The 1,153,433-nt window shown below is 46.9% G+C and overlaps 1 protein-coding gene across 3 annotated transcripts; it reads right to left on the bottom strand.

The window, feature by feature from the left end:
• Positions 1 to 225,804: 225,804 nt before the first annotated feature.
• Positions 225,805 to 992,530, bottom strand: LOC144828472 (uncharacterized). 3 transcript variants are annotated; one of them, XM_078686684.1, is made up of 5 exons: positions 992,325 to 992,530; positions 872,216 to 872,311; positions 697,901 to 698,024; positions 549,791 to 549,985; positions 225,805 to 238,336 (listed from the first exon to the last, which is right to left on the bottom strand). In XM_078686684.1, the coding sequence occupies exons 3-5, from the start codon at positions 697,959 to 697,961 to the stop codon at positions 236,805 to 236,807; spliced, it is 1,788 nt and encodes a 595-aa protein (XP_078542810.1). In that variant the 5' UTR covers positions 697,962 to 698,024; positions 872,216 to 872,311; positions 992,325 to 992,530; the 3' UTR covers positions 225,805 to 236,804. The 3 variants fall into 3 exon arrangements, with proteins under 3 accessions (XP_078542810.1, XP_078542801.1, XP_078542791.1); XM_078686675.1 differs by lacking the exon at positions 872,216 to 872,311 and adding an exon at positions 843,985 to 844,058; XM_078686665.1 differs by lacking the exon at positions 872,216 to 872,311.
• Positions 992,531 to 1,153,433: the final 160,903 nt, after the last annotated feature.

The following is a 1,153,433-nucleotide window of genomic DNA, read 5'->3' as shown; positions in this document are numbered from 1 at the left end:
GCCCTCCATTGAGTCCAGTTTTGTTGTTTTTGGTAACTACTTCCCCGACAAGGCAGTGGGTAATTTGCGCGTCTGCTGCCTTTGTTGGATGTGGTTGCCAATTCTAATTCCAATTACAGGCTCTCGATAGAGGCCAGTATTGTTGTTTTTGGTAACTACTTCCCTAACAAGGCAGTGGGTAATTTGCGCGTCTGCTGCCTTCATTGGATGTGGTTGCCAATTCTTATTCTAATTCTAATTCCAATTACAGGTCCTCGATAGAGCTAATGTATTGTCGTTTTTGGTAACTACTTCCCCGACAAGGCAGTGGGTAATTTGCGTGTCTGCTTCCGTCATTGGATGTGGTTGCCAATTCTTATTCTAATTCCAATTCCAATTACAGGCCCTCCATTGAGTCCAGTTTTGTTGTTTTTGGTAACTACTTCCCCGACAAGGCAGTGGGTAATTTGCGCGTCTGCTGCCTTCGTTGGATGTGGTTGATAATTCTATTTCCAATTCCAATTACAGGTCCTCGATATAGTCCAGTATTGTTGTTTTTGGTAACTAAGTCTCGACAAGGCAGCGGCTAATTTGCGCGTCTGCTGCCTTCGTTGGATGTGGTTGTCAATTCTTATTATAATTCTAATTCCAATTACAGGCCCTCGATAGAGCCCAGTATTGTTCTTTTTGCTATCTACGTCCCCGACAAGGCAGTGGGTAATTTGCGGGTCTACTGCCTTCATTGATGTGGTTGCCAATTCTTATTCTAATTCCAATTACAGGCCCTCGACAGAGCCCAGTATTGTTGTTTTTGGCAACTACTTCCCCGACAAGGCAGAGGGTAATTTGCGTGTGTGCTGCCTTCGTTGGATGTGGTTGCCAATTCTAATTCCAATTACAGGCTCCCGATAGAGGCCAGTATTATTGTTTTCGGTAACTACTTCCCCAACAAGGCAGTGGGTAATTTGTGTGTCTGCTGCCTTCATTGGATGCGGTTGCCAATTCTTATTATAATTCCAATTACAGGCCCTCGATAGAGCTAAGTGTTGTTGTTTTTGGTAACTACATGCCCGACAAGGCAGTGGGTAATTTGTGCGTCTACTGCCTTCATTGGAAGTGGTTGCCAATTCTTAATCTAATTCTAATTCCAAGCCCTCGATACAGTCCAGTATTATTGTTTATGGAAACTACTTCCCGGACAAGGCAGTGGGTGATTTGTGAGTCTGCTGCCTTTATTGGATGTGGTTGCCAATTCTTATTCTAATTCGAATTCCAATTACAGGCCCTCGATAGAGCACTGTATTGTTGTTTTGGTAACTACTTCCCCAAAAAGGCAGTGGGTAATTTGCACGTCTGCTGCCTTCGTTGGATGTGGTTGCCAATTCTTATTCTAATTCTAATTACAAGCCCTCGATAGAGTCCAGTATTGTTGTTTTTGGTAACTACTTCCCCGACAAGGCAGTGGGTAATTTTGCACGTATGCTGCCTTCATTGGATGTGGTTGACAATTCGTATTATAATTCCAATTACAGGCCCTCGATAGAGCTCAGTGTTGCTGTTTTTGGTAACTACGTTGCCGAAGAGGCAGTGGGTAATTTGCGCGTCTACTGCCTTCATTGGATGTGGTTGCCAATTCTTATTCTAATTCCAAGCTCTCGATAGAGTCCAGTATTGTTGTTTTTGGTAACTACTTCCCCGACAAGGCAGTGGGTAATTTGTGAGTCTGCTGCCTTTGTGGGATGTGGTTGCCAATTCTTATTGTAATTACAGGCCCTCAATAAAGCCCAGTATTGTTGTTTTTGGTAACTACGTCCCCGACAAGGCAGTGGGTAATTTGCTCATCTGCTGCCTTCGTTGGATGTGGTTGCCAATTCTTATTATAATTCTAATTCTAATTCAAATTACAGGCCCTCGATAGAGCTCAGTATTGTCGTTTTTGGTAACTACTTCCCCGACAAGGCAGTGGGTAATTTGCGTGTCTGCTTCCGTCATTGGATGTGGTTGCCAATTCTTATTCTAATTCTAATTCCAATTAAAGGCCCTCCATTGAGTCCAGTTTTGTTGTTTTTGGTAACTACTTCCACGACAAGGCAGTGGGTAATTTGCGCGTCTGCTGCCTTTGTTGGATGTGGTTGCCAATTCTAATTCCAATTACAGGCTCTCGATAGAGCCCAGTATTGTTGTTTTTGGTAACTACTTCCCTAACAAGGCAGTGGGTAATTTGCGCGTCTGCTGCCTTCATTGGATGTGGTTGCCAATTCTTATTCTAATTCCAATTACAGGTCCTCGATAGAGCTCAGTGCCGTTGTTTTGGTAACTACATCCCCGACAAGGAAGTGGGTAATTTGCACGTCTACTGCCTTCACTGGATGTGGTTCCCAATTCTTATTCTAATTCTAATTCCAATTACAGGCCCTCGATAGAGTCCAGTATTGTGGGTTTTGGTAACTACTTACCCGACAAGTCAGTGGGTAATTTGCGCATTTGCTGCCTTCGTTGGATTTGGTTGCCAATTGTAATTCCAATTACAGGCTCTCGATAGAGCCCAGTATTGTTGTTTTGGTAACTTCTTCCCCAACAAGGCAGTGGGTAATTTGCGTGTCTGCTGCCTTCATTGGATGTGGTTGCCAATTCTTACTCTAAATCTAATTCCAAACCCTCGATAGAGTCCAGTATTGTTGTTTTTGGTAACTACATCCCTGACAAGGCAGTGGGTAATTTGCGCATCTGCTGTCTTCATTGGATGTGGTTGCCAATTCTTATTCTAATTCCAATTACAGGCCTTCAATAGAGCCCAGTATTGTCGTTTTTGGTAACTACTTCCCCGACAAGGCAGTGGGAGATTTGCGCGTCTGCAGCCTTCGACGGATGTGATTGCCAATTCTTATTCTAATTCTAATTACAAGCCCTCGACTGAGTCCAGTACTGTTGTTTTTGGTAACTACATCCTCGACAATGTAGCGCATAATTTGCGCGTCTCCTGCCTTCGTTGGATGTGGTTGCCACTTCTTATTGTAATTACAGGCCCTTAATGAAGCCCAGTATCGTTGTTTTTGGTAACTACGTCCCCGACAAGGCAGTGGGTAATTTGTGCGTCTGCCGCCTTCATTGGATGTGGTTGCCAATTCTTATTATAATTCTAATTCTAATTCCAATTACAAGCCCTAGATAGAGCTCAGTATTGTTGTTTTTGGTAACTACTTGCCCGACAAGGCAGTAGGTAATTTGCGTGTCTGCTTCCGTCATTGGATGTGGTTGCCAATTCTTATTCTAATTCTAATTCCAATTACAGGCCCTCCATCGAGTCCAGTATTGTTGCTTTTGGTAACTACTTTCCTAACAAGGCAGTGGGTAATTTCCCCGTCTGCTGCCTTCATTGGATGTGGTTGCCAATTCTTATTCTAATTCTAATTCCAATTACAGGCCCTCGATAGAGTCCAGTATTGTTGTTTTTGGTAACTACTTACCCGACAAGGCAGTGGGTAATTTGCGCATCTGCTGCCTTTGTTGGATGTGGTTGCCAATTGTTATTCCAATCACAGGCTCTCGATAGAGCCCAGTATTGTTGTTTTGGTAACTACTTACCCAACAAGGTAGTGGGTAATTTGCGTGTCTGCTGCCTACATTGGATGTGGTTGCCAATTCTTACTCTAAGTCTAATTCCAGTTACAGGCCCTCGATAGAGCTCAGTGTTGTTGTTTTTGGAAACTACGTCCCGACAAGGCAGTGGGTAATTTGCGCATCTACTGCCTTCATTGGATGTGGTTACCAATTCTTATTATAATTCTAATTCCAAGCCCTCAATAGAGTCCAGTATTGTTGTTTTTGGTAACTACTTCCCCGACAAGGCAGTGGGAGATTTGCACGTCTGCAGCCTTTGACGGATGTGGTTGCCAATTCTTATTCTAATTCTAATTACAAGCCCTCGATTGAGTCCAGTATTGTTGTTTTTGGTAAATACATCTTCGGCAAGGCAGTGAGTAATTTGCGCGTCTGCTGCCTTCGTTGGATGTGGTTGCCAATTCTTATTCTTATTCTAATTCCAATTAGAGGCCCTCGATAGAGCCCAGTATTATTGTTTTTGGTAACTACTTCCCCAAAAAGGCAGCGGGTAAATTGCGTGTCTGCTGCATTCATTGGATGTGGTTGCCAATTCTTATTATAATTCTAATTCCAAGCCCTCGATACAGTCCAGTATTATTGTTTTTGGAAACTACTTTCCCGACAAGGCAGTGGGTAATTTGTGCGTCTGCTGCCTTCATTGGATGTGGTTGCCAATTCTTATTCTAATTCTAATTCCAATTACAGGCCCTCGATAGAGCTAATGTATTGTCGTTTTTGGTAACTACTTCCCCGACAAGGCAGTGGGTAATTTGAGTGTCTGCTTCCGTCATTGGATGTGGTTGCCAATTCTTATTCTAATTCCAATTCCAATTACAGGCCCTCCATTGAGTCCAGTTTTGTTGTTTTTGGTAACTACTTCCCCGACAAGGCAGTGGGTAATTTGCGCATCTGCTGCCTTCGTTGGATGTGGTTGCCAATTCTAATTCCAATTACAGGCTCTCGATAGAGCCCAGTATTGTTGTTTTTGGTAACTACTTCCCTAACAAGGCAGTGGGTAATTTGCGCGTCTGCTGCCTTCATTGGATGTGGTTGCCAATTCTTATTCTAATTCTAATTCCAATTACAGGTCCTCGATAGAGCTAATGTATTGTCGTTTTTGGTAACTACTTCCCCGACAAGGCAGTGGGTAATTTGCGTGTCTGCTTCCGTCATTGGATGTGGTTGCCAATTCTTATTCTAATTCCAATTCCAATTACAGGCCCTCCATTGAGTCCAGTTTTGTTGTTTTTGGTAACTACTTCCCCGACAAGGCAGTGGGTAATTTGCGCGTCTGCTGCCTTCGTTGGATGTGGTTGATAATTCTATTTCTAATTCCAATTACAGGTCCTCGATATAGTCCAGTATTGTTGTTTTTGGTAACTAAGTCTCGACAAGGCAGCGGCTAATTTGCGCGTCTGCTGCCTTCGTTGGATGTGGTTGTCAATTCTTATTATAATTCTAATTCCAATTACAGGCCCTCAATAGAGTCCAGTATTGTTGTTTTTGGTAACTACTTACCCGACAAGGCAGTGGGTAATTTGCGCATCTGCTGCCTTTGTTGGATGTGGTTGCCAATTGTTATTCCAATCACAGGCTCTCGATAGAGCCCAGTATTGTTGTTTTGGTAACTACTTACCCAACAAGGCAGTGGGTAATTTGCGTGTCTGCTGCCTACATTGGATGTGGTTGCCAATTCTTACTCTAAGTCTAATTCCAGTTACAGGCCCTCGATAGAGCTCAGTGTTGTTGTTTTTGGAAACTACGTCCCGACAAGGCAGTGGGTAATTTGCGCATCTACTGCCTTCATTGGATGTGGTTACCAATTCTTATTATAATTCTAATTCCAAGCCCTCAATAGAGTCCAGTATTGTTGTTTTTGGTAACTACTTCCCCGACAAGGCAGTGGGAGATTTGCACGTCTGCAGCCTTTGACGGATGTGGTTGCCAATTCTTATTCTAATTCTAATTACAAGCCCTCGATTGAGTCCAGTATTGTTGTTTTTGGTAAATACATCTTCGGCAAGGCAGTGAGTAATTTGCGCGTCTGCTGCCTTCGTTGGATGTGGTTGCCAATTCTTATTCTTATTCTAATTCCAATTAGAGGCCCTCGATAGAGCCCAGTATTATTGTTTTTGGTAACTACTTCCCCAAAAAGGCAGCGGGTAAATTGCGTGTCTGCTGCATTCATTGGATGTGGTTGCCAATTCTTATTATAATTCTAATTCCAAGCCCTCGATACAGTCCAGTATTATTGTTTTTGGAAACTACTTTCCCGACAAGGCAGTGGGTAATTTGTGCGTCTGCTGCCTTCATTGGATGTGGTTGCCAATTCTTATTCTAATTCTAATTCCAATTACAGGCCCTCGATAGAGCTAATGTATTGTCGTTTTTGGTAACTACTTCCCCGACAAGGCAGTGGGTAATTTGAGTGTCTGCTTCCGTCATTGGATGTGGTTGCCAATTCTTATTCTAATTCCAATTCCAATTACAGGCCCTCCATTGAGTCCAGTTTTGTTGTTTTTGGTAACTACTTCCCCGACAAGGCAGTGGGTAATTTGCGCGTCTGCTGCCTTCGTTGGATGTGGTTGCCAATTCTAATTCCAATTACAGGCTCTCGATAGAGCCCAGTATTGTTGTTTTTGGTAACTACTTCCCTAACAAGGCAGTGGGTAATTTGCGCGTCTGCTGCCTTCATTGGATGTGGTTGCCAATTCTTATTCTAATTCTAATTCCAATTACAGGTCCTCGATAGAGCTAATGTATTGTCGTTTTTGGTAACTACTTCCCCGACAAGGCAGTGGGTAATTTGCGTGTCTGCTTCCGTCATTGGATGTGGTTGCCAATTCTTATTCTAATTCCAATTCCAATTACAGGCCCTCCATTGAGTCCAGTTTTGTTGTTTTTGGTAACTACTTCCCCGACAAGGCAGTGGGTAATTTGCGCGTCTGCTGCCTTCGTTGGATGTGGTTGATAATTCTATTTCTAATTCCAATTACAGGTCCTCGATATAGTCCAGTATTGTTGTTTTTGGTAACTAAGTCTCGACAAGGCAGCGGCTAATTTGCGCGTCTGCTGCCTTCGTTGGATGTGGTTGTCAATTCTTATTATAATTCTAATTCCAATTACAGGCCCTCGATAGAGCCCAGTATTGTTCTTGTTGCTATCTACGTCCCCGACAAAGGCAGTGGGTAATTTGCGGGTCTACTGCCTTCATTGATGTGGTTGCCAATTCTTATTCTAATTCCAATTACAGGCCCTCGATAGAGCCCAGTATTGTTGTTTTTGGCAACTACTTCCCCGACAAGGCAGGGGGTAATTTGCGTGTGTGCTGCCTTCGTTGGATGTGGTTGCCAATTCTAATTCCAATTACAGGCTCCCGATAGAGGCCAGTATTATTGTTTTTGGTAACTACTTCCCCAACAAGGCAGTGGGTAATTTGTGTGTCTGCTGCCTTCATTGGATGCGGTTGCCAATTCTTATTATAATTCCAATTACAGGCCCTCGATTGAGCTAAGTGTTGTTGTTTTTGGTAACTACATGCCCGACAAGGCAGTGGGTAATTTGTGCGTCTACTGCCTTCATTGGATGTGGTTGCCAATTCTTAATCTAATTCTAATTCCAAGCCCTCGATACAGTCCAGTATTATTGTTTATGGAAACTACTTCCCAGACAAGGCAGTGGGTGATTTGTGAGTCTGCTGCCTTTATTGGATGTGGTTGCCAATTCTTATTCTAATTCTAATTCCAATTACAGGCCCTCGATAGAGCACAGTATGGTTGTTTTGGTAACTACTTCCCCAACAAGGAAGTGGGTAATTTGTATGGCTGCTGCCTTCATTGGATGTGATTGCCAATTCTTGTTGTAAGTCTAAATACACTTACAGGCCTTCGATAGAGCCCAGTATTGTTGTTTTTGGTAACTACTTCCCCGACAAGGCAGTGGGTAATTTTGCACGTATGCTGCCTTCATTGGATGTGGTTGACAATTCTTATTATAATTCCAATTACAGGCCCTCGATAGAGCTCAGTGTTGTTGTTTTTGGTAACTACTTCCCCAACAAGGCACTGGATAATTTTGAGCGGATGCTGCCTTCATTGGATGTGGTTGACAATTCTTATTATAATTCCAAAAACAGGCCCTCGATAGAGCTCCATGTTGCTGTTTTTGGTAACTACGTTCCCGAAGAGGCAGTGGGTAATTTGCGCGTCTATTGCCTTCATTGGATGTGGTTGCCAATTCTTATTCTAATTCCAAGCCCTCGATAGAGTGCAGTATTGTTGTTTTTGGTAACTACTTCCCCGACAAGGCAGTGGGTAATTTGTGAGTCTGCTGCCTTTGTGGGATGTGGTTGCCAATTCTTATTGTAATTACAGGCCCTCAATAAAGCCCAGCAATGTTGTTTTCGGTAACCACGTCCCCGACAAGGCAGTGGGTAATTTGCGCGTCTGCTGCCTTCGTTGGATGTGGTTGCCAATTCTCATTATAATTATAATTCTAATTCCAATTACAGGCCCTCGATAGAGCTCAGTATTGTCGTTTTTGGAAACTACTTCCCCGACAAGGCAGTGGGTAATTTGCGTGTCTGCTTCCGTCATTGGATGTGGTTGCCAATTCTTATTCTAATTCTAATTCCAATTAAAGGCCCTCCATTGAGTCCAGTTTTGTTGTTTTTGGTAACTACTTCCACGACAAGGCAGTGGGTAATTTGCGCGTCTGCTGCCTTTGTTGGATGTGGTTGCCAATTCTAATTCCAATTACAGGCTCTCGATAGAGCCCAGTATTGTTGTTTTTGGTAACTACTTCCCTAACAAGGCAGTGGGTAATTTGCGCGTCTGCTGCCTTCATTGGATGTGGTTGCCAATTCTTATTCTAATTCTAATTCCAATTACAGGTCCTCGATAGAGCTCAGTGCCGTTGTTTTTGGTAACTACATCTCCGACAAGGAAGTGGGTAATTTGCACGTCTACTGCCTTCACTGGATGTGGTTCCCAATTCTTATTCTAATTCTAATTCCAATTACAGGCCCTCGATAGAGTCCAGTATTGTGGGTTTTGGTAACTACTTACCCGACAAGTCAGTGGGTAATTTGCGCATTTGCTGCCTTCGTTGGATTTGGTTGCCAATTGTAATTCCAATTACAGGCTCTCGATAGAGCCCAGTATTGTTGTTTTGGTAACTTCTTCCCCAACAAGGCAGTGGGTAATTTGCGTGTCTGCTGCCTTCATTGGATGTGGTTGCCAATTCTTACTCTAAATCTAATTCCAAACCCTCGATAGAGTCCAGTATTGTTGTTTTTGGTAACTACATCCCTGACAAGGCAGTGGGTAATTTGCGCATCTGCTGTCTTCATTGGATGTGGTTGCCAATTCTTATTCTAATTCCAATTACAGGCCTTCAATAGAGCCCAGTATTGTCGTTTTTGGTAACTACTTCCCCGACAAGGCAGTGGGAGATTTGCGCGTCTGCAGCCTTCGACGGATGTGATTGCCAATTCTTATTCTAATTCTAATTACAAGCCCTCGACTGAGTCCAGTACTGTTGTTTTTGGTAACTACATCCTCGACAATGTAGCGCATAATTTGCGCGTCTCCTGCCTTCGTTGGATGTGGTTGCCACTTCTTATTGTAATTACAGGCCCTTAATGAAGCCCAGTATCGTTGTTTTTGGTAACTACGTCCCCGACAAGGCAGTGGGTAATTTGTGCGTCTGCCGCCTTCATTGGATGTGGTTGCCAATTCTTATTATAATTCTAATTCTAATTCCAATTACAAGCCCTAGATAGAGCTCAGTATTGTTGTTTTTGGTAACTACTTGCCCGACAAGGCAGTAGGTAATTTGCGTGTCTGCTTCCGTCATTGGATGTGGTTGCCAATTCTTATTCTAATTCTAATTCCAATTACAGGCCCTCCATCGAGTCCAGTATTGTTGCTTTTGGTAACTACTTTCCTAACAAGGCAGTGGGTAATTTCCCCGTCTGCTGCCTTCATTGGATGTGGTTGCCAATTCTTATTCTAATTCTAATTCCAATTACAGGCCCTCGATAGAGTCCAGTATTGTTGTTTTTGGTAACTACTTACCCGACAAGGCAGTGGGTAATTTGCGCATCTGCTGCCTTTGTTGGATGTGGTTGCCAATTGTTATTCCAATCACAGGCTCTCGATAGAGCCCAGTATTGTTGTTTTGGTAACTACTTACCCAACAAGGCAGTGGGTAATTTGCGTGTCTGCTGCCTACATTGGATGTGGTTGCCAATTCTTACTCTAAGTCTAATTCCAGTTACAGGCCCTCGATAGAGCTCAGTGTTGTTGTTTTTGGAAACTACGTCCCGACAAGGCAGTGGGTAATTTGCGCATCTACTGCCTTCATTGGATGTGGTTACCAATTCTTATTATAATTCTAATTCCAAGCCCTCAATAGAGTCCAGTATTGTTGTTTTTGGTAACTACTTCCCCGACAAGGCAGTGGGAGATTTGCACGTCTGCAGCCTTTGACGGATGTGGTTGCCAATTCTTATTCTAATTCTAATTACAAGCCCTCGATTGAGTCCAGTATTGTTGTTTTTGGTAAATACATCTTCGGCAAGGCAGTGAGTAATTTGCGCGTCTGCTGCCTTCGTTGGATGTGGTTGCCAATTCTTATTCTTATTCTAATTCCAATTAGAGGCCCTCGATAGAGCCCAGTATTATTGTTTTTGGTAACTACTTCCCCAAAAAGGCAGCGGGTAAATTGCGTGTCTGCTGCATTCATTGGATGTGGTTGCCAATTCTTATTATAATTCTAATTCCAAGCCCTCGATACAGTCCAGTATTATTGTTTTTGGAAACTACTTTCCCGACAAGGCAGTGGGTAATTTGTGCGTCTGCTGCCTTCATTGGATGTGGTTGCCAATTCTTATTCTAATTCTAATTCCAATTACAGGCCCTCGATAGAGCTAATGTATTGTCGTTTTTGGTAACTACTTCCCCGACAAGGCAGTGGATAATTTGAGTGTCTGCTTCCGTCATTGGATGTGGTTGCCAATTCTTATTCTAATTCCAATTCCAATTACAGGCCCTCCATTGAGTCCAGTTTTGTTGTTTTTGGTAACTACTTCCCCGACAAGGCAGTGGGTAATTTGCGCGTCTGCTGCCTTCGTTGGATGTGGTTGATAATTCTATTTCTAATTCCAATTACAGGTCCTCGATATAGTCCAGTATTGTTGTTTTTGGTAACTAAGTCTCGACAAGGCAGCGGCTAATTTGCGCGTCTGCTGCCTTCGTTGGATGTGGTTGTCAATTCTTATTATAATTATAATTCCATTTACAGGCCCTCGATAGAGCCCAGTATTGTTCTTTTTGCTATCTACGTCCCCGACAAGGCAGTGGGTAATTTGCGGGTCTACTGCCTTCATTGATGTGGTTGCCAATTCTTATTCTAATTCCAATTACAGGCCCTCGATAGAGCCCAGTATTGTTGTTTTTGGTAACTACTTCCCCGACAAGGCAGGGGGTAATTTGCGTGTGTGCTGCCTTCGTTGGATGTGGTTGCCAATTCTAATTCCAATTACAGGCTCCCGATACAGGCCAGTATTATTGTTTTTGGTAACTACTTCCCCAACAAGGCAGTGGGTAATTTGTGTGTCTGCTGCCTTCATTGGATGCGGTTGCCAATTCTTATTATAATTCCAATAACAGGCCCTCGATAGAGCTAAGTGTTGTTGTTTTTGGTAACTACATCCCCGACAAGGCAGTGGGTAATTTGTGCGTCTACTGCCTTCATTGGATGTGGTTGCCAATTCTTAATCTAATTCTAAGTCCAAGCCCTCGATACAGTCCAGTATTATTATTTATGGAAACTACTTCCCGGACAAGGCAGTGGGTGATTTGTGAGTCTGCTGCCTTTATTGGATGTGGTTGCCAATTCTTATTCTAATTTTAATTCCAATTACAGGCCCTCGATAGAGCACAGTATTGTTGTTTTGGTAACTACTTCCCCAACAAGGCAGTGGGTAATTTGTATGGCTGCTGCCTTCATTGGATGTGATTGCCAATTCTTGCTCTAAGTCTCAATCCAATTACAGGCCTTCGATAGAGCCCAGTATTGTTGTTTTTGGTAAGTACTTCCCCGACAAGGCAGTGGGTAATTTGCGGGTCTACTGCCTTCATTGATGTGGTTGCCAATTCTTATTCTAATTCCAATTACAGGCCCTCGATAGAGCCCAGTATTGTTGTTTTTGGTAACTATTTCCCGACAAGGCAGGGGGTAATTTGCGTGTGTGCTGCCTTCGTTGGATGTGGTTGCCAATTCTAATTCCAATTACAGGCTCCCGATACAGGCCAGTATTATTGTTTTTGGTAACTACTTCCCCAACAAGGCAGTGGGTAATTTGTGTGTCTGCTGCCTTCATTGGATGCGGTTGCCAATTCTTATTATAATTCCAATTACAGGCCCTCGATAGAGCTAAGTGTTGTTGTTTTTGGTAACTACATCCCGGACAAGGCAGTGGGTAATTTGTGCGTCTACTGCCTTCATTGGAAGTGGTTGCCAATTCTTAATCTAATTCTAATTCCAAGCCCTCGATACAGTCCAGTATTATTGTTTATGGAAACTACTTCCCGGACAAGGCAGTGGGTGATTTGTGAGTCTGCTGCCTTTATTGGATGTGGTTGCCAATTCTTATTCTAATTCGAATTCCAATTACAGGCCCTCGAAGAGCACAGTATTGTTGTTTTGGTAACTACTTCCCCAACAAGGCAGTGGGTAATTTGGACGTCTGCTGCCTTCGTTGGATGTGGTTGCCAATTCTTATTCTAATTCTAATTACAAGCCCTCGATAGAGTCCAGTATTGTTGTTTTTGGTAACTACTTACCCGACAAGGCAGTGGGTAATTTGCGCATCTGCTGCCTTTGTTGGATGTGGTTGCCAATTGTTATTCCAATCACAGGCTCTCGATAGAGCCCAGTATTGTTGTTTTGGTAACTACTTACCCAACAAGGCAGTGGGTAATTTGCGTGTCTGCTGCCTACATTGGATGTGGTTGCTAATTCTTACTCTAAGTCTAATTCCAGTTACAGGCCCTCGATAGAGCTCAGTGTTGTTGTTTTGGAAACTACGTCCCGACAAGGCAGTGGGTAATTTGCGCATCTACTGCCTTCATTGGATGTGGTTACCAATTCTTATTATAATTCTAATTCCAAGCCCTCAATAGAGTCCAGTATTGTTGTTTTTGGTAACTACTTCCCCGACAAGGCAGTGGGAGATTTGCACGTCTGCAGCCTTTGACGGATGTGGTTGCCAATTCTTATTCTAATTCTAATTACAAGCCCTCGATTGAGTCCAGTATTGTTGTTTTTGGTAAATACATCTTCGGCAAGGCAGTGAGTAGTTTGCGCGTCTGCTGCCTTCGTTGGATGTGGTTGCCAATTCTTATTCTTATTCTAATTCCAATTAGAGGCCCTCGATAGAGCCCAGTATTATTGTTTTTGGTAACTACTTCCCCAAAAAGGCAGCGGGTAAATTGCGTGTCTGCTGCATTCATTGGATGTGGTTGCCAATTCTTATTATAATTCTAATTCCAAGCCCTCGATACAGTCCAGTATTATTGTTTTTGGAAACTACTTTCCCGACAAGGCAGTGGGTAATTTGTGCGTCTGCTGCCTTCATTGGATGTGGTTGCCAATTCTTATTCTAATTCTAATTCCAATTACAGGCCCTCGATAGAGCTAATGTATTGTCGTTTTTGGTAACTACTTCCCCGACAAGGCAGTGGGTAATTTGAGTGTCTGCTTCCGTCATTGGATGTGGTTGCCAATTCTTATTCTAATTCCAATTCCAATTACAGGCCCTCCATTGAGTCCAGTTTTGTTGTTTTTGGTAACTACTTCCCCGACAAGGCAGTGGGTAATTTGCGCGTCTGCTGCCTTCGTTGGATGTGGTTGATAATTCTATTTCTAATTCCAATTACAGGTCCTCGATATAGTCCAGTATTGTTGTTTTTGGTAACTAAGTCTCGACAAGGCAGCGGCTAATTTGCGCGTCTGCTGCCTTCGTTGGATGTGGTTGTCAATTCTTATTATAATTATAATTCCATTTACAGGCCCTCGATAGAGCCCAGTATTGTTCTTTTTGCTATCTACGTCCCCGACAAGGCAGTGGGTAATTTGCGGGTCTACTGCCTTTATTGATGTGGTTGCCAATTCTTATTCTAATTCCAATTACAGGCCCTCGATAGAGCCCAGTATTGTTGTTTTTGGTAACTACTTCCCCGACAAGGCAGGGGGTAATTTGCGTGTGTGCTGCCTTCGTTGGATGTGGTTGCCAATTCTAATTCCAATTACAGGCTCCCGATACAGGCCAGTATTATTGTTTTTGGTAACTACTTCCCCAACAAGGCAGTGGGTAATTTGTGTGTCTGCTGCCTTCATTGGATGCGGTTGCCAATTCTTATTATAATTCCAATAACAGGCCCTCGATAGAGCTAAGTGTTGTTGTTTTTGGTAACTACATCCCCGACAAGGCAGTGGGTAATTTGTGCGTCTACTGCCTTCATTGGATGTGGTTGCCAATTCTTAATCTAATTCTAATTCCAAGCCCTCGATACAGTCCAGTATTATTATTTATGGAAACTACTTCCCGGACAAGGCAGTGGGTGATTTGTGAGTCTGCTGCCTTTATTGGATGTGGTTGCCAATTCTTATTCTAATTTTAATTCCAATTACAGGCCCTCGATAGAGCACAGTATTGTTGTTTTGGTAACTACTTCCCCAACAAGGCAGTGGGTAATTTGTATGGCTGCTGCCTTCATTGGATGTGATTGCCAATTCTTGCTCTAAGTCTAAATCCAATTACAGGCCTTCGATAGAGCCCAGTATTGTTGTTTTTGGTAAGTACTTCCCCGACAAGGCAGTGGGTAATTTGCGGGTCTACTGCCTTCATTGATGTGGTTGCCAATTCTTATTCTAATTCCAATTACAGGCCCTCGATAGAGCCCAGTATTGTTGTTTTTGGTAACTACTTCCCCGACAAGGCAGGGGGTAATTTGCGTGTGTGCTGCCTTCGTTGGATGTGGTTGCCAATTCTAATTCCAATTACAGGCTCCCGATACAGGCCAGTATTATTGTTTTTGGTAACTACTTCCCCAACAAGGCAGTGGGTAATTTGTGTGTCTGCTGCCTTCATTGGATGCGGTTGCCAATTCTTATTATAATTCCAATTACAGGCCCTCGATAGAGCTAAGTGTTGTTGTTTTTGGTAACTACATCCCCGACAAGGCAGTGGGTAATTTGTGCGTCTACTGCCTTCATTGGAAGTGGTTGCCAATTCTTAATCTAATTCTAATTCCAAGCCCTCGATACAGTCCAGTATTAGTGTTTATGGAAACTACTTCCCGGACAAGGCAGTGGGTGATTTGTGAGTCTGCTGCCTTTATTGGATGTGGTTGCCAATTCTTATTCTAATTCGAATTCCAATTACAGGCCCTCGATAGAGCACAGTATTGTTGTTTTGGTAACTACTTCCCCAACAAGGCAGTGAGTAATTTGCACGTCTGCTGCCTTCGTTGGATGTGGTTGCCAATTCTTATTCTAACGCTAATTACAAGCCCTCGATAGAGTCCAGTATTGTTGTTTTTGGTAACTACTTCCCCGACAAGGCAGTGGGTAATTTTGCACGTATGCTGCCTTCATTGGATGTGGTTGACAATTCGTATTATAATTCCAATTACAGGCCCTCGATAGAGCTCAGTGTTGCTGTTTTTGGTAACTACGTTGCCGAAGAGGCAGTGGGTAATTTGCGCGTCTACTGCCTTCATTGGATGTGGTTGCCAATTCTTATTCTAATTCCAAGCTCTCGATAGAGTCCAGTATTGTTGTTTTTGGTAACTACTTCCCCGACAAGGCAGTGGGTAATTTGTGAGTCTGCTGCCTTTGTGGGATGTGGTTGCCAATTCTTATTGTAATTACAGGCCCTCAATTAAGCCCAGTATTGTTGTTTTTGGTAACTACGTCCCCGACAAGGCAGTGGGTAATTTGCTCATCTGCTGCCTTCGTTGGATGTGGTTGCCAATTCTTATTATAATTCTAATTCTAATTCAAATTACAGGCCCTCGATAGAGCTCAGTATTGTCGTTTTTGGTAACTACTTCCCCGACAAGGCAGTGGGTAATTTGCGTGTCTGCTTCCGTCATTGGATCTGGTTGCCAATTCTTATTCTAATTCTAATTCCAAATAGAGGCCCTCCATTGAGTCCAGTTTTGTTGTTTTTGGTAACTACTTTCCCGACAAGGCAGTGGGTAATTTGCGCGTCTGCTGCCTTTGTTGGATGTGGTTGCCAATTCTAATTCCAATTACAGGCTCTCGATAGAGCCCAGTATTGTTGTTTTTGGTAACTACTTCCCTAACAAGGCAGTGGGTAATTTGCGCGTCTGCTGCCTTCATTGGATGTGGTTGCCAATTCTTATTCTAATTCTAATTCCAATTACAGGTCCTGGATAGAGCTAATGTATTGTCGTTTTTGGTAACTACTTCCCCGACAAGGCAGTGGGTAATTTGCGTGTCTGCTTCCGTCATTGGATGTGGTTGCCAATTCTTATTCTAATTCCAATTCCAATTACAGGCCCTCCATTGAGTCCAAGTTTGTTGTTTTTGGTAATTACTTCCCTGACAAGGCAGTGGGTAATTTGCGCGTCTGCTGCCTTCGTTGGATGTGGTTGATAATTCTATTTCTAATTCCAATTACAGGTCCTCGATATAGTCCAGTATTGTTGTTTTTGGTAACTAAGTCTCGACAAGGCAGCGGCTAATTTGCGCGTCTGCTGCCTTCGTTGGATGTGGTTGTCAATTCTTATTATAATTCTAATTCCAATTACAGGCCCTCGATAGAGCCCAGTATTGTTCTTTTTGCTATCTACGTCCCCGACAAAGGCAGTGGGTAATTTGCGGGTCTACTGCCTTCATTGATGTGGTTGCCAATTCTTATTCTAATTCCAATTACAGGCCCTCGATAGAGCCCAGTATTGTTGTTTTTGGCAACTACTTCCCCGACAAGGCAGGGGGTAATTTGCGTGTGTGCTGCCTTCGTTAGATGTGGTTGCCAATTCTAATTCCAATTACAGGCTCCCGATAGAGGCCAGTATTATTGTTTTTGGTAACTACTTCCCCAACAAGGCAGTGGGTAATTTGTGTGTCTGCTGCCTTCATTGGATGCGGTTGCCAATTCTTATTATAATTCCAATTACAGGCCCTCGATTGAGCTAAGTGTTGTTGTTTTTGGTAACTACATGCCCGACAAGGCAGTGGGTAATTTGTGCGTCTACTGCCTTCATTGGATGTGGTTGCCAATTCTTAATCTAATTCTAATTCCAAGCCCTCGATACAGTCCAGTATTATTGTTTATGGAAACTACTTCCCAGACAAGGCAGTGGGTGATTTGTGAGTCTGCTGCCTTTATTGGATGTGGTTGCCAATTCTTATTCTAATTCTAATTCCAATTACAGGCCCTCGATAGAGCACAGTATGGTTGTTTTGGTAACTACTTCCCCAACAAGGCAGTGGGTAATTTGTATGGCTGCTGCCTTCATTGGATGTGATTGCCAATTCTTGTTGTAAGTCTAAATACAATTACAGGCCTTCGATAGAGCCCAGTATTGTTGTTTTTGGTAACTACTTCCCCGACAAGGCAGTGGGTAATTTTGCACGTATGCTGCCTTCATTGGATGTGGTTGACAATTCTTATTATAATTCCAATTACAGGCCCTCGATAGAGCTCAGTGTTGTTGTTTTTGGTAACTACTTCCCCAACAAGGCACTGGTTAATTTTGAGCGGATGCTGCCTTCATTGGATGTGGTTGACAATTCTTATTATAATTCCAAAAACAGGCCCTCGATAGAGCTCCATGTTGCTGTTTTTGGTAACTACGTTCCCGAAGAGGCAGTGGGTAATTTGCGCGTCTATTGCCTTCATTGGATGTGGTTGCCAATTCTTATTCTAATTCCAAGCCCTCGATAGAGTGCAGTATTGTTGTTTTTGGTAACTACTTCCCCGACAAGGCAGTGGGTAATTTGTGAGTCTGCTGCCTTTGTGGGATGTGGTTGCCAATTCTTATTGTAATTACAGGCCCTCAATAAAGCCCAGTAATGTTGTTTTCGGTAACCACGTCCCCGACAAGGCAGTGGGTAATTTGCGCGTCTGCTGCCTTCGTTGGATGTGGTTGCCAATTCTTATTATAATTATAATTCTAATTCCAATTACAGGCCCTCGATAGAGCTCAGTATTGTCGTTTTTGGAAACTACTTCCCCGACAAGGCAGTGGGTAATTTGCGTGTCTGCTTCCGTCATTGGATGTGGTTGCCAATTCTTATTCTAATTCTAATTCCAATTACAGGCCCTCCATTGAGTCCAGTTTTGTTGTTTTTGGTAACTACTTCCACGACAAGGCAGTGGGTAATTTGCGCGTCTGCTGCCTTTGTTGGATGTGGTTGCCAATTCTAATTCCAATTACAGGCTCTCGATAGAGCCCAGTATTGTTGTTTTTGGTAACTACTTCCCTAACAAGGCAGTGGGTAATTTGCGCGTCTGCTGCCTTCATTGGATGTGGTTGCCAATTCTTATTCTAATTTTAATTCCAATTACAGGTCCTCGAGAGAGCTCAGTGCCGTTGTTTTTGGTAACTACATCCCCGACAAGGAAGTGGGTAATTTGCACGTCTACTGCCTTCACTGGATGTGGTTCCCAATTCTTATTCTAATTCTAATTCCAATTACAGGCCCTCGATAGAGTCCAGTATTGTGGGTTTTGGTAACTACTTACCCGACAAGTCAGTGGGTAATTTGCGCATTTGCTGCCTTCGTTGGATTTGGTTGCCAATTGTAATTCCAATTACAGGCTCTCGATAGAGCCCAGTATTGTTGTTTTGGTAACTTCTTCCCCAACAAGGCAGTGGGTAATTTGCGTGTCTGCTGCCTTCATTGGATGTGGTTGCCAATTCTTACTCTAAATCTAATTCCAAACCCTCGATAGAGTCCAGTATTGTTGTTTTTGGTAACTACATCCCTGACAAGGCAGTGGGTAATTTGCGCATCTGCTGTCTTCATTGGATGTGGTTGCCAATTCTTATTCTAATTCCAATTACAGGCCTTCAATAGAGCCCTGTATTGTCGTTTTTGGTAACTACTTCCCCGACAAGGCAGTGGGAGATTTGCGCGTCTGCAGCCTTCGACGGATGTGATTGCCAATTCTTATTCTAATTCTAATTACAAGCCCTCGACTGAGTCCAGTACTGTTGTTTTTGGTAACTACATCCTCGACAATGTAGCGCATAATTTGCGCGTCTCCTGCCTTCGTTGGATGTGGTTGCCACTTCTTATTGTAATTACAGGCCCTTAATGAAGCCCAGTATCGTTGTTTTTGGTAACTACGTCCCCGACAAGGCAGTGGGTAATTTGTGCGTCTGCCGCCTTCATTGGATGTGGTTGCCAATTCCTATTATAATTCTAATTCTAATTCCAATTACAAGCCCTAGATAGAGCTCAGTATTGTTGTTTTTGGTAACTACTTGCCCGACAAGGCAGTAGGTAATTTGCGTGTCTGCTTCCGTCATTGGATGTGGTTGCCAATTCTTATTCTAATTCTAATTCCAATTACAGGCCCTCCATCGAGTCCAGTATTGTTGCTTTTGGTAACTACTTTCCTAACAAGGCAGTGGGTAATTTCCCCGTCTGCTGCCTTCATTGGATGTGGTTGCCAATTCTTATTCTAATTCTAATTCCAATTACAGGCCCTCGATAGAGTCCAGTATTGTTGTTTTTGGTAACTACTTACCCGACAAGGCAGTGGGTAATTTGCGCATCTGCTGCCTTTGTTGGATGTGGTTGCCAATTGTTATTCCAATCACAGGCTCTCGATAGAGCCCAGTATTGTTGTTTTGGTAACTACTTACCCAACAAGGCAGTGGGTAATTTGCGTGTCTGCTGCCTACATTGGATGTGGTTGCCAATTCTTACTCTAAGTCTAATTCCAGTTACAGGCCCTCGATAGAGCTCAGTGTTGTTGTTTTTGGAAACTACGTCCCGACAAGGCAGTGGGTAATTTGCGCATCTACTGCCTTCATTGGATGTGGTTACCAATTCTTATTATAATTCTAATTCCAAGCCCTCAATAGAGTCCAGTATTGTTGTTTTTGGTAACTACTTCCCCGACAAGGCAGTGGGAGATTTGCACGTCTGCAGCCTTTGACGGATGTGGTTGCCAATTCTTATTCTAATTCTAATTACAAGCCCTCGATTGAGTCCAGTATTGTTGTTTTTGGTAAATACATCTTCGGCAAGGCAGTGAGTAATTTGCGCGTCTGCTGCCTTCGTTGGATGTGGTTGCCAATTCTTATTCTTATTCTAATTCCAATTAGAGGCCCTCGATAGAGCCCAGTATTATTGTTTTTGGTAACTACTTCCCCAAAAAGGCAGCGGGTAAATTGCGTGTCTGCTGCATTCATTGGATGTGGTTGCCAATTCTTATTATAATTCTAATTCCAAGCCCTCGATACAGTCCAGTATTATTGTTTTTGGAAACTACTTTCCCGACAAGGCAGTGGGTAATTTGTGCATCTGCTGCCTTCATTGGATGTGGTTGCCAATTCTTATTCTAATTCTAATTCCAATTACAGGCCCTCGATAGAGCTAATGTATTGTCGTTTTTGGTAACTACTTCCCCGACAAGGCAGTGGGTAATTTGAGTGTCTGCTTCCGTCATTGGATGTGGTTGCCAATTCTTATTCTAATTCCAATTCCAATTACAGGCCCTCCATTGAGTCCAGTTTTGTTGTTTTTGGTAACTACTTCCCCGACAAGGCAGTGGGTAATTTGCGCGTCTGCTGCCTTCGTTGGATGTGGTTGATAATTCTATTTCTAATTCCAATTACAGGTCCTCGATATAGTCCAGTATTGTTGTTTTTGGTAACTAAGTCTCGACAAGGCAGCGGCTAATTTGCGCGTCTGCTGCCTTCGTTGGATGTGGTTGTCAATTCTTATTATAATTATAATTCCATTTACAGGCCCTCGATAGAGCCCAGTATTGTTCTTTTTGCTATCTACGTCCCCGACAAGGCAGTGGGTAATTTGCGGGTCTACTGCCTTCATTGATGTGGTTGCCAATTCTTATTCTAATTCCAATTACAGGCCCTCGATAGCGCCCAGTATTGTTGTTTTTGGTAACTACTTCACCGACAAGGCAGGGGGTAATTTGCGTGTGTGCTGCCTTCGTTGGATGTGGTTGCCAATTCTAATTCCAATTACAGGCTCCCGATACAGGCCAGTATTATTGTTTTTGGTAACTACTTCCCCAACAAGGCAGTGGGTAATTTGTGTGTCTGCTGCCTTCCTTGGATGCGGTTGCCAATTCTTATTATAATTCCAATAACAGGCCCTCGATAGAGCTAAGTGTTGTTGTTTTTGGTAACTACATCCCCGACAAGGCAGTGGGTAATTTGTGCGTCTACTGCCTTCATTGGATGTGGTTGCCAATTCTTAATCTAATTCTAATTCCAAGCCCTCGATACAGTCCAGTATTATTATTTATGGAAACTACTTCCCGGACAAGGCAGTGGGTGATTTGTGAGTCTGCTGCCTTTATTGGATGTGGTTGCCAATTCTTATTCTAATTTTAATTCCAATTACAGGCCCTCGATAGAGCACAGTATTGTTGTTTTGGTAACTACTTCCCCAACAAGGCAGTGGGTAATTTGTATGGCTGCTGCCTTCATTGGATGTGATTGCCAATTCTTGCTCTAAGTCTAAATCCAATTACAGGCCTTCGATAGAGCCCAGTATTGTTGTTTTTGGTAAGTACTTCCCCGACAAGGCAGTGGGTAATTTGCGGGTCTACTGCCTTCATTGATGTGGTTGCCAATTCTTATTCTAATTCCAATTACAGGCCCTCGATAGAGCCCAGTATTGTTGTTTTTGGTAACTACTTCCCCGACAAGGCAGGGGGTAATTTGCGTGTGTGCTGCCTTCGTTGGATGTGGTTGCCAATTCTAATTCCAATTACAGGCTCCCGATACAGGCCAGTATTATTGTTTTTGGTAACTACTTCCCCAACAAGGCAGTGGGTAATTTGTGTGTCTGCTGCCTTCATTGGATGCGGTTGCCAATTCTTATTATAATTCCAATTACAGGCCCTCGATAGAGCTAAGTGTTGTTGTTTTTGGTAACTACATCCCCGACAAGGCAGTGGGTAATTTGTGCGTCTACTGCCTTCATTGGAAGTGGTTGCCAATTCTTAATCTAATTCTAATTCCAAGCCCTCGATACAGTCCAGTATTATTGTTTATGGAAACTACTTCCCGGACAAGGCAGTGGGTGATTTGTGAGTCTGCTGCCTTTATTGGATGTGGTTGCCAATTCTTATTCTAATTCGAATTCCAATTACAGGCCCTCGATAGAGCACAGTATTGTTGTTTTGGTAACTACTTCCCCAACAAGGCAGTGGGTAATTTGCACGTCTGCTGCCTTCGTTGGATGTGGTTGCCAATTCTTATTCTAATTCTAATTACAAGCCCTCGATAGAGTCCAGTATTGTTGTTTTTGGTAACTACTTCCCCGACAAGGCAGTGGGTAATTTTGCACGTATGCTGCCTTCATTGGATGTGGTTGACAATTCGTATTATAATTCCAATTACAGGCCCTCGATAGAGCTCAGTGTTGCTGTTTTTGGTAACTACGTTGCCGAAGAGGCAGTGGGTAATTTGCGCGTCTACTGCCTTCATTGGATGTGGTTGCCAATTCTTATTCTAATTCCAAGCTCTCGATAGAGTCCAGTATTGTTGTTTTTGGTAACTACTTCCCCGACAAGGCAGTGGGTAATTTGTGAGTCTGCTGCCTTTGTGGGATGTGGTTGCCAATTCTTATTGTAATTACAGGCCCTCAATTAAGCCCAGTATTGTTGTTTTTGGTAACTACGTCCCCGACAAGGCAGTGGGTAATTTGCTCATCTGCTGCCTTCGTTGGATGTGGTTGCCAATTCTTATTATAATTCTAATTCTAATTCAAATTACAGGCCCTCGATAGAGCTCAGTATTGTCGTTTTTGGTAACTACTTCCCCGACAAGGCAGTGGGTAATTTGCGTGTCTGCTTCCGTCATTGGATCTGGTTGCCAATTCTTATTCTAATTCTAATTCCAAATAGAGGCCCTCCATTGAGTCCAGTTTTGTTGTTTTTGGTAACTACTTCCCCGACAAGGCAGTGGGTAATTTGCGCGTCTGCTGCCTTTGTTGGATGTGGTTGCCAATTCTAATTCCAATTACAGGCTGTCGATAGAGCCCAGTATAGTTGTTTTTGGTAACTACTTCCCTAACAAGGCAGTGGGTAATTTGCGCGCCTGCTGCCTTCATTGGATGTGGTTGCCAATTCTTATTCTAATTCTAATTCCAATTACAGGTCCTAGATAGAGCTAATGTATTGTCGTTTTTGGTAACTACTTCCCCGACAAGGCAGTGGGTAATTTGCGTGTCTGCTTCCGTCATTGGATGTGGTTGCCAATTCTTATTCTAATTCCAATCCCAATTACAGGCCCTCCATTGAGTCCAGTTTTGTTGTTTTTGGTAACTACTTCCCTGACAAGGCAGTGGGTAATTTGCGCGTCTGCTGCCTTCGTTGGATGTGGTTGATAATTCTATTTCTAATTCCAATTACAGGTCCTCGATATAGTCCAGTATTGTTGTTTTTGGTAACTAAGTCTCGACAAGGCAGCGGCTAATTTGCGCGTCTGCTGCCTTCGTTGGATGTGGTTGTCAATTCTTATTATAATTCTAATTCCAATTACAGGCCCTCGATAGAGCCCAGTATTGTTCTTTTTGCTATCTACGTCCCGACAAAGGCAGTGGGTAATTTGCGGGTCTACTGCCTTCATTGATGTGGTTGCCAATTCTTATTCTAATTCCAATTACAGGCCCTCGATAGAGCCCAGTATTGTTGTTTTTGGCAACTACTTCCCCGACAAGGCAGGGGGTAATTTGCGTGTGTGCTGCCTTCGTTGGATGTGGTTGCCAATTCTAATTCCAATTACAGGCTCCCGATAGAGGCCAGTATTATTGTTTTTGGTAACTACTTCCCCAACAAGGCAGTGGGTAATTTGTGTGTCTGCTGCCTTCATTGGATGCGGTTGCCAATTCTTATTATAATTCCAATTACAGGCCCTCGATTGAGCTAAGTGTTGTTGTTTTTGGTAACTACATGCCCGACAAGGCAGTGGGTAATTTGTGCGTCTACTGCCTTCATTGGATGTGGTTGCCAATTCTTAATCTAATTCTAATTCCAAGCCCTCGATACAGTCCAGTATTATTGTTTATGGAAACTACTTCCCGGACAAGGCAGTGGGTGATTTGTGAGTCTGCTGCCTTTATTGGATGTGGTTGCCAATTCTTATTCTAATTCTAATTCCAATTACAGGCCCTCGATAGAGCACAGTATGGTTGTTTTGGTAACTACTTCCCCAACAAGGCAGTGGGTAATTTGTATGGCTGCTGCCTTCATTGGATGTGATTGCCAATTCTTGTTGTAAGTCTAAATACAATTACAGGCCTTCGATAGAGCCCAGTATTGTTGTTTTTGGTAACTACTTCCCCGACAAGGCAGTGGGTAATTTTGCTCGTATGCTGCCTTCATTGGATGTGGTTGACAATTCTTATTATAATTCCAATTACAGGCCCTCGATAGAGCTCAGTGTTGTTGTTTTTGGTAACTACTTCCCCAACAAGGCAGTGGGTAATTTTGAGCGGATGCTGCCTTCATTGGATGTGGTTGACACTTCTTATTATAATTCCAAAAACAGGCCCTCGATAGAGCTCCATGTTGCTGTTTTTGGTAACTACGTTCCCGAAGAGGCAGTGGGTAATTTGCGCGTCTACTGCCTTCATTGGATGTGGTTGCCAATTCTTATTCTAATTCCAAGCCCTCGATAGAGTGCAGTATTGTTGTTTTTGGTAACTACTTCCCCGACAAGGCAGTGGGTAATTTGTGAGTCTGCTGCCTTTGTGGGATGTGGTTGCCAATTCTTATTGTAATTACAGGCCCTCAATAAAGCCCAGTATTCTTGTTTTTGGTAACCACGTCCCCGACAAGGCAGTGGGTAATTTGCGCGTCTGCTGCCTTCGTTGGATGTGGTTGCCAATTCTTATTATAATTATAATTCTAATTCCAATTATAGGCCCTCCATTGAGTCCAGTTTTGTTGTTTTTGGTAACTACTTCCACGACAAGGCAGTGGGTAATTTGCGCGTCTGCTGCCTTTGTTGGATGTGGTTGCCAATTCTAATTCCAATTACAGGCTCTCGATAGAGCCCAGTATTGTTGTTTTTGGTAACTACTTCCCTAACAAGGCAGTGGGTAATTTGCGCGTCTGCTGCCTTCATTGGATGTGGTTGCCAATTCTTATTCTAATTATAATTCCTATTACAGGTCCTCGATAGAGCTCAGTGCCGTTGTTTTTGGTAACTACATCCCCGACAAGGAAGTGGGTAATTTGCACGTCTACTGCCTTCACTGGATGTGGTTGCCAATTCTTATTCTAATTCTAATTCCAATTAAAGGCCCTCGATAGAGTCCAGTATTGTGGGTTTTGGCAACTACTTACCCGACAAGTCAGTGGGTAATTTGCGCATCTGCTGCCTTCGTTGGATTTGGTTGCCAATTGTAATTCCAATTACAGGCTCTCGATAGAGCCCAGTATTGTTGTTTTGGTAACTTCTTCCCCAACAAGGCAGTGGGTAATTTGCGTGTCTGCTGCCTTCATTGGATGTGGTTGCCAATTCTTACTCTAAATCTAATTCCAAACCCTCGATAGAGTCCAGTATTGTTGTTTTTGGTAACTACATCCCTGACAAGGCAGTGGGTAATTTGCGCATCTGCTGTCTTCATTGGATGTGGTTGCCAATTCGTATTCTAATTCCAATTACAGGCCTTCAATAGAGCCCAGTATTGTCGTTTTTGGTAACTACTTCCCCGACAAGGCAGTGGGAGATTTGCGCGTCTGCAGCCTTCGACGGATGTGATTGCCAATTCTTATTCTAATTCTAATTACAAGCCCTCGACTGAGTCCAGTACTGTTGTTTTTGGTAACTACATCCTCGACAATGTAGCGCATAATTTGCGCGTCTCCTGCCTTCGTTGGATGTGGTTGCCACTTCTTATTGTAATTACAGGCCCTTAATGAAGCCCAGTATCGTTGTTTTTGGTAACTACGTCCCCGACAAGGCAGTGGGTAATTTGTGCGTCTGCCGCCTTCATTGGATGTGGTTGCCAATTCTTATTATAATTCTAATTCTAATTCCAATTACAAGCCCTAGATAGAGCTCAGTATTGTTGTTTTTGGTAACTACTTGCCCGACAAGGCAGTAGGTAATTTGCGTGTCTGCTTCCGTCATTGGATGTGGTTGCCAATTCTTATTCTAATTCTAATTCCAATTACAGGCCCTCCATCGAGTCCAGTATTGTTGCTTTTGGTAACTACTTTCCTAACAAGGCAGTGGGTAATTTCCCCGTCTGCTGCCTTCATTGGATGTGGTTGCCAATTCTTATTCTAATTCTAATTCCAATTACAGGCCCTCGATAGAGTCCAGTATTGTTGTTTTTGGTAACTACTTACCCGACAAGGCAGTGGGTAATTTGCGCATCTGCTGCCTTTGTTGGATGTGGTTGCCAATTGTTATTCCAATCACAGGCTCTCGATAGAGCCCAGTATTGTTGTTTTGGTAACTACTTCCCCAACAAGGCAGTGGGTAATTTGCGTGTCTGCTGCCTACATTGGATGTGGTTGCCAATTCTTACTCTAAGTCTAATTCCAGTTACAGGCCCTCGATAGAGCTCAGTGTTGTTGTTTTTGGAAACTACGTCCCGACAAGGCAGTGGGTAATTTGCGCATCTACTGCCTTCATTGGATGTGGTTACCAATTCTTATTATAATTCTAATTCCAAGCCCTCGATAGAGTCCAGTATTGTTGTTTTTGGTAACTACTTCCCCGACAAGGCAGTGGGAGATTTGCACGTCTGCAGCCTTTGACGGATGTGGTTGCCAATTCTTATTCTAATTCTAATTACAAGCCCTCGATTGAGTCCAGTATTGTTGTTTTTGGTAAATACATCTTCGGCAAGGCAGTGAGTAATTTGCGCGTCTGCTGCCTTCGTTGGATGTGGTTGCCAATTCTTATTCTTATTCTAATTCCAATTAGAGGCCCTCGATAGAGCCCAGTATTATTGTTTTTGGTAACTACTTCCCCAAAAAGGCAGCGGGTAATTTGCGTGTCTGCTGCATTCATTGGATGTGGTTGCCAATTCTTATTATAATTCTAATTCCAAGCCCTCGATACAGTCCAGTATTATTGTTTTTGGAAACTACTTTCCCGACAAGGCAGTTGGTAATTTGTGCGTCTGCTGCCTTCATTGGATGTGGTTGCCAATTCTTATTCTAATTCTAATTCCAATTACAGGCCCTCGATAGAGCTAATGTATTGTCGTTTTTGGTAACTACTTCCCCGACAAGGCAGTGGGTAATTTGCGTGTCTGCTTCCGTCATTGGATGTGGTTGCCAATTCTTATTCTAATTCCAATTCCAATTACAGGCCCTCCATTGAGTCCAGTTTTGTTGTTTTTGGTAACTACTTCCCCGACAAGGCAGTGGGTAATTTGCGCGTCTGCTGCCTTCGTTGGATGTGGTTGATAATTCTATTTCTAATTCCAATTACAGGTCCTCGATATAGTCCAGTATTGTTGTTTTTGGTAACTAAGTCTCGACAAGGCAGCAGCTAATTTGCGCGTCTGCTGCCTTCGTTGGATGTGGTTGTCAATTCTTATTATAATTATAATTCCATTTACAGGCCCTCGATTGAGACCAGTATTGTTCTTTTTGCTATCTACGTCCCCGACAAGGCAGTGTGTAATTTGCGGGTCTACTGCCTTCATTGATGTGGTTGCCAATTCTTATTCTAATTCCAATTACAGGCCCTCGATAGAGCCCAGTATTGTTGTTTTTGGTAACTACTTCCCCGACAAGGCAGGGGGTAATTTGCGCATCTGCTGCCTTCGTTGGATGTGGTTGCCAATTCTAATTCCAATTACAGGTTCCCGATGCAGGCCAGTATTATTGTTTTTGGTAACTACTTCCCCAACAAGGCAGTGGGTAATTTGTGTGTCTGCTGCCTTCATTGGATGCGGTTGCCAATTCTTATTATAATTCCAATTACAGGCCCTCGATAGAGCTAAGTGTTGTTGTTTTTGGTAACTAAATCCCCGACAAGGCAGTGGGTAATTTGTGCGTCTACTGCCTTCATTGGATGTGGTTGCCAATTCTTAATCTAATTCTAATTCCAAGCCCTCGATACAGTCCAGTATTATTATTTATGGAAACTACTTCCCGGACAAGGCAGTGGGTGATTTGTGAGTCTGCTGCCTTTATTGGATGTGGTTGCCAATTCTTATTCTAATTTTAATTCCAATTACAGGCCCTTGATAGAGCACAGTATTGTTGTTTTGGTAACTACTTCCCCAACAAGGCAGTGGGTAATTTGTATGGCTGCTGCCTTCATTGGATGTGATTGCCAATTCTTGCTCTAAGTCTAAATCCAATTACAGGCCTTCGATAGAGCCCAGTATTGTTGTTTTTGGTAACTACTTCCCCGACAAGGCAGTGGGTAATTTGCGCGTCTGCTGCCTTCGTTGGATGTGGTTGCCAATTCTTATTCTAATTCTAATTACAAGCCCTCGATAGAGTCCAGTATTGTTGTTTTTGGTAACTACTTCCCCGACAAGGCAGTGGGTAATTTTGCACGTATGCTGCCTTCATTGGATGTGGTTGACAATTCTTATTATAATTCCAATTACAGGCCCTCGATAGAGCTCAGTGTTGTTGTTTTTGGTAACTACGTCCCCGACAAGGCAGTGGGTAATTTGCGTGTCTACTGCCTTCGTTGGATGTGGTTGCCAATTCTAATTCCAATTACAGGCTCTCGATAGAGCCCAGTATTATTGTTTTTGGTAACTACTTCCCCAACAAGGCAGTGGGTAATTTTGAGCGGATGCTGCCTTCATTGGATGTGGTTACCAATTCTTATTATAATTCTAATTCCAAGCCCTCGATAGAGTCCAGTATTGTTGTTTTTGGTAACTACTTCCCCGACAAGGCAGTGGGAGATTTGCACGTCTGCAGACTTTGACGGATGTGGTTGCCAATTCTTATTCTAATTCTAATTACAAGCCCTCGATTGAGTCCAGTATTGTTGTTTTTGGTAAATACATCTTCGGCAAGGCAGTGAGTAATTTGCGCGTCTGCTGCCTTCGTTGGATGTGGTTGCCAATTCTTATTCTTATTCTAATTCCAATTAGAGGCCCTCGATAGAGCCCAGTATTATTGTTTTTGGTAACTACTTCCCCAAAAAGGCAGCGGGTAATTTGCGTGTCTGCTGCATTCATTGGATGTGGTTGCCAATTCTTATTATAATTCTAATTCCAAGCCCTCGATACAATCCAGTATTATTGTTTTTGGAAACTACTTTCCCGACAAGGCAGTTGGTAATTTGTGCGTCTGCTGCCTTCATTGGATGTGGTTGCCAATTCTTATTCTAATTCTAATTCCAATTACAGGCCCTCGATAGAGCTAATGTATTGTCGTTTTTGGTAACTACTTCCCCGACAAGGCAGTGGGTAATTTGCGTGTCTGCTTCCGTCATTGGATGTGGTTGCCAATTCTTATTCTAATTCCAATTCCAATTACAGGCCCTCCATTGAGTCCAGTTTTGTTGTTTTTGGTAACTACTTCCCCGACAAGGCAGTGGGTAATTTGCGCGTCTGCTGCCTTCGTTGGATGTGGTTGATAATTCTATTTCTAATTCCAATTACAGGTCCTCGATATAGTCCAGTATTGTTGTTTTTGGTAACTAAGTCTCGACAAGGCAGCATCTAATTTGCGCGTCTGCTGCCTTCGTTGGATGTGGTTGTCAATTCTTATTATAATTATAATTCCATTTACAGGCCCTCGATAGAGCCCAGTATTGTTCTTTTTGCTATCTACGTCCACGACAAGGCAGTGTGTAATTTGCGGGTCTACTGCCTTCATTGATGTGGTTGCCAATTCTTATTCTAATTCCAATTACAGGCCCTCGATAGAGCCCAGTATTGTTGTTTTTGGTAACTACTTCCCCGACAAGGCAGGGGGTAATTTGCGTGTGTGCTGCCTTCGTTGGATGTGGTTGCCAATTCTAATTCCAATTACAGGTTCCCGATACAGGCCAGTATTATTGTTTTTGGTAACTACTTCCCCAACAAGGCAGTGGGTAATTTGTGTGTCTGCTGCCTTCATTGGATGCGGTTGCCAATTCTTATTATAATTCCAATTACAGGCCCTCGATAGAGCTAAGTGTTGTTGTTTTTGGTAACTAAATCCCCGACAAGGCAGTGGGTAATTTGTGCGTCTACTGCCTTCATTGGATGTGGTTGCCAATTCTTAATCTAATTCTAATTCCAAGCCCTCGATACAGTCCAGTATTATTATTTATGGAAACTACTTCCCGGACAAGGCAGTGGGTGATTTGTGAGTCTGCTGCCTTTATTGGATGTGGTTGCCAATTCTTATTCTAATTTTAATTCCAATTACAGGCCCTCGACAGAGCACAGTATTGTTGTTTTGGTAACTACTTCCCCAACAAGGCAGTGGGTAATTTGTATGGCTGCTGCCTTCATTGGATGTGATTGCCAATTCTTGCTCTAAGTCTAAATCCAATTACAGGCCTTCGATAGAGCCCAGTATTGTTGTTTTTGGTAACTACTTCCCCGACAAGGCAGTGGGTAATTTGCGCGTCTGCTGCCTTCGTTGGATGTGGTTGCCAATTCTTATTCTAATTCTAATTACAAGCCCTCGATAGAGTCCAGTATTGTTGTTTTTGGTAACTACTTCCCCGACAAGGCAGTGGGTAATTTTGCACGTATGCTGCCTTCATTGGATGTGGTTGACAATTCTTATTATAATTCCAATTACAGGCCCTCGATAGAGCTCAGTGTTGTTGTTTTTGGTAACTACGTCCCCGACAAGGCAGTGGGTAATTTGCGTGTCTACTGCCTTCGTTGGATGTGGTTGCCAATTCTAATTCCAATTACAGGCTCTCGATAGAGCCCAGTATTATTGTTTTTGGTAACTACTTCCCCAACAAGGCAGTGGGTAATTTTGAGCGGATGCTGCCTTCATTGGATGTGGTTGACAATTCTTATTATAATTCCAAAAACAGGCCCTCGATAGAGCTCAGTGTTGCAGTTTTTGGTAACTACGTTCCCGACAAGGCAGTGGGTAATTTGCGCGTCTACTGCCTTCATTGGATGTGGTTGCCAATTCTTATTGTAATTCCAAGCCCTCGATAGAGTCCAGTATTGTTGTTTTTGGTAACTACTTCCCCGACAAGGCAGTGGGTAACTTGTGAGTCTGCTGCCTTTGTGGGATGTGGTTGCCAATTCTTATTGTAATTACAGGCCCTCAATTAAGCCCAGTATTGTTGTTTTTGGTAACTACGTCCCCGACAAGGCAGTGGGTAATTTGCGCGTCTGCTGCCTTCGTTGGATGTGGTTGCCAATTCTTATTATAATTATAATTATAATTCCAATTACAGGCCCTCGATAGAGCTCAGTATTGTCGTTTTTGGTAACTACTTCCCCGACAAGGCAGTGGGTAATTTGCGTGTCTGCTTCCGTCATTGGATGTGGTTGCCAATTCTTATTCTAATTCTAATTCCAATTACAGGCCCTCCATTGAGTCCAGTTTTGTTGTTTTTGGTAACTACTTCCCCGACAAGGCAGTGAGTAATTTGCGCGTCTGCTGCCTTTGTTGGATGTGGTTGCCAATTCTAATTCCAATTACAGGCTCTCGATAGAGCCCAGTATTGTTGTTTTTGGTAACTACTTCCCTAACAAGGCAGTGGGTAATTTACGCGTCTGCTGCCTTCATTGGATGTGGTTGCCAATTCTTATTCTAATTCTAATTCCAATTACAGGTCCTCGAGAGAGCTCAGTGCTGTTGTTTATGGTAACTACATCCCCGACAAGTCAGTGGGTAATTTGCGCATCTGCTGCCTTTGTTGGATTTGGTTGCCAATTCTAATTCCAATTACAGGCTCCCGATAGAGGCCAGTATTATTGTTTTTGGTAACTACTTCCCCAACAAGGCAGTGGGTAATTTGTGTGTCTGCTGCCTTCATTGGATGCGGTTGCCAATTCTTATTATAATTCCAATTACAGGCCCTCGATAGAGCTAAGTGTTGTTGTTTTTGGTAACTACATCCCCGACAAGGCAGTGGGTAATTTGTGCGTCTACTGCCTTCATTGGATGTGGTTGCCAATTCTTAATCTAATTCTAATTCCAAGCCCTCGATACAGTCCAGTATTATTGTTTATGGAAACTACTTCCCGGACAAGGCAGTGGATGATTTGTGAGTCTGCTGCCTTTATTGGATGTGGTTGCCAATTCTTATTCTAATTTTAATTCCAATTACAGGCCCTCGATAGAGCACAGTATTGTTGTTTTGGTAACTACTTCCCCAACAAGGCAGTGGGTAATTTGTATGGCTGCTGCCTTCATTGGATGTGATTGCCAATTCTTGCTCTAAGTCTAAATCCAATTACAGGCCTTCGATAGAGCCCAGTATTGTTGTTTTTGGTAACTACTTCCCCGACAAGGCAGTGGGTAATTTGCGGTTCTGCTGCCTTCGTTGGATGTGGTTGCCAATTCTTATTCTAATTCTAATTACAAGCCCTCGATAGAGTCCAGTATTGTTGTTTTTGGTAACTACTTCCCCGACAAGGCAGTGGGTAATTTTGCACGTATGCTGCCTTCATTGGATGTGGTTGACAATTCTTATTATAATTCCAATTACAGGCCCTCGATAGAGCTCAGTGTTGTTGTTTTTGGTAACTACGTCCCCGACAAGGCAGTGGGTAATTTGCGTGTCTACTGCCTTCGTTGGATGTGGTTGCCAATTCTAATTCCAATTACAGGCTCTCGATAGAGCCCAGTATTATTGTTTTTGGTAACTACTTCCCCAACAAGGCAGTGGGTAATTTTGAGCGGATGCTGCCTTCATTGGATGTGGTTGACAATTCTTATTATAATTCCAAAAACAGGCCCTCGATAGAGCTCAGTGTTGCAGTTTTTGGTAACTACGTTCCCGACAAGGCAGTGGGTAATTTGCGCGTCTACTGCCTTCATTGGATGTGGTTGCCAATTCTTATTGTAATTCCAAGCCCTCGATAGAGTCCAGTATTGTTGTTTTTGGTAACTACTTCCCCGACAAGGCAGTGGGTAATTTGTGAGTCTGCTGCCTTTGTGGGATGTGGTTGCCAATTCTTATTGTAATTACAGGCCCTCAATTAAGCCCAGTATTGTTGTTTTTGGTAACTACGTCCCCGACAAGGCAGTGGGTAATTTGCTCGTCTGCTGCCTTCGTTGGATGTGGTTGCCAATTCTTATTATAATTATAATTCTAATTCCAATTAAAGGCCCTCGATAGAGCTCAGTATTGTCGTTTTTGGTAACTACTTCCCCGACAAGGCAGTGGGTAATTTGCGTGTCTGCTTCCGTCATTGGATGTGGTTGCCAATTCTTATTCTAATTCTAATTCCAATTACAGGCCCTCCATTGAGTCCAGTTTTGTTGTTTTTGGTAACTACTTCCCCGACAAGGCAGTGGGTAATTTGCGCGTCTGCTGCCTTTGTTGGATGTGGTTGCCAATTCTAAATCCAATTACAGGCTCTCGATAGAGCCCAGTATTGTTGTTTTTGGTAACTACTTCCCAAACAAGGCAGTGGGTAATTTATGCGTCTGCTGCCTTCATTGGATGTGGTTGCCAATTCTTATTCTAATTCTAATTCCAATTACAGGTCCTCGATAGAGCTCAGTGCTGTTGTTTATGGTAACTACATCCCCGACAAGGAAGTGGGTAATTTGCACGTCTACTGCCTTCACTGGATGTGGTTGCCAATTCTTATTCTAATTCTAATTCCAATTACAGGCCCTCGATAGAGTCCAGTATTGTGGGTTTTGGTAACTACTTACCCGACAAGTCAGTGGGTAATTTGCGCATCTGCTGCCTTTGTTGGATTTGGTTGCCAATTCTAATTCCAATTACAGGCTCCCGATAGAGGCCAGTATTATTGTTTTTGGTAACTACTTCACCAACAAGGCAGTGGGTAATTTGTGTGTCTGCTGCCTTCATTGGATGCTGTTGCCAATTCTTATTATAATTCCAATTACAGGCCCTCGATAGAGCTAAGTGTTGTTGTTTTTGGTAACTACATCCCCGACAAGGCAGTGGGTAATTTGTGCGTCTACTGCCTTCATTGGATGTGGTTGCCAATTCTTAATCTAATTCTAATTCCAAGCCCTCGATACAGTCCAGTATTATTGTTTATGGAAACTACTTCCCGGACAAGGCAGAGGATGATTTGTGAGTCTGCTGCCTTTATTGGATGTGGTTGCCAATTCTTATTCTAATTTTAATTCCAATTACAGGCCCTCGATAGAGCACAGTATTGTTGTTTTGGTAACTACTTCCCCAACAAGGCAGTGGGTAATTTGTATGGCTGCTGCCTTCATTGGATGTGACTGCCAATTCTTGCTCTAAGTCTAAATCCAATTACAGGCCTTCGATAGAGCCCAGTATTGTTGTTTTTGGTAACTACTTCCCCGACAAGGCAGTGGGTAATTTGCGCGTCTGCTGCCTTCGTTGGATGTGGTTGCCAATTCTTATTCTAATTCTAATTACAAGCCCTCGATAGAGTCCAGTATTGTTGTTTTTGGTAACTACTTCCCCGACAAGGCAGTGGGTAATTTTGCACGTATGCTGCCTTCATTGGATGTGGTTGACAATTCTTATTATAATTCCAATTACAGGCCCTCGATAGAGCTCAGTGTTGTTGTTTTTGGTAACTACGTCCCCGACAAGGCAGTGGGTAATTTGCGCGTCTACTGCCTTCGTTGGATGTGGTTGCCAATTCTAATTCCAATTACAGGCTCTCGATAGAGCCCAGTATTATTGTTTTTGGTAACTACTTCCCCAACAAGGCAGTGGGTAATTTTAAGCGGATGCTGCCTTCATTGGATGTGGTTGACAATTCTTATTATAATTCCAAAAACAGGCCCTCGATAGAGCTCAGTGTTGCTGTTTTTGGTAACTACGTTCCCGAAGAGGCAGTGGGTAATTTGCGCGTCTACTGCCTTCATTGGATGTGGTTGCCAATTCTTATTCTAATTCCAAGCCCTCGATAGAGTCCAGTATTGTTGTTTTTGGTAACTACTTCCCCGACAAGGCAGTGGGTAATTTGTGAGTCTGCTGCCTTTGTGGGATGTGGTTGCCAATTCTTATTGTAATTACAGGCCCTCAATAAAGCCCAGTATTGTTGTTTTTGGTAACTACGTCCCCGACAAGGCAGTGGGTAATTTGCGCGTCTGCTGCCTTCGTTGGATGTGGTTGCCAATTCTTATTATAATTATAATTCTAATTCCAATTACAGGCCCTCGATAGAGCTCAGTATTGTCGTTTTTGGTAACTACTTCCCCGACAAGGCAGTGGGTAATTTGCGTGTCTGCTTCCGTCATTGGATGTGGTTGCCAATTCTTATTCTAATTCTAATTCCAATTACAGGCCCTCCATTGAGTCCAGTTTTGTTGTTTTTGGTAATTACTTCCTCGACAAGGCAGTGGGTAATTTGCGCGTCTGCTGCCTTTGTTGGATGTGGTTGCCAATTCTAATTCCAATTACAGGCTCTTGATAGAGCCCAGTATTGTTGTTTTTGGTAACTACTTCCCTAACAAGGCAGTGGGTAATTTGCGCGTCTGCTGCCTTCATTGGATGTGGTTGCCAATTCTTATTCTAATTCTAATTCCAATTACAGGTCCTCGATAGAGCTCAGTGCTGTTGTTTTTGGTAACTACATCCCCGACAAGGAAGTGGGTAATTTGCACGTCTACTGCCTTCACTGGATGTGGTTGCCAATTCTTATTCTAATTCTAATTCCAATTACAGGCCCTGGATAGAGTCCAGTATTGTGGGTTTTGGTAACTACTTACCCGACAAGTCAGTGGGTAATTTGCGCATCTGCTGCCTTTGTTGGATTTGGTTGCCAATTGTAATTCCAATTACAGGCTCTCGATAGAGCCCAGTATTGTTGTTTTGGTAACTTCTTCCCCAACAAGGCAGTGGGTAATTTGCGTGTCTGCTGCCTTCATTGGATGTGGTTGCCAATTCTTACTCTAAATCTAATTCCAAACCCTCGATAGAGTCCAGTATTGTTGTTTTTGGTAACTACATCCCTGACAAGGCAGTGGGTAATTTGCGCATCTGCTGTCTTCATTGAATGTGGTTGCCAATTCTTATTCTAATTCCAATTACAGGCCTTCAATAGAGCCCAGTATTGTCTTTTTTGGTAACTACTTCCCCAACAAGGCAGTGGAAGATTTGCACGTCTGCAGCCTTCGACGGATGTGATTGCCAATTCTTATTCTAATTCTAATTACAAGCCCTCGACTGAGTCCAGTACTGTTGTTTTTGGTAATTACATCCTCGACAATGTAGCGCATAATTTGCGCGTCTCCTGCCTTCGTTGGATGTGGTTGCCACTTCTTATTGTAATTACAGGCCCTCAATGAAGCCCAGTATTGTTGTTTTTGGTAACTACGTCCCCGACAAGGCAGTTGGTAATTTGTGCGTCTGCCGCCTTCATTGGATGTGGTTGCCAATTCTTATTATAATTCTAATTCTAATTCCAATTACAAGCCCTAGATAGAGCTCAGTATTGTTGTTTTTGGTAACTACTTGCCCGACAAGGCAGTAGGTAATTTGCGTGTCTGCTTCCGTCATTGGATGTGGTTGCCAATTCTTATTCTAATTCTAATTCCAATTACAGGCCCTCCATCGAGTCCAGTATTGTTGTTTTTGGTAACTACTTTCCTAACAAGGCAGTGGGTAATTTCCCCGTCTGCTGCCTTCATTGGATGTGGTTGCCAATTCTTATTCTAATTCTAATTCCAATTACAGGCCCTCGATAGAGCACAGTATTGTTGTTTTGGTAACTACTTCCCCAACAAGGCAGTGGGTAATTTGTATGGCTGCTGCCTTCATTGGATGTGATTGCCAATTCTTGCTCTAAGTCTAAATCCAATTACAGGCCTTCGATAGAGCCCAGTATTGTTGTTTTTGGTAACTACTTCCCCGACAAGGCAGTGGGTAATTTGCGCGTCTGCTGCCTTCGTTGGATGTGGTTGCCAATTCTTATTCTAATTCTAATTACAAGCCCTCGATAGAGTCCAGTATTGTTGTTTTTGGTAACTACTTCCCCGACAAGGCAGTGGGTAATTTTGCACGTATGCTGCCTTCATTGGATGTGGTTGACAATTCTTATTATAATTCCAATTACAGGCCCTCGATAGAGCTCAGTGTTGTTGTTTTTGGTAACTACGTCCCCGACAAGGCAGTGGGTAATTTGCGCGTCTACTGCCTTCGTTGGATGTGGTTGCCAATTCTAATTCCAATTACAGGCTCTCGATAGAGCCCAGTATTATTGTTTTTGGTAACTACTTCCCCAACAAGGCAGTGGGTAATTTTAAGCGGATGCTGCCTTCATTGGATGTGGTTGACAATTCTTATTATAATTCCAAAAACAGGTCCTCGATAGAGCTCAGTGTTGCTGTTTTTGGTAACTACGTTCCCGAAGAGGCAGTGGGTAATTTGCGCGTCTACTGCCTTCATTGGATGTGGTTGCCAATTCTTATTCTAATTCCAAGCCCTCGATAGAGTCCAGTATTGTTGTTTTTGGTAACTACTTCCCCGACAAGGCAGTGGGTAATTTGTGAGTCTGCTGCCTTTGTGGGATGTGGTTGCCAATTCTTATTGTAATTACAGGCCCTCAATAAAGCCCAGTATTGTTGTTTTTGGTAACTACGTCCCCGACAAGGCAGTGGGTAATTTGCGCGTCTGCTGCCTTCGTTGGATGTGGTTGCCAATTCTTATTATAATTATAATTCTAATTCCAATTACAGGCCCTCGATAGAGCTCAGTATTGTCGTTTTTGGTAACTACTTCCCCGACAAGGCAGTGGGTAATTTGCGTGTCTGCTTCCGTCATTGGATGTGGTTGCCAATTCTTATTCTAATTCTAATTCCAATTACAGGCCCTCCATTGAGTCCAGTTTTGTTGTTTTTGGTAATTACTTCCTCGACAAGGCAGTGGGTAATTTGCGCGTCTGCTGCCTTTGTTGGATGTGGTTGCCAATTCTAATTCCAATTACAGGCTCTTGATAGAGCCCAGTATTGTTGTTTTTGGTAACTACTTCCCTAACAAGGCAGTGGGTAATTTGCGCGTCTGCTGCCTTCATTGGATGTGGTTGCCAATTCTTATTCTAATTCTAATTCCAATTACAGGTCCTCGATAGAGCTCAGTGCTGTTGTTTTTGGTAACTACATCCCCGACAAGGAAGTGGGTAATTTGCACGTCTACTGCCTTCACTGGATGTGGTTGCCAATTCTTATTCTAATTCTAATTCCAATTACAGGCCCTGGATAGAGTCCAGTATTGTGGGTTTTGGTAACTACTTACCCGACAAGTCAGTGGGTAATTTGCGCATCTGCTGCCTTTGTTGGATTTGGTTGCCAATTGTAATTCCAATTACAGGCTCTCGATAGAGCCCAGTATTGTTGTTTTGGTAACTTCTTCCCCAACAAGGCAGTGGGTAATTTGCGTGTCTGCTGCCTTCATTGGATGTGGTTGCCAATTCTTACTCTAAATCTAATTCCAAACCCTCGATAGAGTCCAGTATTGTTGTTTTTGGTAACTACATCCCTGACAAGGCAGTGGGTAATTTGCGCATCTGCTGTCTTCATTGAATGTGGTTGCCAATTCTTATTCTAATTCCAATTACAGGCCTTCAATAGAGCCCAGTATTGTCGTTTTTGGTAACTACTTCCCCAACAAGGCAGTGGAAGATTTGCACGTCTGCAGCCTTCGACGGATGTGATTGCCAATTCTTATTCTAATTCTAATTACAAGCCCTCGACTGAGTCCAGTACTGTTGTTTTTGGTAACTACATCCTCGACAATGTAGCGCATAATTTGCGCGTCTCCTGCCTTCGTTGGATGTGGTTGCCACTTCTTATTGTAATTACAGGCCCTCAATGAAGCCCAGTATTGTTGTTTTTGGTAACTACGTCCCCGACAAGGCAGTTGGTAATTTGTGCGTCTGCCGCCTTCATTGGATGTGGTTGCCAATTCTTATTATAATTCTAATTCTAATTCCAATTACAAGCCCTAGATAGAGCTCAGTATTGTTGTTTTTGGTAACTACTTGCCCGACAAGGCAGTAGGTAATTTGCGTGTCTGCTTCCGTCATTGGATGTGGTTGCCAATTCTTATTCTAATTCTAATTCCAATTACAGGCCCTCCATCGAGTCCAGTATTGTTGTTTTTGGTAACTACTTTCCTAACAAGGCAGTGGGTAATTTCCCCGTCTGCTGCCTTTATTGGATGTGGTTGCCAATTCTTATTCTAATTCTAATTCCAATTACAGGCCCTCGATAGAGTCCAGTATTGTTGTTTTTGGTAACTACTTCCCCGACAAGGCAGTGGGTAATTTTGCACGTATGCTGCCTTCATTGGATGTGGTTGACAATTCTTATTATAATTCCAATTACAGGCCCTCGATAGAGCTCAGTGTTGTTGTTTTTGGTAACTACGTCCCCGACAAGGCAGTGGGTAATTTGCGCGTCTACTGCCTTCGTTGGATGTGGTTGCCAATTCTAATTCCAATTACAGGCTCTCGATAGAGCCCAGTATTATTGTTTTTGGTAACTACTTCCCCAACAAGGCAGTGGGTAATTTTGAGCGGATGCTGCCTTCATTGGATGTGGTTGACAATTCTTATTATAATTCCAAAAACAGGCCCTCGATAGAGCTCAGTGTTGCTGTTTTTGGTAACTACGTTCCCGAAGAGGCAGTGGGTAATTTGCGCGTCTACTGCCTTCATTGGATGTGGTTGCCAATTCTTATTCTAATTCCAAGCCCTCGATAGAGTCCAGTATTGTTGTTTTTGGTAACTACTTCCCCGACAAGGCAGTGGGTAATTTGTGAGTCTGCTGCCTTTGTGGGATGTGGTTGCCAATTCTTATTGTAATTACAGGCCCTCAATAAAGCCCAGTATTGTTGTTTTTGGTAACTACGTCCCCGACAAGGCAGTGGGTAATTTGCGCGTCTGCTGCCTTCGTTGGATGTGGTTGCCAATTCTTATTATAATTATAATTATAATTCCAATTACAGGCCCTCGATAGAGCTCAGTATTGTCGTTTTTGGTAACTACTTCCCCGACAAGGCAGTGGGTAATTTGCGTGTCTGCTTCCGTCATTGGATGTGGTTGCCAATTCTTATTCTAATTCTAATTCCAATTACAGGCCCTCCATTGAGTCCAGTTTTGTTGTTTTTGGTAATTACTTCCTCGACAAGGCAGTGGGTAATTTGCGCGTCTGCTGCCTTTGTTGGATGTGGTTGCCAATTCTAATTCCAATTACAGGCTCTCGATAGAGCCCAGTATTGTTGTTTTTGGTAACTACTTCCCTAACAAGGCAGTGGGTAATTTGCGCGTCTGCTGCCTTCATTGGATGTGGTTGCCAATTCTTATTCTAATTCTAATTCCAATTACAGGTCCTCGATAGAGCTCAGTGCTGTTGTTTTTGGTAACTACATCCCCGACAAGGAAGTGGGTAATTTGCACGTCTACTGCCTTCACTGGATGTGGTTGCCAATTCTTATTCTAATTCTAATTCCAATTACAGGCCCTGGATAGAGTCCAGTATTGTGGGTTTTGGTAACTACTTACCCGACAAGTCAGTGGGTAATTTGCGCATCTGCTGCCTTTGTTGGATTTGGTTGCCAATTGTAATTCCAATTACAGGCTCTCGATAGAGCCCAGTATTGTTGTTTTGGTAACTTCTTCCCCAACAAGGCAGTGGGTAATTTGCGTGTCTGCTGCCTTCATTGGATGTGGTTGCCAATTCTTACTCTAAATCTAATTCCAAACCCTCGATAGAGTCCAGTATTGTTGTTTTTGGTAACTACATCCCTGACAAGGCAGTGGGTAATTTGCGCATCTGCTGTCTTCATTCGATGTGGTTGCCAATTCTTATTCTAATTCCAATTACAGGCCTTCAATAGAGCCCAGTATTGTCGTTTTTGGTAACTACTTCCCCAACAAGGCAGTGGAAGATTTGCGCGTCTGCAGCCTTCGACGGTTGTGATTGCCAATTCTTATTCTAATTCTAATTACAAGCCCTCGACTGAGTCCAGTACTGTTGTTTTTGGTAACTACATCCTCGACAATGTAGCGCATAATTTGCGCGTCTCCTGCCTTCGTTGGATGTGGTTGCCACTTCTTATTGTAATTACAGGCCCTCAATGAAGCCCAGTATTGTTGTTTTTGGTAACTACGTCCCCGACAAGGCAGTTGGTAATTTGTGCGTCTGCCGCCTTCATTGGATGTGGTTGCCAATTCTTATTATAATTCTTATTCTAATTCCAATTACAAGCCCTAGATAGAGCTCAGTATTGTTGTTTTTGGTAACTACTTGCCCGACAAGGCAGTAGGTAATTTGCGTGTCTGCTTCCGTCATTGGATGTGGTTGCCAATTCTTATTCTAATTCTAATTCCAATTACAGGCCCTCCATCGAGTCCAGTATTGTTGTTTTTGGTAACTACTTTCCTAACAAGGCAGTGGGTAATTTCCCCGTCTGCTGCCTTCATTGGATGTGGTTGCCAATTCTTATTCTAATTCTAATTCCAATTACAGGCCCTCGATAGAGTCCAGTATTGTTGTTTTTGGTAACTACTTCCCCGACAAGGCAGTGGGTAATTTTGCACGTATGCTGCCTTCATTGGATGTGGTTGACAATTCTTATTATAATTCCAATTACAGGCCCTCGATAGAGCTCAGTGTTGTTGTTTTTGGTAACTACGTCCCCGACAAGGCAGTGGGTAATTTGCGCGTCTACTGCCTTCGTTGGATGTGGTTGCCAATTCTAATTCCAATTACAGGCTCTCGATAGAGCCCAGTATTATTGTTTTTGGTAACTACTTCCCCAACAAGGCAGTGGGTAATTTTGAGCGGATGCTGCCTTCATTGGATGTGGTTGACAATTCTTATTATAATTCCAAAAACAGGCCCTCGATAGAGCTCAGTGTTGCTGTTTTTGGTAACTACGTTCCCGAAGAGGCAGTGGGTAATTTGCGCGTCTACTGCCTTCATTGGATGTGGTTGCCAATTCTTATTCTAATTCCAAGCCCTCGATAGAGTCCAGTATTGTTGTTTTTGGTAACTACTTCCCCGACAAGGCAGTGGGTAATTTGTGAGTCTGCTGCCTTTGTGGGATGTGGTTGCCAATTCTTATTGTAATTACAGGCCCTCAATAAAGGCCAGTATTGTTGTTTTTGGTAACTACGTCCCCGACAAGGCAGTGGGTAATTTGCGCGTCTGCTGCCTTCGTTGGATGTGGTTGCCAATTCTTATTATAATTATAATTCTAATTCCAATTACAGGCCCTCGATAGAGCTCAGTATTGTCGTTTTTGGTAACTACTTCCCCGACAAGGCAGTGGGTAATTTGCGTGTCTGCTTCCGTCATTGGATGTGGTTGCCAATTCTTATTCTAATTCTAATTCCAATTACAGGCCCTCCATTGAGTCCAGTTTTGTTGTTTTTGGTAATGACTTCCTCGACAAGGCAGTGGGTAATTTGCGCGTCTGCTGCCTTTGTTGGATGTGGTTGCCAATTCTAATTCCAATTACAGGCTCTCGATAGAGCCCAGTATTGTTGTTTTTGGTAACTACTTCCCTAACAAGGCAGTGGGTAATTTGCGCGTCTGCTGCCTTCATTGGATGTGGTTGCCAATTCTTATTCTAATTCTAATTCCAATTACAGGTTCTCGATAGAGCTCAGTGCTGTTGTTTTTGGTAACTACATCCCCGACAAGGAAGTGGGTAATTTGCACATCTACTGCCTTCACTGGATGTGGTTGCCAATTCTTATTCTAATTTTAATTCCAATTACAGGCCCTGGATAGAGTCCAGTATTGTGGGTTTTGGTAACTACTTACCCGACAAGTCAGTGGGTAATTTGCGCATCTGCTGCCTTTGTTGGATTTGGTTGGCAATTGTAATTCCAATTACAGGCTCTCGATAGAGCCCAGTATTGTTGTTTTGGTAACTTCTTCCCCAACAAGGCAGTGGGTAATTTGCGTGTCTGCTGCCTTCATTGGATGTGGTTGCCAATTCTTACTCTAAATCTAATTCCAAACCCTCGATAGAGTCCAGTATTGTTGTTTTTGGTAACTACATCCCTGACAAGGCAGTGGGTAATTTGCGCATCTGCTGTCTTCATTCGATGTGGTTGCCAATTCTTATTCTAATTCCAATTACAGGCCTTCAATAGAGCCCAGTATTGTCGTTTTTGGTAACTACTTCCCCAACAAGGCAGTGGAAGATTTGCGCGTCTGCAGCCTTCGACGGTTGTGATTGCCAATTCTTATTCTAATTCTAATTACAAGCCCTCGACTGAGTCCAGTACTGTTGTTTTTGGTAACTACATCCTCGACAATGTAGCGCATAATTTGCGCGTCTCCTGCCTTCGTTGGATGTGGTTGCCACTTCTTATTGTAATTACAGGCCCTCAATGAAGCCCAGTATTGTTGTTTTTGGTAACTACGTCCCCGACAAGGCAGTTGGTAATTTGTGCGTCTGCCGCCTTCATTGGATGTGGTTGCCAATTCTTATTATAATTCTAATTCTAATTCCAATTACAAGCCCTAGATAGAGCTCAGTATTGTTGTTTTTGGTAACTACTTGCCCGACAAGGCAGTAGGTAATTTGCGTGTCTTCTTCCGTCATTGGATGTGGTTGCCAATTCTTATTCTAATTCTAATTCCAATTACAGGCCCTCCATCGAGTCCAGTATTGTTGTTTTTGGTAACTACTTTCCTAACAAGGCAGTGGGTAATTTCCCCGTCTGCTGCCTTCATTGGATGTGGTTGCCAATTCTTATTCTAATTCTAATTCCAATTACAGGCCCTCGATAGAGTCCAGTATTGTTGTTTTTGGTAACTACTTCCCCGACAAGGCAGTGGGTAATTTTGCACGTATGCTGCCTTCATTGGATGTGGTTGACAATTCTTATTATAATTCCAATTACAGGCCCTCGATAGAGCTCAGTGTTGTTGTTTTTGGTAACTACGTCCCCGACAAGGCAGTGGGTAATTTGCGCGTCTACTGCCTTCGTTGGATGTGGTTGCCAATTCTAATTCCAATTACAGGCTCTCGATAGAGCCCAGTATTATTGTTTTTGGTAACTACTTCCCCAACAAGGCAGTGGGTAATTTTGAGCGGATGCTGCCTTCATTGGATGTGGTTGACAATTCTTATTATAATTCCAAAAACAGGCCCTCGATAGAGCTCAGTGTTGCTGTTTTTGGTAACTACGTTCCCGAAGAGGCAGTGGGTAATTTGCGCGTCTACTGCCTTCATTGGATGTGGTTGCCAATTCTTATTCTAATTCCAAGCCCTCGATAGAGTCCAGTATTGTTGTTTTTGGTAACTACTTCCCCGACAAGGCAGTGGGTAATTTGTGAGTCTGCTGCCTTTGTGGGATGTGGTTGCCAATTCTTATTGTAATTACAGGCCCTCAATAAAGCCCAGTATTGTTGTTTTTGGTAACTACGTCCCCGACAAGGCAGTGGGTAATTTGCACGTCTGCTGCCTTCGTTGGATGTGGTTGCCAATTCTTATTATAATTATAATTCTAATTCCAATTACAGGCCCTCGATAGAGCTCAGTATTGTCGTTTTTGGTAACTACTTCCCCGACAAGGCAGTGGGTAATTTGCGTGTCTGCTTCCGTCATTGGATGTGGTTGCCAATTCTTATTCTAATTCTAATTCCAATTACAGGCCCTCCATTGAGTCCAGTTTTGTTGTTTTTGGTAATTACTTCCTCGACAAGGCAGTGGGTAATTTGCGCGTCTGCTGCCTTTGTTGGATGTGGTTGCCAATTCTAATTCCAATTACAGGCTCTCGATAGAGCCCAGTATTGTTGTTTTTGGTAACTACTTCCCTAACAAGGCAGTGGGTAATTTGCACGTCTGCTGCCTTCATTGGATGTGGTTGCCAATTCTTATTCTAATTCTAATTCCAATTACAGGTTCTCGATAGAGCTCAGTGCTGTTGTTTTTGGTAACTACATCCCCGACAAGGAAGTGGGTAATTTGCACGTCTACTGCCTTCACTGGATGTGGTTGCCAATTCTTATTCTAATTTTAATTCCAATTACAGGCCCTGGATAGAGTCCAGTATTGTGGGTTTTGGTAACTACTTACCCGACAAGTCAGTGGGTAATTTGCGCATCTGCTGCCTTTGTTGGATTTGGTTGCCAATTGTAATTCCAATTACAGGCTCTCGATAGAGCCCAGTATTGTTGTTTTGGTAACTTCTTCCCCAACAAGGCAGTGGGTAATTTGCGTGTCTGCTGCCTTCATTGGATGTGGTTGCCAATTCTTACTCTAAATCTAATTCCAAACCCTCGATAGAGTCCAGTATTGTTGTTTTTGGTAACTACATCCCTGACAAGGCAGTGGGTAATTTGCGCATCTGCTGTCTTCATTGGATGTGGTTGCCAATTCTTATTCTAATTCCAATTACAGGCCTTCAATAGAGCCCAGTATTGTCGTTTTTGGTAACTACTTCCCCAACAAGGCAGTGGAAGATTTGCGCGTCTGCAGCCTTCGACGGATGTGATTGTCAATTCTTATTCTAATTCTAATTACAAGCCCTCGACTGAGTCCAGTACTGTTGTTTTTGGTAACTACATCCTCGACAATGTAGCGCATAATTTGCGCGTCTCCTGCCTTCGTTGGATGTGGTTGCCACTTCTTATTGTAATTACAGGCCCTCAATGAAGCCCAGTATTGTTGTTTTTGGTAACTACGTCCCCGACAAGGCAGTTGGTAATTTGTGCGTCTGCCGCCTTCATTGGATGTGGTTGCCAATTCTTATTATAATTCTAATTCTAATTCCAATTACAAGCCCTAGATAGAGCTCAGTATTGTTGTTTTTGGTAACTACTTGCCCGACAAGGCAGTAGGTAATTTGCGTGTCTGCTTCCGTCATTGGATGTGGTTGCCAATTCTTATTCTAATTCTAATTCCAATTACAGGCCCTCCATCGAGTCCAGTATTGTTGTTTTTGGTAACTAATTTCCTAACAAGGCAGTGGGTAATTTCCCCGTCTGCTGCCTTCATTGGATGTGGTTGCCAATTCTTATTCTAATTCTAATTCCAATTACAGGCCCTCGATAGAGCTCAGTGTTGTTGTTCTTGGTAACTACGTCCCCGACAAGGCTGTGGGTAATTTGCACGTCTACTGCCTTCATTGGATGTGGTTGCCAATTCTTATTCTAATTCTAATTCCAATTACAGGCCCTCGATAGAGTCCAGTATTGTTGTTTTTGGTAACTACTTACCCGACAAGGCAGTGAGTAATTTGCGCATCTGCTGCCTTCGTTGGATGTGGTTGCCAATTGTAATTCCAATCACAGGCTCTCGATAGAGCCCAGTATTGTTGTTTTGGTAACTACTTCCCCAACAAGGCAGTGGGTAATTTGCGTGTCTGCTGCCTTCATTGGATGTGGTTGCCAATTCTTACTCTAAGTCGAATTCCAGTTACAGGCCCTCGATAGAGCTCAGTGTTGTTGTTTTTGGACACTACGTCCCGACAAGGCAGTGGGTAATTTGCGCATCTACTGCCTTCATTGGATGTGGTTACCAATTCTTATTATAATTCTAATTCCAAGCCCTCGATAGAGTCCAGTATTGTTGTTTTTGGTAACTACATCCCTGACAAGGCAGTTGTGGTAAATAAATAAATAATTACCGGTTCTATTTTTCAGGATACTCTAATAACAGATAGCTCAATAAATAAGAGTCAAGATTCGAGGTAGCTGAAGTATACAGGCTTTAATCAGGCATAAAAGGACAGGAACAGGACAGCCTGCATGGGAATAGGATGGCAGCTGCCGGGGGCAGGAATAGGCTAACTTTTAATAACAGTGCACAATATTTATAGTTAAACAGAATACATTACATTCAATATAGTAGGCGTAGCAGTAGGCGGGGTTTGTAGCAGTCGCGAAAGATAAGGGCAACATGATGTAACAAGAAGGCGTGTACAGGGCGTATACATAGACATGTGATGTAAACGTAACAGAATATGTCATAAAAGGGGCGGAAACATGGAGGGGGCTACCTGAGCAGCTGGGACCTTTAACCTAGTGGTGCGCGCAAACTGGCAATGACGTGTTACCAGGGAGAACTGGGGGCTATGACTTCTGCCCTAGAAGAGGAGACGAAAGTCTGGAGGGTCAGAGCGACATGTACTCAGGCATATCTGGTATCTGGTGTTTATAGTACATGTTGATAGAATCCAAAAGTTATCAGGGCAAAGGCTAATAGACTTTAAGACTGGTGCATGCATTATTCTATATGTAGTGCGTGTGTGAGGAATATTCTATGAACATTAATACAGTATTTCTCTTTCATGGAGACATAAAGGCTAGACCATGACGGAGACTATTGATGCGATTCAGTAGCTTAGGAATGCAGAGAAGGAGGGTTGGACTGATAACTCGAATCATAACATACTCTTGGCAGACTGGGAGGCAGAGCCAGGCCGGGCCGGGCACTGCGAGGCATGAAGTAAGTGAAGGGTCAGGGATACGGGTGGGGGCTGTATCGCTCCTCGGAGAGGGTTCAGGAGACAGGAGCTGAATCTGAGTCCGGGCCCTTTTGAGGCCTAGAAACGGGGATAATTCAATGAATTAACGTGCACACTGTGAAACGTGGCAACGTAGGATTACATAGGCCTAATACTCGTAGCTTTCACGAGGACTGGAAACTGACATACTAGAGATGGACACAACTGTAATTGCGTCTTTAATCGATCAGAAGGGGATACATGCATATCAATCATGCACATATGACATAACAAAGGGGAACACGTAGGCACATATAACATGGCAAAATTTACTTTTCCACATTCCCTCCTTGTGCCCTACGTTTCCATCAGGAAACATCTATATTCATGATACCATCTATCATTTCATATAGCATCATTTGCTCGTCTCGAATTGTCTTGGAACGGGATTTAGGACTAGGAATACAAGAGGTAGCACAAATGCCGCAAATCGCAGGGCCACATTGTATACAGAGGCAGCAACTGAATATGATCATTACTGCAATACCTAGGAATGACAATACTTTCCATCCCCAGGCAGATACAATACTCCAGAGCCAACCGGACCATGTCCAGGTGCCTGGATTCTGGTGTAACTGATGGGCAATTTTATGAAGTCTGGTTATAGCTGAATAAACAGACGGCGCGTTATTAGGAATGAAAATGCAGCAACTAGATCCGATGACTCTACATGCTCCTCCTCTATCGGCCAGTATGACGTCAAGAACGAGACGATTTTGGAGCACGACAAATCTCATAGCAGATTGCTCTTCAGTTAAGTTACCTAGAGCAGAAGTAGTCTCATTCACTACTGCTTCAAGGGTTCTGGTTAGTCTACGTATTAACTTACTATTCTGGATAGGTCCTATAAAGAAGAAGAAACCTTTATTAAAGTCTTGATACTGTTCTAGAGTAGTTTCAGTTTGATCGACAATTGGGGACTCAATCTCCCTTCTATGTCTGACGTGTACTAGATGTGTGTTTCTGTGATAATCAGATGGGGCTAGAAAGACTGGTGGCAGTAGGAAGGCAATGTAACATGTTCCATCCCAATCGAGGGGCAGACGAATATATGCGGTCTGACCACAAACAAAATAAGAATGACGTGAGGCTTTGAAAATAGATTTCCCACTGTCACTATACTTGACAGTAGTAGTACAATCACTATGTCCTACATGTGCGGAACCATTCTTTCTGACACATAATTCGCCTTTGACGGGTAGTACTGAAATAGCAGGCAAATCTGGAGTAGTATCAGACTGAACATTCAGGACCATAAAATTCGAAGAATAATTACCTAAATCATATACTTCATTTTCTAGATCTAACCCTGTTCTATGGGGGAGACCTTGCTTGTCTGGAAAACATGTTCTATTCAGAAGGGACATATCATTTGAGGATGACGTTAACGTGGACCATGCTCCACACGAACCATTATGTGAAAACGGATAAGGAAAGAGTGGCAGAACCCCCTTCGGTGTCTGGAAAGGGGGGAGTCGACCACACACCCAACAATTAGTGGCATTGCTGGTCTGGTGTGAATAGTGTAACATTCGGATGAATGTATTATTACGCATAGCAAGACGATAGGATAGCTCGTGAGGAGGCAGATCACTAAATGTGTGCTCTACTGTAGCATTAGCAAACTTATTTATATGCGAAATTGGAAAACATAAATGTAATGCATAACTTGTGCAGGTAACCATCAAACTTAGAAACAATAGGAAACTTAGAATGACGATACATCGTATAGAGTTTTGACTAACTCTCTCACTATGGGGGTCTATCTCATACATGTCAGGGACCTGTCTAACCGTTTCACCCGAGAGGGACTTAGACAATTAAACTGGCTGACTTATTTTACTAGACCTGAGTTTCTTTTTATACTCCTGTTGCGGAGTTTCCTCTAACAGGGGAGGCTTGAGTTCAGAGTTTGTTTTTAGGCAGTCTTTAGGAATGGAACAGTCTTTAGAAGTGTCCTTTAAAAATGTCTTTTTCCGGACTCCATGGAATTTCTTTACATGGGACAGATGGACCCACCCCTTGCGGCCTTCCAACTTCACGGCCGTACGGGTGGTCAGAAGGACAAGTCTCGGCTCCTTCCAACGAGGCTCCAGCGGACTTGAATGATCAAAGTTCCTGACCAATACGAGGTCGCCTGGAATGACCTCATGCGGTTTCACTTCGGTATTGTCTGGAAATGCAGGGGCAACCTGTGAACGACAAGAGTGTAGGGCAGACATCAAGGAAGCTAGGTAATCTGTCAACATATTGCTGGAAACATCTGTAATACTGCGGGGTCTAGGTGTACCCCACATGTTTGGGGGGCGGCCGAATACGACCTCATAAGGGGACAGACCTGATCTGGAATGTGCAACCATCCTCATGTAGAATAGAGCAACTGGCAGGGCAACTAGCCAGTCTACACCTTTCTCTTTACATGTCTTAGCAATACGGATTTTCAGGGTTTGATTATGTCTCTCTACGAGACCGGCTGCTTCAGGATGGCGCACACAATGGAACTTCCACTGGTACCCTAACAAAAGGGAAACATGTTTCATTAACTCAGATGAGAATGGCTGGCCGTTATCAGAATACACGACCCTAGGGAGTCCATAACGGGGAAAGAATTCACGAACCAACTGCTTGGCAGTGGTCGCGGCTGTATAATCTGGAACTGGATATGCTTCTGTCCACCTGGACAAAGCGCATACAACTACGAGGACATACTTGAAACCTCGACATCGCTCCATCTGAATATAATCCATCTGGAGGACTTCAAAAGGGTGGTCAGGAGGTTGGAATCCACCTTGTTCCACCGGGACACTTTTACCTGGATTGAACTGGCAACATATCATACAGGTACGGACTTTCTGCTTGGCTGCAGCTCGTAAATGCTTGTTGAACCAGAGGTTCTGTATACTGTCTAACATGGCTTTTTCTCCTAGGTGTGCTGGACTATGTGCGGTATTGATAATGACTTGAACCATGGAGTCGGGGAGAAACCATGTGGCTTTTCCCTTCGTCAACCATCCCTGATCTGTCTGGACCCCTCCTTGTTCGGACCATTTCTTGATTTCTTCAGGAGTAGCATGTAACTGTATGTCTATGACATCTTGTGTAGGGTCCTTAACTGTCATACATGTAATCGGATCTGGAGTAAATGTCTGTGTCTTGTTAACTGGAATGTCTGGTGTCTGAGCTGTAAGCTTGGCTGTTCGATCTGCTAGATCGTTACCTTGGGAAATGATGTCAGTAACTTTCGTATGTGCCTTGCACTTCATGATAGCGATAGCTGTCGGTAAATGTATTGCCTCTAACAGAGCTTGAATGAGGAGACCATGCTGAATCTTGGTTCCATGAGAAGTCATGAAACCTCTCTCCTGCCAGAGTACTCCGAAGTCGTGTACAACTCCGAATGCGTAACGTGAATCTGTGTATATGTTTACTTTCAGGTTCTTGGCACGTATGCAGGCTTGGGTCAGAGCAACTAGCTCTGCTGCTTGAGCAGACAGGGTGTCAATACGGTGCATTTCTATAACTTCGGTGTCAGTGGTCACTGCATACGCGGCTACTAGTTCTCCTGTACTAGTTCTCATACATGAACCATCCACATAAAGTGTCAGGTCGGGATTAGGTATTGCAATGTCTGTCAGGTCTTGTCTTGGCTTGGTCATAGTGTTAACAATTTCCACACAGTCATGTGTGGCAGGATTTGAAGTAACTGACGGTAACAATGTAGCAGGATTCAGAATGTTGCAGCGTCTGATTTCTATGTGTGGCTGGAACAGTGTCAGTTCATAACCTGTTAAACGTGCAATTGTCAAGTGCTGAGTCTGTGTTCGGTTTAAAAGAACTTCCACGGAATGTGGAACTTGTACTGTCAGGGAGTGTCCTAACACTATGGAATCACTTTGTCTGATTGCTAGAGCTGTGGCTGCAACTGACTTGAGGCACGCAGGCAGAGCCTGGGCTACTGGATCTAATGTGCTAGAATAATAAGCACAGGGCTTGTATTGTCCTGCTTGATCTTGTGTGAGAACAGATAATGCAGTACCATCACGTTCTGTGACAAAAAGTGTAAAAGGCTTACTGTAGTTCGGTGTAGCTAGAACAGGTGCTTGACATAAGGCTTTCTTTAACTCATTAAAAACAAGTGTATGTTCCTGGGTCCAAGGGAGGACAGTCGATACGGCTGCCTCCTGTGTCGTTAACTGTATCAGTGGCTTTGCTAGAAATGCATACTGAGGAATCCATTGTCTGCAGTAAGAAGTGAGGCCAATAAAAGCACGTACCTCCTTCTGCGTCTTGGGCTGTGGAAGACTCGCTATTAACTGGATACGGTCTGGTGTCAACTGCCTACCCCACTTGGACAGTAAGTGGCCTAAGTAGATCACTTGCTGGACACAGAATTGTAATTTGGAAGGGGACACCTTGTGCCCCTGCTCGGCCAGAAAATACAGGACTGTAAGTGACGCTCGCTCGCAGTCACGTTCAGAACGGGCTGTGATCAGTAGATCATCGACATACTGGAGCAGGGCAGTGTCAGCTGGCATGTGAATATTGTCTAGTTGTCTCTTAAGTGCTTGACTGTAAATACTAGGACTTTCTGTGAAACCTTGAGGAGCTCGTGTGAATTTATAGCTCCTTCCATTTAAACAAAAACCAAAAAGGTACTGGCTGTCTGGATGAATCGGGACACTGAAAAATGCATTCTTGAGGTCGATGACAGTGAAAAATGTAGCTTCAGAATCTATAGCTGTCAATAGGGATGAAATATCTGGGACTACTGGATACTGGGGTATGATACATTTATTAAGCTCTCGAAGGTCAATCACTAATCGATATACTGGAGGTGCATTTGGATCAGTACGTTTCATGACTGGAATGATAGGAGAATTACATACATTGGAGTCAGTTTCTACAACCACTCCTTGAACAATAAGCTCGTCAATAATTTTGGATAAGGCTGCTACAGCCTCAGGTGGCAATCTGTACTGTCTGATTCGTGGCAAGACTATACCTTGCTTGAGGGTCACACGATGGGGTGTGATTTGCATAAAACCTACATCAGTTGGACCTTGCGCCCATAAATGCTGCGGTACATTGGATAATCTTGGATCAAAATCACGTAATACATAGTGACCTTTAAAGTCACGCAAAAACAATCGTATTCCTTCTGGGGAGCAGCAAATTACTGCACCTAATTCTTTCAATGTTTTAATGCCTAACAAATTTTCTGGACATGACTTTGTAAGTAACAAATCAGTAGTTCGGGACAATGGACCAACTTCTAGAGTAACTGGCTTTGAAATCTCGTTAACAATAGGCTTTCCTGAAAATCCAAGGGAAACATTTCTAGAGCCTGAGAGCGGAGCCCCTGGAACCTCGTCATGACTGATAGTAGTCCTACTTGCCCCTCTATCAATCAAAAACTTTCTGTCTTTCCCTAATACTTGACTGTGCACATAGGGACCCTCTTGATCTACAGGTATCTCGATACCTCCCGCTCTAGGCTGTTTCATGAATACTGTTGATACTCTGGATACTCTGTCTGAGCATACTGGTACATTTGCTGTGTAACATGCTGTGTTGCAGCGATAGGCTGCGGTGCTGGAACTGTCTGTTGTGCATTCTGCGGTGACTGAGAAGTTTGTGAGACTTGTTCTTGTCTAGGCGGACGTGGTCTTTCTTTAGTTTTACCAGTGGCTATGTTGTGTTTCAGAACTGCACACTCGTTTATAAAATGACCTGGCTGTTTACAATAATTGCATGTCCCTTTAACGGGAGCTGCAGGATGACTGGCTTGATTCGGACCCCTCTTCTGACTGTCTTGTGGAACAGATTGTGCAACTAGTACTTTCATTTTCGTGTCTTTCATATGTCTCCTTTCGTGTTCTTGCTCTTCCCTGATTCTGTTCTGGTGATACTGGAGCATCTGAAGCATTTGGGACGGGGTACTAGCTTGCCAGGTACTTTCGACTTTCAAAACTCGATTTTTAACTTGTGGACTTGAATTCTCGACTAATTTAGTAACAAAAAGATGAGGGTATGACTCGCTACTTGTCTTCAAACCCCTGTTTATAATAAAACATTTTTCAAATCTAGAATAAAAATCACTAGTGTCTTCATCCTGTTTCTGTTTACATGCTGAGATTGCATCCCAATCTTCCTTTTTCGTGGATAATAACCTTGGCAAAACTTGTATCAATAACTCGGGCAATTCTTTACATTTGTCCCCAAGACCGGTACCTGGTACTCGTATTTTATCTTCAGCTTCTAGAGCTGTCCAATCTATCTTTTTCTCTCCCACCTCCCATTCTTTTTCCTTGAGTTTTTCATATACCCCTGCGGGCAACAGGACCTTTAGCATTTTAATGATATCAGGATATGTGTATTCTCCCATACGGAGCATGTCTTTTAATTCTCGATGGAACCCTGCTGGGTCTTTGTCGTGACAGGGAATTAATTTCTTCATCTCTAAGAGTTCCATCTTGGTGATAGGGGTGTAAACAAATACTTGTTGCATTTCATCACCCGCTGTCCTAACTGGGTGTACTTCTCGTAACGGATGCTGTCTATCTATGTAAAATGATTTACTTTCTGGAGGTGAGACATGAACAAAATGCGGATTCAGAAACGTTCTATATTTGTGGCGCTGTTCTAGAATGACGCTAATTAAATCGGTACCTAAACCTCTCCATCTATATTGGAGTAACTCGTTCAGAACATCATGTAACGGACCTGGATCAGAATGCTGACCCTCATACAGTGTGATGAGGTGCTGGATCATATACATACCCACCAGTCGCTGCTCGGCTGGGGGCAGTTTCAGAAACATTTGTGCCACTATTTCATCTGGAAAAGTGGTAGAATCAGTAATCCATCGGACTGCTGATCGGGCTAGTTCTTGTTCATGCATGGTACTAAGTTCACTATAACCGATTCGTGATTTCAGAATGTGATCGGTAGCTTGAAATACTTGTTCTAGATTCTCTTGTTCTAGTGCTGGAAGGTGAAAAACTTTCTTGTGTTCTAGGCGTGAATGTCGGTCTGGAAATCTAGATTTACCTACATACGCTATTCTGGCGGTATTCTCGTCTTCTACCTCTTCAGTATCAGTGTTGTCCTCTTTCTCGCTTACTTGTGCTGCTTTGCGTTTCTCGTGTAACCTTATTATTTCCTTACGAATTTTCTTGTACATACTCTCTATACTACTGAGTGTCTTGTGTCTTCCCTCGGCTATATGATCACTCCACTTTGTCAGGATTCTCATTTCGATCGGATCTTTAGTCGGACAATCTTGTTCCCTTATTAAACAATTGATTAGAAATTTTAATAGCATGAGCTGAGTCTCAGCTTTCCTTAGAGACATGATTTCGCCAATACTTTCTGGGTCTTCTCCTGTACGGATGAAACGATATATTCTGTCTAGATCTTCTTTCATATTCGGTAGGGTGTCCAAATACTCGGTCACCCGTCTTACACGCAATGAATATATAACCATATTATCATCGCCTGGGACTGGATCATAACGGCATTCGGTGAGAGCTCGTCTGATATCTGCAACGGACTGATGTTTGGGCGTACGCTGTAACGCACGTTCATGTAACTCGACTAATGTTACACGTTTGTGTGGCGGCGGGGTACCAGGAGGACCTCCCCCCGCGGCCCCTAAACTGGAATCGTCGACCGATACTCTTCGTGCTGGCAGAGTGACCGATGTAGCGGGTACTTGTACTACGGGCTGGACCGGGGGTACCGTAACAGGTGCTGTAACAGGTGCCCCGGTGGCTGGAGGAACAGGAATTACATTATTTACAGGAGCTGGCGGAACAGGATTTGCATATTCTGGGACTGTGTCGTCCAAATAGGACGAGAGAAAAATATCAGCTGCGGTCGGTTTGTGACGTAGCTTAATCGGAACTAATGGCGGCGGAAAATTACATGGTGCTTCCGGGGTTGCTTTTGGCAAGCCCTCGGCAAGAAGAGGATACATACCCTTAATGAGGGCATTTCTCTGTCTGTCTGACTGTTCGGCTTTAACTCGTTCACCTATTTCGATTAATTCCCTTTCTTGGGCTCTTTCTGAGGATTCTCTACTTAATTCTGACTTTCTGATTTCTTTTTCGGTTCTTTTATGAGATTCTTTGCGCCATAACTCGATGGCATCTTTCTGGGACTGTCTGGATTTCTTTTTCCATAATGCTTCTTCTACTCGCATGATGCACTCGGCATCCCATGTACCTGATACAGGCCATCTATATTTCTCTTCTAGATCTTTAGTATACTCGACCCATAAGTCTAGATATAATATGGCACTTATGCCATGCTTATGATACATAAAATGACCTGGACTGTCCCTAGGCGGGACAGGAACTGCTTCCTCGAGCAGACCTTTTCTGGTTTTTAACTGACGTAACTTCGTGAACAGAGGCATAACTTAGACTGGAATCTGGACACAATACAATACACGATAAACACAATAATAACTTAAGAAAACAAATCACTCATACCACGACATTGAAAACACATGAAATAACATTTAAAACAACAGTTCGGACAGAATATTACCTGGAATACTGAAAACAGAATACATGAATTTCTCGAGAACAGAACTTACTGGAACAGAAACTTACTAGAATGACTAGATGCACTGCTAAAACAGTACGAAACTTACCGGTCCCATGAAGAGACACGTCAGGACCCGCATCCACCTAGGTGGACACTTCGTGTTGGATCTGTGTACCCAAACCCACGGACCAGAGACAAATTAATTGACCCTGTCTAGATACTACCCCAGCAATGGTACTCACCGGGCAGCAAGAACGGAAGGCCTCGGACTGGACTGGACTGCTACGACGACGGACGGACGAACTTCGGACTTCAGTTACAGGTGGGCCTCCGGATACCTCGGACCTTGGACTCTCGGCTTGGGCTCTGGTCGGGACTCGCCGCGTTCCTCCACCGCCTCGTCTGGATGCTGGACCGCAACCTCCGTCTCCTCCGTGGGCCTGAGGGATACTTGAAGCAGAAATATCTGCACGTGGCCGGTATGGTTCCGTCACGGCTGCAGAGGATCAGGGGGCCTGCGTGGCTTCTCCGGCGCGTGGGGAAAGGGCAAGTCCCTATTCGGGCGCCATTATGTGGTAAATAAATAAATAATTACCGGTTCTATTTTTCAGGATACTCTAATAACAGATAGCTCAATAAATAAGAGTCAAGATTCGAGGTAGCTGAAGTATACAGGCTTTAATCAGGCATAAAAGGACAGGAACAGGACAGCCTGCATGGGAATAGGATGGCAGCTGCCGGGGGCAGGAATAGGCTAACTTTTAATAACAGTGCACAATATTTATAGTTAAACAGAATACATTACATTCAATATAGTAGGCGTAGCAGTAGGCGGGGTTTGTAGCAGTCGCGAAAGATAAGGGCAACATGACGTAACAAGAAGGCGTGTACAGGGCGTATACATAGACATGTGATGTAAACGTAACAGAATATGTCATAAAAGGGGCGGAAACATGGAGGGGGCTACCTGAGCAGCTGGGACCTTTAACCTAGTGGTGCGCGCAAACTGGCAATGACGTGTTACCAGGGAGAACTGGGGGCTATGACTTCTGCCCTAGAAGAGGAGACGAAAGTCTGGAGGGTCAGAGCGACATGTACTCAGGCATATCTGGTATCTGGTGTTTATAGTACATGTTGATAGAATCCAAAAGTTATCAGGGCAAAGGCTAATAGACTTTAAGACTGGTGCATGCATTATTCTATATGTAGTGCGTGTGTGAGGAATATTCTATGAACATTAATACAGTATTTCTCTTTCATGGAGACATAAAGGCTAGACCATGACGGAGACTATTGATGCGATTCAGTAGCTTAGGAATGCAGAGAAGGAGGGTTGGACTGATAACTCGAATCATAACATACTCTTGGCAGACTGGGAGGCAGAGCCAGGCCGGGCCGGGCACTGCGAGGCATGAAGTAAGTGAAGGGTCAGGGATACGGGTGGGGGCTGTATCGCTCTTCAGAGAGGGTTCAGGAGACAGGAGCTGAATCTGAGTCCGGGCCCTTTTGAGGCCTAGAAACGGGGATAATTCAATGAATTAACGTGCACACTGTGAAACGTGGCAACGTAGGATTACATAGGCCTAATACTCGTAGCTTTCACGAGGACTGGAAACTGACATACTAGAGATGGACACAACTGTAATTGCGTCTTTAATCGATCAGAAGGGGATACATGCATATCAATCATGCACAAATGACATAACAAAGGGGAACACGTAGGCACATATAACATGGCAAAATTTACTTTTCCACACAGTGGGTAATTTGCGCGTCTGCTGCCTTAATTGGATGTGGTTGCCAATTCTTATTCTAATTCGAATTACAAGCCCTCGATAGAGTCCAGTATTGTTGTTTTTGGTAACTACTTCCCCGACAAGGCAGTGGGAGATTTGCACGTCTGCAGCCTTTGACGGATGTGGTTGCCAATTCTTATTCTAATTCTAATTCCAATTAGAGGCCCTCGATAGAGCCCAGTATTATTGTTTTTGGTAACTACTTCCCCAAAAAGGCAGCGGGTAATTTGCGTGTCTGCTGCATTCATTGGATGTGGTTGCCAATTCTTATTATAATTCCAATTACAGGCCCTCGATAGAGCTAAGTGTTGTTGTTTTGGGTAACTACATCCCCGACAAGGCAGTGGGTAATTTGTGCGTCTACTGCCTTCATTAGATGTGGTTGCCAATTCTTATTCTAATTCTAATTCTAATTCCAAGCCCTCGATACAGTCCAGTATTATTGTTTTTGGAAACTACTTTCCCGACAAGGCAGTGGGTAATTTGTGCGTCTGCTGCCTTCATTGGATGTGGATGCCAATTCTTATTCTAATTCTAATTCAAATTACAGGCCCTCGATAGAGCCCAGTATTGTTGTTTTGGTAACTACTTCCCCAACAAGGCAGTGGGTAATTTGCGTGGCTAATGCCTTCATTGGATGTGGTTGCCAATTCTTACTCTACGTTTAATTCCAATTACAGGCCCTCAATAGAGCCCAGTATTGTTGGTTTTCGTAACTACTTCCCCGACAAGGCAGTGGGTAATTTGCGCGTCTGCTGCCTTCATTGGATGTGGTTGCCAATTCTTATTCTAATTCGAATTACAAGCCCTCGATAGAGTCCAGTATTGTTGTTTTTGGTAACTACTTCCCCGACAAGGCAGTGGGAGATTTGCACGTCTGCAGCATTTGACGGATGTGGTTGCCAATTCTTATTCTAATTCTAATTACAAGCCCTCGATTGAGTCCAGTATTGTTGTTTTTGGTAACTACATCCTCGGCAAGGCAGTGAGTAATTTGCGCGTCTGCTGCCTTCGTTGGATGTGGTTGCTAATTCTTATTCTTATTCTAATTCCAATTAGAGGCCCTCGATAGAGCCCAGTATTGTTCTTTTTGGTAACTACGTCCCCGAAAGTTGCTGCCTTCCTTGGATGTGGTAGCCGTTTGTCAGGCACCCACTGTGGACTCCGACTCACACTCTGTGCAATGGGCTGGAAAACCAAAGATCCAGAAGGCCTTACTTGGATGTGGGTGCCAGTTCTATTTCTAATTCCAATTACAGGTCCTCGATATAGTCCAGTATTGTTGTTTTTGGTAACTAAGTCTCGACAAGGCAGCGGCTAATTTGCGCGTCTGCTGCCTTCGTTGGATGTGGTTGTCAATTCTTATTATAATTCTAATTCCAATTACAGGCCCTCGATAGAGCCGAGTATTGTTGTTTTTGGTAACTACTTCCCCGACAAGGCAGGGGGTAATTTGCGTGTGTGCTGCCTTCTTTGGATGTGGTTGCCAATTCTAATTCCAATTACAGGCTCCCGATAGAGGCCAGTATTATTGTTTTTGGTAACTACTTCCCCAACAAGGCAGTGGGTAATTTGTGTGTCTGCTGCCTTCATTGGATGCGGTTGCCAATTCTTATTATAATTCCAATTACAGGCCCTCGATAGAGCTAAGTGTTGTTGTTTTTGGTAACTACATCCCCGACAAGGCAGTGGGTAATTTGTGCGTCTACTGCCTTCATTGGATGTGGTTGCCAATTCTTAATCTAATTCTAATTCCAAGCCCTCGATACAGTCCAGTATTATTGTTTATGGAAACTACTTCCCGGACAAGGCAGTGGGTGATTTGTGCGTCTGATGCCTTTATTGGATATGGTTGCCAATTCTTATTCTAATTCTAATTCCAATTACAGGCCCTCGATAGAGCACAGTATTGTTGTTTTGGTAACTACTTCCCCAACAAGGCAGTGGGTAATTTGTATGGCTGCTGCCTTCATTGGATGTGATTGCCAATTCTTGCTCTAAGTCTAAATCCAATTACAGGCCTTCGATAGAGCCCAGTATTGTTGTTTTTGGTAACTACTTCCCCGACAAGGCAGTGGGTAATTTGCGCGTCTTCTGCCTTCGTTGGATGTGGTTGCCAATTCTTATTCTAATTCTAATTACAAGCCCTCGATAGAGTCCAGTATTGTTGTTTTTGGTAACTACTTCCCCGACAAGGCAGTGGGTAATTTTGCACGTATGCTGCCTTCATTGGATGTGGTTGACAATTCTTATTATAATTCCAATTACAGGCCCTCGATAGAGCTCAGTGTTGTTGTTTTTGGTAACTACGTCCCCGACAAGGCAGTGGGTAATTTGCGCGTCTACTGCCTTCATTGGATGTGGTTGACAATTCTTATTATAATTCCAAAAACAGGCCCTCGATAGAGCTCAGTGTTGCTGTTTTTGGTAACTACTTTCCCGAAGAGGCAGTGGGTAATTTGCGCGTCTACTGCCTTCATTGGATGTGGTTGCCAATTCTTATTCTAATTCCAAGCCCTCGATAGAGTCCAGTATTGTTGTTTTTGGTAACTACTTCCCCGACAAGGCAGTGGGTAATTTGTGAGTCTGCTGCCTTTGTGGGATGTGGTTGCCAATTCTTATTGTAATTACAGGCCCTCAATTAAGCCCAGTATTGTTGTTTTTGGTAACTACGTCCACGACAAGGCAGTGGGTAATTTGCGCGTCTGCTGCCTTCGTTGGATGTGGTTGCCAATTCTTATTATAATTATAATTCTAATTCCAATTACAGGCCCTCCATAGAGCTCAGTATTGTCGTTTTTGGTAACTACTTCCCCGACAAGGCAGTGGGTAATTTGCGTGTCTGCTTCCGTCATTGGATGTGGTTGCCAATTCTTATTCTAATTCTAATTCCAATTACAGGCCCTACATTGAGTCCAGTTTGGACACATATGTTCCTATCAGCCACTCCTATGGAAGGCCTCATCAATCCTAGAGGCAGAGTGCTTGGAAATATGTGAGATGGTGCTCTGGCATGAGCTGAGCCTGTCTGCAGCTTTCGGAACCATGTCCTTTAGCTGTTTCATGATACTGCCATACCATATACCCTTAAGTGCATTATAATCCTCGCGGTTAAATGCTATCTTTGGTTTGGCTTTATCAAAACATGTCGAGTAAGGTGTCATACAAATTGGAATACTACCCCCTCGCCAGTTCTGGTGACGGGGGTAGCATTCCACCCTTCTAGAGGGACACAACATGTACCTAACCTGAACCCCGGTTAAAGTTAGACAGAGCCTCAGCATCACAAAATGGATGCTGCCACCACAGAGACAAGTCTGACCTCCTGTTGCTGGGAGTCCTTCCAGCGAGGGCAGCTTGGACAAATGGTTTCCTGCCTTGGGAGGTGCTAGCACCACCCCAGACAGGATTTTGTGTATTGGGTAGGACAGGGCTGAATAGAATCAGACATGCCTGGGGCACACAAGATGTCCCCGTGCATAGGCCAGTTCAAACCGGTGCTGGGGCTTTCTAGCCCCAGTCCTGGTGCGAAGCTGGACAAAGGAAAGGGGGTGTAACCGCCCCCCTTCCTGGTCCCACCCAGAGTAGGGACCTAGTAGGTGATCCGGCCCCTAGAATTGGAATAATAGTAGGAGCTGTGTCCTAAGACTTCAGATCATCCTGAATCAACTTGAAACTAAGAAGACGACTGGACTTCGACATTCTGCTGCACAGAAGACTGAAGAGCATCTCCCTTGTGGCCTAGGAGTGGCCACCCTGTGAACATAGGCACCATCCAGCAATTCGACATCTGCTTTGCTGCCGCCTCCCGCCTCCCGCCGGAGCCCAGAGCCTGACAAGACCCAGACTCCCAGACATCTCACAGTCCGATCCACAGTCCCTGCAAAGAAGGGACCTGTGGAGGCACCGAGAGACGTGGGACCGGACCTCTTGAAAGACCCCCGAGAAGCTGACTGCGCAGCACCCGATGCACCGTCGACACTGTGCTTTGGGGTTTGAGAAGCCCCAACCTCGCGCAGCCCTTGCACTGAAGATCAGCCCCCCAGCATCTCCACGATCTGCGTGGGGCCCTTTTGCACTGTGCCACTCGATGCGCCATCCCCTCCATTTGCCACGTGGCTAGCGGCCATCTTGGTGACGAAAACTACGATCTACACCACTGGTCTGGTTTCTCCAGACTGGCCCTTGCTCCCCTGAAAAGGAGCACCCGCTCTGACCTTGCTGGTCCGAGTGAGAAGCTTGAATCACTTCCTGCGTGGCTTGCTTTAGCCAAGGCCTGTTTGCTCCAATCAAGTTGCCGACACCGCCATCAGCGAGAGCCTAAGTGGGACAGCTCGTGACCGACTCCTGGACGTCCTTGACCTCTTCGTGTCCACGTGGCTGCAGAGACCATCTTCACGACATCGCCTGTTTGCACCCGACATCGCCTGGTTCCTTCCTGGTTCCACGGTAGTCACTGGCTAGTGACTTTGAACATTGTCCCCTCTGCTTTCAGGTCTTCACCTCTTCAGATCCACCCTTGCATCCACCGGAACTCTTCACATCGAGTCTCCTGCAGCATCTTCAGCTCCAAGCACCATCGACCAGCGTGACGAAACCTGACACGACTTCGACCCTATGCACCCGCTTCCTGTGGGTGAGGTAACTCAGCAACGCCGGTGTTCCCACACCTCTAGGGTCCGTGTCTAAAGTTTCATCCTTCTAGGTCACTCGGAAGGTTCCTTAATAACTAACTTTGTAACTTTTACGCACCATTGACATTGCATTGGTGCATGCGTGCACTTTCCGCACTGCACCGGAGTCCCGCGGGCCTTTCCCGACTTCATCACTGCTAGTCTCGAACAGCTCCAGCGATTCCCCAGGCCCTAGGCCTCTTCACTTTCCCCATAGTGGTTCTTATACCACTATTTTAGTACATGGTTTAGGTGGCCCCTAGGGCTCATCCATATTCGTGCAACTTTTGTACATTTAAACTGTGTTTTGTTTTAACGCATTTGCTTCTGTGCTCATAAAGAGTATAGGGGATATTTGTAGAAATAAATCTAGATATATTTTCAATATATATCTGTGTGGTGTCCTTTCATTTGGTATTCAAGGGGATTGTGTATGGTAAAACAGCTTGCTTCACAGGCCTTTACAGAGTTTAGCCTAAGACTGCTTAGTCCATGCTACCCCTAGGATAGCTTGTCTATAAGGTTGACTTTACAACCTGCACCATAAGGGTTGCTTGGCATGGTACAAGGTGATCACTAGAACTAGTGAGCATCATATACCAGGCCAACTTCTCATATTATGTATTAACCAAATTTGTTCGTACCTGTTATATGTTTGTTTTGGAATCCCCGGGGGCAGAATAAGCAGGTGGTAAATGGAATCCACTCTGTAGTGAGGTCACTTGTCTGAGGAAGTAAGTGCATGGTTAGATAAAACCGGAAGCACTGTTTATGGACTTTCTGTATAAATGTGTGAATAGTTGATAGCAAAGGGAGTAACAGGTCCTCTAATGCTTGCGTGAAGGGTAGGCAGAAGGGATCTACTCGTAGTGTGTGAAGACTAAGTGGAAGGGATTTACTCGCAGTGAGTGTAAGTTATCTTTCCTTTGAATTAGTCCCTCAGGCACAGTGGCGAATGTTTTTTCATTGTTAATTAATTAATTTTGCATCTGAAAAGTGAAAAGAAATAAGTTTTCGTATTACCTTGCAAAGAGGGGAGTCAGTCGCGGAACTGCACTGACGTCACCTAGAGCCGCGCTGGTAATGGTTGAGACAGCGGGTGTGTAGCTGAGGTGATAATTGTAAAGGAGGGGTGAGTGCAGGAGCATGAGAACTCGTCTCACAAGAAAAGCCGCGCAACTATTGGTTGAATCTATTTGAAACTCAAAATTTTGATTGGTCATTGAAAATAAGAAACGCGTTGCTATTGGAAGCATTTTGTAAACAACTGGGTGTCAACGCAAAAGTTTTGATTCGAGGCATATGTGGCATTTAGATCCAGGTTTTATAGGAAATCGACCTCATAGAAAATATTTAGGGTTTGCCAAAGAGCAACTGATTAGAGGTGGACCTTCTATCAGGTACGGAGGAAAGAGAAAAATGTCGTTCTTCAAAAGGGTGAAAAATATCTTTAAAAAGGACAAGCTTGTTAAAACAAGAGAGGGAATTTGTATTCTACCACAGAATATGCCCGCATCATACATGATGGTTGAAAGGGGCTATCACACTTGTGTGTGGTTAGAGAACTGAATGGAATACACTAGAGATGATGGAGTTTTAGCATTTCCAGAACATGGTACTTTTAATGGCAGAATTTTGTACAATCTGAGAACTCGCATAAATGAATTAGATCCCAGACCCAGATTAACGCAGTAAGAGGCACTAGAAGAATGGGAAGTTGAAGCTTTTGAGCGAGACCGACCCAGGAAGCAAAAGAAATTTGAGTACATTTTATCCAAAATTTCCCTGAGAAACTAGAGATAAGCAAAGGAAACAATGGAGACAGTCCATGTTAGTGGAGGGATTGTATCCTGTATTTACTCAAGAAAACCCATCAGAAAGTAAAAGTACAGAGAAAACAAAGAACTTAATGACTTGTGGTGATTCAGAAGAAGACTATATGGAGGATTTGTTAATGAAAAATCCACCGCCATATAATGAGGAGCCAAGCACAGTTAATCCTAGCGCTCCGTGTTTGAAGCCACCTTTGATTCCACAAGTATTACATGAGACATCATTAGAAGAAGTGTTACAAGAAAGGGAAAGAGAAGCATTAAATAAGCAGCGAATTGAATTAATTCAGAAAATTTCCCAATGAAAAACGTATCCTGAAGCCCTAACAATTCCGGTAACCGTAGGTCCTGTAGTTCCCTGGTACGGAGATAAGCAACCTGGTCTTAAAAGTCCCGTATTGACTACACCTGTAGTTCAGCCAAGATAAGAAACATTAATAGTGGACGATCAAGCAAGTGAATGTGAGTAGGTAATATCCCTTATGGATTTACCTATAAGAGAACATGAAAGTAGCTCAGTCAGGAAAAATTCTCCTGGATGCTCCAGAGAAGTAAGGATGCAAACATCCTCAGGAACGAAAAGTGCCACAGTGGTTACTCCAGAAGAAATAGAAAGGTGGTCCCGAGAGATACAAAAGCCAAAAACACCGCCAAAAGTATTGGATATATTCAAATTAAGAGTTGAATTAGAAGAAATGATTGCTGGAAATGTGGGACTAGAAAGACTGAATACATTTATTGAAGATTAATTATTATTTATATGTCGAAGTATCACTCGAAATACAAAAGTCTTTCATGAAAAGTTAATGAATATAGCCTCTGATATGGGAAGTGACTTTGGGAAATCTAAAGTGTTACAGAAACCGTATTGAGCTGAATTTTCTGATAAAGATTTAGAGAATATGAATGTGTCAGGTAGAAAAGTGCAGATTAAGGAATTATTTAACTATTGCAAAAATGGGATGATTTAGACAGATGGAAAGCTAGATGGACAAAGAAAAAGGAAGAAGCCCAAGCAAAAAGCACTGCATCCGAATATGTACTAAAATAACCAGAACAAGTGGAAAGGTTGTGTCCAATGAGAGAAATGCCAGGTGGAGGTTATGTACATGTCCCATGGTCCCGACAGGACATTTTGTCATTTAAAAATGACTTATCAAAATTACGAGAGAAACCTGTAGAATGGTACAGACAAGTCGAAAGATTTGCAAAAGTCTCAAAAGTACTGTTGAAAGATTTAGATGGATTATTTGATATTGTTGTTCCTGTAGATTTATGGACAGAATGCTAAATAGCAGTTGATTGGCCTAATGATGAGTACCCTAGAGACCCAAAGACAGGAGCCCTATCAGATGAAGTGATGAAGAAATACAATCAAGTACTACTATACTTGAAAGGAAAGGTACCCCCGAAGGAAACTGATTGGACTAGAATAGACAGAACTACTCAGAATAAAGATGAATCTGTGCATGCATAATATGAACGTCTTTTACAGGTTTTTAAACAGTACAGTGGTTTGGAGAACATTGGTACGAAAGACATGACGCATTTCATCTATTGGTTTGTGTCAGGGTTAAGGCCAGACATTTTACAGATCATAACATTTGTTGGTAGGCCAAACCCATCGATGAAATTCTCAAATATGCGAAATATTGTGGAGATGAATTTGACAATAAGCGAAAGAATTTAGAAGAAAAAGTAATGTGGGCACAGGTAAAATTAGCAGAGCAACAGGAACTCCAATTAAGTCAAATGAAAAATAACCAGACTCAAGGAGATGGTAATGGGGTAAACCAAGGGGAAAATTCAACAGAGAAGAGGCCAAGAAGAAGTTTCCCTGTCACGGGTGCGGAAAATTGGGGCATGGAAGAACGAGTGTAAAGCTATATTGAATAATAACAATATGCAAACTAACCATTTGAATCCACAGACGCAGAATGAGGTGTCAAAGAAACAGCAGCAGCAGGTAATACAAAACCGGTTACCCCTTGCACCTATGCCAGATTCTGGGAGCAAAGCAAATTATAGTGTGGATACCACAAATCGGGAGGGAAGTGGTAGGATAGACACAGCGACATCACAATTTCTTTTGAGTGACATATTTTTCAACGAAGATACATATTGACGGTGCCTGAGAGGGAAGGACGAGGAGTGCGTACTTGGTGCATCCTTGCCGGTAGATCAGTCAGGTCCATACATTGAGGGAAAAGTTGAGGGAAATGACATTACCTTTTTGTTGGACACTGGCGCTACCCGTTCTACTGTAAGAACAGCAGACATTCCAAACCTACCCCTCTCGAGAGAAGCGATCCAAGTAGTGGGCGTTTCTAATAAACAAATTAGTACCCCAGTTACAGAACCAATGGAAGTTAGAATAGGTAATTTTAAAGAAATGCACAAGTTTGTCGTGTGCGATTCTAGCCCAGTGAATCTGTTAGGCAGAGACTTGTGTGTAAAATGAATTGCACGCTCTTTTGCACCCCAAGTGGTGTTGAAATTCAAACCCCAGATGAAGATGGAATTTATAAATTATTGTTAGCAAAACAAGAAACTGAAAATAAAAAGCTGACTATAGAAGACCTACCTAGTGAGTTACAACATACAGTAAATCCTATTGTGTTGGATTTTACAGGAAAAGATGTAGGATTCATGGCAAATGTTGATCCAATAAAAGTGACAGTAAAAGAAGGTGCAGTTTACCCAAATATTCGACAGTACAAAATGAGCCCAGAAATAAAAGCAGGTGTTGCAGCAGAAATAAAGCGTTGAAACAGGCATTTTACAAGAAATAATGAGCAGTCCATGTAATTCGCCTATAATTGGCATTGGCAAAGTACAGGGTCGTACAAGACCTCCGCAAAATTAATAAGATTGTTGTTCCATGTTGTCCAGTTGTGCCAAACCCTGCAGTGATTCTGTATCAGATACCGTGGGGAGCTGGATGGTTCACAGTGATTTTCTCGTTCAAATTTGACGACCATGTCTACGTTTTGAACCGTGCCCCTCAGGGGTACACAGAAAGCCCATCAATTTTTAATTAGATATTGAAGAAATGCCTTGAGTCTTTGGTACTGCCTGGACAATCTGTTTTGGTGCAATATATAGACGACCTATTGGTGGCGTCTAAAACTCGAAATGACTGTGTTGTGGTTACCATAGCTTTACTGAATCATTTGGGCAAAAGGAGGACATAAAGTGTCACCTGAAAAGTTACAATTTTGCACCACATCAGTGAAATATCTGGGGCACCAGATAGAAAGAGGTGTCAGAAGGGTTACCTCAGAAAGAATTAGAATAATCAAAAACATGAATCTACCTCAAACTCAAAAAGAGATCAGAATGTTTCTTGGAGTTGTAGGTTACTGCAGACAGTGGATTGTGGGATTTGCAGTCCTAGCAAAGCCATTGATACAAATGACAAAGAAAAGAGCAAAGGACCCAGTAGAGTGGGATGACGAAAGCATGACTGCTTTCTTAAAATTAAGAGAATGTCTGTGTACAGCACCAGCACTAGGGATGCCTGACTATTCAAAAGAATTTGCACTGTTCTGTGATACACAAGACAATTGTGCACTTTCAGTTCTGACCCACACTCATGGTTTAATGAGACATCCTGTGGCATATTTTTCTTCCACACTGGACCCAGTGGCATCTGCGTTGCCAGGATGTCTGAAAGCATTAGCTGCAACTTGCATGAGTCTTGAGCAAAGTGAGTCCATTATTATGGGACATCCAGTGACTGTGTATGTTCCACATGCAGTTGTGATTTTGTTGACAAGAATTAAACTCAGTACTTGACTCCTAGTCGACTAAGTATGAGCGAATCATTGTAGGTGCAGGAAATGTAACCATAGCCAGGTGTAATATTCTGAACCCAGCAACACTGCCACCTGATTCACATTTTGCAGAAGTGAAGGGAGAAGTCGAACATGATTGTATTGACCTTACCAAATACAGTACTAAACCACGTCCAGACATAAGAGAAGAACCATTAATAAATTCAGAATATGAGCTATTTGAAGATGGCTCATGCATGAGACATGAGGAAGGAGGATTGAGGATTGAGTGCTACCTATGCTGTGTGTACCTTGGGGGGGGACCCCCCCAACGTACACACAGCACAGTTGAAGCATCCTATTTACCTGGAGTGAAGTCTGCACAAGTAGCCGAATTTATTGCATTGACAAAAGCTTGAAAATTTGGGAAAAATTGGATAGCCAGTATGGTTACGGGGTTGTGCATGACTTTGGCCAACTTTGGATGCAAAGAGAGTTTCTGACTTCTTCAGGTACTCCTATTAAAAATTGCCACTATGTAAAAGATTTGCTCGAAGCAATTCAATTGCCAAAAGAAATGGCTGTGGTCAAGTGTGCTGCTCACCAATCCGGAAATTCCAAAGGGACAGGTGGTAACAGATATGCTGACCAACTAGCCCAACATTGTGCCAAATATAAAATGGCACTAAACAAGAAAATTGATACATGTGGAAACAGCTGCCAACTTATGTTGCTTGAAGGTGTGAGAACGTGTGAGGAAGTGAGAGACTTGCAGAACGAAGCAGAACCAAAGGAAAGGGAACAATGGAGAAAGATAGGTTGTCAGAGCGGGGCTGAAGATGGAGTCATTGTTTACTTTGATGGTAGGCCTGTGTTACCAGACTGTATGCTTGCTCCTATGGCTAGGATGTACCATGGAGATTCCCACCTAGGGCGAAATGCCATGATCTGATTGTTCAGACAATCCTGGTTTAATGCGAAGTTCAGGAACATAGCAGAGGATCTTTGCCAAAGATGCTTAATTTGGCAACAAATAAATCCTGGTAAGAAAACTGTAGTTTGCCCTGGGAAGATTGGGAAAGCAGAAGGCCCATTCATAAGACTGCAGATTGATTTTATTCAGTTACCCCTTGTCGAGGACTGAAAGTTGTTCTTTTCATTGTCTGGCTGTTTTCAAAATGGGTGAAAGTCTATCCTACTCGCAGGAATGATAGCATCACTGTAGCCAAACTCCTACTCAGAGAACTAATGCCACGTTTCAGTTTTCCAATAACTATTGAATTAGACCGAGGGTCTCATTTTAATAATGAAATAATTGATCTAATCTGTGAAGCATTCAAAATAGAGCAAAAACTGCACTGCGCATTCCGCCCAGAGGCTTCTGGAGTGGTAGGACAAATGATTGGCAAAATCAAGTCAAGATTGGGAAAGATGTATGAATCTACACGATTAGAGTGGCCTGGTGCTTTACCTCTTGTTCTGATGGGACTCAGAAGTATTCCAGAGAGGAGCACAGGCTTGAGTTCTCATGAGATACTCCTGGGAACAGCAATGAGGCAGGCATGGGTGCCAGGACACAAGCTGATAAATATATCTGATGATTTAGTACTAGAGTACTGCAAAGTACTGTCTGACCAAGTGCGTTCTATCTCTCACCAGGTTGGAGAAGACGCTGTCGCCAGACAATCAACTCCAGCACATGACCTGAATCCAGGTGACTGGGTAGTGATAAAATAACATACTTGAAAATCTTGCCTAGCACCAAGGTGGGGAAAACCACATCGAGTGATATTGGTTACCACCACAGCTGTAAAGTGCAAAGGAATTCCGAATTGGATCCATTCCAGTCACACAAAAAGAGTGACTGAACCTGATGAAACTGAAGCTGAAGGTTGTGCAGCTGAGGGGTCTCAAGATATCTATCCTGAAGTAGCTGAAGAGGAACAACCGAGCACCAGTCAGGATGACTGGATTTCTGTAGTCAACATACCTGCAGAATTCGTGAAAACCAGAAGTCAAACTTATCTAGATAGTCAGAGTGATAGTGAGGAGGAGATAGGTCTAAAAGAACGTACTCAGATTACGGAAATCCAAGCCAATAGTAATTCTGAGGACCAGATAAGGAGAGATCAATATACTCAGACATCCCACACACCTGTCAAAGCTCCAGAGCCTGAGGAGGGACAGATACGTACTAGTGCGTAAACTCAGGCAGAAGAAAATCAAATGTTCGATGGGCCTGAGCAGGACCAGATAGGTGTAGAAAAACGTGTTCAGGAAGAAGAAGGTGAATCAAGTCAAAGTCAAAATCAGCAAACACCTGAACAAGGCCAGATTAGTAACCAGGAAGAAGAAATAGAAATAAGACCTGGACCTAGTCAGATAGAGAGGAATTCAGAAGACAGTCATGAACAAATTGTGCCACAACTGAATGAAAATAAAAGAGTGTCTGAAGAAGAGCAAAGCACAGTGCCAGCTAAAAGACTCAGAAAGGGAGACAAGTGCCCTGGGTTTGTTAAAAGACTGAAGTTTCGCATTAAAATAATAAATGAAGAACCGGAGCAAGTAAATGAAATATCAAGTCAAGCTGGACTGTCCACAGAGCAACCAAAAAGGAGGAGTCCATGTTTGAAAAGACTGAATAATAAATTCAAAAGCCCTGAATGGACTTACGTCAGAAATAAGTGACGAAAGTGATGATGAAATAATTGCTGATCAGACTGAAGAAGAAGTGAGACCAACTTGAGAAAAGATCACAGATTCCAATCTGAAAGAAAGTCACAAAGAGGGGCTAAACACCTTAGTCATAAATGGCTGATTATACTGTTAATGGAAGACCGAAAACAAATTGCCTTAAGACATGCTGTAGAATATGCACATGTAGTATAGTGATGGTACTCATAGTATGGTTAGGACTGAGAGTAGCTATTCCTTATCTAATGAGTAGAAACATGCAGAATGACACTAATATACATGAGAAGGTAGATACACCTGAAAAGTTAAACACACAAAAGAGAGTAGATATTCTCAGACAGCAGAAAGTAGATTTAGAGGCATCAGGTGAGGAAGGGTTACACAATAGTAAAGTTAAAAGTTAAAAATAGAACCAATTTAAATGTGTTTGCTAACCTGTTAGTACATTATGTAGAAGCTATGGAGACAACATTCAAAGAACGACTGGACAACAACGCCCACGATAGCAAGGAACTCTTCAGCATCATCAAAGAGCTCTCCAACCCCAGCGCCGGAAACAACGACATCACTCCTTCGCAAGACCTCTGCGACTCACTCGCCTCGTTCTTTCACCGCAAGATCGCCGACATACACAACAGCTTAGGCGCACCAACCACGCACCCAACTGCCGATTCAACGCCCTCCACCACCACCCTCTGCAACTGGACCCCGGTCAGCACCGAAGACACCACTCGCACGATGAACACCATCCACTCCGGATCACCAACCGACCCCTGCCCCCACCACGTCTTCAACAAGGCTGACTCCACCATCGCACCCCGTCTCCGGGACATCATCAACACCTCCTTCCACACCGCCACCTTCCCGGAAAGCTGGAAGCATGCTGAGCTCAGCGCCCTCCGGAAGAAATCAACAGCGGACCCCACCGACCTCAGGAACTTCCGCCCCATCTCGCTCCTCCCTTTACCCGCCAAAGTCATCAAGAAGACCGTCAACAGACAGCTTGCCGCCTTCCTCGAGACTAATGGATCCCTCGACCACTCGCAGTCCAGTTTCCGAGCCAACCCCAGCACCGAGACCACCCTGATCGTAGCCACCGATGACATCAGATCCCTGCTCGACAACGGGGAAACAGCAGCCCTCTTCCTCCTGGACCTCTCCGCAGCGTTTGACACCGTCTGCCAGCGCACCCTAGTACAGCGCCTCAGCAACATCGGAATCCAAGAAAAGGCTCTGGAGTGGATCATCTCGTTCCTCACCGGAAGAACCCAGAGAGTCCGCCTCCCCCCGTTCGAGGCCACCGAAGTCATCTGCGGTGTACCACAAGGATCATCGCTCAGCCCAACCCTCTTCAACGTCTACATGAGCCCCCTCGCAGCCATCGCACGCCAACACAACCTCAACATCATCTCCTACGCCAACGACACTCAGCTGATCCTCTCCCTCACCAACGACCCTGTCACCGCCAGAGCCAGCCTTCACGAAGGGATGAAAGACGTCGCCGAGTGGATGAAGAATGCCTGAACTCAGACAAGACGGAAGTCCTCATCCTGGGATCATCGCCCTCCGCCTGGGACAACTCCTGGTGGCCCCCTGCCCTGGGCACCACTCCCAAGCCAATGGACCACGCACGCAACCTGGGCTTCATCCTGGACTCCTCCCTCTCGATGACCAGACAAGTCAACGCCGTCTCCTCATCATGCTTCAACACCCTGCACATGCTCCGTAAGATCTTCCGATGGATCCCCACCGAGACCAGGAAGACCGTCACCCAGGCACTCGTCACCAGCCAACTGGACTACGGGAACACCCTCTACGCCGGAACCACAGCCAAACTTCAGAAAAGACTCCAACGCATCCAGAACGCCTCTGCACGACTCGTCCTGGACATCCCCCGACACAGCCACATCTCCGACCACCTGAGAGACCTGCACTGGCTCCCCGTCAGCAAGAGGATCACGTTCAGGCTCCTCACCCACGCACACAAGGCTCTCCGTGACCTGGGCCCCAAGTACCTCAACGACCGCCTGACCTTCTACACACCCACCCGCCAACTACGATCGACCTGCCTCGCCCTCGCTGCCATACCACGCATCCGCAGAGTCACCGCCGGAGGAAGATCCTTCTCCTACCTGGCAGCCAAGACTTGGAACTCCCTCCCCATCCACCTTCGGCAGACCCAGGACCATCTCTCCTTCAGGAAGCAACTCAAGACCTGGCTGTTCGAGCAGTAATGGACCCCTCTTCCCCAGCGCCTTGAGACCCTTCCGGGTGAGTAGCGCGCTATACAAATGCTATGATCGATTGATTGATTGAGTGTTTAAACCTTTCCCGAGTTTGTGGCTATTTTATAAAGTAAATGAAATGTTATTATTCTACCTATTTTCTTGCGAACTCCCTTGATCCCTTAGGACTCTAGGATTGGTAAGTCAACGGTATAGGTCCTAAAAACGAAATTCATAAATCACTGATTAGAGTAAAGAGTAAAGGTTACCTGGTTAAAAGTTTGCATGCTTATGGGCCCAGTTGAGTATGGTAAAACTAGTCAGGTGACCTGCGCGCTCTATCAAACAACAAGAGATAGAGTGATACAAATATTCACACAGTTTAATCACTGTCCTATATATTTAGTGAGACACTTTAAATTAGTCACTTAGACAGTCAATCACAGTGCTACTAAATCCTCCATCCAGACACTTATACATCCACTCAGTCTTCAATGCAGATTGCTATACATAATACTTATTTAAATATCGAACCAAACCACATTCACTGGATGATGTCATCAGTGAGGTCACTGACCATGTCATGAATGATGTAATATGTGACATCATCATCAGTGGATTGCGGGCGCACGAGTTATAGTTAGTATAACTAACTATAACAGAGGAATTTCAATTGTTTTGCATGAGTGAAATGTCCAGCTAACTATAACACCTCTAAAACCTATGTTTTTTTCAGTGAATATATATATATCTTTCTGATCTTTTGCAGGCAGTCCCATATTATTTGCTTGAGTTTTATCTCATATTATTTGCTACTTGTATTTCAAATCCATGCAGTTAACTGTTGCATTTACCAAGTGTGTTATTATTGCTTGCATATAAATAGATCTCTACATACATTTGAATATGGCCTCTGGGAAAGCCTTTCTGTTAGAGAGCATTGCATATATAAAACCCCAAAGCTTATTCTAAAAAGAGAGTCTTTGCATTTCGTAAAATAAAACCCTTTTCTAGGTGTTGTTGTGTTTTATGTCTCCTGCTCCACCAGTTAAATATTGGACAGATTTGTTAGCATGAGCTGAAAGCCATTTTGTATTTCTGGCAGCCATTTTGTTTGCCATGTGCTCGCCATGTGCTCTGTCCTCCCTCCGTGTTAACTGCTCTTGAAATCTGCCTAGAGACAAACTATATTCAGCATCCTCCACTTCGCACATGCCCTGAAGGTCCTAGCTAGTAGAATGCACCTGCTTCTCTAGTATAACTGTCAGGTTATTTTTGCTGCTGTATGGAGAAGTAACTCTCCGCCCACTTTGTTGAGCAAGTAGATCTTGTATGCCCAACTTAGTCATTTTGCATGTTTACATGAGCCAGGACTGCCCCTTGCATTTATGCTTACTATGTAACTCTACGCATATATATAAAGCCCCAGTTTTCAGTACTCCTTAGACTGCCTCATTCAGTTGCTAAGGCTTCTGTGTAAAGTAGTCTCACTCATTTGAGTTTAATAAAAAATGATCTTTTATATTTCAGCTTCTGTGCCAATTTCTTCTTTGTTGGTTTAAAAGGACCAAGTATCAGTGGGACCCCTAAGCAGGAGTTTTGATTTCTTCAGTTGGCGCTCCAACGTGTACCTCATCAGAAGTGGCTATCTGAGGGAGTGATCTTGTCAGGATACAGAAATCTACTGAGGAGGACAGGACAGGATTCTACTAAGGAGGTACTCTGTGCACAGAGATTCTGGGGATTCTCTGTCTCTGCAGCCCAGTATATTTCTGATCTTCCTGATTTTGATCCTCCACATGATGTCACCCCTGACTGAGAACCTTTTTGGCGTGAGTATTTTAAAAAGACAGTTAGGTCATTTAGAACTTGGCAGTTAGAATTTGGACAACCATTTGTTTGGTAAGAACCGTTTTACGGCACTTGTTGTAAGTTTGAAGCCTTGGATTGGTAAGGTAGTTTTAGAAACACTTACTGTGGCATTTTTATATGTATTGGCCAAATATTGAGTTAGTCTTATGAATATGTAAATGTATGTGATGCAACACATATAAGCAGGTAATGAGGAGATTTTTCTCTACTCCTATGAAATTTGAATGGCGCAACGTACAAAGAGTACTTTAAGCGCTACTTTTTTATAATACTGCATATTTTGCACTATTTTTGGCATGCCTGTTTCAAGCACACATCGAAGAATGTGTTGCTTTTTGAAGGTACCATAGTGAGATGTGAGTTAAATTAGCCGGCTCCCTTGAGGGAATATCGAAATAGGTTTAGGTATAAAAACATATTTCTTCCTTGGTTATTCTGTATCCCCAGGCAATTAAAATATGACAATGATCCTTTTCCTGCGCAATTTTATGAATGAAGAAATGCAGAGCGTTTTTTTTTGGGGTGTTCTGCCAGCCAAAGCTAGTGAATTGAGTTTATTTTGGCTTCTTGGAAATAAAACAGCCTGTTGGGCTGTTTTTTGGAATACTATTGAGAAGTGTTTCTTGTAAATATGACTTACAACCAGTATATACAAATGGTTTGGTTTAAGTACAGTCTGTTGGCTGTCCTTTGTTTCTGTCCTAAGTATTGATCTGTGGGTTAAATGTGTGTTTAATTGTCTATGTGGTTTGTGGTTTTCCCATTAGTGCAACTGTTATGCAAAATGTCATTTAATTATTATTAAATAAAAATTAAATAAACATCCAGAAATGAACCATATATGCTAAAATAGCTATATGTTATCATTTAATTTATAGAGTAAGCAATTATGCACATGTACAAACTGTTAAATGCTTAAAAGATAAAATTGAAATTCACATTCAATAGGAATAAAAGGCCTCAAAAACAAAATTGTGTGTTTTGTAATAAATAAACAATTATAAAGCATTTTCCTTAGATACATTGTATTAGATATTAACAGGCAAACACATCATCTGAATAAATTGGATTTTGCTGTACTGCACACGCATTTTAAAACGAGAAATGTCTCAGTTTTAAATAGGCTTCCACCGTGCTCACGTTTCAACACTGAGAAAAAGCTTTTACTGCCGCTAAGCAAACAGCTGTTGTTTTTGTATGCCACGAATAGACAGGAATGTTCACTCAGCCAGGACTTTGTCAGTTAAACTCAGGTGAAACTCTGCATTTCAGAATGCTGTTTTAAAAAAGGTTACAAAAATCAGGATCATTATTTTAGATATGAGGAAAATGTTTAAGGTAGGGATTTCCATTCTTAAAAGTTTTTTTTATAAGCATATTCTTGGTTCTGTTAATAATAAGTGTCCTTTTAACCCCTTCCATGCTGCCGCGATTCTGCTCCTGTGCTGAAGATTTCAGCGCAGGTGCGGTCATGACAGCCCCCAGCCGTCATCAGCACACCAGCACTGTAGTGCATGACGGCTGGGGGCCGTCATCAGCATGCAAGGGGTTAAAAAAAAAGAAGTGGCGCAAAAATGTGTCATGTTTCAAGCTAGGCTTCTGTGCTTAGGCTTATGAATGAATGCATCTAAATATGATAGACAAGGAATGCAGCTTGCTTTTATATGTGGAATTATCAAAAATGATTGGTTTTATTAAAAGAAAAATTATTATGAAAGATTATTTAAAAAAATAAGTGCTTTTAAATGCTTTTTTTATATTTATGAAGCTTCATACTCATACTATAACCTCCTAGCATTAAAATTTTATTTAAGTTGTGTTGTACCGCATAATGAGGACATTTGCATATGGAATTTCACTCTGCGCAGGCGTAAAAAACTCATTTTTCTAAGGATTTACATGAGATATGTCTAATGTCCAATCTCTGCAATTTGTAGAGAACATTCTGAGGATGATTAATATGTAACAAACATTATAGTATATTCATTTTTAAGTGCCCCAAATATCAAAGTCCAGTATTATTGTTTTTGGTAACTACATCCTCGGCAAGGCAGTGAGTAATTTGCACGTCTGCTGCCTTCGTTGGATGTGGTTGCTAATTCTTATTCTTATTCTAATTCCAATTAGAGGCCCTCGATAGAGCCCAGTATTGTTGTTTTTGGTAACTACGTCCCCGAAAGTGGCTGCCTTCCTTGGATGTGGTAGCCGTTTGTCAGGCACCCACTGTGGACTCCGACTCACACTCTGTGCAATGGCCTGGAAAACCAAAGATCTAGAAGGCCTTACTTGGATGTGGGTGCCAGTTCTATTTCTAATTCCAATTACAGGTCCTCGATATAGTCCAGTATTGTTGTTTTTGGTAACTAAGTCTCGACAAGGCAGCGGCTAATTTGCGCGTCTGCTGCCTTCGTTGGATGTGGTTGTCAATTCTTATTATAATTCTAATTCCAATTACAGGCCCTCGATAGAGCCCAGTATTGTTCTTTTTGCTACCTACGTCCCCGACAAGGCAGTGGGTAATTTGCGGGTCTACTGCCTTCATTGATGTGGTTGCCAATTCTTAGTCTAATTCCAATTACAGGCCCTCGATAGAGCCCAGTATTGTTGTTTTTGGTAACTACTTCCCCGACAAGGCAGGGGGTAATTTGCGTGTGTGCTGCCTTCTTTGGATGTGGTTGCCAATTCTAATTCCAATTACAGGCTCCCGATAGAGGCCAGTATTATTGTTTTTGGTAACTACTTACCCAACAAGGCAGTGGGTAATTTGTGTGTCTGCTGCCTTCATTGGATGCGGTTGCCAATTCTTATTATAATTCCAATTACAGGCCCTCGATAGAGGTAAGTGTTGTTGTTTTTGGTAACTACATCCCCGACAAGGCAGTGGGTAATTTGTGCGTCTACTGCCTTCATTGGATGTGGTTGCCAATTCTTAATCTAATTCTAATTCCAAGCCCTCGATACAGTCCAGTATTATTGTTTATGGAAACTACTTCCCGGACAAGGCAGTGGGTGATTTGTGCGTCTGATGCCTTTATTGGATATGGTTGCCAATTCTTATTCTAATTCTAATTCCAATTACAGGCCCTCGATAGAGCACAGTATTGTTGTTTTGGTAACTACGTCCCCAACAAGGCAGTGGGTAATTTGTATGGCTGCTGCCTTCATTGGATGTGATTGCCAATTCTTGCTCTAAGTCTAAATCCAATTACAGGCCTTCGATAGAGCCCAGTATTGTTGTTTTTGGTAACTACTTCCCCGACAAGGCAGTGGGTAATTTGCGCGTCTGCTGCCTTCGTTGGATGTGGTTGCCAATTCTTATTCTAATTCTAATTACAAGCCCTCGATAGAGTCCAGTATTGTTGTTTTTGGTAACTACTTCCCCGACAAGGCAGTGGGTAATTTTGCACGTATGCTGCCTTCATTGGATGTGGTTGACAATTCTTATTATAATTCCAATTACAGGCCCTCGATAGAGCTCAGTGTTGTTGTTTTTGGTAACTACGTTCCCGACAAGGCAGTGGGTAATTTGCGCGTCTACTGCCTTCATTGGATGTGGTTGACAATTCTTATTATAATTCCAAAAACAGGCCCTCGATAGAGCTCAGTGTTGCTGTTTTTGGTAACTACGTTCCCGAAGAGGCAGTGGGTAATTTGCGCGTCTACTGCCTTCATTGGATGTGGTTGCCAATTCTTATTCTAATTCCAAGCCCTCGATAGAGTCCAGTATTGATGTTTTTGGTAACTACTTCCCCGACAAGGCAGTGGGTAATTTGTGAGTCTGCTGCCTTTGTGGGATGTGGTTGCCAATTCTTATTGTAATTACAGGCCCTCAATAAAGCCCAGTATTGTTGTTTTTGGTAACTACATACCCGACAAGGCAGTGGGTAATTTGCGCGTCTGCTGCCTTCGTTGGATGTGGTTGCCAATTCTTATTATAATTATAATTCTAATTCCAATTACAGGCCCTCCATAGAGCTCAGTATTGTCGTTTTTGGTAACTACTTCCCCGACAAGGCAGTGGGTAATTTGCGTGTCTGCTTCCGTCATTGGATGTGGTTGCCAATTCTTATTCTAATTCTAATTCCAATTACAGGCCCTCCATTGAGTCCAGTTTGGACACATATGTTCCTATCAGCCACTCCTATGGAAGGCCTCATCAATCCTAGAGGCAGAGTGCTTGGAAATATGTGAGATGGTGCTCTGGCATGAGCTGAGCCTGTCTGCAGCTTTCGGAACCATGTCCTTTAGCTGTTTCATGATACTGCCATACCATATACTCTTAAGTGCATTATAATCCTCGCGGTTAAATGCTATCTTTGGTTTGGCTTTATCAAAACATGTTGAGTAAGGTGTCATACGAATTGGAATACTACCCCCTCGCCAGTTCTGGCGACGGGGGTAGCATTCCACCCTTCTAGAGGGACACAACATGTACCTAACCTGAACCCCGGTTAAAGTTAAACGGAGCCTCAGCATCACAAAATGGATGCTGCCACCACAGAGACAAGTCTGACCTCCTGTTGCTGGGAGTCCTTCCAGTGAGGGCAGCTTGGACAAATGGTTTCCTGCCTTGGGAGGTGCTAGCACCACCCCAGACAGGATTTTGTGTATTGGGTAGGACAGGGCTGAATAGAATCAGACATGCCTGGGGCACACAAGGTGTCCCCGTGCATAGGCCAGTTCAAACCGGTGCTGGGGCTTTCCAGCCCCAGTCCTGGTGCGAAGCTGGACAAAGGAAAGGGGGTGTAACCGCCCCCCTTCCTGGTCCCACCCAGAGTAGGGACCTAGTAGGTGATCCGGCCCCTAGAATTGGAATAAGAGTAGGAGCTGTGTCCTAAGACTTCAGATCATCCTGAATCAACTTGAAACTAAGAAGACGACTGGACTTCGACATTCTGCTGCACAGAAGACTGAAGAGCATCTCCCTTGTGGCCTAGGAGTGGCCACCCTGTAAACACAGGCACCATCCAGCAATTCGACATCTGCTTTGCTGCCGCCTCCCGCCGGAGCCCGAGCCCAGAGCCTGACAAGACCCAGACTCCCAGACATCTCACAGCCCGATCCACAGTCCCTGCAAAGAAGGGACCTGTGGAGGCACCGAGAGACGTGGGACCGGACCTCTTGAAAGACCCCCGAGAAGCTGACTGCGCAGCACCTGATGCACCGTCGATGCTGTGCTTTGGGGTTTGAGAAGCCCCAACCTCGCGCAGCCCTTGCACTGAAGATAAGCCCCCCAGCATCTCCACGACCTGCGTGGGGCCCTTTTGCACTGTGCCACTCGACGCGCCATCCCCTCCATTTGCCACGTGGCTAGCGGCCATCTTGGCGACGAAAACTACGATCTACACCACTGGTCTGGTTTCTCCAGATTGGCCCTTGCTCCCCTGAAAAGGAGCACCCGCTCTGACCTTGCTGGTCCGAGTGAGAAGCTTGAATCACTTCCTGCGTGGCTTGCTTTAGCCAAGGCCTGTTTGATCCAATCAAGTTTGCGACACCGCCATCAGCGAGAGCCTAAGTGGGACAGCTCGTGACCGACTCCTGGACGTCCTTGACCTCTTCGTGTCCACGTGGCTGCAGAGACAATCTTCACGACATCGCCTGTTTGCACCCGACATCGCCTGGTTCCTTCCTGGTTCCACGGTAGTCACTGGCTAGTGACTTTGAACATTGTCCCCTCTGCTTTCAGGTCTTCACCTCTTCAGATCCACCCTTGGATCCACCGGAACTCTTCACATCGAGTCTCCTGCAGCATCTTCAGCTCCAAGCACCATCGACCAGCGTGACGAAACCTGACACGACTTCGACCCTATGCACCCGCTTCCTGTGGGTGAGGTAACTCAGCAACGCCGGTGTTCCCACACCTCTAGGGTCCGTGTCTAAAGTTTCATCCTTCTAGGTTACTCGGAAGGTTCCTTAATAACTAACTTTGTAACTTTTACGCACCATTGACATTGCATTGGTGCATGCGTGCACTTTCCGCACTGCACCCGAGTCCCGCGGGCCTTTCCCGACTTCATCACTGCTAGTCTCGAACAGCTCCAGCGATTCCCCAGGCCCTAGGCCTCTTCACTTTCCCCATAGTGGTTCTTATACCACTATTTTAGTATATGGTTTAGGTGGCCCCTAGGGCTCATCCATATTCGTGCAACTTTTGTACATTTAAACTGTGTTTTGTTTTAACGCATTTGCTTCTGTGCTCATAAAGAGTATAGGGGATATTTGTAGAAATAAATCTAGATATATTTTCAATATATATCTGTGTGGTGTCCTTTCATTTGGTATTCAAGGGGATTGTGTATGGTAAAACAGCTTGCTTCACAGGCCTTTACAGAGTTTAGCCTAAGACTGCTTAGTCCATGCTACCCCTAGGATAGCTTGTCTATAAGGTTGACTTTACAACCTGCACCATAAGGGTTGCTTGGCATGGTACAAGGTGATCACTAGAACTAGTGAGCATCATATACCAGGCCAACTTCTCACATTATGTATTAACCAAATTTGTTCGTACCTGTTATATGTTTGTTTTGGAATCCCCGGGGGCAGAATAAGCAGGTGGTAAATGGAATCCACTCTGTAGTGAGGTCACTTGTCTGAGGAAGTAAGTGCATGGTTAGATAAAACCGGAAGCACTGTTTATGGACTTTCTGTATAAATGTGTGAATAGTTGATAGCAAAGGGAGTAACAGGTCCTCTAATGCTTGCGTGAAGGGTAGGCAGAAGGGATCTACTCGTAGTGTGTGAAGACTAAGTGGAAGGGATTTACTCGCAGTGAGTGTAAGTTATCTTTCCTTTGAATTAGTCCCTCAGGCACAGTGGCGAATGTTTTTTCATTGTTAATTAATTAATTTTGCATCTGAAAAGTGAAAAGAAATAAGTTTTCGTATTACCTTGCAAAGAGGGGAGTCAGTCGCGGAACTGCACTGACGTCACCTAGAGCCGCGCTGGTAATGGTTGAGACAGCGGGTGTGTAGCTGAGGTGATAATTGTAAAGGAGGGGTGAGTGCAGGAGCATGAGAACTCGTCTCACAAGAAAAGCCGCGCAACTATTGGTTGAATCTATTTGAAACTCAAAATTTTGATTGGTCATTGAAAATAAGAAACGCGTTGCTATTGGAAGCATTTTGTAAACAACTGGGTGTCAACGCAAAAGTTTTGATTCGAGGCATATGTGGCATTTAGATCCAGGTTTTATAGGAAATCGACCTCATAGAAAATATTTAGGGTTTGCCAAAGAGCAACTGATTAGAGGTGGACCTTCTATCAGGTACGGAGGAAAGAGAAAAATGTCGTTCTTCAAAAGGGTGAAAAATATCTTTAAAAAGGACAAGCTTGTTAAAACAAGAGAGGGAATTTGTATTCTACCACAGAATATGCCCGCATCATACATGATGGTTGAAAGGGGCTATCACACTTGTGTGTGGTTAGAGAACTGAATGGAATACACTAGAGATGATGGAGTTTTAGCATTTCCAGAACATGGTACTTTTAATGGCAGAATTTTGTATAATCTGAGAACTCGCATAAATGAATTAGATCCCAGACCCAGATTAACGCAGTAAGAGGCACTAGAAGAATGGGAAGTTGAAGCTTTTGAGCGAGACCGACCCAGGAAGCAAAAGAAATTTGAGTACATTTTATCCAAAATTTCCCTGAGAAACTAGAGATAAGCAAAGGAAACAATGGAGACAGTCCATGTTAGTGGAGGGATTGTATCCTGTATTTACTCAAGAAAACCCGTCAGAAAGTAAAAGTACAGAGAAAACAAAGAACTTAATGACTTGTGGTGATTCAGAAGAAGACTATATGGAGGATTTGTTAATGAAAAATCCACCGCCATATAATGAGGAGCCAAGCACAGTTAATCCTAGCGCTCCGTGTTTGAAGCCACCTTTGATTCCACAAGTATTACATGAGACATCATTAGAAGAAGTGTTACAAGAAAGGGAAAGAGAAGCATTAAATAAGCAGCGAATTGAATTAATTCTGAAAATTTCCCAATGAAAAACGTATCCTGAAGCCCTAACAATTCCGGTAACCGTAGGTCCTGTAGTTCCCTGGTACGGAGATAAGCAACCTGGTCTTAAAAGTCCCGTATTGACTACACCTGTAGTTCAGCCAAGATAAGAAACATTAATAGTGGACGATCAAGCAAGTGAATGTGAGTAGGTAATATCCCTTATGGATTTACCTATAAGAGAACATGAAAGTAGCTCAGTCAGGAAAAATTCTCCTGGATGCTCCAGAGAAGTAAGGATGCAAACATCCTCAGGAACGAAAAGTGCCACAGTGGTTACTCCAGAAGAAATAGAAAGGTGGTCCCGAGAGATACAAAAGCCAAAAACACCGCCAAAAGTATTGGATATATTCAAATTAAGAGTTGAATTAGAAGAAATGATTGCTGGAAATGTGGGACTAGAAAGACTGAATACATTTATTGAAGATTAATTATTATTTATATGTCGAAGTATCACTCGAAATACAAAAGTCTTTCATGAAAAGTTAATGAATATAGCCTCTGATATGGGAAGTGACTTTGGGAAATCTAAAGTGTTACAGAAACCGTATTGAGCTGAATTTTCTGATAAAGATTTAGAGAATATGAATGTGTCAGGTAGAAAAGTGCAGATTAAGGAATTATTTTCACTATTGCAAAAATGGGATGATTTAGACAGATGGAAAGCTAGATGGACAAAGAAAAAGGAAGAAGCCCAAGCAAAAAGCACTGCATCCGAATATGTACTAAAATAACCAGAACAAGTGGAAAGGTTGTGTCCAATGAGAGAAATGCCAGGTGGAGGTTATGTACATGTCCCATGGTCCCGACAGGACATTTTGTCATTTACAAATGACTTATCAAAATTACGAGAGAAACCTGTAGAATGGTACAGACAAGTCGAAAGATTTGCAAAAGTCTCAAAAGTACTGTTGAAAGATTTAGATGGATTATTTGATATTGTTGTTCCTGTAGATTTATGGACAGAATGCTAAATAGCAGTTGATTGGCCTAATGATGAGTACCCTAGAGACCCAAAGACAGGAGCCCTATCAGATGAAGTGATGAAGAAATACAATCAAGTACTACTATACTTGAAAGGAAAGGTACCCCCGAAGGAAACTGATTGGACTAGAATAGACAGAACTACTCAGAATAAAGATGAATCTGTGCATGCATAATATGAACGTCTTTTACAGGTTTTTAAACAGTACAGTGGTTTGGAGAACATTGGTACGAAAGACATGACGCATTTCATCTATTGGTTTGTGTCAGGGTTAAGGCCAGACATTTTACAGATCATAACATTTGTTGGTAGGCCAAACCCATCGATGAAATTCTCAAATATGCGAAATATTGTGGAGATGAATTTGACAATAAGCGAAAGAATTTAGAAGAAAAAGTAATGTGGGCACAGGTAAAATTAGCAGAGCAACAGGAACTCCAATTAAGTCAAATGAAAAATAACCAGACTCAAGGAGATGGTAATGGGGTAAACCAAGGGGAAAATTCAACAGAGAAGAGGCCAAGAAGAAGTTTCCCTGTCACGGGTGCGGAAAATTGGGGCATGGAAGAACGAGTGTAAAGCTATATTGAATAATAACAATATGCAAACTAACCATTTGAATCCACAGACGCAGAATGAGGTGTCAAAGAAACAGCAGCAGCAGGTAATACAAAACCAGTTACCCCTTGCACCTATGCCAGATTCTGGGAGCAAAGCAAATTATAGTGTGGATACCACAAATCGGGAGGGAAGTGGTAGGATAGACACAGCGACATCACAATTTCTTTTGAGTGACATATTTTTCAACGAAGATACATATTGACGGTGCCTGAGAGGGAAGGACGAGGAGTGCGTACTTGGTGCATCCTTGCCGGTAGATCAGTCAGGTCCATACATTGAGGGAAAAGTTGAGGGAAATGACATTACCTTTTTGTTGGACACTGGCGCTACCCGTTCTACTGTAAGAACAGCAGACATTCCAAACCTACCCCTCTCGAGAGAAGCGATCCAAGTAGTGGGCGTTTCTAATAAACAAATTAGTACCCCAGTTACAGAACCAATGGAAGTTAGAATAGGTAATTTTAAAGAAATGCACAAGTTTGTCATGTGCGATTCTAGCCCAGTGAATCTGTTAGGCAGAGACTTGTGTGTAAAATGAATTGCACGCTCTTTTGCACCCCAAGTGGTGTTGAAATTCAAACCCCAGATGAAGATGGAATTTATAAATTATTGTTAGCAAAACAAGAAACTGAAAATAAAAAGCTGACTATAGAAGACCTACCTAGGGAGTTACAACATACAGTAAATCCTATTGTGTTGGATTTTACAGGAAAAGATGTAGGATTCATGGCAAATGTTGATCCAATAAAAGTGACAGTAAAAGAAGGTGCAGTTTACCCAAATATTCGACAGTACAAAATGAGCCCAGAAATAAAAGCAGGTGTTGCAGCAGAAATAAAGCGTTGAAACAGGCATTTTACAAGAAATAATGAGCAGTCCATGTAATTCGCCTATAATTGGCATTGGCAAAGTACAGGGTCATACAAGACCTCCGCAAAATTAATAAGATTGTTGTTCCATGTTGTCCAGTTGTGCCAAACCCTGCAGTGATTCTGTATCAGATACCGTGGGGAGCTGGATGGTTCACAGTGATTGACTTATGTCATGCATTTTTCTCCATACCATTACATCCAGATAGCAAATATATTTTCTCGTTCAAATTTGACGACCATGTCTACGTTTTAAACCGTGCCCCTCAGGGGTACACAGAAAGCCCATCAATTTTTAATTAGATATTGAAGAAATGCCTTGAGTCTTTGGTACTGCCTGGACAATCTGTTTTGGTGCAATATATAGACGACCTATTGGTGGCGTCTAAAACTCGAAATGACTGTGTTGTGGTTACCATAGCTTTACTGAATCATTTGGGCAAAAGGAGGACATAAAGTGTCACCTGAAAAGTTACAATTTTGCACCACATCAGTGAAATATCTGGGGCACCAGATAGAAAGAGGTGTCAGAAGGGTTACCTCAGAAAGAATTAGAATAATCAAAAACATGAATCTACCTCAAACTCAAAAAGAGATCAGAATGTTTCTTGGAGTTGTAGGTTACTGCAGACAGTGGATTGTGGGATTTGCAGTCCTAGCAAAGCCATTGATACAAATGACAAAGAAAAGAGCAAAGGACCCAGTAGAGTGGGATGACGAAAGCATGACTGCTTTCTTAAAATTAAGAGAATGTCTGTGTACAGCATAAGCACTAGGGATGCCTGACTATTCAAAAGAATTTGCACTGTTCTGTGATACACAAGACAATTGTGCACTTTCAGTTCTGACCCACACTCATGGTTTAATGAGACATCCTGTCGCATATTTTTCTTCCACACTGGACCCAGTGGCATCTGCGTTGCCAGGATGTCTGAAAGCATTAGCTGCAACTTGCATGAGTCTTGAGCAAAGTGAGTCCATTATTATGGGACATCCAGTGACTGTGTATGTTCCACATGCAGTTGTGATTTTGTTGACAAGAATTAAACTCAGTACTTGACTCCTAGTCGACTAAGTATGAGCGAATCATTGTAGGTGCAGGAAATGTAACCATAGCCAGGTGTAATATTCTGAACCCAGCAACACTGCCACCTGATTCACATTTTGCAGAAGTGAAGGGAGAAGTCGAACATGATTGTATTGACCTTACCAAATACAGTACTAAACCACGTCCAGACATAAGAGAAGAACCATTAAAAAATTCAGAATATAAGCTATTTGAAGATGGCTCATGCATGAGACATAAGGAAGGAGGATTGAGGATTGAGTGCTACCTATGCTGTGTGTACCTTGGGGGGGACCCCCCCAACGTACACACAGCACAGTTGAAGCATCCTATTTACCTGGAGTCAAGTCTGCACAAGTAGCCGAATTGATTGCATTGACAAAAGCTTGAAAATTTGGGAAAAATTGGATAGCCAGTATGGTTACGGGGTTGTGCATGACTTTGGCCAACTTTGGATGCAAAGAGAGTTTCTGACTTCTTCAGGTACTCCTATTAAAAATTGCCACTATGTAAAAGATTTGCTTGAAGCAATTCAATTGCCAAAAGAAATGGCTGTGGTCAAGTGTGCTGCTCACCAATCCGGAAATTCCAAAGGGACAGGTGGTAACAGATATGCTGACCAACTAGCCCAACATTGTGCCAAATATAAAATGGCACTAAACAAGAAAATTGATACATGTGGAAACAGCTGCCAACTTATGTTGCTTGAAGGTGTGAGAACGTGTGAGGAAGTGAGAGACTTGCAGAACGAAGCAGAACCAAAGGAAAGGGAACAATGGAGAAAGATAGGTTGTCAGAGCGGGGCTGAAGATGGAGTCATTGTTTACTTTGATGGTAGACCTGTGTTACCAGACTGTATGCTTGCTCCTATGGCTAGGATGTACCATGGAGATTCCCACCTAGGGCGAAATGCCATGATCTGATTGTTCAGACAATCCTGGTTTAATGCGAAGTTCAGGAACATAGCAGAGGATCTTTGCCAAAGATGCTTAATTTGGCAACAAATAAATCCTGGTAAGAAAACTGTAGTTTGCCCTGGGAAGATTGGGAAAGCAGAAGGCCCATTCATAAGACTGCAGATTGATTTTATTCAGTTACCCCTTGTCGAGGACTGAAAGTTGTTCTTTTCATTGTCTGGCTGTTTTCAAAATGGGTGAAAGTCTATCCTACTCGCAGGAATGATAGCATCACTGTAGCCAAACTCCTACTCAGAGAACTAATGCCACGTTTCAGTTTTCCAATAACTATTGAATTAGACCGAGGGTCTCATTTTAATAATGAAATAATTGATCTAATCTGTGAAGCATTCAAAATAGAGCAAAAACTGCACTGCGCATTCCGCCCAGAGGCTTCTGGAGTGGTAGAACAAATGATTGGCAAAATCAAGTCAAGATTGGGAAAGATGTATGAATCTACACGATTAGAGTGGCCTGGTGCTTTACCTCTTGTTCTGATGGGACTCAGAAGTATTCCAGAGAGGAGCACAGGCTTGAGTTCTCATGAGATACTCCTGGGAACAGCAATGAGGCAGGCATGGGTGCCAGGACACAAGCTGATAAATATATCTGATGATTTAGTACTAGAGTACTGCAAAGTACTGTCTGACCAAGTGCGTTCTATCTCTCACCAGGTTGGAGAAGACGCTGTCGCCAGACAATCAACTCCAGCACATGACCTGAATCCAGGTGACTGGGTAGTGATAAAATAACATACTTGAAAATCTTGCCTAGCACCAAGGTGGGGAAAACCACATCGAGTGATATTGGTTACCACCACAGCTGTAAAGTGCAAAGGAATTCCGAATTGGATCCATTCCAGTCACACAAAAAGAGTGACTGAACCTGATGAAACTGAAGCTGAAGGTTGTGCAGCTGAGGGGTCTCAAGATATCTATCCTGAAGTAGCTGAAGAGGAACAACCGAGCACCAGTCAGGATGACTGGATTTCAGTAGTCAACATACCTGCAGAATTCGTGAAAACCAGAAGTCAAACTTATCTAGATAGTCAGAGTGATAGTGAGGAGGAGATAGGTCTAGAAGAACGTACTAGATTACGGAAATCCAAGCCAATAGTAATTCTGAGGACCAGATAAGGAGAGATCAATATACTCAGACATCCCACACACCTGTCAAAGCTCCAGAGCCTGAGGAGGGACAGATAAGTACTAGTGCGTAAACTCAGGCAGAAGAAAATCAAATGTTCGATGGGCCTGAGCAGGACCAGATAGGTGTAGAAAAACGTGTTCAGGAAGAAGAAGGTGAATCAAGTCAAAGTCAAAATCAGCAAACACCTGAACAAGGCCAGATTAGTAACCAGGAAGAAGAAATAGAAATAAGACCTGGACCTAGTCAGATAGAGAGGAATTCAGAAGACAGTCATGAACAAATTGTGCCACAACTGAATGAAAATAAAAGAGTGTCTGAAGAAGAGCAAAGCACAGTGCCAGCTAAAAGACTCAGAAAGGGAGACAAGCGCCCTGGGTTTGTTAAAAGACTGAAGTTTCGCATTAAAATAATAAATGAAGAACCGGAGCAAGTAAATGAAATATCAAGTCAAGCTGGACTGTCCACAGAGCAACCAAAAAGGAGGAGTCCATGTTTGAAAAGACTGAATAATAAATTCAAAAGCCCTGAATGGACTTACGTCAGAAATAAGTGACGAAAGTGATGATGAAATAATTGCTGATCAGACTGAAGAAGAAGTGAGACCAACTTGAGAAAAGATCACAGATTCCAATCTGAAAGAAAGTCACAAAGAGGGGCTAAACACCTTAGTCATAAATGGCTGATTATACTGTTAATGGAAGACCGAAAACAAATTGCCTTAAGACATGCTGTAGAATATGCACATGTAGTATAGTGATGGTACTCATAGTATGGTTAGGACTGAGAGTAGCTATTCCTTATCTAATGAGTAGAAACATGCAGAATGACACTAATATACATGAGAAGGTAGATACACCTGAAAAGTTAAACACACAAAAGAGAGTAGATATTCTCAGACAGCAGAAAGTAGATTTAGAGGCATCAGGTGAGGAAGGGTTACACAATAGTAAAGTTAAAAGTTAAAAATAGAACCAATTTAAATGTGTTTGCTAACCTGTTAGTACATTATGTAGAAGCTATGGAGACAACATTCAAAGAACGACTGGACAACAACGCCCACGATAGCAAGGAACTCTTCAGCATCATCAAAGAGCTCTCCAACCCCAGCGCCGGAAACAACGACATCACTCCTTCGCAAGACCTCTGCGACTCACTCGCCTCGTTCTTTCACCGCAAGATCGCCGACATACACAACAGCTTAGGTGCACCAACCACGCACCCAACTGCCGATTCAACACCCCCCACCACCACCCTCCGCAACTGGACCCCGGTCAGCACCGAAGACACCACTAGCACGATGAACACCATCCACTCCGGATCACCAACCGACCCCTGCCCCCACCACGTCTTCAACAAGGCCGACTCCACCATCGCACCCCGTCTCCGGGACATCATCAACACCTCCTTCCACACCGCCACCTTCCCGGAAAGCTGGAAGCATGCTGAGCTCAGCGCCCTCCGGAAGAAATCAACAGCGGACCCCACCGACCTCAGGAACTTCCGCCCCATCTCGCTCCTCCCTTTACCCGCCAAAGTCATCGAGAAGACCGTCAACAGACAGCTTGCCGCCTTCCTCGAGACTAATGGATCCCTCGATCACTCGCAGTCCAGTTTCCGAGCCAACCACAGCACCGAGACCACCCTGATCGCAGCCACCGATGACATCAGATCCCTGCTCGACAACGGGGAAACAGCAGCCCTCATCCTCCTGGACCTCTCCGCAGCGTTCGACACCGTCTGCCAGCGCACCCTAGTACAGCGCCTCAGCAACATCGGAATCCAAGAAAAGGCTCTGGAGTGGATCATCTCGTTCCTCACCGGAAGAACCCAGAGAGTCCGCCTCCCCCCGTTCAGATCCGAGGCCACCGAAGTCATCTGCGGTGTACCACAAGGATCATCGCTCAGCCCAACCCTCTTCAACGTCTACATGAGCCCCCTCGCAGCCATCGCACGCCAACACAACCTCAACATCATCTCCTACGCCAACGACACTCAGCTGATCCTCTCCCTCACCAACGACCCTGTCACCGCCAGAGCCAGCCTTCACGAAGGGATGAAAGACGTCGCCGAGTGGATGAAGAACAGCCGCCTGAACTCAGACAAGACGGAAGTCCTCATCCTGGGATCATCGCCCTCCGCCTGGGACAACTCCTGGTGGCCCCCTGCCCTGGGCACCACTCCCAAGCCAATGGACCACGCACGCAACCTGGGCTTCATCCTGGACTCCTCCCTCTCGATGACCAGACAAGTCAACGCCGTCTCCTCATCATGCTTCAACACCCTGCACATGCTCCGTAAGATCTTCCGATGGATCCCCACCGAGACCAGGAAGACCGTCACCCAGGCACTCGTCACCAGCCAACTGGACTACGGGAACACCCTCTACGCCGGAACCACAGCCAAACTTCAGAAAAGACTCCAACGCATCCAGAACGCCTCTGCACGACTCGTCCTGGACATCCCCCGACACAGCCACATCTCCGACCACCTGAGAGACCTGCACTGGCTCCCCGTCAGCAAGAGGATCACGTTCAGGCTCCTCACCCACGCACACAAGGCTCTCCGTGACCTGGGCCCCAAGTACCTCAACGACCGCCTGACCTTCTACACACCCACCCGCCAACTACGATTGACCTGCCTCGCCCTCCTCGCCGTACCACGCATCCGCAGAGTCACCGCCGGAGGAAGATCCTTCTCCTACCTGGCAACCAAGACTTGGAACTCCCTCCCCATCCACCTTCGGCAGACCCAGGACCATCTCTCCTTCAGGAAGCAACTCAAGACCTGGCTGTTCGAGCAGTAACGGACCCCTCTTCCCCAGCGCCTTGAGACCCTTCCGGGTGAGTAGCGAGCTATACAAATGCTATGATTGATTGATTGATTGAGTGTTTAAACCTTTCCCGAGTTTGTGGCTATTTTATAAAGTAAATTAAATGTTATTATTCTACCTATTTTCTTGCGAACTCCCTTGATCCCTTAGGACTCTAGGATTGGTAAGTCAACGGTATAGGTCCTAAAAACGAAATTCATAAATCACTGATTAGAGTAAAGAGTAAAGGTTACCTGGTTAAAAGTTTGCATGCTTATGGGCCCAGTTGAGTATGGTAAAACTAGTCAGGTGACCTGCGCGCTCTATCAAACAACAAGAGATAGAGTGATACAAATATTCAGACAGTTTAATCACTGTCCTATATATTTAGTGAGACACTTTAAATTAGTCACTTAGACAGTCAATCACAGTGCTACTAAATCCTCCATCCAGACACTTATACATCCACTCAGTCTTCAATGCAGATTGCTATACATAATACTTATTTAAATATCGAACCAAACCACATTCACTGGATGATGTCATCAGTGAGGTCACTGACCATGTCATGAATGATGTAATATGTGACATCATCATCAGTGGATTGCGGGCGCATGAGTTATAGTTAGTATAACTAACTATAACAGAGGAATTTCAATCGCTTTGTATGAGTGAAATGTCCAGCTAACTATAACACCTCTAAAACCTATGTTTTTTTCAGTGAATATATATATATCTTTCTGATCTTTTGCAGGCAGTCCCATATTATTTGCTTGAGTTTTATCTCATATTATTTGCTGCTTGTATTTCAAATCCATGCAGTTAACTGATGCATTTACCAAGTGTGTTATTATTGCTTGCATATAAATAGATCTCTACATACATTTGAATATGGCCTCTGGGAAAGCCTTTCTGTTAGAGAGCATTGCAAATATAAAACCCCAAAGCTTATTCTAAAAAGAGAGTCTTTGCATTTCGTAAAATAAAACCCTTTTCTAGGTGTTGTTGTGTTTTATGTCTCCTGCTCCACCAGTTAAATATTGGACAGATTTGTTAGCATGAGCTGAAAGCCATTTTGTATTTCTGGCAGCCATTTTGTTTGCCATGTGCTCGCCATGTGCTCTGTCCTCCCTCAGTGTTAACTGCTCTTGAAATCTGCCTAGAGACAAACTATATTCAGCATCCTCCACTTCGCACATGCCCTGAAGGTCCTAGCTAGTAGAATGCACCTGCTTCTCTAGTATAACTGTCAGGTTATTTTTGCTGCTGTATGGAGAAGTAACTCTCCTCCCACTTTGTTGAGCAAGTAGATCTTGTATGCCCAACGTAGTCATTTTGCATGTTTACATGAGCCAGGACTGCCCCTTGCATTTATGCTTACTATGTAACTCTACGCATATATATAAAGCCCCAGTTTTCAGTACTCCTTAGACTGCCTCATTCAGTTGCTAAGGCTTCTGTGTAAAGTAGTCTCACTCATTTGAGTTTAATAAAAAATGATCTTTTATATTTCAGCTTCTGTGCCAATTTCTTCTTTGTTGGTTTAAAAGGACCAAGTATCAGTGGGACCCCTAAGCAGGAGTTTTGATTTCTTCAGTTGGCGCTCCAACGTGTACCTCATCAGAAGTGGCTATCTGAGGGAGTGATCTTGTCAGGATACAGAAATCTACTGAGGAGGACAGGACAGGATTCTACTAAGGAGGTACTCTGTGCACAGAGATTCTGGGGATTCTCTGTCTCTGCAGCCCAGTATATTTCTGATCTTCCTGATTTTGATCCTCCACATGATGTCACCCCTGACTGAGAACCTTTTTGGCGTGAGTATTTTAAAAAGACAGTTAGGTCATTTAGAACTTGGCAGTTAGAATTTGGACAACCATTTGTTTGGTAAGAACCGTTTTATGGCACTTGTTGTAAGTTTGAAGCCTTGGATTGGTAAGGTAGTTTTAGAAACACTTACTGTGGCATTTTTATATGTATTGGCCAAATATTGAGTTAGTCTTATGAATATGTAAATGTATGTGATGCAACACATATAAGCAGGTAATGAGGAGATTTTTCTCTACTCCGATGAAATTTGAACGGCGCAACGTACAAAGAGTACTTTAAGCGCTACTTTTTTATAATACTGCATATTTTACACTATTTTTGGCATGCCTGTTTCAAGCACACATCGAAGAATGTGTTGCTTTTTGAAGGTACCATAGTGAGATGTGAGTTAAATTAGCCGGCTCCCTTGAGGGAATATCGAAATAGGTTTAGGTATAAAAACATATTTCTTCCTTGGTTATTCTGTATCCCCAGGCAATTAAAATATGACAATGATCCTTTTCCTGCGCAATTTTATGAATGAAGAAATGCAGAGCGTTTTTTTTTGGGGTGTTCTGCCAGCCAAAGCTAGTGAATTGAGTTTATTTTGGCTTCTTGGAAATAAAACAGCCTGTTGGGCTGTTTTTGAAGTTTTTTGGAATACTATTGAGAAGTGTTTCTTGTAAATATGACTTACAACCAGTATATACAAATGGTTTGGTTTAAGTACAGTCTGTTGGCTGTCCTTTGTTTCTGTCCTAAGTATTGATCTGTGGGTTAAATGTGTGTTTAATTGTCTATGTGGTTTGTGGTTTTCCCATTAGTGCAACTGTTATGCAAAATGTCATTTAATTATTATTAAATAAAAATTAAATAAACATCCAGAAATGAACCATATATGCTAAAATAGCTATATGTTATCATTTAATTTATAGAGTAAGCAATTATGCACAGGTACAAACTGTTAAATGCTTAAAAGATAAAATTGAAATTCACATTCAATAGGAATAAAAGGCCTCAAAAACGAAATTGTGTGTTTTGTAATAAATAAACAATTATAAAGCATTTTCCTTAGATACATTGTATTAGATATTAACAGGCAAACACATCATCTGAATAAATTGGATTTTGCTGTACTGCACACGCATTTTAAAACAAGAAATGTCTCAGTTTTAAATAGGCTTCCACCGTGCTCACGTTTCAACACTGAGAAAAAGCTTTTACTGCCGCTAAGCAAACAGCTGTTGTTTTTGTATGCCACGAATAGACAGGAATGTTCACTCAGCCAGGACTTTGTCAGTTAAACTCAGGTGAAACTCTGCATTTCAGAATGCTGTTTTAAAAAAGGTTACAAAAATCAGGATCATTATTTTAGATATGAGGAAAATGTTTAAGGTAGGGATTTCCATTCTTAAAAGTTTTTTTTATAAGCATATTCTTGGTTCTGTTAATAATAATTGTCCTTTTAACCCCTTCCATGCTGCCGCGATTCTGCTCCTGTGCTGAAGATTTCAGCGCAGGTGCGGTCATGACAGCCCCCAGCCGTCATCAGCACACCAGCACTGTAGTGCATGACGGCTGGGGGCCGTCATAAGCATGCAAGGGGTTAAAAAAAAAGAAGTGGCGCAAAAATGTGTCATGTTTCAAGCTAGGCTTCTGTGCTTAGGCTTATGAATGAATGCATCTAAATATGATAGACAAGGAATGCAGCTTGCTTTTATATGTGGAATTATCAAAAATGATTGGTTTTATTAAAAGAAAAATTATTATGAAAGATTATTTAAAAAAAATAAGTGCTTTTAAATTCTTTTTTTATATTTATGAAGCTTCATACTCATACTATAACCTCCTAGCATTAAAATTTTATTTAAGTTGTGTTGTACCGCATAATGAGGACATTTGCATATGGAATTTCACTCTGCGCAGGCGTAAAAAACTCATTTTTCTAAGGATTTACATGAGATATGTCTAATGTCCAATCTCTGCAATTTGTAGAGAACATTCTGAGGATGATTAATATGTAACAAACATTATAGTATATTCATTTTTAAGTGCCCCAAATATCAAAGTCGAAATTGGGTAAAATAGACTGTTTAAACAGCATTCTTGCCAATTTACAGTAGCTTTAAAGTGCCTTAGGCTTCAGTAAATGCATACTTTTAGGTATAATACAAATAGCTGACTTCTGGATTGTTAGACAAGTATATTGCACACTGCTACTGCTCTTGAAAAATAATGTCCACGTAGTTGCCTTCATTTAACAGAAAATACAATGTTGCATTAGTTTTAGACAGAAAAAAAGATGAAGCTCTTTCTTAGAATTTTGTGGGCTACATGCCTAGGTAAAAACGATTAGCAAATTCAGATTTATTTTTCACAGGAAGAATTGTGGCGCAAGGGACACACAGAGTGTCTGTGAAACAGTTTTACTTTTGGACAGTCAAAATTAAGGTGGTTATTATTAATTATTAATTAATTATTAATGCTTACATGTTTTAGTCATTGCAAAGTTGACAAGATGGTTACAGTTGATATTTTGTGTGTTACGTGAAGTGTCTCTCTTTTGTGTTGTGTATTTTTTGCTTCTGCCCACAGATCATTCATGGACGGAAGAGGTGTGGCACCGCAGCCAGGGCGAATGACTCCGGAATCTGGGGATCACGGTTTGATCCCCAGCACCGGCGGCAGATTAGCCCAGCACCATGTGACTCTGGGCAATAGCTTGCTTAATCTTCCTGACGGCCCCCAGCGCCTAGAGACCCTTACGGGTGATTGTGCGCTTTACAAATATGGATTATTATTATTGTTCTGGGTGGCTTTAAGGCTGACAAGATACGTGGGTTGGTTTGACAAAAACTTCATAGTTGTGAGAGGAAAAAAGGTGAAATATGCGCCCTGAATGACTATAGGTAGGACATTAGGGTAAGAGAAGATTAGAACGGACTGAGAATGCTACAGTAGGTGTAGGGAAGTAGTGGAAAAGCAGAGGTCAATAAGAAATGCATCAGTGATGGCCCATTCCACGAGGTGGCGGAACGAGTGTTCCATATGTACCTGTAGGACCTAAGCAACGTGCAAATTGCAAAAAGAAGGGTGCTGTCAGCAGTATGTTGAAACAAGATGTGTTTTTTGTATAACTCCTTTGAAAAGAAATGTTCGTGTGTTTTTCATGTTTGTGCATTTTGTCCTATTATGAATTGTTCATGCTGGTTCTGTGTGTCAGAAGCGACACAGTAAGTTGTATTTGACAGCCAATCACCACTAAGGTGACCTGCTGTCAAAGGGGGGTGAGGAAAGTAAGGAAATTGAATATTAATTTTAAGCCTGACAAATTAAGCAGGCCAGAATATTAGGTTTTGGGCTGCAGGTTCATAGTGCATAAAGTGCATGACATGGTGTTGTGCGCCACCGCTCATTTATATATGCTACTCTAATTTGTCTATGCTTTCTGTGCTTGGTATACAGCAAGTATACCTGATGGCTTGGCATGTGTCTTTTTCTGTTATGCATGTTTTTGTTTCTATGCTTTTGTTGTTTAATACTTTTACAAGCTCCTCTGTGTTATGAGGGGATGGTCATGACGATGACCATCGCTACGCAACAGTTGGTTGGACTTGTTCTGTTTACTAAATTTCACAGATATGATACTTCATGCTGTGAACATAACAGACAACACTTCATCAGTGTATGTCTATTTGGCTCTAATGGCATTGAAGAAAAGAAAAAGAGATATACAAGATTAAAAGTGTGTCACCTGCAGTTAGCCATGTTACTGCCCCTTCCCTTAAGGGACGGGCAGCCCTTGATTAAATGTTCCCTGATTGGACCCTAAGGAGGAACTATAAATCTGCGGCTCTTGTTAAAGGTGACCTAAACTTTTCTCATGATATTGCACTAGTTAATCCTGTTCTGCTACCTAGGTAATGTATGGCTTTGTTCCTTAAAGGAAACCAAGTTTCATTTTCCCCGGGGAAGGAACTGGAACAGTAGCCGAGATTACAGTATATGGTGTAGCGGCCGGTGGTAGAGTTAAAATTTGTGTACTACTTTGGTCTTTTGTGTATCACCCTTACTCTTGGTGTTGGGTCACATGCCTGACTATCACCCAAGTAATTTCTTGTTCTTTCTATAGATTTTTCTTTTGCCGCTTCTCCCCTGATCGATGTTGCATTGTGCCTAGTCGTTGGGGATTTTAGCTGTGTCCTAGTCCCATTTCCCTTTTCCGTATTCCTTTCACCAGTCAGCCCTTTTATTATTGTTGGTGTATTGTTCAAGTTCACACTTCCAGACGGCAGTGATGTACCAGGGACATATTATGTATAATTCCCTTTTGTATGACCAGACTGGTTTTCAAGAATTTTCTTTAGTCTCACTTTGATGTTTTCCAGTCTGACTGTCAGGGTAGTGATGGACTGGTTAACTGACTTAATACTATAGTAAGACAAGTTTTCCACCTCAATCGAAGATACCGTACGTTTATTTTTTGAACATGACAAATTTTCAATGCCTATTTTAATTTGTTTTTTTACCCTTTTGTTCCTGCTGCTTTAATTGTCGGTGGGATCAGATGTGTTCTAATCATGGAAATACCAGGACTCTCTAGTTCTTGTCTTTTGTTTCCACATTTTGATCATTAGCCTGTGTATTGCATAGTGCACCTGATGCACAATTATTAAAGGGAGGTATCTACATGTCCCTGATAATCTGTATCATGTGATTTCCCTTTTGAGGTGTTCTAGATAAGGAATTTAGGAACACCTAGATGTAATCATAAAAAAAATGCTTACCCCTTTAGACAATGCCACTATGTGTGAGGACACACATTTAGATCAAATTCCCATTTAGCTACCTACCCTTAGATGGCAGAGGATATGCTCTCACATTGAAGTTAATGAGGATAATGAAGGGTACCCAATTGAAGAGACTAGAAGTACTGCCTTTGCCTTTGAGAGTGAAAATGCATTCTAGACCAGAGTTGTCCCATGGCTTCTGGCCACTTCTTTGAAGATTGCAGGCCATCTGCCAGCAGTCCCATTGTTAAATACAATGAACTGTTTTTGCGCTAATTTGAAGGAAACTAACAACTGTGTCACATTTCCTACGTCACTAGGTTCTGCAGGATCTTCCAGAGTAAAAGGAAGAGTCATGATAACCTGCAGAACAATGATTTAAGCGGAGTCTTAAATCCCATCAGTGACAGCTACAGATGAAGGGCAGACGTCTTGCACGTACAGTCCCAGCACCCAGAAAGTAGCAAGGCTGGACAGCGATCGCCAGTGCTTCATCAATGGCATCTCCAAAGCATTGTGCTTGCTCCATCAGATGGCGTTGGACATCAGACAAGAAGGAGGAGTTGGTTCCCTGTTTGCCACAGAACCAGAGTTTCAGTGCAAAAGAGCGAAAGAGAAGGATCCCTGTTGTTGATGGCAGGGCTGGTTTGAGGCTTTAGTTTTCTACCTGTCATGTGCTGGTAACCTCTGACAGCGCACGGTCCCTTGAGCCCCTTGGCCTGAGTTTTGTCCAGCCCCCCTTTTTTTTGCTCCAACGGAAGGGCAGTGCACCGGAGGATCCAAGATTGGCAAAAGGCACTACATTGTGGTACCCATGATGAAAGGAAAAATAAAATGAAAGAGCAGCCCGAGCGTCCTCTGACACTGAATAATGAGTGTTGGAGCCTGAGAATGTAGACCCGGGTCTGCACGAGATGATCTGTGCCAACGACCAACAAAAAGCACAATATCTGTAGTGCCTGCCGCAGAGGAGAGGCACTGGTGCACTGCATTGAGGTATTGAGACTTTCGAGTGAGCTGTGAGTGTTTGCCAGTGTAGTGTAGTTCCTATATTCCCAATAGGCTCTGCGCATTGGAATAATATAAACAGCAGTGTAGACGTAGGACTGAGGTCGACTAGGTCTCTACTGACTATATTAGACTTAATTAGTTTTGCCAGCTAGCTCAGAGGTCACTAGAAACTTTCTCGAATAAACAAGGAGGAGTTTAACTTCCCTGGATAAACAAGAAGGGATTAGCTTCTGACAACCATAAACATGACAACTTTGCTCCCTCAGAATAAGAGTGTATCTCTAGAGTCGTGTGAAAACAATAGACAGCTATTTTACTCAGTCAATCGTGCATACTTAGTTTCACCAGAGTGCAGAGAAAAGAGAGACGGGCGTTTTCAATAAAAGGTGTTATTTATTGAGCAGTCTTCTTTCTCATGCAAGAGAAATGAATTGCCATAATTGCAATACTTAACGTAAAGTAAAGTGCATACAGTAAAAGGAGTATTATGAAATAATACTGTAAAAGCATTAATATGGTTTCTTAGCCATATGATACTTTAAAATTGATAAAATATATACATACATATATACATTGACTAACGTACCCAACTGGTGCTTCTAAATACGCCTACCCCAGTGTACCTGACCTAAGCCTAATACGTGGGAAGGAGTAAGTAAGTAGCAGTTTAAGTTAAGTTGGTTTTTGCCAAGAATCTGAGTCAAGAATTCTCTTAGGGTTTAGTCAGCTCCGTACCTGGGTAATAGAAAGCAGGAGGTCTGGTATCTCTTTCTCAGGACTCGATATCCCATCAACCCGCAAGGGTATCTGGAAACACCGGAGCTGGATTTTCTCTACTGGAGAAAAAGACAGCGTCTTTCTCAGTGCGTCAAAAGGGAGGGGCGGCGTCCGTGGGCTCTCGCATCAGCTGGGCTCTCGGGCAAGTAGATAGCCGCTCTGCTCCAAACCACCGTGTGTTTGCTTAAGGCAACGTTGGTATATTTATACCTGAAAGGTGCCGGGTTTGACGTAAGGTTGGACATAAGACGTCATTAAAGATGTCACTAAGAACTGGCCGTTCTTTCAGTGTTCGCAGGAGTTCTAGGACAAATCAAAACAGAAGCATGGGGATTTCCCAGGTTGCTGGAGGTTTGTTTTGTTTAAAGAACTCATTGTACTCTCTAGGAGTCTGGGGAAGTAGCCTTGCTTAATTTGGACTGCATGGGCTACGACTAAATATGGATATGATTCTTATGCTTTTATAAGGATATTATTTATTATAACCACATAAGGGCATAAATCAGGAATATCGAATTAAGGTCCTAGATAGAAATACAACACCCACTCCACGATCTAATGTCCCTCATTACTTAAAACTAAGCAATAGTAAACATATAATGGTGCATGTGTTTTCCAACCCGCCCCAAAATACATAATTCGCATTTGAAATGGTATATGGTAAATACACGAAAATGAGTATTGGTACTGTACGCTTTTCAAGCAGTGGTATCATTCAGTTAAAAATGCATATATATATCAGCTGAATGAATTGCGAAAATGACACATGAAATGGCTCTTAATACAGAAGAGAAGGTCGAGACCATTCCATCACATATTAATACAAATGCTGTACATGTGCTAGAGGCTGAGGTAAAATATTGTCTCTAGAGTTCCTAAAATAGAAGCTCTGTTCTCCAAGAATAGTTCTACTTTAAGCAGAGTACATGTGCCAGAAAAAGGTAAATATTTTGGAAGTGAAAAAAAAATTATTTCGTTTTCAGGGAAAAATAGTTCCAAATGTTTTCAGTAGCTTTTGTTTATAAAAGCTGAAGGCCGAATTCAGAGTTTGGGGAACGCTGTGTGCTTGTTGCTTAAAAATTATTCTTTCTGTTCAGGGGAGAACATCATTTCAGACAGACTCGCAAAAAATTGGTCAACAGCTTCAGGTGAAAGTTCTACCAAGTTCGAAAATGCTGTAACAGTGCAGTCGTGAGAATGATTGCTATCATCGATGTCAGGATCAGCAATGCTCACAGAAGGTTGTACCTAGGTGATGCTGCTCTCATCTCGTACTCCACTGCCACATACTCGTAGTGGTGAAGTCTCAACGAATGCCGTCATCAGAATGGGTAGCCGCTGGGGACAACACGATCCATGAGCCGTTACAGGACCTAGCAAAGTATCTGTATCCAATGGTACTGCTGATGGTAGTGTAAGACAGATGTCCAACACGCATTCTTCTCCGCATAGCATACATCGAAGCACAGGTAAGATGCAATTTTGCCAGATAGGTCTGAATGAAAGAAAGCAGGTCATATTCAGATCTCTTAGCCGGGCTAATCCGAGGACTTTAGTTATGCGGTCCCGATAGCGTATAGCTAGGATCGTTTCTTTCATCGTTGCTGGAGTCTTGTCTGCAACTTGGCTTGCCATATCGGAGCAGAAGGATCAAAAATAAGATTCCTGCCACGAGTCCCAAAAGTAGAGGTAGGCCGCCAAAGACAGAATGGACAAAATTAAGAAAAATGCCCAGAACTGTTTCGAAGGGTGTTAACAGTCCTGAAAGAATTGTCAAGTAATACTATACTTGAAAGGAAAGGTACCCCCGAAGGAAACTGATTGGACTAGAATAGACAGAACTACTGAGAATAAGGATGAATCTATTATGAACGTCTTTTACAGGTTTTTAAACAGTACAGTGGTTTGGAGAACATTGATACGAAAGACATGACGCATTTCATCTATCGGTTTGTGTCATGGTTAAGGCCAGAAATTTTAAAGATCATAACATTTGTTGGTAGGCCAAACCCATCGATGAAATTCTCAAATATGCGAAATATTGTGGAGATGAAATTGACAATAAGCGAAAGAATTTAGAAGAAAAGGTAATGTGGGCACAGGTAAAATTAGCAGAGCAACAGGAACTCCAATTAAGTCAAATGAAAAATAACCACACTCAAGGAGATGGTAATGGGGTAAACCAAGGGGAAAATTCAACAGAGATGAGGCCAAGAAGAAGTTTCCCTGTCACGGTGCGGAAAATTGGGGCATGGAAGACTGAGTGTAAAGCTATATTGAATAATAACAATATGCAAACTAACCATTTGAATCCACAGACGCAGAATGAGGTGTCAAAGAAACAGCAGCAGCAGGTAATACAAAACCATTTACCCCTTGCACCTATGCCAGATTCTGGGAGCAAAGCAAATTATAGTGTGGATACCACAAATCGGGAGGGAAGTGGTAGGATAGACACAGTGACATCAATCAATCAATCAATCATGCCATTTGTATAGCGCACTACTCACCCGGGAGGGTCTCAAGGCGCTTGGGGGGAGGGGTATGCTACTGCTCGAACAGCCAGGTCTTGAGTTGTTTCCTGAAGGCGAGATGGTCCTGGGTCAGCCGAAGGTGGATGGGGAGGGAGTTCCAAGTCTTGGCAGCCAGGTAAGAGAAGGATCTTCCTCCGGCGGTGGCTCTTCGGATGCGTGGTACGGCTGCGAGGGCGAGGCTGGTGGACCGTAGCTGGCGGGTGGGCGTGTAGAAGGTCAGGCGGTCGTTGAGGTACTTGGGGCCCAGGTCGTGGAGAGACTTGTGTGCGTGGGTGAGGAGCCGGAACGTGATCCTCTTGTCGACGGGGAGACAGTGCAGGTTCCTCAGGTGGCTGGAGATGTGGCTGCGTCGGGGGACATCCAGGATGAGTCAGGCGGGGGCGTTCTGGATGCGCTGGAGTCTTTTCTGTAGCTTGGCTGTGGTTCCAGCGTAGAGGGCGTTTCCGTAGTCCAGTCGGCTGGTGACGAATGCCTGGGTGACAGTCTTCCTGGTCTCGGTCGGGATCCAGCGGAAGATCTTGCGAAGCATACGCAGGGTGTTGAAGCACGATGAGAAGACGGCGTTGACTTGTCTGGTCATCGAGAGGGAGGGGTCCAGGACGAAGCCCAGGTTGCGTGCGTGGTCGGTTGGCTTGGGTGCGGTGCCCAGGGCTGGGGGCCACCAGGAGTCGTCCCAGGCGGAGGGCGAAGATCCCAGGATGAGGACTTCCGTCTTGTCCGAGTTCAGTTTCAGGCGGCTGTCCTTCATCCACTCGGCGACGTCTTTCATCCCTTCGTGTAGGCAGGTTCTGGCGGTGTCGGGGTCTCTGGTGAGGGAGAGGATCAGCTGGGTGTCGTCGGCGTAAGAGATGATGTTGAGGTTGTGCTGGCGTGCGATGGCTGCGAGAGGTTTCATGTAGATGTTGAAGAGGGTGGGGCTGAGTGAAGATCCTTGCGGGACGCCGCAGATGACTTCGGTGGCCTCGGAGCGAAACGGGGGGAGGCGGACTCTTTGTGTTCTTCCGGCGAGGAACGAGATGATCCACTCCAGTGCCTTCTCTTGGATACCGATGTTGCTGAGGCGCTGGACTAGGGTGCGGTGGCAGACCGTGTCGAACGCAGCGGAGAGGTCCAGGAGGATGAGGGCCACTGTTTCCCCCTTGTCGAGCAGGGTCCGGATGTCGTCGGTGGCTGCGATGAGGGCGGTCTCGGTGCTGTGGTTGGCTCTGAAGCCGCACTGCGAGGGGTCGAGGGATCCATTCGTATCGAGGAAGGCGGTCAGCTGTCTGTTGACGATCTTCTCGATGACTTTAGCAGGAAAAGGGAGGAGCGAGATGGGGCAGAAATTTTTGAGATCGGTGGGGTCCGCTGTAGGTTTCTTCAGGAGGGCGCTGATCTCGGCGTGCTTCCAGCTCTCCGGGAAGGTGGCGGTGTTGAAGGAGGCGTTGATGATGTTCCGGAGTTGGGGTGCGATGGTGGAGTCGGCCTTGTTGAAGACGTGGTGTGGGCAGGGGTCGGTCGGTGATTCGGAGTGGATGGTGTTCATTCTGCGGGCTGTGTCTTCGGTGGTCACCGTGGTCCAGGTGTGAAGGGTGGCGGTGGGGGGCGTTGGTTCGATGGTTGGGTGCGTGGGTGGGGCGCCGAAGCTGTTGTGGATGTCGGCGATCTTGCGGTGGAAGAACGAGGCGAGGGAGTCGCAGAGGTCTTGTGACGGAGTGATGTCGTTGGTGCCGGTGCTGGGGTTGGAGAACTCCTTGACGATAGTGAAGAGCTCTTTGCTGTCGTGGGCTTTGTTGTCCAGTCGTTCCTTCAGGGATTTCTTCTTGGTGGTGCGGATGAGCTGGTGGTGCTTGCGGGTAGCGTGTTTGAGGGCGGTCATGTTGTCGGTGGTCCGGTCGAGGAGCCAGGCTTTCTCGAGGGTGCGGCAGGTCTTCTTGGAGTCCTTGAGGTCGTCGGTGAACCAGGATGCCTTCTTGCTTCTGGGTCTGCTGGGAGGGTTCTTTAGTGGCGCAAGGTCGTCGGCGCAGGCGGTCAGCCACTGTGTGAAGTTGCGGGCTGCTTCGTTGGGGTCCGTTGTGTTGGCGGGTGGGCTCTGGCTGAGGGAGGTGGTTAGCTGGTCTGCGGTGATCTTGCTCCAATTCCCGTGAGGTACCTGTTGCGGGTGGTGGTGGGTCGTGGATCTTTTGAAGCTGAAGTGGACGGAGCTGTGGTCGGTCCAGTGGAGTCCGGTGGCGTGGCTGAAGGTGATGTACTTGCTGGAAGAGAAGACGGGATCAAGCGTGTGGCCGGCGTAGTGGGTGGGGGTGTTGAACAGTTGCTTGAGTCCGAGGTTGGTGAGGTTTTCCAGCAGGGTGGTGGTGTTGCGGTCCTTGTTGTTCTCCAGGTGGAAGTTGAGGTCCCTGAGGAGGATGTAGTCAGTGGAGGGGAGGGCGTGCGGGCTGATGAAGTCTGTGATGTCTTCGCTGAATTGTGTGCGTGGTCCCGGGGGTCTGTCGACGAGGGTGCCTCTGAGGGTCGTCTTGGGGTCGGTGTGAATCTGGAAGTGGAGATGTTCGGCTGCGGCGAGGGAGTCGTTGGCGTCGGTCGTGATGCGGATGGTGTTCCTGTGGACGATGGCGATGCCACCTCCGGTCTGGTTGATGCGGTCCCTCCTGATGATCTTGTACCCGTCCGGGATGGCGATGTCGGGTGCAGAGGAGGCGTTCATCCAGGTTTCTGTGAGGAAGGCGACGTCCGGTGATGTAGCGTCGAGGAGGTTCCAGAGTTCCACGGCGTGTCTGTGGACGGAGCGGGTGTTGATCAGGATGCACTTGAGGTGGTTGCTGCTGGTGTTTGTCTTGGCGGGTGCGGGGCAGGTTCGGAGGCAGGTGAACTTGCAGGTGAAGGGTCCGTGGGTGCGTCTCGGGGTGGCATCACAATTTCTTTTGAGTGACACATTTTTCGACGAAGATACATACTGACGGTGCCTGAGAGGGAAGGACGAGGAGTGCGTACTTGTTGCATCCTTGCCGGCAGATCTGTCAGGTCCATATATTGAGGGAAAAGTTGAGGGAAATGATATTACCTTTTTGTTGGACACTGGCGCTACCCGTTCTACTTTAAGAACAGCAGACATTCCAAACCTACCCCTCTCGAGAGAAGCGATCCAAGTAGTGGGCGTTTCTAATAAACAAATTAGTACCCCAGTTACAGAACCAATGGAAGTTAGAATAGGTAATTTTAAAGAAATGCACAAGTTTGTCGTGTGCGATTCTAGCCCAGTGAATCTGTTAGGCAGAGACTTGTGTGTAAAATGAATTGCACGCTCTTTTGCACCCCAAGTGGTGTTGAAATTCAAACCCCAGATGAAGATGGAATTTATAAATTATTGTTAGCAAAACAAGAAACTGAAAATAAAAAGCTGACTGTAGAAGACCTACCTAGTGAGTTACAACATACAGTAAATCCTATTGTATTGGATTTTACAGGAAAAGATGTAGGATTCATGGCAAATGTTGATCCAATAAAAGTGACAGTAAAAGAAGGTGCAGTTTACCCAAATATTCGACAGTACAAAATGAGCCCAGAAATAAAAGCAGGTGTTGCAGCAGAAATAAAGCATTTGGTTGAAACAGGCATTTTACAAGAAATAATGAGCAGTCCATGTAATTCGCCTATAATTGGCATTGGCAAAGTACAGAGTCGTACAAGACCTCCGCAAAATTAATAAGATTGTTGTTCCATGTTGTCCAGTTGTGCCAAACCCTGCAGTGATTCTGTATCAGATACCGTGGGGAGCTGGATGGTTCACAGTGATTGACTTATGTCATGCATTTTTCTCCATACCATTACATCCAGATAGCAAATATATTTTCTCGTTCAAATTTGACGACCATGTCTACGTTTTGAACCGTTCCCCTCAGGGGTACACAAAAAGCCCATCAATTTTTAATTAGATATTGAAGAAATGCCTTGAGTCTTTGGTACTGCCTGGACAATCTGTTTTGGTGCAATATATAGACGACCTATTGGTGGCATCTAAACCTCGAAATGACTGTGTTGTGGTTACCATAGCTTTACTGAATCATTTGGGTAAAGGAGGACATAAAGTGTCACCTGAATAGTTACAATTTTGCACCACATCAGTGAAATATCTGGGGCACCAGATAGAAAGAGGTGTCAGAAGGGTTACCTCAGAAAGAATTAGAATAATCAAAAACATGAATCTACCTCAAACTCAAAAAGAGATCAGAATGTTTCTTGGAGTTGTAGGTTACTGCAGACAGTGGATTGTGGGATTTGCAGTCCTAGCAAAGTCATTGATACAAATGACAAAGAAAAGAGCAAAGGACCCAGTAGAGTGGGATGACGAAAGCATGACCGCTTTCTTAAAATTAAGAGAATGCCTGTGTACAGCACCAGCACTAGGGATGCCGGACTATTCAAAAGAATTTGCTCTGTTCTGTGATACACAAGACAATTGTGCACTTTCAGTTCTGACCCACACTCATGGTTTAATGAGACATCCTGTGGCATATTTTTCTTCCACACTGGACCCAGTGGCATCTGCGTTGCCAGGATGTCTGAAAGCATTAGCTGCAACTTGCATGAGTCTTGAGCAAAGTGAGTCCATTATTATGGGACATCCAGCGACTGTGTATGTTCCACATGCAGTTGTGATTTTGTTGACAAGAATTAAACTCAGTACTTGACTCCTAGTCGACTAAGTATGAGCGAATCATTGTAGGTGCAGGAAATGTAACCATAGCCAGGTGTAATATTCTGAACCCAGCAACACTGCTACCTGATTCACATTTTGCAGAAGTGAAGGGAGAAGTCGAACATGATTGTATTGACCTTACCAAATACAGTACTAAACCACGTCCAGACATAAGAGAAGAACCATTAATAAATTCAGAATATGAGATATTTGTAGATGGCTCATGCATGAGACATGAGGAAGGTGGATTGAGTGCTGCCTATGCTGTGTGTACCTTGGGGGGGTCCAGTTGAAGCATCCTATTTACCTGGAGTCAAGTCTGCACAAGTAGCCGAATTGATTGCATTGACAAAAGCTTGAAAATTTGGGAAAAATTGGAAAGTAACCATTTACACTGATAGCCAGTATGGTTACGGGGTTGTGCCTGACTTTGGCCAACTTTGGATGCAAAGAGAGTTTCTGGCTTCTTCAGGTACTCCTATTAAAAATGGCCGCTATGTAAAAGATTTACTTGAAGCAATTCAATTGCCAAAAGAAATGGCTGTGGTCAAGTGTGCTGCTCACCAATCCGGAAATGACAAAGGGACAGCTGTTAACAGATATGCTGACCAACTAGCCCAACATTGTGCCAAATATAAAATGGCACTAAACAAGAAAATTGATACATGTGGAAACAGCTGCCAACTTATGTTGCTTGAAGGTGTGAGAACGTGTGAGGAAGTGAGAGACTTGCAGAACGAAGCAGAACCAAAGGAAAGGGAAGAATGGAGAAAGATAGGTTGTCAGAGCAGGGCTGAAGATGGAGTCATTGTTTACATTGATGGTAGGCCTGTGTTACCAGACTGTATGCTTTCTCCTATGGCTAGGATGTACCATGGAGATTCCCACCTAGGGCGAAATACCATGATCTAATTGTTCAGACAATCCTGGTTTAATGCGAAGTTCAGGAACATAGCACAGGATCTTTGCCAAAGATGCTTAATTTGGCAACAAATAAATCCTGGTAAGAAAACTGTAGTTTGCCCTGGGAACATTGGGAAAGCAGAAGGCCCATTCATAAGACTGCAGATTGATTTTATTCAGTTACCCCTTGTCGAGGACTGAAGGTTGTCCTTTTCATTGTCTGGCTGTTTTCAAAATGGGTGGAAGTCTATCCTACTCGCAGGAATGATAGCATCCCTATAGCCAAACTCCTACTCAGAGAACTAATGCCACGTTTCAGTTTTCCAATAACTATTGAATTAGACCGAGGGTCTCATTTTAATAATGAAATAATTGGTCTAATCTGTGAAGCATTCAAAATAGAGCAAAAACTGCACTGCGCATTCCGCCCAGAGGCTTCTGGAGTGGTAGAACAAATGATTGGCAAAATCAAGTCAAGATTGGGAAAGATGTATGAATCTACACGATTAGAGTGGCCTGGTGCTTTACCTCTTGTTCTGATGGGACTCAGAAGTATTCCAGACAGGGGCACAGGCTTGAGTCCTCATGAGATACTCCTTGGAAGAGCAATGAGGCAGGCATGGGTGCCAGGACACAAGCTGATAAATATATCTGATGATTTAGTACTAGAGTACTGCAAAGAACTGTCTGACCAAGTGCGTTCTATCTCTTACCAGATTGGGGAAGACGCTGTCGCCAGACAATCAACTCCAGCACATGACCTGAATCCAGGTGACTGGGTAGTGATAAAATAACATACTTGAAAATCTTGCCTAGCACCAAGGAGGGGAAAACAACATCAAGTGATATTGGTTACCACCACAGCTGTAAAGTGCAAAGGAATTCCGAATTGGATCCATTCCAGTCACACAAAAAGAGTGACTGAACCTGATGAAAGAAGGTTGTGCAGCTGAGGGGTCTCAAGATATCTATCCTGAAGTAGCTGAAGAGGAACAACCGAGCACCAGTCAGGATGACTGGATTCCAGTAGTCGACATACCTGCAGAATTCATGAGAACCAGAAGTCAAACTTATCTAGATAGTCAGAGTGATAGTGAGGAGGAGATAGGTCTAGAAGAACGTACTCAGATTACGGAAATCCAAGCCAATAGTAATTCTGAGGAGGACCAGATAAGGAGAGATCAATATACTCAGACATCCCACACACCTGTCAAAGCTCCAGAGCCTGAGGAGGGACAGATAAGTACTAGTGCGAAAGCTCAGGCAGAAGAAAATCAAAGGTTCGAAGGACCTGAGCAGGACCAGATAGGTGTAGAAAAACGTGTTCAGGAAGAAGAAGGTGAATCAAGTCAAAGTCAAAATCAGCAAACACCTGAACAAGGCCAGATTAGTAACCAGGCAGAAGAAATAGAAATAAGACCTGGACCTAGTCAGATAGAGAGGAATTCAGAAGACAGTCATGAACAAATTGTGCCACAACTGAATGAAAATAAAAGAGTGTCTGAAGAAGAGCAAAGCACAGTGCCAGCTAAAAAACTCAGAAAGGGAGACAAGTGGCCTGGGTTTGTTAAAAGACTGAAGTTTCGCCTTAAAATAATAAATGAATAACCGGAGCAAGTAAATGAAATATCAAGTCAAGCTGGACCGTCCACAGTTGATAAGGGGGGGGGGTTTACCCAATAAAGTCACTAGGGACCTGGGTGCTGTATGGTACAGATTAGGGGGTCCCAGTGAAGGTATCATATGTACACAAATAAAACATTAAATCTCACACAACATAAAAAGAAAAATCCACAAACTAATAGTTAAGCGCACTGTTGTTTATTCACAATGTGCTGGTTCAGACTTCTTTGTAGCAAATTTATAAATTAATTTTAGTATAGTACCCCAGGAAAGGGAGGAGTGAGGGATAGTGGATAGGTAGGGAGGGATAGTGCAAGGTAGGTTGTTCGTGACACGGTTTAACAATATACAATTTATTGGACAAACAGTTTGACTGGCTTCAGAGCCCTGAGCCAGTACAATGAATGTTTGTCAAATAAGAAAATCCCTGGAGAGGGTAATTTGGCAAATAGTTGTTTCACTCACTCATACTTCACACTACAGGCAATATCTGAATCACTGGTCATAAACTAATTCATACTGTTCACAGTCTTTGTATTAAAAATATATAAATAAAAAAGAAGGAATTCATTACATAATCAATTTCATAATACATATAAAATCAAAAACCTTATATTGTGCAATAGATAAAAACAATATTAAAACAATTGTGTTGTTATACAGAGATGAAACAGGCAAAATAATACACATTCTAGGGTGTCAACATGGTCCTATCAAAGTTAATAAACGCATTATTTAACACAAACACGTATTTACAATAATAAAGTAAAAAGAAAGCGGAACCCCTATTCAAGAAAAACCTCTATTAGTGTTACGGATTTTGAGATTCAAACGCCCTTACAGTACTTTAGACACAAATCCCATGTTACGATATACCAAATATCAAGGATTTCCTGGGCTTGAATTCTACAAGACAAAAAAAGCGTCGACGCGTTTCGGTGTAACTGCCCTTGGATGTTGGCACACCTTCCTTAGGACAATTCGGAATCGTTTGGGGTTAAAAACAAAGATCCTTCCTGTGTGTTAGAAAAGGACCAATCAGTACATGGAAACTTTTGTAATTCAATTTCGAGGACATCTACTTATCTAAACTCGATATTCCTCCTAAGTGTAGAGTTGTACACTTGCACTGTGGGCACATCTACATATAAAATCACATTATATATTCTGATATTACCCCGGTAGAGACAGGAATTTCCCATTTGGTATAGTCATTTACTTATCTATGTTTCTAAGTGTGGGGTTGTATATGTACCATCTAGACACATCTTCATTTAACCCAGCATTGTATATTTTAGTGTTACCCAAATGGTAACAAGGGTTTCCCTCACGATATAGTCTATAGCAAATTTAATACAGTTAATTTAATACAGCCTCCGTTATAACGTAGTCGATGCCCAGTTTTTTCATACACTCAGTCACACCTTTCACTCAACATAACTGACCTTATGGTTAGGGATCAGAATCTTTTCTATTAGATTGTGGCTGTTTCCTCGCACAGCTGGACCTTAGACTCGATCTATCATTGAAAATTACGTAGAGTCTAATGGTAGAATACACAAAGATATGTATTACCTGATTGTGAATTATCCGTGTTGCCGTTATACATATATGAGTATCTGTAAAAACTCGTTACTCAAAGAATATCGAATTGGAATATGTATTACCGTAGGGGGTGTTCACTTTCCCTTACGTCTCATGGATTGCCCTCCGGATATGGGGACCTCCAACCATTATCTTGATCAATTTTGTGAATAGGGACCCTACAGGGGATAATACCAATATACATCTTTGTAGGGATTTAAGATTTACAGATTTCTCTGCGCTTTGGCTATTGGTACAGTCATGTACATACCTCACGATAAAAAGGGTGATTACTTCCCGAGTTGTTCTTTCTTTGTTGGGCTCACCCCCGCCTCAGGATAACGGGTTGAAGAAGCTTCGGATGATCTACAGGGGAGGTAAATTTCAGTTTGTTGCTCTTTCCATTTATTGCTTTTGTCGTGGTCATATCATTATTTTTTATTTTATTTAAGTACTCCCTATACATTGTAGTATTATTCCTGATGTTATATAGCCCTATTCTCGGTATATGGCTAAGGAGATCTCATTATTAATGTTTGTTTTTCTATCGTTTTGTCCTCATTATCTGTGTGTTTGTATTCGGTTGCTTTTAGCCCTCTAACAGATGCTGAGGTATCGTGGTCCCTCATGCTAAATCTCGGACCTGCAAGGCTTTACGATCTGTAACTATGCCCTCGATTATTTCCTCTTGCCCTTCTTAAAAATACCATGTCAAGAGTGGTCCCTTCTACTTACTTTCTGACCTACCAAGATCAAATATTAGAGCTTCAACTCTCCCCCCTCTCTCTCTTTACCGCTTGGTTATACGATAGGTTCTACAGCCCGAGACCGATTTTAACTTAACGTTCGGTCTAAACTCTACGCGAGCCCTCGCTCTGACGAATTGTTTTAAATTACATTTCCAATCCGCTCACCTTAGCTATCTCCCTGTCACGGGCAGCCACTGGTACGTCCAATTTTATGGTCCTCTCTGCTGGTTAGGGAACCATTTACCCTTCGTATTTATACATCCTTACTCTTTCCGTTTATCGTTCCCAGCTGCGGTTTGTTTGACACGGAACACGCATGCGCCAAGGTGTCGGTCTGTCTCAGAATACGTGGGCGCCATTGCTTAGTGGTTTAGTTTGTATTATGCACAATTAGATATTAGATAAGCAAAGAAAAGATAGCCCCACATGGTTGAACAACATATCTTTTCTGGTTGTGAAATTCTCTCCCTTTTATTTATTTATTTATTTAATTTTTAAGGTTGGATAAATCACCCCTGTATATAAAAAAAAAAAATTTAAGAGTTAAAAATGTTACTTATCGGACATCTTAGTTTCATTGGTTCAGTTGTCCCGCCTCTATTTCTACATTATGATCATATAACTTTCGGGGTAATATACTGCTCTTGTCCCTTCCCTAACTGCATTATTCTTTGTTATGATGTGCATACCATCTTAATGTCACCGCTCCTATTCTGAGGTTTGAATCTGATGTAGGGTGTTGCAGCAAAGTGGTTTATCTGACAGTGCAGGGATTTATAATATATTGAGCAATAGTATGACGATCAGCCTGGACATACCTTAAATTAGAATGTCCCAATCTTCTCTGGTATTCAATCCCTTTTTTATAGTGTCAAATTTCATGATATACCACTGTTCTTGGTGCTTGCGTTTTCTTGGGCTGTTGCCCAATCTTGTTTGTTCTTTAATTTTTTCTAATACTATTGTTGACCAGTACAATGAATGACCTACTACTGCTCAATATTTTAAAAGAGAAAAACCATATTAGCGATGCTACTAATTAATAGAAAAATGCTGGTTGCATCGACTGGTGGATGGAAATGGCTGTCGACGTTTCGACCCCTGATATGTTGATAGGTTTCAGTCGCACCTTATAGTGGGGTCTTCATCAGGACAAGATGGGTCCTGGGGAGCACTGGTTTCTCTAAAATTAACAAAAACGGTGTATAATATTTACAGTGAAGACGAATTAAAACGCAAGCGCACTGTGGCGTTTGCCATGAATCAATGAGAGAACCATTATTTACCATGGAAAGTTGGGCTCGAGGCTCACAACTTGAATCAGGAGAGCGGGGAGCATTCATGGGTCCAGTTACAATTATCTGGATCAATATTCATCAAATGTGTACCAACTCCAGAGGGCTTGCAATTAATGGACAGTTTTCTATTGGAAACGAGACATGAAAAACCAAATTAATGCTATGTCCCTTTATGTAGCCTACATCAATAATCTGCACGAAATCCATTCTATTATGGAATCGTTTCACCAGAGACCACATCAGGTTGGGTTATACCCTCAATAACGTGATGTGTAGAGAATTAATCACCAAACAGAGGAACCCTATATATGATTGACGGTTAATAGGACGGGCTTACATTGTTTTGAATGTTGCCCAAACACAGTAATGTCTCAGAAATGAGACGACTTCCCACATAAATACAGATGGATAGAAAAACGATAGTAGTAACAACTTAGTTAGCGTACCACAATAGGAGGTCTCAAATGGGATACTGGCACTTTCTCATGTTTCGAAATCCGCTCGCATTTCAATCAACTTCTAAATGGACAGATGAATTATATATTAGTTATGGCATATACTACAAAAGACATTTGGTCTACAGTTTTCTATCGATCTGTATTTATGTGGGAAGTCGTCTCATTTCTGAGACATTACTGTGTTTGGGCAACATTCAGAACAATGTAAGCCCGTCCTATTAACCGTCAATCATATATAGGGTTCCTCTGTTTGGTGATTAATTCTCTACGCATCACGTTATTGAGGGTATAACCCAACCTGATGTGGTCTCTGGTGAAACGATTCCATAATAGAATGGATTTCGTGCAGATTATTGATGTAGGCTACACAAAGGGACATAGCATTAATTTGGTTTTTCATGTCTCGTTTCCAATAGAAAACTGTCCATTAATTGCAAGCCCTCTGGAGTTGGTACACATTTGATGAATATTGATCCAGATAATTGTAACTGGACCCATGAATGCTCCCCGCTCTCCTGATTCAAGTTGTGAGCCTCGAGCCCAACTTTCCATGGTAAATAATGGTTCTCTCATTGATTCATGGCAAACGCCACAGTGCGCTTGCGTTTTAATTCGTCTTCACTGTAAATATTATACACCGTTTTTGTTAATTTTAGAGAAACCAGTGCTCCCCAGGACCCATCTTGTCCAGATGAAGACCCCATTATAAGGTGCGACTGAAACCTATCAACATATCAGGGGTCGAAACGTCGACAGCCATTTCCATCCACCAGTCGATGCAACCAGCATTTTTCTATTAATTAGTAGCATCGCTAATATGGTTTTTCTCTTTTAAAATATTGAGCAGTAGTAGCTCATTCATTGTACTGGCTCAGGGCTCTGAAGCCAGTCAAACTGTTTGTCCAATAAATTGTATATTGTTAAACCGTGTCACGAACAACCTACCTTGCACTATCCCTCCCTACCTATTCACTATCCCTCACTCCTCCCTTTCCTGGCGCACTATACTAAAATTTCTTTATAAATTTGCTACAAAGAAGTATGAACCAGCACATTGTGAATAAACAACAGTGCGCTTAACTATTAGTTTGTGGATTTTTCTTTTTATGTTGTGTGAGATTTTATGTTTGTTTGTGTACATATGATACCTTCACTGGGACCCCCTAATCTGTACCTGGACCGTCCACAGAGCAACCAAAAAGGAGGAGTCCACGTTTGAAAAGACTGAATAATAAATTCAAAAGCCCTGAATGGACTTACGTCAGAAATAAGTGACGAAAGTGATGATGAAATAATTGCTGATCAGACTGAAGAAGAAGTGAGACCAACTTGAGAAAAGCTCACAGATTCCAATCTGAAAGAAAGTTACAAAGAGGGGCTAAACACCTTAGTCAAAAATGGCTGATTATACTGTTAATGGAAGACCGAAAAGAAATTGCCTTAAGACATGCTGTAGAGTATGCACATGTAGTATAGTGATGGTACTCATAGTATGGTTAGGACTGAGAGTAGCTATTCCTTATCTAATGAGTAGAAACATGCAGAATGACACTAATATACATGAGAAGGTAGATACACCTGAAAAGTTAAACACACAAAAGAGAGTAGATATTCTCAGACAGCAGAAAGTAGATTTAGAAGCATCAGGTGAGGAAGGGTTACACAATAGTAAAGTTAAAAGTTAAAAATAGAACCAATTTAAATGTGTTTGCTAACCTGTTAGTACATTATGTAGAAGCTATGGAGAGAAGTGATTGTTATGTTTGTATGAAATTACCAACATCTGTAGCCGAGGGTGTGACTTATCACCATTTTCCCCTGACATATGGTATTTCATGTAGTATTTTAGCTAGTTTATTTTATAAGAAAGGACCCTTACAGTATTATTATTCTAACTCAGATGTGATATTTTCTGAACTTCCTATACGTAGTAACCTGAATCCTGTACATACTAAAAGTGACGTAACTCGTTACATGGGTGAATATTTCCTAACAATAGGTACTATAGATATAGCTGAAGCACACAAGAACAATTTAACATGCATTTTACATGAAAAGGAGAAAATATTTTTGAATTTAGTTGAGAAAATGAGACAGGATTTCCAGAGAAAAGCCACTGAACAGAAATGAAAGATTCCTAAATGGGCTGAAAGTAAAGAGTTTACCCCAAGTGGCAAGACTCAAGCTGCTATGTTGCTGGATTTTAAAAGAAAGGGAAACTCTGTCTCCATACAGAGAGAACGAGTTATCATAACAATATATTCATTGGTTCCAGTGAATGTGAACACAATTTTAAGGTAATTGGGGAATGGGGTTTCAAAGATGGAACCAAACCAGTATATCCTGGAATTTAGTATATATGCAGAAACAAGGCATATTATAAACTGCCTGATCATTGGTATGGAAGTTGCTATTTTGGAATAGTATTCCCAAAGGTATATCATGTAAAGAAAATCACTGGAAGCAATGAAGAAAATAATGGACTAACATGTAGTAAAAGAGCTAGTTGTGCTGAAATTGTAGGTGATATATTTAGTGCATTGATACCTTCAGTGGGAGTGGTTCTGAATACACAAAGAATTAGCAAATTGTCAACAGTGGTGGGTCACTTATCGCCTGACACTGCTAAAGGATTTTTAATGATCAATAACGAACTAGTTGCGGTAAGATCAATGGTTTTACAAAATCGACTTGCTCTTGATATAATATTGTCAAAAGAGGGCGGAGTCTGTAAAATGCTGAAAACGCAACATTGTTGCACTTACATTCCAGACGAAAATTAAAAAGTATGCAAGAAATATTACACATTTGCGAGAAGAATTGAAACCACTGGAAGTTGATAGTGCATGGAAGAGACTAACAGATGGTCTCTCCTCTATAGGTAGTTGGTTTTCTAATGTAGGAAAAAGGATTGCAGGTAATGCCAATATCGGGAGCAGCCTTATTGATTTTAGCAATAATTATTTGGTGTAAATGCTGCAGAAACAAAAAGACATATACTGTGAATGAGAGAGGAAAGAAAAGAAATTTTGAAGAAATGGAACTTGAAGAATTGAATGGAGATGTATACAAAAAAAAAACGTAAGAATCTCCAAATGAATAATGAAAAGAACCAAAACAGAAAGTTTGAAGAAATTGAGTTGGGAAAATTGTGAAAGTTGGCATCTGTTTCATTAATTGGTGATGATATAAAATATAATCAAAGAGGGGATTGATGAAGCAAGGTTGCGCACGTAAAGCGATTTGCTTGTATTCAGCCCTCTCAAAATAACTCGTAATGTACTAAATAACATGTTCTGTGTACTAATAATTGCACCACACGACATTTCTAGTTACTGGGGGAAGCTTGACTATGTGCTTTTACTAACCGTAAGTCGTTTGTATTAAAATGGCCTCCGCAACGCGGGAATTTCACTGCGCATGCGTCTGTCACACTCACGTGACATGACGTACTATCTGCTTGCTGGGAAACTTTTTGCTTCTGCGCAATAGAACTAAAGATGGCTATTCTATGTTTCACATGCTAATGCTTGTGTGGCTGCTTTACTAAATCTTGTTTGTTCTGCCTAAACAATAATGCTGTAGTTAAAATAAAGTAATGGGAATAGAGTAGAGATAAGTGGTATACAGTGCATTCATTTATTCTTTGTTCTAAAACTGTTTCTCTTCTATTTTTTGCATGTATCGTATTTGGGCTTGACATGTGTTTCTGAACTCCATCTTTGGAGGAACTGCGCCTGTGCAGAAAAGCCAAAATTCCTGATTCACTGGCATTGAACAGAAGCCAAGTTCTGACTTGCTAGAAGATGCGCCTGGGAGCGTGAACTCTCAACCTCATGGAAGGTAGCTGAACTATACTTTTGAAATACATTGTATTTACTATTGGAACATTCATTGTTGGGTGGAATAAAAGTGCATGGGAAAATAAAATTATGGGAGGGACCAATAATTTAAATACAGGATGTAAGTTACCTCATATTAATATGTTGTGATGACCTCTCCTCGTTTTTTTGTCCAATACAATTTGGGGATTCACACATTTGCAGTATGGGGGGTGGTACACTGCCCTGGAAAATGGTATAACTAGAGTAGGCTTAGCTAGATAATTGTCCGACTTGTCCGAATAGCTGGCCTGTCACTGACCCAACGCACTCAATAGGGATCGAGAGCAGAGGTGCTGGGGAAGCACTCGGTCAGAAGATTCGATAAACCAATCGGGGTTCGGGAGCAGAGGTACTGGTGGAGCACTCTGTCAGTAGATTCGATGACGCAATCGGGGTTCAGCTATTACCTGCAGAGAGGGTTGCAACACAGGAGTTGCACTTTAGCAGTGGGTGCCAGTACTAGCCTGAGGTGGTCCTGTCCTGATTCAATTTGGTCCATACCTGTCCTGATTCTGGTCTGCACCTGTTCTATCCTGCTGGCACCTGCATTTTCAGGGTTCTGTCCTCTATCCCAGCCCGTGTCCAGGGTTGGTCTTCATTCCATTCTAGGTAACAATAATTCTATGTGGGTATGTTATCGTACGTCTTCCTTTTCTCTCCCCTTCCTAAGTTTCAATGCTAAAACTAAGTTTCGCAACTTCTTTGCTAATTATTGTTTTCATCATCATTCTTATAATTGAATTCTAGTAAATTGTGTATGGACTGTGACATTTGAGAATTTACATAGATAAAGTGTTGTGTTGTGTCGCTCCTCCCGCCGCGTGGCTCCTCCTGAGTGCGCCGGTCCCCCCTGCTCTTGCCACCAGTTCGCAGCTGCCCCCAGGGCTTAGGTGCCTCTTGGTCGTGTTTTACTCTGCTCTGTGCCTAATCTTGTGTATTTTCGGATATGTGCCCATTTTTGTTTGCCCGCTCTGCCCCTGTAAATCTTCTGATTTGCGCTTGTCTGCCGCCTGTTTCCCGCTGTTTTTTCCCCGCTCCTTGCCGCTGCTCCCCCGCGGCCCCGCCCCCCCTTTTCCCTTCTGTACCCTCTCCACTCCTATTCGCCACCCCGCTCCCGCCTCCCAGCTTTTCCTCCCTCCCTCCTCCCTTCCACTCTCCATTTATGGCAGAGTCTGCACGTACGTGCAGCATTCACGCGCAGCGGGCGCGCTGATGGTGCGCCAAAGGCAAGCCCGTCTGCGCCCGTCCGCGCCTGGCACGCGCCCAGCGCCAGGACCCCTGGCCCCCGAAGATGCCAGCCCACATGACGGACTTACGACGCCGCCACCCTCACTGCACTCAACACCGGACGGAACCCCGCATGCTACCGAGCCACCCAGAAACGCACCCACGGACCCTTCACCTGCCAAGCCTGAAAGTTCACCTGCCTCCGGACCTGCACCGCACCCGCAAAGCCGAGCACCAGCAACAACCACCTCAAATGCATCCTGCTCAATACCCGCTCCGTCCACAGACACGCCGTCGAACTCTGGAACCTGCTCGACACAACATCACCAGACGTCGCCTTCCTCACATAAACCTGGATGAACGCCTCCTCAGCACCCGACATCGCCATAGCCATCCCGGACGGATACAAGATCACCCGGAGGGACCGCGCCAACCAGACGGGAAGAGGCATCGCCATCGTCCACAAGAACACCATCTGCATCTCGACCAACTCCGACGACACCTTCACCGCCGCCGAACACCTCCACTTCCAGATACACACCGACCCCAAGACGACCCTCAGAGGCACCCTCATCTACAGACCCCCGGGACCACGCACACAATTCAGCGTAGACATCGCAGACTTCATCAGACCACACGCCCTCCCCTCCGCTGACTACATCCTCCTAGTGGACCTCAACTTCCACCTGGAAAAAACAAGGACAGCAACACCAACACCCTGCTGGACAACCTCGTCAACCTCGGACTCAAGCAACTGGTGAACACCCCCACCCACTACACCGGCCACACGCTTGACCCCGTCTTCTCCTCCAGCAAGCACATCTCCTTCAGCCACTCCACCGGACTCCATTGGACAGACCACAGCTGCGTCCACTTCAGCTTCAGCAGAACCACGACCCACCACCACCGGCAACAGGCTCCTCGCCGGAGCTGGAGCAAGATCACCGCCGAGCAGCTCACCACCTCCCTAAGCCAGAACCCTCCCGCCAGCACAACAGACCCCAACGAAGCAGCCAGCAACCTCACACAGTGGCTGACCGCTCGCACCACTAAAGAACCCTCCCAACAGGCCCGGCACCAAGAAAGCCCCCTGGTTCACCGACGAACTCAAGGACTCCAAGAAGAACTGCCGCACCCTCGAGAAAGCCTGGCGCCACGACCAGACCACAGACAACATGACCGCACTCAAGCACCACCAGCTGATCCGCACCACCAAGAAGCCAGCATTCAAAGAACTACTGGACAACAACGCCCATGATAGCAAGGAACTCTTCAGCATCATCAAAAAGCTCTCCAACACCAGCGCCGGAAACAACGACATCACTCCTTCGCAAGACCTCTGCGACTCACTCGCCTTGTTCTTTCACCGCAAGATCGCCGACATACACAACAGCTTCGTCGCACCAACCACGCACCCAACTGCCGATCCAACGCCCCCCACCACCACCCTCTGCAACTAGACCCTGGTCAGCACCGAAGACACCACTCGCACGATAAACACCATCCACTCCGGATCACCAACCGACCCCTGCCCCCACCACGTCTTCAACAAGGCCGACTCCACCATCGCACCCCGTCTCCGGGACATCATCAACACCTCCTTCCACACCGCCACCTTCCCGGAAAGCTGGAAGCATGCCGAGCTCAGCGCCCTCCTGAAGAAACCAACAGCGGACCCCACCGACCTCAGGAACTTCCGCTCCATCTCGCTCCTCCCTTTTCCCGCCAAAGTCATCGAGAAGACCGTCAACAGACAGCTCACCGCCTTCCTCGAGACAAATGGATCCCTCGAGCCCTCGCAGTCCGGTTTCCGAGCCAACCACAGCACCGAGACCACCCTGATCGCAGCCACCGATTACATCATATCCCTGCTCGACAACGGGGAAACAGCAGCCCTCATCCTCCTGGACCTCTCCGCAGCGTTCGACACCGTCTGCCACCGCACCCTAGTACAGCACCTCAGCAACATCGGAATCCAAGAAAAGGCTCTGGAGTGGATCATCTCGTTCCTCACCGGAAGAACCCAGAGAGTCCGCCTCCCCCGTTCAGATCCGAGGCCACCGAAGTCATCTGCGGCGTACCACAAGGATCATCGCTCAGCCCAACCCTCTTCAACGTCTACATGAGCCCCCTCGCAGCCATCGCACGCCAACACAACCTCAACATCATCTCCTATGCCGACGACACTCAGCTGATCCTCTCCCTCACCAACGACCCTGCCACCGCCAGAGCCAGCCTACATGAAGGGATGACAGACGTCGCCGAGTGGATGAAGAACAGCCGCCTGAAACTGAACTCAGACAAGACGGAAGTCCTCATCCTGGGATCATCGCCCTCCGCCTGGGACGACTCCTGGTGGCCCCCTGCCCTGGGCACCACTCCCAGCCAACAGACCACGCACGCAACCTGGGCTTCATCCTGGACTCCTCCCTCTCGATGACCAGACAAGTCAACGCCGTCTCCTCATCATGCTTCAACACCCTGCACATGCTCCGTAAGATCTTCCGATGGATCCCCACCGAGACCATGAAGAACGTCACCCAGGCACTCGTCACCAGCCGTCTGGACTACGGGAACACCCTCTACGCCGGAACCATAGCCAAACTTCAGAAAAGACTCCAACGCATCCAGAACGCCTCTGCACGACTCGTCCTGGACATCCCCCGACACAGCCACATCTCCGACCACCTGAGAGACCTGCACTGGCTCCCCGTCAGCAAGAGGATCACGTTCAGGCTCCTCACCCACGCACACAAGGCTCTCCACGACCTGGGCCCCAAGTACCTCAACGACTGCCTGACCTTCTACACACCCACCCACCAACTACGATCGACCAGCCTCGCCTTCGCCGCTGTACCAGGCATCCGCAGAGTCACTGCCGGAGGAAGATCCGTCTGCTACCTCGCAGCCAAGACTTGGAACTCCCTCCCCATCCACCTTCGGCTGACCCAGGACCATCTCTCCTTCAGGAAGCAACTCAAGACCTGGCTGTTCGGGCAGTAACGGACCCCTCTCCCCCAGCGCCTTGAGACCCTTCCGGGTGAGTAGCACGCTATACAAATGCTATGATTGATTGATTGATTGAGTGTTTAAACCTTTCCCGAGTTTGTGGCTATTTTATAAGGTAAATGAAACGTTATTATTCTACCTATTTTCTTGCGAACTCCCTTGATCCCTTAGGACTCTAGGATTGGTAAGTCAATGGTATAGGTCCTAAAAACGAAATTCATAAATCACTGATTAGAGTAAAGAGTAAAGGTTACCTGGTTAAAAGTTTGCATGCTTATGGGCCCAGTTGAGTATGGTAAAACTAGTCAGGTGACCTGCGCGCTCTATCAAACAACAAGAGATAGAGTGATACAAATATTCACACAGTTTAATCACTGTCCTATATATTTAGTGAGACACTTTAAATTAGTCACTTAGACAGTCAATCACAGTGCTACTAAATCCTCCATCCAGACACTTATACATCCACTCAGTCTTCAATGCAGATTGCTATACATATAATACTTATTTAAATATCGAACCAAACCACATTCACTGGATGATGTCATCAGTGAGGTCACTGACCATGTCATGAATGATGTAATATGTGACATCATCATCAGTGGATTGCGGGCGCACGAGTTATAGTTAGTATAACTAACTATAACGGAGGAATTGAAATCGTTTTGTATGAGTGAAATGTCCAGCTAACTATAACACCTCTATAACCTATGTTTTTTTCAGTGAATATATATATCTTTCTGATCTTTTTCAGGAAGTCCCATATTATTTGCTTGAGTTTTATCTCATATTGTTTGCTGCTTGTATTTCAAATCCATGCAGTTAACTGTTGCTCTAGATCTCTACATACATTTGAATGTGGCCTCTGGGAAAGCCTTTCTGTTAGAGAGCATTGCATATATAAAACCCCAAGCCTTATTCTAAAAAGAGAGTCTTTGCATTTTGTAAAATAAAACCCTTTTCTAGGTGTTGTTGTGTTTTATGTCTCCTGCTCCACGTGTTAAATATTGGAAAGATTTGTTAGCATGAGCTGAAAGCCATTTTGTATTTCTGGCAGCCATTTTGTTTGCCATGTGCTCGCCATGTGCTCTGTCCTCCTGTGGAAAAACAGCCACCTAGGTTAACCTTTTCAACCGCTGTCTTGACGTTAGACGCCTTTTCAAATGACAGCCACTTTGGTTAACCGTTTCAACTGCTGCTTTGGCATTCGTCGCCTCTAAACCACTTTGACGATTATCAAATAAAGAGGCAGGCGCTGTAAACTGGAAAGCAGGAAACAGAGTTTAATTCGCTCAGGAGCAAAACACGTCAGATCTGACAACGGGTATCTTCTCGAGGTGCTCTAGCAACATCTCTGAGGCCTGGCCTCTTATACACAGTTTTATGGCTTTATTATATGTAACATATCTCTGACAATGCTTTGAAGAACGGAAAGGCATCCCCGGAATCCCCGCTTCAGGCTCGTTCCCACACATATCTACAGTAGAGGTTCCCACCCCAATCTCAGCATGTGATGGCTATCGCGCAGCTGGACATTCCGCTGGGAACGGGGATATGTGTAATTCGGTCGGATCTTGGGGTGTGAAAGCATTGATCAAACTCTGCTCCTTTGAAGAGGGGTGAGTTCCTACTGTAAGGAGCAATAAATCACATCTGCAGGGCTAGGAGATGGCCTGGGATCGGCTCGGACAATCGGGCACAGAGGAAGGGTTATCAAAGGGCTCGCCTGCGTGAATGGGATGAAAGAGTATGCGGGTTCCGCACGGGATGTGGCTCCGGGGTTGGGTCGCGCTGAAGCCGCTTTATGGCTCCGACAGATGCTTGGGGGTTGCCAGCGCGTGGGGGATGATCGCAAGGCCGGGGAGACGTGCAAGCGATCTGCAAGGTTTCGAGAGTGGCCATGGTTTCTAAAATGGCTGCCGCTTACGCGCTCGTTATGGTCTGAGATGGGGCAAGATGGTGCTGGTACTGTTCACTCTACGATCTAATATTTAACAGTCCTCCCTTTGAACATACTCCGACATCTTGTTAGTTTATTTTAATGTTCATAATGTGGTGAATCTCTTTTTCATACAAGGATTTCATATGTTCAAATTGATTGTCCAAGGTCTTAGGGCATAATGAATTCGCAAGCAGGGAACACAAGGATGGTATGCATTGTCTAAGCATGGGCGTAAAATCCGCTCCGCTCGCGGATTTTTCGGATTTTCGGCAAATCCGCAATCCGCGAACGCTCGCGAATTTGTCGAAAATCCGTGAATCCGCTCGCGGCGGATTTTTTGCTTGGTTGCGGCGCGCGGCGTGGTGCACGGCGTTCACTTTCCGTCATTTTAGCGTTTGCCGAGTTGTTTTTCTTTGCGAGTGACGCGCCATTTTAGATCTTGCTGCGTGTTCCCGCGGGAGTTTGTCGCCCGCGAATACGTACTCGCGGCTTGCCACCTTGCACAGCACACCTCGCGAGAGTTCGCAATTGCGAACATGTAGTTGCGGCGGAAAGGAACAATCTCGCACTTGCGAAATAGAGATTTTGCAATTTCGCACAAGAAAATCACCAGCAAACAGGATAAACCTTCAGAAAATTATGATTTTTATCAGAATCACTCCTCAGGTTGACATTTGCATGGCCTTTTTTTTTGCAAGGAGTCCATTTTGGGGGGGGGGGGAGGAAGGAAGTGCCCCACAGTCTCCAACTTCCTGTTCCTGTCCAGCAGGCTCCTCCCAGTGCTTTGTCCATCTCCTGGTCACTTTCATTTGGATCTGGAGCTGGAAGGATTACTTTTTGTGGGTGCTGCTGGATATTTGGATTTGAGGCCTTTTTGACTGTCTTTGGATCACTTTTGGATTAGAAATCAACTTTCACAAGTAAGTTTGTTTGGGGCATTACAGTTGCTGCAAGTACAATTTTGGAACTTTTTCAGAAAATTAAATAAATTATATTGTGGGTAGCCACAGTATCCAGTAGGACCAGGGTTGGTTATGGGTGCATGATACAACTGTTTTGTTGAATTTAAACACCATTGAGGCCATGGATGGGCTGGGATTGTGCAGATTTTATTGTTTTTTGTCGTTTTTTTGGGCCTGCTGGTGTGGCCCTTTGCCCAGGGGTGGTGAGTGTTGCATGGGCCTAGTCTTTCTGTGGGGTGTCTTCTTGAATTTAAACACAATTGAGGCCATGGATGGGCTGGGATTGTGCTTATTTTATTGTTTTTTGTCGTTTTTGGGGGGCTGCTGGTGTGGCCTTTTGCTTGCCCAGGGGTGGTGGTGGTGCATGGACTGAGTGTGCCTGTGGTGTTGTCTCACTCTCTTTGATGTAAACATCATGGATGGCATTGGATTGTGGTGATTTCTGGCTGTTTTTCTGTTTTTTGGGGGTGTACTGTTGATGTGGTCTGGCCATGTGGGTGGTGGTGGTGGCCATCTTGAGTGCTGGCTGGTACAGGCAACATGTGCTTGGGGTGTAAGGGGGCCATTTTGAGGAGAGGCAGTGTCTGAGGCCTGCACTTATTTTGCCTACTTTTCATCCCTTATGCCCAGGGGTAGTGAGTGTTGCATGGGCCTAGTGTTTCTGTGGGGTGTCTTCTTGAATTTAAACATAATTGAGGCCATGGATGGGCTGGGATTGTGCTTATTTTATTGTTTTTTGTCGTTTTTGGGGGGCTGCTGGTGTGGCCTTTTGCTTGCCCAGGGGTGGTGGTGGTGCATGGACTGAGTGTGCCTGTGGTGTTGTCTCACTCTCTTTGATGTAAACATCATGGATGGCATTGGATTGTGGTGATTTCTGGCTGTTTTTCTGTTTTTTGGGGGTGTACTGTTGATGTGGACTGGCCATGTGGGTGGTGGTGGTGGCCATCTTGAGTGCTGGCTGGTACAGGCAACATGTGCTTGGGGTGTAAGGGGGCCATTTTGAGGAGAGGCAGTGTCTGAGGCCTGCACTTATTTTGCCTACTTTTCATCCCTTATGCCCAGGGGTAGTGAGTGTTGCATGGGCCTAGTGTTTCTGTGGGGTGTCTTCTTGAATTTAAACATAATTGAGGCCATGGATGGGCTGGGATTGTGCTTATTTTATTGTTTTTTGTCGTTTTTGGGGGGCTGCTGGTGTGGCCTTTTGCTTGCCCAGGGGTGGTGGTGGTGCATGGACTGAGTGTGCCTGTGGTGTTGTCTCACTCTCTTTGATGTAAACATCATGGATGGCATTGGATTGTGGTGATTTCTGGCTGTTTTTCTGTTTTTTGGGGGTGTACTGTTGATGTGGACTGGCCATGTGGGTGGTGGTGGTGGCCATCTTGAGTGCTGGCTGGTACAGGCAGCAACATGTGCTTGGGGTGTAAGGGGGCCATTTTGAGGAGAGGCAGTGTCTGAGGCCTGCACTTATTTTGCCTACTTTTCATCCCTTATGCCCAGGGGTAGTGAGTGTTGCATGTGCCTAGTGTTTCTGAGGGGTGTCTTCTTGAATTTAAACACCATTGAGGCCATGGATGGGCTGGGATTGTGCAGATTTTATTGTTTTTTGTCGTTTTTTTGGGCCTGCTGGTGTGGCCCTTTGCCCAGGGGTGGTGAGTGTTGCATGGGCCTAGTCTTTCTGTGGGGTGTCTTCTTGAATTTAAACACCATTGAGGCCATGGATGGGCTGGGATTGTGCAGATTTTATTGTTTTTTGTCGTTTTTTTGGGCCTGCTGGTGTGGCCCTTTGCCCAGGGGTGGTGAGTGTTGCATGGGCCTAGTCTTTCTGTGGGGTGTCTTCTTGAATTTAAACATAATTGAGGCCATGGATGGGCTGGGATTGTGCTTATTTTATTGTTTTTTGTCGTTTTTGGGGGGCTGCTGGTGTGGCCTTTTGCTTGCCCAGGGGTGGTGGTGGTGCATGGACTGAGTGTGCCTGTGGTGTTGTCTCACTCTTTTTGATGTAAACATCATGGATGGCATTGGATTGTGGTGATTTCTGGCTGTTTTTCTGTTTTTTGGGGGTGTACTGTTGATGTGGACTGGCCATGTGGGTGGTGGTGGTGGCCATCTTGAGTGCTGGCTGGTACAGGCAGCAACATGTGCTTGGGGTGTAAGGGGGCCATTTTGAGGAGAGGCAGTGTCTGAGGCCTGCACTTATTTTGCCTACTTTTCATCCCTTATGCCCAGGGGTAGTGAGTGTTGCATGGGCCTAGTGTTTCTGAGGGGTGTCTTCTTGAATTTAAACACCATTGAGGCCATGGATGGGCTGGGATTGTGCTTATTTTATTGTTTTTTGTCGTTTTTGGGGGGCTGCTGGTGTGGCCTTTTGCTTGCCCAGGGGTGGTGGTGGTGCATGGACTGAGTGTGCCTGTGGTGTTGTCTCACTCTTTTTGATGTAAACATCATGGATGGCATTGGATTGTGGTGATTTCTGGCTGTTTTTCTGTTTTTTGGGGGTGTACTGTTGATGTGGACTGGCCATGTGGGTGGTGGTGGTGGCCATCTTGAGTGCTGGCTGGTACAGGCAGCAACATGTGCTTGGGGTGTAAGGGGGCCATTTTGAGGAGAGGCAGTGTCTGAGGCCTGCACTTATTTTGCCTACTTTTCATCCCTTATGCCCAGGGGTAGTGAGTGTTGCATGGGCCTAGTGTTTCTGAGGGGTGTCTTCTTGAATTTAAACACCATTGAGGCCATGGATGGGCTGGGATTGTGCAGATTTTATTGTTTTTTGTCGTTTTTTTGGGCCTGCTGGTGTGGCCCTTTGCCCAGGGGTGGTGAGTGTTGCATGGGCCTAGTCTTTCTGTGGGGTGTCTTCTTGAATTTAAACATAATTGAGGCCATGGATGGGCTGGGATTGTGCTTATTTTATTGTTTTTGGTCGTTTTTGGGGGGCTGCTGGTGTGGCCTTTTGCTTGCCCAGGGGTGGTGGTGGTGCATGGACTGAGTGTGCCTGTGGTGTTGTCTCACTCTTTTTGATGTAAACATCATGGATGGCATTGGATTGTGGTGATTTCTGGCTGTTTTTCTGTTTTTTGGGGGTGTACTGTTGATGTGGACTGGCCATGTGGGTGGTGGTGGTGGCCATCTTGAGTGCTGGCTGGTACAGGCAGCAACATGTGCTTGGGGTGTAAGGGGGCCATTTTGAGGAGAGGCAGTGTCTGAGGCCTGCACTTATTTTGCCTACTTTTCATCCCTTATGCCCAGGGGTAGTGAGTGTTGCATACTTGCATGTCCCTAGTCTTTCTGTGGGGTGTCTTCAATGTAAACATCATGGATGGCATGGGATTGTGCTCATTTTTCTGTGTTTTGTCGATTTTTTGGGGTGTATAACTGAACTGATGTTCCTCTGTCTTCCATTGCTTTTAGGTGCACAAGAAGACTCAATAGAACCACCAGTGCCAGGAAGAAGTCCTGCAGCGGTGTGTGCAGCATAACGTCACGCGACGTCACGTCTGGACACAGAACCCTCTGCAACTCGTGCAACTGCTGCCTGCTGACCTGCTCTGAAGAAGATGGCCCCAAAAAAAGTAACCCGTAGCTCCTCTAGCAAGAAAGGTGCCAGTAAGGAGCAGAAGAAGCAAGTTACCAAGGACACTGGTGTGCCGCCCGCCCCTTTTTTTGTGAGTAAAAAAAAAAGTATGCCTGCAGCAGCTGCAGCGGGATCTGCTGGGGACCAAGCTGGCAGCAGCACCCCCGCTCCATTGGGCTCAGTGCCACCACCACCACCACGCCAACTTAAGTCCAAGCCCTTGAGTGCTGCAGAGGCAGCCAGTATACTTCTTCAATCACCATCGACCAGTGATGTTGGCTCATCGCAAGAAAGCAGCAGCAATGTCCCTCAATCAACACAGGTTGTTGTAGCTCATCTGACGAGTGTTGAACAACCACAGCGGCAACAACAATCACATGTGCAAGTACAAGCCCAAGTACATGTGGAAGGAGAGGCAGCGCAAGGAGATGCGCATGCAGAGGTGCATGGAGGGTCACAACAAGTGCCCACAATAGTTGTTCCTCCCGAAGTAGGGGCACATCAGGAAATCGACAATCAAGGCGAGGTATCATTTGAGGAAGCCACTCCTCCTGATGATCCTTCATTGTCTTCCACAACCCTAGCAAGGAAGAGATCAAGGGTGGTGTCTACATCCTCTTCAAGCACACCTCCTTCTGATGATACGGATCAAACTTGGGAACCAGCACCACAGCCGTCTGAGAGTGAGGCACACCATGATCCAACAAAGGTACTTAAGCGTAAAAGGAAGCTCGTCCAAAGTCTCAGACTTATGGAGTGTGATGAGGCTCAACAAGAAGTGGCGGATACTGCTGCTGATGAAGACTCTGCCAACGACGACCCAGTCATCATAAAGGTCACTGCAGCCCCAGCGGGCATGCAGCAAACAGACATTTTGACCCTAGCCCGAAGAGCTGCTGAGCGTGATGATGATGATGATGTTGTCGATGAGGAGGCAGTGGAAACACCACAATCATTGGAGTTAAGTAGTACACCAACTCGTCCCGCTTCCATATTTCTTTCTGGCAAGAAGAGACCTCCGTCAACCTCGACCTTAATTAGTGGCGGTGAAAGTGCAAAACGTACAAAAGTTGGGCAATCCAGATCCTCCACTTCATCTGGCATTAGCTTCATGACCACCACCACCAGTATCGCCGCCTCCTCCATGTCCCACAGACACTTCAAGTCCCCCGTTTGGGACTTCTTTACTGTTTGTCCAAAAAATCCAAAGTTTGCCATTTGTACCATTTGTAAGCAAGCAGTTAGTCGTGGTAAGCCAGGTACCAACTATGGTACCGGAGGCCAGAGAGGTCATCTTAGGAGACAGCACACTGTCAAATGGTTTGCGCACCTAGATGCGATCAAGAAAGGCCAAATTCAAGGAAACGTTGATGTTTCATCTGATGATGACGAGCAGGAAGAAGACGTGTCAAACACTTCCCTTACACCCAGTACCCCTGTCAGCAGCACACCCAATGTGAGGCACACTAAGAGTGTTGGAGCGAGTGAGACACCAACGCACAAAAGTTCACCAGCGAGCAAAATTGGGTCAACGAAGTCATTATCAGCCCGTAAATGCTTGGTCCAGGGCAACATTAGAACAATGCTTACTTCAGACGTGCCATATGAACGCAACCACCCACTGACGCGTCTGTATAACACTAAGCTGGCTAAAATGCTAGCTGTGGACCTTCTACCTTTTTCTTTTGTAGAAGCGGTAGGTTTTCTTGAATTAGTTGCAACGCTCTGCCCTAAATGGAAGGTTCCGAGCCGGTTCTATTTTGCCAGAGTTGCGGTTCCAGCACTACATGAAGATGTGCTGCAGGCGATTGGGGCAGCTTTGCAGAAGAGTGCTGTTCACACAATACATCTGACAACAGACATGTGGACCAGTGGCCCAGGCGATGATTACATGTGCATCACTGCACACTGGGTCTCTTTTTCAGGTGTTATAGCAAAGCTAAACGCAGGTGTTGACCCGGACCAAGTTTTCAAAGCTGCTCGGAAACATGCAACACTAGCCATGTTTGCCTTGGAGAAAAGTCACACAGCAGAAAACCTTTTGGAAGAGTTTGACAAAAAGGTGTTGTCAATGCTATCCCCCCTAAAACGCAAGATTGGTTATGTTTCCACGGATAATGGCGCCAATGTAGTTAAGGCCATGTCACAGGGTCACCATGTTAGAGTGCCGTGTTTGGCGCACTGTATCAACCTGGTAGTTCAAAAATTCTTGAGTGATAAAGAGAGTCCAGCGTTCGAGGTAATGGCCACCTGCCGCAAAATGTGCAACCATTTCAGCCATTCTTTTAAGGCCCGGAAGCATCTGCGGAGACTGCTACTTCAACGTGGAATGCCAGTGAAAGCACTCATCCAGGAGGTGGCAACACGTTGGAACTCAACCTTCTACATGCTTGAGCGTCTGCATGAGCAGTATACGGTACTCGATCACTATTTCTTGACAGAGGCTACATCTCAGAAGGAGGACCTGCGGATGAGTAAGGCGCAATGGGCCATAGTTAAAAGCCTGACAGACATGCTTCGTCCTTTTGAGTTCTTCACGCGTGCAGTCAGCCAGGAGGACTGTAATTTGGGAAAAGCTATCCCATTGTTGTGCATACTGGAGCACCAACTGATGGCGGTTTCTTCTGAGTTTGAAAAAGATGAAAAAAAAAAAAACCATTTCATTTTGTCTGAGAAATTATTACATCGCCTACGTGGTGATGAACGTCTTAAAAACATCAACTCAGATCAGCATTACATTTGTGCTACTATTCTGGATCCACGCTACAAAAAGGCGCTGGCAGACAACGCATTCTTTCCTTTCGCTGATGCAGATGTTCAAAAGTACAAACATTGGTTAGCCTGGTCAGCCAAGAGGTTTGAAAAAGAACGGCAGGTTATTGAAGGAGAAGCCAGTACATCAGCATCAGCATCAGCAGGCCATCCGCAGTCACAAGAATCCACTTCTGCACCTGTGGCTGGGGCACAAGTGACCTCTCAGCCGTTAAAGACACCGGCAACTGGATCATCTGCACCACACACAATGACAACACTAACAGTGGCTGGGGAGGAGGATTGGCTAAGTTTGATGGGGTATGGTTCTCGAAAAAATGTCACAGGCACAGCAAAAAGTAAGCAAAGTGGAGGAACAGTTGATGACCTTGAGTCGATGGTGCAGGACTATCTGAATGACTCAACAGTGGTCTTTCTTAATGAGGAGCCATTGCAGTATTGGCATGGCAAAAAACAATTGTGGCCACAGCTCTACAACCTGGCTATAAACTATTTGTCTTGCCCACTCGCAAGTGTGTCTTCTGAACGTGTTTTCAGTGCTGCTGGTGGCATTGTAACTGCCAAACGGAGCCGCCTATCGCCCAAAAATGTGGAGCGGCTGACAATGATCAAGATGAATCAGCACCTCATACCACCAGATTACAAAGTGCGAGAAAGCACGCCACATGAAGACGATGAGGACAGCAACGTAGATGAGGGGATTTTTTCTCTGTTCGGTGCCACTGACCTCATCCAGCCTGAATTCGCAGAGTATGATGACGAAATCTTGTTCTTATTCCCTGACACCGAGCCCTGAAAATGAGACAATCAATCACGAACTTTCTTTTTCGTCCTTATTCACTTTTATTCCTGTGTGCTTTGTGTCTCTCTTTCTTTGTTTTGCACAGTTAATTTAATTCAAACTTTAATCACCTAATCCCAAAAAGAAGACCATCATCAGTACTGTCTTCACTTGTTTGCTTATTGATTTGAAGGTGCCGCAGTCTACATTCCTCAGGTTCACAAGTTCTGAAGAACATGCTCCTCTATCCTCCTCCTCCAGACTGCGATTTCCCTCCAAGCAGAGTGCTGGATTACGCACAATGAAGAAAGACTCAGCACTTGTGGGGGTGTTGTACTTCTTTGCGGGTGAGTTGACGGTTTTGGGCCCATTGCTGTGAAGCTCTAATAATGGACAAAAGTGTTTTGGACCAAATATGAGGTGAAAATTTCTTGCCGTTTTTGCTGACTTGCTTGCCTTTGAGGTGCTCTTTGGCGGGGTTCCGGGGGTTTGTGTGTAATTTTTGGTGTCTGTCGAAGCACTGCTGCGACAGTCTAATCTTGATTGCATTTGCTTTTCAGGAAATCCGTGGTGGAAAACAGGAGTTATGATGATTGATGATGACCTAGCTGCACAGCGCGTTACTTTGGACCGAAGGCCGAGAGATATTGTAAGTATGAGATTTAGCTTTTTCGCTGTTTGGGGGTGTTGTCGGGTGTTTTTTTGCGGGTGGGTTGGCGCCGGCGGGTCTTGCCTGGGGCTTTCCTGGGAAGGTCTAATACCGGATACAAGTGTTTTGGACAAAATCCATAAGGAACAGCCTTTTTTTTGCCATTTCTTCAGACATCTTGCTCAATGTAGCATTTTGGGGGGCTTCCTGCTGTTCGTGGGTGGGTTGCGGCCGGGGTCTCTGTCGAAGCACTGCTGCGACAGTCTAATCTTGATTGCATTTGCTTTTCAGGAAATCCGTGGTGGAAAACAGGAGTTATGATGATTGATGATGATGACGACCTAGCTGCACAGCGCCGCGTTTGGACCGAAGGCCGAGAGACATTGTAAGTATGAGATTTAGCTTTTTCGCTGTTTGGTGGTGTTGTGTCGCGTGTTTTTTTGCGGGTGGGTTGGCGCCGGCGGGTCTTGCCTGGGGCTTTCCTGGGAAGGTCTAATACCGGATACAAGTGTTTTGGACAAAATCCATAAGGAACAGCCTTTTTTTTGCCATTTCTTCAGACATCTTGCTCAATGTAGCATTTTGGGGGGCTTCCTGCTGTTCGTGGGTGGGTTGCGGCCGGGGTCTCTGTCGAAGCACTGCTGCGACAGTCTAATCTTGATTGCATTTGCTTTTCAGGAAATCCGTGGTGGAAAACAGGAGTTATGATGATTGATGATGATGACGACCTAGCTGCACAGCGCCGCGTTTGGACCGAAGGCCGAGATACATTGTAAGTATGAGATTTAGCTTTTTCGCTGTTTGGTGGTGTTGTGTCGGGTGTTTTTTTGCGGGTGGGTTGGCGGGTCTTGCCTGGGGCATTCCTGGGAAGGTCTAATACCGGCTAGAAGTTAGTTGGACAAAATCCATAAGGAAACACCAGTTTTGGCACTTTGTAAGTTAGGGTTCGTTAGGGTTAGCCCTAGCAGCAGGATTGCATGTGTTTAGGGGGGTTCTATTGCAACGCGGTTCTGTTGTTGTAGAGCACTGTTGGAGCGATGCTGGCTATGGATACTTTTGCTTGCAGGCAAGTGGTTTGAATACAATCCACGGTCTGTATTTGGGTCTACTGTTACTTTCAAAGTACGTTTTGTAACCATTTTTCTGCTAGGCATCATCAAAGTGTGACTTTTTGAACCACACAGCGTACATACCTTTTATTTATTTATCAGTGGTATTGTAATAGCACTTCCTGTTTTCCGTTCAATAATTACAGGCCGGGTTTCAGTCAACATCCGCCAGGCAGGCAGTGGACAGGGTGTCTCTTCTGTCAGTGGTCACCACCACATTGATGGACGAAGCGTCAGCTGGAATGGAGGAGTGCCGCCAATAAGAGGAATTGTTTGCTGCATGCAACTTACTTACCAATTTCAACAGGACAACTCCAACAACATACGCAATACAGATACAGTATCCATTGTTGTCTTTTATTCTATGAGTGTGACTGCATGTGCTTACCTTTACTTTGTAACCAAAGATTGTCTGTAAACTCTGTATCTTCAATTATTGTTTGTCCATGCTCTGCTTTTTTTTTCTTCTCTCAACAAAACCTACCCAAAAAGAAACCCCCATTCCCATCCATTTTACAAACCCTAACCCTCTTCCCCCGGGCTGTGTTGTTTTGCTTGATGTCTGACTAAAATGACATCAATAATTCCACACACTTGCTGGGGAGGATAAGGTGATAGCAGCAACAGGCTGGTGAAGGAATACGAGGATATCTTCTAGACTTACTCAGCTTCAGTACTATATCTTCTAGTAGTAGTAGCCAATGTCAAATAAATTCAACGCAAGTACTAGTTATACTTGCAATACTTTACCATTTGTTAGGCTACATTATGGCACTGTTCTAGTGTACTGTCACCTGCTATTTTCTCGATCGTACCGTAACCGTTGTAATGCTACAGTAAGGAGTACAAACAAGGTTTCGTTTTCTTTTTTTCCATAGGCATGCAACTGCCACTGTGTCACACCACTAGTAACACCGCAATGAGGAAATGTCACCCGCCCAGGAATGACAACGTTAATCCCCATTTCACCTGGAGCCAGCCCTGGGCCTAGCCCTAATTTCTAACACAAATTACAGGTAAGATAAGCGTTTGGTGGGAGGTAGTATAATGGAGTATTATTTCGGAGTAGACAAGAGTTTGACGGTTGTACTACTAAAGTCCTACGACTGTTCAGGAAAACAAAGTTACTGTTACACCCCCGCCCCCCACCCACCAGACTGAAAAGCAGTAAAAAACAGGTATGGTCAGATAAAGTAGTTGAAAAATATATTTATTTATCCCTAACAAAATAATCTCCCTCACCCACCCTAACCCCAACGATTGTCTCTGAAACGTCCCAAAACGATCCCAACTCCCAAATCCCACCCCCCAAAAGTCTATAAAAAAAGGGCAAGGGACACTCCACTACTGGAGGGTGCTGGTGCTGGTGCATGATGCGGCATGGGCATCATACTCCTTGCGGAGGGTGGCAAGCTCGGAGCGGAGGCCCTTAACCAAGGTCTTATACCTCAGGACCTCCTGCTCCAGGTTGGACATGCGGACTCGGAGGCGGTGTTGGCGTTCCTTGCAGCTCCTGTGGGGGGCAGCTGGTGTTTCCGGTGCTTGGCGGTGGCGGTCGGCTTTCTTAGCCCGGCTCGGTCCCGCTGGTTTAGTCACGGAGGAGGATGCAGTCGAAGATGTTGCCCCGCTCGACTGCGTGTCCTCCTCCTCCTCCAGGGCCACCAGCCGCCGATACTCGGCGACTGTGGCCTCCAGCCTCCGTTGCCGGGCCAATCTAGCCTGCTCCCTCCTTGTTGTTGATTTGGAAGAATGAGCAACTATATGAAGAAAGAAAGACATAGTCTGTAACCAATGCTCCTTATTAATAACACAAAGTGATTGAGCCGAAAGTTGGGTCACAGAGTACAAGTAGCAAATTGAAAGCACAGTACATAACTATTGAGGACAGTATCTATGTAACCCTCCCACTTCTGCATCCTTGCTCTAACAGTAGTGGTAGTTTAATGAACTAATTCTACGACCACTATGGACTTCCATTACAGTCGACTATGACAGTACACCAGTCTTATTCTTCTTCTTCTCTCTTGTTTAGGGAAATGGGTACGTTATCTTATGCAAGCCGGCAGAATGACATGGACACAGCACAGTGAAGTTGCACCCGAGAAAAAAAGTTGCACACCATGATGATGGAGACAGACTTGCGTTACTGTACCGGTCCAGTACATGCAGGTGGTGAAGCTATTACTTTTCTATTACGGGTGGCACTGAGAATACTCTGTTACAAGGGCTACTGCTTAATTAATTTACCTTTCACCCTACAGTGCAAATGAGTACTAGAAAAGGAAACTGAAGAAGCTAACTAATTTGATTATCTATCACTTCACATGGGACGTATTTAATGACAGATGAGATGACTTTAGGTGCTTTGCTTAATATTGAGTGAACACAGTGATACACCCACACATGAATGACGTACTACAAGTAAACTAAAGTTATTAAGAGAGGTACGGAGTGTCCACCGTAATAACCAGATATATGCTGTGAATGCAAACGCAATACAAAGTACTGCTACTATTCATGGTAGTATTGGACACATTTACAATTTCTTTTCCTTGCCTTCCCTGCACTGGGACGGACGTGCGGGTGCGGTGGTACATGCTCTTCAAGGTAACACTTACTTCACCTGGCGACCATCTACTCTCTCTAGATACACATTTGCTATGTAAGAGTCAGAGAATACCATGCTCCAGGCATCCATTCATTCAAAGTATACGCACACATACAGTTTCTGTTTCACCCACCCAGGCTGCTGTCCTTCCACCCATCCTTGCTTCATCATTGACCCAGCCATGCACCATACCATATTCTTTCCTTCCCAGCCACCTCTGGGTCCAAGCAAACACATATCGTTCTTCTTTGCCAGCCATCATACAAGTTCGCGTCCCACTTACTTACACCCTTCTTTCGCTTTTCGTTCATCCCATCCATCACGTTCGTCTAAGAACTTATTGGGATTCTTCTCACCAAAAACTTCACAGCTAAGTCGAAGTACATTTCGAGGAGGCTACTACCTGGTTGATTTGTAATTGTAATACACCCGTGCAGAAAGCACACTATGCAGTCTTCAATCTCAATAAGTAAGGAATATATAGCTTACCTGTTTCCGCCACCACCGTTTGATCCCCCACAGGAACGGCCACCAGCTCTTCTACCGCCGCATCCTCCCCAGAGGCCTCCGAGTCCAAGTCCAACACATCAGCCACCTCCGCGCTGGCCCCGTCACCAGATGTTACACCTACAAAGTACATTTAAGAAAGTTAGAATACACCACTCACTACTATATAATATTTGGTCTAGGAGAAATGTTAAAAAAACAGAATACAATGTAATAATTTGTGACTGTCTACTCCATAGTAAAAATGTCCCATTTTCCAGGGAAGGCTGTTGTCTTGCTGCACTTTTATGCACAACTGATGAATGCTTGCTTTTGATTTTTAACACGCACCACTTTTTCTCCTAACAGACAGAAGCTTGACTCCTGAGTCCTAAGAACACGACCAGGATCAAGTTCAAAGTAGGTGAGAGTTCGGCTCGACCACAAGAAATGTGTCCAATTAATCGTCAGCACTAACCACTTTTCCGTTTACAGTTAAATAGTTTTATGACAAAGTAGATTTCAATAAATGTGTTTACTTTTAATAAAGCTTTTACACTTAAATAGACTCTGTGGTTTTTGTTCCTCTAGACTAGAGTGGATGAGCTAAAGGTTTTGGAATTTTTGCAAGCATGAGTGCCTCTGACACTTCTTGACTGTGCTGTGACTCCGTACTACTCTCTTGTCCTGCGTACGATAATCTAGAGATCATTGGGGATCTATAATCGGTGACTTCGGGAGCTGAATGACTCTGCCACACTATCTAGTCAGTAAGGAGACAGTGCATAGAGGTATTGCTGAATATAATGGGAGTCCAATGGAATTGCCAAATGTCCAATCTTAGTTAGCTACACAGACAGACTAATAAAAATAGTCTAGTAATACCACAGGGAGTCATCATATTCGAGGCAGGATAAGAATTTATATTCAGTCTACAAGAAGATCAAAGACGATTTAGAAAAAATCGAATGAGGAACGCTAGGAAAAAATAGGTACTGTTTAGTAAAATGTAAACTTACTGGGGCCAGCAAAGGAGCCCTCGCCTGCCCGATCCTGGCCTGCATCCTCAGCACCCTCCTCCTGTGTCCTCTTGCCCTTGGGGGGAGCTGATGTACAACATGAAAGAAAGAAAAACCATAAAACATGGATGAGATTTTTCAACCAAATCAAACATTTCAAAAGAACAATAACAACATATTTTGGAAAAATAGCAAATAGATAGACAACTATTCCACGGGATCTATCTCATGTGGTATACTACGTTATTCGTATTGCCTGATTTGCGGAACGTTGACTTAGAAAGTTCCTATGTAACTCAATAAACAGACTACTAAAGAGGTTTGCCTAGGCCTGGCACTGCAGGCAGTAGTGCACAACACGTGACAGACAAAGTCCATCCTGCTTGCAGATCAGTGAATACTCAAACTATCAATCCACCCGCCACCACCGCCACTATTTCTTCTGATAGCCATGTGACTGTCTAAAGGAAGGACACTGGACTTCAGTCTGTTGGGGCTGATTTATAAGTCCCTTGCGGAAGTTGCGGCTGATTTTCCTCCATTGTTGCGTGCCTTTTCTGACGCAGCGGCAGAACAAAAGACTCGCCATGGTGTTGGTGCGGCGTATATATTAAAAAAAAAACACATATGGGCATATGGGCGATGCATCACGTTGTAAAGCCCTGCGCCATCAGGGGGCGTTCCGGCGCAAGGGAGGGCGTACCTGCACAGGAACGAATCCTAAAAGTGGCTGAGGGAAATCTACAAGATGTCAATCAGTCATTTTTATGACAATGATGCATGACTCAAACCCTGCGCGCTTGAAGCCGACGTACGGCTTGATGCAGCATTGGGGAGATAGGGTACCCCAGAGCATTGCTGGAGCTGCGCCATCGTTGGCACGCAACTCCAGCAATGCGCTGCCTTTACGGCACAGATGCGTAAGGCTTCTGTGACGTTTTGGGCCAATGGGTGGTGGTGGCATGGCACACAATTACTGCCGCATCCCTGCTACTTTGCAGGGATGCGCCGGTAATTGAAAATATGACCCTTACTGTCTAGCATTACGCAGTTCTTTTCTTTACAGTACACTGATACATAATTTCTCAGGCCAATGAAATGCTTCTGAACACAACATACAAAACAAAGAAGCATAGTAGCAAGCAAGGCTACTGAGAAGGAGAGCAGTGCACCTGAAAATGAAATGCATAGAAGATTTTGAAATATAATTTACCTCAATGTAATCGGCAGCATTATTGCTCTTGGTAAAGAACAAAGATTTGCAAATAACAGAGCCGGATAAAACAGAGTAGTAAATGTACTACTACTACTACTCACCAAGCCCGGGGACCTCTACGCCGAGCGCGTCCAGCAAGTCCCGCTCCCGGTCCATGACATCGGTCCAGCGGTGGGTGGCCTGGTTATACGTGCGCCGGACCCCAGAGATCTTGTACATGGCCCGGCACACCTTCTCCCACCGCTGGCGGCGCTCCCGGATGCCATAGCCGGTCGCGATCTTGCCGCCTCCCAGGATCGTCTTGGGGAGGCGGCGCTGGACATGGAAGATCAGTGCCGCCACTTCCTCCGCGCTAAAGATCTCCCTCGGGACCACTTGCTCCCCCCTTAAACGCCCGCACGGGAGCCGGGCACGGGGTGCGGGACCCTTCCCCTTCTCAGGGTGCTTCCCGGCTCCCTTTACCATGGTCTGGGCAGAAATAAACTTAAATGATAAAGAAGAAATAGAATAGTGAAGAAGAAAATAAAAGAGTTTAAAAAAGTAGTTTAAAAGTAACTAAAAGCTGCAGAAAACACAAAAATATAGAGCTAGAAAAATAGAGGGTTAGATAATAAGTAAAATTAGATCAAAAAAACTTCAAACAAGCAAAGGATGGCAGAGATTGAGAGAGGATAGAGAAAGCATGCCCAGAACCATAGCAATGAATGAGAAACAAGATGGCCGCGCCCGTTCACGACCGCGTGGGTAAGTTCGCGCGAGATTTTCCTTGCGAGTACGCGCGAACTTGTACTCGCGAGCAGCACACTTTGCGAGATTACACATAGCGGGCGGAAACGGAATTACGTCACGCCAACAAGATGGCCGCGCCCGTGTACGACCGATAGGGTAACTTGGCAAACGAATAGCTAGAAGCGCCTCGCGAACACGCGCAAGATCACGCGAACATACACGTCGCAACAAAAACAATTTTGTATTCGCACGTATTCGCGGCTTCCGAAATCGATCTCGCACGGATTCGCGCCCCAAATAACGCGCGAAATTGCAAAAAAAACGATTTTAGCTAAAATGAAAGCAATGAGCAGGTGCAAAAGTTCAAACTTAACATTAGTAACATTCAAGGTAGTGCTTCCTGATGGGCCCCTCCAGAGTTTGCAACAATTCTATGACCCTGCTATGACCCAAACAGCAGGCTCATAGAATAGCACCATAAAGGTCCTGTAAAAAAAAAAAATCACTGCAACAAATAGCAAATTACAGATAAGGAAGGAAGCAGGTGCCAGCCAGACTGGAACTTTCAAAATTACTGACACATTAATGAAACACAAATTAATTGATGGCAGTTGAAGAAGGGCAGGTGTGCTAGCTTTTTTCAACCACCATAATCTACAGTAATAAATAAACCTAATAGGTGCCTGTGAGGATGTACTAGAGGGTGGCATGGGTGTCCCAGAGGGTGGCAGTGGTGAAACAGAGGGTGCTGTGAACCTGTGATGATAAACCAGACGTAGAAACAACATAGTCGCGGCCGTTGCAAGCCGAAAAGTAAGTTCGCAATTGCGAACTTGTCCCAAAATCGGCGCGAACACGCGCCAACACAAAAAACGGGAAAATCCGCAAGTCCGCTAGAGTTCGCGGATCTTCGCGGATTGCGAATCCGTAAATACGCAAGTTCGCGGATTGCCAATCCGCAAAATCCGCCCATGCCCCAGGCAACACCCACATAAAACAAGAATTGGCACCAATGCAATTGTCAACAGTTTCCAGCCCCAGTCTTTCAAAGTGGTCCAAAACCAGCCTCCGAGAGTGCAGCCGTCTTGTTCCTGATGGATTTCGGAGGACAGTCTGTGGAGGTGTTCTATGGCCTTGTAAACGGAGGGTGTATAATCTGGGACGAAGGTGCAACAGCTGGCACCGATGATGCGGCATGCTCCTCCGCGGTCCGCCAGTACCACGTCGAGTACAAGGCGGTTCTGCAAAGCCACGAGGCGGACCGCCTGCAGCTCAGCTGTGTTGTTTGCAAGGTTACCGGCAGTGACATTCAATGCTGTTTCGACTGCTGAGGTACTGGGTTTTTCAGAACCGGTACCGAACCGGTAACCCAGTGGTGTCAGGGCACACCCAAAGACCTCGGGTACTTTCCTGTTTAGACCACAGAAACTCAGAGTCTTCTAGGTGAAGTCAAAGATCTAATTTATTGGCTGCAACCAAGTAACAGGCGTCCTAGAAGTACAACAACACGGGATGTATATTCTCAGGAGACTGCTCAATCTTACAAAGTCAGGCTTCTCTTTTTATACGAAATATTGTGCTTTAGGCAAACATTCCTTGAATTTTAGTATACCATTCACATGTTTCCACTACAAAGAAAAAGCAGAGTCATGATGACAAGCCCACATTTCAGTTTGTCCAGCCCACAACAAATTACCCGGCAAGGCCCAACATTTTCATCAGATATCAGTGGACCCTCAATAAAAACGGGCACCTCCTCATCATAAAGCAAGTGAGAGAGAAAAGAGCAGGGACAGGTGTGAGCAAGATTAGGCAGGGTGTGTGCGATAAAAAGGGTTTATGGCATGTTGTGCCTTGATGCTATCTCGTTCGGCCACTGGGAGAGGAACTGACCAAACAGGTTTGGCCTGGGGCAATGGTTCCAGCTTGCCCAGGTCAGAGAGAAGTCAATTAAGGTGTACGTGTCCTTGGGAATCGAATTTGGCTTTAATCATCTGCCTATGTGAGGGCAACTCACAAAATGGCTGCCATACACAAAATGGAAGCCAAGGGTTCAGGACGAAAATGACGATTTCGAGGTGAACTCGTCACTCGAATATGACGAAAATGCTTGTACATAGTGTACTAGCCATTCTCGGTCTTTTGATATAAAAATCGTCATGCTATGACAAAGTTTATTACACGAGTCCAGGTTTATTACACGAGTCCAGAATTTTCAGAACCACAAACCCTCCTTTTGCCCTTACATAGGCAATTAACCTATCCTCATGCTAATCTGAGTCCAGGTCTATATTCCTAAAGTCATTGAGATGTTGCTGTAACATAATTCTAGTACTTAGCTCATCTTTTGATACAGGCTTCCTTACTCATGATGTAGCACAGAGGCCACATATTGCAGGAGCACACTGCACGCACAGACAGAACAGGAAAAGAATGGCTAAGACCATCCCAATGACCATCAGAATTTTCCATCCCCAGGCGGATATCAGTTCCCAGAACCATCCCATTAACGACCAATCTCCTTTATCCACATGAATAGATTCGGAAATCTTATGCAGTTTAGAGATGGCCTGGTACACTGTTGGAGGGTTATCTGGTATGAAAACACAGCAACTCGATTGGATCAATTTACATACCCCACCTCGGTCTGCAAGTATGACATCTAATGCGACCCTGTTCTGAAGGGAAATAAGACGATCCGACTGGAGCTCAGCAGTCAAGTTACTAAGGGCACCAGCAGTTTCAATTACGGTGGACTCAACCACCCTTGTCAATTGCCTTATGTTCCTGCTGTTAACCATGGGTCCCCAGAACGGCAGAAAACCTTTTGCGAAGTCCCCAAATTCTTGTTCTGCAGTGTCTTCTTTACTCAAGACACCTCTAACTATCCTTGTCTTGTGGTAATCTGCCGCTGCTGTTTAGGTGGGAGGCAACAGGAACGAAACAAAACATGAGCCCGAAAAGTCAGGGGGCAACCATGTATGGTTCATCTGTTGGACCCGTTTTTTTCAAATAATAACCAGCTCCTAGTCAAACCCCCATTGCCCCTACCATGGTCTGACCATTTTGTAGTTCCATTCTCTTGGGAAATTTGATCGGAAGAGAGAAGTGCCCCTCGTCCTCGCATATTACAGAGAGCTTGGCCAAAGTAATCGGTGGAAGATTTGAAACGAGCTCTAGAACAATCGGCTCCTGTTGCAGAATCAGATGTCTTGCTAGCAGACATAAATTTTCAGAATTGGCTTAATAGTTCCCTGAATACGGTTCTGCCTCTCAAAATGGTGACAAAAAAGAGCAGTACTTTTAAATCCCCATGGTACACCACAGAACTAAGAGACCTCAGAAAAGCCTGCAAAAAGTCTGAACGCATCTGGAGGAGAGATTAGGCAGTCAACAGCAAAACCTCCTACCAGGCCGCCTTAAGACTCTATAAAGCTGCACGGCAGAAAACCAAGGCATCTTTCTTTGAGGAGAAAATTAAACTTTCGGCTAATTCCTCTAAGGAAACGTTTAAGATCGTCAATCAACTTCTTAAAATCCCGGCCCCAACAACCGCACAAGAGGATACCAAATCAAGGTGCGACCAGCTAGCAGAGTTCTTTGATGATAAAATACAGAGAATTCTCGATAGTCTATCACAAACTGCCACAACATTAGTCACTGAGATCCCCCCCCTCCCAACAACTGGTCCCCGGCTGGATGTGTTTAGATGCATTACTAGGGAGGACTTTTGTAAGATTCTATCCACCGTGAATAGCGGCTCTCCCTCTGACCCAGCGCTTAAGCACGTCCTCAAACAAATTGCGAGCACCATTTCCCCCCTTGCCACAGATTTGTTAAACTCCTCATTCACCAATGGCGTAGTCCCCCCGAGCTGGAAACAGGCCAGAATTAAAACGCTCCTAAAGAAACCGGGACTAGACACCACCGATCTGGCTAATTTTCGCCCGATCTCTCTGCTACCTGGATTGGGCAAAATCGCTGAAAAGCTAGTGAATCATCAGCTCTCAGGATTCTTGGAGAGTAATGGCCTACTGAGCGACTCCCAAATGGGTTTCCGCCCAGGACAAGCACTGACACAGCCCTCATAGTAGTGGCTGAGGAGGCAAGATGCATCTTAGATTCAGGGGGATCAGCGGCCCTGATCCTCCTGGATCTGAGCGCTGCATTTGATACTGTGGACCATGCAACATTGGTCCACCGTCTTGCTAAATTAGGCATTGTAGGGTCAGCCCTTAGATGGCTGGAATCCTTCCTGAATAAACGATCCTTTAGGATTTGGGAAAATGGTGTCATGTCAAAGTCTACACCCCTCCAGTGTGGGGTCCCTCAGGGATCCTCCCTGAGCCCCACGCTGTTTAATGTTTATATGGCCCCGCTGGAGGAGGTAGTAGCCCCTTTTGGGATCAAATCCATCAGCTACGCAGACGACACACAACTAGTTGTCTCGCTGACACAACAGGGGGGATGCTCAGACAACTTCTCGAGCTGCCTAACGGCAATCTTCACCTGGATGACCGGCTCAAAGCTCAAATTGAACGGGGCTAAAACCGAGATCATGGTTTTGGGCCATCAATTTACATCCTTGCCCCCAGAGTACTGGCCGCCTTGCATGGGTGAACTGCCCCCACCAAAGGAGAAAATTAAAAGCCTTGGGGTTTGGTTTGAACCCCAATTAACTTTCAGGACTCATGCACAGAAAGTTGCAGGAGGATGCTTTGGCCTGCTTTGTGCAGTGCGGAAAGTTCTCCCCCTCCTGCCTTTTCAATAAAGGAAGCTACTAATCCAGGGCCTAATTTTATCCAGACTGGATTACGGCAATGCTCTTCTCTTGGCAGCACCAAAGGCCACAATTAATATCTTGCAGCGGGTGCAGAAGGCTGCTGCCAGGCTGCTTATGGGGGGCGCCAAGAAGAGCCTCAGCCAAACCATTGCTGAGAGCCCTCCACTGGCTTCCAATTCAGGAACGAATCGCTTTTAAATCACTTTGTATCACTCATAAGACACTGCAAGGCAAAGGCCCCCCGGCCTTGAGAAACCTGATCCGTCCCTATAGACCGGCTCGGGCCCTACGGTCTGATGGGGACAATCTTGCAATTGTCGCTAGAGTGAGGAAGGCTCGCACTGGAGGCCGCCGTTTTTTTATGAACGCGGCAAAAAACTGGAATGCTCTCCCCAGGGAATCCTCATCTTAATTTCAGAAAATCTCTTAAAACTTTTCTTTTCCCTAAAATATCATAAAACCTTATATCCTCAGAGTCTTCTGTTATTAGTTAGTTAGCGCTGGGACGCTCTAGGGCAGCCATGCGCTTTATAAATCAAATTTCATTTCATTTAATTTCATGTATAGGCTCTATCATGGCAGATGAAATATGTACCCTTAGCTGCTAAGAACGCAGGGGAAGTCTGGGACCCAAAAACATATGTTTCAGTACAGACACTCTTCCCTAACTGAGCTCTGGGGTTCTTGCCAGTACCTTGCAGACACAGGTGACCCTGATGGGGTACAATCCAAATCGGGGAAGATCTCTTAGCTTGCTGTTTCTCACTCAGAGTAGCTCCATATCCAGTTACGTTCCATCCTATGTATGCAAGTGTCTCATCTTCCGGGGTAGTTTCATAAGAAATATCTTCCTTAATCATGTCGACTATACCCTTAACTAGAGCACTATTCTTAGGATTGTCTTTTACAGAACGTAGGGGGTGGACTTCACGTGCATATATGAACATTGTTCTGTATGCCCACACAGAACCATTGTGGCTCAATGGCAGGACCAGATAAGGGATACCTTTATCCGTTGTGTGAGGCATAAGACCACACACCCAACAGTTAGTCGTGTTCATTACAAGTTGGTGTTGGTGCAAGAGCTGAACAAAGGAGTTATTAATAAACTCTAATCTCCTAGCTGATTTGTGTTCAGGAAGGGGTTGAAAAGAATGTGAGGAAACAGTAGAAGGAGGAGGTATGGGCGATGTAGTGGGTGCAAATGTCACTTGAAAAGAGAATAAAACATATCCTATTAAAAATATCATCACACTGAATAACATGAAAATGCACAATATCAAAAAGCTTTTCTTTGTCATTATTTTACATAGTCTGTTTTTAAAGTTCATTTCCTTGGCAGGTCTCTCCATTACGAAAAACTCCATCCTCTTTACAATGCTGCCCGCGATGGGAGGTTGTTTCTGCTAAGGAATGCTTCTGTCAGTCTAGGGCAACTCCCTTGGACCAACCAGAACTGTCGACCTAACGCCGTCAGCTGCACCCCAAAGTCTTTGGGCAATCGCGGCCCTAGCAGCGGAACACGGATGGTGGTTCGAAAAACAAAAATAAGCAAGTTTCTCAGATGGGAGAGCTGCGCTTTCAAAAATAGTACTTGGAGGGAAAAAAAAACACTTTTATTAGTTCTTATTTCTCGGCCTCAGATTATACCGTTGTTTTCCTGGAATTGTATTATCTTGGAAAAGGAGTTCAGGTTCTGTAGTGTCCAATCGAACTGATGGTGATACAGCTGGTTGCAAAATGTTATCACTCTCTTGTTCAGTAAGTGTTCCTTTTACACGTGCATCACTGAAAGGCAGAAAACGAGGCACGGTTTCAGTCTCTGAGTCGCCGACACCCTCCTGGACCCACCGGTCGTATGGCAGAGGTAAAGGTACCCTTTTACAATGGACCCCGTGGATCCAGTGCTTCTTCCCCTCCACTCGAACAGCTGATCTTGTGGAAAGAAGGACGAGGTGCGGTCCGGTCCACCTGGGCTGGTCGTTCTTGGTTCGCTGGAAGTTCTTGACCAGCACCCAGGATCCAGGGTCGATCTGATGTCCTGGAGCTTCAGAGACTTGAGGCAGTGTATCATGCACCTGTTGGTGTGAAACACGCAATTTAGCAGTCAATTCGTACAGATAATCAAGCAAAACAGGGTGTTCGATTTCACTGAACTTTGTGGGCCTTGGCACTCCCCATTTGTTGGCCGGGCGGGCAAAAACAATTTTGTATGGACTAAGTCCCACTCGCGAATGCACAGTCATTCTGGTGGATAGGAGTGCTAAGGGTAGAGCGTCAGGCCATTTAAGACCAGAGCTCGCTTGAATTTTGGCCAATTTTAACTTTAGCGTGCCATTGTAGCATTCTACTAGTCCAGCTGATTGGGGGTGATTTGCAGCGTGGAACTTCTGCTGTATACCTAGCCCTTCACACACTTTCTTCACCACTCGACCTACAAATTCACTCCCATTGTCACTCCAGACCATTCTAGGCATTCCAAATCTAGGGAAGAACTCTTTCACAAGGGCTTTCGCTGTGGACAAGGCAGTATTGTCTTTTAGGGGGTATGCTTCTACCCATCTTGAGAAGGCACAAACAACAACGAGTACGTATTTTAAATTGTTGCACCTCTCCATGTGGATGAAATCTAGCTGCTAAATCTCGAACGGATACGTAGGAGGCGCAAAATGACCAGCTGGAGTTGGGGTTCCCCTACCAAGATTGTGTTTCAGACACACCATGCAATTCTTGACCATATTCTCTGCACACTTAGGAATTCCTGCATTTTGCCATACTGGAGCCAACAACTTGCAAATCCCTTTCACGCTGATGTGAGCCATTCCATGAGCCATTGTAACCACTGCAAGCACGTACGCATCGGGCAACAACCATCTCTGATGCTCTGACAATTCAATCCAACAACCATTTGCATCCATTCTACCCGTACTTTCTCTCCACATGTTCAACTCTTTCTCTGTACCCTCAGTTTGAATAGACTTCACACTCTCTATCGTGTCTTCACACATTCCAACATCACCAACCCATCTTGCAGGGCCTGCAACATACATTCGGCTCATCACATTCCTCACTGTTTCTTTCGCGATTTCGTCAGCAAATGCATTTCCACGACCAACATCATCAGTCACTTTCTTGTGAGCACTGCATTTTACACTTTCAACTTGCAACGGCAAAGTCAGTTATTCAAGAAGCTCATTCACCAACTGACCATGCTGAATCTTAGCTCCATGCGAAGTCAGGAACCCACGTTCTTTCCACAATCGTCCAAAACTGTGAGCCACTCCAAACGCATACTGACTGTCGATGTAGATGTTCACTTTCATTCCTTTTGACAATACACATGCTCTCGTGAGTGCAATCAATTCTGCTGCTTGAGCTGAATTATGTGGAATACGTGCAGCATATGCTGCAGTCGTATCACCATTCGGAAGCTTGAAACATGAACCATCCACCCACAATGTACCATCACATTCAGCAAGAGGAGTATCTTGGAGATCTATCCTCCCTTTCGTTTCTTCTTCTGTTCTAAGAAAACAATCATGCTGTTCTGAAGCATCTAATTCCTCTACAATTGGCAACAACGTAGCTGGGTTGAGTGTGTTGCATCTTTTTATATGCACATGACTCGCTAATAATGTCAACTCGTAACCTGACAATCGAGCACTAGTTAAGTGCTGTGTCTTGGTTCTGTTTAACAACGTGTCTATTGCATGTGGAACCATCACGACTAGCATGTTATTCATCACTAGACCAGCAGACTGTCGAATAGAAACAGCTGCTGCCGCTGTTGCTCTTAAACAACTTGGCAATGCTTTAGCTACCGGATCCAAAGTCGACGAAAAATATGCACATGGACGCTGCTTGTCTCCAAACAACTGTGTCAACACTGACAATGCACAACCTTCTTTCTCATGGACATACAATGTAAATGGCTTACTGTAGTTGGGGGTACCTAACACAGGAGCCGAACATAATGCTGTGCGCAATTCCGAAAAACTTTTCTGACACTCTTTAGACCATGGAACGGGATTGGGTGTATCTTTACACGTTAATGCCACCAAGGGTTTGGCCAGCAAAGAAAAATTTGGTATCCACTGTCTACAGTACGATGTAATACCCAAGAAAGCACGCACTTCTCTCTGTGTTCTTGGCACACTCAATTTCGCTATTGCCTGAATTCTCTCTGGGGTCAGTTTCCTTCCCTCCTTCGAGAGATGACCTAAGTAGGTCACTTCTTGTCGACAATATTGCAATTTGGAAAGTGACACCTTGTGATGGAAATCACACAGATGACGCAACAATGACAATGTGGCTTCTTTACATATTTCCTCAGTATCTGCAGCGACAAGCAAATCATCAACGTACTGTACAAGAGTAGCACCATCAGGTAAAAAAATCGTATCAAGCTGTGTCTTTAAAGCTTGACTATATATTGATGGACTTTCACAGTAGCCCTGGGGAACGCGTTTAAAGCTGAAACTTCGTCCTCCTAAACTGAAGCCAAAAATATCCCTGCTCTCCTCAGCAATCGGGAGGCTGAAGAAAGCATTCTTCAAGTCAATCACCGAAAACCAGATTGCAGAAGCTGGAATCATAGTCAATAGGGCAGTAATGTCAGGAACAACTGGAAATTGTGGCACAACTATTTTATTCACCCCCCAAAGATCAATCACAAATCTGTAAACAGGTGGCTGAAAAGGATCAGTACGTTTCAAAACAGGCAGAACGGGGCTATTGCAAACGTTGCCTCTTGTTTCTTCAATCACATCTTTTTCAATCAGATCGTAAACGATCGCTAGCAAAGCTTTTTCACCTTCACTAGAAATTTTGTATTGGGGAATTCGTGGCATTTTAACATTGGCTTTCAATGTTACAACATATGGTGGTATTTCTAAAAGACCCACATCATTAGGACCAGTAGCCCAAAGAATATCAGGAAGAAACGACAATTCTGTTGGAAGTTTATCCCTTGATAAATACATTGAGGAAACCACTTTCTTACCTAAAGTAAGTTGTACTCCTGAAGGAGAACAGTACAAAGTCGCATACAATCTTTTCAACAGATCCAATCCCAACAAGTTTTTACCACAACCTGTTGTCAGAATAAGGGGTGCTTCGAATTCACAAGGACCAACAGAAAGGGACATAGGACTAGAAATCGGGTTCCTAACCAGGGCGCCAGAAAAACCTACAGAAACATTCATTTCGCCAGACAAAGGTGCGCCAGGGAGTTTTGAGTGCATAATAGAACTCTTTGTAGCACCAGTATCCAACAGAAAAGGCTCTGACACACCTGATGTAATCACCTCAACGTAAGGTCCACTCTGATCTACTGGAACTGAAACAACTCCCTCTCTTTATCTATAGCTGTCCTAGCAACCATTACCGTCCATATTCTCATCTTCTGCATAGTAATCATCAGCATAGTACTGAGCTGTCCTACCAGACGCGTTATTCTGCTGATCAAAACTATTCATAGAATTTTGAGGTGGAAGGGGACGTGCGTTCTGAGGGACGTTTCCACGTCCTCTACCTCTAGGCGCTTGCTGAGTACCTCTACCTCTTGGGTTTGACACACCATTTGAGCGCTGTAACAGAATAGGGCAACTATACTTAAAATGACCCTATTCCTTGCAATACGAACACTGGTTGGGACCTACAGGAACACGTGGCTGAGTATACTCTACTCTTTGTCTTTGAAACTGTTGAGGTTGCTGATAATTATTCTGATAGTTACTCTGACCACCATTATTCTGGCCATTACCACCACGTGGCGGATACGCTTGCTGTAACAGAACCTTCGTTTTCAACTCTTTAGTTTTCTTCTCTGCTCTATCTTTCTCATCTTTGTCTCGATTTTCGTAATATTGTGCAGTAGCCAATATCTGTGCTGAAGACGAAACGGCCCATGAACTCTCTGAATCTTTCAACTTTTTACACAACTCTGGAAGCAGATTGTGCACAAATTTATCGACGAACAGTCGCTAACCACCTTCTGTGCTCATATCTTGACCACTGTGATCGACAAACGTCTCTTCAAACCCGGTGAAGAAATCAGACACTGTTTCATCTTTCTTCTGCTTACACGCAGACAACTTATCCCAATTTACACGCATCGCAGGCATTATAGTTTTCATATAATCAATGATCCTACCAGGAAGTTCTGCTACTTAAGGCTCAGGCTTAGCACCACCAACTTGTCGGCCATCTGCAGCAGTAATATTAGCCCATGAGTCACCTAACTCCTGATCATGATCTGCATGACGAATCTTTCCCCATAAAGGCTGTGGAACAACATTCCCAAACAACATGTCTATATCCGCTAAATTCATGATGCATGACCCAGCAGTCTGTGACAACTCTTTGCAATACCCTGCGGGATTTTTACGGGGATCAGGCAATGTCTGTTTAAGGGCCAAAACTTCAGCTCGCTTCCAAGTAACATGTACCCACACACGCTGAAAATGTGCTGGTATGGCTGGGGGGTTATTACCAGGACCAGCCGCTACCTCTTTCTTCCATTGTGGAGGAACTTCTCTCATGGGATATTGTCCCGCCTTCTTCTTGGCAGAAGAATCAGACTCAAACAACGACTTAGAAACACCTTCAGTCCTCAGCGACAACAACGTCGCAACTGCTTTCCTAACATCTGAACCCACAATTGCGCCTTTTGAAAATTCGAACCGTACATGGCTCAACTCGGGCGGATTAGAATCCAAATCATTTTCCTCTAAGTCTTCACACAGAAAAACACACATTTTCTCAAAAACGTATCTCTGCTTTGATGCTTCCCACTGATGGAAGACATCCATAACAGATTCTAGATCATATATTGTAGGGTCAGTCACCCATCTATGTGCCAAATGATTTAACGTTTCTTTCTCCCTAGAATCAGGCTGTTGGCTACGCAACTGTTTATGCTCAGAGACATGAGCCGGACTTGCCGCTCCAAAGAAAGGATATAAAATACTAGTAACAGTGCTAGCCACTCTCTGATGAACAGAAGGAGAAGTCGATGAAAAGACAAGAGGGAAAGCAGGATTAGTCAAGGCAGGTGCCGAGGCAGTGTCAGTAGGAATACCAGGAGTGGTAGTCGATATAGTAGTCAAAGTTGTAGGAGGTATAGGAAGAGCAGATGTAAAAGCCGGTGGCCCTTGAGGAGGCTGCACCGGAGGAGCAGGAGCCAACTGAAGAATAGCTGGTGGGTGCTGTGGAGGAACAGGAGGCACAACAACCACAGGTTGCGCAACTAAAGGTTGCGGAGGTGCTGTAGCATTCTGCGCATAGGGGGGTGGCGAACTTAACAAATGGGACATTAGGGGATCTTTTTCAAGTTCTTTTGTCGCATCTTGCTGAAGAGGCGGCAAAACTGGATAGCATTTATCGATGACCATTTTACGTTGCCTGTGCAACTGCTCACTCATCTGTTCTTCTTCATTGTCTTTATACTGCATAGCAGCTTGCATTATCGAAATAGCCCTTTCTATCTTATTTTTCTTCGCTAATTTAATTTCCTTCTGTTTGGCTTCCTTACGCCATAGGCGGAAAGAGTCAAACATTGCCGGCTGGGCTTTCTTCTTAAAAAGTTTAACTTCGAGATTGTCTAAGATTTCCGTGTCAAAGCTACCATATTGGGGCCATTTTAAAACACCATCTTTTCTGGTGTATTTGATCCACACTTCATTGTATGTAATGGGGCCTACTCCATGTTTCATATACAATTCATATGTTGGAGTTCCAATTGGAGGAACCGGACACGAGTCCTCCAATCGGGAATCCCTTTTACTACAACCAAGACAAAACAAATTTCCAAGTCTGCTAAGACCAGGCATCTTCGCTCTCTAGTCTAGCTTCAAACTTCAAAGGATTATCGTTTACGATATTCTCATGAATACACGAGTCCTTCGGCTTTGGCGCTTGCAAGTTCCAAATTAAAGATCACAAAGGGATACCCAAAACTAAGAACCAACTAAGGACTGGGAGACGCTCCACTTATACTTAACTGAGATATCGATGACGTCACCAGAAGACTCGTCTTATCGTTTCGCTCCACCAATCATCAAGGGTCCAAATCAGGGCGATAGCCAGGGCAGCAGTCCTTTGTAGCCGTCGGGAAGCGGGGAACTTCGCAGCAAAGACTTTCGGACCACGTCGACATGCAGGGGTCGATGAAGTGGTTGGCCTTCCTCCAGAATGTTCTCACGAACCTCCTCACGAAACTCTGGCTGGACCGGTACCGCTGGAATCGCCCCACGATGGGCGCCAACTGAGGTACTGGGTTTTTCAGAACCGGTACCGAACCAGTAAACCAGTGGTGTCAGGGTACACCCAAAGACCTCGGGTACTTTCCTGTTTAGACCACAGAAACTCAGAGTCTTCTAGGTGAAGTCAAAGATCGAATTTATTGGCTGCAACAAAGTAACAGGCGTCCTAGAAGTACAACAACACGGGATATATATTCTCAGGAGACTGCTCAATCTTACAAAGTCAGGCTTCTCTTTTTATACGAAATATTGTGCTTTAGGCAAACATTTCTTGAATTTTAGTATACCATTCACATGTTTCCACTACAAAGAAAAAGCAGAGTCATGATGACAAGCCCACATTTCAGTTTGTCCAGCCCACAACAAATTACCCGGCAAGGCCCAACATTTTCATCAGATATCAGTGGACCCTCAATAAAAACGGGCACCTCCTCATCATAAAGCAAGTGAGAGAGAAAAGAGCAGGGACAGGTGTGAGCAAGATTAGGCAGGGTGTGTGTGCGATGAAAAGGGTTTATGGCATGTTGTGCCTTGATGCTATCTCGTTCGGCCACTGGGAGAGGAACTGACCAAACAGGTTTGGCCTGGGGAAATGGTTCCAGCTTGCCCAGGTCAGAGAGAAGTCAATTAAGGTGTACGTGTCCTTGGGAATCGAATTTGGCTTTAATCATCTGCCTATGTGAGGGCAACTCACAAAATGGCTGCCGTACACAAAATGGAAGCCAAGGGTTCGATTTCGAGGTGAAAGCGTCACTCGAATATCACGAAAATGCTTGTACATAGTGTACTAGCCATTCTCGGTCTTTTGATATCAAAATCGTCATGCTATGACAAAGTTTATTACACGAGTCCAGGTTTATTACACGAGTCCAGAATTTTCAGAACCACACTGCTTGGGTCAAATTACGGATGGCTCGACTGTTTGACATCAGACCCCAGAAAGGAATGAGTCCCTTTGCAGCATCAAGGAACTGTGAAGAGGTGGAATCTGCTCGTTCTGTGTCCAAAGTGCGTTTCTGCCTGTGGTATGCTGCCGGTGCCACATAGGTGGGAGGAAGGACAAAGGAGATGTAGCATGTGCCTCCCCAGCCTTTAGGGAGCCAGGTGTAGGCTTTGGTGCCGCAGACAAAGTAGATGTTCGGAGATGCTACAAATGAAGGGGGATCAGCAGTGTTCAAAGTTCTTCGGATAGGACAGGAGCTATGGCCCACAATTTTGGTCCCCAGGCCCTCGATGCAGATAAGGCCGGAGACGTTCACCACAGATAGGGCCACAGTCAGAGTTGCAGCAGTCCGTTTGCGTAGATATGAGAAGGTGGGTCTGGTCGGATTGTTGAAAACCTGCATTTCGAGCCGTTCTTTTTCTGGAATGTTCAGCTGAAGTGTTGCGTTTGAGGTTTGAGGACAAAAGGGAGTGGAGGCTTTTCCGGTTTTTCCCAGCCAGAACCCATCGTAGAAGTGCGAGATTGTTTCGCCAGAAGTTGCATTGTCCTTGTAGCTCTCCTGCAGGAGCATCAGCCAGGCAAGGCAGGACCCGTGAACAGAAAAAGGCGAAGGGATGAAAGGGATAGAATGTTCAGTTGCATATGGGAGTAGCCCACAGATCCAGCAGTTGGTGGCATTGGCGGCGAGGTTGTGTTGGTGTAGCAATTGCACAAAGGAATTGTTCCAGAACTCCTTACGTCTTTCTCGGAGTTGGGGTGGAAGTGAAATGAGATAGTGTTCTTGTTTGGTGGTGGGCTGCACAGTAGGTACCAGAGTCTCATGGGCCGGCATATTTTCTTCCACGACCCAGAGGGTGACCATGAGAAGGAGGCAGAAAAGGAAGGAAATGAAGAGGGCAATTGTCTTTGTTTGATGCAATTTGTCAGCCTTTGGGTTCCTGTAGTCTATCTTCGGACGTCCGGTTGCTTCCATCATCATCGGGCGGGCCCGGTAGTGGGCAGAACCACACACTTCGTCGGCGTCTCTCCTGGCAGCCTTTGTAGTGATAGCTGCCGCTCTGAGACTGGTGGCTTAGTTAGTGGCCTGCTTTGCCGGAACCCTCCCCTTTCGTCGTAAGTTGTACCCTTCCCTGGTTGGTACAGTGGGATCGGGAGATTCAGTCAATTCAAGTGTCTCTGGGTCAGGGTAACAACTCAAGGCTGGCCGGTCTTTCCTCAGGAGCTCTTCTTGGGTGTCCACGTTTTCGTCCGTTGCTAGGGTTGGTGAGATCCATCGACAGTGATGTGCATGCAGCCAGTGCTTCTTACCCTCCACCCGGAGTGCTGTTCGAGTGGAGATCAAGACTTGCCAGGGGCCCGTCCACCTTGGTTCCAGACTTTTCGTCCTCTGGAAATTTTGGATAAGGACGAATTCGCAGGGTCGGGTGTCGTGTCCGGGGCCCCTGGATGTGTCCGGAATGGCTTGCTGCACCTGTTGGTGGATAACAGTTAGTGTTTTTGTTAGGTTGTACAAGTAATCAGACATTAGGATATCCGGGACATCATGGAAGGATGTCGGCTTTGGCGCAGCCCATATGTTCATAGGCCGGCCGAAGACGACTTCATACGGGGTCAAATGGTGTTTGGTGGGAGTGGAGCGCATAGACAGTAGCACTAGTGGGAGAGCGTCTGGCCATTTCAGTCCTGTGGTGGAATTTTTGTTTTACACCCAACCCTTTCAGTATGAGTTGGATAACTTCAGCTATGAAGTGGGGGCCATTGTCGCCCCATAAAATTCGACAAAGGCCGTAGCGGGGGAAGAATTCTTTTAACAGCACCTTAGCAGTGGTGATGGCGGTGTTGTCTCGAGTGGGGTAAGCTTCCACCCATTTGCTGAACGCACATACAATAACCAGTACGTATTTTAAACCATGGCACCTTTCTAGCTGAATGTAGTCCATTTGGAGGACCTCGAATGGGTGGTCGGGGACCCCAAACCCTCCCCGGGGTACTACAGTCCCTTTCCCCGGGTTGTGTTGCAGGCATATCAGGCATTGTTGAACCAGGCGTTTTGCTGCGTCAGCTATTTTATCATTGTGCCAAACCTTAGAGATGAGTTCAATCATGGGAGCAGATCCTATGTGCGCAGGGGAATGTGCCATGGTCAGTATGGGGATCAGATAGGAATTGGGTAGCAACCATTTGTCAGTGTCTTTCAATCGCCAGCAGCCTTCATCGTCCTTCAGCCCCACCCATGCCCATTCAGTCAATTTGTGTGGTGTGCCAGTCATTTGAATGTCTCTTATGGTCTCTCTAGCGTCTTTCCATTTTTCTCCTTGAGACCGGGTTACATACATGCGGGTAGTCATCCTATTCTCAGCTGTCGTTCGTGCAGTGATGTCAGCTAGTGCATTCCCTTGCCCTACGATGTCAGTGACTTTCTTGTGTGCTTGGCATTTGATCACCGCTAGCTGTTTGGGGAGGAGGACTGCTTCGGTCAGGGCAGAGACTAGGTCTCCGTGTAAGATCGGTGTGCCATGTGAGGTTAGGAATCCCCTCTCCTTCCAAAGGAGCCCAAAGTGATGAACCACCCCGAAGGCATACTGTGTATATGTTAGCGGTCGTCCCTGCTGCTATGATGCATGCTCGTGTAAGGGCAATCAGCTCTGCTGCTTGTGCAGATCGTTGTGCGATGCGAGCTGTCTCAACAACAGTTCGGGCTGTGGTCACAGCGTATGCAGCGGAGGTGGTACCGTCAGGGAGTTTAATGCACGAACCATCTACCCAAAGTTCACCGTCAGGTTCTGGGAAAGCAGTATCTCGGAGATCCACCCTGCTCCTGGTCTGTTTGTCAGTGAGGGTCACACAGTCATGGAGGGGTGCGACATTGGGGTCATTCTCGAGCAAGGGTAACAGGGTTGCTGGGTTCAGAGTGGTGCATCTTTTCAGCGTTATGTGGGGTGCCAGCAAAGTCAGTTCGTACCCAGTCAGTCGTGCACTAGTCAGATGTTGGGTTTTGGTCTGGTTCAGGAGGGTGTCAACAGAATGGGGTACCAGTACGGTGAGGGAGTTAGAGAGTACAATTCCTTCACTCCGTCGGATGGAGACCGCAGCGGCGGCTATGGCTCGAAGGCAGGCAGGTAGGCCTCTGGCTACAGGGTCAAGAAGTAGGCGCAAGGGCGTTGCTTGAAGCTGATGGATTGCGTTAGGACAGACAAAGCGCATCCCTCTCTTTCGTGGGTGTAAAGGGAAAAAGGCTTGGTGTAGTCAGGGGTTCCTAAGACTGGGGCTGAGCAGAGGGCATCTCGCAATTCTTTGAATGAGGATTGGCATTCGGGGGTCCAAGGGAGCGGGAAGGGGACATCTTTGGCAAGGAGGGAAAGTAATGGCTTGACAATGAGGCTGAAGTTTGGTAACCATTGTCGACAGAAGGAGGTGAGACCTACCAGGGAGCGGACTTGCTTCTGGGTTTTAGGAACAGGGGTGTCTAAAATGGTCTGGATTCTATCAGGCGTAAGTTTCCTCCCTTCTTTGGACAAAAGGTGGCCTAGGTAAGTCACCTGGGGTTGACAAAACTGCAATTTCTTTTTGGAAACCTTGTGACTATTCTCTGCAAGAAAGTGTAGGAGCTGGATGGTGGCCGTGACTGCAAGGGGGGTGGTGTCGGCTGCTAGGAGGATGTTGTCTACGTATTGGATTAACACCACTCCTTCTGGCCATTGGACTGTCTCTAGCTGTCTCTTGAGGGCTTGGCTGTAAATGCTGGGACTTTCGGTGTAGCCTTGGGGTGCTCGACAAAATCTATACGAGCGGGATTTCAGGGTAAATCCGAAAAGGTAGCGGCTGTCAGGGTGGATGGGAATGGAGAAGAAGGCGTTCTTGAGATCAATGACAGTGAAAGTGGTTGCAGTGGACGGGATCAGGGTCAGGATGGTGGTGAAGTCGGAGACCACGGGGTATTGTGGCACGACTACCTTGTTAACCTCCCGGAGATCGATGATGAAGTGGTACGCTTTCTCATCACCCTCTCCTTGCTTCTTGATAATCGGTAAGATAAGGCTGTTACAAACATTGCTGACCACCTCCTCTACCACTCCTGCATCTACTAAGGATAGAATAATCTCTACCAGTACCTTTTCGCCTTCGGGAGATATCCTATATTGTGGGAGCGTCGGGAGTGTTGCGTCCTGTCGTACAGTTATGTGCACGGGGTCAATCATCATTCGTCCTACGTCTGAGTCGGTCTTTGCCCATAAGTACAGTGGAAGGGTGTCAAGCAATGATATGTCGGCATCAGTCACAGAGAACATGTGTCGTGTCGGACAAAGTCTGAGCTGGTTGGGATTGTCGTACAAAATGATTCGGACTCCGTCCGGTGAACATCTAATGGTGGCTCGGAAGTGTTTCAATAAGTCAAGACCCATGATAGCGTCGGGGGTGTTGGAGTACAGCAGGAATGTTGTGTCAGTAGCGTGGTCTTCCAAAGCAAAAGGAATTGGTGTGGACAAGGGATTAGTGGAGGGCGTTCCATCGAAACCTATCGATGTTATATGTGAGCCAGACAAGGGTGCCCTTGGAATGGATGTATGACGGTACAACGCGTACCGTCACAACGCGTGCTGTTACAACGCGTTCCTTACAACACAAGTCGTTACCACGACTTGCGTTGGGGGCGCGGATGTCGAATAGTATAATTTACTATTCTAACACCAGTCCCCGTGGACACTAGGGAAGGTGTTGGAATAGTAAATTTACTATTTTTAATCTTCTAGCGCCCTCCAGCGCAAGTCGTGGTAACGACTTGCGTTGTTACGGACGCGTCGTAACAGCACCGCGGGGAAACATCCGCGTTGTAACGGATGTTTCCTCCTTGGAATCAGTCGTTTAGATAAAGCACTACGTGTTGCTCCTGTGTCTACCAAAAATGGAGACTTCGTGCCTAGGACCTTAGCGGTGACATAAGGGCCTTGCTGGTCAACATAGAGCTCGACTGGATCCCTTCCTTGTCCTTGGCAATCCTATGCAAAGTCGTGTGCATTGTCGTGGTCCGACTGTTGGCATTGATTCTGTCGGGGTTGGTCAAATGTGTTAGTTCTACCGGGCCTCTCGTCGTTATTGCTATTCGTGGGTCCTCGCGACGTCCTTTATCTCTTGGATCCTTCGCTGAGTCTCTAGCCTCCTTATTTTTAAGTATTTCTAAAAGAATCGGACACTGGTACTTCCAATGTCCGTCCCTTTACAAAACGCACATTGGTTTTCGTTCAAATCTCTACGTCCAGCATGGGATGTGGGTGCATTATCTTTAGGAGGAGGGTTTCTAGGGGCAGTCGATTGGTAGTTTCCTCTGTAAGATTCCCTTCTTATCGTCACTCCCTGCAACTGTGCAATCATAACCCTTTCCTTTAGGTCTTTCTTTTTCTTTTCCAATGCTCTGTCATTTTCGTTCTTTTGATGCTCGTAGTACTAGGCCATCTGAAGGATAGCCGCGGGTTTGGAGGCCGCCCACCTACTCTCGCTAGTCTGTAATTTTTGCGAGACTTCTTGTAACAGACCTTTGACATAATTTTGGACAAATAGGTGGTGTCCGGTCGCAGTGGTCATGTCCTGACCACTGTAGTCGGAAAACACCGTCTCGAATCGAGAAAAGTATTCGGAGACATCTTCTTGGGGTTTCTGATGGCAAGCCATTACAATTGACCAGTCTACTTTTTTCTCAGGGATGGCAATGTCTTCAGTTTTTGAACAATTTTGTCGGGGAGTTCTAAAATGGCTTTTAAGGGTTTCTGTCCGGGATCTCGTTGCCTATCTATGTCATCAAGTTGTTTCCAGGTATGTCCGAGGAGCTCAAGGTGGTCGACTTTCCGGATTTGCTTCCACACATCAGCTGGTAGACATAACCCGAAAAACAAGTCGATGTCTGCTAAAGTCATGATCGTGGAACGTAGGGCCGTACCTAGTTCTGTATAAAAGGCTGTGGGGTTTTTCCGTAAGTCCGGTAAGGTTTTCGGAATGTCAGGATGTCCTGTCAGTCCCAAGGTTGGTACACCCAGTTATAAACCACCCTTCCCTTTGCGTCTTGATGGTTAATGTCGTCATGAGTTCCCTGGCCTCGTGGGGGGACCCAGTAGGGAGCGGCCTCCTTTATCGGTATCATGGTGTCGACCTTTCTTATCGAGGGTTCGGTCACAATAGAAGTCGTGTTCTTAGTTATCGATCCTTGTTCAGTGAGATGGCGGAAGACCTCCATCGTACGCGAGAAGAGTTCCGTCACATCACACTCACTCTCATCTCCTACATCTACCTTTCGATACAAGTTCACAAGGCGTTCAGGTCCCTTTTCCTGATATCTCTCCTCATAGGCTGTGAGGGTGTGGTAGCAAAATCGTACAACAAAGTGTCGTTTGTGGCTGCTAGCATACGTGTCACATATGTCTGAAATATGTTCTTCCGTCTCTTTTCGGTCTATCAATGTTTTCACAATTTTGTCAATACCCGCTCGTTCATGGCTGCTCAAGCGGCTTGCTCTCGTGTTCTCCCTTCCTGCAGCTTCTGGCTGGTTTGAAGCTTCTGTTGATACGGGGTTTAGTACGAGAGGCTCGGTCGGCGCGGAGGCCGTAGGTACCAAGGCCCTGGCACTACCTTCATTAGGGTTTGGAGGTTGCTGGTGCTACGCTATAGAATGGGAGGGGGCATATGGAGGGGGCATATAGATGATTGGGGGACCTAGGAGTAAATCATCGTTTGCCTTTTGCTTCGATGGTAGCTCAGGGTAAAGTACAGGGGGTGTTCTAACAGGGCACTGGCCCGATGTTTCGGACTCCCGTTCTCTCTTTATTCTCTCTCTCCCCTTAATCTCTTCTTCTAGCTTTTGACCAGCCAGATGGGCTGCTTTTCGCATCTCTTTGTCTATCTTTGCTTCGTCTCTCTTTTTATGCTGCATTGCTTCTTTCCGCCACATGCCGAGACTATCGAGCATGGTTGGCGTGGTTTTCCGTTTAAGAAGGGCTGTCTCTAGTGCTTCTATTCTATTTATGTCAAAAGATCCCATCAGTGGCCACTGACTTTCTTGATCTTTCCTGGTATTTTTATGCCATAGTTTGCTGTAGGCTACGGCAACTAATCCATACTTCGTGAACATGTCCTTATTAGGGGTTCCCTCCAGCGGAGCTGGATGACCTACCTCTAATAAACGGTCCGGGCTGAACCAACTACCAATCAATGGGGAGAAGATAGGCATGACGTATAACGAATAAAAAGTATTTCAAACAATGGTGGACAAAGGTCCGCACTACCTATCCTTCACTACTTGCAAAGACTAGACAGAATATTCCTATTCTTCGTTATTTGCAAACAGAGAATATCTCAAAAAGAACCAATGTCGTTTAACAACTAAGGTTAAGCGATTTCAATCAAATAAATATTAACTAGTATTTTCAACCCAAACAATCAAACAAACAATGAGAGTCGTGCTGCACGACCTTACCCGGACCGTATGGACAGTTTCCTCTTCTTCCACTTCCAGCGCCCGATCGTCCTCTATTCTCTGTTAGTGCCCTGGCGCTCCTGAGGGTTCCCAGTCAGGACCGTAGATCACTCGAGAGAGAGGTCTGTTCGGAACCAGCGAAGTTCGGATGATCGGCCGCCAGACGAGGGTCTATCAGGCGGGAGCTCTTCCTGATCGTTGCAGTCGTTCACTCTGTCGTCAGGACCTTTCCCACTGGATCCACGTGTCGCTGATGGGCCCCACGTTTGGGTCGCCAATTGTGGAAAAACAGCCACCTAGGTTAACCTTTTCAACCGCTGTCTTGACGTTAGACGCCTTTTCAAATGACAGCCACTTTGGTTAACCGTTTCAACTGCTGCTTTGGCGTTAGTCGCCTCTAAACCACTTCGACGATTATCAAATAAAGAGGCAGGCGCTGGAAACTGGAAAGCAGGAAACAGAGTTTAATTCGCTCCGGAGCAAAACACGTCAGATCAGACAACGGGTATCTTCTCGAGGTGCTCTAGCAACATCTCTGAGGCCTGGCCTCTTATACACAGTTTTATGGCTTTATTACATGTAACATATCTCTGACAATGCTTTGAAGAACGGAAAGGCATCCCCGGAATCCCCGCTTCAGGCTCGTTCCCACACATATCTACAGTAGAGGTTCCCACCCCAATCTCAGCATGTGATGACTATCGCGCAGCTGGACATTCCACTGGGAACGGGGATATGTGTAATTCGGTCGGATCTTGGGGTGTGAAAGCATTGATCAAACTCCGCTCCTTTGAAGAGGGGCGAGTTCCTACTGTAAGGAGCAATAAACCACATCTGCAGGGCTAGGTGATGGCCTGGAATCGGCTCGGACAATCGGGCACAGAGGAAGGGTTATCAAAGGGCTCGCCTGCGTGAATGGGATGAAAGAGTATGCGGGTTCCGCACGGGATGTGGCTCCGGGGTTGGGTCGCGCTGAAGCCGCTTTATGGCTCCGACAGATGCTTGGGGGTTGCCAGCGCGTGGGGGATGATCGCAAGGCCGGGGAGACGTGCAAGCGATCTGCAAGGTTACGAGAGTGGCCATGGTTTCTAAAATGGCTGCCGCTTACGCGCTCGTTATGGTTTGAGATGGGGCAAGATGGCGCTGGTACTGTTCACTCTACGATCTAATATTTAACACTCCCTCAGTGTTAACTGCTCTTGAAATCTGCCTAGAGACAAACTATATTCAGCATCCTCCACTTCGCACATGCCCAGAAGGTCCTAGCTAGTAGAATGCACCTGCTTCTCTAGTATAACTGTCAGGTTATTTTTGCTGCTGTATGGAGAAGTAACTCTCCTCCCACTTTGTTGAGCAAGTAGATCTTGTATGCCCAACTTAGTCATTTTGCATGCTTACATGAGCCAGGACTGCCCCTTGCATTATGCTTACTATGTAACTCTAAGCATATATATAAAGCCCCAGTTTTCAGTACTCCTTAGACTGCCTCATTCAGTTGCTAAGGCTTCTGTGTAAAGTAGTCTCACTCATGTGAGTTTAATAAAAATGATCTTTTATATTTCAGCTTCTGTGCCAATTTCTTCTTTGTTGGTTTAAAAGGACCAAGTATCAGTGGGACCCCTAAGCAGGAGTTTTGATTTCTTCAGTTGGCGCTCCAACGTGTACCTCACCAGAAGTGGCTATCTGAGGGAGTGATCTTGTCAGGATACAGAAATCTACTGAGGAGGACAGGACAGGTTTCTACTAAGGAGGTACTCTGTGCACAGAGATTCTGGGGATTCTCTGTCTCTGCAGCCCAGTATATTTCTGATCTTCCTGATTTTGATCCTCCACATGATGTCACCCCTGACTGAGAACCTTTTTGGCGTGAGTATTTTAAAAAGACAGTTAGGTCATTTAGAACTTGGCAGTTAGAATTTGGACAACCATTTGTTTGGTAAGATCTGTTTTACGGCACTTGTTGTAAGTTTGAAGCCTTGGATTGGTAAGGTAGTTTTAGAAACACTTATTGTGGCATTTTTTATATGTATTGGCCAAATATTGAGTTAGTCCTACGAATATGTAAATGTATGTGATGCAACACATATAAGCAGGTAATGAGGAGATTTTTCTCTACTCCTATGAAATTTGAACGGCGCAACGTACAAAGAGTACTTTAAGCGCTACTTTTTTATAATACTGCATATTTTGCACTATTTTTGGCATGTCTGTTTCAAGCACACATTGAAGAATGTGTTGCTTTTAGAAGGTACCATAGTGAGATGTGAGTTAAATTAGCCGGCTCCCTTGAGGGAATTTCGAAACAGGTTTAGGTATAAAAACATATTTCTTCCTTGGTGATTCTGTATCCCCAGGCAATTAAAATATGACATAATACAAACAAGGATCCTTTTTCTGCGCAATTTTATGAATGAAGAAATGCAGAGCGTTTTTTTTTTTGGGTGTTCTGCCAGCCAAAGCTAGTGAATTGAGTTTATTTTGGCTTCTTGGAAATAAAACAGCCTGTTGGGCTGTTTTTGCAGTTTTTTGGAATACTATTGAGAAGTGTTTCTTGTAAATATGACTTACAACCAGTATTTACAAATGGTTTGGTTTAAGTACAGTCTGTTGGCTGTCCTTTGTTTCTGTGGGTTAAATGTGTGTTTAAATGTCTATGTGGTTTGTGGTTTTCCCATTAGTGGAACTGTTATGCAAAATGTCATTTAATTATTATTAAATAAAAATTAAATAAACATCCAGAAATGAACCATATGATATGCTAAAATAGCTATATGTTATCATTTAATTTATAGAGTAAGCAATTATGCACATGTACAAACAGTTAAATGCTTAAAAGATAAAATTGAAATTCACATTCAATAGGAATAAAAGGCCTCAAAAACGAAATTGTGTGTTTTGTAATAAATAAACAATTATAAAGCATTTTCCTTTGATACATTGTATTAGATATTAACAGGCAAACACATCATCTGAATAAATTGGATTTTGCTGTACTGCACACGCATTTTAAAACTAGAAATGTCTCAGTTTTAAATAGGCTTCCACCGTGCTCACGTTTCAACACTGAGAAAAAGCTTTTACTGCCGCTAAGCAAACAGCTGTTGTTTTTGTAGGCCACGAATAGACAGGAATGTTCACTCAGCCAGGACTTTGTCAGTTAAACTCAGGTGAAACTCTGCATTTCAGAATGCTGTTTTAAAAAAGGTTACAAAAATCAGGATCATTATTTTAGATATGAGGAAAATGTTTAAGGTAGGTATTTCCATTCTTAAAAGTTTTTTTTATAAGCATATTCTTGGTTCTGTTGCTAAATAATAATTGTCCTTTTAACCCCTTCCATGCTGCCGCGATTCTGCTCCTGTGCTGAAGATTTCAGCGCAGGTGCGGTCATGACAGCCCCCAGCCGTCATCAGCACACGAGCACTGTAGTGCATGCCGGCTGGGGGCCGTCATCAGCATGCAAGGGGTTAAAAAAATAAAGTGGCGCAAAAATGTTCATGTTTCAAGCTAGGCTTCTGTGCTTAGGCTTATGAATGAATGCATCTAAATATGATAGACAAGGAATGCAGCTTGCTTTTATATGTGGAATTATGTAAATTGATACTTGTATAGCGCACTACTCACCCGCAAGGGTCTCAAGGCGCTTGTACGAATACCGCTGTGGAACCCATCCTGGCTTTCCCTGTGAGGTGTCCACTCCTGGGCACCCCCAAGGTGGAGGCCAGGCATCCTTAGCGTTGTGGGGGCCGTTGAGGAGATTAAGCAAGCTATTGCCCAGAGTTGCAGAGTGGGACTCCATGATTGGAATAGACACCGAGGCGAGAATTATCAAGTCCGTGGAATTTTGAGCCCAAGACCCGCCGAGGCGGGGAATTGAACCCTGGTCCCGGGCTAGACCTCAGCATCAGGGTCTGCCGCTCTAACCATTGAGCCACACTTCTCCAATTATCAAAAATGATTGGTTTTATTAAAAGAAAAATTATTAATTATGAAAAATTATTTTAAAAAATAAGTGTTTTTAAATTCTTTTTTCATATTTATGAAGCTTAATACTCATACTATGACCTCCTAGCATTAAAATGTTATTTAAGTTGTGTTGTACCGCATAATGAGGACATTTGCATATGGAATTTCACTCGGCGCAGGCGTAAAAAACTCATTTTTCTAAGGATTTACATGAGATATGTCTAATGTCCAATCTCTGCAATTTGTAGAGAACATTCTGAGGATGATTAATATGTAACAAAAATTATAGTATATTCATTTTTAAGTGCCCCAAATATCAAAGTCGAAATTGGGTAAAATAGACTATTTAAAAAGCATTCTTGCCAAATTACAGTAGCTTTAAAGTGCCTTAGGCTTCAGTAAATGCATACATTTAGGTATAATACAAAAAGCTGACTTCTGGATTGTTAGACAAGTATATTGCACACTGCTTCTGCTCTTGAAAAATAATGTCCACGTAGTTGCCTTCATTTAACAGAAAATAAAATGTTGCATTAGATTTAGACAGAAAAAAAGATGAAGCTCTTTCTTAGAATTTTGTGGGCTAGGTAAAAACGATTAGCAAATTCAGATTTATTTTTCACAGGAAAAATTGTGGCGCAAGGGACACACAGAGTGTCTGTGAAACAGTTTTACTTTTGGACAGTCAAAATTAAGGTGGCTTAACATGCTTACATGTTTTAGTCATTGCAAAGTTGACAAGATGGTTACGGCTGATATTTTGTGTGTTACGTGAAGTGTCTCTCTTTTGTGTTGTGTATTTTTTGCTTCTGCCCACAGATCATTCATGGATTGTTCTGGGTGGTTTTAAGGCTGACAAGATACGTGGGTTGGTTTGACAAAAACTTCATAGTTGTGAGAGGAAGAGAGGAAAAAAGGTGAAATATGCGCCCTGAATGACTATAGGTAGGAAATTAGGGTAAGAGAAGATTAGAACGGACTGAGAATGCTACAGTAGGTGTAGGGAAGTAGTGGAAAAGCAGAGGTCAATAGCAAATGCATCAGTGATGGCCCATTCCACGAGGTGGTGGAACGAGTGTTCCATATGTACCTGTGGGACCTAAGCAACGTGCAAATTGCAAAAAGAATGGTGCTGTCAGCAGTATGTTGAAACAAGATGTGTTTTTTGTATAACTCCTTTGAAAAGAAATGTTTGTGTGCTTTTCATGTTTGTGCATTTTGTCCTATTATGAATTGTTCATGCTGGTTCTGTGTGTCAGAAGCGACACAGTAAGTTGTATTTGACAGCCAATCACCACTAAGGTGACCTGCTGTCAAAGGGGGGTGAGGAAAGTAAGGAAATTGAATATTAATTTTAAGCCTGACAAATTAAGCAGGCCAGAATATTAGGTTTTGGGCTGCAGGTTCATAGTGCATAAAGTGCATGACATGGTGTTGTGCGTCACCGCTCATTTATATATGCTACTCTAATTTGTCTATGCTTTCTGTGCTTGGTATACAGCAAGTATACCTGATGGCTTGGCATGTGTGTTTTTCTGTTATGCATGTTTTTGTTTCTATGCTTTTGTTGTTTAATACTTTTACAAGCTCCTCTGTGTTATGAGGTGATGGCCATGACGATGACCATCGCTACGCAACAGTTGGTTGGACTTGTTCTGTTTACTAAATTTCACAGATATGATACTTCATGCTGTGAACATAACAGACAACACTTCATCAGTGTATGTCTATTTGGCTCTAATGGCATTGAAGAAAAGAAAAAGAGATATACAAGATTAAAAGTGTGTCACCTGCAGTTAGCCATGTTACTGCCCCTTCCCTTAAGGGACGGGCAGCCCTTGATTAAATGTTCCCTGATTGGACCCTAAGGAGGAACTATAAATCTGCGGCTCTTGTTAAAGGTGACCTAAACTTTTCTCATGATATTGCACTAGTTAATCCTGTTCTGCTTCCTAGGTAATGTATGGCTTTGTTCCTTAAAGGAAACCAAGTTTCATTTTCCCCGGGGAAGGAACTGGAACAGTAGCCGAGATTACAGTATATGGTGTAGCGGCCGGTGGTAGAGTTAAAATTTGTGTACTACTTTGGTCTTTTGTGTATCACCTGTACTCTTGGTGTTGGGTCACATGCCTGACTATCACCCAAGTAATTTCTTGTTCTTCCTATAGATTTTTCTTTTGCCGCTTCTCCCCTGATCGATGTCGCATTGTGCCTAGTCATTGGGGATTTTAGCTGTGCCCTAGTCCCATTTCCCTTTTCCTTTCACCAGTCAGCCCTTTTATTATTGTTGGTGTATTGTTCAAGTTCACACTTCCAGACTGCAGTGATGTACCAGGGACATATTATGTATAATTCCCTTTTGTATGACCAGACTGGTTTTCAAGAATTTTCTTTAGTCTCACTTCGATGTTTTCCAGTCTGACTGTCAGGGTAGTGATGGACTGGTTAACTGACTTAATACTATAGTAAGACAAGTTTTCCACCTCAATCGGAGATACCGTACGTTTTTTTTTGAACATGACAAATTTTCAATGCCTATTTTAATTTGTTTTTTTAACCTTTTGTTCCTGCTGCTTTAATTTTCGGTGGGATCAGATGTGTTCTAATCATGGAAATACCAGGACTCTCTAGTTCTTGTCTTTTGTTTCCACATTTTGATCATTAGCCTGTGTATTGCATAGTGCACCTGATGCACAAATATTAAAGGGAGGTATCTACGTGTTGGGAGGCAAGATGGCAACTGTGGTGCGGGCTGTGTGAGCAGCTCCGTCCACTCTCCCGGTTTTTCGTAGACCAAAACTCGACTTTAGCTCGGAGCGGACCACTGCATCTTACCGTAAGAGCTTGTTTTTCTGGTGCTGTGGAAGGCTTCGAATGGAAATAAAGGAGAAATAAGGAAGGAAGTCAGCAACGCAACGGCGTATTCCCCCTAGCTCGGGTTCGGACGGATTGATTCCTGGAGGGAGCGGAGACAGAGTAACGCGTCACACCTCAGCGAGGGTGTGAACGTAGCTGTGCAGATTGAGCCGAGCGAAGTCGGGCTCGGTAGCAGCGATCAGTAATGTTTGTTCCGCAGTCTTTAGGCGGAATGGATTGAAAACTCTTTCAGGCGGCACAGTATATTGGGGAAAGCCGAAAGGAGCCTGTCATCTCTGATCTAATTGTAAAAAAAAACGTGAACGTGAGAGTTTTCAAGTAAAGGTGGAGACAGATATCATTTGTGGATATTTGTGGATATAGCGCTTTGAGGGCGCTGCCTCAGCTCCCGTAAAACCCACGGTCTTAGTGCCCTGCCTGGCTGCTGGTTGTTCGGAGCGCGGAGTCTCGGCGCTTGGATGAATTTAGAAGATTTGGCCGTAACTATTGTGCACCAATGTTTGGACCGCTGTTCTTAATACATAATAAGAAAAGTCTTCAGTGGTTGCCTGTATTCCACTTCTGCTATAGTTTACCGGCAATTCGCGGTCGTGGTGGCTCTGCACGTCGAGGAAAAATGCCGTCGAAGGGTCCGACTAAGTTAACTGATACACCAAAAGTCACCTCGCGGAGTGGGAACAACAGAGAAAAAGTGGCTGCTGAAGGCTCTGAGAGCCATACTTCACCCAAGGACTCCACACAGACTGGTGAGACTACTGCGAATACTCATAATGCTGATAATAATGAAATGAATAATCTCACAATAACAAAAGCAAAGAAAGGTGTGGACAGTAGGGGAAAAATGGGATCGGTAGCGCGAATGGCTAAGCAAGGAGCTACTGCTGGGTTGGGGACACAGACTCTCCCTGCTATGTTCGAGCGCCAGATTGCTCGCAATATTGTATCTGCACCGCTGACTGAGTTAATCGAGGGGGAGAAAGAAAGTATGGTGTCTACAGTAGCGACCCCCCCAGATGTTTCAATTATTGCAGAGGAGTCTACTATTGATGAAGTATTAAGACAAACGGTCTCAGTGAAAGATACGAATAAAGACACGGTGCAACAGTGCGCTGACTGGTCTGAGTCAATACAAGAAAGCCAAACAAAAACAGGAGCTTTTACGCCCAAAGGCAAAAATATTACAGAGTGCCATGACAATTTAATTGTAGAGAAAGACTTTTCTGATTTGTCTGACATCTGCACTCAGATGCAGGATGGTGTAGCCGCAAATGATATGAATGAATATTTTTACTCACTGTCTGAGGCCTCGCAGGAAGAGGATGAGATGCTGAATGCTACGTACGATTCTGATAAAGGGAGTGCAGTGAGTAGCTCTGAACGTGACTCAAGAACAAGTTTGAATTCGTCAAATGCGACGGCTACTACTGTCAAGCGTCATAGGAAGAAGAAAAGACATCACAAGAATATCTAACTCCTGAGGGGGAAAACCTTAAAGAAGCTACAGCGGGGAGTGAGAATGGGGCTAATGGCATCTATCCACAGGCTATAGAGACGCAGCCAACAAATGACCCACCACAAGAAATTACTTTAGCGACAATATATGAGACCATGATGAATCATAGAAGTGAGAGTAAGGCTGAGAATGCACGTATGCAGGCAACATGTAGCAAAGTCAAAAATGCTGTGAGACGTGTAATTAAAACAGGGACTGAAACTGCTGAAAGGGTCACGGAAGCAGAAGCTCATATATCTGCTCTGGAAGATCAAGCGATGATACAAAAAACTGAGCTAGAAGCGGTCAAGGCTCACAGGGATGACCTAAGTCATAAACTGTCTGAAATGGAAAATCAGGCCCGAAGGAGTAACCTACGTTTTTTGGGGATTGCAGAAAAGAAAGAAGGGACTGATGATCGCAAGTTCATCGTGGATTTACTGGAAGAAGCATTCCCCGACCTAACGGATTGGGACTGGGCCAAAGAGGTCCAACGAGCCCATCGATTCCCATTCAGAATCAAAACCCCCGTCAAGGGGAACAGATCCTCCCGAGGGCTATTCTGGTCAGTTTTAACAACTTTCGAGCTCGTGAGGATATCTTTGTACGTGCAAGACCAGATAAGAAAGTTTCTGCTAAAGATTGTAGCTTCTTTACTAGACCTGATTTCTGTCAAGCCACAGTCTCCAAGCGATGGCATCTTCGTCAACTGCTTCCAGAATTCCAGAAAAAGGGGGCTGTGGCTTTCTTACAGAACCCGGCTAAACTAAAGGTAGTCTTCAAGGGTCAGACAAAATTTTTCATGTCTGAAGTACAGGCTAAAGAGTTTCTGGACACAGTGGGACGATTAAGTGCCGATGTGTAGGCATCCTGTGAATGTAATTATATACATTAAGAGACTAATTAGATGTTGACATTGCCTCAGGGGAGAGAACTTAAAGAACTTAACGAACTTAACGAATGCTCTAATCTCTCTTCCTTGGCTTCAGAAGTATTGTTTTTTTTCTTTCTATATCTCTTTTCACTGTTAGCAAAATTGTATAGAAAAAAGATTGTGTGTTTTGGTCCTCGGAACTGGGGGAGTGGAGCCGGGTAAACCATTATTCACAGGGACTGATGGTCCCTGGGCCTCATAGGATGGTGTGGGAGGGGGGGGAGCGGGGGATGGTAGGGTATCTGGGAGTGAGGAAGGGGGGGTCACGGGGGTGTGGTGGTGCAGGGGTAGGGGGAAAAACCCAGCAGACAGGAGTTTGTTAATGAAGAAAGGAATTAAACAGCAAGCAAGTGTGCAAGTTATACCTATAAATATGGCACAAATTGGAAGTAATGTTTTGGTTGTTTGTAATATGAATCGACAGCAGAGACAGCTAAAGACTGAAGTAATCATTAGCTATGCATCCATTTATGAAGTTTAAAATTTGTTCTTTAAATATTTGTGGCCTTAATGACCCTAAAAAGCGACAGATCCTGGGGGAACTTATGCAGATTCTACAGGTGGACATTTTATGTCTACAAGAAACGCATATCCCATGGCATAATCGAGGGTACTTAAAATAAATGGGTATGGAATTGATAGTGTGTTCCAAACAAACAGGGATGAAAAGAGGAGTTGCGATTCTGAAAAAACGAGGGTTTGGAAGTAGTTTTAAAGTAGCAGCTGATAAATGGGGCCGTTGGGCCATTTCAGGAATTGAAGTAGGCCAAACGAGGTTTACGCTTTGTAATGTATATGGACCAAACCTAGACGATGCAGAGTTATTTAATTGTTTAAACATAGAATTAGCTCAATGGTCGGTGCCTATGATAATATGTGGGGACATGAATATCCATTTGGAAGCAGCTGCTGATGTTAGAGCTAATTATGTATATAAGGGCAGAAAGAGGCTAGTATATAAATCAGTGCAAGCTCTGATTATAGATCATGGGGTTTATGATGTTAGGAACTCTAAATTTCCAGAGGATGATGGTTTTACTTTCTACTCGGCTCCCCATGGGAAATCTGTACGACTGGACTATTTTTTTATCTCAACTTTATTTTTGACAAGGGCCAATATTGAGATTCAACCCAAGTTAGTCTCAGATCATAATCCGATGATTCTGATGTTAGATCTTGATCAGGGAGAAAGGGAAGAACCTAAAAAATGGTCATTTGATAGGAAATTATTGCTGGATGGTAAATACCGTCAGTTTATGGCTATTAAGATACAGGAATTTTTTGAGATGAATAAAGGTACCGCTTCCATACCGATTGTTTGGGACACATTTAAATCTGTGGTCCGTGGTGAAACATTAAGCTTTTCCAGATTTAAACGGAAGCAGACCCTTTTAAAACATCGACAGGATTTTGATAAAGTGCTGATGGCTGAGAAGAAGTTGGCAGAGGCGATAAGGGTAGGGGCGGAACCTGCTGATATTAATCTAATTCAGAGGGAGCTTTCTATTCTCAGGTCTCAGGCCTATTCAACCATAGCCGATATAATAGCAGCTCAATTTGTGTCACATAAGGAGGAAGCTTACGAATATGGAGATAAAACGGGTCGCATTTTGGCTAAAAGGGCAATGGAAAAAACTTCCTACACTGACATTTCCAAAGTAGAAGATCTTCAGGGAGTGCTCCAAGAGACCAAGGAGGGTGTACTGACCGCCTTTCAAGGCTATTACCAGAAACTTTATACGGATGATGTTGGAGAGGCTTCATCCGAAGAATATTTAAACGAAGTGATTCTAACTACATTGAATGAAACACAAAAGAATAGTCTACAAGAGCTACCAGGTTGGGGGGAAATAGAGAGTGCTATATTAACACTAGCTCAGGGGAAAGCAATGGGTCCTGACAATATTCCCTTAGAATTTTATCGGTTTTTCAGGAATAGCATGAGATCAGAGCTGGTGGAAATATGTCAAGAGGCCTTCAAAGGAAATCCTCCCCAGTCTTGGTCTAACGCTATTATAGTAGTATTTAAAAAGAAGGGCAAAAAAGATATAGAGATGGGGTCTTATAGACCAATATCTCTCTTAAATTCTGATAACAAAATCTACTCCAAAGTGATTGCCAATAGGTTGAATGCTATGATCCCGGGCCTGGTGTCTTTGAGACAACATGGTTTTATACAAAAAAGGGAAACAACAGATCATATTAGAAGAATTGTCGCTTTGTTGGACTGGGCACAGGGAGAAAAGTCTCCTGTGGGAGTGGCCCTGTTGGACGCTGAAAAAGCGTTCGACAGGGTCTCCTGGAAATTTTTATGGCAGGTTTTGGTGAAGAAGGGGTTTCCAGATGCCTTAATTAAAGCATTAAAGGCATTATATAGAGAACCAGCGGCCTTTATTAGGATAGCCGGGAAATTATCAGGGAAGGTATTGATAGAAAGAGGGACGAGACAGGGTTGTCCCTGCTCCCCCCTTCTATTTGCTTTATATATAGATCCTTTTATTTTGGCATTAGAGAAAAACTTTGCAATTAAATCTGTCCAAATTCAAAATTTTGAAATTAAAATCTGCGCTTACGCAGACGATATAGCGGTTGTGTCTAATGATATTACAAGTTCACTTCCAATTAATATAGAAGCTGCAGCAATGTTTGGCCGGTTTTCAGGGTACAAATTAAATGTTGCCAAGACCCAAATTATACACTCTGTAGCAGGCCGACCAGAAAATATTAAGTGTGATCAAGAGGCCACGTACCTTGGCGTAAAACTCATGGCTAATGTAGACAATATCATTGCAGCCAATCTTGATCCAATAATTGATGCTTCAAATAAAACACTAGAGAGATTAGACAATTTAAAATTTTCGTTGGTAGGACGCTCTAACATACAGAAAATGCTAATTATCCCAAAATTTTTATATATTTTTCGTGCCATTCCTTTCTTAATACCCTCTCATTATTTTGCTCGAATACATAGAATGTGTTCTAGATTTTTATGGGGATATCATCGAGCAAGGCGATCTTTCAAAAAATGCACACTACCAAGGGAGAGAGGAGGCTGGGGGATTCCCAATTTTCAATTCTATCACTGGATAGCATTATTACAACATATGGGGATTTTGTTTTTACCAGAGGATCCTACTGAAGAATTCTCAGCTCCGTCCATTTACGAAATGCTCTTGGGTCAGCAGGCTAAACAATGTTTGAATAGAATTGTGGAACCAAGTTATTACAAAAAGACCAAATTTAAAATATTTTATTCGGCTTGCTTTGTCTGGAGGGCAATGAAGAAGAAATCTGGAATTCTAACTAAGTTAACATCGTATACACCAGTCTATAATTGCCCTATTCTCCCTGAAATTTTTAAAGATCGGGTGATGGCAAGTTGGGAAGCGCAGGGTGTACGGGTCTTGGGCGATCTGTTCCAGGGGAAAAGTTTTGTTTCCTTTTATTTTTTATTGGATAAGTTTAAATTACAACGCGCAGACTTTTTTTAAATATCTTCAGCTCCGAAGTTTTTGTGAAGGGAAGCTGTCAAATAATATGCTTTTCTTAGATAAAATTGCGATTATTGAAGCAATCAAAAGAAGGCTTAAAATGGGTCCTATGTATCAACTTCTTTTGGCAACGGAAGAAGATGATCTTTTGGCTATAGAGAAGAAATGGCAAGATAAGTTGGGTGTAGAGAGAACTATGTTAGAAAGAAGTTTGGAGATAGCTAATAGTGTTTTATTAAATGGATCTCTTCAATCCCAACATTATATGTCGGTGTTCGATCTGTATTACACGCCAGCTAAATTAACTAAATGGAAGTCTGGACGGGGGACCAAATGTAGCCGATGCAACCTCGCTGCTGCAGACACGATTCATGTTTTTTTTCTCTGTCCAAAACTTTCTAAATTTATTTCAGAAATTGAGAGATTTTTTAGGGACAGTTTGGGCATTGGGGTAAAACTAACTGCACAATTGGTTATATTCGGTGTAGAAGAGAGTCTAGTCTATAAAAGGTCGGTAGCGGAAGAAGCTTTTGTTTTTTTAAGCATGTCTGTATACAGATTTTGCATCACTTCACAATGGATAGACCCGGAACCACCAAACTTTGTAAAATGGCAAGCTAAATTGTTATCCATATATTATTTTGAATCCTCTTTGTATAAATTAAAGGGAATTAGACGGAAAATGTTTGGGGGTAAAATTTGGCTACCAATTGAGAAATGGCTGCGGTAGTATTGACTCTGTAGCTTATATTAATGTATGTTTCATTGTGTACATTGCTGTGGATGTTTTATAATTCATGAACCTACAGTGTTTTATTTTTGCATTTTTGTATCTAGCCTTCATTATCTGTCTGCTGGTTTAAAAACTCAATAATTTTTTTTTTTTTTAAAGGGAGGTATCTACATGTGCCTGATAATCTGTATCATGTGATTTCCCTTTTGAGGTGTTCTAGATAAGGAATTTAGGAACACCTAGATGTAATTGTTAAAAAAAAAATGTTTACCCCATTAGACAATGCCACTATGTGTAAGGACACACATTTAGATCAAATTCCCATGTAGCTACCTACCCTTAGATGGCAGAGGATATGCTCTCCCATTGAAGTTAATGAGGATAATGAAGGGTACCCAATTGAAGAGACTAGAAGTACTGCCTTTGCGAGTGAAAATGCATTCTAGACCAGAGTTGTCCCATGGCTTCTGGCCACTCCTTTGAAGATTGCAGGCCATCTGCCCGCAGTCCCATTGTTAAATACAATCAACTGTTTTTGCGCTAATTTGAAGGAAAATAACAACTGTGTCACATTTCCTACATCACTAGGTTCTGCGGGATCTTCCAGAGTAAAAGGAAGAGTCACGATAACCTGCAGAACAATGATTTAAGCGGAGTCTTAAATCCCAACAGTGACAGCTACAGATGAAGGGCAGACGTCTTGCACGTACAGTCCCAGCACCCAGAAAGTAGCAAGGCTGGACAGCGATCGCCAGTGCTTCATCAATGGCATCTCCAAAGCATTGTGCTTGCTCCATCAGATGGCGTTGGACATCAGACAAGAAGGAGGAGCTGGTTCCCTGTTTGCCACAGAACCAGAGTTTCAGTGCAAAACAGAGAAAGAGAAGGATCCCTGTTGTTGATGGCAGGGCTGGTTTGAGGCTTTAGTTTTCTACCTGTCATGTGCTGGTAACCTCTGACAGCGCTCGGTCCCTTGAGCCCCTTGGCCTGAGTTTTGGCCACCCCCCCCTTTTTTTGCTCCAACGGAAGGGCAGTGCACCGGAGGATCCAAGATTGGCAAAAGGCACTACATTGTGGTACCCATGATGAAAGGAAAAATAAAATGAAAGAGCAGCCCGAGCGTCCTCTGACACTGAATAATGAGTGTTGGAGCCTGAGAATGTAGACCCGGGTCTGCACGAGATGATCTGTGCCCACGACCAACAAAGAGCACAATATCTGTAGTGCCTGCCGCAGAGGAGAGGCACTGGTGCACTGCATTGAGATATTGAGACTTTCGAGTGAGCTGTGAGTGTTTGCCAGTGTAGTGTAGTTCCTATATTCCCAATAGGCTCTGCGCATTGGAATAATATAAACAGCAGTGTAGACGTAGAACTGAGGTCGACTATGTCTCTACTGACTATATTAGACTTAATTAGTTTTGCCAGCTAGCTCAGAGGTCACTAGAAACTTTCTCGAATAAACAAGGAGTTTAACTTCCCAGGATAGACAAGAAGGGATTAGCTTCTGACAACCATAAACATGACAACTTTGCTCCCTCAGAATAAGAGTGTATCTCTAGAGTCGTGTGAAAACAATAGACAGCAATTTTACTCAGTCAATCGTGCATACTTAGTTTCACCAGAGTGCAGAGAAAAGAGAGACGGGCGTTTTCAATAAAAGGTGTTATTTCTTGAGCAGTCTTCTTTCTCATGCAAGAGAAATGAATTGCCATAATTGTAATACTTAATGTAAATTGCGTACAGTAAAAGGAGTATTATGAAACAATACTGTAAAAGCATTAATATGGTTTCTTAGCAATATGATACTTTAAAATGGATAAAATATATACATACATATATACATTAACTAACGTACTCAACTGGTGCTTCTAAATACGCCTACCCCGGTGTACCTGATCTAAGCCTAATACTTGGGAAGGAGTAAGTAAGTAGCAGTTTAAGTTAAGTTGGTTTTTGCCAAGAATCTGAGTCAAGAATTCTCTTAAGGGTTTAGTCAGCTCCGTACCTGGGTAATAGAAAGCAGGAGGTCTGGTATCTCTTTCTCAGGACTCGATATCCCATCAACCCGCAAGGGTATCTGGAAACACCGGAGCTGGATTTTCTCGGCTGGTGAAAAAGACAGCGTCTTTCTCAGTACGTCAAAAGGGAGGGGCGGCGTCCGTGGGCTCTCGGGCAAGTAGATAGCCGCTCTGCTCCAAACCACCGTGTGTTTGCTTAAGGCAACGTTGGTATATTTATACCTGAAAGGTGCCCGATTTGACGTAAGGTTGGACATAAGACGTCAATAAAGATGTCACTAAGAACTGGCCGTTCTTTCAGTGTTCGCAGGAGTTCTAGGACAAATCAAAACAGAAGCATGGGGATTTCCCAGGTTGCTGGAGGTTTGTTTTGTTTAAAAAACTCGTTGTACTCTCTAGGAGTCTGGGGAAGTAGCCTTGCTTAATTTGGACGATTCAGAAAAGGGGGTGGTGATAAACAGAGTGTCTGAATTAAGCAGACCACTCTTACCCAGTCAAAAGATCAGGGCTGGATCCATCACCGTTATTTAGCTCACTGCCCCATCCCAGCTCAGAACCTGGCTATATGCAAATTAGTCTGTCCCTGGCCCAGTGCATCATGGGAACAGGGCAGACCAAACTACCAAGCCAATTCTTCACCAGAAAGGAGACAAGCTTCCGGGGACCGGTTTCTGGCATTTCAGCCGTCGTCGGCCCGGCTTGCTTGAATCCTGATGGAGCAGTGAGCAAGGGACTCATGTCTGAGTATACCCTGCCACACCTATAGTGGCCAAAAACGATTCAGAAAAGGGGGTGGTGATGAACAGAGTGTCTGAATTAAGCAGACCACTCTTACCCAGTCAAAAGATCAGGGCTGGATCCATCACCGTTATTTAGCTCACTGCCCCATCCCAGCTCAGAACCTGGCTATATGCAAATTAGTCTGTCCCTGGCCCAGTGCATCATGGGAACAGGGCAGACCAAACTACCAAGCCAATTCTTCACCAGAAAGGAGACAAGCTTCCGGGGACCGGTTTCTGGCATTTCAGCCGTCGTCGGCCCGGCTTGCTTGAATCCTGATGGAGCAGTGAGCAAGGGACTCATGTCTGAGTATACCCTGCCACACCTATAGTGGCCAAAAACGATTCAGAAAAGTGGGTGGTGATGAACAGAGTGTCTGAATTAAGCAGACCACTCTTACCCAGTCAAAAGATCAGGGCTGGATCCATCACCGTTATTTAGCTCACTGCCCCATCCCAGCTTAGAACCTGGCTATATGCAAATTAGTCTGTCCCTGGCCCAGTGCATCATGGGAACAGGGCAGACCAAACTACCAAGCCAATTCTTCACCAGAAAGGAGACAAGCTTCCGGGGACCGGTTTCTGGCATTTCAGCCGTCGTCAGCCTGGCTTGCTTGAATCCTGATGGAGCAGTGAGCAAGGGACTAATGTCTGAGTATACCCTGCCACACCTATAGTGGCCAAAAACGATTCAGAAAAGGGGGTGGTGATGAACAGAGTGTCTGAATTAAGCAGACCACTCTTACCCAGTCAAAAGATCAGGGCTGGATCCATCACCGTTATTTAGCTCACTGCCCCATCCCAGCTCAGAACCTGGCTATATGCAAATTAGTCTGTCCCTGGCCCAGTGCATCATGGGAACAGGGCAGACCAAACTACCAAGCCAATTCTTCACCAGAAAGGAGACAAGCTTCCGGGGACCGGTTTCTGGCATTTCAGCCGTCATCGGCCTGGCTTGCTTGAATCCTGATGGAGCAGTGAGCAAGGGACTCATGTCTGAGTATACCCTGCCACACCTATAGTGGCCAAAAATGATTCAGAAAAGGGGGTGGTGATGAACAGAGTGTCTGAATTAAGCAGACCACTCTTACCCAGTCAAAAGATCAGGGCTGGATCCATCACCGTTATTTAGCTCACTGCCCCATACCAGCTCAGAACCTGGCTATATGCAAATTAGTCTGTCCCTGGCCCAGTGCATCATGGGAACAGGGCAGACCAAACTACCAAGCCAATTCTTCACCAGAAAGGAGACAAGCTTCCGGGGACCGGTTTCTGGCATTTCAGCCGTCGTCGGCCCGGCTTGCTTGAATCCTGATGGAGCAGTGAGCAAGGGACTCATGTCTGAGTATACCCTGCCACACCTATAGTGGCCAAAAACGATTCAGAAAAGGGGGTGGTGATGAACAGAGTGTCTGAATTAAGCAGACCACTCTTACCCAGTCAAAAGATCAGGGCTGGATCCATCACCGTTATTTAGCTCACTGCCCCATCCCAGCTCAGAACCTGGCTATATGCAAATTAGTCTGTCCCTGGCCCAGTGCATCATGGGAACAGGGCAGACCAAACTACCAAGCCAATTCTTCACCAGAAAGGAGACAAGCTTCCGGGGACCGGTTTCTGGCATTTGCATATAGCCAAGTTCTGAGCTGGGATGGTGCAGTGAGCTAAAAAACGGTGATGGATCAAGCCCTGATCTTTGGACTGGGTAAGAGTGGTCTGCTTAATTCAGGCACTCTGTTCATCACCACCCCCTTTTCTGAATCATTTTGTCCACCATAAGCGTGGAAGGGTATACTCAGATGTGAGTCCCTTGCTCATTGCACCATCAGGATTCAAGCAAGCCGGGCCGACGACGCCTGAAATGGCAGAAACCGGTCCCCGGAAGCTTGTTTCCTTCCCAGTACAAGAATTGGCTTGGTAGTTTGGTTTGCCCTGTTCCCATCATGCACTGGGACAGGAACAGACTAATTTGCATATAGCCAAGTTCTGAGCTGGGATGGTGCAGTGAGCTAAAAAACGTGATGGATCAAGCCCTGATCTTTGGACTGGGTAAGAGTGGTCTGCTTAATTCAGGCACTCTGTTCATCACCACCCCCTTTTCTGAATCATTTTGTCCACCATAAGCGTGGAAGGGTATACTCAGATGTGAGTCCCTTGCTCATTGCACCATCAGGATTCAAGCAAGCCGGGCCGACGACGCCTGAAATGGCAGAAACCGGTCCCCGGAAGCTTGTTTCCTTCCCAGTACAAGAATTGGCTTGGTAGTTTGGTTTGCCCTGTTCCCATCATGCACTGGGACAGGAACAGACTAATTTGCATATAGCCAAGTTCTGAGCTGGGATGGTGCAGTGAGCTAAAAAACGGTGATGGATCAAGCCCTGATCTTTGGACTGGGTAAGAGTGGTCTGCTTAATTCAGGCACTCTGTTCATCATCACCCCCTTTTCTGAATCAATTGCTTAATTTGGACTGCATGGGCTACGACTAAATATGGATATGATTCTTATGCTTTTATAAGGATATTATTTATTATAACCACATAAGGGCATAAATCAGGAATATCGAATTAGGGTCCTAGATAGAAATACAACTCCACGATCTAATGTCCCTCATTACTTAAAACTAAGCAATAGTAAACATATAATGGTGCATGTGTTTTCCAACCCACCCCAAAATACATAAATTCGCATTTGAAATGGTATATGGTAAATACACGAAAATGAGTATTGGTACTGTACGCTTTTCAAGCAGTGGTATCATTCAGTTAAAAATGCATATATATATATCAGCTGAATGAATTGCGAAAATTACACATGAAATGGCTCTTAATACAGAAGAGAAGGTCGAGACCATTCCATCACATATTAATACAAATGCTGTACATGTGCTAGAGGCTGAGGTAAAATATTGTCTCTAGAGTTCCTAAAATAGAAGCTCTGTTCTCTAAGAATAGTTCTACTTTAAGCAGAGTACATGTGCCAGAAAAAGGTAAATATTTTGGAAGTGAAAAAAAAAATAATTTCGTTTTCAGGGAAAAATAGTTCCAAATGTTTTCAGTAGCTTTTTTTATCAAAGCTGAAGGCCGAATTCAGAGTTCGGGGAACGCTGGGTGCTTGTTGCTTAAAAATTATTCTTTCTGTTCAGGGGAGAACATCATTTCAGACAGACTCGCAAAAAAATGGTCAACAGCTTCAGGTGAAAGTTCGACCAAGTTCGGAAAATCCGTAACAGTGCAGTCGTGAGAATGATTGCTATCATCGATGTCAGGATCAGCAATGCTCACAGAAGGTTGTACCTGGGTGATGCTGCTCTCATCGCGTACTCCACTGCCACATACTCGTAGTGGTGAAGTCTCAACGAATGCCGTCATCAGAATGGGTAGCCGCTGGGGACAACACGATGCATGAGCCTTTACAGGACCTAGCAAAGTATCTGTATCCAATGGTACTGCTGATGGTAGTGTAAGACAGATGTCTAACACGCATTCTTCTCTGCATAGCATACATCGAAGCACAGGTAAGATGCAATTTTGCCAGATAGGTCTAAAGGAAAGAAACCAGGTCATATTCAAATCTCTTAGCCGGGCTAATCCGAGGACTTTAGTTATGCGGTCTCGATAGCGTATAGCTAGGATCGTTTCTTCCATCGTTGCTGGAGTCTTGTCTGCGACTTGGCTTGCCATATTGGAGCAGAAGGATCGAAATTAAGATTCCTGCCACGAGTTCCAAAAGTAGAGGTAGGCCGCCAAAGACAGAATGGACAAAATTAGGAAAAATGCCCAGAACTGTTTTGAAGGGTGTTAACAATCCCGAAAAAATTGTCTTAAATACATGTGAGATGCCACTGGTATCTGACATGTTTAGGATTTGGCTTAGCATTTCTACGAAATGCACGGGGCAATTTGTTGATAAAAGGGAATGTATCTCTGCCGTTGTCCTTGCAACTTGCAGATCATACGTTTCTCTGGACGAGGTCAAAGGCACAGTTGTCTGTAAAAGAACGTATTTCATTCTGCTTACAGTATCAATTCGAATAGAAGAGATATTCAAATAAGGCCATGCCGCCTCCATGTCTGGAGTGCTGTTTGGATACAATACTTGCATACAGCAAGTGACCATGGAACTAACGCTGACGAGATAGGCTTTCCCTGGCACCATGCCACAACAGCTGTGGTCATTTATTAGAACATAGCTCCCGTTAGAAAGTTGTCTAAAGAATGGCTCTATCTTTGTTGTACGAGTGCCGTGCAGGTGACATGAAAGGTTATTCGAAGACCCTGCGCAGGCCCCATGCAAGTTAATACCTTGACACAGAAGTATACCGCTTAGTGATAGTTTACAATTTTTACCACTAAGAAATACATTCTTTTTCTTTTCACTGTAACATGTGTGTGTATAAGGTAGTTTCCATGTTGACTTGATGTACCCTTTACCCAACCTTTCATACTGGCCCGCTGGTATATATTCTTGACAGTATTTAAATTGGAAAGTTGTTATCGGAATTGTAATTATTCCGTGTATTATCCATTCAATGACAGGTCTTTCTGACATTGTCAATGGTAATCTCTCAAGTTTTTCAATGCTCAGAATCGTATAGTCTGCTCCTTTTTGTGCCAAACTGATTTGTTCATCAGTAAGGTTAAAGATAGAGAATAATGACGTTACGTTGATTAAACGCCATGGCACGTAGCCTGAACGCAGATTTTGCAACGTCCAGCCAAGCTGTACAATAGAACGTAATTGGGACTGACCATGTTGTAACATTAGTAAGTCCTGCTCTATTATATCAATAGCAGATGATACAATACTGTCCAGTGAATATATTCTGGAGGACAGAGTCGTTAACCCATTGTCCACAACAGAAAGTGATTTTTCCAAATTAATACGATCAATTTCTTGTATTTTTTCTGCTGTTTCAATTTGGATTACTGTGAGAAGTTGGCCTGAAAGGTGATGTTTCCAATTCTGGAAGCACCTGGTATCAGACCAAACAATCCCTTATGGTGTCTGGTTGTAAGTCAACCTTATTAGACAAGCTATCCTAGGGGTAGCATGGACTAAGCAGCCTAAAGGCTTAACTTAAGAGGTCGTGTTAAGCGAGCTGTTTTACCACATACAATCCTGTAATATCAAATGAAAGGACACCACACAAGTATATATTATAAAAATATATGTATTTATTACTAAAAACAATCCCCAGTATTCTTTATGGATAAAGGGGCACAATCGTTAAATCAAAAGCACAGTATAACATACAAAGTTGCACAATTTTGGATGAGGCCAAGGCGCCACTCAAACCATATACTAAAAAAATGGTATAAGAGAGACCATTCGATCAGTGGTTAGGCCTAGGGCCTAGGGAATCGCTGGGAGCAGTCGGGACAAGCAATGCTGAAGTCGGGAAAAGCCCGCGGGATTCGGGTGCAGTGCAGAAAGTGCACGCATGCATCAATGTTAACCAACGGTGCGTAAAAGTTACACAAATAGAGTTTAAGGACACTTCCGCTGAACCTAGAGGAACAAAACTTAAGACACAGACCCTAGAGGTGTGTACCAGTGTGGGAACACCGGCGTTGCAATGTTACCTCACCCACAGGAAGCGGGTGCACAGGGTCGAAGTTGAGTCGGGTTTCGTCACGCAGGTTCTTGGTGCTTGGAGCTGAAAGGGCTGCAGGCGAGGTGAAGGAGAAGTGTCCGGTGGAGTCCAAGGGTGGACTCAAGTCGAAAAGTACCTGAAAGCAGAGGGGACAGAGTCTGGGTCACTCAGCAGTGACCAGGGTGGAACCAGGACGGAACCAGGCAATGTCGGGCGCAATCAGGTGGTTGTCGAGGAGCTTCTCTCCGCTGTCACGTGGGCTCTGGGGCATCTATGATGTCCAGGAGCGGGTCACGATCTGTCCCACGCAGGCTCTCGCCGTCGGCGCTGTCGGCTTCAAGATTGGAGCAAACAACACTTGGCAAAAGCAATCCACGTGAAACCGGGAGATTGCTTCTCACTCGAACCAGGAGGGTCAGAGTGGGGGCTCCTTTTCAGGGGAGCTGGTGCAAATCTGGAGCAACCAGAATCGCAAGTCGTATTTCAAGTTTCGTCGGCACAGGGGCCACAAGCCGGCTAGCAAGGGACCAGGCCAACGCGTTGAGCCAAAAGTAGCAGAAGGGCCCCACGCAGCACTCGGTGAGTGTAGAGGGGTGAGCTTCGGTGCAAGAGTGGCTCAGGGTTGGGGCTTCTGAAACCCCGTTGTACAGCTTCGAGGGTCACTCGTGGGCTGCACGGTCAGCGTCTTGTGGTTTTTCCAAGATGGCGTGCCCCACGCTTCTGGTCGCCTTCATGGGTCTCAGCTCTGCAGGGACTGTGGATCGGGCTGTTAGAAGGTAGGCAAGCTTGATCTTGTCGATCTCTGTCGCTCCGGCGGGATCTGCAACAAAGCAGACGTCGATGGCTGGATGGTGCCTGTTTGCACATGGTGGTCACTCCTTGACCACAAGGGAGATTCTTCAGTCTTCTACGTCGAGTATGATGTCGAAGGGTCCAGAGTTTAATTTCTTATGTTTCATCAGGATAATCTAAAGTGCATTGGCACTGCTCCCATTCTTATACCAATCTAGGGGGCTGGATTACCTGCTAGGTCCCCTCTTATGGGTGGGACCCAGGAAGTGGGTGGATACACCCCCTTCCTTTGAACCAGGCCGCGCTGGCACGAGGGCTGGAGTGCCCCAGAACCGGTTTGGCCGGATTATGCAAGGGGCAGCCTTGTGCTCCCCATGCAGTGTCTGGTTTCTTTCAAACCTCCCTGCTACAATCCACTATCTCCTGTCTAGGGGGGTGTGACACCTCCCTGCGACAGGAAACCCTTTGTCCAGGCCCCCTTGGCTGAGTTTCGGTCAGCTGCAGGGGGTCAGACCTGTGTCTGTGGCAGAAGCATCCATTTTGTGGATCTGAGGCTCTTTTAAAATTAACCGCATTTCAGTAAAGTAACATGTCTTCTCCCTCTAGAGGGGTGGAATGCTATCCCCGTCGCCAGAACTGGCGAGGGGATAGTATTCCAAATCGTATGACACCTTACACGACATGTTTTGATAAAGCCAAACCAAAGTTGCTATATAACCGCGAGGATTATAATGCACTTAAGAGTATATGGTATGGCATTACCCTGAAACAGCTTAGGAAGTTGTTCCCGACGGCTGCAGACAGGCTCAGCTCATGCTAGAGCTCCATCTTACATTAAACCACGCACTCTGCCTCCAGGATTGATGAGGCCTTCCATAGGAGTGGCTCACAGGTTTATATGTGTCCAGATATAGGTATACTATATCTAAGTAAGGGGTGATTACACCACCTTACCCCAGCTGAGTGATCAGCCAGTTGTGTCAATTTAAGAACCAGCCAGGGGTGGCAAAAGATATGCTGCAGCCCCTAGTAGGCCTTGGTGGCTCCTATGCCCTGGGCACCTATAGTGCATGGTACAGGGGCTGACAAGGAGTCCATTTCCAATTGTGGTATGTACCTAGGGTACATGGAATCCATTTTACAGAGAGAGCAGATAGCCTGGGGCCCTGATTAGCAGGGAACCAGGTCAACTAAGTCAAAAACCAGCTAAACACAAGGCAAAAAATCTGGGGTAACCATAGTCAGGTAGCCACCTTCCTACATAACCCCCCCAAAACGAAAGGAGATAAGGCTATCCTTGGCCAGGTAAGCCTATATTGCCTGAGTGGCCATATAAGGAAGTACCTGCACTAGCATGGGTACCCCCTGTCTCATGGTCCACTAAGCAGTCCCTCACCCTTGGGGTATTAGAGGGTCTCCACCATAGGGAATCACTACCTTGGGTGTGTTTATGCAAAGTCAAAGGCTGGTTTGGATATGGACTTTTGAAGTGAGGCTCCACTAATTTAGGGCTCAGCTTCCTCCAATTACCTTCCACCATGTGTGCCTTTCTTTCTTCAACTGAGTTGCACTGTGCTCTCAGGGTCAACCTCTGGCTACCTAAAGCTGGAGGCTGGGTCCCTCTGTTTGGCTTGCTGGAGAGACAGTTCAGGTTTGGGCCCTTTGGGTCCAAGGTTTGGCTGTGCCCAACAGAATCCATCTGTGGGAGGTCCCTAACTGTTTTTAAGGGGGCTCCCTCAGGAGTTTTTAAAGTTTTCACCTCACTAGGGCTACTAGTTTTGGTGCCCCTAATCTGTTGATGGGGGTGCTTTATTTGACAGGGGCCCCTCTGGGTCTTACTGTCCTTCTTGTCCTCTGCAGCCCTGGGCTGGCTAAGGCAAGGGAGAGAGGGGCAGGTTACCTGCTCCAGACTGGGTCCCACCTGAGAAGGGTCCACCGCCATCAGAGGGTCTGTCAGGCCAGGCCCAACAACCTCTGGGGCAGTTCCTTCATCAGGGGTAAGATCAGTTCCCTGAGGAGGCTGATCCTGTCCTAAAGTCTGGTGAGGGGGAGATTTCTCTTCCTCCTCCATGCCCTCAGTTTGTGTGGAGTTATCCATCCTTTCAGGCTTCACAACACACATATCAGTTTGAGTTTGGGCTGTGGCCATCACAGCCCCACCAACCTTTTCAGGAGGAGACTCAGTTTGGGTTTCTGCTGTTATCATAACAGCTTTGCTATTCTGTTCAGGAAGAGCTTCTGCTAAAGATGGGACAGAGAGTTGCTCAGCCCTACCAACCTTTTCAGGAAGGACATCTTGAATTGGGGCTGTAGCCATTACAGCTCCACTAACCTTTCCATTGAAATTTACCATTCTAGAATGGGTTCCTGCTCAACCTCAGCCCAGGCTGAGATTTCCAAATCATTACCCAGTAGGCAGTCTACAGGCAAGTTTGCTGACACTGCCACTCTCTTTGGGCCAGTGACACCTCCCCAGCTGAGACTTACTACTGCCATGGGATGATTGGTTTGGATTCCATCAATGTTTGTTACCTGGTATGTGGCACCTGGTAAAAGTTGCTTAGAGGGGACTGTACAGTCAGCCACCATGGTGATGCTAGCCCCTGTGTCTCTAAAGGCTTCAACTTTCAAACCATTGATGATGGGTTCTTGTCTATATTTGCTCAAAGTATTTGGGCAATCAGAGAAGTTGGCAAACCCCATGCCAGTCTCATAAACAAGATTATTTGGGGATGGGGACCTGGATAGGCCAGGGTCCTCCTGGGCTCCATAAGTAAACCCACCCAGATTCCTGGGTGTGCTCCCACTTCCTGGGGGATTACTGCTGACCGTAACAGGAGGTGTTGGAGCTGGCTTTGGAGGGATATTTTCTTTATTGCCATTCTTGGGACAACAGTTGTCTGTTTTGTAATGCCCAACCTGTTTACAGACATGGCAATAGGCCTTTTTCTCAGTTGAAGAAGTGTCTTGGGACCCACCCCCATTCTTGGAGTTTTGGGGCCCTGGGGAAGTCTTTTCTTTACTTTTATCCCCACCCTTATCTTGAGACTTGGTAGACTCCTTCTTCTGGTTACTGTCCTGATTCTTAGGCCTAATCCTGGTTCTGACCCATTTATCTGCCCTCTTTCCTAATTCTTGGGGAGAGGTCAAATCTGAGTCCACCAGGTGCCGGTGTAAGAGCTGGTTCTGACAATTACTTAGGATCTGCTCCCTCATAATCAAATTATACAATCCTGTGAAGTCATGTACTTTGCTGCCATTTAGCCAACCCTCCAGAGCCTTAGTAGCACAATCTACAAAATCAGTCCAGTCCTGTGTCTGTGTCTTCTGGGTGTCTCTGAACTTCAACCTGTACTGTTCAGTGGTTAAGCCAAACCCATCTATTAGGACACTTCTGAGGACTTTGTAATTGTTTGCATCCTCATGTCTAACAGTGAGGAGCTTATCTCTCCCTTTCTCTGAAAAGGAGTACCATAAGATTGCTGCCCACTGTTCCTCAGGAACCTGCTGTACCATGCAGGCTCTCTCAAGAGCAGTTATCCATTTGTGGATGTCATCCCCTTCCTTGTAGGGGGGCACAATCTTTGTCAGGTTTCTACTATCATAGGACCTGGGTTTCTCTTTAGGAATATTGCTGCCACCAGTGGCATCTAAGCCACACATTTTCTGTTCTCTTGCCAAGGCAAGTCTAGCTTGAGCCAGGGCTACCTCCTCCCTCTCTATCTGGAGTTTGACAGCCCTCATTCTTGCCTCATGCTCTTTTTTCTGAGAGGGAGTCATTCCTCTCTGGGATTCTCTTGAGGCACAAGAAATATGAGAGTCCCCTGCTGGAGATCTCACTCTTCTGTTGCCTGGGAGAATGTTATAGGGTCTGGGGAGGTGCTGGCCCTCTCCATTCCCAAGTAGGTTTAAGTTGGCCTGGCTAAGCCTGGCAACTATAACCTGGTTAACCCCATGATCCTGATTTTCAGGGTCCTCTACATCTGAGTCCTCCTCCTCTTCCTCCACTGAGGGAATCTCATTCTCAGGGGGTTGCACTCCATCTCCTGAATCTAAGGGAACTGCATTCGCCTTATCTAAGTCATCCTGTTCTAGAATGGCTATCAGGAAAGGACTGGTGGGACTTCTGCCCCTTTTTAACCCTCTTGATATGCACAAGGCAACCAAGTCTTTGTGGGTTAGTTTGTCATAACTGGAAATTGCCTTGGTAAGGTCAACTGTCACAGGAGCAGACCCTGAGGTTTTTCCTGTGTCAGACATGACTCTAGTGTGGTGTAAGTGATGCACCTACCTACACTAAGTGTTTCCCTACTGTACCTTGCTAGTGAGTTGTAGGCAGGGTGTGCTAATCCCTTTTATCTACAACTACTAAGTTCAGTAGAACTTAAATATGCTAAGCTTTTGATTTTATATGTACCTAAGGTACTTGATGTGATCTTTCAATTTGATAAAAGATTGTAATGGTAAAACAACAGCAAGCTCAAATCCGCACCACTGCTCACCAATGTGAGAAGTTGGCCTGATAGGTGATGTTGCAGGTGAGGGAGGATATTTAAATCACCCGCCATTCCGGTGTCAGTTGATTACTACCCGACACCCGGTAAGCCGCATCATTCGCGCTACGGAAGACGCATCCACTTCTTAGATCCTACATCAGCCAGGTCGTATCTCCGCAACGGACCCTGATATATTAGTTTTCCACACCGTTTGGATCTATTTTAACTCGCATTACCTGAACTCGAACATTACAACTCCATTGAGAGGTGTTTTAAGTCCTTTTGGTCTGAATACCGTGATTATCTTTTTCGGCACCACCATACAAGAAGTGTCTAGCTCTAGAGACATCACTCTATAGATTCATTCTTATTCGGGCTCTTAATATGAACTTTCATCAGACAGCATACCCTATTTAGGATCGCGGCCCACGTGTATACACATCAGATCCAATTGGTACACCAATTTTTATTTATGAGCATTGTCCGAGCCAATCCCTGGTTTTTATGAAATTGCTCTGTGGCTCCTGAAGAAGGCGTTAATTCGCCGAAACGCGCGTCGAGTATTGCATTGTTATTTTGGCCAGACACCCCCATGATTGGTGTTCCTGTCATAATTTTATTCTGTACCATGTTTTTAAATTGTAATTTTTGTGTGTAATTTGCATTATTGTGTTATTTAGTTTCATTACTCTTGATTCACCGCAGGTGTTTTGTTTTTGTATTAATTATATGTTCATTTTTATTAAAAATTGATGATTTTAGATCAGTTCTTCCAGCTATTCAATTGTCCTTGACTTGGGTCCTTCACTTGTTTATTTTATTTAGAATCCTTGACTGTCTAGGAAATTTTGCACACAGGTTGTTTACCCTGCCCTAGGAGTCTATTATAGCATTACCCAGGGGGTCCTTGTTATTTACGCCCTGATAGGTGATGTTTCCAATTCTGGAACCACCTGGTATCAGACCAAACAATCCCTTATGGTGTCTGGTTGTAAGTCAACCTTATAAGACAAGCTATCCTAGGGGTAGCATGGACTAAGCAGCCTAAAGTCTTAACTTAAGAGGTCGTGTTAAGCGAGCTGTTTTACCACATACAATCCTGTAACATCAAATGAAAGGACACCACACAAGTATATATTATAAAAATATATGTATTTATTACTAAAAACAATCCCCAGTATTCTTCATGGATAAAGGGGCACAAGCGTTAAATCAAACGCACAGTATAACATACAAAGTTGCACAATTTTGGATGAGGCCAAGGGGCCACTCAAACCATATACTAAAAAAATGGTATAAGAGAGACCATTCGATCAGTGGTTAGGCCTAGGGCCTAGGGAATCGCTGGGAGCAGTCGGGACAAGCAATGCTGAAGTCGGGAAAAGCCAGCGGGATTCGGGTGCAGTGCAGAAAGTGCACGCATGCATCAATGTTAACCAATGGTGCGTAAAAGTTACAAAAATAGAGTTTAAGGACACTTCCGCTGAACCTAGGGGAACAAAACTTAAGACACAGACCCTAGAGGTGTGTACCAGTGTGGGAACACCGGCGTTGCAATGTTACCTCACCCACAGGAAGCGGGTGCACAGGGTCGAAGTTGAGTCGGGTTTCGTCACGCAGGCTCTTGGTGCTTGGAGCTGAAAGGGCGCAGGCAGGGTGAAGGAGAAGTGTCCGGTGGAGTCCAAGGGTGGACTCAAGTCAAAAGTACCTGAAAGCAGAGGGGACAGAGTCTGGGTCACTCAGCAGTGACCAGGGTGGAACCAGGACGGAACCAGGCAATGTCGGGCGCAATCAGGTGGTTGTCGAGGAGCTTCTCTCCACTGTCACGTGGGCTCTGGGGCATCTACGATGTCCAGGAGCGGGTCACGATCTGTCCCACGCAGGCTCTCGCCGTCGGCGCTGTCGGCTTCAAGATTGGAGCAAACAACACTTGGCAAAAGCAATCCACGCGAAACCGTGAGATTGCTTCTCACTCGAACCAGGAGGGTCAGAGTGGGGGCTCCTTTTCAGGGGAGCTGGTGCAAATCTGGAGCAACCAGAATCGCAAGTCGTATTTCAAGTTTCGTCGGCACAGGGGCCACAAGCCGGCTGGCAAGGGACCGGGCCAACGCGTTGAGCCAAAAGTAGCAGAAGGGCCCCACGCAGCACTCGGTGAGTGTAGAGGGGTGAGCTTCAGTGCAAGAGTGGCTCAGGGTTGGGGCTTCTCAAACCCGGTTGTACAGCTTCGAGGGTCACTCGTGGGCTGCACGGTCAGCGTCTCCTGGTCTTTCCAAGATGGCGTGCCCCACTCTTCCGGTCGTCTCCACGGGTCTCAGCTCTGCAGGGACTGTGGATCGGGCTGTTAGAAGGTAGGCAAGCTTGATCTCATTGATCTCTGTTGCTCGAGTTCCGGCGGGAACTGCAACAAAGCAGACGTTGATGGCTGGATGGTGCCTGTTTGCACAGGGTGGTCACTCCTTGACCACAAGGGAGATTCTTCAGTCTTCTACGTCGAGTAGGATGTCGAAGGGTCCAGAGTTTCGTTTCTTATGTTTCATCAGGATAATCTAAAGTGCATTGGCACTGCTCCCATTCTTATACCAATCTAGGGGGCTGGATTACCTGCTAGGTCCCCTCCTATGGGTGGGACCCAGGAAGTGGGTGGATACACCCCCTTCCTTTGATCCAGGCCGCGCTGGCACGAGGGCTGGAGTGCCCCAGAACCGGTTTGGCCGGATTATGCAAGGGGCAGCCTTGTGCTCCCCATGCAGTGTCTGGTTTCTTTCAAACCTCCCTTCTACAATCCACTATCTCCTGTCTGGGGGGGTGTGACACCTCCCTGCGACAGGAAACCCTTTGTCCAGGCCCCCTTGGCTGAGTTTCGGTCAGCTGCAGGGGGTCAGACCTGTGTCTGTGGCAGAAGCATCCATTTTGTGGATCTGAGGCTCTTTCAAAATTAACCGCATTTCAGTAAAGTAACATGTCTTCTCCCTCTAGAGGGGTGGAATGCTATCCCCGTCGCCAGAACTGGCGAGGGGATAGTATTCCAAATCGTATGACACCTTACACGACATGTTTTGATAAAGCCAAACCAAAGTTGCTATATAACCGCGAGGATTATAATGCACTTAAGAGTATATGGTATGGCATTACCCTGAAACAGCTTAGGGAGTTGTTCCCGACGGCTGCAGACAGGCTCAGCTCATGCTAGAGCTCCATCTCACATTAAACCACGCACTCTGCCTCCAGGATTGATGAGGCCTTCCATAGGAGTGGCTCACAGGTTTATATGTGTCCAGATATAGGTTTAGATATAGGTATACTATATCTAAGTAAGGGGTGATTACACCACCTTACCCCAGCTGAGTGATCAGCCAGTTGTGTCAATTTAAGAACCAGCCAGGGGTGGCAAAAGATATGCTGCAGCCCCTGGTAGGCCTTGGTGGCTCCTATGCCCTGGGCACCTATAGTGCATGGTACAGGGGCTGACAAGGAGTCCATTTCCAATTGTGGTATGTACCTAGGATACATGGAATCCATTTTACAGAGAGAGCAGATAGCCTGGGGCCCTGATTAGCAGGGAACCAGGTCAACTAAGTCAAAAACCAGCTAAACACAAGGCAAAAAATCTGGGGTAAACATAGTCAGGTAGCCACCTTCCTACAATTACTTTCCAAGCTTCGTTGTACGCAGCGTATATACCGGCCGCTATGAAACGTTTTTGACGCTGTTTGCGTGGTCCCAGTATGAAATCACGCAAGTCAGCACCGTCTTTAAGTAAAGTCAAGTGTTGCTTAATTTCAGTCAGTGTGGATTTCTGTAGCCATTCGAGGCATAGTTTCCCCACACTGCATGCTGTAACTATCCCTGGATGTCGCCCCCGGGAGTATCTTGGGTCTGGCCTGTTCACTTTTAACCCCTGTATTTTGTTCAGGAATCCATCCTGACAGCTATTTGTGTCTGTGGGCCAGATCAACCACCTTTTCCAATAAGGGTGTGTTCTGCCTTGGTATAAAATATGGGATACGTCCATCTCCACTTCTGTAGTGCTATTACTATCAGGTATGGGCTTCGGAATAGACGGTTTGTTTAAGTCCTTAATTTTGGCTAGGCCAAGACAGGTAGTCTGTTGAATGGTGTCATTCAGGAATATTAATTGTTCTGGGATCATGCAGGCTCTAAACAATGCTTCTAAACCTTAGACCTGCCATTCTTTTGTACCCCAGATGGTTTTTGTTTCAATGTTTTTGTTCCAGAATTCAAAACTGTTAGACCTGTCTGGCCTTTTGCGTAGTCCCTCCAATTTATTATTTATTTTGACCCCTTTTTGCCCCTCATGCCTTTATTTATTTTTGTGTCCACTAGATTTTTATGGTGTTGGTCTGGGGGATAGGTGCTCTTTCGCCCTCATAGTTTTTTACCTCAGGCCTAGAGGCCTTTCCTGATAGGAATTCCCTTGGAGTCACAAAATGGTGGCTACCAACTGTCACAACTGACATACCTGTAACCTGCCCCATAGGATAGAGTAGGGCATTCCAGAACCTTCTGGTCCCTTCTGGACCTCTGAGGGTCAGCCTATATAAGGCGGAATGCTGGGCAGCCATTTTGAGAAGAGTGATAGTGGTTTGTTGGTGCTTGGTGGAAGAGAAACTCTGAGGTCTGGTTGGAGCATCGATTACTGTGAGAAGGAGAAGGGAGATCCTGTCAGAGTTGACAGCCCTTATTGAACTGCTGCCCAGTCTGCGTATCTGCCTCCCTTCCAGTGGATCAGGCCCAACTGAGGGAATCCCCCATGCGGTAGAACTACTAGGTCAGAGCAGCAGGAAAAACCACCACAGTGAGCGCTTTCATCGGACCTGGCCGCGAAGAGTAGGAGGAGGAAAGGAGACCGAAGCGTTCCCCTACCTTACTCCCCCTCGTCGTTCATTCAGCCAGGAGGGGCCCCCCTCCATCCGTTGTGGTGCACTGAGGCGGCTCCCCTGCTGAGGGAGTTGAAGCCCCCGCCGTCTGGGAGTGTCCGGTGGTTTCCTGGCATCTGGCTGGTGAGGAGAAGGGGTCGGAATAGCGTCTCCCCGTGTGCGCAGGCCAGGAAGCCTGAGCAGAGTTCTTCCCCGGCTGTGGGCGGTGCCGTCTCCGAAGCGGATTTACTCCCGCGCATGCCCAGGGAGTGAGGCGCGAAGGTAGCGTCTCTTCAGCGGCGCTTCCGGAGTGAGGGCGGAATCAGTCAGTCTCCCCCTGCGCGATCTACGCGGAGACCAAGACTCTCCGCCGGGCAGTGGGAGGCTCAAGTCAACCCCCGGTCGTAGCGGATTGCAAGCGGAGGGCTGGAAGACGTCTTGCTGCCTTCCTATACCCCAGAGGTCTGTGAGTGAATTGAGGTCCCAGCGGTAGGAGAAGGGTGTTTCACTCGCGCACCCACCAAGTAAGCTGGGCCCACAGGGAGGTTTGGGGAGAAGCCAACCAGGGTATCCCCTGAGCCCCCACTGACTGAAGCTGAAGGGAGAAGTGAGGTGAGGACAGGGAAAGTCCTTGAAACCCCACGCAGCAGCCGGGGATAATCCTTGTGAGAGTCAACCCGGGTGAACAGAGGATTGGGAACTGGAAATCCGGCTACAAGTCTTCACTAAATCCAGTTCCTCTGTGAATCTCTTTAGGAGTCCTGGTAGTCCCTCTGACTGGATTTCCCCTTGTAAACGGGATATCGATTTGGGCTTGTGTGGGGCCTGTCCCCGATCAGTATTGGCAATAACCCCGGTTTGCTGGGACAGGAAGAAGAAGGGTTGGGAGGCTAACACTTTGAGAGAGATCAAATTACATATCCCATGAGTCATTGAAAGTGTTGTAACTCTGTTGAATGAACGCAATACAGAACAGTGAAAAGTGCTGGCTAAATACTGTAATTTAACCTACCTTACATGTATGAAGGAAAGTCTATTAGAACTGTATAAGCTCAACTTAAAGGGACTGTTATTAGTTTGACTAATGAGAGTAAAAGTAGTAATGATTTCTAAGATTCTGTGATGCATTGAAATCGCGTAAAAAAAAAGAAAGAAAACAAGACCAAAGTTTATTTTTATAAACCAGCTCTTATTTTTACACAAACCTTGGTGTAGTGTCATTTTTGAGTGATATTTCATTAAGTTACTCCTGGGTGGTTTGCAACCTTTACACATGTGCCTCTATTGATACTGTCTTACCCTAGGCCAGGCTACCCTGGGTGACCTGACAACTCTAGGTCCAACATATTGGTGTCTAGCGGTTGGATGCTGACTGTGGTTGCGACTACTCTGCAGTAACTAAGTGTAATCCACTAACCTACACCTGGAGTTTTCTCCTGGCGGCCTTCCTAATTTTTACTTTTGCTTTTTCCAAATTTATTCCTGGTGGTGGGGTGGAGGTAGCTTCAGGTTGCCCTTGCAACTCTATCCTTTTTGTGTGCTTGACCTTGAATTGCCTTTTGCAAAATGGAATTTGCACTGGAAAAACTGGAAACTTATCCATTGGCCCAGCTAAAAGATTTCTGTCAACAAATGGGAGTGTTCTTTAAGCGTGGTGCCAAGAAGGGGGAACTCCAGACCAGTTTGAGGGCTTGGGTGGAAGCGCGCAGAGAAGAGAAGGAGGAGGATGAGGAGACCGACCGGGCCACGGTCATAGGGGTAGAGGGATTGTTCCAACCAGAGGTGGGAAATCTACTCCCCGAACCAATGACCTCTTCTAGGAGGGGCAGTAGTGTCTCCGGGGGAAGCTTGACCGAAGCAGAGCTCACAGACAGGAGGGAAAAAAGGAAGCTGAAGTGGGAGTTGGCCAGATTAGAACAGGAGAAGGAAGAGCGGAGAATGGCTCATGAATTCAAACTAAAAGAGTTAGAACTCCAGGCCCTGCAACGGGGACCCTTTTCCAACTCCAAATGGTGGCAGCGAAACCAGAGAACCAACCAGGGAGTCCAGACCCTACCTGCCTAAGGATATAATTGCCAGCTATGGTCAGGGGGATGATATAGCCAAATGGCTGGCTGCCTATGAGGTCTTGTTAGATCTGGGGGTCACTAGTTGGCAGAGGTAGGTACCACTGTCCCAATAGGGACCCTTGCTTCTAGTCAGGGCAAGGAGATAACCCTCTGAGATAACCCCTGCTCACCCTCTAGGTAGCTTGGCACGAGCAGTCTAGGCTAACCAGAGGCAATGCGTAAAGTATTTGTACCAACACTCACAGTAACACAGTGAAAACACCACAAACTGACTCCACAACAGTTTAGAAAAATAAAGGTATTTTTAATCTAAACTACACAAGACCAAAACGACAAAAACCCAACATACACAGTTCAAGAATATGGTTTCAAAAAGAGTTCTTAAAGTTGCGTTAGAATTCTCTACGTTGCGATAGAATTCTCTACTGATGCGTGAAAAGTTCACAGTTGCGTCACGTTTACTCACAGTACCTTTTAGTTGCAACAAAGTTCCAAAAGCAGAAGCTGGTGCGGTGGAAAACAAGCGATGCGTTGCTCCTGAGACCCTGGGGAGGCGATGCGACAGCCCCGCTGCAGCAGCGGGCGTGTTGCGACGAATCCGGTCTGTATGGGGAGGAAGGCCACTTGTATGGATTCCGGTGCGTAGGTTCCGTAGGAAGTCTGTTCTCGCAAAGGCACGATGCGACGATCTCGTAGGGGCTGCGACGATCTCCGGGGCGACGATGCACGGTCCAGCGGGGATCCTCTCTCTCGCAGCTCCTCGATGCGTTGATTCTGCAACGACACTCGCAGCGACGTGATGCGACCCGCAAGCAAGCGGTGCGGCGATCTCACCCAGCGACGACAGGCTCTGCGACGATACTCGCAGCGATGTTCAATTCTCCCGCACCGGTCTGGTGCGTCCCGCAAACGAAGGATGCGACGGCTCTGGCAGCGGCGTCAGGCGCTGCGACGATCTCGACCTTCGTAGCGGCGGGAAACTTCTCGCACTGTCGGGGATGCGCTCCGCAAGCGAGCGATGCGACACTTTTCAGATTCAAAAAGTCTCTCAAGCTTAGTTTCAAGCTTCCCAGCACAGGTACAACCTCCAGAGGCCCCACAACTGGATCAAGCACTCTAGGAGGGACAGAACTCTCTCAGCAGAGTTCAGGGAAGCTGGGGGTGAAGTCCTTTTGTTCCTGGGACTTCAAAACAGGGAGCCAGCTCTTCTCAGGCCCTTGGAGATTCCTTCAAGACAGGGGACACAGCACACAGCAAAGTCCTTCCCCTCTCCTTGGCAGCAAAGCAGCAGGTCAGTCCAGCAGAGCAACAGCAGGACAATCTTCCTTCTTCAGTTTCAGCTTTCTCCTTGGCAGAGGTTCCTTCTTGATTTCCAGGATGATCTAATTTTCTGTTGTCAGGGGTCCTGTACTTATACCCCTAAAGTCTTTGTTCTCTCTGTGCATGTGGGCCCTGAGCCCGGTCTGAACCAGTTCTGGGTGTTTCCTGAGTACTTTGTTTTGCTGGCTTCTGACTTCCTTTCAGAGTGAGGGGCAGGGTCCTCAGCCGCCCAGCAGGGGGGTGGAGCCAGCATTGTGGAAGGCAGGCACAGCCCTATTCAGCCCAGGTGCTAACTCCTCCCACTACTCCAGTTGCAAATGCAGTCATTCAGCCTAGTGCTGACTCATCCAGGGGAATTCCCTCCTGGGGAATTCCCCAGCCCCTGTCACTCTCAAACCAGACAGTCAATACACAAACAGGCCCAGGCACACAGAAGGGTCAGACAAGAAAACAGCAACTTTCTAAAAGTGCTGTTCTCAAACACAGGATTTAAAAACAACCTTTCCTAAAAGATGTGTTATTAAATTATGAGTTCAGGGATACTAGATACTTATGTCCTATCTTGTTCCTATGGGAAGAAATGCTGTTAACCACTGTAGCCAGCATCCCCCATGTTAACCTATGGAGCAAGATAGCCTTACAGTAGTGAAAAACGAAAATGGCTGCCATTCACTACCAGAGCATGTCACCTGCACTAGTACATGCTCTACCTTTTACATACACTGCACCCTGCCCAGGGGGGTACCTTGGTCCTTCCCTAGGGGTGACTGATGTGCAAAAAAAGGGAAGGGTTAGGCCTGGTCAGTGGGGACACTGACCAGGAGGACATGGCAGTTCTAAACTGCCCATAGGCACTGCAGTGGCAGGCCTGAGACACCATTTTAGGGCTACTTCTGTGGGTGGCACAATCAGTGCTGCAGGCCCACCAGTAGCATTTGTCATCACCAGCCCTGGCACACCCAGTGCACTTTACTAGGGACTTCATAGTGATACAAATATGCCAAACATGTATATTCAATCAGAATAATAATTTAAACAGAGAGCATATGCACTTTAGCACTGATCAGCAGTGGTAAAGTGCGCAGGGTCCTATTGCCAACAGCTACGGGTCAGGAGAAATAAGGGAGGAAGTAGCAAAAAGGTTTGGGGATGACCCTGCAAGAAGGGCCAGTTCCAACAGGTCTCCTTAAGAGCCCATGGGATCCAGGAAAAACACTGGGGGGGTGGGTTGTATAAGTATATGCCTCCCACTGGTCGAGACACCATGTTAACTTTAGAGCCAGAGGAGCAGACTAACTACCCCCCCATGAAGCTAGCATTGATCAGGAAGTTTGGGCTAACCCCAGAAAAGTATCGCCAGAAGTTCAGGGGGAGCCACAAGTTAAGCACCCAGAACTGGGTGGATTTCCTGGATTATGCGAGGAAGGCATTGGAGGGCTGGATACAGGGCAGTGAGGTAAGGGATTATGAGGGGTTGTATGATCTTTTTCTTAAAGAGCATCTACTCGAGAAATGTTTTCCCGAGCTGCGCCAGCACCTGGTGGACAGCAAGCTGACCAACCCCCGGAAGCTTGCAGAGGAGGCGGACATCTGGGCAAGTACCCAGGTGTCCTCAAAGGGGACTGGAGGGGATTCCCAAAAGGCCGGACAGGGCGCCCCTCAGAAGAAGGAGGGGGGAGATAAAAAGCGGGAGTTCTCTAAAGGTCCCCAAAACAGTTTCCAGGGAAAGGAAACAGGTTTCATCCCTAAGGCTAACCCGCCCAGAAACCCTCATCCTGGCCAAAGCCAGCAGCCAAGGGTTGTCCACTGTTTTGAGTGTGGTGGTGTTGGACATTATAAGGGAGATGTCAGATGCCCAAAGAGACCACCCCCTCCCACCGGAGGAAAAGCCCCCGGAGTAGCTAGTGTAGCGCTCGGGGAGGAGTTGCCCTTAGATAAGGGGGGTGAGTGGGCGGGTGTCACCTTAGTGTCCCTGGGAGAACGGGAGATGGTTCCTAAGATCCAGGTGCCCCCAAATACTGTTAAGTATGGGCAATGGATCACCATCAATGGCCAGAGAGGGGAGGCTCTGAGAGATACAGGAGCCAGTATGACTATGGTGAGAAGTCAACTGGTGTCTCCAGAGCAGGTGGTTCCCAATGTACTCCACCCCGCCGCGATGGCTGACGGCAGAATGGGCCACTATCCCGTGGCTGAGGTTCCCTTTGAGTGGGAAGGGGTTGCAGGTTCACTTCGAGTTGCCGTAAGCCCTGCCGTGCCAGTTGATTGTCTGCTGGGGAATGACATGGAGCATAATGCTTGGAGAGAGGTGGAATACCGGACGCACTCAGCGATGCTAGGTACACCTGACTGGCCCTGTGTGAGCACAAGGTCTGCGACTGCCCGGAGAGGGAGTTCGCCTGGGTTGGAGCCTGGAACAATGGCCCAACCCGCTGCCAAAAAGGGACAGACCCGAAGACAGGAGAAGCCTGCTTCGGCTTCCACACCTCATGTGACAGATCGGCCACCTGCGGTGGTGGACCAGGAGTCCATGAAGGGGGAAGTAGATTCTCTGGAGGACCTGCCCATCCCTGCTGAGTGGCATGTGGAGGGAGGGCCTACCAGAGAGGAGTTCTGTAAGGGCCAGAAGGAGTGCCCTACCCTTGAGGGACTGAGGCGACAGGCTAAAGCCCAGGCAGCAGGGGACGTTGCGGGACACTACCACATTTACTGGGAGGATGGACTCCTCTACAGTGAACCCAAGGTACCCTTACCTGGTTCATCAAGGGCCTTGGTAGTCCCGCAACGGTACCGAGCCTTTCTGCTGGAATTGGCTCATGAAATTCCCTTAGCAGGACACTTAGGTCAGGACAAGACCTTTGCTCGGCTTGTCCCCCACTTTTACTGGCCTCAGATGAAAGTGGCGTCTAACACCTACTGTCGGACGTGTGTAACCTGCCAAGCCAGTGGGAAAACAGGGGTGAAGCTGAAAGCTCCCCTGGAACCACTTCCTGTCGTTAGCAGCCCCTTTGAAAGGGTGGGCATCGACATTGTAGGGCCATTGGATCCACCAACAACAGCTGGTCACAGGTTTATCCTGGTTCTGGTGGATCATGCCACACGGTACCCAGAGGCAATACCTCTGAGGACTGTCACTGCACCTGTGGTGGCTAGGGCCCTGATGGGGATCTTTACCCGAGTGGGATTCCCCAAGGAAGTTGTGTCCGACAGGGGGACCAACTTTATGTCAGCATACATGCGGGCAATGTGGAAGGAGTGTGGAGTGACCTACCGGTTCACCACTCCCTATCACCCCCAGTCCAATGGACTGGTAGAAAGGTTCAACAAGACCTTGAAGGGCATGATCAGTAGTCTGCCTGAAAGCCTGCGGAGGAAGTGGGACGTCCTCCTACCCTGTCTGCTATTCTCCTACAGGGAAGTGCCACAGAAGGGAGTGGGCTTCAGCCCCTTTGAGCTTCTGTATGGGCACCCTGTACGCGGTCCTCTCAGCCTGGTGAAGGATGGATAGGAAAAGTCTCCCAGGAAACCCCCCAGGATGTGGTGAGCTACATGCTGGCCTTCAGGAGCCAAATGGCGAAGTTGTGGAAGCAAGCTTCTGACAACTTGGAGGCCAGCCAGGCAGTAATGAAGGAGTGGTATGACCACAACGCTCACCCGGTGGAGTTGGAGCCTGGCCAGAAAGTGTGGGTGATGGAGCCTGGAGAGCTATGTGCCCTCCAGGATCGCTGGACAGGCCCCTTTGAGGTGTTAGAAAAGAAGGGTAAGGCCACATACCTGGTGGACCTTAAGACCCCTCGACAGCCCCTATGGGTGCTACATGCTAACCGACTCAAACCCCACCATGAGAGGCCCGAGGTCATCTTAATGATGGTGACTGATGGAGGAGAGGAAGCGGAAAGCGAACCTCTCCCAGACTTGTTCTCGTCTCAGGAAAAGGATGGATCGGTGGAGGGAGTGATTCTCTCCCCATCCCTAACTCCTGAACAGCGGGAGGACTGCCGCCAGATACTGGAGCAGTATTTTACGCTGTTCTCCCTTGTCCCGGGAAGGACTCACCTGTGTACCCATGATGTGGACACAGGGGACAGCCCACCAGTGAAGTCAAAGACCTACCGGCTGTCCGACAAGGTGAAGGCTAGCATCCATGGTGAGGTTGCCAAGATGCTGGAGCTAGGAGTAATTGAACCTTCCAGCAGCCCCTGGTCCAGTCCGGTGGTTCTAGTGCCAAAGGCAACTCCACCAGGCACCACTACACAACTGAGGTTCTGTGTGGATTACCGGGGACTGAACTCAGTCACCAAGACTGATGCTCATCCGATCCCTAGGGCGGATGAATTGATTGACCGGCTGGGAGCTGCCCAATATCTGAGTACCTTCGACCTCACTTCAGGGTACTGGCAGATCTCCCTTACAGACGGAGCAAAAGAAAGGTCAGCTTTCTCCACGCCTGAGGGACACTTCCAGTTCTGCGTGATGCCCTTTGGGCTCAAGAACGCCCCTGCCACTTTTCAGCGGCTGGTGAACCAGGTCCTCTGCGGCATGGAGGGTTTCTCCGCTGCTTATCTGGATGACATTGCTGTCTTCAGTAGCAGTTGGGAGGACCATTTGCAACATTTGCAAGCAGTTCTCCAGGCCCTGAAACAAGCTGGATTGACAATCAAGGCCAGCAAATGTCAGATTGGGCAGGGGTCGGTTGTGTACCTTGGACACTTGGTGGGAAGGGGGACAGTGCAGCCCCTGCAGGCAAAGATTGAGGCAATCACGGCCTGGGAACCCCCCAAGACAAAGACTGAGGTCCGAGCTTTCCTGGGCCTCACAGGCTACTACCGTTGCTTTGTGAAGGGGTATGGCACTATTGTAGCGCCCCTCACAGAGCTTACCTCAAGGAAACAACCTCGACGGGTAGTTTGGACGGAGGCTTGTCAGCAAGCCTTTGAAAAGTTGAAGCAGGCAATGTGTGCAGCACCGGTCCTGAGGGCCCCAGACTTCTCCAAGGAGTTCATTGTCCAGACAGATGCATCAGAACATGGCATTGGGGCAGTGTTATCGCAACTGAATGAAGAGGGCCTGGATCAGCCTGTAATTTTCCTATCCAGGAGACTGCTTCCCCGGGAACAGAAGTGGAGTGCAATTGAGAGGGAAGCTTTCGCGGTGGTGTGGGCCCTGAAGAAGCTGCGGCCATACCTGTTTGGCTCGCACTTCCTGGTTCAGACTGACCACCGGCCTCTTCGTTGGCTGATGCAGATGAAGGGGGAAAATCCCAAGTTGTTGAGATGGTCCATCTCCCTACAGGGAATGGACTTCCGGGTGGAACATCGGCCTGGAGTGGACCGCGCCAATGCAGACGGTCTCTCTAGGTATTTCCGCCTTAGTGATGAGGACTCCCAAGGGGTTGGGTAGTTCTCCCCACTTTCAGCTGGGGGGGACGTGTGTTAGACCTGTCTGGCCATTTGCGTAGTCCCTCCAATTTATTATTTATTTTGTCCCCTTTTTGTCCCTCATGCCTTTATTTATTTTTGTGTCCACTAGATTTTTATGGTGTTGGTCTGGGGGATAGGTGCTCTTTTGCCCTCATAGTTTTTTACCTCAGGCCTAGAGGCCTTTCCTGATAGGAATTCCCTTGGAGTCACAAAATGGTGGCTACCAACTGTCACAACTGACATACCTGGAACCTGCCCCATAGGATAGAGTAGGGCATTCCAGAACCTTCTGGTCCCTTCTGGACCTCTGAGGGTCAGCCTATATAAGGTGGAATGCTGGGCAGCCATTTTGAGAAGAGTGATAGTGGTTTGTTGGTGCTTGGTGGAAGAGAAACTCTGAGGTCTGGTTGGAGCATCGATTACTGTGAGAAGGAGAAGGGAGATCCTGTCAGGGTTGTCAGCCCTTATTGAACTGCTGCCCAGTCTGCGTATCTGCCTCCCTTCCAGTGGATCAGGCCCAACTGAGGGAATCCCCCATGCGGTAGAACTACTAGTTCAGAGCAGCAGGAAAAACCACCACAGTGAGCACTTTCATCGGACCTGGCCGCGAAGAGTAGGAGGAGGAAAGGAGACCGAAGCGTTCCCCTACCTTACTCCCCCTCATCGTTCATTCAGCCAGGAGGGGCCCCCCTCCGTCCGTTGTGGTGCACTGAGGCGGCTCCCCTGCTGAGGGAGTTGAAGCCCCCGCCGTCTGGGAGTGTCCGGTGGTTTCCTGGCATCTGGCTGGTGAGGAGAAGCGGTCGGAATAGCGTCTCCCCGTGTGCGCAGGCCAGGAAGCCTGAGCAGAGTTCTTCCCCGGCTGTGGGCGGTGCCGTCTCCGAAGCGGATTTACTCCCGCGCATGCCCAGGGAGTGAGGCGCGAAGGTAGCGTCTCTTCAGCGGCGCTTCCGGAGTGAGGGCGGAATCAGTCAGTCTCCCCCTGCGCGATCTACGCGGAGACCAAGACTCTCCGCCGGGCAGTGGGAGGCTCAAGTCAACCCCCGGTCGGAGCGGATTGCAAGCGGAGGGCTGGAAGACGTCTTGCTGCCTTCCTACACCCCGGAGGTCTGTGAGTAAATTGAGGTCCCAGCGGTAGGAGAAGGGTGTTTCACTCGCGCACCCACCAAGTAAGCTGGGCCCACAGGGAGGTTTGGGGAGAAGCCAACCAGGGTATCCCCTGAGCCCCCACTGACTGAAGCTGAAGGGAGAAGTGAGGTGAGGACAGGGAAAGTCCTTGAAACCCCACGCAGCAGCAGGGGATAATCCTTGTGAGAGTCAACCCGGGTGAACAGAGGATTGGGAACAGGAAATCCGGCTACAAGTCTTCACTAAATCCAGTTCCTCTGTGAATCTCTTTAGGAGTCCTGGTAGTCTCTCTGACTGGATTTCCCCTTGTAAACGGGATATCGATTTGGGCTTGTGTGGGGCCTGTCCCCGATCAGTATTGGCAATAACCCCGGTTTGCTGGGAAAGGAAGAAGAAGGGTTGGGAGGCTAACACTTTGAGAGAGATCAATTTACATATCCCATGAGTCATTGAAAGTGTTGTAACTCTGTTGAATGAACGCAATACAGAACAGTGAAAAAGTGCTGGCTAAATACTGTAATTTAACCTACCTTACATGTATGAAGGAAAGTCTATTAGAACTGTATAAGCTCAACTTAAAGTGACTGTTATTAGTTTGACTAATGAGAGTAAAAGTAGTAATGATTTGTAAGATTCTGTGATGCATTGAAATCGCGTAACAAAAAGAAAGAAAACAAGACCAAAGTTTATTTTTATAAACCAGCTCTTATTTTTACACAAACCTTGGTGTAGTGTCATTTTTGAGTGATATTTCATTAAGTTACTGCTGGGTGGTTTGCAACCTTTACACATGTGCCTCTATTGATACTGTCTTACCCTAGGCCAGGCTACCCTGGGTGACCTGACAACTCTAGGTCCAACAAAAACCAAATGTAATCATTTTTTCATAAAATGCTTCAGAATAAATCAATTTAGTATTTGACAACATTGTTTTCATTCCTGTCTTATTTATCATTTTAAAATAAAACGCTTTTGCATCACTTGTGTTAAACCCTGAGAAATATGGGAATTTCTCATAATATGTTTTAGAGCTGCTTTTAGGTGGTGTTGCACAATGTTCCCATTGGTTATACTCGAAAACATTTCTAGGTTGAGCAGATTTATGCAAATAGTGATGACCAAAATGATTGTAGCAATACATTTCTTCATAATTTGATGAACCCTGTAAATAATCATGTTCTGTAAATTTTGCTGACATTACTAAATCTGACATCATATTATTCATATTTTCAAAGTCCCAATCATCAGAGAAAGTACTTGGTTTTACAAAGTCACTTATTAAAACCTTCAATTGGTATAGATATTTCAAGAGCTCAATCGGGCCATAGATTTCATAATCCGTTTTGTCCCATGCTACCCCACCGGGTATTGGATTGGCTGTGACGTTTACTGATGATAGTTCTCTTTTCTCGATGTGAGATGATTTGTGAGGCTTTAGGACCAAGTTGATGTTCTGACTTGCTGTGTCCATTGTACTGTATTTTCCTTCAATGAATTTTCCCAAACAAAGAACCATGATGAGCCAAAGCAGGAGGAAAAGTACACCTAACACAATCCAAAATTCAATCCATGAAGAAATCAGATAGGTTTCTTTGAGTTGATGAAAGAGTTCTGTTACTTTTTCTTTGAAAGTTTTTGTGGCTGGCTTTTCTTCAGGCTCGCTTGGATCTTCAGAAAAGTAATCGAAATTGATGAAGTAGCCAGATGCAGTTCTGTCAATTGTTGGAATTGCTTCCGGATTTTCAGTTGCTTTCGGATTTTTCTTTGTTTCATTAGCATAGACTGAGGCTACATCGTTGTAGACTGGTGTTTCTTGACGAACTGTTGCAATTTGGGTTTCAAGAGGCACAAGTTCCATGGCTTTGTTGCATAGTCCTTTTTTATTCACTGCAGGTTTATCGAATGTGATTAGTCTCTCAGTTTGAACCTCTTGTATTGTAGCAAATTTTGGTACTCTGCTATTTCTTGGGAGTCCACTGGACCTACTACTTATTATTGGCCACATGATTGTGGTTTTACCAGGTCGATGGATACAACTCGGTTCTCCTTTTTACCAGTAAGGGGCGGTAGTACAACTGATCTTGTTCCGCTGACAGCTAAGACAGGTACTGCTTTTCTTTAAGAAGGCCCAAATTTCTTCTTTACCTCGATCTTCTCTCTGACCAGATCCCCAATCTTTGGAATCCAGACAGGTCTTGCTGGGACAGGTGGTTTTTCTTCAGTGGCTGTTGGCTGTTGTTTTAACTTTATGTTGCTCAGGTTCCTTCTTGTTTCATTTAATTCCTGTAAAACAGCCAAACGGTCTTTCATATCAAAGCATTTTTCTTCTACCACTGAAGTGTGACTATCAAGGTCCTGAATATGCATTCTAGTACCGAACAATAGTTCGTATGGACTGAGACCTTTTAGAGAATTTCTTGGCAGATTATTAAGACTATTTTGGACACTTGTTAAATGTTGGACCCACCCATCACCCGAACCTAATAACCTTGCCGTTATAGATTGCTTTATGTCCCGTTTTTTTCTTTCCACTACCGCATTTCCCTCAGGATGGAAGGGACAAGAGTACCGCAATGCAATGCCCATGCTGGCCATGGCCTCCTTGTAAGCCCTAGAGCTAAACGCAGGACCCCGGTCAGAATGTAGCATGCCAATTGCGTATGTGCCGATAAAGACTCGCAAATCTTTTATAACAGTTCTGGCATCAGCCGAGCGCTGGGGCCACATCCAAATGAATCTCGTGCAGGAATCCACTGCGACCATGATATACTTATAGTTGCCATCCCCTTGTAAGGGACCACAGTGGTCCAGGTAAACACAAGCTAATGGTTTATCTGAGATTAGAAGGAGTGTCTGCGCTGGTCGTCTCACTGTTGATACTTTCATTCTTTGACATATTTTACATTCTAGAACATAGTTCCTAGTTTGTTTTCTCATGCGCTGCCACCAATATCTCTGTTTTAATAACGATATTGTGGCAGAAACACCAGCATGTGCAGAAGCTAGCCCTTCGTGTGCCGCTATAATTAGTCCTAACCTGTGTTCCATGTTTGGAATTGCCCTATCCTCCACTCCAGGGATTCGAGCAAAAGGAACATTATTCGCATCAGTTATGTATGAGTACTTTACTGGAAAGCCTTTTGGGAGTGATTTTCTATCATCTTTTACTGAAACACTGACAGCTTGCATTACATCGCTGTCTATTTTTGTTTTTGACCGGTTGATAGCAGCTACGGAAGCCATTTGCACAGCTGCCTACGCGGCTTCATCAGCCAATGAATTCCCCGCAACATGAACGCCATCACGTTGATGACTCAGTGTATGTATCACGTGAGTCTTTTGTAGTTCTTTCTGTAAAAGAACTACTTGTTCCCAAAGAATTTTATGCTTGAATGTGCCACCTTTCGCATCTTTGAAGCAGTTTTGAACCCAGTTCTGCAAGTATTCATTATAAGACTGAACGCAGTAATATGAATCGCACACTATTAGTGTGGGGAATTCGCAATCGGTATTTTCAAGCGCCATCTTAAATGCTAGTAGTTCAGCACGCTGAGCTGTACAATCTCCTAGAGATTGTGTTTTAGTGACCAGTGGTCTAAATTTTCCATTGTGCCAACGACCTTTAATAATCACGCACACAGCACTGTAAGCTTGCTTACCCCCAACTGCGGGTTGTGCTGATCCGTCTGTATATATTATACAGCCGTAATGTTCCAGAGGCAGGATTTCGGTCGGCAGAGGACATTCATATTCATATTGGAGAAATTCTTGTGTTTTTAAATTAGGATCAAATTCGTATACTACGTCTGTTGCAGCAAGAGAATTAACCCATTGTATCCATCTAGGATGTAGTGCTTTAGCATTTGGAATGCTTGCCTTTGTCACTGCTTCTAGGGCAGGTATTGGTGTAACGATTATTATTCGTTTACCTTGTGCTAGGGCTCTTTCTTTTGCTTCTCAACAGATTACAGTGAATAGTAGGTCAGTGATAATTGGGAGTAGCGTCATTCTGGAAGGAAAGGAGGGGGAATTGAAGAGAGCCATTGTCTGACAATTAATATAGCTAATGGCATGCCTGAATAAGAGTCAGTGAACTTACACTATGCGCCATGGTGCAATTCCAATTGAAATCACCGATGGTAGGGGGGCACACGCCTTGTAGTACTTTGAAGTTGAAAACCAGCCCGTCAATTTCAGAATGGTAACAGATAATATGATAACAAGCGATCTCTGTAATGGAAAAACCGAACATCACCACTTGCACAAGCGTGGGAGACCCATGGTTAATCAAACATTACAACACAGAGACCACAAGGAGACACGCCTACCAGTAGCCAGAAGAATCAGGAACCAAGGTACACGTCAGATGACCAATGAATTGTAGTTATTCAATGCAGCAACTGCATGGAGTACAAGAAAAACAACCAAACAAAATTTCTGTACCGGTCTCTTAAAAGCAAAACTTGCCCGTATCAATGTAAGAGACCCTGGGCTAAGGAAATACCTGATGCATGACTTCATGGCAGCGATAACAGCCGGAGCAGCGTTGCCGAGTCCAAGCCGAGACAGCGTAATAGAATCAGCCTGAGCCTCCTCGCTATGTTGACGATCACATGGTGTTGATCGACATAGACATAGAGGAAGGCGTGTGTGCATGTAAGTAAAAAGGACTCGTGGCAGCCATCATAGAATGGTTAATCAAAAGAGGAATCTACACAAATGTCTGACCGGTGGTAAATGTCAAGCCACATTGGGAAGGTAGCCAGGTGGCGTCCTGTAAACATCATTCAGGGGGTATGGCAAAAAAGAGAAAATTGGTTGAGCGAAATAGAAAACCAAACTATTTGATATTCTGACGCATGCTAGGTATTCATCGAGGGATGACTGACAGATCCAATGTGTTTTGGTGCATGTTCAGGATATTGTTTAAACAAAAACGAACTAACATAAAGACCCATAGAATGAATAGAGTAATGAAACAGATACAGGGATTACCGCGTTCATGCTAAAAACACGATTGATCATTAAAATTGTACCAAAGCAAAAACCTTTCTGAGAAAGACAATTGAAACAAAAATAATGATTGGCGTACGAGTCACAGGACGGTATAGGCCAACTCATACATGGTGTCCAAATCTTGATAATAAAATACAAAATGCATGCATTGCTAACACCATCGTTTCTGTTAATGTTAGTGGCGTACCTGTCACATGACGGTAAAGGCCAACACATCTATTATGCCAATAGGATATTGGTCCCGCTAAATGTATACATATAAACACGGGGAGCAGATACATGATGTGTAGAACTTGCACCACCCATGGGGACAATTAGGATCAGATACATTATTTGCTAACTGAGTGTGAACAGTCTAGTGGAGTAGAGCCAGCTGGGAGAACTAACTGTCATATTCATTAAGGCCATTATTGATGGAATTAAAGCGAAACATCCACTTAAGCTCCCTTACATTGAGGACGTCTGCAATGTTGCCACCCCTGGGGCCCAATGTCACCTGTTCTAAAATAACCCATTTGAGACTTTCTGGAGGGTGCATAGCGGACTTGAAATGTTGAACCAGAGGTGCACCCTGGACTTCACAGCGGATCTTGCTCATATGTTGGAGAATGCGGACCTTGGCTTTTTGTTGGGTCTGGACAACGTAGATTAAGAACAACATTGCAGACGTCCTCAATGTAAGGGAGCTTAAGTGGATGTTTCGCTTTAATTCCATCAATAATGGTCTTAATGAATATGACAGTTCGTTCTCCCAGCTGGCTCTACTCCACTAGACTGTTCACACTCAGTTAGCAAATAATGTATCTTATTCTAATTGTCCCCATGGGTGGTGCAAGTTCTACACATCATGTATCTGCTCCCCGTGTTTATATGTATACATTTAGCGGGACCAATATCCTATTGGCATAATAGATGTGTTGGCCTTTACTGTCATGTGACAGGTACGCCACTAACATTAACAGAAACGATGGTGTTAGCAATGCATGCATTTTGTATTTTATTATCAAGATTTGGACACCATGTATGAGTTGGCCTATACCGTCCTGTGACAGGTACGCCAATCATTATTTTCGTTTCAATTGTCTTTCTCAGAAAGGTTTTTGCTTTGGTACAATTTTAATGATCAAACGTGTTTTTAGCATGAACGCGGTAATCCCTGTATCTGTTTCATTACTCTATTCATTCTATGGGTCTTTATGTTAGTTCGTTTTTGTTTAAACAATATCCTGAACATGCACCAAAACACATTGGATCTGTCAGTCATCCCTCGATGAATACCTAGCATGCGTCAGAATATCAAATAGTTTGGTTTTCTATTTCGCTCAACCAATTTTCTCTTTTTTGCCATACCCCCTGAATGATATTTACAGGACGCCACCTGGCTACCTTCCCAATGTGGCTTGACATTTACCACCGGTCAGACATTTGTGTAGATTCCTCTTTTGATTAACCATTCTATGATGGCTGCCACGAGTCCTTTTTACTTACATGCACACACGCCTTCCTCTATGTCTATGTCGATCAACACCATGTGATCGTCAACATAGCGAGGAGGCTCAGGCTGATTCTATTACGCTGTCTCGGCTTGGACTCGGCAACGCTGCTCCGGCTGTTATCGCTGCCATAAAGTCATACATCAGGTATTTTCTTAACCCAGGGTCTCTTACATTGATACGGGCAAGTTTTGCTTTTAAGAGACCGGTACAGAAATTTTGTTTGGTTGTTTTTCTTCTACTCCATGCAGTTGCTGCACTGAATAACTTCAATTCATTGGTCATCTGACATGTACCTTGGTTCCTGATTCTTCTGGCTACTGGTAGGCGTGTCTCCTTGTGGTCTCTGTGTTGTAATGTTTGATTAACCATGGGTCTCCCACGCTTGTGCAAGTGGTGATGTTCGGTTTTTCCATTACAGAGATCGCTTGTTATCATATTATCTGTTACCATTCTGAAATTGACGGGCTGGTTTTCAACTTCAAAGTACTACAAGGCGTGTGCCCCCCTACCATCGGTGATTTCAATTGGAATTGCACCATGGCGCATAGTGTAAGTTCACTGACTCTTATTCAGGCATGCCATTAGCTATATTAATTGTCAGACAATGGCTCTCTTCAATTCCCCCTCCTTTCCTTCCAGAATGACGCTACTCCCAATTATCACTGACCTACTATTCACTGTAATCAGTTGAGAAACTAGAGGTTGTTTCTACTGTCCAGTTCCTACGCCCTGTACGAGTGGCTGTTCCTTCTCCGCCTTTTGAAAATGAGCATCATCGGTATGTCTTGTTTTCTGTTATTTTGATGTGCTTAGTTGTTCTATTAATTATTGTTCTGGGAGTTGACCCTAATGTATTCATTAATGTATCAAATAGGTCTGTGTCCCTGTCTTCTGTCCTGATGAAGACCCCGCTGCAAGGGATCAATTGAAGCCTGCTTTTGTAAAGGGGTTGAAACGTCGACCATTTTTCTCTTTTTCTTTGTTTCCAGCTTCATTCCAATATTTGTGTTATTCATTAAACCCATGAAGCCTGTTGTCTTTTATGTTACATTTGAACCCTTGGTCATCTATATCTAAGTTGGAGTACTGGTTATCTAATATTGTGTGGCCTCTAGGCCCCCTTTTTTCTATGTCACTACCCTTCCCATTACCCACTGCACATCCCCTTCCCCCCTCCCCAGGGCACGGTAACCAAAAATCTTTTATCTTTATATAATCAAATGTCATGCAATTTTTTGGCTTTGCTTCATTGGAATTAAAACAATGTTAGCTGATTAATTCTTCTGTTGATTTATTTGAACTACCTGTTGTGGTTTGTAAATAAGATTGTGTGTGTTTTCTGGGACCCCTCTTATTCAGTGCCTTACCTACCCAGGTCCCAGTGACGTTATTTGGTGAACCCCCCTTTTGCAACCTCTTTCTTTTGCTACAGCAGTCTGAACCGCAGTTAGAATTTTTTCAGTAGAACTGAATTTAATTTCAGCTTGTGTGTAAAAGTATGATTTGTAAGCTACTGGTACCGTTTCTCCCTCATTAGAGGTCAGGTACGTCAATCGGCATCTTCCTGGGATGACTCGGATTACAAAGTTGCGTACGTTTTCGCGTGTTTGCAATTTTGTTTTAGCTAACATGTCTGTTTGCAATGATCTTAAAATTTCTGTGTGTTTTCTGAGTCCAATTGATTGGTTTGAAATCAGGTTTTATTAATTCATAGAGAGGTTTAACCCTCTCTGCATAATTTAGAATGTATGTACTTCCGAAATTCAGGAAACCTAGTATTGATTGTAAGTTCTTCAACGTTTTTGGTGCTTGGAGTACAGCACACTTCTCTAAGAAGTTGTCTGCTAGGCTTTTGCCTTCACTTGATAATTCATATCCTAAAAATAGGACAGTTAGATGGGCAATTCGTGACTTTTTAAAGTTGAATTTGTAACCCTCTGCTGCGAAACCAAGTATTATGGTGTTCACTCTTTTCAAGTGTGTCTCCAGGTCATCATCTGTGAGATAGATGTCATCGACATAAGATAATGCCTCATCATCATATATTTGTAGTAACTCTGTTACTCTTGCTGAGGATAATCCTGGGCTATTCTTGAATCCCTGTGGGAGTCGACAAAAGTTTTTTTCTGACCCCATTATTGAGAACGCGTTCAAATACCTGCTCTCAGGTGCAATGTTCTGACAAAAGAATCCATTAGAGATGTCTAATGACGTTTTATATTTTTTGTGCACAATGTTATTCATTAGTGCTGCACTGTGTGAGTTTTGTACTGCAAATGTTTTGCAACAGGAGTTTAAGTGTCTGTAGTCCAAAACTAGACAATATGAATCGTCTGGCTTGGAGACAGGAAACAAAAGATTGTTCATTTGTGAGGTGCATCATTCAATCACCCCCTGATATTCAAGTTGATCTAAGATCTCCCTGCCTTGCTTTTTAGCTTCTTGCTTAACAGGATACTGCCTTTGTGCAGTGGGTTGACATTTTAACTGGATTTTATGAGGAGGAGAGTCCTCATCCCATCCTACATGATTTTTATATAATGCAGGAGCTTGGGCCACTGCCCATTTTCTTGCATATATGGATTTTTTTATGAATCAAAATATGATCTGAGAAGGCAGACATAATCATTTCTTCGACATGAGGGCCCTCCCTGACAAACTCTGGTGGCCAGCCTTTCTCAGCTAAAAGGATGTCATAGCCTTTCGAAAGGTTATCCCAAAAGAGACCCCTTACTTTCCTAGTCTTGTCCCCCTCTATACGCAGTGTTATTTCGTATATTTTATGAGGTTTGCTAACTCTGGTATCTGCAGTTTCCACCTGAATGTATTCATTCGTGTCCACTGTCTCCAGAAGATTCATCAGGATCTTGCGAGCTATGGTCACTTCTGCTGCGCTGTCTAGCATTGTCTGAGCCCACTCTCCGTTTTTCAGTTGTGTCCTCAGTATCCTCGGCATGTTTAATTATTTTAATGCTGGCTACCTTCTTTCTTGGAAATTGTATTTTTTTACTTTGATGAGCAGGTTCCTTGTCTTTGGACTTGACGTGCTCTTCCTTGTGTTCTGACCGTCCTCTTCTTTCCGATTTCTGTGAGGAAGTCTGAAAAGATCGAGAGGGACGTGTATCAATATCTTGATATCTATCAGGTTTTCTCAAATTATCCCTATTTCTAAGGTTGTATTTTTTCTCAGAGGGCTCCCTCTGGGGAGACTTGTGTCCTTGGTCCGGAGATCTTTCTCTCCGTTGAGGAGACCTTCCTCTGGACTGGAATCGTTTTTCTTTGGGAGTGGATTGTTTATTACCATCCCAACTCTTTTTTGGAGTATTTAGATTATTTTTAATAAAAGTTTTTTCAGGATTTTCAGTTAGTTGGGGTTTTACTGGTTTCCCACCCAAACTATCTCTACCTAGTTCTTCATAGGATTTTTCTATGATTCTGGCAAGTTCAAAATGTTGTTCTGCTATATCTGTTTCTTTCAGTTTCTGGCGGATCGCCACAGATGCCGCTTCTCCTTTTATGTTGGCTAACAATAAAGCCGAGACCTGCTTGAAGTCTTTTAGTAATTTCATACCCAGAGTTAAAGCAGGTTCTGGACCGTATTCATTTTGAATTCGTCTTAGCACATCTGGTATAACCGCCATGGACGGAACATCATGTGTTTTTGTGTAAATGGAAGCAAAGACTGTGCCCCAAGTGTCACAGTCCTCCACATGTGGTGCGATCCCCATTGGAAGACAGATAGTCAGAATTCTGTGTTTCTCATTGGCTGTAGTATCAGGAAATACTGCCTCTATTTGAGTGATTTTTTGTGCTAACCAGAATGGAATTTGTTCCCGTTTTGCGGGTGTTTTACCAAGACATGATTGTATGTTCTGTGGTGTAATTTTGTTTGTGTTCCCCTGATGAGGGGTCAGCTGTGGAATGTTAATTGCTGGTTGGACTGTTGAAGTCCGCATTACATATTGGACCAATTGTCTATGTATCTTAATTAGTATTTTTAGCTGAGCTAAAAGTTCCTGGTCTGACATTTTATCAATGTCTGGGTGAGGTGTGTAGCTGGCTAGAACCGGACATGTTGCTCCTGGTCTACCAAGTGGACCGAGCCTGGTGATGTGATTTTTATGTTTTAGGGCACCTTTAAACCAGAGCAGGTGCTCTTGGTAATTTAATTCGATTTCAACCTCCTCGAAAGGAGTGTATTCATCCGGAGGTTCCTCTATTTTGTAATAGTGGAATTCTCTTCTTACAGCGTTTGCTGCTGGAAAGTGTATCCATGAATAGAATACCTCTGTCTGCCGATATTCATGGGCCTCTACCACGAATATGACTGTACCACCTCGTGATGTCAGTCCATTTTCTATAAGTTTAATAGTTCTAGTTCTTCTTATATTTGCCAGAATGTAAATAGCATTCGGGTCATTCTGTTGGATATTCGTGTTATCCAACATCTGTGGAGACGCTGTAGCATCTCTTTTTTCGTCTCCGTCAGGCATTTTACTGACAGAAAGTTTTTATTGCAGATCAAGTTTCAAGGGAAGCAAAGATTAGGTGCACAATATTTTGGAACACTGTATCCTTCAACGTTGACTAAACCAAAAACTATACATAGGAATCTCTTCCTACTAAGTTCCGGCGGATTTGAACCTTTTACCCACTCCAGACGTCTATTGGAGTTTTTACGGGAAGAGGGTCTGTGTGAAAAAGCACAACTGAGTTACTCTAGTGTCTTGCGTTAGATTATCGCCTTACCAAACATTGGGCGCCATGTAGTGTAGTTCCTATATTCCCAATAGGCTCTGCGCATTGGAATAATATAAACAGCAGTGTAGACGTAGGACTGAGGTCAACTAGGTCTCTACTGACTATATTAGACTTAATTAGTGTTGCCAGCTAGCTCAGAGGTCACTAGAAACTTTCTCGAATAAACAAGGAGGAGTTTAACTTCCCTGGATAAACAAGAAGGGATTAGCTTCTGACAACCATAAACTTGACAACTTTGCTCCCTCAGAATAAGAGTGTATCTCTAGAGTCGTGTGAAAACAATAGACAGCCATTTTACTCAGTCAATCGTGCATACTTAGTTTCACCAGAGTGCAGAGAAAAGAGAGACGGGCGTTTTCAATAAAAGGTGTTATTTATTGAGCAGTCTTCTTTCTCATGCAAGGGAAATGAATTGCCATAATTGCAATACTTAATGTAAAGTAAAGTGCGTACAGTAAAAGGAGTATTATGAAATAATACTGTAAAAGCATTAATATGGTTTCTTAGCCATATGATACTTTAAAATGGATAAAATATATACATACATATATACATTGACTAACATACTCAACTGGTGCTTCTAAATACGCCTACCCCGGTGTACCTGACCTAAGCCTAATACGTGGGAAGGAGTAAGTAAGTAGCAGTTTAAGTTAAGTTGGTTTTTGCCAAGAATCTGAGTCAAGAATTCTCTTAAGGGTTTAGTCAATTCCGTACCTGGGTAATAGAAAGCAGGAGGTCTGATATCTCTTTCTCAGGACTCGATATCCCATCAAGCAGCAAGGGTATCTGGAAACACCGGAGCTGGATTTTCTCGGCTGGAGAAAAAGACAGTGTCTTTCTCAGTGCGTCAAAAGGGAGGGGCGGTGTCCGTGGGCTCTCGCATCAGCTGGGCTCTCGGGCAAGTAGATAGCCGCTCTGCTCCAAACCACCGTGTGTTTGCTTAAGGCAACGTTGGTATATTTATACCTGAAAGGTGCCGGGTTTGACGTAAGGTTGGACCTAAGACGTCAATAAAGATGTCACTAAGAACTGGCAGTTCTTTCAGTGTTCGCAGGAGTTCTAGGACAAATCAAAACAGAAGCATGGGAATTTCCCAGGTTGCTGGAGGTTTGTTTTGTTTAAAGAACTCGTTGTACTCTCTAGGAGTCTGGGGAAGTAGCCTTGCTTAATTTGGACTGCATGGGCTACGACTAAATATGGATATGATTCTTATGCCTTTATATGGATATTATTTATTATAACCACATAAGGGCATTAATCAGGAATATCAAATTAGGGTCCTAGATAGAAGTACAACACCAGGAGGGCACTCCAACAGATACTGAGAAGCATTATTTTCATGGAAGGCCTGAATCAAGAGGCCCAACGTGGAAGAAGACAACGGAAGCAGAATTGATGGATGATAGAAGCCTACCAAAGAGGCTTAGAATGGACTTTGGCATAGTTGCACAAGTGTTTCCAGTGCCACTGTATAAAGTGGATGTTGGATATGTTCCCATTTGACTGAACTGCCATGGAAGAGGAATAGCCTCTAGTGGCTCCGCCCCTAGCATCCAAAATGGTCCACCATAAGTAAATTTGTGTGACTGTTCTTACTGTTGTGCTGGCATCGTTTTAAAGTAATGTTCTGTCTGTACTCTGATAAAGGGTATTCCCATTTCACCTGAGAGCATTGATAAGGATCGCCACTGTCTCACCTGAGTATATAATAGTCACTGAAATGCATAAGAGCCCTGAAAGTGATCACTAGATGATTTTAGGATTTGCTTTTGCTTAGGACTAGAAAAATGATAATTCTATTTGTAATAGTGGTCAATACTTTCTCCTGCTATCTGAATGTTAATTATGACCCGATGCTTTGTTCTCTTTGTATTCCTGCTTATAGTTCAGGAAAATGCCCACCTAGCAATGAATTTATGAAAAACTAATATACAAATATTTTCTATGTTCCTACTGGATCATAGGAATGTCTTTAGCTCATGCTAAAAGGACCATCTGTTAAATATTGGACAGATTTGTTATCATGAGCTGAAAGCCATTTTGTATTTCTGGCAGCCATTTTGTTTGCCATGTGCTCGCCATGTGCTCTGTACCCCCTCAGTGTTAACTGCTATTGAAATCTGCCTAGAGACAAACTATACTCAGCATCCTCCACTTCGCACATGCCCAGAAGGGCCTAGCTAGTAGAGTGCACCTGCTTCTCTAGTATAACTGTCAGGCTATTTTTGCTGCTGTATGGAGAAGTAACCTTCCTCCCACTTTGTTGAGCAAGTAGATCTTGTATGCCCAACTTAGTCATTTTGCATGCTTACATGAGCCAGGACTGCCACTTGCATTTATGCTTAATATGTAACTCTAAGCATATATATAAAGCCCCAGTTTTCTGTACTCCTTAGATTGCCTCATTGAGTTGCTAAGGCTTCTGTTTAAAGTAGTCTCACTCCTTTGAGTTTAATAAAAATGATCTTTTATATTTCAGCTTCTGCGGCAATTTCTTCTTTGTTGGTTTAAAAGAACCAAGTATTAGTGGGACCCCTAAGCAGGAGTTTTGATTTCTTCACACGGTGTTTGAGCCACCATGTGGAAGTGGAATTTGTAGAATTCTGCATTATCTGAAAGGCAGAGCAAGACAACCACGAAGTCCTAGAGGACTGAACAGTCAAAGTGCCCACCCTGCCGGACCCAAATGTCCAGGCAGTAGTGTTTGGTAAATGTGTGCAGGGAAGCCCACAAAGCAGCCGGACAGATATCCAGGACTGGGACTTTATGAGCTAATGCAGTGGGTGAAGCCTTGGCTTTGGTGGAATGAGGCCACAAACCCAAAGGAGGTATCTTCTTGGCCAGTGCCTAGCTGATCCTGATGCAGTGTACAATCCATCTGGAGATGGTCCATTTCAGCACTGCTTTACCTTTTTTCACACCACCAAATCCAGGTAAGGTGTAATCGTCTATCTAGTATTCTTTGGTGCAATCGATGTAGAATGTCAATGCTCCTTTAGGGTCCAGATGGTGGGGCCCCTCGTCTTCCTAAAAAGGGTGAGGCACAGCAAAGAAGGTTGGCGGCATGATGCTTTGGCCGCATGAAAGAGTGTCACCGCTTTCGGTAGAAAGGAAGCACGGGTGTGGAGACCAGCTTGTCTGGCAGAAGTTAGTGTAGGGAGGTTGAGTAGAAAACGCCTGCAACTCACTAACCCTCCTGGCCAAAATAATGGCCATCAAGAAGAAAGTTTTGATTGTCAGGAGCCTGAAACAGCAGCTGTGCTTGGGTTAAATGGTGAACACATCAAAAAAGTTACAATTAAATTAAGGTTCCATGAACGTTTTAGGAGGGATCATATGCTAGAGTATCTTCGAAAAACGTGTTACATGGAGTGACTTAAACAAGGCAACTGCAAAAGAGATGAAATTACAGACAGGTACACTTCAGACAAGAGGGCAGAAAGAGGGTCAGCATGTTTATCAGTGCAGTGCACCCAGCCATTAGCATGACCCAACAGTAGGTGTAACCGGTGTTGGTCGATGGATGACCAGCTGCCAAGATGACCTCACAGACTTCGGGAGGGAGATCGAAGATTCTCAACTGCTGCCATTCAATCTCCACGCAAGAAACCAGAGTGTGGGTTCGGGTGCAAAACAGTTCCCTGTTGCTGCGGCAGGAGATCCTCCTGAAGCGACAGCCTGATCGGAGGTCTGATGCTCATGCTCAGGAGTTTGGAATCCCAGACTCTTTATGCCCAATCCGGAGCCACCCAGATGGCTTATGCCTGGTCTGTCCAGATCTTCTTCAGAACTCTGAGCAGGAGTGGTAATGGTGTGGAGGTATACAGGAGTCTTGAGTTCCTGCTGAGACTAAATGAGTCTCTGAGCGAGATCCAATTTGCAAACTCCAACGTGCAGAAGTGCTGACACTGCGTGTTCTCGATGGAGGCCAATAGATATTAACTAAGGTTCTCCCCAGTCCTGGGAGAGACCTTGCACCCCCTATGGATGTAGACGCTGTTTGTGATCTACAAGGCATCACCTGCTGAGTTTGTTTGCCCTGACATTCAGGGACCCCAACAGGAGTTTTATGACAAGTAAAAGGTCTTGACTTTCCCACTATGTCCAGAGGCATGGGGCCTCCTGACACAAAGTCCAAGACCGCACCTGGCCCTGCTTATTGTAGTACCACATGCAGTGGTGCTGTCCGTAACCACCTTAACCAACTCTCATAATTCAAGGAAGGAAAGAAGGCGTTCAACGAGAAGCGTTCTCTGCACTCAAATATGCCAGGTGGCCGCCCTTACCCAGACGTGATGCATCTCAATCAATCAATCAATCAATCAATCCATTTGTAGAGCACGCTACTCACCCATGAGGGTCTCAAGGCGCTAAAGGGAGGGAGGGGTGCTGTCATTGCTCGAATAGCCAGGTCATGAGGTGCTTCCTGAAGGTGAGATGGTTATGGGTCAGTCGTAGGTGCACGGGGAGTGAGTTCCATGTCTTTGCGGCCAGGTAGGAGAGCGACCTTCCTCCGGCGGTGGTTCTGTGGGTCTGCAGTACGGTGGGGAGGGCGAGCCTGGCTGAGCGGAGCTGGCGGGTGGGGGTGAAGAACGAGAGGCGGTTGTTGAGATATTCGGGTCCTTTGTCGTGAAGCGCTTTGTGTGCGTGGGCGAGGAGCCTGAACGTGATCCTCTTGTTGACGGGGAACCAGTGCAGGTTTCTTAGGTGGGTGGATATGTGGCTGTGGCGGGGGATGTCGAGGATGAGTCGGGCGGAGGCGTTTTGTCTGCGCTGAAGTCGTTTCTGGAGTTTGGCTGTGGTTCCTGCATAATGGGCATTTCCGTAGTCCAGTCGGCTGGTGACGAGGGCCTGGGTGACGGGCCTTCCGGTTTCGGTGGGAATCCACCTGAAGATCTTTCGGAGCATGCGCTGGGTGTTGAAACAGGATGAAGAGACGGCGTTGACTTGCCTGGTCATCGAGAGGGAGGAGTCCAGGATGAATCCCAGGTTACGTGCGTGGTCCGTGGGAGTAAGCCCGGAGCACAGCGCCGTGGGCCACCAGGAGTCGTCCCAGGCGGAGGGGGGTTGTCCGAGGATGAGGACCTCTGTCTTGTCTGAGTTCAGCTTCAGGGGACTGAGCTTCATCCATTCTGCGACGTCTTTCATTCCTTCCTGGAGGTTGGTTTTGGCGGTGGCTGGGTCCTTGGTGAGGGAGAGTATCAGTTGAGTGTCGTCGGCGTAGGAGATGATGTTGATGTTGTGTTTGCGTGCGATGGCGGTGAGGGGGCTCATGTAGATATTGAAGAGCGTTGGGCTGAGCGAGGAGCCCTGGAGTATGCCGCAGATGATCTCGGTGGCCGTTGAGCGGAAGGGAGGTAGGCGGATTCTCTGGGTTCTGTCGGAGAGAAAGGAGGTGATCCATTCCAGGGCCTTTCCTTGGACCCCAGTGAGGAAGAGGCGTGTTATTAGGGTGCAATGGCAAACAGTGTCAAACACTGCAGAGAGGTCTAGGAGAATGAGGGTGGTTGTTTCTCCGTTGTCCATCATGGTCCTGATGTCATCGGTGGCTGTGATGAGAGCGATTTCGGTGCTGTGGTTTGCTCGAAATCCGGACTGGGACGGGTCGAGCGAGTTGTTTGTCTCCACAGTGACCTCTGGGTGGGGAGTGATCTGCTACTTACCCAACTGCAGTACATCAGCTACCACGGCAGTTTCATCTGAAATCTGGAAAAGGTCGGAGAGATTCCACTAATGCTGCATCCACTCAGGCTTAAGGGCCCACTGCAGAGTCAGCATATGTCAGTGGGCATGCTTCACCAGCAGAATGCAGGAGGCCATGAGGCCCAGCAGTCTCATGGTCAGTCTCACCAAAATCCAGGATAGAGCCTGAAACATTGGAATCATAGCTGAAATATCGTGAACTTGCTGCTACTCAGGTGTGGCTTTGGCAAGTTGATAGTGAACCCCAGTGAATGCAGAAGGTCTGCCGTAGTCTGGAGGTGGGTGATGAGTGCCTGGGGTGAACAAGCCTTCAACAGCCAGTCATCAAGGTAGCAGAAGACTGGAACCCCTGACCTCCAAAAATATGGCTGCAACCATCATTTTTGTGAACACCTGCGAGGCACTAAGACCAATGGGGAGCACAGCAAACTGAAAGTGCTCACAGCCCGCTGTAAACTGCAGTACGCTGAAGGGTCCACAGAACAGGAATATGAAAATAGGCCTCCCGCAGGTTCAACGCTACCATCCTATCTCTAGGGTCTAAAGCAGACAGGACATGAGCAATATTGAGCAATTTCTTAGTATGCTGCTGAAGGGGCACAGATCTAGCATGGGATGTAGGAGCCTGTCTTTCTTTGGCACAAGCCAGTAGCAGGAATAACCACCGTAACCTATTTCTGATGTAGGCACTCTGTTGATGGTTCCTTTGCCAAAAGAACCTGCACTTCCTGATGTACGATGGGCTTTGAGAGCTGAACAATTTGCAGCACCCACTTGTCCATAGAGATGCTTTCCAGCAGCCTTTTGGCTAAACAGGCAAGTGCTGTCGAAGGGCATGTACATAAGCGGTGCCTGGACAACCCCGAGAAGATAGTGGATTTGAGCCAGCAATGGCATTGCTACAAACCATCAAGGAAGCAATGGCTCTTCCTAGTGGGTCGATCGTGTCCAGTTTGCGCAGTGGATTGTGAACTTTGCTGCATCCCTGTCATCAGCAATAGGGAATACTGGCCCAAGAGACATGGAGTATTCACTGGCCACAGTGCAAGGCAGGTGGTAGAAAAAAATCTTTTGCATATCTGGTGATGTGGAAGGGAACACTCCAGGCTTATCCTTGGACGTGGAAGCCTGGACAACCAGGCTCCAGGGTGGAGTGCTGGAGAATATAGCACGTTACAACACATGCGTTTTACTACCCAGTATGTAACAACGTAGTCGTTACAATGACCGCGTTGTTGCAACACAAAGCCATTACTACGCAAGTCTTTACATCGACTTGCAGTAGATGGCGCCGTAACATTAGGAATGTATCATTTACTTTTCAAACTCCAGCCTACGCAACAGTAGGGAAGGTGTTGAAATAGTAAATTATACTATTCCTTATGTTAGAGCGCCATCTACTGCAAGTCGATGTAATGACTTGCGTAGTAATGGCATCACATTGTAACAACGTGGTCATTGTAACAACCGCACTGTAACGCAATCTCGGTCTAATGACCGCGATGTAAAGGTTGTTTCCCATGCTGAATGAGGAAAGCTGGGCCCACAGGAGCGGGTGGTGGGCGATGGTCCTGTGTACAGGACAACCTGTGCAGAGAGTGGCCGAGGTCCAGAGCAGGATATCGGTGAGGGCAGTAGGGATTCTTCTTGGAAAACCCCAGGCTGAAGCACCTCTGTCAAGTCTAGACTTTCACCGTGGGCAGTGTAATGTCCAGGACCTCAGCCACCCTCCACACCATCATGGCAAAGGAAGCCCCTTCCTCAGTAGCCACATTAGGAGGAGATAGGAGGCCATTCTTGTGAGGTGTCAATGGCATTGTCCAGCTCCTCATACCAGATATACTCAGCCAAGGGTTCCTCAAGGGTTCAGGGTAACAATTGGGATCCTCAGATCATCTTCATTCAGTGGGCTGGGTATGCTCAGACGCGAGTCCCAGGCTCTCCACACCACTGGAGTCAAGCTATCCAGGCTGATGAAGGCTGATAGCCAGAAACCGGTCCTTGGATGCTTAATTCCGGTCTGGGAAAGACATGGCTTGGTAGTTCGGACTGGACTGTTCCCATGAGGCACAGGGTCAGAGCTGATTTGCATATAGCCAGTGTGTAACCCAGGGTGGCGTGAAGTGCAAAAAAACGATGGATTTAGGCCCAGATCTTTGTACTGGGGTGAATGTATGACATTGTTCTACATTCTGTCCATCAACTGTGTTTTTTGCAATGTTCACCCCGAGTGGGCTGGGTATGCTCAGACGTGAGTCCCAGGCTCTCCACACCACTGGAGTCAAGCTATCCAGGCTGATGAAGGCTGATAGCCAGAAACCGGTCCTTGGATGCTTGATTCCGGTCTGGGAAAGACATGGCTTGGTAGTTCGGACTGGACTGTTCCCATGAGGCACAGGGTCAGAGCTGATTTGCATATAGCCAGTGCCTAACCCAGGGTGGTGTGGAGTGCAAAAAAACGATGGATTTAGGCCCAGATCCTTGTACTGGGGTGAATGTATGACATTGTTCTACATTCTGTCCATCAACTGTGTTTTTTGCCAGTAAAAAAGAGGGGCAATGTCTCCGATCCGGAAGGTCTGGATCCAGTCAGAGCTGGGGACGACATCAGTCCGGCACCATGTCAGAATCAAGAATTATAATAGGTTCAGTGCCACCGAAGAGCGTCAGATGCAGTAGAACAGCACCACAGGAATAAACCCCGGTAAAGGATGTGGATTCATTATTACCTAGAAGAGGATTTTACAGGGATCTGGGCAATATTAACAAGGTCGGCCCATGCCTGGCCCTAAAATGGCACCGACCTGTCTCGGTGTAGAGCTTCTACAGGTACTGAGATAATGAATCTGCAGGGCAACTAGAACCCGCACAAAAAGCCATATACACAGCCTGATCTTCTTACAACAATACATAAGGTAACCCCCTGAGCAAAAAGATAGGGGAGGCATGTCATCACATTAGAGGCGTCACGCCCGAAGTAATTCTCCTGTTCAACACGACCAGCAATTTAGAGAGCCAAGACATGACTCCACTCATGGGGATCTCTCTTCACCAGACCCCTCACGGCCCACACCCCTACCTCATAAATGCCTCCAAAAAAACTACAAGGTAATAGGGTCTCCAACTGCTTTGCCCCAGCAGAATCAGACAGCAAATTCTGCCACAAGGAGGACACCGACCCAATGGCCCTCACAAAATAATTACTTTTATCCTCCCTTTATGACTTTAAAAAGGAGCTACGTGGAGAACTAAAGGGGTATATGGGCTCCTTTTGGCAGCTCCGAAAGCAGATTTCTCAGATAAAATTAAAATTACCTGCCTCATCCGTACCTCACCTGCACTCACTCCGAGATGGAAGACACGGTGGACGGCGCCTCCCAGTAACACCTGGACTGATTCTACGGAACTATGACTATGCCGCACAGACTGAAACTTTAAACTGTGTGTACTTACCGCGGAGCCCGAGTACCCTTGGCCGCTGCATGGTAGAGCTGTCCTGTGCGGCTATAGCGGAGTCTGGCTCTGGGACACCACATCGGCCGTCACCTACCCAGCCGGACATCGGTCATTGTTTTTTACGATTTTATCTGTCTCTCTCCTCGACTGCTTTGACTGCTTTGTTCCCCCTGGAGTACTTTCCCCCTTCATATCTATATTATTGTGTCTGCTTTCCTCTCCCCCGTTTACCTTTCCCTCACTACCTTCCATTCCCCATATGACGTGTGTCTTGGATATGCTACGTGCTAATATCTTACATTATTGTGTAAGCTCACGTTTCTCTCCTAAGCATATACTGATAACACTAATGGATCTAACTATGTGTTATTCACCATTGTATGTGCCCTTTACCAAAGCACTCCTTCTCCCGTTGTTGGGGAGGCATCCAGCATTTATATACGCAGGAGTCTCAGAGAGCCCCCTGAGAGAGTCTACAGCATCAAGGGAGCCACACACAACAGAGGTGTGGGAATTAGCGCCCCTTGCCAAAGTACTCCTTCTCTCCTTGTTGGGGAGGGATCCAGTATTTATGCCTTGGAGTTTCAGAGACCCCTCTGAGAGAGTCCACAACGCAAAGGGAACCACACACAGCGGAAGTGTGGGAATGATACCTCTTCCACTGGGATCACAGCACACCGGAAGTCGGACACGGTTTCTCCTCGTCTCCCGGTTTTGTTTTCCTTCACCCTCCACTACCTCTTTCCCTCTCTCATTCTTGGTCTACCTCCCCTGCTCCTATCCTCTCTCCCCTGAATCTCTCTCCCATTGCCTGCTTTTTTCCATACATCTATGCTTTTAACGTACGTAACTTTGCTCCAGTAACTCATGTAACTTTTAACTATGCTCTGAAACTGTTCATTCTCATGTAAAGCGCTCTGATACCTCTGGGTCTAGCTAGCGCTATATAAAACTTTTCAAATAAATAAATGATTGGGGTCAGTCTGGACACAGGAAAGGAATCTGGAGGCCCAACAGGTGTTGAGGGCGAACCAGCCAGCAGAAATCCAGTCAGGACATCTCCCAGACTTGTGGGGCCTGCAGGCACTCCAAATGGGTCTGGCCTGATAAATTTCTATTAGTTGGGCGAGGTCCCTTCAGGAAACTCAGGGAGGCATGGAGGGGACCCAGACTCAGGATCAGCAAGGGAGATGACGGAGCGGGGTTCTGACTTGTGGCGTCGTTCCCACGCCTCCTCTGGTGATTTGGACAAGTGCTGCAAAGTTGAAGAACGCTTTGACTTCTTGGATGTTTTGGTGAGCCTCATCGGACAAGGTCCGGGACCTCAACGATTACTGGCGGGAGCGAATCCAAAGGCAGGCCGGGGCTATTACATGGGTGCGGGACCTCGAGCGCTGTGGAGTCATTCAAAGTGGAGCAGGCAGAAGATTCATAACACGCTCCTTAATCATCTTCAGGTGCACTGGCAAGCCACACATACACAATAACTCAAATGCAGACTCATATGCAAAGATATAAACATGGTCATCGCCCCTTCTGTCTTTTTTACAATCAAGATACAATGCAATTGAGCAAAGAGCCGTTGAATAATAGAAAGTGGGTGAGAAGGCTCGTGGCACAAGAGTGGCTGTTGCTGTTCCAGCACAGCTCTTGCGACTCCAATCGAGAAGAATGTTAGCAGTAAGACCTGTGAGCAGTATGATTCAGTTGTGGCCTGACAAACTCAGATTTATTCACAGGAAAATTGCATGGACTATTGAGACAAATATAAGCATTGATATGCTTTTAAAATGAATGTTATTACACTATACATAAATCCTCAATTTACTTCAAGGCGACACTTAGGTGAGCAGTTAAATGGAAAACTCCTTTAAGTGACAAGTTGAGTCCTAGTGCACACTCCAGTGAAGGCAAGTTGGGATGAAATTTATGTAATACATGCAGCACTTAAACTTGAAATGTCCATATACCGTTTTCTCGTTAGGGCTGGACTGTTCCTATGAGGCACGGGGTCAGACTGATTTGCATATGGCCATGTCTGAACTGGAGTGGTGGAGTGAGCTAAAGAATGCTGATGGATTACACCCAGATCAGTTGACTGGGGGTGAGTGCTTTCAATGTTCAACACTCTGTCCATCATCCCCTTTGGTTTTTTCTATACCGTTTTCGGCATTTTCACTTTTTATTTCATTTGGCTAAGATTGACCTTATTACCATATGCATATTGGTAATAGAAAATAGACATTTATCTTGCAAATACTCCCTGGTGGTAGTTAAGAATTTGCTTCTCAGTGAAACACTTGCCATTTCCAGTTAATTTTTAATGTACATTGTATGTCTCCAAGAATAGTTTTTAGGTAAAGATGTACACCTGAATTCTTTTCTTGCTTATAAGTGATAACCACATTTAACCAGTGTCTTGCGAATTGAGATGCTAGAATAATATTAGTTGTTACTGTTTGCCATTTCATCAGTTTCTTTTATTCTTTATTTTACCACTCATCAAGTTACAATGCGTATTAATGTTGTTTCCTCACCTTAAGAATGGTTTTAAAACAATAGTTTTTCCTTGCGGTCACTGCATTGATATTTTCCATCACTCAATCTAGAATCTAGAGTAAACATATAATCTATGAAAGATGTGTCCTTGGATAGGAGCATGAAAAGAATTTATCATATTTCAAAGTTCATGCATGTTTTAATATCACTGCATCAGTACACATAAATGAAAGCACACATCTTTGAAAAACGACTTTGTTAGGTTTACCAGAAATATTAACATGTGTAGACTGTTTCTGTGGCATTGCATCACCTATTACTTGATCATTTTCCGCATTATAAGTCAATTGTCACTGCAATAACCTTCTGATAAAATAGCAGCTGCAAACAACCTGATCAAAATGTAACAATGTTCAATACTTCGTTGCTGTCCCAAAGTCTTCTCAGTACAGAGATATTATAACACTGAGTTCATAACTAATAAGCCGGGCTCATTTGGTTTGCCCTTTTTTAATTTTACCGGCACTCATGAGTGGAAATATATTACTTGCTTCTTAATTCCATTCATTTTGTTTAGTTCGACCAGTGCTGTTCTTATTGAAGACTAACTATGGGTTGTTATGTCCATTAAAAACATGGATTTGGGTCTTCCACGTTTAGTACTCGACATTGTCTTTTTCACTTGCATTCTTACAGCGAAAACCAAACCCTCGGCAGTGGGAATGTAGAGCTGACTTAGCGATAAGCAAAATAGCACTTTTTCCACTCCAGATACCATTTGTTCATGATATCTTCTTAAGCAGGAACAGGATGGCAATATAACAATTCTTGTAATTGAGCGACGTGGTATTCAGCTGATTAACCGTGGACTCAACATCCTTTAGCCAAGATGATTTTGAAAACTTTTCTGTATTACATCTAGGACTCCATGATACCTTCAGATTTATTTTTAGACTCTTTGCAGCATTTTCTGAAATGTATGCTTTCCGTTGCGATTGTTTACGGGATCTCAGCTGCCTTCGGTTTCTTGATTTTCTTTTGTAAGGTTGTTGCGCTGGATTGCCATATTCTTACTGGTAACTGTGAGGCATAGTCATTCAACAGCCATATGCATTTCTGTTCATATAATCAGGGTGGAAAGATAAACACTTACGGTTCATAGAACAGAGGCAAAAGTTTGGGTTGATGCGGACTTTACTGTGTAGTCTCTGCACACTCACGAAATAAGAAATGTGCTTAGCGTAGCCTGGTATATGTTGCATGAATATCTAAATAGATATTAATATTGTGTGACTGTGAGGTAGTATAAGATGTGAAAGCTTGGATAAGAAGGAAAAAACAACCAGCACTGTCAAAGCCAAGAGGTCTAGCTTATAGCTGAAAGTACCTCTTCAATAATAAAGGCTGCTTAATTATTCCCTTTTACTGTCTGACACTCCTACGCTCACATAAGACAAACTGCAAATGGTCACATCTATCAACCAATACTATACCAGTCCACAGCAATAAACCACCCATCACAAATTAAACAAGCACAGAATAACTGAACAGATCTGCCTTCTATCTATGCCTGCTCAGGACCACATATTTTAAACAGGTCATCTCCGAATAAACAACCCAGTACCAGCTAAGTGGACTATGAAAATAAGAAATGGCAAAAAGGGACCTGCAAAGCTGCACAAAGTTGCCAGTTTATTGAAAAACATAAACTGGCTATCTAACCCTCACACTTCTTTATCCATCCCACTGCTAAACATGGAGTCTCATTACATGACTGTTCCTTCTGGGTCATCACGCACAAAGTGGAGAAGTGTGGCTCAATGGTTAGAGCGGCAGACCCTGATGCAGAGGTCTAGCCCGGGACCAGGGTTCAATTCCCCGCCTCGGCGGGTCTTGGGCTCAAAATTCCACGGACCTGATAATTCTCGCCTCGTTGCCTATTCCAATCATGGAGTCCCCCTCTGCAACTCTGGGCAATAGCCTGCTTAATCTCCACAACGGCCCCCACAACGCTAAGGATGCCTGGCCTCCACCGTGGGGGTGCCCAGGAGTGGACACCACACAGGGAAAGCCAGGATTGGTTCCACAGCGGTATTCGTACAAGCGCCTTGAGACCCTTGCGGGTGAGTAGTGTATTATACAAGTATCAATTTACATTTACAAAAAGGACCACTTCCCACATAGGGTCGAGACAAATATAACTCTCTTTCAACCACACACCCACTGTAGCATACTACCCATGTAGGCAAGTGCTTCAGCGTCCCACACAGGGGTAGTAAACGCTATATGATAGTTGCAATACAATAAATTAACCCCTTCGATGCTGATGACGAGCTGAACAAGTATCAATTTACATTTACAAAAAGGACCACTTCCCACATAGGGTCGAGACAAATATAACTCTCTTTCAACCACACACCCACTGTAGCATACTACCCATGTAGGCAAGTGCTTCAGCGTCCCACACAGGGGTAGTAAACGGTATATGATAGTTGCAATACAATAAATTAACCCCTTCGATGCTGATGACGAGCTCAGCTCGTCATCAGCTACGGCGCTCGTATGCTGATGACGAGCTCAGCTCGTCATGAACCGCGGGTTTTTCAATTTTCCAGCACACAGCGGAAAAATGCACCGCTTCGATGAGGTTAAGAGGCATATTCAGTTATAAGCCAGACCTATTGGTTATCCATATGCTTGTTTCTGCCAAGGTATAGCAAAGTTGCAGCATAACTCGTGGTATATACCCCTTGGTGACACAATCTATCTCTACGGATAATCTGCAGGCTTCCACAGAGCTGGTAAGGAGCAGTGCCTAAAACTGATGGGCATATGGAGCATAGTTCAAGAGTGAATATTAATTGTACAAAACAAACTAGTTGCAGACAAATTTGAGTCCTCCAAGTAGTGTGCATAAATGGAATCCGCTAAATCTGTTACTTTTCTTTGACACCTTTCTCAAAGTGGGCTACCTCTGTCAAGGAGCATAAAATGTCATCCCAGAGGCACAGTGTTAGGCCAGATATGAGCAGAGCTTTATTGTGCCACTCATGAGCTTCATACAAAGCCTTTACACAGAACATTCAGCTGGCCAGGTCCCTCTAAACAGCTCTTTTGCCCTGCTGCATAATCTTCATAGACTGTGCCAATTCCCCAATAATGCTCTAGCTCAGTGTTTCCCAAACTGTGGGTCAGGTCGCGAGTTGATTATGGGTGATTTGCGAAAGCCCCTTCAATAAATAAAGATGCCTGTACGTTCTGTATTTTCCTTGTCACATTTGAAAGACGGAGATCAAACGTCAGGCTATGTCTTCTGACAAATTGCTTCTTATGTTTTTTAGCATGGGGCTTGGGTTTACAAACCCTCCACTTTGTAGTTAGAGTTAGAAAAGTGAAGTGATTTATGTGACACAATCTTGTCAGGGTATAAGGCGTGTGAAGGATAGGAGCAGGATGGATTTTTTGTAACACACAACCTAAAGTAAATACCTGTAAATGATTCAGCAGTTAGAAAAGCAAAAAATAAAGCATATTCTCTTTGTAATTATGAAGTCTGATGGAAACCAGGACTATATTGGGATTAAAAAAAATCAAGACTTTTTACTTGGTTATGCACAGCATCATTTGTGTGCAATATGGTTTTACCAGTAAAACTGTATATCTTGTCAAATCTAGCGGCCATTTCAATAGAAAATGTGCTGTCTTTAAATGACAGTGCGCAACCACACAATGCTTTGGATACATTATTAAAAAAAAATAATAACATAGCCCTGCGATTGCCATTAAAGCTAGCTGGGTCATGAGAGTTTTTCGTTCGAAAATGTGGGTAGTGGTTCTAAAACATGTGGGACACTGCTATAGTGGCAAAGTCTGCTCTTTAGGATCTCCTGTGCTGAAAACGGGCCCTTAGGCTTACATAATATGTGTCCTAAGGTAGTATATCTGGTGTTCAGTGTAGCTGTAGGCCCAGCATTACAGTACAGCTTCCATGTGCATCTTGTGTGAAAGAATTCAATTGTGCCATATGTCAAGGGTTCAATTGTTTGTATAGGAACTGTGCAGATGTGGATTGCAAATTCTCTACTTTCGTGCTACAGTCTTCGGGCGGGGGGAACAGCTGACAGGGGGACTGGGGATTTTTGGGTGCAAATGTGAAATGCTCTTGATTAAGTGAGGTAAGGGAAGCAAAGCAACTAAGTTAGGTGGCTAACAGTGAGCCAATCACCTCGTTCCCCCATTTTTTTTTTAACTCTTCCCACCATCTGCTTGGCTGCATGTCATCTTTATAGGATTGGACTGGGTCAAGAAGTAGACCTGGGCACTAAAATAAAAATAGCCCTCCTTAATGAATTAGATAGCTAAAAAAGTGGCCCAAGTTTGCACATTGGGACCGTTTCAAACTTGTTAAGACACGCTGTATAAGTGTTTTGCAAAGCATGGAAGACTGCATGGATTTGAAATTGCTGCAGTCAATATCAAGGAACTCAACAGTAAAAACTGGCAAAAAAGAGGATAAAAAAAAGGTCCAAAACAGCCCAAAAAACGGGCCGAAACACTGACCTATCAAACCAGACCTTTGTGCATTTCCTGATTGTCCTAGAGGCCAGTCAGCTATGCATCTCCATCCTCTCCAGTGTCCTTTGCCTGTGCTGCAGGTAAATGACAAAAACGGCAGGCTCCATTCTGCTAAGGAGAAAGAACACGATTCCATAGAGCAGGGTATCGCTCAATGAGCAGGTAAAGATTTGGTTACCTCAGTCCCAGTGTCCAAGGGGCACACTGCATGCTGACACCCCTCACAAAGAGACACAGCATTTCTGACTTTGTCTGCGTTAGGTGATACCTCAGTGCATGCTGGAGCAGCTGCCTGCTTCTTTGCTTTCAGAAAAATGAAGGAGACCAGCTAGAGGACTGATGACATCACAGGAAACCCGCCCCTTCCTTCTGCATAGTTAGAGTTGCAGGCTCTGCTCTCAGAGCAATCTCTCCAATGCGTTCATCGTAGCAGCAGGTGGTGCTTCATCAGGCTTTTCAATTCACAAGCACCAGGATGCCTACTGCGTAAACACAAGTTCATCACTGTCTTCTACACGGAAGTGTGACCATGGCGTGCTTCCTATGGCCCCCCATCAGCCTTGCCTAACTGTTATTGCCTTTTTGGAATGGAATTTAAAGTTGATCTTTGCATTATTTACAAATACTAGTGCCATTATTTGCAGTTAGACTTAAGGATTCAATCAATCAGGGAATCGTAAGCACGCTACTCACAGTGAGGGTCTCAAGGCACTGGTGCTGATTTTAAACTAATATATTTGCAAGTACTATTGTTTTGTGGCAATTGAATCAAAAACAAGAGGGTAAAACTAGATATTATTAAACTACAAGTGACAAAGTGTACAGTCTGTGAATACTAGGCCCGTCCCAAGGATTGGTTACAAACACTTGCTGCTGGCAAACGGCATTAAATTGTGAGGAAAATCCAGTCCTCCAAGATGACCGTGTTACATCATGTTGACCCAGCAGCCATCTTAGATGAGAGAATACTTCTCATACATTATTAGAGGCATGTATTGATGTGCTTTTCCCAGTGGTCGACCCATTCAGATGATGCCCATCATTATCATTATAAAAAGAGGTAGTCTGAGGTGTGGGCTGCTTAATGTTAGGTCCCTGCCAAAGCACTATCTGGAGACCCAATTACTTCTAGAAATTCATGAATTAGATGTTTTGTTCATGACTGAAACATTGACACATCCTGGTTCAGATTTGGAACTGGGACTCTCCTGTCCATCTGGATACAAAGCCTTCCATAAACCTCGTTTGAGTGGCAGAGGAGGCGGTGTGGGGGTTATTTTTAAAGGAAGTTGGGATTTTGGCCCTTTTAATATTGATGATCCGGAGGGCATCGAACTTTTGGGCTTCTTATTAAAAGATCCCAAGGGACAACTACTAACTAGTTTAGTCAGCTACAGGCCCCCTGGAACAGCTAGTCCTTCCATTCAACAAGGGTTTATTGAAGATCTGAGCAATCTGGCATTGACTCACTCCAGACTAATTGTTGTAGGGGATTTTAATTTATGGACCAATGGGACACTGGATTCAGGATATCATAATATCATTCAATCCTGTGAAACCCTAAACTTACAACACTGGGTTATGGAGTCCACACACAGGGGGGAGGGGGACACATACTGGACCTAGTGTTCTCTAATGAACACATAATGGGACCAGTTGAGGCTCGACCGGTGTGTTGGGGGGACCACCACTTGATTATTTTTCAACTATTCAATCTTAGACTGAATAACTCAACATCCAAGAATGACCAAAATTTCCAAAGCAGGATTGGAAGGGCCTTTTGAAAAAGGCAACGGCTTCCCCAGTATTTGCACCCACTGAGAGCTGTGATACAAATAAGACGGTGGAAGAGAATTATGCAATATACTGTGATAAAATAACCACCAGGCTGGATCAAATCACCCTGGTTAAAAACCACAAAAAACTTGGCAAACCGTCAGCCCCGTGGTTCAATGAAAAACGTAGAACTTTGAACCTTGGTTGCAAGCAAGCGGAAAGGAAATGGCGCAGGGCCTATACAGAGGGGGAAAAAATCTCCTGGAGGATAGCTATAGCAGAATATAAAAAAGAAATGCTGGTAGTCAAGACAGAGTACTTTGGAAATTCTATCCTGAAGGCACAAAACAGCACTAGGAATGTCTTCAGGATAGTAGATACTCTGATCAATCCAGAATGCTCAACGAATGAGATAGTGCCCAGTCAGGAATTATGTGACAGATTGGCAATCTTCTTTGAGGATAAGATCAGCAACATTATCGATGGTCTAAATTTGTGCAGTATGCCCAAGGAATTACCTTCTGCCAGACGAGCTGGGGGGAGAAATCTTACTTCCTAGACCATTTTAACATGCTTTCTGCAGAGGAGTTCAAAATAATGGCCCTGGGAATATCCTCAGGGTCTCCTTTGTACCCATTGCCACATAAAATCTGGAAAGAACTGGCCCCTGAGCTGTTCCTGGCATTACGGCAAATCTGTAACCAATCTTTGAAGAATGGCTCTGTACGGGCCTGCTGGAAACAGGTTTCGGTGACGCCCCTTTTGAAAAGAGCGTCACTTGACCCAGCCTGTTTAAAGCATTATAGACCTATCTCTCTTCTACCGTATCCGGTTAAAATTTTGGAACGAGTGGTTAGCAAAGCACTCTCCCAGTTCTTAGAAACAAATAATATTCTGGACAAGGTCCAATTTGGATTTCGCCCAGGCCATGGGACGTCAACTGCCCTGGTGACCGTTATGGATGACCTACGGATGCATGCAGACAGGGGACAGTCCGCCATATTGGTTCTTCTTGACCTGTCTGCCGCATTAGACTAGGCAAACCATGGGATTCTCCTGTCTAGGCTTGAAGAGGGGAAAGTGGTGGGCACTGCCTTCAAGTGGTTCTGTTCATACTTAACCAATAGACAACAAGCAGTAGCCCTCCCCCTTTTTCGGTCTAAGTACTCTAACATAATGCATGGTGTCCCGCAAGGATCGGCAATTAACCCCATCCTATTTAACATTTATATGAGCCCTCTCAACCGCCATCATTAGATCTCATAATGTTAATTTAGCGAATTATGCAGACAACACCCAGCTCATCCTGTCTTTAGAGGGTGAGCAATCTGTGTCCTTAACAGATTTTCAAGCATGTCTGCAGGACATAGCAACCTGGCTCAGGGAGAACTCTCTTCAATTTAACTCTGAGAAGACAGAGATTCTACATTGTGTGGTAGGTAGAATTCCCCCTACACTTCCATCTGACTTTTGGCCAATATCCTCTACTACTTCACTGGCTCCCAGTAATGCTATACGCAATCTGGGAGTCATGTTCGACAACAAATTGACATTAGAAAAACATGTCAACAAAACAGTTGGAAGCTGTTTTACTTTGATTAGAGCATTTCGGAAAATGTTTCCGATGTTCTCTATAGAGGCCAGAAAGCTGATAGTTCGGAGCACTATTCTCAGCAGACTGGACTACTGTAATGCTCTGTAATTAGACTCTCCACAATATCTGATTGAGAGACTGCAGAGAATACAGACCATGGCGGCCAAAATAACACTACGGCGATCACGCAGTTCCTCTGCCTCCCAGGCACTCTCAGATTTGCACTGGCTGCCAGTCTCGCAGAGGATCCAATTTAAGGCACTGTCCATAATGTTTAAGGCCCTGCATGGACATGGGCCCAAATCCTTGCAGGAGAAACTTACATGGTATACCCCCGCCGAACGCTACGCTCCTCATTGGCTAATCTGGTTAGCGTGCACAGAGTCAAGAAAGTTAAATCAGGAGGCAGGGCCTTCTGCATGGCAGCTTCCCGTCTCTGGAATAAACTTCCATCTGATATTAGACAAATAGATAATAATCTGCAGTTCAGAAAATAGGTAAAAACCTGGCTCTATCCCAGAGTATGCTCTTTTGCATCCTGCTGATTTCCTCCGTGAAATGGGTCTAAACCTGCTGAGAAATTTAAGGTCATCAGATGGCTTCTTAAGCGGGGGAGCAGCAGGGCTTGTTTCCAGCTTTACTAAGGAGTCATTGATGATCAACATGTGAGATAATGCCTAGATTTGTGGCCCAAAGTTCAAGGTTATAATCAAATTTTACCCTCAGATTTCTCACTACTGGAGCCGGATTGGGGGGGCCTTTCAGATGGCCACAGACATCGGGTTCGCAAGAGGTTTTGGTACCAAAGAAAATAATCTCAGTTTTATCTGAGTTAATTTTTAAACAGTTTGCGTTCATCCAGTCTAAAATTGCTTTGAGACAGACATTAAAGGAACACAGGCTAATAATAATAAGGGAGTTTTATAAAGCGCGAGGTTACTCTCAACTAGTGTGTCCCTGCGCTAGGACAGAAAAAACTAATGCAGGCAGGCCGCAGAGTCAGCTATAGTTATCGTGTGTAGAGATGTGTTTTTAGCTTCTTCCTGAAGTCGGCTTCAGACAATTCTAGGCGAAGATCCAAGGGTAAAGCGTTCCAGCCCTTCGCCACCAAGTAGCGAAATGATCTACCTCCCATGCGAGCCTTTCTTGTCCTCGGGATCTTTAACAGGCCACCATGGGAGGAACGCAGCGCTCGCATAGGTTCATATCTGGAAACCAGACTCTGGAGTGGTGCTGGTGCCCTCCCATTAAGGATACGGTGGCAGGTGCAGAGGGCCTTAAACTCGATCCTGCTCTTCACTGGGAGCCAGTGAAGAGTCTGAAGGGCTACTTTGGAGGCCGATCTTTTAGGAAGCTTCAGAATGTGGCGGGCTGCCGCATTCTGCAGCCCCTGGAGACGATTTAATACCTTACTGGTTGCTCCTAGGTACAGTAGGTTGCCGTAATCCAGGCGCGATGTGACGAGGGCATGCACCAGCGTCCTGCGGGCAGACATGGGGAGTAGATCTAAGACCTTCCGCAAACTTTTTAGGACGCTGAAACAGATACCCACCACCCGGCCTATCTGGCTAGGAGGCAAGTTTTCATGAAAAGTCAGGAGGAGTTGGGTGTCATTTGCGTATGACACGACTCTAACTCTCCAAGATTCAACCAGTTTTGCCAGTCGCTCCAGAGATATATTGAAGAGGGTGAGGCTCAGGGACGAACCCTGAGGCACACGTTGCTCTAAAGGTGTTAAAGTAGAGGTAAAAGTTGGGGAAAGGGGAGCAGTCAGTAATTAAGGATGTCAGCCATTACAGGGCTTGGTCAAGTAGCATTACCCTAACAGGAGTACTTAATCCACATTTTCTTTGATGTATTCTGAGACTTCAGGCAGGGCAGACTTCGTGCTATATCCTGCACGGAAACCTGATTGGGATTCATCCAGCAGATGATTAGACTCAAGAAACTGATATCTGTTTGTTCTTTTCTCAAATATTTTAGCTACCATAGGTAGAAGTGAAATGGGTCTAAAACTGCAGAGAACTGTAAGATCATCAGATGGCTTCTTAAGTGGGGGGAGTAGCAGGGCTTGTTTCCAGCTGGAATAAGGAGTCATTGATGATCAACCTGTGGGTAGAGCCAATGTAGTGCTTCTTAAAGATCTTTTTTACATTGAGTACATACAACCTGGCAACAGCTGCACTGTCAGGGCAGACCTAAAATGAGTATTGGAGGCACTTGTATCTCTAGAGCCAATTGCACAGTTACTCACATACCCATATGGCTGTAGGCGATTTTCGGGTGCACATTGGCCAGTGAGCAATCTGACTTCATAATAATAAACAAAGAAATTAATAAATATCGCCCCTGTTGCGTACACCCTTCCTACATCTGTAAATCCTTGCACAAGAAGCATTAACCATTTGACTACATACAAATGCTTGGCAAATAAACCACTTTGAGTGCATGAAACCAAATGACATCTATTCCCAATAATTTAATTAATTAGATTTTTCAAGTGTGCATTCAATTGGGATTTACAGTGCATTTGTTCAAAAATTAACCTGGATATTATTCATGAAATATGTTCATTAAAGGGTAAATTATACTTTGCCAACTCTGCATGAAGATGTTGGCTTTTTAGCTATAATAAATGCCCCGAAATTTCAAATTTGCCAATATAGCTATGAACCATTTTACTTGTATTTAGATGTCTCTTGATATTACCCATCTGTATTTGGTCTCTAAATTATTATTGATTTATAGAATATTTTGTAGATCTTCCTGGATTCTCAGCAAAATAATTTCTAAGTGTTCCTTTTTTAGTGTTATTTTGATTTTTTTAAATGGCTTTTTTTGGTGTTGTTGGAAGTCATTATGTCGCTATAGATAATTTATTATAAATTGTGTACTACAGTATTGATAATTAGGACTATAATTCTTACCATATTCTTTTGAATATTATCTGAATATGGGAGCTTACCTATTGGGAATATGATTTGCTCTTTTTATTTCTTCATACTTGTTGTGCTTCACAGAAGGTCTTTATCTAGTCTGTGAAACTCACTGTGTGCCTTTTGGTGTCTAGTGAGGGATGTTTTCCATCCAAAACTTTGGTCACATTCAGTACATTGGTATGGCTTCTCTCCTGTGTGTGTTTTCTGGTGACATACAAGATTAATACTCTGGCTGAAGCTTTTGCCACATTCAGCACAATGATACGGTCTTTCTCCTGTGTGTGTTCTATCATGTCTAAAAAGTGTTCGCTTGTCACTAAAGCATTTGTCACATTTCTCACATTGGTAAGGTCTCTCTCCTGTATGTGTTCTCATATGACAAGTAAGATGGCCATTGGTAATGAAGCATTTATGACACTCCGTACATTGATAAGGCCGGAGTCCTGTATGGGCTCGCTTGTGGCAGATAAGGTGCCCCTTTCTAGTAAAGCATTTTAAACATTCGGTACATTGATATGGTCTGTCACCTCTGTGCGTTTTCTGATGACTATTAAGGAGCGATTTTGTAGTGAAACTTTTCTCACATTCTGTACATGGGTAAGGCCTATCTCCAGTGTGGTTTCTCTGATGACAAATAAGCTTGTTTTTCTGACTGAAACTTTTTTCGCAGTCAGTACATTTAAAAGGCTTTTCCCCCATGTGTACTCTATGATGCCTCAAAAGAGTTTTTTCCTCGCTAAAGCTTTTTTCGCAATGCGTACACTGGTATGGTCTCGCTCTTGTATGAGTCTTCTGATGGGAAGTCAGAATTCCCTTCTTAGCAAAGGATTTCTTGCATTCTGTACATTGATAGGGCCTGTCACCAGTATGTGTTCTTTGGTGACAAATAAGGGCAGTCTTTTGTCTGAAGCTTTTGTCACACTGAGTACACTGAAAGGCTTTCCCCCCAGTATGCATCCTCTTATGAATAATAAGACATTTCTTTTCAGTAAAGTGATTGTCACATTCTGCACATTTATAAATTGTCTTTCCTGCGTGTATTTGAATATGCATCTTGAGAGCCCGCTTCTCAACAAAGCTTTTTTCACATTCAGTACATTTGTAAAGTCCTTTTCCTGCATGTCTTTTCTGGTGAGAAACAAGATGTCCTTTAACAGAAAAGCATTTTTGACATTCAGGGCACTGATAAGGCCTCTCTCCTGTGTGGGTTCTAAAGTGACATATAAGGCTGTTCTTCTGTTTGAAGTTTTTGTTACATTGTGGACATGCGTACAGTTTTTGTTGTGCGATTTGCTCACATACTATAAGCTTAACAACCTCTAGATTACTTTCGCATTCATTGTTTTTAAAAGAGATGTCATCTTGCTGAGTTCTCAAGAATAGGTCAGACTGTGTTGTATCACCGATATCATTCTTACTGAGAGAAAAATCTTCTTCCCAAGGCTCTGAGGTACTTTCGTGCATCTGCTGGTATCGAGAGTTCACTCCATTTTCAGAGCTCCTTTTTTCCTTCACTTTTCTGGTCTCCAGTGAAGCTTTACAAGTTGTAATTTCAGCACACTTCAAAGATATTCCATCTTCACTTTTTCTGATTCTGGCTCTGTCACCTGTTGAACAAATTAGACCTATTGTAAGATTTCTAAACATTTTAATTTATATATATTTATATATATATATATATAAAAAATCATACATATAAATACCCTGAGCTGTGTTTAGAATGCTATGCTATTAATCCCGGCCCCTTGATATACCTCCATAAAAAATTGTTATTCAGAGATTTTCATTTTTGATTTGTGTTTTTGGATTATTACAGAAGTAATTTAACTTGGGTAGACCTTGTTGATCCGAGACACATTTTTCTGGATGACATTTTTAAAAATGGCAGATGTGTTGCAGTGATGACATAATATTTCAGGAACCAAGAAATCTATATACTTCACTTTGACGTCCAATCATGGGTTTTGGGGATCAAGTAGTCTTATAGAGACAAAAAATAACTACTTGGAGCAACCCTTGTGAAATTTTCCAAAATAGTGGCTAAAATAGAACAGACATGCTATAGAAATGAAACAAATATTAATAGTTTGTGATCCTTTTATTGATACACCAAACAATGTTTATGATCTTATGAAAAAAAATTAATCACCCCAGTTTTTAGAAACATATTTATAGTTCACTTTATTTGTTTCGCCAATTGTTTGTGGTACATTTGCATAATGTCAAACATTTGAGAAGAGGATATTGACAGGGACATCTTGTTGAAGCACAGGTTTTGCACGTACATGTAAGTTTTGTGGGTAGAGGACCTAGAAATGTTGTAGGTTTTAGCACCCCATTAATATCTTCCCAACCAAATTCACACTGGTCTTTCGCTAGATATGCATGATACAAAACATTTACAAATTTTCTGATCAAGTAGAATGCTCTTTTAATGTGTCCACGCACAGAATATGACGTTGGTGAAAGATCACTTAGCGGGACTGATCTTTTGCACTCACTGTATCAAAGATCGTCAAATATGTGGCAGTCAGAACTTGTTTTCCACAAACGCACAAGTAATTTTTCTACATCTTAAAAGCCACATTCTTCTTCTGCCTCAGCAACTCCATTTAGAAACTTCACAGGTTCATCAGTTAAAGCTCAAAGCATTGTACCAATTCTTCTCATAGTGTCATCACCCATAAGAATATGTGCCTTGATGAGAACACTGGACATCTCTGGGTTAAGTTTCTTGCACAGAATATTAAGAAGGCTTTAAGAGTTTTTTTCTCGCCTGCTCGATAACGTACCATAACTATGGCAATCCTTTACTTATGAACAGAGCAACAAATCTAAAAAGTACAATAATAACATGTGTAATTTGACAGTACAATGACTCGATTGGAACCATTTCTAACAGCCCACTCAACATGTGGCGCAACACGAAAGTCAGCTTCCACCAATTTGATGTTAAGTTCTTGAACAATATGGCCCATAACTTTTGAATATCTCTCTGCAGGCACCAACTCCTCATTGGCAATCATTCCCATTACAATAATTGGAAATTCAGTGTTCATTGAAGCATCAGCAATGTATTGGCGAGGTAGCATTTCCAAGTTCATCTTGTTCGATGTTGATGACCAGAATTTATCAAGTTGCACAGGTATAGGTGTTGAATTTATAGACTTTCGTCTGATTCTCTCACATTCTTTGACAGATAGTTCAAGATAACTATCAAAGGCAGTGTGCAGTTCCTGCAAGGTGCACACTGAATTTGATATCTGTAGAACAGTCTGACCGACCTCTCTGAAGTTTTGCATGGATGAAATCTTGACCATTCGCAATTGTGACATATAGTCTATAACAACAGTTTGCAATGTGGACACCTTTTTCCAATTGAAATTCTACAGGTGAAAGTTTTTTTCGAGCTCTTGTACAAGTTTATGCTTTACTGTTAATTGCAGCATCTCCATCAAATAATGTGTTTGTTGGAAGATCATGCGAAAGAATGTCCTTGATAAATTCTCCCCTTTCTTTTGCTACATCCATCTCTCTAAGTGCTTACAAAAGTTGTTTTTTTGTAACCTGTTTTGACCTGACTTGTTGGACGAAACTCTTAATATGACAATTAAAGCGTGGTAATTTAGCTTTAGTGACTATGTCAAGCAGCTTTTTCTCTAGCTTTAGTGATTATGTTAAACAGCTTGTTCTCTTGCTATACAAATCTCTCCTGTTTCAGTTCTGCATATAGTTTTGATTCATGTTCCAGAACATCTAGTAGACTTGTCTTTATATCGTTATCCATATATTCTTAGGTCATGAAGTTGTGGAGTCGCACAGGCTCAGTCATTTCAAAGGCGTTTTCTTGCTGCTGCCTGAAATGAAGACGTCTGTCAACATGTTTATTAAAATGTTCCCCACCCTTTCCCACAAGTTCATGCTGAAGAACAGTTTCACAATGGTATATTAATTTTGAATTTGTCATCTCTCTGAAAACACTGCAAATACAAAGGACCTAATGGTAAACTAGCTGCCATTGAGCAACATATTTGCTTTTACATGTCTTACCAACAATTCCCTCTGAGATTTTCTGTGTTCTCTGGATTGTCTGTTCCAGTTTCATATCTGGAGCCATAGCATTGAACCTTCCCTTTCTGTCTTTCACCAGAAAATGTATTTGGATGAATTTTCTGTAGAGGTATGGTTTTTCTACCTCTAACGTCTTCACTCTTTCCAAATACTAGAACCCATATCTCAGGTAGTTTATGCAATCACTTTCACAAAACACAGTAATCAGTGACTCCATGGTCTTCACGTGCAACTCCCAATCATCTTCCCGACCAGCATGTACCAAGTTTTTCACTAGAGCTATCAGATGTAAAACATTTCCCCAGTACTTGCAAAGTTCTGATTTTCCTTCACATTCTTTGACAAACTCTATGAACTTGGTTTTCTGATTTTGAACTGAGTGTGTTGAATGTTGTCTGGCTTTGCATTGTTTTTGAATGAATTGCTCCCTGTGCCTTGTTCACTCCTGAGATATGATATGCAAAACCAAATTTGTCATTCTTGTTCCAGAAAGCATTCCGAAGCAATGTTTCTATAGCCTCAGATATGATGAGCATTCCTTATAACGAACAAATATACGGAGTTCTACTCAATGCTGACTGGACAGTTTTTCTTCCAAAGATTTAAGCCTCAATAAGTGCACTGTTCATATCACATCCACTGAGATATTTGCAGCACACCGCAAAGCAAAATTTGTCATGTGGAAAATGCCCATTATTGAATTAAGATCATAAAATTCTACTAGACACTCATAAAATTGTCCACTACAATACAGAAAACACCTTCATCGCAGAAAATTGGCAGGATAGCCTGGTCTTCATGCTGAGCACCTACATTTTTGGAATTTCTTTGAGCTGTGTACTGTTGCGTAGTTTGTGACTGGAGATGGTTTTACTGGTAAAAACCCAACCTTCTTCAGTGGGATGGTATACTGGAGATTAGAGCATGAATTTGAGGCCGTGGAGGAACGGGCTTTTCTTCATCCTTCAGCCTACACCAAATACGTGATATGATAAATTCTGTTAAATCAGCTTTGTGGACCGCAGCATCAGGTAGAAGAGTGATGTCCTCATCCACAGTGAAACTTTCTGGTAGACTGGGATGTGTTGATGGCTTGTAGTTATTTTGCAAACGTGGGCAAGGCAGTTGAGTTATACGTTTGCTGCTACGATTCTTTAGGCCTACAGCTGACACAGCTTGTTTTTCAGCAGCAACTTCATTGGTACAATCTTGAAAAAGCACCATGGCAGTATTTTGTGCTGGATGTTCAAGACAAAGAAGAGCTACCTTCAAAATCAAAATTATTAAGAGCAGCAATTGTAAATCCTTTCCTGGAAAACTGACTTGAAGGTGATGTGCTGTCTGTGAGAGGTTGGCCTGGTATATGATGTTCACTATTCTAGTGAGCACCTTGCACCAGTCCAAACAACCCTTATGGTGATGGTTGTAAAGTCAACCTTATAGACCAGCTATCCTAGTGGTAGCATGGACAAAGCAGTCTTAGGCTAAACTCAAGAGGGCATGTGAAGCCAGCTGTTTTACCATATGTAACCCTTTTAATACCAAGTGAAAGGACACCACACAGGTTGTATATCAAAGTATATATGTATTTATTTCTAACACAATCCTCTGAACTCTTTATGAGGTCAGAGGCACAAGCACATAACAAGGTACTCAATTATAATACAATAAGTTGCACAAAATACAGTAATGCCCTAGGGGCACTTCGAACCATATACTAAAATAGTGGTATAAGAACCATGTCATGAACAAAGGATAGACCTAGGACCTGGAGAATCACTGGGGCTACGCTGTACTACCAAAGAATAGTGAGCAGGAGGCCCACGGGAGGCGCGTGCAGTGCCGTTACACGCACGCAAGTTACCATAGAGTTAGAATGGGAACGAAAGAATTGGAAACTAATTCTTTTAGGACACTTCCGGATGGACTAGGGAAAAGCTATTTGAAACTAGGACACTAGGATAGTCAATACCCACAGGAGTACCAAAATACTCGTGTTACCTCACCCACAGGAAGCGGGTGCATAGGTGTCAAAGTGTGTCGGGTTTCATCGCTGATTCCTATGGAGCCTTGGAGAAAGATGCTGCAGGCGACCAGGAGAGAAGTGTCCGGGAGGATCCAAGGGCAGATCGAGGATGAAGAGTACCTGAAAGCAGAGGGGACAGAGTCTGGGTCACTAGCCAGTGACCAGGAAGGAACCAGGCGATGTCGCGAAGCCATCAGGTGATGTCGTGAAGCTTGTCTCTACAGCCACGTGGACCAGAGGTGTCGACGATGACCAGGAGCTGGATACGGACTGTCCCACAAAGGCTCTCGCTGTTGGCGGTGTCGGCTTCCGGATTGGAGTCAACAAGCCTTGGCAAAGGCAACCCACGCAGGAATCGAAGGTGGCTTCTGATGGGCTTCTCCTTTTCAGGGAAGCAGGGGCCAGTTTGGAGCAACCAGACCAGCGGTGTAAATCAAAGGGTTTGTCGTCACAGAGGCCACTAGCCAACGGGCAAGTGACCGGACAGACGCATCGAGCAGAAAAATGCAGATGGGCCCCACGCAGAACTCGTGGAGTGTGGAGGGCTGATCTTCGGTGCAGTTGGTGGTCGGGGCTGGGGCTTCTCAATACCCAATGCACAACTTCGAGGGTGCCTCAGAAGTTGCACGGAAAGCAATTCGCTGGCTTTCCAAGATGGCCGGCCCCATGTCTTTCGTAGCCTCCACGGGTCTTAGCTCTGCTGTGACTGTGGATCGGGCTGTTGGAAGTCTGGAAGTCCGGGTCTTGTCAGGCTCTGTGCTCGGGCGGGAGCGTCGACAAAGCAAACCGTTGATCGCTTGATGGTGCCTGCTTGCACAGGTGGTCACTCCTTGACCACAAGGGAGATTCTTCAGTCTTCTATGTCGAGTAGAATGTCAAAGGTCCAGAGTTTTGTTTCAAGTTTCAGTAAGGATAAAATCTAAAGTCTTGGGAATCAGCTCCTACCTATATACCAGATTTAGGGGCTGGATTACCTGCTAGGACCCTCCTATGGGTGGGACCCAGGAAGGAGGTGGTTACACCACTTTCCCTTTGTCCAGTTTCGCTCCAGAGCTGGGGCTTGAGTGCCCCAGCACCGGTTTGAACTAGACTATACATGGGACACCTTGTGTGCCCCAGGCAGTGTCTCATTTCATTCAGCCCTCCCTGCCCCAATACACTATAACCTGTCTGGGGTGGTGCTAGGACCTCCCAAGACAGGAAACCTATTGTCCAAGCCTCCCTCGCTGGAAGGACTCCCAGTAGCAGGATGTCAGACTTGTGTCTGTGGCAGCAGCATCCATTTTGTGATGCCGAGGCTCTGGTTAACGTTAACCGGGATTAGTAGGAACAACATGTCTTCTCCCTCTAGAAGGGTGGAATGCTACCCCCCTCGCCAGAACTGGCGATGGGGTAGTATTCCAAAGCATATGACACCTTACACGACATGTTTTGATAAAGCCAAACCAAAGTTAGCAATAACCGCGAGGATTATAATGCACTTAACAGTATATGGTATGGCTATATCATAGAACAGCTATAAGGACATAGTTCCGAAAGCTGCAGACAGCCTCAGCTCATGCTAGAGCACCATCTCACATAAAACCAAGCACTCTGCCCTCAGGATTGTTAAGGCCTGCCATAGGAGTGACTTATAGGTGCATATGTGTCTATATATAATGGTAGGTATAGGAATACTACACCTAAGCAAGCGGTGATTACACGACCTTGCCCCAGCTGAGTGATCAGCCAGTTGTGTCAGTTTGGATGGCCAGCCAGGGGTGGCAAAAGATATGCTGCAGCCCCTGGTAGGCCTAGGGCGCACCTATGCCCTGGGTACCTATAGTACACTGTACAGGGACTCACAAGAGTGACCCAAATCCCAATTGGTGATGTACCTAAAGTACATGGTGTGAAATTTAGAGAGAGAACAGCAGGGCTGTGGGTCTGATTAGCAGGCCCACAGCCACATTAAGTCGAAAACCAGTGAAGCAAAAAGCAAAAAATGGGGTGACCATAGGAAAGCAGACCCTACTCTCCTACACTGTCAGATTCACAAGATTTTACAGCATGAGCTGCTGACAAGTTACTGCAGTGCACTATTCATTATAACTTAATACACCAATCCTATTCCTTGAAGTGATTAGATCTCTACTTTTGCACATATCAGAGATTGCGTGGGCAGTCATCATCATGTGTAGCTGAGTTTTCTTTTTGCTATGATACAATTCATAAAATATGATTTGGAAAGAACAGTAGATTGCACAGCATAAACCTGTTAGTTCATGGGATTGTCTTCCAATTCTTTGCTTATATCTTCAAAGCCATCGTCAATGTTTTTGGCTACTGTTGGGAACTCAATAACTCTAGTTTGTAGCAGTTTTGCTATGCTGATATTAAACAATGATGTACAAAATTTTAAGACAACTTCAGGCATTCTTGTGGACTCCCATGATTTGCGGGGCTCTGAGGCATCTCAAAATGTGTAATTAAGTCCAAAATCTAAATCTTTCAGGACATTTCTTAAAATGGTTCCTGCTGATTTTACGATATCCTGTGATCTTATTTTGGCAGCAACATCCGGAGTCAAATTGACTGAGAACACCATAAGTGGCTCATTCTTTTTGTTAGACTGACAAAAATGACTTCTGTAATTGTACACTCTCACCAGAAAAATCGTAATTTCATTATTATGGATCAATACAGTTTCATCAATGTTGACCATTATTTTCTGATCTCACCGAGTGTGAACCCGTAAACAGCACTCAAGAGTGGGTTTAATCTTAATTTGCTTTTTCAAAGAGGGCAAACTTAACTGAAAGCTGGGAGTTATGTTATTGCTGGGAGCTCATTGTACATTTATATTTTTGAATGTATGCATGCATGCATGCATGCATGCAGTTCAGGTGGGCATACACATCTGCTGCAAATACATTCACCTCACTGTTTAGATCAGCTACTTTATCTTGGAAGAAACTAGCTGCAGATAAAAACATGTTTGCTCTTTTTACACTCACATACTCTGTACTTTGTTCTTTTGTCAATCCCTTTAGCCCTTGTTCTGGCTAAACCACAGGCAACTCATTGAAGAGCCTCTGCTTTCTGATCAGTTGTTGGAGGTGGACGAGAGGTAGCCATCGATCTTCTAAGTGGATGGGCATTGGGTTTTGTTGTGGTCACTTTCTCAAAAGACTCGGATTCCTGTTGTGATTCACTTTTTTCTGCTATTTTTTGATTATTTTTTCCCAGCCTTTTTTCCATTCTATATAACGTGTAGCACTTGTTGTTACAATGATAAAATATTTGATCCTCTTCACTCATCAATTTCAATCTTTGTGAACTTCGTCTTGCAGTATTTCTGCAGCATCTCAAACTCTCTTCTTTCTAGAAGCACTTGAGGTTTTCGGATTAGTTTGGCATATGACACATTTTTCTTTGTTAAAGGAGTCCTCAGATTTTATAGTAAGCAACGGTCTCTCAGGAGGTAAAGATTCTCTGCTACCACCTTGTTCTCTCATGTTTTCGAATTGGAATCAACGGAAAACCTAAAACAAAAACAAAAATAAAATATATTGCCAATATGATGGCTAAAACAAATCATTATAAAGTCGTCATTTTGGAAAATGGGGAAAGGGTTGCTCTGAGAAGTTATTTTCAGTGACTTTAAGACTACTTGACCCCCAAAACCTAGGTTTTCGCACCAAAATGAAGTATAAAGGTCTCATGGTTCCTGAAATATGACATAATTACTGAAACATATGCTCAATTTATAAAAAATGTCATCCAGACAATTCAGCCAGGATTAGCAATGTCTACTCAAGCTAAATTACTTCTTTAATCATACAAAAACACAAATCAGAAATGAAAATCTCTGGACAATATTTTTACGGTGGTATATCAAGGGTCCAGGACTTTATGTGCTGATTACACATTTTTATTATTGTTGTGCACACCATAAAAACACATGCTTTCTGTGATACATAAAATGTTAGAAAATAAATGGTCACTATTGTGATAAGCATATTTTGAATTTGAAAACGCATAGAACACTGATATTTTGTGCAGCTTTTTTAGTCAGTTTTGGGAAGGGTAGTAAACCAAGATTTCCCTGATATGGACAACTGACAGAACGGTTTTAGTTGCAACGAGGTAAGCGGTTGAAATGGGAGGTTTATTGTACTGTTGTGCGTAAATGTGGTTTGCTGCTAATGATAATAGTTTTGGATGGTATATGTCAAAATTTCCATTGTGAAAATTAGGTCTCCTGCACAGATTGCCAATATTAATTAACAGGAATAGTCGATTGCTATACAGTAACTTCTACACACACTTCATATACTGTAAGAAGGGTTATTACATTGTCAGTGTGTATCCAGCATAGCACTAAGAGCGTTTCCACTAGTAGTCACAGGACATCCTTATTCAGACCTTGGAGGATGGCACACTAGGTCAGTAAAGGCCATTTACTGCCTCTGTGACTTTACCGTTGACCAGATGCGGCTCCTCCTCAAGAGCAGAGGAGTGTCGCCTCGCCTGCAGCAAGCACAGCGAGCACATACAAATAAATAAAATGGCATGTCTATGCCATTTACTTAAAAGCTGCAGTGTGAGTGCAGGGGGCAGGGGCAGGGCTGAATCCTGCGCCTGTAGGATTACAGCTGCCCTGCAGTAAGCATGTTGGGTTGGCCGGCTGGTTTGATGCGGCCAGCCCAACATGAGCACTGTAGACCCAGCAATCCCATGGGTGTGAAACAGACAAGAGGATTGCTGGCACAGGCCCCCAGCCTCAAAATTGGTGCTGGGTTAACCTGCTCCCACCAAACATGGAGCTGCCCTCATGCTAAGAGCAGCTCCAGGATTGGTTGTTGGCGTTCCACTGAGCTGGAAGGAAATCCTTCCCATTACTGCTCAAGGATGCTGATCGGAGAGAGAAGTGCCGCAACCAGTGGAGCAGAACCTATGGTAAGTTTGGAGCAGTTACACCGCATCATATTTTGATAGCTTTAGCCACCACTGTTGCTGACCCCTAACATATTTTGAGATCCCAACTTATCTAGTGGGGCTCTCACTACCCTACAGTGCACTCAATGCCAGGGCTGACATTATTGGCAGAGCAGTATGCTTAACGGGCAACATTTAATTTGCCCGCTCAGCATTGTTTTGTATTTCTTTTATCACAAACAAATTAACAAAGAGGGAGTTTAAGTAAAACAAAACAAAAATAATGGCCCTGATGGACAGGGCAATATCTCTCTGTGTGCATTAGGGCCATTGCTTGTTTTCCCGGTATAGGACTACCATGATTTAGATGGTGGTCTTGGACAGGAAAATGCAGTGACGGTCATCCCACTTACAGGTGCACTACATGTTTTGCATGTTGCCATGTGTGGGAGACTCACATGGGGCAACTGATTAGCAGTCATTGGGTATGTGTATTTTTACCTACACCCCACTGCCTACTGTCTCTCTCTGTAAAGTTGTTATGACTGGGCCCCCTCATATCCCCTTACTGTAAGGAGAGTGGTTGTGTATGTATGCTGTCCTTAATGCAGTAGGCTGCTTCAAAAGGTTTTGTGGAGTTACAGCTGCTCTCTCTCCTTTCCTGCCCTGTCACATCCCCTTCACTTCTTTTTTACTCAGCTTGCATTTATCCATCTTCCATTGCAAATTCAATATAACGCCAAGCATATGTGTCTGGTTTCAAACAATGAGAAGAATATGATTGGGCAACATAATACCTTCAGAAACCAGGTATATTGTACATATAAAGGAGCCAGTTGTTCCTTTGGGTTAATTCAGTGGCGTAACAATAGCCCCGCAGCCCCTGTGGTGCAGGGGGCCCCAGAGTTCCAGGAGGCCATAATTCGGCACTGTGCATGGACTGCGGGACCCTGGCCTGAGAGCTAATGACTGGGTCTGGAGGCAGGGGCCTCTCCTCCATGTACTTTTCAAGGGGGTCTCCTCAAGTGTTGTTACACCACTGGGTTTATTTGATATAAATCTAAATTTAAGGAGAACTAAAGTGTGCCTGCCACACCTAAAAAGGTTCAAGTATCTATAGGCAAATTAAATGGGTAATTAAAAAAGACAACAATTATAAACACTCATACAACTGTTAATGCTTTATTTATATAGCAGGTAATTATACAAGAAGTGCTACATTAGAGGACACAGTGGTGGTACAGTGCACATATGCACAGCAAAAGACACACAAATGATGGATGGAATGCAGAACAAATCAAAACATTCACCCCAAGTCAAGAGATCTGGGTTAAATCCATCATTATTTTGCTCACCATGCCACCCCAGTTCAGACATGGCCATATGCAAATCAGTCTTGTCCTGGTGCCTCATGGGAACAGTCCAGCCCGAACTGCTAAGCCAGGTCCTCCCTGGACCGGAAACAAGCATCCTAGGACCGGTTTTGGGGTTTCACCCCTCTACCGCCAGGATACCTTAAATCCAGTGGCACAGTGAGCCCGGGACCCACATCTGGGCATACTTAGGGCGAGGAAGCAAAAACACACAATTGATCGATGGAATGCAGAACAAATCAAAACATTCACCCCCAGTCAAGAGATCTGGGTTAAATCGATCATTCTTTTACTCACCATGCCATCCCAGTTTAGACCTGGCCATTTGCAAATCAGTCTTGACCCTGTGCCTCATGGGAACAGTCCAGTCCGAACTGCTAAGCCAGGTCCTCCCTGGACCAGAAACAAGCATCCTAGCACCGGTTTCGGGGTTTCAGCCTTCTTCAGCCAGGATAGTTTGAACCCAGTGGCCATGTCTGAACTGGGCTGGTGGAGTGAGCTAAAGAATGATGATGGATTAAACCCAAATCAGTTGACTGGGGGTGAGTGTTTGATTTGCTCAAGCGCTCCGTCCATCATCCCCTTTGGTATCGATTTGTTCGCCCTAAGTTGGCAGGGTATGCCCAGATGTGGTTCCCTTGCTCACTTGCCACTGGATTCAAGCTAGCCTGGCTGATGACAGCTGATTAGCCAGAAACCAGTCCCAGGATGCTTGTTTCCGGTCCAGGGAAGACATGGCTTGGCAGTTCGGGCTGGACTGTTCCCATGAGGCACAGGATCAGACTGATTTGCATATGGCCATGTCTGAACTGGGCTGGTGGAGTGAGCTAAAGAATGATGATGGATTAAACCCAGATCAGTTGACTGGGGGTGAGTGCTTGATTTGCTCAAGCGCTCCGTCCATCATCCCCTTTGGTATCGCTTTTTTCACCCTAAGTTGGCAGGGTATGCCCAGACGTGGGTACCTTGCTCACTTTGCCACTGGATTCAAGTTAGCCTGGCTGATTTCGGCTGATTAGCCAGAAACCGGTCCCAGGAGGCTTGTTTACGGTCCAGGGAAGACATGGCTTGGCAGTTCGGGCTGGACTGTTCCCATGAGGCACAGGTTCAGACTGATTTGCATATGGCCATGTCTGAACTGGGGTGGCGGAGTGAGCTAAAGAATGATGCTGGATTAAACAGAGATCAGTTGACTGGGGGTGAGTGTTTGATTTGCTCAAGCGCTCCGTCCATCGTCTCCTTTGGTATCGCTGTGCACATATGCACATGCAGGTGCTCTGTCTCCCTCCCTCTCTCTCACCCCCCGCATCCGCTGAAGCAAACGTGAAGGACATTTTGACCTCGCTGCAAAGTCAAAGACTGACCTTCCCCTCCACCTCCGGACTTCATCCTTGCTGCTGGAATTCAGGAAAGGACTCAAGACCTAATTGTTCAACTAACCCTCCCTAAGCAGCAAGGTTCTCAGCGCCTAGATACCTGCTGGGGTGATCAGCCGTACTTCATAAATCCTGTCTGATAAATCAAACGTGCGGAGATGGTGATGACAGGTACAGAATGAAGCAAATAAAGTGGCTCTTGAAGGAATTCTTTACCAAGAGACCAAGGAGATATTTGCCAATTGTCTCATGAAAATCCTGCCTACAGAGTGAAGTCTAGAGTAAGAAAAATATTGCCTTTGTGACCCTTGTGAAAATTCACGCAGTCATCATCAGGACATAGTAAATGACAATAGAGCAGTAGTACCTCTTGAAGAACTAATTGAAGGAAGAGGTTAAAAGGACCATTGAAAATAGGGTAAACCGAATAAAGCTGTAATTACATAGGGTCCAACTGCAGAGCACCCGCACTATCTTGAAATCACATCATTCCTTTCAAGATTACATTATTATTTAATTAGTTCTTATGCAATACAACATTACAAGTATAAGGCTTGGTACATGGACTACATTAAAATACTCATCAGTATAATCACAATTTACATATAAATATAATTAACCTAGTACTGGTTGAGGAACAGAGCATACAGTGGTATAAGTAGCGTCTTATATGACGTCGAACAGGGTGCAGTAGTATTTTCTCACTACAATTGCTCAATACGATCAGTATCACTGCACTGGTAATCTGTGCTATGGATTGTTTTATCAGCTGGTCATTTCTTTGTTGAATAAGTGCAGAGCAGACCCCACATACTGTGCTGTTTTGCTTCTTCTAGTTTTAATAGTGTAGGTCTCAGTGTTAATATTACATAGGTGGTCGATCGTGAAGCTACCTCCTAATTCTTGGAAACAGGCCTTTGACTCTGGACACTACTACTACTACTACTACTACTAGGCATTTAAGCAGGATAAGTTATACCAGATTGTCATTTAGTTGCCTTGGGACTCTGTCACATAACCAAATAAGCATTGGCAAAGTCAATAGGTCTGGGCTACTTTAGGTGAATATACGGTTTGCTATAATGTCATAATGTCAATTCTCTTAGGTGATGTGTGGATTCACACATATGACACATGGAGACAGCACACTCTAAAGGAATAAAGTATTGTTTTTACCATAATAGGTCCCAGTTTTGAGTGTATGACTCAAGAGTATTATGCACAGCTGGTATTGTAGCACCTTACAGATTTTCCCTTTACCTTTCAGCCCCAAACACAAAATTTGATCTTGGGGTATGTTAGCTGTAGCGAGAGCCTAAATATGCATTTTTATTTTTAGGAGATCATATCATGTAGTTGCAGATTGCAGAGAAATTGTACACGAGCAGCTCATACACTTGAGTGTCTGCACTGGCAACCATACTTTTCTCTTGCCACGACCCAATACTATAGAGGCAAGTCACTCTTGAAGTCGTAACGCACTGAAGGCAGTGACTTGGCAAATTTGCAATCAGTCCTGTTAGTTTGAGGTGCAGGGACATTACAAGACATCATAGTTATTCGTATTTCTGTTCAGCAAATTTCTAAAAGGCTCCAAGCACACAAATTATGAGTCAACACCATGAAATCAAAGGGTGATTACAGCAAAGTAATTAAAGCTGTGGTACAAGTCATCTCATTTGTCTGTGGAATACTTAAGCTAGCATCGCTACACAACCGTCACATGTGGCATGTAGTGTACCAACCATACAGTGTGCAATTCAGTATTTTCAATCTTGACAGTTTCCCTTTTAATTTCTGGTTCATTGTTCACATTAACTAATAAAATATGGGAAGCCGTTCACACCAAAATTACAGATCACCATATAAGACACCTTCTGAAATGCATGGAGTGATGCAAAATGAATATGACAAACACCAGAATGAATGTAGTATGCGTCAAAATATACCTGAGTGAATCTGACTTGTGTCAAAACAAATATGAAACTTGGGAGAGTGAATATACTATTTAGAGATTAAAATGAATAACACACACTCCAAATTGAATAAGAGATATACTGAAATATACATCAATGATACTGAAATTAATATGGCCCTTACTATAAACAATCAGTAAAACAAATACAACATGCGTCAAAAAGAATGGGACATTCCTTGAAATGACTGACATATGCCAAGAAAAATATAACCTACATTGAAATTAATATGACAGATTGAAATGAATATAAGTTACTGAAATGAATATATTATATTCTGGAAAGAATATAATGCACATTGAAATTAAGATAACATATACTGAAATCAACATAACACATGTTACAATAAATATGACTTGAGTTGAAATTAATATCACCTAGATTGCAATGAATATGAGATATACAGCAATGAATAGGAGATGATTTCATATGAATATGGCTTGTGTTGAAATGAATATGAGCCCCATTTAACTGTATTTGACATGCCTTAAAATGAGTATGAACAAAGCTGAAATTCGCATGACATTTGTCAAAATTAATATGCGATGCATTGAAATTAATATGATACATATTCAAATGAATACGATATATGTTAAAATGGATACGTTGCATCTTAAAATGAATATGACAAGTGTTAATATGAATATGACATCCATTGAAATTAATATAACATTGATTAAAAAAATATTACATGTTAAAATTAATATGAAATGAGTTGAAATGAATAAGAGCTTCATTTAAATGAATTTTCCATGTTTGAAAATGAATACGAGTAACGTTACAATGAACATGACAGTTATCAAAATGAATACAACTTGCTTTGAAAGTAATATGATACACATTGACATGATTAAGATACGTGTTGAAGTGGATATGATTCATGTTAAAATTAATATAAGATGTGTTAATATGAATGAGACATCCATTGAAAGGAATATGACATATGCTAGGGTATGACATGCACTGAAATAAAAATGATTCACATTTAAATTGATTCAACATGCTGTAAAATGAATATGACTATACTGAAATTAAAATGTAACTTTTAAAAATGAACAGGCTATGCTTTGAAATTTATATGATACACATCAAAATGAGTTGTGCATGTATGGAAATGAATATGACCTATGTTGAAATGGATATGACATGTTAAAATTATTATGACAGGTGTTAAAGTGAATATGACAACAATTGAAATGAATATGACATTCATTGAAAGGAATACGACATGTAAGATGAATATGAACCACTTTGAAATGAATATGACACCTGTTGAAATTAATATGGCCACAGCAAAATTAATTTGACATTCATTAAAATGAATATGGCATTTTTTTGAATGAATATGAAACTATGTGAGATAAATGTAGTGTGCTTTGAAATGAATAAAGCATATATCTAAATGAACACAAGCCATGTTTAAATGAATATGACCCCTGTTTAAATGAATATGGCTTGCAAAGAACTTATCTTGATTTGCTTCAAAATTAATATTACATATTGTAATTAATATTACATATTCTGAAAGGATCTGATAAGGATTCAAATGAATTAACAAAATGTAATATAACACATATTTAACAGAATATAAAAAATGAACCAGGCTTTACTAAGCATCCATTACATGAATCCATTTGCAACACAGGTAAGTATTTCTACATTTGTCATAAAGTACTTATGTTATGTAATGTTATGTTACATCCACTTGTAGCACGCACGGATACTCATGAGTGTCCCGGCGCGAAGCCAAAGTGGTATAGGAAGAAGCTAACAAACAAAGAGATGGATCTTAAGTTTCCTTTTAAACACAACTGAGTTATTACAAAGGTAAGTATGTTTGTAAATAAAATAATGTTAAATGTGCACGTGGAGATAAAGGGAGGTAAGGATGATGTTAGGGTTTAAAGGTGGGTAGAGGTAAAGGGAGAGAAGAAAATGTTTTGGTTTTAGGGGTGGGTAGAGGTGAAGGGAGGTAATGGTGATTTGAAGGGTTTAGGAAGCAGGTAGAGGTAAAGGGAAGTAAGGAACAAAAAAGGGGGTTCTCACAAAATAAAAAGAAAACACATGCATAAATGTATGTATCTATCCATATATATGTTTGTGTGTGTGCACACATATGTGTATATCTTTAGCTTTTCAGGATTGGAGTGCCCTCTAAATTATGCAAAATAAAAGAAGCAGGGAACTCCGAGTAGTTCCCAAGTTTACATGGAGAGCAGCTCCTTTCTATGGAGCACTCTACACCACCACTGAATCTGCTCACTTCAAATGTCAGTTTTTCTCGCAAAATTTTTAAGAATTGGATTTGTACAGTTCCATCCACTCCAAGCTAGAAAGTGACTAAGGGCCACGCCAGCGCCTCGCTCCAAGACTGCCAAACCCATAGTCTGGTTGCCCACCATATTACAATTGGAATACAGGTCAGGCAGTCCTACGGTGGCTGGCCCATGGCGGTGCTTTTCAAAGGCTCGTATGTGAGCCTTAGAAAGGCAGCTCTGTGTGAACACCACAGAGCGTTCCAGCACGGCATGGAGTGTGAATTTCATGCTATGCTGGAACACTGGGTGCATACAAACAGGGACCACACCATGTGCCTACCAGCATGCATCACCTGTCCCAGAGGGAACAGGGGACCCTGTAGGGCCCTATTAGTTTCCTCATCACCACACTTTAAAACTGTAGTGGTGAGGATACTTGTAATATGCTTGGTGGTACCACAGCAGCACCTCCAATATATTGGTGGGCCTTAGATCACTGTAAGACTGCCAGGGATTGTGGATCACCACGTTAGCAGAGGTCCTACAGCGGTCCAACTGACAAACTTGTAATACGGCATTTGAACGGCCAGTAGCCACATGTAGACTCGTAATCATGCCCAAAATCTTTTGCCAGCTTTACAGCAAAGTCTTTAAACATAGAATTAGCTAGTGCCATCCATGCCAAGCTAAAAAATAACAAAAGCATTTTACCACTTCAGGCACTGTATCACAGCTTTGAATTCAATAAAAGCTACCCTCGACACATGTTTAGCTCTTATTAGAGCTCTCCGGAGAGAGGAATAGCTATGTCCAGACACAAGGGAGCTCCCAGTATAGGTGTCTCTCACACACAAATACACACATATATATATATATATATTACCTACTGGCGGTCGCCAGTAGGTATATATAGTTAGGATTTTTTCTCTATGGGTTTTTTGAAAATTCTATGTCTAATAACTTTGGCGTTTGTGGACGGAATTGGCTGAAATTTTCAGGAAAATGGCACATTTTGTTTCTGAGCAGCCCTTGAAAATTTGGGGGGGGTTCGTCCAGTGGGGGCCGAGAAAAAAGGGGGGTCCCAAAACGTGTTTTTAACATTGAGTTTTCCATAGGGCGGTTGGCCTCACTTTTAGCCCGAACGGCTGAATGGATTTGCACGAAACTTGGCAAAATTGTAGGGACTGGTAGCCCGATGTGCCTTTTGTAGGTCTCAATATATGTGCTCCAGTGGATTTTGAGAAATTAACGTTTAAAAAAAGATATATATCTGTAACAGCGGACCGGTTAGCGCTCTGGTTCGCGGACTTTTCGCGCAACGGAGCTTTGTGAAGCGAAGCTGATTGGTTCTCCGGCGTCTGTCAACATTCCAAACAGTCCGTAGCGGCCGCCATCTTGTCTCTCGGTAGGATCGAGAGACAAGAGGAGGTCAAAACAAAGGGGGAAATAACTATAAGGGGGCATAGTAGATCCTCGCTGACCCCCTAGGTTTGATGTGGAGGTTTTAAAAGGGCCCCGCGGGGCAAAAAAAAATAATAAAAATAATAATTGAACGGCTGAATGGATTTGCACGAAACTTGGCAAAATATTAGGGACTGGTAGCCCGATGTGCCTTTGCTAGGTCTCAATATATGTGCTCCAGTGGATTTTGAGAAATTAACGTTCAAAAAAAGATATATATCTGTAACAGCGCTCCGCTTCGCGTAACGGAGGTTTGCGAAGCTGATTGGTCATTCTGTCACTGGGCTATAGTTGGGCTACATCTGGCTGATATTTGGGCTACATTTGTTTTTTTGTGTGTCTGGCGGCCATCTTTGGGCTACATTGGGCTACATTGGGCTTCATTGGGCTACATTCGGCTAATTAGCAAATAGCTCATCGCAAACTAGGAATGGTAAAGAATCGCTATTTATTCCTTAAAGATCGCTATTTAGGAAATGCAAATAACTTTGATGATACATATGGCGGTTCATCTCTAACAAGATAAGAAGCATAGGGATAGATTTATGATGACTGGCGCATCACCAGGGATGTGTTAGTCATTCTGTGCCGCTGTTCCGTCACCTATGGTGTGCTGCATTTACAATGCGGCGCATCATGGGGCAAAAACAGCACAGATGCGTGATGTATCTGTGCCGTAAAGGTGGCGCATTGCTGGAGTTGTATCGCAAGTGTGATGAAGCTCCAGCAAGGGTCGGGGGTGCCCCTGTCGCAGGGTTTCTGTTCTCACACAGAACTGTGGACAGAGGATTGGAACCTCGGCGAATTAGGGTGTCCCAAAACTCACGTTAGTAATCAAAAACTATTTAGCAAGCTAGGTACAGTGTCACATTGGATATAACAAACTCTCAATGTTTAGACAATCCAGAATATGAACTTATAGTACCTCAGGATACGTGGAACTCATGAACAGTCGGTCGTTATAGATTTCTTAGAAACCAGAACATGGAGTTAAGAAGAACAGATGTGTATTTGAAATGTTTATTTACTAATGCCGTCTTCTCAGGCGTAGTACCTTAGATAATAAAAGTACACATATTATCAGTAGCAAAATTACCAGCATAGTTACTAGTACATAAAAAGTGAATGGTGATAGTATGTTAACATGCTGTAAATGAATAAGAGTTAGCAACACTTATAAGCAGCCGCGGGCCGTGGAGGGAGTTACGGTGGGGCAGGGAGGCGGGGAGGGGGAGGGGCAAGGTAGAGAGGGCTCCACCCTGCTTCTCCCCCTCCCCGCCTCCCTGCCCCATCGTAACTCCCTCCACGGCCCGCGGCTGCTTATATCTCACCCTCCCTAATACACATATTATATTATTTGCTAAGAAGGTCTCTTTGTGTTGGTTTAGGGCGTGTCCATACTTTAGTGTCTTAGATTTGAAGAAATCACATCAGCATACACCAGCTCTCTCTTCATGTGAACCGCATCAACTGTTGTGTATGTGTGTTCGGCAAAGCAATATAAAACCCGCCTCATGCCCAGAATTGGCAGAAGTTGCACTTATGTTATGAGTATGAAGTCGTGGAGATCAGACCTCATAAAAATTCTGTATCGTGTTGTTCTTGAAACTTTAGCACTCGCTGTACAGATATAGTTTAACAAGTAAAGCAGATAGTAGACCAATAACATATTATTCTCATGTAAACCACGATGAACTACTAGGTGGAAAGCTAAAGCAACAACTAAGTGTCGTGTGCAGAAGTTGCAAAAAAGGAAAAATGGCGTTTAAACCGGTAATGAGCCCATGCTAACTTAACACGGTGTAAAGATATCCAGGACCTAGATGACACCTCCTCATGATCCGGAAACGAACTGAATAAGATAATAGAAGTGCCATCTCATGAGAGCAGATTGCAAGTTTATATGTGGACGGTCCGCAAGGTAAAGCATTAAAAACTAGGAAAATTCAATGCTAAAGAAAAATAAAACAGCCAAGTACTTTATCGAGTCTTAAGCCAATAGGCAAGGTAAATAATAAAAACTTGACAAATAAGTCAATGAATTGTCAATGAAATGCTAGTACTCAGCATATCAAACATGAAAAAGGTCTATGACATAACTGTGTATGCAAAATAAGCTGCAACAGCCTCCAATAGGAAGTCACCGTCTTCATCCGAAAACAGTTCAGCCATCCAATTTAAAAGCGGAAAAGAACATACGTGCTCTCCCAGCACCGGATCCTCTATCACCATCAGAGGACAGCTCGGTGGGTTTTCAAGAAAGCTGTGTTCCAAGAAAGACTGTGCTGCCGCCAGTAAATTCCAGGGACCAAGTAGTCCATGCATCAATGCCACAGCCATAATCCTTTCGCCAGGACAAATCAACTCGTGAGTAATGATAGGAGTCATCAGCTGATTAAAGTCGACGTCAGGAGAAACCGGTCCGCAGAGACACAAATCAATGGCCCAATCGAAATCACAGGTCAGGCAGTGAAATACAGGCTGGACACAGGTGAAGTAGGAGAACCGAAAAGATAATCCATATGCCGTGCTTAATATCGCCAACGGCATTGTGCCATAATATTCTAGCATGCGATTGCGGAACAGTGTCAGCAGCTGCAGGGTCGGAGGTTGCATAGGAGGGACATCCATATTTAAAAATGTAAAAAAGCACAAGAGCGTCCGCTGGTAATGCAAGTAAAAATGCCAATCCACGAACCAGAGTGCAGAAAATACAATGAAAGGGAGCAGGGATGACTCCAAAGATTTTCTCAAATGAAGTCACGAGACCACTGGTAACAACTTTAAAAAAGTGTGCCAGGGATTTTGTGGAGGATGCGTTAAAGATAGTCGGAAACATGTTGCTGAAATTGAAAGGCAAACCTGTGTACGGGTGTTCGCTATGTGAAGTACGAAAGTTTCACGGGCCGAACTCAAGGCCACCTCTCTCTGAGACAAAAGAGCTCTTATTCTTGTCATGCCGTTGAAACGTGTCCCAAGGTTGGTATTTGTGGCCAGATTGAAAACTCCCTATGTTCATGTGTGGGAGGAAATAGAACATTTCTGCAGCAAATAACCCGTTCACTTACTGTTACGATAAAAGGAATACTTTTAATTAACTCAGAACAATCTTCATTATTGAGCATCAAATAACTACCATTTTCCAACAACTTGAACGTGGGGATGATAGCAGGAACTGGCGTGCCTTGCAACACGCAAGCCATATTTGGTCGGTGTTTGTTGCATGAATCGTGTAACTGTATGTGCCTACACATTAGTGAATGATCTGGCGTCTCAGTGCATTCCTCTCCATTCAGATAAACTTCTTGATCATCTTTGAAGCATCTGTATGTGTATGGAAGCGACCAGACCTCATGAACAAAAGCACTACCTAAAGGTTCATAAAGACCTATTGGTATATATTTCATACAATTTGAAAACTTATATAAAGCAAAAGGCAGCGTTATTAAACCGTGGATAAGGCATGTTGCCAAAAAACCCGCAATCCTCTGCTGATGATGTCACTGAGCATGTCATGAATGATGTAATATGTGACATCATCAGTAGTGGATTATGGGTAATAGTATCTCTAGTTTACTCCCCTATAGCTGTCTTTCTTTTAACATAAGTGTGTGTTTCCTTCCCTTATACTTACTGTTTTTGGTTCGCTTCCAGTTCGCGTACCAGCGAGCGAACTAGGAAGCGAACTAAGAGAAATAGAGGTTGGCACAGTTCCAAATATTGTACCAATTTTTTTAATAACGGGGAGGTAGTTCTGAAAAGAACTTTTTTTTTTATTTTTCTGAACATTTTTTTACTGTTTTTGAATTTTTCGGAACAGTTTTATATTTTTTTGGGTTTTTCTTGGAGGGGGCAATGAAAACGATTCATTGTAAAGGGCTCAACAGGAGCAACAAAACAAAAAAAAGAAGTATTTATTATTTTGGGCGTTTCGGACAAACTTGCATATGATAGTCAATAGCTCTGTTGATCAGAGTGATGCTTCTTTCTCCGTAGGAAATGAATCCATCGCAAAATACGCAGGTGTGTTTTACTTCACCAAATCTCATTTGTATATTTGGCACCATCTCCCTGCCCTCTGGTCCCGTTACTTCCGGTACAACAGATCTTCTGGCCATAATAGGGAGATTATCTAGGTCGTTCCGAAACTGTGCAGCACTGTAGTTGTTAGGATGCCACCTAGTCATATGGCGATGCATTGTGTAGTTTCCGAAACTGTATTTTTTGTCGGTCCCTCTGGACAGTCTATCTTGACATATAAGGCAAGTTACGTATCTTGCATTTACTTTTTTCTGACCTTTGGGAATTTTAAAAAATTGCCAAATGAAGTTTTCTTTCCGGTGAGACGTCTTGGGCTGCTCAGGCAAAAACTGCCTCTCTTCGTGCTCGTCCTCCTGTTCCTCTTCTTCTTCTTCTTGTTGAATTACAACTTGAGCAGGTGGTCCACTCTTCCTTGGATGTGGTGGAGGTGGTGGGGAAGCACCAGCTGAAGCTACTAAAGAAGCCATTGCTCAGTGATCACAAAGGGTCTTTCTCTCACAATGATGAAAGTCAGAGTGAGGAAAGAAGGAGGGATCTTCATCATTTGGGAAAAACAAGAGTTCTCAACCAATCAAAAGTGTTCATTTTAGATTATATGACCTAGTCTTACATCATTAGGAAACCAAAAGTGAAATGAACCAATGAAAAGTGTTATTACCAAGTCACATGACTTGCTGTGTTTACGTTAAGCGCTTTGCAGGGCCTCCCGGTTTGCTTCCAGAAACCTGCGCTTTGGCACTCGCTTCGCGTACCAGTTCGCTAACGTAGCACGTCATATGACGTATCACGCGACAACGTGGAACGTCATGCGGACGGGAGGCGTCACGATGTTGTTTTCTAACGCGGCACTTGCGGTAAAGAAACGTTTACCGGCTCGCGGTCTATTTCGCGGCATCAAGGTCAGCTAACGGGAAGCTTCCCGATTCGCGAAGCGGGAACGAAGAAAAAAAAATATTTTTAAAAAAAATTATTCATAAACATATAAAATATATTTTTGGATTTAAAGAAGAATACATTTTACAGCTACAGATATTAGCTGTTAAAAAACCAATGAAATTCACAGAAAAAACCATAGGTTATAGACCATATATAGTTAGGAATTAGCATTTACAAAACCTTGAAAATTCACTGAAAAAACCATAGGTTATAGACCATATATAGTTAGGAATTAGCATTTAGAAAACCTTATTTTACTCACACAAAACCATTGAAATTCCATATATAGTTAGTTGCACTAACTATATATCGCGCACCCGCAATCCACTGCTGATGATGTCACATATTACATCATTCATGACATGGTCAGTGACATCACTGATGACATCACTGATGACATCACTGATGACATCACTGATGACAACATCCAGTGACTGTATGCTTCTGTAAAGTTAAAATATGTCTTACATATTGAAGAATGAGTGGATGTATAAGTGTCTGGATGAAGGATTTAGTAGGTGCATGACTGACTGTATAAGTGAGTGATTAAATGTGTCTCACTGAGTGCATGGGTTAGTGACTAAACTGTTTTAAATTGTGCATCATTGTGTCTGTTGTTTTGTAATCTGATGCATGTGTTGATCATTAGCTATATGACTAACTATATGGGTTATTGATTAGTTGCCCAAGTATTTGTATGGGAGACTGAGTGTGTGTGTGGGTGTCTGGGAGGTGTATGACTGTGCATAGATGTGTGAGCAGTTGATTCACTAGATGTATGGGTTCAAAAGTGCATGTGGAAACATCTGTATGGGCGGTTGACTGTGTGCATGAGTGTATTGGTGAGTGAATGGATATCTCAGTGCTACATGTCAAAGTAAGTACATATGTAAAACACAGTACATGTGATAGTTGACATATATAAATAACTGTGCATAAGAGCCAGTGAATGTGTGAGTGGCTGTATGGATTATTGTGAACTTGTATCAGGGATTGTATAACAGAGTAAATATGTGTTATTATATGTTCCAATAAGTAAGGTGTGTATAACTATATAGTTGAGGAAATCGAGGTGTGATTGATTCTTTGCAAGACTGACTAGGTGTGTGAGTAACTCCATGGATGAGTGACAGTCTGTGAGTGTCTGTTTACACTGAGTGTATCTAAGGTTATATTAGAGTCTGAAGAGGTTCATTGTATCATCACATGAATGATGTCATCAGTGATGTGATCAGTAATGTCAAATGAGATGTCATCAGTGATGTCATCAGTGATGTCATTTGAGATGTCATCAGTGATGTCATCAGTGATGTCACTGACCATGTCATGAATGATGTAATATGTGACATCATCAGCAGTGGATTGCGGGTGCGCGATATATAGTTAGTGCAACTAACTATATATGGAATTTCAATGGTTTTGTGTGAGTAAAATAAGGTTTTCTAAATGCTAATTCCTAACTATATATGGTCTATAACCTATGGTTTTTTCAGTGAATATATATATATATTCACTGAAAAAACCATAGGTTATAGACCATATATAGTTAGGAATTAGCATTTACAAAACCTTAAAAATTCACTGACAAAAACCATAGGTTATACACCATATATAGTTAGGAATTAGCATTTAAAAAACCTTATTTTACTCACACAAAACCAATGAAATTCCATATATAGTTAGTTGTACTAACTATATATCACGCACCCGCAATCCACTGCTGATGATGTCACATATTACATCATTCATGACATGGTCAGTGACATCACTGATGACATCACTGATGACATCTCAAATGACATCACTGATGACATCACTGATGACATCTCAAATGACATCACTGATGACATCACTGATGACAACATCCAGTGACTGTATTTTTCTGTAAAGTTAAAATATGTCTTACATATTTATGAATGAGTCGATGTATAAGTGTCTGGATGAAGGATTTAGTAGGTGCATGACTGAATGTATGAGTGAGTGATTAAATGTGTCTCACTGAGTGCATGGGTTAGTGACTAAACTGTCTTAATTTGTGCATCATTATGTCTGTTGTTCTGTAAACTGCTGCATGTGTTGATCAGTAGCTATATGAGTAACTATATAGGTTATTGATTGGTTGCCCAAGCATTTGTATGGGAGACTGAGTGTGTGTGTGGGTGGCTGGGAAGTGTATGACTCTATGCATAGATGTATGGATTCAAAAGTGCATGTTGGAAACAGCTGTATGGGCGGTTGACTGTGTGCATGACTGTATTGGTGAGTGAATAGATATCTCAGTGCTACATGTCAAATTAAGTACATATGTAAAATACAGTACATGTGAGAGTTGACATATATAAATAACTGTGCATAAGAGCCAGTGAATGTGTGAGTGGCTGTATGGATCATTGTGAACTTGTATCCAGGATTGTATAAGTGAGTAAATATGTTTTAGTATATGTTTGAATAAGTAAGGTGTGTTTAACTGTATAGTTAAGGAAATGGAGGTGTGATTGATTGTTTGCATGACTGTCTAGGTGTGTGTGTAACTTCATGGATGAGTGACAATCTGTGAGTCTGTGTTTACACTGAGTGTATCTAAGGTTATATTAGAGTCTGAAGAGGTTCATCGTATTATCACATGAATGATTTTATCAGTGATGTCATCAGTAATGTCATTTGAGATGTCATCAGTGATGTCATCAGTGATGTCATTTGAGATGTCATCAGTGATGTCATCAGTGATGTCATTTGAGATGTCATCAGTGATGTCATCAGTGATGTCACTGACCATGTCATGAATGATGTAATATGTGACATCATCAGCAGTGGATTGCGGGTGCGTGATATATAGTTAGTACAACTAACTATATATGGAATTTCATTGGTTTTGTGTGAGTAAAATAAGGTTTTTTAAATGCTAATTCCTAACTATATATGGTGTATAACCTATGGTTTTTGTCAGTGAATTTTTAAGGTTTTGTAAATGCTAATTCCTAACTATATATGGTCTATAACCTATGGTTTTTTCAGTGAATTTCATTGGTTTTTTAATAGCTAATATCAAAACCTTTACAATGTATTATTCTTTAAAAAGAAAAATATTTTTTACATGTTTTTTATACAATTTATTTTTTATTTTTTTTTGTTTCGCTCCCAGTACGCGTACCGGTTAGCTTCCCGTTAGCTCAATCCGGAGGCGCGACCCGGTACGCGAACCGGTAAACGTTCCTTTTGCGCACCTCTCGCGTTACAAAACAACATCGTGACGCTTCGCGTCAGCATGACGTTTCGCGTTCTCGCGTAATACGTCATATTACGTGCTACGTTCGCGTACCCGGAAGCGCAGCGGTACGCGAACCGGAAGCGATCCGCGGCGCGGCGCCGACCGCGTAACGTAAACATAGCAGGTCATGTGACTCGGTAATAACACTTTTCATTGGTTCATTTCACTTTTGGTTTCCTAATGATGTAATACAAGGTCATGTGATCTAAAATGAACACTTTTCATTGGTTTAGAACTTTTGTTTTTCCCAAATGATGAAAACCCCTCCTTCTTTCATCACTCTGACTTTCATCTTGGTGAGAGAAAGACCCTTTATTGAGACTTTGAGATGGCTTCATTAGTAGCTTCAGCTGGTGCTAGCCCACCACCTCCACCAAATCCAAGAAAGAGAGGACCACCTGCAGAAGTAATTTTGCAAGAAGAGGAAGAACAGGAAGAGGAGGAAGAGGAGGAAGAGCATGAGTTTTTGCCAGAGGAGCCCAGGAGGTACAATCGAAAGGAGAATTACATCTGGCAATTCTACAGAATTCCTGAGGGGCAAAAGAAAGTGAATGCACGCTACATGTTTTGCCGCATATGCGGTGATAGATTGTCAAGGGGCACTGATAAAAAATACAGTTATGGCAATCATACTATGCATCGGCATATGAGTAGGTGGCACCCAAATAATTATAGTGCTGCCCAGCTACGTGACGAACAACAAAATCCCCTCCCAATGGCAAGAAGATCGGTGGTTCCAGAGGTGTCGGGACCAGAGGCGAGGGAGATGATCGCAAACATCCAAATGTTGTTTGGGCACGTAAAGCAAGTGTGCGTGGAATGTGGCACTTTCATCTGCTACAGAGAAAGTAGCATCAGTTTGATTTTGCGAGCTATTCAAAATCATATTAATGTTTGTACCAAACGCACCAAAAAATAAATTCTTTTTTTTTTTTTTGCTCCTGTTGAGCCCTTTATAATGGATCGTTTTTGTTTCCCCCCCCCCCCAAAAAAACCAAAAAAAAATTTAAAAACGTTCAGAAAATACAAAAAAAGTAAAAAAATGTTCAAAAAATACTAAAAAAAATATAAAACAACAAAAACATTAAAAAAAAAGTTCTTTTCAGAACTAACTCCCCATTATAAAAAAATTGGTAGAATATTTGGAACTCTGCCAACCTCTATTTCTCTTAGTTCGCTCCCGGAGCGCTACCCGGTACGCGTACCGGAAGCTAACCAAAAAAAATATTTTTTAAAAAAAAGAACAGTAAGTATAAGGTAAGCAAACAGACAGTTATGTTAAAAGAAAGACAGCTCTAGGGAGTAAACTAAGGATACTGTTACCTACAATCCACTGCTGATGATGTCACATATTACATCATTCATGACATGGTCAGTAACATCAACAGCAGTGGATTGTAGGTAACAGTATCCTTAGTTTACTCCCTATAGCTGTCTTTCTTTTAACATAACTGTCTATTTCCTTCCCTTATAGTTACTGTTCTTTTTTAAAAAACATTTTTTTGATCAGTCATAAACAGTGACATTAATAGAAACAGAGAGAGTGAACAAGAGTGAAGAACTATGGTCCTCCTCAGCCACCCTCAGAAAACCAAGGGGGTCAAGATACATCTACCGTGCCCCCTTCTACCCATTCTGAACATTATTTGCCCTCCATCTTGTATCTTGATTCGACCGAAACACAAAATGTTGGACTGCCATAACGCTGCTGGTTTGCGAACCAGGCAACTTCCCGGGAAGCGGTCCAAAAAAAAAAAAGTTGGGAAAGTAATTCACAGACACTAAGAGTAATAGAGATGGAGTGAGTGAACAAGACTGAGGAACTATGAGAACAGAGGGACTGAGAAAAAGAGTGGAAGGAGTTGAGTAAATAGGTAATAGAGAAAGGAATGAGGAAAGTAGCAAAGGCAGGAAACTGAGGATTAAAGAAGTGAAGCAGTGGATCTAATAGTAGGTGAATGTGATAGAAATGTAACGAAAAGAGTACAACTATTTACCTTGTAATTGCCGTTAAATTAATCACATTTTATTTCTATACTTTCAATCTGTGAAAGAGAGAACCAACATTTGAAAAAAATTAAAATATGTATTTAAAAATTACAAAAGACAAGGGAAAATATTGAAGGACAAATAGTTTTTCAACAACTTTGACACTGACAGAAGCTTCTGCTTCTCCAGGTCCTCTACACAATCCTAAAGATATACATTTTAAACTAACAGTATCTTGATGCAGATGAAGTGAGGCCTATCTTAAAACATGGTGCATCTTTTGCATTGCTCTTGTTTCAGAAAAGTGTCGCTTCAGTATGCCAATAACATGTCTCCTATCCAGAGATTTGTTTGAGGTGAGGCCTACTCAGAGTTCAAGATGAGATTTACACTTGTTGAAGTGTACAGAGGAGATAACATCTGTGAAAGTCTACTAATGAAGTGAGTCATGTCCACTGCACTCTTCAACAAAGTAGAAACCTCCTATGTTTCCCTGGACAGACCTAAACTTGATCTGCACAATGTGATTCGTAATGATAGGAAACACAGGTGATGTAATTGAAATATGTGCAATTTATTTTGCTCATTTCACAATCACATCACTTGTGTTTCCTTTGCTTAGGTATCTCATTGTGCAGATGTAGTCCAGCATATGAAAGAATACGTAGAAGTGCAGCACTGCATACAATAAATTTAACACTTACAGAAAACTCACCTTCTCCATGCCTCCTACACAGTTCTACATATACATCATAAATGCAAACAGTACAGAATTAATTATACATGTTAAATGGTTTATTTTTGCTGTTCTCAGAATGTATCAAAATTCACTAAAAACAGTGACTTGAAGGTATTCATCATGTAACAGCGGGGAAAAAAAACCACAATCAAAATGATTGTGTTTAAAAAACCCATACAACATCAGAAATTAAAATTCAGAACTCCTTAAAGTTAACTTACTTTCCATGACGTCCAAGGATGTCCTATGAACAGCTTACACTCTTTTGTGCTGTTATTACTTTCAGCCCGCCACTTTCTGAAAGAAAACCTCCATCGTTTTTAAAAACACGTTACATGCAATAAATGACTTCTTGCTCTCTACCACTATTTTCCACAAGGCCAAATCTAGTCAGAGATATTTATAACTCTTGGATTTCTTGTAAGCCAATCCCATCATTTGGCATTTCCGCAACTTTCAGAATTAAAATGTTGAAGATCATTTTCACAATCCTGGAATAGTAATATCTTCCCCTTCTTGCTCAGTCATGTTCTACATTTCCTATGACACTGATACTGCTTAATATGAAGCAGACTTACACTACCTCTATGAGTACTACAATTATTTAATTCTCTACATCACTTTTAATCACAAAGCAATGTAAAACAGTAGACAGCATTGCAGACTTACATTCCCTCTACTCCATGTTTTGATTGGCTGCTTCAATTAGCTTATGAAAAGAAACAGTTTTTCTGAACTCATTCAAAGTGCACATACATCTCCATGATGTCCAATCCTATGATTAGAAGTTATGTCTCTGAACTACACTTATCCTCAAGGCCAAATTGTGTAGGAGCCATTAGAACTTCTTGAAATTCCACAGATCATATCCCGAGATTATTTTCCTAAAATTTTGGTTTTAAAAACACCAGGTAAGAGTTTTTAAGGTCATACGGCAATTTTTTTTTGAAAATTAAAACAGAATCATTGCAGAATGACCAGCCATTTCTAGACTTTAAATAAGCTGTGTAATGTCCTGATGATATTGAAGGGCCGTCATGATATATAATTGCTGTAGTTACAAAAGTCCTTCCTGATATTGACAACTGCGAAGCTACAAAATTTTTTATTAAAGTTGTCAATTTTGTTCCATCAGGCCTACATCGTTGGAACATTAAAATGACGTACTGGCCATATGTTCGTATAAATAATGTGGACATCATTTCAGATTTACATTGGCTACACTCCATGTTGTGATTAGCAGCTTTTACTAGCTTATTAAAGGAGACTGATTTACTGTCTGGCAAAGTTAAATATATAAATCTTTCTGAGTCTACACTAGTAGTACTTGATACCATACAGTTCTCGCAGTCATGCTGCCATTGATAAGAAAGCCCAAACAGCTGATCTACATCTACACCTTCAGCATGTAATACATCAAGCATATACATTAAAAACTCCTGACAATCTTGCTGAATATTTTGAGAGAATTGTGTTTGGCCTGAACATCTATCTAACAGATTTCTAATTTCAGACACACTTTCTATGTTTCTTCTATCAGTGGTACATTTCTCTAACACAGAATTTAACAAACTGCAAAATCTTTGATCAGAATTGACCACAATCTCTTCTTTTACATTTTTTAGAGAAAACAAAACATTAATTACTACATTAGCATAGCAGTTGACACCAGAACTGTTTTCAAACTGAAAACCAACAACATCTTCAACAGAATCCTCTTTGTTTCTGCTTGTAATTTTAGGTTCATTCACTTTTTGTCTTTTTGCTACAACCTCCCCAGTATTGTTCTCATTTCTTCGTTTCCGGCCTACCAGACGTTTCTCAAACAAAGGAAACTGAGGCAAATGTGGCGCATACTCTCTCCTTAACCTATTGTATTCCTTAACACAATCTAGATCTGCACAAATGTTTCTGACATCACACTCAATCAAGTACAATCCCGATAAAGTTCTAACTCGTGACAATGCCACATATGCCATACCCTCCTTGAACACAGAACTGCCAATATTCACCAATGCAGTGTCTACACTTAAACCTTGCGATTTATGAATTGTCACCGCATATGCCAAGCAAACAGGGAACTGCTTACGGCGAACATATAAGTCTTTTACAAGCAAAAATCTAGCAGAACAACGAGCAATTAGCTGTACTTCCTCAATGCCATCAAATTTAATTTTTAAAAATTCAATTCCATCTCTATTTCTGTATTTCACAAAATCAACAACATTACCCATTGATCCATTTACCAGACCTCTTTCAACATGTAAATTCCTTCTTAAAATTATACGGCAGTTCAAGCACACATTCAGAGTCTTTTCAAAACCTGCAGTTTTAGATATACTCTTCTCTAATGAATCCAATTTTGTTTTCAGATTCTCAGACAAAATAATTGTTGATCCCATATGCTCTACTCTATCAATAGCTTCCACTTTCACAATCTCTTGCTTTTCTAAATGCAACATTTTGTTGTTAAATTTGGCACATTCTGCAAGAGTTGGCATCAAACATATTCCAGATTTCTTATCAGTAATTTTCTGAAAAATATTCTCAGGCACAACATCTTGTTCTGGATATAAATTTGACAGTAATCGTGCATGTAAAGCTTCTTTCCCATGCTCGGTCACTTTTCCAATTCTAACATCTTGTAGAATAGTCTTGTAAACTTCATCCTTTGCCTGACGCATATTTTCATGCAGTTCAGCATAATTGAAGTTTAACCATATATTGACGTTGCCAATGCTGCCTAGGCACTTCCTGGTATCTTCATGCGTGAGCATTTTGAACACAGGTTGCCCTTTCACTGGTGTCAGCTGCAGAAGATCTCCGAAAACAATGATGTGTTTGCCACCAAATAACACATCATACTCTGTTTTGAGAACTTCTTGCATCCTCAAATGCACAAAGGCAAGCATGACATTGGAAACCATGCTTACTTCGTCAATGATAAGAAGTTTCATTTTCCTCAAGATTCTTGAAACTTCAAAACAAGCATCTCCAGATAGCTTGTGATATTCTAATTTGTTGTCATGCTCCACTGGCAGCATCAGTAAACGATGTAAAGTAATCCCTTTAATATTATGTGCTGCCAGTCCAGTTGGAGCAGTGACAACACAAGACAGCGATGACTCTGTCCTTTCCTGCAAATAGCATGAAATTGCTTTAATGAGGAAACTTTTTCCAGTTCCCGCTTCTCCACTCACGTACAGTCGGACAGGCTTCAACGACGTACATGAGCACTCTTTCTTATCATGACTTAATCCATGATCAATTTGCATGGTAACTTCGTCATATATTTTCCTCTGCTCAACGTTGAGTTGCCTTTCCAACTCTTCTAAGTTAACCGCATCCTCTTGAGCATGTGCCATGGCTCTTTCCACCTCATTCATAGCAGTGGCAGCTTCATTTTCAATAAGAGGTCCTCCTAGTGGATCCTGACTCAATGAAGCAGAACTCTGACTGTCCTGAGAACTGTCTCTGGCAATCTCGGCTGCAATCGTTGCTTCCTGCTCAATTTCCGCATTCAACATTTCTACATATTTGGGAAAAGCAGGACATTCTATGGTCTCCTTGGCGGCATTGAAAGAGTCTTCGTAACAGAGGAAATCTCCAAGCAGTTCCTCTTCTGCACGCCAAGGCTTGAAAAGTTGCAAAAGTGCTAAATAGAAAAACTCCTTTTTTTCAGGAGATTCGCCACTCAATTTTCGATGGTTTATCAAGTGGCATTTTCTTTGCTTGACCAGACATCCCTCACTTCCTATTACAGCATACACTCCTTTCTCAGTATCTTCTTTGATGTTCCTCTTGAACATGTAATTTTGCAGAACCTCATACAGACAAACATTCTCTAGGTGACTGCTTCGATTTGGATAATATGTATCCAACATGTTTGTCTTCAAAATGTCGGTACTGTTTGGCTCCTTTTCCGCCAAATACTCAATTTCCCGCACAGGTTTGAGAACTCGATTACGCGTTGCAGCAAGACCAAGACTCGCCCAAACGATACTCCTGGACTTGGCATAGAGACTTGCTGAAGACAACCGGTCAGAACATTCGTACGCTCCGATTTCTCGATGCGACAACATCTTCAGACTGAAACTGTACAACTTCTTGCTGAGGCTCTTTTCATGGGAAATGTCCTCCCACATATCCTTCAATTCTGTCTTCTCTTTTTTGGTGATGTAAGACGTCACATACCGAGCCACAGCCATACAGTTATCAGCCACAAACTGTATATCCATGTTAGCATTCCACATGGACAAAATCACCGGGTTGTAGTCGTTGATGTACTTGGACTCTTCGTTCCTCTTCAAATTGTAAGTGTTTTTAGGTGATTTCTTCATCACATTATGTCGCAGCGAAGACATCAAACTGTTTACTCTTCCTTTAGAAATCACCGGTCGTGGAAAGCCGAAACGACATTTGGTGTAGAACTTGTCTTTGTTTCGGAATTTACGACGGCAGTACTTTCCACATCGATGGCTTTGGAAACGCAGAAATTTTTCTCTTAGGCTTTTCTTCTCCTTTGCGTTTGGAACAGCACACGTAGAATACTGTTGGATGAAACTCATCACTGAGTCTTCTGGATCCGTTCCAAATTTAGGTGCATCCTTGATCCACAGCAACATATGTATATGAGGAGCACCTCTTGCTTGGTACTCCTTTCTCCAGAAGAAATCCAACACCTCTCCAAGAGGTGGATTCTTCTTATTCATGATGAAAGACATCATAGCTTCAAATCTATGATTGAAGTACCTACATACATTGACTGGATCCAAAGAGCACAGTTCTCCGGGTGTCTTGAATTCGATGTTTTCTACGTTAGCATTTGCCTCTCGTAGAAATTGAAGTAAGTCTTCCCAGCCATACTCGGCACAACTCAGAGTGAGGAACCATGTGGGAGTACCTAAGTTCCTCAGCATACATTTTAAATCACCATGACGACGGTACCAGTACTCATTAGTACCACGCTGACACGCCATGAGATTAATCAGGTGAGAATCCAAAATACTATCTTGGACATTCACTTTATCCATAAAATCACTTGCCGAGATGTTTTGCATGTGTATACCACTTTTCAAGATGTGGTTCACTGCATATGACAGTCCAGACAGATCGCTTTCAAACAGGAGATGAAACAAATAAGGAATGCATTGTCGAAACCTAGCATCTCCTGCATACAATCGCAAAGTCCGGTATTCAGAAGCAGGAATTTGATGAGGTCGCTCATCATATCTTCCTCCCTGACCTGTTGGAAAAAGCTGTGGGAAACACCGAGCTTCCAAACTTTCCTCCCAAACACTAATGGGACTCCCTTTGGCTTGTTTCATTTGAAACAACTCACTAGCATTCCCCATGACTTCCTTTGAATGCAAAGGATGAACACTATAATGTTCATATATTTCCTCACTAGTAGAGGGTTCTACTTTCTCAATTTGACCAGCACACAAATCGCTATCCTCTTCCTCACTTACTTCCTCTTCTGCAACATATACATTCTTATAGTATTTATTATTTTTTTTCAAATACAATGTTGCCTTTTTAACTTTCCTAACATCTACTAAATCTTGCCATATTTTCTTATTCTTTGTCGGAACCCCATTAACTAAGATAACCAGAGGTTCCTCTTCCACTTTTTCTACTCCAATTGTGTTAATGTTTTTCTTGAAATCTAGAGGCAAATAAACAACTCTTCCCTTTAATCCTCTCTGTAAATCTGATGGAGGCAATTTCCCTGTCTTTGGCTCCATTCTTACAATAGCCTGAAAGGGATGGATACTTTGAATCAAAATAGATTCATAAGTATTTAAGTCCTTCAATTCAGAAGGAATCTCAACCAATTCCAGATTATTATGAACTGCTCTAGCAGGCATCTGGTTTTGTTTTAATTTGTTACAACAATAAGTACACACACGTTGATCCAATCCCAAATCAAAACAATTTTCTACCATCAAGTATGTTGCAAAATCCTTCCATTCACTATTATTTTCCCTTTCACTTTTTGCATATAAATCCACTAACTTAGTCTGATTCTTATAATAAGTGCGTCTACAACACACACAAGTGAAATTAGGCCTCTCACTTGATTTCATGTCAAACGTCGCAATTTCCCTCTGGAAATTATCTGTACTGGAAACATGTACACTATCTTCCAAATGACCCTCTACTTCTTGCTCAATTTCAACATTCTCCTCTTTACTTCCAAAGTAACAAAACTCAATTTCTTCACATATATTCTTCACATCTATTTCAGAACCATGCAAAAGAGCAGCGCATAATTGTTTCAGCATAATTGCTGGACTCTTAGCATAATACAACAGTCTAACTAACTTCCTCACTTTGTTATGATGCACTGCTAGCATCCTGAAATGATGAAAAACACTCTGGCATACTCTCCTGGAAAGACAAGCCAGTGAATGACCATGCAAACCTGTCACTTCTCTCACTCTGCAAGGATCTAATTCTTGCAACAACCTTATTTTCTGCTTCAAACTTTTCTTGTTAAATGTCCGTACAAAATCACAAAGCAAATTGATGGAATCCTGTCGCACACTGCAAATACTACTACACTTCCAGGTGTACACAGGACCCTTAGCACGTCTTCCTAAAACCTCATTACCTAACAACTCTTCTGCCTCTGTTGTCACAAGTTTTTCTTTTTCAACTGGACAACCATCTTTCACTTCATAAGCACGACCACTGATGTCAACTGCATGCACCAAATCATTATCCTGGAAATAACTCTCTTCATTAAAAAATGCCTCACAGCTTGAACTATGTATCCATTCTCCAGAAAAAACTTCACAAAAATTACTACGATTAACTATTCTCTTCCATCTACTATTTCTTTTGAAATCAAAAATTGCCTTGTTTAGCTTCCTAATTCTATTGATTATCAAAATAAATAACTTACGTTTAATTTCAAAAGCCTGATCAATAACTTTCTCAACTTTTTTTTTTCTCCTATAAAAAACTAATTTCTGTTGACCTTTCTTAATATTTTTTAACAAATTGCCAATTATCCTGTTACGGAACATTCGTTTACGAATCTCCCTAAACTGTTGTTTCCTTCTACTATCATGCACAGATTTATCTCTTGCTCTAGCAGTAACATTTTCATTTGTCCTTTTCTTTCCATTTGATTTACTTCTCATGTTATGGATTGAAACATTTTCTGTACTAATATTTTTTTTATTAGAAATATTTCTTATGAAATATTTAGAGCTCTTACCCGGTGCTTTCTTCATGGCTTGAGAAATCTTTTTGTTAGAGGACTGCTGCGTTTTTTTTTTCTCCTGCTGTCTTTGACGTTTTGCAGCCTTTATCTCTCTTATTTTTGTAGGCATATTGAAATCTTGAAATGATCTGCAGTTGAATCTGAGGAAAAATATAATAAAAAATGTTATTAAACATTATTATCAAACAGTAAATCAGTAATAGTGATCAAAAACATAACACACTACTTGACATTTTAATTTGAAGATTTTTTAGTCATTGCCATTTTTACAATACAGAAATACCAGAAAAGAAATGACATTTATATTTATGTTACCTATGCTATTTTATATGTGAATCTGATCTAATTTTATGAGCATATTTTAATATTTTATTGAAGACACTACACATAACCTGTTTTTGAAGGTGTCTTTATTTTTAAATTAAACGGTTTACCTTTTTACTTTTTATTGATTATAAATTTTAAAAATAAATGTTTATAATTCCAAAGGCTCAAGCAGGTCAGCTTCCCATCCTATATCATATAATTCGGACAAATCTGCATCCTCATCACGCTCTTCTTCATCCTCAGGATTTAAATCATCCAATGGATCAACATCCACTGATGTTTCAATTACAAGTTCAATGATGAGGTCAAAATCAACTGATTGCAGATTGTCGCTCATGTTGAGGTTGTCTTTATCTTTAAAGAAAGATAACAACAATGAGATGTTGCAGAGTAAGAGACAAATCTCACAGATTATAATAGTAAAATTATTTAACAAGAGTAACATTTTGCAGCTATTATTTAGCCATGTCCAGCGATGCTGAGCAGGTGAAGCCTATGTCTAATTTTTCACTGAACAGGACTCATCTGTTCTTAACCTTGGATAAGCCTCAACGACTCTGTGTCCCCTGCACATACTCAAATGTTAAAGTGCAGATTTATATTAAATGGCACATCCCCAGGCATGCACCAGTTAACGTGCACCGCTGCTCTGCCACTCATGGTGTGCCGCATTTACAATCAGATAGGAGAAAGCTGCTTCAAAACCCTGCGCCTGCTTGAAGCTGGCATAGGTCTTGACGCAGCATTGTAGAGATGGGGCACCCCTGAGCCTTGCTGGAGCTGCATCGCACTTACGATACAACTCCAGCAATGCGCCACCTTTACGGCACAGATGCGTCACGCATCTGTGCCGTTTTTGCCCCATGCTGCGCCGCATTGTAAATGCAGCACAACATGGGTGGCGGAACAGTGGCGCAGGATGACTGTCACATCCCTGGTGATGCGCCACTCATCATAAATCTATCCCTAAGCTTCTTATCTTGTTACAGATGAACTGCCATATGTATCATCAAAATATTTTACATATTATAAATAGCGAATTTTAAGGAATAAATAGCGATTCTTTACTATTCCTAATTTGCAATGAGCAAATTGCTAATTGCAAATTACCCATTCATTTCCATAGGCTAGGAGGCTCATAGGAATTAATGTTGCAATTTGTGATTAGCAATTAGCTCATCACAAAATAGGATTTTTTTCAAGCGTGCAGGGGTATCTCAAGAACACCCTGCTGCACCCCTGAAAAAGAAATTTGGGAGCACATGGCACACCTACATGCCCTAATGGCATGTATGGGCGTCATATGGGACCTTTTTTTTTTTTTAAAAAAAATGCTTTTTGAAAAGAATTCGCAAATTACCACAAACTAGAAGTTGGTGGTAGTTTCCAAATCCTTAATATCATTTTTTACATATTTTTTTTTTGATACATTGCATTTAAGGAATCACAAATTTTGAATTATTGACATTTTAAGTAATTTCCACATGTGCAGTGTTTTCAAAATATAATTTGAAAATCGTTTTTGGGGAAAAGTAATGGTTTGCAAATTTATGACAAGGACATAATGGTGTATGCTTCTCTATAAGGCATTTCAGTATCTCTAATGTCATTTTTCCCATATTACATTATAAGACCTTTCCCCATGAAGCACATTCCTTGTAAATATGCTCCCACCTGTGCATTGCAAATTTAGATTTTGACTGTTTCAGACACATAGCCATGTTGAAAGTGACCCAAAAAAATTGCAAACGTTTTAAAAAAACACATTCATGTGTCTTAATGACATTTTAAGTCATTTCCCCATGGACAATGTTTTCTAAGTGGCACAAAAGAGGTATACACCTATCATAAATCTGTCCCTAGCATTATAAATGATTAAATCAGGATGACAATAAGATGTGGCCTATCCAGAGGTTTGTTTAAGGTGAGGCCTACTCAGGATTGCAGATTAAAGTTACGCTTGATGAAGAATACAGAGGAGATAATTTATTGTAAAGGCCTACCAATGAAGTAAGTGATTTCTACTTCATTGCACCAGTCATCATAAATGTATCCATAAGCTTCTTATCTTGTTAGACATCAACCGCCATATGTATCATATAACTATTTTGCATTTCCAAAAAAGCGAATTTTAAGGAATAAATAGCGATTCTTTACCATTCCAAATTTGTTTGAGAAAATTGCTAATTGCAAATTACCCATTCATTTCCATGGGCTAGGAGGCTCATATAAATGAAGGTGCAATTTGCGATTAACAATTTGCTCATCACAAATTAGGAATTTATTCCAAAGGTGCAGGGGTGTCTCAAGAACACCCTGCTGCAACCCTGAAAAAGAAATTTGGGGGCATATGGCGAACATAAATTTTAACAACATTCCTTTACCTCAAAAACGATTTTCAAATCATAACTTCAAAACACTACACATGGGAAAATTACTTAAATTGTCCTTAAGACACATAAAAGCGTTTTTTGATTGGCTTTCCTGCATGGTAGGGTCACTTTTAACATGGCTATGTAACATAAACATTCAAAATCAAAATTTTCCATGTACAGGTGGGAGCATATTTACAAGCAATTTGCGCCACAAAGAAAGGTCTGACATTAAAATGGGAAAAATAACATCAGGGACAGTCAATTGCCTTATAAAGAACCATACACCATTATGTCCTTCTCATGAATTTAAAAACAATTCCTTTTTCCCAAAAACGATTTTCAAATCATAATTTCAAAACACTGCACATGAGAGAATGACTTAAAATGTCATTGAAACACATGAAAGCGTTTTTTGATTGGCTTTCCTGCATGGTTGGTTCACTTTTATCATGGCTATGTAACACAAACATTGATAATTAAAATTTTCATGCACATGTAAGAGCATATTTACAAGCAATTTGCGCCACAGAGAAAGGTCTTACACTAAAATGAGAAAAATAACATCAGGAACAGTCAATTGCCTTATAAAGAACCATACACCATTATGTCCTTGTCATGATTTTATAAACAATTCCTTTTCCCCAAAAACGATTTTAAAATCATAATTTCTAAACACTGCACATGGGAAAATGACTTAAAATGTCATTAAAACACATGAAAGCGTTTTTTGATTGCCTTCCCAGCATGGTTTGGTCACTTTTAACATGGCTATTTAACACAAACATTCAAAATCTAAATTTTCCATGCACATGTGAGAGCATATTTACAAGCAATTTGCGCCACAGAGAAAGGTCTTACACTAAAATGAGAAAAATAACATCAAGGACAGTCAATTGCCTTATAAAGAACCATACACCATTATATCCTTGTCATGAATTTAAAAACAATTCCTTTTCCACAAAAACGATTTTCAAATCATAATTTCTAAACACTGCACATCAGAAAATGACTTAAAATGTCATTAAAACACATGAAATCATTTTTTGATTGGCTTTCCAGCATGGTTGCGTCACTTTTAACATGGCTATGTAACACAAACATTCAAAATCAAAATTTTCCATGCACATGTGAGAGCATATTTACAAGCAATTTGCGCCACATAAATCATAATTTTCTCCTTAAAGCACACTATTCTCTATCTAAAGTAAAGAAATATTTTCTCACCTTAGCAAATACTTTGAGTTTGAAAACAGTCTAAGAAACACACCAATTTGTCTTCAGCAGAGCAAAAGGTATGCACTCCAGAGTCTGCAGCTATCAAAAGCACAGAAATGGTGTAATTCTTCACACATATTTCTCATGTCACCCAATCAAAACTCTTCCCTCACTTTTTTTCAAATGAAAACCCTTCCCCCTCTGCCCTTTCTGCCTATTTTCCATAGCAACCACCTCTTGGAGAAACTCTGGTGTTTGCAAATTCACACAACAATGTTGCAATTGAACTCTGAACTCTCAGTGCACCTGCATATCCAGTGCTTTCTTTCATTTAATGATTTTTTATTGACCACTCAAAATACATCTTTCAAACAACACATCTGTACACCCTAACTTTCTGTTTTCATCAATCAAAATCCACCAATCACTGTTACTACTTCATGAACACAGAAACTCCACAGTTTTTTTCATTTCAAACTCACATTTTTTCAACTGCCATTTCATTGCCACACTTCATCTGACTGCAGGAGAACCTTCTCTCACCATGTTTTCTGTCTGGATTGTTGGTCATAGTTATATTCACTGGGCTCAAAGGTACGTTGAAAGCAGGAATTTACCTAACCTCAATTTACAAGATGTGGAAATTAAGTGGTTTGGCCACAGAGGATTAAAATGTCACCAATTGATACCATTGGTGAAAACCTTTATGCATTTGCCAAAACCTGACCTGTTAATTGTGCACTGTGGAGGTAATGACTTGGGCACTTTGACTGGTGTAGGTCTGGAAATGCTTTTAAAGGACACCTTTGAGCAATTAATGGCACTTTTTCCTCAGACTGCCTTGGTATATTCAAATATATGCCAAAGACAGAAATGGAGGTGGTCAAACCAATTTTGTCCACAAATTGAGAAGTCGAGGAAGCATGTAAACAAATCTGTTTCAGCTTACATGAGAGACCATGGAATGGGCTCCCTGTACAACAATAACTTGCGTTACTACATGCAAGATATCTACAGAGGAGATGGAGTTCACTTCTCAGATGAGGGCAACAGAGTTTTCACTCTGAATTTAAAAATGTGCATTGGTACCTACTTATAAGTACCAAAATGTACCATAAACCCAAAAGCTCTTCTCAGAGCTACCCTACATCTAATCACTCACAATTATTATTTTACTCTAACTTTTTTCACTAATTTTCAACAAAGTACACTCCCTGGGGCGCTACCCGGTACGCGTACCGGGAGCTAACCTCGCGAAATTTTTTAAAAAAATGTTTTTTTTTCGCACATATAAACCTCCTCAGCCACCCTCAGAAAACCTAGGGGGTCAAGATAAGTCTACCGTGCCCCCTTCTACCCATTCTGAACATTATTTGCCCTCCATCTTGTATCGTAATTCGACCGAAACACAAAATGGTGGACTCCCGGAATGCTTAAGGTACGCGAACCGGGGCGCTCAACGGTTCGCGTACCGGGTCGCTCCCTGGGAAGCGCACCATCAAAAAAGGTGGGAAAGTAGTTCACAGAAAAGCCACTGGAGACAATTTCAGCAAATATAGATTAGCTCATACTACATACCAATCCCTACCATTTTCACAAATTTGATTGGAATTCCATTTAGCCATTTAGCCTGTAGACCTCTCTAAATACCGTGAGGTAAATTACTTCACAAAACACATCTGAAATGTTGGAATTGACAACCAATTAAAATGTTACTTTCATTTTCTACTTTTTTTACCTCACATTTGATTGGTTATGTACCCGAATATATATAAAGGAAGAGAAGGAAACACAGCCATTTTGACTACTACTTCCTGGTGTACATTTCAATAGGATTTTCATTAATAACTTCAACTTCTTTTTAAAGGTAAGTTGTTATTTTTAAAACTGAAGTATATTGTGCACTTTAAGTTAATATGGCAAACTTTTTCTGTTAGTTATATACTATCCCTCTGTAGTACTTATAAATTTAGATACACTTTTTTATATTCCTACTTCCACTCTGATACTATACACTGCCCAAAGATAAATTCTCTGTTAAAAACTGCCTATCTAAAATTAATCCCAACAGTGCCCTACCTCTACTAATATATATTTTTTTATGCAAATTTCAGGAAAAATGGAAAGTGAACAAAACATTTCATTTGAAATTGTCCTTCCAGAGTCCAACACAGAAATCATTGATCCAAATGAGATTGAATTTATGGATGAAACTTGGGACCAAGAACTACTGCAATGTGTACAAGCAGTAGATAACCTCCTTGCAAATGAGGACATTTTACAACCTCAGAGACTACAATCTATATTCCATGATTATTATGAAATTTCTGACAATGAAATGTTAGAAAGTTTAATAAATTATGAAACACAATAAAAAAAGCTTAAAAAAAATAAATAAATAAATAATCAACAAAACCAACAATCAATTAACATACAGCATTTGAAAAGTCTATCATTCATTTTTCATTGTGATACGCTCCCCAGAACGCTTCCCAATTCGCGTACCGGGCGCTAACCACGAAAAAAAACAAAAAAAAATTTTTTTTTTTTGCTTAGCGGGGCCCCTTTAAAGCCTCCACATCAAACCTAGGGGGTCAGGGAGGATCTACTATGCCCCCTTATGGTCATTTCCCCCTTTGTTTTGGCCTCCTCTTGTCACTCGATCCTACCGAGAGACAAGATGGCGGCCGCTCCGGACTGTTTAGAATGTTGACAGACACCGGAGAGCCAATCAACTTCGCTACGCGAAGTTCCGTTACGCGTCAAGTACGCGTACCGGGGCGCTGCCCGGTCCGCGCTTACAGATATATATCTTTTTTTGAACGTTATTTTCTCAAAATCCACTGCAGCACATATATTGAGACCTACAAAAGGCACATCGGGCTACCAGTCCCTACAATTTTGCCAAGTTTCGTGCAAATCCATTCAGCCGTTCGGGCTAAAAGTGAGGCTAACCGCCCTATGGAAAACTCAATGTTAAAAACACGTTTTGGGACCCCCCTTTTTTCTCGGCCCCCCCTGGACCAACTCCCCCCAAATTTCCAGTGGCTGCTCAGAAACAAAATGTTCCATTTTGCTGAAAATTTCAGCCAATTCCGTCCACAAACGCCAAAGTTATTAGACATAGAATTTTCAAAAAACCCATAGAGAAAAAATCCTAACTATATATACCTACTGGCGACCGCCAGTAGGTAATGAATACTGAGGTATTCTAAACGCGTCTGACCTATGGCTTAATAAATCAAGACCTGCTTTGAACCACGCAAAATTGGTGTCCGTTTCCCGTTTTCTCAATGCCTTGCCAGCTGGAGTGCGCGAGAGTGTCCGGGAAACCATTGTTTGGATAGATTATGAGCGCGCACAAGTAGGACCACGGACACAATTGTTGCTGTTGCCAATGCGGAGTGCTTTATTTTAATCAACGAAGGTGCAGTCTCCAGGCGCGTTTTGGACAAAGACGGTGTCCTTGTTCACTTGGAGACAAATAAATATTCATATATATATCCTCCAAGCACACGTTCCGAACCTCCACGCTTCACGCAGGCGAACAGAGAGAGACGGACCCAGATACATATGGCAGGTAAGATCTTTTCATTTTCCCTCTCTGCGACGCGTTTCGAGCACCCTGTGCCCTTGATCACCTATATATAATATATATGTATATATAAAACGTTGTCACGCTCCGTGACTCACCATGCGGCGGAACGTAAACACTGCAGACACCGGTCTTCGTAAGTTTGACATTCACCTTTATTTCATTTTTCTTCATTTTTCATTAATAGTTGAGTCTTCATTGACTGTTCACAAGATTACGCATAACAGTGCTTATATCCCAGGATGACACGTTACGGCTCTCGCCTTCTACTGGGCCTCTATTTGCACCTCAGTGGGCCTCCTCTCTCCTATTTATATACACATTAATACACACTCACACATAAACACATATATACTGGGCAAAAAAATGTGTGCTTGAGGACCATTATATAATACCACACCCTGCATATAAAGGTCAGCGCGTTGTATGACATGTTTGTTAAAGGCACGTGTTGTATTTGCATGCATGTAATGTCTAACAACCATAAAAACAAGAGCAACTAGACAATAACAAAGTAGTGTTCTGACACTGTAAATACAACATCCACAATAAGTACACATGTAACCGGGGCAGTGCTCATGAGAGGTTACAACAGGAGAAAAGGGGGTACTGGGGAGGGACTTAGAAACAAATTAACCAATGTAGAAAAGAAATCCAAAAAGACACTCAAATGAGCCAATGAAGTGCATAGCCAGAAAATGTGTAGGGCTTCAAGCCCATATTCGGAATACAGCATGTCTCTAAGAAACAGTGCAAGCGCTGCCTGAGCAAGACCTAAAATGTTAAAAGGAATACAACACTCAATAATTCATCTCAGAACCTATATGCACAGTGTGGGTATAAAATGTTAGGGAACAGTAGTGAAAGATAAATCAGGGATGATAGAGATCCACAATGAAAGAGTGATGTATGGGGATAAGGACTGAGACTAAGGCATGAAGAGTAATGAGGGAGAGATGAGGAGTGCTGCATGAGGTATGAGGAGCAAGAGATGAGTAGTGAAAGATACGAGGTGGCCGATGAGTGATTAGGAGTGAAGGTTGAGAATTGAAGACCAAAGAGTAAAAAAACAAAACCAAGGATGAAGGGTGAGGGTAGAGGAGTGAGGAGTAAGGGATGAGAGTTAAAGAGTGAGAAATGGTGAATGAGAAATTAAGACAGAGGTGGGAAAGGAGGTTATTGAGGGACAAGGGGTAATGAGTGAAAAGTTGATGATGAAGAGACAGAGAGGAGGAGTGTAGGACAAGTAGTGAGAAAAGAGAAGTAAAGAATGAGGATTGGGAGGTGAGGGATGATGACTGAGTGTTGAGGCCCGAGCAATGAAAAATGTGAAGATGAGGAAAAAAGGAATCTGGCATGAGAAGTAAGGAGTGAGGCGTGAGCCATGAGGAAGGATAAAAAGAAGTGATAGATTGTGGATGAAGAATGAGAAGTGAAAAATGAGGGGTTAGGGACAGGAAGCAGGGAATAAAGAATAACGAGGACAGAATAAGACTTAAGGAATGGGAAATGAAGATTGAATGATTAGAAATCTGAAGTAAAGCATAAACAATAAAGAGGTGAAAATGAAAAGAATGTTGAGTGAGAGATGAGAAACCAGAGATAAAGAGTAAGGCGTGAGGTGTGAAAGTAGAAGAGTGTGGGGTGAAAGTATAAGAGTGTGTGATAGTGGTGAGGAATTGGAGTTGATAAATATGAATTGAATGGTGATAAGTGGAGAATGAGGGTTAAGGAAGGAGGTTTGATGAATGAGGGGTGATCACTGAGCCATGAGAGTAGGAGGATGGATATCGGACTATGGTTACCCCCAACTTTTTGCCTAGTGTTTAGCTGGTTTTTGACTTAGTTGGCCTGGGATCCTGCTAATCAGGGCCCCAGGCTATCTGCTCTTACTGTAAAATGGACTCCATGTGCTATTGTATTTCTATCTAGGACCCTAATCCGATATTCCTAATTTATGCCCTTATGTGGTTATAATAAATAATATCCTTATAAAGGCATAAGAATCATATCCATATTTAGTCGTAGCCCATGCAGTCCACATTAAGCAAGGCTACTTCCCCGGACTCCTAGAAAGTACAACGAATTCTCTAAACAAACCAAACCTCCAGCAACCTGGGAAATCCCCATGGCTTTTGTTTTGATTTGTCCTAGAACTCCTGTGAGCACTGTAAGAACGGCCAGTTCTTAGTGACATCTTTATTGACGTCTTATGTCCAACCTTACGTCAAACCCGGCAGCTTGTATAAATATACCAACGTTGCCTTAAGCAAACACACGGTGGTTTTTGGAGCAGAGCGGCTATCTACTTGCCCGAGAGCCCAGCTGATGCGAGAGCCCACGGACGCCGCCCCTCCCTTTTGACGCACTGAGAGAGACGCTGTCTTTTCTCGTGCCGAGAAATCCAGCTCCGGTGTTCTCAGCCGCCCTTGCGGGTTGCTGGGATATCGAGTCCTGAGAGAGAGATACCAGACCTCCTGCTTTCTATTACCCAGGTACGGAGCTGACGAACAAGTTACTTACCTTCGGTAACGATATATCTGTAAGAAACAGTAGTTAGTATTAGATTCCTTACCTTAGAATATCCCCAGGCGTCAGTCTGGATCCGGAAACTTTTGCGTAGCAGTACCCCTGCGCGTCGGTAGGCGTCGTCTGCAGGCGTCCCCTGCGGCTCCGCGTCGTCGGCGTCGTGATGACGTCGCTGGAGTATATAGACGCCGCCTCCGCGCGCTGACGTCAGTTCTTTGCACACAGCTTTTCCGCGCCAGAACACGCAGAGCCATGTGAGAACCAACACTGGTGCCATGTGAAACTAGGGCCCTGAAAGGGATGTCCTTAACCCTAGGTATCAGTTCGCAGAACGGGGAGGATGGGCGGGGCGGTAAGGAATCTAATACTAACTACTGTTTCTTACAGATATATCGTTACCGAAGGTAAGTAACTTGTTCATCTGAAAGAAACAGGTTAGTATTAGATTCCTTACCTTAGAATAGATACCCCAGCAATACCAACCCCGGTGGTGGGTCTGCGAACCAATACAATCCTACACCAGAAAATCCTGGAGGACCGAACGGCCAAAGAAGCCGTCCCTCCGGACTTGACTGTCCAGGCAGTAATGCCTCGCAAAGGTGTGCCGCGAGGCCCACGTAGCCGCCTGGCAAATGTCCTGCAAAGGGACTCCCCGGCCCAGGGCAGTAGTAGCCGCCGTGGCCCGAGTGGAATGGGCCCTCAGCCCAACAGGAGGCTCCTTCCGAGCCAAAGAGTAGCATGCTTTGATGCACAGGACGACCCAACGAGAGATGGTTCGTTTCTGTACCGCCCTTCCCTTCTTCTCACCCACGTAGCCAACAAACAGTTGGTCATCCACCCGGAACTGGCGTGTGCGATCCATATAAAATGAAAGCGCACGTTTTGGGTCCAGACGATGGAGCCGCTCTTCATCTTTTGAAGGATGCGGAGGCGGGAAGAAGGAGGGTAAGGTGATGGACTGCCCAATGTGAAAAGCAGAAACCACTTTGGGCAGGAAAGAAGGTCTAGTCCTAAGAACCACCTTGTCAGGATGAACGGACAAGAAAGGAGGTTTAACAGAAAGAGCCTGGAGCTCACTCACTCTCCTGGCAGAGGTGATGGCAACCAGGAAGGCCGTCTTTAAAGTGAGAAGACGGAGAGGACAGGAATGAAGCGGCTCAAAGGGAGCACACATCAAGAATGTCAGAACCAGGTTCAAGTCCCACTGAGGCATCACGAACGGAGCAGGTGGATACATGTGCGTGATGCCTTTCAAGAATCTCAGTACAATAGGGGACTTGAATAAAGATGGCTGATCAGGTAGCCTTAAGAAGGCGGAAAGGGCAGAAAGATAGCCCTTGATAGTGCCCAGAGCAGAGCCCTGCTGGGCAAGGGAAAGAAGGAAGAGGAGAACCTCGGAAAGAGGGGCAGAAAGGGGATCCACAGCCTTTGCTGTGCACCATGCCACAAATCTGTTTCACCGGCAGGCGTATACCGACTTTGTGGAGGGACGCCTGGCTGCCAGAATCACATCACAGACTTCAGGAGGCAAGTCAAATGGCCTCAACTGTCGCCGCTCAATCTCCAAGCATGGAGGTGGAGACTGGACAGGTTCGGGTGGAGGACCGTCCCCTGCTGCTGCGACAGAAGGTCCTCCTGAAGGGGCAGGCGGATCGAGGGACCGACTGACATGCTGAGTAGCTCGGGATACCAGTACCTTCGAGCCCAGTCCGGGGCCACAAGGATAACTTGGGCCCGGTCGCGCCTGATCTTCTTCAGCACTCTGGGCAGAAGTGGTATAGGCGGAAAGGCGTACAACAGACCGCAACTCCACTCGCGCCGAAAGGCGTCGCCGAGCGAGTGCCGTCTTGGAAACTCCAACGCGCAGAACTGATGACATTGCGTGTTCTCTTCTGTGGCGAATAGATCTAACCAAGGCTCTCCCCATTGCAGAAAGAGGCCTCTCGCCACGTCCGAGTTCAGACGCCATTCGTGATCCACCGAGCACCGACGGCTGAGTTCGTCCGCCCTGGCGTTCAGAGAACCTGCCAGGTGTTGAACCGTCAGAGTCACGCCCTGACGTTCCAGCCATTGCCAGAGACGCAGGGCCTCCTGGCAAAGGGTCCACGACCCCACACCGCCCTGTTTGTTGCAGTACCACATGGCGGTGGTGTTGTCCGTGAACACCTGCACTACACTCCCGTTGACAAAGGGGAGGAATGCCTTCAGTGCTAGGCGAATCGCCCGCAGCTCCAACATGTTGATATGGAGCCGGGACTCCGCCGGAGACCAGATGCCTCTGATCTCCGCCTCTCCCTAGTGGCCACCCCAGCCCTGGAGGGACGCGCCCGTCACAACCACGTGCTCCGGTTGGGGAAGGGAGAGGGATCTGCCTCTGACCCAATCGCGGTCCGTAAGCCACCACTGCAACTGTCTCGCAGTGCCCTCCGAGATCAGGACATGGTCGGAAAGGTTGCCCTGATGCTGGGCCCACTGAAACTTCAGGTCCCACTGCAGAGCCCGCATCCGCCATCTGGCGTGATGCACCAGAAGGATGCAGGAGGCCATCAGCCCCAGAAGCCGCAGCGTCAACCTGACCGAAACCCGGGATAACGGCTGAAAGATGGGAATCAAGGCCTGGATATCCCGGACCCGCCGTTCCGGAGGATAAACCCGAAACTGCGCCGAGTCGAGAACCGCTCCGATGAAGAGGAGCTTTTGAGAGGGACACAGGTGTGATTTCGGCACATTGATGGAAAACCCCAGCTCGTGCAGGAGGTTTGCCGTCATCTGGAGGTGGTGGACGACTGTGTGGGGCGAGCCCGCCTTCAACAACCAGTCGTCGAGGTAGGGGAAGACTGAAACCCCTAACCGGCGCAGATGAGCTGCGACCACCGCCATCACCTTCGTGAACACCCGTGGGGCGCTGGTAAGGCCGAATGGGAGCACGATAAACTGAAAGTGCTCGTGGCCTACCGTGAACCGCAGGTAACGCCGGTGGGCCGGCAGGACGGGGATGTGAAAATACGCATCCTGCAAGTCCAACGCTACCATCCAGTCTTGCGGGTCTAGAGCAGCCAAGACCTGAGCCAAAGTCAACATCTTGAACTTCTCCTTCTGGAGGAAGCCGTTGACGTTCCGTAGGTCCAAGATAGGACGTAGGCCCCCTTTGTCCTTCTTGGGCACCAGAAAGTAGTGGGAGTAGCAACCACACCCTACTTCTGGCCCAGGAACGCGCTCGATGGCCCCCTTGGCCAAGCGGGCCGTAACTTCCCCCTGCAGAAGTGTCAAGTGGTCCCCCGACACACGGTGGTTCTGCGGTGGCATGGCTGGAGGAGTGGTCTCGAAGGGGAGGGAATAGCCCCTTCGGACGAGCTGCAGCACCCACCTGTCCGATGTGATAGTGCGCCAGCGGGAGTGGTGATGGCGAACCCTGCCACCCACTGGCGTCACATGGGCCTGAAAGCTCGGACTAGGAGGATTTGGAGGCTGCTGCGGGGGGAGGTGTGGACTGACCTCGCCGCTGTCCCCGACCGCCACCACGGCGGAATCCACGGCCGCCACCGCGCTGAGGAGCGTTCTGCGGTGTGTGGCTGGCAGCACGTGTGGGACCGCCCCTTCCGTGGCCACGAAAGGAGCGAAACGAACCCGTTTGCTGGCGCTGGGTCGAGAGACCCAAGGACTTGGCCGTGACCCTGGAGTCCTTGAAGCGCTCAAGCGCGTTGTCCGCTTTGTCGCCGAACAGGCGACTGCCATCGAATGGCATGTCCATCAGGGCATTCTGGACGTCCGGCGAGAAGTTGGTGGACCTCAGCCAAGCATGGCGACGAATCGCCACCGTCGTGGACATCGCCCTGCCCAGCGAGTCGGTCGTGTCAAGACCACACCGTATGGAGTACCTCGCCGCATCTCGGCCTTCAACCAAAGCCTGGCCGAGCTTGTCCCGTACCTCCTGCGGGCATTGCGGCAGGCACTCTGCGACCGTATCCCACAGAGAGTGGGTATAGCGGCCCAAGAGGCACGCGGTGTTGCAAGACCGCAGTCCCGCACTCAGGGACGAGAAGACCTTCTTGCCGTACTGATCATACCGCTTAGATTCCCGATCGGGCGGAGCCGTCGGGAATGCGGACTGGGAAGTGGAGGCCTGGATCACCAGACTCTCAGGGGAGGGATGGGTAGACAGGAAGGCAGGGTCGTCCGCACACGGACGGTGGCGCCTGGCAACGTTCCGATCAACAGGTGAACCGGAAGCGGGCCTGGACCACGTGCCCAAAAGGACATCCGTCAAGGCGTCATTAAATGGCAGCAGAGGCTCCTGTGGACATGACTGCGGTTTGAATACCTCGGTGAGGATGTTAGGCTTCACCTTAGCGACGGGGAGCTCAAGGCGCAAAGCCTTGGCAGCCCTCATCAGTACCACCGAATAGGCAGCCCCAGCCTCCGACGCCACAGTGGGGGGCGAGACAAACCTAGGGTTAGGCGATTCGTCCAGACCACTGGCCTCACCCAAGTCACCTACCCAGTCCACGTCGTACTGGCATGCTCGTGACAGAGGGTCCTCAGACCCCTCCCAACCCTCTCCATAATCGTCCTCATCGCCATAGTTTGAGTCAACGATATAGACCGGCTCCTCGGAGTCAACGGGCCCCAACGGCGGCGGACTCGGCGTCGGACGACGCCGGTCCGACTCCGCGTCCGGAGTCGGAGAGGGAATGGGGGTGGCGCCGTCGGCGCCCCGACGCCGGCCGGAACCGGCGTCGGAGGCACGGCACCGCGCGGAGGCGGCACCACGGGTTGCCCCGATGGAATCGGCGCCGGAGAGGCCGGTTGACCAGCCGGCGACGACCCTGAAGGGCCCAGCGGCGCCGGGGCCGGAACCGCCGGCGGCGTCGGGGCAGGTGCACCCGAACCGCTCGGGCCCACAGACGGGACCGACGGGCCCGCAGGCGCCGTAGGCCCCGCCGGAGGAGAAAGCGCCCTCAGGGCCATGAGGAACTCTTCTACCTCTTCACGCGACGCGCCTTGCCCAGGGACCGGCGGGTATGGAGCAGGCGGCGTCGGCGACCCACGCGGGGCCGCGGGGGTGGGGCCACCCGAACCCCCGGCCGCATCGCGCGGGGGGAGTCGGGGGCATGATGGTGACGCCCCGACTTCTTGTGTCGCTTACCTGAGGAACCGGAGGAATGGTGACGACTTCCGGAGCGCTCGTGGCGGCTCCGCGACCGCTCCCTCGACCGCTCCCTCGACCTCCGTCCGGACCGGGACCGCTCTCGACGTGGGGCCGACACCCGGAGCTCGAGCAGCTTGCGGGACCGCTCCCGTCTAGCCTTGCCCGTCAAGGCCCGGCAGTCGACGCAGGACTCCACGTCGTGGTCCGCGCCCAGACACCGGAGGCAGAGTCGATGGTGGTCGGTGACCGACATCATGCGGTCGCACCCGTCGCAACTTTTAAAACCGGGCATCCTACCGGCACCTGAAAGAGTTATAGTTAACAAAAACTTAGGTCAAAAGACCGGAGTACTGCTCTTCGGATCTGCGCTAACTGGCGCGGAAAAAAGAAGAACTGACGTCAGCGCGCGGAGGCGGCGTCTATATACTCCAGCGACGTCATCACGGCGCACGACGCCGACGACGCGGAGCCGCAGGGGACGCCTGCAGACGACGCCTACCGACGCGCAGGGGTACTGCTACGCAAAAGTTTCCGGATCCAGACTGACGCCTGGGGATATTCTAAGGTAAGGAATCTAATACTAACCTGTTTCTTTCAGATTAAACCCGTAAAGACAATTCTTGAATCAGATTCTTGGCAAAACCAACTTAACTTAAACTGCTACTTACTCCTTCCCACGTATTAGGCTTAGGTCAGGTACACCGGGGTAGGCATATTTAGAAGCACCAGTTGAGTACGTTAGTCAATGTATATATGTATGTATATATTTTATCTATTTTAAAGTATCATATTGCTAAGAAACCATATCAATGCTTTTACAGTATTATTTCATAATACTCCTTTTACTGTACACACTTTACTTTACTATGAGTATTGCAATTGTGGCAATTCATTTCTCTTGCATGAGAAAGAAGACTGCTCAATAAACAACACCTTTTATTGAAAACGCCCGTCTCTCTATTCTCTGCACTCTGGTGAAACTAAGTATGCACACTTGACTGAGTGAAATAGCGGTCTATTGTTTTCACACGACTCTAGAGATACACTCTTATTCTGAGGGAGCAAAGTTGTTATGTTTTATGGTTGTCAGAAGCTAATCCCTTCTTGTCTATCCAGGGAAGTTAAACTCCTCCTTGTTTATTTGAGAAAGTTTCTAGTGACCTCTGAGCTAGCTGGCAAAACTAATTAAGTCTAATATAGTCAGTAGAGACCTAGATGACCTCAGTCCTACGTCTAAACTGCTGTTTATATTATTCCAATGCGCAGAGCCTATTGGGAATATAGGAACTACACTACAGTACTTTAGGTACATACCTAATTGGATATTGGGTCACCTTGTGAGCCCCTGTATAGTGTACCATAGGTACCCAGGGCCTAGGTGCATCCAAGGCCTACCAGGGGCTGCAGCATGAGTTATGACACCCCTGGCTAGCCATCCAAATTGACACAACTGGCTGATCACTCAGCTGGGGCAAGGTCGTGTAATCACCCCTTGCTTAGGTATAGTACTCCTATACCTACCTACCATTATATATAGACACATATATACCTATATGTCACTTCTATGACAGGCCTTACCAGTCCTGAAGGCAGAGTGCTTGGTTTTATGTGAGATGAGACTCTAGCATGAGCTTAGCCTGTCTTCAGCTTTCGGAACCATGTCCTTATAGCTGTTCTATGATATAGCCATACCATATACTCTTAAGTGCATTATAATCCTTGCACTTAAATGCTAACTCTGGTTTGGCTTTATCAAAACCTGTCGTGTAAGGTGTCATACGCTTTGGAATACTAACCCCTCACCAGTTCTGATGACAGGGGTAGCATTCCACCCTTCTAGAGGGAGGAGACTTGTTTTTTCTACTAATCCCGGTTAAAGTTAACCAGAGCCTCAGCATCACAAAATGGATGCTGCTGCCACAGACACAAGTCTGAACTCCTGCTGCTGGGAGTCCTTCCAGCGAGGGAGGCTTGGAAAATAGATTTCCTGCCTTGGGAGGTGCTAGCACCACCCCAAACAGGCCTTAGTGTATTGTGGCAGGGATGGCTGAATGAAATGAGACACTGCCTGGGGCACACAAGGTGTCCCACGCATAGCCCGGTTCAAACCAGTTGCTGGGGCACTCCAGCCCCAGCTCTGGCGCGAAACTGGACAATGGGAAAGGGGTGTAACCGCCCCCTTCCCTGGTCCCACCCATAGGAGGGACCTAGCAGGTAATCCAGCCCCTCAGATTGGTATATAGGTAGGAGCTGAGTCAAGAGATTTTAGATTTATCCTGAACTGAAACTTGAAACGAAACTCTGGACCTTCGACATTCTACTGCAACTAGAAGACTGAAGAATCTCCCTTGTGGTCAAGGGGTGACCACCCTGTGCAAACAGACACCATCCAGCGATCTGCGGTTTACTTTGTCGGCGCTCCCGCCGGAGCCCGAGCACAGAGTCTGACAAGAGCCAGACTTCCAGACTTCTTTGACCCTGATCCACAGCCACAGCAAAGCTGAGACCCGTGGAGGCGACGAGAGACGTGGGCCCGGCCATCTTGAATAACCTGCTCTTTGCTACATGTGCAGCTTCTGAGGCACCCTCGAAGTTGTGCATTGGGGATCGAGAAGCCCCAGCCCCAAGCTCCTTTTGCACCGGCGCACAGCCCCCCACACTCACCGAGTGCCGCGTGGGGCCTGCTAGTACTTTTGTGCTCGACGCGTCGGTCCGGTTGGCTAGTGGCCTCTGTGACGACGAACCTTTGAATCTGAACTGCCTGCCTGGTTGCTCCAGGTGGGCCTCTGCTTCCCTGAAAAGGAGAAGCCCCCCAGACGTTGCTGGTCTGCACAGAAGCCCATCTTCGATTCCTGCGTGGGTTGCATTTGCCAAGGCCTGTTGACTCCAATCCGGAAGCCGACACCGCTGACAGCGAGATCCTTCATGGGACAGTCCGTATCCAGCGCCTGGTTGTCGTTGACGCCTCCTGGTCCACGTGGCTGCAGAGACAAGCCTCGCTTCTTTACCTGATCGCATCCGACATCCCCTGGTTCCTTCCTGGTCACTGGCCAGTGACCCAGACTCTGTCCCCTCTGCTTTCAGGTACTCTTCATCCTTGATCCGCCCTTGGATCCAACCTGACACTTCTCTCCTGGCCGCCTGCAGCATCTTTTTACACGTCTCCATAGGATTCAGCAACGAAACCCGACACAACTTGACCCCTATGCACCCGTCTCCTGTGGGTGAGGTAATGCGAGTACTCCGGTGCTCCTGTGGGTATTGACTATCTAAGTGTCCTAGTTTTAAGTAGCTTTCTCCTAACTCATTTGGAAGTGTCCTAAATCAACTAGTTTGTGACTCTTAAGTTCTCATTGTATCCCTATGGTAACTCGCGTGTGTGTTTAGACACTGCACATGCATCCCATGGGCCTCCTGCTTCCTAACTCTCGTTAGCTCAGCATAGCCCCAGCGATTCCCTAGGCCCTCGGCCTATCCTTTGTTTGTGACGTGGTCCTTATACCACTAATTTAGTATATGGTCTTCAGCGCCCCTAGGGTACGACTGTATTTTGTGCAACTTATTGTATGATAATTGAGTAACTTGTTATGTGCTTTAGCCTCTGACCTCATAAAGAGTTCAGAGGGGTTGTGTTTATAATAAATACATATATATTTTATATATAACCTGTGTAGTGTCATTTTATTTGGTATTCAAGGGGTTACATATGGTAAAACAGCTGGCTTCACATGCTCTCTGAAGTTTTAGCCTAAGACTGCTTTGTCCATGCTACCACTAGGATAGCTGGTCTATGAGGTTGACTTTACAACCATCACCATAAGGGTTGTTTGGACTGATACAGGGTGCCACTAGAATAGTGGACATCACATTTCAGGCCAACTTCTTACAATGAGGACAAAAGAAATTGGAGATAGGGATGAGTGATAAGGATGAGGAATAAGAACAAGGCATGAGGTGTGAGGTATTAATTTGCCCTAAAATAGTCAGGGTGAGGAACATTTTAGGACATCATAGTTTGTAAATTGCTTATCACACAATGCGAAAAGAAAAGGTGAAATCCAAGAGATATAGATCAAGCGATTAGTGGTAAAAGGTGAGGAAGAATCAAGGGAGCATGAGAGAAGAAGGATGAGGTTCAAGAGCTTCTGGAACCTCGGACTGTTGTTGTGGACACATACAACCCCCTAAATGACATTCTTCAGAGGTTTGAGATCATTTGGAGCATTTTTGAAAAAAATCTCTATAACTTGACTGACCTGTCGTCGAGAGCCAAGCCGGTGATGTCATAGCGCAACTCGCCCTTGTCATCGGTGTGTGCCCTGTATCCTTGGATAGCTCCCTTGCCCTTCCCTAAAGGAGTAAGCAACAAAACAAGAGCCAATACTGCAATTTTTGATCGAGGAAGAAATGAATTACTGCGCGCAAAGAATTAAACTGTTTGCGAGTTTGGGACAAATTGTCCAGAGTTAATCAAATTTATTATTCATAAAGGTTTTTAAAGCATCTTTGTTGGTTTGAATTCACCAAACATTTCACACCAAATAGGACGAACAGTACAAAATTCAAAAATTCATAAAAATGACATTGACATAAAACATACACGTTAGTGTAAGGAACATAGCATACATAAGGTTGATCAACTTTCACATTCGAATCTCACTCTCTCACACATACCATACATACAACAATCAATATTTACAATTTAGAATGTCAAAAATTAATTTGTTTCAAGAACACCAAAGAGACCTATTTGGTCAAATCACAATATTTTACAGTTTGAACAAGAGCTTTTAAATCATAGCATTCTTATGGTGTGCATAAGCGGTCTACGCGTTTTGAACCCTTACTGAATGGGGAGGGTTCTCATCAGGACCTCATTACTGTGGAAAGAAGAAATGAGATCGGGGTCACTAAATGGGAATTTCTGTTTAAAAAGAACAGGCTGCCCCCTGTGCGCACTGCTTCTTACCTGTGGAATGAGTGTAAGGCCACTACAAAAAAGTGGGGACCGGGCGGAGACAAACTGGGGAAAGAATTAAAGGAGACATCCAGTCACAACTCCTGTTTCTACTCAAGACCATTCACAATGTTACTTCTAAATCACAAATGTAGAACAGACAAACTTGGACTCACTTACATGATGTTTTTCGAGGTGTGAGTTGATTTATCTGAAAAGGAAGTGCGAGAAGCGGATGAGTTGCCGGTGGGAGAGGTGTTTGTTTCAATCGTGCACGCAGGCGGGTTAGGGGTGGCTTACTTGTTAAATTCCGTGGTGAGGGCGGAAATGAAGAGCTTCAAGAGATTAATCTTGAGCGCCGTACTACGGAGCTGCGGGGAGTGAATCCTGCGGGGATGAAAGACGAGTGTTTTCATTAGCGCTCGCGAGGGCGGGAAGAAGGAGCAGGGCTGCTGGCATATTTATTTCTCCAGGGCTTACCTTAAACGCACGGCGTGTCGCCTCCGATTGTATTTGCTCGGCTTCTGCAAATGCACGAGTGGCCGGCGAGCGTTGCATGAACGTATGAATGCGCAGTCACGCTTACACGTTTCCGGGTTGTAGTGCTTATGGGAAACGTGGTCCAAGTTGGATTTTCGCATTCACATATATGTGTGGGATCCTAGTTGAGGATGGATGGTGCCAGAGTCAATGATGTATAATGTGGGGCACTCGTAGGTCCCAATTTAATGTAATCGATGCAATTCAGATACTTCATTCAGGCCTTCAACCGCCGTGGTCAATTTCAAAATCAGCATTGCTTCACGCTGAAGCAGTTTTCTATCCAGATCACCGCCTCTTTGGTCGTTTTCTACCTTCAGTAATACTGTCCATTTTAATTCTGATTCTTTATGCTCCCTGGATAGCCAATGATTACCTAATGGCGCTGTGAGAGTTTTCATCTTAATTCGCGACTTGTGCTGCGTTATCCGTGTTCGCACTTCCTGAATTGTTTTTCCTATGTATAGGAGATTGCAAGGGCACTTAATCCCATATATCACATTACGTGATTTACAGTTAGTGAACGAATTGTGTCTCCAAAAGTGTTTTTGTGTTGGAATAGCGATCCTTCTTCTGTGGAGGAGCAACGTAAACATGTTCCACATTTCTTGTGGCCCACCACTGGAGGTAGGCCCACGTAAGTTCTGACCGACACCGCTTCTCTTTGGGGCATTGCTGCTCTAACCAAATGGTTGCCAATAGTCCGATTCTTACGGAACGCGAATAGTGGCTTCGCATTCAATGTTGAGTGTAGATTTTTTATCAAATGCCAATTACTGGCCACTACTTTTTTGAGCAAGTTAGAGTTTGGGCAGTATGTCGAGACGAATACGATCCTGTTTGTTTCCTTTTTGTTTTTCCGTTCTAGTAGGCTTTCGTGTGGTGTCCACCTTGCGCGTTTCATTGATCTTTTTAATAGTTTTTTAGGATAGCCACGTTCTAGGAGGTTGTTCGTCTGTTTGTACAGGAATTATTTTAACTTCGATGGGGACTTCTACTATCAAACAAGTGGAGTAGCGATGGGGTGCCCTTTTGCCGCGGAGTTAGCTGTATTATTTATGGCAACATATGAGGAGACTTTCGTCTATAAAAACAACCCTTATCTCAAACACATCGAATATTGGAATAGATATATCGATGATGTCTTCTTTGTTTGGACAGGAGAGGAAGACCAATTAAAGGAGTTTCATCTGTGGCTCAACCATCGGACGAAAGAGATCCAATTCAGTTTACATTTCTCAAAGTACAGGATGCCATTTCTAGATGTGGAAGTCTACCCAGCCGAAGAAGGATTGGTCACCACCCTGTACAAAAAGGAGACAGACCGTAATAAATCTCTTCATTTCAAAAGTAACCATCCCAGGAGCATGAAAGATAATTTACCCTATGGGCAATATCTACGGGTTCGCCGCAACTGTCATTTCAAAGACGAATTCTTTAATAATGCAACCAAACTGACGAACAACCTCCTAGAACGTGGCTATCCTAAAAAACTATTAAAAAGATCAATGAAACGCGCAAGGTAGACACCACACGAAAGCCTACTAGAACGGAAAAACAAAAAGGAAACAAACAGGATCGTATTCGTCTCGACATACTGCCCAAACTCTAACTTGCTCAAAAAAGTAGTGGCCAGTAATTGGCATTTGATAAAAAATCTACACTCAACATTGAATGCGAAGCCACTATTCGCGTTCCGTAAGAATCGGACTATTGGCAACCATTTGGTTAGAGCAGCAATGCCCCAAAGAGAAGCGGTGTCGGTCAGAACTTACGTGGGCCTACCTCCAGTGGTGGGCCACAAGAAATGTGGAACATGTTTACGTTGCTCCTCCACAGAAGAAGGATCGCTATTCCAATACAAAAACACTTTTTGGAGACACAATTCGTTCACTAACTGTAAATCACGTAATGTGATATATGGGATTAAGTGCCCTTGCGATCTCCTATACATAGGAAAAACCAATCAGGAAATGCAAACACGGATAACGCAGCACAAGTCGCGAATTAAGATGAAAACTCTCACAGCGCCATTAGTTAATCATTGGCTATCCAGGGAGCATAAAGAATCAAAATTAAAATGGACAGTATTACTGAAGGTCGAAAACAACCAAAGAGGCGGTGATCTGGATAGAAAACTGCTTCAGCGTGAAGCAATGCTGATTTTGAAATTTAACACGGTGGTTGAAGGCCTGAATGAAGTATCTGAATTGCATCGATTACATTAAATTGGGACCTACGAGTGCCCCACATTATGCATCATTGACTCTGGCACCATCCATCCTCAACTAGGATCCCACACATATATGTGAATGCGAAAATCCAACTTGGACCACGTTTCCCATAATCACTACAACCCGGAAACGTGTAAGCGTGACTGCGCATTCATACGTTCATGCAACGCTCGCCGGCCACTGGTGCATTTGCAGAAGCCGAGCAAATACAATCGGAGGCGACACGCCGTGCGTTTAAGGTAAGCCCTGGAGAAATAAATATGCCAGCAGCCCTGCTCCTTCTTCCCGCCCTCGCGAGCGCTAATGAAAACACTCGTCTTTCATCCCCGCAGGATTCACTCCCCGCAGCTCCGTAGTACGGCGCTCAAGATTAATCTCTTGAAGCTCTTCATTTCCGCCCTCACCACGGAATTTAACAAGTAAGCCACCTCTAACCCGCCTGCGTGCACGATTGAAACAAACACCTCTCCCACCGGCAACTCATCCGCTTCTCGCACTTCCTTTTCAGATAAATCAACTCACACCTCGAAAAACATCATGTAAGTGAGTCCAAGTTTGTCTGTTCTACATTTGTGATTTAGAAGTAACATTGTGAATGGTCTTGAGTAGAAACAGGAGTTGTGACTGGATGTCTCCTTTAATTCTTTACCCAGTTTGTCTCCGCCCGGTCCCCACTTTTTTGTAGTGGCCTTACACTCATTCCACAGGTAAGAAGCAGTGCGCACAGGGGGCAGCCTGTTCTTTTTAAACAGAAATTCCCATTTAGTGACCCCGATCTCATTTCTTCTTTCCACAGTAATGAGGTCCTGATGAGAACCCTCCCCATTCAGTAAGGGTTCGAAACGCGTAGACCGCTTATGCACACCATAAGAGTGCTATGATTTAAAAGCTCTTGTTCAAACTGTAAAATATTGTGATTTGACCAAATAGGTCTCTTTGGTGTTCTTGAAAACTTAATTTTTGACATTCTAAATTGTAAATATTGATTGATGTATGTATGGTATGTGTGAGAGAGTGAGATTCGAATGTGAAAGTTGATCAACCTTATGTATGCTATGTTCCTTACACTAACGTGTATGTTTTATGTCAATGTCATTTTTATGAATTTTTGAATTTTGTACTGTTCGTCCTATTTGGTGTGAAATGTTTGGGGAATTCAAACAAACAAAGATGCTTTAAAAACCTTTATGAATAATACATTTGATTAACTCTGGACAATTTGTCCCAAACTCGCACACAGTTTAATTCTTTGCGCGCAGTAATTCATTTCTTCCTCGATCAAAAATTGCAGTATTGGCTCTTGTTTTGTTGCTTAGTGATAGAGAGGCTTGGCCTTACTGTGGGAATCCCACACCCAGTGTAGTTTTCTTCCCTAAAGGAGAGCATAACCAGGAAAAACCTTTTCTGTCAGGGGCTAGTCACTCCACCCATCCAGGACATCAAAACGATTTGAGGTGGGAATTGTAAACCCAACAGCCCTCATCACTCAATGGAAGTCCTTTCACAGCCAATGTGAAGACATAACCTTTTTTTGCAAAATTATCACGTTCCCTAAAACAAGATGGTTTATAAAAATACCCCAGCTACAATAACCCAATCTTAGACCCTCTCCTGGGTCGGGGATCTGAAGTTTATAATTATACAATCAGCACAATGATCCTTGGGCCCTGCCCCCCACTGTTAGAAATGGGATTTCTGGTTGGCTAAGGCTTGCGTCAAAGCCAGGCAGAAACCACCATTCCTAAGGTAGGGTAAGGAAGTCACCCGCCAAGATAACCCCTGCTCACCCTCTTGGTAACGCGGCGCGAGCAGCAAGGCTAAACTCGGAGGCGATGTGTAAAGCATTTACGCACGCACCCACCAGCAACAACATCCAAGGCCCCCCCACAAAAGGAACTCCACACCAGGTATATGTAAAAATAGCCTTTGTATTGAAAAACACATGAGATAGGAACACATACTTTACAATGTGCCAGAGGCACGGGCAGAATTTACAGGGGGTTTATGTACAGGACAGGGCCACATGGACCACTGTCAGGAATAAGCACTTGGTAAGGAAATAGCACTTTTAGAACATAGAACTTAGAAGTTTCACACATGATGCGTAGGACATTCAGAGGTGTAAGGAACAAGGCACATGATGCATCAACAACACATTCAGAGGTGCAGCACAAGAGAACACATAATGTATAAACTATACATTCAGAGGTGTAAAGAACAAGGTACATGATGCATCAACAACACATTCAGAGGTGCAGCACAAGAGAACACATGATGTATAAACTACACATTCAGAGGTGTAAGGAACAAGGCACATAATGTATCAACAACACATTCAGAGGTGCAGCAAAGAGCACTTAGCAGAAATCACATTAACATGAACTTACATCAAAGTCCAGGGGGTCCAGGTTGCGCCACTGCGCCAAGACCTAAATGTGGCAGCTGCCCACAAAGTGCTGGGCAGCTGTGGGTGATGATGAGGGGCATCGTGGGCGCCTCGCAGACTCTGAGGAATAAATATGCCAAGGGAGAGCCTCTCTGGACTCTTAAAGCAAAGAACTGGCACTCGAGCCTCTCTGGGCTCGTAAAACTACTGTGGGCGTGGAGCCTCGTGGGCTCGAAGAACTGGAATGCCCCCTGAGCCTCTCGGGCTCTCAAGGAATGTGCCTGGCACGTTGGAGCCTCTCAGGGCTCGAGAACAATGTGGGGGCCTAGGGGAGCCTCTCGGGCTCGGGAACAATGGGCGGAGTCCCTCTCGGGGGACTCGGTATCACTTTAGGCCTCACGGGCCTCTCAACACAACCAGGCTCGCTCTGGAGGGGAGGGGCGGGCACCGGCAATGTGCCCCGACGCCCCTCCTCCCCTGTGATTCACTCACCGGCTCTGGCGGTGCTCGGCGGCGGTAGCGCTTTGCGGGGCTCTCTCACCACATGAGAGCCCCGCCTTCCCCATGCGCCCGGCCGCTCTTCACCCGGTCCCCCATCTCGGGACCGGGACACGATCCGGAGCCTTCGGGGGCTCTTTGGGCAGGAGTTTCTCTCTCTCGCCGCAATGGGGCGGGACTTCCGGTTGGGGCCGCACTGGGATTGGCCGGCTGCCCAACCGCTTCCGGGTCGTCGCAGGCAGCGCGGCGGCCCGGCGGGGACTGAACAAACTCCTGGGCTGCGGCGGTGAATTGAAGGCACACGAGGGGTGGGCTCCCTCTAATTTAAATATGATGCGAGGTAGGCACTCGCTCGGATGCGATCTGGGGGCAAATGCCGGGTGGGCTCCGGCTGCGAACAAAACAGCGCTCCCAGGCGCTAGGTCAGCAATGCGGCGGTCCCAGCGCTAGGACAGACAGAAAGCGCTCCCAGCGCTATAAGTGAAAAATAGAGCGCTCCCAGCGCTCCAAACAGGATAAAGCGCTCTCAAGCGCTAGGAAAGAAATACAGCGCTCCCAGGCGCTAGGAAGGCACAGAAAGCAACAAAGTCCTTCAGTAATCCAGCATCTCAGCTGTCCAGGGGCTGGGCAGGGCTCAGGGAGGCAAGCCTTCCCCTGAGCCCAAGCAGCAGCACGCCCCTGGCAAGATTCAAGTTGGGAACAAGAACATTTGACAAGAGGTCACCGCCTCCTTTTATACAGAGCAATCCTTTGTCTAAAGGTGCAGGGTGGGGGAAGAACCAGTCGCAGCTGGTCTGGGAGTACTGTTGTTGGGCTCAACCACCCTCTCTATTCACTGGCAGGGCTTGGGTCATCAGTCGCTCCCCAGGGGGGTGGAGCCAGCATTATGTGGAGAAGACCCAGCCTCATTCAGGACACAGGTGCACTCCTCCCCAGCCATCAGCATGCTAATCTCACACTCACCACCGGGCAGACCCATCCAGACTTCCTGGAGCCTGGCATGCCAGCCAGCTCCAGCCAATCACGCTCCAGCACCCTCACTGCATACACACATCAATGTCTAGAAGTGGCACTTCCCTACTAGACACGTACAAGCCGCACATACCATTGCGCAGCATTCATTCTCACGAGTTCACACATACCAAAATTCGGGCCTGCACTCCCCACACATCAGGAACTACCAGGGACACACACATTCCCCATGCATTCCTATGGGAGGGCAGGCCTACCTCACTCCACGCACTCAGAGTGCGCACGCACTTTCCACTGGTGTTGAAAGTTAGGCTGAAACCGTCAACATTATCGGCGCCCTCTTGCTCTTCCCGAACCCTTTCGTACACGTAAACAGCCGCCATTTTGAACACCATGGCTTCCCTGCCCTTCGCTGATAGCCAGCGCGTCTCTCTCCCTCTCCTAGCCTCGCAGGCATCCCCGCCTGCTGACGACCCCCTCGCCCTCACATGCCTCGGGTCATAAACCCCTCTTCCACGCAGCTCTGCCTCGGAATCCCATCCTGTTCCCAGACACGACACCTCCCTTCATTCCTTTCATGGTCCCAGGTCTTTTGATACAAACCCCCTTTTCCTGTGTGCCCGTTTGTCTCCCTCGTTCCCAGGCCACCACCCGACTCTGCGGATGCTGTTTATTGCCCCCAGTGCAGTAGGAAGCTTCCTCCCATTAAAGAACCCTCGGGTCGATCAAAGCCCCCACCCTACGAGATCCGATCGAACCCCACACATTCCGTGAATCGGCGGAATATCCAGCTGCGCAATAATCACTACCTGTTGTGACCGGGGTGGGGACTTCAACTGTAACTATGTGTGGGAACGGGCCTGAAAGGGAGATCCCGGGGATGTCTTTCCGTACATCAAAGTATTGACGAGAATGTGTTACATGCAATAAAATGACAAACTTGTGTATAAGAGGCCAGGCCTCAGAGATGCGGTTAGAGCACCTCAGAACGATACCTGCTGTCCAACTGATGTGTTTCTCCTCCGGAGAGAATAAAACCTTGTTTCCTGCCTTCCAGTCTCCAGCGCCTGCCTCTTCATTTGTTAAATAGCTTGTGGGTTCGAGAGGCGACACCGCCGGGCAATACTTAAGGATCTTATATTCTGGTTGGTAGCGTCACCCTTTTACAATTGGCGTCCCAAGCGTGGGGCCCATCAGCGACTCGTGGATCCAGTGGGAGAGGTCCTGACGACAGAGTGAACGACTGCAACGATCGGGAGCGCGCCTGTCCGATAGACCCTCGTCTGACAGCCGATCATCCGAACTTCACTGGTTCCGAACAGACCTCTCTCGAGTGATCTACGGTCCTGACTGGGAACCATCAGGAGTGCCGCGAAGATAACGGAGAAAAGAGGACGATCGGGCGCTGGATTCGGAAGACAAGAAACTGTCCATGCGGTCCGGGTAAGGTCGTGTAAACACGACGAGTTGCGAAATAATTGCTTGATTGTTTAAGAAATACTAGTATTGCTCTTTTTATTTATTTGGAGATTCACTGTCTGCAAACGGAGAAACAACAGGCTCTCTCTTTGCAAGCAGTGGAGGATAGGTAAGGCAGCCGTCGTGCCTATTTTTCTCTCCCCCACTGAATAATTACTTGAAACTGAACTGTTGTTCGCAAAACTATTGTTTTCTGGAGATTCTCTGTCTGCAAACAGGAAAGAGACCACCCTTTTTGCAGATAGTGAAAGGGGTAGGTACCGCAGACCTTTGCGGGCCTACTTATTCTCCCCACTGAATATTTATTGGTCATTTGTTATTGGTTCATGAGGTATTCACTGCCTGCAAACAACGTAGAATAGAAATATTCTGTCTAGTCTTTGCACACAGTGATAAGATAGGCAGTGCTGACTTTTTGTCCCTCGTTGCGAGCCGTCATGTCTGTCTTCTCCCCACTGATTAGTAGCCTGTTTAGCCCGGACCGCTTATTAGAGGTGAACCATCCGGCTCCACTGGAAGGCACCCCTAATAAGGACATGTTCATGAAGCATGGATTGATCGCTATAGCCTATAGCAAACTATGGCATAAATATACGAAAAAGGAGCGAGAAAGTCAGTGGCCACTGATAGGATCTTTCGATGATGATAAAATAAAAGCGCTAGAAACAGCCCTTGGTAAAAACAAGACAACACCCACTATGCTTGATAGTTTCGGCATGTGGCGCAAAGAAACTGAACAACGTAAAAAGAAAACTGAGAGTAGGTTGGGAAAAGAGCTGCGAAAAGCAGCCCACCTAGCTGCTCAGAAACTAGAGGGAGAGATAAAGGAAAGAGAAAAAGCTAAACAGAAACTAGAAAGGGAAACATCAAACCAGTGTCCAGTTAGAACGCCCTCCACACTCTACCCTGACTTACCCTCGAAACAACGAGCCAACGATGATCTGCTGTTGGGTCCTCCAATCACCTACATGCCCCCTCCATATGCCCCTTCCCAACCCTTAGCACAGCACGCACCACCCCCAGGTACGAACGAGGGTACCACCACAGCTTCGGCCCCCATGGCCTCTGTGCCAGCCGAACCCCTTGTATTAAATACCGCGTCAACGACAACGTTAGACGACCCTGAGACTCGAGGGGCTGGCCCTGCAAGAACAAACAGATTAAGCAAAGATGAGCGAGCAGGGATCGACAAGATAGCAAGGACACTGGTAGAAAGGAAGGAAGATGAAGAGTACATCACGGATATGTTTAACTCGTATACAGGGAGTCACAGACGACATTTTACCGTACGACTGTGTTACCATGTCTTGAATGCATACGAGGACCGATATCGAGACAAAGGTCCCGAGAGCCTAACGACTCTGTACCGGAAGGTCGATATCGGGGATGAGGGCGAGTGTGATGTGTCGGACCTCCTTACGCGCACGCTTGAGGTTTTCCGCCACCTCACTGAACGAGAGTCGGGAACTAAACCCACGACCTCCGTAGTGACCGAGCCACCAACCGAACAATCTAACACCATGATGCCGATACGAGAGGCTGCCCCTTACTGGGTTCCTCCCCGAGGCACAGGGACTCACGATGATGCAAACAACCAGGATGCAAAGGGAAGGGTAGTGTACAACTGGGTCTACCAGCCATGGGACCGGCAAGAGATTCTGACATTCCGGAAATCTCTGCCTGACCTGCGTAAAAACCCCACTGCCTTCTATACTGAATTGGGTACAGCCCTAGGATCAACGATTATGACCCTGGCTGACATCGACTTGTTCTTCGGGTTATGTCTACCAGCTGATGTGTGGAAGCAAATCCGGAAAGTCGACCACCTTGAGCTGTTTGGACATACCTGGTCACAACTCGATGACCTGGATAAACAACGGGGACCAGGACAAAAGCCTTTGAAATCCATTCTAGACCTTCCAGATAAAATCGTAGAGAAATTAAAAACCCTGATTCCAGAAAAGAAAGTGGACTGGTCGATAGTAACGGCCTGTCGCCAGAAACCCCAGGAGGATGTATCGGAATACTTCTCCCGGTTTGAAACAGTGTTCTCCGATTACAGCGGCCAGGACATGACCACTGCGACCGGACACCATCTGTTTGTCCAGAATTATGTTAAGGGCCTGTCATCAGAGATCTCCCAGAAACTACAGGCCAGCGAGAGTAGTTGGGCAGCCTCCAAACCTACAGCTATTCTCCAAATGGCCCAATATTATGAACATCAGAAAAACGAAAACGATAGGGCAACAGAGAAAAAGAAGAAGGACCTGAAAGAGAGGGTGATGATTGCCAAACTGCAAGGGGTGACTATAGGACGAGACCAATACCGGGGAAACTACCAGACGAACGTCCCTAAGACTACATTTCCCCAGGACCACACTCTAGACTTCCTACAGTGGACGTACAGACCTTAGAGAGAACCAGTGTGCTTTCTGCAAAGGAACTGGCCATTGGAAATCCCAGTGCCCAGTTCTTCTGGAAATAATCAAAAACAGAGACCCCAGGGACATAGCAAATGGACTGAGAAATAAGGGACAACAGCGAGGGCCCCCAAATGACACGACTAATGACAGATCAGGCAGACCAAATACGTTTGATCGACCCAGGCAGAACCAATATCAGCAATCCGACTATGAGGACGCCCACAACTTCGCATAGGACAGCCAAGGGCAAGGGAGGGATCCAGTCGAGCTCTATGTTGACCAGCAGGGCCCTTACGTCACTGCTAAGGTCCTGGGTACCAAGTCTCCATTTCTGGTAGACACTGGCGCAACACGTAGTGCGTTATCTAAACGACTGATTCCAAGGGCACCCTTGTCTGGCTCACTCATAACATCGACAGGTTTCGATGGAACGCCCTCCACTAACCCTTTGTCTGCCCCGATTCTCTTTGACGTAGAAAACAACACCACTGACACCACGTTTTTGCTCTCCTCCAATAGCCCTGACGCCATTATGGGACTTGACCTGCTGAAACACTTCCGAGCGACGATCAGATGTTCTCAAGATGGAGTTCGAGTGTTTCTTTACGACAACCCCGTTCTGCTTAGACATTGCTCTCCCCAACACATGTTTTCCATCACCGACGCTGACGCATCCCTGCTTGACGCTCTGCCTCCGTATCTGTGGGCCAAAGCGGATTCGGACGTAGGGCGTATGTTAATTGACCCAGTGCACATTACTGTCCGACCAGACGCAACACTCCCAAAACTCCCACAATATCGGATATCGCCCGAGGGCGAGAAGGCATTGGTAAAGATTATCCAGTCACTGATAGACGCAGGAGTGGTAGAGGAAGTGGTTAGCAACATTTGCAACAGCCCTATATTCTTTTCCATCCCCATCCACCCAGACAGCCGATATCTCTTCGGCTTTACCCTAAAAGCCCGCTCATATAGGTTTTGCCGAGCACCCCAGGGCTACACAGAAAGCCCTAGCATCTACAACTGGATCAAGTCCAGTTACCCGATGGAGTGGTGTTAGTACAATATGTCGATGACATCCTTTTGGCGGCCGACACTATCCCATTAGCGGTTACCGCCACCATTCAACTCCTGCACTTCCTTGCGGAAAATGGCCACAAGGTCTCCAAGAAGAAGTTGCAATTCTGCCAACCCCAGGTCACTTACCTAGGACACCTTTTGTCCAAAGAAGGAAGAAAACTCACTCCTGATCGAATCCAAACCATTCTAGATACTCCTGTCCCTAAGACCCAGAAGCAGGTTCGCTCCCTATTAGGTCTCACCTCCTTCTGCCGACAGTGGTTACCAAACTTTAGCCTCGTTGTGAAACCACTGCTTTCTCTGCTAAGTAAAGACGTCCCTTTCCCACTCCCTTGGACCCCTGAGTGTCAAACTTCCTTCACGGAACTACGAGATGCCCTTTGTTCGGCCCCCGTCCTAGGTACCCCTGATTACAAAAAGCCCTTCTCCCTTTACACTCACGAAAGGGAGGGGTGCGCTTTGTCCGTCCTGACCCAGGCCATTGGCCCGAGACAACGACCGTGCGCTTACTTCTCTGCCACTCTTGACTCTGTAGCCAGGGCCTTACCTGCCTGCCTTCGAGCCGTGGCTGCTGCTGCAATCTCTATCCGACAGAGTGAGGGGATCGTACTCTCGAATTCCCTCACGGTACTGGTACCCCACGCAGTTGACACCCTCCTGAACCAAACCAAGACGCAACACCTGACGAGCGCACGACTGACCGGATACGAACTGACTTTGCTTGCACCCCATATCACCCTGAAAAGATGCACCACACTGAACCCGGCAACTCTGATACCCTTACCAGAGAACGATCCCAATGTGCACCCTATACATGACTGCGTGACTCTCACAGACGAACAGACTAGGAGTAGGGTTGACCTCAGAGACACGGCTTTCCCTGACCCCGACGGGGAGCTGTGGGTGGACGGTTCTTGCATCAAACTCCCCGATGGCACCACTTCCGCTGCCTATGCAGTCACCACGGCTCGAACTGTAATCGAGACAGCCCGCATCACGCAACGATCTGCCCAGGCAGCGGAACTGATTGCCCTAACACGAGCTTGCATCCTAGCAGTAGGAACCACAGCAAACATCTACACCGACAGCCAGTATGCCTTCGGGGTGGTTCACCATTTTGGGCTCCTTTGGAGGGAAAGGGGATTCTTGACCTCACACGGCACACCCATTTTGCACGGGGATCTAGTCTCCGCCTTGATCGAAGCTGTCCTTCTCCCCAAAAAGCTTGCAGTCATCAAATGCCAGGCACACAAAAAGGTGACGGACATTATTGGACAGGGAAACGCGCTAGCCGACATCACTGCCCGAACGACAGCTGAAAATAGGACGACAACACGTATGTACGTGACCAGGTCACAAGCAGAAAACTGGACGGACGCTAAGGACACTATTAGAGACATTCAAACGGCTAGCACACAACACGAACTGACTGAATGGACACGGGTGAGATTAAAGGATGACGAAGGCTGCTGGCGGACAAAAGCCACAAACAAATGGTTGCTACCTGACTCATACCTGATTCCCATACTGACCATGGCACACTCCCCTGCCCACATAGGGTCAGCCCCCATGATCGAACTTGTCTCCAGAGTTTGGCACAATGATAAAATCCCAGATTCCGCCAAACGCCTGGTCCAACAATGCTTAATCTGCCTGCAACACAACCCCGGGAAAGGAACTGTAGTACCCCGGGGGGGATTTGGGGTCCCAAACCACCCATTTGAAGTCCTGCAGATGGACTACATCCAGCTAGACAGGTGCCAAGGCCTAAAATATGTACTTGTTGTGGTGTGCGCATTTAGCAAGTGGGTGGAAGCATACCCAACCCGTGACAACACCGCTATGGCCACTGCAAAGGTACTGCTAAAGGAATTTTTCCCCCGTTACGGCCTCTGCCGTATTTTATGGAGTGATAATGGCCCCCACTTCATAGCCGAAGTTATCCAGCTCATCTTAAAGGGGTTGGGCATCAGACAGAAATTTCACGCAGTCTTCCACCCCCAATCTGCTGGACTTCTCGAGCGACACAATGCCACCCTAAAGCTTAAACTGGCCAAGATAGTGGCTACCACGGGTCTGAAATGGCCAGACGCCCTCCCACTGGCATTGCTATCGATGCGCTCTACCCCCACCCGACATCACTTAACTCCTTATGAAGTTGTCTTCGGTCGACCCATGAGTGTCTGGTCTGCCCCAAAACCAATTTCCATTCATGACGTCCCGGACGTCCTAATGTCTGATTATCTGTATAAATTGACTGAAACTCTGTCTGTCATTCATCAGCAGGTGCAGCAGGCCATCCCCGATGCTTCCAGGGGTCCGGGTCACGCCATCCAACCTGGGGATTTCGTGCTGATCCGGAATTTTCAGCGGTCGAAGAGTTTGGAACCCCGGTGGACGGGCCCCTGGCAAGTGTTGATCACCACTCGGACAGCTCTTCGAGTGGAGGGGAAGAAGCACTGGCTGCACGCCCATCACTGCAAAAAGGTCTCCTCAGCCCTGGTCACGACAGACAACGTCAGTATCCAAGAAGAGCTCCTGAACAAAGACCGACCATCATTGAACTGTTATCCCGACACAGAGACACTTGAACTTTCAAAACATTCTGATCCCACTGTGCCATCTCGAGAAGGGTATTTCCTGCATCGAAAGGAGGGAGCTTCGGCTAAGTAGGCCACTGACTAGGTTAAAAGGTCTCAGAACGGTGACCCAAAACTACCAAGGGTTACCTGGAGAGAAGCTAAACTAAGTCTGTGGTTCTGCCCACTACCGAGCACCTTGAAAACGAAGATGATGGAAGCGCCAGATAAGAAGATGATGGAAGCGCCCAATAAGAAGACGATGGAGACAACAGGAAATACCCACTACAGAAATCTGAGAACAGACAGACTCCATAGTTCAAAGACAATTGCACTCTTCATCGCAATCCTCTTCTGTTTTCTCCTCATGACCACGCTCTGGATTATGGAAGAACATGCACCTGCTCGCGAAACATTTCTAACCACTGCTCAGCCTACCACCATGAAGGAACATTATCTGATTTCGCTCTCTCCTCAACTAAGAGAGAGACGGAAGGAGTTTTGGAATAACTCTTTCGTACAGCTGCTTCACCAACACAATCTTGCCACCAATGCCACCAACTGCTGGATCTGTGGGTTGCTACCCCATGCCACTGGACATTCAATACCATTCATCCCTTCACCCTTCTCTGTTCACGGCTCCTGCCTTGCTTGGCTGATCCTCCTGCAAGAAAGCTATAAGGACAATGCCACCTCCGGCAGAACCGTAACGCATTTCTCCCACGGGGTCCGGCGGAACAAAACGAAGATACACTTCTGCCCGCAGACCTCCAACGACTCAATCCAAATGGACATCCCTGCTAAAGAACGAATCGAAATGCAGGTGTTCAACAATCCAACCAGACCCACCTTCTCCTATCTGCGGAAACGAACGGCTGCCACTCTGACTGTGGCCCTGTCGGTCATCAACATCACAGACCACATGTGTGTAGAAGGACTTGGGACACAGCTGGTGGGCCGCAGCGCTTGCCGCTTTACCAGAACTTTGGACTCCTCGGATCCTCCTTCCTTTGTGTCGTCCCCAAACATGTATTTCGTCTGCGGCACGAAGGCCTACACCTGGCTCCCCAAAGGCTGGGGGGGCACTTGTTTCATCTCTTTCATCCTTCCTCCGACTTATGTGGCCCCAGCGAATCATCATAGACAAAAGCGAGCCAAGGACATCGAGCAAGCCGACTCAACAGGAGCACAGTTCCTCGATGCCATGAAGGGACTTGTTCCCCTCTGGGGCCCGATGGCAAACAGTCGTGCCATCCGACATCTGACTCAGGCTGTTGAGACAACAATGAACATCACTGCTGGTATTTTTGCTAACAACACCGCCGAGCTCCAAGCAGTCCGCTTGGTGGCCCTCCAGAACCGCCTTGTCCTAGATGTGGTTCTTGCGGACCGTGGTGGAGCATGCCGCATTATTGGGTCCAGCTGTTGTACATACATACCGGACAACTCACCCTCAGTGTACAAAGCCATCGAACATCTTCACAGACTCTCTTCAGAGGTCCACCAAGAACAAGAAGAATGGTCGCTTGGTGGTTGGTTCTGGGACACCGTTAAGAACTGGGGCTGGAGACTGCTCACCATTATCCTGATTCCTGCAGTTGTAATATGTGGTCTATGCTTAGGAATTCAATGTCTGCCACCTCTGTGTTCTTTATGTGCAAGTTGTATTTTCCCCAAAACTGTGGACTTTGGAAGCGAACACATGAGAGCATTGTATGATGCCGAGGTTAGGAATTTGATGAAAATTGACATTGAGTAAGCAAGTTGGCTAGATACGTTGAAAAGGGAGGACTGTTGAAAGTTAGGCTGAAACCGTCAACATTATCGGCGCCCTCTTGCTCTTCCCGAACCCTTTCGTACACGTAAACAGCCGCCATTTTGAACACCATGGCTTCCCTGCCCTTCGCTGATAGCCAGCGCGTCTCTCTCCCTCTCCTAGCCTCGCAGGCATCCCCGCCTGCTGACGACCCCCTCGCCCTCACATGCCTCGGGTCATAAACCCCTCTTCCACGCAGCTCTGCCTCGGAATCCCATCCTGTTCCCAGCACGACACCTCCCTTCATTCCTTTCATGGTCCCAGGTCTTTTGATACAAACCCCCTTTTCCTGTGTGCCCGTTTGTCTCCCTCGTTCCCAGGCCACCACCCGACTCTGCGGATGCTGTTTATTGCCCCCAGTGCAGTAGGAAGCTTCCTCCCATTAAAGAACCCTCGGGTCGATCAAAGCCCCCACCCTACGAGATCCGATCGAACCCCACACATTCCGTGAATCGGCGGAATATCCAGCTGCGCAATAATCACTACCTGTTGTGACCGGGGTGGGGACTTCAACTGTAACTATGTGTGGGAACGGGCCTGAAAGGGAGATCCCGGGGATGTCTTTCCGTACATCAAAGTATTGACGAGAATGTGTTACATGCAATAAAATGACAAACTTGTGTATAAGAGGCCAGGCCTCAGAGATGCGGTTAGAGCACCTCAGAACGATACCTGCTGTCCAACTGATGTGTTTCTCCTCCGGAGAGAATAAAACCTTGTTTCCTGCCTTCCAGTCTCCAGCGCCTGCCTCTTCATTTGTTAAATAGCTTGTGGGTTCGAGAGGCGACACCGCCGGGCAATACTTAATGATCTTATATTCTGGTTGGTAGCGTCACCCTTTTACACTGGGACACAGTGAAAGTGCGCAGAAACCAAGACATCACTATTAATTATTTAATAACACCAGGCAAAAAGTTCAGGGGTGAACCTGCCAAACGGGCCAAGTCCAACACAACCCCCTTCCAGCCAAAACGCAGGGTGGGCCAATCACCACTGTGATGTACTTCCCTGCTTTGGGCGATAGAACACGGACGCGGGCCCGCACTGCAGGGACACCCTCCGGTTCTACGCCACGTTGATCCATAAGACAAGCACACTAAAAAAAAAACAGGCCCAACTAGGCTACCCCACTGGTACTCCTTAGTTATCCACGGCTAGGACCAGGCCCTAGGCCACCCAGATACCACTGGTCCCTGACAATCCACAGAGTGGGGGGTAGTAACCCCTGGCCTACACTAGCCATTCTCCACTCCCTTTCTCAGGGTAGTTCCAAACTACCACTGATCCTTCAACCTAGGGTCCGTACCCTCAGGCTGACCAGAGGTCACGGGCAAGCATGCCCCACCCTACCTCTACTTCTGAAGCACCCTCCAGAACACAACTCTCACACTTGGAATCCACATTCACCAGATGCACAGGGGTCAGACTTCCTCTGACCCCCTTCCAGAATTCCACACACTCCCAACTGGAGCGGTACTACCAGACAACAAAACTACTGAAACCCTGTTCACTGATGTTCCCATTCTTCAAACACTCCGGGAGATCTTCCTCAAATGACCTATTGGTACAGCCTAGGCCCCCGACCTGACGTTCCCTCCAGAAACATTCCAGGCCCTGACACTGGGTTTCGGGATCCTAGAGACATGCAGTCCCACCCACTCCTTCTCCTCTTGAGACAGGACGTGAGCCCCTACACCGAGACCTAGCTGGGCTACACTGAACCTCTTCCACCACACTGGGCTGGAAGACACCTCAGACACTCCTTTTGGAATCACTCCATCCCCTATGCCTCTCTCCTCCCAGAACATTACCAACTCCAAAATTCTGTCTCTCAACAGACCACAGAAATCAAAAAGCAGGCTCCACTGTCTGCAGACGTTCTTGGGAAAAGTTCAACACACAGGACTTAGGTATCTGAGCAAAACAAGAGCACACAAGTATTCAGCAAGCTCCCCATCCAGAGAACTCACACCATTCATTCACACACGCCCCCCCCCCAGACTGGTAAGGCCGTTTCTACCACCCCGATCTCTCAACCTGACCACACGTGACACAGGTACCATTACTCCAGGAAAGGGACAGGGAACACATATACTGAACACATTTTCGCTCCCACCACTGGATCTCACCCTTCTGGTGAATCCAGAACACATTTCAACAGAAATGACATTTTTAGCAATCTTAAAAACAATAATCCCCTTTCATGTGACCATCTAACAATGCAGAGTTTTAAAGTGGGGCCAGCTGTCACTGTGGTACTGCGCAAACACAAGTCCAAATCCCACCGCTAGCCAACAATGTTAGAAATGGGATTTCTGGTTAACAGGCAAAAAGTTCAGGGGTGAACCTGCCAAAAGGGCCAAGTCCAACACCCACCATCTCACTCTCTGTTTGAGCAAAATCACATCACAAATATAATGGGGAAACTCCCTCTGTTGGGCCAGCCAATTTTAACATTTATTAGTCAGCTCATCCTGACCCTCCTTCTGATTCACATTCAACTCAAACTCTTACCAAAACAAGTATGTAGGGGCAAGATGCTGAGGAATATCGATCACTGGTTGCCTCTGTTTGGAACTGGGGTATTTAGCATAGGTGGCGGTATACCTGCAGATCCAGTTTTACAGGACAACGAGGCCTCATTAACTCCTAATGCTTTTGATGTGTACAAAGTACCCATAATCTCAGTCCCTTTACCATGGCTAATTACAGCATCCCTAGGTAGAGTGGCTGTTATAGCATGCTGCGGTGTGCTAGAGTCATTAGCCAGTTAGTTTTTGCATTTGGAGGTCATAACCTAGGGATCATCCTCTGCTACCAATATTGAACAAACAACTTGCTTTTGCTGGGATAAAACGCAATCAAGACCCCTTTTGATGGCCTTCAACCACACTGTCAATGAGGAAATTTCTTTATGCAGATAGTCTTTAATTTTTCAAAAAATAGGAGTCTTTGAGGTCCAAAGCCCAATGAGGTGTATGCATGGTATACTCAAGGCTGGAATTATAAGGGTAAAAAATTTTCAAGTCAGCACATGGGCTAGCAGAGGCTAGAGGGGACTGAGATGTGAGCCGCTGTTTAGGCTGTTCGGTGGCTCAAAAAGGTCGAGTTGTAACTTTCAGGCATGCCCCTTATGGATTAGGGGCTGAATTTACCTCCTCAACTCTGGCTTAGTTGTCACCCAACCCCAAGTGGTCCACTACACTATCTGTACCGGTTGGGCTGTCTGATAGGAGCTGTCCAAACTTGAATCCTTTGGGACTCCCAGAAACAATCTCTTCTGTGGAAATAATCCCCAAAGCCCACAGCAACATTTTGTCGATGCTGGTAGTCTTAAGGGGAGAAGGTGCTATCACCTGAACCTCCTGTAGTTTATGTTTGCCCATTGTAATTCGGCGGTATCAAAACCTCAAGATCATGAGAGGCAGTATCCAAAGAATAGCAACCAAAGTCGAGCTATAGCAAAACATGTTAACCCATCCACAATGCTATTCAGCTCTTCAATACAATATTAACCAGCACTCACCCCAGGATCACGATGTCAGAGGGTGGGCCTAGCCCAGCCTCCTTTGTACTCTTATGGGCAGCACAGAATGTGCCCAGCAGTGGTCCATGCGCATCCCGCTCTGCTGCAGTTCGGCTTTAAGCACCATATAGGCTCCTACCCCTGGCCACAGATGCAGGTGCGCGCCTCCTAGCATTATGGCAGCTGGGATGTTGAGTCCACAAACAGTGGAGTAAGTCCAAAGAGCAACCAGCACTGCAAACGTTTAGGGAGTGCTTTAAGGGCTAGATAGGCTCCTCCCACTGGCCGTAGATGCAGGTGTGTGCCTCCTGGCACGATGTCAGCCGGGACGTGGAGTCCCCAAACTGTGGCATAAGTCCAAAGAGTGAAATGGGGGAGAGGTGGAGGCATGATGAGAATGTGTATACACACGGTTTCCTGGAAAAAAGCTCCAAATTTAATAGTAACTCAAGCGCCATCCTTGCCCCATTTCAGCTTTGATGAATACCACTATGCTTTGTAGGTGCCATCCAGAGGCTGAATTACAGATGGTGCCCTGGGGGCGTTTGCGCCCCCTTTGCGCGCCCTCTGTGCACTTTGGTATTTTAGAAGGGGACGCAGACGCTTGTGGGTCCTCTTCTATGATACCGATAGCGCTGGCGCACTTAAAGCGCCAGCGCTATCAACATAGGGCGTTCCCTCATTTGCATAGGGGCGTGCCCTATGCAAATGAGGGAATTCCTTTGACTCTGCGACCACGCCATATTACAGACTCAGCCACAGAGTCAAAGAAGCCCTCAGGAGACACACTGAATGCACCATAGAGCACTGTCAGTGCACCTCCTGACAGCAGCCCTTTGCAGGGGTTAAAGGGAATCCTATGGACCCCCCAGACATCCCCTTGCAGGTGGGTGCAGTCACTGACTACACCCGACTGCAGGGGGATCTCTAATCCCATTTGAAAGTGCAGGCGGATGCCGCCTGCAGCTGCTCCGTGTTTTCACATGAATGCACTGCCCCCAGGGCAGCACGAGTTTGCGGTTGCCCTGGGGGCTGCGCACACACCATAATGGGGCGCATTATTACTGTTTGCGCCCGGCACACCTTTTGAAAGGTGCACCAGGCGCAAACATTGATAATGTGTAATACGGCCCCTGATGTGTGAAAAGATGTTCTGTAAAAAGCTGGAAACTGTGGACTGGTAATGTATTAAAATATATGCTGCCCCATGTGTTAAGGAATTTAAGAAAATGGGCCAGCAAGGGACTTTGTTCAGTTTGTTAATGGCAGCACAAAGGGGACTTTGATTAACTAAGAACCCACACTACTAATCATTAGTGGCTGAGAATAAACATATTGCTAAAACAAGAGGATGTTACCACACTAAGAGAGTAAATGAATACAATAACCAGGTTTTTTAGTCAAAAAAGATTATTATTTTCTTAAAGACAAAGAAATAAACATTTAATTTAACAGGCTACAGAAAAAATGCATTTCAAATATACAAGGGGTATTTCATACACTCCTATAATATATAAGAAAGAAGGTCCAAACTGCTGAAATAAAGCAACACAATGATTTCAGCTCCAAGATTAAATGAAAATCAATCGTTGTGAGAAGTTGGCCCGGTATATGCTGCTCACTAGTTCTAGTGATCACCTTGTACCATGCCACGCAATCCTTATGATGATTGGTTGTAAGTCAACCTTATAGACCAGCTATCCTAGTGGTAGCATGGGCAAAGCAGTCTTTGGCTGAACTCTGTAAAGGCATGTGAAGCAAGCTGTTTTACCATACACAATCCCCTTGAATACCAAATGAAAGTACACCACACAGATATATATTGAAAATATATATATATTTATTTACTACAAATATCCCCTATACTCTTTATGAGCACAGAAGCAAATGCGTTAAAACAAAACACAGTTTAAATACACGAAAGTTGCACAATATGGATGAGCCCTAGGGGCCACCTAAACGATAAACTAAAATAGTGGTATAAGAACCACCAATTGGAAAGGAAATAGGCCTAGGGCCTGGGGAATCGCTGGAGCTGTTCGGGACTAACAGTGATGAAGTCGCGAAAGGCCCGCGGGACTCGGGTGCAGCGCTTAAAGCGCACGCATGCTCCAATGTTAAGTCAATGGTGCGTAAAAGTTACAAAGTTAGTGTTTAAGGAACCTTCCGATGGACCTAGATGGAGAAAACTTTAGACCTAGGCACTAGAGGTGTGTACCAGTGTAGGAACACCGACGTTGCTGAGTTACCTCACCCACAGGAAGCGGGTGCACAGGTGCGAAGTAGTGTCGGGTTTCGTCACGCAAGTCGATGGTGCCTGGAGATGAAGATGCTGCAGGCGGGTCGTCGAGGAGAGTTCCGGTGGATCCAAGGAGGGATCTGAAGAGGTGAAGACCTGAAAGCAGAGGGGACAATGTTCAAAGTGACTAGCCAGTGACTACCGTGGAACCAGGATGGAACAAGGCGATGTCGGGTGCAAACAGGCGATGAGGTGAACATTGTTACTGCAGCCACGTGGACACGAAGAGGTCAAGGATGTCCAGGCGTTGGTCACGAGCTGTCCCACGAAGGCTCTAGCTGATGGCAGTGTCGGCTTCTTGATCGGAGCAAATATGCCTTGGCTAATGCAAGCCACGCAGGAATCGATGCAAGCTTCTCACTCAGACCAGCAAGGTCAGAGCGGGTGCTCCTTTTCAGGGGAGCGAGGGCCAGTCTGGAGCAACCAGACCAGCAGTGTTGTTCGTAGTTTTTGTCGCCAAGATGGCCGCTAGCCACGTGGCAAGTGGCCGGGATGGCGCGTTGAGTGGCAAAGTGCAAAAGGGCCCCACGCAGATAGTGGAGATGCTGGGGGCTGATCTTCGGTGCAAATGCTGCTCGGTGGTGGGGCTTCTCAGACCCCAAAGCACAGCGTCGAGGGTGCCTCGGGTGCTGCGCAGTCAGCTTCTCGGGGGTCTTTCAAGGGGTCCGGTCCCACGTCTCTCGGTGCCTCCACGGGTCTCTTCTTTTCAGGGACTGTGGATCGGGCTCTGAGATGTCTGGGAGTCTGGGTCTTGTCAGGCTCTGGGCTCGGGCTCCGGCGGGAGGCGGCGGCAAAGCAGACGTCGAGTTGCTGGTTGGTGCCTGTATTCACAGGGTGTTCACTCCTTGGCCACAAGGGAGATTCTCTTCCGTCTTCTGTGCAGCAGAATGTCGAAGTCCAGTTTTCTTCTTAGTTTCAAGTCGAGTTCAGGATGAGCTGAAGTCTTGGGACACAGCTCCTACTCTTATTACGAATCTAGGGGCCGGATTACCTGCTAGGTCCCTCCTCTGGGTGGGACCAGGAAGGGGGGTGGTTACACCCCCTTTCCTTTGTCCAGCTTCGCGCCAAGACTGGGGCTGGAGAGCCCCAGCACCGGTTTGAACTGGCCTATGCACGGGGACACCTTGTGTGCCCCAGGCATGTCTCATTCTATTAAGCCCTGTCCTACCCAATACACAAAATCCTGTCTGGGGTGGTGCTAGCACCTCCCAAGGCAGGAAACCCTTTGTCCAAGCCTCCCTCGCTGGAAGGACTCCCAGCAGCAGGAGGTCAGACTTGTGTCTGTGGTGGCAGCATCTTTTTTGTGATGATGAGGCTCATGTTTAACTTTAACCGGGGTTCAGTGTAGGTACATGTCGTGTCCCTCTAGAAGGGTGGAATGCTACCCCCGTCGCCAGAACTGGCAAAGGGATTGTATTCCAATTCGTATGACACCTTACTCGACATGTTTTGATAAAGCCAAACCAAAGTTAGCATTTAACCGCGAGGTTCATAATGCACTTAAGAGTATATGGTATGGCAGTATCATGGAACAGCAAAAGGACGTGGTTCCGAAAGCTGCAGAGAGGCTCAGCTAATGCCAGAGCACCATCTCACATATTTCCAAGCACTCTGCCTCCAGAATTGATGAGGCCTTCCATAGGAGTGGCTGATAGGAACATATGTGTCCATTTTGGGTTAGGTATAGACATACTACACCTAAGTAAGGGGTGTTTACACCGACTTACCCCAGCTGAGTAATCAGCCAGTTGTGTCAAATATGGGGGCCAGGCCAGGGGTGGCACAATATGTGCTGCAGCCCCTGGTAGGCCTTGGAAGCACCTATGCCCTGGGTACCTGGGGTACACTGTTACAGGGGCCAATAAGGTGAACCAGTTCCAATTTCGTAATGCACCTAATGTGCATTGCATTAATTTAGAGAGAGAACAGCAGGCTGTGGGTCTGATTAGCAGGCCCACAGCCACATTAAGTCATAAACCAGTGAAGCAAAAAGCAAAAATTTGGGGTGACCATAGGATAGCAGACCCTACTCTCCTACACAACCCCCCCCAAACGCAGGGCCATTAGACTAAACTTGACCAGTTGTGTCTTCATGTTCTAAGTGGAAGTACCTGGAGAGACCATCTGCATTACCATGGTCAGTCCCTGGGCGGTGCTCCACTGTAAAGTCCATCCCCTGTAGGGAAATGGACCACCTGAGCAGTTTGGGGTTTTCACCCTTCATCTGATCAAGCCATAAGAGGGGCTTATGGTCGGTCTGAATCTTGAAGTGAGTGCCAAACAAGTATGGTCTCAACTTCTTCAGGGCCCACACCACAGCAAAGGCCTCCCTCTCAATGGCTGACCAACGTTTCTCTCTGGGGGTCAGCCTTCTGCTAATACAAGCAATGGGCTGGTCTTGACCATCTACATTAAGTTGTGAAAGCACAGCTCCCACTCCCAACTCAGAAGCATCTGTTTGGACAATGAACTCTCTTGAGTAGTCAGGACTCTTCAGGATAGGTGCAGAGCACATGGCCTTCTTCAGGTCATCAAATGCCTTTTGACAGTTTACTGTCCACTGAACCTTTTTGGGCATCTTCTTGGATGTCAGATCATTAACCCCTATCGCGCTACCGCGTTTCCCCGCTGTGTGCGGGAATTTCAAAAATGGCTTGATCATGACAAAGCCAGCTCGTCATCCGCGCAGTGCAGGTAACGCTGATGACGAGCTGGCTTTGTCATGAGCGCCGAAGGGGTTAAGAGGAGTCACAATGGACCCATAGTTCTTAACAAACTTCCTGTAGTACCCAGTCAGGCCCAAGAAAGCTCTGACCTGAGTCTGGGTAGTTGGAGGGGACCAGTCCTTTATGGTCTGGATCTTACTCTCCAGGGGTTGAACTTGGCCTCCACCTACAAGGCGGCCCAAGTATACAACTTTACTCTGCCCTATCTGGCACTTGGTTGCCTTGATAGTGAGGCCTGCCTTTTGCAGAGCCTCTAGCACTTCCTTCAGGTGGACCAGGTGATCCTCCCAGGTGGAGCTGAAGACAGCAATATCGTCCAGATATGCTGCGCATGGAAGGTGGCAGTTGCATTTTTCAAACCAAAGGGCATCACCACAAATTGGTAATGACCTCCTGGGGTAGAAAATGCCGTTTTGGCTTTAGACTCCTCAGCTAACCTGATTTGCCAGTAGCCAGCTGTCAAGTCAAATGTGCTCAAGTACTTGGCAGAATCCAATTTGTCTATGGGCTCATCTGCTCTTGGAATTGGGTGTGCATCTGTCCTGGTGACAGCATTGAGTCCTCTGTAATCCACACAGAACCTCATCTCTCTCTTTCCATCTTGGGTGTGAGGTTTGGGGACCAGAACCACTGGGCTAGCCCAGGGGCTCTCTGAAGGCTCAATAACACCTAATTCCAGCATCTTTTGCACCTCAGTCTTGATACAGTCCCTGACATGGTCAGGTTGCCTGTATATCTTGTTTTGCACAGGAAGACTGTCACCAGTGTCCACCACATGGGTACACCAGTTAGTCTGACTGGGTGTCAAGGAGAACATATGTCTAAATGACTGTAGAACTTGTCTGCAGTCACTTTGCTGATGCTCAGTGAGGCTGCCATCTAAGGCCACACCATCAACTGAACCACCCTCAGGGTTCTGAGTCAGCAGGTCTGGGAGAGGGTCACTCTCTTCCTCCTGCCCCTCATCTGTAGCCATGAGCAAGCCCATGTCTGCCCTGTTGACATATGCTTTCAGCCTGTTAACATGGAGCACCCTGTGGGGGCTCCTGGGAGTTCCTAGGTCCACCAAGTAGGTCACCTCTCCCTTCTTTTCAATGATTGTATGGGGTCCAGACCATTTGTCTTGGAGTGCTGCTGGGGCCACTGGCTCCAACACCCATACTTTCTGTCCAGGCTGGTACTCAGTCAAGACAGCCTTTTGGTCATGCCAGGCTTTCTGTAATTCCTGGCTAGCCTCAAGGTTTTTTGATGCCTTCTCCATGTACTCAGCCATCTTGGAGCGGAGACCAAGTACATAGTCCACTATGTCTTGCTTGGGCTTTTTGAGAGGTAACTCCCATCCTTCCCTCACCAAACACAGGGGTCCTCTTACAGGGTGCCCAAACAACAATTCAAAGGGGCTGAAGCCAACCCCCTTTTGTGGGACCTCTCTGTAAGCAAACAGAAGGCAGGGTAGAAGGATGTTCCATCTTCGCCTGAGCTTTTCTGGTAATCCTTTGATCATACCCTGTCAGAAGATTCAAGTAACACTGGAGTCAACACTGGATCCTATGCCCACCACCTCTGAAAAATAACTTATGACACACTCTGGACAATTGCTGTAAATTACTTGGAAAATAACAGGCGAAGTCTCTTACCCTCAGTATGACCTGGACTAGCCTCAGGATGTAGTAGATGTCGGGGAATACTCTGATCTTCACAAGTGGCCAAGGCGAAGAATCAATGGAGAATGACAATGCGAGACTCTTAGGGAATTGGAATGGAGAAAGTCCTGACTCAAGGAGTGAACGCTGTAGTTGACACTAAATGACTAAAACCTTGCTATAAGTAAGCTAATAAAGTCCTGTAAAACTGACTGAACTAAGGAGGGCGAAGACCCCTACTCTGGTACTAGAAATATCTAACTGAATTCCATGAAGTGGCACTAACTACAAACATACTACGAAATACTTCAATTAAAGTCACTTGCCAGAATCCCACGTTGCGCATGCGATAAGAACAACAAAACAAGAAGCGCTGACAGGAATTTCCTCAGAACAAGAACTTCACTCAGAGCCGCGCTATGACTCCGGTGAAGAGGTCAGTTGAAGTGCGCAGATTCCAGAGCAGCCGTGCGCTTCATTTCCACCGCTGCTCGCGCGCTCTCGAAGACTAGAACGCTCACTCCTCACTGTTCGTAAGTTCCCTCGGCGGCCATGTTGGAATACTCGCTTCCTCAGGTTCTGTACACAACGCTGCAGGAACAACGTGGTCACTCTATGCTGCCTTCTCCAATGTGGATATTTGGAGACCTGCTTTAGTGACCGTTGAGTTTTTGCTGGCACTGATCTAATGCTGGCTATGGTTCTGGAAGTCTTGACAGTACCCCCTTTCAAGAATGGACCTTCCACAGCGGGCTTGTAGGGGTGTGCCTTATGAAAGGCTTCAACTAGTCGTGGGGCATTTACATGGACTGATGGTTCCCATGACCGCTCTTCAGGCCCGTATCCCTTCCACTCAATCAAGTAATACAGTTTGTTCCTTGTGACCTTGGAATCTAAGATTCTGCTGACTTCGTATTCTTCGCTAGATTCTACCACTACAGCGGGTGGAGAGTTTTTTAACCTGACCTTGTCTGGACTTTTCTTCAGAAGGGAAACGTGGAAGGTCGGATGAATTTTCAATGACTTGGGTAATTGTAACTTCGCCACTACGGGATTAATGATCTTCTGAATTTTAAATGGCCCTATGAATCTAGGTTGGAACTTCCGATTACCCTTTAATCTCAAATGTCTTGTGGATAACCACACCTGATCCCCTTTTTCAAACTGAGGACCTTGTCTTCTCTTTTTGTCTGCCTGCTTCTTATAGGATAGTTTGGCCCTGATTAAGTTTCTCAATGCTCTTTTGTAAGAGCCCTGTAGTTCTCCCATTACTCTAGCAACGGCAGGGACCTCCCCAATCTGTTTTCCCAGTGTGATAGTCGGATGTCTGCCTGTGTTCAAGTAAAATGGAGTAAACCCTGTGGAATCATGAGTTGCGTTATTGTATGCGAATTCTGCCGTCCACAGTAAATCGGACCATTCAACATCCTGCTCTAACAGATAAAGGCGTAAATACTGTTCTAGATCCTGGTTCAACCTCTCGGTCTGACCGTCTGTCTCAGGGTGATAACTAGTTGAATAACGTGTATCTATACCTAAGCTGTGCATAAAGGTCTTCCAAAATTTCGACATGAACTGTGACCCCCTATCTGAAATGATTACTTGTGGAATTCCGTGTGACCGAATTATGTGTTGGTTAAAGGTCTGCACTAATTGTGAAGCTGTGGGCACAGTCTTGAAGGGAATGAAGTGTCCCATTTTGGAAAATGAGTCCACCACCACCAAAATCACTGTGTTACCTTGGCTAGAGGGCAGATCCACTATTAAATCTAAAGTCACGGTGTGCCATGGGTAGGGTGCGTTTGGTAAGGGTTGCAATAACCCTTGTGGGGCCTGACGACTGGGCTTCCCTTTGATGCAGATTTCACAGGTCGAAACATATTGTCTTACTTGGGCTGCCAAATCTGGCCACCAAAAGTGTCGCCGGACCAGTTCTTCAGTCTTCTTAACTCCTTTGTGGCCCGCCAACCGATCATCGTGGCAACCTCTCAAAGCCTCTTCTTGAAGTTTTCTGGTAGGAAGATATAGCTTGCCTTCATGATATGGGAGCCCTTCGACAAGAGTTCTTTTACCATCTGACTCGGCCCACTGACGAAGATCCTCTTCCGAGCAGGCTTGCTGAATTTGTTTGTCGAATTCTTTCATTTGCATGGCTCCGATTATTTGTTTCAATGGAACTATGGGTTCTTCGACTGAAGGTTTCTCTTCGGCTGTTGGATTCATACGTGAAAGAGCATCGGCCTTTCCGTTTTTCGCACCTGGTTTATACGTGATCACGAAGTCAAATTCTGAGAAGTACAAGGACCATCTCAATTGACGTGGCGATAGTGTTTTTGCAGACTTGAGGAATTGGAGGTTACGATGGTCTGTAAACACAGTGACAGTATGCTTGGCCCCCAGTAAGTAGTGTCGCCAATCTTGGAATGCTTCTCGAACAGCCAACAATTCTTTGTCTGCGATGGAGTAATTGCGCTCCGTGTCAGACAGCTTCCTGGACCGGTAAGCCACCGGATGCAGTTGTCCCGTCGTTTTGTTCCTCTGCGACAAAATTCCTCCGGTTGCGAAGTCTGATGCATCAGTTTCAACGAAAAAGGCTTGTTCCGGATCGGGGTGCATTAGAATGGGGGCGCTAATGAAGGCCGTCTTCAAGTCCTGGAAGGCTTGTTCCGCCGTTGCAGTCCACACAAATTTTTGCCCCTTCTTAAGCAGGTGAGTGATGGGGGTGACTTTAGACGAGAAATTAGGAATGAACCTCCGGTAAAAATTGGCAAAACCAATAAAACTTTGGATTTCCTTCACACTCCCCGGTGATGACCACTCCTGAATGGTACGGACCTTTGAATTATCCATCTCGACCCCAGCTGCGGACAACATAAATCCCAAAAATTCCACCTTCTTGGCATGAAAGGAACACTTCTCCAATTTCACGTACAAGTGGTTATCCAAAAGCTTCTGGAGTATTGCTCGCACATGCTTGACGTGATCTTCCATCTTGTCGGAAAAAATCAATATGTCATCAATATACACTACAGCCACTCGGTCAGAGAATTCTCTCAGAACATCATTTACGAAGTTTTGAAATGCTGCTGGGGCATTGCTCAACCCATAAGGCATCACTTGATACTCAAACAACCCATACTTGGTCCGAAAGGCTGTTTTCCATTCATCACCCTCGGCCACTCTCACCAAATGGTAAGCTCCACGCAGGTCAAGCTTGGTGTAAATCTTTGCTCCTTTAACTTGGTCCAATAGTTGGTTGATTAGTGGTAATGGGTACCGATTTTTCACTGTGACTTGATTCAAGGCTCTGTAATCAATACACGTGCGGAGAGTCCCATCCTTCTTTGGCCGGAAGAAAAGCGGAGACGAAACTGGAGATTGTGATGGCCTGATGAATCCCATTTTAGTATACTCTTCCAAATATTCCTTGAGATAGATGTTTTCCTTTTCTGTGAGCGCGTAAACTCGACTGCAGGGCAGGTTGGCACCGGCTTCCAATTCGATCTTGCAGTCATAGCTTCTGTGTGGTGGTAGTTTCGCAGCATTCCTTTTGTCGAACACACTTGCCAAATCTTGGTATTCTCTAGGTATTTCTTCTGCGCTAACAGTGCAGATGTGAAGCGACAACTTGGCCAACTCCGTAGCCGGCGATCCCTCGCACTCTTCTGGATTCTTAGTGAAACAATTCTTCTGACAAAATTCCGAGTTCATCTTGACCGTTCTCCTCTCCCAATCAATAATCGGGTTATGCGTAGTCAACCATGGCAACCCCAAAATCAGCTGGAACTGGGGTGCGTCTATAAGGTTAAATCTGACAAATTCTCGATGACCCTGCAACCCCTCCAATTCTAAGGTCTCCGTCTCTTCTACTATGGGTCCTGAAGTCAAATTGGAGCCGTCAACCGCTTTTACCACTTCGAGGTTCTTCTTCTTGATCGCCTTTATGCCCATCTCTTGCGCATATTTCAGGTCGCAGAAATTCCCAGTGGCCCCCGAATCAATCATGACTGAAACTTCTTCCAACTTCTGGGTTCCGAATTTGACTGTAAAAAACACGGTAAGATGAGGAGCCGCTGACTGTAATGTGTTAATCAGTTGCTGAGGTTCATGAGTTGACTGTTCGGAACATCCCACCAGGGCAACTCCCTTTACTGGTGGGATCGATCTTTTAACCCCTGATTACTCTTGTTTCTCTTTGGACACTCCCTCACAAAATGTCCCGAGGTACCACAATACAAACACAACTGGTTTGCTCGCCTCTTGTCTTTTTCTTCTTGGGAGAGAGGGCCCCTGATGGAACCTATTTGCATTGGTTCCTCTCCGGTACCCGTATCAGGTTTTGAGGGTTCGGGTCTCATACGGTCTAGGCGTGGCACAAACGACTTATAATCTCGCTTCTTTTCTGACCTTCTTTCAAACAATCGATGCTCAATTTGAAGAACTAAATCTATAAGTTCTGATATTTCCTGAGGACGTTTCGGAATCTGTGCCAATGCATCTTTTATTTCATCTTTAAGACCACGATAGAATATCGCCACACGTTTACTGTCAGGCCAATCTGTTTCGACGATTAATTTGTTGAACTGGGCTATATATGCTACCAATTCTCGATTGCCTTGCTTAAGATCTAGGAGTTCGTTGTCTGTGGCTTGGTTGGCCGTTCTTCTATCGAATATTCGTAGAAATTCTTTCTTGAAACGATTGAAATCGTATAAGGCTGCGTCATTTCGAGAGACCAATGGCATAGACCAGGCTGCGGCGTCGCCGCTCAAGTAAGACAACATGAATGCAACCTTGGCTTGATCCTCTTTGAACACTACTGATCTGCACAAGAAATGTAGGGAACATTGTGTCAGGAAAATCTGGGCCTTATGGGGGTCCCCGCTAAAGCGTTCTGGGTTGGCTAAAGGGACAATAGGTGCCACCGAATGAATCACTTGCGTGGCCACTTCTGCACCTGAGGTATGAGAGGAGTTGAAACTAGGTAAAGGAGTTGCTCCCGCTAGGAGTTCCTCTAATTTCCGTTGAACGTGACGAGTTTCTTGTTGGGACCTTTTTACCTCATCCCTAAGGGCTCTATTCTCTTCTGTGGAACGCGTAAGCTGGGCCTGTAACCCTTCTAGGATTCCCGCCAAGGAGTTCATATCAAATCCCTCAGTCATGTCGACTCGAGTGAAAGGTTGGCACTTCAATCTGTCAGAAGATTCAAGTAACACTGGAGTCAACACTGGATCCTATGCCCACCACCTCTGAAAAATAACTTATGACACACTCTGGACAATTGCTGTAAATTACTTGGAAAATAACAGGCGAAGTCTCTTACCCTCAGTATGACCTGGACTAGCCTCAGGATGTAGTAGATGTCGGGGAATACTCTGATCTTCACAAGTGGCCAAGGCGAAGAATCAATGGAGAATGACAATGCGAGACTCTTAGGGAATTGGAATGGAGAAAGTCCTGACTCAAGGAGTGAACGCTGTAGTTGACACTAAATGACTAAAACCTTGCTATAAGTAAGCTAATAAAGTCCTGTAAAACTGACTGAACTAAGGAGGGCGAAGACCCCTACTCTGGTACTAGAAATATCTAACTGAATTCCATGAAGTGGCACTAACTACAAACATACTACGAAATACTTCAATTAAAGTCACTTGCCAGAATCCCACGTTGCGCATGCGATAAGAACAACAAAACAAGAAGCGCTCAGAACAAGAACTTCACTCAGAGCCGCGCTATGACTCCGGTGAAGAGGTCAGTTGAAGTGCGCAGATTCCAGAGCAGCCGTGCGCTTCATTTCCACCGCTGCTCGCGCGCTCTCGAAGACTAGAACGCTCACTCCTCACTGTTCGTAAGTTCCCTCGGCGGCCATGTTGGAATACTCGCTTCCTCAGGTTCTGTACACAACGCTGCAGGAACAACGTGGTCACTCTATGCTGCCTTCTCCAATGTGGATATTTGGAGACCTGCTTTAGTGACCGTTGAGTTTTTGCTGGCACTGATCTAATGCTGGCTATGGTTCTGGAAGTCTTGACATACCCTTTAGGGTCTTGTTAAATCTTTCAACACGCCCATTGCATTGTGGATGATAGGGAGTGGTGAACTTGTAGTTGACACCACATTCCTTCCACATAGCTGTCAAGTATCCTGACATGAAGTTGGCACCTCTATCAGATACTACCTCCTTAGGAAACCCCACTCTGGAGAAAACTCCAAGTAAGGCCCTGGCCACAACAGGAGCTGTTGTGGTCCTAAGTGGAATTGCCTCTGGGTACCTGGTGGCATGGTCCACCACCACCAGTATGAATCTGTGCCCAGATGCTGTAGGGGGATCCATTGGACCTACAATATCAATCCCCACTCTTTCAAAGGGCACCCCCACCATAGGTAGTGGTATCAGGGGAGCCTTTGTGGTACCACCTGCTTGGCCACTGGCTTGGCAGGTAACACAGGAGCGACAAAACTCCTTGGTATATTCCGACATGTGAGGCCAGTGAAAGTGAGAGACAAGCCTGCCCCAAGTCTTTTTCTGGCCTAGGTGTCCTGCTAAGGGAATATCATGGGCCAAGGTAAGAAGGAAGCCCCTAAATTGCAGAGGTTTGACCAACCTCCTGGTTGTACCAGGCTTGGGGTCTCTACCCTCTGAATAAAGGAGCCCATCATCCCAATATACCTTATGGGTCCCTTGAGCATTCCCAGCAGCCTCAGCAGCAGCCTGCTGTCTGAGGGGTTCAAGAGAAGGACAGGTTAACTGAGCCTGCCCCAAGTCTGCCCTAGAAGGTCCCCCTGTCCCCGAAACTCAACCTGATCAGGTTCAAGTTCTTCAGAGACAGTTCCTTCAGGGGTCTCAGGATCATCTTCCTGTGAAGGCTGATCCTCACTTGTAGTCAGTTGGGAAGGCACAGCCTTTACCCTCCTGTTCTTCTTCTTGGAAGGTGCTTGGTCCATTGTTCCAGGATCCAAGACCTGAGGTTCAGAGAGGCACTTTTTGGCCTGTGGCCTGGTCACAGCAAGGACATGTGATGATATCCCTAACATCTCTGCATGAGTCCTGTACTCAACTTCTGACCATAGAGAGCTCTCCAGGCCATTGCCCAACAAACATTCCACTAGGAGATCTGCACTAACCACAACTCTTTTTAGGCCAGTTACCCCTCCCCAGGAAAAGTTAACAATTGCCACACTATGGGTAGTAGTGACATTGCTGGCATTGGTCACCAGGTAATTATCACCTGGTATGTATTGTCCAGGGTCCACAAAGCTAGGTGTCACCATGGTGACACTGGCACACGTGTCCCTGTATGCTTGAGCCACTTTTTCATTAATCAAAGGCGTCTGCCTGTACTTGCCCAGGTTACTGGGGCTGACAGTAGGGGACAATTCCATGTCCCCATCACAAATCAGAATAGCCTGTGTAGGGGTTCTGACTAGGCCAGAATCTCCCTCAGTTCCCAAGGTGATACCCACTACCCCCTTAGTTTGTGGACCAACGCTGCTAACTGTACTAGTGGGTGCAGTTGCCTTAGGGGCTGCAGTGTGTGGGGCTCCACCCATTTTACACTCACTTGTCCAGTGAGAGGTGTTTTTACATGTACTACACCAGGGTTTTCTTTGACCTTCTTTCTTCTTCTTCTTGGAAGTTTGGGACCCACCCTCAGTATTAGTTTGGGCCCTGTTGAAGACTTCTGGTCTTTAGCTTTCTGCTCCCCACCCTTCTGGTCTGTTTTCTTTTGGTCACCACCCTGGTTCTGGTTCTTTTGCTTAACTCTGGTTCTAACCCATTTGTCTGCCCTCTTTCCCAATTCTTGGGGAGAGGTCAGATCTGAGTCAACCAAATGTTGATGCAACTGCTGGTTCTGACAAATTGTACAATCCTTCATAGTCTGTAACCTTACTTCCCAGCAACCAGCCCTCCAGAGCCTTAGTGGCAGATTCAACAAATTCAGACCAGTCCTGAGTCTGTGTCTTCTGGGTGTCTCTGAACATTAACCTGTACTGTTCAATGGTTAAGCCTAACCCATCAATCAGAGCACTCTTCAGGACCAGGTAGTTTCTAGAATCCCCATCACTAACTATGAGGAGTCTGTCTCGGCCTCTACCTTCAAAGGAGAGCCACAAGATTGCTGCCCACTGCTCCTGAGGGATCTGCTGTACTTTGCAGGCTCTCTCAAGTGCAGTCATCCATTTGTGGATATCATCCCCAGCTCTGTAGGGGGGCACAATCTTACTCAGGTTCCTGTTATCAAAAAACCTGTCTTTATCCTTGGGGATAATGCTGCCACCAGTAGATCCTAATCCACTCTCTCTAGGCTGTCTTGCTTTAGCAAGTTTCTCTTTGGCCAGGGCAACTTCTAATTCTTGCTTCTGGATCCTAAGCTCAGCCTCTCTCATTTTGGCCTCATATTCCCTTCTCTGAGGGCTAGTCATCCCCCTTCTGGAGTGACCATGAGAGCCTCTAGAAGCTTGGGAGGTGTTGGATCCACCTGAGTGATTCCTCCTCCTCCTCCTTTGCTCCTGGTTAAGTCCACTTGGGGCCTGAATTGGTTGGACCCACTTTCAGTCCCAAATAGGCTTAAGTTAGCCTGGTTAAGCCTGACTATTTCTCTCATCATCAGAATCACTTTCTTCCTCCTCTTGCTCCTCTTCCTCATCCTCAGGCTGAGTATCTCCAGAGTTCTGGACTTCCTCATCTATCTGGACAGTTGGGACAGGGGCATCAGTATTATCATCTTCAGAAGGAGAGCCTCCATCTCCAGTCCCTGTGGGGCCTGGTTTGGAGGTCTTTAGAGCTTCAGACTTTTCTAACAGCTCTCTGAGGTGGTCTGCTGGAGGGGTAGGACCCGTTTTGATACCTCTTAAGGTACACAGCTGCCTCAGTTCTTTAAAGTTAAATATAGCAAATTTGGATGGTGCCTTTGGAGGGTCACTCTCAACAGGGATAGGTCCAGTGGACCCCTCTGCTCCAGACATTGCTCTAGTGTGGGTGGATATGTTGCAATCTACCTCCACTGGTGTTTACCTACTAAACCTATCTAGTAGTTGTAGTCAGGGTGTGCTACTCCCTATCCTCTGCAACAACTAAGTTCAGTAGAACTTAAGTATACTAGTCTTGTTTTAATATGTACCTAGCAGGTACCTGTATGATCTTTCAAATGATACTCTCAAAGATTGTAATGGTAAAACAAACAGCAAGCTCAAATCCCAACCGCTGCTCACCAATGTGAGAAGTTGGCCTGGTACATGCTGCTTACTAGTTCTAGTGATCACCTTGTACCATGCCACGCAACCCTTATGATGATTGGTTGTAAGTCAACCTTATAGACCAGCTATCCTAGTGGTAGCATGGGCAAAGCAGTCTTAGGCTAAACTCTGTAAAGGCATGTGAAGCAAGCTGTTTTACCATACACAATCCCCTTGAATACAAAATGAAAGAACACCACACAGATATATATTGAAAATATATATACATTTATTTACTACAAATATCCCCTTTGCTCTTTATGAGCACAGAAGCAAATGCGTTAAAACAAAACACAGTTTAAATACACGAAAGTTGCACAATATGGATGAGCCCTAGGGGCCACCTAAACCATATACTAAAATAGTGGTATAAGAACCACCAATGGGAAAGGAAATAGGCCTAGGGCCTGGGGAATCGCTGGAGCTGTTCGGGACTAACAGTGATGAAGTCGGGAAAGGCCCGCGGGACTCGGGTGCAGCGCTTAAAGAGCACGCATGCTCCAATGTTAAGTCAATGGTGCATAAAAGTTACAAAGTTAGTGTTTAAGGAACCTTCCGATGGACCTAGATGGACAAAACTTTAGACATAGGCACTAGAGGTGTGTACCAGTGTAGGAACACCGGCGTTGCTGAGTTACCTCACCCACAGGAAGCGGGTGCACAGGTGCGAAGTAGTGTCGGGTTTCGTCACGCAGGTCGATGGTGCCTGGAGATGAAGATGCTGCAGGCGGGTCGTCGAGTAGAGTTCCGGTGGATCCAAGGAGGGATCTGAAGAGGTAAAGACCTGAAAGCAGAGGGGACAATGTTCAAAGTCACTAGCCAGTGACTACCGTGGAACCAGGATGGAACCAGGCGATGTCGGGTGCAAACAGGCGATGAGGTGAAGATTGTCTCTGCAGCCACGTGGACACGAAGAGGTCAAGGACGTCCAGGCGTTGGTCACGAGCTGTCCCACGAAGGCTCTAGCTGATGGCGGTGTCGGCTTCTTGATTGGAGCAAACAGGCCTTGGCTAATGCAAGCCACGCAGGAATCGATGCAAGCTTCTCACTCGGACCAGCAAGGTCAGAGCCGGTGCTCCTTTTCAGGGGAGCGAAGGCCAGTCTGGAGCAACCAGACCAGTGGTGTTGTTTGTAGTTTTCGTCGCCAAGATGGCCGCTAGCCACGTGGCAAGTGGCCGGGATGGCGCGTCGAGTGGCAAAGTGCAAAAGGGCCCCACGCAGATCGTGGAGATGCTGGGGGGCTGATCTTCGGTGCAAATGCTGCTCGGTTGTGGGGCTTCTCAGACCCCAAAGCACAGCTTTTCGGGGGTCTTTCAAGGGGTCCGGTCCCACGTCTCTCGGTGCCTCCACGGGTCTCTTCTTTTCAGGGACTGTGGATCGGGCTCTGAGATGTCTAGGAGTCTGGGTCTTGTCAGGCTCTGGGCTCGGGCTCCGGCGGGAGGCGGCAGTAAAGCAGACGTTGAGTTGCTGGTTGGTGCCTGTATTCACAGGGTGGTCACTCCTTGGCCACAAGGGAGATTCTCTTCCGTCTTCTGTGCAGCAGAATGTCGAAGTCCAGTTTTCTTCTTAGTTTCAAGTCGAGTTCAGGATGATCTGAAGTCTTGGGACACAGCTCCTACTCTTATTCCAAATCTAGGGGCCGGATTACCTGCTAGGTCCCTCCTCTGGGTGGGACCAGGAAGGGGGGTGGTTACACCCCTTTCCTTTGTCCAGCTTCGCGCCAAGACTGGGGCTGGAGAGCCCCAGCACCGGTTTGAACTGGCCTATGCACGGGGACACCTTGTGTGCCCCAGGCATGTCTCATTCTATTCAGCCCTGTCCTACCCAATACACAAAATCCTGTCTGGGGTGGTGCTAGCACCTCCCAAGGCAGGAAACCCTTTGTCCAAGCCTCCCTCGCTGGAAGGACTCCCAGCAGCAGGAGGTCAGACTTGTGTCTGTGGTGGCAGCATCCATTTTGTGATGCTGAGGCTCATGTTTAACTTTAACCGGGGTTCAGGTTAGGTACATGTCGCGTCCCTCTAGAAGGGTGGAATGCTACCCCCGTCGCCAGAACTGGTGAGGGGGTAGTATTCCAATTCGTATGACACCTTACTCGACATGTTTTGATAAAGCCAAACCAAAGTTAGCATTTAACCGCGAGGTTCATAATGCACTTAAGAGTATATGGTATGGCAGTATCATGGAACAGCTAAAGGACGTGGTTCCGAAAGCTGCAGACAGGCTCAGCTCATGCCAGAGCACCATCTCACATATTTCCAAGCACTCTGCCTCCAGGATTGATGAGGCCTTCCATAGGAGTGGCTGATAGGAACATATGGGTCCATTTTATGTTAGGTATAGACATACTACACCTAAGTAAGGGGTGATTACACCGACTTACCCCAGCTGAGTGATCAGCCAGTTGTGTCAAATATGGGGGCCAGGCCAGGGGTGGCACAATACGTGCTGCAGCCCCTAGTAGGCCTTGGAATCACCTATGCCCTGGGTACCTGGGGTACACTGTTACAGGGGCCAATAAGGTGAACCAGTTCCAATTTCGTAATGCACCTAATGTGCATTGGCATTCACTTAGAGAGAGAACAGCAGGCTGTGGGTCTGATTAGCAGGCCCACAGCCACATTAAGTCATAAACCAGTGAAGCCAAAAGCAAAAATTTGGGGTGACCATAGGATAGCAGACCCTACTCTCCTACAATCGTGGTTGATGATTAACGTGCAGAATTGGACTCAGAAGTCGAAGTGTCGGTCTTTGCAGGATTATTTCATAAGACCATCATCAGGACATAGACTTTATCCATCTAAGTGATGACCCTTCCACACCATGTAGAGTCCACTTCCTACTTAGGTCAGTGGTATAGACTGATGTAAATCAGAAGGTGGGGACACTGTCAATATTGGAATCAGAAGCATAAATGTAGACAGTACTTGAGATGTATTTGTAAGAGAGACAGCCACCATTCAATTTCATGGGGTTTATTCCTTCAGTTGTAACTGATGTGACGTCACAGTTTGTCAAGATGTAAAGCGAGGCAGCAATGTTGTCTGCGACCGCGGCGACCAGCGTATTTTGGCAATAGCAGTTAAGGTGCAGTTATTTACTGCAGGCAAGTGCACTGTTTTGTATAAAGTTGATATAACACAAAAGGTAATTTAAAAATAAATTTAAAAATGTGTATTGTATAAATGGTTTAAATATGAGAAATCTTGATATTGATATAAATACCAGTGAGGTAAATAACACTGTTCTTAAAATAAATATGGGCATCACTGAAATTGGATATGAATCACATTGTGTTGCATAGAATACTGAATGAACTGGATAAGGATGTGAATGAATTCGATATGGTGAATTGTGTGAATTGTGTGTATAAGACATACTGAAAAGCACATGACACTGACAGCCAATCAGCAAGTTGTTGAGCTCACTTTGGACGATGAACAGGAAATCTCAGGAAGAGATGGGGTTGTGGAGAGGAGCACGTTGAAAGACGTGCAGAAACATGCAACACAGAGTCCAGTCAGACCCCTTTCTGCTGTGCTGTTAGGGTCACAGGGCCATCAATCTCACAGAGTGCAAAAGCCTACCAATGACGACCCTGTATTTTTGCCTGCCCCGCGCCTACAGCGCCACCTGCTCTCCTACATAAGTGCTTTCAGCCAAAGGGCATCCGTAAAGGTGGGTGAGAGGCTTTTGTGGCCTGCCCGTGCCCAACAGCCACTTTAGTCAGCAAGCCGAGCCCCAGCCTGACTCCTGAGCCCGTAGCTCCGTCTGACGCTGGGCTGGAATTACTGCAAAGAAAAATCCTGTCGGACCCCCCCCCCCACTCTCTCATTTTCCAGTGATTGTCTATCAAGGCCCCATGGGACGTGGTTAAGATGCGGGCCACACCGGGTGTGTAGCACAGGGCTCTCTGCCTGGCTCACCATTTATCCTGTAGATATCCCCTCTATCCACCTTAATTCCTGCCTGCATCGCTACGCTGGCGCCTTGCACAACTAAGAGGTATCCTCTCTGACACCGCTTTTTAGCGCAGCAACAGTACTGTTCCGGCGCACCTTTGGGTGTGGGGTGAGGCCTGGTATGGGTGACCCTATTGAAGGCCCCGGGCGCTGTGACCCATGTGCTTACCACGAGCTCAGCTCACATATATGATCGTCAGGGAGCGTCTGGAGGCCGGGGTTGACCTTGCCCATAATCGCCACTCGGTTGACTGTTGCCATCAAGTGTTGGACAAGTGAGGTGGGCCCAGCCGGGCTTGCTCCGTGTTAGAAGCACCTTTGCTTTGGACCCGTTCAAAAGCTTTATTCGGTTTGTATTACACAACCATATAAGCAGAGCAATAAAATACAAAATTAAATATGATTATTCATATTTCAAAATGATCATCATTGGCCCAAAAAGCGGTAAACTCCACGTTCTGAACAATTTACAAAGAATTATTTTGCGAGCGGACTCTCTCAGTAATTTAGTACTAGAATGGAGGTACACTATTTATATAAATACATCAGGGAGATAATTAACTATTACGACAGTCAATTATAATCTAGTAAACCGATACTTCACAATAAAGTGCAAGGTGCCAAAAAGTATCATGTGCAAAAGTCCAAATGTGCAAAATCGCAACCATTATATGGCCCCCTTTTCCAGTAGTTGGGGAACTAACTAGTTCTCCTTAAAGTGACAAGTGCATAAGTTCAGAATTACAATTTAAATACGAGAAAAGTGGCCTGTGCCTAGGTGCAAATTTTACCATAAAACAGTATTTTCACAATAATAGGTACTTCATAGCAACTCTTTTTCATTTCCGTTATGCTATTTGCAATACATTGAACGGTAGTTTTAAATACGTAAGAGTATTCCCGTTTTTATATAAAGTGGCATGTGCATAAGTGCAAATTTGGTTATGACAAACAGAGTTTCACAGTATTACGGATTTCCTAGCAGCTGTACATTTCAATATAAAAAGTGCGACATCAAAACAAATATCTGGGCTCTCAAGAGAACATAATAGTTTCATAGCATCTACTGTTAAACGAATTTTATATTTTAAAAGGATAGGCTTCAGTTAAAATTTCCTTCGGGATGCATAAAATTTTCAAAATAATAAAAAGTGGCAACAGCTCTGTTTTTAAGTATTATCAAAAGGGCATTTTACAATAGGGACTTCCCCCGTTACGGGGAAGGATACAAGATGGTGGACAATGCCCAGCCTTAAGCGTATTAGTACAAATCGATGTGAGGGTCTGGTCATGTCTACCAAATATGCCTGGAGCCCACTTTTGAGATCAAGTTGTGAGAAGTTGGCCTGGTATATGATGCTCACTAGTTCTAGTGATCACCTTGTACCATGCCAAGCAACCCTTATGGTGCAGGTTGTAAAGTCAACCTTATAGACAAGCTATCCTAGGGGTAGCATGGACTAAGCAGTCTTAGGCTAAACTCTGTAAAGGCATGTGAAGCAAGCTGTTTTACCATACACAATCCCCTTTAATACCAAATGAAAGGACACCACACAGATATATATTGAAAATCTATATAGATTTATTTCTACAAATATACCCTATACTCTTTATGAGCAAAGAAGCAAATGCGTTAAAACAAAACACAGTTTAAATATACAAAAGTTGCACGAATATGGATGAGCCCTAGGGGCCACCTAAACCATATACTAAAATAGTGGTATAAGAACCACTATGGGGAAAGTGAAGAAGCGTAGGGCCTGGGGAATCGCTGGAGCTGTTCGAGACTAGCAGTGATGAAGTCGGGAAAGGCCCTCGGGACTCGGGTGCAGTGCGGAAAGTGCACACATGCACCAATGCAATGTCAATGGTGCGTAAAAGTTATAAAGTTAGTGTTTTAAGAACCTCCGATGGACCTACAAGGATAAAACTTTAGACACAGGCACTAGAGGTGTACACCAGTGTGGGAACACCGGCGTTGCTGAGTTACCTAACCCACAGGAAGCGGGTGCACAGGTGCGAAGTAGTGTTGGGTTTCGTCACGCAGGTCGATGGTGCTTGGAGCTGAAGATGCTGCAGGCGGGTCGTCGTGAAGAGTTCCGGTGGATCCAAGGGTGGATCTGAAGAGGTGAAGACCTGAAAGCAGAGGGGACAATGTTCAAAGTCACTAGCCAGTGACTACCGTGGAACCAGGAAGGAACCAGGCGATGTCGGGTGCAAACAGGTGATGAGGTGAAGATTGTCTCTGCAGCCACGTGGACACGAAGAGGTCAAGGATGTCCAGGAGTCGATCACGAGCTGGCCCACGTAGGCTCTCGCTGATGGCGGTGTCGGCAACTTGATTGAAGCAAACAGGCCTTGGCTAAAGCAAGCCACGCAGGAAGTGATTCAAGCTTCTCACTAGGACCAGCAAGGTCAGAGCGGGTGCTCCTTTTCAGGGGAGCAAGGGCCAGTCTGGAGCAACCAGACCAGCATTGTAGTTCGTAGATTGTCACCAAGATGGCCGCTAGCCGTGTTGCAAGTGGCCGGGATGGCGCGTCGAGTGTCACAGCGCAAAAGGGCCCCACGAAGATCGTGGAGATGCTGGGGGACTGATCTTCGGTGCAAGGGCTGCTCGAGGTTGGGGCTTCTCAAACCCCAAAGCACAGCGTCGAGGGTGCCTCGGGTGCTGCGCAGTCAGCTTCTCGGGGGTCTTTCAAGAGGTCCGGTCTCACGTCTCTCGGTGCCTCCATGGGTCCCTTCTTTGCAAGGACTGTGGATCGGGCTGTGAGATGTCTGGGAGTCTGGGTCTTGTCAGGCTCTGGGCTCGGGCTCCTGCGGGAGGCGGCAGCAAAGCAGACGTCGAGTTGCTGGATGGTGCCTGTGTTCACAGGGTGGCCACTCCTAGGCCACAAGGGAGATGCTCTTCAGTCTTCTGTGCAGCAGAATGTCGAAGTCCAGTCGTCTTCTTAGTTTCAAGTTGATTCAGGATGATCTGAAGTCTCAGGACACAGCTCCTACTCTTATTCCAAATCTAGGGGCCGGATCACCTGCTAGGTCCCTCCTCTGGGTGGGACCAGGAAGGGGGGCGGTTACACCCCCTTTCCTTTGTCCAGCTTCGCGCCAGGACTGGGGCTGGAAAGCCCCAGCATCGGTTTGAACTGGCCTATGCACGGGGACACCTTGTGTGCCCCAGGCATGTCTGATTCTATTCAGCCCTGTCCTACCCAATACACAAAATCCTGTCTGGGGTGGTGCTAGCACCTCCCAAGGCAGGAAACCCTTTGTTCAAGCTGCCCTCGCTGGAAGGACTCCCAGCAACAGAAGGTCAGACTTGTGTCTGCGGTGGCAGCATCCATTTTGTGATGCTGAGGCTCTGTTTAACTTTAACCGGGGTTCAGGTTAGGTACATGTCGTGTCCCTCTAGAAGGGTGGAATGCTACCCCCGTCGCCAGAACTGGCGAGGGGGTAGTATTCCAATTTGTATGACACCTTACTCGACATGTTTTGATAAAGCCAAACCAAAGATAGCATTTAACCGCGAGGATTATAATGCACTTAAGAGTTTATGGTATGGCAGTATCATGAAACAGCTAAAGGACATGGTTCCGAAAGCTGCAGACAGGCTTAGCTCATGCCAGAGCACCATCTCACATATTTCCAAGCACTCTGCCTCCAGGATTGATGAGGCCTTCCATAGGAGTGGCTGATAGGAACATATGTGTCCATTTTAGGTTAGGTATAGGCATACTACACCTAAGTAAGGGGTGGTTACACCGACTTACCCCAGCTGAGTGATCAGCCAATTGTGTCAAATATGGAGGCCAGGCCAGGGGTGGCACAACACGTGCTGCAGCCCCTGGTAGGCCTTGGAAGCACCTATGCCCTGGGTACCTGGGTACACTGTTACAGGGGCCAATAAGGTGGACCAGTTCCAATTTTGTAATGCACCTAAAGTGCATTGGCATTAATTTAGAGAGAGAACAGCAGGCTGTGGGTCTGATTAGTAGGCCCACAGCCACATTAAGTCATAAACCAGTGAAGCAAAAAGCAAAAATTTGGGGTGACCATAGGATAGCAGACCCTACTCTCCTACACAACCCACCCCCCCCAAGCGCAGGGACATTAGACTAATCTTGACCAGTAGTGTCTTCATGTTCTAATTTGAAGTACCTGGAGAGACCATCTGCATTACCATGGTCAGTCCCTGGGCGGTGCTCCACTGTAAAGTCCATCCCCTGTAGGGAAATGGACCACCTGAGCAGTTTGGGGTTTTCACCCTTCATCTGATTAAGCCATAAGAGGGGCTTATGGTCGGTCTGAATCTTGAAGTGAGTGCCAAACAAGTATGGTCTCAACTTCTTCAGGGCCCACACCGCAGCAAAGGTCTCCCTCTCAATGGCTGACCAACGTTTCTCTCTGGGGGTCAGTCTTCTGCTAATAAAAGGAATGGGCTGGTCTTGACCATCGAATAAACAAAATAGAATCCACAAGGTGGTTATTCAGTGGTTCCTAAGGGATGGGGAGCACACCGTGTTTTTTAAATGCCCCTCACACACCAACAGGCCCCTTGGTGTCATGCTTCATCATCGGGGCCTTCGCACCCCTCTACGGGATGCGGCGTGCTACGACAGAACGACTACGTAGGAGCACTTGGCAGTGAGCTATGTGAGGGTGTGTATTTACGTGATGTGAGTGAGGTGAGGTGAGAAGGTGAATAAAAAATACCTGGCACTAAGGATGAAAAGAATTTTTTTTATTCCGTCCTTGGCTGGTATTAGTAAAAAGTGCAAAGACTGGTTGAAAAAATACGTACTAGGGTATATCAACCAACAACAGTGTCAACATGTTTCGGAGTGCAAGGCTCCTTCTTCAGGACGAGGATATGCACTATGATCCTCACCTTACTCACATGGAATGTGAAAGTGTTCAAAATTTTTTTTATAAAAACATTGTGTAATGTACCTAGCAATGTTTTAAGTGATGGTATGTTCGTTGCGCCCAATTGGCGTATGAAATATCTGTAAAAGAAAGACATAGTAAATAAACTAGTCGGATGTCCAGGAACATAATAAACTTGCTAGTCGGATGTCCAGGAAACAAAAAAAGGAGGATTCCTTTTATAACAATGGTAAGTATGCAGAACTCCACTGTGGATCTGGTACCTTTATGAGAGAAAGACATTTATAGGGGGACATACAATTCTTAACACATTCGCACATACATACATGCAATCTCCCTGGTATAAATGGGAATAAAAAGTTGGTTTTTAGCGGTGGTGCAAGCTTACTTAAGTTCAAAATGCGGATGGCCCCATGAGCCTTAGCGTAGTATTGGGGGTATCACTCCTCGTTGCCCAGTCAGCAACCTAAAAGATAGTAAATAGCGGTATTCAGGGAGGTGAAATAGAGATTAACAAAGCCAGGTTACTTGTGAGTGAAATACACCCTCCGTCTCAACTGGCTTTTACTCACGGTGACTGCATGGACCGGTCGCCTGCCTTCCCCTCAACGCTGCTCCGCAGGAAATGAACCATGAAGGCAGAGGTTCGCTTTTTATACCCTCAGGAACCCCTCTCTAAGTTTGCTGATGCTTTCTTGAGACCCCTTGTACAGGCCACAGATACCTATCTGAGGGACACAAAGGCAGTACTCCAATTGTTGCAGAGTCACCCATTTGACCCTGAATCACAAATGCTACTGAGCTTGGATGTGGAGAGTCTCTACACGAGCCTCCCTCATGATGAGACACTTCTGATCATTGAAGAGGTACTCCACTCCACCCATTGGAAATACCAAACCCCCAGAGGGGTAGTAATGGAATGCATCTCTTTAGCTCTCACAAAGAACTTTTTTGAATACGAGGGAACTCTATACTGGCAAAGCCATGGGACCAGCATGGGGAGCACCTTTGCTCCGAGTCTGGCAGGACTCTATGTCCATCATTTGGAGTCCTCCAAAATCCTCCATCCAAACAATCCCTATAGAACCAGGATACACACGTGGCGACGCTATATTGACGACGTCCTAGTAATTTGGGAGGGGGACGAGAATTCCATCACAGAGTTCATGCAATGGCTGAACAATCAGAACAGTTTCCTCAAGTTCACTCACCAGATGTCAAATAGGTCTATGGTTTTCTTGGACCTCAATATCTATCATGAGGCTGGTTTTCTCAAAACAGAAACCCATTTCAAACCGACGGCCAGAAATTGCCTCCTCATGTTTGACAGTTTTCATCCGCGTCACCTGAGGGAGAACCTTCCTTATGGGCAGTTCCTCCGCCTGCGTCGGAATTGCAGCGACCTGGCAAAATATAAATGTCAAGCAAAAGACCTCTGCACCAAGCTAAAAGAAAGGAAGTATCCAATCCCTGTTATTCAGAAGGCTATGAAAAGAGCCAGAAATAACAACCGTGAGGCCCTCCTTGAAGACAAACCCACACCCGATAACCAGATGAATAGAACGGTCTGTGTAACCACCTACAGCCCGGTCACCAACCAATTGACGAAACTGGTTAATAGGCATTGGCGTACACTCACATGTGGCACACTATCCCTGGAGAAACCTATGTTCGCCCACAGACGTGGCAGGAATCTGAAGGCATCTTAGTCCATACAAGGCCAAAACCACAAAAGGCAGAGCAAACAAGACTAAAAGGGGTAAAGGGCCACCATCAATGTGGCAACTGCAACTGCTGTCACCTCACTAAAAAGAGCCAGACCCTCTCCTTTGCCAATGGGACAAGCTGGGAACAACGGATGTTCACAAATTGTAATAGTAAAAATGTGGTCTATTTGATCACCTGTCCCTGCGGCAAGGAGTACGTGGGCATGACCACGAGGCAAGTCAAAGTCAGGATTAATGAGCATAAGAGCAACATTAGATGTAAAAAGGTAACCACAAAAATGTCAGCTCATTTCCTGGAACTTCAGCACTGTGTCAATGATTTACAATGGACAGTGATTGAACAACTTCCCTCAGACGTGGGTCTGTTGGAAAAGGAGCAACGCTGGGTGTTCCGGCTGGGCACCGATATTACAGGGCTTAATGACTCAATTCCCTGGAGCCAATTACGTTAGCTTCTGAACACTGCATGAATGATATGATGAGTGACACAATACTGTAACCCATTTCTGTCAACCAGAGTCTTCAGGGTTAAAATGTCATAGTGAGCGCCCATGCAATTGTGTTTACATTCATGACCCCTTTAGTATTCACTTGACCTTGGCGTTACACCTCCCACCACTGAGGGGGTTATTTAGGGCCACTTGACTACCTCTATTGTATGTATATAAACACCATACTACAAAGTGTCCCTTTGTGATCTTTTTCACCTGTACTCTGCTTCTTTCTCTTAAAGACAACGATTGAGTAAGACAGTGAATATCCATACTACCTGATGTATTTGCCATGACTTAATATGATTAACATCGCAAGTTCACACGTTCGCGCATGCGCGTCGCGTCGCATGCAACAGACCTCTGGTTACTAAACGGGGTCTGCGCATGCGCGGTTAGCGTACCACTACCGCGATACCGGCGCGGCCCTGCGCATGCGCGTCTGGTAAATCTCTACCTTGGAGCCAGCGCGTCCATGCTCTGCGCAGCTCCGGGACTCGCCCTCTCCGCAAACAAAAACAAGGCATTTACCTTTATATGGGCTCTTTCCGCTAACAATTAACCAATTTACCCTAACCAATTAACCTCACCTGAGGGTAAAAAAGCGAACCTCTGCCTTCATGGTTCATTTCCTGCGGAGCAGCGTTGAGGGGAAGGCAGGCGACCGGTCCATGCAGTCACCGTGAGTAAAAGCCAGTTGAGACGGAGGGTGTATTTCACTCACAAGTAACCTGGCTTTGTTAATCTCTATTTCACCTTCCTGAATACCGCTATTTACTATCTTTTAGGTTGCTGACTGGGCAACGAGGAGTGATACCCCCAATACTACGCTAAGGCTCATGGGGCCATCCGCATTTTGAACTTAAGTAAGCTTGCACCACCGCTAAAAACCAACTTTTTATTCCCATTTATACCAGGGAGATTGCATGTATGTATGTGCGAATGTGTTAAGAATTGTATGTCCCCCTATAAATGTCTTTCTCTCATAAAGGTACCAGATCCACAGTGGAGTTCTGCATACTTACCATTGTTATAAAAGGAATCCTCCTTTTTTTTGTTTCCTGGACATCCGACTAGCAAGTTTATTATGTTCCTGGACATCCGACTAGTTTATTTACTATGTCTTTCTTTTACAGATATTTCATACGCCAATTGGGCGCAACGAACATACAATCACTTAAAACATTGATAGGTACATTACACATTGTTTTTATAAAAAAAAATTTGAACACTTTCACATTCCATGTGAGTAAGGTGAGGATCATAGTGCATATCCTCATCCTGAAGGAGCCTTGCGCTCCGAAACATGTTGACACTGTTGTTGGTTGATATACCCTAGTACGTATTTTTTCAACCAGTCTTTGCACTTTTTACTAATACCAGCCAAGGACGGAATAAAATTTTTTCTTTTTATCCGTAGTGCCAGGTATTTTTTATTCACCTTCTCACCTCACCTCACTCACATCACGTAAATACACACCCTCACATAGCTCACTGCCAAGTGCTCCTACGTAGTCGTTCTGTCGTAGCACGCCGCATCCCGTAGAGGGGTGCGAAGGCCCCGATGATGAAGCATGACACCAAGGGGCCTGTTGGTGTGTGAGGGGCATTTAAAAAACACGGTGTGCTCCCCATCCCTTAGGGACCACTGAATAACCACCTTGTGGATTCTATTTTGTTTATTCATGACGCCTAGGGAGACCGAATCCACTTCTCTCTCTCTCCCCCCTATTGTTATTTTTTTCTGGTCTTGACCATCTACATTAAGTTGTGAAAGCACAGCTCCCACTCCCAACTCAGAAGCATCTGTTTGGACAATAAACTCTTTTGCGTAGTCAGGACTCTTCAGGATAGGTGCAGAGCACATGGCCTTCTTCAGGTCATCAAATGCCTTTTGACAGCTTACTGTCCACTGAACCTTTTTGGGCATCTTCTTGGATGTCAGATCATTAAGAGGAGTCACAATGGGCCCATAGTTCTTAACAAACTTCCTGTAGTACCCAGTCAGGCCCAAGAAAGCTCTGACCTGAGTCTGGGTAGTTGGAGGAGTCCAGTCCTTTATGGTCTGAATCTTACTCTCCAGGGGTTGAACTTGGCCTCCACCTACAAGGTGGCCCAAGTACACAACCTTACTCTGCCCTATCTGGCACTTGGTTGCCTTGATAGTGAGGCCTGCCTTTTGCAGAGCCTCTCGCACTTCCTTCAGGTGGACCAGGTGATCCTCCCAGGTGGAGCTAAAGACAGCAATATCGTCCAGATATGCTGCACAAAAGTCATCCAACCCAGTAAGGACTTGATTCACCAACCTTTGGAGGGTGGCAGGTGCATTTTTCAAACCAAAGGGCATCACCACAAATTGATAATGCCCACTGGGGGTAGAAAATGCTGTCTTGGCCTTAGACTCCTCAGCTAACCTGATTTGCCAGTAGCCAGCTGTCAAGTCAAATGTGCTCAAATACTTGGCAGAAGCCAATTTGTCTATGAGCTCATCTGCCCTTGGAATAGGGTGTGCATCTGTCCTGGTGACAGCATTGAGTCCTCTGTAATCCACACAGAACCTCATCTCTCTCTTTCCATCTTTGGTGTGAGGTTTCGGGACCAGAACCACTGGGCTAGCCCAGGGGCTCTCTGAAGGCTCAATAACACCTAATTCCAGCATCTTTTGCACCTCAGTCTTGATACAATCGCTGACATGGTCAGGTTGCCTGTAAATTTTGTTCTTTACAGGAAGACTATCACCAGTGTCCACCACATGGGTACACCAGCTAGTCTGACCGGGTATCAGGGAGAACATATGTCGATATGACTGCAAAACCTGTCTACAGTCATGTTGCTGATGTTCAGTGAGGCTGCCATCTAAGGCCACACCATCAACTGAGCCATCCTCAGGGTTCTGAGTCAGCAGGTCTGGGAGAGGGTCACTCTCTTCCTCCTGCCCCTCATCTGTAGCCATGAGCAAGCCCATGTCTGCCCTGTTGACATATGCTTTCAGCCTGTTAACATGGAGCACCCTGTGGGGGCTCCTGGGAGTTCCTAGGTCCACCAAGTAGGTAACCTCTCCCTTCTTTTCAATGATTGTATGGGGTCCAGACCATTTGTCTTGGAGTGCCTATGGGGCCACTGGCTCCAACACCCATACTTTCTGTCCAGGCTGGTACTCAGTCAAGACAGCCTTTTGGTCATGCCAGGCTTTCTGTAATTCCTGGCTAGCCTCAAGGTTTTTGGATGCCTTCTCCATGTACTCAGCCATCCTGGAGCGGAGACCAAGTACATAGTCCACTATGTCTTGCTTGGGCTTTTTGAGAGGTAACTCCCATCCTTCCCTCACCAGACATAGGGATCCTCTTACAGGGTGCCCAAACAACAATTCAAAGGGGCTGAAGCCAACCCCCTTTTGTGGGACCTCTCTGTAAGCAAACAGAAGGCAGGGCAGAAGGATATCCCATCTTTGCCTGAGCTTTTCAGGTAATCCTCTGATCATGCCCTTCAGGGTCTTGTTGAACCTTTCAACACGCCCATTGCACTGTGGATGATAGGGAGTGGTGAACTTGTAGTTGACACCACATTCCTTCCACATAGCTGTTAAGTATCCTGACATGAGTTGGCACCTCTGTCAGATACTACCTCCTTAGGAAACCCCACTCTGGAGAAAACTCCAAGTAAGGCCCTGGCCACAACAGGAGCTGTTGTGGTCCTAAGTGGAATTGCCTCTGGGTACCTGGTGGCATGGTCCACCACCACCAGTATGAATCTGTGCCCAGATGCTGTAGGGGGATCCATTGGACCAACAATGTCAATCCCCACTCTTTCAAAGGGCACCCCCACCACAGGTAGTGGTATCAGGGGGGCCTTTGTGGTACCACCTGCTTTGCAGGTTACACAGGAGCGACAAAACTCCTTTGTATCTTCTGACATGTGAGGCCAGTGAAAGTGACAGACAAGTCTGTCCCATGTTTTGTTCTGGCCTAGGTGTCCTGCTAAGGGAATATCGTGTGCCAAGGTAAGAAGGAAGCCCCTAAATTGCAGAGGTACGACCAACGTCCTGGTTGTACCAGGCTTGGGGTCTCTACCCTCTGAATAAAGGAGCCCATCATCCCAATAAACCTTATGGGTACCTTGAGCATTGCCAGCAGCCTCAGCAGCAGCCTGCTGTCTGAGGGGTTCAAGAGAAGGACAGGATAACTGAGCCTGCCCCAAGTCTGCCCTAGAAGGCCCCCCTGTCCCCAGAAACTCAACCTGATCAGGTTCAAGCTCTATAGGGACAGTTCCTTCAGGGGTCTCAAGATCATCTTCATGTGAAGGCTGATCCTCACTTGTAGGCATTTGGGAAGGCAGAGCCTTTACCCTCCTGTTCCTTGTCTTGGAGGTACTTGGTCCATTGTTCCAGGATCCAAGACCTGAGGTTCAGAGAGGCACTTATTGGCCTGTGACCTGGTCACAGCAAGGACATGTGATGATATCCCTAACATCTCTGCATGAGTCCTGTACTCAACTTCTGACCATGGAGAGCTCTCCAGGTCATTGCCCAACAAACATTCTACTGGGAGATCAGCACTAACCACAACTCTTTTCAGGCCAGTTACCCCTCCCCAGGAAAAGTTAACAATTGCCACACTATGTGTAGTAGTGACATTGCTGGCATTGGTCACCAGGTAATTATCACCTGGTATGTACTGTCCAGGGTCCACAAAGCTAGGCGTCACCATTGTGACACTGGCACATGTGTCCCTGTATGCTTGAGCCACTTTTTCATTAATTAAAGGTGTCTGTCTGTACTTGCCCAGATTATTGGGACTGACAGTAGGGGAGAAGTCAATCTCCCCATCACAAATCAGAACAGCCTGTGTGGGGATTCTGACTAGGCCAGAATCTCCCTCAGTTCCCAAGGTGATACCCACTACCCCCTTAGTCTGTGGACCAACACTGCCAACTGTACTAGTGGGTGAAGGTGCCTTAGGGGCTGCAGTGTTGGGGCTCTCCACCCTTTTTACAATCACTTGTCCAGTGAGTGGTGTTTTTGCAAAAGCTACACCAGGGTTTTCTTTGACCTTCTTTCTTCTTCTTCTTGGAACTTTGGGACCCACCCTGAGTATTAGTTTGGGGCCCTGTTGAAGAATTCTGGTCTTTAGCTTTCTTCTCCCTACCCTTCTGGTCTGTTTTATTTTGGTCACCACCCTGGTTCTGGTTCTTTTGCTTAACTCTGGTTCTAACCCATTTGTCCGCCCTCTTTCCCAATTCTTGGGGAGAGGTTAGATCTGAGTCAACCAAATGTTGATGCAACTGCTGGTTCTGACAGTTATTTAACATCTGTTCTCTCATAAGCAAATTGTACAATCCTTCATAGTCTGTAACCTTACTTCCCAGCAACCAGCCCTCCAGAGCCTTAGTGGCACATTCAACAAATTCAGACCAGTCCTGAGTCTGTGTCTTCTGGGTATCTCTGAACATTAACCTGTACTGTTCAGTGGTTAAGCCTAACCCATCAATCAGAGCACTCTTCAGGACCAGGTCGTTTCTAGAATCCCCATCACTAACTGTGAGGAGTCTGTCTCGGCCTCTACCTTCAAAGGAGAGCCACAAGATTGCTGCCCACTGATCCTGAGGGACCTGCTGTACTTTGCAGGCTCTCTCAAGTGCAGTCATCCATTTGTGGATATCATCCCCAACTTTGTAGGGGGGCACAATCTTACTCAGGTTTCTATTGTCATAGGACCTGTCTTTATCCTTAGGGATAGTGCTGCCACCAGTAGATCCTAATCCACTCTCTCTAGGCTGCCTTGCTCTAGCAAGTTTCTCTTTGGCCAGGGCAACTTCTAATTCTTGCTTCTGGATCCTAAGTTCAGCCTCTCTCATTTTGGCCTCATGTTCCCTTCTCTGAGGGCTAGTCAACTCCCTTCTGGAGTGACCATGAGAACCTCTAGAAACATGGGAGGTATTGGATTCACCTGAGTGATTCCTCCTCCTCCTGTGCTCCTGGTTAAGTCCACTTGGGGGTCTGAATGGGTTGGACCCACCTTCAGTCCCAAATAAGCTTAAGTTAGCCTGGTTAAGCCTGCTGACTAACACCTGGCTATTTCTCTCATCATCAGACCCACTTTCTTCCTCCTCTTCCTCCTCTTCCTCATCCTCAGGCTGAGTATCTCTAGTGTTCTGGTCTTCCTCATCTATCTGGATGACAGGGGCAGGGGCATCAGTGTTTTCTTCTTCAGGAGAGCCTCCATCTCCAGTCCCTGAGGGGCCTGGTTTGGAGGTCTTTAGAGCTTCAGACTGGTCTAAACGCTCTCTGAGGTGACCTGCTGTAGGGGTAGGGCCCGTTTTGATTCCTCTCATGGAACACAGCTGCCTCAGTTCCTTAAAAGGAAAGATAGCAAATTTGGATGGTGCCCTTGGAGGGTCACTCTCAACAGAGATAGGTCCAGTGGATCCCTCTGCTCCAGACATTGCTCTAGTGTGGTGGATGTGTTGCAATCTACCTACACTTGTGTTTTCCTACAAAACCTATCTAGTAGTTGTAGTCAGGGTGTGCTACTCCCTATCCTCTACAACAACTAAGTTCAGTAGAACTTAAGTATACTAGTCTTGTTTTAGTGTACCTATCAGGTACCTGTATGATCTTTCAAATGATACTCTCAAAGATTGTAATGGTAAAACAACAGCAAGCTCAAATCCCAATCCGCTGCTCACCAATGTGAGAAGTTGGCCTGGTATATGATGCTCACTAGTTCTAGTGATCACCTTGTACCATGCCAAGCAACCCTTATGGTGCAGGTTGTAAAGTCAACCTTATAGACAAGCTATCCTAGGGGTAGCATGGACTAAGCAGTCTTAGGCTAAACTCTGTAAAGGCATGTGAAGCAAGCTGTTTTACCATACACAATCCCCTTGAATACCAAATGAAAGGACACCACACAGATATATATTGAAAATATATATAGATTTATTTCTACAAATATACCCTATACTCTTTATGAGCACAGAAGCAAATGCGTTAAAACAAAACACAGTTTAAATATACAAAAGTTGCACGAATATGGATGAGCCCTAGGGGCCACCTAAACCATATACTAAAATAGTGGTATAAGAACCACTATGGGGAAAGTGAAGAGGCCTAGGGCCTGGGGAATCGCTGTAGCTGTTCGAGACTAGCAGTGATGAAGTCGGGAAAGGCCCGCGGGACTCGGGTGCAGTGCGGAAAGTGCACGCATGCACCAATGCAATGTCAATGGTGCGTAAAAGTTATAAAGTTAGTGTTTTAAGAACCTTCCGAATGGACCTACAAGGATAAAACTTTAGACATAGGCACTAGAGGTGTACACCAGTGTGGGAACACCAGCGTTGCTGAGTTACTTCACCCACAGGAAGCGGGTGCACAGGTGCGAAGTAGTGTCGGGTTTCGTCACGCAGGTCGATGGTGCTTGGAGCAGAAGATGCTGCAGGCGGGTCGTCGTGAAGAGTTGTGGTGGATCCAAGGGTGGATCTGAAGAGGTGAAAACCTGAAAGCAGAGGGGACAATGTTCAAAGTCACTAGCCAGTGACTACCGTGGAACCAGGAAGGAACCAGGCGATGTCGGGTGCAAACAGGTGATGAGGTGAAGATTGTCTCTGCAGCCACGTGGACACGAAGAGGTCAAGGACGTCCAGGAGTCGATCACGAGCTGTCCCACGTAGGCTCTCACTGATGGCGGTGTCGGCAACTTGATTGAAGCAAACAGGCCTTGGCTAAAGCAAGCCACGCAGGAAGTGATTCAAGCTTCTCACTCGGACCAGCAAGGTCAGAGCGGGTGCTCCTTTTCAGTGGAGCAAGGGCCAGTCTGGAGCAACCAGACCAGCATTGTAGTTCATAGATTTTGTCGCCAAGATGGCCGCTAGCCCCGTGGAAAGTGGCCGGGATGGCGCCTCGAGTGGCACAGTGCAAAAGGGCCCCACGCAGATCGTGGAGATGCTGGGGGACTGATCTTCGGTGCAAGGGCTGCTCGAGGTTGGGGCTTCTCAAACCCCAAAGCACAGCGTCGAGGGTGCCTCGGGTGCTGCGCAGTCAGCTTCTCGGGGGTCTTTCAAGAGGTCCGGTCCCACGTCTCTCGGTGCCTCTACGGGTCCCTTCTTTGCAGGGACTGTGGATCGGGCTGTGAGATGTCTGGGAGTCTGGGTCTTGTCAGGCTCTGGCCTTGGGCTCCGGCAGGAGGCGGCGGCAAAGCAGACGTTGAGTTGCTGGATGGTGCCTGTGTTCACAGGGTGGCCACTCCTAGGCCACAAGGGAGATGCTCTTCAGTCTTCTGTGCAGCAGAATGTCGAAGTCCAGTCGTCTTCTTAGTTTCAAGTTGATTCAGGATGATCTGAAGTCTCTGGACACAGCTCCTACTCTTATTCCAAATCTAGGGGCCGGATCACCTGCTAGGTCCCTCCTCTGGGTGGGACCAGGAAGGGGGCGGTTACACCCCCTTTCCTTTGTCCAGCTTCGCGCCAGGACTGGGGCTGGAAAGCCCCAGCACCGGTTTGAACTGGCCTATGCACGGGGACACCTTGTGTGCCCCAGGCATGTCTGATTCTATTCAGCCCTGTCCTACCCAATACACAAAATCCTGTCTGGGGTGGTGCTAGCACCTCCCAAGGCAGGAAACCCTTTGTCCAAGCTGCCCTCGCTGGAAGGACTCCCAGCAACTTGTGTCTGTGGTGGCAGCATCCATTTTGTGATGCTGAGGCTCTGTTTAACTTTAACCGGGGTTCAGGTTAGGTACATGTCGTGTCCCTCTAGAAGGGTGGAATGCTACCCCCGTCGCCAGAACTGGCGAGGGGGTAGTATTCCAATTCGTATGACACCTTACTCGACATGTTTTGATAAAGCCAAACCAAAGATAGCATTTAACCGCGAGGATTATAATGCACTTAAGGGTATATGGTATGGCAGTATCATGAAACAGCTAAAGGACATGGTTCCGAAAGCTGCAGACAGGCTTAGCTCATGCCAGAGCACCATCTCACATATTTCCAAGCACTCTGCCTCCAGGATTGATGAGGCCTTCCATAGGAGTGGCTGATAGGCACATATGTGTCCATTTTAGGTTAGGTATAGGCATACTACACCTAAGTAAGGGGTGGTTACACCGACTTACCCCAGCTGAGTGATCAGCCAGTTGTGTCAAATATGGAGGCCAGGCCAGGGGTGGCACAACACATGCTGCAGCCCCTGGTAGGCCTTGGAAGCACCTATGCCCTGGGTACCTGGGTACACTGTTACAGGGGCCAATAAGGTGGACCAGTTCCAATTTCGTAATGCACCTAAAGTGCACTGGCATTAATTTAGAGAGAGAACAGCAGGCTGTGGGTCTGATTAGCAGGCCCACAGCCACATTAAGTCATAAACCAGTGAAGCAAAAAGCAAAAATTTGGGGTGACCATAGGATAGCAGACCCTACTCTCCTACACAAGATGCCTATAAAAAACAAAAGTCTTCTGGGTCCTAAGTAATTTAGTTTGCTCCTCCCTCTTGTAAAACAGGAACGACTCTTATCTCTTTTTTTGAAAAAGGTATTACGTGATCAGACTCCTTAGAAATGTTAAATTCAAATAATATACTAAACCAACGGATAATATAACTCAACCATGGGATGCGGGAATAATAATCAAGTTTAAGGCAATCTCTAATTATGGACTGTGTGAACTCTGTTTCGTTCTTATGCCAAATGGAACGCCATAAGAGTAGGGGACGTAGAGCAGCCAAATCTGATATATAATTAAGACCAGTTTCTTGATGGATTAACTCAGTGGATGCTGAGGCCGGGGCACACAGCAACCGTTTGAGGAAACTATTTTCATCTATTTGAAGTTGGGCTGTGGGTGAGTGACCCCATAGTCCAGCCCCATACAGGGCAGAGGATAGACATCTCGCATTGTATATGGTCACCATGTCTTTTATTCTACGGTCCCCTAGTTTAGTAGCAAAACGAAAAATACCATTGGTGTTCCTGGTCATCTTAAATCTAATATTTTCTTGCTCGCCAGCCCATTTGCCATTTCCTTCAAAGGTAATACCTAAATAACAGAAGGTTTTAACGGCTTGTATTTTGGAGCCGTCCAAGTAGAAAGACCTCGCTGACTTCTTTTTCTTTCCGCATATCATGGTATAAGTCTTGGATTTATTAATTAAAAGTTTCCTACCCTTAATAAAATCAGTGAATTCATCAATAAGCTGTTGAAGGCCTAAAGAGGTACGGGAAATTAAAACTGCGTCATCGGCATATAACAATACCGACACAACCGTATCATCTATTTTTGGTGCATCTGCCGCAATATTATTTAATACATTAGTTATTTGATTAATAAAAAGGGAGAATAAAAGAGGGGCCAATACGCACTCCTTGCCTAATGCCTCTTCGCACAGCAAGGAACGGGGTCCGCTAGCCAGTTGGCCCATATCGTACACTGCAGGATAATTTCTCATATACCCTTGCTAAAAATAACACAATCTCTTTAGGGGCCCCAGATTCGAGCAGTACTGTCCAAAGGAGGGAGTGATCCACTAAATCGAACGCACTGCTCAAATCGGCGAAGCATTAAAACAGATTTCCCTCTTTCGCTACTGTATATTTATTAATGAGTAGGTCCAAATTTACGCATTGTTCAATGGTCCCTAGGCCTTTTCTAAAACCATACTGGACTGGGGTTAATACATTAAGATCTGAGGCCCATGTTTGCAGCCTTTTTAAAAGCACCCTACTCATCACCTTTATAGATGAATCCAGCAGCGATATTGGGCGGTAATTGCATGCTTCGGAGCGCGAACCCTTTTTATGTAATGGGACAATTAGTGATTGGGCCCATGATGTCAGAAAAGTTCCCACGGCAGCAGTATTAAAAATCCTTGTGAGAATCGGGGCCCATAAATCCATTACATCCTTCGATAAATCAATCGGGACGCCATCCGGTCCCGGTGCCTTGCCCCCTTTACTATTTACCAGCCCTTCCCGTACCTCTTCAACCCCAATTAAAAGCGGTAATGTAGGCCACGTAAAATCATCATTTAAAAGAGGTGTTAAAAGCATCCCCTCCTGGTTAAAAATATTAGAAAAGTGGTTGATCCATTCTGTACAATTAACATAGGACGTCAGTTCAGGAGTACAACTATCTTTTAGAAAAGGGCTATTTACAATTTCCCCCAAAAGTTTGCTGTTTTTAGTTTCGGCAGCCATGCTTAATTTATCCCATGCATCTGATCGCAACTCTTTTTTGTGTGCCAGTACCGCTTGCTTATAATCAATTCGCAGCTCATGGACACACAGTTGGTTGAGGGGCTTGGTCCCCAGTGCCAATTTCAATTTATGTAATGTCTGGGTGCATTTGGAATCGAACCACCTCGTTCCAGCCTATTTCTGCCCTTTTGTGTTTCTAGTTAGTACACACTTAATTACATTGTTTATACCAGAAAATGTAGTTAATAAGTTATCGGGGATGACCTCTTCACTAAGGCAGTAGTCAATAGCTTTCCTGCATTTATTGACCACTTCCGTTTGAATCTTTGGTGGCTCTACACCATCCCACTTAATTCTCATCCCGTCTGGCCTAACTGGGAGGATATCTGAGATTCGGTCAGCGGTACTGGATAATTTATTGCCCCATTCTAGCAGTACTATAGAAATACTATTGTGGTCGCTGACCACCTGTTCTGATATCCAAAGATCAGTCTAGAAACTATTCTTCGAGATTAAAATATGGTCTATATTACTGTTCCCGTTTCTCCCAGTAAAAGTGGGACATTTAATATGACCCTTTTTCATAGAGCAATCTAATAGCTCGAGATCAAACTTTGCCATTAGGGTATTTAAGGTCATGCCATATACACAATGTGGGAAATGTAACAAATCATCATCGGTCCCGGGTACAGTAGTATGGGCCTTCATAAAACCACATGAATTGGTGTGTTCGCTGGGCAGACGCGAATATTAAAATCACCTGTCCACAAAATAACTGCAAGTTTACTAGAAAATTTCAGTATGCTATCTACCTCCTTTCCTAATGGGTCTAGTGGAGCTTCCCTATCCTTATTAAAATTATTGTTGTAGTGATTAATTACAACCAGGTCCTTACCCTTTGGGAACACTAATCTCATCACTTGGCTGAGATTGCCAATAGATGAATAACTGATAATTTTACAGCCAATCAGTTTGTTGGATATGAGCAACAGTAATCCACCCTTGGCTCTTCCTGTTGGGGAGGGTGTAGCATTTAAACAATGGGATGTATAACCTTCCACTACAACGTGATCTATACTCCAGGTTTCCTGTATACAGATAATATCACTACCATGAGTGATATAATCCTGCCAAAAGGGCTTATCTAGTTTTTTTCCAAGGCCTGCAATATTCCAAGTTGTTAGTGTATACCCTTCCTGTATTACAATTTCCAATCCTTGACTATCATTTAGGTTTGTGGGCACATCCACGTTCACTAAAAACTCGGTAGATTTTATAGTAGTTATGTTACCAGTCTCACTATTAACAATACTCCTATGCTCCATATTGGGATTTGTATTTAATAATTGAGTGTTACTTATTTCACTTCCCCTTCTAGGTAGTCTATGGGTTACCATCTGCCCTAGCTCATCTCTGGGGGGAACCCCTACTAAATTTTTATGTCAGTCATTATCCTCCATTTGAGTCAAACACTGAAATCTATTGTGCAATGGAATGGAGAATCGCATTGGGTGAGCTACTGATTGTACGGGCAACCAGTTATTGTTAGGGTGGTAAGTCATATGATCAGGGACTTAATTAATTGCCAGCGGGTGTCTATAAAAATACGCCAGTGGCAGTAAAGTTGTATTAAAATCCCAACATGAGGGTAGGGGAGCGCTATGTAGGGTTTTGTGTGCCCAGTTTGGTGACCTGAAATTAATTATTACCTCCTCGTCCTGTCTCCCCGTCCCATTCCTGACAAGTGAGCAGCTAGTCTGCTCTACAGAAACCCCTACCTAGCTGAGCTGTTTGCACTTCCCCCTAGGATGACGTCACCATCACGTGACTATAAAGGGGGAAGTGCATCCAAGAATCATCCTGTTCTTTTTTTTCTGCGATCTACGACCGCGTTTCCTGGCTGTGCTGTTCGGGGGCTGCCTGTGTTCCTGGTGAGTTCCCTGCTGTTTCCTTTCTTATGTACGGCGGCCTGCTTTAGCGGCCGCCTTTGTCTCGCGCTGCCATTTCCCCCGCGCTGTCTCCGTTTCGGGGCTGTTATCTTGCACGCGGCTCGCGTTAGTGGCCGTCTCTGTTTCGAGCTATGATTTTACACGTGGCTCGCGTTAGCGGCCGTCTCTGCTCATTGTACTCACCGGTACTCACCGGGCTTTGGTTGGCCTGCTCCAGCGGCCGTTCCTGGGTGGTCTCCGGTCCATTTTCGCCCTGCGTTAGCGGGCGGGGGCCTTTGTGGGGTTGGTGATGTGGCACTCCTGTGTTCTTGTGCATCTAGGGGGCGATTTTGGCTACTGGCTGGGCTTTTTATGCCGGCCCATTTTTTTCTTCCAACCACAGGTGTTCGGGTCCTCGGCCTATATATGGGGTCCTTCTTGTGTGGTTTTTTGTCCTTGTTTGTGCCAGCTGGGGTGTTTTTGGACTTGTGCTTCTGCGATGGCTTCTGAAGCTTCTTCTTATGCGGCCCCTCTGGATGCCCAATTATAAATGAGGCTGTGGCTGCTGCTTTCCTGGCTAGGGACGCGGCTGGGCCTCCTCCCAAGGTGCCTCGTGTTTCTTTGGATCCGCAGGCAGCTCCTGAGGAGGACGTTGGTCCTGATGAGGATGAGGGTGTCCGTGGTCGTTTTGTTCAGGGTGCTGAGCTCGCTGAACTGTTCACCCATGTGCGGTCCAATTTGGGCTTCTCTCCTCCTGCGTATGCTGTTGTAGAGGATGACTTTTTTACGCAGTATGTCCAGCCTGCTCCGGACTCTTTTCCTTTACATGGGGCGGTGCGCAATGTGCTGTCTCGCGAATGGAAGGAGGTGGACAAGTCTACTTTTCCTCGTTTCCTGTCCAGGCGTTACCCTCTTGAGGGTTTTGCTGCTGAGTTCCCGCAGGCTGTGAAAGTTGACAATTTGATGGCTGGTCTTTCCTCTCAGGGTTTGGTCGTTTTGTGAGGACGCCCTTCCTGCAGACGCTGTGGATAGACGTGTTGAAGGGGCGGTGAAGCGTTCCTATGCTGCTTCTAATTTTTCTGTCCGGGCGACTGCGTATTCTAACTATATGGTTCAGTCGCTCCTTAAGGATTTCCAGTCCCTGTCAGTTCTGCTGAACGACGGCGAGGATGCCACGCCTCTTCTGTCTCTGATGGAGTTGCAGGTGCGTTACCTGTCGGATCTTTCCTTCGACAATTTGGGGGCGGCGGCTGCTTCTGGAGCTTCCATTGCTGCTCGTCGTCATATTTGGATGCGTTCCTGGAAGGCGGACTCTTCCCAGAAGTCAGTCCTCCTTAAGTTGCCCTTTGAAGGTTCCAAGGTGTTCGGTCCTCAGCTGGAGGGTATGGTCAAGCAGTCTGCTGAGAACCGCAAGCTGGTGGCTCCTGTCCGCCCTCCTTCTCGGGGTCGATGGTTTGGTTACCGTCGCGCTTTTGGGCCTCCTGCTCGTGGAAGTGCCAAGCCCCGGACCGCTGCCGGTGTTGCAACCCCCGCTTCCTCCTCTTCTCAATGACTGTCTGCCTTTGCCAGTTGGTGGTCGCCTCCAGTCCTTCCGCGCCCAGTGGTTGTCAGTTCCGGATGCCTGGGCGGTTCAGACTGTTTTGGAAGGTTGCCGGCTCGAGTTTTCCTCTCCTCCTCCTCTGGGTTTTTTTCAGACTCCCCTGCCCCGTCTTCCTCTGCGCAGAGATGCTTTGTTGGCAGATGTACGGCTCCTGTTGGAGAAGAGGGCAATTGTGGAGGTTGCTCCTCTGGAGAGGGGCAGGGGTTGCTATTCAATCCTCTTTCTTGTCTCAAAGAAAGACACTTCGGATCTTCGTCCTGTTTTGGATCTGAAGCGGGTCAATCGCTTCGTTGTCCACCGTCCGTTCAAGATGGTGACGCTCCAGTCCATCCTGCCTCTGGTCCTGCCGGGGGGCTTCCTGGCATCCCTGGATCTGATGGATGCGTATTTGCACGTTCCTGTCCACCCGGAAGACCAGCGTTTTCTCCGATTTGCTGTGGGGGCCCTGCACTATCAGTTCCGGGTGCTCCCTTTCGGCCTTTCGGCAGCGCCCAGAGTATTAACCAAGCTCTTGGCCCCTCTGGTGGGTATCCTTCATTCCAGGAGACTGCTGGTGTTTCATTAGCTGGATGACTGGTTGATTGTCTCTCCTTCTTTTTCACAGGCTCTGTCGGATGTGGACCAGGTGTGTCTTCTGCTGGGTTCCTTTGGGTTCCTTATCAACCACAGGAAATCCTCCCTGGTGCCCTCCCAGTCCCTCAAGTTCCTGGGGGCTCTCTTCCGCATGGACATGGACATGGTTTTTCTCTCGCAGGAGCGCCAGTTGACTTTGTTTTGTCACCTTTCCTGGCTTCTGTCCCAATCCCGGGTGTCTGCCCGTCTCTGGTTACGGGTTCAGGGGGAGATGGCGTCCACTCTGCATCTCCTTCCTTGGTCCAGGCTACATCTGTACCCCCTGTTGCATCATGTCCTGTCGTACTGGGATCCTGCCTCCTTGGACTACGAGACTCTGATCCCTGTCACTCTGGGGATTCGGGCGGATCTCCAGTGGTGGTTGTCCCCTCTCTCTCTTTCCCGGGGGTTCGATCTCCTTCCTCCTCAGTCTGTGGTCGTGTTGTCCACGGATGCCAGTGCTTTGGGGTGGGGTGCCGTTCTGGGTGCCTCCAAGGCTCAGGGTCGGTAGTCCAGTTTTGAATCCCTCCAGTCCTCGAACTAGAAGGAGTTGAGAGCGGTTTGGTTGGCTCTTCTTTGTTTCGCTCCTCTCCTTCGGGGTCGGGCGGTCTCTGTGAAGACGGACAATCAGGTGGTTCGTTCTTATGTGAATCACCAGGGGGGCATGTGTCGTGCTCTGTTTCTCCTCTCCCGGGAGATCGGCCTTTGGGCCGAGTCGAATCTCCTGTCTCTGACGGCGGTCTATCTTCCGGGGAAGGAGAATGGGCCTGCGGATTCTTTGAGCAGGGTGTTCCCCTCCTCAGTGTCCCTCTGTCTGTCCCCGGATCTGTTCGATCTGATTGTCCTCCAGTTCCGCCTTCCTTGGCTGGATCTTTTCGCCTCGGAGGAGTCCGCCCTTCTTCCTCGGTTTTGCAGCATAGTTCCCTCTCCGTTGGCGTGGGCTACCAATGCTTTCTCGAACCCTTGGTCGAGGGGTCTGCTGTTTGCCTTCCCTCCGTTTGCCTGAATTCCAAGGGTCCTCCGGAAGATTCGTTTGAATCGGGCGGAGGTTCTCCTGGGGGTTCCGGAATGGTCTCGGCAGTCTTGGTTCCCCCTTCTGCTGACCGTTTCTGTTTGACCGCATTGGCGGTTTCCCCTGTCTCCCTCCCCGCTGCGGGCTCCTCTTCTCGGGGTTGCCTCCCTGCGTCGCCTCCGGCTGGGGGTTTGGCACTTGAGAGGTTGAGTTTGCTGGGTCTGGGTTGCTCGGCTGAGGTTGCCCGATGTCTTCAGCTTTCTCGGCCTCCTTCCACCTTGAAGTCGTATGACCGTCACTGGAAGAATTTCTCCTCCTGGTGTCTTGTGAGGGGTCTCTCTTCTGCCTCCTGTGAGGCCATGAAGGTTTTGGACTTCTTGCAGGATGGTTTCGTCTTGGGGCTTGTGGTTTCTTACAAAAGGGGATGATGGACGGAGCGTTTGAGCAAATCAAACACTCACCCCCAGTCAACTGATCTGGGTTTAATCCATCACCATTCTTTAGCCCACTCAGCCACCCCATTTCAGACATGGCCATATGCAAATCAGTCTGACCCTGTGCCTCATGGGAACAGTCCAGCCCGAACTGCCAAGCCATGTCTTCCATGGACCGGAAACAAGCATCCTGGGACCGGTTTCGGATTCATAATCCTCATCAGCCAGGCTATCTTGAATCCAGTGGCCAAGTGAGCAAGGGACTCACGTCTGAGCATACCCTGCCACACTTAGGGCGAACAAAGCGATACAAATGGGGATGATGGACGGAGCGTTTGAGCAAATCAAACACTCACCCCCAGCCAACTGATCTGGGTTTAATCCATCACCATTCTTTAGCCCACTCAGCCACCCCATTTCAGACATGGCCATATGCAAATCAGTCTGACCCTGTGCCTCATGCGAACAGTCCAGCCCGAACTGCCAAGCCATGTCTTCCATGGACCGGAAATAAGCATCCTGGGACCGGTTTCGGATTCATAATCCTCATCAGCCAGGCTATCTTGAATCCAGTGGCCAAGTGAGCAAGGGACTCACGTCTGAGCATACCCCGCCACACTTAGGGCGAACAAAGCGATACAAAAGGGGAAGATGGACGGAGCGTTTGAGCAAATCAAACACTCACCCCCAGTCAACTGATCTGGGTTTAATCCATCACCATTCTTTAGCCCACTCAGCCACCCCATTTCAGACATGGCCATATGCAAATCAGTCTGACCCTGTGCCTCATGGGAACAGTCCAGCCCAAACTGCCAAGCCATGTCTTCCATGGACCGGAAACAAGCATCCTGGGACCGGTTTCGGATTCATAATCCTCATCAGCCAGGCTATCTTGAATCCAGTGGCCAAGTGAGCAAGGGACTCACCTCTGAGCATACCCTGCCACACTAAGGGCGAACAAAGCGATACAAAAGGGGATGATGGACGGAGCGTTTGAGCAAATCAAACACTCACCCCCAGTCAACTGATCTGGGTTTAATCCATCACCATTCTTTAGCCCACTCAGCCTCCCCATTTCAGACATGGCCATATGCAAATCAGTCTGACCCTGTGCCTCATGGGAACAGTCCAGCCCGAACTGCCAAGCCATGTCTTTCATGGACCGGAAACAAGCATCCTGGGACCGGTTTCGGATTCATAATCCTCATCAGCCAGGCTATCTTGAATCCAGTGGCCAAGTGAGCAAGGGACTCACGTCTGAGCATACCCTGCCACACGTAGGGCGAACAAAGCTATACAAAAGGGGATGATGGACGAAGCGTTTGAGCAAATCAAACACTCACCCCCAGTCAACTGATCTGGGTTTAATCCATCACCATTCTTTAGCCCACTCAGCCACCCCATTTCAGACATGGCCATATGCAAATCAGCCTGACCCTGTGCCCATCGCTTGTGCTTTCTTCCCTGCGGGCCCAGTGGGCTGCCATTCTTGCTTTTCGGGGTTCCTCTGTTTCCTCTGTCTCCCCGTTGGTGGCTCGCCTTCTACGGAGTTTCTTGCTTCAGCGTCCTGTCTCTCGTTCTCCTGTGCCTCCTTGGGATCTTCCCTTGGTTCTCCGGGCTTTGACGGGTCCTCCTTTCGAGCCTTTGGACTCCGTGGCCCTGAAGTTCCTTTCTGCTAAGGTTATTTTCCTGGTGGCCATTACTTCTGGGCGGAGGGTTGGTGAGATTGGGGCGCTGATGGCTTCCCCCCTTCTTGCGCTTTTGCGATGATAAGGTCATTCTCCGTCCGAGTCAGTTCTTCCTTCCTAAGGTGGTGTCTTCTTTTCACTGTCAGGAGGATATTGTTCTCCCTGTGTTTTTTCCGGCTCCTGCCTCTCCTGAGGAGGTGGTCCTCCATTCGTTGGATGTGCTGAGGGCTCTCCGCATCTACTTGGAGCGTACAGCTGGTTTCCGTAAAGTGGATTCCCTGTTTGTCACCTATGGCCTCTCGGGGCTGGGGCTTCGGCCTTCTTTGTCCACCTTGTCTCGTTGGGTCAGGGGCGCTGTGGTTTCTGCTTACGATTCTGCCCACTGTCCTCTGCCTTCTTCTGTTCAGGGTCGGTCGACTCGGAGCATGTCTTCCTCCTGGGCCATGTTCAAGGGGGCCTCGTTGAGGGACATTTGCAATGCTGCCACGTGGGCTTCTCCCCATACGTTTGTTGCCCATTATTGGCTTCAGTTGGGGATGGCGGCCTCTGCTGCTTTTGGGGCTAGTGTCCTTTCTTCGGTACATGATTTGTGATCTGTACTATTTTCTGTTGATTAAAACTGGACCTGTTTTTTCTCAAACTGTTTTGTCTTTTTTTTTCTTACAATCACCGTGTGCTTGGGTATGGGCTCACTTGTCAGGAATGGGACGGGGAGACAGGACGAGGAGGTAATGCCCGGTTACTCACCGGTAATATCCATTACTCCGAGTCCTGGTCTCCCCGTCCCATTCCTGAGCCCTTGAGTGATTGTCTGTTTTTCGTTCTGGTTTTCTTTGGTATTCTCAGGATGATTCTTGGATGCACTTCCCCCTTTATAGTCACGTGATGGTGACGTCATCCTAGGGGGAAGTGCAAACAGCTCAGCTAGGTAGGGGTTTCTGTAGAGCAGACTAGCTGCTCACTTGTCAGGAATGGGACGGGAAGACCAGGACTCGGAGTAATGGATATTACCGGTAAGTAACCGGTCATTACACAGTCCCTGTCAAATGTTTTTGGTGTGGGGCCTATCCATCCCACTCTTTGTGTGAGTATAAACTGTTCTGCACCTAATATGGGATAACCGCAGTTTTTTGTTAACCAGTAAAGGGTATTATTTTTAAGGGTTTCATGTGTTCTAATTGTCCTTCCTTCAATTTAGGTACATTACAGAGAACTGCAACATAGGCTCCACATTCTGGTGGTAAATTTATTACAGGTAGTATATTGTTACCCTTAAAATTTTCTGGAATGCGTGGACTCTTTACCTGATCAGTTGTAATCTCCCCTGGTTTCCTGTTTCCTGCCAATAGGGTTATACTATTCTCCTTAGGTGAATTATCTCGTTTTTCCAATCTTCTGCCGTCACTATGCCTACTAGTGTTGTCAGTAATGTTAGACCGGTTATTTAAGGCTATTTGGTCTACTAGGTTGTTAACAACAAAACCCCCCTGTTGTGTAGATTCCGACTTATCCATTATGTCCTTAGTTTTATGCTGCACAGGTCTGGCCTCAACCCCAACTGAAGTGGATGCAAGTGGGGGCTCGAGTGTCTTGGCGTAAGATGTCTTAGTCAGGTTGGTAGTTTTCAGTAACTGTTCCTCAATGGAACCTACCCTAGTTTCGATACTATTGATTTTCTGACAGATGGGCCCTAATAGTGTTGACAGCAGGGTCTCCATTCTTCCCCAAAAACCTTCTTCGCCAACATCAATCTTCCCTTTGCTGAACGGTGCGTCAGCAACACTTGTCTGGCCCTCGCACTTGTCCCCCTTTCTGCCTAATAAATTAGTTGCCGTTTTCCGATGTGTATGGCTGCCTTTCCCCCTGTATTTGTTAACAGGCTGCTCTTTAGTAATGTGGTTTTGTTTGCTTTTGGCTTTATGCCCTCTAGTTCTTGCAGGTGGGCTTTCATAATTTACCTTATCCAGGTGTACAGGGTCAGTGGTTAATAGGGCATCACTACCCTCAAGCTCTAATGAATCATTAATTAAGAGTGGGGGCTCTACACTTGTATCCGGCACCAACATAGTAGGTGTCAGTGAAAGTCTACTAGCCAAAGGGGAAGATTCAGGCGGCCGATATTGCTATATGGGGAATGACTCATGATTCTCAGCCCCAGGGAGCCCAACATACGAAGCCATAAGCATTGAATCTAAAGAATTTGCCAGAACTATAGATGTATTTACAGGTTGAAAAGGTGGAGGCATACCTGAGGGAAGAGAGTGCCGTCTCTCAGTGTTCTCTATGGCTGTAACAACTACCCTGATAGTCTTTTGCAGCATTTTGTCTATGGCGGTCAGACTTGGAAGAGGGGTAGTTGTAGCTATTTTCTGCCTGGTATTTGGGCGGGGCTGTATAGGGATATTTTTACCCATGTTCCAAAATGCAGTAATAAATAAATCACAAAATCGCTAATAAAAACAGAACAAATACGTGTCTCAGCCCATAAGTTGCTATGCCCTGGGATGCAAATATCCAAATTAACAAGACCCTCTGGTAAAATTTTCGGGGGCCATTTAGTTACCTTAAGATTGTGTGTCCTAACAGTCAAGGGATCAAGAAGTTGACATCCATCCAAGGGAGATGGCCCAGCCCAGCCTCGGCAAGCCCCGGACGGCCAAAGACAGCCCGGGCTTAGCCCGGCGCCGCCGCGCGCGTCCCACGATGCGGGGTTCCCCTCTGCACTTAAGCGCCTCCGGGCGCGGTGTGGGCGTTGGCGGCTTCCTGCCGCTGGGGCAGCTGGGACCTGTAGTCCCCCCCTCTCTGCGGCCGCGGATGACAGCTGGCTTGTGGCAGCGGGGGGAGACCAGTGCTGACAGCGGGAGCGGAGAGCAGGGCTGCGAGATGGTAAAAGGCACTGGAGGAGTCTCAAAAGAAGCAGCTATAAATACAAGGGCAGTTTTAAGAAACAAGGGAACCCTTAAGGTAATCAAGTACCTGGGGTACAGTATATAAAGCAACAGTGGTCCCTAATATAATACAATTATAGACAACAATCTGTACTATAAGGAAGCATGTGTCCAGCCGGACACTAATTTAATTGATACAAGGTAACACAAGGATATTTAAGCAAACAAATACGAAGTGTGATACAGTCCTGTATCCAGTACAAGTAACACAAATTACAAACAGGGGAAAAGAAAGTTTTGCAGGCAATTCAGAAGAAGGAGGCGCTAGCGTTAATAAAAACAATTTCAACAAGCTGACCTCATATAGTTTGCACATTACAATGTAAATTATTGTGTTACTACAAAAACAGTCGACGGCGTTTCGATGCTATGTGAGGTAAAGGATCATCATCAGGACTCAAAATTATTGCCTGATCATGCAAGGCCTCTTGGGGCTCGTTGCAGGAAGTGAATGCGCAAGGAGATCTTCAAAAGTAGATGCAATTCAACTAAATCCCGTAGTGTCCGAATAGGGACATCCTAACGTCCTTCCGGCACAGTGCCACCGTGCCGGAAGGACGTTAGGATGTTCCTATGCGGACACTACGGTATTTAGGTGAATTGCTTCTTCACTAGCTATTGCACCCCGCCTAATGGATTCCAACTTCTGGAAGAAATATCTTAACAACTCTTGTGGCCGTGTGTAGGAGAGTAGGGTCTGCTTTCCTATGTCTACCCCAATTTTTGCTTTTTGCTTCACTGGTTTTCGACTTAATGTGGCTGTGGGCCTGCTAATCAGACCCACAGCCGGCTGTTCTCTCTCTAAATTCACAGACATGTACTACAGGTACATCACCAATTTGGTACTGGACACCTTGTCAGCCCCTATACAGTGAACAGTAGGTGCCAAGGGCATAGGTGCATCCAAGGCCTACCAGGGGCTGCAGCATATCTTTTGCCACCACTGGCTGGTCCTTAAATCGACACAACTGGCTGATCACTCGGGGCAAGGTGGTCAGAGTAAGAAGCGATCTTCGAATCCTGCGTGGGTTGCATTTGCCAAGGCCTGTTAACTCCGATCCGGAAGCCGACACCGCCGACAGCGAGAGCCTTCGCGGGACAGCTCGTGATCCACTCCTGGACGTCCTCGATGCCCCAGAGTCCACGTGGCAGCGGAGACAAGCTTCACGACAACCACCTGATTGCGCCCGACATTGCCTGGTTCCTTCCTGGTCACTGGCTAGTGACCCAGACTCTGTCCCCTCTGCTTTCAGGTACTCTACATCTTCGATCCACCCTTGGATCCAACCGGACTCTTCTCTTCTGGCCGCCTGCAGCATCTTCATCTCCAGGCTCCATAGATCTACACGACGAGACCCGACACGCTTTTGCGCCTGTGCACCCGCTTCCTGTGGGTGAGGTAACTCTTGAACGCCGGTGCTCCTGTATTGGTTTACACCTCTAGTATCTAAGTCTAAAGTTTTGTCCTTCTAGTCCAGTCGGAAGACTCTTAAAACTGTAACTCGATAACTTTTACGCACCATTGACTTTGCATTGGTACATGCGTGCGCTTTTAGCGCTGCACCCAAATCCCGTGGGCTACTCCCGTCCTAAATGCTGTTAGTCCAGTGTAGTCCCAGCGATTCCCAAGGCCCTAGGCCTTACCACTGATCTAATAGTGATACTTATACCACTTTTTTGATATATGGTTTGAGTGGCCACCGGCCTCATCCATAATTGTGCAACTTTCATATGTTATACTGTGCTTTTGTTTAAACGCTTGTGCTTCTATACTCATAAAGAGTATAGGGGATTATTCTGAGAATAAATACATATATTTTTATAATATATAACTTGTGTGGTGTCCTTTCATTTGATATTACAGGATTGCATATGGTAAAACAGCTGGCTTCACATGCCCTCTTGAGTTAAGCCTTTAGGCTGCTTAGTCCATGCTACCCCTAGGATAGCTTGTCCTTTTTAAGGTTGACTTACAACCACCACCATAAGGGATTGTGTAACGGTGTGGGTCTGCCGTATACCCCTATTTTGGACCCAATAACAGTACACCATCGTTCACCTACCCCCTCCCCTTCTCTCTGCTCCCTACAGAACATCAATATCGAGGTTTAAGATCCGGATAATGAGTCAACACACTGGCCCTTTAACTGTGAGACGGATGAAGAGTGGGCGGGACTACACCAGGAGACGGAAACGTCTTATACAGGAAACCGCCAATCGGGGGTGTGCTTGTTCACCCGGAGGGAAAGAGTGGAGGAGTGGAGCGACGAGGAGAAACAGAGCGAGACCGAAGAGGATGTTTGGAGAAACCCCGATAAAGAGAAGACCAGAGGAAGACCGAGGGCCCAGCACGAAGGAAAGCCAGGAGGCCAACAACCTCGCGATTCGCCCAGCTATACACCCAGGGGAGGTGTGTGGCTCTCCCAGGTACGGGACAAAATCAGGGGTTGGGCCGGGTGGAAGGGCGGTCCTAGTAATTGACCTGGGTATCCTCTGTCCCGGTGTTACCCCCCCCTCCTGAGCACCGACCAGCACTTATTCACCTTACATTGGCTAGAGCACGGGATGTGTGAATCCTCACTCCTTTTTCCCTGAATGTAATGTCACCTGCAGAATAGTACACTCATACCGTACTCTCTTATCTTACTTATTCCGAGAGCCAAAACGGAGAAGAAAGAAGTGCTTCCCCGACGGACTCGGGAGAGAACTCGTCGAGTCGTCTCAACGAAGCCCTGCCCTCGAAGACCGGACAGGAGCCGTTCCCCGCGTCGAACCTTGGAAAGGAGAAAGACGTGTACTGATTTCTTGTATCAAACAATAAATACGAAGTTAACGAAGACCCGTTGGTTGCCTATTCATGCTGAGTCTCTTACAGATTGTTTGGACTGATACAAGGTGCCCCCAGAATTGGAGACATCATACATCAGGCCAACTTCTCACATTGGTGTGCAGCGGTTGGGATTTGAGCTTGCTGTTGTTTTACCATTGCAATCTTTTTATCAAATAGAAAGATCACATTAAGTACCATAGGTACATATAAACAAAGCTTAGCATATTTAAGTTCTACTGAACTTAGTAGTTGTAGGTAGAAGGGCTTAGCACACCCTGACTACAACTCACTAGCAAGGTACAGTAGGAAAACACTTAGTGTAGGTAAGTGCATCACTTACACCTCACTAGAGTCATATCTGGCACAGGTGAAGCTCCCAGCTCTCTACCTGTGTTGGTTGACCCTCCACAGGCAACCCCCAGCTATGACAAATTCAGCCACAGAGACTTGAGTGCCTTGTGCACTGCAAGGAAGCTGAAAAGGGGTCACAACCCTACCATTCCCATCCTGATAGCCATCCTAGAAACGGATGATCTTGAGAAAGCTAGTGTAGTTCTCTCAGGGTCAGGAGAAGGAGTGATCCCCCCAGATAATGAGAACACCACCCCAGAGGTAGAAGATGAGGAGTTGGACCCTGAACCAGAAGGTGAAGAGTCAGATCATGATCAAGGGGATACCAGTTGGGAGGCTTAGCCAAGTCAACTTGGACCTACATGGAAATGGAGAGGTCCAGCACCTCCCCAGAGTACATAACAGAATTCTTCCAGGCAATAGAAGGGAGAGATCTCTTTCCAGGGATTCTCACTTTTCTAGTGCCTCAAGGGAATCTCAAAGGGGAATGACTTCCCCCCAGAGAAAAGAGCATAAGGCCAGGATGAGAGCTGTCAAACTCCAGATAGAGAGGGAGGAGGTAGCCCTGGTCCAAGCTAAACTTGCTTTAGCAAGGGAACAAAAACTGTGTGGGGAGATACCCACTAGTGGCAGCAATATTCCTAGAGAGAAAGACAGGTCCTATGATAATAGAAACCTGACAAAGATTGTGCCCCCCTATAAGGAAGGGGATGACATCCACAAATGGATGACTGCTCTGGAGAGAGCATGCATGGTACAGCAGGTTCCTCAAGAACAGTGGGCTGCAATCTTATGGTACTCCTTTTCTGAGAAAGGGAGGGACAAGCTCCTCACTGTTAGACCTGAGGATGCTAAAAACTATTCTGTCCTGAAGAGTGCTCTTGTTGATGGGTTTGTCCTAACCACTGAGCAATACAGGTTGTTGTTCAGAGATACCCAAACAGCTCAGACTCAGGACTGGACTGATTTTGTTGATTGTGCCACTAAGGCTCTGGAGGGTTGGTTGCAAGGAAGTAAAGTCTCAGACTATACAGGATTGTAAAATCTTATAATGAGAGATCAGATCCTTAATAACTGTCCTAACCAGCAATTGCATCAACACCTTATTGACTCAGATCTGACCTCTCCCCAAGAATTGGATAAGAAGGCATACAAATGGGTCAGAACAAGGGTTAAGCAGAAACCCCAGAACCAAGGAGGTGATCAAAAGAAGGCAGACCAGAAGGGAGGAGATAAGAAAGATAAAAACTAGAAGTCTTCTACAGGCCCCCAAAATAATTCTAATAAGGAGGGTGGTTCCCAAAATGGAAACAAGAAAAAGAAGAATCAAAGATGATGCATCGCGAACACTTTACTACATTGACCAGAGTCCTTAGGGGCGACACTGCCGGTGTGTGAGTAGTGTGCGACCCCACCCCCATTTGTAACTTTAAAGCTCCTGTGAGCAGTGGGCTGACGAGCCTGGGATCCCGCACCTACGCGCCTGAGTGGTACTATACCTGGCAGATATTGGCAGCCATCGGCAACCCCAGTACACGGCCTATCCCTGCTGATGAGGGGTAATACCCCGAAACACGTGTCCAGGGATGGCGAAGACAGCGAAGATAGCAGAAGATCGAAAGATGATGCATCGCGAACACTTTACTACATTGACCAGAGTCCTTAGGGGCGACACCGCCGGTGTGTGAGTAGTGTGCGACCCCACCCCCATTTGTAACTTTAAAGCTCCCGTGAGCAGTGGGCTGACGAGCCTGGGATCCCGCACCTACGCGCCTGAGTGGTACTATACCTGGCAGATATTGGCAGCCATCGGCAACCCCAGTACACGGCCTATCCCTGCTGATGAAGGGTAATACCCCGAAACACGTGTCCAGGGATGGCGAAGACAGCGAAGATAGCAGAAGATCGAAAGATGATGCATCGCGAACACTTTACTACATTGACCAGAGTCCTTAGGGGCGACACCGCCGGTGTGTGAGTAGTGCGCGACCCCACCCCCATTTGTAACTTTAAAGCTCCCGTGAGCAGTGGGCTGACGAGCCTGGGATCCCGCACCTACGCGCCTGAGTGGTACTATACCTGGCAGATATTGGCAGCCATCGGCAACCCCAGTACACGGCCTATCCCTGCTGATGAGGGGTAATACCCCGAAACACGTGTCCAGGGATGGCGAAGACAGCGAAGACAGCAGAAGATCGAAAGATGATGCATCGCGAACACTTTACTACATTGACCAGAGTCCTTAGGGGCGACACCGCCGGTGTGTGAGTAGTGTGCGACCCCACCCCCATTTGTAACTTTAAAGCTCCCGTGAGCAGTGGGCTGACGAGCCTGGGATCCCGCACCTACGCGCCTGAGTGGTACTATACCTGGCAGATATTGGCAGCCATCGGCAACCCCAGTACACGGCCTATCCCTGCTGATGAGGGGTAATACCCCGAAACACGTGTCCAGGGATGGCAAAGACAGCGAAGATAGCAGAAGATCGAAAGATGATGCATCGCAAACACTTTACTACATTGACCAGAGTCCTTAGGGGCGACACCGCCGGTGTGTGAGTAGTGTGCGACCCCACCCCCATTTGTAACTTTAAAGCTCCCGTGAGCAGTGGGCTGACGAGCCTGGGATCCCGCACCTACGCGCCTGAGTGGTACTATACCTGGCAGATATTGGCAGCCATCGGCAACCCCAGTACACGGCCTATCCCTGCTGATGAGGGGTAATACCCCGAAACACGTGTCCAGGGATGGCGAAGACAGCGAAAATAGCAGAAGATCGAAAGATGATGCATCGCAAACACTTTACTACATTGACCAGAGTCCTTAGGGGTGACACCACCGGTGTGTGAGTAGTGTGCGACCCCACCCCCATTTGTAACTTTAAAGCTCCCGTGAGCAGTGGGCTGACGAGCCTGGGATCCCGCACCTACGCGCCTGAGTGGTACTATACCTGGCAGATATTGGCAGCCATCGGCAACCCCAGTACACGGCCTATCCCTGCTGATGAGGGGTAATACCCCGAAACACGTGTCCAGGGATGGCGAAGATAGCGAAGATAGCAGAAGATCGAAAGATGATGCATCGCGAACACTTTACTACATTGACCAGAGTCCTTAGGGGCGACACTGCCGGTGTGTGAGTAGTGTGCGACCCCACCCCAATTTGCAACTTTAAAGCTCCCGTGAGCAGTGGGCTGACGAGCCTGGGATCCCGCACCTACGCGCCTGAGTGGTACTATACCTGGCAGATATTGGCAGCCATCGGCAACCCCAGTACACGGCCTATCCCTGCTGATTAGGGGTAATACCCCGAAACACGTGTCCAGGGATGGCGAAGACAGCGAAGATAGCAGAAGATCGAAAGATGATGCATCGCGAACACTTTACTACATTGACCAGAGTCCTTAGGGGCGACACTGCCGGTGTGTGAGTAGTGTGCGACCCCACCCCCATTTGTAACTTTAAAGCTCCCGTGAGCAGTGGGCTGACGAGCCTGGGATCCCGCACCTACGCGCCTGAGTGGTACCATACCTGGCAGATATTGGCAGCCATCGGCAACCCCAGTACACGGGCTATCCCTGCTGATGAGGGGTAATACCCCGAAACACGTGTCCAGGGATGGCGAAGACAGCGAAGATAGCAGAAGATCGAAAGATGATGCATCGCGAACACTTTACTACATTGACCAGAGTCCTTAGGGGCGACACCGCCGGTGTGTGAGTAGTGTGCGACCCCATCCCCATTTGTAACTTTAAAGCTCCCGTGAGCAGTGGGCTGACGATCCTGGGATCCTGCACCTACGCGCCTGAGTGGTACTATACCTGGCAGATATTGGCAGCCATCGGCAACCCCAGTACACGGCCTATCCCTGCTGATGAGGGGTAATACCCCGAAACACGTGTCCAGGGATCGCGAAGACAGCGAAGACAGCAGAAGATCGAAAGATGATGCATCGCGAACACTTTACTACATTAACCAGAGTCCTTAGGGGCGACACCGCCGGTGTGTGAGTAGTGTGCGACCCCATCCCCATTTGTAACTTTAAAGCTCCCGTGAGCAGTGGGCTGACGAGCCTGGGATCCTGCACCTACGCGCCTGAGTGGTACTATACCTGGCAGATATTGGCAGCCATCGGCAACCCCAGTACACGGCCTATCCCTGCTGATGAGGGGTAATACCCCGAAACACATGTCCAGGGATGGCGAAGACAGCGAAGATAGCAGAAGATCGAAAGATGATGCATCGCGAACACTTTACTACATTGACCAGAGTCCTTAGGGGCGACACCGCCAGTGTGTGAGTAGTGTGCGACCCCACCCCCATTTGTAAGAAAAAGAAGAATGATGGCCCAAAGAAACCTTGGTGCAATACTTTTAAGTCCACTTCTCACTATGGAAGTGAATGCACTAAGAAAAATCCAGTACCTACCACTGTAGTCCCTAAGACACCTGCACCCCCTAGTACAGTTAACAGTGGTAGTGCACAACCCAAGGGGATAGTAGGGTTAACCCTGGGAACTGAGATGGAGTCTGGCTTAGTCAGAATCCCTACTCAGGCAGTTCTGATCTGTGATGGGGACATAGCCTTGTCCACTACTATAAGTCCTAATACTTTGGCAAGTACAGGCAGACACCTTTGATTAATGAGAAACTGGCTCAGGCCTACAGGGACATTTGTGCCAGTGTCACTATGGTGACACCTAACTTTGTGGACCCTAAACAAATGATACTAGGTGAGAACTACATAGTTACCAATGCTAGCAATGCCACTACTACACATAGTGTGGCTGATGTTAAATTCTCCTGGGGAGGGGTACCTGGCCTCAAGAAAGTTGTTGTTAGTGCAGACCTCCCAGTTGACTGTCTTTTGGGCAATGATCTTGAGGAATCCTTATGGTCAGAAGTGGAGTACAGGACTCATGCAGAAATGCTAGAGATTTCAGCACATGTCCTTGCTGTAACCAGGTCCCAGACTAAGAAGAGCCTACCTGAACCAGTGGCTGGATCTTGAAACAATAGACCAACCACAACCCAAGAGAAAGAGCAAGAGGGTCAAGGCAGTGCCTTCCCACTTGCCCATGGCTAAGGATCAGACCTCACAGGAGGATGACTCTGAGATCCAAGAGGAGACTGTCCCAGAAGAGCTTGAACCTGATCAGGTTGAGTTTCTTGGGGCAGGGGGACCCTCAAGAGCAGATCTGGGGCAGGCTCAATTAACTTGCCCTTCTCTTGAACCCCTCAGACAGCAAGCTGCTGCTGGGAATGCTCAAGGTACCCATAAAGTGTATTGGGATGATGGGCTCCTTTATTCGGAGGCTAGAGACCCCAAACCTGCTGCAACCAGGAGATTGGTTATACCTCTGCAATTTAGGGGCTTCCCTCTCACCTTGGCCCAGGAAATTCCCCTTGCAGGACACTTAGGCCAGAATAAGACTTGGGAAAGACTTGTCCCACACTTTCACTGGCCTCACATGTCAGAGAATACCAAGGAGTTTTTTCGCTCCTGTGAAACCTGCCAAGCCAGTGGCAAAGCAGGTGGAACCACAAAGGCCCCCCTGATACCACTACCTGTGGTGGGGGTGCCCTCTGAGAGAGTAGGGATTAACATTGTTGGACCAATGGATCCCCAAACAGCATCTGGGCACAGATTTATCCTGGTGGTAGTGGATCATGCCACCAGGTACCCAGAGGCAATTCAACTGAGGACCACAACAGCTCCTGTTGTGGCAAGGGCCCTACTTGGAGTTTCCTCCAGAGTGGGCTTTCCAAAGGAGGTACTTTCAGACAGAGGTTCCAACTTCATGTCTGGATACCTAAAGGCAATGTGGAAGGAGTGTGGAGTGAACTACAAGTTCACCACACCCTATCACCCACAGTGCAATGGGCTTGTGGAGAGATTCAACAAGACCCTAAAGGGAATGATAAAAGGATTACCTGAAAAGCTCAGGCATAGATGGGATATCCTTTTACCCTGCTTACTCTATGCTTACAGAGAGGTCCCACAGAAGGGGGTTGGCTACAGACCTTTTGAACTTTTGTTTGGCCACCCTGTGAGGGGTCCAATGTGTCTTGTGAGGGAAGGATGGGAGTTACCTCTCAAAAAGCCTAAACTTGATATTGTGGACTATGTACTTGGTCTCCACTCCAGGATGGCTGAATACATGGAGAAAGCAACCAAAAACCTGGAGGCCAGCCAAGAATTCAGAAAGCTTGGCATGACCAAAAGGCTGTCCTGACTGAGTACCATCCTGGACAGAAGGTGTGGGTGTTGGAGCCAGTGGCCCCAGCAGCTCTCCAAGACAAATGGTCTGGACCCCACATCATACTTGAGAAAAAGGGAGAGGTCACCTACTTGGTGGACCTTGGCACCCCTAGGAGCCCCCACAGGGTGCTCCATGTAAAAAGATTGAAACCATATGTGGACAGGGCAGACATGGGTTTACTCATGGCTACAGATGGGGAACAGGAGGAAGAGAGTGACCCTCTCCCAGACTTGTTATCCCAAAACCCTGATGATGGTTCAGTGGATGGTGTAGCCTTGGCAGGCAGCCTCTCTGACCAGCAACAAATGGACTGCAGACAGGTGTTGCAGGCCCATAGACATATGTTTTCTCTTACACCAAGTCAAACTAACTGGTGCACCCATGAGGTGGACACTGGTGACAGTCTGTCTGTCAAGAATAAAATCTACAGGCAACATGACCATGTCAGGGTTTGTATAAAGGCTGAGGTGCAGAAAATGCTTGAACTTGGAGTGATTGAGCCATCAGAGAGCCCCTGGGCCAGCCCAGTAGTCCTTGTGCCAAAACCTCATACCAAAGATGGAAAGAGAGAAATGAGATTTTGTGTGGACTATAGAGGTCTCAATGCTGTCACTAGGACAGATGCTCATCCCATTCCAAGGGCAGATGAGCTCATTGATAAATTGGCTTCTGCCAAATATCTGAGCACATTTGATTTGACAGCTGGCTATTGGCAAATCAGGTTAGCTGAGGAGTCTAAGACCAAAACAGCATTCTCTACCCCCAGTGGACATTATCAGTTTGTGGTGATGCCCTTTGGTTTGAAGAATGCAACTGCCACCTTCCAAAGGTTGGTGAATCAAGTCCTTGCTGGGTTGGATGACTTTTGTGCAGCATATCTAGATGATATTGCTGTCTTTAGCTCTACCTCGGAGGATCACCTGATCCACCTGAAGAAGGTTCTGGAGGCCCTGCAAAAGGCAGGCCTGACTATCAAGGCTACCAAGTGCCAGATAGGGCAGAGCAAAGTTGTGTACTTGGGCCACCTAGTAGGTGGGGGTCAAGTTCAACCATTGGAGAGCAAGATCCAGGCCATACAGGACTGGGCTCTTCCAACTACCCAGACACAAGTCAGAGCCTTCTTGGGCCTGACTGGGTATTACAGGAAATTTGTAAAGAACTATGGGTCCATTGTGACACCATTAAATGATTTGACATCCAAGAAGATGCCCAAAAAGGTTCAGTGGACAGTTAGCTGTCAAAGGGCATTTGATGACCTGAAGAAGGCCATGGGCTCTGCACCAATCCTTAAGAGTCCTGACTACTCCAAACAGTTCATTGTTCAAACAGATGCTTCTGAGTTGGGGGTGGGAGCTGTGCTTTCACAACTTAATGTAGATGGTCAAGACCAGCCCATTGCTTTCATTAGCAGAAGGCTGACCCCTAGAGAGAAACGTTGGTCAGCCATTGAGAGGGAGGCCTTTGCTGTGGTTTGGGCCCTGAAGAAGCTGAGGCCATACTTGTTTGGTACTCACTTCCTAATTCAGACAGACCATAAGCCCCTCTTGTGGCTCAATCAGATGAATGGTGAAAACCCCAAACTGCTCAGGTGGTCCATTTCCCTACAGGGGATGGACTTTACAGTGGAGCACAGACCAGGAACTGACCTTGGTAATGCAGATGGTCTCTCCAGGTACTTCCACTTAGAACATGAAGACTTATCTGGTCAAGGTTAAGTTTAATGTCCCTGCGTTTGGGGGGGGGGTTGTAGGAGAGTAGGGTCTGCTTTCCTATGGTCACCCCAATTTTTGCTTTTTGCGTCACTGGTTTTCGACTTAATGTGGCTGTGGGCCTGCTAATCAGACCCACGTCCTGCTGTTCTCTCTCTAAATTCACAGACATGTACTATAGGTACATCACCAATTTGGTACTGGACACCTTGTCAGCCCCTATACAGTGCACAATAGGTGCCAAGGGCATAGGTGCATCCAAGGCCTACCAGGGGCTGCAGCATATCTTTTGCCACCCCTGGCTGGTCCTTAAATCGACACAACTGGCTGATCACTCAGCTGGGGCAAGGTGGTGTAATCACCCCTTTCTTAGATATAGTATACCTATATCTAAACCTATATCTGGACACATATATACCTATAAGTCACTCCTATGGCAGGCCTTAAAAATCCTGGAGGCAGAGTGATTGGTTTTATGTGAGATGGTGCTCTAGCAAGAGCTGAGCCTGTCTGGAGCGTTCGGAGCCATTTCCTTACTGCTGTTCCAGTGATACTGCAATACCATATACTCTTAAGTGCATTATAATCCTCGCGGTTGATGCTAACGTTGGTTTGGCTTTATCAAAACATGTCGTGTTTGGTGTCATACCCTTTGGAATACTATCCCCTCGCCAGTTCTGGCGACGGGGGTAGCATTCCACCCTTCTAGAGGGAGAAGACATGTTACTTTACTTAAAACGCGGTTAATCATAACCAGAGCCCCAGCATCACAAAATGGATGCTGCTGCCCCGACACAAGTCTGACCTCCTGCTGCTGACCGAAACTTGGCAGGGGAGGCCTGGACAAAGGGTTTCCTGTCACAGGGAGGTGCTACACCACCCCAGACAGGAGATAGTGGATTGGAGCAGGGAGGGTTGAAAGAAACTAGACACTGCCTGGGGCACACAAGGTGTCCCATGCAAAATCCAGTCAAACCGGTTCTGGGGCACTCCAGCACCAGTTCTGGCGCGAAAGTGGGGAAAGGGGTGTAACCACCCCCTTCCTGGGTCCCACCCATAGGAGGGACCTAACAGGTAATCCAGCCCCTTGATTTGGAATAAAGGTAGGAGTTGTGCTGATGCACATCAGATTATCCTGACTGAAACTTATGAAACGAAACTCTGGACCCTTCGACATCCCACTCGACGTGGATGACTGAAGAATCTCCCTTGTGGTCTAGGAGTGACCACCCTGTGCAAACAGGCACCATCCAGCGCGTCACCGTTTGCTTTGTTGCAGTTCCCGCCGGAACTCGAGCAACAGAGATCGACAAGACCCAGCGTTCCTGCCTTCCAAGAGCCCGATCCACAGTCCCTGCAAAGCTGAGACCCGTGGAGGCGACCTGAAGCGTGGGGCCGGCCATCTTGGAAAAACGACGAAGTGCTGACCGTGCAGCATCCGAGGTTCCCTCGAAGCTGTGCATTAGAGTTTAAGAAGCTCCAGCCCCGAGCAGCTTTTGCACCGAAGCTCACCCCTCCACACTCACCGAGTGCTGCGTGGGGCCCTTTTGCATTTTCCTGCTCGACGCGTTGGTCCGGTCGCTTGCCCGTTGGCTAGTGGCCCCAGTACCGACGAACCTTTGAATTTGCTCAGCTAGTCTGGTTGCTCCAGACTGTCCCTCGCTCCCCAGAAAAGGAGCACCCGCTCAGACCTTGCTGGTCCGAGCAAGAAGCGATCTTCAAATCCTGCGTGGGTTGCATTTGCCAAGGCCTGTTAACTCCGATCCGGAAGCTGACACCGCCGACAGCGAGAGCCTTCGTGGGACAGCTCGTGATCCACTCCTGGACGTCCTCGATGCCCCAGAGTCCACGTGGCAGCGGAGACAAGCTTCACGACAACCACCTGATTGCGCCCGACATTGCCTGGTTCCTTCCTGGTTCCTTCCTGGTCACTGGCTAGTGACCCAGACTCTGTCCCCTCTGCTTTCAGGTACTCTACATCTTCGATTCACCCTTGGATCCAACCGGACTCTTCTCTTCATCTTCATCTCCAGGCTCCATAGATCTACAAGACGAGACCCGACACGCTTTTGCACCTGTGCACCTGCTTCCTGTGGGTGAGGTAACTCTTGAACGCCGGTGCTCCTGTATTGGTTTACACCTCTAGTATCGAAGTCTAAAGTTTTGTCCTTCTAGTCCAGTCGGAAGACTCTTAAAACTGTAACTCGATAACTTTTACGCACCATTGACTTTGCATTGGTGCATGCGTGCGCTTTTAGCGCTGCACCCGAATCCCGCGGGCTACTCCCGTCCTAACTGCTGTTTGTCCAGTGTAGTCCCAGCGATTCCCAAGGCCCTAGGCCTTACCACTGATCTAATAGTGATACTTATACCACTTTTTTGATATATGGTTTGAGTGGCCACCGGCCTCATCCATAATTGTGCAACTTTCATATGTTATACTGTGCTTTTGTTTAAACGCTTGTGCTTCTATACTCATAAAGAGTATAGGGGATTATTCTGAGAATAAATACATATATTTTTATAATATATAACTTGTGTGGTGTCCTTTCATTTAATATTACAGGATTGCATATGGTAAAACAGCTGGCTTCACATGCCCTCTTGAGTTAAGCCTTTAGGCTGCTTAGTCCATGCTACCCCTAGGATAGCTTGTCCTTTTTAAGGTTGACTTACAACCACCACCATAAGGAATTGTTTGGACTGATACAAGGTGCCCCCAGAATTGGAGACATCATACATCAGGCCAACTTCTCACACCATTGACACTTGGTTAAACACAGATCGAGGGTTGCGATCCCCCTGGTTCCAACTTCCCCAAACCTGGCCGCCGAATTTCCGCCGGCGTATTCACTTGACATACCCCATCGGGGTTATTGTCCGGCTGCACGGGAATCCCCGCATGGCCGTTGATGGTTTCCTGTTACCTTAAATACCCAGATACAGAATTCTCTGACCTTCTTTTAAAGATCTCCTTGCGCATTCAATTCCAGCAACGAGCCCCACAAAGCCTTGCATGATCAGGCAATAATTTTGAGTCCCGATGATGATCCTTTACCTCACATAGGATCGAAACGCCATTGACTGTTTTGGAGTAACACAATAATTTACATTGTAATGTGCAAACTACATGAGGTCAGCTTGTTGAAATTGTTTTTATTAACGCTAGCGCCTCCTTCTTCTGAATTGCCTGCAAAACTTTCTTTTCCCCTGTTTGTAATTTGTGTTACTTGTACTGGATACAGTACTGTATCCCACCTTGTATTTGTTTGCTTAAATTTCCTTGTGTTACCTTGTATCAATTAAATTAGTGTCAGGCTGGGCACATGCTTTTTTATAGTACAGATTGTTGTCTATAATTGTATATTTTGTGTAACTACCGTATATTAGGGACCACTGTTGGTTTATATAAAAACAAGGGCAGCAGCGGTAAGAACCCGTGATTCTGGTGGGTGTGCCGCTAACTGCCCCTTTGACAGGGAGCCTGTCCTATAAACTGTAACGAGAACTGCACTTCTCATGGCCTCCGGTGTCAGCCAGCCTATGTACAGAGGTGGTACGAGCGATCCTCCGGATCTCTGCTGGCGCCCTGGAAAGTGTTGACTGTGCGAGGCCCCATTGTGGCAGGGTTTCCCTCCTACTGCTAACTTACTTAGGCTAGCACACCTCTCATATGGTCCTAAAAATAGTGTGCCTATAAACGCTGAAAGCGATGTAAAAAAGCGGGTTGGGTTGAAAAAGCTTTATTCGAGTTATACACTCATAAAAGCACACACATATGAATTTATACATTTAAAACTTTAAACATTCAATGACAGTAGATTTGCAATTAAAAATACATAATTCACACACATAAAATGTTTACCAATAGAGGTTAAAATAAGCTTTCTCATAAAGTGCTGGGACTAAATGCATGTTGAGGTGTGGAATCCTCCGGATTACGGACCATTCCCAAGTTCATACAATCAAAAAAGCTCTTAACATACATATTAGCAGCATTTTTATAGTTAAAATTCATATCTTTCTCCCAGTAGGTACTAGCAAGGATAAATCAAACAAGCGGAAGAGGTAAAATTCAAAGCACATTAGGGGATAGAGCCCTCCTCCTTATGGACCATGCCCACCCCAGATATTTTGCCGTTCCAACTACAATGGGCAATTCAGTGGAGGAACAAATAATTCTCAACCCCTCAACACCACTTAGCACACCAAGGTTCCTACAAACAGGAGCCAACCAAGATTTTCTTGGATTTGCATAAGCCTCGCATAAAAATAGGAAATGTGCGATACTTTCGTTGGGGGCCCCACATGACGGGCAGCACGAACTACTACTAGTTCTCCAACTGGACGTCAAACACCTCAAGGGGAGAGAACCTGCCCTTAACTGGAAAAATAATTTCCTGTCTAGTGGAACAGTTATAATGTCCCAATACTTTTCTAGGGCTGGTCTTGTTTTGATTTCCATAAATCTACCCCCCATGGATTCCGAGGTTACGCTCCTCCATAGCTTCTGATCAATGTAATCCCAATATATTTCTTTAATACTGGTTTTACTAGGGAACACTTCCCCGAGGGGATTTTCCCAGAGTTTGGAGAGACCAAGCTCAGCAAGGACGTCCCTCAGCATTTTTAGCCATGTAATTTTACGAAAGACATCTGATTTGGCTAGTGCTAAGAACCCCTCAGCGTAGTGTCTTATTTCCATGGTTGTCCATAGCCGTCTCCAATAGAGGATAGGCCTCAGTCGGGCACGATCACTAAGCGATCTCCTGCCTAAATCAAAGCCAAGCGGTATTAATGGGGTGCTTTGAGGGAGACTAGTTATCCCTCTCACAAACCTGTTCTCTGATCTTTGAAGGGTGGTAAGACTCTCAAAGCCCCAGACTTCCGCCCCATAAAGGGTTGCGCCCAAGGCTTTTGCGTCATATACCATGAGAACAGGTTTTATAGGCCTGGTTTTGGATTTTACTTGCTCTACCCGGAGGGCTCCTGAAATCTGCTGGTGTTTCAGCACCGCCTTCTCAATGTGTCTCGACCAACCAAGTTTACTTGATATCTCCACCCCAAGGTATGTAAAAACATTTACTAACTCTAGTTTGATATTGTTCAAAGATACCCTCGGTTGGGATTGGCGCTTTTGCCCAAAGGCCATCAACTTGGTTTTATTTACATTAACTTCGAGACCCCTTTCTTTACAGAACATGTCAAATATGTTCAGGGCTCGCTGGAGACCCGACGGGGTCTTGGACACGATCAAGGTATCGTCAGCGAACATCAGGATTGGGACCCTGATGCCCGCTAGCGAAGGTGCGTCTACCGTTGCGTCCAATATCCTATCCACTATGCCATTGATGAACAGGGAGAACAGCAGGGGTGCCATAGCACATCCCTGCCGTACCCCCCGCTCAACTGGGAAGTTGGTAGTAGATTCCCCATTCCTCCCCCACTGAACCTTGGCGAAATTGCTTTCATGGAGACGCATTATCAATGTAAGCAAGTCAAGTGGGACCCCTATCTTGGACAAAACCACCCACAACTTGCTCCTAGGCACCAGATCGAAGGCAGCCCTTAGATCTACAAATGCTACATAAAGGCTGCCTTTGCCCAGGAGTACAGTCCCCCACCGTAGCATGGTGAAGCGAAAAATTTGATCGACCGTACTGGTTGCCCGTCTAAATCCTGCCTGGTAGGGGGATAAAGCATTATTGTCATCTACCCAGGCCATAAGTTTGTCAACCACCATCTTCCCCACCACTTTTTGCATAGTGGCCAGCAAACTTATCGGTCTATAATTTGCCGGGAGTGACCGATCACCTTTCTTAAAGATCGGTATTATTATTGCCCCCTTCCATATATTGGGGATTTTTGCCCCTTTGGCAAGGCCGTTTCCCAGCAAGGTCGCATATGTTGCCCACCGAACCTTGTCGTGTTTAAAAATGTCTGAGGGGATTCCATCTAGCCCAGGGGCTTTCCCCCCCTGCAGGGTTGAGATTACAAGTTCCGCATCCTTCATTAAAAATAAATCACCCTTGCAAAATACCATAGGAATTGGTTCTGTGGCCACTATAACCCTGCTCTCCGCATACTGGGGTTTAAAATACTCGACCCACAGTGCCTCATCGACATTGTTGTCGGGGTTAATAGGGGTACCACCTCTTCCCCATTTCACAATTTTCCAGAAAAGTCTGGAATCCTTTTGCCCAGAGGCCTCGAGTAGCTCCTCCCAATGCTCCTCTTCCCACCGCTTCTTAGCCTTGCGAATGCTGTCATTATAATGTTTCCTGGTGGCGCTAATCAAGGCCTTATCCCTGCTTTTAAGTGCTCTGCCCAACTCCAGTCTGGTTACCCTGCACTGTTTGTTAAACCACCTCGCCAATATGATTGGTGCTTTTCTATTAACCTTCACTGACTTGACGAAGTGCGGTTTTATCAGGGAGAAGAATGTGTCATGTATGTCAGTTATTTGAGAGGAGCCTGGTATTACAGGATCTACTATTTCCATGGCAGCAATAGCATTATCTACTTCCAAATTGATGGAGTCCAAGGTGGCCAAATTGGCCAGCACATATGGCCATTTCACCCTTCTTGAGTCATTAGCCATAACAGGTACATTCTCACTACCTGACACCAGATTGGCACGTGCGGCCCTCCACCATGAATGGGAGACACAGAGGGGGTTATGATCACTTTCTACTCTCCCCTTGATTTCCATATCACCCACGCCACACCATAACTCAAGACTACAGATGACATAGTCGATCCTACTTTTGTTATGGCCATTGTCGAATGAGCAATTACCTCCTTGGTCGCTTTTTGTCCTGCCATTAAGAGCCCTCAAACCATGCTCCAAACATAACGCATTCAACAACAAAATATCTCTTGTCCACCGCTTCACGGGTATGAGGTTTAAGTTTGGGATGCCCCAAAGGGCATCTTCCTCTAGGCCTATTGGATATGCAGTATTTTCTAGAGGCTCAAATGTCCTATTCAAATCACCAGCCACTATCACTCTGTTTCCAAGTGACTGGGATTCGAGGGAGGTGGATAGAACTTCTAGGGTGGCGGAATTCCCAACACTCGTACCCCTAGCATAAATGTTATAAATGTCTATCACGCCACCCTTCCCTACAGTTAATCTCAATAATTGTATATCCTTACAACCTAGATCAATCATTTTTGATTTTACTTTTGAGTTCTGCTTGATCCAGACTGTGAGGCCTCCCATAGGTCTACCCCTATGGCCTCTGGTCGCTGGTATACAAAAATTTAAGTAACCCGGCAAGTAAATTGGGTCACAAGCCCACGTCTCTTGGAATAGGCACATTTCAAACCTACTTACGAAGTCTATCCAATGATGTGACATCAATCTAGCCCCCAGCCCCGCTATATTCCATGACAAAAAACTCCCCTGGGTATTTTCTATACAAATCCCCTTTTCGTTAAGTGCCATGGGCAGAGAATCAGTCAGCCTCCCACAATCACTGTCCTCTCCTGGAACAATATCTGTGCAATTTACATCTATTCCCTCCTTAGTGCAAATAGTTGGTGAAAGACCGGGTTCACCTCCCCGGACCTCCGAACAAACAATAATGTTCCCCAGCATATTAACACAATCCCTCTCATTAGCCACTTCAGATATTTTACACATTACATCTTCATTGAGTATCGGTGTTACATCTGGGATACTCCCCCTAACCATTTTCCCAACAGAATATGTTTGTTCAACAGGTTTCTGTCAACATCCCCACCTCATCTGCCCCTGCCCATTATAAGGGTTATGTGCCTGGTTATAACAATCATTTGATCTTAAAATAGGAGCAGGAAAGGGGCCAGCCTCTACCCAAGGACAGAGACTAGATCTCGATTGTTCCCTACAGCCCCCAGGGTAGATCGCCACCGGTCTGGGATAAAAGAAGGTGAGGTCCACAACACCAATCCCACCAATACTAATGTTCCAACCTGGTCCCGTAATCAACCCCACAACCCTTGGGTCCTGAAAGTTAATTATAATACACTCACCCCCCTGTTTTTTTAAGGTGTTTCCTATCCAATTGACCCTTCTGACCCCAATTATCAGACCATCCACTCCCCCTGGCAGGGGTCTATTGACAGGAAGCCAATGCATGGCCTTATTTTTTAGCGTGTCATAAGTTTCTCTTTGGCCCTCCATTAGGGGTGGAACATTGGTGAGTATGGCCACATATGGGTAGGAATCCGGGGTGAGCTGTACTGGGGGTATCCTAGTCAGCAGTTTGGTCATTTGTGGCTTTGGTTGGCCTTGTTCTAGGGCAACACGGCACTGTGTAACAATGTTTTCCACTGCCACAATAGTATTATTCCCATTTCCAACACTATGAGCATCCCTTATAGGACCACCCCCCATTACTATCTGGGAGGTTGGCCCCACCTTATTTCCAGTGCCATTACTAAAGCAGGTTTTGTCATTTCCTGGCAGATTACCCATAGGTTTTTTCGAACCGGTCGGCAAAAGTGGGGCGTTTTTACTAGTGGCGGTGGCTGGGTTTTTTGTACTGTCCTTTCCACCCTTATTAATAATATAATTGGGCTTAATTTTCCCACAGTTACTGTTACTTGTGGTGGACATTAAATCAGATACATTCTTACTATTCAGCCCGTTGTTACCCTGCACAGAAACACCACTCGCAATCGAAGATTGTGAGTCAACCAACTCAACTCCTTGGTCTCGGTCGGCTGTCTGTTGATGTTTCCCAGTCTCACCCTTTTTGTTGCCAGACTTAATTAGGGATTTGATTGAGAAGAAATTATCTAGGCTAGCTTGTTCTAGATGGTCAAGTTGTTCTGCTAGCTTTTTAAGTCTAAGCTCTACGGGATTTAGAAGGGAGCGCATTATTTTTTCCACTTCTACCAAAAGATCGTGATTAGGAGATAATGACCCCGGGGTTGCTATAATAGTTGGATCTAAGGTTGGTGCCGCCAGTGTTGTAGTAGGCACCATTGTTATAGAGTCCACACCTGCTGGTGCAGCGTCACCCTCACCCAATAACATTACAGCGCCATTCTTTGCAGGGGCATTGCTTGGGGGTGATTTGGTACCCAGCTTCCTGTGCTTTCTTGCGGGTTTTTGTGGTTGTGATTTTTTTACAGTAGCTCCCCATTTCCTTTTGGGGCAAGGGTTAGATTTAATCACTTCCAATTGTACACAGGGTTTTTCTAATACTTCTTTCCCTTTGGGTAATTGGCTAGGTACATCTAGATGCTCAACAGATAGAGTAGTAGCTACAGTGTCTGTGGAAGAAGTGTCCGTTAGCTCAGTAAACGAGGTCAAGTCAAGTAATATATCCTGGGTGGCTGGTAAAACAATAGATGACAAAGGTGTAACCAACGCAGGGAAATTCTGACCTTGGTGTTTCTCAGGCGGGTTTTTCAAAAGCTCTATCGACAACCTACGCCCGGCTCGTCTTTCCGCCAGAGCGATCTCTTTGTCAATGTCCTGTGGCAATCGTTTAAAATAGGAATCAAGAGGGCCCATGACAGCAGTCTCGGCCTCACCCGTAGAAGGCAGCAGGGTGGAAATACTTGTTGAGCAAGCCATAAGGCAAGAAATATGTAAAAAAGCCCTTTGGCGTCAGATCAGCGCTCTATAACAAGGGGGTGCATAATTTCCATTGGGGCCTGAATCCTGGCTAAACACACCGGCTGCGCGCTGAGTTAAGCACACATGCAAACCCTACTAATTTAAGCTGGAGACTAAAGTTGTCATGGCTAGTCTCCCGCGTCCCGACTGCTGCAGAGAAAAACCTGCCTCCAATGCGAATGGTCTTTTGGTGGCTTATCAGGCTTCTACTGAGTGTCCAAAATGAACGGCAAACAGTTGTCGGTGACCTATTTTTGTGTGCAAAAAATAAACACTAGTATTACTGGTTGTTAAATACTAAACTCTTTTTGATGCATTGAAGCTGATGTAAATGTGGGTGTACATGTTAACCCAAACGGAGTTCTTTAAATTTTATTTTGGGTGTTGGGTTTTGAACAAGGTGTGATGTATATTTTAGTGAGAATGTCGAGAGGGGTAGTTTGATCGCTGCTTGTCAAATTGTGAATTTTGAGAGAGTTTATGCGACCCCTTTACTAGTAGTGCCGCTGATAAGGGCTCTTACCATCTCTTTCCTCTAATGTCCTTCATTCGTTCCCCTGTGAAAGGGATCCAATAAAGAAGAAACACATTTGATGGAAATGTCCTCTTTTTCTGACATTTTTCTATTTCAAAATGCAGCCTCTTGACAGAGAAAAAAAAAGGTTCAAAATACAAAAAATAACGTAATAAAACAGTCGCAAAGTGGCTAGATTGGTTTTATTCACACCCAAACATATTTGTGCCACTTTCCAAAGTTTGCCAGTGAAGCGCTACTTTTTTTCTCATCTTTCTTTAACCATCAGTGTTTTTCCCAGGGTGGGAAGGGCGCCATTCCTGAAGGTACTGCAGTACCTGGTTGATCCGTGGAGTGAAAAATGTTAAATGTGATCCTAATCAACTGTTTTCCTTATTTTAGGCTCTGTGTTCAGGGATGTGGTCTTTTTAAACCATAGTGCTTACGTTTTATAAGGACATAAGAAATGGATATTTAAACGGATCCCTTCCGGGCCCTGTAGTCTTGTCCTTACATTTTCAGGCAAAAACACTAATCTATTTCTGAATAATGGGTGTGAAAGTGTAAATGTTACCATGTTGTTCCTGCTTACGTTTCACATGCTTTACTCAATCCTGCATTCCCCATGTATGTGGTTTTTTTTCAGGCAGCATATTACTATTGTTTAGAGCATAAATGAATAGTTGCATCCACGTGTTTATAGGGGGCCACATTTGGGTTGTGGTTGAAGGCAGTACGAGTTTCTCTCAGTGGGACAGTATGGTGTCCAGTGAGGGAGATAATATGACACTATGGCCAGAGCTGCCATATTTAGAACTGGGGAACCAGGTTCAGCATCCATGACCAGTCCACTCTCCTGAGGGAGCACATTCCATTGCTAGACCTTGAAAGGCCCCGCTAGACCTTAGAAGCCTTGTGTCTTAGCATCAGCAGGTGAACCCTAGTGGTGGCAAGTGTTGGTTAACCTGAAGGCCTGTCCACCACAACTCACTCTGAAGTTCACCTCCAGTCTTGTGGGCAGGCCTACGAAGCAGCACACTCTAGAGCCACAGTGACTCTGGCACTGAGTTCACAGGACTCATGAGGCCAGTCCACCTCACCCATTAGTACTACCACTGGCCTTGTTTCAGTAGTAGAAGTGCAACTAATCAGGGATCTGCAATGAAGGATTTGCACGCACACCAAACTAAGTTCACCAACTTCACGGTCTCTGTTCATGCACAAGCAATGTGAAATGCCAACCAAATACAAAAAATAGGGATGTTTTGCTCTTTCTGACCATACCTCTGACTCCCCCCACTGGCCCAATCCTCAAGTTATTACCTCCCTCTGATTCTCCGCCCACATTCCTCCTACTTTTTTCCCCACTTTGACCACTCTATGAACCCACAACTCAGTGGCGGCTGCTCCTGGGCAGTAGTAGTGGGAAGGGGGGTTAAAAAAAAAAAAATTACTTGCCAACCGGCTGGCCGGCCGCCACCTCTCCGTTTCCTCCTTCTGTGTGAACAGGAAGAACCCAGGCTCCCACTAAGCCAATCACTACCCTGCTGTCACCAGGACAGCATCGTGATTGATCTTAAGTGCCGTGGTTCGGCACTTAGACAGGGAATGGGAGCCCAGGCATGTTTTCCACCCAGGCTGTACAGTACAGCTGGTGGAGAACATGCAAAGTGTGCATGACTGGCTGGCACAAGACGGACGGCCATACTGTCATGTGCACTTGGAGAGTGCCACCACTCCTTCCCAGTGCTCTGCCCATCCCACCCCGCAAAACTGCCTCAGTACGTAAAAATATAATGATAATAACATTGCGATATTATTATTTTACTTTTCCGTTTTTGCAGTTCTGAGAAGCAGTGGGGCAACACTCCTCCATCTTAGCGGAGGAGACGCCTCTGCCGGAACATCCATAGGCCTCGGATTTAAAAGAAGTGGGCATAATTTGTGGTGCTTTTTGGGTCTGTTGAAAACAAATCTGCTGTGCTAAGTAAGGGCGTGTGAGTCTGTTCATGATGCATCTTGGATTACAAGGTCAGGTAATCAGCGCACACCTACCCTGGAAAAGGACGGAGGCAGACCATGGAGGAAAGTAGGGTCTGCTTCCTATGGTCACCCCCACTTTTTGCTGTGATTCTCTGGTTTTTCGACTTTAGTGTGGCTGTGGACCTGCTAATCAGACCCACAGTCCAGATCTTCTCTCTCTAAATTGATACCATGTACTTTAGGTAAATACCAGATTGGGTACTGGGTCACCTATGTGAGCCCCTGTATAGTGTACCAGAGGTACCCAGGGCATAGGTGCATCCAAGGCCTACCAGGGGCTGCAGCATATATTATGCCACCCCTGGCTGGCCCTCCAAACTGACACCACAGGATGTTCACTCAGCTTGGGTAAGGTGGTGTAAGCACCCCTTACTTAGAAATAGTATACCTATATCTACCTTTACATATAGACACATATACACCTATAAGTCACTCCTATGGTAGGCCTCGACAATCCTGTAGGCAGAGTGCTTGGTTTTATGTGAGAGGGTGCCCTAGCATGAGCTGAGCCCCTCTGCAGCTTTCGGAACCATCTCCTGATAGTTGTTCTATGATATAGCCATACTATATACTCTTAAGTGCATTATAATCTTTGCGGTTAATGCTAACTTTGGTTTGGCTTCATCAAAACATGTCGTGTAAGGTGTCAAACACTTTGGAATACTACCCCCAGCCAATTCTGGCGGCGTGGGTAGCATTCCACCCTTCTAGAGGGAAAAAACATGTATGTTACTGCTTTACCCGGTTAAATTTAAACAAAGCCTCAGCATCACAAAATGGATGCTGCTGCCACAGACATGAGTCTGACCACCTGGTGCTGGGGGAAACTCCGGCAAGGGCGGCCTGGACAATAGGTTTCCTGTCCAGGGAGGTGCCAGCACCTCCCCAGACATGGGTTATGTGTATTGGGGCAGGGAGGGCTGCATTCAGTGAATGCATCTAGACACTGCCTGGGACACACAAGGTGCTTCATGCATAGCCCGGTTCAAACCAGTTGCTGGGGCACTCCAGCCCCAGCTCCGGCACGAAATTGGACAAAGTGAAAGGGGTGTAACCACCCCCTTCTCAGGTCCACCCATAGAAGAGACCTAGGCGGGTAATCCAGCCCCTTAGCTTAGTATAAGTATAGGAGCTGTGTCCCCAGGAATTTAGATTATCCTGGAAAGAAACTTTGATACAGAACTCTTGGACCTTCGACATCTCCCTTGTGGTCAATGAGTGACCACCCTGTGCAAAAAGGCACCACTAGTAACTTGCCGGTCTGCTTTGTCGATGCTCCCGCCGGAACCTGGAGACTCAACGACACAGGAACTGGACTCTCAGACTTCTCCAACTCCGACCCACATCCACAGCAAAGCTGAGACCCGTGGCGGACACGAGAGACGTGGGACCGGACACCCTGGACATCCTGCATTTTACTAACTGCTCAACTACCGAGGTACCCTAGCAGTTGTGCATTGGGGTACGAGAAGCCCCAGACCCGAGCACCATTTGCACCGAAGCTCAGCCCTCCACACTCCACGAGTGCCGCTTGGGTCCTGCTCTTGCATTTCAGCTTGACACGTCTTCCCGGTTCCTTGCCCGTTGGCTAGTGAGCCCCCTGAAGACTTTCTTTTAGAACTAAACTGCTTTCCTGGTTGCTCCAGGCCTGCTCCAGCTTCCCTTCAAAAGAGAAGCGCCACAGACCTTGCTGGTCTGCAACAGAGCCAATCTCGTCATCCTGGGTGGGTTGCGGTTGCCAAGGCTTGTTGGGTCCAATCCGGATACCGACTCCGCAGTCAACTAGATCCATCATGGGACAGCTCATATCCAGCTCCTGGTCATCGTCGATGCCTCCTGGACTTTGTGGCTGAAGACACAAACTCACCTTCTTTACCTTCAAGCATGCAACATCGCCTGGTTCTTTCCTGGTCACTGTCTAGTGACTCAGAATCTGTCCCCTCTGCTTTCAGGTTCTTCACATCACCGATCCACCCTTGGATCCACCTGGACACTTTTCTTCTGGTCGCCTGCAGCACTTCTTTGCAGCTCTCCATAGAAAATGACGACGAAACCCGACACCAAAAGGCACCTATGCACCCGGCTTCCCTGGGTGAGGTAACACGAGTACTCCGATGCTCCCGTGGGTCTTGACTCTCAAAGTGTCCTAGTCTAAAGGGGTTTTGTCGTAGTCCATCCAGAAGTGTCCTTAAACAGTAACTTTGTAACTTCTTCGTTTTCCATTATAAGTCAATGGTAACTCGCGACTGTGTTTAGACACTGCATGTGTCTCCCGTGGGCCTCCTACTTCCTAACCTTTGGGTGTTTAGTGTAGCCCCAGCAATTCTACAGGCCCTAGGCCTGCTGACTAACTCTCATGTGGTTCTTATACCACTTCTTTAGTATATGGTTTGTGAGGCCCCTAGGGCATAACTGTATTTGTACAACTTATCGTATGCTAATTGAGTAACTTGTGATGTACTTCGATCTCTGAACTCATAAAGAGTGCAGAGGGGTTGTGTTTAGAATAAATACATATATGTTTGATGTATACCTTGTGTGGTGTCCTTTCATTTGGTATTCAAGGGATTATAATTGGTAAAACAGCTTGCTTCGCATGCTCTCTGAAGTCTTAGCCCAAGACTGCTGGTCCATGCTACCACTAGGATAGCTTGTCTATAAGGTTGACTTTACAACCACCATCAATAAGGGTCGATTAGACTGGTGCAAGGTGCCCACTAGAATAGTGGACATAATATGCCAGGCTAACTTCTCCCAGACCACAGCCACCCTCCTCCTGCAAACAAAAGTTATGATGTTGATTTGTTCAGTGTATTAGTACATAAACAACTGACAGAAGTGGCAGCATCGCACTGTTCTGTTCCTGTGTCAGTTCATGAACTGCTTCCAGGTGCTAAAGACTCTTCAGCTTTTTTTTGGAGAAGGAAAAAAATGAGGAATGCAACAAAGCTCTCCTGATGAACACTCAGTTGCAACACCTCCATGGGAAGCACAACGGTCACATTTAGAACGTTTCACTTTCTCCATCAGATAAAGATGAACCGATTGTTAAATCCTCTGCCCTGAAAGCGCACCCAACAGCTGATAATTAACATATTCTTGCTGAAGTCCATGCTGTGTGCAGCTAGATGCTCAGCGGGCCTCTACTGTATTAAACACGTTAACACTCTTTAGTACAAAGAGAGCAAATGGGCAGGAGCCCACAGGGTTTCCCATGTCACAAAGGGAAAAGCTTATATGAGAGATGGCAGACCTAAGCATTAAAGCTGTAAAAAATATACAGTCATTCTGAATGGTAATGCGTAAACATGCCGGAGCTCCCTATATTATGCACTATAATCAAAGGCTCGTAGCACAGTGAAACACCTTAAATAGCACTCACAAGAACACCCCTCCTCCCTCTCTTACCTCCCCCAGCCCACCTCCTCCAAAATTCGCCCTCAAAAACAATGCAGACTAGTCTTCCTTCATCCTTTACACTGAGGATGCAATACTAAAAGTAATCACATCACTCAGCCCCTCTAACCATTCCACTGATCCTCTTCCTGCCAATTTCCTAAAAGAATTCCTTCCGCTGCTTCTGACTCTATGGACCAAGATTATCAACATGTCTATGCTTCAAGGAATCATCCCTGAAAGCCTTAAATCCGGGCAGGTATCACCTATCCTAAAGAAACCAACGGCAGACCACACAGACCTAAATAATTACCGCCCGATCTCCAACATCCCAACTTTGGCCAAACTCCTTGAAAATGTGCACACAGCCAGCTGGAAAACCACATTGACCATTCAACCTGCTCAACCAATACCAATCCGGCTTTTGGGCAGGGCACAGTACTGAATCCGCCATGACTCAAATAATAGATGACACACTCAAAATCCTTGACAAAAATGAAGCCTGTCTACTAATCCTTCTCGATCTCTCTTAGGCATTCGACACAGTCAAACATGATAATCTCTTAGACCTTCTGAGATATAGAATGGGCCTATCCAGATCAGTACTAAATTGGTTCACCTCTTTCCTCCAAAATAGATCCCAAAGATTCAAGGTCAACCAATCCCTGTCTATGCCCGTCCCAGTCACTCCAGGAGTCCCACAGGGTTCATCCCTGTCGCCTACACTCTTCAACCTTTTCAAGGAACCCCTGACTGAAATTCTAAGCTCCTCAAACATCCACTATCATATGTACGCTGACGACACACAACTATACTTAAAGAACACCTCCCCAGAAGACATCACAACTCTCAATTTAACTCTGAAAAAACCCAGACCTGGCTGGCGGACAGCCACCTGAAACTAAACATGTCAAGACTGAAATCCTCTTAATCGCTCCGCCCAACAAAACTACTAACATCGAAGAATGGCCAAACACCTAAACACCTCACAGCGCTCAACTGCTAACCTCATATTGTAGACTCAGCCAAATCGCTAGGACTATTACTGGACAGAAATCTTAACATGCAAAAACATATCAGTATTCAGATCAACAGCCTGAGAAAACTAAAACCATTCCTTCCAGCAAATGACTGGCAGTTCAAGCATTCCAAGACTAGACTATGGAAGTGCAACGCTATGTGGTCTTCCCAGATCATTAACGGCCCCTTTAAGAACCTCGCTCAATTCAGCAACTATGCTAATCATGGGCTCAAAAAGAAATTGTCATATTACCCCCGACCTTAGAGCTCTTAACTGGCTTCCTTTCAAAGCCAGGATTCAACAAAATAATCGCTTGCATGACCTACAAAGCCTTACATCATAATACACTGAGATACTTGGCCCAACAATTGGAGCTCTCTGTGGAAACAGATCCTCCAGAAGCACCAGCAATCTTCTGAAACCTCAACGCTTTGCCCAAAAGAAAACATACAACCGTGCCTTCTCTGGAACCCTTCTTTTACCTCCTTTAAAAAAAGAAGTCAAATCCCTACTTTTAAGGAAATTCTCATGAAACATTGTGCATACACAGTAACGCAACTGAGAACTGTACAACAAATCTTAATTATGTACTCCTGTGTTCTTTTGGTTTCCTACTCCCTACTCATGTACTGCGCTCTAATACCCGCAAGGGTCATGTTCGTGCTATATAAAACCTTAAAAATAAAAAAATATACAAAGCAGGACGCTTACACACCACGACTGAGCAAAGAGTATGGAGATCCTTCATAACCCATGCGCTTATTAAGAAAATGAACAATAAGCATCGCTGCAGTCCATTATCCAAAGCTGACTCTCGTCCAGGATAACATTAAAAGGAAATATACCAAACAACGATACATCATTTCTAGGCTATGTGCCTGACCATGGACAAATCTTCCTTCTCTCGACAGAGCCAAGGATTGCAAGAGGTGCAAGGGAACAAGCAGCGGCGGGAGGATGGTGTGGGAAACGGAAAATGCAACAAAGGTAAAAGCAGTGACGGGGAAGGCAGGAGACACCTAAAATAAAGCCATCTTTGGCTTCAGAATCGGGAGTCTCCCAGTCTGTTGGCATGTTTATGTCAGTGTGTATTAGGTGCTTGAGCAGACATGGGTTCGCTACCCTTTACGCGCGTACTTCAGTTTGTCCCTATCTATAACCATTTCGTTCTTGGTCACAAAGGAAATGTCAACTGTACTTGAATGAAAAAGTACCATAATGCCCCTCTTCCTAGTGTCTAAATTTCAAAAAGTCTGCCAAGTGGTCCCATGTCATGTGTGACTCCTTCAGGCAGCCCTGACTATTTATTACACTACTCTATATTGTGAGAATTGTAGTTTTTTTAATTAAAAATTAAAGTATGGCCTTAGATAGTCCAACATGCTCAGCGCGGATGCCCAAAATGCCAGGACTCGATCAACATGTTTATCAAAAATGGAGCATGTCCGACGGTGCACAGACATAATATCGACTCCAAAATATCGTTTGGACAGAATATCGAGTCAAAAAGATCGTTTGGACAAAATATCGACAGGACAGAATATAGACAGCCAAAATATCGTTTTTAAGGTAAGTGAAGTAATATCGACTGTAAATAATATAGAAAGTGAAAATATGTAAGTATATAATATAGATAGTAAAAAAATTCGTTTTTATTTTTAGGGTTCAGGGTCAGTTTTGGGTTTTTGGGTAAAGGGGTATTTTTAGGGTTCAGGGTCAGTTTTCAGTTTTTGGGTAAAGGGGTATTTTTAGGGTTTAGGGTCAGTTTTCAGTTTTTGGGTAAAGGGGTATTTTTAGGGTTCAGGGTCAGTTTTGGGTTTTTGGGTAAAGGGGTATTTTTAGGGTTCAGGGTCAGTTTTCAGTTTTTGGGTATTATTTTATTATATTTTGTTACTATATATATATGTTTTAATAAATATGAAATAAAAAAATATTTATTTAACTTTCATTAATTATTTAATTATTATAAGTTAATTTAAGTAATTTTAAGTATATTTTAGTAATTAATTATTAATATTAATTTAATTTAACACTGTTTTGAGTGGGGGAGGAGCCAAGCTCGCGTCCGAGATGGCCGCGCTTTAGCTCGGCTCCGTCTACTTTCCTGTTCGAAACATAAATCCTGCTTTTATCCTGCCCCGGGAAGACGATTTCTGCTACGCTGTGGCTCTACGGCGATTTATAGACACTTACCGTCTGTTCCGGTTGTCTCTGGGTGCCGTGGTTCCGGAACTGTGCCTTCGCTTGCTTCAGGGCCTCTGGAGCGGACTGGCCTGAGTCTCCTCGGCGGCGCCCGGACGGGGCGCTACGCTGTGGCCGGCCCTTGATGGCGCAGTGGGCTCGGCCGGAGAGGCGGTTGTGCAGAGAGGCCGGTCGCGGCTTTCTGACCTGATCAGGCGACCCCACGGCCTGGGGTGGAGGCGCTGCCTTCTGTTGACGGGGCTGACCGTAAATATGGCTTGTCCCCCCCCTTTGTTCCCCGGTCCGGCCATTTTGAGTGCCTCCGCCCGGACTCGGAGAACGGGGCCGGTGGCATTGGGGGGCCGGCGATCCTCCTTCTTCTGGTGGCCCCCCCTTCCTGCTCTGGACGTGCCTCTGCTGGTGGTTGACTGAATTCCGTTTGCCTTGCTGCGGCCCGGTCGGGGGTCGAGGATCGCTACGACCCCGCCGGGCTTCCAAGATGGCGGCCGACCCTGTATATCTCAGTCGGGCCGAGATGGGCGGCGGTGGTCCACGATGTGGCACAGAAGCCGGATACTGTAAAGGTGTTCCTACACTTGCCGACATCCTCGCCGCCCTGCGCTCCTGGGGTACTCCGGTGGCCGCACCCGCTGTTAACCTGGAGGAGGCTCGTTTCGCTGGGCCGTTTGAGCCCCCCCTGGCGTGTGCGGCTACGTCGCTGCTGGGTGCGGCTGGAACTAGCCTGGAAATTATGGACCCGGTGGCTGCAGTCTCTACGGATCTGCGGAGTTCCGCTGCCCTCCATCGTGATGTGTCTTCTCCTGTGCTGTGGGTCTGTGGGCCGGGTCCTGTCCGGGCCGGTCTTAGTGGTTCTTCCTGTTCTTCATCTCCTCGAATGGCCGAACGTGGATCCTGTGCTGACTCCGCTGGGTCGGCTTTCCTCAGATCATCTTCGGAACTGTGCCTGCATTGTGTACAATGGTTTCTGACTGTCCCGGATCATCCGAGTTGTGCACGAAACATCTTATCCGGATTGAAGTTTGAACTCCCTGTTCTTTGCCTCCTGTTCCTCGTGGTCTGGTTCTTCGTGAGGCGGACTGCTACAGGTTTGGAAAAACAAGGACAGGGATGAGACGATCTTGCCTTTGTGGACTGTTGTCTTGTAATGGTTGGATGATCGGTTAGTACGGTATGACCATGTCGGATTTTTGTCGTATTCCTGGACTGTATCCTTAGACTCTTTTGTCTTCCCGTGGACACTGATGTTTCGGACGGGAGGGTGGGAGCCTATGATTCTGTTTTATGGCCCTCTCCCGTGTTCTTTCCTCCCTTCTTCCTTCTTTTCCCCCTTTTTTGTCTTTATGTTCTATCTTGCTTTAGCTCTTCTATATTTCGGGTTCTGATTAGGGCGACAGGCACGCTGCTGGGGGGTAGGCCATAGCCTTCTGCAGGGGTGCAGGGTGGGCTTGCGGGGTGGGAGGGGGGGTCTGTCATTTCTTTGAGGTTTTTTCCCCTCATTTTTCTTACTTTTTTGGTTCTATGGCTCTTGTGTGTCCTCTTTTTCGGGACGCGGTCTCAGCATGTGTCCCCCTGGGTGGGTTATTTTTGATGCACTAACCGTTTGGTCTTACTGTGGCTTTGGCTCGCTACGTAATTTGGCTCAGGTTACTACTGGTTCTGTATACCGATTTGTGGTCTCCGGCCTCGTTTGCCGTGGGGCGCGTGCTTGAGGCGGCGTTCTTCCTTTCGCCTTTTGTCCCCTTTTCCCTTTTTCCTCTCTTTCTCCCCCCCTCTCGTGGGGGGGTTTTTCCCTTATTCCCTGGGTTGTGTGCCGGAGGGCTTTATTTGATAAGCCTTTTTTGACTCTGTTTGATATGATACGTTCTTGTTGTGGTGGGTGGGCGCTGAACGGCGGTTGCCACTGTTTCTCTGGCGAGACTCCTATTCTGGCTTTACTGATATGTGTTTGTCATTATTGAGTTATCCTGTATCTTCTACCGCGGCTTGTTCGCGACCCACCACGGCCCTCCGAGATTCCCTACCTGTTGTTATCCTGTCATACCCGTTTCCATATTAGAAAATCAACCTACTCGTATCCTGTCCCGGCTGATTGCTATATGGCTTTTAGCCCTTATTTCCTATGACTTGTTGTGTTATTCTGTATGCGTTTCTGTATTGTTGAATATGTTTCTTATTTGTGGTGGCCGGCCCGCTGGGTTGTAGGCCCGTATTTGTGAGCCTTATCTGTACAATAAAGGTTTAAAAAAAAAATTAAAAAAAACACTGTTTTTAGTAAATACGATATTTTTTACAACTATATTTTTGTAAACGATATTTTTAACTCGATATTTTTGTACTTACCTGTTTGTAGATAGAAACTCGATATTTTGACTGTCGATATTTTGTCAACGATATTTTTGATGGTCGATATTCTGTCCCTCGATATTATTTCAGTGATCCATGTCAGACATGTCAGACAACATGTTTATCAAAAATGGAGCATATTGACGCTCCTTAACGGACGCACAGCTGATTCACTTGAAAAAACGATATTACATTGGGAGTGAAATGATTGGAAGAGTACGGGGCGGAGAGTATATTGACGCAGCGTAAAGAGCGAGGAGTTGAAGGCAGAAGGTTTGTGCACTGGTGAAAGGGAGGAAGGTAGTTGGCGGGAAAAGTCGAGAAAGTAAGTATGGAGAAAGTAGTTGATTAAGGGGCTGTGACATAATATAGAATGAGGGGAACAAACTAGTACTGAGTTTTAGATGAATTACCATTTGGGTGGGGGAAGAAGCCTTGTCGTTTAAGCTTTAGTTGAAGTGCTGTTCGAATAGAGGGAGAATGTTAAATAGGGACCAGTGTTAACTAGACATATGAAACTATTTGGATGTATATGGAACTGAAGCATTGGGTTTCACGAGGTAATGTTGTTGTTTTAAATATTTGCAGTGAATCCCTGATGAAGGGCGAAGAAATTGCCCAAAATACATTGGATAGAGATGTTTTTAAATGTATCCGTCGTGTTGCAGGAAGAAAAGGCCTAGATTGGCAAACTGCAGCATTTGAAAAGTCGGAAAGACATTTAATTGTCGCACATGTGATTGTTGACTCAGATGTAAAATTGCTCTAATCTTTGGAGGAATTTGGAAATAAATATTCAGAAAAATGGATAAAACAGAGGTGTCGTTTTTTCAAGGTAATCAGCTGTGCGTCCGTTAAGGAGCGTCAATACGCTCCATTTTTGATAGATTTGTTACCCAGTGGTTGGAAGGCAAAACCATAATTCTCGAGCTGCATGCAAAAAAGGAGAAACTGAAAAGTGACTTTCAAAAAATCTGGATAATTATGGTGTGCATTTCGTCATTTGTGTATGTCAGACAACATATTTGCCACACTCTCTCTGCCTGCCACAGCACTTTCTATGTGCTCCTGACTGGTTCAGAAAAGAATTTATATTTACACTGCAGCACATTTGCAAGTCCCACAATTGACGAAAGACCCGATTCAGGTCTCAATAGAAGTCAATGGGAGAAAAACGTTCTCCCCAATATTTTTTTGAGTGAATAATTATCTTTTACTCACTTTGGTATAAAAAGAAAATTCTGTCTAGCAGCAGCTTAAGGCAGCTCTGCTAGAGAGAATGTCTGATGTCCGGTGCAGGAGCATAAAAGTGCCTGCACCAGCTATCAGAGATTATCCACGGCTGGTGAACCCCCCAGCTCTGTCCTCAGGCCCCTGGCATGCCTCAGTGCCTCCCAATCTGTGACGTGGTAAAGCGCCACAGATAAAGTTAGACACGTGCGTTGCAGGCTGAACCCCTGAAGTGCCCGAGGCCACATATCAATCCGCAAGTCACCCTACCCTTTACCAGCTTATCATAGTGCTGGGAAAGGGTGAGGTGAATGAGCAGAGACTAAAAACTCGAATCTGCAATTGCGCAGGTTTGTGGTTTCACATTCAATTGTCTGGAGCTTAAAGATGCAGCAGCAAACGGGACCTGCATAGATAGCAAGGTAAGTAATAAATGCGTGTATGTATATGTGAGAATGTGTGTATGTGTGAGTAAAAGAGTGTTAATGAAGTAGTGAGTCAAAGTGAGGACAGAGTGATCAGAAGGGTGGGAATGAATGAGTGAAGCGAGGGACACTGACAGGTAGTGTAACTGAATGTTAATGTTTGTGAGAATGAGGGAGTCAAGTCTTAGTGAGTCTGAATGTGTGGAACATTGAGCCAATGTTACAGAGAGTGATACTGAATTAGTCAGAGTGAACAAGAATGATTGTGACAGAGTGAGTTTCAGTCAGAATGGCTGGAGGATCTATGGGGTTTGCAGAGGTCTCTCAACAGCAGGATGAGACAGTCTTTACCGATTGTCAAGCCTGGCAGTGGCAGTCAAGGTTTCACTCCCAAACGTCCACAGCAGGTTCTCTGTTCTCGTGGTCAACAGTTCTTCTTTGTCCTTTCTCATCTTAGGTCCATCAAATCTGAAGTTCAAGGCTTATGGATATCACCTAAATACTAAATTTAAAGGCATTAAATAGAATACCAGGTAATGGGCCTTGGGCCATCTACCTGCGGGTGACTACACCCTCTGTATGAACCCCCTCCCACTGGGGAATGTGCATACCCCTAAACCTGATAGGACGGTTTCCCTCCAATTCAAGATCGAGGGGACTGAAAAATGTGTTTCACCTAGCCTGCTACACCACAAGGGAGGTGCTAGCTGAAGGTGGGCCAACTATTCTTTCAAGTCTTCCCACCTTTATTCCCGCCAAGTGTGAGGTCATGATAGGGGGGTTGGCATCCTCCACTAGTTGTAGCTGCCTGGGTTACATTTCAAAGATGGCATGGCCTTTGAAGCTTCCCATCCTGGAAGGCTGTTACTGTCCTGGGGGAGGTGTGAAACACCTTAGCCCGGAGCAGGCTTTATTCCCGGCCTCTGAGAGTGCAGGCTCTCACTCCATGAGGTCGGGTAGACATCTAGTGGTGGCAGCTGGCTGGGGCTGGTCAGTAACCACGCTAGTAGCCCGCAGGTTTTCAGGGGGCACTTGGGTGCATTTATTAGTAAATCCAACACTGACATTAGTGTGGGTTTATTAATACAAGATATTTGGTACTAAGCATCTGTGGGTACAGTGAAGCCATCATGGAGCTGGCAAACTTGTAATGACAAGTGTTGCCCATGTACTCGATGTGGCTTTCCTGTGCACTTACAGTATCCAAGACTAGACTTACATATTGTAGGGGCATACCTGCTCCTGCAGATATGTCCACATCTGAGGTATAGTGTACCGTGCCTTACGACTGGTAAGGCCTGCTGTAGGGGTGACATACGTATATCGCAAGGAGTGCCTGTAGGTATGGCAAACAGAGGTGTGTGCCATGTTCACTCTTCTAGTTTGGCTTGCACCAAGGCATGCAATGGCAGAGAGGACCCTAGGAGGCACAATTGGTGCTGCAGCCCAAGTGGTCCCTCTTCAGTTCCTATGCCCTTAGTACCTGACACACCCTTTACTAGGGACTTATAAAGTTGTCTGAAGTTGTGCCAATTGTAGTACAGTTTAAGGGAAAGGGATCTGGCACTGGGAACCTGATTGGCAGACATCCAGTACACTTACAGTCAAAACTACAATCCTCTTAGGTTTGGCCCACCCAACACAAATCAAAATAGAAAAAACACCCATAAAGAATTAAACAGAGAAACCCAGAACCCCCCTTTCCCAATGTCTCCAACTAGAAAATGCACTAAAAAATATGCACCAACTGCCTTCGCTTCATAGTCACAATGAGCATCAGCATAAACAGCTGAGCATTAGAGGTAGTGGACTTCCCATATTCAAGGACTAGCAGCCCAAACGGAGTTCTAAAAATGCAAAACAGAATTTGCTTCTTCAAAAAAATTAAAAATAAAACTTTCCACCTCTGTTCATGGTCAGCTAGCTGACAAGTGTGTGTTTCCTGCAAGCAAAAAATGTTTTGCCTGATAAACAGGGACACTGAAATCTGCCTTCGGTATTGTAGAGCTTGTTTGCCACAAATTCCCACTATCTGTGTTGCAAAGTCTGTAAGGTGTTCTATCACTTTAATAAGTATTTTGTTCTAACCAGCTTCAACAATATCAATAAAAAGATGTTGTCCAGGTAATTAGATGCATAGCTAAGAATGGTAAATCTACAGTTCCCCTTATATGGTTACATTAACTATATTTTAGATTTCAACACTCTATACACTATTTTTGCAGGTTGTTAAAAGAAACTTTTGGGAAATACAACCCTTTCTATTCCTCATAAAATAGGAAATTCACCAGGAATTAGGAGTGGAAATCTATTCTTTGACGTCTACTGCCACCTCCATCCCCCTACTTCAATCATTCATTCAAAGAAACTTTATTCGGCATTAACAAACGCCATAAAAGTACAGATTAAAAACAGTATCATGTATATACATTCTTCATTCCAAACTACTTCACAAGTTGATCTATTTACAATCCAATTCACAAGGTGATCTATTTACAATCCAATTACTACCTGTCCCCTCCCCGCATTTTTGCTCATATAGGTCTCGGGGGGGGGGGGGTCCCTTCAACAGATCTCTCTTATCTCTCTTAGCTTGAATGCCCGTCTTAAAAAGCTTGTGATAGAGAGTAAGGTCAGGGGGTCTTGGGCCATTTGCAAAAATAGGAGGGCCACCTTAGCCTTTTTAAATGTGTTCTTTTTCAACAAATCGACTAGAAATAGGCGCCTCTGTAATTAATAAAAAGGGCACAGTAATACAAAATGAAGGGTGTCCTGCGGAGATCGTTGATCGCAGCCGCAGGGATTCTGTCTGTGCGGCAACCACAGGGACCCTTTGGCTCCATAACAGTACTAAAACCCGCCGGTTCGGCTAATAAATAGTGTAAAAGGTTGAGCCTAAAACGTGTTTTTAAAAATCTATCCTGGGGATTGTATATTAGGGACACGTATGGTTCTATTTCATCCCCCTACTTCAATCAATCAATCAATCCACTTTATTTGATTTTTGTAAAAATCATAAAAGTACAAAAAGACAAATACAAAGACAGCAACACATCCTTTAAAAACCATTTGGTCATCTCAAAATACAATAACTCTACAATTATTTTAAAAATGTGAGTACCCAGTTAAAAAACATTACCGTTGCAATTCATACACAGTCTAGACCAAAACATCTTTTTTTCTTCAAACGGACAGCAGCAAGAAGAAAACAAGCAACATTAAAAATATCCCAGGGGTTATTCAGCATTTGAAGATAGAGTAAGGCCGGTCTTACTTGTACAAAAACTTTATCCCTCAGTAATGGCATTATGAACCTCCCCCTAATTACAATGTACCTCCTATACCTGTACATCTTGTGTGAAATATAATCTCTCCCCTCCCCTCCTAACAACACAGTGGATGGACTAACCCGACCCCCCCTTGAAAGGGAAATTATCTCTCTAAGGCACATCAACAATAAAGATAGGTCTACCTCTGGCTCCCTATATACTACCCTGGTGGCCATCCTTAAATAGCTCACCACTGGGGGGGCCATTGTAGTCGAGTCACCCGCACACACTGCCCATACTTAAGCTGATTCACTTAAGCTGATTACCCCGTAACCCTTAAGCTCCCCACCTCTTCTACCCACGCCTCTTCACCATGGAACGATTGGGCGAGCACACCTACAAAATCATCTACCCACCTGAGTTCACAAAAAAAAATGCCAAACGCTACAAACACAATTTTCTAAAGTCACACCCCGAATTACCGTGTGTGGCCACCTACTTTTCACTGATCAATGGAGCCACCAACAACGATATCATTTTCTACACTCCACGTAGCGCACAATGGAGGAAAGCGTTCTTCTCCACTCTCTCTATTCACACCACCAATAAATCCGCACATGGCATAATCCTTTCTATCACACCATCCCTAGTTTTCCCAGGCAGAGCCACAATCACCATCTACAACAATGGGACCATTCTACTCCAAGGCAGTGATAGGAACCTTGACCGACTAGACAACCTATTCCCTACTTTCTTAGAACACATCACCCAACGGCAGTCCTCCACTCCGCTCACATCAAGCTGCACAACACCGCCCAACACCAATCTTCAATATACCCCGCCTTGCCCATTACAACAGCGGAATGACATACACCTCTCCCATCCCCTCAGTGTTATGGTTACTCCCACACCCGACGTTACCCCTCCACACCCCTCATCCACAGAAAAAGATAATTTCCCCTCATACATCCTACATAACCCTATGGTTACTCCCACACCCGACGTTACCCCCCCACACCCCTCATCCACAGACGAAGATCATTCCCCTCACACATCCAACATACCCCTACCCACCCCTCCCCCCACCTCTCACTTCACACGAGTCTCGCTGAACGCAACAACGCCCGGAGTATAACTCCCCCCGCGCGGCAGATCTTCTTCCTACTCTACCCCCCACCCACCCTCACCCCCCACTCCCCCACACTCACAACTAGCACCCTAGAATTCGCCTCCTCCCATACAATAACCTCTCCCCTCCTCTCCCCCCCATACTCAGCCCCCACTTCCTTCTCATCACCCCTATTGTCTGCGACCTTTACTCATCCCACAGCTCACCAGCGTTGCCTCCCACAGACGACCCCACCATTACATCCCACCCTCCCCCCTCATCACCCTCACCCCTCGCATGCAACATTTCGCACCCACCGAATGCCACCCCACCCACTTGTACCGCAGAGGCCTCCACTAACGCTAGCATACCCCACCTCAACGTCCCTAATACACCCCCCAACTCCCCTCTCAACCTCTCGCCCATGGCACACGTCACAAACACTATCCCCAATACTCCTCTGGACCTGATTTTATCCACCCTCCTACAACTCAAAGACGAGCTTCGCACCATCAAAGAGCTCCTTTGCACACCGTCCAGACAACGCCGACCCACAACGACCACCACCGTAGCCAACAAACGACACACTCTCCCCACAGCCCCTCACACTCAACTCTCTCCGCACTGGCCCACTATCCCCGCCCGCAGCAACGCCCACCGCCCCCCGGCGTGCCCTTAACTCCCTGTCGGACCGCGACTTATGCACCCTCCTTCGCTCATTTGGCCCAGGTCCGGTAAAACACATATTGCCCACAAATCCCCTTAGGCACCCAACTCTCAGCAACAGAGTTTCTGTCCAAAGCAACCTCAGAAAAGTCCCCCTATCTCTAGAACACTCGACCTCCATTCTCACCCCCAGACTCAAATGCATCCTTCTCAACTGCAGATCGGCCCAGAGACACTCCTCCGACATTGCAGATCTCGTCACATCAAGGGATCTTGACTTAACCATTTTGACTGAAACGTGGCTAACAGAAGCCTCCACACCTATTATGGACATACTAGTTCCCCCCAATTACCACATCATCAGACTCGACAGGCCCGGCAAGACGGGCGGGGGAATAGCATGCATTTTTAAGAGCAATCTCTCCGTTACCAAAGTCACCTCCCCCTCCCTCACTTCCTGTGAACTCTTCTGCCTCGATATCTCCAGCGAGGGCAAACCAGTATGTGCTCTACATCTCATCTATCACCCGCCTGGGGACAACCTCATCTTCACCCAACAACTCATGGACACTATCACTTCCAACGCTGGTCGGCAGATCACTCAAATCTACCTGGGTGACTTTAATCTCCATTGGAACGATCAGAAAGACGCAGTGGTGAATAGTCTCAAAACTTTCCTAAAAGCGCTTGACCTCACCCAAATATGCAACAGCCCAACACATGATAAAGGGTCGATACTCGATCTCATCATCGCCAAAGCGAACTCTACCCAACTGGGGGAAATCCAACCTTGCGACTGGTCAGATCACCACATCATCACCTTCTTTATCAATGAAAAAGTCAAACCTTACCCGGCTCAACCCACCAAATCCAAGATCTGGAAAAGGGACATGAAGAATCTTAACCCCAACTCCCTACCTCCCCACACCTACAGGCTCCTCCTTCCCCCTGCCGACGTCTCTGATGTTCAATCACTGACCGACCTCTACCTCGACTCTATGAACTCAATAATCAACGAAACCGCCCCACTGCAACTAAAGAGAGTCTCCACCAAGAGCTCAAACCCTTGGTATGACGGCAGACTTAATGAAGACAGGCGTGCTATGCGATCGGCAGAGCGCACTTGGAGAGCTGCCCCCTCAACACTACATCGCAAATTGCTCAAGAACAAGAGAAATGCCTACTTTAGGAAAATCAAGCGTGCGAAATCTGACTTCTTTAGCCTCCAGCTTGACCAAGCGAAAAACCGACCAAGAAAATTGTTCGAACTAGTCAAAAATCAAACAAAGCCGCAACGCCTACATTCTAATAATATAACAAGCGATATCCCAAACAGCGAAGACTTTTCTGCTTTCTTCACGCTAAAGACCGACAACATAAGAATTGATCTCCTCAATGATGTAAGCCAAAACCTTGGCCGCATCAGAATGTCTAACACTCAGCCTAAGAATAGTGCATCATGGACGTCCTTCGACACCTACTCTGAAGAAGCAATACACAGACTGCTCGGCACCTTGAAGCCCTCCAATCACCTCTCAGACCCCCTACCCGCCAATGCTGTAAAAGACTTCACCCCCATGCTCCTTCCACTCTGGACCAAAATCATTAACAGTTCCCTTCAACAAGGTCTCATCCCTGACTCTCTCAAGGTGGGGCAAGTCACGCCCATACTCAAGAAACCTACAGCTGACCCGTCTGATCTAAACAATTACCGTCCCATCACAAACATCCCCACCTTGGCCAAACTGCTGGAAAAATGTGTACAACTCCAACTAACAAAACACATTGATAAGTTTGACCTCCTCAACCCTCATCAATCAGGCTTCCGAGCGAAACACAGCACTGAAACGGCCATGACTCACATAATTGATGACGCCCTCCAAATTCTTGATCGCAATGATTCATGCCTCCTCATCCTTCTCGACCTTTCATCAGCAGTTGACACGGTCAAACATGAGAACCTCCTGGAGCTACTAAACACTAGAATGGGCTTATCCTGGACTGTTCTCAAATGGTTCACCTCCTTCCTACATAATCGGTCTCAGAAGTTCAAGATCAATAATGAGCTGTCCTCGCCTGTGCCAGTCGACCTAGGAGTTCCACAAGGATCTTCACTCTCACCCACACTGTTCAACCTCATCATGGAGCCACGTGCCACCTTGCTCCAAGCATCCAATGTATACTTCCATATGTATGCTGATGACACTCAACTTTACCTAAAGGTACAATCCCCGGATGATATCAAACTCCTGAACTACACTCTTATAAAGACCCAATCGTGGTTGGCCGACAATCACCTCAAACTAAATGCTCTGAAAACTGAGTTCCTACTGATATCACCCCCTGCGAAAACTACCACTACCCAAATCTGGCTCAATCACCTAACAGCACTCAATGTCCGACCCACCATCGTGGACTCTGCGAAATCCTTAGGTATCACACTTGACGCAAAGCTCAACATGCAACAGCACATTAGCAAAGCAACGAAAGGAGCTAATTTCCAAATCAACACACTGAGGAAACTTAAACCCTTCCTCCCAGCCAAAGACTTCCAAAATGCTGTACAAGCCCTCGTCATCCCCCGCATAGACTATGGAATTGTGACACTCAGTGGTCTCCCTCTAGCAACAACTGCACCCCTAAGAGCCTCCTTGAACGCTGTCGCGAGACTCATTACTGGCTCAAGAAAACACTCCCATATAACCCCTGACTTGAAATCTCTGAAATGGCTGCCCTTTGAAGCTAGAATACAACTGAAAATTGCTGTGATGACACACGCGGCCGTACACCACAAGGCACCTAACTACCTCACTCAAAAGCTGACTATATCAGGAGGTTCGAGATCCAATAGAAGTACAAAAAATCTACTCCTGAAACCCCGCAGATTCCGGAAGGAAAAAACGTACAAACGTTCCTTCTCAGGAATGGCACCGAGGATCTGGAACGCTCTCCCTCCCGAAACCAGGCTTATCTCCTCCACGGCCTTCTTTAAGAAAGAGGTGAAAGCCATCCTTATGGCTAAGTACACCTGAACTTTATTGTTGATCAGAGACTCCGCACCACAATGGTATCTCTGGCTACCTGATTGTCGAATGTCAAATAATATCATATTCTTCCTGATCGCGATCCTTTTTATTCTTCTTGTTTGTCGTAACTCTATTATGATCAGTAGACCCTATTATGCTACTCACTAACCACCTATTATTAGACTATTCTCGTTAGTTTGCTGAAACTCGATGTCCCTACCCCTTATTCTTTGTAACTTTTAGATATTGTCATAAGCCATCCCTTTAGCCTAAGCTCTCCTGATTTCTATTGTAGGTGGATCAAAGACTCAGTTTCGTTTTATATTATCGTTTACCTGATTGTTTATTGACATTTTATCAGCACGTGACTGCTATCTGATCATGATATTGAACTTGAACTTATACTGCACCCAATTTTATGTTGGGTCACCCTCCTGCTATCCTCACCCTTGTTTCTGTAAAGCCATCCCTTTAGCCTAAGCTCTCCTGATTTCTATTGTAGGTGGATCAAAGACTCAGTTTCGTTTTATATTATCGGTTACCTGATTGTTTATTGACATTTTATCAGCACGTGACTGCTATATGATCATGATATTGAACTTATACTGCACCCAATTTTATGTTGCGTCACCCTCCTGCTATCCTCACCCTTGTTTCTGTAAAGCGCTCTGATATCTGTAAAGATCTTGTGCGCGCTATATAAAACTCTGAATAAATAAAAATAAATAAATAAATAATCACAGATCATGAAATATAGGGTATTCTGTACAGAAAAATTATCGCAATGACAGGGTTCAATGTCCTCTGGCTTACACCACCCCTGGAAATCACCCAGCACCAAGTGGATCAAGTTGAAACGGAATCTTGTCAGGAGCCAACGGTGAAAAGGTTTAGTCACCGTAATCAGGTAAGGTTCAGTAGACAAGGTGGTTTTAGTCAAACAGTGAGCCCTGGCTAATGGTTTCTGTAGTTCCAGCTCTTCCCGCTCCAACATCGAAATATTCAAATAAAATTGTTTTGACCCACTTCAAGTCCTCCTTACAAAATCAGGGGATTCAAATAATTCTGGCCGTCCTATTTTAAAAAACATATGTTTAACATATGTCAGCCACTTAATTTCATTGGCTTTGTCCAGATTGATAATATCTCGCAGAATCAACTGATTCAATGTCAGTTCAGGATTAAGCCAAGTTTTGACCCGGCACCAAAGAGGAGCTAAACTCATAATATCTGATACGTAGCCCTGCCCTAATTCCTGATGAATTGCATAGGTGGGTGAACTCCCACGATTGATGTGAGAGTGAAGCCTACAGAGATCAACAGCTACAAATCACCATGCCCAGGTGGTCTTGTCATATAATGCATAAGATAACAATGTATTATGTAGGGTGGGCAATGCCTGGCTGAAAGTCCAAGCGCAGTTTCTCACGTCTCATATCCACGCAATCCACCAGGCCCACAGTTTCAGGTCAAAAATTGTTACCCAAAAGGCTCAAACTCCACAGTTTGCCCTTTAATAATGTGCATGTACTGTTTGGTTAATTAGCCTCTTCAACGTTTAGAAGAAAAGCTACAGGTTGTGTCCTGCCTTGCTGCTAAGAAATCTCCACAAGACTACAAGAGAATTCACTTTTGTCAATGGTCACCAGCAGCTAGTTTCAGATTATCCTATTCAGACTGAACTTTGTATGAACACTGAAGGACATTTTGATGTATCATTGACATATACTAATTTTAGAATTAATTTTAAATCATATTTTGACCAATAATATGACTAATTATAGTTGAGTATTCTTTATTGCAGATTAAAGGAGAGGGTAAGAACTCCGGGAGTACTCAGGCCATGGAAATCCACATACATCTTTTTGAGGAGGCATTCATTTGGATGGAAAATGAAATCACCACCAATGCCAATAATGGATTGTTTGACATTAAATTCAATCCATCAGGCAGTAACTACCGGTCGCAAGAAGAACGCATCATTGGTTTCTGGAGAGATTAGCTCCAAGATTGCAAAGGCAAGGGAAATTATTTTATTATGTTATAGCTCAACTTATGGTGAGACACATTCATTGAATCTAGAATTTAAAACAGCCTATTATGACAAGCATGGTGCCTAAGAATACCTAAAGATACTGTAGAGAAATCGAGAGAAGGAGGGACATACCTCCCTGTTTTATTTGCACAGAGTAAAATCTATTGTGAGAACAAAAGGATAAATGCTTCCAAAATTGGAAAGTCAGTGCCAGCTTTATTTGATTCTTAATTGTGCACAATATGTCTATTAACAATGATGTTCACGCTTAATTGAAATGTCATGGCAGTATAATGGTAGCTACCGAACTGTAATGACGCTTCATGTACTGCATGAAGGAAAAGTAATTAAAATAGATATGGCGCATTATTGGTCCTGCTGTGTGTGTCTCTGACAGAGCATATCCTTTGCATAGTGGAGATGGCAGCTACCTCCAGTCCCAAGCCTTTGAGATGAGTTTGTTGGCATGTCAGCATTGTTTGTAAAAACAATGGTGTGTGTGAAGGGCAGAGAGAGTGGCGGATTCAGGTCTAGAAGCATTGAATGCTTATTCCATGTTGAACAGTGGGAAGACTTCTATTAAAGAAAGGGGAAGGCGAGCAGGACTGTGGAGACAGCAACATACTCTCAGGCCAGCACGAGAACTGTTCTCTGTTGTTAACAGCAGATAATCTAGATTTGATGAGTTTTTTGTTGAATGATGCATAGCAAATCATCAGGAGTTCTAATGATTTATCAAATGTTACTGAAGTATTCATTTAGCAGATGGAATAAAAACAGCCACAATTGTTGCAGTAATTGCTATTTTGATTCCTGCATTTTATTTTCTTCTTTTAGAGCTTGCATGTGAAGCCAAATTAAAAGACATTCTGCGTTTTGGGACTGGGGCTAACACAGTTCCACCACTTTAATCCTCAACCATCAATAGTTTCTGCATGCATGCGATGGCAAAGTCCAAATGTCTTCCCAGAAGCAAGCACCTATGGAAATGTGACTGCGAGATTCAACAGATGACGGCTACAGCTTATAATGGATATTAAGAAGATATTTATGAAGAGAAGATCGAGGTTATATGAAAAATAAAGAAAAATTGGAATTTGAAGACTTAAGAAGATGTAGCCACTTTTTATTGACTGAAGCCCTGAAGAAGTGAAACTTTCGCGAAACATGCGATGGTGGGGCTGTATATATCATGTTATTTGATGGAAAAGTTTGATGAAGTGTATGAAACTAAGACAATTTTGAAACAAAAGACTTTGCATGGATTTCTGAACTGCAACGTGTGTCTTTCTCAGCACATGAGTTAAAGTGGACCATATGGCTTATTCCCTGTGAGGGAAACGGGGAACTGAGAATCAGCCCGGGCTGTTTTTCTATTTCCCTTTTGTGAATTTAGTCACCTATGGAAATGTGCTGCGCCTCTCTCTTTCAATATCCTATTAAGAATTTAAAGCAAACATGGACTTTGGGATACTGAATTCACCTGGATTTGGGCAGGCCTAGTGATCATATTTAGATGATGGGTAGAATGCATACATATATGACAAAGTAGTTATAGATACGGAGGCTTGACCATGCTGTTGACTAGGAGGGTGCGATAGTCTTGTGGAATCTCGTGACACTCCAGGGCCTTAGGTGTAGGAAGGTGGATATCTGACTATATGGTTACCCCAACTTTTAGCCTAGTGTTTAGCTGGTTTTCTACTTTGTTGGCCTGGGACCCTGCTATCCAGGGCCCCAGGCTATCTGCTCTCTCTGTAAAATTGATACCATGTACTTTAGGTACATACCTAATTGGGAATTGGGTCACCTTTGTGAGCCCCTGTATAGTGTACCATAGGTACCCAGGGCATAGATGCATCCAAGGCCTACCAGGGGCTGCAGCATGTATTATGCCACCCCTGGCTGGCCATCCAAACTGATACCACAGGCTGATCACTCAGCTTGGGCAAGGTGGTGTAATCACCCCTTGCTTAGATATAGTATCCCTATATCTACCCTTATATATAGACACATATATACCTATAAGTCACTCCTAAGGCAGGCCTTAACAATCCTGAAGGCAGAGTGCTTGGTTTTATGTGAGAGGGTGCTCCAGCATGAGCGGAGCCCTTCTGCGGCTTTCGGAACCATGTCCTTATAGCTGTTCTATGATATAGCCATATCATATACTCTTAAGTGCATTATAATCCTCGCGGTCAATGCTAACTTTGGTTTGGCTTTATCAAAACATGTCGTGTAAGGTGTCAAACACTTTGGTTGGAATACTACCCCCCCCCCCCGCCAGTTCTGGCGGCGGGGGTAGCATTCCACCCTTCTAGAGGGAGAAGACATGTAGTTACTGCTTTACCCGGTTAAAGTTAAACAGAGCCTCAGCATCACAAAATGGATGCTGCTGCCACAGACACGAGTCTGACCTCCTGCAGCTGGACGAAACTCCGGCAAGGTAGGCCTGGACAATAGGTTTCCTGTCGAGGGAGGTGTTAGCACCTCCCCAGACAGCCTGTAGTGTACTGGGGCAGGGTGGGTTCAATGGAAAGATGCTTTTCCAGACACTGCCTGGGGCACACAAGGTGCTCCATGCATAGCCCGGTTCACACCAGTTGCTGGGGCACTCAAGCCCCAGCTCTGGCGTGAAACTGGACAAAGGGAAAGGGTGTAACCACCCCCTTCCTAGGTTCCACCCATAGGAGGGACTCCCGTGGGTCTCCTACTTCCTAACCTTTGGTTGTCTAGTGTAGCCCCAGCGATGCCCTAGGCCTATTCACTTTTTCTGAAGTGGTCCATATGCCACTAACTTAGTATATTGTTTGTGAGGCCCCTAGGGCATAACTGTATTTGTGCAACTTATAGTATGCTAATTGAGTAACTTGTGATGTATTTCGATCTCTGACCTCATAAAGGGGTTGTGTTAGAAATACATTTGATATATACCTTGTGTGGTGTCCTTTCATTTGGTACTCAAGGGATTATAATTGGTAAAACAGCTTGCTTTACATGCTCTCTGAAGTTTTAGCCTAAGACTGCTGGTCCATGCTACCACTAGGAAAGCTTGTCTATAAGGTTGACTTTACAACCACCATCAATAAAGGTTGTTTAGACTGGTCCAAGGTGCCCACTAGAATAGTGGACATCATATACCAGGCTAGCTTCTCACATTAGGCTTCTGCAAAATCATCTGATAGCACTGTGCAGGGCTCTGTGCCTTTAGAATAGCACATTTGTTTCCCTTCCTGGCTCATTTATCATGGCATATTAGAAAAGACTACTGAAAACCTTATTTTTCCTGAAACTTTGTCCATGTTTGTTACTGCAATGATCAATAAAGCTTTTTCCTAAACTACCTATAACAACACATTCTACATTGGTTGTCAATAAATAGAAGTTCTTCAGATTGACAGAGTTCTCATTTTCATCTTTATAGAGTTTCTTGTGTTAGTGTCGGACACTATTTGGGTGGCCAAGGGGCAAGCAGGGACTACTGGGTCCTGTGGTCATTTGCCTCTGATATATAGGGTTCAGTCACCTATGGCTCTACAAACTGGGCCAAGTATAATCTCTTTAACACTTGACGCTTACTTGTAGTAACGGCAAGCAGTGACAGGCTTCTCAGGGAGGAAGTGTTAACGTGTGCCATCTCAGAACTCATCAGTTGGCCTGCAACACCATAACTGTTATACACATGTAAAACAATGCTTCACGGAACAGGGTATAGGTACAGTTACTATACTGAGCTGCTGTGCCTTGCGTCCTAGTTCTCCTTACTTAGGTGCTCCCATCCTTCTGGGTTTGAGCTCTCCAGGGCCAGTAACTGGGTCACGTGAGGATGAACTTTTTAAATAGTTTGTGCACTAAGTCAAGCAGACCTGTGTGAGAGTTCACACCACAATGGAATTGGTTCAAGCCACCATGAGTGGTCAGCAGAGACCTACTGCACTGTGTCATGAACGCCCAAACTGCAGGGCATACACACAAAGATTCAAATAGCTCCAAATGGATTTTGGTTATTAGACTGCCTTTTGAGAACAGAAAAAGGGACAGGTGTCTCTCACACTTCTCTGCAATGAGTTATTGTCAGAGAGCCTTACTTGAAGTATCCAGAAAACTCCTCAGGAACAGAATGACGAACTTTCCCAAATGCCCCCTCGAGCCTTCCACCACGCGCCAAAATTTAACCTAGCTGGGTGGAAGGATTCCAGCGGGGGAAGGGGAAGGGACACAGAAGAGACTGCTGGTCTGCAATCTGATGTCTTCACAGCTACTCTCAATATCTTCTTGAGCGCCAATCACACTGAAAAGAGAAAAGCAAATTAACTACTCCATTCTATATAGTGCTCTTCTCAACTACCCTCCTTAAGATGTTATTACATACCTAATAATAGACCAGTCCTTGCCACTCTTCTATTTTGGGGATATAGTAGCTAGATGTAGAGTTTTTTCCTAGTTGCACATTATGTTTTTTCTATATCTTGTAATTAAATACCATAACAATGAATTAGTGACTTTTCTATTTTTTTCTGACTGTTACTTGTATTTATACTGGAAAATTATGTCTTTTATTAACCTCGTTTTTTATTTTGTTGTCTCTTTCAACAGGAACTGAAATCTTGAGCAGACTCACACTGAGAGGTAAGTATAAGTCTTAACTAATAACCTTTTCACCAATTGGAACCCTTCAGAGTATATAAAATGATTAATGACTCTTTCTTAATACAGATAGGAACAGACACTACTCTGCTGCAAGGTAATTATCTATTTGCATACTTCGACTTTTCTGAATCTACTCCAAACGGTATTTATATACAGTTTGAAATCAAAACATCTTTGAATTGACTTTTCTTTTTCCACAGGGTACTTGCGTGACCAGGAAATTCTGCGGGGACAGACGTCGAAGCTAAGGACAAAGTCGCCTTGAAAATTCTTCTCACTGGAAACTCTTCTTTGAAATACCGACGCGTAAAAGAGAAAAAACTCACTAACGTCGGTGAGAAAAACCACGAATATATCGCCAGACTACACTAACACTGCATGACGCAAGATGAAGGCTTACGACCTCCGTAACGGTCTTAGTGAAGTGCGCGGAACCCAGAGCCAGCGCGAGCCTCAGCTGTGCTCTAGGGTCACGCGCAAATCACCCAAAAACTGCAACGCTGACCTAGCGCTGCGCCGCCACCTTGGACAGGTATCTTCTGACCAAGGCGCACCAGCTCTCATGCCTAGAGGACAGGGGAAAGACTGTAGCTCCAACAAAATGTCTTTGGGGTGAATTTAGTTTCCTGACAGTACCCCTCCGCAAGGGGGTTTCCGCAAGTCTTGCTTTGTGAGGGTTTTGATTATGAAAGGCCTTTACCAATCGGGGAGCATGGACATTACAAGAGGGTTTCCATGATCTTTTTCAGGACCATAGCCCTTCCAGTCGACCAAGTAGTAAAGGGTCTGTTTTCTTCATTTGGAATCTAGGATTCTTTTGACCTCGTATTCCTCTCCAGCTACAGTGTGGATTGGTCTTGTTTCGAGATCTAAGATGAGGAGAAGAACTTTTCAACAAGGAAACGTGAAAAACTGGATGGACTCGCAAGTGTGTGGGGAGCTTCAACCTATACGTCACTGGGTTTATTTATTTTTCTATTTCAAATGGACCAATGAATCGAGGCTGAAACTTCGAAATTCCCTTTTAGTCTAAAATTTTTGGTACTGAGCCACACTTTGCTATCTATTGGATAATCCTCTCCTTTCCTTCTTTTATATGCATAACTCTTGTAAAGCTCTTTTGACTTCTCTAATTTTAATTTAGCTAATTCTTGGCTATCCTTCAAGGTCTGTACAAATTATTGGGCTGCTGGAACTGAGACCTCACTAGTATGTATCATTAGATTTGGGTGTCGACCATAATTTAAATAAAATGGGGAATGACCTGTAGAACTGTTTTGAGAATTATTATATGCAAACTCTGCTGCTAAAAGAAGGTCTGACCAATCTCCCTCCTGATCTAGTAAATACAACCGAAGATATTATTCTAACTCTTGATTAGCCCTTTCTGTCTGTCCACCCGTTTCAAGATGGTAGCTAGTAGAGAATCTGGTATCAATGTGCAAACCTGTGGTAAAAGCCTTCCAAAAATGGGACAAAAATTGTGTACCACGGTCTGAGACCAAAATTTTGGGAATTCCATGTAACCTAACCACAATCAAGCTAAACTGTGTCGCCAATTCTCTAGCACTAGGAATGTTTTTTGAAGGGATGAAGTGAGCCATCTTCTTCAATGCATCTACAAATACCAAGACCACAGTATAGCCCTTACTAACAGGTAGGTCTACAATCCGATCCATGGTCACTGTGTGCCACGAGTAGGGAGGAGTAGGCATGGGTTGTAGCAACCCTTGTGGTAATTGTCGTGTCGGTTTTCCCTGAGCACAGAGTCCACATCCTAGCACACATTCTTTGATGTCTTTGGCCATCTTGGGCCACCAGATATGCCTTTTGATTAGCGCCTCAGTTTTATGTACTCCTTCATGACCAGCTAAAGGATGGTCATGGCAGTCATATAGGACCTGTTCTTGTAATTCCAAGGTAGGTAAAGACAAGGTTCCATTATGATAAGGCAATCCTTATTGATCTTCTCGAGATGGGTCCTCCAAAATCCACTGTTGAAGCACTTCTTGCGTGAAACATTCTCGTACCTTTGCTTCTAGAGTGTCACTCAATACTGCTCCCACTATTTTTGATTCAGGAATGATCTTTTGATCTTGTATTACCAACTTTTGATCTTTGGTATCCAATCTGGACAAGGCGTCCGCCTTGCCATTCTTGCTTCCCGGACGATAGGTGATCACAAAGTTGTAATCCGTAAAGTATAGAGACCATCTGAGTTGACACAGAGTCAAAGTTTTGGCAGACTTCAGGAATTGCAGATTCTTATGATCTGTAAACACGGTAACAGTATGTTGCGCCCCCATCAGATAGTGTCTCCATTCTTTCAAGGCATCTTTTACAGCCAGGAGTTCTTTTTCTGTGATGGTGTAATTGATTTCAGCCGGAAGGAGTTTGCGGGAGTGATAGGCAACTGGATGCAATTGTCCCATTTCCTTGTGTCTCTGGAAAAGAACTCCGCCAATGGCTTGGTCTGAAGCATCGGTTTCCATGTAGAAAGGTTCTGTGGGATTGGCATGAAGGAGGATCGGCGCAGAAGTGAAACTCTCTTTGACGGATTGGAAGGCCTCTTCAGCTTCTTTTGACCAGGAAAAAGGAACATTTTTCCTTAAAAGATGAGGTATTGGAATCATTTTCTGGGAAAAACCGTGGATGAACCTTCTGTAAAAATTTGCAAATCCTAGGAATCGTTGGACCTCCTTCACTGTGGGGGGAGATGGCTAACCAGTACTCCTCTAATCTTTTTGGTATCCATGGTAATTCCTTCAGGAGACAGAATGAGGCCTAGGAAGTCCACAGAATGGGTGTGAAATGCACATTTTTCAAGTTTAACATAAAGACTGTTTTCTCATAACTTTTCCAGAATTCCTTTGACATGTTCTTGGTGTTCTTCTTCAGACGCTGAGTAAATTAAAATATCGTCAATGTACACTATAGCACATTTGTCAATATAGAAACTCAATACGTCATTGATAAAATATTGGAAGGCTGCTGGTGCATTACATAGACCGTAAGGCATAACCTGACATTCCAACAGGCCGAACTTAGTCCAAAATGCCGTCTTTCATTCGTCGCCTTCTCTGATCCGGATTAAATGATAAGCTTCCCGAAGATAGAGTTTAGAGTAAATCTGAGCCCCCTTAACCTGATGCAGAAGCACCGAGATCAATGGCAGTGGATACCTGTTCTTGACTGTAATTTTGTTCAAGGCGTGGTAGTCTATACAAGTTCGAAGTTCGCCTTCTTCCTTCTTAGGAATGAAAAATAAAGGCGAAGAGACCGGAGACTGAGATGGCCGGATGAAACCATTGCTCAAGTACGTCCGGATTTATTTTTTTAAATGAGCAATCTCTTTTTCAGTCAAGGCGTAGATTCTGCAGCATGGAAAGTTAGAACCTGGTTCCAGCTCGATCTTACAATCATACGGTCTGTGAGGTGGTAACTTCTCGGCATTTACTTCACTGAACACATCTTCATAGTCCCGATACATTTCTGGAATTTCTTCCGTACGAATGATGTATACCGTTGCTCCATTTTCACACAAGCTAATAGCTCAATTGGGCTCTTTCTCTTGCTCGTTGTCGTGAAAACAGGAACCCCGAAAATATTCAGAATTCATCTTAATTGATCTCTTCTCCCAGTCAATTTGTGGATTGTATTCTGTTAACCATGGGAGTCCAAGTATCAATTGAAATTGAGGTGCGTCAATCAAATTAAACTGTATGTATTCTCGATGACCATCCGCTAGCACCAACTCCAACTCTACGGTGTGACAAAAAATTGGACCGGAGGAGAGGTTGGTTCCATCTACCGCCCTTACTGCTTCGCTCTTGGTCTTTCGAATTACTTGCAAACCAATACTGGAAGCGAACTTGATGTCACAGAAGTTTCCAGTGGCTCCGGAGTCAACCATCACAGAAATTCCTTTCTGAATTGAAGTTCTATATTTTAGGATCACTGATAAAGTCAAATGGAGAGTAGAAGACTGAAGAGTGTTGGCTAACAAATGGGATTCTGGAGATGTGTTTTTAATAGCATCCACCAGCCCAACTCCTTCTACTGGTGATGCCGCAATTTTTCCTTCAGTGAGGACTTGGGTTTCTTCGGACACCCCTTAACAAAATGGCCGCTAATTCCACAATACATGCAAAGGTTATTTGCTCTCCATTTCTCTTTTTCTTCTTTTGAAAGGGGTCCTCTTATGGCTCCAATTTGCATTGGCTCTGCCATCGGAAGGCTCTCTATAGATCTAGCTCCTTCTGATCTGACTCGATCAAAACGAGGGACATTCGAATGAAAATCTCTTCTTTTCTCACCTTTTCCATCTGACTGCCTATAATCCAATTCTAGGACCAGGTCAATGAGGGTAGAAACCTCTGTCGGTCGATTAGGAATCAGGGATAGCGCGTCTTTCAACTCATCTTTCAGGCCTCGATAAAAAAGAGCCGCTCTTTTATTTTCAATCCGTTACTGCAATTAGTTTATTAAATTGAGACAGGTAGGCTACCAATTCCTTTTTTCCTTGTCTTAGCTCTAATACCTCGTTGTCCGTAGCTTCCGACACTCCCCTTCGATCAAAGATTTGCAAGAATTCCTTTTTAAATTCGTCAAAGTCGTATAGGATACCTGAATCTTTGGTGACTAACGGCAAGGACCATGCAGCTGTGTCAGCACTCAAATACGAAAGAACAAATGCTACCCAGGACTGTGCATCAGGGAAAATGGCGGGCCAACACATAAAATGTAATGAGCACTGCGTGAGGAAAATCTGTGCCTTCTGAGGGTCTCCGCTGAATCGCTCGGTCGGAGTGAGCGGAATAACAGGGGACAAGGAATGTATGACTTGTGTGGTACTTTTGGAATGTAAGGGCGGTGAGACATTACTAGCTTGAGAGTCTAGAGACAGAGCTGAAAAACTAGAACCTGCGAAATACCCATCCATTCTGCTCGCTAAGTCTATGGTTTCTCTCCTAGAGGCTAATAAATCTTGTCTTAGCTCCTTATTCTCTTCTCGAACTGCTAACAATTCTTTATGTATTGCGTCTAAAACTCCTCCTAAACTCTTCAAGTCAATTCCTTCAGTCATTCTGCTCGGGGGAGTAACATTTTTATGGGCACTTCACTCTCTCAGAGAGCCTTTCTCCTCAGAAACAGAATGACGAACTTTCCCAAATGCCCCCTTGAGCCTTCCACCACGCGCCAAAAATTAACCTAGCTGCGTGGAAGAATTCCGGCAGAGGAAAGGAGATGGTACAGAGAAGAGCCTACTGGTCTTCATTCTGATGTCTTCACAGCTACTCTCAATATCTTCTTGAGCGCCAATCACACTAAAAAGAGACCAGCAAATTAACTACTCCACTCTACATATTGCTCTTCTCAACTACCCTCCTTAAGATGTTATTACATACCCAATACTAGACCAGTCCATGCCACTCTTCTATTTTGGTATATATAGTAGCTAGATGTAGAGTTTTTTCCTAGTTGCACATTATGTTTTTTCTATATCCTGTAATTAAATACCATAACATTGAATTAGTAACTGTTCTATTTTTTCTGACTGTTACTTGTATTTATACTGGAAAATTATGTCTTTTAGTAACCTTGGTTTTTCTTTTGTTGTCTCCTTCTACAGGAACTGAAATCTTGAGCAGACTCATACTGAGAGGTATGTATAAGTCTCAACTAATAACCTTTTCACAATTTGGAACCCTTCAAAGTATGTAAAATGACTAATGACTCTTTCTTGATACGGATAGGGACAGACACTAGTCTTCTCTACTATGCTGCAAGGTAATTATCTATTTGCATACTTCGACTTTTCTGAATCTACTTAGAACGGTATTTATATACAGTTTTAAATCAAAACATCTTTGAATTTACTTTCCTTTTTCCACAGGGTACTTGCGTGACCAGGAAATTCTGCTGGGACGGACGTGGAAGCTGAGGACAAAGTCGCCTTGAAAATTCTTCTCACTGGAAACTCTTCTTTGAAATACCGACGCGTAGAAGAGAAAAAACTCACTACCGTCGGTGTGCTCTAGGGTCACGCGCAAATCACCCAAAGACTGCAACGCTGACCTAGCGCTGCGCCGCCACCTAGGACAGGTATTTTCTGACCAAGGCACACCAGCTCTCATGCCTAGAGGACAGGGGAAAGACTGTAGCCCCAACGAAATGTCTTTGGGGTGAATTTAGTTTCCTGACAGTTATGCTCATCTAGATGCAGAGTTTCATGAGTCAGACAGTCCTGCCCGAGGAGCTCCTATCTGAAAAGAATATTTGTAGATGTGTGGACCCTCAACAAGGCCCTTAAAAGCAGTCCACATACACAGTATTTGTGTATGTGTATGTACAAGTTCTCATCCTCGGATCCACCCCCTCGGCATAACACAACACCGGACCAGCGTACCTCAACAGCCGAATCAGCTTCTTCACCCCCACCTGCCAGCTCCGCTCCGCCGACCTCGCCCTGGCCCTGGCCACAGTCCCCCACACCTGAAGAGCGACCTCCGGCAGCAGATCATTCTCCCACCTTGCCGCCAGGACCTGGAACACCCTCCCCATCCACCTACAGCAGACCCAAGACCTGCTGTCCTTCAGAAGACTCCTCAAGACCTGGCTCTTCGAGCAGTTGCAGCATCACCCACCCCCCAGCGCCTTGAGACCCTCACGGGTAAGTAGTGTGCTTTCCAAATGCTATGATTGATTGATTGATTGTTTTCTAATGATAAGTTATGTAATATGTACTATCAGCAAACAAACCTTTTGTATCAGAATAAGGGAAAATATATTATAATTTCAGCAGTCATAATATAAAATAAAAAGAACATTAGAAAACCCAAAATCATTTTATGTCGCATGTCCCCAATATTGGTAATGAATTGGTTTAAACCATACTTAGCTCCTTTATCGATAATATTAGCAGCTTTGTGGTTATTATATTGCTGTATGATTAGTATTTTCCATAACTATTTTACGCCAGTTCATAACATCCCACTGAATTTCCCCCAAGCAACCAGTACTCTTGTCTTCCCCTCCCAAATTCGTGGGTTTGTGTACACCTTTCTCCCCAATAATTCTCTATGGAAAGAATTGGAAAAGTTGTTCCGTCTCTCTTATCTGTACCACAGAAAAACAATGCCTCAGTTAGAGACACGTCTGAACGGTAAGCAAATGAATCGAAACATGCTTCCCTGTTTCCTCAGTTCAGAGTTTTATGATCTTGTAATGCTGCTCCTTACACATAGCTCTATGAACAGCTGATTGGATGTTTCCTCTGCTGCATTGCTGTTATTTTTGTTGGTGTGAGTAATGCCAAACTGCTTCAGAAATAATATAACCATCTTGCGTGCTCTATTAAGTATAATCACCATACAAAGCATTAATGTGAGAAGTTGGCCTGATGTATGATGTCTCCAATTCTGGGGGCACCTTGTATCAGTCCAAACAATCCCTTATGGTGGTGGTTGTAAGTCAACTTTAAAAAGGACAAGCTATCCTAAGGGTAGCATGGACTAAGCAGCCTAAAGGCTTAACTCAAGAGGGCATGTGAAGCCAGCTGTTTTACCATATACAATCCTGTAATATCAAATTAAAGGACACCACACAAGTTATATATTATAAAAAAAATATGTATTTATTACTAGAATAATCCTCTATACTCTTTATGAGTATAGAAGCACAAGCGTTTAAACAAAAGCACAGTTAAACATTCAAAAGTTGTACATTTATGGATAGGGCCGGTGGCCACTCAAACCATATATCAAAAAAGTGGTATAAGTATCACATTTCGAACTGTGGTAAGGCCTAGGGCCTTGGGAATCGCTGGGACTACACTGGACTAACAACAGTTAGGACGGGAGTAGCCCGCGGGAATCGGGTGCAGCGCTAAAAGTACACGCATGCACCAATGCAAAGTCAATGGTGCGTAAAAGTTATCGAGTTACAGTTTTTGGAGTCTTCCGACTGGAATAGAATTACCACACTTTAAAACTTAGACACTAGAGGTGTATACCACTACAGGAGCACCGGTATTAGATTGTTACCTCACCCACAGGAAGCGGGTTTATAGGTGCCAAAGGGTGTCGGGTTTCGTCGTGCAGATCTATGGAGCCTGGAGATGAAGATGCTGCAGGCGGCCAGGAGAGAAGAGTCCGGTTGGATCCACGGGTGGATCGAAGATGTAGAGTACCTGAAAGCAGAGGGGACAGAGTCTGGGTCACTCAGCAGTGACCAGGATGGAACCAGGAAGGAACCAGGCAATGTCGGGCGCAATCAGGTGGTTGATCGGAAGCTTGTCTCCACTGCCACGTAGACTCTGGGGCATCGAGGGCGTCCAGAAGTGGATCACGAGCTGTTCCACAAAGGCTCTCGCTGTCGGCGGTGTCGGCTTCCGGATTGGAGTCAACAAGCCTTGGCAAAGGCAACCCACGCAGAAATGGAAAATCACTTCTTACGTTGACCAGCAAGGTCAGATAGAGTGCTCCTTTTCAGGGGAGCTGGGGCCAGTCCAGAGCAACCAGACTGGCAGTGTAAATTCAAAGGATCGTCGGTATTGGGGCCACTAGCCAACAAGCAAGTGACCGGACCAACGCGTCGAGCAGGAAAATGCAAAAGGGCCTCACGCAGCACTCGATGAGTGTGGAGGGGGGAGCTTCGGGCTGCTCGGGGCTGGGGCTTCTCAAACCCCAATGCACAGCTTCGAGGGAGCCTCGGGAGCTGCACGGCCAGCACTTCGTAGTTTTGCCAAGATGGCCGGCTCCACGCTTCACGTCGCCTCCATGGGTCTCAGCTTTGCTGGGGCTGTGAATCGGGCTGTTAGAAGTCAAGGGGAGCTGGTCTTGTCGATCTTTGTCGCTCGAGTTCCGGAGGGAACTGCAACAAAGCAAACGGTGAGGCGCTGGATGGTGCCTGTTTGCACAGGGTGGTCACTCCTTGACCACAAGGGAGATTCTTCAGTCTTCTACGCCGAGTAGGATGTCGAAGGGTCCAGAGTTTCGTTTCATAAGTTTCAGTCAGGATAATCTGATGTGCATTGGCACAGTTCCTACCTTTATTCCAAGGGGCTGGATTATCTGCTAGGTCCCTCTTATGGGTGGGACCAGGGAAGGGGGTGGTTACACCACTTTCCCTTTGTCCAGTTTCGCGCCAGAGCTGGGGCTGGAGTGCCCCAGAACCGGTTTGACTGGATTTTGCATGGGACACCTTGTGTGCCCCAGGCAGTGTCTAGTTTCTTTCAACCCTCCCTGCTCCAATCCACTATCTCCTGTCTGGAGAGGTGTAACACCTCCCTGTGACAGGAAACTCTTTGTCCAAGACTCCCCTGCCAAGTTTCTGTCAGCAGCAGGAGGCCAGACTTGTGTCGGGGCAGCAGCATCCATTTTGTGATGCTGAGGCTCTGGTTAGGATTAACCGCGTTTTAAGTAAAGTAACATGTCTTTTCCCTCTAGAAGGGTGGAATGCTACCCCCAGTCGCCAGAACTGGTGAGGGGGTAGTATTCCAAAGTGTATGACACCAAACACGACATGTTTTGATAAAGCCAAACCAAAGTTAGCAATAACCGCGAGGATTATAATGCACTTAAGAGTATATGGTATGGCAGTATCACTGGAACAGCAGTAAGGAAATGGCTCCGAACGCTGCAGACAGGCTCAGCTCATGCTAGAGCACCATCTCACATAAAACCAAGCACTCTGCCTCCAGGATTGTTAAGGCCTGCCATAGGAGTGACTTATAGGTATATATGTGTCCAGATATAGATTTAGATATAGGTATACTATATCTAAGCAAGGGGTGATTACACCACCTTGCCCCAGCTGAGTGATCAGCCAGTTGTGTCGATTTAAGGACCAGCCAGGGGTGGCAAAAGATATGCTGCAGCCCCTGGTAGGCCTTGGATGCACCTATGCCCTTGGCACCTATAGTGCACTGTATAGGGGCTGACAAGGTGTCCAGTACCAAATTGGTGATGTACCTATAGTACATGTCTGTGAATTTAGAGAGAGAACAGCAGGCTGTGGGTCTGATTAGCAGGCCCACAGCCACATTAAGTCGAAAACCAGTGAAGCAAAAAGCAAAAATTGGGGTGACCATAGGAAAGCAGACCCTACTCTCCTACAATTAGTTTTCTAGACCCTAAGCCTTGCATGTTCACACTCTACCGAGTAACATGCATGTGTCATCATAAAAGAAAGCACTGCCATATATGTCAGTTGCCATGACATGGTGCTCCCTCTTCCAGGAGGTGAAATGCTGACAGGCTGTTGTTCCCACATTTGGGCAGAGGACACAGCCAGTAGTAGCAGAGGCCTCTGCTGCAGTACTTGGAGGTGTATGGACTCCAGTGAAGACACAGGCCTCCCGCTTTCTATGAACCTGCTTCTGGACCTGAATTAGACCTGGGGACTGGGCCACAGATAGCAACACTGTCTAGCATGTGCACAGTTTCTAATATGGCGCACCCCGCCAAGGGGACAGTTTCGCCACTGCTGCAGAAGTTAATTTGCAGCACAGTTCTTTGATGCAGCAGCACAGTCAGCTCAGACATAGTTCTTTGATGCAGCGGCACAGTTCGCTTGGGCAAAAGTATTGTCTCTCTTCCTGCCTGGCACCAGCTCGATTAGCAGGCTCCTTCCCGCTTTCATTAGGCATATTGTATGCTAGGTGCTTCAGGTCAGAGTACAGCTTCTTCCTTCCAGGTAAGAATTCTGGTGATGACCCCTCCCCTCATGGGAGCTCCGGTAGCACCATTCCTCACTGTAGCCCTCTCTTATTTCCTTTGTCAAAGAGAGCTTGGAACTGGAACAACAAGTGGGTCAGTGGCTTCCAGCTGTATTCAGTTAAAGCAGACAGGAGGGTGTGGATTCTTTGTGCTTTCAAAAATGGCTTAGGGTGTTTTTCTTTCAAGTGTCCTCTGCAAGCTGTTCATCAGGCCGATCTTTGTGAAGAGTGATGCTCCTCATAGTGAGGTGGTTGCCAGTCTGGAGTACCTACACAGAGCAACAAAGATGTGATCTTGCTGCATCTGGATATCAACTGGCACAATGAGCAGCGATGAGGAAAGAGACCAAAGGCTGACCTCACCCAAAGTGGGTAACTTTCACCTCAACAGCAGCGACCGCAGTCCCAGCCTTTAATCCTACCTTTTACCCCATAGCAGTTTTATAGGGAGTAATCCGTATCTTTACCCGGCAAACAGCCTGATTGAATTTCTAAAGGTGTCATGTCTCCTCTTCAGTGTCTAGATCGCCTTCCAGTTTCAGGAATGTCTGCTGATGATGCAGATTTTTATGATACAAAATGCCTTTGCTTTGAGGCCTGTAGTTTTCTTTAATCCACTTAAAATAGACACCAGCGAGAATGCACATAATGGTCACACGTTCAAATCTGCTTTTGCCGATGACACGTGGGCAGCAACACCAGATCGTAGACGTATTTCGGGCCTTAGAAGGTATCACACCAGGATTAGCCTTCACTGATTGGTCCAGCAGTACATAGTCTGATCTGTGTTACGTACTTTGTGATGCCCATCCTCTAGGGCTTGTATCTATAAAATGTCTCTGCACTGTCATACCAATTGGGCACTCAGTAAGCTTTGCTGAGGTCTCCGTGCCGCACGTTTATTTTGCATTCTGATTGGGTTCCCAATAAATCTTGCAAACTTGTGTGTTGAGAGAGAATTGTTTGTGTCTTTTTATTATCCTTTATCATTTCAGCTTCAACATTTGGTGAAGAATGCGGTCCCATCACAACTGACTGGCTCCATTGACGGACACTGGTGTTTGGACTCTTCGGCACCCTCTGAGAGAGGGGATTTGAGGTGATAACGTTCCGTTTGTTTATCTCTCTCCGATCTCTCTGGTTGCTGGAGGGTCGATGCAGGTGGATGGTCTGATTGTTGCCTTTCTGTTGTCTTTGGGGGTGATTCTGCTCTTTTCCCCCTCAGCACGCTTGTGTTGTTTTTGCTTCTTGTTCTTGACTCCCTATGACTGAGACGGTGTGTTTATGTCCTGGAAATATTTATACTGCCTGTTTTCCGGACTCCATGTCTTTCATGGTTCCTTTCTTGGTCACTTTCTTCGTTCTCATGTTATTGGCTCTGATGGGGTATTTTTGCTTCTGTCATCACAATGCCCGGGAGGTCAATGCTAATTAGCAGTCTCCCTCGCTCTCTACGCTATTGACTTTTCTTTGTTTCTGTGCCACGGGCGTGTGTTCACCTCTGTCATTGCTACCTGCTGTCCGCCGCCTTTTCTCACGTCCATTTGTTTGTCCTGTAGGGTCTGGTCCGGGTCTCCAACATTCCCTGGCTGGTGACGGCAAGTTTCTGCAGGATTCTTGGCCGGCAGTAACTCTTTGGTGATTTTGGTATCGGAAGGCCCTTGGCCTGCCATTGAGGGCGAAGTTCTGCATCCTTTCCCCGCCAGCAGAGAGTCTCCGGCCGTTGGGAGTGGTGGACACCCTTTCCAGACCGTTTCCCTTGATTGCAGCGGACGTCGGTATGCGCTGACAGACTGGACGGAGCCCGGTGAGTACACTTTGGGGGGATTTACATCCTCCGGTATTGGGTTGTAGCTGTTAGCCCATCGTTGTTGAGGTGAGGCGGTTTTGGCTCCCCTGTGGGTGGTAGCAGGTAGCCCCCCGTTTTAGTGCGTGGCAGTTTTGCTCTCCAGATTGGCACATGGTGTTTGTGCCTGTTAGGTATCACGATACGGGTGACCGGTTAGGCTGCTGGATTTTGTTTTCTACTGTGTGTCTCTAGTTCATAGGTTTGTTTGTTCTCATGAGCTTTGATCTGGATCCAGCACTTTCACCTCCGCACCGCCGGCCTCGGCTCTGGGCATTTATGAGGAACGCTCCGGGCGCTTCTGGCTCTTTGGCTGGGGCCCGTCGCCCTGCCTGGGTTCCGCCTCCACCCTCCCCCTGGAGAGCTCCTTCTAGGCGCCAGAGTGGTTCTAGGTTGGTGCCTCGGGTTACTTCTCGGCACGAAGAGGGGGGTGTGACGCTTGGTGCACCGGTATTTCTTTTCTCAATCATTGTGGGTTTCATTGCATTTTTTTACTGTGTTCTTGTGATGTGCTTGGCATATGTAGTGGCCAGATACTGTAGGTAGGTGGAGTGTTTTCACTTGGTGTCAGGTTCTGAGAATTTCCCTTGCCAACTTATGTATTTACTCTGGGTGTTAGAACGTTACTTGACCGAGTTCCGATAAAAGAACTTGACCTGATACATCCATTTACCAACGTTACCAACTAGTACGTCCGCCCCTAATACTTTCTTGCCCCAACAAAGGACTGGATGTAAAGATTTATCAATATGCATTCCTCTAAATTTCTAAGGATATAAAAAATTCCTGTCGCTCCCCTTACTCTTTTGGGATTAGTACAGCAGACCCACACACATTCTCAGCACATAGGGTTTTTTTCTACAGCGCTGCCGCGTAGGATCCCCAGAATTTGTCCTAAGTGTTTTATGTGATTGTCTGAACTGTACAAAGCAATTCACCACTCTTGCTCTATTGTTGGATGTCGGGACCTTGTGGCGCAGCCACAGACAAGGGTCTCTTTTCCTATCTTCCTTATTTCACGGGCCATCAAGGCTCAACAAACAACCGGGATCTGGCTTCTTTCTTCCAGTGAAAAAGCTTTGGTGAATTGTCACAACATGACCTGCTGGGGTGATTGATGGATGGCTTTCTTGTTGCTCTCTTGCAAATACTGTGTGGCTGAAATATATATGAAGTATTTCTGTCAACCTATTGTATCACATGTTACCGTTTTGTAGTCCACCTTGCAACCCATCTGTCTGGTATATTTGAACAGTTATTTGTGAGGCGTTTTAGGACTAGCTGCTGCACTTTACACAACTCAACCATGGGGAACAGCAATAGTAAAAAGAATTTAAATACAGCTCAGCCGGCCCCACCCAAGAACTCACCTGCCTATATTGTGGGTTTAAAAAGAGGCTTAAGCTCAATTATGTACACCCACAAATGGCACGATCTCACATCTAATAACCTGGACCTGCAGTTCCCATGTAATGGCACATATGACATGGCAAAATTATCATATTTGCGCCAGATGTTGAATTTAAAGGGAAAGAAGGTTAGAGGAATCGAGTGGGAGGCTTTTTATAACTGGGACAGGGTGTTGAGTGACATGCGTTCAACCAACGCAGTCAAGTCAAAAGTCCACAGTGAAATAATGGAGATTAAGAAGAGGGTATTACAGGCAAAACTGGAGGGCAATTGGAGAAAACATCAGCTAGACGTAGTGGGCGTGTTCCCATGCGTTCCAGTTAAAGAAGAAAAGAAGCTAGAGGGTGAGGTAGGGGTAGAGGACCAACTCCTAGAAGATATTCTCTTGGGGTGCTTGAGATGTGATTCACCTCTGCCTGCACCTGAGCCAGAACACACTGAGCTAACTCCCGAGGAGCGGGAGGCAGCAGTAACCTTTGTACACAGAGCGCTGAAAGATAAGGTTACGAGATTGAAATTGGACGCTATCCAATACCTGGTTTCTCTGAAACTAATGATGGAAACCGCGGTCCAAGCAGCTACAGAATACAACGATAAGAAACCTAACATTCTAAAGGAGTGTGCTAAGAAAAAGGTTAAAATTCCTAAATTAATTGACAGACAGTGGCAGCAATTATTTGACGATAAATCACAAGATGACTCCCTCAGACAGTCACAGTGGCATTCACTAATATGGGATGCATTTAAATATGTCCACTGCACAGAACATGACATTTCGACTTTAGAGAAATGTTTGGCAGATATAGAGTCAGCTCCAGAGAGCAAAAGACGAGGTAGCATCGGGGGAGGGGTGGGAGGCACTTCCGCACCCACTCCAAATTCACCAAAATTGATGCTAAAGAGCGATTCTTTAAATTCTCAAGCACTACTACAACGGCTCATTGAGGGCTCACTCACAGTGGACTCCTTTATACAAACACAGAGTAGAAGGTATGTAGAAAAAACGTTGTCCTTAGCACGAGCAGAGTTAAGGCTCCACTTTCTAGGATTACGGTAACCGCAGTAGGCATGACCGGACAACCCATTACAGAATTCCTTACTGAGCCACTACAGTTTGTAGTAGGTACAATAACAGTGCACCATCAGTTTATCCTTAGCAGGTTTTGCCCTGTGAATTTGCTGGGTAGACATTTTTTATGCAAATTGCAATGCACCATACACTGTTCACCAACAGGGGTCTTTCTAGAGAGCAAGACCAATGGCCTCATGTTACAAGCCTTTATGACATGCACTGACCCTACAATACCGCCAGATCTACGCCACTGTGTACCGCCTGAAGTCTGGGCCACAAGTGCCAATGACATAGGGCGGGTATTAAACTACCCACCAGTCCAGATAAAACTAAAGCCAGGAGCAATTCTCCCAAGAGTGCCACAATATAAGATTTCCAAAGAGGGGGAGGAAGGCATCACACCAGTCATACAGGACCTCTTGAAGCAAGGAATACTAAGGGATATTCAATACAGTCAATGTAACACACCCATACTTCCGGCAAAAAAGCAACAAAGGGCTCGAATGGGGCTCCTGTCTATAGATTCACACAGTATCTGAGAGAATTGAACAAAATTGTGTTGCCCTCTTTCCCGGTGGTCCCAAACCCAGCAACAATACTATCCAACATCCCAGTGACAGCCACCACCTTCACAGTGATGGATCTTAGCTCCGCCTTCTTTACCATCCCCTTGCACCCTGACAGCCAACATTTCTTCTCCTTTAGTTTCAGACAGAAGAGATTTTGTTGGACAAGGCTCGTGCAGGGCTATACAGAGTCACCTTCTATTTTCACACAAGCCTTAAAAACAGATTTAGACTCCCTGGTACTTAAGGAGGGATCCACACTTATCCAGTATATTGATGATTTGCTATTGGCCTCGCCTTCGAGGGAGGCTTGCGTAAAGGACACCATTGCTGTCCTGTGCCACTTAGCACTAAAGGGATACAAAGTGTGTGTGTGTGTGTGTTTCGATTTATATAGCGCACTAATCACCCAGGGGTCTCAAGGCGCTTGCTTAGGGAACCCGTCCTGGTATTCCCCTGTGAGATACCCCGGCAGGGTATTCACAAGGTGAAAGCCAGGCATCCCGCCGCGAGGGGCCGTAGTGGAGATTAAGCAAGCTATTGCCCAGAGTCGCAGAGTGTGACCCCGTGAGTCGAGTAGGCACCAGAGCGAGAATTGTCGAGTCCGTGGAATTTTTGAGCCCAAGACCCGCCGAGGTGGGGAATCGAACCCTGGTCCACGGCTGATCTCAGCTTCCGGGTCTGCCGCCTCTAACCACTGAGCCACGCTTCTCCAAAAGTCTCCCCCAAGAAGCTACAGTTTTGCCTCGCCTCTGTGAAGTATCTAGGCCATGAGCTAACAGAAGGCAGCAGGAAGTTGCTGCCTGACAGAATATTAACCATCATCCTTTTTCCCAGACCCCGCACTCAGAAGGAGGTTAGAGCATTCTCAGGAGTAGCCGGGTACTGACGTCACTGGATACCCAATTTCTCTCTCACTGCGAAACCCTTGCACTCACACACAAAGACATACCTGCCATTGTACCTTGATCACAGGAATGTGAGAAAGCTTTCAATGAACTGAAAAGAGGGTTGCGTGAAGCCCCAGCATTAGGCATCCCTGATTATAGCAAGGATTTTCACATGTTCTGTCACGAGAAGGGAGGTTGCTCAATGGGGGTCTTGGCTCAGAAACATGGTGCCTTCTACCGCCCAGTGGCATATTACTCTGCCACGCTAGACCCAGTGGCCTCAGGGCTCCCGCCGTGTCTAAAAGCGGTGGCAGCTCCAGCACTTGCCGTGGAACAGTCAGACAGCCTAGTGTTAGGACACACACTAGTGTGACACGTTCCACATGCCGTGGACACACTTCTCACATCCACTAAGACACAGCATCTCACAAATGCACGCCTCAACAGGTATGAGTTGGTACTGTTGACACCCTACATTGTCATCAAGAGATGTACAACCCTGAACCCTTCGTGTTTGCAACCAACTGAACACGAGCTGGAGGATTTTGATTCAGATGATTCCTTTCATGATTGTGCCATGGCCATAGATAGGCATACAAAGGTATGACCAGACCTTAAAGATACACCACTCCCAGATGCTCAAGGAGATTTGTTTGTAGATGAGTCGTGCCTGAGGGATGACAGAGGGGTATTACAAGCATCCTATGCAGTGGGCACCGCTACTAGATTATTGGAAGGTGGAAGACTAACGACAGCGAAGAGTGCACAGGCAGCCAAACGTGTGGCACTTACAAGGGCATGTGCGTGGGCTGAAGGGAAGAAAGTGAATATATACACAGACAGCCAATACACCTAATGCAAGGACTCAGAAATGCCAGACTTCGATCTGTGTCAATACAAGCCAGAGGTCAACGGTCCAGAATTGAAGTAACCCTTTTGTGCCCAGGAACTGAGATAAGTGCAACACTGACATTACTGGTGCCGAGTCCTCTGTTGCTCAGTGAGCTAATAAGACTGATTTTTCGTGACATTTCCTTTCCAACTAGTTCGACGCTAGTACCTGAGCAAGAACTAACAAATGTACGTTTTGACATTCTAAATTGTGCCATTTTTGCGATAGAGAACACTGGTTCTAGCCTTATCCAAGACCTGGAACATTCCCCATTATGCCGTTTTTGCAATAGAGGACACTGGTCCTAGACTTATCCGAGACATTGAATAGACTATAACAGTGGGTAAAATACCTGGCTCGAAGGGTTAGTTAGCATAGCTATACAAAAGGGAGAGGTGGGGGACCAAGGAGCTATTATAAGGTCCAGTGTCCATGCTCCTATTTTAAACTGATTACCAAAAAAGGGGACACTGTTCCTAACGCAGGGTGCAAAAAGTCACCATTGCATAAGGGTGCTAATGTCACCCATATATGAAAAAAAGGAAAGAAAAGGGGAGAAGAAACAGAATCCCTAGGTAAGGGGACCCACAGAAAACAGGGAAAACATTTTGTGTCCTCTGTTGCCCTCACACACCTCGAAAGGTGTCATGCTTCATCATCGGGCAGTTGCTCCTCGTAGGGCCGGCGCTGCAATCCCCTACGGGTCCCCCGAAGGGTCTCTTTATCGGAGATCTTTTGTAGGACTGCCGGATGGTGCATGCGGGTGTGCGGGGAGGGTTGTGTGTGGTGGGTCAATAGGGTAATAAAATGCGTGCTAGTGTGAAGTGAAATTTATAATGGGTAACAATGCAGCAATTGTTCTAGTCATGTACCCTGAGCAGACTTAACTGCTAAATAAAATCTAGCCCCAGTGGCATACTATGCCTGGGTATAGAGACATAGGTCAACATGTTTCGCGCCTGCATCGCCTTAAGGGTCGTTGGCGCTTCGTCAGGACCAGAATTAAAAGTTGTAAAGTGCACGTGATAAATGGATTAAAAATACCCTCATAATCGATCAGGGCGGGCAGTAACCTGTATGCCCAACATCTGGCTACAGCTGCATGTTTGTAACCGCTCCTGGTCAGTACCTAGGAAAGAACAAAATAGAATATACATTTAAATTAAATTTGAATTCAAATCAAATCCAAATTTGAGCACCAGGAACACCTTGATGCCACATCATGTGCCACCACTGTGTGCACATGCAAACATGAAATGATCAAAGATAACAGGCGCATGAGACACAAATTCACACCAGGAAAATATTGGGGTGTGGGGATGTTGTCTGCTCAGGGTACATGACTAGAACAATTGCTGCATTGTTACCCATTATAAATTTCACTTCACACTAGCACGCATTTTATTACCCTATTGACCCAACTGAGCAACTGCCCGATGATGAAGCATGACACCTTTCGAGGTGTGTGAGGGCAACAGAGGACACAAAATGTTTTCCCTGTTTTCTGTGGGTCCCCTTACCTAGGGATTCTGTTTCTTCTCCCCTTTTCTTTCCTTTTTTTCATATATGGGTGACATTAGCACCCTTATGCAATGGTGACTTTTTGCACCCTGCATTAGGAACAGTGTCCCCTTTTTTGGTAATTAGTTAGCATAGCGCCAAGAGGAAGAAGAATACAATTAGGGCTTGTTCACCAGCCAAAGTGGACCAAGAATAAACTTAGGGCCCATTCACAAGAAGATTGAAAGCATAGAGAAGGGACAGGTTTGTTCTGTAGCCATGCCATCCACTGAATCCCACAAATGTAACTGGAAAGCAGTCCTTGCAATATTGTTACCGGCACCGGCAATACTAGTGACAACGATGATTATAGTATATTCTGCTGATCTTGAGATACCGCATCTTAATGGAAGGGTGGGGGATGAGAGTGACGGAAGTGAACCAACGAAATCCCCAAAGGACTATGAACTGAATATGACCACAAACAATGTTGAAATGGGGGTGGGTGTTGTTAGAAAGGCGGTCCCTGGGGAGGCAGAAGATGTCTGACTGACCACCCCGAGACCTACCTCTCCGTATGGAGTTGGCCGAGCGCCGTCTAGAGGCCTCCTGGGTGAGGCTCCTCTCCTAGAATCGTAACAGCAGAGCAATGTGGAGTGGTGTGGCTCACTGGTTAGAGGCGGCAGACCCGTAAGCAGAGAAGGGCCCAGGACCAGTGTTCAATTCCCGACGCGGCAGGGTCGTGGACCAGGGTCAAAACGGACTCGATAATTCTCGCCTCGGTGCCTACTCTAACCAGGGAACACACTCGGCAACTCTGGGCATTAGCTTGCCTCATCTCTACAAGGGCCCCCCACAGACGCCGGGGATGCCTGGTTTCACCTTGGAGATACCCAGAAAGGGACCATCTCACAGGGAAAACCAGGACGGGTTCCCCAGCGGTCTTCAGCGCCAGGATACTCCTTGGAGTCGCAGTGCGCTTTACAAGTACACCCACATTTACATTTACATCACACCACTACAAAGGGACACCACACAAGAGGATAGCTTCTTAGAATCTTTATCAACAATGACGATTGGTTCTCTCGGCAATATGTACAAACGGATCGGGGGGATCCTTAAAGTCTCTGTAACTGTGGGAAAGGGGTAGCGGGACAGTCTTAGGACCAGCAAGGTCGGGCCGCGGCAGCGCCAGCAGGCTCCAAAGATGGTTTCAGCGAGGTTTGGCCGCGGCAGCGCCAGCAGGCTTCGAAGATGGTTTCCGCGAGGTTGGGTCGCGGCAGCGCCAGCAGGCTCCGAAGATGGTTTCAGCGAGGTTGGGCCGCGGCAGCGCCAGCAGGCTCCGAAGATGGTTTCAGCGAGGTAGGGTCACGGCAGCGCCAGCAGGCTCCAAGGATGGTTTCAGCGAGGTAGGGCCGCGGCAGCGCCAGCAGGCTCCAAGGATGGTTTCAGTGAGGTTGGGCCGCGGCAGCGCCAGCAGGCTCCGAAGATGGTATCAGGGTTCAAAGTAGCGAGTTCCTCTCGGGGTCAGCCGCAACAGCGTCAGCAGGGCTCTCGACTCCAGGATACAACTCCCGACCCATTCCAGAGCGGGAACTAATACACTGCCACCCCCTGGCTAGGGGGAAGCTTCCCAAAGCACTACGTGAGAGTACTAACGATGTAACTTGGTTTTATGATCATGTGATGACAGCACCTTGACCATTTACACAGCGTGATTTATTTTCTTGTACATCACTTTTTATACACTTTGTTTAATTCGTGGTTTGACACCTTGGTTCCCTTGGGAGATGTTTTAACGTCGGATTACCGTTTCTTTCACATAATGACCCTGGTGGTTATTCTTTGGAAAGTTTGGCACCCTTGTATAGGCGTTTTCATTTATTATAGATTGAGTGTTTAGGATAACATGTTGGTATAATTATTTCTGATATGGCGATTCTTTCCTTGTTTGTAGAGTTATCCCCTGAGGAAGGGCGGAGCCCGAAATGCATCGGGAATCAGTATAACTGTGGGATTACTAGAACACTGCAATTGATTTTGCATTCAAGCATGAAATATTAATATGCTTAGTAAAGATTTATTTTGAATTCAGTCTACGTTGAATAAAACGTGAAACCTTAAACTCCTGAATGGTTTTTGGATTACCTTCACTTATGGAATGAGACCTTTGAGTAATCTCACGTAGTGCTTTGGGAAGCTTCCCCCTAGCCAGGGGGTGGCAGTGTATTAGTTCCTGTTGAGTTGTCGCTGTCAGGCCAGGCAGCGTCGTTCTCAGAGCACACCACAAAGCTTTACCTGTACAACCTTCCTGATTTACCTATTCAGCTGTGCGTGTTCCACCACACAACAGTATTCACTTCTCCTGACCCAGGAACCTAGCACGCTATTACATTCATCATGAATTTCGATTCGGTCTCTGGGATGACCGATCAAAAAGCAAGCACATTTGCTTTCACCGCAGAGGACGCTGATAAAATATATGGCATGATCCAAGATGACATCACCTCCACTGCCAATCCCCGCAGTGTTGAGAGTAACATCAAACAACTACTTTACCTACTAAAGAAGGAATCGAATCAGAAACTACATGCGAGTACCTTGATACGGTACCATCGCGTACAAAGGATCCCACGGGGCCTGAGGGTCCCATTGAAACCGTTACTGTGCAAAAACAATGCTAAATTTGTGGAACGTTGGTACTCTATCCTGAACAAATGTTCCCTCGACTTGATCTTGTTGATAGTCGAGGAGTTGTCCAAAACTTTAGAAGATCTTGCTCAGGAAATTAAGAGCGTCAGAGTCGAGCTGGACAATGCCATGACCGCTGATGAGCTCAAACAAATGTTAGAGGACATTACCACCCAATTGGACAAGCATACTCGTGAAATACAGGAGAGGAAACTGAGGAAGTTTAAGCGAGACACAATTGATTATAAACTCGGCGAGGTATACACCTGGGCAGAGGTGTATGCCCGCCGACGGCCCAACAAGTCATATAATCCATTTTCTGGCACGGAAACGTCATCCTCCGATGACGAGAATCGACAACGTCAAACTCGCACCACGTTGACCACTGATGATCAAACACCGAGTACATCAGTTCAACCTGCGGTTCATTTTTTGGACCCTGGCCAGGATCCACCAGCCGACCCCGGAGGGGCAAGACCCGCCGTGGCAATAGAAAAAGAGCAGACGCCGCCAACAGGCAAGAACAAGCGACCCAACAGGAAGAGATGAAAACTGATGGGAACCTAGTGATTAACATTTCGTCTACACCTTTATCCCGTGATGACATCATTACTCCTCAAAAGGGACAATCCTTCGTCCCCACGACTAGAACAAACACCTTAGAACTGGAGGTCAGTCTATTTAAATTGACACGTAACATGAGGTTACGACACTTTTTCCAAAACATATGTCCAGCTCCACCTCCAACAGACGACATGCTTAGAGGACTACGTCCCCACAGCACATTTATGGCTCCAGTCAGCCATAAGATTATAGACTCGTTTGAAAATCTAGTCAAACAAGAAATCATTAAATTACCATTTCAACCTTCCATCAGACGAGGTAACTTAACTAACAAGGAGAGAAACATCCTGCAACAACTAGCTAACAATGCTAACATCACGTGTCAGAATGCTGATAAAGGTGGCGCACTGGTGGTGATGGACACCAGCTTTTATGAAGAGCAGATTGAGATGCACATCATGGACACTAACATATATGAGGTTCTTCCTGGGGATCCGACCACAGAATACACCAACAATTTGATTCAGATCATAAACCAGGCATTTGACAATGGTACGATTGACGATAAGACTCGAAGATATCTGACACCCATTAACCCAAAGCCTCCCGTGTTACATATGCTACCCAAGATTCACAAACATCCTACCAGGCCTCCCTTTCGACCCATAGTGTCTACCAGGGGTAGTATACATGAAAAGACTGGGAAATTCTTGGATAAATATCTCCAACCGTTTGTTTTGAGCACCACTTCACATGTACGTGATACCACCGACTTTTTGTTAAAACTCGCTCCGACCATGGACGAATTGAAAGACACTCAGGTCATTATGTGCACAGTGGATGTCTGTGCACTATATACTTCAATCCCTCACGATCAGGGTATAGAAGCAGTGGAGCAAGTCTTACTGTTGTCAGACATAGACCAGGATCTGAAAGTATTCCTGATGGAATTGACCATCTTTACTTTGTACAACAGTTATTTCACGATACATGACAAATGGGTGCACCAATTAAATGGTACGGCCATGGGAAATTGCGCAGCTCCCTGCTACGCGAACATTTTTATGAAGCAGTTTGAGGAAACGCACATCACGAACCTTACCAAATGGCATGAGCATGGCAAACTGTATTTACGCTACATTGATGACATTTTCCTATTGTGGGTGGGTTCAGTTGAATCCCTTGTGGAATTTCTAACGTCATGGAACAGTATCAATGACAGAGTACAATTTACATGGGAGTACAGCTCAAGTAAGGTGCACTACCTGGATGTAGAGATACACAGAGAAGCTGACCAGTGGCATACTAACCTGTACCGCAAACCTACTGATCGTAACTCCACGTTACATTATACTAGTTTTCACCCCTGGCAATTGAAGAACAACTTACCTTTTGCCCAACTTTTGCGAGTGAAACGCATTGTTTCCAATGAACAGGACAGCAAAGCAGAAATGAAAAAACTTTTGGAGAAACTCAAACAACGTGGTTATCCACCACCGATCCTGGATTTGGCCGTGAAGAGAAGCGACACCATCCCAAGAAATACTCTACTTCTATCTAAGCCTAAGGTTCCATCTAACCGCATGGTTGTGGTATCGAAGTATTCGATTATCTCCAAAACCTTTCAACACATCATTCGCAAACATTGGCCAATTTTAACTTTGGAACCAGACTTTCAAGGTTTGTTTAATCAACCTCCAGTTTTTGCCTTCACCAGAGGCCGCAACCTAAAAGAGACTCTCTCCAGAGACAAGAAACCTGTTACACCAACCACCTACAGAGGCCTAAGACCTTGCTATAATTGCAGCAATTGCAATAATTGTATAGTGGGCAACACCATTAACCACCCCCTCAAAGGATACCCCATCAAACTGCGGGTTAATGCTACCTGCAACTCGGATAATGTTATTTATCTGGTGAAATGTCCTTGCGGCAAATGCTACGTGGGCCACACAGAGAGGAAAATCCGTGTTCGCATCCTGGAACATAAGAGCAATATCCGGACCAACAACCTGAGATCCAGCATAGCGGCACATTTTCAAGAGAACAGACACAACGTTGCACAACTCAAGTACTTGGTGCTTGAGCAAGTGCAAGCCACCATCAACAACAAGAACACCTTGTTGAAACGCGAGAACTTTTGGATCCGCTATTTGTCCACCATGGCTCCGTATGGTCTTAACGACCGCATTGAATTTCAATGTTACCTATGACGACTTCATGTGCATGTGCATGTTATCACTGACACTGACACTGGCTTATTCTTGTTTATTTGTTCTTGCATGTTTACTTTCATGGTCATTATTATCAGCATCATTTTTATTTTCATCATTGCACTTTTTATTTTTACCATTGCACCTTTTATCCGATTATAGTCTATCCAACACGTTCATATGATAGGCTTTCCTATTTCACCCGTTTTTTAACACACTCTAAGATGGCGTCTAACTGCGTCCGTCTATTTGCATGACTTTCGTAACACCAAACCGTCGTTTATGTTTAGTCTCCGCTACACGCGGATATAACTATGACCAAGACGCTGGGAACGGTGATGAGCGGGAGGAACTCTTGGGAGCCCGTGTTTGATCACACCCATGTAAGTACCAGATTAGCGTCTGGAAGCGCGGAGCACTTTGTAGTTTAAAGCGGCTTGCATGTTGAATTTTGGTACTAACGATGTAACTTGGTTTTATGATCATGTGATGACAGCACCTTGACCATTTACACAGCGTGATTTATTTTCTTGTACATCACTTTTTATACACTTTGTTTAATTCGTGGTTTGACACCTTGGTTCCCTTGGGAGATGTTTTAACGTCGGATTACCGTTTCTTTCACATAATGACCCTGGTGGTTATTCTTTGGAAAGTTTGGCACCCTTGTATAGGCGTTTTCATTTATTATAGATTGAGTGTTTAGGATAACATGTTGGTATAATTATTTCTGATATGGCGATTCTTTCCTTGTTTGTAGAGTTATCCCCTGAGGAAGGGCGGAGCCCGAAATGCATCGGGAATCAGTATAACTGTGGGATTACTAGAACACTGCAATTGATTTTGCATTCAAGCATGAAATATTAATATGCTTAGTAAAGATTTATTTTGAATTCAGTCTACGTTGAATAAAACGTGAAACCTTAAACTCCTGAATGGTGTTTGGATTACCTTCACTTATGGAATGAGACCTTTGAGTCATCTCACGTAGTGCTTTGGGAAGCTTCCCCCTAGCCAGGGGGTGGCAGTGTATTAGTTCCTGTTGAGTTGTCGCTGTCAGGCCAGGCAGCGTCGTTCTCAGAGCACACCACAAAGCTTTACCTGTACAACCTTCCTGATTTACCTATTCAGCTGTGCGTGTTCCACCACACAACACCATTCCAGAGCGGGCCCAGATATAGGTCTGGAGCCCTTTGATGTCCGGACCCTCGCGCCTGGGGGTCAGAGGGGCCGGGATGAGAGTGTCCAGACACCCAGCAGGGGGGTGGAGCCAGCGCCCAGGGAGTCCGGAGGGCAATTGAAACCAGGCGTCCGTGGACGGCTGGAGGGCCATCGAAACTCCCCTCCTCCTTGATCCGTCAAGTGGCCGCTTTACCACCTGGTCGGATCTTGGTGCCTCGATGTCGGGGCTTCGCTGGGGTCGCGGCCGGGGACGGGCCGAGGCCACGTGGTCAGGACGTGGAGGGCCCAAGATGGAGTCGGGGCCTGAGAGGACGGCCCGGGTAGGGTCTGGACCAGTAGAGTGGGGCGAACAGGGGTCGCCGTGTTCCGGAGGGGGAGAGCTGGGGGTTGCCAGGCGTGGTGGCTCTCGTGGAGGGTAGTTCCGTCGGGGAGGACAGGGGTCCTGGCTGCCCCGGGCCCGCCATGCGGGGAGGAGCGGGACCGCGCCACAAGGCCGGGTCCAACACGCGTCCCCCCCAGCTGAAGGCGGGGAGAGTCACCCATCTTCTTGGGGGTTCTCCTCGTCGAGGCAGAAGAAGCGGGACAGGCCGTCGGCGTTGGCGTGGTCGTTGCCGGGGCGATGTTCTACCGTGAAGTCCATCCCTTGGAGGGAGATGGACCATCGCAGCAACTTTGGGTTCTCTCCTCGCATCTGCATTAACCACCGCAAGGGCCAGTGGTCAGTCTGCACCCGGAAGGGGGTGCCGAAGAGATAGGGCCGGAGTTTCTTGAGGGCCCACACCACAGCGAAGGCCTCTCGCTCAATGGTGCTCCAGCATTGCTCTCGGGCCAGCAGACGTCGGCTGATGAAGGCCACAGGTTGATCAATTCCCTCGTCGTTGAGTTGGGAAAGGACCACCCCGACACCGTGCTCCGAGGCATCTGTCTGTACTATGAATTCCCGGCCGTAGTTGGGGGCTTGGAGCACGGGGGCGGTGCACATCGCTGTTTTTAGTGTCTCAAAGGCGGCCTGACACTCGGGTGACCAGTGCACCTTCTGGGGCTGTCTTTTGGAGATGAGTTCGGTGAGGGGGCCCACAATGCTCCCATAGTTCTTCACGAAGCGCCGGTAATACCGAGTGAGCCCCAGGAAGGCTCTGACTGCTGTCTGGGTGACCGGGGGCTCCCAGGCCAGGATGGCGTCGATTTTGGGTTGGAGGGGGCGCCACCTGGCCGCTCCCCACTTGGTGTCCCAGATAGGTCACGGACCCTTGGCCTATCTGGCACTTGCTGGCTTTTATTGTCAGTCCGGCCCGTCGGAGGGCCGCCAGGACCTCCCAGAGGTGCTTGAGGTGCTCGGCCCAGTGGAGGCTGTACACCGCGGTACAGGTAGGCGGCGCTGAACTCTTCTAGCCCCGCCAGCACCTTGTTCACCAGCCGCTGGAATGTTACGGGGGCATTCTTCATCCCGAAGGGCATCACTCTGAAGTGGAAGTGGCCATCGGGCGTTGAGAAGGCGGAGCTCTCCTGGGCGCCCAGTGTGAGCCCGATCTGCCAGTAGCCAGCGGTTAGGTCGAATGTGCTCAGGTAGCGGGCCGCCCCCAGGCGGTCGATCAGTTCATCGGCCCGGGGAATGGGATGGGCATCAGTCCGGGTGACGGCGTTCAATCCCCGGTAGTCGACACAAAACCTTAGTTCAGGGGTGGCGCCAGGGGCGGCGGCCTTCGGGACCAGGACGATAGGGCTGGCCCACGGACTGTCAGATGGTTCAATTACCCCCAGGGCCAGCATCTTGGAGACCTCGGATTGGATGAAGGTCCGAACTCGGTCGGGAACTCTGTAGGCCCGGTGTCGCACAGGTGGACTGTCCCCGGTGTCGACATAGTGTACGCACCACTGGGTGACTCCGGGGGTGAGGGAAAATAAGTCTGCTAATTGTCCCAACAAGTGGCGGCAGTCCTGGCGCTGTTCTGGGTTCAGGGTGGAGGAGAGGGTGACCCCCTCGACGGAGCCGTCTTTCTCGGAGGTGCTCAGGAGGTCTGGTAGGGGCTCGGAGTCGTCTCCGGTCCCGCCATCCGTAGCCATCAGCAGGCTAAGCTCCGTGCGGACAAAGTGAGGCTTGAGCCGGTTGGAGTGGAGAACCCGGAGGGGGTTCCTGGGGGATTCCATGTCCACCAGGTAGGTGACAGGGCTCTTGCGCTCCACCACCTTGAAGGACCCCGTCCATTTGTCCTGGAGGGCACCTGGTTCGACCGGGGACATGACCCAGACCTGTTGGCCCGGCTCGAACTCAATTGAAGAGGCGTTTTGGTCATACCAGCGTTTCATCTCCTCCTGGCTGGCTTCGAGGTTGGCTTCGGCCAATGCTCGGAACTTCCGAGTCTGATTTCGGAGGGTCAGGAGGTATCGGTAGACGTCGCGGGAGCATCTTGGATTGCAACCTCCCAGCCCTCCTTGACTAGGCTGAGGGGACCCCGGACGGGGTGTCCGTACAATAGTTCGAAGGGGTAAACCCCAGGGACTTCTGAGGGACTTCCCGGTAGGCGAAGAGAAGGCAGGGCAGCAGCACGTCCCACTGGCGTCGCAGGGGCTCTTCCAGGCCCATGATCATCCCCTTAAGAGTTCTATTGAAGCGTTCTACCAATCCATTCCCTTGGGGGTGGTAGGGGGTTGTAAACTTATAAGTGACCCCGCACTGTTGCCACAGGGACTTCATGTATCGAGAAATAAAGTTCGTACCCCGGTCACTTACGACCTCCCGAGGGAAGCCCACCCTGGAGAAGATCTCCATCAGCGCCTGACCCACCACGGGGGCCGTCACAGTCCGGAGAGGGATGGCTTCTGGATAGCGGGTGGCATGGTCCACCAGGACGAGAATAAACCGGTGTCCTTGGGAGGTGCGAGGCTCCAGGGGCCCCACAATGTCTATTCCCACCCGCTCGAAGGGGGTGTTGACGACGGGGAAGGGTTGGAGGGGGGCCTTGTGCTTCCCTCCACTCTTCCCGCTGGCTTGGCAGGTGGGGCAAGTCCGGCAGTGATTGCTCACATGTTCTTCATCTTTGGCCAGTAGAAATGGGTCACCAGGCGGCTGTATGTCTTGTCCTGCCCCAGGTGCCCAGCGAGAGGTACATCGTGTGCCAGGTTCAGGAGGAAGTCTCTGAATCGGAGGGGCACTACCAGCACCCAGCCGGCCCCTAGTTCGGCAATCTTTTGTTCACTGTAGAGGAGGTTGTGGTCCCAATAGACCCAGTGGGACCCCGATGGGTCTCCGGTGGCTTGGGTGGCGGCTTGTTGTCGGACTCCCTCGAGGGAGGGACAGGTTTTCCGCTCCTGCCGGAACTGTTCTCGGGTGGGGCCACCTTCTTGGCGCCATTGGGCCAGTTCCGGGAGGTTGCCGAGTTCAGCGATCTCTCCCCGGGGGGCCCCAGGGGCTCGTGGTCTGGCTCGGCGTCCTCTACTACTGCGGGCGGCGGAGGTGCGGGCCACTCTGGTTCCTCAGTCGGGGCGTCCCCCGTTGGGGCGGAGGCTCGGGTGGACATGGAGCGGGTGGTCGCACAGACCCACTCGGGAAGGCCCAGCATCCCCAGATGCTCTCTCCGCTCGACGCCGGCCCAGGGGGAACTTTTGAGGTCGTTCCCGAGGAGGCTTTCCACGGGGGCATCGTCTCGGACGGTCACCTTCAGCATGCCCGACACCCCTCCCCACTCGAAGGGGATACGGGCCATCTGGCACAGGCTCACGGAATTGTCCGCCGACCGTACGGGGCACAACACATTGGGCAGGATTTGGTCTGGGGTCACCAAGTGGCAACGGACGGCCGTTACGCTGGCCCCGGTGTCGCGGAGGGATTCCGCCCGGTGTCCATTAATAGTGACCCATTGGCGGTACTTCTGAGTGTTGCCCGGGATCGGGCCCGGGGAATCATGTCCCTTTCTCCTAGGCATACTAGGGACATAGCGGCGGACTCCCACTCGGTCTGGTCGTGATCGTAGGTCTCTTCTTCGCCCCTCTCTTCTCCCAGGGCGGCGGCAGCGATTTGGCGGTTTGGAGGGCCGGTGGAGCCGGGTCGTTGGTTCATTGCGCAGAGGGGGTCATTAGCATAGTGACCAGGCCACTGGCATCTGTGACAGGTAACGTTCAGGCGGGGCCCCGCGGGGAAGTCCCTGCTCCGGTTCTGGCCTCCTCCGCCGCCCCGTGGCCGGTGGTTCCCCAGGGGACCTCGACCGCAGTCTCCCAGGGGGCTCCGGGGGACCCGGGTGCTCACCCATCGATCGGCCTCGACGGCAAGTTTCCGTGGCTCGGTCAGCTTGCTGTCGAGGAAATGTTGTCGGAGTTCGATAAAGCAGTTGTTGGAGAGGTGCTCCCATACAATGAGGTTGAACAGCTGCTCGTATGTGGTGACCTGGCTGCCTTTGATCCACCCTTCTAGGGCCCTACTATAGAAGTTCACGTACTCCACCCATGTAGTACCGGGAAGTTTCTTACAATCTCGGAATCGCTGCCGGTACATCTCCGGGGTGAGTCCATAGCGAGTAAGGAGGGCGGCTTTCATGTGTTCATAAGAGGTCATTTCGGCGTCGGGGAGCTCGAGCAGGGCGTCTCTCCCTTCGTTGACGAACTTCCCCCACAAGCCGGCGCCCCAGTCTTTGGCGGGTACTCGATGGGAGGCCATGGCCACTTCGTAAGCCTTAAACCATTGTTGGATGTCGTCGTTTTTGTAATATTCTTTGACGACATCTTTGGGAATGTGGACCTTATTGTCTGTAGGGGGAGGCGGGCCCCGGTTCTCGGAGGCGCTGGCCTCCCCATTTTTGGCCTTGATTTCAAGCTCTTTTAAGCCCCGCTCGTGCTCGAACGTGATCTTCTTCTCCTCCAAGTCTCTTTGCCTTCGTTTCTCCTCGAGGTCTCCTTGCAGTCGTAGTTGCTCCAGGGCTATTTTTTTCTCGGCTAGTTTTAGTTCTCCGTCCAGGCGGAGCAGAGCGAGCTCCAGTTCGTGGAGCCGGCTCCTTTCTCGCTCTCGGGCGTCTTCGTTGGAGAGGCCTGTGTCTCCGTTGTTATTTCTTTCCTCCGCTGCGGTTGCAAGGTTTTCCCGGTGTACATCTGGGACCCTGTTTTCTTCGGCCTGGGGTGGTGTCGCTCCGGCCTCCACCCATGTTTGTAGGGCCAGCTTGAAATCTTCCTTGGTGCTTAGTCCAGTGGTAGCGATGCCCAGGTCTTTGCAGAATTGTTTTAATTCTTTATGATTATAGTCCTCTAATCGTTCCTTCTGGAACTCCGTGGTCGGTCCGGTTTCTTTGGTCGTCATGGTCGCTGTGTGTTTCTGTCAGTAGTGGGTGAGTCACTCTCTGTACGATTTGCGTCGGCTCGGATCGCACCACCTGCCACCAATGTTAGAAAGGCGGTCCCTGGGGAGGCAGAAGATGTCTGACTGACCACCCCGAGACCTACCTCTCCGTATGGAGTTGGCCGAGCGTCGTCGAGAGGCCTCCTGGGTGAGGCTCCTCTCCTAGAATCGTAACAGCAGAGCAATCACACCACTACAAAGGGACACCACACAAGAGGATAGCTTCTTAGAATCTTTATCAACAATGACGATTGGTTCTCTCGGCAATATGTACAAACGGATCGGGGGGATCCTTAAAGTCTCTGTAACTGTGGGAAAGGGGTAGCGGGACAGTCTTAGGACCAGCAAGGTCGGGCCGTGGCAGCGCCAGCAGGCTCCAAAGATGGTTTCAGCGAGGTTTGGCCGCGGCAGCGCCAGCAGGCTTCGAAGATGGTTTCCGCGAGGTTGGGTCGCGGCAGCGCCAGCAGGCTCCGAAGATGGTTTCAGCGAGGTTGGGCCGCGGCAGCGCCAGCAGGCTCCGAAGATGGTTTCAGCGAGGTAGGGCCACGGCAGCGCCAGCAGGCTCCAAGGATGGTTTCAGCGAGGTAGGGCCGCGGCAGTGCCAGCAGGCTCCAAGGATGGTTTCAGCGAGGTTGGGCCGCGGCAGCGCCAGCAGGCTCCGAAGATGGTATCCGGGTTCGAAGTAGCGAGTTCCTCTCGGGGTCAACCGCGACAGCGTCAGCAGGGCTCTCGACTCCAGGATACAACTCCCGACCCATTCCAGAGCGGGCCCAGATATAGGTCTGGAGTCCTTTGATGTCCAGACCCTCGCGCCTGGGGTTCAGAGTGGCCGGGATGAGAGTGTCCAGACACCCAGCAGGGGGGTGGAGCCAGCGCCCAGGGAGTCCGGAGGGCGATTGAAACCAGGCGTCCGGGGACGGCTGGAGGGCCATCGAAACTCGCCTCCTCCCTGATCCGTCAAGTGGTCGCTTTACCATCTGGTCGGATCTTGGTGCCTCGATGTCGGGGCTTCGCTGGGGTCGCGGCCGGGGACGGGCAGAGGCCACGTGGTCAGGACGTGGAGGGCCCAAGATGGAGTCAGGGCCTGAGATGACGGCCCGGGTAGGGTCTGGACCAGTAGAGTGGGGCGAACAGGGGTCGCCGTGTTCCGGAGGGGGAGAGCCGGGGGTTGCCAGGCGTGGTGGCTCTCGTGGAGGGTAGTTCCGTCGGGGAGGACAGGGGTCCTGGCTGCCCCGGGCCCGCCATGCGGGGAGGAGCGGGACCGCGCCCTGAGGCCGGGTCCAACAGGTGTGAATAAAGGGGATCAAGGAGGATTGTGGGAAACATATGAAGGAAATCAATACATTGAAATGTTAAAGCTATATGTAACCATTTTTAATGTATCCGATTGCTATGTTTGCACACACCTGCCCACAGATGCCACACATAGTTTGAAGTACAACATACTGCCAGTGTCCAAGTATGTAGGCTGTGTTTTAATGAGCGACATGCTACTAAGCCAACACAGCATGTCTGTGTCGGTGTCAGTAGGTGTGACTATATCTGAAGTAAAGGCCAATCCCAGCTATAGCTACAACACACAAACAACAGGCCCTCCTCTCATTCCTAAAAGGTTCCCTTGCACAAATATGCAGCCAACTAAGGGGGACCTAGAGATGTTAAAGGGATTTGACAGGACGTCAAGGAATGATGATTGGAGAGGCCGGGCAGGCTGGGATGACACAGGGACAGAGCAGACAGGCAACATGAAAGTGCCAAGGTTCAGGGTAGGGGAAGTGTCAGCCCCCTCCTGCATCCTCAATGATCAAAAGATAACACCCAAAAGAACACCAGTTTTGCCAATAAAAGGTAGAGCATGCAGCTTTGCAGAATTACTGGACAAAAACGTCTGGAAGGAATGCATCTCATTTTCATGCACCCTAGAAGAACTGGTTCGGGGTGAGCAGGGATTGTTTGACTGTGAGGACAGGATAAATAGGATAACATGTATACAACCAGCAAAGACAGTTCAACAGATATATATGGGCACCAGCAGCTGTAACCACACTACAAGACTGACACGACTCAGGAGCCGTGACCAGGTCTGGTAGGTTACAAGGGCCTTTTCTTTGTCTGTGGCCCATGGGCATACTTCTATCTGCCACCAGGATGGTATGGAAGTTGCTACCTAGCATCCATCATTCCACGGATAACCCACTTCACCAAATTAGTGCCAGCAGAAAAGAAAGTGTTGGCACCGGTTAGGGCCAAAAGAACGGCAGCATGGATAGACAACCTGTTCACAGGTTTTTTGGCGATGGTCCCAGTAGTAGGCAGTGTCTATACCTCAGTAAGGGTACACCAGCTATCCAGAATGATTGAGGATCTAGCGGACTCTACCACTGACGCCTTAGGGAATATAACGGAAGAACTCACCTCCATGAGGGCCGTCGTGATCCAGAATAGGATTGCTCTAGACATCATTCAGGCCAAAGAAGGAAGAGTCTGTTCCATCCTACATCAATTTCCTTCTCAGGGCTGTATATTCATACCGGATAACAGTGGGAATATAAATAAGGCAATAAAGAAGATCAAGGACATTAGAGATGAGGCTCATGGTATACACAAAAGATGTTTGTGGTAGACATGATGAACTGGTTTGCAGATTGGGGTTCTTGGATACTAAAGGCGATTATAATAGTGGTAGCAGTCCTTTTGACACTATGCTCCTGGTCAAAATCTGTCCAGCCTGTTGTACAGCCATTTCCAACTCCTGTGCCCGCTGCATATCAAGGGATGGGATTACACCACACCACACCCATGAGGATGAGGGACAAGAGATGATGAACAAAGCTGATTTCTGATTAGCATATGATTTGGTATCAAATAGGGAGATAATGACGAGGATTTTTATGATACCAAATGCCTTTGCTTTGAGGCCTGTAGTTTTCTTTAATCTACTTAAAACGGACACCAGCGAGAATGCACATAATGGTCACACGTTCCATTTTGTGTCAGCCAGCTGCAACGTGCAAAGCAACGCAAGGCTTTCCGAGAAATACGCGTGCCAGCTAGCTTTTGCAAAATCGTACATTTCCTATCAGTGTCAGCGTGACCTGACCGGTCACGTCCATGCCATGCCCACGTATACCAGAAACACATATTTCACCTCTATGGAAATACCCCAAATCTGCTTTTGCCGATGACACGTGGGCAGCAACACCAGATCGTAGACGTATTTCGGGCCTTAGAAGGTATTACACCAGGATTAGCCTTCACTGATTGGTCCAGCAGTACATAGTACATAGTCTGATCTGTGTTACGTACTTTGTGATGCCCATCCTCTAGGGCTTGTATCTATAAAATGTCTCTGCACTGTCATACCAATTGGGCACTCAGTAAGCTTTGCTGAGGTCTCCGTGCCGCACGTTTATTTTGCATTCTGATTGGGTTCCCAATAAATCTTGCAAACTTGTGTGCTGAAAGAGAATTGTTTGTGTCTTTTTATTGCCCTTTATCATTTCAGCATCAACACAACAATATTCTTCCTCTGTGTGGGAAAACAACCTCGTCTCCACCTTGCAAAAGAGAACCGGCCAGGGTCTTCCAAAATAAAACCCACTGGTGCCCATTACTCTGCTTCACTTAAACACAACATGTATGTACCACACATGCCTCGAACGCATAAAATTAAAATACACTTAGCATGATAGCGACACAATCTAGGTTAGCTCATGGACTTTTACATGAGTGGGCCAGAAGGCCTCTTCTCCGCTAATACAGATAAAAAGGGCTGGTCAAAACTATTCACAAAGCATGGGAAGCAATTCACAAAGCATGGTATGCTACCAGCACTTATGAATATGCTAAGTAGTCCTCTGTCAGTAAATGAGAGCGCGGTTGGTGTGCCTCACCAGGTCACAGGACATGTCCAGTGCCTTGCTCATGTCAAAGTACAGGCTTGGGCCTCTGTGCACAATCTACAGTATGATGAAGCTAGGACCATATAACACAAATTAAGATAACAGATACTCTCAGTCGGGCACTCAGGACAGGGGGACATAACTGTACACCGTGTAGTGGAAATTCCAGTTCCAACAAACACAAAAATACTCAAAGTTACATCTTTTACTGTTTAACATAAAATATGTTTAGTGCTGAAGGCCTCTATAAAATTATCATACCTTTTTCCCTTGAGAAACCAGAAGACAATGTCACTTTTCCATTGCTGCATCTTTTACTACTGAAGTGCTGTTTAAATATTTCCTAATATGATCCTGAAAATCCTCATTAAAATATATTTAAAACATGGCATAACATTAATAGAGAGTGATGCAGTGCTAGATGAGGTTATGAGCATCTCTGTTATACATCTGTAATACATCTACTCTTATTATGGTGCTTTGGCGATTTCTGGTACGGATGCTCATTTCAGCTATGGATTAAGAAATGGTGTAACAAAACTTTGTAGCATTGTGTGGGACTGTGTTTGCCATAGTTTAATAGTGATGATCAGTAGTGCCTAGTTGAGGTAGAACTAAGTAATCTAGTCGTCAGTAATGCTTCATAATGGATGCTGGCAGACCGGCACCTGTTCTTGAAATGTGCAGTGCGTTTTGGGATTTGTTGTGCTGATGAATGAATGAATGAATACCTTCTTCTATAGCGCATGGCTACTCTTGAGCATCCCAGGGCTGTAAGACAAAGGAAAATAAAGACACTATTGGAAAAGGTGCGTCTTTAAGCGCTTCCTGAAAGCAAGGTGGTTTAACTCATGCCTAATGACATCAGGGAGTGCGTTCCATTCTTTAGCTGCATGCACCGAGAGTCGACGGCCACCCATCCGGGCCAGCTTCATCCTGGGAACTACCAGCAGGTTCCGCTGGTTGGATCTCAGAGATCTCACTGATTGGTGGCGATGAAAGAGGGGATCCAGGATAGGCGGGCCAGCACCATGGATGGATTTGTGCGCCATGCACATGGTCTTAAAAGTTATCCTTCCCTTAATGGATAGCCAGTGCAAGGATTGAAGTGCGGCTTTTGCTGAACATCTTTTAGGGACTTTCATAAGTAGTCGAGCAGCACAATTCTGTACCGATTGCAGAATTTTTATGGTGCCGACTGGGGCCCCCATGTAGACGGCATTTGCATAATCCAGCCGTGACATAATCAATGACTGGACTAGCAGTCTTCTGGCTTCGAATGGCAGAAGGTCTAGCACTTTTTTTAAGACTCTCAGCAGCCCATAGCAGGTTCCGGCTACCTTTTTTGCTTGGTATTGAAATCCTAGAGAGGAGTCTAGCCAGATCCCTAAGCTCTTTATATGAGTCTTGGGTGCTGGGGGAGGTCCTAGGCAGTGAGGCCACCAAGGATCAAGATTAATTGGGGCCTTATAACCTAGGAGCATGAGGTCCGTTTTGGCCCCATTTAACTTTAAAAAGGAGGAAGTCATCCATTCCAGAACCTTGGTGAGACACGGGGTCAGATTGTTGATCCCCTGATTTGAAACATCGTTCCTCACCAAGGAAACAACCAGCTGCGTGTCATCGGCGTAGGTAACGAGTTGGATTCCCCAGGGAAGAACCACCTCAGCCAAAGGTCTCATATAGATATTAAACAGAGTTGGGCTGAGGGAAGAACCCTGGGGAACGCCGTGATTCAGTTGCAGCTGGCTGGTTGACACCTCTCCCTCAAAGACAGAGAAGCTTCTGTCTGATAAGAAAGAATGGAGCCAATTGATCGCCAATCCAGAGACTCCTGTAAGATGCAGCCGATGCAGCAGAAGAGAGTGGTTTACTGTATCGAAGGCTGCGCTGAGGTCCAACAGGACCACCGCAGCACAGCCTCCTGCATCCACTATACCCCTAACTGCCTCCACTACTGCTACCAGGGCTGTCTCCGTTCCCTGTTTTGCTCTAAACCCGGTCTGGGTGGGGTGCAATCCTTCCGTGGATTCAATAAAGGAAGAAAGGACCTGATTCACATATTTTTCAGCTATTTTGCTGATAGTTGGTAATAGTGAAATAGGCCTATAGTTGGCCAGGTCTTCCGGGTCTAAGCTAGGTTTCTTAAGCAAAGCTCTGACCTTGGCCTTCTTCCATTTGGGGGGCACTACACCGGAGGCCAGAGACGCGTTGATGACCTGCGTTATCACAGGGCATACTGTCCCTGATACCTGTTTAAGAACTGCCGGGGGAGCAGCGTCTAACGGGGAGCCAGATTTAAGCTTACTAAGGAGACTATCCACTTCAGCCAGATCCAATGAAGGAAAGGCTTTGAGATCTACTGATGGGTTAGAGTCCATATCCGGGTCCTCCTTTTTTCCTCTCTTCCAATTATCTGGGATGTCTGTCACTGATGCAAAACCGGAATAGATGTTTGACACCTTAGATGCGAAAAAGATAGCTAACTCATCACAGTGTTTCTGTGGATTCTGAATAGGACTAATAGTCCTGGGTGTAGTTGCCAGGGATTGAAAGATTTTAAAAATTTCCCTGGGGGCGTTAGCTGCTTCCGTAATTTTGCTCTGATAATATGCGGCTTGTGTGGATTTTATTAGAGTTTTATAGTATCTCAGAGTTGACCTATATTCATTTTTCGCAGCAACTGCGTAGTTCTTTCTCCACTTCCTTTCCGCACGTTTACACAGTTGTTTGTGTTCCTTGAGTTCCCTAGAATACCATGGTTGTTTATTGGGGCCCTCTCTATGCCGTAGCTCTTTTTTTGGGAGAATAGGATCAAGCGTGGAGTTGATCCACTGATCAAAAGCTTCATTAGCTGCAACCGGGTCCTCATGGGGTGGGGGCGAACAGCTTTTGAGGGCTGCCTCCCATTTTTCAGTGGGTAATCTGGACCATACTCGACTAACCTTTTTTTGAATGGAGGCCTTGTGGGTCTGTATTACTGGGGACCACAAGAAGGACAGTAGTGCATGGTCTGACCATGGTACAAAGATGGGCTTAGTGCATGCTATATTTCCAAGGTTAGTAAAGATGTGGTCTAATAGGTGTCCACCTGTATGAGTGGGACTGTCCACAATTTGTTCCAGGTGCACCACTCTCAGAGTCTCCACCAGGCATTGCGTTGGCATGGCATTGACTTCATCTAGGTGAACATTAAGGTCGCCCAAGATAGTAAAATTAGGGGTACTACTGATAAGGAGAGAGATCTTATCTAAAAGATTATTGCAAAAATCATGGGAGTCGCCTGGGGGTCTATAAACCAGGATCCCAGAAAAAGTGCAGGTGGGTGAGAAGGATATAGAAAAACCAATACTTTCACAGTCCGTAAGTGGACTCTCCGAGGTTCTACATCTGAGGTTGTTTTTATAAATAATCGCCACCCCTCCTCCTCTACCGGACATACGGTCCTGTCTAGCAATGGAGTACTTCGGTGGTAGCGCTTGCACTAAGTGTGGGTCTGAGTCATCAGTCAGCCATGTCTCCGTTAAGAATAGAACATCGTAATCTCGTTCATCCAGGAGCAAATTTATTTCAGTGGTGTGCCTTGGAAGAGAGCGACAATTAATCAGGGCAAGGGAAAGACTATCTGTGTTGCAGCTCCTGGGGTTGGGGGACTTGCAGTGGGGACATGGGATCGCTACCTCCTCAAGGAAAATATCCCCAGGGCAAGTATCCCTAGCCCTTCCTCTAAGTGATCTGAGGAAATCTCCACTGTAACTTACGCTGGTATGAAGGATAGGATCCATGGGTATAGCCCCTAGCCCAGTCCTGGCCCGGACGGGCACAGACGGGCGCTCCTTTGGCGCGGAATGGCGCGTCCACAAACGCGTACGCTAGCGCGTAAAGGGACTGTTTCAATTTATGCGCTTCAGCGCCGCGTGAACTAGCCCTGCCTCGCAACCACTAGCGCGGCAAGCTGTTCCTCACACAAGATGGCCGCTAAGTTGAATCGGCCCCTGTGGGTCCCGTGAATCCAATGCCCAACTCGGCTAGGTGGGAACTGAGAGTCCCTGAGCGAGCGAGGCGCGAGGTGGGTAAATACTAAAGCCTCAGGAAGGGGTCTGAGTGTCAAGTGCAAGTTAAAATAAAAATGTGCAGGTTTTAAAAACACGTCTATACAATATAATTTAAAACAGCTAATCACAAACTAGCTCCCGGCTTCCGCCTCAGGAGCGCTAATATCCCTAGGTCTAGGGATTTGCAGTTAATATTATCTGATGGGGGAAGCAGTTCATCTAGAAGGCACTGTTGGCCGATTATAGGGCTTTGACAAGTTGCTATGTTTAGGTTCACATAGTGAATGGTTCTTATATGGACTGGACATGTTATGGTAATGGAATATTTAGATGTTAAAGAAACAAGTGGATTTAATGCCTTTTTGATCACATGATGAGCAGCGGGTGTGCTGATTTAGTTTCTGTTGGGGGAGGGTGATCTCCGCGATCTGCTTGGGGCCCTTTTGCACTGTGCCACTCGACGTGCCATCCCGGCCACTTGCCACGTGGCTAGCGGCCATCTTGGCGACGAAAACGACGAACTACACCACTGGTCTGGTTGCTCCAGACTGGCCCTTGCTCCCCTAAAAAGGAGCACCCGCTCTGACCTTGCTGGTCCGAGTGAGAAGCTTGAATCCCTTCCTGCGTGGCTTGCTTTAGCCAAGGCCTGTTTGCTCCAATCAAGTTGCCGACACCGCCATCAGCGAGAGCCTACGCGGGACAGCTCGTGACCGACTCCTGGACGTCCTTGACCTCTTCGTGTCCACGTGGCTGCAGAGACAATCTTTACGACATCACCTGTTTGCACCCGACATAGCCTGGTTCCACGGTAGTCACTGGCTAGTGACTTTGAACATTGTCCCCTCTGCTTTCAGGTCTTCACCTCTTCAGATCCACCCTTGGATCCACCGGAACTCTTCACATCGAGCCGCCTGCAGCATCTTCAGCTCCAAGCACCATCGACCTGCGTGACGAAACCCGACACTACTTCGACCCTATGCACCCGCTTCCTGTGGGTGAGGTAACTCAGCAACGCCGGTGTTCCCACACTGGTACACACCTCTAGTGTCTGTGTCTAAAGTTTCATCCTTCTAGGTCACTCGGAAGGTTCCTTAATAACTAACTTTGTAACTTTTACGCACCATTGACATTGCATTGGTGCATGCGTGCACTTTCCGCACTGCACCCGAGTCCCGCGGGCCTTTCCCGACTTCATCACTGCTAGTCTCGAACAGCTCCAGCGATTCCCCAGGCCCTAGGCCTCTTCACTTTCCCCATAGTGGTTCTTATACCACTATTTTAGTATATGGTTTAGGTGGCCCCTAGGGCTCATCCATATTCGTGCAACTTTTGTATATTTAAACTGTGTATTGTTTTAACGCATTTGCTTCTGTGCTCATAAAGAGTATAGGGGATATTTGTAGAAATAAATCTATATATATTTTCAATATATATCTGTGTGGTGTCCTTTCATTTGGTATTCAAGGGATTGTGTATGGTAACACAGCTTGCTTCACATGCCTTTACAGAGTTTAGCCTAAGACTGCTTAGTCCATGCTACCCCTAGGATAGCTTGTCTATAAGGTTGACTTTACAACCTGCACCATAAGGGTTGCTTGGCATGGTACAAGGTGATCACTAGAACTAGTGAGCATCATATACCAGGCCAACTTCTCACATTGGTGAGCAGCGGATTGGGATTTGAGCTTGCTGTTGTTTTACCATTACAATCTTTTAGAGTATCATTTGAAAGATCATACAGGTACCTGATAGGTACACTAAAACAAGACTAGTATACTTAAGTTCTACTGAACTTAGTTGTAGAGGATAGGGAGTAGCACACCCTGACTACAACTACTAGATAGGTTTTGTAGGAAAACACAAGTGTAGGTAGATTGCAACACATCCACCACACTAGAGCAATGTCTGGAGCAGAGGGATCCACTGGACCTATCTCTGCTGAGAGTGACCCTCCAAGGGCACCATCCAAATTTGCTATCTTTCCTTTTAAGGAACTGAGGCAGCTGTGTTCCATGAGAGGAATCAAAACGGGCCCTACTCCTACAGCAGGTCACCTCAGAGAGCTTTTAGACCAGTCTGAAGCTCTAAAGAACTCCAAACCAGGCCCCTCAGAGACTGGAGATGGAGGCTCTCCTTCTGAAGAAGAAAACACTGATGCCCCTGCCCCTGTCATCCAGATAGATGAGGAAGACCAGAACACTGGAGATACTCAGCCTGAGGATGAGGAAGAAGAGGAGGAGGAGGAAGAAAGTGGTCTGATGATGAGAGAAATAGCCAGGTGTTAGTCAGCAGGCTTAACCAGGCTAACTTAAGCTTATTTGGGACTGAAGGTGGGTCCAACCCATTCAGACCTCCAAATGGACTTAACCAGGAGCCCAGGAGGAGGAGGAATCACTCAGGTGAATCCAATACCTCCCATGCTTCTAGAGGTTCTCATGGTCACTCCAGAAGGGAGTTGACTAGCCCTCAGAGAAGGGAACATGAGGCCAAAATGAGAGAGGCTGAACTTAGGATCCAGAAGCAAGAGTTAGAAGTTGCCCTGGCCAAAGAGATACTTGCTAGAGCAAGGCAGCCTAGAGAGAGTGGATTAGGATCCACTGGTGGCAGCACTATCCCTAAGGATAAAGACAGGTCCTATGACAATAGAAACCTGAGTAAGATTGTGCCCCCCTACAAAGTTGGGGATGATATCTACAAATGGATGACTGCACTTGAGAGAGCCTGCAAAGTACAGTAGGTCCCTCAGGATCAGTGGGCAGCAATCTTGTGGCTCTCCTTTGAAGGTAGAGGCCGAGACAGACTCCTCACAGTTAGTGATGGGGATTCTAGAAACTACCTGGTCCTGAAGAGTGCTCTGATTGATGGGTTAGGCTTAACCACTGAACAGTACAGGTTAATGTTCAGAGATACCCAGAAGACACAGACTCAGAACTGGTCTGAATTTGTTGAATGTGCCACTAAGGCTCTGGAGGGCTGGGAAGTAAGGTTACAGACTATGAAGGATTGTATAATTTGCTTATGAGAGAACAGATTTTAAATAACTGTCAGAACCAGCAGTTGCATCAACATTTGGTTGACTCAGATCTAACCTCTCCCCAAGAATTGGGAAAGAGGGCAGACAAATGGGTTAGAACCAGAGTTAAGCAAAAGAACCAGAACCAGGGTGGTGACCAAAAGAAAACAGATCAGAAGGGTGGGGGGCAGACAGCTAAAGACCAGAAGTCTTCAACAGGGCCCCAAACTAATACTGGGGGTGGGTCCCAAACTTCCAAGAAGAAGAAGAAAGAAGGTCAAAGAAAAGCCTGGTGTAGCTTTTGCAAAAACACCACTCACTGGACAAGTGATTGTAAAAAGGGTGGAGCCCCCAACACTGCAGCCCCTAAGGCACCTGCACCCACTAGTACAGTTAGCAGTGTTGGTCCACAGACTAAGGGGGTAGTGGGTATCACCTTGGGAACTGATGGAGATTCTGGCCTAGTCAGAACTCCTACACAGGCTGTTCTGATCTGTGATGGGGAAATTGATTTCTCCCCTACTGTCAGTCCCAATAATCTGGGCAAGTACAGACAGACACCTTTCATTAATGAAAAAGTGGCTCAAGCATACAGGGACACATGTGCCAGTGTCACTATGGTGACGCCTAGCTTTGTGGACCCTGGACAGTACATACCAGGTGATAATTACCTGGTGACCAATGCCAGCTATGTCACTACTACACATAGTGTGGCAATTGTTAACTTTTCCTGGGGAGGGGTAACTGGCCTAAAAAGAGTTGTGGTTAGTGCTGATCTCCCAGTGTAATGTTTGTTGGGCAATGACCTGGAGAGCTCTCTATGGTCAGAAGTTGAGTACAGGACTCATGCAGAGATGTTAGGGATATCATCACATGTCCTTGCTGTGACCAGGTCACAGGCCAAAAAGTGCCTCTCTGAACCTCAGGTCCTGGATCCTGGAACAATGGACCAAGTACCTCCCAAGACAAGGAACAGGAGGGTAAAGGCTGTGCCTTCCCAAGTGCCTACAAGTGAGGATCAGTCTTCACAGGAAGATGATTCTGAGACCCCTGAAGGAACTGTCCCTATAGAGCTTGAACCTGATCAGGTTGAGTTTCTGGGGACAGGGGGACCTTCTGGGGCAGACTTGGGGCAGGCTCAGTTATCCTGTCCTTCTCTTGAACCCCTCAGACAGCAGGCTGCTGCTGAGGCTGCTGGGAATGCTCACGGTACCCATAACGTTTATTGGGATGATGGGCTCCTTTATTCAGAGGGTAGAGACCCCAAGCCTGGTACAACCAGGAGGTTGGTCATACCTCTGCAATTTAGGGGCTTCCTTCTTACCTTGGCACACGATATTCCCTTAGCAGGACACCTAGGCCAGAACAAAACATGGGACAGACTTGTCTGTCACTTTCACTGGCCTCACATGTCAGAAGATACAAAGGAGTTTTGTCGCTCCTGTGTAACCTGCCAAGCAAGTGGCAAAGCAGGTGGTACCACAAAGGCCCCCCTGATTCCACTACCTGTGGTGGGGGTGCCCTTTGAAAGGGTAGGGATTGACATTGTTGGTCCAATGGATCCCCCTACAGCATCTGGGCACAGATTCATACTGGTGGTGGTGGACCATGCCACCAGGTACCCAGAGGCAATTCCACTTAGGACCACAACAGCTCCTGTTGTGGCCAGAGCCTTACTTGGAATTTTCTCCAGAGTGGGGTTTCCTAAGGAGGTAGTATCTGATAGAGGTGCAAACTTCATGTCAGGATACTTGACAGCTATGTGGAAGGAAGGTGGTGTCAACTACAAGTTCACCACTCCCTATCATCCTCAATGCAATGGGCTTGTTGAAAGATTTAACAAGACCCTAAAGGGCATGATCAAAGGATTACGTGAAAAGCTCAGGCGAAGATGGGATATCCTTCTGCCCTGCCTTCTGTTTGCTTACAGAGAGGTCCCACAAAAGGGGGTTGGCTTCAGCCCCTTTGAATTGTTGTTTGGGCACCCTGTAAGAGGACCCCTATGTCTGGTGAGGGAAGGATGGGAGTTACCTCTCAAAAAGCCCAAGTAGGACATAGTGGAATATGTACTTGGTCTCCGCTCCAGGATGGCTGAGTATATGGAGAAGGCATCCAAAAACCTTGAGGCTAGCCAGGAATTACAGAAAGCCTGGCATGACCAAAAGGCTGTCTTGACTGAGTACCAGCCTGGACAGAAAGTATGGGTGTTGGAGCCAGTGGCCCCAGCAGCACTCCAAGACAAATGGTCTGGACCCCATACAATCATCGAAAATAAGGGAGAGGTCACCTACTTGGTGGACCTAGGAACTCCCAGGAGCCCCCACAGGGTGCTCCATGTTAACAGGTTGAAAGCATATGTTGACAGGAGAGACATGGGCTTGCTCATGGCTACAGATGAGGGGCAGGAGGAAGAGAGTGACCCTCTCCCAGACCTGCTGACTCAGAATCCTGAGGATGGCTCAGTTGATGGTGTGGCCTTAGATGGCAGCCTCACTGAACATCAGCAACATGACTGTAGACAGGTTTTGCCGTCATATCGACATATGTTCTCCCTGACACCCAGTCAGACTAACTGATGTACCCATGTGGTGGACACTGGTGATAGTCTTCCTGTAAAGAACAAAATTTATAGGCAGCCTGACCATGTCAGAGACTGTATCAAGGCTGAGGTGCAAAAGATGCTGGAATTAGGAGTCATTGAGCCTTCAGAGAGCCCCTGGGCTAGCCCAGTGGTTCTGGTCCCCAAACCTCACACCAAAGAGGGAAAGAGAGAGATGAGGTTCTGTGTGGATTACAAAGGACTCAATGCTGTCACCAGGACAGATGCACACCCTATTCCAAGGGCAGATGAGCTCATAGACAAATTGGCTTCGGCCAAGTATCTGAGCACATTTGACTTGTCAGCTGGCTACTGGCAAATCAGGTTAGCTGAGGAGTCTAATGCCAAGACAGCATTTTCTACCCCCAGTGGGCATTATCAGTTTGTGGTAATGCCCTTTGGTTTGAAAAATGCACCTGCCACCTTCCAAAGGTTGGTGAATCAAGTCCTTACTGGGTTGGATGACTTTTGCGCAGCATATCTGGACGATATTGCTGTCTTCAGCTCCACCTGGGAGGATCACCTGGTCCACCTGAAGGAAGTGCTAGAGGTTCTGCAAAAGGCAGGCCTCACTATAAAGGCAACCAAGTGCCAGATAGGGCAGAGTAAGGTTGTGTACTTGGGCCACCTTGTGGGTGGAGGCCAAGTTCAACCACTGGAGAGTAAGATTCAGACCATAAAGGACTGGACTCCTCCAACTACCCAGACTCAGGTCAGAGCTTTCTTGGGCCTGACTGGGTACTACAGGAAGTTTGTTAAGAACTATGGGTCCATTGTGACTCCTCTTAATGATCTGACATCCAAGAAGATGCCCAAAAAGGTTCAGTGGACAGTAAGCTGTCAATAGGCATTTGATGACCTGAAGAAGGCCATGTGCTCTGCACCTATCCTGAAGAGTCCAGAATACTCAAGAGAGTTTATTGTCCAAACAGATGCTTCTGAGTTGGGAGTGGGAGCTGTGCTTTCACAACTTAATATAGATGGTCAAGACCAGCCCATTGCTTTCATTAGCAGAAGGCTGACCCCCAGAGAGAAACGTTGGTCAGCCATTGAGAGGGAGGCCTTTGCTGTGGTGTGGGCCCTGAAGAAGTTGAGACCATACTTGTTTGGCACTCACTTCAAGATTCAGACCGACCATAAGCCCCTCTTATGGCTTAATCAGATGAAGGGCGAAAACCCCAAACTGCTCAGGTGGTCCATTTCCCTACAGGGAATGGACTTTACAGTGGAGCACCGCCCAGGGACTGACCATGGTAATGCAGATTGTCTCTCCAGGTACTTCCACTTAGAACATGAAGACACAACTGGTCACGGTTAGTCTAATGTCCCTGCGTTTGGGGGGGGTTGTGTAGGAGAGTAGGGTCTGCTATCCTATGGTCACCCCAAATTTTTGCTTTTTGCTTCACTGGTTTATGACTTAATGTGGCTGTGGGCCTGCTAATCAGACCCACAGCCTGCTGTTCTCTCTCTAAATTGTTACCCATGCACTTTAGGTGCATAACGAAATTGGAACTGGTTCACCTTATTGGCCCCTGTAACAGTGTACCCAGGTACCCAGGGCATAGGTGCTTCCAAGGCCTACCAGGGGCTGCAGCACGTATTGTGCCACCCCTGGACTGGCCTCCATATTTGACACAACTGGCTGATCACTCAGCTGGGGTAAGTCGGTGTAACCACCCCTTACTTAGGTGTAGTATGCCTATACCTAACATAAAATGGACACATATGTTCCTATCAGCCACTCCTATGGAAGGCCTCATCAATCCTGGAGGCAGAGTGCTTGGAAATATGTGAGATGGTGCTCTGGCATGAGCTGAGCCTGTCTGCAGCTTTCGGAACCATGTTCTTTAGCTGTTTCATCATACTGCCATACCATATACTCTTAAGTGCATTATAATCCTCGCGGTTAAATGCTATCTTGGGTTTGGCTTTATCAAAACATGTCGAGTAAGGCGTCATACGAATTGGAATACTACCCCCTCGCCAGTTCTTGCGACGGGGGTAGCATTCCACCCTTCTAGAGGGACACGACATGTACCTAACCTGAACCCCGGTTAAAGTTAAACAGAGCCTCAGCATCACAAAATGGATGCTGCCACCACAGACACAAGTCTGACCTCCTGTTGCTGGGAGTCCTTCCAGCGAGGGCAGCTTGGACAAAGGGTTTCCTGCCTTGGGAGGTGCTAGCACCACCCCAGACAGGATTTTGTGTATTGGGTAGGACAGGGCTGAATAGAATCAGACATGCCTGGGGCACACAAGGTGTCCCCGTGCATAGGCCAGTTCAAACCGGTGCTGGGGCCTTCCAGCCCCAGTCCTGGCGCGAAGCTGGACAAAGGAAAGGGGGTGTAACCACTCCCCTTCCTGGTCCCACCCAGAGGAGGGACCTAGTAGGTGATCCGGCCCCTAGAATTGGAATAAGAGTAGGAGCTGTGTCCTGAGACTTCAGATCATCCTGAATCAACTTGAAACTAAGAAGACAACTGGACTTCGACATTCTGCTGCACAGAAGACTGAAGAGCATCTCCCTTGTTGCCTAGGAGTGGCCACCCTGTGAACACAGGCACCATCCAGCAACTCGACTTCTGCTTTGCCGCCGCCTCCCGCCGGAGCCCGAGCCCAGAGCCTGACAAGACCCAGACTCCCAGACATCTCACAGCCCGATCCACAGTCCCTGCAAAGAAGGGACCCGTGGAGGCACCGAGAGACGTGGGACCGGACCTCTTGAAAGACCCCCGAGAAGCTGACTGCGCAGCACCCGAGGCACCCTAGACGCTGTGCTTTGGGGTTTGAGAAGCCCCAACCTCGAGCAGCCCTTGCACCGAAGATCAGCCCCCCAGCATCTCCACGATCTGCGTGGGGCCCTTTTGCACTGTGCCACTCGACGCGCCATCCCAGCAACTTGTCACGTGGCTAGCGGCCATCTTGACGACGAAAACGACGAACTACATCGCTGGTCTGGTTGCTCCAGACTGGCCCTTGCTCCCCTGAAAAGGAGCACCCGCTCTGACCTTGCTGGTCCGAGTGAGAAGCTTGAATCACTTCCTGCGTGGCTTGCTTTAGCCAAGGCCTGTTTGCTCCAATCAAGTTGCCGACACTGCCATCAGCGAGAGCCTACGTGGGACAGCTCGTGACCGACTCCTGGACGTCCTTGACCTCTTCGTGTCCACGTGGCTGCAGAGACAATCTTCACGACATCACCTGTTTGCACCCGACATCGCCTGGTTCTGGTTCCACGGTAGTCACTGGCTAGTGACTTTGAACATTGTCCCCTCTGCTTTCAGGTCTTCACCGCTTCAGATCCACCCTTGGATCCACCGGAACTCTTCACATCGAGCCGCCTGCAGCATCTTCCGCTCCAAGCACCATCGACCTGCGTGACGAAACCCGACACTACTTCGACCCTATGCACCCGCTTCCTGTGGGTGAGGTAACTCAGCAGCGCCTATGTTCTCACACTGGTACACACCTCTAGTGTCTGTGTCTAAAGTTTCATCCTTCTAGGTCACTCGGAAGGTTCCTTAATAACTAACTTTGTAACTTTTACGCACCATTGACATTGCATTGGTGCATGCGTGCACTTTCCGCACTGCACCCGAGTACCGCGGGCCTTTCCCGACTTCATCACTGCTAGTCTCGAACAGCTCCAGCGATTCCCCAGGCCCTAGTTCTCTTCACTTTCCCCATAGTGGTTTTTATACCACTATTTTAGTATATGGTTTAGGTGGCCCCTAGGGCTCATCCATATTTGTGCAACTTTTGTATATTTAAACTGTGTTTTGTTTTAACGCATTAGCTTCCGTGCTCATAAAGAGTATAGGGGATATTTGTAGAAATAAATCTATATATATTTTCAATATATATCTGTGTGGTGTCCTTTCATTTGGTATTCAAGGGATTGTGTATGGTAAAACAGCTTGCTTCACATGCCTTTACAGAGTTTAGCCTAAGACTGCTTAGTCCATGCTACCCCTAGGATAGCTTGTCTATAAGGTTGACTTTACAACCTGCACCATAAGGGTTGCTTGGCATGGTACAAGGTGATCACTAGAACTAGTGAGCATCATATACCAGGCCAACTTCTCACATAAAGCAGTAGCAAGAATACATGTTTAGACATCACTTTAAATGAGGTACTTATCATAGCTGATAACAGTTGTAATGCATTGCAATCACAGCCCCTAAAAGGCATCACAGTTATAATCACAGGATTAAGCATATACCGCCAGACACCCTAGCAAGAATTTCCGGTACCTAACCCCACTTTGCTTATGAAATTACATTACACATGTGACTTAAAGTCCCACCATAGAAATTACATTGGTAAATGCACTTCTCGTGCAATTGCACCTCTTCACCTCCAGGGGACGTCCTTCTCCATACATCCCCCAGCACAGCCCTCCATAAATTAAGGCAGTCCCTAACGCACCCCCAGCTGTAGAACAAAAGTTCTAGACCCGGGAGGCTTTGACTGTGGGCTGAACACTTGAGGGGTTATTTCTTTGGAGTCCCTAGAGACTCAGGGGGGGGACTTTTCCTCTTCGTGCTGGGGGAGACTGTGTTGGTCCTGCAGCTCCCCTGCACGTTGGCACACTTTTCGCAGTGACCCCATCCTCCTGGGGCCACCACAAGCCGAGATAAAGCTGCTTTCCCCTGAAGGCCGGTCCAGGCCTGCAGGGCGTCATGGGGCACTCTTTCCCCATCGGGTGAATTCTTGATGAGCGGCTCTCCCACTTCTCTGGGGAGAGCCAGTCTGCACATGATGGCAGACCTGCGCCACACCAGCCCCTCATAGGGGGCTCGGTCGCACCCGGACCCCTCCTTTGTCAGGTGAGTCCACTTAGAGCAGCTCCAGAAGCCCACCCCCGGCAGCTCCGCCTGGCTTACCGCCCGGCCAGCACCCTTGCGTGCTACAGCGGGAGCTGGCACTTCTCTTCGGCTCTGCCCGCTCTGGCAGGCAGACAGAGAGACTCCCGCTGGTCCGGCTGGACCTTGGGGGAGTGCGACGGCACTCCCCCTGCCTTCTTCCAACCACGGGGGAGTGCAACGGCACTCCCCCCCACATGCGTGGGGCACGCCGGGGCCCAGAGTTGGGATACCGGGCACCTCCCCCTTTGGAGGTCTTCACAGGGAGCACGAAGGCACTCCCCGGCTTCGGGTCCTCGGGGCCCGGATTTGGGATCCCAGGCCCCATTGTCAGTCTTCGCAGGGAGTGAGACGGCGATCCCCGACTTGTCTTCGGAGTGACGGGCCCGGAGTTGGGATCTCGGGCCCCTGGGAATTCTTCACGGGGAGCGCAACAACGCTCCCCAGCTTCTTTTCTCCCATGAGGGGGGAGGGAAGGCGCTCCCCCTCCCTCTGTCTCATTGGGGGGCAGGGTGGGCTCCTGGCACCCCATTAAGGCAGTTTCACGGGAGCGCAACAGTGCTCCCCGACTTAACTTCTTGTGGCGTGCCCCAGCCACTGGGAGCACTTTCTTTCTCCCTCCTGGTCTCTGGGAGTGTGCACTCAGCAGGGAGCGGTCTTCACTGGCACCTTGCGCCAGCCTTTCACCTGGTTCTCCTCCTGGGCCTCTCTTCCCACTTGCGCAGAGGCCCAGGCTTCTGCTCACTGGTCCAGGTCTCCCCTTGTGGCGCAAGTCAGGGTCCTGGAACAGTCTGGAGGTTCTTCCTCCCAGCTGCCATTGGCACCAGGCTCCAGCACCAGTCTTCCACAGCAGACCACACTCCAGAGAGAGCTCCTCTTCCTGAGCAACCTCTGTTTAAAGATTTTGGAGGGGGCTGGCAGGGAGTGTCTGTTAGACCTATCAAACAGCGACACATCACCTCTCTGCCCCTGCTCCCTCCTTCCTGCCAAGGCCTCTGGGTTAGTTCAAAATGGCGTCCTCCAGGGGTCTCATGCCACATGGTCTATGAAAGCCCCTTCTCCCCTTGCTGCCTTCATTCCAGAGCAGCTTGGTCCCTGGCACCAGGTGACAGCTGCTGATGGCTAACCGGGTAGCTCCACCCATCTTCCTTCCCTTATGGAGAAGAGACCTTGGCCTTTGGAATACTTGTCGTGAAGGGCTAGGCCTCTGATGCTACAGCTTGGGGAGGAAGGTCTCTTGTTATGAGCTGAGTCAGAGGAACATGACATTTCTGGATGACCCATAAGCAGTACATCTATGGTTTTTAATTCAGCAGAATACTTCTTCTCACCTATGTTACAGTGTTTTGTGTGGCATTTTAGGCTCCGAGTGAATTTTCCCGATTCATGCCCTTATATAGGTACAATTCACATTGCCCTAATATAGGCATAGATATCAAGCCCTTATTTAGACATAACCCATGCAGACCAAATACAGGCATGGCTACTTCCACCCGTACCAAACGTCACAATGGTTTCATGGAAAATCGCCTTAAGCAGTTAGGGACCTTCCCTTGCTTGAATATTGATTTGTCCAAGAACTCATGTACTTTGCAAAGAATGACTATTCCCTAGGGGTTCTTTCCTGACGTTATTATGCCCGACTTTAAGTCAAACTATGGTATTCCTAGACACCTTCAAGGTATATATATACCATCACTTGCTCTAGCAAGACACGGTGGTTCAGAGCAGTCCGAATATCTACTTGCCCGACGCAGTTCGCTACAGCAAGTGCCGAAGGAAGCCGACCCTCCAGCTGACGCACTGATCGAGAGGCTGCCTTTCTCTCGCTGAGAATCCAGCTCCAGTGTTTCCAAGCTCCCCTTGCGGGGTGTTGGGAAATCGAGTCCCGAGACTGAGATACCAGACCTCCTTCATTCTAAACTAAGGTATGGAGCTGATTAGAACCTAGAGAAAATCTTGGATAGATTCTGGGCAAAGAAAACAAAACCTATGCTACACAATACTTACTTCTTCCCGCGTACTAGACTTAGGTTAGGTACATTGGGGTAGGCATATTTTAGAAGCATCAGATGAGTATTTTTAGTCATGTGTATTTATGTATGTATTTTTATATGGCTTAGAAACCATACAATGCCCTTACAGTATTATTTTATAATATTGTTCTAGCTGTACGCATTATACTTTGCAGTTTTCTTAACGATTGTAGCAGTTCACTTATCTTGTATGAGGAAGAAGACTGTTCAATAAACCCTTTTTATTGAAAACACCTGTCTCTGTATTTCTTTGCAACTCCGTAGAAACAAAGCATGCACGATTGAGTGAGTGAAATACTTATCTACTGTTTCCCCGACTCTAGAGATACATTTCTTATTCTTGGGAAACATAGTTGTCATGTTTATGCAGTTGTCAGAAACTAATCCCTTCTTGTGAATTCGAGAATGTTTCTAGTGACCTCTGAGTTAGCTGGCACACACACAATTAAGTTTAATATATTCGATTGAGACCTAGTCGACCTCGGTCCTACGTCTAATCTATAGGATATATTATTCCAATGCGCAGAGCCTATTGGGAATATAGGAACTACACTATAAGTAAAATGCCTGTCTGAAATTTGTAGGCCCTACGGAAGTGAAACTATCCCATGTGATCCCCATCCTCATAGGAGAATAATGAAGTGGTCCTTCAGTGAAAACAGTAAAGCACACTGACTTTCCTTTACATGTTTCTTCCCATTGGGACCAGGGACACACTGGTAAATTCCACATGCAGTCTCTTTCAACATGAGTTCACTGTGGGTGAGTCCCAACTTATGAGGCTCTCCCACAGTAAAAGCTCAACAATTAGGTGTTCAAAAAGTAAAAAATCCCGGCGAGTCAGATGGTCAGAACCACCTTCTAACACACTGCCACAAAAGTGAAGCAAATTTTATTTATTTTTGTATTTTGAGAGTTTTATATAGCGCGAACAAGATCTTTGCAGATAACAGAGCGCTTTACACAGGCAGGTGGAAGGGTAGGGGAACAAGGGGGCATAGTAGGGAGGTAGATCATCAAGTTCATGTACATAGCAACAAAAGAAAAAATTACGTAAAGTACAGGTATGAGGTAGCACGGCCTAGTTGGAGCGTAGGCCATCATCAAAACGTTGTGAATAATACCGAAATCGATAAAAAACTGATATGAGGGAGCAAGGATCTAAGCACTTTAGACTAATATAAGTCCAGACACACGTACATAGGAATATATAGGCTATATCATAACAGAATACTGATAATACTGTTCGCAATGTAAATCACACGAGTTGTTCAAGTGTATTTAGCCATAAGGATACTTTTGACTTCTTTCTTAAAAAGAAGGGAGGAAGAGATGAGCCTCGTTTCAGGAGGAAGTGCGTTCCAGATCCTGGGCGCCATTCCAGAGAAGGAGCGTTTGTAAGTTTTTTTTTCGTGGTTTCAACAGAAGATTGTTTGTGCTCCTGGTAGCTCTGGACCCACCGGACATTGTCAACTTATGAGTGAGGTAGCTGGGTGATTTCAGGTGTATAGCCTTGTGCGTCATGCAGGCAATTTTCAGCTGTATTCTGGCTTCAAGAGGCAGCCAGTTCAAGGATTTGAAGTCAGGGGAGATATGCGAATGCTTTTTTGATCCAGTGATGAGTCTTGCAGCCGCATTTAGTGACGCTCTGAGGGGTGCAGTTGTCATTAGGGGGAGGCCACAGAGGGCCACGCTGCCGTAGTCTATGCGAGGGATGACTAGAGCTTGTACTGCTGTTTGGAAGTCTTTTGCTGGGAGGAAGGGTTTCAGTTTCCTCAAGGTATTTATTTGGAAGTTCGCCCCCTTAGTAGCCTTGCTGATATGCTGCTGCATGTTGAGGTTGGTGTCGAGTGTTATGCCTAGGGATTTTGCTGAGTCCACGATGGTCGGTTGGACATTGAGTGCTGTTAGGTGCTTAAGCCATGTTTGTGCGGAAGATATTTTCGTGGGAGGTGAGATTAGGAGGAACTCAGTCTTCATAGCATTGAGTTTGAGGTGGTTGTCGGCCAGCCAAGATTGGGTGCTTCTGATCGTTGAATTCAGACTCAGGATGTCTTTGGGGGGCAGGACTTCATCCAGGGCTCAAATAGTGGCAGGACTTCATCCAGCATTACAGCTAGCATTGCAGGTACTCCTGTAAACACCTATGATTTGTGGGCTTATTTGTCTAGATGTACACATTTCTTTCAGCTTCATGCCCTACACGTCTGTGGTGCTATGTTGTCCTCTTGATTGTCTCCAGGGGTGTGTCTAACATTATTTGGAATACAGGAAAGAATGAGTATATCTGGACAAAACTAAAAAGATACAATGTTGAATGGTGGATTGTTGTTTGATCTTCTGAGTTATCTGATTAACTAGTATATTGGAATAGGGATAAGTAGTAGTAATACTTACTGGTAAATACCGTAAATTGGGATATTGTGTGTAATTTCATGGGCTTTGGTGTTGTCTGAAAATTGTGATAGTCGTAGGCACATCTGTATGATGTTGTAGCTGTCCGATGATCTGTCCTGCATGTTCTTTTGGAAAACTGGGTTGCTCCAATAGAGAAAAGCAGCAATCAGAATTTATAGTTTTACAGTTATAGATATAGGAATTAAATAGCAGTCTCTTCTCTGCGAAGACAACAAAATTAGTGAAGGAAAGAAGATGTAAGTGAAGTTTTGCTGATGTTGTTTCATTGGAAGGGGAGCCTGCCGGATTTCAAATAATATTTTGATCATTAACTTTATTGAATTTACGGCATGCAGTCAGATCAATGTCAGCCCCCCCATGCTGCACGGGTGAAGGTGATAAATAAAAATCTCATTGACACAGTTATCTGTAAGGATGCCCAAGTTTTGCTAGCATTAAATTTTGCGGTACAAAAGGGGGTGGTGATGGACGGAGCATCTGAACCAATCAAACACTCACACCCAGTCAACAGATCTGGATTTAATCCATCACCGTTCTTTAGCCCACTCTGCCACCCCATTTCAGACATGGCCATATGCAAATCAGTCTGACCCTCGGCCTCATGGGAACAGTCCAGCCCGAACTGCCAAGCCATGCCTTCCCTGGACCGGAAACAAGCTTCCTAGGACCGGTTTCTGGCATTTCAGCCGTCTTCAGCCAGGCTTGCTTGAATCCAGTGGCAAAGTGAGCAAGGGACTCACGTCTGAGCATACCCTGCCAACTTATGGCGAACAAAGCGGTACAAAAGGGGGTGGTGATGGACGGATCTGGGTTTAATCCATCACCTTTCTTTAGCCCACTCTGCCACCCCAGTTCAGACATGGCCAGAAGGAGGCATTCCTACGCGAGGGGGGTGGGGGGGGCATTCCGGCGCAGGCACACCTCCTAAAAGTGGCTGAGTGAAATCTATAAGATTTCACTTTGTCACTTTTGGGCTCATGCTGGGTCAAAACCCTGCACTTGCTTGAAGCAGGCGTAAGGATTGACACAGCATTCTGAGCATAGGGCCCCCAGAGCAACACAACTCAAGCAATGCGCAGCCTTTACCGCACAGATGCATCACATATCTGTGCCGTTTCTGCCCCATGGTGCACTGGATTGTAAATTCGGTGCATCCATGCATCCATGGTGGTGATGTCAAGGTGCACAATAACTGGCATATCCCTGGGGATGTGCCAGTTATTGTATATGTGCCCATTAGTGTAGTGAATGGATTACTACACACTGATGAATGAGTAACTACAAAACTAAAACAGCAGTGACAGAGTGTTTGGTGGAAGTGTAAGGATACAGACTGGGGAATTGAAGGTATAAAAGACACGTTTGCAGGAGCATAGAACACTGCATGCATAGTCTTATAGGGGTTTGAAGCAGTCCATGGTCTAAGGCCTACTTTGCTCCATGAGTACTTGGGTACTGATTGGATGATTACAGTTCTGCAAGGAGAGTGCCTGACTGAATTTATAACAGCTTCAGTTTTAGACACAGTGCATAGATAAGCACATACTGCTGAATGCCTCACTACAATACTGAAACAGCAGGGACAGAGTGTTTGGAGGAAGTGTAAGAATACAGACTGGGAAATTGAAGGTTTAAAAGACAAGTTTACAGGTGCATAGAAGAGTGCATGCATACTGTAGAGTGATTTGAATAAGTCCATGCCCTAAGACTTACTTTACTGCATGAGTATTTGGGTACTGACTGAATGATTACAGTTCTGCAAGGAGAGTATCTAGCTGAATGGATAACTGCTTCACTTTTAGCACAGTACATAGATAAGAACATAGTGCTGAATGCAGCACTAAAATACTGAAACAGCAATGACAGAGTGTTTAGTGGAAGTGTAAGGATACACACTACAGAATTGAAGGTTTAAAAGATAAGTATGCAGGTAGATACCAGACTTCATGAATAGTCCATAGGGATTTCAACCAATCCCTGCCCTCAGACCCACTTGGCATATTTTGAATCAATAGAATAATGTAAAGAATGTATAAGTGAATTTATAAGTGCTTCACTTTTAGTACAGCGAATACATTAGTAGATAGTGCTCAAACCTTTATTATTAGTAAACAATAAATGTATTCTTATAACGTCTCATAATTTAACAGAGCTTCTAAAAGAAGTTCCTCAGGTAATTCATTGACATCAATTTCCTGGTTAGCAATTTCGGAATTTATACGCTCGAAAATTTCGATATAATCTAATGCTTCCACAAAATCAGCATCAAAGCTTTTGTCTTGGAAATTACAGCTCATATCTGCAGCACTAATTTCTTGTTCTTCACTCTCACTGCCTGTGAGAGATACGTTTAGTTCTTCAATGAGACTGTTGGTAATTTCCAATGTGTCCTCTGTATTGTTCTGTTCTCTTTCCATAACTAATCTGTTATGTGGTAGGTCCTTGTACAAAAACATAAACACTTAATGTTATCAGTTTTCTTAATACATCATACGAAACTAGCTTTATCAACTATTTTGGCCTAAAAAAATATTATATAAATACCATTGTCTAATAACATTCCAACAGTAGCGTTTTAGTACTTTATAAAGTTATATAAATATAATTACTTATAAGGATATCCTGTTCTTAAGTTTTCTTAAATTTTGAAACCAGTCACTCCTTATGACTATAGGAAAAGACTCAGGCTGTTGTAGTAAAATGCAGTACTAAAAAATGAAGAATATGTCTATGCACCTTACCCATCCAAACTAGTAAATGTGTTTTAGTAAAATGCAAGAGATACTGTTGGTTCTCCAGAATAACACTGTGTATCTGTGTGTATTTAGGTACCATTATCACACTAGTTTTTGAATACTTCATGTGTTTTCACACACATCAATTCTTAAAGACCTATCCAGTACTCACCTTTTAACATAATTAGAAAGTAGTGATTCCTTATACAAGTCAAAAATACTCACAGCAACAGGTATAGAACGCCACTTCAACACAAAGTATTGTGTATGATGAAGCCATATTTACATAGAGAAGAAAAACTACACACAATAACTTATCCTGTCCTTCTAAACATAAAAGAGTATTTGAAAACACTCTCTGTGACATATTTTATGTAGAACAATTTGGTCTCTTTTAATCCTGAAACTCTCTGGTCTCTACTAGCCAAGCATGTCTTTCTATTCGATACCATACAGGTATGTTACAGAAAGCTGTTCTGAAGCCATGTTCCATTTTATACATCTCTATAATAAAAGTCTCTGGCATTGTTTAAATATAGGTTCAAAGATACTAGGTCCTCAGGTACAGTCAGTATATATGTTAACTTTCTCAAATGTCTTTAAAAGGTACAACCCATCTTTGTACAGACGTGTACTCTGTAGGACGGTGGATATCTTACTAAAAGGTTACCCCAACTTTTTGCCTAGTGTTTAGCTGGTTCTTCGACTTAGTTGGCCTGGGATCCTGCTAATCAGGGCCCCAGGCTATCTGCTCTCACTGTAAAATGGACTCCATGTACTTTAGGTACATATCCAATTGGGTATTGGGTCACCTTATAAGCCCCTGTATAGTGTACCATAGGTACCCAGGGCATGGGTGCATCCAAGGCCTACCAGGGGCTGCAACATGTATTATGCCACCCCTGGCTGGCCATCCAAACTGACACAACTGGCTGATCGCTCAGCTGGGGCAAGGTCGTGTAATCACCCCTTGCTTAGGTATAGTATCCCTATACGTACCATTACATATAGACACATATGGTTGTATGATTATACAACTACTTCCTAAATCACTAGTGCCTAAACAACGAAGGCTAAACAACGATCAAAGCCAAACCACTAAGTATTAAACCACGACTTCCTGTACCACGAAACAAAATCCATTTACATAATTACCGAACCTACCACTACCTTCTGAACATACCATGAGCAACTTGCTTTCTGGCTACGCTTTAGCGTACTTGCAATATTTAAGTTATCTTGCTTCACTCATTTGTAATTAATCTTCCATAGGCCTCTTTGGCAACAATCTGTGATACATTTTTTAAAATTTGAATACCACTATACGATGTGCCAAAGGATTTACCTCCTGAATTTCTTTCGACAAGGGTGAGCCCCGGAGACACTGTTTATTATACAAGGATCTGCTGGGCACTTGAGCCATGTGAGTTATTAGCGGTGTGCTGTTTTTTTATGTTGTAGGTCTGCTCGGGCCTTTTTTTAAATCAGTGCCGAGTGCCTAACTCTGCCTGTTATTTTGGGGCAATGCTGCTATTCTTTCTCTGTGTGTGGAGATTACACTGCGGGCTGCCTCTCTAATGCCTAACTGGTTTCATGACAGACAACACACTCCCCCATGCCATGCCGGCATTTCAGCCCAGAAGTCAGTTTTCCCTCTAGAATAGTCATTATTATTAGAAATATTATTTCCCTTGCAAATACTGAATGCCTCGCAATGTTTCTGTCCATCTTCAACAGTTTTGACCGCGCAGTGCCATCTAGTGGTCATTTTTTTCAGTGTATCTTGATGACAGAAGGCAGAAGCATCTATTAAGCTTCGTTGTTAACTAAAGTCGTGGTTTAGGCAAGTTGTTGTTAAGATTTTTCGTTGTTCGACTTCGTTGTTCATGTAAGTCGTAATCTAAACTTCGTTGTTAAGGATGTTTCCCGACACATATATACCTATAAGTCACTCCTATGGCAGGCCTTAACAATCCTGGAGGCAGAGTGCTTGGTTTTATGTGAGATGGTGCTCTAGCATGAGCTGAGCCTGTCTGCAGCTTTCGGAACCATGTTCTTATAGCTGTTCTATTATATAGCCATACCGTATACTCTTAAGTGCATTATAATCCTCGCGGTTAATGCTAACTTTGGTTTGGCTTTATCAAAACATGTTGTGTAAGGTGTCACACACTTTGGAATACTACCCCCCCGCCAGTCCGTGCGGCGGGGGTAGCATTCCACCCCTCTAGAGGGAGAAGACATGTAGTTGTAACTTTACTTTACAATTTCGATATAATCTAATGCTTCCACAAAATCAGCATCAAAGCTTTTGTCTTGGAAATTACAGCTCATATCTGCAGCACTAATTTCTTGTTCTTCACTCTCACTGCCTGTGAGAGATACGTTTAGTTCTTCAATGAGACTGTTGGTAATTTCCAATGTGTCCTCTGTATTGTTCTGTTCTCTTTCCATAACTAATCTGTTATGTGGTAGGTCCTTGTACAAAAACATAAACACTTAATGTTATCAGTTTTCTTAATACATCATACGAAACTAGCTTTATCAACTATTTTGGCCTAAAAAAATATTATATAAATACCATTGTCTAATAACATTCCAACAGTAGCGTTTTAGTACTTTATAAAGTTATATAAATATAATTACTTATAAGGATATCCTGTTCTTAAGTTTTCTTAAATTTTGAAACCAGTCACTCCTTATGACTATAGGAAAAGACTCAGGCTGTTGTAGTAAAATGCAGTACTAAAAAATGAAGAATATGTCTATGCACCTTACCCATCCAAACTAGTAAATGTGTTTTAGTAAAATGCAAGAGATACTGTTGGTTCTCCAGAATAACACTGTGTATCTGTGTGTATTTAGGTACCATTATCACACTAGTTTTTGAATACTTCATGTGTTTTCACACACATCAATTCTTAAAGACCTATCCAGTACTCACCTTTTAACATAATTAGAAAGTAGTGATTCCTTATACAAGTCAAAAATACTCACAGCAACAGGTATAGAACGCCACTTCAACACAAAGTATTGTGTATGATGAAGCCATATTTACATAGAGAAGAAAAACTACACACAATAACTTATCCTGTCCTTCTAAACATAAAAGAGTATTTGAAAACACTCTCTGTGACATATTTTATGTAGAACAATTTGGTCTCTTTTAATCCTGAAACTCTCTGGTCTCTACTAGCCAAGCATGTCTTTCTATTCGATACCATACAGGTATGTTACAGAAAGCTGTTCTGAAGCCATGTTCCATTTTATACATCTCTATAATAAAAGTCTCTGGCATTGTTTAAATATAGGTTCAAAGATACTAGGTCCTCAGGTACAGTCAGTATATATGTTAACTTTCTCAAATGTCTTTAAAAGGTACAACCCATCTTTGTACAGACGTGTACTCTGTAGGACGGTGGATATCTTACTAAAAGGTTACCCCAACTTTTTGCCTAGTGTTTAGCTGGTTCTTCGACTTAGTTGGCCTGGGATCCTGCTAATCAGGGCCCCAGGCTATCTGCTCTCACTGTAAAATGGACTCCATGTACTTTAGGTACATATCCAATTGGGTATTGGGTCACCTTATAAGCCCCTGTATAGTGTACCATAGGTACCCAGGGCATGGGTGCATCCAAGGCCTACCAGGGGCTGCAACATGTATTATGCCACCCCTGGCTGGCCATCCAAACTGACACAACTGGCTGATCGCTCAGCTGGGGCAAGGTCGTGTAATCACCCCTTGCTTAGGTATAGTATCCCTATACGTACCATTACATATAGACACATATGGTTGTATGATTATACAACTACTTCCTAAATCACTAGTGCCTAAACAACGAAGGCTAAACAACGATCAAAGCCAAACCACTAAGTATTAAACCACGACTTCCTGTACCACGAAACAAAATCCATTTACATAATTACCGAACCTACCACTACCTTCTGAACATACCATGAGCAACTTGCTTTCTGGCTACGCTTTAGCGTACTTGCAATATTTAAGTTATCTTGCTTCACTCATTTGTAATTAATCTTCCATAGGCCTCTTTGGCAACAATCTGTGATACATTTTTTAAAATTTGAATACCACTATACGATGTGCCAAAGGATTTACCTCCTGAATTTCTTTCGACAAGGGTGAGCCCCGGAGACACTGTTTATTATACAAAGATCTGCTGGGCACTTGAGCCATGTGAGTTATTAGCGGTGTGCTGTTTTTTTATGTTGTAGGTCTGCTCGGGCCTTTTTTTAAATCAGTGCCGAGTGCCTAACTCTGCCTGTTATTTTGGGGCAATGCTGCTATTCTTTCTCTGTGTGTGGAGATTACACTGCGGGCTGCCTCTCTAATGCCTAACTGGTTTCATGACAGACAACACACTCCCCCATGCCATGCCGGCATTTCAGCCCAGAAGTCAGTTTTCCCTCTAGAATAGTCATTATTATTAGAAATATTATTTCCCTTGCAAATACTGAATGCCTCGCAATGTTTCTGTCCATCTTCAACAGTTTTGACCGCGCAGTGCCATCTAGTGGTCATTTTTTTCAGTGTATCTTGATGACAGAAGGCAGAAGCATCTATTAAGCTTCGTTGTTAACTAAAGTCGTGGTTTAGGCAAGTTGTTGTTAAGATTTTTCGTTGTTCGACTTCGTTGTTCATGTAAGTCGTAATCTAAACTTCGTTGTTAAGGATGTTTCCCGACACATATATACCTATAAGTCACTCCTATGGCAGGCCTTAACAATCCTGGAGGCAGAGTGCTTGGTTTTATGTGAGATGGTGCTCTAGCATGAGCTGAGCCTGTCTGCAGCTTTCGGAACCATGTTCTTATAGCTGTTCTATTATATAGCCATACCGTATACTCTTAAGTGCATTATAATCCTCGCGGTTAATGCTAACTTTGGTTTGGCTTTATCAAAACATGTTGTGTAAGGTGTCACACACTTTGGAATACTACCCCCCCGCCAGTCCGTGCGGCGGGGGTAGCATTCCACCCCTCTAGAGGGAGAAGACATGTAGTTGTAACTTTACCCGGTGAAAGTTAAACAGAGCCTCAGCATTACAAAATGGATGCTGCTGCCACAGACACGAGTTTGACCTCCTGCTGCTGGACGAAACTCCGGTAGGGGAGGCCTGGACAATAGGTTTCCTGCCTTGGGAGGTGCTAGCACCACACCAGACAGGCTATAGTGTATTGGGGCAAGGTGGGTTGAATGAAATGAGATACTGCCTGGGGCACACAAGGTGCTCCATACATAGCCCGGTTCAAACCAGTTGCTGGGGCACTCCAGCCCCTGCTCTGGCGCGAAACTGGACAAAGGGAAAGGGGTGTAACCACCCCCTTCCCAGGTTCCACCCATAGGAGGGACCTAGCAGGTAATCCAGCCCCTTTAATTCGTATGAAGCTATGAGCTGAGTCTAGAGACTTTAGATTATCCTGAACAGAAACTCTGAAACGGACCTTCAAAATTCTATCGTAACTAGAAGACTGAATAATCTCCCTTGTGGTCAAGGCGTGACCACCATGTGCAAACAGGCACCATCAGTGGCTTGCCGGTTTGCTTTGTTGACGCTCCCGCCGGAGCCCAAAGACTTAGTGACGCAGCCTCTGGACTTCCAGACTTCGCTGACCATGACCCACATACACAGCAAAGCTGAGACCCGTGGCGGACACGAGAGACGTGAACCTGGACAACCTGCAGTACCTGCTTGTTGCTAACTGAGCAGCTTCTGAGGCGTCCTCGAAGTTGTGCATTAGGACCTGAGAAGCCCAAACCCCGAGCAGTAAGTGCACCGAAGCTCAGTCGTCCACACTCCACGAGTGCCGCGTGGGACCTGTTCCTGCATTTCTCCTCGACTCGTCTTCGCGGTTGCTAGCCTGTTGACTAGTGGCCCTCCTGAAGACATCCTACTGAGACAACACTGCCTGCCTGGTTGCTCTGGGCTTGCTCCTGCTTTCCTGTAAAAGGGAAGCTCCACAGACCTTGCTGGTCTGTACAAGAAGCCGATCTTCACTTCCTGCGTGGGTTGTCTTTGCCAAGGCTTGTTGACTCCGATCCGGAAGCCGACACAGCCAACAGCTAGAGCCTTCGTGGGACAGTCCCTATCCAGCTCCTGGTTGTCGTCGATGCCTCCTGGTCCACGTGGCTGCAGAGACAAGCTTCACTTCTTCACCTGATTGCATCTCGACATCACCTGGTTCCATCCTGGTCACTGGCTAGTGACCCAGACTCTGTCCCCTCTGCTTTCAGTTTCTTCACTCCCTCGATCCACCCTTGGATCCACCCGGACATCTTCCTCCTGGTCGCGTGCAGCATCTTCTTGCAGCTCTCCATAGGATTCGACAACGAAACCTGACACAACTTCACACCTATGCACCCGGCTTCCCTGGGTGAGGTAACTCGAGTACTCCGGTGTTCCCATGGGTAATAACTATCCAAGTGTCCTACTTTAACTGGGTTTTCCCGTAGTCCACCCGGAAGGTCCGAAATTAACTAGTTTCTAAACTTTACGCTCCCATTGAAAAGTCTATGAGAACCCGCATGTGTGTTTAAGCACTGCACACGCATCCTGTGGGACTCCTGCTTCCTAACCTTTGGTTACTCTGTGTAGCCCCACTGATTTCCAAGGCCCTAGGCGTATTCACCTGTTCTGAAGCGGCTCTTATACCACTTCTTTAGTATATGGTTCGTGAGGCCCCTAGGGCAGAATTGTATTTGTACAACTTATAGTATGCTTATTGAGTAACTTGTGCTGTATCTCGAACTCCGACCTCATAAAGAGTGCAGAGGGGTTGTGTTAGAAATAAATACATATATACCTTGTGTGGTGTCCTTTCATTTGGTAGTCAAGGGGTTATTATTGGTAAAACAATTGGCTTCACATGCTCTCTGAAGTGTTAGCCTAAGACTGCTTTGTCCATGCTACCACTAGGATTGCTGGTCTATAAGGTTGACTTTACAACCATCACCATAAGGGTTGTTTGGACTGATACAGGGTGCCCGCTAGAATAGTGGACATCACATATCAGGCCAACTTCTCACATTGGTGTGCAGTGGTTGGGATAAGAGCTTGCTGATTGTTTTACCATAATATCTAAAGATATCATTTGAAAGATCACATTAAGGTACCTAGAGGTACATATAAAATCAAGTCTTAAAATACTTAGGTTCTACTGAACTTAGTTGTTGTAGAGCAAAGGGCCTAGCACACCCTGACTACAACTCCTAGAGAGGTTCTAGTGGGTAACACTTAGTGTAGGTAGGTGCACACATCACACCTCACTAGATCATGTCTCTGAGAGCAGAACAAAGTAGTTCTCTCCGAGTGGAGGTAGATCCTTTAAGGATACCTTCCAGATATGATACCCTAACCATCCATGATTTGAGCTACTTGTGCACATCTAGGAGGTTAAAACAGGGTTCCAACCCTACCCTCAAGCACCTGATTGAGCTCATGGAAGAATATGATGCTCAGAAAGCCTCTCTAATACAGGTCTGTCAGGTAATGCAGAAGAGGGACAGCCCTCAGCAGAAGATTCCCCTGATAATATTCTAATTGATGAAGATGAAGTTGAAGAGGAGGACTCTGAGGAGGTTGCTGATAGCCAGGTCCAAGTGGGTGCACTTAGCCAGGCTAACCTAAACCTACATGGGATTGGAGAGGGCCTAGAACCTTCCAGACCCCCAAGCAGGTTTAACACTGAGCACAGAATAAGGAGATCCCTATCCAGGGAATCTCTCCACTCTGGTGCCTCATTAGGGTCAGATGTTGTTAGGAGAATGACTTCCTCTGAGAGAAGAGAACATCAGGCCAGAAATGAAAGAAGTCAATCTGAGGATTGAGAGGCAAGAACTTGCCCTAGCTAAAGAGAGACTTGCTCTTGCAAGAGAGCAAAAGTTAAGTGGGTTAGAACCCGCTGGTGGCAGCAATATCCCTAAGGATAAAGATAGGTCCTATGATACTAGAAACCTAAGCAAGATTGTCCCTCCCTACAAAGTTGGGGATGACATCCACAAAAGGATAACTGCTTTGGAGTGAGCTTGCAAAGTACAGCAGGTACCCCAAAGTCAGTGGGCAGCAATCATATGGCTCTCCTTTTCAGAAAAAGGTAGAGACAAGCTCCTCACAGTTAGTGATGAGGATGCTAATAACTACAAAGTCCTGAAGAGTGCTCTGATTGATGGGTTTGGCTTAACCACTGAGCAATATAGGTTGTTGTTCAGGGATACCCAGAAGACACAGACTCAGGACTGGACTGATTTTGTAGATTGTGCTACTAAGGCTCTGGAGGGCTGGTTATTGGGCAGCAAAGTACATGACTATACAGGATTGTATCATTTGATTATGAGGGAGCAGATCCTTAGTAATTGTCAAAACCAGCTTCTACGCCAGCACCTGGTGGACTCTGATCTGACCTCTCCACAAGAATTGGATAAGAGGGCAGACAAATGGGTCAGAGCCAGGATTAGGCCTAAAAATCAGGGTGCTAACCAGAAGAAAGATTCTACCAAGCCTCAAGAGAAAGGTGGGGATAAATCCAAGGACAAGTCCCCTACAGGGCCCCAAAACTCCAATGGGGGGGTCCCAATACACTTCCTCTAACCAAAAGAAACCGTATTGCCATGTCTGTAAACAGTCTGGCCACTGGAAGACTGACAGCAGTTGCCCAAAGGCCAACAATAAGGAAAATATTCCTCCAAGTAGCACTCCAAGACCTCCTGTTACTATTAGTAGTAATCCCCCAGGTGGTGGGAGTACCCCCAAAACTGCGGTTGGGTATACTTGGGGAACTCATGTGGACTTTGGCCTAACCAGGTCCCCTAACACAGAAACTCTAGTCTGTAAAAATGGCATGGGGTTTGCCAACTTCACTGCTTGTCCCAACACTTTGGGCAAGTACAGACAGGAGCCCCACATCAATGGCCAGACAATTGAAGCCTACAGAGACACAGGGGCTAGCATCACTATGGTGACTGAGAGTCTAGTCCCCTCAGGACAGCTTTTCCCTGGGTTCACATATCACGTGATCAATATTGAAGGAGTGCAGAAAGATCATCCCATGGCAGTAGTGAATCTCAGCTGGGGAGGTGTCACTGGCCCAAAGAGAGTGGCAGTGTCTACAAACTTGCCTGTAGATTGTCTAATGGGAAATGATCTAGAGATCTCAGCCTGGGCTGGGGTAGAACAAGAAACCCATTCCAAAATGGTAGGCCTTCCAGAAAAGGTTAGTGGGGCTGTGTTGGTCGCAGCCCCAGCTCAAGCAGATTTCCTCCCTGAAGAGGTTGGAAGGGCTGTGATGGTCCCAGCCTAAGCTCAAGCAGACTTCCCTGAAAAGGTTGGCAGGGCTGTGATGGTCACAGCCCACACACAAACCGAGTTCCTGCCTGAAAAGGTTGGTAGGGCTGTGATGGTCACAGCCCAAACTCAAACAGATGTTAGTGTTGTGAAGCCTGAAACTATGGATCACTCCACTCAGACAGAGTATTGGGGAGGAAGAAAAGTCTCCCTACCACCAGACATTAGGTGAACTGACCCTACCCCTTGTGAAGGAACTGCCCCAGAGGTAGTCAGGCCTAGCCTGGCAGAGCCTCTGATATCAGTGGACCCTTCCAAGGTGGGACCCAGTATGGAAGAGGTAACCTACCCCTCTCTACCCTGCCTCAGTCAGCCCAGGGCTGTAGAGGTCAGGGAGTCCAGTGGACCCCAAAGGGCCCCCTGTCCACAGGAATTCTCATCAGCAGATTAGAGGCACCAAAGCTAGCAGAACTAGCAAGGTGAAAATTCCACAAACTCCTGAGGGATCTCAGCACCGTCGTCCCCCCGGCATGTCCTGTGCGGCCAGCAGCAGCCCCCTGGTACAGTGTTTTACGTGGAGCCACTGGAAGGAGGACACAGGAAGGAGACTACCTCCGAGCAAGAGATAAAGGACGAGGGGAAACAGCACTCTGGGGGTAACAAAGCAACAAGTGCAGGATGCGAGCACAGGTAGGACACTCGTGTGTGGCAAAGTGCTGCAGACCGGATTGGTTGTTTAGCACCAACAGCTGTTATACAGTTGATGTGACATTAAATAGAAGGTAAAGGACATTGGTTCCCACCTATAGCTTTAAGTGACGTTCTTGTGCAACTATAGGGTGGGCGTGTGTACTCAGGGCACAGTGAGCTATACCCGGTTTTCTCTGTACATGAAAACTGAGAATGTAGAGCTACGTTATAGAATGAGCTATATGGGAGATATTTTGTGTATCTGTACTGGCGTTTATCACTCTGTAAAGTGAGAAACATCACTCTGTCACGTCCTGGCCCCCTTGGAAGACTCAACTAACATTGTAGTTGAAGCACCAATTGGACGTTCTGTACTAGAGAGTGGGTGCAGCAGTAACTGTAGCATCATTCGGGCCATTAAAGTCAGACAGACAGAGTAGGAACGTGTCACTAATACTATAAGTGAGCACATGTGGGAAGGGGGGCGTGGCCAGCCAGCGATCTGATAGCACTTTGCTGCACGACCCGTAATTATCCTGGCATTTTATCAACAGAGGGGCCTCCTGCGATTGCACGCAGTGGGAGCGATGAGGGAAAGCAGTGGGGAGCCCGCGGAGCCCACCGGTTATCACCTGGAAGACGTAGGCGAGGAGGCAGGGGTCCAACTGGAGCGCAGCGGCGCCGGTTGTAAAAGGCGTGAAAGCAACCCGGGACCTAACGGCTGAAGGAGAAGCCCGCTACAGCGCTGGGGCACCGCTAAAGGCACCGCGACCCACACTGGTGCTGCCCCGAAGGTGCGTTATGCCCCGGAGGTGGGGTGCCCACGGGGGTTGCGAGCCCGTGATCACCAGACGCCCGTCAAGAGGAGCGCGGCCCGGGACAGAAGGTGGGCGTGCGCGGGTAGCGGAGCACCAACGAGGAGGCCTTGATCTGCGGCCCACAAACGGCGCTGAGGGACCCGGGTGCCCGAGAGTGGTGGCTGTGCGGAGACTGGCAGAGCGTGACCCTGGCCGGGGCGGTGGACCAGGGGCTTGCAGTAGAGGTTTCGCGGACCGGGCCCTGCGCTGCCTGAGTGGGGAGGCCTGAAAAGAGCTGCGGGGCCCCGCCTCATCGGCAGAAGTGATCAACAAGGTGAGGAGTGAGGCCGGGGCGAGCGTGAAGCCGCGACAGTGCTGCGGTGCTATGGGGGAAGGCCCGGCATGCGGCTCATGAAGAAGTGACTCGGGGCCCGAGAGAGGTGCAGGTGGCGGCAAGCAGAGTGGGGTGCCCCCAGAGGCATCAGCTACCCCCGCACCCAGGAAACATAAGGCCGGGGCGCCACAAGGACTGCGGATTTGAGGCCTGGGAGGAACTGTGCAAAGAGAAGTGGAAAGGGGCCCTGGAGCTGGTGCTCTCCTGAGACCCACAGAGTTGACTCGCTTGGCGGACAGTGCTGCGGTGCCCGAGCTGGGACATTCTAACCAAGTGCAGGCCCCTACGCTGTGTTAGAGGAGTGAGGAGTGTGGCATAGGAGGGGTCCCTCACTGTCCGTGAGTAGGAAGGGAATCGCACCGCACCTGAGGACATTTCCGGGGCACCCACTGTGAAAGGTACAATACCTAGCGGTGCTGGTAGAGGCTGCAGTCGGCGACGCTGGGATATGTGCGCCATCTTGGAGTGGAGCCATCTTGACCGGGGCTGAAGTGGTGGTGGTGTGCCCCAGGGGGTTGGAATCGCATCAGTGCAGGGAGGACCAGCGTGCACAGTAGCGTTGTCAGAACACCGTGCCTCCCCTGAGGTGGTGCTGTAACGGTCCTCGGCCAGAGGAGTCAGGTGGAGCCCAGCTGTGTCCGGCGTAGTGGTGGGAAGGACAGTGTGGCACCTGGCGCAACAGATAGAGGCAGACCCTAGAGCTGCACAGTGAAGGTGGGCTGCGCGCTGAACGGGTCCCAGGGCCATTGGGTACCACAGCGTGGCTGGCTCCCTGACAGAGACGGAGGCCCTCAAGGTGGGGGTCCCTCATTGGCGGACGGCGTTGCTAAGGGACAGTCGCGGAAGACCCTCTCCTCAGCACGTAAGATAAGGAGGGTCTGGGCCCTGGAGGATTGCAGCTGACCAGGCTCACCCAACTCAACGACTGCGAATGCCAACGGCGCAGCAACTAGTCATGGGCAGGCTGCGGGACGGAGCACAAAATGGACAACTGAGGGCTGACAGCCTGGGGCCTTCACTAGGACGCCAGAGTGGAAGCATGGAACCCCCAACGGCGACTCTTGCGGCCAAAATGGACACGGTGCTGGCAGCGGTGGAACGGATTGGCACCACCCTGGAGCAAACAAAGGTATCCTTAGAGTCAAGGATAGACAAAGTCACGTCAGACTTTACCCTCCTGCATGCTGATCACCGCAAGCTGGCGGTGTCGTTCGCCCTGCAGAGCCAGACGATGCAGGAGATACAGCCTGTGGTGCAAAACCACACCATAGCGCTTCAAGATATGATTGACCAGGTCCACGCGAAGGAAGACTGCATTGAGGATGTGGAAGGACGCTCTTGACGCAACAATGTCCGCGTGGTGGGCCTTCCGGAGGGCGAGGAGGGCAGAAATCCAGAGTAATACGCCAAGACATGGCTGTGTGACCTCCTGCCCCGAGGGGTGCTGTCGCCGCAGTTTGTGGTTGAGAGGGCGCACAGAGTGCCGGCACAGAAACCCAGGCCGGGAGTCCGTCCCCGCCCGTTCCTTTTCAAGTTCCTTAACTATCGCGACAGGGACGAGGTGCTCCACGAAACTAGGAAGCTAAGAAACATCAAGGTGGGAAATGGCCAGGTGATGTTCTTCCCGGACTACACAGCAGCGGTTCAGAAGCAGAGGAGCACCTACATGGCAGTGAAGCACCAGCTGAGGGAGTTGGAGTTGCCCTACTCCCTGTTGTTCCCGTCCCGCCTCAGAGTGGTTTCGAAGGAGGGGACCCGCTTCTTCTATGCCCCGTCGGACGTATGGGACTGGTTGGAGGAAACGGGGCAGTGGAAAGGACAGAGGCCCCCGGGCCCGGAGGAACGGCGGCTGGCAGGAGAGGAGATCGGGGAGGCGCAGGCGGAGAGGGGCCCGTCGCGACGCAGGACTGGACCAGTTGCACCCAGCCCGGAGAAGATGAGGCTGGAACGTTAGGAGGCTCTGGAGGCGGTGGCAACCATAGGAGCGGCTAACAGCTATGGCCGCATGGAGGCTCACAGACGCAGCGACCCAGGAACCAGTGGGTCATCATCTACTGTGCTCTCTGAGGACCTGAATATGCCAGTGGTGACACCTCAGACGGCCGACCAAATTGTGTGATTGAGCGATGCTGAGCTATACCTCCTCATGGCCCATAACTAAGTGTAAGCCGCACACTCCTATTCATCCCTCTCACCGGAAACCCCCCGCCTGTATGTCCCCATGCATGTTCCTGAAATATGCTATGTGCTAGCGGTGTGTCTGCCAGCTGTTGTAAAATGTGTGCACACATGTGAGTGGCCTTGCTAGTCAGGGGCTAGGGCGCGCTGCGCAGGGATCATAGTTGCCAGTTCATATTGAGGGGTCCCACACTGCTCCTGCGAGACCGATTAGCCTATGACTCCTCGCACACTCCTTGCGAGGACGGGAGGCCCGAGAGCGGGTCGTAGAGCAGACTCAATGCTGACACACCACCCACCCCACTAGCCACGCCACTGGACTAGCTCTTTACCTAAATGATCCGCTCAAAGTTTGGACGTATGCCCTTTCGGGGATTCGCCCCCACAATTACACTGTTTGAGATTGTTACTATGTTTACGTTGCAGCACACCGCCATACCCCCTGACACACGACTCTGGCCAACCCGATGAGACCCCACTGCCCTGTGTTGTGATGACTTACCCAGCCACATTACGCACACTAATGTCGTGACCTTTAACATTCGTGGCATGCACACGCCATCGAAACGCTACTCAGTCTTCTCATACCTGCAGAGACACGCTGTGGGGATCGCCCTTCTGCAAGAAACCCACATGACCCAGACGAAGCTTGACAAATTGCGCAGGCGCTGGAGGGGGCGCATTCATGGCACAGTCTTCTCGGCACATGCGTGAGGAACCCTGGTCTGGGTGAGGGGGGGCACCCCTTTCATATGTGAAGAGGCAAAGGTGGATCCAGAGGGTAGGTACTCCCTAGTACGGGGGAAACTGAATGGTCAGGAGATACTACTAGGATCACTATATGCCCCGAATGTAGATCAGCCGTCGTTTTTAGTGCAGATGTCCCAGGTCCTCTACCCCTATGCTGGGCTCCCTTGGCTGCTTGGTAGGGATTTTAACATGGTATTAGACGTACACCTGGACAGGTCATTCCCCCCACTGCGGGGTGCGGCGGTAGCCTCCACTGCGCAGGGGTTCAGGGACTGGCTCTCACACTGGGCTTTGCAAGACCTATGGAGCACAATGCATCCAGAAGACAGACTCTACTTCACAGTTCACCACATACATGTCCGGTTGGACAGGATGGTGGGTTCCCAGTCCCTGCTCCCACTCATTACACAATCAGAATACTTGGAGAGAACATACTCCGATCACAATCCCCTGTGGATCCAAATCAGCTGGAAGGTGCAACGCCCGCCCGTCCCCACGTGGAGGTTGCAGCCTACTGCGCTAGAAGACTCAGAGGTCCGTTTGTCTTTGGGTACAGCCATCCTCGCGTTCTTTGATGCCAATGAAGGGACAGCGAGCAATGCCATCGTGGAGTGGGATGCGCAAAAGGTGGCTGTCCGGGGGCACTGCATAGGGGCCACATGGAACATACGCAAGTCGCTCTCTGCCTCCCTGACGCGCCTGGAGGTTGAACTCCTACGCTATGAGCGGGAGGGAGAAGGGGGAGGTAGACACGCATGCAAGCTGGGAGATCTCCGCACTCAGCACGCAGAGCTCCTAGAGAAGCTGCGATGTCACAACTATGCTGCACACACGGCCAGAACCCATGCCAGGGCGACAGAGTGGGCCGATTGTTGGCCTGGTTAATTAAACAAGACGGGCGGGGCGTGTGAGAAGTTGGCCTGATATGTGATGTCCACTATTCTAGTGGGTACCCTGTATCAGTCCAGACAACCCTTATGGTGATGGCTGTAAAGTCAACCTTATAGACCAGCTATCCTAGTGGTAGCATGGACAAAGCTGTCTTAGGCTAAAACTTCAGAGAGCATGTGAAGCCAGCTGTTTTACCATATGTAACCCCTTAAATACCAAATGAAAGGACACCACACAGGTTATATATCAAATATATATGTATTTATTATAAACACAACCCCTCTGAACTCTTTATGAGGTCAGAGGCTAAAGCACATAACAAGTTACTCAATTATCATACAATAAGTTGCACAAAATAAAGTCGAGCCCTAGGGGCGCTGAAGACCATATACTAAAATAGTGGTATAAGAACCACGTCACGAACAGAGGATAGGCCTAGGGCCTAGGGAATCGCTGGGGCTACGATGAGCTAACGAGAGTTACGAAGCAAGAGGCCCACGGGATGCGTGTGCAGTGTCTAAACACACACGCGAGTTACCATAGGGATACAATGGGAACGTAAGAGTCACAAACTAGTTGATTTAGGACACTTCCGGATGAACTAAGAGAAAGCTACTGAAAACTAGGACACTAGGATAGTCAATACCCACAGGAGCACCGGAGTGCCCGCGTTACCTCACCCACAGGAGCCGGATGCATAGGTGTCAAGTTGTGTCGGGTTTCGTCGCTGAATCCTATGGAGACCTGTAAAAAGATGCTGCAGGCGACCAGGAGAGAAGTGTCCGGTTGGATCCAAGGGTGGATCGAGGACGAAGAGTACCTGAAAGCAGAGGGGACAGAGTATGGATCACTAGCCAGTGACCAGGAGGGAACCAGGAAGGAACCAGGCGATGTCGGGTGCGATCAGGTAAAGATGCGAAGCTTGTCTCTGCAGCCACGTGGACCAGGAGGCGTCGACGAAGACCAGGTGCTGGATACGGACTGTCCCACGAAGGATCTCGCTGTCTGTGGTGTCGGCTTCCGGATTGTAGTCAACAGGCCTTGGGAATTGCAACCCACGTAGGAATCGAAGATGGGCTTCTGTTCAGACCAGCAAGGTCTGGATGGCTTCTCCTTTTCAGGGAAGCAGGGGCAAACCTGGAGCAACCAGGCAGGTGGTTCAAATTCAAAGGTTCGTCGTCATAGAGGCTGTTGGACCCGGCCTCATGGCGTGGTCCTACCCCTCCCGCATGGCGGGCCCAGGACTACATCGGCCCTCCATCGAGCCACGGTCACCCCCTGGGCACGACCCTACACGAACTACCGACGAGAGCAACCACCCCAGCAAACCACGGCTCTCCCCCCTGGAACATGGCGTACCCTGCACGCCCCCCCACTGCCGGTCCGGCTACCACTCCGGATCACCCAGACAGGCCCGACTCCAGCTTGGGCCCATCACGTGGCCTCGCCCGACTCCATCTTGGGCCCATCACGCCCGAGCACGTGGCCTCGGCCCCAGCCAAGGCCCCCAGCGAAGCCCCGACATCGAGGCACCAAGATCCCCCCGGGTGGTAGAGTGGCCACTCAACGGATCCAAGAAGAGGGGAGTTTCGATGGCCCTCCAGCCGTCCCCGGACGCCTGGTATCGATCGCCCTCCCTGGGTGCTGGCTCCACCCCCCTGCTGGGTGTCTGGACACCACCATCCCGGCCCCTCTGACCCCCAGGCGCGAGGGTCCGGACATCAAAGGACTCCAGTCCTATATCTGGGCCAGCCCGGGAGTAGAACGGCAGTTATATCCTGGAGTCGAGAGCCCTGCTGGCGCTGTCGCGGCTGACCCGAGAAGAACTCACTACCCTGAAGCCTGTACCCTCCTTTGGAGCCTGCTGGCGCTGCCGCGGTCCATCTTAGCTGAAACCACCTCGAGGCCTGCTGGCGCTGCCGCGGCCCCCCTCTCCGTTAAAGACCATCTGTCGAGTCCTGCTGGCGCTGCCGCGACTCGACCTCTCGGAACCCCCGGCTCGAGGGTTGAGAGCTGTGCGCAGGGTATCCCGTCTTTCACCAGTACTGAGACTGTCTCGTTACCCTGTCCCTTGTTTACGAGACTTCTCAGATCCCTTGATCTGCCTGTACATAACGCTGAAGACAAGCAACCTTTATTCTGATAAAGCCTAAGAACTTATCCTCTTGTGTGGTGTCCATTTGTAGTGGTGTGGTTACTCTGCTGTACGATCCTAGGAGAGTACCCTCACCCAGGAGGCCTCTCGATAACGCTCGGCTACTTCTAGACGGAGGGGTGGACCTAGGGGTGGTCAGTCAGACATCTTCTGCCTCCCCCGGGATCGCCTTTCTAACAGAGGCCACTAGCCAACGGGCAAGTGACCAGACAGACGCGTCGAGCACAAAAGTACTAGCAGGCCCCACGCGGCACTCGGTGAGTGTGGGCGGCTGTGAGTCGGTACAAAAGGTGTTCGGGGCTGGGGCTTCTCAATCCCCAATGCACAACTTCGAGGATGCCTCAGAAGCAGCACAAGTAGCAAGGAGCAGGTTTTTCAAGATGTTCGGTCCCACGTCTCTCGTCGCCTCCACGGGTCTCAGCTTTGCTGTGGCTGTGGATCGGGCTCAAGGAAGTCTGGAAATCCAGTTCTTGTCGGGCTCTGTGCTCGGGCTCCGGCTGGAGCGTCGACAAAGCAAACCGCTGTTCGCTGGATGGTGCCTGTTTGCACAGGGTGGTCACTCCTTGCAGTAGAATGTCGAAGGTCCAGAGTTTCGTTTCAAGTTTCAGTTCAGGATAAATCTAAAGTCTCTTGACTCAGCTCTACCTTTATACCAATCAAAGGGGCTGGATTACCTGCTAGGTCCCTCCTATGGGTGGGACCAGGGAAGGGGGTGGTTACACCCCTTTCCCTTTGTCCAGTTTTGCGCCAGAGCAGGGGCTGGAGGGCCCAAGCAACTGGTTTGAACTTGGAGCACCTTGTGTGCCCCAGGCAGTGTCTCATTTCATTCAGCGCTCCCTGCCCCAATACACTAAGGCCTGTCTGGGGTGGTGCTAGCACCTTCCAAGGCAGGAAATCTATTGTCCAAGCCTCCCTCGCTGGAAGGACTCCCAGCAGCAGGAGGTCAGACTCGTGTCTGTGGCAGCAGCATCCATTTTGTGATGCTGAGGCCCTGGTTAACTTTAACCGGGATTAACAGGAACAACATGTTTTCTCCCTCTAGAAGGGTGGAATGCTACCCCAGTCGCCAGAACTGGCGAGGGGGTAGTATTCCAAAGTGTATGACACCTTACACGACATGTTTCGATAAAGCCAAACCAGAGTTAGCATTTAACCGCGAGGATTATAATGCACTTAAGAGTATATGGTATGGCTATATCATAGAACAGCTATAAGGACATGGATCCGAAAGCTGCAGACAGGCTCAGCTCATTCTAGAGCCTCATCTCACATAAAACCAAGCACTCTGCCTTCAGGATTGTTAAGGCCTGCCATAGGAGTGACTTATAGGTATATATGTGTCTATATACAATAGTGAAAAACCAAAGGTGCTGATGGACGGAGCGTTGATAATACAAACACTCACCCCCAGTCAACTGATCTGGGTTTAATCCATCACCGTTCTTTAGCTCACTCCGCCACCCCAGTTCAGACATGGCCATATGCAAATCAGTCTGACCCTGTGCCTCATGGGAACAGTCCAGCCCGAACTGCCAAGCCATGTCTTCCCTGGAGTTTGAGTTTGAGTTTGAGTTTAAAAATTCTTATATAGCGCTCTTACACCAGCGGTTTCATGGCGCTGTAACTGGCAGATCTCCACGAAAGACAGGGAAGGGAGGTCGGGTAACAGGGAATTAAATGAAAATTTTACTGAAGAAGTAGGCTTTAAGTTTCTTTCGAAACTGGGAATATGGGGTTAAAGATCTAAGATCAAGGGGTAATGAGTTCCAAAGGGTTGGGGCAAGGGTCGCAAATTTTGAGCCCCCCCACTTTTTCCGGCGAAACCGGGGAACCATCAGAAGGGATTGAGAAGAAGATCGGAGCTCCCTCGCTGGCAAGTAGGGGATAATCTCCGAAGAAATAAATGCTGGGGCCGTACCCAATCGAGCCTGGTAAGTAATAGATGCAAGCTTGAATTGGATACGTTCCCGAACCGGAAGCCAATGTAAAAGTTTCAGAAGGGGGGTGACATGTGAGGATTTAGGAAGGTTAAAGACCAGCCGCGCCGCCTGGTTTTGGATCATCTGCAACCGCCTGAGACTATATGCAGGAATACCCGCATATAGGGCGTTGCCATAATCCAGGCGGGAGATGACCATCGCAAGGATGATCAACTTCAAGGCCTCAAAGGTGAAAAATCGAGAGACCTTGCGGATGGTACGAAGAGACAGGAAAGAGGAAGAAACCACAGAACTAACCTGGGAGTGAAGGGTAAGGTGAGAGTTGAGTTTAATACCAAGGGTTTTTACCGAAGAAGAGGGGACCGGAGAGGGACCAAGGGAAGGGGGCCAAAAAAGTGAAGACCAGGGACTGGAGCAACCACCTGTCAGCACCAACTCGGTCTTATCAGGGTTGAGTTTCAGGTGGTTGAAATCCATCCAGTCCCTGATGAAAATCATAGTAGACTGGAAATTAGAGATAGAGGCAGAAGAAGAGGACAGATTGAAGACAAGTTGAAGGTCATCCGCATAGTTGTATACGGTGACCTCCATTTGTTGTAAAGAAAAAATGAGGGGAGAAATGTAAAGATTAAACAGAAGCGGTGACAGGGAGGAGCCTTGGGGGACCCCGCACAGGACCTTCCGAAAGTCCGCAGTGAAGTGAAGTGAAGTGAACTGTCAAGCCATGTCTTCGCTGGACCGGAATCAAGCTTCCCAGGACCGGTTTCTGGCATAGCCGTCTTCAGCCGGGCTTGCTTGACTCCAGGTTTCTAAGCCATAAATTGCCTTAAAATGGATAAAATACATACAGTGTTAAAATGATCGCTAAAAGTACTCAACTGGTGCTTCTAAAATACGCCTACCCTGGTGTACCTGACCTAAGCCTAGCACAGGGGAAGAAGTAAGTGAGGAGTAGTTTTAGGTTTAGTATTTCTTGCCAAGAATCTAATCAAGAATTCTCTACGGGTCTAATCAGCTCCGTACCTTGATTTAGAATGAAGGAGGTCTTGTATCTCTCTCTCAGGACTCGATTTTCCAGATACCCGCAAGGGTAAGCTGGAAACACTGGAGCTGGATTTCTTGGCAAGAGAAAATACAGCGTCTCTCAGTGCGTCAGCTGGAGGGTCGGCTTACTTCGGCACTTGCTGCTGCAGGGCGTCGGGCAAGTAGTTAGTCGATCTGCTCCAAACCACCGTGTGTTTGTCTGGGCAAACCTAGGCATATTTATACTTTGAACGTGCAGAGTTTGACGTGTGATTGGACTTAACGTCATCAAAGACTCAGTTCTCTGAAAACTCCATGATTTCCTAGATAAATTAGTATTCAGGCAAGGGGAAGTCCCTAGCTGCTGAATGCGGGTTTTTCTAAGAAATCGTTGTTGATTCTTGGAACTTAGTGAAAGTAGCCATGCCGTATTTGGGCTGCATAGGCTCAGTCTAAATATGGTAATGATTTTTATGCCTATATAAGGATTGGATAATGTATACCTATATAAGGGCATGAATCGGGGAAATTTACACTAGGGTCCTAGATTCGTTTACAACAGCGCAACTTCATAATATGGCAACGTTGAATCTAATTATGCCACATATGAATTTACAGCAAGTTCACAACAGCGTCGTATGAAGGAGGCAACGAGAAAGGACAAATACATCTGGCTTTACATTTTACTAATATTTAAACTTGTGACATCCTGCACATATATTTAATAGGGTTGATTCATGTTATTTGTGCACATTGTTTTTGTAAAGGAATGCAATTTTTTTTTTTAAATGATGTTTTTTCAAGGGATGTGATGGATTATGGGCATTGTAGTTTTGCGTGCAACATCAGGTGAGCTAATGGTTTTAGTTACCACACATGAGGGGGTGGAGCTCATTAGTTTTAAAATCGGGCTGACATTGCAGGATGGTTTCACGGGAGAAAAAAGAACCTGAGGTGAACTCTGAACTGGGAGGAGATAATAACATGAGCAGGTATGCGTGCAGTTTTTTACGGAAAGAACTCGTTGTACACATAACGTTGGTGACCTTAGTACGCGAAGGCATAGGCTATCGGCATTTGTCCGTGTGGAGAGAGGGAGGAAAGTGTCAACAGGGTATAATTAAGAAGTAGGTGCAATTGGAAAAGTTCTGAACGAGAGAGGTTCAGAGGACGAGTCATGGTACCTCAGGGGAGACAGGACACAGCATTTAAGGATGCCAGTTCTGGTTGAAGAGAAAGATGTACGTGTAACAGGCAAATTAGCCCGATTTCACAGAGTAAACATAAGGACATACTAGTATTTATGTTGTATTACTATGTGTATTGTTGTTTTTTTGTGATTATTTAAAGCAAGTTATTTGAGTTCATTAGGGGACAGAGATTGAACACTAGATACGGTTTGTGTAATCCAATTAATAATATGGGAATTGTTGAATTATACGGAAAATGTTTTAAGCGCCAAGCCATATAAAGATGTACGCAATTTCAATGGATAAAATGTAGAAATACTAATGTAATTTTTCTAATTTATTGACTTTCAGTTACCCCTGACGAAAGGCTAGAAATTGCCCGAAATGCATTGGGTTTTAAATAAAGAAACGCTGGTCTGAACTACTTGTTGTATTGGGATTGTATTTTCAAGGAGGCCTGGATGGGCACATGCGAATACGTGAAGTTTCCTAAAATACAATTCGTTGTATATGTGGATTAAACCAAAAAAAAAGGAAAAAATACTGTAAATATTATGATAAAAATTTGATGAATCTGTGCAAGGTCAAATGGATTACTAACAGTGGGATCCAGTATCCTAAACATGCAGTGCGACTGGGAGAGGAGCGTGTACTACGCGCTCCCCACAGTTTTGCATTTCATTAAGGTGGATGCAGGGCAAAGCACTACCCAGTTTCGCACGCAATGGACACAGTTTGCAATAAATATGAATCAAATACGGACAACATTGAGTAATGCGGTGTGCATACCACCTCTTTGAATCTTTGAACGTGCACAATTAGCCATAATGGTTCAAGCTTTCGCGTGGATTCTGACTGCCACACTCGCGCGGCGCTGCCCTCATATACAAAGAGCTAAAAGAAAAGTATTAACCCTTGAGAGGAAAAGGAGAAACAGATACCTTTTGGAGGCTAAAACCCTGCATTAATCGCGGCTTCCGCCCCTTAACAAATAGTGTGATCTTGGGCAAATATTTAATTTTATTGATTTTTTTTTTCTTCTCTAACGCATATGAAAGCACCTGTTGTGTTTAGTTTAGTTTAGTAGACTACAATGTTGTTCTTCCTATAAGAATCTGGATCACTTACAGGTTTCCTGTGACACCTGACTTGCCTCGTAATTCTCCAATGACACTATTGCGAGGATAAGGGGGGGACAAAATAGTTTTAAGTTCATGTTTAAAATCTATCTTTCAATAAGTTTATCTCACTGCAGTGTTATAATGTAAAATGTCAAAACTTCAACATGTTTAAGAAATACACTTCTTTGAATTTTAAAGAGACATCATCCTATTGTACGTGATGTTTGTTGCATGATTTACATGGCAAACATGTTTAGGCCTCGGCTTGTGCACAGGCTCTAAGAACCCAAGAGCCCTTGGGTCGGCTCTGGCTCGGCACGCCATGTCAATGTGCCACTTTGCCCACCTCTATTTTTATGTGTGCTCAAAACTTTGTGTATCGACGTACTGAGAGTGAGAGGGGAGGAAGTGTCCAAAAGTGAGGTAGGCCTCCTATCCAAGAGTATTTAAACTCCAGACTAACAAAGAAAGGGCATCAGTTTCGCACAGTAACAGATTATAACCAGAATGTCGTGGCCTTAATGTCGTCTCACAATAGTATAGTGCATTAAATCTCGTTTACTAAAATATGGAGCTAATTATTGAAAGTCTTAACAGAGCGATATTTTTGAGAGAAAAAATGTTCAAGGCACGACATTTATGTCACGCGTTCCTAATCGATAATAATCGATAATCCTGTCCCGATCGATAATCGCGACAGGAGATGTGCACGCGAACGTAGGGCACATCTCCTGTCCTCGCGTGCCACCTCCTGTCTCCCTTCCAGCACCAAAAGCGGCAGCAATAGTCTCGCTAGCCAAACAGCGTATGCGCTGCATTCGCACGCGAGACCTAAAAAACACGAAACCAAAAGCACTATCAACCGTACCTGGGAAATCTCAATTGAGTGTGGCTATGGACAGAGTGGCAGCTCTCAGAATTTCAGATTAATTTATATACTAACACTTGAGCTAGTAGACTGCAGCAGAAGTAAACAATCAATTATTTTAAGTATGAAGATATTTAAAAACATTTGGCATTATGCACCGCTATTTTGCAAAACTCATATCACGGCCAGAGTTAGACATTTCCTGCCTACAGGAAACCATCTCTAAATTAAGTAGAATATCAATTACAAATTGATTGAAATAAAATCTGAGCGGATGGTACAGAATGGTGCTGATCAGTGCTCCTCTTTCAAGCAAAGTTGGTGATATCTAGGTATAATTAATAACCTCCAAATCAGACAGCCTAGTCCAAGAAAATTAGACGAGGTCAATGGAGCAAGTGAATGCACCGTCGAACTGGCCGAGCCACCATTCGCTTTTATTTATAGAATCCAGTTACCTTATATGACAATCTTTCTAAAATTAATTATTTGAGAATATCCTTTAATCCCTTTGTATAGTAAGAAAGAACTTGTATCCAAAGTGAAAACATCAATAGTAGTTTTGATTACAGAACTCGGAGGCCATTAGCTGTCATGGAACAGACTGAGTAGGGCATAAAGAACAGGAGTCTGGTGTCCCAGAAGACGCACACTGTCAGAATGAGGTGGTTCATCCATAAGCAAAGAAAGAATGCATTTATACATTTTCACCCACAAAAATACTGCATAAGAGCAAGACATAAGGTGAGATGTAAACAAATATATAACATTCTTTGTTACTGGTGTGTGCACCTACCTACACTATTTGTTTTCCTATTAGAACCCCTCTAGGAGTTGTAGTCAGGGTGTGCTATGCCCTTACCACCTACAACTGCTAAGTTCAGTTGAACTTATGTATTATAAGACTTGATTCATAAGTACCTACAGGTACCTTGATGTGATTTTTCAAATGATATTACAAGATTATTTGGTAAAACAAAAGCAAGCTCTTATCCCATCCGCTGCACACCAATGTGAGAAGTTAGCCTGGCATATGATGTCCACTAGTTCTAGTGGGCACCTTGCACCAGTCTAATCGACCTTATTGATGGTGGTTGTAAAGTCAACCTTATAGAAAGCTATCCTAGTGGTAGCATGGACCAGCAGTCATCAGGCTAAAACTTCAGAGAGCGCATTAAGACAGTTGTTTTACCATTTATAATCCCTTGAATACCAAATGAAAGTACACCACACAAGGTAAATATCAAATATATATATATGTATTTATTCTAAACACAACCCCTCTGCACTCTTTATGAGGTCAGAGGTAAAAGTACAATTCAAGAATCTTAATTGGCATACGATAATTTGCAAAGTATAAGTTTCGCCCTCGGGGCCTCACAAACCATATACTAAAATAGTGGTATAAGAACCATGTCTAAAATAGAAAGCAGGTCTGGGGCCTAGGGAATCGCTGGGGCTACTCTAAACAACCAAAGTTTAGGAAGTAGGAGGCCCACGGGAGAAGCGTGCAGTGTCTAAACACAGCCACGAGTTACCATTGACTTTCAATGGGAAACGAACAAGTTACAAAGAGTTCTCGTGTTACCTCACCCGCGGAAGCCGGGTGCATAGGTGTCTTTTGGTGCCCGGGTTTGTCGTCGATTTCAATGGAGATCTGCAAAGAAGTGCTGCAGGCGACCAGAGGAAAAGTGTCCGGGTGGATCGAAGAGCTGAAGAACCTGAAAGCAGAAGGGACAGAGTTTGGGTCACTTGCCAGTGACCAGGAAGGAACCAGGCGATGTAGTTGATTTCAGGTGAAAAGGTGAAGCTTGTCTCTTCAGCCACGAGGACCAGGAGGCGTCGACGACGACCAGGAGCTGGATTCGAGCTGTCCCACAAAGGATCTAAATGACTGCGGTGTCGGTATCTGGACTGGACCCAACAAGCCTTGGCAAACGCAGTCCACGCAAGAGGTCGAGATGGGCTTCGGTGCAGACCAGCAAGGTCTGGGGTGCTTCTCCTTTGTAGGGAAGCTGGAGCAAGCCTGGAGCAACCAGGAAAGCAAGTTAGAGTCAAAAGTAAGTCTTCAGTGGGCTCACTAGCCAACGGACTAGGAAGCGGGAAGACGCGTCAAGCTGAAATGCAGGAGCGGGCCCCACGGGACACTCGTGGAGTGTGGAGGCTTGAGCTTCGGTGCAAATGGTGCTCGGGTCTAGGGGTTCTCGTACCCCAATGCACAACTGCGAGTTACCTCAGGAGTCGATGCAGTTAGCAAAATGCAGGATGTCCAGGAGTTCCGGTCCCACGTCCCTCATGTCCGCCACGGGTCTCAGCTTTGCTGGGATCGTCGAGCAGCGTCAGAGATGTCTGGAAGTCCATCTCCTGTGTCGCAGAGTCTTTCGGATCCGGCGGGAGCCTTGACAATGCAGACCGGCAAAGTTGCTGATGGTGCCTGTTTGCACAGGGTGGTCACTCCTTGACGACAAGGGAGATGTCTTTCGCTTCTAGTCGAAATGGAATGTCGAAGGTCCAGGATGTATGTTTCAAAGTTTCGTCAAGGGTAGTCCTAGGGACTGGGATCCTATACTTATACTAATTTTAGGGGCTGGACTACGTCTAAGGTCCCTCCTATGGGTGGACCTGGGGAGGGGGTGGTTACACCCCTTCCCCTTTGTCCAGTTTCAAGCCAGAGCTGGGGCAGCGCGCCCCAGCAACCGGTTTGAACTGGGAAATGCATGGAGCACCTTGTGTGTCCCAGGCAGTGTCTGGAAAGCATTCAATGAACGCAGCCCTCCCTGCCCAAATACACTAAAGTCCTGTCTCGGGAGGTGCTAGCACCTCCCTGGGCAGGAAACCTATTGTCCAGGCCTTCCCTTGCCGGAGTTTCGTCCAGCAGCATTAGGGCAGACTTGTGTCTGTGGCAGCAGCATCCTTTTTGTGATGCTGAGGCTCTGTTTGACTTTAACCGGGTGTACTAGTAACTACATGTCTTCTCCTTCTAGAAGGGTGGAATGCTACCCCCGCCACCACGACTGGCGGGGGAGGGTGTTGTATTCCAAAATGTTTCAAACCTTACACGACATGTTTTGATAAAGCCAAACCAAAGTTAGCATTAACCGCGAGGATTATAATGCACTTAAGAGTATATGGTATGGCTATATCATATAACAGCTATAAGGAGATGTTTCCGAAAACTGCAGAGGGGCTCAGCTCATGCTAGGGCACCCTCTCACATACAACCAAGCACTCTGCCTTCAGGATTGTTAAGGCCTGCCATAGGAGTGACTTATAGGCTACTATGTGTCTATATATTAGGTAGTTATAGATATACTATATCTAAGTAAGGGGTGATTACACCACCTTATCCAGGCTGTGTGAACAGACATGTGGTGTCAGTTTGGAAGGCAACAATTATAACAAACGAGGACAGAGCGGGAAACTGGATTTGTTCTCCCTATACAATTTATATTTAAAGAAATGGAATCCACATAGGGTGTGAGGGTGATCCCTACAATGGTGGGGAGCACACAGTGTTTTTTAAATACCACTCACACACCAAAAGGACCCTTGGTGTCATGCTTCATCATTGTGGTCTTCGCACCCCTCTACGGGATGCGGCATGCTATTAACCTACGATTATGCGGGAGCACTTCTTATTGGCTATGTGTAGTGCATGTGGGGTGATGTCAGTGTTAGTGAGTGGTGGGGTTTTAAGTGGATAAAGTGAGGTTTTAAAAAGGACCTGGCAAGTGGGATATACCAAAAAACATTAATGCTTCCCCCGTGCAGGTACTGTTAAAAGGGGTGATAGGCGAGGTCATTTGTAAATGAATATACGTTACCTCTAGTGTGTGCCAACATGTTTCGGAGCAGAGCTCCTTCTTCAGGACGTGGTACACAAATCCCCACCTTACTCACGTTAGTTTAAAAATCTGAAAATGTACAGAAAAGTGAAAATACGAAAGACAGAGGCTAGTATGTGCCTAAGTATCTTTGCTTGTAGATTGGAAGATTGACAATATAAATCCAATCATGTAGGTTCAGTGACCTAGAAGAATTGTGAGGGCAGCGGCACCTAGACAAATAATGTCATTCTATTTGTGATGGTTCTCCCTGTAAAAAAGAAGAACGAAGACAAAACACACATAACATTGAGACATAAAACACACGCTCTAGTACTGTAACCTGGGGAGGTTTTAGGAGTCAGTAGTTGTTTTTTGAGCAAACGGGAAAAAAACAAGTTGTATTCATACTTGCTGCCAAAGTTAGGTTTGCATCATGAGCCTCCGAACGCTGGGGATCTGTAGTGCTTTTTAGCACCCTGCAAAAGTAATGTTCAGTCCTGAAGCAAAGCTTACATACCACTTACTTGCAGATATTCAATGTTCCAGCCACCAGGTCTTTACTCACTGTTACAAGGGATTTCCTCCGTCCGACCTCCCACAACGCGGCTCCGAGGTAAGTGAGGAGGGCATTGGGTCGGCGCTATATATACTCATACTGATTGGACGAATCCAAGGTAATTAAGGTAGTAGATTGGAAACAGAAAGGAAATATGCCCTGTGAGAAGTTGGCCTGGTATATGATGTCCACTATTCTAGTGGGCACCCTGTATCAGTCCAAACAACCCTTATGGTGATGGTTGTAAAGTCAACCTTATAGACCAGCTATCCTCCTGGACAAAGCAGTCTTAGGCTAATACTTCAGAGAGCATGTGAAGCTAATTGTTTTACCAACAATAATCCCTTGAATACCAAATGAAAGGAAACCACACAAGATATATATCAAATATATATGTATTTATTACTCAACCCCTCTGCACTCTTTATGAGGTCAGAGTTCGAGATACAGCACAAGTTACTCAATAAGCATACTATAAGTTGCACAAATACAATTCTGCCCTAGGGGCCTCATGAAGCATATACTAAGTAAGTGGTATAAGAACCACTTCAGGAAAGGTGGGTAGGCCTAGGGACTAGGAAATCGCTGGGGCTACACTGAACAACCAAAGGTTAGGAAGTAGGAGTCCCACAGGATGCGTGTGCAGTGTCTAAACACACACACGGGTTACCATAGACTTTCAATGGGAACGTAAAAGTTACAAAGTAGTAGATTTCGGACATTTCCAGGTGGACTACGGGAAAACCCAGTTAAACTAGGACACTTGATAGTTGTTACCCATGGGAGCACCGGAGTACTCGAGTTACCTCACCCAGGGAAGACGGGTGCATAGGTGTTCTTTCGTGTCGGGTTTCGTCAATCAATCCTATGGAGAGCTGCAAGAAAGAGCTGCAGGCGACCAGGAGGAAAGTGTCCGTATGGATCCAAGGGTGGATCGAAGCAGTGAAGAACCTGAAAGCAGAGGGGACAGAGTCTGGGTCTCTAGCCAGTGACCAGGAAGGAACCAGGCGATGTCAAGATGCAATCAGGTGAGGAGGTGAAGCTTGTCTCTGCAGCCACGTGAACCAGGAGGCGTCGACAACGACCAGGAGCTGGATAGGGACTGTCCCACAAAGGATTTAGCTGTTGGCGGTGTCGGTATCCGGATTGGACCCAACAAGCCTTGGTAAAGGTAATCCACGCAGGAAAGGACTATCGGCTTCTGTTCAGACCAGCAAGGTCTGGGGAGCTTCTCCTTCACAGGGAAGCTGCAGCAAGCCCAGAGCAACCAGGCAAGCAGTGTTGTTTCGAAAAGATGTCTTCAGAGGGGCCACTAGCCAACGGGCTAGCAACCGTGAAGACACGTTGAGGAGAAATGCAGGTGCAGGCCCCATGCGGCACTCGTGGAGTGTGGAGGGCTGAGCTTCGGTGCACTTACTGCTCTGGGCTGGGGCTTCTCAAACCCCAATGCACAACTTCGAGGGATCCTCAGAAGCTGCACAGGTAGCAAAAAGCAGGTACTGCAGGGTGTCCGGTCCCACGTCTCTCGTGTCCGCCACGGCTCTAAGCTTTGCTGTGGATGTGGGTGAGAGTCAGAGAAGTCTGGAAGACTAGATTCTGCATCGCTAAGTCTTCGAGTTCCGGCGGGAGCATCGACAAAGCAAACCGGCAAGTTACTATTGGTGCCTGTTTGCACAGGGTGGTCACTCCTTGACCACAAGGGAGATATCTTCAGTCTTCCAGTTGAAATGGAACGTCGAAGGTGCAAGAGTTCATTTCAGAGTTTCTTTCCAGGATAATCCAATGTCTCTAGACACAGCTCCTAACTTTATACCAATCTAAGGGGATGGATTACCTGCTAGGTCCCTCCTATGGGTGGAACCTGGGAAGGGGGTGGTTACACCCCTTTCCCTTTGTCCAGTTTCGCGCCAGAGCTGGGGCTGGAGTGACCCAGCAACTGGTTTGAACCGGGCCACGCATGGAGCACCTTGTGTGCCCCAGGCAGTGTCTGGAAACAGCAGTTTCCATTGAACCCACCCTGCCCCAATCCACTACAGGCTGTCTGGGGAGGTGCTAGCACCTCCTTCGACAGGAAACCTATTGTCCAGGCCTCCCCCTGCCGGAGTTTCGTCCAGCAGCAGGAGGTCAGTCTTGAGTCTGTGGCAGCAGCATCCATTTTGTGATGCTGAGGCTCTGTTTAACTTTAACCGGGTAAAGCAGTAACTACCCCTCCAGAAGGTTGCAATGCTACCCCCGCCGCCAGAACTGGTGGGGGGTAGTATTCCAAAGTGTTTGACACCTTACACGACATGTTTTGATAAAGCCAAACCAAAGTTAGCATTAACCACGAGGATTATAATGCACTTAAGAGTATATGGTATGGCTATATCATAGAACAGCTATAAGGACATGGTTCCAAAAGCTGCAGACAGGCTCAGCTCATGCTAGAGCACCATCTCACATAAAACCAAGCACTCTGCCTTTAGGATTGTCAAGGCCTGCCATAGGAGTGACTTATATGTATATATGTGTCTATATATAAGGGTAGATATAGGAATACTATATCTAAGCAAGGGGTGATTACACAACCTTGCCCAAGCGGAGTGATCAGCCTGTGGTGTCAGTTTGGATGGCCAGCCAGGGGTGGCATAATACATGTTGCATTCCCTGGTAGTCCTTGGATGCACCTATTCCCTGGGTACCTATGGTACACTATACAGGGGTATAAGGGTGTGGGTCACGCACTCCTCTGTGTGTTTGAGGTGAACTGGTTGTGGTGTGCTTCAAAGATATCACCCCCTGACAAAGAAGGTGTGGAAATCAATTGTAGTTAGTGACACCTAGGGTAGGTGCCAACTCTCTGAGCACAACCTTGGTGAAACAAACAAGTTTCTTAAACAAATTCTTCAAATGTCACAATAAATTAAACCAAATTTGTATTCATCTTCATCATGTTTAATTCACATGAATCTCTCTTCAACATCCATAAAGTTCCATTTCATATGTAAATCCAAATTCATTGTGTGCATAATGATATCATATCCCAATGCATTTCGGACACATGGTCCTTCGTCAGGGGAATCCTAAAAAATAGTAATGACACAATCTAAGTATGATCCACCGAGTAAACATAAATACACAAATACATTGCCTTAATCATGAGTGTGTCTTGTAAATAATAACGAAAGGTGAGCATAACGTACAAACTTAAAGGCACCCGAAAAACGTGCTTGCCCAAAGATCAGCGGTTGTGTGGTAAACTCAAAACGAACCCACGCTGTGGGTGCCTACAGATATCCAAACAAAGCTAGATAAGCCAAGTGTTGCGCGAACAAAAAATCCCAAATAGTTAAACAATCTCCGTGCACTAATAGCCAGGACCCGTTATCTGCCCAGATAACACCGTTAGTTGAAAACCAAGTCAAACGCATAGCGTGGTTTATAAACACTTACAGAGAGAGTGAAGCAAGATCACGCGTCCTGCTGAATGCGCCCTTCGCCATTGAGTGTAAACCAGGCGTTCCGTATATACGGAAGTAAGTTAGAAGATACAGTGTGTGTGAAAAGAGGACTACAGGTGTGGCGGCCATGTTGGAATGGTGACGAGAAGTGACAAACAGGAGCCAATATAAACAAACGGTGTATCGTGTATGAAAAGAAAAAATGAGAATAACCATAAACAAGATATAGAGTAAAACAAGATATAAAGTAAAACAATTATAAAATGAAATAAGACATCAAGGTCAAGAGCAAAATACGTGATAAAACAGTGCAGGTCGAAATCGCATCTCTACAAATAACATTGAAATTCCATCCGATCATTAAGACCGGATGGTTTCATAGACTGAAGAAATTTAATCCAGTGGTTTTCGCGCTGCAATAAAAAGTTGTTGTTGTCTCTGTCGTCTCGCTTATTGACCACTTCTACAGCAGCGAACCTGAGCTGGCTGATATTATGTCTGCTGTCTTTAAAGTGTAGAGCCAAGTTGGATTTCATTTTAGCAGTTCTTATATTGCTTTTATGTTCGTTTATTCTCAATTTCAATTTGTGTGTGGTTTTCCCAGTATATATCAACCCACACGGGCATTTGATAATGTACACAACATTTTCAGTGTCACATGTAGCATTCAGTTTCAATTTGACGTCTGTACCCTTCATAGGATGTTTGATCACAGAACCTTTGATCATGTTGTTACAGTTCTGGCAATTGAGACAAGGTTGATTCCCTTTGTATTTGACGATAGATGTTGGTTTAGGGTTTTTGATGAGTTCCTTGAGATTATTACCTCTCTTGTAGGCGAACAGTGGTTGTTCGCAAAAGATACCATTAAAATCTTGTTCTCGACTAATGATTAGCCAGTGTTTCAAAATTGCAGTTTTGTATGCCCTTGAGGCCTCAGAGTATTTGGATACGACAACAGGTCTTTTCTTCTTGTCCTTAGGTTGTATAACCAATGCATCTTGTCGTTTGATCTTATCACAACGTTCTTTGGCGTGAGCCAAAATAGTCTGGGGATATCCTCTTTTCGCAAAACGTTCCAGCATATTTGATGCTTGTTCCTCATATTTGGTGGTGTCAGATGCAATCCGTTTAACACGGAGAAGTTGTGAGAACGGCAAGTGATTTTTCAGTGATCTTTGGTGATAGGAACTGTAATGGAGAGTATTGTTTTTGTCAGTGTTTTTCCTGTGGAGATCAGTCTCTAAATGATCCTGGAACCTTGTCACTCTCACATCCAGAAATGTGATGGTTTGTTGGTTGATTTCAGAGGTAAATTGTATCCGGTCATTGATTTGATTCAGATCTGCTACAGCTTTGTCTAGAGAGTCATGGTCTCCTCTCCATAAAACGAAAATGTCGTCTATATATCGCAAGAATGTCATGGCATGCGTGGTCCAAGGTGTCTGATTCAAGATAGGGTTTTCCTCAAAATATATCATAAATGCATTTGCATAGACAGGTGCAGCACAATTGCCCATGGAAGTCCCGGACAACTGTGCATAGAATTGATCGTCCCAAGAGAAATAACTCTGATACAGAGTAAAATGCATCAGTTGCATCAAGAAAATCTGGAAGTCATGTGAGAGATCAGAGTGTAGTAGGATATTCTCGATTGCCTCCATACCAAGATCATGAGGGATACTCGTATATAAAGATTTAACGTCTATGGAACATAGCCAGACGGTTTCATCTTCATCAAATCTGATTTCATTTATTTTCTGTAAGAAATGTGTGGTGTCCCTTATGTAAGTACGAGATTGTTGGATTAATGGTTGAAGATACCTATCAATGAATTTACCAGTCTTCTCATGAATGCTGCCACGTGTGGACACGATGGGTCTGAATGGAGGTTGGGTTATGCTTTTATGAACCTTCGGCAGCATATACATGCTTGGTATGCTGGGGTTGACAGGAGTCAGAAAATTCTTAGTTTTTGGATCTATGGTTCCATTTTCCTCAGCCATAGTTAGAATGTTAATCAAAACTTCTCCATACTGGCTAGTAGGATTACAGTGGATGAGATCATAGGTGTTATTGTCTAACAAATGTTCACGAACTTGATCCTTATAAAATGTGGTGTCCATGAGGACTAACGCACCCCCTTTGTCGGCAGTTTGATATGTAATATCAATTTTGTTGGCTAGGTTGTTAAGCAATGAGTATTCCTTTTTGGTTAAATTCAGATGTTTTGTCTTTCTAGTATAGTTGATGCCGCTGATGTCATTCTTAACCAAACTTTCAAAAATATCAAAGGATTTATGACTGATAGGTGCCATAAATGTGCTTCTTGCTCGCAATCCGCTCAGTTGATCTTCATGGTCTCTGTTTTGTGGAGGTGAAACGTTTTCAAAGAAATGTCTTAAACGTAAATTGCGCATAAACTTAAATAAACTGACCTCAAGCTCTAGCTCATTGGTGTGGCTGGTAGGGATGAATGAGGTGCCTTTTTGCAATACATTGACTTCTTGATCAGATAAAGTATATGAGGATATGTTGATTACTAAGTTGTCTTCTTCTTCGGTTTTTCTACCCTCTGGTTCAGCGTTGTGCTTCTCATTTCTCTGTCCCTCTCTTTCTCTTTCTCTTTTTCCTTTTCTTTTGACCTGGCTCCTCCTGGGTCGTCTCTTTCTCCCGGGCCTTCTTCTAAAAAAGGAACCGCAGAGAGGGTAGAAGATTCAGCACTGGTTGAAGGTTTTTGTAAATTAGCACGCCGTTGTTCAGTTCGTGAATCTTCCTCTGAGGATGAAGTCTCTGTTGCGGTGTTAGTGTTGTCCCTTGGTGGTCTGTTTTGGCGTCTCCTCGCATAAACCTCAGCCCAAGAGTATACTTCACCCAGCTTGTAGTCTATAGTATCTCTGCGATACTTGCGTAATTTCCGTTCATTTATCTCCCTGGTATGTTTGTCCAATTGGGTGGTGATATCCTCCAATATCTTGGACCAATCTTCCTTGGATAGCATGTCACTTAGTTCTTGTTTGCATTGTTGTATGTCTTTGTTAAGTTCCTCCAAAGCTCTAGATAGTTCATCCACTATCAACAATATTAAATCCAGGGAGCACTTGTTCAAGTATTTGTGTATTTATGTTTACTCGGTGGATCATACTTAGATTGTGTCATTACTATTTTTTAGGATTCCCCTGACGAAGGACCATGTGTCCGAAATGCATTGGGATATGATATCATTATGCACACAATGAATTTGGATTTACATATGAAATGGAACTTTATGGATGTTGAAGAGAGATTCATGTGAATTAAACATGATGAAGATGAATACAAATTTGGTTTAATTTATTGTGACATTTGAAGAATTTGTTTAAGAAACTTGTTTGTTTCACCAAGGTTGTGCTCAGAGAGTTGGCACCTACCCTAGGTGTCACTAACTACAATTAACACTATACAGGGGCTCACAAAGGTGACCCAATCCCAATTAGGTATGTACCTAAAGTACATGGAGTCCATTTTACAGAGAGAGCAGATAGCCTGGGGCCCTGAATAGCAGGATCCCAGGCCAACTAAGTCAAAAACCAGCTAAACACTAGGCAAAAAGTTGGGGTAACCATATAGTCAGATATCCACCTTCCTACATGCCCAAGTATGGTCATTCCGGACCGTTCGGGAGGATACACCTGGTGCTGGTAGTGTTTCCTGAAGTGGGTGTACAGAGCGCAGGCGCGAGAGGCGGGACAGAGTGTCTCAAGCCTCTCGAATGCACGAATACACGTCTCTGTGTCGGTCGCTATGGTGGGCAGAAAACACATGTGCGGAAGTGCAAGACCAAGTGTCTCAGGCCCCGCACATGTGCAAGTGAACACCCTGCTGCTAAGCGTCAGTGCTGCTTCGAAATGCAGGCACAAATAAGATATAAGTTCTTTAGTGAGCTCCAAACAAATCGGTGCTGTTTAGAAAGCTGTAAGGGAGCGCCATAGACAAGTGGACATTAAATAGCTAATATGCATAATCCAATGGGTGGAATTCGAAAGCTGTATGTACAAGCCCATTAGGTTATTTAACGCGAGTGATTAAATACTGTATGTTTTATATGATTGGAAAGGGTGGCAGCTGTGATATAGCGCCAGGTTAGGGTTGTAAGATTGTAAGTGCACATTTAGTAGTTGATACACATCTTATAGCAGTCCCATTAAGTGGGATTCGGATGCTGCATGCACCATGTGATATCAATAAGACGTGTAGTTAGACATTTGGTGGCTTCTCTTTTACAGTTGGTTATCTAAGTTGGCCCCACGGAATGTCATCATTGAGACCCATCAGATGGGTGCCCAGCCGGAATACCCATCATTGCTATTTCTCAAAAAGACCTTTTTCTGAGGGCAACTGTTCGATTATGGTCCATTTCAGGTCATTCACACAGTGCATTTCGTTCAGATAGTGTGTAGCCATTTTCGTTGTGCTTTTTTTGTACCTTACATTGCTCTTGTGCTCATTTATCCTGGTTTTGACTGGTCTTGTGGTCATCCCAATATATTCAAGACCACATGGGCATACGATCAAATATATACGACGTTCTTGCTATTACAGTTGGTGAATTTTCGTTGATCCCATGACATACCATTCCTAAAAAGCAGTTGCCTACTTTTTTTAGTCAGGTGACAGCTACTGCAATTGCCACATGGGTGGTGTCCCTGTATCCCATGTAGCGTAGGTTGGCCTCCATATTTCACCTGAGGGCGGGTGTGGACTAGGATATCTTTAAGATTCTTACCTCTCCTGTGTGCAAATAGGGGTTTTTCATAGTCCAGATCACCACACACCAGTGTACGCCAATGCCTGTTGACGATTTTAGATACTTCGTTGGAGTGCGTGTTGTAAGTTGTCACACAGACTGGTCTTTTCTGGTTGGCCTCTTTAGGTACTTTGTCTTCGAGGAGGGACTCTCTATTATTGTTGCGGGCTCTCTTCATGGCTTTTTTAAATCACCGGGGCAGGGTATTGTCTCTGTTCAAGTTTCTTTTTTAGATCTACCGCCTGTGTTTTGTATTCCTCTACGTAAGTACAATTCCTGCTAAGGCGTAGGAATTGGCCATACGGGAGATTCCCCCGGAGGTGTCGTGGATGGAAACTGTCATATCGTAGGAGACAGTTCCTGGCGGTGGGCTTGAAGTGAGTGGTTGTTTTGAGCAACCCAGCTTCCGGGTAGATATTCAGTTCCAGAAATACCAGCATTTCCTTTGAGACAGAGTGTGTGAACTTTAGAAAAGCATTTTGATTGTTAAGCCACGCCATAAATCGGGTCACAGATTGTGAATCGCCTCGCCAGATGACAAAAAGGTCATCTATATAGCTCTTCCAAACTTGTATTTTACTCCTGAAGGGGTTGTCTGTGTGGAGGATTCTTTGTGTCTCTAGGTGGTGGACGTACAGGTCGGCCAGGCTTGGAGCAAAGGTGCTCCCCATGCTGGTACCGTGGCTCTATAAGTATAGTGTATTGTTATATTCAAAAATGTTTTTTGTTAGTGCAGTGGAGATACACTCTAGGACAACATTCCTGGGAGTTTGATATTTCCAACGAGTGGAAAATAGAACTTCTTCAATGATGGAAAGAGTCTCATCATGGGGTAAGCTTGTGTAAAGGCTTTCTACGTCCAAGCTCAGTAACAACTGAGTTGTGGGGTCAAAAGGCAAGTCCTGCAGCAACTGGAGAACCACCTTGGTGTCCTTCAGATATGTGTTGGTAGCTTGTACAAGAGGACGCAGGAAAGCCTCTGAGAAGCGGGATAGAGGTTCAAGAATTGAACCGATGCCTGGGACGATAGGTCTACCAGGTGGTGTATCTAGGCTTTTATGTATTTTAGGTATGGTGTAGAAGTAGGGGATTTTTGGTGCCGTCTGGATTAGGAAATCCGCCTCTTTTTTGGACAGCCAAGCGTGAGCCAGGGCCTATTCCACCATACCTAATATGCTTGTACGTATTGACTCTGTGGGGTCTTCCTCCAGGACAGTGTAGTTCTTCCTATCTGATAGGAGCCTGAGGCATTCATGATCATAGGCAGTTGGTGTTTGCACCACTATCACCCCCCTCCCTTTGTCTGCAGGTTTTATAATGATATATTTGTTACCTGCAAGTTGTTTAATTGCTTCCTGTTCCAAATTGCTGGTGTTGTGGAAGACTCTAGTATTTGTGTTTAGTTTTTTCAGGTCTGTCATGATCACTTTTTTAAAGGCCAGTACCTCCACTGGCAGGCCTGCATCTGGTGGGGTAAAGGTTGATTTCGGTTTTAACCCTGTATCTGTCTTGGCAAAGGTTATGTTATGTTAAAAGAATTTGTACAGCGCACGGTCACCAGGCGGTTTCATGGCGCGCAGGACGACAGGGCAAGGGAAAGGTGCATGAGATTACTCATAGACTTGTTGAAAGAAATGGGTTTTTAGCAACTTACGAAAACAAACATAACTGGGACAGAGTCTAAGGGTGGTCGGAAGGGAGTTCCAGAGCTTAAGGAAAAACACAGGCCGCCGTGTTTTTTCGGTTTGTACTTCGGGATGACCAGCAAATTGTGGGAGGAAGACCGTAGATCTCATTGGGGTGCATAACGCTGGATCCTCGACGCAATAAATACTGGGGCTTGATCGGACAGGGCCTTAAAAATGGTGCAACCAAGTTTAAACAGGCAACGTTTGACCACTGGGAGCCAATGAAGGTTCCTTAGTAGAGGCGAGACATGTTGGTGTTTAGGTTGATGAAATACTAGTCTCGCTGCCTGATTCTGCACCAGCTGCAGCCAATGAAGCTGATAGGCAGGGATCCCGACATAGAGGGTGTTGGCGTAGTCAATCCGGGAGATAATTAATGCCATAATGACGAGGATGAGCGCCTCAGAGGTAAGAAACCTGCAGATTTTACGAATCCTGCGGAGGTGAAAAAAGCAGGAGGAAGTAACTGCCTTAATTTGAGGCTTCATTGACAAGTCACTACAGATAATTATGCCAAGGCTTTTTACCGAATTGACAGGGCTGGGAGGGGGCCCAAGGGAGGGGGGCCAGAAATAGATGTTCCAGGGGTTGGCCGGCCCACCCGTCAACACCAGCTCCGTTTTGTCGGGATTGAGCTTCAACTGGCTGTAATACATCCACTCAGAGATGGCAAGCATGGTGGATTGAAAGTTGGCACAAGAGGAAGGGGTAGAATCAATAGGGAAGATCAACTGAAGGTCATCAGCATAATTAAAGATGGTGACCGGGTTATTACGGAGGGAGGCTATGAGGGGTTGGATGTATAAATTAAACAGAAGCGGCGACAGGGCTGAGCCCTGCGGAACTCCACAGGAAAGGGAAGAGTGAGAAGCTGAATAAGTGGACAGATGGACCGCCTGGGTGCGCTGGTGCAGGAAAGATCTAATCCATGTCAAAGCCATGCCTTGAACGCCGGCGTTGCTGACACGGTCAATCAATATATCATGATCGACTGTGTCAAAGGCTGCCGAAAAATCCAATAGCACAAGGGCCTGGGCGATGTTCTTGTCGTGTCATCTGTATTACGGAAGTAGGCATGAAGTTTTATTTTTCTCACAAATTCCTGCATTTCTGCATGCAGCTTGAAGTTGTCCAGTTTGTTCGTTGTTACAAAACCTAAGCCCTTATTAAGGACTGTCTTTTGTATATCAGTTAGGGCCCACGGTGTTATGTTGACCACTAGGTCCCCCTCCTGCCTCTCGATGGCTGATTCTGGAGAGCCCCATCATGCTCCTGGTTGCTACTCGAGGGTCTTCTTGATCCTCTTCCTGCCACATAACATTTTCCCCCTCTTGTTCCTGCCTCATCGTGGTCCTTGGCGCGATCCTAAAAAAGGCTGTGGTCCGTAGAAACCTCCGTCAAATTCAGGGGCCCATTGCTGATAATGCGGTCCTGTTGGTGGGGGGGCCATACTGGTATTGTTGATATGGCGGTTGGCCTTGGTAAGGCTGATAAAGGGGTGGGCCTTGGTAACCTCTCCATCCTCTTTGTCTAGGGTAGAATTGTTTCTGTTGTCTCTGGCCCCCTCTGTGGCATCTCTGCTGTGGGTGTCCGCTCGAGTTGGACCCTTGGAACTGCAATCCAAGGTGTCACTATCTTGGTCGCTCATTGTGACTTTCGAGAGGTAGCCCTCTTTTATATAGGGGTAAGCCTTCTCATGTGAAAAACGATCTTGATCTTTTTTGAGTTTGCTGAATTTACTCTGCTTGAGAGTGAGTTAAAACTCTGTCATTTGTTGGTTAAGCTCCTCTAACTGTTTTTTGAGGACGCTGTGTGATTGATATGATTTCAGCTGCACCTCCAATTTCTGGATATCAATTTTTAATTCTTGAGCAATCCTGGTGGCAGTTTTTATGATAAGGACCAGCCAGTCCCTCGTGCAATGCCACGATATTAGTGACCAATCTTTTTTGAACTGCATATCATTCTGAAAGATGAAAGGCTCATTTTCGACAATGAGACCCTGGGGTGCTATTTTTCCCCGGAGATACTCCGTCATTAACAAGCCATGGAGTGCTGCTTTAATTTGTGATCTCCTGAGGTTGGTCACCTCGTCCCAATCTGCTACACTTGGACCTGGATCGGTGTTGCTCAAACCCTCAAATGCATTAATGGCTGCAAGGATTCTGTCAATTTCATCCTTTCCAAAAGTGAGGCCGTTTTCATCTTTCATTGCAAGGCAGGGTCGTGTAGTTCTGTTTGGTTTTTCTAAGCGTGTGTTATGTGTGTATGTTTGTGTATATTCATAGAAGTCCCACAGCTGTGCGCTGTCTGAATAACCATTATAACAAAAGAGGACAGAGAGAGAAAGTGGATTCATTCTCCCTATACAATTATATTTAAACAAATGGAATCCACATTTTTAGGTTTTGCCTAGCAAATGCGTACGAAGTACGCATTTGCTAGGAAAAATCTTATGTTTTTCTCTGTGGGGTCGGGTATCCGCCCCCTCCTCCCATTGGCTAGCTCCATAAATGGAGGCTAGCCATTGGGAGAGGGCTCTGTCCGTCAACCCCGGACCAGATTCGGGGGCGTTCCCGCGATTTTTTCGCTCTCCGCCCCTCTGTGCGCTCATCTCGGCGGTGGGCGTGTTGTTTTTTTTTTTCTGTCAGGGCGTGTTCTCTCATTCCGCCGAAGATGGCGCCGGGGCCCGTCGACTTCTCGTTGCTCCAAGAAGTCCAGGTGAGTGCTCTGCATTTTGATTTGATATCCCGCCCCTCTCCCGCTGTCCGTGTGTGCCCCGTTCCCCCCCCCGTGTTTCCGGCCCGTAAATGCTTCCGCTGCCCGTGGTCAGGTCCCGCTGTGATTCTGTGTAGACAACGATTAGGTCTGCGTGATAGGCAAGGACTCGAAACAGCCGTAGCCCTCGTTGCTTGCTGTGCACATGGTACGTGAGAGAGAGGCCTTCCCCCAGCCCTCACTCACTCAAGACACTCGCGTATAAGTCAACAGTAACGAACGGGGGCTTGCTGTAAATTATGTGGTATAATGCAGCTCATTTCGGGACCACTCGGAGGGGCTGTGAGGTTCGACTCCACTCGGAGCAGAGCTCACTCTGCCGTGTCCTGTGGGAGGACCCGTACGTGCAGGAGGCTCTGGAGCACCGTAGCCCCGGTGATCTCACCCGCCGACAGAGATGTGTTTCTGTCCTGTGGGGCAGCGGCGGCTGCTGGGAATCCCGTGGCCCTGCCTGCAGCTCTGGGTGTTCGCGATACTGCTGTGCGGGGCTCGCGGTCGCGCCTGCCCGGCATCTTGCCGCTGCTTCGGGGATCTGGTGGACTACAGTCATCAGAGGTTAGCCCAAGTACACGACGGACTGCCTGGATGGACCGTGCAGCTGTGAGTATCTTGTGGGTTGCCGGGGCAGCTGTCATTGCGAAGGTGCACTGTCTTTCACCATTTCGAGAAAGACCCGGGACTGCAGTATCCAATGGCGGGGTAGCTGGGAGTACAGCAGGAACTGCAGTAAGCACCTGATAGGGTAGGGGGCAACTGTGAGTATAGCGGGGGCCGTTGCCATGAGTGTTGTGTCTTATGGGGCGAGGGTTGCTGTCGCCAATGTCGGGGATGTTAGTTTTGAGTATCTAAGGTGTATGGACAGGTAAGTCTTATCGAGGGCAGCTACATGGAAGAGGCAGCCTTACGGCCTTGTGAGTATCCGAGGTGAGACTGGGGCTGTTGGAAGTATGTGAGACCCAGATACGAGTGTCTTCTCGAGAGGGTACATCTGGTAGTAGCCGAGGGGAAGCTGCGAGGCAGCATGGTTTGGGAAAGTCCCGGGGTTCAGACGCTCCCTAGGAAAGGCCTTGTTGGAGTCTTAAGTATGTCTGTGGGTTTATGTGGGGTACGTGGGCTGAAAAGTGAGGGGGTACCACCCAGCTGTATCTTTTGTATGGGTGGCATAACCCGAGTGTCAGACGTGTGTTGCATACTTCAACTGCCCTCGTCAGTATGTTGACACACATCTCCGCGTGTAAGCGCCATAACCCCGTGCCATTTGTGTGTGTGTAGAAGTGACAAGGTACTGCGACTCATACCATACTTCAAGTAGCCATTCCCGGGGATGGTGGAACAGCGCATTAGAGTTGGGAGCTGAAAGTGGCTGAGCACACAGTTTCTTTTCTCTATTTTATTAGATGGGTATAGTGGATCTCAGCGGGTAGTTTCTTTCTGACCTTATTTGACACCATTGCGATTATTTGCACCTTTTATTGCTTGCAGCTACATCTTATCCTGCGGCTTGGTTGGAAAGAACTGCAGCCTGCTATTATGGAGTATATTGTAACACGATATGAGTTGAATTTTTTTCCCCCCCCAAAGAGGCTGTGGTTTAATATCAGGGAAATTGGTCCCCCATAAAAAAGTAAAACTTCTGTGATGGGACTGACTGGCAGTAGCAGAGCCATGATTGTATTAGAACTTGCCTGCAACACTCCCAACGCGGGTCATATAATTGCAAAGACATGCATGCAGACCGTAGAACTCAAACCTAGGCCTAGACCATGAGCAGAGATAAATTGTAAAAGCAAAGTTAACGCTAAGAAGGCAAGCAGACCCATGCCAGGGGAGTGAGTGTGGGTGGGATGATCCATACCAAGGCAGTGAGCACATTCCAAAGGCAGAGAGCCAGGCCCACCTGTTCCACTCACAGTCCATTGCTTTGGCAGTATATGGCGTGGCCCTTAAGTATGTCCACTGGGTGGGCATAAGTGGATCTTTCGCTCCTGATGTAAAGCCACCAAGGTTGCCACGGACTTGTTATATATCATTGAATTGGGTCTGGTGGGGCAAGCTTTGCGCTCAGCTGTGCAACACAGAAGTCCTGAATCCAGGATAGACTTGGGAAAAGGCAGAGTGGCACAACCGTTGTGCCCTCTACAGTGCTCCCACTTTGTAGCTCTCAGAAGTAACCACAGGTATTCAATCTGCAGTGTAAGGTGCACCCTGACACACACTGTCATTTCTCCTTACACCTTAAAATCATTCCCCAAACCGTCCACGTTCGGCCTTATGCATGCACAAGAAAGTTATACAGTTCTGGCAACAAACACACACTGAGAGCAATACACAAATTCTTGTTGTGTTTATTAGTGTAGATGCCCACACAGTGAAGTGGAGTGCTTCTGGCCGTGGCCCATCGCAGCCCCGCCGCCTGACTGCCTACCACAGCCCGTGGTGTGTATCCTTGTTTTGCGGTGGAGCTTCTGAGTCGCGTTCTAGTGTGCTGACGTTGCATGCATTAGTACAATCAGCCTAGACCTACTGGCTTTGTCACTACTTGTTGTGTCCTTCTTCCCTCTGTCTGCCTGGTGTTTTGTGCCGTTCTGCCCTCCGTTACAATCATCCCCCCCTCGTTTTTGTGTCCTTCTTCCCTCTGTCTGCCTGGTGTTTTGTGCCGTTCTGCCCTCCGTTACAATCATCCCCCCCTCGTTTTTGTGTCCTTCTTCCCTCTGTCTGCCTGGTGTTTTGTGCCGTTCTGCCCTCCGTTACAATCATCCCCCCCCTCGTTTTTGTGTCCTTCTGCCCTCTGTCTGCATAGTGTTTTGTGCCGTTCTGCCCACCCTTAGAATCACCCCCCCCTCGTTTTTGTGTCCTTCTTCCCTCTGTCTGCCTGGTGTTTTGTGCCGTTCTGCCCTCCGTTACAATCACCCCCCCTCGTTTTTGTGTCCTTCTGCCCTGTCTGCATAGTGTTTTGTGCCGTCTGCCCACCCTTTAGAATCATCCCCCCCTCGTTTTTGTGTCCTTCTTCCCTCTGTCTGCCTGGTTTTTTGTGCCAATCTGCCCTCAGTTATAATTGTTTCCCCTCGTTTTTGTGTCCTTCTGCCCTCTGTCTGCCTGGTGTTTTGTGCCGTTCCTCCACCTGAACTGAGCCCTTTAAAATAAGGCCATGTTCCAAAAAGTACCGCAGCCCCCTGCCCTGAACCATAAAAAACTGCCCCTACCTCCGTGAAGTACTCTGACTCTGCTCCCTACCCTCCCTTGGCACCTAAAACTGTCCCCTGCCATGCAACCTACACAGCCTCGACTTAGTAAACTGTCCCTTCTCTGTGTGCTTCGAGGCAGTAAAATGTAAGTCTAGGCACAAATGGATGGTTGGATTTGTGGGGTAAAGTTTTATTTAATGTGATTTTATGTAGCGCGAACTTTACCCGAAGGTGTCAGAGCGCTTTACATAAGAACCAGTTGCCAAACCTAAGGACTTTGATTTACATGCGTTAAGTAAAAGATACAAACAGGAAAACAATTGAAATGTACTAGATGTAGTCACACAAAGAAGAGACTGTTGATTCTCGTTATATTTCTATATACATATGGAAGGGATATGAATAGATGTACTGCAAGAATCACATAAGAATGTTAGAGTAGAAAGGTCTACTGCATATACTAGTGAATACAGTCATCTCTATGAAAAAAAAAAAGTTATATTTAGAGGGGTCGGAGTGGGACGCAGTGGATGGATGGATGCATGATGGATGGATGGATGGATGCATGATGGATGGATGTATGGATGATGCATGGATGTATGGGTGGATGCATGGATGGGTTGTTGGTTGGATGGGTTGGTGGATTGCATAAATTGTTGAGGGATTGGCTGTATATATGCATCTATCCATCCATTCATCCATACACCCATCCATCCATACACCCATCCATGCATGCACCCATCCATGCATGCACCCATCCATGCATCCACCAACTCATCCATTCAAGCATTACAACAAGAGCCCTCAGCTCTCCTTCGTCTCTCCTCGCCCCCCCTTCCCTGAGCCCGCAGCTCTCCTTCGTCTCTCCTCGCCCCCCCTTCCCTGTGCCCTGCCCTGCTATTGTAAATGACAATGCCATTTATTTATGTTAAAAAAACATAAATAAAATAAATGTCAAGAGCAATGCCAATAGCTCTAACCTTCACAAATGCAAAACCATTGCATTGTAAATGCTTGTTATTTATTTATTTATTATTATTATTTATTTGAAAAGTTTTATATAGCGCTGGCTAGACCCGGAGGTATCAGAGCGCTTTACATGAGGACGAGCATTGTTTCATTGCATAGTTACAAGTTACATCGTTACAAGATACACAGTTTCAGAGCATAGTTACCAGTTGCTGGAGCGCAGTTGCATGCGTTAAAAACGAATACTTAAGGGAAAAAGCTGGCAAGGGGAGAGATTCAAGGGCGAGAGAATAGGAGCAGGAGAGAAAGACCAAGAATGAAAGGGGAAAGAGGTGGCGGATGGAGAAGGAAACTTAACTGGGAGACACAGAAAAACAGTGTCCAACGTCTGGTGTGCTGTGATCCCAGTGGAAAAGGTGTCGTTCCCACACCTCCTCTCTGTGTGGCTCCCTATACGCTGTGGACTCTCTCAGAGGGGTCACTGAGACTCCAGGGCATAAATACTGGATCCCTCCTCAACAAGGGGATAGGGAGTGTTTTGGCAAGGGGCGCCATTCCATAACACATCTGCTGTGTGTGACTCCCTTGAAGCTGTGGACTCTCTCAGAGGGGTCTCTGAGGCTCCAGGGAATAAACGCTGGATCCCTCCCCAACAAGGGGAGAAGGAGTGCTTTGGTAAAGGGCACATGGATAACAATAGTACAAGATACACTGTTTTAGAGCATAGTTACCAGTTGCTGGGGCGCAGTTGCATGTTTTAAAAACGAGGCAAGGGGAGAGTTTCAGGGGAGGGAGGATAGGAGCAGGGGAGGAAGACAAAGAATGAAAGAGGTGGGTGAAGGAAACATTAACCGGGAGACACGGAAAAACAGTGTCCAACGTCCGGTGTGCTGTGATCCTAGTGGAAATGGTGTAGTTCCCACACCTCCGCTGTGTGTGGCTCCCTTTACGCTGTGGACTCTCTCAGAGGGGTCTCTGAGACTCCAGGGCACAGATACTGGATCCCTCCCAACAAGGGGATAGGGAGTACTTTGGCAATGGGCGCCATTCCCAGACCTCTGCTGTGTGTGACCCTTGACGCTGTGGAATCTCTCAGAGGGTTCTCTGAGACTCCAGGGAATAAATGCTGGATCCCTCCCCCTACAAGGGGAGAAGGAGTGCTTTGGTAAAGGGTACAAGGATTACAGTACAGCTCCAAAATCCAATACAGAAGAAACAAGTCCCCAGGAGAGGAAAGAGGGGAAAAATGGGGGGGGGGGGGGGGGAAGCGAGGGACAGGGTGCTGGGAAGCGGATCAAATCAGGCAGATCAGCAGTGGGAGTGGAAAACTTCGTGAGGGCCCAAGAATGTAAAGAAAATGGGACTAAAGCTTAGCTGGGGTCTCATAGACATTAAGTCCAGTATCAAGTTAGGTATAAACAAGTTCCGGTACATCGCCTGCACTGCCCGGCTTCACCCACTGTACCAGCTTTTTTCCTTGCTTCGAGTCTCGCATATACCACTCAGCTGCAATGAGGACCGCCATGAGGATCTTGACAGCGGAAACCTCAGGGAAATAGACTGCAAGTCTGATGCGTGTCCCCAACAGTTACAATGAGCCCTGGAAGCTAAGGCAATTATAGCACTTGGAGGAGGCAATCATGATAGCTACTCTTCGTGCATCTGTCTAAGACCTCTCACCCTCAGCCAGCCGTTCTAAGATGGCCACTGCAAAATGCACAGATTCACTCTGAAACACCCAGAGTGGAGTGAGGACTAGCACCAGTGTGGGGAGGCATAGTGATTGACGCGTCTGGAGGGCCCAGAGGGGCAAATTAGGAGGAGGACTAGGGAAGAAAGGACCTGAGGTCGTGTACCTGGCCGCTCCGATCGACATCTTATGGTGCGCGGAAGGACACAAGCTCGGTTTTATGAGTGGCAGCAGCAGTGGATCGGCTGGAATCAATTGGTACTGCTTGTGGTCATATAGTACTTTACTTTGCATTTTCTACCTCTGGCCCAGACACAAGCCCCTACCCAAAACAAAAGCCAGGTGCCCAGTGAGGTGGTGGCGCTGACCCTTGGCACAAGTGACCAGGTTCATGGGATGCCGGCTCTTGCGCACAGGTTAGCTCATGGTGACCACTAGACATGGATGGGCTGCACTCTTCTAGTCACTTCTTCATCAGTGGGATCATCTCAGGGCACTTTGAGTACATTTCAAGGATGGGCACAGGACTCATTTGCAGGGGACCGGCAAACCATTATAAAGTACAGTAGAGGTTGGTAGACTACTTTCCTTTGCAGGTGACAGATAACTGGGCAGGTACTCGCGGTTTGTTCTATAGGTCCCCACTGCCGCTTTGTTGCGGCCGCGGCTCACTCACCACTCCGCCCACAGCTGTTCTCACCCCCTAAGCCACAGGGGCCCTTTATCACCTGGTCTGTCACCGACGGGGCCAGTTGCTCGGGCGGTGTCCCTGCCGCCTTCTCACTATGCCGAGGCCAGCATCATCTCCAGGAATCCTCTCGGTGTCAGTTTACGCGAGTCCCCGGCACTGCAGGCCATCTCCCGAGGGCACAGCTCCAAATAACTCGACAGTATTGGCAGCGGTTGCTCCCCTTCCACTGCAGGCACTCACTGGAGGTGTGGAGACGGCAGCTCCAGGTCTCGCTGCTTCCTCGATGTCGTCCGCTCCTGATTTCGCAATCTCCTCCTCTGTTAAACAAAGAGCTGCTTCCAGCGCCATTTTGAGGCGCGATCACCTGTCGAGATTTCTGCCGATTTCACGGTGGTGAGGAGCACACAGTGTTTTTTAAATACCCCTCCAACACCAAAAGGACCCTTGGTGTCATGCTTCATCATTGGGGTCTTCGCACCCCTCTACAGGATGCGGCGTGCTACTAACCTACGATTACGCGGGAGCACTTCTTATTGGCTATGTGTGGTGCATGTGGGGTGATGTCAGTGTTAGTGAGTGGTGGGGTTTTAAATGGATAAAGTGAGGTTTTAAAAAGGACCTGGCACGTGGGATATAAAAAAAACTTTAATGCTTCCCCGTGCTGGTACTGTTAAAAGGGGTTATAGGCGAGGTAATTTGTAAATTTATATACGTTACCTCTAGTGTGTGTCAACATGTTTCGGAGCAGAGCTCCTTCTGCAGGACGGGGTACACAAATCCCCACCTTACTCACGTTAGTTTAAAAATCTGGTAATTTACAGAAAAGTGAAAATACGAAAGTCAGAGGCTAGTATGTGCCTAAGTATCTTTGCTTGTAGATTTCTGCAATTGAGAACCTGAAACAAAAGCATAAAGAGGGGAATAATAGATTAGAAGATTGACAATATAAATCCAATCATGTAGGTTCAGTGACCTAGAAAAATTGTGAGGGCACGGGCAACTAGACAAATAATGTCATTCTATTTGTGATGGTGCTCCCTGTCAAAAAGAAGAATGAGGATAAAACACACGCTCTAGTACTGTAACCTGGGGAGTTTTTAGGAGTCAGTATTTGTTTTTTGAGCAAACGGGAAAAAAACAAGTTGTATTTAATTCATACTTGCTGCCAAAGTTAGGTTTGCATCATGAGCCTCCGAACACTGGGGATCTGTAGTGCTATCCGAGGTAATTAAACTGTAAAAGAGAAGCCACCAAATGTCTAACTACACATCTTGTTGATATCACATGGTGCGTGGAGCATCCGAATCCCACTTAATGGGACTGCCATGAGATGTGTATCAACTACCAAATGTGCACTTACAATCTTACAACCCTAACCTGGCGCTATTTCACTGCTGCCACCCTTTCCAATCATATAAAACATACAGTATTTAATCACTCGCGTTAAATAACCTAATGGGCTTGTACATACAGCATTCGAATTCCACGCATTGGATTTGCCCGATTATGCATATTAGCTATTTAATGTCCACTTGTCTCTGGCGCTCCCTTACAGCTTTCTAAACAGCATCGATTTGTTTGGAGCTCGCTAAAGAACTTATATCTTATTTGTGCCTGCATTTCGGAGCAGCACTGACGCTTAGAAGCAGTGTTCACTTGCACATGCGCGGGGCCTGAGACACTTGGTCTCGCATTTCCGCGCATGTGTTTTCTGCCCACCATAGCGACCGACACAGAGATGTGTATTCGCACATGCGAGAGGCTTGAGACACTCTGTCCCGCCTCTCGCGCATGCGCTCTGTACACCCACTTCAGGAAACACTACCAGCACCAGGTGTATCCTCCCGAACGGTCCGGAATGACCGTACTTGGGCATATTTCCTTTCCGTTTCCAATCTACTACCTTAATTACCTCGAATACAGCCAATCAGTATGAGTATGTATAGCGCCGACTCAATGCCCTCCTCACTTACCTCGGAGCCGCGTTGTGGGAAGTCGGACGGAGGAAATCCCTTGTAACAGTGAGTAAAGACCTGGTGGCTGCAACATTGAATATCTGCAAGTAAGTGGTATGTAAGCTTTGCTTCAGGACTGAACCTACTTTTGCAGGGTGCTAATCAGCACTACAGATTCCCTGCGTTCGGAAGCTCATGATGCAAACCTAACTTTGGCAGCAAGTATGAATTAAATACAACTTGTTTTTTTCCCGTTTGCTCAAAAAACAACTACTGACTCCTAAAAACTCCCCAGGTTACAGTACTAGAGCGAGTGTTTTATGTCTCAATGTTATGTGTGTTTTGTCCTTGTTCTTTTTTACAGGTAGCACCATCACGAAAAGAATGACATTATTTGTCTAGTTGCCGCTGCCCTCACAATTTTTCTATCTCACTGAACCTACATGATTGGATTTATATTGTCAATCTTCCAATCTATTATTCCCCTCTTTATGCTTTTGTTTCAGGTTCTCAATTGCAGAAATCTACAAGCAAAGATACTTAGGCACATACTCTGACTTTTGTATTTTCACTTTTCTGTAAATTACCAGATTTTTAAACTAACGCGAGTAAGGTGGGGATTTGTGTACCCCGTTCTGAAGAAGGAGCTCTGCTCCGAAACATGTTGACACACACTAGAGGCAACGTATATTAATTTACAAATTACCTCGCCTATCACCCCTTTTAACAGTACCAGCACGGGGAAGCATTAAAGTTTTTTGTTATATCCCACGTGCCAGGTCCTTTTTAAAACCTCACTTTATCCACTTAAAACCCCACCACTCACTAACACTGACATCACCCCACATGTACCACACATAGCCAATAAGAAGTGCTCCCGCATAATCGTAGGTTAGTAGCATGCCGCATCCCGTAGAGGGGTGCGAAGACCCCAATGAAGAAGCATGACACAAAGGGTCCTTTTGGTGTGTGAGGGGTATTTAAAAAACACTGTGTGCTTCCCGCCACTGTAGGGATCACCCTCACACCTTATGTGGATTCCATTTGTTTAAATATAGTTTGGAAGGCAAACCAGGGGTGGCACAATACATGCTGCAGCCCCTGGTAGGCCTAGGGTGCACCTATGCCCTGGGTACCTAGGGTACACTATACAGGGGCTTACAAGGGTGACCCAGTAACCAATCTGGCATGTACCTAAAGTACATAGTATCAATTCAGAGAGAGAACAGCTAGGCTGTGGGCCTGATTAGCAGGGCCAAAGCCAGACTAAAGTCGAAAAACCAGAAAATCACAGCAAAAAGTGGGGGTAACCATAGGAAGCAGACCCTACTCTCCTACACAACCCCCCCCCCCCCCAAACGCAGGGACATTAAACTAACCTTGCCCAGTTGAGTCTTCATGTTCTAAGTGGAAATATCTGGAGAGTCCATCTGCATTGGCATGGTTACTCCCAGGTCTATGTTCCACTGTAAATTCCATACCCTGTAGGGAAATGGACCACCTGAGTTGTTTGGGATTTTTACCCTTCATCTGTTATAGCCACAAGAGGGGCTTATGGTCTGTCTGAACCTTAAAGTGAGTACCAAACAAGTATGGCCTCAGCAAAGGCCTCCCTCTCAATAGCTGACCAACGTTTCTCTCTAGGGGTCAGCCTTCTGCTAATAAAAGCTACTGGCTGGTCTTGACCATCTTTATTCAATTGTGATAGCATAGCCCCTACCCCCAACTCGGAAGCATCAGTTTGAACATTGAATTCTTTGGAGTAGTCTGGACTTTGCAGAATTGGTGCAGTGCACATGGCCTGCTCCAGGTCATCAAATGCCTTTTGACAGCTGACTGGCCACTGAACTTTCCTAGGCATTTTCCCCGAAGTTAGGTCATTAAGGGGTGTCACAATGGAACCATACCCCTTGACAAATTTCCTGTAATACCAAGTCAGGCCCAAGAAAGCTCTGACCTGAGTCTGGGTGGTTGGAGCAGTCCAGTCCATTATGGTCTGGATTTTGCTCTGCAATGGTTGAACCTGGCCTCCACCTACAAGGTGGCCCAGGTTTACAACCTGACTCTGCCCTATCTGGCACTTGGTAGCCTTGATAGTTAGGCCTGCTTTTTGCAGCGCCTCGAAAACATTTTTCAGGTGGATCAGGTGATCTTGCCAGGTGGAGCTAAAGACTGCAATATCATCTAGATAAGCTGCACAGTAGTCACCCAGGCCTGAGAGGACTTGGTTCACCAACCCTTGAAATGTGGCAGGTGCATTTTTCAGACCAAAGGGCATTACCACAAACTGATAATGTCCAGCAGAGGTTGAAAATGTTGTCTTTGGCTTTGCATCATCAGCTAGTCTGATCTGCCAGTAGGCAGCTGTCAGGTCAAATGTGCTCAAAATCTTGGCAGATGCCAATCTGTCAATGTTCACATCTGCCCTGGGTTTTGGATGGGCATCTGTCCTAGTGACAGCATTGAGACCTCTGTAATCCACGCAAAACCTCATCTCTCTCTTACCATCTTGGGTGTGAGGTTTAGGCACAAGGACTACTGGACTGGCCCAAGGGCTCCCTGAGGGCTCAATGACTCCCAATTCCAACATCGTTTGGAACTCTGTCCTGATGCTGTCCCTGACATGGTCAGGTTACCTGTAAATCTTACTTTTAACAGGCAGACTGTCCCCAGTGTCCACTTCATGAGTGCACCAGGTAGTCTGACTTGAAGTCAGTGAAGACATAGGTCTGTAGGCTTTCAGAACTTGTCTGCAGTCATTCTGCAGTTGGTCAGTGAGGCTGCCTGCCAAGGCTACACCATCAACTGAACCATCATCAGGGTTCTGAGAGAGCAGGTCTGGGAGAGGGTCACTCTCTTCCTCCTGTCCTTCAACAGTAGCCATGAGCAAGCCCATGTCTGCCCTGTCAACATATGGTTTCAGTCTGTTGACATGAAGCACCCTGTGGGGACTCCTGGGAGTTCCAAGGTCAAACAAATATGTGACTTCTCCCTTCTGTTCAACAATAGTGTGGGGTCCACTCCACTTGTCTTGGAGAGCTGCTGGGGCCACTGGCTCCAACACCCACACTCTCAGTCCAGGCTGGTAAGCAGTCAGCACAGCATTTTGATCATGCCAGGCCTTTTGCTATTCCTGGCTAGCCTCAAGGTTTTTGGATGCCTTTTTAGGGCTCGGCTGAACGCGCGGAAGCGCGTCTCCGCCGAGAACTTATTGTGGCCGTGTCTCCTTCCCGGGAGACAATCCTGGCCGCGCGCATCGCCTTGGAGGCGATTCCAAACTGACACGCGCACGCGAACGAGCGCTGCGGCCAGGCGCTGTCTCCTGGGAAGGAGACACGCATGCGATAGCCTCACAGCCAGACATGCACATTGGGTAAACCCGCGGCTCGTGCTTGGCGGCGCCCTGTCCATGACATCCGCCCCCCCCTCCATGAATGTCAATGCAGGCTCCGGCGGGAGGAACAACGGCCCCGAAGTAGAAAGTAAACAGAGAGCGCGCTGTGACGTCAGAGACGGGAGGCGGGGCCTCCGCGCCGGTGGGAGGAGGCTTGGAGCCGGCCAGGGCATCACGCAAGGGCCGGTGAGTGCTGGGCCTGGCCGGGCCTTATGGTTTCAGAAGGTGGGCGGCGGCGTGACAGGTTGAGGGCCCGCGGCGAGGAGCTGGAGAGCGGTTGTCAGGTGAGAGCACACGTGAGGGTTTCCACAGGTGGGGGTGACATGGAGGCGTCATTCATAACTTACCGTGGCCTGTCAGCGAAGCCCTCCCCGGTGCTTCCTGTGAATGTAAATACTGCTTCCAGAAGTATCCCGGGGCCGCCGCGTGCACACTGGGAGTTACAACACCCCAGGGGGTTGGACCCCCTGTTCCCCAAACTTACCCTGCACGCAGCTGGGGGCCTGGGGCGCATGCCTGCTGTTGACAACTTGCAAACCACCCGGCCTTGCCCTAATTAGAGAGACAAAAACTCGAGGGATAGGTGCTAGTAAAGTTTGGTACAAACTTTACTCTTAATAATATGTCAAAAGTCAAACTAGTACTGTTGCACTTTCAAGTAATGCATTGATAAGGATGCTGCAGGCATGGTTACATAAACCAGCTACGGTGCGAGTTTGCAGACTGTCATTTAGTTACATAATTTTGAAGTTTCCAAGTTAACGTCTCTCCATGCACGCTCCCTTGCAAAAACCTCCAGTTATTCATTAGCTCACATAGGTTCACTGGTTTTACATGTGGTCTTGGATGGCACCATTCTCAGTTAGTTCTCTTGTAGGATTGCTATGCTCCCCTATCTCCACCCAAAGGAAGAGGTCTGCTGCAGTGTGCCCCTGCTTCCCAGTAGAAATTCCTTTATAGTGCAACATAAATACTGCTTCATTGGACTCAGTGAGTCAGGTGGTATCATATCACACCTTTTTCTGGTATGAGATCTACTTGTGCTCAATAAACATACCAAACTACTAATATTAGTTTTGTAGTAGTCCCCACATCAGACAAGATTTGATTAGTGACCGCCATAGGCAAGATTATTAGCAGTAAACCCCTCGGTGCACCAGGGAGGGTTTGCTAGCAGTAATGTAAAAAAGTTTTCTCCGTTTCAAATGCCTGTTTGCTGGTAATACGTCATGGCTGTAGCTGAAACGCCCCTGTCACAAATGTAATAATAGTATCGTTTCCCTAAAACCACCTGAATTGGCACTTAAATATCACCTATAAAAAAATATTGGAAATGCAACCATCCCCCCCAACAAATCGTGTATGAATTCTGTAAATACGCACATCTTTGTCTCAAGTCGCACACTCAATTTCGGTAGACTTTTATTACTTAAACTAACCAATAGCTTGATGTATAGTAGGTTCGACTGCGCATAGGAGAGCTACTTACGGGAGCTTGTGACCTACCAGGAGAAGCCTGGACTACATTTACATAATTTACTAAAGGCTATTATGGCACCCATCTCAAAAGTTGAATGTTGCCAGTGAGTGCCCGTTTTTCCAGTCGCCGTGTAAATTGTACTGCCTCACACTCAGCTTGCCACTTCAAAGCACCCGGCTGCTCAGCAAAAATGTGCCAGCCACACTCAGCATTATCCTAAATGTTTATTTACAGTGTACTTACTATCTGCATGGTAAGAATTTCTGATTCAAGACTGAAGTGAATTCGGTAATATCATTTGTTTGACCTAATTTCTCTGCCTGCACCCAGTTACGTTATATTCACAACTTCTACAGTGTAATGTTGCATGGCGGAATCCTCTTTTTCCCAAAATCATGTAATTCACAGTTCCTGACCCCTATTAAAATGTAGCCTGTAAGGTTCCCCCGAGGAGTTCTTCCATTTATTTACTTGTTTAAAAAAACAAGTGCTGGCAACCTGATTGCTGTGCAAATTAATACAAATCATGCATACGTTTTATAATCTTTTTCAATCTTGCAGCTTGACTTGATCCACTGTCGTGTCCGCCATGAACGCAGGGGACGTTTAATCATCATTTTGCCCATGCTCTCTCCAATGTACAGGTTGAGGAGGAAGGGGTTTAATCAAGCATGTTTCATAAAACATTTATCATTCGTGCAAAGGTGGGGTGCAGTTAGAATTTTATAAGAGCAGAAAATCGACCACAGTGATTGTCATATGAATGTATATAGGACGAACTTTGCACTGGTTTTACCCAGAAACAATTCTGATTCACTCATGTTTGTGTTGACTCATTTGCAGTTCAAAGCAACATCTATAGGTCATATAATTTTCGAAATGAGATTACAATAAAGAGAAGAGAGTTTTTTTAAGACAACTGAGGCTAGGACTCATTCTGGATTTGCTTTTAAATGAATAATGCCGAGACCGTTGCATTGTAAATGCTTGTTCATATACTCAGCCATCCTGGAGCGGAGACCAAGTACATAGTCCACAATTTCTTGTTTGGGAAGTTTGAGAGGTAACTCCCATCCTTCCTTCACCAATCAAAGGGGTCCTCTTACAGGATGTCCAAACAAAAGTTCATAAGGGCTGTAGCCAACCCCCTTCTGTGGGACTTCTCTATAAACAAACAAAAGGCAGGGCAGTAGGATGTCCCATCTCAGCCTGAGCTTCTCAGGGAGACCCTTGATCATGCCCTTCCTTTAAGGTCTTGTTGAATCTTTCAACCAGACCATTGCATTGTGGGTGATAGGGTGTGGTGAACTTATAGTTGCTGTTGTGGTCCTAAGTGGAATAGCTTCTGGGTATCTGGTGGCATGATCCACTACCACCAGAATACACCTGTGCCCAGATGCTGTTTGGGGATCCATTGGTCCAACAATGTCAATCCCTACACATTCAAAGGGAACCCCCACCACAGGTAGTGGTATAAGGGGGGGCCTTTGTAGTGCCACCTGATTTGCCACTGGCTTGGCAGGTGACACAGGAGCGACAAAACTCCTTGGTGTCTTCTGACTTGTGAGGCCAGTGAAAGTGAGGGACAAGTCTGTCCCAAGTCTTGTTCTGGCCAAGATGTCCTGCAAGGGGAATATCATGGGCTAGTGTTAAAAGGAAGCCCCTGAATGCCAAAGGCATGACCAACTCCCTGGAAGCTCCCAGCTTGGGGTCTCTACCATCTGAATACAGGAGCACTTCCTCCCAATACACTTTATGGGTTCCACTAGCATTCCCTGCAGCCTCAGCAGCTGCTAGCTGTCTGAGGGGTTCAGGAGAAGGGCGGTTTAACTGCGTCTGCCTCAGATCTGCCCTGGAAGGTCCCCCTGTCCCAAGAAACTTCAACTGATCAGGTTCAAGCTCTTCTAGGACAGTTCCTTCTTCAGGCTCACAATCAGCTTCCTCAGAAGGCTGATCCTCATCTCGAGGCAAGGGGGGAGGCAAAGCCTTAACCCTACTGCTCCTTGTCCTGGGTAGGCAACTGGTCCATTATTCCAGAATCCAGTGCCTGTTCAGTGATGGAATGTTTGACCTGTGACTTAGTCACAGCCAGCACATGTGCGGAGATGCTTAACATTTCTGCATGTGTCCTATACTCCACTTCAGTCCAGACTGAAGCCTCTAGGTCATTGCCAAGCAAACATTCTACAGGGAGGTCTGAGCTAACAACAACCTTCTTTAAGCCAGTTACCCTTCCCCCGGAGAAATTAAAAACTGCCATACTGTGTGTGGTAGTGACATTGCTAGCATTGGTCACTAGGTAATTTTCACCTAGTATGATCTGTCCATGGTCCACAAAGCTGGGTGTCACCATTGCGACAATAGCACATGTGTCCCTGTAGGCCTGAGACATTTTATTATTGATTAAAGGAGTTTGTCTGTACTTGCCCAAGTTATTGGGACTCACAGTCGAGGACATAGCTCTGTCCCCATCACAGATCAAAACAGCTTGAGTTGGCATTCTAGCTAGGCCAGAATCCATCTCAGTCCCCAGGGTTAACCCTACTACACCCTTCTGTTGAGAACCACCACTTGGAGCAGAACTAGGGGGAACAGTTGCCTTAGGGGCAATGGTGGCTGGAGCGGTCTCCTTCTTGGTGCATTCGCTGGTCCAGTGAGAATTTACTTTACAAACTTTGCACCATGGTTTCTTAGGACCTTCTTTCTTTTTGGATTGTTGGGAACCCCCACCATTAGAAGCTTTTTGGGGACCTTGAGAAGACTTCTGGTCTTTTGTTTTCTCCCCACACTTTTGGTCTTGCTTCTTCTGATCACCACCTTGGTTCTGTACCTTCTGCTTCACCTTGGTTCTGACCCATTTGTCTGCCTTCTTACCCAATTCTTGGGGAGAGGTCAAATCAGAGTCAACCAAGTGCTGATGCAATAACTGGTTCTGACAATTATTAAGAATCTGTTCTCTCATTATAAGGTTATACAATCCTGTATAGTCACTTACTTTACTGCCCAGTAACCTGTCTTCCAGAGCCTTAGTAGCACAATCTACAAAGTCAGTCCAGTCCGGAGTCTGTGCTTTCTGGGTGTTTCTGAACAGCAACTGTAATGTTCAGTGGTTAGGCCAAACCCATCTATTAATGCACTCTTCAGGACATAGTAGTTGTCAGCATCATCTTCATTAACTGTGAGGAGCTTGTCTCTGCCTTTGTCTGCAAAGGAGAGCCACGAAATTGATGCCCACTGACTTTGGGGTACCTGCTGTACTTTGCAGGCCCTCTCCAAAGCAGTAATCCACTTATGGATGTCATCCCCTATCTGATATGGTGGAACAATTTTGTTCAAGTTTCTATGGTCATAAGGCCTATCCCTACCACTAGGGATATTGCTGCCACCAGTGGGCTCTAGCCCACACAATTTTTTCTCTCTTTCAAGAGCCAGGGTCTCTTTTGCAAAGGCAACTTCTTGCCTCTTGATCCTAAGCTTGGCTTCCTTCATCCTAGCTTTATGCTCTCTTCTCTGAGGGGAAGTCATACTCCTTTAGAGCTGAGGCATTGGACCCTACTGATGAGTCAGAGTGTTCAGTTTCACTGGAGTGTGATCTGGGTCTTCTGTTCCCACCATTAGGTCTACTTGGAGGTCTGGAGGGAGGCCCTAATAGGCCATCTCCTCCTCCAGATAGTCCTGTGTTTCCCAGGTTAGGATCATTATCCTCATCCTGGTCTGCAACCTCCTCTTCTTCAGAATCCAGTGGGTCTGGCATAGTAGGATCCTCTTCTGTGGATGGTTGGCCCCCCTCCCTGCTATCCTGTGCATCTGGGGTTGATGCCTTTTCTAGGTCATCTGCCACTAAACGTTTTACTAGGTGCTGGGTGGTTGGACTCTGTCCTTGTCTTAACTTTCTGATCACACATAAGCTTCTCAAATCTTGGAAACTAAAGGTATCATACTTAGTTGTCTGCACATGGCTGGCATCTGGTAGAGAGGTACTACCTCCTACCCTTAAAGACATGACTAGTGAGGTGTGGTGTGTGTACCTACCTACACTATTTGTTTTCCTACTAGAACCTCTCTAGGAGTAGTAGTCAGGGTGTGCTAATCCCTTACCACCTACAACTTTTAAGTTCAGTAGAACTTATGTATTATAAGACTTGATTCATATGTACCTACAGCAGAGGTCTTCAAACTTTTGTAGGCTGAGTCCCCCCAGCTGATTTTTTTTAGATGTTGGGCACCACCTGACGGAAATTTGTGGAATCGACCCGCCATGCGCATATTCCGGGTATATCCAGAAAATAATGTTCAATACAATAAGAGTGTTTAGTAAACTGCAGGTTTGTGAGTGGGTGGGGTGAAATTACAGAGGCTTATTACACAGCTCAAAACACCACTTTCCAAGATAAAATGTGCGCAAATGGTTTTTACTAGAATGCTTGACCTATGGATGCGGCGCCGACCTCATGGGGAGGCGCTGCGTTTAGCAATAACTTAATAAATTAACTTATGAATAGCACATATGCCTGGTGGTAGTGAGAGAATCCGAGGAGGCAGTCCTGGGGTGTGGGGGCACCAAAAATGATTCTCGCACCAGGCGCCACTAGCGCTAAAGCCGGCCCCGAATACATAGTAGTGCATGAATACATACTATTTAGTATCAAGACAAGCAATTCGCAGGCTGTTTAAACAGCACATGGCTGGTTGGCATTTTGTGCGCCTGCCTTTGTAATTTTAAGAGAAACTTTCAGGGACGTTTTAAGGGTTTTGGGGGCCCTGGGCCAAATGTATTTTGGAGGCCCCAGTTCTGACCAGCTTTGATTTTATGATTCAGTCTCAGCTCTTTCATGCCTTCTTCGGTCAAATAGTAAATGTGTGTTCATCTGATATTCAGGAATAGTGGTGTGTGTTTTCAGTATGTAACACAACAGGAGTTCAATAACATTACTGCAAATAATCTCTGTCACACCCTCCCATTTCTCATATGTGAGGTCCTGTATTGATCTAAAATTAACTTTTCATATAGATGTTGCATGACGCATAAACACATTTGTCTGCAAAATGTCTGTGATATACTCTTACACATTAAAAATGAATGATGTTAAAACGCTATTTACAACGTGTTTAAAAAAATGTCAAGGTCATGAGGGCAAGACTCTGTAGAACAGAGCTGTCTCTTTCAGTCACGCCCCCCCCCCTCTCTTTTGAAAGGCTGGTGCCCTGGGCCGGAGCCCACCTTGCCCATGCTTTAAAACATTGCCTGAAACTTTGTCTCCTCTCTGTGAACAGCTAACTCTCCCAGTAGGGGGTTAATTCATAGAGCTAAAATGCTTCAGTTGCAGTGGTCTGCTATGATATCGAAAGAGTGAAGGAACAGTTTCAGTTTTAGCAGAGGAGACATCCTGCCTCCCACTGCAGCTGAAGCATTTCAGCGCTATCAATTAACCCCCTCCTGGGAGAGTTAGCAAGACAAAAGCATGGGCACGAAGGTCAGATTGCAGTGGAGTGCGCGCCCCCCCTGAGATGGTGGTGCGCCCCCCCAGGGGGGCGCGCCCCACAGATTGAAGAACTCTGACCTACAGGTACCTTATTGTGATTTTTCAAATGATATTACAAGATTATTTGGTAAAACAAAGGCAAGCTCTTATCCCATTCGCTGCACACCAATGAGAGAATTTAGCCTGGCATATGATGTCCACTAGTTCTAGTGGGCACCTTGCACCAGTCTAATCGACCTTATTGATGGTGGTTGTAAAGTCAACCTTATAGAAAACTATCCTAGTGGTAGATTGGACCAGCACTTATCAGGCTAAGACTTCAGAGAGCGCATTAAGCCAGTTGTTTTACCATTTATAATCCCTTGAATACCAAATGAAAGTACACCACACAAGGTATATATCAAATATATATGTATTTATTCTAAACACAACCCCTCTGCACTCTTTATGAGGTCAGTGGTAAAAGTACAATACAAGAGTCTTGATTGGCATACGATAAGTTGCACAGTATAAGTTTTGCCCTAGGGGCCTCACAAACCATATACTAAAATAGTGGTATAAGAACCACGTCTGAGATATAAAGCAGGCCTGGGGAATCGCTGGGGCTACTCTAAACAACCAAAGGTTAGGAAGTAGGAGCCTCACAGGAGACGCGTGCAGTGTCTTAAACACAGCCGCGAGTTACCATTGACTTTCTATGGGAAACGAACAAGTTACAAAGTTGCAATTTAAGGACACTTCTACTAGAACTACGATGGAACCCTTTTAGAGTTAGACACTAGGAGGGCCAAGACCCTCGAGACTATCAGAGTTCTCGTGTTACCTCACCCACGGAAGCCGGGTGCATAGGTGTCTTTTGGTGTCGGATTTTGTCGTCGATTTCAATGGAGATCTGCAAAGAAGTACTGCAGGTGACCAGAGGAAAAGTGTCCGGGTGGATCCAAGGGTGGATCGAAGATCTGAAGAACCTGAAAGCAGAAGGTACAGAGTCTGGGTCACTTGCCAGTGACCAGGAAGGAACCAGGCGATGTCGGTTGATTTCAGGTGCAAAGGTGAAGCTTGTCTCTTCAGCCACTAGGACCAGGAGGCATCGAAGACAACCAGGAGCTGGATTCGAGCTTTCCCACGAAGGATCTAGTTGACTGTGGTGTCGGTATCCGGATTGGACCCAACAAGCCTTGGCAAATGCAATCCACGCAAGATGTCGAGATGGGCTTCGTTCAGACCAGCAAAGTCTGGGGTGCTTCTCCTTTGTAGGGAAGCTGGAGCAAGCCTGGAGCAATCAGGAAAGCAAGTTAGATTCAAGAGTAAGTCTTCAGGGTGCTCACCAGCCAACGGACTAGGAACTGGGAAGACGCGTCGAGCTGAAATGCAGGAGCGGGCCCCATGGGACACTCGTGGAGTGTGGAGGCTTGAGCTTCGGTGCAAATGGTGCTCGGGTCTGGGGCTTCTCGTACCCGAATGCACAACTGCGAGTTACCTCAGGAGTCGATGCAGTTAGCAAAATGCAGGATGTCCAGGAGATCCGGTCCCACGTCCCTCGTGTCCGGCACGGGTCTCAGCTTTGCTGGGATATCTAGCCGCGTCAGAGATGTCTGGAAGTCCATGTCCTGTGTCGCAGAGTCATTGGGATCTAGCGGGAGCCTCGACAATGCAGACCGGCAAAGTTGCTGATGGTGCCTGTGTGCACAGGGTGGTCACTCCTTGACCACAAGGGAGATGTCTTCCGTCTTCCAGTCGAAATGGAATGTCTAAGGTCCAGGATGTATGCTTCAAAGTTTTGTCCAGGGTAATCTAAAGTCTTAGGGACCGGGATCCTATACTTATACTAAGTTTAGGGGCTGAACTATGTCTAAGGCCCTCCTATGGGTGGACCTGGGGAGGGGGTGATTACACCCCTTCCCCTTTGTCCAGTTTCGCGCCAGAGCTGGGGCAGCGCGCCCCAGCTACCGGTTTGAACTGGGAAATGCATGTAGCACCTTGTGTGCCGCAGGAAGTGTCTGGAAAGCATTCACTGAATGCAGCCCTCCCTGCCGCAATACACTAAAGTCCTGTCTGGGGAGCACCTCCCTGGGCAGGAAACTATTGTCCAGGCCTCCCCTGCCGGAGTTTCGTCCGGCAGCAGGAGGGCAGACTTGTGTCTGTGGCAGCAGCATCTATTTTGTGATGCTGAGGCTGTGTTTAACTTTAACCCCGGGTGTACCAGTAACTACATCTCTTCTCCCTCTAGAAGGGTGGAATGCTACCCCCGCCGCCAGGACTGGCAGGGGCGGGGTAGTATTCCAAAGTGTTTGACACACCTTACACAACATGTTTTGATAAAGCCAAACCAAAGTTAGCATTACCTGTGAGGATTATAATGTACTTAAGAGTATATGGTATGGCTATATCATAGAACAGCTATAAGGAGATGGTTCCGAAAGCTGCAGAGGGGCTCAGCTCATGCTAGGGCACCCTCTCACATAAAACCAAGCACTCCGCCATCAGGATTGTTAAGGCCTGCCATAGGAGTGGCTTATAGGCTACTATGTGTCTATATATAAGGTAGATATAGATATACTATATCTAAGTAAGGGGTGATTACATCACCTTACCCAGGCTGTGTGAACAGACCTGTGGTGTCAGTTTGGAAGGCAAACCAGGGGTGGCAAAATACATGCTGCATCCCCTGGTAGGCCTAGGGTGCACCAATGCCCTGGGTTCCTAGGGTACACTATAGAGGGGATTACAAGGGAGACCCAGTAACGAATCTGGTATGTACCTAAAGTACATGGTATCAATTTAGAGAGAGAACAGCTAGGCTGGGGGCCTGATTAGCAGGGCCACAGCCAGACTAAAGTCGAAAAACCAGAGAATCACAGCAAACAGTGGGGGTAACCATAGGAAGCAGACCCTACTCTCCTACAGAGGCAATCTAAAGAAATATCCAAATGGGACAACCTGATTGAAGAGGCTGAAGATGGGAAGATAGCTCTGCCGTACAAGGTGTGCAAAGAATGCTTGCAGAACAGTAACCACTAATCTACACTAACTAGTGAAATCTGCTAATAGTCAAAGAAATCATTACTATACAGTGCACACGGACTGGTTGTATCGAACATCTCGGAAACTGCCAAAGATGAATCCTCTTTCACAGTGAAAAGCCTTAAGTGCGATACAGTAGACCGTCTGTCTGCATATGTTTCTAAGACGTACCGGTCTACAGTGCTTGCGTAAAATAATCTTCTGAGGCCTGGGAAGAGCCCTGGAGGTTAGTGAAATTTCTATTGTGGGTGCCCAGGATGGAGACGTAATGTTAAATCCGAGAGACATACTGTTGGTACTTTATTTAATTTCATTTGGAAAAGAACAAATATGTAGACGTTCGATGAAGGCGACTTCAGCTCTCGTCTTTGGATACAAAGTTTTCAGACTAGATCACGCTACTGCCAGGAACTTGTTGTGCACAGCTGTGCCAAATGGGAGCAATTCACATTAAGAAATGTTCACTTCGAGGATTACGCCAATACATAACACATTCGTTGCTTGCTTGGCTTAGGTGCTAGCTGTAGGAGGTGGTCTGAAAATAGAGGGCCTTGTTTCAGAATGTATTTTTTTATTTTGCCTCAGCTAAGGGAATAGTCTGAAAAATATGGGAATAAAAACAATACTGACAACCAAATAAAAGCGTTCAGCACTTAAACATTAAGAGGATAAGGTCAGTGACAGAACTCTAGCAGTTAATAAAAATTCACATCGCAACTTTGCAACCAAAGTGAACAGCAAAGCAGCGCACTCCAACAGTAACAATGATTAGGAAGCAACTAAAACCGCAAGAGTACATCAAAGTTCAACCCACAATGACACGTAAAATTGCGGCTCTAAGTAAGTACCAGTCACAAAAAGTCTTCAGGGAATATTCTAATAAACAAAGGACATATTGGCCATCATAAGTCTGTGGTTTTCCCCCACATGTGAAGTAACCTGCAGCAAGCACTTGTGTTAATGTTTCTGCCTCAGACAGATGAACTGCGGCGACCTTTTAGCAGTGCCCCACACTGCACCAGAAGAAGTATTAGTGAGCTTTAAGTAACGCACATGTTCTGGGAAGTCATATAGAGGTGTGGCTGAATAAGTAGCCTGAGTTTCAGTTTGGCAGCATGGGATAATGTAGCACCCAAATAAGGGGGGCCTACTCTTGGGTATCGGCACCATCTGGGTCTAGTAGCTGCCTTGTACCAATTACAGGGGTTTGCATAGGATTGAAGATGGATGGCAAATCTTGACCATACTGGGTAAAAAAACGGATTTGTGTCAGGGAATTATCCAACACAGTTTCAAGAGTAGATAATATGTTATTACTGTCACACATTTGCCTTGCGTGTTGTGCTGCGTTCTGCTTCCGCGCTCTGTTGCGAGACGCTCCGTTGGGAGCCGCGCGCTCGCTGCCTGCCAACCCCGCCGCAGAGGATTGCCCGCTCCGCCACAGGGAATTATCCGCCGAGGTTGCCGCCGGGACTGGGGTCACTTGCCAGTCGGCGGTCCGCGAGTGTGCGGGAATGCGGGCTTCTGGTTGGGGAAGCGCTGTGACAGCCGGCCCCTGAGGGCGCGCCTGGGGGTGCCCGTTGCGTGCAGTGGGCGGCCAGGAGAAAATCTCAAGCATCCAAAAGTGAGGCGAAGGTAAAGCCCACCGCGTGACTTCTAAATTATAAAAAAGGGGGCAGTGCAGGTTGACGGCCCTGCGAGACCTACAGAACAGAGTGATCAGCATCCAGCATCAGCATCCAGCGAAGGTGAACTGCGAGACAGAGGCTGAGCGATGAGGTGGAGGGGGGTGACGGACTCAGGCGGGCACAGGGCATAAGAGTAACCGAGGTGTAATCAAGGAGGTCCTGTGGAGCTTGCCCACCACCCCCACCCTCCCTGCGGCTTGGCCCCATTCAGCCCTGCTTCAAGCCATCAAGCCACCAAGACACCAAGCTGTTAAGTAACCAAGATCCTACTAGGACATAGGATCCTGTCTAACCCCGCCACAACCTCGCCAAGATCCTATATAAAAAAAACCTTGTTAAAATTAAAACCCAAAACCACAATTGCAATATGTCTTTAGAGAAAAGACCTGTTGGAAGTTTGTTGGAGACAGAGGGCTTTTTTCACTCCACTGTTTTACTGCCTTTACTGCCCTTAGCCTATGATTGCCTATAATTGCCAGCATTAATTCTTCATAGCTGCGCAAGCCTGTGAGACTGTGAGTGTAGCTGTACTTTGGATTGTGGAAATTCGGCGCTCTGTGCTCGGTGTTGCATGAGCGGCCCATCAGCACACTGGAGCATTGGAGCTTTACCTCTCTGGCTGTGCTGGCCTGACTATGGGTCCTTCATTATAAGAACTAAGATATGACCGCAAAAAATTGCGCTCTGGCAGATTGGTATACACAAGAGCATGCAAAAAAACTAGAGCTAATCCTTTAAGGAGTAACTCTCTGCAAATAAACATTCTGAAGAGTTTCAATACCATCCCTTCCTTCTTCCCCAAAAAATAAATTAGCCTAAATTCAGTAGGAATGTTGGAGTCGACTCAAAAAGATCATGTAGAGGCTAAAGTAGTCTCTGGAAAATCATTGCCAGTAGTTCCCTCTAAATTATCTCCCAAAACTGGGGAAACCTGGTCTAGAAGTCACCAACTCTTGGGATCTAGGGAGTCAGACTCTTTGTTGGCAAACCTAACCATCCATTCCCATGTAAATGGAGTCTCTGAACTCGAAGGGGTATTTCAATTTGTGCCGAAAGTGGGAGAACCCATAATGGAAGATTTTATCCTCCCTGATATTAATTTAAATCAGTCTCCTAAGATGTCTCACACACCTAATTTAGAGTCGGAAGGATACATATTCCTGCTACCTTACCTTCCTCCAAGGATTGCCCTGTTGAAATGTAACTGTTCAGTAGTACACCCACTGGAACAAGCCTACTAGATTCATGCGGCTTATCTACTCCTGATCTATCCCCAATTTTTCTCCCCTTACTTAACAATCCTGAGTCAAAAATGCTGAAGAGGGAATCACTACTTTGTTTGGAAAGAGTACTGTCTTCCATATTAGCTTTAACGGAGAAATCAGTAAGTAATTCCGACTTTATTCTGGATTCTCTTTTAGCCCTGACTAAGTTCATAGCCTCTGAGCAAAAATTATTGCCTGGTAAAGCCTGTCTACCTCGCTCCCGCAAGCCTACTCCAGGGAATGGGACCTCTCCTATTCTACTTCAGGAGGATAATCCCAATCAGCTTTATCCTACTCAAACAGACTCTCTTCCCCACGCTAAAGGGCGGGACTTTGGCATTCAGGCGGGTAAGCCTTTTATTTTAGTAGGAAGAACAAAATTAAATTGAAAGATAATTAAGATATACTTGATAAACTACACTCTTCTGCTCTACAGCAGCTCTTTGAAGCTGACTCTTTAACCTCTTCCATGCTCATGACAAGGTCAGCTCGTCATGCAGTACACTGGAGCTGTGCTTATGACGAGCTGACCTTGTCATGAACAATGGGTTTTCAGGATGCTCAGCGCCCAGCGGGAATTGCCTTAGCATTGAAGGTGTTAACAACAGTGGCTGTATCTATGTCCCGCCTGCAAGCTAAGAAAGAAAATACAAATTCAAGTACAAGTTGAAAGATTTTTCCTATGATCCTATAAACAGGTGTAAAATCTTCTGAGCATCCTAGCGAGGAAGGACTAAAAGCTGGTTGCTCACCCATAAAGGAAAAGGGCATTAAGAATAAAAGTAACAACGTTTGTAAGAAAAAGAAGGAAAAAAGGGAAAAACGTCGAAGGATAAATAAAAAAAAGGACCAAACGTCTACGCTTTGACCCTAACTTAATCCATATATACCATCAACCTCAGAACCAAGAGGATTGAAGAAGGAAGATGGTCAAGCAGAGCTCATTCTATCGTGACCATGGGCCCGATGTAGGTAATAGTGAAATACCGAATTCTAAATACCGAATTTTACCGATTCGGTATTTAGAAATCGGTATTCCAGATGTACGTAAGAATTCGGTAAAAAATACCGAATCCTTAATATTCGTTATTACCGAATCGGTAACTGAGATTCGGTAATAATGAATACCTACCCATTTATTCCTATGGGCTTGGAGGACCATAGGAATGAATCTGAAGACATTCGGTATTACCGAATCGGTAATACCGGGAGGTATTTAAAGTGTACCAGGGTGTCCAAAGGACACCATGTTGCACCCCTGAGATGTGCATGTGTGCACATTTGGCACACATGCATGCCCTAAGGGCATTAATGTGTGCCACATGGCACTTCAAAAAAAGCAAGAAAGTGCTTTTTTAAAGGAATTCGGTAATTACCACCAACTTGTAGTTGGTGGTAATTACCGATTCCTTAAGGCCCAAAAGCACTCTATTTGCTTTCTACATTGCATTTAAGTAATCGGTATTCCCGATTCCTTAAATGCAAGGCCAATAAGGAATCGGTATTAAGGAATCAGTATTTACTGATTCCTTATTACCGATTCCTTCCCTACATCAGGAATGGCTAAATACCGGTCGGTAATGCTGAAATGTACCGAATTTCATCGTTCCCTACATCGGGCCCCATGTTCTTCTCTCTTGAACCCAAGTGCACCAATCAAATCCACCCAAGATGCATTGGCATTAGATAGAAGTGTTTCCCCTACTGATCAGTGTATCTTTAACCCTTAATGCTTTTCTATTCGCTTCCTCCCTAGGTAATAATGTCATTTATAATCCTTCTGAAAATATTCCGGAGGTATCCCGCCTGGTCAATCCCACACATTCTGACCCTTTTACCTTGGATTTTTCCTTTTATTTTTACTATGAACCATTTATGAATAGGACTTTTCTGTTGTGTTGCTTTGCTGAAATCCCAGGCCTTCAAATGATTTAAAGCAATGACATTGCTCTGGTTGTGGTCCAAAAATATGTTAATAATCCTAGAGGCGCAAGAGTAACATTTGCATCCAAATCTATCTCCCACCTGCTAATTTCACACAGTGATAAATTGCGTTGTTGTGGCATTGATGTCCTAATACCTGAAGAGGGGCTAGCCTTAAAAAAAAGTGGGCCAAAATAAGCAGTCTAACATCGATCTAGTAACCATCACAAGGGGCAAACCTTTCTTGGAGAGAGAGAGAGTATATTGCAGGTCTTCCTTGGTAAAGAAGGCAGGAGGGATTCGCTTCTCACAGAGAAAAATACCCAGCATGTACTTTATGCAGAGGAGGAAGACAAGAAATGGAGTTTGGTAGCAGGCTCTCTTAATACAAATAGATCCCTTGGCTTAAAATGTGGGAATTCTTTCTAGTAAGGATATTAATGTGATATCTTGGAACACAGCCGGCTTAAGCACTAATAAAAACAAACTCTTATTCCTGAAAGAGCAGAGTGCTAATATAATATGTCAACGAGAGACTTGGATCTCAAAAGACTGGTCCACTAAAGAATATAAAGTGCTGAGCTGGCCTGCGCTCCCTGTGAATAGAGGTCATGCTAAAGGAGGTATTGCTATTATGCTAAGTACGAGTCTTAGTTGGTCATGTAAAGAGATTTTTCGTGCCTCTTACTTAATTCAGGCGATTAAGCTAGAACACAAGAATGCCCAGGATCATTTGAATTCCCTGTTCATTGTAAATGTATATTTACCTCCCGACACATCTTACTCTTACCTATTAAAAGATCTATTTGTTTTTACCTCCTCTACCATGGAAAGTGAAGACTGCAGGTTCCGAATGTTAGTAGGAGATTTGAACTCTAAAGTGTCTTCTCATTGTTTAAGGGTATTCTCTTACATCGCAATAAAACAAACCCCCTGGGAAAAGTTTTTAGCGACCATATGTTGATACACTTTAAATTTGAATTCACTTGTGCTCAGGTAGGCCCCTGGAATTTTAAAGGCAGCACAGTATGGTTCAATGCATCAAACGGTAGAATTCATTGGAATACTCAAGTGACTGCTAAATTAAAAGTGAATTTAACGACTCTGATAAGAGATCAGCAGCATTTAGTAACGGTCGAGAGTGATTCCACCCAATCTGACTTACTCAAAGCCATTTCCCATAATGTAGGCTCTCTGGCTAAATAATGTAAATCGTCACATGCTCCAGTTAAACAGAGCTCACATTTTAATCCAATGCTTACTATAAATAGGGAAATAAATAAATTAGTGAGGGCCCAGTCCCTGAACTTTTCACTTGAACGAAGTAAATTAATAAATCTATTAAAGAGGAAAGTGCAGAGGAACAAAAGCTCCCTAAGACAAATAAAGGAGGATGGTGTATGGGTGCAGTTAAAAGAGGCAGTTTAAAAAAATAATTCCAAAAGGTATTGGGAAATAATCGCTGACTGCTGTGGAACAAGAGTGAAATCTCTCTCCATACCTATTAAAGAAGAGGAATGGAAACTTCACATGGTAGAACTCTACTCAGCACATTTTTAATCCACCAGTTCAGTCACTGCGGCACCTGATCTGCTTAAAACCCCTGTATTTAACTATGTACATTCAATTAGTGATGTGGCTAGATTTATAGAACAAGCATTGGCAAAGCTAATAGGTCTCGCCTTTGGGACCTTGTAAGTGTTTAGTTATCCAGAACAATATCCTTGGTGCAACAACATCAACTGTTTCATGGATAAACACTTATAAGGTCCCAAAGGTGAGGCCTATTGGCTATGCCAATGCTTGTTAATGAGTATGTGGTTTGTACTGAAGAACATGGGAGTAGCTGCCTAACCCTATCAATTAGAATCCTCCAGACAGATTTGCTGTCACCAATGGTGATTGGAATATCGGGGTCTATAATGAGTTTTTGGTTTGTACGGAAGAAATCGATAGTAGCTGCCTAACCTAATAAACTAGGAACTTTTAAGGTGTACAATTAATAAAGACCAATTCTAAGATTTTAAATCATTTGTATTGACCTTAGGGAACTGTGTGGCATTGTAACAAGTTTTTACATTTATTTTTTTAAGATTATGAATGTATTATCTGATAATGACTGATCTATGATTTACATGTATGTCTTTTATATGGTGTTTTTAATTACTGAAATAAAGATTGTTAGTGATGACTGTGACACTACAGCCATGATTAAATAGTCACTGCTGGCTTAACACATTGGGAGCGAAAGCATTACACGAGTAAGCAGGCAAGCACCCAATAAGGCGAACATTGCGAGAATGAGAAAACCGCACAGTTCAGTGAAACAAGCACCCGGCCTGCTAAGAGCAAAGTTTAAAAGCTTGCATTTTGCCAGTTCCTTGCATTCTTTTTCATTGCCTATCCATGCTCCTTCATTGCCCTCCTACACTCAGAATCCTGGAACTGGGCCTGGGGCTAGGCATTGGGAGTGAGTGGTTGGCACAGCGGAGGCAGCAAAGAAGAGGGCAGGTAACAGAGGAAGGTTTTTTTTAATTGAAGACAAAAAAACATGGGAGTAAACAGAGATGCTGGTCAAGGCAGAGAAGGCCGAAACTGATACTTCCCATGAACTCGACTTGAGGATCAAGCCTGGTAGAAACAGGCTGGGTACAACGAATGGGCTACAGGGCACCACTAAAGTACCAGTAAAGGATTACGCGTCACGTGGCTGGCAAATGGGCGGAGGAAGTGCCTACGGAGGAATGGGCTGGTCACAGGAGGAAGACGATGGTGGATAAGCAGAGCGAAAGGATTGGCACAGGGGAGGCGGGGTGTGCATGTGAGGGCCCGGGGGACAGGTAAGGGGCTGGGTTTAGGTGAGCAGTGGGCAGGGTGCGGAGCGATGGGTTGGAGTTGGCAGACATGGGCCGGGCCCAGGGAGAAAGGCTGGCTGTCAGCGGACTAATAGCTGCAGGAGCGTGCGGTGTTTGTATTTAAATGTCATATAAAGGCTGAGGCAACAAGCCTAGCTGGGTCCCTGCCACTGGCTTTTACATTTACCTGTTTATCTTGTCCCCTTCTGTCTGTCTGTAGCTGCCCTGCTGAGGCTCCCGGGTTTGGCTTCATGGCGAACCAGTCGCAGTGCCTGGATGACCTGCCTTAGGGGAACCACTGGCCCCAGCAGTGGGACGAGGCTGCCCTCCTGCAGCAGGACCTGTACAGCGAGGCGCAGAGGCTGGCGGTACAGAAGCTGCTGGCCGGGGGTGGGGGGGGTGCCTTCCTGTCTGAGGAGGATATTGATGCCATCCTGGCATCGGCCGTCCTGCCAGGAGCCGCGGATGGGGCCCATCTGTCCCTGCTGTCCGCCTCCATGGACTGCTCTTCGGTCACGTATCTCCCTGACCGCTCCGACGTGGAGCCCCCGCCGCTGGAGCTCGGCTGGCCCGCCTTCTGTGCCAGGTCCTACTGTGGAGTGACGCGGGCTGAGGTGCACTTCCAGCCCAACTATGGAGAGTGCATCCACAGCTGCAAGGACGCAGTGCGCATACTCATCCGGGGGGCTAAGGAGGTGAGTTGCACAACTCTGTGTGTGTGGGGGGGGGGGGATATAAACGACCCATTGCTAGGCTTGCAGAACACCAGCATTAAAAAGAGGTGAATGGAAATGAGAGTCGGAACAGCCCACACCTTCAGAAACACAAGCGCTAAAAGACAAGCGCCGCTGCTCACTCCCGCAAGGGAAACGCCAAACGTGTATGAGTTGCAATACAAACCAATGCAAAACATGCAAGGTTTAAGCAAAAGTCCTGAGCGATAGCAATAGGTCCCCTCTTAAGCAGCGCTTGCGCGCTGCGTGGGCGAGCCCATAACAAATGAGATCCTCTGGAGCAATGGGTCCTAATGAAATCCCCATGACAGTAATTAACACTCATTTGCAATGCTATAGGTCTCACATTAGGAAAGTTTGAGCTATTGGTATTGTAAATGACACATTTTTACTTATGTTTTCTTTTTGAAAATAGCGAAATTAATAGCTTTGTCATTTACAATGCCAATAGTCATAACTTTCGCAAATGTGACACCTATAGCATTTGTAATGCAATATGTGTTGTATTTACATGACTTACATGCATTGATATTACAAATAACAATGGCTTTTAATTTTTTAAAATAATGAATACTTAAATAAAAGTTATTGTAATTTATAATGGCAATAGCTTAAACGTTTGTAAATAACTTTTGTGAAGATTATGTTAAGTGTATTTTATTGTGACAAAAATCCAAGAACAGAAGTGAAATATTAACATCTTTTTGTTACATTTGTAATAAAGCTTGAAACATTGAGAGAACATATTTGAACCAGGTGTTGTTGCATGGTTGCACAGATTGATGCTGTGGTGGCGCTGAGTGATGTTGTGATGGCGAACAAGTGATGCTGTGGCGTTCAGTGATGCTGTGGTAGCGCATAGTGATGTTGTGGTGCCCCTGAGTGATGCTGTGGTGGTGCTGAGTGATGCTGTATGCTATGCTATGGTTTGTTTTGCTATCCTATGTCTTGTTTTGTTATGCTATACTATGTTTTGCTATCCTATGCTTTGATTTGTTAAGCTAAGCTATGCTGTGTTTTGTTATGCTGTGCTATGTTTTGTTTACTTTGAAAGTTTTATAGAGCGCGAACAAGATCCTGACGGATATCAGAGCGCTTTACACACATATGGGATAAAAAGACAAAAAATTCATTAACAAAGCATTTTGTTCAAAGATGAGCAAATGGTTACCCATAAAGTGAGGCAAGCAACAAAGGTGCAAAGGTGGTCTGGCAGGTCATTGACATAAAAGGAAAGATATTGAGTCTCGAGATTTCCTTAGACTATAGTCATGTGAATTTAGCCGAGAGGATCGATTTTTATTTCTTTTCTGAAGGATGCAGTGGATGATATAAGTCTGGTTTCTGAAGGGAGGGCATTCCAGATCTTGGGCACCATCCGTGAGAAGGAGCGTTTATAAGTTTTTTTCTTGTGGAATCTTTGCGGTTTCAACAGAAGATTTTCTGCACTTCTTGTGGCTCTAGAACCAGCCGAGATTGTCAGTTTCTGGGCGAGGTAACTGGGCGAGTTGTGGTGTATAGCCTTATGCGTCATGCACATGATTTTCAGGTGTATTCTAGCTTCAGGTGTTATGCTATGCTATGTTTTGCTATGCTATGCTTTGTTATGCTATGCTATGCTATGTTTTGTTGCGTTTGGTATGCTAGGTTTTGCTATGCTATTATATGTTTTGTTTTGCTATGCTATGTTTTGTTGTGTTAAGCTATGCTATGTTTTGTTGTGTTTTACTATGTTTTGTTATGCTATGTTGTGTTTTGTTATGCTATGTTTTGTTATGTTATGCTATGTTTTGTTATGCTATGCTATGTTTTGTTTTGCTATCCTATGCTTTTGTTCTGTTATGCTATGCTACGTTTAGTTTTGCTATCCTATGCTTTATTTTGTTATGCTATGCTATATTTTGTTGTGTTTTGTTATGCTATGCTTTGTTGTGTTTTGTTAGGCTATGCTATGTTTTGTTGTGTTTTGCTATGTTTTGTTATGCTATGTTGTTGTGTTTTGTTATGCTATGTTTTGTTATGTTATGCTATGTTTTGTTATGCTATGCTATGTTTTGTTTTGCAATCCTATGCTTTGTTTTGTTATGCTATGCTATGTTTAGTTTTGCTATCCTATGCTTTATTTTGTTATGCTATGCTATATTTTGTTGTATTTTGTTTTGTTATGCTATGCTATGTTTTCTTGTGTTTTGCTATGTTTTGTTATGCTTTGTTTTGCTATGTTATGCTTGGTTTTGTTATGTTATGCTATGTTTTGTTATGTTATGCTATGTTTTGTCATGTTATGCTACGTTTTGTTCTGCTGTTTTGTTGTGTTTTGTTATGCTATGCTTTGTTGTGTTTTGTTATGCTATGCTATGTTGTGTTTTGTTATGCTATGCTTTGTTGTGTTTTGCTGTTTTGTTGTGTTTTGTTATGCTATGCTATGTTGTGTTTTGTTTTGTTATGCTATGCTATGTTGTGTTTTGTTATGCTATGCTTTGTTGTTTTTTGCTATGCTATGTTTTGTTATGCTATCCTATGCTTTGTTTTGTTATGCTATGCTATGTTTTGCTATCCTATGCTTTTTTTGTTATGCTATGCTATGCTGTGTTTGTTATGCTATGCTATGTTTTGTTATACTATGCTGGTGAGGGTGTGTGAGGGTGAGTGAGGGTGAAGGGGGTGTGAGGGTGAGGGTGAGGGTGTGTGAGGGTGAGACGGTTGTGGGGGTGAGGGGTGTGAGGGGATGTGAGAGTGAGGGGGTGTGAGGGGTGAGGGGGTGTGAGGGCGAGGGGTGTGATGGTGAGGGGTGTGAGGGTGAGGGGTGTGAGGGTGAGGATGTGAGGGAGAGTGATGGTGAGGGTGTGAGGGGATGTGAGAGAGAGAGTGAGGGGTGTGAGGGTGGGTGAGGGTGGGTGTGTGAGAGTGAGGGGGTGAGGGTGTGTGAAGGTGAGGAGGTGTGACGGTGAGGGTGTGTGAGGGTGAGTGAGGGTGTGTGAGGGTGAGAGGATTGTGAGAGTGAGGGTGTGAGGGTGAGTGAGGGTGTGTGAGGGTGAGGGGGTGTGAGGGGGTGTGAGGGTGAGGGGGTGTGAGGGCGATAAATAGAGTGAGGGCGCTAGATAGAGAACATATTTGAACCAGGTGTTGAATGGTTGCACAGATTGATGCTGTGGTGGCGCTGAGTGATGTTGTGATGGCGAACGAGTGATGCTGTGGTATTCAGTAATACTGTGGTAGCGCATAGTGATGTTGTGGTACCCCTGAGTGATGCTGTGGTGGTGCTGAGTGATGCTGTATGCTATGCTATATTTTGTTTTGCTATCCTATGTCTTGTTTTGTTATGCTATACGATGTTTTGCTATCCTATGCTTTGATTTGTTAAGCTATGCTATGCTGTGTTTTGTTATGCTATGCTATGTTTTGTTTATTTAGAAAGTTTTATAGAGGGCAAAAAAGATCATCAAGGATATCAGAGCGCTTTACACATAAATGGGATAAAAAGACAAAAAAATCATTAACAAAGCATTTTGTGCAAAGATGCGCAAATGGTTACCTGTAAAGTCAGGCAGGCAGCAAAGGTGGTCTGGCAGGTCATTGACATAAAAGGAAAGATATTGAGTCTCGAGATTTCCTTAGTCTATAGTCATGTGAATTTAGCCAAGAGGATCGATTTTACTTCTTTTTTTAAGGATGCAGTGGATGATATAAGTCTGGTTTCTGGAGGGAGGGCATTCCAGATTCTGGGCGCCATCCCTGAGAAGAAGCGTTTATACGTTTTTTTCTTGTGGAATCTTTGCGGTTTCAAAAGAAGATTTTCTGCGCTTCATGTGGCTCTAGAGCCACCCGAGATTGTCAGTTTCTGGGCGAGGTAACTGGGCGAGTTGTGGTGTATAGCCTTATGCGTCATGCACGCGATTTTCAGGTGTATTCTAGCTTCAGGTGTTATGCTATGCTATGTTTTGCTATGCTATGTTTTGTTATGCTATGCTATGTTTTGTTGCATTTGGTATGCTATGTTTTGCTATGCTATTATATGTTTTGTTTTGCTATGCTATGTTTTGTTAAGCTATGCTATTTTTTGTTGTGTTTTGCTATGTTTTGTTATGTTATGCTATGCTATGTTTTATTTTGCTATCCTATGCTTTGTTTTGTTATGCCATGCTATGTTTAGTTTTGCTATCCAATGCTTTGTTTTGTTATGCTATGCTATTTTTTGTTGTGTTTGGTTATGCTATGCTCTGTTTTGTTGTGTTTTGCTATGTTATGTTATGCTATGTTTTGCTATGCTATGCTTTGTTTTGTTATGTTATGCTATGTTTTGTTCTGCTTTGTTATGCTATGCTATGTTGTGTTTTGTTATGATATGCTATGCTTTGTTGTGTTTTGTTATGCTATGCTTTGTTGTGTTTTGCTATGTTTTGTTATGCTATGCTATGCTTTGTTGTGTTTTGTTATGATATGCTTTGTTGTGTTTTGCTATGCTATGTTTTGTTTTGTTATGCTATCCTATGCTTTGTTTTGTTATGCTATGCTATGTTTTGCTATCCTATCCTATGCTATGCTGTGTTTTGTTATGTTATGCTATGTTTTGTTATGCTATGCTGGTGAGGGTGAGTGAGGGTGAAGGGGGTGTGAGGGTGAAGGGGGTGTGAGGGTGAAGGGGGTGTGAGGGTGAGGGTGTGTAAGGGTGAGGGTGTGTGAGGGTGAGAGGGTTGTGAGGGTGAGGGGGTGCGAGGGAGAGTAAGGGTGTGAGGGAGAGTGAGGGTGTGAGGGTGAGGAGGTGTGAGGGTGTGTGAGGGTGAGGGTGTGTGAGGGTGAGAGGGTGTGTGAGGGTGTGGGGGGTGAGGGGGTGAGGGGGTGAGAGGGTTGTGAGGGTGAGGGGTGTGAGGGTGAGGGGGTGAGGGGGTGAGAGGGTGAGGGGGTGTGAGGGGGAGTGAGGGTGAGGGGTGGTGTGAGGGTGAGGGTGTGTGTGAGGGTGAGAGGGGTGAGGGGGTTTGCGGGTGTGGGGTTGTGAGGGTGTGGGGGTGTGAGGGTGAAGGGGTGTGAGGGTGAGGGGGTGTGAAGGGGTGTGAGGGTGAGGGAGGGTGAGGGTGACGGGGTGAGGGTGACAGGGGTGATGGTGAGGGGGTGTGAGTGGTAGAGTGAGGGCGGTAGATTGAGTGTGGTAGAGTGGTAGAGTAAGGGCGGTAGAGTGGTAGAGTGAGGGCGGTACAGTGAGGGCGGTTGTATGGTAGAGTGAGGGCAGTAGAGTGAGGGCGGTAGAGTGGTAGAGTGAGGGCGGTAGAGAGGACAGTAGAGTAGTAGAGTGAGGGTGGTACAGTGAGGGCGGTAGAGTGGTAGACTGAGGGCGTGAGGCCGGTAGAGTGAGGGCGGCAGAGTGAGGGCGTGATGGCGGTAGAGTGGTAGAGTGAGGGCGTGAGAGTGTAGTAGAGTGAGGGCAGTACAGTGAGGGCATGAGGGTGGTAGAGTGGTAGAGTGAGGGCGGTAGAGTGGTAGAGTGAGGGCGGTAGCGTGGTAGATCGAGGGTGGTAGAGCGGTAGAGTGAGGGCGGTAGAGTCAGAGCGGTAGAGTCAGGGCGGTAGAGTGAGGGCAGTAGAGTGGAAGAGTGAGGGCGGTATAGTGGTAGAGTGAGGGCTGTAGAGTGAAGGCAGTAGAGCGGTAGAGTGAGGGCGGTAGAGCGGTAGAGTGAGGGCGGTAGAGTGGTAGAGTGAAGGCGGTAGAGCGGTAGAGTGAAGGCGGTAGAGCGGTAGAGTGAAGGCGGTAGAGCGGTAGAGTGAGGGCAGTAGAGTGAGGGTGGTACAGCGGTAGAGCGAGGGCGGTAGAGTGGTAGAGTGAGGGCGGTAGAGTGGTAGAGTGAGATTTTTTAAATAGTAAAAAGTTATTTGGGCTAATAATCCCTAAAGACCCTTCACTCGTGACATTATCACCTCGGGTAAATAGTGCACTCTGAATTCTGAATGTACTCGCCTATTGTCACTTGTCCTATCGGGGCACAGCACGTGCAGTTCTGGGTGGTAGGGAGGGTGCTGCGTGAGGCAGTACTGGGCATGTACAACATCCACAGAAACACCAAGTCCGAACTCAAATATCTGCCAGGGGTGACGTCATGAGAGCAGGGGGGCGAGAATAGATTGCATCCCTGCAGGCTGGGCTCGGTTACCTCCCAGGGTATTGCGCGAGGGTGACATCTGTTTCCTGCCCCCCACTCGGCCATCCTGGAATCCCCGCCCCACTGTTGCCACAGTTTATTTGGAAAGAGTATGTTTGTTTAGCGAGGTAAGTAAGTAAAGTAAAATTCTTTATTGCGCGGTTAATTAAAACCATTACAATATATAACATTCTACAACATTAAAAACGACTTTTAAGGAGTGGGGAAGGGATAGTAAGTAGCAAGGAAAGGGGAGGAGAAAGTAAAAACGAAAATAAAACTATGTTACAAAAGACTGTCACTTGTTCCAGTGGACTTTGCTGGAGCACAGAATTGTCATTCGAACAATGTTCTTAGGTCTTGACGAGCATCGATTCAATGGCTATGGGCCTCGTTTTTTTTCACAAAGCTGTCCAGAAATTTTACTGATCGGCAGATCAGTTGAGGGTCCACTGAACATAGGATCTGTACTATCGCTGATCGACAAGTGCGGACTCCTTCCTCGTTGAGTTTGTCTTTCAGCCAGTGCCTCCGATCTTGATACATGGCAGGACAGATACATACTATGTGCATAATGTCTTGTTTGTCTTGTTTACCTGCACCACAGAGGTCGCATTCCGTTGTTTAGCGAGGTGATGTCGTGTGTTTGTGCGCGTGTATGTGTATAACACGAGGGTGGCGCGCAGCATGTGATGTAGAAGAGGGGCATCGACAGATGGAAGAGGGTGGAAGGCAGAGAACAACAAAGATAAAAGAAAGAGGCTGTGAGGGCAGATACGACGCGACAACGAAAGAAAGAGCGAAGGGGTAACAGAGGAGGAAACTGAGGGAAATAAAGAAAGAAAGAAAACTGTGAAAACTGAGTGAAAGGAAAGAATAGGTAAGGCAGAACTAAGACAACCGAGAAAGGGATCACGGGGACAAAACAACAGTGAGTTACAATGGAGAACTAAGGAGAGAGCGAGAGAGGGAACACCGGTGATGGAAACTGCTGCCACAGTTTATTTGGAAAGAGTATGTTTGTTTAGCGAGGTGATGTGTGTTTGTGTGTGTGTATGTGTATAACACGAGGGTGGCGCGCGGCATGTGATGTAGAAGAGGGGCGTCGACAGATGGAAGAGGGTGGAGGGCGGAGAACAACAAAGATAAAAGAAAGAGGCTGTGGGGGCAGATATGATGCAAAAACGAAAAAGAGCAAAGGGGTTCCAGAGGAGGTATACTGAGGGAAAGAAAGAAAGAAAGAAAACTGTGAAAACTGAGTGAAATGAAAGAATAGGTAAGGCAGAACTAACACAACCGAGAAAGGGATCACGGGGACAAAACAACAGTGAGTTACAAAAGAGAACTAAGGAGAGAGCGAGAGAGGGAACACTGGTGATGGAAACTGAGGGAAAAAAGAATCAGGTAGAGAGAACGGAGAAGTTAGGGACAAGAGGGAATATAACCCGATGATGGAGGAAGAAGATGCAATAGAGAATGGACAGGCAAAGGAGGAGGGGGACATAAGCTAGGGGGGCATAACTGGGGAAGAGAAAAGATATGAAAATGGAAATATACAAAAGAGCGCAAGTAAAACAACCTCTTGGCATTGCGTGGCGCGGGAGCGGCTTCCTTTGAAGTCTGATGCTGAGGCTCAGACAAATGGTGTGGGATATGGCTGGCAATGGTGTGGGTGTGCGATGTGCACGCACCTGGCTCACACAACTGTACGCGATCCGCAGCTAGGTAGACTTTTCGGACTGCTTACTATAATCTCGCTTATCCATCCCTACGGGATAGAATAGGCGAGACCTAAAAAGGAGCCACTTCTGTGGGCCACTCATCTAGCCCTAATGTTTAATTTTTGTTACTCTCAGGGGAAGACACCACTATCTTGGTCTGGAAGTATTCTAATCCCTCTGTACAAAAAGGGCCCTAGAACACCTCCGGGTAATTACCGGCAAATAGTCCTATTAGATGCAGCGGGGAAAATATTTGCACGTGGTATCCTCGATCACCTCATGGATTGGGTGATGAAGAAGAAGGTCCTTCCTTTAGAACAAGCAGGTTTTAGAAAAAAACATTCTACCCTAGATAATATTTCCATGTTGAAATTAATTGAGGAGAAATACACGATTTCTTGTTGGTCAAACGTGTGTATATGGCTTCCATAGATTTTTCAACGGCCTTCGATAAGGTAGATCGACCACTACTATGGAGAAAATTGCAAAAAATGGGTCTGCCTTCTCCCCTGCTATCCTTAATTATCACACTACATTCTCAAACGTGGTGTCCGATATTAATGGGAGGAAATCACGGTTCATCGGATGTAATCTCTACAGAAAATGGCTTGAAACAAGGTTATTTGCTAGCACTGTTGCTATTATCTTTATATATAGTAGATTTAGCTGATTGCTTCTATCCGTCAGAGGGAGATGCATCAAAGATAGGTAGCCGACCTTTCCCATGCCTCCTATATGCAGATGATATAGTAGTGATGGACCTAACCCCTATCGGGCTGAATAGAAAGCTGATATCACTACAGGATTATACAGTGGCCCGTTTCCTGAAGATAAACGTATCTAAAAGTAAAATCCTGGTCATGAAATGTAACAAATGTAGAAAATCAAGTAATTTTAAGTGGCAAATTGGTCCTGAAAAGCTGGAGGTGGTAGACTCATACCTTTACTTACGGAAACTAATAGCGGGTAGTATGAAGAACAAACATCATGTTGAACAGAGTTCCTGTAAAGCTGCATTACACGCTAATGGTTTGCGTATTTTCTACAATGCCATGGGCAGAAGGCATTTCTTACATCTATTGATGGTTTTTAAAGCAAAAATCCCTCCAACCCTGCTCTAGGCCATTGAGTCAATCCCGGTTAAGGACTGGAGCTTTCTAGGTAGGATTGAAGGTCAGATTTTACGTAAACTATGCAATTTTAATATGATAGTTCCATCAGCTGCTATTAGATTAGAATTTGGCTTGATAAGCTCCTATATCCAAGGTTTATCCAGGGTCTTACGTTGGGGATATCAGTTAAAAAACGGCGAGCCTAATTCATTAAGAGGTTTCATGGGTCAAGAAACCTTTGGCGATATGGCTGGGAACTACTTCTATCGTGATTTCTCATTGGCACTAAAACATTTTTGTGTACAAGAAGAATCAGTGATTACTCTCCCGCCCTCAGTACTTAAATCTTTTTTAAAAACCTTAAGTGGCAAGATTATCTATAATAGAGATATTACATTTTGCAAGTCTAAAGAGAGATTAAAGATAATAGCCAGAACAAAGTCACCGAGAATCTCACAGAAATATCTATTTTGGAATTTAGAACATGGAACTCGATGACTGATCACTATATGCCGCATGAATCTTTTACCTTCAAATGACCTAACAGCAAACTGGTCACAGAATTTGAAAAATGGAAAAATTCGTAATATCTGCAAGCTGAGGATTCAGACCCTGGATCATGTATTGTTTGTTTGTCCAGCATTGGTATTGATTCATCGTCGCTGGCTTTGGCCGATGTTTTTACAAAAAAGTGTTAAAAATTTAGCTTCAGGCCGTGACTTTCTCTTTTGCCTGAAGAATGAAGCAGTCTGTGTAAAACTATTTAATTATTTTAAGGAGTTTATGTACATATTTTAAATCTTTTATATATATATTTTTTTTAATGAGTTGTAAACCCCGATTCGGTTACCCTTATATGGAGTATTAATATTCTCTCCTTTCTTAGATTGTATTTTGCACATTTATTCGCTGCTATTTATTGATCTTTGCACAACTGGGATACGTAGTGCTTGTCTCCCACATTTTTCTTGTGGCAAATTTCAAATCTAAATTGAAGCGGGACATTGGATTACATTTTGCACAAGAACTGGCTGCTATTGAATTGATTTTTGCATGGGTTAGGATATGTCCCGTTACTCCTTTTTTCTTGTTGCTAATATGAAACCGAACTCTCTGCCGAAGCTGGATTTTGGATAATACTTTCCACATGAACTGGCTGCTACTCATTGCTTTTTTTGCACACTCTGGGATATAAGTTCGTTATTTCAATTCTCCCGCCGCTAATCCCAAACTCTATTTTCTGCCAAAGCGGTTATGTGTTGCTGCCAAAATGTTTGAAAAAATCTTTTCTTGCACTGATGAGATGCATATTATTCTATATTTACATGAAGCTGCTATTGTTTAGTACGATCCTAAACATATGTAACTTGCTATGGTTGATGTCTTTCGGGCCCTGTTCTTGCCTATGAGCTAAATGGTATTACTGTTGAAAACCTTAGTTAATTTGCCTATTAGGGCAAATTACACCATCTACTAATGTTATGTAAGGGAAAACCTAGACCTGCTATGTAGGCTTTCGAAAATTGATGATGGTCCAAGAAACGAGTTTTCCTTATGTTTTATTTTATCATATTTATGTAATAATTTGCATACATTTTAATGTGGACCTCATTGGAGTTCCAAATCGTTAATACATATATATTGAATTGAATTGCCTAGATTCAAAGAGCTGGTGTAAAAGCTGTTCAAATTACATTTTGCCTCTTAGGAGAATCAGGAGAATATTACGTTGGGTTGCCTTGTTTATGTGCTGCTTAGCCAGTCCTGCAATAGGATTGTTGTCCTGTGCTGTGTGGACTTTGTTATTTTTGACATGTGAGTAGCCCTGACAGGGGCTTGAAAAAAGCTTAAGGAAATTGCTGAGAAGGGGTCAGTCACTGTAAAACGTTCATCATATTCTGTTGCTGAGATGAGGTTTGTGATAATGTTGGCTTATACATACTGTGTCTTGCTTCAAAAGCCTGTTTAAGGAAGTGGTTGCCAAAATCTCATGAAAAGTTTCAAGTATTCAATGAAAACAAAGCTTGACTCCTATCCATTTAAGGATAGCTTGGTATATCAGATTCGTTTTTCTAGCTCGTGTTTTAAGACTAAACAGCAAGGTGCAGTAACAGGTGCTAGGTTGGTTAAAAAAACATGTATTTATTGTGTACAAGAGAAGGGAACAGTCAACTCTATCGGCAAGATACGCTTGAAGATGCTTTAGCAAATGTACAAGGCCTCCGGTAGTTTAGACTGAAATAGCCAACCTACAAAAACTATTGGTCAGTCTCTGTAATATGTGTCATGACCAGTTAAATCTACCACCTATGACGACTTAAGTACTGTATGAGTGTTGAATGAGCTATAGTACTGGTAAATTACGGAGCAAGTTGAGGTCAGGCCTCACTCAGAGACCTAATACTGCCAACAGCTTAATACGGCTCAATGAACACAGACCGCCACAGAAGGGAAATGTAAGGCAAAAAACGCAGATAACACACCTGTGTGAGTAACAATGTCACTTCTCTCTGAAACAAGACTATCCACAACAAATGTCACTTCCTCTTCTTTAAAACTGGCAGGTTCCATCTCTTCCTCCACTTTAATGATGACCGGATAGCCTTCCTCCTCTGTAATGGTGACAAGATTGATCCCTTCTTCTTCCTTAATGTAGGATCGAGTTATGCTGTCATTTCCTTTAACAAATACAGGAATTAGAGGTGTAATTGCAAATAAATAGTCAATATATACACGTATGCATATTTCCAAAAGTACATCAACTGTCTGTCACATATTTTGACATTTCATAAAATCTCTCTATACAATGTATATATCTACTGATGCATTAATACATGATTTCCACAAAAGCCTCAGGGAGTTTTCTCTGTCTAGAAGTATACATTAATCTGACACGAGTGGCATCTCTACCTAAAACGAACCTTCGTCTTACTTTTGTTAAAGCTGAAGAGCACCAACACTAGAATACCACCCTTCTCACCCCACTGTAGCAGCATTCTGAAAGTGGAGAACATTTATTTGGGATTTGCAACAGCGTGCAGCAGACAGGAAGCAGTCACTCAGTGACCAGTTTCTTATTCCAACTCAGCAGCCTGTTTTAGATAACATGACTAGAAAAGAGACACCTTTCGAAAACTCAGTAATTTAGATATTCAGTTGTGTGCATGGGGTAATCAAGGGGGGCATTTGTAAGGAATTCAGAGTCAGCTTGTTTGTCTGTGGTATTAAAACAAAAGTAATATCAGCACTTCGGCCCACATCACCGATTGCCCGTGCTTTGTGTTCTGGCTTCGCAACCTGTGGCAGCCATAATGACTTGCTGGCAATGCCATTTGGTCAAGTCAAGTAAAACTTTATTCGATTGCTATTTCAGACAATCATAAAAGCACATAAAACACACAGCTCATTACACAACAAAAGTTACAAATTATAATTGATTATAAAATGTATTCCATTGAATCAGTATCCCTTAACTAATTGTAAACAACATGATTATATTACAATGCATTTTCTATGTCTAAGTACTTTCTTTAAAAACATGGCTACCTTCCAGACTATGTGTTCATTTTCCAAAAACTGTAGCACAGTAAATGCATGGCAACATTGTCTGATCTACAAAATAAAACAACATGTATCGTTGATTGTTCTGATTGGTTATCACAGGGACACAGTTGTATTTCTCGTGCCCAGACATTCATTTTTGGGAAACTCACAAGTTTATGGAAGTCTGAATCTGGTCAATAAAAACCGGTCATAGCCACCAGGTACCATTATCAAATAAGGTTGTATACTAAAAGTTGTTAAACTCATTTGATTGTACCACATAGTAGGCTTTATGATCTCTGCTGATATTCTCAGTGTATCTAGTAGCAAGAGGCACTCTTTTCTTAGCTCTTTTCTCGTGATCATCAACATAGTACATGGGTCGGTAAAATATTCTAAATGACATAGATCACACAAAGTCTTGGACATACCTTCACCAAGGGATAACTAAAGCCCCTTCCAGTTTTAAACTGTCCAGTAAAATATTCTGGTTAAGTATAGTTTTTGTCGAAGTCCAGATCTTATGCCATAAAAGAATAGGCTCTATTTTTATGAGGTCAGCAATGTATGGTAAACCCAACTCGGAATGGCAGACATACGATGATGTACTACTCGGTACTGCTACGATATAACGTAAAACCGTGTTTTCCACTATTTGTAAGGGGTACTCCTCAACAAACCCCCAGACCCATGCCCTGCCCCATACGTGGCTGTGGTGGTGCATTTTGCGTTATTGCTCTGAATGAGCTCCACCGGCGGCCTCCTACCCAACTTTCTTTAGAAATTTGCAAGAGCGCCAGTGGTCTTTAAAAATTGCAACTTTTTTGCTAGCACTGCTTAGGCCCATCGGTCATTCTGATGGAAAAGTATACCGAGATATGAAAATCTCTTAGTGAGCGCTATCTTCTGCTCATCTATATACATAGCCCTACATTTCTGACTGCCAGGACCACACCTCATTATAAAGGTTTTCGAGGTGTTCACCCTAAGGCCAAGATGGGCCATAAAGGCTGAGAAGCTGCTTAAAACCTTTTGCAGTCCTACTTGAGAGTGTGACATCAGAACTGCGTCATCCGCATATAGAATAACAGGTATTGGGCGTCTAGCTATTTGAGGGAGGTCTTTGGCAGTCTTTAGTCAGAGCTTCGCCCAGGTCGTTAATGTAAAGGTTAAAAAGAAAGGGGGCTAGCAGACAACCTTGCCTAACCCCCCTCCTAATTGGAAACGGGGTACAGCACTCATCATTAATACCATACCGTACTCTCGCCTTTGCATCACTGAATATCCGTCTAAAAAAGTGGATAATTTGCATTTCTACTCTCATACCCTCGAGGATCTTCCAGAGCTTGCTGAGCCTAACAAACTCAAAAGCTGCGGTGAGATCTACGAAAGCTAAATACTGCCTAACCTTTCTTCACCCGTGCATACTTCCCTAGGTCCTCACGGAAACCGTATTAGATGTCAGACAAAACCTTGTTGTCTCGGCCCAGTCTTGTAGACGTTCTAGGATAATTCACCAAACCACTTTTATCAAAGAGTCGAACAATGAAATTGGCCTATAACAGTCAGGGTCTGGCGATCCCCCTTTTTAGGTCTCGCCTACGCAGCATGCATGCGATGCCTAGGAGGGCCTTTAGCCGTCTCTCTGATCTTTTTGAAGTACACACTCGTGCTTGTGCTGGCATGCACCTTGCGGGAGCGAGTAGTCGCGCGCATGGTAATTGAGAACATATGACTCTCGCGCCGCCGCTGCTCGCTCATGCAAGGCGGATGCCAGCACAAGCACGAGTGCTTTAAAACAGCTGCTGCTTGTGCTCTTTTGAAAGATAGGAAATTACAGGTTTTCAGAACATGTGGATTCAAGTCTTCACTACAATAGTTTCTTTTATTTGTCTGCATGTATTTATTTGCATATAATAATGTAGTATCCACAGAGCAATACGAATAGCCACAAATCGTTAAACTCCGCAGGTTATGAAAGTTGAGCTTTAGAGTACTCACCCTAACTGCAAGTGCCTTGCATTAATGGCTGACTCATTCTCACTGACTATCACACTCTCACACTCACTCACACTGACTCTCTCACTCTCACTTACAGACTCTGCCACTCTCACTGACTGACTCGCCCACTCTCTCACTGGCAGACTCACTGACAGACTCTCACTGACTAATTGACTCACTCTCACTGACTCACTCTCACTGACAGACTCTCACTGACACTCTCTCACTGACACTCTCTCACTAACTGACTCTCCCTCTCTCTCTCTGACTGACTAACTCACTCTCACTTACTCACTGACTCACTCACTCTCACTCACTGACTCACTCTCACTCAATGACTGACTCTCACTCAATGACTAACTCTCACTGACTCTCCCCCTCTCTCACTGACTCTCCCACTCTCTCACACTGACTGGCTGACTCACTCACTCACTCTCTCTCACTGACTGACAGACTCACTCTCTCACTGACTCACTCTCTCACTGACAGACTCTCCCACTCTCTCTCCCACTGACAGACTCACTCTCACTGACTGACTCACTCACTCAATCTCACTGACTGGCTGACTCTCACCGACAGACTCTCCCACTGACTCACTCACTCTTACTGACTCTCACTGAAAGAATCACTCTCACTGACAGACTCACTCTCAGACAGACTCTTCCACTGTCTCTCACTGACTGACTGACAGACTCACTTTCTCTCACTGACTGACTCATTTTCACTGACTCACTCACTGACGCACTCTCTCTCACTGACAGACTCTCACTGACTCCGACTCTCACAGACTGACTGACTCACTCACTCTCATTGACAGACTGACTCATTCTCACTGACAGACTGACTGACTCACTCTCACTGACAGACTCTCCCTCTTTTTCTCACTCACTGACTCATTTTCACTGACTCACTCACTGATGCACTCTCTCTCACTGATTCTCTCACTGACAGACTCTCACTGACTCTCTCACTGACCCTCACTGACACTCTCACTGACACTCACTCTGACTTCACTGACAGACTCACCCAGACTTTCACTGACAGACTCGCAAAGACTCTCACTGACAGACTCGAAAAGACTCTCACTGAAAGACTCGCAGACTCTCACTGAAAGACTTGCAGACTCTCACTGAAAGACTTGCAGACTCTCACTGTCAGACTCGCACAGACTCTCACTGACAGACTCGCACAGACTCTCACTGACAGACTCGCACAGACTCTCACTGACAGACTTGCACAGACTCTCACTGATAGACTCGCAAAGACTCTCACTGACAGACTTGCACAGACTCTCACTGACAGACTCGCACAGACTCTCACTGACAGACTCGCACAGACTCTCACTGACAGACTCTCCGACTCTTTCACTGACTGAGTGACTCTCTCTCTCATTACTGACAGACTCTCTCACTGACAGACTCTTTCTCACTGACAGACTCTCACTGACAGACGCTCTCACTGACTGACTCTCCCACTCACTCTCACTGACTCGCACATATCTGTGGCACGATAGATCTCACGCGCAGGTTGTTAGCATTTAGGGAACGAAAGGTGCTATATATAGATACAGAAAGGCAGGGCTGTCAGAACAACCCTTTTCCCACCTTCTCCCCCGCGACGGGAAGCAGGAAGGTAGCGAAATGATCTGGCTGCCAGAGGCAGGGCAATCAAGCCTACGTGGGAATAACCCCTTCAGGAGCCCCCTCTTGCAAAGGGGAGGGGGTGTCATTATATGTTACGCCACTGGTCCAAGGATGGGCTGCGATGGATCGTGTCTAGGGCATCAAACCACAGAAAAAGGCGAGGCCGCGACATCAAGCCACCCTTCACTTCCTTTCACGCTCGGAGGGTGCAAGCTCGAGCGATCATGCGGCTGCGAAGACTTGGCAGATAGGGGCCGGGGTTATGTGTAGGGGAGGGGGGAGGAGGGTGTTATCACCTCGGATCGTCAATGCTCTTTCTAAGAAACCATATCCATTCTTGCCCGGAATTCCCTCAGGGATGCAGAGAGGTAGTTTGGAGCTGGTACAAATAGACTAAATGAGAAAAGGCCAATGTAGTGAACAATCGCTCGCCAACCTTGGGCAATCAGGGCTGGCAGTGTTGTCATGATAAGACACCTTCCCTGCCTAGGCCCGAAAGAAGGCGAGCTAGAGGAATCCCGGGCTGCCGGAGGTCGGGCAGACATTGCTCGGAGGCGGGGGTGTCTCTGTATGTGTGCGTGCGTGTATGTGCGCTCGTGTGTATGTGCGCTCGTGTGTGAGCGCTTGTGTGTGTGTGTGCGCATGCGTAAGCAGGGGGAGGTATGGCTGTGTGTGTTAGAGCTTCCCAGGAGACAGGAGATGTGCACACGCGCGCGCGGCCCGCTCCGATCCCATTTATGAGCGTGGCCATCTCTTGTCTCCTGGGAAGCGGCGCCGGTGACTATAGGTCTCTGGTGAGACCGCGCTTTCGCGCGGTAATCGCCACGAGGCCTAAAAAGACTGTTGCCAACCCGATCCAAAGGACCAGGAAAAGTAACGCAATTGTATTCCAAAGACGTATCCAAGGAGAAACAGAATATGTCCTTTTCAGCCAAATATAGAAAACACAGACTTTCTGCCTGAAAGGGAGAGGTGGCGGTTGTGGTCGATCAGTTGAATCCGATAAGAAGTCATCAAAGTCGATGAAGTAGCAAGAAGCATTCGTATCCATCTTTCGCAGCTCTGCAGGTGTTGTAGAACTGGGAGATGCAAAAACAACAGTTGATGGACACAATGCAGAACAACGTCATACATTCACCCCAGTACAGAGATCTGGGCCTAAATCCATAGTTTTTTTGCTGACCATGCCATTCCAGTTTGAACCCAGCCAAATGCAAATCAGTCTTGACCCTGTGCCTCATGGGAACAGTCCAGCCAGAACTGCCAAGCCAGTTCCTCTTTGGACTGGAAACAAGCATTCTAGGAAACTCCCAGGTATAGTTATACAAGGAAGCAGCTGTACGATATAGGTAAGCGGAATAATGCTTTAAGCGTATCTGCACTGGACCATCTAGTGGGGATAGATCTTGAAACTTTACAAACAGGCGCATTGAAATGTGGCCTCCTTAATGTGAGGTAACTCCCTAAACACTCCACAGAAATCCAACTTCTGATCGAAATGCATAAATTGGACGTCCTGTTTATGACTGTTAGCATGCCCTGCAGGGTATAAAGCATTCCCCATAAACCGAGGCCCAGTGGCAGAGGGGGAGGGACCGGGATCATATTTAAAGATTCTTGGGATTTCGCTCCTCTGGACATAGACGAGGTTGCACACGTAGAAATCTTAAGTTTTTTATTGAAAGATAGGTCTAGGCACATCCTGACTGGCATGGTTTGTTATAGACCCATGGGGGCAGTGAATGCACAACAACAGCAGCAGCTAGTTGACGCGATTAATAATCTGACTCTTACCCATCGTAGATTGCTGATACTGGGAGATTTCAATCTTTGGCCTAATGGGAAAATAGATACAGTCTATAACAATTGTATTCAGTCCTGTGCAAACATGAACTTGGCACAATTGGTTCAAGAAGCAATCCACATACCAGGACATGTACTAGATCTGGTATTCTCTGAGGATAACCTGGTCATAATGGACAGAACCGTACCACTAAGGATGGTCCGATCATCACTTGGTCAAATTCCGAGTGACTCATGTTAGGAGGACCAGGTCCATTCCCAGGGAGGGAGGTGTGCTATGGGTAGGGACTGTAAGGCCCTTTTGAGGAAAGCTAAAACGGCCCGCTCTTTCATCTAGAGTCCCTTTTTGATCCGGGGAAGTCGGTGGCTGAAAATTATACAGCTATCTGTGGGCAATTAACCAGCACAATTGATCAGCTCGCCCCCATGAAGAAGATCAGGAAACGGGGGAAACTCTCTGCTCCGTGGTATACGGAGGAATTGAGGACTTATAAGTTGCAATGCAAATGGACTGAAAGACAGTGGAGATTGCATTATGCTAATGATGATAAAGCCACTTGGAAGGAATGCTTAGCTAAGTAAAAAAAAAAAAGAGATAGTAACCACCAAGGCGGCATATTTTACAGATCTTACCTTAAAATCTCCAAATAGTGCTAAATGTGTTTTCAATATACTGTGAGAGACATGCCAAATCCTGATTGTATGAGTAATAAGATTATCCTGTCACAAGAGTTATATAGTGGCCTGGCAGCCTTCTTTCAGGATAAAATTAAGAGGATCATTGAGGGTCTGAAACCAGACACCCCATTAGGCACTAGTGAAAGGGAAGAAACAGGACCAGCTAACTTAACTGGCGTTAGGGATACTGGGCTGGAGCCATGGAGGCCAGGGATTACCTTTGACCATTGGGAATTGCCTACGGAGGATGAGTTCATTAGGGTGGCAATGGGGGTCTCTTCTGGCTCACCGTTAGATCCCATTCCCCAAACATTTTGGAAAGAGCTGGGCTCTGAGATCCTTCCATTGCTTCACCAGCTGTGTAACCAATCTCTCAGCAGTGGAGTGGTTCCATCCTGTTGGAAGGAGGGGATAGTATCACCTCTACTTAAAAAACCCTCATTGGACCCTGACTGTCTTGGGAACTACAGACCAATCTCCCTCTTACCGTATCCAGTAAAGATAGTGGAGCGCCTGGTAAGCCGAGCACTCTCTGGCTTTTTGGAAGGTAATAATAAGCTGGGGAAAGATCAATTTGGTTTCTAGCCAGGCCATGGGACTGAGACAGCGCTGGTTACCGTGTTGGACAATCTTCGGATGCGCGCGGACAGGGGACAATCTGCAACATTCATTTTGTTGGAGCTGTCCGCCGCATTCGACATGGTAAACCATGCCACCTTACTGGCAAGACTGGAAGAAGTGGGGGTGGCAAACTTGGACTTGCGATGGTTTCAGTTTTATCTGGCAGGTAGACAGCAGTCCGTCGCTTTACCTCCTTTTCAATCAGATTTTTTTCGTCAGCGAGCATGGGGTCCCTCAGGGGTCATCAATAAGTCCCATCTTATTTAATGTTTACATGCAGCCATTGCTAGATGTCATTAAAGTCAACAACATAAGTGTGGTTAATTAAGCTAACGACACTCAATTGATTGTGCCCTTGGATGTCGATCATGCGGACTTCCAAGAAACATTACATAAGTGTATGTGTGAAATGTTGTCATGGCTGAGAAACAATGCACTGCAATTTAATAATGACAAGACAGAGATCTTGCATTGTGGGGTGGGCAGAGTGCCGACAGCTTCACCACCTGACTTCTGGCCTATCCCTACAGATGCACCTCTGGTACCCGGCAGAATGATACGCAATCTGGGGGTCAGCTTCAATGAGAAGCTTAACCTGGAATCGCATGTAAACAAACCAGTCAGGTACTGTTATACGCTCATCAGAGTACTCCGTAAGGTACTACCACTATTGCCTCCTCAGGTTAGCGGCACAGTGGTTAGGAGTGTTGTCCTCAGCCGCCTGGATTACTGTAATGCGGCAGCAGCAAAGCTTGTCTTAATGAGAACGCATGGGTCATCTACATCTCAGGCTTTAGCTGAGCTGCATTGGCTCCCGGTGAGACAAAGGATATTGTTCAAGTCCTTGTGTATTGCCTTTAAAGCGCTTCAAGGACTTGGACCCAAACCGATTCAGGCTAGGTTTGGATGGTACGTACCTGCACGTAGCCTGCATTCTTCGGCAGCTAATTTGGCAATCATCCCGAGGATCAAGAGATCCACAATGAGGGGGATGAGCATTCGGCGTAGCAGCTGCCCGCTTATGGAATAGTCTCCCCCTGGAATTGAGGCAAATAGAGGATCTGCTGGTGTTCCGAAAGAAAGTTAAGACTTGGCTCTTACCCAGAATGTAACCAGCCGGCTGGTTTAGTCTCTGCAATTTACTTTTTACCTTCTTTTTATTGTGTCTCATTGCCAGGATGCCCGTAGGGTTACAGCGCGCTTTATAAGTGTAAAATACATACATACGTACATAGAACCGGTTTCGGGGTTTCACCCCTCTTCAGCCAGGATAGCTTGATTCCAGTGGCATGGAGATGGACAGCATGGGACCCATGTCTGGGCATACCCGTCCCACTCGTCCCACTTGGCGTGACAAATGCAAAAACAACAGTTGATGGACAGAATGCAGAACAACGTCATACATTCACACCAGTACAGAGATCTGGGCCTAAATCCATTGTTTTTTTGCTCACCATGCCATTCCCGTTTGAACCCAGCTATATGCAAATCAGTCTTGAACCTGCGCATCATGGAAACAATCGTCCTAGGACCGGTTTCGGGGTTTCACCCCTCTTCAGCCAGGATAGCTTGATTCCACTGGCATGGAGAGCACAGGACCACTGTCTGGGCATACCCGTCCCACTCGGGGTGATAAATGCAAAAACAACAGTTGATGGACCGCATGCATAACAATGTCATACATTCACCCCAGTACAGAGATCTGGGCCTGATTCTATAGTTTTTTTGCTCACTATGCCATTCCAGTTTGAACCCAGCCATCATCCCCTTTGGTCACTGCTCCTGCGACTGACTGAAAAGTATTATTCATCTCGCGTTTGCCACTTGCCACGTTTTCCTGAGTGCCGAGGGTGAGCGAGTAAGCAGTGAGCAGCGAGACGCTTGAGGTCGCAGCAGCCGAGCTCACGGCCGGGCTTTGCTCTGCCCTGCTCTGCTTCTGCCGGGGTCTCGAGGTCTCCCCAGCAGCGGCACAGTCTGCAGCTGCACCTAACCACAAAGAGACCTCCGTAGCGGCGGGTAAAATTCGGGAAGGGCCCGGTAGCGGCGGGAGCATTGTGGTAGCCCGGGAACAGCCAGGTGGTGTCGGGGGCCAGCAGCGGCAGGAGCCGCGGGAGTGTTCTGGTTCTGGTGGTTCTGGTGCCCGGCAGCGGCATCAACAGCAGGCAGAACCCACGGAAAGACTCCCTCAGAGGCGGCAGGAGCCACGAGACTATCACAGAGCCTGGGGAGCTAGCGAGCAGCAGAGGGATCGCAACAAGGTTCACCAAAAACTATTGATCCTTAAACTTGATGTGTGTTGCTGCCAGTGGCCACTAGAGCGCAGCAGAGAGCAAAAGACAGTGAAAACAGTAACAGAGTCTGCGGCAGAGAAAAAAAGCCATCAGTAAAAACAAAAAGTCTTGGCAGACCAGACCTGCCTCACTGCCTCACTGCCTCACTACCTCACAGCCTTGCTGCCTGACACGCTCTGCACGCCCTACTCCTCCTGCTCACCCGCCTGGTAGAAAAGGAGGCAAGGCGAGAACAAGACCAAGGCAAGGCAACTGACCGAGCAACACGCTCATACAGCACGCAGTAACCTGGAGGGGGGGGGGGAGAGACGCGAGCGCGGCAGCCGATAGAGGCGGTCGCGAAGTAAGAGCCCCGGGGCTGGGCTGACAGGTAGTCTGACTAGGTCCGACCGACCAGGGGCCCTCCCGGCGCGCTCCGCTCGCAAGCGAACCAGGAACCCCCCCCCCCAGCGACATCTCTGCAATTTGCAGCCCTTCAACTGATCCACCCGACCCCCCTTTGACCCCGTGGAAGACTCTCCCTTGCACGAACAACAGCTCGAGGGGATGCAGATAACAGGGGCGCAGAAATAGGGGTAAGGCCCCCGTTCTCGAACTGTTCCATTATTGTCCAATCACCTAACCATCACCAATCGTCACCGATCATTCCATCACTTAAGCAAGTGCGGGGAGCCGCGGTGAGAGTCTAAGAGAGTAGAGCGGAATGAGGTCTGGAAAGATCAGGGGCTCACCGGAGTCAATTCCAAGCAAAAAAGCAAAGACGAAAAAAAGGGGGACAAGAAAACAGACACCGACGGCACAACATCCCCCAGAATGGAGCAGACTCTTCTCTCCTTAACCAAGCCACCATCGGGTCTGGCCAACACTACAGCAAAACAAGGGCACCCAACGGTCCTGCTCCAAGTGTCATCAGCTACTGAGCCACTTACAAGGAAAAAGCTTCACCAACCCAAAATTTACACAAAGTTTGAGTTCCTAAAGGACGCAGGCTCAGCCTTTTTCTCGAGCAACAAGCATCTCCAGGGATTGCAATCCCCGCTGTCACCTTTACCGCTGCTGGGAAAAAGTGTATCACTGCGCGACACTATCACAAGCACCACAAGCACCTTGGTCCAGGGAACATCCGCCGCCAGGGTAGATCCTCATCAAAGTGGCACCCCAAAGCACAGGTCCACAAGTGCAAGCGCATCACTCGAGCCCCTAGTGTACTCATCTGTACTAGGAAAGTCCCCTGACTCGATCTGCAAACAGCAGCCACCACCTGCTCACTTAGCCAGCTGCACTCCAAGACCGCTACCGGAAGAGATCACAATTAGCCCAAAACCCACTTCGGAGACGAAAGAAGTAGACAAACTCAATAACCCGGACTCCCAAGGCAGTTGTTCAAGTACAGGGGAAGCAGGGGCTGGTCTACAGCCTCCACCAACGACTAAGATACAAACCTCGGCCGCTCCCAAGGATATCCAACCAGACCAGGGTGGACACATTAGGAGCCCCAACCATAGCACTCCCATTAAAGCCCACTCGGCTGGCACAGGTGCCTCATCACTCAAAGAACGGGGCAACCATGCCTCAGCACCAAGTTTCTTGTACAGCGTGGCATTCAGCGTGGCATTCTGCCAACAAAATGCCAGTCAACACAATTCGAGCCGGGAAGCTGAATGTAGGGCTACACCGCTTCACCCGAATGCTCAAGGGCGAGAGGACAGGTTAACAACCAAATATCTAGACCACAAAGACCCGTTTTTCCTCAACTCCCCTTTGGCTGACAACAACATCGCCAATACTGTCCCAATTGCAAATTCCCAATCTGCAAATGAGAGAGAGCAGGGAAAAGATCACAACACCGGAGCCTGGATCTCCCTTTTAAACACAATTCAGCTAGCCGTAGAAGCCCTACAATATCAATCGGACAAAATGGATCTTCAACTCAACCTCCTTAATACACTGGCAGTCTTCACTGCAGGGATTGACGACAAGCTAGGTAATTTGAACACTCTGATACAAAGAGCACAAACAAATACCTACTTAAGCTGCAATTGCAATCAGGCAGAAGACAAATTAGCTACACTGCCTTCAATGCTAACCGACCTAATAGGGGACATAAAGTCACTGCACAGAGGCAAAGCCCCCAAAGAAATGGGCCCTACTAACTTTGCAGAAGGTAAAATCAGCAGCAAACTGTCTGACACAAGCTCAATTGGCCAGGAATCCCCTGCAAATGAGGAAACCACCCGGAAGAGATCGGAGTCCCCCAAAAAAATTAATGCAAAACAACGACGACAACAAAAAAGAAAAGGGCGCAAGCAAAATCTGTCGACAACTACAACAAAACTCTTTCCTATCTTCTCTGGCACTAATGGAAAACGCATACAGACCACAAACACGGCCAACCCCTCAGAAGGGGAAATCCCAGCAGTTACCAGCCCAACCCAGCCGCAAAATACAATCAGCAGCCCGCTGCATCAGGAAGGTCAAGGGCCCCAAGTCCAACCGGCTGCTAACTCTTTTGCACTTTTAGACACACATACAACTACGGCGACAAGTACTAGCCAGCACACACAGTCCGCTGAGTCCTTTGCAAAGCAGGAGCTGGTTACTGAACGCCAAGTGGCAGCCCTGATATCGTCAAACAGGGAAGCCTCTTACCGAACGGCCACTCCCGCCGAGCGCACTAACCAGGCCCATCTAACCTCAGCAGCAATCAAAAAACCCATCCCACTGATCAGCAAGGAGGGGGCAAGGGAAACATCCACAGGTCACACGTCAAGTCAATCGCAAGACGACCAAACTAGGGCCACACTTATGACAACTGTGACTATTCACTCTGCCCACAGCCAATCTGAGCACTCAAAGACAATCTGGCCACGAGAGACGCAAACAACATTTAAGCAACCAACGTCAATCAAAGCACCAACCCACAGTTACAACACGCCAGGTGAAGGCAGAAATCCAGCAATGCACAAAACTCCGCCCGATCTTGGCGCAGCAGCCTACGTCCGTGCTGCAAATGCAAAACGGAAGGCAGACGGTAGTAGAACACAACTAACTGAGACTCTTGTCTTCCACTCGGAATACACATCGAAAGGGCAGCAGGACGTGCTGAATAGAGGCAACATTCTCAAACTGATGAAATGCGTCCCTACCTTGGGGGGCATAAACTCCAATGATCTACCTTCGGTTGAATTTCTGCCCGCTCCGAACTCAAACAGTCAGGAGGTGACTAGGACGATTTGGTCCTCCAGTGACGTTGTTGACCTAATCATGTCAGAAGCAGCTCAATTCAAGAACTGGGGTATTGAGCTCGTTCCTCTACAAAGACCAGCCTACCCCTCGCCACTCCGCAGAAAAAACGGTTCTGAACCAGCGAGCCAACAGGCTAACCCCTGCAGTGTCCTAAGGGGTGCGTTGGGAAGATCACCGACAAAAAGGGAGAACAGCATCTGGCAGCAACCATTGGATAGGCTGTCAATGACAACTGGCTTGGAACCAGTGTTCACAACAGGGAGGCGCAACTCAGCCCCAAGGAACCAGCAGCCTCGCACACTTACCACTGCCAACTTCGAGCGAGACAGCCCGCTAAACAAGTACTAACGCACCACGGGAGAATGGGTAGAAGTAAGCACAAGGAAGGCACCTCATTCAAATCAAGCACTAGTAAGAGGAACAATGTCCAGAGCGATTTTCACATGCCCCGAAGAGGTATGACGCCCTCACCGAACGGGAGAAGATATCAGAGGAAGGGTGCCAGCTTTTGGCATCTGTTCCTGGAACATAAATGACCTAACCTCCAAAATGGATGACCCGGATTTCATAAAGTATATCTCCCAATTCGATATTGTAATGCTGCAGGAGACCTGGCTCTCAAGCACAAAACACATTCCGGGTTTCACCTGCTTCTCAACAGCGGCGGCCAGAACCAATAAATTTGGTCATCAGTCAGGAGGTTTGGCGACATATGTTTCCGCCACCTCAATATCCTCGGCGGTCCAACTGGTCCCACTAACATCCTCAACCCTATCCGTAAAGATTAAGCTACAGCTGGGCGCCAAAGAGGAAAAAGTCTGCTTTGTAAACGCATATGTTCAACCCAAAAACAGAGCCAAAGACTCAAGGAACATCTTGAACCAACTGGCGGAGCACGTCACCCAACTGGAGAACCCACTCCTCTTTTTGTTGGGGGACTTCAACCAAAACTTATTTGGCTCGTCATTAGAAGACGAAGCTCTGGCTCTTAATAAAATCTACAGTATACCAGCACAAAGTACTCCTCCAAATTGGAGAAAGCACCAAAATAACGCTTTTCTCCAAGACTTAGAACATCAAAATCTTCGGGCACTAAACGGCAGATTTCTGACTGACTCCCCTCCAGTAGCTTCTTTCTACTCTCATAGAGCCAGCTCCATCTTGAATTACACTTTCGCCAGCCTGGCATTATTTCCATACATCAGGGAATTCAGAATGGGGGACCAGGGGGAAAGTGACCACCACGCTCAGGAAAGCCAGCTGACAGCAAAAACGCCAATGGTAATCAGGCCAGACAACACACTGGGGGAGATTTATACAATCAACCAAAGGAAAATCAAATGCTCGCCAACCAACACAACCACCTTGGCTGAAACTGACCTCCAACTGTACAACATACACACATCAGATGCAGCTGGGCTCATTTCCCACTGGGAGCAATACACAGATTCACTGGTAAACAAACTGGCAAGAAAGATTGCTCCTAAAGGCAACCATAATACAGAGCATAGCAGTATTAGCCTAAAGAAAGGACAAACAACACAACTACGCTCACAAAAAAGAGCTGCAAACCTATCCCCACGGAGGCTAAGAGCAGCGCCCCAAAACGAACAATTACGAGCCACACTGAAAAAACAAAGGGCTGAGCTCAAACACACAAAATGGGTAATAAAAAAAGACGCAGAAAATGAAGGTTGGGCAAAACTTTTATACGACTCCAAAAGCAACAACAGTGCCCGTTTTTGGCAAACAGTAAACAAGATCCTACGCCCAGATCACAAGGACCTCGGTTCACACATTGGGGAAGATCAGTGGCTTAACTACCTCGGCAGTCATTTCATCGATCCCTTGGGACAGACAGGGGCACAAAGAAGTACCAACGCAGAGCAAGCACCCGCAACGACCATGTCAATGCCGACAATCCCGGGAGATCAATTTCAACCTAGCGTTACCCCGGCACCATCAGCGGCCCAGCAAATAGCCCTAATAAAAAAAACAGATTTGTAAGGGCAGGAAAGAGGGCGCTCCAGGTCCTAATGACATCCCGCCAGCCCTGTTCAAGGAGAAAGACACAGAATGGGCCACCATACTACAATCTTTATTCACAGAAGTCAGACTCCTAAATAGAATCCCAGATTCCTGGAGAGGGTCAACGATTGTCCCCATACACAAAAAGGGAGACAAAACGGTCCCCGACAACTACCGTCTAATAGCCCTCCTTGATAACGAGGCCAAATACTTCGCTGGAATAATCTTAGAGGAGACTGTGACATGGGCGGACTCAAAGCAGATTATACCATGGAACCAGACGGGTTTCCGGAAAAAAAACGGAACCACCACCAACATCCTGGCTATCTCGCTGCTAATTGACGGAGCTAAAACAAAAAAACTGCCGCAGTACTTGTGCTATATCGATTTCAGCGCGGCCTTCGATAACATCGAGAGAGGCATGCTGTGGCGGAAACTTGCACAATGGGGCATACCTCAACCGCTTTTAAATATGCTGAAGTTACTTCACTCTGACACCTGGTTGCAGGTGAAGCTGGGAAGCGGGACCCATCTGTCTTCCAAAGTCTGCACGACAAAAGGGCTAAAACAAGGGTGTGTGCTGGCCCCGACTCTGTTTAACCTGTTTATGGCAGACTTATCAGGCCGACTCGACACATGCAACTCCCACTCTCCGAGGCTGGGAGGAAAAGCCCTAAGTAATCTATTATACGCGGATGACGTGGTACTTCTCAGTCACGCACATATTGGCCTCCAGAATTTGCTGATCGAAATGCACAGCTACGCAATGGAAAACAACTTAAAAATCAATCTAAGTAAAACGCGCACGATGTCGATCAATACCAGGAACAAACACCAGAAGTCCTGGACTCTGGGGGGCCAAAAAATAGAGTCTTCACGCGAATATAAATACTTGAGACTTATCTTTGACACCGACGGTTCATTTGTTAAGCAGATGGAGGAAACCAAAAGAAGAGGGGCCTTGATCGCCATCACACTGAAAAATCTAGCAAACCAACTATCGGGGCCAACCCTGACACCATACTTAAAAGTCATTCAGGCTAAATTGCTCCCCTCAATTTCCTACGGCAGCGAGGCACTACGAGGAAGAGACTCCAGGAACCTAGATAACATCCAGGTAAAAGCATATAGAACTCTGTTCTCACTCGCGTCTTACACCTCGCCTGCCCAAATACGGCTGGAGTTCGGCCTAAAAAAACAAGACCTTGCAAGACAAGGAGCCTACATTATCTGCTGCCACAAACTCCGCTCTGCCTCCAATGACACCTTAAACGCAATGCTGTGGCAAGATATACAAAGCAGGGATGTATCTCAGGCATGCTCCTACTTGAAGGCAGCATTGGGGGCTGTCAAGGCATCCGCACTTTGGGACATGCAACTGGGGCACAACCTGTTTAAAAAAAGGATTTGGAAGAACGTAAAAACTCTTTCCCTAACAGAGGACAAAGCCGCTTTTGCTAAAAGAAACCATGCGTGGAGGACTTTAAATACGTATAAATCCCTGACACCACAACTTTATTTCAGCCAGGGCTACCCAAAAATCACTAAACTGAAGTTTTTGAAATATAGATTAGGGATCCTGCCCAGCAGAGAGCACCAACCACCATGGCTCAGGAGCAATGGCCATGAAGCCTGTCAGCTCTGCAACTTAGCAACAGGAGACATACTTCACCTGACCTGTCTCTGCGAAGAGCTCCGACAAGCCCGCCAACAGCTACTAAGGGACCAGCTCAAGCAGATAGGGACCAGCACGCGAAGGCAGGCTGTGCTTGCATGCTTGAACCCTGCGAACACAAAACTGAATTGTAGATACGTCAAGTTTCTGACTACTATAGAGCAAAGACTACCAAATCTACAACTTGCAGCAACCACTGGTTCTGGAACCTAACGGACGAACTTTGGGCTACAAATGCCTAGCCCGCCCCGGCTCAGGGAACACTGCTAGATAACTACCCTTGATCTCTCATCGTATGGTCTTCGGTAAGGACGATTACACAGACTACCCTTTTACCACATTTTAAGAAATTGTTTTAAATATAACGATTGTACTGGTTTTAATTAACTATACATAATACAATTTACTTACTTACTGGCCGTTTGGTATTGCGTTGTTCGCCCTAAGTTGTCAGGGTATGCCCAGACGTGGGTCTCTTGCTTACTTTGCCACTGGATTAAAGCTAGCCTGGCTGATGACGGCTGATTAGACCGAAACTGGTCCCAGGATGCTTGTTTCCGGTGCAGGGAAGACATGGCTTGGCAGTTCTGGCTGGACTGTTCCCATGAGGCACAGGGTCAGACTGATTTGCATATGGCCATGTCTGAACTGGGGTGGCGGAGTGAGCTAAAGAATGATGGTGGATTAAACCCAGATCAGTTGACTGGGGGTGAGTGCTTGCATTGTTCAACACTCCGTCCATCTTCCCATTGGGTAGAACTGGGAGATGACTTGATCGGTGGTACCTTGATGTAGACCATGTTCTTGTCAGATTTCCAAATTGAAATCTGAGCTTTTGTACTAGTTGGCTGTACAGTTGTTGTAGTTGTAATAGGTAAAAGACATCTTTATTGTTGTTGATTGTTGTCTCTTGTTGGAGAGAGTATGTTTCTTCAGTTATCAACGCTTCCATCTAAACTTCCTGTACGGTAGTAAGAGGAGGCAGGTTGCAATCCAGGAGCTCACATGGCTTACGGTTGACAATTGGCCACATAGTGTGGTTTGATCAGTTCAATGGAGACAAATCTTTTGTCTTTGTGACCGACAAGGGGCGTTGGAAGTGCAGTTCTGGCACCTTCAACAGCCAGGACAGGTACAGGTGCTTAGTAGGATGGCCCAAACTCTTCTGTCCAAAACTATTTCCCTGACCAGATCCCCAACCTTCAGGATGGAGCCAGACCTCACCCAGACTACCTTAACCTTTCCAGTGAGAGTGCGTTTTACTTGGATGTTGCTTTGTTCATCCCGGAATTTATTCAGTTCCCTTAAAACAGCCAAACGCTCATTGATGTCAAATGGTGTTTCCGCCGCCACTGTGCTGGGATTGTTGAGGTTTGGGACCTACATCTTTACCCCAGAGAGGATTTTAAAGAAAGTCCCACCACCCAGGGATTTTCTCAGCATGTTGTTGAGTGCCCTCTGGACCCCATATAGCAGATGGACCCAACTGAGACCTGAGCCTAGTACCCATGCTGTTAAAGACTGCTTTAAGTCACGGTTTTTCCTCTCCAGAACTGCATTTCCCTCGGGATAGTATGGAGGTGAGAAAAGCTGGGTCTCTCTGTAAGCCCTAGAGCTAAACGTTGGACCCTGGTCAGAATTACTGTGCCAACTGCGTAAGTTCCAATAAAGACTTGCAGATCCTTTATAAGAGTTCAGGCGTCAGCGAACCGCTGTGGCTATACCCAAAGGGATCGAGAGCAGGCATCCACTGCTACCACAATGTATATGCAAGCCCTGTCTGATCACAGAGGGACAAAATGTTTCACATAAACACAAGCCAATGGCTTGTTTGAAATCAGTAGAGGCGTCTGTGGTGGGCACACTATGGTGAAACCCTTCATCGGCTGGCAGATGACGCATTTAAGGGAAAAGTCCTTCGTCTATTTGTAAAGACCTGGCCACCAATAACACTGATGCAATATTGAAACTGTAGTGTCTACCCCCACATGTACCGAAGCCAGACCCCCGTGTGCAGCTGGTATCAACCCCAGTCAGCGATAGGTTTTTTGTATTACTCTGTTCCCCACTACAGGAATCTGAGCATATGGTATGTTTTGAGCATCTAACTTGTAGAAGTACATAAGTGGTAAGCCTTTCGGCAGGTGGGTGTTGTTGCGAGCAGCATTGACAGCTACCAGGATATCTCTGTCTATCCTCTTTCTAGAATGATTAAGTGTAACAACCGCAGCAGTTTGAACTGTTTGGGCTTAATCAGCCATGGACTTTCCTGCAACGTGAACTCCAACACGTTGATGACTCAATGTGTGTTTTACATGAGTCTGTGGCAAGCAATCTTTCAGCTTTGCCACCTTTTCCAAAAGCAAATTGTGCAATCTTTTGAATCCCTTTTGGTTCCAATAGTGTAAGAATTTATTATAGGACTGGACACAGTAGTAGAATCCATGACCTGTATTTTCTAGTGCCAGAATTAGAGACTTTAATTCTGCCAGCTGCATAGGGCAGTCACCAAGTGACTGCATGTAGGTTTTCTCAAGATGGAATTCTCCATCGTGTATGCGCCCTTTCACAATTGCACACACAGCAGAGTATTGGTGCTGAGGGTGTGGCTAGCGGCTGACGGTGATGATGGCAGCCTAACGAGGCTCCCGGACCCACCGCCCGTAATCCGCAATATTATCCTGTTTCCGAATTGGGGAACCCCGTGAAACTCTCGGGTGACCCCAACGACATATTGCTGCCTGCTCCGGTGCCCTACTAAAGCTGTTTCCTGTGCCGAGGGCGCTCTGCAAACCCGAGCCTACGCCGCGATCTGGAGGCGCAAGATGGCGGAGGCTTCGGGTCCGTAGGGACGCCGAGATCGGAGGCGCGAGCCCTGCGGCCCAACTGAGAAGCCAGGAGTGTGACCCGGGTGTGCTGGGGGGCGAATGCCCGAAGACAAAATCCTGCGGCCCCCTTCGACTGAGGGGAACGCCTAGAGATCCGGACTCGGCGCCCCGCTTCCCTGGTGCGGCCCCCACCCTGCCCGGGAAGCTAAAATCGAAACCCCGGCGCCGGGGAGGCCTGCTGCCCCCGGGGAAGATGAGAGCACCCGGCCGGCGCGGCGGACCACTGCTGCTGATCCGGCACGGCCGGCGCCCGTTGGGTTGGTTCCTCCCGGCGCCTGAGCCCCCGGAGCTGCGCAACCAGCACCTGTGACGTTCGGCTGGCCCTCAAACTGGCCACGTAGTGCCTGGAGAATCGCGGCGCAAAATGGCGGCGAGGGACGACTGAAGGCGGCGGGCTGCTGCCGGCTGGGGCCTGAAGCACCTCGCCGCGGGACCCAGGACCCGGCGGCTGTGCACTACCTCCGAGAGACGCCTGAAGTCGGCGGCCCCCAGGGAGGACGGCGCGGAGCCCGCGCAACAGTGCCTGCCCCCAGCCCTGCGGGCCCTGAAACTTTACTACGACCCCATGGAGCTGGCGCTCCCGCCACCACAATGAGCGGTGAGAAGTGAGTGCGGTGCTGCGGGTGAGCGAAGAGAGAACCGGTGGACCTGCGGTGGCAGCGGGGCCTTGCTGTGGGACGACTATTAAGCGGGGACAGAGACACTGAAAGGCACCTGGGAGGCCCATAGGTGAGAGAGCAGCGGGGGAAGACGCGCGGAGCCAAGCACCGAGGGGGCTGGTGGAGATCCCACGTATCTCTGGCGACACACTACCCAATCGGGCGTGGACCTCTGAGCCCTGGGACTGAGCCTGACCGTGCGCGGCCGCCCGGGGGACTACTGAGGCCGAACTTGAGGGTCTGCGTCGGCCCTGGAGTGCGCTCTGCTTTGGGGTGGACGAGAGGGAACAGCGAGCCGGAGGCGAGGAGCGCTGACCCCCGGGACTACTGCACCCAACCGCAGCCCCCCCAGGCCTTCTGCGGCAGAGGTGCGACGCCTCACTGGCGCCCCAACGACGGGCCTGAGAAGAGCCTTGGCGGCGAGCAACATCGGGGCACAGCGCGTCCGGCACTGGAGCGACTCGACTCCCTGGCATTGGCATCGGATCCCGCTGGAGAGTGCGGGTAAGTGCTTGGAGGCCCAGGGGGGCGGCTGCAGCGATCTCAGTGAGTGGAGAACTGGGCTGTTGCTTGCGGAAGCCTGACCTAAGCGGGGAGTGAGACCTGGCCGCCACTGGAGGCCATCACTGAGGAGGGCGACCGCGTGCACCCCTGAGGGAAAGAGACACGTCCACGGCGGCTGAACCGCTAGAACCCCTGAGACTCGACGACCACTGTCAGCGGAGAGATCTCAGGCTGCGCAGACTGTGGGAGCGGACCGCCTGCCCTGCCTTGCCCGGACGGATCGACTGGTACATCGGAGGTGCGATGGGGAAGCCGCGGGGGCCGAAAGGGGATGGGGGCCAGACTTCTGAGATTGTGGAGGACACCCAGCAGCCTCAGTCGGAATTACAACAGATGCAAGACAGAATCCTCGAAGCTATTGCAGCCACAAAAGACGCTCTACATCAGGACATTGCTCAGGTGGCGACAGGGCTAGGACTCCTGAGAGCTGATCATGGGAAACTAGCCGATAGGGTCAAAGATGCGGAGAATCTCCTAAAGGACATTGGGCCGGAACATAAAGCACTAGATGGAAGACTCACGGACGCCCTGAACCGCATCCAAGCTCTAGAGCGGAGGGCGGAAGACGCGGAAAACCGCAGCCGCCGGAACAATGTGCGCCTAGTGGGCCTTCCGGAGAAAAAAGAGGGGACGGACATGATGGGTTATTTGGACACCTGGCTGCGAACAGTGGTGGCCCCTGAGGGCCTCTCCCCCTTCTTCACGCTGGAGAGAGCGCATCGCGTCCCTGCCAGGCCCCCGAAACCGGGTCTGGCCCCCCGACCGGTGGTGATCAAACTGCTCCACTACAGAGACAGACTGGCTGCTGCAGCGGGCAAGAGAGTCGGGGCCGTTCCAAGTTGATAACAGTAAAGTTACGCTGTTCCCGGACTACACCTTTGAAACCCAAAAGCTTAGAGCCTCGTTCCTGTCCATTAAAAAAGAACTACGCACAGAGGGATTGCAGTACTCGCTCCTATTCCCGGCACGACTACGGGTCTCAATAGATGACAAGGCTTTGTTCTTCACTACTTCAGCGGAGGCTTGGTCCTGGTGGGACACCTACAAGGCTGGAACGGATGGGGCCCGCTACAGAGCTGAGGAGGGGCTCCACCAGAGCTCGGTGCGGCGTTCCAAGCGACTTCGGAAACGGGGGCAACACCGGAAGAAGCCGACGGAATCGCAAACGGTGGAGGAACGGAGAGCGGCACTGCAAGCGGTGAAAGAGGTATCAGGTGTGGTACCGACGCAGCTGGAGAATGAACTGAATTCGGAGGAAGCGGGAACGGGATCAGAGACCGAACTATCTGAGGTGGACAGCACTAGGGGCCCGACAGTCACGCCACAAACCGCGGAAGAAGTCTTTGGTAGCTGAAACGAGGACATGGGGGAATGGCTGTGCTAATCTAGCTACTACGGCACGAGAGATCATTTGAGCAGACAGCCGTGAGATTGGACTAACGTGAGTCTGGAAGTTAATTGTGGGGCGGTGGAACTGGGGGATGACTGCACGTAGCGAAAGCTAGTTCATGCGCCCAGAGGCCCATAAGGCCCATCATTGACCTTATCATCGCCAAAGAAGACTCTACCCAACTAGTCGCAATCGAACCATGCGACTGGTCAGACCACCACATCATCACCTTCTTCATCAACGAAAAGGTCAAACTTAACCCGGCGCAACCTGCCAAAACCAAGATTTGGAAGAGGGACCTGAAGAACCTTAACCCAAAGTCCTTGCCTGCCCACACAGGCAGTCTCCTTCTTCCCCCGACGGACGTCTCTGATGTGCATTCATTGACCAACCTCTACCTAGACTCCATGTCCACAATAATCAACGAAGCCGCACCCTTGCAATTGAAGAGAGTCTCCACCAAGAACTCGAACCCATGGTACGATGGCAGACTCAATGAAGACAGACGTGTGATGCGCTTAGCTGAACGCGCGTGGAGATCTGACCCCTCAGCACTGAACCTTAGAACGCTTAAGAATAAGAGAATCGCTTACTTCAGAAAAATCAAACGCTCGAAATCAATATTCTTTAGCCAACAGCTGGATCAAGCTAAAAACCGACCAAAAAAACTGTTCGAGTTAGTCAAAACCCAAACCAAAACGCAACCTCCACAACCCAACAACTTAACAAAGGCTATCCCAAGTTGCGAAGACTTCTCTGCTTTCTTCAAGCAAAAGAACAACACTATAAGAAGCGATCTCATCAAGGATGTAAGTCGATTCGCCGGCTCCATATGCATAACTAACACTCATGCTAAAAACAACGCTTCATGGACGTCCTTCGACACCTATTCCGAAGAATCAATTCACAAGCTGCTGGTCACCTTGAAACCCGCCAATCATCACACAGACCCCCTACCTGCCAATGCTGTTAAAGTCCTCACCCCCCTGTTCCTCCCACTCTGGACTAAAATCATCAACTGTTCCCTGCAACAAGGGCTCATCCCAGATTCCCTCAAGATTGGGCAAGTCACGCCTATACTCAAGAAACCCACAGCTGACCCGGCCGACCTAAACAACTATCGTCCTATCACCAATATCACCACTCTAGCAAAACTGTTAGAAAAATGCGTACAACTCCAACTGACAAAACACATTGAGCAGTTTGACCTCCTCAACTCTCACCAATCCGGATTCAGAGCAAAGCATAGCACGGAAACGGCCATGACACACATAATAGATGATGCCCTCCAAATCCTTGATCACAATGAGTCTTGCCTCCTCATCCTTCTTGACCTCTCTTCAGCATTTGATACGGTCAAACACGAGAATCTACTGGAGCTCCTAAATACCAGAATGGGCATATCCGGGACGGTTCTCAAATGGTTCACGTCCTTTCTGCACAACCGTTCTCAGAGGTTCAAGATCAACAACGCACTGTCCTCGCCTGTGCCAGTAACACTGGGCGTCCCGCAAGGTTCCTCCCTATCCCCCACATTGTTCAACCTCGTCATGGAACCACTCACCACCTTGCTTCAATCTTCTAAGGTACATTTCCATATGTACGCCGATGACACTCAGCTCTACCTCAAGCTTCAATCCCCTGAAGACATCAAACTGTTGAATGCCACACTAAGAAACACCCAAGCTTGGCTGGCCGACAATCACCTCAAACTAAATGCTCTGAAAACTGAGTTCCTTCTGATCTCTCCTCCTGCGAAAAAGGCCATCACCCAAACCTGGCTCAATCATCTAACCGCACTCAATGTCCAACCCACCATCGTGGACTCAGCGAAATCCCTTGGCATCACACTGGACTGCAATCTCGACATGCAGCAGCATATTACCATAGCAACTAAAGGAGCCAACTTCCAAATCAACACGCTGAGAAAACTCAAACCCTTCCTATCACCCAAGGACTTCCAAACTGTGGTACAAGCCTTAGTCATTCCTCGCATAGACTACGGAATTGTGGCTCTCAGCGGGCTCCCCCTGACAACAACGGCTCCCCTAAGAGCCTCCCTGAACGCGGCCGCGAGACTCATCACTGGCTCAAGAAAACACTCGCATATATCCCCTGACTTAAAAACCCTGAACTGGCTGCCTATTGAAGCCAGAATTCAGTTGAAAATTGCCTGTATGACACACTCGGCCGTACACCACAAGGCACCCAACTACCTCTCTCATAAGCTGACCATATCAGGAGGCTCAAGATCCAACAGAAGCACAAACACTCTCCTCCTGAAACCACGGAGATTCCGGAAGGAAAAAACATACAAACGCTCCTTCTCTGGAATGGCACCTAGGATCTGGAATGCACTTCCACCAGAAACCAGGCTTATCCCGTCCACTATACTCTTCAAGAAAAAGGTGAAGGCCATCCTTATGGCTAAATACACCTGAACACTATTGATACTGGAACAATGACAGTATTTGGCCCCCACATTATCGGCTGTATGAATACTTATCTATGTCAGTCCATTTTTTGTCTGCTTCTGGATCTAATTCATTGCACGGATGCTATACTATTGATTTCCAACTTGTTTATTGGGTTGTACACTAGGACTTGAGTGCCTCAATAACCTGCAACGCACCCACTACTGACTACTTCTTTCCTCTCAACATTGTGTTTACTCACCCTCTGGGGTGCTATAATCTTATCCGTTTAGACATTGTACTGCTTCCATATTATTGTTTCTTGATTGTTATTACTCTGTATACTCTTGTATGATTGATACCCTATTTTTGCATCTCACTGTCTACGGAATCTCATATTGATTTAAGAGTCTTGTTTATCCTACCTACTGTTTCTGTAAAGCGCTCTGATATCTGTAAAGATCTTGTTCGCGCTATATAAAACTTTAAAAATAAATAAGGCCGCCGCAGTACAGACTGCGGAGTAGGAAGTTTTGAGAGCACGTTGCTCGTTTGTTTGGATGGGGGTAACTCTTTTGCAGTTAGGTCCTGTTCTAGGGGGGGAAGGGGGGCCTGGAAAAGTTGGGGCAACTCAGGCCATGGGCTGGGATGAGGGGGGGGAGACTGTGCTGGGAGGCAATGGGGGGCGGGACAGGGTGGGTGTGCATTTGTTGGGGAAGGGAGGGAATGGTGTCACAACTGGCGTCTGGTTGCTATTGGTAGTGGCCCTAGATCGACCACACCAGGATAATGGATAATGTGGGGTCGTTAAAATGTGTGTCTTGGAATGTGCGGGGGCTGAATTCAATGACAAAAAGACACAAAATACATTCCTATCTGGTCCGCAGAGGGGTTCACATTGCTATTCTGCAGGAGACTCACCTGACTAAGAAGGAAAGGGTCGCACTGCACAGGAGATGGAGGGGTCAATTATTTTACACCACGTATTCAGCGTTTGCTAGGGGAGTACTAATTTGGATCCGAGCGGGGGTTCCCTTCCAAGTCACCAAACACATAGTAGACCCAAATGGGCGATTTGTGGCAATTGAAGGCCTGCTCAGAGGCCGCCAGATAGCACTCTGTGGTATTTATGCGCCGAACACTGAGCAAGCATCGTATTTCACTACATTATCCAGACACCTAGCTACCTACCTTACTGGAGCCTCACTGATGGGAGGGGACTTCAACTCAATTGCGGATACCACCTTGGATAGGTCGCACCCACCACTACATGCTTCCCCAGTACACAGATTAGCAAAACACAGATCGAACTGGCAAGAGCAGTGGGACCTGTCGGACGTGTGGCGGGTACAACACCCAGCAGAGAGGGACTACTCCTTCTACTCCGGCATACACGACCTCCATGTCCGCATAGATGCTTTCCTGTGCTCACAGACGGTATTGCCGATGGTTGCCCGGACTGAATATCTAGCACGCACGATATCAGATCACAACCCCTTGCTCCTCACGTTGGACTGGATGACAGGGATCACACTGATCCCGACTTGGCGGCTCCGACCGGACATGTTGGATGACCCACCATTCAGTGCGGCCTTAGAAGATAGGATCTCCCGATATTTTGCAGAGAATGAGGAGACAGCCTCCTCAAGGGCCACGGAATGGGATGCACTCAAAGTAGTGGTGAGAGGTCATTGTATAGGGAAGTTTGCGTGGTTAAGACGGACGCTAGTTGACGATCTAGACAAGGCTGAACGGACGCTGAGAGAAGCGGAGAAGTTGCGGCCGGGCCGCCCTGATCTGCAGGAGGGGGTACGTGCAGCGCGGGAGGCAGTGGCGGTGGAGATGGAGCGCCTGCGCAGCTTTGATTATAAAAACTATTTAACTAAGGCTCTCGCTGAGGGGGACAAAACTGGAGCACTTCTGGCCTGGCTGGCCAACCCCAATAGGGGCAGCACCCCGATACTGTCCCTGAAGGGGTCAAGCGGGGAGATATACAACACCCAACCGGATATATTGCAGTGCTTTAGAACATACTACGGGAAACTATACGAGAAGGGCTCGGGGACTCGAACTGAGGCGATAGACGCCTTACTAAACGAGATACAGTTGCCCCAACTGGAAGAGGAACACGCTAAGGCCATCGGGGGTCCGATTGACCTCACCGAAATAAGAGGGGCTGTGAAGAGAATGGCGCGTAACAAAACGCCAGGAATAGACGGGCTACCTATTGAGTTCTATGGTAAATATATAGATTTACTGGCCCCACGGTTACGTATAATATATGCGGAGGCCAAGGAAAAAGGAAAGTTACCACACTCGATGCGCGAGGCGATCATGATACCCCTGTTAAAACCGCGTAGAGACAGCTTAGATCCGGCCTCGTATCGACCATTGTCGATGCTGACGTCGGACTATAAAATACTGAGTACAATCCTGGCCGGTAGACTCGTGACCCATATGCAGGGATTGATCCATAGAGATCAATCGGGTTTTATACCTACTAGGAACACGTCGCACAACATTCGTAGGCTGCTTCGACTCATAGCAGATCCTCCACAGGCTGCAAGAGCCCCTATGGTGCTATCAGTTGACATAGAAAAGGCTTTTGATAGCCTAGAGTGGGACTACCTGTATAGGGTGATGAAAGGTTTTGGTCTGGGCGAGGATTATATACAGTGGACTAAGGTGCTTTATGCATCGGCAGGCGCTAGGGTGAGAGTGGGGGCGCTAATCTCGGACCGATATGAAGTGAACAGGGGAACTAGACAGGGATGCGCTCTTTCCCCCTTGCTATTCGCTTTGGCGATGGAACCACTAGCGACATTAGCTAGAAGAGGAGACTCATATTGCAGATTAGTAGTCGGAGGTACCCACCACTATATATCGCTGTACGCCAACGACCTTCTGTTATTCTTGGACAATGCCGACGAAGCGGTGGAGGGTGCGGAGGGCCTACTGACGAAATTCGGAGAAGTTTCAGGCTTAAAAGTGAACTGGGCAAAGACTTGCATCTTCCCTCTCCGAAAGATGGAGAGGTGTCCATTGACCAGCCTCAACCTACGTTGGGAACCGTCCTGCTTGCACTATCTCGGGGTCTATATTTACCACGAGCCTGCTGACTTATTGGACGGTAATATTGGCCGTTGCATCCGAGCATTACAGGGCAACATGACCTTCTGGGCTACCCTTCCTTTATCCATGACGGGCCGGGTGTCCCTACTCAAAATGATCGCCCTACCGCGATTGTTGTATTTTTTTAGGACCCTTCCTATATGGATACCGGGCGTAATCTTCAAACACCTTAAATCTCGAATTGTGTCATTCCTCTGGGGAACAGGCAGGCGGAGGATAGCACTAATGACTCTGACTCGCCCGAAGACAGAAGGGGGATTGGCGGTCCCTGACTTCGAGCTCTATTACCTGGCTGCACAACTGCAGTTCTATACGCAAGAGGTGGCAAGGGTGTACCGGGGTCCGGAACATGAGAGAGACATGGGCATCCCACGACATGTGTTAGCGTATATTGCTCTGCAGCAGAAACTAGTGCTCAGAGGATTATCCCAAGAAGAACGGACGTTGAGACTATGTTGGAATCGTATGCAGAAACGAGCTGGACCGGGGCATCCGTATGCGCCCGAAATCCCATTAGGAATGATTACAGCCCTGCCGCATGGGGGAGACTGGTCAAACCTCCAACTTTGGGAGGAAGCTGGTCTACAGATGGTGGGCGACCTCTATACTGATGGAGTGATGACACCGTACCAGACTCTGCAGGAACACTACGATCTCCCGAGAGGGGACTATTTACTGCATGCGGCAGTAGTGCGAATTATACAGGCACATTGGGGGGGGGGGGACTAATTGAACCCAAGACGTCGTTAGCGTGCCAGTACACAATGATGGCGGCAGGAACCTACAAGGCAGTTACGTGCCTATATTCCAGAATGCACACTGAAAATGTACCACCTCTAACACGCCTCAAGACACTATGGGAGACAGATCTACAGAAAGACATCCCAGACACGACGTGGTCCCAGCTGGTTCAGAGAGCCAGGAAAAGCACCAGGAACGCCCGTTTCCAACTAATCCACCTATACATACTTCATAGGGCCTACCTCACCCCGAATAAAATTATGCAATACTTTGGCGCTGCAGACGCAGCTTGTCCCAGATGTGCACTACTAGGGGCAGATTTATTACACATGTTACGGGGCTGTCCTCTGTTGCAGGAATATTGGGGGAACGTGGGAGATATCCTGAACGAAGTGACAGATAGGGAACTGCAATACGACGATGCGGTTACACTCTTACACTGGTTTCCACACACACGCAAAACCAAACTGTCTAGTAAATTTATAGATATGGGCCTAATTATTGCAAAGAGGGAGCTCACCAGGGGATGGAAATCAAAAGTAGCGCCTTCGCATCGGAAATGGCTGCACGAATTTTTTAAATGGGCGGCGGCGGAAAGCACAATTAGGTACCAAATGGCTAGGCGTAAGCCAGACGAGAAAGCCCAGGAAACGGCGCTGGCATGGGAAACGATGGTCCAAGCTCTTAGGGACAGTGCTGTAGAGAGTGAGGGGGAGGAAGAACCTGCAGACCTAGGGGCTCCACGGGAGGTGATTCTAGTCCCAGCACTGACACCAGACTCACACACCCAGTAATCGATACCGGACTCCTGCGACCACCTACATGACAGAGCGCACAATCACCAGACGCGAGCGTAGACACCAGGGGGGGGGGGGAGGGGAAAAATGTATTACCCAGCTAGGGCGAAGAACCCCACACACATCGGCCGGATAGCGGAGAGGAGACAGTTGAGGGAGAAAAGTTAAAAGCAGACAGCGGAGGACCGATAGAACAGTTTGCACCATGAGACTGGGAGTATGTTCTTCAGATCAATTCACCGCCCAGCCTCCGGGATGTGGGCTGTATGGCTGTGTTTGCAAAACTTGGCAAGAATGAAGGAATCCTGGTCCCGCGTAAACTATTTGCAAAAGTGTTGTATACCTTGTATTGAACCTGCAATAAAAACTGTTTTAAAAAAAAAAAAGCAGAGTATTGGTGCTGAGTTCCTACGGCAGGCTGGGCAGAACCATCAGTATATAGGATGTAATCATAGCAAGTTAGAGGCATTATTTTATTAGACAGAGGATATTCTTGTTTGTACTTCAGAAAACCTTGCATTTGTAGTGTAGAATCAAATCTGTAGTGTACATCTGTTACAGTGAGTGAGTAAGCCCACTGTATCCATTGCGGAGGTAAAGCCTTGGCGTTCAGAATGCTCTCTTTGGTGACGGTTCCTAAGGTCGGCACCAGGGTCACAACACTTATGTGTTTGCGCTGACACAGTGCTCACTCTCACACCACAGCAGTCTGCACTGTGGTGAGGATTGTTTTAGTAGATGCAAAATGCATTTCAGCATTGGTGTATAAATGAACTTAAATGCAGTTGGTACGGTCACCTTTATTGAACATGACGGAAGTGTACCCTGATGTCCCTGTGATGACGGGATCACCAGGTTAGTTGTAGTTGCATGTCTGAATAAATGTTTGGAAGCCATTATGTCAGCTTGTACAGAACGTAAAATATTTGTGCGTTCCTGTGTCCAATGTATGCTGGAAAAGTCTAGACGTATCAAGTAGTAGAATGGTTTAACCCATTCTGTGTAATCTGGAATGCATGTTCTGCCAAAATTTAGGAATTCCAATATGGATAGTCGTCTTTTCAGTGTTTATGGAGGTTGAAGCAGTGCACATTTCTCCAAGTAGTGTGTTGTGAGGCATTTGCCTTCACATGACAACTCATATCCCAGAAAAAGGACATGAGGTGGGCAATATTTTTTTTTAAATTAAATTTGCAGCCCATGTAAACAAATCCTAAAATAATACGATCTACTCTTGTCAAGTGTTCCATGAGGTCATTCTTTCTACGACTCTTTCCAAGCACTACCCTATTTCTCACTCTATAGCTCTATCAATATATCCTCTACCTCTACCGACTCTTTCATCTCAAACCCCATAACACTATTGTGATACCTAAAATAACCCTTTCTAGACTCTTCCTTACTCTACCCTTCCTTGCATCATTTCATACCTCTTTTACTATTCGGATCCTCCAAAACAATCCTTTCTAAACTCTTCCCTCTGCCTCTTCCCCCTACATCTCCCTTTTATCATCCTAAGCCTCCTCCTACTGCTATGAGCTCCAACCTGCTAAATCCTTCCTTCTACTATCCCTCCACTATCATTTTCAATCCAAATAACAGACTAACATTTCCACCACTCAAATTACTTTGATATTTCCCTATACTAATTTACCACTAATCCTTTATGGGTTCCGGAGTAGTGTGCTACTGCCAAGAAAGTGCTTCAACACCTCAGGGGTACAAAGCTCTATATAAATGCAAACCTTTTTCCCTCTTCTATCCCTCCGCTATTCTTCTCAATCCAAATAACTGACTAAGATATCCACAAATCAAATTACTTTCATATTTCCCTATACTAATTCACCACTAATCCTTTATTGGTTCCAGAATGGCATGATATTCGTAGAAAAAGCGATTTGACGCCTCGTCAGGGGTAGTAAGCGCTATATAAATGCTATTACAATACAATACAATCCTCCGTCAGATATACGTTGTCATCATAGGACAATGCCTGGTCATCACAATTCTGTAGAAGCTCTGTTACTCTCGCTGAAAACAGCCCATGTTATTCTTATACCCATTGGGTAAACAACATAAGTGCCTCTGAAAGTCTAGCGTTGAAAATGCAGTCAGATGTCCTCTTCCAGGCACTATAATCTGGCACAAAAATCAATTTGAGATATCAATTGTTGTTTGCATTTCTTCCTCACAATGTTGTGCATTAGCCCGGCACTGTGTGTATTCTGTACTGTAAATGAGGGAGTAGCTGTGCATAACCCCTTCGCTGCAGGGGTAATTCACCCGCTGTGCTGGGGGGGAGGGAGGCGCGCACAGCATCCGCATGCTCATGACGAGCTCAGCTCGTCATGAGGCACGGCGCTCCTGTGCTCATGACGAGCTGAGCTCGTCACAGGTGCACCGGCTCCCGTGGAACGCTCAGCACAGCAGGGGAATTATCCCCGCATGCGAGCGTACCACGGCTCATGACGAGCTGAGATCGTCATGAGCACCGGAGCACCGTGCCTCATGACGAGCTCAGCTCGTCATGAGCATGGAAAAGGTTAAGTGTTGTTAGTCTAATACTTGTTTCATTACTAGAAACAAAGGATTATTCATAACGGAGGTGCAACTCTCTATTACACTTTGATATTCAAGTTGCTCTAGAATTTCTCTAACTTGTTTTTTAGCTTCATATTTAATTGGGTATTCTCGCTGAGGTTGTGGGCTCTTCCTCAATGGGATCTCATAATAAGGGGAACAGCCATCCCAACCCACATGGTTGTGGTATAACACAGGAGTTAGTGCTAATGCCCACTCCGTGGCGTATGAATGTTTTAATGATTCTGGAATGAGGCTGGGGAAAGCAGGTAAAAGTACTGTTTCGCCGTTTGAGTACTCCATTTTGAAATCAGGTAGCCAATCCTTTTCATCCAAAAGAATACTGTCAGAGAACACTGATGTTTCAGGGTATGTACATCTCCAATTGGAGTTGTATTTCCTATAAAGGATGGGGGCATTTACCCTAGTATCAGGTGTTTCCATCATGATATTCTTACTCACGCTACTCCCACCAGGCAATTCATCAGGTTCCGGAGAACTAGTGTGACTTCTGCAGTGCTGTCTTGCATTGTCACCGCCCATTCCCCGCTCATTGGCAGAGCCCTCAATATCTGGGGTATGCCTGACCTTTAGTCCGCTACGTTCTTTTTAAATTGAGGCTAGGAAGGCTTTGTTTTTTCTTCCTGTTTAATTATGTAGTCAGATGAGTGTTGTGAGTTCTTCTTTGGTTTCACGTGCTCTTCCAATCTGTGCTCTGACCGTCCAACTCTCTCTGAACGTTTATCATATAACTTATAAAAGCAACGAGATGAACGTGTATCACTATCCTGACACCTAGCAGATGGTCTAGTATTCACAGATTCAAAGATAATATCATTTGTTAGTGGCTTCATATTGAGGAGACCCACCCCATGATTTTGTCTTGTCTTTATGTTTTTGTCTATTGTCCGATTTCTTTGTTGAAGAGTCGGGTGCTTGCTTAGAGTTATCCTTTTCCGAATTACTCTCCAATTGTGGTTTACCTGGTTTGTCTCCAAAAATTATCTCTACTTAGCAAAGCATAGGTTTCTTTAATAATTTTAGGTTATTCGCACTCCAGGGGTACAGGAGTCAAATCCCTTTGCGCTGGCGTATAGCCAATGCTGCTGCTTCCCCCTTTACGCTGATTAGCAAAATGGCATGTACTGCTGCAAAACTGCCAATCACTTTACATCCCCAAGTCCAGAGCAGGTGCTGCCCCATACTCATTCTGAAGCTGTTCCGGAACTTCAGGCAAAAAAGCCAGGGAAGGGGTATCATGCATTGTGGTATATACTGCAGAAAAGACTATACCCCAAATTGTGAAGGCTCCCACAGGGGGAGCCATCATTAACGGCAAGCAAATAGTTAATATTCAGGTTTTTTCCTTTTGACCCGTATGGGGAAATATCGCTTCAAGCGGGCTCGTTTTTTGTGAAATCCAGAATAGAATTTCCTCCTATCTGACAGGAACATTCCCCATGACTGAGTTTAGTTTGTGGGCTGATACCCGGGGTAGCCAATTGTGGTTGTGTAGCTTTGTTAAGTGAGAATGTTCGCATAACAAACTGGGTAAGACATCCATAAATCATTACTACGTTTTTGTGTTATATCTACACCTCTGCTGCTGGTAAATTATCAACATTAGGATGGGACATGTAACCGGCTAAGACTGGCCATGTTGCTCCTTTATTGCTGAGCAGACCAAGTCTAACATTTGCTGTTGTGTGAGGGAGGGTGCCTTTAAACCAATTTATGTGTTCTTGGTGAGTAAGAGCTATCTCTCTATCTTCATATGGAGTATACATTTCTGGTATTTCATCTTCAGTGTAGTTGTGAAACAATTGTGTAACAGTGTCTGCAGCCAAGTTTGTAAACCAAGAATAGAAACACCCCTGCCCTAAACGCTTCATTAGCCTCTACCACAAAGGTAATATCTTCACCCCCTTGTGCAAGACCATGTTGCATTAGTTTTTGAGTAACCGCATGTCTGCAGTTCTCAGCTATGTTTAATGCCCTAGGATCTTCGTCTCCAGGCATAATAAGAAATGGATTACAGAGTAGGTATACACAGTGGGAAATAGATCCTTTAAGAATTCAAGCTTGAACAGCATACAGCCAATACGTAGGAGTTACCTGCTCAACTGAAGAGGATTTTCATATCCCGCGGACGTCTCCAGTTAGGAGGTAAGTAGGGGTCTCTCAGAAGGCACGACTGAACTACTCAGATGAATCAATAAAATAAGAACACAACCAACCTCGGTGGCGCCATGTCGTGTAGTTTTCAACCGACAAAAGGAACTGCATTTGTGGATAGCATAACCGTTATGATGGTGCAAGACTGATTCCATGCACCCCCTCAGCATATGTTTTACTGCAAGCCTGCTATCTCACAGTGCCACCACAGGCACCCGTGGCATAGCAAATGGTTCTGGTCACTGCTGAACATGACACCCCTGATCCCCCAGGAACTGTGGTAACAGATCTAGAGCCCTTTTGCTCAGTCACTCGTGCTCTCCTTCTCGCAGGGAAATATACAAGAAATACTCAGTGGGACACTGCCAATGTCAGCAAAGTGCTCTTCTGCATAAACCCAGAAATACTTGCTTATGTATAATGAAAAGCATCCTTGTGAGCCCTGAGGCAGGCTAACATTGTCATGGACTGTGTGAGTAGTTATACTGGTGAGTGAGTGGGTGTGAAAGTGGCTGTTTGGATGAGTGAGTGGCTGTATGGGTGGATAAGTGGGTGAGTGAATGGCTGTATGGGTGACTGAATGGCTGTTAAGTGGGTGTGTGGTCAACTGAGAAGGTGTGGGAGTAGCTGTTGAGTAGCTCTATGGGTGAGTGAGTAGATATGTGAATGCTTGCATGAATATGAGTGGTTGTGTGGCTCTGTTGAGAGGCTGTATGTGTGAGTGACTGGGTGTGTAAGTAGCTGTTGTTGAGTGACTGGGTGTGTGAGTAGCTGTATTGGTGAATGAGTGGGTAATTGAGTGGCTCTATGGGTGAGTGAGTAGCTATGTGAGTGGTTGGATGGGTGGCTGTGTGTGAGTAGGTATATGGGTAAGTGAGTGGCTGTGTGAGTGGCTGAATGTGAGTAGCTCTGTGGGTGAGCAAGTGTGTGTGCGAGTGGTCGTAAGGATGTGTGAGTGGGTGTACAATAAGTTGTGTGGGTGTGTGAGTGGTTTTGTAGATGACGCCATCAGTGATTTCATCAGTGATGTCACTGATCATGTAACAAATTAATGTAATATGTGAGGTCATAAGCAATACATTGGAGGGGCATAAGTTATAGTTAGCTCAGGTAACTAAACTATACCTGCAAAATTCCACTGGTTTTGTATGAGTGAAATCCAAGCCTAACTATAACTTACCTGTAATTTATGCTTTTTTTTGTAAATTTCTAATTTTTTTTAAATGTTATTTCGTAACTATAATGTCTGTGTAACCTTTGTTTTTTTAGTGAATTTTGAAGTTTTTTTAATTTTATTTCCTACCTGTAACCTTTGTGAGTGAGTGTGATTGGTTGTGTGGGCATGAGTGGCTGTAAGTATCTGTGAATTAGTGTGTGAGTGGCAGTATGAATCTGTAAGTGGGTGTATGAGTTGCTGTATGGGTGTGTGAGTCGTTGTTTTGGTGTGTAAGTGACTGTATGGGTGTGTGAATGACTGAGTGTGTGAGTGGGTCTGAGAGTGTATGTGAGGGGCTGAATGCTGTTAGATTATGCTTGCTGATGCTCTTTTAATGCCATGTATAAGTTAGCATTTGCTATGCCATTTTCTTTTTCTAAACACAATTTTGTTTACTGTTAGAAACTAATCTTGTTTGATTCCGAGAAATGCTCCTTGCTAAGTTTTATTAGTTAGCCATGCAATACATATAATGTATCTTTATGCTTACGGTTCTCAGTTCCCTCCTTAACACTCTTTCAAGACTGTGCAGATGGGGCCCCACTCAGCGTGTACAATAAATGATTATTGGTGTATATTATACACTGTTTCTCTGACTCTGCATTTGGCAGGGAAGGCTGAGAGGTGGTCATTGGTGACCCGGGAGGCCCTAATTGGGTCACTTCCTTCAATAGGCATGTCAGTGGGTTTGTGAGTGTCAGTATGGGTGTGTCAGTAGATCTGTGACTCTGCCAGGACAGAACCTCACCTTCCCCTTTTTTTGAACAAGAGTCCACAGTTTTTCAGAAAAAGTCTACCCAAGAGGAGTACTTTCTACTGGTTAATTAGTAGGTGCTAGCTTGTTGGGTAATAATTAGTGCATATTCTACACTGCAGCTGTGTAATGGACTACAAGAAAATGTCTCCAGTAACCTTGTGGGCATGTCATTTCAGCAATGTGATTGTTCCTCAAACGTTTTGACTTAAATCTGTGAAAACTTGAATCCTCATCTACAGAAGGTAGTTTGGTAAGCTGTCCATCAACATGGGAAAAGGTGGGAAGACCTGAGCATACTACTAAGGGAAATGGGGCAGGCCAAACAGGCAGCCCTTGCAGATGATTTTGGCCATTTGCATAATCAGGGCAATTTTAAGGGAGAACCATGGACTCTGCTCTCAGAACAAGAAAGAAACCACTTGTCACAGTCACTACGGATTAGATTGCGCTCCAATAGATCAACAATGCATTCACCTTCATTAAGATTTAAGATTGTTTTTCAACATGGAATACGAAAGGGAACACACTTGCTTTGCCTTCGCCAACCCAAAAGGTTAAGATGATTTGTGCTTTACAGAAGTGGAGCTTCAACTGGGGCACCTGAGGTGTCTATATTTGTAAGTGCTTCCCTTTGAGGTTTAATTTCGTGAAATGAGCACCAGGGCCGGAATGGAACCTCACTTTTCACCAAGAAGATTCACAGCTTAGCTGAAAATGTCTACCCAACTGGAGTAATTGCTACTGGTTAATCAGTAAGTGCCAATTCTTTGGGAAAATGTATAGTGCATATTCTACGCTACAGCTGTGTAAAGGAACTCATGGAAATGTCTCCAGTGACCCTGTGTGCATGTATTTTCGGCAATGTGATTGTTCCTGAAGAGTCTTCATTCACAAATCTATGATAACACAAATCCTCCTCAAGAGAAGACTATGAGACTACAAGAGGTGAACCTCCATAAAACAAGAGTACAACCTCCGAACCATAATAAGTACTTGTTTGTTTGGTGGAGATATCCTCATTTTTATCTACATCAAGAACGCGTCACCAAAATCATCTGGAAACACAATTGGGGGCCTTTTTGTAAACTGCCCATCAGCGCAGGAAAAGGCAGAAGACCCGTGCATACTACTATGGAAAACGGGGCTGTGCCAAACGAGCAGAGCTTGTAGCTGATCCAGGGCATTTGCATACTCTGGGTAATTAACAGGGAGAACCATGGACTTTCTTCCAATTCTAGAAATGGGGGGGGGGGGGCGTGCATCCCTCCCTACCCATGCCGTTTTCCACCCCGGGGACCCCATCCCCTGGTCAAAATTTAGTAGGGGTGGGGGGCTGTGCAGCCCCCCTTTCCAGAGCTGATTTTGACATCAGGGACCTCATCCTCCAGGGCCCAGCCCAGGGCACCCAGTGTGCACTGTTGGGGTTGTCTCAATGCCCCGGCGGTACTTGCCGACATTGCTTCCACACGCAGAGAGGAGCCAAAAATGCTACTCCCTGCATGTGGGGAGAATTCTTTCATCTTTTTTCCTGCCCGCTAAAACAGATGAAATGTCACCTCCCAGCGAGCGGGGGGCATTTTTCCTGCTCCAGCCTGCTGGGGAGTGGACTTACAGTTTTCTCTCACTTGTTGGGAGCTGTCAAAGCTACCGCCAAGCAAAAGCTAACTGCTATCTTCTGAGGGTGCTACCCCCCTCCTTAACTTTGCAGAGGGCCAGCCCGGGGAAGGTGGTGGCTCAAGGGACACTTTTAATAAGCATATGCATTGGAGAGGTATTGGTCCCCATGGCCAAGTAGTGTGCCCGAGAGGAGAGCTACAGGGCCCCCCTAATTACTTGTTTAGTGCCCAGGAGAGGTGGTGACCCCTGGGGCAATTTTTAACGTCAGAAGAGAGTCTGCGCGGTACCCATACATGTCCGAGGAGATGGGGGTCCCCGGGGCCTTTAAAGGCCAAAGGAGGGGGCCACGCGGCCCCCTCCCATTATTTTTTTTAATAAACTCTGGGGAGGTGGTGGTCCCCGGTGCTTTAATTGCCGTTGGGGAGGAAGGCTGCATGCTCGTCCTCCCTATTTCTGTAAATCACACTTGCTCCTGGGATGTGGCCCACCCGGGGGCTGAAAGAGAAACAATTGTGTGAGAAAGTGCTTGTTTTTTTAAAGTTTTTACCCCAGCACCAGGCCTAGGTGTCAAAGTATTCCTACACTGCCCCCTTCCCTTTTTCTTTACATTTTTGTTTGGGACTCGACTGAATCATAGTTTCAAGATGGCTATCCACATTTCCTGGTTAAAGTGTTGCCAGCCAATCAGATCTCTGCACACGATTGGCAAGATTTGGGACTCTAGATATACAAATTCGTTTTTTTCTCTAATAGCTCCAAAACTACTGAACAGATTTACATCAAATAACAAAAAGGACTCTTTCCTGACGAAGAGCTACCTTTCTGCCAAATTTGGTGAAATTCAGTCCAGCTGTTCAGGCTGTAGTCATGTTAAAAATCCCTATGGGAATTAAACTGGTGATTGCACTTTATTTTACCCCCCCCCTTTTTCTCAGCCCCGCTTGGCGAATAATCCCTTAACTTTTCATGCACAACTAGAATCAGGAGTTACTGACCAGGTCATCAGCGATGTAATATGTGAGGTCATAAGCAGTGCTTTGCGGGGGCCTGAGTTATAGTTAGCTCAGCTAAGTATAACTGCAAACTTTTTCTGGTTCTGTACAAGTTAAATGTCAGCCTAACTATAACGTCCCTGTAACCTTTGTTTTTTTTCAGTGAATTTCTAATGTTATTTTATGAATTTGTATGGTTTTTAAAAATCATTTTTACTTATTAAAAGATTTCTGTAAATATCCTTTTCTTACATTTTGAAATATGTTTTATGTATTTTTTTAAAGTTAAAAAAATGATAATCACTTATTTAAAATATATGTAGGGTAGCTTATTACACACTGATAGTGTTATTCATTTGAAAGATTGGAATTTTTAGAAAATGTGTATGTTGTATTTAAAATTTTGTAGAATATGTTATAGAATACAATGAAGCTTAGAAAGAGAACATTTGTGTTCAGTATTTTGGGATTTTTTTTTACTGTTTTCTTCAAAATAACTTATGATTACTGTTAACAGTGTAAATGATGTATGGAGTTATTATCAGAAATATTTTGCTTGTATATTTATTTTTCTTTATTTGAAAAAAGAATCGCATCACGCACAGGTAGCGGACCTACACGTTCAGTGCGCAAATCCATTATACATATGCAAGTGTAAAATAAATATTTACACCAAAATAATAAATATTTTTAAGGAAGAGGTTTATTACTGAATGTAAAAAACTAGTGTTAGTGTACTTGTAAAAATATTTTAAAGATATTTAGAACAGAATTTTATGGACACAGGACCGTCCCGCACCAGTCGCGTACATACACGTTTGGTGCGCGAATCCATTATACGAATGCAAGTGCAAAATATATATTTTTAAGAAAGAGTTCAGTTCATAAACTTAATTTGTTTTTTTTGTAAACCATAAAAGTCACAGAAGGAAGAGGTTTATTACTGAACGTAAAAAATAGTATTGGTGTTCTTGTAAAATATTTTTAAGACATTTAGAACAGATTTTTATGGACGCGGTAATCGAGACCTCTCCTATTTTTAGTGTTGAATACAGTTGAATTTTTTTTTTTTTTAGACATTTCAATTATGCTGAATTACACCTAGAGTAGTGAAATCAAGTTGAAGATATTTTAAAGTTAATTTAAAAGCAATTTCAAAGTATGCTCTAGAACCACGACGGTGTCGCGCACCATGCCAGCACGTATACCCGGGATTGTGTAAAGGTCCCGACTTTGGCGTGATTTTTAAAAGTTTAAAATATCACTGTGCAAAGTTTAAATATCTGTTTTAAAGACCTTTTTTTATTTCTTTTTTATGTTGTTGTATGTACTTTATGCAATAAAAAATTATCATAAAAGCATGTACAATGGAAGTTCATTATTTAAATAATCCATTATTCCATACAACCACTATATATACATATCTATAAAAAAATTACATTTAAAGTATGTACAATAAAAACAGTAAAAAAACATCTGGAATATAGGCAGTAAAAAACAACAGAGCATAAAGAGTGAGCCTAGCTTTTATTGTCCCTTAGCAGCTTGGTTCGTATCAGCCAAGCGCTACCCAGGTACTTGGCTACCCCGCAAACCGTACTGAGGGAGGTGGTGTCGGTTTTTAAAATACGTAACACCTCCCCGTAGTTCTTGGATCCCAGATTATTACAGACAGGTTTGAGCCATTTGCTTCTCGCAAACCTATATGCTGGGCAGGCAAAAAGAAAATGGGGAATGGACTCAGAGGGGGCTGCACAGCCAGGACAAGAAGCAGATGTTATATTATACTGTTTCCAGCCTACTGTAAGTTCATTAAGCGGGAGAATTCCAAACCTCATCTTCAGGTAGAGAATCCTTTCTCTTGGAGATTGAATAAAATCGAGAAGGGGTTCCAGTGTTCGGGCAGGCTTATGTTCCAGGAACTGCTCGGTGAGAATTCCCCGATTAGAGCTGAGCGCCTCTTCCGCTTGTACCCATTCCCAATAAGCTTTCTTAATTGTTTGTTTGGGTGGTGGAGTCTGGCTAGCCCATGCCTCCCCAAACCCAATGTCTAATACAAGTTGTCTAAGCTTGCGGTTCCATTTAATCTTATTGCCTGTATCCAATTTAATGAGTTCGATAAGGGCAGCAGCATAGTTTGCCAATTCAGGGGTCCTTCTTAGGCGTACCCAGAATAGTAAAGGGCGAAGCCTTGCAATATCTTTAATGCAGCGTTTCCCATAATCCTGGCGAAGCGGTATCAATGGGGTAGAGAGTGGAAGAGAAACCAGACCTCTATAAAACTTGTTTTCCAATCTTACTAGATCAGTGGTATTCTTGAATCCCCATAGTTCCGACCCATAGAGAGCCGAGGGTAATGCTTTGCCCTCATAAACCACAAGGACCGGGGCTACTGGTCTACTAACAGAGAGTTGCTGGTCTCTTAAAATTGCCCGTGAGACCCGCTTGTGGTTGAGAAGCATTTTAACCAAATGGGAATTCCACTTCGAGTTATTAACCTGTATACCCAAATAGTTGAAGGATTCGACTATCTCTAATGGGGGTGCCATTAAGGGTGATATTATTTCTAAATCGATTAGGTGGGGATAATGTCATCAACTTGGTTTTGGTGGTGTTAATGGATAACCCAGTGAATCACAAAACAGGCTGAACCTATCAAGCAGTTTTTGCAGGCCTCTTGGACTTTTCGATATCAAGAGGGTATCATCGGTTAAGAGGAGGGTAGGGGATTTCTCGCCAGCCAGGGTTGGGGCATCAGCTGAGTCCTCTCTCAAATGGTCTACCACCCCATTGACAAAGAGAGAGAACAAAGTCGGGCCAGCACACAACCCTGGCGTACCCCCCTGTTCACCGCCACCCTTTCTGTCAACTGCCCCACCTTATTCTAGCGTAATTCCCCTCGTGGAGGCGTACAATGAAATCAAGGATCAAGGGGGGAATACCTAGGTCATATAACACCTGCCAAAGCTTGGCACGTGGTACCAAGTCGAAGGCGGTCTTCAGGTCAATGAAGGCCAAGTAAAGACTGCCTTTCCCAATGACCACAGATTTCCAATGGATCATAAAAAATCTAAAGACCTGGTCCATCGTGCCTACTTTCTGTCTAAAACCTGCCTGGAAGTGTGAGAGGACGTCTTCATCTTCCATCCAGGACCTTTTCCTCATGAGGAGGACCCTGCCAACCACCTTTTGTATTACATCGATTAAGCTAATTGGCATGTAGTTGGCAGGGTCCTCCCTGTTCCCCTTTTTGTAAATGGTTACCACCTCAGCACCCTTCCAGGAGTCGGGAACGGCATGGCCTCTAGCAATAAGGTTCATCAAGAGCAGGATGAAATGAGCCCAGGGCTTGGGGTCATACAAGATTAGATCACCAGGGAGACCATCGGGACCCGCCACCTTTACTGGAGCTATACTCGCTATAGCCGAGGATACCTCGTTGATCCCAAAGGATTCAGCTGATGTAAAACCCTCGGCGATGAGTAGAGACGTCTCGTTCTGTAGGGACAGGTTTCCTTCATCACCACTGTAGAGGCTATGGAAGTGGTCATGCCACTGACGCCCTGTAATGTGGTTCGGTATCGGGTCGGCTCCCTTCCGGATACCTTTGTTAATTATCTCCCAAAACACAGCTGAGTCTTTCAATTGTGAGACAGATTTAAGCTCCTGCCAATGTGATTCTTCCCAGTTGGGCTTAGCTTGCTCTATTGTTCTCGCATACTGCTTCCTAACTGCTCTTATAGTTAGGGAATCTTTTTCCAGTAGAGCTATAGATAGGGCCTGTCTCTTTTCCCTGCATGTAGCAGAGTACCAAGGATTAGAGGGTGGGCACCCTTTCGGCTCACTATGCTCCTTAATGATAAAAAACGTTCCCAGCCTTTCTATTGTGTCTTGGTACTACTTGAGGAATGGGAAGTCGTGTGATTCCTCATGAGTATCATTAAGCAATTTGAGCTCTATAGTCTTCTGCTCTATGAGATTCCCTTATACTAAGCAGTTTCTCTTCCTGATTTACAACCTTGTGCCATTTAAGGCATTGATTGCAATTAGAAGGCACGACCTCCTTTGTTGTCATCATCGGGGCATTAACTGTCTTAATGGGGGTAGCAGCCCAATTGCAAGTAATTTGCATACACCATGGATTGTGGTCGCTGTCATGAGTGGGTTTGACCTCCATGTCCAGAAGATCACCCCATAGACGAGTATCCAGCAAAATGCAGTCTATCCGTGAGGGGCAGGTGGACCTATTGTATTTGTTCGCCCCGCTTGGCTCAGAGCGCGTCCTGCCATTAACTGCTCTTAGATTATATTCTAAGGTTAGGGCATTAATTTGGATAGCCCTTTGGGTCCACTTCTTTATTGGCGCTATATTGAGGGTTAGTATAGCCCATTTATTATCCTCCTCACCGATGCCCAGAAATTCCTTCCCACTCAATGGTTCAAATGTGCAGTTGAAATCCCCTGCTACAATGATACCAAAGTGGGGGGAGTGCAGGACAACTCGGACTCCAATACTGTCAGGGTTGCTGATGTTTGGGCCCAGGGAGACCCGCTCGCATACACACTAAATATCTCCACATTGGTGCCATTTGCTGGCCCTTTGATCGTCAGGTGTAAAATGTCCTGTGATGGTAGATTGTGCCTAATAATGGACCAATTCAGTGCGATAGAAGGGCGGCCTTTACCTGAACTTGTAGCTGGAATGAAATATGTGGTGAACCCTGATTTGAACAAGGGGAGCATACTCCAAGTCTCCTGGAACAGGCAGATGTCATAGTTGTCAATGAACTCATTCCACTCCGGGAGAGCCAGTTTTTTTCTGAAGACCTGCTAAGTTCCAGGAGAGGAAATGAATCACCCTTGAATTTGATCCAGTGGGCCGAGCATCTCTAGCTTCAATACGCCAAACCCAATCAACATTGGAACTCTCCCCCACATCTCTTTCTAACCCCATGCTGCTATAGCCTAAGTCAGCTTCACCACGTTTCCCCCCCCACTGAAATAGTGGGGGTGTTCGGTGGCGGAACCTCTTCCAGTCAATCAACTAAGCTCAGTCCGGAATCTCTCCCCACCCTGACCGATGACCAGAGCGGAAAGCGTCGGATCTGAATAGCAGAATGAGTTCCCTTTGGCACCCTGGTCTATGACAGTCTCAGCATAAGATCTAATATTTCAAGATAAGGTGGTCATACCCGGAGGGCCCTGGGCACAATTACTTGACCCTAGAAGTGGCCTAGCCCCAACCCCCAGAGAACTCCCTAATAAAGCCCCGTTTGCTAGACTAGTGGGGGTAGGTAGTGAGGGTGGAGCAGATGTAACCGGCGGGTGATCAGTTCTACTTGTAAGCACATCAATCTTCTCTCTCAAGGAAGCCAATTCCCTTTCAAGGAGTTCAATTCTCTGCAATAAACCCTTATTTGTAGGTCGAAAAATGCTGCAGATTGCTGCATTAGTGGCAGATTCTGTGGCATTGTGGCCTGTGCGCCGGATGAAAGAGGGGGGGCCCTGCCCTGCCTCTTCCTGGCGATGACGGGCTAGGACGGGCTAGGACGGGCTAGGAAGGGCCCGCCCTTGGCCCGGGTTTCGCCCGGCGTGCCCTCGCGCACGTCCCGAGGTGCGGGAGGCGCGAGTCGCTCTTGAAGCGCTGCCGGTGCTGGGGGAAGACCATTAGTTATAATGGGGTAACCCAGTAACCCTCAGAACCTGAGTACTAACTTGCAAACAAAAACAATGGTTCTGTCGGCAATCAAGACAAATTTCTTTGTAATGTTGAACACTATTGGATAGATTACAGTATATTTCACATTGTCAATCATGGAAATGTTATATACGACATTTGCAAAATAAAAGGAAAGAACACACACCACAGTTTATGATTTTTGCAAAGGTATTCTTATTTTTGGAGATTTGCAAGAATAAATTCAAATTTAAAAACATTGGTTGTCCAAAAACAACTGAAAATCTGGTTAGGGTGAAGTACTAAGGTGAGTGATAGTGATAAGTGATTAAGTGAATAAGCAGTGACAAAATAACATATAGACATATAGGATAACATCAGTCCATCTTATCACATCAATAGTCTCATGCAACAGGATTATTTGTTTTATCCGCTGAGACTCAGTATGGACAGATCGATAGTATAACGTTGACGTTTCAACCCTGGTAGATGGTGCGGACTTATTAGCAACCGTATCGGGTCTTCAAAAGGACAAAGGGACGGACAACCTGGTAATTTGAAGGAATTGAGGCTTCTTCCGTAGCCTCTGCGGGCGGGGTGTCAGCCGACCCCCTTGTGGGTAATTCTCAAAGGAGTTATCTGGGCAGTAAATGCAGATTCATTCACCAGCCGGTGGATAAATCAGGAAAACAGTGCCGCAAACGTGATCACTTGGGGAGGATGTCAGCTAACGTCTGAATCGATCTCCGTACTGCAATGCATTACCCTGGGGGAAGGGCTAAGCACGCCCTCAAGGTCCCGCTGGCTTCTGGGACAGGTAGTTCTCCTCAGGTGTCCCCGCTGGATTACGATGCGTCTCCCGCGAAGCGCAAGCCGCTCTTGAAGCGCTGCTGGTGCTGGGCGAAGGGCTAAGCACGCCCTCAAGGTCCCACTGGCTCCTGGGACAGGTAGTTCTCCTCAGGTGTCCCCGCAGGATTACGATGCTTCTCCCTTTCACTACAATACTTAAAAAATGAATTTACTAATGGTAATTCATACTTCTGAATGAAATTTACCACATTTTATGGGTGTGCGCCTTATATGTGATCGGGACGCGGCCCCGTCGCGACGTCATGTCACATCGAAAGAAAGCCTTTGATTGATTAAAAAGGGTGTCATTCCGTTAGAAGGAGGATCCAACACCTGTTTCTTTCTTCTTCTTTTGGATAAACACATTGTTTACTGTAAAGAACATTCAATGTAACAGAGAGCAGACAGTCAAGAAAGTACAGATAGCACTCACATTAATGGGGAGAATTGCTGTTTGTGTAAAATTCACATCCACTACAATATCTCAAGTATTCAGTGTATTTATGTTTACTTAGGTAATCAACCATTGTCTGGTGCTACAGTCTACAACTGGCCCACTATCTTTTCCCACTCCTCTTTTTCTTGAGGGCCTCATTTACTCAACTTCTTCCTCCTCTCTGCCAAGCTCCTACTTTTGCTGCTTACGCACTCCGCAGGTTAAGCCCATATAAGTACCCCTCAATACCGCTTTCAGAGCCTCCCATTCCACGGCCCTACTGGTTAAGGTATTCCAGTTGACAACGCTTTTGAAAGCGCCTTCCTACCAACTGGGTCCTCCAGGATGTCAGCCGACATCCTCCACGACCAAGCCTCTTGCCTGGAGACTCCCCACTGCACGACACAGCTGACCAGAGAGTGATCAGACAGAAAGCATGCCTGGTGAGACACCTCTATGTCTTCCACCCACGAGAAGCCCGCCACCAGAATCCTGTTCAGTCTACTAAAAGTGTTATGTGTGGCTGAATGACAGGTTTAAACACCCTGTGCCAGATGGCTGAACCCTCAAATATCGTCAAAGTCAAGGTTCCAACGTCATGTGTTAAGAGATCTTGGATGTTATGAAAGAACGTGAAGTCGTCATTGTTCGGGGCATTTGTGTTCAAAATGGTCAGATCATGTCCGTCCAGTATCCCCCTCAACAGGACAAACAGACCACCTACATCGACCTCCATATAAGTAAGGGAAAAAGAGACTCCAGGTGCAACCCAGATCAGTGTGCCCCTGGTGTATGTCGAAAATGAGGAGTGGAACACCTGTTCGCACCACTTCTTAGTGAGATGTTGGGTACATGCAATATCGAGGTGTGTTTTCTGCAGGGCTGCCCTGGGCCCTCGAAGGGGGCCATCCTAAGAGGGCTGCCCCCCTAGTGCCACAGGATGGCACACAAGTCAGCCTCCCAGTGGTGGGGACCCTCGAGGGTTCCCCATGCCTGCGTCACTTCCGGGCAGGAGGGGGTGGGGGGAGAAGTACTTATACTTCTGCCGCCCACTGATCGCCCTCTTTAGCATGCTGCCCTGAAGCCGTGGAGGTTGTGCCGAGGACTGCTGCCAGAGACACAGGTTAGCCAATCACCTGCCCCCCCATTAGGTCCCATTTACGGGCCGGGCTCAGTAGTGACCATTTTTCAATTGCTTTCTCCCAGCTCAGCCCTCTTGAAGGTCTGCTGCTGTGGTACCAGGGGGGCCCCGGGGGCTAGGGAGTGGGACTGGTGCCAGGGCCGGAGGGTGTTGCCTGTGGTCAGCAGACATGCAGGTTGGACCGGCAGTCGCCGAGTGCACGGCCTGTGTGCGGGGGTCTTTTCCTCTACCAGCACGACCACCCCACTGTAAGGTGAGGGAGTGGGTTTGAGTTAGGGCCCCAGGTATGGAAAGCGTCAGGCCGGGCGAGCAGGCGAGGGGGAGCCATCAGCGGGTCGCCCTGGGGTCTGTTGGGGAGGGGATGAAGGATTTTGAGAGGTTGGGCCCAGGTCGCTCCGGGGCTCCACACGCGGACCTTGACCTGCAGGGGCCTGCAGCAGATGTGTTCGCTTGGCCCGATGAGATGGGGTCGCCCACTGAGGCCAGGCTGGCTCTGATGGGGCCACACGGCATCCTCGCGGGGTCCCGGCTCTACGTAGGAGCGACTTGCCTTGGAGGGTTGTTGGCGAGTGGGGTGCTCCCAGGGTGCCTGGTTCTGGGACCCGTGGGGGAGGGGGGAGCGCACTTGTATGAGGGCCAATAGGGCAGAGATCGGTCTGGTGCTGCCAGCGTTTCACTTGCCTCAAATTTTAATTCAAGCTAGTGCCTTGTCGTTTCTGCTGCGGGGGGAGCATTCAGTGCGCGACCTTAGTGGCGTATGCGGCCGGGAGCAGCCCACGACTGGCTTTACTCTTTTACCCGTGGTTATGATAGGTACCAGGTGAGGGATTGTTTAAAGGACTAGCGCACAAGCCACGCAACAAGCCCCGTGCTATGGTGTACGCTCTTGGGTCCGGGGGTACCGCGGTGCAGGCCTGTGTCGGGACACGCAGGCCTCGGGCCGCGTGTTGGCTCCTGACCCCCCTCTCCCCCTTTTTCAATATGGGCCTTTCACTACAAGTTATCGGGAAAGGAGGCTGCTCGACGGTTGTGGGGCGTAGGTATGCGAGCATCTCGAGGCGGTGTATGCCAGGGGGGCCGCGAGCGTTGTGTTCTCCCCTTGCGCCTCGGCCGGTCTGGCAGCCTGGTGCGGGAGGTCGGAGGCTGCCTCTGGCATCCCGGAGATTGCGATGCTGCGGGTCCAGCAGCAGGCATGCGGGGGCTGCGGCGGCACCCTGCATTAGGCACTGGTGTGGTAGCATGGTGCCCTGCTCCCATCTGTTTCCCGCCTGGGTGGTTTATGTCCAGCATTTAGTGGTGAATTTATGTGGGGCTTTAGCACTGGTGTCTTGAGTCTTCCTTCCCGAGGGGGCCCTCCTATTTAGTCAGTGCTCACGGGAGTGTGGATAACCGGGAGGCACGAGTTCCACCCCGAGACTTGGCACCCTCCCCTACATATGACACGCAAACATCCTGTGATTCTGGGCAAATCATGTATCTCCTGTGCCATAAACGAATGTGTTCCCTTGTAAACAACTTGTGCTCACTTAACGGGTTAGGATCTTGACGACCAAGTTAGCGCTATGCTTACCTGTCAACTCTAGTGCTAGTGATGGGCTGTTTTCAAGTATCTGTTCTCTCTTCCAGAAACGCACGGGGTTCTCTGATTGCCAACCCACGCCTAGCAGGCTGGCCTGCCAAGGCTCAGAGCAGGTACAGGGGATGGGCACACTGGGGCCAGGGTGTGGGGTTCTGGGTCAGCACGTCCAGGAATGGAGCTTAACGTTTTTTCTAATTTCAGGAACAATCAGATCAAGTACTCAGGCACCACTTAGGGCTGCTGGGAACGGAAGCAGGTATGGCCAGGGCGTGCTTCAGGCTAAGAGCCTGAACGTGGGTCCTCGTTAGTGCTCTTTGGGGTGCTGGGTGCGGGACACCCCGGGGAGGGGTCTCAGGACGCGTCTGGGGCATTGTTAACATTCTCCCTCTTCTCCACGCATGGCAGAATTACTCACCGTACTGTCACTCGAACGCACACAAGCTTAAAAGTCAGACACCGTGCCTGTGTAAGTAAGTACCGTAATCGGGGTAGAGGCAGAGCAGCGTGAGGCTATGGAGTCATTAAGGCCAACCTAGACACAGGGGAACCCGTGTGCTTTTCTGACATGAACATTTGTCTCCGTAGATTGAGGGAATCGTGGGATTGTCAGTCCAACATTGATGGCCAGGGCTCTCCCCGCCCTTTTCACGCAGACGTCCCAAGTGGAGGACTCTTTGCCAGACGCCTCCCAAGAAGCACAGTGGGCGGCATTTATACAGATGGCCAAGACCAAAGGACTGGCATGGGCCACAGGGATCTTACAAACCGTCGATACGGAGGACTCAGGTGTCGTATGCGAGCCCCCCACCCCAGAGCAGGAACACAATGCAGAGGCAGGGCCCTCGAGGCCCAAGCAGCTCCACAAGCCCACGTCAAAGGATTTCCCGGCAGACCCGCCGCCTGCCAAAACCAGGGCGCTGCCCGCACCCAAGGAGGCTGGGACGAGGCTGGGACCCAGCTGGGTTCCCCTCAGCTGATGGGGTTGGCGACCCATCCAGGCAGTGTATCGGCCGCAGATAACTACGCAACTCGGGAAGATCTGGGTAAGTTCACGGACACACTGCAGAACTTTATGGCAGAGCTCAGGGCCGGTCAGTCGAGCACCTGCCCCCCCCCCGCAGTTGGGCAGCGTGTTACCCACGGGTGAGGGAGGGTGCTTATGGCTGTGGGTGTGTGGGCAAGCCAGGGGAGTGCACAGGACCATCAAAGGGCACCTACCTCTGCTGCCCCGGGGGGGGGGGCGAAGGAGGGTGCGATCACACCAGGGTCAAGTAAGGCTCCCTGCACCTTGGGGGGGGGGGGTTTCACTGCCAGCGATCCCCACCATTCCCCCCCTCGTCATCGACTTCTCGCTTGGGAACAGTGGTGGATGCGGCAGACGTGACGGCCGCTGTGTCAGGGTCACAAACGCTTGCTAGCCTTTTGAGTACTTGTTCCCCAGCCAGCAAGGTGGTCCCCCATGAGGGACTCTCCTGTCGTCACCCCTCACCCTGCCCGCAGTTGTAACTCCACTCCAGCTGAGCTTGCCTCCCGCTCCGACCCAGCTTCTCACAGCAGCCCCACTGCTATCAGGCCATTGCTCCCTAACCTGTCAGGTACCCCAGGCGGCCAAGGAAGCAATTTGGAGACTGGAAACGATTGATATATTCTCCCTGCTCTTGCTTGAGCAGGATAGCTTATATGCCAGAAAAGCTGGAGTGAAGGAGGAGGGCAGAAAAGTGAAGTTTCAGGCTTGGCCTGAAAAGAGCATTGAGAATTGGCTAGATGCTTTTTCCATTTTGTCCACAGTCATCTAGGAAAAACAATCGTAATTGTCTCATGGACTCGTACAATACGGCAGCCTGATTCACAAGGGGGCTTTGAAGGGGGGGGGGGGGGCAGGGCTGTCTGAATTACGACAGGGAATTCAGGAAGAAAATGTTCATGTGTACAGAGATGATGTGGGACCAGAAGGAGGTCCAGCTGTGGTTAGACCACATGGGATCGCGCACACAACAGGGCGCGAGGGTGCAGCCTAAAGTTCAGACAGGCCGGGCGCCAAACAAGGGTTCCTTCCACACAGACATGCACAGGGCCAGGCAGTCCTTTCGGGGAGGGAACAGGGGGAGGGGGGGGGGGAGTCAGAGGGGGGATTCAGAAGGTCTCCCCGGTGACCTGCCGCATTTTCAACTCTGGGTCGTGCTCATGGGGCAAAACGTGCAAGTTTCCGCACGCATGCCACAGATATCGGGGGCCTCACCGAGCGGTCTCTTGCCACAGTCAGCAAGGGGGCGCCGCCAAAGAAAAACAGGATAACTGAAGTTGGGGGGGGCACAGCTGGACCACCCGACACCCCTTTCCTCTCCACAGGTACAGCAAATTCTTTGTCCCCACAAGTGCACCAGGCAACACCTCTTTCACCCTCCCTGCCATGGACCATGTCCCCGACCACTTGCGCACAGTCAAGGGGCCCCCGTCAGTCAGCCTGACCAACCTATTGCCTTTCCTTAGACAATACCCAAACAAACAAGACAGCCGGTTGCTGCTAACAGGATTTAGCGAAGACTTCAAGATTCCCTATGTGGGACCCCAGGGGTGTAGGGAGGCCGATAACCTCAAGCCAGCTATGGACTTACCGGCGGTAGTCAGAGCCAAGGTGGAAAAAGAGAGTGCCCTAGGCAGGGTGGCAAGGCCTTTCCTGGGGCCTCCATTGGACAACTTTCTGGTCTCACCTCTGGGGGTCGTTCCCAAGAAGGAGCCAGGGGCTTTTCGCTTAATTCACCACCTGTCATACCCGGAGGGGAGGTCAGTCAAACATGGGCTGTAGGAGGGATCCTGCTCTGTGACGTATTGTACCTTGGACGTAGCATTGGACTTAATCAGGAGGGCGGGCAAGGGAGCCTGGTTAGCCAAAGTGGACATCGAATCCGCTTTTCGCTTACTGCCAGTTCGCCCAAGCAGCAAACACCTGCCCGGTTTCAAGCTGCAAGGCAGGTACTTTTACGACCGGTGCATGCCCATGGGTTGTGAGGTGTCCTGTGCCTACTTCGAGGCTTTCAGCAGTTTCCTTCAGTGGGCTCTACAAGCAAGTTATGGGGTTGTAGGGGTGACGCACTTCCTGGACGACTTCCTCTTCATCGGGGGAGAGGGCACACAGGACTGCAGGAATGGCCTTGGGGATTTTGAAAAGCTGGCCAGTCGTTTGGGGGTCACTCTCGCGCCTGGGAAGACGGAAGGTCCGGCGCAGGTGTTAACATTCTTTGGGATAGAACTTGCCACTATAGCTGGGGAATCTAGGCTGCCAGCAGACAAGGTCCAGGATCTTACACTTCAGATTCAGTCAGCCAAGCCAAGGCGAGGTCACCCTGGGTTTCTTACAGAGCCTCCTAGGAAAGTTAAACTTTGCAACCAGAGTAATACCAGCAGGGAGGGTGTTTGCGCGGCGGATAGCCAGGGCAACGGCAAAGGTCAAGAAGAAAAATTACCTGGTGAGGGTGAGCAAGGGGATGAAGGAAGACCTGAGCTTATGGGCCAACTTCTTGGAGAACTTCAATGGCTCAGTCTTATGGAGGGCGCCTTGGGCGAGGACCTTTAATCACAGAGGCATCTTGCAGAGAAGGTTTCGGGGCGATCCTTGACAGGGAGTGGTGCACGCAGAAATGGCCCAATGTGTGGCACAAGAAGAAGGTCCCGACCAACATCACAGTTTTGGAATTGTTCCCGATAGTGATAGCTTTTCACCTATGGCCTGCAGTACTGGCAGCAAAGAGGGTCCTGTTCTGGTCTGACAACCTGGCGGTGGTGTAGGCCATGAATTCACAATCAGCGTCTTGCCCACTAAGTCTTGTGTCTATTGAGGGAACTGGTGAGGGCTTGCCTTTTTAACAATATTGAATGCAGAGCGCGACACATCCAAAGGGTGCAGAACACAGCGGCTGATGCGCTCTCTCGTTTTCAGTGGCACAGGTTCCGGGAGACGTGGCCGAGAGCGAGGGAGGACATGACCCATTTTTCACCACACCTATGGTTTCTTCTGAAACTGAAAGGCATTTAAGGGGCGGGGAGAGCTGTCGCTAGCACCAACAAGCGATACAGAGCACGTGTGGCCAATTTTTGTGCAGTAACTGGCACAGGGGAAGAAGGGAGGTCATCTCTGGAGAGCAGGATTCAAGATTTCATTTTATAGGCCAAAGATCAGGGAAAAAGCCACCCATGGATTGTGGGCCACATGTCCGCAATCAGCCATCACGCCAGATTAAGGGGGCAGGATGATCCTACAAAATCATTCATGATCAGGGCAGCACTAAAGGGCTGGGACAGGAGCGAGCCACGAGTACCAGACAACAGATCGCCTATAGATTTTGAAACTCTACAAGGGATGCTGGACTGGGTCCACATTGTGACCCATTCCGCCTTTGAGGCCGCCCTCTTCTCAGCTACCTTTAGCCTGGCCTTCTTTGGGGCTCTCAGAATTGTCGAACTAGTAGCCATGTCTAAGCAGGACACATCTGGGGTGGCTTTGAACAAACGGGATGCGGTGATGTCGGGGGGGCCCTCACCATATGTTTAAGAAGATCGGAAACTGACCAAGCGGGGGAAGGGAGGGTGATGTCGTTAAACAAACTAGAGATTGCCAAATATTGCCCAGTGCGCCTAGTCTCCACTTACCTGACTCTGCGCCCAGCGACAGGTAACCTGTTTGTGCATGCAGACGGTATGCCGCTGGCAAAGTTTCAGGTGCAGCGGATAATAGAGGTTTGCTTGGAGTTGTCAGGTTACAAGGTTCAGGGCAAACGCTTCTGCAGCCATTCATTCCAAATAGGGGCAGTGACCACAGCCTATTAGGACAGGCTTGCCGGCTGAGAGCATCAAACATGTGGGGCGGTGGGAGTCCCAGTGCTTCAAAAGATAAATACGGCCCTGAGGGGACACAGTTAGGCCAGGGGATCTTGGGGAGGGGGGAGTTGCGCGAACAGGACTAGGATGGCGCTGATGGAAATGTTGCGGCACCACATGCCGGTGGCTTGCAGTGGGGTGTAATGAAGTATATTTTGTTTAGATGTGTAACGTTGTTCAATTTTAAATAAAACAAATTTGCAAACCTTCACCTCTTTATTTACCAGGAACAAAGGTCTGGGTGATGGGCAATTCTGGAGTCTTGAGGGTGGCACTGTGGGCGGAAAGCAGGAAATGAAGGTACGGCTTTACCGCCACAGAGATTATTTGGCTGGGATCACCAGACATGCGATGGAATCTCTTGATGAAGAAACTCCAAGAGAGACTTGGGGGGGGGGGGGGGGGACTCTCCGCCCGATGTGTTGGTGATTCACCTGGGAGGGAATGATCTGGTTTCCCTGGATAGAAGGGCCCTACTCCAAGATATGAGGGCTACGATGTGTGAGTTGAGCAACAAACTTGGTAATTGTGAATTATGGTGGTCTGAAATAACCCAGCGGCAGGTGTGGCAAGGGGCACATTTAGGGGAAACCGTGGGGACCTCTTGCAGGAGGGTGAACAGCGCCATGTGTAACTTCACCAAGCAGAAGAGTTTTGGTTTTATCCGGCATGGGTTAGTGCATCCCGTGAGAAGTTGGCCTGATATGTGATGTCCACTATTCTAGGGGGCACCCTGTATCAGGCCAAACAACCCTTATGGTGATGGTTGTAAAGTCAACCTTATAGACCAGCTATCCTAATGATAGCATGGACAAAGCAGTCTTAGGCTAACACTTCAGAGAGCATGTGAAGCCAATTGTTTTACCAATAATAACCCCTTGAATATCAAATGAAAGGACACCACACAAGGTATATATCAAATATATATGTATTTATTTCTAACACAACCCCTCTGCACTGGTGAGAGTTCGAGATACGGCACAAGTTTACTCAATAAGCATACTATAAGTTGCACAAATACAATTCTGCCCTAGGGGCCTCACGAACCATGTACTAAAGAAGTGGTATAAGAGCCACTTCAGGAATGGTGAATAGGCCTAGGGCCTTGGAAATCGGTGTGGCTACACAGAGTAACCAAAGGTTAGGAAGCAGGAGTCCCACAGGATGCGTGTGCAGTGCTTAAACACACACGCGTGTTCTCATAGACTTTCAATGGGAACGTAAAGTTTAGAAACTAGTTGATTTCGGACCTTCCGGGTGGACTACGGGAAAACCCAGTTAAAGTAGGACACTTGGATAGTTATTACCCACGGGAGAACTGGAGTACTCGAGTTACCTCACCCAGGGAAGCCGGGTGCATAGGTGTGAAGTTGTGTCGGGTTTCGTCGTCGAATCCTATGGAGAGCTGCAAGAAGATGCTGCAGGCGACCAGGAGAAAGATGTCCGGGTGGATCCAAGGGTGGATCGAGGAAGTGAAGAACCTGAAAGCGGAGGGGATAGAGTCTGGGTCACTACCCAGTAACCAGGATGGAACCAGGAAGGAACTAGGTGATGTCGAGATGCAATCAGGTGAAGATGTGAAGCTTGTCTCTGCAGCCACGTGGACCAGGAGGCGTCGACGACGACCAGGAGCTGGATACGGACTGTCCCACGAAGGATCTCACTGTTGGCGGTGTCGGCTTCCGGATTGGAGTCAACAAGCCTTGGCAAAGGCAACCCATGCAGGATGTGAAGATCGGCATCTTGTACAGACCAGCAAGGTCTGTGGAGCTTCCCTTGTACAGGAAAGCAGGAGCAAGCCCAGAGCAACCAGGCAAGCAGCGTTGTTTCAGTAGGATGTCTTCAGCAGGGCCACTAGCCAACGGGCTAGCAACCGCAAAGACGCGTCGAGAAGAAATGCAGGCGCAGGCCCCACGCGGAACTCGTGGAGTGTGGAGGGCTGAGCTTCGGTGCACTTACTGCTCGGGTTGGGGCTTCTCAGGTCCCAATGCACAACTTCGAGGACGCCTCAGAAGCTGCACAGTTAGCAAAAAGCAGGTACTGCAGGTTGTCCGGTCCCACGTCTCTCGTGTCCGCCACGGGTCTCAGCTTTGCTGTGGATGTGGTCGGGTCAGAGAAGTCTGGAAGTCCAGAAGCTGCGTCGCTAAGTCTTCGGGCTCCGGCGGGAGCGTCGACAAAGCAAACCAGCAAGTCACTGATCGTGCCTGTTTGCACAGGGTGGTCACTCCTTGACCACAAGGGAGATTCTTCAGTCTTCTAGTTGCAGTAGAATGTTGAAGGTCCAGAGTTTCGTTTCAGAGTTTCAGTTCAGGATAATCTAAAGTCTCTAGACTCAGCTCCTAGCTTTATACAAATTAAAGGGACTGGATTACCTGCTAGGTCCCTCCAATGGGTGGAACCTACACCCCTTTCCCTTTGTCCAGTTTTGCGCCAGAGCTGGGCTGGAGTGCCCCAGAAACCGGTTTGAACCGGGCTATGCATGGAACACCTTGTGTGCCCCAGGCAGTGTCTCATTTCATTCAACCCACCCTGCCCCAATACACTATAGCCTGTCTGGGGAGGTGCTAGCACCTCCAAAGGCAGGAAACCTATTTTCCAGGCTTCCCCTGCCGGAGTTTCGTCCAGCAGCAGTAGGTCAGACTCTTGTCTGTGGCAGCAGCATCCATTTTGTGATGCTGAGGGTCTGTGTAACTTTAACCGGGTAAAGCTACAACTACATGTCTTCTCCCTCTAGAAGGGTGTGATGCTACCCCCGCCGCAAGGACTGGCGGGGGGTAGTATTCCAAAGCATATGACACCTTACATGACATCTTTTGACAAAGCCAAACCAAAGTTAGCATTAACCGCGAGGATTATAATGCACTTAAGAGTATATGGTATGGCTATATCATAGAACAGCTATAAGGACATGGTTCCGAAAGCTGCAGACCGGCTCACCTCATGCTAGAGCACCATCTTACATAAAACCAAGCACTCTGCCTCCAGGATTGTTAAGGCCTGCCATAGGAGTGACTTATAGGGATATATGTGTCTATATGTAATGGTAGGTATAGGGATACTATACCTAAGCAAGGGGTGATTACACAACCTTGCCCCAGCTGCGTGAACAGCCATTTGTGTCAGTTTGGATGGCCAGCCAGGGGTGGCATAATACATGCTGCAGCCCCTGGTAGGCCTTGGATACACCTATGCCCTGGGTACCTATGGTAAACTATACAGGGGCTCACAAAGGTGACCCAATGCCCAATTGGATATTTACCTAAAGTACCTGGTATGAATTTAGAGAGAGAGCAGCTGGGCTGTGGGTCTGATTAGCAGGCCCACAGCCACACTAGAGTCGTAAAACCAGTATATCAGAGCAAAAAGTGGGGGTGACCATAGGAAGCAGGTCCTACTCTCCTACACAACCCCCCCCCCCCCCCCAAACGCAGGGACATTAAACTAACCTTGACCAGTTGAGTCTTCATGCTCTAAGTGGAAATATCTGGAGAGTCCATCTGCACTGCCATGGTCAGTTCCAGGTCTATGTTCCACTGTAAAGTCCATACCCTGTAGGGAAATGGACCACCTGAGTAGTTTGGGATTTTCACCCTTCATCTGATTTAGCCACAAGAGGTGCTTATGGTCTGTCTGAATCTTGAAGTGAGTACCAAACAAGTATGACCTCAGCTTCTTCAGGGCCCAAAACAAGGCAAAGGCCTCCCTCTCAATAGCTGACCAACGTTTCTCTCTACGGGTCAGCCTTCTGCTAATAAAAGCAATGGACTGGTCTTGACCATCTTTATTCAGTTGTGAAAGAACAGCTCCCACATCCAACTCAGAAGCATCTGTTTGGACAATGAATTCCTTGGAGTAATCTGGACTTTTCAGAATAGGTGCAGAGCACATGGCCTGCTTCAGGTCATCAAATGCCTTTTGACAGCTTACTGTCCACTGAACCTTTTTTGGCATTTTCTTTGAGGTTAAGTCTTTAAGTGGAGTCATAATGGACCCATAGTTCTTAACAAACTTTCTGTAATACCCAGACAGGCCCAAGAAAGCTCGGACCTGTGTCTGGGTGGTTGGAGGAGCCCAGTCCTTGATGGTCTGGATCTTGCTCTCCAGTGGTTGAACCTGACCCCCACCTACAAGGTGGCCCAGGTACACAACCTTACTCTGCCCTATCTGGCACTTAGTAGCCTTGATAGTTAGGCCTGCCTTCTGCAGGGCCTCGAAAACCTTCAGGTGGATCAGGTGATCCTCCAAGGTGGAGCTAAAGACAGCAATATCATCTAGATAAGCTGCACAAAAGTCATCCAGCCCAGAAAGGACTTGGTTCATCAACCTTTGGAAAGTGGCAGGTGCATTCTTCAAGCCAAAGGGCATCACCACAAATTGGTAATGACCTCCTGGGTTGAAAATGCTGTTTTGGCGTTTGCATCATCAGCTAGTCTGATTTGCCAGTAGCCTGCTGTCAGGTCAAATCTGCTCAAAAACTTGGCAGAAGCCAATCTGTTAATGAGCTCATCTGCCCCGGGTATTGGATGGGCATCTGTCCTAGTGACAGCATTGAGACCTCTGTAGTCCACACAAAACCTCATCCCTCTCTTACCATCTTGGGTGTGAGGCTTTGGCACAAGGACTACTGGACTGGCCCAGGGGCTCTCTGAGGGCTCAATAACTCCCAATTCCAACATCTTTTGGACCTCTGTCCTTATACAGTCCCTGACATGGTCAGGTTGCCTGTAGATTTTACTCTTGACAGGCAGACTGTCACCAGTGTCTACCTCATTGGTGCGCCAGTTTGTCTGACTTGGGGTCAGGGAAAACATATGCCTAAAGGCATGTAGAACTTGTCTGCAGTCCTGTTGCTGCTGGTCAGTGAGAATGCCTGCCAAGGCTACTCCATCACCCAAACCATCATCAGGGTTCTGAGAAAGCAGGTCTGGGAGAGGGTCACTCTCCTCCTCCTCCTGTCCCTCATCTGTAGCCATGAACAAGCCCATGTCGGCCCTGTTAACATATGCCTTCAGTCTGTTGACATGAAGCACCCTGTGGGGGCTTCTGGGAGTCCCAAGATCAACCAAATAGGTTACCTCTACCTTTTGCTCAACAATAGTGTGGGGTCCAGACCATTTGTCTTGGAGTGCTGCTGGGGCCACTGGCTCCAACATCCACACTTTCTGTCCTGGCTGGTACACAGTCAGCACAGCGTTTTGGTCATGCCAGGCTCTTTGAAGTTCCTGGCAAGCATCAAGGTTTTTAGAGGCCTTTTTCATGTATTCGGCCATCCTGGAGCCGAGACCAAGTACATAGTCCACTATGTCTTGCTTAGGCTTTTTGAGAGGTAACTCCCATCCTTCCTTCACAAGACACAGGGGTCCTCTTACAGGATGCCCAAACAATAGTTCAAAAGGGCTGTAGCCAACCCCCTTTTGTGGGACCTCTCTGTAGGCGAACAAAAGTCAGGGCAGAAGGATGTCCCATCTTCGCCTAAGCTTTTCAGGTAAACCCTTGATCATGCCCTTCAAGGTCTTGTTGAATCCTTCCACAAGACCATTGCATTGTGGATGATAGGGTGTGGTGAACTTATAGTTCCACCACACTCCTTCCACATAGCAGTTAGGTACCCGGACATGAAGTTTGCACCTCTATATGAGACAACCTCCTTCGGAAAACCCACGCTTGAGAAAACTCCCAGGAGGGCTCTTGCCACAACAGGTGCTGTTGTTGTCCTTAGGGGAATAGCTTCTGGGTATCTGGTGGCATGATCCACTACCACCAGAGTAAACCTGTGCCCAGATGCTGTTTGGGGATCCATTGGTCCAACAATGTCTAACCCAACTCTCTCAAAGGGAACCCCCACCACAGGTAGTGGTATTAGGGGGGCCTTTGTGGTGCCACCTGATTTGCCACTGTCTTGGCAGATGTCACAGGAGCGACAAAACTCCTTGGTATCTTCTGACATGTGGGGCCAGTGAAAGTGAGGGACAAACCTGTCCCAAGTCTTGTTCTGGCCAAGATGTCCTGCTAAGGGAATATCATGGGCTAAGGTAAGAAGGAATCCCCTGAATGCCAAAGGTATGACCAACCTCCTGGAAGCACCAGGCTTGGGGTCTCTAGCCTCTGAATAAAGGAGCCCTTCATCCTAATACACTCTATGGGTACCTGTAGCATATCCAGCAGCCTCAGCAGCAGCTTGCAGTTTGAGGGGTTCAAGAGAGGAGCAATCCAATTGCGCCTGCCTCAAGTCTGCCCTTGAAGGTTCCCCTGTCCCAAGAAACTCAACCTGATCAGGTTCAAGCTCTTCTAGGACAGTTCCATCTTGGGTCTCACACTCAGCTTCCTGGGAAGACTGATCCTCATCCTGAGGCAAGGGGTAGACACTGCCTTAACCCTTTTGCTCTTTCTCTTGGAAGGCAACTGGTCCATAGTTTCAGGATCCAGCGCCTGTTCAGTTTGACACTTTTTGGCCTGTGGCCTGGTCACAGCAAGGACATGTGCTGATATGCCCAGCATCGCTGCATGAGTCCTATACTCCACTTCAAACCACAACGAAGTCTCTAAATCATTGCCCAACAAACATTCAACAGGGAGATCTGAACTTACAACAACCTTGTTGAGGCCATTTACCCCTCCCCAGGAGAAGTTAACAATTGCCATACTATGGGTGGTAGTAGCATTGCTACCATTGGTCATTAGGTAATTCTCACCTAGTATGATCTGTCCAGGGTCCACAAAGTTAGGCGTCACCATGGTGACACTGGCACATGTGTCCCTGTAGGCCTGAGCCATCTTGTTGTTAATTAAAGGTGTCTGTCTGTACTTGCCCACTTGCCCAAGTTATTGGGACTCTCATTATAGGACATAGCCATGTCTACATTACAGACAAGAACAGCTTGAGTTGGTACTCTGACTAGGCCAGAGTCCATCTCAGTTTCCAGGGTCAACCCTACTACACCCTTCTGTTGAGAACCACCACTATTAGCTGCACTAGGGGGAAGAGTTGCCTTAGGGGCAATGGTGGTTTGAGCTGTCTCCTTTTTGGTGCAATCACTGGTCCAGTGAGTATTACTTTTACAGGTATTGCACCAGGGTTTTCTTTGGCCATCTTTCTTTTTGGATTTCTTGGAACTGCCGTCAGTAGACGCTTTTTGGGGGCCTGTTGAAGACTTCTGGTCTTTAACTTTCTGATCCCCACCCTTTTGTTCTGGCTTCTTCTGATCACCACCTTGGTTCTGTTTTTTCTGCTTCACCCTGGTTCTGACCCATTTGTCTGCCTACTTTCCCAATTCTTGGGGAGAGGTCAGATCAGAGTTAATCAGGTGTTGATGTAGTAACTGGTTCTGACAATTATTAAGTATTTGTTCTCTCATGACCAAATTATACAATCCTGTATAATCAGAATATTTTATTGTTGAATTAATAAAAATCCTTACAATTAGAAAAAGTACAATTAGCGAATGTCTGCAATACAATTTGCATTAAAAATCGAAAGCAACGATTGATATCAAAGTTAAAAACAATTAAAACTTAAACTGTACGTCGGACCCCCCCACTGACTACGTAGAGGTTTATGGAATGAGCATGGGGGATAATACATAAAGAGTGAGCCTCAGGCAATGTTTTAAAGGATCATACACAGGTCTTCAGCTGCTTCCCAGTCTCTATCATAAATTTGAGACCCCTGCAAGTCAGAATTGGCGATGAACCTCCCAGCCAGATTATAACCGCTTGGCGACATGTTCTTATGTTCAGTTTGATTAGGATATCCCGCAAACATTTTCTTCTAGCCACCATGAGGGCCGGGCACACACAAAACAAATGGATTAAAGATTAGTTTTGGTAACCACAGAGTCTACATTTTGGGCAAGCATCATGGGGTTTCCAAGAGGGTCTTAGATCCTTGGACTAGTGAAGGCCCATACGGAAATCAATAAGAATCTTTTTTAGGTGTTGACTAAAATGTGTTGCCATGTATGCCTGGGGTTGTTGACGTGAATAGGAAGAAATGACTGTCCAGGCATGACGTCGATGGGTCAATGTTTGTTTGTCTTCCAATAATGACTTTATTTTGGCATTTGAATTTGCAATTTTGCAGAAAGTAGCCTGATCAATTTTTTTACACCAAGATTCGAGCAATCCAAGGTCTGAAAGGCAAGTCTGCAGATGGGTGGCCCAGGGCTGGGTGGAGTCAAAGTTGATTTCCTGCCAACAGAGGTGGTTTAATGAGCCTGGTACAGCAGCGCGGAGTTTGTGGCAAAATTTAACAAACCTTGACTTGGACCTAAAAATTTGATTTTGAAGGCCAAATTCTAATCGCACCTGGGCTGGCGAGGCGCATTTCGGTACTTTAAATACAACTTTATAGATTTTGGTTTGTAAGGTGTTTAATAAACCGGCCTCCGGAGGAGCCAAGCTGGCGACCAAGATGGCCGCCTAGGTTCCCGGCTCCGTCGGCCTCTTTCTCCTCCCGCAAGATCCTGCTACTTATCCTGTGCCGTCCCCCCGCGTAGATGAGCTGGAGCGATGCACGACCGTGTTTCCCCGAGTGCTCTACCAGCTTTGTGGACAGAGAAATGTCGAAGTTAAGATTGCGGCCTGTAACTGACTTGGTACCGGGGCTTTGAGTAATAAAGAGCCTGGGGGTGAGTTAAACAACACCGGCCTTGCGATATCGAGAACAACCGGTCGGACCGGAAGTGAGCCGTGATATGCCGATTCCGATGGTGGGCCTCTCATTCGAACAGCAGCAACAGCGGAGTAGAGCAGGGTCACTCCCGATGTCCTGAATTGCTTTTACAGACTATCCTGACGGTGGATGATATAGTGCTTGTCTAGACTTCTCCCGTTCGGAGCTAGTGTATGTGTACTCGATCGCTGGCCATTGAGTAGCGCTGCTTCGGGGATCTCACCTCTGGGCTCGGATTGATATGAACGGACGCAGCACACGGTATGGCGCTTGCAGTCCCTACGAGTGACGCCCAGCCACGTCCCATCAATGATACAGAGGAGGCCCAACTTAACACTCCGGAATTCATTATCCTGTCCGAAGGGTCTCCGGTGGAAGCGAGACCTGTCAATACTGGGAGAGACGGGATGGGACCGACGCTGGGAGATGTGATGGCGGCTGTTGTTGAATTTCACTTCTCCATGAGCCTGAGAGTGCTGGCGCTGGATTCTACATTGGAGGGTATTACACCGGGGTTTGGGCTAACGAGGGCGGACCCTTTTGAATTGAGAGGTGCAATGAAAGCCCCGGATTCCAATTCAGCTTCATTAACGGATGTCGGGAGTCCCGTGGAACAAGAGGTGCGGGAGAATGTGGATGTCGAGTGGTTCGGACGGATGTATATAAGTGTTCTTTCTTCTCTCCCGGATTCTGCGCCATCCACTCAACAGCAATGTCATGACTACTTGGTGGAGAGGTGGAACTGCGGAATACAAGGGGCCCAGTATTCTTTGCTGTTTCTGACTGACCTCCGGGCGGTACTTAATAAACAAGTATTGTTTTCTGACTCTCCTGAGGTTGCAGCTAACGGGCCAGGGATTCTTGGCGCTCCTTATCGGACGGGCCAAGGTTGAGCAATATACGATGACAATGGCATTCTTGACTCGGGGTGGGTGCAGGACTTCATCCTTATGTGATACTTATGCGGGGAACAGGGCAGGCGACTGATGATCCCCCTCAAATTGTGTCTATTTTTCCATTTGATAATTCGATCCGTTCGCTTAGGGGATGCTGAACTGTGGGATGGGCGGGGGGGAGCAGTGGGGCCGGGGGTCTGTTCCAGGGTCCTCCTCAATCAATCAATCAATCAATCAAGGTATTTATATAGCGCACTACTCACCCGAAGGGTCTCAAGGCGCTGGGGGAGGGGGGGTCCGCTACTGCTCGAACAGCCAGGTCTTGAGCTGCTTCCTGAATGCGAGGTGGTCCTGGGTCAGGCGGAGATGGGTCGGGAGGGAGTTCCAAGTCTTGGCGGCCAGGTAGGAGAAGGACCTTCCCCCTGTGGTGGCTCTCCGGATGCGGGGGACGGCGGCGAGGGCGTGTCCGGTCGATCGAAGCAGGCGTGTGGGAGCGTAGAAGTTGAGGCGGCTGTTGAGGTATCCTGGGCCTAGGTTGTGTAGGGCTTTGTGTGCGTGGGTGAGGAGACAGAAGGTGATTCTCTTGTTGACCGGGAGCCAGTGCAGGTCTCTCAGGTGTCCGGAGATGTGGCTGCGACGGGGGGTGTCCAGGATGAGTCGTGCTGAGGCGTTCTGGATCCGCTAGAGTCTCTTCTGGAGTTTGGCGGTGGTTCCGGCGTAGAGGGAGTTGCCGTAGTCCAGACGGCTGGTGACGAGGGCCTGGGTGACCGTCTTCCTGGTCTCCGTAGGGATCCACCGGAAGATCTTGCGTAGCATGCGCAGGATGTTGAAGCACGACGAGGAGACGGCGTTGACTTGTCTGGTCATGGAGAGGGAGGAGTCCAGGATGAAGCCCAGGTTGCGTGCGTGGTCTGTTGGTTTGGGTGCGCTGCCCAGGGCGGGGGCCACCAGGAGTCGTCCCAGGCGGAGGGTGAGGATCCCAGGATGAGGACTTCCGTCTTGTCCGAGTTCAGTTTCAGGCGGCTGTTCATCATCCACTTGGCTACGTCTGTCATCCCTTCGTGTAGGTTGGCTCTGGCGGTGGCGGGGTCGTTGGTGAGGGAGAGGATCTGCTGGGTGTCGTCGGCATAGGAGATGATGTTGAGGTTGTGTTGGCGTGCGATGGCCGCGAGGGGGCTCATGTAGACGTTGAAGAGGGTTGGGCTGAGCGAGGAGCCTTGAGGAACGCCGCAGATGACTTCGGTGGCTTCTGATCTGAACGGGGGGAGGCGAACTCTCTGTGTCCTTCCGGCGAGGGAGGAGATGATCCACTCCAGTGCCTTCTCCTGAATTCCGACGTTGCTGAGGCGCTGCACATGGGTACGGTGGCAGACAGTGTCGAAAGCCGCGGAGAGGTCTAGGAGGATGAGGGCCGTTGTTTCTCCGTTGTCGAGCAGGGCTCGGATGTCATCGGTGGCTGCGATCAGGGCGGTCTCGGTGCTGTGGTTGGCCCGGAAGCCAGACTGCGAGAGGTCGAGGGATCCGTTCGTCTCGAGGAAGGCGGCCAGCTGTTTGTTGACGGTCTTCTCGATGACTTTTGCAGGAAACGGGAGCAGCGAGATGGGGCGGTAGTTCTTGAGGTCGGTGGGGTCGGCTGAAGGCTTCTTTAGTAGAGCGCTGAGTTCGGCGTGCTTCCAGCTCTCCGGGAAGGTAGCGGTGTCGAAGGAGGTGTTGATGATGTCCCGCAGGTAGGGTGCGATGACAGCGTCGGCCTTGTTGAAGACGTGGTGAGGGCAGGGGTCGGTCGGAGATCCGGAGTGGATGGAGTTCATCGTGCGGATGGTGTCTTCGGTGCTGGTCGGAGTCGAGTCGCGGAGGGTGGTGTTGGGGGGCGGTGGCTCGGTTGTGGTGTGCGTCGGTTGCGTGCTGAAGCTGTTGTGTATGTCCGCGATCTTGTTGTGGAAGTAGGAGGCGAGGGAGTTGCAGAGGTCTTGTGAAGGGGTGATGTCGTTGTTTCCGGCGTTGGGGTTGGAGAGCTCTTTAACGATGTTGAAGAGTTCCTTGCTGTTGTGTGCGTTGTTGTCCAGTCGTTCCTTGAATGCGGTTTTCTTGGTGGTGTGGATCAGTTGGTGGTGTTTTCGGGTGGCGAGCTTGAGGGCAGTCATGTTGTCAGCTGTTGGGTCTCTGCGCCAGGCTTTCTCAAGGGCTCGGCAGTTCTTCTTGGAGCTCTTGAGTTCGTCGGTGAACCATGGGGCTTTCTTGCTGCCGGGTCTGCTCGGCGGGGTCCTCAGAGGGGCGAGGTCGTCTGCGCAGTTGCTGATCCACTTCGTGAGGTTGGTGGCGGCCTGGCTGGGGTTCGTTGCGCTGGTGGGAGGGTTCTTGCTCAGGGAAGTCGCGAGCTGGTCGGCTGTGATCTTGTTGCAGCTTCTGCGTGCAACCTGTTGCTGGTGGTGGTGGATCGTGTTCCTTTTGAAGCTGAAGTGGACGCAGCTGTGGTCCGTCCAGTGGAGTCCGGTGGCGTGGCTGAAGGCGATGTCCTTGCTGGATGAGAAGACGGGGTTGAGTGTGTGTCCGGCGTAGTGGGTGGGGGTGGTCACCAGTTGCTTGAGTCCGAGGTTTGCGAGGTTGTCCAGCAAGGTGGCGGTGTTGCGGTCGTTGTTGTTCTCCAGGTAGAAGTTGAGGTCCCCGAGGAGGATGTAGTCGGCGGAGAGGAGGGCGTGCGGGCTGATGAAGTCGGCGATGGCTTCGCTGAATTGTGTGCGTGGTCCCGGGGGTCTGTAGATGAGGGTGCCTCTGAGGGTGGTCTTGGGGTTGATGTGGATCTGGAAGTGCAGGTGTTCGGCGGGTGCGAGGGTGTCGTCGGTGTTGGTCGTGATGCGGATGGTGTTCCTGTGGATGATGGCGATGCCTCCTCCGGTCTGGTTGCAGCGGTCCCTCCGGGTGATCTTGTATCCGTCCGGGATGGCGATGGCGATGTCGGGCGCTGAGGAGGCGTTCATCCAGGTTTCTGTGAGGAAGGCTACGTCCGGGGCTGTGGTGTCGAGCAGGTTCCAGAGCTCGACGGCGTGTCTGTGGACGGAGCGGGTGTTGAGCAGGATGCACTTCAGGTGGCTGCTGCTGGTGCTATTCTTGGCGGGTGCGGGTGCAGTGCAGGTCCGGATGCAGGTGAACTTGCAGGAGTGGCAGCTGAAGGGTCCGTGGGTGCGTCTCGGGGTGGCTGGGTAGCATCCAGGGATCCGGCCGGCGTTGAGTGCGTTGAGTTCGGTGGCGTCGTACGTCCTGCGGGTGGGCTGGCATCTTCGGGGGCCAGGGGTCGTGGCGCTGGGCGCGGTCCAGGCGCGGACGGGCGCAGACGGGCTTACCTTTGGCGCGCCCGCTGCGCGTCGACGCTGCGCGTTTGCCACTCTGCCATATGAGGAGAATGGGAGGCGCAGCTGGGAGGCGGGAGCGGGGCGGCGAATGGGAAGGGAGAGAGAGGGAAGGGGGCGGGGCCGCAGGGGGGCAGCGGTGGGGAGCGGGCGGGAAACGCGAGCGGGCTGGGCACACCGGAGGGGGAACAGGAACAACAACAAAACCAGCACAGAAAGTACGATACAATTTAGCTTAGAATGCAGTCACAGAACGAAACTAATTACAGCACAGAAGAGTACAATACAATCAAACTAAAATGCAGTCACAAAAACGAGACAATTAACAGCGGGGAAAAGCGCAGAGGCAGATCGATATAAACACTACAGGGAAAAGCACAGAGACAGAGCGGTGTAGAATACGACAGGAGCACAGCTGCGGGCAGCGGCGGCACTCGGCGGGATCGGGGGCAGCCTGGGCTCACTCGCAGAGAGTGTGCGCGGTGCGTGGGGTGACCGGCCCTCCATTTTCTTCTTGTAGATATTTTAGTTTGTTTTGTTTTGGGGGCGACAGGCACGCTGCTAGTTGGGGACGGGCGAAAGCTAATGCAGGGGTGCAGGGTGGGGGGATGGGGTTTATGTTTAGTGTAGTTTCTTTTAGGCCATGGGGTGTATATTTTTGTCATTTATCCTGATCTTACTTCTCGTCTTTATGAGCAATACGCGCTTGGGTCGTTTATTCTTTAGGGTTTTTAGTATGGCTGTTTATCCTTCACTTTTCCTGACTGTGCTTATAATTATGAAAAAGTGAACCTTCCACTAATCCGTCTGTATAATTCGGTTCTTTTATTGTCCTTTTGTAATGTTGCTGGACCTCTGGGATGTCAGCTAAATAGCTGTGTAAATCTAAATGCTTAACAGTTTTGACTCTAAATAAGGGGCCAGCCCACAGGGTTGTAGGCCCGATGTTGTACCAGAAAGAACTGTACAATAAAGGTTTTCCCAAAATAAATGAATAAATAAATAAATAAATAAACCGGCCTCCTCTCCAAGCTATGTAACAAGACCATACGATAATGTAGGTAAAATCTGAGCGGCCATTACTTTTAAAAGATGAGTGTAGTTTGGACCACCCAGTTTTTGAAGGAGTCGCCTATATCCGAAAATTAGCGTCTGGGATTTGGCTTTTAACACTGCAGAGTGCTCTTTTTTTGAGTTGTCGTTGGCTATGGTGACCCCCAAATACCGATATTGTGGCTGTACCCCAATGGCTAGATGGTTAAATGTCCAGCTAAATTTAATGGGCTTTCGCTCTATAAGACGTATTACTTTTGTCTTTTCTCTATTTAATTCTAGATGTTCTTCATTCAAATAGAGATATAGGGCATTTATCAGCCTTTGCAGTCTAATTGGGGTTCCGCTTAAAAGAACAATATCATCGGCAAACTGGATGATAGGCACTGGGGTGTTACCAAGCTTCGGAGCGTGACTTACAATTTGGCTGAGTTTTTTTCCTAGGTCGGCCAGGTATAAGTTAAATAAACATGGGGCCAGGACACAGCCCTGTTTCAGTCCATCCTCCGTTGGAATTTTGGACGTAAGGCTTGAACCGTGCCATTGTTTGACCCTTGCCCAGGTATCTGTATAAAGGAGCTTGACTGCGTGGAGGAAATTTTTTGGTAGCCCCCACACGTTGAGTTTTTCCCAAAGCCTCCCCCTACTGACTCGGTCAAAAGCCGCTTTAATGTCAATGAAGCAGCCATATAACCGTTTGTTGTTTGTTTTGGCTCTTTCCATCAAAAGGGCTAGGGCTGTGAGATTTGTTATAGTCCCTGTCCCTTTTCTGAAGCCTGTCTGGTAGCTTGGAATTAGGTTGTTGGTATTTACCCATTCCTGGATCTCCTCCAAAATACAAGAAGCATATAATTTAGCTTCCACATCGATTAAAGATATCAGCCGATAATTCAGTGGAGTACTCCTGCCACCCTTCTTGAAGATTGGGTGGATGATGTTACCATTCCACGATGGTGGCTGCTTCTTACAGGCAAAGACTTGATTAAACAAGGCAGAAAGATGGAGTGCCCAAAACTCAGCATTATGTTTGTATACTGCGTTGGGGATGCCATTGGGCCCTGGAGCGCCTTCGGATTTAAGATGGGTAATGCACCTTTTAACTCTGTCGCAGGAAAACAATTCTAGCTCGATCCCCAGATTGTTGAACCTTTCTATATCGGGATGGGTTGATAGGTTATCTGTCGGTCCTTTCAAGTAGCTTAATATTGTTGTTGTGGTAGAGCGGTGCTGATTTTCTGAGACTGAAGGTTCCCTTTTTCGATAGAGATTTTTTACGTGTGATTCCCAGGTTTGTTTACTAATGCCTGGGTCCTGAGTTGTTAGGGCAGCAGTGTTTAGTTTATTTACGATGCCCCAGAAGTCCCTTGAATTTAGCTTTTTGCTGGCTGTTAGCAGTTTTGCCCACATCTCTTCCTTATAATCGGTCTTGGCTTTCCACAACATTTTGCGGTAGTTGTTTCTCATGCTCTTAACAAGAAAGTAGTTTGATGCGGAGGCCAGAGTGTTGTTCCTTAGTGCCATCCGTTGTGCCTGGGCTATTTTTCTCTTTTCCTGCCTTAGTTTGGTATTAAACCAGGGTTCCCGTGGGACTAGTGGGCCTTGATACGGCGCAGTTAGAACCAAGTGTTTTTTTTTTTTTGGTTTTTTTTTTAATTGATTTATTGGCAGTGGAAAATTGCACAGTAACACATAAAATATCAAAAATAGCTGCAGATAATACATTGCCATGATACATCGAAAAAGCAGAAAACAGATATAATAATAAAAGAAAAAAAAAAAATGAAAGACTATTATATACAATTAGTGATTGGTAGCCATAATTTTTGTCCGAATGCCTTTTTTTTCTGACCCTTAAGTTTGTACACAGCATTTTCCAACTGATATATATTTAACAATTTAGATAGCCACTGATGAAATACCGGTGGATCGGCATCTAGCCAGCGAGAAGTTATGCAGTTTCGGTAAGATGACATGGCAATAAATAAAAATCCTTCTTCTGCAGCCGTCTTATTACCAATTTGGTCAGATTGGATTCCAAGTATCACAAGTTCGGATGTTAAAACAACGGTTGAATCCAAAATATTATTTAGAAAACCTTGCACTTGTGTTACAAATTGAATTAATTTTGGACAACAGAAAAACATATGACTTGAATCAGCAGCAGGATGTCCACAACGACTACAATTGGTACCCTTCTGTGCATTCCATTTCATTAATTTAGATGGGGTGTAATACAAGTCAAATGTGGACATGAAATGCTGACTTTTGAGTGATCCATTAAAAATAACATTGCTACAAACTTCTAGAGATCTAGGTAGGTCGACCTTTTCAATACCAAAACATCTTTGCCATTTGTCTGCATATATATCTAAATTATCTTGAATTCTTTCTAACAGCATTTGATAAATTACACCAATTCTATTTTTTTCCGGCAGCTTTCCAATAAATCTATTTTATTCATAGCTTCGGTATCAATTAGATTCTTTGACTCTAAGAAGCTGCGGATCTGTAAATATTTGAAAAAATCACCTCTATTAAGGCCGAATTCCCTCTGCAAATCATAAAATGAAATAAGTTGCCCATCACGGTAAAATATACCAAGTGAACTTATTTTTGAGTCAATCCATCTATACATAACAGGGCATTAAAAATCTCGGGCAGTAGGGGATTCTTCGGGAAAGGTGTATAATAATTCAATTTAGACAAAAAATTTAATTTTTTATTAATTTGTTTCCAGGTCTGAAATGCAGCCATCAAAATTTTAAATTTAGTTTTTTTTATAATAGCTAGGTTCTATTATCCTGAACAAGCATTGTCGAGCTTCTGCTCCAAGTAACATTTCGTAAATTGATGGTATCATAGCATCTTCTAGGCTAAAGTCTTGAAACATTAAAGTACCCATTAGTCTTAATGTAACTGCCCAATAATATAATCGGAAACTTGGAATCACCAGACCGCCCCTTAGTTTTGGAAGGATACACCATTTGAGGGATCTTCTGGCTCTCCGATAACCCCATAGGAACCTAGAAATACTTCGATCTAGTTTATTGAAAAAGAATGAAGAAAACAAAAGAGGAATAGTACGAAATAAATAAAGAAATTTTGGTAATATAAGCATTTTAACTACGTTAGTATGGCCACAAAGGGATAAGTGCAGATTATTTATTCTCTCTAGGGTCCTGTTTGTAGATAATAATAAAGAATCTGTATTGAGCCCTACGATATCATCGACAGTTGAAGAGATTGTAACACCAAGATATGAGGCGGTAGGAGTAAATACAACACCCTCGGGTCTGCCTGTAGATGAATGAATTAACTGGGTTTTAGATATGTTGAGCTTATATCCCGATATCGCGCCAAATTCCTGAGCAAGTTCTATGATCTTAGGGAGGGATAAGCATACGTCGGGAGTTACAACTGCAATGTCATCAGCGTATGCAAAAATGTTATGTTCCACTTGATGTAGTATCACCGGAGGAATTCCCACTTCCATTGCGATCTTGTTCAGGTAAGGTTCGATATATAGAGCGAACAGCAGGGGGGAGCAGGGACAACCCTGCCTTGTCCCCCTGGTGATCGGAAACGGACAGGACATTTCAGTACCTATCCGGATTACTGCCTTCGAATCATGATATAACGCCTGAATAGCCAAAATATACTCATTAGGAAATCCCTTCCATGCTAAGACAGACCACAGGAACCCCCAGTCGACCCTGTCAAACGCTTTTTCCACGTCCAACAGGATAACACCGACTGGGGATCCCGTGGCCTGCGCCCAATCTAATAGGGTAATAATGCGTCTTACATGATCGGTAGTGTCCCTCTTTTTCATAAATCCGTGTTGAATCTTGGAAACCAGCCTGGGCATCATATCATAAAGTCTGTTGGCAAGTATTTTGGAAAAGATTTTACTGTCAGATGTGATAAGGGATATAGGCCGATACGACCCTAGTTCACTACCATCCTTTCCTTTCTTTTTAAATACTACAATTGTGGCAAGAGACCACGAGGCGGGTGGGTGCCCTTGGAATGCTTGCTGGAAAATCTTAAGTAGCTCAGGTTTTAATATGTTCCTAAAAGTCCAGTAGAATTCGAGGGGGATTTTATCAGGCCCCATAGCTTTCCCAGGAGCTAAGCTAAGGATAGCTGTTTCATTCTCCTCCCAAGTAATAGGGGCAGCAAGGAGCACCGAATCCCCCTCAGTAATAGGTACATTACCGATTTCTCTCAGATACTCGGATGGATCCTTATCTTCATCGGTCTCATCCCCAAATTTATTATATAATAGTTTGTAGAAGCCACTGAAAGCCTTCAGGATTCCAACCTTGGACTCTTGGGATACTCCATCTAAATCAGTGACTTTAGTTATATCATTTAGCATAACTTTTTGTCTGATCCTCTGAGCTAAAATTCTCCCTGTTTGTTCATTCAACTCGTAGCACTCAGCTTTGTGTTGCTCATATTGTACTGCAACTTGGTCAGCTAAAAAGGAATATGAAACGGCTCGTTCAATAGTTAAAAGTCATTGAGCTTCGTCAATATCAAAATCATTACCATTCTTGATGTGGGCCACTAATTTTAATTCTGCCTCCCTAACTTTATCAAGTTTGTTCCTAAACTCTATCTTCGCCTTCCTACGATGGTAATTAGAGTAACAAATTGTTTCCCCTCTGACAATCGATTTAAAAGTATCCCAGACAACTTGAACTGAGGTGGTATCATTATTACGAACAAAGAAATCCTTAATAGTTTCGGCCATGTGTCTGAGATAATTATCATCAAGGAGAAAACTCCTTTGAAATGACCAATGGCGGTTGAAATTATGGGTTTTGAAAGGTAATGATATTTCTAGTATTATAGGATTGTGATCTGAGACAAGTTATGGTAGGATTTCTATTTCTATATTATAAAAAAAAAAAAGAAGAAGTAAAAAAATAGTAAAAACGAACAAACTTTTTATGCGGAATTGAAAAAAAAGTAAAACCAGGGTCAGTAGGTTTATATTTATTCCAGACGTCGTACAACCCATTGCCAACAACTAATTCCCTTAAAGCTTTATTGGTCCTTATCTTACGACCATTGTAATTCCCTAAGATTCGAATATTGCAGCTGGCTTCAACGTGAACATTCATATCTCCACATACGATTAAAGGCTGACACCAGGCCGCCAATTCTGTATTGACTGTATTAAACACCTCACTATCATCCAGGTTGGGACTATATAGACAGCAGACCGTAAATCTATTCCCATTAACACTAAGTTCGACCAACTCCCAACGGCCCCATTTGTCTGATGCAGTTCTGAGGCATTTTCCAACATCTTTTTTCATACAGATTGCAACTCCCCTCTTGACCCCGGTTTGTTTTGAGCTAATTAAGAGTTCGAGACCCAGATTCCTCAGCATATTGCGAAATATGAGTCTCCTGTAGACAGAGAATATCAATACTTAAAGACTGAGTTAATTTACGTAGAACCCCTATCTTTTTGAAGTCATTGAGGCCATTAATATTCAAAGAACATATTTTGAGCTTTCTATCCATTATTATACAGTTTTAAATCTGGAAATATCAGGGTCAGCCTTCTCAATGAACATATCCAAAAATATAATACAAATAGTAGTACATTAGCCAAGTTTATTGTGTGTGCTCTAGCAATTACCACTGCCTTACACCCCCACCCCCACCACCATCTCAACCCCCACCCCCAGAGAAGAAACCCCACCCCCCTCCCCAACATATGAGGCCCAGGAACACTCAGTTCCTGATAAATATGGAGTGCCGTGTCCTCCTGCCCCAGAACATCCTGAAGGGATAACCAACTTCTAAGTGTGAAAAGAAGGATATTTACACAGTAATATTCTGTATCTTCATTTAGATATTTACAGACAAGTTCATAGGGACTCTAAATATTCTTTTGCTCTGATTTCTGACAGAAAATATTTAGTTTGTCTATTCATGACTATTTTCAGCTTAGCTGGGTTTTGCAAAAATACAGTGCCACCCTTCCTTTGAAAATCGGGTATAAGCTGACGAAGATGCCAGCGCTGGGTAACTGTCGCCTGGCAAAAATCTGGCCTTACAAAAAACTCGCAGTCCCTAGCCACTGCTTTCTTATCAGGCCTGGCTAACAAAGATTTCTTCCCTTGCAAGAAAATTATTAAAAGATACTATTATTGCCCTGGGATATTCCTCGGCTCCCTGACGTGGTTTCCTTATTGTAAATGGAAATCGATGAGTCCTTTGCACTTCTTTAGACCAATCCCAGGCAGTTAAATCAGGGAAGGCTTCTTTAAGTAGCTCAATAATAAATCTCCTAGCATCCCCCCTTCCTTTTTCTCTGGTATGCCAAGAAAACGTAAATTGCTCCTGCGGGCCTGATTCTCCAGGCCCGCCAGTTTATGCGTGAGGTCGTCTTTATGAGATTTAATATTATCAAGTTCTTGCTTCTGAATAATATTCTCATCTTCTAAGGCCGAGATCCTTGCCTCGGTTTCAGTCACTCTATCGGCTGTTTCAGCACAAAGTTTAATAGCTCGCCGAACAGCGTTCTTAACCTTCGAGCAGGTAGCCTGGGTGCGTAAATTCTCCGCTTTTATTTCAGCTCGGTGCGCCATCATGGTGTTATGAATAGTAGTTAATGTGATCTCGTTCGTATTGGACATATCGTGCATGTGGGTTGTAGACTCGGCACCATCTGTCAATATATCCCTTCCCTGAGATCTCGGCATGGTGTATCCCTCTGACTGAAGACTATCTGCGCTGGGAATAGAGCCCCTGGCAGTAGAGCGCTTAGAGCCCCTTTTCTTACGCCTTCTAACAGTAGAAACAGTTACATTTGAGGGGTCTAGGTTGGGGCTTCGCTCTTGTGCAACTTCAGCAGGGCTGCTTTCGTCAGTAAATTCGGCCCAGTCTTTACTGACATTCGTACTTTCATCAGAAGAAGGGTCAGGCAAGGAAAATACGTTTTCCACCACTTCCTGTGGCCCTGACGGTGCTGCTTCAGTGGTGATACCCGATGCTCCCAACACACTCAACTCTTGGGCAGAGCGATCCAAATCAGCATTGATAGACAAGCTTCCCTGTAACACCTCAGGGACCTCAGAAACTCCGTTTCCCACAATGCACTGTTCGCTGCCTGCTGGGGCCGATATTGTATTTTTAGACACACTGGAATGCTGCATTTCATCTCCTTTTTTCTGGAGTTGTTTTTTAAACATTACCGGGACCGTTAAAGAATCCAGGGGTTGTTTACTGCTGCCGCCTGATGCTAGTACAGTGAGTGCTGATGCGGGTGCTGACGCCAAGAGAGAGCTCTCCTTCTGAGCAACGCTAGCGGTTTTAGCAGCTTTAGTGGAGACAGCGCTTTTAGGGAGACTCTCACCTTCTGTATCCTGATCGCCTTTAGATTTATTACTTCGAGTAACAGCTACTGTAGTCTGTGTCGAGTTTTTCGGCGGCATCTTCTTTTTACGAGATCCGCCGCGGCCCCGAACCACTGAGCTCCAAAAAGGAAAGTGAAATGCTGAAAAACGCCAGAGCGGGGCACGCCGCTGTATACGAAACAAGTTCACCAGCATTCGTAGAACAAAGCGGGACCGCAGCTCCTGAAAGCAACACGGGTAAGTAAACTCCACCGCAGTCCTTCTAGCAGTCCTTATAGCCCTTTCACTCGGGCCGCACCATTACCGCTTATTGTTTGTAGTTGTTTGGCTGGGAACACTGAAGTTAACCGGCTAGCTGAAACAGACCAGCACGCTCTGTCGCCCGCATCAGGCGGTCCGTTTATCCAGAAGTATTCTCCGGTCTCACGCTTGAAATAGGTAGAAGAATAGGCAGTACAGGCCATCACAGCTTCAAATCCAACGAGTCCACCAAACTAGCAAACAGCGGGTCATCCCCCCAAGGAGTCCGGAGCGAGAGGACAGAGCTGCTTACACAGCCCACGCCACGGCCGCCATCTTGCCTCCGCTAGAACCGAGTGTTTGAGAGACAATTTTTCTAACAATTTTATCCAGATTGAAACCAGGTCTTCGTTTTGATCATTTTCATTTTGAGAAAAGAAATTGCTTGCGGTTTCATAGATGGCTTTCGTTCCACTGCCCCTCCAACGCAATTTTCGTAAATTAAACTTCTCTGACTGATCAGAGAGGACAGTCAACTGGGCAGACTCCAACACCCCTATGTTGATCCAAGTAATTTGCGGAAAGTGATCGCTTTCAGATCGTGTTGTGATTTCGTGGTCTGCTACTGAATCAAGCAGGCTATTACTAATTAAAGTAAAGTCAATGGTTGACGATGACTTGCCACTCAAATACGTTGGTGGTGCTAAATTTGCACCAATTGTTGCGGGTTTTAAAATTGTTAACCCCAGTGTTGACAGTTGCTTTAAGGTTGATGAATTAAGCTTTCCCCGAGATTTTAATCCTGTATAGTCCTTAACTTTATTGCCCAGCAACCAGCCTTCCAGAGCCTTAGTGGCACAATCTACAAAATCAGTCCAGTCCTGAGTCTGTGTCTTCTGGGTATACCTGAACATCAACCTATACTGTTCAGTGGTTAGGCCAAACCCATCAATCAGAGCACTCTTCAGGACTGTGTAGTTGTTAGCATCTTCATCACTAACTGTGAGGAGCTTGTCTCTACCTTTTTCTGAAAAGGAGAGCCATAGGATTTCTGCCCCCTGACTTTGGGGTACCTGCTGTACTTTGCAAGCTCTCTCCAAAGCAGTAAAAGCAGTAATCCATGTGTGGATGTCATCCCCAACTTTGCAGGGTGGGACAATCTTGCTTAGGTTTCTATTATCATAGGATCTATCTTCATCCTTGGGGATAATGCTGCCACCAGTGGGTTCTAACCCACTTAACTTTTGCTCTCTTGCAAGAGCAAGTCTCTTTTTGGCTAGGGCAAGTTCTTGCCTCTCAATCCTCAGATTGACTTCTTTCATTCTGGCCTGATGTTCTCTTCTCTCAGATGAAGTCATTCTCCTAACAACATCTGACCCTATTGAGTCACCAGAATGGTGAGATTCCCTGGATGGGGATCTCCTTCTCCTGTGCTCAGTGATAAACCTGCTTGGGGGTCTGGAAGGTACTAGACCCTCTCCAGTCCCATGTAGGTTTAGGTTAGCCTGGCTAAGTTCTCGCACTAAGACCTGGCTATTGTCATCCTCCCCAGAGTCCACCTCATCAACTAGATTGTGATCAGGGGAATCTTCTGCTGAGGGATGACCCTCATCTGCATTAACTGACAGGCCTGTATTAGAGGCTTTCTGAGCATCATATTCTTCCATGAGCTCAATCAGGTGCTTGAGGGTATAGTTGGAACCCTGTTTTAACCTCCTAGATGCGCACAAGTGCCTCAAATCATGGAAGGTTAGGGTATCATATCTGGAAGGTATCCTTGTAGGATCTACCTCCACTGGGAGAGAACTACTTGGTTCTGCTCTCAGAGACATGATCTAGTGAGGTGTGGTGTATGCACCTACCTACACTAAGTGTTACCTACTAGAACCTCTCTATGAGTTGTAGTCCGGGTGTGCTAGGCCCTTTGTTCTACAACAACTACGTTCAGTAGAACTTAAGTATTTTAAGACTTGTTTTTATATGTACCTCTAGGTACCTTAATGTGATCTTTCAAATGATATCTCAAGACATTATGGTAAAACAATCAGCAAGCTCTTATCCCAACCACTGCACACCAATGTGTGAAGTTGGCCTGATATGTGATGTCCACTTTTCTAGTGGGCACCCTGTATCAGTCCAAACAACCGTTATGGGGATAGTTGTAAAGTCAACCTTATAGACCAGCTATCCTAGTGGTAGCATGGACAAAGCAGTCTTAGGCTAACACTTCAGAGAGCATGTGAAGCCAATTGTTTTACCAATAATAACCCCTTAAATATCAAATGAAAGGACACCACACAAGATATATATCAAATATATATGTATTTATTTCTAACACAACCCCTCTGCACTTTTTATGAGGTCAGAGTTCGAGATACAGAACAAGTTTACTCAATAAGCATACTATAAGTTGCACAAATACAATTCTGAACTAGGGGCCTCACGAACCATATACTAAAGAAGTGGTGTAAGAGCCACTTCAGGAATGGTGAATAGGCCTAGGGCCTTGGAAATAGGTGGTGCTACACAGAGTAACCAGAGGTTAGGAAGCAGGAGTCCCACAGGGTGCGTGTGCAGTGCTTAAACACGCACGCGGGTTCTCATAGACTTTCAATGGGAACGTAAAGATTAGAAACTAGATGATTTCGGACCTTGCGGGTGGACTACGTGAAAACCCAGTTAAAGTAGGACACTTGGATAGTTATTACCCACGGGAGCACCGAAGTACTTAAGTTACCTCACCCAGGGAAGCTGGGGCACAGGTGTGAAGTCGTGTCGGGTTTCGTCGTCGAATCCTATGGAGAGCTGCAAGAAGATGCTGCAGGCGACCAGGAGGAAGATGTCCGGGTGGATCCAAGGGTGGATCGAGGAAGTGAAGAACCTGAAAGCAGAGGGGACAGAGTCTGGGTCACTAGCCAGTGACCAGGATGGAACCAGGACGGAACAAGGTGATGTCGAGATGCAATCAGGTGAAGATGTGAAGCTTGTCTCTACAGCCACGTGGACCAGGAGGCGTCACCGACGGCCAGGAGATGGATAGGGACTGTCCCACAAAGGATCTCGCTGTTGGCGGTGTTGGATTCCGGAATGGAGTCAACAAGCCTTGTCAAAGGCAGGATGTGAAGTTCGGCTTCTTGTACAGACCAGCAAGGTCTGTGGAGCTTCCCTTTTACAGGAAAGCAGGAGCAAGCCCAGAGCAACCAGGCAAGCAGCGTTGTTTCAGTAGGATGTCTTCAGGAGGGCCACTAGCCAACGGGCTAGCAACCGCGAAGACGCATCGAGAAGAAATGCATGCGCAGGCCCCACGCGGCACTCGTGGAGTGTGGAGGGCTGAGCTTCGGTGCACTTACTGCTCGGGGTTGGGGCTTCTCAGGTCCCAATGCACAACTTCGAGGATGCCTCAGATGCTGCACAGTTATCAAAAAGCAGGTACTGCAGGTTGTCCGGTCCCACGTCTCTCGTGTCCGCCACGGGTCTCAGCTTTGCTGTGGATGTGGGTCGGGTCAGAGAAGTCTGGAAATCCAGAGGCTGCGTCGCTAAGTCTTCAGACTCCGGCAGGAGCGTCGAAAAAGCAAACCGGCAAGTCGCTGATGGTGCCTGTTTGCACAGGGTGGTCACTCCTTCAGTCTTCTAGTTGCAGTAGAATGTCGAAGGTCCAGAGTTTCATTTCAGAGTTTCAGTTCAGGATAATCTAAAGTCTCTAGACTCAGCTCCTAGCTTTATACGAATTAAAGGGGCTGGATTACCTGCTAAGTCCCTCCTATGGGTGGAACCTGGGAAGGGGGTGGTTACACCCCTTTCCCTTTGTCCAGTTTTGCGCCAGAGCTGGGGCTGGTTTGAGCCGGGCTATGCATGGAGCACCTTGTGTGCCCCAGGCAGGGTCTCATTTCATTCAACCCACCCTGCCCCAATACACTATAGCCTGTCTGGGGAGGTGCTAGCACCTCCCAAGGCAGGAAACCTATTGTCCAGGCCTCCACTGCCGGAGTTTCGTCCAGCAGCAGGAGGTCAGACTCGTGTCTGTGGCAGCAGCATCCATTTTGTGATGCTTTGCCTCTGTTTAACTTTAACCAGGTAAAGCTACAACTACATGTCTTCTCCCTCTAGAAGGGTAGAATGCTACCCCCGCCGCCAGGACTGGCGGGGGGGGGGGGTAGTATTTCAAAATGTATGACACCTTACACAACATGTTTTGAGAAAGCGAAACCAAAGTTAGCATTAACCGCGAGGATTATAATGCACTTAAGAGTATATGGTATGGCTATATCATAGAACAGCTATAAGGACATGGTTCAGAAAACTGCAGACAGGCTCAGCTCATGCTAGAGCACCATCTCACATAAAACCAAGCACTCTGCCTCCAGGATTGTTAATGCCTGCCATAGGAGTGACTTATAGGTATATATGTGTTTATATGTAATGGTAGGTATAGGGATACTATACCTAAGCAAGGGGTGATGACACGACCATGCCCCAGCTGGGTGAACCCGCATTGTGTCAGTTTGGATGGCCAGTCAGGGGTAGCATAATACATGTGTTGGAAGGGGCGATCTCAGAGGGCCAGGTTGTGCTCACCCGACCACCCCAGGACCCACCTCTCCCACAGATATTGCCGAGTCCTATCGTGAGGTCCCCACCGGGGAGGACTTCGAGTCTAGGATCGTACACACTGAGCTCACACCACACTTACGAACGGACACCACACCGTAGGTTTTCAGTAACAAGTTCTTTATAAACAGTAAAAAGGAAGTAGCACTCTTATGTACAAACGATCGAGGGATCGTAAAGTCTTTAGGGATTCGGGAAGTGGGACAGTCTTTAGTCTTTAGGCCAGTACGAAGCGTACCCTGCGCACAGCTCTCAATCCTCGAGCCGGGGGATACGGAAGATGATGGGCATACTAGCTGCTTCACTCACGTCGAGTCGGCTCAGGTCGTGATGGTAGCGTCGATGGTCCAGCCGGACCAGAGTACTCCTCGAACCGCGACAAGGTCAGCATGGCTCGATCCGGAGAATTTCTTGAGGAGCCACGACAGCGTCAGCAGGGCTCAGATGGTTTCGAGTTCAAGCTCGAGCCGCGACAGCGTCAGCAGGGCTCCGAAGTCTTCGAGAGGACGAGCCGCGACAGCGTCAGCAGGGCTCCGAGATCTTAGTTCGGTCTTTGAGAGGACGAGCCGCGACAGCGTCAGCAGGGCTCTGATGGTTCAGTTCCGTGTTCGAGAAGGAGCCGCGACAGCGTCAGCAGGGCTCAGCGATTCAAAGGTTCAGTTCTCCTTAAGGTCAGCCGCGATCAGATCAGCAGGGCTTTCTTGTCCAGGATACAACTGCCCGCTAGTTGTTGGGCGGGCCTTGATATAGTCCATTGGCCCTTTGATGTCCGGACCCTCGCAGGCGGAGGCCTCATGCCTTGGGGGCTGGTCGTTGGCGAGGTCCGGCGGTGGGCTCTTTGATCCTTTGAAGATGCGCTCGGGAATTCCCAGATGCCCAGCAGGGTCTGGAGCCAGCACTCGGGGAGGCCAGAGGTGCGATCGAAACTGGCCCACAGGGGAAGGCCAAAGGTGTGATAGAAACCAGTCTCTCAGGGGAGGCCGGAGGGGCCATCGAAACTCCCTGGCTTATCTCACTCGGGGAGCCCTTTACCCCCCAGCCGGGACTGGCGCGCCTTGGAGACTGAGTTTCGCTGGGGCTGGGATCACGCTAGGCCCAGGGAGTCAGGGATCTCGGGAAGGGAAAATGGCTGCCGGGCCTTGTGGGGCATGCAGGTTCTAGGCGCTCGAAGCCGGGAGTGGGACGGGACAAGCGGGACTGGTCGTCGGTTACGGGGTCTGGGCGTACAGGGAGCAGGACGCCCAGGGAACTCTGGGTGCAGGCTACGCTAACGGGGTGCTGCGCAGGGAACTCTGGGTGCAGGGCTACGCTAACGGGGTGCTGAGGAACGGGGGGAACCACGCCACGAGGTCAGGTTCAACACACGTCCCCCCAGCTGAAAGGCGGAGAGAACTACCCATCCTCTTGGGGGTTCTCTTCACTGAGGCGGAAGAATCGGGACAGGCCGTCTGCGTTGGCGTGGTCAACACCAGGCCGGTGCTCAACAGTGAAATCCATCCCCTGGAGGGAGATGGACCAGCGCAACAGTTTGGGGTTCTCCCCTCTCATCTGCATTAGCCACCGGAGGGGTCGGTGGTCGGTCTGGACCTGGAAGTGAGTACCGAACAGGTAGGGCCTCAGCTTCTTCAGGGCCCAAACCACCGCGAAGGCCTCCCGCTCGATGGTGCTCCACCTTTGCTCTCGAGGGAGTAATCTCCGGCTAATGAATGCCACTGGCTGGTCTAGGCCGTTTACGTTCACCTGGGAGTGGACCGCTCCGATGCCATGCTCGGACGCGTCCGTCTGGCCACGAACTCTCGGGAGCCTGTAGTACTGGGGCAGTGCACATGGCGTCTTTTAATGCTTCGAACGCCTCTTGGCAGGCGGGGGTCCAGCTGACTTTCTTCGGCTGTTTTTTGGAGGTTAACTCCGTGAGGGGGACTACGATGCTGCCGTATCCTTTGATAAATCTTCGGTAGTACCCCGTGAGCCCTAGGAACGCCAGCACTTCCGTCTGGGTCGTGGGGGCATCGACCTTGGGCTGGAGGGGGGCTACGAGGCTGCTTCCGACCTGGTGCCCCAGGTAGACTACGGACCCTTGTCCGATCTGGCACTTGCTTGCCTTAATGGTGAGACCGGCCCTCTGCAGGGCCATCAGCATCTCCCAGAGGTGCTGGAGGTGTTCGGATCAGTGGGAGCTGAACACCGCGATATCGTCCAGGTACGCAGCGCTGAACTCTTCCAACCCAGCCAGGACCTGGTTAACCGGCCTCTGGAAGGTGGCGGGGGTGTTTTTCATCCCGAAGGGCATCACCCGGAAATGGTAGTGACCATCCGGGGTGGAGAAGGCGGATCTCTCTCTGGTCCCCTCGGTGAGGGCAATCTGCCAGTATCCGCTGGTCAAGTCGAACGTGCTGAGGAAGCGAGCAGCCCCTAGGCGGTCAATAAGCTCGTCTGCTCGGGGAATGGGATGCGCATCGGTTATGGTGACTGCGTTGAGCCCGCGGTAGTCGACGCAGAACCTCAGCTCGGGAACAGCACCGGGGGCGGCCGCCTTCGGAACCAGGACTACGGGGCTGGCCCATGGGCTGTCAGAGGCTTCGACCACTCCTAGAGATAGCATCTTCGAGACTTCGGCCTTGATGCAGGCCCGGACTCTGTCAGGGACGCGGTAGGCTCTGTACCATACCGGAGGGCTGTCCCTGGTGTCCACGTCGTGGACGCACCTGCTGGTGACGCCGGGGATGAGGGAGAAAAAGTCGGAGAATTGTCCCAGTAACTGGCGACAGTCCTCCCGCTGCTCAGGGGTGAGGGAGGAGGAAAGACTCACTCCCTCTACGGAGCCATCTTTTTCCTTTGCGCACAGGAGATCGGGGAGAGGCTCCGTTTCCTCTTCCTCTCCATCGTCAGTGGCGAGGAGCAAACTCAACTCGGACCGTGCTAAGTGGGGTTTGAGGCGGTTCACGTGGAGGACCCTCAAGGGGTTCCTGGGGGACTGCACATCGACGAGATAGGTCACCTGGCTCTTGCGCTCCACCACCTTGAAGGGCCCTGTCCACTTGTCTTGCAGGGCACAGGGCTCCACGGGGGCCATCACCCAGACCTGCTGTCCGGGCTGAAACTCGACCAGAGTGGCATTCTGATCATGCCACCGTTTCATTTCTTCTTGACTGGCCTCGAGGGTTGCCTCGGCCAGTTCTTGGAACTTCCGAGTCTGGTTCCGGAGGGCCAGGATGTATCGAAACACATCCGGAGGGGGCACTGGGACCGCCGTTTCCCACCCTTCTTTGACCAGGCTGAGGGGCCCCCTGACGGGGTGCCCGTAGAGCAGTTCGAAGGGGCTAAACCCCAAGGATTTCTGGGGGACTTCGCGGTACGCGAAGAGGAGACAGGGAAGAAGGACGTCCCACTTGCGCCTCAGGGGCTCTTCGAGACCCATGATCATTCCCTTGAGGGTCCGGTTGAATCGCTCAACCAGACCGTTACCTTGGGGGTGATATGGAGTGGTGAACTTGTACATCACCCCACATTGTTGCCAGAGGGACTTCATGTACTTCGAGATGAAGTTTGTACCTCGGTCGCTCACTACTTCTCGGGGGAATCCCACACGGGAGAAGATCCCCATGAGGGCCCGCCCCACTACGGGGGCTGTCACCGTTCGGAGGGGAATGGCTTCGGGGTATCGGGTGGCATGGTCCACCAAGACGAGGATAAATCGTGGCCTAAGGAGGTCCGGGGGTCGAGAGGCCCCACGATATCTATTCCCACCCGCTCAAAGGGGGTACTGACCACGGGGAAGGGTTGGAGGGGGGCCTTACGCCTTCCTCCGCTCTTCCCGCTGGACTGACACGTGGGGCAGGACTTACAGTGGGCCTCCACATCGGAGCGCATGCCGGGCCAGTAAAAGTGCGTGACCAGGCGGTGATATGTTTTGTCTTGTCCCAAGTGTCCCACCAGGGGCACATCATGGGCCAGGTTCAGGAGGAAGCCGCGGAAGCATAGGGGTACCACCAGCACTCGGGCTGACCCTAGCTCGGCAGACTTCTGTTCGCTGTACAAAAGGCCGTTTTCCCAATAGACAAGGTGGGAGCCGGACTGGTCACCGGCGGCCTGCTGCCGCGGCCCAACCAAGGACGGACAGGAGGTCTGTTCGAGGCAAAACTTCTCGGGACGGTCCTCCTTCCTGGCGCCACTGGGCCAGCTCAGGAAAGTCGTCCAGGCTCGGGGTCTGTTCGACGTCAGGGCCGAGGGGACCTGCGTCGGAGACGAGGCTCTCCCCGGGGGGCCGCTCGGGGGTTTCAGATGACCCGGGGACCTCGGGGTCCTCGGGGACTGGCTGGGCGTTCTCAGGGATTACGCCCTCGGGGGTGGCCACTCGGGCGGTCATGGAATGGGTGCTCACACAGGCCCATTCGGGCAGGCCCACCATCTCCAGGTGGGTCCTTCGCTCTACCTGCTTCCACGGGGAGCTCTCCAAGTCGTTGCCGAGCAGGCAGTCCATGGGCATGTCGATGCGGACCGCTACTCGTAACTCCCCGGAGACACCCCCCCATTCGAACGGGACTTGAGCTATCCAGCAGGTGCGGACGGAGTTATCAGCTGCGATCACCCTGCAGGAGACGCGGGGTACAATTTGGGCTTCGGTGACCAAGTGACATTTTACGGCAGTGATGCTGGCCCCTGTGTTTCAGAGCGCCCCTATGCGGTGGCCATTGACGGTCACCAGCTGTCTGTACTTCTCAGTGTTGTCTGGCAGGGGGGCTCCGGGGACCATTTCCCTATCACCCAGGGAGACTAAAATCATGGCTGCTGGGTCACCCCCCTCGAAATCCTCCGCTTCTTCTTCTTCTAGGGCTACAGAGGCTATCTGGCGTGCTGGGGGACCTGCAGCGGCGGGCTTCTTGAATAGGGGGCATCGGGGGTCATTGGCATAATGCCCTGGTTGCTGGCAATGGAAGCAGGCTTGGCTGACTCGGGCCCTGGCTTGGCTGGGGGGAACCCTGTTCGGACTGTGGGAGGAGAGGTTCCGGGCTGGTTTCTGGGGGGGCTTAGTGGGGACCCTACCTGGGACCCCCTCTGTCTACTCTGACCCCCCCCCCCCTCCCCTCTGGCGGGAAGCTCTTTGTTCATTTGGCCATAGTCTCCCCTGGGACCCCGGGGGACTCTGGTGCTCACCCAGCGATCTGCCTCGACGACCCGTTTCCGGGATCAGCCAACTTGCTGTCCAGAAGGTGCTGTCTCCGTTCCACAAAGCAATTCGTGGACAAATGTTCATAAGCGATGAGATCGATGAGCCCCTCAAAGTTGGACACCTTGCTGCCCTTGATCCACCCTTCCAAGGCCCGGCTGTAGAAGTTCACATATTCTACCCCCCTGGTGCCGGGGATCTTTTTGCAGTCTCTAAACCGTTGTCGGTACATTCCTGGGGTGAGCCCGTACCTTGTGAGGAGGGCCTCTTTCATGTGGCTGTAGGTTTGTTCGGAGGACAGTAGATCGAGCAGGGTGTCTCTCCCCTCGCTCAGTAATCGACCCCACAGCCCGGCCCCCCAATCCTTCTGCGGAACTCAGTGGGAGGTCATGGCGACCTCGTAGGCTTTGAACCATTGCTGGATGTCATCGTTCTTGTAATACTCTTTTACCACATCCTTGGGGATGTGGACTTTGGGTTCCACCGGGGGAGCGGCCTCTCGGGTCCCCGATGTTCTGTTGTCGTTGCTCCGGGCCTTCAGTTCGATCTCCTTCAGGCCGTGTTTGTGCTCCAGCTGGAGTCTTTTCCCTTCGTGTTCTCTCTGGAGTTTCTTCTCCTCCAGTTCTCCTTGCAGCCGTAACTGCTCGATGGCTAGCTTCTTCTCAGCCAACTTGAGCTCTCCTATCTTCAGGCGTGCTAGTTCTAGCTCGTGGTTTCGGTTGCGCTCTCGGTCGGTCATTTCCTCTGGTGACAGACCTCTCTCCGTGCTGGGACTCCGCGTCGGGGACTGTGCTCTCTCACCCTCTTGGACGCGGGTTCTCCACCGTCTACTGTTTGCGGGGGAGGATGGGCTCGGGCCTGTACCCAGGCTGTCAGGGCTTTTTGAAAGTCCTCTTTGGTGCTTAACCCAGTTGTCGTGATATGGAGATCTTTGCAAAACTGCTTCAGCTCTCAGTGCGTATATTCCTCCAGACGCTCCACCTGGAAGGTGGTCTCGTTGTTCGTTAGGATGAGGCTCATGGTTGTTCTTCGTTCGGGTAGTGTGTCAGTACTGTACGATCCCTAGCCTGTCAGCCACGATCAGATCAGCAGGGCTTTCTTGTCCAGGATACAACTGCCCGCTAGTTGTTGGGCGGGCCTTGATATAGTCCATTGGCTCTTTGATGTCCGGACCCTCGCAGGCGGAGGCCTCATGCCTTGGGGGCTGGTCGTTGGCGAGGTCCGGCGGTGGGCTCTTTGATCCTTTGAAGATGCGCCCGGGAATTCCCAGATGCCCAGCAGGGTCTGGAGCCAGCACTCGGGGAGGCCAGAGGTGCGATCGAAACTGGCCCACAGGGGAAGGCCAAAGGTGTGATAGAAACCAGTCTCTCAGGGGAGGCCGGAGGTGCCATCGAAACTCCCTGGCTTATCTCACTCGGGGAGCCCTTTACCCCCCAAGGCGCGCCTTGGAGTCTGAGTTTCGCTGGGGCCGGGATCAGGCTAGGACCAGGGAGTCAGGAATCTCGGGAAGGGAAAATGGCTGCCGGGCCTTGTGGGGCATGCAGGTTCTAGGCGCTCGGAGCCCTGAGTGGGACGGGACAAGCGGGACTGGTCGTCGGTTACGGGGTCTGGGCGTACAGGGAGCAGGAGGACCACGGAACTCTGGGTGCAGGGCTACGCTAACGGGGTGCTGAGGAACGGGGGGAACCACGCCACGAGGCCAGGTCCAACAACATGCTGCAGCCCCTGGTAGGCCTTGGATGCACCTATGCCCTGTGTACCTATGGTACACTATACAGGGGCTCACAAAGGTGACCGAATACCCAATTGGATATGTACCTAAAGTACATGGTATGAATTTAGAGAGAAAACAGCTGGGCTGTGGGTCTGATTAGCAGGCCCACAGCCACACTAGAGTCGAAAAACCAGTATATCAGAGCAAAAAGTGGGGGTGGCCATAGGAAGCAGACCCTACTCTCCTACACATGCCAAGTCCACAGGGTGTTTCGATGCAGATGGGATACACCTGTCGAAAGTGGGAATGGACCTATTCTTACTTGATTTGGGGGATGCCTTGGAATCAGCAGGGTGTAGGTAACTAAGTCTAACATGGTGGGGGGCCCTGTGGTGACGGTGGCCCCAGTGCTGTGGCGGAGTTACAGGGCGATCCAGAGGCAGTAAGGTACAGAAGGGTATCCTCTGCAGGAGCACAGAAAGGGTGCTAAAGCCAAATATCCCCAGGGAGGTCCTCGCGTTGGACCCTGCAGGAGTAACGGCACCCTGTTAGTCCTACAGATGGTTGTGGACCTGAGCAACCGGGGGTCGCCTGCAACGCTCCGCACCCCTTAGCTGGGAGGGGTGTGAGTAAGGGGGTAGACTGGTGGTCTGCCGGTGGGAGGGGCTATCCCCTCCCTCAAATCGACAAACACCGGTTGGCTAGGGCCACGGTGTATTTTGGCTCATCGGGCGAGCAGGGGGCGAGGGGCTGCCTGCCCTGGGATCGCCCGTAAGATAACCCACCATGTTCGCATATTTGTTATGCAAATAAACCTGTAGCAATTTTCTCCACTAGGAAGTTGTCGTGTCTGATTATTTCTCCGAAGTATTGCTGTGGGAGTGATGGGGAGTGTTGCTGATATTGGCACTATGCAGGGCAGCCCCGGGTCCACGAAGGGGGCCCTCCTAAGAGGGCGTCCCCCATTAGTGCCACAGGATGGCACACAAGTCAGCCACCCAGTGGTGGGAACCCTCGAAGGTCCCCCATGCCTGCGTCACTTCCGGGCAGGAGGGAGTGGGGGAGAAGTACTTATACCTCTCCCGCCCACTGATCGCATGCTGCCCTGATGCCGTTTCCCTCCCCACCGCTTACCCTGTGTACAGGCGGGGGGGGTTAACTATCTTATTAATTTGTGTTGCAGGAGGAGTTACAGGGCGATCCAGAGGCTGTAAGGTACAGAAGGGTACCCTCTGCAGGAGCACAGTAAGGGTGCTAAAGCCAAATATCACCAGGGAGGTCCTCGCGTTGGACCCTGGAGGAGCGACGGCGCCCCGTTAGTCCTACGGGCGGTTGTGGACCTGAGCAACTGGGGTTTGCCTGCAACGCTCCGCCCCCCCTTAGCTGAGTGGGGCTTGAGTAAGGGGGTGGACTGAGGGTCCGCCAGGGGTAGGGGCTATCCCCTCCCCAAATCGACAAACACCTGTTGGCTAGGGCCACGGTGTATTTTGGCTCATCAGGGGGCAGGCGGCGAGGGGCTGCCTGCCTGGGATCGCCCGTAAGATAATCCACCATGTTCGCATATTTGTTATGCAAATAAACCTGCAGCAATTTTCTCCACTAAGAAGGTGTTGTGTCTGATTATTTCTCCAAAGTATTGCTGTGGGAGGGATGGGGAATGTTGCCGATATTGGCACTATGTAAGCAGGCTATGGCGATCTTATGACAAAGTGAGCATTCTATGGTGCTTAGTTTAAGTCCCAAACCCTCTTACGTTCCACATCAGAAGTCTAATGTCAGCCCTGTCATAAGTTGTGGTGTTTAGTAGTGCCCCCCTGCCTCCCCACCACGTGCTAGCCCCTCAGACGGCTGCAACCTATAAAACAAACAGGCAACACACAACGAAAGCCCCTCCCCCACCCACAGACAAACATAGTACAACCATGCAACTATCAATGCCACCCCATGCATGTGCCAGAGCATGTACAGCAGCCCAGCCAGCCCAACAGGGACTGGCAAACTAATTTCTCTGGTTAGCAATCCAACCAGTCATACTCCTTTAAGGAAGACAAACCTGCATCCAGACATCACCAAGCATGCTGCACCAGTTAGCGCCTGTACCGAGCTACGCCCATTCAGCAGGCTATCAGGCCACTGTGGGTGGTACAAAACCAGGCATTCCCGAAGGACACAGGGCCAGCCCTACCCTCATCAGAATCTTCCAATCACCGCAAACCAGGCATACCACCTGCACAACCAATCAAATCCATCTTCGATCATCCTATTCAGACTTCAGCATTCCCCTCCTCTGGGGCAACCAGTGAGTCGGGCAGACAGACCATTGTGGGACTCGGGCACCCGATTTTAGTCCCATAAGCTGTCTGCAGCATATTGTTCTCTTGCACCATTCCCTGTGTCTTCACAGTGCAAAGCTGCATGGTGTCATCTACCCAAACTGTTACACTCCTGTCCCCCAGCGGAACAGCGTTGGAATCTGACCAGTCAAATCAGACTGCTGCGAAAAGCTCCTCCCTTGCACGTGTGCCCCAGGCACATTTTTGGCTATGTCCATATTAAGTGGCAGCGCCTCACCACAGATTTCCAACCATTCTCACACCTCTTCTGGGCTCTCAAGGAAGTGCGCCTTTCCTTGAGCCATGACCTTCAGTTTTGCTGGATATAGTAACATGGACTGAAGTTGGAGTGCCCTCAATTCATGCTTGACACCAAGAAATGATTTGCTTAGCTTTTGCACCTCCTTTTTGTAATCCGTATTGACAGTGATCTTAGTGTTGCCAAAGAGTGGGGCCAGCCATACACGGGCAGCTCGAATGATGCAGTCCAGATCCTGATAGAGGATTTTGGCAATTATGGCCCTCGAGAAGGTGGCCCCGAGCTGCAGGGGAGCACCAGCGCCCTGTGTACTCACTGTACCACAAAGAATTCGGAGACACCCGGTGGGTGGAGTTTTTTGTGCACCCAGTCCTCCAGGAATTTTTCAGCAGAGCACCCTCCACTCTCTGCAAATCCCAGGACGTGGATGCTCCTGCACCAGGAATGTCCAGTTCCTTCCAGAACGTGATCACCTGGGCCATTTGGCGTTTGAGGGTCACCACCTCATCCTGCAGGTCTTCAATATTGCCCTTCGCTGTTGTGACTTTATCTGCAACCTTCCTTAAGACTGCATGCAGTAGGTTAACCTTAATCAATACAGTCTCTATTTTGTGTTCCAGTGCAGCCTTGAATCGCAGTCAGTAAGTCAGCAAAGGAAGGCTCCATCTCCTCTTCCTGTGTTTTCCCCATATCACTCTGGCCCGTTTGCTGCGTTATTCTTTGGGTGCAGTGTCGAGATGTGGTATATTGGGTGATGGTGTTCACTGGATTTGAAAGACCTGGCTTATCCTTTGCCCATGTTGCGCCAAGGATTCTCTCACGCTACCTCCCATCCTACAACAAAACAGGAACCACCGATCACCAAGGCTGTCAGGTGGGTGGAGCCAAAACAACTCCACACAGGGCCACCAATTCCAGTCAGCCACCAACACACTGTCATTGGGGTAGTCAATGTGAACCAACCCCACTCCTCTATGAGGCCCACCCAGACACCCCCTGCTCCTGTCGTGTCATTCCTTACAATCCGGGCTCCCACTGTAGTTGTGCCACCTCAGATCTTGCAGAATCCCACTAGGCAGGATGAACAAAGGTAGGTGCAGAGCAAAGTGCACCCCCAGAAGCCCCAATGTGTTCACAAAGGGAGAGGGACACCCAGGGATTGCCAATCACACTCTCCGTATTCAGGCTGCAGCGATGGCTGGCGGCATTTCCCGTCCCTGGGAAGAGCCAGAGGCGAACGTCGAAGATAGGGCCACAATTGTACTCTCCTGGCAGGCAAATTGATTGGACAAGGCCATCCACACTGGGCCACTAACGCATCAATGATGCCCTCCCCCAGATGCCAGCCTCCCAGCAGGTAGTGTAAACCAGCAGGCCAAGTTATGGCAGGATCCACATGGGCCAACCAAACAGCGTGATCGGAGCCCTGCCAGAAATGTCCTATCTGATGGGGCAGTCAGAGGCATGCTCCCTGACACCGTCCAGTATGAGGCAGCTAGGTTGTGGAGAGATCACTGCAGGTGCTGCCCAGTACCCCCACCCCGCACTACATCCTGCTGGTCCACCAGTTTGGGGCATTGTGATGAAGCAGGGGAAAGACAAACATTTTCTGTACCCCTTGTAAAGTCATTTTCTCATAACTGTAACATTTATTAATCGTGCGAAGCATGAAAACTAATTAACCAAGTGCACATAGAATAGACACCATACGTGGGAAAACGAATGGCTATTCTGCATTTAATTTAATGAAGCTTTATTCGGTACATATCAAAATTGACAATAAAAGCGCATAAAACAAACATTTAAACAACATTGCAGAGGTGATCAAATATACACACATGGGTTTAAAACATCTTATTGTTCCTGGCATTAATTGATTTATATAAAAATGTGGCAGTACAAAAACAAATGTCTGGATTTTGCACATTAAAAATCAACTTCATAGCATCATTTACAGAACAAACTCCATATTTTAAGAACAATGGTTTTAGGTAGGCAATACGAAGATTCATGTAGTGATTACATATAAAAAGAAAGTGCAATGTGCCTTGTTTGGATTGACCATCGCACGGGCAAGGGCCAGCCGGGTGCTTTTTTGCATGTGGGAAAGCCACCAGGTGATGTACCAGTCCAAGCCTAAGCCTAGTAAGGCTAAATCTATGTGACGGTCTTGTCACCTGACTTAGATATATTTGAAAGCCTTTGATTTCTATATATTTGTTATAAAAACATACAGGTAGACAATAAACCATTACTGATAGCCCGCCTCTATGCTCTGTGAGACATAAATATAGTCTTCATCTCAGTTTTTGTCCCTGATGCGTCTATCGCCTATCTTTGCCGCAAATCTGAAGACCCCATGGGCGCTTTTGGCCATCTTTGCGCAAACGTTGGTAATTTCGTGCGACCATGTTCTATCTTTGGCGAAGGTAATTCCTAAATAGCAAAATGTGTCTACTTGTTGCACTCTCTCACCATCTATAAAAAAAGGGTGGGACCTCTTCCGGCCCACCCCACCATTCATGGTGTGAGTTTTCTTCTTATTAATAAGCAGTTTCCTATCCTATATAAAAACAGAAAACCGATCAATTAAACGCTGGAGGCCAATGGTGGTCCTAGACAGTAGCACGGCATCGTCCGCGTATAACAATACCGGCACGTCGTTCCCTATTACCTGTGGAGCATCAGCATTAATTGTTTTTAAAACTGCATCTACCTCATTAATAAAAAGTGTAAAAAGCATGGGGGCAAGGACACAGCCTTGTCTAATGCCACACCTAACGTTAAATTTGGGAGTACACTCCCCTCTTGTCCCATATGGAACGCAGGTTTGCAGTCATTTGAACAACCGGGCTAATAAGAAGATTATTCCTTCTGGTGCCCCAAGCTCTAACAGCGTTGTCCATAGGAAGGAATGGTCCACCAGGTCAAAGGCGCTACTTAAATCTGCAAAGCAGAGATAAAGAGAGCCCTGTTTGGCCTGGGTATATTTCTCAATTAGCAGATCTAGGTTTATACACTGATTAAGTGTGCCACGCCCTTTCCTAAAGCCATATTGGGTACTGGCCAGGATCCCATTGGTCTCCGCCCAATCTTCCAACCTTACCAGCAATATCCTGCTCATGATTTTAACAGAGGAGTCCGGAAGGGAGATAGGGCGGTAGTTTTTAACATCCGACATGTCTCCCTTCTTATGGATCGGGATTATAATAGATTCTCCCCATGTCGGTGGGACACCACTACTCACAGCTGCATCGAATACAACCGTCAGTAGAGGAATGCACAGCGTCAGAGCAGTTTTGTAGACATCTATAGGGACCCCATCCGGCCCCTGGGCCTTCCCCCTCTTGCTGGCACTAATGCAGTGTTCTACCTCAGCTACTGTGAAATCTAGAGGCACGATAGGCCAAGGTCTACAATTAGTGCCATAGGGGCAATCCGACTTAAATATAGTGGAAAAATAGGTTACCCAGGCCTCGCTGGCAACATCGGACGTGAGCTCTGGGATCGAATCATCCTTTAGGAAAGGGGAATTGACCGTTGCCCAAAAGAGGGTACAGTTGGACATTTCCGCCGCCTGGGTCAGTTTTTCCCAGGCCTCCTGTTGCAACTTACCCTTCCTACGCTTAACAGCTAAATTATAATCAAGTTTCAACTGGGTTACCAATTTCTGATCCCTTGGCCTGGTCGCTAATGCCTGCTTTAGTTGGGTTAACAATACAGTGCAGGTATGGTCAAACCATCCCTTGTTAATAGTGGTTTTCCCCTTGCCAAATCTGGTAAAAGTTATATCTATAAATTTGTTGATACTGTTAAAATTCCCTAAAATACATTCAGAATCTTTATCGGGGTTCAGGATGTCATTGATTTCCACAATACACCCTTTTACAATAGTTTTTAGTACGGCCTCGGTATTTCCACCTTTCCATCTTAATCTCGTCCCGCTAGGTCTGTGAGGTTCGGTATTTTCCACAGATCTCGTATTAGGGACGGACCTACCTTCCCAAATAGTGGTTACTAAAATGATACAATTGTGGTCACTCAATAAGGTTTCTTCAATCCTTGGGGCCATACAAAATGGTAAAATAATAGATGATACAACTACATGGTCAATGATTGAATTTGTATTCCTACCCGTATAGGTAGGAATAGTATCACCGTGCTCATCGCTTACAAATTGCATAAATTTCAGGTCATAATCCGCCATAATTGTATTTATTGACTCACCATAAATATTATGGGGAAAGTGCAAATCATCCTCTCCTGAATTACTTTTGACCCCACATACCTTAAGGGTAGACATAGTACAAGTTGAAATGTTAAAATCACCCACCCAAATAAAATCAAAGATAACATTTTCCTCTGCAATTAATTTGTCTATAGCGCCCTCTAAATCCTTCACAACACTATGCCGCGTGTTGTCGAATATGTTATTGTAGTAATTGATTAGAAGAACGTTACGGGCATGCTTCTCGTGGAGCCAAAGAATCTGCGAGTGAACCCCAACATTCAAATACCTATCCACAGTTAAAGAATGTCTTAGGGAGACCAATATCAAAAGACCTCCCATAGCTCTTCCAGACACCGAGCCCTGCGCGTGTAAATTATAAGAAACAAAACCATCATAACTGACCAGATCTGTGCACCATGTTTCTTGGAAACAAATGATATCATGCGATTTAATAAAATCCATCCAACCCAACGCCTCCCCCTTTGAAGCCAACCCAGCAATGTTCCTGTGACCTGCTCATGAATGGGGTCTCCAGTCGGGGCATCCCCCGCCCTTGGCTCGGTTGTATGATCCCCCATTGAACCTACATACGTAGTCCCCAGATCATCTAATTTTTCTCCCTCTTTATCATCTAGTCTGGGAGAAACCGCCACTTCGATAATAGGGCGATCCAGGTCATGTCAATCGTTTACATCTAGGGTTCTCAGGACTTGAAACCGGTTGGATACTGGTACCTCAAAAGTTGGATATATGTCAGGGCTTCTATTTGGAGGAAAAATAAAATCCCTATTTACTCTATCATTTGTTTGGTGCGTTAAATGGCTGTAAAAGTAGCCAAGGGGGCGTAATGTGATGATTTGTCCTGTATAGGATAACGAGGATGCTCTTATCAGGGAGGTTGTGGCATAGTGGGGGGTTTTAAAATTAATAATAATGCAATCTCCCTTGATACTTTTATTTGCATTTCCAATCCAATTGACCCTTCTCGTGGTGAGGATCTGATTGGAGTAGATCACGGGGAACCCACATTGACGGTTAAGCCAGGATACCATTTTATTTTTTAAAGATTCGTGGGTCTCCGTCTGATTTAAATTCACGTTTGAATCAGGGGTGGGACATTCGTTAAAACCGCCACATATGGGGCACAATCAGGCGGTAAATGTATAGTGTTACTACGCTTAGTTTCATGGATTGGCCTTTCTCCCGTAGGTTCTGGCGCTGTAGGGCTCTGCTTACTGGTTTGTCTATTATGCTCCACTGTGGTAGTCTTAGCCTTCCCACTGCTGCATTGAACCTCGGGCTTAGATGTTTCCATAGTGGCATTGTCGGCCCTATATTCTTCCGTGGCTTTCAGTGGGGTTTTTAAAAGATCACTTTGGAGCGATATCTCTCCACCTAACCTTATGACCTGTCTATTCAGATTGTCCAATTTCTCGGTCAATGGTTTAATGAAACTTTCGATTTTAGTAACAAAAATGTTAACTAGTTGCTCAAACTGCGCGTCGTTTAGAACCACGGTGCTATTGTTACCCAGTTGCTCGTCTATACTCGATGTACATATAGGTATTGTATTAACACCCCACGTAATATTAATTGGTCCCCATTTAATTTGGGTCTTTTTACAACCCCTTTTGGCTCTGGGAGCAGGCGACTTGAGTCGATGTGTTAGGAATATCAACCGTTGTTGGTGGCGATTGAACTAAGCCAATAGATAGCAAAGCACCTACGCTACTGGACTCCCTGCTATCTATGGAGGGGTCTGGCAGGGGTATTAGGGGCGTTACTGGTAGACTACCTATATCCAGCGAAAGTCGCCATTCCGCTCTAACTATTTCATCATTGATCACAGTTACTGCTCTGACAAGGTAAGTATCAATGGTTGCACTTGCATGCTCAACAGAAGTTGTATTACCCTTCCGCTTAGACATTACTAAAAAGAACAATCACAGTTATGCTGAAAATAGATGAAATGGACCACATACATACATACGATTAAAAGGATAAAAGGTGCTGTACGAATACTTAAGTTATCTAGTCCAATGCGAAAAGTTCTGCAGTCCTTACCCAGGGTAGCTCTAGATAGTCTTTCTATGATGACTGGGTGTGGTGTCTGAGGAACCACAAAATAAAATCAAGAGCAATGGCCCGACCCAGCCTCGACAGTCTCGGACGGGCTCAGACGGGCCCGCCCTTGGCCAGGGCTTTGCCTGGGGCGCACCCGCGCGCGTCCCGCGGAGCGGGGGCCTCGAGCCGCTAAGTAGCAGAGAGAGGCGGGGCTGGTAAGTGCACAGGTGCGCCTGGTCCCGGGGAACCTGGTCCGTGTAGTTCTTCTTCCCCCTCCTCGATGGTAGAGTTCTCCCCGGGCAAAGACTGCAGCTGCGAGCGGCTCCCGCGAGCCGCTAAGTAGCAGAGAGAGGCGGGGCTGGTGAGTGCACAGGTGCGCCTGGCCCCGGGGCACCTGGTCCGTGTAGTTCTTCTTCCCCCTCCTCGATGGTAGAGTTCTCCCCGGGCAAAGACTGCAGCTCAGAGTCATATTAATATAGAGCTGTGATATTGTAGATGTAATCAAATAAAACGTGTGTATTTGTGCTTATGTTAGAAGTTTTGTGGCAAAAAAAGAATGCAGATGGTAAGTAAATGACGCATATTCGTGTGCTTTTGCTAGGTAACTACTAACAGGGAAAAATTAGAATGGTGGGAGGTAAACAGAAGGGTTAAAATTCTATATGTGGAGAAGCGTGGCTCAGTGGTTAGAGGCGGCAGACCCGGAAGCTGAGATCGGCCGTGGACCAGGGTTCGATTCCCCGCCTCGGCGGGTCTCGGGCTCAAAAATTCCACGGACTCGACAATTCTCGCTCCAGTGCCTACTCGACTCACGGGGTCACACTCTGCGACTCTGGGCAATAGCTTGCTTAATCTCCACTACGGCCCCTCGCGGCGGGATGCCTGGCTTTCACCTTGTGGATACCCTGCCGGGGTATCTCACAGGGGAATACCAGGACGGGTTCCCTAAGCAAGCGCCTTGAGACCCCTGGGTGATTCGTGCGCTATATAAATCGAAATACATTTACATTTACATTTACATATATCTAACGTTTGTTGTGTTTGTTTTCATATTAGTTCCCATTGATGCCCGTGCAGCCTAGTTTGAAAATGGCTGTTTAAACGAGACAATGAAATTGACTCCGGAGAAAGATGGCCCTACGCATGCGCGGAGTATGCTAGAAATTAGTGAATGGCCTGTGCTCGGAGCAAGAGATGTCAAGGTTGGCTTGGCTTGACCGGGAGATGTGCCAAAACATGCTTGTATTTAAAAGCCTGGGAAACGAAAACGCTGTAACCTTATTATGAATAAAAGATACAAGGACAGAACTACAATTGCAGACGTGGACAATTAAGCCATGAGAAAGTATTGAGAATGACAGGGCAAAATCTAGACCTGGTTTGGACAAGGAGGACATGAGGTGATCACCACCACCCCTCTAATGGACCAATGATAAATGAGTGCGGACCCTGAAAGTTTCAATTTTGGGTAAGATAGTTAGTGAAAAGGGTATAAAAGAGCTTGTGCGTAAGAGGGAAAAATGTTGGTTCAGTGTATTTTATTTCGCACCACGACATGCTGTCGGACTGAAAAATGTTATGGTGCAAAAAGACTTTGAATTATTTTTGGACTTTAAATTTTGATGGGGCAAAGAGATCTACTAGTTGGTCCATCGACCAAATAGCGGAGTATCTTGATGTTTATTTCCTTAGGTCTGCTGAGAAAATTTGATTTATACATATATGTATATAATGTATCAAATTAAGAGTCTAGGTTAATGAGGTATCCCGCTATCCAGCCGCTCGCCTTCTTTTCCACTGATTCAGGAGCAGTGTGAGGTGTGGATGTGTGACTCGCGGTGCAATGGGCACCACCGATGAGTAAAGTAAGTTGCTCCTGGGTGGAGTGTATGAGATTTGAGGGTTGTTGGAGAGCTGCGCTGGATCAACTGCAGGATCCCAAGGGCGAGGATGTGCAGATTTGTCGCAGTGAGTATCCCAAGGATGGGCGCTAACAAGTGTAGGGGCCGTCTGACCTAGTGCCACTGTCTCAGCCACTGTTGAGGTGCCACACACAACTCACCGCTGCTTATTGTATCACAATCAGCTGGCTTGTGAGGTTGCGGGTGTAGGAAGGTGGATATCTGACTATATGGTTACCCCAACTTTTTGCCTAGTGTTTAGATGGTTTTTGACCTAGTTGGCCTGGGATCCTGCTATTCAGGGCCCCAGGGTATCTGCTCTCTCTGTAAAATAGACTCCATGTACTTTAGGTACATATCCAATTGGATATTGGGTCACCTTGTGAGCCCCTGTATAGTGTACCATAGGTACCCAGGGCATGATTTGATTTGATTATAGGATTTGTAGAGCGCACGAATGCCCGCGGGCGTCTTGGCGCTGACATGACTGAGACTGTTGAGCGGAGGGCATCGGGTGTGTCGTGCAGGAATCTGGGCCAGGCTACCCAGAGAAGAGACAGGTCTTTATGCTCTTTCTAAAAGTTAGCAGAGATGAGCTGTTTTTTTATTTCTTTAGTGAGTTTATTCCAGGTTATCGCTGAGTGCAGCAGAAAACCCCTCCCCCCCATCTTAGTTGTTTGAAACGGGGGGTGCGGCGGAGGTTGGCACTGCTAGATCTCAGCGTCCTAGCTGGAATGTAGGGTGCCATGTTTGTTTTCAAGAAATGCAGCCCTGACCCATGCATGGATTTATATGCCAGGTATGCCAGCTTAAATTGGATTTGTTTCTCAACCGGTAGCCAGTGAAGATTTCTAAGCTTGGAAGCCACCGGCTCAGACCTGGGGATGTTCAGTATCAGCCGGGCCGCAGCGTTCTGCAACCGCTGAAGTTTTAAGAGAAGCTGTTTTTGTAGGCCAGCATATAAGGCGTTCCCGTAATCCATTTTGGAAAAGGCCAGCATGGTTACCAGTGTTTTACAGGCGTCAGGAGGGATGTAAGGCAGTAGTTTACGAATTAGCTTCAGGGTGAACCAGACCAAGGGGGGGTTTGTTAATTTGGGCCTTAAACGTGAGTTTGGAATGGAACATGAATCTAAGGTTCCTTACACCTTCCACAGGTGATGGGCAGTTGCCTAAGCCGTCAGGCCACCAATTGGGTGACCAGATCTTGGTGTCGGCTCCCAGCAGCATGACCTCGGACTTATCTCTATTTAGTTTCAAGCAATTAGCTGAGGTGTTATTGGATATGTCCACCACTATTTGTGTATCATCTGCATAAGAAATAGGTATGAAACCGTGATCCCTAATAATGTTTGCTAACGGGGCTGTATAAACATTAAAAAGGGTGGGGCTTAGAGAAGAGCCCTGGGGGACCCCCCAAGGGGATTTGAATGAGGTGCATCCAAGGCCTACCAGGGGCTGCAGCATGTACTTTGCCACCCCTGGCTGGGCATCCAAACTGACACCACAGGCTGACCACTCAGCTTGGGCAAGGTCGTGTAATCACCCCTTGCTTAGATATAGTATTCCTATATCTACCCTCATATATAGACACATATATACCTATAAGTCACTCCTAAGGCAGGCCTTGACAATCCTGAAGGCAGAGTGCTTGGTTTTATGTGAGATGGTGCTCTAGCATGAGCTGAGCCTGTCTGCAGCATTCGGAACCAAGTCCTTATAGCTGTTCTATGATATAGCCATACCATATACTCTTAAGTGCATTATAATCCTCGCGGTTAATGCTAACTTTGGTTTGGCTTTATCAAAACATGTCGTGTAAGGTGTCAAACACTTTGGAATACTACCCCCCCCCCCCCCGCCAGTTCTGGTGGCGGGGGTAGCATTCCATCCTTCTAGAGGGAGAAGACATGTAGTTACTGCTTTACCCGGTTAAAGTTAAACAGAGCCTCAGCGTCAAAAAATGGATGCTGCTGCCACAGACACGAGTCTGACCTCCTGCTGCTGGACTAAACTCCGGCTGGGGAGGCCTGGACAATAGGTTTCCTGTCGAAGGAGGTGCTAGTACCTCCCCAGACAGCCTGTAGTGGATTGGGGCAGGGTGGGTTCAATGGAAACTGCTGTTTCCAGACACTGCCTGGGGCACACAAGGTGCTCCATTCATAGCCCGGTTCATACCAGTTGCTGGCGCACTCCAGCCTCAGCTCTGGCTTGAAACTGGACAAAGAGAAAGGGGTGTAACCACCCCTTCTCAGGTTCCACCCATAGGAGGGACCTAGCAGGTAATCCAGCCCCTTAGTTTGGTATAAAGGTAGGAGCTGTGTCTAGAGACATTAGATTATCCTGGAAAGAAACTCTGAAATGAACTCTTGGACCTTCGACATTCCATTTCGACTGGAAGACTGAAGATATCTCCCTTGTGGTCAAGGAGTGACCACCCTGTGCAAACCGGCACCATCAGTAACTTGCCAGTTTGCTTTTTCGACGCTCCCGCCGGAACCCGAAGACTCAGCGACGCAGGAACTGGACTTCCAGACTTCTCCGACTCCGACCCCCATCCCCAGCAAAGCTGAGACCCGTGGCGGATAAGAAAGACGTGGGACCGGACATCCTGGACTACCTGCTTTTTGCTACCTGTGCAGCTTCCGAGGCCCCCTCGAAGTTGTGCATTGGGGTTTGAGAAGACCCGGACCCGAGCAGCATTTGCACCAAAGCACAGCCCTCCACACTCCACGAGTGCCGCGTGGGGCCTGCGCCTGCATTTCAGCTCAACGCGTCTTCGCGGTTGCTAGCCCGTTGGCTAGTGGCCCCTCTGAAGACATCCTTACAAAACTACACCGCTTGCCTGGCTGCTCCGGGCTTGCTCCAGCTTCCCTGCGAAGGAGAAGCTCCCCAGACCTTGCTGGTCTGAACTGAAGCCAATCTTCCCATCCTGCGTGGATTGCATTTGCCAAGGTTTATTGGGTCCAATTCGGATACCGACTCCGCCAACAGCTAGATCCGTCGTGGGCAGCCCGTCTCCAGATCCTGGTCGTCGTTGACGCCTCCTGGTCCCCGTGGCTGCAGAGACAAGCTTCACCTCCTCACCTGATTGCATCTCGACATCGCCTGGTTCCTTCCTGGTCACTGGCTAGTGACCCAGACTCTGTCCCCTCTGCTTTCAGGTTCTTCACTGCTCCGATCCACCCTTGGATCCACCCGGACACTTTCCTCCAGGTCGCTTGCAGCACTTTCTTTCAGCTCTCCATAGGATTCAGCGACGAAACCCGACACGAAACAACACCTATGCACCCGGCTTCCCTGGGTGAGGTAACTCGAGTACTCTGGTGCTCCCGTGGGTAACAGCTACCCAAATGTCCTAGTTTAACAGGGTTTTCCCGTAGTCCACCTGGAAGTGTCCGAAATCTATTACTTTGTAACTTTTACGTTCCCATTGAAACTCTATGGTAACCCGCGTGTGTGTTTCGACACTGCACACGCATCCTGTGGGACTCCTACTTCCTAACCTTTGGTTGTTCAGTGTAGCCCCAGCGATTTCCTAGGCCCTAGGCCTACTCACCTTTCCTGAAGAGGCTCTTATACCACTTACTTAGTATATGGTTCGTGAGGCCCCAAGGGCAGAATTGTATTTGTGCAACTTATAGTATGCTTAATGAGTAACTTGTGCTGTATCTCGAACTCTGACCTCATAAAGAGTTCAGAGGGGTTTTGTTAGTAATAAATACATATATATTTGATATATTTCTTGTGTGGTGTCCTTTCATTTGATATTCAAGGGATTATTATTGGTAAAACAGCTGGCTTCACATGCTCGCTGAAGTTTTAGCCTAAGACTGGTTTGTCCATGCTACCACTAGGATAGCTGGTCTATAAGGTTGACTTTACAACCATCACCATAAGGGTCGTTTGAACTGCTGCAGGGTGCCCACTAGAAGAGTGGACATCATATACCAGGCCAACTTCTCACAGAGTAGGCACCTGCGAGCCTACATAACAATGAAAACAGATTGAGTTCATTCAGCTGCCTTGCCGATCCGGGAGGCGTCTGGTACCTCATTAGGTAGTGTGGCTCGGTCAGTGGATGATAAAATTGGAGAAAAACGGTCTCCCCTCAAAAGATGGCTGAAACATTCTCTCAAACTGCACTAGAACAAAAGAAAGACACCAAGTCATTGGAGATTGAGATCAGGACATCTTAGCAAAAAAACAAAAAGAAAGCCACTAAAATGCAGAAGACACCATTTAGGCAAATGTAGCCAAACTATATAGGCTACAGAAGACTGTCTGAGCACTGGAAGCTACAGAGAAGACCTCAGAGGGGTGTTCCAGTTGCAACAACCTGCACTTTTTGGAATTTCCTAGTAGGGCAGAGGGACCATTTGTTGATTGGTCAAGAAATCGGATTATCAACACCCAATGGCCCTTTGGCACTCCATGTGGTATTCTCACCTGTTTTTGTAACTTTCACATCTGAGATGCGATCCTTCAGTCCACAAGCAAAGACAACAGGGCACAATTCGAAGGCCTTGCTATATTTTCTTTGGTTACACTCGCTGCAGCATCAAAGAAAGTCATTAGAGTGTGATCCATAGACTCTGTAAACATGACCTTACATACTTGCGCCTAATCCCAGCAAGGTTGAGGGTTGTGCAAAATAGGAAAACACACTTCATTCCACCTGAAACAACCTAGGATTACATTGACATGTGGAAGAGTGCAAGCAGTGCTTGAGGGTCTTAGTTGGCTAGGGAGATGGCCATCTGGCGTCCATAAGAGGTCATTACACTGGCTTACAGAAGAGGACAACACTAGCAAAATGCCTTGGAATAACTGTCCTGGAGGATGTTAGAGTGGGGGAAAATCCTTACATTGATGTGGCACATCTACCATATTTTTATGATTTGGAAAAAGTTCTGATGACATGGTGAAACTGATAAAAGCATTGTCGTAGTAGGTTACTGGTTGGAATCACAATCTGGTAAGTGGGTGTGTGAAGGCCACAGCCACTCCGTATTTCCAACCTGGCAGGGAATGGCATCAGTGCACCGGACAACTCCCGCCCCTTCGTATGTGGCATGGCTGAGTTTATAGAATAGCTTCTGCCTCTGCGTTTGTTGGGCTTTGTAGGCTGTTTTGGCCCTAGCAGTTTGTTTGGGTAGGGAACATAAGATGAAGAGCCATACAAGAGTTTGTGCGCTAAATGTGTTCTATTACTAATATGGAAGCATAAGCAGATTTATTTTTACATTGGTGGTCTACTGTCGAAACAACATTTATCTTTCATACCCGACAGAGAAAGTAGGTAGTCGATAACAACTGGTGGCAATCCCAGAAGCGCATGCTCATATACAAGCTGTGTTGAATGATGGAGAGAGTGTATTAAGACATGGAATGTCTGAGGTCTTGGGACTATTAAAAAAGATTCAGGGTGTTATCCTTTCCAAAGAAAGACAGGTAACTATTGATAGATGACAACCTAGAATAGATCAGATACATGGATGTGAGTTAACAAACAACTGCTTAGTTCGGCAGGATGATTTGGGTTACTAGACATCTGGAGGGAAAGCCACCCCTCCGCCCCCAGAAAGAACATACTCCTCTTACAGTAGTACAGTCTCTATGGCTCTTAAAGTAGAATAGATGACCTACTAGAGAGTTGTGACTTATATTACAAATGCTCTGATCCACAATGTGAGAAGTTGGCCTGATATATGATGTCCACTATTCTAGTGGGCACCCTGTATCAGTCCAAACAACCCTTGTGGTGATGGTTGTAAAGTCAACCTTATAGACCAGCTATCCTAGTGGTAGCATGGACAGAGCAGTCTTAGGCTAACACTTCAGAGAGCATGTGAAGCCAATTGTTTTACCAATAATAACCCCTTGAATATCAAATGAAAGGACAAGGTATATATCAAATATATATGTATTTATTTCTAACACAACCCCTCTGCACTCTTTATGAGGTCAGAGTTCGAGATACAGCACAAGTTACTCAATAAGCATACTATAAGTTGCACAAATACAATTCTGCCCTAGGGGCCTCACGAACCATATACTAAAGAAGTGGTATAAGAGCCACTTCAGAACAGGTGAATAGGCCTAGGGCCTTGGAAATCAGTGGGGCTACACAGAGTAACCGAAGGTTAGGAAGCAGGAGTCCCACAGGATGTGTGTGCAGTGTCTAAACACACACGCGGGCTCTCATAGACTTTCAATGGGAACGTAAAGTTTAGAAACTAGTTGATTTCGGACCTTCCGGGTGGACTACGGGAAAACCCAGTTAAAGTAGGACACTTGGATAGTTATCACCCACGGGAGCAACGGAGTACTCGAGTTACCTCACCCAGGGAAGCCGGGTGCATAGGTGTGAACTCGTGTCGGGTTTCGTCGTCGAATCCTATGGAGAGCTGCAAGAAGATGCTGCAGGCGACCAGGAGGAAGATGTCCGGATGAATCCAAGGGTGGATCGAGGAAGTGAAGAACCTGAAAGCAGAGGGGACAACGTCTGGGTCACTAGCCAGTGACCAGGAAGGCACCAGGAAGGAACCAGGCGATGTCGAGACGCAATCAGGTGAAGATGTGAAGCTTGTCTCTGCAGCCATGTGGACCACGAGGCGTTGACGACGACCAGGAGCTGGATACGGACTGTTCCCCGAAGGATCTCGCTGTTGGCGGTCTCGGCTTCCGGATTGGAGTCAACAAGCCTTGGCAAAGGCAACCCACGAAGGATGTGAAGATCAGCTTCTTGTACAGACCAGCAAGGTCTGTGGAGCTTCCCTTTTCCAGGAAAGCAGGAGCAAGCCCAGAGCAACCAGGCAAGCAGTGTTGTTTCAGTAGGATGTCTTCAGGAGGGCCACTAGCCAACGGGCTAGCAACGCGAAGACGCATCGAGGAGAAATGCAGGCACAGGCCCAATGCAGCACTCGTGGTTTGTGGAGGGCTGAGCTTCGGTGCACTTACTGCTCGGGGTTTGGCTTCTCAGTTCCAATGCACAACTTTGAGGACGCCTCAGAAGTTGCACAGTTAGCAAAAAGCAGGTAAATGTAAATGTAAATGTAAATGTGGGATTCTTGTAAAGCGCAGTGTTACTCTACCCGAGTGTCCTGGCGCTGTAGACCGCTGGGGGACTCGTCCTGGTTTTCCCTGTGAGATGGTCCCTTTCTGGGTATCTCCAGGGTGAAACCAGGCATCCCCGGCGTCTGTGGGGGGCCGTTGTAGAGATGAGGCAAGCTTAATGCCCAGAGTTGCCGAGTGTGTTCCCTGGTTAGAGTAGGCACTGAGGCGAGAATTATCGAGTCCGTTGACCCTGGTCCAAGATCCTGCCGCTTCGGGAATTGAACCCTGTTCCCAGGCCGTTCTCTGCTTACAGGTCTGCCGCCTCTAACCAGTGAGCCACACCACTCCACACAAACTGCAGGTACTGCAGGTTGTCCGATCCCACTTCTCTCGTGTCCGCCACGGGTCTCAGCTTTGCTGTGGATGTGGGTCGGGTCAGAAAAGTCTGGAAGTCCAGAGGCTGCGTCGCTAAGTCTTCGGGCTCCGGCGGGAGCGTCGACAAAGCAAACCGGCAAGTCACAGATGGTGCCTGTTTGCACAGGGTGGTCACTCCTTGACCACAAGGGAGATTCTTCAGTCTTCTAGTTGCAGTAGAATGTCGAAGGTCCAGAGTTTCATTTCAGAGTTTCAGTTCAGGATAATCTAAAGTCCATAGACTCAGCTCCTAGCTTTATACGAATTAAAGGGGCTGGATTACCTGCTAGGTCGCTCCTATGGGTGGAATCTGGGAAGGGGTAGTTACACCCCTTTCCCTTTGTCCAGTTTCGCACCAGAGCTGGGGCTGGAGTGCCCCAGCAACTGGTTTGAACCGGGCTATGCATGGAGCACCTTGTGTGCCCCAGGCAGTGTCTCATTTCATTCAACCCACCCTGCCCCAATACACTAAAGCCTGTCTGGAGAGGTGCTCGCACCTCCCAAGGCAGGAAACCTATTGTCCAGGCCTCCCCTGCCGGAGTTTCTTCCCGCAGCAGGAGGTCAGACTCGTGTCTGTGGCAGCAGCATCCATTTTGTGATGCTTTGCCTCTGTTTAACTTTAACCAGGTAAAGGTACCACTACATGTCTTCTCCCTCTAGAAGGGTAGAATGCTACCCCCGCCGCCAGGACTGGCGGGGGGTGGTAGTATTCCAAAGCGTATGACACCTTACATGATATGTTTTGATAAAGCCAAACCAAAGTTAGCATTAACCGCGACGATTATAATGCACTTATGAGTATATGGTATGGCTATATCATAGAACAGCTATAAAGACATGGTTCTGAAAGCTACAGACAGGCTCAGCCCATGCTAGAGCACCATCTCACATAACGCCAAGCACTCTGCCTCCAGGATTGTAAAGGCCTGCCATAGGAGTGACTTATAGGTATATATGTGTCTATATGTAATGGTAGGTATAGGGATACTATACCTAAGCAAGGGGTGATTACACGACCTTGCCCCAGCTGAGTGATCAGCCAGTAGTGTCAGTTTGGATGGCCAGCCAGGGGTGGCATAATACATGCTGCAGCCCCTGGTAGGCCTTGGATGCACCTATGCCCTGAGTACCTATGGTACACTATACAGGGGCTCACAAGGTGACCCAATGTCCAATTGGAGATGTACCTAAAGTACATGGAGTCCATTTTACAGTGAGAGCAGATAGCCTGGGGCCCTGATTAGCAGTATCCCAGGCCAACTAAGTCGAAAACCAGCTAAACACTAGGCAAAAAGTTGGGGTAACCATATAGTCAGACATCCACCTTCCTACACACAATATTTGGGTGAGATTATTTATGACCATTCTCCATACTGCTTACAATACATCTAGGTCAGACAAAGACCCTGTATTCTTACGAGGAAACTTCGAGTTGAGGTTCTGCTAAATAATTTGTTTCTACACAATAAGGGAGACCCCTTGTCCCTGTTTTTAAAAGGCAACTATGGCTCTTTCACCAAAAGGGCATTACAGTGGAACACAATGAAAGTGGTGGTGAGGAGTGCTTATATTTGGACGATACAGAGAATAACCCAGTACTTGGAACAATCGGCGACACTGGATTGAAAACTGCCTAGGTAGAGACTGAGGTTATGCAACATCCGAATTTGAGAACTTACATCATGTAAATGACAATATTAGGAGAAGTATGAAACTTTACACACATTTTCATATATGACTTACAGACAAACTGCAAAAAAGCGAATTGTCAGCTAGGAGGCTAGCTTGACTTATTGAGCTAGAAATTTATAGACGAGAATGACAACACAGAACGCACACAAAAGGTAATGAACAACTTTTTTGTCGTTATTTACAATCCCTATACACCCAAAGTTTTATGCCAGATTTTTAAGAGACATTGCAGTCATAGTTAAACAGACTAACACTGCACAGACCGACATAAGACAAAGTTAGGAGATGGACAGAACCTTCACACACAATGAGTAGGTGTCTTTAGCTCCCAATATGAAAATTGGAAAAACACCTGGTAACATCAGTCTCACAGTTGAATCTTTTAATTGTTATCAAGATGTACTTTTCTACAAGTTTTAGAAGCGAGGAAGGGGAACTGGTTGTGGGAGGCTACCTTATTCAACAAGGAAAGAGAGGTCAGTTGGAGTACCCTAACCAGGCCTTGAAAAACCATAAACATTTTACTAGACCTACCGGTCTAGTGACTTAAATAATCTACTATACCTATTTGTAATGCTCTTGACCCATAACTTGTTTCAAATGATGTGATTGTGGGAAAATTATTTAATTCATCTAGCCACCATTTTCTTCTTTACCACATGAGAGCACCTTCAAATGTACGAGTTCAGCTTGTCTGCTGTACAAAAAAACTATTTTGTTTGATTAAATAGACTAAACTTTCTTTCCATATATAATACAAATGTAGCCACATATAATATATACATGACCCCTGACTTGCCTCTTAGTTCATTAACATCCTTTTCATCAGGGTGGGGGCTAGAATGTTTGTCAAATCATGTTCAAAAACTAATCACTTTTAATAAATACATAGCTAAAGCATGAAGTGGCAGCACACTGTCATTTGTAATCAGCAGATTTTACATTGAAATGGCCACAAACGTTCCCACTGACATGCAGCTTTACTGATAAAATCATATAGTGTACAAACAATGTTTGGAAATAGAGTTTTCGCAAATATGTGTCATTTGCACATCACCAAGTAAAGTGTTCTGGTTTGTTTTGCTCATATGGAACTCTTTATTTGCATCACACTTCTTACATCTTTCCACCTACACACTACAAAACAATGTGCCTTTGCAATTCCTGAAATATTTTGAAATATTTGTAATATTAATTGACAGGCTATTTATTTAAATGTTACGTGTTAGAGAAAAATAACTGACATCCTCAGACAGCTCACTTGATAAAAACATGCATCTGTAGAGGAGAGAGAAAAATAAACCTCATTTTCGAAACACCAATTAGTTAAAAGACAAACTGACATTTGACCTCTTTCCTTGAACAGACAGCAAATGTGTCAAGATAAAACACAATTTAATGGCATCTTATTGCTCATTCACTTTCTGAATGAACAGAACACCTGTTCCTTTTCAGCTCAATTTTGCTCGCCAGATGGGACTAGTAGGTGATAAAAATAGCACAACCTGATCAAATTTTACTCGCAATTGCAAGTGGGTGAGTATATTTTTCGAGGGCTGCTAACCTGGGAGAGACAGACAGTCTTTAAAATATGCCACCCCCTTTCAATGATGACGATTGATGTAAAAATCCTTAGTGGATTATTATAAGAAGAATACTTTCAGTCTATACACAGTTGACACACACAACCTATATGGTTTAATCGCATACCGCAATATAATTTAAAGCCTGTAAAGATTAGCCCAGGCTAAATATACTTCTTAGAACCAGCTGATAACCTCGTTAACTAATTAGATATCGAAAAAGATTTCAATACTGTTGGATAGAATTTCCTAGTTCAGATACTAGAACGGTTAAATTTTGGCTTTATCCTACTGAGATTTATAAAGTGTTACAAATGTAGTCTCTAGTTGGCAGAGGTTTTCACCCTGGGACCACCACCACTCTAGTAAGGGTAAGTCATATACATACCTTAAATTAGCCTGTGCTCAGTCTCCGGTAGCTTGCCACAGGGCAGTCAGGCTTAACTTAAGAGGCAATGTGTAAAGTATTTGTGTAACACTTAAATTACAGTAACTCAATGAAAACACCGCAAAAAGACTTCCCAGGTTTAGAAAAATAGTAAATATTTAACTGATTAAAACACGACCAAAACAACAAAAATCCGATCTGTGGACGTCAAGATATGAATTTTTAAAGATTAAATCTAAAAACAGTGTTTAGAAGTCAATAGCGCTAAAGGGTTACGCGCTAGATCTGGTCAAATCAGAAAAGTCAAGCCAGCCGCGATGGATCACAGGTTGGATACAGTTTCAAACAGGTCCAGCTGATATTTTACTGTCTCAATTTGAACCAAGAGTCCCGTTCGGGTAAGAGTTTGCAGACGCATAGTGATGTCGCTGGCGGTAGTCCACTGAGCTCAAAGAGCTGCAGAGTGTAGCGGATAGACGGGCAGAAGAATTTCTAAAATGGTAATGTCAAATCCAACTTTATCATTAATTTATCACCACCATTCCAAATATATTAAATATGAAGTAGCTACTTCTTTCCAATCAAGAATTATAGCTAAAAATGTTTTTTGATGAATCTCAAGTGCTAGCCTAAGGAAGGAGTAGGCCTCACAGCAGTGAAAAACTAATTTAGTTGTTTGTGATTGCCAGGACATGTAAAACTTAAAAGTACATGTCCTGCCTTTTAGTTACACAGCACAATGCCCTTAGGGTCACTTAGGGGCAACCCCAAGGGTGACGTATGTGTAATAAAAAGGGAGTTTAAGGCTTGGCAAGTGGTTGTAAATGCCATGTCGGAGTGGCAGTGAACTGCACACTCAGGACCTGCAATGGCAGGCCTGAGACACGTTTGAAGGGCTACCTGTGTGGGTGGCACAACCAGTACTGCAGGCCCACTAGTAGATTACAGGATCTGAGTCTCTGGTGTGAGAAGTTGGCCTGGTATATGATGTCCACTATTCTAGTGGGCACCTTGCACCAGTCCAAACAACCTTTATGGTGATGGTTGTAAAGTCAACCTTATAGACCAGCTATCCTAGTGGTAGCATGGACAAAGCAGTCTTAGGCTAAAACTTTAGAGAGCACGTGAAGCCAGCTGTTTTACCAATAATAATCCCTTGAATATCAAATGAAAGGACACCACACAAGGTATATATCAAATATATATGTATTCATTACTAACACAACCCATCTGCACTCTTTATGAGGTCAGAGTTTGACATACAGCACAAGTTACTCAATAAGCATACTATAAGTTGTACAAATACAATTCTGCCCTTGGGGCCTCACGAACCATATACTAAGTAGGTGGTATAAGAACTACTTCAGGAAAGGTGAGTAGGCCTAGGGCCTAGGAAATCGCTGGGGCTACACTGAACAAGCAAAGGTTAGGAAGTAGGAGTCCCACAGGCTGCGTGTGCAGTGTCTAAACACACACGCGGGTTACCATAGAGTTTCAAGGGGAACGTAAAAGTTACAAAGTAGTAGATTTCGGACGCTTCCAGGTAGACTACCGGAAAACCCAGTTAAACTAGGACACTTGGATAGTTGTTACCCACTGGAGTACTCGAGTTACCTCACCCAGGGAAGCCGGGTGCATAGGTGTTCCTTGGTGTTGGGTTTCGTCGATCAATCCTATAGAAAGCTGCAAGAAAGTGCTGCAGGCGACCAGGAGGAAAGTGTCCGGGTGGATCGGAGCAGTGAAGAACCTGAAAGCAGAGGAGACAGAGTCTGGGTCACTAGCCAGTGACCAGGAAGGAACCAGGCGATGTCGAGATGCAATCAGGTGAGGAGGTGAAGCTTGTCTCTGCAGCCACGTGGACCAGGAGGTGTCGACGTCGACCAGGAGCTGGATACGGACTGTCCCACAAAGGATCTAGCTGTTGGCGGTGTCAGTATCCGGATTGGACCCAACAAGCCTTGGCAAAGGCAATCCACGCAGGAAGGGAAGATCGGCTTCATTTTAGACCAGCAAGGTCTGGGGAGCTTCTCCTTCGCAGGGAAGCTGCAGCAAGCCCGGAGCAACCAGGCAAGCAGTGTTGTTTCAAAAGGATGTCTTCAGAGGGGCCACTAGCCAATGGGCTAGAAACCTCAAAGACGCGTCAAGCTGAAATGCAGGCGCAGGCCCCAGGCGGCACTCGTGTAGTGTGGAGGGCTGAGTTTCGGTGCACTTACTGCTCGGGGCTGGGGCTTCTCAAACCCCAATGCACAACTTTGAGGGAGCCTCAGAAGCTGCACAGGTAGCAAAAAGCAGGTACTGCAGGATGTCTGGTCCCACGTCTCTCGTGTCCGCCACGGGTCTCAGCTTTGCTGTGGATGTGGGTGGAGTCAGAGAAGTCTGGAAGTCCGGGTTCCGGCGGGAGCGTCGACAAAGCAAACCGGCAAGTTACTGATGGTGCCTGTTTGCACAGGGTGGTACAAAAGGGGGTGGTGATGGACGGAGCATCTGAACCAATCAAACACTCACACCCAGTCAAAAGATCTGGGTTTTATCCATCACCGTTCTTTAGCCCACTCTGCCACCCCAGTTCAGACATGGCTATATGCAAATCAGTCTGACCCTGTACCTCATGGGAACAGTCCAGCCCGAACTGCCAAGCCATGCCTTCCCTGGACCGGAAACAAGCTTCCGAGGACCGGTTTCTGGCATTCCAGCCGTCTTCAGCCCGGCTTGCTTGAATCCAGTGGCAAAGTGAGCAAGGGACTCACGTCTGAGCATACCCTGCCACACTTATGGCGGCCAAAGTGGTACAAAAGGGGGTGGTGATGGACGCACAGGGTGGTCACTCCTTGACCACAAGGGAGATGTCTTCAGTCTTTCAGTCGAAATGGAACGTCGAAGGTCCAAGAGTTCGTTTCAGAGTTTCTTTCCAGGATAATCTAGTGTCTCTAGACACAGCTCCTACCTTTATACCAATCTAAGGGGCTGGATAACCTGCTAGGTCCCTCCTATGGGTGGAACCTGGAAAGGGGGTGGTTACACCCCTTTCCCTTTGTCCAGTTTCGCGCCAGAGCTGGGGCTGGAGTGCCCCAGCAACTGGTTTGAACCGGGCTATGCATGGAGCACCTTGTGTGTCCCAGGCAGTGTCTGGAAACAGCAGTTTCCATTTAACACACCCTGCCCCAATCCACTACAGGCTGTCTGAGGAGGTGCTAGCACCTCCTTCAACAGGTAACCTATTGTCCAGGCCTCCCCTGCCGGAGTTTCGTCCAGCAGCAGGAGGTCAGATTTGTGTCTGTGGCAGCAGCAACCATTTTGTGATGCTGAGGCTCTATTTGTTATGTTATGTTATGTTAAAAAATTTATACCGCGCACGTACACCGAGACGGTTTCTTGGCGCTCATAACAAACATAGCTAACCAGGGCAGAAGAGTTACTCAGAAGCCGCCTTGAAAAAGTGTGTTTTGAGGGTTTTGCGGAACAGCTCATATGAGGTAAGATGGCGAAAGGAAGAAGGGAGGGAATTCCAGTAGGAGGGGCCTAAAAAGGAAAAGCATGATCCTCCATGTTTTTTACGACGGAAAGATGGAGTGCAAAGGAGATTATTGGCGGAGGACCGTAGATTGCGGATTGGGAAGTAGCGCTTAAGTTTGGAGGAAATGAAAAGTGGGGCCTGGTCATGCAAAGATTTGAATAAGGTGCAGCCTAGCTTAAAGGAGCATCGTTTAGCCACTGGGAGCCAATGAAGGCTCCTCAGAAGGGGGGAGACATGCTGATGTTTAGGTTGGTGGTACACCAGGCGTGCTGCCTGGTTCTGAATCAGCTGGAGTTTGTGAAGCTGGTAGGCAGGAATCCCCACATACAAAATGTTGGCGAAGTCGATTCTGGAGATGACCAGAGCCAGTATTACTAGAATGAGTGCCTCTCTAGTTAGAAATCTACAGATCTTGCGGATCCTGCGTAGCTGGAAGAAGCAGGATGATGTTATCGCAGAGATCTGAGGTTTCATGGAGAGATCCTCCGAGATGATCACTCCTAGGCTTTTCACAGAGCTGACCGGGCAGGGGGGGAGGCCCAGAGAGGGAGGCCAATAATTGGCATCCCAAGGACTGGAAGGACCGCCTACCAGGACAAGTTCCGTTTTAGACGGATTCAACTTGAGCTGGCTGTGAGCCATCCAGTCCGAAATGAGTAACATAGTTGTTTGAAAGTTGAGGCGGGAGGAAGGTGTAGTGTCCAGGGGAAAAATCAGTTGTAAATCGTCGGCATAGTTGTATATTGTAGCAGAAGAATGGCGGAGAGAAGCCATGAGTGGTTGCATATACAAATTGAAAAGGAGGGGAGAGAGAGCCGAACCCTGGGGAACACCACAGGTGAGGGAAAGAGAAGAAGCAGAGAAGGTGGAAAGGTGGACTGCCTGGGAACGGTCCTGCAAGAAGGATCGAACCCAGTCGAGGGCAGTGCCCCGAATACCGGCGTTTCTGACACGGTCGATCAAAATAGTGTGATCGACCGTGTCAAAAGCCGCCGACAGGTCTAACAATACGAGGGCCTGGGAGATATTGTTGTCAGCTCCAGTTCGAAGTGTGTCCATCACGGCTGCAATCACCATTTCCGTAGAATGCAGGGGGCGAAAGCCCGCCTGCAAGGGATCAAGGAAGAAGGAAGACTCAATAAAAGTGCTCAAGCATTTAGTGACGTAGGTCTCTAAGATCTTTCCCAAAAAAGGGAGAAGAGAAATCGGTCTATAGTTGCCTAGCACTAGGGGGTCCGCGCTGGGCTTTTTCAGGATGGGTAACACTACCGCCTGCTTGAAAGCTTCAGGGACAACGCCTGATGTTAAAGAGGAGTTGAGAAGGGCTAGAGCAGGGTCAGGGCAGTGCATAAAGATTTCTTTGAAAATGTGTGGGGGGCAGCAATCCTTTGGAGACCCGGAGCTAACTTTGTGGAGAAGACTGTTGAATTCGGTGATGGAAATAGGAGGGAAGGATAGAAATTTCTGAGAGTTTTCCGGGGGGAGGGAAAGTGATTTGGTAGAGGAAGGTGGAGAAATATTATTTTTAATGGTGGAGATCTTATCTAGAAAAAAAGCATTGAGCTCATCACACAAAGCCTGAGTAGGAACGGGTGGGAGGGTGACACGATCGGGGAGGGAGAGCTCATTGACTATTGAAAAGATGTCTTTGGCTTTTGAAGCCGACGCCAGAATTTTACCAGAGAAATAGGAAGTCTTAGCCTCTAGAATAGAGGATTTGTATTTGCTAAGTAGGTTGGTAAATTCGGTCTTAAGTGCTGGGTCATATTTATGGCGCCAGCGCCGTTCGGCCTGCCGAAGAGCCAGTTTGTCTAATTTCAGCTGGTCCGTGAACCAGCGCTGAGCGTCGTGGGGGCGTGAGACTTTAATAGCCTTTAGAGGGGCTACAGAATCAGCAGCTGTCTTCACCCAGTATTCGAGAGCGGAAGCTTGGACCGAGACAGATTCTGAGGCTGAGGGGGCTGAAGTCGCCAGAAGGGAATGAAGTATTGACATGTCGGCATTCTTCCAGTTGCGGGCTGTGATGCTAGCGGGGCGCGGGGGGCGAGAAAAACTGGGAAGATCAATGGAAAAAGAGACAAAATAATGGTCTGACCAGGTGCAGGGGGTGATCAAGGGAGAAGAATGATCGAGATTGGCAGTCCAAACCTGGTCGAGTATGTGCCCCTATTTAACTTTAACCGGATAAAGCAGTAACTACATGACTCCTCCCTCTAGAAGGGTGGAATGCTACCCCTGCCGTCAGGACTGGTGGGGGGGGGGTGTAGTATTCCAAAGTGTTTGACACCTCACACGACATGTTTTGATAAAGCCAAACCAAAGTTAGCAGAGGTGACCCAATACCCAATTAGGTATGTACCTAAAGTACATGGTATGAATTTAGAGAGAGCACAGCTGGGCTTTGGGTCTGATTAGCAGGCCCACAGCCACACTAAAGTCGAAAAACGAGTGAATCACAGCAAAAAGTGGGGGTGACCATAGGAAGCAGACCCTACTCTCCTACATCTGGTACACCACTTTACAAGGGACTTACAGGTAAACTAAATGTCAATCAGGTATACATCAATGTCAACATGTTTTGGGGAGAAGCTCATGCACTTTAGCACTAGTTAGCAGTCATAAATTGCTAACAGTCCTAAAGCCAACAAAAAGATATAGCAAAAAGAGGTAAGCAGGCAAAATTTTGGGGGAAGACCACTTTAAGGACGAAAGGTTTAACATCAAGCTTCTACATTTATACTGTAGAGCAAGAGTGAAAACGGGAAACACTAGTAAGAAATTTCTCTAACATTCTCAGGAAAACTGGATGTCTAGGGTATAGAGATAAGAGAGATGACATGTTCCAGTATGCAGACAATACGCTTGTCTGCCTGAAGGACATAAAACAATGTCGGACCAAAATATTTTACATGTTGGATCTTATGGCATTTTATCTGGGTTACATACAATTGAGGTTTGGTCCCATTGGCATCATTAGCTTGCTGTGGGAAAATATGCGCCCAGAGGTATGTCTACAAGGCATAATACAAATGAGAAAAACCTGGGGATCAGGACAGTACATGGTGCAGCAGATTATATTCTTCTAAATGTGAGAGGAATAATGAAAGGTGTACATGATTATTTGCCCTTATGGACCAGCTTCCAATGAGGGGTACTGTTTACTCCACGTCCTACTCTGCTTTTTCTAGGGGTGCAACCATTTGGGTTCGACACGGGACACCTTTTGTAGAACTGGAAAGGAGGACGCACGATCAGGGCAGGTATATCATGGTGAAGGGCACCCTAGATGGCACACTGATAATCCTGGGCAGTGTATATGCCCCGAATTATGATCAAGATAAATTCCTACACAAGTTGGGGATGGCGCTATCAGACTGGGCCGATATTCTCTGGGTACTCGGGGGGGACTGGAACGCTGTGTTGGATCTGGACCTAGATAGTTCACACCCCCCCCCCCCTTCAGACGGCCGGTGCCACGAGGCTAACTGATACATTTGTTACATGGGCAGATGGCTGGGGACTGACTGATTGCTGGAGAACGCTACACCCCTCCTATAGGGAATACTCCTTTTACTCCCCGATGCATGATTTACACACCCGCATAGACCATTTCCTGTGTTCTCGAACTCTGGTTCCGTCGGTTGGCTCCTCGGAGTATCTGGCAAAAACCTTTTCGGACCATCAGCCCCTAACATCCATTCTTCACTGGGGCAGAGTGCCGACCTCTGTGCCGACCTGGAGCCTTAACCCGCAACTCCTGGAGGATGGTCCATTTCGGGCGACCCTATCGGACGCCCTGACACACTATTTTGGAGGACAACTGGGATTCCGCTTCCTCGAATTTGGTGGTGTGGGATGCAATGAAAGTAGTGGTACAGGGGGCAGCGATAGGTCAATTAGTAGGGGCCAGGCAAGAAATTGTGCGAGGTGGAGGAACGACTAAAGAGGCTTGAGCAAGAGGCGAGCGTAGATCTAGAGCGGAAAAGGGAATTACAGGAAGTATACATCGAACACGCAGAAACGTTAGAGTCCCTGCGGAACATAGATTTTAAGGCATACCTGCGGAAACAACACACTGAAGCAGATCGCTCCGGGGCTCTCCTGGCACGTTTGGTGCGGGATAGACCGGACCCGCCAACAATTACACAAATCCCTAGTACATACTCAATTCGACATTAACCTGGCATTTCATGACCACCTGAAGGCACTTTATGCTCCTACAGGCCTAGGAGATTCTAGGTAGATAGCTGAGTTTATGCACGATCTCCCCTTCCCATCCTTAGCAGCAGACACACAAAAGGCGATTGAGGGACCTCTCACATAACATGAAATACGCGCCGCGATTAAACACATAAATAGAAATAAGACGCCGGGCATGGACGGGCTCCCGGTGGAGTTTTACTCAGCCTATGCTGAGACACTGGTCCTGTCCTGGAAAAGATCTATAGGATGGCGTTTGAGGAAGGACACTTACCGAAGTCCACCATGCAGGCCCTAGAGATCTCCATACCTAAGCCAGACAGGGGTGTTCTAGAACTGGCAAATTATAGACCCCTATCCATGCTGTCTACAGAATATAAAATATTGAGTAAAGCTATTGCCCTGCGGATCCAACCGCACCTGCCTGCTCTCATACACCGGGACCAGTGTGGCTTCCTCCCTGGGCGTAATACTTCCCTGAATATGAGACGCCTGCACGCATTGATGGCTGCATCACCGACGGATATGCACCGAGTGGGGTGCATTGCATTGGACCTAAAGCAGGCCTTTGACTCCCTTTCCTGGCCCTTCATGTTTGAAGCTCTGAAACGCTTTGGTTTCCCTGCTTCTTTACTGCAATGGATTCGGTTGCTGTACACCGATCCCACTGCCCGGGCAAGAACAGGGCGATATGTTTCGGCGGAATACCTAGTGCATAGGGGAACCCGTCAGGGCTGCCCCCTATCCCCAATGCTGTTCGTTCTGGCACTCGAGCCCCTGGCCATTGCCCTCCGAATGCACACAGAACGATTGGGTATTCCAGTGGCAGGGACGTCCCACCTAATTTCCGTATATGCGGATGACCTGTTGCTTTACCTACGGGATCTGGAGGCGGACCATACACAACTGTACGACACATTGCGCAGGTTCGAAATAGTGTCAGGATTGGCCATAAACCTGGATAAATCGGTCGGCTGTTATTTTTGGGACGCACCTCAGCCTCCTTCCATACCCTTCGGGGCTTATCAGATCCCGGTAGCACAGTCCACATTCAGATACCTGGGAATCCGAATATATAGGGCACCGAAGGATCAGATAGACGGTAATATCTCCAAGGCCATCACTGGTCTCCGCAGCAGCATTGGGTTCTGGACCTCATTGCCTCTGTCCGTCATGGGTCGCATTGCGATAGCCAAGATGGTCATGCTCCCTCGCCTATTGTATTATTTCGTCAATTTGCGGGTATGTCTCCCACAACAGATATTTAACACGATAAACACTCTACTGATCACTCTCATATGGGGGACGGGCAGAAGGCGGATGAATCTCCGCAAACTTCAGCTTGGCACCAGACTAGGAGTCCCAGACTTCCGAGGGTACTATTGCGCCAGCCAGCTCCAGTGGTTGTCCTTTTGGCTGGCAGGCAGAAACCTCCACGAGATTGGATTCATGATGGACCGATTAGATCGGGGAGAATTACATAGTTTGCTGCTGCCGAAAAGTGTCAGGGACTGTCCGGGACTATGTGGGGAACACAGTCAGGGACTTGGGCAAGGACTGGGACTTGGTAGAAAACTTACACAGGAAGAGGAGTACAGCGCTGCCCAGGATCATGCAGGGAGTTAGAGGAGAAAGAGGGATCCAAAGGGGAAGCCTGTACAAGTGAACAAAATGGGTAAGACATAGAAAGGAAGGGCACTCACAAAGCAATTTGGCATTCAGAATAACTACACCCAGGACAAATGTGCAAGATATATCTATGAAACAACATTAACAATAAAGGGGGGTGTGGGGTAAAGCACTCAGGAGCTCCACACAGTAAGACTGAAGCTCAGTAAGTTTCTTACCCACAGTTGCTGTTACAGATACTGACTGCAAATACCCCCATATAGGATATGCATGCAAAAGCAGGGTCTGTGGAGCTTATACCTATGGTGATGTTATAAATGTAACTCAAAGACAATACTCACAGTGAACAAGAAACACCACCTAGGTAGTCCGCTGTGCCCACAGATCCTGGCGATCAAACAGGAACACGCAAGGCAGTTACAGCAAGGGGGTAGAACTAAACACAAGCACAATAGACAAGGAGCTAGCAAGGAGGAGTGCTTAACAGGAAAGGAAGGAAATCACAGGGCACACTTGGCAGAAAGCAGGTAACAAACATACAAGGCAACAGAAGCAAAACAGCAGAATGGAAAGACAGCAAACTAGAACTGGAACCAAGGAAATGTGAAGAAGGGCAGGGACTGGAAAGTGATATGCAGAAGGGGAGGCTACCAGGGTATACTAGAATAGTGCAGGTTAAGGAATCAAGAAAACAAAGAAGCATAGAAGGCAGTATTGGGGCAGGAACATGAAGTGAGCTAAGGCTCAGGAGTCAAGGCAGCACTGCAGACAGTGCTGGTTCAGGAACGGGGAACTACCAAAGCTTCAGTAGTCAAGGTAGCACTGCAGGCAGTGCTAGCTCAGGAACAGGGAAGTTACTAGAGCTCAGGAGTCAGGGTAGCACTGCAGGCAATACTGGTTCAGGGAAACAGGACATAGCTACAGCTCAGGAAACAAGGAGTCAAGAGAGCACTGCAAGCAGTGCAAATCAGGAACAAGAAATAGCTAAGCCCAGGAACAAAGAATAACTATAGCTCAGGAACTCAGGAAACAAGGTAGCACTGCAGGCAGTTCTAATTCAGGTATAGGGAATAGCTATAGCTCAGGAACTCAGGAAACAAGGTAGCACTGCAAGCAGTGATAATTCAGAAGAAGGGAAACTGCTGCAGTTCAGGAACAAGGAATACTAAGGCTACGGGGTCAGGGTAGCACTGCAGGTAGTGCTAATTCAGGAACAGGGAAAACATCAGCAGGTCAGGAACAAGGCATAACTAAAGCTCAGGAAACAAGAAAAGCAAAAGCTCAGGGAGCACTGGAAACAAGGATCGGTCTCACCGAAAACAGCTACAATGACCAACACTGGGCTGAAAGGAGCTGACGCTTAAAAGAGCTCACAGTAATCACATGCAGCAGGTGTGAGCAGGCTAGCAGCAGCCAGCCACAGGTGAACTGAATTCCTCCACCCATCCTTGGCCTGCAGGGGTGGAGACAAAGCAGTGAGCAGGGAGTTCTGGGTAATGGAGTTTCAGGCATGAGTAGGCTGGCTTCAAGTATAAGCAGGCTGGCTTTCACAAAACCCGGCATGGATTGGGAATGGATGTCAATTCCCAAATAGTGTCCAAATGGCTGGAAGTCAAGATATGCATGCAAGGGAGTGTCAGGAAGTATATTAGAACACTGGAGAGTCCCACAGTTCAGCCCCCTGGTGGTGGACACGGGAACACAGGGAGCGAATCGTGACAAAAAGTAAGATACCACAGACATGTCACCCATTGCTTCGTACGGCCCTCAACTGCTGGAAGAAGGCACTAGCGTACACAGCGCCGATAACACCCTATGCCAGGAATATACCCCAACTGGGCATCCCAACACCACAGGGGAGGCTTACAAGGCGGACACTGCACCACTGGACAGAAAACGGGGTTGAGGAGATAGGGAGCTTTTTCAGAGACGACACACTTCTCGATCACGACACCTTTGTACAAATTACAGGGACCTCTGACGGACTGTACTTGTTGCATGCCACGGTATCCCACTATATTCGGACAACTTGGGCGCCACAACGGACCCAACCACCTAGACACAAGCTAGTACACCTGATGCATTACATGGGGACTGGAGGGCATTTGGTGCGTTGGCTATATACGGGGATCAGAACACACGCAGCGATATCCCTTACCTCGTTACGGGACACTTGGGCACAGGATACCGGGGAAGAACTACCAGATAACATATGACGGGCTATGCTCGAACACCCTAAAAGAGTCTCACGGAATTTAAATTTATTCAGTCCATGATTCTTCATAGGGCGTATTTAACCCCGGAGAGGATTCCCAGGATGTTTCCGGATTCCCCCCATTATTGCCCTCGGTGTAGAGCGGACGAGGCGAGCCTACTTCATATGCTTTGGGCATGCCCACAACTGAGAGGCTACTGGGGGGAGGTATGTCAGACACTAAGAGAGGTTACACATATGCGGATACAGGAGACTGTCTTGTACTGCCTAGTGGGAGCCCGCCACCGCCCTAAACCGCTAAAAGCCAAAACTGAGATTTGTAGATCAAGCTCTTCTCTTGGCTATCAGAGTGATTACCATGAGATGGAAATCCCCCAGAGCGCCCAGTGCAGAGACATGGAGGGGGGACGTTGCAAAGTAGGGCCAGATAGAGAGCGTCACCCTGAAGAGAGAGGAGGACACTGGGAGGCGGAAGACTCCCATAGCTATGGAGTGGGAGGTCATGCTATTAGAATTAGAGAGACGGGACCCGACACCATCCCAGGGAGACAGACCACAGGATGCACACTGAATAGAGACGTCTGGAGACAATCATACTAATGTCAGATTAGGAGTTTAGGTTACAGTATGAACACAGTGATAAAGTAGTCGGCACTGTCGACCGGGGAATCATACCAATGAGGACTCTTGCGCCCAGGAGAAAGGAGAGTTGGGGGCGGGATGGGTGCGCGAGGGGATGGGTCTTCTTCTTCAGACACATGTATGGATATAGACGCTCTATATCAACCTCCCCGTGGATAAGTGTGCAATGCCACACGTTGAGTGGCCATGTTTGAAGTATAGACGCTACATAGATTCGTAACTATTGTGGGGGATTACCACTATATTGCCTATTGTTGGGGAAAAACCAGAAAAACGTGAATGTTAACAATATGTCGATTATACGTATGTTCTGCCTTGTATATAAATTCATGAATAAAGTTGGGTTTTTTTTAAATAAAAATGGCCCAGCTTCCAATGTTCATGAAAAGGAGAAGAGCCCTAATAGAATGGTGATCCTTCCAGGGTGCTTTTATGTTTTTTGTTCCATTCTAAGGTTAATTTTCCACACATTTTATAGTTCACTATATTCCCTGGTTTGAGCAGAAGCCTAAACCAAAGTTAAATTAGATACACCAAAACTTCCCTACAAGTAAAAGGGATTGAGCATCCTAGACATGGAATGTCAGTACCTAGTCTTGCATCTGCAGTATCTTCTCAGCTGATTGGACGACTTTCCCAGTAGGGAAAACTCTATGCTGAAGGGCTGCCATGACTGCATGGTATTTAAATATCAGTGTTAAGTGTGGGCGGGGGCGGGACTGCCAGAATCATATCTTATGTTTTTGATGTCTAAAACATGGGAATGGGTGGTTAAACTGGTTATAAAAGTATAGCCATTTGCAATGGAGGCACTACTTTGAGGGTTGAAGAACTTTCTCAAATTATACATAGAGAGATCTGTGAAGCTAGGAGGCAGAAAGGTTCTTGCCTGTGGGTAGACCCGACTTGTTTTGCAGATAGAGTGGTTACATTCTTACTATATGGTCAAATGATCAAGGTGATTCTATGCTCATGGGAGAGAGACCATCAGAGTATGTGTTATTACGGACATTGCTTTCATTTGGAAGGGAGAATGCCCACTATTGTCTGTATTTCAAGCAATATCATACTCCTACTTAACTAAAGTTGATTCCGACTGCAAGGAGTTGCCAATGCATGCTTATCAGTGAGGGTAGGGGAGGGGACAGCTATGCTCATAGTAAGAAACACCTGCCAAAATCCTAGATACACAATTCTATATTTTCTAGAGCTAGCCAATAAGCCTTTGGGGAATACAAATAAACAAGGAACAAATTGGTTGGTTACCGGTAGGAATAGTTTTGCAGCTTGAAGACTTTTCTGGATCCACATGCTATGTATTATTCCACCATCTAGGGGTTAGGCCAGGAGAGCCTTCTCAAAGTCCCTTTTCTCTCTTTTTTTTTTTCATGGGCATCGACGATTTGGGTTTAAACCCCTTTCTTTGTGATGTCAGGAGTACGCCCCATATATTCTTTGATGCAGTCGCTATCTTCAGGTTTTTTTTGCTTTTTTCTCTTGAGGGGAGTTAGTAAATCCACTTCTACTGGTGGAGGTGTGTGGTCTGCCAGTGAATCCAGAAAATTCTTCAAGCTGCAAAACTACCCCTACCAGTACGTCACCATTTCGTTTTGCAGCATGAATCTTTTCTGGATACACATGCTGTGCATAAATTACAGAGTGGTTTTCTGCATGTGGGTTGGATGGGTTTTCTAGAGTGTGTGTTTACAAATAAATGCTTTAATACTCTTTGTCCCACTATTGCTTCCTTGTTGATCTGAATGTCCACGCAGCAGTGTTTTGTAAAGGTATGTACCGATAAACATGTAGCAGCTGCGCACGAATTCTAATGCCATTTACAGGTGGCAGGGCTGCCAGTAGTTGCAATTATTCCTGGGACATTACCCCCCTGTGTCCGGCCTCCCCACGACCAGCGGAGCCGCGGGGAGGCCGGACACGGTGGGGTAATTGCAACTGCAGGCAGCCCTCTCACCCGTAAAAGGCTCATGGGGCATTTTTTCATTTACGATCAAATAACGATGTCAGATACCTATTTAGGTATAGTATATGTACATGGTGAATTTCACATGCGCGTCACATAGTCATTATTTGTACATACACATATTGTAGATAAGTTTAGCAAACCACGCACCATGTTAGAAAGTGAATGTAGAAGGGATCCTTTTGGTCCTGAAGAAGCCAGGGGAGGGCTTCGAAACATGTTGACAGACATAGGAGGCACAGCTCATTGAGGCAACATACCTCCTTCCCCATATTTTAATAATACCAGCTGTAGGAGAGTAGGGTCTGCTTCCTATGGTCACCCCCACTTTTTGCTGTGATACTCTGGTTTTTCGACTTTAGTGTGGCTGTGGGCCTGCTAATCAGACCCACAGCCCAGCTGTTCTCTCTCTAAATTGATACCATGTACTTTAGGTACATACCTAATTGGGTATTGGGTCACCTTTGTAAGCCCCTGTGTAGTGTACCATAGGTACCCAGGGCATAGGTGCATCCAAGGCCTACCAGGGTCTGCAGAATAAATTATGCCTCCCCTGGCTGGCCATACAAACTGCCACCACAGGCTGATCACTCAGCTTGGGCAAGGTTGTGTAATCACCCCTTGCTTAGATATAGTATTCCTATATCTACCATTATACATAGACACATATATACCTATAAGTCACTCCTATAGCAGGCCTCGACAATCCTGAAGGCAGAGTGCTTGGCTTTATGTGAGATGGTGCTCTAGCATGAGCTGAGCCTGTCTGCAGCTTTCGGAACCAAGTCCTTATAGCTGTTCTATGATATAGCCATACCATATACTCCTAAGTGCATTATAATCCACGCGGTTAATGCTAACTTTGGTTTGGCTTAATCAAAACATGTCATGTAAGGTGTCAAACACTTTGGAATACTACTCCCCCCGCCAGTCCTGGCAGTGGGAGTAGCATTCCACCCTTCTAGAGGGAGAAGACATGTAGTTACTGCTTTACCCGGTTAAAGTTAAACAGAGCCTCAGCATCACAAAATGGATGCTGCTGCCACAGACAGGAGTCTGACCTCCTGCAGCTGGACGAAACTCCGGCAAGGGAGGCTTGGACAATAGGTTTCCTGTCCTCTCCAGACAGCCTGTAGTGTATTGGGGCAGGGTTGGTTCAATGGAAAGATGCTTTTCCAGACACTGCCTGGGGCACACAAGGTGCTCCATGCATAGCCCGGTTCAAACCAGTTGCTGGGGCACTCCAGCCCCAGCTCTGGCGCGAAACTGGACAAAGGGAAAGGGGTGTAACCACCCCCTTCCCAGGTTCCACCCATAGGAGGGACCTAGCAGGTAATCCAGCCCCTTAGTTTAGTATAAAGATAGGAGCTGTGTCTAGAGACATTAGATTATCCCGGAAAGAAACTCTGAAACGAAACTCTTGGACCTTCGACGTTCCATATCGACTGGAAGTCTGAAGACATCTCCCTTGTGGTCAAGGAGTGACCACCTTGTGCAGACAGGCACCACCAGTAACTTGCCGGTTTGCTTTGTCAACGCTCCCGCCGGAACCCGAAAACTTTGCGACTCAGGAACTAGACTTCCAGACTTCTCTGACTCTGATCCACATCCACAGCAAAGCTGAGACCCGTGGCGGACACGAGAGACGTGGGACCGGACATCCTGGACTACCTGCTCTTTGCTAACCGTGCAGCTTCTGAGGTACCCTCGAAGTTGTGCATTGGGGTTTGAGAAGCCGCAGACCCGAGCAGAATTTGCACCGAAGCTCAGCCCTCCACACTCCACGAATGCCGCGTGGGGCCTGCGCCTGCATTTCAGCTCACTGCGTCTTCCCAGTTGCTAGCCCGTTGGCTAGTGAGCCCTCCGAAGACTTCTTCGTGAAACTACACCGCTTGCCTGGTTGCTCCGGGCTTGCTTCAGCTTCCCTGCGAAGGAGAAGCTCCCCAGACCTTGCTGGTCTGCACTGAAGCCAATCTTCCCATCCTGCGTGGATTGCGTTTGCCAAGGGTTGTTGGGTCCAATCCGGATACCGACACCGCAGTCAACTAGATCCTTCGTGGGACACCTCGAATCCAGCTCCTGGTTATCGTCGACGCCTCCTGGTCCTCGTGGCTGCAGAGACAAGCTTCACCTCTTCACCTGATTGCATCACGACATCGCCTGGTTCCTTCCTGGTCACTGGCTAGTGACCCAGACTCTGTCCCCTCTGCTTTCAGGTTCTTCACTACTCCATTCCACCCTTGGATCCACCCGGACACTTTTCTCCTGGTCGCCTGCAGCACTTTCTTGCAGCTCTCCATAGGAAACAGCGACGAAACCCGACACGAAAGAACACCTATGCACCCGGCTTCCCTGGGTGAGGTAACTCGAGTACTCCGGTGCTCCCGTGGGTGCTGACTCTCGAAGTGTCCTAGTTTAAAGGGGTTTTATCGTAGTCCATCCGGAAGGGTCCGAAATCTATTACTTTGTAACTTTTACGTTCCCATTATTACTCTATGGTAAACGGCGTGTGTGTTTAGACACTGCACACGCCTCCCGTGGGCCTCCTATTTCCAATCCCTCGGTAGTTTAGTGTAGCCCCAGCGATTCTCTAGGCCCTAGGCCTATTCACCTTTCCTGAAGTGATTCTTATAACACTTACTTAGTATATGGTTCGTGAGGCCCCTAGGGCAGAATTGTATTTGTGCAACTTAAAGAATGCTTATTGAGGAACTTGTGCTGTATCTCGATCTCTGACCTCATAAAGAGTTCAGAGGGGTTGTGTTAGTAATAAATACATATATATCTTATATATACCTTGTGTGGTGTCCTTTCATTTGCTATTCAAGGGATTATTATTGGTAAAACAGCTGGCTTCACATGCTCTCTGAAGTTTTAGCCTAAGACTGCTTTGTCCATGCTACCACTAAGATAGCTGGTCTATAAGGTTGACTTTACAACCATCACCATATGGGTCATTTGGACAGGTGCAGGGTGCCCACTAGAATAGTGGTCATCATATACCAGGCCAACTTCTCACACCAGCTCAAAGGTATATTAAAGTTTTTTTGACCAACGAGCCAGGCATTTTTTAACCTCACCTTTCCATTCACTCCTGACCCTTCCACTCACACTCCTACACGACACATAGTCGTTTCACGACAACAGTGCTCCCGCTTAGCCGAAGCGCGCCACATTCTAAGTCCTCAGGAGACATGCTAACAGGTTGAGGGGATATTTCCATGAGGTGTGAGAGCCATGCATGTCGGGCCCATTATGGGGCCATTAGGATATGGTAGACTTTCTCTTGTTAGCACTTTGGTATCACCTTGGTATCATTAGAATCGGTGGAAAGGAATAGGCAAATCTCCTGGACCACTTTATCGACAGGGAATTTCCCAGTGACCAGGTGATAGTACCTGAATGCGCATCTGTGTCATTTTGCGTTCTTGTGTGCTGCAAATAGGTCTACTTGCAAATTTCCCCCTTTCTGGAAGATCTGTCTTGGCACTTCCTGTTTTAGTTCTCATTCATGTGTGGTATTGGCTTTCCTGCTTAGCCTGTCTGCTTCTGTGTTTTTTTTTCTTGGTAGGTGTATTGTTAGTATGGATACCTTGTTATTATTGCCCATCTCCACATTCCCTGAGCAAAGGTCGATTGAGAGTAGGATCTTGTTCCACCTAGCTTGTTCAAGTAGAGCATTGTGGTTGTGTTGTCTGTCTGAATTAAAACGGTCCTCCCTATTATTTGTTTCTGGAAGTCCTTAACTGCCAGGAATCCAGTATTCAGCCCCACCACATTTTTGTGTTGCACTGCTTCTTTTGAGTTCCAGAGACTTCTGATGTTAAACTTGCTCATGTTCGCTCCCCATCCCATGTGGGATGAATTCATTGTGATGATTACTGAGGGAATTGGTGGCTAGAATGGTTTACCCACTGTTATGTTTTTGAGGTCCCACCATTGCACCTCTCTCTGAACCTTTTCAGCAACAACTACTAGATCGCCCCTAAACTCCTGGTTGATCGGGACGATTACTGTTGGACCAATTTTTGTATTGGTCTCATATATAGTCTTGCGTGTGGTACCAGCGGAATACAGGAGGCCATCATGCCCATCATTGTCTCCTCCGATCTCATCATGAAATGTTGCCCCATTTGGTAACTGCGACTCTGCTCTATAATTGCTTCAACCCTCTTGTCCACTGGGCCCGCCTTGACAGTTTGTAAATCTAAGCTTGCCCCCAGAAATGTTTTCTCCTTATCTGGGTTGCTTGATGATTTCTCACAGTTGATGAAGAACCCTAGCGTGTGTAAGAATTTTATCACCTTGGTGTGCTTTTTGCATTGGCTGCTTGTCTTTGCTTATACCAGCCAGTCGCCTACATATGGATAAAAGAGTATTCCCAGTCTTCTGAGGTGTGTTGCTATCATGGGTAGGCATTTTGTTAACACCTGTGGTACTATTTTTTACTAATTGTCTGAGGTGTTTGTTTACTGGTATGTTTAAGTAGGCATCCTTCAGGTCTACGGTTGTCATATATATAGGAAGGTGGATATCTGACTATGGTTACCCCCAAACTTTTTGCCTGGTGTTTAGCTGGTTTTTGACTTTAGTTGGCCTGGGATCCTGCTATTCAGGGCCCCAGGCTAATTGCTCTCTCCTTAAAATGGACTCCATGTACCTTAGGTACATACACAATTGGAATTGGTTCACCTTATTGGTCCCTGTAACAGTGTACCCCAGGTACCGAGGGCATAGGTGTTTCCAAGGCCTACCAGGGGCTGCAGCACGTATTGTGCCACCCCTGGCCAGGCCTCCATATTTGACACAACTGGCTGATCACTCAGCTGGGGTAAGTCGGTGTAACCACCCCTTACTTAGGTGTAGTATGCCTATACCTAACCTAACATGGACACACTGAATGTCTAGTCCGCTCAAGGCAACTTTTACCTGATGCCAAGTATCAGGTGACAAACATTGATGGAATAGAAACCAAACATCCCATGGCAGTAGTCAATCTTAGCTGGGGAGGTGTCACTGGCCCAAAGAGAGTGGCAGTGTTAGCAAACTTGCCTGTAGATTGCCTACTTGGTAATGATTTGGAAATCTCAGCCTGGGCTGAGGTTGAACAGGAAACCCATTCTAGAATGGTAAATATCCATGGAAAGGTTAGTGGGGCTGTGCTGGCCACAGCCCCAATACAAGATGTCCTTCCTGAAAAGGTTGGTAGGGCTGAGCAAATCTCATCCCCATCTTCAGTAGAAATTCTTCCTGAGAAAGTTAGCAGAGCTGTTATGGTGACAGCCCATACCCAAACTGAGTCTCCTCCTGAAAAGGTTGGTGGCCACAGCCCAAACTCAAACTGATACATGTGTAGTGAAGCCTGAAAAGATGGATCACTCCACACAAACGGAGAGCATTGAGGAGGAAGAGAGATCTCCCTCCCACCAGACTTTAGGAAAGGATCAGCCTCCTCAGGGAACTGATCTTACCCCTGATGAAGGAACTGCCCCAGAGGTGGTCAGGCCTAGCCTGACAGAGCCTCTGATGTCAGTGGACCCTTCTCAGGTGGGACCCAGTCTGGATCAGGTATCCTGCCCCTCTCTACCTTGCCTTAGTCAGCCCAGGGCTGCAGAGGACAAGAAGGACAGTGAGCCCCAAAGAGCCCCCTGTCAAATAAAGCACCCACATCAACAGATTAGGGGCACCGAAGCTAGCAGCCCTAGCCAGGTGAAAACTTAAAAAACTCCTGAGGGATCCCCCTTAAAATTAGTTAGGGACCTCCCACAGATGGATTCTGTTGGGCACAGCCAAAACTGGGACCCAAAGTGCCCAAACCTGAACTGTCCCTCCAGTAAGCCAACATAGGGGACCCAGCCTCCAGCTTTAGGTAGCCAGAGGTTGACCCTGAGAGCACAGTGCTACTCAGTCAAAGAAAGAAAGGCCTACATGGTGGAAAGTGATTGGAGGAAGCTGAGTCCTACAGAGGAATCTCACTTCAGTACTCCATCTCAACATCAGCCTTTAACTTTGCCAAGACACACCACAGGTAGAGATTCCCTATGGTGGAGACCCTCAGATACCCTTAGGGTGAGGGATTGCTTAGTGGACCATGAGACAGGGGGTAACCAAGCCAGAGTTGGTACTTCCTTATATGGCCACTTAGGCAATATAGGCTTACCTGGTCAAGGATAGCCTTATCTCCTTTCGTTTGGGGGGGGGTTGTGTAGGAAGGTGGATATCTGACTATGGTTACCCCCAAACTTTTTGCCTGGTGTTTAGCTGGTTTTGACTTTAGTTGGCCTGGGATCCTGCTATTCAGGGCCCCAGGCTAATTCTCTCTCCTTAAAATGGACTCCATGTACCTTAGGTACATACACAATTGGAATTGGTTCACCTTATTGGTCCCTGTAACAGTGTACCCCAGGTACCGAGGGCATAGGTGTTTCCAAGGCCTACCAGGGGCTGCAGCACGTATTGTGCCACCCCTGGCCAGGCCTCCATATTTGACACAACTGGCTGATCACTCAGCTGGGGTAAGTCGGTGTAACCACCCCTTACTTAGGTGTAGTATGCCTATACCTAACCTAAAATGGACACATATGTTCCTATCAGCCACTCCTATGGAAGGCCTAATCAATCCTGGAGGCAGAGTGCTTGGAAATATGTGAGATGGTGCTCTGGCATGAGCTGAGCCTGTCTGCAGCTTTCGGAACCATGTCCTTTAGCTGTTCCATGATACTGCCATACCATATACTCTTAAGTGCATTATAATCCTCGCGGTTAAATGCTATCTTTGGTTTGGCTTTATCAAAACATGTCGAGTAAGGTGTCATACGAATTGGAATACTACCCCCTCGCCAGTTCTGGCGACAGGGGGTAGCATTCCACCCTTCTAGAGGGACACGACATGTACCTAACCTGAACCCCGGTTAAAGTTAAACAGAGCCTCAGCATCACAAAATGGATGCTGCCACCACAGACACAAGTCTGACCTCCTGTTGCTGGGAGTCCTTCCAGCGAGGGCAGCTTGGACAAAGGGTTTCCTGCCTTGGGAGGTGCTAGCATCACCCCAGACAGGATTTTGTGTATTGGGTAGGACAGGGCTGAATAGAATCAGACATGCCTGGGGCACACAAGGTGTCCCCGTGCATTTGCCAGTTCAAACCGGTGCTGGGGCTTTCCAGCCCCAGTCCTGGCGCGAAGCTGGACAAAGGAAAGGGGGTGTAACCGCCCCCCTTCCTGGTCCCACCCAGAGGAGGGACCTAGCAGGTGATCCGGCCCCTAGAATTGGAATAAGAGTAGGAGCTGTGTCCTGAGACTTCAGATCATCCTGAACTCGACTTCAAACAGAAGAAACTTGGACTTCGACATTCTGCTGCACAGAATACTGAAGAGAATCTCCCTTGTGGCCAAGGAGTGACCACCCTGTGAATACAGGAACCAACCAGCAACTTGACGTCTGCTTTGCCGCCACCTCCCGCCGGAGCCCGAGCCCAGAGCCTGACAAGACCCAGACTCCCAGACATCTCACAGCCCGATCCACAGTCCCTGCAAAGAAGGGACCCGTGGAGGCACCGAGAGACGTGGGACCGGACCTCTTGAAAGACCCCCGAGAAGCTGACTGCGCAGCACCCGAGGCACCCTCGACGCTGTGCTTTGGGGTTTGAGAAGCCCCAACCTCGAGCAGCCCTTGCACCGAAAATCAGCCCCCCAGCATCTCCACGATCTGCTAGGGGCCCTTTTGCACTGTGCCACTCGACGCGCCATCCCGGCCACTTGCCACGTGGCTAGCGGCCATCTTGGCGACGAAAACTACAATTTACACCGCTGGTCTGGTTGCTCCAGACTGGCCCCTGCTCCCCTGAAAAGGAGCAACCGCTCTGACCTTGCTGGTCCGAGTGAGAAGCTTGAATCACTTCCTGCGTGGCTTGCTTTAGCCAAGACCTGTTTGCTCCAATCAAGTTGCCGACACCGCCATCAGGGAGAGCCTTCGTGGGACAGCTCGTGACCAACGCCTGGACGTCCTTGACCTCTTCGTGTCCACGTGGCTGCAGAGACAATCTTTTTTTTAATTTATTTTTATTGTTGCATCAGGAAGAATAGTCAACGAGATAGTCAGCAGCCGGCAGGGCGTCAACATTCCGCCTCTGTCCGCTGTTTTCGCAACTTTTTGGTTCCACAAGTCTTAGTTTGTCAAAGATATCCACAACATGAACATAATAACTACACGTCAAAAAGCAGCTTACACCCCCTTCCCCCCCCACTCCCCAGGACCCACCTCCCTTCCACCGATCAAGGATTTCTATTATCCCCCTCACAATAGCGTGGTTAGTCGATCTTCACATGGCCCACGCTGTAACTTCTGACAAAGCAGTTGTGTCCCAGATCCTCCCGTCCTTCAGTACTCTCCCTCATTGGCCCTCCTCCAATCCATGGTATTGCCTCCATTTTGCCCACACTCTCCGAAAATTGTTAGGGCAGCCCCTAGCTTTATAGGTCACTCTTTCTGCGGCCATATAAAGGTCTAGGCCCCTTCTCCACTCCTCAATGTCTGGCCTTTCTGCCGCACCCCAATATTTTGCAATGTCCCTTTTCGCCACTACCAATGCGAGTACCAAGAAGATAAGCAGGGGGTGTGGTAGGTCTACCTCGGTTGTCATGCCCAATAACGCTAATTTACGGTCGCGTGTCAAGGTCACTCCCAGGACCTCATCTAGTTCTGTGAATATGTGCCCCCAATATGTTTGTATAATGTCGCACGCCCATATCGTGTGAAAAAAATCTCCTCGTTGGTGGTGGCATCTAAGGCATATCGGGTCTGTTATTCTCCCCATTCTCAGGAGGCGTACCCTGTCAAAATAGGTTCTGTGGAGCACGTTCAGTTGGATGAGGCGTAGCCTTGATTTTATCGCCACCTCACGGGGATGCATTAAGACAATCTCCCAGTCCAGGTCTTCCATTTCTCCCACGTCAGCCTCCCATACTCTCCTTAGCCCTGCCAAGTCGCCCAACATGTGGTTTGTCAGGGTTTTATATGTGAGGGATACCACCCTTTCCAGGACCCGCTCCTGAAGCAGCCTACCCTCCAACGGAGCATATTCCGGAATATCTGCGAGCGTGATGTTTTGTGCCCTCCATGCATGTCTTAATTGTGCGTATTTGTAGAACTGAGTGTTATGCAGCCCAAACTCGTCTCTAAGCACCTGAAAAGACTTCAGCTCACCCCTTGCAATCACATCCCCAATTGTGGAGATTCCTATATCATCCCATCTCCGGAAGCCGCGTAGCTTAATGAGTTCGCTCAACCATTGGCAGTGCCACAGCGGCGTCTGTCGGGTAGGCTTCTTGTCCCACCCCATGCGTCTAGTAGCCTTGATCCAAGCGTTCAGGGTGATCACCGTGGCCGGTAGGAGCGATGCCCGAACCGCCCCCCCGTATAGATAGTACAATAGATTTCTGGTGGACATTTTAAATCGTTCCAGCGCATAAGTCGGGTGGTCCGCTGATGCGTGTAGCCAATCATTGATCGGGGCGAGGTGCTCCGCCCAGTAGTATGCCTCTAGGTTGGGAAGTGAAATCCCTCCGCTGTATTGATGGCGCTGTAGAGTCGACAGGGCCACTCTCGGTTGTTTCCCTAGCCACAGGAACGCCCGAAGGTCTGCATGGATTTTGCTTATTGTTTTGGCCGGTAGCTGGTAATACTCGTTTTGGAGCGCATACAGAAACTTCGGCAGGATAATCATTTTGTATATCGCCGCTCGGCCTAATAGGGTGAGCGGCAGTTGTCGCCACCAAGTCATCTCTGTTGTTGTGCTATCCATGATTCGTTTTATATTATTACTAAAGGTACTGGAATCCCTCTGGGGTATGTACTAGTTGCTCCGGGAGGCACTACCCGCGCCCCAGACCCTGTGGGTCATAGAGGACCGATTTGTGCCAGTTTATGGTGTGTCCCGCTCTAGCACCAAAGCCATCCAGTTCCCTGAATAACTCTGGAATTGTAGTTTCAGGCTCAGTGATGTACAATAACACGTCGTCTGCGTAGAGGGATATTTTTTCCTGTGCGGAGTTGGAGTCTCCCCATGAAAATCCCCGGATCCTGCCTGATCTTTACCGCTAGAATTTCTATGGTGAGTGTAAACAGAAGGGGGGATAGCGGGCACCCCTGGCGTGTGCCTCTGCCAATCTGGAATTCGCAGGACAGCCTCCCGTTGACCCGAACCCGCGCCCTCGGGGCTGTGTACAGGAGTTGGACCCATTTTTGGAACTTGGGGCCGAACCCAAACCTCTGTAGCGCCGCCATTAGAAACGGCCAGTGTACCGCGTCGAATGCCTTCTCCGCGTCGAGGGAGAGGAACCAATGGGGCTCACTCCTCCTCTTAACTTCCTGCAACCAATTATGTGTGCGGCGGAGGTTCAACTCGGTCGCCCTATCCGGCAGGAACCCCGACTGATCCATATGTATGAGGTCTGCTATGACTGACCGCAGACGTTTAGCTAGAATAGTGGGCAAGACCTTTACCTCCATATTAAGGAGAGATATGGGGCGGTATGAGGCACACTCCTCCCTCGGCTTGCCCTCTTTATAAACTGGGACTATCGTGGCCAAAGCGAGGTCCGGCGGTAGGCACCCCTCCTGATATGCCTCCAAGAAGAGGGTTTTTAAATGCCGTGTCAATAGATCAGCCGCCCTCTTGAAAAATTCCACCGGAAAGCCATTCGGCCCGGGCGTTTTCCCCGGCTTCAGGGAGGCTATGGCGTCGGCTACGTCTTCCAGAGTTACCTCAGCCTCCAGAGCCGCGCTGGCCTCGGAGGACAGTACCGGTACCTCTGTGTCACCTATATATGTTATGTTATGTTATGTTATAACAAATTTCTTGAGCGCGCTGTCACCAAAGGTTTCCTGGCGCTGATTGGACTGGAGAAGAGGGGAGGATCAGGGAGGGAGGGGAGTTAGTGGGGGAAAAGAATAGTTTTTAAGGATTTCCTGAAAGAAAGAAGGGAACAAGATGACTTAAGTGCGAGAGGGAGAGAGTTCCATAGCTTGGGGGCTAGGCAGGAGAAGCTGCGTCCGCCCGATCTAGAGAGTTTGAAACGGGGAACGGCAAGGAGCAGAAGATGAGTGGATCTCAAGGTGCGAGGGGGACAGTAAGGAGTGATGAGAGACTTGAGGAACGCGGGGGCAGAACCAGTGAGAGCCTTAAACACCAAACAGTGGACCTTAAAAGTGATTCTTTCGCTCACTGGTAACCAATGAAGGTGACGTAAAAGAGGTTGAGCGGACTGCCATTTGGGGATTTTAAAGATCAGCCGAGTGGCCTGATTTTGGACGATCTGCAATCTTAACAATAATGTTTTGGGGAGACCGTAGTAGATGGAATTTGAGAAGTCCAACCTGGACATCACCAGGGCTATTAGGACTTGCAGCAAGGCTTCAGGTGAAAGGAGGTGAGCGACTTTCCGAATCCTGTAAAGTTGGAACATACAGGAAGATGTTACTGCGCTCACCTGTGCCTTGAGAGTGAGCCCGGAGTCAATCAAGACTCCGAGACTCTTAACACATCCAGCAGGGGAAGGTGGTGTTCCAAGCTCGGTCGGCCAGTACTGAGGGCCCCAGAAAAGGGCGCTTCTCCCCGGGAGGAGGAGCTCAGTCTTGCTCGGGTTGAGCTTGAGTTGGTTTTGGTTCATCCAGAGCTGGATATGTGTCATAACAGCCTGGAAATTAATGGCAGCATCAGGGGAAGTGAGGGGAAAAATAATCTGTAAATCATCCGCGTAATTAAACATATAATGTCGTGCATCTTCATCCGTGCCCAGAAACGTTCAAAGTAAGACGCAAATACTTCTGCTATGGCCTCATCTGTGTGCGTCTGCCTACCATCTACCGCTGTGACCTGTTCCACCCATCTCGCCGCCCTTTCCTTCCTGCTGAGCCATGCAAGGAGTTTGCCGGACTTGTCCCCCACATCGTACAATCGGTGGAGAGTTGCCAATGACTGAGTTTGTGCCTCATTGGAGGCCATCTCCCTGTAGTGTCTTGGTGTATCAAGCAGTTGTCTGAGTGTCTCTGGTACCTTCCGCTGTTGGTATTCCACCTCGAGGACCAAGATAGCCGTTTCCAGGCTAGACACCTCGGCTTGTCGTGCCCGTCGTGCCTCCCCCAGTCTGCTCTGTATTCGATCCCTCAGTACCGGCTTCATTGCCTCGCAGAAGGTGACCCCGGAGTCGACCGTTCCCTCATTTTCGGCTACGTATACCCTAATGTCAGCTGTGATGCCACGTAGTATTTCTGGTGTTTGGAGGTCCCATGCCGCTAGGCGCCATTCAGCCCCCCCCCCTTCCCCTCTCCCGTCCTAACTGTGCATATAGTGGAGAGTGGTCCGAGATTCCCCTCGCTTTATATTCTGCCACGTCGCTCGAGGTTAGGGTTTGCCTGGATGTGAATATGTAGTCTATTCTTGAAAAGACCCTATGTGCCCCTGAGTAGAAAGAGTAAGCCGCTTCTGTAGGGTGGAGCCACCTCCAGACATCAGTTAGTCCTATGACGTTCATTTGTCGTGCTAGTGCCGAACATGTCCCCCCATTACGCGCAGTTCCTGTACGATCCTGCGCTTCACACATGACATCATTAAAGTCGCCACCCACTATCTGTATGGTATCCGCTGTATCGATGAGAATGGAGGTGATGGCTTTGAGGGTACGCGCCTGGAGTTTCGGCGGCGCATAGACCGAAATGATAGTGTACCTACGTCTTTTCCATGTCCCCTGCACCCACACATAAGTCCCCTGTGGATCTAGCCATGTGCGGGTGATGCTGAACGGGCCGTTTTTTTAATCAGAATCGCCACCCCCCTGGAGTCTGATGTGTAACCTGCATGCGCCAGTGCCACGTGGCGCCCCCTCGCTATAAACGCACACTTATTGCCCCTGAGGTGAGTCTCCTGCAGTAGGACGATATCTGGTGCCACTCTCTTGATGTAGGCATTCACCAGCCCCCTCTTGATCTTCGAACCTAGGCCATTGACATTCCACGTCAAGATGGTGACCCCCTTATCACCCAAGTGTGAGGTATTTAATGTACTTGCCATTGCTGAAAGCGACTTTCTGTATCGGTGTGACCCTGTGGTAGAAGAGTGGTGTGGTGTATCAAGGTGTGCTGCTGCTGCCCGCTAACTGACCCCCCCTCGTCCCTTTCTGGCCCCAACTCGAGAAACATTGAAAACCTTCCCCCCCTCCCGCCCCCCTCCCCACCTCCCTCCCCTTCCAGTCGTGTCCCAACGTGGGACCAAACTATCCACGGGAGAAGGCCTGTCGCCCTCCCACACATCCCTCCCATCACAAACTAAAAAACAGTACGAGAAACTCAAGAAACAACGAAGGGCGTGTCAACTTGCGTGGTCCCTGTCGTCGAGCTGCGATCTCCCTGATCCCTGAACACCATTGTTCATGAGTGTGAGTCCTTTGTGTCCATGGTGGGCATCTGCCCCGAGGAGTCCTGTTCCAAATGTTGGATTTCTTTGACAAGCGGGTGCACCGAATCGCCCACTGTATCTTCCTCCTCTCCTCCGGATGCGCGGCCCTCCGAGTCTTCTCCTTCGTCTCCCTCCGAACGGATTCCATTCCGCAGGCAACTGAACCTGGAGCCCGCCACAGAGTCATTTCCCGGCGATGTCGATCTGCCTCCTCTCCTGTCGTCTGTACCACGGGTTCGGTACGGTGTCGCCGGAGTCTGTTTCTGTATCCTTCGCGTTCTCCGTCTCTGTGGCTTCGGCAGCTCCCAGCGCGGCCTGTCCCGTAGTGATCTGTCCAGCGCTTCCCGACCAGCCGCCTCTCTACCATTTAGGATAGGGCGTTCCTCAAGCCACTGCCATGCGTCCTCTGGGTGCGCGAAAAATATGGACTTTTCCTTGTAGAGCACTTTGAGTTTTGCGGGGAAGTGGAGCATGTACGTTATGTTTAAGGACCTCAGTTTTGCCTTCACTGAGTCGAATGAGCGGCGCTGTTTCGAGACTTCCTGGCTGTAATCCGGGAAAATCATTATGGTTGTATTCTCCAAACGGATCTCCCCCAGCTTTCTGGCTTCTCGTAAGATTAAATCCCTGTCTGCATAGTTCAAGAAGCGTGCTATAACTGGTCTCGGTCTCGCCCCCTCCGGCGGTTTGGCCAGAAGGGCCCTGTGCGCCCTCTCAATGATGAAGCATGAGGAAAACTGTGCCGTTGGGAATGTAGTTTTCAACCAGGCGTGGAGGAAGGAGGACATGTTCTTCCCTTCGATCCCTTCCCTAAAGCCCACAAAGCGAAGGTTGTTGCGTCTCGATCTATTTTTCGCATCGTCTACCTTCCACAGCAGCTGACGGTGTGAGGCCTGTAGCTCCGCCATATCTTTCTTCAGTGCAGATATCGATGCATCATTTTCGGTTATTCTGGTTTCCGTCGCCGCCACCCTATCTGTCAGATTCCGAAAATCTTGCCTCAGCAGCGTCACCTCGGAGCCCACTTCCCCAATTTTCACCTCCAGGGCCGCCCGAGATGCCTGTATGTCAGTCCTGGATGCCTGAATGGCCTCCATCAACATTGCCGTATCAGTCCGCGCTCCAGGCGGCACGGATTGCTGCTCCGCAGCATGCCTTGGCGCCGCAAAATTATCCATGGGGCCCTGCTTCGTGGATTTAGGATCGCAGATGGGCAGACACAAAGCCCTTACCGTCTGGCCGCCTTTGCTGTTGTTCGCCCCCCCGGGCGTCCCCCGACCGCCGCCGCCATGTTGGTGCAGTCTTCTGCGCTCGCCGAGTGTGTCCTGGATTCCCTCAGTTCGCGGTCTCGGCCAATCGCCGTTTCCTCACTCGGCCGCACCACTGCTCCTCCGGTCTCCGCTTTCGGCGTCCCCCCAGCCTCACTTCAAAGCGGGGATAGCACTGGAGGGCTGCCGCTCCTCACCACCAGTTACCGGTACCGCCGGCCGCCATCTTGGTAAAGGCGGCCGGTCGTCAGCGGTTCCCCTGTCTCTCCTCCGGGCACCTGGCAGAATCTACACGGTACCTCTGGGCCGGGTTTCGAGTTGTGGTGCCTCCGCTGGCTTGCCTCTTCTCCGTAGGGCTACGGATGGACTCCTAGGTTCATCGGAGTCAGTCGGGCATCGCGGCCGCCATCTTGGCCGCTCAAGGATTCACCGGGTCGGATTCAATTCACTTTTTCCTGCAGACCCCGGCTCGGAATCGTCGCCGCGACACACCCCCCGGCTTCTAGGGTGCTTTGTCTTCCGCTGGGTGTAGTTTGTGTATCGTGGGGAAAGTCTTACGTTGGATTGAGTCGCAGCTCGGCAGGAGCTCCGGCAAGGCAGGTCTAGCCGGCCATGATGTTGGCCACGCCCCCCTGCAGAGACAATCTTCACCTCATCGCCTGTTTGCACCCGACATCGCCTGGTTCCTTCCTGGTTCCACGGTAGTCACTGGCTAGTGACTTTGAACTTTGTCCCCTCTGCTTTCAGGTCTTCACCTCTTCAGATCCACCCTTGGATCCACCGGAACTCTTCTCGACGACCCGCCTGCAGCATCTTCAGCTCCAAGCACCATCAACCTGCGTGACGAAACCCGACACTACTTCGCACCTGTGCACCCGCTTCCTGTGGGTGAGGTAACTCAGCAACGCCGGTGTTCCCACACTGGTGTACACCTCTAGTGCCTGTGTCTAAAGTTTTATCCTTGTAGGTCCATCGGAAGGTTCTTAAAACACTAACTTTGTAACTTTTACGCACCATTGACATTGCATTGGTGCATGCGTGCGCTTTAAGCGCTGCACCCGAGTCCCGCGGGCCTTTCCCGACTACATCACTGCTAGTCCCGAACAGCTCCAGCGATTCCCCAGGCCCTAGGCTTCTTCACTTTCCCCATAGTGGTTCTTATACCACTATTTTAGTATATGGTTTAGGTGGCCCCTAGGGCTCATCCATATTCGTGCAACTTTTGTATATTTAAACTGTGTTTTGTTTTAACGCATTTGCTTCTGTGCTCATAAAGAGTATAGGGTATATTTGTAGAAATAAATCTATATATATTTTCAATATATATCTGTGTGGTGTCCTTTCATTTGACATTCAAGGATATTGTGTATGGTAAAACAGCTTGCTTCACATGCCTTTACAGAGTTTAGCCTAAGACTGCTTAGTCCATGCTACCCCTAGGATAGCTTGTCTATAAGGTTGACTTTACAACCTGCACCATAAGGGTTGCTTGGCATGGTACAAGGGGATCACTAGAACTAGTGAGCATCATATACCAGGCCAACTTCTCACAATATAGTCTCCTTTACCTATCAAGGGAATGGCCTATTGTGGTGCCGTTGCCTTAAAGTTTTGCATCTTTATGAACTTGTTTAGTGACCGCAGGTCCAGTATTGGTCTTAACATTTTGTTTAGCTTTGGTACCAGAAAATAGTTTGAGTAAACCCCTTTGAATCTTTGGATCTGGGGAACTAATTCTATTGCCCCTTTGCTTAACAAGGCTTCCACTTCTTGTTGTTTTCACCGTTGTTCATCTATTTTTATCCTCTTTATCATTGATGGTGTTGGTGGTGCTGTCGACAGTTAACTGTATGCAATAACAATATTTTATCATGTTAAGTATCTATTTGTTGGCGGTAATCCTCTCCCATTGTTGCGGGAATCCTCAGATTCTTCCTCCTTCCAGTGATTTGTGAAGAAGAGTTCCGTGTTGGCAGTCACATGGGAGTGTACTTCCACCTTTTTGGGGTTCCCTCTCTTCCTCGTGAGCGGCTGCAAAAAGGCAGGCTGGAGCTTGAGCAGTACTGCCATTGTGGAAGGGTGGTGAGCTCCCTCCGCAGGCTTCTGAAGCCTGTGTTGGACGTATGTGGTTGTATGGTTCCTTTTGCTGAGGTGGTTCTCTTTCTCTGGGTTATACTCCCCGGAAGGATCCCTGGTGTTGTAGGGCCCAACTGCCTTGGTGGTCTCATACTTTTTCATGTGCTGAAGCACTTTGCCTACCGCTTCTCCAAATAGGTGTTATTGATTATGGCAGACTGGACCTCCCGGTTGAAACCTAAGATTATCAGTCAAGCCTGCCTGCGCAAGGTTTTGGCCGTGCACAGCTGTCTACTAGCCGTGTCTGCTGCATCCAGCATGGATTTTAGGCATGTGTTGGAAATTGTCTTGCCCTAGTGCAAAACTGCCCTTTCCCTCTTCTAAACTCCTCTGGGAGATGTGCCATTAGCTCCTCCATCTTGTCTCAATGTTGGTGTGCATATATATTTTACCAGGGTATTTGAGTTGCTACCGACCACTGCGTTGCTGGTGACCTTTCTATTTTCCACCCTACCATGTCTACTCTCTAGCTTTCTTTGTCAGCAGGTGTTCATGTAGACGTAGGTGTGTTAGCTCTTTTTAGTGCCATTGCCATGATAAGGTAGTCCGCGGGCATGTTCTCCCTGATGTAAAGTGGGTCCTTTGATGACAAGAGATACTTATTTTCTACCCTTGGGGTTAAAGCCTTAGCTACAGCAGGTTCCTTAAATGCTTCCCTGCACTGATCCGGCATGCTTGGAACCATTGGGGATGATTGTTTTCTTTTTTGTTCAGGTAGTAGTTACTCAAGGAGGAATCATGCATCTGATTGTTCATCCTGCAGTCATCTCCATAAGTGATTGCAGCCCTTTTTACTACTGCGTTGTATGCACTGATTGTGATGGCTTTGTTGGTTAACACTCACCATTTCAACTGGTGAATCTGCATAAATGTCTTGCCAGTCATCTGTTGCTTCCCCTTTATGTGAAAGGTCTTCTTGTTGGTCCTCCTGCAAGTCGAAAAACGTATCATCCAACTCTCCCTGGGGCTCTTGGGTAGCAGGGTGTTCTAGCTCCTCTGTTTCCTCTATTGCCACCTGTTTTTCTCCAAATCGAATTCTGTAATCCTGCAATGAGTCGTCGAATTGCCTATTATTTTTAATTAGAACATCTAGTTTGGTCTGGAGTTGCTTTTTCTCCGCTCTATCTCGAGCGATTATCTTTCTTCATTGCGTTCCAACTTGCTTTTTTGTTTAGATTTTTGTGCCCAGGAATGTTTTGAGGTCGGGTGTCTCCATGATTCACCAGCTTTCAGTGTCGCTACAGAGTAGCTTTTCGGTGTCACTGTGGATCCAGTCTTCGTGGAAGGCCTCACAATGGTTCTCGCTGTCTCCCTCCTATGCCTTATATCCTCTCTCAAGGTTAAAGCAGGTTTTGAGAGGTTGCCTCCATCTCCCTCCTTTGACTTGGGATAATGTGGCTTCTTAAGCTTCACTCTGACCTCCAACGATGACAATGTTGGCATCATTGCTGGTTTATTCAAGTCAAAGTTTCGACTGTGTCTCAGCTCTGAGGGTTACCTTTTGTCTGTGTTCCTCCCTCAATGCTTTCTTGTGGCTCCTGCCAGTCTGGCCCTCAATGATCTCCTTGAGGTCTGGCTCTTCCCCTCGGGACTCCTCCTCCTCCAGGATGTCCTCCTCATCACTCAACAGGCCCAAATCTTTTAAGAAGTCCTGTTTTCTCTTCGGTGACACCATCGAGTAGTGTACCTACCCACCTCTGCTCCTGCCTTGCCTTGATAGTCTTGGGCAAGAATACTGCACACGCCGTGCAGTCCTCTACTTTGTGGTCCTTAGGGAAGTTGAGGTTACAGATCTAATACATGTCTTTTAATGCGTACTTGTGGTAGCACTTGGGGCAGAATCTAAAGGGAGTATGCGCTATGCCCCTTTCTCATTCTCAGACCACATGGTCTTGCTGCGTCGGCCTTCTCACTTAGGTGTAATGATGGTCTGTGTTTCACGATGTTTTTTTCTGTGTTTTAAGTCCCATCAGTCGTTGCCAATATTATCCCTTCGACAGTGATACTCAGCGTAAAAATATGTTTTTTTCTTCTCGCAATTCCTTCTTTCTCGACTCTGCAGCTCTCCCCTAGCCTTCAGAGTCAACGGCAGAAAAAACGGATCTGAAGATGGTGACCGAGTCAACGGCTACTGGGCATTCATCTGACATCACACAAGGAGGGGTTTAAACAAAAATGGTTGACAACGCCCACAAAAAAAAAAAAAAAAAAAAAAAAAGACTTTGGGGAGACTTTCCAGATTCAGCCACTAGATGGCTTAGTAATGCACAGTGTGTGAATCCAGAAACGATGCACGCTGCAAGACTGTAGTCATTAAGCAAGCACCCTGCAATGTTACCCAGCAACAGGAGCAGCTAGCTCGACGGGAATTTCTGTATAAATAGTTCACAATTCTTGGCATGCATGGTTTTCAACATTATGTTGTCAATCAAACTGTAAGCCAAGGGTATTGGCTTTATAACACAAATCTCAATTGACCTTATGCTCACTGTGTCATGTGTGTTTCCTGGTTTAAGGATGACATTGTGAAAACTTAACAGCACAAATTAAGTTCTGATGGAGTTCAAAGGCATACAATTTGAGACCATCAATTTCCAATTCCTACTATCAAGTCATTCAGCTTCCCTGAATCGGCCTTGATCTTAACAGCAGACTTTAGATATGTATGTTTTCCATACTCCTTTCACCTGCAAAATATAATTGAGGGGTTTTAATATACACGCTAAACATTACGGACCACTATAACTCTTCAATTCCTTTGATGGGCGTTAAAAAATGTCACATTGTACCTGCAAAGCCCATCAACCCAAAAAGGACTTAAGCGATTAAATCAAAAGGTCAGGAACGCCACTTGCAAAACCCCAAATCTCTTGCACAGAAGCTACAACTGCCTCACCTGCTTTTAGTTAAACCATTGTGTACAATTTAGTTTGACCTATGCAAATCAATTGTAAGCAACTTGCTTCTAAACTCAGAGAAACTTGTACAAGATAAAGATGCAGAGGAGGTAGTCACCACCAAATGCAGGACATAATTTCAACTAGTTCAGTACTACACCCACTGCCACAAGAGATACCAAGAGGAAATGCATCAAACCACTCAGACTGCTTCTCATCAGGCCAGGTATCCTACACCAACTCACACTCAACTTGTTTATCAAAGAAAAAGAAGGAACAACAACACATGACAATTCATGTCACCAAAAATATGAATCCAGTAAGGACAGAAACAACAACCTGGTGGCACTAATGACAAAAGTGGGTGTCTTGTGACTTGGCCAACGTGTGAGAGGGACGTGCCCATATGCAGGAGAGAGTAGTATGGGATCTGGTCGACTCATGGAGGGCTAACCATCCGTCGGACAGAGACTACTCGTTTTTCTCCGCTCTCCACGAGCTCCACGTTCGCATTGATGCTTTCTTGTTCTCCCAGGACGTGCATGCAGAGGTGTGCCACAGTGAATATCTCACGCGCACGATCTCCGATCATAACCCGTTACTTGTGCAGCTGCGCTGGTCGCAGTGTCGCCCGCGAGTTCCTGCCTGGAAGCTGCGCCCGGAGGCACTAGACGACCGGCTCTTCCGCACCACTATAGCCTCGAACATCGAGGCGTACTTCCAGATCAATGCGGGCTTGCGGGCTCAGCCGCGATTGAATGGGACGCCTTCAAGTCGGTGGTGCGGGGGCAATGCATTGCGACGGCGTCAGGAGTTAGGAGGACCTTGCTAGACGACATCACGAAGGGGGACGAGAAGCTGCGGGGGCTGGAAAGAGCGAGACCGGAGCGGCCGGACACGCATGAAGCACTACTCGAGGCGCGGGAAGTGGTGGCGGCGACGGTAGAGCACCTCAGGTGCTACGACTACAAGGCCTACCTCACACGTGCACACTCGGAGCACGATAAGTCGGGAGCTCTTTTGGCCTGGCTGGCCAATCCGGCTCGCCGGAGCTCGGTCATCCTTGAGATCAGGGACCACTCGGGTGCGGCGCGGTTTGACCAAGGGGGGATTAATGAGATATTCTATGATTACTACACGGAGCTTTACCGCAGCAGGGTCCTGCCGTCGGTGGAAGACTTCCAGAGCTTCACGGAGGGGCTAGACTTGCCGGAGCTGGGGGAGGAGGACGCGAAGCGGCTCGGGAGCAAAATTGAGGTGAGAGTCGCCATCAAGGGTATGGCGAGGAACAAGACGCCGGGCTCCGATGGGCTCCCGACTGAGTTTTACCTCACCTATATCGACCTTCTGGCACCCAGGTTGACGGGCCTTTACAATGAGGCAAAGCGACTGGGCAACCTGCCGACGACCACTAGCGAAGCGCTCATAGTCCCCCTATTAAAACCGGGCAAGCAACCGTGGGACCGGACGGCGTATCGCCCCCTGTCCATGCTCAACCTGGACTATAAAATTCTGAGTAAAATATTGGCGACGCGTTTGCTCCCCTATATGTCCGGGTTGATCCATGCAGACCAGTCTGGCTTCATCCCGGCCCGCAACACGGCGCTTAACGTACGGCGGCTTCTGCATGTTTTGGAGGCTGACACCTATGACGGAGATGAGGCGGTGGTGTTTGCTGTCGACATGGAGAAGGCCTTTGACAGCCTGGAGTGGCCTTATCTCTTCCATGTCATGCGTACGCTGGGCCTGGGCGAGGGCTTTGTGGATTGGACGGAGCTGCTCTACCGGAAAGCGACGGCGAGGGTCAGAACTGGGAGAGTTATCTCTGAGTTGTGCGCGGTGGGCAGGGGCACTCGCCAGGGGTGTCCTCTCTCCCCCCTATTGTTCGCCATGGCCGTCGAACCCCTCGCGGCGCGAGCCCGGTTGGGTCGGGCATATTTGGGGCTGGATGTTTATGGGCAGGTGCATCACATCGCTTTATATGCAGATGACCTGCTGATGTTCCTAGCGGACTCCACTGACTCGCTGCGGGGAGCAAAAACCCTCCTCCAATCGTTGAGCAGGGTGTCAGGCCTCCGGGTCAACTGGGCGAAGTCCTACCTGTCCCGGCCCGCCCGCGAAGAATGTGTCCACAGTCCACGGAGGGGGTGACGTGGGAAGAAAGGAGCCTGCGCTACCTAGGGACCTCGATCTTCCATGATAAGACGGATATCCTTGAGGGAAATATACGATCGGCGATTAGGCACACTAAGGAGAACTTCGACTTTTGGAGCACGCTTCCACTGTCACTAATGGGGAGAGTGGCACTTCTTAAGATGGTGACCCTGCCGCGGCTGCTTTATTTCTTCAGGACCCTCCCGCTCTGGATCCCGGCGAGTTACTTCCGGCGGCTGAGGTCGATGGTAATCGGCTTTCTGTGGGGGGCGGGCAGACGCAGGGTGGCACACAGTACGCTCCTCCGCCCTCGAGAGGAAGGTGGGCTTGCGGTGCCAGATTACGAACTATACTACCTTGCGGTACAGCTACAATGGCTGACGCAATGGGTTGCGAGAGCCAGAAGAGGCGAGGATGGATTGGGGGAGCCGGCAGGCCCGGTTCAAGTGCTTTCCCGGATTGTTCTGGGGCTCCCGATGGGAGATTTCCACCTCACTCAGGAATTTGCGACGGCCCGGAAATGCTGGAATAGATATCGCCGGAGGGGCCGTATTACGATCCCTTATGCCCCTGAAATCCCGCTCAGGCTGTGCGGGGCGCTGCCGCATGGGGGCTCGTGGCACGGTCTAGGAGGATGGGAGCTGCAAGGACTCACGTCCATAGGGGACCTCTATGAGGACGGGGTACTGCTGCCTTTTGACCTTCTGAGAGACCGCTTCGAGCTGGCGGGGGGAGACTTCCTCCTGCATGCGGCACTAACGACGGCGATCCGCAGACACTGGAAGTCGGGCATGACGGAGCCGCCACTGTCTCTGGGCTGCCAGTACGTGGTGATGATGGCGGGGACGATCAAGGCAGTCACGTGCCTATACAGACGCATGATCTCGGAAACGGTCACCCCACTGCTGAACCTGAAGACGAAGTGGGAGGCGGACCTATCGACGGAGATACCTGAGGAGGCGTGGAACGGCATAGTGGCACGGTCCGCAACGGGACGCGCAACGCTAGATTTCAGCTGGTGCACCTCTATGTCCTACACAGGGCCTACCTGACCCCTGAAAAACTGCATAAATATTTCCCGGCCCACCCGGCGGCCTGTCCGCGATGTCCGGCGGACTTGGCTGATTTCCAGCACATGTTCTGGTCCTGCCCAGAATTGGGTTCCTTTTGGCGGGAGGTAGTGGACAGCCTGAGGGAGGTTACGGAGAGAGACTTGCAGTACACCATGGCACATTGCATCCTACACTGGTTACCACACACATCGAAGAACAAGATTACTAGCAAGTTCCTGGACTTGGGTCTACTCCTAGCGAAGCGGGCCATAACATCCCAATGGAAGGCGAATAAGGGCCCTGCGGTGGAGAGGTGGAAGGCCGAGCTTCTCAAGTGGGCCTGGTGTGAGGGGGAGCTCCGTATGCAATCTGCACTTAGGGCAGACAATGACGCGGCTCTAGAGGGGGCCAGGGCGTGGGAGGGGTTGGTCTTGGACTTCACACTTTTAGACCTAGACGAGGTGGACACCCCAGAGCATAGCCCTGCTCCAGCGGACCAACCGCCTGATGAGATGGGGACCTAGTCCCCCTTCCTAGTTCCCCTACTTCCTAGGTGCTGACTGCAAGATGTTTGTTGATTGCTCCTGATGGTCTGCTTCGGGTCTGGATTGGTCGGGACGGGTGTGGATTCGCACTGGTGATACGTTGGCACGTCTGGGGGGGTGGGGGGCAGAGTTAGGGGCGGGAGGGGTAGTTCCAGGGGGGGGAGGGGGTTGGGTGGGGTTGGGAGGGTTGAGCGGGCGGGGGTTGTTATTCAGCAATGCAGAAGAAGAATTACTGATCCTACGGGACACTGCACATGGGGGGGAGACCGGGAGAACTGAAAAGTAGCACTGCCATTTCCCAGACACCTGGGTGCCACGGAATCTTGCTGTATCTCCTTACACAAGACTTAATCTACTGTTGCGCCGCTCGACCTCCGGGGTGTGAGCTAAACGGCTGTGTGGCACATGTACTGGAGATTAATAGTTATACTGAGCAACAGAGGGAATGATGCAAATGCTTTGATTGTACCTCCTACCTTGCTGCAATAAAAAAATATTTACAAAAAAATAATAATAATAGGGAGTGGCAATATATTGTGTTACCATAATGTTGTGTCTCGAATATCAGCTACAAAATTTCATCACAATAAGCATAGATATGCAAGTACAGATTTTCAATTTTCAAATAAACTTCTCCATACATTGAAGAATTTAACATTTTATTGATATATCTATAAGGATTACTTACATTTAAGTGAACACAAATCAAAAAAAGACTTCAAACTGGCCACTTATGGTAATGCATGCCATAAGTCATGCTCACAACATGTTTTGTTCTTTGTAGAAAGACTTTTTGAGGCTGGCATTAGCCAGGACATTTTGACTTTCCTAATAAAAATTAAGTGTTAAAAAAAAAAAAAAAATGCAGGAGAGAGTACAGCTCAAGATAATGTGCAAGACAACGGAGGGCAGGCCATGAGTAGGGGACCACTGGTATAAGTTAATGACGCCCTCATAGTCAGTTGTGAAATTCGCCAGTGGCACCACAATCCTCAGGTGGAGCACTGGAAGCATTTAGATAGCATCACACACTATTTGCACATTCTGTGTTGACTGTTCCTGTTGCAAAACAAATGCTATGTGTGCCTCATGCTAGGCAGAGCAGGATGTTTGCCATCAGCGACAATGGCATCTGGAAAGTGTCAATGCCGAAAAGGTCCTACTTCAGATGTAAAGTCCACATTTGTAAAGCGCACAATCACCCGTAAGGGTCTCTAGGCGCTGGGGGCCGTCGGGAAGATTAAGCGAGCTATTGCCCAGAGTCACATGGTGCTGGGCTAACCTGCCGCCGGAGCCGGGGATCGAACCGTGGTCCCCAGATTCCAGCGTCAGTCGCCCTGGCCGCGGCGCCACACCTCTCCCTAGATGCTGCAGGTATGTCAGCAAACCCTATACAGGCCCTGATGCAGGCAAGGTTGGCTACTGTAAACAGAAGGAGTGCATGGGTAAAAAAAAATACCATGCATAATGGCAGATGTGGACTAACCCTCAGGTCCCAGGCGCTAACAGACGAAATGCATCCAAAACCTTAACATAAGTGCACCTGGAACTCAAGCACCTGGAAAAGACTGGAAAGAAGTTTTATTGTAACCTAAAACTCTCTTCCTCACTGTTCAAATTGGGCCACCTGCAGCCTAAATATCTTCCGTCTCTTCCTGCCCTTGTCCTTTTCAACAGTTGGCAGATATATGCAGCCCAGCTCTAACATTTGTGGGCAACTGTGGTGCATTATGGGATTACTTGTATACTTGGCCCTAATCCAAAACAGTTTCAAACAAGGTTCAAAGTAGTTGATATTTTTCAAAACATTTGTGGGAATGCAAAAACTCTTCATTTTTTTTTATAAATCCCAACTGAGAATGAGAACTGCTGTTTGTAACCTATATATGTAACATACCTGAGATAACATAATTGGCGGTTACTCCTCTGTTATCACTTATTCCGCTCCCTTGCTTCATGTTCTCAGCACTATTGGAATCCAGAAGTTGTACTCCATGTGTATTTGCTTGTCCGGACGAAAGCTAAAATGTTTAAAATGGGTCATTAAATCTGGTTATATCTGAAAGGACAAAATCTTTCTAATATTTTGACAACAATGTGTAAGAAAGCAGTTAAAGCGTACACATATTCCTTTCTTGGGGTACCTTGGCTGCTTTCTAAACAAATGTTGAGATATATTGCGTTTTCAGATTTTTTTTCTGTATTTGTATTTATTTAAGAATTAGGTTCTCTAACAAGTAACACTGTGCATAGTTTCACGTTGGTATCCAAGCACATACGTAATGGAGTAGTACCAGAAAACTGGTGATGTTAACCGTTAATACTGAACACCACAATGATGGTAGATTACAGTCTTACAGATCGCGTTTAGCCCCATCATTTCTTAAGGTTACCGAGGTTAGTATTCGGTCTAATGGTTGCTCTAAGTACTAGAAGGAAGAATATAGAGTTACATTTGTTGAGGAGGTAGTTCCAGTGGGGGAGGTGCTAGTACTTCAAAGGCCTTCAGCATGGATGGGACACAGGAAGGGTTGAGGTTTGCAGGTCTTATTGGTCATGCTGTGATGTAGCAGGGAGGTTCTGAGAGAGACCATAAATGAAGTAACATGTATTGCCTTAAAGACAAGTATGAGGAGTTTAAAGGGGGCCTTCTGTTTAGTAGAGATACTGTTGGCCTGATGACAGACAACATAGGGTTAAGTTGGAGGAGGTCAACCATTTTGCAGGTAGTGATGGAGCAAGGTTTCATACGTAAAGAGACTTGCTCGGACTCAATCCTCTCAAAATAACATTTAATGTATTAATCAACATGTTTGTCTTAATAATAAATGCATCACACAACATTTCTAGTATCTAGAGGAAGCTTACTAATGTGCTTTTACTAACAGTAACGCGAATGTACTAAGATGGCCGCCAGAACGCGGAAATTTCGCTGCGCATGTGTCTGCCACACTCATGTGGTGTGACGTCCTTAATGCTTTGGAGGGAATCTTTGCAGCTGCGCACTAGTATTAAAGATGGCTGCTTCATGTGACTACATTCCAATGCACCTGCTGCTGCTTTGAGTAACCATGTTCGTTCTGCCTAATTGTTAACGCTGTGGTTAAAATAAAGTAATGGGAACAGTGTAGAGATAAGTGGTATACAGTGCATTCATTTATTCTTTTTTCTAAAACTGTATCTCTTTGACTTTGCTACTAACTCGTATTTGGGCCTGATGTAACCCTGCTGTTCTCCATTTTGAAATCCTGCGACTGCGCAGAAGAGCTCAAGAGTCCTCAAGTCATGGCATTGAACCCGTGCCAGTGATAGTCTTGCCTGCAAAACTCTGAGAAGATGAACTACTAAACTTTGAGAGGAAGCTAAACTGTACCATTTTTTATACATTGTAATTGATATTGAAACATCCATTGTCGGGTGGAATAAAAGTACATGGGAAAATAAAATGATGGGAGGGAACGTTAATTTAAATATTTGGATGAAATGACTTCATACTGGTATGGTGTGATTACCTCTCCTTGTCCTTTTGGCCAATCAAATTGTGGGAATACACGAATTTGCAATATTGGGGGGTGGTACATTGCCCTAGAAAATGGTATAACTAAGGTAGGCTTAGTTAGTTAGATTGTCCGACTTGTCCGAATAGCTGACCTGTCACTGACCCAACGCACTCAATAGGCGATCGAGAGCGGAGGTGCTGGCGGAGCAGTCTGTCAGAAGAATCGATAACCCAATCGGGGTTAAGGAGAGGAATCAATAACCCAATCGGGTTTAAGGAGAGGAATCGATAACCCAATCGGTGTTAGAGAGGAGACTCGATACCCAATCGGGGTCCAACTATTAGCCGCAGAGAGGGGTGTGACGCTGGCGTTGCACTTAGCTGAGGGTTCCCATCCTGACCTACATCCGTCCTAGTTGGTCTTCATCTATCCTCTTCATCACCTGTCCTGAGCTGCACCTGTTCCGTCCTGTCGACATCTGCTATATTGGGAGCCCAGTATCTTTGTCCCAGTCCGTGGCCAGGGTTGGTCTTCACACCATTCTAGGTAAATATAAATCTGTGTGGGTATGTCAAAGTATTGTTTCCCTTTCATACCCTTCCTACGTTTCAATGCTTAAAGAAAGTCTCATAAGATTTATGAATATCTTTGCTTTGACCATTATCTTTCTAATTGAAAAGGCTTTAATCGCAAATGTATGGACTCTGACAATTAAGAATTTACATAGATAAAGTGTTTAACTCTTTCCCGAGTCTGTGGTTATTTTATATAAAGAATGTTATATGCTACCTATTTTCTTGCTAACTCCCTTGATCCCTTAGGACTCTAGGTACCAGTGACAAGGATTGGTGAGTCAAGGTCTAGGTTAAGTCCTAAGAGTAAAGTGAACAATAACCTGATTTAGCAAATGGACTCACCTGTTCAAAGTGTGTATATTTATGGGCCCAGGTGAGTATGGTAAATGAGCAGGTGAGCCCGCGCTCTATCAGTATTTCTTTAGCAGCAGAGTAGTGGTTAGGGTTTAGTTAAGATAGGTAGTTAAATTGTTATTTTGATGCGTATTGATTGATTTTTGAATTTATTTATATTTATTGCATGATTAATAAAAATCTTTGCAACTGGAAGAAATTCGCAATCAAGAATTTTACAAAGACAGTTAAAACAATAAAAGAAAATTAAGAATATGGATAAAAGGTCCAAGTAAACTGATACAATACATTGAATTTGTGTAAAAAGGGAGGAGAAAAAAAAAAGGCATTAATCGTTTACTGAATCTTTGTTAGTTAAAAAAAGAGTTATCTTAAAGTACAAAAGCAGATTGTTTTAGAGTCAAATTCAATCTCTGGCCTCTGAGTTTTGGATCATGGATCTTAGTTAGTTAAAAAATAGTTTTCTTAAAGTGCAAGAGCGGTTCTTTTTGAGACAAGATCAATCACTGGCCTCTAAATTTTGAAGCATGTTGACTGATTTCATGAAACGCACTAGTCTACAGGCTAATTGGATATCTTCTCCCTTGAAGCTGATCAACAGGGCTTGTCTGCGAGTTCGCACACCATTTTGATTCCAGAGCTGAGTTAGTTGGCCCCTTCGGGTACTATCTAGAGCTTTACAGCTGCATAACAAGTGTAAAACGTCCTCATTTGGATTGTCGCAAAGCCTGCATTTGAAGTTAGATTCCAGGCGTTTCCATGGGGGAAGATGTACTTTTGACGGGATTACCCCCATCCTCAGCCGCAGGTACTCTTCCTTCACCTTCCTTGAAAAGCTGGTACTGAGGTATGGCTGAGGTAAGGCGCTAGTGTAGCCTTGGATTACGAACCACCCATGTGATCTGCTGGTTAATGCTGCATTGTCATCTTCTAAGGAAAGAATTTTCACTGACTTGTTGACCAGGCGTTTGAAACACTTTTGTGAACAGCTCGAATTCCAGAGGTCTTTTAATGCAAGGGATTTTATAGCTGCTTGGAGGTAGACCGTTGCAGGGGATCCCTTATTTGTCTCCAGCTCTTTCCAAAGGTTGGCGTTCAGGGAGTCTGTTACATCGTTCTTTACTTTGTACCAGCATTTTGCATACGCGCCCTTGCGCGCAATTTGCTGCTTCTGTAAACCAAACTCCAGCCTTAGCTGTGCTGGGGAGGTATACGGAGGGAGTGAGAAAAGTATTCGAAGTGTTTTGCTGACCACATTGTCTAAAATGACTTAGTCTCTCCCTCTCATGCATTCGCTGCCATATGTTATTGATGGTAACAGTTTTGCGCGAAATATGTCCAGCAAGGGCATTACATTTGGGCCCGCTATTTTATTCTTGATATTTTTTAAAGCGATGGCCAGTGAAGTCCCTCTGTTTTTTATTTTTTCTGCATGTTGCTGGAAAGAGCCGTTGGAATCAAAGGTTATCCCTAGGTATTTGTATTCTTTGACTGTTTCAATTTTGTGGTCAAGCAGAGACCATTGAAATGTTTGCTTTTTTGATTAAAAACCATCACCTTTGTTTTTTCCGTATTTATGGTCAGGCCGTTTATTTCGGAAAATGTGCTAGTTGTATTAATAAGATGTTGCAGGCCTATTGGGGTGTGGCTAATTAATATCAGGTCATCTGCATATAATAAATCCGACAATGTAAGACCCCCTAGCTTTGGAGCGTGATGATAGCAATTGTCCAGATCTTTAGAGAGGTCAGACATAAAGAGGTTGAACAGGGTCGGTGCGAGGACGCACCCCTGTTTCAGCCCTCTCGAGGTTGGAATTTCTTTGGATAAACAATTGCCGGACCCCAGTTTTATTTTGACCCAGGTGTCTGAATGCAGTAAAATCAATAAGTTGAGCAGTTTGGAGTCCACCTCCCACTTTGAAAGTTTTAGAATCAAACGTTTTTTATTGAGCAGCAACATATCATTTAACACAGCTGGGCTGCCTACATCCACCGGCCGGCAGAGCATAATCTGGCAACGTATAAACACAGCCATAGGGTCTACATCCCTGAGGGCGACCCGGCGAGGATAAACTAGCGGCCAGATGGGGCGGCCAAGTCTCGTGTTGAAACTGCATTTTATAGAAGAGAAAAAACCAACACTGACATGAAAACAAAAGCCCACCCACCCCCTCCAACCCCCCACCCCCTCCAACCCCCCCCACCCGAACCCCCCCTCCACCCGCCTCCCCACTCCGCATCAGCCTTGCCTGCGTCTCCGCCTCTGCCCACTCCCGCTTCCCAGCCCGCACAAAACCCTCCCACTCTCCCTAGGCGCTCGCCCTCACCGGTTCCAGCGGAATGAGCTGCAGGATTTGCAAGAACTTGGGGCATGTTACCTCTCGCAAATCACGCGAGAGCAAGTGTATGAATGGTTCCCGAAGCTCCGCATAGGTCTCTCCCTTACCATCCACACAGAGCGAAAGCCTCTCCATACCCAGCAGTAGCCACAACCGTCTAATCCAATCTCTCGGGTCAGGGGCATCAGGGGAACGCCACTGCGCAAGGATGACTAGGCGCGCGGCCAATAAAGCTAGGGCTATCTGCCTTCCCCCGCAGGGAGCGCAGGGGGGACGCTTTAGGGTGTGGTAAGCCTAGCAGCACATGCTCCGGGGCCCTGGGAAATGTAATGCCAAATGCGTTGTCCACGTCGTCTAGGACCGCCTGCCAATACCGCACCAGTTTGGGGCAGTGCCAGAGCAGATGCCTAAGGGTGCCCGTCGCACCGCAGCCCCGCCAACAGAGACTCGAGCATTTGGGATCCCACGCGTGGATCCTGGCCGGGGTATGATATCGGTAAGATACCATTTTATAGGCTGATTCGGCCCCAGCCACATTAGTAGCAGTGTGGTGATCGCGATAATGCACCTTATCCCATTCTTTGTGAGTCAGCGGGCGGCCCAACTCCGTCTCCCACCCAACCTGCACCTTAGTGCGCTGTGTATGTGGACGCGCAAGAATCAGTGCGTAAAGTTCAGAAATGAGTCTGCGGTCGTCCTTCTTACAGACCACCCAGCGCTCAAGCTTCGTCATGGGGCGGGACATGTTAGCCACGTTAGAGGGTAGCGTGACTCAATGAGCGACTTGCGAGTAAGGGAAGGCATCCGACTCGAGCAGATCAAAGTACTCTCAACGGAGAGAGGAGAACGGAATCAGCCCCTCCAGATTGAAGAGGAGGCCCACCCTCTTACAGCCCTGTTCTCTCCAGCGTTGAAATACCGGCGAGGCGCATCCCGGGGGGAACTCCGGGTTGTCCACAATAGGCGTCAAGGGCGACGGGAAGGTAGTCCAGCCTCGCCTGCGCACCAGCTGATCCCAGGCGTCCAACGTCGGGGAGGTGACCGGCGATGAATATAAGCCCCAAGCCCTGTGTTTACGCGGGAGCCACAGTTCGCGCCAAATATTGCAGCCAGCTACCGTCTGGTCCATAAATAGCCAATGTTTGCTGGACAGTTAGGCAATTTGCGAACGGGGGTTTCCCAAGACCTGGTCTGATTCGATTATTGTCCCTATCTTCAAGAAGGGAGATAGGGAGAGCCCCTCCTGCTATAGCCCTATCTCCCTTCTTGACTCTTTCATGAAGATAACAGGGAGGGTTGTCCTGAACCGGCTACTATCTTGGGTAGAAGAGGCAGGAGTGCTGTCTCCGGTCCAGTACGGCTTTTGTGAGGGGAAGGGCACAGTCGAACAGGTCCTGAACTTCACACTTCTACAAGGGAAATATGTTCAGGCTAAGGCGGGCAAACTTTATGCAGCATTCGTAGATCTGAGTGCTGCTTTTGACTGCGTTAAGCACGAGTGCCTGTGGAAGGTGTTGGAAGATCTCAACGTGGAGGAGGCCATTATCTCGTTCCTAAGGCAACTCTATGCAGGGGCAAGGGCCAGGGTGAGATTCGGAACCGGGGGTGAGTGCACCAAGCCCTTCTACGTGAAGCGTGGAGTGAGGCAAGGGTGCGTTCTCGCGCCTCTTCTTTTTAACTTATATACCAACGACCTAGAGGATGTTTTGGTGTCCAAAGTTACTGATTCACCTAGAATCAATTTTAAACAAGTGGTATCCCTAATATATGCGAATGATGCCGTCATCATGGCTAGGACAGAGAGAGGTCTGCAGACAGCCCTAGATGTATATATTAATTTCATGGACTCTAGGGGTCTGAAACTGAATGTAAAAAAAACCTTCGTGATGACGTGCGCCAGGGGTAAAACTAAAGCCTGCAAGTTATTTGCATGCTGGGAGAAAGTGCAGGCAACCAAATCTTTTTCATATTTAGGAGTTGTTCTTGAGGGCGGGGGGCACTGGGGTCCGGCTATTAGGAGCAGAACCTTGTCCTTTAAAAAAGCGATTGCAGCACTTATGTCTTTTTCACGCAAGATGGGCAGAAGACCCCCCGAAATTTTACTCAAAATTTATTCGGCCAAATGTGTTAGCACGGCCACATACGGTGCTGGTGTCTGGGGTATCCAAGATACCAGGGACATTCAAATAGTAGAAAATGCTTTTCTTAGGTTCATTTTAGCGGTACCTTCCAGTCAGTCTGTGTACAACTGCCACGCTGAGCTGGGTGTTCGCCATATCAGTGACCTGATAGCGATGCAACCTCTGTTACTCTGGCATAGGGTTTGGACTGCAGCAGACCTGGAGTTGAACAGAGAGATTATCTGCGATGTTATGGCACTGGACAAATCAAACACAATAGCTTGGCTAACCTATATCCAAAAGTTTTGCCAAGACATGGGGTACCCCGAGTTCTTTACTGCACCAGAGGGCTTATGTAAGGTCACGAGGAAAGATTTAAAGAATATCTGTTGGTTCCATCTGGAATCCCTGCGGCTCGGGGTCGAGCTCAATAAGGGCTCGGTCGTGCGGCATCATATGTCGCTAGTATCTGTTAACATGCAACCCTACTTGAATTGGTGTACAAAGGGATTCAACAGGTTTTTACTTACAAGGTTTAGATTTGATATTTTCTTTCGCCTTGTTTCATTTCCCAAAACTAACGACTGGGCAAAAAAGCTTTGCAAGTGCCCCTGTGATGGGGCGGCCGAACAATCAACCCTCCATGTGATTTGCTTTTGTAAATTTTACTGCAAAGAGAGAGCCCGATGGATCAAACCTTTTCTGAAAAATAGCGGGACATGGTACCAGTGCCGCCCAGCCTTACTGTATCTTTAGTTGTTACATGATGAACTGAGTGTGGCCACTATGGTCGGCTTTTTAAAGAGTATTTTCAGAAAAAGGAAAAGCTTAATGTGTTCTTCAATCACTGTACCTACAGCTTCTTAATTGTAATGATATATATGTGTTAGGTACTGTCTTATTATGCACAATATGTATTGATTTCTTGGTGTTGCTGCTTTTATGATTTTAAAATTTTGCTAAAATCGAATAAAGCTTTTCTCCTACTGCTGGACAGCGGCCTGTTCCACTCAAGGATGTAACGAAGCATGACGCTTGATAGTAAGCCTCTATGCAAGGGAAGCCCAGACCACCCTCGGCTCGGGGAGTCGTAACCCGGGCGAACGCCACCCGTGGGCGCTTGTGATTCCACAGAAATGTGGTAAGCAGCCTCTGTAGTTTCTTCAGTGCCCCCGGCGGGGGGCTCAAGGGCAACATCTGACAGAGGTAGAGGATGAGCGGGAGGATCGTCCTTTTTATCGCCGCCAGTCGACCGAACCAGGCCAACTGCAACCGAGACCAATCCGAGACAGATTTGGAAGTCTGTTCGATCAGGAGCCTGTAGTTCAGGGCAACAGTCTGTGGGATTGTGGGCGCTAAACGAATCCCGAGGTAAGGGATGTCCGTATGGACCCACTGGAAGTCAAAGTCCTTCTGAAGATCTCAGACGTCCTCCGCCGGCACTGAGATGTTGAGGATTTGGGATTTAAGGAAGTTGACCTTGAAGCCAGCCACCGACCCGAACTCCCGAAGCTCGTGGGAGAGGTGCCGCAGCGAAGAATGAGGTTGGGTGAGCAAAAGGATCACATCATCGGCGTAGAGACTCACCTTGTGATCTCCGGCGCCAAAGCGAATCCCGTGTATGGCCGCATTGTCTCAGAGTTATTGAGCGAATGGCTCCATGTAGAGCGCGAAGAGCAAGGGCGACAGGGGGCAACCCTGTCACGTCCCGCGTGTGATGGGAAAATGCTCCGACCGACATCCATTGACTCTCACCGCCGCCCTCGGAGAGGCATAGAGGCAGCGCACACAGTTGACATAGGTGTCACCTAGCCCAAAGGTCTTCAGGACCACGAACAGGTACGACCAGTCAACCCGGTCGAACGCCTTCTCGGCGTCAATAGAGAGGAATAGGGCCTGCGTAAGGGAACGATGCACCGAGTCCATCGTGTGGAGGAGCCTCTTGGTGTTCTCGCCCCCTTGCCGCGTAGGAACGAATCCCACCTGGTCAGGCTCAATAACTCCGTCCATGCCAAGATTCCTGAAAAGAGTTTCATGTCGACATTGAGGAGTGAGATGGGGCGGTACGAGCCGCACTCCTTGGCATCCTTCTTTGCCTTGGGGATCACCGTGATGACTGCCTCGGCCATGGACGGAGTCACCCCCCCCGTCTCCCTGAAGGAGTTAAAGAGGCGCGTTAGGAAGGGGGCCAACTCCCTGCAGAACTTCTTGTAGAAAGTGGCCGAAAAGCCATCCGGCCCCGGGGACTTGGCCGTCTTCAGGCGTGCAATTGCGGAGATAACCTCTTCAATGCGTATCTCCGCGTCGAGAGCAGCCACCGAACTCGGGGAGAGGGGCGTAATCCCGCAGGTCGCCAGATAGGCCTGGACCTGATCGGGCTTGGGTGGCTCACACGTATACAGCGTGTGATAGAAGCGCTGAAAGGCCGCGGCCATGCGGTCGTCCGCCGTCTGCTCTACGGCGTTCGCGTCACGAATGGCCGGAATAGCCGCCTGTTGCGGGCGTGCCCTCAAGCGGTGAGCCAGCATCCTGCCCCCCTTATCGCCACTAAGATAGAACTTGTGCCGTAAGCGCAAAAGGGCATATTCACGCGGTCAAGATCTAGGTGCTTAAGCATGCGCCTCTTCGTCTCCAGTTCTCTCCAAACCCGCTGCGCCCCGGTTCGCTTATGGATCGCCTCTAGCCCCCGCACATCACTCTCGAGCTCTTCCCGTTTCTCCCTGCGCAACTTAGCCAGCGACGCCGAGACCGCTATGCAATCGCCTCTAACCACCAATTTAAGCGCTTCCCACACCGAGCTCAGCGGCATGTCGTCCACGTCATTGGCCGCGAGGTAATGCGTAATCGAGTCTCGCAGGCGCTCCACCACTGAGGCGGAATTGAGGAGAGAGTCGCGCAGGCGCCAGCCCCCGGACGATCGCGTGCACCCGCCAACGACCACCCGCACGGAGATGAGGGCATTATCGAATAGGGAGCGCAGGGCAATCTCCGCCGAGGAGAGCTGGGGCATGAGGGAGGTAGAAGCAAGGAAGTGGTCTAGGCGTGCGTAGGTTTTGTGGGCCGCCGAGTAATAGGTGTAATCGCGCTCTAGCGGGTGCAGTGTACGCCAAACATCGTGAAGTCCCCCTTCTTGTAACCACAATAGCCCCCCTTTGGATAAGGCCCCAGTTTGATGCAAGCGCGCTTCCGACCTATCTAGGGACGGGTCCATAACCACATTCAGATCACCCCCCACCAGTACCCAGGGGTCAGGAGACGCCAGAGCGTCCGCAAGCGCGGAGGCCAGGAAGGATTCCTGCTGAACATTAGGAGCGTATAGAGAGCCTACCGTAAGGCGGGTGTCGCCCCATTGGATCCTGACAGCTAGAAATCGGCCTTTGATGCCAACCACTGGAGACAATATTTTGCAATGCGCTTTAGCACTGATCAGTATCCCTACCCCTTGTTTCTTCGTAGCGCAAGAGGACCACATTTGTATTGGGAAGTGCCCATCTCTCATTCTCCTAGTGTCCTTGGAGAGGAGGTGCGTTTCTTGCAGCAAGCAGATATCGCCCTCCGCCCCCTCCAACAAAGACAAAATCGCCGCACGCTTTACCGGGCTGTTAAGGCCCCGTACATTCAGACTAACAACTTTCAAATCTTTCCCCATCATAAAGGCAAAACACAGATAGCGCTACTAAGGCAAGGCACACCACCTATCGGCAGTGGGACATTCGGCGTTGAAATGGGGACCATTAACGGCTGATGCAAAGTCCCCCTCCCCCCACCCCCCACCCAACTTCCCACCCTCCCCCCCCCAAAGGAACCTCCCAAAAAACAAAACCCCCAACAACATGACAGAACCCCCCCGCACAATAGGCAAAAGGAGGGAACGATAGTCTGTCACAAAAGTCCAAAGGGCTGGGGGCATGGACTTGACCCCACCAACCACCCAAGCCCTGATGCAGGACATCACGCCTGGCGGGCACGACAGTACATTACCCATCGTAGTCCAGACAGGTCCCTCCGACACCAGCCACCATCCTGCAGAGGTCAAGCTTACGAAGGCAGGGATCAGGATCCCTCCGGGGTCTCCGTCACCCTCGCCACAGACGCCACGGCAGCTCCCCTCTCCTTTAGGCTAATGGATAAGTCCGGGCCTGCAGGTTTCGCTGGTTTGCCCACTGTGTGCCACTCCGTGGAGCGACGACGACGTCTCGAGGGGGAGGACGAGGCCTCCAACGGGGCATCGGGGCCATCCAGCCCCAGCAGTTCACGAGCTGCCTCCAAGGACCGCACTTGGATTAACTTGCCTTTCCACCTGAAGACCAGTCTAAAAGGATGCCCCCAGGAATAGGGGACCCCTTGCTCACGCAGGAAAGTGGTGATCGGCCAAAAGTCTCTCCGTTTGGCCAGAGTGGAGGTCGCCAAATCCTGGTACAGCACCGGGCGATGGTCACGAAACACGAGGGGATTGTGCTCGCGCGCCTTCCTAAGAATCCGCTCTTTAAGCTGAAAATCGTGGACGCATACCAGGATATCAGGAGGAGGTGCATTGGCTCCCCGCGGGAGGCCGACCCTATGAACTCTGTCCAACTGAATCTCTCGGAGGTCTTCCTCTTGCAGGACGTGGCGAAAGAGGCCGTCGACGTATTCCCGTAGGTCTGCTCCCTCTCCTTTCCACGGGACAGCTCTGATCCTAACATTATTGCGCCGGGATCTATTCTCTAGATCCTCCGAATGAGCCTGCAGGTCGAGGTTCTGCTCTGTGAGACGTAGGACGTCTTGCTGAAGCTGATGTATGTCCTCGGCCGTCCCCAAGTCATGCTCCTCCAGGGTCGCCACCCTGTCTCCAATGGCGTCGACATCCCTCCTCACTTCCCTCAAATCCGAGGCTAGCTGAGTCCGCAGCTCCTGGATGTCCTCCTTTATGGCTGTGAAGAGCTCTCGCATGAATGCTTTGGTGCCAGGAGCTTCACTGTCATCCGAACTGGGGGGCTTATCGGCCACCGGTGGGGTGCGCAGCGGCGAGCTCTTCGGAACCCCGTCCTTCGGGGGCTTGTCCTTCTTCGGCCTGTTCGACGCCATGCCCCTTCCTCCCCCCCGGTGAACCAAGGCAATGGCCGGCGCTCCGTCGCCTCCTCCCCCCGGCGCACCAGGGCAGCGGTCGACGCGTGGCACTCGTGGGTCGAATCGTGGGGTGACCCAAGCCGCTCCGACACCAAGGGCACAGTTCTACACCCCCTGCGGGCCCTCTCCCAATGGCCCTGCCCCGCACCTGCGGGCCCGATCCAGCTGCACCTCCGCTGCTAGGCCAAAGCGTGTCGTTGCAGGCCCCGCCAGGGGGGGCACGAACGCGGCACAGTTGGCGCCCAACGCGCTTTCAAAGCGGAGCTCCGGGGCCGATCCCCCTCGCGAGGGTAGGTCTTTCCGCCGGGACACAGCTCTCACCGGCGAGACCACGGGGCGGCAGGGCGGCCACCAGGCCCCAGCTGTCTACCAGGTGCTTCACTGCTCACTATGGTCCAGGTGTGTCGTCAGCCTCATTCCGCACCTCGAAGGCCCCCAGATGCTGCAGGCCCGGCCCCCAGCTGTTGTAGGCCCGCGATCCACGGGCTCGATTTTCGCGCCGGCGGCTTCTCAACTCACGAGTCCCACAGGGCCCAGGGGCGCCAACGCCACGTCGCTGGAGGAAAGCACTGCTCGCTATTGTCCAGGTGTGTCTTCAGCCTCACTCCACACCCCGCAGGCCCCCAGATGCTGCAGGCCCGGCCCCCAGCTGTTGTAGGCACACGATCCCTGGGCTTGATTTTCGCATCGGCGGCTCCTCAACTCACGAGTCCCACAGGGCCCAGGGGCTCCAACGCCACGTCGCTGGGGGAAAGCACTGTCTCGATAGTCCCCACAGACCGCCCCACTCCGATCACCAGCAGGGAAGTGGGGGTCACTTCAGGAGGGCCGTCTGGGCCGCCAACGGTCGGCAATGTAGGCCGGCGATCCCTGGGCTAGATTTTCGTACCTCCGGGCCGCTGCACAGCTCCCTTGCTTCCTGCAGCCCAGCGCGCGCTCACCTCAAGCAGCGACTCCGCAGCTCAGTCACCAGGAGGTGAAAAGACGATGGCGCCTGGGGTTCATTTCGAGCTGGCCCGGGGCAGGAAGCAGGGCACAGGCTCCGTCAGACTCCGCACCGGACGGCCCAGCTCCCAGCACCAGGCGAGGGCAGCGTCAGCTCCAGGCTCGCTTCCCCCCCGTCTCTCACTGCTGTCGGCACTCCGGGAGGTCCCGTTTTCAGCACCGGGCCCCGGGGGGAACAGGGCGACAGAGGGTCTCGGGTCAAAACCGTGCAGGAGGGTGCTGAACAAAGCTTGGATGATTCGGCGCCGGAGGGACCTAGAAACACGTCCTACTCCGCCGCCATCTTGGCCACGCCCCCCCACTTTGAAAGTTTTGACCACAATTTCCCTCTGTCTATGCTGTCAAAAGCGGCTGAGAAGTCGATGTAGCACGCGTATAATGTTTTTTTGCGTTGGCAGCGTCTATCAGCAGGGAAAGGGCTAGAATATTAGTCGAGGTCCCTAGATTTTTTTGAAATCCAGTCTGGTTGGTGGGGATTAATTTATTTATTTGATGCCCAGGAGGTTAGTTCTTCCAAGAGTAGCCCAGAAAAATATTTAGCATCTATATCTATTAGAGCTATGAGTCTGTAGTTCTTAGGCTCGTTCTTATTGCCTTTTTTATAAATTGGAGCTATTATTGAATTATTGAAATAGGGGAGAGGGGTTGGCCTAACGGCTAAGGCGCTCGACCTCGGACCTGGGGAACTCGGTTCGAGTCTCGGTAACGACGCCAAAAACCCCCTGTGATTCTGGGCAAATCACTTAACCTCCCCGTGCCTAAAATGAAAGTGTGTCCTCATGTAAACGTAACTGGTGCTATGTAAAGCGCTCTGATAACTGATTCGGTTCGGTTCTAGTTCGCGCTATATAAAACTCTGCAAAAAAAAAAAACCCTTCCAGGATGACGGAAATTGTTCAGCCTTCCAGATATCGATGAAGATCGGGAGCACTTGTTCAGCCCAATAAGTTGGATCTTGTTTATAGATAATGGGAGGGATACCGTTTGGGCCTGGGGCTCCCTCCTTTCGTCCTTTCGCAATTCTTCCCTTCAACTGCTCAATCGTACCTGGGAAATTGGTGTCCACAACTGAAGGCGTTAGAATCATCGCGGTCTGCTTGCAAAATTCAGAAATTTGATAGCCCAAGCTTGGCATTTCATCGTTGAAGTGTTTGTACAAGTAGTTTACCCAGCTTGCCTCTGTGATATGGGAGTTCACTCCGGGGGCATTCGGATTGTCTATTTTATTAACAGTGTTCCAAAATCTTGAACTGTTCTTTTTTGAGTCGTAAAGTAGTTTTGCCCAAGTTTTTTCCGCGGCTTCTTGTTTGATTTGCCACAGGATTTTGTTCTTTTTGCATTTTAGTGATCTCAATTTGGACACTAAGCCATTGTCACTCCAATCTTTCCTCAGCCTACGAAGCGTGCTGTTAATGGCTGTTTTTATTGCTCTTAAATTATGGGTTAAGGTGGATTGGGGGTAATTTTTTGGCTTGCTGATCGAGCAGTGCGATATAGTTTTTTGGCATGTCCGTAAGTCACTGTTTTTAACGAAATTGGGCTTGGTGTTCGTTAGGCCAAAAGATTTCAAGAAGGATTCCCAGGCGAGTATTTTGTTATCGTTCTGCTCCACAGCGCTTTCCCAGCTCGTCTTTGCTTCTTGCATTAATCGATCCGGGTTGCTGGTGTTACACTTAATTCTATTGCAGTTTGCAGAGGTCAGTAGCTTTGGGCCATTTGCTGGAAAAGTTGTCGCTGTCCCTTGTGCTCTTAGTGTTAGTTCTTGCGGAAGGTGGTCACTGCAGTCAGATATTCCGATTTTAAAGTTTTGTGCTAATACGAACAGTGAAAAGGACAGGAAGGTGTAGTCGATTGCTGTTGATGTCGTCGAGTTGTGAAAAGTTGCTGCTTGGGGACAATCCCCCGGGATTCGCCCATTTACCAAAATCAGACCCGAATTGGTTAGATCTTCTAATCAGCTCTTTGATACGTTTGTTTGTTTGCCCCAAGGGCACGCTTCCAGAGGTGGAATCCCCCTAACATACAAATAATCTTCCATTGGGTAGTTCTTCCCTGTTGATTTCGAAAGGAACATATTAAAGTCTCCTGAGACAATAAGGTTCAAATTGTCCACTTCCGTTACTAGTTTGTTCAGTTCTGTCACCAGGGTAGTAGCAGCGTTTTTTTTTCCTTTGGGTGCAGAAAGGTATTAACCACAATTAGGTCTTGCCTTTTAGATCCCGGAGTTAATATTTCCAGCTGGCCTGCAATTATCCCATTTTCAGATCCTGAAAAGTTTTTATTTAGCAGTTCTTTTACGTGGTTTATTGATTGAATCGAAGTGTATATCGTTAAACCACCTTTTTCGTGACCGTATTTTGAAATTCTCCTTGCTGGGAGGTGGAATGATTTGAAGCCCTGAAGATGGTACGGCTCTACTGAGTATTACGTCATACTGCTGAAAATATAGCAATAGATCCTTGTTGGTAATTTTTGCTCCTTGTCCGTTTATGTTCCAAGAACACAGTTTAAGTCACCGATTTTTATTTGTGGCGTTGTCAGATCGCTCTACAGACTGTCATTGGCTGGGCTGTCTAGAGTTAATTGTTCTTGCGATCCAGTCCCATTCTTTATTTTGAGTTGGAAGATCATTAATTTTTTGCAGGAGGGGTGTGCTGGCCTTTCGTTCAGTTGAGCTACCTCGCGCTCCTCTCAGTATAGATTTTATGGGAATATCTGACGGGCGTTTGCTCAGAGTCGAGTTAACGTTTTCTTGAGGATCGCGAAGTAATGGAGCTGGGTAGCCTGGGTTGAAGGAGGGTTTAATTCGAATCCCCCATGCATTTAATTGATTTTCCTCTCAAGATTTTTTTCGCGAATTCTCCAGAGTTCCAAATTGTTTTTGTTATTTCCTGCTCTGACAGATGTTTGAGTGTGATAAATTCGACAACATCTAAGTCGGGAGAGGTTAGCATAGCTAAAGATGTAATTGAGTTCAGGACTCGTAAGATGTTACTTCGGTTTAAAATATAATCGCGGCCTTTGGATCTGTAGTCAGGAATGAAGAGTATTGTTTTAGGCTCTTCATGGTTGGTGACCTCCTGTCGCTGGTCCATGTTTGATGCCCGTTCTGTGCTCTTACAATTATTATATATTTGTGGGCTTTGTTCCCTTTGGGTCGGTGGACCTGAATTGGCAATTGATACCCGTGCTTTACTGTTGGAGTTCCTGTAGTCTAGGGGTGGTTGGTCTCTTTGCGTCCGTTGTCCCAAGTTGGCAGTTGGGTCACGAGGTTCGTACTTGTTGCTGTCCTGTTTTTCACCCGATGTTAGTTCTGTGCTTTGGGATGGCCCTGGGCACTGCTTTCTCTGGATCAGAGATTCCTTGTCAAAAATTACCTTAGGTTCGTTTTTCATTGCTGATGAGGTGATGCTGATGGCAGTATCCCAGGGATTCATTCCTCCAGTTGGTTGTGCCACCGGATTGACAGCAATTCGTTGGCCCGTTGACTTAAAATTGAGGGGTTTTTTGTACTGTTACTGGTTGCCCCAAGTTCATCTTGTTCACCAGCATCCGCAGCTGTTCCCCTTGTAAAATCGGCTTCTGTTAGTTTATTGTTGGCTGGTATAGCCTCTGGGCTTATTAGAGCAAGTGAAGTTGGAGGGCTTTCCCTAGGCCTTTGGTTTTGTTCGTCCTTAATGCCTCTTTGTTCTTTCACTGATTCCGTCAGCGATTTGTTAGCTTGTGGGAAGTATGATTTTATTGAGCCCATCTTATTTCTCCCTTTTCTCTTCATTTTCCTTCTTTGTTTGGCTGACTGTTGTTTGTTACATGAGTACTCCACACTTTCCACAGTGGCGGCCGGCTCTCTAGTTGAGGTCTGCTGTTTTTCATCTTGCCGGGGCATGGAGGCGCCTCCCGTTTGTTTTGGATTCCGGTCATTTGGTTCCTTAGAGTAAATAAGTAGGTTATTTGGGGCCGTTGCGCCGTAGGGCATAACCACCGGTTGGGTTTTTTCCATTGTTTCGCAGTCTGGGTTTTTTCTTTTCCTGTTTGCTTCTGCCCATGCTGCTCTGTTGGAGGTGTTCTCAGATTTTATGTCTAATAGGAGCTCACTCATTACATCTGGTAAAGATGATAGTTTATCGATGATTGAGTAGCATGTGCAGCTTGGCGGGTTAATTATAGTTTTTGATTGAACTCTTTTGATCAACTCGTTCAAATCTAGTAACTTGGTATCGATGTTAATAACATGGGTGGTTAAGCGGGTTAGCAGATTAAGTTGGATATCCATCTTATCCGAATGGTATTCCATTGCTTTTGACGTGAGGTTCATGGTGTTTAGCAGTGATGCCCAAAGACCGCTCTCTTCTGTGTTTAGAGTCTTTGGGGAATCAACCGTTTTGGTTTCCGAGTCATGAGGTAACATGACGCCTTTTCCCTGGGTGTTTGTAGCCACCAATTTCTCCCTTTGTTCCGTTGTCAAGAGGGATGCACTGTTTGCTAATACTGACCCTGGGAGCTGAGTAGTAGTTGTAATAGTTGAAGCCAAAGATCCCACTTGCGGTGGAGAGTTTAGTGCCAAAACGGTGGAATGTGCAGGTTTTAGTAGCACGTGCTGGATCATGTTTAAACCAGGGTGATTTATTTGGGGTAGGCTGTTTGACTCCAGAGCCGGAACAGGGGACTCGCGCTTTAATTTTTCTGCTGGAGTAGAATGGAATGTATACATTTGAGGTGATGAATGATCTAGGTATTCATTGAGAGAAGGCTCATTGGCTTGATCGTCGGGCTCATCTCCTCCTGATTTTCTTACCACGCTTATGTCCTTGCTTGATTCCAAGATTTTATTTTCCCACCGAGGATTATTTCCGTTAACTTCAGTACCTTGAAGACTGTTAGCTGAGGGGCCCCCCCAGCACGGCCGGGGCCCCGCTCGAACGTTATCTGCCACAACTGCCAGCGGGTCGGTCACTATGCCAATGACCCCCAATGCCCGATGAACCAACGGCCCGGCACCACTGGTCCTCCAAACCGCCAGATCGCGGCCGCCTCACTGGGAGAAGAAAGGGGCGAAGAAGAGAACTATGACAAAGACCAGACCGAGTGGGAGCCCGCCGCCATGTCCCTGGTATGTCTAGGCGAAAGAGACATGGTCCCCCGGGCCCCGATTCCGGGCAACACTCAGAAGTACCGCCAGTGGGTCACCATTAATGGGCACCGGGCCGAAGCCCTCCGCGACACCGGAGCCAGCATGACGGCCGTCCGTTGCCACTTGGTGACCCCTGACCAGATCCTGACCAATGTGCTGTGCCCATTAAGGTCGGCGGACAATTCAGAGAGCCTGTGCCAGATGGCCTGAATCCCCTTCGAGTGGGGGGGGAGTGGCGGGCATGCTGAAAGTGACCGTCCGAGACGATGCCCCCGTGGACTGCCTCCTCGGGAACGACCTAGAAAGTTCCCCCTGGGCCGACGTCGAGCGGAGAGAGCATCTGGGGATGCTAGGCCTTCCAGAGTGGGTCTGTGCGACCACCCGATCCATGACCGCCCGGGCCACCATCCCGACTGAATCCACCCCGACTGAAGAACCGGAGTGGCCCGCGCCGCCGCCGCCCTCCGTCCCCGAAGACGCCGACCCCGAGCCCGGTCCACTGGGGCCCAACCGTGAAGAAATTGCCGAGATCGGCGACCTCCCGGAACTAGCCCAATGGCGCCAAGAAGGTGGCCCCACACGAGAGCAGTTCCGTCAAGAACAGAAAGCGTGTCCCTCTCTCGAGGGGACCCGACAGCAAGCCGCCGCTCAAGCCGCCGGAGACCCATCGGGGTCCCACCGGGTCTATTGGGACAACGATCTCCTCTACAGCGAACAGAAGATTGCCGAACTGGGGGCCAGCCGGGTGCTAGTGGTCCCCCTCCGGTTCAGAGACTTCCTCCTGAACCTGGCACACGATGTGCCCCTCGCCGGGCACCTGGAGCAGGACAAAACCTACAGCCGCCTGGTGACCCATTTCTACTGGCCAAAAATGAGGAATGATGTGAACAATCACTGCCGGACCTGCCCAACCTGCCAAGCCAGCGGGAAGAGCGGAGGGAAGCACAAGGCCCCCCTTCAACCCTTCCCAGTCGTCAGCACCCCATTCGAGCGAGTGGGGATTTACATTGTGGGGCCTCTGGAGCCCCAAACCTCTCAAGGGCACCGTTTTATTCTCGTCCTGGTGGACCATGCCACCCGCTATCCCGAAGCCATCCCTCTCCGGACCGTGACGGCCCCCGTGGTGGGCCGGGCGCTGATGGGGATCTTCTCCCGGGTAGGCTTCCCCCGAGAGGTCGTCAGTGACCGGGGTACGAACTTCATTTCCCGATACATGAAGTCCCTGTGGCAACAGTGCGGGGTCACGTACAAGTTTACGACCCCCTACCACCCCCAAGGGAATGGACTGGTGGAACGTTTCAATCGAACCCTCTTCTGGCCAGAGAAGGCGAAGTGTGGGTCGGGAGCGGCACCGCGGGGGAGTCTCGGTTCCTGTTCTGGCCTCCTCCGCCGCCTCGCGGGCGGTGGGGCCCCTGGGGAGCTCGGCCGTAGTCTCCCATCGAATTCCGGGGGACCCGGGTGCTCACCCATCGATCGGCCTCGACGGCGAGTTTACGTGGCTCGGTCAGCTTGCTGTCGTGGAGATGCTGCCTGAGTTCGACAAAACAGTTGTTGGAGAGGTGCTCCCATACAATGAGGTTGAACAGCTGCTCGTAGGTGGTGACCTGGCTGCCTTTGATCCACCCCTCTAGGGCTCTACTATAGAAGTTCACGTACTCCACCCATGTAGTACCGGGGATTTTCTTACAGTCTCGGAATCGCTGCCAGTACATCTCGGGGGTGAGTCCATAGCGAGTAAGGAGGGCGGCTTTCATATGTTTGTAAGAGGTCATCTCGGCGTCTGGGAGCTCTAGCAGGGCGTCTCTCCCTTCGCTGACGAACTTCCCCCACAAGTCGGCACCCCAGTCTTTTTGGGGTACTCGATGAGAGGCCATGGCTACCTCGTAGGCCTTAAACCATTGTTGGATGTCGTCGTTTTTATAGTATTCTTTGACGACATCTTTGGGGATGTGGACCTTCGTGTCCGCAGTAGGAGGTGGGCTCCGGTTCCCGGAGGCGCTGGCCTCACCATTTTTGGCCTTGATCTCAAGTTCTTTTAAGCCACGCTCGTGCTTGAACGTGAGCTTCTTCTCCTCTAAGTCCCTCTGCCTTCGTTTCTCCTCCAGGTCTCCTTGCAGCCGTAGTTGCTCAAGGGCTATCTTTTTCTCGGCCAGCTGTAGTTCTCCGTCCAGACGGAGTCGGGCGAGCTCCAATTCGTGGAGCCGGCTCCTTTCTCGTTCTCGGGCGTCTTCGTGGGAGGGGTCCGTGTCTACGTTGGTACGTCTTTCCTCCGCTGGGGTTGCGAGGTTTTCCGGGTGCATGTCTGGGACCGTGTCACCTTCGACCTGGGGTGGCGTCGCTCCTGCCTCCACCCATGTTTGTAGGGCCTGCTTGAAATCGTCCTTGGTGCTTAGTCCAGTGGTAGCGATGCCCAGGTCCTTGCAGAATTGTTTCAATTCTTTGTGGTTATATTCTTCCAACCGTTCCTTCTGGAACTCCGCGGTCGGTCTGGTTTATTTGGTAGTCATGGTTGTGGTGTGTTTCTGTCAGTAGCGGGTGAGTCACTCTCTGTACGATTTGCGTCGGCTCGGATCGCACCGCCTGCCACCAATGTTAGAAAGGCGATCCCAGGGGGAGGCAGAAGCTGTCTGACTGACCACCCCGAGACCCACCTCTCCTTCTGGAGTTGGCCGAGCGCCGTCGAGAGGCCTCCTGGGTGAGGTTCCTCTCCTAGAATCGTTACAGCCGAGCAATCACACCACTACAAATGGACACCACACAAGAGGATAGATTCTTAGAGTCTTTATCAGCAATCAATGCAGGTTCTCTCAGCAATATATATACAAACGGATCGAGGGATCCTTAATGTCTCGGTAACTGTGGGAATAAGGTAGCGGGACAGTCTTAGTACCAGCCTGACACAGGGATACCCTACGCTCCGCTCTCAATCCTCGGGCTGGGGGGTTCCGCAAGGTCGAGCCGCGACGTCGTCAGCAGGGCTCCGGAGATGGTTCAGCGAGGTCGGGCCGCAGCAGCGCCAGCAGGGCTCCGAAGATGGTTTCAGCGAGATCGGGCCGCGACAGCATCAGCAGGGCTCCAAGGATGGTTCAGCGAGGTCGGGCAGCGGCAGTGCCAGCAGAGCTCCGAAGATGGTTTCAGCGAGATCGGGCCGCGGCAGCGCCAGCAGGGCTCCGAAGGTGGTTCAGCGAGGTCGGGCCGCGGCAGCGCCAGCAGGGCTCCGAAGTTCCAGGGTTCAGAGTAGCGGGTTCTTTTCAGGGTCAGCCGCGATTCAATCTGCAGGGCTCTCAGCTCCAGGATACAACTCCCGACCCATTCCAGAGCTGCCCCAGATATAGGTCTGGAGTCCTTTGATGTCCGGACCCTCTCGCCTGGGGGTCAGAGGGGCCGGAATGAGAGTGTCCAGACACTCAGTAGGGAGGTGGAGCCAGCGCCCAGGGAGGCCGGAGGGCGATCGAAATCAGGCGTCCGGGGACGGCTGGAGGGCCATCGAACCTCTCCTCCTCCTTGATCCGTCAAGTGGCCACTTTACCACCTGGTCGGATCTTGGTGCCTCGATGTCGGGGCCTGGGATGGCGGCCCAGGATAGGGGCCGGACCAGCAGAGTGGGGCGAGTAGGGGTCGATGTGTTCCTGAGGGGGAGAGCCGGGGGTCGCCAGGAGTGGCGGCTCTCGTTGAAGGTTGGAGAGGGTAGTTTCGGCGGGGAGGACCGGGGTTGATGCCGTCCAGGGCCCGCCATGCGGGAGGAGTGGGACCACGCCACGATGCCGGGTCCAACAGTGGCCTGTGGTTCTGTCCAACTTTTCTGTCCCGGCTTCATCTGCTCTCGGTTTTTTTGGGTGGTCGGGCAGAGTTGGTTCCTGCCTGGCCTCCTGGGGCTGCTGGGTGCTGTGGCCTCTTGTTCCATCAGCTCTCGAGTGTGTTTGAACCCTGGGTAGTTCTGGTCTCGGCTGGTTCCCGTGCCTGTGTGTCTGCTGGGGCTTTCCGCTCCTTGTCGGGCTCTGTTTCCTTGTCTGGGCTCTCTTTTGGGTCCTGGCTGGAGAGGGGTGGACCTCTGCTGTTGTGGCAGCGTCCTCTTGGGTCCTTCTAGGGTCCTGTGGCTCCGGACCTGTGGGCCTCCTGTTGGTTGGGCTGGCCTCGGACGGGGTCTCCTGGGTTCTTTGCCTGTGCTGCCCTTTCGGGCTGCTGTTGGATGTGTTTTGCCGGGCGTTTCCTGGGTTTTTCTTTCCTGGTTCTGGTATCCTGGCTCGCTTCTGCCTCCCTTGCCCCCCGGGCTTTGTTCCTGGTGAGGGTCTGTTTGGGTGCCCCCGCCTCTGTGCTTGGGGTGCGGTTCTGTGGTTGCTCTGGCCTCTGTGGGCCTCTTCCTCCTGGAGTTTTTCCTGGTGCTTAGCCCTCTGCCTTTCTGCTTCCGTTTTGGCCTTCCCTGTGGTCCTGCGGTATGGTGCTGGTGGTTCCCGGTTCCTCCTGCCCTTTGTTTTGGTCTGGCCTCTGCGTGGACTGCTTCTGGGTTGTTGTCCCTGTCGGTCCTCCTGCGTGGTCGGGGTTGCTTGACTCTGGTCCTTCGTTCCTGCTTCCTTTGGCGTTTTTTGCCCTGTTTTCGGCTTTTGGCTTGGCTCCTCCCTGGTGTTGCTGGGTTCGGGCCTTGGGCTTGTGGCCTGGTTGCTGTGCCGCCTGGGGCTTTCTTTTGTCCGCCGCTGCTCCTGCCCAGGCGGGGGGTGGGGCCCCTTCCCCCACCCCCGCCGTAACAACTCCACATCAGAACCATTTGGGGAATTAAAGAACAAGGTAGTTCACGGCTTCAAGTCAAATTCCAGCATTGGCCCAGAAATCTACAACTCAATTATTTTGGTAAGGAGAGTCGACTGGCTTGGCCTAGACATTTAGAGGTGGCCGGGGATTGTGTAAAAGCCAATTTTAATAGTTCTATCACTGCTGCACACCTTCTCACCACTATGGGCCCACCTTCACCCTGCCAGATTTACTGGCATCCAGGTATTGGGATATTTCTATAGACCAGAAATTGTGTGCCGCCCACCGTGGATTCCGGTATGCAACAGATTGACATAGAATAGCCACCCCTCTATGGCCTTACAGGTAAACCCATCATTACCTCTGGGAAATCGTTTTGCACCTTTGAGAGTACTGGGGTCGTGTGATTGGCTTTTTGTTTTAGAACCTACCACTCCTTTTGTCACATTAATAACCCCTCCTCTCCCCTCTCCCCGCCAGAACAACTGGCCTCTGGAACCCCTCATGAAGACCCTATCATTTTGCATCTCCCAAGCAAACCCACCCTCCAAGCCCTACAAGGACAGAGAAGGGACAAACAATAAAAGTTTTGAGCTGAAATATTGCTGGTTTACAATTTAAAATGCTCATCCTAGATTGGCAATCCTTAATACATGGCTAAGATATTATCGTGCTACTGGAAACCTGGGCCATTGGCCTTATAATGCTTGATGGTTATTCCTGCTTCAATACACCAGCCATTCCATCTTGTTTAGGTCGAGCCTCAGGGTGGTTTAAACACATGGATACATTTTTCCTTAGGTGGCAAACCCTTAGACACCACAGGAAGTGATTCCCAGGTTGTGCTCTATAAGGAGAATCCTTAGTTGAATGTTATACATTTTTATAACAATGATATTAAAAACCATCTATCTAAGCCGGTAAAGATGTCAAAATGCAGCCACCCAACCCAACCCCAAGATGGTTTTGCCATGAGTTCTCTGCTTCTAACTAAGCCCTGTGGAAGGCCCTAAGTGCCTGTCCCCAGGACCCTACTGTGGTGTCCAGTATGCGTAAAATGCACAAAACAGTAATTAAAAGGAGGAAGGTGTAGGTGATTACCCAGTAGTGGTATAGCTATTTTTTGTGCTGATTTTTATATAGCGCTAACTAGACCAGAAGGTATCAGAGCGCTTTACATGAGCACCAGCTAAGTTATAGACTGACACATTCATTTTTGTTAGGCACGGAGAGATTAAGTGATTTGCACAGAATGTTGAGCGCCCCTGCCGAGACTCAAACCCGGTTCCCCAGCTCCGAGGTCGACCGCCCTAGCTGTTTGGCCACATTCTCTCCCCAAAAGCTTAGCACATGCAGCGATAAATAAGAATAGTAAGCCTTTTCTGTAGACATTTCTCCCAAATGTATTTGACATGAAATCTAGCCACCTGCGCAAACAACACGGCTGGGATAAACTCTGCCATAGATGTAAAACTACATGATGTCTCAGTCGCAATACAGCAGAATGCAGGGGGAAAGGCACCTGGTTCGGAAGGTATACTCATCAACCTGATCAAATACAACCTCATTTTATGGGGCCCTCCTACTGAACAACGTCTACAACTTAAATTGTACATCTTTGCCAGACTCATGGGCAATTGTACCCATTTTCAAAAAGGGGGCTTGATCCTCTCCCAGTTGTTATCGTCCATTGTCTCTCATAGATATCCCAGCTATCATTTTTGGAAAGATTTTACACAATAAAAGCATTGAATGGGTTGAGGAGAACAAGATTTTGAACACCTGCCAATATGGCGTTGTAAACATATCAGAACACAGGAGCAGGGCCTGAATCTCAGTCTAATTCTAGGCAAATGCTCTTTGGCAAAACGTACCCCCTTGTATTTGTAATTTATGGATCTTACATGGCCTTTAACTATGTTAAATCAGTAAAGGCTATGGCAAATATTATTGGAAATGTGGATGGAGGAGTCACTTGTACATCTCTTAGCAACCATGCACACAAACACCAGGACCAGCGTGGGGTTCGGACAAAGTGGGGAACTCACAAGGGAGATTCATACTGGGCGTGGGGTGCGCACTTGCACCTTTACTGTTCATTCTGTATATATATATATATATATTCACTGAAAAAACCATAGGTTATAGACCATATATAGTTAGGAATTAGCATTTACAAAACCTTATTTTACTCACACAAAACCATTGAAATTCCATATATAGTTAGTTGCACTAACTATATATCGCGCACCCGCAATCCACTGCTGATGATGTCACATATTACATCATTCATGACATGGTCAGTGACATCACTGATGACATCACTGATGACATCTCAAATGACATCACTGATGACATCACTGATGACATCTCATTTGACATCAATGACCACATCACTGATGATATCATTCATGTGACAATACAATGCATCTCCTCACATTTTAATATAACCTCTGTTTCACCCAGTGTTAAATACAGAGTATAATTTTTGAAACCATTGACACACCAATACTAGTTACTACATACGCACTCACTGATTCCTACGTCTACACACACCTTCACTCATTCACCCATACAATCATTCATACATACAATCACTCATCTTTACAACACTATCATATGCACTCATACACCTATACAGACACTCACAGTCTGCCACTCATCCATGGAGTTACTCACACACCTAGTCAGTCCTGTAAAGAATCAATGACACTTCCATTTTCTTGTCTATACAGTTAAACATAGAGCACCTTACATTTTCAAACATATACTAACACATACTTACCTTCTTATACAATCATTGATACAAGTACACATTGATCTGCACAGAGTCACACACCTCCCAGCCAGCCACACACACACTCAGTCTCCCATACAAATACTTGGACAATCAATCAGTAACCCATATAGTTAATCATATAGCTACTGATCAACACATGCAGCAGTTTACAGAACAACAGACATAATGATGCACAAATTAAGACAGTTTAGTCACTAACCCATGCACTCAGTGAGACACATTTAATCACTCACTCATACATTCAGTCATGCACCTACTAAATCCTTTGTCCAGACACTTATACTTCCACTCATTCTTCAATATGTAAGACACATTTTAACTTTACAGAAACATACAGTCACTGGATGTTGTCATCAGTGATGTCATCAGTGATGTCATTTGAGATGTCATCAGTGATGTCATCAGTGATGTCACTGACCATGTCATGAATGATGTAATATGTGACATCATCAGCAGTGGATTGCGGGTGCGCGATATATAGTTAGTGCAACTAACTATATATGGAATTTCAATGGTTTTGTGTGAGTAAAATAAGGTTTTGAAAATGCTAATTCCTAACTATATATGGTCTATAACCTATGGTGTTTTCAGTGAATTTCATTGGTTTTTTAACAGCTAATATCTGTAGCTGTAAAATGTATTCTTCTTTAAATCCAAAAATATATTTTATATGTTTATTAATACATTTTTTTTTAAATATTTTTTTTTCTTCGTTCCCGCTTCGCGAATCGGGAAGCTTCCCGTTAGCTGACCTTGATGCCGCGAAATAGACCGCGAGCCGGTAAACGTTTCTTTACCGCAACTGCCGCGTTAGAAAACAACATCGTGACGCCTCCCGTCCGCATGACGTTTCACGTTGTCGCGTGATACGTCATATGACGTGCTACGTTAGCGAACTGGTACGCGAAGCGAGTCGCAAAGCGCAGGTTTCTGGAAGCAAACCGGGAGGCCCTGCAAAGCGCTTAACGTAAACACAGCAGGTCATGTGACTTGGTAATAACACTTTTCATTGGTTCATTTCACTTTTGGTTTCCTAATGATGTAAGACTAGGTCATATAATCTAAAATGAACACTTTTCATTGGTTGAGAACTCTTGTTTTTCCCAAATGATGAAAATCCCTCCTTCTTTCCTCACTCTGACTTTCATCATTGTGAGAGAAAGACCCTTTGTTACCAGTGAGCAATGGCTTCTTTAGTAGCTTCAGCTGGTGCTTCCCCACCACCTCCAAGGAAGAGTGGACCACCTGCTCAAGTTATAATTCAACAAGAAGAGGAAGAAGAGGAACAGGACGACGAGCACGAAGAGAGGCAGTTTTTGCCTGAGGAGCCCAGGACGTCTCACCGGAAAGAAAACTTCATTTGGCAATTTTTTAAAATTCCCAAAGGTCAGAAAAAAGTAAATGCAAGATACGTAACTTGCCTTATATGTCAAGATAGACTGTCCAGAGGGACCGAGAAAAAATACAGTTTCGGAAACTACACAATGCATCGCCATATGACTAGGTGGCATCCTAACAACTACAGTGCTGCACAGTTTCGGAACGACCTAGATAATCTCCCTATTATGGCCAGAAGATCTGTTGTACCAGAAGTAACGGGACCAGAGGGCAGGGAGACGGTGCCAAATATACAAATGAGATTTGGTGAAGTAAAACACGTCTGCGTACATTGCAATGGATTAATTTGCTACGGAGAAAGAAGCATCACTCTGATCAACAGAGCTATTGACTATCATATGCAAGTTTGTACGAAACGCCCAAAATAATAAATACTTTTTTTTTGTTTTGTTGCTCCTGTTGAGCCCTTTACAATGAATCGTTTTCATTGCCCCCTCCAAGAAAAACCAAAAAAAATATAAAACTGTTCAGAAAAATTCAAAAAAAGTAAAAAAATGTTCAGAAAAATAATAAAAAAAATATAAAACAACAAAAACAATAAAAAAAAAAGTTCTTTTCAGAACTACCTCCCCGTTATTAAAAAATTGGTACAATATTTGGAACTGTGCCAACCTCTATTTCTCGTAGTTCGCTTCCCAGTTCGCTCGCCGGTACGCGAACCGGAAGTGAACCAAAAATGTTTTTTTTTAAAAAGAACAGTAAGTATAAGGGAAGGAAACAGACACTTATGTTAAAAGAAAGACAGCTATAAGGGAGTAAACTAGAGATACTATTACCCGTAATCCACTGCTGATGATGTCACATATTACATCATTCATGACATGCTCAGTGACATCATCAGCAGAGGATTGCGGGTTTTTTGGCAACGTGCCTTATCCACGGTTTAATAACGCTGCCTTTTGCTTTATATAAGTTTTCAAATTGTATGAAATATATACCAATAGGTCGTTATGAACCTTTAGGTAGTGCTTTTCTTCATGAGGTCTGGTCGCTTCCATACACATACAGATGTTTCAAAGATGATCAAGAAGTTTATCTGAATGGAGAGGAATGCACTGAGACGCCACATCATTCACTAATGTGTAGGCACATACAGTTACACGGTTCATGCAACAAACACCGACCAAATGTGGCTTGCGTGTTGCAAGGCACGCCAGTTCCTGCTATCATCCCCACGTTCAAGTTGTTGGAAAATGGTAGTTATTTGATGCTCAATAATGAAGATTGTTCTGGGTTAATTAAAAGTATTCCTTTTATCGTAACAGTAAGTGAACGGGTTATTTGCTGCAGATATGTTCTATTTCCTCCCACACATGAACATAGGGAGTTTTCAATCTCGCCACAAATACCAACCTTGGGAGCAGATTTCAACGGCATGGCAAGAATAAGAGCTCTTTTGTCTCAGAGAGAGGTGGCCTTGAGTTCGGCCCGTGAAACTTTCGTGCTTCACACAGCGAACACCCGTACAGAGGTGCAGACCCTTTTCAATACAGATTTGCCTTTCCATTTCAGCAAGATGGTTCGGACTATCTTTAACGCGTCCTCCACAAAGGCCCTGGCGCACTTTTTTAAAGTTGTTACCAGTGGTCTCGTGACTTCATTTGAGAAAATCTTTGGAGTCATCCCTGCTTTCTTTCATTCTATTTTTTCCACTCTGCTTCGTGGATTCCCATTTTTACTTGCATTACCAGCGGACGCTCTTGTGCTTTTTTACATTTTTAAATATGGATGTCCCTCCTGTGCAAGCTCCCGCCCTGCAGCTGCTGACACTGTTCCGCAATCGCATGCTAGAATATTATGGCACAATGCCGTTGGCGATATTAAGCACGGCATATGGATTATCTTTTCGATTCTCCTACTTCACCTGTGTCCAGCCTGTATTTCACTGCCTGACCTGTGATTTCGATTGGGCCATTGATTTGTGTCTCTGCGGACCGGTTTCTCCTGACGTCAACTTTAATCAGCTGATGACTCCTATCATTACTCACGAGTTGGTTTGTCCTGGCGAAAGGATTATGGCTGTGGCATTGATGCATGGACTAATTGGTCCCTGGAATTTACTGGCGGCAACACAGTCTTTCTTGGAACAGAGCTTTCTTGAAAACCCACCGAGCTGTCCTCTGATGGTGATAGAGGATCCGGTGCTGGGAGAGCACGTATGTTCTTTTCCGCTTTTAAATTGGATGGCTGAACTCTTTTCGGATGAAGACGGTGACTTCCTATTGGAGGCTGTTGCAGCTTATTTTGCATACACAGTTATGTCATAGACCTTTTTCATGTTTGATATGCTGAGTAGTAGCATTTCATTGACAATTCATTGACTTATTTGTCAAGTTTTTATTATTTAGCTTGCCTATTGGCTTAAGACTCGATAAAGTACTTGGCTGTTTTATTTTTCTTTAGCATTACATTTTCCTAGTTTTTAATGCTTTACCTTGCGGACCGTCCACATATAAACTTGCAATCTGCTCTCATGAGATGGCACTTCTATTATCTTATTCAGTTCGTTTCCGGATCATGGGGAGGTGTCATCTAGGTCCTGGATATCTTTACACCGTGTTAAGTTAGCATGGGCTCATTACCGGTTTAAACGCCATTTTTCCTTTTTTGCAACTTCTGCACACGACACTTAGTTGTTGCTTTAGCTTTCAACCTAGTAGTTCATCGTGGTTTACATGAGAATAATATGTTATTGCTCTACTATCTGCTTTGCTTGTTAAACTATATCTGTACAGCGAGTGCTGAAGTTTCAAGAACAACACGATACAGAATTGTTATGAGGTCTGATCTCCACGACTTCATACTCATAACATAAGTGCAACTTCTGCCAATTCTGGGCATGAGGCGGGTTTTATATTGCTTTGCCGAACACACATACACAACAGTTGATGCGGTTCACATGAAGAGAGAGCTGGTGTATGCTGATGTGATTCCTTCAAATCTAAGACACTAAAGTATGGGCACGCCCTAAACCAACACAAAGAGACCTTCTTAGCAAATAATATAATATGTGTATTAGGGAGGGTGAGATATAAGCAGCCGCGGGCCGTGGAGGGAGTTACGGTGGGGCAGGGAGGCGGGGAGGGGGAGGGGCAGGGTGGAGCCCTCTCCACCCTGCCCCTCCCCGCCTCCCTGCCCCACCGTAACTCCCTCCACGGCCCGCGGCTGCTTATAAGTGTTGCTAACTCTTATTCATTTACAGCATGTTAACATACTGTCACCATTCGCTTTTTATGTACTAGTAACTATGCTGGTAATTTTGCTACTGATAATATGTGTACTTGTATTATCTAAGATACTACGCCTGAGAAGACGGCATTAGTAAATAAACATTTCAAATACACATGTGTTCTTCTTAACTCCATGTTCTGGTTTCTAAGAAATATATAACGACCGACTGTTCATGAGTTCCACGTATCCTGAGGTACTATAAGTTCATATTCTGGATTGTCTAAACATTGAGAGTTTGTTATATCCAATGTGACACTGTACCTAGCTTGCTAAGGGGTTTTTGATTACTAAGGTGAGTTTTGGGACACCCTAATTCGCCGAGGTTCCAATCCTCTGTCCACAGTTCTGTGTGAGAACAGAAACCCTGCGACAGGGGCACCCCCGACCCTTGCTGGAGCTTCATCACACTTGCGATACAACTCCAGCAATGCGCCACCTTTACGGCACAGATACATCACGCATCTGTGCTGTTTTTGCCCCATGATGCGCCGCATTGTAAATGCAGCACACCATAGGTGACGGAACAGCGGCACAGAATGACTAACACATCCCTGGTGATGCGCCAGTCATCATAAATCTATCCCTATGCTTCTTATCTTGTTAGAGATGAACCGCCATATGTATCATCAAAGTTTTTTGCATTTCCTAAATAGCGAACTTTAAGGAATAAATAGCGATTCTTTACCATTCCTAGTTTGCGATGAGCTATTTGCTAATTACAAATTACCCATTCATTTCCTTCATTTCCATAGGGCGGTTGGACTCACTTTTAGCTCGAACGGCTGAATGGATTTCCACGAAACTTGGCAAAATTGTAGGGACTGGTAGCCCGATGTGCCTTTGCTATGTCTCAAGATATATGCTCCAGTGGTTTTTACGAAAATTAACTTTGAAAAATATATATTGGGCTACATTGGCCTATATATATGTTGGAGCCCAAATGTAGCCCAATGAAGCCCAATGAAGCCCAATGTAGCCCAAAGATGGCCGCCAGAGACAAAAAAAACAAATGTAGCCCAAATATCAGCCAGATGTAGCCCAACTATAGCCCAGTGACAGAATGACCAATCAGCTTCGCAAACCTCCGTTACGCGAAGCGGAGCGCTGTTACAGATATATATCTTTTTTTGAACGTTAATTTCTCAAAATCCACTGGAGCACATATATTGAGACCTAGCAAAGGCACATCGGGCTACCAGTCCCTAATATTTTACCAAGTTTCGTGCAAATCCATTCAGCCGTTCGATTATTATTATTATTTTTTTTTTTTGCCCCGCGGGGCCCTTTTAAAACCTCCACATCAAACCTAGGGGGTCAGCGAGGATCTACTATGCCCCCTTATGGTCATTTGCCCCTTCGCTTTGGCCTCCTCTTCTCTCTCGATCCTACCGAGAGACAAGATGGCGGCCGCTACGGACTGTTTGGAATGTTTACAGACGCCGGAGAACCAATCAGCTTCGCTTCACAAAGCTCCGTTGCGCGAAAAGTACGCGTACTGGAGCGCTGCCCGGTCCGCTGTTACAGATATATATCTTTTTTTAAACGTTAATTTCTCAAAATACACTGTAGCACATATATTGAGACCTACAAAAGGCACATCGGGCTACCAGTCCCTACAATTTTGCCAAGTTTCGTGCAAATCCATTCAGCCGTTCGGGCTAAAAGTGAGGCCAACCGCCCTATGGAAAACTCAATGTTAAAAACACGTTTTGGGACCCCCCTTTTTTCTCGGCCCCCCCTTGACGAACCCCCCCCCAAATTTTCAAGGGCTGCTCAGAAACAAAATGTGCCATTTTCCTGAAAATTTCAGCCAAATCCGTCCACAAACGCCAAAGTTATTAGACATAGAATTTTCAAAAATCCCATAGAGAAAAAATCCTAACTATATATACCTACTGGCGACCGCCAGTAGGTAATTACCTACTGGCGGTCGCCAGTAGGTATATATAGTTAGGATTTTTTCTCTATGGGTTTTTTGAAAATTCTATGTCTAATAACTTTGGCGTTTGTGGACGGAATCGGCTGAAATTTTCAGGAAAATTGCACATTTTGTTTCTGAGCAGCCCTTGAAAATTTGGGGGGGGTTCGTCCAGTGGGGGCCGAGAAAAAAGGGGGGTCCCAAAACGTGTTTTTAACATTGAGTTTTCCATAGGGCGGTTGGCCTCACTTTTAGCCCGAACGGCTGAATGGATTTGCACGAAACTTGGCAAAATTGTAGGGACTGGTAGCCCGATGTGCCTTTTGTAGGTCTCAATATATGTGCTCCAGTGGATTTTGAGAAATTAACGTTTAAAAAAAGATATATATCTGTAACAGCGGACCGGTTAGCGCTCTGGTTCGCGGACTTTTCGCGCAACGGAGCTTTGTGAAGCGAAGCTGATTGGTTCTCCGGCGTCTGTCAACATTCCAAACAGTCCGTAGCGGCCGCCATCTTGTCTCTCGGTAGGATCGAGAGACAAGAGGAGGTCAAAACAAAGGGGGAAATAACTATAAGGGGGCATAGTAGATCCTCGCTGACCCCCTAGGTTTGATGTGGAGGTTTTAAAAGGGCCCCGCGGGGCAAAAAAAAAACAAAATAATAATAATCGAACGGCTGAATGGATTTGCACGAAACTTGGCAAAATATTAGGGACTGGTAGCCCGATGTGCCTTTGCTAGGTCTCAATATATGTGCTCCAGTGGATTTTGAGAAATTAACGTTGAAAAAAAGATATATATCTGTAACAGCGCTCCGCTTCGCGTACTTTTCGCGTTACGGAGCTTTGCGAAGCTGATTGGTTCTCCGGCGTCTGTCAACATTCCAAACAGTCCGTAGCGGCCGCCATCTTGTCCCTCGGTAGGATTGAGAGACAAGAGGAGGCCAAAGCGAAGGGGGAAATGACCATAAGGGGGCATAGTAGATCCTTCCTGACCTCTTAGGTTTGATGTACCATTTTGCCAAGTTTGGTGTAATTCCGTTCAGCCATTCAGGCTGTAGACGTATGTAAATGTCCTATGGAAAATTGCATGGGGAAAACACATTTGAAAGTGTTGAAATTTAGAACCAATTAAAATGTTACTTTGGTTTTGTATTTGTGTGTGATGAAAGTTAATTGGTTATGTATATATGTCAAATGAGAGGAAACCACAGCCATTTTGTGATACTACTGTCTGAGGTACATTTGTGAGGAATTTTTGGTGGTGAATTTCTGGTGTTTGATTTACACAGTACTAACACTTCTGCTACTTTTAAAAAGGTGAGTTGTTAATTTGTAAGGGGAACTATGTTGTACACTTGAAGATAATTTGAAAAATGTTTTCTGTTATTTATTTGCAGTCCTTCTGTTATACTAAATACTTGATGAAGTTAGTTTTATATTATGTATTACTAAAAACGATAAATGAAAGTGATTATTTTTTTCTGCAATTTACAGCAAGCAATTTCAAAATAAAATGGCTCACAATGAAGAGACCGTGGCAATTTCTTTTGAATTGTCCACTACATTGATTGAAATTGAGAGCACCAATAATGAAATATTGTCACAAGGAGGACATGACTTGTATGATTCCATTAGATTGATTGAAATGGACAGCACCAAGAATGAAATATTGTCACAAGGAGATGACTTGAATGATTCCACTACATTGATTGAAATTGAGAGCACCAATAATGAAATATTGTCACAAGGAGGAGATGGCTTGTATGATTCCATTAGATTGATTGAAATGGACAGCACCAATAATGAAATATTGTCACAAGGAGGAGATGACTTGAATGATTCCACTACATTGATTGAAATTGAGAGCACCAATAATGAAATATTGTCACGAGGAGATGACTTGAATGATTCCACTACATTGATTGAAATGGACAGCACCAATAATGAAATATTGTCAGAAGGAGGAGATGACTTGAATGATTTTTTTGATCAATCTCTTGATGGCGAATTTATCGAGTGTTTGGAGACCATAGAGTTACAAGAATCATCATTGCAGACTTTTAATGAGGAGATTCCAGATGAGATGATTGAAGAGGAAATTACTGATGAGGACATGTTACTAGTTGTTTCAAATTTAGAAAATTCTGAAGAATAAATTTATATTTAGAAATCAAAAATTGTTTGAGACATTATTTATTTTTATTTTTAATTTATGAGGTTGTAGCGAAGTGATTGTAGTATAAAATGAGACTTATAGTATAGAGTGCAACATTTTTATGTTACATGGTAAGTTTACTCATATTTACTTCCCTTCTGCCACTATATTATCTCCAATGTGTATTTGACATGTCTTCTTCATCTCCGGCCTCCTTTCTCTCAATGTGTGTCTCCGATGCATCTTATCGCTGGTATTTTGTGTAATTACAGAAGAGAGTAAAATAAAATAGTTCGGAACGTGAAAAGGGGGCAAAGTAGAGTACTCCTCACCCCCTAGGCCTTTTTAGGCGGTCCCAAAAGGATCAGTTTCTGCTTTCCTGAGAGATTATGGTATGAGTTCCATATACCACAATAACTTGCATTACAACATGCAAGATATCTATCTCCTATTACCAACTTTTGGAGATATTCGCGCTAAGCGCGAATATCTCCAAAAAGTAACACCTGCCCTGAGCAGTTCTTAGCCATGTTATCCAATGGGAGGTGGATAACATGGCTAAGAGTATTAGCTCGGTAATGCATGAATATCGCTGAGTTTTTAGCGATATTCATGCATTGCGGCCGTTTATTATCGCATTTGCGATAAACCTTGATAATAGTAAGGTTTATCTTCGATAATTTCTGACGATGCTTAGTGGTAAAAAATTGGTTGGTAAGCATCGTTAGCGATAAATATCGCTTAACTTTGGTAATATGCCCCAACGTCTGTTAACGTTCGATTCGAAGGAAATGAGGAAGTGTTGAAAAACATTGTCTGCGCCATCTTGCCTTTTTTGAAATGCCACACTTTTGTCGTGCACGGCAGCCATTTTAGATGTCTTGACCAGACCCACTCTCTGCACGCTGTCGATTCGTAGCATGGCTCCTCACCCTCGTAAGCATCTCCCCCAGGCACTGGTCACCACCGCTCTCTGTCTTATGCATGGGCAATAAACCTTCCCCCATCTGCGCTGCTCTTCCCTGAGAATCACACTCTGTGCCCGCCCGACACCTCCCTTTCGCCCTATTCACTACCGCACCCTCTGACACTCCTCTTCCTCTGTGTCCGAATGTCCAGGCCGGTCCTAGGCTATCAGCTAGCCCTGCAGATGTAGTTTATGGCCCCAGCTGTAAAGAATCACCCCTCTTCAAAGGAGTTATAGTAGATCAAGGCCCACACCCGATGTGATCCGTCACAGCACACGCGTTCCTACTATCTGAAAACCATCCTGTATTGTGATTGGGGAGGGGACCGAGCCTGAAGCGGAAGATTCCAGGAATGACTCTTTGTACATCAAAGTTTTTACAATTATGTGTCACATTAAAAATATATAGCACTCCAACAAAGTAGTAGGAATATAAAACTTTAATAACATATAAATATATACAACAAAACAAAAACAGTAAAAACATTTAAACAACGAAGAGACCGTGGCAATTTCTTTTTAATTATCCAATAGATTTATTGAAATTGACAGCACCAATAATGAAATATTCTTGTCAGTAGCGGTCTGTTGTGCGAATAGTTCAAAGGCAGCAGAACGCGCTGAAATCTAGATGGCACGAAAGTGATGTCTAGTAAGTTGCCGCCCAGCAAAAAACGGCGTGGGGCGCCGCGGGGGTGAGTGAGTCCAGTAGGCACCACAGCTATTCTTACCGGCATTGCAGAATTACTGCTGGGGACAATGCCTGTGCTGTAGCAGGGTCACAGCAGAAACAAAAAGGATTCTGTTGAAGATGTTGTTGGTTTTCAATTTGAAAACAGTTCTGGTGTCAACTGCTATGCTAATGTAGTGGTTAATGTTTTGTTTTCTCTAGAAAATGTAAAAGAGGGGGAGGCAGTCCAAAGTTCCGTTAAAAGGGCAAAGGAAAGGATCGGTGGTTTGAACTATCAGTCAAAAAGGGGAGGGGGTGCAATAATTTTTCCTACCGGGTCACACTGTGCTTTCACCGGAAGTAAGGTCTGCAGGATTGTAGTAATTCAAAGTGAGGCTGGCGCCAGCATGGGAGCGCCGACGTCCCGCGGATACAGTTTCGTCACTCCACGGGCGATCATGGCAGTCATTCCCCATCGGGGGTCGGAGACTCCCGCGGCTCCTCTAGAATCTTCAAGGTCGTGGAGGACTACGGTGGTGGAGTCAACCAGTGACCGGGCCATTTCTTTATGTTGGGCCCGCTCTTGCCAGGTCGACCGCCATTTTGAGAGTTCGGCAGCTACCGGCGATCGCGGGGTCACATGAGCGGACGGGCTCCACCCTGCCGGGCGAGACGTTGCAGCATGGCCACAGTGGAAGAACCGTTATCTAGGTCGTTCCGAAACTGTGCAGCACTGTAGTTGTTAGGATGCCACCGCCTGGAGCGCTGAGGGTGCAGCTGGGAAGCCTCCACCTGGGGAGGCGGGAGAGGCCTGTTCGCACCGTCTCTCCCTCCCAGTGCACCCCACGGCGTTTCGCTTGAGATTTGTTATGGCCGGACCAGGCGATGAGGACGAGGGGGGGGTCGGAGGCATGTGCAAGACATCCCCCTCCAGTGTTGTCGCAGCCATTATAAAAGAAAGAAGTGTCCCGTCCGTCTTCGGGCCGGGCTTCCGGTGGATGTCGGCCGGACGCCCCTGGCTCTGGCCCCATGAACGGGTTTCTTGGTTTATCGGCTGCAGCCGGATCCCGTCGGCCTCGGCCCCCCGACCGTTGGTGGTCGGACCGGAAGAGCATGTGGCGGGACTACCTGCAACTCTCAAGGGCCACCGCGGCCGGACTGGGAGAGAGAGGGGAGGGTCGAGGAGACATTCCCCCCCCCTGCAACTGTTCAGCGTTGTAAAGGCAATCCCCTGGCCGGGTCCCGCTGGTCTCGGCCTCTCCTCCGGCTACACCCTACGTTAGGATCTCCTGGCCGAGGCGTGGCAGCAGGACCTGCCTTATATGGGCTGCTCCCGGCTGGGCGTAGCCGGAACCCTGCCCCACCTTGGAAGTTTCCAGAGTGGGGGTGGATGTTCTACTGACTTGCATTTTCCCTAGTCTATCGATTTTTTTGGCGTGGCAGGCGGTGGGACAGCGAGGGGTGATTTGGTTTCTCTTACTGTTTTTCTGGTCTCTCACCACTGGCATATTTTAACGTTTTCTTGTTTCTAGGACATTAATAGGTTTTATCATTACGTTATGTTATCGTTTCTTTGTTCGTTGTTTAATAAAAGTTCATGTTCATCAGTGGCCTACTGATTTTCGTTTTCCTATTTTTTTCTTTCCAGGTTGTTTCATGGTAAAGTTTCTGTTAACAGGATACAGTGATCACTTCGTTATTATTGCATATGTCCTTTTCACTAGGGGTGCTCTCTGGTCGGGCCAGATGACGTATCTCTAGTAAATGGTCCGGGTGAAAAAGGTGCATCAATCAGTGGGGAGTAGATAGGCATGACAGATTACAACGGGGGAGAACGGTCCGCATTACGTACCCTTTCACTACTTGCAAAGATTTTCCTACGTTTATTTGCAAACAGGGAATACCTCCAAAAAGAACTAATTCCCAAACAGTCAATGTTCGGACAATCAATCAATCAATGAGGAATGAAATAGGTACGACGTGTTAAAGGCTTGCGTTACCTACCCTTCACTATCTGCAAAGGGAGATAGAATATTCCTATTCTTCCTCGTTTGCAGGTAGAGAAGATCGTTAAGAGAATTAACTTCGAACAATTCAATGCTCGATTGAAACAATCAACAAGGGGTACTGTGAACACAAATGAACGCCGCTTATATACATACGCATTGCTATTTTCAACAGGTTGTTCCTAATGTTTCTATTTTAGCGAGGTCAAAAGAGATCCCATTAGTGGCCTACTGATTTTGCTCGATTCCTTTTGTTTTTTTACACGATTTTTCGCTATCTGCAAAGACTAAACAGAGTATTGCGACTCTGTGCTTGTTTGTAAATAGAGAATGAACCAAAGAGAACAATCAATCAAATGGAGAGAGAAGCAGGCACGACGGATTACAAAGGGGGAAAGGGCTGCGTTAACTACCCTTCACTATCTGCAAAGAGAGAGTACTCCTAATAGAAATGAGGGGTGGGGGGCAGCAATCAAAGCAGATCAGTGTGCATAAACACGAAAAAAAAAAATCTTACCACGTACTTGACATTCGACAGCTTATGATATTTGCTATTAAAAAACCATTGAAATTCACTGAAAAAACCATAGGTTATAGACCATATATAGTTAGGAATTAGCATTTACAAAACCTTGAAAATTCACTGAAAAAACCATAGGTTATAGACCATATATAGTTAGGAATTAGCATTTAAAAAACCTTATTTTACTCACACAAAACCATTGAAATTCCATATATAGTTAGTTGCACTAACTATATATTGCGCACCCGCAATCCACTGCTGATGATGTCACATATTACATCATTCATGACATGGTCAGTGACATCACTGATGACATCACTGATGACATCTCAAATGACATCACTGATGACATCTCACTTGACATCAATGATCACATCACTGATGATATCATTCATGTGACAATACAATGCATCTCCTCACATTTTAATATAACCTCTGTTTCACCCAGTGTTAAAAACAGAGTATAATTTTTGAAACCATTGACACACCAATACTAGTTACTACATACGTACTCACTGATTCCTACGTCTACACACACATTCACTCATTCACCCATACAATCATTCATACATACAATCACTCATGTTTACAACACAATCATATGCACTCATACACCTATACAGACACTCACACTCTGCCACTCATCCATGGAGTTACTCACACACCTAGTCAGTCCTGTAAAGAATCAATCACACTTCCATTTTCTACTCTATACAGTTAAACATAGAGCACCTTACGTTTTCAACCATATACTAACACATACTTACTCTCTTATACAATCATTGATACAAGTACACATTGATCTGTACAGAGTCACACACCTCCCATCCAGCCACACACACACTCAGTCTCCCATGCAAATACTTGGGCAATCAATCAATAACCCATATAGTTACTCATATAGCTACTGATCAATACATGCAGCAGTTTACAGAACAACAGACATAATGATGCACAAATTAAGACAGTTTAGTCACTAACCCATGCACTCAGTGAGACACATTTAATCACTCACTCATACATTCAGTCATGCACCTACTAAATCTTTCGTCCAGACACTTATACATCCACTCATTCTTCAATATGTAAGACATATTTTAACTTTACAGAAACATAGTCACTGGATGTTGTCATCAGTGATGTCATCAGTGATGTCATTTGAGATGTCATCAGTGATGTCATCAGTGATGTCACTGACCATGTCATGAATGATGTAATATGTGACATCATCAGCAGTGGATTGCGGGTGCGCAATATATAGTTAGTGCAACTAACTATATATGGAATTTCAATGGTTTTGTGTGAGTAAAATAAGGTTTTTTAAATGCTAATTCCTAACTATATATGGTCTATAACCTATGGTTTTTTCAGTGAATTTTCAAGGTTTTGTAAATGCTAATTCCTAACTATATATGGTCTATAACCTATGGTTTTTTCAGTGAATATATATATATATATATATATAAACTCAGCCTTCATTTAACAACATACACACCAGATGTTCCTATGGTGCTTGGCAGCCCATGCCCAATTTTATTATATGCAGATGATGCAGTTATATTGGCACACGCGCCCAGAGCGGTCAGACTACTGGTACATTCATTTGTGGAATTTATGGAAAACCTTGACGTGGTGACTAACTTTTCTAAATCTTTCATTATGGCTTGCGGCCCAAAGTGCATCCCATTAACAGGCATTTTGGTAGGATCAAACCGACCCTCTAGAACTAATAAAAATTCCAATACTTTATTTTGTTTAAAACAAACAAAAGCATACAATAAATATTGAAACCTTCTGATCATCACTTAAATATATATAAAATCATTTTATCATCAAATGATCAATTAAAATGCCTCAGTACAAGTCTGAATCAATTAAAGTGCATCAGTGTAAATTTGGCTCAACGGACTATTGAGAAAAGACAATTCACTCAACAAAAATGTCTCCGCAGTTCCTAATAAAACTCATCATTACTTCCTGTAGGAGGATGGATATCTGACTATGGTTACCCCAAACTTTTTGCCTAGTGTTTAGCTGGTTTTCGACTTAGTTGGCCTGGGATCCTGCTAATCAGGGCCCCAGGCTATCTGCTCTCTCTTAAAATGGACTCCATGCACTCTAGGTGCATAACCAAATTGGTACTGGACACCTTATCAGACCCTGTACAGTGCACTATAGGTGCCCAGGGCATAGGTGCATCCAAGGCCTACCAGGGGCTGCAGCATAGCTTTTGCCACCCCTGGCTGGTCCTTAAATTGACACAACTGGCTGATCACTCAGCTGGGGCAAGGTGGTGTAATCACCCCTTGCTTAGATATAGTATACCTATATCTAAACCTATATCTGGACACATATATGCCTATCAGTTACTCCTATGGCAGGCCTTAACAATCCTGGAGGCAGAGTGCTTGGTTTTATGTGAGATGGTGCTCTAGCATGAGCTGAGCCTGTCTGCAGCTTTCGGAACCATTTCCTTATAGCTGTTCTAGTGAGACTGCCATACCATATACTCTTAAGTGCATTATAATCCTCGCGGTTAATGCTAACTTTGGTTTGGCTTTATCAAAACATGTCGTGTTTGGTGTCATACACTTTGGAATACTACCCCCTCGCCAGTTCTGGCGACGGGGGTAGCATTCCACCCTTCTAGAGGGAGAAGACATGTTACTTACTGCAAATGCGGTTAATCCTAACCAGAGCCCCAGCATCACAAAATGGATGCTGCTGCCACAGACACGAGTCTGGCCTCCTGCTGCTGACCGATACTCGACAGAGGAGGCTTGATCAAAAGATCTCCTGTCACAGGGAGGTGTCACACCACCCCAGACAGGAGATAGTGGATTGTAGCAGGGAGGGTTGAATGAAACTAGACACTGCCTGGGGCGCACAAGGTGTCACTGGGCAGATTCCAGTCAAACCGGTTCTGGGGCACTCCAGCCCCAGTCCTGGTGGCAAACTGGACAAAGGAAAGGGGTGTAACCACCCCCTTCCTGGGTCCCACTGTGGAAAAGTAAATTTTGCCATGTTATATGTGCCTACGTATTCCCCATGTTATGTTATATGTGCATGATCGATATGCATGTATTCCCTTCTGATCGATTAAAGACGCAATTACAGTTGTGTCCATCTCTAGTATGCCAGTTTCCAGTTATCGGGAATACAACGAATATCAGGCCTATGTAATCCTACGTTGCCACGTTTTACAGTGTGCACGTTAATTCATTGAATTGTCCCCGTTTCTAGGCCTCAAAAGGGCCCGGACTCAGATTCAGCTCCTGTCTCCTGAACCCTCCTCGAGGAGCGATACAGCCCCCACCTGTATCCCTGACCCTTCACTTGCTTTCATGTCTCGCAGTGCCCGGCTCGGCCTGGCTCTGCCTCCGAGTCTGCCAAGAGTACGTTATGATTCTAGTTATCAGTCCAGCCCTCCTTCTCTGCATTTCTAAGCTACTGAATCGCATCAATAGTTTCCGTCATGGTCTAGCCTTTATGTCTCCATGTAAGAGAAATACTGTATTAATATTATAGAATATTCCTCGCCCACGCACTACATGTAGAATAATGCATGCCCCAGTCTTAGTGTCTGTTAGCCTTTACCCTGATAACTTTTGGATTCTATCAATATGTTCTCTAAACACGAGATACTAGATAGGCTTTAGGTACATGTCGCTCTGACACTCCAGACTTTCGTCTCCTCTTCTAGCACAGAAGTCATAGCCCCCAGTTCTCTCTAGTAACACGTCATTGCCAGTTTGCGCGCACCACTAGGTTAGAGGTCCCAGCTGCTCAGGTAGCCCCCTCCATGTTTCCGCCCCATTTATGACATATTCTGTTACGTTTGCATCACATGTCTATGTATACGCCCTGTACACACCTCTTGTTACATCATTTCTGCCCTTATCTTTCGCGACTGCTACAAACTCCGCCTACTGCTACGCCTACTGTATTGAATACAATGTATTTGTTTAACTATAAATATTGTGCACTGTTATTAAAGTTTGCTAGCCATTCCCAGATCCTGCCCCGGCAGCTGCCGGGCCCTGCCATCCTATTCCCATGCAGGCTGTCCTGTTCCTGTACCTCGAATCTTGACTCTTATTTATTGAGCTACCTGTTTATTGATTATAGTCAAAAATAGAACCGGTAATTAATTATTTATTTACCACATAATGGCGCCCGAATAGGGACTTGCCCTTTCCCCACGCGCCGGAGAAGCCACGCAGGACCCCTGATCCTCTGCAGCCGTGATGGAACCATACCGGCCACGTGCAGATATTTCTGCTTCAAGTATCCCTCAGGCCCACGGAGGAGACGGAGGTTGCGGTCCAGCGTCCAGACGAGGCGGTGGAGGAACGCGGCGAGTCCCGACCAGAGCCCAAGCCGAGAGTCCAAGGTCCGAGGTATCCGGAGGCCCACCTGTAACTGAAGTCCGAAGTTCGTCCGTCCGTCGTCGTAGCAGTCCAGTCCAGTCCGAGGCCTTCCGTTCTTGCTGCCCGGTGAGTACCGTTGCTGGGGTAGTATCTAGACAGGGTCAATTAATTTTGTCTCTGGTCCGTGGGTTTGGGTACACAGATCCAACACGAAGTGTCCACCTAGGTGGATGCGGGTCCTGACTTGTCTCTTTATGAGACCGGTAAGTTTCGTACTGTTTTAGCAGTGCATCTAGCCATTCTAGTAAGTTCTGTTCTCGAGAAATCCATGTGTTCTGTTTTTAGTATTTCAGATAGTATTCTGTCCGAACCGTTATTTTTAAATGTTATTTCATGTGTTTTCAATGTCGTGGTATGAGTGATTTGTTTCAGTTATTATTATTGTGTTTTATCGTGTATTGTATTTGTGTCCAGACTCCAGCCTTAGTTATGCCTCTGTTCACGAAGTTACGTCAGTTAAGAACTAGAAAAGGTCTGCTCGAGGAAGCAGTTCCTGTCCCGCCTAGGGACAGTCCAGGTCATTTTATGTATCATAAACATGGCATAAGTGCCATATTATATCTAGATTTATGGGTAGAGTACACCAAGGAATTAGAAGAGAAATATAGATGGCCTGTATCAGGCACATGGGATGCCGAGTGCATCATGCGAATAGAAGAAGCATTGTGGAAAAAGAAAGCCAGACAGTCACAGAAAGATGCCATCGAGTTATGGCGCAAAGAATCTCATAAAAGAACCGAAAAAGAAATCAGAAAGTCAGAATTAAGTAGAGAATCCTCAGAAAGAGCCCAAGAAAGGGAATTAATCGAAATAGGTGAACGAGTTAAAGCCGAACAGTCAGACAGACAGAGAAATGCCCTCATTAAGGGTATGTATCCTCTTCTTGCCGAGGGCTTGCCGAAAGCAACCCCGGAAGCACCATGTAATTTTCCGCCGCCATTAGTTCCGATTAAGCTACGTCACAAACCGACCGCAGCTGATATTTTTCTCTCGTCCTACTTGGACGACACAGTCCCAGAATATGCAAATCCTGCTCTGCCAGCTCCTGTAAATAATGTAATTCCTGTTCTTCCAGCCACCGGGGCACCTGTTACAGCACCTATTACGGTACCCACGGTCCAGCCCATAGTACAAGTTCCCGCTACATCGGTCACTCTGCCAGCACGAAGAGTATCGGTCGACGATTCCAGTTTAGGGGCCGCGGGGGGAGGTCCTCCTGGTACCCCGCCGCCACACAAACGTGTAACATTAGTCGAGTTACATGAACGTGCGTTACAGCGTACGCCCAAATACCAGTCCGTTGCAGAAATCAGACGAGCTCTTACCGAATGCCGTTATGATCCAGTCCCAGGCGATGATAATATGGTTATATATTCATTGCGTGTAAGGCGGGTGACCGAGTATTTGGACACCCTACCGAATATGAAAGAAGATCTAGACAGAATATATTGTTTCATCCGTACAGGAGAAGATTCAGAAAGTATTGGCGAAATCATGTCTCTAAGGAAAGCTGAGACCCAGCTCATGCTATTAAAATTTCTAATTAATTGTTTAGTAAGGGAACAAGATTGTCCGACTAAAGATCCGACCGAAATGAAAGTCCTGACAAGGTGGAGTGATAATATAGCCGAGGGTAGACACAAGACACTCAGTAGTATAGAAAGTATGTACAAGAAAATTCGTAAGGAAATAATAATGTTTCACGAGAAACGCAAAGCAGCACAAGTAAGCGAGAAGGAAAACGACTCTTCTACTGAAGAGGTAGACGACGAGAATCCTACCAGAATAGCGTATGTAGGTAAAACTAGACTTCCCGACCGACATTCACGTCTAGAACACAAGAAAGTTTTTCATCTTCCAGCACCAGAACAAGGTTCTCTTGAACAAGTATTTCAAGCTACCGATCACATTCTGAAATCACGAAACGGTTATAGTGAACTTAGTACCATGCATGAACAAGAACTAGCCCGATCAGCAGTCCGATGGGCTACTGATTCTACCACTTTTCCAGACGAAATAGTGGCACAAATGTTTCTGAAACTGCCCCCAGCCGAGCAGCGACTGGTGGGTATGTATATGATCCAGCACCTCATTACACTGTATGAGGGTCAGCATTCTGATCCAGGTCCGTTACATGATGTTCTGAACGAGTTACTCCAGTATAAATGGAAAGGTTTAGGTACCGATTTAATTAGTGTCATTCTAGAACAGCGCCACAAATATAGAACGTTTCTGAATCCACATTTTGTTCACGTCTCACCCCCAGAAAGTAAATCATTCTACATAGATAGACAGAATCCGTTACGAGAAGTACATTCAGTTAGGACACCGGATGGTGAAATGCAACGAGTATTTGTTTACACCCCTATCACAAAGATGGAACTCTTAGAGATGAAGAAATTAATTCCCTGTCACGACAAAGATCCAGCAGGGTTCCATCGAGAATTAAAAGACATGCTCCGTATGGGAGAATACACGTATCCAGATGTCATTAAAATGTTAAAGGTCCTGTTGCCCGCAGGGGTATATGAAAAACTCAAGGAAAAAGAATGGGAGGTGGGAGAGAAAAAGATTGATTGGACAGCTCTAGAAGCTGAAGATAAAATACGAGTACCAGGTACCGGTCTTGGGGACAAATGTAAAGAATTGCCAGAGTTATTGATTCAGGTTTTGCCAAGATTATTAGCCACGAAAAAGGAAGATTGGGATGCAATCTCAGCATGCAAACAGAAACAAGATGAAGACACTAGTGATTTTTATTCTAGATTTGAAAAATGTTTCATTATCAACAGTGGTTTAAAGACAGGTAGCGAGTCATACCCTCATCTTTTTGTTACTAAACTAGTCGAGAATTCAAGCCCACAAGTTAAAAATCGAGTTTTGAAAGTCGAAAGTAGTTGGCAAGCTAGTACCCCGTCACAAATGTTACAGATGCTCCAGTATCACCAGAATAGAATCAGGGAAGAGCAAGAACACGAAAGAAAACGTATGAAAGATACGAAAATGAAAGTACTAGTTGCACAATCTGTTCCACAAGACAGTCAGAAGAGGGGTCCGAGTCAAGCCAGTCATCCTGCAGCTCCCGTTAAAGGGACATGCAATTATTGTAAACAGCCAGGTCATTTTATAAACGAGTGTGCAGTTCTGAAACACAACATAGCAACTGGTAAGACTAAAGAAAGACCACGTCCGCCTAGACAAGAACAAGTTTCACCGACTTCTCAGCCACTACAGAATGCACAACAGACAGTTCCAGCACCGCAGCCTATTGCTGCAACACAGCATGTTACACAGCAGATGTACCAGTATGCCCAGACAGAGTATCCAGAGTATCAACCGTATTCATGAAACAGCCTAGAGAGGGAGGTAGGCTTGCCTCTCATCGAGATACCTGTAGATCAAGAGGGTCCCTATGTACACAGTCAAGTATTAGGGAAAGACAGAAAGTTTCTGATTGATACAGGGGCAAGTAGGACTACTATCAGTCATGACGAGGTTCCAGGGGCTCCGCTCTCAGGCTCTAGAAATGTTTCCCTTGGATTTTCAGGAAAGCCTATTGTAAACGAGATTTCAAAGCCAGTTACTCTAGAAGTTGGTCCATTGTCCCGAACTACTGATTTGTTACTTACGAAATCGTGTCCAGAAAATTTGTTAGGCATTAAAACATTGAAAGAATTAGGTGCAGTAATTTGCTGTTCCCCAGAAGGAATCCGATTGTTCTTAAGGGACTTTAAAGGTCACTATGTATTACGCGATTTTGATCCAAGATTATCAAATGTACCACAGCATTTATGGGCGCAAGGTCCAACTGATGTAGGTTTTATGCAAATCACACCCTATCGTGTGACTCTCAAGCAAGGTATAGTCCTGCCACGGATCAGACAGTACAGATTGCCACCTGAGGCTGTAGCAGCCTTATCCAAAATTATTGACGAGCTGATTGCTCAAGGAGTGGTTGTAGAAACTGACTCCAATGTATGTAATTCTCCTATCATTCCAGTCATGAAACGTACTGATCCAAATGCACCTCCAGTATATCGATTAGTGATTGACCTTCGAGAACTTAATAAATGTATCATACCCCAGTATCCAGTAGTCCCAGATATTTCATCCTTATTGACAGCTATTGATCCTGAAGCTACATTTTTTACTGTAATAGACCTCAAGAATGCATTTTTCAGTGTTCCCATTCATCCAGACAGCCAGTACCTTTTCGGTTTTTGTTTAAATGGAAGGAGCTATAAATTCACACGAGCTCCTCAAGGTTTCACAGAAAGTCCTAGTATTTATAGTCAAGCACTTAAAAGACAACTAGACAATATTCACATGCCAGCTGACACTGCCCTGCTCCAGTATGTCGATGATCTACTGATCACAGCCCGTTCTGAACGTGACTGCGAGCGAGCGTCACTTACAGTTCTGTATTTCCTAGCCGAGATGGGGCACAAGGTGTCCCCTTCGAAGCTCCAGTTCTGTGTCCAGCAAGTGATCTACTTAGGCCACTTACTGTCCAAGTGGGGTAGGCAGTTGACACCAGACCGTATCCAGTTAATAGCGAGTCTTCCACAGCCCAAGACACAGAAGGAGGTACGTGCTTTTATCGGCCTCACTTCTTACTGCAGACAATGGATTCCTCAGTATGCATTTCTAGCCAAGCCACTGATACAGTTAACGACACAGGAGGCAGCCGTATCGACTGTCCTCCCTTGGACATCTGAACATACACTTAGTTTTAATGAATTAAAGAAAGCTTTATGCCAAGCACCTGTTCTAGCAACACCGAACTACAGTAAGCCTTTTACACTTTTTGTCACAGAACGTAATGGTACTTCATTATCTGTTCTCACACAAGATCAAGCAGGACAGTACAAGCCTTGTGCTTATTTTTCGAGCACACTAGATCCAGTAGCCCAGGCTCTGCCTGCGTGCCTCAAGTCAGTTGCAGCCACAGCTCTAGCAATCAGACAAAGTGATTCCATAGTGTTAGGACACTCCCTGACAGTACAAGTCCCACATTCCGTGGAAGTTCTTTTAAACCGAACACAGACTCAGCACTTGACAATTGCACGTTTAACAGGTTATGAACTGACACTGTTCCAGCCACACATAGAAATCAGACGTTGCAACGTTTTAAATCCTGCTACATTGTTACCGTCAGTTACTTCAAATCCTGCCACACATGACTGTGTGGAAGTTATTAACACTATGACTAAGCCAAGACAAGACCTGACAGACATTGCATTACCTAATCCCGACCTGACACTTTATGTGGATGGTTCATGTATGAGAACTAGTACAGGAGAACTAGTAGCCGCGTATGCAGTGACTACTGACATTGAAGTTATTGAAACACACCGTATTGACATCCTGTCTGCTCAAGCAGCAGAGCTAGTTGCTCTGACCCAAGCCTGCATACGTGCCAAGAACCTGAAAGTAAACATATATACAGATTCACGTTACGCATTCGGAGTTGTACATGACTTCGGAGTGCTCTGGCAGGAGAGAGGTTTCATGACTTCTCATGGAACCAAGATTCAGCATGGTCTCCTCATTCAAGCTCTGTTAGATGCAATACATTTACCGACAGCTATCGCTATCATGAAGTGCAAGGCACATACGAAAGTTACTGATATCATCTCCCAAGGTAACGATCTAGCAGATCGAACAGCCAAGCTTACAGCTCAGACACCAGACATTCCAGTTAACAAGACACAGACATCCATTCCAGAACAGACTACTTGTATGACAGTTAAGGACCCTACACAAGATGTCATAGACATATAGTTACATGCTACTCCTGAAGAAATCAAGAAATGGTCCGAACAAGGAGGGGTCCAGACAGATCAGGGATGGGTGACGAAGGGAAAAGCCACATGGTTTCTTCCCGACTCTATGGTTCAAGTCATTATCAATACCGCACATAGTCCAGCACATCTAGGAGAAAAAGCCATGTTAGATAGTATACAGAACCTTTGGTTCAACAAGCACTTACGAGCTGCAGCCAATCAGAAAGTCCGTACTTATATGATATGTTGCCAGTTCAATCCAGGTAAAAGTGTCCCGGTGGAACAAGGTGGATTCCAACCTCCTGACCACCCTTTTGAAGTCCTCCAGATGGATTATATTCAGATGGAGCGATGTCGAGGTTTCAAGTATGTCCTCGTAGTTGTATGCGCTTTGTCCAGGTGGACAGAAGCATATCCAGTTCCAGATTACACAGCCGCGACCACTGCCAAGCAGTTGGTTCGTGAATTCTTCCCCCGTTATGGACTCCCTAGGGGTCATGTATTCTGATAACGGCCAGCCATCCTCATCTGAGTTGATGAAACATGTTTCCCTTTTGTTAGGGTACCAGTGGAAGTTCCATTGTGTACGCCATCCTGAAGCAGCCGGTCTCGTAGAGAGACATAATCAAACCCTGAAAATCCGTATTGCTAAGACATGTAAAGAGAAAGGTGTAGACTGGCTAGTTGCCCTGCCAGTTGCTTTATTCTTTATGCGCATGGTTGCACATTCCAGATCAGGTCTGTCCCCTTATGAGGTCGTATTCGGCCGCCCCCCAAACATGTGGGGTACACCTAGACCCCGCAGTATTACAGATGTTTCCAGTAATATGTTGACAGATTACCTAGCTTCCTTGATGTCTGCCCTACACTCTTGTCGTTCACAGGTTGCCGCTGCATTCCCAGACAATACTGAAGTGAAACCGCATGAGGTCATCCCAGGTGACCTAGTACTGGTCAGGAACTTTGATCGTTCAAGTCCGCTGGAGCCTCGCTGGAAGGAGCCGAGACTAGTCCTTCTGACCACCCGCACGGCCGTGAAGTTGGAAGGCCGCAAGGGTTGGGTCCATCTGTCGCATATCAAGAAATTTCATGGAGTCCGGAAAAAGACTTTTAATGACAATTCCAAAGACTGTTCCATTTTTAAAGACTGCCTGAAACCAGACTCTAAACCAGACATTAATCTAAATCCCGAACTGAAAGTTCCTCTGTTAGAGAAAACTCAGCAGCAGGAGTATAAGTTAAAACTCCGGTCTAGTAAAATAAGTCAGCCAGTTTAATTGTCTAAGTCCCTCTCGGGTGAAACGGTTAGACAGGTATCTGACATGTATGAGATAGACCCCCATAGTGAGAGAGTTAGTCAAAACTCTATAAGATGTATCGTTTTTCTAAGTTTCTTATTGTTTTTAAGTTTGATGGTTACCTGCACAAGTAATGCATTACATTTATGTTTTCCAAGTTCACATGTAAATAAGTTTTCTAATGCCACAGTAGAGCACACATTTAGTGATCTGCCTCCTCACGAGTTATCCTATCGTCTTGCTATGCGTAATAATACATTCATCAGAATGTTACACTATTCACACCAGACCAGCAATGCCACTAATTGTTGGGTGTGTGGTCGACTCCCCCCTTTCCAGACACCGAAGGGAGTTCTGCCACTCTTTCCTTATCCGTTTTCACATAATGGTTCGTGTGGAGCATGGTCCACGTTAACGTCATCTTCAAATGATATGTCCCTTCTGAATAGAACATGTTTTCCAGACAAGCAAGGTCTCTCCCATAGAACAGGGTTAGATCTAGAAAATGAAGTTTATAATTTAGGTAATTATTCTTCGAATTTTATGGTCCTGAATGTTCAGTCTGATACTACTCCAGACTTACCTGCTATTTCAGTACTACCAGTCAAAGGCGAATTATGTGTCAGAAAGAATGGTTCCGCACATGTAGGACATAGTGATTGTACTACTACTGTCGAGTATAGTGACAGTGGGAAATCTATTTTCAAAGCCTCACGTCATTCTTATTTTGTTTGTGGTCAGACCGCATATGTTCGTCTGCCCCTCGATTGGGATGGAACATGTTACATTGCCTTCCTACTGCCACCAGTTTTTCTAGCCCCATCTGATTATCACAGAAACACACATCTAGTACACGTCAGACATAGAAGGGAGATCGAGTCCCCAATTGTCGATCAAACTGAAACTGCTCTAGAACAATATACAGATTTCAATAAAGGTTTTTTCTTCTTTATAGGACCTGTCCAGAATAGTAAGTTAATACGTAGGTTAACCAGAACCCTTGAAGCAGTAGTGAATGAGACTACTTCTGCTCTAGGTAACTTAACCGAAGAGCAATCTGCTATGAGATTTGTCGTGCTCCAAAATCGTCTCGTTCTTGACGTCATACTGGCCGATAGAGGAGGAGCATGTAGAGTCATCGGATCTAGTTGCTGCATTTTCATTCCTAATAACGCGCCGTCTGTTTATTCAGCTATAACCAGACTTCATAAAATTGCCCATCAGTTACACCAGAATCCAGGCACCTGGACATGGTCCGGTTGGCTCTGGAGTATCATATCCGCCTGGGGATGGAAAGTATTGTCATTCCTAGGTATTGCAGTAATGATCATTTTCAGTTGCTGCCTCTGTATACAATGTGGCCCTGCGATTTGCGGCATTTGTGCTACCTCTTGTATTCCTAGTCCTAAGCCCCGTTCCAAGACAATTCGAGACGAGCAAATGATGCTGTATGAAATGATAGATGGTATCATGAATATAGATGTTTCCTGATGGAAACGTAGGGCACAAGGAGGGAATGTGGAAAAGTAAATTTTGCCATGTTATATGTGCCTACGTGTTCCCCATGTTATGTTATATGTGCATGATCGATATGCATGTATTCCCTTCTGAGCGATTAAAGACGCAATTACAGTTGTGTCCATCTCTAGTATGCCAGTTTCCAGTTATCGGGAATACAACGAATATCAGGCCTATGTAATCCTACGTTGCCACGTTTTACAGTGTGCACGTTAATTCATTGAATTGTCCCCGTTTCTAGGCCTCAAAAGGGCCCGGACTCAGATTCAGCTCCTGTCTCCTGAACCCTCCTCGAGGAGCGATACAGCCCCCACCTGTATCCCTGACCCTTCACTTGCTTTCATGTCTCGCAGTGCCCGGCTCGGCCTGGCTCTGCCTCCGAGTCTGCCAAGAGTATGTTATGATTCTAGTTATCAGTCCAGCCCTCCTTCTCTGCATTCCTAAGCTACTGAATCGCATCAATAGTTTCCGTCATGGTCTAGCCTTTATGTCTCCATGTAAGAGAAATACTGTATTAATATTCATAGAATATTCCTCGCCCACGCACTACATGTAGAATAATGCATGCCCCAGTCTTAGTGTCTGTTAGCCTTTACCCTGATAACTTTTGGATTCTATCAATATGTTCTCTAAACACGAGATACTAGATAGGCTTTAGGTACATGTCGCTCTGACACTCCAGACTTTCGTCTCCTCTTCTAGCACAGAAGTCATAGCCCCCAGTTCTCTCTAGTAACACGTCATTGCCAGTTTGCGCGCACCACTAGGTTAGAGGTCCCAGCTGCTCAGGTAGCCCCCTCCATGTTTCCGCCCCATTTATGACATATTCTGTTACGTTTGCATCACATGTCTATGTATACGCCCTGTACACACACACCTCTTGTTACATCATTTCTGCCCTTATCTTTCGCGACTGCTACAAACTCCGCCTACTGCTACGCCTACTGTATTGAATACAATGTATTTGTTTAACTATAAATATTGTGCACTGTTATTAAAGTTTGCTAGCCATTCCCAGATCCTGCCCCGGCAGCTGCCGGGCCCTGCCATCCTATTCCCATGCAGGCTGTCCTGTTCCTGTCCTTTTATGCTTAATTAAAGCCTGTCAACTCCAGCTACCTCGAATCTTGACTCTTATTTATTGAGCTACCTGTTTATTGATTATAGTCAAAAATAGAACCGGTAATTAATTATTTATTTACCACACCACCCATAGGAGGGACCTAGCAGGTAATCCAGCCCCCAGATTTGGAATATAGGTGGGAGCAGTGCCAATGCACATCAGATTATCCTGACTGAAACTTATGAAACGAAACTCTGGACCCTTCGACATCCCACTCGACGTGGAAGACTGAAGAATCTCCCTTGTGGTCAAGGAGTGACCACCCTGTGCAAACAGGCACCATCCAGCACCTCGACGTTTGCTTTGTTGCAACTCGAGCGACAGAGACGGACAAGAGCCAGCTATCCTGACTTCCAACAGCCCGATCCACAGTCCATGCAGAGCTGGGACCCGTGGAGGCGACCTGAAGCGTGGGAGCGGCCATCTTGAAGTAACTACGAAGCGCTGACCGTGCAGCACCCGAGGCTCCCTCGAAGCTGTGCATTGGAGTGTGAGAAGCTCCAGCCCCGTGCACCTTTTGCACCGAAGCTCACCCCTCCACACTCGACGAGTGCTGCGTGGGGCCCTTTTGCATTTTCCTGCTCGACGCGTTGGTCCGGTCGCTTGCCTGTTGGCTAGTGGCCCCAGAACCGACGAACCTAAGAATTTACACAGATGATCTGGTTGCTCCAGATTGGCACTCGCTCCCCTGAAAAGGAGCACCCGCTCTGACCTTGCTGGTCCGAGTGTTAAGCCTTCTTCGAATCCTGCGTGGGTTGCCTTTGCCAAGGGTTGTTGACTCCGATCCGGAAGCCGACAGCGAGAGCCTTCGTGAGACAGCTCGTGATCCACTCCAGGACATGCTCGGTGCCCCAGAGTCCACGTGGCAGCGGAGACAAGGCACCCGACATCGACCTGATTGCGCCCGACATTGCCTGGTTCCTTCCTGGTCACTGCCCAGTGACCCAGACTCTGTCCCCTCTGCTTTCAGGTACTCTACAACTTCGATCCACCCTTGGATCGCACCGGACACTTCTCTTCTGGACGCCTGCAGCATCTTCATCTTCAGGCACCATCGAACTGCGTGACGAAACCCGACACACTTTGGCACCTATGCGCCCGCTTCCTGTGGGTGAGGTAACTTACTAGCGCCGGTGTTCTTACACTGGTACACACCTCTAGTGCCTAACTCTAAAGTTTGGTAGTCCTAGTCCAGTCGGAAGACTCCTTTTGCATCAACTTAGTAACTTTTACGCACCATTGACTTTACATTGGTGCATGCGTGCACTTTCTGCACTGCACCCGAATCCCGCGGTCTACTCCCGTCCTAACTGTGGTTAGTCCAGTGTAGTCCCAGTGATTCACAAGGCCCTAGGCCTTACCCCCGATCGATTAGTGATTGTTATACCACTTTTTTGATATATGGTTTGAGTGGCCACCGGCCTCATCCAAAAACGTGCAACTTGTATATGTTATATTGTGCTTTTGTTTAAACGCTTGTGCTTCATTGCTCATAAAGAGTAGTGGGGATTATTCTGAGAATAAATACATATATTTTAATAATATACAACTTGTGTGGTGTCTTTCATTTGGTATTACAGGATTGCATATGGTAAAACAGCTTGCTTCACATGCCCTCTTGAGTTAAGCCTTTAAGGCTGCTTAGTCCATGCTACCCCTAGGATAGCTTGTCTAGAAGGTTGACTTACAACCATCACCATAAGGGATTGTTTGGACTGATACAAGGTGCCCACAGAACTGTGGACATCATATAAGAGGCCAACTTCTCACTTTGGTGAGCAGCGGTGCGGATTTGAGCTTGCTGTTGTTTTACCATTGCAATCTTTATATCAAATTGAAAGATCACATTAAGTACCTAGGTACATATAAACAAAGCTTAGCATATTAAGTTCTACTGGACTTAGTAGTTGTAGAAAAAAAGGGCTTAGCACACCCTGACTACAACTCACTAGTAAGGTACAGTAGGGAAACACTTAGTGTAGGTAGGTGCATCACTTGCACCACACTAGAGTCATGTCTGGCACAGGTGAACCTACAGGCTCTCTACCTGTGGTGGTTGACCCTCCAAAGGCAACCTCAGACTATGACAGATTCAGCCATAGAGACTTGAGTGCCTTGTGCACTGCAAGGAAGCTGAGAAAGGGTCAAAACCCTACCATTCCTATCATGATAGCCATCCTAGAAAAGGATGACCTTGAGAAAGGCAAGATAGTCCCCTCAGGATCAGGAGAAGGAGTGAACCCCCCAGACTCAGAGAACACCCCCCCAGATGTAGAAGATGAGGAGGCAGACCCTGAGTCAAATGGAGAAGATTCAGATGTGGATCAAGGGGTTAGCCAGGTACCAGTTGGAAGGCTTAGCCAAGCCAACTTGGACCTACATGGAAATGGAGAGGGCCAGCACCTCCCCAGAGTACATAACAGGATTCTCCCAGGCATTAGGAGAGAGAGAAGCCCTTCCAGGGATTCTCACATTTCTAGTGCCTCAAGGGAATCACAGAGAGGAATGACTTCCCCTCAAAGAAAAGAGCATAGAGCCAGGATGAGAGCAGTTAATCTCCAAATAGAAAGAGAGGAATTAGCCCTGGCCCAAGCTAGACTAGCTCTTGCAAGAGAGCAAAAGTTAAGTGGGGAGACTCCCACTGGTGGCAGCATTATCCCAAGAGATAAAGACAGGTCCTATGACAATAGAAACCTGAGTAAGATTGTGCCCCCCTACAGAGATGGGGATGACATCCACAAATGGATAACTGCTCTGGAGAGGGCCTGCATGGTACAGCAGGTCCCTTCAGATCAGTGGGCAGCAATCTTGTGGCTCTCCTTTTCTGAGAAAGGGAGAGATAAGCTTGTCACTGTTAGAGCTGAGGATGCTAAAAATTACACTGTTCTGAAGAGTGCTCTTATTGATGGGTTTGGATTAACCACTGAACAATGCAGGTTGTTGTTCAGAGACACCCAAAAAGCTCAGACTCAGGACTGGACTGATTTTGTAGATTGTGCTACTAAGGCTCTGGAAGGTTGGCTACATGGCAGCAAAGTACATGACTTTACAGGATTGTATAATTTGATTATGAGGGAGCAGATCCTAAGTAATTGCCAGAACCAGCTTTTACACCAGCACCTGGTGGACTCAGATCTGACCTCTCCACAAGAATTGGGTAAGAGGGCAGACAAATGGGTCAGAACCAGGATTAGGCCTAAGAATCAGGGTAATGACCAGAAGAAGGATACTTCCAAGTCTCAAGAGAAGGGTGGGGATACATCTAAAGACAAGTCTCCCACAGGGCCCCAAAACTCCAAGGATGGGGGTGGGTCCCAAAACAACTCCTCTGACCAGAAGAAACCTTATTGCCATCCTTGTAAAAAGCCTGGCCACTGGAAAACAGCTGTTGTCCAAAGAACAGTAATAAAGAAAATATTCCTCCAAGTACAGCTCCAACGCCTCCTGTTACTACTAGTAGTAATCCCCCAGGTGGTGGGAGCACCCCCAGGAATCTGGGTGGGTTTACTTTTGGAACCCAGGTGGACTCTGGCCTAACCAGGTCCCCTAACACAGATACTCTTGTCTAGGAAAATGGCATGGGGTTCGCCAACTTCACTGATTGCCCAAATACTTTGTGCATTGTGCAAGTATTGACAGGAGCCCATCATCAATGGTCAAAAGGTTGAGGCCTACAGAGACACAGGGGCTAGCATCACTGACTGAGAATCTAGTCCCCTCAAGGCAACTTTTACCTGGTGCCACATATCAGGTGACAAACATTGATGGAGTGCAGAGAAATCACCCCATGGCAGTAGTAAATCCTAGCTGGGGAGGTGTCACTGGCCCAAAGAGAGTGGCAGTGTCATCAAACTTGCCTGTAGATTGTCTACTGGGGAATGATTTAGAAATCTCAGCCTGGGCTGAGGTGGAACAAGAAACCCATTCAAAAATGGTAAATCTCCATGGAAAGGTTAGTGGGGCTGTGATGGCTACAGTCCCAATCCAAGATGTCCTTCCTGAAAAGGTTGGTAGGGCTGTGCAAGACTCAGCCCCATCTTCAGCAGAATCCCTTCCTGAAAAGATTAGCAGAGCTATTATGGTAACAGCCCATACCCAAACTGAGTCCCTTCCTGAAAAGGTTGGTGGGGCTGTGATGGCCACAGCCCAAACTCAAACTGATTCCTGTGTTGTGAAGCCTGAAACTATGGATCACTCCACACAAACAGAGAGCATGGAGGAGGAAGAGAAATCTCCCTCTTACCAGACATTAGGAAAGGATCAGTCTCCTCAGGGAACTGATCTTACCCCTTGTGAAGGAACTGCCCCAGAGGTAGTCAGGCCTAGCCTGGCAGAGCCCCTGATGTCAGTGGACCCTTCCAAGGTGGGACCCAGTCTGGAGCAGGTAACCTGCCCCTCTCTACCCTGCCTCAGTCAGCCCAGGGCTACAGAGGTTAAGGAGGTCAAGGAGCCCCAAAGGGCCCCCTGTCAAATAAAGCACCCCCATCAGCAGATTAGGGGCACCAAAGCTAGCAGCCCAAGCAAGGTGAAAACTTTAAAAACTTCTGCGGGATCCCCCTTACCACTAGTTAGGGACCTCCCCCAAATGGAAACTGTTGGGCACAGCCAAACCTGGGACCCCAAGGCCCCAAACCTGACCTGTCCCTCCAGTAAGCCAACCAAAGGGACCCAGCCTCCAGCTTTAGGTAGCCAGAGGTTGACCCTGAGAGCACAGTGCAACTCAGTCAAGGACAGAAAGGCACACATGGTGGAAGATGATTGGAGGAAGCTGAGCCCTACATTAGTGGAGCCTCACTTCAGTACTCCATCTCAACATCAGCCTTTTATTTTGCCAAAACACACCACAGGTAGTAATTCCCCATGGTGGAGACCCTCTGACACCCCTAGGGTGAGGGATTACTTGGTGGACCATGACACAAGGGGTAACCATGCCAGTGCAGGTTCCTCCTTATATGGCCACTGAGGTAATATAGGCTTACCTGGTCAAGGATAGCCTTATCTCCTTTCGTTTGGGAGGGGGGTTATGTAGGAGGATGGATATCTGACTATGGTTACCCCAAACTTTTTGCCTAGTGTTTAGCTGGTTTTCGACTTAGTTGGCCTGGGATCCTGCTAATCAGGGCCCCAGGCTATCTGCTCTCTCTTAAAATGGACTCCATGCACCCTAGGTGCATACCCAAATTGGTACTGGACACCTTATCAGACCCTGTACAGTGCACTATAGGTGCCCAGGGCATAGGTGCATCCAAGGCCTACCAGGGGCTGCAGCATAGCTTTTGCCACCCCTGGCTGGTCCTTAAATTGACACAACTGGCTGATCACTCAGCTGGGGCAAGGTGGTGTAATCACCCCTTGCTTAGATATAGTATACCTATATCTAAACCTATATCTGGACACATATATGCCTATCAGTCACTCCTATGGCAGGCCTTAACAATCCTGGAGGCAGAGTGCTTGGTTTTATGTGAGATGGTGCTCTAGCATGAGCTGAGCCTGTCTGCAGCTTTCGGAACCATTTCCTTATAGCTGTTCTAGTGATACTGCCGTACCATATACTCTTAAGTGCATTATAATCCTCGCAGTTAATGCTAACTTTGGTTTAGCTTTATCAAAACATGTCGTGTTTGGTGTCATACACTTCGGAATACTACCCCCTCGCCAGTTCTGGCGACGGGGGTAGCATTCCACCCTTCTAGAGGGAGAAGACATGTTACTTACTGCAAATGCGGTTAATCCTAACCAGAGCCCCAGCATCACAAAATGGATGCTGCTGCCACAGACACGAGTCTAGCCTCCTGCTGCTGACCGATACTCGACAGAGGAGGCTTGATCAAAGGATCTCCTGTCACAGGGAGGTGTCACACCACCCCAGACAGGAGATAGTGGATTGTAGCAGGGAGGGTTGAATGAAACTAGACACTGCCTGGGGCGCACAAGGTGTCCCTGGGCAGATTCCAGTCAAACCGGTTCTGGGGCACTCCAGCCCCAGTCCTGGCGGCAAACTGGACAAAGGAAAGGGGTGTAACCACCCCCTTCCTGGGTCCCACCCATAGGAGGGACCTAGCAGGTAGTCCAGCCCCCAGATTTGGAATATAGGGGGGAGCAGTGCCAATGCACATCAGATTATCCTGACTGAAACTTATGAAACGAAACTCTGGACCCTTCGACGTCCCACTCGACATGGAAGACTGAAGAATCTCCCTTGTGGTCAAGGAGTGACCACCCTGTGCAAACAGGCACCATCCAGCACCTCGACGTTTGTTTTGTTGCAGCTCCCGCCGGAACTCGAGCGACAGAGACGGACAAGAGCCAGCTATCCTGACTTCCAACAGCCCGATCCACAGTCCATGCAGTGCTGGGACCCGTGGAGGCGACCTGAAGCGTGGGAGCGGCCATCTTGAAGTAACTACGAAGCGCTGACCGTGCAGCACCCGAGGCTCCCTCGAAGCTGTGCATTGGAGCGTGAGAAGCTCCAGCCCCGAGCAGCTTTTGCACCGAAGCTCACCCCGCCACACTCGACGAGTGCTGCGTGGGGCCCTTTTGCATTTTCCTGCTCGACGCGTTGGTCCGGTCGCTTGCCCGTTGGCTAGTGGCCCCAGAACCGACGAACCTAAGAATTTACACAGCTGATCTGGTTGCTCCAGATTGGCACTCGCTCCCCTGAAAAGGAGCACCCGCTCTGACCTTGCTGGTCCGAGTGTTAAGCCTTCTTCGAATCCTGCGTGGGTTGCCTTTGCCAAGGTTTGTTGACTCCGATACGGAAGCCGACACCGCCGACAGCGAGAGCCTTCGTGGGACAGCTCGTGATCCACTCCAGGACATCCTCGGTGCCCCATAGTCCACGTGGCAGCGGAGACAAGGCACCCAACATCGACCTGATTGCGCCCGACATTGCCTGGTTCCTTCCTGGTTCCTTCCTGGTCACTGCCCAGTGACCCAGACTCTGTCCCCTCTGCTTTCAGGTACTCTACAACTTCGATCCACCCTTGGATCGCACCGGACACTTCTCTTCTGGAAGCCTGCAGCATCTTCATCTTCAGGCACCATCGAACTGCGTGACGAAACCCGACACACTTTGGCACCTATGCACCTGCTTCCTGTGGGTGAGGTAACTTACTAGCGCCGAGGTTCTTACACTGGTACACACCTCTAGTGCCTAACTCTCAAGTTTGGTAGTCCTAGTCCAGTCGGAAGACTCCTTTTGCATTAACTTTGTAACTTTTACGCACCATTGACTTTACATTGGTGCATGCGCGCACTTTCTGCACTGCACCCGAATCCCGCGGGCTACTCCCGTCCTAACTGTGGTTAGTCCAGTGTAGTCCCAGCGATTCACAAGGCCCTAGGCCTTACCCCCGATCGATTAGTGATTGTTATACCACTTTTTTGATATATGGTTTGAGTGGCCACCGGCCTCATCCAAAAACGTGCAACTTGTATATGTTATATTGAGCTTTTGTTTAAACGCTTGTGCTTCATTGCTCATAAAGAGTAGTGGGGATTATTCTGAGAATAAATACATATATTTTTATATTATATAACTTGTGTGGTGTCCTTTCATTTGGTATTACAGGATTGCATATGGTAAAACAGCTTGCTTCACATGCCCTCTTGAGTTAAGCCTTTAAGGCTGCTTTGTCCATGCTACCCCTAGGATAGCTTGTCTATAAGGTTGACTTACAACCATCACCATAAGGGATTGTTTGGACTGATACAAGGTGCCCACAGAACTGTGGACATCATATACCAGGCCAACTTCTCACACTTCCCCACTACTTTTCTGAGCTTTATAGCTTGAAGAAGAAATCTATATACAGTTCTACATACTTGATCTGGCTGGAGCAATTTTAAACATTCTAAAGCCTCTTTACATTTTCTAATATTCAACATTTTCAGAACTAGCTTTAAATACCTTTTACTCGGTTCCTTATAGAGCCCATAGAAAAAAAACATATGTAACTGAAATTGAGGCCTAATCGCATTACATGGGCATAAGCCCACATTTTTATCAGAAACAAACTGAGGGATAAGACACCAAAAAAATGGACCAGACCTAATCTGAATCTCAAGAGAAAAAGTATCTGATAACGCAGGACCCTCAAAAGTATGGCTCAATGCCAGATATAGTGCACAGTGATAGGTAGGTCACCACCATAACGTTATTTTGCTCCCTCTCCCACTTCTTCTCAGCAATATGGTCCAGTAATTTGTTTTTTATCAATATTCTGGACTGGCCGTTAATCACTAGCGGGTTACTAAAGAGCTCTGACCTACCAACTGTATGCAGTTCATTCTTTACATAATTCAACCATCTAATTTTGTGGACCTTTGAAAGTTTTAAGCAGTCATTAATTACTGGCTGTGTCAGTACTGTCTCAGGTCTTGGCCAGATAGAGAGCAAGAGCAAATTGGGTGCTTTTCTAATGATATCCCTCAATATACTGCAATCCTACTTCCTTATGCATTATTGAAAATTGGGGAAGTGACAACAGTCTGCGCAAGAATTTATTTTCACTAATTTGTAATACTGTGTACCCAATACACTGGCACCGTAGGTTGCAATTGTTATGGATCCGGCTCTATAAATAGTGAGTGGAGCATACATGGCTCTATAAATAGTGAGTGCAGCATCCAGTGGCATGGCCCCTAATTTGAAGCCGAACATAAAAAAGGGCCACAATGGCCTGCTACAGTTGTGTAACTCTTACACTTTTCAGGTGCACCCAAATACTCTAATAACCAAATCTGATCCCTAAATATGTAAAGTTGGGAACAATTTTGAGAGCAGTTTCACCAATATGAAAAGGAGCTATTCGGCTACGCAGTTGCACACATATCATAGCCTATGATTTAGTTCTATTTGTTGACAACCCTAAGTCAGACATAAATCCCATGAAACAGTCCAATAATTTCGTGAGTCCCCACCCTGTTTGTAAATGTACAGGAATTTATATAGCGCAAATCACCGAGCGGTTTCTAAGCGCTTGCTTAGGGAACCCGTCCTGGTATTCCCCTGTGAGATAACCCCGGCAGGGTATCCGCAAGGTGAAAGCCAGGCATCCCGCCGCAAGGGGCCGTTGTGGAGATTAAGCAAGCTATTGCCCAGAGTCGCAGAGTGTGAACCCGTGAATCGAGTAGGCACCGGAGCGAGAATTGTCGAGTCCATGGACATTTTAGGACTCAAGACCCCGCCGAGCCGGGAATTGAACCCTGGTCCCGGGCTGACCTCTGCTTCCAGGTCTGCCTCCTCTAACCAGTGAGCCACACTTCTCCACTGTTTGTGCCATAAGTACACAGTCATCTGCATACATTAAAACCAGTAAGTAACTAATATCTATCACTAGTACTTTCTCTTACCCGGGAGTGGTCTTTAGCTCCACTGGGTCATGGATACCTAACATAGTTGAGTGGCGAACTAAGCTCTCTAAGGCAGTCGGATCGCTCTTTGGCCTGCCATCACCCCTGTCCCCTAGGACCAAGCATTTGCTCCCATACTTCAAATCTATTCCATGCAATGTGTACCGGTCACTACATACGAGGCGAGAGATTGGGGCATCAGGGACTTTACAGTAATTCAAACAGAGGAAAATTACTTTTGCCAAAAGCTTTTATCTGCCTCTTTCCACCCCACATTTCATTTACCATAGTGAGCTGGGTCTAAGCTACATAAATGACAACATTCAAATCTGGCCCCGCTATTATGGCTATCGATTTGGAAAAATGAAGCAGACTCATTAACAAGAGATACAAGATTTGCAATTCAATAGATCTCGCATTACTGAAAGTTTGAGCTATTGGCGTAGAATTATTTTTTGCAACGCCAATAGCTCAAACTTTCAGTTATTCGAGAACTACTGCATTGCAAATGCTTGTTCAGAATTATTTTTATTACTGAAGGCTGGTGAGACACCAAAAGATATCTCTTGGCTTGACCAAAAAATTAATCTGCTCCACAGAGCTCAAATGTATGCCCACATCTCGTAAGTGCTACATACATGTTATCATGACAATGATGGAATGCAGGAAGTATTGTTAAGAAAAGGCCATCAGCAACATTAAATATAAGCTGTCTGAATCAATGTCCCACTTTCTCATCACCTCCATATTTACAGAAACCAAAATCGTATTCATATTGACCTAAAGTTAGTATTAAGAATGTTTTTTTAATGACAATGATATGCTATAACGATATCTCTCATTAGCTTGTCTACCTTACATTAAATATACAGATTTAATAATCGCCTTAGATTTTACAGGAAATAAAACATGTTAATTTATGTGTAGGATTTTACTGCACAATACCAGCAAATTTTCTTATTGAACTTTCATTACTGTTGCTTTGTATTTGGCAACAATATGCTCTGAACCTTCTCTTTGAATTTACCATCCTAAAATGTGCATATCAATACTAATAATAGATCTATAATTATACAATTACATCTCAGCATGTGCAGCATTTTGACTGTTTAACTTTTAGTAATATTTGAGCAACAGCAATGTATCCGTCGTCTCTACCATAGACATACCAGGATCCTTACATAATGATGATTTGCCACTGTCAACATGTACAATGCTTCAGATTACTACCACATGAACCATTTACATCAGCTGTTTGAAACAATATTTCTCGTGTTTCTTAGAAGAGGACGGTTCCAGAGAATATGGCTACTTGATATATATGTTGCAAGTTAATTGTTTGCCTTTACATCAATTTATTTATTCTAGGAGCCTTCTGTTCCACAGCATGCCAACTGAATTGTGTGTGGTGCGTAGTCGTTTGTGGTCAGGTCTGGTGTTAGCCAAGCCCTTTTGATTTCACTAAAAGGATATGTATAATATACTTTCTTGCATGGCTTGTTACGGTGTCATTAACATTTTTCTTCCACCCAGTGCAGACTATATTACAGCATATGGGAATGGCTCGGCCCACATCAACCACTGGCTAACTTTACTGTGAGTGACAGCACTCTGCCCTTTCACAAGTTGCACACACACACACAAACAAAGTAGTTTGCTTAAATGTCAGGGACTACTATGGCAAAATGTGCTTTTTGAGACCAAAATATTTTTGCTTTTAAGCTGTCTGTTTTTTAGATTGAAGAGTTTACAGCAGCTTCCCCGTCAATAACATTTTGCTAAAACAATGACAAAAGAAAGCAAGCATTGACAAGGCCAAACGCCTGGCAGCCAAAACCAGATCAACTGGATTTGCTAAGGCTGGTTTCATAGACAGCACACCTTAAACATGTGCTAACACTGGCCACAGCTGCATTTATGCGACAGCACTTCCTAAAGAGCATATATTTAATTCCGAATTTCTTCGAGGTAGTGATGCAGATATTATGTATTGGAAATTGCTGGTTACTGTTTCTGTGCTGTGCCGCCTGCAGCACAATTGCTAATTCAGATAAATGTCTCCACTTTGGTATGTGCAATTGTTAGACCTGGCACCATTGGCGTGGGTCTCCCTTCCATTTTTAGGTCTTGCCTGGCAAAAGCTGCTCTCGCCATGGCGAGTACCTTTTGCAATCAATTCAGCCAAAGCTCCTCCGGATGGACAAATATGGCTGCCCTCGCCATTCAGCCAAAGGTAAACATGCATGCGTACGTGCACGCGTACCTCTTATTTTAAAGGCCGTGCCGCGTAAACTACGGGTCCCAACATGAACCAAATTAAATGAATACAGAGTCGTAGACCATTCCCAACCAACCGGAATCCACGTTTTCGCGCATGCGTTGTAAAGAGCACAATAATCGTGTTGTTATGTTTTGAAGCAGATTTTGGATTTATTTTATGGTTGCTGGTTGGTGCTAACGGGGCTACTGTTTTCATTTAGTAATATTTCGGGTGGACTCCGTGAAGACAGCACCTGTTCTATATGAAGGTCTGATGGAAAGAGCCAAGGATATGGTGAGCAAGATAGATATTATGCCAGGGTAGCTAGGTCTGCTACCCCTTTGTTGTTTGTGCTTGACTGGTTCGCACACAGTTGACATGACCGCTCCTGAAACTGTCTCTCACATGGCAAAAGTTTTTTTTCCCCCCAGTTGTCAGGTTTGTAATGGTAACTAACTCGACAAATCGCTTTGCGGTATTTTTCACCAAGCGATCGCCTGTACAGCACCATAACACCTTCCCTGCTCATGACGAGCTCAGCTCGTCATGAGTTGTGCCGCTCGCACGCTCATGACGAGCTGAGCTCGTCATGTAACGCGGCTTTTTAAAAAAAGCCGCACAGCGCGAAAAAAGCCGCCGCACGCATGCGGTTAAATAACACCCCCGTGTCTCTACGTACCACGAGCATTCCACTTTACCCCGCCCCCCCATCTCAAAAAAATGGTTGAACAGATTTCTTCCACCTCCGTCATCTCAGAGTGTCAGCTGCTGATTTCCTCCCTCCCCGGTTTCTTCCTCTTCTTCACTTCGCCTGCCGCGGTACGATCCGCATCTGCCGGCTTGCCATCCAAGTGGAACAAAGCATTGTAACCACCACAAACAGTGCCTGAAAGTACTGCACAGCCTTCTCCTCGAATCATAATTACACAGATCGCATGGCATTGTGGGAAGGAGGGCCGCGTGGGCCCATGCGTCCCCCTCTTCCTGTGTTTGCCCATTAGTATTCTAATGGCAGTCATCTTCTTCGCGCCAGCTTGCTATCCAGGTTAGAAGCTGCTCAATGCTACCTTTTGACGGCTGCGAAGGCTGCAATTTTTTCGCGTCTCTGGATCTGACAAGTTGGGCTGCAACATTTGGAATGTTGCACACTTGTATTTCCATGAACAGCCCCAAATTTTGACTGACTTGTATTTGCTTAGGCAAATTTCAAAAGAACACAGCCAGGAGCGTAGCTATGGTGTTTTAGGCCCTAAAGCAAGCAAGGAAAACAAGCATTGGCATAGCCAATAGGTCTCGCCCTTGGGACCTTTTAAGTGTTTAGCCATGCAACACGATGTTGTTGCACCAAGGATATTGTGCTGGATAACTAAACACTTATAAGGTTCCAAAGGCGAGACCAATTGACTATGCCAATGTACTTTTTTAATTGAATAATGGCTGGCTGTTCCACAATTCATGCCCAGACAAGCCTGTGCGCGCCTCCTTGAGCAGGTTGTGACAAGCGATGTCCAGGCTTTTGCTTTGAAGCAAGGGATCGGTTCTTCCTGCAGGTATGAATGCAAGCCTGACAGCGAGACGTGAACTCCCCCCCCCTCCTCCCCCACCCCAGCGGCCATGGCTAAATTTTGTCGAGAGGACTCAGACCCGCTTCTTAGCTGTGCAGAATTCCTTGGTGAGTTACTGGGATGTTCTGTACAGATAAAATAAATACGTGTATTTATCATTCCTGAGCAGTTCACTGATTTGGGATCAGTGGTGAAAGTATATAAAAGTTATGGCATATGATCCTGAGAAAAATGGGAGAGGGGTCAGTGAGTGTAGAAGCAGAGGCATACACGTAGCTAAGAAAAACAATTGTTAGCCTGTCACATGCAACTAACTGTATATTATAATGTGTAATGCACATACCTTAAATGATAAATATGCTTTGTTCAGCTGGGAAAGCTCATTCGGTTAATGCTATCCCTTCAGACTTCTCTTTGAATAGTAAGAGGGTCAGTCATTTTTTAAATTATTTTAGAGTTTTATATAGCGCAAAATACTTCTGCAGGACAAGAGACTATGCCTGACCTGGTGGGTTCATACTTCTGTATGTTCACAGAATGGTAGTGTTGGGGTAGAGTTTTCATTTTAGCTCTCTGGAGGTAACATTGTGGGACCAGGTGCAAAATGTCTTTTTAAGATAAGCTTGCAGTTTTGTACTATCGCTGAAGGTTGGTAGGTTGGGGAAGTAGTGTCTGGGGCGTCCTTTAGAATCAAACATTTTATTATGCGGCCAGATATCATTGTACACAGCCCAGCTGCCTACATCAACTCGCCGGCAGGGCGTACTCGAGCAAATGGCGTACACAGCGTCTGGACCTACAACCCGGAGGGCGGTCCCACATATCTGAAGCAGAATAAACCCCCCACGAAGGCACTTCGTCCGCAGTTTTTATAGAGGAAAAGTCCAACAAAAAACAAAAAAGACAATGCAAACAACCCCGTTGCCCACTCTCCCAGCCCCACTCCCCCCAACCCGCCCACCCCAACCCGTCCCCGCCCACCCCACTCCGCATCAGACATAACTAGGATCCACCTTTCCATGGGCAAGCCCCTTTCCTGGCCATGCAAGCCCCAGAGTCTCAAGTGCTTGGCACGGCGCCCACCGGCTCCAAGGGTATGAGTTGTAGTATTTGCAGATACTTCGGGCATGTAACTTCCCTAAGGTCTTTGGACAGGAGCTGTAAAAACGGAGCCCACAGGGTAGCGTATTCGGAGCCCCTACCGTCCACACTCAAAGAGAGACGCTCCATAGCCAGGGCATGCCACAAGCGCATCAGCCAAACGCGTACATCAGGCACTTCTGGAGAGCCCCATCGCGCCAGCAACACCTGTCACGCAGCCAGTAACTCCAGCGCAAGTTGTCTCCCAGTCAACGAGCGTAGTGGGAAACAGGTAGTATGAGGTAATCCAAGCAAGGTGTGTTCGGGAAGCCTGGGCAATGTGATCTGGAACGCGCTGTCTAGCTCATCAAGCACAGTCGTCCAATAACGTTCAAATTTCGGGCAGCGCCACAGCAAGTGAAGAAGATTCCCGGACATTCCCGCATCCCCTTCAGCAGAGACCCGATTTTGCCTTATCCCACTTTGCGACGTGGTCTGGTGTGTAGTACCAGTATGTCGCCGTTTTATAGGCCGATTCAGTTCCAGCCGTATTAGCGGTCGTGTGATGCGCACGATAGCACACTTGTTCCCATTCCTGGTTCGAGAGGGGGCGCCCCAGCTTCACTTCCCACCGCACTTGTGCTTTCGTGCGCTGTTTCCGAGGGCAACGCAGGATCATAGCATACAACTCGGAGGCTTCGTCGTCTTTTTTACATACGAGCCAGAGCTCAAAAGCCGTGAGAGGTCGCGACATAAGGGCCACATTGGCCGGGCGAGTCACCCAGAGCGCCACTTTTCCATGGGAAAAAAACATCTTCCACATCCAGTGGGAAGTATTCCGCCCGCAACACGGGGAAGGGGATCAAACCCTCCAGGTCAAAGAGCATGCCCACCCTCTTACATCCCTTCTCCCGCCAGCGATGGAAGACCGGCGATGCACGTCCGGGGGGAAAAGCAGGGTTGTCGACGATCGGCGTCATTGGTGAGGGGAAGGAGGTCCACCCTTTACGAATCGCCAACTGGTCCCAAGCCTTTAGCGTCGGTAATGTCACCGGTGAGGAGTATAGCCCCAACGCCCTGTCTTTACACGGCAACCAAAGTTCTCTCCAGATATTGCATCCTGCCACCGTTAGATCAATGAAAAGCCAGTGTTTACTGGACATGGGTCTATTCCACTCTATTACGTACCTTAGGCAGGAAGCCTGCAAGTAAGCCGCGAGTTGCAGGAAGCCTAGGCCACCTGCTGCCTTCGGGGATGTAGTCGTTGTGAACATGGCACGAGGACGCTTATTGTTCCAGAGGAACCTATTCAGCAGTCCCTGGAGCTTCTTCAGCGCGCCCTTCGGCGGCGACAGGGGCAGCATCTGGAACACGTAAAGAATTCTAGGAAGGAGGGTCATCTTAATGGCCGCTAACCTACCAAACCAAGCTAAGCTGAGGCGGGACTATTCTGAGATGGATTTGGAGATCTGCTCGATCAGCCCGGTATAATTCAGAGAGAGCATTTTAGTCAATGTCGAGGCCAGCCGAATGCCCAGATACGTAATGTCAGACTGGGTCCAGCGGAAGTCGAAGTCCCTCTGCAGATCCTCCACCTCAGTAAGCGTAATAGATATATTCAGAATTTGTGATTTAGTGAAGTTAACTTTAAACCCCGCAGCTCTGTGGAAGGCCTGGATCTCTGCAGACAGGTGTCGTAAGGAGGAGGCGGGATTTTGCAGCGCCAAGATGACATCGTCTGCATAGAGACTGATTTTATGCTCGTCCGCCCCAAAGCGGATACCGGTGATATCGGGATGTGACCTGACTCGCTGGGCGAATGGCTCCATATAAAACGCAAATAGGAGCGGCGAGAGGGGGCACCCCTGCCGCGTCCCCCTAGTGATGGAAAAGGGCGCCGACTTACAGCCGTTGACTCGAACCACTGCTTTGGGAGCCGCATAGGGACACTGAACCCAGCGCAAGAAGTTATTACCAAAACCGTACGCCCTTAGCACCTGGAAGAGGAAACCCCAGTCCACACGGTCGAAGGCCTTCTCCACATCAATGGGCAGAAGAAAAGCCTGCGCCTTCGACCGGTGCACTACGTCCAGCAAATGCAACAGCCTCTTGGAGTTATCACCACCTTGCTGGGCAGGAATAAAGCCCGATTGGTCAGGGTCAATCACTCCATCCATGAGGGGGCTAAGCCGCGCAGCAAGGATTCCCGCAAATAGTTTAGCATCTCTGTTAAGGAGCGAGATGGGCCTATAGGAGCCGCACTCAGCAGGGTCCTTGCCAGGCTTAAGGATGACCGTGATGGCCGCGTCAGACATAGAAGGGGTGACCGAGCCAGTGTCGAGAAAAGAATTAAAGAGCCGGGTTAAGAATGGGGCCAACTCCCTACAAAAGGTTTTGTAAAAAATGGCAGAGAAGCCATCGGGCCCGGGGGATTTGGCCAGCTTAAGTCGAGAGATGGCAGAGATGAGCTCCTCCACGCGGATCTCCGCTTCCAGCTCCTCCGCCGCATTAGGGAACAGGTGTGTAATGCCAGCCGTCTCAAGGTATTGGGTTATATCTGTCGGCAACGACTCCACCCTTGAGTACAATGTCTGGTAAAAATGGCAAAAGGAGTCAACGATTGCAGCGTCATTAGTGTGGGACGTCCCCTGACGATCCCGGATTTCGGTGATAGTATAGGCCTGGGCTCGCGCGCGTAAGCGGTGTGCCAGCATCCTGCCTCCTTTATCCCCACTCAGGTAGAATTTGTGACGCAAGCGCAACAGCGCGTGTTCTGCCCTATCCAGATCCAGGTGTTTGAGCATGCGCCTCTTTGCCTCGAGTTCTCTCCATACCCTATGCGCACCCGTCCTCTTGTGTATAGACTTGAGTCCCCGCACTTCACCCTCCAGCTCCTCTCTTTTTTCCCTACGCAGTTTAGCATACGTGGCCGCAAGTGCAATGAAGTCCCCCCTGACCACTAGCTTTAGGGCTTCCCATATTGACGCCACCACCGTGTCCCCAATCGTGTTTTCAGCTAGATAGTGAGTGATAAAGTCCCTAATCTTCGTAACTACGGAGTCAGCGTGCAGCATGGAATCTCGAAGGCGCCAGCCCGCTGAGGGGGGACGCGGGCTGCTCAAAGAGACTTTTACCGATAGAGGCGCATGGTCGGAGAGAGAGCGGTGGGCAATCTCGGCTTCAGAAAGGTGTGGCAGAAGGGCCGAATTTCCCAGGAAGTGGTCAAGGCGTGCATACGTCTTGTGCGCAGCGGAGTAGTAAGTGTAGTCGCGCACTTGGGGATGTTGTAACCGCCACACATCATGGAGCCCACCTTCCGCCAGCAATTGCTTCCCCTCTCGGGACCAGGCACCGGAGTGGTACGCCCTATGTTCAGATATGTCCAGTCCCTTGTCCATCACAAGATTAAAATCCCCACCTATCAAAAGGAGCGCATCAGGGGAAGCAAGGACTTGTGCCAAGGCCATGCGCAAGAAAGGCTCCTGCTGAGTATTCGGGGCGTACAAGGACCCAATGGTGTCCCCCCACTGCACCCGCACCGCCAGAAACCTTCCTCTGATGTCCACCAGCTGCGGCAGTACTTTGCATCTCACCCGCGAGCTAAACAGCAAGGCTACCCCATTTTTCTTTAGAGAGAGTTTTACAAAAAAATTTTTACAGGATAAAGAAGAAAGATCACCACACATTTGAGCAAACGTTTTTGAAAGAATGAAATATTTAATTTCCTAATACTTGTAACATTGGATGCAATTAGTAATCAAAGCATTAATCAATGGGTTACCAAGTACTTTTTGATGGTGCTCATGAATGTGAGAAAGGGGAGAGGTATTGGAATAGTGAAAGTGAGTTAGCGGGTGAGGGACAGGGTAAAGGTGTTTGTGACATCTAATACAATACACACTATTTACAAGTAGACCTTTACAGCCAAAAGACGGTCAATCAGTTCATGAATATACATTGCTCATATGTATCCTGTAATTTATAACATTGTAGTTCTATGAGCATGTAGGAGGAAAGAACGATGGTCTACGTTTCGACCCCAGTGACGAGGAGGGTGAGTGGTGGCCTCACAGCGGGGTCTTCATCAGGACAGAAGACGGGGTACCCAGTGAAGGGACAGACAAAAATGGGTATCTACAGCTAAGTTGGATTATAGTGGTGATCAAAATTCACATAGTGAATTTCCACCTACTTGGCATGAGGAGAGACGGGTACCATTCACATCATCGTAGGGCTCAAATGAGGCTCCAGAAATACTGCAAAGAAAAGGGGAAAGGAAACATGTAAAAGATTTCTACATGTCAGAGCTGGTGTTCCCAAAAAGGCGGAACAACCAAGTGGTACCGTACTCACTTTTCGTAGCGAACACAGGGGTCCAATTCTCCTGTTGTCCAATGAAATCAATCTGATGAGTCTTAAGAAAAAGGGAAATGCGACGGGTCAAGGTCTAGAAAGGGCTAAATTACGACAAAAAGAGATGATGGCGATACCCCCCAGTGCCAGACGGGGGAGCATATAGCGGCAGAGAGGTGGATCACAGCTCGGGCAGTGAGTGTTAAAGCGATCTAAACCGGTTGATTACCGGGTGATTACTCATTGAAAAAGTGGTGCCGTTTAAAACGTAGGTGCTCGCGGATTGGTCACAATAACAAGTGATTTAGAGGCTTATCGTGTTGGGCTGGAATGAGCGTTCGCCAAATGATGAGGGGCTAGTCCAGAGTCTTAGGGACACCATCCGGTATGTTTACTCGATCAGGAAAAATATCCGTGCTTTGGGCAGTGTTGGGCGGAGGCTGCCGATTCTATCAAAGGTGCACATGGATCGTCTCGATAGACGATGGGGGCTTGTACAAAAGTAGTCGGAACACTCATACCTGCTTATTGAATGGCCTTTGGGTCCAAACAACGAGGGTCCCGAGCGGTCCTTCTCTCTGGTTGCAGAAGCGGAAGCTGCGGCGTGCAGGAACTAATGGTGCAGCAGCTTAGTGCTTCCAAAGGGCTCGTCTCGACAGTAACCAACGGGTGAGCAGGGGCGTGGTTAAAACCCTTAAAGTGGTATGATGCACAAAGGAATTGTGTGCGCTCTCGCACCGTGCAGGAAAACGGAGAGCAGTGTCTGTGAGGCACTACCATAATAGCCAAATCGCAACAAAGCTACATTTAGTAAACACTTGTACAATGGAAAGTGCTTGCTCTTACAAACATTTTGACGTACAAACAAATGAACACATGGACATACTGTCGAGTGTATCCGGTCAGCAGTATCATGTTCAGAGAGCGCCCCCACATGTGAATGGTTCAACGGGCAACAACTAGTTAGTTGAACAACTGACGATATAACAAATAGAAAATTAGAAAATTGGAAAAACAGGAAACATTGTTTGCATATAAAAACTTAGGCATGCACATATACACTGATGCCCCTATAGTATGAAGGAGCATGTTGTTAGCTTATCATGGGGTGTATATTAGAATAGAGTCTAGGGATAGAGAAACAGGTGTTCTATTCTGTACGTAAAATCGCCATCTGTGCATATGTGGCATTTTTGTAAAACTCTCTCTAAAGCTTCAACTACCCCGACCACGTTGTACAACGTACTGCTCTATTGACCCAGGCCGGGTAGTTTTTATTTGGGCTATACCCCGTAAAAACTCAATACTCTCTGTGCAAGCACCTGCTTGCAAGGGTTCTCTTTCTTTCGTACATGCTGGCAATTTGGGTACCCCAGGATGAATACAGGGGATACCCTCTCATATACCGAAGATTACCTTAAGAGTCTAATTGAAAGGGATTCTGGGTCGGCATTTCTATCATCAAACACTCCTACAATAGATTTCTCATTGAATGAAAAAATTAACAAACTAGAAAGCCTCGAAAAGAAACTGGTACGTACCAGACTACATGGACACTTGTTAACAAAATATCTCTAGGAGAACATTATACCAACGGGTCTCCAAGTGCGCAAGGAATCGGCAATTTTTGTTGACAACCCCAAATTCAAAGAAGGTTTTAGTTTTGTGGCTAATAATTGCTCACGCCACTGGATGGTGTTGGGTGTGGAGAACGCATTGGAACAGGTTGAAAAACTAATCCAAGAAATAAGTGATCTTAGGCTAGAGATTAGTTGAGACGCTGCCATTGCCAAAGCCAAGGAGACCCTGGAACGCCTTGAAGGATTTTGATATAGAGACACAGGCTAAGAAATTGGATAAACTGGCCAAGGACGTCCGCTATAACGATAAGAAAAAAACATACCCTTATCTACAAGAAGATTACTTTAAACAGGACCAGCAGGGACGTTTTTCCAACAGAGGAAGAGGGGGATACAGAGGAGGAAAAAGATTTACCACTTTCTCGGATTCCTCGTATAGCTCAGGAAGTGAGCACGAACAGCCAAGTACAAGTAATTCTAATCAATACCAGGACGCATGGTACCAACCACCACGTGATCAATACACCGGCCCGCCACCTTTTTTAGAAGAGGGCACCTGGCGCCCACCACGAGGCCGAGGAAGATCATGGAACAGACCACCCCGCAGCGGCCAAAACCAACAGAACTGGGATACAGGACGCCAACAAAATCAGGGACAGAACCCCAAGCAAGTGAGGTTTCAGCCCGAGAATCATGGGGAGATCAACACCCGGAGAACATACCGATGGTAACTCAAAAAAACCCTATTATTAATCTATCATCCCATACACTGTCTGCTGAAGAAACCAGCATCTTAAAGAAGGGCCTATCTTTCGTACCGACATCCCATGCTAATTGTTTCAATATAAAGACGGAACTCCACAGGTTCTTCCGTAAGATTCGGTTAAGACACTTTTTCAAACACTCCTTACCGATATCCTCGACATCAGTTACAGGGCTCTGCCCGCCATCCACCTTCATGCCCCCAGCACACTCTGTATCACACAGAATCCTGACATTTGAGAGTGTTGTGCTTCGTGACATCATGAAAATGTGTGAAAAAAAGCCATATGTCAAGTACAACATCACAAAAGGTGAACATCAAGCCCTCCAAAATCTAAAAATGAACAAATCGATTGTCATCAAACCGGCGGACAAAGGGGGAGCAATTGTGATGCAGAACGTAGAGGATTACAAAGCTGAAATCTATTCACAATTGAGAGATGGTATTAGCTATACCAAGACCAATGTGGACCCTACCAAAGAGGTCCGCATGAGCATTAAAAGTATCACCAAAGGTGGTAAAGAACTTGGTTTTCTGTCTAAAAAAGAATATGACTTCCTCAACGTCAACCAACCCCGCACTCCCACCATCTACACCTTACCTAAGGTTCATAAAGATCCACTTAAACCACCAGGACGACCGATAATTTCAGGCTGTGGATCGCTTCTGGAACCATTCTGCAAATATGTGGACTTCTTCCTGAAACCCTTAGCGGAATCAACCAGAACATACTTACGAGATACAATGCAAGTTCTTAACCTAATAGACAACATGACCTTTGAAGAGGATAAGCAATTCCTGGTGACAATGGACATCGTCTCCCTGTACACTAGTATTCCGCAAATACCAGCATTGGAATCCATGACGAGAGCTTTGGAAACAAGATCCAAACCCAACAATGTCCCGACAGAATTTATAATTGACCTACTGAAAGTGGCCATGACAAGAAACTTCTTTACTCTTGTGTGATGACTAGTATACCGTAGCAGGGTGTTTCGTTCTGCTGGCTTTCTGTAAAGGGTGGTGTAGAGATGGTTGTCCTTAGTCTTGATGCTGATGTTGAGGAAATCGATTGTGTGTTTGTCGTATTGCATGGTGAACTGGATATCCATCGAGCGGGTGTTCAGCCAGTTGAAAAAGTCCGTTAGTTCTGTTTCTGCACCTGTCCAGATCATTAGTATATCGTCAATATATCGACGCCATTCGGTGATGTTATTCCTAAACGGGTTGTCCGTGGATAATATGTTGGTTGTTTCAAAATCGTCCATATAGAGGATCGCCAGATCAGGTGCAAAGGCAGCTCCCATTGCTCCACCCTTACTCTGTATGAATAATTCATGTTGAAAGGTGGACTCAGAGACAATCTCCCTTTCGGGCAGTTTCTCAGGATCCGGAGAAACTGTTCCCTGAAGGAGGATTTATTCAGAGAATCAGATGATTTGATCAACCGTTTGGTGGAAAGAGGATACCCGAGGAGATTAACAAAAAGGGCAAGGAAGCGAGCATGGTATTACGACAGAGATGCCCTGCTCACTCCCAAACAACGGACAAAACAATTGGACAGGATGATATGTGTCACAACTTATTGCACTCGGAGCAATGAGATCAAGCGCATAATAAATGGCCATTGGGGACTAATTTCAGACACAATAGACATACAAGATCCTCCCATGCATGCTTTTAAAAAAGCTAAAAACATCAAGGAACAAGTGGTCCGCTCACTACTAGATGTCCCACCCAACCAGACCATCCAAAGCATGTGGAACCTACCGGATTTAGTTGGTCACTATAGATGCACCAAATGTAAAGCTTGCCCAATGTGCATAAAAACAAAGACCTTTGAATACAACGCACTAACTGTGACTCTAAAAGATCATACAAACTGCAACAGCATGAACGTAATCTATGCCGTCCAATGCCCATGCAACAAACTATATGTGGGCCAAACGAGACAAAAGATAAAGAGAAGAATTCTACAGCATTGTAGTAGGATTCGATGTAAGACAGTTGGGGCCACACTGGCGGAACATTTTAATACTGCCCCACACACACCTGAATCGATCAAATGCTTGGTTTTAGAAAAAGTATCTCTTGGCCAACGGGGACGAGACCTTTGCCAGATTCTCAATATCAGAGAATGTAAATGGATGCACAAATTGGACACAGTGCAAAATGGTCTAAATGAACAGGATGCCACATATGCACAGATATATATTTACAACAAGGGGTGGTGATGGACAGAGTCTCTGAATTAAGCAGAGTACTCTCACCCAGTCAAGAGATCAGGGCTAGATCCAACACCGTTTTTTAGCTCATTGCACCATCCCAGTTTCAGAACCTGGCTGTATGCAAATTAGTCTGTCCCTGGCCCAGTGCATCATGGGAACAGGGCAGACCAGACTACAGAAGCCAATTCTTACACTGGGAAGGAAACAAGCTTCCGGGGACGGTTTCTGGCATTTCAGCCGTCTTCGGCCCGGCTTGCTTGAATCCTGATGGTGCAATGAGCAAGGGACTCACATCTGAGTATACCCTTCCACGCTTAGGGTGGACAAAATTATTTACAACAAGGGGTGGTGATGGACAGAGTCTCTGAATTAAGCAGAGTACTCTCACCCAGTCAAGAGATCAGGACTAGATCCAACACCGTTTTTTAGCTCATTGCACCATCCCAGTTTCAGAACCTGGCTGTATGCAAATTAGTCTGTCCCTGGCCCAGTGCATCATGGGAACAGGGCAGACCAGACTACAGAAGCCAATTCTTACACTGGGAAGGAAACAAGCTTCCGGGGACCGGTTTCTGGCATTTCAGCCGTCTTCGGCCCGGCTTGCTTGAATCCTGATGGTGCAATGAGCAAGGGACTCACATCTGAGTATACCCTTCCACGCTTAGGGTGGACAAAATTATTTACAACAAGGGGTGGTGATGGACAGAGTCTCTGAATTAAGCAGAGTACTCTCACCCAGTCAAGAGATCAGGGCTAGATCCAACACCGTTTTTTAGCTCATTGCACCATCCCAGTTTCAGAACCTGGCTGTATGCAAATTAGTCTGTCCCTGGCCCAGTGCATCATGGGAACAGGGCAGACCAGACTACAGAAGCCAATTCTTACACTGGGAAGGAAACAAGCTTCCTGGGACCGGTTTCTGGCATTTCAGCCGTCTTCGGCCCGACTTGCTTGAATCCTGATGGTGCAATGAGCAAGGGACTCACATCTGAGTATACCCTTCCACGCTTAAATGGCAGAAACCGGTCCCCGGAAGCTTGTCTCCTTTCTGGTGAAGAATTGGCTTGGTAGTTTGGTCTGCCCTGTTCCCATGATGCACTGGGCCAGGGACAGACTAATTTGCATATAGCCAGGTTCTGAGCTGGGATGGGGCAGTGAGCTAAATAACGGTGATGGATCAAGCCCTGATCTTTGGACTGGGTAAGAGTGGTCTGCTTAATTCAGACACTCTGTTCATCACCACCCCCTTTTCTGAAACATATGCACAGATGGCGGGTTTACGTACAGAGTAGAACACCTGTTTCTCTATCCCTAGACTCTATTCAAATATACACCCCATGATAAGCTAACAACATGCTCCTTCATACTATAGGGGCATCAGTGTATATGTGCATGCCTAAGATTTTATATGCAAACAATGTTTCCTGTTTTTCCAATTTTCTAATTTTCTATTTGTTATATCGTCAGTTGTTCAACTAACTAGTTGTTGCCTGTTGAACCATTCACATGTGGGGGTGCTCTCTGAGCATGATACTGCTGACCGGATACACCCGACAGTATGTCCATGTGTTCATGCGATTTGGCTATAATGGTACTGCCTCACAGACACTGCTCTCCGTTTTCCTGCACGGTGCGAGAGCGCACGCAATTCCTTTGTGCATCATACCACTTTAAGGGTTTTAACCACGCCCCTGCTCACCCGTTGGTTACTGTCGAGACGAGCCCCTTGGAAGCACTAAGCTGCTGCACCATTAGTTTGTGCACGCCGCAGCTACCGCTTCTGCAACCAGAGAGAAGGACCGCTCGGGACCCTCGTTGTTTGGACCCAACGGCCATTCAATAAGCAGGTATGAGTGATCCGACTACTTTTGTACAAGCCCCCATCGTCTATCGAGACGATCCACATGCACCTTTGATAGAATCGGCAGCCTCCGCCCAACACTGCCCAAAGCACGGATATTTTTCCTGATCGAGTAAACATACCGGATGGTATCCCTAAGACTCTGGGCTAGCCCTCATCATTTGGCAAAGCGATCATTCCAGCCCAACACGATAAGCCTCTAAATCACTTGTTATCGTGAACAATCCGCGAGCACCTACGTTTTAAACGGCACCACTTTTTCAATGAGTAATCACCCGGTAATCAACCGGTTTATATCGCTTTAACACTCACTGCCCGATCTGTGATCCACCTCTCTGCCGCTATATGCTCCCCCGTCTGGCACTGGGGGGTATCGCCATCAAGTCTTTTTGTCGTAATTTAGCCCTTTCTAGACCTTGACTCGTCGCATTTCCCTTTTTCTTAAGACTCATCAGATTGATTTCATTGGACAACAGGGGAATAGGACCCTTGTGTTCGCCACGAAAAGTGAGTACGGTACCACTTGGTTGTTCCGCCTTTTTGGGAACACCTGCTCTGACATGTAGAAATCTTTTACATGTTTCCTTTCCCCTTTTCTTTGCAGTATTTCTGGAGCCTCATTTGAGCCCTACGATGATGTGAACGGTACCCGTCTCTCCTCATGCCAAGTAGGTGGAAATTCACTATGTGAATTTTGATCACCACTATAATCCAACTTAGCTGTAGATACCCATTTTTGTCTGTTCCTTCACTAGGTACCCCGTCTTCTGTCCTGATTAAGACCCCGCTGTGAGGCCACCACTCACCTTCCTCGTCACTGGTGTCGAAACGTAGACCGTCGTTCTTTCCTCCTGCATGCTCATAGAACTACAATGTTATAAATTACAGGATACATATGAGCAATGTATATTCATGAACTGATTGACCGTCTTTTGGCTGTAAAGGTCTACTTGTAAATAGTGTGTATTGTATTAGATGTCACAAACACCTTTACCCTGTCCCTCACCCGCCAACTCACTTTCACTATTCCAATACCTCTCCCACATTCATGAGCACCATCAAAAAGTACTTGGTAACCCATTGATTAATGCTTTGATTACTAATTGCATCCAATGTTACAAGTATTAGGAAATTAAATATTTCCTTCTTTCAAAAACGTTTGCTCAAATCTGTGGTGATCTTTCTTCTGTATCCTCTAAAAAAATGTTTGTAAAACTCTCTCTCTAAAGCTTCAACTACCCCGACCACGTTGTACAACGTACTGCTCTATTGACCCAGGCCGGCTAGTTTTTATTTGGGCTATACCCCGTAAAGACTCAATACCCCATTTTTCTTGGCAGGGCCTGAGGACCACAGCTGCTTCGGATAACGCCGGTCACGCATGCGCCGCTCATCCTTAGGGAGGAGGTGGGTTTCTTGTAGGAGGCATACATCCCCTCCCGCATTCTCAAGTAGGGATAGAACTGCTGAGCGCTTCACAGGATTGTTGAGCCCATGAACATTGAGGTTCACCACCTTCAGTTCTCTAGTCATCACACCACGAGCAGGATAGGGACTCTATCAACCCAGGCCTCATCAGGGATGAGCAGCAAGCCCCCGACCCTCTAACCAGGCACCCTCCCGCCGCTGACAAGGGACAGTCCAGAGCAGTCTCCTCCATGATCCTCCAGCGTCTGATGCGGAGCCCCCCCTCCCTCCCCTCCCTCCCACCCTCAACACCCCCCACACAGTCAGTGCCCAAACCCAACAACACAGAACAGAATAAGAAAAAGAGAAAGCAATATACGAAAGTTCGTAATACAGGCCTCAAAGGCAAGGGAAGGTGGCACCAGACGTCAACCGTCCAAATCCCGATACGGGACTCACTCACGCAGCAGGGCATAAAGTTCAAGATGTACCTGTAGGGGGTGGACCCCTCCGACGCCAGCAATCCACCCTCCCAGGACCTCACGGCACCTCTGTATCATCATCCGCCGCTGCCTCCTTCACGAGGGCTACGGAGGCCACCGCGGCTCCCCTCCCCTGAAGGCGCACTGAGGGGCCGGGCCCCCTCGTCGGCACAGACCTGCCCGCTCTCTGCCACTCTGAAGAACGTCACCGCCGTCTAGGAGCTGCACCAGCTCCCTCCGTCTCGGGCCCCGGATGGTCTATGCCCAAGAGCTCCATGGCAGTTTTGAGTGAGCGAACTTGGACCAGTATGTTCTGCCACCTAAAGATGAGCCGGAACGGGTGCCCCCAGGCATATGCAATGTTGTGTTCCCTCAAGTGGGCGGTGAAGGGTCTGAATTCCCTCCGTTTCTGTAGTGTCGATGCCGCCAAGTCCTGGAATAGCAAGGGATGATCTCGAAACTGCAGAGGTGCCAAGTCGCGTGCCTTCCTGAGGATTCGTTCTTTCAGTTGAAAATCATGCACGCATACGAGGATATTGGGTGACGGGACCTTCGGACCCCGTGGCAATCCAACGCGGTGAACTCTGTCCATGCGGATCTCTTGCACCTCCTCATCACTCAGAAAATGCTTAAACAGGGCCTCTACGTACTCCCGTAAGTCTGATCCCTCGCCTTTTCACGGTACCGCACGGATCCTTATATTGTTGATGCGGGACCGATTTTTTAAGTCCTCAGCATGGGCTTGAAGATCCAGATTCTGTTCCGTCAGCCGTATGACATCTTATTGGAGCTGGTGTATGTCTTCCGCTGTCCCCAAGTCGTGTTCCTCTAGCGTTGCAACACGCTCCCCCACTCCATCTGCGTCTCTCCGGACTTCCCGCAGGTCCGACGCCAATTGGGAGCGGAGCTCTGCAATGTCCTCCTTAATTGCCGTGAAGAGTTCAACCTTAAAGGCCTTGGTTGCGGGTTCCTCTGCCGATCCCGGTCGCGGCGACTTATCGCCACCGGCGACGCAGCTTGCACCGCACCCTTCGACGGTCCGTCCTTCCCCAACTTGTCTTTTTTCAATCTGGCCGTCGCCATGCCGACACACTTCGCCCACCGCTACTAGGACACGCTGGAGGGAAGGGAGTGATTCCTCCGCGATACAGGGAAGCGTCTTCGCCGGTCCAGCACCAGTAGGGGGGCCCCAACGCCAACCACCCAGGCCCTCTGTGCGCCACGTGTCCGCCGAGTCGCAGCTCCGACTCACCACTCCGCACTTCCACCGGACGCCGCACTCCAGGCCGCCAAGGCAGGGGCCCACGTAGGGGCGAAACGTTATGCTGGACCCCTAGTTAGGGTCACCATACGAAACGTCGGGTCTCTCCTGCCACAAGCCGCCTCTAACGGTACAAAAGAGGGTGGTGATGGACGGAGCATCTGAACCAATCAAACACTCACACCCAATCAAAAGATCTGGGTGTTATCCATCACCGTTCTTTAGCCCACTCTGCCACCCCAGTTCAGACATGGCTATATGCAAATCAGTCTGACCCTGTGCCTCATGGGAACAGTCCAGCCCGAACTGCCAAGCCATGCCTTCCCTGGACCGAAAACAAGCTTCCGAGGACCGGTTTCTGGCATTACAGCCATCTTCAGCCCGGATTGCTTGAATCCAGTGGCAAAGTGAGCAAGGGACTCACGTATGAGCATACCCTGCCACACTTATGGCGGCCAAAAGCGGTACAAAAGGGGGTGGTGATGGACGGAGCATCTGAACCAATCAAACACTCACACCCAATCAAAAGATCTGGATTTAATCCATCACCGTTCTTTAGCACACTCTGCCACCCCAGTTCAGACATGGCTATATGCAAATCAGTCTGACCCTGTGCCTCATGGGAACCATCCAGCCCAAATTGCCAAGCCATGCCTTCCCTGGACCGGAAACAAGGTTCCGAGGACCGGTTTCTGGCATTACAGCCGTCTTCAGCCCGGCTTGCTTGAATCCAGTGGCAAAGTGAGCAAGGGACTCACGTCTGAGCATTCCATGCCACACTTATGGTGGCCAAAAGCGGTACAAAAGGGGGTGGTGATGGACGGAGCATCTGAACCAATCAAACACTCACACCCAATCAAAAGATCTGGGTTTAATCAATCACCGTTCTTTAGCCCACTCTGCCACCCCAGTTCAGACATGGCTATATGCAAATCAGTCTGACCCTGTGCCTCATGGGAACAGTCCAGCCCGAACTGCCAAGCCATGCCTTCCCTGGACCAGAAACAAGCATCCGAGGACCGGTTTCTGGCATTACAGAAGTCTTCAGCCCGGATTGCTTGAATCCATTGAGAGCGTGCGTGTGATTGTCCTGAGGTGGAAGCCGGGACTGGTATGCTGTTATTACAATTTACGCCGCATTTTAAATATAACTGCATATTATTTCGTTCAGCACTTGACTGTGTTTTTCAGTCCTGTGATTACTTGTAAAACAGTTAACTACCCAGCACTTACCTGGTCCCTGCCCCTTAGCCCCACCGCAGCCGATTAGACGCTGCCTGGGGTTCGACTCGTTTCCTTGGCGCCCGCCATCTTGGGGGTGAATTGGGCGAGCGGTCTAGTGCTCGGCCCCTCCCGCACCAGTCACTACAAAAGACTTCCCTTTCCATGCGCACCACTGATTGAGAGCGTGCGTGCGATTGTCCTGAGGTGGAAGCCGGGACTGGTATGCCGTTATTGCAATTTACGCCGCATTTTAAATAACACTGCATATTATTTCGTTCAGCACTTGATTGTGTTTTTTAGTCCTGTGATTACTTGTAAAACAGTTAGCTACCCAGCACTTACCTGGTCCCTGCCCCTTAGCCCCACCGCAGCTGATTAGATGCTGCCTGGGGTTCGACTCGTTCCTTGGCGCCCGCCATCTTGGGGGTGAATTGGGCGAGCGGTCTAGTGCTCGGCCCCTCCCGCACCAGTTACTATAAAATGCCCCCCCCCCTATAGGTAGCGCAGCGGACGGGCACAGCGGGCGCGCCAAAGGCAAGCCCGTCTGCGCCCGTCCGCGCCAGGCCGGGCCCAAGGCCTAGGAACGCTGGTCAAATGCTATCATATTCGCCCAATTTCCTTAAAAAGTTACAAACCGTGCCTCTGTCACCCTCTCCTGATGCTGTGCGGCGGATTAACTCCGCCGGTATTGCTCGCGGGACGTTTAACATCTCCGGCAGCTCCAAGTACGGTACAGGCCTTGGAAGGAGCATGCAACCTTCCGCGTCATGTATTTCAACACACGCTCTCTGGCAAAGCACCATTTAGACATCTTTATTCTCCTCGTCACAGAAAAACCCGACATACTGCTACTCACTGAGACTTGGCTTACCACCAACTCACAGCCTGACATTCTTGCGGCCCTTCCTCCTGACTACTACATCCTCCACGTCGACTGTCCCTCAGGGGGAGTGGCAGCCATTATATCGAAACAATTTAGATTTATCTGCTCTGATTCTCTAGTTCTCCAAGAGGTGGACAATCTTGTTATCAGCTTAGAAACAGAGGCTGGTGTTTTTACACTCATACTCCTCTACCGGCCGCCCCATCCCATGCCCTTGTTTCCTATATCCCTGGTGGAACAGATAACCCATCTACTAACACATCACCCCAGAATTGCCCTCTTTGGCGATTTCAATTATTGGTTTAATGACAAGAAAGCTGGCCATCACGCCACGGAACTATTTGAAGCCTTAACCAGCCTTGATCTTGTCCAACAAATCTCTGTGCCCACTCACATCCGGGGTCACATTCTGGACCACATCTGTACTCATGAATTAACTCTATCCTGTCCGGTCGTCTCCCCTTGCATCTGGTCAGATCACTATTTAATCGATACCACCATCACAGTCAGCGGCAGGACCCAGGCCCCCATTTTGGCTGGCGGGTCATCACGCAAATGGAGTTCCTACGACTCCCAAGGCTTTCTTGCCGCTTTGGCCAAGACTCGACCTACCACCGACATCAAGGCCAATGTCGAGGTAATAGCAGGGGACATTGGCGACTGGCTAAAGATGGCCAGTGACCGGTTCGCCCCTTTCTCTAAATTTCCACGCACTAAACACAGCAGCTCACACAGATGGTTCTCTGGAGCCCTTACAGAACAGAAATTGAAGGTGCGTCAGCTTGAACGGATCTGGAGGCGCAATTATTCGGACTCCGACAGATTGCTCGTCGTGGCGGCTCGTAAAGAGTACAAAGGCGCTATTTCCCTGGCTAAATCCACCTACATCTCTGACAGAATTTTATCAGCTGATAATAAATCCAAACAAATTTTTAACGGATGATAGAATTCTCCCTACTCAGGCCCCATCTCAGGAGACCTGTGACGCCCTGAACTCCTTCTTTATTGAAAAAATAGCCAAAATCAAGAATTCCATCCCTCTTCTCACCTTCACTGGATTACCAGATACTCCCCCCATTAACCAACACATTTTTGATCAGTTTCCCACTCTTAACCCCAATTTCCTTGCCGAGCTGGCGGTCCGAGTCAAATCTGGGTCTCCCAACGACTGCTGCCCTCCCTCGGTCCTTCGGGACGTCTGCTTCACACTACCGGACTGCATATTGCCCCTGCTGAACTCTTCACTCAGCACCGGCACGGTCCCTAGCTGCTTTAAGGAGGCCTCCCTTGTGCCTCTGTTGAAGAAACCAGGTGCGGACCCCGCCGACTATTCCAATTACCGTCCCATTTCCCTCTTGCCCTATCTGTCCAAACTCCTCGAGGCTCATGCTACCCAATGTCTCTCAGATTTCATCGAGAACTCTGGGTATCTTGAACCCAATCAAGCCAGCTTTAGGCCGGCTCACTCCACTGAGGCAGTCATCTTGGCAGTATTGGATGTCTTGAGGGGGAATGCTGACAAAGGGTCACCCCAGGCCCTTGTGCTATTAGATCTGTCGGCCACCTTCGACACGGTGGACCATAACATCCTTCTCCACCGTGTCGGACAGCCCGGCATTCAGGGACCTGCCTTCAACTGGATTAAGTCTTTTCTTATCGGCAGAACACAAGCTGTTCGCTTGGGCCCTTTCATGTCAGCCAGGGCACTCACAACCTGCAGAGTCCCTCAAGGCTCCTCTCTCTCCCCCCTTTTATTTAATTTATATCTCCGGCCATTGATTCACTCGCTCAAAAGCTGGGATATCACAGTGTTCAACTATGCGGACGATTTGCAGATCATCTTTCCTCTTGACTCTCCTGATGCCGCCAAAAGCTTTCAGGCAGTGATGACCCATATACAACTCTGGATGAATCACAACCAACTGAAATTAAACCCAGGGAAAACTGAACTTATCCTTCCTGGTAACAGCCCAGCATCCTGGGGGCCTCAATTTTGGCCAACGGAGCTGTGCTCCCCTCCCACCCCAACAAGCACGGTCAAGAGCTTGGGGGTTATCATTGATGTGGAGCTCTCTCTTAAGGCCCAAGTAGGTGCTGTGATCTCCTCCTGTATGTTTCAACTGCGAAAAATCCGCAAAATAGCCCATCTACTACCACATGCGGCATTGGTCCAAGTCGTGATCTCCCTGGTGCTATCCCGCCTTGACTTCTCGAACTCCCTCTACTATGGTCTCCCCCAATCGCTGCACCACCGTCTCCAAATTGTACAGAACCAGGCTGCCAGACTCATCCACAAACCCCCAAAGTGGGAATCTGCGAAACCACTACTGCGAAAACTCCACTGGTTACCAGTTGTGGAAAGGGCGGCTTTTAAGATCGGTTGCATGACTTTTAAAGCCCTTCACTGCACCAGCCCTGTCTTCCTCAAAACCCTGATCACGCAGCACCGTCCGGTGCGCAATCTTCGTTCGGCGCATCTTCACCTGCTGGTCACCCCTAAAGTAAAACTTAAAAAGTTTGGCGGCCGCAGGTTTGCTTATTTGGCCCCCAAACTCTGGAACTCTCTTTCTCTTTCAGTTAAGTCTAGTGGCCCCGTATTGAATTTCAGGAAACTTCTGAAAACTCGGCTATTCAGTCAAATCGGCTAGTCCACCCCCTGCAATTTCCGCACTCTTTCTCTCAGCACCAGGAAACTTACGGTGTCAGTGCGCTCTACAAATTCCACTTAAGATAAGATAAGATCCAGTGGCAAAGTGAGCAAGGGACTCACGTCTGAGCATACCCTGCCACACTTATGGCGGCCAAAAGCGGTACAAAAGGGGGTGGTGATGGACGGAGCATCTGAACTAAGCATGGGCGGATTTTGCGAATTGGCAATCCGCGAACTTGCGTATTTACGGATTCGCAATCCGCAAAATCCGCGAACTCTCGCGAATTTGCAGATTTTTTGGGTTTTTTTGTGTTCGCAAGGATTTCTGTCAGTTCGCGAGGGTTGTATACCAGTTCGCAATTGCGAACTTACTTGTCGGCTCGCAACGGCCGCGACTATGTTGTTTCTACGCCTGGTTCATCATCACAGGTTCACAGCACCCTCTGTTTCACCACTGCCACCCTCTGGTACACCCATGCCACCCTCTGGTACATCACTGCCACTCTCTGGTTGGTTTATCACTGTAGATTATGGGGGTGAAAAAAAGCAAGCACACCTGCCCTGCTTCAACTGACATGAATTAATTTGGGGTTGATTAATGTGTCACTGAATTTAAACTTCCAGTCTGGCTGGCACCTGCTTCCTTATCTGTAATTTGCTTTCTATTGCAGTGCAATTTTTTTTCACAGGACCTTTGTGGCCTACTTGTAGCTATTCTCTGAGCCTGCTGTGAGGGTCGGAGCAGGGTCATAGAATAGTTGCAAGTCTGAGGGGGCCCCTCAGGAAGCACTACAGGGAATGGTTACTAATGATAAGATTGAACTTTTGCACCTGCTGAGTGCTTTCAGTTTAGCAAAAATCCAAATATCCAGCAGCATCCACAAAAAGTAATCCTTCCAGGTCAAGATTCAAATCAAAGTGACCAGCACATGAAGAAAGCACTGGGAGGATCCTGCTGGACAGGAACAGGAAGTTGGAGACTGTGGGACACTTCCTTCCTCCCATCCCCCCCCAAAATGGACTCCTTGCAAAGAAAAAGTGCAGGCAAATGTCACCCTGAGGAGTTATTCTGAAAAAAATCATAATTTTCAAGGTTTATGCTGCCTGCTGGTGGATTTCTTGTGCGAAATTGCAAATTTTGCAATCTCGCAATTGCGAGATTGTCGCTGCCCGCTGCATCTACGTGTTCGCAAGTGTTTACTCCCGCGAAATTGTATAGTATTCTAGTTGGCAAGTGCGACCAAGCAAAAAATCCGCTTCGCACGGATTTTACGAATTTTCGGCGAGTTCGCGGATTGCGAATTTGCCGGAAATCCGCAAAATCCGCGAGCGGAACGGATTTTACGCCCATGCTTAATCTGAACCAATCAAACACTCACACCCAATCAAAAGATCTGGGTTTAATCCATCACCGTTCTTTAGCCCACTCTGCCACCCCAGTTCAGACATGGCTATATGCAAATCAGTCTGACCCTGTGCCTCATGGGAACAGTCCAGCCCGAACTGCCAAGCCATGCCTTCCCTGGACCGGAAACAAGCTTCCGAGGACTGGTTTCTGGCATTACAGCCGTCTTCAGCCCGGATTGCTTGAATCCAGTGGCAAAGTGAGCAAGGGACTCACGTCCGAGCATACCCTGCCACACTTATGGCGGCCAAAAGCGGTACGAAAGGGGGTGGGGATTCAAGCAAGCCAGGCTGAAGACGGCTGTAATGCCAGAAACCGGTCCTCGGAAGCTTGTTTCCGGTCCAGGGAAGGCATGGCTTGGCAGTTCGGGCTGGACTGTTCCCATGAGGCACAGGGTCAGACTGATTTGCATATATCCATGTCTGAACTGGGGTGGCAGAGTAGGCTAAAGAACGGTGATGGATTAAACCCAGATCTTTTGACTGGGTGTGAGTGTTTGATTGGTTCAGATGCTCCGTCCATCACCACCCCCTTTTGTACCGCAAGCCGCCTCTAAAGCGCCATCCACCAGTCAACCACTGCTCTGCCCTGCGGATAGCAGGTCTGCCGCTTCCCTCCTCCTCTCATCTCCAGGGTACTCTCCAGGCGGGCCGTGTAGGGTCAACACCCTCTGTCCACAGGCTGTGCTAGACCGTAGGCCACTCAGGTTAGGCCCAACGTTGCTTCGTGGCCCACGCCGGCCACACGCACCCAGCGATCACGCCGGGTGATTCGGAGCTCCTGCCCCACGAACTCCCATCGGCCGATGTTCACCCGTCAACCGGGTGCAAGGGTCCAGCTGCCAGCTCTCAGCGGAAGACCACGAGGCGAATTGCAGTTGTCCGGACCGCGAGCGTAGGCCCACAAGGCCCTGAAGCCCCGGTCTCAATTAGGCAGCGCTGCCGAGCCTCCGCGCTCCCGGGCCGGCAGCCGGCATCTACAAGTCACGCCTCCCCGTCAGCCATGGGCGGCCAGAAGCGCGACCCCCGAGGTTTCCGGTTCTATCCGCCGCCAGCCTCAGCATGCAGCGACACCTGGAACGTCAGCCCGGCCCGGGGAACAGCTATGTCTCTCCGCTCCCTCCAAGCCGGCTCGTCCGCCGCTAGGCCCTCTGCCAGCCCCACAGCCCGCGCGGCTGAACTCGGTGATTCCCGACTCGGTGGGCAAGATGAAACCACCAGTAGGACGGGCGCCGCAGCGGCAAGCACGCAGGTGAGCAGTCACGGGTGGATGATGGCCCAGGGAGGGTGCTGGACAAAGCTGTAGATGTCGTGGCGCCGGAGGGACTCAGAGACACGTCCTACTACGCCGCCGCCATCTTGGCCACGCCCCCTGGGGCGTCCTTTAAACAAGCATTTGCAATGCAATAGGTCTCAACTTTGCGAGAGTTTAAGCTATTAGCATTGTAAATAACAATGCCTTTTATTTAAGTTTTAAAAACCAAAATATACATAAAAGGCATTGCCATTGACAATGCCAATAGCTCAGACTCGTGTAAATGCGAGACCTATTGCATTGCAAATGCTTGTTTTTGCTGTTGCCTCTAATGTTTTTGCTGGTTTTAGATACTTTGGGCACTGTGCTACCGCTATTCAGTGCCACAGTGCAAGTGCTCCCTATGGTTAATTGATGTATGGATTAGTGACTCCATGACTGGCTTATTTGGTTTACTTGTCAGACCCTAGTACAGTGGACGACGTGTGCCCAGGGCTTGTAAATCAAATGCTGCTGGTCGGCTTGCAGCACTGATTGTGCCACCCACCGGACCAGCTTGAAAAGTGTGTCTCAGGCCTGCCATTGCAGAGCCTGTGTGCAGTCTGGTACTGCCATGCTGACTTGGCAAGTGCACCCACTTGCCAGTCCCCAAGCCATCACTTTTCTACAATCAGACACCCCTAAGGTAGGTCCAAGGGCAGGGTACATTGTAGGTAAAAGGTAGGACATGCCCTGATGTGTGTGGCATGTCCTAATAGTGAATTACAGCCATTTTCGTTGTTCCCTGTTGCAAGGCTACCTGCTCCCATAAGCCCGAATGGGCAGTTTGATTATAACACCTTATAATCATCATTTACCCAGGGAACATGGTAGAAAAACTAATTTAGTATGCCTGAATGATAAAATACATCTTTTAGTGAAGTTGGTTTTTACATTCTGTGTTTGAAAATACCACTTTTAGAAAGTAGGTATTTTCTTGCCTAAATATTCAAGCGTGCCTCTGCTAGGTTGTGTATTCCATGTCTGGTGACAGGGGCAGGGGGGGTCCATGAGACAGGGTGAGTCAGCACAAGGCTGAATAGACCTATCTGCATGAGGAGTGATGGGAGGAGTAGAACCACCTGGGCCTGAATAGGGCCTTCACTGCCTTCCACAATGCTGGCTCCACCTCCTGTGGTGTGTCTGAGGACCCTAGCCCACACTGACAAAGGAAGAAGGTGTACACTGGCAGAATACACCCAGAACTGATTTGGACTAGTGTGAGGGGGTCGACAGAGCCTCACCTCATTCCACGAACGGCGATCTGGGTGTGAGCGCGGAACGCCAGAGGTTAAACATCTTACCTCCCTCATCCTGGCAGGAAGAAGGAGTTGGCCGGGGAGAGGACAGCGAATTGGCCACCCGTGACGACATAGAAGAGGCGGGACAACCAGCCACAAGGAGGACGACAAGGGAGGAAGAGGTGTCTTGGAGGCGGAACCCGGAAGACACCGAGCCCAGCGAGGAAGCAGTGGATCGGAGCGTGAAGGAGGGATTGCCAGAAGACTGCAAGATCGCGAACTCAGCAGCGGATGACAGCAGGGAGGACATAGAGAGCAGGTCCGAAGACAGGTGGATGCCCCCGGAGGTTGCTGAAAAGCTGCCGCAAGGCAAACGCTGTGAGTAGATCGGAGGGGAAGGAAAAGGGGAGGTGTTTGCTGTAAGAGGATCAGCACACCCATGCCCGTGACAAAAACCCTCACTTTCGGTAACACACCCATGAGAGAGTGAGATTGGGTGTTTTTTTGTTTTCTTTTATTTCACGTCCTGCTGAAAGGAAATAGTCTTCATGTACTGCCGCCCATTAACAGTGGCATAACCAAGTTCACGGCTCCTGTGCGAAAGAGTTCTTTTATGCCACACACCTCTTGCACAATTTCTTATTTTCCTCTCTCTCTTTTTCGCTGGCCTGTGCTTTATGGTCTAACCATTGGGTCAAATAGGGGAGGAGAAATCTCCTGACCCACATTGATTTAGGGTAAAACAGAATACCCTTGGCATCCTGTTATAGACCCACAGTAATGGTCTAGGAGCAGAATTTATAATCTTTTTCCTTTCCTTATTAATCCATCACTTGGGTGTGGTGACGATTAACCCCATAGGAGATAGATCAGTCCACTTACTGCTCTTTTTATCTTTTGGACAAACTCCGGGGAGACGCCATCTGAGTCTTGGTATGCAAAGAACCCCAGGTGGAGACACACCACCAGTGTCCTTTTTGAAAAAGAAAAACGCTGGGTGTACAGATTGGGGACACACCTCAATGGTTTAAATGATGTGATCCCTTGGTCATCTGTACTGAAAAGCTAAAAACACTGGTGCTGCCAGGTCTGTAAGAGCACTGTTGCTATAGCAACCGTCATAGAGCACCCTTTGTTTTCTAGCTCGTTGTGAGAAGTTGGCCTGATGTATGATGTCCACAATTCTGTGGGCACCTTGTATCAGTCCAAACAATCCCTTATGGTGGTGGTTGTAAAGTCAACCTTATAGACAAGCTATCCTAGAGGTAGCATGGACTAAGCAGTCTTAGGCTTAACTCAAGAGGGCATGTGAAGCCAGCTGTTTTACCATATGCAATCCTGTAATATCAAATGAAAGGACACCAAAAGAGTTATATATTATAAAAATATATGTATTTATTACTAGAATAATCATCCGTACTCCTTATGAGGACAGAGGCACAAGCGTTTAAACAAAAGCACAGTTAAAGATACAAAAGTTGCACAATTATGGATAGGCCCGGTGGCCGCTAAAACCATATACTAAATAAGTGGTATAAGTATCACTTTACGAACAGTGGTAAGGCCTAGGGCCTTGGGAATCGCTTGGACTACTCTGGACTAACAACAGTTAGGACGGGAGAGGCCCGCGGGATTCGGGTGCAGTGCTAGAACACACGCATGCACCAATGCAAAGTCAATGGTGCGTAAAAGTTACAAAGTTACTGTTTTGGAAGTCTTCCGACTGGAATAGAATTAAGCCACTTTAAACTTGGACACTAGAGGTATGTATCAGTACAGGAGCACCGGTGTTAGATCGTTACCTCACCCACAGGAAGCGGGTGCATAGGTGCCAAAGTGTGTCGGGTTTCGTCGTGGAGATCTATGGAGCCTGGAGATGAAGATGCTGCAGGCGGCCAGGAGGGAAGAGTCCGGTTGGATCCAAGGGTGGATCGAAGATGTAGAGTACCTGAAAGCAGAGGGGACAGAGTCTGGGTCACTTGGCAGTGATCAGGATGGAACCAGGAAGGAACTAGCAATGTTGGGCGCAATCAGGTGGTTGTCGTGAAGCTTGTCTCCGCTGCCACGTGGACTGTGGGGCATCGAGGATGTCCAGGAGTGGATCACGAGCTGTCCCACGAAGGCTCTCGCTGTCGGCGGTGTCGGCTTCTGGATCGGAGTTAACAAGCCTTGGCAAATGCAACCCACGCAGGATTCGAATATCGCTTCTTACTCGGACCAGCAAGGTCAGAGCGATGGCTCCTTTTCAGGGGAGCTAGGGCCAGTCTGGAGCAAACAGACCAGCGGTGTAAATTCAAAGGTTCGTCGGTACTGGGGCCACTAGCCAACGGGCAAGTGACTGTACCAACGCGTCGAGCCGGAAAATGTAAAAGGGCCCCACGCAGCACTCGGTGAGTGTGGAGGGTTGAGCTTCGGTGCACGAGCTGCTCGGGGCTGGGGCTTCTCAAACCCCAATGCACAGCTTCGAGGATACCTCAGGAGATGCACGGTCAGCACTTCGCAGTCTTTTCAAGATGGCCGGCCCCACGCTTCACGTCGCCTCCACGGATCTCAGATTTGCTGGGACTGTGGATCGGGCTGTTAGAAGTCAGGGAAGCTGGGTCTTGTTGATCTCTATCGCTCGAGTTCCGGCGGGAACTGCAACAAAGCAAACCGTTGGGCGCTGGATGGTGCCTGTTTGCAAAGGGTGGTCACTCCTTGACCACAAGGGAGATTCTTCAGTCTTCCACGTCGAGTGGGATGTCGAAGGGTCCAGAGTTTTGTTTCAAAGTTTCAGTCAGGATGATCTGAGGTGCCTTGGCACAGCTCCTACCTTTATTCCAAATCAAGGGGCTGGATATCCTGCTAGGTGTCCCTCCTATGGGTGGGACCCAGGAAGGGGGTGGTTACAGCCCTTTCCCTTTGTCCAGTTGCGCGCCAGGACTGGGGCTGGAGTGCCCCAGCACCGGTTTGAACCGGGCTATGCATGGGGAGCCTTGTGCGCCCCAGGCAGTGTCTAGTTTCACTCGCCCTGCCTGCCTCAATCCACTATCTCCTGTCTGGGACGGTGTAACACCTCCCTGTGACAGGATACCTTTTGTCCAGGCCTCCCCTGCCGGAGTTTCGGTCAGCAGCAGGAGGCCAGACTTGTGTCGGGGCAGCAGCATCCATTTTGTGATGCTGGGGCTCTGGTTAGGATTAACCGCGTTTTATGTAAAGTAACATGTCTTCTCCCTCTAGAAGGGTGGAATGCTGGCGAGGGGGTAAAGTAAAGTAAAGTCCAAATTTGTAAAGCGCACAATCACCCGTAAGGGTCTCTAGGCGCTGGGGGGCCGTCGGGAAGATTAAGCGAGCTATTGCCCGGAGTCACATGGTGCTGGGCTAACCTGCCGCCGGAGCCGGGGATCGAACCGTGGTCCCCAGATTCCAGCGTCAGTCGCCCTGGCCGCGGCGCCACATTCCAAAGTGTATAACACCTTACACGACATGTTTTGGTAAAGCCAAACCAAAGTTAGCAATAACCGCGAGGATTATAATGCACGTTAAGAGTATATGGTATGGCACTACCCTGGAACAGCTATAAGGAAATGGTTCCGAAAGCTGCAGACAGGCTCAGCTCATGCTAGAGCACCATCTCACAAAAAATCAAGCACTCTGCCTCCAGGATTGTTAAGGCCTGCCATAGGAGTGACTTATAGGTATTTATATGTGTCCAAACATAGGTTTAGATATAGGTATATTATATCTAAGCAAGGGGTGATTACACGACCATGCCCCAGCTGAGTGATCAGCCAGTTGTGTCTGTTTGGATGGCCAGCCAGGGGTGGCAAAAGATATGCTGCAGCCCCTGGTAGGCCTTGGATGCACCTATGCCCTGGGTACCTTTAGTACACTGTACAGGGGCTGATAAGGTGATCCAATACCCAGTTGGATATGTACCTATAGTACATGATTATGAATTTAGAGAGAAAACAGCAGGCTGAGGGTCTGATTAGCAGGCCCAGTGCCACATTAAGTCGAAAACCAGTGAAGCAAAAAGCAAAAATCTGGGGTGACCATAGGAAAGCAAACCCTACTCTCCTACATACCCCCCCCAAACGCAGGGACATTAAACTTAACCTTGACCAGATAAGTCTTCATGTTCTAAGTGGAAGTACCTGGAGAGACCATCTGCATTGCCATGGTCAGTCCCTGGTCTGTGCTCCACTGTTAAGTCCATCCCCTGTAGGGAAATGGACCACCTGAGGAGCAGTTTGGGATGTTCACCCTTCATCTGATTAAGCCACAAGAGGGGCTTATGGTCTGTCTGAATTAGGAAGTGAGTGCCAAACAAGTATGGTCTCAACTTCTTCAGGGCCCAAACCACAGCAAAGGCCTCCCTCTCAATGGCTGACCAACGTTTCTCTCTAGGAGTCAGCCTTCTGCTAATAGAAGCAATGGGCTGGTTTTGACCATCTACATTAAGTTGTGAAAGCACATCTCCCACCCCCAACTCAGAAGCATCTGTTTGGACAATGAACTCTTTGGAGTAGTCAGAACTCTTCAGGATAGGTGCTGAGCACATGGCCTTCTTCAGGTCTACAAATGCCTTTTGACAGCTAGCTGTCCACTGAACCTTTTTTGGCATCTTCTTGGATGTCGGATCATTTAATACTGTCACAATGGACCTATAGTTCTTTACAAATTTCCTGTAATACCCAGTCAGGCCCAAGAAGGCTCTGACTTGTGTCTGGGTAGTTGGAGGAGCCCAGTCCTGTATGGTCTGGATCTTACTCTCCAATGGTTGAACCTGACCCCCACCTACTAGGTGGCCCAAGTATACAACCTTGCTCTGCCCTATCTGGCACTTGGTAGCCTTGATAGTCAGGCCTGCCTTTTGCAGGGTCTCCAGAACTTTCTTCAGGTGGATCAGGTGATCCTCCCAGGTGGAGCTGAAGACAGCAATATCATCTAGATATGCTGCACAAAAGTCATCCAACCCAGCAAGGACTTGATTCACCAACCTTTGGAAAGTGGCAGGTGCATTCTTCAAACCAAAGGGCATCACCACAAACTAATAATGTCCACTGGGGGTTGAGAATGCTGTTTTGGCCTTAGACTCCTTAGCTAACCTGATTTGCCAATAGCCAGCTGTCAAATCAAATGTGCTCAGAAATTTGGCAGAAGCCAACTTATCTATGAGCAGCTCATCTGCCCTTGGAATAGGATGAGCATCTGTCCTAGTGACAGCATTGAGACCTCTAAAGTCCACACAGAACCTCATTTCTCTCTTTCCATCTTTGATATGAGGTTTTGGCACAAGGACTACTGGGCTGGCCCAGGGGCTCTCTGATGGCTCAATTACTCCACGTTCAAGCATTTTCTGCACCTCAGCCTTTATACAATCCCTGACATGGTCAGGTTGCCTGTAGATTTTATTCTTCACAGGCAGACTGTCACCAGTGTCCACCTCATGGGTGCACCAGTTAGTTTGACTGGGGGTTAGAGAAAACATATGTCTATGAGCCTGCAGAACCTGTCTGAAGTCCCATTGCTGCTGGTCAGAGAGGCTGCCTGCCAAGGCTCCTCCATCCACTGAACCATCATCAGGGTTTTGGGATAACAGGTCTGGGAGAGGGTCACTCTCTTCCTCCTGGTCCCCATCTGTTGCCATGAGCAAGCCCATGTCTGCCACATATGCTTTCAATCTGTTTACATGGAGCACCCTGTGGGGGCTCCTAGGGGTGCCAAGGTCCACCAAGTAGGTGACCTCTCCCTTTTTCTCCAGTATGGTGTGGAGTCCAGACCATTTGTCTTGGAGGGCTGCTGGGGCCACTGGCTCCAACACCCACACCTTCTGCCCTGGCTGGTACTCAGTCAGAACAGCCTTCTGGTCATGCCAAGCTTTCTGTAATGCTTGGCTGGCCTCCAGGTTTTTGGTTGCCTTCTCCATGTATTCAGCCATCCTGGAGCGGAGACCAAGTACATAGTCCACAATATCAAGTTTAGGCTTTTTGAGAGGTAACTCCCACCCTTCCTTCACAAGACACAATGGACCCCTTACGGGGTGGCCAAACAAAAGTTCAAAAGGGCTGTAGCCAACCCCCTTCTGTGGGACCTCTCTGTAAGCAAAGAGCAGGCAGGGTAAACGGATGTCCCATCTTCGCCTAAGCTTTTCAGGTAACCCTTTTATCATTCCCTTTAGGGTCTTGTTGAACCTTTCAACAAGCCCATTGCACTGTGGATGGTAGGGTGTGGTAAACTTATAGTTCACGCCACACTCTTTCCACATTGCTTTTAAATATCCAGACATGAAGTTGGTACCTCTGTCTGAAAGGACCTCCTTTGGAAAACCCACTCTGGAGAAAACTCCAAGTAGGGCCCTTGCCACAACAGGAGCTGTTGTGGTCCTCGGGGGAATTGCCTCTGGGTACCTGGTGGCATGATCGACTACCACCAGGATAAACCTGTGCCCAGATGCTGTTTGGGGATCCATTGGTCCAACAATGTCTATCCCAACTCTCTCAAAGGGTACTCCCACCACAGGTAGTGGTATCAGGGGGGCCTTTGTAGTGCCACCTGATTTGCCACTGGCTTGGCAGGTGTCACAGGACTGACAAAACTCCTTAGCATTCTCTGACATGTGAGGCCAGTGAAAGTGAGGGACTAATCTTTCCCAAGTCTTATTCTGGCCCAAGTGTCCTGCCAGGGGAATTTCGTGGGCCAAGGTGAGTAGGAAGCCCCTAAATTGCAGAGGAATAACCAACCTGCTGGCTGCACCAGGCTTGGGGTCTCTAGCCTCTGAATAAAGGAGTCTATCATCCCAATATACTTTATGGGCACCTTGAGCATTCCCAGCAGCCTCAGCAGCAGCTTGCTGTCTGAGGGGTTCAAGAGAAGGAAAAGTTAACTGAGCCTGCCCCAGATCTGCCCTTGAGGGTCCCCCTGTCCCCAGAAACTCAACCTGATCAGGTTCACGTTCTTCCAGGACAGTCTCCTCTTGGATCACAGAATCCTCCTCCTGAGAGGGCTGATCCTCAACCTGGGGCAAGGTGGAAGGCACTGCCTTAACCCTCTTGCTCTTTCTCTTGGATTGTGGTTGGTCTATTGTTTCAAGATCCACCAAAGGTTCAGGTAGGCACTTCTTGGCCTGGGACCTGGTTACAGCAAGGACATGTGCTGAAATACCTAGCATCTCTGCATGAGACCTATACTCCACTTCTGACCAAACTGAGTTCTCTAGGTCATTGCCCAAAAGACATTCAACTGGGAGGTCTGCACTAACCACAACTTTTTTGAGGCCAGTTACCCCTCCCCAGGAGAAGTTAACAACAGCCACACTATGTGTAGTAGTGGCATTGCTAGCATTGGTCACTAGGTAGTTCTCACCTAGTACAATTTGTCCAAGGTCCACAAAGTTGGGTGTCACCATAGTGACACTGGCACAAGTGTCCCTGTAGGCCTGAGCCACTTTTTCGTTTATTAGAGGCGTCTGCCTGTACTTGCCCAAAGTATTGGGACTTATAGTAGTGGACATTGCCATGTCTACATCACAGATCAGAACTGCCTGAGTAGGGACTCTGACTAGGCCAGACTCCATCTCAGTACCCATGGTTAACCCCACTATACCCTTGGGTTGTGCACTACCGCCGCTTACTGTACTAGGGGGTACAGGTGCCTTAGGGGCTGCAGTGGTAGGGACTGTTCCTTTCTTGGTGCATTCACTACCCCAGTGTGAAACTGATTTACAGGTATTGCACCAAGGTTTCTTTGGCCCATCATTCTTCTTCTTTTTATTTCCAGTTTGGGACCCACCCTCCTTAGGAGTATTTTGGGGGCCTGAAGAAGACTTCTGGTCTTTTTGTTTCTGATCTCCACCCTTCTGGTCTGCCTTTTTCTGATCACCCCCTTGGTTCTGGTTCTTCTGCTTAACCCTGGTTCTGACCCACTTGTCTGCCTTCTTTCCCAATTCTTGGGGAGAGGTGAGATCTGAGTCAATCAGGTGTTGATGCAACTGCTGGTTCTGACAGTTATTAAGGATCTGTTCTCTCATTATTAGATTGTACAATCCTGTATAGTCTGAGACTTTACTTCCCTGCAGCCAACCCTCCAGAGCCTTAGTGGCACAATCAACAAAATCAGTCCAGTCCTGAGTCTGAGCCTTTTGGGTATCTCTGAACAACAACCTGTATTGCTCAGTGGTTAGGCCAAACCCATCAATAAGAGAACTCTTCAGGACAGTGTAGTTTTTAGCATCCTCAGGTCTAACAGTGAGGAGCTTGTCTCTCCCTTTCCTAGAAAAGGAGTACCATAAGATTGCTGCCCACTGATCTTGGGGGACCTGCTGTACCATGCAGGCCCTTTCCAGAGCAGTTATCCATTTGTGGATGTCATCCCCTTCCCTATAGGGGGGCACAATCTTTGTCAGGTTTCTAGTATCATAGGACCTGTCTTTCTCTTTAGGGATTATGCTGCCACCAGTGGAATCTGGTCCACTCAATTTTTTTCCCATGCTAAAGCAAGTTTAGCTAGGGCCAGGGCCACCTCCTCTCTCTCTATCTGGAGTTCGACAGCCCTCATTCTAGCCCTATGCTCTCTCCTCTGAGGTGAAGACATTCCCCTCTGAGAATTTCTTGAGGTATTAGAATGGTTAGAGTCCCTGGATAGAGATCTATCCCTTCTATTACCTGGGAGTATTCTGCCATTAGGTCTGGGAAGGTGGTTCCCCTCTCCATTCCCATGTAAGCTGACATTAGCCTGGCTAAGTCTTCTGACCTGGACCTGACCAGTTTCTTGATCTGAGTCTTGATCATTGTCAACCTCCAAATCCACTACCACTGGGGTGAGTGTCTCATCTGGGAGGTTGGCTCCTTCTCCTGTAGGACCTGAGGGGCCTGCATTAGCCCTCTCAAGATCATCTGCCTCTAAGATTCCTACCAGGATTGAGATTGTAGGGCTGTGACCCTTTTTCAGCCCCCTGTTAAGGCACAAGGCACTTAAGTCCCTGAAGCTGAGTTTGTCATAGCTGGAAGGTGCCTTGGTAAGGTCACCTGTCACAGGCAGAGCACTGCTTGGCTCACCTGTGCCAGACATGACTCTAGTGAGGTGTAAGTGATGCACTTACCTACACTAAGCGTTTTCCTACTGGAACCTTGCTAGTGAGTTGTAGTCAGGGTGTGCTAAGCCCTTTGGTCTACAACTACTAAGTTCAGTGGAACTTAAATATCTTAAGCTTTGTTTATATGTACCTGTGGTACTTAATGTGATCTTTCAAATGACATAAGATTGCAATGGTAAAACAACAGCAGATTCAAATCCCAACCGCTGCACACCAATGTGAGAAGTTGGCCTGATGTATGATGTCCACAATTCTGTGGGCACCTTGTATCAGTCCAAACAATCCCTTATGGTGGTGGTTGTAAAGTCAACCTTGTAGACAAGCTATCCTAGGGGTAGCATGGACATAAGCAGTCTTAGGCTTAACTCAAGAGGGCATGTGAAGCCAGCTGTTTTACCATATGCAATCCTGTAATATCAAATGAAAGGACACCACCCAAGTTATATATTATAAAAATATATGTATTTATTACTAGAATAATCCTCTGTACTCTTTATGAGTGCAAAGGCACAAGCGTTTAAACAAAAGCACAGTTAAAGATACAAAAGTTGCACAATTATGGATAGTCCCGGTGGCCACTAAAACCATATACTAAATAAGTGGTATAAGTATCACTTTACGAACTGTCGTAAGTCCAGAGTAGTCCAAGCGATTCCCAAGGCCCTAGGCCTTACCACTGTTCGTAAAGTGATACTTATACCACTTATTTAGCATATGGTTTTAGTGACCACTGGGCCTATCCATAATTGTGCAACTTTTGTATCTTTAACTGTGCTTTTGTTTAAACGCTTGTGCCTTTGCACTCATATAGAGTACAGAGGATTATTCTAGTAATAAATACATATATTGTTATAATATATAACTTGTGTGGTGTCCTTTCATTTGATATTACAGGATTGCATATGGTAAAAGAGCTGGCTTCACATGCCCTCTTGAGTTAAGCCTAAGACTGCTTAGTCCATGCTACCTCTAGGATAGTTTGTCTATAAGGTTGACTTTACAACCACCATCATAAGGGATTGTTTGGACTGATACAAGGTGCCCACAGAATTGTGGACATCATACATCAGGCCAACTTCTCACACTCGTTTTCTACCTACCCTTTCGCGCATTGAAAATAATAGTCATCTGAGCACTTTCTTCTTATGACGACTATTTCTCATTGATCCTAATGAACCCGGTGTGTGTATATTTATATATGCATATTATTGGAGTTACATTTCACTATGCCCTTGCGTTTTTCAAAATGCCCAGCCGGTCATTTTTATTACAGCTTCCTTAGTTGACACCCGTCCGCTCCAACTTGAACTCATCACACCTAATAAAGTTTTGAACAAACCTCTTACACGACACTAACATAGCTTGTGTGTCAAGCCTCGATCACACCCCGACAGTTGATTGGAGAATCCACCTTCCCATGACGCTGCGCGAGAGAGCTTGAGTTTCAAGCCTCTCTCGCAAGGCTCTATTCTGATTGGCCCCACGTCCACGGACCGAAGCGAGGCAACGCCCCCGCCGGCTCGCTACTTTAGCGTTTCTCCATTCAACAAACGCCATCCACATGGTCCAGCTGAGGGAGAACCTAGGTGCTGAGCGGGTGCCAGGCGTCGCGGGCGTAAGACTCGTTCCACTCACCACAATACAGCTAAGTACTTTGCGATGCCGCTGGCATCTTTTTCAACTACTCATACCGCATTTGTGATTTTACTGTCCCCCCTTACAGGGTGTGCCATTTTCGCCTCCACCCCCCTCTGGAGACCTATAGGGCGTGGATCTTTTAACTAACAAGTGAGAAATACTTACTATATGTTACAATACATACCGGATCTATTTACGATTAATTGCACTATCACTGACCCTGCATTTTGGCCCATTGATCGCTAGCCACGAAGGCTGTTCTACATGCCACCACCGGCGTGGAGAGCGACCAGCTATCACTCTTTGTCATAGTGCATGTCCACGCATCTGTCTGGTTGCCAGACCGGTGTTTTCCTGCCCAATTGTACTTCCTATGACAGCATGGTCACGCATATTGACTAGCCCTAAGCACATTTACTCAGAGATCGGTCTTGCAGAAAATTAAGTAGACAGATCCCATTAATTAAGTGTTTGTCTCTTTACATGCACGTATGTCTTTTTCTCTCCAGACTATATAGGTTCCTCTGATTTTGAGGGAAATCCCACAACTTGTTGATTTGTTTTTTGCACTTATTAGTTTTTACAACCAATTTTAACTTTCACGTCCTCTGGTAAGGGTGGGCCTTAGCGCGCCCACACCGCCGAGGTACACTCCCCACGGTCCTGACGAAAGCCCAGTAAATAACATATAACGGGCAGAAACATGTCGACCCCACTTTAAGTGGAAATACCCAAACAATTTACTCTCGCACAAAAACACAAGGTATAACATAAGTAACATGAAATTGTAAGCATAAACAGTTATAGCCAAAGTAAGCAGAAGCAGGTGTCCAAGTATGTCTTAAACGTGGGTAGTTTAATTGAGTCCACAATCAGCCGACACGTGTTTCGTCGTGTGGATGTAATCACAACGACTCTTCAGGGCTAGGAACAAAAACACAATTGGATGGGTCTAGAAATGTTCATAGCGTACAGCACATCACAGTAGACAACAATAGTGACTCAAGGTGACTAGCGTATCCACCTTTAAAGTGCCGCTAACTCCCATTGAAATGGAAAGGATAGACGTGGATCGTGTGATAAAGTGAATATCATGAGAGAGAGGAACAATCCCACTTCGCATGTAAAATCAAGAAAATTGTTCCGGCAGTATCCAGTGGATTGTAGATTAGTATGTTACATAGGAACATGTGCCGTACACAAAAGCACAAGACGCAAGATCCAACATCCTGAAAGTCTCAGTAAACAGTGAAAAAACGTGTAAACGTGAGGTGAAGTAATGAAAATGGAAAGTGACAGCATGCAAAATTAAGGTGCACCTGATTAGGAAAAATTAGACTAGAGGGTCAAAAAAGTGCCTACATGTGGCACAATCTACGGGTTAAAAGGTCCAAAAGTGTAGAGTCATAGGGCGTCTGAGTTAAGGAAAAGAAAAAACGAAAAAAACGAACAGTATCAGCACGGGTAGTGCTGATAGAGTGCTAACCTCATCAAAAGGGGGAACAACAAAGGAATCAGCTTACCAATTTTTTTTTTCTCTTTTGCGGTGTATAGAATCTAACACGTGGTTTTTCTTTCTACACAGCGTTATACTATTAGAACACCCACGTACCCGGTTTGTTCTATATTGAGAAATTTTCTACACTTATTTTCTGATGGTTACTCACTCCATGAACCGCAAAAGAGAAAAAAAATGTTGGTAAGCCGATTCCTTTGTTGTTCCCCCTTTTGATGAGGTTAGCACTCTATCAGCACTACCCTTGCTGATACTGTTCGTTTTTTTCGTTTTTTCTTTTCCTTAACTCAGACGCCCTATGACTCTACACTTTTGGACCTTTTAACCCGTAGATTGTGCCACAGGTAGGCACCTTTTTTGACCCTCTAGTCTAATTTTTCCTAATCAGGTGCACCTTAATTTTGCATGCTGTCACTTTCCATTTTCATTACTTCACCTCACGTTTACACGTTTTTTCACTGTTTACTGAGACTTTCAGGATGTTGGATCTTGCGTCTTGTGCTTTTGTGTACGGCACATGTTCCTATGTAACATACTAATCTACAATCCACTGGATACTGCCGGAACAATTTTCTTGATTTTACATGCGAAGTGGATTGTTCCTCTCTCTCATGATAGTCACTTTATCACACGATCCACGTCTATCCTTTCCATTTCAATGGGAGAAAGCGGCACTTTAAAGGTGGATACGCTAGTCACGTTGAGTCACTATTGTTGTCTACTGTGATGTGCTGTACGCTATGAACATTTCTAGACCCATCCAATTGTGTTTTTGTTCCTAGCCCTGAAGAGTCGTTGTGATTACATCCACACGACGAAACACGTGTGGGCTGATTGTGGACTCAATTAAACTACCCACGTTTAAGACATACTTGGACACCTGCTACTGCTTACTTTGGCTATAACTGTTTATGCTTACAATTTCATGTTACTTATGTTATACCTTGTGTTTGTGTGCGAGAGTATTGCTGTTTCTATTTCTGTGAGAGCCTTTTGACTCTCCAATTGGACGGTTAAGGTTTTCTCCGTTCACTCTTACGCACCATCCCTATCCTTGAATTTAACACCTTTAACGGTTACACCAGGCAGCGCGCCTACCCTTTCTGAGATTCTCCTAAAAAAACCTTGGCTGCTGTTACCCAAACAATTTATTTGGTAATTTCCCAACACATACTTTTAATATGTCAGGTTGAACAGTGAATAAAGTTTTTACGTGGTACTCAACCTTGACATTTTTAAACTCACATTTTTTCACATTATTGTGTGCAGTATTCTGGCGTTGTAGCACACCAGGGAGGCATTCGGCTTCTCCTGGTGGGCCCGATGATGAAGCATGTCACCACCTAGGGTGGTGAGTGAGGGCTTCCTGTAAACTCCAATGTGATTTACTAGTTTCACCTATCTCTCGTATTTGTGCTCACACACTTATTACGACTGACACTCTTCTGTTGTTTGATAAAGATATACCCAGGGGAATGAGAGTGCTCCTATTTCCCTCTCTCTCCTATTGTTGAAACCTATGATATAGCCATACCATATACTCTTAAGTGCATTATAATCCTCGCGGTTAAATGCTAACTTTGGTTTGGCTTTATCAAAACATGTCGTGTAAGGTGTCATACACTTTGGAATTCTACCCCCTTGCCAGTTCTGGCAACGGGGGTAGTATTCCACCCTTCTAGAGGGAGAAGACATGTTGTTCCTGTTAATCCCGGTTAAAGTTAACCAGAGCCTCAGCATCACAAAATGGATGCTGCTGCCACAGACAAGTCTGACCTACTGCTGCTGGGAGACCTTCCAGCAAGGGAGGCTTGGACAATAGATTTCCTGCCTTGGGAGGTGCTAGCACTACCCCAGACAGGCCTTAGTGTATTGGGGCAGGGAGGGCTGAATGAAATGAGACACTGCCTGGGGCACACAAGGTGCTCCATGCATAGTCCGGTTCAAACCAGTTGCTGGGGCACTCCAGCCCCAGCTCTGGCGCGAAACTGGACAAAGGGAAATGGGTGTAACCACCCCCTTCCCTGGTCCCACCCATAGGAAGGACCCAGTAGGTAATCCAGCCCCTTTGATTAGTATTAAGGTAGGAGCTGAGTCAAGAGACTTTAGATTTATCCTGAACTGAAACTTGAATCGAAACTCTGGACCTTCGACATTCTACTGCAACTAGAAGACTGATGAATCTCCCTTGTGGTCAAGGAGTGACCACCCTGTGCAAACAGGCACCATCCAGCGATCTGCGGTTTGCTTTGTCAATTCTCCCGCCGGAGCCCGAGCACAGAGCTTGACAAGAACTGGACTTCCAGACTTCCTTGAGCCCGATCCACAGCGACAGCAAAGCTGAGACACGTGGAGGCGATGAGAGACGTGGGACCGGACATCTTGAAAAACCTGCTTGTTGCTACTTGTGCAGCTTCTGAGGCACCCTCGAAGTTGTGCATTGGGGATTGAGAAGCCCCAGCCCCCAGCACCTTTTGCACCGACGCACAGCCCTCTACACTAACCGAGTGCCGTTGGGGCCTGCTGGTACTTTTGTGCTCGACGCGTCTGTCCGGACACTTGCCCGTTGGCTAGTGGCCCCTGTGACGACGAACCTTTGAATTTAAACCGCCTGCCTGGTTGCTCCAGGTTGGCCCCTGCTTCCCATGAAAAGGAGAAGCCCCCCCAGACCTTGCTGGTCTGCCTCGAAGCGAATAATCGATTCCTGCGTGGGTTGCATTTGTCAAGGCCTGTTGACTCCAATCCGGAAGCCGACACCGCCAACAGCGAGACCCTTCGTGGGACAGTCCGTATCCAGCTCCTGGTCATCATGGCTGCAGAGACAAGCTTCACTACATCACCTGATTGCTTCACGACATCGCCTGGTTCCTTCCTGGTCACTGGCTAGTGACCCAGACTCTGTCCCCTCTGCTTTCAGGTACTCTTCATCCTCGATCCGCCCTTGGATCCAACTGGACACTTCTCTCCTGGTCGCCTGCAGCATCTTTTTACTGGTCTCCATAGGATTAGCGACGAAACCCGACACAACTTGACACCTATGCACCCGGCTCCTGTGGGTGAGGTAACGCGGGCACTCCGGTGCTCCTGTGGTTATTGACTATCCTAGTGTCCTAGTTTTCAGTAGCTTTCTAATAGTTCATCCGGAAGTGTCCTAAATCAACTAGTTTCTAACTCTTACGTTTCCATTGTATCCCTATGGTAATCGCGTGTGTGTATAGACACTGCACACGCATCCTGTGAGCCTCCTGCTTCCTAACTCTTGTTAGCTCAGTGTAGCCCCAGCGATTCCCTAGGCCTACTCCCTGTTTGTGACGTGGTTCTTATACCACTATTTTAGTATATGGTTTGCAACGCCCCCAGGGCTCAACTGTATTTTGTGCAACTTATTGTATGATAATTAAGTAACTTGTTATGTGCTTTGTCCTCTGACCTCATAAAGAGTTCAGAGGGGTGGTGTTAGTAATAAATACATATATATTTTATATATAACCTGTGTGGTGTCCTTTCATTTGGTATTCAAGGGGTTACATATGGTAAAACAGCTGGCTTCACATGCTCTCTGAAGTTTTAGCCTAAGACTGCTTTGTCCATGCTACCACTAGGATAGCTGGTCTATAAGGTTGACTTTACAACCATCACCATAAGGGTTGTTTGTACTGGGGAAAGGTGCTCACTAGAATAGTGATCATCATATACTAGGCCAACTTCTCACATTGGTAGGCAGCGGTTGGGATAAGAGCTTGCTGTTGTTTTACCAATTGTAAACTTAAGATATCATTTGAAAGATCACATTAGGTACCTATAGGTACATATAACAAGTCTTATCATACTTAAGTTCTACTGAACTTAGTTGTTGTAGAGTAAAGGGCTTAGCACACCCTGACTACAACTCCTAGAGAGGTTTAGTAGGTAACACTTAGTATAGGTAGGTGCACACACCACACCTCACTAGATCATGTCTCTGAGAGCAGAACCAAGTGGATCTCTCCCAGTGGAGGTAGATCCTATAAGGATACCTTCCAGATATAATACCCTAACTTTCCAAGATTTAAGGCACTTGTGCACATCTAGAAGGTTAAAACAGGGTTCCAACCCTACCCTCAAGCACCTGATAGAGCTCATGGAAGAATATGATGCTCAGAAAGCCTCTAGCTCAGGCCCCTCAGGTAATGCAGATGAGGTACTACCCTCAGCAGAAGATGCCACAGCCCCTACTGTCATAGATGATGAGGAAGAGGTGGAGGCAGAAGATTCTGGGGAGGAAGTAGACAGCCAGGTCCAAGTTGGAAGACTAAGCCAGGCTAACCTAAGCCTACATGGGGCTGCAGATGGGCTAGCCCCATACAGGCCTCTAAGTGGACTTGACCAGAGGTATAGGAGGGGAAGATCCCACTCTAGGGAATCTCTCCACTCTCATGCTTCAAGAGGCTCTAATGCTCCTGCTCGGAGGGGAATTACTTCTCCTCAGAGAAGAGAGCATCAGGCAAGGATGAAGGAAGTCAGTCTGAGGATTGAGAGGGAATAACTTGCCCTCGCCAAGGTGAAACTTGCCCTTGCCAGAGAGCAAAAGTTAAGTGGATTAGATTCCACTGGTGGGAGCAATATTCCTAAGGATAAAGATAGGTCCTATGATACTAGAAACCAAGGCAAGATTGTCCCACCCTACAAAGTTGGGGATGACATCCACAAGTGGATTACTGCTTTGGAGAGGGCTTGCAAAGTACAGCAGGTACCCCAAAGTCAGTGGGCAGCAACGTATGGCTCTCCTTCTAAGAAAAAGGCAGATATAAACTCCTCACAGTTAGTGATGAGGATGCTAACAACTACACAGTCTTGAAGAGTGCTCTGATTGATGGGTTTGGATTAACCACTGAGCAATATAGGTTGTTGTTCAGGGATACCAAGAAGACACAGACTCAGGACTGGACTGATTTTGTAGATTGTGCTACTAAGGCTCTGGAGGGCTGGTTATTGGGCAGCAAAGTACAGGACTATACAGGATTGTACAATTTGATTATGAGGGAGCAGATCCTTAATAATTGTCAGAACCAGCTTCAACACCTGGTGGACTCTGATCTGACCTCTCCCCAAGAATTGGGTAAGAAGCCAGACAAATGGGTCAGAACCAGGGTTAGGCCTAAAAATCAGGGTGGTGACCAAAAGAAAGATAATACCAAGCCTCAAGAGAAAGGTGGGGATAAATCCAAGGACAAGTCCCCTACAGGGCCCCAAAACTCGAATGGTGGGGGTTGGTCCCAAAACACTTCCTCTACGCAAAAGAAATCTTATTACCAAGTCTGTAAGCAGCCTGGCCACTGGAAAAAGGACAGCAGTTGCCCAAAAGCCAACAATAAGGAAATTATTCCTCCAAGTACTACTTCAAAACCTCCTGTTACTATTAGTAGTAATTCCCAAGGTGGTGGGAGTGCCCCCAATAATTTGGTTGGGCTTACTTGGGGAACTCAGGTGGACTCTGGCCTAACCAGGTCCCCTACCAAAGCTACTCCTGTCTGTGAAAATGGCATGGCGTTTGCCAACTTCACTGCTTGTCCCAAAACTTTGGGCAAGTACAGACAGGAGCCCCTCATCAATGGTCAGAAAGTTGAAGCCTTATGGACACAGGGGCTAGCATCACTATGGTGACTGAGAGTCTAGTCCCCTCAGGACAACTTTTACCTGGGTACACATCATCCCATGGCAGTAGTAAATCTCAGCTGGGGAGGTGTCACTGGCCCAAAGAGAGTGGCAGTGTCTACAAACTTGCCAGTAGATTGTCTACTGGGAAATTATCTAGAGATCTCAGCCTGGGCTGAGGTAGAACAAGAAACCCATTCCAAAATGGTAGGTCGTCCTGGAAAGGTTAGTGGGGCTGTGATGGCCACAGCCCCAGCTCAAGATTTCCTCCCTGAAAAGGTTGGTAGGGCTGTGATGGTCTCAGCCCAATCTCAAGCAGACTCCCTCCCTGAACAGGTTGACAAGGCTGTGATGGTCACAGCCCACACGCGAACAGAGTTCCCTCCTGAAAAGGTTGGTAGGGCTGTGATGGTCACAGCCCAAACTCAAACAGATTTTTGTGTTGTGACGACTGAAACTATGGATCACTCCACACAGACAGAGAGTACTGGGGAGAAAGAAAAGTCTCCCTCCCACCAGACATTAGGTGAGAGTCAGCCTCCTCAGGGAACTGACCCTACCCCTTGTGAAGGAACTGCTCCAGAGGTAGTCAGGCCTAGCCTGGCAGAGCCCCTGATGTCAGTGGACCCTTCCAAGGTGGGACCCAGTCTGGAGCAGGTAACCTGCCCCTCTCTACCCTGCCTCAGTCAGCCAAGGGCTGTAGAGGTCAGGGAGGCCAGTGGACCCCAATGGGCCCCCTGTCCACAGGAACCCCCCCCATCAGCAGATTAGGGGCACCAAAGCTAGCAGCCCTAGCAAGGTGAAAAATCCAAAAACTCTTGAGGGATCTCCCTTACTCTTAGTTAGGAACCTCCCCCAGATGGACTCTGTTGGGCACAGCCAAACCTGGGACCCAAAGGCCCCAAACCTGACCTGTCCCTCCAGTAAGCCAACAAAAGGGACCCAGCCTCCAGCTGTAGGCAGCCAGAGGTTGACCCTGAGAGCACAACGCAACTCAGTCATGGAAAGAAAGGCACACATGGTGGAAAGTGATTGGAGGAAGCTGAGCCCTACATTAGTGGAGCCTCACTTCAGTACTCCAACCCAGCACCAGCCTTTTACTTTGCCAAAGCACACCACAGGCAGAGATTCCCTATGGTGGAGACCCGCTGATACCTTTAGGGTGAGGGATTGCTTAGTAGACCATGAGATAGGGGGTAACCATGCCAGTGCAGGTACTTCCTTATATGGCCACTTAGGCAAAAGAGGCTTACCTGGTCAAGGATAGCCTTATCTCCTTTCGTTTGGGGGGGGGGGGTTGTGTGGGAAGGTGGATATCTCACTATGGTTACCCCCAACTTTTTGCCTAGTGTTTAGCTGGTTTTCAACTTAGTTGGCCTGGGATCCTGCTAATCAGGCCCCCAGGCTATCTGCTCTCACTGTAAAATGGACTCCATGTACTTTAGATACATACCTAATTGGATATTGGGTCACCTTTGTGAGCCCCTGTATAGTGTACCATAGGTACCCAGGGCATAGGTGCATCCAAGGCCTACCAGGGGCTGCAGCATGAATTATGCCACCCCTGGCTGGCCATCCAAATTGACACAACTGGCTGATCACTCAGCTGGGGCAAGGTTGTGTAATCACCCCTTGCTTAGGTATAGTATCCCTATACCTACCATTATATATAGACACATATATACCTATAAGTCACTCCTATTGCAGGCATTAACAATCCTGGAGGCAGAGTGCTTGGTTTTATGTGAGATGAGGCTCTAGCATGAGCTGAGCCTGTCTGCAGCTTTCAGAACCATGTCCTTCTAGCTGTTCTATGATATAGCCATACCATATACTCCTAAGTGCATTATAATCCTTGCGGTTAAATGCTAACTTTGGTTTGGCGTTATCAAAACATGTCATGTAAGGTGTCATACGCTTTGGAATACTACCCCCTCACCAGTTCTGGCGACGGGGGTAGCATTCCACCCTTCTAGCGGAAGAAGACATGTTGTTCCTGTTAATCCCGGTTAAAGTTAACCAGAGCCTCAGCATCATAAAATGGATGCTGCTGCCACAGACACAAGTCTGACCTCCTGCTGCTGGGAGCCCTTCTAGCGAGGGAGGCTTGGACAATAGATTTCCTGCCTTGGGAGGTGCTAGCACCACCCCAGACAGGCCTTAGTGTATTGGGGCAGGGAGGGCTGAATGAAATGAGACACTATCCCACAAAAATGCACGACTGTGGTCACGGTCATGTGTATATGAAAAATGAGTAAGACACCCTCTCTCATCACCTATGTGATGTCATCCAGCTGACTGGGGGAGACATCCCTTAAGGATAAGAACCCTCACTCACCCGAGGGTGACATGCTTCATCATATGGGTCCCCCTTACCAGTGTAGAAATCCTAGTCCACACTGGGAGCTACTACTCCGGGATCTTAAAGGAGGAGCTCAGAGATGTTTTTTTGGGCAAAGGGATGATAATCCCATATGTGAGCAAGATGGGAGTAGTGAGGATGACAGCGCTGTGTCTAGGCAAAAACAAGTGAATTAAAACTATCTAAGGGGATACACTAAACTATTTTAATGGTGTGTTCCACTTGACAGGGTTAAAAAAGTAACAGCACAGTGGTATAGAGGTAGAACCACTGTCACTAGGTGGTCGACATGTTTCAGCCTCTTGATCATGCAGTATCGTCGGCTTTCTTCAGGACCAGATGGAAAAAGTGTGATATTGCTGTTGCCTATATGTGACAAAACAATAAATTGATACTATAAATACTACACCGGTATTCCTGTCTTTTGTTCAGATGATCAGGTTATACCCAGGTATCTGCACGTGGAATGGCAAAACACAAAGGGAGAAAAAGGAAAACATATACACATTTAATCACAATTACACATGTGCCTAAGATATGAATCATATGTTTTAATGGTGTAATGGGTTTTTTGGGGGTTTATTACACTCATAAGGACTTACCCTCATTCAGTAGGAAATCCTGCCACACCTCTACCTGGCAAGCTGCTCTGGGAGGAGGCCCCGCACTAAGGGGAAAGATTTAATATATTTTCATATATCATATCATGATTTACACATAGCAAAATTGTCCAAAAGAGGTACATTGCTACAATTTTCCAAAGTAGGTTCAACTAAAAAGGGGTTACTTGGCACTCAAAACGGGATTTACAAAGCACTGACCCAGTACAAAAATCAATTTACAGGGAGGAGTTTCTTAAAAGATAACCTGTTTCCTAACACTACCTCCCCAGATACACGTCCAAAGGAATGGACCTGTTCCCAAGTGCTTACCTGTCCGTCGGTACCTCGTGGCTCGAGTAGAGCTAGCCCCGGGAGGTACCGAACGGCAGGAAGACTCGCTCTTTATGTAGCGTTCAGATAATAGGACAGGTAAGCACTTGGGAACAGGTCCATTCCTTTGGACGTGTATCTGGGGAGGTAGTGTTAGGAAACAGGTTATCTTTTAAGAAACTCCTCCCTGTAAATTGATTTTTGTACTGGGTCAGTGCTTTGTAAATCCCGTTTTGAGTGCCAAGTAACCCCTTTTTAGTTGAACCTACTTTGGAAAATTGTAGCAATGTACCTCTTTTGGACAATTTTGCTATGTGTAAATCATGATATGATATATGAAAATATATTAAATCTTTCCCCTTAGTGCGGGGCCTCCTCCCAGAGCAGCTTGCCAGGTAGAGGTGAGGCAGGATTTCCTACTGAATGAGGGTAAGTCCTTATGAGTGTAATAAACCCCCAAAAAACCATTACACCATTAAAACATATGATTCATATCTTAGGCACATGTGTAATTGTGATTAAATGTGTATATGTTTTCCTTTTTCTCCCTTTGTGTTTTGCCATTCCACGTGCAGATACCTGGGTATAACCTGATCATCTGAACAAAAGACAGGAATACCGGTGTAGTATTTATAGTATCAATTTATTGTTTTGTCACATATAGGCAACAGCAATATCACACTTTTTCCATCTGGTCCTGAAGAAAGCCGACGATACTGCATGATCAAGAGGCTGAAACATGTCGACCACCTAGTGACAGTGGTTCTACCTCTATACCACTGTGCTGTTACTTTTTTAACCCTGTCAAGTGGAACACACCATTAAAATAGTTTAGTGTATCCCCTTAGATAGTTTTAATTCACTTGTTTTTGCCTAGACACAGCGCTGTCATCCTCACTACTCCCATCTTGCTCACATATGGGATTATCATCCCTTTGCCCAAAAAAACATCTCTGAGCTCCTCCTTTAAGATCCCGGAGTAGTAGCTCCCAGTGTGGACTAGGATTTCTACACTGGTAAGGGGGACCCATATGATGAAGCATGTCACCCTCGGGTGAGTGAGGGTTCTTATCCTTAAGGGATGTCTCCCCCAGTCAGCTGGATGACATCACATAGGTGATGAGAGAGGGTGTCTTACTCATTTTTCATATACACATGACCGTGACCACAGTCGTGCATTTTTGTGTGATACGTTACTTGGGGAACGCACTTCTAGTGGTCCTAAAAATTCCCCTATAGACCCCCAATCTACGGTAGTTGTTTCACTTCATGAAATGAGACACTGCCTGGGGTACACAAGGTGCTCGATGCACAGTCCGGTTCAAACCAGTTGCTGGGGCACTCCAGCCCCAGCTCTGGATCGAATCTGGACAAAGGGAAAGGGGTGTAACCACCCCCTTCCCTGGTCCCACCCATAGGAGGGACCTAGCAGGTAATCAAGCCCCTTTGATTAGTATAAAGGTAGGAGCTGAGTCAAGAGACTTTAGATTTATCCTGAACTGAAACTTGAAACAAAACTCTGGACCTTCGACATCCTACTGCAACTAGAAGACTGAAGAATCTCCCTTGTAGTCAAGGAGTGACCACCTTGTGCAAACAGGTACCATCCAGCGATCTGCGGTTTGCTTTGTCGACGCCCCCGCCAGAGCCCAAGCACAGAGCTTGACAAGAACTGGACTTCCAGACTTCCTTGAGCCCGATCCACAGCCACAGCAAAGCTGAGACCTGTGGAGGCGACGAGAGACGTGGGACGGGACATCTTGAAAAACCTGCTCATTGCTACTTGTGCAGCTTCTGAGGCACCCTCGAAGTTGTGCATTGGGGATTGAGAAGCCCCATCCCGAGCACCTTTTGCACCGACGCACAGCCCTCCACACTCACCGAGTGCTGCGTGGGGCCTGCTGGTACTTTTGTGCTCGACGCGTCTGTCCGCTCACTTGCCCGTTGGCTAGTGGCCCCTGTGACGACGAACCTTTGAATTTAAACCACCTGCCTGGTTGCTCCAGGTTGGCCCCTGCTTCCCTGAAAAGGAGAAGCCCCCCAGACCTTGCTGGTCTGCCTCGAAGCGAATAATCGATTCCTGCATGGGTTGCATTTGCCAAGGCCTGTTGACTCCAATCCGGAAGCCGACGCCGCCAACAGCGAGACCCTTCGTGGGACAGTCCGTATCCAGCTCCTGGTCGTCGTCGACGCCTCCTGGTCCACGTGGCTGCAGAGACAAGCTTCACAACATCACCTGATTGCTTCACGACATCGCCTGGTTCCTTCCTGGTTCCTTCCTGGTCACTGGCTAGTGACCCAGACTCTGTCCCCTCTGCTTTCAGGTACTCTTCATCCTCGATCCGCCCTTGGATCCAACCGGACACTTCTCTCCTGGTCGCCTGCAGCATCTTTTTACAGGTCTCCATAGGATTCAGCGACGAAACCCGACACAACTTGACACCTATGCACCCGGCTCCTGTGGTTGAGGTAACGCAGGCACTCCGGTGCTCCTGTGGGTATTGACTATCCTAGTGTCCTAATTTTCTTTTTTTGAAAATTCTTTTTATTAAAGTAAAATCCCAACAAAACAATGGTGGAGAGCACAAGCATGATACATAACAATATGTAGCCGTACCAGTGAAGAAATATGACAAACATCAGTTTCACATGTCAGTGCGTTTCTACAATACATTGGTTATTTCAACGCCTCTCAAAGTGGGTCGTCAACAGGGGCTGTTCTTGGGGGCTCACAACTGTACCCCTTGTACTCATTCCAATTGGACCACACCTCACACCACTTGCGGGGACACCCCCTTGATGGAAAAAAAAGGTATCTCCTGCAGCATGCACCAATCCATATCAGTCTTCCACAAGGAAAGCGTCGGCGGCAACACCGCCCCCCATAATCTGGCAATGTTTTTCTTTGCTATGGTGAATCCCAACGTCGCCCACAGTCTCCCGCGGGAAGAGAGGTCAGTCGGCTCCCAGATATTAAGCAAGCTTCTCTTTGGCTCAACCCGGAGCTCCACCTCCCACACTTCGCGCATACATTGGTGTACGCGGCGCCAGTATGGCTGAATCAGTGGGCAATCCCATAGGATGTGAAAAAACGTACATAAGTCCCCGCACCCCATCCTACAGAGGCCGTCACCACTACGTCCCATAAGCTGCAGCCTGGTCCCCGAGATGTATTTCCGATGCAGTATTTTGAGTTGAATCAACCTTAGTCGCGAGGAAATGGCAACCTCCTTGGGCGAGGCGAGCGCAGAACTCCATTCCTCTTCGTCGATTAGTAACCCATCTTTCTCCCATTTTTCTTTGAGACCCAACAGAAGGTCAGGGGAATTGCATATAATTTTTTTGTATGTTAATGAGATGGCTTGTTCCTGGAGGTGGCCATCCAGCAATCTGTCCTCAAGCGGAGAGGAGTCAGGGGGCTGAGTCTCAGGAGGGATATTAGCCTGGAGGGAATGACGAACCTGCAGGTAGCGAAAATATTCTGTCTTCGCAAGTTTGTACGATTGTTGGAGTGTGGCAAATGAAACTACTCCCTTCGGACCCCATAAATCCCGTATATGGGATATTCCTATTAGGTCCCAATTACGGAACCCTTTGGTGTTGCCCAGGTTACCCAATCTCTGCGACACCCATAGTGGGGTGGCCTGAGTGAGTGTATTTGCCCAACCCAGCTTGCGTTGGACCAGGTGCCATATCTGCACCGTTTGAAGGGTGGGTCCAGTGAGTGAATATCTACCAGGTCTGGAGTATAGTGCCGCCTCAAAGTTCCATTCCGGGAGGAGCCAGTGGTCCATCGCATACCCTGGGTCGTTGTCATCACAGTAAGTGCCGTGGTTGACCGCAGCGAGCTGCGCAGCCCAATAATACGTGCGGATGTCCGGGAGCGCAATACCGCCATCATACCACCCTCTGGTAAGCTTTCCCAGAGCGATACGAGGGGCGTCCCGGCATAGTAGTTCCCTTAGCAAAGTGTCAAAACGCGCGAAGTAGGAGTTGGGCACGAGATCAGGGTAGTTCTGCAGGGCGTAAAGGAATCTGGGCAGCGCCGTCATCTTAAAGAGTGACGCTCTGCCAAGCAAAGACAGCTGGAGCTTACGCCAGGAAGAGGAGTCTCTCCTGAGCCGTTGTAGGGGCGGCAAAAGGTTTCTCTCGTATCTTAGGGCTCTGTCCTTAGAAATAAATATCCCTAGGTATCGAAACCCGTCGGTGGCAATTGTGATCGGGTATTTCCCGGGCACCCTCGGAGGGTCTCCATGGAGCACATAGACCACCGATTTATCCCAGTTGATCCTATAGCCGGAGTTACGTCCAAAACTAGCAAAGACGTCCATTGCCACCATTAGGGACTGACGAGGCCTAGTAAGATAGAGAAGGATATCGTCCGCGCAGAGCGATATCTTGTCCTCCCATCCATCAGTCCATCTCAGCCCTCGTACCGAGATATCCTGCCTGATCCAGGATGCCAGTGGTTCGAGCGAGAGGGCAAAGAGTAGGGGAGACAAGGGACAACCCTGTCTCGTTCCCCGCTCCAAAGCGAAAACCTCCGAGACCTTATTGTTGACAGTCACCTGTGCCAGGGGTTCGGTATACAGGAGATGCACCCAGGCCATGAATTCGGGCCCGAAGCCCATTTTTCGGAGCAGCGCCATCATATAGGGCCACTCAAGGGTATCGAAGGCCATCGCAGCGTCGAGGGACACCACAACCGCATCCTGCTGGATAGTATGGCAGCGTCCCAGCACTCCATGAAGACGGCGAAGGTTGAGCGCCGTATTGCAATGGGGCATGAACCCCGACTGGTTCAGGTGGACCAGCATGAGGAGGACGGGTTTGAGCCTATTGGCCAGAACCTTAGCCAGTATCTTCAGCTCCGCATTTAATAAAGAGATGGGCCTATAGGAGGCGCACAAGTCCCCCGGGCCTCCCGTCGTTGAGAATGGTCACGATCGTCACAATTCGTTGGTCGCGCGGCAAAATGCCCCTCTCCCTACTCTCTTCAAACATCATTTTAAGGTAAGGGCTGAGTCCTTCTGGCTGTAGCTTGTATATTTCTATCGGCAGTCCATTAGGACCTAAGGCTTTGCCCGGGCGGAGATCCCTGATGGCTAGGTTGAGTTCCTCCACCGTAAGCGAGGCTTCGAGAGTCTCACATTCTTCCTGAGAGAGCGTGGGTAAATGGATATCAGTCAACAGATCATCGGAGTCCTCCTCTGGTCTGTCGGAGACTCTGCTGTATATCCTCTGGTAGTGACGGGCAAATTCCACAACTATCTCACAAGGTTCCGTGAGTATATTCCCTGACTCGGCTCTAATCTCGGCAACTATCCTTCGTTCCTTCTGCTTCTTGTCCAGCCACACTATGAGCTTACCCGCCTTGTCGCCCTGGTCATAAACCCTCCCTTCTTTATCTCGCAACGCATTTTTGGCAGCGTCGGAAGCCACCGCTTTATATTCTGCCGCTTTAATTTGCATGCGGTGGGTCATCTCCTGACTACCGTCAGTGTGTGCCATAGACTCCAGCGTCTGGAGGTCTTCTTCTAGTTGGACAATCTGCGCTTCACGTTCCTTGCACTGCCCCGCGATTACAGAGAGAGCCTCACCCCTGATAACCGTCTTAAAGGCCTCCAAGAGTATTTCCGGGGAGTCAACCGTGCCCTCATTGTCCTCAAAATAACTGCCTATAGACTTTACTAGTGCTTTCCTAACGTCCTCATTGCGGAGATGCCAGACGCTAATTGGCGCCACACATCCCTCACGCCTCTCCCCGATCGTGAGGTGGATCAGCAACGGGGAATGATCCGAAATGCCTCTTGGTAAGTGCGTAGCTTCCTGAATAGTAATATCATAGTGTAGGGATGCAAGAATATAATCTATTCTCGAAAAAGAGTGATGGGGGCCCGAGAAAAATTTTAATTGACTATCCTGTGGGTGCCCTAGGCGCCAAAGATCTGTGAGCCCGAACGCCTCCACAAAGTCGGCCAGCCACCTCTGGGTCGCCGGCAAATCCCTGGGCGGATGTCTATCAAGGTGCCCAGAGAGCACTGCATTAAAGTCTCCTCCTAGTAACAATTGTCCCTCCTGAAGGGAAAGGAGCAACCTGCCCAGGTCGTGATAGGATTGCGACTGCAGGCCTGGCGGGACATAGCACGAGACCACGTTAATCTTACGGCCCGCCCAGGTTCCGGATATCGCTCAGTGTCCTAGTTTACAGTAGCTTTCTCCTAGTTCATCCGGAAGTGTCCTAAATCAACTAGTTTCTACCTCTTACGTTCCCATTGTATCCCTACGGTAACTCGCGTGTGTATATAGACACTGCACACATATCTCGTGGGCCTCCTGCTTCCTAACTCTTGTTAGCTCAGTGTAGCCCCAGCAATTCCCTAGGCCCTAGGCCTACTCCCTGTTTGTGACGTGATTCTTATACCACTATTTTAGTATATGGTTTGCCACGCCCCTAGGGCTCATCTGTATTTTGTGCAACTTATTGTATGATAATTAAGTAACTTGTTATGTGCTTTGTCCTCTAACCTCAAAGAGTTCAGAGGGGTTGTTAGTAATAAATACATACATATTTTATATATAACCTGTGTGGTGTCCTTTCATTTGGTATTCAAGGGGTTACATATGGTAAAACAGCTGGCTTCACATGCTCTCTTAAGTTTTAGCCTAAGACTGCTTTGTCCATGCTACCAGTAGGATAGCTGGTCTATAAGGTTGACTTTACAACCATCACCATAAGGGTTGTTTGGACTGGTGCAAGGTGCTCACTAGAATAGTGAACATCATATACCAGGCCAAATTCTCACAATGGAGAAGAACTTCGAGATGTACTTAAATAGAAAACAGCATATCTTTATAGATCCTGTTTTCATCTGTGCTGGGATTGTCCATTAAGTTTTGAAAAACAGCAGTGCAGCTGCTCTTTTGGTTTGACGTTTCCTTCTCTCCCTAACTTGGTGACTAAAGTAAACTTGGTAAAAATAGTTTCACCCTATTTTTCAACCATAAATGTGAGCTCTCAGCACAGCTGGAAAAAAAAACAGAATGACCAAGTGAGCTGTGTGCATGTTTTTTTCATTTGTAGTACGGGACTGCAGCAACAATAGAACATCAAACAGCTAGCTGGTGGTGGTTGTTGCTGAAGTCGCAGGCGGTTTATTTTTTATTAAACTAGCAGTGCATGACGTCGGCAAAGCCTGTTCAGTGGAGACAGTTTTAAAATAAATTACATTATTGAAAGGAATCAAAACCCTAATTTAGATTTACGACCTAATTATTCAGTTTTATCTGTCACATGCCCACACACTGTGAAATATTATGTGTAGGACAGAAAAACTGTATAATGCTGTTTAAACATGCATGTTAAAGTTGCACAATTGTATATGGAAATAACCTACAGTCTGCTTTCAAAAAAAGGTCTAGATGCGGTTTGGTTTAAGTGTTTTTTTCCTCCTTATTGTATTCGTGCTGAGAATATCGTGCCTAGGATAATTAACAGGAAATTGAGAGCAGCAAGAATGTTTTCCATTGTAGTCTGTAAGTTTGGCGTCAGAAATGTCACGAACAGGAAAGAGCTGTTCTTTAAATAAATGTATGTAATATGGGTGGGACATAACGGAAAAGCAGGAAGCTTTTTCTATTGTGAACATTGTATTAAACATCGATCTAGGCCAAAATTTGTATTATAAAAAGTAGGCTTGAAGTGTATGTAAGTTGAGACTGACTTGTGCTTCGCTCATAGCACATCACTGTCCCAGCTGAATTAGCCTGGCATGTACAATAAACCTTTTTGTACTCCCTTTTTTTGCAGATGTGGGGATTAATTATTTGCACCCCGACATCGTGGCAGATTTTTCCCCGACATCGTGGCAGAGCCATCCAAGAGATCCCCTTTGGTCCTGCCTGCCGCTGGGGAGGTTCCTCTTCGGGGCCCCTTCGGACAACTAATTTAGTTGTGCACAATTTGAGGATGATGACAGACGCCCGTTGATACGAAAGATCTGTTTTTTGGATGACAGGGGTACCGGTCTGGGGGACGTCTGCAGCGGCCGGATAAGGTAGGAAAAAAGGGCGATCATTCAATCGCTGTGTATTGATCCACAACTGTTACAAACGGAGATGTATATTTAGTTAATCCTGGCAGACCTTTGTTGCATATCGCCATTGTCTAACCCAGGGTGGTGTGGAGTGCAAAAAAACGATGGATTTGGGCCCAGATCTTTTGACTGGGGGAGTGTGTGACATTGATCCACATTCAGTCCATCACTTGTTGTTTTTGCAATTGCCGCCCTAAGTGCGCTGGGGATGCCCAGACGTGGGTCCCAGGCACTCCACACCACTTGGAGTCAAGCTAGCCGGGCTGAAGAGAGGTGTTACCTCGAAACCGGTCCGGTCCTCGGATGCTTGATTCCGTTCTGGGAAGGACATGGCTTTTGTAGTTCGGACTGGACTGTTCCCATGGGGCAACAGGGTCAGAGCAGATTTGCATATCGCCATTGTCTAACCCAGGGTGGTGTGGAGTGCAAAAAAACGATGGATTTGGGCCCAGATCTTTTGACTGGGGAAGTGTGTGACATTGATCCACATTCAGTCCATCACTTGTTGTTTTTGCAATTGCCGCCCTAAGTGCGCTGGGGATGCCCAGACGTGGGTCCCAGGCACTCCACACCACTTGGAGTCAAGCTAGCCGGGCTGAAGAGAGGTGTTACCTCGAAACCGGTCCGGTCCTCGGATGCTTGATTCCGTTCTGGGAAGGACATGGCTTTTGTAGTTCGGACTGGACTGTTCCCATGGGGCAACAGGGTCAGAGCTGATTTGCATATCGCCATCGCCATTGTCTAACCCAGGGCGGTGTGGAGTGCAAAAAAACGATGTATTTGGGCCCAGATCTTTTGACTGGGGAAGTGTGTGACATTGATCCACATTCAGTCCATCACTTGTTGTTTTTGCAATTGCCGCCCTAAGTGCGCTGGGGATGCCCAGACGTGGGTCCCAGGCACTCCACACCACTTGGAGTCAAGCTAGCCGGGCTGAAGAGAGGTGTTACCTCGAAACCGGTCCGGTCCTCGGATGCTTGATTCCGTTCTGGGAAGGACATGGCTTTTGTAATTCGGACTGGACTGTTCCCATGGGGCAACAGGGTCAGAGCTGATTTGCATATCGCCATTGTCTAACCCAGGGTGGTGTGGAGTGCAAAAAGTACGATGGATTTGGGCCCAGATCTTTTGACTGGGGGAGTGGGTGACATTGATCCACATTCAGTCCATCACTTGTTGTTTTTGCAATTGCCGCCCTAAGTGCGCTGGGGATGCCCAGACGTGGGTCCCAGGCACTCCACACCACTTGGAGTCAAGCTAGCCGGGCTGAAGAGAGGTGTTACCTCGAAACCGGTCCGGTCCTCGGATGCTTGATTCCGTTCTGGGAAGGACATGGCTTTTGTAGTTCGGACTGGACTGTTCCCATGGGGCAACAGGGTCAGAGCTGATTTGCATATCGCCATTGTCTAACCCAGGGTGGTGTGGAGTGCAAAAAGTACGATGGATTTGGACCCAGATCTTTTGACTGGGGGAGTGTGTGACATTGATCCACATTCAGTCCATCACTTGTTGTTTTTGCAATTGCCGCCCTAAGTGCGCTGGGGATGCCCAGACGTGGGTCCCAGGCACTCCACACCACTTGGAGTCAAGCTAGCCGGGCTGAAGAGAGGTGTTACCTCGAAACCGGTCCGGTTCTCGGATGCTTGATTCCGTTCTGGGAAGGACATGGCTTTTGTAGTTCGGACTGGACTGTTCCCATGGGGCAACAGGGTCAGAGCTGATTTGCATATCGCCATTGTCTAACCCAGGGTGGTGTGGAGTGCAAAAAAACGATGGATTTGGGCCCAGATCTTTTGACTGGGGGAGTGTGTGACATTGATCCACATTCAGTCCATCACTTGTTGTTTTTGCAATTGCCGCCCTAAGTGCGCTGGGGATGCCCAGACGTGGGTCCCAGGCACTCCACACCACTTGGAGTCAAGCTAGCCGGGCTGAAGAGAGGTGTTACCTCGAAACCGGTCCGGTCCTCGGATGCTTGATTCCGTTCTGGGAAAGACATGGCTTTTGTAGTTCGGACTGGACTGTTCCCATGGGGCAACAGGGTCAGAGCTGATTTGCATATCGCCATTGTCTAACCCAGGGTGGTGTGGAGTGCAAAAAAACGATGGATTTGGGCCCAGATCTTTTGACTGGGGGAGTGTGTGACATTGATCCACATTCAGTCCATCACTTGTTGTTTTTGCAATTGCCGCCCTAAGTGCGCTGGGGATGCCCAGACGTGGGTCCCAGGCACTCCACACCACTTGGAGTCAAGCTAGCCGGGCTGAAGAGAGGTGTTACCTCGAAACCGGTCCGGTCCTCGGATGCTTGATTCCGTTCTGGGAAGGACATGGCTTTTGTAGTTCGGACTGGACTGTTCCCATGGGGCAACAGGGTCAGAGCTGATTTGCATATCGCCATTGTCTAACCCAGGGTGGTGTGGAGTGCAAAAAAACGATGGATTTGGGCCCAGATCTTTTGACTGGGGGAGTGTGTGACATTGATCCACATTCAGTCCATCACTTGTTGTTTTTGCAATTGCCGCCCTAAGTGCGCTGGGGATGCCCAGACGTGGGTCCCAGGCACTCCACACCACTTGGAGTCAAGCTAGCCGGGCTGAAGAGAGGTGTTACCTCGAAACCGGTCCGGTCCTCGGATGCTTGATTCCGTTCTGGGAAGGACATGGCTTTTGTAGTTCGGACTGGACTGTTTCCATGGGGCAACAGGGTCAGAGCTGATTTGCATATCGCCATTGTCTAACCCAGGGTGGTGTGGAGTGCAAAAAAACGATGGATTTGGGCCCAGATCTTTTGACTGGGGGAGTGTGTGACATTGATCCACATTCAGTCCATCACTTGTTGTTTTTGCCTTTGTTTAGGAATCGTCAGAGGAAGAGAGAGAATTAAATGTGTTTTTGTTGATCCTGACAGACCTTTTGTTTAGGAATCATCCGAGAAATAGATGTTTATTTAGTTAAACTTGGCAGACTGTTTTTCTTTCCCTTTGGGAATTATTAGAGAAATAGGAATTATATAGAGGTTTATCCTGACAGTTTGAATTAGGAAAAAGTCAGAGAAAGAGAAAAAGTTGATACTTTGTATTTATATGTAATGCGAGTTGTTTTTCTAAATATATATGTATATATAAATATAATGTAGATTTGTGATTGTTATATCATGTGTAATAGATTATAAGTTCTCTTGCATTATCAGAGGTACCAACAGTTTTTTAGTGTGAACTACATTAGGACAGGAGCCTTTAAGAATAGTAAACGTTTTTTGGTAGATTAAAAGGAAAATTGTGAGGTCATGCCTTTCTTTAAGAAATCTTCCAAGGGGAGGCAGGGAGACAAAGGGACTCCTTTAGGCCATATGATTTCCACATTTCCAGGAGACTCTGACCAAATAAAAAGACTGTCAGGAATGGGCAGAAGGCACAAAGACTTCCCTGGTTCCATGGCCACCAGATGGCCCTTTTGATAATACAGCGATAGCCCATGTAATATCATATATCTTAGGAGCATCTAAAGGAGATAAGAGAACAAAAAGATTAGCACCATTGGACATGTGGAAGATATTCAGTCCGGATTCCCATGTAGAAGCCACAGCATGACCCCGACATATTCTGAGATAATTAAAGGGCCCTTATGCCGTCAGGGTATGTATCCATCATTGTCAGTGAAAGATAAGGAATCCACTACCTCAATAGACTCAGTGGACACTGATGTTCCAGCTTTAGACTATAAAGATCCGATATTAATTCCCTTGACTGACATAAACAAAGTTACACCAAAGGTTGATGACTTATTAAAAATGGGAGAGGTTGATCTTGCTCAAACAATTATTAAAGACCCTCTTAAACCTGAAAAAGTATATGAGGGAACAGTGTCCTTAACAGGAGACATTTCGGTAAAATTAAGACAAGACAACAATGGAAAATTGCTGGAACAAAAGTCAAAAGATATATTAGAATGGGCTAGCAAGATTCCTCAAAACTCAAGTGAGGGAAATGGATATTATACTAGTACCCCACAGGTGAAGTTTGATTTAGGGGCACAATCAAAAATATATCAGGAAGAGAATAAGGGTTATCGTGCCATGACCACCACTGCAAAGGGAATACAGAATAGAATTAAGAGATTAAGCATTATTGCTGATGACTGTTCAAATATATGTAATTCCATATCATTTAAACCAGATGCAAAGCCAGTTGTAAGGGACATAGGATATGATCTAGAAATCAAGAATGTGACAGGAGAGGATGAGAAAGATGAGGAAGAAATAAACTCAGTCGAGAGTGAAACTAGAAGGGTTCTTGACAGGGAATGCATGGAATTGTGGCAAGAGGCTGAGAACAGAAATGCTGAAATAAATAGAAGAAGATTAGAGAAACAAAGTGCTTTTAGAAAACAATTAAGAGGAGAGCAGGTGTTTCCCAGTAGCACATCAAGGTCTGGGCGCCCATTTCGCGCAAAGGGTATGATAGAGTTAGGACAAAGTTCTCCTCCAGCTGAAGTAAGATCCCTTCATGTACGAAATATGCAGGGAAGGACACGTTTTATACAAAGAAAAGAAAGGAAAGGAAACAGTGACTTGAAACCCAATGAAATAGTAGCTATGGGAGAAAATAGATGGTATAATGTTGTCCCATTTACTAATAACCTTGCAGGATGGACAGCAGGTATGGTGCCACAGAAGAAAGTGTGGCCAAGAGCAGGATCCTTTGACCCCGAATTGATATATATGACTGATTTATGTATTTTTCAAAGTTAAGGGGATCCAGAGTGGGATTATGGTTATATGCAACAAAGTCTGTGTGTGTGGAAGAAATATGCTTTAAGGTCTGACACACCTTATGAGGGACATGGTGACAGCTATACTGCTGTAATGCAGATGCCACTGGTGTATAAGACACAGTGAGCACAGCCTGTCTATGTTCCATGGCAATACATGGATAAAGAAGATCTAAAAAAAAGGCCTGCCTCCATTACATGCAGGAGCAGGGAAATGGATGAAAGCATTTGAAAATGCAACAGCTGGGATACCTTTAGCTCTTGGGGATGTAAAGAGCCTTTTGAGCTCCATAGTAGGGGATGAGGTGGATAGTGTAATGAGAAGTGCAGGGATACAAGAAGTAACTATTACTAAAGGAAAACATGATGGGTCTGCTTTTGGAGTAGTGCGCTCTAGAGTGTGGACTGAATTAAGAAATTGGTACCCAGACCAACCATATATTGGGGCATTGATGACACAAACTATGTCTCCAGGACAGTCCTTTGCAGACTACATAACAATGATGAAGAAAAAGTGGGAAGCAGATGTAGGACCTGTAGACATGGGAGGTAGTTGTAGATTATTCTACAATGTTTTAAAACAGGGGCTACCAGGAGATATACAAAACCATTTAGATCAGGTTGTAGCTTTAGATGTAAAACCCTGGGCAGCAATACAAGCACATATTGTAATTTTTTGCAGAAAAAAGGAAGAAAATGAAAGGAGGAATAAAGACCAAAGTGACAGAGCCCAAGCTAAACTGGTGACAGAAAAATACAGACATGCATTAGCAATGCAAAAGGTCTCACATTTGGTCAAAGTTAGACCTGTTGGCATTGAAAATGGCAACGTGTTTTACTTTTTTTTCTTTTTTTTGGGTGTAGTAATGATATTTGCATAGTGCTATTGCCATTGGTACAAAAAAACAAAAGTAAAAAACAATGTAAATTTTCAACGCTAACAGCTCTAACTTTAACAATTGTGTTTGTTTCCCCGCCATCAGCCACCTGAAGTGATCCAGAAGCAGACAGCACGCAGGCCCCCCTCCACCCCCAATCGGCCACCTGAAGTGATCTAGAACCAGGCAGTTGAGGAACTCCCGCCATAGTCCATCTGAAGCGATATAGAAGCAGGCAGCCTACAGGCCCCCACATTCAGCATCCTTAAGTGATCTAGCCCACAAGGTTCGTGACAGGGCGCATCAGGTTTGCTATCCAGTCCTTACACTCACCTGCTCTCACCCTGCGGTGCTCACGAGTCAAACACACCTGCCTGGTCCCTGAGTGAGAGCATGACTAGCAGTGCTCAGAACATGCTCATAGTGCCTCGCCTGACTCAGGGCTTTCTTCCTGCTGTAGTTAGAGGTCAGCCTATAATATGGAACTCGCCAACTCAACAGCCAATAACAATGACTTGTTCAAACTCGGGTATCAAATAAAACTGGGCTGTAATTACCTTTCAGCATTGTTTCCAATAATTAATTTCTATAGGAAGAGTGAAACGATTCATACAGGCTTAGCAAAACGGTTATTTTTTGGCCTTTGCCGAGATTATAGTTCAGGTATGTTGGACTGCGAAGGCTGAAGCTGTAAATTCAAGGTCTCAACCTTAATTTCACAGGATTTACTATGACACAGCAGGAGAATATGTGGCAAAGCAATGCACCAGCTTTGCCATGAACAGCAAGAAACTAGGCAGCTCCACATTGGACAATTCACGTTCAGATATACTGAGCTACCTAGTTTATAAAGGACCCCACTTGTGCCCAGAGACTAATTCTGCGGGTATATCCAACACGCTACAGGCCACGGTAACCGATCCACCAAGACCATGCACTTCCCTTTATCCCCTTTATCAGCTGCACAAGCGTGAACCCGGCCACTAAGCACAATGATACAACAACCAGCCACTGCTTTTGGAGTTCCTGTTGTCACAACCAGTAAATGAGTCACCTTGTAATACTTAGGAAATGGTCTTAGTGGGGGTCAGATTTCTTGAACATTTATAACTTCCCTCAACCCGAGCCGCAGTCGATGCGGATGGGTCCCAGACATACCTGGCCTTGCACAAGACATTAGGCGGGTTATTTCAAGGACGAACACTGACGAAGCTCAGATGTGGCCAGACAGTGCTTTCCGCTTTGAGAAAGCGCCGCAGGTTGTGGTTTTGGCAGCTCGGCTACAAGTCGAGACAACACCTGCACACTGTACTGACTGGGAAGGTCTAAGCTAGTGTCCGACAGCCTCTCAATTTGTGTATGGTGGGGTTGGTGGGGGAGGAAGAAATGCGAACGCGATGTGAAGCAGGCAGATCTGCAGCAGTTTAAGCAATGAATGAATGCACTAATCCACGATCAATGGACGAGAAGGATTCTTAGCCAGGTGCAAGTACACATGCTGCCAGAACACCCGATGCAGAGGCTGGGGCATTTCACAGATGTCCGTGCCACCACAATGCCAGCTTACATCAATATACAGGGCACCAACTAGTACAAAGCAAAACGCAAAAAACAAGTAATCAGCTTAACAGCAAAACAAATACGATAGGCTCAACAGAACTGCGAAAATGCCAAAAGGTGCACTAGAAGAGTAGTGCGGGTTAGAACCAGAATTGAAGGGTCGGGATCTTAGACTGTCGGTGTGAGAATAGTATGGATGAAGGGTCACTGGTAAAACATGGCAACGAGAGAATTCCCGGGGCTCTAAGAACTGCACAGTGGTAACCAGGAGGCAATTAGGTTCAACATGGAGTGGGCCAACACGCAGTTTAAAGGTCCGGGAGCGGGGCTAAGAGTAACCAATGCCATCGCAGCCGAGGTTAGGGAGTGCTTGATGCTGCGGTGAATACATACAGAACAGATTAACTGCCAGTGCTCTTATGAGGGCAGCTCGCTCACCAACAGGTCATGCACACAGCGTCTATGCAGCCGAGGCATCTACGTCCGGCCGCGAAAGCGCTGCAAATAAAAACAAGGCAAAGTGAAAGAGCGCCATGCGCTTGTTGTAGGCAAGCCGTGAGCGTGCACATCGGCGTGGCCTGCGGCTCATGCCCAGTGGCAGCACCTGCGGACTTCGCCGTGCTTGCTCAGAGCTTGTGTGCTTAGAAACCGCTGGACAGAGCAAAACTAGGGGGCGCAGGGGGCTTAGACCCACTGCAGGTCCCCAAGAGGCCGGGCCCTGGCGCTCCGAGAGGTCCCCTCCCGCCGGCGGAACAACTCGAGAAACCCCCCTTCTGTGAGGCGGAAGGATACGCGGACGATAAATGGTGGCCCCAGCGGACAGCGGGGCCTTCCTGCCCCTCCTGCTGCTGGTGCTGACCCTGACCAAGCAGTAGCGACCAGGTGAGGATGGAGGGGTGCTGAGAAACCCTGAGGTTGGGCTTTGGGGTCACTGTGTGAAGGGGTGCATTACGATCCCCTCTCCATATTGTATTGTAGGAGCAGGGGAGGGTTTGAATTCATTGCCTCTGTTTCAGGCTGAGAGGGAAAGTGAAGCTGCATCAGCCTTGCGACGATGGAAGGGGGACAGGAGATGTGCACATCACAAGTTAACTAGCGCATGTTCACGTCCGCGTTCACACTTCCAGTCCGTCCTGCGCGTGCCCATCTCCTGTCTCCCTTCCAAGGCAAGTCAGCAACAATAGATCCCGCTGGTGACATCGCTTCGCGCTGCGTCGCCAGGTGTGAGACCTAAAAATTGAAAAGGAAAAGACAGGAAAAGAAATGACTGTGCAGGAGAAGACAAAACGTGAACACGTCAGGGCCAGCACCTCAATATGGTCATCATCAGTATGCCCCCTATCCTCAACAACAAATAACTCCACTACCATAGGTTTACATGCCACAACAGCAATTTGCTAACGTGCCTATTCAAAGGGGCACCAGCACCTGTTGTGCCGGCAGGAGGCCAGCATCAGGTGCAGACTACTGCACTGGTGAGCACAGGGAGTCAAGGACAAGGGGTAGTGTTTTATCATACAGCCTGATGGGAGGCACCAGGGAATCCCAATAGTACTGTGGTAGCTAGGACTATAGACCCAGAGGAAGAACCAATGGTAGAAATGATAATGGGAAGGAGGTATGCTTTTGTGGTTGATACAGAGGCAACAAAATCTTGCCTCTCAGAAGGAAATGTTCCATTGTCCTCTGCCACAATGGATACGCAGGGCTTCTCTGGTGAAGTACAGCGCATTCCAAACACAACACATGTGCCCATAGAGGTGGCAGGAGTGCGACCGCAGGAGCATCTCATTTATTCTCCAAATTCACCAGCAAAATTATTAGGAAGGGATATCATGTCTAAATTAAACATGACAATAAGATTTTCCTCTGATGGGTCCATGACATGTGAAATACCAGGGCAAGCGAAATGTGAGATACATTTACTAAGAATACCAGAGGAAAATGTGGTTGGAAGGGCAGAGCCAGTGCATTATAAACTGCTAGCAGATGCAGTACTTACAGTTCTGAAGACAGAGGAGATAGTTTTAGGGAGATGGATGGAATTACCAACAAGACTAATTTTCATGAGACAAGCTGGTGGTGATAAACTAGGACAGGTGAACACCCTTTATCTTGAGTGCATGGAAATATCCAAAAGGTGGGGCATCAGATAATGATGGAGGAATTTGGAAGGTCCTGATTTTTCTTATGCCTGGTCTGAGACCGCAGGACATTTCGGATTCAGAACTCTTTTCAGATGATCCCACCAGGACTGAGATAGTTTATACACACACTGCACCCTTGATAGTACGTGTTTACCGTGCACAGACCACGTTACCAGTTGTGCCACCCCCCTCCAATGATATTGAAGCACTTGCAGCAGTCCCACCTTGTCTCTGGACATCAGCTCCAAATGAGGTAGGACTGATACTATCTGCAGAACCATTTAAGATAAAGTTGAAGCCAGGTGCCCAATTGCCACGAGTAAAACAGTATCCACTGTCTAAAGAAGCAAAAGAAGGTCTTACGGACAATACAAAGTCTGAAGGATCAGGGAGTCCTGTATTCCTGTCCATCACCTTGTAATACAGCAATTTATCTTGTAAAAACATCTACAGGTAATACTTGTAAGAGAGTAGGGTCTGCTTCCTATGGTTACCCCTACTTTTTGCTGTGATTCTCTGGTTTTTCGACTTTAGTCTGGCTGTGGCCCTGCTAATCAGGCCCACAGCCTAGCTGTTCTCTCTCTAAATTGATACCATGTACTTTAGGTCCATACCAGATTGGTTACTGGGTCACCCTTGTGAGCCCCTGTGTAGTGTACCCTAGGTACCCAGGGCATAGGTGCACCCTAGGCCTACCAGGGGCTGCAGCATGTATTGTGCCACCCCTGGTTTGCATTCCAAACTGACACCACAGGTTTGTTCACACAGCCTGAGTAAGGTGGTGTATTCACCCCTTACTTAGATATAGTATATCTATATCTACCTTATATATAGACACATAGTAGCCTATAAGTCACTCCTATGGCAGGCCGTAACAATCCTGAAGGCAGAGTGCTTGGTTTTATGTGAGAGGGTGCCTTAGCATGAGCTGAGCCCCTCTGCAGCTTTCGGAACCATCTCCTTATAGCTGTTATATGATATAGCCATACCATATACTCTTAAGTGCATTATAATCCTCGCGGTTAATGCTAACTTTGGTTTGGCTTTATCAAAACATGTTGTGTAATGTTAGAAACTAGTGTCCTAAATCAACTAGTTTCTAACTCTTACGTTCCCATTGTATCCCTATGGTAATCGCGTGTGTGTATAGACACTGCACATGCATCTCGTGAGCCTCTTGCTTCCTAACTCTTGTTAGCTCAGTGTAGCCCCAGCGATTCCCTAGGCCCTAGACCCTAGGCCTACTCCCTGTTTGTGACGTGGTTCTTATACCACTATTTTAGTATATGGTTTGCAACGCCCCTAGGGCTCAACTGTATTTTGTGCAACTTATTGTATGATAATTAAGTAACTTGTTATGTGCTTTGTCCTCTGACCTCATAAAGAGTTCAGAGGGGTGGTGTTAGTAATAAATACATATATATTTTATATATAACCTGTGTGGTGTCCTTTCATTTGGTATTCAAGGAGTTACATATGGTAAAACAGCTGGCTTCACATGCTCTCTGAAGTTTTAGCCTAAGACTGCTTTGTCCATGCTACCACTAGGATAGCTGGTCTATAAGGTTGACTTTACAACCATCACCATAAGGGTCGTTTGAACTGGTGCAGGGTGCCCACTAGAAGAGTGGACATCATATACCAGGCCAACTTCTCACAGAGTAGGCACCTGGCTGGTCTATAAGGTTGACTTTACAACCATCACCATAAGGGTTGTTTGGACTGGTGCAAGGTGCTCACTAGAATAGTGATCATCATATACTAGGCCAACTTCTCACATTGGTAGGCAGCAGTTGGGATAAGAGCATGCTGTTGTTTTACCAATTGTAAACTTAAGATATCATTTGAAAGATCACATTAGGTACCTATAGGTACATATAACAAGTCTTATAATACTTAAGTTCTACTGAACTTAGTTGTTGTAGAGTAAAGGGCTTAGCACACCCTGACTACAACTCCTAGAGAGGTTTAGTAGGTAACACTTAGTATAGGTAGGTGCACACACCACACCTCACTAGATCATGTCTCTGAGAGCAGAACCAAGTGGATCTCTCCCAGTGGAGGTAGATCCTATAAGGATACCTTCCAGATATGATACCCTAACTTTCCAAGATTTAAGGCACTTGTGCACATCTAGAAGGTTAAAACAGGGTTCCAACCCTACCCTCAAGCACCTGATAGAGCTCATGGAAGAATATGATGCTCAGAAAGCCTCTAGCTCAGGCCCCTCAGGTAATGCAGATGAGGTACTACCCTCAGCAGAAGATGCCACTGCCCCTACTGTCATAGATGATGAGGAAGAGGTGGAGGCAGAAGATTCTGGGGAGGAAGTAGACAGCCAGGTCCAAGTTGGAAGACTAAGCCAGGCTAACCTAAGCCTACATGGGGCTGCAGATGGGCTAGCCCCATACAGGCCTCTAAGTGGACTTAACCAGAGGTATAGGAGGGGAAGATCCCACTCTAGGGAATCTCTCCACTCTCATGCTTCAAGAGGCTCTAATGTTCCTGCTCAGAGGGGAATTACTTCTCCTCAGAAAAGAGAGCATCAGGCAAGGATGAAAGAAGTCAATCTGAGGATTGAGAGGGAAGAACTTGCCCTCGCCAAGGAGAAACTTGTCCTTGCCAGAGAGCAAAAGTTAAGTGGATTAGATTCCACTGGTGGCAGCAATATTCCCAAGGATAAAGATAGGTCCTATGATACTAGAAACTTAAGCAAGATTGTCCCACCCTACAAAGTTGGGGATGACATCCACAAGTGGATTACTGCTTTGGAGAGGGCTTGCAAAGTACAGCAGGTACCCCAAAGTCAGTGGGCAGCAATCTTTGGCTCTCCTTCTCAGAAAAAGGCAGATATAAACTCCTCATAGTTAGTGATGAGGATGCTAACAACTACACAGTCCTGAAGAGTGCTCTGATTGATGGATTTGGCTTAACCACTGAGCAATATAGGTTGTTGTTCAGGGATACCAAGAAGACACAGACTCAGGACTGGACTGATTTTGTAGATTGTGCTACTAAGGCTCTGGAGGGCTGGTTATTGGGCAGCAAAGTACAGGACTATACAGGATTGTACAATTTGATTATGAGGGAGCAGATCCTTAATAATTGTCAGAACCAGCTTCTACACCTGGTGGACTCTGATCTGACCTCTCCCCAAGAATTGGGTAAGAAGGCAGACAAATGGGTCAGAACCAGGGTTAGGCCTAAAAACCAGGGTGGTGACCAAAAGAAAGATAATACCAAGCCTCAAGAGAAAGGTGGGGATAAATCCAAGGACAAATCCCCTACAGGGCCCCAAAACTCGAATGGTGGGGGTTGGTCCCAAAACACTTCCTCTACCCAAAATAAATCTTATTACCAAGTCTGTAAGCAGCCTGTCCACTGGAAAACGGATAGCAGTTGCCCAAAAGCCAACAATAAGGAAAATATTCCTCCAAGTACTACTTCAATTACCAATTCCCAAGAACGTCCCAATTACCGTCCCATTTCCCTCTTGCCCTATCTGTCCAAACTCCTCGAGGCTCATGCTACCCGATGTCTCTCAAATTTCTTCGAGAACTCTGGGTATCTTGAACCCAATCAAGCCAGCTTTAGGTCGGCTCACTCCACTGAGGCAGTCATCTTGGCAGTATTGGATGTCTTGAGGGGGAATGCTGACAAAGGATCACCCCAGGCCCTTGTGCTATTAGATCGGTCGGCCGCCTTCGACACGGTGGACCATAACATCCTTCTCCACCGTGTCGGACAGGCCGCAATTCAGGGACCAGCCTTCAACTGGATTAAGTCTTTTCTTATCGGCAGAACACAAGCTGTTCGCTTGGGCCCTTTCACGTCAGCCAGGGCACTCACGACCTGCGGAGTCCCTCAGGGCTCCTCTCTCTCCCCCCTTTTATTTAATTTATATTTCCGGCCATTGATTCACTCGCTCAAAAGCTGGGATATCACAGTGTTCAACTATGCGGACGATTTGCAGATCATCTTTCCTCTTGACTCTCCTGATGCCGCCAAAAGCTTTCAGGCAGTGATGATCCATATACAACTCTGGATGAATCACAACCAACTGAAATTAAACCCAGGGAAAACTGAACTTATCCTTCCTGGTAACAGCCCAGCATCCTGGGGCCCTCAATTTTGGCCCACGGAGCTGGGCTCCCTTCCCACCCCAGCAAGCACGGTCAAGAGCTTGGGGTTATCATTGATGTGGAGCTCTCTCTTAAGGCCCAAGTAGGTGCTGTGATCTCCTCCTGTATGTTTCAACTGCGCAAAATCTGCAAAATAACCCATCTACTACCACATGCGGCATTGGTCCAAGTCGTGATCTCCCTGGTGCTATCCCGACTTCTCGAACTCCCTCTACTATGGTCTCCCCAATCGCTGCACCACCGTCTCCAAATTGTACAGAACCAGGCTGCCAGACTCATCCACAAAACCCCAAAGTGGGAATCTGCGCAACCACTACTGTGAAAACTCCACTGGTTACCAGTTGTGGAAAGGGCGGCTTTTAAGATCGGTTGCATGACTTTTAAAGCCCTTTACTGCACCAGCCCTGTCTTCCTCAAAACCCTGATCATGCAGCACCGTCCGGTGCGCAATCTTCGTTCGGCGCATCTTCACCTGCTGTTCACCCCTAAAGTAAAAATTTTAAAGGTTTGCTTATTTGGCCCCCAAACTCTGGAACTCTCTTCCTCTTTCAGTTAAGTCTAGTGGCCCTGTATTTAAATTTCAGGAAACTTCTGAAAACTCGGCTTTTCAGTCAAATCGGCTAGTCCACCCCCTGAAATTTCCGCACTCCTTCTCTCAGCGCCAGGAAACTTACGGTGTCAGTGCGCTCTACAAATTCCACTTAAGATAAGATAAGATAAGATCCAGTGGCAAAGTGAGCAAGGGACTCACGTCTGAGCATACCCTGCCACACTTATGGCGGCCAAAAGCGGTACAAAAGGGGGTGGGGATTCAAGCAAGCCGGGCTGAAGACGGCTGTAATGCCAGAAACCGGTCCTCGGAAGCTTGTTTCGTATATTGCTTTCTCTTTTTCTTATTCTGTTCTGTGTTGTTGGGTTTGGGCACTGACTGTGTGGGGGGTGTTGAGGGTGGGAGGGTGGGGAGGGATGGGGGGCTCCGCATCAGACGCTGGGGGATCATGGTGGAGACTGCTCTGGACTGTCCCTTGTCAGCGGCAGGAGGGTGCCTGGTTGGAGGGTCGGGGGCTTGCTGCTCATCCCTGATGAGGCCTGGGTTGATAGAGTCCCTATCCTGCTCGTGGTGTGATGACTAGAGAACTGAAGGTGGTGAGCCTCAATGTTCGTGGGCTCAACAATCCTGTGATGCGCTCAGCAGTTCTATCCCTACTTGAGAATGCGGGAGGGGATGTATGCCTCGTACAAGAAACCCACCTGCTCCATAAGGATGAGCGGCGCATGCGTGACAGGCGTTATCCGTAGCAGCTGTGGTCCTCGGGCCCTGCCAAGAAAAATGGGGTATTGAGTTTTTACGGGGTATAGCCCAAATAAAAACTACCCGGCCTGGCTCAATAGAGCAGTACGTTGTACAACGTGGTCGGGGTAGTTGAAGCTTTAGAGAGAGAGTTTTACAAAAAAATGTTTTAGAGGATACAAAAGAAAGATCACCACACATTTGAGCAAATGTTTTTGAAAGAAGGAAATATTTAATTTCCTAATACTTGTAACATTGGATGCAATTAGTAATCAAAGCATTAATCAATGGCTTACCAAGTACTTTTTGATGGTGCTCATGAATGTGAGTAAGGGGAGAGGTATTGGAATAGTGAAAGTGAGTTGGCGGGTGAGGGACAGGGTAAAGGTGTTTGTGACATCTAATACAATACACACTATTTACAAGTAGACCTTTACAGCCAAAAGACGGTAAATCAGTTCATGAATATACATTGCTCATATGTATCCTGTAATTTATAACATTGTAGTTCTATGAGCATGTAGGAGGAAAGAGCGATGGTCTACGTTTCGACCCCAGTGACGAGGAGGGTGAGTGGTGGCCTCACAGCGGGGTCTTCATCAGGACAGAAGACGGGGTACCTAGTGAAGGAACAGACAAAAATGGGTATCTACAGCTAAGTTGGATTATAGTGGTGATCAAAATTCACATAGTGAATTTCCACCTACTTGGCATGAGGAGAGACGGGTGCCGTTCACATCATCGTAGGGCCTAAATGAGGCTCCAGAAATACTGCAAAGAAAAGGGGAAAGGAAACATGTAAAAGATTTCTACATGTCAGAGCAGGTGTTCCCAAAAAGGCGGAACAACCAAGTGGTACCGTACTCACTTTTCGTGGCAAACACAGGGGTCCTATTCCCCTGTTGTCCAATGAAATCAATCTGATTAGTCTTAAGAAAAAGGGAAATGCGACGAGTCAAGGTCTAGAAAGAGCTAAATTACGACAAAAAGACTTGATGGCGATACCCCCCAGTGCCAGACGGGGGAGCATATAGCGGCAGAGAGGTGGATCACAGCTCGGGCAGTGAGTGTTAAAGCGATATAAACCGGTTGATTACCGGGTGATTACTCATTGAAAAAGTGGTGCCGTTTAAAACGTAGGTGCTCGCGGATTGGTCACGATAACAAGTGATTTAGAGGCTTATCGTGTTGGGCTGGAATGATCGCTTGCCAAATGATGAGGGGCTAGCCCAGAGTCTTAGGGTCACCATCCGGTATGTTTACTCGATCAGGAAAAATATCCGTGCTTTGGGCAGTGTTGGGCGAGGCTGCCGATTCTATCAAAGGTGCACGTGGATCGTCTCGATAGACGATGGGGGCTTGTACAAAAGTAGTCGGATCACTCATACCTGCTTATTGAATGGCCGTTGGGTCCAAACAACGAGGGTCCCGAGCGGTCCTTCTCTCTTGTTGCAGAAGCTGTAGCTGCGGCGTGCACAAACTAATGGTGCAGCAGCTTAGTGCTTCCAAGGGGCTCGTCTCGACAGTAACCAACGGGTGAGCAGGGGCGTGGTTAAAACCCTTAAAGTGGTATGATGCACAAAGGAATTGCGTGCGCTCTCGCACCGTGCAGGAAAACGGAGAGCAGTGTCTGTGAGGCAGTACCATTATAGCCAAATCGCATGAACACATGGACATACTGTCGAGTGTATCAGGTCAGCAGTATCATGTTCAGAGAGCACCCCCACATGTGAATGGTTCAACGGGCAACAACTAGTTAGTTGAACAACTGACGATATAACAAATAGAAAATTAGAAAATTGGAAAAACAGGAAACATTGTTTGCATATAAAAACTTAGGCATGCACATATACACTGATGCCCCTATAGTATGAAGGAGCATGTTGTTAGCTTATCATGGGGTGTATATTTGAATAGAGTCTAGGGATAGAGAAATAGGTGTTCTATTCTGTATGTAAACCCGCCATCTGTGCATATGTGGCATCCTGTTCATTTAGACCATTTTGCACTGTGTCGAATTTGTGCATCCATTTACATTCTCTGATATTGAGAATCTGGCAAAGGTCTCCTCCCCGTTGGCCAAGAGATACTTTTTCTAAAACCAACCATTTGATCGATTCATGTGTGTGTGTGGCAGTATTAAAATGTTCCGCCAGTGGGGCCCCAACTGTCTTACATCGAATCCTACTACAATGCTGTAGAATTTTTCTCTTTATCTTTTGTCTCGTTTGGCTCACATATAGTGTGTTACATGGGCATTGGATGGCATAGATTACGTTCATGCTGTTGCAGTTCGTATGATCTTTTAGAGTCACAGTTAGTGCGTTGTATTCAAAGGTCTTTGTTTCTATGCACATTGGGCAAGCTTTACATTTGGTGCATCTATAGTGACCAACTAAATCCGGTAGGTTCCACATGCTTTGGATGGTCTGGTTGGGGGGGACATCTAGTAGTGAGCGGACCACTTGTTCCTTGATGTTTTTAGCTTTTTTTAAAAGCATGCATGGGAGGATCTCGTATGTCTATTGTGTCCGACATTAGGCCCCAATGTCCATTTATTATGCGCTTGATCTCATTGCTCCTAGTGCAATAAGTTGTGACACATATCATCCTGTCCAATTGTTTTGTCCGTTGTTTGGGAGTGAGCAGGGCATCTCTGTCGTAATACCATGCTCGCTTCCTTGCCCTTTTTGTCAATCTCTTCGGGTGTCCTCTTTCCACCAAACGGTTGATCAAATCAAATCCTCCTTCAGGGAACAGTTTCTCCGGATCCTGAGAAACTGCCCGAAAGGGAGATTGTCTCTGAGTCCTCTTGTGTGATAACTAGTATACCGTAGCAGGGTGTTTCGTTCTGCTGGCTTTCTGTAAAGGGTGGTGTAGAGATGGTTGTCCTTAGTCTTGATGCTGATGTTGAGGAAATCGATTGTGTGTTTGTCGTATTGCATGGTGAACTGGATATCCGTCGAGCGGGTGTTCAGCCAGTTGAAAAAGTCTGTTAGTTCTGTTTCTGCACCTGTCCAGATCATTAGTATATCGTCAATATATCAACGCCATTCGGTGATGTCATTCCTAAAGGGGTTGTCCGTGGCTAATATGTTGGTTGTTTCAAAATCGTCCATATAGAGGATCGCCAGATCAGGTGCAAAGGCAGCTCCCATTGCTACACCCTTACTCTGTATGAAGAATTCATGTTGAAAGGTAAAGAAGTTTCTTGTCATGGCCGCTTTCAGTAGGTCAATTATAAATTCTGTCGGGACATTGTTGGGTTTGGATCTTGTTTCCAAAGCTCTCGTCATGGATTCCAATGCTGGTATTTGCGGAATACTCGTGTACAGGGAGACAATGTCCATTGTCACCTGGAATTGCTTATCCTCTTCAAAGGTCATGTTGTCTATTAGGTTAACAACTTGCATTGTATCTCGTAAGTATGTTCTGGTTGATTCCGCTAAGGGTTTCAGGAAGAATCCACATATTTGCAGAATGGTTCCAGAAGCGATCCACAGCCTGAAATTATCGGTCGTCCTGGTGGTTTGAGTGGATCTTTATGAACCTTAGGTAAGGTGTAGATGGTGGGAGTGCGGGGTTGGTTGACGTTGAGGAAGTCATATTCTTTATTAGACAGAAAACCAAGTTCTTTACCACCTTTGGTGATACTTTTAATGCTCATGCGGACATCTTTGGTAGGGTCCACATTGGTCTTGATATAGCTAATCCCATATCTCAATTGTGAATAGATTTCATCTTTGTAATCCTCTACGTTCTGCATCACAATTGCTCCCCCTTTGTCCGCCGGTTTGGTGACAATCGATTTGTTCATTTTTAGATTTTGGAGGGCTTGATGTTCACCTTTTGTGATTTTGTACTTGACATATGGCTTTTTTTCACACATTTTCATAATGTCACGAAGCACAACACTCTCATATGTCAGGATTCTGTGCGATACAGAGTGTGCTGGGGGCATGAAGGTGGATGGCGGGCAGAGCCCTGTAACTGATGTCGAGGATATCGGTAAGGAGTGTTTGAAAAAGTGTCTTAACCGTATCTTACGGAAGAACCTGTGGAGTTCCGTCTTTATATTGAAACGATTAGCATGGGATGTCGGTACGAAAGATAGGCCAGGTATTGATTAGAATTACTGGTACTTGGCTGTTCGTGCTCACTTCCTGAGCTATACGAGGAAACCGAGAAAGTGGCAAATCTTTTTCCTCCTCTGTATCCCCCTCTTCCTCTGTTGGAAAAACGTCCCTGCTGGTCCTGTTTAAAGTAATCTTCTTGTAGATAAGGGTATGTTTTTTTCTCATCGTTATAGCGGACGTCCTTGGCCAGCTTATCCAATTTCTTAGCCTGTGTCTCTATATCAAAATCCTTCAGTGTCTTTTCAAGGCGTTCCAGGGTCTGATTTGCATATAGCCATGTCTGAACTGGGGTGGCTGAGTGAACTAAAGAATGTTGATGGATTAAACCCAGATCAATTGACTGGGGGGGGGTGTTTGATTTGTTCAAATACTCCGTCCATCATCCCCTTTTGTATCGCTTTGTTCGCCCTAAGTGTGGCAGGGTATACTCAGACGTGGGTCCCTTGTTCACTTGGCCACTGGATTCAAGATAGCCTGGCTGATGAGGATTATGAATCCAAAACCGGTCCCAGGATGCTTGTTTCCGGTCCAGGGAAGACATGGCTTGGCAATTCGGGCTGGACTGTTCCCACGAGGCACAGGGTCAGACTGATTTGCATATAGCCATGTCTGAACTGGGGTGGCTGAGTGAACTAAAGAATGTTGATGGATTAAACCCAGATCAGTTGACTGGGGGTGAGTGTTTGATTTGTTCAAACGCTCCGTCCATCATCCCCTTTTGTATCGCTTTGTTCGCCCTATAATGGTAGTGCCTCACAGACACTGCTCTCCGTTTTCCTGCACGATGCGAGAGCGCACGCAATTCCTTTGTGCATCATACCACTTTAAGCGTTTTAACCACGCCCCTGCTCACCCGTTGGTTACTGTCGAGATGAGCCCTTTGGAAGCACTAAGCTGCTGCACCATTAGTTTGTGCACGCCGCAACTACCGCTTCTGCAACCAGAGAGAAGGACCGCTCGGGACCCTCGTTGTTTGGACCCAACAGCCATTCAATAAGCAGGTATGAGTGATCCGACTACTTTTGTACAAGCCCCCATCGTCTATCGAGACGATCCACGTGCACCTTTGATAGAATCTGCAGCCTCCGCCCAATACTGCCCAAAGCACGGATATTTTTCCTGATCGAGTAAACATACCGGATGGTGTCCCTAAGACTCTGGACTAGCCCCTCATCATTTGGCGAACGCTCATTCCAGCCCAACACAATAAGCCTCTAAATCACTTGTTATCGTGACCAATCCGCGAGCACCTACGTTTTAAACGGCACCACTTTTTCAATGAGTAATCACCCGGTAATCAACCGGTTTTGATCGCTTTAACACTCACTGCCCGAGCTGTGATCCACCTCTCTGCCGCTATATGCTCCCCCGTCTGGCACTGGGGGGTATCGCCATCATGTCTTTTTGTCGTAATTTAGCCCTTTCTAGACCTTGACCCGTCGCATTTCCCTTTTTCTTAAGACTCATCAGATTGATTTCATTGGACAACAGGAGAATTGGACCCCTGTGTTCGCCACGAAAAGTGAGTACGGTACCACTTGGTTGTTCCGCCTTTTTGGGAACACCAGCTCTGACATGTAGAAATCTTTTACATGTTTCCTTTCCCCTTTTCTTTGCAGTATTTCTGGAGCCTCATTTGAGCCCTACGATGATGTGAACGGCACCCGTCTCTCCTCATGCCAAGTAGGTGGAAATTCACTATGTGAATTTTGATCACCACTATAATCCAACTTAGCTGTAGATACCCATTTTTATCTGTCCCTTCACTAGGTGCCCCGTCATCTGTCTTCATGAAGACCCCGCTGTGAGGCCACCACTCACCCTCCTCGTCACTGGGGTCGAAACGTAGACCATCGTTCTTTCCTCCTACATGCTCATAGAACTAAAATGTTATAAATTACAGGATACATATGAGCAATGTATATTCATGAACTGATTGACCGTCTTTTGGCTGTAAAGGTCTACTTGTAATTAGTGTGTATTGTATTAGATGTCACAAACACCTTTACCCTGTCCCTCACCCGCCAACTCACTTTCACTATTCCAATACCTCTCCCACATTCATGAGCACCATCAAAAAGTACTTGGTAACCCATTTATTAATGCTTTGATTACTAATTGCATCCAATGTTACAAGTATTAAGAAATTAAATATTTCCTTCTTTCAAAAACTTTTGCTCAAATGTGTGGTGATCTTTCTTCTGTATCCTCTAAAAAATTTTTTGTAAAACTCACTCACTAAAGAAAAATGGGGTAGCCTTGCTGTTTAGCTCGCGGGTGAGATGCAAAGTACTGGCGCAGCTGGTGGACATCAGAGGGAGGTTTCTGGCGGTGCGGGTGCAGTGGGGGGACACGATCTTCACCATTGGGTCCTTGTACGCCCCGAATACTCTGCAGGAGCCTTTCTTGCGCATGGCCTTGGCACAAGTCCTTGCTTCCCCTGATGCGCTCCTTTTGATAGGTGGGGATTTTAATCTTGTGATGGACGAGGGACTGGACAGATCTGAACATACGGCGTACCACTCCGGTGCCTGGTCCCGAGAGGGGAAGCAATTGCTGGCGGAAGGTGGGCTCCATGATGTGTGGCGGTTACAACATCCCCAAGTGCGCGACTACACTTACTACTCCGCTGCGCACAAGACGTATGCACGCCTTGACCACTTCCTGGCCACGTCGGCCCTTCTGCCACACCTTTCTGAAGCCGACATTGCCCCCCCCGCTCTCTCTCCGACCATGCGCCTCTATCGGTAAAAGTCTCTTTGAGCAGCCCGCGTCCCCCCTCAGCGGGCTGGCGCCTTCGAGATTCCATGCTGCACGCTCACTCCGTAGTTACGAAGATTAGGGACTCTATCACTCACTATCTAGCTGAAAACACGATTGGGGACACGGCGGTGGCGTCAATATGGGAAGCCCTAAAGCTAGTGGTCAGGGGGGACTTCATTGCACTTGCGGCCACGTATGCTAAACTGCGTAGGGAAAAAAGAGAGGAGCTGAAGGGTGAAGTGCGGGGACTCAAGTCTATACACAAGAGGACGGGTGCGCATAGGGTATGGAGAGAACTCGAGGCAAAGAGGCGCATGCTCAAACACCTGGATCTGGATAGGGCAGAACACGCGCTGTTGCGCTTGCGTCACAAATTCTACCTGAGTGGGGATAAAGGAGGCAGGATGCTGGCACATCGCTTACGCACGCGAGCCCAGGCCTATACTATCACCGAAATCCGGCATCGTCAGGGGACGTCCCACACTAACGACGCTGCAATCGTTGACTCCTTTCGCCATTTTTACCAGACATTGTACTCAAGGGCGGAGTCGTTGTCGACAGATATAACCCAATACCTTGAGACCGCTGGCATTACACACCTGTACCCTAATGCGGCGGAGGAGCTGGAAGCGGAGATCCGCGTGGAGGAGCTCATCTCTGCCATCTCTCGGCTTAAGCTGGCCAAATCCCCCGGGCCCGATGGCTTCTCTGCCATTTTTTACAAAACCTTTTGTAGGGAGTTGGCCCCATTCTTAACCCGGCTCTTTAATTCTTTTCTCGACACTGGCTCGGTCACCCCTTCTATGTCTGACGCGGCCATCACGGTCATCCTTAAGCCTGACAAGGACCCTGCCGAGTGCGGCTCCTAAAGGCCCATCTCGCTCCTTAACATAGATGCTAAACTATTCGTGGGAATCCTTGCTGCGCGGCTTAGCCCCCTCATGGATGGAGTGATTGACCCTGACCAATCGGGCTTTATTCCTACCCAGCAAGGTGGTGATAACTCCAAGAGGCTGTTGCATTTGCTGGACGTAGTGCACCGGTCGAAGGCGCAGGCTTTTCTTCTGCCCATTGATGCGGAGAAGGCCTTCGACCGTGTGGACTGGGGTTTTCTCTTCCAGGTGCTAAGGGCGTACGGTTTTGGTAATAACTTCTTGCGCTGGGTTCAGTGTCCCTATGCGGCTCCCAAAGCAGTGGTTCGAGTCAACGGCTGTAAGTCGGCGCCCTTTTCCATCGCCAGGGGGACACGGCAAGGGTGCCCCTTCTCGCCGCTCCTCTTTGCGTTTTATATGGAGCCATTCACCCAGCGAGTCAGGTCACATCCCAATATCACCGGTATCCGCTTTGGGGCGGACGAGCATAAAATCAGTCTCTATGCAGACGATGTCATCTTGGCGCTGCAAAATCCCGCCTCCTCCTTACGACACCTGTCTGCAGAGATCCAGGCCTTCCACAGAGCTGCGGGGTTTAAAGTTAACTTCACTAAATCACAAATTCTGAATATATCTATTCCGCTTACTGAGGTGGAGGATCTGCAGAGGGACTTCGACTTCCGCTGGACCCAGTCTGACATCACGTATCTGGGCATTCGGCTGGCCTCGACATTGACTAAAATGCTCTCTCTGAATTATACCGGGCTGATCGAGCAGATCTCCAAATCCATCTCAGAATGGTCCCGCCTCAACTTAGCTTGGTTTGGTAGGTTAGCGGCCATTAAGATGACCCTCCTTCCTAGAATTCTTTACGTGTTCCAGATGCTGCCCCTGTCGCCGCCGAAGGGCGCGCTGAAGAAGCTCCAGGGACTGCTGAATAGGTTCCTCTGGAACAATAAGCGTCCTCGTGCCATGTTCACAACGACTATATCCTCGAAGGCAGCAGGTGGCCTAGGCTTCCCGCAACTCGCGGCTTACTTCCAGGCTTCCTGCCTAAGGTACGTAATAGAGTGGAATAGACCCATGTCCAGTATACACTGGCTTTTCATGGATCAAACGGTGGCAGGATGCAATATCTGGAGAGAGCTTTGGTTGCCGTGTAAAGACAGGGCGTGGGGGCTATACTCCTCACCGGTGACATCACCGACGCTAAAGGCTTGGGACCAGTTGGCGATTCGTAAAGGGTGGACCTCTTTCCCCTCACCAATGACGCCGATCGTCGACAACCCTGCTTTTTCCCCCGGACATGCATCGCCGGTCTTCCATCGCTGGCGGGAGAAGGGGTGTAAGAGGGTGGGCATGCTCTTTGACCTGGAGGGTTTGATCCCCTTCCCCGTGTTGCGGGCGGAAAACTTCCCACTGGATGTGGAAGATGTTTTTTTCCCATGGAAAAGTGGCGCTCTGGGTGACTCGCCCGGCCAATGTGGCCCTTATGTCGCGACCTCTCACGGCTTTTGAGCGCTGGCTCGTATGTAAAAAAGACGACGAAGCCTCCGAGTTGTATGCTATGATCCTGCGTTGCCCTCGGAAACAGCGCACGAAAGCACAAGTGCGGTGGGAAGTGAAGCTGGGGCGCCCCCTCTCAAACAAGGAATGGGAACAAGTGTTCTATCGTGCGCATCACACGACCGCTAATACGGCTGGAACTGAATCGGCCTATAAAACTGCGACATACTGGTACTACACACCAGCACGCATCGCAAAGTGGGATAAGGCAAAATCGGGTCTCTGCTGAAGGGGATGCGGGAATGTCCGGGAACCTTATTCACTTGCTGTGGCGCTGCCCGAAATTTGAACGTTATTGGACGACTGTGCTTGATGAGCTAGACAGCGCGTTCCAGATCACATTGCCCAGGCTCCCCGAACACACCTTGCTTGGATTACCTCATACTACCTGTTTCCCACTACGCTCGTTGACTGGGAGACAACTTGCGCTGGAGTTACTGGCTGCGAGACAGGTGTTGCTGGCGCGATGGGCTCTCCAGAAGTGCCTGACGTACGCGATTGGCTGATGCGCTTGTGGCATGCCCTGGCTATGGAGCGTCTCTCTTTGAGTGTGGACGGTAGGGGCTCCGAATACGCTACCCTGTGGGTTCCGTTTTTACACCTCCTGTCCAAACACCTTAGGGAAGTTACATGCCCGAAGTATCTGCAAATACTACAACTCATACCCTTGGAGCCGGTGGGCGCCGTGCCAAGCACTTGAGACTCTGGGGCTTGCATGGCCAGGAAAGGGGCTTGCCCATGGAAAGGTGGATCCTAGTTATGTCTGATGCGGAGTGGGGTGGGCGGGGACGGGTGGGGGTGGGCGGGTTTGGGGGGAGTGGGGCTAGGAGAGTGGGCAACGGGGTTGTTTGCATTGTCTTTTTTGGTTTTTGTTGGACTTTTCCTCAATAAAAACTGCGGACGAAGTGCCTTCGTGGGGGGTTGATACTGCTTCAGATACGTGGGACCGCCCTCCGGGTTGTAGGTCCAGATGCTTTGTACGCCATTTGCTCGAGTACGCCCTGCCGGCGAGTTGATGTAGGCAGCTGGGCTGTGTACAATGATATCTGGCAGCATAATAAAATGTTTGATTCTAAAGGACGCCCCAGACACTACTTCCCCAACCTACCAACCTTCAGCGATAGTACAAAACTGCAAGCTTATCTTAAAAAGACATTTTGCACCTGGTCCCACAATGTTACCTCCAGAGAGCTAAAATGAAAGCTCTACCCCAACACTACCAGTCTGTGAACATACAGAAGTATGAACCCACCAGGTCAGGCATAGTCTCTTGTCCTGCAGAAGTATTTTGCGCTATATAAAACTCTAAAATAATTTAAAAAATGACTGACCCTCTTACTATTCAAAGAGAAGTCTGAAGTGATAGCATTAACCGACTGAGCTTTCCCAGCTGAACAAAGCATATTTATCATTTAAGGTATGTGCATTACACATTATAATATACAGTTAGTTGCATGTGACAGGCTAACAATTGTTCATTTTAGCTACGTGTATGCCTCTGCTTCTACACTCACTGACCCCTCTCCCATTGTTCTCAGGATCATATGCCATAACTTTTATATACTTTCACCACTGCTCCCAAATCAGTGAACTGCTCAGGAATGATAAATACACGTATGTATTTTATCTGTACAGCACATCCCAGTAACTCACCAAGGAATTCTGCACAGATAAGAAGCGAGTATGAGTCCTCTCGACAAAATGTAGCCATGGCTGCTGGGGTGGGGGGGGGAGTTCACGTCTCGCTGTCAGGCTTGCATTCATACCTGCAGGAAGAACCGATCCCTTGCTTCAAAGCAAAAGCCTGGACATCGCTTGTCACAACCTGCTCAAGGTAGGCGCGCACAGGCTTGTCGGGGCATGAATTGTGGAACAGACAGCCATTATTCAATTAAAAAAGTACATTGGCATAGTCAATTGGTCTCGCCCTTGAAACCTTATAAGTGTTTAGTTATCCAGCACAATATCCTTGGTGCAACAACATCGTGTTGCATGGCTAAACACTTAAAAGGTCCCAAGGGCGAGGCCTATTGGCTATGCCAATGCTTGCTTTCCTTGCTTGCTTTAGGGCCTAAAACACCATAGCTACGCTCCTGGCTGTGTACTTTTGAAATTTGCCTAAGCAAATATAAGTCAGTCAAAATTTGGGGCTGTTCATGGAAATACAAGTGTGCAACATTCCAAATGTTGCAGCCCAACTTTTCAGATCCAGAGACGCGAAAAAATTGCAGCCTTCGCAGCCGTCAAAAGGGAGCATTTAGAAGCTCCTAACCTGGATAGCAAGCTGGCGTGAAGAAGATGACTGCCATTAGAATACTAATGGACAAACACAGGAAGAGGGGGACGCATGGGCCCACGCGGCCGTCCTTCCCACAATCCCATGCGATCTGTGTAATTATGATTCAAGGAGAAAGCTGTGCAGTACTTTGAGGCACTGTTTGTGGTGGTTACAATGCTTTGTTCCACTTGGATGGCAAACCGGCAGATGCGGATCGTACCGCGGCAGGCGAAGTGAAGAAGAGGAAGAAACCGGGGAGGGAGGAAATCAGCAGCTGACACTCTGAGATGACGGAGGTGGAAGAAATCTGTTCAACCAGTTTTTTGCGATGAGGGGGCAGGGTAAAGTGGAATGCTCGTGGTACCTAGAGACACGGGGGTGTTATTTAACCGCATGCGTGTGGCGGCTTTTTTCGCGCTGTGCGGCTTTTTTTAAAAAGCCGCGTTACATGAGCGTGCGAGCGGCACAACTCATGACGAGCTGAGCTCGTCATGAGCAGGGAAGGTGTTAAGGTGCTGTACGGGCGATCGCTTGGTGAAAAATACCGCAAAGCGTTTTGTCGAGTTAGTTACCATTACAAACCTGTCAACTGGGGGGAAAAAAAACTTTGCCATGTGAGAGACAGTATCAGGAGCGGTCATGTCAACTGTGTGCGAACCAGTCAAGCACAAACAACAAAGGGGTAGCAGACCTAGCTACCCTGGCATAATATCTATCTTGCTCACCATATCCTTGGCTCTTTCCATCAGATCTTCATATAGAACAGGTGCTGTCTTCACGGAGTCCACCCGAAATATTACTAAATGAAAACAGTAGCCCCGTTAGCACCAACCAGCAAACATAAAATAAATCCAAAATCTGCTTCAAAACATAACAGCACGATTATTGTTCTCTTTACAACGCATGCGCGAAAACGTGGATTCCGGTTGGTTGGGAATGGTCTACGACTCTGTATTCATTTAATTTGGTTCATGTTGGGACCTGTAGTTTACGCGGCACGGCCTTTAAAATAAGAGATACGCGTGCACGTACGCATGCATGTTTACCTTTGGCTGAATGGCGAGGGCAGCCATATTTGTCCATCCGGAGGAGCTTTGGCTGAATTGATTGCAAAAGGTACTCGCCATGGCGAGAGCAGCTTTTGCCAGGCAAGACTTAAAAATGGAAGGGAGACCCACGCCAATGGTGCCAGGTCTAACAATTGCACATACCAATGTGGAGACATTTATCTGAATTAGCAATTGTGCTGCAGGCGGCACAGCACAGAAACAGTAACCAGCAATTTCCAATACATAATTTCTGCATCACTACCTCGAAGCAATTCGGAATTAAATATATGCTCTTTAGGAAGTGCTGTCGCATAAATGCAGCTGTGGCCAGTGTTAGCACAGGTTTAAGGTGTGCTGTCTATGAAACCAGCCTTAGCAAAGCCAGTTGATCTGGTGTTGGCTGCCAGGCGTTTGGCCTTGTCAATGCTTGCTTTCTTTTGTCATGGTTTTTGCAAAATGTTATTGACGGGGAAGCTGCTGTAAACTCTTCAATCTAAAAAACAGACAGCTTAAAAGCAAAAATATTTTGGTCTCAAAAAGCACATTTTGCCATAGTAGTCCCTGACATTTAAGCAAACTACTTTGTTTGTGTGTGTGTGTGCAACTTGTGAAAGGGCAGAGTGCTGTCACTCACAGTAAAGTTAGCCAGTGGTTGATGTGGGCCGAGCCATTCCCATATGCTGTAATATAGTCTGCACTGGGTGGAAGAAAAATGTTAATGACACCGTAACAAGCCATGCAAGAAAGTATATTATACATATCCTTTTAGTGAAATCAAAAGGGCTTGGCTAACACCAGACCTGACCACAAACGACTACGCACCACACACAATTCAGTTGGCATGCTGAGGAACAGAAGGCTCCTAGAATAAATAAATTGATGTAAAGGCAAACAATTAACTTGCAACATATATATCAAGTAGCCATATTCTCTGGAACCGTCCTCTTCTAAGAAACACGAGAAATATTGTTTCAAACAGCTGATGTAAATGGTTCATGTGGTAGTAATCTGAAGCATTGTACATGTTGACAGTGGCAAATCATCATTATGTAAGGATCCTGGTATGTCTATGGTAGAGACGACGGATACATTGCTGTTGCTCAAATATTACTAAAAGTTAAACAGTCAAAATGCTGCACATGCTGAGATGTAATTGTATAATTATAGATCTATTATTAGTATTGATATGCACATTTTAGGATGGTAAATTCAAAGAGAAGGTTCAGAGCATATTGTTGCCAAATACAAAGCAACAGTAATGAAAGTTCAATAAGAAAATTTGCTGGTATTGTGCAGTAAAATCCTACACATAAATTAACATGTTTTATTTCCTGTAAAATCTAAGGCGATTATTAAATCTGTATATTTAATGTAAGGTAGACAAGCTAATGAGAGATATCGTTATAGCATATCATTGTCATTAAAAAAACATTCTTAATACTAACTTTAGGTCAATATGAATACGATTTTGGTTTCTGTAAATATGGAGGTGATGAGAAAGTGGGACATTGATTCAGACAGCTTATATTTAATGTTGCTGATGGCCTTTTCTTAACAATACTTCCTGCATTCCATCATTGTCATGATAACATGTATGTAGCACTTACGAGATGTGGGCATACATTTGAGCTCTGTGGAGCAGATTAATTTTTTGGTCAAGCCAAGAGATATATTTTGGTGTCTCACCAGCCTTCAGTAATAAAAATAATTCTGAACAAGCATTTGCAATGCAGTAGTTCTCGAATAACTGAAAGTTTGAGCTATTGGCGTTGCAAAAATTAATTCTACGCCAATAGCTCAAACTTTCAGTAATGCGAGATCTATTGAATTGCAAATCTTGTATCTCTTGTTAATGAGTCTGCTTCATTTTTCCAAATCGATAGCCATAATAGCGGGGCCAGATTTGAATGTTGTCATTTATGTAGCTTAGACCCAGCTCACTATGGCAAATGAAATGTGGGGTGGAAAGAGGCAGATAAAAGCTTTTGGCAAAAGTAATTTTCCTCTGTTTGAATTACTGTGAAGTCCCTGATGCCCCAATCTCTCGCCTCGTATGTAGTGACCGGTACACATTGCATGGAATAGATTTGAAGTATGGGAGCAAATGCTTGGTCCTAGGGGACAGGGGTGATGGCAGGCCAAAGAGCGATCCGACTGCCTTAGAGAGCTTAGTTCGCCACTCAACTATGTTAGGTATCCATGACCCAGTGGAGCTAAAGACCACTCCCGGGTAAGAGAAAGTACTAGTGATAGATATTAGTTACTTACTGGTTTTAATGTATGCAGATGACTGTGTACTTATGGCACAAACAGTGGAGAAGTGTGGCTCACTGGTTAGAGGAGGCAGACCTGGAAGCAGAGGTCAGCCCGGGACCAGGGTTCAATTCCCGGCTCGGCGGGGTCTTGAGTCCTAAAATGTCCATGGACTCGACAATTCTCGCTCCGGTGCCTACTCGATTCACGGGTTCACACTCTGCGACTCTGGGCAATAGCTTGCTTAATCTCCACAACGGCCCCTTGCGGCAGGATGCCTGGCTTTCACCTTGCGGATACCCTGCCGGGGTTATCTCACAGGGGAATACCAGGACGGGTTCCCTAAGCAAGTGCTTAGAAACCGCTCGGTGATTTGCGCTATATAAATTCCTGTACATTTACAAACAGGGTGGGGACTCACGAAATTATTGGACTGTTTCATGGGATTTATGTCTGACTTAGGGTTGTCAACAAATAGAACTAAATCATAGGCTATGATATGTGTGCAACTGCGTAGCCGAATAGCTCCTTTTCATATTGGTGAAACTGCTCTCAAAATTGTTCCCAACTTTACATATTTAGGGATCAGATTTGGTTATTAGAGTATTTGGGTGCACCTGAAAAGTGTAAGAGTTACACAACTGTAGCAGGCCATTGTGGCCCTTTTTTATGTTCGGCTTCAAATTAGGGGCCATGCCACTGGATGCTGCACTCACTATTTATAGAGCCATGTATGCTCCACTCACTATTTATAGAGCCGGATCCATAACAATTGCAACCTACGGTGCCAGTGTATTGGGTACACAGTATTACAAATTAGTGAAAATAAATTATTGCGCAGACTGTTGTCACTTCCCTGTAGTTTACCAATTTTCAATAATGCATAAGGAAGTAGGATTGCAGTACATTGAGGGATATCATTAGAAAAGCACCCATTTTGCTCTGGCTCTCTATCTGGCCAAGACCTGAGACAGTACTGACACAGCCAGTAATTAATGACTGCTTAAAACTTTCAAAGGTCCACAAAATTAGATGCTTGAATTATGTAAAGAATGAACTGCATACAGTTGGTAGGTCAGAGCTCTTTAGTAACCCGCTAGTGATTAACGGCCAGTCCAGAATATTGATAAAAAACAAATTACTGGACCATATTGCTGAGAAGAGGTGGGAGAGGGAGCAAAATAACGTTATGGTGGTGACCTACCTATCACTGTGCACTATATCTGGCATTGAGCCATACTTTTGAGGGTCCTGCGTTATCAGATACTTTTTCTCTTGATATTCAGATTAGGTCTGGTCCATTTTTTTGGTGTCTTATCCCTCTGTTTTTTTCTGATAAAAATGTGGGCTTATGCCCATGTAATGCGATTAGGCCTCAATTTCAGTTACATATTTTTTTTTCTGTGGGCTCTATAAGAAACAGAGTAAAAGGTATTTAAAGCTAGTTCTGAAAATGTTGAATATTAGAAAATGTAAAGAGGCTTTAAAGTGTTTAAAATTGCTCCAGCCAGATCAAGTATGTAGAACTGTATATAGATTTCTTCTTCAAGCTATAAAGCTCAGAAAAGTAGTGGGGAAGTAATGATGAGTTTTATTAGGAACTGCGGAGACATTTTTGTTGAGTGAATTGTCTTTTCTCAATAGTCCATTGAGCCAAATTTACACTGATGCACTTTAATTGATTCAGACTTGTACTGAGGCATTTTAATTGATCATTTGATGATAAAATGATTTTATATATATTTGTGTGATGATCAGAAGTTTTCAATATTTATTGTATGCTTTTGTTTGTTTTAAACAAAATAAAGTATTGGAATTTTTATTAGTTCTAGAGGGACGGTTCGATCCTACCAAAATGCCTGTTAATGGGATGCACTTTGGGCCGCTAGCCATAATGAAAGATTTAGAAAAGTTAGTCACCACGTCAAGGTTTTCCATGAATTCCACAAATGAATGTACCAGTAGTCTGACCGCTCTGGGCGCGTGTGCCAATCATCTGCATATAATAAAATTGGGCATGGGCTGCCAAGCAGCATAGGAACATCTGGTGTGTATGTTGTTAAATGAAGGCTGAGTTTATATATATATACAGAATGAACAGTAAAGGTGCAAGTGCGCACCCCACGCCCAGTATGAATCTCCCTTGTGAGTTCCCCACTTTGTCCGAACCTCACGCTGGTCCTGGTGTTTGTGTGCATGGTTGCTAAGAGATGTACAAGTGACTCCTCCATCCACATTTCCAATAATATTTGCCATAGCCTTTACTGATTTAACATAGTTAAAGGCCATGTAAGATCCATGAATTACAAATACAAGGGGGTACGTTTTGCCAAAGAGCATTTGCCTAGAATTAGACTGAGATTCAGGCCCTGCTCCTGTGTTCTGATATGTTTACAACGCCATATTGGCAGGTGTTCAAAATCTTGTTCTCCTCAACCCATTCAATGCTTTTATTGTGTAAAATCTTTCCAAAAATGATAGCTGGGATATCTATGAGAGACAATGGACGATAACAACTGGGAGAGGATCAAGCCCCCTTTTTGAAAATGGGTACAATTGCCCATGAGTCTGGCAAAGATGTACAGTTTAAGTTGTAGACGTTGGTCAGTAGGAGGGCCCCATAAAATGAGGTTGTATTTGATCAGGTTGATGAGTATACCTTCCGAACCAGGTGCCTTTCCCCCTGCATTCTGCTGTATTGCGACTGAGACATCATGTAGTTTTACATCTATGGCAGAGTTTATCCCAGCCGTGTTGTTTGCGTAGGTGGCCAGATTTCATGTCCAATAAATTTGGGAGAAATGTCTCCTGAAAAGGCTTACTATTCTTAGTTATCGCTGCATGTGCTAAGCTTTTGGGGAGAGAATGTGGCCAAACAGCTAGGGCGGTCGACCTCGGAGCTGGGGAACCGGGTTTGAGTCTCGGCAGGGGCGCTCAACATTCTGTGCAAATCACTTAATCTCTCCGTGCCTAACAAAAATGAATGTGTCAGTCTATAACGTAGCTGGTGCTCATGTAAAGCGCTCTGATACCTTCTGGTCTAGTAGCGCTATATAAAAATCAGCAAAAAAAAAAGCTATACCACTACTGGGTAATCGCCTACACCTTCCTCCTTTTAATTACTGTTTTGTGCATTTTACGCATACTGGACACCACAGTAGGGTCCTGGGGACAGGCACTTAGGGCCTTCCACAGGGCTTAGTTAGAAGCAGAGAACTCATGGCAAAACCATCTTGGGGTTGGGTTGGGTGGCTGCATTTTGACATCTTTACCGGCTTAGATAGATGGTTTTTAATGCTTAAACAGATGGCCACAAAGGAACTTCCTATTTTTCTTTCTCATATCGGCCCGCATCAGACACACACCCCAAAAATAAATCTAGATTGTTCCAGGAGATTTCAGCCAGCGTTTGGATAGGGGTAGGTAGTTTCCAACAAACTCTTAGATTATCCATGGATGCCTGTAAATTGCAAAGTTCCAGTTGGCTTTTAGGATCCACTCTAGGTGTCGTAATCAAAGCGATTTCAATGATAGTGTGACAGTTCCTACTCCTAAAAGTTGGCAGACCAACTTCTCCCACTACCGCCACATCGAGTTCATTATATAAATCTAGTGATGCCAAAAAGAGTTCTAGTTCTTTACCCCCCTCTGGTCAGAGCTATCAGCGAACAGCAACAGGTTACTTCGATCAGGTCGCACCAGTTTTAGCATTAAAATCCTCTGCTAAATACAGGTAAACAGGTCTTCCCTCACCTGTTGCAGACCCCACAAGTGAATTGATAAACGAAACAGTTCTGAGATGCCTGCGATTTGGGCTGAAATATCATTGTTATAAAAATGTATAACATTCAACTAAGGATTCTCCTTATAGAGCACAACCTGGGAATCACTTCCTGTGGTGTCTAAGGGTTTGGTATTGCCACCTAAGGAAAAATGTATCCAGGTGTTTAAACCCCCCTGAGGCTCGACCTAAACAAGATGGAATGGCTGGTGTATTGAAGCACTAATAACCATCAAGCATTATAAGGCCAATGGCCCAGGTTTCCAGTAGCACGATAATATCGTAGCCATGTATTAAGGATTGCCAATCTAGGAGGAGCATTTTAGATTGTAAACCAGCATTATTTCAGCTCAAAACTTTTATTGTTTGTCCCTTCTCTGTCCTTGTAGGGCTTGGAGGGTGGGTTTGCTTGGGAGATGCAAAATGATAGGGTCTTCATGAGGGGTTCCAGAGGCCAGTTGTTCTGGCGGGGAGAGGGGAGAGGAGGGGTTATTAATGTGACAAAAGGAGTGGTAGGTTCTGAAACAAAAAGCCAATCACACGACCCCAGTACTCTCAAAGGTGCGAAACGATTTCCCAGAGGTAATGATGGGTTTACCTGTAAGGCCATAGAGGGCTGGCTATTCTATGTCAATCTGTCGCATACCGGAATCCACGGTGGGCGGCACACAATTTCTGGTCTATAGAAATATCCCAATACCTGGATGCCAGTAAATCTGGCTGGGTGAAGGTGGGCCCAGAGTGGTGAGAAGGTGTGCAGCAGTGATAGAACTATCAAAATTGGCTTTTACACAATCCCCCGGCCACCTCTAAATGTCTAGGCCAAGCCAGTCGACTCTCCTTACCAAAATAATTGAGTTGTAGATTTCTGGGCCAATGTGGAATTTGACTTGAAGCAGTGAACTACCTTGTTCTTTAATTCCCCAAATGGTTCTGGTGTGGAGTTGTTGGGGGGGGGGGGAGGGGTTACATTACCCTAGAATTATCACATATGGGGTTGACTTGGGGAGGGGGGGGGGGGTGAAGTGGACGAGTTTAATCACCTTACTTGTCCTGGAGACTATTGGCTTTGAAGCCATGAAGGGGTGTTTGGTGTGGGAAGCGCCTGAATTTGCAAGGGATGTTGTGGTAAGTAAGATAGTGGTAGAATTCCTCGGGGCGCCATAGGTGAGGGGGCTGTCCCGGCTGGGTAAGCTGGTGGGCTTTGGAGTCTGGGGTGAATTTAATTGAGTGTTAATATGGTTAATAGCTGCTTTGAATAGCCCCGCACCAGCTGTGTGATTCTTATCATTCTGTAATGTCCTATTACTTACCGGTAATCTTCATTACTCCGGGTCCCGTAGTCCTCAACACCTTCATAACTAAGTGAGATAACCCATCTCACAGACAGAAAAAAAGAACGAAGGAATGCTGGACCTACCATCCCCCTCCCGCTGGGAGTACATAAGCGTACCGGTCCCAGCATTCCCTCTAAAATACCAAGCCAAGGATGAAGGCCGGCAGATCGGGAGGGAGGGAGGGAATCCATGAAGGTGTCGAGGACTGCGGGACCCGGAGTAATGAAGATTACCGGTAAGTAATAGGACATTACCCCCAGGTCCCTCCGTCCTCGACACCTTCATAACTAAGTGAGAAATACCAAAGCAAACCCCGGCATTCATCCAAAAACAGAACAAACCACTAGACACAAAAGAGCCCAGGGAAAGATCGACAAAAACAGAAGAAACCAGGAGCGAACACAGCCAAGCCCAGAACCAGCAGGAAGGAACACAGGACCCGGCAGACTCAGAAGGAAAAAATGCGGCCCAAAGAGACCAGAGGAGGTAACCCCCCGAGGAGGCCCCCGGAGCAACAAGAGCCCAAGAGCCGAACAAGAGCGAGAACTCAAACCAAACCAAGAAACAGGGAAGGGGAAAAACCCCAAAGCCCCATAAGACCCCACAGGAAGGAGGCCACCCCAAACCAAACAAGCATTTACAATGCAATGGTCTCGGCATCATTAAAAGTAGAGCTATTGGCATTGCTCATGACATTTCTTTTTTTTCCCTTAAATCATAAATAACAGCACTCACTGCTCTGCGCACTCACTGCTCTGCGCACTCACTGCTCTGCGCACTCACTGCTCTGCGCACTCACTACTCTGCACTCTGCACTCACTACTCTGCACTCTGCACTCACTACTCTGCACTCTGCACTCACTACTCTGCACTCTGCACTCACTACTCTGCACTCTGCACTCTGCACTCACTACTCTGCACTCACTACTCTGCACTCTGCACTCTGCACTCACTACTCTGCACTCTGCACTCACTACTCTGCACTCTGCACTCACTACTCTGCACTCTGCACTCACTACTCAGCACTCTGCACTCTGCACTCACTACTCAGCACTCTGCACTCTGCACTCACTACTCTGCACTCTGCACTCACTACTCTGCACTCTGCACTCTGCACTCTGCACTCTGCACTCTGCACTCACTACTCTGCACTCTGCACTCTGCACTCACTACTCTGCACTCTGCACTCTGCACTCACTACTCTGCACTCTGCACTCACTACTCTGCACTCTGCACTCACTACTCTGCACTCTGCACTCACTACTCTGCACTCTGCACTCACTACTCTGCACTCTGCACTCACTACTCTGCACTCTGCACTCACTACTCTGCACTCTGCACTCTGCACTCACTACTCTGCACTCTGCACTCTGCACTCACTACTCTGCACTCTGCACTCTGCACTCACTACTCTGCACTCTGCACTCACTACTCTGCATTCACTACTCTGCACTCACTACTCTGCACTCTGCACTCACTACTCTGCACTCTGCACTCTGCACTCACTACTCTGCACTCTGCACTCTGCACTCTGCACTCACTACTCTGCACTCTGCACTCACTACTCTGCACTCTGCACTCTGCACTCACTACTCTGCACTCTGCACTCACTACTCTGCACTCTGCACTCTGCACTCTGCACTCTGCACTCACTACTCTGCACTCTGCACTCTGCACTCACTACTCTGCACTCTGCACTCTGCACTCACTACTCTGCACTCTGCACTCACTACTCTGCACTCTGCACTCACTACTCTGCACTCTGCACTCACTACTCTGCACTCTGCACTCACTACTCTGCACTCTGCACTCACTACTCTGCACTCTGCACTCACTACTCTGCACTCTGCACTCTGCACTCACTACTCTGCACTCTGCACTCTGCACTCACTACTCTGCACTCTGCACTCACTACTCTGCACTCTGCACTCACTACTCTGCACTCACTACTCTGCACTCACTACTCTGCACTCTGCACTCACTACTCTGCACTCTGCACTCTGCACTCACTACTCTGCACTCTGCACTCACTACTCTGCACTCTGCACTCTGCACTCACTACTCTGCACTCACTACTCTGCACTCTGCACTCTGCACTCACTACTCTGCACTCTGCACTCTGCACTCACTACTCTGCACTCTGCACTCACTACTCTGCACTCTGCACTCTGCACTCACTACTCTGCACTCTGCACTCTGCACTCTGCACTCACTACTCTGCACTCTGCACTCACTACTCTGCACTCTGCACTCACTACTCTGCACTCTGCACTCACTACTCTGCACTCTGCACTCACTACTCTGCACTCTGCACTCACTACTCTGCACTCTGCACTCTGCACTCACTACTCTGCACTCTGCACTCTGCACTCACTACTCTGCACTCTGCACTCACTACTCTGCACTCACTACTCTGCACTCTGCACTCACTACTCTGCACTCTGCACTCACTACTCTGCACTCACTACTCTGCACTCTGCACTCACTACTCTGCACTCTGCACTCACTACTCTGCACTCTGCACTCACTACTCTGCACTCTGCACTCTGCACTCACTACTCTGCACTCTGCACTCTGCACTCACTACTCTGCACTCTGCACTCACTACTCTGCACTCTGCACTCACTACTCTGCACTCTGCACTCACTACTCTGCACTCTGCAATCTGCACTCACTACTCTGCACTCACTACTCTGCACTCTGCACTCTGCACTCACTACTCTGCACTCTGCACTCTGCACTCTGCACTCACTACTCTGCACTCTGCACTCTGCACTCTGCACTCTGCACTCACTACTCTGCACTCTGCACTCACTACTCTGCACTCTGCACTCACTACTCTGCACTCTGCAATCTGCACTCTGCACTCACTACTCTGCACTCTGCAATCTGCACTCACTACTCTGCACTCACTACTCTGCACTCTGCACTCTGCACTCACTACTCTGCACTCTGCACTCTGCACTCACTACTCTGCACTCTGCACTCACTACTCTGCACTCTGCACTCACTACTCTGCACTCTGCACTCACTACTCTGCACTCACTACTCTGCACTCTGCACTCTGCACTCACTACTCTGCACTCTGCACTCTGCACTCACTACTCTGCACTCTGCACTCTGCACTCACTACTCTGCACTCTGCACTCACTACTCTGCACTCTGCACTCACTACTCTGCACTCTGCACTCTGCACTCACTACTCTGCACTCACTACTCTGCACTCTGCACTCACTACTCTGCACTCTGCACTCACTACTCTGCACTCTGCATTCACTACTCTGCACTCACTACTCTGCACTCTGCACTCTGCACTCACTACTCTGCACTCTGCACTCACTACTCTGCACTCTGCACTCACTACTCTGCACTCTGCACTCACTACTCTGCACTCTGCACTCACTACTCTGCACTCTGCACTCACTACTCTGCACTCTGCAATCTGCACTCACTACTCTGCACTCACTACTCTGCACTCTGCACTCACTACTCTGCACTCTGCACTCTGCACTCTGCACTCACTACTCTGCACTCTGCACTCACTACTCTGCACTCTGCACTCACTACTCTGCACTCTGCACTCACTACTCTGCACTCTGCACTCTGCACTCTGCACTCACTACTCTGCACTCTGCACTCTGCACTCTGCACTCACTACTCTGCACTCTGCATTCACTACTCTGCACTCACTACTCTGCACTCTGCACTCTGCACTCACTACTCTGCACTCTGCACTCACTACTCTGCACTCTGCACTCACTACTCTGCACTCTGCACTCACTACTCTGCACTCTGCACTCACTACTCTGCACTCTGCACTCACTACTCTGCACTCTGCAATCTGCACTCACTACTCTGCACTCACTACTCTGCACTCTGCACTCACTACTCTGCACTCTGCACTCTGCACTCTGCACTCACTACTCTGCACTCTGCACTCACTACTCTGCACTCTGCACTCACTACTCTGCACTCTGCACTCACTACTCTGCACTCTGCACTCTGCACTCACTACTCTGCACTCTGCACTCTGCACTCACTACTCTGCACTCTGCACTCACTACTCTGCACTCACTACTCTGCACTCTGCACTCACTACTCTGCACTCTGCACTCTGCACTCTGCACTCACTACTCTGCACTCTGCACTCTGCACTCACTACTCTGCACTCACTACTCTGCACTCTGCACTCACTACTCTGCACTCTGCACTCTGCACTCTGCACTCACTACTCTGCACTCTGCACTCACTACTCTGCACTCTGCACTCTGCACTCACTACTCTGCACTCTGCACTCTGCACTCACTACTCTGCACTCTGCACTCTGCACTCTGCACTCACTACTCTGCACTCTGCACTCTGCACTCTGCACTCACTACTCTGCACTCTGCATTCACTACTCTGCACTCACTACTCTGCACTCTGCACTCACTACTCTGCACTCTGCACTCTGCACTCTGCACTCACTACTCTGCACTCTGCACTCACTACTCTGCACTCTGCACTCACTACTCTGCACTCTGCACTCACTACTCTGCACTCTGCACTCACTACTCTGCACTCTGCACTCACTACTCTGCACTCTGCACTCACTACTCTGCACTCTGCACTCACTACTCTGCACTCTGCACTCACTACTCTGCACTCTGCACTCTGCACTCACTACTCTGCACTCTGCACTCTGCACTCACTACTCTGCACTCTGCAATCTGCACTCACTACTCTGCACTCTGCACTCACTACTCTGCACTCACTACTCTGCACTCACTACTCTGCACTCTGCACTCACTACTCTGCACTCTGCACTCACTACTCTGCACTCTGCACTCACTACTCTGCACTCTGCACTCACTACTCTGCACTCTGCACTCACTACTCTGCACTCACTACTCTGCACTCTGCACTCACTACTCTGCACTCTGCACTCACTACTCTGCACTCACTACTCTGCACTCTGCACTCACTACTCTGCACTCTGCACTCACTACTCTGCACTCTGCACTCACTACTCTGCACTCTGCACTCTGCACTCACTACTCTGCACTCTGCAATCTGCACTCACTACTCTGCACTCACTACTCTGCACTCTGCACTCACTACTCTGCACTCTGCACTCTGCACTCTGCACTCACTACTCTGCACTCTGCACTCACTACTCTGCACTCTGCACTCACTACTCTGCACTCTGCACTCACTACTCTGCACTCTGCACTCTGCACTCTGCACTCACTACTCTGCACTCTGCACTCTGCACTCACTACTCTGCACTCTGCACTCTGCACTCACTACTCTGCACTCTGCACTCTGCACTCTGCACTCACTACTCTGCACTCTGCACTCACTACTCTGCACTCTGCACTCACTACTCTGCACTCTGCACTCACTACTCTGCACTCTGCACTCTGCACTCACTACTCTGCACTCTGCACTCACTACTCTGCACTCTGCACTCACTACTCTGCACTCTGCACTCACTACTCTGCACTCTGCACTCACTACTCTGCACTCACTACTCTGCACTCTGCACTCACTACTCTGCACTCTGCACTCACTACTCTGCACTCTGCACTCACTACTCTGCACTCTGCACTCACTACTCTGCACTCTGCACTCACTACTCTGCACTCTGCACTCTGCACTCACTACTCTGCACTCTGCACTCACTACTCTGCACTCACTACTCTGCACTCACTACTCTGCACTCTGCACTCACTACTCTGCACTCTGCACTCACTACTCTGCACTCTGCACTCACTACTCTGCACTCTGCACTCACTACTCTGCACTCTGCACTCACTACTCTGCACTCACTACTCTGCACTCTGCACTCACTACTCTGCACTCTGCACTCACTACTCTGCACTCTGCACTCACTACTCTGCACTCACTACTCTGCACTCTGCACTCACTACTCTGCACTCACTACTCTGCACTCACTACTCTGCACTCACTACTCTGCACTCACTACTCTGCACTCACTACTCTGCACTCACTACTCTGCACTCTGCACTCACTACTCTGCACTCTGCACTCACTACTCTGCACTCACTACTCTGCACTCTGCACTCACTACTCTGCACTCACTACTCTGCACTCTGCACTGACTACTCTGCACTCTGCACTCACTACTCTGCACTCTGCACTCACTACTCTGCACTCTGCACTCACTACTCTGCACTCTGCACTCTGCACTCACTACTCTGCACTCTGCACTCACTACTCTGCACTCACTACTCTGCACTCTGCACTCACTACTCTGCACTCACTACTCTGCACTCACTACTCTGCACTCTGCACTCTGCACTCACTACTCTGCACTCTGCACTCACTACTCTGCACTCTGCACTCTGCACTCTGCACTCACTACTCTGCACTCTGCACTCACTACTCTGCACTCACTACTCTGCACTCTGCACTCACTACTCTGCACTCACTACTCTGCACTCTGCACTCACTACTCTGCACTCTGCACTCACTACTCTGCACTCTGCACTCACTACTCTGCACTCTGCACTCACTACTCTGCACTCTGCACTCTGCACTCACTACTCTGCACTCTGCACTCACTACTCTGCACTCACTACTCTGCACTCTGCACTCACTACTCTGCACTCACTACTCTGCACTCACTACTCTGCACTCTGCACTCTGCACTCACTACTCTGCACTCTGCACTCACTACTCTGCACTCTGCACTCACTACTCTGCACTCTCTACTCTGCACTCTGCACTCTGCACTCACTACTCTGCACTCTGCACTCACTACTCTGCACTCACTACTCTGCACTCTGCACTCACTACTCTGCACTCACTACTCTGCACTCACTACTCTGCACTCTGCACTCTGCACTCACTACTCTGCACTCTGCACTCACTACTCTGCACTCTGCACTCTGCACTCACTACTCTGCACTCTGCACTCACTACTCTGCACTCTGCACTCACTACTCTGCACTCACTACTCTGCACTCTGCACTCACTACTCTGCACTCTGCACTCACTACTCTGCACTCTGCACTCACTACTCTGCACTCTGCACTCACTACTCTGCACTCACTACTCTGCACTCTGCACTCACTACTCTGCACTCTGCACTCACTCTGCACTCACTACTCTGCACTCTGCACTCACTACTCTGCACTCTGCACTCACTACTCTGCACTCTGCACTCACTACTCTGCACTCACTACTCTGCACTCTGCACTCTGCACTCACTACTCTGCACTCTGCACTCACTACTCTGCACTCTGCACTCACTACTCTGCACTCTGCACTCACTACTCTGCACTCACTACTCTGCACTCTGCACTCACTACTCTGCACTCACTACTCTGCACTCACTACTCTGCACTCACTACTCTGCACTCTGCACTCTGCACTCACTACTCTGCACTCTGCACTCTGCACTCACTACTCTGCACTCTGCACTCACTACTCTGCACTGTGCACTCACTACTCTGCACTCTGCACTCTGCACTCACTACTCTGCACTCTGCACTCACTACTCTGCACTCTGCACTCACTACTCTGCACTCTGCACTCACTACTCTGCACTCTGCATTCACTACTCTGCACTCACTACTCTGCACTCTGCATTCACTACTCTGCACTCTGCATTCACTACTCTGCACTCTGCACTCTGCACTCACTACTCTGCACTCTGCACTCACTACTCTGCACTCTGCACTCACTACTCTGCACTCTGCACTCTGCACTCACTACTCTGCACTCTGCACTCACTACTCTGCACTCACTACTCTGCACTCTGCACTCACTACTCTGCACTCTGCACTCACTACTCTGCACTCTGCACTCACTACTCTGCACTCTGCACTCACTACTCTGCACTCTGCACTCACTACTCTGCACTCTGCACTCTGCACTCACTACTCTGCACTCTGCACTCACTACTCTGCACTCTGCACTCTGCACTCACTACTCTGCACTCTGCACTCACTACTCTGCACTCACTACTCTGCACTCTGCACTCACTACTCTGCACTCACTACTCTGCACTCACTACTGTGCACTCTGCACTCTGCACTCACTACTCTGCACTCTGCACTCACTACTCTGCACTCTGCACTCACTACTCTGCACTCTGCACTCACTACTCTGCACTCACTACTCTGCACTCTGCACTCACTACTCTGCACTCACTACTCTGCACTCACTACTGTGCACTCTGCACTCTGCACTCACTACTCTGCACTCTGCACTCACTACTCTGCACTCTGCACTCACTACTCTGCACTCTGCACTCACTACTCTGCACTCTGCACTCTGCACTCACTACTCTGCACTCTGCACTCACTACTCTGCACTCTGCACTCTGCACTCACTACTCTGCACTCTGCACTCACTACTCTGCACTCTGCACTCACTACTCTGCACTCACTACTCTGCACTCTGCACTCACTACTCTGCACTCACTACTCTGCACTCACTACTGTGCACTCTGCACTCTGCACTCACTACTCTGCACTGTGCACTCACTACTCTGCACTCTGCACTCTGCACTCACTACTCTGCACTCACTACTCTGCACTCTGCACTCACTACTCTGCACTCTGCACTCACTACTCTGCACTCTGCATTCACTACTCTGCACTCACTACTCTGCACTCTGCACTCTGCACTCACTACTCTGCACTCTGCACTCACTACTCTGCACTCTGCACTCACTACTCTGCACTCTGCACTCACTACTCTGCACTCTGCACTCACTACTCTGCACTCTGCACTCACTACTCTGCACTCTGCACTCACTACTCTGCACTCTGCACTCTGCACTCACTACTCTGCACTCTGCACTCACTACTCTGCACTCTGCACTCACTACTCTGCACTCTGCACTCACTACTCTGCACTCACTACTCTGCACTCTGCACTCACTACTCTGCACTCACTACTCTGTACTCACTACTCTGCACTCTGCACTCTGCACTCACTACTCTGCACTCTGCACTTTGCACTCACTACTCTGCACTGTGCACTCACTACTCTGCACTCTGCACTCTGCACTCACTACTCTGCACTCTGCACTCTGCACTCACTACTCTGCACTCTGCACTCTGCACTCACTACTCTGCACTCTGCACTCTGCACTCACTACTCTGCACTCTGCACTCTGCACTCACTACTCTGCACTCACTACTCTGCACTCTGCACTCACTACTCTGCACTCTGCACTCACTACTCTGCACTCACTACTCTGCACTCACTACTCTGCACTCTGCACTCTGCACTCACTACTCTGCACTCACTACTCTGCACTCTGCACTCACTACTCTGCACTCTGCACTCTGCACTCACTACTCTGCACTCTGCACTCACAACTCTGCACTCTGCACTCACTACTCTGCACTCTGCACTCACTACTCTGCACTCTGCACTCACTACTCTGCACTCTGCACTCACTACTCTGCACTCTGCACTCACTACTCTGCACTCACTACTCTGCACTCTGCACTCACTACTCTGCACTCTGCACTCTGCATTCACTACTCTGCACTCACTACTCTGCACTCACTACTCTGCACTCACTACTCTGCACTCTGCACTCACTACTCTGCACTCTGCACTCACTACTCTGCACTCTGCACTCACTACTCTGCACTCTGCACTCACTACTCTGCACTCTGCACTCACTACTCTGCACCATTGCGAAGATTCAGCCTTAATGTATGGACATTCGTACTGTCCAGCATATGTGTAAATGATGCTCCACTTACACGGTCACGGGTATAGATAACCAGCACTACACTTGCATAGAATACTATGAGAAGTCGAACATTCCACAAGGGTTTTAAGCCACTTCTGAGGTACCAGCCAAGTATTTCTGCCTCTTCAGAATCACCAGTGGCACTTTTTGTACATGGTGTGAGGTAAGGGTTACTCTTTTGCTGAGATACAGAATCGCAGAGGCCTCCTAAAAGCAAAGTCGTTCCCCTGTGCAAAACAATTATCTTATCAGGCAGCCCGTGAGACAGTAAGCATGTGCGCAATACGAAGAAAGTGGAATGCGAAAGAACGCAAAATTGGATCGTTTCCCCCGATTTCTGTCGTTTCCCTCAATTTCTGCTTAGGGTCGTGTGACCGAGACTCGAACCCGGGTCCTCTCGGTCCGAGGTCGAGCGCCCTAGCCGTTAGGCCACCTCCTCTCCGCTATAAAAGCGGCATGCGGGGAGCATCTTGTGGTTTTCAAAACCCATTTGTGCGGCCTACTCTCCGCCTCCGTATCCCGTGTAATCGGAAATGTGTGGCACCGTCACAAGCCTCTCCGTAATTAGCACCGGGGCTGAGTAACGAGAGAAAGGATTACTCCCTTATAAAGTGCTTGAAACCCGGCTATCGGTATAATGCGCCACTTAGATAAACAAGGCCACAGTTAATTGAATGCCCTCCATTTTTTACGTCTAAATTCAATCGCGGGCCCTATGCTTTATCCCGTTCTCAAAGAAAGGGAACTTCGTATCCGTTAATGTAAGTTCTTGAACTGAAAAGCTTATTATTCTTTCAACAGTAGCATGTCTCCCGCTTGTTTAACTCCACCGAGAGTTTCATTTGCAAGAGAGTACCCAAAGCGCTACTGAGAAACTAGGGGCTGTTGCATTTAAATATCCGCAAGCCCAACACCAAGGCTGCCTAGTCTTGAATTTGTCTTGTGCTTTTTTACTACGGAGGCCGCTAGCAACCCTTCCGCCTTCCGGCCATGTCGGAGGCTGCCCCAAGTATTACATTATTTATCTTGGCGCTGTGCAATGGAGTTTCTTGTTACCCATCTCAACGAGCGTCATGTTATCGACCTTAGACGAATGATAGGCAGGGCAGCCCTACAGGATCGGTGCCTCCTGGTCCTCGTGGTGTCCAGCTGGAGGGCCTACTCTTCAAGGTGCAATTGAGAGACCTGAACTTGCCATCACAACTGTCAGTCGAAATAGGGGGCGGGTTATGCCTCTCACCGTGGCCTCGGTGGCCTGCGCAGTGCCTACCTCCCGGTGCTGGAAGGTATTTCGTGCGTAATAAATTGGACATAAGCTGGGCAGTCTTTAATAAGAGGACGTGCAAGATTATCCCTTTCACCGGCCAAAGCTTATCTCTCAATGGATGGCTGAGGGCCATTGCTCTACAGTTAATTAGCAGCAGAGGTAAATCAGGCTCTGGAAGGAGACGATCTCCACACATCTATCTTTGGAGGGCTTCTTAGGTCAGAGGTCACAAAGGACCGATGTGTGAGGCGGGAGGAGGCCCGAGAAATGAAAGAGCAAACGGCTGGAAAGGATCCCAGTGCATCTGAGAAAACCCAGCGCTGAACACTGTGTATTTCAATATAAACAAGAAATCACTGAAGTCCGTTTTTTTTTTGCCGAGTTTTATATAGCGCAAACTTGACCCGAATCGGGTATCAGAGCGCTTTACAGAGCACCAGTTACGTTACATGAGGACACAACACTCACCTTTAAAGTTGCTGGGGACGGCCGCCGGTGCAATCTGCAGACTGCAGAGTTCACAGGAGAGGAGGGGCTGGGGCCGGGAGGAGCAGCTCAGGCTCGCAGTCCGTAGTCGCAGGCTCCGCTCAGCTCGAAAGGAATTTGAAAAGGAGGAGGGGGGGGGGGGGGGGGGGGCAATGATAAAGGGCAAGATTACCGTGTCACTGTTCTGTTGCATGCAATGGTGTACGCGCTCGCACCATCTGGTTTGCATTACACGGGCACTCTGACAGCTCGTAATTAAGATTAATCACTCTGCCGTGCTCGTTCTCGCACACAATATGCCACATCGGGCACGCGTAAATTACTTACATCCTATCACGGCAACGCTACTACATACACAGCACAGCGAAGACGAATCACTAGGCAGATGACAAAATACACTAAGGAATGTGTCTGTTCAGACCCCTAGAGATCCTTTCTTTCTTCTTTAGCATTAGGAGCTCGAAGCTCCACCCCCTTCGTGGGCGGAGGCCGAGCCCTAAAAAGGGGAGCACAGAGCAAACGGGAAACCCAGCAGCCCCAAAAACCAGGCACAGAGGACAGCACCAAGGAGGTGCCCACACGGCACAGGACCGCCCCACCCCCCGCCTGGGTAGGAGCAGCGGACAAAAGAAAGCCCCAGGCGGCACAGCAACCAGGCCACAAGCCCAAGGCCCGAACCCAGCAACACCAGAGAGGAGCCAAGCCAAAAGCCGAAAACAGGGGAAAAAACGCCAAAGGAACCAGGAAGCCAGGACCAGAGTCAAGCAACCCGACCACGCAGGAGGACCGACAGGGACAACAACCCAGAAGCAGTCCACGCAGAGGCCAGACCAAAACAAAGGGCAGGAGGAACCGGGAACCACCAGCACCAAAACGCAAGCAGAAAGGCAGAGGGCTAAGCACCAGGAAAAACTCCAGGAGGAAGAGGCCCACAGAGGCCAGAGCAACCACAGAACCGCACCCCAACCACAGAGGCGGGGGGTGGGGGGGAGGCCACCCAAACAGACCCTCACCAGGAACACAGCCCGGGGGGCAATGGAGGCAGAAGCGAGCCAGGACACCAGAACCAGGAAAGAAAAACCCAGGAAACGCCCGGCAAACACACATCCAACAGCAGCCCGAAAGGGCAGCACAGGCAAAGAACCCAGGAGACCCCGTCCGAGGCCAGCCCAACCAACAGGAGGCCCACAGACCCAGAGCCACAGGACCCTAGAAGAACCCAAGAGGATGCCGCCACAACAGCAGAGGTCCACCCCTCTCCAGCCAGGACCCAAAAGAGAGCCCAAACAAGTAAACAGAGCCCGACAAGGAGCGAAAAGCCCCAGCAGACACACAGGCACGGGAACCAGCCGAGACCAGAACAACCCGGGGATCAAACATACCCGAGAGCAGACGGAACAAGAGGCCACAGCACCCAGCAGCCCCAGGAGGCCAGGCAGGGACCAACCCGGCCCGACCACCCAAAAAAACCGAGAGCAGACGAAGCCGGGACAGAAAAGTCGGACAGAACCACAGGCCACCAACCCGGAGAGCCGCAAAACAGGAAAACCAGGCGGCACGCCAGGATAAGGAAGCCACAAAGACAACCAGGCCCAGAAAACAAAGGCCCGACCCCCAGGGACCAAAAGGCGAACCACCACCGGAAACGAACCCGGGGGAGGAGGGGCAGGGCGGTAGGAAAGGAAGACCAGACGCCAACCACACCCAGCCCCAAACCCCTGACAGACACCCTCAGGAGGCCCCCCAGCCAGGAACAACCAGGCAGGAACCAAACAGAACCAGGAGGGGCCGCCAGGAACACCAGAAGCAAGCGAAAGGCAAGCACAGGAAGAGCCAAGAACGAAGCTCGCAGACCCCTGAAGCAACCCAAGCACACAGAAGGCCCCGGGACAAACAACCGAAGACCCAGGATGGAGCGAGGGAGAAAAACCCGGGAAGGAGCAGGAGGAACCAGGCGCAGACCAAAAAAGCCAGGATCCAGGAGCCCCAAGACCGAGGCGACCATAAGGCACCGCGAGGGTGAAGAGCCAGCGACCAGGAGACCGGTGCCCAAGACAACACGGCCAACCCGACCGAGGTCCAACCAACCAAGCAGAAGCCAGGAAGCGGAGGCCAAGAACCAGGACACTCAAGTGGAGCAGAGGCCACAACAGCCAGCTCACAGCGAAAGGAAGGGCACAGAAAGGAGACTGTATGCAACCGATCCAGAGCCCGGACACCCGCAGCCGGGACACCCCGAGAAGCAGGGAAGCAGAGGAGCAGCCAAGAAAGCGGAAAAAAACCGCAGCAGGGCAACAGGAACCCAGGGGAGGCAACAAGAACCCAGGGGAGGCAACAGGATCCCCCCGCGGCACAAGCAGCAAAAAAACCGACCCACCACCAGCAGGGGAAGGCAACCGGGAACACGGACGAGCCAGAAACAGGAGGGAACAGAGCCGCACTCCCAACAGGCCGCAGCCGAATAAGCGCGAGGCAACAACGACACAAGAGCAGCAGAGGGCAAGGCAAAAGCAAGCAGGTAGGGAGACCCCGACAACACAGGGAACCCAAAAGCCAGCACAAGCACAGCCAGCCAAAAAAAGGAACCGATCACCAACTAGGCGACCGGAACCCACGCCAAGACCAGGCATGAAGAAGCGACCCCAAAAAGCAGAATACCCCCAGCACGCCCGACCCCAAGGAACAAAGAGAGAGCAGGGGTGAGCAGGAGGCAAGGCCGCAGGCCATAGAGACCAAGGAAGAGGAGCCCAGGAACCAGTGCCCACGACCAGCACCAAACCCCGAACCACAGCGATCGACTGCAAGGGAAGTCAGAACAGCAGCGCCACACTCCACTACTAGCGAGAGGAGAGCAGACGAGAGCATGCTCAGGCAGGGTAGCAAGACCGCAGGCTCACGAACAAGAAGCACCCGGAGGCAGAAGGGTTCCTGTGGACAGGGGGCCCTTTGGGGTCCACTGGCCTCCCTGACCTCTACAGCCCTGGGCTGACTGAGGCAGGGTAGAGAGGGGCAGGTTACCTGCTCCAGACTGGGTCCCACCTTGGAAGGGTCCACTGACATCAGGGGCTCTGCCAGGCTAGGCCTGACTACCTCTGGAGCAGTTCCTTCACAAGGGGTAGGGTCAGTTCCCTGAGGAGGCGGACTCTCACCTAATGTCTGGTGGGAGGGAGACTTTTCTTACTCCCCAGTACTCTCTGTCTGTGTAGAGTGATCCATAGTTTCAGTCTTCACAACACAAAAATCTGTTTGAGTTTGGGCTGTGACCATCACAGCCCTACCAACCTTTTCAGTAGGGAACTCTGTTTGCGTGTGGGCTGTGACCATCACACCCCTGTCAACCTGTTCAGGGAAGGAGTCTGCTTGAGATTGGGCTGAGACCATCACAGCCCTACCAACCTTTTCAGGGAGGAAATCTTGAGCTGGGGCTGTGGCCATCACAGCCCCACTAACCTTTCCAGGAAGACCTACCATTTTGGAATGGGTTTCTTGTTCTACCTCAGCCCAGGCTGAGATCTCTAGATCATTTCCCAGTAGACAATCTACTGGCAAGTTTGTAGACACTGCCACTCTCTTTGGGCCAGTGACACCTCCCCAGCTGAGATTTACTACTGCCATGGGATGATGTGTACCCTGGTAAAAGTTGTCCTGAGGGGACTAGACTCTCAGTCACCATAGTGATGCTAGCCCCTGTGTCTCTATAGGCTTCAACTTTCTGATCATTTATGATGGGCTCCTGTCTGTACTTGCCCAAGGTACTGGGACAAGCAGTGAAATTGGCAAACGCCATGCCATTTTCACAGACAGGAGTAGCTGTGGTAGGGGACCTGGTTAGGCCAGAGTCCACCTGAGTTCCCCAAGTAAGCCCAACCAAATTATTGGGGGCACTCCCACACTTTGTAATACTAACCCCCTTCCCCCGCCAGTCCTGGCAGCGGGGGTAGCATTCCACCCTTCTAGAGGGAGAAGACTTGTAGTTACTGGTACACCCGGTTAAACAGAGCCTCAGCATCACAAAATGGATGCTGCTGCCACAGACACGAGTCTGCCCTCCTGCTGCTGGACGAAACTCCGGCAGAGGAGGCCTGGACAATAGGTTTCCTGCCCAGGGAGGTGCTAGGACTTTAATGTATTGGGGCAGGGAGGGCTGCATTCAGTGACATCCTACTGCCCTGCCTTTTGTTTGCTTATAGAGAAGTCCCACAGAAGGGGGTTGGCTACAGCCCTTTTGAACTTTTGTTTGGACATCCTGTAAGAGGACCCCTTGGTCTGGTAAAGGAAGGACGGGAGTTACCTCTCAAACTTCCCAAACAAGACATTGTGGACTATGTACTTGGTCTCCGCTCCAGGATGGCGGAGTACATGATAAAGGGATCCAAAAACCTTGAGGCTAGCCAGGAATTACAAAAGGCCTGGCATGACCAAAAGGCTGTGCTGACTGTTTACCAGCCAGGACAGAGAGTGTGGGTGTTGGAGCCAGTGGCCCCAGCAGCTCTCCAAGACAAGTGGAGTGGACCCCACACTATTGTTGAACAGAAGAGAGAGGTTACCTATTTGGTTGACCTTGGAACTCCCAGGAGCCCCCACAGGGTGCTTCATGTCAACAGACTGAACCCATATGTTGACAGGCCAGACATGGGCTTGCTCATGGCTACTGATGAAGGACAGGAGGGAGAGAGTGACCCTCTCCCAGACCTGCTCTCTTAGAACCCTGATGATGGTTCAGTTGATGGTGTAGCCTTGGCAGGCAGCCTCAATGACCAACAGCAGAAGGACTGCAGACAAGTTCTGCAGTCCTACAGACATATGTTTTCACGGTCTCCCAAGTCAGACTAGCTGGTGCACTCATCAAGTGGACACTGGGGACAGGATGCCTGTTAAAAGTAAGATTTACAGGCAACCTGATCGTGTCAGGGACTGCATCAGGACAGAGGTCTAAAAGATGTTGGACTTGGGAGTCAGTGAGCCCTCAAAGAGCCCTTGGTCCAGTCCAGTAGACCTTGTGCCGAAACCTCACACCCAAGATGGTAAGAGAGAGATGAGGTTTTGCGTGGATTACAGAGGTCTCAATGCTGTCACTAGGACAGATGCCTATCCAATACCCAGGGCAGATGAGCTCATTGACAGATTGGCATCTGCCAAGTTGTTGAGCACATTTTACCTGACAGCTGGCTACTGGCAGATCAGACTAGCTGATAATGCAAAGCCAAAGACAGCATATTCAACCCCTGGTGGACATGATCAGTTTGTGGTAATGCCCTTTGGTCTAAAAAAGATACCTGCCACATTTCAAAGGTTGGTGAATCAAGTCCTCTCAGGCCGGGATGACTACTGTGCAGCTTATCTAGATGATATTGCTGCCTTTAGCTCCAGCCGGGAAGATCACCAGAACCATCAGAAAATGTTTTGGAGGCCCTGCAAAAGGCAGGCCTAACTATCAAGGCTACCAAGTGCCAGATAGGGCAGAGTCAGGTTGTATACCTGGGCCACCTTGTAGGTGGAGGCCAGGTTCAACCATTGCAGAGCAAAATCCAGACCATAATGGACTGGACTGCTCCAACCACCCAGACTCAGGTCAGAGCTTTCTTGGGCCTGACTGGGTATTACAGGAAATTTGTCAAGGAGTATGGTTCCATTGTGACACCCTTTAATGACTTAACTTCCAAGAAAATGCCTAAGAAAGTTCAGTGGACAGTCCGCTGTCAAAAGGCATTTGATGACATGAAGCAGGCCATGTGTACTGCACCAATTCTGCAAAGTCCAGACTACTCCAAAGAATTAATTATTCAAACAGATGCTTCTGAGTTGGGGGTAGGGGATGTGCTATCGCAATTGAATAAAGATGGTCAAGACCAGCCAGTAGCTTTTATTAGCAGAAGGCTGACCCCTATAGAGAAACGTTGGTCAGCTATTGAGGGGGAGGCCTTTGCTGTGGTTTGGGCACTGAAGAAGCTGAGCCATACTTGTTTGGTACTCACTTCAAGGTTCAGACAGACCATAAGCCCCTCTTGTGATTAAAACAGATGAAGGGTGAAAATCCCAAACTGCTCAGGTGGTCCATTTCGCTACAGGGTATGGACTTTATAGTGGAACATAGACCTGGGTCTAACCATGCCAATGCAGATGGACTCTTCAGATATTTCCACTTAGAACAGAAAGACTCAACTGGTCAAGGTTAGTTTAATGTCCCTAGTTTTGGGGGGGGGGTGTAGGAGAGGAGGGTCTGCTTCCTATGGTTACCCCCACTTTTTGCTGTGATTCTCTGGTTTTTTGACTTTACTCTGGCTGTGGCCCTGCTAATCAGGCCCACAGCCTAGTTGTTCTCTCTCTAAATTGATACCATGTACTTTAGGTACATACCAGATTGGTTACTGGGTCACACTTGTGAGCCCCTGTATAGTGTACCCTAGGTACCCCGGGCATAGGTGCACCCTAGGTGTACCAGGGGCTGCAGCATGTATTGTGCCACCCCTGGTTTGCCTTACAAACTGACACCACAGGTCTGTTCACACAGCCTGGGTAAGGTGGTTTAATCACCCCTTACTTAGATATAGTATATCTATATCTACCTTATATATAGACACATAGTAGCCTATAAGTCACTCCTATGGCAGGCCTTAACAATCCTGAAGGCAGAGTGCTTGGTTTTATAGGAGAGGGTGCCCTAGCATGAGCTGAGCCCCTCTGCAGCTTTTGGAACCGTCTCCTTATAGATGTTCTATGATATATCCATACCATATACTCTTAAGTGCATTATAATCCTCGCGGTTAATGCTAACTTTGGTTTGGCTTTATCAAAACATGTTGTGTAATGTGTTAAACACTTTGGAATACTACCCCCCCACCCCCCCACCAGTCCTGGCAGCGGGGGTAGCATTCCACCCTTCTAGAGGAAGAATACATGTAGTTACTGGTACACCCGGTTAAAGTTAAACAGAGCCTCAGCATCACAAAATGGATGCTGCTGCCACAGACACGAGTCTGCCCTCCTGCTGCTGGACGAAACTCCGGCAGGGGAGGCCTGGACAATAGGTTTCCTGCCCAGGGAGGTGCAAGCACCGCCCCAGACAGGACTTTAGTGTATTGGGGCAGGGAAGGCTGCATTCAGTGAATGCTTTCCAGACACTGCCTGGGGCACACAAGGTGCTCCATGCATTTCCCAGTTCAAACCGGTTGCTGGGGCGCGCTCCCTGGACAAAGGGGAAGTGGTGTAACCACCCCCTCCCCAGGTCCACCCATAGGAGGGACCTTAGACATAGTCCAGCCCCTAAACTTAGTATAAGTATAGGAACCCAGTCCCTAGGACTTTAGATTACCCTGGACGAAACTTTGAAACATACATCCTGGACCTTCGACATTCCATTTCGACTGGAAGACATCTCCCTTGTGGTCAAGGAGTGACCCCCTGTGCAAACAGGCACCATCAGTCTGCATTGTCGAGGCTCCCGCCGGATCCCGAAGACTCTGCGACACAGGACTCGGACCTCCAGACATCTCTGACAGTGTTTGACGATCCCAGCAAAGCTGAGACCCGTGGCGGACACGAGATACGAGCGCCCGGAACTCCTGGACATCCTGCATTTTGCTAACTGCATCGACTCCTGAGGTAACTCGAAGTTGAGCATTGGGGTGCGAGCCCCAGACCCGAGCACCATTTGCACCAAAGCTCAAGCCCTCACACTCCACGAGTGTTCCGTGGGGCCCGCTCCTGCATTTTAGCTCGACGCGTCTTCCCGGTTCCTAGTACATTGGCTAGTGAGCCCCCTGAAGACTTACTTTTGAATTTAACTTGCTTTCCTGGTTGCTCCAGCTTCCCTACAAAGGAGAAGCACCACAGACCTTGCTGGTCTGCACCGAAGCCGATCTCGACATCTTGCATGGATTGCGTTGCCAAGGCTTGTTGGGTCCAATCCGGATACCGACACCACAGTCAACTGGATCCGTCATGGGACAGCTCGAATCCAGCTCCTGGTCGTCGTCAACGCCTCCTGGTCCTCGTGGCTTCACCTTTTCACCTGAAATCAACCGACATTGCCTGGTTCCTTCCTGGTCACTGGCAAGTGACCCAGACTCTGTCCCTTCTGCTTTCAGGTTCTTCAGATCTTTGATCCACCCTTGGATCCACCCAGACACTTTTCCTCTGGTCGCCTGTAGCACTTCTTTGCAGATCTCCATTGAAATCAATGATGAAACCCGACACCAAAAGACATCTATGCATCTGGCTTCCGTGGGTGAGGTAACACGAGAACTCTGATAGTCTTGAGGGTCTTGGTCCTCCTAGTGTCTAAGTCTAAAAGGGTTCCATCGTAGTTCCATTAGAAGTGTCCTTAAATTGTAACTTTGTAACTTGTTCGTTTCCCATAGAAAGTTAATGGTAACCGGCGGCTGTGTTTAGACACTGCACGCGTCTCCCGTGGGCCTCCTACTTCCTAACCTTTGGTTGTTTAGAGTAGCCCCAGCGATTCCCCAGGCCCCAGGCCTGCTTTCTATCTCAGACGTGGTTCTTATACCACTATTTTAGTATATGGTTTGTGAGGCCCCTAGGGCAAAACGTATACTGTGCAACTGTGCTGTGCAACTAATTGTATGCCAATTTAGATTCTTGTATTGTACTTTTACCTCTGACCTCAGAAAGAGTGCAGAGGGGTTCTGTTTAGAATAAATACATATATATTTGATACATACCTTGTGTGGTGTACTTTCATTTGGTATTCAAGGGATTATAAATGGTAAAACAACTGGCTTAATGCGCTCTCTGAAGTCTTAGCCTGAAGACTGCCGCTCCATGCTACCACTAGGATAGCTTTCTATAAGGTTGACTTTACAACCACAATCAATAAGGTTGATTACACTGGTGCAAGGTGCCCACTAGAACTAGTGGACATCACATGCCAGGCTAACTTCTCACAATACTTGGAAGATGCTTCAGGATTTTCGCCCCCCTTAATGCCATAGTATTAGCAGAGTGCCACATAGTGCCAGACCCATCTGTGATATGACTAATATACCAAGTAACAGCAAATGGTTTTCTGTGGTGGATTAAAGAATGTTTTTTAGCATACCTTTACATCCTGACAGTCATTATTTGACAGCCTTCAGTTTTGATGGTGAACAAATCCAGTACTCTAGACTCCCACAAGGCTATTGTGAGTCTCCATCTGCGTTTAATAGAGTTTTGAGAGATGATTTGTTAAATTTCCAGTCAGACAGTACAGTTTTGCAATATGTAGATGATTTATTAATATGCAGTAAAACAGAATCTGAATGTGTTCTGGACACTGTCAATCTCCCAACGCTACTTGCTCCTAAGGGATACAAAGTAGACCAGAAATAATTACAGTTTGTGCAAAAAGAAGTGCTGTATTTGGGCCAAGTATTGTCTGCAGAAGGCAAAGAGATAGCAGGTTCTAGAATACAAACTATTTGTGATCAGCCTCAGCCCAAAACAGTAAAAGACATGCAGACAGTTCTAGGCCTTTGTAATTTTGTACGTCAGTGGGTATTGGATTATGCTACCATACATACAACCATTATTATATGCAATGAAGCAAGCTAAAACTGACAACACAGGCATACAGTGGAGTGATGACTGTGTAAGTGCATTTCAGACATTGAAAGAAGCAATTGCTTCAGCCCCAGTACTAGCAAATCCAGACTATACAAAGAGATTTTTCTGTTATCTGCTGCCATAGAGGATTCCATGATATCAGTCCTTACTCAAAAATACCCAATGGGTCACAAACCCGTCGCCTATTTTAGTGGACTATTAGATCCAGTAATGAAAGGTCACTTTCCTTGTGAGCGAGCGCTTGCAGCATCTTTTGCAGTAGAAAAGAGTAGTACTATTACAGCAGGATGCGCTGTAACATTGTATGTTGAGCACTCTCCATTCGCTGTGCTGCAGAAAAGTAAAAGTACACTGACCGCTCAAAGAGCAACAGGTTATGAAGTAATACGGTCAGACCCTTCTGTGAGAAGTTGGTCTGGTATATGATGCTCATACAACTCATACAGCTCATGGAACATCAGGAGCGGCAAACTTTTGCTGGGACGCCAACGGGCGGTGCCGTGAGGTGAATGGCGGTATCTTGATTGGCAGACGGGGAGCGCCGGGAGACTCCCCGAACTACAGCCCCCAGCAGCCTCAGGGGCGGCGCGCCCGTGACACGCCTGGAGCGCCCGGAGGCGCTAGAAAAACGCTGACCTCCCGTGAGCCCAGGGGGGAACATCAGGAGCGGCAAACTTTTGCTGGGACGTCAACGGGCGGTGCCGTGAGGTGAACGGCGGTATCTTGATTGGCAGACGGGGAGCTCCGGGAGACTCCCCGAACTACAGCCCCCAGCAGCCTCAGGGGCGGCGCGCCCGTGACACGCCTGGAGCGCCCAGAGGCGCTAGAAAAACGATGACCTCCCGTGAGCCCAGGGGGGAACATCAGGAGCGGCAAACTTTTGCTGGGACGCCAACGGGCGGTGCCGTGAGGTGAACGGCGGTATCTTGATTGGCAGACGGGGAGCGCCGGGAGACTCCCCGAACTACAGCCCCCAGCAGGCTCAGGGGCTGCGTGCCCGTGACACGCCTGGAGCGCCCGGAGGCGCTAGAAAAACGATGACCTCCCGTGAGCCCAGGGGGGAACATCAGGAGCAGCAAACTTTTGCTGGGACGCCAACGGGCGGTGCCGTGAGGTGAACGGCGGTATCTTGATTGGCAGACGGGGAGCGCCGGGAGACTCCCCGAACTACAGCCCCCAGCAGCCTCAGGGGCGGCGCGCCCGTGACACGCCTGGAGCGCCCGGAGGCGTTAGAAAAACGATGACCTCCCGTGAGCCATGGGGGGGAACATCAGGAGCGGCAAAGTTTTGCTGGGACGCCAACGGGCGGTGCCGTGAGGTGAACGGCGGTATCTTGATTGGCAGACGGGGAGCGCCGGGAGACTCCCCGAACTACAGCCCCCAGCAGCCTCAGGGGCTGCGTGCCCGTGACACGCCTGGAGCGCCCGGAGGCGCTAGAAAAACAATGACCTCCCGTGAGCCCAGGGGGGAACATCAGGAGCAGCAAACTTTTGCTGGGACGCCAACGGGCGGTGCCGTGAGGTGAACGGCGGTATCTTGATTGGCAGACGGGGAGCGCCGGGAGACTCCCCGAACTACAGCCCCCAGCAGCCTCAGGGGCGGCACGCCCGTGACACGCTTGGAGCGCCCGGAGGCGCTAGAAAAACGCTGACCTCCCTCTCGCCCCGCGAGTCGGGCGCGGGAGCGACCGGGAGCGACCGGGAGAAGCCCGGGACAAGGGCGGGACAGTCTTTGGCAGTCGTTGGCAGGAACAGGCAGGGCAGGGCCAGAGACTCTGTTGCCACGTAATGGGGAAACGCAAGCTGACTGTGAATGGCGGAGAAGGTAAGATGCCCAAAGTCCCCAGGAAGTCAGAGACCATCATTTCATATTTGACATCCGCAGTAGGGGCTCTAAATGATGAAATTGCCAACGCAGAAAAAGAACTGGGTCTCGACCAGCCGGCCATAGAGCCGAGGGACTTAATAGACTTAATAGACGTAGCAGTTCCCGAATCCGCCTCATATATCCCATTGGAACCTAAAATAGTTGTTATAGCACCTACCGACTACCCCGTGCCTAGGCCCATCACCCCACCGCACGACCTGGGTAGCGATACTGCACATTTCGATTCCACTCCGAACATGCCACCCAAGACAAAAATCACACGTGGCGAGGAACCCCGTAAGGATCACACTGCTAGAGCGGATAATCTGATACTTGAGGGCCTTCATGCCAACCTGGCCGACGTGGTGGAGGGACTTTTTGAATCACGGCTGGAACCATTATTGGTCAACATAGCTAAAGACATTGTGGACACTCTTAAACTATGTGTAGACAATATTATGAAGAAATGCGAAAGAATAGACAATTACCTTAAGGAGCTTAACCCACATTGCCAGACACCAATTAGGAGTAAAATAGCATCTGAGCAACAGGGGAGGGTTAACACACCAACTGACGCACCACCTAGTTCACCAATGCAAGTGCCCAGCACTAATTATTTACCCGTGCCCATAACACTTAATGACAAGATTGCTTCTCTACGGGGGACACAAAAGGTTGGTATTGAGGGGATAGGGTCCCCTAAACTGTTACACACCCCTAGACCTTCAGGAGCATCACCCTAGCGAATCCAAAAAAAGACTGAGCCGACCAGTGGATCTCCCTCCAGACGCAGCAAGTCTAGTTGTTATTTTAACTGGGATTCCGTGTCTTAAACCACACCAGAGGGAATCGGAGTCAGATCTACTAAATAGAACTAGGAGTTGGTGCACACAGTTCAGTAGTGGAAGCCTGGACGTGGGTAAACATATTATAGCTGCACGAAGGGTAGATTGGGTGGGGAGGAGGCCCAAATGCATCACTGGAGACTGTGTGGTTGTTAATTTTAATACATCTCATATAGCTGATACTCTACTCTGGGATGGATCTGAGTTAGGTGATGTAGGTATTAGACCACTCCCATTAGGGTACTTCTATCCCCCCCCTACCTACCCAACCTATCCTCAGCCCAAAACACATTACCCGTATATCCCATTTCCCCCAGCAAGAGTAGAGGGCATAAGAGATAAGCCCCACGTATCCTATCAAACTCAGCAGGCTTTATTGCGGGCAAGACCAAATACCGTAGCAGCATCAGTCCTCCAAGAACAGCATACTCAAAGTCAGGGGCAAGGGATTGTACTTAGCAACAGGTTCCATCCTCTCTTGACTACCTCTAATTTAGATACTAACGATTGACAACTACCCACTGTTTCACCGAGTCGGGATGGCACTACCGTAGCTAGCTATCGCTATGTTTCAGCAGTGAGTTGGAACATTGCTGGGCTAAGGAAGAAAGTCACTGATGCTAGATGGTTAAATCTTGTAAGACAACACGATATCCTGGGTTTCCAGGAAACATGGGATACCAGTGATGTTTCTTCTTAGATGGGTACCGCAGCTTTTCAGTCAAAGCTACTCCGGGGGAGGGTGGCAGGCACAAGGGTGGTCTGCATATACTCTTCTCTATAAATTTGGCAGGTACTACTCGGAAAATTGTTCACACATCGGAAAATATTTTAGGTATAGAGTGGGCTAGGCCAAATTCCCCGCTAATTCTGATAATTAATTTTTATAATGCACCCGATAAGGATAGAAACTGTTCACGCTTGAGTTCCCTATCTTCCTTTTTAATAACATATAAGTCACAGCAACCTGCTTTATTCGAAACCCTGTTATTGGGAGATTTTAACGTCCACCCATGTAGCTGGGGTTGCCAGGACAATGAGCAATTGGGACCTCCGGGAGCAGTCAGCACTCACTTTGAGCATACTTCACAGGGGGCGGAATTGGAAAACCTACTAGCCAACCAAAATATGTACGAGGCACAAGGGTCTTGGGGGGATGTGAGAACGCCGACCTTTGTTGGCAGGGATGCTAACCCTGTCATTGATTATATCTTTATTTCACCGGGGTTAATCGACACAGTGGTATCCTATGAAGTAAGTTCCGCCCCATTTAGCGATAACAGCCCAGTGGTCTTGTTCCTGAACGTGGGTCGCAACATCGTCACCCAGGTTGAGCGTCTGGGGGGCCGTGGTGATACCCTTGTACCTAAGGAGCAGGGTCGTAGACTGAATTGGGCAAAGGTTGTGCCTGATACCTTTATGGATAAACTCGTACTGAACTTACAAGATGATATGACAACCTGTATGGATAGTACATCCGAAGGTATTGCCATTATCAGCTCTTTTACCACCATATGTTCTAAGATCAAGAAGGATTTAACAAGCACTAAGAAGCAAGTAGACTCCTCCACCCCAAGATGGTTTGACAGGGAGTGCTCAAAGACACACAATGATTTACTTCATGCCCTGAAACAGCAGCCAAGAAACAGGGCAGGCAGGGCTATGGAAAGAATATAGACAGGCCATTGAGACTCGCAAAAAGTCAATAAAAAGTGAGGCCTGGGACAGCTTAACAACGGCCAATGTTCTGAAGGACAGCTCTAAATTCTGGATGGTTATAAACCATTCTTATTTCGCTGCATCAACTAACACTGTTATGGACTGTGTGATCCCCGAAGATCTTTGGGTTGATCACTTTAGTAAAATTTATAACAGTGATATGATTCCAGCACTCGGTAGATCCCAACGGCCTCTGACAGAAGCATCCCCCCTTGTCTTTACCGAATTAGAGGTCAGTAGGGCTATTGACGAGATGACCAAACATAAGGCCCCGGGACCCGACGGCGTCCCGGCAGACCTATACAGCTCAAGATCACCCCTGTGGGCTAAAATACTCACCAATGTCTTTAATGCAACGGTCACAGCAGGGTTCCCGAAATCCTGGTCCACCTCAACCATTGTCCCAATATATAACAAGGGCTTAAGAAGCGATCCGGCCTGTTATAGGCCGATTTCGCTAATTGACTCTGCCGTCAAGATTCTTGGCAGAGTCATTTTACGCAGACTGGGCAACATTACTAAAGAGAAAGGGGTCCTCTCTGATCTCCAGTATGGCTTCCGTGAGAAACGAGGTACAAATGACCAGTGTTTGAACCTCCATATGCTGGTCAGTAAGTACACTATGGCGAAGGAGGGCCACCTATATCTGGCCTTTATGGATCTCTCCTCGGCCTTTGACTTGGTCAATAGGGCCAAGTTATGGGCTATATTGGCTGGCATTGGCTTCGATCCTCCCCTGGTAGACTTCTTGGCCGCACTCCACGAAGACCTATCAGCCTCCATTAGAATCACCCGAGAAGGAAACACCACCAGACCTTTTAACTCCAGAAGGGGTGTGAGGCAGGGCTGTATTTTAGCCCCGCTCTTGTTCACTCTCTATATCAACTCCCTGGATAAAGCCTTGGAGGGGTCCACACTTGATATCCCGTATGTGGGGGGTTGCGCAGTACCTGTTCTACTATATGCGGACGACGCGGTCCTCCTAGCCCGCACGGGCGTGGGGCTACAAAGGCTTCTGGACGCGTTTGGTCACTTTATGACAAAGTTAGACCTTTTGATCAACAACAAAAAATCACATGTTATGGTGGCTGGGAGGCGGCTAAGGCCGAAAAAGCTAAAATCCTTTACCTGCTGTGGAGAGAGGGTTTCTAGGGTGCAAGTCTTCACATACCTGGGTGTGATTTTTGAGAAGAAGGGTTCGTGGAAACCACAGGTGTCTGCGAAATCACTAGCTGTAACTAGATCAACATCAGCTTTGTTGAGTTTCGCAAAGCGGCTTGGCTCACGACCAATGGAGGCATTACTGAAAGTCTACAAAACTAAATGCCTATCCATAGCCACTTACGGTGCACCGCTGTGGGGCTACTCCTCAACTGGTGAATTGCAGATTGTGGAAAACCAGTTTTTAAGATCTCTACTAAGTGTTCCACAATCGACACCAGTTTTTTCACTACACTCTGAGTTAGGTTTAGGCTACATTACTGACCTGCTCCTTTTGGCACCATTGGTATGTTGGGCCAAAACCTGGCTGAACAAGGACATTACACTTAATCACACTATTCTCAGGGACAGCATGGCTCTGGACAACGCTTCAAAGATTTCGTGGCTGGCCTACGTAAAAGGCGCACTGGCAAGTCTTGGCAGGCCCAACCTTTTCAGCCACCCAAACACAATTTGTAGGGGGGACGTGAAATGGATTAAGGATAACTTCTTGAGGAGGGCATCGCAAAAGCGGGAGAGTGAGGAACTGATCAAACCTAGAGCTAGAGCCAACTTCCTCCTCCTGACTACGCCCTCAATTGAACCTTATCTAAAAATTGTAAGCCGCCCATACCATCGACATTTGCTTATTAGATTTAGGTTCAACATTATACAGTACTCCTTAGGTGACTTCCCCGTATGGGGGGTCCCAGACGAGTTAATCCCATGCAGATGTGATAACTTTTCAGAGCAGTCCCTTATGCATTTTGTAATGTTTTGTGATCATTTCAAGAAGTGCAGAATGCAGTTTTTGGCCCCTATTTTAAGGGAAGCAGGTTTTGTACAAGTACGCCCAGCCCTACTTTACTTACAGCTACTAGGTAGCCCTAGGACAGTCTTCGGGGTTGCTAGCTTTCTGGTCGCAGCCATGCGTACGAAGGCCAGGAAGCTATCCCCGAGGTACTTGGAAGGCTGACCTCATTATATTGTAGATTCTGTCAGAGTTTTTAAATTAATTATTCTCCTCTTTTACACTGTGATTGAATTGTTTTTGTACCAACTTTCTAACTACTTGATTGCACTAGATACTGCTACCGGGCATGACTTTTAATGACTTTTTAATGGCCTTTTTAATGATTTTAACCATATGAACTATGTGATATGTCAAATATTTAAATATGTATTGTCTTGTTGCTTTTATGATTTTAACTAATCGAATAAAGCTTGCTTTTGACTTTGACTTTGATGCTCACTAGTTCTAGTGATCACCTTGTACCATGCCACGCAACCCTTATGATGATTGGTTGTAAAGTCAACCTTATAGACAAGCTATCCTAGGGGTAGCATGGACTAAGCAGTCTTAGGCTAAACTCTGTAAAGGCATGTGAAGCAAGCTGTTTTACCATACACAATCCCCTTGAATACCAAATGAAAGGACACCACATAGATATATATTGAAAATATATATAGATTTATTTCTACAAATATCCCCTATACTCTTTATGAGCACAGAAGCAAATGCGTTAAAACAAAACACAGTTTAAATATGTGTAGGAGAGTAGGGTCTGCTATCCTATGGTCACCCCAAATTTTTGCTTTTTGCTTCACTGGTTTTCGACTACTGAGGCTGTGGGCCTGCTGATCAGACCCCCAGCCTGCTGTTCTCTCACTAAATTAATGATACATGTGCTATAGGCACATACCACAATTGGAAATGGACTCCTTGTCAGCCCCTGTATAATGCACTATAGGTGCCCAGGGCATAGGGGCCACCAAGGCCTACCAGGGGCTGCAGCATATCTTTTGCCACCCCTGGCTGGTTCTTAAATTGACACAACTGGCTGATCACTCAGCTGGGGTAAGGTGGTGTAGTCACCCCTTACTTAGATATAGTATACCTATATCTAAACCTATATCTGGACACATATAAACCTGTGAGCCACTCCTATGGAAGGCCTCATCAATCCTGGAGGCAGAGTGCGTGGTTTAATGTGAGATGGAGCTCTAGCATGAGCTGAGCCTGTCTGCAGCTGTCGGGAACAACTCCCTAAGCTGTTTCAGGATAATGCCATACCATATACTCTTAAGTGCCTTATAATCCTCGCGGTTATATAGCAACTCTGGTTTGGCTTTATCAAAACATGTCGTGTAAGGTGTCATACGATTTGGAATACTATCCCCTCGCCAGTTCTGGCGACGGGGATAGCATTCCACCCCTCTAGAGGGGTAAGACATGTTCCTTTACTTTAATGCGGTTAATTTCTAAAAGGGCCTTAGATCCACAAAATGGATGCCTCTGCCACAGACAAGAGTCTGGACCCCTGCAGCTGACCGAAACTCAGCCAAATGGGGCCTGGACAAAGGGTTTCCTGCCACAGGAGGGTGTCACCACCCTCCAGACAGGAGATAGTGGATTGTAGCAGGGAGGTCTGAAAGAAACCAGACACTGCCTGGGGCGCACAAGGCTGCCCCTTGCATAATCCGGCCAAACCGGTTCTGGGGCACTCCAGCCCTCGTGCCAGGGCGGCCTGGATCAAAGGAAAGGGGTGTATCCACCCCCTTCCTGGGTCCCACCCATAGGGGGGGACCTAGCAGGTAATCACGCCCCCCCAGATTCGAATAAGAGTGGGAGCAGTGCCAATGCACTTCAGATTTCCTGGAAGAAACATAAGAAACGAAATTCTGGACCCTTCGACATCCTACTCGACGTAGAAGCCCGAAGAATCTCCCTTGTGGTCAAGGAGTGACCACCCTGTGCAAACAGGCACCATCCAGCTATCGACGTCTACTTTGTTGCAGTTCCCGCCGGAACTCGAGCGACAGAGATCGACGAGATCAAGCCTGCCTGCTTTCCAACAGCCCGATCCACAGTCCCTGCAGAGCTGAGACCCATGGAGGCGACCGGAAGCGTGGGGCACGCCATCTTGAATTGACCACGAGACGCTGACTGTGCAGCCCACGAGTGACCCTCGAAGCTGTACACCGGGGTTTGAGAAGCCCCAACCCTGAGCCACTCTTGCACCGAAGCTCACCCCTCTACACTCATCGAGTGCTGCGTGGGGCCCTTCTGCTACTTTTGGCTCAACGCGTTGGCCCGGTCACTTGCCAGCCGGCTAGTGGCCCCTGTGCCGACGAAAACTTGAAATCGACTTGTGAATCTGGTTGCTCCAGATTTGCACCAGCTCCCCTGAAAAGGAGCCCCCACTCTGACCCTCCTGGTTCGAGTGAGAAGCAATCTCCCGGTTCCGCGTGGATTGCTTTTGCCAAGTGTTGTTTGCTCCAATCTTGAAGCCGACAGCGCCGACGGCGAGAGCCTGCGTGGGACAGATCGTGACCTGCTCCTGGACGTCGTAGATGCCCCAGAGCCCACGTGACAGCGGAGAGAAGCACCTCGACAGCGACCTGATTGCGCCCGACATTGCCTGGTTCCGTCCTGGTTCCACCCTGGTCACTGCTGAGTGACCCAGACTCTGTCCCCTCTGCTTTCAGGTACTTTTCGACTCGAGTCCACCCTTGGACTCCACCGGACACTTCTCTTTCACCCCGCCTGCAGCCCTTTCAGCTTCAAGCACCAAGAGCCTGCGTGACGAAACCCGACTCAACTTCGACCCTGTGCACCCGCTTCCTGTGGGTGAGGTAACTTTGCTCCGCCGGTGTTCCCACACTGGTACACATCTCTAGGGTCTGTGTCTTAAGTTTTGTTCCTCTAGGTTCAGCGGAAGTGTCCTTAAACTTTAACTTTGCAACTTTTACGCACCATTGGTTAACATTGGTGCATGCGTGCGCTTTCCGCACTGCTCCCGAATCCCGTGGGCCTCTCCCGACTTCAGCACTGCTTGTCCTGACTGCTCCCAGCGATTCCCTAGGCCCTAGGCCTAACCACTGTTCGATTGGTATCTCTTATACCACTTGTTTAGTATATGGTTTGAGTGGCCACCCGCCCTCATCCATAATTGTGCAACTTGTATGTTTAAACTGTGCTTTTGATTTAACGCTTGTGCCCCTTTATTCATAAAGAATACTGGGGATTGTTTTTAGTAATAAACACATATATTTTTATAATATATACTTGTGTGGTGTCCTTTCATTTGATATTACAGGATTGTATGTGGTAAAACAGCTCGCTTAACACGACCTCTTAAGTTAAGCCTTTAGGCTGCTTAGTCCATGCTACCCCTAGGATAGCTTGTCTAACAAGGTTGACTTACAACCTGACACCATAAGGGATTGTTTGGTCTGATAATAGGTGGTTCCAGAATTGGAAACATCACCTATCAGGCCAACTTCTCACATTGGTGAGCAGCGGTGCGGATTTGAGCTTGCTGTTGTTTTACCATTGCAATCTTTTATCAAATTGAAAGATCACATCAAGTACCTCTAGGTACATATAAATCAAAAGCTTAGCATATTAAGTTCTACTGAACTTAGTAGTTGTAGATTAAAGGGATTAGCACACCCTGACTACAACTCACTAGCAAGGTACAGTAGGAAAACAGTTAGTGTAGGTAAGTGCACCACTTACACCTCACTAGCAGTCATGTCTGACACAGGAAAAGCCTCAGGGTCTGCTCCTGTGACAGTTGACCTTACCAAGGCAACTTCCAGCTATGACAAACTAACCCGAAAGGACTTGATAGCCTTGTGCATATCAAGAGGGTTAAAAAGGGGTAGAAGTCCCACATGTCCTATCCTGATAGCCATTCTAGAGCAGGATGACTTAGAGAAGGGAAATGAACCCCCCTTAGAATCAGGAGAAGGAGTGAACCCCCCTGTAACTGATACCACTCCAGAGGAGGAAGAAGAAGAGGAGGAAGAGGAGGAGGAGGAGGACTCAGAAGTAGAGGACCCAGAGAATCAGGATCAGAGGGGTAGCCAGGTCCAAGTTGCCAGGCTTAACCAGGCCAACTTAGACCTACTGGGAAATGGAGAGGGCCAGCACCTCCCCAGATCCAACCATGTCATTCTCCCAGGCAACAGAAGAGTGAGATCTCCCTCAGGGGACTCTCATATTTCTAGTGCCTCTAGAGAATCTCAGAGAGGCATGACTGCTTCTCAGAAGACAGAGCATAGGGCCAGAATGAGGGCTGTCAAACTCCAAATAGAGAGGGAGGAGGTAGCCCTGGCTCAAGCTAAACTTACCTTGGCTCAAGCTAGACTTACCTTGGCTAGAGAGCAGAAATTGAGTGGCTTAGATGCCACTGGTGGCAGCAATTTTCCTAGAGAAAAAGACAGGGGCTATGATAATAGAAACCTGACAAAAATTGTGCCCCCCTACAAGGAAGGGGATGACATCCACAAATGGATGACTGCTCTAGAGAGAGCCTGCATGGTACAGCAGGTTACTCAGGATCAGTGGGCTGCAATTTTATGGTACTCCTTTTCTGAGAAAGGGAGGGACAGGCTCCTCACAGTTAGACCTGAGGATGCCAAAAACTACTCTGTTTTGAAGAGTGCTCTTATTGAAGAGTTTGGCCTAACCACTGAGCAATACAGGTTGTTGTTCAGAGACACCCAAAAAGCACAGACTCAAGACTGGACTGATTTCGTTGAGTGTGCCACTAAGGCTTTGGAGGGTTGGTTGCAGGGAAGTAAAGTTTCAGACTATACAGGATTGTACAATCTTATAATGAGAGAACAGATCCTTAATAACTGTACAAACCAGCTGTTGCATCAATACCTTATTGACTCTGATCTGACCTCTCCCCAAGAATTGGGAAAGAAGGCGGACAAATGGGTCAGAACAAGGATTAAGCAGAAACCCCAGAACCAAGGTGGTGACCAGAAGAAAACAGACCAGAAGGGTGGGAATCAGAAAGATAAAGATAAAGAAAAAGACCAGAAGTCTTCAGGCCCCCAAACTAATAGTAAGGAGGGTGGTTCCCAAAATGGAAACAAGAAGAAGAATAATAAAGGTCCAAAGACACCTTGGTGTAATACCTGCAAATCAGTTTCACACTGGGGCAGTGAATGCACTAAGGCAAATCCAGTCTCCACCACTCCAGCTCCTAAAGCAACTGCAGCCCCTAGTCCAGTAAGCAGTGGTGGAACACAGTCCAAGGGTGTAGCTGGGTTGACCCTGGGTATTGAAGTAGGATCTGGCCTAGTCAGAACCCCTACTCAGGCAGTTCTCCTATATGATGTGGACATAGATTTGCCCACTGCAGTGAGTCCCAGTAACCTGGGCAAATATAGGCAGACGCCTTTAATTAATGAGAAACTGGCTCAAGCCTACAGGGACACATGTGCCAGTGTCACAATGGTGACACCTGACTTTGTGGACCCTGGACAGATTGTACTAGGTGAGAGTTACCTAGTGACCAATGCAAGCAACTCCACTACTTCCCATAGTGTGGCAGTTGTGAACTTCTCCTGGGGAGGGGTAGATGGCCTAAAGAAAGTTGTGGTGAGTGCAGACCTACCAGTAGACTGTCTGTTAGGCAATGATCTTGAAAGCTCAGCTTGGTCAGAAGTGGAGTACAGGACTCATGCAGAAATGCTAGGGATTTCAGAGCATGTCCTTGCCATGACAAGGGCTCAGGCTAAGAAGTGCCTTCCTGAACCAGTGGTGGATCTTGGAACAATAGACCAACCACAACCCAAGAGAAGGAGCAAGAGAGGAAAGGCTGAGCCTTCCACCTTGCCCCAGGTTGAGGATCAAGTTTCAGAGGAAACTGATTCTGCAGTCCAAGAGGAGACTGTCTCTGAGGAACTTGAACCTGACCAGGTTGAGTTTCTGGGGACAGGGGGACCCTCAAGGGCAGACCTGAGGCAGGCTCAATTAGATTGCCCTTCCCTTGAACCCCTCAGACAGCAAGCTGCTGCTGAGGCTGCTGGGGATGCCCAAGGTACCCATACTGTGTATTGGGATGATGGACTCCTTTACTCAGAGGCTAGAGACCCCAAGCCTGGCATGACCAGGAGGTTGGTTATACCTCTGCAGTTTAGGGGGTTCCTCCTTACCTTGGCCCATGATATTCCCCTTGCAGGACACTTAGGCCAGAACAAGACGTGGGACAGGCTTGTTTCACACTTTCACTGGCCTCATATGTCAGAAAATGTCAAGGAGTTTTGTCGCTCCTGTGTCACTTGCCAAGCCAGTGGTAAGTCAGGTGGCACAACAAAGGCCCCCCTAATACCACTACCTGTGGTGGGGGTTCCCTTTGAAAGAGTTGGAATTGATATTGTGGGTCCCATGGACCCCCAAACAGCATCTGGGAACAGATTTATACTGGTGGTAGTGGATCATGCCACCAGGTATCCAGAGGCTATTCCCCTGAGGACCACCACAGCACCTGTGGTGGCAAAAGCCCTCATTGCAGTTTTCTCAAGAGTGGGCTTCCCAAAGGAGGTATTATCAGATAGGGGCGCCAATTTTATGTCCAGCTATCTGAAAGCAATGTGGAAGGAGTGTGGGGTAAACTACAAGTTTACCACCCCCTACCATCCACAGTGCAATGGGCTTGTGGAGAGATTTAACAAGACCCTAAAAGGCATGATAAAGGGATTACCAGAGAAGCTCAGGCGGAAATGGGACATTCTTTTACCTTGCCTGCTCTTTGCTTACAGAGAGGTCCCACAGAAGGGGGTTGGCTACAGCCCTTTTGAACTTGTGTTTGGCCACCCTGTGAGGGGTCCATTGTGTTTGGTGAAGGAAGGATGGGAGTTACCTCTCAAAAAGCCTAAGCTAGACATAGTGGACTATGTACTTGGTCTCCGCTCCAGGATGGCAGAGTACATGGAAAGAGCATCCAAAAACCTGGAGGCCAGCCAAGAATTACAAAAAGCTTGGCATGACCAAAAGGCTGTACTGGTAGAGTTCCAACCAGGACAGAAGGTGTGGGTACTGGAGCCAGTGGCCCCAGCAGCACTCCAGGACAAATGGAGTGGGCCCTATCCTATCATTGAGAAGAAGGGAGAAGTCACTTACTTGGTTGACTTTGGAACACCCAGGAGCCCTCACAGGGTAATCCATGTGAATCGTTTGAAAGCATTTGTGGACAGGGAGGACATGAGCTTGCTCATGGCCACAGATGGGGATCAGGAGGAAGAGAGTGACCCTCTCCCAGACCTGCTTTCTCAGAACCCTGATGATGGTTCAGTTGATGGAGTAGCCTTGGCAGGCAGCCTCACTGACCAGCAACAGATGGACTGCAGACAAGTTTTGCAGGCCCACAGGCATTTGTTTTCACTCACACCCAGCCAGACTGACTGGTGTACCCACGTGGTGGACACTGGTGACAGTCTGCCTGTGAAGAATAAGATCTACAGGCAACCTGACCATGTCAGGGATTGCATCAAGGCTGAGGTGCAAAAGATGTTAGAGCTTGGAGTGATTGAGCAATCAGAGAGCCCATGGGCCAGCCCAGTAGTCCTTGTGCCAAAACCTCATACCCAAGATGGAAAGAGAGAAATGAGATTTTGCGTGGACTACAGGGGTCTCAATGCTGTCACTAGGACAGATGCTCACCCCATTCCAAGAGCAGATGAGCTCATTGACAGATTGGCTTCTGCCAAGTTTCTGAGCACATTTGATCTGACAGCTGGCTACTGGCAAATCAGACTAGCTGAGGAGTCAAAAGCCAAAACAGCATTCTCTACCCCTAGTGGACATTATCAGTTTGTGGTAATGCCCTTTGGTTTGAAGAATGCACCTGCCACTTTCCAAAGGTTGGTGAACCAAGTCCTTACTGGGTTGGATGATTTTTGTGCAGCATATCTAGATGATATTGCTGTCTTTAGCTCCACCTGGGAGGATCACCTGATCCACCTGAAGAAAGTTCTGGAGGCCCTGCAAAAGGCAGGCCTGACTATCAAGGCCACCAAGTGCCAGATAGGGCAGAGTAAGGTTGTATACCTGGGCCACCTAGTAGGTGGAGGTCAGGTTCAGCCACTGGAGAGCAAGATCCAGGCCATACAGGACTGGGCTCCTCCAGTTACCCAGACACAAGTCAGAGCCTTCTTGGGCCTGACTGGGTATTACAGAAAGTTTGTGAAAAACTATGGGTCTATAGTGACACCATTAAATGACTTGACATCCAAGAAGATGCCAAAAAAGGTTCAGTGGACAGTTAGCTGTCAAAAGGCATTTGATGACCTGAAGAAGGCCATGTGCTCTGCACCTATCCTGAAGAGTCCTGACTACTCCAAACAGTTCATTGTACAGACAGATGCTTCTGAGTTGGGGGTGGGAGCTGTGCTCTCACAACTTAATCAAGATGGTCAAGACCAGCCCATTGCTTTCATTAGCAGAAGGCTGACCCCTAGAGAGAAACGTTGGTCAGCCATTGAGAGGGAGGCCTTTGCTGTGGTTTGGGCCCTGAAGAAGTTGAGGTCCTACTTGTCTGGAACTCACTTCCTAGTTCAGACAGACCATAAGCCCCTCTTATGGCTCAATCAGATGAAGGGTGAAAATCCCAAACTGCTCAGGTGGTCCATTTCCCTACAGGGGATGGACTTTACAGTGGAGCACCGCCCAGGGACTGACCATGGTAATGCAGATGGTCTCTCCAGGTACTTCCACTTAGAACATGAAGACTTATCTGGTCAAGGTTAGTTTAATGTCCCTGCGTTTGGGGGGGGGGGGTTGTGTAGGAGAGTAGGGTCTGCTATCCTATGGTCACCCCAAATTTTTGCTTTTTGCTTCACTGGTTTTCGACTACTGAGGCTGTGGGCCTGCTGATCAGACCCCCAGCCTGCTGTTCTCTCACTAAATTAATGATACATGTGCTATAGGCACATACCACAATTGGAAATGGACTCCTTGTCAGCCCCTGTATAATGCACTATAGGTGCCCAGGGCATAGGGGCCACCAAGACCTACCAGGGGCTGCAGCATATCTTTTGCCACCCCTGGCTGGTTTTTAAATTGACACAACTGGCTGATCACTCAGCTGGGGTAAGGTGGTGTAGTCACCCCTTACTTAGATATAGTATACCTATATCTAAACCTATATCTGTACACATATAAACCTGTGAGCCACTCCTATGGAAGGCCTCATCAATCCTGGAGGCAGAGTGCGTGGTTTAATGTGAGATGGAGCTCTAGCATGAGCTGAGCCTGTCTGCAGCTGTCGGGAACAACTCCCTAAGCTGTTTCAGGATAATGCCATACCATATACTCTTAAGTGCCTTATAATCCTCGCGGTTATATAGCAACTCTGGTTTGGCTTTATCAAAACATGTCGTGTAAGGTGTCATACGATTTGGAATACTATCCCCTCGCCAGTTCTGGCGACGGGGATAGCATTCCACCCCTCTAGAGGGGTAAGACATGTTCCTTTACTTTAATGCGGTTAATTTCTAAAAGGGCCTTAGATCCACAAAATGGATGCCTCTGCCACAGACAAGAGTCTGGACCCCTGCAGCTGACCGAAACTCAGCCAAATGGGGCCTGGACAAAGGGTTTCCTGCCACAGGAGGGTGTCACCACCCTCCAGACAGGAGATAGTGGATTGTAGCAGGGAGGTCTGAAAGAAACCAGACACTGCCTGGGGCGCACAAGGCTGCCCCTTGCATAATCCGGCCAAACCGGTTCTGGGGCACTCCAGCCCTCGTGCGAGGGCGGCCTGGATCAAAGGAAAGGGGTGTATCCACCCCCTTCCTGGGTCCCACCCATAGGGGGGGACCTAGCAGGTAATCACGCCCCCCCAGATTCGAATAAGAGTGGGAGCAGTGCCAATGCACTTCAGATTTCCTGGAAGAAACATAAGAAACGAAATTCTGGACCCTTCGACATCCTACTCGACGTAGAAGCCCGAAGAATCTCCCTTGTGGTCAAGGGGTGATCACCCTGTGCAAACAGGCACCATCCAGCTATCGACGTCTACTTTGTTGCAGTTCCCGCCGGAACTCGAGCGACAGATATCGACGAGATCAAGCCTGCCTGCTTTCCAACAGCCCGATCCACAGTCCCTGCAGAGCTGAGACCCGTGGAGGCGACCGGAAGCGTGGGGCACGCCATCTTGAATTGACCACGAGACGCTGACTGTGCAGCCCACGAGTGACCCTCGAAGCTGTACACCGGGGTTTGAGAAGCCCCAACCCTGAGCCACTCTTGCACCGAAGCTCACCCCTCTACACTCATCGAGTGCTGCGTGGGGCCCTTCTGCTACTTTTGGCTCAACGCGTTGGCCCGGTCACTTGCCAGCCGGCTAGTGGCCCCTGTGCCGACGAAAACTTGAAATCGACTTGTGAATCTGGTTGCTCCAGATTTGCACCAGCTCCCCTGAAAAGGAGCCCCCACTCTGACCCTCCTGGTTCGAGTGAGAAGCAATCTCCCTGTTCCGCGTGGATTGCTTTTGCCAAGTGTTGTTTGCTCCAATCTTGAAGCCGACAGCGCCAACGGCGAGAGCCTGCGTGGGACAGATCGTGACCTGCTCCTGGACGTCGTAGATGCCCCAGAGCCCACGTGACAGCGGAGAGAAGCACCTCGACAGCGACCTGATTGCGCCCGACATTGCCTGGTTCCGTCCTGGTTCCACCCTGGTCACTGCTGAGTGACCCAGACTCTGTCCCCTCTGCTTTCAGGTACTTTTCGACTCGAGTCCACCCTTGGACTCCACCGGACACTTCTCTTTCACCCCGCCTGCAGCCCTTTCAGCTTCAAGCACCAAGAGCCTGCGTGACGAAACCCGACTCAACTTCGACCCTGTGCACCCGCTTCCTGTGGGTGAGGTAACTTTGCTCCGCCGGTGTTCCCACACTGGTACACATCTCTAGGGTCTGTGTCTTAAGTTTTGTTCCTCTAGGTTCAGCGGAAGTGTCCTTAAACTTTAACTTTGCAACTTTTACGCACCATTGGTTAACATTGGTGCATGCGTGCGCTTTCCGCACTGCTCCCGAATCCCGTGGGCCTCTCCCGACTTCAGCACTGCTTGTCCTGACTGCTCCCAGCGATTCCCTAGGCCCTAGGCCTAACCACTGTTCGATTGGTATCTCTTATACCACTTGTTTAGTATATGGTTTGAGTGGCCACCCGCCCTCATCCATAATTGTGCAACTTGTATGTTTAAACTGTGCTTTTGATTTAACGCTTGTGCCCCTTTATTCATAAAGAATACTGGGGATTGTTTTTAGTAATAAACACATATATTTTTATAATATATACTTGTGTGGTGTCCTTTCATTTGATATTACAGGATTGTATGTGGTAAAACAGCTCGCTTAACACGACCTCTTAAGTTAAGCCTTTAGGCTGCTTAGTCCATGCAACCCCTAGGATAGCTTGTCTAACAAGGTTGACTTACAACCTGACACCATAAGGGATTGTTTGGTCTGATAATAGGTGGTTCCAGAATTGGAAACATCACCTATCAGGCCAACTTCTCACAATATACAAAAGTTGCCTAGGGGCCACCTAAACCATATACTAAAATAGTGGTATAAGGACCACTATGGGGAAAGGAAAGAGGCCTAGGGTCTGGGGAATCGAAAGTTGCCTAGGGGCCACCTAAACCATATACTAAAATAGTGGTATAAGGACCACTATGGGGAAAGGAAAGAGGCCTAGGGCCTGGGGAATCGCTGGAGCTGTTCGGGACTAGCAGTGATGAAGTCGGGAAAGGCCCGCGGGACTCGGGTGCAGCGCTTAAAGCGCACGCATGCACAAATGCAATGTCAATGGTGCGTAAAAGTTACAAAGTTAGTGTTTAAGGAACCTTCCGATGGACCTACAAAGATAAAACTTTAGACACAGGCACTAGAGGTGTATACCAGTGTGGGAACACCGGCGTTGCTGAGTTACCTCACCCACAGGAAGCAGGTGCCCAGGTGCGAAGTAGTGTCGGGTTTCGTCACGCAGGTCGATGGTGCTTGGAGCTGAAGATGCTGCAGGCGGGTCGTCGAGGAGAGTTCCGGGGGATCCAAGGGTGGATCTGAAGAGGTGAAGACCTGAAAGCAGAGGGGACAATGTTCAAAGTCACTAGCCAGTGACTACCGTGGAACCAGGATGGAACCAGGCGATGTCGGGTGCAAACAGGTGAAGAAGTGAAGATTGTCTCTGCTACCACGTGGACACGAAGAGGTCAAGGACGTCCAGGAGTCGATCACGAGCTGTCCCACGAAGGCTCTCGCTGATGGCGGTGTTGGCAACTTGATTGAAGCAAACAGGCCTTGGCTAAAGCAAGCCACGCAGGAATCGATGCAAGCTTCTCACTCGGACCAGCAAGGTCAGAGCGGGTGCTCCTTTTCAGGGGAGTAAGGGCCAGTCTGGAGCAACCAGACCAGCGGTGTAGTTCGTCGTTTTCGTCGCCAAGATGGCCGCTAGCCACATGGCAAGTGGCCGGGATGGCGCGTCGAGTGGCAAAGTGCAAAAGGGCCCCACGCAGATCGTGGAGATGCTGGGGGGCTGATCTTCGGTGCAAATGCTGCTCGGTGTTGGTCCTTCTCAAACCCCAAAGCACAGCGTCGATGGTGCCTAGGGTGCTGCGCAGTCAGCTTCTCGGGGGTCTTCCAAGATGTCCGGTCCCACGTCTCTCGGTGCCTCCACGGGTCTCTTCTTTTCAGGAACTGTGGATCGGGCTCTGAGATGTCTGGGAATCCAGGTCTTGTCGGGCTCTGGGCTCGGGCTCCGGCGGGAGGCGGCGGCAAAGCAGATGTCGAGTTGCTGGTTGGTGCCTGTATTCACAGGGTGGTCACTCCTTGGCCACAAGGGAGATTCTCTTCAGTCTTCTGTGCAGCAGAATGTCGAAGTGCAGTTTTCTTCTTAGTTTCAAGTCGAGTTCAGGATGATCTGAAGTCCTGGAACACAGCTCCTACTCTTATTCCAATTCTAGGGGCCAGATCACCTACTAGGTCCCTCCTCTGGGTGGGACCAGGAAGGGGGGCGGTTACACCCCCTTTCCTTTGTGCAGCTTCGCGCCAAGACTGGGGCTGGAGAGCCCCAGCACCGGTTTGAACTGGCAAATGCACAGGGACACCTTGTGTGCCCCAGGCATGTCTGATTCTATTCAGCCCTGTCCTACCCAATACACAAAACGCTGTCTGGGGTGGTGCTAGCACCTCCCAAGGCAGGAAACCCATTGTCCAAGCCTCCCTCGCTGGAAGGACTCCCAGCAGCAGGAGGTCAGACTTGTGTCTGTGGTGGCAGCATCCATTTTATGATGCGGAGGCTCATGTTTACCTTTACCCGGGTTTCAGGTTATGTACAGGTCGTGTCCCTCTAGAAGGGTGGAATGCTACCCCCGTCGTCAGAACTGGCGAGGGGGTAGTATTCCAATTCGTATGACACCTTACTCGACATGTTTTGATAAAGCCAAACCAAAGATAGCATTTAACCGCGAGGTTCATAATGCACTTAAGAGTATATGGTATGGCAGTATCATGAAACAGCTAAAGGACTTGGTTCCAAAAGCTGCAGACAGGCTCAGCTCATGGCAGAGCACCATCTCACATATTTCCAAGCACTCTGCCTCCAGGATTGATGAGGCCTTCCATAGGAGTGGCTGATAGGAACATATGTGTCCATTTTAGGTTAGATTTTGGCATACTATACCTAAGTAAGGGGTGGTTACACCGACTTACCCCAGCTGAGTGATCAGCCAGTTGTGTCAAATATGGAGGCCAGGCCAGGGGTGGCACAATACGTGCTGCAGCCCCTGGTAGGCCTTGGAAGCACTTATGCCCTGGGTACCTGGGGTATTCTGTTACAGGGGCCAATAAGGTGAACCAGTTCCAATTGTGTATGTACCTAAGGTACATGGAGTCCATTTTAAGGAGAGAGCAATTAGCCTGGGGCCCTGAATAGCAGGATCCCAGGCCAACTAAGTCAAAAACCAGCTAATAACTAGGCAAAAAGTTTGGGGGTAACCATAGTCAGATATCCACCTTCCTACACCTTCTATCTGCATTGAGCACGTACACTCAGTCAATCCTGCCACTTTTTTAGTGCACCCACTAGAGCCTACTGATCATGACTGTAGTGCAACATTGGAGGAGGATGATCACCTGGCACATGAGGATCCCTTGTCTGATAGCCGACAATTGTTTATTGATGGTTCCTCATGGATAGACCAGGAGACAGGTAAAAGACATACAGGTGCAGCTGTCGTTGAGGCTATTGGTACACCTACTGATTATACCTTGCACACATTGCACCTCTTACCCTTGCCATCCCAAGACTCAGCACAAGTGGCTGAATTAAAAGCATTGATAACGGCCCTACAGGCTTGTCAGGGTCAGCCAGTAACAATTTACACTGATTCAGCATATGTAGCTTCCGCAGTTTACTCAGGGCTGAAGAGATGGGAAAAGATTAGGATTTCTTAAATCTGACGGGACACCAGTAGCGCACCAACATCTTTTAGCTGACTTTATTGCTGCATTGCAAATACCATGTCAAGTAGCAGTGGATAAGTGCCAGGCACATACAAAGGGAACAGATTTGGTGTATAAGGGAAATGAAGCTACTTATACAGCAGCAAAGGAAGCTAGTGTAAATGCAATGTAGATGATGAGGTTGAGATACAACACTATGAGAATATTTCTACAGAGGCATTATTAGACATTCAAAATGCAGCGCCACAACATGAGAAAGATCTCTGGAAATCAAGGAGGGGGAAGGGGGGTGAATGGATTTCCAGATCTTCTTTATAGATCAGAAACTTCAGGTACAGTTATAATGCCTCAGTCATTACTTATAACAGCCCTTCGACAACTTCATTTACCAACACACAATTTTAAAAGAGTAATGATGGATGAATTGAATAGAAGATGGTTTATCCCTAATCTAGGACCATTAGTTGATGTATTTCTAGCTTCAGGTCATGTGTGTTATCAGTACTCTAATAAGAGGTCATCAAAAATGCCTTCATCTTCCATTCCAAGACCAATAGGTCCTTTCATAGAGTTACACATAGATTTTGTAGATATGATACAACAATGTAATGGATATAGGTATTTGTTAGTAGTGGTGTGTCCATTTTCGCGGTGGATTGAAGCAGGACCCTGCTCCAGGTGTGAAGCTGACAAAGCAGCCAAATTCCTGGTGAGAGAGGTCATACCTAGGTGGGGGGTTCCGGCGGCGATACGCAGAGATAATGGAAAACACTTTGCTAACACAGTATTTCAGCAAATTACTACACTATTAGGAGTGGAACACCAGTTTACCTCAGTTTACCACCCACAGAGTAATGGAATTGTTGAGAGGATGAATGGCTTATTGAAAAGCAAAGTGTCAAAAATTTGTGAGACACTGAAAAAGAATTGGCTTTACTGAAAAATGCCGCTTCAAAAGATCATCATTTGACCCCTCACCAAGTCGTAACAGTTAGGCATTCCAATTTTTCTTTAAAACAAAATAAAATGATTCGTTCTGATACCAAGTCTGCATCAGAAAGTGTTTGGCAAGAAATGAATGCATACATGTCTGCCTTAACAAAAGCTGTACAGTTTATTCTAAACCGGTTTAGCTGCAACAGGCCAACAGTACTGCACGACCCCTGCCCTTGTCTACAGCCATCAGCATCGTTTCCTGGTCCTTCGTGCGCAACTTTGTGAGAACGTGGAAGGATCCCAAGTTTCTAGGCCCCTACCAAGTAACACAGAGCACGCCAACAGCAGTAAAAGTGGAGGGGATGCGAAATTGGGTGGACCTAATGGACATTATTCAATTTTTGGCCTCACTCCCACAAGGAGTGGAGGCGGCAATGGTCCTAGAACAAATTATACAATGAAGAGACAGCTACATTTTATTTTTCATAGTATAATAATGAGTTCAGTGGTTATGCGAATTACTCTGATAATTTGCTATTGTATTATGTGTTATGTAGATGCAAAAGATCCCACCCATAGAGAAGAAGTATTACGCTTTCGTAGAGCTGTTTTCAATTAAACAGATATACATCTTCTGCATGATTCTATACTTGATAATTTGTGGTACAAAAGCATGCATGATATAGGTATCAATGCACAATATGATAGATGTTATGTATGTTCTCTTATTCCCCATGCCATAGAAACACCACCTTTAGTGTGTCCTAAAGAAGTGCCTGTTAATATGACAAAGTGTTTATTGCATCTTTTCTTGTGTAGGATAAAAGCACAGTTGCAGCCGATGCATGTTAGTCCTATGACAGCCAGAGTTAATACAACCAGATTTGATACAGCCCCTGAAATTTTGCAAATGTTGACAGATAAAACAGAGATAATGAAAGAGATATCGAGAATGAAAGGAGCAGGGCAGAAATATAGTTATGCAAATTGGGAGGAAGCTGTAGTGGAACAAGGTATTCAATGGAGATCTAATCCACCATCTACCTGTAATAATTATTCTGCCAAACCACTGCCCCCAGATTGCGCAGCCAGGCCAGTATTAAGTATTGAAGCATCAGTATTTGCCAATAATAAATGGTTTACTGGAGCTAGGTTTTTATGTAGGGCCATATCTTTATGGAATGGCACAGAAACAAAAAATCATTTGAGATGTGATGATATAAAAGCATCATGTCAGCAAGTATGGGATGAAAACATACAGAGATATACATGGACTGGAACTAAACGTCATCCTAAACTGGCTGTGAAACTAATGAGATTTTCTCTTTGCTTTCAGGGAAATGGGATTGTTAAAGTGGGACGGAATCTCAATCGTAGTTCAACTATTTACAATGCCAATATGCAGGGTGGTACCACCAGCCTTATGGAGTTTTTCTGGAAGTGTGGAGCTAGAATATATACTCAATTACCCCCCCCCCCACCCACCCACCCCACCAACTGGAGGGGAATCAGGCTCTCATGTGACTTTGCATACTCCATCTATGGTAATACCAGCAAAAGAAATAAACAATTTGCATTTGCATTCCATGAGTAAAGCATCAACTCTGCTGCATCATCACAGAAGAAAAAGGATGGCTGAGTACTTTGGAACTTCAGTGTGGCAGGATGTGCCCAATGAGTATAGGTTGTTCAATGACGCCCAAACATTTTTGGGAAGTCTGATACCTATGTTTCAAGCAAAAGCAACTGCTCACTGGGTTCAGATCATCCGGTGGGAGCTAATGAAAACCATAAATGCTACTGAAGATGGCTTTAATGCAATTAAAGAAGAGCTGCGTTCAATCAGACTAATGGTGATGGAAAACAGATATGTTTTGGACTTAATGACAGCAATTGAAGGAGGAGTATATAAAAAACTTAATTCAGTATGCTGTAATTTTATACCGGCGAATGATAAAGATGAAGGAAATCTAACTCAGGCCATATTGATTTTGAATAATTTGCATACACAGATGAAGAAAGAGGGGGGTGCTCCAGATGAGTGGTTCACTGGCTGGTTTGATCGGGTGCCGTCCTGGATGTCAGGGTTGTCTAAGGCCTGTTGCCTATAATAGTTCTGTTGCTATTGATGTGCCTAGTATTTTAGGTTATCTTAGCATGTTGCAAGAGGGTTACAGCTAAAGTGGGAGGTATGTTCCCTATAAGGAGAAATAAAGAGATGCAAAATATAGAATTGGAAGAAATGCACAGGGATAGTGAGGAAGCAGTCGAAGAATTGACTAGAGAGGGTTTTGCTGTGGAATGGCCACGGACGATTTTTGGTGGGGGAGCAGGAGGTAGGGAGGCTCTGTTGCAAACCGCTAAACCAAGCATCGCTGTGGGGGAAGTTGCGGGCCCTGGATGGTAGGAAGTGGCAGTAAGAAGGAGCCGCTGGACTCCGCTGGGCCACGCAGCTCCATTGCTGTATTCTGCGCTTGTCCTCCTCCCCGCCGCGAGACCCGAGGCCCTGCACTGCGGGGGACAGCCAACAGCAATAACTACCTGGTAAGTGGGGGTGTAGGAGGCACCACGGACCGGGCCTGTCTCTACGCTTGTCTCTGTCAACACGGCCCTCCACGCAACTGGGGCCTGATTCCCCTTGTGGGCCCGTTGGTCTCCCCTTCTCCCCCACCATCTTCACGCCACCTTTCCGCTGGGAGCGCCGCAAGAAGCCCTGATTGCCGCCACCGGAGGCGGGCCCACCCAGCAGGGGTTGCTGCTGTTCGTTTGCCCCACGAAGGGGCCACAGACCAGGGGGCGTGCCAAGGGGGCCGGAGTGCGGGAGCAGGGGGAGTGCAGGACTATACTCCCCAGCATCCCTAGCGGTATGCAGCGCCATGGGTAAGTGAAAAAAAACCTATAGTCAGGAGCAGGGGAATGCAAGAATAAAAATGCCCAGGAACTCCGCCTCCATTATATCATATCTGACATCAGCGGTGGGGGCCCTGAATAAGGAAATGCAGAATGCAGAGGTCCAACTGGGTCTCACCCAAGATATATCGGGAATGGAAATATAATTGCTACTGATAACATACAGTCAAACCCTGTCCCCCTGGAACCAAAAGTACAGATTATGGACCATGGAACATGGGGGGGGTTGCAGATCATCCTGTGTCAGCCCGGAAAGGGGGATCTCCGTGATGAATGAAGAGGCCCCTAGAGGGGAGGGAGCCAGGCCGAAGAACCCACCACCAATTATAGGAAAGAATAAGGGGAAAAAAAGCCTAACCTTCCTGGACAACTATCTGCTGATACAATCCCTAAGCAGGCTGAGGATTCTGATTTATGCGTTGGAACAGTTATGGAGAAAGTGTTGATGGACATCTTCACCTCATGGCTAGAGCTCATTCTCTCGAACATTGCTAAAACATTGTTATGCTGGCGAAAATTGTGGAAGGGGTTAAGGCCAAAGTGTATAGCCTTGAGACTCACTTAGGGGTTACAAGAGCTGTCATGACACTACTTATTACAATTCTACTCGTCAGGCACAAGCATGGCCTGCAGGGGATAGTCGGGCAGAGGGAAATCAAAAACCACTAAAGTCTAGCTCCGAGTGTAACTCTGTTATTAATGCAGTAGTACCCACAGGGGGCCAGGCAAGGGAACATACTACCCGAAGGACTAAGTCACCTAGAGGCTGCCTCCCAAAAGAATAGGCTCCTGTACAGAATAAACATCAAGGGACTGACGGGGCTACAAGTAAGATTAATAGTAGTAGACTCCATCTGCCCCCAGAAGCCACTCCCTTAGTTGCTATACTCACAGGGGTCCCTCCATTGAGGGAGCATAGAGTGGAATCAACCATGGAGTTGCTACGTAAAACCAAATACTGGTGTGATTAACTCCCTATCAGTAGGCTTTATCTTTCCTTGCACATTATAATGGTCAGACGAGTAGGGTGGGTTGGCTCAAAAACCAAACAGATTTATGGCGACTGCATTGTCATCATCTTTGACAGTGTAGATATGGCGGGGCAGCTATTTAAGGGCGGTCCCCACGAGGAGCATGAGGGCATTAGGGCAATGCCACTGGGATTCTTTTACCCCGCCTCCCAAGAGGAGACATTTATTGGATGCCTCCTCCCAGAGGGCTTGGCCCCCATTGGAAATCCGAAATCGCCCTATTTCCCATTCCAATATCAGACAGCAAATTTGCCCATATGAGGCCCATCGAAGATTAGCAGGGGTCACAAAGCCGCCATTAGGGCTCCCTGAGAGGAATGTGGAAAAAACAGCTTACACTATCAAAATAGATTCCTCGCATTGTCTAAACTGGATGAAAGTGAATGACTAGCACCCTCTGGCCAACAGAGTAACCGTAGCGAACATGATAAAGGACAGGGCTTAGAATAGAGTACCATGCCTAATTGCAACATTATTAGTTGGAATATTGCAGGACTAAGGAGTAAACAAGCATTTGCAATGCAATAGGTCTCGCATTAGGAAAGTTTGAGCTATTGGTATTGTAAATGACAATTTTTTTATTTATGTGTTGGTTTTGAAAATAGCAAAATTAATAGCTTCGTCATTTACAATGCCAATAGTTATAACTTTTGCAAATGTTACACCTATAGCATTTGTAATGCAACATGTTTTGTATTTACGTGACTAGATGTATTGATATTACAAATAACAATGCCTTTTTTTTATAATTAAATACTTAAATAAAAGTTATTGTAATTTTTAATGGCAATACCTTAAACTTCTGTAAATACATTTTGTGAAGATTATGTTCAGTGTATTTTATTGTGACGAAAATCCAAGAACAGAAGTGAAATATTAACATCTTTTTGTGACATCCATACTACTATTATAAAGAGAGAGCTGAAACCTTTGAGGCGGGTACACTCAAGAAGTACAGCACCAATCACAACACCCAATACAGCATTGGAAAGGGGAGTTGCAGCAGATGGACATAGGCATTACAGGTGGCCACCATATACATTAGCAACGTCAAAGAACCTTAGGGGTAAAGTAGTCCCTTGTGGGCGTGAGCGTTGGCGTGGGCATGTCAGGGGCGTGTTCAAGGGCCTGTCAAACTACACACATTTTGCTTTGTGGCCGTAACCGTTGTCAGAGGGGCGTGGGCGTGTCAAACTACACACTCAGAGGGCCGTGGGCGTGTCGGGGGCGTGGTCATAGCCGTGTCAAAGTACACCCATTATACTTTGTGAGAGGGGCGTACTACAACAGCGTTCTCAGAGGGGCGTGCCACAAATTTTATAACAAAAAAATGGCCGCGTCATGCAATAGAGCGCCTTTCCATTCACGAGTTATAATCACTTCTCACACATCCGTATAGAAGACACAAGGTGCGCCGCATTCACGCACATTGCCATTCAGGTGGCGTTAATAACATATGTTGAGAAGCAACCTTTGTGGGCATAAGCATTACCGATCTCAACCGGGGATAAACGCAGACGTCTCAGAATGCACACGCCCACACTCAACAATGCTGAACAGCACGGACACCTCACGGCGTGCACGAACGCTAATCTCACTGTGATGAGATTAGCGTTTGTGCACGTTGTGAGGTGTGCGTGCCCTTCAGCGTTGTTGTTTGTGGGCGTGTGCATTCTAAGACGCCTGCTGCATTGGAAAGCGGTGGGGTAGCGTTCGGTAAAGTTTGCCGTCCTTCAGGTAAATCTTTTTAATACCCGGACAACGTCGGGACGGGCAGCTAGTTTGTAATAAAGCTTGAAACATTGAGAGAACATATTTGAACCAGTTGTTGTTGAATGGTTGTGCAGCTGAGCCCCCCTCCCAAAAAAAAACAAATAAGGCAACAGTCCACCACAATTAATCAACACTGGGAGAAGCTTAACAGCAGCAACCCAAACAATGGGAAAAGCTCAAGCCAAAATGAAGGACTGTCGGAAAAGCTAAACAGGAATGACGGAATAGAAGGGTGGCTAGAGCGACAGATGGGGGATGGGGCAAAGCTCCCAACTAACACATATGGGAGGACCTAAGAACCAATAGTTGCCTGGGATGAGGTCACAGGCCAAAAGTCGATAGCCAGGGAGGGCTCAACTAGAGTAATAGAGGCTGAAGACGGACTACAGAGAGAAGGGAAGTGGCACGAAAATAATTCAAGCTGGGATACATGCCCGGTAGTTTATTAGTAAGGCTGATGGTGGTCAAAGATGAAGTTAAAGCAGCCATCTCTTTGTAAACAGAAGCACCAACACGGAGGCAGCCTAGCTATCAATATACCGTTTCTTTTGTAAACCTTTATTTCAGTTTTGGTGGGGTTTCTGTGTTCACACAGTGGGTCTTTCCAAGTAACTCTAAGGAGTATGTTACTGTTCATCTATATAACGTTCAAGTGTCTTACCAGGTGGCGTTTCTGTATTTAAAACAAACCCAAGAGACGCAACATGTTTGGGATTCTTCGTGTGCCCTCTTGAAATAAGTGCAGCTTTGAGAAGAAAGTCTGAAATAGTTTCTGCTTTCACCAGTGTTTCTGTGAAACTAAAACAAACCATTTTCATGTCAAAGGAGGACTCGTTTTCCCGCCTATTCCAGTTTCTTTAAGTATTCGAGGGTTTTGCTTCCTGATGCAAAAAATAGACCTTTCCGTGTTCATAGGGGAAATGTAAACACTATCTAGGCAAAACGGTCACGTATTTCAGCGTTGGATGACAAAAATCACCAACTAAAATGTGACTAGTTAAATACTGCAGTGTGTCTGGTTCTGCCTTGCACCCGCCCTTTATAGTACTTTTGTTTGTTGTTAAAAATACAAGTTATGCAGCAGAGTGAATCGTATATCAAGAAAGGCCCCCGCTGCATAATTGCGTAATTCCAGTGCCCCACCCCCTCTAAACCCTTCGGCATCTTCGTAGAAACAGAGCAAACAAGCATTGGCAGCCGCGAAATTAAATTAAATCAAGGCCTTAAAATTGCATAGTGTCTATAACGCCTGACTGAGAGCCAGAAATCCGAAAATACCAGCTTTTTCCCGTGTCCAAGCTGTGTGATCCTGGGCAAATCGCTATGTTTCTATGTGCCTCTATTTTCTTAAATGCAAAGTTAGGCAGCACTTGGAAACTGACTAGCCCACAATACTTAGCACTATATATATTTTGTGTTTAAAAATAAATAAATAAAAGCCGGACATCCGCATTCAGCTGCATCCTCGTGCCGGATAATATCTACCTGGAGGCCCAGAGTTGACAGGGCATCTGTAGCACATTGAAGGCCGGTTCCAGTTCCCTGGCTGGCTCCGTCCGAGCCTGCACGCATGTTGTGTTCATTTTAGCGGCAGCCATCTGAAACCAGTGATCGGGAGAGTGCCGCCACGCTGCCCGCGGCGACCCGGAAGCTCTTGGAAGCTCTTGGCCGGCCGGCCAATCCGCTCGCGGCCGACCGGAAGTCCCGCCTCCCCAGGTCCGCGAGCTGCCGGCGCATGGAGCGCCCTGCCGTCCGGTGTAGCCCGGGTCCCCAGGAGGGGGCCGGGGAGAAGGAGGAGTGTGGCGCCTGTTGCGGGGCTCCTCTGACCTGAGGGAGCCCCGATTTAGATGGAGACGCGCCGTGAGGAGCCCCGCCGGAAGAGCGCAGTTGGTGAGTGGGGCCCAGGGCTGATGTAAAGTGCGTGCGTGCCTGTTTGTATGCGTGGGGGGGGGAGTGTGTGCGTGTGTGCGCGAGGGAACGTGTGTGCACATGCGTGACTGTGTGTGATTGAGAGAGAATGCGAGGTAGCGGATAGTGTGCCTGTATGTGTGCCTGTATGGGTGCTGTATGCCTGCGTGTGCATGCGCGCGCCTGTGTGTGTGTGTGCGTGCGTGCATGCAGAGAGGTGGGGGCTGCCTGTGTGTGAGCAAGGGCTTTGCGCATGCGCAGCGGCTTTGCGCATGCGCAGATACCAGACGCTCGCTCCCGAGGTCAAATCCGACCCTGAAAACGCTCGTAACACTTTGGTGTCCACTCTCCTGAAAACGGATCACATTAGTTGTCGAGCTGACAGCATTCATGCTTCGCATGAATGCTAACGTCAGCTCGACCTAAAAAGATGACCCTAGGTGGCTGTGGCTGTTTAACGAGTATGACATAGTGGGGCTTCAGGAGACCTGGGATAAGGTCAACAACTTTTGGGTGGACAGTTATAAATCTTATTGGGTACCTGCGCAATCATCCCCGTCAGGTAGGGCTAGAGGGGGTCTTATTATGCTCTTCTCACTTAATCTGGCGGGGGCACATAGGATGGTGGATGTGGGCTCTTACAACTGTTTGGAAATTTAATTCATTGATTACAAGTCAAACAAAATGTTGTTTGTAAATTTTTATAACTCGAGGGGGCGGAACTTGCCACGCAGCGAGATGGCCGTGTCTTAGACATGCTCCTCGCTGATGCCCAAAATAAACATCTTAATCCTGCAAATATAGCAACCTAACTAAAGTAAACTGGTGAGCCTTGACACTACTGATCATCCAGCGCCCGATTATGGCAGGTTTGAGCTGATCGCGGCATGAATACAGCTTGGGGCGAGACGAGGAACCCCAGTGGCCCAGCAGAGGGAAAACGAAACTGAGGCAGCGGCCTGTGGTGGGACGCAAGGCACGCAAAGGCGGACCTGGGGGGGGGGCCTACCGCCCGATATGATCGGAACTCTGCGAGTTGGAGATGGAGCAGGAGAACCAGGAACGTGAAGTGTGCAGCGACGGCGAACAGAGTGCTGCACCCACTGGAGTAAGGATACACGGACCAAGCCTGGCGCTGTCCCGAGAGGCAATATGACGAGCGGGGCGCCGATCGGAGGAAAAGTGCAAAGCAAATAAAACTGTGGCACAGGAGATACATAGCCCCTTGGCGGAGGATCTGGGGGGGAGCGTCACGGCTCTCGGGCTAGGTATTGAGAGGAAGGAGCCTAGCACGGCCCGATCACAGGGGGAGGCGCCCACTGTGTGTGTCTGACCAAACGATTCCCCGCACAGCCGCACACCGCACTCCTGTCACAACGCGGTTGGCGTCTTGCCCCATAACCAAGACACAAGAGGTGGGACTTTTAAGGCACTACCCACCAGAAAGTGTTTGGACATTGAAGAGCTAGGCACGTCAAATTTCGGGTAGCTCAGAAACACGAGGCATGAGCACAGGAAACTCTGGGACCAGAAAGGGCCGCAATCCGCCACGGGATAAACTCACCCAACGCTCCACCAGAAGTGTAAATGGAGGCGAGGGGTAAAATATCAAGCACTGGACAGAAGGGCTTGTCGGACACCCTGAGGCAAGATATTAGTCTGAGACAGAGGTGTGGCACGAAGTCATAGAGGACACAAAGAACCCCCCTCCCGGAAGGGTTGGGAGCGTGACATAAAGCAGAGACTGCAGCCCATCTCCACTGCAACCAGACAGTCTCGCGCTGCTGCACCAACAAATAAATAAGTAAAGGGAAGCTCTTCTTATTGCAATAGCCACACAGGGCGAGATTGACAGGATCCTATAGTATATTGCTCATCTAAATGGTCCCTGACCTACGTGCCTGGACACAGATTGAAATATGGGCAAGACAGACAGGAACCAACTGAAAATCACTTTTGAACATACCAAGAAGCCACCAGAACAGAGCACTGAGGATCAACCGCAACTGCAGACGACGACAGGTGCTATGGGAGGAGTCACAAACGACGACGTGCAGGCAATGTTCACCACGATACAGGCAGCATTAACTAATATCAATGGGAAAATTGACTCTCTTACGTACCAGGTCAACAGAATGTCGGAACGTATGGACAGACACACGGAGAGGCTACATATGACCGAGCGCCGCATATCCGAGGCAGAGGATGTGCATGTCCAGATGGACACAAAACAGGTGAAGATAGATAAACATTTGGCGGACCTGGAGGCTAAGGCTGAGGACTTGGAAGCTCGGTCCCGCAGAAACAACATTCGCCTGATGGGCATTTCCGAGACGACGGACACAGGACCTATGGAGAGGTAGGTCGAACACCTGCTCATCTCAATGCTCAGATGGGGCGCGTTCCCCGAGATTTTCATAGTAGAAAGAGCACATAGATCCTTGACGCCAAAACCACCAACCGGCTCGCGACCACTGCCAATCATAGCGAGACTACTAAATTACAGAGACCGGGACGCAGCTCTACGGAGAGCTTGGGAATTGGGAAAGCTGACGCAGAAAGGCATGGACATATCCATATATCCTGACTTTACAGTGATGGTCAAAGAGGCAAGGAAGAAATTTGGCACAGCAAAACAAAAACTGAGAGATTTGAGTATACAGTATGCTATGTTGTACCCAGCAAGGCTCAAAATCATGAATGAAGGAAGGACGAAGATTTACAATGAGCCCAAGGACGTACTGAAATTTATCCAACAGAAAGCAAACCGTGGCCCGAGAAGGAAATCCCCGAGAGGAGACCAGGATGAACATGCTACAACATCGGATGTCAAATAGCTGCTGGAAGTAGAGCATGCAGCTGCCTTCCTCGGATTACTGGACGCTAATACGAATGCATGGATTGGCTCTGCTGGTCGGGATCTCTGACGTTGAGCAACAGGAACCTGGAACTGCTAGAAAGTGCATAGGTTACTTGAAATACAGAGTTCGACCAAGATATGAACAATCTTTCCTCAGCCGCTTCCTGAGAAGCTGCATCGGAAGCTGGACATTGGCTGCGGATCAGAACTGCTGATGACCTACTGCAGATAAGTTTTAACATAAGTAAACAATGGTTGCCCGGCTGGGGAGCCGATGGGTGAACAGCAATGTTCCCTCTAATTTTTTTCCTCTGTGTGCGGCAGTGGAGAGTCTCTGTGCGCTGCAACCATGGCTATGTGCGCCAGGAACCAAACCGCGCGTGTCTGCGGCGCCAAATGGCACTTAAAATGTTTACTTTAAAAAGTGAAAAGATGGTGCATTTTCACACATACAGGTCCACAATAAGGGTCTTAAGGGCAGTTTGCAAATTGGATAAGCACGCCATGACATGAATTGGTTACACTGGCAAGTACACTTCAAGTTTAGAAAAGCACAAGACATAAGCAATCCGATACCTTGGTCCAGCCTGAGGCGCATGATATTGCCATGTAATTCATGCAACAAACGTCTTGTAAAAAAATGGCCGACTCATAATTCCAAAAATGGATACCCTAGTTATTTGTACAACTTAAATTACTTTTTAAAAACGCCTTTTGAAGCAGAGGCAATTTCAAGAGGGAGACAGCCTGAATTGGGTCTATTGGCATTGACATGTATGAATACAGCAGTGTATTAATTAGTGGTACGCAAGGGCTTGTGGAAAGTGAGCAATCAGACAGCAGCACGAAAATCTGTGCCCCTTTTTCTTCCCTCTGTTCCCCTCGCTGTCCCCATGCTCTCTCTGCCCGATCTTTCCTTCTGTACCCCTTGCTGCCCGTGTCTCTGCCCAGTTTTCCCTTCTGTTCCCCTCGCTGCCCCAGTGCCGCTCTGCCCGTTCTGCCTTCTGTTCTTAGCTGCCCCTATATTTCTGTATTTTGCCTCTGTGCCATTAGTTTTTTGTGCCCATCTGCCCTTTGTGCCACTCGTTTTTCTGCCCCTTTTGCCTTCTGTTCCACTCGTTTTCCCTCGTTCTTTGAGCCTTACCGCCCTCTGTTCCACTCATTTTTTGCGCCTTTCTGCCCTCTGTCCCACTTTGTTCGCCCCTCGTTTTTTGTGCCCTTCTGCTCTCTTCCATTCATTTTTTGTGCCTTTCTGCCCTCTGTTCCACTCGTTTTTGTGCATTTCTGTCCTGTGTTCCACTTGTTTTTTGTGCCTTTCTGTCTTGTTCCCCTTCATTTTCCCCTCGTTTTTGTGCCTTTCTGCCCTCTGTCCCACTCGTTTTTGGTGCCCTTCTGCCATCTGTCCCACTCGTTTTTGGTGCCCTTCTGCCCCCTGTTCCACTCGTTTTTTGTGCCTTTCTGTCCTGTGTTCCACTCGTTTTTTGTGCCTTTCTGTCCAGTGTTCCACTCGTTTTTCCCTTGTTTTTGGTGCCCTTCTGCCCCACTCGTTTTGTGCCTTTCTGTCCTGTGTTCCACTCGTTTTACCCTTGTTTTTGGTGCCCTTCTGCCCTCTGTCCCACTCGTTTTTGGTGCCCTTCTGCCCTCTATCCCACTTGTTTTTGGTGCCCTTCTGCCCTCTGTCCCACTCGTTTTTGGTGCCCTTCTGCCCTCTGTCCCACTTGTTTTTGGTGCCCTTCTGCCCTCTGTCCCACTCGTTTTTGGTGCCCTTCTGCCCTCTGCACCACTCGTTTTGTGCCTTACTGTCCTGTGTTACACTCGTTTTACTCTTGTTTTTGGTGCCCTTCTGCCCTCTGTCCCACTCGTTTTTGGTGCCCTTCTGCCCTCTGTCCCACTCGTTTTTGGTGCCCTTCTGCCCTCTGCACCACTTTGTTTTTCCCGTTTTTTGTGCCCCTTTTGCCTCCTGTTCCGCTTGTTTCCCCAGCCACTGTGGCTTTTGTTTAAGTATTGCTGTTAATCAGAGCCCCTTCACGGGCTCCGATTAACAGCAATACTTAAACAAAAGGCCACAGTCTGTCCCGCGTTTACTAACAAAAGCGTGGAGACAGTTTCCAAACACAGCGTGTGCTAAAGTACACGCTGTGTTTGGAAACCGTCTACGCTTTTGTTAGTAAACGCGGGGCAGACTCTGGCCTTTTTTTACAAAAACACACCTAGAGACACTGAAAATATGCCATGGTATGTTAGGTTTCTAGATACATAATGTTTTGGCTGGGCATCCGCCCATGTGGAGATGATCCACAGGCAAACGGGCTGGCAATTATCGCCCCACTATGTACGCCACACAAGTTTATGTTTCTTGTTTTTTGGGGAGGGGGGGTTCTTGACCTTTACAGTGGGGGGGGGGGGGGGCGGTGGGCCTTTTGGGATGCATAGTTCTGGGATTGGCTCTGCCAAAGGGTATGGGGTGGAGTGGTTGGGGGAGGGCTAGGGCTGGGGAAGGTAGAAAATGTCTGGTCGACAAGAGAAGGTACATGTACGGTTTTTATTTTACACTTGGAGTCCGCAGAGCAGTGGCTATCTCAAGTAAGGATAGATGAGCATGGCTGACACCAGTATGACAACCTGAAAAATTACGTTTGTATCGTGGAATGTTCATGGGCTCCAAAACCCACAGAAAATACGCAAAGTACTTGCATATTTTGATAGACATGATATAGACGTGGCATGTATACAGGAAACGCACCTTACCCCTACTACTGAAACACGAGTGGGCACGCGTTGGGCATCATATCGCATGGCATCTTCCTACTCTACGTATGCTAGAGGGGTTTTACTGCTAGTCAGGCGAAGTACCCCATTTCAGCATATACGGGCAATAAATGATGATCAAGAACGCTACGTCATAGTGCAGGGGAATTTCGGTGGCACAGTACTAGCATTAGTCACGTCATATGGTCCTAATATAGACGATCTCAGTTTTTATGTGGCAATATGGACTAAACTCAGGGAATTCCAAAGCGCATCTATATTATGGGGTGGGGATTTCAATACATGTCTGGACCCAGCCCTGGACAGATCAACGGGTAATGAATGTTACGGCAAGCAAGCAGCCAAGGCATTAAAAGAAGGCATGGCGACATGGGGGATGACAGACATTTGGAGAATGAGCAATGTAAGCAGTAGAGAGGGCACATGTACGTCAACAACACATAACACGTGGTCACGGATAGACTATTGGCTACTTATGACAGAAGCGTGTACTTGGACGAGGACGGTCAAACACCTACCTAAGACCCTGTCAGATCATTCCCCGGTCTGCCTCACACTGGAGGTCCCCACATATATACCCAGACAATTCACATGGAGATTACAGGGCAGCGTCCTATTAGATCAGGTGTTCCAAGTAGAGCTACAACAGGCAATAAGGGACTATTTTTATCTAAATTCTGGGTCAGTGGACATTGCAGGGACGTTATGGGAGGCATTCAAGGTCAAAATCCGGGGCCCTTGCATTAGCAAACATGCCGGGATCCTGAAGGACATTCAGCAACAATTAAATATCATAGAAAGGGATATTAGCACACTCGAAGCGGAACATACACAGACAGGTAGCCCTACTCTATTAGGTAAAATAAGGGAACGGATGGACGACTACCTAACATACACTAAGGAAGAGATAAAATACAAATCAAGACGTTACGTAGCACGGAACTACGGCGAAGGAGGCAGGCCGGGACGCGCTCTGTCCAGCAAGATCAGACCTTCACTCACAACATCATACATAACACAAATTAGGGATGACGACCACCAACACACTGTATGACACAACGTCCATCTTAAACCGCTTCAAGGGCTACTACTCACACCTATATGACACACAAACTAAAACCACTGCAGAAGAAATTAACCTTGACCTTCAGCACTTGCTTGGCTATCAGACACTCACCAGAAATTTTTAGGTCACCACATCACGAAGGATGAAATTATAGATGTATAAACTCCCTACCAAACAACAAAGCACTAGGTCTGGACGGACCCCCAGGAGAGTTCTACAAAACATATAAAGACCTGTTGATACCACACCTAGCCGCAATTTATGAGGAGTCATATGAAGAGGGTAGACTTCCTGCCTCACTGAGGGAAGCACTTTTAGTGGCACTCCCCAAACCTGACAAGGATCCCACAAGATGCGAGTCCTATCGCCCCTTGTCCTTAATAAACATAGATGTCAAAATCTTGGCAAAGATCATAGCTACCAGGATACAGCTTCTACAAGAAAAATTGGTACTGCCTTACCAAGCAGGATTCGTCCCAACTAGGTCCACCACCCAAAACATAAGAATCATTTTCGCCCTGTACCATTATCTGGATCCGGGGCTACCGGCGGCAGCTTTGCTGGACGCTGCGAAGGCTTTCGATTCGGTGGAATGGTCGTACAAGTTAGTAGTATTGGCAGGATGGGTTTCCCAGAGCAGTTTGTAAGATGGATAGAGCTTTTGTATCTTGACCCGACTGCTAGAATTAGATTAAATGGGCAAACATCTGACCCTATTAGTATAGGTAGAGGGACGAGGCAGGGTTGTCCGCTATCGCCGATACGGTTTACGTTGATTTTAGAGCCTGCAGAATCCGCCAACGCCACCCGGACGCTGCCCTACGGTTTGGCCTGCGCCCTCTCAACATTTCCCTATATGCTGACGACATGGTGCTATTCATTCGTCACCCAAATACCCATCTCAATGACCGTATCAGAGAATATATCCGCTTTGAACAATATGCAGGGCTGTGAATAAACTGGGACAAATCAGTACTTAACCCTCTAACACAAGCTACGACGCAGCCGACACTAAATTACCCCCTAAAATGGCATACCTGGGCGTATGGATACACAGGGACCCAGATCTAGTCATAAGGGAAAACTATTGAAGGGCGTTGACTAAACTTGACGAACAGATAACTAGATGGATGCAGATGCCTCTATCGTTAGCTGGCAGGATTGCGCTACAGAAGATGATTGTCCTAACCAAATTTTTATATTTATTTATTAACGTCCCTATCTGGCTGACGCAAGAGTTTTTCTCAAAATTGTGATCCCCTATGCAGAGGTTAACATGGGCAGTCAAATAGGCCAGAGTAAGTCGAAACCATATCATCAGAGCGTTTTCGGAGCACCAGACATGCAACTATATTTCTATTGTGCACAGGCACAGCATGCGCACTAGTGGACAAAACATCATGCGTACATCCCACATGTAGCGGTAGAAACAGACAGCATACAACCGACTCCACTACTGGCTTTTGTATCTGATCCCAAATCCTACGCACACAGACATGATCCAACCTGTGCACTGCACCTCAAGGGCGTGGCACTCGCTAGCAAGCAGGGCAAACACACTATTTATTTTTGCCCCCGGACTCCCCATAGCCAATCACCCGAAACGATCTGTAACACAAGAAAAAACAAGCATTTACAATGCAATGGTCTCGGTATTAAAGGTAGAGCTATTGGCATTGCTCATGACTTTTTTTGGGGGTGTTTTTTTTTTAATTCATAAATAAATGGCATTGTCATTTACATTGCCAATAGTGTAATCGTTAAATAAATGGCATTGTCATTTACAATACCAACAGCTTAATCGCTCTCAAATGCATGACCTATTGCATTTACACCCACACAGAGCTTAGGTTAAAGAGAATTACCCATGCGTGAATTAGTCAGTGTTAAAAATGTTAACTCCGGAAGGTGTGATCATGGATACAATAACATTTTCATAGTAGAAAGAGCACATAGATCCTTGACGCCAAAACCACCAACCGGCTCGCGACCACTGCCAATCATAGCGAGACTACTAAATTACAGAGACCGGGACGCAGCTCTACGGAGAGCTTGGGAATTGGGAAAGCTGACGCAGAAAGGCATGGACATATCCATATATCCTGACTTTACAGTGATGGTCAAAGAGGCAAGGAAGAAATTTGGCACAGCAAAACAAAAACTGAGAGATTTGAGTATACAGTATGCTATGTTGTACCCAGCAAGGCTCAAAATCATGAATGAAGGAAGGACGAAGATTTACAATGAGCCCAAGGACGTACTGAAATTTATCCAACAGAAAGCAAACCGTGGCCCGAGAAGGAAATCCCCGAGAGGAGACCAGGATGAACATGCTACAACATCGGATGTCAAATAGCTGCTGGAAGTAGAGCATGCAGCTGCCTTCCTCGGATTACTGGACGCTAATACGAATGCATGGATTGGCTCTGCTGGTCGGGATCTCTGACGTTGAGCAACAGGAACCTGGAACTGCTAGAAAGTGCATAGGTTACTTGAAATACAGAGTTCGACCAAGATATGAACAATCTTTCCTCAGCCGCTTCCTGAGAAGCTGCATCGGAAGCTGGACATTGGCTGCGGATCAGAACTGCTGATGACCTACTGCAGATAAGTTTTAACATAAGTAAACAATGGTTGCCCGGCTGGGGAGCCGATGGGTGAACAGCAATGTTCCCTCTAATTTTTTTCCTCTGTGTGCGGCAGTGGAGAGTCTCTGTGCGCTGCAACCATGGCTATGTGCGCCAGGAACCAAACCGCGCGTGTCTGCGGCGCCAAATGGCACTTAAAATGTTTACTTTAAAAAGTGAAAAGATGGTGCATTTTCACACATACAGGTCCACAATAAGGGTCTTAAGGGCAGTTTGCAAATTGGATAAGCACGCCATGACATGAATTGGTTACACTGGCAAGTACACTTCAAGTTTAGAAAAGCACAAGACATAAGCAATCCGATACCTTGGTCCAGCCTGAGGCGCATGATATTGCCATGTAATTCATGCAACAAACGTCTTGTAAAAAAATGGCAGACTCATAATTCCAAAAATGGATACCCTAGTGATTTGTAAAACTTAAATTACTTTTTAAAAACGCCTTTTGAAGCAGAGGCAATTTCAAGAGGGAGACAGCCTGAATTGGGTCTATTGGCATGGACATGTATGAATACAGCAGTGTATTAATTAGTGGTACGCAAGGGCTTGTGGAAAGTGAGCAATCAGACAGCAGCACGAAAATCTGTGCCCCTTTTTCTTCCCTCTGTTCCCCTCGCTGTCCCCATGCTCTCTCTGCCCGGTCTTTCCTTCTGTACCCCTTGCTGCCCGTGTCTCTGCCCAGTTTTCCCTTCTGTTCCCCTCGCTGCCCCAGTGCCGCTCTGCCCGTTCTGCCTTCTGTTCTTAGCTGCCCCTATATTTCTGTATTTTGCCTCTGTGCCATTAGTTTTTTGTGCCCATCTGCCCTTTGTGCCACTCGTTTTTCTGCCCCTTTTGCCTTCTGTTCCACTTGTTTTTTGTGCCCATCTGCTCTCTGTGCCACTCATTTTTCTGCCCCTTTTGCCTTCTGTTCCACTCGTTTTCCCTCGTTCTTTGAGCCTTTCCGCCCTCTGTTCCACTCATTTTTTGCGCCTTTCTGCCCTCTGTCCCACTTTGTTCTCCCCTCGTTTTTTGTGCCCTTCTGCTCTCTTCCATTCATTTTTTGTGCCTTTCTGCCCTCTGTTCCACTCGTTTTTTGTGCATTTCTGTCCTGTGTTCCACTTGTTTTTTGTGCCTTTCTGTCTTGTTCCCCTTCATTTTCCCCTCGTTTTTGTGCCTTTCTGCCCTCTGTCCCACTCGTTTTTGGTGCCCTTCTGCCCTCTGTCCCACTCGTTTTTGGTGCCCTTCTGCCCCCTGTTCCACTCGTTTTTTGTGCCTTTCTGTCCTGTGTTCCACTCGTTTTTTGTGCCTTTCTGTCCTGTGTTCCACTCGTTTTTTGTGCCTTTCTGTCCAGTGTTCCACTCGTTTTTCCCTTGTTTTTGGTTCCCTTCTGCCCCACTCGTTTTGTGCCTTTCTGTCCTGTGTTCCACTCGTTTTACCCTTGTTTTTGGTGCCCATCTGCCCTCTGTCCCACTCGTTTTTGATGCCCTTCTGCCCTCTGTCCCACTTGTTTTGGTGCCCTTCTGCCCTCTGTCCCACTCGTTTTTGGTGCCCTTCTGCCCTCTGCACCACTCGTTTTGTGCCTTACTGTCCTGTGTTCCACTCGTTTTTGGTGCCCTTCTGCCCTCTGTCCCACTCGTTTTTGGTGCCCTTCTGCCCTCTGCACCACTTCGTTTTTCCCGTTTTTTGTGCCCCTTTTGCCTCCTGTTCCGCTTGTTTCCCCAGCCACTGTGGCTTTTGTTTAAGTATTGCTGTTAATCAGAGCCCCTTCACGGGCTCCGATTAACAGCAATACTTAAACAAAAGGCCACAGTCTGTCCCGCGTTTACTAACAAAAGCGTGGAGACAGTTTCCAAACACAGCGTGTGCTAAAGTACACGCTGTGTTTGGAAACCGTCTACGCTTTTGATAGTAAACGCGGGGCAGACTCTGGCCTTTTTTTACAAAAACACACCTAGAGACACTGAAAATATGCCATGGTATGTTAGGTTTCTAGATACATAATGTTTTGGCTGGGCATCCGCCCATGTGGAGATGATCCACAGGCAAACGGGCTGGCAATTATCGCCCCTCTATGTACGCCACACAAGTTTATGTTTCTTGTTTTTTGGGGAGGGGGGGTTCTTGACCTTTACAGTGGGGGGGGGGGGCGGTGGGCCTTTTGGGATGCATAGTTCTGGGATTGGCTCTGCCAAAGGGTATGGGGCGGAGTGGTTGGGGGAGGGCTAGGGCTGGGGAAGGTAGAAAATATCTGGTCGACAAGAGAAGGTACATGTACGGTTTTTATTTTACACTTGGAGTCCGCAGAGCAGTGGCTATCTCAAGTAAGGATAGATGAGCATGGCTGACACCAGTATGACAACCTGAAAAATTACGTTTGTATCGTGGAATGTTCATGGGCTCCAAAACCCACAGAAAATACGCAAAGTACTTGCATATTTTGATAGACATGATATAGACGTGGCATGTATACAGGAAACGCACCTTACCCCTACTACTGAAACACGAGTGGGCACGCGTTGGGCATCATATCGCATGGCATCTTCCTACTCTACGTATGCTAGAGGGGTTTTACTGCTAGTCAGGCGAAGTACCCCATTTCAGCTTATACGGGCAATAAATGATGATCAAGAACGCTACGTCATAGTGCAGGGGAATTTCGGTGGCACAGTACTAGCATTAGTCACGTCATATGGTCCTAATATAGACGATCCCAGTTTTTATGTGGCAATATGGACTAAACTCAGGGAATTCCAAAGCGCATCTATATTATGGGGTGGGGATTTCAATACATGTCTGGACCCAGCCCTGGACAGATCAACGGGTAATGAATGTTACGGCAAGCAAGCAGCCAAGGCATTAAAAGAAGGCATGGCGACATGGGGGATGACAGACATTTGGAGAATGAGCAATGTAAGCAGTAGAGAGGGCACATGTACGTCGACAACACATAACACGTGGTCACGGATAGACTATTGGCTACTTATGACAGAAGCGTGTACTTGGACGAGGACGGTCAAACACCTACCTAAGACCCTGTCAGATCATTCCCCGGTCTGCCTCACACTGGAGGTCCCCACATATATACCCAGACAATTCACATGGAGATTACAGGGCAGCGTCCTATTAGATCAGGTGTTCCAAGTAGAGCTACAACAGGCAATAAGGGACTATTTTTATCTAAATTCTGGGTCAGTGGACATTGCAGGGACGTTATGGGAGGCATTCAAGGTCAAAATCCGGGGCCCTTGCATTAGCAAACATGCCGGGATCCTGAAGGACATTCAGCAACAATTAAATATCATAGAAATGGATATTAGCACACTCGAAGCGGAACATACACAGACAGGTAGCCCTACTCTATTAGGTAAAATAAGGGAACGGATGGACGACTACCTAACATACACTAAGGAAGAGATAAAATACAAATCAAGACGTTACGTAGCACGGAACTACGGCGAAGGAGGGAGGCCGGGACGCGCTCTGTCCAGCAAGATCAGACCTTCACTCACAACATCATACATAACACAAATTAGGGATGACGACCACCAACACACTGTATTACACAACGTCCATCTTAAACCGCTTCAAGGGCTACTACTCACACCTATATGACACACAAACTAAAACCACTGCAGAAGAAATTAACCTTGACCTTCAGCACTTGCTTGGCTATCAGACACTCACCAGAAATTTTTAGGTCACCACATCACGAAGGATGAAATTATAGATGTATAAACTCCCTACCAAACAACAAAGCACTAGGTCTGGACGGACCCCCAGGAGAGTTCTACAAAACATATAAAGACCTGTTGATACCACACCTAGCCGCAATTTATGAGGAGTCATATGAAGAGGGTAGACTTCCTGCCTCACTGAGGGAAGCACTTTTAGTGGCACTCCCCAAACCTGACAAGGATCCCACAAGATGCGAGTCCTATCGCCCCTTGTCCTTAATAAACATAGATGTCAAAATCTTGGCAAAGATCATAGCTACCAGGATACAGCTTCTACAAGAAAAAATGGTACTGCCTTACCAAGCAGGATTTGTCCCAACTAGGTCCACCACCCAAAACATAAGAATCATTTTCGCCCTGTACCATTATCTGGATCCGGAGCTACCGGCGGCAGCTTTGCTGGACGCTGCGAAGGCTTTCGATTCGGTGGAATGGTCGTACAAGTTAGTAGTATTGGCAGGATGGGTTTCCCAGAGCAGTTTGTAAGATGGATAGAGCTTTTGTATCTTGACCCGACTGCTAGAATTAGATTAAATGGGCAAACATCTGACCCTATTAGTATAGGTAGAGGGACGAGGCAGGGTTGTCCGCTATCGCCGATACGGTTTACGTTGATTTTAGAGCCTGCAGAATCCGCCAACGCCACCCGGACGCTGCCCTACGGTTTGGCCTGCGCCCTCTCAACATTTCCCTATATGCTGACGACATGGTGCTATTCATTCGTCACCCAAATACCCATCTCAATGACCTTATCAGAGAATATATCCGCTTTGAACAATATGCAGGGCTGTGAATAAACTGGGACAAATCAGTACTTAACCCTCTAACACAAGCTACGACGCAGCCGACACTAAATTACCCCCTAAAATGGCATACCTGGGCGTATGGATACACAGGGACCCAGATCTAGTCATAAGGGAAAACTATTGAAGGGCGTTGACTAAACTTGACGAACAGATAACTAGATGGATGCAGATGCCTCTATCGTTAGCTGGCAGGATTGCGCTACAGAAGATGATTGTCCTAACCAAATTTTTATATTTATTTATTAACGTCCCTATCTGGCTGACGCAAGAGTTTTTCTCAAAATTGTGATCCCCTATGCAGAGGTTAACATGGGCAGTCAAATAGGCCAGAGTAAGTCGAAACCATATCATCAGAGCGTTTTCGGAGCACCAGACATGCAACTATATTTCTATTGTGCACAGGCACAGCATGCGCACTAGTGGACAAAACATCATGCGTACATCCCACATGTAGCGGTAGAAACAGACAGCATACAACCGACTCCACTACTGGCTTTTGTATCTGATCCCAAATCCTACGCACACAGACATGATCCAACCTGTGCACTGCACCTCAAGGGCGTGGCACTCGCTAGCAAGCAGGGCAAACACACTATTTATTTTTGCCCCCGGACTCCCCATAGCCAATCACCCGAAACGATCTGTAACACAAGAAAAAACAAGCATTTACAATGCAATGGTCTCGGTATTAAAGGTAGAGCTATTGGCATTGCTCATGACTTTTTTTGGGGGTGTTTTTTTTTTAATTCATAAATAAATGGCATTGTCATTTACATTGCCAATAGTGTAATCGTTAAATAAATGGCATTGTCATTTACAATACCAACAGCTTAATCGCTCTCAAATGCATGACCTATTGCATTTACACCCACACAGAGCTTAGGTTAAAGAGAATTACCCATGCGTGAATTAGTCAGTGTTAAAAATGTTAACTCCGGAAGGTGTGATCATGGATACAATAACATTTGTTTGGCCACAAGATCTGGTAAGGATGTTTACTCTATCACAGAAAGTAAAAACCTGGAAGTCACATTTAACTTAGATTTTTCCATCAGCCCCCCAAATCAACACCATTCTACAAGTACAGCGTAATGATGATGAAAATGCAGAAGATCATCTAAATGCATTTTCTAGGAATGTATTCAGGCTCTAGAGTTTTAGACTTGCATCATGTGTAATGTCACCACTAAAATGCCAAAAGGGAGAATGAGTAGCATAAGAGGGGAAACGTAGAGGTTGAAAAGAATTGGGGCTCAGTGGAGCTCCCACGAGGGATGCCACAGCTAAAATAAATTTAAGGTGGTTTGGAAAAGTGCAAGTTGAACAACTTGGGAAACTTTAAAGGTGAACATCAAAAGACATTTACTCCAGCATTTACAGACTCTCCTTTTCGGTATTTGCATTCTTTACCATATATCATTATCATGAACTTATAGTTTCCTTTAAGCGCATCCTAAAGCTTTCGTTTTTTCCCTATGTATGCATCCAGCCATTACTTTATAATCAAACCCATGAGCTGATTAGCTGTCCATGTTGAAATGGTGGTCTAGCAGTAGACAGAATGTTTACCTATTTTAGTGACTATCAGAATACCTAGTATACCCCACAAGCAAATAACGTTTCTTTCTGCAGTTTTGCATAGTCCGCTTAGGTGCTATTTCAATAGGACTCCTGTAATCCCCAAAACCTGCATGAAAAACTACCTTTTTTCCTTTATTTTAAATGGCCCTCTCCTTTCTTTCAATACTCTCCATGCCTTCTCTCTGAGCACAACCTCCTTTAAGTAACATGCATCTCTACTTTAATATTTAATACTGCATTTCTGCGAATTACCCTCAATTCATTCCAAATTTCAGCTAATTTTCTTTTAAAGTCATACCTGCAATCTAACAATACCTGATCTCTACCATGTCATCTATTAATCCCAACAACCATCTGCAATAACTTCCATACGCTCACTCTTCTACTAATGATCACACCTAGCTCCTATTAATTGAATTCACAAAGAAACTGAAGTAAATGCATGGAAAGGTTTTATTGAAAGCACAAGCCTAATCCCAATAAGCACTAAATTGCAAGTAACTTTGGGCTTCAGAATAGCGTGCTGATCGAGCAAAGCGCTTCTTCGTCTCGTAAGGGATAGTAAGCACAATACAACTTAAATTACCACACAAATAATCATATTAACGATCGCCCCCCCCATTAACGGATATGGTGGCAGAGTTAAAAGACTGGGTACAACCACAGAAGCCACATGAAACTGCACTGATCTTAATCTGACAATACTCTGTTTTAAACATAAATTAAAAAGATTACAGTTCTACTCTGCCACATAATAACAATTTCGCTAAAATCCACGTACCTAAAATGAGTCTCTTCCCACATCCGTCCATCCGTACACACGCCGACGCTGAACAACGTAGTAACTATGTCTTTATTCATCCATCTGTACATTCACTCCCATCCACCGAATACAACAACATATTGATAAACCCGGATTGATGCAATAATCCATCAGCCTGCGTGCAATGTTTGTGCCGTATAGTAGCGGTGGCGCTGGTTGAACGCGTTTGCAGCGGCACATCTCTATACTCTTATGACCGGCCCTATATGTCGGTCGGTGCTTACAGAGCCTGCTAAAGTGACCTCCTGTCTAGTACTTCCACGGACCGTCCGTCGGTTCCGAGCACTATATGTTCCTGCGTTAGCACTTCCGCATCGCATCACAAACACCACTTCTGACCATCCTCCGGGACTCGTCTGGAAACAGGAGGGACTGGAAGTGTACAGTGTGTAAGATAACCTCCATTGGAACATTGGTTCTCGGCCAATCCTAGCTCACCGCACAGAATTCCGAAGTGCTGATTGGCTGAGGCGTGTATCTATACCTGGTAGTGAACTCCAGTCTTACTCTCACAGTCGGCGAATATTCCCAAGTAGAGGCCGGGGCCTGCGGTCATGGTGGGCGGGAGACGAGGAAGTGGAGCGGGGCAGAAATGACCCCCGGGTGCTAAGCATGGGCGATGGTTGTCTGTCTGTCGCCAGTCTCCGGCTCCCCATGGGGGCCGCTCTGTTCGTGACGGACAGCTACCCCATGGTTATCAGGGCATGCCTCTTTCATAGCTGTCACGCTCGTGCCTGATAATAGTCCAGGTATTTGTGTGCATTGTGGGACACGACATTTAGTCTTAATTTCGCAAAGTGATAAATGTGACTCCTCGCCGCAGGATGCATTGCTAAACAACGGCACAAACAGGGGTGCAGGAGCACTAAAAACAGCACAAACGGGGGCAGAGGCAGAGGCTCGAGGCTCACCTTCACTGCGGGAAAAAGAAAAATGGCGGCCGCAGGCTTCCGAATTTTTCTGAATCGGGGGCGTGGTTTTGCTGTTTTGAGTGACGCATGACGTCACTGTCTAAAGAACAGCAAAACTTACGCCCCCGAATCCGAAAAAGACGGGGCTAAATTGGAGTGACGCATCTCTCCTCCAATGAGTGGCCTTCGTTTAGGAAGCCAGCCAATGGAGGAGAGACGGGGCAGGGAGGCGGGTTAAACAGCACACTAAGAGACATTAAATCTCCGACCCCAGACTGCGCAAGCGCAGCCTTTAGGTCCTCGACCTAAAAATGACACTGCTGCTGGAGGAAATGAAGATCTCCACAATGTCTTTCCCCACAGGAGATTTATACAAAGGGGTGACCCATCATTAGGCATACATAACACACCAATGAATATGTTTGCCCATCTGCGCCTGCAGATGGCGATCAGGGATATATATGCCACTTATCCTGAGAAGCCAACAACGCTACTCGCATTACAAGCCCTGTTGAAAGCATCAACTCACTAGAAATGACTTACCCGTCTGTACACTGCATCACAGTCAGAACAAAGAGAGATTAGTAGCAAATCACTCTTAGGTGGGAAACACTGATAGGAGAAACCATTGATGGACAGGACTGGGAATACAGCTGCACGCAACTACAGTTAATGACATCCAATTGTAGTTTGAGTATAATACACTTTAAATTTCAGCATCAATTTTATTACTCCCCGACCCAACTACATAGATACGGTCTCAGATCACATGACAAATGTCACAGATGTGACGCCATGCATGCTGACTTCCTACACCTAGCGTGGGAGGTGGAAATTTCTGGCGGTGTCGCTGCTGTTAGCGAAAAGACAGGTTGTCATACGATGGGCAGTAAGCGACCCCCCAGGTTCAAGTACTGGCTTGCCAGCATGTCATACTGTAGGGAAACTATGGAGGTTTATGCGGAAGAACTACCCCAGGCATCAAGGCCTCAGGATTTTTGGGAACCACTGAAACAATACCTCCAGAATATGCAGGGAGATAATTAAGATATGCCAGATGATGTACGCGAAACTATATGAGTTATGAGGCGATTCCTGTTATACTGCGAAGAGGAGTATGGACATGCAATTGTTGCTCATGTATATCTTTGCACAAACGCAACGGTGAATAATGCTATGTGATAAACTATCCAACATTGAAGATCCCATTGTAAACAAATGAATGTTGATGTATTCACGACTGGCCCTATGTACCCGCAGAATGTTCACTGCTGTAACTGTTGCATGTTTATGCCTAATTACTGTACATCGCGAACAGATTGATAACAATGTAAGTGTGATTTGCTTGTGGAGGGGGCAGAGCTAGCTCACAACCAAGATGGCTGCTTGAGTCGAGAGCTCCCCCGTCTTGTAATCTAGCCAGCATTTATCCTGCGTGATCTACCACATAATGCTGCCTGGGGCTGACGGCCCAGTCTTTGGGTACACTGTAGAGCGCGGACGACGTGAGTCTGGACTCAGCCTTCCCCCTCTCCTGGTGAAACGAATGGTGTGAGCCTGGCGGGCCAACCAGAGAGCGGGCCAGGGGTCGGCGTTACCTGCTAGGGGCGGAGGAGCTGCAGAGACTGCGGCCCCGGCGGCGTTACTGTCTCGGAGATCGCCCCCGCGGCCACCGGGGTCAGGGGGGACGATCTTCCCCGTGCCTGATCGAGCGGAGAGTGGCCTGGATGAAGCTGCGGAGGACGGCGGCGTCGCGCGGGAAGGTAGGCGAGCGCAGCCGGCATTATTGCGACGAAAGCGGGGTCCAGGGGTGCCTTCGTTGCGGCCGACCTTGCCCTGCGGTGGAAGCCGATCCTTCGACGGGCGGTGGGGGGGCGTGTGAATGAGACCACCCAAGACCAACGGCTGGAGAGGAGGCCGACCCTGCAAGCCAGCGCGAGAGGCGGCGAGCCACGGTGTGAGAGTGAGTGTGCTACGGCAGGCCTAGAGGCGACTTCTGGAGCAAGACGTGACGGGGAGCCGTGGGGACTACTTCGGTGCTGCGGGGAAGGATCAGTGGGGTGGGGAGCTCCCCCCCCACGGTGTGCATCGCCCTGAACAGAGAGACAATAACTCCCCTGGTGGGACACGTGAGAACGGCGACGGCCGCGGCGGGAGAAGAAGTCTGGCGGCGACCACAAAGTTCTGAAGACATTGGTGAGGGCTGCAGAGTCTGCCGGCGCGGTTAGGGTGGCATAGAAGCACTGGGGCACCCTGTTGGACTCTACCTAACCCCTCCTGCTGCACAAGTGAATGGTGGACAGGACAGCCAGCAGGGCCGTGGAGCGTGGGGGTGCGGCAGCTGCTGCTTTGCAGCGCGGGGACGGAAAGCCTCGACCTAAGTGCGTTGGGGAGTCCAAGGACTCAAAGAGTAAAGAATATCAAAAGGGGGAGTGAAGAGGTGGTGCCAAACGGCACCGAGGTGGGCAAATCCTCCTCTTCTGAAAGTACAAATAATCAACAAAAGCCACCTCATATGATGTCAGTGCATATTCTGGTGTTGATGGAATACACTGAGTGTGTAAAAAAACCCTCACACACCGAAAGGGCCCTTGGTGTCATGCTTCATCATCGGGGTCTTCCCGCCCCGCTGCGGGACGGGGCAGTGCTGCGACAAGCGACTACGCTGGAGCACCTTTTAATGTGGGTACTATGTGAGTGAAATGGAATGAGTGTCAGTGGGGTCAGGAGTGATGATGAAAAAAAGTGAAGTTAAGAAATACCTGGCCAAGTGGTAGAAAAAACTATTTAATAGGCACTGGCTGGTATTGTTAAAAAGGGTGATGCGGAGAGGTAAAGCAAGTTACTGGGCTTACTCTCCTGCGTAGGTCAACATGTTTCGGGGCGACATGCCCCTTCGTCAGGACCGGGTGTAGATCCCCCCTGTCACTCACTAATGTTATACCACAATTAATGGGTGTGAATTAATGTTCTCATTATCAATGTGTATAAATATGTTATGTAAATATACGTGTTTTTAGCTCTATCAGAAATTCTGATGTAGTAAGCCTGAAAGGACAAGAGCACATGGTTAATAGTGCGCGGATCCCAATGTGCTGGACTAATGGTTACCTGTAAGAAAAAACACACATATGTAGGCTGTGGTACATGGCATCCCAGATGGATCTGGAAAGAGCCATCTTACCAGACATTCTAGTGTCGATAACAGACATTTAAACACAAAATTTAGACACACAAACACTTTAAAACACCTTGAGATTGCTATCAAAGGAGGAAGTATACTGATCAAAATACATACTTTGGAAATAGGGAGTCAATGCCCCATGAGCCAAGGCTGGGCGAAGGGTAATTGGGGGTCCAACTGCAATTGGAGAGAAAAATGGGAACGAAGAAGAAAGGTTTGCTAGGACCCTGTTGTGCTAAAGGTATGCTTGTTCAGGGGTAAAGGTGGAGACCAAGCGTTCCTGGCTTGTTCTTTCGGCTATGCCGTACTTACTCAACCCCCAGCACCACGGTGCTTCCTCCTTCGTCAGTGGCTTCCGTGGTAATGAGAATGCCAGGATGGGGCGGGTGATTTATACTGTGGGAGTAATTGAATAATGGCCAGTTAAATTGATTAACGACTGCAAATCGGGATAGGTGTGTCCACGAGGACGAGTTGTAGAACACTGTTCCTGCGGCGGCCATTGTTAAGTGTAGAATAGTTGGAGGAAAAGGGGGCTCTGTACTTCTAAATTGTTACTTATCCAACAGACTGCCGCCTGAAAAAGCTCACTACGTTATATTCTTTATAGCGTTGAGTTTGTTTTGGCAGGAGACGCTATCGCTTGGGGCGAGGCGGCTGTTAAGAGGAGTGCGCATGCGCGGAAGAGTACTGTCTCTTTTGGGTTCTACTGCGCATGCGCGGCGGAGTGGCATTCCTTCGCGCATGCGCGTGCTTAGTTTCTGATGCCTCAGAGCGATCGGTGCTCCTCCAATAATATAAGAAGGGAAGTTTTTCTTTTACACAGTATCTAATTGACGTTAGGGAATTGGTTACAATATACAGGGTTTACATAGAAAAGTAGAGTGGTGGTGGGTTTATTTATATACATATCCCTGGTTCTGCTTCGCACAAAAGACCGGGGTGGGGGCTAATACTGAGACGCTGCCATTTTTTTTTTTTTTTTTTTGTAAACCTTTATTTGTACAAAAAGGAAATACAAATCTGGGCCTACAACCAGACCGGCCGGCCACGACACAATAAAGCAATCAAAAAATACAGAAGAAAAATATACAGAAACAATCAGGATAATGTGCAATCAATACAGTTCAAAAAAGGAGGGGGGGGAGAATCTGGACGGCCCACAAACAGGAAGAATGAAGGTTAATTTTATAATATTACAATAAGGAGTATAACAGGCTCGGATACAGCATAAATGAATCCAGGTTCCCAGAGCAAACTATTGGCCATAAAAAAACTAAAGAGGCAGCAATGCGGAGAAGTGTCACTACAGTCTACATCAGTACGAAAGCAGATGCGGTCAATTCAAAGCAACATACAAGTAGACTCATCTTATGCACATCTACCACCCAATAGTACAGCGGAGATAGAACGAAGGAACCGGAATACTAACATCACTAAAGCCAACCCGTCATACTAACCCTAGGGAGAGAAAGAGAAAGAAGGGGAGGGGAAGGAAAAGGGGAAAAAGAAAAATACAGACTGAAAGAGAAGAGCGCCGCGCCGAGACAAGCATCCCGTAGTAAGGACACAAAAAGAGCAGGAGTATTAGCAACAAGGAGGGGATGGGAGTCGGCATTGAAATGCAGCATAGCCACAAGAAGGAGAGAAGCAACGATCCAGACCCCATCCCTATAATACCACGGGAGGCAGGGACAGTCGCGGCGCTCCTATAAAGGGATACAAAAGGGCCATAGAACGAAGGAAAATAAACCAGGAAAGAAAACCCATCCCACCCAGCACCCCTGCAGAAGGCTACGGCCTACCCCCCCAGCAGCGTGCCTGTCGCCCTAATCCCGAACCCGAAATGTAGGAAACACGAAAGAGAAGAAGAATAAGGAGACAAAAAGAAGGGTATGAAGACAAAAAAAAAAAAGTAGGAGGGAGGAGTGAAGAAACAAAGACAAAACGGTCGGCCACAGCCCTCCGCCCAACCAGTCAATCGTAATACGTGTAAACGAAAACGACACAAACTCGAGCGTCATAAAACGTACAAGGGGGTCACCCACCGCACTATGCATACGGGAAAGCTCGCCACGGATATGTAGACCAGCAATCCACCGGAAGCAATGCATCTCACCCCAGGCCTTCCTTAGCTACAAGTAACTCCCACCGTATGACAGCGAGAAGTGAGCAACTCGGTGCAAGGCAATCACACGAACAAAAAGTAGTCCGATGAAGACGTAGGCCAGGGAGGTCAATCCATAAGCAAGAGAACAAAAGTCCGGGTATACAGTTCAAGTGTCCCAACAATGTTAACAGGGGCAGGAAAAGACAGGAGTTCAGTCTCGCCGCTCGGGAAAGCGGGGGTTCCCCTGCAGAACAGAAACACGACCTCATCAAGGCAAAAAGATGTAGCAAGCCATCATATTTCTCGGATACTCGAGTAGGATCAGACCCCAGCACGACATCCGGGCCCCCAAACTCCAAACAATGAAGCGCAGGAGGTTCCAAAGCCATGCGTTCGCATACCTGTCGACGGCCAGTGGCAGTAGCTCTCAGCGCGGCCGAGGGGGGTGAGGCAGGGGCATCACCGAGATGAGAGGGGACCGTGAGGGACCGGCCATCTAAGATGGCGGCGGACCGCACCGATCCCCCAGGGGCATTGGGGGTCAAGGCCGCATGCAAGGACCGCAGTGCTTCCAGAACGTCGCCAATTGTAGGCTCGCGCACACATGTCCAGGCCCCCGTGCAGTCCAGTACTCCAGGTCCGCCGTCAGGAGGATATCCACGGCCTATCTCGACGGCCGCCATTTTGTGGATTCAGGCTCGTCACCACCTCCCGCGACTCCCGGATCAGGGCCACAGATGCGGACCTCCACAGAAACCAAGGGGGTCCCACTAACGCAGCCTTGGTGCAGAAAGGAGAGCCGCCAAAGTCGGGGTTCAGCCTGCAAGATCGTTGGCGTGTTCGATGAGCAGATCCCGGGTGCGAGGCTCCAGGATGGATGGACGGAGCCGCGGCAGGGGGGCCCCTCCACACGATCAGCCCTCGGTGCACCGTGCCCCACACCAGCTTCACGGCCGCCAAGGCAAGTCCGGATCAGGACCACCGGGATGTTCGCACAACGGTCTCCCGCCAGCGGCTCACTCTCTCGGCCGGGGCCGACGCGTACACCAATGCCAGGCTGGGTCCAATAGGCGAGGCCCCGGATTCATCACCGCAGAGGCCCCAGTTCCTCAGGGGGCACAACTTCGGAGCCGCGGCACGCAGGAGCCTCCAGGTCAGAAGGTGAGTAAGAGCAACACGTTGCGTTTCAATCTCTGCTCGAGTGTATCGTCCCGGGGCAGGATATGTGGCAGGATTTGCGAGTCAGGCCGGAAGGCTGACGGAGCCGAGCTACAGAGCGACCATTACGATCGCGAGCTTGGCTCCTCCCCCAGACGCTGCCATTTTTGAAGGTGGGGAGTGTGGTAAGCATTTCTGATACCCCAATCCAATCAAACCCTGATTTGGGACCAGGGAATTTCATCATTCAGGCCTGTCTGGTGGGTACCTAAACGGTACACCCAACGTTGTTCCTTGGATAGAAGGTCTTTGTCGTTCTTGAAAGCCTCTATGACAGTCCATTTTAGGTCATGGATACTGTGTCCCATTGTCACATAATGAGTGGCCATTCTAGTTGTAGTTTTTTTGCAGCGTACATTACTGCGGTGTTCTCCTATACGTACTTTGACTGGCCTAGTGGTCATATCTACATATTCTTTCTTGCACGGGCAAGTGACCAGATAAACAACGTTGCGGATATTACAGTTTGTGAAGGAACGTTGTTCCCAAGTAGACTGGTTGGAAAAGATGATGTTGCGACTTTTCTGCGTGTATTGACAGGACGCACATGAGCCACATGGATGATGCCCGCTGACTGTTGTTAGTTTCGGGGGGTCATCATTAGTGAGGTTTTTCGGTCTTGTATGGACCAACAGATCTTTCAGATTCTTACCCCTTCTGTGTGAGAACATGGGTTTTGGGAAGTTTAGTTTATCGCAATTGAGTATTCTCCAGTGCTTGTTTACAATCTTTGTGATCCGGTTTGAGTTGGTGTTGTATGTTGTGACGCAAATGGGGCGTTGGTCAGGTTCTTTTATCGCCGTTGGTTCTAACAGGGCCTCCCTGTTGTTATTGCGAGCTCTTTTGAAGCCTTTATTGACCACCGTTCTTGGATAGTTTCTGTTCAAAAGTTTGGTTTCAAGATCAGCTGCTTGGGCTTTGAAATCTTTGATTTTAAGGAAACAAAGGTCCTAAGCATATATACAATGATAGACAAATATTATATAGACCACAATAGGCTACTATATATTTCTAATCCTTGTCCAGCCGGACAGGGGATTTTTAATAGCTCAGATAAATAGAATCACATGTCAAAATACATTTGTACAACGACAATTCATTGTAGTAAAGCACAGTCCTGTGCAGTACCGGGGAGAAATGAAAATAGAAAATAGAAGAAAGGAAAGGGTGTTTCAGGCAAAAGAAAGGAGCAGACAGGGTACTGTCTAGAGTCAGAAATTAACAGTATCGACTGAAGTAGTACATACATATACAAATATACATTAATTCATTGTATGTCTACTCAAAAGGAGTCGACGTTTCAATCCCGTGCTCGAAATATGAAGGGATCATCTTCAGGACTTAATAAATGGTTTGCCTGGATTAAGAGTTAAATAAGCCTAGTGCTCGATGGTTTCGAGCAGGCGAGGCGCTTCACTTGGTTCGGAATGGGCTAGTGCCCTCCGTGGTTGCAGAGAAACGGTGGGGCCAGTGATCAATGCGATTATATTCCTTTTTGTTCAGCAAGTTGCGTTAAGCATTATGGAGGTATGCAGTAAAGGGACGACTCGATGGCCGTTGTCGGAAAGCGGTTAGATGAAACAGGCGATCCACCTTTGTTCAGCACGTTGTGTAAAGAGTGGCGGGGCGGCTCGATGGCCGTGGTTGGAAGGCGGTCGGGTGAGAATACACGATCCGCTAAAGCTGGACGCTGCCAGGGCTGCAAGGATTCTTCTGTGAGCGCAATCTTTGATGGCACTGCAGTTCCGCCTAAGGCGAAGGAATTGTCCATAGGGTAGATTGTCACGTAGGTGTCGTGGGTGAAAACTGCTGTAAAGTAACAAGCTGTTCTTAGCAGTGGGTTTGAAGTGGGTACATGTTTCTAATTTTCCATTGACGGGATAGATATTCAAATCCAGGAAGACAAGGTTCTCCTTGGAGACTGTGTGGGTGAACTTAAGGAACCGGTCTTGTTGGTTCAGCCAAGCCATGAAATGGTTGACTGAGTCTTGGTCTCCCCTCCAGATGACTAGCACGTCATCAATGTTCCTTTTCCATGTAACCACATGGTTTTTGTATGGATTACGGGCGTTCAGGATTCTTGTTGTTTCAAGGTGGTGTACATACCACCCCGCTAGGCTCGGGGCACAAGTGCTCCCCATGCTCGTGCCGTGTTTCTGTAAGTAGTATGTACTTTCATACTGGAAAAAGTTTTTCTTCAGGGATAAGGATATGCATTCAAGGACCACCTGTCTTGGTGTGTGGTATTCCCATGGTGTAGAGAAAAGGATTTCCTCTATTATTTCCAAAGTTTCTTGGTGAGGGAGGCCAGTGTAGAGACTCTACATCGAGGCCCAAAAGGAGGTCCTGTTCTGGATCCAATACAAGAAACACAAAAAAGACACAGAAAGCTTCACGCATGAACGCATATATCCCTACATTAAAAAAGATCATGTGTCCAGGAATCATAACAACGATCAAGACACTGACTTTTCGGACACAAGTTCTAATAGTTCGAATTCCAGTAGGAATAGTAACCAGGGAGCGAGAGGAGGGACACCATCCCTTTAATTTAATTTATTTATAGGACCTACCTATATGGGTAACCAATTCCAACCATGGGACCAACAAATGTCTCCATTTAACCACTATGGCCCACCGCCTTTTTTAGGCCAGCGCCAAGGACCCCGAAGGGGCAGAAATCGAAAAGGCACACAGGTCCACTGGAATCAACAACCAGTGATACCCCCGGGTGTGTCAACCCGAAGCCAAACAGCATCAACCAGTCGAGGAACCTAGTAGTAAACCTGTCAGACCACCAACTAACGGAGACCCAAGAGAATGTCTTAGGTAAAGGGTTGGGTTTCGTCCCCACCAACAAGATGGACAAATTTAAACTCTGCCAAGAAATGAAGGAGTTTATACGCAAATTAAAGCTAAAAGCATTTTTTCAGAATTCTGACAATTAAACTACTGTTCAATCAGATACGGGTCTGAAAAACAAATCCACCTTTACACCACTAGACTCCACCATATCAGTTGAACTCTTAGCGTTCGAAAAGGCAGTCATGGCTGATCTAGAACAACTGCCTACAGACACGGGTGAGACCTTTAACAACACGACCAGACTGGTGAGAGTCGCACTCCATGAACTTGCTAACAACCAAAATATCGTAATTAAGCCAGCCGATAAGGGCGGGGCTACGGTCATACAGACATATGCCAATTACGACAGAGAGTGCAGAAAATTGTTAGAAGACAGACGCAACTATCAGGTACTCAGAGAAGACCCGACTGAAGAAGTCAGGATTTGTATCCTCATAATGATTGAGGAAGCCAGAGCACATGATTGGCTAACCAAACAGGAGAGCGATTTCCTGATCCAGAAAAATCCTAAGACACCCTACTTTTACACGATACCTAAAATTCATAAAGATGCCCCCTACCCTCCAGGCCACCCTATAGTATCTGGTATACAGGGGTGTGGAATTTATTAAAATATCTACTTGTCCATGGGGCAGGTTGCTTCATAAATCTACTTGTCCTGTAACAAAATCCACTTGTCCCTTTGGTGCCATGTAGTGCTGCCACAAATTATGGCAGCAATGTCATTAAATAAGAGCTCTTATGTGGCCTCTCTGATTATACCAGGGCATATACCATAGTATTGTTTGAATACTAGTAATCATTTTATGTTGCCATGTTTCCGGAGATCTACATACTGGGACTGATGATGGTGGTAAGCAGTAGTTCCAGGGTTGGAATGTCCCTTTGAGTGTGCAAACCTACTAACTTGCATGTTTTAAGGGTTTTCAACAAATCTTCTCTAATCTTTCCCATACTGAGATATGTTGGAAATTTACTCCTGAGAGTGGCAGACGTAAACCTTCTTTCAGAGTTGGGAAAAAAGTAGTTGGAGGGAAAATGAACTTTCAAACATCTAGGTTTTCACATGAGCAAATCTACACATGCATATTTGCTCATGTTGAAATGCAGTTCACAAATATTTTGTAGAAGTACAATTTCTTGCCCTACTAATGTAAATTCTTGTGAATTCACGAAAGCCATATACCAAAGGTGCACTTTTGAGACTTTCTTTAATAATTGGGCCCCTAATTTGGTCTGGCGTTAACTATGACTTTTCGTGTTTATTAAAATTCTCTCTCTCGCTCAGAATCGGCTGGCTTCACTGTGAGTGACAGCATTCTGCTCTTTCACAAGGAGCATATCGGTACGCAAAGTAGTTTTGTTCAGTGCCAGTAACTAATGTGGCAGTGTGTGCTGTTTTTAGACCAAAAACAATTTTTGCGTTTGCCAATGTTTGTTATAATGGTGAGGGCCCGGCAGCTCTCACGTCAATAAGGTTTAACAAAAGCCACGCCAAAACAAGTCACGCATTGCCAAAACTATAAAGCTTACCACCAATGTCAGACCCACTGGCTTTGCCAAGGCTTGTTTATTTGTGTTTCCCATAATCTTATTGAAACTGGTTACACAAATTTTCCAATATGAATATTTTTGGGAAATACTAGCATGCATCAACACATTTTACTCAATGATGCTGCAAAGAAATGGTACCTGAAATTTCACAGTAGTTTAGCAAAATGTTTTTTACCTACTTTCATTTTTTAGGAATATTTTATATTGAAAGCAAAGAAACATTAATCTTTTTTTCAAGCTTCTGCAAATATTTGCATCTAATCAGAGAGCATTCTGTGAGCATCATGCAGAGCCTCATGTTGCTAAACTTTGAAATCTTGTGTACACATTTTCATACTGGAACCACTGTCAGTAGTGCAGTCAGAACGTACATTTACTTAGACCGCTCACCCTAATAATAACGGCTTTCAATTAATGAACCATAAATACAAGTTTGAACAGCATTAACACATGCACACAAATATTAACTTAACTACAGGCTGTACCCTTCCCTGATCCTTAATGTGGTACTGCAAACTGGCAGCCAAAGGGTTTGTGCTGCAGGGGGTTGGGCCTACTTGTCCCAAGGACAAAATACACATTAAAACTTGTTGCCCTTGACCCCAAACAATATGTCCTGGGCGTCGGGCTATAGGAATTCCACATCCCTGGGTATAGAGTCAATCCTTGAACCTTTATCTAAATTTGCTGATGCTTTCCTTAGACCTATAGTGCAAACGACGAACACTTATTTGAAAGACACCAAGGCTGTCCTACAACTGGTCAAAGAAGTATCTTTTGATCCAGAACAGGACCTCCTTTTGGGCCTCGATGTAGAGAGTGTCTACACTAGCCTCCCTCACCAAGAAACTTTGGAAATAATAGAGGAAGTCCTTTTCTCTACACCATGGGAATACCACACACCAAGACAGGTGGTCCTTGAATGCATATCCTTATCCCTGAAGAAAAACTTTTTCCAGTATGAAAGTACATACTACTTACAGAAACACGGCACGAGCATGGGGAGCACTTGTGCCCCGAGCCTAGCCGGGTTGTATGTACACCACCTTGAAACAACAAGAATCCTGAACAACCGTAATCCATACAAAAACCATGTGGTTACATGGAAAAGGTACATTGATGACGTGCTAGTCATCTGGAGGGGAGACCAAGACTCAGTCAACCATTTCATGACTTGGCTGAACCAACAAGACCGGTTCCTTAAGTTCACCCACACAGTCTCCAAGGAGAACCTTGTCTTCCTGGATTTGAATATCTATCCCGTCAATGGAGAATTAGAAATATGTACCCACTTCACACCCACTGCTAAGAACAGCTTGTTACTTTACAGCAGTTTTCACCCACGACACCTACGTGACAATCTACCCTATGGACAATTCCTTCGCCTTAGGCGGAACTGCAGTGCCATCAAAGATTTCAAAGCCCAAGCAGCTGATCTTGAAACCAAACTTTTGAACAGAAACTATCCAAGAACGGTGGTCAATAAAGGCTTCAAAAGAGCTCGCAATAACAACAGGGAGGTCCTGTTAGAACCAACGGCGATAAAAGAACCTGACCAACGCCCCATTTGCGTCACAACATACAACACCAACTCAAACCGGATCACAAAGATTATAAACAAGCACTGGAGAATACTCAATTGCGATAAACTAACTTCCCAAAACCCATGTTCTCACACAGAAGGGGTAAGAATCTGAAAGATCTGTTGGTCCATACAAGACCGAAAAACCTCACTAATGATGACCCCCCGAAACTAACAACAGTCAGCGGGCATCATCCATGTGGCTCATGTGCGTCCTGTCAATACACGCAGAAAAGTCGCAACATCATCTTTTCCAACCAGTCTACTTGGGAACAACGTTCCTTCACAAACTATAATAGCCGCAACGTTGTTTATCTGGTCACTTGCCCGTGCAAGAAAGAATATGTAGGTATGACCACTAGGCCAGTCAAAGTAAGTATGGGAGAACACCGCAGTAATGTACGCTGCAAAAAAACTACAACTAAAATGGCCACTCATTATGTGACAATGGGACACAGTATCCATGACCTAAAATGGACTGTCATAGAGGCTTTCAAGAACGACAAAGACCTTCTATCCGAGGAACAACGTTGGGTGTACCGTTTAGGTACCCACCAGACAGGCCATAATGATGAAATTCCCTGGTCCCAAATCAGGGTTTGATTGGATTGGGGTATCAGAAATGCTTACCACACTCCCCACCATCAAAAATGGCAGCGTCTCAGTATTAGCCTCCACCCCTGTCTTTTGTGCGAAGCAGAACCAGGGATATGTATATAAATAAACCCACCACCACTCTCCTTTTCTATGTAAACCCTGTATATTGTAACCAATTCCCTAACGTCGATTAGATAGTGTGTAAAAGAAAAACTTCCCTTCTTATATTATTGGAGGAGCACCGATCGCTCTGAGGCATCAGAAACTAAGCACGCGCATGCGCGAAGGAATGCCACTCCGCCGCGCATGCGCAGTACAACCCAAAAGAGACAGTACTGTTCCGCGCATGCGCACTCCTCTTAACAGCCGCCTCGCCCCAAGCGATAGCGTCTCCTGCCAAAACAAACTCAACGCTATAAAGAAAATAACGTAGTGAGCTTTTTCAGGCGGCAGTCTGACGGATAAGTAACAATTTAGAAGTACAGAGCCCCCTTTTCCTCCAACTATTCTACACTTAACAATGGCCGCCGCAGGAACAGTGTTCTACAACTCGTCCTCGTGGACACACCTATCCCGAGTTGCAGTCGTTAATCAATTTAACGGGCCATTATTCAATTACTCCCACAGTATAAATCACCCGCCCCATCCTGGCTTCTCATTACCACGGAAGCCACTGACGAAGGAGGAAGCACCGTGGTGCTGGGGGTTGAGTAAGTACGGCATAGCCGAAAGAACAAGCCAGGAACGCTTGGTCTCCACCTTTACCCCTGAACAAGCATACCTTTAGCACAACAGGGTCCTAGCAAACCTTTCCTCTTCGTTCCCATTTTTCTCTCCAATTGCAGTTGGACCCCCAATTACCCTTCGCCCAGCCTTGGCTCAAGGGGCATTGACTCCCTATTTCCAAAGTATGTATTTTGATCAGTATACTTCCTCCTTTGATAGCAATCTCAAGGTGTTTTAAAGTGTTTGTGTGTCTAAATTTTGTGTTTTAAATGTCTGTTATCGACACTAGAATGTCTGGTAAGATGGCTCTTTCCAGATCCATCTGGGATGCCATGTACCACAGCTTACATATGTGTGTTTTTTCTTACAGGTAACCATTAGTCCAGCACATTGGGATCCGCGCACTATTAACCATGTGCTCTTGTCCTTTCAGGCTTACTACATCAGAATTTCTGATAGAGCTAACGTATATTTATATAAGATATTTATACACATTGATAACGAGAACATTAATTCACACCCATTAATTGTGGTATAACATTAGTGAGTGACGGGGGATCTACACCCGGTCCTGACGAAGGGGCATGTCGCCCCGAAACATGTTGACCCACACAGGAGAGTAAGCCCAGTAACTTGCTTTACCTCTCCGCATCACCCTTTTTAACAATACCAGCCAGTGCCTATTAAATAGTTTTTTCTACCACTTGGCCAGGTATTTCTTAACTTCACTTTTTTTCATCATCACTCCTGACCCCACTGACACTCACTCCATTTCACTCACATAGTACCCACATTAAAAGGTGCTCCAGCGTAGTCGCTTGTCGCAGCACTGCCCCGTCCCGCAGCGGGGCGGGAAGACCCCGATGATGAAGCATGACACCAAGGGCCCTTTCGGTGTGTGAAGGGTTTTTTACACACTCAGTGTAGTCCATCAACACCAGAATATGCACTAACTTCATATGAGGTGGCTTTTGTTGATTATTGTGAGTCCAAGGACTCGTCACAGCCCGGAACACTCTTGTGAACACCGCAAAAGGGCCTGGACGAGCCATCCGACTGAGACCAGTTGATGTGAGTGGCGGCTCTGTGCGATACCCGGGAGACCCACGTGGCTATAAACCCACCAGAGAGAAGGGGCACGCAACGTAGGTCCCATCGCTGATAGGTCTCGCCACAATTCCGTGGGAGCCTAGTCAAGAGAAGTGAGAGGCAAGGACCCCTGAAGCTTGGCTACGAAGATTCTGCCCGCACCTTCTGCGATGGGGGCAACTACAGAGTCGTTGCGATGGGGCGCACAGACAGGACCCAACCCAAGCTGACATTTGATTCGAAGAAACCCAAGGCTATAGAGTCTGTATGTGAGAAGTTGGCCTGATGTATGATGTCCACAATTCTGTGGGCTATCAAAAAAGTGGTATAAGTATCACTCTACGAACAGTGGTAAGGCCTGGGGCCTTGAGAATCGCTGGGACTACACTGGACTAACAGCAGTTAGGACGGGAGTAGCCCGCGGGATTCGGGTGCAGCGCTAAAAGCACACGCATGCACCAATACAAAGTCAATGGTGCGTAAAAGTTATCGAGTTACAGTTTTAGGAGTCTTCCGACTGGAATAGAATTACCACACTTTAAACTTAGACACTAGAGGTGTATACCACTACAGGAGCACCGGTGTTAGATCGTTACCTCACCCACAGGAAGCGGGTGCATAGGTGCCAAAGTGTGTCGGGTTTCGTCGTGTAGATCTATGGAGCCTGGAGATGAAGATGCTGCAGGCGGCCAGGAGAGAAGAGTCCGGTTGGATCCAAGTGTGGATCGAAGATGTAGAGTACCTGAAAGCAGAGGGGACAGAGTCTGGGTCACTCAGCAGTAACCAGGATGGAACCAGGAAGGAACCAAGCAATGTCAGGCGTAATCAGGTGGTTGATGGGAAGCTTGTCTCCGCTGCCACGTGGACTCTGGGGCATGGAGGGCGTCCAGAAGTGGATCACGAGCTGTCCCACAAAGCCTCTCGCTGTCGGCGGTGTCGGCTTCCGGATTGGAGTCAACAAGCCTTGGCAAAGGCAACCCACGCAGGAATAGAAAATCGCTTCTCGTTCGGACCAGCAAGGTCAGATAGATTGCTCCTTTTCAGGGGAGCGAGGGCCAGTCTGGAGCAACCAGACTAACAGTGTAAATTCTTTGGTTCGTCGGTTCTGGGGCCTCTAGCCAATGGGCAAGCGACCGGACCAACGCGTCGAGCAGGAAAATGCAAAAGGGCCCCACGCAGCACTCGATGAGTGTGGAGGGGAGATCTTCGGTGCAAGAGCTGCTCGGGGCTGGAGCTTCTCAAATCCCAATGCACAGCTTCGAGGGTGCCTCGGATGCTGCACGGTCAACACTTCGTGGTTTTTCCAAGATGACCGGCCCCACACTTCACGTCGCCTCCACGGGTCTCACATTCGCTGGGACTCTGGATCGGGCTGTTAGAAGTCAGGCGAGCTGGGTCTCGTCGATCTCTGTCGCTCGGGATCCGGCGGGAACTGCAACAAAGCAAACGTTGAGGTGCTGGATGGTGCCTGTTTGCACAGGGTGGTCACTCCTTGACCACAAGGGAGTTTCTTCAGTCTTCCACATCGAGTGGGATGTCGAAGGGTCCAGAGTTTCGTTTCAAAGTTTCAGTCAGGATGATCTGAGGTGCATTGGCACAGCTCCTACCTTTATTCCAAATCAAGGGGCTGGATCTCCTGCTAGGTCCCTCCTATGGGTAGGACCCAGGAAGGGGGTGGTTACACCCCTTTCCCTTTGTCCAGTTTCACGCCAGGACTGGGGCTGGAGTGCCCCAGAACCGTTTTGACTGGAATTTGCCTGGGACACCTTGTGTGGCCCAGGCAGTGTCTAGTTCCATTCAACCATCCCTGCTCCAATCCACTATCTCCTGTCTGGGGAGGTGTAGCACCTCCCTGTGACAGGAAACTCTTTGTCCAGGCCTCCCCTGCCAAGTTTCGGTCAGCAGCAGGAGGCCAGACTTGTGTCGGGGCAGCAGCATCCATTTTGTGAGGCTGAGGCTCTGGTTAGGATTAACCGCGTTTTAAGTAAAGTAACATGTCCTCTCCCTCTAGAAGGGTGGAATGCTACCCCCGTCGCCAGAACTGGCGAGGGGGTAGTATTCCAAAGTGTATGACACCTTACACGACATGTTTTGATAAAGCCAAACCAAAGTTAGCAATAACCGCGAGGATTATAATGCACTTAAGAGTATATGGTATGGCAATATCACTGGAACAGCAGTAAGGAAATGGCTCCGAACGCTGCAGACAGGCTCAGCTCGTGCTAGAGCACCATCTCACATAAAACCAAGCACTCTGCCTCCAGGATTGTTAAGGCCTGCCATAGGAGTGACTTATAGGTATATATGTGTCCAGATAGGTTTAGATATAGGTATACTATATCTAAGCAAGGGGTGATTACACCACCTTGCCCCAGCTGAGTGATCAGCCAGTTGTATCGATTTGGATGGCCAGCCAGGGGTGGCAAAAGATATGCTGCAGCCCCTGGTAGGCCTTGGATGCACCTATGCCCTGGGTACCTATAGTACACTGTATAGGGGCTGATAAGGTGACCCAATCCAATTTAGTTATGCACCTAGGGTACATGGAGTCCATTTTAAAGAGAGCAGATAGCCTGGGGCCCTGAATAGCAGGGTCCCAGGCCAACTAAGTCGAAAACCAGCTACACACTAGGAAAAAAATCTGGGGTAACCATAGTCAGGTATCCACCTTCCTACACAACCCCCCCCCCCCCCCCCCCCAAACGAAAGGAGATAAGGCTATCCTTGACCAGGTAAGCCTATATTGCCTAAGTGGCTGTGAGAAGTTGGCCTGGTATATGATGCTCACTAGTTCTAGTGATCACCTTGTACCATGCCAAGCAACCCTTATGATGATTGGTTGTAAAGTCAACCTTATAGACAAGCTATCCTAGGGGTAGCATGGACTAAGCAGTCTTAGGCTAAACTCTGTAAAGGCATGTGAAGCATGCTGTTTTACCATATACAATCCCCTTGAATACCAAATGAAAGGACACCACACAGATATATATTGAAAATATATATAGATTTATTTCTACAAATATCCCCTATACTCTTTATGAGCACAGAAGCATAAGCGTTAAAACAAAACACAGTTTAAATATACAAAAGTTGCACGAATATGGATGAGTCCTAGAGGCCACCTAAACCATATACTAAAATAGTGGTATAAGAACCACTATGGGGAAAGGAAAGAGGCCTAGGGCCTGGGGAATCGCTGGAGCTGTTCGGGACTAGCAGTGATGAAGTCGGGAAAGGCCCGCGGGACTCGGGTGCAGCGCTTAAAGCGCTCGCACGCACCAATGCAATGTCAATGGTGCGTAAAAGTTACAAAGTTAGTGTTTAAGGAACCTTCCGATGGACCTACAGGATAAAACTTTAGACACAGGCACTAGAGGTGTATACCAGTGTGGGAACACCGGCGTTGCTGAGTTACCTCACCCACAGGAAGCGGGTGCACAGGTGCGAAGTAGTGTCGGGTTTCGTCACGCAGGTCGATGGTGCTTGGAGCTGATGATGCTGCAGGCGGATCGTCGAGGAGAGTTCCGGTGGATCCAAGGGTGGATCTGAAGAGGTGAAGACCTGAAAGCAGAGGGGACAATGTTCAAAGTCACTAGCCAGTGACTACCGTGGAACCAGGATGGAACAAGGCAATGTCGGGTGCAAACAGGTGAAGAAGTGAAGATTGTCTCTGCAGCCACGTGGACACGAAGAGGTCAAGGACGTCCAGGAGTCGATCACGAGCTGTCCCACGAAGGCTCTCGCTGATGGCGGTGTCGGCAACTTGATTGGAGCAAACAGGCCTTGGCTAAAGCAAGTCACGCAGGAATCGATGCAAGCTTCTCACTCGGACCAGCAAGGTCAGAGCGGGTGCTCCTTTTCAGGGGAGCAAGGGCCAGTCTGGAGCAACCAGACCAGCGGTGTAAGTCGTAGTTTTCGTCGCCAAGATGGCCGCTAGCCACATGGCAAGTGGCCGGGATGGCACGTCGAGTGGCAAAGTGCAAAAGGGCCCCAAGCAGATCGTGGAGATGCTGGGGGGCTGTTCTTCGGTGCAAATGCTGCTCGGTGTTGGGGCTTCTCAAACCCCAAAGCACAGCGTCGAGGGTGCCTCGGGTGCTGCACAGTCAGCTGCTCGGGGGTCTTCCAAGATGTCCGGTCCCACGTCTCTCGGTGCCTCCACGGGTCTCTTCTTTTCAGGGACTGTGGATCGGGCTCTGAGATGTCTGGGAGTCTGGGTCTTGTCAGGCTCTGAGCTCGGGCTCCGGCGGGAGGCGGCGGCAAATCAGACGTTGAGTTGCTGGTTGGTACCTGTATTTACAGGGTGGTCACTCCTTGGCCACAAGGGAGATTCTCTTCAGTCTTCTGTGCAGCAGAATGTCGAAGTCCAGTTTTCTTCTGTATTTCAAGTCGAGTTCAGGAAGTCCTGGGACACAGCTCCTACTCTTATTCCAATTCTAGGGGCCGGATCACCTACTAGGTCCCTCCTCTGGGTGGGACCAGGAAGGGGGGTGGTTACACCCCCTTTCCTTTGTACAGCTTCGCGCCAAGACTGGGGCTGGAGAGCCCCAGTACCGGTTTGAACTGGAAAATGCACAGGGACACCTTGTGTGCCCCAGGCATGTCTGATTCTATTCAGCCCTGTCCTACCCAATACACAAAATCCTGTCTGGGGTGGTGCTAGCACCTCCCAAGGCAGGAAACCCTTTGTCCAAGCCGCCCTCGCTGGAAGGACTCCCAGCAGCAGGAGGTCAGACGTGTGTCTGTGGTGGCAACATCCATTTTGTGATGCTAAGGCTCACGTTTAACTTTAACCGGGGTTCAGGCTAGGTACATGTCGTGTCCCTCTAGAAGGGTGGAATGCTACCCCCGTCGCCAGAACTGGCGAGGGGGTAGTATTCCAATTCGTATGACACCTTACTCGACATGTTTTGATAAAGCCAAACCAAAGATAGCATTTAACCGCGAGGTTCATAATGCACTTAAGAGTATATGGTATGGCAGTATCATGGAACAGCTAAAGGACATGGTTCCGAAAGCTGCAGACAGGCTCAGCTCATGCCAGAGCACCATCTCACATATTTCCAAGCACTCTGCCTCCAGGATTGATGAGGCCTTCCATAGGAGTGGCTGATGGGAACATATGTGTCCATTTTAGGTTAGGTATAGGCATACTACACCTAGGTAAGAGGTGGTTACACCGACTTACCCCAGCTGAGTGATCAGCCAGTTGTGTCAAATATGGAGGCCAGGCCAGGGGTGGCACAATACGTGCTGCAGCCCCTGGTAGGCCTTGGAAGCACCTATGCCCTGGGTACCTGGGGTACACTGTTACAGGGGCCAATAAGGTGAACCAGTTCCAATTTCGTAATGCACCTAAAGTGCATTGGCATTAATTTAGGGAGAGAACAGCAGGCTGTGGGTCTGATTAGCACGCCCACAGCCACATTAAGTCATAAACCAGTGAAGCAAAAAGCAAAAATTTGGGGGGACCATAGGATAGCAGACCCTACTCTCCTACACAACCCCCCCCCAAACGCAGGGACATTAGACTAACCTTGACCAGTTGTGTCTTCATGTTCTAAGTGGAAGTACCTGGAGAGACCATCTGCATTACCATGGTCAGCCCCTGGGCGGTGCTCTACTGTAAAGTCCATCCCCTGTAGGGAAATGGACCACCTGAGCAGTTTGGGGTTTTCACCCTTCATCTGATTAAGCCATAAGAGGGGCTTATGGTCGGTCTGAATCTTGAAGTGAGTGCCAAACAAGTATGGTCTCAACTTCTTCAGGGCCCACACCACAGCAAAGGCCTCCCTCTCAAAGGCTGACCAACGTTTCTCTCTGGGGGTCAGCCTTCTGCTAATAAAAGCAATGGGCTGGTCTTGACCATCTACATTAAGTTGTGAAAGCACAGCTCCCACTCCCAACTCAGAAGCATCTGTTTGGACAATGAACTCTCTTGAGTAGTCAGGACTCTTCAGGATAGGTGCAGAGCACATGGCCTTCTTCAGGTCTTCAAATGCCTTTTGACAGTTTACTGTCCACTGAACCTTTTGGGCATCTTCTTAGATGCCAGATAATTAAGAGGAGTCACAATGGACCCATAGTTCTTAACAAACTTCCTGTAGTACCCAGTCAGGCCCAAGAAAGCTCTGACCTGAGTCTGGGTAGTTGGAGGCGACCAGTCCTTTATGGTCTGGATCTTACTCTCCAGTGGTTGAACTTGGCCTCCACCCACAAGGTGGCCCAAGTACACAACCTTACTCTGCCCTATCTGGCACTTGGTTGCCTTGATAGTGAGGCCTGCCTTTTGCAGAGCCTCTAGCACTTCCTTCAGGTGGAACAGGTGATCCTCCCAGGTGGAGCTAAAGACAGCAATATCATCCAGATATGCTGCGCAAAAGTCATCCAACCCAGTAAGGACTTGATTCACCAACCTTTGGAACGTGGCAGGTGCATTTTTCAAACCAAAGGGCATCACCACAAACTGATAATGCCCACCTGGGGTAGAAAATGCTGTCTTGGCTTCAGACTCCTCAGCTAACCTGATTTGCCAGTAGCCAGCTGTCAAGTCAAATGTGCTCAAATACTTGGCAGAAGCCAATTTGTCAATGAGCTCATTCGCTATTGGAATAGGGTGTGCATTTGTCCTGGTGACAGCATTGAGTCCTCTGTAATCCACACAGAACCTCATCTCTCTCTTACCATCTTTGGTGTGAGGTTTGGGGACCAGAACCACTGGGCTAGCCCAGGGGCTCTCTGAAGGCTCAATGACACCTAATTCCAGCATCTTTTGCACCTCAGTCTTGATACAATCTCTGACATGGTCAGGTTGCCTGTAAATCTTGTTTTTCACAGGAAGACTATCACCAGTGTCCACCACATGGGTACACCAGTTAGTCTGACTGGGTGTCAGGGAGAACATATGTCGATATGACTGCAAGACTTGTCTACAGTCATTTTGCTGATGTTCAGTGAGGCTGCCATCTAAGGCCACACCATCAACTGAGCCATCCTCAGGGTTCTGAGTCAGCAGGTCTGGGAGAGGGTCACTCTCTTCCTCCTGCCCCTCATCTGTAGCCATGAGCAAGTCCATGTCTGCCCTGTCAACATATGCTTTCAGCCTGTTAACATGGAGCACCCTGTGGGGGCTCCTGTGAGTTCCTAGGTCCACCAAGTAGGTAACCTCTCCCTTCTTTTCAATGATAGTATGGGGTCCAGACCATTTGTCCTGGAGTGCTGCTGGGGCCACTGGCTCCAACACCCATACTTTCTGTCCAGGCTGGTACTCAGCCAAGACAGCCTTTTGGTCATGCCAGGCTTTCTGTAATTCCTGGCTAGCCTCAAGGTTTTTGGATGCCTTCTCCATATACTCAGCCATCCTGGAGCGGAGACCAAGTACATAGTCCACTATGTCTTGCTTGGGCTTTTTGAGAGGTAACTCCCATCCTTCCCTCACCAAACACAGGGGTCCTCTTACAGGGTGCCCAAACAACAATTCAAAGGGGCTGAAGCCAACCCCCTTTAGTGGGACCTCTCTGTAAGCAAACAGAAGGCAGGGTAGAAGGATGTCCCATCTTCGCCTGAGCTTTTCTGGTAATCCTTTGATCATACCCTTTAGGGTCTTGTTAAATCTTTCAACAAGCCCATTGCATTGTGGATGATAGGGAGTGGTGAACTTGTAGTTGACACCGCATTCCTTCCACATAGCTGTTAAGTATCCTGACATGAAGTTGGTACCTCTATCAGATACTACCTCCTTAGGAGACCCCACTCTGGAGAAAACTCCAAGTAAGGCCCTGGCCACAACAGGAGCTGTTGTGGTCTAAGTGGAATTGCCTCTGGGTACCTGGTGGCATGGTCCACCACCACCAGTATGAATCTGTGCCCAGATGCTGTAGGGGGATCCATTGGACCTACAATGTCAATCCCCACTCTTTCAAAGGGCACCCCCACCACAGGTAGTGGTATCAGGGGGGCCTTTGTGGTACCACCAGCTTTGCGTGTAACAAGAGGGAGAGAGAGGACTAGATAGCTAGTCCGAGTCCCCGAGGGTTTATATGTGATTAATCAAAGAGGACTAGCTTACGTTGACCAAAGTGTTGCAGTACTCTAATTAGTTCAGTCACGGGCACCTTGTTGGTGTGTTCATGAAGCCCTCACCCACCAACCTAGTTGGTGGCATGCTTCATCATCGGGCCCACCCAGTGACACCTAGTATGCCCCGGGTGTGCTACGACGCCTGATTACAGCGGAGCTGGTATATTGCTGAGAGTGCAGTGAGTGAGGTTGAGTGAGTTGTGATTTAAAACGGCTTGGTGGTGGTCCCAGTACCCAAGGGTAAATTACATTTTAATAACTGGGCCGTCACCAGCGGTTAAAAGTAAGGCTACAGGACGCGTAAGGGTGGCTAGTTACTGCCCCCTGCGTCCTTCAGATGGTCGACATGTTTCAGCCAGTGCCTTAGAGTATTCTGGCTTTCCTCAGGACCGTTTTTTAAAAGGTGTGGTGAAATAAAACAGGTTTAGTGTTGTGGTACAGACTATGTGATACACTCACTAAGGCGTTTTTCTATATGTGAGAGGGGGATTTCCTTCTCATGCATACCCTTTGGGTTATTAGCCAAGGCTTCCTGGAGGGAAGCAGTAAGGGGATGACCAGTCTTTCCGGTCAGTGCCTGCCTTGTACCTGTTGTCCCGCCGTCGTCCTCAGGTAGCACCAGCTTTGCCACTTGCTTGGCAGGTTACACAGGAGCGACAAAACTCCTTGGTGTCTTCTGACATGTGAGGCCAGTGAAAGTGTGAGACAAGCATGTCCCAAGTCTTTTTCTGGCCTAGGTGTCCTGCTAAAGGAATATAATTTATTTTTTATTTATTTTGGAGTTTTATAAAGCGCATGGCATTACGCACATCGGCGTTTCCCCGCGGTAAGAGAGCGAGTGAAGAGACACGAGGGGGAGGCTACATCAAAACTGAGCGAAAAGGTAGGAAGGAAGCCCCTAAATTGCAGAGATATGACCAACCTCTTGGTTGTACCAGGCTTGGGGTCTCTACCCTCTGAATAAAGGAGCCCATCATCCCAATATACTTTATGGGTACCTTGAGCATTCCCAGCAGCCTCAGCAGCAGCCTGCTGTCTGAGGGGTTCAGGAGAAGGACAGGTTAACTGAGCCTGCCCCAAGTCTGCCCTAGAAGGTCCCCCTGTCCCCAGAAACTCAACCTGATCAGGTTCAAGCTATTCAGTTCAGTTCAGTTCAAAAGCTTTTATTCGATTTGTAAAACAAACCATACAAGCAGCAAATTTGTATGTAACATACATTTCCAAAATTACATTAAAATCACTAAGTCTAAAACTATCTAAAAACCATCATAGGCATAGTTTATATTACTTTAAAAACACAATTTGACCAGTAAAATTAGGGTTTGGACAAAGACATTCTGTTGCCTGATAAAAGCTAAATTCATTTATAGTACATACAGATATATAGACAAATATACAAATATACAGACAGGAAGCCAAAGTTAAAACAAAACTCAGTCAGATATATCAGATGACTATGGCTTTCCTGGCAGCTGTACATTTTAGTATATATGATGCTACGAAAAAACAGGTGTCCAAATCCTTTAAGGAATATAATAGCTGTAAAGCATTCTTCGTAGAACGAACATTATTTTTTTAAAAGACGGGTTTTAGGTATATTACCCTGAAAAAATGATAAAATTTGCAAAACAATAAAAAATGACAGCAGCTCTGGCGTGAAATGTTATCACAAGGGCATACGGTATCAGATCTGGCTTTCATAACGGGAAATGCAACAAGATGGTGTACGATTCCCAGCCTTAAGCGTGTTAAAACAAACCTGTGGGAATTACGAGTGACACCAGAAAGATAAGGTTGGAAACCGGTAGTTAGATTGCAATCCCGATAAAACATCACAGATTGTGTCATTCCAGACACCCTTTCACGACACTCCTTTTTATAATTTAAAAACCTTTGTTTTATGACTTTTTTGGGGATAGAAACAACAGATTTGGGATCAAGAAATATGTCAAGCTGAAATAGGAGATGGAACCAACAATGTATATACTTGAGCCACATGATACGTGAGGAGTGGTCCAACCTGAGACAATCAAGGATTATCTCCTGGGTAAATTGTGTGTCAGTCTTGGCCCAGATTGAGCGCCATAGCAGCAGAGGACGTAGTGCTGCTAGATCCGAGATAAGTTCAATTACGACTTCTTCGTGGATCAGTTCTACTGATGCTGAGGGTGGAACACATAGCAACTTTCTGATGAACTTGTTTTCATCTCTCTGCACATTTGGACCAACACAATGTCCCCACACCCCCGCACCGTACAGCGCTGATGTGACACATCTTACATTATAAATGTTCATCATATCTTTAATACTCCTCACCCCGAGTTTAGATGAAAATTTAAAAATACTGTTGGTGGACCTCATCATTTTTAGACTGATGTTGTCAAACTCAGGTTGCCATGTTCCATTGTTTGCATAGGTAATTCCTAAATAGCAAAAGGTTTTAACTTGTGACATCTTAACCTTTTCTATAAAGAAGTTGGAATTTGCTTTCTTGGTTTTCATCCCACAAGACATTACAAAGGTTTTAGATTTATTTACAAGAAGTTTCCTACTTTCGATAAACAACATAAATCTATCGATAAGGCGCTGTAGACCAATCTGTGTGCGGGACAGTAGCACAGCGTCGTCCGCATACAATAAAATTGGGACCTGTTTCCCTCCTATCAGTGGTGCATCTGCAGGAATCTGGCACAAAATGGGATCAATTTGATTGATAAAAAGGGAAAATAAAAGGGGAGCCAGGACACAGCCCTGGCGGATGCCTCTTGAAACTTTAAAAAGGGAGGTACATTCGCCTAGGGAACCATAGCGCACCTTGCATGACAATCTTTCGTAGAGCCTGGCCAAGAAGTGTACAATCTCCTTGGGTGCTCCCGACTCTATCAGAACCTGCCATAATATAGAGTGGTCGACCAAGTCAAACGCACTGCTCAGGTCCGCGAAACAAAGAAACAGGCTACCTTTTTTGACTTCCGTATATTTATTAATTAAAAGATCTAAATTGACGCACTGTTCTAGTGTCCCCATGCCTTTCCTGAAACCGTATTGAACCTTGGTTAAAATATCCTTTTCATTTGCCCAGGTTTCCAATCTTTCCAGCATGATTCGGCTCATTACCTTGCTGATGCATCCAGTAATGAAATGGGGCGATAATTACACGCCTCCGATTTACTGCCTTTCTTGAATAGGGGTATAATGACCGACTGACCCCAAGAGGGTGGGAAACACCCCTCTGCTGCTGCATTGAAGACCCTCACTAGAATGGGTGCCCACAAGTTCATTTCTGTTTTGAGTAGGTCTACAGGTACTCCATCAGGGCCCGGGGCCTTTCCTCCTTTACTGTTGGACAGACCTTCATAAACCTCGTCCAGGCTTATTCCCAATGGTAAGGGAAGCCAAGCAGAAACCTCATGTGCCGGGGTTTCTAAAGACTTCCCTTCAGGATTGAAAATATTAGTATAGTTTTCTATCCATGCGTTGCAAGCTACATAAGATGTTAGTTCCGGAATACCCTCTGTATTTAAAAAGGGGCTGTTGATAGTCTCCCAGTAGAGTTTGCTGTTTTGTGTTTCCGCCGCTAGATTTAAATTATGCCATGCTTCTTCTTGCAGGACCTTTTTCCTATTGGAGAGGGCCACCTTGTAATTAGCACGCAATATTTTGATGTTAATTTTATTGCGTGGTTTATTACTTAGTGACTTTTTGAGTTCATGTAGGGACAGGGTGCAATGATTGTCAAACCAGCCCATCCTAGCAGCTCTAGTTTTGGATTGTTTCTTAGTGAAAATTCCTTCGATGGTAGTATTTATCCTGATGAAGCTTGAAAGCAGGGTTGCAGGATTGGTGACGTCTCCTAGACAATAGGTAATCTCATTTCTACATTGTTCTACTACCTCCTTGTGTTTTTTCGCTGGATCGATTCCGGCCCATTTAATCCTTGGGCCGTTCGGTCTCGTGGGGGCTATGTCCATAGAGCAGGTTTCCTTAGTGGATGACTTTGTACCCCAACCCAAAAGAGTCAGGGAAATGCTGTTATGATCACTAAGGATTTCTTCCCTAACCCACAGGTTAGTATATTCACTATTATTGGACAACAGAATATGGTCTATGTTAGTGTTAGCATTCCTGCCTGTGAATGTGGGGCAGGTAAGATTGAACTTATTTTTGTTGCAACTAAGCAAATCTAAATCGAATTTGACTAACAAGCTGTTTAATAGCGTGCCGTAGTTACAGTGTGGAAAGTGTAAGCAATCCACACTGTCTGCCACACCACTATTGCCCATCTCTTTCCTAAAACCGCAGGGGTTACCCATTGCTAAAGGGCAGGGCTGGATATTGAAATCACCGGCCCAAAGGATAGCTGCCATTCTGCGTGAGGATCCCAATACCCTTTTTATTTCGCTTTCCAGCGGGAATAAGATATTTCCCCTAGAAGCATCAAAGTTGTTGTTGTAAAAATTAACAAGAATTAGATCTTTACCTTTATTAGATTCCAACCGTAGTACCTGACTATGTGTTCCAACAATGGAGTATCTTTTAGTTTTAAAGTTAATCAGCTTATTGGAAATTAGTAACAGTAAGCCTCCCTTAGCTCTACCTGATGAGGAATTAGAGGCGTTTAAACAATGGGATGAGTAACCTTCTACATAAATAGGTTCTTGACTCCACGTTTCCTGGAGACAGATAATGTCAAAGCCAGCCCCAATGAACTACTTCCAAAACGGGGTATCCAATTTACCTGAGATACCTGCTATATTCCAGGTAATAATTGTGTACCCCGCAGCTGCATCTACAATTAAAGTAACGCTTTCTCGTTGAGGGACAGGCGTTATATCAGGGGCAACCAGCCCAACCCCTGTAGACACCACAAATGACTCCTGTTGAACCGCTAATAAATCTTCTTCAATAACAGAAATCCTACCTGGTGTGGGAGTACCCTCTAACTGTGTGATGATGTTTGGATAGTTAAGTGAAGTTGGTACTATAGAGACTAAGGCACTCCCTAGCTTCTCATCTGTCCCTAGAGCCCCCTGAATCGGGTCACTACTATATAGAATGGCCGACGGTCAATCGACCATTTCCAGGCAATCATATCTATTACTGACGGGAATGCCTCGCCATCCCCCCGTCATATGACGGTTGCTACTAGAATGCCATGGCCGATGTTCCCACTCTCTACTCCTATTCCTCTGCGTATACCAGGGACCCGCATGGTTCCAAGGGCGCTCAGATGGGTGCACCCAGTTTGGCACATTCGGGTGCTGGTGCTCAGGTGGTTGCACCCAGTTTGGGGCTATCGGGTGCTGGCGCTCAGATGGTTGCACCCAGTTTGGGGCCATCGGGTGCTGGCGCTCGAATGGTTGCACCCAGTTTGGGGCTATCAGGTGCTGGCGCTCAGATGGTTGTACCCAATTTGGGACTATCGTGTGCTGACGCTCAGATGGTTGCACCCAATTGGGGGCTATCGGGTGCTGGCGCTCAGATGGTTGCACCCAGTTTGGAACTATCGGGTTCTGGTGGCTATGCGCATAGGGGTAAAAGAAGGAGAGGCGATAAGCATCAATCCCCCCTTTTTTGGCCAAAGCAGGCCAAGAGCAAATATAATCCACGATGTCTGGGTCATCGCAGGTTACTATGATGCAGTCTCCCTGTATATTTTTGGGTTCAGCCCCAATCCACGAAACTCTGCGCACCGCTGAGATTCGATTTGTATGAGGGGGTTGTAGGGGCCTATTAATACTGAGCCACTGCGAGACCTTATTCCAAAGGGACCAGGGCGGCTCCTCTTTGCTTATGGGCAGTTCAGGGACCCCCGTAAGGATGACAGTGTAGGGGGACGCTTCTGGTGATAAATGAACAGGACGTTTGGACCTGGGACCCCTCTTTCCCTCTTCTGATCGATTCAATGGTGGATTCTGGGGCATTAATGGAAAGGTGGGCCTTTTATTCGGTGGCTGAAGAGGTTCCTTGTTGGGGATAGACTGAGTGGGAATAGACTGAGTGGGGGTGGGCTGGGAAGGGGTAGGCTGAGAAGAAATAGTAGCCGAAGTCTCAGCCATACCCCCACTCCCAGTGGTAAATAAGGAGGGTGTTTCTGGCCTTTTAGGCTTGGTTTGATTTGGTTGGACTTTTGACGTCTTAGAGGGCTTAGCTCCATTGTCTAGGTGGGCCCCTTGAGTTCTTGTGCTAGGGGGATTCGTTGTACCCACCCCAGGGTTTACTTGACCCAAACTATGCTGAGTCGATGGCTTCTGGGAAAGAATTGCAAGTTGTTTTTCTATCGACATTAAGCTCCGTTCTAGGGGTTGCAAAAGGTGCTTCACTGATGTTCACTAACAGCTGGGAATTAGCACTACATGAGCTACAGGTGCCCACCTCCTTACCCAGGGTCAATAGGTTTGCTGTAGGTGCCAACAGATTGATAAGTGGGGTGTTGGAATCATTTAAAACGCCCTGTGATGGAGGAGCGGTTGCCCCCTTCTTATTAGTAGTGACAACTTGGGGTTTCTTTGGGTTGCCCTTTTTTTGGTCTTTTCCCTGTTTAGGAACAGCGCCCTCCTTTACCCCCTTAAGCTGATTCTCAAGACCTGGATCTTGGGTTAAAGATAGCTGAAGGTCTGGAGTTTTCTCAAGATTCCCCGTAGAGTCGAAATCAGAGGTGAGGTTGGTGGCTGATAGATCGACTGTTTTCGGGATGGAGTGAACCTCAACTAAGGCGTTTGGTTGCAGTAAGACCGGAATGGACGAGGCTACTTGGAGTGGGGTTTGCGCTGAAGCTAAGAGGCCCAAGGAAGACCTCCTAGCAATTGCCAGGTCTTGTGACACCCTACGCTCTAGTAGGGAAATGCTTAGATCAATGGCCTCGTTGGTTCTGGTGATAAATTGGTCAAGTGGACCAGTGATTAAAGCGGATTTCATCGCCGTCTTACTTCTGGACCCCCTGGTCATGATGGGATAACAGAATTCTTGACACGAAGAAAATAGGATGCAAATAACTAGTTTGGATTTTTAGGAAGCAAAACAGTAGTACCTTAAGTAGGAAACATGCAGGCCAGGTCGTAAGGCCAAGGGGGGTGGCCCGGCCCAGCATAGCTCAGTCTAGAACGGGCTAAAACGGGCCCGCCCTTGGCCCGGGGTTCGCCCGGCGTCCCGCGAGACGGGGCTGATGCCGATTTTAAGCGCCTCCTGGCGCTTCCCGGTGATGCGGAGCACCGCAAGGGCTGATGGATGTTGAAGTCCGCCCCTCGCCCGTCTCCTCTCGGCGGCCCCCGCTCCAGATGACAGGTGAGCAGTCGGGCGGCGGGAGACAGGCGGGCGGGTCCGCAGTAGATTCTTGAAGGCAGCAGAGGGTTTGTGGCACAAAGAACTGCAAGCAGCAGGCAGACACGGTCGAAAAAGGAAGGCTCCCCCGCTCAATGGGGCTGATGCCGATTTTAAGCGCCTCCTGGCGCTTCCCGGTGATGCGGAGCACCGCAAGGGCTGATGAATGTTGAAGTCCGCCCCTCGCCCGTCTCCTCTCGGCGGCCCCCGCTCCAGATGACAGGTGAGCAGTCGGGCGGCGGGAGACAGGCGGGCGGGTCCGCAGTAGATTCTTGAAGGCAGCAGAGGGTTTGTGGCACAAAGAACTGCAAGCAGCAGGCAGACACGGTCGAAAAAGGAAGGCTCCCCCGCTCAATGGGGCTGATGCCGATTTTAAGCGCCTCCTGGCGCTTCCCGGTGATGCGGAGCACCGCAAGGGCTGATGGATGTTGAAGTCCACCCCTCGCCCGTCTCCTCTCGGCGGCCCCCGCTCCAGATGACAGGTGAGCAGTCGGGCGGCGGGAGACAGGCGGGCGGGTCCGCAGTAGATTCTTGAAGGCAGCAGAGGGTTTGTGGCACAAAGAACTGCAAGCAGCAGGCAGACACGGTCTAAAAAGGAAGGCTCCCCCGCTCAATGGGGCTGATGCAGATTTTAAGCGCCTCCTGACGCTTCCCGGTGATGCGGAGCACCGCAAGGGCTGATGGATGTTGAAGTCCGCCCCTCGCCCGTCTCCTCTCGGCGGCCCCCGCTCCAGATGACAGGTGAGCAGTCGGGCTGCGGCAGACAGGCGGGCGGGTCCGCAGTAGATTCTTGAAGGCAGCAGAGGGTTTGTGGCACAAAGAACTGCAAGCAGCAGGCAGACACAGTCGAAAAAGGAAGGCTATTCAAGGACAGTTCCTTCAGGGGTCTCAAGATCATCTTCCTGTGAAGGCTGATCCTCACTTGTAGGCAGTTGGGAAGGCACAGCCTTTACCCTCCTGTTCCTTGTCTTGGGAGGTGCTTGGTCCATTGTTCCAGGATCCAAGACCTGAGGTTCAGAGAGGCACTTTTTGGCCTGTGACCTGGTCACAGCAAGGACATGTGATGATATCCCTAACATCTCTGCATGAGTCCTGTACTCAACTTCTGACCATAGAAAGCTCTCCAGGTCATTGCCCAACAAACATTCTACTGGGAGATCAGCACTAACCACAACTCTTTTTAGGCCAGTTACCCCTCCCCAGGAAAAGTTAACAATTGCCACACTATGTGTAGTAGTGACATTGCTGGCATTGGTCACCAGGTAATTATCACCTGGTATGTATTGTCCAGGGTCCACAAAGCTAGGTGTCACCATAGTGACACTGGCACATGTGTCCCTGTATGCTTGAGCCACTTTTTCATTTATTAAAGGCGTCTGTCTGTACTTGCCCAGGTTACTGGGACTGACAGAAGGGGATAAATCAATTTCCACATCACAGATTAGAACAGCCTGTGTAGGGGTTCTGACTAGGCCAGAATCTCCCTCAGTTCCCAAGGTGTTACCCACTACCCTCTTAGTTTGTGGACCAACACTGCCAACTGTACTAGTGGGTGCAGGTGCCTTAGGGGCTGCAGTGTTGGGGGCTCCACCCTTTTTACAATCACTTGTCCAGTGAGAGGTGTTTTTACAAGTACTACACCTGGGTTTTCTTTGACCTTCTTTCTTCTTCTTGGAAGTTTGGGACCCACCCTCATTATTAGTTTGGGGCCCTGTTGAAGACTTCTGGTCTTTAGCTTTCTGCTCCCCACCCTTCTGGTCTGTTTTCTTTTGGTCACCACCCTGGTTCTGGTTCTTTTGCTTAACTCTGGTTCTAACCCATTTGTTTGCCCTCTTTCCCAATTCTTGGGGAGAGGTTAGATCTGAGTCAACCAAATGTTGAGGCAACTGCTGGTTCTGGCAGTTATTTAAAATCTGTTCTCTCATAAGCAAATTGTACAATCCTTCATAGTCTGTAACCTTACTTCCCAGCAACCAGCCCTCCAGAGCCTTAGTGGCACATTCAACAAATTCAGACCAGTCCTGAGTCTGTGTCTTCTGGGTATCTCTGAACATTAACCTGTACTGTTCAGTGGTTAAGCCTAACCCATCAATCAGAGCACTCTTCAGGACCAGGTCGTTTCTAGAATCCCCATCACTAACTGTGAGGAGTCTGTCTCGGCCTCTACCTTCAAAGGAGAGCCACAAGATTGCTGCCCACTGCTCCTGAGGGATCTGCTGTACTCTGCAGGCTCTCTCAAGTGCAGTCATCTATTTGTGGATATCATCCCCAGCTTTGTAGGGGGGCACAATCTTACTCAGGTTTCTATTGTCATAGGACCTGTCTTAATCCTTAAGGGATAGTGCTGCCACCAGTGGATCCTAATCCACCCTCTCTAGGCTGCCTTGCTCTAGCAAGTTTCTCTTTGGCCAGGGCAACTTCTAATTCTTGCTTCTGGATCCTAAGTTCAGCCTCTCTCATTTTGGCCTCATGTTCCCTTCTCTGAGGGCTAGTCAACTCCCTTCTGGAGTGACCATGAGAACCTCTAGAAGCATGGGAGGTATTGGATTCACCTGAGTGATTGCTCCTCCTCCTGGGCTCCTGGTTAAGTCCACTTGGGGGTCTGAATGGGTTGGACCCACTTTCAGTCCCAAATAAGCTTAAGTTAGCCTGGTTAAGCCTGCTGACTAACACCTGGCTATTTCTCTCATCATCAGGCCCACTTTCTTCCTCCTCCTCCTCTTCTTCTTCTTCCTCATCCTCAGGCTGAGTATCCCCAGAGGTCTGGTTTTCCTCATCTATCTGGATGACAGGGACAGGGGCATCAGTGTTATCATCTTCAGTGGGAGAGCCTCCATCTCCATTCCCTGAGGGGCATGGTTTGGGGGTCTTTAGAGCTTCAGACTTTTCTAAAAGCTCTCTGAGGTGATCTGCTGTAGGGGTAGGACCCGTTTTGATTCCTCTTAAGGAACACAGCTGCCTCAGTTCATTAAAGTTAAAGATAGCAAATTTGGATGGTGCCCTTGGAGGGTCACTCTCAACAGAGATAGGTCCAGTGGATCCCTCTGCTCCAGACATTGCTCTAGTGTGGGTGGATATGTTGCAATCTACCGACACTTGTGTTTACCTACTAAACCTATCTAGTAGTTGTAGTCAGGGTGTGCTACTCCCTATCCTCTACAACAACTAAGTTCAGTAGAACTTAAGTATACTAGTCTTGTTTTAGTGTACCTATCAGGTACCTGTATGATTTTTCAAATGATACTCTCAAAGATTTTAATGGTAAAACAACAGCAAGCTCAAATCCCAATCTGCTGCTCACCAATGTGAGAAGTTGGCCTGGTATATGATGCTCACTAGTTCTAGTGATCACCTTGTACCATGCCAAGCAACCCTTATGATGATTGGTTGTAAAGTCAACCTTATAGACAAGCTATCCTAGGGGTAGCATGGACTAAGCAGTCTTAGGCTAAACTCTGTAAAGGCATGTGAAGCAAGCTGTTTTACCATATACAATCCCCTTGAATACCAAATGAAAGGACACCACACAGATATAGATTGAAAATATATATAGATTTATTTCTACAAATATCCCTTATACTCTTTATGAGCACAGAAGCATAAGCGTTAAAACAAAACACAGTTTAAATATACAAAAGTTGCACGAATATGGATGAGCCCTAGGGGCCACCTAAACCATATACTAAAATAGTGGTATAAGAACCACTATGGGGAAAGGAAAGAGGCCTAGGGCCTGGGGAATCGCTGGAGATGTTCGGGACTAGCAGTGATGAAGTCGGGAAAGGCCCGCGGGACTCGGGTGCAGCGCTTAAAGCGCACGCATGCACCAATGCAATGTCAATGGTGCGTAAAAGTTACAAAGTTAGTGTTTGAGGAACCTTCCGATGGACCTACAAGGATAAAACTTTAGACACAGGCACTAGAGGTGTATACCAGTGTGGGAACACCGGCGTTGCTGAGTTACCTCACCCACAGGAAGCGGGTGCACAGGTGCGAAGTAGTGTCGGGTTTCGTCACGCAGGTCGATGGTGCTTGGAGCTGAAGATGCTGCAGGCGGGTCGTCGAGGAGAGTTTTGGTGGATGCAAGGGTGGATCTGAAGAGGTGAAGACCTGAAAGCAGAGGGGACAATGTTCAAAGTCACTAGCCAGTGACTACCGTGGAACCAGGATGGAACCAGGCAATGTCGGGTGCAAACAGGTGAAGAAGTGAAGATTGTCTCTGCAGCCACGTGGACACGAAGAGGTCAAAGACGTCAAGGAGTCAACCACGAGCTGTCCCACGAAGGCTCTCTCTGATGGCGGTGTTGGCAACTTGATTGTAGCAAACAGGCCTTGGCTAAAGCAAGCCACGCAGGAATCGATGCAAGCTTCTCACTCGGACCAGCAAGGTCAGAGCGGGTGCTCCTTTTCAGGGGAGCAAGGGCCAGTCTGGAGCAACCAGACCAGCGGTGTAAGTCGTAGTTTTCGTCGCCAAGATGGCCGCTAGCCACATGGCAAGTGGCCGGGATGGCGCGTCGAGTGGCAAAGTGCAAAAGGGCCCCACGCAGATCGTGGAGATGCTGGGGGGCTGATCTTCGGTGCAAATGCTGCTCGGTGTTGGGGCTTCTCAAACCCCAAAGCACAGCGTTGAGGGTGCCTCGGGTGCAGCGCAGTCAGCTGCTCGGGGGTCTTCCAAGATGTCCGGTCCCACGTCTCTCGGTGCCTCCACGGGTCTCTTCTTTTCAGGGACTGTGGATCGGGCTCTGAGATGTCTGGGAGTCTGGGTCTTGTCAGGCTCTGGGCTCCGGCGGGAGGCGTGAGGCGGCGGCAAAGCAGACGTCGAGTTGCTGGTTGGTGCCTGTATTCACAGGGTGGTCACTCCTTGGCCACAAGGGAGATTCTCTTCAGTCTTCTGTGCAGCAGAATGTCGAAGTCCAGTTTTCTTCTGTATTTCAAGTCGAGTTCAGGATGATCTGAAGTCCTGGGACACAGCTCCTACTCTTAGTCAAATTCTAGGGGCCGGATCACCTACTAGGTCCCTCCTCTGGGTGGGACCAGGAAGGGGGGTGGGTTACACCCCCTTTCCTTTGTGCAGCTTCGCGCCAAGACTGGGGCTGGAGAGCCCCAGTACCGGTTTGAACTGGCAAATGCACAGGGACACCTTGTGTGCCCCAGGCATGTCTGATTCTATTCAGCCCTGTCCTACCCAATACACAAAATCCTGTCTGGGGTGGTGCTAGCACCTCCCAAGGCAGGAAACCCTTTGTCCAAGCCGCCCTCGCTGGAAGGACTCCCAGCAGTAGAAGGTCAGACTTGTGTCTGTGGTGGCAGCATCCATTTTGTGATGCTAAGGCTCACGTTTAACTTTAACCGGGGTTCAGGCTAGGTACATGTCGTGTCCCTCTAGAAGGGTGGAATGCTACCCCCGTCGCCAGAACTGGCGAGGGGGTAGTATTCCAATTCGTATGACACCTTACTCGACATGTTTTGATAAAGCCAAACCAAAGATAGCATTTAACCGCAAGGTTCATAATGCACTTAAGAGTATATGGTATGGCAGTATCATGGAACAGCTAAAGGACATGGTTCCGAAAGCTGCAGACAGGCTCAGCTCATGCCAGAGCACCATCTCACATATTTCCAAGCACTCTGCCTCCAGGATTGATGAGGCCTTCCATAGGAGTGGCTGATAGGAACATATGTGTCCATTTTAGGTTAGGTATAGGCATACTACACCTAAGTAAGGGGTGGTTACACCGACTTACCCCAGCTGAGTGATCAGCCAGTTGTGTCAAATATGGAGGCCAGGCCACGGGTGGCATAATACGTGCTGCAGCCCCTGGGAGGCCTTGGAAGCACCTATGCCCTGGGTACCTGGGGTACACTGTTACAGGGGCCAATAAGGTGAACCAGTTCCAATTTCGTAATGCACCTAATGTGCATTGGCATTAATTTAGAGAGAGAACAGCAGGCTGTGGGTCTGATTAGCAGGCCCACAGCCACATTAAGTCATAAACCAGTGAAGCAAAAAGCAAGAATTTGGAGTGACCATAGGATAGCGGACCCGGCGTGAAGGGTAGGCGCTGCAGGCGACGGCACAGGCTTTTAGAACCCAAATACATTGGCTTCATGCCCGATGCCAGGTCCGCCGGGTACTGTTGACACCCCTCAATCCTAACCCGTGGGTAGGAACAGTGTCAGACAGGTAGTACAACAAATGTGTCTTGTTTAAACTGATACTTATGATTAGATCATGTTTAAGTAGATTGAAGGTTTCTTTGTATATAGGTCCTGAAGAATCGCAGTTAATAAACTAGATGCGAGAAACATGTTGACCACAATTTTTGCACTTTTAGCCCTGGTTCACTCTGGGAAACTTTAGTTCCCATGAGTACCGGCTATCCTTGATTTTACTTGTGGCAGGGGACCACCAGAATAAAATTGTCTCCGGTACCTTGAGCCACATTTTACCCTCACCCACACATTCTACTCATTTCTGGCCCCTCACCCGCACTTCACCATAAGGCAGTTGGATAAAAGATCTCCGATAAAGAGCCCCTCTTAGAGGTGAGCCCGTTGGGCATTGCACCGCCTGCCCAACGAGGAGCATTGCCGATGATGAAGCATGACACTCGCAAGGGTGTGTGAGGCCATTACATCCAACAAATTGGATACCCAGGGGTGTTTGTCCACTTGAGCACCAGCCCCTCCCACGTGACCGCCACTTACCTTCCCCCTTCCCTTTATAATTTCTTCCCTTAATTCTTTTAGGAACAGCCCAGTCACCTCTTTGTTGTCTCCCCATATGATAGCAGACCCTGCTCTCCTACAGTGGCCATATAAGGAAGTACCTGCACTAGCATGGTTACCCCCTGTCTCATGGTCCACTAAGCAACCCCTCACCCTAGGGGTATCAGAGGGTCTCCGCCATAGGGACACCTGTGGTGTGTTTTGGCAAAGCAAAAGGCTGGTGTTGAGATGGAGTACTGAAGTGAGGCTCCACTAATGTAGGGCTCAACTTCCTCCAATCACTATCCACCATGGATGCCTTTCTTTCCATGACTGAGTTGCACTGTGCTCTCAGGGTCAACCTCTGGTTGCCTACAGCTGGAGGCTGAGTCCCTTTGGTTGGCTTATTGGGGGGACAGGTCAGGTTTGGGGCCTTGGGGTCCCAGGTTTGGCTGTGCCCAACAGTGTCCATTTGGGGGAGGTCCCGAACTAGTTGTAAGGGGGATCCCTCAGGAATTTTTAAAGTTTTTACCTTGCTAGGGCTGCTATCTTTGGTGCCCCTAATCTGTTGATGGGGGTGTTTTATTTGACAGGGGGCCCTTTGGGGTTAACTGACCGCCTTGACCTCTGTAGCCCTGGGCTGACTGAGGCAGGGTAGAGAGGGGCAGGTTACCTGCTACAGACTGGGTCCCACCTTGGAAGGGTCCACTGACATAAGGGGCTCTGCCAGGCTAGGCCTGACGACCTCTGGGGCAGTTTCTTCACAAGGGGTAAGATCAGTTCCCTGAGGAGGCTGATCCTTTCCTAAAGTCTGGTGGGAGGGAGACTTCTCTTCCTCCTTAATGCTCTCTGTTTGTGTGGAGTGATCCATAGTTTCAGGCTTCACAACACATGAATCAGTTTGAGTTTGGGCTGTGGCCATCACAGCCCCACCAACCTTTTCAGGAAAGGACTCAGTTTGGGTATGGGCTGTTACCATTACAGCCCTGCTAGTCTGTTTAGGAAGGGTCTCTTCTGAAGATGAAGCTGAGTCTTGCACAGCCCTACCAACCTTTTCAGGAAGAACATCTTGGATTGGGGCTGTGGCCATCACAGCCCCACTAACCTTTCCATGGACATTTACCATTTTAGAATGGGTTTCTTGTTCTACCTCAGCCCAGGCTGAGATATCTAAATCATTCCCAAGTAGACAATCTACAGGCAAGTTTGTTGACACTGCCACACTCTTTGGGCCAGTGACACCTCCCCAGCTGAGATTTACTACTGCCATGGGATGATGATTTTTCTGCACTCCATCAATATTAGTCACCTGGTATGTGGCACCAGGTAAAAGTGCCTTGAGGCAACTAGATTCTCAGTCACCATAGTGATACTAGCCCCTGTGTCTCTATAGGCATCAACTTTTTGACCATTGATGAGGGGCTCCTGTCTGTACTTGCTCAAAGTGTTTGGGCAATGCGTGAAGGTGGCAAACCCCATGCCATTTTCACAGACAAGAGTAGCTGTATTAGGGGACCTGGTTAGGCCAGAGGCCTCCTGAGTTCCAAAAGTAAACCCATCCAAATTCTTGGGGGTGCTCCCACCACCTGGGGGATTACTACTAATAGTAACAGGGGTGTTGGAGTTCTACTTGGAGGAATATTTTCTTTATTGCTATTCTTTGGACAGCAGCGGTCTGTTTTCCAGTGGCCATGCTTTTTACAAGCATGGCAATAAGGTTTCTTTTGGTCAGAGGAAGTGTTTTGGGACCCACCCCCATCCTTGGAGTTTTGGGGCCCTGTAGGAGACTTGTCTTTAGATGTATCCCCCCTTTCTCTTGAGCCTTGGAAGCATCCTCCTTTTGGTCATTGCCCTGATTCTTAGGCCTAATCCTGGTTCTGACCCACTTGTCTGCCCTCTTACCCAATTCTTGGGGAGAGGCCAGATCTGAGTCCACCAGGTGCTGGTGCAAAAGCTGGCTTTGACAATTACGAAGGATCTGCTCCCTCATAATCAAATTATACAATCCTGTATAGTCATGTACTTTGCTGCCAAGTAGCCAACCTTCCAGAACCTTAGTAGCACAATCTACAAAATCAGTCCAGTCCTGAGTCTGAGCTTTTTGGGTCTCTCTGAACAACAACCTGTATTACTCAGTGGTTAAGCCAAACCCATCAATAAGAGCACTCTTCAGGACAGTGTAGTTTTTAGCACCCTCAGGTCTAACAGTGAGGAGCTTATCTCTCCCTTTCTCAGAAAAGGAGTACCATAAGATTGCTGCCCACTGTTCTTGAGGAACCTGCTGTACCATGCATGCTCTCTCCAGAGCAGTTATCCATTTGTGGATGTCATCCCCTTCCCTATAGGGGGGCACAATCTTTATCAGGTTTCTAGTATCATAGGACCTGTCTTTCTCTTTGGGAATAATGCTGCCACCAGTGGGTATCTCCCCACACAATTTTTGTTCCCTTGCTAAAGCAAGTTTAGCTTGGGCCAGGGCAACCTCCTCCCTCTCTATCTGGAGTTTGTCAGCTCTCATCCTGGCCTTATGCTCTTTTCTCTGGGGGGGAAGTCATTCCCCTTTGAGATTCCCCTGAGGCACTAGAAAGGCGAGAATCCCTGGAGAGAGATCTCTTCCTTCTATTGCCTGGAAGTATTCTGTTATGGATTCTGGGGAGGTGCTGGCCCTCTCCATTTCCATGTAGGTCCAAATTGACTTGGCTAAGCCTTCCAATTGGTACCTGGATATCCCCTTGATCATGATCTGACTCTTCACCTTCTGATTCAGGGTCCACCTCCTCATCATCTACCTCTGGGGTGGTGTTTTCAGTATCTGGGGTGTTCACTCCCCCTGAACTACCTAAGGGAACTGCACTAGCTTTCTCAAGATCATCCTTCTTTAGGATGGCTATCAGTACAGGAATGGTAGGGTTGTGACCTTTTTCAGCATCCTTGCAGTGCACAAGGCACTCAAGTCTTTGTAGCTGAGGTTGTCATAGCTGGAAGGTGCCTTGGAAAGGTCAACTATCACAGGCAGAGCAATGGGTTGCTCACCTGTGCCAGACATGACTCTAGTGAGGTGTAAGTGATGCACTTACCTACACTAAGTGTTTTCCTACTGTACCTTGCTAGTGAGTTGTAGGCAGGGTGTGCTAAGCCCTTTTATCTACAACTACTAAGTTCAGTAGAACTTAAATATGTAAGCTTTGTTTATATGTACCTATGGTACTTAATGTGATATTTCAATTTGATTAAAAGATTGCAATGATAAAACAACAGCAAGCTCAAATCCCAACCACTGAACACCAATGTGAGAAGTTGGCCTGATGTATGATGTCCACAATTCTGTGGGCACCTTGTATCAGTCCAAACAATCCCTTATGGTGGTGGTTGTAAGTCAACCTTAATAGACAAGCTAGCCTAAGGGTAGCATGGACTAAGCAGGCTGTTTTACCATATGCAATCCTGTAATATCAAATGAAAGGACACCACACAAGTTATATATTATAAAAATATATGTATTTATTACTAGAATAATCCCCTATACTCTTTATAAGTATAGAAGCACAAGCGTTTAAACAAAAGCACAGTTAAACATATGAAAGTTGCACAGTTATGGATGAGGCCGGTGGCCACTCAAACCATATATCAAAAAAGTGGTATAAGTATCACTTTACGAACAGTGGTAAGGCCTGGGGCCTTGGGAATCGCTGGGCCTACACTGGACTAACAGCAGTTAGGACAGGAGTAGCCCGCGGGATTCGGGTGCAGCGCTAAAAGCACACGCATGCACCAATGTAAAGTCAATGGTGCGTAAAAGTTATCCAATTACAGTTTTAGGAGTCTTCCGACTGGAATAGAATTACCACATTTTAAACTTAGACACTAGAGGTGTATACCACTACAGGAGCACCGGTGTTAGATTGTGATCTCACCCACAGGAAGCGGGTGCATAGGTGCCAAAGTGTGTCGGGTTTCGTCATGTAGATCTATGGAGCCTGGAGATGAAGATGCTGCAGGCGGCCAGGAGAGAAGATTTCGGTTGGATCCAAGAATGGATCGAAGATGTAGAGTACCTGAAAGCAGAGGGGACAGAGTCTGGGTCACTCAGCAGTGACCAGGATGGAACCAGGAAGGAACCAAGCAATGTCGGGCGCAATCAGGTGGTTGATGGGAAGCTTGTCTCCGCTGCCACGTGGACTCTGGGGCATCGAGGGCGTCCAGAAGTGGATCACGAGCTGTCCCACGAAGGCTCTCGCTGTCGGCGGTGTCGGCTTCCGGATTGGAGTCAACAAGCCTTGGCAAAGGCAACCCACGGAGGAATGGAAAATCGCTTCTCGTTCGGACCAGCAAGGTCAGATAGATTGCTCCTTTTCAGAGGAGCGAGGGCCAGTCTGGAGCAACCAGACTAGCAGTGTAAATTCTTTGGTTCGTCGGTTCTGGGGCCACTAGCCAACGGGCAAGCAACCGGACCAACGCGTCGAGCAGGAAAATGCAAAAGGGCCCCATGCAGCACTCGATGAGTGTGGAGGGGAGATCTTCGGTGCAAGAGCTGCTCGGGGCTGGAGCTTCTCAAACCCCAATGCACAGCTTCGATGGTGCCTCGGATGCTGCACGGTCAACACTTCGTCGTTTTTCCAAGATGGCCGGCCCCACACTTCACGTTGCCTCCACGGGTCTCAGATTCGCTGGGACTGTGGATCGGGCTGTTATAAGTCAGGGGAGCTGGGTCTCGTCGATCTCTGTCGCTCGAGTTCCGGTAGGAACTGCAACAAAGCAAACATTGAGGTGCTGGATGGTGCCTGTTTGCACAGGGTGGTCACTCCTTGATCACAAGGGAGATTCTTCAGTCTTCCACGTCGAGTGGGATGTCGAAGGGTCCAGAGTTTCGTTTCAAAGTTTCAGTCAGGATGATCTGAGGTGCATTGGCACAGCTCCTACCTTTATTCCAAATCAAGGGGCTGGATCTCCTGCTAGGTCCCTCCTATGGGTGGGACCCAGGAAGGGGGTGGTTACACCCCTTTCCCTTTGTCCAGTTTCGCGCCAGGACTGGGGCTGGAGTGCCCCTGAACCGGTTTGACTGGAATTTGCCTGGGACACCTTGTGTGCCCCAGGCAGTGTCTAGTTCCATTCAACCCTCCCTGCTCCAATCCACTATCTCCTGTCTGGGGAGGTGTAGCACCTCCCTGTGACAGGAAACTCTTTGTCCAGGCCTCCCCTGCCAAGTTTCGGTCAGCAGCAGGAGGCCAGACTTGTGTCTGGGCAGCAGCATCCATTCTGTGATGCTGAGGCTCTGGTTAGGATTAACCGCGTTTTAAGTAAAGTAACATGTTCTCTCCCTCTAGAAGGGTGGAATGCTACCCCCGTCGCCAGAACTGGCGAGGGGGTAGTATTCCAAAGTGTATGACACCTTACACGACATGTTTTGATAAAGCCAAACCAAAGTTAGCAATAACCGCGAGGATTATAATGCACTTAAGAGTATATGGTATGGCAATATCACTGGAACAGCAGTAAGGAAATAGCTCCGAACGCTGCAGACAGGCTCAGCTCATGCTAGAGCACCATCTCACATAAAACCAAGCACTCTGCCTCCAGGATTGTTAAGGCCTGCCATAGGAGTGACTTATAGGTATATATTTATACTGATTACTAGCACCGTAGCGTGTGGGTGTATTTTAACCACTACTGCAAGGGTTTTTTAACCTGTCTTATTTTTAACATTGTTAATTGCAAATTGAAATTGTTGTGACCCTGCCTGTCGACGCGCTGACTCCCCGGTCCACCGCAGCAAATTCATGCTGTTTCTGTGGAGGGAGGAATAGCGCTAGCACTTCCTGGTTGTCCCTCGGCGGGCGGCCATCTTTTGAGGGTGACGGTCTAGTCTCCCTTCCCTCCCTGACTACTTAGGGCTGGGCACCACCGCGCTCGCGTCAGCTGATTACTAGCACCGTAGCGTGTGGGTGTATTTTAACCTCTACTGCAAGGGTTTTTTAACCTGTCTTATTTTTAACATTGTTTATTGCAAATTGAAATTGTTGTGACCCTGCCTGTCGACGCGCTGACTCCCCGGTCCACCGCAGCAAATTCATGCTGTTTGTGTGGAGGGAGGAATAGCGCTAGCACTTCCTGGTTGTCTCTCGGCGGGCGGCCATCTTTTGAGGGTGACGGTCTAGTCTCCCCTCACCTCCCAATCTATATCTCTTCGGCTCGTTCGCACAGCGGTGACGCGCAGCGGGATCGCCATAGACGCGCCGAAGAGGCGCCAAAGAGAAGCCAGTCTGCGCCAGTCCGCGTCCAGACGCTCCAGCTTACAGCTATACGTTAGTTTGGATACCATGGTAGGAAATCGCCTTACTTATAGTTCCTTTTGTCTTCGCTCGTTATGTCCCCTTACCAACCCTCGGTGCCTTCACTCGATTCTCCCTATTAACACAAGGTCCCACTGTAAATCATGTGCTTGGAGTACGTCTCCCTCACACATCGAGAATCCCCAATCCTCACACAAATGGAGAATGTTTCTCCTTAATTGACGCTCCTAACTGAAACACCACACTGAACTCTCCATGTTGATAGAAGAGCTCAATCCTGAGGTTCTCTTCTTGACAGAAACCTGGCTTCAGTTAGAAAGTGACCCGACTACTGTGTGGGCGATTCCCCAGGGCTATACTCTCAAACTATTAGATCGCCAGTCAGGTAGAGGTGGTGGTCTGGCTATTGTTTATAGAGACACATATAAATGCCGCATCACCTCTTCCACCATACCAGTTTGTGAGATCCTACATTTTACCTTAGAATTCTCTCCTACCACCACTTTTTCTGGCATGTTAGCCTATCGACCTCCTGGTGCCCTTAGCAACTTTGTCTCTAATTTGACAGATATCGTCGCCAATGCTTTGTTTACCTCGGCAAATTTCACTTTGCTGGGCGATTTTAACATACATCTGGACGACCCTTATGACACACCAGCCAACAACCTCCGATCTAATCTCCAGGCCATTGATCTACGCCAGATGGGCTTTCTTGCAACACATAACAAGGGACACCTATTGGACCACATCTATAGTAATCTAGATAATTTAAAGGTTGAGACCCCTATCCTACTACCTTGGACTGATCATTTCTTAATACCTTTTTCTTGGTCCATAAGCCCCCTCCCCACCCCTCACAATCTCAATAAACATAAGGGAAGGAAATGGTCCTCACTCTCGCTCCCTGACTGGGAAAGGGCCCTCACTAAACACCCACCCCAGAGGTCCACTAATCCCAACACCGCCACGACTAATTTCGATAACTGGATCTGTTGTACTCTCGATCAAGTCCTCCCCATGATCCCCTTGAAATCAATAATAAGATCCAAAGTCGCTCCATGGTACACGCCTGACCTTAGAACTATGAAGCAAACCTGCCGCAAATTGGAAAGAGCTTGGAGGCAGGACCGCTCACAACAGAGGAAGGCTGAATATAGAGCTGCCATAAAGCTCTATAAAAACAAAATAAAAGCTACACAATCTCACTTCTACGAGTCAAAAATTAACCTGGCCGCTAACGCCCCGAAGGAAATTTTTAAAATAGCGAAGTCTTTAATCTCTCCCTCCTCTGAGCGACCATCACCAGACGGCGCACAAACCCGTTGTAACGATCTTGCCACTTTCTTTTCCCAGAAAATCCAGGCCATTTACTCTTCATTTACCATTGGTAATGATGCCACAGAACCCATCTCCCCTACTGTTGCCAACCATCCCTGTCTGCTCAACAAATTGCCACTCCTCGACCTCTCCACATTAGACAGGTTGATCCCTAAGATCACCTCGGGATCCCCTAACGACCAAGCACCTCCTCTGACTCTTATTAGGGTCATGGACGTCATCCGTCCGGTCATTCTGGATGTCCTTAATGCTTCCATCACCTCCAAATCCGTTCCACCTCCTTGGAAGTGTGCGATGGTTAGAGCTTTATTGAAAAAGCCTACACTGGACCAGAACAACTTGGCCAACTATCGCCCCATTTCCTTACTTCCTTGGATGAGCAAACTGCTTGAGAGGCACGTTAATAACATCTTGGTGGACTATTTAGAATCCAACAGTCTGCGTCGTGCCTCTCAGACAGGGTTCCGTCCTCAGCACGGAACTGAAACTGCTCTTCTGGCGGTGACGGAAGAAGCCAGAGCCGTGCTGGACCAGGGAGGAAAGGCCGCCATCATACTACTTGACCTCAGCGCCGCATTCGACACGGTCAACCATGCCATACTATTACAACGACTGAGTGGTTTGGGCGTGTCGGGTGCGGCCCTGGAATGGCTCACCTCCTTCCTGGATGATAGATTCTTCCAGGTGTTTGAGGGCGAGACAGTTTCCCCTAAGCATCCACTTAGGTGTGGGGTGCCCCAGGGCTCCTCCCTGAGCCCCACTCTTTTTAATGCCTACATGGAACCTCTAGAAAGGATAGTCCATCCCTTTGGTGTGCGTATTGTTACCTACGCAGACGACACCCAACTGGTGGTCTCTCTTGACCACTCCGAGGGGTCGTCTTCTACCTTAGGTCCCTGTCTAGAGGCTGTTGCCAGATGGATGCAATCTTCCTGTCTTAAACTCAACGGGGAGAAAACAGATATTATGCTGTTGGGCAACCCTCCTCCATCTGCCCTAGCATCCATCTGGCCCCCCATGTCTCGGCCTGCCCCCCCACCCCAAATCTCAGATTAAGAGCCTTGGAATTTGGTTAGACAAGGCGCTTGATTTCTCAGCCCAAGCTACCAAAACTGCCTCCACTTGCATTGGGCTGATGAAAATGCTCCGCAAGGTGCTCCGCAAGGTGCTCCCTCTGCTCCCATTCCAGGCTAGGAGAGTCATGGTCCAGGCCCTGATTTTCTCTCGCCTGGATTATGGGAATGCCCTTTATATAGGAGCCCCGGTAGCAGTTATCCACAGGCTTCAAGTTACACAAAACTGTGCCGCCCGGCTACTGTATAACATCCCCCGCTGGCAGTCAGCCAAGAAAGCTCTGAAAGAGCTTCACTGGCTCCCAGTGGTGGCCAGAGTACAGTTTAAGGCCATGTGCATAGTGCACAAATCATTCCATCGCACCAGCCCGGAAATTCTGCACCCTGTGGTTACGCCTTACGCACCGTCCAGAGCCTTGCGCTCTAGTTCTCTTCAGCTTGTAACCACAACCAAAATTAACAAGGCCCGCTGGGGCGGTCGCTCCTTTTCTCATACCGCGGCCAAACTTTGGAATTCCCTCCCCCTCTCTCTTCGAGAGAACAATAATCGTATGTCCTTCAGAAAGGTTTTAAAAACGCACCTGTACGCAAAAACGTGTTGATCTACCCTGAGCCCGCCACAAACAATCAGTCTAAAGCGCTGCGAGGCCTCCGGGTAGTTACGCGCTATATAAGTGCAATTTTTCATTTCATTTTCATTTCATTTCATATGTGTCCAGATAGGTTTAGATATAGGTTAGGTATACTATATCTAAGCAAGGGGTGATTACACCACCTTGCCCCAGCTGAGTGATCAGCCAGTTGTGTCGATTTGGATGGCCAGCCTGGGGTGGCAAAAGATATGCTGCAGCCCCTGGTAGGCCTTGGATGCACCTATGCCCTGGGTACCTATAGTACACTGTATAGGGGCTGATAAGGTGACCCAATCCAATTTAGTTATGCACCTAGGGTACATGGAGTCCATTTTAAAGAGAGAGCAGATAGCCTGGGGCCCTGAATAGCAGGGTCCCAGGCCAACGAAGTCGAAAACCAGCTAAACACTAGGCAAAAAATCTGGGGTAACCATAGTCAGGTATCCACCTTCCTACACTGCAGTTGGAGGAGCTTCGGGAGAGCCGGAGCCTGCCGAAGAACCTACGCAACAAGATATCAGTAGCCTTTTGCTCGCCATGGAGAAGGGTCTACAGGGGGAGATTGCTTCCTTGGGATCCAAGATGGACGCTCTTACTTATCGGATGGACCGCATGGCAGAGAGGCTTGACAAACAGGCGGAGCGGATAGACATGTAGTACAGAAGGTACAAAGTTCCCCGAGAACATAGGAGGGAGTGTGTGTGGAGAAGAGTATTAAGAGAGTTAAGGCAGGGAGCAGAGAGCTCCCTTGTTGGAACTCAGAGGCCTCACACACCCAGCGAGCTAGATGTCAAGCTTCATCATTGGCCTCTTGCTCCTCGTCAGACTGGCGCTGCAATGTCTAACGGGCGCCTAAGAGGCGCTCTTTGTCGGAGTTCTTTTGTTCCAGCCAATGGTTGTGTGCATGTGAGGGGTAGGATGGGGGTGTAGTCATGTGGGGATAGTGATTAAAAAAGGTGAATCAATTCACAAGGACATTTATTCGCGTGACTGATTCCCTTGGTTAAAAGGTGGGAAGGGAGGTAGATGCTGTAAAGGGGCACAGTGGAACTACCTCAACCCTCTGATCAGGTCGACATGTTTCTTGCTTGATTCGCAATTCCTCAGGACCTCTAGTGAACAGTACTACACAGTGAAAACAAAAGTAAACGTAAAAATACAAATAAAGGGAGTCAATACAACCTCTCTGGGTCTGTAAGGGTGCAGGCCTAGTGGTTCTGCGAAAAGGGGGGACCCTAAAGGAGTCCCTAAGGGGCCTCGCAGTCTGTTCCCGTGGGGCAGCACAGTTAGGTGTAGTAACCTATAATGCGTGCAGCCCACTGCTTGCAAACCTACCCACACGCACGGCGCTCTCGCAGTAGCGCGGAACAGCTGGAGCGGATAGACATGTCAGAACGCCGCATAACGAAAGTTGAGAAGGCTCAAACATCCCTAGACTCGGAGCACAAGCAACTGGGCAGAATGATACAGATGATGCAGGACAAGACAGAGGGCCTGGAGGCACGTTCTCGGAGATGTAACCTCCGCATCATAGGCCTCTTGGAAACCACACAAACATGGAATATGGAGGCATTTGTGGAAAACCTACTGAAGAAACTCCTGGGGGACACGGCCTTCTCTGAAATGTTTGTGGTGGAGAGGGCCCACCGATCCCTGGGCCCGCGGCCGAAACCTGGGGCGCCTCCGAGGCCTATATTTGCTAAATTGCTAAATTACAGGGACCGCGATGTGGCGTTGAAGGTCGCCAGAGAGAAACAGCCGCTACAATACGAGGGGTCGGTGCTCTCATTATTCCCGGATTTTACAGCTAAAGTCCAGGACGCTAGGAGGCAGTTTGTGCCGATGAAAAGACAGCTACGTGAGATGGGCACTAACTATGCAATGCTGTACCCCGCGAAGCTGCGGGTCAATAGACAAGGGAAGTCTATGATTTTCACGGACCCCAAAGCACTCCAGAGAGCTCTCAAAGTATGGCGCAAGGACACGCGGTCCTCCCCTCACAGAGAGCAACAGGACGGTGCAGCGGGAGGTCCCCTGGATGAACGAGACTAACTTGGATACCTCACGGTGGGCTGCGGAGTGTGGTATCTACCTGCTGGGAGTTCCGGGGTTGGGGTTACATAGTATGGGTGAAATGTCATGGCCCCTGTTTGGATTATAAAATAGATGGCCCATAACTGACTCGGGGGTGCAGGAGCGGGGGGGGGGGGGTGTAAGTGATCTGCTACAGGCTGGGCCATGGTAAGGAAACTCCGGGAGTCGCATATGAGGATACACAGCAGTACAGTGTGAGGGAACACGTACAAGTACATTACTTATGGGTCTTTAAGCGCAAAGGGGCCCTGCTATTGAAGTTACTGTTGACGATGCAGATAGTATAGACCCACGGAAGTGCGCTCAGTGAGGTTAAGTTTATGGGGTACACGTATGGATGTGGTTACACGCTGAATATACTTGATACGGGACGGGCAGTCACACGACATAGCACTGCACTGTGATTTTTCTGCTGGCTACCTACGTCCCCGCGTATAAAAAGGGGGGGGGGGTTGTGGTGTGTTTCTGGGGTTTATGTTTGGGGGGATGGGGCAGGGGGAGCGTGGGGTTTTGAGGAGATGGGGGGTGTTCGCGGCCTAGTTGGGGCAGGGAAGGCGTGGGAGGGGGGGGAGTGGTGACACTGTTTGGTGCTGCTCCGGCAGGGGGGGGTTACTTCGCTGCTTTTTGGCGGCTTTAGTTGGTTGAATAGCACAGGAATGACATGGCATGGTGAGATAGCACACGCTGAGGCCACGCTGCTGGGATCCATACACCGTTTGTTAACTCTGATATGACACCACCTGGGGAGCCTTTTGACACATTGACGTTGGTGACCTGGAATGTCAGGGGCCTCAATGACCATTGTAAGGTTAGGAAGGTCCTACAATATCTCACTAGACAGAGTGGAGATCGCGCTCTTACAAGAGACACACCTACACCCAGACAGTACCATACTGCAATCTAGGGGCTTAACGGGTAATGTGCATGCGGCAGGATTTACATCACATGCCAAGGGGGTTCTTACGTGGATTAATCCTGACACCACTGGAGTTGACCCCACTTGAGACGGACAGGGAGGGACGATACACCATCACGAAATGCTGTGGGAAAGGCATGGAGATTTGTATGCTGAATACTACAGGACAGTGTTTGCAGCGTTCCAACATACGCGTCCGCAAGTTCCTGCAGTGGCGTTTTTTTTAGATATGGAAAAGGCCTTCGACTCTGTCGAATGGCCTTTCCTGAGGCAGGTCTTGAGTCGAATGGGTGTGGGAGAACTGTTCCTCCAGCTATTGGCAACACTATATGCCTCCCCAACGGCCCGCATACGGATTGGAACGCTAACCACAGACCCCATACAAATTAGCCGAGGCACGAGGCAAGGATGCCCCCTTTCCCCAATCCTTTATGCGCTCATGGCCGAGCCCCTTGCATGCGCCCTACGTGAATATCACGGGCATGGGGCATACGATTCTCCTCGTACAATCTGATTGTGTCCACATATGCGGACGACACCCTCTTATATGTCCGGGACCCGGAGGAGCACCTGGCGACGGTGCTAAGGGAGGTGGTCTTGTTTAGCTCTCTTTCGGGTATCCATGTGAACTGGACCAAATCTCTCATGTTCCCGCTGACACCGACTACAAGGAGGGTTGAGCCGGAGTACCCCCTTCAGTGGACTACTGAAGCGGTGCGATACCTTGGGATACGCCTGCACACGGACTCGGAAGTAGTCCCTAGAGAAAATTACGGAGTGTCTATTTCCAAATTGGAGGTAGATATTGAAAAATGGATTGCTCTGCCACTGTCATTGATGGGGCGAGTCTCTCTCATGAAAATGATTGTATTACCTCGCTTTTTGTTCCTGTTTACGAATATCCCTATGGTGCTATCCATCTCATTCTTCCAACGCCTGCACTCTTTAATGATACGTTTGGCATGGACCGGCAAACAGCCAAGAGTGGCGTGGAAAATCCTTACTCGTCTATATGCGGCGGGCAGCCTGAATGCCCCAGACCTGGAGCTCTATTATCGAGCTACACAAAGTGCACACGCATACCACTGGATTCATGGCCCAGTAGATATCCCGCATATGCGCATAGAAACCGTAGTTGCAGCCCCTGTCACACTGCCCGTATTGCTAGCCCGACCGCGGGATCGCCAGACGGGTATTCTGGATTCATTGAACTCGGTTACTCATGCCTGGCACCATATGATGGACAAACAAGCTTGTAGCTTTATGTATGCCCCGAAGGCCCCTCTTGCCTGGTGCTCATGGTTGGCCCCATGTAGGGAGAAGGGGGTACTGGCTGCGATGGGTTCACTGAACATACATAATATGGGAGACCTGTTTGCGGAAGGCACTGCATGCACCTGGGAAGAGATCGAGACGGGGAACGTTCCTTCTCCACTTTTACCGCGCTTTCAGTTTCACAGGGTGAGACATGCGCTTAAGGAACTTCTAGGGGATGATATGATGGAGCCCCCGGCGGTCACGGCATTTGCTTACATTACTGAGGCCAAGTCCCCCGCCAAATTGATAACTAACCTATATCACATCGCCCTCTCAGAAAGGACAACTGACTATGCTAAACCTCGCCTGGCATGGCAGACTGACCTGGCTATTGACCTGCCAGATGAGAAGTGGCACTACTGATGCTCTAGCACGAAAAGGATATCACTTAACGGCCGGCATAGGTTGTTACATTTCAAATTCCTAAACAGGGTTTACTACACTCCAGAAAGGCTCCATAGATACGGTCTACCGGAGAGCCCTCAATGTGAGAGGTGCAGTGCGCAAGTGGATGATTTTTTACATGTGGCATGGTCTTGCCCGGGGATCTCATCGTTTTGGAGCAAGGTATATGAGGAAGTGAACAGAGTCACAGAGCTAAACCTGACTCCGGATCCCTTGTTAGCCATTTTGGGTTACTGTAAACCCCTACGGAAGGAACTTAGACGGCTGGTTGACATGGCCTTTCTCCTTGCCAGGAGATGCATGGAGCTCTCCTGGATGAGAGGCCCGGTACCGACGATGACTCAATGGACCAACGAGATGTTCTATTGCAGCATGCAAACTGAGCTATACAGTGAAATGCCCGCCCCCACGTAATAGACCAAAGAATTTCTGGTCATTGTTTCTTGACAAGAGGCCCACACAGGTTGCTTCAGATGAGGAAGGTGATGACACACCCACAAGATCGGAGGTTCGGACGGGGGCGATGCAGGGTCTTTTTAGCGGGCGAACACATCTAGCGCTCCATACGCCATGTAGACTGACCACAGACATAAAGACTGACTATGCGAGCCTGGGGTGTGGTCAATTGACCGTAGCACTCGGACGTGGGTTGGTCTCTGACATACATGCTATGTAGGAATATAATTTTATTATGTCCAGGTATTGAACGCTTTCTGCTGACTGTTTTGATTTTCAGACAATGTATGTAATATCCAAAGTCGTGATTTGATGCCTACGTCTTCTGTGCTTGTTTATTTTTCTGAAATGCCAATAAATAAATTAATTTAGAAAAAAAAATTAAAAAGTGTGATTTGCTTGTTTGACCAGACGAAATAAACAAATTAAAAAATTTAAAAAACAAATTTATAACTCAGGAGAAACTAGTTTTTTAAATGAACATCTATATAAATTTAAAAGTTTTTTAGAAATGTATCGTTTGACACAAACCACGTATTATTCAATCATAATTATGGGCGATTTTAACATCCATGCATGTTATTTGAATTGTCTGGGGAAACAACCTCTAGGGCCAGCTTATCTCCCAATGCCACATTTTGAAAATACACAACAGGGGGAGTGTCTGGAAGAGCTCTTGGCTTCCGTAGATCTTTTTGAACCAAGCTCATCTGACCATGTGGAGAGGATTCCCACTTTTAAAGCACAGAGGAGGGATACTATTATCGATTTTAATTTTATTTCCCCAATTCTTTTATCTCTTGTAATCACTTATAATGCAAAATAGTATCATTTTAGCGACCATAACCCCGTAACTTTGGTACTAGATAGGGGTTGTGGTACTTGGATGCTAATGACAAGGGTAACTCGTCATGGAGTTTCCATTGATTTCAATGGAAATTACATGGAAGAATATCAGGGACCGTAGCATCCAAGTGGTTAAAGGGGAAATTGGAAAAGCCAGGGGCTGAAATCAGTCTGACAGCAACCGACCAAGGACGGAGGTTAAAATGGGCCAAAGTACTTCTGGACCTCTTTTTTGATGATCTATGTGAGAAGGTGGGGGATATGTTTGCAACCTGTCTAGATAATGCTAATCAGGGGACGGAAATTCTTATGGCCGTTGAGGGCATTTGTGTGCAGGTAGCGTCAGACCTCACCTAACCGACAAAACCCAGGCAGATGTTAGGAGAGAGATGGTTTCGATAGCAACTGCTCCAAAGCACATCGAAAATTGTCAGCGGAATTGAAGAGGGCCCCACGAGATCGTGTTTATATTACCAAGTTACGTAAAGAGTATAAGCTTGCACTATCCTCACACAAAAAGGAAATTACAGAAGAAGCTTGGCGTGCTTTGTTATCAGTAGAAGTCTTAAAGGATAGTTCTAGCTTCTGGGCCATTGTCATCAAACCTTTCTTTTCCGGGCTAGGGAACGCCCCTGTTGAATGCAATATTACAGAAGATCAATGGCTCACTCACTTTGGAACCATATATAAAGCTACTGATAGTGAGTAAACGCCAATGAATTGTGACTCAAGGAGGACCTGCCACACAATAGAATTTCAGGAATGTGAAGTGGAATTGGCAATCTCGCAATTGAGCAGTAACAAGGCCCCCAGCCTTGACGGTGTCCCTGTGGATTTATATAAACAACATACATCCTTCTGGGCTAAAATCCTGATCAATGTTTTTAATGTGTCAAGGTCTCAGGGTTTCCAGTCATCATGGGCATCTTCTAGTATTATCCCAATTTTTAAGAAGGGTCAGAGAGGGGACCCAAGCTGCTACAGGCCGATTTCACTAAACGATTCCGCAGTAAAAGTCTTAGGGAGAGTGATTCTAACGAAATTAACAGAATGGTTACAAGAAAATAAGGTTTTATCTAACTTACAATATGGTTTAAGAAGTAGTAGGGGCACAATGGATCAGTGTATTCAATTATGTAATAGCCGGCAAATACACCGTAGCAAAAGCACAGACTTTACAGGTGGCTTTTATGGACCTCATGTCAACTTACGACCTGGTAAATAGGTCCAAGCGTTGGAATATTCTCCTAGATATGGGCATAGACCCTAGTTTAGTTTACTTCCTGGCTGACCTACACGGTCAACCAAGAAGGAAAATGCACAAGACCCTTTAGATCGGGTAGAGGGGTCCGTCAAGGTTGTATTTTAGCACCACTACTTTTTACTTTGTATATTAATAATTTGGGTAAGATTTTAGAAAAGGCAAGTTTAGATATTCCACGGGTGGGGACAGGCTTATTCCGGCGCTCCTCTATGCGGACGCCGACGTTTTATTAGCCCGAACAGCAGTAGGGCTCCAATGGCTTTTAGACTCCTTTGGGGCTACATGATATCCTTGGGCCTGGTGATAAACATGGCTAAATCTCATGTAATGGCCATGGGCCGTAAATCTATCAAATCTAAAACTTTTATATGTGAAAGTGTAGAACTAACCAAAGTGACCACTTTTACCTATCTAGGAGTACTTTTTGATGAGAGGGGTTCCTGGGTTCCTCAACAAAAAGTAAAAGTAAATGTGATGGCAAGGGCAACGGCTACTGTGATCGGATTTGCACAGAGACTGAGGGCTAAACCAATGGATGCAATGCTTAATATTTATAAATCCAAATGTATAGCGATTGCTTCGTATAGCTCGACCATCTGGGGAAATAAGTCAATGGACGGTATACAGCTAGTTGAAAATTAATTTCTACGTTCCTTCCTGTCTGTACCCCAATTCACCCCTATTTTTTCAATTCATCAGGAACTAGGGGTTTGTTATGTGGCTGATAGATTAAGGCATGCTCCATTGCTTTGCTGGCTTAAAACCTGGCTTAATCCACAATTATCACTGAACCATGAGATAATCAGGGATTGTGTCACTTTAGACCATGCCAATAAAATTCCATGGTTAAATGATATTAATAACATTCTAACTAAGATTGGTCGTCCAGAATTATTTAATTCCCCGGACAAAGTGACAAAAGAGGACGTGGTTTGGGTTAAAAGACACTTATTGGATCAGATGATAGCAGAGCGGGAGGAGATTGAATTAATGAAAGACAGTGAAATTTAATTTTCTGTTAAAATCTACCCCTGGCATGGAACCTTACCGGAGGATTGTTACGAGGCCGTTTCACCGTATGCGCCCAACCAGATTTTGTTTAAATCTTATTCATTTTCTCCTGGGCAATGTGCAAGGATGGAGCAGGTTGTGTGATTCAGGTCCTTGTACCTGTGATAATTTCTCGGCACAGGATACAATGCACTTTATTATCTTTTGTGATCATTTCAGTGCTATCCGCAGGCGGATTTTTTATCTCAATTTTAAAAAAGGAAAGTTTTTATTCAGGTTAAACCCACTCTATTATATTTACAAATGCTCAATGACCCATGGGAGATTTTTAATATTGCAGGATTCCTTGTTGCAGCCGTAAGACTCCCCTCGTTAATATAAGAGTACCGGTGAGGCTCATACTAGTTGTTTTTTTTAAACACGTGCCTGTTTTATTAACTTTTTTCTGTAATATATTGATGAATTGTTTATATCTTTTTAACCACATTCAAGATTTTATGTACTTCATGAATTGTCTTTTCTTCCCCAAAAATGTTCTTAAGTCGCCCTATCTCTGATGATTCGGTTATGACAATTTTTTTGTGTAAAATATGTGTTTTTATTGTATCTCGTATGTGTTATATGTATTGTATTGCGATTTATTGTATGGTACTTTTATGGTTTTTATTAACCGATTAAAGTGGTTTGATTGATTGACTAGAGAGGGGAATGAAAGGAATCAAACCCCTTATTTAGATTTAGGACCTAATTATTCAGTTTTATCTGTCACGTGCCAACACACAGTGAAATATTATGTAAAGACAGAAAAACGGTATAATGCTGTTTAAACATGCATGTTAAAGTTGCACAATTGTATCTGGAAATAACCTACAGCCTGCTTTAAAAAAAAAGATCTAAATGCGGTTTGGTTTAAGTGTTTTTTCCTCTTCATTGTATTCAAGCTGAGAACGTCCTGCCTAGGATATTTAACAGGAAATTCAGAGCAGCAAGAATGTTTTCCATTGTAGTCTGTAAGTTTGGCGTGAGAAGTCACGAACAACAGGAAAGAGCTGTTCTTTAAATAAATGTATGTAATCTGGGTGGGACATAACGGTAAAGCAGGAAGCTTTTTCTATTGTGAACATTGTATTAAATATGGATCTAGGCCAAAATTATTATAAGAAGTAGATTTGAAGTGTATGTAAGTTGAGACTGACTTGTGCTTTGCTCATAGCACATCACTGTCCCAGCTGAATTAGCCTGGCATGTACAATAAACCTTTTTGTACTCCCTTTTGTTGCAGATGTGGTGATTATGTGCACTGCTTAAAGGATTTTTTCCCGACATTATAATAAAATCACCCACTAGGGACAGCTGAGTTAGAGAAAGACGAAGAGCTGTTTCAGAGCATAACACAACGTGCTTGCTCTTCAATGATTCTGACTCAATAGAAACCGAAAGTCAGAATGTTGTCTCTTTCTGCAGCCAACCAACCCCTTAGCTTGGAGAAGTAGGCAAACAGTGGCTGATAATGGAGGAGGTGGAGCCCTTACTAAGCTGATCACCGCCCACTCCTCCCTTCAACTTATCAGTCTGCTCCACTCGGCCCTTTGCATAAAAAGAGTTCTGCTGACTGGGCCTCAATAGTAAATGCCCAAATGGAAACCGATTTATTACAGAGGAAAGACTCCTTGGAGGGGTCTCACTGACACACGAGTGAAAGAGTTAACAGCACTCCCAGGGAAGGTGGCAATGGCTGGCTGAAAACTATCATGGTAACCCAGCAGCAGCTTCCCTCGTGCACAATATTAAATAGTAATAACAAATCACTGAAAGGTTGAAAGCTCTGTAGTGTTTACTACCAGCAACATTTCTGACCTTGAAAGAAAGCTTGAAGCAATGAAGCCTAGCAGGGGGCTCCTACGAGGCTGCAGCTCACGTAACATGGTAGGAGGAGTGAGGGATGGGAGGGAGTGCGAGCCAGGAAAGAGAGGGGACGGGATCGAAACCCCTTTGCATGCCATACCTAAAAAACAAGCCCAAACCCCCTTAAATGAAGCCCAAACCAAGCAAATATCCTACTAGAAAAAGCCCAACTGACGGTGAAGAACGAAAAGAGGACCAACACTGGGAGAGGCAGCAGTAAAAAAAGGTAGCAGTAACACAACTGTGGCATTAAGAGGAGGTGGGAGGAAGAAGGCTCTGTTTGAATATAAGCAGCTAGGAGGCTAAAGCTAAACACAGACAAACAGTAAGAAAGCAGGAAACCAAGGAACAAATAGTCCCCCAAAGAATAGATAAAGAACCATAGCAGAATGACAGTAGTGAGCTGCTGCTCTGTGGGAGGAAGAGAGGAGAGAAAGAAGGGACAAAGAGGCAGGACTGACCACTAGCAAGCAAGGATTTTTAAAGGACACTGACATAGACAAATGAAAAGCAATGGCAAACAAGCATTTACAATGCAACGGTTTCGCCTTTGCAAAAGTTAGAGCTATTGGCATTGTAAATGACAACATTTTTATTTATGTGTTGGTTTTGAAAACAGATAAATAAATGACATTGTCATTTACAATGGCAATAGCTTAATCATGGTCCCAGAACGTGAACATCTGTAATATAATAATAAAAAGCACTGAACAGTTCTCATAATAGTGCAGTGAAAAGTCACATACAGATTTGAAGATTGACTGCTACATTAAAAAAGATATACAATAGTGGACTCTGTCATACAGTTTCCTTAAAAAAACACCTATATTGTCTACTTTCTGAAAATCCATCCACACACACACAAATGCATGAATTAAGTTTTCCAAAGTGTGCCCAGTTTGCTGCCCACCTAAAATGCTCCCAGCAGCATCTCTGTTATTGCTTATATTTCTCAGAAGCACGTGGCTACTTTCAGTGAAGAGCGAATACTGTCAAGTGAAAAAGAAACATGAGATTTCATAGCCCTGGGATAGAATATTTTTAAGTTGACAGTGGTGAAACAGCAATGGTGGCTGCTAAAGCCGGAAGAGAGCGATTCACTCTGCACGTGCCCACAATCGACATCCCAGAATAAATAAACCTGCTATGTGTCTGCAAGCCTGGATTAGGCGCACGTGCCCCTTCCGCAATCAAGCAACGTGCTAGACATGTCTGCTGGGAGATCTGCTGAGAAGAAGACAAGCATGACAGGCCAGACTGAAAAACACCACGCAAAAGGCACGGCAGGAGAACAAAGATGGCTGACATTCCATGTGAAATAGGATAAAAACAACCCATCAGGCTGAGATAGCGCCAGGAATGCAAGTTTCAAAGGCACGAACAGCGTTTTTGGATCCTTGAAATCATATTACGCTTGCACGTGCATCTCTGAAACATCGGTCTTGCAAAACTGTGCAACCTATTTTCCTGGCACAATCGAAAACGCCCTCTACAATACACACAGCCCCAAAAACAAACAAGTCAGGTCCCGGGCCGGCAGCCAATCACAGTGCGGCCCGGGGAATGACGTCACGGGGGTGTCCCGGGCCGGCAGCCAATCACAGCGCGGCCCGGGACACACAGCATAACAAACAGCTGTGCCACGGTTTAATTAGACTTTCAGTCATTAGAAACGGGCTGTCTGAGACTCTAACATTCACTTGCATATAGGAAGTAGACAGTTCAGAGCAACCTGTGGTTTCTCATCTCATTATTCCTGTGCAGACACGCAAGGGAAATAAATTATTTTGCGCAGAGCAACATAATAATTTTCCAAACTCTCAGGGCAGAATCAAACATACCGTACCATCATGATGAGCGTTCGGGGTCTGCTTATTTCCTCGGCGCTTTCCAGCGGCACGGTTTCATGCGTTAATTCCTCCTGTCGCTGCGTGCAGATGTGTGCGCAGTTCCTTTGTACCACAGCGCGGAAGGCTTGAAGAAAAACAATACTGGCAGCACAGCCCATATCTGCATCTTGATGCCTGCAGAATAACTTCTCTCTTAATGCTATGTTGGAAAAACAGTGGTTCCCTGTCCCTGGAAGCAGCCTACTTTGCAGCTGTTGCCAGCCAGCTGTCCAATAGGGGTCTGGAGGACTAATCACGTGACTTGAACCACAGAGCTTGGATGCATAGCTAGGAAAGACTTGATCCGGCGAAGCTACACGCACTGTAATATTAAGAAAGCCCGCACGTCTGCACATATTTTTTGGATGCAAGTGAAATCAAGATTTCCTGTTTTTTTTGTTTTTTTTTATAATAATAGCCCTGGCTCTCTTGGAGTTCGTATTAAAATCATCTGTCCAAATTACATAATCGAATTCAACTGAGAACAAGCCTGGCCAACGACAAATCCTCCTGTTGTCGTTTTTTCCCCTCTCGGAACGCAGATAAGTTCCAGACGGCAACAAGTCAGGTCCCGGGCCGGCCAGCCAATCACAGCGCGGCCCGGGGAATGACATCACGGGGGTGTCCCGGGTCGGCAGCCAATGACAGCGCGGCCCGGGACAAAGGGGCGGGACTTAAAAAAAGTCCCAGAAACGCCCCCGAATCGCGTTTTCACCAGAAAGCGTGATTGACAGCCTCTGTCTCCCAATGGCTAGCCTCCATTTATGGAGCTAGCCAATTGGAAACAGAGGCTGTCCTAACCTCACTATTGAAAACAATAGATTTCGATCTGGGAGGGGCTTCGCCCCTCGCCAGGTTTCGAAACCTAAAAAGGGGATGGTCTTGATGCACACAGAATGATTACAGCAGGTCTCAAAAAGACAGCGTATGTGCTGTCTAGCCCGACCTAATGATAAATGACTGCTTAGCTTGTGATAAAAGGTCTCAATATCCTATGGTTAGCATTTGGAAAACATCTTTAGATTCTATTGGCCTTCCCCAGGCATTTACCACCACTGAAACATTCTACAATGGGCAGGAAACAAGTTAAAATGCCACTGTTAACTCACGCCAATGCAAAAAGGTTACGTGCTGAAACTTTTAAAACTTCCATCTTGACATATTTGTTAGGGAACCATGACAAATACTCTCAGTAACTATTTATGTGCAGAGAAAGGAAGATGGGAATGCTTCTTAAAGTTTCGCTTCCAGTCAAACAAAATAAAATATTTACACTTTCTTCTGGGCAGCCTTCCAGCACAATTTAGAATCACTTGTATGCCCATGCAACAATATTTTTAAACAGTCAATGCTGCATTTTGACTTTTTTCTGTGGTTTTTATCAGAAGTATTTTTAAATGAACAATTGGTGTATTGCAACCAGTCACTGCTATTTTTGAAGCAACTTCTTGATGATGAAACATGCTTTTATGTAAGTTTGTTTTTACAGGCTGCTGTACGTTCAAGACTCTCAATACACCTCGATTAAAACTACTGTACACCATCTGCGTGGGCGCATTTTTAGAATAATGTACTGAAGCTGTGCCTTAGATGCACCTAACACTTTAGGCAGGATATTTTACTCATGTTTTTACCTTTTATCTATTTACAATTTATTCATGATTATTGTAATTAATTTGGTGTATGAGATAGTCTTTTGATAGAATTATGGCAGTAATATGTATATTATTGATAATTCTGTACTTTCATGGGTGCACATATTCTAATCACGTTTTTTAATTGAAGTGAACTGTGCTGCCGATCAAATCAAAACATTTGGTGGGGACAATCCGCACATTATCGCTTGTGTGCTGTATACTTTTATAGGTAAAACCGTACATGAGTGCAAATGTAATGATCATTTCAATTGAAGATATGTTGTCTGTAGTGGCAGTACGCTACCACACCATGCATACGCCTCTCTCTGCAAATCCACTCTACTCTACACCACTGCGCTTTACTCTGCACCACTCCACTCTATGCCTCTCTAATCTACACGACTCAACCCAACTCTAGTCCAGTGCATTCTATCCCACACTACTCTACTATGCACCATTGCATACTTTGCCACTGCACTCTACACCACTACACGCCACTCTACTCTATGCCTTCCTACTCTGCAACATTGCACTCTATGGCAATGCACTCTACGCCACTTTACTGAAATTCAATTCCTTCTACGCCAATCTACTCTGCACCAAATCACTCTGCGACAATCTATTTTACTCTGTGTCACTGCACTCTATGCCACTTCATTCTACTCTGCACCGCTGTACTCTATGCCACTGCTCTGCGCCACGCTACTCTGCTCCATGCTACTCTGCTCCATGCTACTCTGCTCCATGCTACTCTGCACCACTGAACTCTACGCCACTTAACTCAAATTACTCAGCGCCACTGCACTCAACTCTATACCACTGCACTCAACTCTATACCAATTCACTCTACTCTAAAACAATCTACTCTGCCACTGCAGTCTATGCCACTCTACATCACGCCACTGCACTCCACGCCAATTTACTCTGCACCACTGCACGTCTCTATACTCTATGCCGCTGCACTCTATGCCACTTCACTCTACGCCACTATATTCTACTCATTGCCATTGCACTCAACACCACTGCACTCTACGTCACTTTATTGTACACCACTGCACTCTAGGGCACTCTACACTGCAGCCCTGAACTCTCTTTGCCACTCTACTCTGCACTTTACACCTCTCTATTCTACTCTGCACCACTCTACTCTATGCTGGTGCTCCCTACCCAACTCTACTATGTACCACTGCACTCTACACAACTCCCCTCCATAACACTGCACTCTATACCAATGCCCTCTATGCCGCTACTCTATACCACTCCACTCTTCCCTGCCCCATTCCACGCCACTTCACTCTACTCTGAAACAATCTATTCTACACCACTGCACGCTATGCCCCTGCACTTCACACCACTGTACTTCACTCTGCGCCACTCCATGCCACTGCAAATAACCCTGCACCACTCTACGCCACTACTCTAGCTCACTGCGCTCTACCCTGCACCACCTCAACTTACTCTACTCTGAAACAATCTACTTTATACCACTGCACTCTCCCTCAATTCCCTCGATGCCATTTTACCTAAAACCAATGAGCCCTATGCCAACTACTTTGCACAACTGCACTTTACGCAACTATACTCTACAGCATTCTACTCTATGCCACTGCAAGCTACATCACTCTTCACATTTGCGTTCTACATCACTGCACTCTACGCCACTCTATTCTACCCTGTACCAATATACTATACGTCACTGCTCTCTACACCACTCCACGACACTGCACTCCACAACGTCACTCCACAACTACAACACTGCAATATGACACTGCACCACTCTACTCTATGCCAGTTCAATCTACTCTACATCACTCCACTCTTATGCCAAAGCACCCTACCCTGCACCACTCCACTCTACTCTACCTCCACTCCACTCTTTGGCACCTTACTCTACATAACTCTACTCTGCAACACAGCACTCTCCGCCAACTCCCCTCTACTCTGCCCCCACTCCACTCTATTCCACTTTACTCTACATAACTCTACTCTGCAACACTGCATTCTCCGCCACTGAACTCTACTCTGCATCGCTCCAATATACGCCATTGTACTATACACCAACCCCCTATAAAACTGCACTCTATATCAATGCTCTCACCACTACTTCACTCAAAACCAATAAACTATGCCACTGCACTGTACTCCACTATACTCTATGACACTGCCTCATCGCCACTCTACAACATTGCTCTGTCACTTTACTCTTATCCACTCTTCGCCAATGCACTCTGCGCCACTCTACTCTGCACCACTCAACTGCACTCTACGCCAATACAAACCACACCATTCCAATTTACTGTGAACAACTGCACTATACAACACTGCACTCTACACCACTCCACTCTACCCTGCAGCACTATACTATACCCTGCACCACTCCACTGTACTCTGAAACAATCTACCATAAGCCATTGCACTCTAACCCACTGCACTCTCCTCCACGCCACTGCAGTCTACTATATGCCACTTTACTCTAAACCACTGAACTCTACGTCAATTCATTATACACCACTTTACTTAAAACCAATGCACCCTACACTCTATGCACCACTCTACTTTGCACCAATCTACGACCCTGCATGACTGCACTCTACTCTACACCAATCAACTCTACCTCACTGCACTCCACTATGCACCACCCTACTCGATGCCACTGCACCATACGCTACTCTAAATCACTGTGCTCTTTGCCAATGCACACTAGACCACTTTACTGAAAACCAGTGCACTCTATGCCAATCTACTTTGCACCACTGTACTTTACTTCATCATGATACTACTCTACGACTTTCTTCGCAACTTCCTCTATGCCACTTTATGTTATGTTATGTTATGCCAATTTATAGCACGCACTACTACCCATAGGTGTCTAGGCGCTTTGCGGACCTCATACTGCAGAGAGGAAATTGATAAAAAATTAGTTTTTAAAAAGCCAGGTTTTAAAATGTTTTCTGAATTGCAGCAATGATGGGATCTTCCTAAGAGCAAGAGGACGAGTATTCCAAAGTCTGATGGTGCTGTGCCTAAAGCTCCTTCCTACCCAGTTCATGGTTTTAACTCTGGGGGTAAGCATTAAGAAGGCTGTGGCTGAACATAGAGATCTGCTCGGGGTGTACCACTTAAAAGCATGATGTAGAAACGGAGGACCCTCGCCATGAAATGCTTTGTGAGCAATACAAAGTGCTTTGAACTTTAACCGGAAGCCAGTGCAGATCTTGAATTCCCGCTCTAATGGATTGGTATTTAGGTACATCCAAGACCAATCTGGCGGCGGCATTCTGGGCTGATTACAGTCTTCTAAGTTGCTTGGACTGCACGTTGATGTACAGGGCATTGCAGTAGTCCAACTTAGTAAGGACTAGTGAAGTTAGAACCGTTTTCCTAGCCTTTCTAGGAATGTAAGGAAGGATTTTGCGCACTGTTCTGATAGTGTTAAATGCCGAGGACACCACTTTTGAGATCTGGGCTTTGAATTGAAGTTTTTCATCTATTATGAAACCCAGATTTTTTGCTTTTGCCACTGGTGTCGGAGGGGGGGCTTAAAGAATCCGGCCACCAAACAGGAGACCAACTAGGAGAAAGGTTACCAAAAAGCACCACCTCAGTTTTACCTGAGTTTAGTTTCAGGCAGTGCCTACTCATCCACTCACTCAAGGAGACCATACAGTCTTGGAGTTTGGTAGAATAGTTGACATCTTTGTCAATGGTGGAAATCACCAACTGTGTGTCGTCAGCATATGAGGTCGAGAGTAAGTCAAAACTTCTGATCAGCGGAGCCAGTTCAGAAACATATATATTAAAAAGAGTGGGGCTTAAGGAGGAGCCTTGCGGTACCCCACATGGCACCTCCACTCTATTTTATGACACACTACTCCACTCCATTCTATGATAATCTACTCCACTGTGTGCTACTCTACTCTATAACACTCTACAATACTCTACACAACACCCTCTACGCCACTCCATGACGCTCTATGCCACTTCACTCGGCTCAACTCTCACACTGTGCTCCACTCTGACAATCAACTCTATGCCCTTCCACTCTATGACACTCTACTCCACAACACTGTGCGCTACTCCATGACACTCCACTTCACTAATCTCCTCTCCACTCAACGTAACTGTATGCCAAGCCACTCCATAACACTCCACTCTCTACTCCATTTTATGAAACTCCACTCCACTCTCCTTTACTCTATTAACTTTTAGCCATGCTGAACAGCAGCAACTCTGATGTATAACATTGCTTATACATATTGGGAAAGCCAATGGCTATTGCATAGGTAACGCCTATTGGCTTGCCAATGCTTGTTCAGGTAGGATGCTGAAAAAAGTATATGTTAACCTGTCTGTTTTACAGGCAGAATTAAAGCAGAATTGTGGTGCTGTTTCTAAGTATTTAGTGAATATAAACATTTGCGGTGCCAATTGCAATACTAAGAAATGCCATGTATGTCACTCCGAGAAGGTTTACAACATTTCCCACTCATTTCAAAGGTACTGTTTCTTGGTTATATTTTTCTAACCCATTTGGCTACAATGAGTTGGAATGTATACCAACATCTAGCCAGCAGAAATAGTTTTAAAAATGAACAGCATAGTGTCTGAACAATACGCCACATGTTCTCTGTTCTAAAGAGCATGTTCTGCTTTAGTGTCCGACAAGCACTAGGGAAGTAGGCTACGTCGCCACTTAGCAGCTCCAGACATCTGTTGCAATACTGAGGAGAAAAGGAAAAGCTTTTTATGGAAAAAGTCAGTACAGTTTACAATCTGGTGTTGGTTTAGAGTGTCTCACACAAAGTGGACAAAAGGAGCTCAATAACCATTTTTTGCTGGAAAAATATTAATGTTTTCGACTTGTCAACCACAGGATGTAATCAATGTGCAACAAGACTTTATGTTGAACTTCTAGGTTCCTCAATGCAGTTTTAGAAAAATATGGTACTAGCAGTTCCTATTGTTCCCATCTATCTAGTTTTACCAAGTTTGAGAACTTCATGCTTAATATTGTACTCGCCGTTTAATATAAAGTAAATGATTGCAGTTCACAGTGTTATCATTTAATAAATGCTTTGCAAAGCTGCATTGCATGGCTAAACAAGTGCATATGCTGTTTTTGTCACTGCATAGCTGTATACAATAACAGGGAGAAAAGTGTTTTTCAAGCTTAAGTTTTTACCTGCTAGTGGACTTTGTAAGGGTATTTATTACTTCAGCATAGTGTAAGGTGTGTTTATTCTGCAGAATTTAGTGTGCATGCTTTCCTATTTTGAGCAGTACTCCTTTAATGCTACATAGTCATTCAACGCAACTGCTGAATGAGACTAGTTTAACCACCACTAAAATGACTTCTGAGTTTAACGGCAAATGTGAAACGTGCAGGTGATATGTAGGATGCTATGTATTTTTAGTTGAATGCTTATGAATGAAATGCAGAGTGTGGGCATCTTCGTCAGGGTGGGTACCTTAAGGGGAAAAAAACCCAGAAGTGTGTTTGTCAGGGGGAAAAACCCGAGGACAACTCTGGGGGCATGGCTGTGGGTGTACTTCATGACAGTTTCGGGATTGTGTCAAAAAAGTATGAAGGCTGTACTGTCTATTTTGTGGTAAATGTTTGAATTTGAATAGGTATTTGTAAAGCGCGACAGTCACACCGAAAGGAGCATCCTGGCGCTACGCAGGAGAAAGTCAAGGTGGAAAAGAAAAGACTAAGGGCCATATGTAGGTAATTTTGATTTACCGATTCGAAAATACAGAATTTTACTGATTAGGTATTTTCGAATCAGTAAATGCTATGTACATAAAAAAGTCGGTAAAAATTACCGAATCGTTAAGATTCGGTAATTACCGAATCAGTATTTACCGATTCGGTCATTGCCATTCATTCCTATGGGCCTGGAGGCCCATAGGAATGAATGGAGGCCCATAGGAATGAATGTCAATTACCGAATCGGTAAATACCGATTCGGTAAAATAGGGAAAGGGTCAAGGGTGGCAGGGTGTCACTTTGACACCCTGTTACCCCCCTGATTAGTGCTTGTGTGCACATGTGGCACACATACATGCCCTAAGGGCATGTGTGTCTGTCACATGGCACAGGTGTAAATGCACAGATTTGCATTTACATAGGAATTCGTTATTTACCACCAACTAATAATTGGTGGTAAATAACGAATCCTTAATGCCCAGAAGCACTCTTTGAAGTGCATCCTACATTACATTTACCGATTCGGTAAATACCGAATCGGTAAATACTGATTCGTTATTTACCGAATCGGTAAATGTGCCTCCTACATAGGAAAAGCCCATTACCGGTCGGTAATGGCCGATTTCGGCCTATAATGGCCTTCCTACATATGGCCCTAAGTGAGTGATAAGCAAAATTCATCTGAGGATCCAAAGGCCTTCCTGAACTGGGTTTCTGTTCTGATCAGCCTTAGGTGCATCAGCAAAAGATTCAAGGCTTTGGTTCCTAATGCAGCTACAGTTTTATCTCCTTTAGTTTTACACCTAAAACAAGTGGACTTGAGATAGTTTGCAAATGGTGATCTGAGTGTTCTGGCAGTGGTGTAGGGGGTGAATCTGGCAGAACGATATGTTGGTCCTAGTTTCAAGGATGCCCTAAAGGGGATTACAAGTATCTTGAATAACATGCTCTTATGCAAAGGTAGCCAGTGGAGGGTTTTATGGGCCGCTGAGGCGGAAGATCTACATGGTAGTTTTAGAACTAGGTGAGCAGCTGCATGCTGTACTGCTTGTAGTCTCTTAAGTACTTGTGTATTTGTTCCTGCTAGTAGGCTGTTCCAGTAGTCTAATCGTGACAGGATAAGTGCCACTGCAACTGTTTTCCTTTTAGGAAGAGGAATAAATTCAAAGAATTTTTTTTAAGTGTTTTGATTACATTGAAACAAGTCCCTGCCACCGTCAGGGCATGTGGTCGGAAGGAGAATGAAGTATCGAATTATGCCCTAGTGGAATCTTTGTCCAGGGATAAGATCAATTGCGTATTGTCAGCGTATGATGTTACTTAGATACCGAAAGAGGATATCAAGGAGATGAGAGGGGCCATGTATATGTTAAATAGCAGCGGGCTGAGAAAGGAGCCCTGTGTGGTATGCCTGATGTAATAGGACATTCGGAGGAGAGAAATGTTCCTAGGGCCTCTGACTGTCTACGATTAGTAAGGAAGGCTCTAATCCAGGCCAATGCTGTATTTGAAATGCCGCTATTCTTTAACCGCGCAAGGAGGATGCCAAGTGAGATGGTGTCAAATGCGGCTGACAGATCGAGTAAAATCGGAACTGCCTTCCTGCCTTTGTCTGCAGTAGATTTTAATGTGTCAACTATTTCCAATAGGGCACATTCTGTTAAGTGCTTAGGGCGGAAGCCTGATTGACGTGGATGAAGGAGTTTAGCAGTTTCGAGAAAGTTTGATAATTCTGTTAACCAGTATCTTTGTGATTTTACCCAATGTGGGTAGCAGCGAGATTGGTCGGAGGTTTGAAGAGTCAATATTTTGGGGGGTTTCCAGTGGTTTAACTATGGACAGTTTCCACTCATCTATGACTGTGCCTGTAGTTAACGAGGAGTCGACTATCTGGTTGATCACCGGATTAACAATGTTTATAATTTGGTGGAGGACCATGGGTGGGCAAGCATCGAGAGGGGAGCCCGATTTGCAGGCAGCAATTGCTTCACGTGTCTGTTCGAGTGAGACTATTCCAAAGGCCTGGAATGAGGGACCAGTGAGAGAAAGGTCAAGCTCTAAGTCAACCTATAAGTCCAAGTTCTGCGTAGGGATTGCAGTAAAATCTTTTTGTATATTACAGATTTTTCCTCGAAGAAGACAGAGATCTGGTCACATTAGGTGTGTGATGGGGGGATTTCTCTATCCAATGTTTTAGGGTTGGTGAAGAACTTTATAATTGAAAGAATAGTTTTCTGATCATGGTGTGCATCAAAAATGTTGAGCAGTACTTTTTTAGCTGATTTAATGTGTGGGTGGTATTGTTTCCTGCTTAATTTAAAAGCGTTTTGGTCTGCTGGGTCAAAAGCTCTTTTCCACTTGCGTTCAAGTTGTTTACACTGGAGATGTAGTTGAGCTAAGGTGGGCGCATACCCAGGAGCTTGGTGGGTTTTGGCTTTACGCTTATTATTAGGTTGTTCCAGTTGAGCTAACTCATCGCTTAACACCAGTTAGAGTAGGTGTGGAAGCATGAGCAAGAGTAGGCAACTTTGGGTTAGAAACCAATTGAGCCCACTGGACCTTGGGTGAGGGGAGGGTATTTGCTTAGTGGGGTGTTTAGCAACTGGCATCTTAAGTCTTAGGGGGATACTTTTGTGATCTGACAATATATCTGAGAAATTGGGTTGTCGAGCATTAGTGAGTTGGAGTTAGAACAGACTCCATCTAATGTGTGTCCTGCCTGGTGTATAGGAGTAATGACTAATTGGTGCATTCCAAGCGATTCTATGATCTTGAGAATAGTGTCCACTCCTGGTTAATTTCTGTTTTTGTTTCTGTTATGTTTAAGGAAGGAAGGTGGTTGTGTGTTAAAGGGGGGGTGGAGGAGACTGCACCGACGTATTTTTGCTCTTGAATTAAGGGAAGTAGATGGGAGGCTTCTGGGTTTGTCTGACTGCTGAAGTGGATGCTTAGATTATACCCTAGCCATTATGCTTGTGTAGGAACGTTGTCATTTGGAGTATCGCAGTGCCATGGTACGACTGGCCAGGACAGTTGGCGGAGCTGATGAAACGCTAGGCTGAGCAAGGTGTGCAACCCTGTTCCTGATGGTGGCTTTATTATGCCTTCTACTTATCCATATACTACTAGAAGTGTTAACTTTTATCTGATACAGAAACTAAACTAGCAGTTTCCATCGTGTTTCTACAACGTGCAGCTTCTTATATGGGTTACAACAACCACATCACTAGTCTTGAGGCCCTTCATCCTTAATGCATGTAGAGAAGCATTTATTTTTACTTTAATTATTTTAAAGCACCATATACACCCAAGCACATCGCAGCAGCGTACAATAAAACACTCTGAAAGATAACGAAATACTAAACTTTGAAGGGATGTAGTGTAGTCATTAACAAAATGCTGAATAATAAATGGTAACATAACAGGCAAACCCCAAAGGTTAAGGAACTCTAGTACTTCGAAGACACTGATAGCTGTAGTGGAATGGGGTACCCAGCTCTTCCCCTTTACTTTTAACAGCAGGTTTATTTTCATATTTTTTAGATGAAACGTGTAAGTCAAAAATATGTGACGAACCGAATTGTGAATAAATACAGAAGGGAGAGTTTCTGAAGAATTCGGAAATACAGATAGGTAAACTGGGGCAGCCTGGTAGGGGTTGATAATTTGAGGACAGAGGTGTGCAAACCCTACTCTAAACTATTCCAGGAAACATGGGTGTGCAGTTCCTATTGCCCGACACCCAGGACATATTGCTTGGAGTCAAGACCATCACATTCTTATGTTTATTTTGTCAACAGGACAAGGACGCCCAACACCCCCCTTTGATGGTCATTTTACATTCCCAAAGTGTGGATCTTTGAAAATTTGGTTGAAGGCAAGATTTTAATCTAGATGTATAAGTTGTTAAAACTTGTATACATGGTTCGTTAGTAGAACATTTTTATTTTGTGGTAATGGCCCATAAAACATATAAAAAGAAAATACTTTTCAGAAAACACAACAATATACTGTGTGCAAAATACATAATGTATCAGCTGGGTTATATAAAATGATAATTTATCAATTTAAAGGGTGGCTCCCATCGTTTGCAATGTAGCCATACAGAAAAAGTTGTCATCGTATGTAACCCTGCAGATATAGTGTGTATTTTGCACCCTTAAAACAATAGCTATTTTTTTAATCATATATTCTTTTAAACGTTTTATGGGTTATTAAACCGAAAATAAACATTTTCTATAGACTTTATTAATACTAAAGCCTTTACTATTTGGGAGAGTGGTTTAAGAAAATACAGGGAGCTAGCTGTACGCTCAACTTGCATTCGGTTTAGAAACGTGTACACGTTTGCGAAATGTAACAAATTGAGGCTACTTCTAATGCTGTCAGAATGCGCCCTGATTACATGGAAATTCATGCAGTTTCGTGAAAGCAAGATTGACAACTGTTTGCTTTATAAAGAAAATGTGCACAATGGAAATGCTCAACTTTAAAAAAAAAAGGTTTTGTGAACGATTGTATAACTTTAAATACTATTTCTCTGAGTAAATAAAACATGTTGGATGCACGCCAATATATATTTTTTTAAGTTAATAATGGAGAATTGGTGTAAAACCATTATGGACAACACGAACATGTTAGTGGCCCAATTTGTAAAGAAAATTAAAACAGTTCACTTGTAGGCTTCGGTCCTTATACTAGTGCATATTTCCGACCTTTGGGAATTCAGATGAGTTTACAGAAGCATTGAAACCACACTGTTGGCAAACGTTTCTAATTTTCAACTGAGCAAATATACACAATAAAATTTGCTAACGTGAAAACATTTGCTAAGTGACTGCACATTCACTTTCCATAACCCCTTTTTATTCACACTAGAAAACGTTTCTCAAAAGTAAATTCCAACTTTCCAGTGAGGAACGAGATTGGAGAAGAGTTGGTGAATACCCTTAAACACGGAACGTTGTGGGTGTCCACGAATTCACAAAGCATTCCACCCCAAGAACTACTGCTTTCTGCCTACTTAGTGCCACCATATGCAGGATTAGGGAAACGTGGCAAAATCACAGCCTTTCCGACTCAAAACCATGATGCAAGTCCCCTCGCACGATTAAAGAGGAAATTATCAAAGCCTTGATATATATACACACTTTAGCCCTCCTGATTCAGAAGAGACACGACCAATTCCAAGGTTAGTCTCCTGTCTTTCGATTCCTGCATGCAAAAAACTGTTTCCTCAACCTGCTTCTGCCGACAGGGAATGGTTTTATGACTCGGAGTATGAACTCCCAGTAGTAACCTGCAGGCTAGTGCACAGCATTTTGTCACACTCTCTCTGCCTGCTATATAGCGCTTTCTCCATGCTCCTGACAGGTAAGAAAAAAATACATATTCTCATTTCTGATATCCAAAGTTGCAGCAGCACACTTGCAAGCCACATCCATGACAATAGACCCGATTCATACTTCAATATAAGTCAATGGGAGAAATACATTCTCCTGATTATTAATTTTTTTTTAAATCTCCCACTTTCTTCTTTTAAAATGTTGGCTGTGACACATGAGAAAGCTGCTGTAATTTATCAACTCAATGAATGCCACCAAAATCAACAAGTGTTTTTTAACTGAGTAAGTGGAGTTTCAAGGCAAGTGGATCTTTTATACATTTCTACACCAGTGTGTATCCTACTAGCGTGCTTTAGTCAATGCTTAGTGTTCCTTACTGGTTTTTCGCACAGAGGTTTCAGGCTATTCATTGTTGGGAACATTCCAAAACATATTAAGGTATTTAAAAGGGAATTACATACAAATGACAGATGTGTACAGCTGAAAACTTTTAAGGTGTTTAAAAGGGAATTACATTCAAATGAGACATGTGTCCAGCTGAACACTTAGAGGCAGATTTACAATAACAGGCGCAGCCCTGCATATCAGCAGGAATACGCCAGTTTTTGTGTGTCACAGCGCCACCACCATGGATGCGCCGCATTTACGATGCGGCGCACCATGGGGAAAATCGGACAGATGTGTGACGCATCTGTGCCGTAAATGGACGCAGCTCCAGCAAGGCTCTGGGGCGCCCTATCTTTAAAATGCTGCGTCAATCCTTACTCCTGCTTCAAGCAGGCGCAGTGTTTTGACGCAGCATGGGCTCAAAAGTGACTGAGTGAAATCTTGTAGATTTCACTCAGCCACTTTTAGGAGATGTTTCTGCGCCGGAACGCCCCCCCCCCCCTGCGCAGAACGCCTACTTCTAGCGCAGGGCTTTACAACGTTACGCATCTCCCAGATGCGTCACGTTGTAAATACCCCTCAGCATGGAACTGGCTTCGCGTCGCCGATGCGTAACAAAAGTGAAGCAACGGCAGCCTAAAAGAGGCGCAAGGGGCTTGCCCCTCACTTTCACGCACCGATGTTCAGAAAGCCTGATCATACCAGCCAACTTATGAACAAACTAATTTCACCTTGTGAGAATGGGCCAGGGCCTCGTGCCAATATTTTAAGAGACATTCTCACCCTCACCAAGCCCCCCCACAAAGGGCCATCAATGAGTGTCAATGAGCTGAGGTGTTTTTACACCTCTTAATGGGCACTGATTACTACCTCCAAAACGGGCTGGAAATCCACTGTTTACAATGGTTTTCAGCACGTTTTTCCTGCCGTCGTGTGGTTTTAGCTCCTCACCGGATGACCATCTGAAAGAAACCGAAATCGCGTTGCACACGGTGGCACCGTTCGAGTTGGCAGGTCTGGTCTCATTAGCCGACCACTCTCTTAATAAAGCAAACTGCATTCAATTTATTTTAAAAATACAGGACAGCATAAGACACTTGGCATGAACAAGACGTAAATCTGCACTCCCAAACTAATACAAAACGGCCCAGAGAAACTTTGTGTCACGACCCCCTGCGTCGATCTGAAAGCAACATGGGATTTGCATTTTTAAGTTCTTCAACGTTGTCTTGCATTTATGTAGTCAACCAGTGTCAATTTCTTTTTGCATAGATATTCAGAGTTTTGGTATAAAGATTTCTATAACTACTATTCAGACCAAGTCGCTAATCACACTGCTGCGAGTATCAATCAGTATCAATTTACAATTCGTTCGTTTTATTAAGTGTTTATATGCGATTATCCCCGTTTGTGTTGCTCACCTGATTTGGTTCCTCCTGAAACATATCTTCAAAGGTTGTCTTTAAACTTTTGCAGGGGAAACCTCGGTGTCTGATTTGTAAGGAGTCCGATTTGTACAGCAGAAGTACTACTTCCTCAACGATTACTTTTGTCAGGTAAAAAACGCCAAGCTCCTTTCTTAAACCACTGACCGAAAACAGGCTTTGACTTATTGAGCATGCTCAGCTTCTGGCTGAGTCGAACTGAGCATGCTTGGAAGCAAGAATACTGCTAATCGGAGCATGAGCAGATTAACATTTTCTCTGATATGGCGTTGTTCGCTGAAGAAACACTGCGTGAATGAGAGACTCTGTCGAGCGCGCGCTTTACCTCAGTTTAAATTTGTAATCTACACTGATTTTACGTTTTCTAGATTTTCGTGCAGGAGTGCCAGTACCGTATTCGAAGGTATCTCACGAAACGATGTCACAGGGCCTTTGCCCAATTACACTGCAGGAAGTGATGTCATTAAGGACACTTAAGTGCTTTCTAACTATCCATGGTTCTGATCTGGGCTCAACATCCTGCGATTCTGGACAAATCACTAAGGGCGCCGCGGCCCCGCGGCCGGGCCCGGGCCGGCAGTCCTGCCGTCCTGCCAAGTATCACGCATCAGGCGTGACTAGTTCATTTCAGTGTGGTGCTCCGCATCACCACACTGAAATGCATGGTCACACATAATGGCAGTCTGAGGTGTACGTTTACTGATGGCTAAATACGTGAGTGTGGCAGCTGGCTGCAGGAACAGCCTGTGGTCTCTGCCTGCTCCAGCGTGCAATGCTGCTTCCGTGGTCTTGTGGCAGTGATTCCCAGCTAACTATGGCCTGCCAGTCTCAGGCTCTCTGCTACAAGGTATCACCAGCGGCGCCGCGCTGCTCGCTTTAGAGTCAGCCTGCCTGACCTCACCTTCGTTGCTCAATAGCTGGGCTCTACGGGGGTATGTCACATGACATCCTGGCCCTGCTGGTTCAGAGAGCTGGAGTTATTCTTCAGGAACTTAAGGCGCCAAGGCGGTTGCAAATAATTATGGGGCAGCCATGGGCGACTGCAGGGGAGGGCAAGGGGGTGCGCTTGCCCCCCCTGGATCGCCGGTCCCATTCCTTTTGGTCCGTAATGTTCAAGATTACAGCAGGCTGTTCCCCTGCGAGAAGCCCCAGGAGTTTAAATGTTCTCTCACTTGGGGCCTCTCGCACTTCTCTTTGAACTCTAGAGGCTGCATCAGCCCCTCCCCTACCTCGAGCAGACTGTGGACAGGCCCATTGTCACTCTCTCTGCTGCTGATTATCACATAAAGAATGACAATGGCCCGTCTGCATTAAACGTGCCTTGAAGGCGAGTGATGAAGTTAAAATGTTGCCCCCCCTGGAAGGCGAGTGATGAAGTTAAAATTTTGCCCCCCCTGGAAACATTTCTGCGGACGCCCATGGGGGCAGCTGCGCTGTTGCTCGCACGTGATGTCCCGCCCACACTCTGCTGTAGGCCATTATAATCAGGGCCGCCGCAGCATTCCTTCTTTAGTTACAATGTCCGAGCCGGCAGAGGGAATAAGTGCGGTGGACGGGTTAATGAAGAGCCATGAGTGACCGGCGTCACTGTGGATTTACAGTGCTGTCGGACTGCCAGGACTCCGTGAGGACAGCAGAAGCCTGGACCGAAGTCTAAGGCAGATTGCCGTAGGGGTAGCTCACTCGTGGCATGAACACCCAGCAGCCCACTTGCAGTGCCAGTCACCGACGTGCCAATCACGTTTCCGGCTGAAAACCATCACTGTAAGTAGACAGATGTTTCAGCCACTTGCCACCCATCAGTGTTAACCACCAGTGTCACACGCTTCGCAGATTGACCCCAGACAGAATGACACAGGGCTGCATCTTTTTAGGTCTCGACCTAGCTATTGCTGTTAAGCAATCGCAATGGCGAGAGATATAGGTGCACCAGGAAAGCTCACCAAGAGGGCTTTGCCATGCGGATTATGGACAGTGCATGTGGGTGTGCGCGCGCTTGCCATTTGCTCCCCAAGCCTTCGGCATTAGACTTCAGAAGAATGCCTCCTGCTCCCCCGCCCCCCCCCCCACACCAGCCACATCATAAACCACCATTTGTCTGTGCTCGCATCATCGCACCAGACTTCAAAGGCTGCCCTCGCGCTTAAATCCTTCTCTTTCCCCTCATTAACAGGCTTATCTCACCTGCTTTCCTAGAGCGTTCATAAAAGTCATTTTACTTAAAAGCCACAATGAACTGGTGTTCTCTTCTCTTTCTATCGTTCTTTGGTAATAAAAGACGAACCCCGGGCGCACTGCTCAATATTTCCCTTGGCATGCCGCGCTCTCTGGCTTGGAAGCCAGGGGACAGCGCTGCTGGAGCGCCCTGCGCCCTCGTCCCACGCCCCAGACACCTTACTTTTTTAAAAATAAATTAGGTCATTTTAGCTGGTGGCTGGAGCCTTCAAAGCCCTTTCCTGTCACTGGCCTTTTGTGGTTCTGAAAAATCTGGATTCATATAATAGTACTGGACTCGAGAATAAAAACTTCGCCGAAATAGGACGAATTTGGTATCAAAAGACCGAGAATGACGAGTACGTCAAGTACATGTATTCTCGGCGTATTCGAGTGACGATTTCACCTCGAAATCGCCATTTACATTCTGAACCCTTAGCTACATGTTGCCCTTTACATAGGCCTTAATCCAGTTGAATTTGATTCCACAAGGACACATACTCCTTAATCGACTTCTCCCTGACCCCAGTACAAGTTAGAACCATTGCCCCAGGCCGAACTCGTTAGGTCAGTTCCCTCCCAGTGGCCGAGCAAGATAGCATCTAGGCTCAACCAGCCATAAAACCATTTCAGCGCACACACCTGCCATATCTCGCTCACATCTTTTCCTCCATTCCTTTTCTTCACTTGCTTTATGATGGGGAGGTGACCGTTTTTATTAGGGGTCCAGCGATATCTGATGAAATGTTGGGCCTTGCCGGATGATTTGTTATGGGCAGCACGACGTGAAATATGTACATGTCATCATGACTCTGCTTTTCTTTTGTAATCAGTAACTATAAATGAAATACCACGAATCCAAGGAATGTTTTGCCCAAGGCTGAAAATAATGTATAAGAAGAGAAGCCTGACTTCGTGAAAGTGTGCAGTCTCCTGAGAATATACCCGTGTTGTACTTCTAGGACCCTGTTACCTTGGTTGCAGCCAATAAACTAATCTTTGACTTCACCTAGAAGACTCCGAGTTTCTGTAGGTCTGACTCAGGAGAACCCGAGGTCTCTGGGTGTTGATCCCCTGGCACCGCTGGGTTACCGGTTCTGTGCCGGTTCTTAAAAACCCAGTACCTCACTTTCCTTGGGCTCTGTTCTCAGAAAGAACAAACAAATTCTAAGATTCCTAAAAGCAGACTGTGAGAAGTTGGCCTGGTATATGATGCTCACTAGTTCTAGTGATCACCTTGTACCATGCCAAGCAACCCTTATGATGATTGGTTGTAAGTCAACCTTATAGACAAGCTATCCTAGGGGTAGCATGGACTAAGCAGTCTTAGGCTAAACTCTGTAAAGGCATGTGAAGCAAGCTGTTTTACCATACACAATCCCCTTGAATACCAAATGAAAGGACACCACACAGATATATATTGAAAATATATATAGATTTATTTCTACAAATATCCCCTATACTCTTTATGAGCACAGAAGCAAATGCGTTAAAACAAAACACAGTTTAAACATACAAAAGTTGCACAATATGGATGAGCCCTAGGGGCCACCTAAACTGTAGGAAGGTGGCTACCTGACTATGGTTAGCCCAGATTTTTTGCCTTGTGTTTAGCTGGTTTTTTGACTTAGTTGGCCTGGTTCCCTGCTAATCAGGGCCCCAGGCTATCTGCTCTCTCTGTAAAATGGATTCCATGTACCCTAGGTACATACCCCAATTTGAAATGGACTCCATGTCAGCCCCTGTACCATGCACTATAGGTGCCCAGGGCATAGGTGCCACCAAGGCCTACCAGGGACTGCAGCATATCTTTTGCCATCCCTGGCTGGTTCTTAAATTGACACAACTGGCTGATCACTCAGCTGGGGTAAGGTGGTGTAATCACCCCTTGCTTAGATATAGTATACCTATATCTAAACCTATATCTGGACACATATAAACCTGTGAGCCACTCCTATGGAAGGCCTCATCAAACCTGGAGGCAGAGTGCGTGGTTTAATGTGAGATGGAGCTCTAGCATGAGCTGAGCCTGTCTGCAGCCGTCGGGAACAAATCCCTAAGCTGTTTCAGGATAATGCCATACCATATACTATTAAGTGCATTATAATCCTCGCGGTTATATAGCAACTTTGGTTTGGCTTTATCAAAACATGTCGTGTAAGGTGTCATACGATTTGGAATACTATCCCCTCGCCAGTTCTGGCGACGGGGATAGCATTCCACCCCTCTAGAGGGAGAAGACATGTTACTTTGCTTAAATGTGGTTAATTTCTAAAAGGGCCTCAGATCCACAAAATGGATGCGTCTGCCACAGACACAAGTCTGACCCCCTGAAGCTGACCGAAACTCAGCCAAAGGGGCCTGGACAAAGGGTTTCCTGTCGCAGGGAGGTGTTACACCCCCCCAGACAGGAGATAGTGGATTGTAGCAGGGAGGTTTGAAAGAAACCAGACACTACATGGGGAGCACAAGGCTGCCCCTTGCATAATCCGGTCAAACCGGTTCTGGGGCACACCAGCCCCAGTCCCAGCGCGGCCTGGATCAAAGGAAAGGGGTGTATCCACCCCCTTCCTGGGTCCCACCCATAGGAGGGGACCTAGCAGGTAATCCAGCCACTCAGATTCGAATAAGAGTGGGAGCAGTGCCAATGCACTTACGATTATCCTGATGAAACATAAGAAACAAAACTCTGGACCCTTCGACATCCTACTCAACGTAGAAGACTGAAGAATCTCCCTTGTGGTCAAGGAGTGACCACCCTGTGCAAACAGGCACCATCCAGCACCTCGACGTCTGCTTTGTTACAGTTCCCGCCGGAACTCGAGCAACAGAGATCGACGAGATCAAGCTTGCCTGCCTTCTAACAGCCCGATCCACAGTCCCTGCAGAGCTGAGACCCGTGGAGGCGACCGGAAGCGTGGGGCACGCCATCTTGAAAAGACCACGAGACGCTGACCGTGCAGCCCACGAGTGACCCTCGAAGCTGTACACCGGGGTTTGAGAAGCTCCAACCCTGAGCCACTCTTGCACTGAAGTTCAGCCCTCCACACTCGACGAGTGCTGCGTGGGGCCCTTCTGCTTCTTTTGGCTCAACGCGTTGGCCCGGTCACTTGCCAGCCGGCTTGTGGCCCCTGTGCCGACGAAACTTGAAATACGACTTGCGATTCTGGTTGCTCCAGATTTGCACCAGCTCCCCTGAAAAGGAGCCCCAACTCTGACCCTCCTGGTTCGAGTGAGAAGCAATCTCCCGGTTTCGCGTGGATTGCTTTTGCCAAGTGTTGTTTGCTCCAATCTTGAAGCCGACAGCGCTGACGGCGAGAGCCTATGTGAGACAGATCGTGACCCGCTCCTGGATGTCGTAGATGCCCCAGAGCCCACGTGACAGCGGAGAGAAGCTCCTCGACAACCACCTGATTGCACCCAACATTGCCTGGTTCCGTCCTGGTTCCACCCTGGTCACTGCTGAGTGACCCAGACTCTGTCCCCTCTGCTTTCAGGTACTTTTCGACTTCGATCCACTCTTGGATCCCACCGGACACTTCTCCTTCACAGCGCCTGCAGCCTCTTCAGCTTCAAGCACCAAGAATCAGCGTGACGAAACCCGACACTACTTTGACCCTGTGCACCCGCTTCCTGTGGGTGAGGTAACATTGCAACGCCAGTGTTCCCACACTGGTACACACCTCTAGGGTCTGTGTCTTAAGTTTTGTCCCTCTAGGTTCAGCGGAAGTGTCCTTAAACTCTATTTGTGTAACTTTTACGCACCATTGACTAACATTGGTGCATGCGTGCGCTGCACCCGAATCCCGCGGGCTTTTCCCGACTTCAGCATTGCTTGTCCCGACTGCTCCCAGCCATTCCCTAGGCCCTAGGCCTAACCACTGCTCGATTGGTATCTCTTATACCACTTGTTTAGTATATGGTCTGAGTGGCCCCTCGCCCTCATCCATAATTGTGCAACTTTGTATGTTATACTGTGCTTTTGATTTAACGCTTGTGCCCCTTTATTCATAAAGAGTACTGGGGATTATTTTGAGTAATAAATACATATATTTTTATAATATATACTTGTGTGGTGTCCTTTCATTTGATATTACAGGATTGTGATTGGTAAAACAGCTCGCTTAACACGACCTCTTGAGTTAAGCCTTTAAGGCTGCTTAGTCTATGCTACCATTAAGATAGCTTGTCTATAAGGTTGACTTACAACCAGACACCATAAGGGGATATTTGGACTGATACAAGGTGGTTCCAGAATTGGAAACATCATATATCAGGCCAACTTCTCACATTGGTGAGCAGCGGTGCGGATTTGAGCTAGCTGTTTGTTTTACCATTGCAATCTTTTTATCAAATTGAAAATCACATCAAGTACCTTAGGTACATATAAATCAAAAGCTTAGCATATTAAGTTCTACTGAACTTAGTAGTTGTAGGTTGAAGGGGTTAGCACACCCTGACTACAACTCACTAGCAAGGTACAGTAGGGAAACACTTAGTGTAGGTAGGTGCATCACTTACACCACACTAGAGTCATGTCTGACACAGGAAAGACCTCAGGCTCTGCTTCTGTGACAGTTGACCTTACCAAGGCAACTTCCAGCTATGACAAACTAACCCACAAAGACTTGGTTGCCTTGTGCATCTCAAGAGGGTTAAAAAGGGGCAGAAGTCCCACCAGTCCTTCCCTGATAGCCATTCTAGAACAGGATGACTTAGAAAAGGCGAATGTAGTTCCCTTAGAGTCAGGAGATGGAGTGAACCCCCCTGTAACTGATACCACTCCAGAGGAGGAAGAGGAGGAGGATGGTTCAGACTTAGAAGAACCAGAAAATCAGGGTCAGAGGGGTAACCAGGTTATAGTTGCCAGGCTTAGCCAGGCCAACTTAAACCTACTTGGGAATGGAGAGGGCCAGCACCTCCCCAGATCCTATAACATTCTCCCAGGCAACAGAAGAGTGAGATCTCCAGCAGGGGACTCTCATATTTCTAGTGCCTCAAGAGAATCTCAGAGAGGAATGACTCCCTCTCAGAAAAAAGAGCATGAGGCAAGAATGAGGGCTGTCAAACTCCAGATAGAGAGGGAGGAGGTAGCCCTGGCTCAAGCTAGACTTGCCTTGGCAAGAGAACAGAAAATGTGTGGCTTAGATGCCACTGGTGGCAGCAATATTCCTAGAGAGAAACCCAGGTCCTATGATAGTAGAAACCTGACAAAGATTGTGCCCCCCTACAAGGAAGGGGATGACATCCACAAGTGGATAACTGCTCTTGAGAGAGCCTGCATGGTACAGCAGGTTCCTGAGGAACAGTGGGCAGCAATCTTATGGTACTCCTTTTCAGAGAAAGGGAGAGATAAGCTACTCACTGTTAGACATGAGGATGCAAACAATTACAAAGTCCTGAAGAGTGTTCTGATAGATGGGCTTGGCTTAACCACTGAACAATACAGGTTAAGGTTCAGAGACACCCAGAAGACACAGACTCAGGACTGGACTGATTTTGTAGATTGTGCTACTAAGGCTCTGGAGGGTTGGCTAAATGGCAGCAAAGTACATGACTTCACAGGATTGTATAATTTGATTATGAGGGAGCAGATCCTAAGTAATTATCAGAACCAGCTCTTACACCAGCACCTGGTGGACTCAGATTTGACCTCTCCCCAAGAATTGGGAAAGAGGGCAGATAAATGGGTCAGAACCAGGATTAGGCCTAAGAATCAGGACAGTAACCAGAAGAAGGAGTCTACCCAGCCTCAAGATAAGGGTGGGGATAACAGTAAAGAAAAGACTTCCCCAGGGCCCCAAAACTCCAAGAATGGGGGTGGATCCCAAGACACTTCCTCAACTGAAAAAAAGCCCTATTGCCATGTCTGTAAGCAGGTTGGGCATTACAAAACAGACAACTGTTGTCCCAAGAATGGCAATAAAGAGAATATACCTCCAAAGCCAGCTCCAACACCTCCTGTTACTGTCAGCATTAATCCCCCAGAAAGTGGGAGCACACCCAGGAATCTGGGTGGGTTTACTTTTGGAGCCCAGGAGGACCCTGACCTATCCAGGTCCCCATCCCCAAATAATCTTGTTTATGAGACTGGCATGGGGTTTGCCAACTTCTCTGATTGCCCAAATACTTTGAGCAAATATAGACAAGAACCCATCATCAATGGTTTGAAAGTTGAAGCTTTTAGAGACACAGGGGCTAGCATCACCATGGTGGCTGATTGTATAGTCCCCTCTAAGCAACTTTTACCTGGTGCCACATACCAGGTAACAAACATTGATGGCATCCAAACAAATCATCCCATGGCAGTAGTAAGTCTCAGCTGGGGAGATGTCACTGGCCCAAAGAGAGTGGCAGTGTCATCAAACTTGCCTGTGGACTGTCTACTGGGTAATGATTTAGAAATCTCAGCCTGGGCTGAGGTTGAACAGGAAACCCATTCTAGAATGGTAAATGCCAATGGAAAGGTTAGTGGGGCTGTAATGGCTACAGCCCCAATTCAAGATGTCCTTCCTGAAAAGGTTGGTAGGGCTGAGCAACTCTCTGCCCCATCTTTAGCAAAAGCTCTTCCTGAACAGAATAGCAAAGCTGTTATGATAACAGCAGAAACCCAAACTGAGTCCCCTCCTGAAAAGGTTGGTGGGGCTGTGATGGCCACAGCCCAAACTCAAACTGATATGTGTGTTGTGAAACCTGAAATGATTGATAACTTCACACAAACTGAGAGCACAGAGGAGGACGAGAAATCTCCCCCTCACCAGACTTTAAGAAAGGATCAGCCTCCTCAGGGAACTGATCTTACCCCTGATGAAGGAACTGCCCCAGCAGTGGTTAGGCCTAGCCTGACAGAGCCTCTGATGTCAGTGGACCCTTCTCAGGTGGGACCCAGTCTGGAGCAGGTAACCTGCCCCTCTCTACCTTGCCTTAGTCAGCCCAGGGCTGCAGAGGACAAGAAGCACAGTGAGACCCAGAGGGCCCCCTGTCAAATAAAGCACCCCCATCAACAGATTAGGGGCACCAAAACTAGTAGCCCTAGTAAGGTGAAAACTTTAAAAACTCCTGAGGGAGCCCCCTTAAAAATAGTTAGGGACCTCCCACAGATGGATTCTGTTGGGCACTGCCAAACCTGGGACCCAAAGGGCCCAAACCTGAACTGTCCCTCCAGCAAGCCAAACAGAGGGACCCAGCCTCCAGCTTTAGGTAGCCAGAGGTTGACCCTGAGAGCACAGTGCAACTCAGTTGAAGACAGAAAGGCACACATGGTGGAAGATAATTGGAGGAAGCTGAGCCCTAAATTAGTGGAGCCTCACTTCAGTACTCCATGTCCAAACCAGCCTTTAACTTTGCATAAACACACCCAAGGGAGTGATTCCCTATGGTGGAGACCCTCTAATACCCCAAGGGTGAGGGACTGCTTAGTGGACCATGAGACAGGGGGTACCCATGCTAGTGCAGGTACTTCCTTATATGGCCACTCAGGCAATATAGGCTTACCTGGCCAAGGATAGCCTTATCTCCTTTCGTTTGGGGGGGGTTATGTATTAAGGTGGCTACCTGACTATGGTTACCCCAGATTTTTTGCCTTGTGTTTAGCTGGTTTTTTGACTTAGTTGGCCTGGTTCCCTGCTAATCAGGGCCCAGGCTATCTGCTCTCTCTGTAAAATGGATTCCATGTACCCTAGGTAGATACCCCAATTGGAAATGGATCCTTGTCAGCCCCTGTACCATGCACTATAGGTGCCCAGGGCATAGGTGCCACCAAGGCCTACCAGGGACTGCAGCATATCTTTTGCCATCCCTGGCTGGTTCTTAAATTGACACAACTGGCTAATCACTCAGCTGGGGTAAGGTGGTGTAATCACCCCTTGCTTAGATATAGTATACCTATATCTAAACCTATATCTGGACACATATAAACCTGTGAGCCACTCCTATGGAAGGCCTCATCAATCCTGGAGGCAGAGTGCGTGGTTTAATGTGAGATGGAGCTCTAGCATGAGCTGAGCCTGTCTGCTGCCGTCGGGAACAAATTCCTAAGCTGTTTAGGGATAATGCCATACCATATACTATTAAGTGCATTATAATCCTCGCGGTTATATAGCAACTTTGGTTTGGCTTTATCAAAACATGTCGTGTAAGGTGTCATACGATTTGGAATACTATCCCCTCGCCAGTTCTGGCGACAGAGATAGTATTCCACCCCTCTAGACGGAGAAGACATGTTACTTTGCTTAAATGCGGTTAATTTCTAAAAGGGCCTCAGATCCACAAAATGGATGCTTCTGCCACAGACACAAGTCTGACCCCCTGAAGCGGACCGAAACTCAGCCAAAGGGGCCTGGACAAAGGGTTTCCTATCGCAGGGAGCTGTTACACCCCCCCAGACAGGAGATAGTGGATTGTAGCAGGGAGGTTTGAAAGAAACCAGACACTGCATGGGGAGCACAAGGCTGCCCCTTGGATAATCCGGTCAAACCGGTTCTGGGGCACACCAGCCCCAGTCCCAGCGTGGCCTGGATCAAAGGAAAGGGGTGTATCCACCCCCTTCCTGGGTCCCACCCATAGGAGGGGACCTAGCAGGTAATCCAGCCCCCCAGATTCGAATAAGAGTGGGAGCAGTGCCAAGGCACTTCAGATTATCCTGATGAAACATAAGAAATGAAACTCTGGACCATTCGACATCCTACTCAACGTAGAAGACTGAAGAATCTCCCTTGTGGTAAAGGAGTGACCACCCTGTGCAAACAGGCACCATCCAGCACCTCGACGTCTGATTTGTTGCAGTTCCGGCCGGAACTCGAGCAACAGAGATCGACGAGATTAAGCTTGCCTGCCTTCTAACAGCCCGATCCACAGTCCCTGCAGAGCTGAGATCCGTGAAGGCGACCGGAAGCGTGGGGCACGCCATCTTGAAAAGACCACGAGACGCTGACCGTGCAGCCCACGAGTGACCCTCGAAGCTGTACACCGGGGTTTGAGAAGCCCCACCCCTGAGCCACTCTTGCACTGAAGTTAAGCCCTCCACACTCGATGAGTGCTGCGTGGGGCCCTTCTGCTTCTTTTGGCTCAACACGTTGGCCCGGTCAGTTGCCAGCCGGCTTGTGGCCCCTGTGCCGACGAAACTTGAAATACGACTTGCGATTCTGGTTGCTCCAGATTTGCACCAGCTCCCCTGAAAAGGAGCCCCGACTCTGTCCCTCCTGGTTCGAGTGAGAAGCAATCTCCCGGTTTCGTGTGGATTGCTTTTGCCAAGTGTTGTTTGCTCCAATCTTGAAGCCGACAGCGCTGACGGCGAGAGCCTATGTGGGACAGATCGTGACCCGCTCCTGGACGTCGTAGATGCCCCAGAGCCCACGTGACAGCGGAGAGAAGCTCCTCGACAACCACCTGATTGCGCCCGATATTGCCTGGTTCTGTCCTGGTTCCACCCTGGTCACTGCTGAGTGGCCCAGACTCTGTCCCCTCTGCTTTCAGGTACTTTTCGACTTCGATCCACTCTTGGATCCCACCGGACACTTCTCCTTCACAGCGCCTGCAGCCTCTTCAGCTTCAAGCACCAAGAACCAGCGTGACGAAACCCGACACTACTTCGACCCTGTGCACCCGCTTCCTGTGGGTGAGGTAACATTGCAACGCCGGTGTTCCCACACTGGTACACACCTCTAGGGTCTGTGTTTTAAGTTTTGTCCCTCTAGGTTCAGCGGAAGTGTCCTTAAACTCTATTTGTGTAACTTTTACGCACCATTGACTAACATTGGTGCATGCGTGCGCTTTCAGCGCTGCACCCGAATCCCGCGGGCTTTTCCCGACTTTATCATTGCTTGTCCCAACTGCTCCCAGCGATTCCCTAGGCCCTAGGCCTAACCACTGTTCGATTGGTATCTCTTATACCACTTGTTTAGTATATGGTCTGAGTGGCCCCTCGCCCTCATCCATAATTGTTTAACTTTGTATGTTATACTGTGCTTTTGATTTAACGCTTGTACCCCTTTATTCATAAAGAGTACTGGGGATTATTTTGAGTAATAAATACATATATTTTTATAATATATACTTGTGTGGTATCCTTTCATTTGATATTACAGGATTGTGATTGGTAAAACAGCTCGCTTAACACGACCTCTTGAGTTAAGCCTTTAAGGCTGCTTAGTCTATGCTACCATTAACCACATTGATGCTATGCATTTTCCCCTCCTGTGCTGAGTTTTTCTCATTCCCTTTACTCATGACGAGCTGGGCTCGTCATGAGCGTGCGAGGAGGCTACCTCATGACGAGCCCAGCTCGTCATGAGCGTGGAAGGGGTTAAGATAGCTTGTCTATAAGGTTGACTTACAACCAGACACCATAAGGGGATATTTGGACTGATACAAGGTGGTTCCAGAATTGGAAACATCATATATCAGGCCAACTTCTCACATAAACCATATACTAAAATAGTGGTATAAGGACCACTATGGGGAAAGGAAAGAGGCCTAGGGCCTGGAGAATCGCTGGAGCTGTTCGGGACTAGCAGTGATGAAGTCGGGAAAGGCCCGCGGGACTCGGGTGCAGCGCTTAAAGCACACGCATGCACCAATACAATGTCAATGGTGCATAAAAGTTACAAAGTTAGTGTTTAAGGAACCTTCCGATGGACCTACATGGATAAAACTTTAGACACAGGCACTAGAGGTGTACACCAGTGTGGGAACACCGGCGTTGCTGAGTTACCTCACCCACAGGAAGCGGGTGCACAGGTGCGAAGTAGTGTCGGGTTTCGTCACGCAGGTCGATGGTGCTTGGAGCTGAAGATGCTGCAGGCGGGTCATCGAGGAGAGTTCCGGTGGATCCAAGGGTGGATCTGAAGAGGTGAAGACCTGAAAGCAGAGGAGACAATGTTCAAAGTCACTAGCCAGTGACTACCGTGGAACCAGGATGGAACCAGGCGATGTCGGGTGCAAACAGGTGAAGAAGTAAAGATTGTCTCTGCAGCCACGTGGACACGAAGAGGTCAAGGACGTCCAGGCGTTAGTCACGAGCTGTCCCACGAAGGCTCTAGCTGTTGGCGGTGTCGGCTTCTTGATTGGAGCAAACAGGCCTTGGCTAATGCAAGCCACGCTGGAATCGATGCAAGCTTCTCATTCGGACCAGCAAGGGCAGAGCGGGTGCTCCTTTTCAGGGGAGCAAGGGCCAGTCTGGAGCAACTAGACCAGCAGTGTAGTTTGTCGTTTTCATCGCCAAGATGGCCGCTAGCCACGTGGCAATTGGCTGGGATGGCGCATCGAGTGGCAAAGTGCAAAAGGGCCCCACGCAGATCGTGGAGACGCTGGAGGGCTGATCTTCGGTGCAAATGCTGCTCGGTGTCGGGGCTTCTCAAACCCCAAAGCACAGCATCGAGGTTGCCTCGGGTGCTGCGCAGTCAGCTTCTCGGGGGTCTTCCAAGATGTCCGGTCCCCCGTCTCTCGGTGCCTCCACGGGTCTCTTCTTTTCAGGGACTGTGGATCGGGCTCTGAGATGTCTGGGAGTCTGGGTCTTGTCAGGCTCTGGGCTCGGGCTCCTGCGGGAGGCGGCGGCAAAGCAGACGTCGAGTTGCTGGTTGGTGCCTGTATTCACAGGGTGGTCACTCCTTGGCCACAAGGGAGATTCTCTTCAGTCTTCTGTGCAGCAGAATGTCGAAGTCCAGTTTTCTTCTTAGTTTCAAGTCGAGTTCAGGATGATCTGAAGTCCTGGGACACAGCTCCTACTCTTATTCCAATTCTAGGGGCCGGATCACCTACTAGGTCCCTCCTCTGGGTGGGACCAGGAAGGGGGGCGGTTACACCCCTTTCCTTTGTGCAGCTTCGCGCCAAGACTGGGGCTGGAGAGCCCCAGCACCAGTTTGAACTGGCAAATGCACAGGGACACCTTGTGTGCCCCAGGCATGTCTGATTCTATTCAGCCCTGTCCTACCCAATACACAAAATCCTGTCTGGGGTGGTGCTAACACCTCCCAAGGCAGGAAACCCTTTGTCCAGGCCTCCCTCGCTGGAAGGACTCCCAGCAGCAGGAGGTTATGTTATGTTATGTTAAATAGAATTTATTGAGCGCACGTACGCCCGTAGGCTTCATGGCGCTATTGGAAGATTTGCAGAGACATAACACAACAACAGAAAGAGGCAGAAATTAACTATGGGTAGGCTTGCCTAAAAAGCCAAGTTTTGAAAGCTTGTCTGAAAGCCAAAAGGTCTTCATGAAGTCTCAGTGTCAGAGAATTCCAAAGGGAGGAGGCTAGATAGTGAAAAGAACCGCCTCCCTGGCGTTGTTTCCTAATACGAGGCACAACTAGCAAGTTCTTGTGACCTGAGCGAAGAGCACGTGAGGGGATGTACCTAACAAGCAGGCTGCTAATAAATCCAGGGCCCTTACCTTGTAGAGCCCTAAAGATAATGCATCCAGCTTTAAAGGTTGCTCTCTGCGCTACTGGCAACCAGTGAAGACCGGCCAGACCCGGCCTGATGGACTGCCACTTGGGTATCTTGCAAATCAACCTGGCCGCTTGGTTCTGAACCAGTTGTAGTCTCTTGAGCTGCCCGGCTGGAAGACCAAAATACAGACTGTTGGAGTAGTCCAGGCGGGACAGCACGAGAGCGATGATAACTTGGATCAGAGCAGAGTAAGTTAACAGGTGGGCAACAGGAGGTCAGACTTGTGTCTGTGGTGGCAGCATCCATTTTGTGGCGAGGGGCTAGTATTCCAATTCGTGTGACACCTTACTCGACATATTTTGATAAAGCCAAACCAAAGATAGCATTTAACCGCGAGGTTCATAATGCACTTAAGAGTATATGGTATGGCAGTATCATGAAACAGCTAAAGGAATTGGTTCCGAAAGCTGCAGACAGGCTCAGCTCATGCCAGAGCACCATCTCACATATTTCCAAGCACTCTGCCTCCAGGATTGATGAGGCCTTCCATAGGAGTGGCTGACAGGAACATATGTGTCCATTTTAGGTTAGATATAGGCATACTATACCTAAGTAAGGGGTGGTTACACCGACTTACCCCAGCTGAGTGATCAGCCAGTTGTGTCACATATGGAGGCCAGGCCAGGGGTGGCACAATACGTGCTGCAGCCCCTGGTAGGCCTTGGAAGCACCTATGCCCTGGGTACCTGGGGTACACTGTTACAGGGGCCAATAAGGTGAACCAGTTCCAATTGGGTATGTACCTAAGGTACATGGAGTCCATTTTAAGGAGAGAGCAATTAGCCTGGGGCCCTGAATAGCAGGATCCCAGGCCAACTAAGTCAAAAACCAGCTAAACACTAGGCAAAAAGTTTGGGGGTAACCATAGTCAGATATCCACCTTCCTACACAACCCCCCCCAAACGAAAGGAGATAAGGCTATCCTTGACCAGGTAAGCCTATATTGCCTAAGTAGCCATATAAGGAAGTACCAGCTCTGGCTTGGTTACCCCCTGTCTCATGCTCCACTAAGCAATCCCTCACCCTAAGGGTATCTGAGGGTCTCCACCATAGGGAATCTCTACCTGTGGTGTGTCTTGGCAAAGTTAAAGGCTGATGTTGAGATGGAGTACTGAAGTGAGATTCCTCTGTAGGACTCAGCTTCCTCCAATCACTTTCCACCATGTAGGCCTTTCTTTCTTTGACTGAGTTGCACTATGCTCTCAGGGTCAACCTCTGGCTACCTAAAGCTGGAGGCTGGGTCCCCTTGGTTGGCTTACTGGAGGGACAGTTCAGGTTTGGGCCCTTTGGGTCCCAGGTTTGGCTGTGCCCAACAGAATCCATCTGTGGGAGGTCCCTAACTAATTTTAAGGGGGATCCCTCAGGAGTTTTTAAAGTTTCCACCTGGCTAGGGCTGCTAGCTTCGGTGCCCCTAATCTGTTGATGTGGGTGCTTTATTTGACAGGGGGCCCTTTGGGGCTCACTGTCCTTCTTGTCCTCTGCAGCCCTGGGCTGACTAAGGCAAGGTAGAGAGGGGCAGGATACCTGCTCCAGACTGGGTCCCACCTGAGAAGGGTCCACTGACATCAGAGGCTCTGTCAGGCTAGGCTTGACCACCTCTGGGGCAGTTCCTTCATCAGGGGTAAGATCAGTTCCCTGAGGAGGCTGATCCTTTCCTAAAGTCTGGTGGGAGGGAGATTTCTCTTCCTCCTCAATGCTCTCTGTTTGTGTGGAGTGATCCATCTTTTCAGGCTTCACAACACATGTATCGGTTTGAGTTTGGGCTGTGGCCATCACAGCCCCACCAACCTTTTCAAGAGGAGACTCAGTTTGGGTATGGGCTGTTACCATCACAGCCCTGCTAATCTTTTCAGGAGGGAAGTTAGCTAAAGATGGGGCTGAGGTTTGCTCAGCCCTACCAACCTTTTCAGGAAGGACATCTTGGATTGGGGCTGTAGCCATCACAGCCCCACTAACCTTTCCATGGAGATTTACCATTCTAGAATGGGTTTGTTGTTCCACCTCAGCCCAGGCTGAGATCTCCAAATCATTACCAAGAAGGCAATCTACAGGCAAGTTTGCTGACACTGCCACTCTTTTTGGGCCAGTGACACCTCCCCAGCTAAGATTGACTACTGCCATGGGATGTTTGGTTTCTATTCCATCAATGTTTGTCACCTGATATTTGGCATCAGGTAAAAGTTGCCTTGAGGGGACTAGACATTCAGCCACCATGGTGATGCTAGCCCCTGTGTCTCTAAAGACCTCAACTTTCAAGCCATTGATGAGGGGTTCTTGTATATATTTGCTCAAAGTATTTGGGCAATCAGTGAAATTGGCAAGCCCCATGCCAGTCTCATAGACAAGATCAGTTGGGGACCTGCTTAGGCCAGAGTCCACCTGTGTTCCAAAGGTAAACCCACCCAAATTCTTGGGGGTGCTCCCACCACCTGGGGGACCACTGCTAACAGTGACAGGAGGTGTTGGAGCTTTACCTGGAGGTATGTTTTCCTTATTACTATTCTTTGGACAACAGCTGTCTGTTTTCCAATGGCCAACCTGTTTACAGGCATGGCAATAAGGCTTTTTCTGTGTAGAGGAAGTGCCTTGGGACCCACCCCCATCCTTGGAGTTTTGGGGCCCTGGGGAAGTATTCTCTTTTGATTTATCCCCACCTTTCTCTTGAGGCTTGGTAGTCTCTTTCCTTTGGTCACCACCCTGGTTCTTAGGCCTGATCCTGGTTCTGACCCATTTGTCTGCCCTCTTACCCAATTCTTGTGGAGAGGTCAGATCAGAGTCCACCAGGTGCTGATGTAGAAGCTGATTTTGACAATTACTTAAGATTTGCTCTCTCATAATTAAACTATACAATCCTGTATAGTCTGTAACCTTACTTCCCAGCAACCAGCCCTCCAGAGCCTTAGTGGCACATTCAACAAATTCAGACCAGTCCTGAGTCTGTGTCTTCTGGGTGTCTCTGAACATTAACCTGTACTGTTCAGTGGTTAAGCTTAACCCATCAATCAGAGCACTCTTCAGGACCAGGTAGTTTCTAGAATCCCCATCACTAACTGTGAGGAGTCTGTCTTGGCCTCTACCTTCAAAGGAGAGCCACAAGATTGCTGCCCACTGCTCCTGAGGGATCTGCTGTACTCTGCAGGCTCTCTCAAGTGCAGTCATCCATTTGTGGATGTCATCCCCAGCTTTGTAGGGGGGCACAATCTTATTCAGGTTTCTGTTATCAAAAGACCTGTCTTTATCCTTAGGGATAGTGCTGCCACCAGTGGATCCTAATCCACTCTCTCTAGGCTGCCTTGCTCTAGCAAGTTTCTCTTTGGCCAGGGCAACTTCTAATTCTTGCTTCTGGATCCTAAGTTCCGCCTCTCTCGTTTTGGCCTCATGTTCCCTTCTCTGAGGGCTAGTCAACCCTCTTCTGGACTGACCGTGAGAACCTCTAGAAGCTTGGGAGGTATTAGATTCACCTGAGTGATTCCTCCTCCTCCTGGGCTCCTGGTTAAGTCCACTTGGGGGTCTGAATGGGTTGCACCCACTTTCAGTCCCAAATAGACTTAAGTTAGCCTGGTTAAGCCTGCTGACTAACACCTGACTATTTCTCTCATCATCAGACCCACTTTCTTCCTCCTCTTCCTCTTCTTCCTCATCCTCAGGCTGAGTATCCCCAGTGGTCTGGTTTTCCTCATCTATCTGGATGACAGGGACAGGGGCATCAGTGTTATCATCTTCAGAAGGAGAGCCTCCATCTCACGTCCCCGAGGGGCCTGGTTTGGAGGTCTTTAGAGCTTCAGACTTTTCTAACAGCTCTCTGAGGTGATCTGCTGTAGGTGTAGGACCCGTTTTGATTCTTCTTAAGGAACACAGCTGCCTCAATTCTTTAAAGTTAAAGATAGCAAATCTGGATGGTGCACTTGGAGGGTCACTCTCAACAGAGATAGGTCCAGTGGATCCCTCTGCTCCAGACATTGCTCTAGTGTGGGTGGATATGTTGCAATCTACCTACACTGGTGTTTACCTACTAAACCTATCTAGTAGTTGTAGTCAGGGTGTGCTACTCCCTATCCTCTACAACAACTAAGTTCAGTAGAACTTAAGTATACTAGTCTTGTTTTATATGTACCTATCAGGTACCTGTATGATCTTTCAAATGATACTCTCAAAGATTGTAATGGTAAAACAACAGCAAGCTCAAATCCCAATCCGCTGCTCACCAATGTGAGAAGTTGGCCTGGTATATGATGCTCACTAGTTCTAGTGATCACCTTGTACCATGCCAAGCAACCCTTATGATGATTGGTTGTAAGTCAACCTTATAGACAAGCTATCCTAGGGGTAGCATGGACTAAGCAGTCTTAGGCTAAACTCTGTAAAGGCATGTGAAGCAAGCTGTATTACCATACACAATCCCCTTGAATACCAAATGAAAGGACACCACACGGATATATATTGAAAATATATATAGAATTATTTCTACAAATATCCCCTATACTCTTTATGAGCACAGAAGCAAATGCGTTAAAACAAAACCTAGTTTAAATATACAAAAGTTGCACAATATGGATGAGCCCTAGGGGCCACCTAAACCATATACTAAAATAGTGGTATAAGGACCACTATGGGGAAAGGAAAGAGGCCTAGGGCCTGGAGAATTGCTGGAGCTGCTCGGGACTAGTAATGATGAAGTCGGGAGAGGCCCGCGGGACTCGGGTGCAGCGCTTAAAGCGCACGCATGCACCAATGCAATGTCAATGGTGCGTAAAAGTTACAAAGTTAATGTTTTAGGAACCTTCCGATGAACCTACAAGGACAAAACTTTAGACACAGGCACTAGAGCTGTATACCAGTGTGGGAACACCGGCGTTGCTGAGTTACCTCACCCACAGGAAGCGGGTGCACAGGTGCGAAGTAGTGTCGGGTTTCGTCACGCAGGTCGATGGTGCTTGGAGCTGAAGGTGCTGCAGGCGGGTCGTCGAGAAGAGTTCCGGTGGATCCAAGGGTGGATCTGAAGAGGTGAAGACCTGAAAGTAGAGGGGACAATGTTCAAAGTCACTAGCCAGTGACTACCGTGGAACCAGGAAGGAACCAGGCAATGTCGGGTGCAAACAGGCGATGAGGTGAAGATTGTCTCTGCAGCCACGTGGACATGAAGAGGTCAAGGACGTCCAGGCGTTGGACACAAGCTGTCCCACAAAGGCTCTCGCTGATGGCGGTGTTGGCAACTTAATTGGAGCAAACAGGCCTTGGCTAAAGCAAGCCACGCAGGAATCGATTCAAGCTTCTCACTCGGACCAGCAAGGTCAGAGCGGGTGCTCCTTTTCAGGGGAGCAAGGGCCAGTCTGGAGCAACCAGACCAGCAGTGTAAGTTGTAGTTTTCATTGCCAAGATGGCCGCTAGCCACGTGGCAAGTGGCCGAGATGGCGCGTCGAGTGGCACAGTGCAAAAGGGCTCCACGCAGATCGTGGAGATGCTGGAGGGCTGATTTTCGGTGCAAGGGCTGCTCGAGGTTGGGGCTTCTCAAACCCCAAAGCACAGCGTCGAGGGTGCCTCGGGTGCTGCGCAGTCAGCTTCTCGGGGGTCTTTCAAGAGGTCCAGTCCCACGTCTCTCGGTGCCTCCACGGGTCTCTTCTTTGCAGGGACTGTGGATCGGGCTGTGAGATGTCTGGGAGTCTGGGTCTTGTCAGGCTCTGGGCTCGGGCTCCGGCGGGAGGCGGCAGCAAAGCAGATGTCGAGTTGCTGGTTGGTGCCTGTATTCACAGGGTGGTCACTCCTTGGCCACAAGGGAGATTCTCTTCAGTCTTCTGTGCAGCAGAATGTCAAAGTCCAGTTTTCTTCTTAGTTGCAAGTCGAGTTCAGGATGATCTGAAGTCTCAGGACACAGCTCGTACTCTTATTCCAATTCTAGGGGCCGGATCACCTGCTAGGTCCCTCCTCTGGGTGGGACCAGACAAGCTTCCGGGGACCGGTTTCTGCCATTTCAGGCGTCGTCGGCCCGGCTTGCTTGAATCCTGATGGAGCAGTGAGCAAGGGACTCATGTCTGAGTACACCCTGCCACACCTATAGTGGCCAAAAACGATTCAGAAAAGGGGGTGGTGATGAACAGAGTGTCTGAATTAAGCAGACCACTCTTACCCAGTCCAAAGATCAGGGCTTGATCCATCACCGTTATTTAGCTCACTGCCCCATCCCAGCTCAGAACCTGGCTATATGCAAATTAGTCTGTCCCTGGCCCAGTGCATCATGGGAACAGGGCAGACCAAACTACCAAGCCAATTCTTCACCAGAAAGGAGACAAGCTTCCGGGGACCGGTTTCTGCCATTTCAGGCGTCGTCGGCCCGGCTTGCTTGAATCCTGATGGAGCAGTGAGCAAGGGACTCATGTCTGAGTATACCCTGCCACACCTATAGTGGCCAAAAACGATTCAGAAAAGGGGGTGGTGATGAACAGAGTGTCTGAATTAAGCAGACCACTCTTACCCAGTCCAAAGATCAGGGCTTGATCCATCACCGTTATTTAGCTCACTGCCCCATCCCAGCTCAGAACCTGGCTATATGCAAATTAGTCTGTCCCTGGCCCAGTGCATCATGGGAACAGGGCAGACCAAACTACCAAGCCAATTCTTCACCAGAAAGGAGACAAGCTTCCGGGGACCGGTTTCTGCCATTTCAGGCGTCGTCGGCCCGGCTTGCTTGAATCCTGATGGAGCAGTGAGCAAGGGACTCATGTCTGAGTATACCCTGCCACACCTATAGTGGCCAAAAACGATTCAGAAAAGGGGGTGGTGATGAACAGAGTGTCTGAATTAAGCAGACCACTCTTACCCAGTCCAAAGATCAGAGCTTGATCCATTACCGTTATTTAGCTCACTGCCCCATCCCAGCTCAGAACCTGGCTATATGCAAATTAGTCTGTCCCTGGCCCAGTGCACATGGGAACAGGGCAGACCAAACTACCAAGCCAATTCTTCACCAGAAAGGAGACAAGCTTCCGGGGACCGGTTTCTGCCATTTTAGGCGTCGTCGGCCCGGCTTGCTTGAATCCTGATGGAGCAGTGAGCAAGGGACTCATGTCTGAGTATACCCTGCCACACCTATAGTGGCCAAAAACGATTCAGAAAAGGGGGTGGTGATGAACAGAGTGTCTGAATTAAGCAGACCACTCTTACCCAGTCCAAAGATCAGGGCTTGATCCATCACCGTTATTTAGCTCACTGCCCCATCCCAGCTCAGAACCTGGCTATATGCAAATTAGTCTGTCCCTGGCCCAGTGCATCATGGGAACAGGGCAGACCAAACTACCAAGCCAATTCTTCACGAGAAAGGAGACAAGCTTCCGGGGACCGGTTTCTGCCATTTCAGGCGTCGTCGGCCCGGCTTGCTTGAATCCTGATGGAGCAGTGAGCAAGGGACTCATGTCTGAGTATACCCTGCCACACCTATAGTGGCCAAAAACGATTCAGAAAAGGGGGTGGTGATGAACAGAGTGTCTGAATTAAGCAGACCACTCTTACCCAGTCCAATGATCAGGGCTTGATCCATCACCGTTATTTAGCTCACTGCCCCATCCCAGCTCAGAACCTGGCTATATGCAAATTAGTCTGTCCCTGGCCCAGTGCATCATGGGAACAGGGCAGACCAAACTACCAAGCCAATTCTTCACCAGAAAGGAGACAAGCTTCCGGGGACCGGTTTCTGCCATTTCAGGCGTCGTCGGTCCGGCTTGCTTGAATCCTGATGAAGCAGTGAGCAAGGGACTCATGTCTGAGTATACCCTGCCACACCTATAGTGGCCAAAAACGATTCAGAAAAGGGGGTGGTGATGAACAGAGTGTCTGAATTAAGCAGACCACTCTTACCCAGTCCAAAGATCAGGGCTTGATCCATCACCGTTATTTAGCTCACTGCCCCATCCCAGCTCAGAACCTGGCTATATGCAAATTAGTCTGTCCCTGGCCCAGTGCATCATGGGAACAGGGCAGACCAAACTACCAAGCCAATTCTTCACCAGAAAGGAGACAAGCTTCCGGGGACCGGTTTCTGCCATTTCAGGCGTCGTCGGCCCGGCTTGCTTGAATCCTGATGGAGCAGTGAGCAAGGGACTCATGTCTGAGTATACCCTGCCACACCTATAGTGGCCAAAAACGATTCAGAAAAGGGGGTGGTGATGAACAGAGTGTCTGAATTAAGCAGACCACTCTTACCCAGTCCAAAGATCAGGGCTTGATCCATCACCGTTATTTAGCTCACTGCCCCATCCCAGCTCAGAACCTGGCTATATGCAAATTAGTCTGTCCCTGGCCCAGTGCATCATGGGAACAGGGCAGACCAAACTACCAAGCCAATTCTTCACCAGAAAGGAGACAAGCTTCCGGGGACCGGTTTCTGCCATTTCAGGCGTCGTCGGCCCGGCTTGCTTGAATCCTGATGGAGCAGTGAGCAAGGGACTCATGTCTGAGTACACCCTGCCACACCTATAGTGGCCAAAAACGATTCAGAAAAGGGGGTGGTGATGAACAGAGTGTCTGAATTAAGCAGACCACTCTTACCCAGTCCAAAGATCAGGGCTTGATCCATCACCGTTATTTAGCTCACTGCCCCATCCCAGCTCAGAACCTGGCTATATGCAAATTAGTCTGTCCCTGGCCCAGTGCATCATGGGAACAGGGCAGACCAAACTACCAAGCCAATTCTTCACCAGAAAGGAGACAAGCTTCCGGGGACCGGTTTCTGCCATTTCAGGCGTCGTCGGCCCGGCTTGCTTGAATCCTGATGGAGCAGTGAGCAAGGGACTCATGTCTGAGTATACCCTGCCACACCTATAGTGGCCAAAAACGATTCAGAAAAGGGGGTGGTGATGAACAGAGTGTCTGAATTAAGCAGACCACTCTTACCCAGTCCAAAGATCAGTGCTTGATCCATCACCGTTATTTAGCTCACTGCCCCATCCCAGCTCAGAACCTGGCTATATGCAAATTAGTCTGTCCTTGGCCCAGTGCATCATGGGAACAGGGCAGACCAAACTACCAAGCCAATTCTTCACCAGAAAGGAGACAAGCTTCCGGGGACCGGTTTCTGCCATTTCAGGCGTCGTCGGCCCGGCTTGCTTGAATCCTGATGGAGCAGTGAGCAAGGGACTCATGTCTGAGTATACCCTGCCACACCTATAGTGGCCAAAAAAGATTCAGAAAAGGGGGGGGTGATGAACAGAGTGTCTGAATTAAGCAGACCACTCTTACCCAGTCCAAAGATCAGGGCTTGATCCATCACCGTTATTTAGCTCACTGCCCCATCCCAGCTCAGAACCTGGCTATATGCAAATTAGTCTGTCCCTGGCCCAGTGCATCATGGGAACAGGGCAGACCAAACTACCAAGCCAATTCTTCACCAGAAAGGAGACAAGCTTCCGGGGACCGGTTTCTGCCATTTCAGGCGTCGTCGGCCCGGCTTGCTTGAATCCTGATGGAGCAGTGAGCAAGGGACTCATGTCTGAGTATACCCTGCCACACCTATAGTGGCCAAAAACGATTCAGAAAAGGGGGTGGTGATGAACAGAGTGTCTGAATTAAGCAGACCACTCTTACCCAGTCCAAAGATCAGTGCTTGATCCATCACCGTTATTTAGCTCACTGCCCCATCCCAGCTCAGAACCTGGCTATATGCAAATTAGTCTGTCCCTGGCCCAGTGCATCATGGGAACAGGGCAGACCAAACTACCAAGCCAATTCTTCACCAGAAAGGAGACAAGCTTCCGGGGACCGGTTTCTGCCATTTCAGGTGTCGTCGGCCCGGCTTGCTTGAATCCTGATGGAGCAGTGAGCAAGGGACTCATGTCTGAGTATACCCTGCCACACCTATAGTGGCCAAAAACGATTCAGAAAAGGGGGGGGGGTGATGAACAGAGTGTCTGAATTAAGCAGACCACTCTTACCCAGTCCAAAGATCAGGGCTTGATCCATCACCGTTATTTAGCTCACTGCCCCATCCCAGCTCAGAACCTGGCTATATGCAAATTAGTCTGTCCCTGGCCCAGTGCATCATGGGAACAGGGCAGACCAAACTACCAAGCCAATTCTTCACCAGAAAGGAGACAAGCTTCCGGGGACCGGTTTCTGCCATTTCAGGCGTCGTCAGCCCGGCTTGCTTGAATCCTGATGGAGCAGTGAGCAAGGGACTCATGTCTGAGTATACCCTGCCACACCTATAGTGGCCAAAAACGATTCAGAAAAGGGGGTGGTGATGAACAGAGTGTCTGAATTAAGCAGACCACTCTTACCCAGTCCAAAGATCAGTGCTTGATCCATCACCGTTATTTAGCTCACTGCCCCATCCCAGCTCAGAACCTGGCTATATTCAAATTAGTCTGTCCCTGGCCCAGTGCATCATGGGAACAGGGCAGACCAAACTACCAAGCCAATTCTTCACCAGAAAGGAGACAAGCTTCCGGGGACCGGTTTCTGCCATTTCAGGCGTCGTCGGCCCGGCTTGCCTGAATCCTGATGGAGCAGTGAGCAAGGGACTCATGTCTGAGTATACCCTGCCACACCTATAGTGGCCAAAAACGATTCAGAAAAGGGGGTGGTGATGAACAGAGTGTCTGAATTAAGCAGACCACTCTTACCCAGTCCAAAGATCAGGGCTTGATCCATCACTGGTCTTTAGCTCACTGCCCCATCCCAGCTCAGAACCTGGCTATATGCAAATTAGTCTGTCCCTGGCCCAGTGCATCATGGGAACAGGGCAGACCAAACTACCAAGCCAATTCTTCACCAGAAAGGAGACAAGCTTCCGGGGACCGGTTTCTGCCATTTCAGGCGTCTTCGGCCCGGCTTGCTTGAATCCTGATGGAGCAGTGAGCAAGGGACTCATGTCTGAGTATACCCTGCCACACCTATAGTGGCCAAAAACGATTCAGAAAAGGGGGTGGTGATGAACAGAGTGTCTGAATTAAGCAGACCACTCTTACCCAGTCCAAAGATCAGGGCTTGATCCATCACCGTTATTTAGCTCACTGCCCCATCCCAGCTCAGAACCTGGCTATATGCAAATTAGTCTGTCCCTGGCCCAGTGCATCATGGGAACAGGGCAGACCAAACTACCAAGCCAATTCTTCACCAGAAAGGAGACAAGCTTCCGGGGACCGGTTTCTGCCATTTCAGGCGTCGTCGGCCCGGCTTGCTTGAATCCTGATGGAGCAGTGAGCAAGGGACTCATGTCTGAGTATACCCTGCCACACCTATAGTGGCCAAAAACGATTCAGAAAAGGGGGTGGTGATGAACAGAGTGTCTGAATTAAGCCGACCACTCTTACCCAGTCCAAAGATCAGGGCTTGATCCATCACCGTTATTTAGCTCACTGCCCCATCCCAGCTCAGAACCTGGCTATATGCAAATTAGTCTGTCCCTGGCCCAGTACATCATGGCAACAGGGCAGACCAAACTACCAAGCCAATTCTTCACCAGAAAGGAGACAAGCTTCCGGGGACCGGTTTCTGCCATTTCAGGCGTCGTCGGCCCGGCTTGCTTGAATCCTGATGGAGCAGTGAGCAAGGGACTCATGTCTGAGTATACCCTGCCACACCTACAGTGGCCAAAAACGATTCAGAAAAGGGGGTGGTGATGAACAGAGTGTCTGAATTAAGCAGACCACTCTTACCCAGTCCAAAGATCAGGGCTTGATCCATCACCGTTATTTAGCTCACTGCCCCATCCCAGCTCAGAACCTGGCTATATGCAAATTAGTCTGTCCCTGGCCCAGTGCATCATGGGAACAGGGCAGACCAAACTACCAAGCCAATTCTTCACCAGAAAGGAGACAAGCTTCCGGGGACCGGTTTCTGCCATTTCAGGCGTCGTCGGCCCGGCTTGCTTGAATCCTGATGGAGCAGTGAGCAAGGGACTCATGTCTGAGTATACCCTGCCACACCTATAGTGGCCAAAAACGATTCAGAAAGCCCCAGCACCGGTTTGAACTGGCAAATGCACGGGGACACCTTGTGTTCCCCAGGCATGTCTGATTCTATTCAGCCCTGTCCTACCCAATACACAAAATCCTGTCTGGGGTGGTGCTAGCACCTCCCAAGGCAGGAAACCCTTTGTCCAAGCTGCCCTCGCTGGAAGGACTCCCAGCAGCAGGAGGTCAGACTTGTGTCTGTGGTGGCAGCATCCATTTTGTGATGCTGAGGCTCTGTTTAACTTTAACCGGGGTTCAGGTTAGGTACATGTCGTGTCCCTCTAGAAGGGTGGAATGCTACCCCCGTCACCAGAACTGGCGAGGGTGTAGTATTCCAATTCGTATGACACCTTACTCGACATGTTTTGATAAAGCCAAACCAAAGATAGCATTTAACCGCGAGGATTATAATGCACTTAAGAGTATATGGTATGGCAGTACCATGAAACAGCTAAAGGACATGGTTCCGAAAGCTGCAGACAGGCTCAGCTCATGCCAGAGCACCATCTCACATATTTCCAAGCAATCTGCCTCCAGGATTGATGAGGCCTTCCATAGGAGTGGCTGATAGGAACATATGTGTCCATTTTAGGTTAGGTATAGGCATACTACACCTAAGTAAGGGGTGGTTACACCGACTTACCCCAGCTGAGTGATCAGCCAGTTGTGTCAAATATGGAGGCCAGGCCAGGGGTGGCACAATACGTGCTGCAGCCCCTGGTAGGCCTTGGAAGCACCTATGCCCTGGGTACCTGGGTACACTGTTACAGGGGCCAATAAGGTGAACCAATTCCAATTGTGTATGTACCTAAGGTACATGGAGTCCATTTTAAGGAGAGAGCAATTAGCCTGGGGCCCTGAATAGCAGGGTTTCAGGCCAACTAAAGTAAAAAACCAGCTAAACACCAGGCAATAAGTTTGGGGGTAACCATAGTCAGATATCCACCTTCCTACATCCAGTCCCTGAGGGGCCTGGTTTGGAGGTCTTTAGAGCTTCAGACTTTTCTAACAGCTCTCTGGGGTGATCTGCTGTAGGGCTAGGACCCGTTTTGATTCCTCTTAAGGAACACAGCTGCCTCAATTCTTTAAAGTTAAAGATAGCAAATCTGGATGGTGCCCTTGTAGGGTCACTCTCAACAGAGATAGGTCCAGTGGATCCCTCTGCTCCAGACATTGCTCTAGTGTGGGTAGATATGTTTCAATCTACCTACACTGGTGTTTACCTACTAAACCTATCTAGTAGTTGTAGTCAGGGTGTGCTACTCCCTATCCTCTACAACAACTAAGTTCAGTAGAACTTAAGTATACTAGTCTTGTTTTATATGTACCTATCAGGTACCTGTATGATCTTTCAAATGATACTCTCAAAGATTGTAATGGTAAAACAACAGCAAGCTCAAATCCCAATCCGCTGCTCACCAATGTGAGAAGTTGGCCTGGTATATGATGCTCACTAGTTCTAGTGATCACCTTGTACCATGCCAAGCAACCCTTATGATGATTGGTTGTAAGTCAACCTTATAGACAAGCTATCCTAGGGGTAGCATGGACTAAGCAGTCTTAGGCTAAACTCTGTAAAGGCATGTGAAGCAAGCTGTTTTACCATACACAATCCCCTTGAATACCAAATGAAAGGACACCACACAGATATATATTGAAAATATATATAGATTTATTTCTACAAATATCCCCTATACTCTTTATGAGCACAGAAGCAAATGCGTTAAAACAAAACACAGTTTAAATATACAAAAGTTGCACAATATGGATGAGCCCTAGGGGCCACCTAAACCATATACTAAAATAGTGGTATAAGGACCACTATGGTGAAAGGAAAGAGGTCTAGGGCCTGGGGAATCGCTGGAGCAGTTCGGGACTAGCAGTGATGAAGTCGGGAAAGTCCCGCGGGACTCGGGTGCAGCGCTTAAAGCGCACGCATGCACCAATGCAATGTCAATGGTGCGTAAAAGTTACAAAGTTAGTGTTTAAGGAACCTTCCGATGGACCTACAAGGATAAAACTTTAGACACAGGCACTAGAGATGTACACCAGTGTGGGAACACCGGCGTTGCTAAGTTACCTCACACACAGGAAACGGGTGCACAGGTGCGAAGTAGTGTCGGGTTTCGTCACGCAGGTCGATGGTGCTTGGAGCTGAAGATGCTGCAGGCGGGTCATCGAGGAGAGTTCCGGTGGATCCAAGGGTGGATCTGAAGAGGTGAAGACCTGAAAGCAGAGGGGACAATGTTCAAAGTCACTAGCCAGTGACTACCGTGGAACCAGGATGGAACCAGGCGATGTCGGGTGCAAACAGGTGAAGAAGTAAAGATTGTCTCTGCAGCCACGTGGACACGAAGAGGTCAAGGACGTCCAGGCATTGGTCAGGAGCTGTCCCACGAAGGTTCTAGCTGTTGGTCGTGTCGGCTTCTTGATCGGAGCAAACAGGCCTTGGCTAATGCAAGCCACGCAGGAATCGATGCAAGCTTTTCACTCGGACCAGCAAGGTCAGAGCGGGTGCTCCTTTTCAGGGGAGCAAGGGCCAATCTGGAGCAACCAGACCAGTGGTGTATTTTGTCGTTTTCGTCGCCAAGATGGCCGCTAGCCACGTGACAATTGGCTGGGATGGCGCATCGAGTGGCAAAGTGCAAAAGGGCCCCACGCAGATCGTGCAGATGCTGGGGGGCTGATCTTCGATGCAAATGCTACTCGGTGTCGGGGCTTCTCAAACCCCAAAGCACAGCATCGAGGTTGCCTCGGGTGCTGCGCAGTCAGCTTCTCGGGGGTCTTCCAAGATGTCCGGTCCCACATCTCTCGGTGCCTCCACGGGTCTCTTCTTATCAGGGACTGTGGATCGGGCTCTGAGATGTCTGGGAGTCTGAGTCTTGTCAGGCTCTGGGCTCGGGCTCTGGCGGGAGGCGGCGGCAAAGCAGATGTGAGTTGCTGGTTGGTGCCTGTATTCACAGGGTGGTCACTCCTTGGCCACAAGGGAGATTCTCTTCAGTCTTCTGTGCAGCAGAATGTCGAAGTCCAGTTTTCTTCTTAGTTTCAAGTCGAGTTCAGGATGATCTGAAGTCCTGGGACACAGCTCCTACTCTTATTCCAATTCTAGGGGCCGGATCACCTACTAGGTCCCTCCTCTGGGTGGGACCAGGAAGGGGGGCGGTTACACACCCTTTCCTTTGTGCAGCCTAATGCCAATACTGGGGCTGGAGAGCCCCAGCACCGGTTTGAACTGGCAAATGCACAGGGACACCTTGTGTGCCCCAGGCATGTCTGATTCTATTCAGCCCTGTCCTACCCAATACACAAAATCCTGTCTGGGGTGGTGCTAGCACCTCCCAAGACAGGAAACCCTTTGTCCAGGCCTCCCTCGCTGGAAGGACTCCCAGCAGCAGGAGGTCAGACTTGTGTCTGTGGTGGCAGCATCCATTTTGTGATGCTAAGGCTCACGTTTACCTTTAACCGGGGTTCAGGTTAGGTACATGTCGTGTCCGTCTAGAAGGGTGGAATGCTACCCCCGTCGCCAGAACTGGCGAGGGGGTAGTATTCCAATTCGTATGACACCTTACTCGACATGTTTTGATAAAGCCAAACCAAAGATAGCATTTAACCGCGAGGTTCATAATGCACTTAAGAGTATATGGTATGGCAGTATCATGAAACAGCTAAAGGACTTGGTTCCAAAAGCTGCAGACAGGCTCAGCTCATGCCAGAGCACCATCTCACATATTTCCAAGCACTCTGCCTCCAGGATTGATGAGGCCTTCCATAGGAGTGGCTGATCGGAACATATGTGTCCATTTTAGGTTAGATATAGGCATACCATACCTAAGTAAGGGGTGGTTACGCCGACTTACCCCAGCTGAGTGATCAGCCAGTTGTGTCAAATATGGAGGCCAGGCCAGGGGTGGCACAATACGTGCTGCAGCCCCTGGTAGGCCTTGGAAGCACCTATGCCCTGGGTACCTGGGGTACACTGTTACAGGGGCCAATAAGGTGAACCAGTTCCAATTGGGTATGTACCTAAGGTACATGGAGTCCATTTTAAGGAGAGAGCAATTAGCCTGGGGCCCTGAATAGCAGGAAAAAACCAGTCAAAAACCAGCTAAACACTAGGCAAAAAGTTTGGGGGTAACCATAGTCAGATATCCACCTTCCTACACAGACAGGCCCCCACCTTCGCTCCAGCGAGGCAACCCCTCTCTTTCGTGCATAATTTATGCCCATGCTCAGCAGCCACATTTTGAGCTCCTTTTCTCCTTCCACGTATTTGAGTAAAACGCCTTCAGCGCCGTCGTCTCCTTTCCAAAATCAAAATGCACCATTTAACATTAATTACAGCGAGCATGTGGAAAAACGCGTTTGAATTGCCATGTCTAATCGAGTTCATGGGTTTTATTCGCTTAAATTGTGTAGCACTGAGACAGCCACTGCATGCATTTCTACTAGGGGGCGGGGGGGGGGGAGCCTTGTTTGTTTTGTTTGTCCTCTGAGACATTCCTGCAGCTTTTACTTCTCCAGTGAGACAAAGTCACTTCCTCCTTTCCTGTCTTCTCTGTTTCTTTCCCTGTGTCCACCCTCTATCGTGCCCCCTTTCTCCGACCTCTCCTTCTTTCCCTCCCTCCCTAATCTAAACCCTCTCTTTTCCTTCCCTCCATTCTCTCTTCCATTCAACTCTTCCCTCCAATGTCTCTTTCCTCTATATACCAATTTATTTCATCCGTAGCTGTGTTCTCTTTTCCCCTTTCCCTCTTCATTCCCTCCACTGGCCTCACCTCTTTTCCACCCATTAGTCTTCCTTTAAATCCTTTCTTTTCCAGATTCCTCACTCCCTCCCTCACACGTCTCATCTCCCTCTAATACTGCCCTGATCTACACCACCCTCCCTGCCCTGCTTCTCTCCATCGCATCCCTCCACCCCCCTGCCCTCCCTCTCTCTCCTCCTCTCACACTGGCAGACTCCTGGCCACCGGTGCACTAAGATGCCCCCACCTTAGAATTGGACCCAGTGGAGCCAGCCACAGCCCATCCATCACTCTTATCAGTGGCCATGTGGCAGCTTGGTGGGCCCTGACACCAAGGGGAGGGGGACCTGCGTGGGCCGGGCGGGAGGGGGCTGGTGGAGACAGGGAGAGTTGTTAAGGTGATAAGCAGCCATTACAAACAACAACAACTGTTCGGACTGGTAACTTCAAAGAAACGTTGCATAATGTATGTAGGCCAGGAATGTAAACAGTCAACGATTCAATGCAATGCTATGCAATAATGCTTTATTGGCATTACCGAAGATCCAAGGATTGCCAAAGCTATACATTAGAAAACTGCCTTTGCGCCACCATTGCTTGAGGGCTGGAAACCCAGCCTGGAGCTTTGCATCACTTCTCGAGGTCCTTATTTGGAGCACAGTTTCCTGTTCCGGGGGCACCTCTATGGGGGAAGTGCTTTCAGTCTGTAACAAAACACACACAACCCCCCCACACACACAACCACACACACCCCCCACACACAACCCACTCACACACTGCCCACTCACACCCTGCCCACTCACACAGACAACTCACACACTGCCCCCGACACAAACACACAACCCCACACACAACCCCCCCACACACAACCCCCACACACACAACCCCACACACACACAACCACACAACCAAACACACACACAACCACACACACACCAAGATAGCAAAAAATAGCATAGCATAGCAAAACATAGCATAGCATAGCAAAACATAGCATAGCATAACAAAACATAGCATAGCATAACAAAACATAGCATAGCATAACTAAACATAGTATAGCATAACAAAACAAAACATAGCATAACAAAACACAACAAAACATAGCATAGCACCACAAAACAGCATAGCATAACAAAGCATAGCATAACAAAACACAGCAAAGCAAAGCATAGCGTAACAAAACATAGCATAGCATAACAAAACAAAGCATAGGATAGCAAAACATAGCATAGCATAACAAAATAAAGCATAGGATAGCAAAATAAAACATAGCATAGCATAACAAAACAAAACAGCATAGCAAAACACAAAGCAAAGCATAGCATAACAAAACAGCATAACAAAACATAGCATACCAAAGCATAGCATAGCATAACATAGCAAAGCATAGCAAAACACAACAAAACACAACATAGCATAGTATAACAAAACATAGCATAGCATAACAAAAGACAACAAAAGATAGCATAACAAAACAAAACAAAGCATAGCATAACATAACAAAGCATAGCAAAACAAAACATAGCATAGTATAACAAAACTAGCATAACAAAAACACAACAAAACATAGCAGAACAAAACAGAGCATAACATAGCACAACATAACAAAGCATAGCATAACAAAACATAGCATAACAAAACATAGCAAAACACAACAAAACATAGCATAACATTACAAAACACAACAAAACATAGAATAGCATTACAAAACATAGCATAGCAAAACACAGTATAACAAAACAAAACATCATAGCATAGCAAAACATAGCATAGCATAACAAAACATAAAAAAAATAGCATAACAAAACAAAGCTTAGCAAAGCATAACAAAATATAGCATAACAAAGCATAGCATAGCATAACAAAACATAGCATTACAAAACATAGCATAGCAAAACAAGGTTTAGCATAATAAAACACAACAAAACATAGCATAGCAAAACACAACAAAACATAAGCATAGCATAAAAAAGCATAGCATAACAAAACCCAACAAACCACAGCATAGCATATTAAAACAAAGCATAGGATAGCAAACACGAAACATAGCAGAGCATAACAACACAAAGCATAGGATAGCAAAACAAAACATAGCATAGCATAACAAAACATAGCATAACATAACAAAACATAGCAGCATAACAAAACACAACAACACATAGCATAACAAAACATAGCAAAACACAACAAAACATAGCATAGCTTAACAAAACACAACAAAACATAGCAAAACAAAACATATCATAGCATAGCAAAGCAAAACATAGCATAGCATATCAAACACAACAAAACATAGCATAACAAAACATAGCATAGCAAAACAAAGCATAGAATAGCAAAACATAGCATAACAAAACATAGCATAACAAAACACAGCATAGCATAGCATAACAAATCAAAGCATAGGATAGCAAAACATAGCATAGCATAACAAAACAAAACCTAGGATAGCAAAACATAGCATACCATACAGCATCACTCAGCATGATCACAACATCACTCAGGGGCACCACAACATCACTATGCGTTACCACAGCATCACTGAACGCCACAGCATCACTCGTTTGCAACCACAACATCACTCAGCGCCACCTCAGCATCAGTCTGTGCAACCATTCAAAAACAAATGGTTCAAATATGTTCTCTCAATGTTTCAAACTTTATTACAAATGTCACAAAAAGATGTTAATATTTCACTTCTGTTCTTGGATTTTCGTCACAATAAAATACACTGAACATAATCTTCTCAAAAGTTATTTACAAAAGTTTAAGCTATTACCATAAATTACAATAACTTTTATTTAAGTATTAATTATTAACAAAAAATAAAAGCCATTGTTATTTGTAATATCAATACACCTAAGTCACGTAAATACAACACATATTGCATTACAAATGCTATAGGTGTCACATTTGCGAAAGTTAAAACTATTGGCATTGTAACTGACAAAGCTATTAATTTAGCTATTTTCAAAACCAACACATAAATACAAAATTTGTCATTTACAAGACCAATAGCTCAAACTTTCCTAATGCGAGACCTATTGCATTGCAAATGCTTGTTTTTCTTTTCAGCGCCACCATCAGCAGACTTTCTGTGCCGTCTGACCCGACCCTTAGAGTCCTGTGGGGAGGGTCATGGTCGAGGGTGTTGGTATGCCTTCCTAAGCCCCCACAGATTACTTACCTCAGCTGGTTGTAAAAAAAACTCTTCACAGCTCTTGCCCTCCGATCACATATGGTTTCAGGAAGGGGGGCACAGTGTTTGTCCATTCTCCCTATCCCTGGCCTTTTTCGGTCAGCAGACAGCACAAGCGTTTAAGTGTGACCTTGACCTGCCCAAGCTGTCAACAGCTCCAGTCGAGGCTTGTGGCATGTGTACTGTTGAACCCGGGAGACAACCCAACCCTGCGTGAGAATGTTGCCAGCCAGCAGCTACAATTTGGATGGGAGCAGTGATAATTGCGCTCACTGGCAGATGGCAGCCAAGTTTTTCAGAGATCGAAAAACTGCGGTCATTAATTTAGGTATGCATATCAATTGCAAAACTGAAATACCAAACTTGTGTAACATTTTTTTTTACAACAAAATTAATTTCTAATTTACAGAGCAAAAGGGTATATACAGGCCGACACTGAGATAAGACAGCTGTTATTTGGTATAGATTACCAGCTGAATTTTATTAAATGCTACTAAAAAATATTACAGGAAGGTATGGTATGGCAGGAAAGGGTGCAGGGCAACTTCACAAATCACGTCAGGTGTGAGTGGTGTATTTAATCCAGTTACTACACTGCACTTAGTAAAACAAAAAGATTTTCGTTTTGTACCATACATTTTCTTAAACCACTGCTCCTTATAAAGTATCATTGAAGGTGTTGCACAGGAGATGTGGAAATCATGTATACCTGTCTTGAAAACATAGAAATGTTACTCGTGTGTACTGAAAACTTGGCAGTGCCAGTGATCGTCGGGTGACACTGGTCAGTGGTGAAGGAGATATACCCATAGTCATTGAAATGTCACTCATAATTACACTGAAATTATGAAAATGTCACACATAGCAGTCTGAAACCTTGGCAGCTATGGGCCAGATGTAGGTAGCCCAATACCGGTCGGTAACGGCCGAAATTACCAAATTTCGGCCGTTACCAACCGGCATTAGGCTATTGAGATGTAGGTGGCTACATTTCAGATTCAGTAATTTACCAAATCGGTAATTTAAGGAATCGGTAAATTACAGATTCCTTAAAATACCGAATCGGTACATTACCGAATTTGAAAAGTAGGGGGCACTCAAATGAGTGCATTGCATGGTTAAGGATTCGGTATTTACCACCAAATAAAAGTTGGTGGTAAATATCGAAAACCTTTGAAAAAGCAAATTTGTGCTTTTTCAAAAGTGTCATGTGTCAGACATGCATGCCCTTAGGGCATGTATGTGTGCCACATGAGCACCCATGCACTATTCAGGGGTGCAACAGGGTGTCAATGTGACACCCTGCCACCCTTGAATGTGTTCCCCCATTACCGAATCGGTATTTACGGATTCGGTAATTCCCATTCATTCCTATGGGCCTCCAGTCCCATAGGAATGAATGGGAATTACCGATTTGGTATTTACCGAATCGGTAATTACCGAATATTACTGATTCGGTAAACTTTACCGAATACTTACCTACATACCATTTACCGATTCTGAAATACCGAATCGGTAAAATTAGGTATTTTAGAATCGGTAAATGGAACTTACCTACATCTGGCCCTAAATCTCCCCGTGCCAAAACAAAAAACAAGCGTTTGCAATGCAATAGTTCTCGCATTTACGAAAGTTTGAGCTATTGGCATTGTAAATGACAATGCCTTTTATTTATGTGTTGTTTTTAAAGCAGATACATTAAAGGCATTGTTATTTACAATGCCAATAGCTTAAACTCTCGCAAATGCAAGACTTATTGCATTGCAAAAGCGTTCAGCGCCTTAAAGATTTTTTTTTTAGGTCTCGCTGAGCCAGCGCATGCGTTGCTCTGCGAGAAATGTAGTGAGTGGCTTTTGAAAGTGCTACCAGAGGCTTTTGCTGGCCTCAAGCTTGCGTTCACGCGCGCAGCCACCATGTGGGTTTCTGTCAAGGCTCATTAAGCCTTGAGTGCCTCTCTCCACCTTGTTTTATTTACTTTTTGCGCGTGCACACAACTCCCGGTCGCGGACGAACTTCTTGCTCGTGATCACTTTTTTTTTCCTTTTCGCGTGTTTATGTTTATGGGATTTGTAGAGCGCGTGACTACCCTTGGGCATCTCAGCGCTAAAGAAGCAGTACAGAGGGAGAGGGAAACTAGTCCTGTGGGAAAAGCCAGGTCTTAAGTCTTTTCCTGAACTGTGCTTCTTCTTGGATGGATCGGATGTCGGGATCTAGGCTGTTCCAAAGCTTAGGTATCAGATGGGAACCCCCCCCCCCATCTGGCTCGTTTAGTTATGATGTTCTTCATGAGAAACTTTGAACTTGACCTGAGTTGTCGTTGGGGTGTGTAGTGGGTGACCAGGTTTTGAATGAGTGGCGGACCCCTTCCGTGCATGGCAGGATGAGCCAGGTTGAGGGATTTAAATTTGATTCTGGCTTGAAACGGAGCCAGTGTAGTTCCTTCAATTTTGGTTTAATTGATTGACGTCTGGGTACGTTTAATAGTAGCCGTGCTGCTGCGTTTTGAACAACTTGAAGACGGTTGACTACATATTTCGGACAACCCCAAAGGAGGGAGTTGCCGTAGTCCAGCCTTGAGACCACCAGGGCCTGAACCACTGTTTTCTTTCCATCTTATGGGAGTAGGGGCATAATTTTCTTAAGCATACGTAATGTCCCAAAACAAGTGCAGGATAGCTTTTTGGCCTGTGTCTCCATTGTGAGATTTTCATCTAACCACATTACGAGGTTTTTTATGGCAGGTTTGAGTGAGGGCGGTGATCCCCAACTGACAGGCCATGGGATATCCATGTGGGGATTGAGGTTGTTATCCAGGATCATCAGTTCAGTTTTGTCACCGTTTAACTTAAGTTTACAGTCTGCCATCCAAGATCCGATTTTCTCGAGGCAAGGGACAAGCTGTCGGTGGTCAGAATTCAGGGTGTCTGAGATTGAAAAGACTAGTTGTGTATCATCTGCGTATGACACGACGGAGATACCAAATTCTTGGATGACAAGGGCTAATGGACTGAGGTAAATATTAAAAAGGGTAGGGCTCAAGGATGAGCCCTGAGGCACTCCCCAGGGTGCTGGGAAGGGATGTGACTTGAACCCACCCTCCACACATTGGAAGGACCTGTCACTCAGAAAAGAGGCCACCCATTTTTTTGCTGTACCATTAATGCCCACCTCTTCCAGTCTCTGGATCAGCACTGTGTGGTCAACCGTATGGAATGCGGCGCTTAGATCGAGAAGCACCACAGCGGCAATTTTTTCTTGGTCTAGGATGGCTTTGAGTTTTTCAGTGACCACTAACAGTGCTGACTCGGTACTATGCTTGGGTCTGAACCCCATTTGTGTCTGATGGATGACATTGTTATTCTCGAGGAAGATGGAGATTGTGGAGTTCACATGTGTTTCTGCCATTTTGCCCACTATTGGCAGGAGTGATATTGGGCGATAATTAGATAGTTCAGCTGGGTCCAGGTGTGGCTTTTTCACCAGGGGTTTGGTGATGGCGTGTTTCCATTCCTTTGGAACCACTCCCTTTTCAAACAAGAGATTGATGAGATTCCCCAGTTGAGTAGTAACGGGTTCCCCACCTTGGACGAGAATGTTGGGAGGTGCTGGGTCTGAAGGATAGCCTGATTTAATTTATTTTAGTAGTGCGGATATCTGATCCGGCTTTATGGGAGGGATAGTCATGAGGGCTGGTCCGTCCAACGAAACTTTGGTCTGAGATTCGGGTGATAGAGGGGAGAGGTTTCCCAAGAGCCATGGGGGTTTGGATTGGAAAGAATTGTAAATAATTTCAATTTTGCTTTTAAAGAAGGTTGCCAACCCATTGCACCTTTCTTTGGAGTGTTCTGCGCTGTTGGGCTCTTGAACTGAGGTAGTGAGGGTTTTTACAATCTTAAAGAGCTCCCTCTGAGAATTAGAGGATTTGGCAATTCTTTCTTCATAGAAGACGGCCTGTGCTTTCCGGACGCTTATTTGATAGCGCCGTATGGCAACTCTATAGGTTATTTTTAGTTCAGGGTCGTACGACTTCCTCCACTCTCGTTCTAGTTTTTTACAGCCCTTTTGCTGCTGAACTAGCATAGGAGAGAACCAGGAGGATCGGTTGGTGTTTTTATGAGATAAGGGGCCTGGCTTCCTCAAGTTCCTATTGATGGAGCTGTTTATCCATGTTTGCCAGTTACTGTGGGCTTCGTTCAGATCTTTAGTTTCAGGGGGTGTGGAGGATTCCAGATCACGGATCCTGGCCTCCGGCACAGTTTTGGGCCATTTCCGTCCCGTAACTATAAGGGTTTTATTTGGTACTGTTATGGGGATCTGGAGTTGAAAAGGAATCAAGGCATGATCCGTCCTTGGCATCCAGATTGGATCTAGTACTTTTAGTCTTTGATTGTTTGAGAAAATGGGGTCTAAAAGGTGGCCTTTCTCATGTGTGGCGGAGGGGACCAGCTGTAGGAGCTGTAAGGCTTCCATGTCGGTTAGACACCTCTTAGCGCAGGAGTCTTGGGAATCATCCAAATGGAAGTTAAAATCGCCTAGCACTGTTATGGCATTTTTCTCTATGAGCAGACTGGCCAATTGGTTTGGGGCTGAGTCCAGAAACCCAATGGAGGGTCCCGGGGGTCTAGAAACCCAGTGGAGGGTCCCGGGGGTCTATAGATTAGCCCTCCTGCGAAGGAGCTTGTCGCAGAGAAGGATAATCTGAAGCCACAGGCTTCGGAGTTGTTAATGTTAAGGGGAGATATTGTGCATTCAAGTTGGGCCTGGTATATGATGGCCAGTCCTCCTCCCATCGCTCCAGCCCTATCAAGGCGGGAAATTTTATAACCAGGGGGTAGTGCTTCCACAATATCTGGGGCTGAGCTTTCTCCTAGCCAACTTTCAGTGATGAAGAGATCATCTAAGCGCTCTTCTTCAAGTAATAGCTTGATTTCCTGCGCGTGTTTGGGTAGGGTACTGCTGTTAATTAATCCCATTTTGGCTATTTTCCATTTGGTCTCTTCTGCATCTGTTTCAAGCCTATTATAGTTCCTAATGTCTCCCTTGAACCCACATACCGGACAATACAGTATTTGTTCTATATTTAGCAAGTGCTGACACTGCGGGTAGACTGTATCCTTTCCTTTCAGAAGTTCTGATCTGGTATATGTGAGGACTCTTCTTGGGAGTGTGGACGTGAGGACAGGGTTTCTGGCCCCTGGTCCCGGAAGGTCGCGGACGGGCTCGGACGGGCTCGGACGGGCTCGGACGGGCTTTCCTTTGGCGCTCCTTTGGCATGCCAGCAGCGCGCCTGCTGCGTGCGTCCGCTGCGCGCGTCCGCTGCGCCTCCAATGTCCCATAAGTTAATAGAGGGAAGTCCAAAGTGCTTCCGCTCCTTCCCCGCCCATGTCGAGTCAGCTGGGAGAGTTTGGCCTCTCCCTCCACTCAAACGGCTCCTGCCGCGGTGGACCGGGGCTGGGGGCAAAGTCCCGATGAACAAGAGCTGTGCAAAGTAAGCAGGTAGGGGGAATCAGTGGGATTAAAAGTGATGTTTTAAAAGTTTCACGCAGTTAAAAAAGGAGTGGGGGGTGCTCTGTAGCAGCGTTCAGCTCTGGCGGCAACACAGGATAAGCTGCCTCACCTCGCTCCGCTGTTGTCCCAGAACCCCGGCGCTGATGTAGGGAAGTCCAAAGTGCTTCCGCCCCTTCCCCGCCCCTGTCGAGTCAGCTGGGAGAGTTTGGCCCCGCCCTCCACTCAAACGGCTCCTGCTGCGGTGGACCAGGGCTGGGGGCAAAGTCCAGATGAACAAGAGCTGTACAAAGTAAGCAGGTAGGGGGGAATCAGGGGGATTAAAAGTGATGTTTTAAAAGTTTCACGCAGTTAAAAAAGGAGTCGGTGGTGCTCTGTAGCAGTGTTCAGCTCTGGCGGCAATAAAGGATAAGCTGCCTCACCTCGCTCCGCTGTTGTCCTCGTGCTTGTTTTTCTTTCCTTTTTGCGCGCGCACACACAACTGCCGGTCGCTGTAGGAAGGTGGATATCTGACTATGGTTACCCCCAAACTTTTTGCCTGGTGTTTAGCTGGTTTTTGACCTAGTTGGCCTGGGATCCTGCTATTCAGGGCCCCAGGCTAATTGCTCTCTCCTTAAAATGGACTCCATGTACCTTAGGTACATACACAATTGGAACTGGTTCACCTTATTGGCCCCTGTAACAGTGTACCCAGGTACCCAGGGCATAGGTGCTTCCAAGGCCTACCAGGGGCTGCAGCATGTATTATGCCACCCCTGGTCTGGCCTCCATATTTGACACAACTGGCTGATCACTCAGCTGGGGTAAGTCGGTGTAACCACCCCTTACTTAGGTGTAGTATGCCTATACCTAACCTAAAATGGACACATATGTTCCTATCAGCCACTCCTATGGAAGGCCTCATCAATCCTGGAGGCAGAGTGCTTGGAAATATGTGAGATAGTGCTCTGGCATGAGCTGAGCCTGTATGCAGCTTTCGGAACCATGTCCTTTAGCTGTTTCATGATACTGCCATACCATATACTCTTAAGTGCATTATAATCCTCGCGGTTAAATGCTATCTTGGGTTTGGCTTTATCAAAACATGTCGAGTAAGGTGTCATACGAATTTGAATACTACCCCCTCGCCAGTTCTGGCGACGGGGGTAGCATTCCACCCTTCTAGAGGGACACGACATGTACCTAGCCTGAACCCCGGTTAAAGTTAAACAGAGCCTCAGCATCACTAGATGGATGCTGCCACCGCAGACACAAGTCTGACCTCCTGCTGCTGGGAGTCCTTCCAGCGAGGGCAGCTTGGACAAAGGGTTTCCTGCCTTGGGAGGTGCTAGCACCACCCCAGACAGGATTTTGTGTATTGGGTAGGACAGGACTGAATAGAATCAGACATGCCTGGGGCACACAAGGTGTCCCTGTGCATAGGCCTGTTCAAACCGGTGCTGGGGCTTTCCTGCCCCAGTCCTGGCGCGAAAATGGACAAAGGAAAGGGGGTGTAACCACCCCCCTTCCTGGTTCCACCCAGAGGAGGGACCTAGTAGGTGATCCGGCCCCCCAGATTCGAATAAGAGTGGGAGCTGTGTCCTGAGACTTCAGATCATCCTGAATCAACTTGAAATACAGAAGAAGACTGGACTTCGACATTCTGCTGCTCAGAAGACGGAAGAGAATCTCCCTTGTGGCCAAGGAGTGACCACCCTGTGAACACAGGCACCAACCAGCAACTCGACGTCTGCTTTGCCGCCGCCTCCCGCCGGAGCCCGAGCCCAGAGCCTGACAAGACCCAGACTCCCAGACTTCTCACCGCCCGATCCAAAGTCTCTGCGAAGAAGGGACCCGTGGAGGCATCGAGAGACGTGGGACCGGACCTCTTGGAAGACCCCCGAAACGCTGACTGCGCAGCATCAGAGGCACCCTCGACGCTGTGCTTTGGGGTTTGAGAAGCCCCAACCTGGAGCAGCCCTTGCACTAAAGATCAGCCCCCCAGCATCTCCACGATCTGCGTGGGGCCCTTTTGCACCGTGCCACTTGACGCGCCATCCCGGCCACTTGCCACGTGGCTAGCGGCCATCTTGGCAACGAAACCTGCAACTTTCACCGCAGGTCTGGTTGCTCCAGACTTGCCCTTGCTCCTGTAAAAGGGAGCACCCACTCTGACCTTGCTGGTCCGAGTGACAAGCCTTTTTCGATTCCTGCGTGGCTTGCATTAGCCAAGGCCTGTTTGCTTCCATCCGGTTGCCGACACTGCCAACAGCGAGAAGCCTGCGTGGGACAGCTCGTGATCGACTCCTGGACGTGTTCGACCCCTCGTGTCCACGTGGCTGCAGAGAAAAGCTACACCTCGACGCCTGTTTGCACCCGACATCGCCTGGTTCCACGGTAGTCACTGGCTAGTGACTTTGAACATTGTCCCCTCTGCTTTCAGGTCTTCACCTCTTCAGATCCACCCTTGGATCCACCGGAACTCTTCACATCGAGCCGCCTGCAGCATCTTAAGCTCCAAGCACCATCGACCTGCGTGACGAAACCCGACACTACTTCGACCCTGTGCACCCGCTTCCTGTGGGTGAGGTAACTCAGCTCCGCCGGTGTTCCCACACTGGTACACACCTCTAGGGCCTGTGTCTAAAGTTTCAGCTTTCTAGGTCACTCGGAAGGTTCCTTAATAACTAACTTTGTAACTTTTACGCACCATTGACATTGCATTGGTATTGCGTGCACTTTCCGCACTGCACCCGAGTCCCGCGGGCCTTTCCCGACTTCTTCACTGCTAGTCCCGATCAGCTCCAGCGATTCCCCAGGCCCTAGGCCTCTTCACTTTCCTCATAGTGGTTCTTATACCACTATTTTAGTATATGGTTTAGGTGGCCCCTAGGGCTCATCCATATTCGTGCAACTTTTGTGTATTTAAACTGTGTTTTGTTTTAACGCTTGTGCTTCTGTGCTCATAAAGAGTATAGGGTATCTTTTGAGAAATAAATCTATATATATTTTCAATATATATCTGTGTGGTGTCCTTTCATTTGGTATTCAAGGGATTGTGTATGGTAAAACAGCTTGCTTCACATGCCTTTACAGAGTTTAGCCTAAGACTGCTTAGTCCATGCTACCCCTAGGATAGCTTGTCTATAAGGTTGACTTTACAACCTGCACCATACGGGTTGCTTGGCATGGTACAAGGTGATCACTAGAACTAGTGAGCAGCATATACCAGGCCAACTTCTCACAGTCGCAATCACATTCGCTGCACCCCACGCACACAACTCCTGGTCGCGATCACTTTCGCTGCACCCGTACTCAAAACCTTGCCTGTAAAAGGTTCTAAATTGTGCCCCAGCCAGATTGTCCAAACAGTGACTGTTATTGCTGTAGTATTACGACATCACAGTTAGCGATGTTAATATGGCTACTGCGATTGGTATATGTATTATTTAAATGTTGTTCCTCTTAAAGTCAACATTGTTTTTGATCTCATTAACATCATTAGTAAACAGTCCACTGAAAATATGTCCTACATACTTTTTTCTGTCTTTTTGTTTCTTTCTCCTACTCTCTCACCCTTCTCAACCTCTCTGTATATCTCTCTGGCTGCTACTCTCTCCATTGTATCTCCCCCCGCCTTTTCTTTCACCATTTATCTTTCTCCAGTCTCTCATGATTTTTCTCCTTTCTCCTCTCCCTGTGTTATCTCCCATCTTCCCCCCCTCTCTCTCTCTCTTCTTTCTCTTTTTGTCTGTTTCCTCACTCTTTCTTTCTTCTCGTTTTCTCTACATGTCTTTCTCTCCATTTTTCTTTCACTGTATCTACACTCTAATGTTCTTTTTCTCGTTCTCTTTCTTTCTCCCTGTCTTCTCTGCTCCTCTCAGCTCTCTCTCTGTGATCTCACTTTTTCTCTCTTCTTTCCATTCTCCCTCACCTCTCACACTCTAGTTCTATGCCTCTTTTTCTCACCTCTTTTTCTCTCTGCTCCCACTCCTTCTGTCTCTCTCTCTCGCCTTCTCTTTCTAGCTCCATTGCTTTTTCCTCTATCTTTCCATATGTCTCTTCCTATACTGAGCTTCCGTCTTCCGTTCAGATAAGGACAGAAAATGTGGGTTCTTTGAAAGGACGTGCTACCTGTTTAATTAAAGGTGTGGCAGACATTACGTAATGGGAAGTGCTAGTATGTGTAGAACTAAATGTATGGCGGATTTGGTCATATATATGCTGCTACTGCCCTACTATGAGTAAAGCCTCCCTGCTGAGGAGTTAAGGTACTCTCAGTCAGTAACAGCTTTATTCGATTTAAGTTTCAAATCATAAAAGCATAACATTCATAAAACATACAATGCAAAAACACAAAATATCTACAAATTAAGATTAAAATATGATCCTCATCCTTTAGATGCAAATTCCTGTCTAATTATGTTCATTTCATTGGATTCATCATCGGGAACTATACCGTTATAGCTGAATTGTCCCTTAAATTAAAACAATTAATCACAGACAGGGTGGATCTATTGAGACTTTTCCATATGTAAATCAAGGGTAGCTGTTATACAATGGTTCAAAACAGTTAAAAGTGGAGATATTACAGCCACTCAATGCCCGGACGCTTCCGTCCATCCGGTGGTTATGGTTAGCAGTTGGTCTTGTTAAGCGAAAGCATGGCATGGCAGAATAAAAGTCATATAGATCCCAGGTGGATATAGGGCCTTCTCCTTTTTGGGGCTGCCAAGTCTGAAGAAATGGAACAACGTTTTTGTTCCTGAATTTTACTAAAACCAGATCACCGGGAATATCTTTTGGGAGGGATCCTAGCCAGCCCACCCTTCTAACTCTCATGATTCTCCCATCTATAGTGGGGGGCAGGGGTCTATTTTTTGTTAACCAAAAAGTAACCTTATTTAATAGGTCCTGATACCTTTCGGTTTTTCCACTTGTGAGTGCTGGCACACCTGAGAGAACGCAGACAAATGGAGCGGCCTCCGGTGGTAGGTGAATGTGATTAAGTGATCTTAACATATTGCCGTGGTTAGAGACTGACCCCTTATGGAATGTTGGATTTTTACTCCATCCTACTCTGTCAGAAGTGCACTGTACTGGTGTAGGGTTAATAGATACTCTAGAAGTATATGGCACTGGCGTGGGTGTGGCTACTGGTTGTATTTGGACCTTAGTAATTTGTGCAGATGGTTTAGACACTTCTGTGGTAGCGAGAGACAGGGGAGGTTTAGATTTTATAAAGCTTTTTATGAGTGTCGAACTGGCCTTGATTGTTTCCTCTAATCCCGTGAGCCTATCCCCTAGAATGTTCATTTTTTCAATCACTGGGGATATTATAGATTTAACCAGATGCTCAATCTGGGCCAGTAATTTTTCATCGATGGAAGGTGCCAAAAAATTTGAATTGTTTAGGTTCAAATTTAAGTTTGAGTTAGAGGTGACCACTGGGGCTGGCGGGGAAGTGGTAATGGCCAAGAGGGGGCTTGAGCACAATCTCAGTTGTTTCACCTGGGTTCCCTGATTTGTAATCCCATTTTGCTTTCTTTTAGCCGGGGGATCCTGAGGGGGCGCATTATTTGGGGTGATATCTTTTACAGATAGCAAATGGGGGGTACGTGACAGATTATCATTTTGGGGAACAGATGTAGTAATATGGGGATTAGGGCTTGCTGTGTGGTAGTTAAATGCGCTAATTTGCTTTATTCTTGGTTCCAGCGAAGCATAGTTTGTTTTAAATATATTATTTAGTTCCCCCAGTAGAGATAGATTTTGTGCTGTATCAAGTACCTGTAAGGGAGATTGCTTGTTGGGTGTGCTGTCTATGAACGGGGATAGTTCTAATCTCTCTATATCATGGGGTATGGGCAATATTTATCTGCTTAGATAATGGTCAAGTGTCCCAATCACCGAGTCCCTCTGGGGGTGTCATTTTTGGTTGCCCCCTTGCGAATCATAATGTAGCTCAATTGAACAACAGTGAGTACCTAATACTGCAGCAGGATCTGGTATGAGCAGAGGTCACAAAGTCAAAATGCCCGTGTAGGAAAGTCTGTGAATAAAATAGTCCGAGTCATTACCTCCTCATGTTCTGATGCCAAGGGGGGTGGCCCGTCCCATCCTCCTCAGGCCTCTGATGGCCACAGATGGTCCCGCCCTTGTCCCGGGCTTGTCCCGCGATGCGGGAGGCGCTCCAATCCTTTCAAGCGCCTCCGGGCGCTGCGGTGTCGTCACAGGTGCGCCCTGACCCCCGGGGCACCTGGGAGTAGTGGTGCCGGGGTGGGGAGCACAGAGAATGCAGGAGCCGTTGCCCTCACGGCTAGTACTGCTGCAGGGTGGGGAGCATGAAGAGTGTAGAAGCCGTTGCCCTCACGGCTGAAACTGCTGCCAGGTAAGCCCTGCCCTGACTAGACTCATTAGCGTAGCAAACTTGGTGCCGAAGCTGTTGCTGCCGGTTCCTTAATCGTCCGGTCCGCCACTTCGTGGGCTCAAACACATCAAGTTTTCTGTAAATCACGCCTGCAGCCGGTGGGGGTCAAACAGCAAAGGTACTCTTATAATACATATTAAGCAGTCTGCTGAGCGGCACTGAAACTGCCCCATTAGGAAGTAAAGCAGCCCTGCTGATAAGTTATGGCACTGCCCCACTAAACATAAACATCGCTGCTGAGAAGGTCTGGGACGCTCGGTTAATAGATGTATAGTAGTCTGCTGAGTCCGCTGATACTCACTGTCCGATGAAACAATAAAGTAGCCCTGCAGAGAAGTTCTTGAACTGTCCATTCAAAGTGTAAACTAGCAATACTGAGAAGTGCTTCTACTGTCCTAATAAAAAGTTAAGAAGCCACTTGACAAGTCCTGATTCTGTTCCACTAAAAGGAAAGACTCCCTGCTGAGGTATTCTGGCATCTTCTTCATATATTCACAACAGTCTGCTGGGAAGTGCTGTGACTGCCCTGTTTAAATGATAACACAGGCCTGCTGAGAAGTGTTTGTACTGTCCCATTAAAAAGTAAAGCGGCCTTGTTGAAAAGTGTTTGTACTGTCCCACTAAAATGTAAAGCAGCCTTGTTGAGAAGTGCTAGTACTGTCTCACTAAGAAGTAAAACAGACCATCTGAAGCGTTCTAGCACTGTCCCATTACAAAGTAAAACATTCCGTCTGAGGCGTTCTACCACTGTCCCATTACAAAGTAAAACATTCCATCTGAGGCGTTCTACCACTGTCCCATTACAAAGTAAAACAGTCCTTCTGAGGCGCTCTAGCACTGTCCCATTACAAAGTAAAACATTCCGTCTGAGGCGTTCTACCACTGTCCCATTACAAAGTAAAACAGTCCTTCTGAGGCGCTCTAGCACTGTCCCATTACAAAGTAAAACAGTCCTTCTGAGGCGCTCTAGCAATGTCCCATTACAAAGTAAAACATTCCGTCTGAGGCGTTCTACCACTGTCCCATTACAAACTAAAACAGTCCTTCTGAGGCGCTCTAGCACTGTCCCATTACAAAGTAAAACAGTCCTGAGGCGCCCTAGCACTGTCCCATTACAAAGTAAAACATTCCGTCTGAGGCGTTCTACCACTGTCCCATTACAAAGTAAAACAGTCCTTCTGAGGCGCTCTAGCACTGTCCCATTACAAAGTAAAACATTCCGTCTGAGGCGCTCTAGCAATGTTCCATTACAAAGTAAAACATTCCGTCTGAGGCGTTCTACCACTGTCCCATTACAAAGTAAAACAGTCCTTCTGAGGCGCTCTAGCACTGTCCCATTACAAAGTAGAACAGTCCTTCTGAGGCGCCCTAGCACTGTCCCATTACAAAGAAAAACGTTCCGTCTGAGGCATTCTACCACTGTCCCATTACAAAGTAAAACAGTCATTCTGAGGCGCTCTAGCACTGTCCCATTACAAAGTAAAACAGTCCTTCTGAGGCGCTCTAGCACTGTCCCATTACAAAGTAAAACAGTCCTTCTGAGGCGCTCTAGCAATGTCCCATTACAAAGTAAAACATTCCGTCTGAGGCGTTCTACCACTGTCCCATTACAAACTAAAACAGTCCTTCTGAGGCGCTCTAGCACTGTCCCATTACAAAGTAAAACAGTCCTTCTGAGGCGCCCTAGCACTGTCCCATTACAAAGTAAAACATTCCGTCTGAGGCGTTCTACCACTGTCCCATTACAAAGTAAAACAGTCCTTCTGAGGCGCTCTAGCACTGTCCCATTACAAAGTAAAACATTCCGTCTGAGGCGCTCTAGCAATGTCCCATTACAAAGTAAAACATTCCGTCTGAGGCGTTCTACCACTGTCCCATTACAAAGTAAAACAGTCCTTATGAGGCGCTCTAGCACTGTCCCATTACAAAGTAGAACAGTCCTTCTGAGGCGCCCTAGCACTGTCCCATTACAAAGAAAAACTTTCCGTCTGAGGCATTCTACCACTGTCCCATTACAAAGTAAAACAGTCATTCTGAGGCGCTCTAGCACTGTCCCATTACAAAGTAAAACAGTCCTTCTGAGGCGCTCTAGCACTGTCCCATTACAAAGTAAAATATTCCGTCTGAGGCATTCTACCACTGTCCCATTACAAAGTAAAAAAGTCCTTCTGAGGCGCTCTAGCACTGTCCCATTACAAAGTAAAACATTCCGTCTGAGGCGTTCTACCACTGTCCCATTACAAAGTAAAAAAGTCCTTCTGAGGCGCTCTAGCACTAGCCCCGTTACAAAGTAAAACAAGGTTTTCTTTATTCATGCAGTAACTGTTATGAACATTCCAAGTTAAGATGCAATCAATTAGAAATCCATATATAATTATGTCATTATAGGCATTCGTTCCCAATGCATTTCGGGACTATTCCCTTCATCAGGGGAGGTCCACCTGTAAAGTAAAGTGAAAAAAAGGTAGCCCAGCTGAATAGTGCTGCTGCTGCCCCACTGCCAGTAAAGCATCCTTGGTGAAATGCTCTGCTACGGTCTTAATATATTTATTTACAGCAGCCTGCAGAGAAGTGCTGTTACTGTCCCACTAAACGTAAACCATCCTTGCTGAGAAATTCTGGTACTCTGCTAATATATTTACTGCAGTGTGCTGAGAGGCGCCGATCCTCTTCCATTAAAAAGTAAAGCTGCCCCAATGAGAAGTGCTGGTACTGTCCCATTCAAAAGTAAAGTAGCCCTGCTGGTAGTTTCCCATAACTTGTCTGGGAGCAGTGTTGTGAAATCCTTGTATTGTCCCATTGAAACCACAGCACCCAGCTAAGAAAGGGTACCATTAAAGGGATTTTAGCCTAGCTGAGAAGTTAAAGCAATATCGAGTTCATATTAAATCAGTTCTGCTACTAAGTGCCGGTACTATCTCATTATTGCAGAAATTAGACATTCGGGTCATACCAGTTAAAAAAAAAGTGCCCCTACAGTCTGTTAAAGGTATAGCATTCTTGGTGATAAGTGATATCACGTTCACATTGAAGGGACTGCTGGACAATACTTGTGCGTGTCCTTTAAAACAATAGAAGACCTGAGGCCTTACTGAAAAGTCTTGGTCCTTCTGTCCAATTGAAGCATACGAATCGTATCCGGAGCCCTCTCCGTACGACTCGTACACACGCCGTACGACCCGACGAGTACGATCAGGACCGAGGCATCAGGACGCGATCCGTACGGTCCACGTCAGGTAAGGGCGATACGTACAGAAAAGCGCACAATCACATACACACCGTACGGTGCGTATGTGCGTATGCGACCCCATGATCGCAGGGGTATGCCCCGTACACCCAGCGTACATGGGGTACGGTGCGTACCCCACATGATCACAGGGGTACGCCCCGTACACCCAGCGTACATGGGGTACGGTGCGTACCCCTGCGTTCATGGGGGGTACGCACCAAACCCCATGTACGCTGGGTATACGGGGCTTACCCCTGCGATCAAGGGGGGTACGCACCGTACCAGGGGGGGCCGTTCTGTACCTGTTTCCGCGCGAACTCTGCTTTTACGGCTGTTTTCAGCTCCCGTAAAAAAAGGTTGTACGGTGCGTACCCGACACGTATCGTACTTGCTGGGTCATATAAACCAGCCGCGAGCCATACAGATCTCGCGTACAGCGTGTTCCGAAGGAGACTCGTATGGGAATTCGAGTTGTACGGTCTCTGTACGATTCGTACGGAGTCCGGCTCCTGGTACGAATCATACTTCGACATACGTACGCGGGACATTGCAGGGTACGATTCGTATGGGAAAAATGCTCCAAACGGCTATTCGGAGCGTTTTTTCCAGAATCGGAATCGACCCCCTAATGTGTGTATCTATCAGGTATACATACGGTTAATGTTGTATCCGTAGTATCTGTATTTAGGAAGAAAAATAGATATGAAGATTAGTACATGGTGCCTGCCCATGTGGGCAGGCCAAGTTAAAATACATTGGTTGATCCTCATGGTTTGTGCCTATGGAGTGAAACCTAACGTTACGTGCTTAGTCTGGTGCCCCTAAAAACAGAAGAACAAAACAAACTTTGGGTGTTGCTCCATCTACGTCTGTGCATGGTGTTCCTGTTCAAAGGATTTAAAATTAAAATATACATTTATATGTACACATAGAGCACACTCGTTTAGGTTGCACACTTACAAAAAGACAAACACAACATGTAACATATAACATCGTCCCTGTCTTGGTTTGGACAGTGGATAAACATACTTGGTCATTAGCAGTAGTATGCCCCATGGTCCGCCTGGGTGGAGGGGCCTGTAGACTCTGTGGGATCAGAAAACAATAGTATGCAAGACTTGTAATTAGAATTCATGAGGGATGCATTAGAATTTGTTTGACTTTGTAAGGCTTTTTGTGGTCGCAGCACGCCCCAAGCAGTAGATGCTTGGGATGGCCCCAATGATGAAGCATGTCACCTAAGGGCAACCTCTGGTGAGTGAGGGGACTAAAGAAAAGAATTTTCTTTTCCAAAGAAGGCGTACCCAATTTGGGAAAACCTGCTATTACTTTTCCACAGGTTAGGTTCTCACAATCCATTGATTATGGGTTATAGTGTTGTAAATAATATTCAAGCACATGCATCAAAGGAAAAACCGGTCGCAAACGGGCAAATTCTCAGAATCTGCCCCTTTGCGACCGGTATTTTTGCATTTTGGATACATCATCCCAAATGCAAAAATCGCAATTTAAGGAATCTCTAAATTGTGATTCCTTAAATTGTGATTGCAATTAAGGAATCCCAAATTGAGATTCCTTAAATGCAATGCATGAACGTTATAAAAATTAGCGATTTCGCTATTAGGAGTAGCAAATTACCATGAAGTTGAACTTCATGGTAATTTGCAAAAACTATGAAAAATGCACTTTTGTGCATTTTTCAAAATTTCATGTTGTGCACACACATGCCCTTAGGGCATGTGTGTGTGCAACATATGTGCACAGATCAATTTCATGGGGGCAACAGGGTGTCATTTTGACACCCTTGTACCCTTGAAATTGCATGAGCAATTTGCGAGTACCCACTGGTACTCGCAAATTGCTCATGCAATCTCCAATTCATTCCTATGGGCCTGGAGGCCCATAGGAATGAATGGGACAGCATTCCTTAATTTTTATAGCGATTCCTACATGCACAGGCTTTTGCGATTCCTTAATAGCGATTCCTTAAAAATCGCTATTTAGGAATTGCAATTCCTTCTGTTGATGCATGTGGCAGATAGTTTGTTAAAATATCGAATTTTTTAAATGTGTTAAAAGTAATGTAAAATTAATGAAATATTAAATATAATTAACTAAAACATACTTAAAAATACTTAAATAACCCTAAAATTAATAAATAATTAATGTAAATTAAAAAAATAAACATGCATTTTTATTTTTTAATACATATTTATATTAACTTAATATTAATAACAAATATTCAATATTTTTAGTGTAGGATAGCGGGAGGGTAACATTTACTATTCCCACTCCAGTGAGTGCAACAGTAGGGAAAGCGTAAGAGTAAAAATTACTATTCCCACTCCAGAGAGTGCAACAGTAGGGAAAGCGTTGGATAGCGTAGGGGTAAAAATTACTAATCCCACTGCAGTGAGTGCAAAAGTAGGGAAAGCGTTTGATAGAGTAGGGGTAAAAATTACTATTCCCACTCCAGAGAGTGCAACAGTAGGGAAAACGTTGGATAGCGTAGGGGTAAAAATTACTATTCCCACTCCAGTGAGTGCAACAGTAGGTAGAGTAATGATTTAATATTTAAATAAAAACAAAGTAATTATCAATACCAATAAAACATTAATTAAAACTAATTACAATTACAAAATATTTAATAATTATATATAAATTACAATAAATATTTTTTATTAAAAATTAATTACCTATTAATAATTAATTAACAACCAATTAATTTTCAATACCAAACATTTTATAAGTAATAAAAAATAACAATAATTAACAGTACATTAATCATCAATACACAAAAATAATTTCAATATTTACTTAATTACAATTGAATTACTTCCCCCCTATTCCCCTATAAACCCACAACCTGCTCCGAATAATAAATTAATACAATTAACATAATTATCAATTAATACAAATTAATTACCAATTAATACAAATTAATTACCAATTAATAATTAATTAGCCATACAATAATTATGAATACCAATAAATACAAATAAATATTTACTTAATTACAATTAAATTACTTCCCACCCTATTCCCCTATAAACCCACAACCCGCTATAGAACTAAAACGCAAAATTAAATTAAAAATAATTATTCATTCCTAAAAATTCATATTTAATTTAATATAATTAAATTACTTCCCACCCTATGTAAAACTCATGTTCTACTTTTTTAAGTGTTAGGGCTCACTAGGCCTACGTTAGGTGTGACTACAGGTGTATCAGAAAGGGAGCACTTGGCTTTCTTTTTTTTTAAACCTGTATGTTTCAGTTTTATATTAAACAAAGATACAGCAGAAGATAGAAGACATCCAAAATAGCGGGCATTTCACTGGAAAGTATATCAAGAACCAATCATCCAGCACACGATTTCTGAGAACCCAACCAGTAGACAGTAACCCTCCATACGTAGGCACTTCAATACGAGCCAATCCCCTGATTAGAATCTACCTCCCCAGCCACATGCAGCCCATCATCCAGGTTTTTCAATTATTTTAGATGGCAAAGTTGAGTTAGCAGTTTAAAACTGCCCTATCAGTCTGCAATGGCAGACTCAGAGTCATGTTTTACTTTTGTCACACTGAGGGTGGCACAACCACTGCTGCAGCCCCTGGGGTGACCGTCGAACTTACAGGCCCTGGGTAACCTAGGTACCATATACAAGGAACTTACAGGTAAGCTGGCTTTTGCCAATTGGATAAAAGCCAATGAACAACACTCACTTGAAGGTCAGGTCTGATTAGCAGGCCTCAGTGCACTCAGACTCCAAAAACCAGCAGCATCAGGCCAAAAAATTGGGTGTGCCAGTGAGGTCAGCAGGTCATGAGGCTATGATTGAAAAGAGAAATGTAATGTCGCACTTCTGTTATCTTGTTTTCTTCATTTGGGGGAGGGGGGGGGCTTATTAGACGCACATCATTCAGGTCCTGCCTGATTGCTTAGCTATGGGGGGGTGGGTGGAGGGGGGTTGTCCTGGGTGGGGGGGAAGGGGGAAGCGGGGAGGGCAGGGGGATGGAAGGGGAGGATACAAGAGGGATGGAGAATGGGCACAATTGATTAAGGAAATCACTGGTGAATTCTGCAAGGGTGAAAAATTAAATAAACAAGTCTTTATCAGGGGGTTTTGACATAAATTGTAGTGATGAATACGTTGAGAATTGGATCAATCAACATTTGTGGTCTGAATGATATTAAGTAGAGACAAACGTTCTCCCAAGGGGTGAGATTATTACAGGCTGACATTGTGTGTCTACAAGAGACCCATGTGGAAGGGAGCCAGAAAGATCTCTTGAAACATTTGGGCTTCAGGGTAATAGGGCCAACTTCGCAGGGAGCACGTACTCAGGGGGTCGCAATCCTAGCTGGTAACAACAATATCCAGTTCTCTTCCATAAAGGTAGATACAGCAGGCCGTTGGGTTATCGCTAACTGTAGCTTCCCCGGTTCTTTTAAATTTATGTTACACTCCCTGTATGGGAGTAAAGTGGATGATCCGGCATTACTGCGGTAGCTCTCAAATGAATTGGCGCTTTGGGAACTGCCAATTGTGGTATGTGGAGATTTTAATATTAATCTTCATAGCGAATGGAAAGTGGGGGAGGTATATGCAGGCAAAAGACCTAAGGTATATCAGTCCTTATGTAATATGTGTCAAGAGCATGGGTTGGGGGATGTTTGGGGGGAATTAAGACCGCAAGATCACGGCTATATGTATTATTCTGCGCCCCCCCCAGAAACATGTAAGACTGGACTACTTTTATGCCTCATCTACAAATATACAGAAAAGTGTCATTGAAAAAGCTCCCAGATATCTCTAGGACCATAATCCACTAGACCTGGAGATACAGGGAATAGGGCCTCAGGAGAAATCATGCTCATCATGGACGTTTGAAAGAGCACTATTGGTAGATGAGGTATATGTGGATCATATGAGGAAGTGGATTCCAGGGTTTCTGGAAAAGAATCTCGGGTTGGCCTCCCTGAATAAAGTATGGGACACATTAAAAGCAGGAGTATGCGGGTAACCATGCATTTGCAATGAGGAAAAATAAAATCGAGAAAGCTGAGCTTCAGAATCTCCATATTGGATTGGTGCAAGTCGAATACAATTTAGTTACGGCTATACAGCAGAAGGCTGAAATAGAAACAGCTTGCCTTGAGGTAGCAATAAGTAAAACCTTAATAGGGGACAAACTGTTAAAAAAAGCAGTCGATAAGGCATTAGTGCGTCATGAAGAGATGTATGAATTGAGCTAAGGGTGGGACATCTCCTTGCTGTAAGAACAAGGCAGGAAGCTACCCGAAATGAAGTTCGGGCAATCAAGGACCCCACGGAGGGATTGATAACAGAGGTAGGAGGAATCCGAAAGGCCTTTTGTGCTTTTTATTGGACTCTCTATACAGAAGATCTTGTGGGGGGGTCACAGAGGTTGGAACAGATGGAGCAATATTTTTCCCAACCCGCTGAAGCTCTCTTGAAGGGAGAGGATAGGGATCCGTTCGACCGATCGCTCGATGGGGAAGAAATAATAAATGCTCTCTCCAGTTTACCAAAGGGGAAAGCAACGGGCCAGATCTGATCCCTACTGAATTTTATAAGGTCTTCCACGAGCAATTTTGATGGATGTTATTCAGGCTCTGTTTGCACAAATTATAGTGGGGGCCAATCCACCTGCCTCCTGGGGGATGGCAAAGATTGTAATCTTCCCCCCAAAAAATAAACCCGTGGATGAGCTAGAGTCTTAGCGGCCAATCACCCTTATTAATGGGGACATGAAGATTTAATCTAAAACTTTGGCCTCCCGCTTGACACCACTGATCCAGAATATCGTATCCCAAAGTCAACACGGGTTTGTCCCTGGTAGAAGTACCGTTGAGCACGTTCAAGAAAACTATTACACTCTGCGACGTGAAACAGGTAGCAGGAGACCCTATGGCAGCAATATTCTTGGATGCCGAGAAGGCATTTGATAGGGTCTCCTGGAAATTCCTGTGGGCTACTATGGCCTGGAAAGGGATTGGTGAGCAGTTTATTCGGGCAGTGAAAGCCTTGTATAAGGACCAGGAGGCAAGAGTGCAAGTGAACAGGGGGCTGACTGAGGCATTTGAAATAACGAGAGGTACAAGGCAGGGGTGCCCCTGCTCCTAGTTATTGTTGGCCATTTACATCGAACCCTTTCTGAAACATTTGGAACACTCATCGAAAATTCCTCCTCTCTTCGACACTGGGCTTGTAGGAAACGTTCTTGCATATGCTGACGATGTCGCATTAGTTACTACTCAACTGGACATGGCTATGAAAGTAATTGAAAGTGAGGCCCAAAAGTTTGGCTCATTATCTGGATATGCCCTGAACAGGGCCAAAACACAAATTTTGGTTAATAAATTTGCCCCAAGAACCGATAAAAGGGTGGTGAAAAAAACAACTTTTTGGGAGTGGTGATAGATTCCGAGATTGATGAGATAGTTAAAGAAAATCTCAAACCATGTGCTGTAGAGATCAAAAAACATTGAAGCGAATGGATAATTTACATCTAACCCTGGTTGGTCGAGTGAATATAATTAAGATGATCTGTTTTCCAAAAGTTTTATACTTTTTAAGAACAATTCCACTGATTTTTTGCGAACTATTGGTTTAAAAGATTTGAAAGTATCTTTGCATAGTTCATACGGGCTTATACAAGACCCAAAAGGGCGACTACATTTCAATATTTATCTAAGGAACGTGGGGGTCTGGCGTTATCTAATCTTAGAGTATACTGGTGGTCAGCCTCTATTATACATTATATACCCTTGTTGAATGCGACCCCCGGGTGGGAAACTACAAGTGGGAGCTATCCATATGTGCATGTAAACTCTTACGACGTAAGAGGGTGCCTTTGGTGTCAGATTAATTATGGGTACTATAAACGAGTGCGCTTTAAGACACTCCTGGTGGCTTTTAGGGTATGGACGGCAGTTTGGCGTCTGGTAGGGTTAGCTAAAGTAAGTTACTATACACCACTCATTCAGAACGCAGAGCTACCCGATATTTTCAAAGATCAATACTTCCAGAGATGGATAATCTCCAGTATAACACAGATCGGATGCCTATTTACACCAGGAGGGTTAAAATCATTTGATGAATTAAAAGAGGAATTTACTTTATCCAATAGGGATTTCTTTAAATACCTATAGGTAAAGGATTTCATAAAAGGCAGGAGGTATACAGAAGTATGAAAGCTGTGAACTTGCATAGAGATTAAACCAACCTGAGGGACTGAAGATTGGACTAGTGTATGTTTTATTAAATATCTATATGAAATATGACCTGGGGAAATGTTCAGTAAAGTGGCAAGAGAAGTTGGGAATAACAGATGGAGAGTTTCAAGAAGGATCTTTTAATACTTTAAGGACCCTAATGCCCGCCAATCTCCAGGCACAATTTTATAAAACAAGTTTTAAGTTGTATTATACGCCATATCGGATCTCCAAGTGGGAAGAGGGGAAAGGTACTTTTTGACCAAGGTGTGCACTGTATAAAGCAGATTTGATACACATGTTTGCCACCTGTCGGGAACTCATCCAGCGTATACGCGAAATAGAGATTTTTCTGCAGGGAAAGTTACAGATACATGTGGAAATTACCCCTCAGCTAATAATGCTTGGAATACATAATTTGGGGTTAGAAGAAGGTGGGGCTTTGATTTGTATAGCTATGGCAGTTTATCAAATCGTCATAGCATCGCTATGGCTAGACCCTAACCCACCAACATTTCAACAGTGGCTAGCACACTTATTGAAAGTTCACAGTCTTGAGAAAGCTATATATGATCGAAGGGGCCCAAGGCTAGAAAGAAAGGAGAGAAGATTTCGAAACACCTTTCTCTCTGGAGGGATCAAGCAGAGGAATAGGCTTCCTTGGATGAGGGACAACCAAGGCATTAAATCTGTTATCTGGTATCATATGAAATATGGCATTAAGCTGGTCGTTAGAACTGGGCGCTCGGATGCACCTACACTTTAGGAATTGCTTTTAAATAATTTAAAACCGGGGGGGGGATCTGGGTGAGCGGATCTGGGTGGAGGACGATATGCACTTTTATAATTCGGTTATTATCAACCAATGCAGGGCTGCATCTGTTTCCTGGGGAAAGGTCTGTGTTCAATATATGGTCATTGGAAAAGCCAAAGGGCTGGTAACCACTCTATATTTGCTCGCTCTTAGAATTTGACACTTGCACTTTATTATGTTTGCTGCTATGTTGTTAAAATGATCATTTGAATATTGAAAAATGGGTGCAATGCATAAGATAAAATGTAGGCACTAGAACTTTACGATAAGAAGAAGAATAGTATATGCAGTTTAGATGATGAATGGCTATGCGTTGCTACGGGGATGGTTTTGTCTTTTTTTTTTCTTTCCTTTCTGAGCCCCCTGGGTATTACTGTCAAACCGCCAGAAAATCGCCTTAAAATGTATTAAGGCCAATAGAACTGTAAAAAGACAGGGATTCTGCCTTGGAATTATTGGATTCGATAAGGGAAAGACTTTGGATAAAGGACTTGTTTAATGGACTTGTGAATGTGGAAATTTTGGAAGTCCCATTAGGTAATTGATTTTGGTGGAGGATGGGTTTAGGGGGGTAATTAAAAAATGTGTGTGAGATTTCTGGAAGGAATTGTATTTGTTCTGTTAGTGTATTCTCTCTTTTCTCACTCAATGTGAGAAGTTGGCCTGATGTATGATGTTCACTATTCTAGTGAGCACCTTGTATCAGTCCAAACAACCCTTATGGTGGTGGTTGTAAAGTCAACCTTATAGACAAGCTATCCTAGGGGTAGCATGGACTAAGCAGTCTTAGGCTTAACTCAAGAGGGCATGTGAAGCCAGCTGTTTTACCATACGCAATCCTGTAATATCAAATGAAAGGACACCACACAAGTTATATATTATAAAAATATATGTATTTATTACTAGAATAATCCTCTGTACTCTTTATGAGGGCAGAGGCACAAGCGTTTAAACAAAAGCACAGTTAAACATACAAAAGTTGCACAGTTATGGATAGGCCCGGTGGCCACTTAAACCATATACTAAATAAGTGGTATAAGAACCACGTTTCGAACAATGATAAGGCCTAGGGCCTTGGGAATCGCTGGGGCTACTCTGGACTAACAGCAGTTAGGACGGGAGAGGCCCGCAGGACTCGGGTGCAGCGCTAAAAGCACGCGCATGCACCAATGCAAAGTCAATGGTGCGTAAAAGTTATAAAGTTACTGTTTTGGAAGTCTTCCGACTGGACTAGAACTTAGCCACTTTAAACTGGGACACTAGAGGTGTAAACCACTACAGGAGCACCAGTGTTTGATCGTTACCTCACCCACAGGAAGCGGGTGCATAGGTGCCAAAGTGTGTCGAGTTTCGTCGTGGAGTTCTATGGAGCCTGGAGATGAAGATGCTGCAGGCGGCAAGGAGAGAAGAGTCCGGTTGGATACAAGGGTGGATCGAGGATGTAGAGTACCTGAAAGCAGAGGGGACAGAGTCTGGGTCACTAGCCAGTGACCAGGATGGAACCAGGAAGGAACCAGGCGATGTCGGGCGCAATCAGGTGGTTGTCGAGAAGCTTGTCTCCGCTGCCATGTGGACTCTGGGGCATTGAGGATGACCAGGAGTGGATCACGAGCTATTCCACAAAGGCTCTTGCTGTCGGCGGTGTCAACAGGCCTTGGCAAATGCAACCCACGCAGGAATTGAAGATTGCTTCTTACTCGGACCAGCAAGGTCAGAGGTGCTGCTCCTTTTCAGGGGAGCGAGGGCCAGTCTGGAGCAACCAGACTAGCAGAGTAGTTTCAAAGATTTGTTGTCGTAGAGGCCACTAGCCAACGGGCAAGTGACCGGACAGACGCGTCAAGCAGGAAAATGCAAAAGGGCCCCACGCAGCACTCGGTGAGTGGAGGGGTGGTCTTCGGTGCACGAGCTGCTCGGGGCTGGGGCTTCTCAAACCCCAATGCACAGCTTTGAGGGTGCTTCGGGAGCTGCACGGGAAGCACTTCGCAGTCTTTTCAAGATGGCCGGTCCCACGTCTCACGTCATCTCCACGGGTCTCAGCTTTGCTGTGGCTGTGGATCAGGCTGTTGGATGTCTGGGAATCTGGTTCTTGTTGATCTCTGTCACTCGAGATCCAGCAGGAGCTGCAACAAAGCAAACCGTTGGGTGCTGGATGGTGCCTGTTTGCACAGGGTGGTCACTCCTTGACCACAAGGGAGATTCTTCAGTATTCCACGTCGAGTGGGATGTCGAAGGGTCCAGAGTTTCGTTTCACAGTTTCAGTCAGGATTATCTAAAGTCTATGGGCACAGCTCCTACCTTTATTCCAAATCAAGGGGCTGGATAACCTGCTAGGTCCTTTCTATGGGTGGGACCCAGGAAGGGGGTGGTTACACCCCTTTCCCTTTGTCCAGTTTCACGCCAGAGCTGGGGCTGGAGTGCCCCAGCACCGTTTTGAACTGGGCTATGCATGAGGAGCCTTGTGCCCCCCAGGCAGTGTCTAGTTTCACTCGCCCTGCCTGCCTCAATCCACTATCTCCTGTCTGGGGTGGTGTAACACCTCCCTGTGACAGGAAACCTTTTGTCCAGACCTCCTCTGCCGGAGTTTCGGTCAGCAGCAGGAGGCCAGACCCATGTCTGTGGCAGCAGCATCCATTTTGTGATGCTGAGGCTCTGGTTAGATTTAACCGCGTTTAAGTAAAGTAACATGTCTTCTCCCTCTAGAAGGGTGGAATGCTACCCCCATCGCCAGAACTGGCGAGGGGGTAGTATTCCAAAGTGTATGACACCTTACACGACATATTTTGATAAAGCCAAACCAAAGTTAGCAATAACCGCGAGGATTATAATGCACTTAAGAGTATATGGTATGGCAATACCCTGAAACAGCTATAAGGAAATGGTTCCGTAAGCTGCAGACAGGCTCAGCTCATGCTATAGCACCATCTCACATAAAACCAAGCACTCTGCCTCCAGGATTGTTAAGGCCTGCCATAGGTGTGACTTATAGGTGCATATGTGTCCAGGAATAGGTTTAGACATAGGTATACTATATCTAAGCAAGGGGCGATTACATGACCTTGCCCCAGCTGAGTGATCAGCCAGTTGTGTCTGTTTGGATGGCCAGCCAGGAGTGGCAAAAGATATGCTGCAGCCCCTGGTAGGCCTGTGATGCACCTATGCCCTGGGTACCTATAGTTCACTGTACAGGGGCTCATAAGGTGATCCAATACCCAATTGGTGATTTACCTAAAGTACATGTATGTGAATTTAGAGAGAGAACAGCAGGCTGCGGGTCTGATTAGCAGGTCCACAGCCACATTAAGTCGAAACCCAGTGAAGCAAAAAGCAAAAATTGGGGTGACCATAGGAAAGCAGAACCTACTTTCCTACACTCAATAAAAATAAATACATTAAAAAAAGAAGGTGTTTAGGAATGCCAGTATTGACCTAAAAGTCGGGCATAAGAACGCCATGAATGAACCCCTAAGGGATAGATGTTCATGCATAATAAATGAGTTCTTGGAGAAATCAATATCCAAGCAAGGGGAAGTCCTAAAGGCTTAAGAGTCTGGTTTTCCAAGAACTCGTTGTGACGTTGATGAACGGATGTAAGTATCCATGCCTGTATTTGGTTAGCATGAGCAATGCCTAAATAAGGGCTGGATTTCTATGCCTAAATAAGGGCAAGGTGAATTGTACCTATATAAGGGCATAAATCGGGAAATTCATATGGTACCTAAATCGACACACAACACATTAGGGCATGCTTGCAAACACAGAGTCCTCTTCTGCGAATCCTATAGATCCTAGATGATGCAGCAGGGCTCTTTCCAGGCTCCTCCTGGGTAGCAGCTCTCCTCCACCGCCTCGACATGTGCTGACTCCACCAACGCTGCTACCAATGTTGTTGCAGCTTTGCAGTGGGAGAATGCGATGCGCAGCATGGAGCTGTGAAGCTGAGCCACTGAGATGTACCAACACAGCGTTCCTTGTGCTACCATCCAGTAGAAACACAGTACCCTGTTACTGCTGTTCGACACAAAGAGGGGGAACTACCACCTGAGCACCACGTCTAAATTGTATTTAGCCTCTCCCTTGGGGTTGCTCCACATCGCCCCTCAGCCGGCCGCCATGTTCCCTTGCTCTTACCCCATCGCTTCTCCCCTGAGAGACCCACTGCATAACAATTATGACTGCCTTCATTCATAAACGAGACTTGAAGGCTCACTTTTCCTCTTAGCATTAGGGGTGAGGGCACCCTTGTTGCTAAGTGGTGGGCAACGTGTCAGAGCTAATTTTATTCTGAAAGGGGCAGAGAATCTGTTCCAAGAATGGAGTGATGGCTATACCTTGTGGAGAAGGGGTAAAAGAGGCAGAGGAGACAGTCTGCTTCTCAGGACTGCAGCTATCAATAGTGCAACAGGTGCAGATGTATTGGGTCCCAGGAGTGTGAGGGGCTCACAACACCCTAATTATCAAGAGTCTTGTTTTTGCTTGATATATTTGCTCTTTTATAAGTCTCACGTTTAGTGTGGATTATCAGCTACAGAAAAAGTACTTCTGAGATTGTAATCCCACCCCCTATACTCAGCCATGTCCCTTTTTCTCCCCCAAGTACTGCCATAAAGTTTTGGAGGGGAACTGGACTGGACAACATTTTGCTCAGGGGGCTCAGAGAAAATTTAAAGACCTCTGCCTTACAGTGTCAAATTTAGCAGTCTCAGGTAGAATTTAGCAGGGCTGCTGTGGCCGCCTGTATTAATACTCACCAATGGGGCTACTACCCTTTTCCACAAGTAAAAATGACATTTGTGAGGTTTTACTGTTGGAACATGTAAAACTCATGTTCCACTTTTTTAAGTGTTAGTGCTCATTAGACCTCCGTTAGGTGTGACTTACATGTATCAGAAAAGGAGCACTTGGCTTTTCTTATTTTTAAACCTTTATGTTTCAGTTTTATATTAAACAAAGATACAGCAGAAGATAGAAAACATCCAAAATAGCTGGAATTTCACTGGAAAGTACATCAAGAACCAATCATCCAGCACACGATTTCTGTGAACCCAACCAGTAGACAGTAACCCTCCATACGTAGGCACTTTAATACGAGCTAATCCCCTGATTAGAATCTACCTCCCCAGCTCATGCGGCCCATCATCCAGGTTTTTCCATTATTTTAGATGGCAAAGTTGAGTAAACAGTTTAAAACTGCCCTAACAGTCTGCAATGGCAGGCTCAGAGTCATGTTTTACCTTTGTCACACTGAGGGTGGCACAACCAGTGCTGCAGCCCCTGGGGTGACTGTCTAACTTACAGGCCCTGGGTAACCTAGGTACCATATACAAGGGACTTACAGGTAAGTTAGCTTTTGCCAATTGGATACAAGCCAATGAACAACAATCACTTGAAGGTCAGGTCTGATTAGCAGGCCTCAGTTCACTCAGACTCCAAAAACCAGCAGCATCAGGCCAAGAAATTGGGGTTGCCAGTACAGAAAGAGGTATTTCCTTACACAAACACCCCAACCCCAACAATTTCACTGTTTTTGGGGGTATGATATAGGCTTGGCATATTAAAAGCATACGTCTACACTACATGCAGATCAGGCCTCTCAGCTCTTTTGAGGTCAAAGCCAAGGGCCCAACAGACTACGACCTAGCTATCAGAGGTTGTGCTCATCTCAATTCTCTGCCCCTCCGGCCACAACCTTGATACTGCTATATTGCGACCTTAGCGGCACACAGCCATCCAGTGGGAGGCAGGATCAGCCACTTTCTCCAGGGGTAGCAGCACATTACATCTGACAGATAAATCCTGCAGATTGCCCAAAAGGGCTATGCTCTGCCATTCTGACCCACCAACCATGCCACCTACATCAGGCTACTTCTCGGAGGCCCATATGTCCATTTTATGTCAGGAAGTGCAGGCTATTTTTGCCAAAGGAGCCATAGAGAGGGTGTTGTCCTTTGACGTAGGGACTGCACACTACTCCTGCTACTTCCTTGTGAATAAGAACAAGGCCTTCGTTCTATGCTAGATCTTCGCCCTCTCAATGCTTTTCTACATAGGGTCAAATTACAAATGCTCACTCTGGCCCAGGTTCTCTCTATCCTGGATCCCAGAGACTGGACGAGTCGTTGGACCTGCATGACACTTATTTTCACATGCCAACCCTTCAGACCCACAGATGCTACCTATGGTTCAAGGTGAGTCAAGAGCACTTTCCGTTTGACGTGCTCCCTTTTGGCCTCACCAGAGCTCCTCGGGTGTTACAGATAGGTCAGGGTTACCAGTCTTCCCCTATCTCGACAACAGCAGTGGAAAGTGGTCTCAACACAGTCAGTCGTGGACCCCTTCCAGACGACTGCAAACCTTTTGCCATCATTGGCGTTCTGGGTCTACCTAATAAAGTCACACCTGACTACTTTACAGAGGCCCCCCCCTTCATTGGAGCCATCCTGGATGTGGTGAGCTTTCGAGCCATTCCTCCAAACCAACGAATCCAGGACATTAGGGCTAAGATCTCAATGTTTCCGCCTCTGTCCTTTACCCAAATTTTATGTATCTTTAAGATATATATATCTTTATGGTACATAGATGTGGGGTTCAGAATAGTAAATCTATTTTTCCCTCTGTGCACCTACTTTTTAATATTCTTCGCCTCAACATTTTGTCCATGATATAAGTGTGGCCCAATATTCTTGTACTCAATATTCAAGAGTACAGCTGACCAAGAGAATGTGGTATCCACAACTTCTGGATTTGAGCACCTGTCTTCTCATCAGGCTGCCACTTCAGGAGGCTCTTCTGTCACAGCAGCAGGGCAGGATCTTGTATTCGAGTGTGCCCAACCTGCAAATCCAGGTATGGAGATTGAGTGGAGACAGCTGGCTTCCTTTGATATTCATCCCAATGTAATCTCAGGACACCCGCCCGCCCGGGACTGGCTGTGCCTCCTGCGGGGTACTGCGAGGTCACCTCGCAAGAAAGAACAGCCGCTCAGTGCTGCCAGGCACCTGCTCATACTACCTGCTTCGGCCCCTGCTAACTCGCACACTTCCTCTTCGGAAAAGGCGATGCTTCTGTCGTACAGCTGAAAGCCTCTCTCGCAGATGAGTTTGAATTTATTTTGCCAAAAAACAAGCTGCGTGCGGGTTGCATGCTATACTGTGAAATTATTGTTTAGACATCGATAGTGCGTTTCTCTTACCAACCTGTTGTGAGAAAGGCATTGTTGGACTTGGCCTTTTCCCCCGAAATTTTTCGCTTTCGCCCCCCTAATTTAGGATATCTCCCACATGGTAATAAACCTGTATAGGCCATGTGCGGTAGGAGTTGCCCTGTGTTAAAATGTAATGTCATGTAATGGTGTGAGCACTTGTAAATTTCCCCCCATTTTAGAAATGAACCTGACTAAAAGGTTCTGTGTTTAAAATGGATGCCATGGTCATGGGTTTTGCCACTGGACTGCCATAGGTCAGCGGTCTAGATATTATTACCCGGCCACCCCTAGCTTGTGGAGGGAAAGCCTGGCACCCAGGGTGCTCAACCCCTCCCCTTGAGCCAGTTTAGGCCAGCTTTGCCAACATTCTAGAAGGTTCTGGCACTGCCTGCGAGGAGGGTATAAGTAAGGGGGATGTGCCACCAGAGAGTCAGTCAGAGCTGGGACAAGAAAGAGAGGGGACCTGCTGCGAGGTGCTACCGCCACATGGGCCTGTGAGCTGGGCCCTGCACCCCTAAACCCCCCCCCTCTGCTGTCCCCCGGGCCTCTGACAAAGGAGGGCCCCTACCCAGGTCACTGACGCTGTTTGGACTGGGTACCACGCCAGCGCTGTGTGGAAGAAGCGCCCAGGAGGTGAGGAGTGGGACTGTCTGCCCCCTCTTGTGAAGCTGTGGCCCCTTTGGGAGTGCTGGGTCGTGAGGAGCTGTCCGGGGAGGATTGTGCCCCGAGGGACTGTGGACGGCTGACTGGCATGAACTGCTGCATGGCCCCGAAGCGCTGTGAGTCCAAAGACTGTAGCAGCCTGTGAAGCGCTATAATTTGGAAGTGCTGGAGAAGTGCTAAATTCCTGCCCCCGCTGCGTGGCCTGAGAAAGGAGCTGAGAGCTGTGGGCAGAGGGAGGAGCGGTGCGCTGTGAATAGCGCCGTTTGCTGAGGAGAATAGCGCCGTGTGGCCTGAAAGAACTGTGAGGGGAATCAAGCTGGAGGAGCCTACCCTCGTTTTGGCGCGCTGTCCACCATATAAATAATTAATTAAAAGGGAGCCTACCCCTTGTTGCCGCCGATCTCACCGCCGCTGCCCGGCACTGCATTTAAGGGACCCCCCACTGCTGTGGGCATCGTCGCGGCGGCCCCCGGTGCCAGGAGAGGGCCGCTGAAGTGAAGAAAGGGGCGCGTTAGGCCCTGAGGCCGCTGTCACCCGCATCACGTGACGGGGGCGCTCCGGCCGCGTCATCGGCCCGCCCCCGCCAACGCCGCACACGGATTGGCCCGCGCGGCCGTGCCCTGGAAGGCCGCGCAGGGATTGGCTGCTGGCCCGGCAGCCAGAGAAGAGGAGCCGACCCGAAGCCCTGGGTCCCCGTTAGGGAGGGGGACCCGGGTGAAGCGCCGGTGCGGGGCCCCCGTGGTCGAGGGGGAGCCCCGATTGTGGCCGTGAACCGGAGCGGGTGCCCACCCCGCCGGTGAGTGCCCCCGCAGGAGGAGGCCGACGGAAGCCCCGGGTCCTCGTGTGAAAGGGGAGGGGCCCGGGTGAAGAAGTGGAGGTACCGGTGCGGGGCCCCCATGGTCCAGGGAGAGCCCCGATGGTGAGCGACCGAAGCAGGGAGCCGGCTGGAGGAAGTCTGCACTCCGGTGGGGTCCCAGCCCATGAGGAGAGCCCCGCATGTGGAGGGGGACTGACAGGGACTGTCTCGGCACAGCGTTGGTGCCTTCCCTGCCCGCGCCCCACGAGGAGGAGCCTCTGCCGAGGGAGAGGGAGCGTCGAGGCACAGGGGCGTGCCGGTCCCTCCCCCGCATCTAAAGAGAGTCCGGGAGGACCCCAATGAGCCGGAGTCAAGAGGGGGTGTAGCGGGGCCCCAGTGGAGTCGAGGGAGCCCCGTGGGGAATGGCAGAGCCCGGGCCAGCGTGGAAGACAAGGAGGGAGAGGCCTCGAGGCACATTGTCGGTGCCTGGCCTACCACAAAAGGAGAGCCCCGTGTGACCCGCACAGAACCAAGGAGCCCGGTGAGTGGGTCTGCTTGTAGGGGAGTTGGGGGTGTGTGTCGGGGCACAGGGTCGGTGCTCGCCCCTCCCCGTCTTCTGGGAATCTGCCTTAAGGAAGAGCAGGGCCCCCCCCCTGGGAGACATTGTACTGGAGCTCGTTGGCCCTAATTATACACCAGAGCCCCCGGACTCGGCCAGGGCCCCCGGTGAGAAGTACCTGCGGGACTGCCAGGCCTCTGAACTGGGCCAAGACATTAGTTAACCCCTGCCTGGGGGTCCAGGTGAACGCCAGCTACTGTAGGCCCTGGTGTTTGGGTTAGTGTGGCGTAAGGCAGTGCTTTTGCTGAATTTCGCGCCCAGTGGGCTTATGGCCTAGTGTTAATGGCCCTGTTAATGGTAGGCACCCCCCATGTGTTAGTCGCCTGAAGAGATATTTAGGGTTGCCCTACTGAAATGTTTATTCCTGCACAGTGACCAGGTTATAGGAAATGTTTGATTGGTTGTGACCAGTTACTACCGTTACTGATGCCAATGTATATTGATGTTTCACGCCTGTTAGGTGATCCTACGCTGATTCCAGGCTGTCATACAAATAAGGATGTGGGCCCCTGCGGATGTTATTTACCTGCCTAAGTGAGCCTAATGTACGCACTGGTGAGGTGCGCAATGTGTTGGATGCCCAGGGTATTGCTCAGGAATAATGCGCCAGTGTTGATATGCTTATGGTTAAAAGCACTCTGCCTCCAGGATTGGTAAGGCCTGCCATAGGAGTGACTTATAGGTGCATATGTGTCCAGGAATAGGTTTAGACATAGGTATACTATATCTAAGCAAGGGGCGATTACATGACCTTGCCCCAGCTGAGTGATCAGCCAGTTGTGTCTGTTTGGATGGCCAGCCAGGGGTGGCAAATGATATGCTGCAGCCCCTGGTAGGCCTGTGATGCACCTATGCCCTGGGTACCTATAGTACACTGTACAGGGGCTCATAAGGTGATCCAATACCCAATTGGTGATGTACCTAAAGTACATGTATGTGAATTTAGAGAGAGAACAGCAGGCTGCGGGTCTGATTAGCAGGCCCACAGCCACATTAAGTCAAAAGCCAGTGAAGCAAAAAGCAAAAATTGGGGTGACCATAGGAAAGCAGACCCTACTTTCCTACACTCAATAAAAATAAATACATTAAAAAAAGAAGGTGTTTAGGAATGCCAGTATTGACCTAAAAGTCGGGCATAAGAACGTCATGAATGAACCCCTAAGGGATAGATGTTTATGCATAATAAATGAGTTCTTGGAGAAATCAATATCCAAGCAAGGGGAAGTCCTAAAGGCTTAAGAGTCTGGTTTTCCAAGAACTCGTTGTGACGTTGATGAACGGATGTAAGTATCCATGCCTGTATTTGGTTAGCATGAGCAATGCCTAAATAAGGGCTGGATTTCTATGCCTAAATAAGGGCAGGGTGAATTGTACCTATATAAGGGCATAAATCGGGAAATTCATATGGTACTTAAATTGACACACAACACATTAGGGCATGCTTGCAAACACAGAGTCCTCTTCTGCGAATCCTATAGATCCTAGATGATGCAGCAGGGCTCTTTCCAGGCTCCTCCTGGGTAGCAGCTCTCCTCCACCGCCTCGACATGTGCTGACTCCACCAACGCTGCTACCAATGTCGTTGCAGCTTTGCAGTGGGAGAATACGATGCGCAGCATGGAGCTGTGAAGCTGAGCCACTGAGATGTACCAACACAGCGTTCCTTGTGCTCCCATCCAGTAGAAACACAGTACCTTGTTACTGCTGTTCGAGACAAAGAGGGGGAACTACCACCTGAGCACCACGTCTAAATTGTATTCAGCCTCTCCCTTGGGGTTGCTCCACATCGCCCCTCAGCCGGCCGCCATGTTCCCTTGCTCTTACCCCATCGCTTCTCCCCCGAGAGACCCACTGCATAACAATTATGACTGCCTTCATTCATAAACGAGACTTGAAGGCTCACTTTTCCTCTTAGCATTAGGGGTGAGGGCACCCTTGTTGCTAAGTGGTGGGCAACGTGTCAGAGCTAATTTTAGTCTGAAAGGGGCAGAGAATCTGTTCCAAGAATGGAGTGATGGCTATACCTTGTGGAGAAGGGGTAAAAGACGCAGAGGAGACAGTCTGATTCTCAGGACTGCAGCTATCAATAGTGCAACAGGTGCAGATGTATTGGGTCCCAGGAGTGTGAGGGGCTCACAACACCCTAATTATCAAGAGTCTTGTTTTTGCTTGATATATTTGCTCTTTTATAAGTCTCACATTTAGGGGTCGATTAGGATGGCGGACGGAAACGTGTACCGTCCGCCGCGGAAGGTGGCTAGATACTCCGGACCTGTCCGCGGAAAATCCGCAACAGCAATTAGGATAAAACATGCAAAAAACGCCGACCGCGGCGTACGGAGCACACCAATCCCCGTCCGCGGCGGTCGGAGTACACCTGAGTCCGCGGCAGGCGGACGGAACAGTAAAAACACCGACCGCCGCGTACGCACATGACCGCGAATACATCCACCACCCCCGCGATACCTGCGCAATGTCCGTGTCCGCTATTAGGATAACTCCGCAAGTACCCCGGTAGTCACCGCCATCCACGTCCGCAGCGGTACAAATGCACCGAGAATCCGTGCACCACAGCGGAACGACAACACAAACAACATCCCTACTGTCAAACCAATGCCATACATTGGCACGGAAGTTAATCACCAAACACACGAAAAAAAACGCCCACCCACCGCAAACATCCAAACCAATCACAACACACAATGATCCACCGCCAAGCACCACACAATCCACACCTGGCAACACTCCCACCTAGCACCTGACTGCCAATACCCATTCAGACACGGTCTAGACACACACCATAAAAGAACTCCCACTCACTCCACAACTCCTCTGCATCACAGCATAGCTGCTAGCAGGACACACCACTGAACTGAGACCAAAGAGAAATAGCATTCACACAACCCACACCCAAACACACCCACCACACAAACTTCCACCACACCATTCTTACACACCACACACCTGCACCTCCCCATCCACGCAAACCCACACCCCGAGCACCACACACCATGGCACCAAAAAAAAACCCCAAATTCACTGACACCGAGTTGAAGGTTATGGTAGATGAGATCATCCGTGTGGAACCCCACTTATTCGGGGCCCTAGTGCAGCAGACCAGCATAGCCAGGAGAAACAGCATGTGGGACCGGATAGTCACCAGGGTGAATGCCTCCGGGAGCGTCCCGAGGACGAAGCAGGACATCCAGAGGCGGTGGCACGATCTAAAGACCCGAGTCAAAGCCATACGAGCCAAGAACCATCTCCGGGCTAATCACACCGGCGGTGGAACCCCTCCGGAGCCCTTACCCTACACCGAGTGGGAGGACAAGGTGATGACCATCATCCACCCTGAGAGCCTTGATGGACTTCCTGAGGGAGAAGAGGCTGGTAAGTACAAACCAAGCACCACGAGCACTACTACATGGTGTGCCTCACACAACTGTGAAGACACATCTCCCAGACCCCAACCCATGCATGCAGTCCACATACTCACCAACGTCGAAATCACTCCAACAGGCCCCCATGTCCATAGGGATGGCGGTGGTGGTGGGTGTGAGGGGATGGAACTACAACTCCCAACAGGCCCCCATGTCCATAGGGATGGCGGTGGTGGTGGGTGTGAGGGGATGGAACTACAACTCCCAACAGGCCCCCATGTCCATAGGGATGGCGGTGGTGGTGGGTGTGAGGGGACGGAACTACAACTCCCAACAGGCCCCCATGTCCATAGGGATGGCGGTGGTGGTGGTGGTGGTGGGTGTGAGGGGATGGAACTACAACTCCCAACAGGCCCCCATGTCCATAGGGATGGCGGTGGTGGTGGGTGTGAGGGGATGGAACTACAACTCCCAACAGGCCCCCATGTCCATAGGGATGGCGGTGGTGGTGGGTGTGAGGGGACGGAACTACAACTCCCAACAGGCCCCCATGTCCATAGGGATGGCGGTGGTGGTGGTGGTGGTGGGTGTGAGGGGATGGAACTACAACTCCCAACAGGCCCCCATGTCCATAGGGATGGCGGTGGTGGTGGGTGTGAGGGGATGGAACTACAACTCCCAACAGGCCCCCATGTCCATAGGGATGGCGGTGGTGGTGGGTGTGAGGGGACGGAACTACAACTCCCAACAGGCCCCCATGTCCATAGGGATGGCGGTGGTGGTGGTGGTGGTGGGTGTGAGGGGATGGAACTACAACTCCCAACAGGCCCCCATGTCCATAGGGATGGCGGTGGTGGTGGGTGTGAGGGGATGGAACTACAACTCCCAACAGGCCCCCATGTCCATAGGGATGGCGGTGGTGGTGGGTGTGAGGGGACGGAACTACAACTCCCAACAGGCCCCCATGTCCATAGGGATGGCGGTGGTGGTGGTGGTGGTGGGTGTGAGGGGATGGAACTACAACTCCCAACAGGCCCCCATGTCCATAGGGATGGCGGTGGTGGTGGGTGTGAGGGGATGGAACTACAACTCCCAACAGGCCCCCATGTCCATAGGGATGGCGGTGGTGGTGGTGGGTGGGGTGAGTACCAGTGCAGACAGAATCGGCAAAAAAAGTGAAAACAACCTGTCAAGTCCACATTACTCATCCTCACATTTTTGTTTTGCAGGTCATCCTAATCTGACAGCTGGAAGCAACACCCGCCCTCCAGACTCGCCAATCACAGACGTCTCAGGGGACGATTGGCCAGCCACCTCCGGGGCAGAGGATGATCCCGGCACAAGCAGCCAGCCAGGGCCATCTGGCTCCCAGGTCACCCCTGCACCAACAACTACGGCCTCTGCCATTGTGACAACACCGGCCACTGTGACCTGCACAGCCACCACCAGCACCACCTCCACCACCACCACTACTACTACCACCACTCCTGCCCCTGCCACCCTGCCCAACCCAACGGCCAACGCCGTGCCAGCGCCATGCCAGCCACGCAGGGAGAGTGTGAGGCAAGGCAGAGATGCAAGTCCAGATCCGGCAGGCAGGAGCATACGCCAAAGAAGACGGGAGGATACCAACACACCCAATCCAGTGCAACAGTCATTGGAGGCACTGGGCAGGGTGGAGGTGAGCTACCAACGTGGTCAGGCACAGGCAGACCGGGCCCACCAGGACTTTGTAGATAACACTGCAATGTTGGGGGCCATTGAGAGGCGGCTTGGCCAACTAGTGGACATCTTCACCAGGACAATCAGGCCACAAACAACGCCACCGCCACCGCCACCTGCGGCGGATGTGGTACCCGATGCCCCAGCGCAACCAGCTGACTCCGTACCGGCACAAAGACGGAGGGGCCGTCCGAGGCAGGAAGTGGGCGACAGCAGTGTGGAAGCAGCTGCCACACGCTCCAAGAGGAACAGAAAATGACTGTACCAGTACCTGCGCATGCCATTCACCCTGGCAACTATCCGGTCCCACCTGCCACAGGCCTGCTGTACTAGGCAGACACCACCCTATGTGGTGTCCGCACGGAATTTTCATCTGCCATAACCTTCTACTCTCACTCCCCCACCCCTTCACTCATTTGTAAATATGCACCTACACCCATGCACAATTTGTAAATAAAAGCCACTTACTCACTCAATCATGTGTTGCCTCCATGTTTATTCACATGAATGCATCAGAAACAGATGTTACTAGGTACAGGTATCCAACTGGTACAGAATCATGGCGCTGCGGGAGTGACCTAGGGAAAATAGAAACCGCAAAGACACGTCAGGAAACATGATCACACTCATCAGAACACACTGCAGTGCAACATATAACAACCCACACGCATCACAACAGTAATGGATGAGACGACACACATCATGGAGACGTGCATTGGCCACAATTTAGCACACACACACACATGCATGCATCACATAGCAGAACACAGAGATGAAGCACACCACTATGCCACAACACCAGCACACATTCACAGGGCATACCCAAGCAGCACAAGAGGAGCACACTCACAATCAAGGGAAGTAGCGATCAATGATCTGGCGCCTCTGGTCCACACCTTCCTCCTCACCACTATCCTCATCAGTTGACATGGCTGGGTCGGGAGGGCGAGGAACTTGCAGTTCATCAGGGTCCAAGAGCAGTTCAATGTTATAGCGCACAGCCAGGTTGTGAAGCATGCAGCACGCTATCACGATCTTGCATACTTTGCCTGGTGAGTAAGGCAGGGCCCCTCCAGTCTTATCCAGGCACCGAAACCTAGACTTCAGCAGGCCAAATGTCCGTTCTACCACTCGACGTGTCCTACCATGGGCATCATTGTATCTCATTTCTCCAGCTGTAGTGGGATTGCGTAAGGGACTGAGCAGCCAAGGCCTGTTTGGGTACGCCGAGTCGCCTGTGTTGGTGGAAGAGAGAGAGAGAGAAACATCACAACCTGCATTGTGGGGCACACCATGCCACACAGATATCACTCCTGTCACCACAGCATACTCACCAACAAGCCACGCTTGTGCCGGACGCAGATTAGCCATCAGTTGGGGGACCATGCTGCTCCGCATGATGTGGGCGTCATGTGCAGAGCCAGGGAATCTTGCACACACATGTGAGATGATGTTGTCGGCCTGGCACACCACCTGCACGTTCAGGGAATGGAAGTGTTTCCGATTCCTATACACCTGCTCACGTGCCCGTGGTGCAATGAGAGCGATATGCGTGCCATCAATGGAACCCACAACGTGTGGTATACGACCCAGGGCATAGAAGTCAGCTTTGACCGCTGCCAAGTCCGCCGCCTGAGGGAAATGTATATAGTCATGCTTGTACAGCATCATGGCTGTCAGTACATCCCGGAGTACCGTGCTGAACATGGCCTGTGACATTCCCCCGGCATCTCCAACTGTGTACTGGAATGTGCCTGTTGCAAAGAAATGGAGTGCCGCCATCACCTTTTGCGTGGGTGTCATGGAACCTGGATAGTTTCTTCGCGGCTGCAGGTGAGGAGACAATAGGGTCACAAGTTCCAACAATCGACGGCGATCCAGCCTGAATTTCCGGATCACCTCCTCGTCCACCATATCCTCCAGCACAGTGTATGGGCGATGGACATTTGGAGCCCTCCTGTGTGGGAGTAGATGGAATGGAAGTCAAATCACATACAACGCATGTGTGTGCACCTCAATCACATGTCAACGCCCTCTACCAACATGTAGTATCCAGTGTATGCTTGTCATATGTGTGACTCCTCTGATTGTCAGGACAACATGGATCGACGTGGCAACAATGTGCATCCACTAGCAACATGATGTTTAGCAACATGTGCAATGCACACTGTCTCACCTCAACATCACTGCCAACCAGACATGTGACATGACCCACATGTGTAGGCCCAACATCACATGCACACATGTAAGTACATGCACACATACTAAATTAAACACCCCCCCACCCCCCCATATCATGATGCACCAATGGCAACACCAGGAATGGTGGGCATACAGACATCACATGCATGGGGACACAATAGGCAACACACATGTACAGTACACAACAGAACCCCCACCATAGTCATCATCTGACACATACCACTCACTGACAACTGATTCACAGGTGCCCATACATACGGGATCTACTGTGTACATGTGAGGTACGACAAAATTGTGTAGGGTACTACCCGATGTGGACATGCACACGTGATGGACACTTGTGGCTCACCGATGCCCATGGTATGGACACACATGGGATGGAGCATGACATGTGTAGCCACGCAATCACGCACACAACCGTGAGCAGGCAGCTGCAGACAATGGTACAAGGTGCATCATCGGCTAAGATGCTAACATTGACCACGCCATGGCGGTGCACTGCATCCGCTGTTTACGTCTGGGCATACGCGGGCCGCCTTCGACATTCACATTTTCTGCACGTGCACAGACCGTCACGCCCACACACCGGCAAGTGCATGTGCAAGGATCCGGGACGGATGGTCGATTTGCAACAATGTTGTATCACTGGCGCCTCCATGGCGGTGCACGTACACAGCGGGGGAGGTGCAGGCCTATACACCCTGTAGATGTACTCAATGGACATGCCAGTTCATGACCCCCCTTACAGTCACCTTGCATCATCCACCGTACACCGGCCGGAGCGGCCGGCCCTTCCACTACCGCCGTGCCAGGCCCTGCCCAGGACCGCCGTGCCGGCCATGGCAACAACCGCCATTGCACGGCCCTTCCACTACCGCCGTGCCAGGCCCTGCCCAGGACCGCCGTGCCGGCCATGGCAACAACCGCCATTGCACGGACCGCCAGGGAACGCCGGTAGTGGAAGGGCCGTGCTATGGCGGTTGTTGCCATGGCCGGCACGGCGGTCCTGGGCAGGGCCTGGCACGGCGGTAGTGGAAGGGCCGTGCAATGGCGGTGGTTGCCATGGCCGGCACGGCGGTCCTGGGCAGGGCCTGGCACGGCGGTAGTGGAAGGGCCGTGCAATGGCGGTGGTTGCCATGGCCGGCACGGCGGTCCTGGGCAGGGCCTGGCACGGCGGTAGTGGAAGGGCCGGCCGCTCCGGCCGGTGTACGGTGGATGATGCAAGGTGACTGTAAGGGGGGTCATGAACTGGCATGTCCATTGAGTACATCTACAGGGTGTATAGGCCTGCACCTCCCCCGCTGTGTACGTGCACCGCCATGGAGGCGCCAGTGATAGTACATTGTTGCAACTGAAGCATCCGTGCCTGAGGCTTGCACGTGCGGTTGCCGATGTGGGCCCGTGACGGTCCCTGCACATGCAGCCAATGGGAAGAGGGACGCTGGCCGCATACGGCCAATCGCAAGTAGCGGAAGCTGTGCACCGCTACAACAGGGCCAGTCATTGGCCCATTTCACGATCACGCTTCCAGGGCTGACCAATTGCTGGCGACGTATGCCACTGACACGTGCTGAGGGCCCTATATATGTGTCTTGGCCAAAATGAAACTTCCTACCCTGGGGACCATTGCTGCCTGTGACCATCACCTCGACCTGCTGCTGCTGCTGAGCTGACCACCGACTGCTGCTCTAGTGCCATCACCTCGACCTGCTGCTGCTGCTGAGCTGACCACCGACTGCTGCTCTAGTGCCATCACCTCGACCTGCTGCTGCTGCTGAGCTGACCACCGACTGCTGCTCTAGTGCCATACTCCGTGATCTTGCCATGTCGAGAGGCAAAGAGATCCGGTCTCGACCCTTCACCGCCGCGGAGCTTGATGTCCTCGTGGACGGTGTACTCCGCAACTATGGACGCCTCTACGGCGCACCGGGACGGGTGGTAAGTGCAGTGTGGGACATGTTGGTGTGCATGAGGGGGCCAAATGATCAGGCCTATTTCTATCTTAGCTGTGTAGTGTGGGCTAGACATATGTTCCTGATTGTGCATGGCTGCTGACAGTAACGTCTTGCCCCTATGTGTGTGACAGGCCACCTGTCCACTGACTTACACCCTTTTGTCTCCCATCATGGTAGGTCAAGCTGCACCTTCGCAAGGACCTGTGGAGGAGCATAGCACGGGAAGTACGGGCATTGGGGGTGTGCAACAGACGACATACACACTGCCACAAACGCTGGGACGACATTTCCAGGCTGAGCAAGAATGTAGCGGAAGTAACACTGGGCCTGATTCCAAGGACGCCCCGTCTGTCCCGACGCTCCATGACCCCTCTCATGCACCGTATCATTGCAGTGACGCATCCTGAACTGGCCGAACGTCTGAGTGCCGATCAACAGCAAACTAGCGGTGAGCATACTGTCTGTGTAGGAAACTTGTGAGTGCTATGCATGTATTGGTGCACAGACACACTATTGAGTTCCGTGTTGCGTATGTATGCCTGTGAAGCCATTTTGGTCCCATTGGGTGGTACTCATTTGACATCCAGGTCCGCCATGTTGACACGCCACTTGCTTAGTAGTTGAGTGTAAAAGCACATCCCCTAGTGGTCCATGGCCCCATGGCAGAAAATGTGAGGATGACTGGTAGGGGTGGGCCATGTGCAGGATGAGGGCTCCTAAACCTTTGTCTGCTATGTGATTTGGCTATCCTGTTCCTTCTGTACGTGAGTGTGCCCATGACTCACACATCTTTTCTGTGCATTTCAGCTTTGACAGAGGACACTCAGCCACAGACGGTGGAGAGTAGCCGAGGAAATGAGTCCGGCTCAGACTTCGCACACACGCAGACTGACACGGAGGAGGCCAGCGCCGGAGAGGGGGACAGGACCGTCCCTGAGGACTCGCATGTGGAGACACCATCGTCCTCCTCGTCGGACACTCGTGGTGAGCCTGCACTGTTGACACAGACTGGGAGTGGGCACTCATCACCTTCTGTCGTAAGACAGCACACAGGGCCCACACTTCCGCCAACTGCACCATGTACTGTTCGTGGCCGGAGGAGTAGGGGGAGCAGAGTGGCGTTCGGTGCAGGCACCGCTGCCCCTGCCACGGTGAGCCAAAATGCACTGTGTGCTGAGGCCGTTGATCTGCTGCGACAGCTGTGTGTGGGGCAGACCAATATGACAAATGCTTTCCAGGACCATGATAGGAAGTTGGGGCAGGTGGTGGCATTCATGGAAGGGATGCATGGCGATCTTGCAGGTCTACACAGGACAGTGCAGTCATTGGCAAGCAGTGTGTCGTCTGCAATAGTACAGTCGAACGAACAGGGTGCTACTTCTGTTTCACCATCTACACCGCTGGATGTCTCAGGGGGTAGTGATTATTCTGAGCAGGACTCAAATACAGGTTATTGCACTAGAAGCAGCGTCAGACAGCACGTCAGGGCACGCAGGGCACAGACCCCATCCCCTAGATCAGCTAACTCTGTTCACGTAGACGACGTCAGATGCACTGGAGTACACACACAGGATCCACAAGTGTTGTTGGGGGACATGCCTTCCGGAGCTACACAGGCATTCAACACGAAAGGTACTCCCAAGGCAAGGGATACTCACATGTCCATGGACTGTTCCTTGGACAAGGCCAGTCAGAAGACTAAAGCACCTACTAAGAGCAGGGAGACTCCCAAGAGCAGGCCCACAGCAGAGGTAAGGGACACTCCCAAGGACAGTGAGAAGACTAAGGCACCTACTAAGAGCAGGGAGACTCCCAAGAGCAGGCCCACAGCAGAGGTAAGGGACACTCCCAAGGACAGTGAGAAGACTAAGGCACCTACTAAGAGCAGGGAGACTCCCAAGAGCAGGCCCACAGCAGAGGTAAGGGACACTCCCAAGGACAGTGAGAAGACTAAGGCACCTACTAAGAGCAGGGAGACTCCCAAGAGCAGGCCCACAGCAGAGGTAAGGGACACTCCCAAGGACAGTGAGAAGACTAAGGCACCTACTAAGAGCAGGGAGACTCCCAAGAGCAGGCCCACAGCAGAGGTAAGGGACACTCCCAAGGACAGTGAGAAGACTAAGGCACCTACTAAGAGCAGGGAGACTCCCAAGAGCAGGCCCACAGCAGTGGATAGGACCACTCCCAAGGGCAGGGACACACACAGAGAGCAGGTGTCTGCTGGAGACAGGTGCACCACAGACGACAAGTCTGCTGGCAGGAACAGGGCGGCGAGCAGGGCACAGGCTACATCCAGAGACAACACTCCACCTAAGGATAAGGCACATCCTACGGACAAGGCATCTCGCATGGACAATGGCGCTATCAAGGACAGGCATACATCACTGAGGCTGATGTTTTCTACTAAACGCCAAACTGATGTCTCCGCGGCGGAGTCCCCCCATACCTCCACTCCCATCCAGGCCAGTCACAAGCAGAGGAGGGTGTCCCCTGTTGTTGCATCCCCCATTACACATCATTCCGAGTCCAGGCGGCAGGCACAGAGCAAACGGCAGGCAGGCTCCAGCACGTCCCCCGAAACAAGATCCCCGGCAGCAGTTGCTCCACCTATGCTGGGTGGTGATTCTTTGGAGTCCCCACCACTTGGCAGTCCTGTCCTGTCCAGGGTGCACTCACACCTCCCTAAGAAACGCAGACACACACCATTGACACCTGCCAACCCCGATTTGGCTCTAGGTGAGCTATCCCCAGCTCCCAGGCCCACCCTGCCTCCTGGCCCATACAGCCCTGTGGCTCATCATTTCAGTAGTCCCAGTGGCGCTGGTGCAGTTGACTCTCATGTATCAGATGGTGGCACAGTGTCAGTTGTGCCCTCTCCTGTTGCAGATCCTGGCAGGGTATGTGGGTCTATGGCTCACGTGTCAGTTAGGAGATCTGTGTCTGTGTTGCACACTCCTGTTTCTGGTGCTGGCAGTCTGTCTGGGTCAGTGGCTCACGTGTCAGTGACTACATCTGTGGCTGTGTCTCACACTCCTGTTGCTGGTGCTGCCAGTGTGTCTGGGTCCGTGGCCCATGTGTGTGTCACTCGGGCTGTGGCTGTGTCTCACACTCCTGTTGCTGGTGCTGCCAGTGTGTCTGGGTCCGTGGCCCATGTGTGTGTCACTCGGGCTGTGGCTGTGTCTCACACTCCTGTTGCTGGTGCTGCCAGTGTGTCTGGGTCCGTGGCCCATGTGTGTGTCACTCGGGCTGTGGCTGTGTCTCACACTCCTGTTGCTGGTGCTGCCAGTGTGTCTGGGTCCGTGGCCCATGTGTGTGTCACTCGGGCTGTGGCTGTGTCTCACACTCCTGTTGCTGGTGCTGCCAGTGTGTCTGGGTCCGTGGCCCATGTGTGTGTCACTCGGGCTGTGGCTGTGTCTCACACTCCTGTTGCTGGTGCTGCCAGTGTGTCTGGGTCCGTGGCCCATGTGTGTGTCACTCGGGCTGTGGCTGTGTCTCACACTCCTGTTGCTGGTGCTGCCAGTGTGTCTGGGTCCGTGGCCCATGTGTGTGTCACTCGGGCTGTGGCTGTGTCTCACACTCCTGTTGCTGGTGCTGCCAGTGTGTCCGAGGCAGGTAGTTCACGCAGTCCCCCTGATTCTGTGATGTGAGGTGCTGTACACTTCACTCAAATGTTAGTTCACATGGTGTGTCCATTGAGAACTGTGTGGCACTCTTGTGGTCCCTGTGACGGTTTGGTAGGGACACGTAGTTGTGCTGCCTCTGATGTACCTGCTCTGTACTGCACAATGCCCTGTTGATGCTCTGATACTGCATGCTGCCCTCTCGTTACCTGCCTATGATGTACCTGCTCTGTACTCTACAATGCCCTGTTGATGCTCTGATACTGCATTCTGCCCTCTCATGTGCTGCCAATGATGTACCTGCTCTGTACTGCACAATGCCCTGTTGATGCTCTGATACTGCATACTGCCCTCTCGTTACCTGCCTATGATGTACCTGCTCTGTACTCTACTATGCCCTGTTGATGCTCTGATACTGCATACTGCCCCTCTCACGTGCTGCCTCTGATGGGCCTGCTCTGTGCAATGGACTGTTGATGCACTTAGCCCCTCTCACGTGCTGCCTCTGATGGGCCTGCTCTGTGCAATGGACTGTTGATGCACTTAGCCCCTCTCACGTGCTGCCTCTGATGTACCTGCTCTGTACTCTACAATGCCCTGTTGATGCTCTGATACTGCATTCTGCCCTCTCGTTACCTGCCTATGATGTACCTGCTCTGTACTGCACAATGCCCTGTTGATGCTCTGATACTGCATGCTGCCCTCTCGTTACCTGCCTATGATGTACCTGCTCTGTACTCTACAATGCCCTGTTGATGCTCTGATACTGCATTCTGCCCTCTCATGTGCTGCCAATGATGTACCTGCTCTGTACTGCACAATGCCCTGTTGATGCTCTGATACTGCATGCTGCCCTCTCGTTACCTGCCTATGATGTACCTGCTCTGTACTCTACAATGCCCTGTTGATGCTCTGATACTGCATACTGCCCTCTCGTTACCTGCCTATGATGTACCTGCTCTGTACTCTACTATGCCCTGTTGATGCTCTGATACTGCATACTGCCCCTCTCACGTGCTGCCTCTGATGGGCCTGCTCTGTGCAATGGACTGTTGATGCACTTAGCCCCTCTCACGTGCTGCCTCTGATGGGCCTGCTCTGTGCAATGGACTGTTGATGCACTTAGCCCCTCTCACGTGCTGCCTCTGATGGGCCTGTTCTGTGCAATGGACTGTTGATGCACTTAGCCCCTCTCACGTGCTGCCTCTGATGGGCCTGCTCTGTGCAATGGACTGTTGATGCACTTAGCCCCTCTCACGTGCTGCCTCTGATGGGCCTGTTCTGTGCAATGGACTGTTGATGCACTTAGCCCCTCTCACGTGCTGCCTCTGATGGGCCTGCTCTGTGCAATGGACTGTTGATGCACTTAGCCCCTCTCACGTGCTGCCTCTGATGGGCCTGCTCTGTGCAATGGACTGTTGATGCACTTAGCCCCTCTCACGTGCTGCCTCTGATGTACCTGCTCTGTACTCTACAATGCCCTGTTGATGCTCTGATACTGCATTCTGCCCTCTCGTTACCTGCCTATGATGTACCTGCTCTGTACTGCACAATGCCCTGTTGATGCTCTGATACTGCATACTGCCCTCTCGTTACCTGCCTATGATGTACCTGCTCTGTACTGCACAATGCCCTGTTGATGCTCTGATACTGCATACTGCCCTCTCGTTACCTGCCTATGATGTACCTGCTCTGTACTGCACAATGCCCTGTTGATGCTCTGATACTGCATACTGCCCTCTCGTTACCTGCCTATGATGTACCTGCTCTGTACTGCACAATGCCCTGTTGATGCTCTGATACTGCATACTGCCCTCTCGTTGACTGCCAATGATGTAGCTGCTGTGGTGCCCACTTTGCCCATGCTCACGCATACACTGTGATTTAACCCCTATTTTGTACAATAAAGGTAGTCTATCAGGTCTCGTGGTCTGTCGTTGTCATTCCTGCTTGCGTACTACTAATGTGTATTTGTATTTGCTTCTCATCAGTGGTTTCGGTAACATGACACTCCCCCTCCCTACGTCACGTCCCTTACTGGTATTCCCCTGCAGACGGCCAATGGTTTGTGCCTTACCTGCGTCGTCGTCCATGGTGGGCCATGACTAGGACGTGGTGGATCGCGAAGAGCATCGGGAAAGCGTGTAGCGCTGGGTCCATGGTGTTGGTCAGCTTGCGGTGGGTATCTCTGCTATGTCACCTGTCTTCGCAGTGGGGATTCCGCCGTGTTCAGACAGGTTGTTTTTCCGCTGCGGTTTTATGTGTATTTTCCGCCATCTTGATTTGGGGGACGGTCTTCGACGTCAGTACGTACGGCGGGGCATCCGGATGTGTTCCGTCCGCCACGGTCTCGTGTGTAGTTCGGCGGCGGAGCGTGCTATTCCGTCGCGGACGGAAATTTGACACGTTTTCCTATCCTGATATGGCGGACGGAGTATCCGCGGCAGGCGGACACGGAAAAGGCTTTTTCCGCCTACTCCAGGGCCGCGGTGGCTCTTCCGTCCGCCATCCTAATGAGCCCCTTAGTGTGGATTATCAGCTACAGAAAAAGTACTTCTGAAATTGTAATCCCGCCACCCAATACTCAGCCATGTCCCTTTTTCTCCCCCAAGTACTGCCATAAAGTTTTGGAGGGGAACTGGACTTGACAACATTTTGCTCAGGGGGCTCAGAGCAAATGTAAAGACCTCTGCCTTACAGTGTCAAATTTAGCAGTCTCAGGTAGAATTTAGCAGGGCTGCTGTGGCCGCCTGTATTAATACTCACCAATGGGGCTACTACCCTTTTCCACAAGTAAAAATGACATTTGTGAGGTTTTACTGTTGGAACATGTAAAACTCATGTTCCACTTTTTTAAGTGTTAGTGCTCATTAGACCTCCGTTAGGTGTGACTTACATGTATCAGAAAAGGAGCACTTGGCTTTACTTATTTTTAAGCCTTTATGTTTCAGTTTTATATTAAACAAAGATACAGCAGAAGATAGAAAACATCCAAAATAGCTGGAATTTCACTGGAAAGTACATCAAGAACCAATCATCCAGCACACGATTTCTGTGAACCCAACCAGTAGACAGTAACCCTCCATACGTAGGCACTTCAATACGAGCGAATCCCCAGATTAGAATCTACCTCCCCAGCTCATGCGGCCCATCATCCAGGTTTTTCCATTATTTTAGATGGCAAAGTTGGGTAAACAGTTTAAAACTGCCCTACCAGTCTGCAATGGCAGGCTCAGAGTCATGTTTTACTTTTGTCACACTGAGGGTGGCACAACCAGTGCTGCAGCCCCTGGGGTGACCGTCTAACTTACAGGCCCTGGGTAACCTAGGTACCATATACAAGGGACTTACAGGTAAGTTAGCTTTGCCAATTGGATACAAGCCAATGAACAACACTCACTTGAAGGTCAGGTCTGATTAGCAGGCCTCAGATCACTCAGACTCCAAAAACCAGCAGCATCAGGCCAAGAAATTGGGGTTGCCAGTACAGAAAGAGGTATTTCCTTACACACTCACACCCCAACCCCAACAATCTCACTGTTTTTGGGGGTATGATATAGGCTTGGCATATCAAAAGCATCCGTCTACACTACATGCAGATCAGGCCTCTCAGCTCTTTTGAGGTCAAAGCCAAGGGCCCAACAGACTACGACCTAGCTATCAGAGGTAGTGCTCATCTCAATTCTCTGCCCTCCGGCCACAACCTTGATACTGCTATATTGCGACCTTAGCGGCACACAGCCATCCAGTGGGAGGCAGGATCAGCCACTTTCTCCAGGGGTAGCAACACATTACATCTGACAGATAAATCCTGCAGATTGCCCAAAAGGGCTATGCTCTGCCATTCTGACCCACCAACCATGCCACCTACATCAGGCTACTTCTCGGAGGCCCATATGTCCATTTTATGTCAGGAAGTGCAGGCTATTTTTGCCAAAGGAGCCATAGAGAGGGTGTTGTCCTTTGACGTAGGGACTGCACACTACTCCTGCTACTTCCTTGTGAATAAGAACAAGGCCTTCGTTTTATGCTAGATCTTCGCCCTCTCAATGCTTTTCTACATAGGGTCAAATTACAAATGCTCACTCTGGCCCAGGTTCTCTCTATCCTGGATCCCAGAGACTGGACGAGTCGTTGGACCTGCATGACACTTATTTTCACATGCCAACCCTTCAGGATCACAGATGCTACCTATGGTTCAAGGTGAGTCAAGAGCACTTTCCGTTAGACGTGCTCCCTTTTGGCCTCACCAGAGCTCCTCGGGTGTTACAGATAGGTCAGGGTTACCAGTCTTCCCCTATCTCGACAACAGCAGTGGAAAGTGGTCTCAACACAGTCAGTCGTGGACCCCTTCCAGACGACTGCAAACCTTTTGCCATCATTGGCGTTCTGGGTCAACCTAATAAAGTCACACCTGACTACTTTACAGAGGCCCCCCCTTCATTGGAGCCATCCTGGATGTGGTGAGCTTACGAGCCATTCCTCCAAACCACCGAATCCAGGACATTAGGGCTAAGATCTCAATGTTTCCGCCTCTGTCCTTTACCCAAATTTTATGTATCTTTAAGATATATATATCTTTATGGTACATAGATGTGGGGTTCAGAATAGTAAATCTATTTTTCCCTCTGTGCACCTACTTTTTAATATTCTTTCCCTCAACATTTTGTCCATGATATAAGTGTGGCCCAATATTCTTGTACTCAATATTCAAGAGTACAGCTGACCAAGAGAATGTGGAATCCACAACTTCTGGATTTGAGCACCTGTCTTCTCATCAGGCTGCCACTTCAGGAGGCTCTTCTGTCACAGCAGCAGGGCAGGATCTTGTATTCGAGTGTGCCCAACCTGCAAATCAAGGTATGGAGATTGAGTGGAGACAGCTGGCTTCCTTTGATATTCATCTTTACCCAACCTTTTATACAGGCCTGCTGGTATGTGTTTCAAGCAATACTGAAACTGGAAAATCGTCACTGGTATCGTGATGGTGCCATGTATTATCCATTCCACGACTGGTTTCTCAGAAACAGTTAATGGTAATCTTTCCAGTTTTTCTATGCTCAGCACCGAATAGTCTGCTCCCCTCTGTGCCAAAGAGATTTGTTTATCTGTAAGGTTAAATCCAGTAAACAGTGATGTGGTGTTGATTAGACGCCAAGGAACGTAGCCTGAACGAAAAAATTTTAACGTCCAGCCTAGCAGCATTATGGAACACAATTGAGACTGTCCATGTTGTAACATGAGCAAGTCCTATTCCATTATGTCTATGGCAGAGGATACAATGCTGTCCAAAGAATAAATTCTGGAGGACAGAGTCATGAATCCATTGACAACTACAGAGAAAGCTTTCTCTAAATTAATACGATCAATTTCTCGTATACTTTCTGCAGTTTCCATATGCGTGACTTTCCATGCTTCATTATAAGCAGCGTATATGAAATGTTTATGATGTGGTTTAGGAGGCCCTAGTAAGTCAACGCTATCTTTAAGTAAAGTTAAGTGTTGTTTTATTTCTGGAAGTGTGGATTTCTGTAGCCACTCAAGGCATAGTTTTCCTACACTGTATGATGTAACTATCCCTGAGTGTTGTCTCTGGGCATATCTTGGATCTGGCCTCTTCACTGTAAACCCGTGTGTCTTATTCAGGAATCTATCTTGACAGTTATTCGTGTCTATGGGCCAGATTAACCATTTTTTCAATCAGGATTAGTTCTGTTTTGTTGTAAAATATGTTTTACGTCTACCTCCTCATCTGTAGCATTATTACTATCAGGTGTGGGTTTAGGTATGGACGGTTTCTTTAAATCTTTTATCTTAGCTAAGCCAAGACAAGATGTCTGTTGAACAGTGTCATTTAAAAACATCATTTGTTCTGAGATGACAGGCTCTGAATAAGGCTTCTAATCCCTGCACCTGCCAGTCTTTTGTGCCCAGACAGTTTTTGTTTCGATGTTGTCTTTCCAAAAGTCATAACCTAATGTAGACAATTGAGCATGAAAGGCCGCAGGATAAATTTGCTTAGTATTAGTCAACATACTTTTCATTCCTGTTCTATTAACATTTTTAAAGTAAAACATTTCTGGATTTGAAACATTAAAACCTGAAAAGTACAGAAATTTTCCATAGAATGTTCTTGAGCTACCCTTTGGTGGTGTTGGACAATGTTCCCATTGATTATAAGTATAAACATTTCTAGGGTATGCAGCCTCAGTCAGTCCCACCCTAAGGCACAAAACTTAATTCCGTAAGCACTAATTCAAGATATTGTATAAGTTTGGAAACCAATCTGAGCTCTCCTGTGAGGTTAAGAAAGGAATAACTAAGCTCTTAGCTTTAAGATAGTACAAAGTGGTACAAAAGGGGGTGGTGATGGACGGAGCATCTGAACCAATCAAACACTCACACCCAGTCAACAGATCTGGGTTTAATCCATCACCGTTCTTTAGCCCACTCTTCCACCCCAGTTCAGACATAGCCATATGCAAATCAGTCTGACCCTGTGCCTCATGGGAACAGTCCAGCCCTAACTGCCAAGCCATGCCTTCCCTAGACCAGAAACAAGCTTCCAAGGACCGGTTTCTGGCATTTCAGCCGTCTTCAGCCCGGCTTGCTTGAATCCAGTGGCAAAGTGAGCAAGGGACTCACGTCTGAGCATACCCTGCCAACTTATGGCGGACAAAGTGGTACAAAAGGGGGTGGTGATGGACGGAGCATCTGAACCAATCAAACACTCACACCCAGTCAACAGATCTGGGTTTGATCCATCAGACTTTTGGGTTTAAATTGCCTGCATGAAATTTCCTGGTTCGAATCTGAAGGTTCCGCCACATTTTCAAAGTAGTGCCTGAGTTTCAATGTTCTCATGAATCTGAAAAATGCTCCTTCTGTTTCAATCTCATTGGTCGTGATTGTCGGAACGAATGTAAGACCTTTATTTAACGTTCTCATTTGTTGTTTAGTAAGGGTGATGGACGAAATGTTGATAATTAGGTCAGTGTTCGACCGCTCCTCAATTCCTTTCCCACCACTTCCTCGCCTGGTTTTCCTCTTGATGTTAACAGTTCTGTCTGGGGCGTTGGTGGTTGTGCTGGAGTTTGTGCCTGTGACAAAAAATCCACCTCTCTACTGGTGGTAGCTTGACTTGCCATCTCTGTGGGTATTATGTTGCCTTCTTGAGTAGTTCTCACTGGTCCCCTACGAATCGATATCTCCTTGTCAGTTACAAGACTTTCCTCTGAGGAACGTGCAGATGGTGTTGTTTTTTTGGGAATAAATTGTCGTCTAGCATAGATGTCCGCCCACGTGTACACTTCATTTAATTTATAATCTATAGTGTCACGTTTGTACTTCCGCAATTTACCCTCCTGCAGTTCTTTCTCATATTTATCCAGTTTGATGTTGATGTTGTCCAAACTGATTTTCCAAGTATCTGCCTCCATCCTGGCCTCGAGTTCTGATTTCAAAGTATAAATTTCTTCTTCTAGCTCTCGGATGGTTTTAGAGAGCTCCTCAATTATCAGTAAAATGAGATCTAATGAGCATTTGTTAAGTATGCTATACCATTTGTCCATAAATTTCGAGTTGAGATTGAATCGGAAAAGCATAGGTTTAATAGATAAACGTAACCCTCTGGGTATCCTTTTTGCCCGATGATATTGTATCAACGTGGAGGCATGCATTCTCTGATTAAGTTGGCGTCTGGTAATGTATTCTAGTTGTTTTAATTGTTGGCTGATAGATCCCCCATGCGCATCCATGTTTCTCACTTCCTTTATTAAAGAATAGATTTGATCCGCCTGATCATTGGTGTAGGCCATCGTGGTGGCCCTGTTGTCCGTCATACCACTAATGGTTTCAAACTGCATCTTCGTTAAATGGTGGGTGCCTCCTCACTGGTGACTAGGTAAAGTGATAGTAATGGGGGTTGTGGGGAGCACTCCAATTTAAGCAAAATAATAATCATCAATTGTAAAGGTTCTTCCACTGGTGCTATGATTACTCAGGGGAGTCAATCCTGGGTGCTGAATAATAAATTATGGTGAGTGGTGGCCCACCTAATCATGCACTGTTCACTTGGTGCTGTGCACCTTAAATCAATGTCAAAAATGTTTTACCACAATTGAATTTGTATATAATGGTAATTATCACATTTATTAAACAGTTTTTCAAGATAAATCCTTAATAATGCAACTGTGTGTTATTGTATCATCATAACAATTCACAAATGTATATGCAAATTAATTGTACAAGCATAACAATTATACATCATATTCACAGCATTCTATTTTTCAAATAATTGACGTGGAGCCCAATGCATTTCGGCACGCATACGGTGCCTTCATCAGGGGCAATTCTAAAAGGAAGAGAAAGGAATGTATATCAGTATCTACATGTGATGGGGGACATGGGGGTGTGTGTATGTTATCGATGTGATCATACCTTAATGTTCGACTGCTGGAGGTCTAATGTAGTTGATTGCCGGTTCTACAACCAAGAAATTATAAATGGTTGATGACGCTATAATGTACTCATCAAATAAATAAATAACGAACAGTGATTTATAAACGTCGTACCTGGTGATCTGGTTGCCGGTAGCTGCAACAATAAATATTAAATATGAGCCGGTGTTATTCAATGAATATAGCCAAACATGATAATATCATGTACTGTGGGATAATAATGATGGCCCTACCTTATCTTCGTGATGATGTTGATTCTACCCGGAAATAAATAATAATAATAATGAGGCACTGGGTAGTTGCCAAACATACAGTAAAACCGATAACGGTGTTGTGCGGGATGATAATAAATGGTGGTCATTTACCTGACTCCAAAATACGGGACTCCTATCATACAAGCTCGCTGCTGTTCTACCAGTAGTCGTTCACCGGTCTACTCGCAGACTCCATTAAGAAGTAGCGTGGTGCACATGGCGGTGTAGCCATGAACATAAAAAACGGACTGTGGAAATAACGAACTCTATGAATGCCGAAGAAATACAAAGCGCTAGAGCGCCATCTTAAAAGAGTGAAAATAATGTCGGCGTCCCACAAATATTGAGTGACTCGGTTATTGGTGACATAAGAAATCTATGTGAACGTAATCCCTGGCGCACCGAAGTTATTTGCCCACGCTCAGAATCATCCATATTGTAGGCTGAGATGCCCTTAGGTAAATACAATGTAGGCACTGACTATAACACGAAGTGTTATCATCAGGATACCCATACACCAACAAACGATTAAACGAATCAAGTTCAATTTTAAATGATAAAAAGTGTCCGTTTGTGTGTACTTGGAACGTGCTTATACTAACAGCTAATGATGGTATATTACGTGATGGGTGGTGCATCCTGGGTTGTGGGGTGCATGTACATAAGGATTCCATTGCGGAATGCTACCTATTCGTGCTGGTAACTGAAAAAAGTATTGACAACGTGAGTAGTGTTTTATGGAATGAGGTAGAAGCCATGTAAATCGTACACAAGGTATCAGCAACAAATGATAAGTGCAGGAAATGATATTAATGTCCAACAAAAATGAGTTTGTCCATCATTGACAACAATACGTAAAGTGATATGTTAATAAAACATAAAAAAGCATAGATTGGTGATATAACATGGTCATCATAAATAAGGCAATAAATGTACACTAAATCACCAACATTAACCAGACCTGTGGGTACATGTATCAGTTATATGAAGTAAAGGGTATGCTAGTCTATGATTGACCAGACTGTACTATAGACTATGTGTGATGGTCTAAAATGAATACACTATGTCAAGATCATGGAAATTTGACCTATAAATAACATGAAAGATCGTATTTATCATTCAGTCCCACTGGGACCAAGGTCCCAAGAAATTTGATCCAGAATATTTCTCTTCGCAATAGTCTTTGGTGATTGTCTAGACCTTGTTGGACCTGCACATGTTCAAGAATAAGGAACCTGAGTTGTGAAATGGTATGTCGTTGTTCCTTCCAATGTAACACCAATGGTGAGGTAAGATTCTCATTACGAATACGGCTCTTGTGCTCTGTAATCCGTACTTTGGTTTTTCGTTCTGTTTTGCCTAGGGTGGGACTGACCATGGATGGCGTGTTAAGGGATTGAAAGCATAAGAAGCAAAGAATAATAGTCAATGCCCCTCTAAGCGGGGTGGGAAGTATTCTGTAAGCCATCTACTGATGGATTGTGTACTCTTCCTAGAGGAAAGGAAGAAGTTCTCTGCCCTGTATTTAAAAAATATGGGATCAAATTGAGGAACGCAGAGTTAGATTTGATTTATGGTGTTAGGCTTCTGAATGTAACAAATGCCATTGGTCAATATCTGTGTAAAGTCATAAAAATTCAAGTTATATTCCGCTCCTCATAGAGCTTAAGATTTAGGCCAGTTAAGTTGTGCTTTTCCTAGTAAGTAGATGTTAAGTGCAATAGAGGATCTTCTAGTAAGAATATGGTAAGAGATGGGAAACTTGTCCCAGATAGGAACTCAATTAAGAGAGATCCTGGAGACTGTGATAAGGTTCTGTGCACGCTGAACTTTATAATGTTCATTGGGGAAAAGGAGTTGTTTGTTGGTCGAATTAATGCTATTGCTTTTAAAATATTTTAAACATATGTGAAATTGGATTGTGAATTCTATTGGGTTTTGGTATGGATGAATTTTAATGTTCATATGGCTGTATTTGTGTAAATTGTAAGTACGTCTGGTTGAAGGGGTATAATCACATACTATGCACTGCTTTTAGGATATTTATTGTTGTCTATGTTTATGAATTGGGTAATGTGTGTAACATTTCTATAAAAATGTATTTTTCGGAAATAAAGTATTTTTTTTTTTTGTAAAATTTTGAAAATAAAGTATTTTTGACTTCACTTTGAAGTGTATAGGTGGAGTCTCTCTCTCTCTCCCTTCACCAATGTGTCCCACCCAGCTCATAGGAATGCAGCAATAAACAAATCTGTCTGGGGGAATTCCTCTACTCATGTCTTCACCGGCAGGCTATGCTTTTCAAAACGGAACCCAGTGTCCTCCATGTTATGTACCATTACAGGCACACTTGCACTCAGTGTTTATACACCGAATTGTCCTCAGGATTGGGACGATGCTCAGAACGGCCAACCTCTTGATAACCTCAAGTCTGAAGTGCTGTACTAGTGCAGACTATTGAAGTGATTAAGCGAGGGAAGGAAATGGAAAGGAACAGCAGGAAAAGAGACCTGTAAGAAAATAAGTAAAGTTAGATAACTGTGTTCTTACTTCAATGGTAAAATAGTATATCACCTATATATACTTATATATTGAATGACCTGTGAAAGAAAGGATCAATGGTCCACCTTCAATGCAGAGAACTGCTGAAGATTCACTATAGTGCATCTGGTTATCATACTTAGAAGAAGGAAAATATATAATATTCAGATACGCCTATCCTTTCTTTCACTTATCAATAGAAGCTATTGAATGAAAGTGCTAATCTTTCCTACCCTAATTTTGTATTTGCCTTGACTCACAGGGGAAGGGAGAACCACTGATCCTGGATTCTACACAGAACTCTGTTATTAGCAGAACAAAAGTATCAACCAAAATTAATCCACATTACATGTGCATATTATCTTTCACAGCACGTTGAGCACTTTATAGTATTTTATTTTTTATAATAAAAAAAAAAAAAACACGCACGGCGTGGCCCCGAAAACAAGGAGCCCCACCAACCCCAACCCCCTCCCCGCACCCCTGCTCATGGCTTCCACCCATCCCCAACTAGCAGTGTGCCTGTCGCCCCACAATGTAACTACTGACTAACTAAAGGTAGAAATGAGGAGGAAGGCCGGTGCCCCATCTCCCTCCCAGCCCCACGAAAGATGACCCTCCGCATCTGCGACAGCCCATACTTATCATGTAGTCTATGGGTTCAAACAGATGAAATACACGTGGGTCTAACCCCACTACCTGACAGTTCTCAATAGTCCCATAGATTCTGCGGCCTCCATCATCCCATCTCCTGTAGTTCGCTTCCTCTGTCTCGATCTTGCCCCTCCGGCCCACTCGGGGGACGACTGTCCAACCAGTCCGATGCCACCTCCGGATTATCAAAAAAACAGGCCCTCCCTTCGACCTCAACTGAGCAGGGAACATCATTGCATACTTCAATCCTCTGTCCCTGAGTTTTTTCTTTACCGCAAGGAAACATGGCATTGTTTCTGGACAGTTTGCGTGAAGTCAGGAAAAAAGGAAAGGGTAGCGTTCTCATATCTCAGGGGGCCTCCCGAGCGGGATGCCTGCAGGATAGCGTCACTGTCCCTGAAATTCAAAACCCTCACAATCATCGGGCGAGGGGGCGCACCAGGCCTGGGTTGTCCACCCCCCCCCGGCACCCTATGTGCACGCTCGATCGTGACGAAGTTTCCCAGTCCCTTGGGCCTGAGATGGTTAAGGATGATGTCCTCAACGAACAGATCTGGGGCCGGGCCTTCGGCCTTCTCGGGGACATCAACAATACGTATGTTGTTGCGTCGGGCTCTTCCCTCGTATTCATCTAGTTTCCGATCGGTCAGGTCACTAGAGGTTTTGAGGTCCCGCACCTCCTGCTATAGCAGCGCCATGTCATCGATTAGGCTGGCAGTCTTTATGTCCAGTGATTTGACTTTTTCGCTTGCTTTCGTGAGGTCTGCCCGGATGAGATTGACCTCAATTGTGACAGTGTCCAGTTTATTGTTCAGTGACTCCATCTTCGGTCCCAGTGACGACTGGACACCATCGATCGCCGCCATCACGTCAAGCAGCGTCGGCTCAGCCGGCGTGCCTGAAGAGTCCCCCCGACCAACTGAACCCGCTTCGAATCCGTAGGAGAACCTCTGGGCATCGTGTACCGGTCCAGTTTGTTGATTTGGATCTGCTTTGACCCTTTGGCGGATCTGGACTGATGCTGGTCTACATCTGGTTTGGTCGCCATCGGAAGAGCAGCCCCCCGAGGGCACCGGCTCCCCTGCCCTGCCAGATGCAGCAATACCTCAAAGATCAACAATACACGACTGCGATGAGCAACTGGACAACGCACCCAAAAGGCCCGAGCCCCAGCGTCAGTCACGATATTGGCAGAGCCACGGTGGCTTCAGTCACTTATTAACAGGTGATCCGCCGGGCAGCAGGTTAGCTAAGTTCGGCCGCAGGAGAGCCACAGGGCCGGAAAGCCCTGATCATGCAAATGTAGGATGGCCGCGTTAAAAGCAAAGATGGAAATCCCAGCCCAGAAACTCGGATCCTTGGTCATCCAAGCATCCCAGGGCCAAAATGGTATCACGCCACCACTGTCAAGAGTCCGGCCGGATTGGTGCCCCGGACGGAGACACACTGCAGCGTCAAACGAGTGGTACACGGGCGCTCCCACAGGATGGCCCTCACTACAGGATATTGCACAACGGTGATGGTGGCTCAATGGGAGAGAACAGAGGGAGGCGCCCCGCCGCCAAACAGCGCACTGAGAAGTCACGGGGAGACACCTCCACACCGCGGCAGCCCACTGTGTCCAATTCTGCCCCAAATCAGAGCTGCAGTAGCACAGGCGCCCGGCCGGGCCCACTGCAATAGTATGGCGTAGCTGTAATTGCGTGGGATTCCCCTGCCACCAACAGACGGCAGTGAAGTAGGGCAGGCCCCAATGTCAGCAGCTCCCCCCCAGAGTCACAGACCAAAGTGGCACATCCGCCGCGATACCAGCAGCAGCGGAGGACTTTCCTGCAAGTCCGAGGGGGGTAACCAGAAGCCGATGACACCCCGGTCACAGCTGTGCGAGCAGTCCTCAGCAACATCCCGCTCCTGCCACTAGAGCGGCTGATAACGCCAACCACCCGCCTCCTTCTTAGGTCCGGTCGCACTCCTCCTTCAGTTGCCACCCATCCACGGGCATTCCGCTCCCGTTCTTCCAGGCAGGGGGCCTCTCAGAAGCTCCCCTCACCGCCGCTCCCCTCCTCACAGCCGCCAACCGCAAGCGCTTCGGTGCTGGGGCCTGACCGGCAACTTCTGGTTTCCGGCCCCGATGTTGTCAAGTTGAGAGGCGGCCACCTCCCAAAATGGAGCCTCAGGCTCAGAGCGATGTACAGGCCGCAGAAGACGGGAGGTGCAGCTCCGGCCCCCGATGTCGCAGAGGGGTCGGAGTTACTTCAGGGAGCAATGCATATCCTCAGCAGACTGGCGGCGGGGTCGAGGTACAGGATAACTCTCAGGATTGTAGGGTTGGGGGACAGGTCCAGCGGAGTCGAGCTCTTACGAGGCCATCATGGACCGGCACGTGGCTCCTCCCCCTCACATTGAGCACTTTAAATAAAAATCCAAAGGAAGAATGACTTGTGAATTCACCATTTTTGCATGCTGTAAACTTATTTTTCTTTTCCTTAAACAAATCGAAATCCGAAGTCAGGAACAGATACAAAACTACTTCCTGAAAAACTGGAACCATGAAATGTTACTCCGAACACGTGTTTTCAATCGTGTTCAATTCGAAAATATAAATAATCCAAGCAAATTTCACCAGCAGGCCAAATTCTCCTCTGCATGAGTCATGACATTAGGCTCGCCAAGGTAGAACAGAACGGAAAAGGAACAATGTTCCCTTCCGCAATAGACTCAAATGTGAAACTTGCCAACGAGAGGGAACAGCACAGCAAGATGACTCAGAACTTAGTAGGTTTTTATATGAGCTCCGAACAGGAAGCAGGAGAGCATGGAAGTATCCCAGACTTCAAACAAAATCAAGAAATACGGGGTGCAGCAAGCACCCTTACCGGACCGAACCTCGGGCCTCATTTATGAAAAGTGACGCATCGCTGCGTGAAAAGAGCGATGCGTCACTTTTCACTGCGCTCTCCCTGCGACATGATTGATGCGTCATATTTATAATATGACGCATCATGTCGCAAGGAGTTACAGATACGTCAGTATTTCTGACGTATCTGTAGGCGCAAAAGTGACGCATTGCTGGAGTGTGTCACAAAAGTGACGCAACTCCAGCAATGCTTCCTTTCACATGGGGAAAGCCCCATGTGAATAGGCTTGCGTCAGTCTTACGCCTGCTGTGAGGCAGGCGCAAGATTTTGACGCAACAGCATCCTAAAAGTGACGCAGTGAAATCTCATAGATTTCACTGCGTCACTATTACGAGGCTTTTTGCGGGTGAACGCCCCCTCTGCATACATTATACCTGACGCAGGTATAATGTAGCGCAGGGGTTTACAAAGTGACGCATCTGCTTAGATGCGTCACTTTGTAAATAGTGCGCATCAGGAGGCATGTTTTACGCCGCCGATGCGTCACAAAAAGTGACGCATCGGAAGCGCAAAACTCACGCACGGCCTCATAAATGAGGCCCTTCGAGCGCCTCACATCAAACGTAGGCTCCAAAATAATCAGCCGCATCTACGAACGCGGAAGTGATTTTGACTGCAACTTTGACGATACATGCATGCGCGTGTACACCGTCAGTTTGCAAGTCATCCTAAGACGTTGTTCTCATCGATAAAGCCAGCGACCATTAGTTCCTTTCGGCATTCTTCTCTAGGAATTAATGTACAATGTTTTTCATAAGGCATTATTAAAAACGCTCACGCTCTTGCATCCTGACAGTGTTCAAGCCTTAATAACCGCTGATGTGCTTTCAGAGCACTCACACTGTCCAGTACTATTACCTCCATGTATTGTGCAACACAAGACACACTTACATTCAGCCCACACATTCACACTGCTCAGTACTGTAACCTTTCTGTATTGTGCCATGGCGCTCGTCTTGAAACACTCTACTACACTACTCGGGATCTTACACATTCTCAAAAATAGCATTGGGTTTCTCCCCGAATCTGCCAGGAAGACAATAGTCCAGGTCTTGGTTACATCTAGGCCAGACTACTGTAATGTCCTGTACCTGGGAGTCTCTCGGCTGAGGAGACTGCAATGTGTGCAGAACGCAGCAGAAAATTTGCTGCTCAATCTTCACAGACGGGCTCCCATGGGCTCTGTACTTTCAAAATTGCATTGGCGACCTTTGAAGAAAAGGCTCTCCTTTAATGCCCTGTGTTAGTGTTACAGGGTCTTTACAAATAAAGGTCCTCACTATTTGCCCCCCTTTTTCACACCTTACTCCCCGCAAGGAACCTAATATCAAGAGGGGCCTTGATGGCCTGCATCCCCACTGGAAAGAGAGCTTGCATTGGGGGTTGCTCCTTTATCTTTTTATCCACCAAGCTGTGGAACTCTCTTTCTCTTCAAATCAGACAGGAAAAAAACGGAAGCATCATTCCATAAAAATCTAAAAACCTTTTTGTTTAAGTAGGTTTGGTTGTGCTCTATTTCAATATGCTGTATCGGTTAAGACTCCGGAGTGTGAGACTCTTGCGCTGGGACACCGTGTCAGCAGGAAGTATGTGCTTTATAAATTATTTTATTATTATTATTACCAGCCCACAAATTCCCCATGCGCACCCTGCACTGATCCAGTGGGATACCAACCTGCAGAGATCTATCACTATATGCTCATCTGGGCCCATCCTCACACTCACTCATATAGGTCAGTGAACACCGCTGGGGATCGAGTTTATAGGGCTAAAATGTAAGTTCCTTAATTTATCTATTTTCTCCTATCTTTACTGATCCGAAGCCCTTTCATAACTTTTGGATCTATTTTAGTTACTTAAGATTTGATGATTATGACATAAGTCTCAATTACCTGAATAACAACGGACTCTGAAAGATTTTAAATGTTTATCTAAATTAATCATAAGAGCAAACAAATTACAGTGTTAACTCCATCATTCAGAGGAAGTAAGATCGATTTAGCAAATTAGACTATGATTCCACAATAACTAGTGCCTCAGGAAAGAGAGGATAGAAAGAGAGAGCACATTGACACAATATACAGATTTATATTTACCTAGGATGGTGCGAAAATCAGACCACTCTGGCCACGAGTTAACAGGCCCCGTAGAAAAGTTCAGGTGACAGGTACTTCAGGACAGTATTGGACAGGATAGATGACCTCTTCTGTATACGATGCCTACGTCTCACCCCTCTCTGTTACTAACTTCCTCCTCGATTCTTCAGTGATCTTCTTCTAATTTCTTTTATCTCCTCGATTTTTCCGCGATCTTGCTCTAATTTCTATTACCTCCTTGATTCTTCTGCGATATTCTTCTAATTTCAGTTTTTCTTGAAATGTTAAGTCTGCTTCTTCAGGTATTCGATCAGATTTCGGACAGCATCTCAGTCTCTCAGCGTACTGGCTATGACTGAGCTAAACTAATCTAACTAACTACCTCAATTATACATTTCTAATGGTATGTATCATCCCCAAATGTTTCAACTTTATGAAACTCCTATTTCTCATTGGACGAGGCTGAGGGGAGGATCATCACACCATACTAAGTTTTAATATTTTCTTATGTTCTATTGTTTAAGTTTCCGTCCATTAATTTGTTCTCCCAAGCTTTATTTCCCACCCATATTAGAATATATATCAACAACATTGTATACAATTTTCACAGTTGTCCATTAAATCTTCAGGATGTTCAGCTGGTTCCCAGGACCTGTGAGGAGAATCTCCTTGGCTGGGTCCCAAGACTCGAGCTCACCACTTCGGACTTGTCTTTTTGCGCATGCCCCACGACCCACGTGTGTGGCAGATGTTAACGTCTCTTAGGAGGCCCCAATACGAACTAATAGAGAGGTCAAAAAACAAAGTATTAGAATCAAAAATAAATGAAATCACTGTATACCACCTATCTCTACTCTAATCCCATTTACTTATAAAGACTAATTATGCATTAGCACTTAGTGTCTATATATATATCTTGTTTTAGTTTCAGCAAAGCAGATGCTTAGCATGTGAGTTCTCAAGCGGCCATTTTAGATGCTATTGAGCAGAAACAGAATTTTCTCTCCAAGCATTAAGAAGTCATGCAGCTGACGCATGTGCAGTTCAAGTTCCCGCGTTAGCAGCCATTTTAAAACACACTCGGGCTATTTGTTAGTAGAACACATAGGCAAGCTTCCCCTATTTGTAAAATATATAGAATGTAGAGCAAAATTAGTATTACAAACATTATTAATACTTTGTTACAAGATTATATGAGAGGATTGCTTCAGAGCAAGTCTCTTTTATACGAGTCCTTGCTCCATCAATCCCCCCTCTGATGGCATTTATGCCATCATAAACTACTTATACCTAATCAAGTACCAACTTTAGTACATCTCAAATCCCTTCAGTTTTTTCAATTTCTACTTTATCTTTGTCTGTCATGTTTTTCATCTTCTTATATAATTCTCCTTTTATCTCTTCAAGTTTGATCTCTTCATATTTCCTTTCCTTTCTTTGTTTGTTTACTTTGTTCTTTCTTCTCTTTCTGCAACATTTGCACCATAACATTATTACTAAGGCTATTGTTGTTATTCCAAGTATAGGTAATACTATTTGAGCTACAACTCCTTCAACTAAGTTAGCAAACCATGAGCCTATTGAGGTTAGACTATTTTTTAGTATCATCCATACACTGTCAACTTCCAGTGGTTTCAAGTCTTTTTCCAATTTTGTAATCTTTTCATATACCCTCCAATTTCTACACTTTTATCCGGAATATATGTGCAACAATGTTGCGCTTTCAGCATTTTTCAGACTCCACCCTCTTTTGCCAATAATATATCAAGGGCAAGTCCATTTTGCAAAATCATCGATCTGATCGCAACCATTTCAATATTGATCATGAGAAACCCTCCTGCAGTGTCAGTCGCTAGACGATCAACTACTGTTGACAACTGACAAATTCTTCTTGAATTCAGAATTACTCCCACTGAAGGTATCAATGCACTAAATATGTCACCTACTATTTCAGAAAAACTTGCTCTTCTATTTCGAATTAGTTCTTTACTGTTTTCATTGCTTCCAGGGATTCTTTTCACATGATAAACTTTAGGGAATAATACCAAAATAGCAACTCCCATACCATCTTGTGGGTAGCTTGAAATAAGCTTTATCCCCACATACATAATAAATTCCAGGAAATACTGGATCAGATCCCCCTTTTAGCCCCCAACTTCCAAGAATCAAGAAGTTGTGTTCACACTCACTGGAACCAATAAATACATTGTTATAGTCAGTCTTTAATCTATGGAGACAGATTTTTCCCTTCTTTTTGAAATCTAGAGACATTGCAGCATGAGTCTTGCCCGATGTATACATTCCTTCTTTCTCAGCCCAAGGTGGAATATGGCTTTTCTGTTCCCTTGCTTTCTTCTGAAAATCCTGTCTCCTGTCTTCTAGTAAATTCAAAAATATGTTCTCCTCTTCTTTTAGTATGCAAGTTAAATTATTCTTATGAGTTTCTGCTATATCTATTATCTTTTGTGTTAGAAAAAAATTCACCCATAAGCTGTGCAGCTTGGTTACTAAGCAACCACCCAGGCAAGTGGTGGAGACAGGGCCCAGGATCCTGGTTACACAGCTGGCATAAGTTGGTCTAACCTGGATTCCGACACTGCCAGACCCAGTGGCCAGGAGGGTGAGGGGAGCACCACAGAGGACACAAACACTTCTACATCTTTTGAGTTGGACTCCAGTGGCCACTCCCTGGTTGCGGTGGCTACTATGCACGCTGATGCAGATCCACCTTTGTCCGCCACTTCCATTCCATCTCTACCCTCAGTTTCCCAGGCCTGCTCCTTTATGACGTGAGCCATCTCTACACCTTCCGTCACACACGCCCCTGTGCCTCTAGCTTCTGCTGGTGAGGAGGCAATTGACCTCCTGAAACAGATCTTTGTCGGGCTGACAGCATTAATGAATGCAATCCAGGGTCTGGGTAGCCAACATGCTCAGCTGGCTGCCTAGCTATGTGGCATTCATAGTGGTATGTGTGCCTAACAGGGATCTTTTCAGGCTTTGGCTTCCTCAACAATAGCAGCATTACCCCCACTCCACCCTACCTACCCACATCATTCATTTTCCCCATCCCCAGTCCACATCCCCAATCCTGTACATATCCAAATTACACACATCCATGCATGCACCCAGATAGACAAATATAGCACACAACAGCCATTCCATCCAGTCACCCACCCCACCCTCCCTCCACACAGCCAGCCATACACACCCATAGTCACCCACCCTGTCACACCTCCACATAGCCAGCCATCCCCACCCAGTCATCCACCCCACCACACAGCCAACCGTCTTCACCCAGTCACCCACCCCACCACACCTCCAAACAGCCAGCCATCCCCACAGTCACCCAACTCACCACACCTTCACACACAACAACACTACTGTTTATTCTACTCCCTCTGCCTCCCAACCCAATCCCAAACTTGTGTTACTCTCTGCCCAAGCCCAGTTCCTCATGTGTCTTGGACTTTGCCTTGTAGGAAACTTCCCATCCATTCAACCAACCAAGTCCACTTTTACCACCCCCATTCCATAATCCACCATGACCAGACCCACCCTTCGCAGAGTTGCCTCAAAAAGATGAGTAGGAAGAAAGCCCGCCCTCGGAAGAGGCAACAACCTTCAAGGTAAAAGTAACCCCCCCCCCCCCTTCCAACAACTCAGCTCTCTTCTTCTAAAGATCGGTCTGTCCCTTCCATGTGGTTCTTGAGGTGCCTGGATTGCTCAGATGTTGCCCCTCCTGAGCTTGAGAATTTGGTGGTATTCTACAGTAGGCAATGGTGTAGGCCCAGGTGCCTAACATACATGTGTTAAGCAAAGTTGATCTGACCTCATGCCTTGTTCATTGAACATAGTTATTTGCTCAAAACATTAACAGTTGTGTATGCTTGAGTCCTGCCACCCCTTAATATCTGTGGGGCATATTACCAAGCAATAGCGATAATTATCGCTATTGCTTGGTTAGAGATAACATTTTACCGCTAAGCTGCGGCGATTTTTATCGCAGATAAACCTTGGTATTACCAAGGTTTATCGCAAATGCGATAAAAAACGACCGCAATGCATGAATATCGCTGAAAAGTCAGCGATATTCATGCATTACCGAGCGAATGCTCTTAGCCCTGTTATCCACCTCCCATTGGATAACATGGCTAAGAACTGCTCAGGGCAGGTGTTAGCTTTTGGAGATATTCGCGCTTAGCGCGAATATCTCCAAAAGTTGGTAATAGGAGATAGCGATGTTAGCAACTGTTTCCAGTCGCTAACATCTTGGCACGCCCACTTTGCATGTCATTAGTGATAAATATCACTGACATGCAAAGTGGGGCCCAAGATGGTCGCTATCTCCTACTAGCTGTCGCTAACTGGTGTTAGCGACAGCTAGGTAATAGGGAGATAATTTTATCTCCGCTTTCTTGGCTTTTAAAGCCAAAGAAGCGGAGATAAACCCCCTTGATAATATGCCCCTAAATTGTTTAAAGGATAAAATTGATGTATACTGATTTTTGCATGTGATTACCTTACATCTTGATTATTGTGGACTAATCAGAGCCAAACTTGATGCGTTTGTGATCAACAGATGTAGGAAAAACAATAGTAATATGTAAATTTTCCGAGATATAGTAAAAGACATTCTGAAAACTAGATACTGTAACAATCAGATGTATGTCTGTGATTGCATTGTTGGAGAATGGAGATGTGCGATGTCAGGAACATGCATAACATTACATTTTTGACATGTTTGGCGGCCTGACGATGACAAGCTACACGTGTGATGCTCTACATACATTTATGATGTAACTTTGTAAGACCTGAAATCCAAATGTACGGAGTCCGTTCCAGATATGTTTGCTAAACGTGACACGTTTCACACTACTTTTTGTGTGCATATCAGAATATGCTTTACAGCTGTGTCCCCTCTATGTACTGTATGACGACACTACCTGAGCACTTAGTGCGTGGAGACAATAGTGTGCGAAAACGGTGGATATTTCTCTCACAGCCATTAATAGTCCATGTGCTTCAGTACCTTACATGACAAACTACTTTGCTATGCCATAGTTGTCATGGTATGTTTCAATACCCACATACACGATGAGACAGGTTATGAATCTTGAGAGGTCTAAAACAGTTTTGCCACTAATGTGTGCAATCACAATGAATCAATTTCATACCTCCTGTGATGGCTGCAAGACCATGTAGTGACATCATCACCACACAATCTTTCCAATTTTGACACTAACACACCAGCAGGCACGATGCTCGAGTCCAATCAAATGGGTCATGGATTTCACCTCATCATGATATCTGTTGTTGAGCTGCAGCTTCATAGAAGGAAAAAAAGCGTCAACACAGTTGTTTCGCAGGAAAATACCTGCTGCAAACAAGGTGATACCGATTGCTGTGGAGTACATGTGGACATAGGATCCAATAGAGGGGAGATCAGTCTGTGGCTAAACTGTTGAATATGGAATCTTCTTGCGCATCAGTGTTTGTTTTAGACAATGCCTGTGGCCAGTCAGTTTGTACGGTTCGCTTGCTGAACATTCTGTTAAAGAGCGTTGAGATGGCGCATATGTTGTCTTACATATCGTTAGTTTCTTCTTTAAAATGTTGCATGCAGATGCTCAACGGGCGGAAGGTGGTGTTGACTGCCGATTGGACATAATTTGAACGCAGTTGAATGTTAAAAAGAATTGCACGCTAATGCTGGTGTGCGTGCATGACATACTTTGAGTATGTGGTGTATATGTAGGTGGCAGTGACCTGGCATCTTATCTTGCCAAGTGACAATGCGAGACTGCCCTCCTCAGCATTAGCTGCTGTTTGCCTTCTATGCTGGACAACAATGGCACGACCCAAATTGTTGAGGGGCCCTGCCTTCTATCCTGAAGAACTCGAAAAGCTGGTAGAAGAGGTCCTCCCTATGTACGGAAAACTGTATGGCTCAGCAGAGGAGCAGGTGTGTACGACAACTCGACCATCTTCCTTTGCCAAGATGTAGGATTTCCAGGGTCTCGTACTAAAAAGCTGTACATATGTGCTGTAGGTACATTACTTCAAGTGACGGTATTTTCTCTCTATCTCCACATCCTGTACAGGGAGGATGTTGACATTTTTCATTAACAGAGGCCAATGTAACATGTGAATGAGTTGAGGTCTATACAGCTTTGCATGATTAATGTCCATTATGTGTATGATTGTTGGCAGATGTGATGTGTTACCTTAGGTGAACATGTACTTGCACACTTACTTTAAAGGGACCTTCTGCATGTCGTGTAGAAATCGTGTGATTTAGTGTCAATGGCGGATTTCGATATCTGTGTTTAAGGTATGTCGATGCATTTGACAGCAGTGATCATTACTAGATGTCCATAAACACATTCATGCCACGGCTTTCTTCAGTGGAACTCACTAAGCAGTTGGATCATTTAGTTGGAATTTTGTCCATGTTATCAACCTGTGCACATACTGCTTAATGGTTACATTTGCGATGTGATTGGTAGAATGTGTACCAGCGAAAAGGGATGCTGAAATTTCAGCCAGATCATCCTATTCCACATAAGCATGGTGACATGATGTTTACTGCCAGCCTATGTGACTCTTTCATATGTACCTTGTATGACGCAAATCGTCTGACTGACCTCAATCAGACTCCCTCACCACACTACTCTCTCCATTATGTGCATTCATGTTATGTAAGAGATTTGTAGACAAGTGTCTGCCCCTAACCATGGACTTTGCCATGTAGTACCACACTGAAATAACATCATTTAGGCCATGTGTGCACAAACAAACTTGTCCATTAGTCAGGCTTCTTCATACGTGTTCATTATATGTGCATATCCCTGTATTTTGTAGGGTCTTTCATGTGACATGGATTGCATGTGGTATGTTCATGCGTTAGCTATGCCTAGCCCTTACATCATGTTACACATGTGGACATCATCTGATCTGTTGCAATATTTCCTTTGCTTACAAATAAGTCAGATGATAATGTGACACAAGCTGACTTACAGCTTGTGCTTTACATTTTTTGAGTCATAAAACATGTGGCATTAGCTGTGTGATGATATGGCAGATGGACACAGGGTGTGTCCAGACATTGCTTAAAATGTCTAGTCCATCATGTGTTGGTGATGTTGTTATATATGCCTCTGTAACACACAGCTGGCAACGATTAACGTATGTTTGTTGTGGTATGTGTACCAGGAAGTTGTGTTGTGGCAGGTTTCTCAGTGGCTGTAGGACAATACCCGTGTATTTATACCTTCAAAGGTGGTCTAAATGATGTGAGGCATACTCATGCAAAATAGTTTGTAACACCTGTGAGTTGCTTTGTTCTTGTCAACTTTCAGGCTGAATTTGACTAGGTTAATCTTGTACTTATGTGCAGGTCATCACTCATCAGAAGCAGGCATTATGGGAAGCCATCATCCGGAAAGTGTGGGTCCTGGGAGTTTATAAGCGGCGCAGAGTCCACTGTTGCTAGAGGTGGGAGGACTTTAGAAGGGGATGCCGCAGCATCGCCGAGTCCAAGCTAGGAAGCTCCTCCCCTGTCACAGGGGCATGCGACAGCCTTTGACTCCCCTAATGGTACGTGCCCTGGCGGTGGCCTATCCTGACCTTGATGGGCAGCTGAGGGCCCAATGGCAGCAAGGAGGGGGTAAGTGCTACACAGAGTCTACACGACAGTCACTAACATGTTACTCCATTTCAAGAAAGTTCTTCATACATTAGGGAAGATGGTGTACTCCACAAATGAGGCTGATGTGTTATGACATGGCTGGATGGGAAAATAAGGATGTATTCTACTAGGTAAATCATCTCTGATTGTGGTATACATTCTAAGAGGAGATTGATATACATCGTATTGAAGGCATCACATGAATTTGTAATGGACCATCATGCATACGATTGTGTGATGTTGGGATTGTCAGACATCCCACTCATGACAGTTCACAAGTTAGTGTTCATGAAGTTGATGCAACAGATGTGTCTGGCATGTCTATTGGAGTATTCACAAATGTTATTTTTGGAATTAGCCAATTTGCTCCCTACTCTTCCATCTTTGGCCTTGTTATGATGATACTTGATCTGTATGGTGTAGTCTGTATATGCGCTTTTGTTATATGTGTTGTTGGACGCCTGTTGTTCTGTGTAGCTCTCAGTTGATGTTGATCCTTAATTGACCATGGGCATTTCACTGTGTATTGGACCGTACATATATTGGCAAGTAGATTGTGTAACCTAGCCCTGTTTTGTCAGATATATGATGTGCATTGCACTGTGATTTTGAGTCCAATAGTCTGCACACATACAGTGTGCCATGTGTAAGTTGATCATTCGAACATTGTAACAGTATGATGACAATTTGCTAAGGGTCTACTGTGTGGCCTATATCTGTATCTGTAGTCACAATTGATTTCCACATTCGGCTCATCTATGTGTGGTATGTGACATGTTATGAGTAATGTATTCCACTGCTGACTTAGGACACACCTGACACAAAGGTAACAAACATATTTTCGACTGACAGAGTCTGGTAATGTGTTGGTGTGTGCCCATACAATGGTGCGGACTAATTATTGTTGCGGCACATTAAATATGTGAGTTAGGGGGCGAGGCCAAGATGGCGGCGTGATCGGACGTGTTTGTCCGGAGCTCCCGCCGGCAGCCTTCAACAGCACAGGCCGAGGGCCCGGTTTGCGGCGGTCGGCTGGCCAGATCGACAGATCGACAGATCCCGCTGTGCGTTCACCAGTGGATCCCGTGGTGGGTGATCCGAAGGTATCGGCCGCAGCCGGAGGCTGAGAACCCGCGGCGGCGGGGGACAGCTGAGGTGCCGTGGAGTGACCGATCCGGACACAGAGCGGGCCGGGAGAGTAGTGGCTTCCGCGAGCTGCGCCTCTTTGCGGGACCGGAGTCGGCCCGACAGCAAGGAGCTCCGGTGGGGAGCCGTCCGGCCGCAGTCCGCGGTCGGAGCCGCCATCTTGTGGGGGAGCGGCAGCGGTGATCGCACTGACACGGAGCGGCCCGGCCTCCATCGGGCCACAACGGGACAGGGAACTGCGGGCCTCGGCGCCGACAAGAGGAGCGCCATTCACACACAATAAAGGGTCCCCGGAAAGCAGCGGCCACTGCACAAGCACAGCAGGTGAGGCTGACCCTCGCGGGAGGCAAGGGCCGCCGACCGCCATTTTAGAAACAGGTCTGCCGGCACAGAGAGGGCACGTGGGGCCTAGCACTCACCAGTCAGAGGCGGGGGTTGTCTGGCCGCCGGTCCCAGGAAGCGCCACGCTCATCAGTGGATGCGGGGAGTGGAGAGCATAGAGCGCTGACACGGGCCCGCAGGGCGTGTCGTGGAGTGCATGCGGGACCCCCCGACCCCCCCGGAGTTCTCATGGAGGTGCGGCGTGCGCCTGATGGCATGACACTCATGGCCCACCATTAGAGCTTGGGAGCAGAGACCTGGGCCCATCGCACGGGAGCTGCGGACAGGGCGCTGCGGCCCTTGCTTGGACCACCTGGATCCCGGAGCTGGAGGGAGCCGGCCTGCGTCGAGAAGCTTGGCCCAGAGGAGCGGTCGAGCTGGGCAGCGGAGAAGGCACTCAGATAGTACTCAGCGCGGATCGACGTCTGGGCCTGGTGCCCCTGCGGGGAAGCGGGCTTGGCCCCCTCGGTGTCGTGACCCGAAGTGCATCCCTTGTGGCTGAGCGTCTGTGGATCCCGCGGAGAGACGGCAAGTGGAGGGACATAGGAGGAAGCCCGCAGCATCCGGTGAGCCCAGGGCAGCGAGTAAGGTCTTGGCGGAGTCTGGGGTCAGTGGAATTAGGGATGTCCACCGCGAGGACGAAGAAGGGAAACACAGTCAAGGACCTTTTCGTTAAAGCCCAGATGCCTCAACAGGCCAAGGACATGGCAGCCACTGCGACACCGACAAAGTCGGAACAGGAGGGAGGCCCGGAACCGATCACTAAAGCATTCCTGGAGTCGCTCTTCACTACTCTGCGGGGGAGACATACAGGCCCTGCAAAAAGAGTTTGCGGAGGAACTCAAGGACGTCCGCAGAGATGTAGACGCCATAGGGGAACGAGTGGCGGACCTGGAGACGAAGGGCGATACCAGGGACACGGAGATGGAGGCGCTCCGTCAGGAGATAGTCCGGATTCAGGATCAGCAAGTGGATCTCCAGTCACACGTGGAGGACTTGGAGAACCGCTCCCGCCGCCATAATGTCCGTACCCGGGGAGTGTCGATGACCGAGGACACCATGGACCTCTTTAGTTTCACCGGGGCGCTGTTCCGCCACATCCTGGGATGCCCAGCAGACACAGAAATACGGATTGACCGTGTACACAGGGTGGGTCCCCCACGCACCAGCTCTGCCCCACCGCCAGACATTCTCGCATGTGTGCAGGACTTTTGCACCAAAGAGGAGATACTGCTGAAGGCACGACAGAAGCATCCTCTGTCGTTCCAGGGGCAGTCCCCTGTCCTCTTCCAAGATTTGTCCGCTCTTACGCTGCAAAAATGGCGATGCTTCAAACCCGTCACGACTCACCTTCAGCAGCAGAACATCTCCTATAGCTGGGGCCATCCCTTCCGCTTGATCTTCAAAAAAGATAAACTGCACCAACTCCGGTCTTTGACGGAAGCATGTCGATTACTGGGTCTCGAACGGCCAGCTGACACGGAAGAGACGGAGCGGCCTGCAACAGAGTCGGAGGATGGTAGACTACGATGGAGACAACAGTCCAGAAGACGTCGGATCCAGAGGCCGCCGGCGGCGGAGATCAAAGATGGTCAGAGAGCTGCGGTGGAGGCAGTATCATTGGGTGCCGAGGCCTCTCATCCCAGTTGACTTTGAGGCTGGCCGATTTTGGAAGGGTCTTCCATGCTTCTTGCAGGATGCTGTCGGCAGGAGGGAAGGAACTCTGCGATCTGACAGACTATCCCAATGTTGACTTCTACCATTCATCTTTGGATGATGGACAATATTGTTGACGATATCCTTTATGTTGGGGGGGGGGGTTACTTGCAGAATTGTGGGTGTTTAGGGGTGGGTTAGTTGGGGCAGTTCCAGGTCCACGAATGAGTGTATGTATGCGTGATGGGCTGTGGTATATGCGAATGATGGCTGGGATATAGACACTTCCCGACACAGAGTTACAGAGAGTCCGGGGCTTATGATTGATTATGCCTGCGACTGAATTGCGCCTGCTTACCTTGAATGTCCGGGGTCTAAACAACCCTGTCAAGAGGCGTGGGCTCCTCTCTTTCCTGGAGAATTCAAAGGCCGACATTTGTCTTCTTCAGGAAACGCACCACTTAGCCAAGGACTGCTTCAGGATGAAGTTGCGTTGCTTCCCGCTCCAATACTTCTCCTCGGGGCCCAATAAGTCTGCAGGGGTGGCGATCCTGGTGGCCCAGCATTTTAGAGGGAGAGTTGGGAGAAAAGTGGCGGAAATACGAGGCAGATTGCTCTCCTACAGCTTTTCTTTGGGGGACTCCTCCTTTACCGTTAGCTCAGTCTATGCACCTAACGAAGGCCAGGAGAAGTCCTTTCATCAGACACTCACTGAAGCAGCGGCTGCACCTGACAGGCATGTCTTGATCGGGAGGGACCTGAATCTAGTGCTTGACAACCAATTGGACAGATCGGGGCAGCGCACCACGCAGGCGGGTACTCTCTCAAGGGAGGGGCTGGCTAGACTGGAGGAGGTGGGGTTGGTTTGATAGAGCGCGCAGGTCACCTAACCAACAATTTTACCCCATACGTATCGGGCCCATATATTTCGATTTACCGTTTATTAATCGGGTGACCTTACACTCTACTATCAGTAACCCTGTTCCTTCCTACTTTATTCCTACCGTACCCGACTTACCAATCCACCGTTACGGGTACCTATGATCACAATGGATCAGGGAGCTAGCTGTAAAGAAAGGCAGATACCAAATACACTTTTCATTTACTATGTTGCACTCGTATAATAACCAGAGACACGGGAAGTTTTAAAATCTTTATCTAAACTTCATCAGATTCCGGAAGCATAAGATTTACAATAATAAGCAATCAATAACCAAGATTACAAAGCGCACGTATCCATAAAGAAAGTGGATGAGACCAACCATTTAAGAGTCTAAAGGAAGGTAAAAACAGGGAACATACTAATATAGGTTTCAGAATTTAGACTCAGTTTGTTGTCTAAGGGACGGGAAAAATAAGGAACATACTCGAATTTCACAGTGAAATATTTCCCCATGAAGAGGAACTATAGGTAAAGTAAGAATGGACCATACCAATAAAACGGTGCAATTACGTGAATCGACTAAAGAATGGGTAAAGAAAAGGAACATCTATATATCATGAACTGAATACAGGAATGTACTCAAAGGATGGGTAAGGAATGGAACATGCTAAAATAACAATGATAAGGTATGACCTGTTCATTTAGTGGTGCGAAAAGCATGGAAAATCAAATATGCAAGAGTATGACTTTATTAAAGCAAAGAAATGAAAAATAGAAGATGCAGGATAGATTTCTCAGCTCTATATTTACCTAGTATGGTGTGAAGACCAACCCTGGCCACGGGTCAGTTAAGGACAGGAGGAACCCCAAGGAAGGACAGTCGCCAGTAGGCCAGCAGGTGCAGAATAGACACCCCAGGACAGGACAGGAAAACCAGATTAGGATCAGGACAGGACCACCAAGGTAAGACCAGCACCCGCAGTTCGGAAGCAACGCCTGCGTTCCACCCTCTCTGCAGCTATCAGTCAGAACCCCGATTGGGTTATCGAATTCTCCAGCAAAGTGCTCCGCCAGCACTTAAGGTTTCCAAAACCCCGCTTGAGTCTATGGAAATTACGGACAGAGTGCTCCGCAGTTCTCTGTATTCAGTCACCTATTGAGTGTGTTGGGTCAGTGACAGGTCAGCTATTCGGACAAGTAGGACAATTTCGCTAGCTAAACCTAGGCTAGTTATACTGTTTTCGGGTCAGTGTACCACCCCCCAAATGTTGCAAGTGTAAGAATCCCCAATTTCGATTGGTCCACAAGTAGGCCAGGTTAACACACCAATCACATTTCATTTCTACAAGACCTAATTTACATACTCTGGGACCGCCTATTGAATTTGGGTTTCCCATGACATGTTCTACAAAATACAATGGATTATATACATTTGTTTCATTTGTAGGACAGTTCAGCTTCGTTCTGCTGGGTCGCAGGTCACTTTCTCATGAGCATCTTGACTGGGGCTGCCAGCTGGCTGAGTTCCACTGGTACAAGGTTTTCTTCCCTCTGCCAGGATGACATGCGCAGTAGAGACTTCTAAGATGGGGTTTGGACTCCCTCCCAGGCCCAAAGGTTATGATACATGAAAAGTAAGCGAAAACAAATTAAAACACAGAAATAAATGAATACACTGTATACCAGGAATCCCTATATGACTCCCCTTACTTTATACTAACTTATAGCATTAATATTAATGCAAACGAACAGTAGCGCAAAAGCAGCAGCGCAAGCTTCGGCATGTGAGAACCCAAAGCGGCCATCTTAATGCTAGTGCGCAAGCGCAAAGATTCCCACCAGAACTGCGAGTACGTCACGTCACGTGATTGTGACCAACGCATGCGCAGAAGAAAACCCCGCTAAGCAGCGGCCTTTTTAATGACAAGCGTTGTTAAGGTTAGTACACACATATGCAAGCGTCTCTGGGACACCCAAAAAATGTATGTCAAAATAACGGGGAAATTAGTAAGACAAACATGTTGAGTTAATTCATTATAGTTATTCGAGGTTCACGAGTACAAGCAAGTCGCGCAACGTTCGAATTCTTGCTCCATCAGGTTGACCTTTGGCGCAGCTTTCATCCGGGAGCCCGAGACTATTGCTACTATTCTAATGCCCACAAAACGTATGCAAGATTAGATTACTTCCTATCCTCCATGTCACTCAAAGCGCTGGCGACAGCGATAGAGTTTGGGGCTGGGGCGCTCTCTGACCACGCACCGTTAACGGTGGTGTTCTCCTTCCCACCTGTGCCTAGAGCTGTGCGTTGCTGGAGATTTCGCGATACATTGCTACACTGTAAAGACAACGTGGAGAAAATCAATGAGGCTAATAAAGACTTCCTATTACATAATCGCACTACAGACACATCTCTGGCTACACACTGGGCGGCCCTCAAAGCGGTCCTTCGCGGGGAATTTATAGCAATCTAAGCAGCAGAAAATTCTGAGAGAGCGCGTAAACGCGAGGAATTGTCGTTACGGACCAGGGAGATGGAGCAGATGCACCAGAGGACGGGAGCGCCTCGGGTGTGGAGACAACTCCGCCAAGTGCGACAACAATTGGTGGCCTTAGACCAGGACAGGGCAGAGTTTGCGGCATTTAGGACACGGCATTCGTTTTACACCGGGGGGGGGGGCAGGTGCGGGCTTCTGTTGGGTCGTGCGCTTCGGGAAATTCAGCAACGGCATATGGTACAGGAGATTGCTACACAAGACGGGGGCGCGGTAAACAGTCATAATATCGATTCCAAAATATAGAATGGACAAAATATCGAATGGACACAATATAGTGGTTAAAAATATCGAATTTAAGGTAAGTAATATCGTTTTTCAAAATATAGAAGTCAAAATATCGAAGTATACAATATAGGCATCAAATATATCGATTTTTTAATAATATCAATTTTTTAAAAGTGTTTTGTATGTTAGTATATGTGTGAAAAGTGTATATTAATTTTTGTAATGTATGTTTAATGTATTTTAAGTAATGAATTTTATGTTATTTAATTTTTGCGTAATTTAATTCTGAAGCGGGTTGTGGGTTTATAGGGGAATAGGGTGGGAAGTAATTTAATTGTAATTAATTAAATATTTTTATTTATTTATTGATATTCATTTTGAATTTATTGTTATTTTTTAATTGGTAATTAATTTTTATTAATTGCCAATTAATTTGTATTAATTGATTAATTGTTAATTATGTTAATTTTCTAAATTTATTTTCTGTAGCGGGTTGTGGGTTTATAGGGGAATAGGGTGGGAAGTAATGTAATTGTAATTAAGTAAATACATTTTTTCATTTATTGTTAATTAATTTTTAATTGGTAATTAATTTCTATTAATTGGCAAATAATTTTTATTAATTGGTAATTATTTTGTATTAATTAAATATTTGATAATTATGATACTTGTATTAATGTATTTTCTGTAGTGGGATGTGGGTTTATAGGGGAATAGGGTGGGAAGTAATGTAATTGTAATTAATTACATATTAAAAATACTTTTTGTGTATTGATAATTAATTTAGTGTTAATTTTTAATTGGTATTAATTTTTATTAGTAACTAGTTTTTGTTACTGAAAATTAATTAGTTGTTAAATAATTATGAATAGGTTATTAATTTTTAATAACTAATATGTAGTTGTATTTCTAATTAATTATTACATAATATTAAATTGGTTATTAATTTCAATTAATGTTTTATTGGTATTGATATTTAATTTATTTTTAATAATATATTAAATCATTACTTTCCCTACTGTTAAACTCACTGGAGTGGGAATAGTAATTTTCACCCTCCCGCTATCCAACGCTTTCCCTACTGTTGCACTATCTGGAGTGGGAATAGTATTTTTTACCCCTACGCTATCCAACGCTTTCCCTACTGTTGCACTCTCTGGAGTGGGAATAGTAATTTTTACCCCTACGCTATCCAAAGCTTTCCCTACTGTTGCACTATCTGGAGTGGGAATAGTAATTTTCACACTCCCGCTATCCAACGCTTTCCCTACTGTTGCACTCTCTGGAGTGGGAATAGTATTTTTTACCCCTACGCTATCCAACGCTTTCCCTACTGTTGCACTCTCTGGAGTGGGAATAGTAATTTTTACCCCTACGCTATCCAATGCTTTCCCTACTGTTGTACTCTCTGGAGTGGAAATAGTAATTTTTACCCTTCCAATATCCAACGCTTTCCCTACTGTTGCACTCTCTGGAGTGGGAATAGTAATTTTTACCCCTACGCTATCCAACGCTTTCCCTACTGTTGCACGCTCTGGAGTTGGAATAGTAATGTGTACCCTCCCGCTATCCAACGCTTTCCCTACTGTTGCACTCTCTGGAGTGGGAATAGTAATTTTTACCCTTATGCTATCCAACGCTTTCCCTACTGTTGCACTCACTGGAGTGGGAATAGTATTTTTTACCCCTACACTATCCAACGCTTTCCCTACTGTTGCACTCTCTGGAGTGGGAATAGTAATTTTTACCCCTACGCTATCCAACGCTTTCCCTGCTGTTGCACTCTCTGGAGTGGGAATAGTATTTTTTACCCCCACGCTATCCAATGCTTTCCCTACTGTTGCACTCACTGGAGTGGGAATAGTATTTTTTACCCTCCCGCTATCCAACGCTTTCCCTACTGTTGCACTCTCTGGAGTGGGAATAGTAATTTTTACCCTTACGCTATCCAACGCTTTCCCTACTGTTGCGCTCACTGGAGTGGGAATAGTATTTTTTACCCCTACGCTATCAAACGCTTTCCCTACTGTTGCACTCTCTGGAGTGGGAATAGTAATTTTTACCCCTACGCTATCCAACGTGTTCCCTACTGTTGCACTCTCTGGAGTGGGAATAGTATTTTTTACCCCTACGCTATCCAATGCTTTCCCTACTGTTGCACTCACTGGAGTGGGAATAGTATTTTTTACCCCTACGCTATCCAACGCTTTCCCTACTGTTGCACTCACTGGAGTGGTAATATTAAATGTTACCCTCCTGCTATCCTACGGTAAAATATTGTACATTTTTTATTAATAACTTAAATTAATTATATCTTAATTTTAAGGTTATTTGAGTATTTTTAAGTATGTTTTTAGTTAATTATATTTATTATTTCATTAATTTTAAATTACTTTTAAGACATTTAAAAAAATTCGATATTTTGACTGACTATATTTTTTATAGACTATATTTTGGATTCGATATTTTTGTACTTACCTGTTTGTGGATAGGAATTCGATATTTTGGCATTCTATATTTTGGTGACTATATTTTGGTAAGTCTATATTTTGTCATTCTATATTATGTCAGTGATCCGGGGGGCGCGTCACTGACGACGGTGATATCGCGAAGGCTTTCAGCTACTTTTATACATCCCTCTATGCGGGAGAGAGGCTCGATTCCGCAGTCAGCGAGGCCTTTCTGGAGTCTGTTTCCCTCCCGGCCCTGTTAAAGGACCAAGCGGAACAGTTAGACAGTAATATATGACCCGAAGAAGTATTCTCGGCGATCTCACGCCTTAAGTTGGCCAAGGCGCCGGGCCCGGATGGGTTTACGGCCCTTTTCTACAAAACTTTCTGCCCCCAGGTAGCACCACTGTTGACAGCTTTGTTTAATTCCTTCGAGGAACCAGGAGCGATCCCACGGGACTTGCTAGACGCCACCATTTCGGTCATCCCCAAACCGGGGAAGGACCGCGCACAGTGTGGGGCGTATCGCCCCATATCTCTCTTAATGTTGATCTCAAAATCTACACGGGCATCCTGGCCGCACGGCTGGCTCCACTTATGCAGGGGCTGGTAGAACCGGACCAATCAGGTTTTATCCCGGAGCGCCAAACAATTGACAACACCAAGAGAGCCTTACATCTGATCGAGAAGGCTACGCGCACCAGCGGGGAATACATGCTGCTCGGAATCGATGCAGAAAAAGCCTTTGACCGGGTCCACTGGCCGTACCTGGAGCGTGTTTTGATAAAGGCTGGACTGGGAGTGAAATTCAGGACTTGGGTCCTGAATTGTTATACCTTCCCCACAGCGACGGTGAGGGTCAACGGATGCTCATCCCCGTGCTTTCCCATTGAACGGGGGACACGGCAGGGGTGTCCACTGTCGCCTCTGCTGTTCCCACTGTATATGGAGCGGCTAGCTCAGGCACTGAGACTCGACCAGAGGGTACAAGGGATTAAGTTTAGCGCATTCGTACATACGATAAGCTTATATGCGGACGACATCCTTCTGTCACTAGGCTACCCCAGAGCCTCAATGCCGGAGTGTGTGATCCTGGAGACCTTTGCTGGGGCAGCAGGTTTCAAAGTTAACATGTCGAAATCGGACGCGCTGGACCTCTCACTAGATGGGCAGACACGGGCCTACTTGCAAACCCATTTTCCCTTCCGGTGGGCATCAGAGGCTATCCCATATTTGGGGATCCAGTTAGCGGACACTCTGCCAGGCACGGTACGAATCAACTATGCCAGGTTGCGTCAGACGCTACGGGCGGAACTCGGCAGGTGGAGGCATCTTCCTCTATACTGGCTCGGCAGGGTTGCTGCCGTTAAAATGACCATTTAGGGCTATCCCGCTTCGTCCCCCGGAGGGCTGGATCAGACAGACACAGTCAGAACTCGCCCAATTCATTTGGAATGGCAAACGCCCGAGAATGAAGCTCAGATTGGCCATGTTACCGCCGGAACAGGGGGGTCTCGGCCTCCCGGATCTGCGGCTCTACTATCAGGCGGTACAACTCCGGACCTTGGTAGAATGGAGCAGGTGGGAGTCAGAAAAGCACTGGCTCTTCCAGGACCAGACTGTGGCGGGCCGGCCACTACAGGAAGTTCCCTTCCTCCGCAAGGTGCACCGTCCCCCTAACTTATATGCTTCATTCATCACGCCGGTGCCCATGGAAGTATGGGACCAGACTAACATAAGGCATGAGTTGACCACATTTCCTTCCCCGCTCACACCGCTGGTAGACAACCCAGATTTTGGACCGGGATGCGATGCCCAGGCCTTCGCCAAGTGGCGTCCAGCAGGGTGCAGATCTCTGTAACACTTGTACACGAGAGAAGGGATAGCACCCTTCGAACAAATGCGGCGGGAGTACGGCCGGCCGGAGACGGAGCAGCTGCACTATTTGCAAGTGCGACATTGGGCGCTTAATGCTCAGGTGCGAACAGAGGCGGATCGGAAGCTTAGCCCTTATGAATACTGGTTAATCACACGGACGACAGATAAACGACTAATCTCGGACCTGTATCGCATGTTGATGGCACGGTTTGCCCTGGTGTATAATCCAAGCAGGGTCCGCTGGGAGAGGGATCTGGGATGGACGCTCACCAATAAAGAATGGGAGGACATTTACTATCGGGCACGACACTCAGAATACCACATGGGTTTGACAGACACCTTTACCAAACTAGTGACATACTGGTATTACACACCGGAGAGGCTGCACGAAATGGACCCCACAAGGGAGGTTACCTGTTGGCGGGGCTGTTGCGAAAGGGGTACGTTAGTTCATCTGTTGTGGGACTGCACCCAGATCCAGGGTTACTGGGAAATGGTTCTAGACGAGGTAGGTATACACTTTAATACAGAGATCCCAAGATTCCCTGCCTATGTCCTGCTGGGTCTACCGAATGCTCTGACCGACCCGTTGAAATCACGTAGGGGAAGGCTGATTGCTATCGCCCTAGGCTCTGCAGTTCAGAACGTTCTCTCTTTCTGGCGCACCACACATATCCCCACTTTCCAGGGCTGGTTGTTTCGCCTTTGGGCAGTGCTCGGCATGGAAAAACTGTCCTTAATCAAAGCCGGGGAAGGGTCCACGTATGCAGAACTGTGGCAGCCGTGCCTGTCCCTGTTGGCCACAGAATTTAGAGAGGTGACATGCCCCCGGTATCTGCGTCTGCTACGCCTGTCACAGGTTCATCCTTGAAAGGCTTCGGTGCGGAGGGATGTTTGTAATGTTTGTATGCATGGGGATTATGGATCTGGAACGGGGGTGGGGGCGGGTAGGCTGGGGGATGGATGGGGGTGGGGTGGGGGGCGGGGACAGGGTATTGTTTTTCCTCCATTGTTGCAGGCTCGGCTTTATAGTTCTCCCGGGCATGGGAGGGCATTGCGGTGTGTTGGGGCTGTTTCATTGTAGCTGTCATAGCATTCTATCGTTGTATTGCGTATTCTTGATCCGCAAAGCATCTTTGTTTTTGTATGAGCTGCTTTCTTCAATAAAAAGATTTAATACTATATATGTGAGTTATTTTTCTTCCTTGTTGGTGACAGGTGTGCCACTCTCTAAGGTAATGGCACATTCTAAGAATTGGATATTTCCATTTTGTATTTGAGTTGTACTTTGATGATGATGGTGCATACGAGACTGATGAGCTATGAATGAGCATGACCATTTTTGTGGTAGTGGTCTCTTGCCAGGGATACAATGTGTGAGCAGATATTAATCCAGTAGTGGACATGCAGGTATTAGTGGTTGTTATTGATGCAGTACTGTAATCAACTTTGATGTCACTGTTTTGCAAACGTTTGTAGATTGGTATGAACATATGTCTCACACCTGTTTCCACTGTTTTTTAGCAACAACAGAGCCAGGTAGAGGAGACAATGCAGACGATACGGTGGAGGCAGCTGGACAGAGTGGCTCCGGTCAAGAGACTGACGGCAGCAGAGTCACAGTGTCGGAGGGTGAGGGGCATGACCTGGAGGAAACCGACTCATCCTTGTCTTAATCGGTAATATCAGGCTCTGGTAGCACCCCTGTAGTTGTTGTGGACACCACAGAAACTGTCACAAACACCCTTGTCCACCACCAACTGTTCCATCTCCACCCTCCCTGCTGTTCCCTACAAAAATGTCCACATTCGCTCCCATATTCCAAAGGCACCTCTTACCCTGCCATAGTGCCCACAGCTGTCCTGAGTGAGGAAGCTGTATATATGTTGAGACACATCTCTGTTGGACAAACTGCACTGCTGAATGCACTCCAGGGAAGTCCAACGTAATGAGACAGACCCTGGAGTTCCTGGAAGGCATTTACAGTAGCATGTCTACTCTACAGTGATCTTTTCAGGCAACAGCCTCCTCACTGACGGCAACCTTACCCCCAAATCCATCCTTCCAGTCCTTAACCAGACTCTTCTACATCCCAGGTCCTGTTACCCATTCCTGTCCCAACTAAACGCAGACATTGCCACACTCAGACATAATCATCCACAAGCACCACATCACCCCGAAAAAGCAGGAAAATTGCCATGCATGCATCTATTGGGCAGACACATACTGTGAGAAGTTGGCCTGGTATATGATGTCCACTATTCTAGTGGGCACCTTGCACCAGTCCAAACAACCCTCATGGTGATGGTTGTAAAGTCAACCTTATAGACCAGCTATCCTAGTGGTAGCATGGACAAAGCAGTCTTGGGCTAAAACTTCAGAGAGCATGTGAAGCCAGCTGTTTTACCAATAATAATCCCTTGAATATCAAATGAAAGGTCACCACACAAGGTATATATAAAATATATATGTATTTATTACTAACAAAACCCCTCTGGACTCTTTATGAGGTCAGAGTTCGAGATACAGCACAAGTTACTCAATAATCATACTATAAGTTGCACAAATACAATTCTACCCTAGGGGCCTCACGAACCATATACTAAGTAAGTGGTATAAGAACCACTTCAGGAAAGGTGAATAGGCCTAGGGCCTAGGAAATCGCTGGGGCTACACTGAACAACCATGGGCTTGGAAGTAGGAGGCCCACGGGTAGCGTGTGCAGTGTCTAAACACACACGCAGGTTACCATAGTTTCAATGGGAACGTAAAAGTTACGGAGTAGTAGATTTTGGACACTTCCGGATGGACTACGGGAAAACCCTGTTAAACTAGGACACTTGGATGGTTAATACCCACGGGAGCACCGGAGTACTCGAGTTACCTCACCCAGCGAAGCCGGGTGCATAGGTGTTCTTTCGTGTCGGATTTCGTCGCTGTTTCCTATGGAGAGCTGCAAGAAAGTGCTGCAGGCGACCAGGAGAAAAGTGTCCGGGTGGATCCCAGGGCGGATCGGAGTAGTGAAGAACCTGAAAGCAGAGGGGACGGAGTCTGGGTCACTAGCCAGTGAGCAGGAAGGAACCAGGCGATGTTGAGATGCAATCAGGTGAGGAGGTGAAGATTGTCTCTGCAGCCACGAGGACCAGGAGGCGACCAGGAGCTGGAGTCGAGCTGTCCCATGACGGATCTAGCTGTTGGTATCTGGATTGGACCCAACAAACCTTGGCAAATGCAATCCACGCAGGATGGGAAGATTGGCTTCAGTTCAGACCAGCAAGGTCTGGGGAGCTTCTCCTTCGCAGGGAAGCTGGAGCAAGCCAGGAGCAACGAGGCAAGCGGTGTAGTTTTGCAAAGATGTCTTCAGAGGGCTCACTAGCCAACGGGCTAGCAACTGCGAAGACGCATCGAGCTGAAATGCAGGTGCAGGCCCCACACGGCACTCGTGGGGTGTGGAGGGCTGAGCTTCGGTGCAAATGCTGCTCGGGTCTAGGGCTTCTCAAACCCTAATGTACAACTTCGAGGGTACCTCAGAAGCTGTACAGGTAGCAAAAAGCAGGTAGTCCAGGATGTCCGGTCCCACGTCTCTCGTGTCCGCCACGGGTCTCAGCTTTGCTGTGGATGTGGGTCAAAGTCAGGGAAGTCTGAAAGTCCAGTTCCTGCACCGCTAAGTCTTCGGGTTCCGGCAGGAGCGTCGACAAAGCAAACTGGCAAGTTACTGATGGGACCTGTTTGCACAGGGTGGTCACTCCTTGACTACAAGGGAGATGTCTTCAGTCTTCTAGTCGATATGGAACGTCGAAGGTCCAAGAGTTTCGTTTCAGGGTTTCTTTCCAGGATAATCTAATGTCTCTAGACACAGCTCCTAACTTTATACCAAACTAAGGGGCTGGATTACCTGTTAGGTCCCTCCTATGGGTGGAACCTGAGAAGGGGGTGGTTACGCGCCAGAGCTGGGGCTGGAGTGCCCCAGCAACTGGTTTGAACTGGGCCATGCATGGAGCACCTTGTGTTCCCCAGGCAGTGTCTGGAAACAGCAGTTTCGATTGAACCCATCCTGCCCCAATCCACTACAGGCTGTCCGGGGAGGTGCTAGCACCTCCTTTGACAGGAAACCTATTGTCCAGGCCTCCCCTGCCGGAGTTTCGTCCAGCAGCAGGAGGTCAGACTCGTGTCTGTGGCAGCATCCATTTTGTGATGCGGAGGCTCTAACTTTAAACGGGTAAAGCAGTAACTACATGTCTTCTCCCTCTAGAAGGGTGGAATGCTACCTCCGCTGCCAGAACTGGCGGGGGGAGGGGGGTAGTTCCAAAGTGTTTGACACCTTACACAACATGTTTTGATAAATCCAAACCAAAATTAGCATTAACTGCGAGGATTAAAATGCTCTTAAGAGTATATGGTATGGCTATATCCTAGAACAGCTATAAGGAATTGGTTCCGAAAGCTGCAGACAGGCTCAGCTCATGCTAGAGCACCATCTCACATAAAACCAAGCACTCTGCCTTCAGGATTGTTAAGGCCTGCTATAGGAGTGACTTATAGGTATATATGTGTCTATATATAAGGGTAGATATAGGAATACTATATCTAAGCAAGGGATGAGTACACCACCTTGCCCAAGCTCAGTGTTCAGCCTGTGGTGTCAGTTTGGATGGCCAGCCAGGGGTGGCATAATAAATGCTGCTGGCCCTAGTAGGCCATGGAGGCACCGATGCCCTGGGTACCTATGGTACACTATACAGGGGCTCACAAAGGTGACCCAATGCCCAATTAGGTATGTACCTAAAGTACATGGTATGAATTTAGAGAGAGCACAGCTGGGCTGTGTGTATGATTAGCAGGCTCACAGCCACATTAAAGTCGAAAAACCAGTGAATCACAGCAAAAAGTGGGGTTGACCATAGGAAGCAGACCCTACTCTCCTACACCCCCCCCCCCCAAATGCAGGGACATTAAACTAACCTTGACCAGTTGAGTCTTCATGTTTTAAGTGGAAATATCTGGAGAGTCCATCTGCATTGCCATTGCCAGTTCCAGGTCTATGTTCCACTGTAAAGTCCATACCCTGTAGGGAAATGGACCACCTGAGTAGTTTGGGATTTTCACCCTTCATCTGATTTAGCCACAAGAGGGGCTTATGGTCTGTCTGAATCTTGAAATGAGTGCCAAACAAGTATGGCCTCTGCTTCTTCAGGGCCCAAACCACAGCAAAGGCCTCCCTCTCAATAGCTGACCAACGTTTCTCTCTAGGGGTCAGCCTTCTGCTAATAAAAGCAATGGGCTGATCTTGACCATCTTTATTCAATTGTGAAAGAACAGCTCCCACACCCAACTCAGAAGCATCTGTTTGGACAATGAATTCCTTGGAGTAATCTGGACTTTTCAGAATAGGTGCAGAGCACATGGCCTGCTTCAGGTCATCAAAATGCCTTTTGACAGCTTACTGTCCACTGAACCTTTTTTGGCATTAACTTCGAGGTTAAGTCATTAAGTGGTGTCACAATGGACCCCTAGTTCTTAACAAACTTTCTGTAGTTACCATACAGGCCCAAGAAAGCTCTGACCTGTGTCTGGGTGGTTGGAGGAGTCCAGTCCTTTATGGTCTGGATCTTGTTCTCCAGTGGTTGAACCTGACCTCCACCTACAAGGTGGCCCAGGTACACAACCTTACTCTGCCTTATCTAGCACTTTGTAGCCTTGATAGTTAGGCCTGCCTTTTGCAGGGCCTATAAAACATTCTTCAGGTGGATCAGGTGATCGTCCCAAGTGGAGCTAAAGACAGCAATATCATCTAGATAAGCTGCACAATAGTCATCCAGACCTGAGAGGAGTTGGTTCACCAACCTTTGGAAAGTGGCAAGTGCATTCTTCAAGCCAAAGGGCATCACCACAAATTGGTATTGACCTCCTGGGGTCGAAAATGCTGTTTTGGCTGTTGCATCATCAGCTAGTCTGATCTGCCAGTAGCCTGCTGTCAGGTCAAATATGCTCAAAAACTTGGCAGAAGCCAATCTTAAGCATTGAGACCTCTGTAGTCCACACAAAACCTCATCTCTCTCTTACCATCTTGGGTGTGAGACTTTGGCACAAGGACTACTGGACGGGCCCAAGGGCTCTCTGAGGGCTCAATAACTCCCAGCTCCAACATCTTTTGGACCTCTGTCCTGATACAGTCCCTGACATGGTGAGGTTGCCTGTAGATTTTACTCTTCACAGGCAGACTGTCACCAGTGTCCACCTCATGGGTGCACCAGTTTGTCTGACTTGGGTTCAGGGAAAACATATGCCTATAGGCCTGTAGAACTTGTCTACAGTCCTGTTGCTGCTGGTCAGTGAGGCTGCATGCCAAGGCTACTCCATCAACTGAACCATCATCAGGGTTCTGAAAGCAGGTCTGGGAGAGGGTCACTCTCCTCCTCCTGTCCCTCATCGGTAGCCATGAGCAAGTCCATGTCTGCCCTGTCAACATATGCCTTCAGTCTGTTGACATGAAGCACCCCGTTGGGGCTTCTGGGAGTCCCAAAATCAACCAAGTAGGTTACCTCTCCCTTTTGCTCAACAATAGTGGGGGGTCCAGACCATTTGTCTTGGAGTGCTGCTGGGGCCACTGGCTCCAACACCCACACTTTCTGTCCTGGCTGGTACACAGTCAGCACAGCCTTTTGGTCATGCCAGGCTTTTTGGAGTTTCTGGCTAGCCTCAAGGTTTTAAGAAGCCTTTTTCATGTTTTCGGCCATCCTGGAGCGGAGACCAAGTACATAGTCCACTATGTCTTGCTTAGGCTTTTTGAGAGGTAACTCCCATCCTTCCTTCACAAGACACAGGGGTCCTCTTACAGGATGCCCAAACAAAAGTTCAAAAGGGCTGTAGCCAACCCCCTTTTGTGGGACCTCTCTGTAAGCAAACAAAAGGCAGGGCAGAAGGATGTCCCATTTTCGCCTAAGCTTTTCAGGTAAACCCTTGATCATGCCCTTTAAGGTCTTGTTGAATCTCTCCACCAGACCATTGCATTGTGGATGATAGGGTGTGGTGAACTTATAGTTCCACCACACTCCTTCCACATAGCAGTTAGGTACCCAGACATGAAGTTTGCACCTCTATATGAGACAACCTCCTTCGGAAAACCCACTCTTGAGAAAACTCCCAGGAGGGCTCTTGCCACAACAGGTGCTGTTGTTGTCCTTAGGGGAATAGCTTCTGCGTATCTGGTGGCATGATCCACTACCACCAGAATAAACCTGTGCCCAGATGCTGTTTGGGGATCCATTGGTTCAACAATGTCTAACCCAACTCTCTCAAAGGGAACCCCCACCACAGGTAGTGGTATTAGGGGGGCCTTTGTGGTGCCACCTGATTTGCCACTGGCTTGGCAGATGTCACAGGAGCGACAAAACTCCTTGGTATCTTCTGACATGTGGGGCCAGTGAAAGTGAGGGACAAACCTGTCCCAAGTCTTGTTCTGGCCAAGATGTCCTGCTAAGGGAATATCATGGGCTAAGGTAAGAAGGAAGCCCCTGAATGCCAAAGGTATGACCAACCTCCTGGAAGCACCAGGCTTGGGGTCTCTAGCCTCTGAATAAAGGAGCCCTTCATCCCAATACACTCTATGGGTACCTGTAGCATATCCAGCAGCCTCAGCAGCAGCTTGCAGTCTGAGGGGTTCAAGAGAGGAGCAATCCAATTGCGCCTGCCTCAAGTCTGCCCATGAAGGTTCCCCTGTCCCAAGAAACTCAACCTGATGAGGTTCAAGCTCTTCTAGGACAGTTCCTTCTTGGGTCTCACACTCAGCTTCCTGGGAAGACTGATCCTCATCCTGAGGCAAGGGGGAGACACTGCCTTAACCCTTTTGCTCTTTCTCTTGGAAGGCAACTGGTCAATAGTTTCAGGATCCAGTGCCTGTTCAATTTGACACTTTTTGGCCTGTGACCTGGTCACAGCAAGGACATGTGCTGATATGCCCAGCATCTCTGCATGAGTCCTATACTCCACTTCAGACCAGACTGAAGATTCTAGATCATTGCCCAACAGACATTCTACAGGGAGGTCTGAATTTACAACAACTCTTTTGAGGCCAGTTACCCCTCCCCATGAGAAATTAACAATTGCCATACTATGGGTGATAGTGACATTGCTAGCATTGGTCACTAGGTAATTATCACCTAGTATGATCTGTTCAGGGTCCAAAAAGTTAGGCGTCACCATGGTGACACTGGCACATGTGTCCCTGTAGGCCTGAGCCACTTTATTATTGTTTAAAGGTGTCTGTCTGTACTTGCCCAGGTTACTGGGGCTCACAGTAGAGGACATGGCCATGTCCACATCACAGACAAGGACAGCTTGAGTTGGTACTCTGACTAGGCCAGACTTCATCTCAGTTCCCAGGGTTAACCCTACTACACCCTTCTGTTGAGATCCACCACTATTAGCTGCACTAGGGGGAACAGTTGACTTAGGGGCAATGGTGGCTGGAGCGGTCTCCTTTTTGGTGCAATCACTGGTCCAGTGAGTATTACTTTTACAAAGATTGCACCAGGGTTTTCTTTGACCTTCTTTCTTCTTGGAACCCCCCTCATTAGAAGCTTTTTGGGGACCTGGTGAATACTTCTTGTCTTTTGCTTTCTTTTTTTTTTTATTTCAAGTCATTTTTATTGAAATTGAAATAGGAAACAAAAGTAAAGAACAATACAGTAATACTTCCGTTACAGAGTTGGTTCGATGAGATTATTAAAGAACAATTACACAAATCTAAAGAAAATCAAATCACATGTTGCTTGCATAGCCGACATATAAACACATACATACATAATGCATGGGAGCAGAGGTTGAAGTCAGTAGGGATATCACTACAGGTGCACTTAAATGTTGTATCTAAACCACCAGAGGGGCTTGACCCTTGATCGCATTCTAACCAAAGCTGTTCTGAGTACACGATAGCCCACATTATCTCAAGATGGATCATAGTGAAAGGAAGATATGTCCAATGATTTCCATAATTTCTTATTAGAAGGCCTCCATGTAGACTCCTGGAGTGCCGGGTTATTAGCACCTCTCAGGAATGAAAGCCATTCCTGCCAGATTTTGAAGTTCACCTCTGCTGCATTCTTCCATTTGCATAAAATCACTTTCCATGCAAGCGTTAGCATTAAGTCTAAAAGCTGACGATCCTGATCAGATGGTAATTGTGGTTCAAGCGCACCCAGAATGACATAAACAAATTCCTTTGTAGGCCTTATCTTGAAAATGTGGTTAATGCAGTCAAATATGTTTCCCCAATATATTTCTAGAAAAGGGCAATTGAATAGCATATGTGCGAGATCACCAGAGCCTGAATGACAGTTCCAACATGTAGGTGTATCCCTTAGGTTACATTTAATAAGCTTTTCCGGGGTCCAAAATGCCCTATTTATAAGCATATATTTTGTCTGAAATAGGATGGGAGACACTTTGTGGGCTAGAGCAGTATTATGTATCACTTCCCAGTCAAACCCCGTAGGAGAGTAGGGTCTGCTATCCTATGGTCACCCCAAATTTTTGCTTTTTGCTTCACTGGTTTATGACTTAATGTGGTTGTGGGCCTGCTAATCAGACCCACAGCCTGCTGTTCTCTCTCTAAATTGTTACCCATGCACTTTAGGTGCATAACGAAATTGGAACTGGTTCACCTTATTGGCCCCTGTAACAGTGTACCCAGGTACCCAGGGCATAGGTGCTTCCAAGGCCTACCAGGGGCTGCAGCACGTACTGTGCCACCCCTGGCCTGGCCTCCATATTTGACACAACTGGCTGATCACTCAGCTGGGGTAAGTTGGTGTAACCACCCCTTACTTAGGTGTAGTATGCCTATACCTAACCTAAAATGGACACATATGTTCCTATCAGTCACTCCTATGGAAGGCCTCATCAATCCTGGAGGCAGAGTGCTTGGAAATATGTGATATGGTGCTCTTGCATGAGCTGAGCCTGTCTGCAGCTTTCGGAACTATGTCCTTTAGCTGTTTCATGATACTGCCATACCATATACTCTTAAGTGCATTATATTTGCCAAATTTGAGCCTATTCAAAGTACCAACTGCGAAGCTTTCGCATTTACTATTAATCTCACGCATAAACTAGCCTTCAAAGGAACCCTGGTGTACAGGCCACCAGGGCCTCGGACCAAATTCTTAGCTGCACTTACTGAAATTACGGAATCAGTAATAGGATCCCCGACCTATACGATCCTTGGGGATCTTAATTTTCCTCTGGAAAACATGGAAAACAAAGATACAGCCCAACTCATTACTGATATGCAGGCAATAGGACTGCAGCAGTTGGTGAAGGGCCCCACGCATGAGGCCGGGCACACGCTGGATGGCCTGTTTACTAATGACCACAGCATTGAGTTAGTAGCAGTGTTACCTCTGATATGGTCTGACCACCAAGCCATTATTTTCAGGATTCGGATGCTACCCTCCAAACCCCCTCAGACCAAAGTCAGGGCAGCAGTGGGGGCGCGGATGTGGAAAAATGTGGATATACCACATCTTTCAAATCTTTTGTTGTCATCAGCCCCGGAAAGCGGAGGTGATACCGAAACCATGTCTATTAAATTTCAGGAATGGATTCTAAAAGCAGCTAACGAAGTTGCACCTGAAAAAAATCTATCGTCCTAATAGAGCGACTCCATCTGCCCAGTGGTACACAGAGGAGTTGCGGCTCCAGCGTCAGTTCTGTAGAAATCTAGAAAGGCGCTGGAGAAAGCACTATAGTCCCTCGGCTAAGCAAGAATATAAAAGTGCTCTAGCGATATACAAAAAAGCTATTAGCACACAAAAGAATCTTTTCTTCACTGGTCGTATTGAGCACGCACAGAACTCAGCTAGGATGCTGTTTCAAGTGGTGAACTCTCTGTCCAGTCCTCCAGTGGGATCCACTATAGAGAACTCGCAGGAATTTTGTACCTCACTGGCCACATTTTTTACCACTATGGTAATGGATATTTATTCCACTTTTTCTAAAGAGCTGGTGGGAAGAGCTGCTGACCTAACCAGTCAACCAGCATCGAAGCATTCCTCCCTCACTCAGTTCAGTTCAAAGAACTTTATTCGGTTAAAAGCAAGTAACCATAAAAGTAACAAACATAAAAACAAATTACAATGATTACAGCTCTTAATGTGAGTTCAGTGAGGGGGATCAAATAGACAGTTATTCATTGTGAAAAGGTTTAAACCATTTCCGTTACCATTTGTTTCCGTAATTTAGAAACACTTTTTAAGAAATTTAGAACCACAGTTACAGTTAAAACCGTATCCATTCTCTGGACTTCTAAAAAAGCTGGGCGGCATCTGGTTAAATTAATTTCTTTTAAAAAAGGGACGATAATTTTTCTGCGAGAGGCACTATAAAGCCTGCAAAAGAAAAGGATATGGATATCCGATTGATGTGAGATGTCATCACACGGGCAAGTGGGCAATATATGTATCCATGAATTTATACTGGGAAAGGACACAAATCTAAAAAATAAACAAAATCTAAAACGAGTTAAAAGAAAGCGATCATAGTTTGTCATGGGCAGGGATAGGTATGGCTGTACAGACTTAGTGTCACATAAAGTAAGGAGGTGGGAATGTACTGAGTGTTTCAGAGTTTCAACTGTCCTCCTCTTATCCTCAAGATGGTCCAGGCAGAGGGTTTTCAATGTACTCCTTGAGATGCTATCCATTGTAGATGGATCCGAGTAATAAGAATAGCACCCAATCTCAGTCAGGAAGCACTTAACGTATCCCAACCATTTTGATCTCTCCACGTGATCCAGGCTGAGGGTATCCTGTAATAGAGCCCGATTCATAACGCATTCATTTGTGGTCCATACCCTATGCCACAACAGGATAGGTTGAATTTTAATAATGTCTGTTATGTAGGGTTGAGCAAGTTCAGCGTGACAGTTAAATGTGGCAACACTCTGTGGAACTGCAAGGACTTCCCTCATGAATTTATTTTCCACCACCTGGATTGGATCAACATTTGCGTACCCCCACAAGCCTGAGCCATACATAGCCACGGATAAGCATGTTGCTTTATATATAGTTAGCATTTCTTTTATCGGCTTCCTGCCCAGTTTTCTAACAAAATTCTTTAGGGCCATGATCGTTTTCATAAATAAAAGAGTTCTGGCCTTAATTGCGCTTGTCCAAGAACCTGATTCATGGAATAAAATGCCCAGGTAAGAAAAGGTTGGGGTGTTATCTAATGGAACTTTATTTAAAAACATCCGTTTCATCGGTTTACCTGATTTTGGACCACAGTTCATAGTGAAAGTTTTACTACAATTTACTAGCAGGTCTAGATTCAGCATGAAGTTCTCAAAACTTACTACTAGTTTTTGCAGAGCCAGAGGAGTACGTGCCATAAGCACGGCATCATCCGCATACATGAGCGCAGGGATTGCCCTCCTCCCCACCCTGGGGATATCTCTGCACTCCTGCAGCAGATGATGCTCAAGCCCATTAATGTAAAGGAGGAAAAGAAAAGGTGCTAATACGCAACCTTGGCGCACTCCACGACCCACACTAAATTGTCTGGAGCATTCGCCCCCCCTACCGTAGCGAACAGAAGCTGTGGCTCCACTATAAAGTTCCCTCAGGAAACAGATGATGGTGTTGTCCACTCCCAAACTTTTCATTATTGCCCACAATTTGGTGTGTGACACAGAATCGAACGCTGACGAAAGGTCCACAAAGGTAAAATACAAGCGTTCCGACTTAATCCATATATATTTATGTTGCAATAACATTAAATTTAGGCCTTGCTCGATTGTGCCAATCCCTTTTTGAAAACCAAATTGCAGATCAATCATGACTTCGTTTTCCTCCGCCCAGCTTTGGAGTCTTGCCAACACTATTCGTCCCAAGATTTTTATTGAAGAATCGAGAAGGGAGATTGGCCTGTAACAGGCACAGCTGTTTCTGTCCCCCTTCTTGTAAATATGGACGATGGCAGAGGTGAACCAGGAATCTTTTAAGCCCCTCGATAAAGCCGCATTAAAAAGTTGTACCAACATTGGGCCCCAGATTTCAGTGTTTACTTTGAATAGGTCCGCAGGGATCCCGTCAGGCCCAGCTGCTTTTCCTCCATTAGTAGCTCCTAGGGCAAGCAGTACCTCATCAAGTGTTACAACCAGATTAGGGCCTGGTTGTAAGTCCAAGCTAATTTGAGGACCTCCACTACGGGTATCATCCTGAGCCTTATAAAGATTGGAGAAATGATCCACCCAATTATCCTCGTTTATTGCGATCTCAATTCGCGCCGTGTGAGTTTCATAAGGGAAAGGGGTGTTAATTACTTTCCAAAAAGCGGCGGGATTTTTAGTTTTTGAAGCCTCGCAGAGTGAATCTATTGCCTCCTTGTTTAGCACAGTTTTACTTACTTTAAGGGCCTGGTTGTATGCAGACCTACATGCTCTTATTTCACCTGTGTCCCTGGGGCTTCTGTGCACTGCATGTTTTAGATTTTTCAGGGCCCTGGTGCATGCGTTGTCGAACCAACTCTTGGATCCCTTACCTCTACGTTTTGACTCCACCCTTAAGCTACTTTTTATGTTTGTAGCTATAATACCAAAGTGATCAATTATTTGATCACTACTAGACAGGTCATAAAGCTAGTAGAGCACACCTCCCAGAGTTCCTTGAAGAATGTTGCGGGGATTACTTTACTCCAATTAAGTGTGTACCCATTTTGTCTCCCAAGAACCACATCAACCGCTGCCTCAACGAGAGGGGCGGCCGAAGATGGGTCTGGGAATAAATCTGCTACCTTAAGGCATTGGGGAAGATGATCACTTATAGGCAGTGGGATATTTGTAACCCCCACAACTCTATGATCAAGATTACTGGAGGAGATAATAAAGTCAATGGTTGACACCAAACCTCTACCAACAAAAGTCGGGACAAAGGGTGTGGGTTTTAGCGCTGTTTCATTAGCAAACCCCAGGTCAAACGTGAATAGTAATTCGTTCAACAAATCCCCCATCAAAGTGTGATCAAAGTGAGTCAGATACATATCTCTCTCTGTCATTAGGCCGCATAGGCCCTGACTCCCTTTGGTACAGAGTGAACAGTTAAAATCCCCTCCCCATAAAATTACAAGTTCTCTGTCATTTTTATCTACCTCTAACTGAACTTCCTCTTTGAGCTGCTTCATCGCAACCACAATTTCTTCCCTCGGGACATTATTGTAGAAATTAATAATGATCACCTTTGCTCCTTTGAAATCTCTTAAAATTATCAGCTGAAAGTAATTAGAATATAAATGGCATTGGACCTGTTTAATTTTGAGTTGATTTGAAACAAACGTAGTCAAACCACCCTTTGCCCTTCCAAAATGGCCTCCAACTGCTGGGGTGAAGAAGGTTCTGTAACCATTTACGTGGATTGGATCCTGGATCCATGTTTCTTGCAAGGCCACTATATCCTGGCCACTTATTACAGACTCCCAGGCTGGGTTAATGATTTTTTGCCTCAACCCAGCTACGTTCCAGAAAAGCAGTGCACAAAAGTCACTCTTCACCTGTATCGAGCCATTTCCTGTCTTTTCTCTACTCCCATTTTTGTCAGCTACGATAGATTGCATCTGCACCAGAGAATCACTGTCACAAGATATCAGCCTATCGAGAGTGAGAGTTTTATTTAATGTGGGAGGTTCTTGAGATGACTCAATGGGGGCCTCAGTGCTATTAGAGAAAACCCCACCCCTAGTAGAAACTTGAGAAACTGGGGGAGAGGGGGTTTTCCCAGCCACAGTTTGTATAGGAATCTGGGCTTGCTGTCAATCTACCCCATCCAGACCGGAGAAGATCTGGAAGCGGGTTTGGATCGGTAAATTATACATATGAGGAAGCAATCCTCTATTGTTCCATGGTCTACCCTGAGTAAGGTTGGGTCCCAAGTATGGTGGGTAATGATTACTGAGAGGGGGGTATTGATAGACCTGATGCTCATTTCTGAGATAAAAGTCCTCCGGCCTCTGAGTGTAAAGAGAGGGGCCTTGACCACTTGCATAACCAGGACTACCCAGTGCAGGCGGTACTCCCCCAGGCCCACCCCTATCCCATGATCTTACATTTCCAAGCCCCCAACGTTGGTGGACTGGCTTCTTAATAAGCTGCCTGTCCCTACCCCAGTTGTTAAAACTTTTTGGGGGTGCATAGGGATAGAAATAGGAAAGAAGATGTGTAGAGATGGAATCGCTACTTCTAGCATCGAACCAATCCCCAATATGCCTCACGGCCCTATGATCCTTAAAATTGATGATTATAACATCACCATTTCTATCCTTTGGCCTGGCTCCCACCCAATTGGCACGCCTTAAACTTATAATTTCACCATTTATTGATGCAGGTAACGGTCTATTATCACGGAGCCAAAAAACAACCTTGTTCCGTAGTGCTCCATGATCTTCCCATTTACCTGCAGGCAGTTCTGGGACCCCTGCCATTACAATAACATAAGGGGCAGAATCAGGGGTTAAGTCTATGACACGACTAGTTATTTCGGGAGCGATGGCCAAAACATTCCCTTTACTTGACTTAGTCGTTAATAAGTCCTTACTACCACCTTGATTTTGAATACTCCCCGGTAAAGGTGTTTGCTCCTTAGTTACAGGAGCCGTCAATTGAGGTTTAGCCATTTGTGGGGTTGGAGTTATTAACGTAATCGCAGGGCTACCCGATCTTACCCCCTCTTGCACAGATTTCTGTTTTTGTGCAGGTACCGGTGTTGTTGATGCTGTTATTTTAGGTACTAGTATTGGAGGGGGAGCTGTTACTATGGATTTTACAGGTGGGTTGGCTCGTAATAAAGAGTTCGTCTTAGGTTTTTCTAGCCCCTTTACCAGGTCATATAAGAGGAGGGAATTCTGTTCGACCTTCTTCTCTATATGATCTAGATGTGCACACATCATAATAGTCTTATCAAGGAGTGGTTGCGTCACAACCCTGATAAGTTCTAGTATTTTGGCCAACATGGCCGCCTCACATGCTAGAGTTTGGCCAGTTTGTAACTGGGGGGAGTGAACAACCCCTTTCCTAATTTTATGTGCTCGATTTCCCAATGGCTCGCCCCCCCTTTTTTTGCTTTTTCTCGTAATAAGGGGGGATGTAGGAAACTTGGGCAATGGCTCAATAGGGAGTTTTGGGGAGACCGATAGCCTAACACTATCATTCCCAGTAAGTAAGTCCAATACGGATGAACTAGCAGGTGTACTAGACAAGGGATGCTTACTTAACATGGTGGGGTCATCAGAAGTGCTTTCAATAATATCTGTGACCCCTGAGTGTGATAAATCAATAAGAAGCAAAGGGTCTCTAGGGCGTTTGGGCGCGCTGACATCCCCTATTTCTCCTAATTTGACTAATCTCGTTTCTGTAGATAGTGGTGAAGATCCAAACTAACCCCCCCCTACTTGTGCAATATTATGTCTGATTTTCCTTTGCTTCCCCCTGCGTCTGACTCGGGCTTTCTTAAATCTTCTAGGGGGTTCCTTTGCTGCAGGCTCATATATTTCAGAAGAGCCTATACCTGTCCCCATGAAGGCTTGAACGTTGGAATCCTCATCATACTGACCCGCATGGACCATGGCAACTACGGTAGTTACTTTGCCTGCAGGGGCGGGGGGCTCCTCTGGCAAAAGTATGTCTGTGACAGTAAGTGGGAGCTCCGATGTAATTGTAGGAGAATGCTCCAACCCCAGAGAGGCCCTTCTGTTGCTGTTAATTTGCGCAACCTTTTTAATTAAAAAGTTGTCCATAGTTACCAGTTTGGAGGGCATAATAGAGGATAGTTCCAGACTCGGGTAGGAGACTAAAGTAATATATGAGCAGTAATTTCTAACTCACGTGTTTATTATACTGATATCTGACGAGGGACGGTGATGGAAAGGGGTATGGCCCCGGCCCGGCTCCTCGGTCCCCGGAGGGCCACAGAGGGCCCGCCCTTTGCCCGGGCTTAGCCCCGGACGCTCCCGCGCGCTCCCGCGCAGCGGTGCTCTCACGTCTATTTACGGCCGTAAGGAGGAGGATGAAGGTGGGCGGGGCGGTCAGGGAGAGCGGGCCAGGTCACTCGGCCAGTGGAATAACCGGGACTCCTGGGAAAGCGAGTCCCGGTTTCCACGCTCGCAGCCCTGCCCTGTCGCACACCCTCAGGCACCACAAGAGTCAAGCCCTCAATCCACGGGGCGATGCGGGACCCGCAGAGCGGGTTCCGCGAGGCTTGGGTGTAAAGAAAAGTTAACGGCAGGAACTGCACTAGAGCAAAAGCAAAGGTCCAGGGAATCCCACGATGCTACGGCGTCCTCGCCTTTTCAGCTGGAAGAAGGTGGGCAGGGCGGTCAGGGAGAGCGGGCCAGGTCACTCGGCCAGTGGAATAACCGGGACTCCTGGGAAAGCGAGTCCCGGTTTCCACGCTCGCAGCCCTGCCCTGTCGCACACCCTCAGGCACCACAAGAGTCAAGCCCTCAATCCACGGGGCGATGCGGGACCCGCGGAGCGGGTTCCGCGAGGCTTGGGTGTAAAGAAAAGTTAACGGCAGGAACTGCACTAGAGCAAAAGCAAAGGTCCAGGGAATCCCACGATGCTACGGCGTCCTCGCCTTTTCAGCTGGAAGAAGGTGGGCGGGGCGGTCAGGGAGAGCGGGCCAGGTCACTCGGCCAGTGGAATAACCGGGACTCCTGGGAAAGCGAGTCCCGGTTTCCACGCTCGCAGCCCTGCCCTATCGCACACCCTCAGGCACCACAAGAGTCAAGCCCTCAATCCACGGGGCGATGCGGGACCCGCGGAGCGGGTTCCGCGAGGCTTGGGTGTAAAGAAAAGTTAACGGCAGGAACTGCACTAGAGCAAAAGCAAAGGTCCAGGGAATCCCACGATGCTACGGCGTCCTCGCCTTTTCAGCTGGAAGAAGGTGGGCGGGGCGGTCAGGGAGAGCGGGCCAGGTCACTCGGCCAGTGGAATAACCGGGACTCCTGGGAAAGCGAGTCCCGGTTTCCACGCTCGCAGCCCTGCCCTGTCGCACACCCTCAGGCACCACAAGAGTCAAGCCCTCAATCCACGGGGCGATGCGGGACCCGCGGAGTGGGTTCCGCGAGGCTTGGGTGTAAAGAAAAGTTAACGGCAGGAACTGCACTAGAGCAAAAGCAGAGGTCCAGGGAATCCCACGATGCTACGGCGTCCTCGCCTTTTCAGCTGGAAGAAGGTGGGCGGGGCGGTCAGGGAGAGCGGGCCAGGTCACTCGGCCAGTGGAATAACCGGGACTCCTGGGAAAGCGAGTCCCAGTTTCCACGCGCGCAGCCCTGCCCTGTCGCACACCCTCAGGCACCACAAGAGTCAAGCCCTCAATCCACGGGGCGATGCGGGACCCGCGGAGCGGGTTCCGCGAGGCTTGGGTGTAAAGAAAAGTTAACGGCAGGAACTGCACTAGAGCAAAAGCAAAGGTCCAGGGAATCCCTCAGTTTCAGCCAGTTACTGAAGACCAGGTCAACGCACTTGTTGGCAAGATTAAATCAGGCTCTCCACTGGACCCATGCCCCCCGGCCATAATGAATCAACTACATAAGGTTATCACTCAGCCGCTGACCAATATATGTAACTCCATCTTTAAAACCGGTGTCTATCCACAGACTTGGAAGAAGGCCATTGTTAAACCTTTGATCAAGAAGCCTTCTTTAGACCCCACCATCACGTCAAACTACAGGCCTATTGCCTGCCTTCCTTTCCCCGCCAAAATCGTAGAGGCAATAATGAATAAACAGCTCTCAGAGTTTATTGAACAACACAAACTCTTAGACGATACTCAGTTCGGGTTCCGGAAGGGACACGGAACTGAGACAGCATTGGTAAAGGCCTCGGATGAAATTCGAGAGATCATGGATTCGGGAGGAGCGGCAGTGCTCATCTTGTTGGACCTGTCGGCTGCTTTTGACACGGTCGACCATGTCATCTTGGTCGACCGTGTCGCAGCCCTTGGAATTAACCATCTGGCTAAAGATCTCATAGCCTCTTTCCTAGTTAATCGTAAACAGGCAGTCAAATTGGGCAATTACTACTCACCCACCTCTGAACTGCTCTGTGGGGTCCCTCAAGGATCCTCGTTAAGTCCCACGCTCTTTAATATCTACATTGCGGACTTGGCGAGGGTCATTAAATCTCATGGGATGCGATTAACCACCTATGCGGATGACACCCAGCTTGTGTTGGCGGTACACAAAAATGGTCCAGTGATAGCAGCGAAGTTTCAGGAGGAGTTACTGGATGTACAATCATGGATGCACAGTAACTGCCTGAAACTTAATGCAGAGAAAACCGAAGTCATGACCTTCGGAAAAATCTCTCCAGAATGGTCTTCAACTTGGTGGCCCTATCAGATGGGCACCCCCCCGGTTCCAGCTGCTAAGGTCAGGAATTTGGGAGTGATTTTTGATAACAGGTTATCTTTTGGTTATCACGTCAATAAGGTGGTCTCAGCTGCATTCTTTGTGCTGAAGAAAATAAAAAAACTCATGCCATACCTACCTGCTTCGGCAGGAAAAACACTGATCACCACCTTAGTGTTTTCAAAACTGAACTATGGAAACGCTCTTTTCCTTGGTACACACAAATACATCCTGAATAAACTCCAGTCTGTGCAAAATATGGCAGCACGGATCCTGCTTAATATTCCCTGGCGACACTCCACTTCAGTAGCCATTCGCCATCTACACTGGCTAAGGGTGGAGAGCAGAATCAAATTTAAGGCTCTCTGCATCGCCTATAAGGCCATCCATCAGACCGGGCCGAAGTTCTTAAAGGAAGCCTTTCAGGTGTACATATCTGGAAAGAATCTAAGATCAGCAGCAAGTTGTCTACTGCACGTTCCCCGTACAAGAACGGCTACATGGGGAGACAGACGCTTCCTGGTAGCAACCCCCATACTATGGAACTCACTCCCCTTGCATATTAAAACTGCACCAACACTTATTGCCTTTCGTAGGGCCTTGAAGACTTGGCTGTTTAACCAATAAGTTTGTGCCCTGAATCCTGTGTATCCCAGAGTATCTCACTGCGCCTAGACACCCCAGGGTATTAGCTGCGCATTAAAAATCCCATAAATAAATAAATAAAATAAATAAATAATCCTCGCGGTTAAATGCTATCTTAGGTTTGGCTTTATCAAAACATGTCGAGTAAGGTGTCATATGAATTGGAATACTACCCCCTCGCCAATTCTGGCGACGGGGGTAGCATTCCACCCTTCTAGAGTGACACGACATGTACATAACCTGAACCCCGGTTAAAGTTAAACAGAGTCTCAGCATCACAAAATGGATGCTGCCACCACAGACACAAGTCTGACCTCCTGTTGCTGGGAGTCCTTCCAGCGAGGGCAGCTTGGACAAAGGGTTTCCTGCCTTGGGAGGTGCTAGCACCACCCCAGACAGGATTTTGTGTATTGGGTAGGACAGGGCTGAATAGAATCAGACATGCCTGGGGCACACAAGGTGTCCCTGTGCATAGGCCAGTTCAAACCGGTGCTGGGGCTTTCCAGCCCCAGTCCTGGCGAGAGCTGGACAAAGGAAAGGGGGTGTAACCACTCCCCATCCTGGTCCCACCCAGAGGAGGGACCTAGTAGGTGATCCGGCCCCCCAGATTCGAATAAGAGTGGGAGACTTCAGATCATCCTGAATCAACTTGAAACTAAGAAAACGACTGGACTTCGACATTCTGCTGCACAGAAGACTGAAGAGCATCTCCCTTGTGGCCTAGGAGTGGCCACCCTGTGAACACAGGCACCATCCAGCAACTCGACGTCTGCTTTGCCGCCGCCTCCCGCCGGAGCCCGAGCCCAGAGCCTGACAAGACCCAGACTCCCAGACTTCTCACAGCCCGATCCATAGTTCCTGCAAAGAAGGGACCCGTGGAGGTACCGAGAGACGTGGGACCGGACCTCTTGAAAGACCCCCGAGAAGCTGACTGCGCAGCATCCGAGGCACCCTCGATGCTGTGCTTTGAGGTTTGAGAAGCCGCAATCTCGAGCAGCCCTTTCACTGAAGATCAGCCCCCCAGCATCTCCACAATCTGCGTGGGGCCCTTTTGCACTGTGCCACTCGACGCGCCATCCCGGCCACTTGCCACGCGGCTAGCGGCCATCTTGGCGACGAAATCTACAAACTACACCACTGGTCTGGTTGCTCCAGATTGGCCCTTGCTCCCCTGAAAAGGAGCACCCGCTCTGACCTTGCTGGTCCGAGTGAGAAGCTTGAATCACTTCCTGCGTGGCTTGCTTTAGCCAAGGCCTGTTTGCTCCAATCAAGTTGCCGACACCGCCATCAGCGAGAGCCTACGTGGGACAGCTCGTGACCAACGCCTGGACATCCTTGATCTCTTCGTGTCCACGTGGCTGCAGAGACAATCTTCACAACCTCGCCTGTTTGCACCCGACATCGCCTGGTTCCTTCCTGGTTCCACGGTAGTCACTGGCTAGTGACTTTGAACATTGTCCCCTCTGCTTTCAGGTCTTCACCTCTTCAGATCCACCCTTGGATCCACCGGAACTCTTCACATCGAGCCGCCTGCAGCATCTTCAGCTCCAAGCACCATCGACCTGCGTGACGAAACCCGACACTACTTCGACCCTATGCACCCGCTTCCTGTGGGTGAGGGAACTCAGCAACGCTGGTGTTCCCACACTGGTACGCACCTCTAGTGTCTGTGTCTAAAGTTTCATCCTTCTAGGTCACTCGGAAGGTTCCTTAATAACTAACTTTGTAACTTTTACGCACCAATGACATTGCATTGGTGCGTGCGTGCACTTTCCGCACTGCACCCGAGTCCCGCGGGCCTTTCCCGACTTCATCACTGCTAGTCTCGAACAGCTCCAGCGATTCCCCAGGCCCTAGGCCTCTTCACTTTCCCCATAGTGGTTCTTATACCACTATTTTAGTATATGGTTTAGGTGGCCCCTAGGGCTCATCCATATTCGTGCAACTTTTGTATATTTAAACTGTGTTTTGTTTTAACACATTTGCTTCTGTGCTCATAAAGAGTATAGGGGATATTTGTAGAAATAAATCTATATATATTTTCAATATATATCTGTGTGGTGTCCTTTCATTTGGTATTCAAGGGATTGTGTATGGTAAAACAGCTTGCTTCACATGCCTTTACAGAGTTTAGCCTAAGACTGCTTAGTCCATGCTACCCCTAGGATAGCTTGTCTATAAGGTTGACTTTACAACCTGCACCAAAATGGTTGCTTGGCATGGTACAAGGTGATCACTAGAACTAGTGAGCATCATATACCAGGCCAAGTTCTCACAAACCCTATCCCGGTAAGATTGGGTTCAGCTTCCCATTTCAATTCCACCTTTCTATGGGCTTTCTTAGGTAAGGGCAGTAACATTTTGTACACCTTAGAGACAAAGTGTCCCGCAGATATAAGTAGTGGAAGATGAGCTATTAACCACGGTGTGTGGGGCGAGAAATTACGAGCTGTCAATATCGCCTTGATTTTTAGAAATTCGTAGAAATCCATAGGAGTGAGGTCATATTTTCTTTGTAGAATCGAGAACGGGAGCGGGTCTTTACCGTCATATAGGTCCATTGCCATGTTAATGCCTTTCTTGGACCAGGTATCCCAATAGAGAATTTTGCCATTTTGCTTAAGATATGGGTTTCTCCATAAGGACATGTAGGATGATGTTTTAAATGTCATGTTTGTTTTGTGCGTTTGATCGAGTCTCAGCAAGGCTCGCCTAGTATTTAACATTATATATTTAGAATGAGGTAGGTGTGACAGGTCCATGGTGAGCAAGGTTTCAAGAGGGACGTGATCCGTAAGTGATTCCTCAATATCAACCCATACTGGAGTGTAGGACGGAGATTTTATCAACCACTGCGCTCCCTGTTTACACAGGAAAGCTGTCTGATAGTTCCTGAACGAAGGAAGACCCAGGCCGCCTTTATCTTTTGCTAATTGCAGCTTCCTCAGTGATACCCTGGCTTTCTTGCCCCGCCACAGGAAACCACCAAACAGCTTATCCACCTTAGTAACAAAGTCGTCCGAGAACGTCATGGGGAGCATGCTAGCCAGATAGTTTACTAACGGAGTGGACATCATTTTGAGCGTCTCCGCTCTGCCCCACCAGGAGAGGAATTTGGGGGACCAACCATCCAGCAGTGTCGATATCTTTTTTAGGGTTAGTTCCTCATTTGTTTTCAGGGTGGATATCAGATCTTTATCGAAGTCCAATCCCAGATACTTAAAACACTTTGGTTGCCACGTTAGACCGGAGTCTCCAATGATGCCCTTGTCACCTATGTTGTTCAGGAGTTTGACTTCCGTTTTATCCTTGTTTAGTTTGTAGCCTGAGACCCGGGAAAAGTCCTCAATATCGGACATAAGTGCGGGTATGGCTTCCTCTGCTCTTTCCGACATCACAAGGACATCATCCGCATAGGCTGTCAGTTTCACGGTGCAGTCCCCAAATGGAATGCCCGCGATGTTCGGGTCGTGTAGTATGTGGTATAGGAATGGCTCAATCGCCAGTAAGAACAGAGAGGGAGACAAGGGGCATCCCTGTCTTGTTTCAAGCAGAAGGCAGAGGAGAAAGAGCCACCAGCCCTAACTCATGCCGAGGGACAGCAGTATAAAGACATTACCAATGTTGTGAATGTGTCACCCAAGTTAAATTTGTGTAAGACTGCTTTCAGGAAAGACCAGTCGACCTTATCGAAGGCCTTTTCAGCATCCAATGTTATTGCAGCAGTTGGTGTGCCTAGGAGCTTTGCTTTCTCCAACACATGTGCCAGAACCCTTGTATTATCGCTGGATAATCTATTTTTAAGGAAGCCTGCCTGAGATGGGTGAATTAACTGGGGAAGGACCTTCTGGAGGCGAGCGGCGAGTATCATAGCCAGGATCTTACAGTCAATGTTGATTAGTGAGATAGGTCTGTAGTTTTTCGGTTGCGTTGGGTCTTTCCCATCTTTGGGGAGTACTGCAATGATGGCTTCTGACAAAGTACCTCTGACTTTACCCTGGTCGTTTATTTCATGGAATAGGTGTAGTAGGGGTTCAACTAATAGAGAGGGAAAGGTTTTGTAAAATCTAGCAGTGAACCCATCCGGACCTGGAGCTTTCCCTGACTTCAGATTTTTGATTGCTTGTTCTATTTCTAGAGCACTAATCGGTGCATTAAGATTAATTTGGTCACTAGTGGAGAGTTATGGGAGATCGCATTCGTCCAAGTAACTCTGAATCCTCCCCTCCTCTACGGATTCATTTTTTGCATAGAGATTTTCATAGAATTCCCTAAATACCTCTGTTATTTTGTCCGGTTCCGACTGTGCGACCCCTGATGCATCTTTAATGACATTAATAGTATTCTTCTGAACCTTAAACTTCAAATACGACGCCAGACTCTTCCCAGCTTCATTAGATTCGCATAGTTTGAATCTCCTTCTCTTATCTAGCCAAACGCCTGCTCTTTCGCTGATTATTTTGTTGTATTCATATTTCTTATTAGCCAGGGCATGCAGAGACAAATCATCTCTTTCCCTCAAGTGCTTCCTCTCTAGGATTACAATTTCTCTCTCCAGGGTTTCTAATTTCGCGTTGTAGTCTTTGTTCATCGCTGATCTAATTTTGATACAAACTCCCCTTATGGTGCTTTTCAGGGCCTCCCACCTTATGAGATCTGAAGTGTCCCCTTCTTTGTTAACCTGCAAGTAAGAAGAGATAGCAGATTGTATTGCAGTACGGTGATGTTCTATGCTTAGGATTTCATCATTCAGCCGCCACGACGTTTGCCGAGAGGAGGGTTTAACATTAGCAATGGATAAGGAGATGCAAGAATGGTCGAACACGACACGTGGCTCTATGGATGTGGAATCTATTCTGGGGACCCCGTTCTGTGATATGAGAATGTAGTTGATTCTGGAGTACGAGTCATGAGGTGAGGAATAAAAAGTAAAGTCCCTACCCGTGGGATTTTGTAGCCTCCACGCATCCACTAAGTGAAAGCGTTGGCATAGGTTGAGAAACGCTTTATGTGATTTATGTGGTTTGAAGGGACAGCGGGAATCCCTATCTAATGTTGCATCCATAGGGAGGTTGAAATCCCCAGCTAATATATGAACAGCAGAGTCAGGGATGTTCTCAATTTGTTTATTCAGGTCTTCCCAAAATTTGAGGTCGCTAGTGTTAGGTGCATATATGTTCGTGACATAGAACTCCGTATTGTCCCTACTTAGTCTGGCCGTGACCCACCTCCCATCGCCCCCAGTACTGGAAGATAGAACCTCAACCTTAGATGTCTTCGCTATAAGTATCAAAACGCCATTCTTTTTACCCAAGGCATCCGCACCCACCACTTCACTATAAAATTTGTTCCTCAAGTGGTAAAACTGTTTGGTCTCAAGTTTAGTCTCCTGCAACAAGACGATATCACCTCTCAATCTCCGTGTATAATCTAAAATCTTTTGCCTCTTGACAGGTTGGTTAAATCCTTTAACATTCAGAGATATTATCTTCAGTTTATCGACATTAGCTACCCCCAACGGAGTATTAAATGCATTATGTGTCATCAGAAGACATCACAATCGTATCCTCAACCATATGACTCAAAGAATACAAGAAGTAGCCTATATGGATAACATCATCATGTGTCCGATAAAGCCAACTCGTGTGGCGACAGAATCCACAACTTTTCCAAATATCATGGACTGGTACAATGAGGACCATGCAAGCAGGAAAAAACAAAAGCATAGTACACAAAACACACACCCCACCCCACAATCCCCTCAACCCCCACCCTCCCCGCCCCAACTGTAGATAGTAGACATGGTGACTAGAGAGAAACTGCAACGTTCCCCCCGTGATTATACACCAAGATGTCAATTTGGAACAAAGAAACTATTACAGCAATCCTATAGGCTATTGCTGAATAAACCGTATATGCGTATTATTTTCTGGTAACCACTCACTTGTGCTCCGAGGCAAGGAACCCTAGAACAGAAGAAATGTGAGTACTATAGTTCTGTCTTGACACAAGGATCTGGTATGGGTTCGACAACAGAAACAGCTAACGTTATCACCCTGTGAAAAGACATGGTGAGGGCAACAACTTAAAACCAAACTTCCTAATTTCCAGATGACATTTGTAATAAAGCACAAGATCCTTATTGTATTGCAACAACGGAATATAGGATATGTGGGACCACTTGAGGATACAGAATACCAATATGATAAGATAATGATAAGATAATGAGCACACCAGAAGGTAAGTGGGCAATAGCAGATGTATCTCCATGGCCTAGGAGCGCCACAATAATCGTATTCAACAGTAAATGCAGCAAAATAGTAATAAAACTTAAGCAGAATCCGACAGAGTCATATAGACGTCATCGATAAGAAAGAGTAACACTTATGTAATATTTGAACAGAGGATGCTCATTTGTAGCCTGAGGCCGAAGCCGATTCTGACAAGCCATCAGGATTATTAGTATCCATGTCTAAATCCTCAGGACCATCCAGCATGCGTTTGAGTTTCATGGGGTCTGAGAAGATGTGGGGGGAACCCTGGACGATCACTCGATATTTCGCTGGACCCACAAAGCCATACTGGAAGCCCCTTTTCTTCAGTTGTGGGCGGAGCGCCAGAAATGCCTTCCTAACCTCCACCGTTTCTTTGCTATAGTCCTGCGAAATGTAAATTTTTGCAGTCTTCCAGAGGATATGGTTGTTTTTCCGCACAAAATCGAGAATCTGTTCCACATGTTGGTAGCGTAGTGGCTTGCAGACAATGGGTCTAGGGCCTTTTTGATTTTTGTTGATCCTGCCCGGCACTCTGTGCGCCCTATATAATTCCAGTGGATGATGGAAGGTCATGTTGGTAGCTTGTGTAAACCAGGATTCTAGGAAGGTCACACAGGAACCCAGTTGGTCCTCAGATCCTTCCGGAATTCCAAAGATGCGAAGGTTCCCCCTTCGGTTTCTATCCTCCAACTCAGCAAGTTTGCGCGTCGTCTGGTCCGCGACTACGGAGAGGCGCTTAAGAGCGCCACAGGTCTTGACCTCTATGTCCTCAAGTCTGCTGACCCTAGATTCTGCTTCCAACAATCTCGCATTGGTGTCACGAATATCTTGTCTGATTGCCACTACCTCCTCATTAGTTGATTTGGCTAGATCTCTCACTTCATCCAGTCTGTTTAATATCATCTCAATTGGGTCAGGGCTGTCCTTGTTCCCTTTGCTAGGAGAGTTCGGAGTTGATTGATTAGATTTGAGTCTTTTCAAACTTTTCGCCAGATCTTTGTTATCTGCCATTACTGCTTCTGTACTGTCCTTTGAAGAGATAGGAGCGATAGGTCGCCAGCACCAGCGCAAGGGTATATTCACGAGAGCAGGCTAGCTGCACACAGGATAGATGGGTCGTGCAGGGTGCCTTCAAAGTGGGCCTGTGTAGAGCTCAATTAGCGCAGACAACACTATTTAAAGCAGACAACACTATTTAAAGCTAGTGGCCACTTGCGTAACTCAGTGTGCATCCTTCAAGGTTCACTTTGTGCCTACTTGTCCCTCATATCCCTATGTCGTTGCACAAGAACAAATACAAGTAAACGCACCTAGGGCCTTGTTAGAGCCTTCGAAATTCTACTTGTGCTTCATGAACTATTGGGAACTCCGCGTGTAAATGCAGGCTTCTGATTGAGACTGAGAGCCTATGTTGCCCTTTTAAAACAGACATGTGCGTGGAAAACACTGTATTCACGAACTCTCATTATTACTGCCAGTCCTGTGTTAGGTGGCCACATATGTTGGTTATCAGACCTTCCAGGCATTTAACAGGCATCCTATCGTTGCTCCTCGATTACACTACCCTTCACGTGATCGTTTGCTTGACTCGATATGTGGCCGCCATTTTACATGCATTCTACCCCGAGCTCCGTAATCACAGCTCAATGATGATGCTCTGCCCAGAAGAAAGGCTGCCTGCGTTCAAACTTGTGACACGACTTGATTATGAACTTGTTTAAACCTATGCCTCAATTTCGGTATAGCAATCTGGATGTAGGCGAACCCAGATGAGCGAATGCACGTAGACCCAGTCCTTCATTAAGCACTGCTCTGTGTCCATACAATACAGACGCCTGGCGCTACGATCAATTTTCAGGATTTGAAGGGCCCCTCTGTGTCAGTCGCTAGATTGAGTGTATCCCCAATTGCATTGTAGGTGGTCCGCATACCACATCGCGTTTCAATTGAGACCGTGTCTGGCTAAACGCTGAAAGCGTTATTAACTGCAGTTGCGCCCGCCATTTTGAAAACGCTTCGTGCGTATATTAAGTTCCTTGCGGTGCGGTGCGGTCTAACGGCTACGTAGAGTGAATCGTACTCACACGCGGGCCACAGAAGCCCGGAAGATCATCACCGCCGCCGCATCTATCTCCGCTCAGAGCGATGCGTGTGGGGAGCTCGCTCGGACTGCCCCGCAGTAAGTTCGCCTGTCCTTCCGTCGTCAGGCGCGGTGCGCTCAGGGAAATCACCGATTGCTGGGCATCTCCGCCGACCTCGCTTCTGTAAGTCTGCTCGCCGTTTGCCCCTCACATTCCGGACCACAAATCTCTCAAATGTGCCGATTTTAATCCGGTAAAAACGGTTCCAATCCCGTATTTAGCCCTGTGTCACGGGAGGGGGAAAGCACTACGCCGCCATCTCTTTCTGCGTCCAAACCACGCCCCCTTGTCTTTTGCTTTCTGATCCCCACCCTTCTGGTCTTGCTTCTTCTGATCACCACCTTGATTCTGGACCTTCTGCCTCACCCTGGTTCTGACCCATTTGTCTGCCTTCTTTCCCAATTCTTGGGGAGAGGTCAGATCAGAGTCAACCAGGTGCTGATGCAATAATTGGTTTTGACAGTTGTTAAGTATTTGCTCTCGCATGATCAAATTATACAATCCTGTATAGTCCCTAACTTTACTGCCCAGCAACCAGCCTTCCAGAGCCTTAGTGGCACAATCAACAAAGTCAGTCCAGTCCTGAGTCTGTGCCTTCTGGGTGTCTCTGAACAGCAACCTGTACTGCTCAGTGGTTAAGCCAAACCCATCTATCAGAGCACTCTGCAGGACTTTGTAATTGTCAGCATCCTTATCACTAACTGTAAGGAGCTTATCTCTACCTTTATCAGAAAAGGAGAGCCAGAGTATAGCTGCCCACTGACTCTGGGGTACCTGCTGTACTTTGCAGGCCTCTCCAAAGCAGTTATCCATTTGTGGATGCCATCCCCACTCTTGTAGGGAGGGACATTCTTACTTAGGTTTCTATGGTCATATAACCCTTCCCTATTTCTAGGGGTATTGCTGTCACCAGTGGGGTCTAACCCACTTAACTGTTGCTCTCTTGCGAAAGTCAGGGTCTCTTTAGCCAGGGCAAGTTCTTGCCTCTGGATCCTGAGCTTGACTTCTCTCATCCTTGCTTCATGCTCTCTTCTTTCAGGAGAAGTAATTCTCTTGAGAGCATCTGACCCTTTTGAGATACCAGAGGGGTGAGATTCCCCGGAAAGTGTTAAGCCTGCTTGGGGGTCTGAATGGGGCTATGCCCCCTCCAGCCCCATGTAGGCTTAGGTTGGCCTGGCTAAGTACTCCTACTTGGACCTGGCCATCATCCTCTTCAGCATCCTCATCCACTTCATCATCTAGATTGTGATTAGGGGAATCTTCTGCTGAGGGCTGACCCTCTTCTGCACTGCCTGAAGGACCTGGGTTAGCTGCTTTCTTAACATCAAACTCCTTTTAGATCTCTATCAGTTGCTTGAGGGTAGGGTTTGACCCTTGTTTTAACTTCCTAGTTGTGCACAAGTGCCTCAACTCATGGAAGGTAAAGGTATCATATCTGGAAGGTATCCTGTTATATTCTGTATAGTTGAAGTGTAATGTAATCTGTAACCCTTTCCCTTTAACTGCATGTGCCATATTATGTTTCCTCTTATGTTCTGTATTCTGAACAGAGCTTTCCTCATACAGCATTCTGTACTGTTTGTCAGTTGTAACCTGGACACTGCTGTACTAGGACTTGATGCTGTGCTGAATAATAAATCTTCTAAAAGTCAAGCTGTTACTGGATTATTACAAATTTTGGCGACGAGGACAACCTTACTCCAGCCATCTTCAGCACAGGAGCGGAGTTTGGACCCATTTCTGCACTTTTTGGAAAATTTGGGAATTTTGCATTTATTTCTGACTCTTCATTTCACTAAGGAACATTTTACTTCTATCCACTGCTTGGAACACTACCTCCACGAGGAGTTCGTCTTATTTGGAAATTTAAAGATATTTTGTACTCCTTTCTACATCGTCTGCATCTTTTAACTTATTTGTACCTGGCACCCGATGCACCTTACTTCGCTATTCTACTCGTCACAGCGCTTCTTGGCAACCAGTTGTGCATTCCGCTGCCTGGCAACCGCACTCGCTTCGTTGTGACTGTCTGTGACGAGAGGATGAAGGAAACGTCATTCTGAGACGCAGTGAAGACGTAAGGAAGTCATCGAGGGTGTACAAATCAAAAGAACGTCATCGCGCAAAGGAAACTCATCGCGCAACGTGCATCATACAAGAACGTCATCGCACAAAGGAAACTCATCGCGCAACATTCATCACGTGACGCGAGTCTACGTGCAACGTGCCTCCATTTTGTTTTCATTTTGCTTGGTCGTTTCCTAGCAACCATTACACGGCAACTTCAAGGATGCAAATATCTTCGTTATTTTTCTCTCCTGTATCATTTTAGTGATATTTTGTCCAGCGTTTGCAGTCTCATTTCCCCTTTTGTTATTGTGAACACCTTAGTTCTTATTTTGTAAAGATACTTACAACCAATTCTTGGAAAACATTGTGGATTACTTACAACTCAATCTTTGGAAGATATTCTTGGATTCCTTCGTTCTTCCAACAAACTTAAGTACATTGACAATTTCTTTATTTTGCTTTTGTGCATGCTACTTACATCGTTTTTTTTTATTTGTTTATTTATTTAGTTATTTATTTATTTATTTATTTCTCTGTTGTACCAGCACTCTTACCGTATTTTATTGTGTTTTTGTCCACCTTTAATAATTGCTATTATTTCACCATAACGATGCAGTTTGATCCTCCTGCTAAGTTTTTACAGGTCAAGGGTGACCCTCCTATGCCTTGGTCAAGGTGGAAGGAGGAATGCTTCAATTATATGAGAGCTATAGATGGAGAACGTATGGGAGCAGAGAGAAAAAAAAGCATTTTATTTAACTGTTTAGGGTCTGAGGGACAAGAGATTTTTAGAACTTGACCCCAGTTATCTGTTCCCACTGGTAGTGGTGATACCTTCAATGTTTATACTGAGGCCCTTGGTAGATTAGAGAAAAGATTTAAACCTACAGCTAATATTGCTTTGAACCGTTTCAAATTTTATACTAGAGCACAAAAGCAGGAAGAATCTTTTGATGATTTTCTCACGGCTTTAAGGGCTCTAACTTTACATTGTAATTTTGGTGCCATGTCTGATGAAATGATCCGTGATCAGATCATTGTTCATGTCAAGAACAAAAAGGTTCAGGATAAATTGTGGTGTATAGGCGACCCTAATTTGGAAGAAACTATCTCTATTGCCAAATCCACTGAGATGTCAGAAAAATGGATGGACATTGTTGTTAAACAAAGTTCTAACACTAGTAAAAGTAATACAGATGAAGAAGTATGTCTTGTTAAGCCAAAGGTAGAGGCCAGCATTTTTATTCCTACTCAAGTGAGAGTAAAAAATGCTTATAGTTACAATAATAGGAGAACAGATTTTTCTAATAGTTCTGTGTCATGTTTTAGGTGTGGTAGTAAATCACACATTGCTTCTTTCCAGGCTTGTCCTGCTATAAACAAAACATGTAATATTTGTGGTAGGCTAGGACACTTTAGTAATGTTTGTAGAGAAAAATGTTATAGTTCTCAATTTCGTGCAGGACAATTACATACATCCTCTAACACTATCACTCCTGCAAAAGTATCTTCAATTACTATTGATGATGAAACTAAGCAGGATCTTGAGCATGGTTATGTAGTTTCTATTGTGCAAAGTGGGTGTATAGTGTTAACCAGTAAGAAATCTCCAAAATGTGTTTTTCATGTTTTTACTATTGCTATTGAACTTATGGTGGATTCTGGGTCTCCGTGGACCATAATTACTAAGGAATACTTTAATGAAAAATTACAAACTGTGTGTGATATTTCTACCTTACAACCTTCGGATATATTTGCAGAAGGTTTCAATGGGAATAACATTGATATTGAGGGATTTTTAAAAGTCACACTAAGTTTTTGAGGTAGATCAGCTCTTATCAAACTATACATTGCTGTGAAGGGAGTCAATGTTCTGGGCTGGCATGACCAATGGGAACTTGGTATCAAATTAAATCCACGGGCCAAGGATCCCATCTCTCTTTGTAGTGAGTAAGCATGAGCGCAAAATCCGCTCCGATCGCGGATTTTGCGGATTTTCGGTAAATTTGCGGTCCGCGAACTCTCGCGAATTTACCGAAAATCCGCAATCCGCGAGCGGCGGATTCCGCGGTCAAAAGTTCAAAGCCTAATTTACGATGGCGCCGGCAAGCTGCCAGCGCCATCCTCAAATAGTTACTTAATTAGCTTCAACAGGAAGCTCTAATAGATAAGATACAGCAGGGGCTCGAGCGCCTGCTTTATTTTATCAGTTGGAGCTTCCTGTTGAAGCTAATTAAGTAACTTTTTCAGGATGGCGCTGGCAGCTTGCCGGCGCCATCGTAAATTATTTACGATGGGGAAAAACGGTGGTGTCTTCTTGAATAAATATGAAGGGCAGGGTTCATTCTGGCACGACGGTCCTGGCACAAAAAATAAACCTCAACAGGAAACACTTGCAGATATCAATAAAGCATGTGCCCTAGTTGAAGCTTTAAATTCAGTGACTCATTCATCAGCCCAAAATCAATCGTGAGCGTTGTGGAGGCTGGGCAGGTGTGCCTTCTTCCCAAATATACCATCGAAAATCCGCTGTGATGCAGGCCAGAGGCATTTGCATCTTTGACTTTCACAAGCGCAATCCCCGTGCTGTTCCTGTGACCAGGAGCTTCTGTCTCTTAATCTGCCGCTCTGATCGGTCTCTGACCTTTTATACACACAAGAGGCATGTGCGCTCGCATGGAAGCCCCGTCCGTTTGTCCCCGCCCACACACTTGAGGAAGCCCCGCCCCCAAATCCGCCGATCCGCAAAATCCGCGGATTTTGCGGATCCACGATCAGTGAATTCGCAAATTCGTGAATCGTGGATCCGCAAAATCCGCCCATGCTTAGTAGTGAGCAGGAAATGATAAATGCTATTTGTTCTAGTGATGAAGGGAAAAATGATATTTCATTTTGGAGAAACAAATTTAACAAAGTTTTCTGTGAGCGGTTAGGGAAATTAGAAAACTTTTCACATAAGATTGTGCTGAAGGAAGGAGCACTTACTGTTAAACAAAAACTAAGAGGGGTTCCTCTAAATGTTAGAGATGAGTTAAAGGAAATGTTGAATGACTTGCTGAAAGACAACATTATAGAGCCCATTGAATCGTCGGAATGGGTTTCGCCCATAGTTTTGGTGCGGAAACCCGATCAAAAATTGAGAGTTTGCATTGATTTGAGGGCACTTAATTCCAATATCATTATTGATTGTCATCCCCTCCCAAACATTAATGAGCTTGTTTCCTTTTTTGATGGTGCGCAGATCTTTTCCACTTTGGACCTTAGGTCTGCGTACCATCAAATTGAGCTTACTGATGATTCCAAAAAGTATACAGGATTCATCACTCCAATGGGTCTTTTCCAGTACAAAAGGATGCCTTTTGGATTGGCATCGGCAGCCTCCGTTTTTCAACGGTTATGTTCCAAATTTTCAGAGACCTTGATTCGTTCGTAAAGTGTTTTCAGGATGACATCTTGATTTTTTCCAAAAATGAGGTGGAGCATGCTTCACACTTAAATTAAGTTTGTAGTAGGTTGGAGAAGTATGGTCTCACTCTCAAAGCACACAAATGCAAACTTTTTAGGAAATCTGTTGAGTACCTGGGACACACGTTATCTGGGGAAGGTTTAATTCCTAAGAAATCGAATGTTGAAGCCATTCTCAGTGCTCCAGCTCCAAGCAATAAGGAACAACTGCTTTCCTTTTCGGGCATGTTTGAATACTACAGCAAGTTTGTAGTCAATTTTGCTACAAAAATTGAGCCATTAAGAAGATTATTGAGACAAAGTAATGAATTTGTTTGGGAAGCTGAACAAGAAAAAGCATTTACTGAAATTAAGCACGACATTGTCAATTCGCCAACTTTGAAACCTTTTAGAATGGGTAAGAAATGTATTATCACTACTGACGCAAGTTTGTATGGTTTAGGTTGTGTGATATCTCAGACGGACGGTGTCATGGAATGTGGCCTTTTCATCCAGGACGTTGAGTGAGACGGAACGCAGGTATGCTGTTATTGAACGGGAACTGCTTTCCTGTGTGTGGGCCATTGAACATTACAGAATTTACATATGGGGCAGCAAGTTTGTCCTGAGAACTGATCACAGGCCGCTTGTACATATGTTATCGGTTTGGTGGAGGTTGGAACTCTACGGCAAGGATTGCACGGTTGGCATCAAAGTTACAGGAATATAATTTTACTGTGGAATATATCCCTGGAAAAAAAATGTTACTGCTGACTGCCTATCACGTCTTCCTTGTAGAAGTCAGGAAGACAAAGTCAACAGTATTAGTGAATTTGATTTTTTGTTGAATTTATCTGATGTTGTTTCTCCTCAGTATCAAGATATCACTGAACAGTTTTGGATGAAATGTCAAACTGAGGATGAGAAATTGGTAATGTTAAAGGATTATCTTTTTAAGGGTTGGCCCAATAAAACCAGTGTCAGGGATGATTTACTTCCTTTCTATAATGTAGCTGATGAGTTGTGTTGTGAAGGTAAATTGTTTTTCAAATCTGGAAAAAGCATTCCGCCAGTTGGTGTACAGGAGCTCATTCTTAGGTTAGCGCACAAAACTCATCCTGGGATTTCAGCCATGAAGCGTTTAATAAGGTTAAATTTTTGGTGGCCAGGGATGGACAGGTATATTGATCGCACAGTTAGAGAATGTAGCAAGTGTTGCACCAATGATAAAATGTTAAAATTGTATGTTCCACCCCTTAAAACTGTGAAATGGCCTGAGTTTCATTGGAATAAAATAGCTTTTGATATTTCAGGCCCTTTTCATATTTTACCAGAAGCCTCACGTTTTGCATTAGTTATGATCGATTATCATTCTAAATGGCCAGAGGTGAAATTTGTGGCTAAGGTGACTTCTGAGGTTGTTATTGCTTTTTTTAAGGAAGTTTTTGCAAGGGAAGGTTGTCCTTCTGTGTTAGTGTCAGACAATGGAGTACAGTTAGTTTCATCTGAGATTAAATCATTTTTGCAAACCTGCAATATTAAACACATTCGGACATCTCTTTATGAACCGCATGAGAACGGACAGGTTGAACGCTTTAACCGAGTATTGAAGAGTTTTGTTGCTGATGCTATTAAGGAGAAGGGCAATTGGTTGAATGTGATTAGGGAGAAGCTTTGGACTTATCGTATAACTCCCCATACCACCACGGAGGTTAGTCCTTTCAAATTACTTAAAGGTAGGGATCCAGCGTCAAACATATGTCCCTGGTGGTTTAAGGAAAAATGTAAAAGTGTGGGAGAGGATAAGGTTGATATCCAAAGTGTTGCGAATAGAGTTAGTTGTAAACAAAGTAAGTCAGCTATGTGGTACAATAAGAGGTGGAAGACAAGGGAGCATAGTTTGTGTGTGGGTGATTGGGTCAGGATTCTGAAACCTTTCATGGTTAGCAAAGGTATGAGTAAGTATGGTAGACCAATTCAAGTTAAAAGAGTGTTCAGCAATTCTATTATCACCCACGATGGTAAGGTTTGGAATTTGAGCAAGGTTGCTAAATGTCCAACACAAAATGATGTACAGTTCCAGTATCAAGGTAATTTTGGCCAATGTGACAATTCCAATGGTAAGACTGGTTCGAGTTCATTTTCTGACTCAGTAGCTTCAAGAGTCAAAGATGATATGCGTGTCAGAAGAAGACCTACTACTTTTCAGGATTTTGTATGATATGTATTTTGTTCATTCATTTAATGAGGGAGATGTGTTATATTCTATATAGTTGAAGTGTAATGTAATCTGTAACCCTTTCCCTTTAACTGCATGTGCCATATTATGTTTCCTCTTATGTTCTGTATTCTGAACAGAGCTTTCCTCATACAGCATTCTGTACAGTTTGTCAGTTGTAACCGGGACACTGCTGTACTAGGACTTGATGCTGTGCTGAATAATAAATCTTCTAAAAATCAAGCTGTTACTGGATTATTACATATCCTTAAAGGGTAAACCTCCACTGGGAGAGATCCACTAGATTCTTCTCTCAGAGAAATGATCTAGTGAGGTGTGGTGTGTGCACCTACCTACACTAAGTGTTACCTACTAAACCTCTCTAGGAGTTGAAGTCAGGGTGTGCTAGGCCCTTTGCTCTACAACAACTAAGTTCAGTAGAACTTAAGTATTTAAGACTTGATTTATATGTACCTCTAGGTACCTTAATGTGATCTTTCAAATGATATCTCAAGATATTATGGTAAAACAATTAGCAGGCTCTTATCCCACCGCTGCCACCAATGTGAGAAGTTGGCCTGGTATATGATGTCCACTATTCTAGTGGGCACCTTGCACCAGTCCAAAAAACACTGATGGTGATGGTTGTAAAGTCAACCTTATAGACCAGCTATCCTAGTGGTAGCATGGACAAAGCAGTCTTAGGCTAAAACCTCAGAGAGCATGTGAAGCAAGCTGTTTTACCAATAATAATCCCGTGAATATCTAATGAAAGGACACCACACAAGGTATATATCAAATATATATGTATTTATTACTAACACAACCCCTCTGCACTCTTTATGAGGTCAGAGTTTGAGATACAGCACAAGTTACTCAATAAGCATACTATAAGTTGCACAAATACAATTCTGCCCTAGGGGCCTCACGAACGATATACTAAGTAAGTGGTATAAGAACCACTTCAGGAAAGGTGAGTAGGCCTAGGGCAATCGCTGGGGCTACACTGAACAACCAATGGTTAGGAAGTAGGAGTCCCATAGGATGCGTCTGCAGTGTCTAAACACACACCCGAGTTACCATAGGGTTTCAATGGGAACGTAAAAGTTGCAAAGTAGTAGATTTCTGACACTTCCGGGTGGACTACGGGAAAACCCAGTTAAACTAGGACACTTGGATAGTTGTTACCCACGGGAGCACCGGAGTACTCAAGTTACCTCACCCAGGGAAGCCGGGTGCATAGGTGTTCTTTCGTGTCGGGTTTCGTCGCTGAATCCTATGGAGAGCTGCAAGAAAGTGCTGCAGGCGACCAGGAGGAAAGTGTCCAGGTGGATCCAAGGGTGGATCGGAGCAGTGAGGAACCTGAAAGCAGAGGGGACAGAGTCTGGGTCACTAGCCAGTGACCAGGAAGGAACCAGGCGATGTCGAGATGCAATCAGGTGAGGAGGTGAAGCTTGTCTCTGCAGCCACGTGGACCAGGAGGCGTCGACGATGACCAGGAACTGGATACAGACTGTCCCACGACGTATCTTCTGTTGGCGGTGTCGGTATCCGGCTTGGACTCAACAAGCCTTGGCAAAGGCAATCCACGCAGGATGGGAAGATTGGCTGTGTCTGGGGAGCTTCTCCTTTACAGGGAAGCAGGAGCAATCCCGGAGAAACCAGGCAAGCTGTAGGGTTTTACAAAGAAGTCTTCAGAGGGGCCACTAGCCAACGGGATAGCAACCGCGAAGACGCGTTATGCTGAAATGCAGGCGCAGGCCCCACGCGGCACTCGTGGAGTGTGGAGGGCTGTGCTTCGGTGCAAATGCTGCTCGGGTCTGGGGCTTCTTAAACCCCAATGCACAACTTTGAGGATGCCTCAAAAGCTGCACAGGTAGCAAAAAGGAGATAGTGCAGGATGTCCGGTCCCTCGTCTCTCGTGTCCACCACGGGTCTCTGCTTTGCTGTGGATGTGGGTCCGAGTCAGAGAAGTCTGGAAGTCCAGATTCTGCATCGCTAAGTCTTCGGGTTCCGGCGGGAGTGTCGACAAAGCAAACCGGCAAGTTACTGATGGTGCCTGCTTGCACAGGGTGGTCACTCCTTGACCACAAGGGAGATGTCTTCAAGTCTTCCAATTTAAATGGAACGTCGAAGGTCCAAGAGTTCGTTTCAGAGTTTCTTTCCAGGATAATCTAATGTCTCTAGACACAGCTCCTAACTTTATACCAAACTAAGGGGCTGGATTACCTGCTAGGTCCCTCCTATGGGTGGAACCTGAGAAAGGGTGGTTACACCCCTTTCTCTTTGTCCAGTTTCGCGCCAGAGCTGGGGCTGGAGTGCCCCAGCAACTAGTTATGCATGGAGCACCTTGTGTGCCCCAGGCAGCGTCTGGAAACAGCAGTTTCCATTGAACCCTCCCTGCCCCAATCCACTACAGGCTGTCTGGGGAGGTGCTAGCACCTCCTTCGACAGGAAACCTATTGTCCAGGCCTCCCCTGACGGAGTTTCGTCCAGCAGCAGGAGGTAAGACTTGTGTCTGTGGCAGCAGCATCCATTTTGTGATGCTGAGGCTCTGTTTAACTTTAACCGGGTAAAGCAGTAACTACATGTCTTCTCCCTCTAGAAGGGTGGAATGCTACCCCGCCGCCAGAACTGGCGGGGGGGGGTAGTATTCCATAGTGTTTGACACCTTACACGACATGTTTTGATAAAGCCAAACCAAAGTGAGCATTAACCGCAAGGATTATAATGCACTTAAGAGTATATGGTATGGCTATATCATAGAACAGCTATAAGGACTTGGTTCCGAAAGCTGCAGACAGGCTCAGCTCATGCTAGAGCGCCATCTCACATAAAACCAAGCACTCTGCCTTCAGGATTGTTAAGGCCTGCTATAGGAGTGACTTATAGGTATATATGTGTCTATATATAAGGGTAGATATAGGAATACTATATCTAAGCAAGGGGTGATTACACCACCTTGCCCAAGCCAAGTGTTCAGCCTGTGGTGTCAGTTTTAATGGTCAGCCAGGGGTGGAATAATACATGCTGCAGCCCCTGGTAGGCCTTGGAGGCAACTATGCCCTGGGTACCTATGGTACACTATTCAGGGGCTCACAAAGGTGACCCAATACCCAATTAGGTATGTACCTAAAGTACGTGGTATGAATTTAGAGAGAGCACAGCTGGGCTGTGGGTCTGATTAGCAGGCCACAGCCACACTAAAGTCGAAAAACCAGTGAATCGCAGCCAAAAATGTGGGTGACCATAGGAAGCAGCCCCTACTCTCCTACACATACCACCCACCATTAGACAGTCCATACACAAGCAGCAACAGGAGCACCCATATCACACCCACAGACTATCTCTACCTCTTAAAGCCCACCCTTTGCTATTCCCCCTCCACAATGTCAAGTTGGATTGTCTGAGAGTCACAATGTGTTTCCCTTTGACTCAGACACTACTCCTCCTTCCACTTTTGATCCTGCTGTTACCACTCCCGACCAAACTTTACCCTGATTTTATATTTGAAAAGGTGCCTGGAATGCCCACCTGATGCCCCTTTCTGGGGAGGTTTCCTTGGCAGTGTGTTTTGGCAAGTTGTGTGGTACAGCACAGTGATGGATCCCAACTCAAGATTGGTGTGGCCTTTTTCATTCATTTGATTTCTCTTACGTTTCTTAATAAAGTTTGTCCATCGGCTACCACCTTGATGGATTAATTGCTCATGATAATGAATGATGTGATGCTATAATTATATTGATACTCCTACATTGTTGTACTCCAGAGTTGGTAAAAGGTGGTCCTTTCTCAATGGTGAATGCGATGTGAGCTTTATAGCATTTCGGGAGTTATCATTGAAGAGGGGGCATGTACATGTACTGGATACTTATCATCAACAGCTACAGGTAGGTATGTTGTATTACTCAGGTTATCATTTGCTAAGTGTTGTACTTTGCCTGTTGTCTGCTAAATGTGGCTGGCCTTCTATCAGTGATATTATTGTGATAGGTGTGCTGTATGTTTGTATGAGAGGTTAGTGTTTGTCCACATGCAGTGTGTGATCTTGACATGTTTTTTTGAGGTGTTATTATGTGTCCATTCAATTGCGAGTATGAATCAGCTACTAGCTGTAGTTATGAGAGATGTGATTGCTGGCATATGGTGCCAGGACACATTTCGTACACATGTGTGGGACAGTGTGTGGCTTTTGTTTGTCCCTGAGAAGCTCCACGAACCAAGTCAGGCTGCAAATGTTTTTTATGTACAATTGCCAACTGGTGTAGTTTCTCCCTGTCCTCAGTCGTGTGTTTTGTTTGTTAGTATGATTGCTATTCTGCCTGCGGTGTTTCAGTTTGTGTCCTTGGATATATTTGTCAAGTGTTAGGCATTGCGCTTTTAGTTACTTTGGGTTTTAAAAAACTGTTTCTATTTATAAGAAAGTGCATTGGTTCAGTTACAGTACAGACATAGTGACTTGTCCACTGCAGAAAACAATACTTTGGCATCGCAGTAGTATATACAGTGTGCAAAAAGCTATACCTGTTCCCACCACCGGGGGGCCCTCGATTGTAACTACCACACTCAACTGGATAAGAGTCCCACCTAACATATTAGAATGCTTATTGGGGTCTAGCCTTAATCTATATTTATATCACCTATGGAGGGGGCGCATCATCTATCATGAGGAGGGCCATTAGTGCGTGTCTTTCAGGCCTCATTTCCACTGTTGGGGAGATGAATATGTCCCCCCGGTATTTGTTCCACTTTCCCCATTTATGGTCCCATTTCCTGGGGCAGCCCCTTCCCTTAAAAACAGTTTTCTCAGCTATCATTGCCCGTCCATGTCCTTCACCCAGTCCGTTACCCTCGGGCTGGACTCCTGACCCCACTTCTGTGCAATATTACGCTTTGCAATCATCCACCCCATTGCGGCCCATGCCTGTTCCATCTGGGAAAGGCAGGTAACTTCCCATATGTTGAGGAGACAAAGCTTGGGAAAGGGACTCAGAAGTTTGTTGCATGCCCTAGACAGTTGGCGTGTCACCCTTTCCCAATAGTGTTGTATGCGTGGACACTCCCATAATATGTGGATGAGTGCCAACTTGGTTCCAGTGTCGCAGACAGAGCGGATCTGGTCATGTCCCAATTCGGAACAATAACTTAGCATCAAAATATACCCAGTGGAGTACCTTGAGTTGTATAAGGCGGAGACGCATGGGGATTGCTACCTCTCTGGGAGAGGCGAGCGCGTCTCTCCAATCTTCCGCTTCTACAGCCCCCAGATTGGATTCCCAGCTTGTACATATCTTATGCATTGGGTCAGTGCGATTATGTTACCTTGGGTTTTGAAGTAGGATGTGTCTGGGAGTATGGTGTAGCTATGCAGGTTTGTGGGAGTTATCTGATTTTTCAAGACATATATAATGATTCTGGATTAAGGACAGGGTCTAGACAGTGGAATACGAGATGGGGAGATAGTGACTGGGTCTTATTGTTTGGGTTTCTGTGGAAAAAGTCTCAGGGTAGGTGCGTGTGATTCATGCAGACTTGGGGATGCTTAGGATGATGTTGAGGAGCAGGTCTCCTGACGTTCTGTGTTTACCAGGCTGTATGGTATTTGGAATGTGTGTTCATGGGTGAAGAACTTAACTGGTGGTATAAGTGTTGTTGATGTCCTCTTACTGCAGGCATCCCTGTAAACTTTCAATGTTAGGTGAGGGTATACTTCGACTTGTATTGGGCACTGTAATTGCAGTACTACGACATGTAGTGCCCAAGTGTACCAGAACATGTTCTTGTCAGTGCAATGTGGCGTGAGGTTGTTCTACAAGAGTGCTGGGATGTGACTTGTGTCATGCTACCAAATTGATAGGGTTCCTGAGAATGGGATGAGGTATATGAAAGTTAATTTGACGTGGTATAGAGGGGCGCAGGCTAGTTACATGGGGATCGATTGTCCTTATTGTATAGTTTGATACATGGAGTATGTTAAAATGTTAGGATTTGGGTCTGTGTGTCATGCCACAGTCCTGCCTGCGAAGGCATGCCTTCGCAGTTTACAACTAAAGGCACCTGTGTCCATTTACTGCTCTCTGTGGGTGGGTGGTGTCGGTTGAATGGGTAACAACGCCACCACCATGTCACAAAGCACAGGCCTTTGTGAGATTGATACACTTGGAGGACACACCTCCTTTATGTTTTCCTCAACAACGCAGCATATTTATGGCAAAGCGCGGCGTTTGTTATGTGACTTACCGGAGATGGCACCCATGTCGGTGTCTACTTCGGAGATAGTGCAGGAGGTCAATCATAGGGACGACAGGTAAGATGGCCTCCATGACTACGGAAGTACAGTGAGTTTCGGCTTTATATTGCTCCCTTTCTGCCTCCTGTGCAACAGCGGATGGACTGCGACACTTGCGCCAGGCTGAAAGGCAACTCATAATTGGCTCAGCCATCTTGAGTGGCAGAGTTTGCTTCCCAGGACCTCATTGGTGTGTTGTGCTGAGCCGACGTAGATGCGATACTGGCCGGGTCGACAGAACAGCACCAGCACAAATGTATGTTGCTAATGCAACTCTTAAAATAAAAAAAACAGAGGATCACTGTAGAACCGCCAGCACTGATATGGCAGTACTCCATCCGCCAAAATCATAATCCGGCCCATGGTCTTTAAAAAGTTTCAAACAAAAATATTATTTTGTCTTTGAAATTGAGGTATACAAGTTCGAACTCATGTATTATATGTCTGCCCAAATAAAATACTGGTAGAGGCCCGATGTAGTTTTATAAAACGATATTCTTTAGCTATAATATATTACATTTTCAAGGTCTAATTGTGCTTTTAAAATTGCCACCTATTGAATTTGTTTGCCATAATCTGTCTACATTTTTTAAATCTTTTTTCAAAATATTCTAAAAGAAATACTGTGATTGGTTTTGTAATGAAAATTACGCTTTGTAATATTGCAAATTGTATCTTTTTGTTGATCTCTGCAGAGGTCTAAATCAAATAAAAACTTTTACTTACAGGTTTGGTAGATTTCCCTGTATGCCAACTGAGTTTGGGCCCAAATTCCTCAGCCACCAACTTTGTAGAAAAGGGCTGGTTTTTAGATGGAAAAAAATGAATCAGTCCATGCAGCGTTTTGGGCCCTTTCCTGTCGCAAGCAATATTCCCACCCACATAAGGGAGGTAACATTTTTGTCTGGAGACTTGGGAGAGCACTGGGTAATGAGAAATGTATGGCTACCTGCAGAATCCAGAACTTTCCTTCACAGAAATGTGAGAAAAATGTCAGTTTTTAGACAAATTCGGAGGTTTTCCAGGCTTCTGGGGGGAAAAAAAACCTGATGAGAACCCTACCAGCCACCCCACCTTGGACTCTCTCAGGTATCTAGCTGAAAGGAATGTCTGGGTATGATAGGTTTTCCTAGAGCCCAAATTGTGCAGCTACTCACTGTGTAAAAAAGGCAAGGCATGGATTCTGCTGGGTTAAAAAAATTATGTCTCTAGGTCGAGTTTTTGGGTGTATTTTGTCGAAGTACTAGGCTCAGCCACACAAATGAGTTACCATTTTTACCAGGTGACATGTGGAACATAGACTAGAAGAACATTCGTTATTGCCAATGGGATTTCTCTGCACTTGTGCCTTTGAAATGTAATCCAGTGTGCAAGAAAGAGGACATTTTGCAAAATGCCCTCAGCCACATGCTAGTATGGATATCTTAAATTTAGATATGCCAAATAACCACTGCTACTAAACTGGTGTACATTTTGGAAATACATAGGTTCCCTTCATATCCATTTTTCGTTCTTTATATTTTACTATACAAATTGCTCTATATGCAGTACACAATGAAATTCCATTGTACGGTGCAGCTCAGTTGTTGGATCTGGGTACCTAGGTTCTTGAAGAACTTGCAACCATATATATCCCCAAGACCAGAAGGGTCCAGCGGACGTAACATTACATTGCTTTTGTAAATTGGCCATCGTGACAGATGAAAACGTCATATACAGTTATTTTTTCCAACTTATTTCCAATATTTATTTCAACCATTCGTTTCTTTGTGAAAACCTTGAGGGATCTACAAAAAAAAGACCCCTTGCTAAATTTAGAATATGGTCTACATTTCAGAAATGTCTAGCTTTCTGGGATCGCCCAAGCTCTTCATAACCGTTTCAACCACAAACTGGAAATAAGCTTGATGTACAATCATTAGGAAAAATCAGCTACCTCTTAGGAAAATGCCAAAGCTGTGGCAAAGGAATTTTTTTTTTTTATTCAAACCTGCTTGTTTTTGGAAGATGGGGATTTAATTACAGCAAAAATGTCTTTGATACAATTTTTAGGAAATAATTGAAATACTTTCTTGTGCAGCACTTTGTTCCATTCCCGCCCCCCCCCCCACACACAAAAAAAACTCAGTCTTCAGACTGGATCCAGGAACTTTTCAACAGTGCCTCAGTGCGTAATCAGTGGTGCCGAGTAACTGCACACAGATGATCCAATATGGAAATGGCATACGAGCCACGCGCAGTTCCTTTCTTTCCATATTACCAGACACGGATCCGAATGTTCTTTTGTTTCTCTCAGAGATATTTGCCTCAAGCAATTTTCTTGATTGTCCAAGGGACATCATCCCCAAAAAACAGGTTTTAAACCCTGTAGGGACTGTTGCAAACAAATGTCTGGGAAAAAATCCCCATCGTTGCCTGTGGTATCTGGGGGTATCTGGGGTTGGATACAACTCCAAGACCTGCAGCAACTGCACATTGATGAACCTGAAGCCATTAGGGACAGCAAGGCAAAGCTTTACATCCCCAAGCATATAAAGACCCCTTGTTGGGTCTGCTCCAAGTCCACATAGAAAGCTCGATCTCAGTCATGAAGTCGGTGTAGCCATTCGAGAGGCCACTCTTTGTAACGGTCCACATCATCCGGTAAGTCAAAAAAGAACCACAAGAAATTCTCTTGGACAGCACCACAACTCTCGATTTCACTCTCTAAGTTAGCTGACTTCAGAGCCATCCCTCAGCTGGTTCTGGCACAACCAGAGTTTCTGCGAGCAATAGTCATGCCACATCAGATCGATGAGTCCCACGCAGCTATGCACCAGCTCTTTGGATCCCTTCTGACTCCCTCTGGCGCACTTTCTGGCCTCAAGGAGCCAAGAGGCACTCCATCTAGAATACCTTTGGCGGGTTCAC

The sequence above is a fragment of the Lissotriton helveticus genome, chromosome 1_1 (assembly GCF_964261635.1).
Source record: "Lissotriton helveticus chromosome 1_1, aLisHel1.1, whole genome shotgun sequence".
Classification (NCBI taxonomy): domain Eukaryota; kingdom Metazoa; phylum Chordata; class Amphibia; order Caudata; family Salamandridae; genus Lissotriton; species Lissotriton helveticus.
Note: the sequence above shows the minus strand (reverse complement) of the source record. Positions and strands in the feature narration are given on the sequence as shown.

Coding starts and splice junctions, on each gene's coding strand:
- LOC144828472 (XM_078686665.1), bottom strand. CDS start 992,348: ATGTTTCAGGAGGAACCAAATCAG. Junction 549,986..697,900: donor CGCCAATTATGTTATCTCAG/GTATGTTACATA, acceptor TATTTGTTAAAG/GAAATGACAGCATAACTCGA. Junction 238,337..549,790: donor TGACATTGTTACTCACACAG/GTGTGTTATCTG, acceptor TTTGTTCAACAG/GTGACAGAGCCAGAATCAGA.